The sequence below is a fragment of the Anomaloglossus baeobatrachus genome, chromosome 6 (genome assembly GCF_048569485.1).
Source record: "Anomaloglossus baeobatrachus isolate aAnoBae1 chromosome 6, aAnoBae1.hap1, whole genome shotgun sequence".
Classification (NCBI taxonomy): Eukaryota; Metazoa; Chordata; class Amphibia; order Anura; family Aromobatidae; genus Anomaloglossus; species Anomaloglossus baeobatrachus.
Genome location: NC_134358.1, coordinates 415,624,941 through 416,778,373, shown reverse-complemented (window position 1 = coordinate 416,778,373; position 1,153,433 = coordinate 415,624,941). Strand labels below are relative to the sequence as shown.

The 1,153,433-nt window shown below is 44.9% G+C and overlaps 1 protein-coding gene across 2 annotated transcripts; it reads left to right on the top strand.

Moving 5' to 3' along the window:
* Window positions 1-371,685: 371,685 nt before the first annotated feature.
* TPK1 (thiamin pyrophosphokinase 1) lies at window positions 371,686-1,126,270 on the top strand. 2 transcript variants are annotated; one of them, XM_075316612.1, is made up of 9 exons: window positions 371,686-371,794; window positions 496,847-496,908; window positions 642,381-642,455; window positions 713,057-713,126; window positions 753,828-753,900; window positions 761,807-761,902; window positions 790,933-791,079; window positions 888,929-889,040; window positions 1,125,632-1,126,270. In XM_075316612.1, exons 2-9 carry the CDS (start codon window positions 496,866-496,868, stop codon window positions 1,125,760-1,125,762), a joined length of 747 nt encoding a protein of 248 aa, XP_075172727.1. In that variant the 5' UTR covers window positions 371,686-371,794; window positions 496,847-496,865; the 3' UTR covers window positions 1,125,763-1,126,270. The 2 variants fall into 2 exon arrangements, with proteins under 2 accessions (XP_075172727.1, XP_075172726.1); XM_075316611.1 differs by lacking the exon at window positions 371,686-371,794 and adding an exon at window positions 422,261-422,334.
* Window positions 1,126,271-1,153,433: the final 27,163 nt, after the last annotated feature.

Below are 1,153,433 nucleotides of genomic sequence, written 5' to 3'. Positions count from 1 at the left end.
GTGACCTGAGCTAACATCAATGGGTCAGCCCAGGTCACTGCAGGGCATGACAAATGCTGCTGTCAGGAGCGAGGTACATTACCTGCGCTGATCTCCTGCACACTGACTTCAATCATCTTCACAGCCAAGTATCGCGAGCGGCCCGTGACGTCACCGCTAGTCAGTCTCGGGTCGGAAGCGAGAGAAGGTGATGTGACAAGCAGCGGCCATGGAGGACAGTGACAGCGCTGAGGTCGGGATGGCAGGACTTCATCACCGCAGGTAAGCCGAGCGGGACCATGTGTGCAGAGTGCAGTGTGCAGAGTGTGTGTGTGTGTGAGTGTGTGTGAGTGTGTGTGTGTGTGTGTGTGTGTGTGTGTACACAAAGATGCCGCGTGCAGGAGGGGGCAGAGTGAGCTGAGCGGGGAAGTGTGGGCTTCCTGCACGTAACTAGGATAAACATCGGGTTACTAACCAAAGCGCTTTGGTTGGATACCCGATGTTTATCTTGGTTACCAGCTTCTGGCAGGCTGCCAGCGATGGCTCCTGCACACTGTAGCTGTAAAAAGCCCTGCTTTTTGCTGCTAGAACCTTTCTCGAACGTAACTAGAACTATCGAGCTTTTAGCAAAAAGCTCTAGTTCTAGTTCGATCTAGAACAGCCCCCAAAATCACTCGAACCGCGAACTGGAGAACCACGAACCACGAACCGCGCTCAACTCTAGTGCCCAGAGTGTATATCCAAAAAGACTCCCTTTCCTTGAGTTTCTTGATTCTATCGCCTCCTCTGCGTATGGGTGGGACATGTTCAATGACTTGGAATCTGAGTTGGGCCACTGTATGGTTGTGTGTAGAGTTGAGCGCGGTTCGTGGTTCGTGGTTCTCCAGTTCGCGGCTCGAGTGATTTTGGGGCATGTTCTAGATCGAACTAGAACTCGAGCTTTTTGCAAAAGCTCGGTAGTTCTAGAAACGTTCGAGAACGGTTCTAGCAGCCAAAAAACAGCTAAATCATAGCTTGGTTTCTGCTGTAATAGTGTAAGTCACTCTGTGAATCAAACTATTATCACATTTCAGTGTATAGTGTGCGTGAACAGCGCCTTCAGATCACTGCTGTTTCTATAATGGCGATCGCCATTTTTTTTTTTTTTTTTTCTTGTCTTCCTTCCCTAAGCGCGCGCGTCTTGTGGGGCGGGCCAGCATGTCAGCCAATCCCAGACACACACACAGCTAAGTGGACTTTGAGCCAGAGAAGCAACGGCATGTGTGATAGGATCTGCATGTCACATGTCCCTGCATTATAAAACCGGACATTTTCTTCACGGACGCCATTATCTGCCTTCTGCGTCTTTGGTGTCAGACATCACTGTCGCAGCTCCGTCTTCCTGAGTCCTATAGCCGATACAGCTGTATGCGCTGCATACACAGCGTTAGACAGCTTAGGGAGAGCACTTTATAGCAGTCCTTTTAAGGGCTCCAACCGGCAGGGTCAGAGAGCCATAGGTGACAGGTCCTGCAAACAGCAACAGCGTCTGTGTAGCCCAGGTCAGGAATTTCCTACCTGCATTTCACCATTAGGAGGGAATAGAAAGGCAGTCTTCCATTCCTCTACCCAGAGCACCACAATCCTGCCACTGTACCCTCTTGTCCTCTGCACACTCCAACTGATAACTAAGCCATTATACTAGCAAACACTCAGTGTACCTAGTGGCATCCTATACGTGGCTATTGGACTTTGCTATAGTCCCACTAGTGCAAAGACATTTGCAGAGCGCGTCTGCCTGCATTGCACACTACAACTCATTCTAACCAAGCCATTATACTAGCAAACACTCAGTGTACCTAGTGGCATCCTATACGTGGCTATTGGACTTTGCTATAGTCCCACTAGTGCAAAGACATTTGCAGAGCGCGTCTGCCTGCATTGCACACTACAACTCATTCTAACCAAGCCATTATACTAGCAAACACTCAGTGTACCTAGTGGCATCCTATACGTGGCTATTGGACTTTGCTATAGTCCCACTAGTGCAAAGACATTTGCAGAGCGCGTCTGCCTGCATTGCACACTCCAACTCATTAAAACCAAGCCATTATACTAGCAAACACTCAGTGTACCTAGTGGCATCCTATACGTGGCTATTGGACTTTGCTATAGTCCCACTAGTGCAAAGACATTTGCATAGCGCGTCTGCCGGCATTGCACACTCAAACTCATTTTAACTAAGCCATTATACTAGCAAACACTCAGTGTACCTAGTGGCATCCTATACGTGGCTATTGGACTTTGCTATAGTCCCACTAGTGCAAAGACATTAGCAGAGCACATCTGCCTGCATTGCACACTACAACTCATTCTAACCAAGCCATTATACTAGCAAACACTCAGTGTACCTAGTGGCATCCTATACGTGGCTATTGGACTTTGCTATAGTCCCACTAGTGCAAAGACATTTGCATAGCGCGTCTGCCTGCATTGCACACTCAAACTCATTTTAACTAAGCCATTATACTAGCAAACACTCAGTGTACCTAGTGGCATCCTATACGTGGCTATTGGACTTTGCTATAGTCCCACTAGTGCAAAGACATTAGCAGAGCACATCTGCCTGCATTGCACACTACAACTCATTCTAACCAAGCCATTATACTAGCAAACACTCAGTGTACCTAGTGGCATCCTATACGTGGCTATTGGACTTTGCTATAGTCCCACTAGTGCAAAGACATTTGCAGAGCGCGTCTGCCTGCATTGCACACTCCAACTCATTAAAACCAAGCCATTATACTAGCAAACACTCAGTGTACCTAGTGGCATCCTATACGTGGCTATTGGACTTTGCTATAGTCCCACTAGTGCAAAGACATTTGCATAGCGCGTCTGCCTGCATTGCACACTCAAACTCATTTTAACTAAGCCATTATACTAGCAAACACTCAGTGTACCTAGTGGCATCCTATACGTGGCTATTGGACTTTGCTATAGTCCCACTAGTGCAAAGATATTAGCAGAGCACATCTGCCTGCATTGCACACTCCAACTTTTTTAAACTAAGCAATTTTACTAGCAAACACTCAGTGTACCTAGTGGCATCCTAAACGTGGCTATTGGACTTTGCTATAGTCCCACTAGTGCAAAGACATTTGCAGAGCACGTCTGCCTGCATTGCACACTACAACTCATTGTTACTAAGCCATTATACTAGCAAACACTCAGTGTACCTAGTTGTATCCTAAACGTGGCTATTGTACTTTTGTCAATTCACAGTATTGGAACGTTATTTGCAGCACGTCTGCCTGCATTGCACACTCTAACTTTTTTAAACTCAGCCATTATACTAGCAAACACTCACTGTACCTAGTTGTATCCTAAACGTGGCTATTGTACTTTTGTCAATTCACAGTATTGGAACGTTATTTGCAGCACGTCTGCCTGCATTGCACACTCAAACTTTTTTAAACTCAGCCATTATACTAGCAAACACTCACTGTACCTAGTTGTATCCTAAACGTGGCTATTGTACTTTTGTCAATTCACAGTATTGGAACGTTATTTGCAGCACGTCTGCCTGCATTGCACACTCAAACTTTTTTAAACTCAGCCATTATACTAGCAAACACTCAGTGTACCTAGTTGTATCCTAAACGTGGCTATTGTACTTTTGTCAATTCACAGTATTGGAACGATATTTGCAGCACGTCTGCCTGCATTGCACACTCAAACTTTTTTAAACTCAGCCATTTATAGTAGCAAACACTCAGTGTACCTAGTTGTATCCTAAACGTGGCTATTGTACTTTTGTCTATTCACAGTATTGGAACGTTATTTGCAGCACGTCTGCCTGCATTGCACACTCAAACTTTTTTAAACTCAGCCATTATACTAGCAAACACTCACTGTACCTAGTTGTATCCTAAACGTGGCTATTGTACTTTTGTCAATTCACAGTATTGGAACGATATTTGCAGGACATCTGCCTGCATTGCACACTCAAACTTTTTTAAACTCAGCCATTATACTAGCAAACACTCAGTGTACCTAGTTGTATCCTAAACGTGGCTATTGTACTTTTGTCAATTCACAGTATTGGAACGTTATTTGCAGCACGTCTGCCTGCATTGCACACTCTAACTTTTTTAAACTCAGCCATTATACTAGCAAACACTCACTGTACCTAGTTGTATCCTAAACGTGGCTATTGTACTTTTGTCTATTCACACTACTGCAAATCTATGTGCAGCACCTCTGCATGATAACCTCGTGCTCTGTTTTTAATAAGCTATAATGATAGCACAAAATACTGCCATTTTGTGGCATCATAGAACTGGCTGTTGTATTCCATTAGTGCCCCACTGGTGACAAGCTATTTCTAGCACCTCTACATCACACCCTCATGCACATTTAGCTACGCTAATGTTATAGCAAACTCATGGAATTCATTGCTGCATTTCATAATTCGGAGGGATAGAAAGTCAGGCTTCCTTTAGCTTTTCCTTCTGTTCATAGACAGCATCTCCAAGACAAATTTCCCCTCCACGTCTAAGTGTGGAGAGGCAGCTAGTGCGCATGCGTGTGCCGATGTACCCCAGCTGCAGCATAATTACAGTGTTTCGCCTAGTGAGTATGCTCAGCCTGACTGTGCCATTCCTGACGCTAAGTCTTCATTTCGGGATACAGCGCATGCTCCCACACTAAGTGTGAAAAGCCTCTTTGCACAGGTGCTTGCATTCTGTGCCGGGTCTAAGTCCTGTTTTGTGCCTAGACACCATGCTAAAGCTGATAGTCTTTTTTCAGAGACTGTATTTCATGCTACTGAGCATGCTCAGGCACTTCCTGCATCAGAGACTAGGTCCGGTAATGAACTCTTTGGCCCTGGCCCTGATGTGGGGGTCCCATATAGACCACAGGGCATCAGGTGTCCTCCCAAATGGCTTGCAGAGGCCCACACCTATGACTTGTCACCGCATTATTGATGGTCAGACGATGACTGGTGAGGTGTTTGGGTCATGGCAGCCATGAGGTCATCATTGAAGTTGCGTTTCCAAATAGGACGCTAGTTATGCCACTCATGACGTGTCACTCTGCTTTTGTCTCCAGGAGGTGCATTGTGGTTCACCCTGGTTTGGGGCGGACCCAGGTTATAAAAGGGGCTGGAGCCAACAAGGAGGTGCGCAGTCTTCTATTATGCTCCGAAAGAGCACACCTCCATGTGTTGAACCCATTGCGGCTTTAGGCCAGAGGTAGGCAGGGATAGGGTGGTGGATGCAGGCCACCACCACAGTTGGTAACGCAGAACGGTTAAGACCAGCTCCTGTCCTAACAGTCCTGCTTGTGCAGCCCAGTGGCATTAACAGGCCTGCTGCTGCTGATGCGCCTGCTGTCCACAGGTGTGGCCCCTACGCACACGGTCAGCGTACTCAATGGCCCCTGTGTTGTTAACAGGGAGTTCCTGGGCTGGGTGGGCATGTGGACCCTGTGACGCTAACAGGGCTCACAGTCTCCAGATCCGAATGGCGTCTAACTCGGTTCAGGCTACTATTAGTTTCATAGCCACACAGCTCTGTATCCTCCACCAAACCTTCAAGTTGCCAACCTCTCCTTTTCCAACTGGGAGCACGGTGGACACTGACTGCTGAAGGTGATATATACCTTTCTCTTTCTTTTCTTATTAATTTTTGTTATATAGCGGTCACAGATTATATACCACTTTATCCAAATCTGCCAGTCCCACTGTAACAGATGTTGTTTCTTCAGCAAATGTTACAGTTGTTTAACCACCAAATCCACGGACCAAAATTTTTTTCCCCTTTCCAACACACCTGTTCCCCTTTCCAACAGCATCTGTCCTTTTTCAACTCATTTTGGGATATGACCAAAAGTGCAACTGTGCAGGGACACCGTACTCAACGCCATCTCAGCACAGCAGCCATCCCTCGGTCCCTCCGATGTGGACAAGTAAAAGACCATTTCCTCCTATCCATGACAAAGTGTTGAGATTCACTCTGTGCAGCACTGGTGTTTAGTGGAAAAGTAGATCTAAGATTGCGTACCACATTCTGCAGATACTCCTGTATACGTGCGTCTATTTCTATGGCAGGAATTAGTTCGCCAAATTTTGTCTTGTACCGGGGATCTAACAGTGTGGCAACCCAGTATTCAGGATTACTTCAAATTCATACAATCCGAGGGTCATGTAGGTAGTGCAGCAAGAAGGCGCTCATGTGTCTTGTGCATCCAGGAGGACCAAGTCCTTGGTGTGTTGGTGGCAGAGAGGTGAGAATCGTGCATCCTTCCTCTGCCCTCTACCCACAACCTCGCACAACCGAAATGTGAGCAAGCTCTCACTCATCTGCTGAGTCTTCCATGCCCATCGCCAGTTCGTCCTCCATTTCTTCATGGGCTCCTGCACTTTCATCAACACTTTTTGCTGATACTATGCGCCCTTGTTAATCCCTCTCCCTCACCATGACTGCCGCATAGGTGCCGCTGACCATCTGGACCTCGTAGATCTTGTTATCCCTTCCGCATATGACTCCTCCTGTACTTCCTCCCCTTCCTCTTGTCCCAACACCTGACTCCGAATAATAATTACAGTGTGCTCCATCATGTAGATGACCAGAATTGTCACGCTGAGAATGACATTGCCAGTGCTAAACATCTTCGTCGACATTTCAAAACTGTGTAGCAGGGTGCATAGGTCCTTGATCTGACACCACTCCAGCAGCGTGATCTGCACCACCTCTGGATCAACTTATCCCAGGCTATATGTCTTACCGTATTTCAGCAGGGCTCTGCGGTGCTGCCACACACGCTGCAACATGTGCAGATTCCAATTCCTGCGTGTCGGAACATCGCATTTCCGGCGTTTAACTGCCAGACCCTAAGACTTCCGGAGTGATGAAAGTTGTTGAGCTGCTGTGTGCGCACGATGGAAGTGAGCACATAGCGAGCGTGCCCGCTGCACAAGGCCATGTAGGCCGTGATGGTGTTTTAAAAATTGCTGGAGAATTCGGATCAACACGTGAGCCATAAAAGGCACGTGTGTCACATTGCCCTGAGGATGGCCCGCAGCCAGGTTTGCATCATTGCCGCACACGGCTGTTAAGTCACCAACGGAGTCCGCTCCGTCAATTTGTACTCCGGTCGCCAGGTGACAACGTGTTCCTTTCATGAATAGTGCTGATGATGGGAGAGTAGTCGATGCCAGCGGCGCAGGTGGACGCAGGTTATGCTCACCCACTGGGCTGCATTACCTTGACAGATGCAGAATCTCTGGCTGAATGTAGCTGGTGGGTATCTCACAGATGAAATACAATCATTCAGCTACAACCAATGGGAAGACACCACACCCTTTTTTATGCCCATCCTGTCTGCAGACCACTGCCAGACATAGCTATGAACCTCTGGTTAATTTTACCCCCAGTTCAGTTTTATGATTTTGTGTGCTTGTTACCTGACTACTTTTCCTGCTTGCTGTTTATGTACCTTGTTGGCCGATACGCATTTCACCTCTGCTTGTTTTCTGATTAAGTCCTGGCCGTCCCATTCTGTTCCTGTTCCTCAATTAATGTTTTGACCCTGCCTGACTACTATTCTCTGTAATAGCGGTGTGACTCACATTTCCCATACATTTCAAAGTAAAACTTTGACCGCCTGATGGCATTGAGCTCTGCTGCCAGCATAGTAAGGAGGTGTGTGGTAGTCCTTGTGCGCAGTTGCAAGGAAGGGTGGCCTGACCACACAGGGTTTGCGCAAAGGTAGAGGACCCACACGAGGTTGAAGAGGCAGAAGCAGTGTATTAACTTCTACATACAGAACAAGGATTGAAACAACTCGTGGGGACGGCAAGACTTGTACAGCAGACCATTCTCCATCTCTCACCATAGTTTGCCAGTGCCCAGTCAGTGACATGTAATGACCCTGTCTATGCTTACTGGTCCAAGTATCTGTGTTGAAATGCACCCTGTCGCACACAGATTTTCTCAAGGAAGTGGTGATGTTGTGTGCGACATGCCGGTGTAGCGCGGGCATGCTTTTCTTGGAGAAGCAGTGGTGATTGGGCATCTGGTACTGGGGCACAGCGACAGACATAAGGTCTGTAAAATCCTGTGTGTCCACTACGCGTAAAGGCAGCATTTCGGTAGCCAACAGCTTACAGAGGGATAGAGTCAACCACTTAGCTTTGTCATGGGTCGCAGTAAGTGGCCTTTTATTTGACCACATCTGAGGGACAGAGATCTGGCTGCTGTCTGTAGACGGTGTTGAGTAGGGTGTCCCTGGAAAAATGCAGGTTTGTGAGAAAAGTGCAGGCGGAGACATGATGTTGGCTTCATCTTGCCTTCAGATCTGTTCATCTTGTATCATTTTTAAAAAACACAGCAAGCAAGGGTTACTCCAAGCGGAGTCTCCCTTTTTTTCCAAAAATTGGGCCCCACACAGACACCTTATCAGTGGCAGCACTTGTGCCCTAGTTGCAAACAGGATGTTTTGATTTGCATCAAGCACATTCCAAATCCACAAGCATTTACTCTCCCCAGGATGACACAGGGGTAGTAAATTCCTTCTGGATCCATGACTTGTTCATTTTGATGAACGTCAGTCTGTCCACATTGTCACTGGACAGACGCGTGCGCTTATCTGTCAGCACACACCCAGCAGCACTGAAGACACGTTCAGAGACAACGCTGGCAGCTGGACACGACAAAATCTTCGAGGCGTAACTGGAGAGCTCTTGACATTTTTCTAGATTTGAAGCACAAAAGGAGCAAGGCTCCATTTGCAAAGTCATTGCATCGATGTTCATTTGGAGATACTCCTGTATCATCCTCTCCATCCGTTGACTATGTGTCAGACTTGTTGTCTCTGGTGGCCTTGCAAAGGAGGGTCTAAAAAAATTATGAAAAGATTCCATAAAATTGCTGTTACCAGCACCAGATACGGTCCTACTGGTACGGGTAGACTGTTGAAGATGACGAGGCCGTCCCATGTTTGTCAAGTTACAACTGGGAGAATCACTCCCTTCACCTGCACGGTTGTTTGGTGGAAAAGCCGAGCTAAGATCGAGTAACAGCTTCTGCTGATACTCCTGCATACGTGCGTCCCTTTCTATGGGTGGAATTATGTCACAAAATTTGGACTTGTCCCGGGGATCTAATAGTGTGGCAAGCCAGTAGTCATCATCACTTCTAATTTTGACAATACGAGGGTCATGTTGGAGGTAGTGCAACAAGAAGGCACTCATGTGTCTTGCGCAGCCATGCGCACCAAGTCCACGCTGTGTTTGTGGCATAGAGGTGCTAACCGTTCTTTCTTCCTCTGTCATCTCCCCCCAACCTCTTTCAACTGAAATTTGACCAAGGTCCCCCTCATCTGCTGAGTCTTCCATGTCCATGGACAGTTCGTCCTCCATATCTTCATGTCCTCCTGCACCTTCCTCAACATCTCACCTGCTACCATGCGCCCTTGTTGATCCCTGTCCCCCATGGTCCCATGCCTGCCGCGTTGGTGATGATGAACGTCTGGACCTTGGTGATGTTGTTGTGTCTTGCGCATATGAATCCTCCTGTAGTTCCTCCCCTTCCTGTTGTCCCACCCCCTGACTACGAATAGTGTTTAGCGTGTGCTCCAGCATGTAAATGACTGTAATCGTCATGCTGATAATGGCATTGTCAGCGCTAAACATATTCGTCGCCATGTCGAAACTGTGCAGAAGGGTGCATAGGTCCTTGATCTGAGATCACTCCATCAGGGTGATCTGCCCCACTTCTGCATCTCGTTGGCCCAGGCTATACATCATGACGTATTGCACCAGGGCTCGCCGGTGCTGCCACAGTCGCTGTAACATGTGGAGAGTTGAATTCCAGCGTGTCGCCACATCGCATTTCAGGCGATGAACCGGCAGGCCGAAAGACTTCTGGAGCGATGCAAGTCGCTCAGGTGCGGCGGTTGAACGGCGGAAGTGAGCACTGCAGACAGTTTCCGTGCCCTGGTCAGAAGGCCATCTAGGCCGGGATAGTGTGTTAAAAATTGCTGGACAACAAGGTTAAACACGTGAGCCATACAAGGCACGTGTGTCACCTTGCCCAGGCGAAGGGCCGCACCCAGGTTTGCAGCATTGTCGCACACGGCCTTACCAGGCTGCAGGTTGAGTGGAGACAACCATTTATCAAAATCAGTCTCCAGAGCTGCCCACAACTCAGTCGCTGTGTGACTCCTATTTCAAAGACATGTCAAGCTAAAGACCGCCTGATGCCGTTGCGCTCTGCTACCAGCATAGTAATGAGGGGTGCGTGATTCCTTCTGCGCAGTGAGAACGCTGGTGGCCTGACCAGGCAGGCTTGGGGCGGAGGTGGAGGACCCAGATGAGGTGGAGGATGCAGAAGCAGTGGCGGAACTTGGACAGACAGAGGATTGACACACAAGTCGTGGGGACGGCAAGACTTGTGCAGCAGACCCTTCACCATCTATCACCATAGTTACCCAGTGGCCAGTCAGCGACATGTAACGTCCCTGTCCATGCTTACTGGTCCAAGTATCGGTGGTGAAATGCACCCGTTCACACACAGAGTTTCTCAAGGAAGCGGTGATGTTGTGTGCGACATGCTGGTGTAGCGCGGGCACACCTTTCTTAGAGAAGTAGTGGCGACTAGGCATCTGGTACTGGGGCACAGCGACAGACATAAGGTCTCTAAAATCCTGTGTGTCCACTAGGCGGAAAGGCAGCATTTCTGTAGTCAACAGCTTACAGAGGGATAGAGTCAACCTCTTCGCTTTGTCATGGGTCGCAGGAAGTGGCCTTTTATTTGACCACATCTGAGGGACAGAGATCTGGCTGCTGTGTGTAGACGGTGTTGAGTCGGGTGTCCCTGGAAAAATGCAGCTTTGTGAGGAAAGTGCAGGCGGAGACATGATGTTGCCTTCATCCAAAGTTGGTGCTATCGATGTCTGAGAGAGCTGTACACACTCACTTGTTTCCCCTTCCAAACCAACTGACGACCTACCAAGCAAACTGCCTGTTGCGGTTACAGTGGTGGAAGTTGTGGGTGGAAAAACAGGTGTGACAGCTGTCCCCACAGTCCTAGAAGATGACGAGCGCGCGGATGCACTGGAAGGGGCAGGCGGTGGATGGTTCGCTCCGCTAGGCCGCATTGCAGCACGGTGAGCTTCCCATCGGGCCATATGATATTTATTCATGTGACGATTCATGGAAGAAGTTGTCAAACTGCTGAGGTTTTGACCTCTACTAAGAGAACCATGACAAATTTTACAGATCACATAATTTGGGCGATCTTTTTCTATGTCAAAAAAGGACCTGGCTAGGCAAGGCTTAGAGGCCATGCGACCTGTTGATCCACCCCGAATAATGCTCAGAGGCAGAGTGGTGGCTGAGGATGCAGTTGTAGACGTGCTACCAGTGCTCCGACTGTGTCCAGGAAGGCGCCAGGTTACTTCGACGTCGGTTGCATCCTCCTCCACCGCCTCTGTTGACCTCCTCGAGTGTCTGACTGTGGGTTGACAGTAGGTGTGATCTAGAACTTAATCATCAATTGTTGTGTTTGCACTCCCCTACCCCTCAGACCGAGTTTCTTCTTGCCCTGACCGAATATTTAAGTTGTCATCCCAATCGGGTATCTGCGTCTCATCTTCATCAGTATGTTCCTCATTGCCTATAACCACAGTTGTTGGAAAGGCAGCATTTTGGTAGCCAACAGTTTGCATATGATGAAAGTCAACCTCCAAGCCATTTCATGCCCTTGTAAAAGCATGTAAAACACAGCGAGGGGACTCCAACCACAGTCTCCCTCGTTGCCACTAACTGGGCCACACACACCCCACTTGACTGGCATCGGTTGAGCCCCCTTTTGAAAAAGAAAAAGATGCTTTGCATGAAGCACTCTCAAAAATACGCGTGCCTTTCCCGTCCCCTGGCTGACCCAGGGGAAGAAAAGTCCTCTGAGAGCCATGACTTGTTCATCTTGGTTCTTTTAGAGACACAGCGAGGGGACTCCAACCACAGTCTCCCTCGTTGCCACTAACTGGGCCACACACACCCCACTTGACTGGCATCGGTTGACCCCCCCTTTTGACAAAGAAAAAGATGCTTTGCATGAAGCACTCTCAAAAATACGCGTGCCTTTCCCGTCCCCTGGCTGACCCAGGGGAAGAAAAGTCCTCTGAGAGCCATGACTTGTTCATCTTGGTTCTTTTAGAGACACAGCGAGGGGACTCCAACCACAGTCTCCCTCGTTGCCACTAACTGGGCCACACACACCCCACTTGACTGGCATCGGTTGACCCCCCCTTTTGACAAAGAAAAAGATGCTTTGCATGAAGCACTCTCAAAAATACGCGTGCCTTTCCCGTCCCCTGGCTGACCCAGGGGAAGAAAAGTCCTCTGAGAGCCATGACTTGTTCATCTTGGTTCTTTTAGAGACACAGCGAGGGGACTCCAACCACAGTCTCCCTCGTTGCCACTAACTGGGCCACACACACCCCACTTGACTGGCATCGGTTGAGCCCCCTTTTGAAAAAGAAAAAGATGCTTTGCATGAAGCACTCTCAAAAATACGCGTGCCTTTCCCGTCCCCTGGCTGACCCAGGGGAAGAAAAGTCCTCTGAGAGCCATGACTTGTTCATCTTGGTTCTTTTAGAGACACAGCGAGGGGACTCCAACCACAGTCTCCCTCGTTGCCACTAACTGGGCCACACACACCCCACTTGACTGGCATCGGTTGAGCCCCCTTTTGAAAAAGAAAAAGATGCTTTGCATGAAGCACTCTCAAAAATACGCGTGCCTTTCCCGTCCCCTGGCTGACCCAGGGGAAGAAAAGTCCTCTGAGAGCCATGACTTGTTCATCTTGGTTCTTTTAGAGACACAGCGAGGGGACTCCAACCACAGTCTCCCTCGTTGCCACTAACTGGGCCACACACACCCCACTTGACTGGCATCGGTTGACCCCCCCTTTTGACAAAGAAAAAGATGCTTTGCATGAAGCACTCTCAAAAATACGCGTGCCTTTCCCGTCCCCTGGCTGACCCAGGGGAAGAAAAGTCCTCTGAGAGCCATGACTTGTTCATCTTGGTTCTTTTAGAGACACAGCGAGGGGACTCCAACCACAGTCTCCCTCGTTGCCACTAACTGGGCCACACACACCCCACTTGACTGGCATCGGTTGACCCCCCCTTTTGACAAAGAAAAAGATGCTTTGCATGAAGCACTCTCAAAAATACGCGTGCCTTTCCCGTCCCCTGGCTGACCCAGGGGAAGAAAAGTCCTCTGAGAGCCATGACTTGTTCATCTTGGTTCTTTTAGAGACACAGCGAGGGGACTCCAACCACAGTCTCCCTCGTTGCCACTAACTGGGCCACACACACCCCACTTGACTGGCATCGGTTGAGCCCCCTTTTGAAAAAGAAAAAGATGCTTTGCATGAAGCACTCTCAAAAATACGCGTGCCTTTCCCGTCCCCTGGCTGACCCAGGGGAAGAAAAGTCCTCTGAGAGCCATGACTTGTTCATCTTGGTTCTTTTAGAGACACAGCGAGGGGACTCCAACCACAGTCTCCCTCGTTGCCACTAACTGGGCCACACACACCCCACTTGACTGGCATCGGTTGACCCCCCCTTTTGACAAAGAAAAAGATGCTTTGCATGAAGCACTCTCAAAAATACGCGTGCCTTTCCCGTCCCCTGGCTGACCCAGGGGAAGAAAAGTCCTCTGAGAGCCATGACTTGTTCATCTTGGTTCTTTTAGAGACACAGCGAGGGGACTCCAACCACAGTCTCCCTCGTTGCCACTAACTGGGCCACACACACCCCACTTGACTGGCATCGGTTGACCCCCCCTTTTGACAAAGAAAAAGATGCTTTGCATGAAGCACTCTCAAAAATACGCGTGCCTTTCCCGTCCCCTGGCTGACCCAGGGGAAGAAAAGTCCTCTGAGAGCCATGACTTGTTCATCTTGGTTCTTTTAGAGACACAGCGAGGGGACTCCAACCACAGTCTCCCTCGTTGCCACTAACTGGGCCACACACACCCCACTTGACTGGCATCGGTTGACCCCCCCTTTTGACAAAGAAAAAGATGCTTTGCATGAAGCACTCTCAAAAATACGCGTGCCTTTCCCGTCCCCTGGCTGACCCAGGGGAAGAAAAGTCCTCTGAGAGCCATGACTTGTTCATCTTGGTTCTTTTAGAGACACAGCGAGGGGACTCCAACCACAGTCTCCCTCGTTGCCACTAACTGGGCCACACACACCCCACTTGACTGGCATCGGTTGAGCCCCCTTTTGAAAAAGAAAAAGATGCTTTGCATGAAGCACTCTCAAAAATACGCGTGCCTTTCCCGTCCCCTGGCTGACCCAGGGGAAGAAAAGTCCTCTGAGAGCCATGACTTGTTCATCTTGGTTCTTTTAGAGACACAGCAAGGGGACTCCAACCACAAGGGATGCAAGGGATCGGAGACAATGCGTTCGATTCTCTTAAATTGAGAGAATGGCAGTGCTTTCTTTGTGTGGGAAGGATGGCAACTTGAAAAGTGTAGAAGACTATTCCTATCTGTCGGTTTAACAAAAAGGTCTGTACTAATCGTACCGTCGGGAGATAGAAGAACCATGGTGTCCAAGAAATTGATTTGTTTTGAATCACTGTGAATCGTAAACGTGAGCCCTGATCTATAGGAATTAATATCCTGGTAGAACTCATTCAAGGAGTCTAAGTTGCCATGCCAAATGACAAATATGTCGTCTATGTGCCTTTTCCACATCAGAGAGTGCTGTATCCACCGAGGATGATCATAAATGTATGTTGACTCGAAATGCGCCATGTAAATATTGGCGTATGGTGGTGCCATGTTTGATCCCATGACTGTACCCCTTTGTTGTATGTAGAATTGGTCTTCAAACAAAAAATAGTTATGACCTAGGACCAGATGTAATAAGTCCATGCAGAAAGACTGCTGTGTCGGTGTTAGTGTTTTATGTAAATCAAGGAACCAGTCTACCGCTCGAACACCATCACTGTGCTCAATACTCGTATATAGACTGTTTACATCAAAAGTGACGAGCAAACAATCAGATGGAAGTGTCCCCAGTTGTGTTACCTGTGTCAAAAAGTCAGAGGTGCCCTTAAGGTATGATGGAATTCTGGGTATGAGAGGCGTGAGAATCTTATCAATGGTGATTGCAAGCGGTGAGAGTATTGATTCTGTGGAAGCCACTATAGGTCGCCCAGGGGAAGACTGGAGATTCTTATGAATTTTTGGTAGGATGTAGAAGACCGGTGTAACAGGATTAAGTTTTATGAGAAATTCTGCCCGTTTAGTGTCGATAGTACCAAGGTGTAAGTGGTAATCGACTTTATCCTTAATCAAATTTTGAATTTGGGACGTCGGGTCCCGGGAGATGGGCAAGTAAGTGGATCTATCTCCTAATTGTCTGTGGATTTCAGCTAGATAGTAGGTCTTGTCAAGAACTACGATGGAACCTCCTTTGTCGGCAGGTTTGATTACAATTTTTTTATTATTCTTAAGATTATAAATGGCCCTATTTTCTTCAGCTGTCGTGTTATGCTTGATTTTATATTCACCACTCTCGATACTTCTTAGTGTTTTATTGATATCGTGAGTGACCAGTGAAATATAAGTTTCAATCGGGTGGTAGGTCTTAGGAGTATTGAAAGAGCTAGAAAGCCTAAGATTAAGGTCACGTAAGGATAGGGTGTTAGGATTATCCTCTTCTCTGATGTGTGAACTAAAGTCACCTTGGGCCGAGAAATGGGCCTTAAGTCTCAGTGTCCTGAAAAAACGCCTCATCTCTTGATCTAACTGAAATGAGTTGAATGCTGGGGTAGGGCAGAACGACAAGCCTTTCTGTAGGATTTGTGACTCTGAATGAAGCTGAGTATCTATCGAAGTTGGGGCGACGCGAAGAATTAAAGTCCATAAAGCGCCATCGGTAAACCCGATCTTTAGCGTAGTCTTCTTGATCTCTTATAAACTTCAGTCTTTTCCTTTCCTGCAGAGTCTTCTGGAATCCTGCAATTGTTTCCCTTGTCTTCGATCTCAGCTTATCCCATTCGGTGGTAGACAGAGTATTAGAGAGTTGATCTTCTATGGAGAGAATTTTTGGTGTGAGTTCAGTGATTTCTTTTTGAAGATATTCTATGGTGAGAACAATAATGTCCATAGAACACTTATTAAGAATACTCTCGTATTTTGTACAGTATTCTGGGTTGTCCAAAAAAATAGTGGGTCGCAACGAAACTCGTAGGCCTCTGGGAATTCTTTGGGCTTTGTGATATTCCGCAAGGGTTCCACAATGTAGCTCTAGGGCTGTTTGTTTTCTCAGCTCCTTTTCATAGTCCCGACTACGCAGTTCCTCTGATGGTACTGTTAGGAAGGAAACCGGTACTGTAACCTTGGAGAGGATATTGGTCACTTGATCTTGATCATAGGAGAAGGTTGGGAGAGACATTCGTACAAAAAGTATAAATGGATAAGAGGAGCTCAGGAAAAAATTGAATCAATGTCAATGGGATAGACCTGGCTCACTCTACGTGGGGGTGCTCTGGAATAATAAGTCCAATGATATATAAATATATCCAGCACACCACAATGTTAGAGAAGAATCTTAGGTTTGGTTTGAAAAAAATGATTTATTGTGTATATACAAAAAAGTCCGTCCAACGTTTCGATCCAACAGGATCTTTCACAGGGACATTGGGACTAATGTAAAGAAAGGATAAAGCATACAAAAAATTAAAATACAGACAGAAACAGTGGAACACTGTTGTAGTTACATAATCAGACAGCTAATGAATATAAAGGAGATGGCAAAAATTGCAGAGACAAAAAAAATCTTAAATGCATTAATTTCATAGGCACCAATCGAAGAAATATGAAAATCTCCATTAAGATATAAGACATATGACAATCTGTTGAGACATGAAGAAGATCATTAGAGAAGTGACTAAACATGACAATAACACACGTACCTAAATGTATAAAGGGACTGTTAAATCACATCAGCACAAGTAATGTTGGTCATCAAAGTATATGGGAAGACTGCATAAGCGGTCTATGAAGGAGGTAAACAGGAAGACCGAGTTATAAATGGAATATGTGGATCAAAAAAGTCTGATTACACAAGTCAAAAAGAGGGGGACATACCTCAGTAGTATACTTTGTGATGTGGTGCTAAGGGAGTGTCCGTCAAGGACGTGTTGTGATCTCGTGCACGACTGGGGGTATATCCTAGGAAGGATAAATCATGAAAAAGAGGAAAAGGAAAGGATATGGTCCTCATTTAAAATGGAGACAGGAAATCAATGTTGTAATACACATCAGGAACCTATATGTATCAACATACCGGATCAATAGTGCTGATTAATGTAGGTAACACACTATCGGATGGGAGGTCCGATCATGTGTCAGAGAGGTGACGCCAAAGCAGTTCTTATACAGCGTTATCTGTATGAGTAGTGAAATGTAGAGTATAAGTAATATACATGAGGATAAAAAAGAAAAAGAAGAAAGGAAAAAGAAGAAGAAATAAAAAAGAAATAAAAGAGAAAGAAATCTAGGTAAGAAGGTGTACCTACCAGGGAAGGAGGAATATCAGTAATCGTAAGGGGATAAATGTCAGACACGGAGTATGTCTCTGAGGGTCACTTGGAATGGAAAAAAAGGGATTAATATGAAACATGGTCATATACGTTGATAAAACTATTAAGGGTTAAACATTCCATATGTACCTGATCTGTACGTATCATAAGATATATATCTGGTTTGTACATTAGAGTCTGTTAGAAAGACGTATAGTGATACCCTGTAGGTGAGAGGTCCAGCTTATCTAAGAGAAATCCTCTTACAGAATGCAGTGCAGGAATTCTGAATAAAAGAGAAAGACTCTGTATTAAGCATACTTGTCCCATATTGGTACATGTAAGTCAGTCAATGAGGGTAATAGGATGTAGAAAGTTATACCTTCCGGGATAGAGGAATTGGCAGCGCTGCCGGCTAGAGTGAGATGAGGGGAAGCCTGCAACTAGAGGTAAAGAAAAGGGGGGAAAAAAGGGTTTGTAAGTAAATGAAAATGTATGAATGGACCATAGAGGTGCCATTCAGGACATACCTGCGTTAATGAGGAAGTAGATCTCCTGTGGTGGCGTCAGCAGGGTGCGTGGATAACTGTGGGCTCTTTTATATGCGACTATAAGGAAATGGTCACTCACTATATCAATAAAACACTAAGAAGTATCGAGAGTGGTGAATATAAAATCAAGCATAACACGACAGCTGAAGAAAATAGGGCCATTTATGATCTTAAGAATAATAAAGAAATTGTAATCAAACCTGCCGACAAAGGAGGTTCCATCGTAGTACTTGACAAGACCTACTATCTAGCTGAAATACACAGACAATTAGGAGATAGATCCACTTACTTGCCCATCTCCCGGGACCCCACGTCCCAAATTCAAAATTTGATTAAGGATAAAGTCGATTACCACTTACACCTTGGTACTATCGACACTAAACGGGCAGAATTTCTCATAAAACTTAATCCTGTTACACCGGTCTTCTACATCCTACCAAAAATTCGTAAGAATCTCCAGTCTCCCCCTGGGCGACCTATAGTGGCTTCCACAGAATCAATACTCTCACCGCTTGCAATCACCATTGATAAGATTCTCACGCCTCTCATACCCAGAATTCCATCATACCTTAAGGACACCTCTGACTTTTTGACACAGGTAACACAACTGGGGACACTTCCATCTGATTGTTTGCTCATCACTTTTGATGTAAACAGTCTATATACGAGTATTGAGCACAGTGATGGTGTTCGAGCGGTAGACTGGTTCCTTGATTTACATAAAACACTAACACCGACACAGCAGTCTTTCTGCATGGACTTATTACATCTGGTCCTAGGTCATAACTATTTTTTGTTTGAAGACCAATTCTACATACAACAAAGGGGTACAGTCATGGGATCAAACATGGCACCACCATACGCCAATATTTACATGGCGCATTTCGAGTCAACATACATTTATGATCATCCTCGGTGGATACAGCACTCTCTGATGTGGAAAAGGTACATAGACGACATATTTGTCATTTGGCATGGCAACTTAGACTCCTTGAATGAGTTCTACCAGGATATTAATTCCTATAGATCAGGGCTCACGTTTACGATTCACAGTGATTCAAAACAAATCAATTTCTTGGACACCATGGTTCTTCTATCTCCCGAAGGTACGATTAGTACAGACCTTTTTGTTAAACCGACAGATAGGAATAGTCTTCTACACTTTTCAAGTTGCCATCCTTCCCACACAAAGAAAGCACTGCCATTCTCTCAATTTAAGAGAATCGAACGCATTGTCTCCGATCCCTTGCAGCGCCAAACCCGATTGCAAGAGATGGGAGACAAGTTTGTATCCAGTGGCTACCCGAGTAACATTGCCCACAATTTCATGCAGAAACCACGATCCAGTCAAAACAACAACCCACGTATCACCTGTGTTCAAACATACCATCCTTTCTCACCTTTTTTTAACAGCATAATCTCCAAACATTGGTCCCTCCTTCAAACAGCTTACCCTTCAATTACTGAATTTTCAGCCTTACCCTTGTTTTGCCACAGAAGACCCAGGAATCTGAGAGACAACCTCGTAAGGGCCGACATAGGGTCTGCACACACCGAATCACGGCAAACTTTCCTTGGGACTCCAAAAGATGGAAACTTTCCATGTTTACATTGCCTCCAATGCAATAACCTCACCCGTGGTAACGTTTTCACACATCCCCATACAGGCAAGAATTATCCCATCAGAGGTTTTTTCACGTGTGACTCCTCATATGTCATTTACCTCATTAAGTGTCCTTGCGGTCTCGGATATGTTGGGGAGACGACCCAACATATTCGAGACCGTATTAGTAAGCATAAGTCCACTATACGATGTAAACAAATCTTATTACCCGTTCCACATCATTTCGTGACACACAACCATACAGTGGCCCAACTCAGATTCCAAGTCATTGAACATGTCCCACCCATACGCAGAGGAGGCGATAGAATCGAGAAACTCAAGGAAAGGGAGTCTTTTTGGATATACACTCTGGGCACATTAGAGCCAAAGGGTCTTAATCGAGAATACGAGGTACAAACCTGATTATTGGACTCCTATAGTGTTTTTCACATTTTTTAGTGTAAGTCTTTCCAGTAGGCAAGGAGTCCCATGGTTGAATTAATTCCATCATTCTTTTACTTATTTTTCATGTTCTGTTTGATTGATTACATACATAAGGTCTGATTACCTTGTCTAATTTTGTCTTCCTTTACCTTCCAGGTTCCCATAGTCACGTGAAATACCTTGCTGCACTCTATTATGACTCACTTCCCACCACAGTAGTCACGTACCTCACTTTCATCTTTCAGCACCAGATAGGTTTGTATTAGGTATGCACTTTTATATTTGACTCCTTACATATGTCCCACTATAGCTACACTTTCCCCACTAATAGCCACTACACACCACTTTTGTATAATCAACTTCCCATTGGTCCACACTAGCCGCACATTCATATTATTTATCCCTTGATTTCTTAATGTTACTCACATTTGTCCTTTTCCTTCTATTTCCCTGTCCTTATCTTACATTCACACTATCCTCTTACCATAATCCTAAAGGGCCCGCTGCTCCATGTGTCCCTATACTAACCCCATGTTACCCTTAATTGTTCCATACAATTTTACATGATCTAACTGGATCACCATAATCTTTTGTTACATGCTCCAACAGCTCCTGGCGCTATGCGCCTATGGTTTCCTTTCACCCCTCCTACCAGCTGTCAGCGTGTACTAACCACCACACAACAACGTCACGCTTTCTTTCATTAAGAAACAAATGCAGCTCCCCACACGCTCTGCGCATGCGTGATGTATTAGATTAACACGCATGCGCCGGCGTGCGTTCCACCTACCTCACTGCGTTCCACTCCGATACAGGAAGTGGACGCATCTTTCATTATAGTCGCATATAAAAGAGCCCACAGTTATCCACGCACCCTGCTGACGCCACCACAGGAGATCTACTTCCTCATTAACGCAGGTATGTCCTGAATGGCACCTCTATGGTCCATTCATACATTTTCATTTACTTACAAACCCTTTTTTTCCCCCCCTTTCTTTACTTCTAGTTGCAGGCTTCCCCTCATCTCACTCTAGCCGGCAGCGCTGCCAATTCCTCTATCCCGGAAGGTATAACTTTCTACATTCTATTACCCTCATTGACTGACTTACATGTACCAATATGGGACAAGTATGCTTAATACAGAGTCGTTCTCTTCTATTCAGAATTCCTGCACTGCATTCTGTAAGAGGATTTCTCTTAGATAAGCTGGACCTCTCACCTACAGGGTATCACTATACGTCTTTCTAACAGACTCTAATGTACAAACCAGATATATATCTTATGATACGTACAGATCAGGTACATATGGAATGTTTAACCCTTAATAGTTTTATCAACGTATATGACCATGTTTCATATTAATCCCTTTTTTTCCATTCCAAGTGACCCTCAGAGACATACTCCGTGTCTGACATTTATCCCCTTACGATTACTGATATTCCTCCTTCCCTGGTAGGTACACCTTCTTACCTAGATTTCTTTCTCTTTTATTTCTTTTTTATTTCTTCTTCTTTTTCCTTTCTTCTTTTTCTTTTTTATCCTCATGTATATTACTTATACTCTACATTTCACTACTCATACAGATAACGCTGTATAAGAACTGCTTTGGCGTCACCTCTCTGACACATGATCGGACCTCTCATCCGATAGTGTGTTACCTACATTAATCAGCACTATTGATCCGGTATGTTGATACATATAGGTTCCTGATGTGTATTACAACATTGATATCCTGTCTCCATTTTAAATGAGGACCATATCCTTTCCTTTTCCTCTTTTTCATGATTTATCCTTCCTAGGATATACCCCCAGTCGTGCAAGAGATCACAACACGTCCTTGACGGACACTCCCTTAGCACCACATCACAAAGTATACTACTGAGGTATGTCCCCCTCTTTTTGACTTGTGTAATCAGACTTTTTTGATCCACATATTCCATTTATAACTCGGTCTTCCTGTTTACCTCCTTCATAGACCGCTTATGCAGTCTTCCCATATACTTTGATGACCAACATTACTTGTGCTGATGTGATTTGACAGTCCCTTTATACATTTAGGTACGTGTGTTATTGTCATGTTTAGTCACTTCTCTAATGATCTTCTTCATGTCTCAACAGATTGTCATATGTCTTATATCTTAATGGAGATTTTCATATTTCTTCGATTGGTGCCTATGAAATTAATGCATTTAAGATTTTTTTTTTGTCTCTGCAATTTTTGCCATCTCCTTTATATTCATTAGCTGTCTGATTATGTAACTACAACAGTGTTCCACTGTTTCTCTCTGTATTTTAATTTTTTGTATGTTTTATCCTTTCTTTACACTAGTCCCAATGTCCCTGTGAAAGATCCTGTTGGATCGAAACGTTGGACGGACTTTTTTGTATATACACAATAAATCATTTTTTTCAAACCAAACCTAAGATTCTTCTCTAACATTGTGGTGTGCTGGATATATTTATATATCGCTGTTAACACTGCTGACTGGGCTTCCTCACTATCTTCCAGGTTATCCTCTGTACTTTGATGAAAAAAAAAAAAAAAAAAAAAATTAATTTGTGCCTTTTAAATAAAACCACCATGTGATGTAATGGTTTAAACTTACTTTGGTACTTCCATAATGGGCATAAGGAAGCTCAGTTTATCATAATGGACATATTTTTTCTTCTTTTTTGCAGCGGCAGCTGTAGTGGCCACTGGGTTATACTCTCTTCTGAACTGGTCACGGGCTGAGCGCCATCGCCGTTTGACAAGATCCACTGTTTAAAAAAAAATACATTGTAAAATAAGGTCACAAATTCTAACAATTGTAGATTTAAAAAAAATAGACATTAGTCTTGAATTGCAGCAATTGTAAAAAATAGTAACACACATCCATGTGTATGAAAACAACAACCCATAACACTCATATAGTGACATAATAACACAATAAGCATGAGAAAGAAAACAAGTTCACCAGTAAAAATCTTAAACCACTGAATAATCATTTATCTCCTTTTAAATGTTAAAAAAAAAAAAAACCTTCAGTAAGCCATGAGAAACAAAATGACTACTAACCCATGAAGTGCCATATGTTCCACATAGATTTTCCATTATACACTACACATTACTGTTACCATTCCAGACATGGTGACACCAAGGAACATGCATAATAAACCAAACATACAACTCAAAATGTATAGACATTTCACAGCACATTTGCAATAGAAAAAGCACAGAAATGCAAACCAAAAAAAAAAACCCAACATGTTTAATAGTGGCCTGACCATCCTGAAATGCCTTTTGTACATGCATAAAATACTTTGCAGACCACATATACACATGCTGACATTACTAGTAAACTGCATTGAATACTTCAAAAGGCCAAATAAATACACTCTCCTGTTTGTGAGTCTCCAGTGTAGCTCAAAATGAGTCAGGCCCATTAATAAATGCCAAACAAACTATACAGATATGTTTCTAATCTGCCTACAGAATGTGCACATGTAGGTAAAGACAGAAGCAAGGCAAATATGTGTACTCACCATATCTATTTTTCTTTCCAGGGGTACATTGAGATCATCCATTCCTAGGGTAGACTATCTCTGCCACAGCCATCGATGCTCGTTCCACCATTAACCTGTCATGATAGCCATCAACACGTGTGTCCCACAGCTCTGGATGCCTCTCTACTTCTCCAATCAGCCTCTCTGTATCGATTCTGGGCGCCATGCTCAGTACCTGTGTTGTTCTCTGTGCTCAAAGTTCCCCTGCAGTGAGAGGACAGGTGCCCAGCTGCTGTCTGGCGTGCAAATGAGACAGGAAATGTATGTTTGGCACCAGAATTAATGGCCTACAATTGACCTGATAGATTGGTAACAAGTGTTTCAGATTTTGTGATGAAAAATGGACACGGACGATACGTGCTGAACACGGACATACTCCGTGTGCGGTCCGTGCAGGCACGGACCCATAGACTAAAGCGGGTCCATGCCTGCGTGTTGCCAGCAAAAAACGGACATGTCGTCCGTGTAGAAAAGCGCACACACGTACTTACGACATGGACACACGTTCCGTGTGATTTTACGTGCGTGTGCCATCTATCATTGAATAACATGGGTCTCCGTGTGTACTTGTCTCCGGTACGTGCAAATACGTACTGCACACGTAGAAAAAAAACGGATGTGTGTTGCGGGTCTTAGAAACAACAACACTAATAATGTTTTAGCTCAGGAAAAGTTTAGAAATTAATATTTTGTGGAATAACCTTGATTTTTAATCACAGCTTTCATGTATCTTGGCATGCTTTCCACCAATCTTTCACACGCTTTTGGGTGACCTTTTGCCACTCCTGGCACAAAAAAATTAAGCCATTCTTCTTTGTTTGATGGCTTGTGTCTATCCATTTTCCTCTTGAATACATTTCATAGGTTTTCAATGGGGTTTAGGTCTGGAGACTGGGCTGGCCATGACAGGGTTTTGTTGTGGTGGTCCATGACTCAAGCCGCATACAAGATTATAGTGGAAAAATAGTTGTTTCCTTCTGCTGAGGCAATGTTCCTAAACTCTGAGGACTGTTTTTTCCAGCAGGAAAATGCACCATGCCACTCAGCTAGGTCAATCAATGTGTGAATGAAGGACCACCACATCAAAATCCTGTTATGGCCAGCCCAGTCTCCAGACCTAAACCCCATTGAAAACCTCTGAAATGTAATTAAGAGGAAGATGGATAGTCACAAGCCATCAAACAAAGAAGAACTGCTTATTTTTTTGTGCCAGGAGTGGGATAAGGTCACCCAAAAGCAGTGTGAAAGACTAGTGGAAAGCATACCAAGACGCATGAAAGCTGCGATTAAAAATCATGATTGTTCCACAAAATATTAATTTCTGAACTCTTTCTGAGTTAAAACATTAGCATTGTTGTTTCTAAATGATTATGAACTTGTTTTCTTTGCATTATTTGAGGTCTGAAAGCAATGCTTTTTTGATATTTAGACCATTTCTCATTTTCAGAAAATAAATACAATTTTTTTTGCTTGGAAATTTGCAGACATGTTGTCAGTAGTTTGCAAAATAAAAGAACAATTTACATTTTACTCAAAAATATACCTATAAATAGAAAAATCAGAAAAACTGAAAGTTTGGAAGAGGTCATCGGAGGAGGCAGTAGCAGTAGTAGAGGGTCACAGGAGGCAGGGGCGGAGAGTGTCCCAGAAACTGTAGGCTGTGCTGGTGCAGCGGCAGAGACTTGGGCTGCGGCGAAGGATCAGGCTGAGACGGAGGCTCGGGCTGCCCTGCTGAGGCTTCTGCTGCGGTGGCAGCTGTGGGCAGTAAGGACTTCAAAGAAATGGCGCCTGGAATCAGTGCAGATTGAGCTCTATGCTCAATGGCAAGCCGAGATCTCATTTGCGCAAACGCTACCTCCGGGCACCATTTTCCTGAAGTCCGCTGGATGGAGATCAATGGGTCAAAGGTGGCACCTGCACAGATGAGAGCTTCAGCTGAGAGCTCCATCTGTGCACGTGCCGACTTCGGGAGGCATTATTGGAAGTCTTCACCACCCAACCCACAGCGCCAGTCCAGCTGCCGGAGATCCCACACAACAGCCTAAGCCTCAGCCCCGGAGACCCCGCGCAGACACTGCACAGACGCTGCAGCCGCCGGAGACCCTGCACAGCTACTGCAGACACCGCACAGCCGCCCCAGTAGCTGCCGCCAGAGACCCCGCACAGCGGCTGCAGGTATCGAACAGCCTCCCCAGCACCATCTTCCGCAGACCCCGCACCAGCCGCCGCAGAACCTGCACTAGCCACCGAAGACACCACACCAGCAGCCGCAGCCCCTGCACACCTGCCGCAGCATTTCTCAGGCTTCTTGTGACCACTCTCCACCACCCCGGTAAGCTATATTCAGATTATAAGACGCAACCCTCACTTTCTTGGCAAATTTTGGGGAGGAAAAGTGCATCTTTTAATTCTGAAAATACGATATATATATATATATATATATATATATAAATAAATATATATATATATATATATATATGTATATTGTACCAAGAAATGCTATCAAATAAATTACTTTTTAATTATTCCAAAATTATGGCTCATATTGCATTTCAACAATCTACTGATTGAAACTTATTCTAGCCAAAACACATTTTCTGCTTGGGCTATGTGTTGAAACCACTAATAACATAAAGCTTTTAAAGAGCTTGCACACAGATTTTATGAGTGTGCACAAAATATGCAATATTAACTCTTTGAGGAGACTGCCATTTTCCATTTTTACCATGAATTTTACTTTTGCTTTCCTAGTTAATTTTCTCATTATTCAGTGTCCAGAGAAAATGACACAATAACATCTTTCTGCAGGTGAACACAATTAGAGCGATACGAACTTTATATTTCTTTTCAATGTTTTGCTATGTTACGCCTCTTTCACACGTCAGTGTTTCTGGTACGTATGTGCTAGTTTTTATACATACCAGAATCACGGACATATGTAGACTCATTAAAATCAATGGGTCTGCGCACGCATCAGTGATTTCTCCCTGACCATGTTTCCGTGCGGCGTACATGCATGTCCTTGTGTTCCGCATGGAGACATGTCCGTTTTTTTCTGGCATCACTGATGCCCCACGGACCCCACTATGGTGTGATCTCTGAAACACGTACCAGAAAAACCCGGACATTGAAAATTTAAAGCTTTATATACTCACCTTCTCCAGCGATGCTCTCTACTGGCCTCAGCTGGCTGCTGCTTCGGAGCCGGCTCATTACTGTCATGCATATTCATTTATGCACGACACCGCAACTCAGAAGTAGCTGCAGCGGCGGCCAGAAACACAGGAGAGGCGAAGAGTTCAGCAACACGGACAGCAGCAGCGTGCACAGGTGAGTGTACGTGCATGTGCTTTCATGGATAACGGACACGGATCACGGATAGCACATGAACAACCCACGTGTGTTTTTCACTGACGTGTGAAACAGGCCTTAAAAAGAGTATCTTAAATCTAACTTTTTATTGCTCTCTATACTATATTTTTTTCCATAAGTTCGTGACCAAAATCTGCAATTTTGTTGTTTTTATTTTTTTCCTTCTCAGTGTTATTACACACTCTAATGTACATTTATTAGTACCGATTGTTCCAGAAACTCCAATACCAAATATATTTAATTATTTAATTTAAAGGTTGAGTCTCTGGTGTTTTTGACACAAGATGTTATAGATCAGGCCTATACTATAAACGGCCTGCGTGGCCCGCTGAAAGATGTTTTACGATCCATGGGATACCGGGAAGATCCAGGTCTTATCTTCCTATATTCAACAGTATTCACATTTTTCAGATGCAAATACAGTTGAATTCTAGAGCACTGGAAGGGAGACAGAGCAGAGCATCCTCCGACTCAGCATGCAGCAGTGTGATGAAGTAATCATGCTGTGGCCTTATCAGACTGCTGCTATGCCACATTACAGAGGAAGCAAGGATACGGTCAGAAACAGTAAGCAATCTAGAAGTCGAACATTATGTATAGTATTATAGGAAGAGAGAAGGGGGTTGATGTTTCTATGAGAACACCTTGTGGGGCACTGGGTGGATTATGAAAGTGGAACAGTATGCAGAGGGGCAATATGGAACGTATATTGGAAAAGTGCAGTGTGTTGGGGAACATTATAAAGCAGTGCAGGGTGTGGGAGGACATTATGGAGTGGTGCAAATGTGGCGCCCTGGACAAGCCAGGGGCCACAGATAACAACACACCCCCACCCCCACCCCCAGCAGTTTCACAGCAGACATCCCCAGTGAAACTTGATTCCTTTCCTCAGGCTCAGACTGACACACCAGGTGGGCGGAGTCAGGAGATGGAGACGCCCACCCAGGAGTTAGCTGGCCTGAGGCAGGAAACAAGCCCAGTCAAGTTCAGGCGGAGGAGGAGAGAAGAGGTCTGCAGTGAGGCAGACGCAGACTGGGGCTTAGATTGGAGCCTAGGGCCCTCGTGCAGCAGAGAGTCAGGCAGACGGTAGTGGCCATCTGCAGGGAGCCGGGGAGACAGTTGGTGGAACCGTAGGTAGCCGGGGCTGGGCGGTGGCCCACCGGTACCGAACCGGGGAGCCAGCTGGAAGCCGGAGCGCAGGAGGAGCGTGCACGGAGGTGGAAGAAAGGACTTACACCACCAAACTGGGTCAGGGGAGAAACAACAACCGCAGCCGTCTGTGGGCACCCGTCCATCCAGCCGAGTGTTTTACCAAGGACTGTGTCGTGATTACTGGCTGAGTGAGTACCCCGTGCCGTGCGACACAGTGCTGCCCCCGCGACCCTGCACCTCGCCAGGCCCCGCAAACCTCCTGCCATCATCCCCAGCTTCCCCATCACCGGGCCCCGGGACAACCAACCCCCTACCCAAGGAGGGGAGGACTAACATCTAGCTGCTCCATACCATCACTCCCGGGATCCCCGTCCAGAGCAGCGGTGGTGTTCCAATCTCACCACAACCGTGGGTGGCGTCACGGACAATCTCCCTTACCAAATTCCCTTTTACTGTAGAGCCTGGGATCACAGACCGGGTCACGCCACCGTGATACCCACAGAAGTGACCCCGTGGCCCGGATCTGAGTACCCCCCTGGTCCCCGGGCGACACACAAAGTGTAGAGTAACTTTATGGATAGGTGAATGGTGTGTAGAGGGTGTGGGGGAACATTATGGAGCAGTGCGTGGAAGAACATTATGGAGAGGTGCGGGGTCTGAAGGAACATCATGGAGAGGTGCAGTGTCTGGGGAAACATTATAAGGCAGTGAAAAGTATGGGGAAACATAATGGAAAGGTGCAGGGTGTGGGAGAACATTATGGAACGGTGCAGGGTTTGGGGAGACATTATGAAGCGGTGCAGGGTGTGGGGAGATATTATGAAGCAGTGCAGGGTGTGGGGGAATATTATTGAGGGGTGCATGGTGTGGGGGAATATTTTGGAGCAGTGCGTGCAAGGTAATTATGGAGAGGTGCAGGGTCTGGGGAAACATAAAGAGGTGAAGGGTGTGGGGAAACATTATGGAGCAGTGCAGGGTGTGGGGAGACATTATGGCGTGGTGCAAGGTGTGGGGGACATAAAGCAGTCCTTGGTGCTGCAACATTTCAGGTCTAAATCTACAGTAATCTATTCTATTCTCTAACAATACCACTTTTTGCTGCTTTTAGTGTGAGACTAACTGCTGGAGAAGAGAGAGTGTATTAGAGACATGTAGGCAGGGATGATTGCCTAAAGGGGGCTTTACATGCAACAACATCGCTAGCGATGTCGCTCGTGAAAGCCCCCGCCCCCGTCGTTTGTGAGTCACAGGCAAATCGCTGCCCGTGGCGCACAATATCGCTGGGAGCCGTCACACATACTTAACTTCCTAGCAACGTCGCTGTGACGCCACATGAACCGCCCCCATAGAAAAGAGGCTGGTCACTGGCCGGCGAACAGCCTCTTTTCTAAGGGGGCGGTTCGTGCTGCGTCACAGCGAGGTCACACGGCAGGTGTCCAATAGAAGCGGAGGGGTGGAGAGAAGTCGTCGAAAGTCATGCCCACCTCGTTGCCGCCAGGACGCAGGTACGGTGTTGTTTGTCGTTCCTGGGGTGTCATACGTAGCGATGTGTGCTGCCTCAGGAAGGATGAACAGCCTGCGTACTGCACGAGCAACGAAATTTGGGAAATGGGCGACGTGTCAGCAATCAACGATTAGGTGAGTATTTTACATCGTTAGCGGTCGCTCTTACGTGTCACACGCAACGACGTCGCTAACGAGGCCGGAAGTGCGTCACGAATTCCGTGACCCCATTGACATCTCGTTAGCGATGTTATTGCGTGTAACGGGGCCTTTACAGTACTTTCTGCTGCAACTTAAAAATCTATTGTATTCTCTAATAATACGGCTTTTGGCTGCACATAGTGTAGGGAGAGTTGTTGGAGAAAGGCTAGTTTAGCATTAGAGTAATCTAACCAGGGGTTACTGCCTTGCAGTCCTTGAGGCTACAAGGTAAAACCAAAAGTATTTTTGAGGCTTACATATATTCCATTCTTGTCCCTATTAATACTGCTTTTAGCTGCATACCTAATTTAAAATGCTCAAGGTGTACGCTAAGGGACGGTGAAGTGGACATCCCACTCATGGTGGTGCATGCAGAGGCCGTGCCCATGTTCCAAGCTCAAACTATGACTTCTGCGGCAGCATATCAAACACATTCATCACCTAGCATATCTCCCTGTTTCACATTGCAGGTGGGCGCAGGACACCACTGTTGAAGCCAGAACAGTGTGAACAGATGAACGATTGGATGGCAGATAATGCTTTAAATCTATTTCCCAGCACCACCCTGTCTTCCACATGGTCCAGTTTTTACTAGCCAAGAGTCTGGACCACATAGTCTTCACCATGATGCTCCTTTCACCTGCCATAGTGAGTCCCAGGAGACAAGTCATCCTACACTGGGACACTCCAAGGATCTCTTTACATGTATTGATTCTGATCTCTCGTCCTGTTCGTTTCAAGGGGTACATGAAGAGAATGTGTGCAGTGATGCCCAAATATTTGAGGAGCCATGGTCAGAAGAAGATGATGATGGAGAAAGGCAATTATAGTCTCACGAGGTGGATGATAATGAGACAGACTTGCCAACAAGTCAAGTTGTTAAATCAACAAGTCAGGAGAAGGACTAGAGTACGAAAGTCGAAGACAAGGTGGTAGATAATGAAGTTACTGACTCAACCTGGTAAAGTGGCATACAGTGCGAGGACAGCAGTGCAGAGAGGGAGAGATCTGCAGCACTGCAACAGGCAGAAAATCTATTACTTAAGCTGGGTTCACACACAACGACAGCGACAATGACGTCGCTGTTATGTCACCATTTCCTGTAACGTAACAACGACCTTAGATGATCTCTAGTAAGCTGTCAAACATGTAATTTTAAGCAGCAACGGAGCAGCGATCATAGCGACCTCGACGGTCGTTGTGCGGTGTCACACGCGTTGCTATGCGACGACTCAGACCTTGATAGAGGCGTGGTGTTTACCCCTAGACATGTTTTGCGTTGCCTCTTTTCACGCCCCTCTGTTCCGATTGGTGATCGCTACAGCGCCTTTGTGTTGCCTTTTTTCACGCCCCTCTATTCCGATTGGTGATCACTACAGCGGCACCTGATTGGGTGACCGTGCCAAACAAAGGAAGACGCAGTAGTGCTTTCATTCATTTTATTTCATTTCATTCAGATCCACAAAGAACGACACACTAGCGACACCAGACAGAGAATCTACTACGTGGAACAAAGAATGGAACTTAAAGAATGAAATCACTGTAACGCCTTCGGCAAGGTACCCAATCGGAACGCTGTTGTAACCACCAATCGGAGTCGTAGGGGCGTTGCAAAATACACCGCAAAAACACGCCCTTGTCCTGCCTTCAGTCCTACGTCACTGCCTTCAGCGTCGTGACCGACGCTGCTGCGGTGTCAAACACAAGGATGCTGAGCTTATCATCATGGCTCAGCGGGATAGTAGCGATCAAAAAATGACCTGGAATATTCAGGAGCGAGCAGCGATTTCGCAGCAGGGATCTGATCGTTGTTATGTGTCACACACAGCGACGTCGCTGTTGAGGTCGTTGCTATATCACAGAAAATGGCGACTTAGCAGCGATGTCATTGTCGTCGTCGCTGTGTGTGACACCACCTTTAGATTGGGTGCAGCCTTTCTGCCACAATTTAATTGCCTTTATCTGCTGCTGTCATCTGGAAGTGTTGAGAAATCTGTACCAATTCAGGCTTTTTCATTTTGATAAAAGTTAGCCTGTCAGTATTTTCAGTTGACAGGTGGATCCTTCTAACAGTTATTATGCCTCTGGCGGCACTAAAAACCCGCTGAGACTAAATGCTAGCAGCAGGGATACCCATCACTTCCAAGGCATAGAGCAGTGTTTTTTTCAACTCCAGTCCTCAAGACCCACCAACAGATCATGTTTTCAGGTTTTCCTAAATCAGGTTTTCAGGCTTTCATTAATGTTGCACAGGTGATGGAATTATTCCTTGTCTAATATTGAGGAAAACCTGAAAACATGATCTGTTGACTGGTGTTGAGGACTGGAGTTGAGAAACACTGGCATAGAGGGACAGTTCATGCCACATGTTTTTTATTTGCTATGTTTGTTAAGCAGCAGAACTTATCATTTTTCAGAAAACATTGTCAGATACATGGCAGTCTGGCAGGCTCCCTCCTCTGACTAACACCTCACTGACAATGTGCAATCTCTAAAGAGATATTAATGTGGGCTGAGCAGCTCTCTCAGGTCTGCTACATGGCTAAATCTAAAAATACTGATTGTGGCAGAAAGGCTGCACCCAATATAATCTAAGTGATACATCATTGGATTCAGGATCTCTTTGCCTACATCATGCTGCTCTCAGATGAGGTAGCAAAAACCTACTGACAGATTCACTTTAACAAGCCTTAACATATGGCTAAATCTAAATTCTAATTTTCATTATAGCCTGACTGTCTTCAGAAAGACCGCAGAGACCAGGGCTCATCCCATTGAACACCCACACTCCTTTCCGGTGGGCAGAATAATACTCATAAAACACAGAGTGAGTCTTTATAGGTTCACTAATAGGCAAAAACATATCATACATTCCCAGCAAGAACTCAAGATGGTACAAGTGAGAAAGTTTCACCCTTCCGCTGGCTGGCCAGGGATTAGAATCTTTGTGAGTTTGGGGCTTACCAGGGCCAGGTATCCCAGCCACAAGCACTCCACTTTTGGCAGACACCCACTGATAGTAGATAGCATAAGAAGCTGACTGAACACAGCAAGATATATAGCCAGGCAACCTGGGATCTCCAAGCAAATTTGTGGGCTCAGCGTTGAGCAGTGAAGTAGTTCTGTGATCCTCCAGCTTGAACTGTTGATCCTAGGCTGATGTCCTAAAGAATGAATGAATCTGGTGACAAAACCAAGGCACTTTTTATACCCCTTAGTTCTAATTTCAGGGAATTGTGTCTTACAGGAGATGTGTGCTGCTAACCAACAGGGGACATAGGTACACTAGAATGATGTCACGCACCAAGGTGTACTGAGGTACAATGTGACGCCAATCACCAGGGGGCGCAAGTACCCAAGTGGAGATGGCCTGCAGAGTAGTCGATAAAGCCGAGAGTCAGAAGCCGAATATAATGCGTGCCTTGATCCACAGACTCAAACAGGCTATAATGGACAGGCTAGAGGGAAGCCACTCACCAAGCAGGACACCTAGAACCCTGAAACCTTTTAACCCCTATACAGGGATTTGGTATTACACAGGACCCAAGGTGATAACTACCTGTGTTAAGCTGCAGTCCGATAAGAGTAGTAGTCAGGCAGGGTCGAACTGGGAAATGCAAAACAGGGACAGAATCGGCAGGCAAGGAAGTAATTAGAAAAGAAAGCAGAGGTCAAATCTGGATAGGGCAGCAAGGTAAATAAACAGCAGGCAGGAGGGTAGTCAGGAAACAAGCAAAAGTCAGAACACCAGAATCACTAAAGAGAACACGGCGGGACAGGAATCAGGAATAAAGAACTATCTTTGTCAGTGGTCAGCAGACAGGAGGGGAAATAAGAAGGGTGTGGTGTCTTCCCATTGGTTGTAGCTAAATGATGGTAACTTCAGCTGGAAGACACACGCCACCTACAGTCAGCCAGTGGTACTGAAAATCCTAAGGAAACCCAGCCCAGTGGATGAGTGGAGCCTGCGCCCACCAGCGCTGCTGGCATCAACTCCTCTCCCAGCACTATCCACGGCAGTAACACGGCGTCGCATGGTGATCGAAGTAGAAATCCCTGGAGCGGACTACAGTGGTGACGTAACACCGGGATGTCATGTTAGTACCGAGGAGCAAGAGTAGCCAAGGTCCTGTACAAGGCAAGTGCTCGGTAAGCCAGGAAGTAGCCTTAGGTACAGATGGGGAGCAGAGCCTTAATCAGACTACAAACTGGGGTTGGAAGCCGGGAGGACACGTAAGTACAGAGGAGCAAGTGGAGTCGGAGTCACAAAACAAGCCAGAGGTTCAGGAGACAGGAAGTAGAAGCAAGGCAGGGGAACAGGAACAGGGAATGGGAAACTAGGTAACAGGACAAGATCAGAACAACTCACGGGAACCAGTAATGTACACTGCAGAGCAGGAACTATCACTGGCGCATTCCGGGTAAAACGGCTCCAAGATAAGTCAGAGGCATTCCCCGAAATGAGGCACGACTGAATAGGCCCATCCCACCAGGCACAGACCCACAGAATACAGACAATGAGAAAACGCACAGAACACACTGGCTCTGCAGAGAGCAGAGCCACAAGAGAATCATGAAAAGATGACTGTTTTCTCTTTATTTCAATCTGAGTGCATAATGTTTGTTTGAATTTTGCAGTCACAAGGACAGAGGCAATACACATTTAGCAGATAATCCACAGTTAACAGACAATAGGTCTCCGGTAGGTCTAACATGAAACAATTGCTAACTTCTCTTGATTTACCTAACAAAGGAACAATATGTCTGGCCTAATTAAGAACAGTTCAGCCTCCATACAAGTGGCCAGTCACTGAGTTGTCACACCATGTTTGGCTTTCAACGCAGCCTGAATTATTCATGGCATGCTTTCTATCAGATTCAAGCATGTCTCGATCGTAATCTTATTCCAGGTCTCTCCTATACATTCCCAATGTTGGTGCATACTGGTCGCCTCACTTGGGTATGTATACACCTATTTCTTCAACTTTACCTACAAGTGTTCAATTGGGTTTAGGTCTGGGAACTGTCAGGGACAATCCAGCATCTCTATCTCACTGATCTCACTGTCATTGAATTATTTATTTGCCAATCTCGACATAGGCTTTGGGTCGTTGTTCTGCTGGAACACTATGTCTTCCTTTTCATACCCATAGGATTCGCATGTTTAAAATATCTCATCTTGTAGAATACTCACATATAGCTCAGCACTGAGACCACCATCGATCCTGGTCCAATGTTTTTGGCTGTGAACAATCCCATATCATCAGGCTTCTTCCACCAAAAAGTTCTTTCAATTTCTCAATCCATTAGCCCGTTTTTCATTTGATTCTTCCAGACCCATTTGCATACATTAGAGCCTAGTCTATTGACTTTCATTTCATGGCTACAAATCATCCATTTTCAATCTTCTAATGTCCACTTTTTGCACTTTTTTGCAAACTCAAAATAAAACGTCTTAAGACAATGTTGCAGTTGAGTCTTCGTCTTTTTTCATGCCACCATTCGAGACTGGTGTAACTAACGTGCATTGCACAGTGCTTGCATGGTCATCTGTGATGTCATTATTACGAAGCATATGAGCCACCTTCACTGCAGACCTGATAGACCTTGACGACTTGTTGACTCTGATATTTTGCTTGGACATCCACCCCTTGGCTTTTAGGATTCTTCCCACTGTCATGGCAGTCAAATGATGCAGTTTGTCAATTTTCCCTATCAATGAGCTGGATGATACTCTTTTCTTTGGAAATTTTCTTTGGGGCTGCTCCCCAATTCAAAGCAGTGACCTATCACTTGGGAATCAACCTAATAAAACACTGAGTTATTAGTGAATTTGTGCAGAGGTTGCAGTTTGTAGTATACAGGAAGAAAAAAAATGTTGTCACTACCAGGAGCAAAACAGTAACAATGCAGTGTTATGACAAGAATCTGCATAGATAATAATCATATGTTAAATAGTTGCAAGTCAAATTTATCTATGAGATAGCCAAGATGGTTGTCTATAAATTTAAGGCAGCCTCACGTTCAAAACTGTACACTCCCCGACAGATGTTCTATCGCTTATCCATGTTATGTAGTTATGTAATTAAAAGCTTATAACCTGACTTTAAATTCATCCATTGTTTTTTGTAAATTACTCTTTTGAATGCTGAAACTCTCCCAAATTTGGTTTAGGTTATGAAATAAAGTTGCTGCAAAGCTGAAATATTAATCATTTAATGAACACAGAAAGGTCAGATTTTGGCAAGACAAAAGTTTTGTCGCCTCGTCATATAATGCACCCAATCCTAGTTTACACCCTCACATGTGCTCACTAAATGATCGGTTAATTAGTGGGTGTATATAAAAAGAAACCCAGTACCCCACACATTCACTTGAACTGCAACTTCACCTCTAACAACATGCGAGAAATCCACCCTGTGACCAAGCCTTGATTATCAAGAGGCTGAAGACCAGATCCACTGCAGAGGTGGCTGGGACCTTTAATGTGTCTCAGCGTGAAGTACAAAGAATTAAAAAAAGATTTAAAGAAACTGGAGATGTTTTTGACAAGCCCAGGTCTGGCAGAGCCCGCAAGACAACTGCTCAGGAGGAACGCTTGTTGGTTAGAAAATCCAAAGCCAGCCCCTCTTCCACTGCAGCAGAGCTCCAACAGGCCTGGTCACCTCAAGTCCCTGTGTCAACTAGAACAGTTTGTAGGATTCTGTCTCGAAATGGCCTCCATAGTCGAATTAGTGCCCAGAAGACAGCACTAAACAAAAGGCAATTAAAAAACCGTGTGGCATTTGCCAAGTTCCACAACCTGCTAAACAGATGAACGCTAGAAAAGTGTCAGAAGGTGGATTTCTCTGATGAATCTTCAGTTGAATTACACCACAACTGCCGCAAATACTGCAGGAGACCTACTGAAGCCCGTATGGATCAAAAATACACATAGAAAACAGTTAAGTTTGGTGGTGGAAAGATCATGGTCTGGGGTTACATTCAGTATGGGGGTTTGCAAAACATTTGCAAAGTGGAAAGCAATATCAAAAGCCTAAAATATCAAGAAGTTTTAGCTGCCTCTTACATTCCCAATCATAAAAGGGGTCAAATTCTGCAGCAGGATGGTGCTCCATCTCATACATCCATCTCTACAACAAAGTTCCTCCTGGCAAAGAAGTTTAAGGTGCTCAAGGACTGGCCAGCCCAGTCACCAGACATGAACTCATTGAGCATGTTTGGGGTAAAATGAAAGAGGAAGCTTGGAAGACATAACCAAAGAATCTAGATGGACTCTGGGAGGCATGTAAGACTGCATTCTTTGCTATTCCTGATGACTTCTTCAATAAATTGTATGAATCATTGTTGAACCGCATGGATGCAGTCCTTCAAGCTCATGGAAGTCACACAAAATATTAAATATGGCTCTAATAGCACCACAATGTCATTCACCAATGTTATTCAACATATCTTTGTATTAGAAGTTCATTATTTCTTTAAATTTCACATTACTTTCTGTAGGCGACAAAACATTTGTCTTGCCAAAATCTGACCTTTCTGTGTTCATTAAATGATCAATATTTCAGCTTTGCAGCAACTTTATTTTCATAACCTAAACCAAATTTGGGAGGATTTCAGCTTTCAAAAGAGTAATTTATAAAACCAATGGATGAATTTAAAGTTACATTATAAGCTTTTAATTACATAACATGGATAAGCGACAGAACTTCTGTCAGGGAGTGTAGTGGATGGTGAGATATGGAGCCTGTAAGTAAAAAGTTCAAAACATTGTTACAATTTTGCTGTATAGATTAGTTTCTGCTTCAAAAACTCAGTGTAAGTTGGGTTTGTTCCCACTGATTTTTTTTAACAGAAACTCTTGAAATCCATCTCAGATACTCAAAACTTGGTTCTGCTGATGTAATAATGTAAGTACCCTTTTACATTTTTCTGGCGGCCTTTTCGGATTAGCTCAGTATGACAATGTGGCCTTTGGAACACAAAATATTTTGCACCCCTGTTATAGATACTATCAATACATAGTAAAGCATAATTTAACAGATTGAAGGGTGTAGCCATTGCTGAAATTTATCAATAGTTGTACGGTGGTGGTGGTGCGAACCCAGCATCCCCACTGATCAGATGTTAAGGGGGTGTATGGATTCACCAGCTATTTAAATAAATAGGGTGTTGCTCTTGACTGTCCAGCCGCAATCACTATAGTTTTGATGCAGCTGCTGTGTTCTGAAAACATAGCCAGCCAGTGCTGGTAACAGATTATCGGCAAGAGTGTTAGGTGTCTCACTACCATTGGTCAAATATTAATAACCTTTCCTAAGGTGATTTATATACCTATTTATAACTTATAAATACAAAAATAGTGGCCATCCTCTTTAATGTCTCATTCAGATGTCCACTTTTTTCTCATAGGTGTTCCATCAGTGTTTTTAGCAGCTAGTTTCATGACCATGCTCTGCAGGCTCATCATCCTGCAGAGCCAGTTTCTCACTTTGCTCTGCTGGCCGGCCACCTGCAGAGCTGGTTTACCCCATGCAATCCTTTCTGGGTTTTCAGCCTCTCCCTGACCATGGGGAGGGGTCCTTTTAACCTTCATTTGAACCTTCCTACCCTTTATAGCAGAGCCAACCCCGCTGCCGCGCTGCCAGTGATATTTCTGGTTTTGGTTAGTGCTCGGCTATTGCTCTGCTCGTGTCTTCCCTGATCCTGTCCTGCTACCTCTCCCCTCCTCCATCCCTGCTGACTGCCTTCCTCTGCCCATGTCTGCTTTTCGTGACCTCCCTGTGATATCCTCCGTCTCACCTCCTTGTCTCTGCCCATCCCGGTGTATTGCTCCCTTCATAAGACCCCCTGCTGTATTACCCTCCTTCTACTTTCTTTCCCATCTCTGTTGTCCGTTCTCTTCCCTACCCTCTGACTGACTCCCTTGGTTTACTGACCTTGTCTTGTTCTGACTCTGTCTCGGTTCCCCCTTTTGTCCTGACACTACCTCTCTGTGCATCGACCTCGGCCTGTTTTGATTACTCTCCCCTGGGTTCTGCTCCTCCTAGGGTTTCTGCTAATATATCCTGTTTGGTTGTACTTAAGCAACACCTGGTAGTTAAGAAAAAATCTTCCAAACTCCAGCGGACAAAATCCAGGACTCAGTTCATAGTTTAAAAATAATCTTGCTATACAAATTTTATTAGAGAAAAATCACTAAAAGATAGATCCACACACTGGGCAGTATTATAGAAAGTTAGGAGTGGTTTCCTCACGGACTACGCGTTTCGGCGTGGATGCGCCTTCTACATGGTAATGGTAATCCTAAGGTAATGGTAATCTGAAACGCGTAGTCCGTGAGGCTACCACTCCTAATGAATGATGAAACATTGATGTTAAATCCTGAAAACCTGACTAGTTAAACACTGATGAAAATTGAATCCAAAAACTGATGAATATTGGAATTATTATTGTTTTCTTATGTACAGAAAAATCACTGATATCTCACTGAAGTGTTATTTGCTACAGAGGAGATGATGTAAAAAATATATAAAAGCATATTGATTATATTTATTGTACAAAGTATGTGAACATTAAAGCTACATATGAAGAAAACAAATTTCTTTGTATTTTTTTTTCATATTAAGCAACACCAACTTTACTGTTTTCAGCAATTAAAAAAATACTTGAAAGAACCCAGATAACTTCCCTAAATAATTAAGGGAGTGGAAAGTTATACACCTAACCTTGGGATATACCAAATTGTTGATGGGAAGAACAAAATTGGAGGCAATAGAGATTAACATTTTGAGATTGACTCAAATTTTGGTTTTCCCAAACATTTTTGATTTGTTTTTATATTTTTTAGTCATAGGTTTCTATGTTTAATGAAGAACCATTATCAGCATTTCATATGTTTTAAAACTTTTATTGACAAATACATGAACTTTATGCAAAGATTCATATTTACAGTGTTGACTCTTATATTTCAAAACTTCTACAATTTGCCCAGGTATTATGAATATCAGCTTCTAGAACAAATATGAACTGGTAGCAACCCATTTTGGACTAGCCGGTACTTAGAGTATCACAATTTCTATATATTTTTTTCAAAATTCTTTTTCAGAATTGACCACAGAGTTTCAATATGATTGAGAACACAAAAATGTTTGGACCAAAAATGTTCATCGAAGCATTCAGCTATCACTTTTGCCTTTGGATTTGGTGCTCCATCATGTTGAATAAAGCATTATTAATCACTAAATTACTCTTGGATTGAAAAAATATGCAGGAAGTGTAAGGATTGGTCTGCAGATGACTGGGATAAAAATAATTTCTCTAATGAAGACCTTTTTAGACTTTTTGGGACATCTGGAAGAATGCTTGTTCATAGGAGAAAATTTGAGCGCTTTCATGAGCCCTGTGTCATGCCAGTGTGAATTGCAGAAGTCTTGTAAAATAAGGATATACACTATAAATATTGAGTATGTAAATAAACTTGATGTACTTGAAAAAACAAATTTGAAAATCTTATCAAATGCTAATAATTGTAAAAAAAATTCTAACTAAAAGATGTAAAAATCACAGGCAGCAAACTTTGCAAAAACTAATTTTTTTTTCAGCCTCAAACCTTTTGGCCACAACTGTATAGCACATTTGTAACCAAGTAAGCTGAATTATAGTCTATATCTAAAATGTTACGTTGATATTGTCAATAATTATTGAAGCTCCAACAATGATGTTTTCTTTTTATGTCAATGAAATGTTTTCTTAGTTATAGATTTGTTCTGTGTTCTGTGAGAGAGAGAAATGAAAAAAGGAAGATTTCTAGATATCATCTTTTCAATCATTACCATTTTAATACACTTTATCTTAGCATTTTGTTGCATTTTTCACTCACCCTTCAAGGGCAACAGTTTAAGCAGTGCACCTCTTTCTTTAGCATGGCATAAACAGGCACTTAGACATGATATCACACATGTAGAGACCTAACATAGATAAATCAAAATAGCCAACATCCCAGGTCAGGTGAAAAATCAAAAACCTTTTTATTCTGCCATAGATGTGACGTTTCGACCTATCATAGGTCTTTTCTGAGCAGACAAATTGGTGTAACATACCATTTTTAAATAGCATGCTTCATTGCAGAAGAACCAATAAGAAAGAAAAGTCTCCAGCCTCTGATCCTTTCTCTGATTCTACATATAATGATCATTCACAAACCTATAAATATATTATATGTTATCCAAAAATCATAAATAGATATCTAAAACCGCCATTACAAATATTTTTTTCACATAATTATATAGGTGCAAAAAATGTTCCTATAGAAAGTCCCATAACATAGTAAGAACGCACATAGACAACTGTATCCTAAATGTCCAATCACAGAAAGGCATCCTTGACATCCTGGTAACCATTGACCAATGAGAAACATTCCTTCCACCATGTATTGGTCTCTTTCAATAGTAGATGTCATCGAGTGCGCATGCGCCTGCATCCCTCATCTTTATCACCTGTAGTAGCGTCTAGACGCACATGCGTCCTCTACATCCTCATCGTCCAATTCAGGAGTCAGCAACAATGTCATTCAGAGATGTTCACATGTCCATGATGTCTCCCAAAGGCGGTCCTATGTCTGTAACGCACAACATAGAGACGCTATTAATTTAGAACATAGTAAGAGAGGTCAAATGATCTTAAACATTATAATATCAGCAGGGTGGACATCACACATTTTAAAGAGGACAGCACACTCACAATATACCAGCAGAAATCATGAGATCCCAATTAATAACCCCATCAAAGATATGGACTTTGTACATAATAAAGAGGGAACTCACCAACTCATATATGACACAAGCATTACATGATCAAAATAACTCCATTAATAGGACAAACCTTATGCACAGTATATTAAACGGGACAATAACTTATTATCATAATAGCACCCACAGAAATACCATATAATCATCATGAACAGATGTAATACACTATATCCACTATTAGCACAAATTACTTCATCTTCCTTAAGTAATGTAACATCAGATATCAAAGTTCATAACATGCCAAATGAGATATATGGGGGATGGGAGAGAGAAGAGAGACAGAAAGGCAGATAAAGGAACAAATACCTCAACTGCAGAGTGACAAACCAATCACTGATCTCGGGGAGACCAGCCAGAGATAACACTGCCAGCAGCCAGCAAAGGCGCTAAACATAGTGAAATTCTAGGTACATTGCCCCCTGGGAAGTATGCAAATCAAAAAAGGTGACGGGACGTGGAGAGAATTATAGTGAGTATTGTGCGCGTTTTTTATGTCTTCTATATTTATATAGTGATTACGGCTGGGTCCATCACTTCAAACAGGGAGCAACATATACCTCGCACACCTCACAAATTTAGCAACAAGCTTATAACTTCAGGTGATCCAGATATAACATTTGCTGCTTTATTTTAATATATATAGCAGTAATTTAGAACCATTTAGCATGGCTGATATATTTTAGGTGCTCTTTAATAATATAACATATATTTTTTATTGCACATGTCTCATAAATCTGGTGAATATACAGTACAGACCAAAAGTTTCTACACACCTTCTCATTCAAAAGGTTTTCTTTATTTTCATGACTCTAAAAATTGTAGATTCACATTGAAGGCATCAAAACTATGAATTAAAACATGTGGAATGAAATACTTAAAACAGTGTGAAACAACTGAAAATATGTCTTATATTCTAGGTTCTTCAAAGTAGCCACCTTTTGCTTTGATTACTGCTTTGCACACTCTTGGCATTCTCTTGATGAGCTTCAAGAAGAAGTCACCGGAAATGGTCTTCAAACAGTCTTGAAGGAGTTCCCAGAGATGCTTAGCACTTGTTGGCCCATTTGCCTTCACTCTGCGGTCCAGCTCACCCCAAACCATCTCGATTGGGTTCAGGTCTGGTGACTGTGGAGGCCAGGTCATCTGGCGTAGCACCCCATCACTCACCTTCTTAGAGAAATAGCCCTTACACAGCCTGGAGGTGTGTTTGGGGTCATTGTCCTGTTGAAAAATAAATGATGTTCCAACTTAATGCAAACCGGATGGAATAGCATGCTGCTGCAAGATGCTGTGGTAGCCATGCTGGTTCAGTATGCCCTCAATTTTGAATAAATCCCCAACAGTGTCACCAGCAAAGCACCTCCACACCATCACCCCTCCTCCTCCATGCTTCACGGTGGGAACCACCTAAGACTTCACTGTGTTGAGCACCTTTGTTGGCTGCCGGCAGTGTTTTCTCTGGCTTATCTCCCCAAAATTTGTGATTGTTTTGTCTTGCTGGTCTACTAGGCATTGCTCCCACCTAGCCAGAATGCTACTCCACAATAATGAGGGGCAATACCCCAAAACAGCGTATGTGGATGGATACTTGGCCTTGGTATTTCCCGTGTCATATCTTTAAACTCTTTAAGAGTTGGATATTGACTAAAGGGGCCACTTAATATAGTGATTATGGTGGTCTCCTAAAAAGAGCCACTCCTTGGCTGGGTCCTTTCCGGAGGGATATCTGGCTATTTTCTGTGTCAAGACTCCTAACAGAGGCTCCATGGACCTTTTTTGATTTGTCAACTGCAGAGTGAACAGTGCTTTTTTAATAAATCCACAGTAGACATGCTGTGACACAAGTGGGAAAATGAACAGAGAACATTGATTTCATTTGAATTGCACGTTAGCACTAAAACCCATAGAATCTCATGGGGACGCAGGACAAATTTGAGGCCAACACTATTACCTGACAACTTAGAATTTATTGCAAAACTTGAATCAATTAATAATAAGTAGGGATGAGCGAACTGTAAAGTTTGGTGTCTGTATCGAACACCTTGTGTTTGATGTTGAAGACCGAATGCAGACTTTTGACTGTACGTCCAGTTCCTGTTCGAGTTTGTCACCCGAATAAAGTTTGTTGGAAGGTTGCAGACCAGCCAGTCCGCAAGCTTTTAGGCTATGGGCACATTTGAAGCCATAGCAGCCATTCTAAGTATTGGTATGGCTGTGATTGGCCAGGGAAATCACTGTAAAAAAAAGGAAGCAGAATGGTTAAAGTAGGACACACTTAACAGTCACAGCAGCCGGCTGTAACACTGCTTCTGGGTCCGCTCATTTTCCCTCATGCATATTCACATGCATATTTACTGCATCCCCTGCTCACCATCTATGACAGCATCTGTGATTGGCTGCAGTGAGACAGCCAGCATCTATGATTGGTTGCCCTCACATAGGCTGTCTGTTTGCTCAAGAAAAGTGTGAAACTAAATAAATAAATAAAATGTTGTAGGGTCCCCTGTATATAGATAGCAGCACAGAAAAAGATTGCATTTCATATTATGCTATTGAACACAGAACTTTTACATGTGGAAATTTAGACAATGAGGAAAAGACTGCTGGAAACTGAGACTCAACTGCTAGAGCTGATCTCAGCACAGGAGTTATAATTTTTAAACAGTAAAATATATCTCAAAATATCGTAGTGAGCTGCAGCAGACTAAACGCATGAAGGGGATCTGAGATATGGAGGACTATAAGACAGGTTGTATCTTTAGCTTGCAAATAAATACCTAATCTGTGTAGAAATCCAGAAAACACGGGCTGGCCTTAATCCAGAGGCGAAAAAAGCACAAGGGAGATTCCCAAATATCTTTAGTTTTATGAGGGGCTGCTGATAAGTCTTTGGTTTGTGATTTTATTTGTGTTTCTATGGTAACTAATGTTACATCACATCGCATGCAAAAGTTTGAGTACCCCCTATATATATATATATATATATATATATTTTACATTTTTAAATTCACAACAAAAAATAAAGTTGGCCAATGCAAAATATTGGGTACCCTGCATAGTTAGTACCCTGCAGCACCCCCTTTGACAAGTATCAAAGCTTGTAAATGTTTTTTGTAGCAAGACAAGAGTCTTTCAATTCTTGTTTGAGGGATTTTCATGCTTTCTTCCTTGGAAAAGTCTTCTTGTTCTGTAAGATTCCTGGGACCTCTTGCATGCACTGCTCTTTTGTGGTCTAGCCACAGATTTTCAATGATGTTCAGATCAGGGGACTGTGACGGCCATTGTAAAACCTTCAGCTTGTACCTTTTGACATAGGCTAATGTGGATTTTGAATTGTGTTTAGGATCCTTATCCATTTGTAGAAGTCATCCTCTTTTCAACTTCAGCTTTTTTACAGATGGTGTTATGTTTGCTTGAAGAATTTGTTAAACTTTAATTGAATCCATTCTTTCCTCTACCCATGAAATGTTCCCAGTGCCATTGGATAGAACACAACCCAAAGCATGAATTATCCCCCCCCATGCTTAATGGTTGGCGAGATATTCTTGTCATGACATTCTGTCTCCTTTTTTTCCCAAACATTTGGTTTGATCATTGTGGCCAAGCAGTTCTATTTTAACCTTATCAGTTAACACGACTTGTTTCCAAAACACATCAGTCTTGTTTAGATGTTATTTTGCATACTCTTCTGATGCTAAATTTTATGGTTAGGACGCAGGAGAGGTTTTCTTCAGATGACTCTTCCATGAAGGCCATTTTTCTGTAGGTGTCCCTGAACAGTAGAACAATGTACCACAACTCCAGAGTCGGCTAAATCTTCCTGAAGACTTTGCAGTGAAGTGAAGGTTCTGATTTGCCACTCTAGCAATCCTACGAGCAGCTCTCACAGAAATTTTACTTGGTTTTCCAGACCTTATCCTGACCGCCACTGTTTCTGTAAGTGCCATTTCTGAATTACTTTTCAAACTGAGGAAAGGGCAACTTGAAAACGCTTTGCTATTTTCTTCCAGCTTTTTTCTGCTTTGTGGGTCTTCACCATTTTGATTTTCAGAGTGCTAGGCAGCTGCTTTGAAAAACCCATGGCTGTTGTTTTATTTGCACAAGGTTAGAGGAAGCTGGGTTTTTATAAAGCTGTGAAATTTGCATCACCTGCCCTTTCCTAACCATGATAATGAACAAGCCACAAAACTAACAGGCTAATTAAGGTCTGAAATGATAGTCAAAGTTATCTGAGCACACAAATCTCCAAGTGTGTTCAAACTTTTGCATTGGCCCATTTTCATTTTTGTAGTTTTTAAAATGTTAAAGATAAAAATATTTTTTTTTGTTCTTACCTAAAATATAAAGGAAATGTGTCATCTTTAACTTTATGCCTTTTAGAGATCATTTCATTTTCAACTTGATTAACTGTTCACAATAACAGTAATTTTGACATGTGGTGCTTAAATTTCTGCATAGCACTGTATGTTTTCAAAATCTTGTGTTTGTTGCTTATGGCAACAGTGTTCTACACATGCAGGGAAAAAACGGCAGAGTCTAATGTGATATCCACAGCAACTGAGAGCAGAGTAGTGATAAAATTATTTTTTCTGCAAGGAAAGTCCGCAAAGGATATTCATGGTGATATGTCGCAGACATTGGGGGATCAATGCCCTTCATATTCCACAGTTAAGAACTGGGTTGCCAAATTTAAAACAGCACACTTCAGCACCAATTATGAGGAACGTCCTGGACGACCGAGAGTGGTTGTTATTCCGGCGATCATCGATGCTGTGCACAACCTCATACTGGAGAATTGACAAATTTCAGATAAAGCAATAGCAGACATCATGAGGATTTCCCGTGAACGCGTTTGTGTTATTATCCATGAACATTTAAACATGAGGAAGCTATATGCAAAATGGGTCCCGAAATGTTTGACAACATGAGAACATTCAGAGAAGCATGTGAGTGAAAACTTCCCTATCCATTTGTGAGCATTTCCGGACTGGTAAGAATTTGCTGGATCGACTGGTCACTATGGATGAGACCTGGATTTATTTGTATGACTCTGAAAACAAGAAGCTGTCAAAAGAGTGGAGGCACAGTGCTTCTCCTCGTCCAAAAAATTTCACGGTGCAAAAATCAGCCATTAAGGTGATTGTGTCTGTGTTCTGGGATAAGGTGCGTGTGCTGCTAATGAACTACCTTCAAAAGGGTTGTACCATCAATGTAAGATATTGCATTGAACTTTTGGACAAATTGAAGGCAGCTCTAAAGGCCAAAAGGTGGTAAACTGTCCAAGGGAATCTTGTTCCTGCAAGACAATTCCTCCGCTCACAATACACAAGCAACTATAGCAAAAACTGACAGAGCTGGAGGTCCAGCTGCTTGACCACCCACCTTATTCTCCAGCTCCCTCCAACTATCATCTGTTTCTAAACCTGAATAAACACCTCAAGTGTACCAAATTTCACACCATTTCTGATGCTATGGCTGCTACGAATGCTTGGTTTGAGGCACAACCAAAATCCTTCTTTTTGCTAGGCTTACAGAACTTAAAATACTAATGTAAGGAGTGTGTTGACATCAGTGGAGAGTATGAGGAATAAATGTAAAGTTTCATCATCCTATCTCGTTTCTTTCCGGGTAAAGCCAAAGACTTATCAGCAGCCCCTCATACTACTGGAGAATCTGATTACACAGATGACTCAAACATGGGAGATCCCTTTTTAGGAAAGAACCAATTGGAGAAGCCAAAAACTGTCAGAGGAGGCACAGAAATAACCAGAAACACAGGAGGAAAGGGAAGACAGTAGGGACAGAAGGTGACAAGACAAGCTTTGAAAAAAAAGTCAAGTGAAGAGAGGAAGAAGTACATCTTGCTGATGATAAATTGTTGGTAAATATTTAATCTCATTACCCAACTGATGCACAAGTTAAAATAATATCAAGGGGACTCTTTTTCTGTCTGTACAAGGAGAGACTGGTTCAAAATGGATAAAGACATATTATGTTTTCTTTGGGAGACTACGTCTTACAACTTTTTTTGTAGGATCATATATCCAATGATGCCCCTACAAGTAATTTTTCTCTTTATGGAATGGGTCTATTTAACAAAAGCAGTTTTCAACCCCCCATCCTTTACTGGCTTTATAATTGAGATGTTTATTAAAATGGAACAGAATGAAATTACATGTGTTAGGAAGTGCTCCTACGGTAAACAGAGTTCCAATTTATCCACTGGTGAGTGGAAGTCATTGGAGAAATTGACAAGAGATGGATACATAACAAATAAGTAAGCTAACAAGGGGGGTGCAGTAGTTCTTATGGATGCATCTAAATATAGTGATAAAATGTGGTGCCAGTTATTAAATACATTGGTGTATGACAGACTGCCAGTAACCCCACTACAAAGTCATAGGCTGATTTGCAACTCCTGCTCAATGAGGCCCTACAACAAGGGCTCATTGACAAGAAACTGCCTGACCTTGTGCCAAAAAAACAACAATTATGGGTGTGGCGCCCTGGACAAGCCAGGACGTCACAGGTACTGCAACAACACACCCCACACCCCGGCTAGGCACACCGAAGTCAAACAGAAATCCTTGTTGCCTCCCTCCAGGGGCTGATGTCCACACCAGGGGGTGGGCCAGGTGGTTGGCCCCACCCACCGAGGAGTTCACAGTCCTGGAGGCGGGAAAAGGAGTCAGAGATCAGTTAGGCAGTTGAAGAGTGAAGTGGTAGTGGTAGAGGAGCAGACTGACTGTGTCCGGGTGTGTGGCCCGGGCACATACAGCAAGGTTGGCAGACGGCGGTGACCGTCTGCAGGAGAGGCTGATTGGAGCGAACCGTAAGGACCGGGGACGGGCGGTGGCCCGACGGTACCGGATCGGGGAGCAAAGGGAAGCCAGCACCATTCGGCAGGGCTTACGGACCCCGACCAGGCTAGGAGTCGCCGTAAAACCGGTCAAATCCGTTAGCGAAGGGAACCTCCGGGGTTTCCCAGCAGTCAAGACCCGATTGAAGGCAACAGCTCACACCGTGGAGGGAAACACAGTCACCGCCAAGGCTACAGTTCCCAGGGCCAGAGCCTGCGGGCAAAAGGGGCTCCCTCAGCATCCATCCAAGCTGGGGAGGGGGTTACCGGTGGGAAGCCATTGGAACCGTAAACACAACACAGGTGCAGGGAAAGGCAGTCACCATCAACCTACCGGGAGGAGAACAACCGCAGCCGTCTGTGGGACCCGTCCATCCAGCTGTTTGTTTTACCGGAGACTTTGTGTTCATCATTGGCTGAGTGAGTACCACTGTGCCGTGCGGCACCGCGCTGCCCCCGCGACCCTGCACCTCACCAGGCCCTGTAACCCGCCTGTCATTCCTAACCCTCACCGGGGCCCCGGGACAACCAACCCCCCCTACCCACGGAGGGGAGAACCAACATCCAAGCTGCTCCCCGTCATCGCTCCCGGGATCCCCAAACCACAACACCCCCTTTCATTCACGGGCGAGGAACGCCGCTCGAGTCCCTGGGATCCGGCCCATCGCTCGAGCCACCACCGAGCAGCAGCAGCAGCAGCCGGACCCGAGCAGTGGGTGAGCGCAGCGTCCCCTCCTCCGCCTGCGACATGGGTTCTTGTAAGCAGCTGCTTTGCACTATGTAAAAGAAAATGAAGGCCCATAAAGGAGGAGAAGGCTATTAGAAGATAGCAATGCATTTTCAAGTTGCCCTTTCCTCGGTTTGAAATGTAAATATGAAATGGCAGTTAACAGAAACAGTGGAGGTCAACATAAGGTTTGGGAGACAAAGCAAAGTTTCTGTGAGAACGGCTCTTAGAAATGCTAGAGAGGCAAACCAGAATTCCCGCTTGACTGCAAATACCCAAATGAAGATTTTGTAGACTCTGTAGTTATGGTACATCGTTTTACTTTTCAGAGAAAACTGCAGATGTATGGTATTCAGTGTCAGAAGTATGCATGCATTTTGGAAACAAGTCCTGTGGATCGGTGAGTTTCAAATAGAACACTTTGACCACAATGATCAAGGGTATGTGTAAAGAAATTTTAGGAAAAGAATATCTCACCAACCATTATGCATAGGGGTGAATCAATCATGCTGTGGGGTTATTGTAGCACCATTAGGCGTCCCTGCACTGCTCTGCCTCTTCCAGCAGAAACGATGACTCATTGCTGTGGGTTGAGTTCATTGCTGCAGGCAATAAACAGAGCTAACCTCATGACATCACCGCTTGTCACACCCGTGGCCACTCACACCTTGCGGTGTGAGAACCTGCGGTGACCGGGGCTGACCTCTTGAGGTTATCTCACGTCACTGCAGTGCTTCTCACAGCAGTGTATGAGCCTGTAGCCACTGCTCTCCCATCTAATGGGAACATTCTGTTCTTCCTTGACTGGGACAGTGAGTAGGGTTTTGTCGTGGGACCCTCTTATTGGAGTATGGCAGACCTGGATTAGGGATTTGCTAGGGTCTGTGCTACAGCCTTTCAACAAGCTTTATTTGGGTGGTGAACCAGAAAAGCAAAACAGACTTCTACTTAGAAGTCCATGTTTGTGGTTCGGCATGTGACACTAGATACATTACCGTTCGGATTTGCTCATCACTAGTCATAACCTGTCGTGAATGGCATGCAGTGAATTTTACCAATTGTAGTAAAAGAGCTACTTTTTTCATATGTGTATACACTTAATAATAATAATTATAAGTATACTTTGACTAAATGATTGTCCCGTTATGCAACATACGTCTTTGCCAAAGAAGTTGCATAAATGATGTCCTGCATCTCTAAAAATATATTGGTCTCTTCATCTTCATTTTCTTTCTTATAAGATTTTGTGTTTTGTGTCCTTCTTTGCTTTGTAAGTAGTGTCTGTTGGGGTTTCTGGATGAGTTCCAGAATTAATATAACCTCTTCATCTATATTTACAGGCCGTTCTGACTTTCTTAGCTGATGCTGAAGCACTGGTTTGTCAGAGACACTAATTTCCTCTGAGAATGCTGAAGCAGCTGGCAGTGGATTTGACTACTGAAACAGATGGTACATTGGACCTGTTATAAGAAAGGTAAGCACTAGTAAGTTTCTTGAAAGCCGTTTTGATGATGTCTCAAAAATGCTGTGAAACTAGAGGTACGAAATAAGCTATTTATTTTCTACTTTTTAATGAGAAGCAACATGACATACATTGTTACTTCCAATAACATTAGAGTGTGTGGTGTACTTTATTACGCTTCTATGTTAAAAATTAGTTAATAATATCTAAATTATACATTTAAAACAAAACTTAAACTATAAAATCAAGAGATGAATGCTGAAATTTAAATTTTGTAATCTGCTTACATATGTCTTCCACCACCACTGATCCAATGATCAATGCCTCTGTCTTCTTTCACCTGTCTTCTATCTTCTTTCTGGAGCCTCTGGCATTGCTGTCCTTCATTAAGCCTTAGAAGCCTCATGAGGAATCATGTACATCTGAAAGGAGATTACATATTGTTACGTTCCCCCTTGAAGACACCAGTGTTATTGATATGAATGATATATAATGTATAATACATTTCGTATGAATTGTGATAAGTGTTGTTCTTGATAGATTGTGTTGTGCCAGACACTAGGGCAAGGTAGAGTTATTATTTGAGACTAGCCCAGTGATGGTCTCCTGTTAGGAATTCAGTAGTGAAGGACCTAAAGTCTAGCCAGCAAGCAGAGCCACAAGACAAGGCTGTCCCTGATGTGAGAGGAGACCAGAGCAGAAGATAGTATGATCCTGAGGAGAAAGCAACAGAGAAAGAGAATTAATCGAGTTACAGAAGGATGAACTGAACACAGGTCCTGGGACAGGATGCCTAGTGGTATGGTATGGCCCTCAGTTTACAACTCTGAAATGTAACGGGCCAGGAGTCAGGACACAACGGAAATGTGAGCAGGAGTGGGTAGGAGTTCCTTAAGCGTCATTAAGATAGATATGCATACAAATCAGAGTGAAGAGGGGGTTAATGCCGCGCATCAGCCAAAATGAAGATGTAGCACGTTGATGTTATAAACGTATTCTTTTATTCCAATGAAGTGCTCATTCCACTGAGCACTTCATTGCATATAAAGAGTCCCTGACCACTTTCAAGTCCACACTCACTGCTGCAAAACAAACCTACTTCTCATCCCTCATATCTTCTTTCTCTCACAACCCTAAACAGCTATTCAACACTTTCAATTCTCTCCTCCGTCCTCCGGCACCACCTCCCTCTCCTCTCATCTCAGCTGAAGACTTTGCCTCTTTCTTCAAGCGGAAGATTGACAACATCAGAGCAAGCTTTGGCCCACAATCACCACAGCCCCTCATCATAGCTACTCATCCCTCTTCCTCCAAATCCAGCTTCTCCACCATGACAGAAAACAATCTCTCCACTCTACTCTCAAGATCACATCTAACCACCTGTGCACTGGACCCGCTCCCATCGCACCTCATCCCCAACATCACCGCAGTCCTCATCCCAGCCCTAACCCATCTCTTCAACCTATCACTAGCAAGTGGTGTATTCCCTTCATGCTTTAAACATGCCTCTATTACACCCATCCTCAAAAATCCCTCCCTTGACCCATCCTCTGTGTCAAACTATCGCCCCATATCCCTTCTCCCCTACGCCTCAAAACTACTGGAACAGCATGTCCATCTTGAATTGTCCTCATACCTCTCCTCCTGCTCCCTCTTTGACCTGCTTCAATCTGGCTTCCGACCACATCATTCTACCGAAACTGCCCTAACCAAAGTCACCAATGATCTACTAACCGCCAAAGCCAAGCGACACTACTCTATCCTCCTCCTCCTGGACCTGTCCTCTGCCTTCGACACAGTAGACCATTCCCTCCTACTACAGATTCTCTCATCTCTGGGCATCACAGACTTGGCCCTATCTTGGATCTCCTCATACCTAACCGACCGAACTTTCAGCGTCTCCCATTCTCACACCACTTCCTCATCTCGCCCCCTATCTGTCGGTGTCCCTCAAGACTCAGTTCTTGGACCCCTGCTGTTCTCCATCTATACCTTCGGCTTGGGACAGCTCATAGAGTCCCACGGCTTCCAGTATCATCTCTATGCCGATGACACACAGATCTACCTCTCTGGACCTGACATTACCTCTCTACTAACCAAAATACCACAATGTTTGTCTGCTATTTCATCCTTCTTCTCTGCACGATTCCTAAAACTTAACATGGACAAAACAGAGTTTATTGTCTTTCCTCCTCCTCACTCATCTCCTCCAACAAGCCTGTCCATCAAACTTGATGGTTGCTCACTCACCCCAGTCTCACAAGCTCGTTGCCTTGGAGTGACCCTCGACTCTGCTCTATCCTTCAAGCCACACATCCAAGCCCTCTTCAACTCATGCCGATTACAACTCAAAAATATCTCCCGGATCCGTGCTTTTCTTAACCAAGAATCTGCAAAAACATTAGTGCATGCCCTCATGATCTTCCGCCTCGACTACTGCAACCTCCTGCTCTCTGGCCTCCCTTCCAACACTCTTGCACCCCTCCAATCTATCCTAAACTCTGCAGCCCGCTTAATCCACCTCTCCCCTCGCTACTCCCCAGACTCGCCACTCTGCCAATTCCTTCACTGGCTTCCCATCGCCCAACGACTCCAGTTCAAAACATTAACCATGACATACAAAGCCATGTACAACCTGTCTCCTCCCTACATCTGTGACCTAGTCTCCCGGTACCTACCTGCACGCAACCTTAGATCCTCACAAGATCTCCTTCTCTGCTCCTCTCTTATCTCCTCTTCCCACAATCGTGTACAAGATTTCTCCCGTGCATCCCCCATACTCTGGAACGCTCTACCTCAGCACATCAGACTCTCCACTACCGTGGAAAGCTTCAAGAGGAACCTCAAGACCCACCTCTTCCAACAAGCCTACAACCTACAATAGCCTTCAGCCCAGTAGACCACTGCGCAACAAGCTCTGTCCTCACCTATTGTACCATCACCCATTCCCTGTAGACTGTGAGCCCTCGCGGGCAGGGTCCTCTCTCCTCCTATACCAGTCTGTCTTGTACTGTTAATGATTGTTGTACGTATACCCTCTTTCACTTGTAAAGCGCCATGGAATAAATGGCGCTATAATAATAAATAATAATAATAATTCCATCGGTCTACGTGTTTCGAGGATATACCTCTTCTTCAGGACCAGTGCATCAACATAGTAACTTTGTGCAGTTACTATGTTGATGCACTGGTCCTGACGAAGAGGTATATCCTCGAAACGTGTAGACCGATGGAATAAAAGAATACGTTTATAACATCAACGTGCTACATCTTCATTTTGGCTGATGCGCGGCATTAACCCCCTCTTCACTCTGATTTGTATGCACATCCACGTGGGGCTGCAGCAGACGCCATCATCTTATGCTCTATCAGTGGTTGTGACTATCACAACCTTTTCAGGTGAGTGTATTTTTCCTGATCTACCTCACTGATCTGTTGGTATTACACTATCAGCGCTCTTTATTTTTCAGTTTATTAAGATAGATGCTAAGTCTACCTATATTACTAAATTTAGGAGACATATAAGATGCGTAACTAGGATGGGAAAGATTTCTTTCATGGACTGTACTGTTATACTAACCTGGGTAGTGCTGAAGCACGTGAGACTAATGGAGGAAGAGTAAAATGACTATGTGTCAATAAAGGATTGTGCGAAAAGTTGTGTGCCTGCTAACTAAAGTACATAGTTGTCATAAAATGGCTGTTAAATAGAGCACAGTTTATAAAGAACTGGTAGTCTCCCTCAATGAACTGGTTAATATCTGGTCCTGGCCAGACAAAGCCAACGCTTCATGTAGCCTGCAAAAGCGTATCACCTTCTTAACACAAGTCCCTAAATCCAGCCAGGACCCCCTCTAGAGTGCCGGGGTGCAAGAAATGTAAAGCTCACCCACGACTGCCACCCAGCTCCACATTATACTTGGTGTAGTCAGCAGAATAGAGTCTTGCAGCCGGAAGATCAAAGTGATGTAAGGAAGGCAAAAGTTACATAGAGAATGGTGACCGTTACACAGTCTTAAACTGTAAGATGGAGATTAGGGGTACCGCAGTGGAAGAAGGTCCTACCCATTGTGGGCATTGAAAAAACAAAAAGGTATGAAAATCCATTCAGCCCTCCAGAGGTTACGCCTACCAAAGGGAGTGTTGAGACAGAAAATGTCAGCTCACAATATGGCGTGCCTGTCCCAGTAGAGCTAATAGAAAAGAGAAGGCCTGCCTAATGCATTGTGATGAGAGAAAACAGCGAACGCATTAGAGAAACAGGTAAGCCGAAGAGAACTCTACCCAGTGAAAGGCGAAGCAATAACACAGAACGTCGAACGGTAAGTGAGATTTGCTTACAGAAGTTGAGGAGGAAACATTATTATGTGGTGATGGAGAGTATAATGACAAGGCGAAGACCCATGATAGTGGGGTAGGAACTGACTATAGCCTGAGGAAGATAAAGATAGTGCGTATGCAGGTGTGGCAGTTAATAAGCCTGATGGAAGAAGATGATGAGGTTAGGTGGGTTGGTAAAGAAACTCACCAGGCCCACTTGAGTGTCCGGGTGTGGCTTAGAGACTGAACCTTAAGTTCCGGACTGTGAGAGGGCCAAGCAGCTGGAATTCTTGTACTCTCAGTTGCTGGTGGGTTCCCCACCAAAACTGGTAGAAGTCCTTGCCCTGAAAAAAATTCTGACCCCAAGGGAAACCTTGACCCCCTGAAGGGGAGCATTTTATCAGCATGGCGCAGTGAATCGCAGGCATGATTCAGGAGAAATAGAAAAGAGAGGAGTGGTTACGAGACCAGCTGGGCAGTACCAGGGGAGCAGCACTCGCAGTGGATGACCTAGGGAGCGTTGCTATTCTTTGACCAAGGAATGGGCTATGGCTTCTTGGTGGAGGAGAGCACCTGTCAAAAAGTTTTTGTGAACTCCAATTCTGTCTATCACTGTCCCAGTATACAGCCTGGAGAGTGGCTTCAATGTCTTAACCCTAGAAATCTACCAAAGAAAACAAGTGACCTAGCAGGCCTGCAAGGCCCCCAGTATGCGTTCTAGTGTTGAAGAAGACGGGCAATGAGATTGCTTCATGGTAGCAGTCTTTAGAGTGAGACGAGAAACTACAGAATTGTCTGTGACAGTGCAGCCTCAACAAGAGGTGCCCATCCGTAGAGCAATAACATCCCAGGCCTGGAAGCCGCACATCCCTAAAGGATGCGAGGGTGTCTCTGACACATTGCTATAATTGGTAAATTTCCCTATTAACCATATTACCTATTAACCTATTAACCATGTGAGTAATACTATCTAATTTTTGCATTTTCCTATTGTGGGATTGTGGGAATTAGTGGAGTCGTTGGCCCTTTAATGCATTACCTCGGGTGATTTGCGTGGTGTTCCCCCTCTCACAATCAGGAAGCTGCGAACCACTACTTGAAGTGGGATAATTCAGATTGTATTTTTCCTGTGTGTGACTGTGGGAAACAGGTGGAGCCAGTGGCCCTTCATTGCAGCACAAACTCGGTTAATTTGCTTGATGTTCCCCCTCTCACATTTAAGAATGAATTATTTCATCATTTGAGCCATAATTGCCAATATTACCTCTCACTTGGTTTTCTTAGTGTCTTTTGAGAACCCTCTAATCAGTGTCCTTACCCCATTTCCTCAACTTTGTATTTTGGCAATTGTATTTTGTACTTTGCACTTTTTTCTATATCGGTATGCTTTTTTTACTATTTATACAATCTAATGAAATATGACAATTTATGCGGTCCCTGGGCACATTCCGGGCACCACAGTGAGTCGAGCGGCAGCTGCAGTTTTGTCGCGCGCATACCATTAGTTTCTTAGCATGCTGGCCTGGCCTGTGCCAGCCTGCTGAGAACGTACTTTGTGGGCGGGATAAGCATGAGATGCATTGTACTCCCATCCCACAGAAGAAGAGTAGCAGCAGATTTACCGGCTTCCCTGCTGTACATGCCTTCTGATGCAGTGTGAGTCCTGCCTCTCGATGCAGTGTGACTTCTGCCTTGCGGGAAAGTGTGAGTCCTGCCTTGCGGTGTAGTGTGTCTTCTGCCTCGCGGTGCAGTGTGCCTTCTGCTCTCTCAGTCCTGTCCATGTCCCCCAGTCCTGTCCGTGCCACTGCCAGTGCTGTTTGTGCCACTGCCAGTGTTATCTGCTCCCCCCATGATGTCTGTGCCCCCTTGGTGATGTCTGTGCTATCTTAGTTCTGTCCATGTCCCCCAATCCTGTTCAGGCCCCTCTAGTGCTGTTCGTGCCACTGCCACTGCTTTCTGTGACCGGCAGTACTGTCTGTGATCCCTCAATGATGTCTGAGCCCCAGCCCCTCTTGTGATGTATATGCACCTAGCCCCTCCTGGAATGTACATATTCCCCCAGCCTCTACTGTGCTATATACATGTCCTCAACTCATCCTGCGCTGTATATATGTCCCCAGCCCCTCCTGGGATGTATATATGCCCCCAGCCCCTCCTGTGCTGTATATATGTCCCCAGACCCTCCTGTGCTGTATGTTTGTCCCCAGCCCGTCCTGTGCTGTATGTTTGTCCCCAGCCCGTCCTGTGCTGTAAGTATGTCACCAGCCCATCCTGTGCTGCATATATGTCCTCAGCTCGTCCTGTGCTGTATATATGTCCCCAGCTCCTCCTGTGCTATATATATGTCCCAAGCTCCTCCTGTGCTGTATATGTGTCCCCACTTCCTCCTGTGCTGTACATATACTTTCCGGCTAGGGTCCACGTACCCCATTGTGCCATGTCCCCTGTCCGGTGATAGCTCAAGGCCGCTGGCTGCCCTCCTCGGCTGTCCGTGCCCTGAGATTGTGGTTCCAGCTCCTACTAGGCCCAGACCAACGTCTGCCACCTAGTAACTACAGGAGCCCTGCTCCCTGACGGTGACCTCTCCCTCTTAGAGAGTCACCTCTCCACTCTCCTCTCCTTTGCTCAACTTCAGCTCAACTGTCACATTAGTATCTTGCTAAAGTACAGTGTAGTTAGCATTTTTTTTGTTTGGGGGACATAGGGGGATTTTTTTGGGGGTGAGGTGTGAAATCCTAATACCTATGGAGCTACCTTTTTATTTTCTAAATCGGTGTACAACACAGCAAAAATCTTAGTATAATAGCCAACAATCATGTTTATTTCTTGCAGAATGTTGCCTAAGCCACCAGCAACATGGCCAGCTAGTCTCAAATGTGTCTTCTTCTGGGAGCCCTCCCTCACATTGTCAGCGAACTGAGGTACTTTTTTTTTCTTTTTTGTGATAACATTTTTTGTACACATAACCCTATATGCATTAATTCTTGTTTAACAGGAAGCTGCAGCATCAGAGGTGTTTTCAGAAGGAGACAGACGGTGTGGAGACCAGGAGCAGGCGCGCAGAGTGTAGATATCTTACATGCATCGCAGAAACAGATCATCACAGACATCACAGTACACTCAACACATAAGCCTACATCCAAGCACATAATGTTTATTTTTTTTATAGTCTTCCGATTCTAGGGCTAAACATATAGGTTCTCAAAGCGCCTCCCAGGCTCGTCGGCATGAGCGTTGGGGCGGTCAGCAGAGAGTAAGTTTTTTTTTTGTTTTTGTTTTTTATATTTTTCAACTTCATGTGGATGATTTGAGTTGTTTTTGTTTTTTGTCTTTTGTAATAGGCTTCACAGCGTGCTCCTGACTCTAATTGTGAGGAGGCAGGATGTGTAGACATCGACCTCCTCATCAATGTAGTCCGAGAGCTAGAGCCGCTGTAGAACATGGGGGACCGCCGCCACGCTGATGTAGTTGTGACCCGTCAGCTCTGGGAGGGAGAGTGCCACGGAGTGGTTGAATATTGGGAGCACCTTGATGCTCGGGCCCAGAATCAAGCGCATAAGTATTCATAGTTCTGTAAGTTATGTTGCAGGATGTAATGTGTTGCATACTAATCAATTTGTGCTTTCACTTTACAAAGTACAAAGTTATCAAGTGGTGGCGGTCACTCAGGGATCGCTTCAAGAGGGAGTTCAACAAAGAGATGCAGAGCCCGAGTGGATCAGGAGGACGCAGATCAAGTATATGCATACAAGAGCCCTGTCATTCCTGCGGTCGGTGTTTACATGTGTAACCTTTTTTTTTGTTTCAGCCAGGGGCAAGCAATAGCAATATATTATTATTATTTTTTTTTCTTTCTACCACAGCACTGTCAGCAGCACTTGGGAGCCTGCGGAGTTGAACCCTTCTGGAGCGAGCCAACAGGAGTCCACCACTTGGGAACACTTCGACAGACCCGACCCATCTGCACCTTCCCTGCCTTCCCTCACATCTGGTCCCCCATTTCCCTCCACCAGCACTGGAGCATCTTGAAGCTGCTGTTGACGAGGTAGCTTTTCCTTTACCCCACCACTCTGACACTGCTGCCACCTATAGGGCACCTTTGGGTTCTGGGCGGCAGGGCCAGAGGGATCAGGAAAAGAGCTATGCTCCCAAGTTCTTGCATCTAAATGCATCCTTCCAGAACTCTATGAAACTGTTGTCTGAGCAAATGAGTGCTGGATGCAACCTCATGCACAACAGTATGTGCGAATTGAGCAAGCGTCTGGATAGGATGCATTTAAATACAAGTAAATCGTCCAATCATTCCTTTATCCAGGCAGTAATCGAGCGCATAGACAAGCTGTCTCCTGACCAGCAGATGCATGTAATTCAAGCCTGCCAATTTGCTCTAGCGCAGATTAGCTCCCAAGCCCCTCTACCCGCCCTGGTAGTTCCTCCTGCACCTGCCCCCCCTCAAGCCACTGTCCCTCCCCCCCCTGTACAATACCAGCTTCCTGCCGTGTACCAGCTTCCTGCCCCGTACCAACTTCCTGCCCTTTACCAGCTTCCTGCCCCATACCAGTTCCCAACCACAGCATCTGTGCCTCCACTCCCTGCCCAACCTGTACTCCCTGCCCAACCTGTACTCCCTACCCACTACCACCATTCTCTTTCCACACCCATCATGCCCCAAATACAACTCTCTTTTCCACCCACCACCTCTTCTGTCTCCCAATCCCTCCACTCCACCCCTTAAACCTTACCAAATTCCATCCCATCTCCAGTTTTTTGTTCACCCATCCTCTTGGTTTCTCCACCACTTCACCTTCTGTTTTAATTTCTGATCCTTCACCACCACAATCCGCCCTCCATACTCCCACTGTCGAAATGGTCCGATCTGTCAGCTCCCCAGTACTATCTCCACCCCAAACTATCTTAATTTATATTAAATTAAAAAATATAAAAATTTTATTTTGGTAAAAAGCTTTATTGTCTTTCATTTATTTAATGACAAGGTGCAATACTTTGGGTAAAACAAGGTACAATACTTTGGGTAACAAGGTACAAAACTTTGGTTAATAGAAACAAATCATAGTGTAATCACAAATCTGAAAACGGCATTAAGTTTGGTACTCCAACATACATTATGTACCGCCCCGGGGCTCAGCTGGCTGCCGAGCGGCTCGGATCCGTGCTCGTCGGTGGGTGGCTCGAGCTCTTCACGGACCCGGGGGTCACGTCGCTCTGAAAGGGGGTTGGCGCTACACGTAGGGACTTCGGTGGGGAGGTCCACGGCCGGAGCCATGGTGGTTTGCAGGGGATTTAAGTTCATGACGCCACCCACGGGTTTTGGTGAATGGATGGACACCACCGCTGCCATTGACTAGGCTACCGGGGACGGTGTTACGCAGCTTGGTGTTGAACCCCTCTGTGGGTAGGGGGATGATGGTCCCGGGGGCCCGAGGGAGGTGCTGAGGCGAGGGGATGGACGCATGCTGGGGTGTCGGTGCAGTGCGGTGCGCGGCCCGAAGGCACTGTTGTACTCACTATGACAAACACGCTGGAGTCTCTGGTAAACCAAACAAGATGGTGAATGGTGCCCGCAGCCGGCTGCAGTTTTCCCCTTAATAAGTTGGTGGTTTCCGCCTTTCTCCTGCACCTCACTTAAGTAGAAATCACGACTCCTATGCCTGAGCAATGGTAGTCCGCTCCCCGTTTTGTTATGTGTCGGGAGAGCCCTTTTTGCCCACAGATGCTGGCCCCTCGGGTCTCTATGCCTGGGCGGTGGCGTTACCCTAGTGGTTAGGCTGTTGTCTTCAGTCGGGTCTTATGTCCTAAAGTCCAGACCTCAATCAGTTGATTTGACTCAGCCCGGTTGTTTCTGGGCCTCGTACTGGGTCTGAGTACCCCTCCTGGTGCTCCAGTTTCCAATCGGTTCCCCGGTTTGGTACCGGCGGGCCACCGCCCGTCCCCGGTCCCTACAGTTCCATCGGCTGTAATCCCAGCTCCTGCAGGTGGCCACCACCGTCTACCTCCTTGCCAGAGGTGACTGGGCTCCAACCCAGACACCAGATGTAGCCTATGGCAGACCTAGGCACAGGTCTGCCCTTGAACTTCACTCCACTCCACTTCACTGTCAAGACTAGATTCCACTGTTTTTCCCACCTCCGGGCCTGTGAACTGTTCGGTGGGCGGAGCCAACTGTCTGGCTCCGCCCCCTGGTGTGAACATCAAACCAGGGTGGTGACAAGGTTTTTGGTAGTTTGGCTGCTGTCACCTTACTAAGGGGAAGGGGCGTGTGTGTATGGGACTACCTGGGACGACCTGGCTAGTCCAGGGCATCGCAATTATATCAAAAGACAACGATATCAAACCATCTCATCCTGCCATTCTACTTTTCCTTGAGGTGAAATAAAGTACTCTGCAAATTTGTCTCTCATTCTTGAAACTGCCACAGGACTTCGAAAAGTAATATTCTGATAATCATACAAGGAGGTTTCTACAAATTGTCATCCATGGCAATCTGTTCCTTGCATATTAGGAAGAACCACACAAGCTTTCACCACCTCATCCACAGTGTGAGTCTTTAGGCTAATAGCGGTCAACAAAACTCGCCATTTGGATGTGAGAATGCCAGAAGCACACTCAACTATTCTTCGTGCTCATGTTCAGCGATAATGAAACACTCTTTTTGTTGGCGTCAAGCCACTACTTATGTATGGCTTCAGCAGGTATTGCGAGAGTTGGAACACTTCATCCCCAACACACACAAATGGCATTGGTAGCCCAGAGGTTTCAAGAAGCGGTCTTGGTGGTGGAAATTGGAAGCAGATTCCATATAATTGATGTCCCATTGCAAACAATTTAAATACTTGAGAGTCATTGGAGCAGCCATAGGCGCCAATATCGACTACTATGTACTTGTATTGTGCGTCTGCAATAGCCATAAGCACGATGGAGAAATATTTCTTATAATTAAAATATTCAGAGCCAGAATCAGCTGGTTTGACGATGCAAATATGTTTACCGTCCACTGCACCCAAGCAATAGGGTAACTCTCTGTTGCAGGATGTGGGATATATTCATCATGTAAACAGTCCCACAATGCGTGGCAGGTGTGTTTTATAATCCCCGATATGGTGGAAATCCCGACTCGGAATTGGAAATGAAGTGAGGAAAGGGATTCGCCAGTTGCAAGGAATCTGTTAAGGCAAGACAATAATTACTACAAACTATCAGCAACAACATTACAGTTATAAGTCTGCTTTAACAGGAGGTGATACAATAAAAATGGCTTACCGAAGAGTAACCATCAAACGCTCAGCCGGTGAAATTGAGAAGCGGCAATAGGTGTTATTTCTACGGATGAGGTCTCCAACACGTGCAACCAAAATTTCAAAGTTTTCCGATTTCGCCGAAACATAGTTAAAAAACTTCTCAGGATTTCTTCTCAACTCCATATATAACGTAGAACACGCCCCACATGTCATTCTCAGTGCTGTGATTGGTTGGATCTAAAAAAGATGCTCACGCAGACGCATAATGCGCTGTCTTTCTCGCTCCTTTTCAAGTATGATTGCTTCCAAACGATCCACATAGATCTACACAATCTTCGCAATCAAACCTTCCATTTTTGCCACTTGGTCTACAACCTGTCAAAGATGGGGTCTTAAAACACTGTATATATAGGTTTTCAGTAGCCAATAACATTTGGGAGCCTCCCATTGGGCATTTTTAAAAAACAGAACTGTGGAAAAATGGAAAAAAAGGGATGAAAAAACTGACCGTTTTTTCGACGGATCTGCTAGTCGGATCTGTCGCATCACTTTTTCCACAATCTGTGACGAATCCATCGATCCAATGGATTTTGACTGACGGCAAAAAACTGATGTGTGAAAGGGGTATTACACTGTATACTTTATAAGACAGTTGTTCAACATGTTTTTAATTGATTTGCACATGTCTTTGAATGTTTTGGATACAATAAAGCGTTGTTATTTATTATCTTGCTGTGCAGAATTTTCATTTGCAGAGTATCTTGCTCTCATTTTCCTAATAAGGGCTATGGAGGCTGGTGTTAGCAAGGGCTAGGGGGCTGAAAAAGAAAGAAAATAAGGAATAAAGCAGGACAGTTATACTTGCCGAGCCTCCCACGCAGCTGTCATATTGCTTCTGGGTCCACTTATTAAGGCTAGTTTCACACTTGCGTTCAGCGCATTCCGTGACTATGGAGAATAGCGCAGTCCGTTAACGGACTGCGCTATTCTCCATAGAGTTGTATGGACGACGCACTGTAACGCAAGTGTCTGCGTTGCATCCGCTAGACGACGCAGCAGCGTTATTTTGACGCTGCGTCTAGCGGATTGAACGCAGCATGTAACGTTTTTTGGATCGTTAAAATAGCGCACCTTGACGGATTCCGTTAGAATGCGTCAAGGTGTATAATGGTGTCCTATGTTAGCGGATTCCTGCGCTCTGCGTTAAGAGGCGGAATCCGTTAACGGAATCCTGCATGATTAGTTTGCTGTAGCAATTATCTTGTTTGCTCCCAATTAATGATGGGGTATAAATACACCTCATCAGAGAAGGTGTCCAGTTCATCACTCCTGAAGCCCTGCCTGGAGCCCTGCCTGGAGCCCTGCCTGGAGCCTTGACTTAAGCCCTGCCTGGAGCCCTGCCTGGAGCCCTGCCTGGAGCCCTGCCTGGAGCCCTGCCTGGAGCCCTGAGATTCCATTGGTGAGAAAGGACAACCTTCCTGAACCCCCACCAGCCCCAGTCCACCCCCCACCACCATCATCCACAGCAATGCACCACCAACCCGCCACCACCCTCAGGGCCATCACCACCCCCCCACCCTCAGCCCCAGCACCTCTTTGTATTGTTTTTCTTGTGATCAATAAAGAGTTTTTACATTTAAAAAAAAAAAAAACAAAATACAAATAAAATTTTGCAAAAGCAGTGTTTGTTGCATTATTTCACGTAATTTTAGGCTATGGTTATTGGTTTAGGTTAAGAGGTGCAATTTAAATGTATTTGGTGGTGTAACATCAATCTAACTAAACATAGGTTTTTTGGTGTTTTTTTTGAAGGTAGCATATGCAATTGTTACTGGTTAAATTTTTTTTTTTTTAAACTTTTTTTTTTTTTAAATGTTGTTAATGTAAACACAACTTCACCATCCAACCAACCCCACCAAAACAACTAGCCCCCCGCCTAGCCCACCACCTTAATTTTCCTTTTTTTTAATCATTTTTTTTTTTTACAAACTATAGGTTACATCAAAGCAGTCTTCACTTCAAATTTAGAATTTGAGAAAAAATGTAAGTTTACTTTTTGTGTTTTAATCTATGCTCTTCTACAGTATTGCATTGTTTGCTAATTTTTAATTTCCCAACAAATAGATATATTTCAGAATGTCTGGAGAATCCAGCCCTAGCCCTGACCTATTCCAGGTAATATTATTTTTTTTTTTCTTATTCAAAGTTTGTTTTATTAATTTTTTTTTAAAATTTTATTAGGAAGAAAATCCAACACAGGATGCGGCGGCAGCAGCGGCGGAACACGCAAGGCTACATGTTGGAAACATTCAAGAAAGGGGTGGAGATATGCATGGAGAGAGCTTGCAGGATGTAAGTATATCCACTTCATTGACATCACAAATAACGCGACATATCTACTAACCAACATACATGCATACCTCACATAGCTTTATACATACATACATACTATACCTAACGACACATACCTACCCTATCTACATACCGAACATAACTACCTACCTTAATGACACATAGCTACCCTACCTACACACATATCGACGCGTATTATGCTTAAATACGGAGGTTACATAGCTATGTTAGCTATGGAGGTACCATCACGAACTACGTACAATTATTAACTGGATTTCATTCTTTTTTTTTTTCTCTAAGGTCGATGTTCCGAACATTAGAGGTCCTCCTCTCTGCTCCCAGAGTCGTTGTCGGCATGGCCGTGGTCGCAGCCATGTGAGTATTTTTTTTTGGTTTTTTTTTCTGATGCCTTCCATGGCTTCAAAATGTTAAAGTTCCTTTTTTTTACTTTATTTCTAATTAATTTTGTTTTGTTGACAGGTCTCATGGCGGAGGCAGGACGAGGATTCTGATGGGGAGGGAGGTGGCATCGATGTCGAACTCCTCATCGACCTCATCCATGCTCGAGAGGCGCTGTGGGACATGAGAGACCCCCGCCATGCCAACTCTATCATCACCCGGCGGCTCTGGGAAGAAGTAGCAGCAGAACTCATAGATGGGTGGGAGGACCTTGACACGAGGAACCGTAAAAGAGCAAGTAAGTATTCCAAACATGCTTTGCAAAACTCACCATATTAAAAGATGAATTTAATTTTGGTTTTTGTTTTTTTTTCTCTTTTCAGTTACCCATCTGACAACCCAGTGGCGTTCACTCCGTGAACGCTTCAAGAGGGACTTAAACAAGGAGATGCAGGCTCCAAGCGGTTCGGCGGCACGCAAGGGCACCCAATACCGGTATGGGCGTGCCCTTGCGTTCCTAAGAGGCAGCATGCTTCCAAGAAGGTATGTATATATTTTTTGGGTGTTTAATTTAAGCATCTTTGAATGTATGTATCCTTTGTAATCGATCACATGCTACGTCAAATGTTAATACTATATGTTAATTTTTTTTTTCTCATTCCACAGAACCGTCTGTAGCACCGTGGAGCCTGCATCAGAAATTAACCCTCTTGGAGCGATTGCTGAACAGAACGTCACCGGTGAACCCTCAAACAGGCCCTCCACTTCTGATCCCTCCCTTCCTTCTACCTCTTCTTCTGAACCCTCCCTCCCTTCCACCTCAACTTCACAGCCCTCCCTCCCTTCTACCAATCCCTCTAATCCCTCACTATCTAACCTCCCATCTTTCCCCTCTTACCCAACCTGCCCATCGGCATACTGGCAAACCTCATTACATGAGGCTGGTCAGAGACTAGGTGTTCCCTTATCTGACCACTCTCATGCTCACGAAACTCGAACCGCGTTAGGTTCGGGTCGTCAGCGTCACAGTGGTCAGAATAGGGGCAGCCCCGAGTTCTTACAACTGAACGCATCGATCCATAGCTTCATTAAAGTTTTATCGGACCAAATAATCGCTGGCTTCAACCTTGTAAACCATAGTTTACAAGTGTTGACCAGCAAGATGGATGAGGTGCTTTCAGCTGTAAGGCAAACACCTAGTCAACATTTTTTTCATTCTGTTATCGGTGATCTGGAAAGCCTACCGTCTGACCAGCAAATCCATGTAATGAGGGCTTTCCAGAATGCCATCCAGCAACTCCATCAACATCCCCCTCCCACCACTGTACCACATCTATCCACAGCCCCTCAGATGCCACCCCCAGTCCACTTACAGCCTCCGACACAGACTCACCAATACTCACAATCTACAATACCCACACATTACAGAAACCCTATGCACACTACAAGATCTGTACAAACATCCCTTTATTCCCCATCTCCATTTTCCAGCCCACCCGACAACACTTCCACAACTCCATCCCCAACCGCACTGTCTCCTGCAATTCCTAACCCGTTACATCAGTCTTCTTCCTCCTTCCGAACCACAACATCTTATCCAACCTCCACCTTTACATTTTGTAACACTCTGCCTTATACCAACCCTCAACCTACTCCAATACCTCACCCTTCTACAAGCTCTCGCCCATCTACCAGCCCTCAACTATCTTGTCTTTCAAGCCCTTTTCTGCCCACCACTTCTCTTTCTTTTTCTACACCCTCACCATTACCTCTTACCCAACCTTCACCTACCCAATCCACACTTAATACCCCAACTGTTGGAGGGAACAATTCTGCGAGCGGATCCAGCGATGTCTCCACCCCACATTACCAAAATTTAGTTGTTTTTTTTTTTATTAATGTAATTTTAAATTTTTTTATAATAAATTGTTATTTTTTCTTGAACATTGTGTTTGTTTTTATTTTTACTTAGTTATTGGAATTAAATATTAAAAATGGGATAAAGGTACACATACAGTTGCTGGTGCCAATGTTGTGGTATAGCAAGATGCATGCCACTACACGGGTAGAGAATGTATAGTTCAGGGGGATTTGTGGTGACACGGGGACAGTATAGCATAACGACATTTGTGGCAGATGTTGTGTGTTGTCAATTGACAAGGAGGAAGGCGATTCCTGTAAAGGGGGGGACAGTCATCAGACTACCATGTTTGCCAGGGTGTCCCAATTTCACTGTCTGAACTTGGCTGAAGTTCAACTGTGTTTGGTTTCACTAATAATGAAAAAAAAATTAAAACAATTTTGTTTTTTATAAACAAACTTTTGAAAAAAATAAAAAAACAATTTTCAATTGTAAAATTCAAATTTAATATCATTTGTAAGAATGTTTTGTAAAATTTAGACTAAGAACACAGAAAATAATTATGAAACATGGATTTAAATGTTACACAAAATCACAAAATGTACATTATCAGACACGGATTACAATCTAAGTACATCAAACCATTGTATCCTGCCACTCCAGACGACCAATATCCGACACAAAATATGACGCAAACTCGTCACGAATACGCAATACTTCAGTGGTGGTACGGAAGGAAACGTTGCTGTATTGTGTTAGGGTACAGTTTGTCATTTCTTCTTCCAGTGGAGGAACGCCATTTGACAACAAAAAGTTAGGTAATATGACACAGGCTTTGATTATTTCGTCAACAGTCTCTATTTTCACATTTATTGCCGTTGTCAAGATCCTCCAGCGAGCAGTTAAAATCCCGAAAGCACATTCGACCATGCGCCTTGCACGGCTTAGCCGATAATTAAATATTTTTTTCTCATGTGTTAGCCCACGACTTGAGTATGGTTTTAATAAGTTTAGGGACAATAGAAAGGCCTCATCCCCCAAACATACAAAGGGGAGTGGTGGTCCATCACTTTGTGGAAGCGGTTTTGGTTGCGGGAAAGCAAAATGTCCTCCATAAAGATTTCTTCCAATTGCCGAATTCTTTAAAACTTGGGAATCATTTGCTCGGCCAAATGCCCCAATGTCCACGGCCAAAAACTTATACTGTGCATCGGCAATTGCCATTAGCACAACAGAAATTTTTTTTTTATAGTTGTAGTATTCAGACCCAGTGTTTTGTGGCTTAAGAATCCTGATATGCTTGCCGTCCACGGCACCGCAGCAATTAGGGAAGTTGCATATTTGGTAGAATTTTTCAGCTGCATCCATCCATTGCTGCTCGGTGGGGTGAGGAATATATTCATCTTTTAAACATTCCCACAAAGCCTGGCATGTGGAGCAGACGATTCCAGAAATTGTAGAAATCCCCACTCGGAATTGAAAGTGTAAGGATGAGTAAGATTCTCCAGTAGCGAGAAATCTGTAAAAGATCAAAAGAAAAATTAATAATCAATCATACTTGGCAAAAAATTAGATTACATTTTGTGTACCACATGCTTACCTCAAAGTAATGAGTAGATGCTCGGCAGGACTAATCGTCTTACGGAAAAAAGTATCTTTCCGCTTGATAAAAGGATCCACCCGCTCCAATAGACGATTAAAAGTATCCTCAGGCATGCGCACATAGTTGATAAATTTTTCAGGGTGCCTTCTCAATTCAAGGTAAAGAGTGTAAAAGACACCACGGAAAATCCAGGTTTCATTAATGGATCAACCCAGTAGCGACGCCTTCTCTGTTGACGACGACGTTGCCATTGAGCTTCTGAAAATCGATACGCCAAGACATTTGCCTGGTAGGAATATTCAATATAGGCTTCAGCGATCTTCCCCGTTATGACGTCCATTTCTCTAGTTTTCTAGCCTGTCTGAGATAGATTGTGCCTCCTCTCATATATATATACACTTGAAAACGTGAATTTCCTGAGGAACGCCCACTAATTATCCAATTACCAAAGAAACGGATTCCGACGGAATCCGGTTTTTTGTCCGTTAACGGAAGCATATCGGATGTAACGGACGTAACGGATCCGTTATTTTACGGGAATCCATTAACGGATTTCAGTAAAATAACGCGTCAAATGGTCCGTTGGGCATCCGTTGTTTGACGGATGCGTTGTTTTAACGCACCTACTGTTTTGACGGAGTCCTGCCAACGCAAGTGTGAAACTAGCCTTACTCTCATACATATTCGTGGGAGGGGCTGTAATAGTGTTTGATGCCGAACTTTACAACAAACAGTTGATGGCTATTTTGGGGGACAGGGAAACTTACAGCAGATTGGAGACAGATCCCACTCAAATGTTCAAAACAACGCTTGAAGAAATATTGGATTAGGGTTATAAAAAGGGTGTACTAACAAAAAGAGAGACTGAATATTTGATGGTGAACCACCCTATTTCTGCAGTTTTTTATGGGCTCCCCAAAGTCCACAAGGAAATCCCCCCACCTCTCAGACCGATCATCTGTAGTATTGGGTTTCTCAATGAGAGACTCAGTACCTGGGTTGATACCATTTTGTTACCTATGGCTGTGGTCACTGGTCACACCAGGTTATCTTAAAGATGGATCAGATGCTTTGAGATTTTTTGATGGATTTGACTGGAGAGGTAACATGAAATCTGTGTCCTGCAATATAATTAATCTGTATTCCAGCATTCTCCATTTGTCTCTTATACCAGCCATTACATATTTTCTAGCACAAGAAAATGATTTTTCGAATGAATTGAAACACTTTTTGATTATGTCCATCCAATATCTTTTGGAAAACAATATTTTCCTATTCAACAAGGTGTTCTATCTGCAAATTAGGGGCACCCCGATGAGGTCTAAATTTTCCCTGTCGCTGGCAGCCTGATATGTTTCCTGATGGGAACATATGTATATCTACAACAGTAGTAATCCCTATGCGGACTGTCTTCTCTGGTATAGTCGTTTTTTTGGATGACGTTTTAATCATCTGGATGGGTGCTAAAGATACCATACCAGAGTTTGTACAGTACATCAACAAAAATTATTTAAATTTAAAATTTACGGATACAAGTGCTTTATATTTTAAGTACAGTTATCAATATACCTTTTTTTTATCTTATATTGCACGGTAATGTGCAGGAATCAAGGGTATATAATACTGCATTCAAGAAGCCCTGCTCAGGTAACACTATATTGGAAGCGGATAGCTGTCACCCCAAACACACGGTGACAGCTATACCCTACGGAGAGATGAATAGAGCTAAAAAAATTTGTTCGGATGTATCTAGTTTTTCAAACCAATATAATGTCATTGAGGATAGATTGCTATGAAGAGGTTATAACTAGGGATGATTGAATACCAAAATATTCGACTTTCCGAATATCTGACGAATAGGTCGCCGCTATTCGACTATTCACTCGATGCGCAATGTAAGTCTGTAGGAAACCCGAATAATTTCACGTTGGACCCAACGGTGACCTGTGGTGACTGAGGAAAAGGCTGAAATGGATGGTAAAAGGCAGAAACAGTATGGGCACAGCCTGTAGAAGGTTAAGAAAACAGAAACCAAGTATAGCGGACCTCATATTGGTGGTAATAAACATGAACCCCATGATATACATACATAAACTTGTGAAAAAAGGGGGTGTTTTGTCATGTTACAAGTAAAACTAAACTTCTGTACCACAGTTGTGAATAAAGTATACCAATTTTTTTTTATTGCAAAAATACAAGTATTAAAGTCACATGTGGTGGACAGTTGATAATTTAACATACATGATTAAAAACCAGGTCTAAATGAGACAGAGAAAGGAGAAAGAGGTCCCGCGGAGGGAGACAGACTGCCCCTTAGCCTAAGCAGGGAGAAGAGAAAGACATCTCTAGATCCAAGGCGACACATAGAAATAAACCATAAAAGTTAAATGGCATGTATAGTGCATATCCCTTGGACTAGTGAAATCATGGAGTGCTTATACAGTAAAGCGGTACCCACTTAGGTAAGGTCTAGATCAGGGCCAGTATGAACAACATAAATGACCACCATTAGTATGTAGATAGTATATCAGACAAAATATAAGATAATACAGTGGTGGTAAAGTGGCACCTGCAGGACCTACCCGTGGTGTGTACAGCACCCGAGGGGGAAATCTGTCAGCCGCACATGTGGACCCAGTCCTGACACGTGTTTCGCGTGTGCTTCCACAGGTCTCCTGTATAGGACACGTCATCCACACTGGGCTGGGAAGAAGGAGGACAATGATTGCAGCAGAGAGGAGGCGCCTGACTTGTGACCAGCGACACCCATCAGAGCCGACCGACCACTAGGTGAGTACAATAAAGGTCTTTTGTATACTCTACAGAGCAGCCTGAGCTCCTATATACAGCATTCTGGCATGCTGTATATAAGAGATCCCTGGTGATGGCCGCAACTCATAAGAAAAAAACCTGGAATGGTCAGTCTTGACATAGTATCTGACCTTTGACATAAAACTGTCTTTCACAAGCTCATGTTTGTAGTACAGTATGGCTGTTCATCATCTCTTTTTAAGCCTCCTTCACATATCCTATGCCAGTTTATGACTGTGTGTCAGCTTACATATGAAAATGATGATGATTATAATTAGTGATGAGCGAGTACCAAAAAGCTCGCGTGCTCGAGGCTCGGGCCGAGCATCCCAAGATACTTGTGTACTCGGGCCGAGCACCGAGCCCAATGTTATCCTATGGGAGACCCGAGTATTTTTCTGAAATGACCACCGGCAGCATGTAGAAACCCTAAAAATGTCAAAAAAGTCTCAGAAGAGTGCTCAAATGACATGGCAACAGCATGGGGAAGACCCCTTGAAGCATTTATCACTCAAAAGTCACAGCTGTGAACAATTTTGGCCGAGTTTTACGCCATTTTTACGGACTCACCAGAAAACCTTCCAAAATGACACCAAAATGAATTTCCATGGCGGAAATGTTAAGGGCACATACCCAATAGTGAGATAGAGCTGGTGTATGTTACTTTTTGAGATAATGACATGAAAGATTTTACATAAAAACATTGTGTGGCACTCCGATGTCCAAAACGCACGTTTTGTGCTTTTTACTAGCGATGTCGGTCATTTTTTTTTTCATTCTATCTCCCGTCGGTCGGTCTCGCTCTGTCGGTCTCTCTCTGTCTTGTCTGTCCCCCTCTCACAGTCTGTCGGTCATTCTCCCCTCTCTCTCTTACTTACCGTTCCCCGATCACTGCCGCGGTGCTGCACAGCTGTTCACTAAATTCCGGCGGCTTTTCCTCTTTTGAAAAAGCCGGACGCTCATTAAACAATCTCGTATTCCCTGCTTTCCTGCTTTTCAGCGCCTATGATTGGTTGCAGTGAGACAAGCCCCCACGCTGAGTGACAGGTGTCTCACTGCACCCAATCACAGCAGCCGGTGGGCGTGTCTATACTGTGCAGTGAAATAAATAATTAAATAATTAAAAAAAACGGCGTGCGGTCCCCCCAATTTTAATACCAGCCAGATAAAGCCATATGGCTGAAGGCTGGTATTCTCAGGATGGGGAGCTCCACGTTATGGGGAGCCCCCCAGCCTAACAATATCAGTCAGCAGCCGCCCAGAATTGCCGCATACATTATATGCGACAGTTCTGGGACTGTACCCGGCTCTTCCCGATTTACCCTAGTGCGTTGGCAAATCGGGGTAATAAGGAGTTAATGGCAGCCCATAGCTGCCAATAAGTCCTAGATTAATCATGTCAGGCATCTCCCCGAGATTCCTTCCATGATTAATCTGTAAATTACAGTTAAAAAACACACACACCCAAAAAATCCTTTATTAGAAATAAAAAACACTAACAAAGTCCCTCATCACCAATTTATTAACCCCGACAAACCGTCCATGTCCGGCGTAATCCACAGTCCTCCAGCGTCGCATCCAGCTGTGCTGCATGAAGGTGACAGGAGCTGCAGAATACACCGCCGCTCCTGTCAGCTTCACACAGCAACTGAAGACAGCCGCGCGATCAGTTGAGCTGTCACTGAGGTTACCTGGATCCAGCGGTGGATGCAGCGGTGGCCGCGGGTAACCTCAGTGACAGCTCAGTTGATCGTGCTACTCACAGCCGCTCCGGTCAGCTCCACGCAGCAACTGAGGTGAGTATAGCGATCAGCTGAGCTGTCACTGAGGTTAATCGCGCCCACCGCTGGATCCAGCGGTGGCCGTGAGTTACCTGACTGACAGCAGCTGATCGCGCTACTCACCTCAGTTGCTGTGTGAAGCTGACAGGAGCGGCGGTGTATTCTGCAGCTCCCTTCACCTGCATGCAGCAGAGCTGGACGCGACGCTGGAGGTCCGTGGATTACGCCGGACATGGAGGGCTTTGTCGGGGTTAATAAATTGGTGATGAGGGACTTTGTTATTGTTTTTTCTTTCTAATAAAGGATTTTTCGGGTGTGTGTGTTTTTTAACTGTAATTTACAGATTAATCATGGAAGGTTTCTCGGGGAGACGCCTGACATGATTAATCTAGGATTTATTGGCAGCTATGGGCTGCCATTAACTCCTTATTACCCCGATTTGCCAACGCACTAGGGTAAATCGGGAAGAGCCAGGTACAGTCCCAGAACTGTCGCATATAATGTATGCGGCAATTCTGGGCGGCTGCTGACTGATATTGTTAGGCTGGGGGGCTCCCCATAACGTGGGGCTCCCCATCCTGAGAATACCAGCCTTCAGCTGTATGGCTTTATCTGGCTGGTATTAAAATTGGGGGGACCGCACGCCGGTTTTTTAAAATTATTTATTTATTTTACTGCACAGTATAGACACGCCCACCGGCTGCTGTGATTGGGTGCAGTGAGACACCTGTCACTCAGTGTGGGGGCATGTCTCACTGCAACCAATCATAGGCGCCTGTGGGCGGGGAAAGCAGGGAATATGAGATGGCTGTGTGCAGAGCACAGCGCGCCCGCCGGTATAAAGGCTCGGTCACGCTGTGCGGGCCGGCCAATCACTGCAATTCCACAACTAACAGGGCTGTCTCATTGCAGTGGTCTGCCAGCCAATCCCTGCATGAGGGCTGGCTCTCAAAAGAGCGCTAACATGCAGGGATGAAGACCACGAGTACAGCACGAGTATCGCAAAATTACTCGGTACCCGCCGAGTAGCCCGAGTACAGTGATACTCGTGCGAGTACCGAGTAGTGACAAGCATACTCGCTCATCACTAATTATCATCTGTTATAATTGGTTACTCATACATCAGACTATAATCCTACAAAAGCTTTACCTTTGTTCACGTGTACCTAGGAGCATTGATGCTGTTTTGAAGACAAAGAGTGTCACAACAAATCTTGATTTGATTTAGATTTCTCTTTTGTCACACATGTTGAATTATTTTTTATGGATAAAAATAAACTAATAACATTTCTATTATTGAAAGTAAACTGACTTTGCCAAATTGATTCCACATCTGCATAGAACTTTTGCACATTACTGTATGTCTCTGATCTTATCTGGAAGTAAAGTTTCTTTCCTCTCAGATACTTTTCAAAAATTTTAGGGGGATTCTGATATACAGAGATAGTCGGACCTGAAACCCTTGCATTATAATTTTATATCTATGCAGAAGTCACAGTAGCACACCAGCTGCAATACCAGTTGCCTGATAGTGAGCTGTAGGATCTCCTTGTGCCACCATATGGGATCTTTACAGATGGTTCTGCTATGTGGAAAATGCCAAAGTGACAGATTTTGACTAACAAATAAAAGAAGAAATTCTTCAAATTGGAAACTTTTTGAATTTTTTTTTATACAAAAGAAAAGACTGCAGGAACTTTTTCTCGCCATTAAATACTGTACATGCAAAGATCTTTAAATGGAAATTTATTGTACATTTTACCAATATTTAACACAAAACCTTCTTTATAGTAAGTAAATGCAGTTCAGCTGTCAATGTTACAAATGGTTTTTATGGAGAATACTGTAAAGAACGTTTTATTTCTTTCATCTTAGTTCAGGGAAAAGAGATGTTTTTTTACTTTGAGATATTGATTCAATTTATCTGTTTTTAACAATGCTAGGGGCATGTTCTGCAAAATAAGATACCCACAGCAATCAGGAGGATTTGTGACAAGCATAGAGGACAGTCACTTACATAGAACTGATATTTCTCTCCGGTCCAGTGAACCTGTCATTTTATAAGAAAAAAAAACCCCTTACAATTAAAAAAAAAATTAAATTTACTGATTTACTGATGGGGCAACATCATGTATGAACTATCAAATAAATACTCACACTGTGTCTTTCATTTTTGTATTACCACAAGAAATCTAGCAAGAAATATAAGACTTTATAGTTATTACACAATCTATAAAATCAATTAACAAATTGAATTAATATTTATAGTATACAACGACATGACAAAAATCAAGACTCAAAGGTGCCCATCCCTTAAGATTTAGCCAGGGAGACATGCATTCGGATTGTTCACTTTGATAACAATGTCGTGTATAGTCCTAATTAGTGATGGGCGAACCCCCTGATGTTCGGGATCGGGGGCCTCACAAAAACTTTTTGTAAAGTTTGAGTTCGGGGTTGAAGCTAACGCAAACCTGTGTCCAAACCCCGAGCTTGGAATTTACAGTTATGGGATGGGGTGGGGGGGCTGTAAAATAAAGAATAGAGTTAATAATACACATTGTCATTACACTTACTGGTCCCATGACGCGTCTTGCAGACCCGCTCAGCCACTGTCTCCCGGCAGCTTCTGCTTCCAAGTTCGATCATTAACTTCCGGTAGTATTCACTGCACTGCTCGTCACTCGGCAGTCTTCGTCTTTTTTTGGCCATGTTTGCGATGTTGTCAGGGTTCATCCGAGTTGAACTTTGACTATCACGGTCAGCCTACTTCTCACTCTGTATAGATGCTTTTCTGTACAGAACGATGAAGCAGAGATGGCATTGCTCTCTCTGCTTCTCGCTCTGTATATATGCTTGTCTATACAGAGCAATGAAGCAGAGCTGACATTTCTCTCCCTGCTTTTCATTCTGTATAGAAGCTTGTCTGTACAGAGCAATGAAGCAAAGCTGACATTGCTCTCCCTGCTTCTCGCTCTGTATAGATGCTTGTCTGTACAGAGCAATGAAGCAGAGCTGACATTGCTCTCCCTACTTCTTGCTCTGTATAGATGCTTGTCTGTACAAAGCGATGAAGCAGAGCTGGCATTGCTCTCCCTGTGGACTATGTCGGACTAAGAATTTTTTTATAATAAAGATGGAGCCTCTAAATGTTTATTTTGTTTTATTTCTAATAAAAAAAATTCTATGTATTGTGTTTTTTCTTTTTACTTGTTTACTAGAAATTCATGGTGGCCATGTCTAATTTGGTGAGACACGATGAATTTTGGGCTTACTATCAGCTGAGAATACAAAGCTGGTATTAACCCCTTTATTACCCAGCGTGCCACCGCCATCAGGGCCGCTAGACGAGCGAGGTAAAGCGCCTGGAAATGGCACTAAGAAACAATGCGCCATTTCCTGTGAGGCTGTGGGCTGCGGTTTTTAGCATGGTGGCCCAGAATGCTTGGCCCTTACCACACTGAGAATCACAGCCCCCAGTTGCCTGGTTTTATCTGACTGGCAATCAAAATATGGTGGGAGCCCACGTATTTTTAATGGACTTCCGTTTATTTTGATTGAAAGTCAAGATAAAGCCAGGTAGATAGGGGTGGCAGCCTGTAGCCATTCGCTTTATCTGGGCTGAGAATGAAAAATATCATGAAGCGCTACATCATTTTTTAAATTATTTATTTTTATACTACTATATATTGTATATATACATATATATATATACAGTACAGACCAAAAGTTTGGAAACACCTTCTCATTCAAAGAGTTTTCTTTATTTTCATGACTCTGAAAATTGTAGATTCACATTGAAGGCATTAAAACTATGAATTAACAGATGTGGAATGAAATAACAAAAAAGTGTGAAACAACTGAAAATATGTCTTATATCCTAGGTTCTTCAAAGTAGCCACCTTTTGCTTTGATTACTGCTTTGCACTCTCTTGGCATTCTCTTGATGAGCTTCAAGAGGTAGTCACAGGAAATGGTTCTCACTTAACAGGTGTGCCCTGTCAGGTTTAATAAGTGGGATTTCTTGCCTTATAAATAGGGTTGGGACCATCAGTTGTGTTGTGCAGAAGTCTAGTGGATACACAGCTGATAGTCCTACTGAATAGACTGTTAGAATTTGTATTATGGCAAGAAAAAAGCAGCTAAGTAGAGAAAAACGAGTGTCCATCATTACTTTAAGAAATGAAGGTCAGTCAGTCCGAAATATTGGGAAAACTTTGAAAGTGTTCCCATTTGCAGTGGTAAAAACCATCAAACGCTACAAAGAAACTGGCTCACATGAGGACCGCCCCAAGAAAGGAAGACCAAGAGTCACCTCTGCTGCGGAGGATAAGTTTATCCGAGTCACCAGCCTCAGAAATCGCAGGTTAACAGCAGCTCAGATTAGAGACCAGGTCAAATCCACACAGCGTTCTAGCAGCAGACACATCTCTAGAACAAATGTCAAAGACTGCGAGTGACGAGTAGTGCAGTGAATACCACCGGAAGTTAATGACCAGACCCGGAAGCAGAAGTGGCCAGGAGACAGCGGCTGAGTGGGTATGCAGGAGGTGTCGTAGGACCAGTAAGTATAATCATAATGGTTTTTAATAATGTGCTTTTTTACATCCCCTGGTCCAGAACTGCACCAAAACTGATGTTCGGGACCATGTGCACGAACACTATGTGTTCGATACGGACCCCGAACTTTACAGTTTGGGTTCGCCAATTACTAGTCCTAATAAATGGGTTGGTCACTAGTCATGAGAGTGATGCGCGAGCACTAAAATGCTCGAGTGCTCGGTACTTAGATCAAGCAGGTCGGATGGGACAGGCTCTCTTCAAGTAATGAATATAATGGACGTCAATGGGAAACTCAAGCATTTTTCCAGAAGACCCCAACAGAAGGGCTGGAGAGAGAGAGACAGCCAAAACATGCAGGGTGGACACTCAAGAATGGCGCTCGAGCAAACACGATACTTGGTCAGTAATGAGTGTATTTAAGAACCCATATGCTTGGTCGATTATCGAGCAGTTGCTCACCCATACGCTCATCACTATTGGCCACTTTATGTTTATTTAAAATAATTGGTTGGAACATGAATGTATGACACTTTCTGACGTATAGGTACTAAAGAAAGCTCTGCCTATTGTTAGTGTGCAAACAGCTTAGCTGACTTGTTATCAAATTGGTGATTGATAGAGGGCATCTATCCATCAGCCTATTTGAATTTTAAAGAAGCTGTCCCATATGCAGTGTTTTTTAATTGAAGGAAGTTTGGTCACTTAACTTTTTGAAAACCCATTTAATTTACAGTATACAGCAAAACCTAGACCTCCATATTGTACAAGAGGAGGTTATCACTTTGTCTTTTTTGACTTGTCTTCACAGAACAAACTCAGCTTGATACTATCATTACTGGTCCCGTCAGCATGCTCATATTACTGGACTTAAATCAACTGTTCTCTCATAGGCCTCAGGTTAAAGGGGTTAGCCATTCAAAAAAAAAGCATTCCTAAGCATTTTGGATCAGCAAATATTAAGACTTATTCATCTACCAGCACCCACGTAGATCTAGCGCAAGTAGCTCCGTGATCTGTGTTGACATAGAAAGCATAGATATCTTAATTCCATTAGCCACATAACCATTGTGGTCTATAAATAGTGGTCAGATTATTTTCAACAGTATATCACCAAAACAGCAGTTTTGCAGATAATGGAATGGTGATGTCTCCACTTCCTGCATCGACACAGATAATAGACTGGCCTGCACTAGATACAGTTGTGTGCCACTAGGTGACTTGCAATTAGATTATTTTTTACAAATCAAATCCCCTTGGAAATTAGGGTGCTTTCACATTTGCATTGTGTCTCATCCACCAGGTCCGTTGCTGCATCGAAACGACGCATTTGTCAATTTTTGTGTTGCTATCCGATCCAACGGATGCGTTATTTTGCAGGAATCCATCAGTGGCTCTACCGCCCCCATCATCACTGCACACACCGGCACTACCGCCCCCATCATCACCGCACACACGCAGGCACTACCGTCCTCATCATCACCGCACACACAGGCACTACAGCCCCCATCATCACCGCACACATTGGCACTACCGCCCCCATCATCACCGCACGCATGCAGGCACTACAGCCCCCATCATCACCGAACACACATAGGCACTACCGCACCCATCATCGCTGCACATACACATGCACTACCTCAGTGACATCGCCGCTGACAGCACGACTCTCTTCAGTTTCTGCATGGAGCTGACAGAGAGCGGCGTTGTTCTACTGCTGCTCCTGTCAGCTTCATCTAGCAGAGCTGAAAGTTTTGTGGGACCTCTGTGGATTACGTTGGACCTGGAGGGGTATTTGGGGATTTTAATAAAGTGATGAAAGAGGGTGTTGGGTTTTTTTTTGTCTTTTATTCCAAATAAAGGATTTTTTCAGGTGTATGTGTTTATTTACTTTCACTTACAGATTCATCTTTGGGGGTGTCTCATAGACGCCTGCCATGATTAACCTAGGACTTAGTGGCAGCTATGGGCTCCTTATTACCCTAATTGCCACCGCACCAGAGCAATTCTGGATGAGCCGGGTAGAGTCCCGGGACTGTCACATCTAAAGGATGCGGGAATTCTGGGCAGGTGCTGGCTGATATTTTTAGGATAGGGTGCTCCCCATAACGTGGGGCTCCCCATCCTGAGAATACCAGCCTTCAGTCATGTGGCTTTATCTTGGCTGGTATCAAAAATGGGGGGACCACATGTCATTTTATTTATATGTTTATTTATTTATTGTACTGCACGATATAGACCCTGGCTGCTGTGATTTTTGCAGTGAGACAGCTGTCACTTAGCGTGGGGGCGTGTTTCACTGCAACCAATCATAGGCACTGGTGGTCAGGGAAAGCAGTGAATACAAGATGGAATAATGAGCGGCCGGCATTTTCAAAAGCAAGAGAAGCCGTGCAGTGCCGCGCCAGTAATCGGTGAGTATGAGAGAGGGGATGAGAGGGAGAGACCGACCGACAGAGAGAGATAGGGAGACAAGAAGTGATTTTAAACGATTTAGATCATTCTGCTGGACATGCTGAGCATGCTCAGTAGAACGTGACGGAATCCATCTGCGGATTCCGCTGCTTAGCACATTACGGCAGAATCTGACACCATAGGCAAACATTAGACACCTTGGCAGATTCTAACGGAATCCGCCAAGGTGCGTTGTTTTAACGACACCAAAAATGATACATGCTGCGTTCCTTCGGCCCGGCGCTCAGTCAAAATAATGACTCAGCGTTGGCCAGCCGATGGAACGCAGACACTTGCATCACAGTGCGTCGTCAATACAAGTCTATGGACTGCGCTATTTTCTATAGTGGCGGATTGCGATCAACGCAAGTGTGAAAGCACCCTTACTTTTGCTTCAATAACCCTCTTAAACCACCACTCCAGCATTTTTTTTTCATCACTGGAGCGGTGCTTTAAATATAAGTTTTCTGTATTTTACTTACCCTTCTGTGGCATCATCAATTGTGGGCACCACTCCAGTCCCATGAGTCCATCTTGTACCCGTAACTTCTGACTGCCAGAAAGTTAGAGGTTATGTCACAAGATCTCAATGCAACTCTATGAGAGCAAGAATGACTCTCTTATAGAGTTGCATTGATATGTGACCTCAGTGAAACACTGGAGCTGCTGGCAGATCACAAATCGCTGGACACTGACAGGAGCAACGCTGGAAAAAGATGAAGATGGAGGCAGGTAAGTATAAGAACAGGGGCAGGGTATTTACATTTAAAGCACCACTCCAGCACTGAAATAAAAAAAATGCTGAAGTGGTGCTTTAAGACAGGCACTCTTTATCTGCAGGTCTCTCTCAAAGTCTATAGCTCACACTAGCTTAGCAATGGCTCCAAAAAATTAATTTGGGACTATTTCTGCAGCTCTACTCAACACTCTGAAATAGGCACAGGTTGCCAAGAGTAGCGAAGACTGCAATTCAGTTTTTGCTCACATATCCCTTGAAACCCTGACTGTCCAATTAAAAAAGAGTTCTAAATCTTTTGCACATACTTGTTAAAAAATGGATCCAACATCCCTTCTTCACACACTGGAGGCATGCCACTAGTGCAGCCAGCACTTCAGTATTCCCATTCTTCTAGAATAAATATTTTATAATGCTTTATACTTTTTAGATAGATATATATATATATATATATATATATATATATATATATATATATATATATATATATATATATATATATATATATATATATATGGAGGCATATTGGGGGAAGGGTACGTTGGTCAGTGTTTCCTGGACGCTGCATTTCACTAAAAGTGGTTCCCGGAGGCTGTATTTTACTGCCCCCCAGTCTGGGATTTGGCAGTTTCAGATGCGAGTACAATTGAAGCACTGACCGATTGTAAATCCTCTCATCAACACGTATACATGCAGATTTCAGCGTGTCCTGTATGAAAGTTTTACAATTTTTTTTACCATGTTTGATATTTTGACTGTTACATAATAATATTTTCCTATCTGGTACATTTTGCCCCGATAACCATTTATTTCTGCACTTGCTCATATGAATTATTAATGGATTTAATTATGTTTTGACGGGCATTGAGTTCAGTGAAGCTAAACAAAATAATATTAGACTGCGAATTGAATCGTGTTGATTGACAATATAGAAATGCGACATAAAATAAGTTATTGTTGATTTCTAGACAGTCGCATGAATAAAGGCACTTGTCAATGGAATAAAAGTGTTGACGGATCTGTTTATGTGCTAAGACCTGGGGCATTGTTTGATGGCCTTCAAGTGACTATAAACTTGTTCTAAAGTCATTACTTTTGATTTAATTTATTATGCTTACTCATGCCTGTCACTTTTTCAAATTACCTGCAAAAGAACAGCTGGTCTGGAGATTTAAATAAACCCATTTATGTTCCTTTAGCTTCCAAACTGTGTCTGTCATAACTTGCTAGAGATGAGGAAACAAAAGGCGCAAATAGGGTCTTACCCGGCAATAACCGTTTAGAAAAACACGAATGAGAACACTCACCTGATGAGGTTGTGCCAGTCACAACCCCTTGAAAAGCCTGTGAGTGTCAGCGTGGTTCCAAGCAGCGGCCCCGAGATGATCGTGACAAAGATTTTTATATATGTATATACATATATGAGAAACGGGTTTATGCCGCGCTCAAGAATCACTGTATCCAAGGAATTTACTTTAAAACTCTTTTTTTTTTTTTTATTTCAGTTCCAACGCGTTTCAGAGACATATACCGTCTCCTTCTACCGTCTCCTTTATTTTCCCTGAAGAAGGAGACGGTATATGTCTCTGAAACGCGTTGGAACTGAAATAAAAAAAGAGTTTTAAAGTAAATTCCTTGGATACAGTGATTCTTGAGCGCGGCATAAACCCGTTTCTCATATATGTATATACATATATAAAAATCTTTGTCTCTGTCATAACTTGACAGACCTTCTTACCTCAAGTGTGAGTTTGTTTAAAATTGATATGTTGTGGATTGCCTACCTGCTCGGCTTTTATAAAACATTAGGGACCCTCTTACTTGAATTTGTACTAGTAGAAATGCAGACTACCGCAAAATATATCAACATGTTAAAAGTTTAATGAAGTGCTCTGAACAAAAAAAAGTCTCATAATTTTGCTGTGTGTCAGTCTGATTGACAGGTATTTTGATGAAACGTGTTTGAAACATTTATGTGTTAGCATAGGCAGCAAATCAACAGATGAACATTTTGTTCTTACACTGAAAATATAGTCTACTATAAATCAAGGATAATTTCTTTTTGAGTGAACAGTTGGATGACACGGCAGCAAATGAGCAAATAGTAATAATTCTCATTGCAAAATGTATGTGTTAAAACTGGAAAAGACTAAAGTAACTTTTACTTAAAGAGGTTCTGCACCTCAATGTACTCTTAGAATATTGTGATTTACAACATTGATTTGAGGAGGACTTATCACCAGTAAAGATGAGTGACCCTTTGGAGGTTCGGTTCTCCGGCAGTAAATGAATCGAACCTCCATGTGTCTGAAAAAAAATTCCAAAACTTTATTTCACATTTTAAAATTCCATGGTTAGGACTCCATTAAAAGGGAAACAGATGAAGTGTTTTGGATCCAACAGATCCTTACTCAGAACTCCATTAATAGGGAAACAAATGACGCATTTCAGATCAAACAGATCTTTACTCATGTATGAGTAAGGATCTGTTTGATCCGAAATGCATCATCTGTTTTCCTTTTAATGGCGTTCTAACCATGGAATTTTAAAATGTGAAATAAAGTTTTGGAATTTTTTATCGTTTGTGATTGCATGATTCTTCTTGGATTTTTTTGGATTGCTTCTTCTGGTGACCAGCTGGACTCTGATCCGTGCATCCCTTTCCCTATACCAGGAATTGCAGATGTTGGTGCAGTGGCTGATAAGTATTATTTTTGTTCCACGTGTCTGAACCTTGCCTGAAGAAGTTCGGAAACAGTGATTGGCAGTGATTTGTCTCTGCCCACATATAGCCAGCCATAAGCAGATCACTTCCTGGTGAAGATGGGCAAGAATTGTCAATTTTTTTTGGGGGGGTTGCAGACTACATGTGAACACGCTGTTGTTACCCCTAGTGTGTGCCGTTGAAACATTGCAAGTGGCTTGCACAGGGCTGAGCACCGAGTGTACCTGAGCACAGTGTTGCTCGTGCGAGTTAGGTTTGCATGTAAAATATTCGAATGCCAAACCCGAGCCCTGTGTTTTTAAGTTGGCGTTCTCTTCAAAAACCGAACCTCATGTTTGCTCCACTCTAATCACGAGGTCAAAGTGGACATTTTTTTGCTTTTATTTCATTCCCACTGCTCCCATGACTATTCCTTTTTTTCAGTCCCTGAAACGGTTCCATAGATATGGGTGTTTTTTTTATTAAGTTCTGACAGGGGCAGTGTTGACTAGACAAAATTCACCAAATCGTGTAAATTTTCCTTAAAAACTCGATTTCCAGAGTCATTCTCAGCAAACTAAATATCCCTTATGCTCTGTGGTTTCTTCACACCCCTGAAAATAATAGCACAGGTCTACAAAAAAATATTTTTGTACTTATCGCAGGTGACTTTGTACTTTTCTGAATCATCTTTTTGTCTTGAGTTAAAAAATGTACCGTATATAGTTTTTCTGTAGCACGTATAGTTTCTCCGGAGCAGCATCATTATTATAAGGTATAGGAAATATACTGGCGACATTAAGAAAACAATGCTTCACCGTACAAAACAGTTTTTATTGAAGCAAAATAATTTCACATGGAAAATAGAAACGAAAATATGAGCAGAAATTAAAAGTGCTTGACATTAGACTGTCGTTGATACGAGTTTTCAGGGTTTTCACCATTAGAGATGAGCGAACCGGTCGCGGTTCGGATCGAGGTCGGTTCGCCGAACGGAGCTCCCGTTCGAGTTCGGTTCGTCGAACGTTCAACAAACCGAACTCGAACTGCATAGGAAACAATGGCAGGCATTCACAAACACATAAAAACACCTAGAAAACACCCTCAAAGGTGTCCAAAAGGTGACAAACAACACAACACAAACACATGGGAAAGTGACAAGGACATATACTCATGCGAAAACAAAAGAGCTGGACAAAAAAAAAGAGGAGGACACACAGATATATGAGTATATGCAAGGAAACATCGATGCCATTACTGTGCAACTTGAGCCCTGCTCATTTTAGGCTTCCAATCTGGATAAATTGCCTTAGCTTGCCACGTACGCCTTGGGGATCTTGTTATGTCCTGCAGCCAGCCTTCTCTCGGAACCTGTCTTCAGTGCTGCTGGGGGTCTGCTGGCAGATAAGCACACGTGTCTGTCCACTGACAATGTGGACATGGCTCTCAGAGGACTTTTCTTCCCATGGGTCAGCCAGGGGACGGGAAAGGCACGCGCATTTTTGAGAGTGCTTCATGCAAAGCATCTTTTTCTTTTTCAAAAGGGGGGTCAAGTGATGCCAGTCAAGTGGGGTGTGTGTGGCCCAATTAGTGGCAACGAGGGAGACTGTGGTTGGAGTCCCCTCGCTGTGTTTCTAAAAGAACCAAGATGAACAAGTCATGGCTCTCAGAGGACTTTTCCTCCCCTGGGTCAGCCAGGGGACGGGAAAGGCACGCGTATTTTTGAGAGTGCTTCATGCAAAGCATCTTTTTCTTTTTCAAAAGGGGGGTCAAGTGATGCCAGTCAAGTGGGGTGTGTGTGGCCCAATTAGTGGCAACGAGGGAGACTGTGGTTGGAGTCCCCTCGCTGTGTTTCTAAAAGAACCAAGATGAACAAGTCATGGCTCTCAGAGGACTTTTCTTCCCCTGGGTCAGCCAGGGGACGGGAAAGGCACGCGTATTTTTGAGAGTGCTTCATTCAAAGCATCTTTTTCTTTTTCAAAAGGGGGGTCAAGTGATGCCAGTCAAGTGGGGTGTGTGTGGCCCAATTAGTGGCAACGAGGGAGACTGTGGTTGGAGTCCCCTCGCTGTGTTTCTAAAAGAACCAAGATGAACAAGTCATGGCTCTCAGAGGACTTTTCTTCCCCTGGGTCAGCCAGGGGACGGGAAAGGCACGCGTATTTTTGAGAGTGCTTCATGCAAAGCATCTTTTTCTTTTTCAAAAGGGGGCGTCAAGTGATGCCAGTCAAGTGCGGTGTGTGTTACCCAATTAGTGGCAACGAGGGAGACTGTGGTTGGAGTCCCCTCGCTGTGTTTCTAAAAGAACCAAGATGAACAAGTCATGGCTCTCAGAGGACTTTTCTTCCCCTGGGTCAGCCAGGGGAAGGGAAAGGCAGGCGTATTTTTGAGAGTGCTTCATGCAAAGCATCTTTTTCTTTTTCAAAAGGGGGCGTCAAGTGATGCCAGTCAAGTGGGGTGTGTGTTACCCAATTAGTGGCAACGAGGGAGACTGTGGTTGGAGTCCCCTCGCTGTGTTTCTAAAAGAACCAAGATGAACAAGTCATGGCTCTCAGAGGACTTTTCTTCCCCTGGGTCAGCCAGGGGACGGGAAAGGCACGCGTATTTTTGAGAGTGCTTCATGCAAAGCATCTTTTTCTTTTTCAAAAGGGGGGTCAAGTGATGCCAGTCAAGTGGGGTGTGTGTGGCCCAATTAGTGGCAACGAGGGAGACTGTGGTTGGAGTCCCCTCGCTGTGTTTCTAAAAGAACCAAGATGAACAAGTCATGGCTCTCAGAGGACTTTTCTTCCCCTGGGTCAGCCAGGGGATGGGAAAGGCACGCGTATTTTTGAGAGTGCTTCATGCAAAGCATCTTTTTCTTTTTCAAAAGGCGGGTCAAGTGATGCCAGTCAAGTGGGGTGTGTGTGGCCCAATTAGTGGCTAGTATAATGGCTTAGTAACAATGAGTTTGAGTGTGCAATGCAGGCTGACGTGCTGCAAATATCTTTGCACTAGTGGGACTATACAGAAGTCCAATAGCCACGTTTAGGATGCCACTAAGTTCACTCAGTGTTTGCTAGTATAATGGCTTAGTTATAATGAGTTTGAGTGTGCAATGCAGCCAGACGTGCTGCAAGTATCTGTGCACTAGTGGGACTATACAGAAGTCCAATAGCCACGTTTAGGATGCCACTAAGTTCACTCAGTGTTTGCTAGTATAATGGCTTAGTAACAATGAGTTGGAGTGTGCAAAGGGCAGGAGGGTACAGTGGCAGGGTTGTGGGTCTCTGGGTAGAGGAATGGAAGCCTGCCTTTCTATCCCTCCTAATGGGGAAATGCAGCGAGGAAATCCCTGACCTTAGCTACACAGACGCTGTCATCTTGTGTAGCTGTTAAACTCTGTTTTCAGGACCTGTCACCTATGGCTCTGACCCTGCCGGTATGAGCCCTTAAAAGGACTGATAGAAAGTGCTATCCCTTAGCTGTCCAGCGCTGTGTATGGAGCGTATACAGCTGTATCGGCAATAGGAGCTGCGCCAGTGATGTCTGACACCAAGGACGCAGAAGGCAAATAATGGCGTGCTGGAGGAAAATGTCAGTTTTTATAATGCAGGGACATGTGACATGGACATCCTATCACACATGCCGTTACTTCTCTGGCTAAAAGTCCACTTAGCTGTGTGTGTGTCTGGGATTGGCTGACATGCTGGCCCGCCCCACTACACGCGCGCGCTTAGGGAAGGAAGACAAGGAAAAAAAAAAAAATGGCGATCGCCATTATACATACAGCAGTGATCTGAATGCGCTGTTCCCGCACACTATACACTGAAATGTCATAATAGTGTGAGTCACAGAGTGACTTACACTATTACAGCGGAAAGCCAGCTAGGAATTAGCTGTTTTTTTTGCTTCTAGAACCATTCTCGAACGTATCTAGAACTATTGAGCTTTTGCAAAAAAGCTCGAGTTCTAGTTCGATCTAGAACAGCCCCCAAAATCACTCAAGCCGCGAACTGGAGAAACACGAACCACGAACCGCGCTCAACTCTAGTCACCATATAACATCCAACAGTAACTGCCATTATTGAGTCATTCCAAAAAGCCTGGTAGCGGTGTTCCATTACTTTAATGTCCTGGTGAAACCGCTCGCCTTGTTCATCACTTATATCCCGAAGATTTTGAGGGAAGAAATTGTAAATTTGAATGAAAAAGTGCATTTTTAGAGACATGCAACATCCAAGACACTGGTCTGCATTTAGCAGTTCCTCAACATCTTCAATATATTCTGGAGATTTATTTTTCCCTAGGAACCTAAGAAGTTTTCACAGATCCACTTGAAGATTTTCCAAGATCTCAATTCCTTATCATTTAGAGTGGTGAAATGCTGGAGAATTTCTGTGAAATGTACTGGAACCCTTGTGAATTTGTCTTTGCCATGGCTTTCACAAAGTCACAAAGTATTTAATCAACTTTACATGTAGTGGAGGAAGAAAGATTTTTGTTGGAGCAACTAAAGGATTATGCTGAACATTGTCTCTACCTGGAGCATAAATGTTTCTCTGTCTCCAATCACGACGAACATTATGCTCTACTGTATTTCTACTGTCCCATAAACACAAGAAGCAACAATATTTGTGAAACCTCTTTGCATTCCTATTAGCAGACCTATCACTTTCAAATCTCCACAGATATTCCATTGATGATGCTTATTTAGTATAGCATCCAATACGATTTACACATTTTCATAACTTTCATTTAGATTACATGAGTGAGCAATAGGAATTGATGGTTTCATATTTCCATTGTGAAGCAACACTGCTTTCAAACTTCTCTGGGATGAGTCTATAAACAATCGTCAATCTGCAACAAAATACTCTTGATTCAGTTCTTCAAAGAGGCCATTCACATTGTTAGAGTATGCCATTGGTCCATCATCTGTAAAATTTGTGATAAGGTGTTACTTCTGTTTCGGTAATAACACATTTCAACATCATCATGAAGAAGATTCTTCTGTTTCAACCTAGATGCAAGAAGTTCAGCTCTATCTTTTGACAATGAAATATCTCTAATGAGATCATTTAATTCATGTTCAGCAAGGCATTCTGGCTACTCCATCAGGTACATACTCATCTTGACTTGAGGTCTCCATGTTTTCGCCAGTAGCTTCAGGTCCATAGTCTTCATATTCTACTACATTTTCATCCAATCCAGACAATGGTGGTAAAGGAACTGGCAATGTACCATCATGTGGAATTGGCCTAATCGCAGATTCAAGTTCAGGATAATAATCTTATGCTTTTTCTTTGTAGAAAAGCCCTTCAGTTTGACAAAAACAAAAGTAGCAGTCTGATTTTTGGGTTCTCTCCAAATCATGGGAACAGCAAATGGCATAGCCACTTTCCTCATATTCAGCCAGTCACAAAGACCATTTGAACAACTTGAGCATATCACATGAGGTACCCAGCTTTTGTCTTGATCGCCAAGTGGACAAATAAAATACATTTGGTACATCTTTTTAATATCATGAGTGATTGAATGTGCTTGGCTTTTTGGTGTAAAAGAACCACACACATAGCAGAATCTGTTCGGATGATTGATACACTGTCTGGGCATTTTTCTCCTTTAAATCAGATCAAACAATAGAGTAAGTTCAGTTCAATGGTGGTGACCAACTAAAAAAAAATGTGATGAGATGACCCACAATATTCTAGATATTTCCCCAGAGATGATGGATGCCTTCCTTCTATCTTCCTGTCGCAGGCCTACGATCCCTGTAAAGGCCTGTCTTCTCTCAGAGTCTCACATAGCAGTCCTTGCTGCCATCACCATCTTTTTCTGACTGACTCAAATTTTACCGCCTCGTAACAGTTTGCTCCTCCCCATAACATGTGACTTTCCGATAAGCAGTTATTGGTTGACTGCACTTGTGAATAATGGGGAGGAGGGGTGCACTGTCAATACTCCTTCCCATAAAACTCACTAAAAGCTTTATTGATGTTGTCCCTGTAAGAAACTTCACAATTAAGTAAGATAAGCAAAGAAATGGGAATAACATAGGAAAAAACACATACATTGAAAATGCAGGAATAACGCAATAACAAAAATATTTTTTATCTCAGAAACTTCATGTGATAGAGCAAAACTAAGCATATTTTTGCAATTGGCACATAAAAAACTCCATAAAACAGACAAATTACCTTTGCCGATGATTTTTTTTGTGTTCATCAGTGTAATATAAGATGTAGAAAATAAAAAAATACCTTTACTCACCCTACTGCTTTCATTACATCTATGGCCCGTCCTCGCTGCACCCTCCCATGTCTCTACTTTCATCAGCATTTCTTATTTTCTCTGCCGCCAAGAGCTGAATCCTCGGGTGTCTTTATGATAGACTGAAACTTTCAGATCTGATGAAGTCTGGTAGGTTTCTCTTCAAGGACACGTAAAGTCATGACACCATAACATGTGCTATTACATTGCATGTGCAGAATGGGTTCATTAGAACACATGCTGAATCCAAAAAGAAGTGGCTTACAAAAAATCTACATTTTGGCAAATGCAGGATTTGTAATTTTTGAGTACAATTCTATTCCACACAAATATATTCACTCACCTCTAGTATTGAAAACAAGTCTCAAATTCAACATTTACCCCTTTACACCAGAGCATAGTTTTCATCTCTATGACTGGGTAATTTTTTACAATTCTGACCAGTGTCACTTTGACAGGTTACATCTCTGGAACGCTTCAACGGATCCTGCTGATTCTGAGCTTTTTTTGTAACATATTTTACTTCATGGTAGTGGTAAATTTAACACAATATATTTTACATTTATTTGTGAAAATATCTGAAAATTTCGCAAATTCCAAACTTTGAGTGTTTATGCCATTAAATCAGAGAGTTCCCGTATTAGAAGGGTTCAAACTTTATCAGCAATTTCTAATTTTTCCAACAAAATTAGCAAATTCATTTTTTTGGGGTACCACATCACAGTTGAAGTGACTTTGAGAGGCCTATGTGACAGAAAATACGCAAAAGTGACACCATTCTGAATACTTCCCCCCTCAAACTGCTCAAAACCACATGCAAGAAGTCTATTAACCCTTTAGGTGCTTCACAGGAACTAAAGCAACGTGGAAGGAAAAAATGAAACTGTTACTTTTTCCCACAAAAATGTCATTTAAGAGCCACATTTTGGATTTTCACAAGGGCAACAAGGTAAATTGCATCATAAAATTACTGGTTGGGTTCACAGCAGGGCTCAGAAGGGAACTAGTGCCATTTAACGTTTTGAATGCAAAATTAGCTGGAATTGTTTGCAGACGCCATGTCCCATTTGGAAAGCCATTGAGGTGCCTAAATAGTTGAGCTCCCCCACAAGTGACCCCATTTTGGAAACTAAACCTCTCAAGGAATTTATCTAGATGTTTAGTGAGCACCTTGAACTCCTGGGGGGTTCACAGCATTTTGAAACGCTGTGCAGTGAAAATAAAAAATAATACATGTTTACCACAAACTTATTATTTCAATTAGATAGCTTTTTTTCCCCAAGAGTAACAAGAGAAAATGCACTATACAATTTATTGAGTAATTTCTCCTGAGTACGCTGATACCTCACATGTAGTAGAAATATACTGTTTGGATGCATAGCAGGGAAGGAACGCCATTAAAACAACAAACACCCCCTCAAGTGACCACATTTTGGAACTTACGCTTATCTGATAATTCATCTATGGTTGTAGTGATGATTTAGTATTTGGAAAACACCCATGGTGTCAAATGCAGTGAATGTAACAGAATTAAAAATTGTAAATAAGTCCTTCACATGTTCTCTACATTGTAGTGCCCTTATATTGTGCCCAGCTCATGCTTCTGGAAATCTGCACCGCGTAAAGTAGACCGGCTTTGCTCAATATGAGGCCAGTGTTACACTTGCGAGTGACTCACGTAAGTCTCGCATCGGCATCACCTGGCATGGCCGCCCACTCTCCTGAAAGGAGTGGGCTGGCTGCATGGATTTCCATGCAGCTGAGATGCTCCCATCTGGAGAGTGTTCGCCCATGCTGGGTGATGCCGATGCAAGACTCTCGGTGTGACTCTGCCTAATAACACCAAACATGTGAATGCTAACTGTGGTTTAGGCACTTTGTGGGGCTCACAAGGGAGGGGGCACTTGGATTTGGAAGTGCAGAGTTTGCTGGATTTATTTTTGAGAAAGGTAGCTATAGCATATTTCCAAAACCTTTGTGTTACCAGTAACGTGCAAGCCCCCTATATTTCTGCTAACAGAAAACAGATCTGAGTGGGGACTTGAGTTTTTTTATTGAGTTTAATTCTATTTGTGGCAATTTGGGTACAGAACATTTTGGATCAGTTCACATTTATCCTGTGTGCTATGTTGAGCACTTACATCTAGGTTTACATCTACAGTGCCTTGCGAAAGTATTCGGCCCCCTTGAATTTCTCAACCTTTTCCCACATTTCAGGCTTCATAAAGATGAAAATTTTAATGTTATGGTGAAGAATCAACAACAAGTGGGACACAATTGTGAAGTTGAATTAAATTTATTGCTTATTTTAAACTTTTTTTAATCTTTTTATCTTTATGTTTGAAGCCTAAAATGTGGGAAAAAGTTGAAAAATTCAAGGGGGCCGAATATTTTCGCAAGGCACTGTATGTCTTTAACCTTCGTCAGGCTGCATAATTTTACAACGTTAACAGGCTGCAGAGGTACAATTCTACCTTCATATATACCTCCACTGTGGGAAGACTTTGTCCTTTACTTGGTTTTAGAAACTAAAGTTCATTCAGCTACAAATGTTATGCTGATATCTATTGGCCAGTGTTGTTACTGCTCACTTATGTTTCTGTCAATTAAGTTGAGTCAAACTGGGAGTGGCTTCTACTTCTCTTCCTGCCTCCCTCCTCTCAGTAGCCATTTTGCTGTTCATCTCATTGCTGTGAGCACACACATTTCTAGGCTTGTGAAGTCTTCAGTTTCTTGGATACGAAGGTAGGAAAGTCTCACAGCATCTAACAGCCAGTTATACCTTCATTTGCCTTATGTGGGGACAGAACAGTCAGAAATTGTCTTTGAGCCTGGACTTGGCTTACATATATTTTGCATGAAACTTATCACTATAGGTATGATTTTTATACGAAAAATGGATAATAATTAGTATCTACATATTGTTTTACAATGTTTTACTTATATTCAGCACAAAATAAAGATGGTGGCTTTGTTACAATTTTCCTATTGGTCGAAAAAACAGTCGAAGATGCAATGAAAATTCTGAAACCGTATACGGTTTACATAATATATAAATGACATTTATAAATAATTATCACTAGAAAGAATTTACTTTTTTATCTGCACTTTAGAATCGAGTTTCATTCTACTTGCCATGTGTTACTGAACTAAATTACGAAGCCAAAATTCACCTACCAAGTCATCATGAGTGATAGTGATGCTGGATCTAGTTTCCGCCATAATCCAAGAAAACGTGTTTGCAGGTTAGTATCATTTTGTGAAAAGCCAATAATGTACAGTCATGGTCAAAAGTTTTGAGAATGACACCAAAATTATTTTTTCACATGATCTGTTGCCCTTTGGTTTTTAATTGTGTTTGTCTGATGTTTACATCACATACAGAAATATAATTGCAATCACATTATGAGTACCAAAAGGTTATATTGACAGTTAGAATGAGTTAATGCAGCAAGTCAATATTTGCAGTGTTGACCCTTCTTCTTCAGGACCTCTGCAATTCTCCCTGGCATGCTCTCAATCAACTTCTGGATCAAATCCTGACTGATAGCTGTCCATTCTTGCATAAGCAATGCTTGCATTTTGCCAGAATTTGTTGGTTTTTGTTTGTCCACCCGTCTCTTGATGATTGCCCACAATTTCTCAATGGGATTAAGATCTGGGGAGTTTCCAGGCCATGGACCCAAAATCTCTATGTTTTGTTCCATGAGCCAGTTAGTGATCACATTTGCTTTATGGCAAGGTGCTCCATCATGCTGGAAAAGGCATTGTTGGGCGCCAAACTGCTCTTGGACAGTTGGGAGAAGTTGCTCTTGGAGGACATTCTGGTACCATTCTTTATTCATGGCTGTGTTTTTAGGCAAGACTGTGAGTGAGCCAATTCCTTTGGCTGAGAAGCAACCCCACACATGAATCATTTCAGGATGCTTAAAAGTTGGCATGAGACAAGACTGGTGGTAGCGCTCACCTCTTCTTCTCCTAATAAGCTGTTTTCCAGATGTCCCAAACAATCGAAAAGGGGATTCATCTGAGAAAATGACTTTACCCCAGTCCTCAGCAGTCCACTCCCTGTACCTTTTGCAGAATATCAGTCGGTCCCTGATGTTTTTTCTGGAGAGAAGTGGCTTCTTTGCTGCCCTCCTTGAAACCAGGCCTTGCTCAAGCAGTCTCCGCCTCACAGTGCGTGCAGAAGCACTCACATCAGCCTGCTGCCATTGCTGAGCTAGCTCGGCACTGCTGGTAGTCCGATCCCGCAGCTGAAACAGTTTTAAGATACGGTCCTGGCGTTTGCTAGTCCTTCTTGGGCGCCCTGGAGCCTTTTTGGCAATAATGGAAGCTCTCTCCTTGAAGTTCTTGATGATGCGATAGATTGTTGACTGAGGTGCAATCTTTGTAGCTGCGATACTCTTCCCTGTTAGGTCATTTTTGTGCAGAGCAATGATGGCTGCATGTGTTTCTTTAGAGATAACCATGGTTAACTGAAGAGAAACAATGATACCAAGCACCAGCCTCCTTTTAAAGTGTCCAGTGGTGTCATTCTTACTTACTCATGACTGATTGATCGCCAGTCCTGTCCTCATCAACACCCACACCTGTGTTAATGGAACAATCACTAAAACAATGTTAGGCTGCTTTCACACATCCGGCTTGAGCTCTGCGGCTCAATCCGGCTGTGCAAGCTATGCAACGGATGCGGTGAACACACCGCATCCTTTGCATAAGTTTTTCCTTTGCGGCCAGTCCGGTTTTTGCTGCTTGCAGGATGCTACTGAGCATGTGCGGTGGCAATAACCGCATCGCGCCGCATCCGGCCACCATAGGCATGCATTGAAAAATGCGCCGCATCGGCCGAATGCGGCGCGATGCGTTTTTTTTTGCCGTACGAAAAAACGTGCCAGGCAACGTTCCATCCGGCCGCAGCATCGGCTAAATCTGCCGCATGCGGCAAAAACCGGACGGAACGCAAGGCCATGCGGCAAAATGCGGCACTAAGTAAAGTCTATGCAGAAAAAACGCAACCGGCAGCAAAAATAAACGGTTGCGATTTTCCTGCAAAGTGCCGGAGTGTGCCGCATTGCAGAAACCGGAGGTGTGAAAGCAGCCTTAGCTGCTTCTTTTAAGGCAGGAATGCAATGATGTTGAAATGTGTTTTGGGGGTTGAAGTTAATTTTCTTAGCCAATATTGACTTTGCAAGTAATTGCTGTTAAGCTGATCACTCTTTATGACATTCTGGAGTATATGCAAATTGCCATTAGAAAAACTTAAGCAGTAGACTTTGTAAAAATTAATATTTGTAGCATTCTCAAAACTTTTGGCCATGACTGTAGTATTGTGTAGTATTTCGGAAAATTATTTATTTTTCATTTTTTCATATTTACAGATTTACGTCTGACGAAATAATGCGAATGCTAGAAGAATCTGATTCTGAGCATGAGGAAGAACCATATGTTGCATCTGATGATAAAAACTATGTACCACAAGTGGATGTTACTGAAGAAGATTCAGATATTGAACAAGAAATGGTCATAGAGAAGGAAAAAGAATACGACTCAGACGAAAGTGTTGAGGATGAGTCTGTGCCTCAAAGTGCAGGCGACATTTGGACTGCTAAGGATAAAACTCAATGGTGTAGTGATCCACTGCTAAATGCACAAACAAAATCTCGTAATGTCCTACGACAAAGAGGTGGCCCTCCAGCAATCAGCCTGTATACAGCAAAAGAGCTATTCAAGTCAAACATGACTCCCGAGATGTGTGACATCATATTACGAGAAACGAATCGAAAGGCCAAGAGAGTTTGTGATGCTTACAACAATGAACTGGTACAACGTTTTCCTGATTCTTCTGAATGGCCACCACAAAAAACATTCAAGCAATTTACTGAAACTGAACTCCATGCATTTTTGGGCATACTGATTGCTGCTGGTGTGCACAGAGACAACAAAGAGAATCTGGAGGAAATGTGAATGTTGTTGCTCTTATACGTGCAGCCATGTCTCGTGACCGCTTCAAGATGATACTCAGATTTATCAGATTTGACAACGAAAATACACGTGCAGAACGTGTGCAAACAGATAAAACTGCACCAATACGGGACATCTGGACAATGCTGAAGAGAAATCTGAAGAGAGCCTACAAGCCATATAATTGTATCACCGTCGACGAGCAATTATTTCCATTTGGAGGCAATACTAAATTTACCCAGTATGTACCTTCAAAACCAGCTAAATATGGCATAAAGATTTTCTGGGCTTGTGACTCGTCAAACGCCTACCCCTTACGAGGTCAGCTCTACACTGGGAAACCAACTGATGGTCCTCGACAAGTAAACATTGGTGAACGAACAGTATTGGACCTAGTGAGCTCGTATAAAGGCTCTGGAAGAAATGTCACCACCGTTACCTTCTTTACAACCATGGAACTAGCTAAGGTATTGAACTCCTGGAACATGACACTAGTTGGTACAGTGAGAAAAAACAAAAGGTTCCTACCTAGCAACATGCAGCCTGCCAAAGAAAGGCCTGGAAACTCGACAAATTTTGCCTACAATCATGATGCAACAGTCTGTTCATATGTACCAAAGAAGAAGAAATCAGTCGTGCTTCTATCATTATGCACATGACGGGAGAGGTTGAAGAGACACTAGCCAGAGATAATAAAATACTACAACAAAACAAAAGGCGGAGTTCATGTTATGGATAAAATGTTAGGAAAGTACACTGTGAAACAACGAACATTACGTTAGCCTCTGGCATTTTTCTAGAATATGATTGACGTCACTGGGTTAGCATCCTACATCATCTACAGAGAACACAATCCAAGCTTCAGGACAAAGGATCAACGAAGAAAGTTCCTGAAAGATCTCGCAAATCAGCTGTGTATGCCTGCAATTGAAGATCGTAGTACAAACCGAATGATGATGAGAAACCATTTTATTCGAGGTGCAGTAGAAATGGTGGTTGGACGATGCATTCTGGTAGCATCGCAAGCAGCAGCTGGCCCTCAAATACCTCATGGTAGTCATGGACCCTCCCCTGTTGTTGGTAGTTGCTATGTCTGCCGAGACCTGAGGCGAAAACAACGTAAGACTAGAAAGTCTTGTGTGGTTTGTGTGAAACCCATTTGCGATGAACACTCGGTAGCAAAGACAACATGCATTACTTGCGAAGAAAATCAATAAAAAGTTTCTTACATTTTCTTTTATAATGTAAATGAACAGTTGTTTTACTTGTTTATAATAATAAAATAGCATTATCATTAAAAAAATATTATTCTTTTTTCCTTGCATTATCTTCATTCAAAATATATGAGGGTACATTTGTACCTATGCAGCTTGTTATGGATGCAAAAATATCTCGACCCCTTATCTCGGAAGGGGGTGGAGATATTTTATTGAAATTTGGCCAATATATTCTGGACCAAAACTTCAGAGATGTCACGAAATTTCAGCCCTCTACGGCTTTTCGAAAAAATTTTATTGCAATTTTAAAACGGAATAGTTACAATTGTACCTACTCAGCCTGACGAAGGTTAAAATACAATATTTCAGGTAAATGCCCTGATGAATTCATTCACTAATGAAGCAGCAGAGTTACTCTGGACTGTTTGTCTTTGGTTCAGCAGTGTCCGTCTTTTCAAAGGTGCACAAAACGATTGATGTCCACAGTTTTTTGCATGCATAAAAAATACATAAAAAATACATAAAAAATGGACACTGACGTACCACAAGCCAGACAGATGATCAAAGTGACTCCCTCTGCCTCATTAAAGTGAATTTTCCATTGGAAATGATGTCTGAATCATGTTTTTCAGAGATATACACGTAATCCCCACTGTAAGTGCTCAGCATAGAGCGAAATGATAAATATGAGCCACGCAGTACTGCAATCTTAGGGAGACAGAATGAACAAATCAACAGCAGTTGAAGAATTGGTTTTATTTTTTATTTTTTACGCCATTGACTGTATATAAATGATTACGCGCCTTTACTCCTTCAGTCAGAATGATTACAGTGATACCAGGTTTATATTTTTTTTAATTTAGCTACTATTACACTAAAAACGCTTTTTACGAAATAAAGGTTTTTACATCACTGAATTTTGAAGGCTATAGCTTTTTATTTTTCTGCCAACAGAATCATGTGATGGCTTGTTTTTTGTGGGATGAGTTGGAGGTTTTATAGGTACTATTTTGGGCCACATAATATTTTTTAATCAATTCTTATTCTGCTGTTTGTGAGGCAGAAACATAAAGAAATAGCAATTCAGGAATAGGTTTTCTTTTTGTTTTTTTTTTACACCATTCACCATGCCTTAAAAGTCAGTATGATTGCTGAAATACCACATATTATATATATATAAAAATTTTACAGAAAAAAATAGTTTTGCATTTTTGTATTCTGAGTTATAACTTTTTTTTATTTTTTCGCTGATGGAGCTGTATGGTAGCTTGTTTTTTGCAGGACAAGAAGATGTTTTTAGCTGTATCATTTTTATTTATATATCACTTTTTGATTCATTTTTTTTTAGCTGTATGATAAAAAGACGGTTTTTCATATGTTTGGGGTTTTTTTACTGTATTCATTGAAGGTGTTAATTAGTGACAGTTTTGTAGATCTGTTTGTTACGGTTTTAGCAATTCCAAATATATGTATACTTTTTTTGTTATTTTTGTTCCATAAATTTACTTTATTGGAATTTTTTTTGGGTTCTTTATTTTCAGTTTTTTTTTATATTTTTAATGATTTTTCTTTTACTTTTTTTTACTTAGTCCCTTTATGGGAGATCATCTTTCAGTGCTCTGATCAATGATATAATCCATTGCAATGCTTGATTACTGCAGTGGATTATATCTGTCAGTGCTGCACTTGCAACACTGACACTTCACCTTACATACCATGCATCTGGCATGGTGTGAGACTCTCTGTCGCAGGGTGACTTGGGGTCATCATCATGATGACCCAGGGTTGCCATGCCATTACAGTGACACGATTGCTTAGGAGAGGAATGTGATCCTCTACCTGCCACCTAAGTGCTGTAATCACTTTTAATCACACCATTTGGGGAATTAAACTGCCGAAGGCGGCACAGAAACCACTCCTGGCAGTGACAACCAGGTCCCAGCTACAAGATAAACTACAGAGCCAGTGTGACGCCCTGGGCAAGCCAGGGGTCACAGGTCATGACACCACCACACCCTACACCCCGGATAGGTACACCGAAGCTACACCAAAAATCCTTGTTGCCTTCCTCCAGGGGCTGATGTCCACACCAGGGGGTGGGCCAGGTGGTTGGCTCCGCCCACCGAGGAGTTCACAGCCCTGGAGGCGGGAAAACCAAGCAGATCAGATTAGTCAGAGTTTGAAGGGAGAGTGAAGTGGTAGAGGAGTAAGTGAGAGGAGTTAAAGTGGAAGAGAAAGTGACAGTTTGGAAAGCCTGAAGTTGGTCCGGGTGTGTGCCCCGGACTGAGAACAGCAAGGTTAGCGGACGGCGGTGACCGTCTGCAGGAGAGGCTGATTGAAGGTTGCCGAAAGGACCGTGGATGGGTGGTGGCCCGGCGGTACCGGACCGGTATACGAAGAGAAGCCAGCACCATTGGCAGGGGCCCTTCGGATCCCGGCAAGGCTAGGAGTCGCCGTGAATTTGCCAAATCCGTCAGTGAAGGGGACCTCCGGGTCTCCCAACAACTAAGTCCCGATTGAAGGCAACAGTCCAACCGTAGGAGAGAGACACCGCCACCGCCAAGGCACCAGTTTCTCAAGGCCAGCGCCTGCGGGCAAAGAGGGGCTCCTCCAGCCCATATCCAAGCCGGGGAGCGGGTTACCGGTTGGAACCCATCACTACCAACACTTCACTAGGTGCAGAGACAGAGACCGTCACCGTCAACTACCAGGGAAAAGCAACAGCAGCCGTCCGTGGGAACCGTCTTTCCAGCCGTGTGTTTTACCGAGAACTGTGTCAACGCCTCAGGCTGAGTGAGTACCACCGTGCCGTGCGGCACAGCGCTGCCCCGCGACCCTGCACCTCCCCAGGCCCCACACCTTGGCTGCCATCCATCCCTACCCCATCACCGGGCCCCGGGACAATCAACCCCCTACCCACGGAGGGGAGAAATAACAACAAAGCTGCTCCCTGTCACCGCTCCCGGGATCCCCATACAGAGCAGCGGTGGTGTCCACACAATCACCACAACCGTGGGTGGCGTCACGGACAATAAATCCCCAAAACCAATCCCCTTTTCACTCACGGGCAAGGAGCGCCGCTCGAGTCCCCGGGATCCAGCCCATTGCTCGAGCCACCGAGCAGCAGACGCCGCAGCAGCAGCGGCAGCCGGACCTGAGCAGTGGGAGAGCACGGCGTCCCCTCCTCCGCCCGCGACAACTTGGCGTCACGAACAGTATCTTACCGCTCTGCCATTGGGTAGAGGTGCGCCTTGTTACCGCCAGACGTGTCCGGCCGGAAAATTCCAGAAGCCGCCATCTTTGGCGCGAAAAGTTCCCGCTCGAGCGTCTTCTCGAGTAGCGGAGGCGCGAAGGCCAAAACCCCGCCCCGATAGAGGAGGGGCCGGAAAGAGGCTAAGGGGGATGAAATGGCGACTGGTTGCATGTAGCCACGGCTATAAAAGCGGGGACGCCAGGACTCTGCAGCCATCTTGTTCCTGGGAGAAGCCGCCAGCAACATGTGGATGCCGTCCCGAAGCACCGTAGCCCCCGCGCCTGGAACCGCGGCGTGGGTGGAAATCCGGACCGTGCAGCTCTACCAGAGGCTGCAGGTCAAGATGCAGCTCCTCATGGAGGAGTGGGAGACCGACATGGCAGATGTCATAGCGACCGTGCAGAGACGCGAGGAGGAAGCTGCGGAAGGGAGGGTGAGTGACCCACACCCCGATGCCCTTGAAGGGCCGGTCATCGCGGCTGCGGGACCCGGTACAAACCCTCACGCCCTGCTACCTCCCTCGCCACCCGTCCCGGAAGCCGTGACCCCGCCACTAGGCCCGCTACCACCGCCACCGGTAGCGATACCCAGCATGTCCGCCCAGGCGGACCGACCTGTAGCTGGAGCCCGTAGCCGACCGGAGGTGCTGCCGTGGAAAGCCCCGAAAACCGAGCCGGAGGCGTCCCCCGAGAAAGTCCCCGAGCCGGAGCCGATAGCCCGCTCCGTGCCGAAGGCCCAACAGAGGAAAGCCCCTGTGCCCTTCCCCCACACCTCAGCTGAGGTTTCGCCGGGTTGCCGCTGCAAGGCGGCGCCCAAGGCCAAGTCAACGCAGGGCCTGCCGCCCAGATCACCAGCGGTGGGCAGTGTCCAACAGGTCCCGCGGGGCCCGACTTGTGCGCCGGAGCTCGCAGCAGCGCCGTACTAGGACAGGGAGCCGGTACCGTTGGGCCTGGAAATCGAGGAGAGAGAAAGAAGAAAGGCAGAGATGGTGGCCCGTACGATACGGGAGAAAGAGAGCCTGAGACAAGCGACTTTCCGTGTCCGGGGCCCGCTGTATGAGGGGCAGGTGAGGCGGTTTGATGTCCGCTGGGGCTATGGATTAATCTATGAACCGGACCCGGAGGCCGAAGTGTTTATAGCCCAGCGGGATGTGAATGCTCACCTGCCAGAAGAGCACCCAGGCCGCAACTTGATTCCAGGGGACCTTGTACAATACACCCGGCACTGCGGGGAGAGGGGGTGGTTTGCGCTGGATGCAAAGCTGAGGGGCAGCCAGGAAGCCTGTGTGAGCACCGCGCCCCTTCCCCAAAGTGATGTCGAGGACTCTGAGTGATGGCAGCGGAGCACCGTTGCACCGTCCCCGTTGGGACCACCTGTGTGTGTGTTTTAAAAGTTATGAGAAAATGAAAATGATCACCGAAGTCTCATCTGATTGTCTGCAACCGTGATTTGGGAACCGGCCGTTGCCGGCATTGTTGTCCCCGTGGGGACCATCCACAGTTCTTGCATAGAAACTTCTATGAACAGGCCCGAGAACTTGCAGGGCAACCACAAACGTTAGTGGGTTGTAAATAAAAAAGTTGTTGCAGCTTACCGTTACCGCCTCCGGAGAGGCAGGTTGGAGGGAGGGCCCGCAGTGGAGCAGGCTGGGGCCCAGCCACCACCGGAACCGGTGGCTACCCTCTGGAGGGGAAGGACAGATCCCGCTCGGGTGACTTGGTTCATTCAGGACTGGGGTCAAGGGGTGCTGCCTGGTTCTTAGGGGCAGCATCAGGGCCAGGTTACTTGGGTGGGAGAGAGCGGCAGCCGCAACCGTTACCGTAACGTTTAAGCAAAGTGCCTCCCGTTGTGGGATGATGTTGTTTTATTTGTATTATGCTTTATCTTTTCCAGAAAAAAATAAAAATAAATAAAACCAGTGTTGGACGAGCAGCCCGCAGACGGTCTGCATTTTGCTAAGGGGGAATGTGACGCCCTAGGCAAGCCAGGGGTCACAGGTCATGACACCACCACACCCTACACCCCGGATAGGTACACCGAAGCTACACCAAAAATCCTTGTTGCCTTCCTCCAGGGGCTGATGTCCACACCAGGGGGTGGGCCAGGCGGTTGACTCCGCCCACTGAGGAGTTCACAGCCCTGGAGGCGGGAAAACCAAGCAGATCAGATTAGTCAGAGTTTGAAGGGAGAGTGAAGTGGTAGAGGAGTAAGTGAGAGGAGTTAAAGTGGAAGAGAAAGTGACAGTTTGGAAAGCCTGAAGTTGGTCCAGGTGTGTGCCCCGGACTGAGAACAGCAAGGTTAGTGGACGGTGGTGACCGTCTGCAGGAGAGGCTGATTGGAGGTTGCCGAAAGGACCGTGGACGGGTGGTGGCCCGGCGGTACCAGACCGGTATACGAAGAGAAGCCAGCACCATTGGCAGGGGCCTTTCGGATCCCGGCAAGGCTAGGAGTCGCTGTGAATTTGCCAAATCCGTCAGTGAAGGGGACCTCCGGGTCTCCCAACAACTAAGTCCCGATTGAAGGCAACAGTCCAACCGTAGGAGAGAGACACCGTCACCGCCAAGGCACCAGTTTCTCAGGGCCAGCGCCTGCGGGCAAAGAGGAGCTCCTCCGGCCCATATCCAAGCCGGGGAGCGGGTTACCGGTGGGAACCCATCGCTACCAACACTTCACTAGGTGCAGGGACAGAGACCGTCACCGTCAACTACCGGGGAAAAGCAACAGCAGCCGTCCGTGGGAACCCTCTTTCCAGCCGTGTGTTTTACCGAGAACTGTGTCAACGCCTCAGGCTGAGTGAGTACCACCGTGCCGTGCGGCACAGCGCTGCCCCGCGACCCTGCACCTCACCAGGCCCCACACCTGGCCTGCCATCCATCCCTGCCCCATCATCGGGCCCCGGGACAACCAACCTCCTACCCACGGAGGGGAGAAATAACAACAAAGCTGCTCCCTGTAACCGCTCCCGCGATCCCCATACAGAGCAGCGGTGGTGTCCACACAATCACCACAACCGTGGGTGGCGTCACGGACAATAAATCCCCAAAACCAATCCCCTTTTCACTCACGGGCGAGGAGCGCCGCTCGAGTCCCCGGGATCCGGCCCATCGCTCGAGCCATCGAGCAGCAGAGGCCGCAGCAGCAGCGGCAGCCAGACCCGAGCAGTGGGAGAGCGCGGCGTCCCCTCCTCCGCCCGCGACACCAGCAGCCATCGTCGGGGTACAGCACCAGAACCCCCGTGATCACCATGATGTACTGGCTCCATCATGTTGTTAAGGCCCAGACAATCATGATGTACCCAGTTATGATCTCACCTCTCTCTACTTCTGTGCATTGGCTGAGAAAGTATTATGATGTCAAGTGCTAACTTCTGTATTCCTCTCTTACTGACTGGACTTGTATTACTCTCGTGCTGATCTGATGACTTGTGTAGTGTTCCATTTAAGCAAGTCTTTATTCTGGAAACTGCCATTTTGATTTCGATCAGGCCTGGGTATTATAATTTTATCAGTCATGACATATTTCAATCTCTAAGAATGAGAAAATAGCTTATAAAACAGAATTGTTATGCATGGCAGTGTCATTGAATAAACAATATGATTGTCATGGCAGCTCCAAGAGAACCAGGCAAGTGACCTTGATGAAATCATGTCTTCTGATTGCTGAAGGGTTTAATATGACACATGCAGTGTTCCATCTAAGCAAGCCTTATTCCAGAGGCTGCCATTTTGATTTTGACTTGGCCTGGGTAACAAGCTTTTATTAGCCATGGCATATTTTTGGTAATTAAGAAGGAGCCAATAGCTTACAAAAAAAGGAATGCTGTGCATAGCAATGTTTCTAATTAAATAACATAACAATCATAGGTGATCCCAAAGAACTGGGCAGGGGCTATTTATGATATCATGGCTCCTGACTGATGAAGGGCTCTATTATGCCACATGCAGAATTCCATCTCAGAAGCTTTTTCTGGTGGCTGCAATTTTGATTTTGCTGTAACATGGGTAAAATGCTCCCATCAGCCAGGTCACTTGGCTTAGGTATCATGCTTTTCTTAGCCATGGCATATTGCAGTGTTTATGAAGGAGATAATACCTTTAAAATCAAAATATATAAGCATGGCAGTGTCATTAAATAAACAATGTAATGATCATGACAACTCCCAGACAACTGACAGGGGCCTTTTATGAAGTCATAACTTTTGATTGCTGTAGGTTTTAATTCTGAAACATGTAGGGTTCCATCTAAACACCCTTTTACCGAGACTGCCATTTTGATTTTGACCTGGAATGGGTATCATGCTTTTCTTAACCATGGCAGTGTTTAAAAAGGAGGTAATAACTTAAAAAACATAATTGCTATACATGATCGTGTAATTTAATAAACAATGTAACTGTTATGGCAGCTCGCAGAGAACATGGCAGAGGCCCTTTTTGAACTAATGGATCCTGATTGCTGAAGGGCTTCCTTATGACATGTACAATGTTTCATCTAAGCAAGATTTTTTCTAGAGGCTGCTAATTTGACTTTGACCTGGACTACGTATTATGCTATTGTGACGCCCTGGACTATTCAGGTCGTCACAGGGTTCTGCATGTTCTTTTTCTTAGTGCAGGATTCAACCCCCCATGGTTCTGGGTCTCTATCCTGCAGTACTGCCTCCATCAGCATTCACAAATCCTAGATACACTTTGAACCACACCTGTCAGGCACACCAGTGGGCTGCTTAAGCAGGAATAGGGCCGCCCACCTAGGGGTCAGGCAGGGAGGTGTTAGAGCAGTGGAGTAGAAACCCTCGAGTTGTGAGGAGCTCTGAGGAAGCTGGGAGTTGTAGCTCCCAGGGGACAAGCAGACTAGGTCGCAGACGGTGGTCTGGACCTAGAGGAGTCGGACCCCCGGTCACAGGGGATTGAGGCTAGGTGCCTGAGATTTGTCTTGGAGGACGATCAGCAGCCTGGTCCTATCACCGGTCCGGGACCGAAGGCATGTCGGGGTACACGGACCCTAGCTTGGGGAGAAGCTTCAGGCAACCAGCAAATCAACCTGCGGAGGACAGGGCCTTTATGGACTGCTCCCACGAAGCTCAGAGATCGGGGGCACTAGTGCAACGAGGGGGATAGGGCTTTCCAAACAAGCAGCAAACTGAAATCCCAAGCGTGAGCTCCTGAGAGCAGGCTCCTTCACTTAGCCATAGTAGGGAGCGGGGCACGGAAAGCTCCAAGCTACCGGACCACAACAGACAATCTAAAACTTTGTACCAGGAGGCAGGTTACGGACCACCGGCAGTGCTGCAGGGGATGGGACCCGGGTGAGCTCCCCTCGAGAGGCAATGGCATTCAGACATTTGGTTTACCCTGTTGTCAGCGTCTGCTTCATTGCTGAGTGAGTACCCAACTGACCCCCTGCACTGCGTCCCCGCATCATCATCCAGAGTCCCGGGGCCTACCCCTACCCGTGGAGGGCAACGTCACCGAGCTGCCCCACTCCATCAACCGGGTACTCCCAATGGCAGTGGCGGTACTTCCAATTACCGTACACCACGGGTGGTGTCACAAACTATACCAAATCCCCTGTAAATAACTCCCTTTTACATTTGAGTGTGGCCCTTGAGCCATGAGTAACCACCACCCTCAGATGCGAGCAGTTCGATTCGCTGCAGGGGCGGCACACTATTATTATCCATGGCCTTTGCAGTCTTTAAGAAGGAGATGATAGCTTACAAAACAGAACTGCTATGGATCGCTATGTCATTGAATAAATAGTATAACTGTCATGGCAGCTCCTAGAGTAAAAGTCAGGGGCCTTTTTTGAAGCCTTAGCTTCTGACTGCTGAAGGACTTTATTGTGAAACATGCAGATTTGCATCCAACCAAGCTGTTTTTGGGAGGCTGCTAGTTTGATTTTGACCTGGCCTAGATATGATGTTTTTCTTAGCCATGGCATAGTTCAGGCTTTAAGAATAAACATGTAATTGTCATGGCAACTCACAGAGAACAAGCCACGGGCCAATAGCTCAATAGCACAATAGCTGACAACACAGAACTGCAATGCATGACAGTGTCATTAAATAAACAATATAACTGTCATGGCAGCTCATGGCCATTTATGAAGTCATGGCTCCTGACTGCTAAAGGGCTTCATTATGACATGGGCAGTGGTTCATTCAAGCTGCTTTGTTTCTCTAGGCTGCCATTTTGATTTTTCGTGCCTTGGGTAACATGCTTTCATCAACTATGGCCATTTGCAGTCTACAAAAGGGAGATGATAGCTTACAAAGCACAACAATTATGCATTGCAGTATTATTGAATAAACTATATAATGTATTCACATATATAACATGTATATACACATATATAACTATATGTAACTATCATGGCAGCTCCCAGAGAACCAATCAGAAACCCTTTATGAAGTCATTGCTTCTGACTGCTGAATGGCTGCATTGTGACATGTGCAGTGTTCCATCTAAGCAAGCTTTTTCCACAGGCTGCCATTTTAATTTTGACTTGGCCTGAGTAACAAGATTTTCTTAGCCTTGGCATATTGCAGTCTTTAAGAAGGAGACCATTGCTTACAAAACAGAACTGCTATGCATGGCAGTGTCATTGAATAAATAATGTTACTGTCATGTCAGCTCCCAGAGAAAGCAGACAGGGACCTTTTATGAAGTCTTAGTTTCTGTCTGACTGCTTAAAGGGAACCTGTTACCAGGTTTTTCCCATATAAGCTGCGGCCACCACCAATAAGATCTTATATATAGAATTCGAGAATACTGTATATAAGAGCCCAGACCGCTTTGTATAATGTAAAAACCAGCTTTTATTATTCTCACTTAAGAGGTAGTTGGGCCTGATGGGTGTCGCTGGTCTCAGTTCCGGTGTCTCCTTTCTTCCTTCCATCACCATCCTTCTTCCCTGCTCCATGTGGATGATGCATTCTACATCATCCACACAGAGGCTGCCATTATGCTTCTGCGCATGCTCACTTTGATCTGCCCCCTAATATTGTAATGTGCATGTACGGGCAGTCTTTGACCTTTCCTGGCACCTGCGCATTACAGTACTTTGCTCTGCCTTCAGCAGGGCAGATCAAAGTGCGCCTGCACAATACTACAATGGTGTCCTCTGTGTGGATGGCATAGCATGCATCATCCACATGGAGCTGGGAAGAAGGATGGCGATAAAAAGAAGAGATGAGGCACATCAGACCCAACTGCTCCTCAGTTGAGTATATTAAAAGATGTTTTTTACATTATGCAGAGCGGCCTGGGCTCTTATACTGTATACAGTATTCTAGAATGCTGTATATTTGAAGTTACTGGTCGTGGCCTCAACTTATAGGGGAAAAACCTGGTGACAGGTTCCCTTTAAGGGCTTCATTGTGAAACTTGCTATGTGCATATTAATCAAGCTTTTTTCCGGAGACTGCAATTTTGATTTTCACCTGGCCTGGGTATCATGCTTTTTTAGCTTAGCCATGGCATATTGCAGTTTTTAAGAAGGAGACAACCTAAAAAAACACAACTGCTATGCATGACAGTGTCATTGAATAAACAATGTAATTGTAATGGCAGCTCCCAGAGAAAAAGAAAGGGGCCCTTTATGAAGTCATGGCTCCAGACTGCTGAAGGTCCTCATTGTGACACATGCACAACTAGCATAATGCCTAACTAATCAAGCATTTTTCTGGAGGCTGCCATTTTGATTTTGACCTGGCCTGGGCAACTTGTTCATAACCACCTTGGCCGTTTGTAGCCCACCAGACGAGACGACAGCTTACAAATCAGAACTGTTAACCATGTGTCACGCTCCCCGGGTCCTTGGCTCCCCTCCCCGGGTCCTCTGCTCCGCTCCCCGGGTCCTCAGCCCCGCTCCCCGGCTCACCTGCCACGCTCCCCGGGTCCTTGGCTCCGGTGCCCGTCCTTCCCAGGCCCCCTGGTCTCCGATCGCGGCGCCCGACGGCTTCCCAGGCCCTGGCCGGCTCCCCTGCGTCCTCTTCTCAGCCTCCTTCCCTGGCTTCTGGCACCCGGGCTGCGCGCATGCGCATTAGGGCGCGCGCGCGGTCACTGACCCTTTCTTAAAGGGCCAGCGTCCATTAACAGGAAATGAGGCTAAACAGGTACAGGGTATAAAGGGGTGTATTGTCCAAGTGGGCGGGGCCTGATCTTCGTGTTTTCCAAGCTAGGAGTCAGGTCTCCTTGTGTCTTCGTGCCATACTCACGTATCTCTCTTCTAGAGCTGATCCTGCCTCGCCATCCGGTCCTGCTGAATCCCGAACCCCGCACGCTGTCCGTCTGCCATCTGACAGTCCGTACCATCTCGGATCCCTGCGGTGACCCGTCATCTCGCTCCAAAGGTTCCGGACCCCGCCTGACATCACCTCGGCTTCCGAACCTGAGCTACGTCACCCGGACTACCATCTGTGACTCCGTGGTCCCAGGGACTTCTTCGTTACACTCACTGGCACGGACTGTTCTACTGCCCATAGTGCTTCAGCTACCGGACTCCTTGCCACCATCTTAGAGTTCGGCCCAGTGGATCCACCTCCTGGGTCTGCCCGACCGCCTGGCCCTGACAGTAAGATCAGGCCATGGATCCCGCTGCAGCACTAGCAGCCTTGCAAGAGGAACTCCAACGCCAGCGTGAAGTCCAGACCCGCATGCTGAACTTTATGACTTCCGTGGACACCCGCCTGACCACGCTACAAGCGGCAGTCACGTCTTCGACATCCCAAGCCGCCACTAGTCAAGCCACGTCCCCCGCTCCCGTGGCTGCTTCTTCGGATGCTTCCAGACTGCGTTTGGCCTCACCACCCCGGTACGCCGGAGATCCCAAGTCCTGCAGGGGGTTTATAAACCAATGCTCCCTCCATTTCACGCAGCTGCCACATCTGTTTGCCTCCGACCAAGCCAAGGTCGCCTTCATCATGTCTCACCTGGAGGGCGAGGCACTGGCGTGGATGAACCCGTTGTGGGAGAAGGAGGACCCTATGACCAAGGATCTTCAAGAGTTCCTGCAGGCCTTTCGCAGCACCTTTGGCGAGCCGGGACGCGCCTCTGCGTCTGCTTCATCCCTCCTCCGCTTACGTCAAGGAACACTGACGGTGGGCCAATACGCCATCCGTTTCCGCACTTTGGCTTCAGAACTCGGGTGGAATAATGAGGCCCTAACAGCCGCCTTCTGGGAAGGACTCTCGAGTCGCATCAAAGATGAGTTGGCGGGTCGTGACGTGCCCTCCACCCTAGATGCCCTGATTGCCCTAGCAACTCGAGTGGACATTCGTTTTCAGGAGCGCTCCAAAGAGCTGTCTCGTGAGAGACGTCCGGTACGGCATTCCTCTCCTCCACAGAAGCCCTCCGTATCTCAGTCATCAACAGCTGGGATTCCCGTCCACGAGCCCATGCAGATCGACCGAGTACGACAGTCTGAACAACGTCGAGCAGAGCGGCTCGCCAAGGGTCTCTGCTTTTACTGCGGAGAGGACACACACCTCCTACGCTCCTGTCCGGAAAGGCCGGGAAACTCCAAAGCCTAGGGTTGGTAGGAGAGGCCACCCTAGGTACTGGGACTCTCTCAGACCCGGTTATGTGGACTGTGCAAGTGTCAACGGGAGAGACGCGCTTCACGGCTGAGGCATACCTCGACTCTGGAGCAGCAGGCAATTTTATCCAGCAGGCCACGGTGGACAAGTACCAGCTGCCTGTTACTCCACTCGAGAAGCCCCTAGTGATTGCCTCTGTGGATGGGAGACCCCTCTCTGATACCATCTCCTGGGTCACCAGTCCGGTCGAACTGCGTATCGGTGCCCTGCACACCGAGAACATCGCTCTCTACGTCCTTCCACACATGTCCCATCAAATCCTGCTGGGACTTCCCTGGTTGCGGACACACGAACCATCAGTCAGCTGGGGTACTGGCGAAATCACCCGATGGGGTCCTGCTTGTCATGAGAAGTGTCTGAAGTCCATACAACCCATCCGACGACCTCCGGTTCCAGAGAACCTACCGGAACTGCCTTCGGCCTATTGGTCCTTCGCAGACGTTTTTGACAAGAAGGAGTCTGAGGTACTTCCGCCACACCATCCCTACGATTGTGCCATCGACCTGCTCCCAGGAACAACACCGCCTCGAGGACGGATATATCCGTTGTCTCCAGCCGAAACCAGGGCCATGTCTACCTACATCACAGAGAGCCTGGCAAGGGGATTCATCCGGAGATCCTCCTCTCCTGCGGGAGCAGGCTTCTTCTTCGTTAAGAAGAAAGAGGGTGACCTACGCCCATGCATCGACTACCGGGGTCTGAATCAGATCACCGTAAAAAACAAGTACCCTCTGCCGCTCATCCCCGAATTGTTCGACCGGCTCAGAGGAGCCCGTGTGTTCACCAAGCTGGATCTTCGGGGTGCCTACAACCTAGTTCGTATCCGCTCTGGGGACGAATGGAAGACCGAATACTCGCGATGGGCATTATGAATACTGCGTGATGCCCTTCGGCCTGTGTAACGCACCAGCAGTCTTCCAAGAATTGGTGAACGACATATTCCGGGACCTCCTCTACATCTGTGTAGTAGTTTATCTGGATGACATCCTTATCTTCTCTCCGGACCTCCAGACCTACAGAGAGAACGTACAGCTGGTTCTACAAAGACTGAGAGAGAATCGTCTCTACGCCAAATATGAGAAGTGTGTCTTTGAGCAGTCTTCTCTCCCTTTCCTGGGATACATCATCTCGGGCACTGGACTGCAGATGGATCCAAAGAAGGTCTCCTCCATACTCAACTGGCCTCCCCCTTCTGGACTGAAGGCAATCCAACGGTTCCTGGGATTCGCCAACTACTACCGCCAGTTTATCCCTCACTTCTCTGCCCTGACTGCTCCTCTCTCCGCTTTGACCAAAAAGGAGGCTAATCCAAAGGACTGGTCACCTGCGGCCGACGCCGCGTTTTGCTCACTGAAGCGAGCATTTGCCTCCACTCCTGTACTCCACCGTCCGGAGTTAAACCGCCAGTTCACCTTGGAGGTGGATGCCTCCTCCTCGGGAGCCGGAGCAGTGCTCATGCAGAAGTCCTCCTCCGGCAAGATGGTGACGTGCGGTTTCTTCTCCAAGAGCTTCTCAGCGCCTGAACGTAATTACACCATCGGTGACCGAGAACTATTGGCGGTCAAACTGGCTCTGGAGGAGTGGCGCTACCTCCTGGAAGGAGCAGTGTACCCTGTGATTATCTACACGGACCACAAGAACCTGGAATACCTGCGGTCCGCTCAGCGACTGAACCCACGGCAAGCCAGGTGGTCCCTGTTCTTTGCCAGGTTTGACTTCCAGCTCCATTTCCGACCCGCGGACAAGAATGTACGCGCTGATGCCTTGCCTAGGTCTTTCATGCCCATGGAGCAGGAGGAAGAGACTACCCAACCCATCATCTCTCCTAGCAAGATCATTCCGGTGGCCCCTGTCACCCTGGCCCAGATACCGCCCGGAAAGACCTATGTCTCTGAGACTGACAGGCAAAAAGTGTTACACTGGGGTCATGCCTCAAAAACAGCCGGTCATGCAGGCCAGAAGAGAACATGGGGTGCGATTGTACGCCATTACTGGTGGCCATCCCTTCGCACGGACGTCGCTGCTTTTGTCTCTGCCTGCTCCTCTTGTGCCAGGAACAAGACGCCCAAACACCTGCCCTATGGCCGTCTTCTGCCTCTGCCTATACCCTCAGTTCCGTGGCAACACATAGCGATGGATTTTATTACGGACTTGCCATTATCCTCTGGACACACAGTCATATGGGTCGTGGTGGACCGGTTCTCCAAAATGGCTCACTTCATCCCCATGGCTGGACTGCCCTCTGCTCAGGAACTCGCGAAAGCCTATATACATCACATCTTCCGCTTGCATGGCTTTCCATCCCACATCGTGTCCGACAGAGGAACTCAGTTCACCTCCCGCTTCTGGAGGGCGCTCTGCAAACATCTGGGAGTAACTCTGGACTTTTCTTCTGCATACCACCCTCAGTCTAATGGCCAAGTGGAGAGGGTCAATCAAATCTTGACATCCTTCTTACGTCACTATGTCAACGCCCATCACGACGACTGGTCCACGCTTCTGCCTTGGGCTGAATTCTCACATAACCACCACATCAGTGAGTCGTCCTCCAAATCTCCCTTCCATGTCGTTTACGGACTTCAGCCCTCCGTCCCATTGCCTATATCCCCTTCTTCGGATGTCCCTGCGGCTGATACTGTAGCCCGTGACTTCGCTACCATTTGGGACTCTGTCAAGGCGTCCCTTGGACGCGCTTCCCAGCGGATGAAGAAACACGCTGACAAGAGACGTCTGGACCCTCCGTGTTTCTCTCCTGGTGACCTGGTCTGGCTTGCTTCCCAGTACATCCGATTGAAGATACCTTCCTACAAGCTGGGTCCTCGCTACATCGGGCCGTTTAAGGTCCTCAGCAAGATCAATGAGGTCTCCTACAAGCTACAGCTCCCGGCCACGATGAGGATACCCAACTCATTCCACGTCTCCCTGCTCAAGCCGGTTGTCCTTGGTCCCTTCTCCGCTGCTGCCAGTCCGGCTCCTCCACCTATTGCCGATGACGACGTCTATGCGGTAAGGGATATCGTGGCCATGAAGACCGTACGAGGTCGACAGTTCTTCCTGGTGGACTGGGAGGGGTATGGTCCTGAGGATAGGTCCTGGGAGCCCAGGGAGAACGTGGGCACTCCTCTGATCCGTGCCTTCATGTCCCGGTTGCGGGGAGGGGGGCGTGGGGGGGGGGGTACTGTCACGCTCCCCGGGTCCTTGGCTCCCCTCCCCGGGTCCTCTGCTCCGCTCCCCGGGTCCTCAGCCCCGCTCCCCGGCTCACCTGCCACGCTCCCCGGGTCCTTGGCTCCGGTGCCCGTCCTTCCCAGGCCCCCTGGTCTCCGATCGCGGCGCCCGACGGCTTCCCAGGCCCTGGCCGGCTCCCCTGCGTCCTCTTCTCAGCCTCCTTCCCTGGCTTCTGGCACCCGGGCTGCGCGCATGCGCATTAGGGCGCGCGCGCGGTCACTGACCCTTTCTTAAAGGGCCAGCGTCCATTAACAGGAAATGAGGCTAAACAGGTACAGGGTATAAAGGGGTGTATTGTCCAAGAGGGCGGGGCCTGATCTTCGTGTTTTCCAAGCTAGGAGTCAGGTCTCCTTGTGTCTTCGTGCCATACTCACGTATCTCTCTTCTAGAGCTGATCCTGCCTCGCCATCCGGTCCTGCTGAATCCCGAACCCCGCACGCTGTCCGTCTGCCATCTGACAGTCCGTACCATCTCGGATCCCTGCGGTGACCCGTCATCTCGCTCCAAAGGTTCCGGACCCCGCCTGACATCACCTCGGCTTCCGAACCTGAGCTACGTCACCCGGACTACCATCTGTGACTCCGTGGTCCCAGGGACTTCTTCGTTACACTCACTGGCACGGACTGTTCTACTGCCCATAGTGCTTCAGCTACCGGACTCCTTGCCACCATCTTAGAGTTCGGCCCAGTGGATCCACCTCCTGGGTCTGCCCGACCGCCTGGCCCTGACACCATGGAAGAGTTATTGAGTAAACAATGTAATTGACATGGGAGCTAACAGAGAACCAGGCAATTGTCATGTCTCCTGATTGATGAAGGGTTTAATTTGACATGTCCAGTGTTCCATCTAAGCAAGCCTTTTTCCGGAGGCTGCCATTTTGATTTTGACTTGGCCTGGGTAACAAGCTTTCATTAGCCATACCATTTTTAAGTCATTAAGAAGGCGACAGTAGCTTACAAAAAAGGAATGCTGTACATGGTAATGTTATTGATTAAATAACATAGCTATCATGGGAGATCCCAAAGAACTGGGCAGGGGCTATTTATGATATCATGGCTCCTGGCTGATGAAGGACTCTATTATGCCACATGCAGAATTCCATCTGAGACGCTTTTTCTGGTGGCTGCAATTTTGATTTTGCTGTAACATGGGTAACATGCTCCCATCAGCCAGGTCACTTGGCAGTCTTCAAGAAGAAAACTATACAAACAATAGCTGAAAAAACAGAACTGCTATGCATGGCAGTGACATTGAAAAAACAATGTATCATGGCAGCTATGAGAAAAAAATCAAGGGCCTTTTATGAAGTCATGGCTCTTGATTGCTGAAGGGCTTCATTGTGATACATGCATGTGTCAACTAAGCAAGCTTTTTTTCTAGAGGCTGCCATTTTGATAATAATAACCTGTCTTGGGTATCATGCTTTTCATAGACATGGCATATTGCAGACTTCAAGAAGGATACAAGATCTTACAAACAGAACTGCTATTCATGGCAGTGACATTGAATAAATAATATTATTGTCATGGCAGCTCCCAGAGAAACATTCAGGGACCTTTTATGAAGTCTTATCTTCTGACTGCTTAAGGGCATCATTGTGAAGCTTCAAGTGTGCCATCTAAGCAAGCTTTTCTTCCAAAGGCTGACATTTTGATTTTGACCTGACCTGAGTATCATGCTTTCCTCAGCTTAGCCATTACATATTGCAATCTTTAAGAAGGAGACAATAAACACAATTGCTATTCATGAAAGTGTCATTGAATAAACAATCTAATTGTCGTGGCAGCTCCCAGAGAAGAAGGCAGAGGCTGTTATGGAACTGCCTAATAAAAGGTGGACACAGGCTATCTGGCAGTCATGGTCCACCGTGCAGAGGAAACCTGCTGCTTGTGATGGCAGAAGGTAAGAAGGTATAGGGAAATCTGTACCACAAAAGCGGTACTTGTCGCTGTTACCTCACAGCGGCACTAGGACCAACTGCGGTACTCCCTGTTAACTCACAGCAACTACCGAATTAGCATAAACGTAAATGAGGGAATGCTAATAGGCTTATGGCGAGTGCCTAAATAATATTAGAGGTGGACTTGTAGTTCCTGTCCAATCACAGAAACTACTATAAGAGTATGGATGGTTACCCCAACCGTAGTCCACTAACTAGCACTGTTGTTGCCTCACAGAGGTAAAGTTGTATGTATAGTAACACGTGTGTAAATGTTCACACACTGTACGAATGCAGGTAGGGAATCCGTTACAGGTCACGGAGTTCCCTGGATGCTAACCTCTATTAACTTTATAGAGGGTGAAGCGTGTACCTAAGGTGTAGGTGTGAGCAGTACTACCCGTACTGCCTAGGGTCAATGTACAATCCCTGCCTATGCCCCTTGTGCTTTCCGCACCATAAGGAGTCAGAGAGCTCTCTATGCTTGCCACACAGAAGAACCAGAGAGTCACCTGAGAGCACAGTGAGTGAGATTCCTGCCTAAGCCTGGTTCCACTAAGGTGCGACGAAGCAGGCACTAGTGGTGCACTAGTAGGCAGGAAGTGCTTAACAAGCGGGTGATCACTGGCTTGTGACTTTAAGTATAGGCTAGCTAGTAGGAGAGGCCACACATGAGGCGGCTACCCCATGCATGCACCAAGAACGACTGAGCACCGAGCAGCATCCTTTATAGATGAAGAACCCCCCACGAGATGGAGGTGCCCAGCACCCAATCGGCTCTCGGGCAATCAGATTCGAGAACGTCTGCGGTGACGTCACCCGCGGCCAATCAGCAAGCAGAGCATCACAGTCACATTATCCTGCGTCAGCAGTGACGTCACATGCGACCAATCAGCGGCTACCATGTGGTGAGCATGCGCAGAATGAGCCAAAGCTGACTTAGTGCAGAAAGCAGCTTGTCTACTCGCGCATGTGCAGAAGCCCCATTTCAGGACTTAGCCACAGCCGCTAAGGATTTCTCAGGCAGGTAGAACTCCGTGGCAGCGAACCAGTGGGAGAAAAAGGAGTACGCGGACCAGCAGACCCACGACCCGTAACAGAGGCCCTTTATAAAGTCATGGCTCCTGACTTCTGAAGAGCCTCATTGTGACACATGTGTTCCAACTAAGTAAGCTTTTTTCTGGAGGCTGCCATTTTGATTTTGACCTGCCCTGGGCAACTTTTGCAGTCCACAACATGAGATGACAGCTTACAAAACAGAACTATGCATGGCAGTGTCATTGAGTCAACAATGTATTTGTCATGATAACTCCCAATAGCCCTTTATGAAGTCATGGCTCCTCACTGCTGAAGGGCTTCTTCATAATGCTTGCAGTGTTTCACCAAGATTTATTCTAGAGGCCACCATTTTGATTTTGATCTGGCCATGGTATTAGCTTACAAAACAGAACTGCTATGCATTCCAGTATCATTGAATAAACAATAGAAAAATCATGACTGCTCACACAGAACTGGCATGGTCTCTTTATGAAACTATGGCTTCTGATTGCTTAAGGGCCTCACTTTGATACGTGTAATGTTCCATCTAGCCAAGCTTTATTCCCAGAGTCTGCCATTTTGATTTTAACTTGGCCTGGGTAACATCGTTCCTTTGACCTTGGCCATTTGCAGTATACAAAAGAGTGACAAATAAATAAAGAATAAATAATGAATAAATGAATAAAGAACAAGAGAAAAAAAGAGCATATGGCTAAACCCGTTATTGAACCGCTATGTTCATTTTCCAAAGTGCTTTTTTAATAACATATCATGTTTTTGGATAGTATTGTAGTGCTGTATGATGAATGAGGGGTTGTGTTTAATGATCGGTGCGGGTGGGAAGAGGCCAGAGGAGAGGTGTACTTTTTCTTTCTTAACTTCATTTGTAGATGTTCCTGCAGGCAATCATGGGGCAGAAAACATCCACAAGGTCCAGACACAAGAGCTTGTATCATTGGCTGCCTAAGTCACATGTCTCTCTGCATATAAAATGAAGACCTGTGGCGTCGGTGTCATTTTGTGAATGTTAAAGCTTAGGGGAGGTGCTGCCATTGCCGTTGCTACACAGTAAGCTTAACTAGTGGTTTAATCATAGGTAGTTAAGATAGATAGGAGAGTGATAGTGTAGAATACGGTCGTGCAGTGTAGGGAAAGGTGTGTGCTACAAATTGGCATTTCATGATCCAAATAGGGATTGTTACTTCTGAGTGCGTGCTAAAGAGTTGCCAGTGAACAATCTAAATAGGTATTGGTACTTGTTTGTGCCTCCTAAAGAGTTGCCAGTGAATGATCTAAATAGGTATTGCTACTTTTTAGTGGCTGCTACAAAATTTCTAGTAAATTATCTCAATAGGTATTGCTACTTTTAAGTGGCTGCTAAAAATTTGCCAGTGAACCTTCTAACTAGGTTTTGGTACTTCTGTGAGCTATCCCAATATTGCTATCTTAGCCAAGAAATTCTGAATTTTACTTTTGTGTCAGGTGTCTGACAGGTGTGGGCAAACGGTTGCGAAACATCTGTTTCAAAAGGAAAGGATACATCATACATGAGTGGTAAATCAGAAGTGTTTCTAATTTTAGGCTGGGGAGAGCCAAATAACTATGGCCCTTCCCATTCTGAGAATTCCAGTCCCCAGCTGTCTACTTTACTTATTCATGCACATATTTCTTGTATATTATGTCATATGTTTTGTGTACACTTACGCCATTCTTAGCCTTCTTTTTCCCCCATATTTTCCTATACCAACTTTATGAGTAAAACCTTATATTGGGTTGTGATGTCGGTTGAATCAACTATTGTAAATACATTGCACTGTTCTACATATTTATGTGTACACCTGCATTTGGAAACCAAAAATTCAAAATAAAAAATGTTTGTGATTTCAAGTCGGCGTGTGTAGCGAATTTCTCTACTCATCAGATGCGACAATCCCGGTACTTTACCCGACTCATCTCGATTGCATTGGTACAGTGGCAATCTGGGTAATAAGGGGTTAATGACAGCTCACAGCTGCCTCTAAGCCCTAGATTAGTAATGGGGAGGATCTATGAGACCCCCCATTATCAAGCTGTTAGTGAAAAGAAATAAAACACCAAACACTGAAAAAAACCCTTATTGGAAATAACATACAAAAAAACACCCTCTTTCTCCCCTTTATTAACCCCCAAAACACTCAGTTCGGAGTAATCCACATGGGGTCCCATCATGAATCCAGCTCTGCTATATACATACTGAAGGCACAGCACGCGGGCACAGAACATGACTGCACGCTGTAGGCTTCAGGCAGAGAATGACTGAGCTGCAGCAATGATCAGTTCATTTCTTCTTCTTCTTTATTTTTTTTATATAGCGCTAACATATTCCGCAGCGCTTTACATACATCAGGAACACTGTCCCCATTGGGGCTCACAATCTAAAGTCCCTATCTGTATGTCTTTGGTGTGGGAGGAAACCGGAGTACCCGGAGGAAACCCACACAAACACGGGGAGAACATACAAACTCCTTGCAGATGGTGTCCTTGGTGGGATTTGACCCCAGGACCCCAGCGCTGCAAGACTGCAGTGCTAACCACTGAGCCACCGTTGGGGTAACCACGCCAGAACTCTTCCTCCCTGCGTTTTGTATTTGGCTGGGTAAATGTATTGACACTTGCCCTTGGTCTTGTTCAGGAAACTGTGATTCAGTTTGCACATTGTAAGTGCCGTTAGATTAGCAGTATTCCAGTATCCACTGGCCCTCCATAGTACAATAGAATTCATATGATCTACCTTTCTTATAACGTTATCCATCTTATTGGTTTCAGCGACCCAGGTGCACCTGTGTCTCTGAGAGATATATTAGATACTGCCTGAGTATAGCTATCTATTTTTTGCACAGTACGTCATTACCTTTATTACTGCATATCAGACTGCCTAAACCGCTGTTTTCCATATTAATTGGGACGTACAATATACCCTGAGTGGTGTCTTGCATGACCTCATTGTGTCTTTGGACAGATAAATGTGGCAATCCCTATACCTGCACAGTACGTCATTAGTACTGCATAATAGACTGCTTAAACTGTTGTATTCTCTATACTAATTGGGACGTACAATATACCCTGAGTGGTGTCTTGTATGACCCCATTGTGCCTTCGGACTGATAAATGTGGCAACTCTTAAGGCCCAGTCACACACAACGACTTACCAGCGATCCCGAAAACGATGCGACCTGATAGGGATCGCAGGTAAGTCGCTGGGAGGTCGCAGGTGAGATGTCACACAGTCAGATCTTACCAGCGATGCAGGAACAATACAGGTCGCAGTAGCGACCTCTATAACGATCTCAGCAGTCTCTCTGACCCTGTCACACAGTGTCAAACACAGCGATGTGTCCTGCCCAGCAGGACATCGCCTTTGAAGAAAATGGCCTGGACCATTCTGCAACGACTAGCGATCTCACAGCAGGGGCCTGATCGCTTGTAGGTGTCACACATAACGAGATCGCTAACGGGATCGCTGTTGCGTCACCAAAACCGTGACTCAGCAGCGATCTCACTAGCGATCTTGTTATGTGTGACGGTACCTTTACACTTACAGAATACTTGGGCAGTAGTGTATATATGTTCTAAGTGAGGAGTCTTGTGGATATTACTGTGTCCATCTGTATGCAGCCTTATATTTTGATTTAGGCCTTACTGTCTAAAATCTTAAAATCTATAAATTGGCACTCCTTGTGCCTCCTATGGGAGATTACATGTATTTACTGTTCTAAATCCTGATCAAGTACTGTTATCTGCTATTTTTCGCAGGGAGGTTGTCTCTGTAATTTATTATTTGATATTTATTATATTATTTTAGGGTTCTGACTTAGTACCTTATGTCTGTATGGCTTTTTAAATGTTTTTAAACAGCTGTGTGTCCTTTTTTAACCAATGTGTGGCCATGTGTTCTGTGCTCTACTAATAAAGATTTTGCATTTTGTTATATATCTTGTTTGGTGATCCCTGTTTTTGGTATACTCCCCTTTTTTTCCTTGAAACCACTGAGCCACCGTGCCACCCATTTGCATTCACATATAGAAGTTTCCATGGTCCTCCACCTGTGACAGCTGGGAAACTGACCTCAGGTGACCTCATTAAACTTAGTGACCTAATTTAACAGCTCAATGATATAAAACTCTATGAAGCACCTGGGGGTTCAAAGTGCTCACCAAACATCTAGATAAATTCTGGACGAGATGGCCTTTTCAGGGATTCCATATTTATTTATATTTATTTTTATTCATCATTTTTATCATGTTTTATTATACTTTGTTTGGCGGTATGATGAAAAAGCCTAATTCTTGCCACAGTTTTAAATTATTTTTTAACAGTATTCAGTTTATTGAATAAGTGAATTAGTGTAACCGTTTTATAAATTGTGTAATTCTGGATGCAGCAATACCAAATATTTGTACTTTTTACTTTATTTTGGTTATTACAGACATAATTTTATTTATTCACATAATATTGTTTTTCCCTTTTTTGTACTTTAGTTTGTGAGAGGTTTTTTATGTTTTTACTATATTTTAAAACTTTATTTTTACTTTTGTTCTTACTCCCTCTACGGGACATTACCTTTTATTACCCTGATCACGGGTCTAATACAACGCAATGCACATGCATTATAATGCATTAGACCCTGACGCGTAGCAAGGGATTTAGCTCTGGGCAGTGAAACATGAGTAGGTCCCTAACAAGGTAACCTTGATTACAACTACAGTGTTGCAGCCTAAGCATATGTATAAGGGAACTGTAACAAATAACTGAGCTATTACACTGAAAATCACTATACAAACATTAACACTGATATTAATGCCACACAGTGACTGTATAGTGGTAGATACCAGTCCTACCGACATATAATAGATTACAGTACAGTTATAGATGGTGACATACAGCTGAAATTTTTTTGATGGAGTTGTTAACATATTCCCTTTAAATTTTTCGCCCATCACATAAGTTCCATAACCCTAAACAGCTAACGTATATTGTTAGGTAGGTGCATGCCAAAAAAGAAAGATGATAGCATATTACAAATATTTCACTTTATTGAAAATATTTTTTGAGAAATAGCTGCAGCTATTTTTAAGGATTAATTAATTATGCAAGCCATTAACCACATAATGTGCAATGAATGGTGTAGACTAAATGTGTGTAGAATTTACACAATATGAAAACTAAAGTAGAACTGTTTCCCCTTTGCATTTTAGAAACAGAAGAGTTAATATTACAGGTTGAAAAATATTCTTAGATTTTACAGTCAAATTGTCCCTAGTGGTAAATTAATTTTTTTTTTCTAATATGAGTTTCAAATAATGCATGATATTTTGTTCATTTGTGGTAAGGATATAAATGTATTCCAAATCACACGTCTAATGATGTGAACAGCACACAAAAGTGTGGAGCAGATTTATGGTTTAATGAAGAGAAAGAGATGATAATATTCAAGGCTATAAAAAATAAATGCATAGTGCCTATTAAGAGAGGCTTTATTTATAATATTTCCCATATACATCAGGCATGTCAAATGATTGTAGGTTTTTATTATTTATATGCTGATTTTCACTTTGAATGGAGATTAATTTCACTGCACAATTCTCAGCATTTAAAAGGAAAAAACGGATGTTTCAGGTCACTGGGGTGACATCTCAGACGAGACTTACATGTTTGTTAATTTCTGCACCAAATCTGCATCCACTGGTACAAAAACACCATCAAAAGCGCTTCACGTTTTGATGCGTTTTTTTTGTCAGAAGATGCTAATTTGGTGCAGGATTTGGTGTATACATTTCAGCACCTAATCTGCATCTTTTGGCAAAGAAAAGATAGTTATGGCGTGGCTTTCTCCTTAAGGGATGCGCGCGTGTGGGGTGCTTGCATGCGTGCCATCTTATGCAAAGTGCCATCGCTGCTAAGTGCTGGGCAGTTATTTCAATGGCAGTTAGTCAGGGCAGGAGTCAGGTAAACTCCTGACACCTTCTGTGTCAACCATGACCATTATTTATAGCTCTATCATCCTTTATGCTTTTACTGTCCACTTTCACCGCCCTATCCCCCCTCCATCACCACTCATCCACATCAGTCTCTCTCGCCTCCCCTCTCTTTTGTACAGCTCCCAGGCTCTTTTCACCTATCTGAATAATCTCAGTCCATCATGCTCCAGGGTCTTGCAGAAAAAGCAATGCCATAAGTCCAAAAACCATCTGATCTTTCTCCTTCTACTGCTACTTCTTTCAGGTGATAGCTCTCCTAATCCCGGCCCACCCCATGCAAACTTTACCCCCTCCCCCACCTCCCGTGGAATCCCTGATAATCTTATTAACATTAGTTGTACACCCTCCCTTCCCTCTTTTAATTGTCCTCTCTGGAATCCATGGTCCATATGTAACAAGCTTCCTTACATCCACAACTACTTTCTCAATAACTCTCTTAACCTGCTAGCCCTCAATGAAACCTGGATTCAGGATTCTGACACTACTTCCCCTGCTGCCATTTCTCACAGTGGTTTACACTTTTGCCATTCACCAAGACCTAAAAACAGATATGGTGGTGGAGTTGGCTTACTCCTGTCCCCACAATGTACTTTCCAGGTCATCCACCCAGCTCCATCACTCTCATTCCCATCCTTTCAGGTCCACACCATCAGGCTCTTCCATCCCCTCACCCTCAGAGTAGCGGTCATATACCGTCCCCCAGGCTCACCCACCCAGTTCCTTGACCACTTTTCAGCCTGTCTGCCGCACTTCATGTCCTCAGAATTACCAACCCTCATCCTAGGAGACTTTACCCTACCCATGAACAGCCCCTCCTCCCCATCTGCATCCTAGCTTCTCTCACCACCTCCCTCGGCCTCTCACAGCTCTCATTCTCTGACACATTAAGATGGTAACACCCTTGACCTGGTCTTTATCCGCCTCTGCTCAATCTCTCACTTTGACAACTCACCTCTTCCCCTCTCTGACCACAACATCCTCTCCTTCAAGCTCACAATGACTCGTCCACCCCAGCACACTCCCACCTATCACATATTAATAAACCTACAGGCCATTGACTCTAAGACCCTTACAGACTCTTTACACTCATCACTGTCCCCTATCTCCTCACTTTCCTGTCCTGATCTGGCTGTAAAGCACTATAATGACACATTCAGAAGTACCCTAGACCAAGCTGCACCCCTCATAACTTCCAAACACAGAGTAAAACAGCCTTGGCTCACATCCCAAACTCGATTTCTCCAGCGATGCTCTAGGAGTGCCGAACGCCTATGGAGGGAAACCCGCACACCAGAAAACTTCATCCACTATAAGTTCATCTTAAGGACCTACAACTCTTCCCTTCATCTTGCCAAACAGACCTACTTCACCACCCTTATTTCCTCACTATCCAACAATTCAAAAAAGCTCTTTGACACCTTTCACTCCCTCCTCAGTCCCAAAGTACAGACACCTATTACAGACCTTCATGCTGATGACCTGGCCTCGTATTTCACAGAGAAAATAGAAAACATCCACCGAGAGATCAGCTCCCAGCCACCAAGTGTTGTGAATCCCATCCCTCCCTATATCCCATTCAGCTCACTTTCCACATTTGACCCAGTCACAGAGGAGGAAGTCTCCAGGCTCCTCTCTTCTTCTCGTCCTATCACTTGCCCTACTGATCCCTTTCCCTCACACCTACTCCAGTCCCTCTCTCCGGTTGTCACCACTCACCTAACTAAAATCTTCAATCTATCTCTCTTCTGGTATCTTCCCCTCCTCCCTCAAACACTCTATCATTACTCCATTAATAAAAAAAACCTTCCCTTGATCCGTCCTGCACAAGCAACTACAGACCAGTCTCCAATCTCCCCTTCATCTCCAAACTCTTGGAGCGCCTGGTCTACTCTCGCCTCACACGCTACCTTTCCACTCACTCTCTTCTAGATCCTTTACAGTCTGGCTTCCGCCCTTTACACTCAACAGAAACTGCCCTTGTCAAAGTGACCTGTTGACAGCAAAGCATAACGGTGACCACTCTCTGCTTATCCTTCTTGACCTCTCTGCCGCCTTCGACACTGTTGACCACCATCTTCTTCTCTCTATGCTGCATTCTGTTGGCCTAAAGGACACTGTGCTTTCCTGGTTCTCTTCCTATCTTTCTAGCCGTTTATTCAGTGTATCATTTGCTGGCTCCACATCTTCTCCTTTTCCTCTCACTGTTGGGGTCCCTCAAGGTTCAGTCCTTGGCCCTCTTCAATTCTCCCTCTACACTGCCCCAATTGGAATGACCATCAGCAGATTTGGCTTTCAGTACCATCTTTATGCTGATGACACACAGCTTTACACCTCATCCCTTGAGCTCACCCCCGCTGTACTACAGAACACAAGTGATTGCCTGACTGCAGTTTGCAACATCATCTCTGCTCTTTATCTAAAACTTAACCTTTCCAAAACTGAACTTCTTCTTTTCCCTCCGTCTTCCAACCTTCCTAAACCTGACATCTCCCTCTCTGTGTGTTGCACAACGATAAGTCCTAGGCAGCAAGCCCGCTGTCTGGGTGTTATACTTGACACTGATCTCTCCTTCACCTCCCACATACAATTTCTTGCCCGCTCCTGCCACTTGCACCTCAAGAACATCTCTAGAATCCGCCCCTTTCTCACAATGGAAATGACAAAAACCTTCACCGTGGCCCTGATCCACTCTCGCCTTGACTACTGTAATGCGGGCTTCACACGGAACGATCTATCGTGCGATTACACAAGCGATCGTACCCGCCCTCGTCGTTTGTGCATCACGGGCAATTAGTTGCCCCTGGTGCACAAAGTCGTTAAATCCCCGTCACATGTACTTACCTGCTGAGTGACCTAGCTGTGGGTGGTGAACATCCACTTCCTGAAGGGGGAGGGACATTTGGCGTCACAACGACGTCACACAGCGGCTGGCCAATAGAAGCGTAGAGGCGGAGATGAGGGGGACGTAAACATCCCGCCCACCTCCTTCCTTCCGCATTGCCGGCGGGAGCCGCGGGACGCAGGTAAGCTGTGTTCATTGCTCCCGGGGAGTCACACGGAGCGGTGTGCTGCCCCGGGTACGATGAACAAAAGGCGCCATTAAAAATAAACAATTTTTTAAAAATAAGCGACGAGTACACGACTCACGATTTGTGAGCGATTCTGCGTCGCTCGGAGGTGTCACACGAAACGGCGTCGCAAGCGATGCCGGATGTGCGTCACGAAAAACGTGACCCCCAACGATGCATCGCACGATAGCTTGTTTCGTGTGATGCCCGCATAACTCTCTATTAATTGGTCTCCCCCTAACTAGACTCTCTCATCTACAGTCCATCCTTAATGCAGCAGCCAGGGGCACCTATCTGGCTAACCGCTACTCAGATGCCTCTGCTCTGTGCCAGTCATTGCACTGGCTGCACATATATAACAAGATCCAATTCAAACTGTTTGTTCTCACCCACCCACAAAGCTCTCCACAGTGCGGCACCCCCCTACATCTCCACCCTCCTTTCTGTCTATCACCCCACCCGTTCTCTACGCTCTGCAAATGACTTTCGACTAACATCCACACTAATTCGAACCTTCCACTCCCGGATCCAAGACTTCTTCCGAGCTGCACCAATCCTCTGGAATGCTCTACCCCAAGAAGTTAGGACAAATCACAACCTTGCTCAGCTTCAGACGCACCCTAAAAACGCATCTTTTTAGGGCGGCCTATCCCACTCCCTAATCAAATTCAATTCACATAGTCCCTCTACAACTTCTCACAACATAACCCCACGTCAGACTCCATGGCACCCAGGTGTGTCTCGAGGTTCTGGCCGGCTGGTCCGGGAGGCCATTGTCTGTCCCCATTTCCTTGAGATGGCTGGATTGTCATTGTAAATAAGCACTTGTACCTTCACCCCCCATATCTCACTGTAGATTGTAAGCTCTCACGATCAGGGTTGTCTTTTTTCCCCTCTAAATATTGTATTTTCTATAACTGTTACTTGTTTGTATATGATCCTCCTGAATTGTAAAGCGCTGTGGAATATGTTGGCGCTATAGAAATAAAGATTATTATTATTATTAGTATTATAGTTCAGAAAACCGTGCTGAAACAGTGTCAAAACCGGGTTTTTTTGTGATTTTCTGCCAGGAGATGCAGATTTGATGCACAAATTTATACAACAAATTCCTGCACTAAAGGCTACTTTACACACTGCGATATCGGTCCCGATATCGCTAGTGTGGGTACCCGCCCCCATCTGTTGCGCGACACGGGCATATCGCTGCCCGTGCCGCATAACATCGCCCACAGCCGTCACACATACTTACCTGTCCGGCGACGTCGCTGTGACCGGCGAACCGCCTCCTTTCTAAGGGGGCGGTCCGTGCGGCGTCACAGTGACGTCACTGAAACGTCACTGAACCGCCGCCCAATAGCAGCGGAGGGGCGGAGATGAGCGGGACGTAACATCCCGCCCACCTCCTTCCTTCCTCATAGCGGCCGGGAGGCAGGTAAGGGGAGCTTCCTCGTTGCTGCGGCGTCACACGAAGCGATGTGTGCTGCCGCAGGAACGAGGAACAAACTCGTTACTGCTGCAGTAACGAGATTTGAGAATGGACCCCCGTGTCGCCGATTAGCGATTTTGCACATTTTTGCAACGATGCAAAATCGCTTATCGGTGTCACACGCAACGGCATCGCTAATGCGGCCGGATGTGCATCACGAATTCCGTGACCCCAACGACTCCGCATTAGCGATGTCGTAGCGTGTAAAGCCCGCTTAAGTCTGCATCTCCTGGGAAAAAAATGCATCAAAACTGCATCGCCTTTTTGATGCATTTTTTTGCCAGTAGATGCATCCCTTCTACTACCATTTTGTAATCCAGTTAGACCCGCCGATCTCTGATATCTGCGAGTCCACCCATCACAAAAGACTAGTCAATGGAGAAAGAAGCAAATTTCTCTGATAAGATGTATTGTAAAATGACTAAAGTTCTTCATACTTGCCTGTCAGTGGAACAATGGTTCAGCTGATCATTTGGCTGTCAGCAATCTTTTCCCTCTATCCCATACATAAGAGCTATTGCAAGCGGTCCTGTGTTCAGTATGAGAGAGCCACTGCCAGAGATCTCTAACAGCAGCTTATCTCAGGAAAAACGAAGGAATCAGCAGTCTAAAATTAGACGTATTGAATCGCTGACTGCCATGACAATCCTCTGTCTGGGGCCCCCATGCCTGTCAGCTGAATCCAACTACAGTGGAACCTTGGATTAACACTAGAACTACTGGACTCGTGACACCTATATAGAAATACATTGTGCAAAGTAGTCAAAATGACTACCTCAGTAGTTCTAGTGTTAAGAGTAACTCGGTTTAAGAGCGTTTTGCAAGACAAGCAAAGCTTTTTACAAATTTGTAACTTCGTTAAGGAGCAATGATTTGCAATAAGAGCAAATACTCACCGTGCACACTTCCGGTTCCATCTTCTCACCACCCTCTGACCCGCTCTGGAGGTAACTTACTGTACATATGTACTGTATACAGTATACCATTGTACAGTACAGTATATACTATATAGCATATCTATTAATTTCCATTTGTGGATACAGTATTGTACGTTATTTCTGGTAACCACCAGTGCAGCACATTGCTTGTACTGTAATCTGCCTGTGCAGTATTCCTACCCCACATTTGGCTTAGTTCTGCCCTTATTTTGGGGAGAATAGATTTGGGGTGTGTTTTTTTGTGTATTGTACTAGAATAAAGGTTGTCATGTTTATACATCATTTTTTCTCTCTATAGTACCTCCTGCACACCAACAATTTTATTGGAAGCTAATGTGCAGTTTAATTTGTTACTGTACAGTGTTTTGTATTAGTGTACTGTAATAATTTTATATGAATACAGTATATTTTTTATTACTGTAATAAGTTTGTATAAATAGTGTAAATATTTTTGGGTTGTGGAACTAATTGTCTGCATTTCAATTATTTCCTATGGGAAAATTTGCTTTGCTTATAAGAGTAACTTGGTTTAAGAGCACACTGCTGAAACCAATTATGCTCGTAATCCAAGGTTCCACTGTATATCTGAAGATTCAATCAACATTAGTCCAATGTGCATGATAAAGGTGGAGGCAACACATGTGCAAAATAGTGATGAGAAAATCACTCATGTTAATATTACTGTTGATTTAGCTCATTCACATGACCGTTCCGTTTGTCCTGGTCAGTTCCTGTTTTTTTGTGAACCCACAGACAGGACTATCTTTTCAATGTCTTTTGTGTAGGATCGGATAGCATACGGAAGAACTTCCATATGCATCCGATCCTACAAAAAAACACATCGGGTGCCATATGTCCGTTCCGTTATTATGAAACATGTCCTATTCTGTTCCGTAATAACGGACCTGACTCAATACAAGTCAATGGGCCCGCAAAATCCCTGGAAGCCGCACGGAAGCTCTTCTGTGTGACCTCCGTCAGGTGCCCGTGCAGTCTGTGTCCTGCTCCCTGCCAGCCCCGCGGCTGCTCACACTGCAGTGTGTTAGCATATGCCCGCACTGCAGTATCAGCAGCTTGTCACACTGCAGTGCGAGCAGCCACGGGGATGATGAGCGCTGCTGTCAGGAGGTTAGATGAGATCATTACCTGCTGTGACGATCTCCTGCTTTCCTGACGTCAGCGCTGTCCCTGCCTTCTATGCCCGCCGCATTCTCACATCAAGTCTCGCGGGCGGCCCGAGACTGTAACTAGTGGTGACGTCACGGGCTCCCGCGATTCTTCGCTGTGAACGCGGCGGGCATAGAAGTCAGTGACAGCGCTGACGTCAGGAGCGCAGGAGATCGTCATAGCAGGTAATGATCTCATCTAACCTCCTGACAGCAGCGCTCGTCATCCCCTGCAGTGACCTGGGCTGACCTAATGATGTTAGCTCAGGTCACTGCACTACTCTCCCAGCCAATGGGGAACATTCTGTTCTTCATTGACTGGGACAGTGACTATGGTATGGATCGTCATGGGACCCCTTATTGGATTACGCCGGACCCGGATTTGGTTGTTCTTTTCAATAAATTGGTGAAAGAGGGAATGTTTTGGGGAGTGTTTTTTCAAATAAAACTTTTTTTGTTGTCAATTTTTTTTTATTACTGACTGGGTTCATGATGTTAGGTATCTGATTGACGCGTGACATCACTATCCCCAGGGCTTGATGCCAGGTGACATTACACATCTGCTATTAACCCCATATATTACCCCGTTTGCCACCGCTCTAGGGCAACGGGATGAGTTGGGGCAAAGCACCAGGATTGGCACATCCAATGGATGCGCCACTTCTGGGGCGGCTGAAGCCTGCTATTTTTAGGCTGGGGAGTGTCCAATAACAGTGGACCTCCCTAGTCTGAGAATACCAGACCCCAGCTGTCCGCTTTACCTTGGCTGGTGATCCAATTTGGGGGGGACCGCGTGTTTTTTGTTTTAAATTATTTTTTTAATTTAAAATAACAGCGTGGGGTGCCTTCTGTTTTGGATTACCAGCCAAGGTGAAGCTGCCAGCTGTGGTTTGCAGGCTGCAGCCGTTTCCTTTACTCTAGGTGGCTACAAAAGATAAGGGGACCCCACGTCATTTTTTTTTTTAAATTATTTATTTATTTTTTGGCTAAATACAAGGCTAAGCACCCTTTAGTGCCATATGAAAGTCACAAAAGGGTGCCAGCTTAGAATATGCAGGTGGGTGGGACATTATATATGTCTTTCTCATCTATCTATCTATCTATATATCCCTCTATTCATTCATTCATTCATCCCTCTATCTCTCTGTCTCTATATCTATCTATTCATCTCTATATCTACTCATCTATTTATCTTTCTTGATGCTTCCGTTTTTTTGTGGTCCGCAAAAAAAAAAACGGAAGGCACACGGATGACACGCGGATGACACACGAACCATATACGGAATTGAACGGATGTCACACGGATGCCACACGGATGCATCTGTGAAAAAAACGGACCGTTTTTTGCGGCCCGCAAAAAGGGAATGGTCATGTGAATGTAGCCTTAGGCCTCCTTCACACGTTTGTGAAAATCCCACACGTTTTTCACGGACGTGTCAAAGGTGCATATTGCCCTGAGTGAGCTGTGTTTATCGCACACGTGTGTTGTCCGTGTGTTATGCGTGATAACACACGGAGAATGGGAACTTTCTGCTCACCTGTCCCTGGCGTCGCTGTCCGTGGTGCTGATCTTCGGTCTCCGGTCCGACTCCCCGCTGCTGCAGCTTCCGACCGCAGTGAAGTGAATATGCAATGAGCATAATGAGCGGCAGTCAGAAGCAAGTGACAGCAGTGGCGGAGACAGCAGGGCTGGAGAAGGTGAGTAATGTTTGTTTGTTTTTTTCTCAGACACGTGTGTTTTCTCTGGCACGTGTCACACGGAGCACCTCCGTATGGTCTGTTTGCGTTTCGTGTGACACCCGTGATGCGGACATGTTGATGTGTGGAGCACACGGACACACGTATGCTCCACACGTACACACGGTCCATGGCAGAACACGCACGTGAGCGCAGACCCATTGATTTTAATGGGTTTACGTGTGCCCGTGTTTCCGGTACGTGAGGAAAAGGACCAAACACGTACTGGAGACAAGGACGTGTGAAAGAGGCATTATACAAAGTTTGTTGACACAACATTGACCACTTAATTGATACTACTGTCCATAGAATACCAATGGTAACAACTGCAGCTGTACCTTTACCACATCAGTGCTTCAGAAAAAGGCATAGATACTACAGTATATCTCTGCATTGTGCTTTTCTATTTTGGCATGTTGGGAACAGACACTGGCGTAAAAATTGCTAATCTGTACAGAGTATTTATGTTCAAAGAATTGAAGCATATTTATGATATAGGAAAGCACAGTGTGACTTGCTTTTCCGTATTTTCCCCTTGCTATCCATCTGCTAACATCTGCTATTCATATTTTGTAAAAACACATACAAAGTGCAACTATGTAGTTTGCATAAGCTTTCAATATATTTTGCACATAGTCTGTGTAATATTATGAATCTTAAAATCACTGTTGTGACACCCTTCAGAAATCTATTTGTATGTAAAGTATAATAAACTTGCTAGAACATAGTATTTCATTCAAATACCTCCTTGAAATGCATTGCTAGATAGAAATGCAAGCGATCAGCCCTGGTTGCAACATGGGACAATGGTAGTAATGTATTCCTGCCCAAAATGAGACTGAAGAGTATTCTCTTCACATTACCATGGCTTGTATTTGGTTTCTAAGGAACCATTTAAAAATATATGTAATTTAGTCATTTAGGTGCTGCAGATTTTCCAAATCTATCTGCATCCCCTTATCATTAGTGGTGGCTGGTAGAATGTTATAATAAAGGTTGTATAATAAAGCAGGGTATTTAAAGCTATGTTTACAAAAAAAACAAACCTCGACTTAAAATTAACAAGTAAATTACTCTGGAACTAAAACATTAATTCTTGTTTATTCATGGATGTTCACTTATATAATCTACAGGGATGCATACGAGGGGCTGCTGGTAAGTCTTTGTGATCTTTTTTTGCTTCTATGGTAATGAATGTTACATTACATGAAAGCCTTATGTGTGTAATATATCTTTTCCAAATTATGTGTTTGTTGCTTATGGCAACAGTGTTCTACACACATGGGGAAAAAAAATGGCAGAGTTTAATACGATATTCACAGCAACTGAGAGCAGAGGAGTGATACAATTCTTGTTTCTGCAAGGAAAGTCTGCGAAGGATATTCATGGTGATATGTCACAGACATTGGGGGGTAAATGCCCTTCATATTCCACAGTTAAGAACTGGGGTTGCCAAAATTAAAACGGGCCACTTCAGCACCAATGATGATGAACGTCCTGGACAACAGAGAGTGGTTGTTGTTCCGGAGATCGTCGATGCTGTGCACAACCTCATACTGGAGAATCGACAAATTTCAGCTAAAGCAATAGCAGACATTATTGGGATTTCACATGAATGTGTTTGTGTCATTATCCATAAACATTTGGACATACAGAAGCTATCTGCAAAGTGGGTCCCCAAATGTTTGACAACAGATCAAAGAAGCATGCGAGTGAAAACCTCCCGGTCCATTTGTCAGTATTTCCGGACTGATAAGAACTTCCTAGATCGACTGGTCACTATGGATGAGACCTTGATTTATTTGCATGACCTTGAAAATGAGGAGCAGTCAAAACAGTGGAGGCACAGGGTTCTCCTCGTCCAAAGAAGTTCAGGGTGCAAAAATCAGCCACTAAGGTGATGGTGTCTGTGTTCTGGGATAAGGAGGGCATGCTGCTAGTGGACTACCTTCAAAAGGGCACAAAAAGGTAGAGTAACTCTGGCACACTGCAAATATCCCCAAAAAAAAGGTTCACAAGCACAAAGATTTATATCTTGATCTTTTTCTTTATTGGTGAAAGTGCTGTACAATGACAAAGTGTTCGCCAGAAACATGACGCTTCGACCTATTGGCCTTCATTGTGTCAGACAATTCAATGTAAGCAGGAGTTCTAAAAAAAGGAACACTACCTCCACTAGAGATTTGATACTAGCTGCCGAAGATGGGGTACACAGATGACTATTTATGACAATTACACCATATCCTAATCTTGCTTTCTACCTCTGCCCAAGGATTGTTAATGGGACATTCACGAACCCGTTGGTCAGCTTTTATTTTTACCGTGTAGAGAATGTGCGTGTTACCTCCTCTTCTTTTTTGGAACTCCTGCTTAAATTAGATTGTCCGACTCGATGAAGGCCAATAGGCCGAAACATCATATTTCTAGCGGACACTTTGTCATTGTACAGCACTTTCACCAATAAAGAAAAAGATCAAGAAATAAATCTATCTGTTTCCTTGTGAACCTTTTTTGGGGATATTTGCAGTGTGCCGGAGTTACTCTACCTTTTTGTTACTTTTTTTTTCCTCCTGAGCACCTCACTAGGTGATGCTAGGTCTTCTGCTATTTTTTTTTTTGTACCTTCAAAAGGATTCCACCATCAATGCAAGGTATTACATTGAACTTTTGGACCAATTGAAGGCAGCTCTAAAGGCTAAAAGGCGTGGCAAGCTGTCCAAAGGAATCTTGTTCCTTCAAGACAATGCCTCCGCTCACACTGCAAAAGTGACCACCCACCTTATTCACCAGATCTAGCTCCCTCCAACTATCATCTGTTTCCAAACCTGAAAAAACACCTCAAGGGTTCCAAATTTCACACCATTTCTGATGCCATGGCTGCTATGGATGCTTGGTTTGAGGCACTACCGAAATCCTTCTTTTTGCTAGGCTTACAGAACTTGGAATACCGATCAAAGAAGTGTGTTGACATCAGTGGAGAGTATGTAGAATAAATGTAAAGTTTCCTCATCCTATCTCGTTGCTTTCTGGGCAAAGCCAAAGACATATCAGCAGCCCCTCGTATAAGTAAGCATAGCTTCAGTATGAAGACCCACATCTCAAGGGATCAATATATATGGATTGATGTTTAACATATACTGAAGAGCAGGCATGAACAGTGTTTTGTGGTATAGAGGCCACATTGCCACAGTAAATCAATCCCAAGTACCACAATAAAATGTAAAGGGGTATTAGCATTTAAGACATTTCTGTCATATCAAAAGTATATCGTGTCTGATAGTTTTTAGTTTACATCAGAAAGGAAAAGGCCATGTGTGCATGTACCTTAGACATCTTAATAAATTAAGTTTTTTATGCTATAATTATTGTGGTGTCATTCTAATGTAGAAATTGCTATTCCCTTGGAAGGAGTGTGTCACACCAGGGACAAGGGGACCACCAGTGAGCAACGCAACACAAAGGGTACACCAGGGAAAGCATACAACAGACGGCCCTGGCGCTAAGGAGAGGGGTCATCTCCTAACATTCTTCTGAGTCTGATCCTTGTACTCCCTAAAGTCCATGGGACCTTCCCCCATGTGCCATCATGTGCCTAGGCCCTCAATGACCCTGAACTCACTCTGACTAGTGCAAAGACTAGCAAGATGCTAGTCTCACCCTTACAATAAAAAAATACAAGGACGGTAAGACAAACAGGGAAAAGATATTAAATACTTCTCCATAGTTACTTAAGCAGAAACCTTCTCAGCTGCAACTGAAACAACACCTCAGCTCCTACAGAGCCAGGCTCCTACAAAGTGGTCAGTTATAAAAATGAGCTATAACTGGCATAGGAGAAAGTAAGGAGTGAGTTTATATATTGGAAGGACGTGGTTTCAGTCAAGATGTAACAGCTACAAGTAAATCATGCAGGCTAGAAAAGAGACCTTAACCACTTCAGCACCAAATGGAATTAAAGACGCCCCTACTCAGGAGAAGCGATGAGCGGATTCTGACATTGATCTGCAATTATCCAAACTCTGAAACCTTCTGATCCCTGTTCCCCCGAGGTCTCAGCAGGGTGTGACATACTTGTGACAGCCTGACTTCCTCAGGCATCGAGACATCAGCTGCATTATAGTTTAGTAATATGCCTTAAATACAGTTGTGCCCACTTTAGCACAATCTCCTAAGGTGAACCTCTCCTACCACCATCATATACCATCTGCCTAAACACACTGACCCAACAAGAGTCCCTTTCTGGTTTGTTTCCTATATGTTTTTTTTTTCTTTTCAAATTCAATTTGATATATTCCAGGGGTTAATTTTATCTCAAAAATATATTATAAACCCCAACTTTTTATAAAATTCCTTTATTATACCAAAAGCTAAACAGACTCATAGACAAAAACATACAATGTCTCTGCTGGATTCAACCAATAAGGGGGGTAGATACATTGCAATATACAATTCATCCTTCTTTCACGATTCAATAACTATTTCCCCTCATCAAAAAATTCCTCAGAGGGAAAAATTGCAATTTTTCAAAGATTTATATACTTCATACCATTATTCATATTATATATATATTTTAATGAATATCCATTAAACTCACCGTCACACGGTGGTTTAGGAGCTCAATACAGAGACAAAAAGATATTTCGTCTCTATATCTAGTTCCAACCCCTATCCAGTTTTTGAGACCTTAAAAACACATTTATGATGATGTCATCCCTGGTCACTCTTTTTGATATTTTTTGACAACTACTCGACATCCAAATCACATCCTCAACTGGTCAATTGAACAGAGGAAAAAGAGGGATAACTTTTTGGAAAAAAGGCACATCCTGGAATACACTAAGTTATTCCTAACAGAACCAACACCCAATATATGGTGCAAACTCATCTACCGAACTGTTATTTTAGATACCATGCACCCTATAGAATGCCAAAGGTAATTCTCTACAGAACAGAGACTTAATATCAGCCCAAGGCCATCATCTGGACTGTTAGAAAAAAGATTTTTTCAGTAAAGCAACAAACACATATATACCAAAGATAATACAGAATAAAAAAGTCCAGTAACCATGATTTGTTCCTTAATAGGATTCTTGATAGATGAAATATTTATCACATATCCACTTGAGATTGTCATATAAAATAATATCCTTCTTCATAGAGGTAGTTGATTTCAGACATGTGAAATGTCACAAGTTTCTTTTGGTAATGGTTAGACACTCTGTACTTGATAGCTTCACAATCTTGGGATACAATTTACACCTTACACCTCGACGCGTTTCCTCCCTTGTATGATAGAGCCAAAGGGTTCATCAGGAGGTTTTATTGATCCATGAGTTTAATATCAATATTCAATATGGATCTAAAAGAGGAAGAGAGAAATATATACAATCTCTCAGTATAGATAAGAAACGCTTCCCAACATACACATAAGAAGACTACACCGTCAAGATCTTACTCAAAGTGAGGCTATAAATGATCCCATTAGATACCAATTGCCCCATTCCGTATATATATTCACTACATCAAAACAGGTCTACTCCTTACAAATGAAAAGGGGAGCACAAATATGTATGCATATGTTTCCTATATGCTGTCTGTAGAGGAGAAGTGTTGGATGGGATAGGTGTGGATAGGTAAGAACATCACATGTCTGCTGGAGAGAAAGTTTTCCACTTTGGCCAATAGTCATCTTAGCCCTCTTCCAAAATGAGAGGAAGAGTCTTGGTCAGTGGATGGGAAAATGCAAAGTTACATCATAGCCTTCAGCCAGGAATAGGGGAGGAATGAATTTTAGCACATGTTTGTGATTCTGTGGCCTTATAAGCCATAGTGCCCACACATACTCTCTCTTTTTGACCAGCGGACCACTCAGGGCAAGGATGATGAGCACAATAGGCTAAGTGTATTCACCCTTTCCTCCTGCATCTCCCTGCTATACCAAACCCTAGACCCCTGTATTAACCCTCTTGCAACTTCCTGTTCTGCGACCGCTGCGTTACCCCTGAAACCACGGCATATTGGGCTAAGTTATTAACCCCCATAAACTAAACCATAACCTCATATTAAAGTGAAGGGAAGGTTTGAAGAAACAATTTATATAAATAAACCCTTAAAACATCATTTTATTGGTAAGCTTAAAACATCAAAAATACACACAATGTAGAACCTAAAGTGCACAGGTGGAGAAGGGAGGAGGGTAAAGGATAAAACCCTAAAGGTGAACCTCCCTCCTGTCCACTACCTAACGCGGGGGTTGGCACCCTAAAAACATGATATGGCGCCCCCACTCACCGACGGCTATCCTTGACCTGCCCTAAGTCACCCTACCGGCAGGTATGAAAAGGTGCTCAAAAACTGATAAAGTGCAAGAGTGCGGATAGCCAGTGAGGTATAAAAAGAGGATCATGTATGTCAAATTGCCTCGTGCCCGAATTACCTCACATTGATGGATAGGTGAGGTGGGTATGGCTTTTGACAGAGGTTAGGCGGGAGTATGTCAAAAAGAGCAGGGGACCCTAATAACTGTCTCCTGACCACTCCCTACCTCAAGCGGGGGTCGGCACCCTAGACAAACGATACAATATGGCGCCCCCACACCACGATGAACCACATCGTGGTGTGGGGGCGCCATATTGTATCGTTTGGGGCGCCATATCGTGTTTTTAGGGTGCCAACCCCCACGTGAGGTAGTGGACAGGAGGGAGGTTTACCTTTAGGGTTTTTATTCTTTACCCTCCTCCCTTCTCCACCTGTGCACTTTAGGTTCTACATTGTGTGTATTTTTGATGTTTTAAGCTTACCAATAAAATGATGTTTTAAGGGTTTATTTATATAAATTGTTTCTTTAAACCATAACCTCCCCTAATTTCAAATAGGGATAACGACTATTAGGTGGGAGGACTGAAATTGTGTGAGTGCTTTTTGATAACTTGGATGGGAAATATTATTAGGTAATTTTGAGTATATTAGTATTGTGTTTTATTACTGCATAATTTATTAGTGTGGTAGTTACCAAAATCTGCAGTATTGCTGTGGTCCACTTTATTGGAGCAAGCATGTAGCCATGATAATTGTGTACAGACAGATGGTTGTTGTTGAACTTAACAAGCAAATGGCTCCACATGCTTGCTAAACTCATTTGTGCTTTTTTGTGTTTATGAGGAATCACTGTGTAAACTTGAAGCACAGTTGAAAGGGTCATATTATTCAAATTTCTACTGCCAGTGCTGTGTTACTGATTTGCAGAGAATCTGTGCCTTACAGCCACAACTGTCAGAGAATGGTCAATGTAATATTGATAGAGATAAACAATTTTGCATGCTTGAAGTGCGCAACTGCTTGAGATGAAAAATCATGGTCTTGATATTGATGAACAGCTGACTCAATCTGGTAATGAGATCAAAACAGTTAAAGTGAACGCAACAGCCAATGATTTAATACTTAATCAGGTGAAAGTGGAACTTAAAGGGAATCTGTCAGGTGATTTTGTAGTACAAGACTAAAGCTGGGGTCACACTAAACGACAGCGACAACGACGTCGCTGTTACGTCACCATTTTCTGTGACATAGCAACGACCTTGTAAGCCGCTGTTATGATCGCTGCTTAGCTGTCAAACACAGCAGCCGAAGCACGACACGCGTCGCTGTTCTGCAAAATGTTAAGAGAGCAGGGAGCCGCGCACACTGAGCGCTGGCTCCCTGCTCTCCTAGCTACAGTACACATCGGGTTAATTACACGATGTGTACTGCAGCTACATGTGCACAGAGCAGGAGCCGGCACTGGCAACGTGAGAGCGGCGGAGGCTGGTAACGAAGGTAAATATCGGGTAACCACCTTGGCTACCCGATGTTTACCTTGGTTACAGCTTACCGCAGTTGCCAGATGCCGGCTCCTGCTCCCTGCTCGCTTCATTTCGTCGCTCTCTCGCTGTCACACACAGCGATCTGTGCGTCACAGCGGGAGAGCGCCGACCAAAAAATGAAGCTGGACATTCAGCAACGAGCGGCGACCTCGCAGCAGGGGCCAGCTCGTTGCTGGATGTCACACACAGCGACAGCGACGGGACGTCGCTGCAATGTCACAGAAAATGGTGACGTAGCAGCGACGTCGTTGTCGCTGTGTGTGACACCACCTTAATATTCTCTTTAAATAGAGCTTAAGGAGACCTTTCAGAATCAGTAACTTTTATAGCTGTACATTATCTTGTTATTTGATGTTAAGATCAGTAGAATTCAGTGTGCTGTAGTAGCTAGTCAAGCATATGTAAATACAAACTGCATATTCCCTCTTCCCACCTCTCAGTGCATTCGCTATCACTGCTGAGAGGTGGGAGGGAGTATGAGTGGGGGCAGCAGTGCAAATTCAGTTCAGATTTACTATCACTGATGTCAGCAATGGGGAATGGAAGTAGTAAATATGCAGTTTGAATACGCAATTTACATATGCTTAACTAGCTATGACCTCACACTTAATTCTACAGAGCTTAAAATCAGATAACATATAGCTATAAAAGTTTCTGATCCTCAAACATTTTCTTAAGCCCTATTTAAAGATAACAATAGTATTGTACTACAAAATCACCTGGCAAATTCCTTTTAATACCAGATGTCAACTGATTATTAGTATGTAAAATTTAATCGATGATTTTTCAAACAAGGTACCAGTCTTCTCATTGTCTCTGAAGTCAATGTCAGATTCCATAGCAATTTTGCCCTGTGCAGGACAAAAAGGGGGGAATAAGTGATTGGAATAAGTGATTGATCAAATATTTAAAATTTTGATCCTATCCATAAATATAGAAGTAATCATGTGTTTTCTAAAGTTTTGAGAGAATGCAAACATTTTTTTATTAAAAGTGCCCCCCTACTAATGAAACAGTTTAACACTAGAAGTCCCAGAGACGGGTCATTTAACATTTCTACCATTGGAACCCTATGGAGCTCGAAATTCCTGGGACTTCTAGTGTTAAAAGTTCTAAGCATAATGAAATATGTCCCTTTACGGCCTTAAATCAAGTGTGGCATGTGTTAGATGCTATGCCTGTGCTGGATCAGGTCATATTGTCAGGTAGTGTAAATTTTCAGGTACTAAAATAGAGAGTAAATATTGCTCTGTTAAATATTTAAAGGTGGTCACTTTGGACATATTGCAAGGAATAGTTATTGCAAGAAGTCTAGCAGTATTGTGATGGAGAATAAGTATTTATACAGACAGAAGAGCCATAAAAGCTTTATCTTTCAGGGTCATGTGTCCTACCATGTGCAGAAAGGTCAAAATGACCAATTACAAAAATGAAGGAAATAGTGAGTTTAATTGTAAGGCTTTGAATTAAAAGGAACCTGTCAGGTGCATTATGCGTTCTGACCTGCAAGCAGGGTAATGTGTGGCCTAGTAACCCCTTCCTACCCATCCCTGTGTTGTAATATTGTGTAATATGAATGTATAAAAAAAAAATTATAACTTAGTGTTCCCTATGGTAATGCTCAGAGGCTCTAGTCCCCTGGGTGCGTTTGCATGCTTTCAGTGGTATCACGCCCCTGTGGGCGTGATATCATGGATTTACGTGATCGATGTCACCGTCAGCTACTTGAAATCCCGCGCGTGCGCACTTGCCATTCCTGCAGCCTTGTTATCCGGGTGCTTGATTGACGGCTTTAAATGCGCTCTGTGCATAATCGGAACCGCAGGAGTCTTCTGAGCATGCGCACTGCGCGTCTGAAGCCGACAAGCAAGCACCGTGATAACAAGGCAGGGAACATAGTCTGATCACACCACAGCTCCTGTGTAGGAGAGGATGCAAAAGAGAGTATACAGAGAGCACAGTTTTGAATTCCAAATAATTCTTTCTTTGAGGTAAAACATTTTTTCAAAACAGGCAGAGAAATGGTTTACCTCACAAAAAAAAAAATCAGCTATGATCCCGTGCTGTAATGTTCATCCTCCCCTGCCCAGTAGATATGATATGATCAGACCATGTAACTGTATGGCAGACACATCCATTACACAGTACACAGCAGAGACAATGTATAAGATTATCTCAGCACCGGAACAATTTTTTAAACACATGTAATTGTGGAAATTATTGATATTCCAAGATTTGTTGATTAAAATGTACTTTGATATTAACTTTGTTCCTGGAAAAACTTTTTAAGAACCAGTTCAGGAGTAGAACAGATCACAGGGATAACGAAGTGTGGCAGAGTAGGAAATGTATACTGCTTTGTCACCTCTAAGTTACAAGGTATGTTACTCTTTTGAATTGTGAATGACTGGAGGAGGTGTATATTAGAAAACTTTTCTGTTTTTTGTACATTTTTGGGAAAAATTGTGTTGTTACCTGAGCTAAGAGATGAAGAGAGGCATGGTTAGATAAAGAACATACACAGTGGAGTGTTGTGTAATACTATGTGCTTAGAATTTGAAGTATGTACAGATTACACATTTTTATTTAAAATGATGCAGGAGAAAATGAAAAACAGTGAGCCTACGTTTGACCAGTACAAGTTAGTAGGCTGTAGAGGAAACAGAAGCAATGGACTAAAGGAAAATTCCATTTATTTTGTGGTCTCCAGGACAGTCATTAGGTATTTACTGGGCACCTCAGGAAAGGTTACCAGGGGGAAGTCACCCTAAAGAAATGCCACACCAATATCTATATTATATGTTATAGAATGAGCGAGTTTTGTGGGACAGGGTGGCATATTAATAAGAAGGAGGTTATACAGTGCCAGAATAGTAGGGAATTAGAAATCTAACATCATAATTATTATAAGGAACTCCCCTTCAACAGTTGACATAGCAGTTCCCCTTTAACACTGGCTAAACATCTGTGCATATAACTCTCTCGAATTGTAAACTCAAGTGCTGTAATCTACAATATAGAAAGCCACATGCATAGATGGCCAACTGTAGTTCGTATACATAGTTCCTGGAGTGCCACATTTAAGTTAAATGACCCAGTTCTCCTAATATGTATATAGGACACAGAGATTATGCTGAAATAGAAACTACAAGGAAGCAGAATAGCATTGCGGCCTGCAAGTTGACCTGTCAAACAGAGATTTCTACAAACATCGCTGGCATCAAGATCTGTTCAGACTACAGATTCTGACACTCCACTTGATATCTGTGATAAGCGCAGGCCAACAGACCAACAGTTTAATAGTTCATAGGCAGGTTAGCAAGAGTTAATCTCTGCTAGTCTGCTTCTTAGTCTCCTTTTATCACATCTTGTGGGGAAGCCAAGCACATCTGCTCCAGTTTTGTTTTTTCCCTGTCTGTTATCTGTGTTTCCATCTCACTCCTGCCCCTTTCTTCTGTACCGCCCCAGCAGCGGTTGAACCGCTCGGATCCAGATGTCACTGCCCGTGGCTCGATGGTCTCCGGACCCAGGGGCTAAGGGTCACGATCGAATGAAGAAGTGGCTATTTACAGGGGAGATATAGTTCGTGATGCCACCCGTGGTGTGCGGTAAGGGGAGTACCACCGCTGCTGTTGCGAGTACCCGGGGTGGTGGAGTGGGGAGGCTAGATGACATTACCCTTCACGGGTAGGGAAGGGCCCTGAGACCCTGGATGGTGGTATGAGGTGCTGGGGGAGCACAGGCTCACTGGTTGCAGGGGCCAATCAGGTACTCACTCAGCAAGAAAGCAGATGCTGACAACGTAGTTAACCCAATCTCTGGATGCCGCTGCCCTCTTGGGGAGCTCGCCCGGGTCCCGTCCCCTGCAGTACTGCCTGGTGGTCTGTGGCCTGACTCCTGGCACCGTATTTTAGAGTGTTCAGTTGGCCCTTCAGCTTGGAGCTTTCCGGGTCCCGTTCCCTGCTTAGAGTAGAAGAGGAGCTTGCTCTCAGGAGCTCATGCTTGGAATTTCAGTTGGCTGCTTTGCTTGGAAAGCCCTATCACCCTAATTGTGCTAGTGCCCCCGATCTCTGAGCTTCGTGGGAACACTCCATATAGGCCCTGTCCTCCGCAGGTTAATTGCCGGGTTGCATAAAGCTTCTCCCCGACCTAGGGTCCATGTACCCCAATGTGCCTTCAGTCCCAGCCTGGCTATTGAACTGTGGCTGCTGCCTATCCTACAAGACTAGCCAAGCACACAGTCCCAATCTCCCGTGACCGGGTCTCCGACTCCTCCTGGTCCAGACCACCGTCTGCGACCTAGTCTGCTTCTTCTCTGGGAGCTCTAACTCCCAGCTTCCTCCAAGCTCCTCACAACTCGAGGGCTCTCACTGTTCTTCCTCTCACTTTGCTCCCCTGGAGCCGACTGACTTGTCACCACCCACCTCCCTGCCTGACCCCTAGGTTGGTGGCCTTATTCCAGCTTAGCAGCCCACTGGTGTGCCTGACATGGTGTGGTGCGAGGTGTAACTAGGATTTGTGGATGATGGAGGCAGTACTGCAAGGTGGGGACCCAGAACCTTGGGGGGTTGAGCCCTGCACGGGGAGAGAAATATTGTGCAGAACCCTCTGACGACCTGACTAGACTAGTCCAGGGCGCCACACTTCCATGGGGTAAACCAGATTAGTTCTCGTCAGGAGTGGACCATAGCCAGGAATGAGGTTCAGGCATCTCCAACATTAGAGGTAACCCTGAGGTTTGGGATAGCCTAGGGATCCCTAATGTGAGGGACAGCATAGAAGACCCTGTCCCTTGCTCTCCACAGTCACATCATGACAGTATCACTACTGTAGTGAATACATAGGGCCCACTCTGCTCATCATATATGTAGCTCTTGAGCAACAACTGCATCCTCCCTGGGACATACTATTACTAGAGATAGTCAAATGTTTTAAATTCAAATTTGTCATCTTTGAACAATTGTTTTGAATCGACTTATGGTGAATAAATTTGATGTGAATAATAGATACTCCAATTTCCCTGAGTACATGTATGTAATACTCTGAGGTCTGCTATGTATTCATCCTCTTTTAATCTCCTTAACGGAAACAGCCTTAGTAATGTCAAAATTCGCTAAACATATATGGCTATGGGTAAATGGATGGTAACTGTTTTTCACTACACATTTGTCACATACACTATTTTACAGTATAGTCAGAGTCTTTCTACTATAATTACTAAGCTATGAGCTTTGACATACTCTCATTTAACAGATTCACCCCAAAATGGTTGCTATGCTGTATTTCCTGCTAAGGCTTATATAAAGCAATATGACAGGCTGACAATTATCTTGTCTTTGCTCTGTCGGCATTCACAGGCTTGGACATTTTCTTTGCTTGTGGATTCTCCGGTTTTGTCTTCTGCTGAGGCATTTTTTTGGGCTCTTGACCTCATATATGACAACCGTGACAAAGTCACTGTGGATGAATCCAAGATACATAAATTGGTTGAGGCGAGCAATAAAGCTGAGTTCTACTGCTCAGAATTTAGATGTTGGGCAGTAGAGTCCTCTTGGAATGACCCCCTCTTTAGAGTCAGTTCTGCTAGGGACTTTTTTGGATCAGATTAAGGATATGATGGTCTACAGTACTTGTTCGCAGTCCCTGGAGGACTAGGATACTTGTTGTTTTAGATAGATGCCTGGGAGACAGAAAAACATTTAAAGGTGTTTCAGTGGCATCTTCCTTGCCATTAGTTGAAACTTTTGAATCCATACAAATTGGTGCTTACAGAGATCCCAGAGAGGGTACAGAACTCAGATCATCAGCTAGTTTTTGTTTATACTGTGGTCGTTCAGGTCACATTGTGATTCAATGGTTTCAAATATAATAATGAATTTCTACAAAAAGGAGGAGACCCAAAAATATAAAAATGCAGGTTCCAAGAGTCTGAGATTGTCCCACGTACAAGCATACATTTTTTCTTACAGGTGACCGTGGAGATTGTGTGATTTAATTTTTATGTCTGCATTTTGTGGATTGAATTGATCATGATTTCACTGTAAACTGTGGTTGTGATTTCTCTTCTCTTGGCCTTCCCGTTCAAGTTTCGGCCCCTTTCACAAAGTCGTGTTACTATGAAAGTTGTGAGTATACGTATGCAGGTAGGAGTGTTACATACTAAATCCATTTCATTTACAGTTTTTCCTTACCCACCTTCAAATTTAGTGTTAGGGTATATTCAAAACTTACTTGGCAATAAAATAGCTGCTTCCAAAAGGAGATTCATGAACCGCTCATTGCACTAAAATTTCTCATGGTGTTTAAGAATAACCAGGCTGCTCATTTCTACAGTGAAGGTACCTATTAAATCAGCAGAACAGCGCCTTTATAGCCATACCTTTACTTTATCATACTTGATCCTCATGACAGATTCTCTTTAAATACTTCTAGAAAGGAGGGTTGTCATAAGTTTGTAATCTAGGTAACATGACCTGAAAAGTCACAAGGCAAATTTAGGTAAATGCACTTGTAAAAGACCAAATGAAAAATATTGTTTTGGTGATCAGAAGCATAGCTTGAATGACCTGGAAACTTTATGAAAACCAGAATATATGGTAGTTTCAAAAATGTTGGCCTCGGCTGTACTATGTATATATGTATTATATATATTTTATGTAATATATATATATATATATATATATATATATATATATATATATATATATATATATATATTACATAGTCTTTTCTGATTATGTATGTTACCACCCCTTATTACATAGTGCCCTCTTTTTATATACATCACAATACCTTACATATTGGATTCTCTTGCTGTTTTTGTTTTTTTCACCCTGTCTTTATTTTATAGCATCTTCTCTTGTTAGATGCAAAATGAAATTACTGCTGATGGAACGTGGGAAAGTTTCTTTTCTTAGAAAAGGCTGATGGACTGGTCAGATGCTGCTCCATCAGCAGTCATTTTATATCTAAGGCTAGTTTCACACTTGCGTTGAACGGTATCCATTGCATAGCGTTGTGTGACGGATGCAACGGATGTGTTGCATATAGTGGCACAACGGATGCAACGGATGCTGCAAAACAACGGAATCCGTTTTTATTTATTTTTTTTTACAGTTTTACCGGCGGCAGACTATTGTGAAGATCAGCTGATCGCTCCCTGCAGCCGGCCGCCGGGTGATCAGCTGAGCGCTGTCACTTGCCGGCCGCCAGGTGATCAGCTGATCGCTCCCTGCAGCCGGCCGCCGTGGGATCAGCTGAGCGCTGTCACTTGCCGGCCGCTGGGTGATCAGCTGATCGCTCCCCGCAGCCGACCGCCGGGTGATCAGCTGAGCGCTCCCCGCAGCCGGCCGCCGGGTGATCAGCTGATCGCTCCCCGCAGCCAGCCGCCGGATGATCAGCTGATCGCTCCCTGCAGCCGGCCGCCGGGTGATCAGCTGATCGCTCCCTACAGCCGGCCGCCGGGTGATCAGCTGATCGCTCCCTGCAGCCGGCCGCCGTGTGATCAGCTGAGCGCTGTCACTTGCCGGCCGCCGGGTTATCAGCTGATCGCTCCCTGCAGCCGGCTGCGGGGTGATCAGCTGAGCGCTGTCACTTGCCAGCCGCCGGGTTATCAGCTGATCGCTCCCTGCAGCCGACCGCCGGGTGATCAGCTGAGCGCTGTCACCTGCCGGCGCCCGGGCATGCCGGCGCCCAGGCATGCCGGCGGGCGGGCGCTCAGCTGAGCGCTGTCACTTGCCGGCGGCCGGGCATGCCGGCGGCCGGTTGCTCAGCTGAGCGCTGTCACTTGCCGACGGCCGGGCGCTCAGCTGAACGTTCGGCCACCGCGAGCCAAAATAAAGTTTGTGATTTAAAAAAAAAAAAAAAAAGAGCATGCGCAGTGAAATCCAGAGGATTCCGCTGCTCAAAACAACGTTACATGCTGCGTTCCTCCCACTGGGCAGAAGCAACGGAGCATCGCCCAGCGAAAGCAACGCAGGTCCTTTTGGTACAATCCGTCAACCATACAAGTCTATGGGAAACAGCGGAATCCGTTAACGGACTCCGCTGTTTTCCAAAAGGGCGGATTGTAACGGAAGGAAAACAACGCAAGTGTGAAAGTACCCTAACAAGAGAGCTTTATGTACAGGAGGGGGTGCTGTGAATAACAAAAATAACAAGAATACACTATTCAAGGGACAATGCCATACAGAACAAGATATAATAAGGGACCATAAATAACTAGAGGGAATGCTACGTAATAAGAGATAGTGTTATATATATTTTTTTATAATAATAAAAGGAAACAATGCAATTAAGAACAGTGCTGTATATAACAAAACAGTATACTATATACTAAGGGGACTCGTAATATACAATAAGGCTACATTCCTGTATCCGTGTGAAGCGTTCATGTGCTGCCCAATTTTTACATCAAGTACCTTACCCCTTACCCTTATCTTAGTCATTAGTTTTTGATTGTTTCCTTTTCATCTGGTCAGATTTTCATGGCAACGTCTTCCCACCATAACTCATCTTGCCACACCGATCACCGCAGCCCTTAAAATAATAAGGTCATATATGGGCCCAAATTCTTACCAACTATTGTGAGAAGCTTGTGGAAGGATATCCAAAATGTTTGACATAAGTCATACAGCTTAAGGCCGAAGCTACACGGGGATTTGTGCAAGTGCTTGCATGACACTCGGCACACGCTGGCAGCACAGTGGGAGCTGAGTGTCATGCGAGTGTCATGTGACTGTGGTCCGATTGTGCAATTAGACCACAGTTGCGGAGGGGTGGTGGCGCTGTGGAGGGAGGGGATTTATCTCACTATCTCCTCCATTGCCGGCTGATGCGAGAATCGCACTGCATTCTGTCACGCTTCCCGGTTCCCGGGCCCCGCTCTCCGGTCCCCGTGGCCCGCTCCCCGGTTCCCACCGGCGTCCCCTGCTCACCACCCCGGTTCCGGTCCCGTCCTCCGCGCCTGCACCCTCCTTGTGTCCTGCTCCCCGCTCCCGGCGCTCCTCTGCGACATGGGATACACAGCCGGGCGCTCCTGCTTCCTCCTCACCGCTTCCTGGACTGGCTTCTGGCACAAGGGCCTCGCGCATGCGCATTAGGGCGCGCGCGGTCATTGACCCTCTCTTAAAGGGCCAGCACCCAGAAACAGGAAATTGCATAGACAGGTACAGGGTATATTAGGTTTCTCTTTCCTGGTGGGCGGGGCCTGTTCTACGTGTTTAGCAAGCTAGTGTTCAGGTCCCCGTATTGCTTTACCCTGTGCTTTGCCCTGTATTAACCCTGTCTGTCTCGCAGAGCCTGTCCTGCCACGCCAGCCGCTCCGAACCAAGTCCATCCCTGGACCCTGACGGTGACTTCGGCGGATGTTCCACCACCTCTGCAGCTCCGCCAGTCTCCAGTCCCTGGCTCCGTTCGGTGACCCGCCCCATCACTCAGCAGGTTCCGGATTCCGCCTGACCCTACAACCCGGCCTCGGACCCTGAGCCTCGTCACCCGGACTACCGTCCAGAACTCCGTGGGTTCAGCAACATACACCTTTCCTGCTCCTCTACGGACTGTCTGGCTACCAATAGTGCTTCGGCTGCCGTGCATCAGGACCCTCTGGCGGGGTGACCGGCCTGGCTGCCTCCTCAGGGGAAACCGGTGTACGGTCCAGAGTTTCCACCACCCAGACGTAACAGCTAGAACAGGCCATGGATCCCGCCGAAGCACTAGCGGCCTTGCAGCAGGAACTCACACGACAGCGCGAGACCCAGACCCGCATGCTGTCCTTCATGTCTTCTGTGGATACCCGCCTGAACACGCTACAAGCAACGGCCACGTCCTTGGCATCTCAGTAGTCCACTGTGCAATCCACGGCCGCAGCTCCCATGGCAGCCTCCTCGGATACCTCCAAACTTCGTTTGGCCTCACCACCCCGGTACGCCGGAGATCCCAAGACCTGCAGGGGATTCATAAATCAATGCTCCCTCCATTTCAAGCTGCTGCCGCACCTTTTTTGCCTCTGACCAAGCCAAGGTCGCGTTCATGATGTCCCATCTAGAGGGAGGGGCACTGGCCTGGATGAACCCCTTGTGGGAGAAGGAGGATCCGGTAACCGCCGACATCCAGGAGTTCCTGCAGGCTTTTCGTGGCACCTTTGACGAGCCCGGACGCGCCTCCGCGTCTGCCTCATCCCTCCTCCAGCTACGTCAGGGGACTCTGACGGTGGGCCAATATGCTATCCGCTTCCGCACCTTGGCCTCAGAATTAGGGTGGAACAATGAGGCCCTAACCGCCGCCTTCTGGGAAGGACTCTCGGGTCATATTAAAGATGAGCTGGCTGGTCGTGACGTGCCTTCCACCCTGGATGCCCTGATTGATCTAGCGACTCGAGTGGATCTTCGCTTTCAGGAACGAGCCAAAGAGGTGTCCCGCGAGAGGCGTCCAATAAGGCACTCCTCCCCACCACAGAAGTCCATCGCTCCCCAGTCGGCGTCACCTGGCGCATCTACCATCGAGCCCATGCAGATTGACCGCCTGAGGCAGTCTGAGCAACGCAGAGCAGAACGACTAGCAAAGGGTCTCTGCTTCTACTGCGGTGATGGCACACACCTGCTACGCTCTTGTCCCGAGAAGCCGGGAAACTCCAAAGCCTAGGCTTGGTAGGAGAGGCCACCCTAGGTGCTGGGACTCTCTCAGACTCCGTTACATGGACTGTTCAAGTCACTACAGAAGAGAACCGGTTCACGGCAGAGGCGTATCTCGATTCTGGAGCAGCAGGCAACTTCATCCAGCAGGCCACAGTGGATAAGTACCAGGTGCCTGTTCTCCCACTGGAAAAACCGCTGGTGATCACCTCTGTAGATGGGAGACCCCTCTCTGACACCGTCTCACTGATCACCAAGCCTGTGGACTTACGGATCGGTGCCCTGCACACCGAGAAGATCACCTTCTACGTCCTCCCGCGCATGTCTCATCAGATCCTGCTGGGACTCCCATGGTTACGGGCACACGAACCGTCGGTCAGCTGGAGTACAGGTGAAATTACCCGATGGGGCTCCTCGTGTCACGAGAGATGCCTGAAATCCATCCAGCCCATCCGACGACCTCCGGTTCCAGAGTCTCTACCAGGACTGCCTTCTGCCTACTGGTCCTTCTCGGACGTGTTTGATAAAAAGGAGTCGGAGGTACTACCGCCTCATCGTCCCTACGACTGTGCCATCGATCTATTGCCAGGAACTACGCCTCCTAGAGGAAGAATATACCCCTTGTCCCCTGCTGAAACACGGGCCATATCTGCCTATATCACCGAGAGCCTGGCTAAGGGCTTCATTCGGAGATCCTCGTCCCCTGCCGGAGCAGGGTTTTTCTTTGTCAAGAAGAAGGAGGGTGATCTGCGCCCTTGCATTGACTACCGGGGATTAAACCAGATCACCGTAAAAAACAAATACCCTCTGCCTCTCATCCCCGAACTTTTCGATTGGCTCCGAGGAGCTCGTGTATTTACCAAGTTGGACCTCCGTGGGGCCTATAACCTGGTTCGCATTCGCTCTGGAGACGAATGGAAGACCGCATTCAACACTCGGGATGGGCACTACGAGTATTGTGTCATGCCCTTTGGTCTGTGTAATGCTCCGGCAGTCTTCCAAGAATTGGTAAACGACGTGTTCAGAGACCTCCTCTATGTCTGTGTCGTGGTGTATCTGGACGACATCCTGGTCTTCTCTCCGGACCTACAGACCCACAGAAAGAACGTGCAGCTAGTACTCCAAAGGCTTAGAGAGAACCGTCTGTACGCCAAATACGAGAAGTGCGTCTTTGAAAAGTTGTCCCTTCCCTTTCTGGGTTATGTAATCTCGGACACCGGCCTGCAGATGGACCCCGAGAAAGTGTCTTCCATCCTCAACTGGCCTCCTCCATCCGGACTGAAGGCTATCCAACGCTTCCTTGGTTTTGCGAACTATTATCGGCAATTCATCCCGCACTTCTCTGCCCTGACTGCGCCTCTCTCTGCCTTGACCAAGAAGGGAGCTAATCCTAAGGACTGGCCACCGGCGGCCGATGCCGCGTTCTGCTCATTGAAACAGGCGTTTGCTTCCTCCCAAGTTCTTCATCGCCCTGAATTGAACCGACAGTTCACCTTGGAGGTGGATGCCTCCTCCTCAGGGGCCGGGGCAGTGTTGATGCAGAAATCCTGCTCCGGGAAGATGGTTACATGCGGATTCTTCTCCAAGAGCTTCTCGGCACCCGAACGCAACTACACCATCGGTGATCGGGAGCTACTGGCCGTCAAGCTGGCCTTGGAGGAATGGCGCTACCTCTTGGAGGGAGCTGTATATCCTGTGATTATCTACACGGACCACAAGAATCTGGAGTATCTGCGGTCAGCCCAAAGACTGAACCCACGACAAGCCCGCTGGTCCTTGTTTTTCGCTCGTTTTGATTTCCAACTCCATTTTCGGCCCGCGGACAAGAACGTGCGGGCAGATGCCTTGTCTAGGTCCTTCGTGCCCATTGAGCTGGAGGAGGAGACGTTCCAGCCCATCATCAGCCCCAGTAAAGTCTTTCCAGTGGCTCCTGTCGCTCTGACTCAGATACCTCCTGGGAAAACCTATGTCTCTGATACTGACAGACACAGAGTCCTGCAATGGGGCCATGCCTCAAAGATCGCCGGCCACGCTGGTCAGAAGAAGACGTGGAGTACGATTGTCCGTCACTACTGGTGGCCGTCTCTCCGTAAAGACGTCGCAACCTTTGTCTCAGCCTGTTCGTCCTGTGCCCGGAACAAGACACCCAAGCACCTACCATATGGACGTCTTCTGCCTCTGCCCATTCCTTCCGTTCCGTGGCAACATATTGCAATGGACTTCATTACGGACTTACCCTTATCCTCTGGACACACAGTCATATGGGTTGTGGTGGACCGTTTCTCAAAAATGTCTCACTTCATTCCCATGGCCGGGCTGCCCTCTGCCCAGAAACTAGCTGACTCCTTCATACAACATATATTCCGATTGCATGGCTTTCCCGCACACATTGTGTCCGACAGAGGAACTCAGTTTACCTCGCGCTTCTAGAGGGCCCTCTGCAAACATCTGGGAGTATCTCTGGACTTCTCTTCAGCCTACCATCCTCAGTCGAATGGGCAAGTGGAACGGGTCAATCAGATCCTGACCTCCTTCCTGCGCCACTACGTTAATGCCCATCACGATGACTGGTCCGCGCTTCTTCCTTGGGCTGAGTTCTCCCACAACCACTACATCAGCGAGTCCACTTCCTGCTCTCCCTTCCGAGTCGTTTACGGACTTCAGCCTTCTGTCCCATTGCCAGTATCCTCGGCTTCCGACGTCCCCGCAGCAGATGCTCTGGTCCAAGACTTCTCAGCCATATGGAGCTCTGTCAAGACTTCCCTAGAGCGTGCTTCTTTGCGGATGAAGAGACATGCGGACAAACGGCGCCTGGATCCCCCATGTTTCTCCCCTGGTGATTTGGTCTGGCTTGCATCCAAATATGTCCGATTGAAGTTGCCATCGTACAAGTTGGGTCCTCGTTACATCGGGCCGTTTAAAGTCATCGGCAAGATTAATGCAGTCTCCTACAAGCTGTAGCTCCCGGCCACGATGCGGATACCCAACTCCTTCCATGTCTCCCTGTTCAAGCCTGTTGTCCTTGGTCCCTTCTCCGCTGATGCCGGTACTGCTCCTCCTCCCATCGCTGACGATGACATCTATGTGGTAAGGGATATCGTGGCCATGAAGACCGTGCGAGGTCGGCAATACTTCCTGGTGGACTGGGCGGGGTATGGTCCCGAGGATAGGTCCTGGGAGCCCCGGGAGAATGTTGGCACTCCTCTGATACGTGTCTTCCTGTCCCGGTTGCGGGGAGGGGGGCGTGGGGGAGGGGGTACTGTCACGCTTCCCGGTCCCCGGGCCCCGCTCTCCGGTCTCCGTGCCCCGCACTCCGGTCCTTGTGGCCCACTCCCCGGTTCCCGCCGGCGTCCCCTGCTCACCACCCCGGTTCCGGTCCCGTCCTCCGTGCCTGCACCCTCCTTGTGTCCTGCTCCCCGCTCCCGGCGCTCCTCTGCGACATGGGATACACAGCCGGGCGCTCCTGCTTCCTCCTCACCGCTTCCTGGACTGGCTTCTGGCACACGGGCCTCGCGCATGCGCATTAGGGCACGCGCGCGGTCATTGACCCTCTCTTAAAGGGCCAGCACCCAGAAACAGGAAATTGCATAGACAGGTACAGGGTATATTAGGTCTCTCTTTCCTGGTGGGCGGGGCCTGTTCTACGTGTTTAGCAAGCTAGTGTTCAGGTCCCCGTATTGCTTTACCCTGTATTAACCCTGTCTGTCTCGCAGAGCCTGTCCTGCCACGCCAGCCGCTCCGAACCAAGTCCATCCCTGGACCCTGATGGTGACTTCGGCGGATGTTCCACCACCTCTGCAGCTCCGCCAGTCTCCAGTCCCTGGCTCCGTTCGGTGACCCGCCCCATCGCTCAGCAGGTTCCGGATTCCGCCTGACCCTACAACCCGGCCTCGGACCCTGAGCCTCGTCACCCGGACTACCGTCCAGAACTCCGTGGGTTCAGCAACATACACCTTTCCTGCTCCTCTACGGACTGTCTGGCTACCAATAGTGCTTCAGCTGCCGTGCATCAGGACCCTCTGGCGGGGTGACCGGCCTGGCTGCCTCCTCAGGGGAAACCGGTGTACGGTCCAGAGTTTCCACCACCCGGACGTAACACATTCGCATTACACAGGTGTAACGCGAGAATAATGCACTGTTTCTCTTGCCGCATAGATTTGCATGGGTGAGAGTGGAACAGGATCGCATTCCACCTGCAGCATGCTGCAACTGTTTTCTCAGTCAAATTACGGCTGAGAAAATAATCGCTCATGGGAGCTGCCTCAGAGTAATACTGGTCTGAGTAGAATGTGATTTTTTTTATCGCATTCCACTCGCACCGTTTTTCTTGCCGTGTGTCCTAGGCCTAAGGGCAATGGTACCAAATACTAATGAAATGTATGTAAACTTTTGACATTGCAGAAAGTAATAAAAATGCCTAATTGACCTAAAAGGTTTATTCTGATTTCACATCAGATAGTGAGAAAAACCTGCAGATACGTCTTTTTAGATAGTGTATGAAAACTACTGGTTTCAACTATATATAACGTTGTCATTGCCACTTTACTAGAAATGTGTATAATGCCCTTCTCGTCATTTTTCTTTTTTATTCAAACCAGATTAAAATAATGTTTAAATTGAACCAGCTCTCAGTTTCAGTTAATAAGGATAAATAGTCTAGTAAGCTAATTGCCATTAATCATTATTAATTTTCATTAAAAAGCCACAAGAGAATTTTTGACATTCCACAGTATGTAAGTCCTCATTTGACATCGAGTAGTTGGGTGAGGTCCTGCCATCTTGGGAGACATTTGACTTCTTCTGTTTTAAAACAATAAATCAGTGAGACAAACTGTAATTATCTGCCATTTAGTAAACACTAAATATAATTATATTATAAGAGATCATAACTGACTGACACTTTATTAATTACTTTCATCCAGTAGCTTTAATAACTTCAGAAAATGACAGATATGATGAAATGATTAATAATCTCTCAAAAGCTGTAAATGAGGATAATGGGAATTCAACTATCAATTTTGGACATCACGTATAATGCAGTTCTTCAAACATCTACTTCCCATACTATAATGTCACCATCACTTACCATGGCAAAGAATTCTTCTTGGGACTCCTATTAATGCATTTGGATAATAAACATCATTAGCTTCTTTTTGATGGGACATATCACTTTCCACATCATAGCACAAGATTATATGTAACTTCCCATGTTTTATCTAAATACACCCATGCACATGCCAAAGAGGACATTATCTAGTATCTTTGTGCCTTCAAAAATAAAAATAAATCCTTAGAATAATTACAAATGTGTAGAATAATAGTACACTCCTTGGTTGACATACATATATGTGATGGAATGCCTTTAATTTAGGACACTATGCCATACATTCCACAAAGAATGACAGCTGAGCTCCTTCTGTAATGGTCAGTATTAGAGAAATCTCTGATCCTGAACATTTAGCCCTTGTGTATAGCGATTGCAGCATCTACGGTCCAAAGGGGTTTTGCATTAGGGCTCTGATAACGTAGAAAATTACATATTTGTTAGAGCCATAAATGTAACCACTTTTAGAATAAAATTAAAGCATAGCTACTATTCAATAAAGCTTATAACATATCATACTGACGTGAGATGAGCAGATCCATACATGGATCTGCAGAGGATTGACTGTAAATTAGCGAGGGCTTAAGAAATTCAGTAAATTCTGCTCAAATACTCTGCAATTCGATTCACAAGATCAGCAATAAAAACATAAACGCACAGCGCAATTTCACACAATGCTGAAGACTCAGAGAGTTGGTTAATGGTGTCAAGCGTGGCACTGCAACTATTAAATTACATGATTAACTCAGTCAATCAGGGAGGATATCACAGGCAGTATAATGGATATGGGACAGATGAGGACCACCATTTCATGATTGTATAGTGTAGGGTCAGAGCGCATAGCTGTCACAAAGAGATTTTTGCAGGCATCGCCAACTGTCATAGCGGCATCAGGATCTGTGGAAACTACAGTGCTATGACAGTGGCACTCCAGTGCTATGACAGTGGCACTCCAGTGCTATGACAGTGGCACTCTGCTAATGTCTCTGATGTCTGTGATCAGCCCCAGGGGGCTGGAAAAGGAAGCAAAATGGGGGTAAGAACAGGACAATTTCCCTGCAAACAAATGTGGATAGGGAAATGATTTAAAATACCACAGAAAAAATAAAATATATAAATAAAATAACATAAAATAAAAAAATTACAATCTTGAACCAGGAGGCAGATGTCTAAGTGGAGGAGGAAGTGGATGTAGCCGTGTAGGTAGAAGAGGCGGAGGAGGAGGTAGACATCATCTTTTTTGTTTTGGATTTGTTTTTTTTTATTTTATTTTTTAGGTTTTTTTTTATTTTTATTTGGGGAGGCCCTCAAACATTGTTAAATAGAATCAACAAACTGCTGTGTAGTCAGCCAAAGGTACAGATAAGTCCCTTGTAATCCAGACCTGGTTCAGTTTAATGAATGTGAGCTTTCCCATGTTGGCTGTAGACAGGCAGATGCTACACCCCCTACCATACTAAACACATGATCTGACAGTACACTTTCTGCAGGGCAGGCAAGCTCCTACAAGGTATAAAGGGCAAACTCAAGCCATGTGTCCAATTTAGAGACCCAAAAGATAAATGGGGAAGACCCATCTATTAGTACGGATAGACATGTGGAAATGTACTCTTCCACTATGTTGTTGAACCTCTGCCACCTGCTAATACGGACTGTATCACATGGTGATACCGGGTGTTGTGGCACACTGAGGAAGTTGATCCACATTCCGGCAATGCAAATCCTCCCTTACAAGATGTTGCTGGTGCCCCAGTTGCGTTGACACTTCCTCTTCCTCATCTGTCTTGTGCTTCCACTGAGTCACCACTGTCAGGTTAGAATGCCATCAGTTGTTCTCTTACCAGCATGCACTTGTATTGCCACAATTTCTGATCCAACTGCAGTGATGGAAGTAAGAATGGTGCATTGTTCTTCTAGTGGGTCACCCAGTAATCGGCACTGGTAAGAACTGAAGAAGCTTGATGGTTGTTGTAAAGACACAGCAGCATGTATTGGCTCATGTGTGCCAGGCTACCAAGAGGCAACAACTTTCCTCAGTGGGAGGTATATGGTTTATATCCTCTGTGTCCTCCCAGCCATGCTCCAGTGATGCCCCTGAGCTGCTTTAAGTGCCACCCTGCTATGAACATTATTCCTCCTCCTCCAAAACTGCACCCTGGCTGGACAGTTGGGTACCTGTCCGCTGTTGGTACAGGAACCTACCATCTGAGCCATATGTGAATGACTCGCCTGATAATGGTGTGTTCCTGTTCCTCCTTTTCTCCCTCCTGTGCCACATATCATGCATCATTGCCTAAAGTGTTTTTTCAAGCAGGCATAGAAGTGGGATAGTAACGCTGTTGATGGAGTCATCAACGCTGGCCATGTTTCTGGAGTATTATAAGCAGCACAACACAGCACATATGTCACACATGGAGGCCCACTCGGTGGTGAAGTGGTGTTGTTCTACAGAGCGACCCACCCGTGTGTGCTGCAGATAAAATTCCACTATTGCATGCTGCTGTTTGCACAGTGTCTCCAACAAATGCAAGGTGGAATTCCACCTTGTTGGTACGTCGCATATGAGGCTGTGAACGAGAAGGCAGAAGGGACACTGCAGCGCAGACAAGTGAGCAGCAGCAGGGTGAGAAGTTCTCACTGAAAATGCAGAAAGTGCACACAAATGGCCCACAGTTTCAGCAGCAGCTCTGACATCTCAAGGTAATTGTTAAAAGCAACCTGGCGCCAGATTTGTCCTCTATAAACTGTGGCCACCACCAGTAAGCCCTTATATACAGCATTCTAGAATACTGTATATAAGTGCCCAAGCAGCTCTGTATAACATAAAAAACAGCTTTTATTATACTCACCTGTGGAGCAGTCCGATGGGTGTCGCTGGTCTTGGTCTGGTGCCTCCAATCTTCTTGCAATCACCATCCTACATCCCTGTTCCTTGTGTCTAACGCGTCCTATGTCATCCACACAGATTCCTCTATTGAGCTCCTGCCTATGTGCAAATCTCTCTGCCCTGCTGTGGGCAGAAGAAATTGTAATGCATAGGCACTGGGAAAGGTCAAAGAACGCTTATGCGCATGGGCTAACTAACAAATTTATTAACCCCCAAAACACCCAGGTCCAACATAATCCATACAAAGTCCCACGATGATTCCAGCTCTGTTACATCTGAAAGCACAGTGCGTGGCCACAGAACGTACCTAGCGTGACATTATCATCAGCCGTACAAAAAAACTGACACTTTTTTTCTTTAACAAAAAAAAATCTTTTTTTTTTCATAGATCCTGTTACTACCTTGGATCACTGGCTGCAGGGTCTGTCCCTGGAGGTTGCAGACCTTAAGTTAGCTGTGCAGCAGCAGCAGCCATCGCAGACTCCTAATGTTGGGGAGTCTGTGGGTAGGCAGGTCCAGCCTGATCCCAAAATTGATCTCCCAGACAGGTTTTCAGGGAGTAGGGACATTTTTTTTGTTTATAAGGAAGGTTGTAAACTGTACTTTAGGCTTCAGCCTTACTCCTCTGAGGATGAGGAACAGCGAGTGGGGATTGTGATCTCACTGTTGCAAGGGGATCCGCATTCCTGGGCCTTCTCTTTGCCATAAGGCTCTGGTTTTTGAGGTCTTGGGTGTTATTTTTGATGATTCTGAGCGAGTCTCCTTGGATGAGTCCAGGCTGTGTCACCTCCAGTAGGGGGATCAGACAGTGGAGACTTGTTCAGAATTTCATAGATGGGCAACCGACACTAAATGAAATGAACTGACTCTCAGAAGCCAATTCTGTCAAGGCAATTCAGAGATATTGAAAGATGCCTTGATGTTTACGAAACGCCTGAGTCTTGGAGGCTGCCATGACCTTGACTAAACGTGTGGATAGGCACCACCGAGATAGAATGGTTAGACATTTCTCCCTGGAAACCCTTTCTCAGGGTGATCTGGGGGGGTCAACAATCACTCATGGGTTTGGAAGCTCTCATGCAGCTAGGGGGAGCCACTACTTTGAATGCTACCACCAAAATACGCAAAAAAAAGTGGGTTTTTTTGGCAGTATAGAGGCTCATTTTGTTGGTGTCTGTCCCTCAGTTCAAAAGCAGAAAGGAAATTCTGGAACTCGGCTTACCCTTGGTGGTGTGGGGAGGGGCAATCAAGGTGTGTGTTTGTCTTCCACATGTAATTTTTGTCTTGTCCTGACAGCAAAAGTGGTGCTAGAGAGCATGACTGAGAACATTTCTATGTTTGTAGACAGTGGAGCAGGAGTCAGCTTGGTGGGTGCTCTGTTTGTAAAAACTCATGGGCTTACCTGCAGTATGTTAACTAATCCCATCTCCATCTATGCCATTGACTCAACACCACTTGCTCTGGGATTTCTGACACAGATGGTACATGGTATAAAACTGAAGGTAGGTCCCCTGCTATGTCCTGGAAGGCCTACCCACTTCCATTGTACTGGGTTTACCGTGGTTAGTGAAACATAATCCTGTAGTGGAATAGCAATCTGTTATGATCTGGTCACCGTGGATGATCACAAAATCCCATCAGCAGAAAAAACACAAGAGTAGTTGGAACCTGAGCTGACCGCAATCCCCTATCTGTCAGACCATATTAGAAATAGCCGTGGAGCATTCCTAAACAAACCTAGACGCCACGTCACAGCCGGAGAAATTTACACACCTCACAAATAGAAATGAGGAAACCTACCTTGCCTCAGAGTATTCCCCAAAGGAATAGCAAGCCCCCAACATAAAAAGCCAACGGGGATGTAAGAAAACACAATACACAGATAAGAAATATAGATTAGCAAAGGCGAGGCCCGACTTCCTAAATAAAACAGAACAGGACAGATAACTGATTGCAGTCAAAGCAAAACCCTGCAGAAAAATACCAATCTACTGATAAGAAAAATACTGAGACAACACAGACTCTTCCCCACTATATCAAGTACTCTTGTAACTAATGGGAGAAAAGAAATACAAAAAAAAACACAAGAAATACAAAAGTGCAAATAATCAAATAGAACAGGAATCTCCCTTTTCTTGCAGTGGGACCTGCAAAGGGGGAACCCCCATGCTCATCAAAACAGAAAGACAATTCCTCTCCTGAAAGAAAACAGACTTTAAGCAAAACAAAAAGAAAACCAAACACCCTTAGGTGTGGCTCAGGCAATAAAGCAAATAACTTGCAACTTATCTGAAATGGGACAGGCACAGGATAAATGGAAGGACAACTCCAAGCCAATTCAGACAGAGGAACAACATCTGTAACCGGCCCTAGCCAGCAGACACTGTTCTTCTATATAACCCAGGCAATTGATCTGCAATTAGGCTTCCAAAACTCCCAATTAACTCCAACACCTGTTGAGGCACAGTCAGCCCCCCCCCCCCCCAGTCTTGACCACCAGAGGAAGCTCCAAACCATGACCCCCTTTGGATGACATTCACAACAGCAATCCAGGAACATTGCAAAGTGGAGACACTACTGTATTGAACACTTCTCTCTCTGTGGTCTCTGCTGAGTCCTTACCTGAATTTTTGTCTGGGTTTGAGGATCTATTTTTGGAGAGGGGGTGTCAGGATTTGCCTCCCCATTGTGTGTATAACTGTCCCATTAATCTACTTCTTGGAGCAAAACTTCCCAATTCCAGACTGTATAATCTTTCTGGTCCAGAGCGACAGGCCATGAAAGATTACATTGTTGAGAATCAGAAGAAAGGGACATATCAGACCCTCTTCTTCGCCCATGGCGGCAGGCTTCTTCTTCATTAAGAAGAAAGACAGGGGTTTCTGCGCTTGTTTTGATTTTCGGGAATTGAACCAGATTACCATCCAAGACCCTTTTAGTGTAGGACTGCTTCAAATGAGATTTGCCGTGACGTGGCGAAGCAGCTCAAGAAATTGCAATTTTTTGCCAAAAATCTCAAAATTTTTAAAATAAGTACAGTTTGGAATGTTTAGTGCTGTAGTGCACATTTGGTGCTGCTTTTTTGTTTTTTCTTCATTGAATTGGTCGGTGGTTGACCTCCACCTTGCTTTGCACCCCAATTTGGTATGTATTCCATCTGTCTAGATTTTGGCGGTTGGTGACTGTTCACATTAAGTCATCAGGCTTTGTCCACAGGCTATTTACTTCATGCAGCATTTGCTTGGACCTGTCCCGCCCACAGCCATGACTCAGTCATGGGTACGGGATTGAAATAGACCAGGTGAGTGCTGCTAAGAGCAGTTCTACTATTCATATGTGAGGCCGTATGGCACATTTTATAAAAATATTTTAGTGTAGGACTGCTTCAAATGAGATTTGCCGTGACGTGGCGAAGCAGCTCAAGAAATTGCAATTTTTTGCCAAAAATCTCAAAATTTTTAAAATAAGTACAGTTTGGAATGTTTAGTGCTGTAGTGCACATTTGGTGCTGCTTTTTTGTTTTTTCTTCATTGAATTGGTCGGTGGTTGACCTCCACCTTGCTTTGCACCCCAATTTGGGATGTATTCCATCTGTCTAGATTTTGGCGGTTGGTGACTGTTCACATTAAGTCATCAGGCTTTGTCCACAGGCTATTTACTTCATGCAGCATTTGCTTGGACCTGTCCCGCCCACAGCCATGACTCAGTCATGGGTACGGGATTGAAATAGACCAGGTGAGTGCTGCTAAGAGCAGTTCTACTATTCATATGTGAGGCCGTATGGCACATTTTATAAAAATATTTTAGTGTAGGACTGCTTCAAATGAGATTTGCCGTGACGTGGCGAAGCAGCTCAAGAAATTGCAATTTTTTGCCAAAAATCTCAAAATTTTTAAAATAAGTACAGTTTGGAATGTTTAGTGCTGTAGTGCACATTTGGTGCTGCTTTTTTGTTTTTTCTTCATTGAATTGGTCGGTGGTTGACCTCCACCTTGCTTTGCACCCCAATTTGGGATGTATTCCATCTGTCTAGATTTTGGCGGTTGGTGACTGTTCACATTAAGTCATCAGGCTTTGTCCACAGGCTATTTACTTCATGCAGCATTTGCTTGGACCTGTCCCGCCCACAGCCATGACTCAGTCATGGGTACGGGATTGAAATAGACCAGGTGAGTGCTGCTAAGAGCAGTTCTACTATTCATATGTGAGGCCGTATGGCACATTTTATAAAAATATTTTAGTGTAGGACTGCTTCAAATGAGATTTGCCGTGACGTGGCGAAGCAGCTCAAGAAATTGCAATTTTTTGCCAAAAATCTCAAAATTTTTAAAATAAGTACAGTTTGGAATGTTTAGTGCTGTAGTGCACATTTGGTGCTGCTTTTTTGTTTTTTCTTCATTGAATTGGTCGGTGGTTGACCTCCACCTTGCTTTGCACCCCAATTTGGGATGTATTCCATCTGTCTAGATTTTGGCGGTTGGTGACTGTTCACATTAAGTCATCAGGCTTTGTCCACAGGCTATTTACTTCATGCAGCATTTGCTTGGACCTGTCCCGCCCACAGCCATGACTCAGTCATGGGTACGGGATTGAAATAGACCAGGTGAGTGCTGCTAAGAGCAGTTCTACTATTCATATGTGAGGCCGTATGGCACATTTTATAAAAATATTTTAGTGTAGGACTGCTTCAAATGAGATTTGCCGTGACGTGGCGAAGCAGCTCAAGAAATTGCAATTTTTTGCCAAAAATCTCAAAATTTTTAAAATAAGTACAGTTTGGAATGTTTAGTGCTGTAGTGCACATTTGGTGCTGCTTTTTTGTTTTTTCTTCATTGAATTGGTCGGTGGTTGACCTCCACCTTGCTTTGCACCCCAATTTGGGATGTATTCCATCTGTCTAGATTTTGGCGGTTGGTGACTGTTCACATTAAGTCATCAGGCTTTGTCCACAGGCTATTTACTTCATGCAGCATTTGCTTGGACCTGTCCCGCCCACAGCCATGACTCAGTCATGGGTACGGGATTGAAATAGACCAGGTGAGTGCTGCTAAGAGCAGTTCTACTATTCATATGTGAGGCCGTATGGCACATTTTATAAAAATATTTTAGTGTAGGACTGCTTCAAATGAGATTTGCCGTGACGTGGCGAAGCAGCTCAAGAAATTGCAATTTTTTGCCAAAAATCTCAAAATTTTTAAAATAAGTACAGTTTGGAATGTTTAGTGCTGTAGTGCACATTTGGTGCTGCTTTTTTGTTTTTTCTTCATTGAATTGGTCGGTGGTTGACCTCCACCTTGCTTTGCACCCCAATTTGGGATGTATTCCATCTGTCTAGATTTTGGCGGTTGGTGACTGTTCACATTAAGTCATCAGGCTTTGTCCACAGGCTATTTACTTCATGCAGCATTTGCTTGGACCTGTCCCGCCCACAGCCATGACTCAGTCATGGGTACGGGATTGAAATAGACCAGGTGAGTGCTGCTAAGAGCAGTTCTACTATTCATATGTGAGGCCGTATGGCACATTTTATAAAAATATTTTAGTGTAGGACTGCTTCAAATGAGATTTGCCGTGACGTGGCGAAGCAGCTCAAGAAATTGCAATTTTTTGCCAAAAATCTCAAAATTTTTAAAATAAGTACAGTTTGGAATGTTTAGTGCTGTAGTGCACATTTGGTGCTGCTTTTTTGTTTTTTCTTCATAAAACAGAACAGGACAGATAACTGATTGCAGTCAAAGCAAAACCCTGCAGAAAAATACCAATCTACTGATAAGAAAAATACTGAGACAACACAGACTCTTCCCCACTATATCAAGTACTCTTGTAACTAATGGGAGAAACGAAATACAAAAAAAAACACAAGAAATACAAAAGTGCAAATAATCAAATAGAACAGGAATCTCCCTTTTCTTGCAGTGGGACCTGCAAAGGGGGAACCCCCATGCTCATCAAAACAGAAAGACAATTCCTCTCCTGAAAGAAAACAGACTTTAAGCAAAACAAAAAGAAAACCAAACACCCTTAGGTGTGGCTCAGGCAATAAAGCAAATAACTTGCAACTTATCTGAAATGGGACAGGCACAGGATAAATGGAAGGACAACTCCAAGCCAATTCAGACAGAGGAACAACATCTGTAACCGGCCCTAGCCAGCAGACACTGTTCTTCTATATAACCCAGGCAATTGATCTGCAATTAGGCTTCCAAAACTCCCAATTAACTCCAACACCTGTTGAGGCACAGTCAGCCCCCCCCCCCAGTCTTGACCACCAGAGGAAGCTCCAAACCATGACCCCCTTTGGATGACATTCACAACAGCAATCCAGGAACATTGCAAAGTGGAGACACTACTGTATTGAACACTTCTCTCTCTGTGGTCTCTGCTGAGTCCTTACCTGAATTTTTGTCTGGGTTTGAGGATCTATTTTTGGAGAGGGGGTGTCAGGATTTGCCTCCCCATTGTGTGTATAACTGTCCCATTAATCTACTTCTTGGAGCAAAACTTCCCAATTCCAGACTGTATAATCTTTCTGGTCCAGAGCGACAGGCCATGAAAGATTACATTGTTGAGAATCAGAAGAAAGGGACATATCAGACCCTCTTCTTCGCCCATGGCGGCAGGCTTCTTCTTCATTAAGAAGAAAGACAGGGGTTTCTGCGCTTGTTTTGATTTTCGGGAATTGAACCAGATTACCATCCAAGACCCTTATCCTCTCCTTCTGATTCCAGATTTATTCAACCAAATTGTGGGAGCTAAGTGGTTTTCCAAGTTGGACTTAAGAGGGGACTTATAATTTGGATAGAATCAGAGAAAGGGATGAATGGAAGATAGCTTTCAATACACCTCAGGGATATTTTGAAAGTCTGGTCATGCCATTTGATCTCACTAATGCCCCTGCCGTTTTCCAACATTTTGTGAATGATATTTTTCACCATTGGGTGGGCAGGTTTCTGGTGGCTTATATGGATGATATTTTTATCTACTCACCTGATATGGAGACACATCAGATACAAGTAAAACCTTTATTTCACATTTTAAGAGATAACAAACTGTATGCCAAACTAGAGACATGTGTTTTCACTGTCCAAGAGGTACAATTTTTGGGGTATCTATTCTTGTCTTCAGATTTTCAGATCCTTAGAAGGTCTGTGCAGTACTTGACTGGGATTGTCCAGAAAACCTGAAAGTGTTACAGCGCGTTCTAGGGTTTACCAATTTTTCCCACAAATTTATTCAGAACTATGCGGTAATTGTAAAGCCTCTTACTGACATGACAAAAAGGGACACATTTCTCTAAATGGTCAGACTCCACCCAGCAGGCTTTTTACTCTTTAAAAAGATGTTTTTCTACAGCACCTATGCTCAGTCAGCTTGATGTTTCTCAGTCTTTTATCATAGAGGCCGATGCGTCTGAGGTGGGGGTTGGAGCTGTGTTATCACAAGGTCTGTCTCCTGGTAAATGGCATCCTTTTAATAAATTTGCAAAAATTTCTACATTTCTACTTTTTTTCTGTCAAGATGGAGTGCAGAGTGTACATTAACCCTAGAACGCGCAACCATAGAAATCTACACTTTCACATACCTGGGGCCTTTTAGGCCTGTGTGCAAATAACATGGAGTAACTCAAATAGAAATACTTTTCAAAGATTATTTGAGATGAGAACATTTCAAAACATAATTATGTGCATAAAACAAAAAAAAGTAATTACACCGGCTTAAAATGCCAAATATATGCATTCTATATAATTCTTTTTATATATATATATATATATATATATATATATATATACTACGATTTTATTTTTGTATAGAAGTTTTTTATATAAAAGTTGTAGTAAACATGGTGCAGGAATATTTCTTTTCAAAAACTTTCCTTCTCAACCTTACTGATTACCCCAACAATTTTCACATATTATTTTTTTGAAAGAAGATTCCTTGCAGACATTTTGTCCACAAGTAGTACAGAAATGCTTTGATTTCCTTTCCTTCTTTGCTGGACAAATATAACAGCGCTTATTTTTTTCTCTTGGCTCTGGATGTTTCTGAAAATGTATACCACATTGCATCATAGCTTCCGTAATTTGCTTTGGCAAGCATTTCGTGTTGCCTCACTCCATCATGGTAGGCATCACAAGTTCATAGCAAAGTTCCGTCAAAAATAGACGTCTCTTGTCCTTCCAGTTGGCATGGGATTCTCGATGAGTTTTACTATAAACATAGCTATTGAGGGCTGACACATCAATGATATGCTAAAAATCACTACAGGCCAACGTTTTGTCTGCCTCTTGCACGAATACTCTCCAATCATTTCATCCACACCTACTTTTGTTTTATTATAATGCAGTATGATTTCAAGTTTCTGTTTCCTGTCATCAGTGTCAATACTTCCATCATGATGCATTGTTCTCAGTAATATCACGGATTTTTCTTTCTTTGCTTTATAAGATACCATTGTCTCTTGATTGCAGAAACCAAAGACACTCTCATAAAGTGGTCGCTTGGGATTGTGCTTCATGATTGGAGGAATTTCGTGGCTGTTTAGCCTCATAGTACAAACAAGTGTGAGTTTTTTCTGAAGTAAAAATTTGTCCAGTTCCAGATTGGTAAAGTAGTTGTCCATTGTTATATTTTTCCAGAATTGTAAATTGGTACTGCAAGTGTTTTTACTATATCAGAACATAGGTCTTTCTGGACTGCAGAATCAGCTTCTTTGCCACAGTAAATCAAACCATTCATGCAATAATAGCTTGTAGAATCACACATCCAGAAAATTTTTATGCAATACTTGGCAGGTTTACTGGGTATATAGTGAATGAATTTGCAACGTCCCCTAAAGACAACAAGTTGTTCATCCACTGTCACATTGTCATTAGAATGCTAAAGCTTTGTACAGTTTTTGATGAAAAGATTCCAGATGTAGCTAATAGGGGCTAATTTATCTGTTTCCAATCTCACAGGACAAGTTCTCTTATCATCAAAACGAAGGTTTCTCCGAATATTCTCAAATCTATTGACTGACATTGTAGCTTTGTAATGTAGATCTGAAAAAGGGTTCAGAAATAATTCTCTGATTGGAACATCGTACCATTTTGTACACCCTGCCAGAAGAGTAAGGGCAATATAAAAATATAGTTCCTCTTTTGTTATATTTTTCCATGTTTTTTTTCTTCCTAAAGCAATGTTTTCCTTCTAAGTTAGTACACAAAACTACCTCATCTGCAATATCATCTGAAAAAAAGTACAGGAAACAACTCTTTTGGACAAGAATTGGGGAATTCCTACAGCGCCTTCAGCAACTCTCATAATATTATGTGATGGGGTGCGTCTAAGAACCCCAGCAGTACTGTCCCAAAAAACATTAGTTTTGGATGTTCTATTTGTACATTCTGCTGGATCCACTACTTCTTCATCATCTGAAGAATCACTGGACGATGAAGTAGAGACATTAGCTGGTGGCATGTACTCTTCATCAGACAAAGAAAGTGCACTGTCTTCATCACTATCAAACATGATTGCCTCGATTTCTTGGTCAGTCAAACCCCAGGTGCCATTGTAACCTTAGATGTCAGTAAAATAAAAAGGAAAAAAAAAAAAAAGATTACAATCAGGGTTGTGCACTCTTTGTTAGTGTGTGTGCTAAAGGTAAAGTGCAGCCCCCCTCCTCTTACCTTCAGCAGGTCACCACTTTATTTTAGGTGCAGTAGAAGCCTCTGGATTTTTGAAGCTCAGAAAGTTTCTTTTTCCAGAGACTAGAAAGCTGACTCCTTCCTCCAAAGTCTCTTCAGCAAGTAGCACACAATGAACAGGATGTTGTCTGTCCTCCTGTTCCTGTGTGTTCATGACCTGCGATGATGTCAGAGACGCATGACTTTGTGAGGGAGCCTCCCTCCCAAGATCAAATGACCATGTAGTCAGGCAGAATCCACGCTCTTCCCAGCAACAGCAGAGTCAGAAAGACTGAGTAATAAAGACTAAAGGGCCATTTACACGCTGTGACATCGCTAATGATATATCGTCGGGGTCACGGTGTTTGTGACGCACATCCGGAGCCGTTAGCGACATCGCAGAGTGTGACAGGCAGGAGCGACCTTAAACGATCGCAAAAGAGACAAAAATCGTTGGTATATGAGAGGTCTTTCATTTACCAAAAATCGATGTCTCGTACGTAGTGAGGTTGTTCTTCGTTCCTGCGGCATCACACATTGTTATGTGTGACACCGCAGGAGCGACGATCATCTCCTTTCCTCCATCCACCGGCAATGAGGAAGGAAGAAGGTGGGCAGCATGTTCCGGCCGCTCATCTCCGCCCCTCCTCTACTATTGAACGGCTGTTTTGTGACATCGCTGTGACGCCGAACGCATCTCCCCCTTGAAGGAGGGATTGGTTGGCGGGCACAGCGACGTCGCAGAACAGGTATGTGCGTGTGACACTGCCATGGCGATAATGTTCGCAACGGCAGCGATCACCAAATGTCGCACGAACGACGAGGGCGGGTGCTATCGAACACGACATCACTATCTATCGCTAGTGATGTCGCAGCGTGTAAAGCACCCTAAAGTCTTCCCCAGCAACAGTACAGACAAAAAGACTGAGGATCACATGTAAACTAAGTACAGGCCTAAAAGACCCCAGGTATGTGAATATGGGGTAGTCCCAAAAAAGAGTTGTTTTATCGAAATGCCTATAACATAAAAATATATGAATAACTGGAAATTACAGTGGAACCTTGCTTAACAACAACAATCCGTTCTTGGACTGTGCTTGTTAACCAAGTTACTCATTCAGCAATGCAAGATTTCCCATAGGAAATCATTGCAATGCAGACGATTCGTTCCACAACGTGTTAAATGTCCCATCCTGGTCCCCTTTTCTGTCATTCCACACGTACACAAACACACACAAACATGTACAAACACACACAAACTCACACAAACATGTACAAACACACACAAACTCACACAAACACACAAGAACGAACACACATATTATATGCTCACCTTACCTTCCGTTCCATCGCCGGTCTCCTGGGGCTTGCTGTTCTCTGGTACGGGGCCGGGCTGTGTATCGCGTTACCATAACGACGAGGGAGGAACTTCCTGGCCAGAGCGCTGACGTCAAAGGCAAAGCCGCTTGCCTCTAATTGGCCAGCGCGCTGCCTTTCAGTAGCGGTGACAGGAAGTTCCTGCCTCGTTGCTATGGATGCAATACACAGCCTGGAGTGGAGCAGAGCGGCGAACTACAGGACCCAGGAGGCCAGCGATGAAACAAAAGGTACACGATATTATGTTATATTATATGCTCACCTTACCTTCCGTTCCATCGCAGGCCTCCTGGGTCTTGTAGTTCGCTGCGAGGACATCGCGATGTACCTGGGAACTACAAGAACCATGAGGCCGGTGGTGGAACGGAATGTAAGGTGAGCATAATACTGTATGTGCGTGCGTGCGTGTGTGTTTGTGTGTATTTGTGCGTACATGTGTGTGTTTGTGTGGACTGCAAGTGCGGGTCAGTGCACCGTGGATGTACGGAACCGGAAGTGTTTTCAGTGAGTGTTTTGCTCGTACAGTAAAGCTTTCTCGTAAAGTGGGTTACAAATTTACAGAAAGCTTTGCTTGTTAAGCCAAATTCTCGTTAAGTGGGTTACTCGTTAAGCGAGGTACCACTGTACTAATAACTATATACCTGAGAAATACCTAACTAAAGCAATCTTGCAGAAAATAGAAAACAAGTAACCTAGCAGGCCTGCGAAGCCCCAGGTATGCGTTCTAGGGTTAATGAGGAAGAAAATTAACTTTTTTGAATTTACCAAATGGCTGCAATGAAACAGAGTGAAAAATTTAAAGGGGTCTGAAAACTTTCCGTACTCACTGTATGTCAAGATTCTCAGAGAAATGGTTCAGTGACAATGAACTAGATGTATTGGAATTAGCTCTCAGAGTCCACAGACCTCAACCCAATCAAGCATTTGTGGCTAGAGTTGATGTAAAACTTGTATACATACCCAAGTGAGTCTACCAGTATGCATCAACATTGGAAAGGTGTAAAAGGTATGATCAGATTTCGTTTGACACATGCTTAAATCTGATCAAGAGAAATCCCAGAAGAATTGAAGCAGTGTTGTAAGCCAAAGGTTGATTTACAAAATAGTAACAAAATAAAAATTATTTTTTTAGGAGCAAAACAGTAACAATGCAGTGACATGACAAAAATATGCATAACTAGTTGTTTATATATTCGTTATAACTAATCATGTGTTAAATTGTTGCAATTCAAAATGAATGTATGAGATAGCCAAGATTTTTGTCTATAAAATGAAGGTATTATCATGCTACATGCTACAAGATGTAGTGAATGGTGAGATATGGAGCCTGAAAGTTAAAACCTCAAAACATTGTTACCCTTTTGCACATCAGTATACATCAAATACTGGTAAGAAAGGTTCACTTTATCAGGTTGTGCCATAGTGGGTACAACTCCATTAAAAGAATATTACTGAATGCTTATGCTATGGCTGTCCTGATCAACTTGTTAAGAAGCCAAGCCTTGCTCGGGAACAACAATTTCGCTTGCAGGTTTTCAAGGAAATGTTTAGCTTACCTCAATACTGGATCCTCGGCTACACTTCCATGCTGTTGCAGCTTCTAAACATGTGCTACTGTGTTTCCCTGAAAATAAGACCTATCTTAAAAATAAGGCCTAGCAGTAGTTTTCAGCAAGGATTAAATATAAGCCCTACTTCAAAAATAAGACCTAGTCGCGGTTCAATAATGAAGTGTCCATGCAGCTAAAAAAGTTAAAGAATACTGCAGGACAATTCATTATAGAAAGCAGACACACCCAAAAGAGAGAAGAAAGAAGACAGAAGACCCCACAATCATACTCACCAGATGCCAACCATGAGCAGTGGAATGCATTAAGGACCTACGGTGGAATGCACACCCACACACATTAGATCAAACACACACAATCACACATCAGATTGCACACACACACTCACCACATCCAGCGATATTGATTGCTTATGGGCGGTAGAATGACATTGGTCGCTTTGCAGCTGAGTGCCAGGACCTGCGGGTAGAATTAATGGAGGACCCACCAGTGGAACGTGTAGCGCCCAGGAAATGGGGTACTCAGTCCCGGGCAGAATATACCGTTAAGCCTGCTTTACACGAGATGACCGATTGTGCGATAGCACGATTGATCGTACCTGCCCCCGTCGTTTTTGCGTCACAGGCAATTAGTTGCCCGTGGCGCACAAACTCATTTAACCCCCGTCACACGTACTTACCTTCCGGACGACCTCGCTGTGGGCGACGAACGTCCACTTCCTGGAGTGGGAGGGACGTTCACGCCACAGCGACATCACACGGCAGCCGGCCAATAGAAGCGGAGGGGCAGAGATGAGCGGGATGTAAACATCCCGCCCACCTCCTTCCTTCCATTAAGCCATCGGGTGCCGGGGGAGGCAAGTAAAGCTGCTGTTCATCGTTCCCGTGGTGTCACACGAAGCAACGTGTGATGCCACGGAAACGATGAACAACCGCCGCCATTTTAATTAAACAATTTTATGAAACCTAGCGACGAGTACACGACTCATGATTTGTGAGCGTTACTGCGTCGCTAGGAGGTGTTACACGAGACGCCGTCGTGTACGATGCCGGATGGGCATCACGAAAACCGTGACCCCGACGATGCATCGCACGATCAGTCGTCTCGTGTAAAGCCCGCTTTAGGGATGTCACTTTGGTGGCCATTGCCTGGTTCCGTGCCCTGGGCCCCTTTTTGTAAGGGGGGTATATTTACAAAAGGAGAATAGAGTTAATGGCATGTGACGCCACCTGCGGGTTGCAGTTAAGTATGGAAAACCGCTGCTGCGAAATGTGGGTACTCACAGAGCTGGTGGTGATTGCAGAAATAGTGTTAGTTCCTTCGCAGGTAGGACCGTGCCTGGGAGATGATGAAGGGTAATAACGGAGACCACACCAGGTTGTCTTTAACAGTCTCTACTTACTCAGGCCCTTGGATTACTGGTTCTGGTCCCTTGGAGTATCAGTGCCAATGTAGTGACCCAGGTTGCTCTGTCCCCAGCACTCTCTGTTGGTTGGGTCCCCGTAGCGTGGAGCATTTGGGTCCCAACTGTCCCTTTTGGGGGTACAGTCTCCTTCTCCGTACAGCGGGCAGTGCGGACCCCGTGGGGAGGTAAGTGGGTAAGTGTCCGAACCCCGATCCTAGTTTACTGCTGATGCCCCCGGATTATTTGGTTTGGTGAGGTCCGTGAAGGTGTCCTCACCGGACAGGTATTTATCAAGCTGTGTAGAACTGGCACCTGATCTAGGGCCCTGTGCCCTGTGCATGCTCTGGTCCCAGCGGTATCTCCGGTACTCGACCTGGAGACCTCTCTCCTGTGCCCCCAAGTCACCGCTGCACAGACCCAGCTCAGGCATGTCCTCACACCTCTTCTGTGTGCTACACACTCTACTCTCTACTCTCTGACTGTTGATCCCTCCTACTAGGCTGGCTAATCCCAGGGACTCGTTCCTTTCCATGGTGACCATCCCCTTATATGGTTAACCCTCCATGCCCGGTGTGGAATGGAGAACTAGGATTTTGGTAGTGCTTTGGTGGTATCGGCACTAATACTCCAGGTCCCAGGGGGTAGGTCCTGCATCCCCAAGAGGATGCAGTTCCCTGTAGTGCCCTGAGAGTCTCAGGGGCGCTACATGTCCCCTTGGTTAAACACAGCTCGTCCTCAGACTGCAAGTGAAATAGAGTCTTATTGTAACCGGAATAGAAAAAAAGTGGTTAAACAATACATAACATTCTTCCCGCGCAGCGGAGGCTCAATTCTTAAACGTTGCAAACTTCAAGTATTCTCCCATCAACCCACCACCCAAAAAGGTCCTGGTTCCCCAAAACCCTTTGAGGAGGCAGGTCACCGCTCCCGGTGGTGACCAGGTCTCGGCCTTCTCTATCCCAGACCTTTCCTCCAACTTCGTATCCTTGATGGTGGTATCAATGTCCTGATGGTAGAAAGGGATTACTCTGGGAGGCATACATGGTGCAACTATTTACAAGACACAAGTTTGTGTTGGCTGCTGCCAGTCCTGCAGCCATGGTCCATTTTTAAACTAACTTTTTCAAACAGGTTAATCAGGTTACTGTTCCAAGATTATTCAACATTTTCAGATTTTGCAGATTTTTCAAGAAAAATAACAAATGCTTATATAACATTTCAACATTGTCAAAATAATTGAGTGGAATTACCACCCTCCGTGCCACCCTCCACCTAGGGTCTCTGGTGCCACCCCCCAGTGGTGCATCACTCAGGACCCTGATGGCCTTTTAAGCTTTAACCAAACACTATAAAAAGATTCAACAAGAATGGCACGCTGAACATCTTAAGGTCCAGTCACACTAAGCAACTTACCAGCGATCCCAACAACGATAGGGATCGCTGGTAAGTTGCTAGGAGGTTGCTGGTGAGATGTCACACTGCGACGCTCCAGCGATCCCACCAGCAACCTGACCTGGCAGGGATCGCTGGAGCGTGGCTACACTAGTTGCTGGTGAGCTCACCAGCAACCAGTGACCAGCCCCCAGCGCCGCGTGGAAGATGCTGCGCTTGGTAACTAAGGTAAATATCGGGAAACCAACCCGATATTTACCTTGGTTACCAGCTCACGCAGCTACACGTGCAGAGAGCAGGGAGCAGCGCACACTGAGCGCTGGCTCCCTGCTCTCCTAGTACAGCACACATGGGGTTAATTACCCAATGTGTGCTGCAGCTAAATGTGCACAGAGCAGGGAGCAGCGCACACTGAGCGCTGGCTCCCTTCTCTCCTAGCTACAGCACACATCGGGTTAATTAACCCGATGTGCCTGCAGCTACATGTGCACAGAGCAGGAGCCGGCACTGACAGTGAGAGCAGGGGAGGCTGGTATCAAAGGTAAATATCGGGTAACCAAGGACAGGGCTTCTTGGTTACCCGATGTTTACATTGGTTACCAGCCTCTGCAGAAGCCGGCTCCTGCTGCCTGCACATTCAGTTGTTGCTGTCTCGCTGTCACACACAGCGATCTGTGCTTCACAGCAGGACAGCAACATCTAAAAAATGGCCCAGGACATTCAGCAACAACCAGCGACCTCACAGCAGGGGCCAGGTTGTTGCTGGATGTCACACACAGCAACATCACTAGCAACATCGCTGCTACGTCACAAAAGTTGTTCGTTAGCAGCGATGTTGCTAGCGATGTTGCTTAGTGTGACGGGGCCTTTAGGCTTTAACTTCCTTGCCATCCTCCACTTAGGGTCTCTGGGGCCATCTCACATCACCCAGGTCCCTGGTGGCCTTTTTACTTTAACTGAACACATGAAAAAGGTTCAACAAGGGTGACGAGGTCTGAGTCAAACTTTCAAATTTGTAAACTTTTCAACTAAAACATTCCGGTAGCCACCTGATTTGAGCTACAATGGCAGCGCCTGGGAACTGGTCCCGGCTCCCTGGCATCGGACATTCCCCAAACACACTCAGGCAAAGGGTCCTGGCAGGCTGCAACGGTGACAAATTGGTACCAGGACGTTAGGGTGTCAGACGGCGGCCCCTTATCCAAGGAAGACTCTTTCTCATGCTCCGGCAACAGAATCTCAGGCACCGAACACGTTGATAATGAAGCACGGTAGCCATTTCCTCTGCAGCGTAGGACCCATGCTGCCTCCGGGGTGCTGATGCCCGAATCTGCCTCCTCCAGGTCCAAGGCGGTGGGGGCTGAGATGACTTGGTTGGCGTTCACGGCCACCGTGACCGGATCATCACAGATGGCCATCTCCTCCTTCAGTGGCAGGGTTGCTTGCATGATCGGTGCCACTGCGCCGGATGCTGCAGCTCCTGGGCCGTCGCTGGCTCCCTGTGCATCCATCTTGCTACTCTCCCTCGGCCATTTCTCACCACTCTCGCGGGGACTGGGGCACACTGGGAGCTTCCAGGTCCGGTTACTTCTGACTTCTGCCCGCACTCTCAGGACTCATGGGCGGGGCTTCTGCTCATGCGCTTTTGCAATTTCGCTCTCTCTTGGGCACAGTGATGGCGCAGCCAATTTTTCAGCATTAAAGACGATGGCAGTCTTTACACAAACAGTCCATTAAATACAGTTCCTTAAGGCACATATCACCCGTGTTAATGGGCCTTGTCCATATCATGTTAGTGATGACGCCAGGAAAAGGGGTTGTAGCGCCAAGGCAATGGGGTACTCGGTCCAGGGGCAGAATATATTGTTAGGGATGTCACTTTGATGGCCGTTGCCCGGTTCCATGCCCTGGGCCCCTTTTTGTAAGGGGGGTATATTTACAAAGGGAGAATAGAGTTAATGTCATGTGATGCCACCTGCGGGTTGCGGTTAAGGATGAAGAACCACCGCTGCTAAATGTGGGTACTCCCAGAGCTGGTGGTGATTGCAGCAATGGTGTTAGGTCCTCCGCAGGTAGGGCCATGCCTGGGTGATGATGAGGGGTAATAACAGAGACCACACCAGGTTGTCTTTAACAGTGTCTACTCACTCAGGCCCTTGGATTACTGGTTCAGGTCCCTTGGAGTATCAGTGCCAATGTAGTGACCCAGGTTGCTCTGTCGCCAGCACTCTCTGTTGGTTGGGTCCCCATAGCGTGGCGAGTTTGGGGCCTGACTGTCCCTTTTGGGGATACAGTCTCCTTCTCTGTACTGCGGGAAGTGTGGACTCTGTGGGGAGGTAAGTGTCCGAACCCCGATCCTAGTTTACTGCTGATGCCCCTGGATTATTTGGTTTGGTGAAGTCTGTGAAGGTGTCCTCACCGGGCAGGTATTTATCAAGCCGTGTAGAACTGGCCTGTGTGTGCTCCGGTCCTAGTGGTATCTCCATTACCCGACCTGCGACCTCTCTCCCATGCCCCCAGGTCAACGCAGCACGGAACCAGCTCAGGCTCGTCCGGACACCTCTCCTGTGTGCTACACACTCTACTCTCTACTGAGTGACTGCTGACCCCCCCACTAGGCTGGCTAATCCCAGGGACTTGTTCATTTCCATGGCGACCATCCCCTTACTTGGTTAACCCTCTATGCCCGGTGTGGAGTGGAGAACTAGGATTTTGGTTGTGCTTTGCTGGTATCAGCACTAATACTCCAGGTCCCAGGGGGTAGGTCCTGCATCCTCAAGAGGATGCAGTTCCCTGTAGTGCCCTTAGGGTCTCAGGAGCACTACAGAATGCATCATAGATACAAAAGAGCTGTGTCACCTTGCTGGCTGAAAGCAAGCGGTATCACCGGATGTGGTGAGTGTGTGCGCGCGATTGTGTGTGTGATCTCATAAGTGTGTGTGTGTATGAGTATGGGTATGAGATCTGATGTGTGAGTGTCGGCCAGAAGCAGGGGAGGACGGTGTGCAGCACACTGGCTGGTAGCGCCTGCCCAGGATCACAGGAGCACCTGGGAGCCATGCAGATGCCCGGGGTCTGGTACATATGACGATCCTGGGAAAGGGGATCTGCATATTTTGGGGGGGGTAAACTTTCCCCCAGCCATGTTTCCCAAAGAATAAGCTATCCCCAAAAATAAGACCTAGCCCTTTTTTCGGGGCAAAAAAAAAATATAAGACATTATCTTATTTTTGGGGAAACAGGGTATATATAGGGAGGAGACCAGGAATGCTTCATGTCTGTTTTCAGTGCATGAAAAACATCCACATTATAACAGAAAATTTAGAGATAGAACCAGCAGAGTGGAAAACTGGTGAAGATATGCAGGATATTATGGCCAGAATTAGTGTTGTTCCTCATGTACACACTCATGGAAGCCTCTGATAAAGATACTTGAAATAACAGGTTCGCTTTAAATGTTACATATTATAAAATCACAGCAGTTATAGTTATTAAAAACAGCTTTAAAAGATCAGCAGAATTTCACTTTACTTATATGTATATTATAAATGTTCTGCCTTTAAATATAGAAGTAATTAGCTGCATCATTATTCTACTTGGTAATATCAGATGTTTGAAGCGGTCTCAGTGGAACCTAAATGCCAGTTTCTTTTGCTGGTACTGCCTGTTGCAAATTCTTCCAGCCTCTTTAATCCACCTCCTAATTTCCACTGCATTGTGCTGTTTATGCAGGAAATACTGTATTTCTTTACCCATTGTCCCATTCCAGTAATATCTTCTCCTTCATAGACAGTCTGGCTTCTCCACAATCCCACAGTATGTCAATAAAACTATACTATTTGCATAACACAATCTACAGATACCTTCAGCACTTAAAACCGTAGCCTTGAGCTAAATGTAGGCATCATATGAATATTTTTGGGAGTGTGTTTTTCTGTAACAGCTGGATTCTACTAATCAGCTTGTTCTTACTGCAGGAACAAGCACTTTTTTGATTCCCTGTCTTGCTTACATCATGAATCAGTTCTCAAATATAGCTGAAGAGCAGAGCTTTGGGTACACCCTGGATCTTTCATAACCACTTTTCGTTTACTAACAAATTATACACGTAGTATATTTAAACAGATGCTTCAATTTTTCTGTAGCTTTACCAAATATACAAAGATATGGAACAGTGGAGTCAGCAATCAGGACTATTATGCACATGAAACACACTATTCATACAGGGAAACTTTGTTTCAGTATTGTTTGTGTGTTTCTCATCTAGGCAGTTAGTGAAAGCATTCCCATCAATTATACATCTAATATATAAAGCTGAGTGTGTGTGTGTGTGTGTGTGTGTGTGTGTGTGTGTGTGTATGTGAGTCGCCCCCTGAACCATGGTGGTCGCCTCTAGGACTCTGCTCCACTTCCAGGGACGCCGCGGGGACTTCTCCTTGGGATCTGCTCTGGTCACGGGTATGTTAGGATTGTTTGCATGGGAGTCGTGACGCCACTCACGGTTTGCGGTCTGGGTATGGGTGACCGCCACTGCAGCTTTAATGAGCGTCTGGGGCTAGTGGAATTTGCAGTTGGATGGTGTGGCCTCCCATGAGTGAGGCTGGCCCCAGGGCTCGGGAGTATGTGTGTAGAACCACAGGTCGCAGAATAACTCAGTCTCAGTCCAAGTACCTTGCAACTGGTTTTACTCACTTTCAAAAGGCTTCAAGTGGTACCCGGGCGATGCTGAGATACAACAAGAGAGAACCAGGTATCCTTCAGGCTGGTATAAGGGGTGACCGTTAGATCGCCTTCCTAGCACTTCTTGTTTCGGACAACCCCTGTCTTAAAGTACCGTGGGGTTAATCCAGGGAAGTCGCAACTGCCTTTTCTCCCCTTTCTGGTCCGTTTGCTGGCAGCGTGGACCAAGGAAGATGGCACCAGGCTCGATCCTCCTTATGGGCCCCCTCGTTGCTGCTGATGCTCGGGCTCTGTAATGGTTGGTGAGGAACCTCTAGTCCCTCCACCTGCAGGATTTAGCAGACCACTAAATTGATGTCTGGCTCTAGGGACCTGTTCCCCATGTGTGCTTCATTACCAGGAGTCCCTGTACTCAACTGCCTATCCTCTCTCTTCAGGAGTCTTTCAGGCTGACTGTGTGGCAATGTTCTCCCCCGCCAGCAGCCACTCCACATGCAGGGTCTGACTAGTGTGTCCGCTCTCCTGCGTCTCCACTTCAGACTGGCTACCTCCAGCTCCTTTTCCCTTGACTGCCACTGCAACAACTAGCTTCCAGCCTCTCCACTGCACCCCTTGATTGGATGTGGAGGCACGCCCCCTCCTGGGTCTGCCCAGGGGTCCCCTCAAAGGTGTGTGTATGACCTGGTTGCTATGTGTCTGTGCGTACACACTCTATTTCAGCCTTCAGGATTACCTGTTTGCACTCACCCAGCATGGGTGCAGTACTCAGTGGTCCCTGACCAGGTCAGGGGCGCCACATATGCATGTCCGCTAAAGGAATCTGACGCACCTACGGGGTCGGGTGCTACTCGTCGCTGGGCCTTTGTGCTTCTCACAGCTGAGACGCTGCGGTGGCCTTGCCCGGTTCCGTGACCCCTGGTGTTAATAAAGTTTTGGGGATGATGGGGGTAGTTGTTCGTGACGCCACCCGTGGTGTGCGGCCAAGAGTAGCCACCGCTGCAGGATCACGTCTCTCTTCTGGGGGGGATGACTACATAGCTCAGTTGGTACAGCTCTCCATGGGCAGAGCTATGCTCCAGGGAGAATGACGGTGGTAGTAGTCTCTGTTGACGGAGGGGCGTGATGCTGGAAGCACCAGCAGGAAAAGGGACGACACAGCTGGTGCAGTTCAAGGGCTTTACTTAGTAAAACCACACCACCCTTGGAGCACCAGGCTATGCTGTGATGGGCTTCAGCTGATCCCAGATACTTCAGAGGTCGAGGTTGGTGTTTCCCTCTGTTCGTCACCTTTCAATGGTTTCCCTCCACCCCAGGTCCTGGGCCGTTCAACGGGTCATCAGTGCCTTCTGTTCTTCCCGCGAACCCTGAGATCCCCCTTCTTCTTAAGAACCCGGGTCAAGCCTCCAGTTCTTGAACTGATGGTTTCTCCAACTCCTGCTTCTGAGTGCGACCTCACACGGACAGTGTCCGATGCTGACTGGCTATTGTGTGTGGGATAGCTCCTAACTTCCCCTGTGAGTGCCCCGCCTCCCGGGTTCCTGAACTAGTAGGTATGAGGTCCCCTACCTCGTGATGGCCACCCCAGCACCTACCCTAGCCTGATCCCAGTGGCAAAACTCCCGTGTATATGTGTTGGTTGAGTGTGACCGGTGGTTGTTACCGGCTTCCTCCATATCCGTGATGAATACTGCACCTTAAGTGAGGTGCAGTACCTTGTGACACCTGAAGCCACAGGGGCGCCACATTCCCCCACAGCGAATCCCAGCACATCCGCGAGCTAGCAAACGTAAACTACAATTTCACTGCTACATTTTTGACATGCAATTAAACAACCATTTTTCTTCCCTTTATGGGAGGTACAGACTCTTAAACGTTGCAAACATTATACATTTCACATTTGTCACATGAATCGGTTGACAATGTAAATGTAAATGCATAAAACGTTGACATAAAACATTCACTTTTTGGCAATAAAATATCTCTCCTCCTTGAGCTTTCCCTTCCACCTTGTGCAATAAAATTTTCATTTTGCATAAAACATTTTCCAACAGCATAAAACTTGTCATAGCATTTAAACTTTTCATGTTACATTCAAGTGCAATTATATCTAAGTGCAAATTTTCAACAATACTGTATGGGGGACCTGCCCATAACCCCCATCATAAACTCTGGATGTGCTCAGAGCATTCTGGACCCTGCTTCTCCCCTTCACAACACCGACAGGTTTTCGGGTCTTACTAATTCTGTTATGGTGCACAACCGATGCAACTATTTACAAGCAGAGTCCTGGCCATTTCAAGTTTTTTGGCCCAGCTGTCCATTCAACTCTTATTAATACCTATGCAGTTCTTAAGGCAAACTATTTACAAGGACCAGGTGATCCCACATGTTCAGTTCCATTGCAGCTCACCAGGGTTGTAGGTATCCCATGGACACCATGGTCTTAGTCTCTTGGTCACAAAGTCCTCTGGTACCATAGCCAGTGTACTCTTCTCTGCTGCAGTCCATATTTTCCCACAACCAGTCGATCTGTACATCAAGGGCATACCACCCCCTCTCACCTCTTTGGCAGGTATAAGTGACGTCGTTGCCCGGGTAAAAGACATAGTCTGGGTGTCCTCTGCTGAGGTGGGACTCAACATCCCTCACGGAAACAAAAATGTCTTTGGTCATCCCAGATCCCCAGATGAATCCTCACCCCTGCTCCAGATCAAAGCACTACTCCGTGTCTTAGCGGCACCGGTTTCATGGTCGCTCCCGACGGCTCTGCTTCTTTGCAGCCAGGTTCCGGGCTTTCAAGGACTCGTGGTGGGCCCGGCGTTCCTCCTGCTCCACGAAGAGCTCCAGGAGTTGCCGCTCGCAGGCCACTTTCATTGTGGCCATAGTGATGCTCGGTTTCAAGGGCGGTTGCAGTCCTTGCTCCAGGGTGACCATTGTATCCCAAGCCACAGCGGGTCTGTCATAGCCAGGTGTAACAGGTGGTACTGCCAGCAGTCCCGCCAGATCGCCATCGGCGGCCTCCGAGACTGTAGGTGCTGATGTTCCGCATGCCCCACCGGCGTCAGGCTTGTTCCCCTCCGGGGTCGGCGTCGCTGCTGCTCCAATCAGGGTCTCCTGTCACCTCCAGATTGTCCCCTCCTGCAACTCCAGCAACTGTGCCCGCAACCACTTCACCTCCTCTTCCAGCAGCTCAGGGGAGATCATGGGTTGTGCTGCCAGGGCTTCCTCGGGATGACCGGGGGAGCTAGCTGCTTCCACCCCGTGCTCCTGGGTGCTCCAGGTGCTCTCCACCATCTTACATCCAGTCTCAAACTGCACAGTTAGCTCATCTTTAGTCCTTTTCCAAGGGGGTGGGTCAGTTCTTTTCGATAAGTGTCGTTTCTCCCTTCTGGTCATGGTGGGCGGGTACAGCACTTCGCGCCACTCTGTTACCCAGCCCACGAAGGGCTGACACACCCAGAAAGGGTGATTACACATGACGGCTGCTAGTTTCAGTGCCCGCCAGTGTACAGTCTCTAAATACACAGTTCTTTAAGGCGCACAGTACCTGCAGGCATGAAATCCTGTTTGTGACGCCAAGTTGACGTGCCCACGGGTCGGGTGCTACTCATCTACGGGTCGCGGTGCTTCTCGCTGCTGGGATGCCGCGGTGGCCTTGCCCGGTTCCGTGACCCTGGGTGTCAATAAAGCTTTGGGGATGATGGGGGTAGTTGTTCGTGACAGCACCCGTGGTGTGCGGCCAAAATTAGCCGCCACTGCAGGATCGCTTCTCTCTTCTTGGGCAGAGGACTACGCTCAGTTGGTACAGCTCTCCATGGGCAGAGCTATGTCCCAGGAAGGATGACGGCGGTAGTAGTCTCTGTTGGGCCTATGGGTTGGTGGCTGAATATTTCCATTTCCATTCCAAGGCATGGTTGGTGATGGTGCTTGCAAATGTGCAATGACAGGTGCAGGGTGGGAGGCATCCACGCCTCCTTCCCGGACAGCGGATTGTCAAGTACGTAGCACAGTGGAAGAAAAAGTGGTGTCACCCACAGACACTGATTCTGGACCGAGACATTTGGCTTACCGTCAGTGGCATGGATGACATGTGCCTGAGCATGCTGGTGGTGGTCAGGCTGGTGGTGGTTACGCCCCTTCTGATCTTAGTATGGCAAAGTGTTACGTCACCACCGGAGTCTGCTCCAGTGACTTCTGCTCCGATCGCCAGGCGACGCCGTGTTCCTGCCGTGGATGGTGCTGGTGATAGGAGATGAGTCGATGCCAGCGGTGGGCGCAGGCTCCAATCATCCACTGGGCTGGGTTAGCTTGGGATCTGCAGTACCGCTGGCTGACTGTGGGTGGCATGTGTCTTCCAGCTGAAGTTGCCAGCGTTCAGCTACAGCCAATGGGAAGACACCACACCCTTCTTATTTCCCCTCCTGTCACATGACCATTGCCAGAGATAGTTCTGATTTTCCTGGCTCCTGTTATGTCCTATTCTGTTTGGTTATTCCTGTGTGCTGACTTCTGCGTGTTTTCTGACTACCCTTCTGCCTGCTGTTTATGTACCTCGCTGCCCGATCCGGATTTGACCTCTGCTACGTTTGCTGACTACGTCATTGCCTGCCGATCCTGTCCCTGTTCCGCAATTCCTGGTTTGACCCTGCCTGACTACTACTCTCATCGGACTGCATCATTCCACAGGTAGTGATCTCCAGTTCCCTGGGTAATTCTAAATCCCTGTAGAAGGGTTAAAGGGTTTCAGGGTTCTGGGGGTCCTGCTTGGTGAGTGGCTTCCCTCTAGCCTCCCCTTTCCAGCCCATCTGAGTCTTTGGATCCAGGCAGGCGTTACATTATCTCTGGCCCATCTAACTAGGAGAGAAAAAAAAATGGATTCTCTCCATGCTGTGCTAAATCAGGTGCACACCCTTTCTGGCCTTGTACATGGACTTACACAGCAAGTGCAGGATCTCAGGTCTGCTCAGGTCCAAGCGCATGCTGCAGCACCTATCTCAGCATGTCCAGAGTCCCATCGACTGCAAGGGAGCAGATCACATTGTGGAGCCGAATATGGAGTGCCTGGATCAGAGAGGCAATCGCTTCCAAGGCAGCAGCACCACCTGAGCGGACCCCAGGATACCCGCTCAGGTGCCCAGGTACTTCCTGCAGACCCTATGAGGTTAATGTTACCGGTTTCATTGTCTCACCAGGGAAAATCTGTACGGCTGCATGCCTTTGTTGATTGTGGCCCTGCTGCTAATTTTATGGACACTATTGTAGCAAAAGAGCTGGGTTTGCCTTTGCCAAAGTTAAATGCACCTATTAGAATATCTGCTATTGATAGCACCCCTCTCACTCAGGGTGTGGTTACTTTTGTAACTCCAGAGATCTCCATGCTTGTTGGTGCTCTGCATGTAGAATTAGTGTCATTTTTTGTTCTTGAGAACCTGATGTCAGCAGTGGTATTGGGCATGCCATGGATGCGCAAACATAACCCGGTCATAGACTGGCACCAGGGTGAGATTGTGCGCTGGAGCCCTGAGTGTCAGGAGACATGCATGTCTTTATCTGTGAACCTGACTAGAGCTGAACCTATCTTCATACCTCATGAATTCAGGGATTTTGCTGATGTCTTTTCTGTATCTGAATCTGTAAAATTACCTCCGCACAGAGATTATGACTGCACCATAGATTTGGTCCCCAATTCCCGACTCCCCAAAGGGTAAAATGTATAATCTTTCTGGTCCGGAGCGTCAGGCCATGAAAGATTATATAGCAGACAGTCTGCAGAGAGGGTTCATCAGACCATCCAGGTCACCAGTCGGCGCTGGATTCTTTTTCGTTGATAAGAAAGATGGTGGCCTCAGACCTTGTATTGACTACAGTGAACTTAATGCTATTACTGTAAATAATCAGTACCCTCTGCCACTCATCCCTGATCTGTTTAACCAGCTCATAGTTGCCTGGTGGTTCACCAAGCTGGATCTCAGGGGAGCATATAACCTGGTCTGCAGCAGAGAAGGAGATGAGTGGAAAACTGCATTTAATACTCCAGAGGGACACGATGAGTACCTGGTAATGCCTTTTGGATTAAGTAATGCGCCAGCTGTGTTCCATAACTTTGTTAATGACATTTTCAGAGATATCTGTGGTCTATATGTGGTGGTCTATCTGGATGACATCCTGATTTATTCTCCTGATGCTACGTCACATGTCCAACATGTACACACTGTACTCCAGAGACTCAGGGAGAACTCCCTATTTACTAAATATGAAAAATGTGGATTTTTTGAGGCAGAGGTTAATTTTCTGGGTTATATATTGTCTGCAGAAGGCTTCCGCATGGATCCCTCTAAGCTTCAACCGATTAAGGAGTGGGTACAACCCAAGTCTCTGAAGGCCTTGCAGCATTTCCTTGGGTTTGCTAATTATTACCGCAAATGTATTAGAGATTTTTCCAAAATTGCCAAACCCCTCACCGATTTGACTAAAAAGGGGGCTGATGTGGTTAATTGGAAGCCAGAGGCGATCCATGCTTTCTCCAAATTAAAAGAATGTTTCTCCTCAGGCCCGATTCTGGTTCAGCCTGACCTTACGTGTCCGTTTATTGTGGAAGTCGATGCATCCGAGGTTGGAGTGGGAGTGGTGCTATCACAAGGTACTCCATCTCTCACTCAGCTTCGTCCTTGTGCCTTCTTTTCCAGCAGGTTTTCTCCCACAGAGAGAAATTATGACATTGGTAATCGTGAGCTGTTGGCAATTAAATGGGCCTTCGAGGAATGGCGCCACTTCCTCGAAGGCGCCAAACATAAGGTCACAGTCATCACAGACCATAAGAACCTCACTTATCTGGAATCTGCTAAGAGACTCAATCCTAGGCAAGCTAGGTGGGCATTGTTCTTCTCCAGATTTGATTTTGTGGTAACATTCCGGCCCGGTACCAAGAACACCAGAGCTGATACACTTTCCCGTAGCTTCTGTCCCTCTCAGTCTGAAAACTCTGAACCAGTGCATATTTTAGCTAAAGGCATTATTATGTCATCTGTTTCCTTAGATTTGATAGAAGAGGGCCATAATACCCAAGACCAAGCTCCTGAAACCACTCCTGTCCATAAACTGTTTGTCGCCCCCTCACTTCGCCTACGGGTACTCCAGGAATCCCACAATTCTGTGCTGGCAGGTCACCCTGGTATCGGCAATACCCTCCGATTAGTAACCAGGAATTTTTGGTGGCCAACCGTAGCGAAAGATTGTAAGGAATATGTACTGGCTTGTGAAACTTGTGCTCGAGCCAAGGCACCTAGTAACCACCCTGCCGGATTTCTCCAGTCCCTACCTACTTCAGTAAGCCCTTGGACACATCTCTCCATGGACTTCATCACTGACCTTCCACCCTCAGAAGGGAAGACCTGTATCTGGGTAGTAGTGGATAGATTCAGCAAACAGTGTCATTTTGTTCCTCTGTCCGGATTACCCAATTCCGAAACTCTTAGCAAGTTGTTTATTAGGCATATTATGCGGTTACATGGGGTTCCGGAAAATATTGTTTCTGATCGAGGAACACAGTTCGTCTCGAAATTCTGGTGGGCGTTTTGTAAAAAGATCAATATAGAGCTATCTTTTTCATCTGCCTACCACCCAGAGACCAATGGTCAGACCGAACGTTCCAATCAAACCCTTGAACAATATCTCCGGTGTTATGTGTCTGACCGTCCGTCTGACTGGGTGGAATATCTGCCGCTAGCTGAGTTCGCTATCAATTATCAGTATCAGGAATCCATCAAGACTACCCCCTTTTTCTGCAATTTAGGGTTGCATCCATGTTTTGGTTCTTTTTCTTCCGCTGTGGTGGATACTCCTGAGGCTGAATCAACTGTGGACAAATTGAAGGCTATCTGGTCTGAGGTTAAAGAGAACCTGAAGAAGGCAAAAGTTGGTCAAGCCTCCTCTGCTAATAAGAAATGTTCCAAGGGCCCTAGCCTTGGAGTTGGGGACAAGGTATGGTTATCCACACGGAATATTAAATTCAAGGTCCCTTCTGCTAAGCTGGGTCCGAGGTTTATTGGACCTTACGAGATAATCGAGGTAATTAATCCCACAGCTTTCCGCCTGCAAGTCCCCCCATCCTTTAAGATATCGAATGTGTTCCATAAGTCCCCCCTCAAGTTATATCGTGTCCCCATTCACCCAGTCAGTGACCCTCCTCCTCCTGTTTTAGTTGAAGGTAACTTGGAGTATGAGGTACAGAGAATACTTGATTCCCGTATTGTCAGAGGGGGGGTACAGTATTTGGTGCATTGGAGGGGTTACGGCCCTGAGGAGAGGTCATGGGTTCCTGCGAGCGATATTCATGCTAAGGGTCTGGTCCGGCGGTTTCACCTCCAGTTTCCTGGCAAGCCGGGTTTTGAGGGTCCGGAGGCCCCTCGTGGAGGGGGGGTACTGTTACGTCACCGCCGGAGTCTGCTCCAGCGACTTCTGCTCCGATCACCAGGCGACGCCGTGTTCCTGCCGTGGATGGTGCTGGTGATGGGAGAGGAGTCGATGCCAGCGGTGGGCGCAGGCTCCGATCATCCACTGGGCTGGGTTAGCTTGGGATCTGCAGTACCGCTGGCTGACTGTGGGTGGCATGTGTCTTCCAGCTGAAGTTGCCAGCGTTCAGCTACAGCCAATGGGAAGACACCACACCATTCTTATTTCCCCCTCCTGTCACATGACCACTGCCAGAGATAGTTCTGATTTTCCTGGCTCCTGTTATGTCCTATTCTGTTTGGTTATTCCTGTGTGCTGACTTCTGCGTGTTTTCTGACTACCCTTCTGCCTGCTGTTTATGTACCTCGCTGCCCGATCCGGATTTGACCTCTGCTACGTTTGGTGACAACGTCATTTCCTGCCGATTCTGTCCCTGTTCCGCAATTCCTGGTTTGACCCTGCCTGACTACTACTCTCATCGGACTGCAGCCTTTCACAGGTAGTGATCTCCAGTTCCCTGTGTAATTCCAAATCCCTGTAGAAGGGTTAAAGGTTTTCAGGGTTCTGGGGGTCCTGCTTGGTGAGTGGTTTCCCTCTAGCCTCCCCTTTCCAGCCCATCTGAGTCTGTGGATCCAGGCAGGCGTTACACAAAGGTTGGAAAAGACTGTACTTTTATTGTCAGCCTTTTCTTGAAAAAGCTCAAGACTGTAGAACAAATAAGCCTTGGCCTGGGGACATTCTGAGCGGGGGTGCTACTGTATGGGGAACAGTTGCCCTCCTTCTCCATCTGGCCACCCCACTTCCTCTTCCTGTCTCTTGCAGAGCTGCGTATCCCTCCCCCTCTACACCGCTGTCCTTGGTCTGCACGGCACCTTCTTAATTTGGTCAGGGACTTCACCGTCCACCACTTCGTGTTCCACTTAGCACTCTGGTCATCCTGACTTGTTTACTTAACAACCTCACTTTTTGACAACTGTGTCTCATTATCTTTTACCTCTTGAGACACTAATTGCCATTCTCCACTCTTCTGACAGTGGATGTTCAAATATTTGGGCATCATTGCACATGATCTCCTCATCTCCCTCTTGAATCGTGCAAGAGGGCAGGATCAATAATTGGAAATGTAAAGAGGTTCCTTGAGTGTCCAAGTATGGGATTACTTGTCTCTTGGGACTCACCATGGTGGCAGGGTGGCAGGAAGGAGGGTCAGGGTGAAGATTATGTAATCCAAACTATTGGCTTGTGAGACTGGACTGTGGGGAAGACAGGGTAGTGCTGTTAAACATACTGGAAGTATTATCTGCCATTCAACTGCACACCTGTTTACAGTGTTCGCGCTTCAAGTGTGGCGCCCCTGAGGCTTCAATCGCCACAGAGTATTACATCCAATTTTGGGTGTAATGCTAAACCCAGATCCTGAGGAGGTCAGTACCGGTTCCATCACATACATACTCAAATACACACCAGGTTGCCCCTGTTCCCACTGGGGACTGGGCTAGGGTCGGGTAATAAATGGGTTGCCTACAGAGTGGCATTTACAGGATACCCTCACACAGGGGCCGCAGTCCCACTGGCTTAGGACCTGGGAGGGGTGAGGTGTAGCCAGCAGGGGGAGTCAGGAGCCAACACAACAAAGAGTTCTCCAGCAGGATAAGAAAGGAGCAGATGTGTTTCATGGGTGCTCCGGTGGGAGAAAGGAAAGTTCACACCGTTGCCGTGGGGAGAGTACATCTGCGCCAACGACGCCACACAGGGTGGCAGGACTTTATGGAAGATCATACTCTACGATGGTTTTCCAGAAACTGCCTTCACGGGGAAAGTTTCAAGCTTCCCTGGCCACAGAGCGCCCTAAAGCACAGTGCCAGAGAGGATCCAGAGTCTAGGATAATGCAAGACCCCATAGCGGAACCTGCATATAGGGAGTGAGCGGCACAGCCCAAACAATGAGTAAACAACCTGGAACAGCAGCCATAGATTCTGTTTCTTGATTACCGTCACTGCCGCTCGGCGCCTCGGCACCCATCATTACCACTCTTCTTATCATCCTCCCCGGGGCCCGCTCCACCTGTGGGGAGTGATACCATCCATAGCTGCTGCCACCATCCGCCCCAGAGGACAGGGACAGCAGCGGCGGCTACTTCCCTGGCCATGTATCACAGGTGGCGTCGCGACATTCATCCCACAAGTACCCCATCATCCTTCCCCAGCCATATTCTGTACGCCTTGGGGCTACAAAGCCGGGCTAGGCTTCCCATGACGACAACCATCGATGGCCCAGCAACAAGTAGGTTAACCGTCTGCCCCGTGGGGCGCTATATTTGGCGTCACAAACAGGATATTGTGCCCAGCCTAAAAATCTGGGTACTGTGGGCCTTATGGACTGAGTGTTTGAGAGACTGTTTATTGAAAAAGCTTGTGAACGGTGGCCATTTTTGTGCAATAAGGAGTTAAAGAATTCCTGCCCTTCATGGGCTGGCAAGGACAGTGGCGCGAAAAATCAAGGTCCATCCCCCTCACAGACATAGCAAAAGGGAAAATGAAACTAACATGAGAAGAGGGGCAGAAAAGCTAAACCCCGCCTCCTGCTGTGCAAGTAAACTGAAAAACGAAACTTATGGAGTGAAAGCCTGGAACGCATAGGAGTTGGACGTACTGGGACCACCTGGGGTGCAGGGTATCAGTGATTGCAAACTGTGAGGAAAGAGTTAACCTTTTTCACTGACTTAGAAAATAATAGAAATTCATTCTCCCTGGCAAGACCGAACCAGACTTATTTGCGTAATAAACTATGAGACCAACTTCAAGGACGCAGAATGTTTTGACTTAGAAACGACTGACAAACATCTTGTTATGAGAATGAGAGGCGGAATAGACTATTATGGGAGTATAAGTCATTATATTAATTTCTCTTGCTGGGAATATGCAATCCACGCCTTAATGAATGTAGATTAATGAATATGTATGTTGCATAGTTACGCCCTAATCAAATCTGTATAGGGCGGCACGGTAGCTCAGTGGTTAGCACTGCAGTCTTGCAGCGCTGGGGTCCTGGGTTCAAATCCCACCAAGGACACTATCTGCAAGGAGTTTGTATGTTCTCCCCGTGTTTGCGTGGGTTTCCTCCGGGTACTCCGGTTTCCTCCCACACGCTAAAGACATACAGATAGGGACTATAGATTGTGAGCCCCAATAGGGACAGTATTGCCAATGTATGTAAAGCGCTGTGGAACTAATAGCGCTATATAAATGAATAAAATTATTATTATTATTATTATTATAACCTTGTAATGTAAACAAAATAATACAGTTTCTTTTTGGGAGCCGCACGTCTCCTAGCCTTTACGTGTATAACGGTGTCTGCCTGTTTTCATTGAAGGCTAAAGGGAGGGCAGAGGGGGGTCACCGGTACCCTCTCTGCATTCGGACATCGCTGGCAACAGCTGTGACCGTTAGGTCAACCTAACATTATCTGGCGCCCGAACAGGGACCCGTGTTTCTAATCCCAGGACGCAGTGGACTGTATTGCCATTCAGAGGAGGAGTGGACCAGACGTGGGGACCAGAAACACCTGGCCAGGTAAGAGTTGAACCTTATTCTTCTCTTTATGCTCCCCACATCTGATCTCCCCTCTCCTCAACGCGCAAAATGGTACACTGTGAGTAGATACTGGGTTATTGGCGGGTTTCTACTGAACTCTGAGAGAGCCTTGCCAGCTGATGTTTTCTGTGCCTTGTTTGGTTGTTTGCTTGTTTGTTTCTCTGTGTTTCTCTGCCTCTCTGTGTGTCGCGTGTCTGCTCTCCTGCGCTTTACTTCTGTGCTGTTGTCTTTGTTGGTTGTCATAGATCACATACATCAGTGAGTGTTGAAAGGGAATAGTGTACCTGCTCTGTCCAATGGATGTGATATTCACTGCCCTAGTGTTAGTGGGAATAGCCCTGTTTGCCATTGCTATCGGATATAGAGTGTATCTCTGTTACAAGAAGGGTAACCCAGCGCCATTCAACATTCTCAGCCCCCTCTGAAGTTAGGACACCACCTTTCAGTAGGAATACACATCAAGAATCAGTCTTTGGGTATCTCCAGGAAAGGTGGTTCTAGACCTCACCTTAGGTAGGAATACAAAAGGAGTTAGTCTCTGAGTATCTCCAGGATAGGTAGGTTTAGTCCAAAGGACGTTCAAGGGTCTAAAAGCTGAAGAAGATAGAAGAAGAAGAATGGGGCAAGGAATATCAAAAGACAGAAGAGCTGGATGCACCCTGCAACATCTCATTACGTGTTATCATGGCAAAAGAACAGCCAGTCAGTCCAAGGAAGTTTTCAAGACATTTGGATTGAAGGGGAAGGATCAATTGGACCCCAACAAATGGGATACAATAACAGCTACTAGAGCAGGAGTGATAGCAGATAAATCATGGACTAAACTAGTCAGAACTCTTTCTGACATGGCAAAAACAGCCCACGATCAAGGTTGGATATACCATGAAGAATCAGACACATGGGAAGAAGCTGGGAAGAAGGTTAATAAGGAACAGCAGCTTCCTCCGTACCTGTCAGCTACTCCTGGAACAGCTCCAAAAATAACAGGATCCGCGGGATGGACCTGCACAAACTGTGGCCAACAAAATCCGGACTGGAGTGAAACATGCCTAGCCTGTGGAGCCCCACAGCACAAGCTACAAGCCACAGCACCAGTGCCTCTTTATCCCGTAGTGGAAAGAAGAGTCCTGATAAGACTCAATCTTGTCTTCGCCCAGGAGCAAAGAACTAAGGGCACAATGGGACCATTGCATCAAGGTCCTGGGGAGAATGTCAGCTCATTTTACTACAGATTGATGCAGTCATTCGCAGATGAAGGGCTGGACTTACAAGCGGGTGCAATACGCCGCCTGATGGTAAGATCCTTCATGGATGGAATACATGCACCTCTGGCAGAAAGATTGAAAGCGTGCTGCCCAGAATGGAGGAACATGGAAGACATAGATCTTCTAGTCAACAAAGCAAGTGGCTTAGAAACCGACGCAAAGGATAAAAGGAGCAACAAGAAAGTTGTCATAGCAGCAGTGGACGGTCAGCCAGAAGGTACAAGAAGGAAGGCACCGACCTGCTACTATTGTGGAGTCAGAGGACATGTGATCAGAGACTGTAGAAAGAAGAAGAGGGACACTCAAAACCGACCCGAGAGTCAGGAGGAGAAGACTGCCTGACTTGTGGCAGCACGGGATAGGGATGCCAGAGGTCCATTTAAACATGTCCCCCTTCACATTGGCAACAAGGAAATAAGAGCTTTGGTGGACTCAGGAGCCTCACGCTCCTGAACCCCAGGAACCTAGTGCCTGAAGGATCCATCTCATCTGAAGCTACTGTAGTATCCGGATTTGATGGACAAGCCCAGATAATCCCAATAACACATCCACTGAAGGTGAAACTGGGACCACACATGTTCGTGTCTAAATTCTTAGTGTCCCCCCTGGGTGGAGATGCCCTAGTGGGAGAAGATCTACTATCAAGACTACAAGCTCAGATTGTCTACAATGAAGATGGATCTGCTATTCTGCAAATTCCAGAAGATATCCCAGAAGAAATCCTGTGCACTCTCCAGATGATAGAAGACCGACCAGAATCTGAAGTTACACATGAAGTAAACACGGACCCAATACTTCTACAAGTTCCTGCAAAACTCTGGTCCACATCAAAAACTGACCTCGGCACACTACCCGTGCCCACAGTAAAGGTTTCAGTCAAGCCTGGAATTACGCCACCGCAGCTGAGACAATCCCCCCTCCCGCTACCTCTCGCAGTACATCTACCAGTACGTGGATGATTTACTACTGTGCTGCCCTAGTGAAGAGGAATGCTTACCTTTCTGGCAGAAGTAGGATGCAAAGCAAGCAGAGATAAATGCAGACGGTGGATTCCCAATGCGTCACTACTCATGCAACCGCTGTATGATGGCACAAAGAATGTTCCTTTTTCCCTTACAGAAGAAGCTTGATAAAACTTTCAAAAGCTCAAGGAACTAGTGATTGATGCATCTGCTCTGGCACTACCAAACTATGATCTCACCTTTAATCTGTTCGTAGCAGAGCTTCAAGGATTTGCCGTAGGAGTACTCACCCAGAAGACGGACAAACATCACATAATCGGGTACTACTCCTCTCAACTCGACAACGTCACCAGAGCAGCACCAACCTGTGTCCGTGCTGTTACAGCAGTTTCAAACATACTGCAGAAAGCATCTGAAATCTCACTCGATTTCCCGACTACCATCCTTACCAGCCATTACATCTATGCTGTTCTCAATCAAGTGCAGCTGAAACACCTCTCCATGGCAAGACAAGTCAGACTTCAGTGCACGCTGTAGCTACCCCCCAAACATCTCATTTGCTCGAGTTACAAGTCTAAACCTTGCTGATCTGCTGATCTTTACAAGTTTAGAAGGGGGGACAGAAGAGAGTGACAGAAGAGAGGACAGAAGAGAGTGACAAACGTACCAGCGCACCATTTGATCATGATTGTCAGGAACTCATTGAACATGAGGCAAAGCCCCTGCACAATATTCAGACAACACCGCTTACAAATCCAGACTTTGAACTTTTTGTGGATGGTAGCAGATATGCTGATGAAGCAGGCAAGTTCCACACTGGATTTGCAGTAGTGACTCTATATGCAGTCTTAGCCAAACAACCGCTACCTCCACGCATATCTGCTCAAGAAGCAGAACTTCTTGCTCTCATCTGGGCAATTGAGTTTCTGGAAGAACGAACAGCGAATATCTACACGGACTCAGCCTATGCACACGGCATTGTGCACGATTTTGGCACCATCTGGCAGACTAGAGGATTCCTCACAGCAACAGGAAATCCCATCAGGCATGGAGCCTCAGTGAAGAAACTAATGGAAGTAGCCTTGATACCAAAACAGCTAGCAATCATAAAGGTTGCTGCCCACACCAAGGCTCAAACACCCAAGGCAAGGGGAAATCGCTTGGCCGATCAAACAGCAAAACAAGCCGCCTTACTCCCTTTGAAGGAGACGGAAACAGTGTCAACGACGGAGGAAGAAATGCAGAACCTCTTTGAGACACAAGAAAACGCCTCTGAGGATGAAAAGGCCGGATGGCGGGCCAAGGGGGCAGAAAAGGTGGAGGGGATTTGGCGCCTAAACGGACTTCCCGTCCTGCCACGCAGTTGGTTCCCTGCCATTTTCAAAGTACTCCACTATCCCACACACAGTAGCACAAACTCAATCATGAACCAGATGCAACCATATTGGATAGCCCCCGGCTTCAGACAATACGCCTCCCAGAGAATAAAAGCTTGTCACATCTGTCAACAACACAATCCAGGCCAGCTAACTAAAACCCCGCAAAGATACATGCCAAAGACGTTTGCCCCATTTCAAAGAGTACAAATAGACTATATACAGTTGCCAAAACATGGCATCTACGAGTTTGTACTTGTCTGTGTAGACCTCTTCTCAGGATGGCCAGAGGCCTACCCTGTCAGTTCAGCCACAGCCCGAATTACCGCAAAGAAATTGGCCTGTGAGCTGGTGCCTCGGTTTGGACTCCCTGAAGTCATAGAGTCAGACCGAGGTACTCATTTCACTGGACAAGTTTTCCAGAACACCTGTGCCCTGTTAGGCATGCAGTCAGCCTTACACATGCCTTACCACCCACAGTCATCAGGGAAAGAGTAAAGGTTAAATGGGACTTTAAAGCTCAAACTAGCCAAGGCAGTGGAGGAGACTGGTAGACCATGGACAGAATGTCTCCCCATAGCTTTTTACCCTATAAGGACTACCCCACAGGGAAAGCACAGGCTCTCACCCTTTGAAATACTCTTTGGTAGTGCACCCAGATTAGAATGCTACTTCCCACAGGAGTTACACCTGCAATGTGATAGCCTAAAGTCTTATGTTGTTTCCCTGCAGAAGAGACTAACTGAAACCCACCAATGGGTCTACTCTTCTCTACCTGATCCTGATTCCGTTCCAGGAACCCACTCTCTAAAGCCTGGTGACTGGGTCTACCTAAAGAAGCACGTGAGAAAGACCCTTGAGCCACGATTCGAAGGGCCTTTGACTGTCCAGCTGACCACTCCAACCTCCGTCAAACTTGAGGGGAGATCGACATGGGTCCATGCCAGCCACTGCAAGAAGGCCTAATACTGCTGATAAGTATTTCTATGTGTACTCCCTTTTTGGGGCCTTCTACACCACGGCAGAATTCATTTGAGACCCATCATGAAGTGTTAGCTGAAAAACTTGAGATCACAGACTGCTGGATATGTACACACGCACCTGTGACAGCCTCTTCCATGCCATACTTAGCCATACCCGTCCCAATAAACAAAGTGTTTCAATGGGGAGGCTGTTACAACAGACTATCAGTGTTCCAAGTGTTACTCTGTTTACTAGTTGCTTATGTAGTGTTCAAGTTGCTAATGGCTTTGTTTTCCCGCTGCTTGAAGCAATGTAGATACAATGATTATTCAGCACCCGTATGAAATCACTAATATGCCTTTTTCTCTTCTCTACTCTTTCCTCTAGAAATCACCTTGGCGTATCATGATGAGACTCCTATCGAGAGGCATGCAGGCAGTCCTGGGTGACGGATGTGAGACGACACTCCCTGAGCACACCCGCGGCTCAGAAAGTATCTGGAGGCTAGCCTGCTTTCTCTATAGTCCAAAGCTTCTCGATGGCCCCCTGTCCATCAATCACGCCAATAGGGGGGATTGTGAGGAAAGAGTTAACCTTTTTCACTGACTTAGAAAATAATAGAAATTCATTCTCCCTGGCAAGACCGAGCCAGACTTATTTGCGTAATAAACTATGAGACCAACTTCAAGGACGCAGAATGTTTTGACTTAGAAACGACTGACAAACATCTTGTTATGAGAATGAGAGGCGGAATAGACTATTATGGGAGTATAAGTCATTATATTAATTTCTCTTGCTGGGAATATGCAATCCACGCCTTAATGAATGTAGATTAATGAATATGTATGTTGCATAGTTACGCCCTAATCAAATCTGTATAACCTTGTAATGTAAACAAAATAATACAGTTTCTTTTTGGGAGCCGCACGTCTCCTAGCCTTTACGTGTATAACGGTGTCTGCCTGTTTTCATTGAAGGCTAAAGGGAGGGCAGAGGGGGGTCACCGGTACCCTCTCTGCATTCGGACATCGCTGGCAACAGCTGTGACCGTTAGGTCAACCTAACAAAACCTTGGCCGTCATGGGGCGACACTGGTAGGACCAGTGTTCTGGAGTGCTCAGGACATGGAGGCGGAGGTGGATCGGGCGAGCTAGATGCTAAGGAGGATGCAGTTGGATGCCATCTGTGAATGGGAAGCGTCCATGATGGGAGAGGTGGGAGCCATGCTGGCCCATGAAGAGCAGGAGTCGCTACTCTTGGAGGAAGAGGAGTCTGCGGTGGTGTTTTGCTATATTTTTAGTACTAAGGTTCAGATACGGCTTTAAAGAAGGCAATTAAGTAATTTTATTATAAAGGTTAATATGAAAAAAAACCTTAAAGGAACAGTATGATATTGCATACACTTTTGTATATTCAACATACAAAGGTTAAGTACAGTTAAATACTTGCATCACCAAGGAGTTTTGGAACATCATCTGTCTGGAGGTCAGAGAAGCATGACATAGACAGAGAACTCCTGGACATCACTGCCCGGACGTCTCACTGTGCAGGTAACAAGAGCTTCTTCTGTGCTATATTTCATCTGATCTTAAATAGAGGTTTGCACAATATTACAAACCTTAAGGCCCCTTTACACACTGCAACATCGCAAACGACATCGCTGTAACGTCACCGGTTTTGTGACGTAATAGCGACCTCCCCAGCGACATTGCAGTGTGTGAAACACATCAGCAACCTGGCCCCTGCTGTGAGGTTGCTGATCACTACACATCTCTCAGGACAATTCTTTGGTCCTTTGTTTCCCGCTGTGCAGCATGATCGCTAGAAAGTCTCAGTGTGTAAAGGGGCCTTTACAGCGACTTCTTTAGCGACTTCCCTTTCAAAAAGCTGCTTTACAACGTCCCCAATGACTAGCTAGGTTGTTCTGCAAGTCCGTATCGCTGTTGCGTCGTTTTCCAGGTATGCCTGTTTGACAGCTCACCAGCGACTCACCAGAGACTGTTGGGATCGCTGGTGGGATCGCTAGAAAGTCTCAGTGTGTAAAGGGGCCTTTAGAGTTAAAGTGTTGTAGTCTTATTGATCCATGCCCTTTGATGGCAAATCTTTGGGCATAGATGAATCAGAGATACACCACACATCAGACAATGGGGTAATAAACCCACAGATAATCAAATCTCCCAAGAATACACATCAGGTATTTGAGCTTGGTAAATGTAAATGATATATTGTCTGTCTGTGTATATAGCAAACACATAAAACATCAGATATTTTAGGAAAGTAATGCTGCTTTCACACTACATTTTTTTAACATGCGTCATGAATGTTTTTTTGCTGTAAAAGCGGATCCTGCTTTTACAGCAAAAAACGCATGCAAACTCATGTGTTATTTTGCAGGATTCTGTCACTTTAAGTTTATGGGCGGGCATTAGAGTCATGTGATCGGGAGTCAGTGGAACTGAACGTGATAGACTGGGAGCCGGCTTCTGACAGCTGCAGAGGCTCGTAACCAAGGTAAACATCGGGTAACTTGCTTGGATACCTGATATTTATCTTGGTTACGACCATCCGCAGATGCTAGGAACAGGGCTCCCTGCACACGTAACCAACTTAAACATCGGGTAACAAAGAGAAGTGCTTTGCTTGGTTACCTGATATTTATCTTGGTTACGAGTGTCCGCAGCTCTCAGGCGGGGGAGAGAGAGGAGAGGGAGAGGGAGGGGGAGAGAGGGAGGAGGAGAGAGACAGAGAGGGAGGGGGAGAGAGACAGAGAGGGAGGGAGAGAGAGGGACTGATCACCCGAGGCTGGTTTCTGGGCATGCTCAGTAGAGCAAGCAGGATCCTGTCTATCAGGATGCCAGCGTTCACATGCGTTTGCGTGCTGTTTAGTCAGGATCCAGCAATTTGCAGTATTTGGACGCACTCAAAAACGCTACAAGTAGCGTTTTTGAAAAATGTTAAAATACTGCAAGTCTCTGGATCCTCACTATAACGCACGCAAACGCATGTGAACGCATGTTGACGCGAGTCCATTGCAAATGCATTGAAATGAAAACGCATTTGCACTGGATCCGTTTTTGCGTTAAAAAAACGTTCAGGGCGCATGTTAAAAAAACATAGTGTGAAAGCAGCCTAAATCATAAAGATTCTGCTACAATGGTATATTGTCTGTCTGTATATTTAAGGCAAACACACAGAAACCCTTAAGTATGCACAAGATTTTGTAACCATGTACACTTTGTCTGTCTGAATAAACAATATGTTATAGTTTAACATAATGTATAAACTCAAAAATAGCCATTTTTATATTTGCAATACAGGTGGAAGCTGCAGAGACCCTAGTCGCCCCTGCCACTAGCAATACCGTTCAAGTCCCACCAGGCTGCCCAGCATCCCCAGAAGCAGAAGCCTCCGACCAGACCTTCGATTTCCTGGTAGCTGATGACCTAGCTACCGACCCGGCTGCTGGATGCCAGGCAGAGAAGGAACCAGTTGCTGCACAACTTCCGACTGTCGACTTGGTTGCACCATCCCCGGCAGCTGCTGACCTGGCTGCTACTGCCTGCACGGAAAGGTGATCCAATCACCTTCGACCCGGAGCCCGAACTGGGAGCTTGGGGTGGCGATTCCCCGGGTATGTCTTGGGGGGATCATTGCGCTGAGCTGGAAGCTCTGTCCCCAGAGTCCATGAGCCAGGAGGACAGCGACTGGGCCATTTGCCAGGCCACCCTCTCCCAGCTGGCCAAAGAGGAGAGGGTGCAGTAGCGGCTAGCAGCCACGGAGACCCGGAACCTTACTGCCAACCAATAGCTCCGGAAAAGCCACCCGGTGGACCGGGGCCCGATACGGACCGGGGTGGTTTCCCGGTTTGACCTTCAGCAGGGATGGGGCTCCATTGCGGAGAAGGGACTCTCAAAAGAAGTGTTTGTGTCCCGCCACGATGTGGCCTCCCGCCTCCATAGGGGCCACCCTGGATGAGACCTATTTGCCGGAGACCTGGTAACGTACACTCGGCATAAGGGAGAGCGGGGCTGGTACACCCTGGACATGGAACTGTGTCCACGAGAGGAGGCAGCTGCAATGCCGGTCTCCCAAGAAGTGGAACGTCCAGTGCCAGTCCCCACTTTCAAGGAAACCGGGTACCAGGGACATGTTCATGCAGAATTTGAAAGCAGACCTCCTGCACCATGTCGGTAAGGAGTAAACCCAAAGCCAGTAACTGTAACATGTGCGGTTGATAACAGTATTTTCCACGGTTGATTTTTGTGTTTTAATATAGACAACCGGGCCACAGGACTGACAGTGGTCGGAACTTATTGTATATAGTTGCACCTGTTGTGCACCCTACCAGAATTAGGGTGACTTGAATATTTTGCACTTGAATATTTTATACTTGAATATTTTGCACTTAAAAAGGAAAGTTTGTTGACCAGGAGAAGTGTACTGACCATTTGCACAAAAGGACTCCAGTGGTTGCCATTCTTTATTGTGTTTTACTTGAAAAGTTTTATATTTATGCCAGGAATGTTTGATATGCCTGATACTTGCACTAGTATTATAATGCCAATGGTTTATGACAATGCATGCTGCTATAACCAGTACTTGGTAATGTTTTGACACTGTTTTAATATTGCTTCTACCTGAAATGTTTTGATAATGCTTTTGATACTGTTACCTGTAAAGATTTGCCCTGTTAAGTAACGTTTAATAATGGGGCCTCCCTAAAAGGGAAGAATGTTATTTGTTTTTGCATACAAAATATAATGCGGTGTACCGACTTTAAATGGTTGCGGCCCTGGGGTGCCGCCGTTTGCTGTTGGGGAGTGTGGTGCCCCTGAGGCTTAAGTCGCCATAGGGTATTGCACTCAATTTTGGGTGTAATGCTAAACCTGGATCCTGAGTTGCACCACATATACACTCAAATACACACCAGGTTACCCCTGTTCCCACTGGGGACTGGGCTAGGGTGGTGTAAAAAAGGGGTTGCCTACCAAGTGGCATTTACAGGCATTTACAGGCCCTCACACAGGGGCCCCAGTCCCATTAGCTTAGGACCTGGGAGGGGGGAGGTACAGCCAGCAGGGGGAGTCAGGAGCCAACACAATAGTTAGAGAGTTCACCACCAGGAGATGAAAGGAGCAGATGTGTTTCACAGTTGCTCCGGTGGGAGAAAGTAGAGTTCACACCGTTGCTGTGGGGAGAGTGCATCTGCTCCCCTTGGAACTGGCGCCACACAGGGTGGCAGGACCCTAGGGAAGATCATACTCTACGTTGGTTTTCCAGAATCTGCCTGGATGGGGAATGTTTCAAGCTTCCATGACCACACAGCGACCTAAAGCACAGTGCCAGAGAGGATCCGGGGCCTAGGATAACACCAGACCCCATAGTGGAATCGCGGCACCTGCATATAGGGACAAGAGTACTACTCATGAAAACCAGGGTCCCCAAGTAGTTTCAAGCCAGGGGATCCACTGCACAGGCGCTACAAGGAGGGAACCCACCGAAAACCACACCGAACTGATCCCTAAAAGGATTAGGTTTCAACAGAGCCCATCACAGCAAGTAATTGGCATTACCCGGGTGAGCGGCACAGCATAAAGAGTGAGTAACCAACCTGGATCCGCAGCCATAGACTCTGTCTCTTGATTACCAGAACCACCGCTTGATGCCTCGGCACCCGCCATTACCACTCCTCTCATCATCCTCCCTGGGGCTCGCTTCACCTGTGGGGAGCGATACCATCCATAGCTACTACCACCATCCGCCCCAGAGGACAGCGACAGCAGCGGTGGCTACTTCCCTGGCCGCATACCACAGGTGGCATCACAACATTCATCCCACTACCACCCCATCATCCTTCCTTTTAGATTAGGTAGATACTCTATATGCCTTTTTGCTATAAATAGGGAACAAAAAATATTTAGTCCTGGAAAGGACTTTTCTTTTTAGGTTGCAGCAGCATTATACGTATAGAAGGACTGTAAGACAATAAACAATGCATATATGCCTCTAATGCTAAACCATCCCTCCACCACCTATCCCTACACTGACTGCAGGTAGTAGCAGTTTTACTAAACAAAGAACAGTATGTAGCCACAAAAAGGTTTTCTTTTTAATAATGTAGCAGCGGTATACAATTACTGCAATGCAATTTCAACATTGCCTATTCACCTGCTCTAAATTCAGCTCTCCCTCCTGCAAAAACTCTCCCTGAGCTGATTGTAGATGACAGTGGCCTGAGCAACGCATCACCAGGCCTTATAGAATACCCGATAATGCGATGCAGCCGGCCAATCACAGTAATGCTAGTAGCCAACATGCTTGGTAGGGTGGGAACGCAAGCATGGTGCTTGAACACCTATTATGCTGGATCGAGTACCGAGCATCTCAGGCACCCCGATGCTCGAGTATTGAGAAATGGCAAGCATGCTCAATCATCACTTATAGTGACCGAAAACATAGTAAAAAAGCTAGGCAGTGCTTGCTTTTGGTACACTTACGAAGGCACATTTTGGTGGGTATTTTGGCTGCTGCACTACTGCCCTTTACTAGGATATAGGTATTTACCTGGCATTCATATTTGACTTAGCGATTTTTTTTGTTCAAGAATCTTTTCTAGGTTACAATCATATATACTGAGGAATGTTTAATGTGTTATTTATACCTTTGGGTCTCTTTTCATTGAATCTTATTATGATCCTCTACATGTGCTGGCATTCTAACCCCCTTATTTTGTAATTTATTCATTCATCATGGATTACTATTTTGCCATAGTGTGATACACCATTGACATACCACCTTTTTCTTCTTTGTATTTATTTGTTTGCTTCAATGGGGTGTTTTTAATATATTTTCAGTTTTTGTGAGAATAATGAATTGTGAACACTAAAATTTGTACAGTTTGTTCTTTTTTGGTTATTTATTCATTTTCATACTACTTTCTCCTTGTGAGCCATTTATAGGTTTACATGAAAACTTTTGGGGCTCCATTTGAGCTCAATATACAAGTCATTTCAATATATTAGAATATCATCAAAAAAGGTTAACTTATTTCCTTAATTCAATAGAAAACGGGAAACGCATATTTATATAGAGTCATTACACACAGAGGGATCTATTTCAAGTGTTTATTTCTGTTAATGTTGATGATTATGGCTTACAGCCAATGAAGACCCAAAAGTCATTATCTCAGAAAATTAGGATATTGTATAAGAACAACCAAAAAAATTATTTTAAACTCAGAAATGTTGGCGCCTACTGAAAAGTCTGTACAGTAAATGCCTCAATAGTTGGTCGGGACTACTTTTGCATGAATTACTGCATCAATGCGGCGTGGCATGGAGGCGATCAGCCTGTGGTACTGCTGTGGTGTTATGGAAGCCCAGGTTGCTTTGACAGCAGCCTTCAGCTCGTCTGCATTGTTGGGTCTGGTGTCTCTCATCTTCGTCTTGACAATATCCCATAGATTCTCTAGGGGTTTAGGTCAGGCAAGTTTGCTGGCCAATCAAGCACAGTGATACTGTAGTTATTAAGCCAGGCAGTATGGATAGGTTTCAAGTCCTGCTAGAAAATGAAATTTCCATCTCCAAAAAGCTTGTCAGCAGCTCTAAAATATCCTAGTAGACGGCTATGCTGACTGTGGTCTTGATAAAACACAGTGGACCTACAACCAGCAGATGACATGGCTCCCCAAACCATCACTGATTGTGGAAACTTCACACTAGACCTCAAGCAGCTTGGATTGTGGCCTCTCCACTCTTCCTCCAGACTTTGGGATGTTGACTTCCAAATGAAATGCAAAATTTACTTTCATGTGAAAACAACTCCTTGGACCACTGAGCAACAGTCCACTTCTTTTTCTCCTTCGCCCAGGTAAGACGCTTCTGGCATTATTTATTGGTCATGAATGGCTTGACAAAAGGATTGCAACAGTTGTAGCCCATGTCCTGGATACATCTGTGTGTGGTGGCTCCTGAAATACTGACTCCAGCAGCACTCCACTCCTTGTGAATCTCCCCCAAATGTTTTAAATGCCTTTTCTTAACAATCCTATCAAGGCTGCGGTTATCCCGGTTGCTTGTGCACCTTTTTCTACAAACGCTTTTTCCTTTCACTCAATTTTACATTAATATACTTGGATACAGCACTCTGTGAACAGCCAGCTTCTTTAGCAAACACCTTGGGGGCTAACCCTTCTTGTGGAGTGTGTCAGTGACTCCCTTCTGGACATGTCAAGTCAACAGTCTTCCCCATGATAGCGTAGCCTACTGAACCATACTAAAGGAGCATTTTAAACACTTAGGACACCTTTTCAGGTGTTTTGTGGTATTCTAATTTTCTGAGATAATGGCTTTTGGGTTTTCATTGGCTGTAAGCCATAATCATCAACTTTAACAGAAATAAACACTTGAAATAGCTCACTCTGTGTGTAATGACTCTATATAATATATGGGTTTCCTTTTTGTATTGTCTATTGGTTTTCATATACTCTCAGACACAAGACTCTGTCTGCTGCTATATAGCTCAAATTTAGAAAGTTTTCTAGAAAAAATATCATCACACCTCATTATTAATATTCCCCTATTTTCATTTAACTTTCCTCAGGAATAAAGGACTTTGAAATGTCATGATAGCTTGTGACACTAATTCCTTGCCAGCACTGCAAGCACCTTTATTACATGGGTTCTAATACTACTCTTACTAAATGAGAAACCATCTTTTTTTTCTTCTCCCCCCCCCCTTCCTTTTTTTGATTTATTAATTTAAATTCATAATCCTTGTTATTTTCACAATAAATTGGTATAATGTTGTTCGCTTCATATAAATAAATTATCTCTCTGTCAATGAACACGTGGTAAGCGACCTGTCATGTGACGGTCAGCAACTCACGCGCCTTTTTTTAAACAATAACCTATATAAGGATGTATTTTGATCACTTTCCAATGTACATTGTTATTGTTGTATTCTGAAGAAGGAGCATGCTAGCCCCGAAACGCGTAGAACTATGAACAGTAAAACCCACTGATATTAATGAAAAATCATCTGAGTTTATCCAGCAGCATGGCATTACAAAAAATCTCTTCTGCTTCACTGAATTACTTCTCCCCGTGAGGCTGCAGCAGCCGGCTATCCACGCTAACAAGAGATCTACAGTAGTTGTGGCTTGCACAACTTACCCAGGTCAATGATTCCCTGCACCCTTTTAGGCTGTGTGCACACGTTGCGTTTTTTACCGCGGAAACGCTGCGTTTTGAACCGCAGCGTTTCAGTGGCAAATTGCATGCGTTCAGCTTTCCCAGCAAAGTGTATGGGAAAGCTGAAAAATCAGTGCACACGCTGCGTTTCTTTCCGCAGCGTTTTGGATGCCAAAAATCGGTGCGGAAAGAAAAGCAGCATGTCACTTCTTTTGTGCGTTGTGGCTGCGTTCTCTCCCCCAGCTACACCGCATGGACCTGCTTTTTTGTTGCGGTCCGCAGCCTTTGTCGGCACGCCAGAACGCAGGCATTTACCTGGAAGTGAGGTCAAGAGGTTTCCTGTTGACCTCACTTCCTGGCAAAGCCCCCGGTGTCGCCAAAGTGCCCGCCCCGATCCCCCTCCCGAAAATCCAACATGGCCGCACGCACAGTAGCGCACCGGCCGCCCAGCTCCTATGTTATCTGTCGCATGTGCCTTGAGACATGCGACAGAAAAATGCACCCAGGCCCTGCCCGTTCACCCCAATTCCCCCCGGTGTCATACATACCTGTCCGGTCGCAGCGCTGATCCCCCGCGGCTCCCTCCTCCTTCACAGTGCACGCTGGCCAGTCACATGAGCAGAGCAGCTGACAGCCAGCACTGTGTTCAGAGAGCTGTGCTGGCTGCTCGGCACTCTGCAGCTGTGACCCGGGGAGAGTGGGTGCAGATTTTTGGCACCCACTCTCCTCAAATGGAGGGTCTGCCCTCCTAGAAAATGGGGGATACGTTCCCTGAACGTGCCCCCATATTCTAGAAGGTCCAGAGCCGACGTGGGACATCCAAATGGATTTCTGCGGACCCATTTTTTTTTATTAAATTGGAGAACAAGGGAATGATTTGGGGAGTGTTTTTTCTAATAAAAAATTTTTTGTTGTCTTTTTTTGCTTTTGTTTACTGTCAATTAGTTATGTCGGGTGTCTGATAGACGCCGTGACATCACTAATTGCTGGGCTTGATGCCAGGTGACATTACACATCTGGTATCAACCCCATTTATTACCCCGTTCGCCAACGCACCAGGGCGCGGGATGAGTTGGGGCGAAGCGCCAGGATTGGCGCATCTAATGGATGCGCCACTTCTGGGGCGGCTGTGGCCTGCTATTTTTAGGCTGGGAAGAGTCCAATAACCATGGCTCTTCCCACCCTGAGAATACCAGACCTCAGCTGTCAGCTTCACCTTGGCTGGTGATCTAATTTGGGGGGACCCCATGTTATTTTTTTTTTATTATTTTTATTTATAAATAAAAAAAAAAACCTGGGGAGCCCTCCAAATTGATCACCAGACAAGATGAAGCTGCCAGCTGTGGTTTGCAGGCTACAGCTGTCTGCTTTACCCTGACTGGCTATCAAAAATAGGGGGGACCCCACGCCATTTTTTTTTTTGTTTTTGTGATAAAAACTAGGCTAGGCACCCTTTAGTGCCACCTGAAAGGTCGTGGGCATGGGCAGCTGCGTTCTCCCGTGGACAACACTCACATCTCTGCAGGAGGCTGACACTGTGTACTGGACGCCGTGTCGCAGGATCATGGCCACATAGCCTTAGGCCTGTTTCACAAGTCAGTGATTCTGGGACGTTTGTGCTTTTTTTTAAACGTACCAGGATCACTGACATACGCAGACCCATTATAATGAATGGGTCTGCTCACACATCAGTGATTTTTCACTGCATGTGTCTCCGTGCAGCGTACCCGCGTGTGCGTGATTGCCGCACAGAGACATGTCCATTTTTTTCTGGCATCACTGATGTTCCACGGACCACGCAGTGGTGTGGTCCGTGAAACACGTGCCAGAAAAAAAGTGCTTTTAAAATAAAAATCATTTTTACTCTCCCGGCGTCCAGCGATGTCCTCTGCAGCCCGTTCTGCCGGCTGCTTCTGAGCCGGCTCATTATTGTCGCGCATATTCATGATGTGCGACACAGCCGACCCGGAAGCAGCTGCTGCGGGGGTCAGCGCCAGCCGGATGCTGCACCGCGTGAGCGATCAGCACCATGGAGAGCGGGAGCGGGCACAGGTGAGTTAATCTCTAAGTGCAATCACGGGCCACGGAGAACGGAGCCGGGATTGCACTTAGACAACCCATGTGTGCCGTGATTCACGGCACACGGAGGGACATGTGCATGTTTTACACGCCAGTGAAAAACGTCACTGTTTTTCACTGACGTGTGAAACGGGCCTAAAAGTGAGAATATTGTTGCTACAGCAACATTTTGGGTGAAGTAGCTGTAGATTCAAAATGCTTAATATACTCCTGAATAAAATCCTTGAGGGGTGCAGATTCCAAAATGGGGTCACTTGTGGGGGTTTTCTGACGTATAGGTACCCAAGGGGCTCTGCTAATGTGACATGGTGCGCTAAGTTTATTTCAACTTTTCCAAAATTCAAATGGTGCTCCTTCCATTCCAAGCCCTCCCATTTATCCAAACAGAATGTGGAGAAGGAAATGACATCACAGGTTTTTTTTTCCAAAGGTCTGTGTTCAACCATGAAAAACGCATGAAAAACGCATGCGTTTTCGATGCCTTTTTCTCAAAAAAGCATTGTTTACAATTCTCCCCTCTGCCAGAGGGTGCGTTTTTTTCCGCGCTGAAAAAAAAGCAACGTGTGCACATACCCTTACACTGGTTTCATCAGGATGAAACGCCAAGTTTGCACCTTTGTGTCTTTCCATTTCCTTTGTTTTGTTACTTTCCCCAACATCAGTTCTATGGCAATGCATCAGTTGTATTGTATCTCAGCATTGGGGATGTCACATCAGCAGTGCTGCAGCCAATCACTGAACTCAGGGGCTCTTTCTGTTTAGATGGCACGTGCCATTGAGCTCAATGATTGGCTGCAGACAAACAGCAGAGACAGAAGAACCAGCGAAGACAGCTCTTAAATTATAGTGTGTGGGTGTTTCTCTGTGTACTTGCATGCGTGTGTATGTGTCTACTGACTGCCTATGGTATTAAAATGTCATGCTGAATGGGGATTTTGCATTTTTTAATTATATATTAAGCTTCCTTGTTATCTGTTATTCCATACAGCAGAGCCTGAGAAGGAGTTGTTCACTGGAGAACTGCACAAGGAGTGACGCGGCATCCATTTAACAGTTACAAGAATGTGAAGACTGAAGTGACAGGTATACAGCAGGAATTTAGCAGTCTATTATCATGAATCAAACAACTGTTTTGAGATCACACCAAAGGACGAGAAGTAGAATATACTGCAAAGTCTGATAAATTAAGTGCAAGTCACTTTAGAAGTGTAAACATTTTAACAGTATCTTTTAAGATTCTATAAAATGGATGAAACAAAAGATGAAGGACAGACTTAAAAGGTAAAGGGAACCTGTCAGGTGTAATATGCACCCAGAACCACGAGCAGTTTTGGGTGCACATCTATAACCCCTGCCTAACTGTCCCTGTATACACTAACATAGATAAAGAGATCTTTAGAAAAAGTATTTCTAAAGATCATTTAATATATGTTAATGAGACCAGCGACTAGTCCCAAGGATTTAAGTTCCCTTGACGAGTCAGCCCTCATAGCATGTTAGCACACCCCTATGGGCGTACTAACATGCTAATGAATGTGCAGCGACGTTCACTCACTCTTGATAGTGGCTGGTGGAGGATGGATGAGCTCTACGCATGATCTGAAGTTCTCAGCACTTCCGGTCATGCGCACTATACCTCACTGAAGCCGGGAAGCTTACACCCAGCATCAGTTTTGTGCACATGATCGGAAGTCCAGGGCACTCCGGATCATGCACATTGCGCATCCATCCTATGCCGGCCGCCATGACGAGTGAGGTATGTGCGGCGAAGCTGCATATTGATTACCATGTTAGTACAACCACAGGGGCATGCTACCATGCTATCTGGGCCGACTAGCTAAGAGAACTAACGCTGTTGGGACTAGTCCCTGGCCTCATTAACATATAATAAATGATCTTTAGGAATACTTTTTTAAAGATCTCTTTATCTATGCTAGTGTATACAGGGATGGTTAGGCAAGGATTAAAAAAACACCAAAAAGGAGCCAAGACAAATGATATGTGCACACACAGAATGTGGTGAGCCTTCCTCATAAAGATGGCTGCAGCCGAGGTGCAAGATGCTGATGTCACAGCCACTCTACCGCCACACTAGGGGGGAGGGGCGGCTGCTTAGCATAAGACATGCACACTAATAAGGCTTGCACTCGGAGCCCATCATATAATGAGTGAAATGCACAGTGTCTGAACTGTGACCTATAAATGACGCCAGAAACCCAGGTCAGGCGGGCAAAACAGCACTATATAGGTGCATCTCGCACGGATACACGAGACGCACAGTGTCTGAATAATGGCCTATAAATGACGCACAACACCAGGTCCAGGCGGGTCAGTTAGCACTATGAGTACATAACACATGACAGGCTCACCATTTAACCACCTGAATTCAAAAGGTCCACACACATCCTGCAAAAATGGATAAAATGTGCCATACCTCAAATAGTGAGATATTAGTTTATATTTTGGCCCAAAATATGTAAGCTCGCAATCCGTTCGTCAAGGATTCTCACACTTGCGAGTCCCTACACTGAATTAGTTAGAAAAACCACAAAGAACTATATCAAAAAACACCAAAAAGGAGCCAAGACAAATGATATGTGCACACACAGAATGTGGTGAGCCTTCCTCATAAAGATGGCTGCAGCCGAGGTGCAAGATGCTGATGTCACAGCCACTCTACCGCCACACTAGGGGGGAGGGGCGGCTGCTTAGCATAAGACATGCACACAAATAAGGCTTGCACTCGGAGCCCATCATATAATGAGTGAAATGCACAGTGTCTGAACTGTGACCTATAAATGACGCCAGAAACCCAGGTCAGGCGGGCAAAACAGCACTATATAGGTGCATCTCGCACGGATACACGAGACGCACAGTGTCTGAATAATGGCCTATAAATGACGCACAACACCAGGTCCAGGCGGGTCAGTTAGCACTATGAGTACATAACACATGACAGGCTCACCATTTAACCACCTGAATTCAAAAGGTCCACACACATCCTGCAAAAATGGATAAAATGTGCCATACCTCAAATAGTGAGATATTAGTTTATATTTTGGCCCAAAATATGTAAGCTCGCAATCCGTTCTTCAAGGATTCTCACACTTGCGAGTCCCTACACTGAATTAGTTAGAAAAACCACAAAGAACTATATCAAAAAAACACCAAAAAGGAGCCAAGACAAATGATATGTGCACACACAGAATGTGGTGAGCCTTCCTCATAAAGATGGCTGCAGCCGAGGTGCAAGATGCTGATGTCACAGCCACTCTACCGCCACACTAGGGGGGAGGGGCGGCTGCTTAGCATAAGACATGCACACTAATAAGGCTTGCACTCGGAGCCCATCATATAATGAGTGAAATGCACAGTGTCTGAACTGTGACCTATAAATGACGCCAGAAACCCAGGTCAGGCGGGCAAAACAGCACTATATAGGTGCATCTCGCACGGATACACGAGACGCACAGTGTCTGAATAATGGCCTATAAATGACGCACAACACCAGGTCCAGGCGGGTCAGTTAGCACTATGAGTACATAACACATGACAGGCTCACCATTTAACCACCTGAATTCAAAAGGTCCACACACATCCTGCAAAAATGGATAAAATGTGCCATACCTCAAATAGTGAGATATTAGTTTATGTACTCATAGTGATAACTGACCCGCCTGGACCTGGTGTTGTGCGTCATTTATAGGCCATTATTCAGACACTGTGCGTCTCGTGTATCCGTGCGAGATGCACCTATATAGTGCTGTTTTGCCCGCCTGACCTGGGTTTCTGGCGTCATTTATAGGTCACAGTTCAGACACTGTGCATTTCACTCATTATATGATGGGCTCCGAGTGCAAGCCTTATTAGTGTGCATGTCTTATGCTAAGCAGCCGCCCCTCCCCCCTAGTGTGGCGGTAGAGTGGCTGTGACATCAGCATCTTGCACCTCGGCTGCAGCCATCTTTATGAGGAAGGCTCACCACATTCTGTGTGTGCACATATCATTTGTCTTGGCTCCTTTTTGGTGTTTTTTTGATATAGTTCTTTGTGGTTTTTCTAGGCAAGGATTAGCAATATGCACCCAGAGTTGTTGATGGTTCTGGGTGCATATTGCACCTGATAGGTTCCCTTTAAAAGGATTTGTTCACTCCATTACTTTATTACTTTTTTTTAGAAACTGACCACATGGTGTAAAATAAATTAAAAATTAAATAGTGCTCATGTGACAAATGCCTAACACTTCCCCACCAGTCCCCAATAGGAATTGATTGCCTGCAGAGGTCACATATTCATCCTAGTCAGAAGATGAGGTATGGATACTAACAAGTGATGCATACTGCATTAAAACAGAAGCAACAGGGATCGCTAAGGTGCATATGCTTTATTTTTTTAATTCTGAAAATCTCACTCTACTCTTTTTTTATAAGATCTAATGGGAAATATCAGACTTTGTTGAAACTTAGGATAAAGAACAGTACAACTTTGCTTACATTATCTTACCACCACTTTCCTTCAGTCTTGATTTTGGAAACATAAGTGCTGCTCAAAATTATATTATTTCCTCCTCCATGTGCAAGTGTGTGAACTCAGGAGCATCTTAATATTATGCAAATAGAAAAAGTATCTACATCGATTTGTAATCAGTTACTTTCTACTTTAAACATTTAAATCATCCTTCTCATTAGAAGTCCCTGAACATGAGGGGATCATAAGGACTGCACTTCATTATTTTTTGAAATGCTTATTAATTTAGATAACTAAGATAAAAGTATGTCAAATGAATTAATCCACACCATTTAAATATGATCTTAGCAGCAGAAGTATGAAAAAGAAGATAAAATGTTTATTATAAGATTTTGTCATTTCTAATCCTGATAAATTGTCTACATAATGATTTCCCTTAGTATAAATCCATCATACAGGGAGAAAATGTAATGGTTGCATAAGATGTGTATACAATAGACAGGCAGGAAATGTGTGACTGTCTATTCTCGGTGGCAGTGGCAGCAACAGCACAGTATAGAACATGGTGGACAGGCTCAAGATATCTGGTTGTGTTGGGCAAGCACTGCTCAGCCCAGCAGCAGGAGTACAGTATAGATATAGAACGTAATGAATAGACAGAAATGTGTGACTGACAGGCTGTCCATTAGCAGTGGCAGCAACAGCGACATCAGCACTGAGGGCAGCATATCAATGTAGGACATAATGGACAGGCAGGCAGATACTACAAATAGTCTATAAACAATAGTTGATCAGCTCACCAGATCCAAAGTTCATTCAATGTCCTGCAGGATAAAGTATGGTGCTCAGACCAAGATCTCTGGGCCAACTCCCAGGTAACACAGACTAGTACACTTAACTCCCAAATGTCCAGAATCCAACAAAATGGAACGAAGAGGACTGTTCACACTAAAGGGATATTTTTCATAGCTTTTATTCACATTAAAGCTCTTAGTCATAGCATGTGAATAATGTGAATAAAAGCTACAAAAAATATCCCTTTGGTGTGAGCAGTCCTCTTCGTTCCATATTCTTATTGGATGCCGGACACTTGGGAGTTAAGTATACTAGGCAGCTACTACAGCTAATCTAATCATTGGCATCAGCCTTAGATTAATGAAAATCCTCACAGATCAATTACTGATGAATTTATCAAATTGTGAAGAATAATCTGGTCTGTTTGGATGTGACAAGGCAAACTGTCATGTTGAATACCTTTCTGAGAATATATTTCAGGCTAAACAATACAGTATTCTCTTCAGAGTTGCCAACTTTCTTTTTTAATTTTTTTAGACAGCTTATCAAAAAATCATAGACAGACAATATTTTTTAAGACCACATTGGAAAAGCCATATTAAATCATTATGATTATAAGTGATACATACTTACAGCCCATAATTCTGATATCAAAACATCTGCTGCATTCACTATAAATGAAGATAGTTACAGTAAAAATTATCTGTAAAAGTTCCTTTAGCTTCAAAAAATAGTACATTTTTTATGTCCGGAGCAAAAAATTCCCCTACTTTTACAGGGAATTTTTTTGCGGTTTTCTCCCAGGAGATGCAGAAATCTGGTGCAGACATTTCAGCACCAAATTTGCATCTCCTGGCAGAAAACTGCACCTAAAGAGCATCAAAACTATTTTGGGGAGGTTTTCTTCCAGGAGACGCAGATTTGGTGCTAGAATTTATACACCAAATTCCTGCACCAAATCTGCATCTCTTGGCAAAAAATCACATCTATATCACATTAACACTGTATCGCTTTTTGAGGCTTTTTTTTGTCAGAAGACACAGATTTGATGCCGGAATTTGGTGTATAAATTTCAGCAACAAATCTGCATTTCTTGGCAAAAAAGAAAATATGGTTTTCTGCCAGGAGTTGCAAGTCTGATTAAACTTAGTTCACCTGAGGTGAGGTCACTGAGTTAAATGAGGTCATCTAAGGTCAGTTTACCTGCGGTCAGAGGTGGGATACCGTGGGAACCTCCAGCTGTGACAGCACATAAACTCAGTGATGTCACCGCTCACAGCTGTGGATCAATCAGTCTCTGCCTGAAGCCACAGCGGGTGGTCATATGTTCTAATGTGCCCGTGTGCTGCGACTCCAGTTTTTAACCTGTGTTTTTTATACAACTGATTAATAAACTTTGTATACTTAATTGCATTAAGGTAGTGGTTATGACTCGTTGTCTTTTAGTTTTTTGACTCCAGTATGTAGCAGAGCCAGTATTGTCATGGGACATCGCGTTGTGGATTACGTCCGACCTGGAAGTTTTGGGGTTAATACATTGGAGAAAAAGTGTTGTTTTATAAATAAAGGATTTTTCTCTGTATTTTGTGTTTATTTTGTATCTATTTTTATTTAAAGGATTAGTAATTTCTTCTACGTTCACTGATATTTCATGTGTAGTGGAAAAAAACTTTGGGCACATGGCAAGACTGAGAAGGGAAGGAGTGCCATGTTGGTTTAACAATAATGTGGACGCCATGTCACATTTGAAAATCCCCTGAATTGCCAAAACAGCAGGAAACTCCCAACATATGACCTCATTCTGCATACTACACCTCACAAGGAATTCATATAGGGGTGTAATGAGCAATTTTGACCCTCAAGTGATTCACAGAGTTGTATAACATTGGGCTGTGAAAATAAAAAAATTACCATTTTTTCAATAAAATGTTGCTTTGATCCCAAAGTAATTTAGTTATTAGTTAATTTAAAAAAGAGCAATAGGAGAAAATAGATCGTACAATTTGTTACTAGAGATGAGGGGTAGAGATGAGGGGACCCGTGGAAGTTTGATTTGGTGGGTTCAGATGGACTTTAGATAAAGTTCAGTTTGGGACCCGGACTCAACCTGAACCCATATGGAAGTCAATAAATGGGAAGTTCGGGTCTTCACACACATGCAGCCAGCCATAAACAGATCACTTCTGGGAGCAGGTGGGCGGGGGTCTTCCATTTGTTTTGTTGTTATTTGTGCACACTGCATCCGATCATACTGTTGAGACCCCCAAAGTCAACTGTTCAAACACTGTAAGTGGCTTGCACTGGGATGAGCACTGAGCGTACCTGAGCACAGCGATGCTCATGCGAGTGGTTTGCATATGAAAAGCACCCGAACTCCAAACCCAAACTCTTTTTTTGTAAAATCTGTGATTAGTGCAAACACCGAACTTTGGGTTCATTCTCCTCTAGAGGGGACTAGTGATGAGAGAACGTGTGGATATTTGGGTTCGCCGAACCTGCACGAGCAAAAAAAAAATCAGGTTCAGCTGTCGAATTTGACCCTGAACAACGAACCCCATTCAAGTCAATGGGGAGCCCAAGTTTGGGGCTGTAAAATGGTCTTAGTAAGGGCTAGGGGCTTCAAAAGGAACATAAATGGTGGAAATGAGCAGTCTAATTGCCCTGCAAACAAATGTGGAAAGGTAAATTACTTACAAGACTTCTGTCACCATAGCATTTATGGTTACATAGCAAGCAGATGAACTAAAAATGTTAACAGTCACCCCACAGAGATGCATTTCAGAGATTCTATACAGGCCAATAATTTAAAAAAGGGACCTTACGGAGCCTGTATTCCCAGTTCACCCACACAGTCAAGATTGCCAGACTTCCCCCATAGTGCAAAACATTTAACAAATTTTCCCTATGTATTTTGCATTACTAGTTCATCAACAAAGTCATGATAGGCAAAGTTGCTCCACAGAGCAACAATTTTAAAAAGGCCCATACAGAACTTGGCCAAAGCTCCAGCTCGGTGGGGAATTTCAACCCCAAATAGCTCAGTCTCAGAGCAACACGCTTTTGTTTCCTCCTGGCTGTGCTGAGTTGGGGTTGGTCATACAAGTGTAAAGGCTGCTTTACACGAGCCAATCCATCGTGCAATTTCTTTGGCAAAGTCTTTTTTTTTTTTTTTGTTTGTATCGCTGATAGGTAGTTGTCCATGTGTCACACGTTGAGTGTTGTTAAACGACCCCAAAGCGCTCATCGATATATTGATTGGCCATGGCGGACGTCCAAAAGGCTTCACACATGTTTTCCTTTGGTCAATCTGTCTTTTGTATGGGCGTAATTAGGCAAACTATACACCCCTCCGTGACGTTGTCTGGATTGTTGCACGCCCTGAAGACTGCCAGGACCCAAACACCACCTTTTCCCCCCTAGAAAGACACCACACAGTTCATTATAAGTTAAATTACTTTTATTTTCACTTATGGAGAGGCATAGGGAAAAAACACTCTCATCTTTTACTTTGGCGTAAATTATGGTCGCAGCTTTCAAATTAGGCATTACCAGCCAACACCATGGGGTTTTGGGAAATTTTCCGCCACCGGCCGTCCGGTGCGGGTATTTCACCACCACTTTTCCTACCCCTTCCGCTGCTGCGACTTAACACAAAGACACTCCACAAAAACTCATAAAACAAAGGGGAGGGAGGGCGGGAAACAGGTCCGGGTCCAGGAACAAAGAGACCGGAAGCTGGGCAGCGCAGTGACATATATCCGATCAGGTCATACCACAGGAGCCGGGGGTAGCTGGTGAGTCTTTCCAGGGGGAGAAACCACCTAGCATTAGCATAGGGGGCCTGCAGTCAGGTGGCAGCATCTCAAATTTTGGCTGCAGTGCCCCTCAGATTGCCAGGACCCAAACACCACCTTTTCCCCCCTAGAAAGACACCACACAGTTCATTATAAGTTAAATTACTTTTATTTTCACTTATGGAGAGGCATAGGGAAAAAACACTCTCATCTTTTACTTTGGCGTAAATTATGGTCGCAGCTTTCAAATTAGGCATTACCAGCCAACACCATGGGGTTTTGGGAAATTTTCCGCCACCGGCCGTCCGGTGCGGGTATTTCACCACCACTTTTCCTACCCCTTCTGCCAAGGAGCAGCACAGCGCTAGCAAGCTGCGACCCCCCCAAAAACCACAATACCTGAGCCATCTCCTCGCACATTCCCACTATCAACCCATCCGAAACCGCATCATTGAAGATGCACCTGCTCCCTTATAAGGACAACAAAGTTAATACCTTCCAGCTGGCGGTACCACACCATTTTTTTTTTAATTATATATATATATTTTACACAATCAACTTAGGTAGGCACTGGTTGCCCGTGCACCAAGGACAGCCCTGTAACACATCCTTCCTTGGATACATTCCAATATGAGCTGAAAATCACCTCTGCCTTGCCCATCTTAAATTAGGAAAATAACAGGAAAAGTTGAACCATCTCTGACCGGATGAGGGTACGAGGCGAAGCGCAGCTAGGTTGCAGGAGACCAAATCTGTGACATCTACTTGTGTCGCCAAGTCAACTGTGGAGGGCGGCTCACCAATCCTGAACACCTCAGGTAGCACACTCAGCTCAACCAGCTCCCGGCAACTTCTCCAATCACATCCAGGCCAATGGAAACCACGGACCAACCGCCAGGGCGAGGATCACCTTTTCCCGCTGCCCGAAAAGTATGGGCATGACCTAAGCTTGAAACCTAGGCCGACTTATATCTGAAAAGGAAAACATTGTCAGAAAGGAAAAACTCTCGAAACCATCAAAATTCTCTTAACCAGCAGACCCCCTTTCCCTTGGGGTGATTTGGCAAAAACTCGCGTTTTTTTTTTTGTTTTTTTTTATTAATACACAAATCTGGAACGTATGTAATGTTACGCTAGCCTATATGACAGTCAGTAGCCTCTTGCCCTTCTACTAGTGACGGTTTATAAAACAAACTCGGTACGGACGTTCCTCAAAATGCATTTGCATTGCCAAACCCATCCCATTGAAACCACGCTCATACACACTTGCCCCAAAGCTTCAGCAGCACCCCAGTTCTGGGGGGGAAGGGAGGGGTGTTTACATCCCAGGTACTGCAACTAGCGCACCCACAATAACAACCATCACCAATTTACCGCCATGAAATTGTCCGCCAAATATGGGAAAAAATCTTCATGGTTAAAAGATGCTCACCGTCATCCCTGTTCGTCTGAGGGCTATCACTAACCTTAGGCATACCAACCAGAGGTGGGGAAAAAGATCCCAAAACTGTGAGGAAAGACAGGCTTGGCTAGATAGACCTAGGCCTTTGTTCAGCCTGTGTGACTAAGCTTTAAGAACAAAACCAGAATGGGCGTAACCACCTGACCCGGCACCTTATAAGATCGACAAACAGCCAGGAGTATTAGGCTTCCTGACATCCACCCACCTGCCGCTAAACCACTACCCATTCAATACCGTGGGTCCCACTAGGCCTTGATCGCGCAGGTCCAGTTTCGCAACTGAAGAATTGCAGGGCAAAAACCCCGTACCAGTTTGCTCACAACAGGAAAAAATGCTACCCGTTGGTGAAGTAGAATCACTAAATACTGCCGGTTATACATTAGCAAGGGATCGCTTGAAAATCATCATGCTTTTCACCCGCCTGGTAAACCCCACTCGCTGCATACCCTACTATAGGCCCATCATGTCTGTCAGACAACCTTTGGACCTGCCAGCGGACGGAGTTAAGGAGGATACCTGGAATTGGAAAATCAATAGGGAGTAAACAATACTATCACGGCAACTGGATACCTGGTATGACTTTAACCTTTCGTTAACTTATGCGCATTCTAAAAACCGAGAAGCCTAAACAGCCCACTACTGATAAGGAAAGTCGTAAACAGGTGGTTAGACGGGTTTTTCCCCCGGGCTTGGTAACCAACTGATAATACCACATTTTTTTTTTTTTTTTTAAAAAACGTTGTGTTGAAAACAAACCCAAACAGCCAGACCTGCTGCTGTTAAATACACCCCCTATCGGTTCAGCCGTTACTGCTCTTGAAGCGAATGTAGCCGTTGAAGCTTAACGAAAAATTCAGCTACACAATCAGTTCCTCCTTTTCAGGTGCCTGATTCCATGTAGCGGAAAATAAAGTTTAATCTTACCGCACCTAGGGTTGGACCAATGTACCGATACCGGGTAACGTGATCCTGCCGCTTAGTCCTACACCGGAAGCCTAGGAAAGGCGCCTTGGAAACAATGACAGCAATAGAAATGACCTTAACCGCAAAGTTGAAGTTCATACCTATGGAACCGCAGGGGCCGAAAGATAAACCTCCATACGATGGGTAAAAGCCGATAAACGCTATTTTCATGCGGCAAAACCTTCCAAAACAAAAGTCAAACCCAAAGGGAGGGGCTTTTCCATAATTTTTTTTTTTTTTTTTTTAAATTCATAATAGGTGCTTCAAATAATGAAGCTACTTGACACCCTCTATAGTCTAGTATTAGAATGATTGTTGTCTACTAACACATGGGAAAGCACTTGTCAGTTGTGCACACCTGAGACCTAAACTAAAATTGTGTATTTTTTTTTTTTGAGGCTATTTATGTGGACCTAATTGCTCAGGAAATATTAGCGGGCATAATTATGCACTTACATAAAATGACAATTTTCGCATCTCACCTGTTCATTTTCGTCTGTTGAACTGAAACTCCAACAAACACGAAAATGCACAGAAATACACTTTGCTATTACCATAAAGTTATCAGTGACGAACATAGCTTACGCCTTGTTAACTACAGCACTAAGTTAGAGTGTATACCAAGGAGAGGTGATCTCTTGTGAGCCCACATAATGTAACCCTCCTATAAATCACTTGACAGGCCACATCTAAAATCTGGGATCCAGTTTTGCTCAAATTTTTTTTTTTTTTCTTTTTTTTTTATTTATCAAAAAAGGCGGTGGGGGACATTCTGAGATTAGTCGGTTCAAGAAGACAACTAGATTATTGCAAGGAATGGAGGAGGAGATTCCATTTTTTTTTTTTTTTTGCATAAATCGTGTGTGGTCACTATAAAGGACTGGAACATTACTTCCTCCTACCGCAGCTAAATGTGAAGGGTTCTTTACAGTAAAAGCAATCAGACTGCCGACCACAAGAGGTAGTAATGGCAGCTACTATAGCGCCTATTAAGGCGGGTGTATGATTTCCTCAGTACACCTATAGTGTCGGTCAAACATAACTTAATTACATAATGTTGAATAGGGAGGAAAACCTGTTGCCTGGTGACATCACGTGACCCCCCCCCAGGGCGCATATTCCACCCCACAATCCCACGTAACGGTACTTGCCAGAATGTGCAGAATAAAAAGGGGGCGGCCGGACTCCGGATGTTCCTGCCCAATTCCAACAGCACTCCGCTGTCCAGGCCAATGTACACCCTGATGCTCATCATCCCGCCGCGGGACCCCACCAGGGGTTAGTCTGAAGAAAAAGGGGGTCTAAATCTACATGTGACTCATGACGCCCGGGGCCCCAACGCCCATGCATATCCCCAGGTGGGGGAAGGGGGACAGAGTCCGATCCAAGCCGCTACCCACAGAAGGGGAGGTAGGGGATTATACAAGTGAGTGAGGGTTGTACAATGCACATGTCACAGCTTACCTCCCCCCCCACCCTGCACAGTTGAAGTGAGGCCTGACCAAACCCCGTAATTCACCCCACTGGCCGGGATACCCAGATGACCCCTAGCTCCTTCATGACTAACAGCTTTTTTTTTTTTTTTATTTATAATTTATTTATTCAATTTATTTATTTATTTATTTTATTTATAATTTATTTACTTAATTTATTTATTTTTTATTTCTAATTTATTTATTTATTTTTTATAATTTATTTATTTATTTTAACTTGTCTGGGGATACCAATGGGGATGGGTGGATCCTGCTGACTTCTGCAGTCAGCACAGACACCAATGCAGCACCTTCAATCCGAGCTGCATCAGAGGCTGTGCCCATCCACAGCCTGCCCCCGCATTCTCCCCGCTCCCCTGTACTGGCTGTGACAGGGCAGCGGTGACAGGGCAGTGGAGGGAGCAGGGGCACGGGGTTTGTTATTCCCACAAAAACCGGCGGTTCCTCCGCTGCAGCGCTTCCACCTGCGCTGCATCAGGGACCGCCCGGCTCACAGCCTGCACTCGCACCCACCGCTGGCAGAGGCAGGGCGGCGGGCGGCCAGCACCATAAGCAAAGAGCGCTTTCGCGCTCTTTTCAAAATGAGGGGCGGGCTCCAGCTGACCGGCGGGCGGGTAGTTCACTCAGAACGCCGCTCGCCGGCACACCTAGCTGGAGCCTCAGCAGGGAGGAAGCCGCTCACAACTAACAGCGCTGTGAGTAGGACGCTTCCTTCCCTGCTGATGGGGGATTTGCGACGGACGGCGAGCACAGGCGGACCGGCGGGCGGGTATTTCCCTGAAAACACCGCTCGCCGGCACATGTCACCTTTTCCTCAGCAGGGAGGGAGCCGCTCACAGCTAAAGCACCGTGGGCAAAACTCTCCCTCCCTGCTGATAGCTCTCTTACCGCCTTCCGAAGCGGGTATACGCCACCGGCCGCCCAAACAGGTCCGGGTCCAGGAACAAAGAGACCGGAAGCTGGGCAGCGCAGTGACATATATCTGATCAGGTCATACCACAGGAGTCGGGGGTAGCTGGTGAGTCTTTCCAGGGGGAGAAACCACCTAGCATTAGCATAGGGGGCCTGCAGTCAGGTGGCAGCATCTCAAATTTTGGCTGCAGTGCCCCTCATTCTTCTGACCTGCTCAATCCAGTTCTGCTAATGTGGTTGATTGGTTAGATCCCATATATATTGTTTCTCTTCTGCGTCCGTCTTTGTTGCCTCGTGTGTCCTTAGCATCAGTCTTGTTTTTTGTTTGTGGTCTGGTTTATGTCGATTTCAGAGTATCTATCTTCAAAAGGTGGGTTAGTTTTGTTTTTTTATGGTTTTTTTATTGTGTTATTTAGCCGTTCACAATGTGTCTCTTATGTATATTTTTTTTTTTTGTATGTTTTATCGTGTATTATGTTTTTTGAAACATAATAAGGTTTTGGTTTTTTTCTTAATTTTTGTTTTTTTTCGTTTACAAAAACAAAAAGATTACATGTTTATTATAACAGTGTAAAATAAAATGTTCTCATATATTCCTTCACAGATGACGGCTCATCAAAACGAATTATTTTTGCGTGATTTCATTGAAAAATATCGCACATTAACCTGTCTTTGGAAAATTAAATCGCCTGAATATAGTAACAAACGCATCAAACAAGCAGCTTATGCGGATCTGATTAGTATCTATAAAAAACATTTTCCTAATGAGCCTGTGGATGTAAATCTTATCAAGAAAAAAATACAAGGAATACGCACTGTATATAAAAAGGAACTCAATAAAGTCGAGGAGTCACGACGTTCAGGGGCTGCGACTGCCGATCTTTATGTCCCACGGCTGTGGTATTTTGATCTACTTGACTTCACAAGAGATCAAGAGATTCCAAGGTCATCAACAAGTATGCTTTCCATTCAGGAGTCACAAAATGGGGCGATTGGCAGCGAACAAACAAACGTAAGAAAAATTAGGACTAATGCACTATAAAACACTGTGCATGACGCTAAGGCTGAATGTTGACACATCATGACTACAGCTCCGTATTTTATAACAGTAATAACCAATCAAAACGCATCTGCTACAACCAATCCGATTAGATTAGGCGTGATTATTTAAAACCACAAATACGCCCTGAACGTTTAATGACGTCACAAACAACTATGAGGATGGCCGATTACACGGTGTCACACTTTGCAATGTGTCGTTCATGAAGACTAAACTGAACGATTTTATGGAATTAAACGATGAGTACACTATGGCCGAATTTCAAACGATTAGGTATCGGTTGGACTCGCAAGGAGCTGTCACATGAGAAGATGTCGTTACGAATGACGGAAGTGCGTCACAAAATCCGTGACCCCAACGATGCATCGCACAATATATCGACTCGTGTAAAGCAGCCTTTAAGCTGACCAGATGAGGAGGAGGTGGATGCAGCCGAGTAGTAGTAGTAGGAAACACGGAAAGAGAAATGTGCACCAATCCTCAGTGGTGTTAGGACATGCGCTAAAATAGTTTCCACCTAAGGCGATATCACAATTCATTACACCCTGCTGACCCTGTTTTCACATTTTACCATCACAGCCAAGATTGGAATTGTACCCTCACAAAACAACATTTTTCAAAAAAGGCTCCAAGAGAACATGTTCTCCAAGTTCCCCTTACAAAGCCTAATTTTCCACTCCTGTTACATACAGTATAGCTGTTGCAGTTAAAAAGCTTGTAGTTGGATTTGTGAGATATTCACACAGCAAAGCGCACTGTACAAACACACTCTGTTTTGTTTTTTAGACTAGAAGCGGCTTCCCCACGTTGCTCAATGTCTATCTCGGGATTCCGAAGCATTTATTTTGAAAAAAATATTGTTCCAAAGCAGGCAGACATAAAACATTGGCATAATTAACCCACAAAGCAACAAATATTGTCCTCTATACAGTGTGTCCACCCATATCCTGTCCACCGCCATTAACTTGAGAACGGCAGCAGCTATAGGCATAGAAGTGATGTCTAGGTATAGTAAAGTAGCCATGCGCTACGCAATGAAACCACCTATAGCGCCACCTGGTGGAAAACAACAGAGTTAGAATTTTTATCTCCAAAACAGAACGAGATAGAGAAAAAAAAGTGAATTACAAGGTTGTAGGGCATCATTAATTCAATACGAATCGACACCTTACATACAAAGTTATTGCAGTAAGATAACAATCATTTTATTAGCACTAGCTGTATAACAATTATAGCTTTGGCAATTGTTTTATGCCTGAATGAGCAGAACAACATTATTGAGCTTGAACTGCTATTAATGTCTGGTAACATATATCAGCTATCTGTTATTAAATTGGATACTGTAGTGCCAGCATCCCTGCCATACCCTGCCTCTCCCCAGTAGGGATGCTGACTCACTCAGCACTGTGGCCGGACGGCATTCTCCCCCACACTCCCACGGTCATCTATTTGCTCCTCTGCCTCCTTCTCCCAGGGTCAGTGCACACCACACATGTCTCCAGGAAATGCGCTTAGGGTGTACTCACCTGCTCTGCTCTTAAAGGACAATTGTGCTGTAATACCCTGGCCTATCAGGTCGTCACAAGGGTGCCATGCAATCTGCCCTTCTGCATGGTACCCGCTCCTCCTTGGTTATGGGTCCTGTCACTTTGGTGTTGCTACCAATAGGTGTACACAAATCCTGAGGAACGCTGTGCACCACACCCACCAAACACCCATTGGGCAGCCTGAGGGGAATAGGGCAACCCAGATGGGGGGGCTGGTAGAAGGAGGGCAGAAGTGTCAGTGCAGTTGAAGAGAAGTTGAAGTTCAGCAGTGACAGTGAGAGGTCATGCTGTGGAGCTGGGCTCCTGTACCCATCCTAGGTGCCAGACGTTGGCCTGGCCAGAAGGAGCTGGAACCCCGGTCACAGGGAGTAGTGACAGGGAGCACGGTGCCGCTACAGAGAGCGGGCCGGCTGCCTTGTGCTACAACCGGGCAGGGACCAGGGCACGACGTGGTACACGGACCCTAGGCTGGGAAGTAGCTTCACGCAGCCCAGTAATTCACCCGACGGGAACAGAATCTTCAGGAACCGTTCCCCACCCACTCCAGAATCGGGGAACTAGCGCAACGAGGCTGATAGGACTTCCCACAACCATCCAGAAAATCCCAAGCGTGAACCATGAGAGCAAGCTCACCCTGCCAGCCACCCAGGTGAGCGGGACCCGAAACGCTTCAAGTCTAAGGGATCCCCACGTAGGGCACACAGTGCCAAGAGACAAGGCTTCAGGTCAATCGGCAACTCCAAAAGAGGGCACGGACCCAACGTGCTCGCCCAAGGACCACAGAGTGCTCAAGAGTTTGGTTTACCTGGTGTCAGTGACTTTGGACTGTGGGAGTACACGTTATCCCCCTTGCACCCAACGGGCTCCCCACTCCATCCATCACCGGACCCCGGGACTCCACTCCCCTGCCCACGGAGGGGTTAACAACTTAAGCTGCCACACACCAGCGTCCCCGGGTTCCCCAAACCGGCAGCGGTGGTCCCTCACGTTACCACACACCGTGTGTGGCGTCACAAACATTACCCCGAAACTACAAACTATCCCCCCTTTTATTTCCGAGGGTGCCGCGCGACGCTGCCTCGGATCCAGAGACCCCTCGAGCCACTGCGGATCCGGGTCCGAGCAGCCCATCGGCTGTCGTGGGGGTGGCACAGTGCCATTTCCTGGAGTGCCTTTCAGCCTATTGCTCAGACTAACATCTTTAGTTAGTCAGTTTAGCTAGCTACGTGTCAGGTCCCATGCTTCTGTTTTATTGCTAGTGTACCGCCCTGCGCTCGGTCGCAGCCGAGCCGCTCAGATCTGGGCTCGTTCGGTGGGTGGCTCGAGCGCCTCCGGACCCGGGGGTCACATCGCTCTGAAGGGAGGCTGGCGCTACGTGAGGGGATTTTGGTGGGGGAGGTTCACGGCTGAGGCCGTGGTGTTTAGGGATGTAAGTTTGTGACACCACCCACGAGTTGTGGTGAGTGCGGACACCACCGCTGCCGTTAACTAGGCTCCTGGGGATGGTGTTGCGCAGCCTGGTGTTGACCCCTCCGTGGGCAGGGGGTGATGGTCCCGAGGCCCAGTGGTTATGAGGTGCGGGCGTGTTAGTGCAGTGTGGTGCAGTGCGCAGCACAAGGGCACTGTTGTACTCACTTTGACAAATACACCGGAGTCTCTGGTAAACCAAAAAGGATGGTGGTCGGTGCCCTCAGCCGGCTGCGTCTGGTCCCCCACCAGGTTGGTGGTTCCCGCCTTTCTCCTGCACCTCTTTTTGTAGAACTTGACTGCCTATGCTTCAGCAACGGTAGTCAAAATCCCCGGCTTTATGTGTCGGGGAACCCGTTTGCCCGCAGGCGCTGGCCCGTGGGATCTCTCTGCCTGTGTGGTGGCTTTCTATCCCCCTTGGTGGGCTGTTGCCGTCTTTCGGGTCTTGGGACGGGAAAGGACCTAAGGTCCAGACCTCAATCAGTAAATTCGACGTGGTCCAGTGGCTTCTGGACATCGTTCTGGGTCTGAGTACCCCTCCTGCTGCTCCGGTTTGCAGTTGGTTCCCCGGTTCGGTACCGGCGGGCCACTACCCTGTCCCGGTCCATTACAGTTCCACCAGTCATCTTCCTGGCTCCTGCAGGTGGCAACCACCGTCTGCCTCCTTGCCGCAGTAATAGGGCTACGACCCCGGCACCGGTCAGTGTTGCCGCTGCAGACCTGACGCCTCAGGCCTGCTGTACTTGAACTTGAACTCCACCACACACTCTAGACTAAACTCAACTGCTGACCTTGATTGACTGTTTCCTGTCTCAGGCCCTCTGGACTCCTCAGTGGGCATGGCCAACCGCCTGGCTCCGCCCCCTGGTGTGACCATTGAACACCTAGAGAGGTGACAAGGGTTTTTAAGTTGGCTGCTGTTACCTTATTAGGGGAAGGGTGTTTGTGCAAGGGCCTACCTGTGACTACCTGGCTAGTCCAGGGTGTCACACAAGTACCTGTGTCCACCTTCCCATAAACATCTGACCCTGTTATGCCCATGTCTGCTCCAGCTGTCCTGTCTGCCTCAGCCATTGCGCCTACACCCACCTGCACTAGAGACTGAACCCAACTGCACCTATGTTTGTCTCTGCGTTCCATAGCCTGGGGGTCAGGTGCCACAGTCCTGGACATTGCCCTGAAAGTGACACCTGATATCTACCCTGGTGGTCACTTATTTAAGCCTCTCCCATCTCAGGGAAAGCCAGGATACCCCTTGTAGTCCTGTAAGAGGGTGCAGGGCTCAGCCCACCCAGACCTGCAAACCAGCAATATACTGTATGTTGTTCTGGTATAGTGTGTTGGTAGTGTTATTGTTAAATGGCCACTAGGTGGCCACAATGTGTAAGCTGATTCCCTGGTACTCCCGGGCTAGAGGGAGTTGGTAAATGGGAGGAGCTTAGTTTGAAAAAGAGCGGTTAGTAAGTCAGTTAGTGAGGAGAGTCCCTGAGGGAGAGGAACAGACTGCGTCTGTGAAAGGCGTAGTGGAGGAAAACCCCAATAACTTTAATTTGATCTTATGGGTCGAATCCGTGTGCTGGACATGTAGTGGGGTCCGGGTGGTGGCCATTCCCTGGTGGATACTGAACGAACCCCCTCAGTCAGCGGAAAGTCAGTGGGCTCTTGAGAGAAGAGTGGGATCTGACTGACCGGAAAGACTGCTGATTTTACTGTGAGCAATGAGGCTGAAGGGGAGGATGAGTAGCTTAGGGTTCCCAACAGGAGTCCAAGTACCAGGGAAAATGTACAAGTTAACAGTGGCTCCGGTCGCTAATGACAATGACCAAGGAGGAAAGCCGGAGCGTATGTCCGAAGGACATGATATCCCTTGTAACTAAAAAGCAATGTGCCCACCACTGGTGAAATATTAACAGTAAAAAGCATTTGTTAGTTTTAAAGAAGACCTGAGTCTGTGTGTGGTGTTTGGGGACACTGGGGCCTGCTGCAGGTGGCAGCTGGGAAGTGGCCCAGAAGAAACAAGAAACAGTCCTGGCCTCTGGCCATAAATGGAGTGCCCGGTACCACAAGTCCCGGCAACCCTTCCCCTGCATTGGAGAGGCGGTGGCAGTGCACAGATGGGACCCAGGGAAGGCAGCATCTGCCATAACTGCCGTAGCATCCCGCCACCCATCTAACATGAGAACTAAAATAGCCACTGCAGTGTGGAAGAAGAAGCAGGCTCATCGTGGGTGTCTCCGCAGCGCTGTGGTGCAAAAAAATGTGGTCAGCCCCTGGCTGGAACAGAGAAAGTTGTGCAGCCCCGAAGGGTGTGGCTGAGGAGGCATCCTCACCCATTTCTGTACAAAGAGGTGCAGCGGGTGAAGGCTCGAAATAAATAGGTGCAGCAGCTAGAAGAGGCCCCAACCTGAAAGGCGCGGCCAAGAAGAAGAGGACTCCCTTGGGAGACTGGGCTGGCATCATTGTTGGTGTATCGTCGAGAGAGAATGGGTTGGCTTATGGAGAAACATGGTTGGAAAGAAAGGGCAGCGGCTGCCATCCCATCCGTGAGTGTGGCCTGGAAAAAGTGACTGCAGCTGCAAGAAGTGGCGCTGCAGCCAGGAGGCCTGATGGAGTTGGAGGTCCCCTGGCAAGTTTGGATCTGGGACCGGAGCTACTGACAACCAAGATGTATGTGAGAGCGGTTGTAGTGTAAAGCACAGTGTAAAGCTGGAGTCAGCGACACTAAGGGGTACTTTGCACGTTGCGACATCACTACTGCGATCTCGTCGGGGTCAAATAGAAAGTGACGCACATCCGGCGCCGGTAACGATGTCGCAACGTGTAAAGCCTAGATGCACCGATAAACGATCGCAAAAGCGACGAAAATTGGTGATATGTGTAGTGTTGGTCATTTCCATAATTTCGCTGCAGCGACAGGTACGATGTTGTTCCTCGTTCCTGCGGCAGCACACATCGCTGTGTATGAAGCCGCAGGAGCGAAGAACATCTCCTTACCTGCATCTCGCCTGCAATGAGGAAGAAAGGAGGTGGGTGGGATGTTTATGTCCCGCTCATCTCCGCCCCTCTGCTTCTATTGGCCGCCTGCCATGGGACGTCGCTGTGACGCCGCACGACTCGCCCCCTTAGGAAGGAGTCAGGTCACCGGCCAGAGCGACGTCGCAGGGCAGGTAAGTGCATGTGAAGCTGCTGTAGCGATAATGTTCGCTACGGCAGCTATCACAAGAGATCGCATCTGCGATGGGGGCGGGGACTATCGCAATCGGCTAGCGATGTCGCAGCGTGTAAAGTACCTCTAAGCCCTTGTTGTGACTGTTGCACCTGGAGAAGAGGAATTGTTCTGCGTTACTGAGGGCTCTAGCCGATGACTGCTGTGAGTATGCCTAACAATGGCTGAAGTCTGTGTTGTTTCCCTCCCACTGTTTAAAGTGCTAAGGGACTGCTCCGCGTCCTTGAGGGTGAGAGGCCAGGAGGCCCTGTGTTCTCTTTAAGTTTTCTTTGGGTCAGTGATGCGGCTGAAGATGTTTTATTTTTTTTCCCCTCCCAGTTCTGTTATGCATGTTGCGCCCCCCCCTGCTGTAATATTGGGACTGACACTTTAAGTCTTATGGACTGTCATCTGCAACATATAGACTGTGTCCCTGTATCTGTGACGCCCTGGCAAAACTAGGTAGTCACAAAAGTAGTCCACCCTCCTTGATCCCACAGAAAACCCACACCCAGGTACAACACACGGTCATTAAAACCTAGCCACCCCCTCATGACAATAGGGACACACCCGTAGGCGGGATCATACAGATGAGAATGCCCACCTAGGGGTCCTGAGGTGTCACGGGCAGGAACACAAACAGAACAGTTAAGCAGTTGAAGTCTGACAGTGGAGTGAAGTGGAGACAAGTTTTGACAGTAGTCAAGTGCAGACAGAGAAGTGGAGTCAGGGGTAGGGGCCCCTGGACTACCTAACTAGGTGGCAGACAGCAAACAGGGCCACAGGCGATGGAGATCTGGTCGTGGGAGACCTTAAGTGGACTGAGGCAGGGTTGTAGCCCGCTGGTGCCGACAGCGAGAATCCGGTCCGGAGGCCATGCACAGACTGGGTGCCTGGACCCTAGGACGAGGAAAGTTGCATGCCCCTTGTTAATTAACCAGCAGAGGATGAGGTTTCAGGCCTTGTTCTCCAGAAGCTGATATAGAAGGGTTAATAGTTTCTATAGTTCTTCATTTTAAATATCTCATTGTTCCATTAGTATATCTGGTGTAAGTTCATAGTTATTGTGTAGCCTTCAGAATAAGAAATAAGCTCAAGGATTATTAGTGTCTGTTAAATGTTCTTCTTATCTCATATGCATGAATCTACATTTTTGTTTTCCTCAAACTTAAAGGTCATATGATCAACTTGTAAATTTCCAGATAGAAGCCTTTTTTGCAATATCACAGTGATCTGTAAATGGTATAAATAATCTATACCTTGGCTGAATAAACAGAAAACTGATCATGCTCACTTGAATGCAGGTCTTTTCTCCGAGCGCACGATATTGACGTAGGCAAAGAGGCCTACGTCAACAGGACCTCACTGGTGATCCCATAAGCTGACTTCTGACAAAACAGAACAGCTACAACAAAGCCAACAGAGAGAAACGGAAGCCCAATGCGGGGGATAGTGTGTCCGTCAGAACCCACAGAAAAACCCAAGGGTCAGATTTCGCGGACCACAGCTCCCAAACATACACAGTACTGGGAGTGGACTTCCCCTTTCCATGCGGAGTTGTCTCACAGAAGACACAGACACTGAGTGCAGGAGGAAGGGACCCCTGTTTGCTACACCCGGGTGTGGGACTTGAATACACCCGCCAAAGGCGACCGGTCACTGGCAACTTGGTTTACCACTGGACTTGTGTGTGATTCTTTGAACAGTGAGTACATTATTGACCCCCAGTAGAACCCGGCACGCCACCTCCAGCAGCCATTACTCCCGTGTACCAGGGCCCCGGGACTATGCCTCCCCTACCCGTGGAGGGGATCCCATCTTGCTGCCCCTCTCCATCAGCCCCGGGTGTCCCATCACCAGGCAGTGGAAGTGTCACCATCTTTCACCGCAACCCACGGATGACGTCACCGACATATCAATCCCCTGTAAATAACCCCTTCCAACGGTTGTGAGGACTGACGGCTGTGCGAGCCCGGGTCCGGTCACCACTCGAGCCGCAGCAGCGAACCCGGATCTGAGCAGCCCCAGAAGAGGCAGCGGCCCTTGCCTGCAACATATCCTGTGCCCAATGAACTGTGACTCTGCCCGCCGTGCAATACTGGGCAAGTGAGGGTGCTGCTAAGTGTGAAGGAGGGAGGTGGGGGGGAACCAAAGAGCTAGTCGGGTCCTGTGTCCAGGGACCGTGGACTCATGGACCCGCCGGGTCCTCCTGGTGAAGAAGCTCTGAGAACTGTGATAGCCCGCATACGTTACTCTGCCCATTTCGGTTGCGGTTAATTTTTCCGTTTTTTTTGCGGTCACTGTACCTGTTTGCAACGTTTTAAGGACTGTGCCCAGGAGAAGTGGACTCAATGCACCTGAGCCTCCTGTGAATGTGTCTATGTTATTGTTTTAATGCTCAAGTGGATGGACTCTCGGGTGCAAGCCCCTAAGGAATCGGGCTCTTACAGAGCCAAAGGCATGAAGTGTTGCCGGGTTGACTCTATGGGTCACGGCAGCAGCTGGACTTTTTAAAAAAAAAAATGCTTTATGAAAAGTGTGATGTTAAAGAATGTTTTTTATTCAAGTATTTTGCAAAGAACGTAATTGTATTGCCGTTTGAATTGTGATTTTGCTTTTGCCGTGAGCAATGAGGCTGAAGGGGAGGATGAGAAGCTTAGGGGTCCCAACAGGAGCCCGGGAGTACCAGGGAAACAGCTTACACACTGTGGCCACCTAGTGGCCGTTTACCAATAATACACACTATACCAGAACAACATACAGTATATTGCTGGTTTGAAGGTCTGGGGTGGGCTGAGCCCTGCACCCCCTTACAGTCCACTCCTACAACTGCTCACCCCAACACCAGCGAGCGTTATAGCTACCAGTACTTGGAGCTGTACCATGTAAAATGTAATGCTATCTTCTGCAGTAGCCCAATACCTGTATAATGTATTATTTTTAAGCTATTTAGTTTATACATACAGTACATAGTATATATTTTTATATACTGCTTCTTCTATGATTAGTTTGATTACAGCACCAAGCCTTCTGGAAGGCAAGTAGGTAAGGGACAGGGTTCACATTCTGCTTAAGAAGGAAATACCGAAAAGAAGTAGACAAGGGACATAGAATATATGTAGTCTCAGAGTGGTTTTGGTGCATGGTCATCTAGAAAGCACAAGAAGAGAGTAAATATTGCCTTTTTGATAGATACAGAGTAATCTAATATTTATAGCTATTATGAGTCAGAAGGAAGAGGCAATATCTTACTTACAACTCCATGAAAACTAAATTACACCCATGAATTTATGTAAGAAGAAAATAATTCACTCCAGAGTGAAAAATCTTGTCAGTTATAGCAAAAAACTTCTATAACATGACATATTATTCACAAATAGGTCTAATAAATGCAGAACATAAGCTGCCTCTATATATTATTGGCAAATGCCTCAACCATGGCTTACAGACACTATTACATTTAGGAAGTATATCAGGCAGAGTATTTATAAGAGGTGCAAAAAGGAAATTCTTCAGAGACGCACCATGCTGACACAAGGCCGAGGCTAAGCAGTGCAGTTATTTATATTCAATGGCTAAAAAAACAAGTTGTCAATGTAAATATGTTCTGTAATTTAACAGCCCAGCTCCGTAATGTTCTTTTGAAACATATGCCTTTGTAAATCAGTTTCCTTTTTTTACGGTAGTTGGAATAAATTGATAGACTGGTCACAAAGGGGAAAAGATACAAATCTTTAAGTTAAAGGGTTGATGAATGTACTTGATATTGAAGGTTATTACCTTACTGCAACTGGAAATTGCACTTCTAAATAATAATAATTTATCATGTGTTATTCTACAAGTAATATGGAGGCGCCTTTACCCCATTCCTGTAGACACAATGTATATCTGAGCTTACTCCAGTAAAAAGACTCAGCTGAGATGACACATCAGATAAAAGTTATTTGTTCTTTTTTTTCACAATGCTCCCAGCCTTGAGAGCAGGGACTATTAGCCAATGAAGGAACATTATAATCATTACGGGGCATGGTATGGACAATGATTTTTGAGTTGCTGGACACTAGGCTAAAGGCTGCTTTTAACGCAACGACATTGCTAGCGATGTCGCTCGTGAAAGCAGCCACCCCCGTCGTGTGTGCGTCACGGGCAAATCGCTGCCCGTGGCGCACAATATCGCTAGTACCTGTCACACATAATTACCTGCATAACGACGTCGCTGAGGCCGGCAAACTGCCTCTTTTCTAAGGGGGTGGTTCGTGCGGTGTCACAGAGACGTCACACGGCAGCCGTCCAAGTGAAATGGAGGGGCAGAGAGCAGCTGCAGGAAAGTCATACCCACCTCATTGCTGGAGGACGAAGGTACGGTGTTGTTCGTCGTTCCTGGGGTGTCACACGTAGCGATGTGTGCTGCGTCAGGAACAACGAACAACCTGCGTCCAGCACCATGACCGACATTTGGGATTTGAACGGTGTGTCAACGATCAACGATTAGGTGAGTATTTTTGATCATTAGTGGTCGTTCGTACGTGTCACATGCAACGACATCGCTAACGAGGCCGGATGTGCGTCACAAATTCCGTGACCCCCAACAACATTTCGTTAGCAATGTCATTGCGTGTAAAGCCCCATTAAGAATCAGTTAGTGAATGGACGGTGTATTTCTTTATTATATGGCCAAAGAGATGAAGGTTTATTTTGTTATTGCAGCACTGTGATCTTCCTACTGTAGAGAATAAATCTGGTTGCAGATACTTGTGAACCTAATACACCATGGTAACGCATATATGTGGCTCCCAACAGTCCCAGATACAGCGGGACAGTCCCAATTTTGTCCTGGCTATGAGCTACGTGTCCCGCACTGCAGTGAGAAGCAGCCGCCATGGTCTCTCTTGCTGCTGTTAACGCCCTCTTGATTTGTGCCATGCACCTCCTGCTGCTGGAGATGCCCCTCTGTCTGCCCCTCCTGCCTAGAATCCTCATGTAACTGGTTGATCTGATCGCGCACAGTGCACCATATGAAAAACTTCTGTCGTCCGGCATTTAGGTAATTTAAACCAGTAGCCAGAACACTGTCTGCCTGCAAGAGAAGAGAGCAGTGGTGATTACACCATTATGTACCCTCCTCAACGTCACTGTGTGACTGCAGGAGACACAGCAGCGAAGAAGCAGGCACACAGGCGACTCAGAAGAGGCAGCAAACAAGAGGCACACAGGCACTGCTGTTAGGATATCGCTTTTACTTGATCATTAACACAGAGGGATAGAAGAAGCATCAGCCTATGCTTCTATTAAGGCTGCTGTACACGCGTCAATTTCATGTGCAATCGCGTGAGTGATCGCACCCGCCCCTATCATTTTTGCGGCACGGGCAATTTGTTGCCCGTGTCGCACAAATAAATAACCCCCCCCCGTCACACGTACTTACCTCCTGAACGACCTTGCTGTGGGCGGCGAACATCCACTTCCTGAAGGGGGAGGGACGTTCGGTGTCACAGCGACGTCACACAGCCACATGCCAATAGACGCGGAGGGGCGGAGATGAGCGGGACGTAAACATCCCGCCCACCTCCTTTCTTCCGCATTGCCGGTGGCCGCAGGTAAGCTGCAGTTCATCGTTCCTGGTGTGTCACACGGAGCGATGTGTGCTGCCTCGGGAACAATGAACAACCGGCGCGCAGAAGGACGTTCGATATTTAGAAAATGAGCGATGTGTCAACGAGCAACGATGAGGTGAGTATTTTTGCTCGTTCACACTCGCTCGTAGCTGTCACACGCCTTGATATGTCAAACGATGCCGGATGTGCGTCACTTACGACGTGACCCTGACGACATATCGTAAGATATATCGTAGTGTGTAAAGCCCGCTTTAAGCCCGTTTTACACACTACAATATATCTTACGATGTATCGGCGGGGTCACGTCATAAGTGACGCACATCCGGCATCGTAAGGTACATTGTAGTGTGTAACAGCTCCGTGCGATTGCGAATGAACGGTAAAACGTTCATCGCACACAAGTTGTTCATTCCTCATGGATTGAACGTCAGGTCGTTCATCGTACCCGGCCAGCAATGCGGAAGGAAGGAGGTGGGCGGGATGTTTATGTCCCGCTCATCTCCGCCCCTACACACAAGGGTTGCCCTTTTCCCCACTGGGAACTGGGCTAGGGTTGGGTACCAAAGGGGTCACCTATGTGAAGCCCCTTACCTGCAGCAATTGCCTCCGGGACCTCAGGGACTTCTCTCCACCTCCAGGGACGCCGCAGGGTCTTCACGTGCTGGAAATCTTCTGGACACAGGTATGTCAGGTTAACTTTAATAGGAGTCATGACGCCACTCTCGGTTTTGCGGTCAGGGTGATAGGGGACCGCCACTGCAGTTTAGCGAGCGTCTGGGGCTGATGGTAATTGCAGTTAGATGGTGTAGCCTCCTGAGAGTAAGGCTGGCCCCAGGGGCTCAAGTGTAAGTGCGTAGTACCACAGGTCACAGAAGAACTAACACACAGTCCAGAAATGTTTTTCAGGGTTTTTACTCACGTTCAGGTGTTCACTGTGAGGTAGACTGCAGGGAGAACCAGGTATTCTTCAGGCTGGTCCAGGGGTGACTGTCAACTCGCCTTCCTACCCCTTCTTGTTTCAGATGACCCCTGACTTGGAGTACTGCGGAAATCAGCCAGGGAAGTCGCAACTGCCTTTCTCCCCTTTCTGGCCCGTTTGCTGGCAGCGTGGACCAAGTAAAGATGGCTTCTTATCCTATCTCACTTATGGGCTCCCATATGTGCCTGATGCTGCGGACTCTGTGTTGGTTGGTGAGGCACGTCCAGCACCCTCACCAGCAGGTTTAGCAGACCGATTCACTGGATTGCTGCTCTAGGGACCTGTTTCCCCATGCGGGCCTGGTCTACCAGGAGTCCCCATACTCAGTCACCCCACTTCTTCCTGAGGTGCCTTTCAGGCTGACTGTGTGGCAACCGAACTCCCCCACTGACAACCACCACAAGTGCAGGGTCTGATTAGTGACACCGCGCACGTCCTCCTTCTGCGACTGCACACTGCGCTTCCTCACTTCAGACTGGTTCACTACTGTGCCTGCCACTGCAACCTAGCAACGAGCTTCTCCACCCACCACTAGCTGAGATGTGGAGGCCACGCCCCCTCCTGGGTATGTCCAGAGGTCCCCTCTAGGATGTGTATGAGACCTAATCACTATGTGTCTGTGTGTCCACACCCTATTCCAGCCATCAGGATTGCCTGTTTTCCCTCACCCAGCCTGGGTGCAGTACTCAGTGGTGCTTGACCAGGTCAGGGGCGCCACACCTACAGTGTGGCATGTACAGGATGTCATCACAACTGGATAGGTAAGGATGGTTGACCTTAGGGAGATCAACATCCAGCACCACGGAGCACCATCACGTGTTTTCTCAACGCAGTGATTCTAGACCAATGCCCCCTGGGAAATATGCAAAACAAGGAAGCCGCGGAGATACCATCACATGTTTCTCAAAGCTGGCAGGTAACTAGCCAGGTCTTTCACCGGGAAGGAAAAACCACAGGAAGGGCAGTCTCCAGTCAAGAAAGCCACCTATGCCAAAACAAGGTATCCATCCACAGACAGCTGTTTCAGGGTATTTGCCCCTCATCAGTGTGGAGTAGGAAACTGGCTAGTGGGAGCAATGCCTAGTAGAAGACTATATAGGTAAAGATGGTTGACCTTAGGGAGATCAACATCCAGCACCGCGGAGCACCATCACGTGTTTTCTCAACGCAGTGATTCTAGAGCAATGCCCCCTGGGAAATATGCAAAACAAGGAAGCTGCGGAGACACCATTGCCCTTTTCCCCACTGGGGACTGAGCTAGGGTAGGGTACCAAAGGGATCGCCTACAGTGTGGAATTTACAGGATATTATCCCAAATGGTGCCCCAATCCACTAGCTTAGGACCTGGGTGGGGGGGAGGGGCAGGCACCAGGGGGAGTTAGGAGTCACACACACACAGGATTATAGTGAGTTCTCCAGCAAGAATAGCAGTGAGCGGACGTCTTTCCCGGTAGCTCCTGTGGGACATAGGAGTTTAACGGTCACTGTGGAGGATACCGTGTCAGTTTCCCTGGGACCAGTGCAGTTCAGGGTGCAGCACCCTAGGGTGGTGCAATTCCACGTTGCATCACCAGACTCTGCCGGATGGAGAGGTTTTCTGCTTCTCCGACCACACAAGTTTCTAGAGACAAATGGCACCAGGATTCCAGGACCTAGATCATGGTAAGACTCAAGGAGATCCACGCTACTGGCATAGGCAACAGTACTCAACCTAGTATGGAAGGGACTCTAAGTGCTTAAAGCCACAGGGACCCGCACTACAAAGTGCAGCAAGGAAGGGCCCACAGACTACCGCACCGGTTCTAACCTCCCACAGATCTGGGATTGACTTGAGCCCATCACAGCAGTGACCAGTACCACTGGACTGGCAACTGAAGTTGTGAGTAAAGACACCTTGAACCCACAGAGACTGTGTCGGTTTGTCTTTATCGGCATCACCGCCCCGCACTTAGGCGCCGACCGCCATTTTCACTCTCATCATCAACTTGGTGCCCGCTCCGCCTGTGGGGAACTACACCATCCCAGCTACATAACACCTGCCCCGGCGAGGAATTCTGCTGCGGCGGCTATTCCCTGGCCACATACCACAGGTGGTGTCACAACAAACATTCCCCAATCACCCCTTGAACAGCCATTCGAGGGTGAAAATGTCTGCACTCAATGCAAGTATGTTGCATATTTGGAAGCCCAGGTAAGTAATCTAAATAAGCAGCTTGCAACACTCAGAAGCATTGCAAACCTGGAGAGTGGTTTAGAGCTCAATGAGCTTTCCCTGGCTGGGGTCAGTGCCATGGAGGAGGGTGGAGATGGGGAAGGTCAGGACCCAGAGGTAGGTTGCTGGGTAACCGTTAGAAGAAGAGGTAGGGGAAAAAGTGTCAGGGAGCCTAGCCACGATCTCACACAACCTAGTAAATATGCCTGTTTGACTGATATTAGGAATGTAGGCCCAGGACCAGGATCACTACAGCAGGACATTGCTCCTAGCAACCAAGAAAATGACTGCTGTAGGAAGGAGGGAAATAGGAGTGCAGCAAAGGCCAGACAGATGTTGGTGGTAGGGGACTCTGTAATTAGGCAGACAGACAGGATCATCTGTTGCCGAGACCGTGAATGCCGAACAGTGTGTTGTCTGCCGGGTGCTCAGGTTCGGCATATTGCGAATCGGATATACAGATTGCTGGGTGGGTCTGGGGAAAACCCAGCGATCATGGTGCACATTGGTACTAATGCCAAAGTTAGAGGCAGGTGGAAGGTAGATGGTGGAGGAGCGACCAAAGGGGTTCCTGGCATACTGAGATACGATCTACATTATATTACGTACATTATCAGAGATTCTTTGTATCCGTGCAACTTATGGTCTGTCCACTGATTTGCATATATTGCATTTTTAACAGTCTCAAGTGTTTCTCTATAATAACCTATTACACGTTACCATCTATGCTCACCTGTGTATTCTATCGCACAAATTTTATCATGCCAGATGTTTGAATCCTAGGAACGGGCCTTGTGCAATATTTATTGGAGTGTCCTTGTCATATTTATTGATTATCATATATTATTGGTTCCTGGCAGACATGTTTTTTACGCCTATGGCTTTTTAAGTGTTTTTATCCTGCGTCACTGTGTGTTTATTTTCTAAGTGTGATATTCCCAGTGTGGAGACATGTGTCTCGTGTTTTTGGCTACAAAATGATTCAATAAAATTAATTTCTTAATTATTTAATGCTGTGGTGATCCCGTGTTGGTATACCCTTTTTTTTCTCCTTGTTCCTTACCAAGGGTACCTGACAACTAGCTAGCTAGGGAACTAGCTAACTAACAAAATTGCCCAAGCACCTCCCTAGTGGGAGAGTGCATTAAGTGCCCAGTGCCTCTCAGCAATAGGCTGAGAGGCACGTCCAGGAATGGCACACTGGCCCTTTAAGAGAAGGGTAGCACTGCACATGCATGCCATAGGAGCACTTCCGGAGGACCTGTGTGGCATGCACAGGTCCCGGGAGGGGGAAGCAGAGGAGACCCAAGTGGAGGACAGGGGGGAAGCCAGGTAGGGCGTGCAGGCCAGATGCGGCAGTAAGTGAGTAAGCGTCCCTCCAGAGGGGAGAGTGAGCAGAGCAGGGATGCTGGCACTACAACAGCTTGTAGTTTCCAGTTTTTAAAGTTTTTTTTCTAGTTTTAATAGTTTTCTCCCCATTGTGAATGTTGCCGCTATATTTGCTATGTGCCAGTCCCATGGTACATACCCTGTTATTATCGATTTACAAAATAGTAGACATTATGGATTGTCTGTGGCAGTATTTATTTTCAGCAGGGGTTGGGAATTGAAACAAAAGTGTTCTCTTCTAACCAAAATTTACAGTTCAAACTACAGTATACCATTTGAGCACTTTTTAAAAATGTTTGACTTTTCCTGACAAGTCATACTTCAAACCATTTGGTTTACAAGTTTACAACTGTTTACATTTCTCCAGATTTAGATGCAGTGACATAACAGTGACAAAATACAATATGTCCTATCTCCAAAGAATTCTTTCAGCTCGCTGTGTAAAGAAATTGGTCTGTGATTAATAGGCGAGCATGGAAAATGCTGATTGCTTTCACTCCCAGCAGGGTTATCAACTTCCCATCACTTGTACATATACAGAGGAGAGTCTGACCGCAATAATACATGCCTTATAATGGCTGCCTCTGGCTTATCACAAACTCCAGGATCTGTTGTCATATTTATAAATTCACTTTGGATGTCCTTCTCTTCCTTTTATAACACTATGTTAATTTCTATTAATGGAAATAAACAGCAAAATGCTTCAAAATTGACAAAATTGTTACACTTTTGCATGACCTAAAAAGAAATTTAACATTGAATATGAGACAATTAAATTAGTTTTTGATTGGAAATTAATTACAGACAAGATGTACCTATAAATAATATACTACAAGGGTGCAGATACTGGGTTTATTAGTGCCAATCCATTTTTCTAATTTGCAAAATACATTATTATGTATTTTGCCCCCCAAGTGAATGATGCTGAGGCCATGGAAACTTTTCACATACAATGAAAGGGTCTTATAACAACCACTGTCTAAACTAATACAAAATATTTAACTAAATTAGAACTTTATCAGGTAAGAAATTGCCATAGCCCTACATTCTTATGCAGAGATGTGATGTCTGTAAAACAGACTTTATAGCAGCTAAATCTGCCTTTTAATAATCCAGAAAGAAGGGTTCACTACTTTGTACTTTGTATTTCAGGCATCCTGTATATATCTTATATCTTCTTACTGAAGTTTTTGTCATACAGAAAATAATTGGGTTTTCGATGCTTTATTGTAGAATTGCATTTTGTATTATAGGCTTTGAAAATAATTGACAACTGTACACATATATAGAAAGCCTTATATTTCTAAATTCGTTTCTAATCTGTTCTTTTCTTAGTTTTCAACAGCTGTCAGATCCTACATAAAAGGCAAGGCGATGTGCTACTGAAGGCGTAATTTGATGCCCAAACGTGTTGAACAATGACCACACATAATTTTGTTGATGGTAAAATAGCACTTTGTATGTCTTGAAATCTTTTTCATTTCATAAAAATGTCATGCTTTATCTGCTTTGTCACTTTCATAATAGTATTAAATATGTATTCCAGCATTTTCATAATGATAAAGCAAACAATAATTATGCTTCCTGGTGGCCATTGATTGCACCTAGACCACACACCACATGAACCTAAGGTTCAGAAAGTTATAGACGTCACATCATTAAACCCAGGGCCGCCCAGTCACCAGTTAGAGATTATTCCCAGGACTATTTTAGATTGTGTTATTTGGGGATGGTGGCAATTCCAGCAAAAATACTACCAGCAGTTGCAAAAGGGGTCTGATTAACTAAAACTATTGATGACAACATGGTTATGTTACTCCTAGCAAACAAAGAAAAGGTACTTTATGAAGACCATTCACAAAAAATTCACTAGTGCTGATTGCCGTATTTTTCATTTTATAAGACGCACCGGATTATAAGATGCATCCCAAATTTAGAGATAAAAAAAGGTAAAAAAAAATATGGGGTCCATTTTATAATCCGGTTGTTTCTTACCGGATGGAGGGAGACAGCAATGGTGGAGTGGGGGTCACAGGTGGAGGGGCGGTGCTGGAGTACAGCGATGCAGAGAGAGGCCCAGATACTCACTGTGAGCTGTGGCGCTGTTCTGGGCCAGCCGGTGCTGCTCTGTGCTGGGCCAGCCGGCGCTGCTCTGTGCTGGTGTTTGCTGTGGGAGGTGAGGAACTGGTAATTCTGAAGAAGTAGGTGCTGCAGGCTTCAAAGAAATGGCGGCCGAAATCGGTGCATGCGCAGATGAGAGCTTGAGCCGAGAACTCCATCTGCGCACACACCGACTCTGGGTGCCATTATTTGAATCCCTTAATCCCGACATCGTCAGAATGGCTCATGCCTTGCCGCCCGCTGCACAGAGCCCTGCCGCGAAGAGCCGCACAGAGCAGCACAGCGCACAGCATTGCCCTGCCTCCTGTGACCCTTCTAACCTACATAGGGATTTTAAGATGCACCCCTCATTTTCCTCTCACATTTTTGGGAGGAAAAGTGCATCTTATTATGCAAAAAATACGGTATTTAAGCCAAAAATTATTGCCTAGACTGCTTAGCATCCTCAGACTCTTCTTACATAAGTATTGAATGTTAGACATATTATTTTCTTGACCTAGGAGACCTGCATCCTTCTTTGATGGTCTCCAATACTCTGAAGCATTTTACACTCATTTCTCATCCTACGAATTGAAACTATGAAATTGAAACGAAGTAAGAAACTATGAAGGAATATTAATCCTAGCCAAAAAGTGTACGTTTACATTAGATTGTCAGGTCACATAGACTTCACAGATGATTGGTGCAACCTGTGCAGCCGCATGGTCCTCATGGGCCCAACATGTAAAGTGACCCACTCTTACCCACAAAGCAAGTGGAATTGTGTATCATGATGAGTTATTCCACAGCACAAGGCCCATATAGTGTTCTTGTATAGTATCAGACATCAATTTTTATTGTTCTATAAATCAATATTAAAAGCAAAGATGGGAAACTTTGTAATGCATCATTAACCTTTAACCGCCATATGACATACTGGTACATCTGTGTGTCCCCTTCTTTGTTGCAAGCTTAACAACTAAGCTGTTTTCATTACGGCATTCACTGGCTGTGATACACAACCAGCATCTACTTCCATGGTAACAGCAGTAGGTGGAGACCTGAGCCCTACCTGCTGCTTTTAACCTTTTAAATTCATCTGTCAATTTCTGACAGCATGATTTACATAGCACATCCTGGGGAATGCTCTGTTCAACCATTAAAAGGTATCAACCACTGAGGACTCTCAGTTCTTTTAAAGGGAACATGTCACCACTTTTTCGGCCTATAACTTGTCACCACCACTGAGCTCTTAAATACAGCATTCTAACATCTATATATATAATTGCCTTATTCTGTCTGTTTGTCTGTCTGACTTGCTCCAAAATTGTGTCACCGTGACATTGTGTCACCGTAACAGTGTCATTACAGTGACAACTGTCGGATTGGCCGCTGGGCTCGGCCTGGCCCCGCCCCCCCCACGGATTGGCCACTCGCCTCGGCCTGGCCCCGCCCCCCGCATGGATTAGACGCTCGCCCCGGCCCTCCGCACGCATCGCCCGCTCCAGCGTACACCAGCTCCCGGTATACATGTGCAGGGAGCCGGCATACGCTGACGCCTCGCCCGCTCGCCCCCGCCACACGTTGGCAAACTCGGCCCCGCCCCCGGTGGATATAACCTTGCGATGCTGGGATTGTGACGGAGCCGATGTATGCTGGTAACCATGATACACATCGCGTAACTATAGGAAGCGCTTCCCTTAGTTACCTGATGTGTATCATGGTTACCAGCGTACACCGGCTCCCGGTACACATGTGCAGGGAGCCGGCATACGCTGATGCCTCGCCCGCTCAGCCCCGCCCCGGCACACGTTGCCACGCTCGGACCCGCCCCCGGCGGCCCCAGCATGGGGGATGGAGCACGATGGGGGGGGTGCAGCATGGAGGATGGAGCACGATGGGGGGTGTGCAGCATGGAGGATGGAGCACGATGGGGGGTGTGCAGCATGGAGGATGGAGCACAATGGTAGGTGCGCAGCATGGGAGATAGAGCACGATGGGGGGTGCGCAGCATGGGAGATGGAGCACGATGGGGGTGCACAGCATGGAGGATGGAGCACAATGGGGGGTGCACAGCAAGGGGAATGGCGCACAATGGGGGGTGTGCAGCATGGGGGATGGAGCACGATGGGGGGTGCGCAGCATATCGGATGAAGCACGATGGGGGGTGCGCAGCATGTTGGATGGAGCACGATGGGGGGTGCGCAGCATGTCGGATGGAGCACGATGGGGGGTGCGCAGCATGTCAGATGGAGCACGATGGGGGGGTGCGCAGCATGTCGGATAGAGCACGATGGGGGGTGCGCAGCATGTCGGATAGAGCGCGATGGGGGGTGTGCAGCATGGTGGATGGAGCACGATGGGGGGTGCGCAGCATGGAGGATGGAGCATGATGGGGGGTGCGTAGCATGTCGGATGGAGCACAATGGGGGGTGCGCAGCATGGGGCATGGAGCATGATGGGGGGTGCGCAGCATGGGGGATGGAGCACGATGGGGGGGTGCGCAGCATGGGGGATGGAGCACGATGGGGGGTGTGCAGCATGGGGGATGGAGCACGATGGGGGGTGCGTAGCATGGGGGATGGAACACGATGGGAGGTGCGCAGCATGGGATATGGAGCACGATGGGGGGTGCGCAGCATGTAGGATGGAGCACAATGGGGGGTGCGCAGCATGTCGGATGGAGCACGATGGGGGGTGTGCAGCATGTCAGATAGAGCACGATGGGGGGTGCGCAGCATGTCAGATGGAGCACGATAGGGGGTGCGCAGCATGTCGGATGGAGCACGATGGGGGTGCGCAGCATGTCGGATGGAGCACGATGGGGGGTGCGCAGCATGTCGGATGGAGCACGATGGGGGGTGCGCAGCATGTCGGATGGAGCACGATGGGGGGGTGCACAGCATGGGGGATGGAGCACGATAGGGGGTGCGCAGCATGGGGGATGGAGCACGATAGGGGATGCACAGCATGGGGGATGGAGCACGATGGGGGGTGCGCAGCATGGGAAATGGAGCACGATGGGGGGTGCGCAGCATGGGGGATGAAGCATGATCAAGGGTGCACAGCATGGGGGATGGAACACGATGGGAGGTGCGCAGCATGGGGGATGGAGCATGATGAGGGGTGCGCAGCATGGGGGATGGAGCACGATGAGGGGTGCGCAGCATGAGGGATGGAGCATGATGAGGGGTGTGCAGCATGGGGGATGGAGCACGATGGGGGGTGTGCAGCATGGAGGATGGAGCATGATGGGGGGTGCGCAGCATGTCGGATGGAGCACGATGGGGGGTGCGCAGCATGGGGGATGGAGCACAATGGGGGTGCGCAGTATGGGGGATTCAGTACAATAGGGGGTGCGCAGCATGGGGGATGCAGCACGATGGGGGTGCACAGCATGGGGGATGGAGCACGATGGGGGGTGTGCAGCATGGGGGATGGAGCACGATGGGGGGTGCGCAGCATGGGGGATGGAGCACGATGGGGGGTGCGCAGCATGGGGGATGAAACACGATGGGGGGTGCGCAGCTTGGGGGATGAAACACGATGGGGGGTGCGCAGCATGGGGGATGAAGCACGATGGGGGGTGCGCAGCATGGGGGATGGAGCACGATGGGGGGTGCGCAGCATGGGGAATGGAGCACGATGGGGGTGTGCAGCATGGGGGATGGAGCACGATGGGGGTGCGCAGCATGGGGGATGGAGCACGATGGAAGGTGCGCAGCATGGGGGATGGAACACGATGGGAGGTGCGCAGCATGGGGGATGGAGCACGATGGGGGGTGCGCAGCATGGGGGATGAAGCACGATGGGGGATACGCAGCATGGAGGAAGGAGCACGATGGGGGTTGCAGCATGGGGGATGGAACACGATGGGGGTGCACACTTCCCCCAAAAACACACACACACCGCCACACGCGCACCGCACAACACACCACACACACACACTGGGAACCACAAACACCGCCCTACACAGACACCCACACACAGACACCGCCACACACACACACACACACCACCCAACACACAAACACCGCGGCATACAAAAATATACGCACATACCGCGCAACACACATATTGCACAAAACATATATCCCCCAAAACACCCACATGCACTCCACACCCACACAAACCGCGCAACACACACACAGACACACAGAACGCTGCAGACACACAGCGCTCCACAAACAACGCAACACACACAATGCAACACACATACAACACCGCTCTCACACACCCCCACACCCAGACAACATACATACATTAACTACACAGTTTGGAATGTTTAGTGCTGTAGTGCACATTTGGTGCTGGCTTTTTGTTTTTTCTTCATTGAATTGGTCGGTGGTTGACCTCCACCTTGCTATGCACCCCAATTTGGGATGTATTCCATCTGTCTGGATTTTGGCGGTTGGTGACTGTTCACATTAAGTCATCAGGCTTTGTCCACAGGCTATTTACTTCATGCAGCATTTGCTTGGACCTGTCCCGCCCACAGCCATGACTCAGTCATGGGTACGGGATTGAAATAGACCAGGTGAGTGCTGCTGAGAGCAATTCTACTATTCATATGTGAGGCCGTATGGCACATTTTATAAAAATATTTTAGTGTAGGACTGCTTCAAATGAGATTTGCCGTGACGTGGCGAAGCAGCTCAAGAAATTGCAATTTTTTGCCAAAAATCTCAAAAAATTTTTTATAATAAGTACAGTTTGGAATGTTTAGTGCTGTAGTGCACATTTGGTGCTGGCTTTTTGTTTTTTCTTCATTAACTACACAATACGTAAATTCTAGAATACCGAAGCGTTAGAATCGGGCCACCTTCTAGTGCTGTATATAAGAGCCCAGTCCGCTGTGAAAACATAAAAAACACTTTATACTAACCTAGAAGGTCGATCCGGTGCACAACAGTCGGCTGGGTGGCGATGTTCTCCGGGACCGGCACATCCCCTTTTGGCCATCTTGGTCTTCCTTATTCTGAAGCCGTCTACGTCATACACATGCACCGGCATTAAGGTCCTGCGCAGGTGCACTACAATACTTTGATCTGAGCAGGGCAGATCAAAGTGCGCCCTCCGCAAGTCTTCAATGTCGGCGCTTGTGTATGATGTAGATGCGTCATGCACCCCGGCTACAGAAGAAAAAGGATAAAGATGGCCAAAAGGGGAGGCACCGATCCCAGAGAATGGCGCCACCCATCCGACTCTTGTACACCGGAGCGACCTTCTAGGTGAATATTATAAAAGTGTTTTTATGTTCTACACAGCGGCCTTGGCTCTTATATACAGCATGTGAGAATGCTGTATATAAGAGCCCAGTGGTGTTGGCCGCAGCTTATAGGCCGAAAAAGTGGTGCCAGGTTACAAAGATATATTTTACCTGTTCAAGCAGATAATTACAAGCAGAGGTCCTAACACCCCCATTTATCACTCAAACTCCTCATCTTGAGAGGTACAGCAGTAGACAGGAGTGCACAGCTCCCAGCTGAGTGTACACAGAGAGGAGAGTATGGACTTGATAGAAAGCACGTTTCAGCATCAGCGATAACTTTCATTTGAATTCATACTCTGTTCTGTGTGTGTAGGCAGCCAAGAGTTGTGTGCTCCTGTCTATTGGGAAGGCACCTCTCAAGAAGAGTGAAGAGGTTGAATGGTTGGTGTGGATATGGGATACTAAAGGGAACTGAATTATGGAAAAAAAAAAAAGTGTAAATGTTTATTTACTCTTTAACCCGTCACTCTGTCCTCAGTATGTTTTCACCTTCCTAACGAGGCCAAATTTTTAAGATTCTGACCAGTGTCAATTTATGTATTAATAACTGAAGTATGTCGCGGGCAGCGGGGCGCTGCGCTCACCACGCTTGGGTCCGGCGCTGCTGCTGCTGCTCGGTGACTCGAGCGGTGGGCCAGATCCGGGGACTCGAGCGGCGCTCCTCGCCCGTGAGTGAAAGGGGTGTTTTGTTGGTGTTTGGGGTGTCGGTTTGTGACGCCACCCACGGTGTGTGGTGAGGTTGGGGCACCAACGCTGCTCTGTACGGGGATCCCGGGAGCGGTGACAGGGAGCAGCTGGGATGTTTTCCTTCCCTCCGTGGGTAGGGGGATTGTGGTAGTCCCAGGGCCCGGAGTGATTGTCTGTTTGGTGGGTTGCGGGGCTTGACCAGGTGCAGGGTCGCGGGGCAGCGCAGTGCCAGATGGCATGGTGGTACTTACTCAGCCAGTAATGCACACGGAGTCTCTGGTAAAACAAACGGCTGGATGGACGAGTCCCACAGACGGCTGCAACGGTTACTCCCGGTAGGCTGGCGGTAACTGTCTCTCCCTGCACCGGTGTTATGTTCTCGGCCCCGATGGCTTCCCTAACCGGGGTGTGGGGTGTGTTGTTGCAGTTACTGTGATGTCCTGGCTTGTCCAGGGCGCCACAAGTACATCAACATATCCCAGTGATTTTGATACTGTTTTGTGATATATTATACTTCTGTCACGTGTGTGACCAGAGGTGAACCCAGGAAAGCCTATATTGACCCTAAAGCTAGGGGCCCCTGCACTCACCCTAAGCCTGGAGGTACCCTTAATGTTACAGAGGTCTAGGTCACCAGCCTAAGCCCTATCTCTTGCTCTTGTCCCTGATGTTAGAGCCCCCCTCTACAACCCACCACCCAGGGGGAATGGGCAAGAACAGGAGTCAACACCCCACCAACACCTAAGGACAGACAGGGGTAACAACAATAACAAAACCCTACTCATGCACACTGCAACTACACACAAAGGAGCCACAAAACGTGCACGAGAGGAGACAACATAAAAAAGGGGGGGATAAACAGACAACTGGGGAACTTTCAAACCACCACAACCACACTTGAGATTGCTGCGTCTGACACCAATGAAGCAGCGAAAGCACTTCAGAGCCCCAACTTAGCTCCTTCCTCCTCCTGGCCAAGTCTCCAAATGACTGGAAATAACCAGCACCCTCTGGTGGAAGTTGAGGGTATTTATAGGACCAGGGCAAGATCCCAACCGGAATCACCTGATCAGGAGTTGCTGGAAGGAGTGCTGGCATTAACCCTCTCATCACGAAAGGAAAGGGAATGCATTTAATCTGCAGAGTCCCACAAAACAAAGTGAGACTCGGTTCCAGAACATGTCACCAGGATCTGCAACAGATGAAAGTCCTTGACTTGACAACTTCATGTTAGTGTTAAAAACTGGTTCCAGAACACTCTTTATCTTCCCTCTTATGAAGCCCTAGCGAGACGCGTAGGGGAGTGTGGTTTGCCTCTAATCAGTACCTGATGGGTGAGTGTCACTTTGTGTGTTAGTGCACTCCAGTAATTTTGGAGCTACTGATATCCCTATATATTTAAGCACTTTTGCACTTTATACAATAGCTCTTGTCCATTTATATAGGATGCACTTCCACATTCTTCTAGGTGGACTTATTTCTGTCCCTGCATCAGTACTTGATTTATACCATTTTTAAAGGGAATTCTTGTGCCTCCTTTTCCTCTCCTCATTTTCTTCACTTTGATCCTATGACATTTATAGACATTTTATGTTATTTTTTGACCCCTGTGTATTTCTTGTTCACAATAAAATTATTTATATGCATGAAATATGATTTGGGCTCCCTTTAATATGTTGAATGGCACTTTAAGATCTTTCTTTCTTAAATTTTCATTTATTTGTGAAAAAAGCAAAAAATGTACCAAAAATGTAAAAAATTGGTGATTTTCAAACTATGAATTTTTATGCTCTTAAAACAGATAGTGATACCACACAAAAAAAAATAATAAACAACACTAAAAACATGTTTACTTTATATCAGTATCATTTTTTAAATGTGTTTTTTAGGAAGTTAGAAGGGTTAAAAGTTTATAAGAATTTTTTTATTTTTCAAAAGGATTTAAAAAAACATATTTTTAAAGACCACATCACATTTGAAATTACTTTAATTGACATATGACAGAAAAAAAACACGTGACACAATTTTATAAACTGCACCCCTCAAAATGCCTACAACCAGACTCAAGAAGGTTAGTAACCCCTTAGATGCTTTTACAGGAATTAAAGCAATGGGGAAGGAAAAAAAATGAACATTTCAAATTTTCCCCCAAAAAGTTGCTTTTGCCCCAAAGGTAACTGACTCGGTACAGCGATGAAGGGGAGAGAGGACATGGACCTACTCGTTCCAGAACCAGGATTATTCTGACAGGGGCATGACTAAGTGCCTACACATTCTTCACCAGGGCCTCTGATGGTGAGGATCTGACATTAGGCACGAGGTACCAATCCAAGGCAGCTCCTGGTTATTACGCTCCACCAAGCTTAAGGCGCAAGATGAGACAGAGAACAAGAGAAGGGATACACTGCCACTAAGAAAGGATAGGCAGGGGCAACCCCTGACACTTAATCTCAGCAGCCTTGATCTCACTGACATCCCTAGTCGAGTTTTTTCATCCGTGTGGCTATCAATTTTTAGCCCTGTTTTTACCTGAACACAACCCTGTCTAGTGCATAGGACAGCGGGAACGTTAGTCCCTCTCTAGGTTAAAGACACAGCAAGGATGAGACAGACAGGGTTAAAAGAAACAACATTTGTACAAGGTACACCAAACTACAAGAAAGAGCAAAGGGGAACGAACAAGAGAGAAAAACTGAAATGGGATTAAAGGAAGGGAAAACACCTCATGCAGCAATCTCCAGCTATGGCTCCTAAAACGACTTCTAGGTCCTCAACTCAAAAATTCAATCTTGAGGCTAGGTATAGCAGAGCTACTACTAGCAACTCCCTGAGCTGAGAAGCGAATATTTATAGCAGAGGTGAATCGGAAACTCAGAACAGCTGAGAAGTCAGCTTTTCATCCAGAGTTAGGAGACCAGACAAACTGCTTAACCCCTGCAGCACCAGACCCAGGAAAATCTGCCCAGCCATGCAGTTTTAACCCGCACAAGTTTGCAGGTAGCCATGCACTGCGATCTCCTTTCACCAGAAATAAAGGGGACTACACTTCGAAATGGTACCCTCGTGACAATAATAGGAAAAATAAAGCACATAGTTTGTTGTGCAATTTGACTATATACTGAAAACTAATGTTTGGGTGCACAGCATGGCTTGGAAGAGAAGGGGCACCATTTGACTTTTGGAACTCAAATTTGCTTGCAATAGATAGTGGATCCCATGATGCATTTGCAGACCCTCTGATACACCTAAACAGTAGAAACCCCACCACAAGTGACCCCATTTGAGAAACTACACCCCTCAAGGAATTTTATTTAAAGGTATGATGAACACTTTGAATCTTCAGGTGTTTCACATAATTGTATAACAGTGAGCCGTTGCTTTTGCCCCAATTTCTTCATTTTCACAATTGCAACAGGAGAAAATAAACCATACAGTTTGTTGTGGCGTTCTTCCTGAGTACATGGCTACCCCATATATGCTTGAAAACTACTGTTTGGGTGCACGATAGGGCTCAGAAGGGAAGGAGCCACATTTGACCTTTGGAACACAAATTTGGCTGAAATAGATAGCTGATGCCATGTCGCAATTGCAGAGCCTCTGATGTGCCCAAACAGTAGAAATTCCTCCAGAAGTGAACCCAATTTGAAAACTACACCCTTCAAGGAATTTATTTAGAGGTGTGGTGAGCACCTGGAACCAGCAGGTGCTTCACAGAATTTCAGAACATTCAGCCGTGAAAATAAGAAATTACATTTTTCCCCCACTGTTACATTAGACACAATTTTTCTTATTTTCACAAGGGTAGCAGGATAAAATGAGCCATACAATTTGTTGTGCTATTTTTCCTGAATATGCCAATTCCCCATATGTGGGACTTTTGAGGTGCAGTGCAATGCTCAGAAGAGAAGAAGCCCCATATCAGGTGAAAAGTTGGCTGTAATGGTTTTAGGATGCCATGTCACATTGGCAAAGCCCTTGACATGCCAGAAAATCAGACAACTGACCTCATTTTAGAAACTAGCTCCTCAATGAATTCATGTAGGGGTGAAGTGAGCATGTTGACACCACAGCTGTGTCACCGAATTGTATACCATTGGGTGATGAAGAAAGAATAATTACATTTTTTAAAAAAAAAATCATTTTAGCCCCATGATTAACATTTTTATATTGGGAAATGGGTAATAATTGCACCAAAATGTTTCACATAATTTCTTCTGAAAGTGACAATACCCCGTATGTGGCTGTACTGCTTAGCCACATGGTGAGACTCAAGAGTAGAGTTGAGCGCGGTTCGCGGTTCGAGGTTCTCCAGTTCGCGGCTCGAGTGATTTTGGGGGCTGTTCTAGATCGAACTAGAACTCGAGCTTTTTGCTAAAGCTCGATAATTCTAAATACGTTCGAAAACGGTTCTAGCAGCAAAAAGCAGGGCTTTTTACAGCTACAGTGTGCAGGAGCCATCGCTGGCAGCCTGCCAGAAGGTGGTAACCAAGATAAACATCGGGTATCCAAGCAAAGCGCTTTGGTAAGTAACCCGATGTTTATCCTAGTTACGTGCAGGAAGCCCACACTTCCCCGCTCAGCTCACTCCGCCCCCTCCTGCACTCGGCATGTACTCACACACACACACACACTCACACTCACCTGTCCCCAGCCAAGCAGTCCACGACACTGACGTCCTCAGCGCCACCCACTTCGCACTCCGCCACCAGCACACATGGCTACGCCCACCTGCACTCTGCACACATGGTCCCGCTCAAATTACCTGCAGTAATGAAGTCCCGACCTCAGCGCTGTCACTGTCCTCCATGGCCGCCGCTTCTCACATCACCTTCTCTCGCTTCCGACCCGAGACTGACTAGCGGTGACGTCACGGGCCGCTCGCGATACTTGGCTGTGAAGGCGGCGGTCATTGAACTCAGTGACAGGTGCTGTCAGCAGTGCAGGAGATCAGCGCAGGTAATGTACCTTGCTGACAGCAGCACTTGTCATTAGAGTTGAGCGCGGTTCGCGGTTCTCCAGTTCGCGGTTCGAGGGATTTTGGGGGCTGTTCTAGATCGAACTAGAACTCGAGCTTTTTGCTAAAGTTCGATAGTTCTAGATACGTTCGAGAATGGTTCTAGCAGCAAAAAGCAGGGCTTTTTACAGCTACAGTGTGCAGGAGCCATCGCTGGAAGCCTGCCAGAAGCTGGTAACCAAGATAAACATCGGGTATCCAACCAAAGCGCTTTGGTTAGTAACCCGATGTTTATCCTAGTTACGTGCAGGAAGCCCACACTTCCCCGCTCAGCTCACTCCGCCTCCTCCTGCACGCGGCATGTACGTGTACACACACACACACACACACACACACACACTGCACTCTGCACACATGGTCTCGCTCGGCTTACCTGCGGTGATGAAGTCCCGCCATCCCGACCTCAGCGCTGTCACTGTCCTCCATGGCCGCCGCTTGTCACATCACCTTCTCTCACTTCCGACCCGAGATTAACTAGAGGTGACGTCACGGGCCTCTCGCGATACTTGGCTGTGAAGGCGGCGGTCATTGAACTCAGTGACAGGTGCTGTCAGTGTGCAGGAGATCAGCGCAGGTAATGTACCTCGCTGACAGCAGCACTTGTCATGCCCTGCAGTGACCTGGGCTGACCCATTGATGTTAGCTCAGGTCACTGCATTGCTCTCCCAGCCAATGGGGAACATTCTGCTCTTCATTGACTTGGACAGTGTGGATCGTCATGGCAACCCCTTGGATTACACCAGACCTGGATTTGTTTTCTTTCTAATAAATTGGTTAAAGAGGGAATGTATTGGGGAGTGTTTTTTCAAATAAAAATGTGTTTGTCGTCTATTTTTTTTTATTACTGACTGGGTTGGTGATGTTGGGTATCTGATAGACGCCTGACCTCACCAACCCCAGGGCTTGATGCCAGGTGACATTACACATCTGGTATTAACCCCATATATTACTCCGTTTGCCACCGCACCAGGGCGCGGGATGAGCTGGGGCGAAGAACCAGGATTGGCGCATCTAATGGATGCGCCACTTCTGGGGCGGCTGCGGCCTGCTATTTTTAGGCTGGGGAGAGTCCAAAAACCATGGACCTCCCTAGTCTGAGAATATCAGACCCCAGCTGTCTGCTTTACCTTGGCTGGTGATCCAATTTTGGGGGGACCCCTACGTGTTTTTTTTTTTTTTAATTATTTATTTAATTTAAAATAACAGCGTGGGGTGCCCTCAGTTTTGGATTACCAGCCAAGGTGAGGTTGCCAGCTGTGGTCTGCAGGCTGCAGCCATTTGCTTTACCCTAGCTGGCTACAAAACTAGGGGGAACCCTACATCATGTTTTTTTCATTTTTTTGGCTAAATACAAAGCTAAGCATCCCTTAGTGCCACATGAAAGGCACCAAAGGGTGCAAAATTACAAAATGCAGGAGAGTGGGACATTATGTATCTTTCTGCCATTATAATGACAGAAAAGACTGATATGAAGTGCACAAGCACAAGAAAATCACCAGAGCGCTCTACGCTGTGAAAAGCAGTAGAAAATGGCACTGGAGTGAACATGTGACCGCCTCATGTAGGATGAAGCTATGGATCCTGGGTAAATTTATGTATTTTCCCTCCTTCAGTTTTTTTGCAGTACACAAAAAAAAACGGAAGGCACACGGATGACAAACAGATGACATACGGACCGTCTACGGAACGGAAACGGATGCCACACGGATGCACCCATGAAAAAAAACGGACTGTTTTTTGCAGACCGCAAAAATGGATCGGTCATGTTAATGTAGCCTTATTCTGATCTGCCATTTATAAACAGCAGGCAGAAATAAGTGAATAGCGCCCCCCAGCATCAGAAAATCTCCGGGGTTTCAGGGCTAGCTGAGACCCTGGAGATCATGATTCAGGACGGTTTTTCTGGTCCCCGCTCACGTGATCACAGGTATACACCATACACCGATGATCACGTTACAGTAAATGACAGCGCCGGTAAAAAATTATTTATCTCCCATCTGGCATGAACAAACATGATAAATCTCCTCCCCGGTCCCCTCCGGTCCCCCGGTGTCGCCAAAGTGCCCCCCCTGATGCCCTCCCAGAAATCCAAGATGGCTGCGCGCACAGCAGCGCGCCGGCCGCATTCACCCTACTCCTCTGATTTCTGTCGCATGTGCCATGACACATGCAACAGAAAACTCCTCCCCAGGCCCTGCCAGGTCACCCCCTATAACCCCACCGGTGTTCCCCGGTGTCCCAAGGTACCTGTGCAGCGTTGATCCCCCGCGGCCCTCTCCTTCACAATAGATGCTGCCACATGCACAGAGCGGCTGTCAGCTCAGCTTCCTGTGTTCAGACACAGTGAGTGGTGGTTATGCATCTGTAAGCTAAATGGGCGGCATGGTGGCTCAGTGGTTAGCACTACAGTCTTGCAGCACTGAGTTCCTGGGTTCAATTCTCACCAAGGACACCATCTGCAAGGAGTTTGTATGTTCTCCCCGTGTTTGCGTGGGTTTCCTCTGGGTACTCCGGTTTCCTCCCACACTCCAAAGACATACAGCGCTATGGAATTAATAACGCTATATAAATGAATATATTATTATTAATACTGCAATGCCCTGCTCATGAGGTAAGGAACATAATTGATCAGGAGAGCTATACTACATTTCCAAATGGAGGGATTTGCTTTTATAGTTGCCCTGCTGAATGACTACCAAACATGAGAGTCCGTTATACGCCACAAGAAAACACATCTAAATAGCGAGCTCTGTTGTTAAGTATTCATTCAGCTGGATAACTGGACTTAAAGGGGTATTCCATCTCCAAGATCCTATCCCCAATATATAGTAGGTGGAATAGCAATAATATCAGCAAATACCAATATTTGGAAATGTAGAATAGTTCTCCTGATTAGGCATGCCCTTACCTCATGAGCAGGGCATTGCAGCTTTGGTAGCAACCATTACGACATGGACTCTGCTGCTGTGGACCCGGGGAGAGTGAGTGCAGATTCATTGCACCCACACTCCTCACATGAAGGGTCTGCACTCCTAGAAAATGGGAGATACGTTCCCTGAGTGTCCCCCCCCATATTCTAGACGGTCCAGAGTCGTTGTGGGACCCCTTTATTTTTTTTCTTACAATAAATTGGTGAAAGAGGAAATGTTTTGGGGACTGTTTTTTCAAATAAATTTCTTTTGTCGATTTTTTTTTTTGTTAGTACTGACAGTTTATGATGTTGGGTATCTAATAGACGCCATGACATCACAAACTGCTGGGCTTGATCTCAGGTGACTTTACAGCTAGTATCAACCCGATTTATTACCCCGTTTGCCACTGCACCAGGGCACGGGATGAGCTGGGGTGAAGCGCCAGGATTGGCACATCTAGTGGATGCGCCACGTCTGGGGTGCCTGCGGCCTGCTATTTTTAGGCTGTGAAGGCCCAATAACTATGGACCTTCCCACCCTGAGAATACCAGACCACAGCTGTCCGCTTTACCTTGGCTGGTGATCCAATTTGGGGGGGACCCTACTTTTTTTGTGTAATTATTAATATTTATAAAATAATTATAAAAAAAGAGCCTGGGGGGACCTCCACATTGGATCCCCAACCACGGTAAAGCTGCCAGCTGTGGTTTTCAGGCTACAGCCGTCTGCTTTACCCTAGCTGGCTATCAAAAATGGGGGGACCCAACGTCATTTTTTTTTTAACTATTTTTTAAATAGAAAAAATTAATGGGCTTCCCTGTATTTTGATTGCCAACCAAGGTAACGGCAGGCAGATGGGGGTGGCAACCCATAGCTGTCTGCTTTATCTGCGCTGAGAATCAAAAATACCGCGGAGCGCTACGTCATTTTTTTTAAAGATTTATTTTTACAGCACTGTGATGTCCAGCAATCAAAATACAGGGAAGCCCATTTTGTTTTTAGTTATTTAAATAAATAATTAAAAAAATATATATATGGGCTCCTGCTGCATTTTTCGTATTGCTAGCTAAGGGTAATCCAAGCAGCTACTGGCTGCTAACCCCCACTGCTTGGTGTTACCTTCACTGGCAATGGAAAATCCAGGGAAGCATTTTTTATTTTTTTTGCCAAAAAACTACAAAAAAAGGACGTAAGCTTCGCCATATTTTTGTATGCTAGCCAGGTATAACAGGCAGGTGCTTGAAGAGTTGGATACAGCGCCAGAAGATGGCGCTTCTATGAAAGTGCCATTTTCTGAGGCGGCTACAGACTGCAATTCGCAGCAGTGGGGCCCAGAAAGCTCAGGCCAACCTGTGCTGCGGATTCCAATCCCCAGCTGCCTAGTTGTACCTGGCTGGACACAAAAATGGGGCGAAGCCTACGTCATTTGTTTTCTAATTATTTCATGAAATTCATGAAATATTAAAAAAAGGGCTTCCCTTTATTTTTGGTTCCCAGCCGGGTACAAATAGGCAACTGGGGGTTGGGGGCAGCCGTACCTGCCTGCTGTACCTGGCTAGCATACAAAAATATGGCGAAGCCCACATAATTTTTTCAGGGGGCAAAAAACTTCTGCATACAGTCCTGGATGGAGTATGCTGAGCCTTGTAGTTCTGCAGCTGCTGTCTGTCTGTATGGAGAAGAGCAGACAGCAGCTGCAGAACTACAAGGCTCAGCATACTCCATCCAGGACTGCAACAAGAGCATATACAAGGGTGTGTCCAGCTCACCTCACTGCTTTAGGAGACCACAATCTCACCGTGCAGGGATCCATTTGGAGTCAGCCAGCTCCGTTGGTATCCAGAATTCCATGCAAAAAGTCGATCCAGCACAGTTCCAGTAATTAAAAATAAATATCCTTATTGAAGAAATAAAGCCAAATGCCAAAGCCTCGCCGAGTTTTGTTCAGGACAGTAAACATGTGCTTAATGTTTTGAATGGCATGGAGTGGCGGGATGATAATTGTTGGGTAACATGCGACGTGTGTACAGTATACACGTCCATCCCACACTACCTTGCCATTATGGCATTGAAAACGCAGATGGAAAAATATTCCGATTTTCTTGTGACTTACAGCAGTATATATTGGATGTAACTTTTTTTCTGTTAAAAAACAATTACTTCACTTTTTTGGGGGATTTTTATTTACAGACACAAGGTTGTTCAATGGGTTCACGTTTTTCACCATCCCTGGCGAATATTTATATGTTTTGGTGGGAGGAGTAGTTTATTTTTAACTTAAAAAATCCTTTCAGCCCGAACATATTAATTTTCCTCAGATTTATTGATGATATTTTTGATCATATGAAAAAATGGAGACGAAAAAATGGAAATTTTTATTTCATTTATTAACAACAATCCTTATAATTTAGGGTTTACACATCAAAGTAATCCTTCACAAATCCATTTTTTGGATATGATTTTGATGGGAAACAAAGAAAAAAATATTGTTGACTGCAAGCTATTTCGTAAGCCCTCAGCAGGAAATTCTATCCTGCATGCGACTAGCTGTCATCCCAGGTTCGTAGTAGAAAATATCCCCACTGGGGAATATATAAGGGCAAAACACTGTTGCACAAAAATGTCGGATCTAGAACAGGAGTATGAAGAAACAGATAGGAGATTTGTCGCTAGGGGTTATTCCCAAAAAAACCTTGAAAAATCTAAAATAAAAGTGCACTCCAAAACTAGGGAGCAGTATTTGAAACAGGGCAGGGAGGAAAATTCTCACAATGTGCAACCAGTTTTTTCAACTAAATTCAGTAAGAATTACTATGACATAGTGCACATTGTGAGAAGATTCCTACCGGTTTTGACTGCGGAGGAAACCTTGAATCGCATATTGGAGGGAGGTGTCAAATTTGTTTCAAAGAAAAATACCACACTGGGTGCGTTATTATCCCCCAGCGATCATAAAAATAAATCAAAGAAAATGGATAAATCGAACTGGTTATCAGTGAATGAAGGCAAATATCCAGCATCAAGGAGGATAGTAGATTAAAACTTGCTTTTATTAGACAAGTAAAAACAAAATGTAGTCCAGTAAGCACAGAGGCACAAGTTTTAGGCGTGTAAACCAACGCGTTTCGACCAGAGCGTCTTATTCATGGCATGTGAATTACCCCAAAACTGACACCATATAAAAGGAGGCACACATTATACGTCATTGGCAAGGCTGAGTGCTTGATTAAAATTAAAACAGGTGCAAGTCCCAGTGCAATATAGACATATGGGACTGGAGTAAAAACATATGTGTGGAAAACCGCAGTTTGAAGTACAAAATTTACATAGACATATAAATGAAAAAGTAAAACACAGATCAGAATTATAGTTTACAGAGGATTAAATTTGGGAACAGAAAAATGAATATGCATGTATGCATATGTATGCTTCCTTTAAAAAATTATAATGAAGCATTAAAAAGGCAAGAAAAAGAATTTATTATTATTATTTCAACGTGTTATAAAAATGGAACCCGCTGGATATTCAGACTGTGCGGTATTGTAGCAACAAATCCGAAAATCCAGCTGGATTCCGTCATTGATGTATTTACTCTGATGGAACCAGCCGGACATTCAGACTGTGCGGTATTGTGGCACCAGATCCGAGAGTGTTGCTTGATTCCATCATTGATATAAATATTCTGGTGGTTCAGTCAATACCTTGGTCGATTGAAATAAATGTAAGTGAGACAGTCATGATGTTGTATATACTGTCAGTTGGGGCATCCGACAAGAGCCATGCAAATATCATAGGTAACATACTCGTGGTATATCATAAGTAGTAGATTTAACATGAGATGATTTCTTATGATAGATTACAAGCCATAAGTGGCATTCAATACAAATTTAATACAAGTTTAAATGTCCTACATGAAATTTTATATAGATAAAAATTAAAAATTAATTATCTCAATTGTTTTTTAGCAAGTTTGCACCCTGTGCAAAAATTATTGATGCAGCGGGAGGATCACTCGCAGGACAGTGAAAATTTCTAATTATCCACGAGTGGAACCTATAGGTACATGCAGAGCTCCTGGTATATATAGCAAATAGCTCTCCATTGCACATAATTTTTGTATGTTGGGAGAATTTTTTATCTCATATAGTAGTGAGATGTATTTTTTATATATATTTTTTTGCTATATAAGTGATTTGATTGATATCATGACATTGGGAAAAATACGAAAATACATGGATGAATACTTTTATTGAAATCAGCTGTCTTTATTATTTATGATGAATTACTTAGGAGTATTGCAGAATTAAATCCTGCCGGATGTTCAGACCATGCGGTATCCTGGTACCAAGCCTGAAGATCCAGAAGGATTCTCTATTCAGGAGTTTTCTTCTGTGATCTCCTCCTCTTACTGGCTTGATCACTTTTTCGATACCCATGAATGTAAATGAGTCCAAACATCTATTGTGGGTATTCACAAAGTGTCGTGAGACAGCTGAAATATTGGAGGCATTAACATTCAAAGTATCAGACAAGTGCCGCCTGATCCTTATTTTGAGCGGACTCCCGGTGCATCCGGTATATTGAATCTTACATAGAGTACATTCAATTAAATAGACCACAAAGGATGTATTGCAATTGATATAATTTTCAATATTATATGTAGAATTTGTATGAGTAGAAGTAATAGTTTTGCTGATTTTTGCATATTTGCAAGCTGTGCAATAATTGTGGCCACAACGAAAAAATCCCTTGCAGGAAAGCCAGTTCTTATTATTTATCCTAGTGTCAGTGATCATGCTAGGAGATAGAATATTAGCAAGACTCATGGCACGTTTGGCAAGAAATTTAATATCATATTGTTCTAATATATTAAAAAGATTTTTATCCTGGTGAAGTACTGGAAGATGTTTTTTAATGATTTTCACAATGTCATGATATTGTGGAGAATAGACTGTGCTGAAAGTAATTTTATTGGAGCTATTTTTTCTATGTTTATTTTTATTATTATTTTTTAGTAAATCGTCTCTATCAATATTATTTACAATTTTACAAGCTCTTTCTAGGCTCCATTGAGGATAACCCCGATTCCTGAGTTTATTGACAGTTTTGGTACATTCCTGACAGTATATACAACATCATGACTGTCTCACTTACATTTATTTCAATCGACCAAGGTATTGACTGAACCACCAGAATATTTATATCAATGATGGAATCAAGCAACACTCTCGGATCTGGTGCCACAATACCGCACAGTCTGAATGTCCGGCTGGTTCCATCAGAGTAAATACATCAATGACGGAATCCAGCTGGATTTTCGGATTTGTTGCTACAATACCGCACAGTCTGAATATCCAGCGGGTTCCATTTTTATAACACGTTGAAATAATAATAATAAATTCTTTTTCTTGCCTTTTTAATGCTTCATTATAATTTTTTAAAGGAAGCATACATATGCATACATGCATATTCATTTTTCTGTTCCCAAATTTAATCCTCTGTAAACTATAATTCTGATCTGTGTTTTACTTTTTCATTTATATGTCTATGTAAATTTTGTACTTCAAACTGCGGTTTTCCACACATATGTTTTTACTCCAGTCCCATATGTCTATATTGCACTGGGACTTGCACCTGTTTTAATTTTAATCAAGCACTCAGCCTTGCCAATGACGTATAATGTGTGCCTCCTTTTATATGGTGTCAGTTTTGGGGTAATTCACATGCCATGAATAAGACGCTCTGGTCGAAACGCGTTGGTTTACACGCCTAAAACTTGTGCCTCTGTGCTTACTGGACTACATTTTGTTTTTACTTGTCTAATAAAAGCAAGTTTTAATCTACTATCCTCCTTGATGCTGGATATTTGCCTTTCTTCAAGTTGTCTTTCCGCCCGGGCCTGGGCGTTCCCTGCATCGGTTGGAGTCTGAGAGTGAAGAGGGGTGAGCTGACTATGGTTTTTTGGTTATCAGTGAATGGTTCATATAAATGTGGTGGAAGAACTTGTGGTTTATGCAAATATGTCAGTAATACAAAGAATGTTTTATCATATACTAATGGGAAACAATTTGACATCCGAACAATGATAAACTGCAGTTCTACAAATGTTGTGTATTTAATCTCCTGCACTATGTGCAGACTGCAGTACATAGGTCACACCACTAGGACACTGAGAAAAAGAATATCGGAACATGTGTACGATGTCCTAAATAAATCAACCAGGAGTCCTTCAGGAGCCTCCCAGCATTTTCTCAGTGTCCACGGGGTGATTTAAGTAGCTTGCAGGTGAGCGGCATAGAGAAAATACTGTTACCTAGGAGGGGAGGAGATATAAAAAGAATGTTACAACATAAAAAGAATGTTACAACATAAAGAGATAAAATGGATTTTTGAGATGGAAACAAGGGTTCCTACAGGACTAAATATAAGAAATGATATAATGTATTTTTATTGAGAATTTATCTGTTGCTCACTTATTTGGTTGCACTTATAAATGTGGATTAATTGGATTTTTGCATATTTAAATTTTGTATTGATTGCTGACATCATATCCTGTGCCATATGTTTTTAGTCTGGATTCATTGTGAGATGTGTTGAGACTGAGTAAGGACAACTAGTCCGAAACGCGTCCTTCTAACATGGCATAATGGATTTTTAATATTTCTTCAATAAAGGATATTTATTTTTAATTACTGGAACTGTGCTGGATCGACTTTTTGCATGAAATTCTCTATCCAGGACTGTATGCAGAAGTTTTTTGCCCACCAAAAAATGACGTGGGCTTCGCCATATTTTTGTATGCTAGCCAGGTACAGCAGGCAGCCACGGGCTGCCTCCAACCCCCAGTTGCCTATTTGTACCCGGCTGGGAACCAAAAATATAGGGAAGCCCGTTTTTTTTAATTATTTCACTTATTTCATGAAATAATTAAAAAACAAATGACGTGGGCTTCGCCCCATTTTTGTGTCCAGCCAGGTACAACTAGGCAGCTGGGGATTGGAATCAGCAGCACAGGTTAGCCCGAGGTTTCTGGGTGTCTCTGCTGCGAATTTCAGTCCGCAGCCGCCCCAGAAAATGGCGCTTTCATAGAAGCGCCATCATCTGGCGCTGTATCCAACTCTTCCAACAGCCCTGAAGCCGGGTGGCTTGTTGGGTAATAATGAGTTAATACTAGCTTTGTTTTACTAGCTAGTATTAAGCCAGAGATTCTTAATGTCAGCCACGTTTGACCCGGCCATTAAAAATCTCCAATAAAGGGTTAAAAAAAAGACACCACACAGAGAAAAAATACTTTAATAGAAATAAATACACAGACACATTAGAGACTCCATCTTTATTACCCCCTGTCAGCCCTCCACGATCCATGGTCTTCTGTCTTTCTCGTTCAACAAATGCAGCTCTGCTCCATCACTGCTGCATGGGGGAAGACGCTGCTTCCCGTGCAGCCTTCACTCCGTGAAGGCTGCACGGGAAGCAGCGTGCAGCCTTCACTCCGTGAGTGATCAGTGCTGCTGGCTGTTAGCGGTAACAGCGGTAACGCTGACAGACGCGTTACCATAGCAACGGTGCTCCGATCATGTAATTCCCAGAGCCGCGGTTAGCGGTGACGTCACCGCTAACTGCGTTGCTATGGCAACGGGGATCTCCGTTAATGACCGGCTGTGTCAGCCGGTCCCTAAAAGAACGGGGAGTCGACCGTGTGCTAGAGCATGTCGCCAGTACACGGCGATACACAAATGTGCACCGTGTGCCGGAGAGTGCAATGACAGGACCTAGGACAGGACATGACATCAAAGCCATGTGACCAGTCTGTAGCCAATGAGATAATAGCCAAGTGACTGGTCACATGGCTATTTTGACGTCACGATAGGTCCTGCATCACTGCTGGAAGTGCTGGTCACCGGGAGGATTCAGCGATCATCGGATGGAATAGCGGCAAGAGACAGAGTGCAGGAGGAATCGCGGGGACCGGTAAGTGTTATGGCAATGTTTATTAACTGTATGTGTACATTTATAATGCGTTTTTATGTGTTTGTGATTGCCTCCCATTATTTCCTATTGGTTCGAGTTCGGTTCGTCGAACGTTCACCGAACTGAACTCGAACGAGACCTCCGTTTGACGAACCGAACTCGAGCCGAACCACGGCCGGTTCGCTCATCTCTACTCAAGAGGGAAGGACTCTTAGAGAACAAAATTTTGAAAAGTAGTTTGCAAACTCCATGTACAGTGCCCCTGAGTGCCAGAAGAGCAGAAACCCCACTCAAGTGACCACATTTTGTAAATTACACCCCTCATCAAATGTATTTACCCTGTAGTGACTATTTTGACTCTATGGGTCTTTTCCAAAAGCAAACACGCAGTGGAAGTTCCTGAGTAAAAATTGCAAATCTGCCATTGTAGTACCCCCACATTGTAGTGCTTCTGGAGACATTGATCTCATAAATTAAGCAGACTCTTACCGACACCGTATTGACAATCATGCTATAACATGCAAACATTTAATATAGGAATTTTGAACTGCATTAATGTTATTGAAAGTAGGCTTAAAAAAATGAGATAGCGCACAAAGTGGCCAATTCATGAGAGCGCAATAGCCAGTGACAAGATATACAGTATCTCTGTATTGCGACCCTAGCCTAATTTGCAACTATCCGGGCGGAAAGCCTACAATTTTATAGGCAGGTAGGATAAAGCTTAATTGAAAACGCATAAAGCTGAAGGGAGGAGTGGTCAGTCAGAGAAGAGTGTACTACAAATATAAAAGACTGACCAGCAACCCCAAGAAGAACAAAGCAAGTGTGAACAGATGCAAGCTGAGAGTTCAATATGATTAAAAAAATACAACAGCACTCTGAAATGCTATAACATATAAACATTGAGTATATGAATTTGGAACGGTATTATTATTATTTAAAGGCCTGCAACTTGATCTCAAGCTATGGTGACTTGATGGATGAATGCTCTGTGGGAAGATCGATGTTGTGCAAGCTTAAATAATTCTACCAGAGTCTTCCATGCTGTATTCTTGATAGTATTAAGCCATCCAGTTACTGGTTTTCATCTTGTCCTTGCTCCTTCTATTCTTCTGACCATGATGTCCTCCTCCAAAGATTGCTCCCTTCATGTGATGTGTCCAAAGTATGCCAGGTGATCCTTGCTTCAAGGGATATGTCTGGCTTGAATTGTTCCAAAATTGATTTGCTTGTTCTTCATGCCATCCATGGTATTGCTAATATCCTTCTCCAGCACTATATTTCGAAGGAGTTGGTTCTTCTTTTGTCTTGTTCCTTTATCATTTCATATCTGATACTCATAGTTACTCTCCTGAGTGTGAGAGGCATTCTTCTGTAGTGCCCAGAGAAGGGGGTACTTGGTCCCGGGGGCAACAAATGGGAATGTCACTCTGGTGGCCGTTGCCCGATCCCATGCTCTGGGCCCCTTTTGTTAATGAGGTGTATATACAGGGGAGATAAGAGTTTTTGTCATGTGACGACACCTGCAGGTTGCGGATAAGGATGGAGAACCACCGCTGCTGAATGTGGGTACTTCCAGGGCAGGTGGTAGTGGCAGCTGTGATGGTAGGCCCTCCGCAGGTAGGGCTGTGCCTTGGAGATGTAGTGGGGGGCAATAATGGAGACTACACCAGGTTGTCTTTAACAGTCTCTACTCACTGTGGACCCAAGGGTTCCTGGTTCAGGTCCCTTGGAGGACCAATGCCAATGTAGTGACCAGGTTGCTCTGTCCCCAGCACTCTCTGTAGATTGAGTCCCCATAGCGTGGAGTGTTTTGGGACCCCGACTTTCCCCTTTGGGGTACAGTCTCCTTCTCCATACGGTGGGCAGTGCGGACCCTGTGGGGAGGTAAGTGTCCAAACCTTGATCCTAGTTTACTGCTGATACCCCCCCCCCAGATTATTTGGTTCGGTGAAGTCCGTGAAGGTGTCCTCATCGGGCAGGTATTTGCCAAACAGTCTAAAACTTGCGCTTGACCTAGGGCCCTGTGCCCCGTTCGTGCTCCGGTCCCAGTGGTATCTCGGTACCCATCCTGGCGACCTCTCTCCTGTGCCCCCGGGGTCACCGTTACACGGATCCAGCTCAGGAATGTCCGCAGACCTCTCCTGTGTGCTGCCGACTCTAGGCTCACTACAGACTGCCTGCTGACCCCTCCCACCAGGCTGGCTATATGCAGGGACTTGTTCCCATGGCAATCATCCCCTTACGTGGTTAACCCTCTATGCCCAGTGTGGAGAGGAGAACTAGGATTTAGATTGTGTTTTGGTGCAATCGGCACTGGTACTCCAGGTCCCAGGGGGTAGGTCCTGCATCCCCAAGAGGCTGCAGTTCCATGTAGTGCCCTGAGGGTCTCAGGGGCGCTACACTTCCACTTGTCCCGTAATCATATACAGATCAGATTATACGCTCCATGGAGATTGAGTTTACAGAAGATTCTGGAGCCTCTGAAATGGTTGAACAATTCTGGTATGAGTGACACTGGATATTAATTCTTGACCTTGTGATTGAGGCCCCTACAGTCATACAGGGCCGGAAAGAGCCACCTTTCTTTCTTCTTCACAGAAAAAATCCCACCTTGCCAGATTCTTTTTGATAGACTTTGATATACTTGGACATGGCTTGGGTCAGAGGATAAGTTTGGCCTCAAGGAAGTGAGGAACCTAGAAGTAGGTCAATAGGACACTCATACAGCCTATGTTGGGGTAACAACTCTGCTCTCTTCTTGTAAAAGACATCCGCATAGGATCAGTAGACAGGTGGCAAGCCAGGAAGATTTGACGGATTGAACGGCAATTGGGCAGGATGGACAGCAACAAGTTATTTCTTTTGGCAGGACTGACCCCAACAAAGTACCTCACTCTTCAGTCCAAGATAGGTTCATACACTCATAACCATGGCAGTCCCAGGAGCAGGGAATGAGACAAACCCGGTAGCACATAGAAGGCGATCTTCTCCTAGTGGAGCATTCCTACTCGAAGCTCCACTGGCTCAATAACAAATTGGATGGCCTCACACAGGGCTCTTTCATCAACAGACAACACCACCAAAGGACTTGAAAGACATTTGATGGGAATCTGGCACTGATCCTCCATGGCCTGTTGTATGAAATTTCCTGAAGAATCGGAGTCCAGATAGGACAACTTGACAAACCAGGTGATGCCACTAAAAATTTACAATGACAAAATCAGAGGCAGAGAGGTATTCCTCTCTCCCAGGGATACCTCTCCAACAGACCCTAGGCTTTTGAGTTTCCCAGATTCTCAACACAGAAACAGATTAAGTGTTCAGGACTACCACAGTAGAAGCATTTGCCTTCGGTGTGACAGACCTCCTGGCAATGTTTTGCCAGCTTCACACGGTCCACTTGCATAGATTCTGGAGAAGCAGCAGGAAGTGAGGACTGGTGTACGATTGGCTTCTGGAAAGTTTGAGCCAGGTGCATTGACTTCCTTTCACGGGTCACCTTTATGGCGTGTTCCTAAAACCTGAGGTCAAACCGAATAGCCAGAGACACCAGGTCATCTAATGAGGTGGAAAAATCGGGGCCTGATAATTCGCCCTTGATTCTCCCAGACAGGCCCTCCCAGAATGAAGCTTCCAGCACCTCATTGTTCCAGCCAAGCTAAGAGGACAGGGTGTGAAAACAAATGGAATACTGGCCTACTGTCCTTGAAGCAGACTGAATTGCAAAGATGCTGCGGAGGTGAGTCGGCAGCACTTCAGGGAATCTCTCAATACTGTAGTAGCTGACCCCAGGGGTCATAGATATAGGGATGTGTTGGGGCGGGGGCCAGTTTCCCCATCGCGGGGGCTGCTCGGGGACATTGCGTTCGGATCCGGTGCCTTCTCCTCGGTGGCTCGAGTGGGGCCGGACCTGGGGCTCGAGCAGCGCTCCTCGCCCACGAGTGAAAAGGGGAATTGGATTTGTTTGGGATATGTAGAGTTCCTGACGCCATCCACGGGTTGTGGTGATGGTGGGCACCACCGCTGCTGGTAACGGGGTTCCCGGGAGCGATGGCGGGGAGCCCCGTGGGTAGGGGCTGTTGGTCCCGGGGCCTGGTAGGAGTGAGGATTCCCGTAGGGTGGGTTTGCAGGGGTGCAGTGTTGCGATGCAGCGCAGTGCGGTACCGGATGGCACAGGTGTACTCACTCAGACACAGATGGACAGAGTCTCTGGTAAACCAAATGGCTGGATGGACAGGGCCCGCAGCCGGCTGCGGTGTTCTCCCTGGATGGGTTGATGGTGGCTGTCATTTCCCTGCACCTGTGTGTTGTATCTTGACTCCAATGCCTGGGCACCGGTAGTCCGCTCCCTGGCGTATACGTGTCGGAGGAGCCTGTTTTCCTGCAGACGCTGGCCCTTTTCATCTCTGGGCCTTGGCGGTGGTGCTTATCCGGAATGGTTGGGCTGTTGCCTTCAATCGGGACTTGGGTGGGAATGAACCCCTGAGGTCCAGACCGCAATCAGAAAATTCGACTAAAGGTCGGCTTCAAGCCTAGTCGGGGTCTGAGTACCCTGCCTGGTGCTTGGCTCCAATCGGCTCCCCGGTTCGGTACCGGTGGGCCACTCCCTGACCCCAGTCCTACGGTTCCGCTGACTGTCACCAACTCCTGCAGACTTCCACCACAGTCTGCCTACCTTGCTGGAAGTGGCTGGGCTCCAACCCAGACACCAACAGTTTCACTTCTCACTCTCCACTGCCCACAACTGTACTCTCTGACTGACTGTGTTTTCCCGCCTCCAGGCCTGTGAACTCCTCGGTGGGCGGGGTCAACCACCTGGCTCTGCCCCACCTGGTGTGGACATCAACCCTGGAGGGTGGCAACAAGGATTTAATGTGTGACTGGTGTGACCTGTCCAGGGAAGTGGGGTGTGTGATGTTGTGTCTGTGACTACCTGGCTAGTCCAGGGCATCAATGATGGACATAGGTAATGTCACACTAGGTATGGGGAACTGCCAAGCAAATGGCAAAAGGGAAGGGAAAAGAAAAGAAACCCTGTGTCTTAAAAAGGAGGAGATGGGGACCCCTAACTAAGCCTACCTCTGGGCCCTGAGTTTCCTCACTACACTTGATAGGTTCCGCACCTATGTGCTGAGCCAGATACCTGACCTAGGCTGACCCTGGTCTGGGCCCTAGGTAGGAAGTGGATAAGATGAGCCCTTCGTCAACCCACCTAGCCACTAAAGGACACGAAGGGATAACAAACTGGAGAAAACAACAAACAACTTATCTCTAGTGACTCAGGGAAAGAAGCTGCAACAACCACCAAGATTTTCCAGTTGTATGCAAGCTGCCAGATTGCACTGAAGACTTCATAAGGATGTATCAAATATCACCACCTAGTAACAGGAAGGGAAAGTATATAAAGACAAGAAAAGTACTGATGAATGACAGTTGACAGGCTGATCAACACCACATAGTCCTAGAGGGAAAGGGATGAAAACCAAGCAGGAATTATAGGTCAGGGAGTAGTTTGCATAGCCAAACGCTGTGACCTTTTATAGCCGTACCCCAGAGGACTATCTGTCACCCTTGACAGCTGTGACGGATACAGGCAGGACAACTGGAACAGACTGAATGGCTAGTGCAGATCAAATAGCTGGTGCAAACTGGACGGCTTGTGCAGACTGGACGGCTGGTGCAGACTGGATGGCTAGTACAAACTGGATGGCTGGGGTCAGACTGGATGGCTGGGATCAGACTGGATGGCTGGTATGGCTAGGCAGGCTGGTACGGTCAGGTACAGGTATACTGGACGGGTACTGAAACACAGGTACAGGTTAATAGGCACAGGATACGGGCACAAGATATGGGACCTGACAACTAGTAACCATGTACTCTCAGGATGAACACATTCTTCAGGCACTTCCCATAAGCGGAGGATGCCTTAAATAGTTAGTGCCTCTCAGCCATAGGCTGATAGGCTTTTCTGGGCAATGGCGCACTGGCCCTTTAAGAGGCAAGGGGGACACACCCTAAGTGCAGTCCCAGGAGATGTCACAATGTGACTGTAGGATAGCAAGGGACAGGGGCTCCTATGCTGTTTCTCACTCAAGGGTTCCCTAGGCTATCCTTAACTTAAGGGTTACCCCTAATGGTGGAAATGCCCGAGTCTCCTGCCTGGCTATGCTCTTGACCAGAAGAAATCTGATTCCCCCTCCCACCAGGGAAGGAAAGGTCGGGAGTGAGATGGAAACACGGATAAAGACAGACAGGGCAAAACCAAAACTCTGACACATTGCAAACTCACAGGAGCAAACAATGAAAGGATCAGGAAAAAAGCAAAAGCAGGAAGGTGAAAACAAGGGTTAACGCCACAACGACACACAGCAACAAGAACAGCAAACTCCCTGTACTACTCGCACCTCTCTGTTCACGACTATTCCTCTACCCTCTACCTTCCTCTGGTGTACAGGTGCACCACTGGCAGTCCTTACTATCCAGAATTACTAATTTTTGTTTACTATTTTCCCTTTGGCATTCCCTGTTTCATACAGGTTTATGCATCTGGATTGTAATTTCCTTTACCTATTTTTCTATAATGGACTGCCACTGGTACACCTGGCCTAATATTCCTTTTTATCATTCCTCTCCCCCTCTCAGTTGTCCACTATCTGGGTACATCTTCTCAGTTATCGACTAGCCATTTGTGCTGCGACTCATATTCTGTCGCGGAGGGGTTTTATGTCACTTCTTACCTGCTGGGGACTGGGGGTTTCTTTTGGGCCCATATCTGATACACATTAATTTCATTACCATCTTCACTATTTTCTATGGCCCCCCCCCCCCCTCTCTTTAGTGGCGGCTTGGATTGTTTTATTGTCAATTGTGTTCTATACTAAGTTTTTGTATCCATTCGCAGCCTTGCGACTCCATCCCTTTTGTCTCACTTGAACATGCAAATCTCATGACTATTTTGATATTTATACAATTTTAATATCGGTGTTAATAAAATTTAATATTTTTTGCATTCAACCATTGTGCCATTTTATTCCTTGTCCTCTTTGTTTACAATGTTTTCTGAAGTAGGCACTTTTCCTGTGGGAACCCCTGAATTGCTTCCCTCAGTGTATACATAATTAGCCATGTATTTTTTGCTTACAAGTACAGCAAACAACAGTTAGAGGTACTTTGCACGTTGCGACATCGCTACTGCTATATCGTTGGGGTCACGGTTGTTGTGACGCACATCTGGCGCTGGTAGCAATGTGTAAATCCTAGGAGCGACGAGGAACAAGCGTGAAACAGTCAAAAATTGCTGATCTCTCACGTCGTTCATTTTCATAATGTCGCTCCTGCTGCAGGTACGATGTTGTTTGTCATTCCTGCAGCTCCACACATCGTTGTGTGTGAAGCCGCTGGAATGACAAACATCTCCTTACCTGCGTCCCGACGGCAATGCGGAAGGAAGAAGGTGGGCGGGATGTTATGTCCCGCTCATCTCCGCCCCTCCGCTTCTATTGGCCGGCCGTTTAGTGACATCTCGGTGACGTCGCGGTGACGCCGAACGCACCCCCCCCTTGAAGGAGGAATTATTCGGCGGTCACCGCGACGTCGCCAAGCAGGTATGTGCGTGTGATGCTGCCGTAGCGATAATGTTCGCTACGGCAGCAATCACAAGATATCTCATGTGCGACGGGGGCAAGTGCTATCGCGCTGGACATCGCTAGCCGATGCTAGTGATGTTGCAACGTGCAAAGTACCCCTTAGTCTTGATCACAACACCTCACCAGACCAGCTTAGATAAACTATAGCTAGTATAGAAGGAAGGATCTACCCAACATATATAGAAGGGGAGCAGATGTGATTGGCTCCCCCACAACATGTGATCAAAGGAGACTAACAAGCAGACCATCAGACTAGCAGACATAAAAGGTACCGTCACACATAATGAGATCGCTAGCGAGATCGCAGCTGAGTCACGGTTTCCGTGACGCAGTAGCGATCCTGTTAGCGATCATGTTATGTGTGACATCTACCAGCGATCAGGCCCCTGCTGTGAGATCTCTAGTCGTTGCAGAATGGTCCAGGCCATTTTCTTCAAAGGCAATGTCCTGCTGGGCAGGACACATCGCTGTGTTTGACACTGTGTGACAGGGTCACAGTGACTGCTGAGATCGTTATACAGGTCGCTACTGCGACCTGTATTGTTCCTGCATCCCTGGTAAGATCTTAGGTGGGCTTTGCACGTTACGACATCACAAGCCGATGCTGCGATGTCGCACGTGATAGTCCCCACCCCCATCGCAGGTACGATATCTTGTGATAGCTAGCGTAGCGAAAATTATCGCTACGCCAGCTTCACATGCACTCACCTGCCCTGCGACCGTCACTCTGGCCAGCGACCCGCCTCCTTCCTAAGGGGGCGGGTCGTGCGGCATCATAGTGACGTCACACGGCAGGCGGCCAATAGCGGCGGAGGGGCGGAGATGAGCAGGATGTAAACATCCTGCCCACCTCCTTCCTTCCGCATAGCCGCCGGCGGCAGGTAAGCTGATGTTCCTCGCTCCTGCGGCGTTATACACAGCGATGTGTGCAGCCGCAGGAACGAGGAACAACATCGCACCTGTCGCTGCAGCATAATTATGAAAAAGTCGGAGCCTGCAACGATGATACGATAACGACGCTTTTGCACTCGTTAATCGTATCATCTAGCATTTACACACTACGATCTCGAAAGTGACGCCGGAAGTGCGTCACTTTCAATTTGACCCCACCGACATCGCCCTTACTGTGTGACATCTCACCTGTGACCTCCCAGCGACTTACATGCGATCCATATCAGGTCGCATCGTTTTCGAGATCACTGCTAAGTCGTTGTGTGTGACTGGGCCTTAACTCTTGCTAGACTGCCTATGAACTTCCAGTCTGTGGTTGATGCCCAAGTCTGCCTGTGCTGTTCATAGACATCAGAGAAGTTACCAGGTGAAGTGTAGAATCTGTAGTCTGAACCGATCCCAACACAGCCATGACAGTCAGCAATGTTTGTAAAAAACCGCTTGTGACAGGAGATCTGCGTGGGAAGCACAGGCTCCAGGAGCAGGAGGCAGTGATAGGGACCATAGAGTGGCTGGGAAGATGAGCAGGCCAGCTTCTCCGCTGGGCAGAGGATGCAGGACGCATTATATTAAGGTTGGGATAAAGACTATAGTAAGGTTGAGGGTGAGGTCGGACCAGAGTGGGTCAAGTACACAGATGCTAAAATGTGATCTGGAAAGTAGAGAAGACGTTTATCTCTGTCATGGCATAAAAGCTGTTTTTTTATGAAGAGGGCTGATTAGTTATATGAAGGGGCTGTGGGGACTGTATGACAAAGCTTTCTCTGATGTTGTCAATCTTTTGTTTAAGAGGAAAGGGAGGAGGTGCTGTGGGATGGAGAAGATAATTGTAAGTATTGAATAGCTGGTTGGGGTTGTGAGACAGGGAGCCTATGAGAGATAAGAAGTAGGTTTGTTTTGCAGCAATGAGTGTGGACTTGAAATTAGTGAGGGACTGTGTGCATGTGATGTAGTGCTCATTAAAATGGGATCTCTTCCATCGCCGCTCAGCATGCCTGGAAGACCAACTCAGTTCATTATTCAGGCTGGTGTGCCAGGGTTGCCTATTGATTGTGAAAATTTTGGTATGCGAGAAGGGGTTGACTGATTCAAGAGCTGCAGCAATTGTGCTGTTATATATCATGTAAGTAACCTATGTCGGCAAGAGAGAGAAGCAATTCAGAATGAGTTGTAAGTCAAGGTGTTTGAGATTTCCGCAAGGGTGTGTAAGTTTGTGGGGAGAGTATTGTGCACTTGGAAAGGAGAGAGTAGATAATGTAAGTAGGTTCGGGTCAGACAGAAGCAGAGGTGAGTTAAAGAGTAGTGATGGGCGATCAGTAAAATATTCGAGTATGAATTATTTGTCTCGAATATTTCGTAATATTTGTGTATTCCGCATGAATAATGAATCTAATGCAAGTCAATGCGAAACTCAAATCATTTTACAACGGACCCTCCCAGGATTCCTGGCAGTGCTATAAAAATGCTAAAATATATGGAAAAATGCTAAAATTCCTTTTTGATGACTCTGTTTGAGAATCCCAGTGAATGCTGGGATACTGAAACAAAGATGTTATTGTGACACTCCACGGAGCTCAAGATAGAAGCTCCAGTCCAAACCTTGTATACCCATCACCGGGCCAGTGGTTTGTAGAGGTTGTGGCCTGTCCCGGTTCCGTGGCCCCGTGGTGCATAGTAAAGGAGAGGCTTGCAAGGATTGTTCCTTTGGAGGTCGTCACCGGTTACAGTGGTGACTGGGGTCCCTGCCTCCTCCGCTGCGGACCCTTCCTCCGACCTCTCCCCCCTCCAGGAGTGGAACGGATGATGTCGACTACACCACCTGTGGTGTGCGGCCAGGGATAAGGCCTCCGCTGCATGGTACCTCACCGGGGGAGATGTTGGGGTGGGATGATATCGCTCCCCACAGGTGGAGCAGTCCCTGGGAGGGAGAACGGTCAATTGGGAATCGAAGGATCACTAGGCGATGTCAAACAGAGTCAGGGTTGGGGTTGTGGGTTTCAGATTTTGTTTACTCACAGTTCTTTCATATTCTGAAATTACTCCATACATACCCAGGCAGGGCAGAGGTTAAGTCCTGTAGAGCAGCCTGTGGGCTTTCTCCCCCGTGCTCTTGTGTGGTGGTCCCGTCCTTGTCTCTGGAGCTCTTGGGACCCATTACTCTGCCACCCGAAGCTGCAGGGCTCTGTACTTCATCCCGGCTAGCCTCCTCTCCCATTCTAGGTCTCTGCCGGCTAATGGACCTGGAGCCTCCTAACTGGCGCTGTCCGCTCTCTCAGCCATCCACTCGTCCGGTCCCAGGTAAGGAAAGGGTGTATGAACCAGTTTGGAGTTGGTCGTTCCTCTGCTCTGCCTCCCTGAGAGAGAGCTCTTAGAGAGCTGATCACTCCAGGTTCTCTCTCTGCTTCCCCAAGGCGTTCTGAAGTAACTGAAGCTAAACTGTCCCTTTTGTAATTCCCTCCTGCACATGTCCGCACCTAAGGAATGTTCCCTATTCCTGTGTGTGTGAGGCTGCATGCTGCAGAAACAGACTTAACCTCTTCCTGCTAGGGTGGATGGACATTATAAAATACATAAAAATACAATACACTGTAGCATCAAGTCTCAGGGGCGTTACATTACTCCAGAGCGAAACACAACACTCCTGGGTTGCAAGAGAAAATTACACAGCAAATAAAAAAAAAATCATAGTAAACAAATAACACGTCCCTTTTACTGGGACCCAATAAAGGAAAGGAAGAAGCCAGAGGAAAAAAAAGAAGAAGAAAAGGAAGGAAAAATAAACATTGGCAAAAATCAGGAGGCAAATTATTAAACATTCTGGAACAGGCCTCCTTGCAACGCTCCAGGGCCCTCCAGGTACCCAGGTTTGGGAAACTAGAATGGCAGTCTGATCCCGGTGTGGGCTGCGGTGTTGGGCTCACCCTCCAGCCACCACTCGCCAAGGTTCGCACCCAGTCAGTCCATGTCATCTCCCCATCTTCTCGTGGTCCTGGGGAGGCAGGGTTCCTGGCTCCTAGTGTGAATGTCCAACAAAGGGGTGGGCACTATTTTTTTGCACCCTGCTGCAATCCCACCCACGAAAGGTGGGCAAGTCCAGTCTCTGTTGGTACGCATGGTGCCCATCCCATTCTTAATTGGACGCCATTTTTACAGTCCCAGTCCGGTAGTCACAGTGCCCACAGCTGCGGGCACAAAATAAACATACGACAGTCCAGTAAAGGCACGCAGTACCCATTGGATTGGGCACGAAATCCTACCAACTATGCCAGCTGTGACACCCCACGGAGCTCAAGTTAGGAGCTTCAGTTCGTACCTTGTATACCTGTCGCCAGGCAGGTAGTTTGTAGAAGTCGTGGCCTGACCCGGTTCCGTGGCCTCGTGGTGCACAGTAAAGGGGAGGCTTGCAAGGATTGTTCCTGGAGAGGACGTTACCAGTTACAGTGGTGACTGGGGTCCCGGCCTCCTCCGCTGCGGACTCTTCCTCCTACCTTTCCCCCCTCCAGGAGTGGAACGGATGATGTCGACTACACCACCTGTGGTGTGTGGCAAGGGATAAGGCCGCCGCTGAATGGTACCTCACCGGGGGAGATGTTGGGGTGCAGCTGGGATGATATCACTCCTCACAGGTGGAGCGGTCCCTGGGAGGGAGAACAGGGAACTAGGAATCGAAGGATCATAAGGCGATGACAAACAGAATCAGAGTCACTGGGTTGCAGGTTTCAGATTTTGTTTACTCACAGTTCTTTCATATTCTGCAATGACTCCGTACATTCCCAGGCAGGGCAGAGGTTAAGTCCTGTAGAGCAACCTGTGGGCTTTGTCCCCCGTGCTTTCTCCACCCCTTGTCTCTGGAGCTCTTGGGAACCATTACTCTGCCACCCAAAGCTGCAGGGCTCTGTAATTCATCCCGGCTAGCCTCCTCTCCTATTCCAGGTCTCTGCCGGCTAATGGACCTGGAGCCTCATAACTGGCGCTGTCCACTCTCTCAGCTTAGGGGTCCTCAGCCATCCACTCAACCGGTGCCAGGTAAGCAAACGGTGTAATGAACCGGTCTGGACTTGGTGGTTCCTCTGCTCTGCCTCCGTGAGAGAGAGCTCTTAGAGAGCTGATCACTCCAGGTTCTCTCTCTGCTTCCCCAAGGCGTTCTGAAGTAACTGAAGCTAAACTGTCCCTTTTGTAACTCCCTCCTGCACGTGCCCTCACCTAAGGAATGTTCCCTCTTCTTGTGTGTGTGAGGCTGCGTGCTGCAGAAACAGACTTAACCTCTTCCTGCCAGGGTGGATGGACATTATAAAATACATAAAAATACAATACCATGTAGCACCCAGTCTCAGGGACGCTACATTATCAGAGGACAGAGGCTGCAGTCACTACTGCACCATCTGACCACTACCTCAAATGAAGCATCACCAGTGATGCTTGTTTCAGGGGCTGGACTAGTCCCTGCGTGATGTGCACTATTTGATATGGACAATTGTTGATGTTTTTCTCTGGTGTCCTGATGAAGGAGACTGTGATCTCTGAAACGTGTTGACCTGACCTGTGCATAAAATAAAGAGAATATTTAATCAACATCATCTTCCTGGTGACAGCGCTGCAAATAAACCAGATTCTTCTTGCTTCAAGTCTATATTGGTTGTGAGAGAGACCGTGAGCCAGAACGGGAGAGGTCCCTGGTCACCGTAGAGCGAGTACCAGACTAAGACGCTCCTGAGATCAGCAAATTCGAATAGAGGAAGAGATGTCATCCGGAGGAAGTGAGAGGCCCTGGGTGTGAGAAGAGTTAGCATTCACCCTGCCCTGCAAGTAAAAGGTTGCACCGATGAGCATCACAGCACTGAGCTCCAGGGAGTGTACTTAACTGTACCGTGAACTTAATAGTATAACAGAAAAAATCTCCAGCGTCCATTCTTTTAAAATCAATTTTAATTCAAATTCTTTAAAAAGATATACAATCTCTGTATATCAAACATGATATGAATTATTTCTATAATTGATTGATTTTATAATTGATTATTTTGATGTTAATTGTATGATATTACTTTAAAAATTATATGAGTATAATGTTCCCCCGTGGTCCCCACATAGCTTCTCATGAGCCAGATCAGACACCCATACTTTGCACTGACGAGGGGCAAGCAACCCGAAACACTGTGTCTGCAAATTGGGATTCTGATCTGGCATAAACCCTAAGGGGAACTTTGCACGCTGCGACATCGCTAGCCGATGCTAGCAATGCTAGCGATGCTGAGCACGATAGTACCCGCCCCCGTCGCAGATGCGATATCTTGTGATAGCTGCCGTAGCGAACATTATTATGGCTACGGCAGCTTCCCATGGACTTACCTGTCCTGCGATGTCCTTCCTAAGGGGGCGGGTCGTACGGCGTCACAGCGACGTCACACGGCAGGCGGCCAATAGAAGCGGAGGGGCAGAGATGAGCGGGACGTAAACATCCCGCCCACCTCCTTCCTTCCGCATAGTCGGTGGAGGCAGGTAGGAGATGTTCCTCAGTCCTGCGGCTTCACACACAGCGATGTGTGCTGCCACAGGAACGAGGAACAACATCGTTCCGACATTATGGAAATGACCGACGCAACACAGATCGCCGATTTACTACGCTTTTGCGATCGTTTATCAGCGCATCTAGGCTTTACATGTTGCGACATTGTTACTGGGGCCGGATGTGCGTCACTTTCGATTTGACCCCGAGGATATCGCAGTAGCAATGTCGCAGCGTGCAAAGTACCCCTTAGTCATATGCAAAGGATTGCTAAAAATCCACTTTTGACTTTTAGGATCGCCACTTCCAATAGGTGGCGCTACGCTAGAGTTTGTCACCTTTCCTGGAGAGACAGTTTGATTATTTCCCAGAGGGGCATTGCAACCATAAGTCCCCTTACTGGCAGCCAGACTGGCTTGCAAAGTCTCCTTAAGGAGAATAGTGTTCCCCAGTGGTCCCCACATAGCTTCTCATGAGTCAGATCAGACACCCCATACTTTGCACTGACGAGGGGCAAGCACCCCGAAACACTGTGTCTGCAAATTGGGATTCTGATCTGGCATAAATCCTAAATCATATGCAAAGGATTGTTAAAAATCCACTTTTGACTTTTAGGATCGCCACTTCCAATATGTGGCGCTGTGCTAGAGTTTGTCTCCTTTCCTGGAGAGACAATATGAGTATAATGATGATTTCATGTGTGAGTGGCAGCTTATGGTGGGTGTAATGCATCCCCTACCTCCATTCCTGGTGCAGGTGTGAAGTGGTTGCAATTAGTTTATAAGATGCCTAGACTAGTTGGAGAGTTACGCACATCGAGAAAGGACACAACGTCCGAGACATGCCTGTTTGTTCACAGACTCTAGGCATCTTCGAGATGATTGTGTTTTGAATTTGATTTTACCCTTCATACACCAGAGATCGTATATCTTTTAAAAGATTTGAATTAAAATTGATTTTAGAAGAACTGACGCTGGAGATTTTTTCTATTATACTTGTGCTGGAATCTCACTGGATCCATGACGGCTGCTCTTCTAAAGGACTGGTGAGCTGACTAAACCTATTTTTCTTTGTGAACTTAATAGGGTGCAGTGTCGGCCTGCCTAGTCAGAGTGGTGGCCCGATTAGCAAAGGTCAGCTAGGTCGTTAGTGCAGTGCAGTTGTGAATAGATTGTGCCTGCCAAGCTTATGCATGTGGTTAACCTTGTACTAGCTGGGGCAATGTATTGTTGGTGCGCTCCAGGTAGAATCTGTAGTGTGTAAAGCGGGTTTTACACGCTACAATATATCTTACGATGTGTCGGCGGCGTCACGTCGTAAGTGACGCACATCCGGCATCGTAAGTTATATTGTAGCGTGTGACAGCTACATGCGATTGCGATTGAACGTTAAAACGTTCATCGCATGCACGTCGTTCAATTGCTAAAAATTGAACGTGAGGTTGTTCAATGTTCCCGAGGTAGCACACATCGCAGTGTGTGACACACCAGGAACGATGAACAGATCTTACCTGCGTCCCGTGGCTCCCGCCGGCAATGCAGAAGGAAGGAGGTGGGTGGGATGTTTACGTCCCGCTCATCTCCACCCCTCCACTTCTATTGGCCGGCTGCCGCGTGACGTCGATGTGACGCCGAACGTCCCTCCCACTCTAGGAAGTGGACGTTCGCCGCCCACATCGAGGTCGTATGGAAGTGTAAGTACGTGTGACGGCAAATAATCGTTTGTGCGACATGTTCAACAAATCGAACGTGCCGCACATACGATGGGGACGGTTACGATCGCATACGATATCGTATGCTTAATCATAACGTATAAAGCAGGCTTTAGACTTGACTGTTGCCAGATTGCATAAACCTGCTTGCGTACATAAACACTTACATCATACCTGTTAGTAAAGATTTCCCTTTTTTATGCATCCTCATCTTGCATACCATAATTGAATCATGTACAGTAGTGGTCCCTAGACCATCACTATAAATGGCAATGCAAGCAGGGTACAGTTACAAAGATGGAGGCAGAAGACAGTAACGTCAGGAATGTTATTGCTAATGCTAACACAAATGGTAACAACGGTGGTGTCATAGGCAAGGGTGGAGTCCCTGCAAGGACCCTCCTGATTGGCACCATATTTAATATGTTACCTAAATTTGATTGCAATAATATGACATGGTCTGATTGGGTGTCCCAGCTTAATGGCCCCCTGAAGGTCTATATCATCAGTCAAGATCTAGAAATTGACATCGCCTTGACCGCCATGGAGGGGAAGTCCCGTAGAAACATCTGCCTACAATCAGAGCCCACGCTTAGTATTCTGAAGGAGTTATTCTGGTTCCTAGAAGAGATATAAGGTGAGAGCCCTTGTGCGGGACACTTCCAGGCCAAATTCTTCTTTAGGTTGCAGCAGAAGGAAGAGGGTGTCTCCCAGTATGCAATGGTGTTGCAAAAGGTGCTAGCAGAGGTGTGGTAAAAAAAAAGTGGCTGTGATTAGTGGGATTGGCTCCACCAACTGGATACTCTGGGAACAGTTTATACTGGGATTTTACAACACACTCTTGTGGTGTGTCCTGTCAGACTGGGTCCAGGCAGATTCGACCCTCTCGTTTCAACAAATCCTGCCTGAGGTGGTGGCCTGGAACAAGGAGGAGAGCTAATCCTCTGGCGTGGCGTGCATCCTGGCCACTAACTTTGGTGGGGAGGCTGAACAAAGCAGGAGTACTGGTCCAGTTGATGCAAGACCTAGAGACCTCCCTCACCAGTATGCAGTAGAAGTTGATCCAGATGTAGCGAAAAATGGGAAATCTCTCCTCCTCTCCAGCCTCCCATTCATCCCGACAGCTTCACTGTCGCGCTTGTCCTTCGCCTTCCGCTCTGGAGCCATGTCATTCTGGACTGTCATGTCCATGTAACCCTTCCCCTGCCCCACTGATGTGTGGCCAGTGTGTTACAGCCTCCTCCCATCAACCCCTGGAGATGGGGAGCCAGACCTGGGGTACCCGCCAGTGGGGCAAAAATGGCCACCATTGGAGATGCGGAACCTGAGGACACCTTGCAAGAGGGTGCTAAAATGACACCCAAATGCAACAGGAGCCACCATTAAATTACCAACCCCCACATAAGCTATAGGGAAGGTGAGAAGGGAGGCCGTTCCTCATAGTGATGAACATCTAATCGCAGGAAGTGCTATCCTGAGTGCCGAATTTGAAGTTGTGCCTGTAGACTGCTTGTTGGACACCGGGTCACAAGTAGCAACAATGCCCAAGGCATATTTCAATTGACACTTCCAGGTGCTGGCTAATCCAGAAAGGGAGACTCTGATCCAGGTGATGGCGGCCGATCAACAACCGATGCCATTCAGAGGGGTCGTGTGGATGAAAGTTCAGGTCTGTGAGCAATACATGGTAAGAAGCTATATCCTGTTCGTCCAAGAGTCCACTGAGGAAGATGTACTTGTAATAATGGGGATGAACATCCTGCGTAAACTGGACCAGATCATGTTTACAAAGCAAGGCGAAGACTACTAAAAGCAGGCCACTCGCCACAAGCCTACTCAGAAGGCTTTTCAATGCATAATCACACCTGTGCATAGGAGTCATCAGGGTGCCCAGGAAATTGCCAATGATTCTGCACCATGGGCAAGAAAGCTTGCTACATAGAGGTGGACATTAAATCTCATAGCCCTAAGCATGTGTGGGCAATAGAAGATATGCTATGGGAAAACCAGGCCGCGTTCACTCGCCTTGCTGAAGACTGAAGGTTGTATTGATGCCATTACCCACAAAATACTGACAAAGGACACTCATGTGATCCGAAAGCAGTATTGGAAAAATCTCCCCAATCTCTATCAAGAGGTGAAGATGTTATTGAGGCAGATGCTGAAATTGGGGGTGGTGCAGAGTAGTCAGAGCCCATGGGTGACACCAGTGGTACTAGAAAAAGGAGGATGGGAACGTCCGGTTCTGCGTGGACTATGGGAAGCTAAGATTAAGAGCTTGTAAGCTCGAAACGTGTAGACTTGATCTACATATGTGGTTGTATATACAATTTTTGGGGGTTTAATGTTTCAAATAAATGTGATGTGTTAATAATACTCAGAATTTTTGCAGTAAAGGTGCTGGATTACAACTTTATACTTCATTGTATACGAAGTTCAACGCATACACTCATCGAGACTCATATCCTTTAATCCAAATTGAAGAATCTTTGATGGGACTGGGGAGAGCAAAATACTTCTCCACATTAGACCTGGTGAGTGGATATTGGCAGCTACTGGTGGTGGCAAGTGACAAGGCAAAGACCATAATCATCTTCCCCATGGGATTGTTCGAGTTTAACCGGAAGTCATTTAGCCTGTCCAACACTCCTGGTACATTTCAATGGCTGATGGAAATGTCCCTGGGGGACCTGAAATTCAAATATACTTACTTATACTTACTTATACTTCGTATATTCCGATTCATTGCAACAACACCTCGACAGACCTGAGGGCTCACAACCTGAATGTGAAACTGAAGAAGTTCCACCTCTTCAAGATGTACAGTCAGGGCCAAAAGTTTTGAGAATGACACCAAAATTATATTTTCATATGATCTGTTGCCCTCTGGTTTTTAATTGTGTTTGTCTGATGTTTACATCACATATAGAAATATAATTGCAATCATATTATGAGTACCAAAAGGTTATATTGACAGAATGAGTTAATGCAGCAAGTCAATATTTGCAGTGTTGACCCTTCTTCTTCAGGACCTCTGCAATTCTCCCTGGCATGCTCTCAATCAACTTCTGGATCAAATCCTGACTGATAGCTGTCCATTCTTGCATAAGCAATGCTTGCATTTTGCCAGAATTTGTTGGTTTTTGTTTGTCCACCCGTCTTTTGATAATTGCCCACAAGTTCTCAGTGGGATTCAGATCTGGGGAGTTTCCAGGCCATGGACCCAAAATCTCTATGTTTTGTTCCATGACCCATTTAGTGATCACCTTTGCTTTATGGCAAGGTGCTCCATCATGCTGGAAAAGGAATTGTTGGGCGCTAAACTGCTCTTGGACAGTTGGGAGAAGTTGCTCTTGGAGGAGGACATTCTGGTACCATTCTTTATTCATTTCTTGTAAGAAAAAGACCTCGCCTCACCTTGTGTAGGTGCTCTGGAGAAAGACAGTCAGTAAAAATGAAATAACTCCGGCACACTACTAATTTCCCATAAGAATCAAGGAGACATGGTAGATTGAAAAATCTTTTTTCTTTTATTTTGCTTGTGAAAAAGTGAAGAAAGTGCTTTACATGCGTCCGCCGACGTTTCGGCCAAAAGGCCTTCCTCAGGTCGGACAAAACTGGAGAGCAGCAGGAGAAGAAGCAAATAAAAGTAGAAGTAGATGTATTAGACCGTATGCTGGAACAGTAGGGTGAACACTGTTATACACATGAAAATCTATGTAATTCTACTGAGGGTAGTGGCTCACTCTCTTGTCAATCGGGAAAATTGAGTATAGTGGTCCTCTGGTGGCTGTAGTGTGACTACCAGAAAATAGACATAGGGGGTCACCAAGTTTCGTCAACCATGACCAGAGACCTGTGTTGAGGCAACCTTCCAGCACTCTTTAATATACAAAGTTAATTACGTTTCCATGTTCTACGTATATTACCATTACTTTTAGGTGCTCAGGAATCCTGTTATTCCAAGACGGCTGTAACTCCAGAAATGGTTCTAGGGTAGGAGCTGGAGAAGGAATGTGGTCAAGGGGTATGTAGAATAAGACAGGGTCTGACCCAGGTAGTAGCCTATGGTTCCAGTGGCTTAGGTATGGGAAAGGGTCCCAGTAGATAAGAGAATTCCGGGCGACTACCGGCGGGTATCAGAGGTGCTGGGAAGCTGGACCGCTCGTCCTGTGAGGCACCTCACAGGACGAGCGGTCCAGCTTCCCAGCACCTCTGATACCCGCCGGTAGTCGCCCGGAATTCTCTTATCTCCTGGGATCCTTTCCCATACCTAAGCCACTGGAACCATAGGCTACTACCTGGGTCAGACCCTGTCTTATTCTACATACCCCTTGACCACATTCCTTCTCCAGCTCCTACCCTAGAACCATTTCTGGAGTTACAGCCGTCTTGGAATAACAGGATTCCTGAGCACCTAAAAGTAATGGTAATATACGTAGAACATGGAAACGTAATTAACTTTGTATATTAAAGAGTGCTGGAAGCTTGCCTCAACACAGGTCTCTGGTCATGGTTGACGAAACTTGGTGACCCCTATGTCTATTTTCTGGTAGTCACACTACAGCCACCAGAGGACCACTATACTCAATTTTCCCGATTGACAAGAGAGTGAGCCACTACCCTCAGTAGAATTACATAGATTTTCATGTGTATAACAGTGTTCACCCTACTGTTCCAGCATACGGTCTAATACATCTACTTCTACTTTTATTTGCTTCTTCTCCTGCTGCTCTCCAGTTTTGTCCGACCTGAGGAAGGCCTTTTGGCCGAAACGTCGGCGGACGCATGTAAAGCACTTTCTTCACTTTTTCACAAGCAAAATAAAAGAAAAAAGATTTCCATTCTTTATTCATGGCTGTGTTTTTAGGCAAGACTGTGAGTGAGCCGATTCCCTTGGCTGAGAAGCAACCCCACACATGAATCGTTTCTGGATACTTAACAGTTGGCATGAGACAAGACTGGTGGTAGCGCTCACCACTTCTTCTCCTAATAAGCTGTTTTCCAGATGTCCCAAACAATCGAAAAGGGGATTCATCTGAGAAAATGACTTTACCCCAGTCCTCAGCAGTCCACTCCCTGTACCTTTTGCAGAATATCAGTCGGTCCCTGATGTTTGTTATGGAGAGAAGTGGCTTCTTTGCTGCCCTCCTTGAAACCAGGCCTTGCTCTAGGTGTCTCCGCCTCACAGTGCGTGCAGAAGCACTCACACCAGCCTGCTGCCATTGCTGAGCTAGCTTGGCACTGCTGGTAGTTCGATCCCGCAGCTGAAACAGTTTTAAGATATGGTCCTGGCGTTTGCTGGTCCTTCTTAGGCGCCCTGGAGCCTTTTTGGCAACAATGGAAGCTCTCTCCTTGAAGAACTTGATGATGCGATAGATTGTTGACTGAGGTGCAATCTTTGTAGCTGCGATACTCTTCCCTGTTAGGCCATTTTTGTGCAGAGCAATGATGGCTGCACGTGTTTCTTTAGAGATAACCATGGTTAACTGAAGAGAAACAATGATACCAAGCACCAGCCTCTTTTTAAAGTGTCCAGTGGTGTCATTCTTACTTAATCATGACTGATTGTTCGCCAGCCCTGTCCTCATCAACACCCACACCTGTGTTAATGGAACAATCACTAAAACAATGTTAGCTGCTCCTTTTAAGGCAGGAATGCAATGATGTTGAAATGTGTTTTGGGGGTTGAAGTTCATTTTCTTAGCCAATATTGACTTTGCAAGTAATTGCTCTTAAGCTGATCACTCTTTATGACATTCTGGAGTATATGCAAATTGCCATTAGAAAAACTTAAGCAGTAGACTTTGTAAAAATTAATATTTGTAGTATTCTCAAAACTTTTGGCCACGACTATAGATCAAGTATCAGGGCCATGCTGAATCACAAGGCAAGGTTTTACCTTTTCAGGAAAAAGTGCCCGCTATCCAGCAGTGGCTGGTCCCCTGAACATTGAGAGAACTGAAGGTCTTCCTGGGACTTGCCAGCTATTACCACCGGTTCTGTGGCAGTCATTGCACATGCCAGTAGGTTCCTAGGGGACACTGAAAGGAACCCCCATAATTACAGTTCCTACCACCTAGAACTCCTGGCCGTATTATGAGCCATGACCGAAAAGTTAGCAGACTTCTAAATGTGGACCAAGATCCAGGTCCAGACAGATTTATAATCTTCTTGCCATCTTTGTGGCTTGAAAAAGGCTCTTTGTCCGCCAAAACAATGTTTTTTGCACTTTTTCCTTCTGTATACTGGAACAAATAAAGATTTATAAATGGAGAGGCGCTTCTCGGTTACCTTGGAACGAATGGTGGAGTGGTGTATGGGATACTGTTGATTCAAGTAACCCAGCAACAGAAGCCTGACAAAATGGAAAGAGACAACCTCTACACCAAGATGAAGAATGTCCTACACCAATGGGATACACTAGAGATCCGAGAGACAGTAACGTACCATAGGAAACGAAACCCAAACAATTCCGAGGTGAGGTGGCAGGTGGTGTCCCAGGGGGTCTGACCCAAGAAGGCACCAAGGAATCTCATGAATTTGGGGACCACTTCAGCCCAGTGAAGACCTACCAGTGGCTGTAGTGGTATGTGTACTGCCCCCAGTTATAGGCCATAGTCGAAGATGTCTGCTGGCATTCTCATGTTTGTGATCTCGTCAAAAGAACTGAACAGAGGGCACCCATGCAGACCATCTGAATTAAACAACCGGCAGAAGCCTTGATGATTGACTATCTCCTTGTGGGACACTAGGCTCGGGGGCAACAATACTGCCTGGTTATGACCGACCTCTTTTTCAAGTTTTCCATGGTCAGCCCGACTGGAAATCAGACCACTGAGTCAGTAGCATGAGCCATCTGTCAAGACTTCATCCAGGTGTACTCGTACCCGAAGTGGTGGGACTGCTGACTCCAAGGTCCTACACTGAAAAATACTGAGGCCATGTCAGTCCCAAGTCTCTCCAGCTCCACTGCCAACATATGTTCCTTTCCTGTTTCTCAAGTCTGTCTACCCCCAGTTTGATAGGGATGATGAATGGTGGATGGTTCCTGATACTGTGCTGGATCCTCAGTCCACTGACATCGGAGCTACCATGGGTGAGCCACTACTGCCTCATGTAGAAGAAATTTCTCAGGATTTCTATGAAACCACTGTGTCATTGATCCCCCCAGCAAACAGCCGATCAGAATATTTGAAGGTCCAAGAGGTCTACTACATGGGTTCCACCAGTCAGATATGTTGAACAGTGTGCCTTATCTATATTGCCGATGGTAATGCCCACACCAGCATTTCCATTCTGTCCAGTCCTCCTCCCTCAGTGTGGACACTGGCAATCTCAAGTTCCCGGCCGCCAAGGGGCCACTGCTCTGCCCATATTCCTTGCTGCTGTTTCCTGGGGCCTATACACACCGCACAGGTCTGCCAGGAGTGTGTCCTTAGGTTGCCTGTTTTCTTAAAGGACCAGTAGGCCCTGACCTGGAAGTGCCTCTCAGCTTATAGCTGAGAGGTATAAGGTGTTTAAGAAACTTTCCCCTTAAGGAAGGTGCCTGGGCAATGAGTTCTATACGTTGCTAGCTCTCAGTTCCCTTTTTGTTCTGCGGCTGCTGTTTGTTGATTCCTATCAGTGTTTCAGTGCATGACAAAACCGCTGCTGCTACTGCAGCAATTCACGCAAGCTGCTTCAATGATATCCACTGCTGCTGCAAGTATCCTCTATGGCCACTCCTACGATATCCACTGCTACTGCCACAATTATCTATGCCAGCCATTCCCAAGGTACCAGCCGCTACTGCTACAACTACCCATAAAGGCCGCTGCAACTGCATCCATCCATTCATCTATCCCTGCCGAATCCATGACACCGGCTGCTGCTGCTTCTACCATCACAGACTGTCAGTGTTCGTACCACTGGGTCCAGTCCTCACAGCATCAGTTTGCCTGAGTGGCACCTGGTCTCACACCCTCACCATCAGAGTTTCTGATGAAAACCAGCTGTGTTTACGTAGTCAAGCCCCTCTAAGTTTTCTGTGTGCTATGGCCCAGTGGGTCCACTAACCCCTTGCTCGTCCTGAAAGCATTCTACTGATGCTGTATTTTCCATCCTCAGGGGCTGGTCAGATGCTAAATGCTTCCTTGCTAGACTGTAGAACTGAAGATGACCGCAAGAAAGCCGGATGCTCTTCATTGTAGGCCTCGATTCAGAACTTATAAGCCTGCAACCAACATTTTGTAGATAGTTGGTATCCTGACATCATTGTGGTCGAGGACAATCACCATTAAGTGGGAAAGTATGTAAGGGTACTGTCCATACAAACAGTTTTAGTGCGCTGCTACTTAAAGAGTCAGTGCTCCCATGTTTTCAGTGTGCTATGGGCTAGCTGGCTCTGCTGGCGCTCCCCCTCTGAACTGTGAGTTTGAACTTACCAAGCCCTAAAAAGTGCGCTAAAGAGTGGGAGAAGAGTTTAGACGGGAACAGGTGATGTTGGGTTGCTTGAGAGAGAAAGCAGAGTCTCTGTGTTACTGTCCGAGAATGATGGTTTGGGAAGAGGTACAGTGCCGGCTGTGAGAAAGACCACAAGCGAGACCATGAGAGGTCCCTAGTCACCGTCGAGAAAGTACTGGACTGAGATGCTCCTGAGGTCAGCGAATCTGAATAGAGGAAGAGACATCATCCGCAGGAGTCGAGAGGCCCCGGGTCTGGAGAAGAGGAAACTTTCCCCTCTGCCCTAAAAAAAGAGAAGTGTGTACCGATGAGCATCACAGCACCTAGCTCCCGAGAGTGGACTTGTTCCCCCTCGACTGTACCATGAGTGTTTACCAGTGTGCCCACTTAATAGGACTTGTGCGGGCGTCACACGATACGATCTATCATGCGATCGTATGAGCAATCGTACCCACCCCTGTCGTTTGTGCATCACGGGCAATTAGTTGCCCGTGGCGCACAAAGTCGTTAAACCCCCATCACATGTACTTACCTGCTGAGCGACGTCGCTGTGGGCGGCGATCATCCACTTCCTGAAGGGGGAGGGACGTTCGGCATCACAGTGACGTCACACAGAGGCCGGCCAATAGAAGCGGAGGGGCGGAGATGAGTGGGACGTAAACATCCCGCCCACCTCCTTCCGCATTGCCGGCGGGATGCAGGTAAGCTGTGTTCATCGTTCCCGGGGTGTGTCACACGGAGCGACGTGCGCTGCCTCGGGAACGATGAACAACAGGACGTGCGATTTTTAGATAATGAGCAACGTGTCAGCGATAAACGAGAAGGTGAGTATTTCTGCTCGTTCATAGCTGTCACACGATACGATATACAGTCAGTGCCAGAAATATTTGGACAGTGACACAAGTTTTGTTATTTTAGCGGTTTACAAAAACATGTTCAGAAATACAATTATATATATAATATGGGCTGAAAGTGCACACTCCCAGCTGCAATATGAGAGTTTTCACATCCAAATCGGAGAAAGGGTTTAGGAATCATAGCTCTGTAATGCATAGCCTCCTCTTTTTCAAGGGACCAAAAGTAATTGGACAAGGGACTCTAAGGGCTGCAATTAACTCTGAAGGCGTCTCCCTCGGTAACCTGTAATCAATGAAGTAGTTAAAAGGTCTGGGGTTGATTACAGGTGTGTGGTTTTGCATTTGGAAGCTGTTGCTGTGACCAGACAACATGCGGTCTAAGGAACTCTCAATTGAGGTGAAGCAGAACATCCTGAGGCTAAAAAAAAGAAAAAATCCATCAGAGAGATAGCAGACATGCTTGGAGTAGCAAAATCAACAGTCGGGTATATTCTGAGAAAAAAGGAATTGACTGGTGAGCTTGGGAACTCAAAAAGGCCTGGGCGTCCACGGATGACAACAGTGGTGGATGATCGCCGCATACTTTCTTTGGTGAAGAAGAACCCGTTCACAACATCAACTGAAGTCCAGAACACTCTCAGTGAAGTAGGTGTATCTGTCTCTAAGTCAACAGTAAAGAGAAGACTCCATGAAAGTAAATACAAAGGGTTCACATCTAGATGCAAACCATTCATCAATTCCAAAAATAGACAGGCCAGAGTTAAATTTGCTGAAAAACACCTCATGAAGCCAGCTCAGTTCTGGAAAAGTATTCTATGGACAGATGAGACAAAGATCAACCTGTACCAGAATGATGGGAAGAAAAAAGTTTGGAGAAGAAAGGGAACGGCACATGATTCAAGGCACACCACATCCTCTGTAAAACATGGTGGAGGCAACGTGATGGCATGGGCATGCATGGCTTTCAATGGCACTGGGTCACTTGTGTTTATTGATGACATAACAGCAGACAAGAGTAGCCGGATGAATTCTGAAGTGTACCGGGATATACTTTCAGCCCAGATTCGGCCAAATGCCGCAAAGTTGATCGGACGGCGCTTCATAGTACAGATGGACAATGACCCCAAGCATACAGCCAAAGCTACCCAGGAGTTCATGAGTGCAAAAAAGTAGAACATTCTGCAATGGCCAAGTCAATCACCAGATCTTAACCCAATTGAGCATGCATTTCACTTGCTCAAATCCAAACTTAAGACGGAAAGACCCACAAACAAGCAAGACCTGAAGGCTGCGGCTGTAAAGGCCTGGCAAAGCATTAAGAAGGAGGAAACCCAGCGTTTGGTGATGTCCATGGGTTCCAGACTTAAGGCAGTGATTGCCTCCAAAGGATTCGCAACAAAATATTGAAAATAAAATTATTTTGTTTGGGTTTGGTTTATTTGTCCAATTACTTTTGACCTCCTAAAATGTGGAGTGTTTGTAAAGAAATGTGTACAATTCCTACAATTTCTATCAGATATTTTTGTTCAAACCTTCAAATTAAACGTTACAATCTGCACTTGAATTCTGTTGTAGAGGTTTCATTTCAAATCCAATGTGGTGGCATGCAGAGCCCAACTCGCGAAAATTGTGTCACTGTCCAAATATTTCTGGACCTAACTGTATCAAGCGATGCCGGATGTGCGTCACTTACGACGTGACCCCGCCGACATATCGCACGATATATCGTCTCGTGTGATGCCCGCATTAGAGCAGGCCTCCGAAGCCAAAGGGTAGTATCCACATGGCTCGACTAATAAAGGCCAGCTAGGTTGCTATTGCAGTGCAGTTGTGAATAGATTGTGCCTGCCAAGTTTACTGTTGTGGTTAACTTTGTAACCTTCAGCTACAATGTGCAGTATGTTAGACTAGATTGTTGCTAGATCACATAACTTTGTTTGCTTGCATAAATGCCTACATCTTGCTGTAACAGAGTGTCTCTCCCCCGCCTGTGCTCATGTTGTAATAGTCTGTCTCTCCTTGACTGTCCTGTATATACTACTGGTGGGGGATTGTTTGTTCTTCTCAGCATGGGACTTCTCCAATCCACAACTTGGTAACCAGAACAGAGCCAGGAGTCTAAAGTCCATTCATCTATAAAGTGTCCAGGCGGAGTTGGACTCTTCTGCCCACCTAAGGGGCTGATCCCAGGAGAGAAGAACAATGAGACCCATGTTAGTTCAGTTAGTTGGATCTCGGCTGGAGAAGGACTAGGATCTATAGCTGAGGCTGGATCCTATGGCCTGTGTATGGACTATTGCAGACTGGAGATCAGTGGCCACGTGGGATTGTGTTTTGTTGTTCACCCTGTTGGACTCAAGGAACTCATATAAGGACCATTGCCATATTTTCCCTGGCGTTGGAATACCGGGAGAGCCCCTGGATCTTTTGTTTTGTTGTGGACTCCTTGCAGACTTTAAGGATTTATATTTGTTTGGTGCTTTATCTTTGTGGTTCCAATAAAGCCCTTTGGATTGTTCCTTGGCCTGGCGTCACTTACTGCTCTGCCGCATACCCTGTCACACTTGCCTGTTAATAAAACTTTCCCTTGTTTCTGAAACCTCATCTAGCATACCGTAATTGAATCCTGAACAGCGGTGGTTCCTAGGCTATCGCTACAGCACATCCCAACATTGTGCCCTTAATAATAAGTCTAAATCTCTATAATGCTGCCTAAATAAAAATAATCACCCATGCAGTGTTCAAAATAAGTCCTGCGATGTGCCACCAAAAAAATAACTGCCCCTCACTGTGATCCCTGCAAAAAAAGGACCCCACACAGTCCCTATTATGGTACATGGCCTCCACACATCCCCCTTATATACCGTGATCACCACACCATCCACCCTTATCTACCACAATGACCACACCATGCCCCCTTTAATACCACGACCACCACACCATCCCTACTTATATACCACGACCACCACGCGGTCCTACATTGTGAACTATGACCACCACACTGTTCACCCCTTATATACCACCACCACTACTGTCCCCCCTTTATATACCATCGCCACCATGCAGTCTCCCCTTATGAGCTACACCCACCACAACCTCCTCACTTATGAGATATGATCTCCACACTGTCTCCACCCCATGCTGCACCCTCTTCAAACTGTCTTCCTCACATTAGACTTTTCCATACTGAGCCATGTTGCTCTTTCTCCATACTGAGCCCCCAATGCTGCTCCTTCCCCATACTGAGCCCACCCCATGCTGCCCCTATTTCCATACTGAGCCCACTCTACCCTGCCCCTTTTGTTTTTATACTGGCCATCCCATACTGCCCCTTTTCCATAGATAGCCTACCTCACAGTGCCCCTTTTCCATGATGAGCCCCCCAAAATTTTACCTGTTCCTATTCTGAGCCTATCGCGGGCGGGGAGGGCGCTGCGCTCACCACGCTCGGGTACGGCGCTGCTGCTGCTGCTCGGTGGCTCGAGCGGTGGGCCGGATCCGGGGACTCGAGTGGCGCTCCTCGCCCGTGAGTGAAAGGGGGTAGTTTGGTTTGGGGATTTAGTCCGTGACGCCACCCACGGTTTGTGGTGAAGTTGGGGCACCACCGCTGCTGGTGACTGGGATCCCGGGAGCGATGGCAGGGAGCAGCTGGGATGTTGTTTTCCCCCTCCGTGGGTAGGGGTTAGTTGTCCCGGGGCCCGGTAAGGTGTGACGGGGAGGTACGGTTGGTGAGGTGCAGTGTCACGGGGGCAGCGCGGTGCCGGATGGCACGGTGGTACTCACTCAGGCAAGAACAGATGCAGAGTCTCCGGTAAAAACAACGGCTGGATGACCGGGTCCCGCAGCCGGCTGCTGTGGTTTCTCCCGGACGGTTGGTGGTGGCTGCCTTTCCCTGCACCTTTTGTGTAACTTCGGTCTCGATGGCTTCCCACCGGTAACCCGCTCCCCAGCGTGGATATAAGCCGGAGGAGCCCTTTTGCCCGCAGGCTCTGGCCCTGGGAATTCTAGCTGTGGCGGTAGCTGTATTTCCCTGTTGCTGTTTGGACGGTTGCCTTCAGTCGGGTCTTGGCTGTTTGGAAACCCCTGGGGTTCCGGTCACTAACGGATTTGACCTGTTTAACGGTGACTCCAAGCCTGGTCGGGGTCCGCAGGCCCTGCCGGTTTGTGCTGGCTTCTCTTCGCTCCCCGGTTCGGTACCAGCGGGCCACCGCCCGTCCCCGGTCCTACGGTTCCGCGTCGATCTGCCTCTCCTGCAGACGGCCACCACTGTCTGCTAACCTTGCTCTTGGTGCCCGGGCCACGTACCCAGACACGGTCAGTTTGCTCCTCTAATACCACTTTACTCCTCTCTCTTTCACCTCTCTAACTGATCTGACTTCCTTTCCCGCCTCCAGGACTGTGAACTCCTCAGTGGGTGGGGCCAACCGCCTGGCTCCACCCCACCTGGTGTGGACATCAGCCCCTGGAGGGAGGCAACAAGGATTTGGTGTCTGGCTGATGTGCCTATCTCGGGGTGTGGGGTGTGTTGTTGCAGTACCTGTGATGACCTGGCTAGTCCAGGGCGCCACAAGCCCACCCCATGCTGCCCCTTTTACATAGTGATTCCGCCACACACTGACCCTTTTTCCATAGTGAGCCCACCCTATGCTGCCCCATTTTCCAAACTGATCCAACCCCATGGTGCCCTCATTTCCATACTGTTCCCACCCCACTCTGCCCCCTTTTCCATACAGAGCCAACCAAACACTGCTCCCTTTTCCACAGTGATCCCACCCCATGCTACCCTATTTCATACTGATCCCAACCCATGCTGCCCTCTTTTCCATATTGATTCTACCCATGCTGCCCTTTTTCCATACTGAATGCACCCTGCATGCTGTCCGCTTTTCCATACTGAGTCCACTCCGCAGGTTGCTTGCTTTTCCATACTGAGTACACTCCATCCTGCCCTCTTTTCTATACTGAGCCCACTCCGCAGGCTGCCTGCTTTTCCATACAGATTGTGACGCCCTGGACTAGCCAGGTAGTCACAGACATAAAACCATACACACCCCCTCCCCTGGATAGTCATACCAGTCAAACAAAAACCCTTGTTGCCTCCCTCCGGGGTGTGATGTCCACACCAAGTGGGGCGGAGCCAGGCGGTTGGCCCCACCCACCGAGGAGTTAACAGTTAACAGGCCTGGAGGCGGGAAAAGAGACAGATTTGAGCAGACAGTGAGAGTGAGAGGTCAGAAACTGTCGGTGTCTGGGTAGGGGCCCAGACACAAACAGCAAGGTTGGCAGACGGTGGTGGCCGTCTGCAGGAGTTGGTGGATCTCTGCGGAACCGTAGGACCGGGGTCGGGCGGTGGCCCGCCGGTACCGAACCGGGGAGTGGAGTGAAGCTAAGCACACAGGCTCGATGGCCCGACTAGGCTTGGAGCCGCCGACAACGGTCAAATCGAGTGTGACCGGAACCCCAGGGGTTTCCTAACAACAAAGACCCGACAGAAAGCAACAGTCCACACCGTGAGGATATACAGCCACCGCCATAGGCTAGAGATCCAAGGGCCAGCACCTGCGGGCAAAACGGGCTCCTTCGGTACCTATACGCCGGGGAGCGGACTACCGGTGGGCAACCACAGGAGTCAGAACATTCTAACAAGATGCAGGGAAAGACAGCCACCATCACACTGTCCGGGAAGAGCACAAACACTGCAGCCGGCTGCGGGACCCGTCCATCCAGCCATTTGGTTTACCAGAGACTCTGTGCATCTGTGTCTGAGTGAGTACAACAGTGCCATCCGGCACCGCGCCGCGCTGCCACTGCAACCGTGCACCTCAGCCATCCAGCCTCCCCGTTACACCACCGGGCCCCGGGATCACCAACCCCTACCCACGGAGGGGACAACATCCTAGCTGCTCCATACCATCGCTCCCGGGATCCCCGTCACCAGCAGCGGTGGTGCCCTTTATCACCACGACCCGTGGGTGGCGTCACGAACTATCTCTCAAAAACAAACAACCCCTTTTCACTCGTGGATGAGGAGCGCTGCTCGAGTCCCCGGGTCCGGCCCACCGCTCGAGCCACCAAGCAGCAGCAGAAGCCCCGGACCCGAGCGTGGCGAGCGCGTCCCCTCCGCCCGCGACACAGATCACAAAATATGTTGCCCCAGTTTGCATACTGAGCAACAGGGAAATACAGCTACCGCCACAGCTAGAATTCCCAGGGCCAGAGCCTGCTTTTTCATACTGAGCCCACTCCGTGCTTCCCTCCTTTTTCATACTATCTCCTCTCATGCTGTCCCCTTTACCATACAGAGCCTACCCCATGCTGCCCTTTTTCCATGCTGAGCTAACTTGAAACTGCCTCTTGTCTATTCTGAGCCCACCCCATACTGCCCCTTTTTTATTGTGATCCCACCACATGCTACCCCCTTTCCACAGTGAGCCCACCATCCCACACTGACCCCTTTTCCACCCTGAACCCACCACACATACTGATCTTGCCCCACAGCCCTGTTTTACATACTGATCTTACCCTGCAAACTGCCTGCTTTTCCATACTGATCCCACCTCACAGGTTGACCCCTTTTTCATATCAATTCTACCCCACTAGGTGCTCCCTTTACCATACAGATCCTACCCCGCAGGGTGCCCTCTTTTCCATACTGTTCCTGGGCCGCCCCCACATCAGTAGCAGCCGGGCTGCTCGGATTCGGATCCAGATCCACAGTGACTCGAGGGATTTCCGGACCCGGGGGTTGCGCGCACACTCAAATAAAAAAGGGGACGTATATGTACGGGATTGCTGCAAGTACTTCGTGACGCCACCCACAGCGTGTGGTGAGATGTAGCACCACCGCTGCAGTTGGGGAGCACCCGGGGGCGATGGGATGGAAGCTGGATGTTAACCCCTCCGTGGGTAGGGATGGTTGCCCCGGGGCTCAGTGTCCATAACATGGGGAGTGATGTAGGCTGGAGGTGGCGCGCTGGGCCGGACTGGGGAGTGTTGGTGTACTCACTGTAGAATAATTGCACACAAGTCCGTTGGTAAACCAAGGTGTCAGTGGCCGGCTGCCGCGTCCGGGTGTACTCGGGTCCCACACCCGGGCTGGTGCACCGATGTCCTTTCCTCCGGCACTCTGCAATTTTCTTGTGTTGATTTAAAGCGTGTGGAATGGGAGAAATCCACTCCCGGTGTGTTGTGTACCTGAGGAGCCGTTGCCCGAGAACACTGACCCTTTCAGTGGGTGATTTCGGATACCCTATCCCCCGCGGTGGGCTGCCGGTTCTCTCGATCTGGGCTGACTTCTGGAGCTAGGCCTGAAACCTGCTCCCGGCCTGGTGAATTAGAGAAGGGGCTTGCAACCGTCTTCTAACTAGGGTCCAGGTACCCCGCTTGTGCACGGTTTCCGGACCGGATCTCCGCTATCGGTACCGGCAGGTTCCAACCCTGTCCTGGTCCACTCTGGATCTTCCGCGACCGTATTGCCGTCGCCTTTGGACACGGTCCACTGCTTGCCACCTAGCCAGTAGACCAGGGCCACTACCCTGTCCACTCTCACTAGGCTCAGCTTTCCTCCTGACAGTCTGTCACTGTCACTCCTCTCCACTTGACCTCCAACTTCAAACTTCAAACTTAATCTAACTTGTTCCTGCCCCTCAAGACCCCTAGGTGGGCGCTCCCAATCTGACTGGTCCTGCCCACTGGTGTGTCCTTCTTACCCTGGGGGGGGTGACTAGGATTTTGTGGCTGATGGAACCCTTGTGTGGGAAGGTGTTATGTAGGGTGTTATTTATCTCTGTGACCACATGGCGGCGCCAAGGCATCACATTCCCCCTTGGTTAAATACAGCCCGTCCGCGGGCCGTCTGACCACTGACGTTTATTTTTTCTAAGAAACAGGAAAGATAAAACATATAAAAACATTTGCAAAACATTTCTTTCCTTTAAGCACAGCTTATTGAACGTTGCATGACATTAAACATTACATTCCCGTTTTTCCTCACCCACCACCCAAAGAACCTGGTTCCTTGGTGCCACCGCTAAGCATGGTGGGCACCCCTTTTCCCCAGTCTACAGGTGTTCCGGGTAATGCCTACTCGGCCGGGTAAAAAGTTCCTTACCCGACAGTCCATCTGAAGTGCCCCAAGTCCGGGGTACCTTTGGCCTGGAGGTTAGCCACCGGTCTCTTTAGTGGCTGGGCCTCGGCCTACTCTAAAGCAGGCCCTTCCTCCAATCTACCTCTCCAGAGGCAACGTAGGTGATGAGGAATAACAAGAAGGTAGGTGGGGGTATTTACAAGACCCAGAAAGTTTTGGGTTGACCTCGCCTGTCCTGAGGTCATGGTCCATGATTATATAACGGTAAAACAGGGTTAAACTTTAACTCAATCAGGTTAAGTATACGGTAGATTAGCATTTGCTTATATATACAACATACGGACACCACTCACTACACTCTGGTCTCCCTGTAGCTGAGTGGTGGCTGACCTAAGTTAGGGCGTGTGGACCTTCTTAGCCATACGAGTTCACCTAAGTTCAGCGGGATAGGGTGAGTTACGGGTCCCTCACTCCTAAGGTCGAGCACAGCTGGTAGGGACCTACAGAGGCGTGGTGTATGTGTTGGTGCATCCCTGGGTGCAGGTGTTGGTGTGGTACTGATAGACCCTTCTGGCTCTGTATGTTCCACGGGTTGTGGGAACATTATGACGAGAACAATTACCGCTCCATTCTGCAAGGGCCAACCAGCTGGGAACTCACCCATGATGGTGTGGATCACCTCCTTTTCTTGCTCTGTGCCCGAAATGGGAGTAGGACTTTCTCTACAATTTTCAGGGGTTCCGGAAACCTCTTCAGGTGGTCCCTGGAGATGGTGGCCATGGTCTTTCCCTGGTCACGGCGGACAAGGTAGGTCTTCCGATTCTCCTAGTCAGTGAGTCAGTGGATTGGATGACATAGGGGGTTCTCTCCCACTGATCACCTAGCTTGTGCCGTCTTCTCTTTTTCTTTAGTACCACAACCCCGGGCTCAAAGGGGCAGCTTGTGCCTGTCTATTGAAGTGTTGTTCTTGCCTTTCCCTGCTCTGGCTCAGATTCTTCTCCACGTACTTCTGGATCTGCTGGTACTGCATCTGGCATTTTGTATCCCAGTCCGTGGTTGGGGACATGGTCTCAGGAACCTCTATATCTATGTCCACATCCACTGGCAACCTTCCAGGCCTCGCCCTCATCAGGTACACTGGTACACACTTGGTGGAACTGCTGGGGATGTTGTTATACATGTCCACAAGATCGGGCAGTCTTTCAGGCCACAACCTCCGCTCTTCTAAGGGTAAGGTCTTGAGCAGATTGAGGACCAAATGGTTCATTTTCTCACACATCCCGTTGGTTTGGGCATGATATGGCGTGGTACGGATTTTCTTGCACCCATACAAACTGCAGAACTCCTGGAAGATCTCAGCTTCAAAAGGCAGGGCCCTGGTCAGTAAGCACCTTCTCCGGGTAGCCATGTGGCCGGCAGAAATATGCCTGGAAGACCCTTGCCGCCATGCGAGCTGTCAGATCCTTAACGGGTACCACCACCATGAACCTGGAGTAGTGATCCACTATCGTGAGAGCATAGGTATATCTGCTTCTGCTTGGTGTGAGCTTCACATGATCCAGAGCGACGAGTTCCAGCGGCTGGTGGGTGACAATTTGCTGTAACGGGGCTTTCTGGCTGGTGCCATCCTTTCTTCTTAGCACGCACGGACCACAATCCCTACACCATGCTTCAATGGATTCTCTTATTCCAGCCCAGGAAAAGTGCTCTTTCAGCTGCATTTCCAACTTCTTCCAGCCAAAGTGTCCAGCTCCATAATGATAAGCCTCTAGGACCATGGGTACGTACGTCTGTGGCACCAAAATCTATCAGATCCTCCCATGTGTCTTGGGGTTAATGAGTCCTCTGTACAATTTGCCTTGTTGCAGATACAGCCGGCTCCTTTCTTTCCAAAGCCTCTGGGCTTCTGCTGGGGCAGTGGGCACCAACCTGGCATCAGCTTGAGAAAACATCTCCTTCACCAGCCTGACTGCCGGATCATTATCCTGAGCTTCTTGCCACCCATGGTGGGGCAATGGGTTGAAGGCTGCCTTCTGCTGACCACTGTATGGTATGGTGTCTTCCAGACTGTCAGGTTGATGAAACGCAGGCAATTCAATCTCTTCCAACTCATCTTCATCCACCCTGCCATCAGGTAAATGTGGCATCCTGGATAATGCATCTGCAGTGGTATTCTTTCGACCAGCTCTGTACTTTATGATGAAGTCATAATTCGCCAGTCGAACTACCCAGCATGTGTTCTAGGGCCCCAAGCTTCGCCGTGTCAAGATGGGTCAGGGGATTGTTGTCCGTGTATGCAGTGAATTTTGCAGAAGCAAGGTAATGCTTGAACCTCTCAGTCACCGCCCAGACGAGGGCCAGGAACTCCAGCTTAAAGGAACTATAATTTTCAGGATTCCTTTCCGTGGGACGGAGCTTCCTCCTTGCATAGGCTATTACCTTCTCCTTGCCATTCTGCATCTGGGACAGGACAGCACCCAAGCCCACGTTGCTGGCATCAGCATATAAGATGAACGGAAGACCATAGTCGGGATAGGCCAGGATCTCTTCTCCAGTCACCGCCCAGACGAGGGCCAGGAACTCCAGGTTAAAGGAACTATAATTTTCAGGATTCCTTTCCGTGGGATGGAGCTTCCTCCTTGCATAGGCTATTACCTTCTCCTTGCCATTCTGCATCTGGGACAGGACAGCACCCAAGCCCACGTTGCTGGCATCAGTATATAAGATGAGCGGAAGACCGTAGTCGGGATAGGCCAGGATCTCTTCTCCAGTCAAGGCCACCTTGATCTGTTGAAAGGACTCCTCCTGTTCTTCATTCCACACGAAGGGGGAACCAGAAGCCTTGCCATGCTTGGGTTGCCCCATCAGGAGATCTTGCATAGGAGCTGCCATCTTGGTGTAGCCTTTGATGAAGCAGCGGTAATAGCCCATCAGGCCCAGGAACTGCCTCACCTCCCTGACGGTGGTAGGTCTCGGCCAGCCCTGGATGGTTGTAATCTTCTCCGGGTCCGGTGCTACTCCCTCTGCACTAACCACATGCCCGACATATTGAACTTTGGGCTTCAGCAGATGGCATTTGGATGGTTTCAATTTCATCCCGTAACTGGAGAGGGCCTCGAATACTTCGGCAAGATGCTCCAGGTGTGCTTCGTACGTATCGGAGTAGACGATGATGTCATCTAAGTATAGCAGGACCGTTTCAAAATTGCGATGCCCCAAGCAGCACTCCATCAGCCCCTGGAAGGTTCCTGGTGCATTACACAGTCCAAAGGGCATGCTGTTGAACTCGCAGAGACCCATCGGAGTAGTGAAAGCGGTCTTCTCCCGGTCCTCCTCTGCAACAGACACCTGCCAGTAACCACTAGTGAGGTCAAGGGTAGAGAAGTAATTTGCAGTCCTCAAAGCAGCCAGGGATTCTTCAATACGGGGAAGAGGGTATGCATCTTTATGAGTTATTTGGTTAATCTTCCGGTAATCCACACAGATCCTCATTGTGCCGTCCTTCTTTTTCACTAAGACCAATGGAGCGACCCAGGGGCTACAGCTATCATGGATGACCCCTGCCTCCTTCATGTTCCTCAACATGTCCTTGGCGCATTGGTAATGTGCAGGTGGAATAGGCATATATCTCTCTTTGATGGGTGGATGCGCACCTGTGGAAATGTGGTGTTGGACCCCTTTGATCCTCCCAAAGTCTAATGGGTGTTTACTGAAGACTTGTTCATACTCCTGCACTACCCTGTAAACCCCTTCTTTGTGGTGTACAGGTGTAGAGTCAGTGCCTATGTGTAGTTCTTGACACCACTCCTCTAGCTGCTCTGGTGAACTATCACGGGTCATCTGGGATGCAGTGATGGTGGATGCTGTTGTTTGGATGACATGGGTGTCTACTGTGAACAACTTAGCAATGGTGGCATATCGGGGTAGCTTAACCTCTTCCTCTCCGCAATTCATCACTCTCATGGGCACTCTCCCCTTCCGGACATCAATTACTCCTCTGGCTGCCCTTACTGTGGGCCAGTGCTCTGACGGCAGAGGCTCTACTACTGCCGGGTAATCCTGTCCACTGGTACCTACTGCTGCCCTGCACCAAATCATCATTTCACTTCGCGGAGGCACCACTAGAGGCGCTATATCCATTACTCGTACACCACCAATCTCTCCACCAGACAAGTTCACCTGTTGCTGCTGCAGGAGGGCCCGAATTTCACATTGCAGAGCCCTCTGCCAGCCTGCTCCTGCAGTTGCAGACAGCTGCTGTAACAAATGCAACACTTCTCCCATGCAATTCTCAATAACGTTAGACCCTAGAACCATTTTTGGGTTACGGTCGCTAGGGTCACTCTGCACCACGAGTCCTTGATGCTCTAGCTCCACTCGCCCCACCTTCAGAGTTAACTCTTTGAACCCCACTTGGGTCATGGTGAGTCCATTGGCCGCAATGATGGTAAGGCCAGAGTCTTCTGGAGTGAGATCATCATCAGACCAGTAGCGCTTATACAGTACATAGGGTATGGTTGTTACCTGCGACCCAGTGTCCAGAAGTGCAAACGTCGGGATACCATCCTCCGCCAGGGAGATAATGGGGCGACCTCCGACACTCACGCCAATCAGCTGGGCCTTGTGGGTCTATTCCTGAGGACTGGCTCTTGGCCTCAGGGGTTGCTCGTTTGATAGACACCGGCGACAATAGTAGCCAGTCTTATTGCATTTGTAGCAAACAGGTTGTCCATACCGGCTGTTGTTCCTTCTCTGCATCCAGGGGATGACTTCCGGGCTGTCGGCGAGCTGGATCTTCTCCAGACGCTTGGTCTTTGGCTGGAGCTGTAGGGTTGCAAGGATTCTAGCGACATCCTTACTCAGGCGTTGAACTTGGGAAGACAGGTCATCAGGAGCTCCGGGAGGTGCAGCGGGCGCCGGCAGGGCCAGCAGAGGAGGCTTCACAGACACGTGAGAAGTATCAGCTGGCCAGGGTGATAGTACGGGGTCACTGTCTTCCGATGTTTGCAAAGCTTTAATGGTCCGGTCCTTTAAGACCGCAAAGTTCAAGTCCTGATGTTCTAAGGCCCACAGCCGGAGCTGTTTACGGTCTTCGGCCGACCAAAGCCCCTGCAGAAACTGCTCTACCAGCATCTTATTGCTCTCTGGTTCAGTAATGGAGTCTATCTGCCTCAGGGGTGTACAGGGCAATTTGCAGCCTCAGAGCATAGTCCCGGATACTGTCCTGGGGACGCTGCCGGCAGTTTTAAAACTTCATCCGTAATTCCGCTTCCATGTGGGTTTCCAAAGCAACTTGTAGTTTGTCAAAAATGGCGGCTACCGAGGTCCGGTCTTCGTCGGCCTAGGTTTCTACTTCCTGCTTGGCGGCGCCGGTCAGATTTCCCAACACTACTGATGTGCGCTGCATGCCGGTCATGGCGTACATATCAAGAACAGTGCATATTTTCTTCTTGAATACCTGCAAGGCATCGGGCCGTTCATCATACTGAGGTAACCAGGCAGCGTCAGGCCCGTAAGGTAAGGTGATCGGCATAACTTGGGTGACGGCCGGACCCATCGGACCCACCGCTCCTGCGACCGGAGCGAGAGCTGCCGTTTCTCCGTCATCCAGCCCCGCTGTGGGCGCCGCCGCTACAGTGAGGGCCACTGCTCCACTATCATTGTCGGGCGCCTACATCCTCCGGTTCTTCCCCCTTGGTTTTTCGACAGCAGTCTCGCGGGACCCACTGTCCTTTGCGCTTCCTGTCTGGGGAGTCACCAACTTCCGCCCGCGTTCCCAAGGGGCGGGGCTTCAACTTTGCGCCCATTTCAGGGAAGAAGACGCCGGGCTTGTTGTTTTTTGCACCCAAAAATGGCGGCAAAATGGCGGCTTTCGAAAAATTCTCAAACGGAACACCGTTCACCGTCCAAAACAAGGCAAACTTCCACCAGGTAGGTGGGTGGGTTGCAATCCTGTTCAAGACGCCAGGTTTTGAGGTGTGCCGCCCCCACGTCAGTAGCAGCCAGGCTGCACAGATCCGGATCTGCAGTAGCTTTGAGGGATTTCCGGACCCGGGGGTCGCGCGGACACTCAAATAAAAAAGGGGACGTATATGTACGGGATTGCTGCAAGTACTTCATGACGCCACCCACGGTGTGTGGTGAGATGTAGCACCACCGCTGCAGTTGGGGAGCACCCGGGGGTGAAGGGATGGAAGCTGGATGTTAACCCTCTGTGGGTAGGGATGGTTGCCCTGGGGCTCAGAGTCCATAACACGGGGAGTGATGTAGGCTGGAGGTGGCATGCCGGGCCGGACCGGGGAGTGTTGGTGTACTCACTGTGGAATAATTGCACACAAGTCCGTTGGTAAACCAAGGTGTCAGTGGCCGGCTGCCGCGTCCGGGTGTACTCGGGTCCCACACCTGGGCTGGTGTACCAATGTCCCTTCCTCCGGCACTCTGCAATTTTCTTGTGTTGATTTAACCCATGTGGAATGGGAGAAATTCGCTCCCGGTGTGTTGTGTACCTGAGGAGCCATTGCCCGAGAACACTGACCCTTGGGATTTCAGTGGGTGATTTTGGATACCCTATCCCCCACGGTGGGCTGCCGATTCGCTCGATCTGGGCTGACTTCTGGAGCTAGGCCTGAAACCTGCTCCTGGCCTGGTGAATTAGAGAAGGAACTTGCAACCGTCTTCTAACTAGGGTCCAGGTACCCCACCTGTGGACGGTTTCCGGACCGGATCTCCGTTGTCGGTACTGGTGGGCTCCAACCCTGTCCCGGTCCACTCTGGATCTCCCGTGACCGTATTCCTGTCGCCTTTGGACACGGTCCACTGCTTGCCACCTAGCCAGTAGACCAGGGCCACTACCCTGTCCACTCTCACTAGGCTCAGCTTTCCTCCTGACAGTCTGTCACTGTCACTCTTCTCCACTTGACCTCCAACTTCAAACTCCAAACTTAATCTAACTTGTTCCCGCCCCTCAAGACGCCTAGGTGAGCGCTACCAATCCGTCTGGTCCTGCCCACTGGTGTGTCCTTTTTACCCTGGGGGGGTGTCTAGGATTTTGTGGCTGATGGAACCCTTGTGTGGGAAGGTGTTTTGTAGGGTGTTATTTACCTCTGTGACCATCTGGCGGTGCCAGGGCGTCATATTCCCACCCAACACTGCCTCCTTTTCCATACTGAGCCAACCACACACTGCTCCTTTTTCCACAGTGATCCCACCCCATGCTGCCCTTTTTCATACTGATCCTACCCCATGCTGCCCTCTTTACCATACTGATTCTACCCATGCTGCCCCTTTTCCATACTAAACCCACCCTGCATGCTGCCTGCTTTTCCATACTGATTCCACCTCGTGCTGCTCCCTTTTCCATACTGATCCCACCCCACAGGCTGCCCACTTTTCCATACTGAGTCCACTCCGCAGGGTGCTCGCTTTTCCATACTGAGTACACTCCATCCTGCCCTCTTTTCTATACTGAGTGCACTCCGCAGACTGCCTGCTTTTCCATATAGATCCCAAAACATGTTGCCCCAGTTTGCATACTGAGCTAACGCCACAGGTTGCTTGCTTTTTCATACAGATCCCACCCATGCTGCTGTCACACTAGGTATGGGGTAGTACCACATGTATGGCGACAGGGAAGGGAAACTCTGTATCTAGGGAAGGGGGGGATGGTGACCCCTGATCAAACCTTTCTCTGGATTCTAGCTACCCTGACCACCCTACATGTGTCCTGCACCTATCTGATATGCAGGATACCTTGCCCTGGCTGACCCTGAACTGGGCCCTAGTTGAGGAACGGATGGGATGAGGGCTTAATCAACCCTACCAAGATCTAAACAAGACACAGGGGGCACAAACAGGGGGAAGCGAAGGAATAACTTATCTGCAGGAAGACTCAGGGAAAGGAACAGCAGCAAGAATAATGTTTTTTCAGATGAATACAAGCCGACTGCTTGCATCCAAGGTCTGTATAGGAATATAACTTTATCATCAGCAAACACCAAGGGGAAATGTGGGTATTTAAGAACACAAGAGGAAGTGATGATGATTAACAGCTGAATGATGAGTATATCCGCAGGGTCCTAAAAGGAAAGGGATTAAATCCAAGCAGACAAGATACAGAGGATATAATTTACACCACAGCAGGAAGAATAGAATGTCAGGGAGCAGTTTGTGTAGCCAAACACTGCAACCTTCTACAGCTGGAGACCACAGAACGTTTTGTAAACCGTGACACATCCCTAACAGCTGCCCCCTTTTCCATGCTGATTACACCGCATACTGTCCCCTTTTCATATTAGGTCCATCTCATGTTGCCCCCATTTCCACGCTGAGCCCACAATGCAGGCTGTCAGCATTTTCATACTGAGCACACCCCACAGGTTTGCCATTTTTTCATACAGATCCCACCTCATGCTGTCCAATTTCCATACTGATCCAACCCCTTGCTGACCCCTTTTCCATACAGATGCCACCCCATGCTGTCCCCTTTTCCATACCGATGCCACCCACGTTGCACCCTTTTTCCTACTAATCCCACCCCATGATGTCCCCTTTTTCATATTGAACACATGTCATGTTGCCCCCTTTTCCATACTGAGCCCATCCCACAGGCTGCTCGCTTTTTCATATTCAGACCACTTTGCAGGCAACCCCCTTTTCCATACAGATCGGCCCCCATGCTGCCCCATTTCCTATACTGATCCCACCCCATGCTGCCCCCTTCTTCATATAAATCCCACCCCATGCTACCCCCTTTTCCATAGAGATCCCAGCTTAATTGGAAATGCCTTATAGTTTTATAAATATGCTGTTATTGTCATGGCTCGCCTCCCCGTCCACATGGCTAGGGGGTGGAGCCTTATCCCGGGTCTCACTTCTGGAGCCTGGATGCCTTAAAATCTGAAATATCAAGTGAACCAGCGCCGGCTATAAGCTTACACTGCTTTGCCTGTGATTGCTGGTTCTGTGAGAGATATCCTGATCTGTCTGTTCCTGTGCCCCTGTGCCCTTGTCTGTGTTCCGTCCCCTGGTCGTCCCTCCTGTCCTCTGTCCCCTCTCCTACTTCCCCCATTCGGTTGCTTCCTCTGATACTGACCTTGGCCTGACTTTGACTCCGCTTCTGCTCGTTCCTCCGGTCCTGCTGCTGCCCGTACTGTGTTTAACCCAGCCTGCCTGACTATTCCTCGCACACCCCATGAGAACACTGTGTATTTACTTCCTGGTTCTCGTTGCTCTGTGTAGTGTGTTCTGCTGCAGAGCTCCGGCTCCCCCTGGTGGCAGCTTGACAGTTATTTTAGCAATCATTTCAGAAAAAATAACCATGACCCAGCATGTTCCCATAGCATTTGTGATCCAAATTTATCCCATGTGTGTCCCTGTAAATACTTAAAGGTCTTGACTGTGATGCCCCTGATCTTATCAGGGTGTCACAGGGAACTGCACTCCTTTTTCTTATGGTGCAGAACTCACCCTCCATGGTTCTAGTATCCTAACTATTGGTATTGCTTCCATCAGCATTCAAATCCTAGCCACACCTCACACCACACCCTGTCAGGCACACCAGTGGGTGGTCTAGCTGGAAAAGGACCACCCGCCTAGGGGTCAGGCAGACTGGTGGGAGGGACATAGTCAGTTTGAGAGTAGCCCTCAGAGAGTGAGGAGCTGGGGTAGTTGTAGCTCCCTGGGAGACTTTGGTTAGGTCGCAGACGGTGGTCTGGGACAGGGGGAGTCGGAGACCCAGTCACAGGGTATTGGAGAAGGGTGCCCAGACTTAGTTTTGGAGAGCGGTCGGCACCGGAAAATCTAGTAACCGGACTGGTACCGAGCACGGCAGAGTACAGGACCCTAGATCAATGAGTAGCTTCACGCAACCTGATAATTAACCTGTGGAGGATAGTCTCTTTATGAACTTTCCCCAAGAGCTCAGAGATCGAAGGCACCAACACAACGAGGGGGATAGAGCTTTCCAGCTTATGCGGCCCACTGAAATCCCAAGTGTCAGTCATTGAGAGTGTGACGCCCTGGACTAGCCAGGTAGTCACAGATAGCGCCCCACACAACACCTGTCCCCTAATAAGGTGTCAGCAGGTAACCAGTAAAACCCTAGTCACCCCTCTCAGGGCTTGATGTTCACGCCAGGGGAGAGAGCCAGGCGGTTGGCCACGCCCACCGAGGAGTTCAGAGAGCCTGAGGCGGGAAAAGAAGTCAGCTTTGAGCAGCAGATTAGTTAGTGGAGGTGAAGGAGAGTAGAAGCAGGCTTGTACCCAGGTCTGCAGAAATCTGACAGGTGCTGGGGTTGGAACCTTGGCACCTTTGGCTAGGAGGCAAGTGGTGGCCTCAGCCTGCAGGAGCCGGGAAGATGATGGCTCGGTGGAACCGTGGTGGACTGGGACAGGGTAGTGGCCCGCTGGTACTGACCCGGGGAACCAACTTGGAAACGGAGCACAAAGGGGGTTACTCAGACCCTAAAACGAGGTCCAGAAGCCACTGGACCAAGTTAATTAGCTGATTGTGGTCTGGACTATAGGTCCTTTCCCACCCAAAGTCCCGACTGAAGACAACAGCCCAACGAGGGGGATAGAAAGCCACCGCACAGGCAAAGAGATCAAACGGGCCAGCGTCTGCGGGCAAAAGGGCTCTCCCGACATTCACAAGGCCGGGGAGCGGACTCCCGTCACTGAAGCGCAGGCAGTTCACAGATACACAACACGGTGCAGGAAAAAGGCAGAGACCACCAACTGGGTGGGGGACCCGACGCAGCCGGCTGCGGGCACCGACCACCATCAACATATTTTACCAGAGACTTGTGTGTGTTACTAATCGTGAGTACAACAATGCCCTCAGGCCACGCACCTCCCTGCACCGCCCAACCACACAACACCCAACGGGTCCCGGGGCCATCATCCCTGCCCACGGAGGGGTTAACATCTTGCTGCGCAACATCTCCCCCGGGTGCCCAGTAAACGCAGCGGTGGTGTCCACCTTCACCACAAACCGTGGGTGGCGTCACAAACTCAAAACACGGCTCCGGCCGTACACCTTCCTTCCCCCAAAATGCCAGCCCCCCCTTTCGGATCGAAGTGGACCACGGGGCCCCCGAGTCCAGAGACCCTTGAGCCACCACCCGGCAAGTCCGGATCCGAGCGGCTCCGTTGCCGCCGAGCACGGGGCGGTACAAGAGCACAGCTCCTCTATTTAACTATAGGGAGAGGGACCCCGAAAGCTTCAGGGCGAGGGGACACTCTTAAATGTCTAAACACAAGTGCATGGAGGCAGGCTCCAGACCGCCAGTAATACCAATGGGGATGGATTCCCGGAAGAGCTCCCCAGAGTGGCAATGGTACCCAGAGACGTGGTTTACTCCTGTGTAAGAGTCTGCTTATTGGTCTCACCAGCATACACACGGCCTGACTGAGTAAGCTGCTCTCCCCTGAGTCTGCCCGCCTGGCCTGCACCACGCTTCCCTACACCTCCACCATCCAGAGTCCTGGGGCCTCCCCTACCCGTGGAGGGAACGTCATCTGGCTGCCCCACTCCATCTCCCCCGGGTACTCCCATCGGCAGCGGCGGTACTCCCCTTACTGCAAACCACAGGTGGCGTCACGAACACTAATCCCCTGTAAATAACCCCCTTTCATTTTTGAGTGGCCGTAAGCCCCCGGGTCCGGAGACCCTCGAGGAACAGCAAAACCGGATCCAAGCAGTCCGACTACTGCAGGGGCATTACACCTCAAAAACTTTGGTGTCACGAACAGGATTCGGACTGGACCCACTAACCTGGGCGACGTGCACCTTGAAAAGTGCTAGCTGTGGTGTCAAAATTTGGTTCCCGCCATTTTCCGCTATTTTTGGCGCCTAAACGCCATCTTTCCGACCAAAAGAGCGCGAACCTGGAGCTCCGCCCCTTGTCCAGAAAGCGCAGCCAGAAGCTGGAAAGCTGGCTGCCGAAAACCTAGGCGGTGTAACGGGATGTAATAGCGGAAGTGGAGCAGGGACGCCAGGACTCTGCCCATAAAATTCCTGGAAGAGACAAGATGTCAGAGCAACGTGACTGGTCGACAGAAGGTCCGCTCCCAGGATGGCTGCATGGATCGAGATGAGGAGCGTGGCCGCAGTGGTGCGGGCCCGTGAGATGGAAGCCCTGTGTGGGGAGCGGGTAAGCAAAAGCCCAGTTCCGGTTGATCCGGCCCACCCAGCCGCGGAACAAGGTCTGCTCCCGGCCACTGCCACCATCATGCCTTCTCCTCCGTCCTCGACTGCAGCTGCCACCGAGACACTGCCCGCAACACTGGCAGCGGATCCTTCAACTCCCGCGGAGGACGACCAGGCCGCGGATGCCGATCAAGTTGTTCCAGTTCCTATAGCATCAGACCCGGAGGAGATGGAGGAAGAGGCGGATTCAGGCTCCAGTACACCGGAAGCCACTTGGGTTCTGCGCTTTGGGGGAAACTGCTACCGAGTCTCCCTGTCAGCACGGTCAGTGCCGGAGATATTAGTGATGGAAGTGGAGGAGGAATCCACCTCAGATGATGAGACCCCGGCTGATACTATTGATGTTGTGGTGCCCTATGCCATAGAGAGCACAGCTCCTCTATTTAACTATAGGGAGTGGGACCCCGACAGCTTCAGGCCGAGGGGTCACTCAGAAACGTCTAAACACAAGTGCATGGAGGCAGGCTCCAGATCGCCATCTCCCCCACGTACTCCCATTGGCAGCGGTGGTACTCCCCTTACTGCGAACCACGGGTGGCATCACGAACACTAATCCCCTGCAAATAACCCTCTTTCATTTTCGAGTGGTTGCAAGCCCCCGGGTCCGGAGACCCTCGAGCCACAGCAACACCGGATCCGAGCAGTCTGACTGCTGCATGGGGCGGTACATGACCATTTTCTAATATATAGAGATATACTGCTCAAAAAAATAAAGGGTACACCACAATACAAAATCCTTGTTTAAGTGTTCCCTTCAATTTTTTGAGATTATATATATATATATATATATATATATATATATATATATATATATATGTATATATATATATATATATATATATATATATATATATACATACATACATACATAGAGAGAGATATTGGCACGTGTTAATGTGGCACCCCAGCAGCGGATCGGACCGCTCGGATCCGGGATGATGTCAGTTCGTGGCTCGAGGGTCTTCGAACCGGGGGCTTAGGGGCCACACTCTAAAGTAAAAGGAGATATTTACAGGGGATTTGTAGTTCGTGACGCCATCCGTGGTGTGCGGCAATTGGGAGTACCGTTGCTGAGCAATTTAAGTGCTGGTGCTGAAAAGGACACAGACAGAAATATGGTCACTTTCCAAATCCAATGGCTACTACATATTTAGCATGTTGAGTGTTATAAATGGAGCAGTTTCTACTGTTCACAAACCAGGACCATTGGCAGGGTAGATGTTTCATAAGAAAAGAGGGGGTTGCAGTTCTACATGCCAGTTTATGACGTGCTTGAGATTTAATCAGAAAGGGTCCAACCTTAAACCTCCTGCTATAAACACAACTGAAATAATCAAGTGCAACTGTTTCTGAGAACCTTCACAGCATGGATATTATTAGGTAAATTTTTCAAGTCCTTGCAATAACATCATTAGATAAAGTTCTTATGAAAATGCAATCAATTTGTTTATATCCAGTAGACATAGATTTATAAATGACTTGGGAAAACAGCCTCCTGCAAGTATTATATCATTGCTTTGTCAGAGTGTGAAAACAATGCACAATCCAATAAAATCTATAACACTTTGCCCAAAGTTAAGATATCAATGTGTAAAATAGTATCTCGTAAAAGAAAAACCGTAAAGAGGCTCTTTTATTCTCATGGTGATTTTGACGTTTCCTGAAAATCAAACAAAAGATTTGTATATAACAAATAAAGGCAATAAAGGGGATTATATGCGACAGACATCATATACAGTTTACTGCACATAGTCATAGCAAAATTCCTGCAATGTTTTGTAACTGATGACACATCATATTATCATTTTCTGTACAGGTTAAATATAAAAATGGATATCACAAAAAATATTACTCATATCTAAATAGGGACACATTTACTTGGTACATCCATTAAAAATAGTGTTAGGTTTTTTTTAAATACATTTCATTTTTATCTGTTTCTACAGTGGTAAGAATGTTAGGGGTACTTTGCACGTTGCAACATCGCTACTGCGATATCGTCGGGGTCAAATCGAAAGTGACGCACATCCGGCGCCAGTAACGACGTCGCAACGTGTAAAGCCTAGATGCGCCGATAAACGATCGCAAAAGTGTTGTAAAATCGGTGATCTCTGTAGCCTCAGACATTTTCATAATGTCGCACCAATAGGAGAGTATGGGGAGATAAGGTATGCACACCAGTGACTATGTAAGGGGAATACATGAAATAGCAGAAACTGCTGTGTGAATACTGACTTGAAAAATCCAATAGCTATATGCAAGAATGAAAATGTGAAAAATGGAAACTGCATTACTGCCATGAACATATGAATCAAGAGAAATTTAGCTACTGAATTGATCAATGCAATAGAGCCCCAACACTACGCCAAAGTATTTCTCTACGTTGGGGTCCCTAGCTTGTGTGTGTCCTCTCATGCAGTTAAAAAACTTACCGTGTATGGGAAGCTGAGACCCAGGCTATTTATGCGTATGATATGGATTGGCAATAGGTGTGGTTGGGGAGGGTTCACAAACGAAAAAATACTAACAAATAGGAATAACGTTTGGAACACCATTCTAAGTCCGAACTGGGTGCAAAAACCTAAAAAAACATCACTATGGGGAGATAAGGTATGCACACCAGTGACTATGTAAGGGGAATACATGTAATAGCAGAAACTGCTGTGTGAATACTGACTTGAAAAATCCAATAGCTATATGTAAGAGTGAAAATGTGAAAAATGGATTCTGCATTACGGCCATGAACATATGAATCAAGAGAAATTTAGCTACTGAAGCTAAATTTCTCTTGATTCATATGTTCATGGCAGTAATGCAGAATCCATTTTTCACATTTTCACTCTTGCATATAGCTATTGGATTTTTCAAGTCAGTATTCACACAGCAGTTTCTGCTATTACATGTATTCCCCTTACATAGTCACTGGTGTGCATGCCTTATCTCCCCATAGTAACCTAAAAAACCTTGTCACCTCCCTCAGGGTTTGATGTTCACACCCGGGGGCGTAGCCAGGTGGTTGGCCACCGAGGAGTACATAGGCCCTGAGGCAGGAAAAACAGTGAGTTCAGTGCAGTGCGGTGGAGAAGTGAAGTTGAGTCTGTTTGGAGTCAAGTTCAAGTGCAGCAGGCCTGAGGTGTCAGGTCTGCAGCATTAACACTGACCGGTGTCAGGGTCGTAGACCTGATACCGTGGCAAGGAGGCAGACGGTGGTGGCCGCCTGCAGGAGCTGGGATTACAAAACCGTAAGGGACCGGGACCAGGTAGTGGCCCGCCAGTACCGAACCGGGGAACCGATTGGAAACCGGAGCACCAGGAGGGGTACTCAGACCCAGTACAAGGCCCAGAAACGACTGGACCGAGTCGAATCAACTGATTGAGGACTGGACTTTAGGTCCTTTCCCACCTAAGACCCGACTGAAGACAACAGCCCAACGATAGGGGTAGAAAGCCACCGCCTAGGCATAGAGACCACAAGGGCCAGCGTCTGCGGGCAAACGGGCTCTACCAGCACACACAAGGCTGGAGAGCGGACTACCATTGCTCAAGCATAGGAGTCATCATTTCTACAACAAGTGAGGTGCAGGAGAAAGGCGGAAACCACCAACCTAAAAAGTGAGAAGCACAGCTGGCTGCGGGCACCGTCCATCATCTTGTTTGGTTTACCAGAGACTTCAGCGTGTTTGTAATAGTGAGTACAACAGTGCTCTCGGGCCGCGCACCGCACCGACACGCCAGCACGCATCCATCCCCCGCCTCAGCACTTCCCTCGGGCCCCCGGGACCATCATCCCCCTACCCACGGAGGGGTCAATACCAAGCTGCGCAACACCATCCCCGGGAGCCTAGTCAACGGCAGCAGTGGTGTTCATCCATTTACCACAACCCGTGGGTGGCGTCACGAACGTAAATCCTCAAAAACAACCACGGCTCCGGCCGTGGACCTCGCCACCGAAGTCCCTACACGTAGCGCCAGCAACTCCCTTTCAGAGCGACATGACCCCCGGGTCCGTGAGGACCTCGAGCCACCCACCGATGAGCATGGATCCGAGCGGCTCGGCAGCCGGCCGAGCCCCGGGGCGGTACAGTATCACTGAGTCAGTGTATGTATGAGTGCTGACCAGCAATTTGTTTCTCCTGCCAATTAGAAATGAAAAAAAAAAAATCACAGCATGGTGCGAGTAGCAGAGCACATCGGAAGGCGCATCCATTCAAGTCTTTGGGGGCGTTAAAAACTTCACACCTGTGACTATGATGTCATTCGAGTGCAAGTTGAGTTACGCAAACATACACAATGGAGAAGATGGAGAAATTAAGTTCTCCCTCTTCTCCCCATCTGTGATGTAAACTGACACTTGGCTCACATTTTAATCGAAGTGTGAACCAAATGTCATTACTGTAATCGATCCAATTATCTTGCATAAGAGAATTAATGCTCATGTGACACAAACCTTTGAGGGATTATTTTCTCTGTAGATCACATTGGACAAGCTGCTGCCTGATCACATAAAGTGAAACAACTAAAGCTCTTTGGAGAAAGTGTGAAGAGACTAAAAGGGGTGAAAGTGGTTTTTGCATTGATGAGCTTACTGTGTACTGTACTCGGCGCTTTAAGTAAACTCGGAAGCAGAATATCTGTGTGTTAAGACTGAACCCTTCCACTCACATTGGGATGAACAAACCAGAGAAGGTGTTAACCACAGGTCCCTATACAAACTAGGAGTACCCTAAACTTGACTCTGTTTTGTCTTTTACCTAACTGCAGAGGTTAGCATCCTTAAGTTACACAATGGCGCCCCCACTCAACGTTGGCTAACCCTAAGTGTCCTTATCTGTGCCCTAAATTATAAATCAAATGGTTCACACAAATGGTCCGCCTCTACAGCCTACTCATCTCTCACTCTCTCTCTGCTCTGACTCTGTTAGGTTGGGTTTCCTCTTGGATCTGGTCTCTTTCTGTTTTTCTCTTGAGTCTGGTATCTCAAATCTTCTCTTGGATCTGGTCTCATGTCTGCTCTCGGGTCTGTTCCCTCTTGGGTCTTGTTTTTGATCTGGTGTCCCTCTTAGGTCTCTTGTTAGGAATATCTCCTGCCATGGTCGCAATCGTCCTACTCTGGTTGCTAAAATTTTCCACCTATCTGTCCATTTTTGGGGTGGGTTACCCACTCTGTACAGACATACCCTCCTTCTCCTGTTGAGGTGGATGATGCCAAAGAGTATGAGGTAGAAAGTATTGAAGACTCTCAGAAGATTTAGAACTCTATAAAGCATTTGGTCCACTGGAAGGGGTATGGTCTGGAGGAGAAGTCATGGGTCCCAAGAAGCAGAATTCATGTCAATCATCTTATTGCTGATTTCCATAATAGATATCCTTGTAAGTTGGATGGTGAGAGTTCAGAGGTCTCTCCTAGACAGGGGGGAAGTTTTGTGGTTGGGAGACATGGGATGCTGTGTCTCCCAGTTGCCAGGCAACACAGAACGCTGCCTTGCCTGGTGTAAAAATATGGTGGGAATGTATTCACTCAGCAGTAGAGGTAAGCAGGGAGTGGTTTCTTGGACATGACTGGGAGGGATATATCTCCTGAGTTTAATCATTAGCATTGGGTTGGCTATTTTAACTCTGCTCACAACCCAGTCCAATGTTCTTAATTCAATTCGCTGGCACAGTGTCTGGTGATTGTGTAGTGCCCCTGAGACCCTCTTGGGGATGTGTACCGACCCGGGGCTCGGCCGGCTGCCGAGCCGGTCGGATCCGTGCTCGTCGGTGGGTGGCTCGAGCTCTTCATGGATCCGGGGGGTCACGTTGCTCTGAAAGGGGGTTGGCGCTACACGTAGGGACTTCGGTGAGGAGGTGATATAAGTTCGTGATGCCACCCACGGGTTGTGGTGAATGGATGGACACCACCGCTGCCATTGACTAGGCTCCCAGGTACGGTGTTGTGCAGCTTGGTGTTGACCCCCTCCATGGGTAGGGGGGATGATGGTCCCGGGGGCCCGAGGGAGGTGCTGAGGCGGGGGATGGATGCCTGCTGGGGTGTCGGTGCGGTGCGGCGCGGTGCGCGGCCCGAAGGCACTGTTGTACTCACTATGACAAACACGCTGGAGTCTCTGGTAAACCAAACGAGATGATGAACGGTGCCCGCAGCCGGCTGCAGCTTCCCCTTAACAGGTTGAGGGTTTCCGCCTTTCTCCTGCACCTCACTTATGTAGAAATCACGACTCCTATGCTTGAGCAACAGTAGTACGCTCCCTGGTTTGATATGCATCGGGAGAGCCCTCTTTGCCCGCAGACGCTGGCCCCATGGGTCTCTATACCTGGGCGGTGGCTTTACCCCTATAGTTGGGCTGTTGTCTTCAGTTGGGTCTTATGTGGGAAAGATCCTAAAGTCCAGTCCTCAATCAGTTGATTTGACTCAGCCCAGTTGTTTCTGGGCCTCGTACTGGATCTGAGTACCTCTCCTGGTGCTCCGGTTTCCAATCGGTTCCCCGGTTCGGTAGTGGCGGGCTACCGCCCGTCCCCGGTCCCTATGGTTCCACCGGCTGTAATCCCAGCTCCTGCAGACGGCCACCACCGTCTGCCTCCTTGCCAGAGGTAACTGGGCTCCTACCCAGACACCTGGTGTAGACTTTGGCAGGCCTGAGCACAGGTCTGCCCTTGAACTTGACTCCACTTCACTCCACTGTCAAAGCTCAACTCTAACTCTCTGTTTTCCCGCCTCCGGGCCTGTGAACTCCTCGGTGGGTGGAGGCAACTGCCTGGCTCCGCCCCCCTGGTGTGAACATCAAAACTGGAGGGAGGTGACAAGGGTTTTGTAGTTTGGCTGCTGTCACCTTACTAAGGGGAGGGGGTGTGTGTGTGGGACTACATGGGATGACCTGGCGAATCCAGGGCATCACAGATGCAGGACCTACCCCCTGGGACCTGGAGTACCAGTGCCTTTTCCCCAAAAACACAATCTAAATCCTAGATCTCCTCTCCACATTGAACATAGAGGGTTAACCACGTAAGGGGATGGTCGCTATGGGAACGAGTCCCTGGGTCTAGCCAGCCTGGTGGGAGGGTTTAGTCAGTCAGAGAGTAGTCGAGAGTCGAGAGCACACAGGAAAGGTGTGCGGATGTGCCGGAGCTGGGTCCATATAACAGTGACCCCGGGGGCACAGAAGAGAGGTCGCCAGGACAGATACTGAGATACCGATAGGACCGGAGCATGCACGGGCACAGAGCTCTAGGTCAAGCGCAAGTTTTAGACTGTTTGGCAAATACCTGCCCAGTGAAGACACCTTCACGGACTTCACTGAACCAAATAATCCAGGGGCCTCAGCAGTAAACTAGGATCGGGGTTCTGACACTTACTTCCCCGCAGGGTCCACACTGCCCGACGTACGGAGAAGGAGACTGTACCTCAAAAGGGACAATCGGGGTCCCCAAATGCTCCACGCTATGGGGACTCAATCTACAGAGAGTGCCGGGGACAGAGCAACCTGGGTCACTACATTGGCACTGGTCCTCCTGGGACCTGAACCAGCAACCCCTTGGTCCACAGTAAGTAGAGACTGTTAAAGACAACCCGGTGTGGTCTCCGTTATTGCCCCTCTACATCTCCCAGGCATAACCCTAACTGCAGAGGGCTTACCATCGCAGCTGCCACTACCACCTGCCTTGGGAGTACCCACATTGAGCAGCGGCGGTTTTCCATCATTAACTGCATCCCACAGGTGGCATCACATGACAAAAACTCTTATCGCTCCTGTAAATACCCCCTATTACCAAAAGGGGCCCAGAGCACAAGACCGAGCAACGGCCACCTGAGTGACATTCCCATTTGTTACCGCCCGGGACCAAGTACCCCCTTCTCTGGGCACTACAAGTGGTGTCTGGTAAGCTTCTGGTGGCTTCCCAGCATTTTCTAATGGTTTTGTGGTTCTTCATACCTGGCTATAGTTCCTTGGTTTTCCCTTTATTATTCTAATTTGTTGCAGTACTACTAGTTTTGTTTTACTCCTGTTAACTAACTGATATAGTCCACGTCACCAGACGCAACAGCAGTCTGGAAAGGGCTCTGTCGAAGCCCCCTTCCTTTTGGGAGCTGGTGAAGAATATCCCGGCCCTTGAGGACTTCCCTAGCAGTGGTGACTTGCGTCAAACTGCACCTATGCTTGTGCTATTGCTAGTGTGATGCGAGTCATAAGATTGGTCCCCGCATGCGCATAACAGTCTGGGCTTTCTTGGGTCTTCTCTAGTATTGGTGGATGTAAGCCAACTCCACTGCTCTGATAATCATCCTGCTACATGCCCAGGTGCTGACCCCCCACCCCCTTTTTGGCCCTCCCAAGCTTTTTATACTCAGTAACTGCACCACAACTGTCATCTGAATCAGTGTCTCCTCCAATCTCTCTCCCAAGGAAACATGCACTTCAATCTTACGTTCCTGCTTGTCCTTTCGCTGTCATTTCTGATTAGCAGATGGCAATGTTTGAGTGGGACATTAACTGTATTCGTCTTCTACCTCATCTATATCCGACATTAACTGTATTCGTCTTCTACCTCAGCTATATCCTTACACCTTAATAAAGGGAAATCCAAAAAAACCCAATCCATTTAATACAGTAATTATTTCTATAAAAGAACAGAACTATTAGGATTAGTGTTGAGCCACCCCCTAGTGTTTGAGTTCGGTTCGGTTCATTGAACGGCGGGTGTCTTCAGCGAACGTTTGACGAACACCTTCGAACCCCATTGAAAAAAATGGCAGGCAAACACAAACACATACAAACACATTATATATGTACACATACAGTTAATAAACATTGCCATTATACTTACAGGTCCCCATCCCCTGCAGACTCTGTCTCCCGCCGTTTCTCCTTCCGATCATCGCTGCGCCCTCCCGGTAACCAGCACTGATGATAGGACCTTCTGTGACATCGTCATAGCATATGACCAGTCACATGTGTATTATCTCATTGGCTACAGACTGGTCACATGGCTAGACGTCATGCTAGGTCCTGTCAGTGCATCTCTCCGGTACGCGGTGCTCGTTTGAGTGTATCGGCGAGATGCTTGGGCACATGCTTGGCTTCCCGTTCCTGCATTTTTACAGAGTCAGCCCACATGCAAGAACTGGATGCCACAGCCGGTAAATAGTGTCATCGGAGATCACCGTTGCTATAGTAACCCACCTGTCAGGTTGCTATTTCAACGGTAGCAGCGGTGACGTCACCGCTTACAACCCGCAGCCTCTGCTCACTCACTGAGTGATTAGACTGCACGGGAGCAGCAGCATCTTCCTCCCATGCAGTGCTGTCCGATGTAGCAGAGCTGCATGGGTTGAAGGAGAAAGAAGACCAGGATCATGGAGGGGTGAGAGGGAGTAATAAACAGGGAGTCTCTAAGTGTGTCTGTGTATTTATTTCTATTAAAGTATTTTTTCTCTGTGTGGTGTCTTTTTTTTAACCTTTTATTGGAGATTCTTAATGGCCGGGTCAAACTTGCCTGACATTAAGAATCTCTGGCTTAATACTAGCAAGTAAAACAAAGCTAGAATTAACCCTTTATTACCCAGCAAGCCACCCGGCTTCAGAGCTGCTGGAAGAGTTGGATACAGCGCCAGATAATGGCGCTTCTATGAAAGCGCCATTTTCTGGGACGGCTGTGGACTGCAATTCGCAGTAGAGGGGCCCAGAAAGTTTGGGCCAACCTGTCCTGCGGATTCCAATCCCCAGTTGCCTAGTTGTACCTGGCTGAAAACAAAAATGGGGCGAAGCCTATGCCGTTTTTTTTTTTTTAATTATTTCATGAAATTCATGAAATAATTTAAAAAAGGGCTTTCCTATATTTTCAGTTCCCAGCCGGGTACAAATAGGCAGCTGGGGGTTGGGGGCAGTCGTACCTGCCTGCTGTACCTGGCTAGCATACAAAAATATGGCGAAGCCCACATCATTTTTTTTTTTTTTTCGTTTTTTGGCAAAAAAAAATAAAAAATGCTTCCCTGGATTTTCCATTGCCAGTGAAGGTAACACCAAGCAGTGGGGGGTTAGCAGACAGTAGCTGCTTGGATTACCCTTATCTAGCAATACAAAAAATGCAGCGGGAGCCCACATATTTTTTTTTAATTATTTATTTAATTAAATAACTAAAAAAAAATGGGCTTCCCTGTATTTTGATTGTCTGACATCACAGTACTGTAAAAATAAATCATTAAAAAAAATGACGTAGCGCTCCGCGGTATTTTTGATTCTCAGTGCAGATAAAGCAGGCAGTTACATGTTGACAGCTACGACAGATACACGACATCACAAACTGTCAGTACTAACAAAAAAAAAATAGGCAACAAAAAAAAATTATTTGAAAAAACACTCTCCAAAACATTCCTTCTTTCACCAGATTATTGTAAGGAAAAAAAAATAATGTGGTCCCACGACGACTCTGGACCTTCTAGAATATGGGGGGACACACTCAGGGAACGTATCCCCCATTTTCTAGGAGTGCAGACCCTCCATGTGAGGAGTGTGGGTGGAATGAATCTGCACCCACTCTCACCGGGTCTACAGCAGCAGAGTCCATGTCGTAACTTTTGCTACCAAAGCTGCAATGCAGGGGCTCATGAGCTAAGGGCATGCCTAATCAGGAGAACTATTCTACATTTCCAAATATTTGTATTTGCTAAAATTATTGCTATTCCCTCTAAGATACATTGGGGATAGGATCTTGGAGATGGAATACCCCTTTAAGTCCAGTTATCCTCCTGAATGAATACTAACCAACAGAGCTCACTATTTAGACATGTTATTTTGCGGCATATGACAGACTCTCATGTTTGGTATTCATTCAGCAGGGCAACAGAAATAGCAAATATCTCCATTTGGAAATGTAGTATAGCTCTCCTTATTAAGTTTGTTCCTTACATCATGAGCAGGGCAATGCAATAGCTTACATATGCATGGTTACTATCACTAATGGTGACAGTGGGATGTTCGTGGTCGTAACTATTGCTACCAAAGCTGCAATGCCCTGCTCATGATGTAAGGGCATGCCTAATCAGGAGAACTATACTAAATTTGCTAATAAAAGGTATGTCCTAATATTATTACTATTCCACCTACTATATATTGGGGATAGGATCTTGGAGATGGAATACCCCTTTAAGTCCAGTTATCCAGCTGAATGAATACTAAACATCAGATCTCGCTATTTAGACATGTTTTCTTGTGGCGTATAACAGACTGTCATGTTTGGTAGTTGTTCAGCAGGGCAACTATAAAAGCAAATGCCTCCATTTGGAAATGTAGTATATTCCATGTATAAGGTGTCTTTCATTTTGTATTATTCAGCCCCATACTCTTCCATGTGTAATGCACCCCTACAGTCCATGTATAAGGTGTCCTTCATGTTTATTATGCAGCCCCATAGACCTCCATGTATCATGCAGCCCCATAGACCTCCATGTATCAAGCAGCGAGCACCCCCAGGCCTCCATGTATCATGCAGCCAGACCCCCCAGGGTCTCCATGTATCATGCAGCCATCCCCCCAGGGCCTCCATGTGTCATGCAGCCAGCCCCCCCACAAGGCCTCCATGTGTCATGCAGCCAGCCCACCCCACCAAGGCCTCCATGTGTCCTGCAGCCAGCCCACCACACCAAGGCCTCCATGTGTCCTGCAGCTAGCCTCCTTGTGTACTGATTTATAAAAAAAAAATAAAAAAACAAGTACTCACCTTTTTTCTCCTTCCACCGCTGATCTGTCCTCACCTCTACTTGTTTCACAGCTGCTCGTCCTCACCTCTGTCCTTGTTCCCCCGCTGCTCCGGTCGGCGTCCTCCCGTCCTGTACTCTGACCACACACAGCAGTCGCACAGGAGTGACGTCACCACGCAGGCACGGGAGAAGAATGATGATGCATAGAGCAGCGCCAGCAGGGGGACCTGGTGTCAGTGTGATGCCCTGGACTAGTCAGGTCGTCCCAGGTAGTCCCATGCACACACCCCTCCCTAAAAAGGTGACAGCAGCCAAACTTCAAAACCTTGTCACCAACCTCCAGGTTTGATGTCCACACCAGGGGGCGGAGCCAAGCGGTTGGCTCCACCCACCGAGGAGTTCACAGGCCTGGAGGCGGGAAAAAGACACAAGTTCAGTGCGTAGTAGTCGAGTCTTGACAGTGAAGGAGAGGTCGAGTTCAAGGGCAGACCTGTGACCAGGCCTGCCAATAGTCTACTCAGGTGTCTGGGTCGGAGCCCAGGCACCTCTGGCAGGGAGGCAGACGGTGGTGGCCGCCTGCAGGAGCTGGGATTACAGCCGGTGGAACCATAGGGACTGGGGTCGGACGGTGGACCACCGGTATCAAACCGGGGAACCAATTAGAAACCGGAGCACCAGGAGGGGTACTCAGACCCAGTACGAAGCCCCAAACCGACAGGGCTGAGTCAAATCAACTGGATAAGGACTGGACTTAAGGACCTTTCCCACACAAGACCCGTTAGAAGACAACAGCCCAACCATAGAGCCACCACCAAGGCATAGAGACCCAAGGGGCCAGCGTCTGCGGGCAAACAGGGCTCTTCCGACACCCAGCAAGCCGGGGAGCGGACTACTGTTGCTTAGGCATAGGAATCAAACATTCACACAAAGAGGTAGAGGAGAAAGGCGGAAACCACCAACCTGTTAAGGGAGAAGCTACAGCTGGCTGAGGGCCCCGTTCATCATCCCATTTGGTTTACCAGAGACTCCAGTGTATTGTGTCATAGTGAGTACACCAGTGCCTTCAGGCCGCGCACCACGCCGCACCGCACCAGCATCCAGCACGCGCCTGTCCCCATGCCTCAGCACCTCTCTCAGGCCCCCGGGACCATCACTCCCCTACCCATGGAGGGGTCAACACCAAGCTGCACAACATCGTCCCCGGGAGGCCTAGTTAACGGCAGCGGTGGTGTCCATCCATTCACCACGACCCGTGGGTGGTGTCACGAACTTACATCCCTCCCAAACCACCGTGCACCCCGGCCGTGGAACTCCCCACCGAAGTCCCTGCGTGTAGCGCCAACCCCCTTGCAGAGCGACGTGACCCCCGGGTCCGTGAGGAGGTTGAGCCACCCACCGTACGAGCACAGGTCCGAGTGGCTCGGCGGTCGCAGCCGAGCCCGCGGGGCGGTACACATCGACTCTTCTGACATCACGAACAGGATAGAACTGTCTACTTACCTGTGGAAGTGCGCCATGAAACTATCATTAGTGGCGTCCCGCTGAAAAATTGTAGAATCCGCCATCTTGGGCGCGAAAAGTTCCCTGCCCGAGCCGTCTTCTCCAAGCAGAAAGGGCGTGAAAAGCGAAGCCCCGCCCCCCGAGAGCAGAGCGGTGCAAAGGGCAAGCAGAGTGCCTGAAAAAGACCAAGGGGGGGTGGGTGAAGATCCAGCCTCATGTGACTGAGGAGATAAAAGGCAGGGACTCCAAGACTCTGCCATCCGTCTGGTTCCTGGACAAACAAGTTACAACATGTCCGCCCCGTCTGAGAAGCCCGAATTCCCAGAGCCCGAACCCGGAACAGCGGCGTGGGTGGAAGCCCGGACGGCCATGATGTGCTGCCGTCTCCAAGCCCAGGTACGCTACCTTTTGGAGCAATGGGCGGCCGAGATGGAGGGGATAGCCGCCGCCATACGGGCATGTGAAGTGGTGGCAGTGTTGGAGGAAAGGGTACGTGACCCACGCCCCTATGTCCGAGAGGGACCGGCCGCTGCGGCTGAGGGACCCGGTCTGCTCCTGCCCTCCATACTGCCTCCCCCATAGCCCATAGTGGTCGCCGCTGTCTCTCCGCCCGGATCCCCACCACCGTCACCGGTGGCGGAGCCCATCCCAGACGCCCAGGAGGAGCCGCCTGTGGCCACAGCACGCGGACGGCCGTATGCTCGGCCTGCACTGACCCCGTTACCCTGGAAGGTGCCTGTCCCGGATGTGATCCCGCCAGTCCCAGAGAAAGCGACGCCCCGAGAGACCCCGGCAGTCCACCCGGCCAAGAGGGAGGCTATCGCACCCCGGAGACTCGCCCAGCAAGGAAAGCTAGCCGCTTCCTGACCCCAGGCCTCGGCGGAGGCAGCGCAGGTGTCAGAGTTCCGGGTTTTCCAGTTTTCTTTTGAAAGAGCTTGCCCTTTGTTAACATGGAGTTTTCTGTTCTGTTGCCCTACTTCCTGTCCATCTGCTTAAAAGCCGCCCCTAAAGCTTAGTCCAGTGCCTGAGTATACTGTTTCCTGTGTGCTCCTGCCCTGCTGCTCTTGCTGCCTGATTGTTATTTGGATCCTCTTGAAAAACAACCGACACCGACTCTGGACTTCATCTGGTCTCATCGAGCTGTGCCCGGACTCCGTTTGCCGTCTTTGGTCGGCACTTCTGCCCGGTTCCTTCCGTTTCTTAACCGCTCTGGACTCATACCGTACGGACATTTTTGGACTTACTTATTGCCCTTTTATGACCCGGCTGCTGCGCATTTAGGCCTTCTGGGGTGATTGCCAGACAGTCCCTGTATAGGGGTTCGCTCTTGGTGGTCTCCCTGGGGGAGTCCGGTGCGCGGTCCCGGGAATTCCCTTTCGCTCCGACCCTGGAAGGTATTTCCTGTGTGTATGTTCTATTGTGTTTTTGTTCTGTTTATGTACATATTGCTGGTTGCATATTATAAACGTCTTGCACCAAGAACTCGTCTCTAGTTGTCATTGCCCTAACGCAATCGAAATCCTCAGTACATACAATAGTATTACAGCAGGGTTGTTGCTGCAAGGCAGCGCCCCAGGCCGCGACACAGTGGGGTTCCCCAGAGAAGGTGCAGGTTGTGGCCGGCACAGGGGAGCTCCGGCTGGGCCCAACCCTTGCGCAAGAAGGGCAACGGAATGCCCTGTATTGGGAGCGGCAGCCAAGCCAGATGGGCTGGGAGATTGAAGCCCGGGAAAAGAGGAAAGCAGAAATCTTGGCCCGCACAGTCCGGGAGAAGGAGAACCTGAGGAGTGCCACCTACTGGGTGCAGGGCCCGACCTTACAAGGCCAAGTCCGCCGGTTTGACCCCCAGCATGGATGGGGGTTCATCTTTGAACCGGGCCTGGAGGCCGAAGTTTTTGTCTCCCGATGGGATGTCAACTCCCACCTCCCGTTGGGTCATCTGGATCGGGATCTGGATCCAGGAGATCTCGTGACCTACACCCGACATTGCGGGGAGAGGGGCTGGTTTGCCCTCAGCGTTAAAAGGAGGGTGCGCCAGGATGTCTCGGAGAGCTCCCAGTCCCCTCCCCCACCGTACAGCCCTGAGGTTGCTGTTGAGGAGGAATATGAAGAGGAGGATCTGGAGTAAAGGCAGCGGAACCCGGCTGCCAAAATGGAATGGTCCTCATTGGGACCATACTGCCCATCCCCGTTGAGACTTTGTTTTTCCCCCTTTTAATAAAGACAAGGCCGAGAACTGGCAGGCCAACCCAAAAACTTTTGGGCATGTAAATAACACCTCCCGTTAACCGGCCTTCCGGTTTCACAGCCTCCGGAGAGGCAGACTGGAGGATGAGCCTGTGGGAAATAGATGGCTGAGGCCCGCCACCACTTCAACCGGTGGCCATCCTCCGAGTCAGGGGTCCCCTTGAACGTGGGGCCTCTGAAAAGACAGGCAGATGTGAAACTCTGCACCCGTTCCTGGACTGGGGAAAAGGGGTGCTGCCCACTTCTTAGGGGCAGCATCAAGGCTCAGGTTGTTTGGGTGGGTGATTGAAGGACCCGGACCCATTTCCCGTTATTAATAAAAGTTTACCGTTTGCAACGTTCAAGTATGTGCCTCTGTAAGGGAAGATTTAAAAAGCTAATATTCAAAGTTTATACAACTGTTAGTATACTTGTACTGTGTTCCGTTTTTTATCTTTCAGAAACAAAATAAACCGGTGATGGACAGGCAGCCCGAAGACGGTCTGCATTAAACCAAGGGGGAATGTGACGCCCTGGACTAGTCAGGATGTCCCAGGTAGTCCCATGCACACACACCCCCTCCCTAAAAGGTGACAGCAGCCAAACTTCAAAACCTTGTCACCACCCTCCAGGTTTGATGTCCACACCAGGGGGGCGGAGCCAGGCGGTAGGCTCTGCCCACCGAGGAGTTCACAGGCCTGGAGGCGGGAAAAAGATACAAGTTCAGTGCGTAGTAGTTGAGTCTTAACAGTGAAGGAGAGAGGTCGAGTTCAAGGGCAGACCTGTGACCAGGCCTGCCAATAGTCTACTCAGGTGTCTGGGTCGGTGCCCAGGCACCTCTGACAAGGAGACAGATGGTGGTGGCTGCCTGCAGGAGCTGGGATTACAGCTGGTGGAACTGTTGGGACCGGGGTCGGGCGGTGGCCCGCGGTACCGAACCGGGGAACCGATTGGAAACCGGATTACCAGGAGGGGTACTCAGACCCAGTACGAAGCCCCGAACCAACAGGGCTGGGTCAAATCAACTGATTAAGGACTGGACTTAAGGACCTTTCCTACACAAGACCCGTTAAACGACAACAGCCCAACCATACAGGGTAGAGCCACCGCCAAGGCATAGAGACCGAAGGGGCCAGCATCTGCGGGCAAACAGGGCTCTTCCGACACCCAGCAAGCCGGGGAGTGGACTACCGTTGCTTAGGCATAGGAGTCAAACATTCACACAAAGAGGGGCAGGAGAAAGGCGGAAACCACCAACCTGTTAAGGGAGAAGCTGCAGCCGGCTGCGGGCCCCGTTCATCATCCTGTTTGGTTTACCAGAGACTCCAGTGTATTGTGTCATAGTGAGTACACCAGTGCCTTCGGGCGGCGCACCACGCCGCACCGCATCAGCATCCAGCATGCGCCTGTCCCCACGCCTCAGCACCTCCCTCGGGCCCCTGGGACCATCACTCCCCTACCCACGGAGGGGTCAACACCAAGCTGCGCAACACCATCCCCGGGAGGCCTAGTTAACGGCAGCAGTGGTGTCCATCCATTCACCAGGACCCGTGGGTGGCGTCACGAACTTACATCCCTCCCAAACCACCGCGGCCCCAGCCGTGGAACTCCCCACTGAAGTCCCTACGTGTAACGCCAACCCCCTTGCAGAGCGACGTGACCCCCGGGTCCGTGAGGAGCTCGAGCCACCCACCGTACGAGCACGGATCCGAGCGGCTCGGCAGTTGCAGCCGAGCTCGCGGGGCGGTACATCAGCGGCGGCGACCGCATCATATAGCGGCCGCGTGGTCTGCGGCAGAACAATGCAGCACCTCTCTCACAGAAAGGAGCTGGCTGCTGATCTGCCGGGCGGCCGCGAGCCCTTAACCTCCTGGGCCCAGTCGCAATGGTGACCCCTGCGCCCGCGGTAGTTACGCCACTGCTCCTGTTTCCTTCCCTGGATCTTGTAAATGTGAAAGAAGTCGTCTGGGGGTGAAGATAAAAATAGTGATTGACACCAGTGCCACCCCAAAGTTTCTATCTCTGCTCTTAAATGAAATGTCAACAGGGGGTGGCGCTACTGTCACCCACACAGTTTCTATGACTGCTCTAAATTTGTTATCAGGGAATGGTAAAAGAAGCTTTGTGAGTGACACCAGCACCACCCCCTGATGATGATTCATTTGAGGGTGATACTAGAGGTTATGTAGTGGCACTTGTGTCACTCACTGTTTCTATTGCCTCCATCTGATGACTTCTTGTTTCACAGATAAAAGCTGCGGAGGTGGAGATAGGGGCAGAGGGCCTGTGCTGTACTCACCTCTCCCACAGCTTCTATCAACATGGATCAGGACATCTTCAGAGAGTGACAATGCAAGAAACTGTAGTAACTTCATTCAAGGAGGGTCGATAGACACTGAAGGGCGGTGAGTGCAGACCCAGCCTCCTGATGATCGGCACTTCCATTAGCACTGCTATCCCCTGATGACGTTCTGTTCCAGGGGAATGACAGATGCTGCAGGGAGGTCAGTACAGACCCAGCCTTTTGATGATCAGAACTTCCATCTGCAACGTTGCCTCCTGATGAAGTCCTTTTCCAGGAGGGGCAATAGACGCTGCATGGAGGTGAGTGCAGCCCCAGCCTCCTAATGATAAGTGCTTCCATCAATGCGATTGAACTAGGACATCTTCAGAGGGCGGTGATGGAAGAAACTGTAGGAAGTAAATGCAGTGCTGAACCCTGATGACATCTTGTTCCAGGAGGGGTTATAGACGCTGAAGGGTAGTGAGTGTAGCCCCAGCTTCCTGTGATATCTCATATGAGACTCCTCTGAAGTGAAATGTCTCAGGAAGGGCAGTAAAAAAAAACAACACGCATTTAGGGATTTGCTACATAGGCAGACGTATAAGGCATTTTGAAATTACAAAAGTGGTTAAGGTTTAAATATTGGGGTTTTTTTTAGAAAGAACATTTTTAGGTACTGGGCTAGCTTTTTAACTTCCCTTTTTTAACTACCATGTTATATCCTAATGAAGATTTGAAATTATGTATTATTATTATTCCTTACCTAGGTTGGAGGCCCACATTGTCATATTCTGCACCCCTAATGTGCTGGACACTTTTGCTTGGACTTGTTGTTTCTCACCTCTTCCCACCAGCACAAGTACGCCGTATATTCAAAGCAGTATGCTTCTATGTTTGACATGTACATACATACATACATACATACATTTTAAGCAAGGAAAATGTTTAATCTGCTGTGTCACCCTCTTCCCCACACCATCATTTGGAAAGTCATTCAGCTGCTGCAATTGTTCCCACTATAAACATGGTCATTATATAGATGCCAAAGAAATGTAGAAAAATGTTCTGCAAATATAGAAAAATGTCCTGTCTGGAGAGATATCTTCTATTATATACAATAATAAAGTCATCAAAGATGTTCTGTAGTTTGGACATGATGTGCTCATATATAAATATGTACAAAGTAAGCATAGATGCATCTAACATTGTCATTTTTTGCTTTGTTGCAGTTCACATACCAACCACACGGTGTCACTACACACTGAGTCCGCGTGCTTGTCCTGGCTCACAATGAACATTATGTGATTGTTGGCTTGTTTAAAAAACTGTTTAGTTACAAATAAAAAAATATAAATATTTACCTCAGTTACTGGATGCTAAAAATATAAAGTCTCTCCTGCTTCTTCCAAATATGACAATGCATATGCAGTGTTACAATAAATCCCCATAGTCTATACAAAGCCGTCTGTCACCTTAATATGCTGTCCAATGTAAGGGCAGCTCATTAAATTAACAAGTCTGTACCTCTAGTAGCCAAAACCGGGAATTTAAATGACTAATAAGAGTATTATAAGAATACAGAGGACTTGTAATTATGACTGTATTAAAGCAACATTCCAGCTATATTTTGTATTTCAAAGCAGGAGTGGTGCTTTAAATGTGAGTCCCCTGACCCTGTCTGATACTCACCTACTGCCATCGTCATCTTTTTCTAGGGTTGTTCCAGTCGGCATCTACAATGTTTTATGGAACGCGCCAGAGGTCACAGATCAATGTACCTTCATGAGAGCCTCATTAATGTCTGACTTTAAGCCAGTCAGGTGTGATGAGCACAAGATGGTGCCATGAGACTGGAGCGACATCAAAAAACGATGAAGCCCCCGGAAAGCAACTGTGCGCTTGGACTTGTATGCGCTATATGTGTCTGACCTGGGAGCGGTGTCTCTGCTATGTAAGTGGTGTATGTGCTGCATGTGTGTGATATACAAGTGGTGTGTACGCTGGAAGTGTATGATATGTGAGCAGTGTGTGTACTGCATGCCTCTGGTGTGTGAGCAGTGTGTGCTGTATATTTCTGATATGTAGAAATATACACATATCATACATATGTAGTGTGTATGATATGTGAGCAGTGTGTACTCATGCCTCCCAACCTCCCCAGATTCAGTGGGACTGTCCCGATCTGAGGGCGCTCCCACAGTCTCAGTGTTCCCAGTTCTTGTCTGGGCTCCTCCCCTCAGGACAGTGAATAAAATAACTCACGACGAGCAGGGCATAAATTAAACTCTCATCTGCTTGTGAGCTCTTTGTCCATAGGCAGCAGCTCTACCATTGAGCCACTTCCTGTATTGAGAGGCGTAGGAGGATTTGGAAATCTTGATGTCTATTGCAGGCAGAAAAGCCAGAAGCTAATTATTCAGCTACATAGAGATAGAGATAGATAGAGATAGAGATAGATAAATAGATAGATAGATAGATAAATAGATAGATACATACTACATCTCCATGTAGCTGAAGGAAGAAGTCAGATTATTTTGTTTCCATAAAACTACTGTAAAAGAAATGAGAAAAAATGACAAAAATATCATTTTATTTTTTATCACCCCCTTAGAATCAAAGCACTTTCAAACACATAATAGCATCCCTAGCTGTCCTAGCTGTTGAGCCAATAGCTTTGATTATGTCAGAGGAAGGATTTTATATAAATGAACCTACATTGCAGCCTCTGATTACACAGCAGATTACACAGAACATAGAGGTCCATTGTACAGAGCAGCATCTCTGTGTCCTGTATTCTAGAAGGAGCAGAAAACCCTTTGTTTCTTCTAATAAAATTAGTAAAAATAATTAAAAAAAAAATAGAATAATGTCATTTTTATTGCACTTTTTTAAAAAAAATAATGAACATCACAAATCAGCAAATAGGATGGTCATATTTGATGTCCCTGTAATCATAACGACTCATACAACACAGCAATTAGATTATTTATGGGGATCAGTAGATGGCGAAAAAAATTGCGCAATTTATTATTTTTCTCTAGTAAAACCCATAAAAAATTTAATAAAAATGTATCACTGAGGCCGTGTTCACACGTAGCATAAAGGCTCCATTTCTTTCTCCAGGTGTCCACACCACAAAACGCAATAACAATTTTATCTAATTACTAGAAGGTGGCCCGATTCTATGCATCGGGTATTCTAGAATTTACGTATTGTGTAGTTCATGTATGATTTTTGTTATATATATATATATATATATATAGATGTTGTTGTGTGTAGTTACCAAGTGTTTGTGTAGGGCGCTGTACATGTTCTGGGTGTTGTCTGGGTGTGGCGGGGGGTGAGAGCGGTGTTGTTTGTGTGTTGCGTTGTTTGTGGAGCGCTGTGTGTCTGTAGCGTTGTGTGTGTGTTGCGCGGTTTGTGTGTGTGTGGTGTGTTGTGGGAGGAGGTATGTTTTGTGCAATGTGTGTGTTGTGCGGTATGTGCGTATATTTGTGTGTGCAGCGTTGTCTGTGTGTGGGTGTCTGTGTAGGGCAGTTGTTTGTGGTTCCCAGTGTGTGTGTGTAGTGTGTTGTGCAGTGCGCGCGCGTGTGTGTGTGTTGGGGGGAGGTGTGCACTTCCCATCGTGCTCCATCCCCCATGCAACGCACTCACCATCGTGCTCCATCCCCTATGCTGCGCACCCCCCATCGTGCTTCATCTCCCATCCTGCGCACTCATAAACGTGCTCCATCCGCCATGCAGCGCACTCCCCATCGTGCTCCATCCCCCATGCTGCGCACTCCCAAACGTGCTCCATCCGCCATGCTGCGCACTCCCCATCGTGCTCCATCCCCCATGCTGCGCACTCCCAAACGTGCTCCATCCGCCATGCTGCGCACTCCCAAACGTGCTCCATCCGCCATGCTGCGCACTCCCAAACGTGCTCCATCCGCCATACTCCGCACTCCTCATTGTGCTCCATCCGCCATGCAGCGCACTCCCCATCGTGCTCCATCCCCCATGCTGCGCACTCCCAAACGTGCTCCATCCGCCATGCTGCGCACTCCCCATCGTGCTCCATCTCCCATGCTGCGCACTCCCAAACGTGCTCCATCCGCCATGCTGCGCACTCTCAAACGTGCTCCATCCGCCATGCTGCGCACTCCCAAACGTGCTCCATCCGCCATACTCCGCACTCCCTATCGTGCTCCATCCCCCATGCAGCGCACTCGCCATCGTGATCCATCTCCCATGCTGCGCACTCCCAAACGTGCTGCATCCGCCATGCTGCACACTCCCAAACGTGGTCCATCCGCCATGATGCGCACTCCCAAACGTGCTACATCCGCCATACTCCGCACTCCCCATCGTGCTGCATCCCCCATGCTGCGCACTCCCAAACGTGCTCCATCCGCCATGCTGCGCACTCCCAAACGTGCTCCATCCCCTATGCTGCGCACCCCCCATCGTGCTCCATCTCCCATCCTGCGCACTCCCAAACGTGGTCCATCCGCCATGCTGCGCACTCCCAAACGTGCTTCATCCACCATGCTGCGCACTCCCAAACGTGCTCCATCCACCATGCTGCGCACTCCCAAACGTGCTCCATCCGCCATGCTGCGCACTCCCAAACGTGCTCCATCCGCCATGCTGCGCACTCCCAAACGTGCTCCATCCCCCATGCTGCGCACTCCCAAACGTGCTCCATCCGCCATGCTGCGCACTCCCCATCGTGCTCCATCTCCCATGCTGCGCACTCCCAAACGTGCTCCATCCGCCATGCTGCGCACTCTCAAACGTGCTCCATCCGCCATGCTGCGCACTCCCAAACGTGCTCCATCCCCTATGCTGCGCACCCCCCATCGTGCTCCATCTCCCATCCTGCGCACTCCCAAACGTGTTCCATCCGCCATGCTGCGCACTCCCAAACGTGCTTCATCCGCCATGCTGCGCACTCCCAAACGTGCTCCATCCGCCATGCTGCGCACTCCCAAACATGCTCCATCCGCCATGCTGCGCACTCCCAAACGTGCTCCATCTGCCATGCTGCGCACTCCCAAACGTGCTCCATCCGCCATGCTGCGCACTCCCAAACATGCTCCATCCGCCATGCTGCGCACTCCCAAACGTGCTCCATCCGCCATGCTGCGCACTCCCAAACGTGCTCCATCCGCCATGCTGCGCACTCCCAAACGTGCTCCATCCGCCATGCTGCGCACTCCCAAACATGCTCCATCCGCCATGCTGCGCACTCCGAAACGTGCTCCATCCGCCATGCTGCGCCAGCATCAGCCTCTCTACCCGCAGCATCAGCCTCTCTCCTCCCAGCATCAGCCTCTCTCCCCGCAGCATCAGCCACTCTGTCCCTAGCATCAGCCTCTCTGTCCCCAGCATCAGCCCCTCTGTCCCCAGCATCAGCCTCTCTGTCCCCAGCATCAGCCTCTCTGTCCCAAGCATCAGCCTCTCTGTCCCCAGCATCAGCCTCTCTGTCCCCAGCATCAGCCTCTCTGTCCTCAGCATCAGCCTCTCTGGCCCCATCATTAGCCTCTCTGTCCCCAGCATCAGCCTCTCTGTCCCCAGCATCAGCCTCTCTGTCCCCAGCATCAGCCCCTCTGTCCCCAGCATCAGCCTCTCCGTCCCAGCCTTCCCCTGGATCAGCCTCTCTCATCCCAGCATCAGCCTCTCTGTCCCCAGCATCAGCCTCTCTGTCCCCAGCATCAGCCTCTCTGTCCCCAGCATCAGCCTCTCCATCCCAGCCTTCCCCAGGATCAGCCTCTCTCATCCCAGCATCAGCCTCTCTGTCCCCAGCATCAGCCTCTCTGTCCCCATCATCAGCCTCTCTGTCCCCAGCATCAGCCTCTCTCATCCCAGCATCAGCCTCTCTCATCCCAGCATCAGCCTCTCTCCTCCCAGCATCAGCCTCTCTGTCCCCAGCATCAGCCTCCCCATCCCAGCCTTCCCAGGATCAGCCTCTCTCCTCCCAGCCTCCTCCAGCACGCCATGCTCCTCTGCCGACACTCACAGATCCGATCGCATACACTCACACACACCGACACACACCCGATCGCATACACTCACACACACCGACACACACCCGATCGCATACACTCACACACACCGACACACACCCGATCGCATACACTCACACACACCCGATGGCATACACTCACACACACACACATTGACTATATTGCACATACGCGCTCATACTCACAACATCCGGAGATACCACATGCTTCTGGCCATGTGATCCTCCGGCAGGTCCTGGAAGGTCACAACAGCACAGTATCGAGGCCGAGAAGCAAGCGATATCGCCGGATGCTGTGAGTGTGTGGATGCGATGTGTGTGTGAGGTGTTTGTGAGAGTGAGTGTGATCTGATGTGTGTGTATGTGTGTGTGTGTGTGCTGTTATGTGTGTGCGTGTGGATCTTCCGCTGCTGCAGGACCTTGATGTGCTGGTAACTATGCTACCATGGTTACCAGCGCATCCCGTCCCCCACTCGCACGGGAGCCCACACCAGCATACGGCGGCAAGGCCAGCAATGCGAGGGTAAGTGTTGGCGGCGTACGCTGATGTGGGCTCCCGTGGGGGGGGGGGGTTGTACAGTACTCACCTGGGAGCCGTGACCGTGTCAGTTCGGGGAATGCGCGGGGGGGGTAGAGCTAACGTTTATTGCGTGAGGGGGGCGGGGCGTGGCGTGGCCGAGTTACCAATGCCTGCAGGGTGCCGGGGCGAGAGGCCAATCTGTGGGGGGGCGGAGCCTGGGCGAGCGGCTGGCCAATCCGTGTGGGGGCGCAGCCTGGGCGAGCGGCCAATCGGTGTGGGGGGCGGGGCCATGGCGAGCCCAGCGGCCAATCAGCTTTGTGTCACCGTAAGGACACAATGTCACCGGAAGGACACAATTTTGAAGCATGACAGACAGACAGACAGACAGAATAAGGCAATTATATATATAGATTCCGTGTTTGCTGCTTTTTTATGCGTTGTGCCCAACATTTTATACATGTTTGGTGCAGATGCTAATCCGGGTTTTCAATGCATTTTAATATTACAGAAAAACTTTGATTCTGCATTTAAAATTGAAACGGCACTTTTTTTTTTTTCGCTTGCATTTTTTTTTCCGTCTCCACAAAGAAGCCTATAGAGGAGAAAAAGAACCAAAACTGCACAGTTCAGCGTCTTTAGATGCACCGAGGGCGGAGATTTCATGACGACACATCCACTTTGCTTGGACATTTAGTCCGTGTTCACATGTAGCTTAAAGCCAGGTTTTTCTGCTGTTTTTTTTTGCACATAAATTCTGCTGTTTAACTATCCAAGCAAAGTAGATAGGATTCCATGAAAAGACATTGCTGAACTCTGCGGTTTTTTGCTTTTTTTTCTCTAGCGGAGAAATGAGGAGAAATTTCTCTATGTGGAGCTTAAAAAAATGCAGTGAAAAAACTGCAGAATCCAAGCTTTCCTGTATTATAAAAACACTTAAAAACACAGATTCACAACTGCACAAAAAACACAAGAAATAATGGGGAAAAGGCATAAGAAAGATGCAATAGTCAGAGAAGATTATTATTGTGTAGTTTGGTGCAGACACCTGCAGATAAAAACCTTACAGGATTTATGCAACATGGGAACACGGCCTTAATGACACAAAAGAGTAACATGTCGTTTAGTGACGCTTATAAATATGAGAAAGTTTTGGCTGCTATGAATGATCAGTCTGGGGCATCTGCTGAACATCCCTCACTGCCAAATGGGTGTGGTTTGGGGTGGGCCTAGGGGTGTGGCCAAAATTTGCCCCATCCTGCTGCGTGCCATATACTTTGTCCCTCTTTCTGTTCTTCAAAAGTTGTGAGGTATGTATACTGCATGTGTCTGGTATGTGAGCAGTGTTTGTGTCACTACATAGAATAGGACCTGAATGGTAATAGCTAAGGACTAATGAGTTGTCCTAAATGTGAGTATATAGGAGAATTTAATTATTGAGCCAAGCCAAAGTATGAGTTTCAATGCCATTTTAGTATCACTGAAAGCTGCATACGTTTTATTGCCGAAAACTACTCCTTAAAGTAGAAAAAGATGACAATGCGGCCCTCAGACTAAACAAGGCTGTGCACCCCTGGTGTAATACTGTATAAACATACCGTGTTTAGTGCTTTTCTTTCTCTAGAAGTTTCTATGTGGAGCCTAAAAAATATATACAAAAACTGCAGTTACTTTTTAAGGGCAGAATTAAAGAGTTTCTGTACTGTAAAAAATAAAAACATTTAAAAACAAGGCTTCACATCTACACCAAAAACACATCAAATAAATTGAAAAGGCATAAAAAATGCAATAATCAGAGAAGATTGTTATTGCATAGTTTGGTGCAGACACATGGTAGCACAAGACCCACATTACATAAAATAACAAACCAATAAAGACAAGGAACACTAAAGTTCTGGTACATAGAATTGGGCCGTGGTATTTTATTATGAGTTACCAATTTAATTAAACAACCATTATATTTTCATCAATCAGCGAGGAATCAATAAATATTTTAAACAACCAAAACCAAAATGAAGCAATCCACCCAGCAAATGCTGGGCGATTTTACCCACATGCCTAGCCTCATAGAGACTAAGCCCCCCCAAAAACACCACAGCTGCTTCTCAATTAGATTTCGCAAACCAATGTTAAAGATGTCTAGTACAATGTCCGATAAATGGATGCCATCCCTCCTATACAAACCGGCGTGAATCTTTCCAGATCCTGATGCCTATAAAAGAAACCTCCTAAACCCAAACAGAACCTCATAATAGCCCTAATAACCCTTTTCCTGATAAAATCAACAAAAGAAAGCTCTTTAGATAATCAAATAAGTCTAGGAAGAATCTCAGAAGAGGTCCACTGAACATCAGGTTCAGCCACAAGCCTACATCGTTCACTTTTTAACACATGGATGGGTGGACAGCAAGTTTCTGTCTGAAGGACACGTCATAAAAGTCCCAGGCCATACCACCAAAGTTGCGGTATGCTTCTAGTACTATGTCAATGTGCTGGAAAAGTCTGCTACAGGCCTCTAGATATATTTCCCCCAGCACAGCAGCATAAACACAAAATGCCTGTAGCTAATTAGGGAAGAAACGGGGGGTACTCCGTCTCCTATCATCCTCTTCATTTTTATCAGATTTCTTGTCGCCCTTGACAACAGGATCCTTTGTCATGGGCAATAATGAAAGAAAATCTACAAATTCTTTCTTCCAAAATGTATCTTTAACCCCATTGCTCAGATGGAAGCCCAGGGGGGAAACGTCATAGGTAATAACCTCCTTTAAAGCTGTATTCAGCTAACTCCGATCCTTTATCCCACACTGGTCAGTTATCTTGAGCAACAACCATAGCAGGGGATTTCACAGGTAAAAGCCCCGCAGATCCCCTACTTTCAGCTAAACATTCCTCATATAACACTTTACATATAGATTTAAGATTACATACATTAAAATTACTATTATGAGAATAAGGCATCTCACCATCTCTGGGGGACTTCGATCCTGCAGCGGCAGTGACTGGTTCCCCTCCAGGATGGATGGTGCCCAGACCCTCATCCAGAGGTGGATTCTGGAGCCACCACGTGGATGTCCTGGCCGGCAGCTCTTCATTCGATGTTGCGACCGCTGCTGTCCGTGTTACTACCACCGCTGCACCATCTTTCTCCAGACTGGATGGGTCCCTTTTAATTGGTGGAGCACTCTGCTGCTGTCCTTGGCCCTCTTCTACACTTTTACGGCAGATGAGGTCCCCATGCTCCGGCTACGACGTCAGCAAGCTGCAACTCATGTCGGCGCTCAGGATCCTGGGAGGTACCGCAAGACCTTGCAGAAGGCGTTGACTTCCACTGCTTGTGATTCTTCTATGCTCTATTTGAGCTTCCAGGCCTTTTTTAAAAAACAGTGCATCAATTCAAGTATTTAAAAACATAATTCAAAAATAATTATTTCTATAAAAACATTACTGTAATCTACAACTTTGGGTTATTACACACGTACCACACACTGCTGGTACGGGTCCCCTCCTTTCCCAGCAGATGTTGGCTGTGTTATTCAGCCATCGTTTGCCTCTAACAGCTGCGAGCTACAATCGGAGCTGCACCCACAGCTCTTTACCTGTTAAATGTCAGAGATTATTCTAACCACCCAATCCCTATTCGCACTTTGTGACATGTTTGCAAGGCACTGATGTATTGCTACGACATCCAGAAGTCTGAAGATCCCTGTCCCTCTAATGACCAGAGGTCCCAGTGAGTTCCAGCAAATCACAAAACCAAGGCCCGGTCAGAAATGTCACAACACTCTGTTTACTGAGATGAGCTCATAATAAAATGCAGTGTTCAACTACTCCCCGGTAACTACTATGCCTATTATACACACACAGGCTATATGCTGGGGTCAGTGTGTTAGCTCCAGAGATCCTTCCAATGTGCATTACAAATGTCGCGGGCGGGGAGGAGGGTGTCAGCACTGCGCTCACCCCTCTGCTCGGGTCCGGCTGTGACTGCTCAGTGGTGGCTCGAGCGGTGGGCTGGATCCCGGGGGTTCTCGAGCGGCGCTCCTCTCCCGTGAGTGAAAGGGGATTGGGTTTTGGGATAAAGTCTATTGTCCGTGACGCCACCCACGGTTGTGGTGATTTGTTAGCACCACCGCTGCTCGGTGTGGGGATCCCGGGAGTGATGGTGTGAAGCAGCAAGTTGTTGTGTTGCCCCTCCGTGGGTAGGGGATGGTGATCCCGGGGCCCAGTGATGAAGTGGGAGATGCAGGGCTTGGTGGGCGCAGGGACGCGGGGGCAGCGCTGTGCCTTGCGGCACTGTGGTACTCACTCAGCCTGAGACGATGACACAGTTCTCGGTAAAACACACGGCTGGAAAGACGGTTCCCACGGACGGCTGCACTTGCTTTCCCCAGTAGGTGACGGTGATGTCCCTTTGTCCTGCACCTATGTTGTTGATGGTTGCGATGGGTTCCCACCGGTAACCCGCTCCCCGGCTTCAAGCTGGACCGGAGGAGCTCTACTCTTTGCCCGCAGGCGCTGGCCCTCAGAAACTGGTGCCCTGGCGGTGGCGGTGTCTCTGCTTTAATGGTTGGGCTGTTGCCTTCAATCGGGACTTGGTTGTTGGGAGACAGCCGTCCCCTGCACTGACGGATTTGGCAAATTGTGGCGACTCCTAGCCTTGCCGGGGTCCGAGAGGCCCCTTCCCTGGTGCTGACTGTTCTTTGTACACTGCTCCAGACCGCCGGGTCACCACCCGTCCGCGGTCCTTCCAGGAACTTCCGAGCAGTCACCCCTGCGGACAATCACCGCCGTCTGCTGACCTTGCTGTCTCCGTCCGGGCACACAGCCGGACCAACTTCAGGCTTTTCACTCTTTCTTTCCTGTCACCACTCTTACTGTCCTCCTTTACCACTTTACTCTACTGTTACTTCTTCACCTCCCTAACTGATCTGCCTGGTTCTTCCCGCCTCCAGAGCTGTGAACTCCTCGGTGGGTGGAGCCAACCGCCTGGCCCACCCCCTGGTGTGAACATCAGCCCCTGGAGGAAGGCAACAAGGATTTTTGGGTTAGCTGATGTGCCTAACTGGGGTGTAGGGTGTGGTGGTGTGATGACCTGTGACCCCTGGCTTGCCCAGGGCGTCACATTCCCCCTTGGCAAAATGCAGACCATCCGCGGGCTGCCCGTCCAACACCGGTTTTATTTTTCTGTAAAGGTATAAAAGGTAAAACGGTAAAATATTTACATTTTTAATACTTCTTCCCATAACGGGAGGCACTTTACTTAAACGTTGCAAACGGTTCACGGTTACGGTTTCCGCTCTCTCCCACCCAAGCAACCTGGCCCTGATGCTGCCCCTCAAACCCAGGCAGCACCCCTTGTCCCCAAGTCCAGCACACGTTACCCGAGCGGGATCTGTCCTTCCCCTCCAGAGGGTAGCCACCGGTCCCTGTGGTGGCTGGGCCCCAGCCGGCTCTACTGCGGGCCCTCCCTCCAACCTGCCTCTCCGGAGGCGGCAATACGGAAACGGTAACGGTAAACAACTTATTTACAAGCCACTAACGTTTGTGGTTGCCCTGCAAGTTCACGGGCTTGTCCATAAGGAGTCCCTTATGCAACTTTTTAAACGGTCCCCACGGGGACAACGGTGCCGACAACGGCCGGTTTTCCTCAATCACGGTAGGACAATCAGGTTACTGTTCGGTAATCTTTTTCATCATTTTTCAAACTTTCAAACAAACTCAAACAAACTTTGGTGGTCCCAATGGGGACTGCTGCAGCGGGCATCCGCTGCCCTACTCCGGACATTCAGCTTCAGCGGATCCATCACCCTCCACCAGCATATCAAACATGCACTGACATGCCTGCTGTGACAGGGGCACCCGGTACCCATTTCCACTGGTACGCGGGGTATGGAAAACCACTGGGGTTCCTACATAGCGGGAACGCTCTCCGGCCTCTTCAAACTCAACAGCGGGCCCGGGGCTGGGGCAGGAGTCGTCCTCTCTTGTTTCTGCGCCAGGCTGGTTGCCGCCAGCTGCCGCAGCCTCCTGGTCTCCAGCATCCAGCACTTCAGCCCCTTCTGCGGTAGCACGGAGCAGCAGATTAGGCGAGCTTACACTGAGGCGCCCCATAAGTAGCGGCAAGGGTGATGCATAGGCCGAAACTAGGCCGGGCCCCTCAGCCGCAGCGGCCGGTCCAGGCAGGACATAGGGACGTGGGTCACGAGTCGGTTCTACTACATCCATTCGCCCTCCGTACCTCGGGGCAGTCGTAGTCAGCATCTCCACTTCGCTGGTCCACTGCTCCATCATCTGGAGGATTTGTTCCTGCTGACGTTGGTGGAACTGAATCACCCGGGCCCTCATCCAGGCCACGGTCCCGGGCTCTGGGTCTGGCACAGTCTCTACTGGGACTTCTGGCGCCACGCTATTAAGGGGCCGCGGTTCTAGCGGTTCCCCTTGGTGTACTTCAGGGGCGTCCCGGACGTCTGCAGCCGGCTCGTCCGCCGGAGTGGCTGGGCAGGGAATCGCTACCGGTTGGGCAGGTAGCGGGCCTAATGGCGGAGCGGCAGCAGCTATCACAGGTAGCGGGAAGAGAGGTAGGGTGAGCGGAAGCCGGCCGGGCTCCTCAGCTCCAACGGCCAATCCTTCAGGAATACAGGAGCGTGGGTCGCTTACCCGCTCCTCCAAATCCTCTTCCACCTCGTGTCTCCACATAGCAGCCACCACGTCCGCCATGTCGGTCTCCCACTCCTCCAGGAGGAGTTGCATATGGGCCTGCAGACGGTTACTCAGCGGGACGGTCCGGTCCCTCAACCACGTCGCCGTGCCAGGCGCGGGGGCTTCCTCGTTGTGAGCAGGGTTTTGCATCTTGATAACAAGGTCTTCCAGGAACCCAATATCGCTGCAGAGTCCTGGCGTCCCTGCTTTTATAGCTGCGCTCACATGCAGCCAGCCGCCATCGCGTCCCCCTTAGCGCTTTCCGGCCCCTCCTCTCTTGGGGCGGAGTTTTGGCCTTCGTGCCTCTGCTACTCGAGAAGACGCTCGAGCGGGAACTTTTCGCGCCAAAGATGGTGGCTTCTGAAATTTTTCAGCCGGATACCTCCGGCGGTCACAAGGTGCACCTCCACCCAACGGCAGAGCGGTAAGATCCTGTTCGTGACGCCAAGTTGTCGCGGGCGGGGAGGAGGGTGTCAGCACTGCGCTCACCCCTCTGCTCGGGTCCGGCTGCGACTGCTCAGTGGTGGCTCAAGCGGTGGGCCGGATCCCGGGGGTTCTCGAGCGGCGCTCCTCGCCCGTGAGTGAAAGGGGATTGGGTTTTGGGATAAAGTCTATTGTCCGTGACGCCACCCATGGTTGTGATGATTTGTTAGCACCACCGCTGCTCGGTGTGGGGATCCCGGGAGTGATGGTGTGAAGCAGCAAGTTGTTGTGTTGCCCCTCCGTGGGTAGGGGATGGTGATCCCGGGGCCCAGTGATGAAGTGGGAGATGCAGGGCTTGGTGGGCGCAGGGACGCGGGGGCAGCGCTGTGCCTTGCGGCACTGTGGTACTCACTCAGCCTGAGACGATGACACAGTTCTCGGTAAAACACACGGCTGGAAAGACGGTTCCCACGGACGGCTGCACTTGCTTTCCCCAGTAGGTGACGGTGATGTCCCTTTGTCCTGCACCTATGTTGTTGATGGTTGCGATGGGTTCCCACCGGTAACCCGCTCCCCGGCTTCAAGCTGGACCGGAGGAGCTCTACTCTTTGCCCGCAGGCGCTGGCCCTCAGAAACTGGTGCCCTGGCGGTGGCGGTGTCTCTGCTTTAATGGTTGGGCTGTTGCCTTCAATCGGGACTTGGTTGTTGGGAGACAGCCGTCCCCTGCACTGACGGATTTGGCAAATTGTGGCGACTCCTAGCCTTGCCGGGGTCCGAGAGGCCCCTGCCCTGGTGCTGACTGTTCTTTGTACACTGCTCCAGACCGCCGGGTCACCACCCGTCCGCGGTCCTTCCAGGAACTTCCGAGCAGTCACCCCTGCGGACAATCACCGCCGTCTGCTGACCTTGCTGTCTCCGTCCGGGCACACAGCCGGACCAACTTCAGGCTTTTCACTCTTTCTTTCCTGTCACCACTCTTACTGTCCTCCTTTACCACTTTACTCTACTGTTACTTCTTCACCTCCCTAACTGATCTGCCTGGTTCTTCCCGCCTCCAGAGCTGTGAACTCCTCGGTGGGTGGAGCCAACCGCCTGGCCCACCCCCTGGTGTGAACATCAGCCCCTGGAGGAAGGCAACAAGGATTTTTGGGTTAGCTGATGTGCCTAACTGGGGTGTAGGGTGTGGTGGTGTGATGACCTGTGACCCCTGGCTTGCCCAGGGCGTCACATTCCCCCTTGGCAAAATGCAGACCATCCGCGGGCTGCCCGTCCAACACCGGTTTTATTTTTCTGTAAAGGTATAAAAGGTAAAACGGTAAAATATTTACATTTTTAATACTTCTTCCCATAACGGGAGGCACTTTACTTAAACGTTGCAAACGGTTCACGGTTACGGTTTCCGCTCTCTCCCACCCAAGCAACCTGGCCCTGATGCTGCCCCTCAAACCCAGGCAGCACCCCTTGTCCCCAAGTCCAGCACACGTTACCCGAGCGGGATCTGTCCTTCCCCTCCAGAGGGTAGCCACCGGTCCCTGTGGTGGCTGGGCCCCAGCCGGCTCTACTGCGGGCCCTCCCTCCAACCTGCCTCTCCGGAGGCGGCAATACGGAAACGGTAACGGTAAACAACTTATTTACAAGCCACTAACGTTTGTGGTTGCCCTGCAAGTTCACGGGCTTGTCCATAAGGAGTCCCTTATGCAACTTTTTAAACGGTCCCCACGGGGACAACGGTGCCGACAACGGCCGGTTTTCCTCAATCACGGTAGGACAATCAGGTTACTGTTCGGTAATCTTTTTCATCATTTTTCAAACTTTCAAACAAACTCAAACAAACTTTGGTGGTCCCAATGGGGACTGCTGCAGCGGGCATCCGCTGCCCTACTCCGGACATTCAGCTTCAGCGGATCCATCACCCTCCACCAGCATATCAAACATGCACTGACATGCCTGCTGTGACAGGGGCACCCGGTACCCATTTCCACTGGTACGCGGGGTATGGAAAACCACTGGGGTTCCTACATAGCGGGAACGCTCTCCGGCCTCTTCAAACTCAACAGCGGGCCCGGGGCTGGGGCAGGAGTCGTCCTCTCTTGTTTCTGCGCCAGGCTGGTTGCCGCCAGCTGCCGCAGCCTCCTGGTCTCCAGCATCCAGCACTTCAGCCCCTTCTGCGGTAGCACGGAGCAGCAGATTAGGCGAGCTTACACTGAGGCGCCCCCTAAGTAGCGGCAAGGGTGATGCATAGGCCGAAACTAGGCCGGGCCCCTCAGCCGCAGCGGCCGGTCCAGGCAGGACATAGGGACGTGGGTCACGAGTCGGTTCTACTACATCCATTCGCCCTCCGTACCTCGGGGCAGTCGTAGTCAGCATCTCCACTTCGCTGGTCCACTGCTCCATCATCTGGAGGATTTGTTCCTGCTGACGTTGGTGGAACTGAATCACCCGGGCCCTCATCCAGGCCACGGTCCCGGGCTCTGGGTCTGGCACAGTCTCTACTGGGACTTCTGGCGCCACGCTATTAAGGGGCCGCGGTTCTAGCGGTTCCCCTTGGTGTACTTCAGGGGCGTCCCGGACGTCTGCAGCCGGCTCGTCCGCCGGAGTGGCTGGGCAGGGAATCGCTACCGGTTGGGCAGGTAGCGGGCCTAATGGCGGAGCGGCAGCAGCTATCACAGGTAGCGGGAAGAGAGGTAGGGTGAGCGGAAGCCGGCCGGGCTCCTCAGCTCCAACGGCCAATCCTTCAGGAATACAGGAGCGTGGGTCGCTTACCCGCTCCTCCAAATCCTCTTCCACCTCGTGTCTCCACATAGCAGCCACCACGTCCGCCATGTCGGTCTCCCACTCCTCCAGGAGGAGTTGCATATGGGCCTGCAGACGGTTACTCAGCGGGACGGTCCGGTCCCTCAACCACGTCGCCGTGCCAGGCGCGGGGGCTTCCTCGTTGTGAGCAGGGTTTTGCATCTTGATAACAAGGTCTTCCAGGAACCCAATATCGCTGCAGAGTCCTGGCGTCCCTGCTTTTATAGCTGCGCTCACATGCAGCCAGCCGCCATCGCGTCCCCCTTAGCGCTTTCCGGCCCCTCCTCTCTTGGGGCGGAGTTTTGGCCTTCGTGCCTCTGCTACTCGAGAAGACGCTCGAGCAGGAACTTTTCGCGCCAAAGATGGTGGCTTCTGAAATTTTTCAGCCGGATACCTCCGGCGGTCACAAGGTGCACCTCCACCCAACGGCAGAGCGGTAAGATCCTGTTCGTGACGCCAAGTTGTCGCGGGCGGGGAGGAGGGTGTCAGCACTGCGCTCACCCCTCTGCTCGGGTCCGGCTGCGACTGCTCAGTGGTGGCTCAAGCGGTGGGCCGGATCCCGGGGGTTCTCGAGCGGCGCTCCTCGCCCGTGAGTGAAAGGGGATTGGGTTTTGGGATAAAGTCTATTGTCCGTGACGCCACCCATGGTTGTGATGATTTGTTAGCACCACCGCTGCTCGGTGTGGGGATCCCGGGAGTGATGGTGTGAAGCAGCAAGTTGTTGTGTTGCCCCTCCGTGGGTAGGGGTTGGTGATCCCGGGGCCCAGTGATGAAGTGGGAGATACAGGGCTTGGTGGGCGCAGGGACGCGGGGGCAGCGCTGTGCCTTGCGGCACTGTGGTACTCATTCAGCCTGAGACGATGACACAGTTCTTGGTAAAACACACGGCTGGAAAGACGGTTCCCACGGACGGCTGCACTTGCTTTCCCCAGTAGGTGACGGTGATGTCCCTTTGTCCTGCACCTATGTTGTTGATGGTTGCGATGGGTTCCCACCGGTAACCCGCTCCCCGGCTTCAAGCTGGACCGGAGGAGCTCTACTCTTTGCCCGCAGGCGCTGGCCCTCAGAAACTGGTGCCCTGGCGGTGGCGGTGTCTCTGCTTTAATGGTTGGGCTGTTGCCTTCAATCGGGACTTGGTTGTTGGGAGACAGCCGTCCCCTTCACTGACGGATTTGGCAAATTGTGGCGACTCCTAGCCTTGCCGGGGTCCGAGAGGCCCCTGCCCTGGTGCTGACTGTTCTTTGTACACTGCTCCAGACCGCCAGGTCACCACCCATCCGCGGTCCTTCCAGGAACGTCCGAGCAGTCACCCCTGCGGACAATCACCGCCGTTTGCTGACCTTGCTGTCTCCGTCCGGGCACACAGCCGGACCAACTTCAGGCTTTTCACACTCTTTCTTTCCTGTCACCACTCTTACTGTCCTCCTTTACCACTTTACTCTACTGTTACTCCTTCACCTCCCTAACTGATCTGCCTGGTTCTTCCCGCCTCCAGAGCTGTGAACTCCTCGGTGGGTGGAGCCAACCGCCTGGCCCACCCCCTGGTGTGAACATCAGCCCCTGGAGGAAGGCAACAAGGATTTTTGGGTTAGCTGATGTGCCTAACTGGGGTGTAGGGTGTGATGACCTGTGACCCCTGGCTTGCCCAGGGCGTCACACAAACTGCAGTAATAAATTTACCTAAGGGCATGTGCGCACGTTGCGTTTTTTCATGCGTTTCCGCAGCGTTTTGAACTGCAGCATTTCAATGCCAAAAAGCTTGTGTTTTGTTTTCAAAGCAAAGTCTATGGGAATTTAGCAAAATTCGTCCGCACGATGCTTTTTTAAATGCAGCGTTTTGAGTGACAAAATTTTGTCAAAATCTCTGCATTTATAAAAGCAGTATGTCAATACTATTTTGTGTTTTGGCAGCGTTTAGCTAACATTGAAGTCATTGATAGTTGTAAAAACGCATCGAAAATCAAAATCCAAGCGTTTTACACACATTTTGATGCTAAACGCATGCTTTTTTGACAAAATTAAAGCATGCGTTTTAGGCATTCTAGTGAGGTCAAGAGATTTCCTTTTGCCCTCACATCCAGCCCGACTTAAAAAAAAGAATAAAACAATAAGTTAAATTTATTTTTTACATAAATATTAAATCTCAATAATCATTTTAGGACAATTATCCTTATAGTGTATGATTTAAAGCATTAATTTTTTTTTTTTCAATTTTTTCCTAGTGTTTGAATTTCAAACTTTACTTAGTACTGTCTTTGTATTGAAAACGCATCCCATATTATGCACAGAAAATGCATGTAAAACGCGGTCAAAACGCGGCAAAAACGCTAGAAAAATGCATGTGTATTTCCTGAATTTATGTGGTCAAAACCAAATTTGACAATGACAAATTCTGCCAGAGGATGCGTTTATTTCTGCAAGGTACAGAACGCAACGTGCGCACATAGCCTAAAGCGGACTTTACACGCTGCGATCTACACACACTACAAGGATCGGGGGGCTGTCTTCTCAGCTATCATACTGCCTTGAAGCTGGGTCTCATCCAGATTATTCATACCATAACTGATCCTGCAGATATGGTGATACAAGCCATGGTGAACAATTTTCCCTCCCTATTTAGTGGTTTGGGGAAACTAAAGGACTCTCAAGTACATCTTCATGAGGATGACAGTGTTCGTCTGGTAGTCCAGCCTCATAGGCGTATTCCCTTTCACCTGAGAAAGAAGGTAGAAAAGGAACTCCAATTCCTCATGGATGAGGACGTTATTGAAACTGTAAGGCTAAGACCCCACTTTGCTTTTTACCTGCTTTTTACCTGCTTTTTACCTGCTTTTTTGCTGCTTTTTCAACTGCAGCGTTTAATGCCAAAATGGATGTGTTCTGCTTTTCAAGCAAAGTCTATGGGAATTTGGGTTTCTAAACCCCACTATGCAGTTCAAACTGCAGCCTTTTTGTGGCAGAAATTTGGGCAAAAACTCTGCTTTGCAGTTCTAAACGCAAATGACAAAAACAATTGACTAAGCTTGAAAAGCAAAACATCCATTTTGGCATTAAATGCTGCAGTTGAAAAAGCAGGTACAAAGCAAAGTGGGGTCTTAGCCTTACTGGTCCCACTCTGTGGGTTTCTCCACTGGTGGTAGTGTAGTGATGAGCCAGGGGAGCCTCTGGCCTTGTAGTCGTGGCTGTAGTTTTCAGGCTTGTCCCTGGCTTCACCACTACTTCAAGGTCAGGAGCTGACTTGGTGGGGCAGAGTGTGATGGTGCATTTGCCGGACGGTGTACAAACGATCTTCAGGCAAAGGTTGCTGGTAACAAAAGACATCTTTTATTGTACAGATCAATCCGGCAGTAAAATCAGGCACTTTCGGTGGAGCTGGGGGCAGCCTGCCCTAACGCACCCTCTGGTGGGGATATGCCCGGGGTACTCCACTTCGCCGGGCTCCCACTCTTTGGTTTCACGCACACCGGACCCACACCAGTTGCTTCACACCCTGAGGTTACGTTCCACTCCTTGCTCTCCGGCGCCCCCTGTTGGTCCCGCTCCCACACTCTGCCCCTTGGTGTTCTCACCCTTCCGTCCCGGATCCAACTAACTCACACACACTCACACATTCCCCTATGATTGAGCCGGCTCCTCCTTCCCGGTGGCGACAGCTGTCCCACCCGGCCACTAGGGGTGCTCTACCACAATACACAATAATAAAAGTCAAACATTTTTATTAACAGCATTTCCGGGCTAACTATGTTGGTCTTGGTAGGGGGTAGGCTCACCCACTACACGCCTCCCCTCTTAAAATCCGAGCCTCCCGGCAAGGCTCCAACTATAACCACATAAACTGTAAAAACAAACATCACATGGTGATAACCTTCAGCCCAGTCCACAACAGGCGGCCCGTACGGGACAAAGGGCACCAGTCCAGCGCCCGGTCTTCAGCAGCGCCCGGAGGCTTAGCAGCGCTCCCGGTCTTTAATGGTGGTGCCCGGAGGCTTAGCAGCGCTCTCGGTCTTTGGCGATGGTGCCCGGAGACTTAGCAGCGCTCCTGGTCTTTGGTGGTTGTGAGCAACAGGCATGTGGAACTTGTAACAAACTGTAAACTCTTCGCCCTGTGGAGGAGTCCCTGGCTCAGTCTAGCAGCGAACTCACTCCGGGCTTTAGCAACTGGAACACAAACTTCTGCCGGTCAATCAACAGTACCGGTCTTCATACAAGCCGTCTAAGGCGATCTACTCCGGAGGCCAGGACCGCTTCCATTCGGCCGCCTGGGCCTGGATGTAGGCGCCCAGGGACTGCCCAGGTTGTCGGCGTACCCTCCGGAAATATACAGGAGCGTAAGGGGGCTCCGATGACGTGGCCTCCTCGGTTTCCGCTGGGGGTGATGGAGGCGCTACCCGGGGTGGTTGGGTCACGGGTTGCGGCACATCCAGGACGATTACCGGGCGATTGGTAATGCTCTGATTGACCGCCACCACTGCCGGGGTGTTCTTTTCCGGGTCAGCGATCGGGTCAGACTTTACCTCCGGGGTGACCGCCAAGGTACGTCTGGGATGGGATGTATCGGTCGGCACCGGTTTTGTCTGGTTCCGTCGCCGATTCTGGTGCTCCTCCCATTCCAGCTCCTGTTGCCATTGGGCCGCTTCACGGGCGGTCGGCATCCGGGTCACCCCGACCGCGAAAAGGCCGCGGCTTCCCGCCTCAGGTAAAAACTGCACCTTCTCACCCGGGTAAAGTGTGTGAAGACGCTGCGGTAGACCCTCCACGTCCAGGTGCACCCGGTTATAAAAATAGTCATCTCCGGTACTCTCTTCCCGGATAAACCCATAGCCTTCCTGCTGATTGAATTTCACCACTATACCAGTGGTGAATTGCAGTGCCAGCTCTTCGCCGCCGGGACCGGCCATCATTTCCCGGGCGATGGTCTCCGCAAGCAGCCGCTCTTGGACGGGGTCTGGCACCGGGGACGGAGCCCTTGGGTACGGTGTGGGAGACGGGTATACGGGGTCCCAAAAGAAGCCCCGGTGATCTTGCTCCAGCTTCCCGGCAAGTACTTCAGCCGGCTCCCGCACGGGGACAGATGGGGCTGTGACCGTGGCGACGGGCGGAGGTGTCTCCAAGGGGGAATAAGCAATCCCCAGGGGCCGGTTCCCCAACGGTAGCTGGGTGGCGTAGGTCGCCCGTACCTCAGTTGTAGTGCCTCCGGTTGCAGCGTCCCAGGTGGTCAGCCAGGTCACCTTCGCCGGACGTTCGGGGCCTCCTGGCACAGCCGGGAAATCAAGCAGGGACGCTTCTGCTGCGGTAGCAGGCTTGGGACGCTCCCGGCTTAGGCTAGTCAGGGCCATGGCGGTGGCGAGTTCCTGCTGTTGGCCTGAGGTCTCCATCTCTTTATCTTGCAGTGTCGCTAGTAATGGCGGCGGAGTCGATGCTGAGACTGGAGGAAGTGGAGGCGGGCCTATGTTTCCCGCTCTTGGGCATGCTCCACCCCCAGCCTCACACATCATCTTGACTCCTCCGCGGCGGGTCTTCTTTCTCTTCATCACACCGCCCACTTCATATGTCTTTCTTCGTGCCCTGGGACTGGCGCCTCCCCTCTTTGGGCGGAGTACTCCGTGCTTCTTCTTTGGCACCGGCCAGCCCCAGGCTCTTCTTTTGGCGCCAACTTTTTGCGCGCTTTTGTTATCTTCACAGACGACGGCCATCGTGCTGCCATCTTGTGCCCGGTCCAATGCCTCAGGCACTGTTTCTTCTTCCCACCATGGGACTGGAAATCTTCTCTCATAGCCCGGATACGGTGCACTCGGCACCACTTGATCTCTGGCTTCTTGGGTCTCCGGCAAGGGAGTCGCATCCTGCCGACTACGCCACATGTAGTGATGAGCCAGGGGAGCCTCTGGCCTTGTAGTCGTGGCTGTAGTTTTCAGGCTTGTCCCTAGCTTCACCACTACTTCAAGGTCGGGAGCTGACTTGGTGGGGCAGAGTGTGATGGTGCATTTGCCGGACGGTGTACAAACGATCTTCAGGCAAAGGTTGCTGGTAACAAAAGACATCTTTTATTGTACAGATCAATCCGGCAGTAAAATCAGGCACTTTCGGTGGAGCTGGGGGCAGCCTGCCCTAACGCACCCTCTGGTGGGGATATGCCCGGGTTACTCCACTTCGCCGGGCTCCCACTCTTTGGTTTCACGCACACCGGACCCACACCAGTTGCTTCACACCCTGAGGTTACGTTCCACTCCTTGCTCTCCGGCGCCCCCTGTTGGTCCCGCTCCCACACTCTGCCCCTTGGTGTTCTCACCCTTCCGTCCCGGATCCAACTAACTCACACACACTCACACATTCCCCTATGATTCAGCCGGCTCCTCCTTCCCGGTGGCGACAGCCGTCCCACCCGGCCACTAGGGGTGCTCTACCACAATACACAATAATAAAAGTCAAACATTTTTATTAACAGCATTTCCGGGCTAACTATGTTGGTCTTGGTAGGGGGTAGGCTCACCCACTACAGTAGTTTCAAAATCAAAGACTCCTGAGCAGGTGAGACTGTATGTTGACATTCGCCTGCCCAAAACCGCTATCCAGAGAGAAAGACATATCTCACCCACGACTGATGACATCATTCATCTATTAAATGGAGCGATGGTCTTTTCAAAGCTCGAACTCAATAAGGGCTATCTGAGAACTGAGTCCAGAATCGAAATACTTGACAACATTTTCCACACATGTGGGCCTCAGAAGACATAAAAGGTTGACTTTTAGGGTTCGCTCAGCAGCGGAAATTTATCAGGATGCGATAAGGAGTGTCATTCTATACATTCCAAATGCCATATGCCAGTGATGACATACTGGTTTTTGGTAAAACTCAAGCTGAACACAATCAAGCTCTATAAGCTATCTTCGAATGCCTGCTCTCTGCTGGACTCACTTTAAATAAAGAAAAATGCGAATTTGATAAAAGTTCATTAGAGTTCTATGGTCACATCTTCTCGGCAAAAGGAGTACAACCTGATCCCAAGAAAGTGGAATCCATCAAAGCAGCTTCAATTCCACAGAATGCCAGTGAAGTACTCTTTTCTTGGAATGGCAAGCTACTGTGCTAGATATATTCCACATTTTTCAACAATCAGCAATCCATTAAGGAAACTTACAAAGCATAACTGTTTTTCAATGGTCCCAAGACTGTCAGACCTCTTTTGAAACAATTAAAAATGAACTTTGCTCTACAACCACCATGGCCTATTTTGATCCAGCCTTTCTAACCAAACGAATTATGGACGCCAGTCCCGTGGGACTGGGTGTTATTTTAGTGCAATATAAGGATAACAATCAAAATCCCCACATCATTTCTTATGCAAGTAAAAGCTTAACAAGCACTGAACAGAAATATTCACAACCTGAAAAAGAAAGCTTGGCAGTTGTCTGGGGATGTGAACAGTTTCACCTATTTCTATATGGAGCTCCTTTCACTGTTGTCACAGACCATCAAGCACTCCTTACGATCTTTGGAAATCCCAGAGCTAAAATGCCTGTATGCATAGAACGATGGGGTCTACGTCTACAGGACTACAACTGCAAAATTATTCACAAACCTGGAAAATTTAGCAATCCGGCTGACTATCATTCAAGACATCCTATGAATGATTATCCACCTGAGCATTCAGCCATTGAAGAATACATACACTTCGATACAGCTCATGCAGTACCAAAAGCACACTCTCTATTGACCAGTTTGTGAATACAGCAAGTGACAAGTCATTATGTGCCTTAATACAAATTGTACAAAATTGAAGGTGGCATGAAATCCAAAAGGAAAAATTTCCCGTTTCTGAGATTGATCTGAAGGAGTTAAAACTATTCTCAAGTGTACGGGAGGAATTATCAGTCACTGAAGAACACCTCATCCTTCGAGGTACCAAACTGGTTGTACCTAAGACCTTGCACAGTTTAGACAGATAACACATGAAGGTCATCTGGGAATTGTTGGCACAAAAAAAATTAATCAGAGAAAAAGTGTGGTTCCCAAATATGGATCAATTGGTGGAAGAGAAGATTAAACACTGCTCCACCTGTCAACTAATTACTCCATCATCAAATTTAGAGCCATTACAAATGTCTCCGCTACCCACTGCTGTCTGGGAGAAAGTGGCAGTCGACATACATGGACCATTACTCAATGGCCAATACATTCTAGTAACAATTGATGAATATTCTAGATACCCTGTCATTTCATTTGTCTCTTCAACATCTGCTACTAGTGTCATACCAGATCTGGATGACATATTCTCAGCATATGGCATTCCAAGAGTGGTCAAAACAGACAATGGACCTCCGTTCAATGGACATGTGTTCACACAATTTGCTGAATACTTGGGGTTCAGTCACAGGAAAATCACACCTTGTTGACCACAAGCTAATGGAATCATAGAACGTTGTATGCGCACTATGGGAAAACAAATCAAGGCAGCTAGTCTTGGGCACACCCCACTGAAACAGTCATTATACAAATTTATGCGCAATTACCACAAAATGCCACATTCTACTACCAATGCTGCTCCAGCTCATTTAATGTTTGGCAGAACTCTCTGTATCCGTATCCCTGACGTAACCAGCCATCCCCTACCAAGTGACTCCTCTGTGCGATCAACAGATTTCTCTAACAAACAAGCCATGAAACATTATGCAGACAGAAGGTGAAGGGCACAGCCAAGTGCTAGCTAAAGAGGTGACATCATTGTTGTGCGTCAAAGACCAACCAACAAGACCTCAGCTGTATATAGTCCTGCAAAATATAATGTTACTGAAAGAAAAGGCAGCATGGTCACGGCTGAGCAGGATGGACACTTCATAACTCGAAATTCTTCACATTTCAAAATCATACTGCAAAATAATGGTAATGAACTTAGTCTGGTGGAAGATTTGGTACTCGACAGTGGAGAGGAACATCAGGAGGTATCAAATTCATCAACAATAGACACCCTCGCTGAGCCCAGACGTTATCCAACACGAGAAAGAAGGGCTCCATCAAGGTTTATTGAAGACATGTAACTGTTTTTCTTGATTTGAATTGACCAAATAAGGCAAAATGGACATACACTTTTCTTGGATGCTTTTCACGTCATTGCATTGTTAGTGTTTTTTTTCTTCTTCTAGGTTGTTAAAAAAAAGGGGGATGATGTAATGTACAATGATTATATCTGTCTCTAGGAAATACCAGGTCTGGGGAATTATGGGTAGGGACAGGAAGAGAGGTGGAAAGGAGGTTTTTAGTTTCAGTTTAGACCATGCTGATGAAACTGTTATGCTGTATGCTGGAGAGAGATGCAGAAGAATAAAGTACAGTTAGAAGTTACTCTCGTGGATTCCTTATACCGTGTGGACATTACACCCCTGTGCCCCTGTTTTATACCGGCACTGATTGGATGTGTGGCTCATGAGATCTCACAGCATCACATGAACCCCGACACTGTGAGCCTCGGCACTGCTGGAACCACGTCGGCCATGGAGATGAGAATAGAGTTTTCTATTTTACCGGGGGGAAACATGTGGATTAAGAATGGGTTGTCCTAGTAGTGGACAACCGTTTTAATGCAAGCTCCTGTCACAGAGTCTCTGCGACTGATAGAAGCCTGTAATAACCAATGAGCGCTAACCTTTGCAGGTAAAGAACCTCTCCAGCGTGAGGGATTTCAGCACTAAGGCTAGGTTCACACACTGCTTTTTTAGCGAATTGGCGCCTTTTTTGCTGCGTTTTGCTGCGTTTTTGCTAACTGCGTTTTTATGCGTTTTTTTTATCAGTGAACAATGCCATTAACGATTGTTGAAAAAAAAAAACAACAAAAAAAAGGTCTGATGTCATTTCCTTCTTCAATATGTTCTTCATTCTCCACTAGTGTATGCAGGAGAGCAGACAGCTGCAGAACTACAAGGCTCAGCATGCGCCATACAGGACTGTATGCTGGAGGGAGAGGCAGGGGGAGCAGAACTACAAGGCTCAGCATACTCCATCCAATAGTGTATGCAGGAGAACAGACAGCGGCTGCACAACTACAAGGCTCAGCATCCTACATCCAATAGTGTATGCAGGAGAGCAGACAGCAGCTGCAGAACTACAAGGCTCAGCATCCTACATCCAATAGTGTATGCAAGAGAGCAGACAGCTGCAGAATTACAAGGCTCAGCATCCTCCATCCAGGACTGTATGCAGCAGTTTTTTGCCCCCCCAAAAAATGACGTGGGCTTCGCCATATTTTTGTATGCTAGCCAGGTACAGCAGGCAGGTACGGGCTGCCCCCAACCCCCAGCTGCCTATTTGTACCCAGCTGGGAACCAAAAATATAGGGAAGCCCTTTTTTTTTAATTATTTCATGAATTTCATGAAATAATTAAAAAAAAAAAAATGACGTGGGCTTCGCCCAATTTTTGAGTCCAGCCGGGTACAACTAGGCAGCTGTGGATTGGAATCCGCAGTGCAGGGTGCCCAAGCTTTCTGGGCACCCCCGCTGCGAATTGCAGTCCACAGCCACCCCAGAAAATGGCGCTTCTATAGAAGCGCCATCTTCTGGCGCTGTATCCAACTCTTCCAGCAGCCCTGGTGACGGGTGGCTCACTGGGTAATAATGGGGTTAGGGCTAGCTATGTATTATCAACTGGCCCTAAGCCCGAAATTCATGGTGTCATGCCAATATTAGGCATAGGCACCATGAATTTCTAGTAAAGATAAAAAAAACACAACACACAGAAAAATATTTTTATTAGAAATAAAACACAACACAATTAGTGACTCCATCTTTATTGAAATAAAGAACCCCCCTCCGCAGTAATCCTGGGTCAAGGGTCTCGTGCCGTCCAATCCGGATCCAATATCATCTGATCGGTTTTCTGGAAGGCAAAGTGATCAGATGATGTGTCAGGTTCAAGGATGTGAATCACATGACACAGCAGCTGATTGTATAAAAGCCATTTATAAAATCAGCTGATGCATCAGTGCAAAAAAAAAAAATACTCACTTACGTGCTGATTACTGGCAGCTCCTGGAGCAATCGGACGGGAGTCTGATGCCGTCCGATCGCTGCAGGAGCTGCCGGTAATCAGCTGATGAAGTCTCCTGATGGCAGGATCAGCTGATAGGTGAAACCAGCCGGGCGCCGGCGTCACCGTGAGACTTATGATCAGCTGATGCGTCAGGTGACCGCATCAGGTGATCCACCGCCAGGTCCTGCAGCCATCAGACATGCCCAGGGAGACTGCACACAGCCAGAGCGGTGGTACCGGGAAAGGAGCTGGGAGCGGACATGGCACCGGGAGTCTGCAGATAGGTGAGCATGACATTTTTTTTTCTACTGTTCACTTTTGTTTTTGCAGCTGCTTCCACCTTCCGCCCGGCCATGGCGCCGCACGGGAGCTGACATGGCACCGCACAGAAGATTGAAGCAGCGGTGACGGTACCGGGAGGATTCACGCTTCTGTGTTTACTGACAGAAGGAATCCTCTTCCTGTACATGTCACTTTACTACCCACCCCTTGCGTTTATAGCTGCGTTTTTAGTCATAGAAACGCACTAAAATGCAGCTATATTTGCAATTTGCGTTTTTCATTGCATTTTTGAACATCTCATTGAACTCAATGGGTGGAAAACGCAGTGAAAAACGCAAAAATAATTGACATGCTGCGTTTTTGTGTGCAGCACAAAAACACAGCTAAAAAAAACGCTGTGTGCAGACAGCAAAAATGAAAACTCATAGACTTTGCTGGGGAAGCAAAGTCATGCAGTTTTCTGAGCAAAAACGCACCCGAAAAACGAACAAAAACACCGTGAAAAACGCATTGTGTGAACTTACCCTATGGTGCTGAATTTAATCTAAGTCCCCAATCCCCAGTCTTATATTTACTGTCTGGTGTTCTCACCTTTTAATTGGCCTTATTCTGTTCCTGCCATCTTGTGACTGCACCTTCTGACTGGCCAGAAGTCAGAATTAATGTCACATGTTGTCAGTGCAACTCTTTGAGAGTCAGAACAAGGCCAGGACAAGGCTCTCACAGACTTGAATTAAAGAGTGACCTACAGAGCGCTCCATGAAACATTGGAGCGATCCGTCAGGTCACAAAATGTTTGAGACTGACATGTGCGGCACCGATGAAAGGTGATAATGCCGGAGGGTGAGTATAAGACCAGGAGCAGGGACCTTAGATTAAAAGCATCACTCTAGTACTGAAATAAAAAAAAAACGCTGGAGTAGTGTAATGGGATCAACAATTCAGACTGCATCATTAATGTAGAAATGGATTTGAATACTGTTTCAGCAACTGCCCACAAGGGGGCAGTGTCAGACTGTGCAATCACAAACACAGAGCTGGGAAATCCCCTACTGCAGCTGGTGTGTGAAAACCAGGAAGAAAAAAAAGTGCGGGAAGGTTGTTCAGCTCCAGAGCTCAGCCAGAGGAGAGCTGCGTGTGGTCTCCCTGAACAGAGGGCTCTTTTGCCACCGGAGTCTTGGAGAAATCACCCTGTGGAAGTGGTTTCTGCCATTCCCGGTCTGCAGGACTTTATTTTCACCAAGGATCTAACCGGACTGCAGAGCATCGCAACCAGAGTGTAAGTGCAGGGGCTGTGACCTCCCTTCTTCTGCTCGGCGTGCCCCGGGACTAAAAGACTGATTAGAATCCGTTACCAGCGGGGGAAGATCAAAGGAAAAGACCGAGGAGCTGCATCCCTTCAGCGCTGCACCGGGACCCATCATCGTGAGACTCCAGGCCTGCGACGTGGGAGCGGCATCTTCTTCCGGGATAGACTGGTACGTGATTGTAGGGAAAGTTAGGGAAAGTTGCCGCCATTTCTTTGTTGTTGTTTTTCCTTTCTTCTTGCTGCGTACTCGGAAGGAGTGAAAATCCAGGGACTCCACTATACTCATGTGCGCAGATAGTTCGGTTGATTGTATTATAAATATGTTTCCTAGTAAAGAAATGTTACTACCGGTAAAATCTGAGTATGGGGATTTTGTTGGAATAGAGCATACACACACACCCGCGGCCCTACCACCGGTCGCTTCATGTGGCGTAGTCGGCAGGATGTGTGACCAACAAAATCATCCCCCGGTAGTAACTTATAACCGGACAGCTCCCCCGCCGTCTATTGTCAATCAGGTGAGGAAGTTTGACGGACGGAACTATCCTGTAACTGAATGGACTGAACAACTTAAGATAGTGGGGGAAATGTATAACACTGATCCTAAGACCTTAGCAGAAATGGCCATGCTAACATTAGAGGGGGAAGCGTGGACGACAGTCAGGCTGGAGACGGTTAGGGGCCAGCGTACGTTGGATGACTTGGTGCGGGTGCTGGAGAACACCTATGGGCCGACCACATATGCGGGAACATTGCGCTATATGTTCTTCCGGCGTACTCAACTCGAGTCGGAGGACATTCCTCAATATGCCAATGCCCTTCAAGTGCTACTAGAACAAGTCGGTAGAAATGAAGAACAGATAGCTAGTACGGGTACCCGTGACCTGGTGTTGAGAGATCAGTTCGTGACCGGATTGAGAGACCCGTACCTTAACCGCTCATTGCAAGATCTACTCCGGATAAATCCGGCCTTTACGTTCGCTGAGGCCAAACAAGAAACTATAGAACGTTCAAGGGGACCTGTCGTGGAGACACAGACATATACCGCAGCTTGCAGGTCCATATCTGGTATCGGGACTCCGAACAGCAACACGGAAGAACTGAAACAGATGGTGGCAGAGTTGCAGAAACAGGTGTTACAGCTCACCTTAGACCAACAGGCGGGCCGGCAAGCGAGACAACAACCCAGCCGGCCGATGGGAAGATGCTGGACATGCGGCGATCCCCGCCATAGAGCCAACCGTTGCCCCCAGAACTTTCAAGCTCCTCCACAGTCCGATCTACCAGAACCAGCAAGTCATGTCCCACAACAGTGGCCGCCTTTAAACTAGACGCCCCTGCCAAAGAGGCTCACTCGGCAGGGGATGCCAAAGAGAGGGGTGTAGGAAAACAGAGCCAGCCACGGAACAAACGTGCATCAAATAGCCCCACCCTGGAAGTATTACTGGAAGGGATCGCCGTACAAGGGTTAATGGATACTGGGTCTCAGGTATCCACCATCTCCGAGCAGTTCTACGAAGAATGTCTAAAGCCGCGGGTTGCCTATGACCCTGATACCGCCATCAAGATCAAAGCAGCCAATAATCTACCCATTCCGGTGACGGGAGTTGCCTGGATGAACACCGAAATCTGTGGCCAAGATCTCGGGAAGAGAGGGATAATCGTGGTCAGGGAAGGCTTTGGATCAGAAACGCCCATGATTATTGGGATGAACATCTTGAAAGACCTGAATCTGGTGTTGTTTACCAAGAAGGGGCCCAAGTACTGGCAAGAAGTGACCGCACATAGGGCCACCCGCCGTGCCTTTCAGCAAGTGGTCCGGACCTGTAACCTCCAGCGAATGACAGAAGAACAACTGCCGCTGGCCACGGTCACCGTACCCCGCCATACTAGGATCACCTTACCAGCTGGGAAAGAGACAGTTATCTCACTACCCCTTAGCACCATGAGACAGCTTGAAGGCGTGGAGGTGCTGATTGAGCCGCGCTCCCCGAAGGAAGGGAAGCTGAATCCACTAGTCGCTCGAACTCTAGCAGTAGTGAGAAAGGGAAGAATTCCTGTCAGGCTGGGCAACACGGCTAACGTGAGCGTTGACCTAGAAGCCGGGACACAGCTCGCCCGAGTCTACGCTCTAACCGAAGAGGTGAACCCTATGAGCCCCCTCCAGTTTGTACCGTCTACAGAGGGAGATTGGACAGTGACGGTCTCTGCCATGGCCGCTGTCGCGGGTGACACCAACGCGGGGCGAGAACTACGAGAGAAGTGTCAGTTGGACGTATCCCAATACTCCAAATGGGAGGTGTCCCAGGTGGAAGAGCTACTTCAACAGCATCAGGCGTCCTTTGCCCGGCATGACACCGACTTTGGGTGCACCACCAGTATCAAGCACGAAATCCCCACCGGTGACACTGCTCCTATCCGTGAAAGGTACCGCCAAATTCCTCCCCAGCAATACCAAGAAGTGAAAAGTCTCCTGAATTCCATGTTACACGCGGGAGTGGTACGAGAAAGCCAGAGCCCCTGGGCGGCACCGGTAGTGTTAGTCAAGAAGAAGGACGGATCCCTGAGATTCTGTGTGGACTACCGCCGTTTGAATGCTTGCACCATCCGGGACTCGTACCCTTTGCCAAGGATCGAAGAATCCCTGACAGCCCTGAAGAAAGCCAAATACTTCTCTTCGTTGGATCTGGCCAGCGGATATTGGCAGGTACCTATGCATGAGAAAGATAGAGAGAAGACTGCTTTCATCTTACCCATGGGCCTGTACGAGTTCGACCGGATGCCCTTTGGTCTGAACAACGCGCCGGGGACTTTCCAGCGGCTGATGGAGCGCTGCTTGGGAGACTTCAACTTCGACTTCACCCTCATCTACCTGGACGACATTGTAGTCTATTCGGCCACATTTGAAGAACACCTGCAGCAGCTGGGCCGTGTGTTCAGTAGGTTGAGAGAACATGGCCTGAAGTTGAAACCCAGCAAGTGCCGTCTTCTGCAGCCCGAGATCAATTACCTGGGCCACCGGATCTCAGCCGAAGGTGTCCAGCCATCTTCAGAGAAGATAGCCGCCGTACGGGATTGGCCGCAGCCCACAAACGTCAAGGAGGTCAGGGCTTTCCTGGGGTTGGCCGGCTACTACCGCCGGTTCGTCAAAAACTTCGCCCGACTTGCTGCACCCTTGCATGACCTGCTTCGAGGGACCACCAACAGCCCCAGAGGACGACCCATCTGCTGGGGACCCACCCAGGAAGAGTCCTTCCAAGCCCTAAAGGGTGTCTTAACGTCTCCCCCCATCCTGGCATATGCGGACTACAACCTGCCCTTTCAACTACACACCGATGCCAGTCTACAGGGTCTAGGGGCAGTACTCTCACAGGTACAAGAAGGCAAGGAACGGGTCATAGCCTATGCCAGTTGGTCCCTACATGAGGGCGAGAAGAACCCCACCAATTATAGCTCGTTCCGGCTGGAGCTGTTGGCCCTAACGTGGGCTATGGCGGAGAAATTTGCAGGGTACCTCACGGGGACCGAAGTACTAGTCCTGACCGATAACAACCCATTGGCCCACTTAGAAAATGCGAAGCTCGGAGTCATGGAGCAGCGTTGGATGGCTCGGCTCTCCAAGTTCAATTACAAGATCAAATATAGGGCTGGAGCTGAGAATCAAAATGCAGACAGCCTGTCTAGAGTGTCATACCCCTTACTCAACCGAGACCGGGATGAAGAATTAGAAGGGGACGAGACGCCTGACTTTGCAAAGCTCGCCCAACAGATGGTGGATTACCGCCAGTTCGTTGTGGGCGAAGCTGGAACTCCAGTGGGAGTCGCCTTGCCACCCCAGGAGTGGTGCAGGATCCAGGACCAGAACCCTGAATGGGCTCTACTCAAACAATGGGTGAAGCGGCAGCAGAAGCCTCCCGCCGATATACGGGCACGACTGTCTACCGGGACCTTGACCCTGCTCAGTCAGTGGGACCGGCTGATTCTGAGAGAAGGAGTGCTATACCGGAAGGTTCTCTTGTCGCACATGCTGGAGGAATGCACACAAGTTGTGGTGCCTGATCAATTGGCCCGTGAGATGGTGGCCCAAGCCCACAAAAGGAATGGACACTTCGGAATAGACAAGACCTTTCGGTGGATTCAACAGTCCATCTATTGTCCGGGGCTCCGCAAGCTGGTTGAAGACGTCTGCCAGACCTGTCGCACCTGCGAACTACACAAGTCCCCTGAGCAGCGTGCACCTGTTCAGACAATTAAAACATGCAGGCCCCTTGAGCTGTTGATGGTGGACTATCTGCTGATTGGGACGGCGAGCAGTGGCTATCAATACTGTCTAGTCATGGTGGATCACTTCACAAAATTCGCTGTCGCTGTCGCTACCAAAGACCAGACGGCTGAATCGGCTGCTCGGGCCATCTGTCGACAGTTCATCCATGTCTACGGGTGCCCGGAGAGGTTGCACTCCGACCAGGGGGCTTGTTTCGAAGGCCGAGTCATCGAAGAGCTGCATCGGATGTATGGGATCCAGAAGTCGAGGACCACTCCTTACCACCCACAAGGGAACGGTGCATGTGAACGCTTCAACCGGACCCTACTCCAGCTGATCCGCACCTTGGCCGATGATAAGAAAGACCAATGGCCCCAATTCCTTCCTGATCTAGTATGGGCCTACAACAACCAGGTCCACTCTGTGACTGGCTACACCCCACACACCCTTCTCTTTGGCCGCCCCGGAAAAGGGGTCCATGACCTGAACCTATTCCGCCCTGGAGATGATGTCTGCCATAACTACCCCTCCTGGCTAAATGCTCACCGACAGAAGATGGAGACTGTACACCGGCTGGTGAGCCAACAAATCCGGGGCCAGATACATGCTGACCCACTCCCCGTGCAAGAGCAGCCCTTGAAGTTGGGACAGCTAGTCCTGCTCCGTATCAAGAAGCCCCAAGGGAAACTTCGAGCCAAGTGGGAGACTGAGGTCTACCGGGTAATCGAACGCCCCTACCCCAACGGGCATGTATACCGAGTGCGGGGTGAAGACAGTCGCAGCATCCGCACTGTGCACCGAAATATGTTGCGTCCCTGCCGATCCCAGCCTGACTCCCCTACCACAGTACCCGGAGGGGGTGACGCTACCAACACGACTGACGTCACGGATGTTTCCCAGCATAGTGATCACATTGACTCTGAGATCGGTGACCCACCTACACAACCCAGTTCTTCCCCCGGAGTGCTGACTGAAGTGGGGCGTAAAGACAGTGACAGGGAGGGGAACAACCGACCCTTGAGACGCACTGACCGCACCACTGCTGGGATGCCGCCCGGGCGGTCTTACAGGGACCAGTATGTATGGCCCACTTCTCAACCAACCCCTGTGACATCTGCAGTCATCGCTGCCTGGGAACCGACGGTAGTTGACAGGGACTGCCAACCTTTAAGTGGGGGGTATGTAATGGGATCAACAATTCAGACTGCATCATTAATGTAGAAATGGATTTGAATACTGTTTCAGCAACTGCCCACAAGGGGGCAGTGTCAGACTGTGCAATCACAAACACAGAGCTGGGAAATCCCCTACTGCAGCTGGTGTGTGAAAACCAGGAAGAAAGAAAAGTGCGGGAAGGTTGTTCAGCTCCAGAGCTCAGCCAGAGGAGAGCTGCGTGTGTGTCAGGTTTCCGGGTTTTCCAGTCCTCTTTTGAAAGAGCTTGCCCTCGGTTAACATGGAGTTTTATGTTCTGTTGCCCTACTTCCTGTCCAGCTGCTTAAAAGGCCGCCTCTAAGCCTAGTCCAGTGCCTGAGTATACTGCTTGCTGTGTGCTCCTGCTTTGCTGCTGCTGCTACTTGATTACCTTTGGATCCTCCTGAAAATCTACCGACCGACTCTGGACCATACCCGGTTTCTTCAAACTGTGCCCGGACTCCGTCTGCCGTCTTTGGTCAGCACGTCTGCCCGGTTTCTTCCGGTTCATAACCATTCTGGACTTTCATCCCGTACGGATACTTCTGGACTTTACCGCTTGCCCCTTGTGTCCCGGCTGCGGCGCATTTAGGCCTTCCGGGGTTGATTGCCGGACAGTCCCAGTATAGGGGTTCGCTCTGGTGGTCTCCCTGGGGGAGTCCGGTGCGTGGCCCCGGGAATCCCCTTCGCTCCGTTTCGGAAAGGTATTTTCATGTGTTTGTTATACTGTGTATTTCCGTTGTGTATCTACCGTGGTTACATATCATAAACATCTTGTACCACAAACTCGTCTCTGGCTGTCATTGCCCTAACGCTATCGAAATCCTCAAAACATACAATAGTATTACATTATACTCAGGCCTCTAAGAGGATTTCGCTGGGGCAATGACTGAGACACGAGTAGATCAGCTCTTTTCTATGATTAACTCCCTGCAGCAGGAGATGGAGGTGGTGCAGACTAAACTTAGAGATGTGGAGACACAGCTGGGCCATGATCACCAGGTACTGGGTCCGGCTATACAGGATTTGCAAGTCAGAGTGGAGGCTCAGGAAGCCGGCCCCACTACGTCCGTATCAGCTGCCGGTATGCCTAGGTTACCCCCATTCCGTTTCAATGGTGACCGTAGTCAGTTTCGTGGATTTGTGAACCAATGTATACTGTTTTTTGATGTACATGCTGATTATTACCGTTCTGACCGGTCCAAAGTATTATGTATAATTATGTTATTAACCTCACGAGCACTGGCTTGGGCTAATCCTATGATAGAGAACCGGGACATCCGTTTAAATCACCTGGAGGACTTTCTGACCGCAATGGCACAGATGTTTGATGATCCGAATCGCCGTGCTACCACTGAATCGGCTCTCCTTTCCTTACGTCAGGGAAAGCGTTCTGTCGTTGAATACGCCACTGAATTTAAGAGGTTAGTGGTAGACACCGACTGGGGAAACAATGCATTATTGTCTGTTTTCAGAAAGGGTTTGTCCGGTACCATCAAAGACGAGTTAGCCCGTTCCGAATCTCCAGGGGATTTTTAACTGTTTCTCCAGCACTGTGTGCGTATTGATACCCGCTTGACGGAACGTAGACAGGAAAAATGGGCAGCTGTAAACCGTGTGAACAACTTTGCATTTCCTTCCAGAGAACCCGCTCTCAGGACGCCACGGGAGGCCGAGGACGTTCCTATGCAAGTGGACTCTCTGCAAAAGCGAGAGACCAATGAACGTCGCGAACACCGGCTCCGTGAGCGTTTGTGTTTCTATTGCGGTCAATCGGACCATTTCTTGATCGACTGCCCGAAATGTCCGAATCGCCCAAATAAGGTATTGGCAGCCATGGCAGAGTGTGACAACACGGACGCAGAGTCCGATATCTCTGAGGCAAGCGGACACTTGGATGCGGTATTTCCCTTGACTGTAATGTCAACCTCACCGAAGGACTCGGAAGGGAAATATACCCATTGCTCGCTCCCCATTCAGATCCGGTGGGAGGGACAGCTAATACCTACCTCTGCAATGATAGATTCTGGGGCAGGGGGAAATTTCATGGACTCCTCTTTTGCCAGGAAACACGGTATCCGGACTCAGCAAAGATCCTCACCGGTTACCATGGAGACGGTTGACGGATCTCCGTTAATCTCTGGACCAGTTGATCGGGAAACCGTACCGCTAGAATGCGTCATGAAGCCAGGTCAGCAGGAGACCCTTGTTTTCATGTTAATTTCTTCTCCTCATTTTCCGATTATTCTAGGTATTCCGTGGCTACGGTCTACAAATCCGGTCATCGATTGGGAAACTAAGGAAATATCCTTCCCACCGCAGAGTATTCCGACCATTAGTCCAACTGTTCCGGTTCCAGTAACACCAAATGCGGAGGGCACTGTACAGGTACCTGTTCTACCCCCGGTGTATAATGACTTTGCGGATATATGCGACAAAAGAAAAGCCGATCGGCTTCCCCCGCATAGACCGTATGATTGCCCCATAGACTTACTCCCAGGGGCGGAGATCCCGTTTGGTCATGTCTACCCGTTGGCGGCACCTGAGCTAGAAGCACTAAAAGAATACATTGATGAAAGTCTAGCTAAGGGATTTATTCGTCCGTCTACCTCACCAGCAGGGGCACCCATCTTTTTCGTGAAAAAGAAAGAGGGGACTCTGAGACCCTGTATTGACTACCGGGAACTGAATAAAATAACTATCCGGAACCGGTATCCGTTACCGCTGATTCCTGAGCTATTGGAGAGGGTTCAACAGGCAAAAATATTCACCAAATTGGATCTCCGTGGGGCATACAATCTACTCCGTATACGTCCCGGAGACGAGTGGAAGACCGCGTTCCGATGTCGGTATGGACATTTTGAGTACCTAGTGATGCCTTTTGGACTTTGTAATGCTCCCGCGACTTTCCAACATCTAGTTAACGATATTTTTAGGGATATCATGGACCAATTCATGGTGATTTATCTGGACGATATCCTAATCTTTTCTGATTCCCTGCAGGAACACCAGGAACACGTCAAGACCGTACTTACCCGGCTGAGGGAAAACCACCTGTACATCAAACTGGAGAAATGCGAATTCCATTGCTCACAAATACAATTCTTAGGTTATGTCATCTCTCCTCAGGGACTGAACATGGAGTCTGGCAAGATACAAGCAATTCTAGACTGGCCGGAACCGGGGAACATCAAAGAGGTACAACGCTTTGTCGGTTTTGCCAACTTTTACCGACGTTTTATCCGTAATTTTTCAGAGATCGTTCGTCCCATCACTCTGTTAACCAAGAAAGGACAGAAGTTTGTGTGGTCCGCCCAGGCCCAGGAAGCTTTCCATCGTCTCAAGGTTTGTTTTACCTCAGCGCCTATATTGGTACATCCGAATCCCGCACTTCCCTTTATCGTGGAAGTCGACGCTTCCGACTACGCATTAGGGGCCATCCTTTCTCAAAGGACTGGGGACAAGAGTCTCTTACATCCGTGTGCTTTCTTTTCCCGCCGGTTGTCCCCTGCAGAAAGGAACTATGACATTGCGGACAAGGAATTGTTAGCGATTATTTCCGCTTTCAAGGAATGGAGACACCACTTACAGGGAGCCGCGCAGCAAGTGATAGTACTCACAGATCATCGTAATCTGGAATTTCTTAAGTCTGCCAGGTGCCTGTCTCCACGGCAAGCCCGTTGGAGCCTATTCCTTAACCAGTTCAATTTTGTCGTTACATACCGTCCAGGTTCACGTAATGGGAAAGCCGATGCCTTGTCCCGAATCCACGCCGTGGACTCCGTGCCTGGAACCCCGTCTCAGACCGTGTTATCGGATGCCAATTTCGTTGGAGTAATCCAGGACCAGGACTTGTGGAAGGACATCAAGCTGGCCTATGATGGTGACGTATTTCTTGCTGCCCCCCCGAATGATGTAACTCTTGTTCTTCGGAATGGTGTGTGGTTGAGAGAGCGACGCATTTATGTCCCGGAGGCCGTAAGACTTCGGGTTCTCAAGTTGGTCCATGACTCCGTGTTGGCTGGTCATAGGGGGGTACAGAAGACGCAGGAATTTCTGAACCGTTTTTTCTGGTGGCCTACCTGTTTAAAGGATGTAAAGGACTATGTCCACTCATGTGTGGTTTGTGCCCGGTGCAAGGTCCCTCGTGTGGCTCCTACAGGACTCCTCCAACCGTTACCCGTGCCATCTCGCCCTTGGGGGTCTATCTCAATGGATTTTATTGTGGAGTTGCCCGTCTCAGACGGTCACAATACCATTTTAGTGGTGGTGGATCGGTTGACTAAAGCTGCTCACTTTATTCCGTGTGCCGGTCTTCCCTCAGCCGCAGAGACAGTGGATCTGGTTATCCAGAACGTATTCCGATTGCATGGGGTACCAGACGAGATCATCTCTGACCGGGGCGTGCAGTTCACGTCTAGGTTCTGGAAGGAGTTTTGTACGGCACTCCAGATTGATGTCTGTTTGTCTTCTGCATACCATCCTCAGACAAATGGGCAAACCGAACGGACCAATCAAACCCTGGAACAATACCTTCGCTGTTATGTCAGCCATCTGCAGGACGATTGGTTGAAGATGCTTCCGTTGGCGGAGTTCTCGTATAACAACACTCAGAGCAGCTCCACTAAGGTAACGCCCTTCTTTGCTAACTTGGGTTACCATCCGACTATTTTGCCTAGGTCACCGGTTGCGGTCTCAGTGCCTGCGGTGGAGGACAGATTGACAGAGCTACGACAAAATCTGGAGGTTCTGAAGGACACTGTGGCTACAGCTCAGGAGCGTTACAAGAGGTCGGCAGACGCTCACCGGAAACCGGCACCCATGTATAAGGTAGGGGACTCTGTATGGTTGTCCACCAAGAACCTGAGATTGGGTGTCCCTTCGCAGAAGCTGGGACAAAAATTCATCGGTCCGTTCAAGATCACCGGGATCGTGAGCCCTGTGGCCTGTCGGCTGCGGTTACCGCACCATCTAAAGGTACACCCGGTCTTTCATGTTTCTCTCCTCAAATCCGTCTCTCCCAATACGTTTCATGGTCGTGTCGTGCCTCCTCCTCCGCCTGTGATGGTCGACGGCGAGGAGCAGTTCGTGGTTGAGGACATTATTGACTCCCGGCTCCATCGTCGTCGGCTTCAGTATCTGGTACGTTGGCAGGGGTACGCCCCCGAGGACGATTCCTGGGAACCGGTGGGTAACATTCGAGCACCCCGGAAGATCGCTCAGTTTCATCGACGGTACCCGGTCAAGCCGGGCCCTGACCCGTCCTGAGGCCGTTTCTGGGGGGGGGAGTAATGTCAGGTTTCCGGGTTTTCCAGTCCTCTTTTGAAAGAGCTTGCCCTCGGTTAACATGGAGTTTTATGTTCTGTTGCCCTACTTCCTGTCCAGCTGCTTAAAAGGCCGCCTCTAAGCCTAGTCCAGTGCCTGAGTATACTGCTTGCTGTGTGCTCCTGCTTTGCTGCTGCTGCTACTTGATTACCTTTGGATCCTCCTGAAAATCTACCGACCGACTCTGGACCATACCCGGTTTCTTCAAACTGTGCCCGGACTCCGTCTGCCGTCTTTGGTCAGCACGTCTGCCCGGTTTCTTCCGGTTCATAACCATTCTGGACTTTCATCCCGTACGGACACTTCTGGACTTTACTGCTTGCCCCTTGTGTCCCGGCTGCGGCGCATTTAGGCCTTCCGGGGTTGATTGCCGGACAGTCCCTGTATAGGGGTTCGCTCTGGTGGTCTCCCTGGGGGAGTCCGGTGCGTGGCCCCGGGAATCCCCTTCGCTCCGTTTCGGAAAGGTATTTTCATGTGTTTGTTATACTGTGTATTTCCGTTGTGTATCTACCGTGGTTACATATCATAAACATCTTGTACCACAAACTCGTCTCTGGCTGTCATTGCCCTAACGCTATCGAAATCCTCAAAACATACAATAGTATTACAGTGTGGTCTCCCTGAACAGAGGGCTCTTTTGCCACCGGAGTCTTGGAGAAATCACCCTGTGGAAGTGGTTTCTGCCATTCCCGGTCTGCAGGACTTTATTTTCACCAAGGATCTAACCGGACTGCAGAGCATCGCAACCAGAGTGTAAGTGCAGGGGCTGTGACCTCCCTTCTTCTGCTCGGCGTGCCCCGGGACTAAAAGACTGATTAGAATCCGTTACCAGCGGGGGAAGATCAAAGGAAAACACCGAGGAGCTGCATCCCTTCAGCGCTGCACCGGGACCCATCATCGTGAGACTCCAGGCCTGCGACGTGGGAGCGGCATCTTCTTCCGGGATAGACTGGTACGTGATTGTAGGGAAAGTTAGGGAAAGTTGCCGCCATTTCTTTGTTGTTGTTTTTCCTTTCTTCTTGCTGCGTACTCGGAAGGAGTGAAAATCCAGGGACTCCACTATACTCATGTGCGCAGATAGTTCGGTTGATTGTATTATAAATATGTTTCCTAGTAAAGAAATGTTACTACCGGTAAAATCTGAGTATGGGGATTTTGTTGGAATAATGCATACACACACCCGCGGCCCTACCACCGGTCGCTTCAGTAGTACCTCCGAGCAGGCCGTGCGCCCCAGCACTACACAGTGGACTGACTGATGATTATTGTTTTTGTTTTTCAGTTTTAAAGTTAAGATCTATTGATGTATACAAGATACATTTAAGCAATGCCACATTTAGACATACAGTTTATTTGAATAAAATAAATAAATCAATTAATTGGACATCAACAGGGCTAAAAACACTAAATGATTTAGTGAAGCAACAATAGCGGCTGTCAAACGTGAGTGGGATGGAAACTGTTGTTAATTTAGGAGTGAAAGAAATGTTAGGAAATTTTCTTAAGCTCTGTAAGTTATTGTATTTTTAATCAAGTCATGGCTGAAGATTTTGCAACCATATGGTCTGCTTTAGCAAAGAAAAGCTTGATGAAGAAAGGTCTCCTAAGTTTGTTTTAATATAGCAGAAGGATTTGATATAACCTTTAGTGGAAGATTTCATTTCTTACAGCTTTGCAACAAGTGTATAAATACTTATGGAGAAGAAACATAGACTAAGACTTTTTTTCCCAAAGGGTTAGAAAGTGTTGAAAAAATATAGTTCTGGTAAAAAGTGAAACTCATGGACAAAAATGAGAACTAAGAAGGAGTATATCAACGCCATTTAATGTTGAAATACTAAATGTCTTATATGATAGTCACTAAGTATATTACATGATGGTCAATAAGCATACGGGGGCTCACCACTATGAGATGATAGAAATGCTTTGAGTGTCAGTCCATGCCTTGTACTGTACAAAGGTTTTGGGCAAGTTTGGAAAGAATTCTTTTAAAAATAGAAATGTTACTTAAATATAACACGATCGCTTCATGCAATCCTAGTCCACGGTTGAGGTCAGTGCTCGCTAAGCAAATGGTTTACAAATTGGTGGTTGTTTAGCGCCCCCCACTCAATCCATGTAAACATACCCCTATACAGTGTAGATAAATGAATATTTCCTTTGAGTAAGTTACTACTGATATCATGTTGATGACATAAGCTGAGACTCGAGTGGTCACTCCAGAATTTGCAGCACTATTTACCGCACAACTGAAGAAAAAGACAGGTCACAAATATATATATACATATGTTTCCTGAATAAGATTTCCCTCTCACTGTGGATCTGAAAACAAACATGCCCCACATTATTAATATATCTATATATATATATATATATATATATATATATATATAGCTATATATATAGCTGTCATGCAAAACCATTCCAAATATTAATTGATAATCCACCACTGTGCCCCTGTGAAAATACATATTTTTCTATATGCTTTTTACTGTGAATAATTATATATATATATATATATATATATATATATATTACTGCTCAAAACAAATATAGGGAACACTAAAATACCATTTGTTGTTTAAGTGTCCCCTTTATTTATTTATATATATATATATACAGTATATATATATATATATATATATATATATATATACTAGAAGGTGGCCCGATTCTAACGCATCGGGTATTCTAGAATTTATTGCGTAGTTAATGTATGATTTTTGTTATATATATCGAAGTTGTTGTGTGTAGTTGCCAAGTGTTTGTGTAGGGCGCTGTAAATGTTCTGGGTGTTGTCTGGGTGTGGGGGTGTGTGTGAGAGCGGTGTTGTTTGTGTGTTGCGTTGTGTGTGTTGCGTAGTTTGTGGAGCGCTGTGTGTCTACAGCATTGTGTGTGTGTGTGGTGCTGTGTGTGTTGCGCAGTTTATGTGCGTGTGGGTGTGGGGTGCGTGTGTGTGTTTTGGGGGAGGTATGTTTTGTGCAATGTGTGTGTGTTGCGCGGTATGTGCGTATATTTGTGTGTGCCGCGGTGTTTGTGTGTTGTGTGTGCGGCGTTGTCTGTGTGTGTCTGTGTAGGTGGGTGTTTGTGGTTCCCAGTGTGTGTGTGGTGTGTTGTGCGGTGCGTGTGTGGCGGTGAGTGTGTGTGTTTTGGGGGGAGGTGTGCACCCCCCATCGTGCTCCATCCCCCATGCTCCACACCTCCCATCGTGCTCCTTCCCCCATGCTGCGCATCCCCATCGTGCTCCACCCCCCATGCTGCGCACCCCCCATCGTGCTCCATCCCCCATCATGCCCTCCATTCTGGGCAGCCCCCATCGTGCTCCATCCCCCATGCTGCACCCCCCATCATGCTCCATCCCCCATGCTGCACCCCCCATCATGCTCCATCCCCCATGCTGCGAACCCCCATCGTGCTCCATCTTCCATGCTGCGCACCACCCATCGTGTTTCATCCCCCATTCTGGGCACCCCCCATCGTGGTCCACCACCCATGGTGCACCCCCCATCGTGCTCCATCCCCCATGCTGCGCACCCCCCATCGTGCTCCACCCCCCATCGTGTTTCATCCCCCCATTCTTGGCACCCCCCATCGTGCTCCATCCCCCATGCTGCACCCCCCATCATGCTCCATCCCCCATGCTGCGAACCCCCATCGTGCTCCATCCCCCATGCTGCGCACCCCCCATCGTGTTTCATCCCCCCATTCTGGGCACCCCCCATCGTGGTCCACTCCCCATGCTGCACCCCCCATCGTGCTCCATCCCCCATGCTGCACCCTCCATCATACTCCATCCCCCATGCTGCAAACCCCTAAGAGAGGAGTATAATAGGAGGATTATAATAGGAGGAGTATAATGGGAGGAGTTGTCCTGGGGGGAGGTGTACAGGTGCCCAACGTGTGCGGGGGGCGTGGCCTAGGGGCATAGTGTGAGGGGGCATGGCCTAGCGGGCATAGTGTGGGGGCGTGGCCTAGCGGGCATAGTGTGGGGGGCATGGCCTAGTGGGCATAGTGTGATGGGGCGTGGCCTAGCGGGCATATTGTGAGGGGGCGTGGCCTAGCGAGCATCGCACGCGGGGGCATGGCCTAACGGGCATCACGTGCGGGGCGTGGCCTGGCGGACATCGCGTGCGGGGCGTGGCCTAGCGGACATTGTGTGCGGGGGCGTGGCCTAGCGGGCATCACGTATGGGGGGTGTGGCCTAGCGGGCATCGCGTACAGGGGCGTGGCCTAGCGGGCATTGCGTGCAGGGCTGTGGCCTAGCGGGCATTGTGTGTGGGGCGTGGCCTAGCGGGCATCGCGTGTGGGGCGTGGCCTAGCGGGCATAGTGTGCGGGGGCGTGGCCTGGCCAAACGGCCATTCCATGCGGGGGCGGGGCCAGGCCGAGCCGAGCGGCCAATCCGTGGTGGGGCGGGGCCAGACCGAGTTCAGCGGCCAATCCGACGAATGTCACTGTAAGGACACAATTTTGGAGCAAGACAGACAGACAGACAGAATAAGGCAATTATATATATATAGAGATATATATATATATATATATATATATATATATATAGAGATCAGAAAGCAAGTATGTTATGCCATGGTCAGCAGCTGAAGACTGATACAAAGGAATGGAATGCAGATGTTGAGAAAGACTGGCTATCTGTGCAAGTCCAAATTTATGGCCTGAGGTGCTGTGCCAAAATCTGCCAGGTTAGGTTCCTGGTATATAGAGATATACCTTGCCATGGTGACCAGGCTCACATGCATTGGCCAATACATAAGCTAAATATCTCCTTTTTCAAATATTCCTATAGCATTAATGCAATACCAGAGTTCGCTTATTTAATGTTAGCATTTTAGCGTGCAGCTGTATGTATTTTATGGCTCCTACATGCTGGCATGATGATGTTATTGCATCGGCTGAGTCACAAAGAAGATGACGGGAGCTGCGCTGCCATTCTTTATTGCCAACCGCGAAGCTTGAGGTACTCTCCCTGCTTTGTGATAAGCACAGCTGATGATTGCACACAAAATGAGGGCAATCTGGCCCCAGGGAGTCTTGGACCCCAAGCAGTAGCACAGATTGCCCTTGTTATAATTCGCCCCTGGGCGTGAAGAAATCCACACATCTCTAAGGTTAATAAGTTTATTTTCATCAATTAACAAAATGCAAAGTGAATGTACAATAGCGAAATCTAAATCAAATCAATATTTGGTGTTACCTTTGTCTTCAAACGATCATGAAACATCAGTTCTTCTAATGTACTCGCATACTTAAAATAAATTATGGAAAGTTGTTCTAAACATTTTAAAGAACTAACCACAGATCTGCTGTGGATGCAGTCTTGCGCTAATCCTTCTTTTTCTTCATGTAATCTCACACAGACTCAATGATAAGATCAGGGCTCTGTGATGGTCACATCATCACTAGAGATGAGCAAACCCGAGCACGAACTTTAAAAAAAAATCAGTGTCTGAGTTCGGATTTCAGGTGCTCTTCATATGCTGACCACTCGATTGTGCATCGGGGTACTTGGTACACTCGGAGCGCGGCCCAGTGCGAGCTGTTTGCAGTCTCTGAATGACTCTTAACGCTGCTTTACACGCAGCGACATTGCTAAGACCCATCACACGTACTTACCTGCCTAGCAATGTCGCTGTGGCTGGCCAACCGCCTCCTTTCTAAGAGGACGTAGGTAAGGTGTTGTTGCTCGTTCCTGGGGTGTCACACGTAGCGATGTGTGCTGCCTCAGGAACGACGAACAACCTGCATCCTGTAACAGCAATGATCTTTGGGATTAGAACGACGTGTCAACGATCAACGATTATGTGAGTAATTTTGATCGTTAGCGGTCGTTCGTATGTTTCACACGCAACGACGTCGCTAAGGAGGCCGGATGTGCGTCACGAATTCCGTGACCCCCAACAACATCTCATTAGCGATGTCGTTGCGTATTAAGTCCCCTTTACTGGGAGTAAAAACAATGTTTTCAGATGTAGTGTGTACAAAAAGAAAATAAACACCCTTCCTCCCCAGGAAATGCTCTGCTTATGGCTGGCTGTATGTTGGTAGAGAGCCGAACTGCATAATCATTGACTTTCAATGGGGTGTGTGCTCCGGGATGAAATTAAGGTCAAGCCTGGGTTCCGAACTGAACTTTATCTAAAGTCCCAAACGTTCACGGGTTCACTCATCTCTAATGATTACTTTTAAAACAATCTTTTTATGCATTAAGAAGACAGTTATTAATTGCATTGGCTGTATGATTTGGTCACTGTACTGCTGCAGAATAAATTTAGAGCCAATCAGCCTTCCTGATGGTATTGCATGATGGATACTTATCTGCCCAGCATTGAAGACACTAAAAATTGGGCAAGGATGAAGACCCTAGGTGCATGGGTGTAACGCCTGCCTGGATCCACAGACTCACATGGGCTGTAATGGACAGGCTAGAGGGAAGCCACTCACCAAGCAGGACCCCTAGAACCCTGAAACCCTTTAACCCCTATACAGGGATTTGGAATTACACAGGGCCCAAGGTGATCTCTACCTGTGAAAGGCTGCAGTCCGATGAGAGTAGAAGTCAGGCAGGGTCGAACCGGGAAATACAAAACAGGGACAGAATCAGCAGCCAAGGGCGTAATCAGAAAACAAAAAAGAGGTCAAATCCATATCGGGCAGCAAGGTACATAAACAGGAGACAGGAGGCTAGTCAGGAAACAAGCAGAAGTCAGAACACCAGAATCACTAAACAGAACATGGTGGGACAGGAACCAGGAATACAGAACTATCTCTGGCAGTGGTCAGCAGACAGGAGGGGAAATAAGAAGGGTGTGGTGTTTCCCATTGGTTGTAGCTGAATGATGGTAACCTCAGCTGGAAGACACATGCCACCTATAGTCAGCCAGTGGTACTGCAGATCCCAAGGAAACTCAGCCCAGTGGATAAGCAGAGCCTGCACCCACCAGCGCCGCTGGCATCGACTCCTCTCCCACCATCAGCACTATCCACGGCAGGAACATGGCGTCACCTGGTGATCGAAGTAGAAGTCGCTGGAGCGGACTCCGGTGGAGACGTAACAGTAGGTTAGCCAAGGAAACAGTGCAGCAGATGAAAGATACATCATGCTTATTTCCCTTAAAAATCGGAAAATGTCCAGCAGAGTCATCAGCTCAGAACAGGCAGTAATCGATGGGATTGAGCTACACTCATCAGTGTGGCCAGAAGTAGTCTTCATGAAACAAATATGCACAAAAACCATATATATTCGACATGGAAAAGAGTCAAAGGGACTCAGCTAGCTATTTATGAAAATGGTTTGAACTGTTTCACTGTTTGAATACTTCAGCCTTTTTTCCTCTTGCTTGAGTGCAAATGTTTTTGTGATAGTATATGCTATGTTAAGTATGAACCTGTTTAGACCTTCAGGTTAGGAAGTGCCGACAGTTTATCTAACCTTGGAATACCAGTACTGAAGGTATGTGCATGGCTGTTATAAGTAGACCCTCCCAAGATATGGTAGGTCAAACAAAACTGAACACACCAGAATAGAAATAAAACAGAAAGGAAAGGTAAAGAAAAAGAACATAACAGCAGTTGAACTGAGAAAACACAGAGGGAAACTGACCACACAACGAGAGGTCACCAGATTGAGCCTAGGAGTCAAGCATTGACAGGAGTATTCCAAATTAATGCTCCCTTCCCCAAAGAACAAACTATATATATTTTTTTTAATAAATCTGTCAAAACAAGAATTTAATTGACATAAAGAATCATTCATTTTTCATGGGCTACACCTTTTAAATGGAAGCGATTCAACCTATATAAAGTACATAGAAGTTCTACATTTATAAAAGATGTCTGTTCCGAGCTTTGATTGCCAAAGTAAAGTAAGAGGAGGAAGGACTTACTGAACTTTGCTTATTGCTTCTTTAATATTGGATTCTAACTAGATTTCAGTCAATGTAATGAAGTGACATAAAACCTGTTTTAAAATATGTTCATAAAATCCCTTCATATTTTTTTTTTCTCAAGTAAATTTAAAATATTTATAAGGCTGTATTACAGAACTTCTCTGTATCATCTCCTCATAAATTGTGTTAAATCAGCTCCATTAAATAGCCGAAGAACAAATGTTCTCTAATAATTCTTGTAAAGTATTTCTCCTTCCATCAGTCTCTGTTATACTAGCTCAGCATGCTGCGCCACACAGGGTTCAGTATATTGTATTTCTAGAGTCTATCGAATATTAAGCCTTTTCTGCTCAGGAATGAACTGTGGTTCTGTTAGCCATGAAAGCTTGTCTAGTGTGCGAGAAGTGAAAGATGCAGGAGAACTGGTTAAACCGTAACATATGTAACAGAAGTGTTGTACAGCGGGTGATCCACTTCAGCGAGCAGCACATCACGCAGGACATGGGGAGCACTTTGGACATTTCAGATAGTTTGAAAGTGAGCAGATGTGTTTGAATAATGAAGCCATAGGGGGCATCAGAAGGTGAATATTGTTTTATTCTGCCCGAATAATTTTTCAGGAAGGTGTTTAATGGTAAGTCTAGAGGAAATTCTCCTATATTCTTCTGCTATTTTTATGTTATTAGATCTATAGATGTTTTATCATCTCCTTAGAGACAATGACTTTCCTAGCAGACTGCAAAAAAAGACAAATTAAATATTAAAGGGAATATGTCAGCAGGTTTTTGCTATGTAATTTCACAGCACCATGAGGTAGAGACAGAGACCCTGATTTCAGCGATGCATCACTTAGTATACTGGTTCAGACGTTATATTCTCTGCTGCAGATCTAGCAAAACTCAGTTGTTGAGCTGTGTATAACCTTGCCAACACCACAGCTTGTATAGTGACAGATAGCTGCTAATCAATGCCGGAGGTGGGGTTGGACTCCCCCTGCACATGCGATGTTGTCCTATTGTGATACTCTCCTGCTGATAAAACACTGATTGTATTCATACAGCAAAACACAGCTTAATAAGTGACAGAATTCTGTAATCAGGATCTCTGCTCCTACATTGTGCTCAGAGTTGATCCACTGCCATTTAAGATCCCCAGCACAGGTACATATTTGCTGAGGGTTTTCTCCACAACATGTTAATGCATTTGGTAACATCTTTTTCATTATGGTACAGTAATATTCATGAATTTTCTATGAAGAAATTAAAGATGAAAAATCAGCAGCACTTCTGTCATGTGTAACCATACTCTAAGGCCCGGATTCATCATTTGTGGCAGTTTTTTTAAAGGAAATCTGTCAGCAGGTTTTTGCTACCTCATCTGACAGCAACATAATATAGGCAAGGAGATTCTGAATCCAACAATGTATAACTTAGATTACTTGGTGCAGCCATTCTGTCACAATCAAAGAATTGAGTTTTAAGCATGTATCTGAGCACAGGGATCTGCCCACACCCACACCAGGCTCACTATAGAGCTTGTGCATTAAGTGTCATGTGTCATTCACAGCAGGGCGTGTCAGACTGCTGTACACCTGAGTATCTAGTCCTGGAATATTAATCACAAGGTAATAAACCCTTTAGTTTACATAAACAATTGCACACACACACACACAGATAAGAGAAGCAGAGTTGCTTTTTGGTTTTTATCTCTTACAGCATGGCATCCTCACCTTGTATAGTAAAAGCCTGCTGACATTCCCTATGTCCCTTTCCTTTTTTGTCTTGTTGTGCTAGATGCTTTTTTGGCACAAAAGTCTCCAAAATGGTATACAAGAATCATGCACAAGCAACTGGAATAACCGCAGCCTTTATAGGATTGTTAATAAAAGGCCATTCAAAAATTGGGGGGATGTTCACAAGGAGTGGACTGCTGCTGGAGTCAGTGCCTCAAGAGCCACCACACAGACGTATCCAGGACAAGGGCTACAAGTGTCACATTCCTTGTGTCAAGTCACTCATGACCAATAGAAAACGCAAGAAGCATCTAATCTGGGCCGAGGAGAAAAAGAACTGGACTGTTGCTCAGTGGTCCAAGGTGTTGTTTTCAGATGAAAGTAAATTTTGCATTTCATTTGGAAATCAAGGTCCCAGAGTCTGGAGGAAGAGTGGAGAAGCCACAATTCAAGCTGCTTGAGGTCTAGTGTGAAATTTCCACAATCAGTGATGGTTTGGGGAGCCATGTCATCTGCTGGTGTAGGTCCACTGTGTTTTTTATCAAGACCAAAGTTAGCACAGCCATCTACCAGGAAATTTCAGAGCATTTCATGCTTCCCTTGGCCAAAAAACTTTTTGGAGATGGAAATTTCATTTTCCAGCAGGACTTGGCACCTGTCCACACTGCCAAATGTACCAATACCTGGTTTAATAACCACAGTATCACTGTGCTTGATTGATCAGCAAACTCACCTGACCTAAACCCCACAGAGAATCTATGGGGTATTGTCAAGAGAAAGATGAGAGACGCCAGACCCAAGAATGCAGATGAGCTGAAGACTGCTATCAAAGCAACCTGGGCTTCCATAATACCTCTGCAGTGCCACAGGCTGATCGTCTCCATGCCACTCCGCATTGATGCAGTAATTCATGCAAAAGGAGCCCCGACCAAATATTGAGGCATTTACTGTACAGACTTTTCAGTAGCCCAACATTTCTGAGTTTAAAATCATTTTTTCAGTTGGTCTTACATAATATTCTAATTTACTGAGATAATGATTGGGTTTTCATTGGCTATAAGCCATAATCACCAACATTAACAGAAATAAACACTTGAAATAGATCACTGTGTGTAATGACTCTATATAATATATGCGTTTCCCTTTTTGTATGGAATTACTGAAATAAATTAACATTTTGATGATATTCTAATTTATTGAGATGAAGGTGTATGTACAAACTATCCAGCGGGTCTCCCGACCCAAATGTGACAGCTTCACATATTTATATGATGCTGTCTCACTTGGGTCATAAGACCCGCTGGCTACTCCATATATTGCAGTCTGATCTTGGAGCAATTTATACGATCGTCTGAATGTACACTTTGGGTAGGAAATTAGAATGTAAGCTCCATTCAGGATTGAGATGAGCATGAATGATTGCTCCTAGGAACACTCATCAATAACACTGCAGTTTAAACAGCCTTCACATAACCTGACTATGAGCAAAACTCTGTGGCAGTCTATGTGCACATAATGATCTATTGCTGAAGAACAGTCTGTGTAAACAATCTACGACCACTGATCATTAAATATTTATGAATAGAGGTAATTTATTTTACCTTTCAAAATCGGCAGGTGTAAGTGCACCTTTAGGGGATACTCTGATCATGAGCGCTGTATAGCATATACTGTATGTTAGTACTAGTCTGTGTAAGCAATAAGGACTAAATAGTTGATGTACCCGCATGTAACAGTAACTAAAACAAAAAACTAAAGCAGATAACCTGTTGCTGGGGTTACAGTTTTTTTTATTATCTATTTTACATAAAATCTACAAGTCGCTTTCATTACTTGTGTATACTGCCCCAGAGATTATGATTGCGAAGATGTGCTGTATAACTGAAGATAGGTAAATCACCATGTAACAGCCTATGATTTGCTTGTCCGCAATTTTGAGCTTTATCTGAATTAGTGTATTTCATGTAATATGGAATCAAAAGTGTATTTGGTATTGAGGGGTGGCTTTAAAGGGAATCTGTCAGCACAAACGAGATTCTTCACAGCAAGTATAGGCACTTGGTGCACCCTCGGTTGGGCCAAACAGTTGGAGTACCGTATTTTTCGGACTATAAGACGCACCGGACTATAAGACGCACCCTGGTTTTAGAGGAGGAAAATGGGAAAATAAAACTTTAAGCAAAAAATGTGGTCATGACACAGTTATGGGGCGAGGATCTGCTGCTGAAACTGTTATGGGGGTAATGTCCCCAAACTCTCTACTAAGGTACCCCATCCTGGTAATGATCCTCCTGCCTTGTATATGATCCTGCTATAAACCCCCATCCAGCCTGTTCACATACCCCCCCCATCCAGCCTGTTCACATACCCCCCCATCCAGCCTGTTCACATACCCCCCCATCCAGCCTGTTCACATACCCCCCCATCCAGCCTGTTCACATACCCCCCCATCCAGCCTGTTCACATACCCCCCCCATCCAGCCTGTTCACATACCCCCCCCCCATTCAGCCTGTTCACATACCCCCCCCCATCCAGCCTGTTCACATACCCCCCCCATCCAGCCTGTTCACATACCCCCCCATCCAGCCTGTTCACATACCCCCCCCATCCAGCCTGTTCACATACCCCCCCCATCCAGCCTGTTCACATACCCCCCCCCATCCAACCTGTTCACATACCCCCCCCCATCCAGCCTGTTCACATACCCCCCCATCCAGCCTGTTCACATACCCCCCCTATCCAGCCTGTTCACATACCCCCCCTATCCAGCCTGTTCACATCGCCCCCCATCCAGCCTGTTCACATACCCCCCCCATCCAGCCTGTTCACATACCCCCCCCCATCCAGCCTGTTCACATCCCCCCCCATCCAGCCTGTTCACATCCCCCCCCATCCAGCCTGTTCACATCCCCCCCCATCCAGCCTGTTCACATCCCCCCCCCATCCAGCCTGTTCACATCCCCCCCATCCAGCCTGTTCACATACCCCCCCCATCCAGCCTGTTCACATACCCCCCCCCCCATCCTGCCTGCTCATATACTCCCATCCTGCTATATGCCCCCATCGTGCTCATATACCATCCTGGTATATGGCCTGTATCCTATAGCACAGAGAAAAAAATAAACGTTTATACTCACCTTTTCCTCACTCCCTGCAGCACCGATCACATCTTCCTTTCTGGCACGCTGATCTGTGTGTGTGGAGCCGTTCCCCTGCTGCATCGCAATGTCTTCCTGTCTGTGCCGATCAGCTGACCGGCTCAGCACAGATCAGCTGACCGGCTCAGCACAGATCAGCTGACCGGCTCAGCACAGATCAGCTGACCGGCACAGACAGGAAGACATCGCGTGCAGCAGGGGGGCGGCTCCACACACGGGGACGGGTGAGTTATACTGATTCACTGCACCCCGCGCTGGTAATGACGCGCGGGGTGCAGTGAATACAGCCGCACATGATCACTCCAGGCTGTAATTGCCAGGGGTGATCATGCGGCCGGCTCTTTGCTATGCGCGCGTCCCCGCTCATCCTCCCGTCCACCTGTCAGCGCCGGCTTCTGCGCTGAGAGATGGCCGGGAGGATGGGCGTGCATATGTAATGAGCGGGCCCACGTGGTCACGGCAGGCGCTGCTGCTGCCTGCTCGTGTCCCCGATGACCCGCTCCACCACAGCACCCTCGTTCCCGGCCGCAGCCCTATAGTCAGACCATAAGACGCACCCCCAACTTTCCCCCAACATTTGGGGGAAAAAAAGTGCGTCTTATGGTCCGAAAAATACGGTAACTTCCCACCTACTTGTTTACCATCTACAGTTAGGTCCAGAAATATTTGGACAGTGACACAATTTTCGCGAGTTGGGCTCTGCATGCCACCACATTGGATTTGAAATGAAACCTCTACAACAGAATTCAAGTGCAGATTGTAACGTTTAATTTGAAGGTTTGAACAAAAATATCTGATAGAAATTGTACACATTTCTTTACAAACACTCCACATTTTAGGAGGTCAAAAGTAATTGGACAAATAAACCAAACCCAAACAAAATATTTTTATTTTCAATATTTTGTTGCGAATCCTTTGGAGGCAATCACTGCCTTAAGTCTGGAACCCATGGACATCACCAAACGCTGGATTTCCTCCTTCTTAATGCTTTGCCAGGCCTTTACAGCCGCAGCCTTCAGGTCTTGCTTGTTTGTGGGTCTTTCCGTCTTAAGTCTGGATTTGAGCAAGTGAAATGCATGCTCAATTGGGTTAAGATCTGGTGATTGACTTGGCCATTGCAGAATGTTCCACTTTTTTGCACTCATGAACTCCTGGGTAGCTTTGGCTGTATGCTTGGGGTCATTGTCCATCTGTACTATGAAGCGCCGTCCGATCAACTTTGCGGCATTTGGCTGAATCTGGGCTGAAAGTATATCCCGGTACACTTCAGAATTCATCCGGCTACTCTTGTCTGCTGTTATGTCATCAATAAACACAAGTGACCCAGTGCCATTGAAAGCCATGCATGCCCATGCCATCACGTTGCCTCCACCATGTTTTACAGAGGATGTGGTGTGCCTTGGATCATGTGCCATTCCCTTTCTTCTCCAAACTTTTTTCTTCCCATCATTCTGGTACAGGTTGATCTTGGTCTCATCTGTCCATAGAATACTTTTCCAGAACTGAGCTGGCTTCATGAGGTGTTTTTCAGCAAATTTAACTCTGGCCTGTCTATTTTTGGAATTAATGAATGGTTTGCATCTAGATGTGAACCCTTTGTATTTACTTTCATGGAGTCTTCTCTTTACTGTTGACTTAGAGACAGATACACCTACTTCACTGAGAGTTTTCTGGACTTCAGTTGATGTTGTGAACGGGTTCTTCTTCACCAAAGAAAGTATGCAGCGATCATCCACCACTGTTGTCATCCGTGGACGCCCAGGCCTTTTTGAGTTCCCAAGCTCACCAGTCAATTCCTTTTTTCTCAGAATGTACCCGACTGTTGATTTTGCTACTCCAAGCATGTCTGCTATCTCTCTGATGTTTTTTTTCTTTTTTTTCAGCCTCAGGATGTTCTGCTTCACCTCAATTGAGAGTTCCTTAGACCGCATGTTGTCTGGTCACAGCAACAGCTTCCAAATGCAAAACCACACACCTGTAATCAACCCCAGACCTTTTAACTACTTCATTGATTACAGGTTAAGGAGGGAGACGCCTTCAGAGTTAATTGTAGCCCTTAGAGTCCCTTGTCCAATTACTTTTGGTCCCTTGAAAAAGAGGAGGCTATGCATTATAGAGCTATGATTCCTAAACCCTTTCTCCGATTTGGATGTGAAAACTCTCATATTGCAGCTGGGAGTGTGCACTTTCAGCCCATATTATATATATAATTGTATTTCTGAACATGTTTTTGTAAACAGCTAAAATAACAAAACTTGTGTCACTGTCCAAATATTTCTGGACCTAACTGTATTTCTGCCCCTTTTCTGGATCCAGGAGGTGCAAATCTGGTGCTAAAATCTGGTGTAGACATTTCAGCACCAAATGTGCACCTCTTGGAAGAAAACCTAGAATGAGAATTGGTAACTAAACAGTCCTCCTCATCATGCTGTTCACATTTTGACATTATGAGACCAAGGTGACACTTGATGATTAGTACCTTGACAGTTTGACGTTTTAAGCAGGATGTTCTCAGATGGAAGTGGTCACTGAGCTTAGTGTCAGAGTGTCATCAGCAGGTTGCAAGAGAGACTGGAAGAGTCACAGAAAGGCATTGAAGTGGGCATCTTTTGGCCACATCCCACACTGATGACCGCTTCATTGTAAACAATGCTCTTTGGAACCAGATGATGAATGCCCCACAACTCCAGGCACAATTAAAGGAAGTGAGCGGCACCCAAGTGTCACATCAGACCATTCAAAACTATTTACATCAACAAGGTCTGCATGCTAGATGACCTGCAAAAGGTACCTGATCAAACCACCAGGCAAAAGCGTCATCATTTTGCTGGATGAGGGACCAGTGGGCTGGATCACTGATGAAAGTCGATACACGCTGAGCAAAAATGATGTCCACCAATGATATTAGAGATGTCAAGGAGCACGCTATGCATCAGCCACTGTTGTCACCAAACGAGCCTTTGGTGGTGGTGGTGTTACACTGCGGACAGCTGTGTCTAATCACTAAAGAACTGCCCTACACTTTAGGAATGGTACAGTGACAAGCCCCTACTACTGGAATAACATCATTAATCCAATCATTTTCACGTTACATGAAAAATACAAGCCTACTTTTTTCATTCTTCACAATTGCATGCTTGCACATAAATTCCCCACTTTTATAACATACAACTGTAGCGCAAATGTTTTACATTTTACATAACTACGAAAGCAAAACATCCCTAACTTTTTGTAAGTAGCGCATGTGTGTATATATTTATTTTTATATGCTACACCACGCACTAAGCTGTAGAGTGACAATATATCTGGTACATAAAATAGACAGTAAGCACACCACTAATTTTGGAGCAGTTATAAACTGTTAGCAAAAAAAAAAACCTGGGCACTAGCAATTCTTCCAGTAATTAAAACATTTATTCATAGTGTTAAAAAATAATGTGTTTAGAGGAGAGACACCTCTTCTTCAGATAAAAAGATAGAGTATGTATCAGCCTGTGAATTTCTTGTTTTTGTGGCTTATCACAAAAACAAGTTTTCTACTATTGTTGAACTTGCACATTCCTCTGGCTACACAGTATCACACTATGTTCTATGCTCTGTTATTCAAGAAACCAAGAGAAACAGAATAATTGTGAAAAGAGCTGACTAGAAATAGTGCTTCCACCAAGTCCATAGTCTCCAGGATGTCAAACTCAAATACGCAGAGGGACAAAATTAAAAACTTGGACAAAGTCGTGGGCCAACCTTGATATTTACTGAAAAAAAAGTCTACAATTGAAGACGTTTTATATCAAATAGAACGATGAACCTTTTCATATGGCAAAAAACTTAAAGTGGTTGTCCCATGAACTAAGTACATTTTAATTAATAGATCTTAGAATAAAATAAGTTCCACAATTGGATGTGATCCTTATAGTCCCCTAGGGGGACTAGTAAAATAAAAAGTAAAAAAAAAGTTTTAAAAAATTAAAAAAAATAAAACCTAAAAGTTCAAATCCCCCCCCCCCCCGATCACCCCATTGAAAATTAAAGGGTCCAAAAAATAAAAAATATCCACACATATGATATCACCACATTCAGAAATGCCTGATTTATTAAAATATAAAATAATTTAATCTGATCGGTAAACGGCATAGCGGAAAAAAAAGTTCCAAATGCCAAAATTACGTTTTCTGGTTGCCCAATTCCTCACAGACCCCATCACTTTAAGACACAGAACCTCCACAGAAGTGGGTAGGTAAAACCATCCATGTATGAGAAGCACCTGTAATTCTCTCAGTGTTCATCAACTCCACTCCTCAAGAGCAACTAACAGTGAATATTTTCATGATTTGCTTAGCATTGCAGAGGTGATAATGTAATCATCTGCACGAGTGAATTCTATTATCTGTGTATTACAAGGAAATTCTGAAAACATACACTGTTAAAGTTTTCTGAGGACTGGAGTTGGGGAACACTGCTCTAACTACAACTGTCATAGTTCCACTCTGGGGTTCAAACTGGCAATCTGTGGTTATTAGCCTGTTTTGTGTTGATCCAACTGCTAAAGGATCTTTTTACTTTCTTTTTTATGTTTTGCCTTCTTGTTTCACTTCTATTCAGGTGCGTGCACTTTCTTGTTTAGTCAGCCCAATCAAATTTTCGGAGGGGCTGTTTATACTCGTTACTCATATGTAGCGTCCCTGAGATTGGGTGCTACAGGGTATTGTATTTTAGGTATTTTTATGTATTTTATAATGTCCGTCCACCCTGGGCAGGAGGAGGTTAAAACCCTGGTAGGTTTCGTTTTCTGCTCACACAGCCTCACACACACACAAAAAGAGGGAACATTCCTTAGGTGGGGGCATGTGCAGGAGGGAGTTACAAAACAGACAGTTTAGTTTCATTTTACTTCAGAATGCTTGGGAGACCAGAGAGAGAGTGGATGCAGTGACCAGCTCCCTGAGAGCTCTCTCTCTCAGGGAGGCAGAGCAGAGGAGCCAAAACTTCCAGACCGGTTTATAAACCCTTTCCTTACCTGGGACCGGGTGAGTGGATGGCTGAGGACTCCTAAGCTGAGAGAGATGCCAGTTAGGAGGCTCCAGGTCCATTAGCCAGCAGAGACTTGGAATGGGAGATGTGGCTGGCCGAGAACGAGTTGAGAGCCTGGGACTGGTAGTCGTGTGGCATGGAGGAGAAGAGAGTTACATAGGGGAGGATTTTGTTGCCCCCGTGAAACCAGCGCAGCTTCGGGTGGCACAGTAGTGGGTCCCAAGAGCTCCAGAAACTAGGAGGGGACCACCACATGAACGCACAAAAAGGAGAGAGCCCACATGCTGCCCTACCAGACTTTGACCTCTGCCCTGTCTGGGAACAACCGGAGTCAGCACAGTAAAGACCAGCATCCTGGGTGCGACACCAAGACTTGTGAGTAAATAAATCTGAAACCTGCAATCCAGTGACTCTGACTCTGTCATCGCCTTGTGATCCGGCAATTCCCAGTCCCCCGTTCTCCCTCCCAAGGACCACTCTGCCTATGGGGAGCGATATCATCCTGACTGCACCCAAACATCTTCCCCGGCGAGGTACCCTGCATCAGCAGCCTTATCTCTGGCCACACACCACAGGTGGTGTAGTCGACATCATCCTTTCCACTCCTGGAGGGGGAAAGGTCAGGGGAAGGGTCTGCAGCATAGGAGGCCGGGACCCCAGTCACCACTGTAATCAGTGACGACCTCTCCAAGAACAACCCTTGCCTGCCCCTTTTACTGTGCACCATGGGGTCACGGAACCGGGTCAGGCCACGACTTCTACAAACCACTGGCCCGGCAACAGGTATTCAAAGTACGGATTTAAGATCCTATCTTCTGCTCCATGGGATGTCACACATATCTCAGTGCTGGCTATATTTCTGGATGGATGGTTGCCTGAAGTCCCTGTTCTTTGGTAAAAGTTTTCTTACGGAGACTTTGCTATTGCTATTCCCTGCAGTTTGTTTGTGTGAATCCATTCCCAGTTATCTCCCATTTTGTTTCATTTAGGTTTGGGAGGGTTACCATGTATTCTGTAAGTCTTTTTCGTTTCTTTTATTCCATCATTCCTGTATGACTGTGTTTGCACATTCCTAGCCCTGTGTTTCACCCTCTGCTTGTGTGCACTTCATTTATGTTTATTTTTGTTTTTCTGTTACACTTGGCTTATAGCTTAGGGTGCAGTTAGAGACACTCTGGGTCAGCCTTCGAAGAGTGGGGGCACCATTATGTGATCTTGAGGTGCCATCCTTCGCTGTCAGGCAGGAATAAATTGGGGTCAGGTCTAGGGTAAGTACTAGAATGTTTTGGGACCTGTGGATTTCTGGTTTTACATCTTCCCTGGTTTGTCCATCTCCTTGAAAGTGTTGGGGGTTCAGTCGTAATAACAACTGTTAACAACACACATTCAGTGCATGCAGAGATCTACACACATGGTAAAAATTATTGGTACCCCTCATTTAATGAAAGAAAAACCCACATTGGTCACAGAAATAACTTGAATCTAACAAAAGTAATAATAAATAAAAAATCTATGAAAATGAACAAATGAAAGTCAGACATTGCTTTTCAACCATTGTGCCACAGAATTTTTTAAAAATAAAAATCGTGAAGTAGGCCTGGACAGAAATGATGGTTCCTCCTTAACTTAATATTTTGTTGCACAACCTTTTGAGACAATCACTGCAATCAAATGATTCCTGTAACTGTCAGTGAGACTTCTGCACTTCTCGACAGGTATTTTGGCCCACTCCTCAAGAGCAAAATTCTCCAGTTGTCTCATGTTTGAAGGTTACCTTTTCCAGACGGCATGTTTCAGCTCTTTTCAAAGATGCTCAATAGCATTTAGGTCAGGGCTCATAGAAGGCCACTTCAGAATAGTCCAATATTTTCCTCTTTTAGCCATTCTTTGGTGTTTTTATCTGTGTGTTTTGGGTCATTATCTTGTTGTAAACCCATGATCTGTGACTGAGACCAAGCTTTCTGACACTGAGCAGCACATTTCTCTCTAGAATCCCTTGATAGTCTTGAAATTTCATTGTACGTTGCACAGATTCAAGACACCCTGTGCCAGATGAAGCAAAGCAGCTCCAGAACATAACGGAGCCTCTTCCATGTTTCACAGTAGGGACAGTGTTCTTTCCTTGACATGCTTCATTTTTCCATCTGTGAACATAGAGCTGATGTGCCTTACCAAAAAGTTCAATTTTGTCTCATCTGTCCATAGGACATTCTCCCAGAAGCCTTGTGGCTTGTCAACATGTAGTTTGGCAAATTCCAGTCTGGCTTTTTTATGTTTTTATTCCCAAAAATGGTGTCTTCCTTGGTCGTCTCCCATGAAGTCCACTTTGGCTCAAACAATGATGGATGGTGCGCTTTGACACTGATGTTCCTTGAGCTTGAAGTTCACCTTTAATGTCTTTAGAAGTTTTTCTGGGCTCTTTTGTTACCATTCGTATTATCTGTCTCTTTGATTTGTCATTCATTTTTCACCTGTGGCTACGTCCAGGGAGGTTGGCTACAGTTCCATGAATCTTACATTTCTGAATAATATGTGCAACTGTAGTCACAGGAACATTAAGCTGCTTGGAGATGGTCTTATAACTTTTACCTTTAACATGCTTGTTTATAATTTTCTTTCTAAGCTCCTGAGACAACTCTTTCCTTTGCTTCCTCTGGTCCATGTTGAGTGTGGTACGCACCATATCGCCAAACAGCACAACGAGTATCTGTAGCCCTATGTACAGACCCACTGAGTGTTTATAAGATTGTAGACACCTGTGATGCTATTTAGTGGACACACCTTGATTTAACATGTCCCTTTTGTCACATTAGTTTTAGGAGTACCATCATTTCTGTCCAGGCCTATTTCATGAGTTTTATTTATTTTTTAAATTCTGTGGCAGCATGGTTGAAAAGAAATGTCTGACTTTCATTTTGTCATTTTCATAGATTTTTTATTTATTTATTATTACTTTTCTCAGATTTAAGTTATTTCTGTGACCATTGTGGGTGTTTCTTTCATTAACCGAGAGGTACCAACAATTTTGACCACATGTGTATCTAGTAGGACTACAGTTCTATTTATAAAGTAGTGCAGACATGTCATCGGGGCAAGATGATAGCTATACTTTTTCCAAAAGTTTTCAGCCATGGATTGCATATCACTAGGGACCTACCAATTTATACTTTCAAGGCAATTTATGCATTATAGTTTAATAAAAGCTCATCATTCAAAAGAGATATTATGTACGCACACAAACTGAATTACGAATGGACCTGAGATGCATATTCTGAGGATCAGTAATTTTAATTTCCGTATAGCTGTAGGTTTGGCCTCAAGAATCATTTCCATTGGTGGGCCGTCCCCAGCCCAATACTGGTCACAATGAGACATTGCATACTGTCTTATTATTGAGCTCAAACATGCCAGCATATTAAATATAACATTTATGTTAACGAATGGGATATGAAGCTTTCTATAAAAAGAAAAAAAAAACAAAACAGAGCTATGACTACTATAAAGAAATACAAAAGATAAAAAAACTAATAAAAAAAAAAAAGAATTTGACTTCCTTCAGTTTGCGCCATTTTTTGTTTTTTTCATTGCCACTTCAAAGAAATTGGATAAAAAAATGACATTCCGCCATTATTGCTTTGGTTTTGTCTGTATTTGTTTGGCATTTACTGGGTGGAAAAAAATACTTGTTAACTTTATTTTTCTTGGCATTACTTATTTGATATTTCTTTCTTTATGTTTTACTGCTTTTCAAACAAAATAAAAAATAAAAAAAAATAGTCCTTGGGCCCATTAATAAGGTGTTGTCCACTCTTTCATATTCACATAAATAAATGTAGTTATTTAATACATACAGCATACTCCACAATTACATACTTTCTATTCATTCTCCTGTAAATATGAATACCGTATCCTTGCTGTAAATTATAAGAACTTTAGAGGTCACTTCAAGTTTTCTTTATAATTTACTGTCTTGTTCAAGAGATTGCTTTTTCCGGAAGAGGTAAGAGGTCTGCAACACCACTCATCTCTACATATAGATATGGATAGTGTTTTTCATTAAGATTCAAATATATTCAGATATATAATCATACAGTTAGGTCCAGAAATATTTGGACAGTGACACAATTTTCGCGAGTTGGGCTCTGCATGCCACCACATTGGATTTGAAATGAAACCTCTACAACAGAATTCAAGTACAGATTGTAACGTTTAATTTGAAGGTTTGAACAGAAATATCTGATAGAAATTGTAGTAATTGTACACATTTCTTTACAAACACTCCACATTTTAGGAGGTCAAAAGTAATTGGACAAATAAACCAAACCCAAACAAAATATTTTTATTTTCAATATTTTGTTGCGAATCCTTTGGAGGCAATCATTGCCTTAAGTCTGGAACCCATGGACATCACCAAACGCTGGGTTTCCTCCTTCTTAATGCTTTGCCAGGCCTTTACAGCCGCAGCCTTCAGGTCTTGCTTGTTTGTGGGTCTTTCCGTCTTAAGTCTGGATTTGAGCAAGTGAAATGCATGCTCAATTGGGTTAAGATCTGGTGATTGACTTGGCCATTGCAGAAGGTTCTCACTTTTTTGCACTCATGAACTCCTGGGTAGCTTTGGCTGTATGCTTGGGGTCATTGTCCATCTGTACTATGAAGCGCCATCCGATCAACTTTGCGGCATTTTGCTGAATCTGGGCTGAAAGAATATCCCGGTACACTTCAGAATTCATCCGGCTACTCTTGTCTGCTGTTATGTCATCAATAAACACAAGTGACCCAGTGCCATTGAAAGCCATGCATGCCCATGCCATCACGTTGCCTCCACCATGTTTTACAGAGGATGTGGTGTGCCTTGGATCATGTGCCGTTCCCTTTCTTCTCCAAACTTTTTTCTTCCCATCATTCTGGTACAGGTTGATCTTTGTCTCATCTGTCCATAGAATACTTTTCCAGAACTGAGCTGGCTTCATGAGGTGTTTTTCAGCAAATTTAACTCTGGCCTGTCTATTTTTGGAATTGATGAATGGTTTGCATCTAGATGTGAACCCTTTGTATTTACTTTCATGGAGTCTTCTCTTTACTTTTGACTTAGAGACAGATACACCTACTTCACTGAGAGTGTTCTGGACTTCAGTTGATGTTGTGAACGGGTTCTTCTTCACCAAAGAAAGTATGCGGCGATCATCCACCACTGTTGTCATCCGTGGACGTCCAGGCCTTTTTGAGTTCCCAAGCTCACCAGTCAATTCCTTTTTTCTCAGAATGTACCCGACTGTTGATTTTGCTACTCCAAGCATGTCTGCTATCTCTCTGATGGATTTTTTCTTTTTTTTCAGCCTCAGGATGTTCTGCTTCACCTCAATTGAGAGTTCCTTAGACCGTATGTTGTCTGGTCACAGCAACAGCTTCCAAATGCAAAACCACACACCTGTAATCAACCCCAGACATTTTAACTACTTCATTGATTACAGGTTAACGAGGGAGATGCCTTCAGAGTTAATTGCAGCCCTTAGAGTCCCTTGTCCAATTACTTTTGGTCCCTTGAAAAAGAGGAGGCTATGCATTACAGAGCTATGATTCCTAAACCCTTTCTCCGATTTGGATGTGAAAACTCTCATATTGCAGCTGGGAGTGTGCACTTTCAGCCCATATTATATATATAATTGTATTTCTGAACATGTTTTTGTAAACAGCTAAAATAACAAAACTTGTGTCACTGTCCAAATATTTCTGGACCTACCTGTATGTTAGGATCTACCTACGATTGACCTTAATGATACAAAAAAAAATTGTGCTCCATATATTATATGGTTTCTTGATGCTTTTTAAATGTAAAGAAACATATTGAGCCAGAAAAGGAAAAAAAGGAATTCAGGGATCAACCGAGATATATGGAATCCTATCGATACTATATACAGTGCCTTACGAAAGTATTCAGCCTCTTTGAAGTTTTCAACCTTTTCCCACATTTCAGGCTTTAAACATTAAGACAAAAATTTAAATTATATGGTGAAGAAACAACAACAAGTGGGACACAATTGTGAAGTTGAACGAAATGTATTGCTTATTTTAAACTTTTATAAAAAATAAACTGAAAATTGGGACGTGCAATATTATTAGTCCCCTTTAAGTTAATACTTTGTAGCGCCACCTTTTGCTGCGATTACAGCTGCAAGTCGCTTGGGGTATGTCTCTATCAGTTTTGCACATCGAGAGACTGAAATTGTTCCCATTCTTCCTTTGCAAATAGCTGGAGCTGAGTGAGGTTGGATGGACAGCGTTTGTGAACAGCAGTTTTCAGCTCTTTCCACAGATTCTCAAGTGGATTCAGGTCTGGACTGTGACTTGGCCATTCTAACACCTACGTTTATTATTTGTTAACCATTACAACGAAGATTTTGCTTCATGTTTTGGATCATTGTCTTGTTAAAAGACAAATCTCCGTCCCAGTCTCAGGTCTTTTGCAGACTCCAAAAGGTTTTCTTCAAGAATGGTCCTGTAATTGGCTCCATTCATCTTCCCATCAATTTTAACCATCTTCCCTGTCCCTGCTGAAGAAAATCAGGCCCAAACCATGATGCTGCCACCACCATGTTCGACAGTGGGGATGATGTGTTCAGGGTGATGAGCTGTGTTGTTTTTACGCCAAACATATCATTTGGCATTGTGCCCAAAAAGTTTGATTTTGGTTTCATCTGACCAGAGCACCTTCTTCCACATGCTTGGTGTGTCTCCCAGGTGGCTTGTGGAAAGCTTTAAATGACACTTTTTATGGATATCTTTGAGAAATGGCTTTCTTCTTGCCACTCTTCCATAAAGGCCAGATTTGTGCAGTGTACGACTGATTGTTTTCCTATGGACAGACTCTCCCACCTCAGCTGTAGATCTCTGCAGTTCATTCAGAATGATCATGGGTCTCTTGGCTGCATCTCTGATCAGTCTTCTCCTTGTTTGAGATGAAATTTTTGAGGGATGGCCGGATCTTGGTAGATTTGCAGTGGTATGATACTCCTTCCATTTCAATATGATCGCTTGCACAGTGCTTCTTAAATGTTTAAAGTTGTGGAAATCTGTTTGTAACTAAATACAGCTTAAACTTTCTCCACAACAGTATCACTGACCTGCCTGTTGTGTTCCTTGGTCTTCATGATGCGATCTGTGCTTTAAACAGAACACTGAGACTCTCACAGAGCAGGTGCATTTATACGGAGACATGATTACACACAGGTGGATAATATTTATCATCATCAGTTATTTAGGACAACATTGGATCATTAAGAGATCCTCAATGAACTTCTGGAGTGAGTTTGTTGCACTGAAAGTAAAGGGGCCAAGTAATATTACACACCCCAATTTTCAGTTTATTCTTTTTTTTTAAAAAAAGTTTAAATAAGCAATACATTTTGTTCAACTTCACAATTGTGCCCTACTTGTTTTTGATTCTTCACCATAACATTAAAATTTGTATCTTTATGTTTGAAGCCTGAAATGTGGGAAAAGGTTGAAAAATTCAAGGGGGCCGAATACTTTTCCAAAGTACTGTAGCATACATTTTCATATTTTTTAAAATTTTCTATTTGTAGACATATGTACATGATATCATTGCATAACTCAGTGTGAATATAGCCAGTTTGTTTAATTGTGTGACATTTACCCATATAGGGTTAACAGAAAGGGTAGAAAAGATAAAACATAACCTTTAATCATAGGTTAAAAATGGGTCAATTGATACTCAACGGGGTATAATGTGACACCTAAACCTGCAAGATTGTGCAATAAGACAATATTGCACCAGCTGCAAATATAATACTGAAAACAAATGCAATTGTGCTGTAAACGAAAAATATACACAAGTAGGTGCAGTTATTCCTCACAACTTGTGCTATACACAAATAGTATTATATTGCACAGTAAATTTACTCCAAAAGGTGCAAGTGCATAGTTATTGGCCTAGTACTCATAGGGGTATAATATCAAACCACTAGAAAAAACATCATCTAATGGGATATATTTAATGGAACAATCTCACCATAGCCCTTGATGTTGTCCATCTGTGTCCCAAAACGGTCATGGATAGTCACCAAGATGGGGGGGGGGGATTTTTAAATCCACACAGTACCCCTAAAGTCCTATTCCTATTTCCATGACATCTGCTCACATACGCTCCTGGCCTGTATGTATACGTATTTTTGTATGTGCGTGTGCATGGGGCCCACTGAGACACTTTTGCCCAGAGTCTACAAAACCCTGGAGCTGGCCCTGCATTGCAGGGGTCTAATACTGATATGAAAACGACCACAGGGACAGAATATCACATACACCCCAAATTTAGTTTTACTGGAAATGAAACTAGAAACTCGATGGGTCTCACTACAGATTCTTATATGTGTGACGCCCTGGCAAAACCAGGTTGTCACAGAGCCTGCACAAATCCACCAAAGTGCAGGCCATTCTCCTCCTTGGCACTAACACAGTCCCCACACAGATATATACCAGCCAATTAGGCCCTACTCACCCCCTCCCCAGGAAAATGGGAGAATTCGAAAGGGCTTAGGAAGTGACAGAGCAGAGTTTAGCTTCAGTTTGAGCTGTAGTCAGTGAAGAGCTGACAGGAGGGAGTCGGAGCTCCCTGGAGAGCTTGGTAGTCGGGGTTGGAGCCCTGCACTTCCGGACTAGGTGGCAGTGAGGGCCAGAGGCACGGATATCTGGTTGCGGGGAACCTGAGGCCGACCGGAACAGGGTTGTAGCCCGCCAGTGCCGAGAAAGGGGATCCGGTCTGGAGGCCGTTCAAGGGGACTAGTCCAGACAAAAAAGAGACAGACAGAGAGTGTGGAAGAAAGGGCCCCTGGCTGTATATCTGGGTGTGGGACCTGAAGACACCCGCCAAAGGTGACCGGCCATTAGTAATTTGGTTTACAATACAGACTGTGTGTGGTTACTGACCATCCAAATTATCAGCAGCTCATCCAGCACCACGACAACCGAACTGTGAGTTTCCTGCTCCCTGCAATCTCTCACCATCCTCTGGGCCCCGGGACTACACCTCCCCTACCCATGGAGGGGATCCCACCTTGCTGCCCCGCTCCATCAGCCCCGGGAACCCACATACAAGGCAGCGGCGGTGTCACCATCCCTCACTGCAACTCACGGGTGTCATCACCGACAAAGACTCTGTCCCCTGTAAATAACCCCTTTTCACTCATGGGCGACGGACGGCTGCGCGAGCCCCAGATCCGGCTGCCACTCGAGCCACAGCCACCGCCCGGACCCGAGTGCCTCGAGCGGCCCTCCCGGTTGTGATCTGTCCCCCGCCCGTGACATAAGCAGGGGTAAGTAGAAACAGCCGGGCACTGCAGCCACAGGTAAAGTATTCACGGGTTGTAGCCCAACTCAAAGAGGCCCAATAATTCCAAAAAGGCAGAAGAGGCTGCACTTCACGATGGAGTTTGCGATTTTAATGTGCAATTGTATACGAATTACAACATAAATGGGGAGGGGGAGTGCAAATTAAAAATCGCAAACTCCATCGTGAAGTGCCGCCTCTTCTGCCTTCATGGACAGATTCTTATAAGGTTTACAGTTTTCTGGAATTCGCAGTAAGGGCAATTACCCCATCTAAGATTTCCTCCCAAACATGCTTTTCTCAACCAGTGTGGTTCTGATTTAATACGGTTATTATTACGGGGTTGGCGGCTTAGGAAGGAATGAGTATAGAAACCTAAGCGCAACCCGGGGTCCACCATTCTAAGGATGGTATGTACCTGCAAAGAGCACAGGGGGCAAGGTGGACAACAACTAAGGAAAGTAGACTGATAAGTGATCGCACTTTAGTCTGAGTAGAATTCACACAGACTAAACTACTGTGCGATAGGGAATCTACTATGAACTTGAAGGTCACAGTGACAGACCACTACCTGTGCTGTTGTCTATGACCAAATTACAAACAAAAAGGCAACACAAATTCAAGCATCTTTTTTGCGGTGAACTGCACGCTTATCCAGAGTTTACACCGATATTTAGAAAAGGGTAAATGCAAATTCAAACAACCTGCCTATATGCGGTGTACTGCACCCTTAACCCACGTACACACTGAAACTTAGGAAGGAATTACACAAATTCAAGTGAGTTGCCTATAAGTAGTGTACCGCACGCTTAACCAGCATACTACCACAATATTAGATGCAATTAAAGTAATCTTTCTGTATATGGTGTATCGCACGCATAACCAGCGTATGCAGAAGTACTAGGATGCAATTCAAGCGAGATGCCTATAAGCGTTGTATTGCACACTTAATCAGGGTACTACTGCAATACTAGATGTAATTCAAGTGACCGTGCCTGACACCCACACACCATAAGACTTGTTAACGACTGAATGCCATCCGGCATCGGCGGTGTCCATATATAACCTAAGCACTAACCCAAACAAGCTCTCGCCCAGTCAGCGTGGGTGTCATCCACTGGCCAATGCAGGCACGCTGTGTCATTAGGATAGCTGATGTCATCAGGACAGCTGACGTCCAATGGCCATTCCTGGGATGCCGTGTCATCAGGACAGCTGACATACAACATCAAATCAGAAGATGCCACGTCACGCACATGCTCAGTGGCCCGTTTTCTGCCCTTAGACTCCGTCAGAGCAGATTCATCCCAAGCATGCTCGGTGGCCCGATTTCTGGCTTAGAATCTGGCAGCCGAGCAGTTAGCAGAATGTCACGAAGTTGAGCTAGACGTTGAGACTAACGCATAGGCGGAGCAGTCGCCGCAGGAGGCATCTCGGGCGAAGAAGTTGAAGCACCCGAGGGCACAGTCTCAGCTACAAAGGAGGTTGACTCTGGTGCATATTAGTTATGGACCACAATATTTTTAAAATTGCTGCACCTTCTATAAAAAATAAAGGTCTATGGAAGGCCACATCTGCCAGGTCGTTGTCATTCTCTAACATGTGCCAGTTCCTTCCTATGGCTAATCAGATTGCTCTATCTAAAGGGCCAAACTTAAAGAGAACCTGTCACCAGAATTGTCACTATTAAACTAAAAGAATCCCCTTCTGCAGCTCATGGGCTGCTTTCTATAAAGGTTCATGTTGCTACTGGCCCCCCCTTTCAGACCTAATTAACAACTTTATAAAATATTTCCTTTTGCTATGGTAATGAGGTTTGTTGGCCCCGGGGACGGGCTGTATTTCGTCTGTTATCCCCCTTCCTGCCGCTGTTCACCTTCCCCCCATTGTTCATTTACATAGATGAGGCCGCCGCCCTCATCTTCTGCAGTGCTCCGGGAGTCTCCCGCATGCGCAGTGGCACTATCGCAGGACTGAGCACTGTTTTCAAAACGCGAGCACCGTTGATGTTATTGCGCAGGCGCGAGATTATGGGCGGCGCTGTGAATGTCATCACCAGCATCATCCAAGTACCCGTCCATAATCTCATGCCAGCGCTTTTACCTCTATCTCTACCGTTATGCGCTTGCGCTGGCCATTGCTTATTTTTATCATCCCCATTTACCTTTTTTTGAAAACAGTGCTCAGTCCCGCGATAGTGCCACTGCGCATGAGCGAGACTTCCGGAGCACTGCGGAAGATGAGTGTGGCGGCCACATCTATGTAAATGACCACTGGGGGACAGTGAACTGCGGCAGAAAGGGGGATAACAGACGAAATACAGACCGTCCCCGGGGCCAACAAACCTCATTACCATAGCAAAAGGTAATATTTTATAAAGTTGTTATTTAGGTCTGAAAGGGGGGCCAGTAGCAACATGAACCTTTATAGAAAGCAGCCCATGAGCTGCAGAAGGGGATTCTTTTAGTTTAATAGTGAAAATTTTGGTGACAGGTTCCCTTTAAAGTTGAAGACCAATCTTATCACATGCATCTTCTTTTACGGGAGAGTGAGTTAGTCCTATCACAGGCATCTTCTATAACTATTTTAGGATACCCTCTGTGCATCAATCTTATTTTTAAATCCTCTGCCTGTTCAAGAAAACATAATCATTGTTGGTACTTTTAACTGAAAAGACTGTCTGAAAGGGTGTGTTTTTTTGGTCTGAAAAGGATGTGCACTTTCGAAATGTAGGAGGGAATTTGTGAATAAGAGCTTTCTGAAAGTTTTTTGTGAGAATGCAATTATTTTTTACCTCCAATCCAACATCTAAGAAATCCAAATTTGCTCCACCAAACTACTACATATTCATGGTATTGATGCTGTTCAAATAGTGTTCGAAATACTGGAACTGTCTCTTAGCGCTGTCCCAAGCCACAAATATGTCATCTACATATCTGATATAGGTCCTTATGTGTTTGATAAAAGGATCGTCCACAGAATGAACATATGTTTTTTCAAAAACTGATAGTAAAAGATTTGCTAATGTGCACATGACCGGGGTGCCCATTGTGGTACCATTCTGTTGTTGATACCATTTATCCCAAAATTGAAAGCATTATGCGTCAAAATGAAATGTTATGCTTCCCAGACAAAATCCAAAAAGTATTTGTTGCAGGCAGGGGTGACTGACCACGGCAGGGAAGGATGCCCGAGGCGCTCGGATCCGGGGACGTGGCTGTAGCTCGAGTGGCAGCCGGATCCAGGGCTCGTGCAGCAGCCCGCCACCCACAACAATAAAAAGGGGGTATTTACAAGGGAAGAGTTTGTCAGTGACGCCACCCATGGGTTGCGGTGATGGTTGGTGACACCGCCGCTGCCTTGGTATGGGGCACCCGGGACTGATGGAGCAGGGCGGCAGCAGGATGGTATCCCCTCCATGGGTAGGGAAGGTGTTGTCCCGGGGCACAGGTATACGTGGAAGGATGTTGCAGAGCGTATTCACCAGGGCTGGGCCGGGTGGTATTGGTGTACTCACAGTTCTAGAGGAATTCACACAAAGTCCAAGTGGTAAACCAAATTGCCAGTGACCGGAGACCTCCGGCGGGTGTATTCGGGTCCCACACTCTGGTACAGCAAACAGGGGTCCCTTCCTCCTGCACTCAGTGTTTGTCTCCTTAATTTGACTACTCCGCTTGGAATGGGGAAGTCCACTCCCAGTGATTCTGTGTGTTGGGAGCTGTGGCCCACGAGAACTGGCCCGTAGGATCTTAACAGGCAATTATGGAGCCCTATCCCCCTTGTTGGGCTTCCGTCTCGCTCTCTGGACTTGCTGGTGGGACAAGACGTGGAATCTTGTCCCCTGCTGGCTAATTGACAAGGGGCTTGAAGCAGTCCTCGCCGTAGGGTCCAGGCACCCTAACTGTGCACGGCCTCTGGACCAGATTCCCGCTGTCAGCACCGGCGGGCTATAACCCTGCCCCAGTCCACTTAAGGTCTCCTGCGATCAGATCTCCGTCACCTGTGGCCCTGTCTGCCGACTGCCACCTAGTAAGTAGTCCGGTAGTCCAGAGGCTCCAACCCCTGACTACCCTGTCACACCCCACTCCTCTGACTTCAGAACTCTAACTTCAACTTTTCACTGTCTGACTCAGACTCTAACTGTCTTGTTCCCTCCCAGAACACCTCAGGACCCCTAGGTGGGGATCACCATCTGCTTGGCCCTGCCCACTGGTGTGTCCCTATTGTCATGGGGGGTGACTAGGCTTTGCTGGTTGATGTGTACCTTGGTGTGGGTTTGTGTTGGTATGCCAAGGAGGATGGAGTCCTGCACCTGGATGATTTGTGCAGTCTCTGTGACAACCTGGTTTTGCCAGGGCGTCAAATATTTACTTTTGTCTGCACTATCTAATAACTCTCTTAGGCCATGTTCACATGTTGCGTTTCTGTTGTGTTTTTTGCATTTTTCTCTATGAGTTTTATGCAAATTAAAAGCTGTTTTTTACAGTGCTAGCAAAAGTTATGAGATTTCAGAAATCTCATGTGTAACGCTCCTGAAGCCATCAGGGCGCTACAAAGTTCTGCATCCCCACCAGGATGCAGGGCCTACCCCCTAGGTCCCCGGAAGACCAGTACCGGTCACACACAAAAACTCCAGGTAATCCTATTTTTCCCCAACCATCCCCCATAGAATGGTACATAGCTAGGGTTGGACCAATGAATGGCCGCCTAGAGGTGGAGCCAGTCCAGTCCACTAATTGACCAGGTGGGAGGGGCGGACTGATGACAGACAGTCAGACCAAGTTGAGCAGTGAAGGTGGACAGGAGGAGATGCACTGACGCGGGGTTGACAGTAACCTGGTACCCAGGAGGGTAGTGGCCAATGGAGTACGGTGGAGTACTCCTGGAACTATGCACCAACAGGGTACAGAACCCTAGGACAGGTAGAAGCTCCAAGCCGGCCTGTTAACACCTGCACAGCGAGGGGACCATTAAGGACCTCACTGACCCTAAGAATCCGAAGACTCAGTAGCAAAGGGAGAACCAGGGACAGGACCAGAGACTCCAAACCCACAGGGTTCACGCTACCGTCAGGTGGACAGAAGTGTGACAAACCACCGGATGGGGACCCCCAGTTTCTCTATGCCACGGGGACCCATTAACTAGAGAGGTGCAGGGAAGGAAGGTACCAGATTACTACACTGGCACTGGAAACAAGGGGACCTGAAGGTGAAGCCAGCCAGCCTTGGGTAACCAATTACCACCAACAAGCAGTGAGTAAAGACCAGTTGCACTAAACTACTGTGTGGACTACCTTCTTCGCCCGCACCCATCCTCTGGGGCCCAGCCCTGCTTGCGGAGGGCCTACCATCCAGGCTGCAATTAACACCAGCTCCAGTAGTGACATTTTGCAGCAGCGGCTCCATCCATATAGCCGCAACATCGCAAGTGGCATCACATATGAACACTAAACTAATCCCCTGTAAATATACCCCCATTACAAAAAAGGCCCAGGGCATGGAATTGGGCAACAACCACCACAGTGACATTCCCAAGATATAACTATGGGGAGATAAGGTATGCACACCAGTGACTATGTAAGGGGAATACATGGAATAGCAGAAACTGCTGTGTGAATACTGACTTGAAAAATCCAATAGCTATATGTAAGAGTGAAAATGTGAAAAATGGAATCTGCATTACTGCCATGAACATATGAATCAAGAGAAATTTAGCTACTGAATTGATCAATGCAATAGAGCCCCAACACTACGCCAAAGTATTTCTCTACGTTGGGGTCCCTAGCTTGTGTGTGTCCTCTCATGCAGTTAAAAAACTTACCGTGTATGGGAAGCTGAGACCCAGGCTATTTATGCGTATGATATGGATTGGCAATAGGTGTGGTTGGGGAGGGTTCACAAACGAAAAACTACTAACAATAAGGAATAACGTTTGGAACACCATTCTAAGTCTGAACTGGGTGCAAAAAACCTAAAAAAACATCACTATGGGGAGATAAGGTATGCACACCAGTGACTATGTAAGGGGAATACATGGAATAGCAGAAACTGCTGTGTGAATACTGACTTGAAAAATCCAATAGCTATATGTAAGAGTGAAAATGTGAAAAATGAAATCTGCATTACTGCCATGAACATATGAATCAAGAGAAATTTAGCTACTGAATTGATCAATGCAATAGAGCCCCAACACTACGCCAAAGTATTTCTCTACGTTGGGGTCCCTAGCTTGTGTGTGTCCTCTCATGCAGTTAAAAAACTTACCGTGTATGGGAAGCTGAGAACCAGGCTATTTATGCGTATGATATGGATTGGCAATAGGTGTGGTTGGGGAGGGTTCACAAACGAAAAACTACTAACAATAAGGAATAACGTTTGGAACACCATTCTAAGTCTGAACTGGGTGCAAAAAACCTAAAAAAACATCACTATGGGGAGATAAGGTATGTACACCAGTGACTATGTAAGGGGAATACATGGAATAGCAGAAACTGCTGTGTGAATACTGACTTGAAAAATCCAATAGCTATCTGTAAGAGTGAAAATGTGAAAAATGGAATCTGCATTACTGCCTTGAACATATGAATCAAGAGAAATTTAGCTACTGAATTGATCAATGCAATAGAGCCCCAACACTACGCCAAAGTATTTCTCTACGTTGGGGTCACTAGCTTGTGTGTGTCCTCTCATGCAGTTAAAAAACTTACCATGTATGGGAAGCTGAGACCCAGGCTATTTATGCGTATGATATGGATTGGCAATAGGTGTGGTTGGGGAGGGTTCACAAACGAAAAACTACTAACAATAAGGAATAACGTTTGGAACACCATTCTAAGTCTGAACTGGGTGCAAAAAACCTAAAAAAACATCACTATGGGGAGATAAGGTATGCACACCAGTGACTATGTAAGGGGAATACATGGAATAGCAGAAACTGCTGTGTGAATACTGACTTGAAAAATCCAATAGCTATATGTAAGAGTGAAAATGTGAAAAATGGAATCTGCATTACTGCCATGAACATATGAATCAAGAGAAATTTAGCTACTGAATTGATCAATGCAATAGAGCCCCAACACTACGCCAAAGTATTTCTCTACGTTGGGGTCCCTAGCTTGTGTGTGTCCTCTCATGCAGTTAAAAAACTTACCGTGTATGGGAAGCTGAGACCCAGACTATTTATGCGTATGATATGGATTGGCAATAGGTGTGGTTGGGGAGGGTTCAGAAACGAAAAACTACTAACAATAAGGAATAACGTTTGGAACACCATTCTAAGTCTGAACTGGGTGCAAAAAACCTAAAAAAACATCACTATGGGGAGATAAGGTATGCACACCAGTGACTATGTAAGGGGAATACATGGAATAGCAGAAACTGCTGTGTGAATACTGACTTGAAAAATCCAATAGCTATATGTAAGAGTGAAAATGTGAAAAATGGAATCTGCATTACTGCCATGAACATATGAATCAAGAGAAATTTAGCTACTGAATTGATCAATGCAATAGAGCCCCAACACTACGCCAAAGTATTTCTCTACGTTGGGGTCCCTAGCTTGTGTGTGTCCTCTCATGCACTTAATTAAATAAGTCAGTATTCACACAGCAGTTTCTGCTATTCCATGTATTCCCCTTACATAGTCACTGGTGTGCATACCTTATCTCCCCATAGTGATGTTTTTTTAGGTTTTTTGCACCCAGTTCAGACTTAGAATGGTGTTCCAAACGTCATTCCTTATTGTTAGTAGTTTTTCGTTTGTGAACACCCCCCCCCCTTACACCTATTGCCAATCCATATCATACGCATAAATAGCCTGGGTCTCAGCTTCCCATACACGGTAAGTTTTTTAACTGCATGAGAGGACACACACAAGCTAGGGACCCCAACGTAGAGAAATACTTTGGCGTAGTGTTGGGGCTCTATTGCATTGATCAACTCAGTAGCTAAATTTCTCTTGATTCATATGTTCATGGCAGTAATGCAGATTCCATTTTTCACATTTTCACTCTTACATATAGCTATTGGATTTTTCAAGTCAGTATTCACACAGCAGTTTCTGCTATTCCATGTATTCCCCTTACATAGTCACTGGCGTGCATACCTTATCTCCCCATAGTGATGTTTTTTTAGGTTTTTTGCACCCAGTTCAGACTTAGAATGGTGTTCCAAACGTTATTCCTTATTGTTAGTAGTTTTTCGTTTGTGAACCCTCCCCAACCACACCTATTGCCAATCCATATCATACGCATAAATAGCCTGGGTCTCAGCTTCCCATACACGGTAAGTTTTTTAACTGCATGAGAGGACACACACAAGCTAGGGACCCCAACGTAGAGAAATACTTTGGCGTAGTATTGGGGCTCTATTGCATTGATCAATTCAGTAGCTAAATTTCTCTTGATTCATATGTTCATGGCAGTAATGCAGATTCCATTTTTCACATTTTCACTCTTACATATAGCTATTGGATTTTTCAAGTCAGTATTCACACAGCAGTTTCTGCTATTCCATGTATTCCCCTTACATAGTCACTGGTGTGCATACCTTATCTCCCCATAGTGATTTTTTTTTAGGTTTTTTGCACCCAGTTCAGACTTAGAATGGTGTTCCAAACGTTATTCCTTATTGTTAGTAGTTTTTCGTTTGTGAACCCTCCCCAACCACACCTATTGCCAATCCATATCATACGCATAAATAGCCTGGGTCTCAGCTTCCCATACACGGTAAGTTTTTTAACTGCATGAGAGGACACACACAAGCTAGGGACCCCAACGTAGAGAAATACTTTGGCGTAGTGTTGGGGCTCTATTGCATTGATCAATTCAGTAGCTAAATTTCTCTTGATTCATATGTTCATGGCAGTAATGCAGATTCCATTTTTCACATTTTCACTCTTACATATAGCTATTGGATTTTTCAAGTCAGTATTCACACAGCAGTTTCTGCTATTCCATGTATTCCCCTTACATAGTCACTGGTGTGCATACCTTATCTCCCCATAGTGATGTTTTTTTAGGTTTTTTGCACCCAGTTCAGACTTAGAATGGTGTTCCAAACGTTATTCCTTATTGTTAGTAGTTTTTCGTTTGTGAACCCTCCCCAACCACACCTATTGCCAATCCATATCATACGCATAAATAGCCTGGGTCTCAGCTTCCCATACACGGTAAGTTTTTTAACTGCATGAGAGGACACACACAAGCTAGGGACCCCAACGTAGAGAAATACTTTGGCGGAGTGTTGGGGCTCTATTGCATTGATCAATTCAGTAGCTAAATTTCTCTTGATTCATATGTTCATGGCAGTAATGCAGATTCCATTTTTCACATTTTCACTCTTACATATAGCTATTGGATTTTTCAAGTCAGTATTCACACAGCAGTTTCTGCTATTCCATGTATTCCCCTTACATAGTCACTGGTGTGCATACCTTATCTCCACATAGTGATGTTTTTTTAGGTTTTTTGCACCCAGTTCAGACTTAGAATGGTGTTCCAAACGTTATTCCTTATCATTCCCAAGATATAAACTGCCCGGGACCGAGTACCCCATATCCCTGGGTGCGACACATGCACACACACAGTCATATGAAAAAGTTTGGGCACCCCTATTAATGTTAACCTTTTTTCTTTATAACAATTTGGGTTTTTGCAGCAGCTATTTCAGTTTCATATATCTAATAACTGATGGATTCAGTAATATTTCTAGATTGAAATGAGGTTTATTGTACTAACAGAAAATGTGCAATCCGCATTTAAACAAAATTTGACCGGTGCAAAAGTATGGGCATCTCAATATAAAAGTGACATTAATATTTTGTAGATCCTCCTTTTGCAAAAATAACAGCCCCTAGTTGCTTCCAGTAGCTTTTAATGAGTTCCTGGATCCTGTATGAAGGTATATTTGAAAATTGAAAAGGGTGCCCATACTTATGCACCGGTCAAATTTTGTTTAAATGCGGATTGAACATTTTCTGTTAGTACAATAAACCTCATTTCAATCTAGAAATATTACTCAGTCCATCAGTTATTAGATATATGAAACTGAAATAGCTGTTGCAAAAACCAAAATTGTTATGAAGAAAAAAGGTTAACATTAATAGGGGTGCCCAAACTTTTTCATATGACTGTACTTGCTTTTTTTCCTGACTGATATGGAAAGCTGCTGCATTTTTTAAAGAAGCAGAATGTCAATTCTTCCAACAATTGCAAAAATGCAAATGTGTTTTTTGATGCTATTTTTGCTGTATTTACTACACCACGGCCCCCCGAGGAAGCTGACGAAACGTGCGCGTCGGGGCACGTTCTCTACTCTGGCATCCACCCTAACATGGGTAAGTGAACATTACCAGCGAATTGCTGCACATTAGCCTCTGGAACACTTCTCTAATTATTGACTATGACACAGTCGATTGAATTGTAATATGTCCCTAGCCTTTTGGTAGCAATGAAGTCCACCCCTTTATTATTATAAATATATGGAAGCCCACAGATTACTGATGTTTTTTCTATAGAATTACATGTCCCTTGATAGCTGTTACTAGCATAGATAAACACTCTGTGGTGCACCCTGTTCAAAAGATAGGGTTTTGGACCTCTTATCTCACCCCCATGTTTGATGTTGGACCTTAAGGCCACGTCTCACTAAGCAACATCGCTAGCAACATCGCTGCTGAGGCACGACTTTTGTGACGCAACAGCGATGTTGCTAGCTATGTTGCTGTGTGTGACATCCAGCAACAACCTGGCCCCTGCTGTGAGGTCGCCGGTTGTTGCTGAATGTCCTGGACCATTTTTTAGTTGTTGCTCTCCCGCTGTGAAGCACACATTGCTGTGTGTGACAGCGAGAGAGCAACAACTGAATGTGCAGTGAGCAGGGAGCCAGCTTCTGCGGACGCTGGTAACCAATATAAATATCGGGTAACCAAGAAGCCCTTTCCTTGGTTACCCGATATTTACTTTTGTTACCAGCGTCCGCCGCTCTCACGCTGTCAGTGCCGGCTCCCTGCTCCCTGTACACATAGCCAGACTACACATCGGGTAATTAACCCGATGTGTACTCTGGCTAGGAGTGCAGGGAGCCAGCGCTAAGCAGTGTGCGCTGGTAACCAAGGTAAATATTGGGTTGGTTACCCGATATTTACCTTAGTTACCAAGCGCAGCCTTGCTTCCACGCGTCGCTGCTGGCTGGCGGCTGGTCACTGGTTGCTGGTGCGATCTGCCTGTGTGACAGCTCACCAGCAACCCGTGTAGCGACGCTCCAGCGATCCCTGCCAGGTCAGGTTGCTGGTGGGATCACTGGAGCGTCGCTTAGTTTGACGGTACCTTTAGTGTATTTTGTCAGGATCCCCTCCTGTGTGTCAAAACCTGTATGTTATTTATCTATTTAATAGTTTCTTGACATGATCTAAATCTTGCTGTAACGTAATTTCAGAATACGTTTTTATATTTATGCAAGATATTAGTTTACGTTCATTATTATATACTTGGACTATGATCCCCATCTTTCCTCTTGTTCTATGTTGCTACTTTAGTAGTGAATGAAACTAACCTTAAATGTACTAAAGACAAAAACATAGCTGAAAAATATTACAAACAGCCAGGAAAAAAAGCAGCAAAACCTGATTTTTGGAAGCTGCTTTTTTACTGCCAAAAGAGCAGAAAATCAGAAAATAGTTAGTATCCTTTTTATATTATGGCATGCCTACCATTAAGGGTCACAAAAGCCAATCAATGTACATGAACGAAGGCTCTATTAATGATCCCCCACCAAACACTATAGGTCATCCCGAAGGGGAGATAGGTGATATATGAGTGTGTCCCCCAAGGTTATGGGGTACTCTGTCCCGGGCGGTGTATAACTGTGGAAATGTCACTTGGTGGCCATTGCCCGCTTCCATGCCCTGGGTGCTTTTTAATAGGGGAATATTTACAGGGGATTTTTATAACGTTCACATGTGACGCCACTTGCAGTTTTGCGGCTATGGGGATGGAACCGCCGCTGCTCAGTTTTCACTACTGGGGCTGGTGTTAGTAGCAGCCTGGATGTTAGGCCCTCCTCAAGCAGGGTCAGGCCCCAGAGGATAGGTGATGTAGATGGGTGTTGAAAGAAGGTAGGCCACAGAAGGGGTTGCAGTGTAACTGATTCCTTTACTAACAGTAAGCTGGAAACTGGTCACCCGAGGCCGACTGGTTTCAACCGCAGGTCCCCTTAGTCCCAGTCCCAGTTTAGTGACCTGATGGCTTCTTTCCCCTGCACCTGTCTTTGGTTGGTGGGTCCCCGTGGCTTGGAGCAGCTGGGGTTCCCCTCCTGGTAGTTTCTTAACAGCAGTCCGTATGACGGTAACGTGAACCTTGTGGGGTCGGAGTCTCTGGTCCTGTCCCCGGTTATCCCATTGCTACTGTGTCCCGAACTTCAAGGTCAGTGAGGTCCTTGATGGTCCCCTCACTGTGCAGATTTTATCAGGTCTGCCTGGAGCGTTTGCCTGACCTAGGATTCTGTACCCCGTTGGTGCTCAGTTCCAGGAGCACTCCACTGTACTCCACTGGCAACTAACCGCCTGGGCCCTCAGGTTACCACTACACTCGACAGTCCTTCCTCTCTCCCTGTCACTGATTCACTGACTGTCTGTCCACTGTCTGCCCCTCCTACCTGGTCGTCTAGTGGACTTCATTGGCTCCACCTCTAGGCGGCCATCCATTTGTCTTACCCTAGCCTGGTTTCACTCTATAGGGATTTGGGGAAAAACAGGGAGTATGATCCCTCTCCCAATCCCCTAAGTGCCACAATAGACATTGATTACGGCATTAAGGCAGTTAAACAGCCTCCCTGGCTGTGAAAGCTGGGGCTTAGCTGGCGGGAAGCCTGACACCCCGGCAATGATCGTGCCAGGCACAGCTCCTGTGGCCTCGCGCTTTTCAGGACATACCTATACATCCTAGGTCAGGAATTACTTCCCTCTAGGACGTATAGATACATAATAGGTCATGAAGGGGTTAATATTGAAGCTCAAATGGCCAGTCTCAAAAGGAATTTCTCCTTCTCGCCTCCTAATATCCGAATCCTCGTGGAAAAAAAAGGATGTACTTTGAAAACTGCTTTAAACAAATCAAATCAGAAGTCAACATAGTTAAATTTCTCAGGAATACAAAAAGTAAATCCCTTAGATAATACTGAATGAACGTCATCATCCGAATCATGATTAGTTAAATTCACAACCTCATTCAAACAAGTCTCCTTGATTGCATGTGTCTCCACAACACATGGTTGCGCCTCATGCCTTTGTCGCTGGTTCCTCCTGCGACCTCCCCTCCTTTTCTAAAAGGGAGCGCACAATTAGATTCTAATGCGGACACTGGAGCGGTATCTTGCAATTTCCTATTGTTGCAAAAAAACTTTGAGGCACTGGAATAGAAATTGTTTGTGCAGTAGTTTACTTTTACTCATTTTGCTCTTGTTCCGTAAGAAAATCTGTACCATTTCATAGTCCTTTTTTGTCTATTATAAGCTTGTCCTTTTTCTTTTGCTTAATTTGAGCTTGAACAGGAATCAATTTTTTATTGAGCCTCTTAATGAAGGTCAACCATTGATTCTCTATAAAGCATGAGTGAAGTTCAGATTTAGCCCTTTCCAAATCTAAAGTAACATCCAAATAGTCTTTCTCATTTCTCTTCAAAATACGTTTGCGGAAACTCTGCGAACAATCTAATTGAATTTGTTCCCATTCATGTACAAAGTCCTTGTCTTCCTGGTATTGAGACATCTCCTTAACCATACGTAAGCCCCTCGGCACTCTATTACATTCAATGCATGAAGGGTGAACAGTCCAAAAAAGACAAATCTCTTTCTTAGCCAAGGTAGTCATTTTGTATTTCAAAGTTTTTGTTCTCAGAACTTCCATTTCGCCTCTTTAAGTACACTCAGAAAAAACCACCCCTGCTTTTTATCTATCTGCTAACAGGTAGATAAATGGTAGCTGTAATCTACCCTGCTAATAGGTAGATTGCTATGATGAATTGGATAAAAAAATTATCCAATGTGCACTTGGGACCAAAGTTCAAGACGACATGAAATAGATAAAGTCTGTCACCAATGGATCAATAATGTGTTGAAATACCAGGTATAAAAAATGGTAATCCGATGTATAACGAGGTGAAAGGTGCTCTTCCCCGGGTAGTGGAAGGCATCAGCTAATGGAATAAGACTGAAAAAAAGTCATAAGTTGGCACTCACCATCGCATAATAAAAAAAACCCAAAACATTTTATTTCAGTTTCTTAAAAACATGGAAACAGGTGGAATGTTGATGACGGCCGTTTCGAGCACTGGTGCACTTAAACAGATCCTGTAACTGATATAAGTGTTTTGACTTCCTTTTGAAACTAGTAACATTACCACATCATGAAAATCAATAACTATGTACAATATGTAAATACAAAAGATACAGGTTTTGTAGTTATTGAAATGGTTACCTTGTCTTTCAGGGTGGAGATTTGCACAAACTACTTTTAAGACATGAAGCTAGGTGGATTATTCGCACAAGAATCCAAGGCCATCTAGGTTTAAATGATAATTATTTAAAAGTGTTTTTATGAATGTTTGTAATTTTTAACTTGAGTAGATTTAATTTATTTTCATTTGTTGTTGAAGGGGTTAAGAGTTCATCTTTGATCCTGATGAGATTCTATATAGTTCTAATCTCAGCTGCTACACTTTGCTGACACTGCCTTTCATTATTTAAACTCACTCCTTACTCTCCCATGTGCCAGTTATAGTTCTTCTATGCTTACCTCCCAGGAGAAGTTTTACTTGCGGAACTGTAGAGTTCCATTTGTTGTTTTATACCCGCTTGTTTGTCTCTCTTCCAGTGTTGTCTTAGGACAGTAGTAGGAATAGCCTCATGGTCCAGCTCACTAGGAAGGGTCATCCAGGGTTTAGACACGTAATAACATACAAGGGAAGGACTCGTCTAGGGATAATAGGGAGTGCAGGGTTCAGTTTCAGGTGAGTGTCACCCTTTTCCCTCTCCCTATCATCAGGGACTCCTTTTTCCCTGGTTTGTCTCCTTTTTTTGCACTACACACCAGGCGTCTTGTTGCAGTGCTATGACATTATAACTGGCCCATTTTTTCAAGGATTCCATTATGGATCCAGTCGCGACTCTTGCAAAACAAATGCAGAGTCTTCCTCTGGAAGCACAGTCCCACGTGCTCTCTCCCCCGTACCTCCCCCATTTGTCATTGTTTCACCTGTCTGCATGAAGCACGATTAAAGTTTTCTTTCACCGCCGAGTGCTGCAAATCTTTTATTGTTGGATAGGCTTCATTCTTCAGATGTCCATCATGGGTTTACTAACAAAATAAAAAAGAAATAATATCTATTAAATGTAATTAGGGTTAGGGAACCTTTTTAACCCCTTAACGACCGCGGGCAGTAAAGTTACGTCCTAGTGGTCATAGTTTTAATACCCAGCGGCTGCCGCGGGCTGCCAGTGGGGATCCGCACACATGCCAGCTGATTTGTACATGTGACATGTGACATGTGTGCCTTGCAGGCATGAGTGGAATCGCTATCCACCCATATCTGTTAACCCCTTAAATGGCGCTGTCAAAATGTGACAGCGCCGTTTTAATGGCAATCGCGCTAAAGCTTTACTCACCGGCCACCAACGGAAGTCACGTGACGTGATCACATGGATCTGATGGTTGTCATGGTAGCACAGGGTGATGTGATGACTCTTGTAGCTCAAATGACTCAGGTCCTGTAAGAATCAGCCGAGTACTGCCGGATACAGGAGATAATCATTTCTGCCAATCTGAGCATTAAGTTCAACATTTCAACTAATAACCACCCTAGCAACCCCATAAGAACACAAGACAATAAATGTTGTCATGGGGATTTTAGAACACTAGGATTGTGTATAATAGTTCATATTTTAATGTTTGGTGAAAAAATAGACTTTAGTATGAAGCATATTGTCACGCTCCCCGGGTCCTTGGCTCCCCTCCCCAGGTCCTCCGCTCCGCTCCCCGGGTCCTCAGCCCCGCTCCCCGGCTCACCTGCCACGCTCCCCGGGTCCTTGGCTCCGGTGCCCGTCCTTCCCAGGCCCCCTGGTCTCCGATCGCGGCGCCCGACGGCCTCCCAGGCCCTGGCCGGCTCCCCTGCGTCCTCTTCTCAGCCTCCTTCCCTGGCTTCTGGCACCCGGGCTGCGCGCATGCGCATTAGGGCGCGCGCGCGCGGTCACTGACCCTTTCTTAAAGGGCCAGCGTCCATTAACAGGAAATGAGGCTAAACAGGTACAGGGTATAAAGGGGTGTATTGTCCAAGAGGGCGGGGCCTGATCTTCGTGTTTTCCAAGCTAGGAGTCAGGTCTCCTTGTGTCGTCTTGCCATACTCACGTATCTCTCTTCTAGAGCTGATCCTGCCTCGCCATCCGGTCCTGCTGAATCCCGAACCCCGCACGCTGTCCGTCTGCCCTCTGACAGTCCGTACCATCTCGGATCCCTGCGGTGACCCGTCATCTCGCTCCAAAGGTTCCGGACCCCGCCTGACATCACCTCGGCTTCCGAACCTGAGCTACGTCACCCGGACTACCATCTGTGACTCCGCGGTCCCAGGGACTCCTTCGTTACACTCACTGGCACGGACTGTTCTACTGCCCATAGTGCTTCAGCTACCGGACTCCTTACCACCATCTTAGAGTTCGGCCCAGTGGATCCACCTCCTGGGTCTGCCCGACCGCCTGGCCCTGACAGTAAGATCAGGCCATGGATCCCGCTGCAGCACTAGCAGCCTTGCAAGAGGAACTCCAACGCCAACGTGAAGTCCAGACCCGCATGCTGAACTTTATGACTTCCGTGGACACCCGCCTGACCACGCTACAAGCGGCAGTCACGTCTTCGACATCCCAAGCCACCACTAGTCAAGCCACGTCCCCCGCTCCCGTGGCTGCTTCTTCGGATGCTTCCAGACTGCGTTTGGCCTCACCACCCCGGTACGCCGGAGATCCCAAGTCATGCAGGGGGTTTATAAACCAATGCTCCCTCCATTTCACGCAGCTGCCACATCTGTTTGCCTCCGACCAAGCCAAGGTCGCCTTCATCATGTCTCACCTGGAGGGCGAGGCACTGGCGTGGATGAACCCGTTGTGGGAGAAGGAGGACCCTATGACCAAGGATCTTCAAGAGTTCCTGCAGGCCTTTCGCAGCACCTTTGACGAGCCGGGACGCGCCTCTGCGTCTGCTTCATCCCTCCTCCGCTTACGTCAAGGAACACTGACGGTGGGCCAATACGCCATCCGTTTCCGCACTTTGGCTTCAGAACTCGGGTGGAATAATGAGGCTCTAACAGCCGCCTTCTGGGAAGGACTCTCGAGTCGCATCAAAGATGAGTTGGCGGGTCGTGACGTGCCCTCCACCCTAGATGCCCTGATTGCCCTAGCAACTCGAGTGGACATACGTTTTCAGGAGCGCTCCAAAGAGCTGTCTCGTGAGAGACGTCCGGTACGGCATTCCTCTCCTCCACAGAAGCCCTCCGTATCTCAGTCATCAACAGCTGGGATTCCCGTCCACGAGCCCATGCAGATCGACCGAGTACGACAGTCTGAACAACGTCGAGCAGAGCGGCTCGCCAAGGGTCTCTGCTTTTACTGCGGAGAGGACACACACCTCCTACGCTCCTGTCCGGAAAGGCCGGGAAACTCCAAAGCCTAGGGTTGGTAGGAGAGGCCACCCTAGGTGCTGGGACTCTCTCAGACCCGGTTATGTGGACTGTGCAAGTGTCAACGGGAGAGACGCGCTTCACGGCTGAGGCATACCTCGACTCTGGAGCAGCAGGCAATTTCATCCAGCAGGCCACGGTGGACAAGTACCAGCTGCCTGTTACTCCACTCGAGAAGCCCCTAGTGATTGCCTCTGTGGATGGGAGACCCCTCTCTGATACCATCTCCTGGGTCACCAGTCCGGTCGAACTGCGTATCGGTGCCCTGCACACCGAGAACATCGCTCTCTACGTCCTTCCACACATGTCCCATCAAATCCTGCTGGGACTTCCCTGGTTGCGGACACACGAACCATCAGTCAGCTGGGGTACTGGCGAAATCACCCGATGGGGTCCTGCTTGTCATGAGAAGTGTCTGAAGTCCATACAACCCATCCGACGACCTCCGGTTCCAGAGAACCTGCCGGAACTGCCTTCGGCCTATTGGTCCTTCGCAGACGTTTTTGACAAGAAGGAGTCTGAGGTACTTCCGCCACACCGTCCCTACGATTGTGCCATCGACCTGCTCCCAGGAACAACACCGCCTCGAGGACGGATATATCCGTTGTCTCCAGCCGAAACCAGGGCCATGTCCACCTACATCACAGAAAGCCTGGCAAAGGGATTCATCCGGAGATCCTCCTCTCCTGCGGGAGCAGGCTTCTTCTTCGTTAAGAAGAAAGAGGGTGACCTACGCCCATGCATCGACTACCGGGGTCTGAATCAGATCACCGTAAAAAACAAGTACCCTCTGCCGCTCATCCCCGAATTGTTCGACCGGCTCAGAGGAGCCCGTGTGTTCACCAAGCTGGATCTTTGGGGTGCCTACAACCTAGTTCGTATCCGCTCTGGGGACGAATGGAAGACCGCGTTTAATACTCGCGATGGGCATTATGAATACTGCGTGATGCCCTTCGGCCTGTGTAACGCACCAGCAGTCTTCCAAGAATTGGTGAACGACATATTCCGGGACCTCCTCTACATCTGTGTAGTAGTTTATCTGGATGACATCCTTATCTTCTCTCCGGACCTCCAGACCCACAGAGAGAACGTACAGCTGGTTTTACAAAGACTGAGAGAGAATCGTCTCTACGCCAAATATGAGAAGTGTGTCTTTGAGCAGTCTTCTCTCCCTTTCCTGGGATACATCATCTCGGGCACTGGACTGCAGATGGATCCAAAGAAGGTCTCCTCCATACTCAACTGGCCTCCCCCTTCTGGACTGAAGGCAATCCAACGGTTCCTGGGATTCGCCAACTACTACCGCCAGTTTATCCCTCACTTCTCTGCCCTGACTGCTCCTCTCTCCGCTTTGACCAAAAAGGAGGCTAATCCAAAGGACTGGTCACCTGCGGCCGACGCCGCGTTTTGCTCACTGAAGCGAGCATTTGCCTCCGCTCCTGTACTCCACCGTCCGGAGTTAAACCGCCAGTTCACCTTGGAGGTGGATGCCTCCTCCTCGGGAGCCGGAGCAGTGCTCATGCAGAAGTCCTCCTCCGGCAAGATGGTGACGTGCGGTTTCTTCTCCAAGAGCTTCTCAGCGCCTGAACGTAATTACACCATCGGGGACCGAGAACTATTGGCGGTCAAACTGGCTCTGGAGGAGTGGCGCTACCTCCTGGAAGGAGCAGTGTACCCCGTGATTATCTACACGGACCACAAGAACCTGGAATACCTGCGGTCCGCTCAGCGACTGAACCCACGGCAAGCCAGGTGGTCCCTATTCTTTGCCAGGTTTGACTTCCAGCTCCATTTCCGACCCGCGGACAAGAACGTACGCGCTGATGCTTTGTCTAGGTCTTTCATGCCCATGGAGCAGGAGGAAGAGACTACCCAACCCATCATCTCTCCTAGCAAGATCATTTCGGTGGCCCCTGTCACCCTGGCCCAGATACCGCCCGGAAAGACCTATGTCTCTGAGACAGACAGGCAAAAAGTGTTACACTGGGGTCATGCCTCAAAAACAGCCGGTCATGCAGGCCAGAAGAGAACATGGGGTGCGATTGTACGCCATTACTGGTGGCCATCCCTTCGCACGGACGTCGCTGCTTTTGTCTCTGCCTGCTCCTCTTGTGCCAGAAACAAGACGCCCAAACACCTGCCCTATGGCCGTCTTCTGCCTCTGCCTATACCCTCAGTTCCGTGGCAACACATAGCGATGGATTTTATTACGGACTTGCCATTATCCTATGGACACACAGTCATATGGGTCGTGGTGGACCGGTTCTCCAAAATGGCTCACTTCATCCCCATGGCTGGACTGCCCTCTGCTCAGGAACTCGCGGAAGCCTATATCCATCACATCTTTCGCTTGCATGGCTTTCCATCCCACATCGTGTCCGACAGAGGAACTCAGTTCACCTCCCGCTTCTGGAGGGCGCTCTGCAAACATCTGGGAGTAACTCTGGACTTTTCTTCCGCATACCATCCTCAGTCTAATGGCCAAGTGGAGAGGGTCAATCAAATCTTGACATCCTTCTTACGTCACTATGTCAACACCCATCACGACGACTGGTCCACGCTTCTGCCTTGGGCTGAATTCTCACATAACCACCACATCAGTGAGTCGTCCTCCAAATCTCCCTTCCATGTCGTTTACGGACTTCAGCCCTCCGTTCCATTGCCTATATCCCCTTCTTCGGATGTCCCTGCGGCTGATACTGTAGCCCGTGACTTCGCTACCATTTGGGACTCTGTCAAGGCGTCCCTTGGACGCGCTTCCCAGCGGATGAAGAAACACGCTGACAAGAGGCGTCTGGACCCTCCGTGTTTCTCTCCTGGTGACCTGGTCTGGCTTGCTTCCCAGTACATCCGATTGAAGATACCTTCCTACAAGCTGGGCCCTCGCTACATCGGGCCGTTTAAGGTCCTCTGCAAGATCAATGAGGTCTCCTACAAGCTACAGCTCCCGGCCACGATGAGGATACCCAACTCATTCCACGTCTCCCTGCTCAAGCCGGTTGTCCTTGGTCCCTTCTCCGCTGCTGCCAGTCCGGCTCCTCCACCTATTGCCGATGACGACATCTATGCGGTAAGGGATATCGTAGCCATGAAGACTGTTCGAGGCCGACAGTTCTTCCTGGTGGACTGGGAGGGGTATGGTCCTGAGGATAGGTCCTGGGAGCCCAGGGAGAACGTGGGCACTCCTCTGATCCGTGCCTTCATGTCCCGGTTGCGGGGAGGGGGGCGTGGGGGGGGGGGGTACTGTCACGCTCCCCGGGTCCTTGGCTCCCCTCCCCGGGTCCTCCGCTCCGCTCCCCGGGTCCTCAGCCCCGCTCCCCGGCTCACCTGCCACGCTCCCCGGGTCCTTGGCTCCGGTGCCCGTCCTTCCCAGGCCCCCTGGTCTCCGATCGCGGCGCCCGACGGCCTCCCAGGCCCTGGCCGGCTCCCCTGCGTCCTCTTCTCAGCCTCCTTCCCTGGCTTCTGGCACCCGGGCTGCGCGCATGCGCATTAGGGCGCGCGCGCGGTCACTGACCCTTTCTTAAAGGGCCAGCGTCCATTAACAGGAAATGAGGCTAAACAGGTACAGGGTATAAAGGGGTGTATTGTCCAAGAGGGCGGGGCCTGATCTTCGTGTTTTCCAAGCTAGGAGTCAGGTCTCCTTGTGTCGTCTTGCCATACTCACGTATCTCTCTTCTAGAGCTGATCCTGCCTCGCCATCCGGTCCTGCTGAATCCCGAACCCCGCACGCTGTCCGTCTGCCCTCTGACAGTCCGTACCATCTCAGATCCCTGCGGTGACCCGTCATCTCGCTCCAAAGGTTCCGGACCCCGCCTGACATCACCTCGGCTTCCGAACCTGAGCTACGTCACCCGGACTACCATCTGTGACTCCGCGGTCCCAGGGACTCCTTCGTTACACTCACTGGCACGGACTGTTCTACTGCCCATAGTGCTTCAGCTACCGGACTCCTTACCACCATCTTAGAGTTCGGCCCAGTGGATCCACCTCCTGGGTCTGCCCGACCGCCTGGCCCTGACACATATAGAAGCTCTTTGTTAAATATTACATTTAAGAGGATTATCATATGAAAACGTTCTTCTTACTGACTCTCCAATTTGTAAAGCCTATTTTATTAAACATTCGTAGGTAGCTTAATTAATATAAGGAGTCCGAGTCTAAGTGGTTACTTTCCCTGGAGGACCAATCCTGTATGACCCAGAAGCTTGGACGTTTATGTCTCTGTGTGTGCGGTGGAGCCTAGAATGTATGGACTCTTGGTGGCACATAGGTATGAATACATATATGTGTATGTATGTGCTCTGTATACATGTGTGTGGGATATATGTGTGTATACATGTGTGTGCGCTTGTATACATGTGTGTGTGCTGTGTGTATATGTGTGTGTGTGTGCGCGCGCACTCTGTGTATACATATGTGTTTGTGCTGGGTGTATACATGTGCTTGCTATGTGTATATATACATGTGTGTGTATCATAAAGTATTTGTGTCACATACTGTGTGTGTGTGTGTGTGTAACATCCACATTTAATCCCGGTAGCACAGATGAGAGGTCATAGGTGTAAACAGGTGGGCAGTCGCCCAACGAAGAGTAAAATTCTGCTCATTCATCGGGTGATTGGATTGTTTATGGTGGAACAAAAGTCATTGTTCTCAGCAGCACATCGCAAAATGCAAACTGCAGAAGTGCTGCTGATAACGTGATACTGTAGGGGACAGATTGATCTATTAGTCATTGTTCTGTGTTCACCAGTCTTTCTCATTCTGTGTAAATGTCAGCTTTCATGTTGATCCAATAAAACAGTCGCCTGATGGTGGCCTCTGTCTTCTGGACCCCAAAGTGACCAGACTGGTTGTGATACATATCCAGAACCATTTTAGCATCCCTTCTGGGAACCACCACTTTGAAGATTCTTTCATAAGCGACTATATCCTAGGTTCTTCGATACAATAAGCCATGATATAGGAAGAGCCACTTTCTCTGTCGCCAGAAGCGTCCCAGCTCCACATCAGCTCCCTTCCTTCGGATTCTTTCTGGCACTTGTCCACTGAAAAAGTAATCCAGAAGTTCTCCAATGACTCTGTTCTCAGCCTAGAGATTATGCCAGAGCTCTTTATCAGCAGGAGGCAGGAGATCACCTTGCTTGGAAGCATCAATAGTCCTAGGAATCTGCTGTCTGATCTGTAGGTCCTCTTGCTGGGCAAATCAGGTATAAAAAGCGGGCAACTTTACATCTTCCCACTTATCCAGGGATTTGATTTCCATCCGAGCAGGTTGCCTGGACAAGGCATCAGGATTATCATTAACCTTGCCTGTCCAGTATCTTATAATGAAGTTTAAGTTGGCCAAACGGGAGGCCAATCTCTGCTCCAAAGCTACCAGATGGGCTTAATTTAGATGTGCCAACAGATTGTTCTTTCTCTGTCCTACCTGGTTCCTGTTGGTGCAACCCCTATTCCAAGGCACATCTGTATCAGTGTCGTAACTACAGTCTGATGGGCCCTCGTGCAGAGTTTCAGCCTGCCCCCCCCCCCCCCCCCCCTTGTCAGATGTTTGGGCCATTGTAGCATTCTAAATCCTATAAAGACATACAAGTTGCCTCCCCTCCCCATTTTATTGTGTAGTAATCCCCCATCCTGCAACACTTTCTTGTAAATATGTCCACATCATGGCCCCATCCTGGTGTATCATGGCTATATCCTGGTATATATGTCCACTATCATGGCCCCATCCAGGAATATATATCCCCATCATGACGCCATCATAGTATATCTTCCCATCATAGCCCCATCCTGGTGTATGTCCCTCGTCATGCCTATATCCTGGTATATATGGTCCCATCCTGGTATATGTCCCCATCATGGCCCAATCCTGGTGTATGACCTCGATCATGGATATAGCCTGGTATATATGGCCCCACCCTGGTACATATGTCCCCATCATTGTCCATCCTAGTATATATGGCACCATCATGGCCTATCTTGGTATATATGGCCTCATCATGGTCCCATCCATAGCCCGCCATCCTGGTATATAGCATGCCATCATGGTATATAGCCCCTCATCCTGGTATATAGCCTCCATCCTGGTATATAGACACCTATCCATCCTGGTATATAGCCCCCTCATCCTGGTATATAGTCCCCATTATGCTATATAGCCTACTACCGCACCGCACACAGTAAAACAAATAAATGACTGTACTATGTGGTCACTTTCATAATGAGGCATATGGAATTGTGTATAGAGAGCTAGGATGGATGTATAGATAGATAGAAAGATGTACAGACAGACAGGATGAATGGATAGATAGGATGTACAGATACACAGACAGAAAGAATGCACAGACAAACAGATAGTATAGACAGACAGTATAGACAAGCAGACAGTATAGACAGAGAGACAGTATACACAGACAGTATTCACAGACAGATAGTATAGTGTAGACAGACAGCATACACAGACAGCATACACAGACAGACAGTATAGACAGACAGACAGTATACACAGACAAACAGCTACATATTGCACACTATACAGGACAAACATATCTTATACATAACACATATAGACAGCACATAACACATGATTGACATTACACTTGTCGCGGGCAGGGGGGGGGTGACTGACCACGTCAGGGAAGGCTGCCCGAGGCGCTCCGATCCGGGATCGTGGCTGGGGCTTGAGTGGCAGCTGGATCTGGGGCTCGTGCAGCGGCCCGTCGCCCACAACAATAAAAAGGGTTATTTACAGGGGAAGAGTTTGTCAGTGACGCCACCCGTGGGTTGCGGTGAGGGTTGGTGACACCGCCACTACCTTGGTCTGATGGAGCTGGGCAGCAAGGTGGAATCCCCCCCACGGGTAGGGGAGGTGTAGTCCCAGGGCCCTGAGGATGGTGAGGAGTTGCAAGGAGCAGTCATTATAAATGGACTGGATGGTACCGGTGTACTCACTGTGGTAATAAATCACACAAAGTCCATGTGATAAATCAAGGCCGGATGCCGGGAGCCTCTGGAGGGGTGTGCTTGGTCCCGCACATGGGTGGACAGGGCAGGGGCCCTTCCTCCTGCACTTGTAGTTTCTTGCGTGTTGACTTAACCCTCATAAAATGGGAGAAATCCGTTCCCCTGAGCTTTGTATACAGTTGGAGCCGTTGCCCGCAAAATCTGACCCTTGGGATCTCTGTGGGTTATGGCGAACACCCTATCTCCCGCATTGGGCTTCCGTTTCGCTCTCTAGGCTACTTGTGGGACAAAGTCTGGAACCTTGTCCCCTGCTGGCTAATCGACAAGGGTCTTGAAGCAGGCCTCGCCCTGGGGTCCAGGCACCCCGACTGTGCACGGCCTCCAGACCGGATTCCCGCTGTCGGCACCGGCGGGCTACAACCCTGCTCCGGTCCACTTTAGGTCTCCCACGACCCGATCTTCGTTGCCTGTGGTCCTGCTCTGCCGTCTGCCACCTAGTCAGCTCAGGTAGTCCGGTGGTACAGGGGCTTCAATCCCTAACCACCACTTAACTCCTCTCGCTTCCTCTCTCCAGACTAATCTGCTGTGTTCCCTCTCTTGACACCTCAGGACCCCTAGGTGGGCGCTCCCATCCGCCTGGTCCCGCCCACTGGTGTGTTCCTATTGTCGCGGGGGGTGACTAGGCTTTTGTGGCTGGTGTTACCTATGTGTGGGGTGTTGGTGAAATCCCAAGGAAAAGTTTATTCCTGCACCCAGGAGGGGGTACAGTCATCTGTGACCACCTGGTTTTGCCAGGGCATCACATACTCACCTCCTTCTTGGCCTCCTGGAGTTGAGAGGGTCTTTCGAAACAGCTTCTCTGGCCGCAGCAGTGCAGGCGCCCTTTCCCCCTTTATCTCTCTGGCCGCAGCAGTGCAGGCGCCCTTCTCTATGTGGTGAAGATGGGAGCAGACAGGACACAAAGGAGGGGAGGGCGCCCTGTGCTGGAGACTGTGCACCGCAGGAGTACCAAATAACAGTGAACTGCTGCTCCATGCGGTGCCCCATCTGCTGTCTGCCAGAAGGGGCCCTGTGCGACTGGTGGCCGTGGTACTCACCTACCCTGCACTCCCCCGGCACCCTCCTGCGACGCTGGGCACTGACCAGCGTGTAAGCGGCGCAGTGCATGACGTTAGTGTGATGCGCGGCCACTTACAGCAGTGGCAGCTGTCAGCGTATTCTCTGCTCCCCATGTCCAGGATCCTGTACATGGGGAGCAATATTCATGGCCTTGATCGGCGGCTGGCACATCGCAGTACAGGGACCCATGGATCTCCATGATGCGATATATTGAACTTGGCTTCGCAGCCTCCGACACACATCTATCTGAATCAGAGGCTGGGACCAGCGAGCCCCCTGCACCACGGGCCCGTTCGCAGTGGCAATTTCTGTGACCGCGGTAGTTACACCCCAGATCTGTATGAGGTATGTAGGAATAAGGCAGACTACACCTTGGTGTGAACAGTTCAAACGCTTTACAGGGTAACACTGAGGGTTTACATCTTCTGAGCATTTAGCTGCGACACTGGATTTCCATACAGGCTTTGGTTGGTTGCCAACTGCACTGGTGCTCTGATATAGAAAATCTATAAGTGTGGTTGGGGCTTGGGACCTATTGTGATGGGCACCGAAAAGATTGTCTGGAGAGGTACAGGACATTAGCAGCTCTTGTCTACTCATCACCTCAAGCCCGGCATGTCTCAACTGCGAACTGTCAAGTCTCCTTGGTTACCATAGTAACCAGGCTATAGATGATATAGGTCAAACATCCTCCAGTACAGTCCCTTGCAAACACATACCACCCCTGCTGTTTTCCAGTGCTATTACAGAGCAACAACTTACATTTAATTTGACAGTGACACCAGGCAATACATCAAACTATAATTATTCTACAGACTCCTATGAATGCACAATATTTTGTAATGGTCCCTTCTGTGTCATTACATAAAGAGGCCACAAACAAGCACAGATGGACAAAATATTGTCAATCGCGCCTTTTTACCAGTCGGAACTCAGTAAATGCAACCTAAATGGTTTAGTGTGATGAGGCAATATGTGAGCATTTAGAGCCCTACTTTAAATTTTTCTGAGGACCCCACTTTGCCTGAAACCGGCCCTGGGTCTGACTTTCATCAATGACATTTTTCATCATCTGGTTGAAATATTTGTGGTGTTATATCTTGATGATATTTTGATTTAGTCGCCTGTAAAGTTTGTAAAATTAGCAGCTTGTTGAGTGACAGCAGCTGATAGCTGGGGTGGGTATTCAGTGATTCCCTCCCCCTGTTACTTATTATAATTCTATTATACAATTGTTTTACTTTGTGACTAAAAGGACCTGTGCTGATGTCATACACATGTGACCAAAAGGGGCGGGGCCTCAGCCAACATAGCTTATACCAGGAAGCAACATTTTTCTGTTGGCTGAGGCCACACCCCTTCTGGTCACATGGATATGACATCAGCACAGGACCTTTTAGTCACAAAAAAAACAATTGTATAATAGAATTAGCATAAGTAACAGGGGGAGGGGATAACTATGAATACCCACCCCAGCTATCAGCTGCTGTCACTCAACAAGCTGCTGATTTTACAAACTTTACTTGCTCGTGTTTCAAAACCTATATGTGTCGACCAGGGAATGGGGTACTCAGTCCAGGGCAGTATATACAATTGGGGATGTCACTGTGGTGGCCATTGCCCGGTCCCGTGCCCTGGCTGCTTTTTGAAAACGGGTTATTTACATGGGAGATAATAGTTAATGTTCATGTGACGCCACCTGCAGTGCGGTCAATAGAATGGAACCGCTGCTGCTTAGTGGAATTACCCCTGGGTTGATGGTGATGCCAGCTATGGTGGTAGGCCCTCCGCAGGCAGGGCTGAGCCAGGGAACATGTGAGATGGGAGCTTTGCATTCTACAATGACGGAGACCACACCTGGGTTATAATGAACAGTCCTTACTCACTTTTAACCCTTGGAAGGCTGGTTCAGGTCCCTGTATTTCCAGTGCCAGATTAATGACTCGGTTGCTCTGTCCTCAGCACTCTCAGTGTAGTTGAGACCCCGAAGCTTGAAAATGTGAGTGTTTCCCAGCTGTGATACAGCAGTTTGTCCGTTCGGCTGGAAGTGTGGTCCCTATGGAGAGGTACAGTACAGACCAAAAGTTTGGACAAACCTCCTCATTCAAAGAGTTTTCTTTATTTTCGTGACTCTAAAAATTGTAGATTCACATTGAAGGCATCAAAACTATGAGTTAAAACATGTGGAATGAAATACTTAAAAAAGTGTGAAACAACTGAAAATATGTGTTATATTCTAGGTTCTTCAGAGTAGTCGCCTTTTGCTTTCATTACTACTTTGCACACTCTTGGCATTCTCTTGATGAGCTTCAAGAGGTAGTCACCGGAAATAGTTTTCCAACAGTATTGAAGGAATTCCCAGAGATGCTTAGCACTTGTTGGCCCTTTTGCCTTCACTCTGCGGTCCAGCTCACCCCAAATCATCTCGATTGGGTTCAGGTCTAGTAACTGTGGAGACCAGGTCATCTGGCGTAGCACCCCATCACTCTCCTTCTTAGTCAAATAGCCCTTACACAGCCTGGAGGTGTGTTTGGGGTCATTGTCCTGTTGAAAAATAAATGATGGTCCAACTAAACGCAAACCGGATGGAATAGCACGCCGCTGCAAGATGCTGTGGTAACCATGCTGGTTCTGTATGCCTTCAATTTTGAATAAATCCCCAACAGTGTCACCAGCAAAGCACCCCCACACCATCACACCTCCTCCTCCATGCTTCACGGTGGGAACCAGCATGTAGAGTCCATCCGTTCACCTTTTCTACAAAGATACGGTGGTTGGATCCAAAGATCGCAAATTTGGACTCATCAGACCAAAGCACAGATTTCCACTGGTCTAATGTCCATTCCTTGTGTTCTTTATCCTAAACAAGTCTCTTCTGCTTGTTGTCTGTCCTTAACAGTGGTTTCCTAGCAGCTACTTTATCATGAAGGCCTGCTGCACAAAGTCTCCTCTTAATAGTTGTGCTAGAGATGAGAAAGTGTGTCCAAACTTTTGGTCTGTACTGTATGTGCCCGAACCCCGATCCTTGCTTTACTGCTGATGCCCCTGGGTCTGTAGGTCAGTGAGGCCTGTGGATGACCCTCACTGTGCAGTATTTGCCAGGCCGTGTGAAACTGTCGCCTGACCTAGGGCCCTGTGCCCCATGTATACCCAGGTTCCAGTGGAGCTCCCTCGAACCGTCCCTGGGGTCTTGACTCTGGTCCAGAGGTCCTTAGGTGCCCCTATGCTGGCAACCTAACTCTCGTGCCCCCGGGTCACTGTTACACAGACCCAGCTAGAGGTACGTCTTCTCTCCTCACTACATTCTCACATACTGCTCCCAATCCACACCCACCAGGCTGTTTCGTTCCCTGGTCAGGCTCTGCCCACTGGGTGGCCCTCCCCTTAATTGACTAGCAGTGCCCCCTAGTGTGGTGTGGGAACTAGGATTTTAGTTGTGTGTAGGTGTTAACGGCACTGGTGTTCCAGGTCCCAGAGGCTAGGCCCTGCATCCTTGTGGGGATGCAGTACCTAGTAGTGCCCTGAGTGGCTCAGGGGTGCTACATACACATCCGAGCTGACCACTAAATGTATGTATAGAATCAGCCTGATAGTGCCAGTATAGCACTGGCTTTAGGTTATATAAGAAAATCCTGGTGATTGCGTGCACTTTAAGTACTCGGTGTTGTCTTCAGATTTCTGGAAAACGTCTGGAAACTTTTTGGCATTCCTTTCGAACTGGGGGGTTACTATCAGAATCCAGTGGGTCGCAGACTAGGCAATAGGCTAGACAATGATGGGGATAAAGTCTTTTTCTTTATAAACAACTTGGGTTCAAGTAATGCAAAATATCACAAAGGGCTTAGCACAAGAAAATATACATACACCCAGCCAGGAGAGACCAAGAGCATTGTGCTGCCCCAGCAAAACTATCCAATATATCAGGAGACTACCGAAACAATTTACCTAATAGAAAACCCAAACAATACTTGGACAAAACCTCTGATCAAAGTAAGAAGTGAAAATCACTGAGCGTGCAGCAGGGTCTGTCGCTGAAACAGGACAATGACTAACAAAATTAACTATATTACTTTCCCCTTCATACACATACACAGTAACAGGCTACCTGGGTGTCAAATGCTTAGTATAACTGCAATCTTTGCATTCAATCAAATTCAGGCCTATATAAATGGCTGCAGCCTGTTGAAACCGGTTTGGCACCAAAACTATGGCATGTGTATACACTTCCTGCTAAAAGAACGCATGTGAATGTGACCCGAGGTCAGGACTTACGGTACCACATGACCAGTCCAGGGGTATTAGATCCACGGACGTTCTGGAAATTCCTAAACGAGTAAAGGGTTCTTTAACGACCAACAGTCAGTCATGCAAAGTCACCTCAACAACAAGATAAGCAGTGGGGTTATGGGCTGGCAACATCCGGGGATGTCCTTTTGGATACAGGTCTCCATCCAGGAGCAATCTTGGCTGTCCCGATGAGGGGTTTACACATCAACGAATTTAGCAGACAGTCTCTATCAATCCTAGCACATCAGCCCAGTGAAATGAGAGCCAGTCACCGCGCGTCTGAACACTGTGGCTTTGCCCTGCTCTCTGCTCTCTTTTACTTTTTTCCACTCAGTCTTTTTCCCAGACTGATCAGAGACCCCTCCTCTGGTTGATGGGAGGAGACACTGCAGGCATCACACCCACACTCACATTCCTGAATTAGGCTTAGACCGCACTTTGCGTTCACCTAATTGCAGTTCTAAACGCACGTTTTGGGCTTAATTGATTTGACCAAAGTTGCCTTTTTCAGAACTTTAGCGCTGAAAACGCATGCGTATTTACCGCTTTTTTGATGCGTTTTCAGCTTTTTACATGCGTTTTCACCTGCGTTTAGACAGATGCATTTTGAACATCAAGACACTGCTTAATAAGGTTTAAACAGTCAAACATAATGAAAAAAGAGAAAAAAAAAGGATCATATCTATATTAATGGGAAAAATAATGAAAATAGATATATTTCATTAAATTATAGTGGTAATATACATTTTATTGCTAAAATAGCAATAAATGCATATTTTTCTTAAATTTAATTGTCGGTCTATGTGTGTGTGTATAGGGACATATCAAATCATTATTTTGATGTCTAAAACGCATGTTTTCTGCACTGAAAAAGCAGGTAAAACGCAGGAATTTGAAGGAATCTTGTTTTTTGCCATTTCTCATTGACTTCAATGTTACCAAAACGCACCCAAAATGGCAAAAACAATTGACATGCTGCTTCTTTGCACGCATGGTTTATGCCACAAAATATGCAAATTAAACGCAGCGTTTAGAAACGCAAAGTGCGGACAGGAAATCCACATTTCCCATAGACTTTGCTGTGAAATCAAAACGCATGCCTTTTGGCATGAAAAAGGTGTTTCTCAAAACAGACCTAAAAAGCAGCTAAAACGCAGGTGAAAACGCAAAGTGCGGTCTTAGCCGTATAGCTTTAATCTCTAATGTTTTGGATAGGGTCAAAATAACTGTAAAAGGCGCTGTTGGGCTGCAACATGGTGATGGGTCCACAGTATCCGATCAGTGGGATGCGACCCCTGCACCAGCCATTTCCTGTACATGTGGTGACCACAGCTGCAATGTGCATTTCCATTAAATGCGTTGTGACCGCTGTCATTTACTGTAGAACAGCTCCTAGACTTTTGAACAACAGGTGTCCTGTAAAGGGGTTATAATTATATTGATGGCCTATTTGGAATATGTCATCAATATAAGATTGGTGCTGCTCTGAACCCTCCAGATGTTGTAAGGCCAGGTTCACATGAGCAAATGTAAAAATCATCTGCATTTTATTTTCATTGTAGTAACACACACATTGTAACATAAAGTAACATAATATAATAATAATAATAATAATAATAATAATAATAATAATAATAATAATAATAATAATATCAACTGCATTTCTAGTCTTATGCTGCAGAGTTGTGAAGAGTGCGCTTTTATTACCAGTTATACGGTCTTACAGAAAATGTGGATGTATTACGGTACCAGGAAGTCCGTGCAATGTGACGGGCTGGTGGAAGCAGAGTGGAGCCGCACATGTTCTGCCGGCTGCAGGTACATGGCACTGCACATACCATTGTGTGTACTAAATAAATGCAGCATTACTGTGAGCTGAGTGGTGAGTGAGCGCGGCTGATGGCTGCTGTGTGAGAGCATATACAGGAACAGTGCTGCAGTGGACAGCGAGGGCAGAGGATGGAGAGGGCTGGGGGCTCTGCTACGTTATATACAATGTGTGCTGCAGGGGACAGCGAGGGCAGAGGATGGAGAGGGCTGGGGGCTCTGCTACGTTATATACAATGTGTGCTGCAGGGGACAGCGAGGGCAGAGGATGGAGAGGGCTGGGGGCTCTGCTACGTTATATACAATGTGTGCTGCAGGGGACAGCGAGGGCAGAGGATGGAGAGGGCTGGGGGCTCTGCTACGTTATATACAATGTGTGCTGCAGGGGGACAGCGAGGGCAGAGGATGGAGAGGGCTGGGGGCTCTGCTACGTTATATACAATGTGTGCTGCAGGGGACAGCGAGGGCAGAGGATGGAGAGGGCTGGGGGCTCTGCTACGTTATATACAATGTGTGCTGCAGGGGACAGCGAGGGCAGAGGATGGAGAGGGCTGGGGGCTCTGCTACGTTATATACAATGTGTGCTGCAGGGGGACAGCGAGGGCAGAGGATGGAGAGGGCTGGGGGCTCTGCTACGTTATATACAATGTGTGCTGCAGGGGACAGCGAGGGCAGAGGATGGAGAGGGCTGGGGGCTCTGCTACTTTATATACAATGTGTGCTGCAGGGGACAGCGAGGGCAGAGGATGGAGAGGGCTGGGGGCTCTGCTACGTTATATACAATGTGTGCTGCAGGGGACAGCGAGGGCAGAGGATGGAGAGGGCTGGGGGCTCTGCTACGTTATATACAGTGTGTGCTGCAGGGGACAGCGAGGGCAGAGGATGGAGAGGGCTGGGGGCTCTGCTACGTTATATACAATGTGTGCTGCAGGGGACAGCGTGGGCAGAGGATGGAGAGGGCTGGGGGCTCTGCTACGTTATATACAATGTGTGCTGCAGGGGACAGCGAGGGCAGAGGATGGAGAGGGCTGGGGGCTCTGCTACGTTATATACAATGTGTGCTGCAGGGGGACAGCGAGGGCAGAGGATGGAGAGGGCTGGGGGCTCTGCTACGTTATATACAATGTGTGCTGCAGGGGACAGCGAGGGCAGAGGATGGAGAGGGCTGGGGGCTCTGCTACGTTATATACAATGTGTGCTGCAGGGGGACAGCGAGGGCAGAGGATGGAGAGGGCTGGGGGCTCTGCTACGTTATATACAATGTGTGCTGCAGGGGGACAGTGAGGGCAGAGGATGGAGAGGGCTGGGGGCTCTGCTACGTTATATACAATGTGTGCTGCAGGGGACAGCGAGGGCAGAGGATGGAGAGGACTGGGCGCTCTGCTACGTTATATACAATGTGTGCCGCAGGGGGACAGTGAGGGCAGAGGATGGAGAGGGCTGGGGGCTCTGCTACGTTATATACAATGTGTGCTGCAGGGGACAGCGAGGGCAGAGGATGGAGAGGACTGGGCGCTCTGCTACGTTATATACAATGTGTGCTGCAGGGGGACAGCGAGGGCAGAGGATGGAGAGGGCTGGGCGCTCTGCTACGTTATGTACAATGTGTGCTGCAAGGGACAGCGAGGGCAGAGGATGGAGAGCGCTGGGGGCTCTGCTACGTTATATACAATGTGTGCTGCAGGGGACAGCGAGGGCAGAGGATGGAGAGGGCTGGGGGCTCTGCTACGTTATATACAATGAGTGCTGCAGGGGGACAGCGAGGGCAGAGGATGGAGAGGGCTGGGCGCTCTGCTACGTTATATACAATGTGTGCTGCAGGGGGACAGCGAGGGCAGAGGATGGAGAGGGCTGGGCGCTCTGCTACGTTATGTACAATGTGTGCTGCAGGGGACAGCGAGGGCAGAGGATGGAGAGGGCTGGGGGCTCTGCTACGTTATATACAATGTGTGCTGCAGGGGGACAGCGAGGGCAGAGGATGGAGAGGGCTGGGGGCTCTGCTACGTTATATACCATGTGTGCTGCAGGGGACAGCGAGGGCAGAGGATGGAGAGGGCTGGGGGCTCTGCTACGTTATATACAATGTGTGCTGCAGGGGGACAGCGAGGGCAGAGGATGGAGAGGATTGGGGGCTCTGCTACGTTATATACAATGTGTGCTGCAGGGGGACAGCGAGGGCAGAGGATGGAGAGGGCTGGGGGCTCTGCTACGTTATATACAATGTGTGCTGCAGGGGGACAGCGAGGGCAGAGGATGGAGAGGGCTGGGGGCTCTGCTACGTTATATACAATGTGTGCTGCAGGGGACAGCGAGGGCAGAGGATGGAGAGGGCTGGGGGCTCTGCTACGTTATATACAATGTGTGCTGCAGGGGGACAGCGAGGGCAGAGGATGGAGAGGGCTGGGGGCTCTGCTACGTTATATACAATGTGTGCTGCAGGGGGACAGCGAGGGCAGAGGATGGAGACGGCTGGGGGCTCTGCTACGTTATATACAATGTGTGCTGCAGGGGGACAGCGAGGGCAGAGGATGGAGAGGGCTGGGGGCTCTGCTACGTTATATGCAATGTGTGCTGCAGGGGACAGCGAGGGCAGAGGATGGAGAGGGCTGGGGGCTCTGCTACGTTATATACAATGTGTGCTGCAAGGGGACAGCGAGGGCAGAGGATGGAGAGGGCTGGGGGCTCTGCTACGTTATATACAATGTGTGCTGCAGGGGACAGCGAGGGCAGAGGACGGAGAGGGCTGGGGGCTCTGCTACGTTATATACAATGTGTGCTGCAGGGGACAGCGAGGGCAGAGGACGGAGAGGGCTGGGGGCTCTGCTACGTTATATACAATGTGTGCTGCAGGGGACAGCGAGGGCAGAGGATGGAGAGGGCTGGGGGCTCTGCTACGTTATATACAATGTGTGCTGCAGGGGGACAGCGAGGGCAGAGGATGGAGAGGGCTGGGGGCTCTGTTACGTTATATACAATGTGTGCTGCAGGGGGACAGCGAGGGCAGAGGATGGAGAGGGCTGGGGGCTCTGCTACGTTATATACAATGTGTGCTGCAGGGGGACAGCGAGGGCAGAGGATGGAGAGGGCTGGGGGCTCTGCTACGTTATATACAATGTGTGCTGCAGGGGGACAGCGAGGGCAGAGGATGGAGAGGGCTGGGGGCTCTGCTACGTTATATACAATGTGTGCTGCAGGGGACAGCGAGGGCAGAGGATGGAGAGGGCTGGGGGCTCTGCTACGTTATATACAATGTGTGCTGCAGGGGACAGCGAGGGCAGAGGATGGAGAGGGCTGGGGGCTCTGCTACGTTATATACAATGTGTGCTGCAGGGGACAGCGAGGGCAGAGGATGGAGAGGGCTGGGGGCTCTGCTACGTTATATACAATGTGTGCTGCAGGGGACAGCGAGGGCAGAGGATGGAGAGGGCTGGGGGCTCTGCTACGTTATATACAATGTGTGCTGCAGGGGGACAGCGAGGGCAGAGGATGGAGAGGGCTGGGGGCTCTGCTACGTTATATACAATGTGTGCTGCAGGGGACAGCGAGGGCAGAGGATGGAGAGGGCTGGGGGCTCTGCTACGTTATATACAATGTGTGCTGCAGGGGGACAGCGAGGGCAGAGGATGGAGAGGGCTGGGGGTTCTGCTACGTTATATACAATGTGTGCTGCAGGGGGACAGCGAGGGCAGAGGATGGAGAGGGCTGGGGGCTCTGCTACGTTATATACAATGTGTGCTGCAGGGGACAGCGAGGGCAGAGGATGGAGAGGGCTGGGGGCTCTGCTACGTTATATACAATGTGTGCTGCAGGGGGACAGCGAGGGCAGAGGATGGAGAGGGCTGGGGGCTCTGCTACGTTATATACAGTGTGTGCTGCAGGGGGACAGCGAGGGCAGAGGATGGAGAGGGCTGGGGGCTCTGCTACGTTATATACAATGTGTGCTGCAGGGGACAGCGAGGGCAGAGGATGGAGAGGGCTGGGGGCTCTGCTACGTTATATACAATGTGTGCTGCAGGGGACAGCGAGGGCAGAGGATGGAGAGGGCTGGGGGCTCTGCTACGTTATATACAATGTGTGCTGCAGGGGACAGCGAGGGCAGAGGATGGAGAGGGCTGGGGGCTCTGCTACGTTATATACAATGTGTGCTGCAGGGGGACAGCGAGGGCAGAGGATGGAGAGGGCTGGGGGCTCTGCTACGTTATATACAATGTGTGCTGCAGAGGATGGAGAGGGCTGGGGGCTCTGCTACGTTATATACAATGTGTGCTGCAGGGGGACAGCGAGGGCAGAGGATGGAGAGGGCTGGGGGCTCTGCTACGTTATATACAGTGTGTGCTGCAGGGGGACAGCGAGGGCAGAGGATGGAGAGGGCTGGGGGCTCTGCTACGTTATATACAATGTGTGCTGCAGGGGACAGCGAGGGCAGAGGATGGAGAGGGCTGGGAGCTCTGCTACGTTATATACAATGTGTGCTGCAGGGGGACAGCGAGGGCAGAGGATGGAGAGGGCTGGGGGCTCTGCTACGTTATATACAATGTGTGCTGCAGGGGACAGCGAGGGCAGAGGATGGAGAGGGCTGGGGGCTCTGCTACGTTATATACAATGTGTGCTGCAGGGGGACAGCGAGGGCAGAGGATGGAGAGGGCTGGGGGCTCTGCTACGTTATATACAATGTGTGCTGCAGGGGGACAGCGAGGGCAGAGGATGGAGAGGGCTGGGGGCTCTGCTACGTTATATACAATGTGTGCTGCAGGGGACAGCGAGGGCAGAGGATGGAGAGGGCTGGGGGCTCTGCTACGTTATATACAATGTGTGCTGCAGGGGGACAGCGAGGGCAGAGGATGGAGAGGGCTGGGGGCTCTGCTACGTTATATACAATGTGTGCTGCAGGGGGACAGCGAGGGCAGAGGATGGAGAGGACTGGGGGCTCTGCTACGTTATATACAATGTGTGCTGCAGGGGGACAGTGAGGGCAGAGGACGGAGAGGACTGGGGGCTCTGCTACGTTATATACAATGTGTGCTGCAGGGGGACAGTGAGGGCAGAGGACGGAGAGGACTGGGGGCTCTGCTACGTTATATACAATGTGTGCTGCAGGGGACAGCGAGGGCAGAGGATGGAGAGGGCTGGGGGCTCTGCTACGTTATATACAATGTGTGCTGCAGGGGGACAGCGAGGGCAGAGGATGGAGAGGATTGGGGGCTCTGCTACGTTATATACAATGTGTGCTGCAGGGGGATAGCGAGGGCAGAGGATGGAGAGGGCTGGGGGCTCTGCTACGTTATATACAATGTGTGCTGCAGGGGGACAGCGAGGGCAGAGGATGGAGAGGGCTGGGGGCTCTGCTACGTTATATACAATGTGTGCTGCAGGGGGACAGCGAGGGCAGAGGATGGAGAGGGCTGGGGGCTCTGCTACGTTATATACAATGTGTGCTGCAGGGGGACAGCGAGGGCAGAGGATGGAGAGGGCTGGGGGCTCTGCTACGTTATATACAATGTGTGCTGCAGGGGGACAGCGAGGGCAGAGGATGGAGAGGGCTGGGGGCTCTGCTACGTTATATACAATGTGTGCTGCAGGGGGACAGCGAGGGCAGAGGATGGAGAGGGCTGGGGGCTCTGCTACGTTATATACAATGTGTGCTGCAGGGGGACAGCGAGGGCAGAGGATGGAGAGGGCTGGGGGCTCTGCTACGTTATATACAATGTGTGCTGCAGGGGGACAGCGAGGGCAGAGGATGGAGAGGGCTGGGGGCTCTGCTACGTTATATACAATGTGTGCTGCAGGGGGACAGCGAGGGCAGAGGATGGAGAGGGCTGGGGGCTCTGCTACGTTATATACAATGTGTGCTGCAGGGGGACAGCGAGGGCAGAGGATGGAGAGGGCTGGGGGCTCTGCTACGTTATATACAATGTGTGCTGCAGGGGGACAGCGAGGGCAGAGGATGGAGAGGGCTGGGGGCTCTGCTACGTTATATACAATGTGTGCTGCAGGGGGACAGCGAGGGCAGAGGATGGAGAGGGCTGGGGGCTCTGCTACGTTATATACAATGTGTGGTGCAGGGGGACAGCGAGGGCAGAAGATGGAGAGGGCTGGGGGCTCTGCTACGTTATATACAATGTGTGCTGCAGGGGGACAGCGAGGGCAGAGGATGGAGAGGGCTGGGGGCTCTGCTACGTTATATACAATGTGTGCTGCAGGGGACAGCGAGGGCAGAGGATGGAGAGGGCTGGGCGCTCTGCTCCGTTATATACAATGTGTGCTGCAGGGGGACAGCGAGGGCAGAGGATGGAGAGGGCTGGGGGCTCTGCTACGTTATATACAATGTGTGCTGCAGGGGGACAGCGAGGGCAGAGGATGGAGAGGGCTGGGGGCTCTGCTACGTTATATACAATGTGTGCTGCAGGGGGACAACGAGGGCAGAGGATGGAGAGGGCTGGGGGCTCTGCTACGTTATATACAATGTGTGGTGCAGGGGGACAGCGAGGGCAGAGGATGGAGAGGGCTGGGGGCTCTGCTACGTTATATACAATGTGTGCTGCAGGGGGACAGCGAGGGCAGAGGATGGAGAGGGCTGGGGGCTCTGCTACGTTATATACAATGTGTGCTGCAGGGGGACAGCGAGGGCAGAGGATGGAGAGGGCTGGGGGCTCTGCTACGTTATATACAATGTGTGCTGCAGGGGACAGCGAGGGCAGAGGATGGAGAGGGCTGGGGGCTCTGCTACGTTATATACAATGTGTGCTGCAGGGGACAGCGATGGCAGAGGATGGAGAGGGCTGGGGGCTCTGCTACGTTATATACAATGTGTGCTGCAGGGGGACAGCGAGGGCAGAGGATGGAGAGGGCTGGGGGCTCTGCTACGTTATATACAATGTGTGCTGCAGGGGGACAGCGAGGGCAGAGGATGGAGAGGGCTGGGGGCTCTGCTACGTTATATACAATGTGTGCTGCAGGGGACAGCGAGGGCAGAGGATGGAGAGGGCTGGGGGCTCTGCTACGTTATATAGAATGTGTGCTGCAGGGGACAGCGAGGGCAGAGGATGGAGAGGGCTGGGGGCTCTGCTACGTTATATACAATGTGTGCTACAGGGGGACAGCGAGGGCAGAGGATGGAGAGGGCTGGGGGCTCTGCTACGTTATATACAATGTGTGCTGCAGGGGGACAGCGAGGGCAGAGGATGGAGAGGGCTGGGGGCTCTGCTACGTTATATACAATGTGTGCTGCAGGGGACAGCGTGGGCAGAGGATGGAGAGGGCTGGGGGCTCTGCTACGTTATATACAGTGTAAATGCATCTATCTGGATGTCAGATTTGTTGTACAGACACAGTCACTTGTTACATTAGTTTAATATTATAATTCCGCTACATTGTATACAGTTACTACACACCAACCTCTATTACACTATGTATCAACTATTCCTCTAGGGCAGGGTGCACAATTATCTTCCCCAGGGGCCACATGAGAGACCGTGACTGGTGCGAAGGCCCGAACCAATAGGCTGAAATTCTGCCCAATATTAATTACAATTTACATTAGTATAAAAAAAATCACTTAATATTGACCAGAATTAGGTATGCTGCCACCCACCTAAACACAGTATAAGCCTACATTCATATACAGTATTAGGCTCTGTGGCCACGTGTGCTTATTTTCATGCAGTTACGCTGCGTTCTGCACCACAGCGTGACTGCATGCGTCCTGCGTCCCCAGCACAATCTATGAAGATTGTGCATAATCCATGCCCACGTGGCGTTTTAGAACGCAACAATTTGCATGCTGCCAAATCACTGCGTTCTAAAAAGCAACATGTCACTTCTTTCGTACACTCTGCATGCTTTCTCCATTCTGTCTACAGTCATGGCCAAAAGTTTTGAGAATGATACCAAAATTATTTTTTCACATGATCTGTTGCCCTCTGGTTTTTAATTGTGTTTGTCTGATGTTTACATCACATACAGAAATATAATTACAATCATATAATGAGTACCAATATTTAGACAGAATGAGTTAATGCAGCAAGTCAGTATTTGCAGTGTTGACCCTTCTTCTTCAGGACCTCTGCAATTCTCCCTGGCATGCTCTCAATCAACTTCTGGATCAAATCCTGACTGATAGCTGTCCATTCTTGCATAAGCAATGCTTGCTTTTTGCCAGAATTTGTTGGTTTTTGTTTGTCCACCCGTCTCTTGATGATTGCCCACAAGTTCTCAATGGGATTAAGATCTGGGGAGTTTCCTGGCCATGGACCCAAAATCTCTATGTTTTGTTCCATGAGCCATTTAGTGATCACCTTTGCTTTATGGCAAGGTGCTCCATCATGCTGGAAAAGGCATTGTTGGGCGCCAAACTGCTCTTGGACAGTTGGGAGAAGTTGCTCTTGGAGGAGGACATTCTGGTACCATTCTTTATTCATGGCTGTGTTTTTAGGCAAGACTGTGAGTGAGCCGATTCCCTTGGCTGAGAAGCAACCCCACACATGAATCGTTTCAGGATGCTTAAAGGAGTTGTCCGACATAAACTCAAAAATTTTTGTTAAGCTAATCTGTGCTGTATTGTCATATAAATCACCCCTACATTGTTATTTTTTGTTTTCTAACTTTTGTTCCTCTTGAATTATCCCTTTATTCTCTGCAGCTTCTTGTTTACATTCTGATCCAGCAAACTGACCACTTCCTGTGCTGAACCTCAGTCAGAGCTGTCACCACCCAGCCCCAGTGTCCAGCCTCGCCCTCTGCCCGCCCCCTGCACACACATTCCCTGTCAGTATTCTTCCCCAGCACCTGACCTGGTATCACTACAGCATTGCAAATAACAGCCCCACATCGGGCTCTGCACCGCACACGCACACATATGGCTCTGCACCGCACACGCACACATATGGCTCTGCACACGCACACATATGGCTCTGCACACGCACACATATGGCTCTGCACCGCACACATATGGCTCTGTAACGCACACATATGGCTCTGCACCGCACACGCACACACATGGCTCTGCACACGCACACATATGGCTCTGCACCGCACACGCACACATATGGCTCTGTAACGCACACATATGGCTCTGCACCGCACACGCACACACATGGCTCTGCACACGCACACATATGGCTCTGCACCGCACACGCACACATATGGCTCTGCACCGCACACGCACACATATGGCTCTGCACCGCACACGCACACATATGGCTCTGTACCGCACACATATGGCTCTGCACCGCACACGCACACATATGGCTCTGCACCGCACACGCACACATATGGCTCTGTACCGCACACGCACACATATGGCTCTGTACCGCACACATATGGCTCTGCACACGCACACGCACACATATGGCTCTGCACCGCACACGCACAGATATGGCTCTGCACCGCACACGCACACATATGGCTCTGCACCGCACACGCACACATATGGCTCTGCACCGCACACATATGGCTCTGCACCGCACACGCACACATATGGCTCTGCACCGCACACGCACACATATGGCTCTGCACCGCACACATATGGCTCTGCACCGCACACGCACACACATGGCTCTGCACCGCACACGCACACACATGGCTCTGCACACGCACACATATGGCTCTGCACACGCACACATATGGCTCTGCACACGCACACATATGGCTCTGCACACGCACACATATGGCTCTGCACCACCCCCCCTTCCCCATAGGGAACACATGTAGGGAGTACATACTCACCCTTCCTCGGTCCCCGCCGCTCCTGCACGTTCACGCGCTGTCTGTGCTCTGGACATATCAGCACAGTAGTGACGTCACCGCTGTGCTGAAGAGAGCACAGACAGCGGGGCAGTGATGAGAAGCAGCGCTGCGCTGCTTCTCATCAGCACTTTCAAATGTACCGGCATCTGTGATCTGCGATGCCGGTACATTTGAATGTGTGATCCTGAGCAGGGGGCCCGGTGCTGGCGGTGACACCACGGCAGCTGCCGCCAGGCCCCGCCCCCAGGTCACGGACCCCACAGCAGTGCAGGGGGAGGTTACTGGAGAGTAAAAGAGGTGCGGGGGAATGTGTGGGAGGGTGCAGGGAAGGGGGGCGGGGACTCACGCACTGTACCCCCCAGCAGGGAGGCGACATGCTGTTTCCACATTTGCATGTCAACATGGCCCTGCCCATGTTGACATGAAATGACCGGAAGCAGCAAAATCGCGGCAGGAGCGGTCACATGACCGCTCTGAGCCGGGGGAGAGGGGATGACAGCAGGGCAGGTAAGTGGTCTCTATCTACTTACCTGCCCCAATGTAGCCCAATAGGGAAATAAAAAAAAAAAATGTCAAAGAAGCCGGATAACCCCTTTAACAGTTGGCATGAGACAAGACTGGTGGTAGCGCTCACCTCTTCTTCTCCTAATAAGCTGTTTTCCAGATGTCCCAAACAATCGAAAAGGGGATTCATCTGAGAAAATGACTTTACCCCAGTCCTCAGCAGTCTACTCCCTGTACCTTTTCCAGAATATCAGTCGGTCCCTGATGTTTTTTCTGGAGAGAAGTGGCTTCTTTGCTGCCCTCCTTAAAACTAAGCCTTGTTCAAGCAGTCTCCGCCTCACAGTGCGTGCAGAAGCACTCACACCAGCCTGCTGCCATTGCTGAGCTACCTCGGCACTGCTGCTAGTCCGATCCCGCAGCTGAAACAGTTTTAAGATACGGTCCTGGCGTTTGCTGGTCCTTCTTGGGCGCCCTGGAGCCTTTTTGGCAACAATGGAAGCTCTCTCCTTGAAGTTCTTGATGATGCGATAGATTGTTGACTGAGGTGCAATCTTTGTAGCTGCGATACTCTTCCCTGTTAGGCCATTTTTGTGCAGAGCAATGATGGCTGCACGTGTTTCTTTAGAGATAACCATGGTTAACTGAAGAGAAACAATGATACCAAGCACCAGCCTCCTTTTAAAGTGTTTAGTGGTGTCATTCTTACTTAATCATGACTGATTGATCGCCAGCCCTGTCCTCATCAACACCCACACCTGTGTTAATGGAACAATCACTAAAACAATGTTAGCTGCTCCTTTTAAGGCAGGAATGCAATGATGTTGAAATGTGTTTTGGGGGTTGAAGTTCATTTTCTTAGCCAATATTGACTTTGCAAGTAATTGCTGTTAAGCTGATCAATCTTTATGACATTCTGGAGTATATGCAAATTGCCATTAGAAAAACTTAAGCAGTAGACTACACAGAGCTTCCTATATAACGTATGCTCCCCACATATGGTACCTTTTCTATATGCAGTATGAGCCCCCCCACACACCATTCCCCTCAATATGCAATGTGAGCCCTCCACAAAGCCCCTCTATATGCAATGTGAGCCCTAAACATAGCCCCTCCTATATGCAATGTAAACTTCCACATAGGCCTTCTATATACAATGTGAACCCCTCTAAAGACAAACTGAGCCCCCGCCATAGCTCCTCTATATACAGTGTGAACCCCCCCAATAGCCCCTCTGTATACAATGTGAGCCCTGAATAGCCCCTCTATATACAGTATGGGACCCTAGTCTCTTAAATACAGTATGACCCCTGCATAGCCCCTCTGTATACAGTGTGAACTACCACATAGCCCCTCTATATACAGTGTGAGCCCCTGCATAGCCTCGTATGTACAGTATCAGCCATTGCATTAATTCCTATATACAGCATGAGCCCCCACATAGCCTCCTACTATATGCAGCATGAGCCCCCACATAGCCTCCTAATATATGCAGCATGAGCCCCCACATAGCCTCCTACTATATGCAGCATGAGCCCCCACATAGCCTCCTACTATATGCAGCATGAGCCCCCACATAGCCTCCTACTATATGCAGCATGAGCCCCACATAGCCTCCTACTATATGCAGCATGAGCCCCCACATAGCCTTCTACTTTATGCAGCATGAGCCCCCACATAGCCTCCTACTATATGCAGCATGAGCCCCCACATAGCCTCCTACTATATGCAGCATGAGCCCCCATATAGCCTCCTACTATATGCAGCATGAGCTGCCCCACATAGCCTTCTACTATATGCAGCATGAGCTGCCCCACATAGCCTTCTACTATATGCAGCATGAGCTGCCCCACATAGCCTCCTACTATATGCAGCATGAGCCCCCACATAGCCTCCTACTATATGCAGCATGAGCCCCCACATAGCCTCCTACTATATGCAGCATGAGCCCCCACATAGCCTCCTACTATATGCAGCATGAGCCCCCACATAGCCTCCTACTATATGCAGCATGAGCCCCCACATAGCCTCCTACTATATGCAGCATGAGCCCCCACATAGCCTCCTACTATATGCAGCATGAGCCCCCACATAGCCTTCTACTTTATGCAGCATGAGCCCCCACATAGCCTCCTACTATATGCAGCATGAGCCCCCACATAGCCTCCTACTATATGCAGCATGAGCTGCCCCACATAGCCTTCTACTATATGCAGCATGAGCTGCCCCACATAGCCTTCTACTATATGCAGCATGAGCTGCCCCACATAGCCTCCTAATATATGCAGTAGCCTCCTAATATATGCAGTATGATCCCCCACATAGCCTCCTACTATATGCAGCATGAGCCCCCACATAGCCTCCTACTATATGCAGCATGAGCCCCCACATAGCCTCCTACTATATGCAGCATGAGCCCCCACATAGCCTCCTACCGTGTTTCCCCGAAAGTAAGGCAGTGTCTTACATTCTTTTTACCCCCAAAAGTGCCACTATGTCTTACTTTCGGGGTTTGTCTTAATTTGATTTGGAAAAAATCCCACAGCAATCGCAGCAAGTCTCCATGCAATGTACCGTATGGGGACTTGCCGCGATTGCGCCCTAAGTGTACCGCAAGTTAAGGAAACTTAACCACCAGCGGCTACACATGAGGGCACTGAGGCTGCGTGATTTTGTATGTTGTCCATGGTCCTGATGGACCACGGACAACATTACTGCAACATTTCAACATTTCTCGGTAGTCGAGTGTTCAGCTGAGCGCCCAACCGCCGGCATGTGTCAGCTCTCAGCTGAGCGCTAAGCCGCCGGCATGTCAGGACGTTCAGCTGAGCGTCCGACCGCCGGCATGTGTCAGCTCTCAGCTGAGCGCTAAGCCGCCGGCATGTCAGGGCGTTCAGCTGAGCGCCCGACCGCCGGCATGTGTCAGTTCTCAGCTGAGCGCTCAGCCGCCGGCATGTCAGGGCGTTCAGCTGAGCGCCAGACCGCCGGCATGTGTCAGCTCTGAGCTGCGCGCTAAGCCGCCGGCATGTCAGGACGTTCAGCTTAGCGTCCGACCGCTGGCATGTGTCAGCTCTCAGCTGAGCGCTAAGCCGCCGGCATGTCAGGGCGTTCAGCTGAGCGCCCGACCGCCGGCATGTGTCAGCTCTCAGCTGAGCGCACAGCCGCCGGCATGTCAGGGCGTTCAGCTGAGCGCCAGACCGCCGGCATGTGTCAGCTCTCAGCTGAGCGCTAAGCCGCCGGCATGTCAGGGCGCTCAGCTGAGCGCTTTGCTGCCGGCAAGTCAGGGCGCTCAGCTGAGAGCTGTCACATGCCGGCGGCATGTCAGGGCGCTCAGCTGAGCGCTTTGCCGCCGGCATGTCAGGGCGCTCAGCTGAGCGCTTTGCCGCCGGCATGTCAGGGCTCTCAGCTGAATATCAACAGAAGAAAAAAGACAGGTATTTTGCCGCGCTTGAAGACCATAGACTATGATGTCAGGCAAATGATTCTTTTTATTTCATCCTACGCGTTTCGGAGACCACAACTGTCTCCTTCTTCAGGGAAAGAAAGTTCCTTTCCCTGAAGAAGGAGACAGTTGTGGTCTCCGAAACGCGTAGGATGAAATAAAAAGAATCATTTGCCTGACATCATAGTCTATGGTCTTCAAGCGCGGCAAAATACCTGTCTTTTTTCTTCTGTTGATATTCTACTTGTGCAACAGGGCTGCTGCTGGACCTTTTTGGCGCTCACGTTATGCTGTTAAAGGAGTTGTGACTGGCACAACTCGATCAGGTGAGTGCATCACTTTTACATGATCTTTCCCACCCAATATATCGGGTAAGACCCTATTGCGCCTTCTCTCTCCTATTTAGATAGGGCTCTCAGCTGAGCGCTTTGCCGCCGGCATGTCAGGGCGCTCAGCTGAGCGCTCGGCCGCTGTAGCTGTACTGTAAAGAAGAAAAAAAAAAAAAATGTTTACTACGTCTTACTTTCGGGGTACGTCTTACATTAGCCGACCCCCCCAAAACCCCCACTACGTCTTACTATCGGGGGTGTCTTACTATCGGGGAGACACGGTACTATATGCAGCATGAGCCCCCATATAGCCTCCTACTATATGCAACATGAGCTGCCCCACATAGCCTCCTACTATATGCAGCATGAGCCCCTACTATACCCAGCATTGGCCCTCACATGGCCTCCTCTATACACAGCATGACCCACTTTCTCTACCAGGCTCTATTTTATGCTGCCTATGGTTCAGGCAGCATAAATCAAATGAAGGGTTCCATTTAAAACTATCAGTGCTGCATGAACATGAAGGGGTTATTGATTGACTAACCTATTGATCGCTCCACTTCTATTAGGTAGATGAGCTATATGGCACAAAAGTGTCTCCATACATTGTTTATATGGCACCACCACCGGAGCAGATTACAGCTGACCGGTGAGGATCAGACTCCCTCCGGTCTGATATTGATGACCTATTAGTTTGATACATCATCACTATGTTAGTCCTTGAGAGACCTTTTAATAATGTTTAAAGCGTTTATTTGCAGAAAGGTTTGTTTGAAACACATGAGGGTGTTTCAAACTAAAACCATTCATATCAATATATTATAAGAGGGATAGAAAACAATTTCTGCTTTCTTTTCAAAACAGACCCACGCTTATATATGGGTTGTCTCCACTTGCAGGTGTGCCAGCTCCATTAAAAATTATCCCCCTGGCTAATCTCTTTGGTTTCCAGTGTCTTTATATCCTGGGCATCCAGTCCATGCCCCCTCCTGGCTAATCTCTTTAAGGCTATGTCTGCACTTTGCTTTTACCTGCTTTTTATCTGCTTTTTTGCTGCCTTTTCAACTGTAGCGTTTTAATTCCAAATGGTTGTGTTCTGCTTTTCAAGCATAGTCTATGGGAATTTGGGTTTCTTGTCCGCACTATGCAGTTCAAAAAAGGTGCCTTTTTGTTGCAGAACTTTGGTCAAAAACTCAGCTTTGCAGTGCAAAACCCAAATGGCAAAAACAACTGGCATGTCAATTGTTTTTGCCATTTGGGTTTTGGACTGCAAAGCTGAGTTTTTGACCAAATTTCTGCAACAAAAAGGCACCTTTTTTAAACTGCATAGTGCGGACAAGAAACCCAAATTCTCATAGACTTTGCTTGAAAAGCAGAACACAACCATTTGGCATTAAAACGCTGCAGTTGAAAAAGCAGCAAAAAAGCAGATAAAAAGCAGGTAAAAGCAAAGTGCGGACATAGCCTTACTCCTGCATTATCTTTGGACACATGAAGTGATTAGGAAATCGTTACACCTCATGTTAACACAATGTAAAGTCAACATTTTTTTCTGCTTTTTTTTTCTGCACACTTTTTACAGGTGTCTGCACCAGAACGCGCAATATTAATCTTATCTGATTATTACATGTTTGTTGTGGGGTTTTTTGCAATGCATTTTTCCCCTCATTTGATGCATTTTTGGTGTAGATTTGCAGTCACTTTTTTTTTTTATTTTTTAGTACAGAAAAACTTTAATTCTACACTTAAAGCACCACTCCAGTGTTTTTTTTCCCAGTGCTATAGTTGCCCTTTAAATGTAAGCCCCCTGCCAATTATATTATACCTGCCTCCTACGTTTTCATGCTTTATCAACGCCACTCTGGTCCTGCAGAGCAGAAGCGTTTTGTAACTAATTTCTAAATGGCCGGAAATCATAAATCACAAGCTCCCAATGCATCTCTGAGGACCGGAACGAGGATCTCATTGACTTGTATTGAGTTGTGAGCTCAGACTTGCTCATTGAAGCACTGGAGCTGCTGGCAGGTCACGAGTCACCAGGGACCGACCAGAGCGGCGGTGATAGACGGTGAAGATGGCAACAGGTTAGTATAAGACAGGTGGCAGAAATACCGACTTTCTGACACGCAGCTGGCATTCACAAGTGGTTCATCATGACAAAGATAGGGTCATCAGCTCACCCGCTGCTGTCATGACAACCCATTGACACCCCGTGATCATGTCACCTGGCTGCCGATGGGAGCGGGGAATGACTTGCTCCCCTCCAGCGTGTGTTAAAACCCGCTGTCAGAGATGGATAATGGGATATAACTAGTTAACAGCAGCGGGTGGATCTCCAATCCAACTGCCGCTGTTAGAGGCACATATCGGATGATCAGATCAGCCAACGTGCAGGGAAAGATGTGGTCTCGCACATTGAACCGACGTACACTAGCCATGACATACTTGTATGTCATAGGTCGTGAAGGGGTTAAAGCATAACTGGTCATTTTAATTTTAGTTTGTAAAATATTGGAATTTTGGCAAAAACTTTAAAAAAAAAAAAAAAGTCATTTTCAAACTTTTAATTTTTATGCCAGAGAGTTATGTCACACAAAATAGTTACTAAATAACATTTCCCGAATGTCTACTTTACAGCAGCACAATTTTTGACACATACTTTTTGTTAGGAAGTTAGAAGGGTTAAAAGTTCATCAGCAATTTCTTATTTTTGTAACTAAGTTTACAAAACCATTATTTTAGGGACCACATCACATCTGAAGTGACTTTAAGAGGCCGAGGTGACAGAAAATACCCAAAAGTGACACCATTCTAAAAACTGCACCCCTCACTCTGCTCAAAACCATATCCAAAATGTTTATTAACACTTTAGGTGCTTCACAGGAGTTAAAGCAATGTGGATGGGAAAAAATAAAATTTTACTTTTTCCCCACAAAGATGTTGCTTTACTGCTAAAGTTTGCATTTTCACAAGGAAAACAAGAGAAAATGGAACATTCATCTGTTGGACCATTTCTCCTGAGTACAGTGATACCTCATAGGTGGTAGGAAAGTACTGTTTGGATGCATGGCAGGAATCAAAGGGAAGGAGCACCATTTGACTTTTGGAACTCAAAATTGTCTGGAATAGATAGTTGACACTATGCCGCGTTTGCAGAGCCCCATGATGTGGCTAAATAGTGTAAACCCCCCACAAGTGACCCCATTTTGGAATCTACACCCCTAAAGCAATTTATTTAGATGTGTGGTGAGCACTTTGAAACCCCAAGTGCTACACAGAAATATAATGTTGGGCCGTGAAAATGAAAAAATAAATTTGACACCTAAATATGTTGCTTTTGCCCAATTTTTTTAATTTTCATAATAGTAACAGGAGAAAATGGACCATACAACTTGTAGTACATTTGTTTTTTTCTGAGTACATAGATACCCCATATGTGGTGGAAAACTAATTTTTGGGTACATAGCAGGATTCAGAAGGAGATGAGCACTATTTAAACTTTGCAGCGCCAGTTTGGCTGGAATACATTTCAAGTGTCATGTCACATTTAAAGAGTTCCTCACATGCCAAAACAGCAGAACCCCCCCCTAACAAGTGACCCCATTTTGGAATTACACCTCTCCATGAAATTATTTAGGGGTTTAGCGAGTATATTTAACAGTTATGTGAGTCACAATTGTGTAACATTGGGCTGAGTAAATTAAAAATGTTCATTTTTCCAATAAAATGTTGCTTTAGCCCCAAGTTTTTAATTTCCAAAAGGGGTAATTAATGAAAATGAACGCTACAATTTGTTATGCAATATCTCCTGGTTTGCCATTACTTCATATGTGGTTGAAAACTACGTTTGAGGCACAGAGCAAAGCTCTGAAGGGAAGGAGCGAGAATATTGCAAATCTTGTTGGAATAGTTTGTGGGTGCCATGTCACATTGGCAGAGCCCTAAGGTGCCAAAGCAGAAGAATGCACCCCCTAATCCACCCCATTTAAGAAACTAAATCTCTCAATTGAGTCATCTAGGGGTGCAATGATCATATTGACACCACATGTGCCATTGGGTGTGAAAAAAAAAATAAATCGTATTTTTCGCTTTATAAGACGCACTTTTGTTCCCCCAAATTTTGGGGGAAAGTAGGGGGTGCGTCTTATAAGCCGAATATACGGGGGGGGTGTATTTATATATATATATATATATATATATATATATATATATATATATATATATAATATATTGTGAGGTAGCACGGTCGGCTGCGCAGCAGAAGACACGGGATCCAGGCATTAAGTTTCACAGCACACGGTTTAATGTCCAAACAAAAGTCCACACCAATATACATGTGCCTCTCCAGCAGAGAACTCAGGGAGTTGTGTTCACTCCCCCACACCCGGCACACCTGCCCTTGTTCCTGTTTCCATTTAACCCTTCCTTCAGCCTGTAGGGAAACAGCATTAACCCTAGAGTGGATTTACTTTCTATCATGGAGTGAGCACAACCGGGGCGAGACATACCGGCCGTCATAGATAACCCCGGTCACAGTCTCACATACCCCCCCCCTCAGTTCAAGCGTGCGGGGTTGAACTCCCGCCATCAAACACGGGCCGCGGGACAAGGCATCGGCGTTGCCCTGCAACCCACCGGCCCTATGTTCAACCGTAAACCGGAAGTTCTGCAGAGAAAGGAACCACCGGGTAACCCGGGCATTCCGTTCCTTGGCGGACCTCATCCAGACCAGTGGAGAGTGATCCGTCACCAAGCGAAACTGCCGTCCCAGCAGGTAATAGCGTAGGGACTCCAAGGCCCACTTGATCGCCAGGCACTCCTTCTCCACTACGCTATAATTCCGCTCGGGAGGGGTGAGCTTCCTACTTAAGGTGACGGGGTGTTCCTCCCCCTGAACCACCTGAGACAACACTGCCCCCAGGCCGACCTCTGAGGCGTCAGTCTGTACTATGAACTCCTTCCGGAAATCAGGGTGTACGAGAACGGGCTGTCCGCACAGGACCCCCTTCAGGGCCCGGAAGGAGTCCTCGGCCTGCGGAGTCCAGCGCACCATGACGGACTTCTTGCCTTTGAGAAGGTCCGTCAAGGGGGCTGATAGTCCCGCAAAATCCTTTACAAACCTCCTGTAGTACCCCACGATACCCAGGAAGGCCCTAACCTGCTTCGTGGTCAGGGGTCTAGGCCACTTCTGGATCGCCTCAACCTTGTTAATTTGGGGCTTAATCACTCCTTGGCCTATCACGTAGCCCAAGTAGCGGGCTTCCGTGAGTCCCAACGCACATTTCTTGGGATTGGCTGTCAATCCGGCTGTTCGAAGCGCGTCCACCACCGCTTGTACCTGTTCCAAGTGGGTTTGCCAATCGGAGCTGTAAATAATGATGTCATCAAGGTACGCTGATGCATACGCCTGGTGGGGTTCCAGCACTAAGTCCATCAACCTCTGGAACGTGGCCGGAGCGCCATGTAACCCAAAAGGCAAGACAACATAGTGGAAGAGACCCTCCGGCGTAACAAAAGCGGTTTTCTCCTTGGCGGACTCCGTTAGTGGCACCTGCCAGTACCCCTTGGTCAGGTCGAGCATGGTAAAATATCGCGCCTGTCCCAGCCTATCAATCAGCTCATCCACCCTGGGCATGGGGTAGAGATCGAACTTGGATATTTCGTTCAATCTCCTAAAGTCATTGCAGAACCTTAAGGAGCCATCGGGTTTTGGTATTAGGACAATCGGACTAGCCCATTCACTCCGGGATTTTTCGATGACCCCCAGGCGTAACATTGTCTTTACTTCCTCCGATATGGCTTGTCGTCGAGCCTCCGGTACCCGGTATGACTTCAGGCGTACCTTCAGGTGGGGCTCGGTGACAATATCATGTCGTATCAGACTGGTCCTACCGGGCAGCTCGGAGAAGACATCGGGGTTCTGCTGAACCAACCGTCTGGCCTCTCGCCTCTGAGTCTTGGTGAGGGCTTCTCCAATCCTTACTTCCGGTTCGTCCTCTCCGGAGGTCGCTGGAGCCGGAGGTGAACGACCCGAAGAGGAGGGAGATGGGGAAAAAACAGCCATCAGGCTTTCCCGTTCCTGGCAAGGTTTTAATAGGTTGACATGGTATATTTGTTCAGGTTTCCGCCTACCGGGCTGCAATACTTTATAGTTAACCACCCCGACTCTTTCCTTTATCTCGTAGGGGCCTTGCCACTGAGCCAGGAATTTACTCTCCGCCGTGGGGATTAATACCAACACCCGATCCCCGGGTTTAAAGGTCCGCACGGTGGCTTGTCTATTGTAGCGGCCGCTTTGCGCGGCCTGAGCCTCCTGTAAATGCTCCTTCACAATTGGCATGACCGCGCTTATGCGGTTCTGCATACCCAAAATGTGTTCAATCACACTTTTATGGGGGGTGGGCTCTTGCTCCCATGTTTCCTTTGCCAGGTCCAACAATCCCCGGGGATGTCGCCCGTATAACAATTCAAAAGGCGAAAACCCCGTGGATGCCTGTGGCACCTCACGGATGGCAAACATCAAATAGGGAAGCATCATATCCCAGTCTTTCCCGTCTTTTGAAATTACCCTTTTTAGCATGGTTTTCAGGGTTTTATTGAAACGCTCGACTAAACCGTCCGTTTGAGGATGATACACAGACGTACGCAACTGCTTGATCTGGAGTAGCCGGCATAGCTCTTTGGTCACTTTAGACATGAATGGGGTCCCCTGATCCGTAAGGATCTCCTTGGGCAACCCCACCCGGCAGAACACAGCAAACAACTCCCGAGCTATAAGCTTTGCTGCAGTATGTCTGAGAGGTATCGCCTCGGGATACCGGGTGGCATAGTCAACGATCACTAGGATGTGTTGGTGCCCTCGAGCGGACTTTACGAGGGGCCCCACCAGATCCATCCCTATCCGTTCAAAAGGGACTTCTATAATGGGTAACGGTACCAACGGACTGCGAAAATGGGTCAGGGGTGCGGTAAGCTGACACTCCGGGCAGGTTTCGCAGAACCGTTTTACCTCCCCAAAGACTCCGGGCCAATAGAACCTTTGCAATATTCGCTCCTGCGTTTTCTTGACCCCTAGGTGGCCACTCATCAGGTGTTTATGAGCCAAGTCGAGGACCCGCCGACGATGCGGCTGGGGCACCACCAACTGCTCTACCCCCACGCCCCGTATTTCATCTACCCGGTAGAGTAAATCCTGCTTAAGAGCGAAATGGGGGTACCTTACCTGGGCACCGGGCAGCTGTGCCACCCCGTCAATTACTGTCACCCGACTCCGGGCATGTATTAATGTAGGGTCCTGGAGTTGGGCAGTCCCAAACGTATCCGGGGACGCCTCCAACTCCGGGATGGGTTCGACCGTCTCAACCTCTCCTGCCAATACCTCTAGGGGCGACCTATCGGGTTCACATTCTGTCCCTATCATGGGGACCCCTACGGCAGGTGTCCCGGATTCAGGATTGTAGGGCTCAGGTCCCGGACTGACCAATATCTGAGGAGACTTAGGGGGTCCCTTCCATAAAGTCCAAAAATAGGGCAGATCCCTTCCTAGGATCACGTCATAAGGAAGAGTGTTAAGAAGTCCCACCTCATGTTGCACCTGACCGCAAGGTGCTGTGATGGTGACAATCCCCGTGGGATAGTCTCGGCGGTCCCCATGTATGCAAACCACCCCCATGGTACGTCCTGTGGCCTTTACTTTAGCCCTCAAGGTGGATCGCACAAGGGTCACTAAGCTTCCGGAATCCAACAATCCTGTAACCGGACATCCATTCACCTGTATTTGGCACAAGTGGGGCTCCATCTCTGGGGAGACCAGGTCAGCGGTACACACCACCTGAGCATACATTGAACCCCGCCGGGTAACCCCACAATCCATGGGCTCCGTGGTGAGTGGACACTGGGCTTCCATATGTCCCACCCGCTGGCACCGCCAACATCTAATGGGGACGGAAACCCCCTTGACGGGTTGTCGTTTAGGGTACAGAACCTTCCGGACCTCAGGATTGGCGGCCGCGGCCTCAGGCGGGACGGTAGGGGACTCCTGCACCGTTGTCGGCGGTGGGTCCTTGGCCCTAGGCTTGGAGGGGCCGGACCGACGGGCGGTACGCAAAGTCTCAGTGTCCCGTATCAAGTCCTGCGTAGCCACATGCCGCTCTACCAGGGACACTAATTGGTCCAGGGTACTCGGGTCACCCTGTCCTACCCACCGTTGAATGGTGACGGGTAAAGTGCGCACAAAACGATCCACTACTACCCTTTCCACCATCTGCGCCGGGCTCAGAGTGTCAGGCTGCAACCATTTTTTTACAAGATGCAACAAGTCATAGGCCTGGGAGCGTAAAAATACGGTAATTACATTTTACCACAAAAAAGTAAAAAATAGTTTTGGCCCCAGATCTTACATTTTCACACAAAGAAATGAGTAACAATGACACCAAAATGCGTCATACAATTTTTGCTGAGTGTGGCAATACCCTAAATGTGGCTGTACAGCATTGCTTAGCCACACGGGAAGACTCTGAAGGGAAGGTGTGTCATTTGACCCTTGAGAACAGATTTTTCTAGAATAGTTTGTGGATTCCATATACAGAGCCCTTAAGTGCCACCCCTATGAATGAAAGCTGAAAGCTATCAGGAGGAATAAAGTTTATTTCCTCCCAGCAGCAGGGCTCTCAGTGCGGGCGACTCTCAGGTTTAGACTGTTATTAATGTGCATATTGACTCCATATCTGCAGGTTAATAGCATTTATTCACATGACTGGTTCCCTTTTAGCCTCAAAGTGACGAGCTAAAGAACTAGGCTAATAATTATTTAGAGGCATTCATTGTATACAGACTGCTGAAAGCATCCCTCCTCCAAAATGTCTTGTGTCAGAGCGTCTACCTGGGAAGTTGAAAGAACACAGTGGTGTCCTGCATAAATGCAGACTAACCGATTATCCGCAACATGCCAGCCATTACTCACCAAATCTGGTGACTGGATTGTTCATGCCGACATGAAAATCACATGAGCCATAGACTGTTGACCTCTATTCTATAGCATGATGTATTACAGATTACACTGTTTTTCCGTCACCACTTTGGTTAGTTATTAGCTGCAAGAATGTTAGATTTGGACAATCCTTTTATCCTAACCAGACACTTCTATGGATTCTGCTGTTGATTACACAGAAAATCCTCATATTCCTGGTATTATCCACATAATCTGTTTAGTGGCTGGCTGTTCTTTGTAACACTATGGATACTTTGGTTTTTTAACTAAAGTAATAACCATTAGCCCCCCAGGGGTAGAAAGGATACATTGAACAACCTTGTTCTTATAATTGCCCCTAGTACGTATCTCCACCTTGTCTACAACAGTTGTACATTTTATTACACTGATGGACATATAACGTGGGCACAGCTTCTTTGCAAAATAGTTAGTAATTGAAATGTCAGTCAGTATGGCATTGCTGTATAAGGCAGAACAATATTCTAACAGGATGACTGAGATGAATGATTTCCCCTGATATCCAAGAGATGATAACAGAGCCAGGTTTTGCTCCCCTATGACTTGTAGCACTGCAGCTGGTAATCCTGCAAAAAAGTAGATAACAACTGCAATGAATTGAAGGTCTAAAATGGCATACCTAAGTGTTAAATAGTTTTTTGTTTTTACATTTTAACTTCTTGAAACCCGAGATGAAGTCTTTGTAAGGCTAGAATCACAAATCTGTATGAGTGTTACTATCTGTCACGTTTGGACTAGGAGAGGTCCGGCATGAGGCCAAAAACACAACTAAACATGAGAAATAAAACAACAAGGGGTACATCAAGAACACTTTAACAACGGTGGGCCCTAGCGCTTGTGAGAGGGAAGATGGGCACCTCCTCACTTACCTGCCACTGTCCTGCACTCTTAGCCAGTCCCTACACAGGTTCCTTACCTGTCGCCGAGCCGAAACCTGAAGACCTGAGATGACCCTACAATAGTCCCTGGCTAGAGTGTGGGTAGGTGACGGATACTAGCCTCACCGCTGCATTGAAACAATGCATCGGGAAAGGAAGACAGACACTGGGAAAACACCACAATAGACTACTACAGTCAGAATCAAGACTGCAGCCACACTAGCAGCTCCTTCTTCCTCCAAGACCAGAATCTAAATCAATCAAGAATAACCAGCACCCTCTGCTGGTAGTAGAGGGTATATAAAGGTTCTGGGAGTGGTCCAAACTAGAAACACCTGATCAGGAGTCTGAGGCTGCTGCAAAGCAAACTGACTTTAACCCTCTCTAAGGCCTCTTTCACACATCCGTGCCTCCGGTACTTGTATGGTCAGTTTTCTCACGTACCGGAGACACGGGCACACGTAGACCCATTAAAATAAATGGGTCTGCGTTCACATGCGTATTCTGCCATGGACCATGTGTACGTGTGGAGCATACGTGTGCCCGTGTGCTCCACACGTAGACGTCCACGTTTTCTCCGGCATCACGGGTGTCACACGGAACGCAAACGGGTCACACGTAACACAAACGGACCACACAGATGTGTTCCGTGTGACACGCGCCGGAGAAAACATGTATCTGCGAGAAAAAACAACAAACTTTACTCACCATCTCCAGCCCTGCAGTCTCTGCCGCAGCTGTCACTTGCTTCATACCGCCGCTCATTATGCTCATTGAATATTCACTTCACTGCGGCCAGAAGCAGCAGCAGCGGGGAGTCGGCAGGACTGGAGACCGAAGATCAGCACCACGGACAGCGAAGCCAGGGACAGGTGAGTAGAAAGTTCCTGTTCTCCATGTGTTATCACGGATAACACACGGAGAACACACGTGTGCCATACACACGGCACACCGAGAGCAATACGCACCTCTGACACGTCTGTGAAAAACGTGTGTGGTTTTCACAGACGTGTAAAAGAGGCCTAAGGCCTGTTTTGCACGGTCTGTGGTGTAGGTGCATATATGTGTGCGTGTGTCTGTGTGTGTTCAGCGTGTGCTGTCAGTTTGCTATTTGTGTGACATCCGCTTAGCACACGGACAGCAGGAATTTTTATACTTACCTGTCCATGGTGCTGATGTCTCTAATGCTGTTGCTGCTTCCGGTCCTCGGTGCAGTGAATATGCTGTAAACTGTGGAAAAACCCTTTAAAATTTCACTTTTAATTACATAAGATTAAAATAGATATCCCAAAATGAAAATACACACACATGTATACATACAAATACAGGAAAAAAGTGCTGCAGTGCAGAATGGGAGTGGTCGACACCCCTACACTTCTCCCTACCTAGCCTGCGGAGGTCGGCACCCTAGGTTACGCAATGGCGCCCCCGCTCACCGTCGGCTTACCCTCCTCTCCCTGCACTAAATTATAGGAGCAACTAATCTGGGAGTATAGGAGTGCTCAAAACGGATATTTCTGCACTGCAAAGAATATCACAAAAATGCAAAAATAATAGGATATCAGGGGTAGAACCTGTTGACATCTGGCACATATGCGAGTATGACTCTACAGGAATGAGGTATAATATCAAGACAGGCTATGTCGTGCAAGATGCTTGGGACAAAGTTCAAAAACCCCCCGAAAAAAGTGTATCAGAGGACAAAGTGCAGCAGTGTTAATGTGACAAAAAAGGGGGCCTTTATGCACATATACTAGTTGTCCTGTACACATTCCACTCAATAATGGCATATGAATGGACTCATGTCTACAGTGCTAGGCAGATCGCAACCGAAAAAATGAACAGGCGGCTCTATCAAGCCTTGCATCAGCCTGCTCCCACCAATATCAGACTAAAATATATCAGCAGCAGACAAATGGCTCCCCAGGCAGCACATAACTAGTAGTCCTCAGACATAGCCCGCCAACAATAGTGACATAAATAATGATAGCGCGGAACAGATGTTCCATTTAGACCAATTCACTGTAGGTGATGTAACAATAATATACTAATGTACTTAGCTTTTGCGCAGACTTGGACTAATCGCCAGATCAAAACAATGCTTCAGTGTAATCACTGGAAGCCTCTATGCAGGCTCAGTTTGGGACCCGCTTGCTCGACGCGTTTCCCCCTGGCATACAGTCCCGCCAGGGTTCCTCAGGAGCTCCCACAATCGGGTACAGAGCACCGGCCACAATCTGCCGCTCTGCCTCGGTCCTAATCCCCGCCTCTGCACGTGGGGAAAGAGCGTTCTTTAAAAATGGCGCTTGCCGACGTCACCGGAAGTGGCGTCTGTTGGAGCGGAAGTGACGTTCACGTGGAACGCACTATGCGTTCCACCGCGGCTCATCACCGCGACAGGAAAGGCGTCCCTCAGTGTGACGTCAGATATCAGTCACATGATGGTGGAACGCATTCGTGCGCTCCACAACCTCACTCCACATAGCTTACACTAGCCGGGAGAGAGGACTGACGTTCAGGTGGACCGTACCATGTGCCCCGCCTTGGACACTCCCCATAGCAACACAGAAGCCCATAATTGTGACGTCAACCACAGATCACATTGTGGTCGAACGCTTCGTGCGCTCCACAGCATCACTCAGTGGGTTTTCTATTAGGCTCAAGGGGGTCGGACTACCACTGATCAGGTTGTTAAAAAACACACACATCCGTCCGCCACTGTTAATCACGAAAGCACACATTGCCCACAACCATCGGGCTCTAGCATCGTGACAGGTACAGTCCTCCTTTCCTTAGCTATCCACATCTCATAGAACGCCCTATGAATGTATATTATAATTACAACTCAATAGGGATATCAAATAAATGTATATATGGACCAATATGCCCACATATATAAACTGCAACAACCAAGGACATTGGGTCCAAGATCAGAGAAAACCCCGTAGTCAAAAAAGACCTATACAGGATGGCTGTTTAAAAATAAAAATAAGTTCCCATATATCTAGGAAAGGATAAATATCCCTAATACACTGAATGCTTTCAACAGGTCAGATGAAACTAGAGAAAGTTAGTTGTTCATTTAGGCCACCCGGATTGGTTGATTCTAACCAGAAAATCCAACGTGTCTCCCTTTGAAGCAATTTCTTATCCCAGTCTCCCAGGCGAATCGATGGGGGAATTACTTCAATTGTCCTGAAAGAGAAAGACCCCAGATCGCCGTTGTGATACATATTCACATGGCGGGCTAGGGGTGTGTCCAGTTTATTTCTCCCATCCCCCAGATGTTCTCCTATCCGTATTTTCAATTGTCTTCTGGTCTTTCCTACATAATCCTTCGGACATGTACATGTACAAAGGTAAATTACTCCCTCCGTTTTGCAGTTCGCAAAATTGCGATTCTTATAAGTCCGCCCGGTTACTGCACTACAGAACTCTTTAGAGGGTATATGTTTACAATACATGCATGACCCGCATTTGAAGGTACCCACGTCTCTCCTGTCCAGCCACGTACCACTCCTTTTAGGAGGGACATAGAGGCTATGGACCACCTCATCCTCACGCGCCGGAGAAAACATGTATCTGCGAGAAAAAACAACAAACTTTACTCACCATCTCCAGCCCTGCAGTCTCTGCCGCAGCTGTCACTTGCTTCAGACCGCCGCTCATTATGCTCATTGAATATTCACTTCACTGCGGCCAGAAGCAGCAGCAGCGGGGAGTCGGCAGGACTGGAGACCGAAGATCAGCACCACGGACAGCGAAACCAGGGACAGGTGAGTAGAAAGTTCCTGTTCTCCATGTGTTATCACGGATAACACACGGAGAACACATGTGTGCCATACGCACGGCACACCGAGAGCAATACGCACCTCTGACACGTCTGGGAAAAACGTGCGTGGTTTTCACAGACGTGTAAAAGAGGCCTAAGGCCTGTTTTGCTCGGTCTGTGGTGTAGGTGCATATATGTGTGCGTGTGTCTGTGTGTGTTCAGCGTGTGCTTTCAGTTTGCTATTTGTGTGACATCCGCTTAGCACACGGACAGCAGGAATTTTTATACTTACCTGTCCACGGTGCTGATGTCTCTAATGCTGTTGCTGCTTCCGGTCCTCGGTGCAGTGAATATGCAATGAGCATAATGAACGGGGGTCGGAAGCCAGTTACAGCAGGGCCGAAGACAGACATCTGGGCTGGAGGAGGTAAGTGTAGAAATTCCTTTTTTTTTTTCATAGAAACATGTTTTTTTATGATACGTATCATAGTGATGTCACACGGATCACATCCGTGTGGTTTGTGTAACACTTGTGCTGCCGGAGAAAAACGGACATGTCTATGTGTGGAGCACATGGACACACGTATGTTTCACATGGACACACGGTCCATGGGAAAATATGCATGCAAACCCATTGATTTTAATATGTCTACGTGTGCCCATGTCTCCGGTACGTGTGAAAATGGATCAAACACGTACCGGAGACATGGATGCATGAAGTGGGCCTAAGCCAAAGGAAAAAAAACACAGTTAAATAGCAGAGTCTCACCAGGTAATGTGGGACTCAGACCCAGAACTTGTCACTAATCTCTTATAGCAGAGAGACGACCGTGACAATATCTGAGAGAAACGGACCGTTTTGGGTTTTTCTCAGATGTCTTTCCAGTTGCATTCATTTTTTTTCCACTGATGAGGTTTGCTTGCTTCCAAGCCAATAAGTTTAAGGGCGGCTTTGCACGTTGCGACATTGCACGTGCGATGTCGATGGGGTCAAATCGAAAGTGACGCACATCCGGCGTCGCAGTCGATATCGCAACGTGTAAATCCTTTTTGATACGATGAATGAGCGCAAAAGCGTCGTTATCGTATCATCGCTGCAGCCTCCGACATTTCCATAATGCCGGTGCAGCGACAGGTGCGATGTTGTTCCTCGCTCCTGCGGCAGCACACATCGCTGTGTGTAAAGCCGCAGGAGCGAGGAACATCACCTTACCTGCCTCCCGGCTGCAATGAGAAGGACGGAGGTGGACAGGATGTTTACATCCTGCTCATCTCCGCCCCTCCACTTCAATTGGCCGCCTGCCGTGTGACGTCGCTGTGACGCCGCACGACCCGCCCCCTTAGGAAGGAGGCGGGTCGCCGGCCAGAGGGACGTCGCGCGGCAGGTATGTGCGTGTGAAACTGCCGTAGCGATAATAATCGCTACGGCAGCTTTCACTAGATATTGCACATGCGACGGGGGCGGGACTATCGCTGCAGCATCGGTAACACATTGTTACCGATGTCGCAGCGTGCAAAGCCCGCCTAACACAAACCAACAGATCCTTGGGGCATGGACACAAAATGTAAGACCCTCAAAGACTTTAATGGCCAAGTGTGATGCACAAATTTGAGTCAGAACTGGACTTGATCTGAGTCTCATGGATCTCTCTCTGATTCACTATTTTAACAGATGTGGGAATATATCCTTTCTACTCTGAGAATATTTCGTACAGCACCTTGTCACATGGATGTGTGAATGTAGCCTAACAAATACAAATCATACTGCCTGTTTTCCAGAGCTTACATTTACACTAGCATTACGCCACATTGCTCATATTGGAATTTTGGCCTGCCATGGTGGAAAGGATTATAACAGATCCTAGGAGATCCCATAATCTGATGATGGAGTCAATCGGGTTTCTCTGTTCCAGTATTTCTTATGTCTGTAATTGAGCTCAAAGAATGAAAAACATGTCTGTTGTAAAGTATACAATAATAAGTGAAAAAGTCACACTTTTGACAGCAGTTGATTTCTTCCAGACCTTGGGGATCATTATTGTTTAAATGTTATGGATGCCCTGTATTACATTAAGTAATATCACCATTACTAATTGGCAAGCGTGACACACTTCCGTTTTGGTGTAAATTCTCAACAGATGTCAATGCGCTACTTCATTTTTTCATACGTATATGTGTACTACTTGGAGTGCCCACAGCGGGCAATGGTGAACCATGGGGAATTCAGCTTCTCCATTGTATATACCCGTATCTTTATCCTGAGCCTGTACATACACTTTTTAAGTGATGGGATGAAGGTTGCCTCTTTTAGAGCACTTTGTTGTGCTCTACCAGCCATTAAAATTGACAACGTGCAAATGTGACTTGTACAATGTCACCTAATTGTTGTTAAAAAGGTTTTTCCCATGAACAAAGTACATATTAATCAATTAACCATGCAATAAAAATAAGTTCCATGTTAAAGAAAAAAAGTTCCTGTACTGAGATAGTTATATACTGTATGTGTCCCTGCTACAGTATGTTCTGTGTAATGGCTATGTCTGACCGTACAGGAACATGGTCTGATCAACCATGCCATCTGCAATCACTAACTGCATCAGGCTGAGGTGTGAACTGTGCTTGTAATTAGTAACAATGACTTTATATGGATACGGAAGAAGAAACCGGGTGTCACTCCGCGCTATCACCAAACCAATCAACCAATCGATGTAGATAAATTATCCCATGTCTTTATTCAATTTGCACAGGTCAACATGTTTTGCTTCCTTCCTCAGGACTTTGTCGGGTACCTACTGATCAAGGACATACAAGTACGTCCTGCCAATCACGGGGGATAAGGGCACTGTACTCCTGTGATCACTGCTGGGGACTTGGCTTATCTGACAGCCGAGCCCTGGCCCTCAGAGCCTAGGATGGTGTGTGGCGCCCTGGACAAGCCAGGTCGTCACAGGTACTGCAACAACACACCCCATATCCGAGATAGGCACACCAGTCACACACAAATCCTTGTTGCCTCCCTCCAGGGGCTGATGTCCACACCAGGTGGGGTGGAGCCAGGCGGTTGGCCCCACCCACTGAGGAGTTCACAATCCTAGAGGTGGGAAAGGAAGTTAGAAGAGTAGTAAGAAGTGAGAGGGAAGAGTAGTTCAGAGAGTGAAGGAGAAGGATTGAAGTGGCAAGTGAGGAGCAGACTGACCGTGTCCGGGTACGTGGCCCGGGCACCGAGAGCAAGGTTGGCAGACGGTGGTGGCCATCTGCAGGAGAGGCCAATCGACGCGGAACCGTAGGACCGGGGACGGGCGGTGGCCCGCTGGTACCGAACCGGGGAGCGAAGAGAAGCCATCACAAACCGGCAGGGCCTACGGACACCGACCAGGCTTGGAGTCTCCGTTAAACTGGTCAAATCCGTTAGCGACCGGAACCTCCGGGGTTTCCTAGCAGCAAAGACCCGACTGAAGGCAACCGTCCAAACCGAGAAAGGGAAACACAACTACCGCCACAGTTAGAATTCCCAGGGCCAGAGCCTGCGGGCAAAAGGGGCTCCTCCGGCCCATATCCAAGCTGGGGAGCGAGTTACCGGTTGGAAGCCATCGGGACCGAAGATACACAACAGGTGCAGGGAAAGGCAGCCACCACCAACCTAACGGGAGTAAACACAGCAGCCGGCTGCAGGACCCGTCCATCCAGCCGTTTGTTTTACCGGAGACTCTGTATCCATCATTGGCTGAGTGAGTACCACCGTGCCGTCTGGCACCGCGCTGCCCCCGCGACCTTGCTCCTTGCCAACTCTGCCTCCCCGTCACACCTCACCGGGACCCGGGACCACTAACCCCCCTACCCACGGAGGGGAGAGAAACATCTCGGCTGCTCCCTGTCATCGCTCCCGGGGATTCCCGTCCAGAGCAGCGGTGGTGTCCCAACTTCACCACACACCGTGGGTGGCGTCACGGACCAACTCCCCAAACCCAAAACCACCCCTTTCACTCACGGGCGAGGAGCGCCGCTCGAGTCCCCGGATCCGGCCCACCGCTCGAGCCACCGAGCAGCCAGCAGCAGGCAGCAGCAGCGCCGGACCCGAGCGTTGGCGAGCGCAGCGCCCCGCCGCCCGCGACAGGTGCCTGTGCCATCCCTGTCTGTTTAACCACCTAAATGCCGTGATTGATATTGATCGCGACACTTAGGGGATTGGGAGATGGATCGCGCTCCCGCTTCCCTCCAATTCCGAGGGCCCGATCGTTGTCATGGTGTCTTGAGGTAGTCATGACGACCTCTGGGTCACCTGACTACAGAAAGCCAGTGTGATCATGCCTGCACCGTGATCACTCAGTCTTTCTCAGTACAACTCTGACAGCTGCAATGTTCTGCAATGATCGAGCACTGTAGAACGTTGCAGCTGCAATCAGGGTACTGTGGGGTAATGTCCCTTAAAGGGATGTAGTAAAAAAAGTAAAAAAAGGTTAAAATATATCAGAAAACAAAACAGAATATAAAGAACAAAAAATAAAAAAGTATTACAATAAAGAGTTATATTTGTCTAAAGGAAAAAATAAAAAAAAAAACCACATTTGGTATCGTCACATCTGTAACAGCCCGATCAATGAAACTGTCACACTAGTTAACTCCACCAGTGAACACCGTAACATAAAAAAAGCATAGAAAACTGTCTTTTTATCATACAGCTGACAAAAAAAGTGGAATACAATGCAATCAAAAAGTCATATATAAATAAAAATGGTAGTGCTGAAAACGTCATCTTGTCCCACAAAAAACAAGCTGCCACACAGCTCTACCAGCAGAAAGAAATCAAGTTATATATCCCAGAAAAGAAAGCAATGCGAACTGTTTTTTTTTTTTTAATAAAATTATTTTTATGGTGTGAAAGCCGCAAAACACAAATATATAATAATATACAGTGTATATATATTTTCTAAAAAAGTGTTTTTAGCGTGATAGTGGCCAAATCTAAAAAAAAAAAAAAAATGTGGTATCGCTGTTATCGTACTGACCTGAGGAATAAAGCCACCTAATGCCTTATGCTGCAAGGTGAACGAAAATAAGTAAAAATATGATATATAAAATATGAGTAAAAAATAAACAAATAAAGCCAATTATTCAACCGCTATTGATTTGTATATTCTGCCTCTAAAAGACTGCAGTACAGCGATGCTCATATTTATCCTCCACTCTACGCTGAATGCAATTTTCACTGCGTTTTTGCTGCTTCCAAAATGGTGTGTTGTACAGTACAAGCACAGTGCATGAGATTTATAGAAATCCCATGCCCATTGTGCTTTTGTTCTCTGCAGCAAAAACTGACCTGCAGTGCAGCTTCCCTAGCCGCAGCATGTCAATTTATGCTTGCGGAGATGTGAGTGTTCTCTGCAAGGAAAACAGAGTGAGAGTCCCACAGCGCCCTCAACCCTGATTATGGCCATGAGCAGCTGCAGCCTCCTGCGGAGAACATTTGCATCTCCGCAGGAGAAGTTGTGCTGCATCCAGGATACAGCATGTGCGTATCATGGACACAAACCCTAAATCTCTAAAAAAAAACAAAGTGATTCAGACAAAATTTCTAACAGAAAATTTAATGCAATAAGGCAGAGGGAGACACTTTCACCTCATGCCTGGCCTGTGATCCGGTGGTGTGCATCTTTTTACGCTTTTTTTTAAGACGTGAACAAAACTGTGGTCATCCACAGTTTTGTCACCTTTGAAAAGACAGACACCACTGAACAAAGCCTCACAGAGTCCAGAGTAACTCTGCTGCCTCATTAATAAATGGATCCGTTGCAGGTTTCACCTGAATCATGTATCAGGACTGCCGGTGGGTGGGAAAAGCAGTGCATATGGATTAGCAATAATGAGCAGCCCTGGAAGTAGAGAGAACTACAGGCCTGGTGCTCAGGTACTTTTTTTTTTTATAATTCTTTATTTAACCGAAAACATGGAAATACATCATTCAAGTTCAGTAGCATTCCAAATTGCATGTAATACAGGTTATCCTCTAACAGGCTAGCTGTAACATATTCTAACCACATCATTTGACATCTCCACGTTATCCGGGGAATTTTCAAATATAAAGGTACTGTGGAGATTTAAGAGAAAGAAAAGAGAAAGAAGTATAGAAGAAGAGATTGGACAAGAAACGAGTAGAGGGGGGAGCACACAAAGGGGGAGAGGGGAAGGGAGAAGGGTAAGACAATAGGGAACAAACAACCTTGGAGCAGATATCCAACCTCTCAGAGCGTACTGTCTCACGGCAACCATATGGCCCCCCTCAGTCAGGGGGAATCTAAGTACCGTATTCCGTGGAGAATTTAAACTCGATCCAGGAAAACCAAGTCTTGCGAAAAGCAACTTGCCTGTCATGGAGAGACGCCGCCAGGTCCTCCATGTACATCAGTTCATTCACCCTGTTTGCCCACATCGACAATGTCGGCGAAACGGGGGATCTCCATCTCAGGGGAATGCATGCCCTAGCTGCCATCACCAGAAAGCTTAACAGAGACCCTTTGTAGACACGAACAGAGGAGTCGGACAATTGGAGTAAGAAGAGTTCCGGACCCAGGGCCTTCGTGTGTCCAGTCACATGCCTGATCACGCCCCTCACCCCCTCCCAGAACCGCTGCAACGCGGTGCACTCCCAAAATGTGTGAAGGAAATTTCCTTCTCCAGCCCCACATCTCCAACAGTCAGAGTCCACACCTGGGTACATCCTGTGAAGTTTTGTCGGGACCCTGTACCAGCGCGCGATACATTTATAGTTGGCCTCTTGGATTTTTTACCTAATTGATGTTTTGTGGGCAAGTGACAGCACCTTATTTCTCTGTGCAGTCGAAAGGGTGATGCCCTTGTCTGACTCCCACTGCAAGAGGAACCTGGGCGGAGGCAAGTCTACAGAGTTACAAAGCAAGGTGTGAGAGATGGCCAGAGAGTGACGGAGAATCCCTTTCTCCATACACAGCTTCTCAAAAACGGTAAGGGGTCTGACAAATCGAGTGTAGTCTGGGAGCAACCTAAGAAAGTGTCGAAGCTGGACTGAGCGCCACATGCCCAAAGGGCCAGGGACCCGGAAGGCACCAAGTTCCTCTATTGTTGGCCAATGCTCCCCGACTCCAATTTGGTGGGCGCGAAATCTGTTCCGAGAGATCCAGAGACGGAACACCGGGTCAGAGACACCCGGTGAGAAGCCTGGGGCACCGATGATCGGAGAGAGGGGAGAGGGCAAGGGCATTAGGGATCCCTGAACCGCCTCTCGGGCACAGCAAGCTAACGTGGCACCAATAGTAGGATGAGATTTAAGACCTGTGTCTACCGGGGAAAGAGCCCAGGGGAGCTCCGCTAATGGCATTTCAATGAAGCTCTGCTCAACCTGTACCCATGGTTTGACTTCAGAGTGCCGGCACCAGTCCACAACTCTGGCAACGTGAGTGGCAATGTAATATGTCCTAAGGTCTGGAAGACCCAGCCCTCCCCGGTCTCTAGATCTACACAACAGCGATCTCGCCAGTCTAGCCGGTTTGTTTGCCCACAAAAACTTCGTTTGTATGGCGGCTACTTCCTTAAAGAAGGGCTGGGGAATCCCAATGGGTAGGGTCTGTAAGAGGTATAACAGTCGCGAGAAGATATTCATCTTCAATATCGCGGACCGACCGAACCACGTGAAAGTGCCTTTAGACCAAGATTTACAGTCTTCTTTAATTTTTTGGAGAAGAGGGGTAAAGTTCAACCGAAATAGAGAGCTCACATCGGCCGATAGATTGAGTCTCAAATACCGCAAGTATTGAGGAGCCCACTGAATATCAAAGGCCCCCTTAAACTGCGAAGCCACATCCGGGGGAAGGTTGACACCCAGTGCCTCCGATTTGGACAAATTAATCTTAAAGTTGGAGAGAAGGTAGTAACGATTAAATTCCTGCATTAGCGCTGGGAGCGAATTGACAGGGTCAGTGATAAAAAATAGTAAGTCATCCGCAAAGGCTGCTAACTTGTGTGTCACGCCCCGAGTCTCCGTTCCCTTAATGTTCATGTTCTTCCGGATGTGACGCAACAGGGGCTCTAAAGTGAGTATAAATATTAAAGGGGAAAGCAGGCAGCCCTGCCGGGTGCCATTGGCGATCGGAAATCTCTCTGAAAGTACACCATTAACCCGGACGCGTGCAGACGGTAAGCTGTATGGAGAGCCTATCCAACTTAGCATGTTTCCCCCCAGACCTAGGAAAGCGAGGACCCCATCAAGGAACATCCAACCAACCCGGTCGAATGCCTTTTCGGAATCCGTCGACAACAGCATAAGAGAACGAGAGTCCGTTTTGGCCCTGTGAATCAGGTTAATGGCCGCTCAGGTACTTTTTATAACAGCATGGATCCGACCTTTTACAGTTTGGGTCCGCCCATCACTACCATAAGATAAATGTGAACTGATCCAAAATGTTCTGTCCCAAAATCGCCACCAAATAGCATTCAACTCAACTCACAAAAACACAAGTCAACACAACACAAGTCAACACTCAGGTCCGTCAACAGTTAACGTAAATATAGGGGGCATTCATATTACTGGTAGCACAAAGGTTCTCGAAAATGCTATGGTTCCCCCCTAAAAAAGAAGTCCAGCAAAATCTGCGCTCCCGAATCCAAATGCCCCGCTCACTTTTGAGCCCCACAATGTGCCTAAACCAAAGTTAGCATCCATATGTTTGGCATTGTTGTAGTGAGGAGAGTTTGCTTAAATGTAAGGGTTGCAGGTTTGCAGAAGCACGAGATGGACACAATATACCGACACTGCAATGTACTGGGCACAACAAGGACTTATTTGCAATTTTTAATCTGCAACATTCACTGCATTTAACAGGGGTGTAATTTCCAAAATTTGGTCACTTGAGGGGGATTTCTTCTATTCTGGCAGTTAGGAGCTCTTCAAATGGAGTCTGCAAACTATTCTAGGAAAATCTGTGCTTCAAATATCAAATGGCGCTCCTTCCGCCCCGAGCCCTGTGGTTCAACCAAACTGTACTGTACAGTCACATGTGGGATATTGCCACGTTCAGGAGAAATTGTGTAACACATTTTGGGACCTTTTTTTTTTACATATTCACCTTGTGAAAATTAGAAATGTAAGACTGTGCCACTGTGACATGGCACCCGAAACCATTCCAACTAAATCTGCACTCCAATATAGTTCTCCTTCCCTTCTTCATTTTGTATTCTGCATCGAAAGTAGTTTTTGATCACATATGGGGTATTTGCATACTCAGGAGAATTTGTACAACAAACTGTATGGTTCATTATCTCCTGTTACCCTAGTCAATTTGAAAAATTTGGGTTTAACGCAACATTTTTGAGGGTAAAAATATATTTTTTTTATTTTCACTGCTCAACGTTCTAACATTCTGTGAAGCACTTGGGGTTCCAGGTGGTCACCATCCATCTAGATAAATTCCTTGAAGACTCTAGTTTCCAAATTCCGGTGAGTTATGGGGAAGCTCCACTGTTTAGGCACCTCAGGGGCTCTCCAAACGCCATATGGCGTCCACTAATGATTCCAGACAATTTTAGAGGAGGATCACAAGGAAATGGACAGCATATGATTAAATATGAGGGTCTGAATACTTATGACCATGTGAAACTTCAGTTTTTCTTGTGTAACAAATTTGCAAAATTTTCTACATTTCTGTTTTTTTCTGTCAAGATGTGGTGCAGAGTGTATGTATATTGCGAAAAAAATTACCTTTTTTGAAGTTACCAAATGGCTGCAATAAAACAAAGAGTGAGAAAAATTAAACACGACATGATGTCTGCTAATGATTCCAGCTAATTTTGCTTTAAAAAAGTTAAAATATTGCTCCTTCCGAGCTCTTCTGTGCACCAAAACAGTAGATTTCCACCCTGTGAGGTATATGCGTTCTTAGGAGAAATTGCACAATAAAATCTATGGTGCATTTTGTCTTATTGCCCCTGTAAAAATACAACATTTTATGGCTAAATTAACATTTTTATGGGAAAAAGTAGAATTATCATTTTTTCCTTCCACATTGCTTTTGTTCCTATGACGCACCTAAATGGTTAATAAACCTCTTTGATGTGGTTTTGAGCAGTGTTAGGGATGCAAGTTTTAGAATGGTGTCACTTTCTGTCACCTAGGCCTCTTAAATTCACTTTAAATGTGATGTGGTCATTAAAAAAAATGGTTTTGTAAATTTTGTTGGAAAAATGAGAAATTGCTGATAAACTTTAAACTCTTCTAACTTCTTAAGAAAAAAAAAATAGGTTTCAAAAATTGCTCTGATGTAAAGTATACTTGTGGGAAATTATATTTATTTACTATTTTGTGTGATGTGACTCTCCAGTTTAGGATCATAAAAATTCCAAGTTTGAGAATTGGAAAATTTTCAAAATTTTTGCCAAATTTCCAACATTCTCACAAATAAACGCAAAATATATTGTCCGAAATGTAATACTATCATGAAGTACAGTATGTCTCCAAAACCATATCAGAATCACGTGGATCCGTTGAAGCGTTCTATAGATATAACGGCATAAATTGACACTGGTCAGTACTGCAAAAAATGGCCTGGTCATAAAGGTGTAAACAGACTTGGATGTTAAGAGCGCAAGCGTGTATGCTCCCTATGTGCGTTCCCGGGTGACCTGTTTGGTGTGCACAGGCCCCGAAGGCAGGAGAGATGCACATTTAGGACTTGGGAGGAAAGCAAGGCAGGATGGTGCAATCCAAGTGGGTCATTGTCCCTGCTGGGGAGAGGTAGAGCAGTGCAGTGACACTGGCACTATAATGGGGTTAATCAGAATCTCTTTATATGATTGCAGCAATGTTATGCATACTATTTAACGTGCGTTTAAATGTGATTGGCTAATTCTGAAAACAACTACCATATCTCCAATTATGCTACATCATTATTGTAGTTTTGTTAATTTTATTTTCCACCTCAAAATGATTTTAGTTTGTCTTTCAATTGATTTGTACAGATTAGTGACATTGAAGGCTGGAAGTTTAGAAATTATTCTTAGTATGATTTTTACATGACTTTTGTCATTTTAACAAAGGTGTGTGGACTTTTTGTATTCACTTGATTTAGAGGGAAAACCTACATGAGTATATGAAGCTATACATTGTGTCCACCCATATCCTGTCCACCGCCATTAACATGAGAATGGCAGCAGCTATAGGCATAGAAGTGGTGTCTAGGTATAGTAAAGTATCCATGGGCTACAATATTATTATTATTTATTACCAGAGATAGATAGATATACAGCAATTGGTAATATTAAAATTTAACTTTTAATTCTATTTCTTAAAAAGACTCAAAGTCTATAAAAAATTATCACCCGTGAATCAGTGACCACACAGAAAAACGGACACAAGCAGGTAGAAGATAGGTCAAATATCCAATACCCTCATAATCAAGGGTTAATGTATTTGCATGAATATACCCAATCTTTTTACCTCAGGTTGCTTTTTATCATCTAGCATGAGCAGGGTCTCATATCTCACCCAACTGCTCCGACAGAAGAAAATATTACCTTAGTAGGGCATGATATATATTATCAATTCAGCCCAATGAAACAGCCAAAGTATGCTCAATAGCCCTCCTTATTCTCTTCCCAACGCGTTTCCTCTTATCGATTCATCAGGGGAATTTACCATTTGGAGGCATTTGGAGGCTGCAGTATGTAAAAGGTATAGTAAGCTAGTGACCAATAAAAACGGTACTCAAGTAAAGAAAAAGACACCACTGTTAAAGTCCCCATAAGCAATATTACCTTATCAGAAGAGCATGTAGTCTAAAACATCCTAGATGTGTGGTTCCATACACACCAGGTCTAGGGGCCGCGCTTCTTATTATGTCCACATGAACTATTAGGCCGCCGGCATTTTTATCCGGTCTCAAATGGCCTCGTTTTGAAAATCGCGCCCCATGTGACCCTGGTCACATGACCATCGTGTCATAATATCGCGTCACTTGGCCCGACATGTGACCATCGCGTCATGAGGCCCCATCACATGTTCAGGCCAGTTCCTGGCCAGATGCATGCTGGGCCAAGGTCACGTACGTCACGGTCACATGATCGCCACTTGGCCTTGCCTCCAAGCCCAGCTTACCACAAACGGCATACGGGCCAATAGCGTACGGAGAGGGCCGCGGTCATGTGATCTCCGTTCCGACCACGCCCCCAACCATTCATTCACAAACACTAAGGGATATCTTTGGAGATATACTCAAACAAACAGCGGTTAGGCTTATTCCCTAAGGGGGATATAGTATATGGAGTATACATCAGTTTTTTAATACGATTTTACTACATAGCCATAAATCCTTTGTCATGTACATCCCATATAAGGAATTCAAGTGCCAAGAAAGGGGGTTTTATATTTAAGTAGAGTCTCCTTCTTTACTAGGATTAGGTGATGTTAATAAGGACGGACCCCGTCCAAAAGATAACTGATCCAATCAATGGATTCAGGACATAAAATGGTATTTTTTGGCAGGTTCCTAAAAACCACAGGACAAGAAATTACAATTAGGAAAAGAGATTTTGGTATATATGCATCTTCAAGATTGATACAAGGTATTTTAGTTACCGGAGCAGCATTGGTCAAGCCCCCAGAAAAGCACAAGAAAGAGGGGGGAAAAAAAAAAAAAATATAAAACAAGATGACCCTAGATAGCAGCTGTCATCTGAGATCTACCTAACTGCGGAGGTCGGCGCCCTATCCGTCACGTCATGGCGCCCCCGCTCTACGGTGGCTCACCCTATCTAGCCCTATACTGTCCCTTCACAAAAAACAACTAAAAGTAAGAATTTCATTTAATCCCATAGGGACCTGGGTCTTAAGGGTGTAGATCCAAAAGGTCTCACGCTGCAAGAGGCTCTTGTCCCAATCGCCACCCCGAAGGGGGGGAGCAACTGAGTCAATGCCCATAAACGTGAGACCCCTTGTATCCCCCCCATGCACCTGGTTGATATGCTTTGCCAAAGGGGTATCTCGTTTATTGATTATATCTCGCAAATGTTCTCCGACTCTACGCCGTAGTTCTCGTTTCGTCTTTCCTACGTATTCAAACGTGCATGAGCAAGTAGCTTTGTAAATTACCCCAGATGTGCGGCAATTTATCAGTGATCTGATTGAGTATGTTTTTCCAGTATTGTGACTTAGAAAGTCCTTTCCAGTTTTTATAACCGGGCAAGCGACACAACCACTGCATCTGAATGAACCCACTATTCCACGTTCCAACCATGTAGTTCTTTTTGGTGGGTTGAAGTGGCTGTGGACTAATCTGTCCTGTAATGATCTATTGCGCCGGTAGGTACATTGAGGGTGTCCACCCACCAGGTCCCCAATGTCTGAGTCCATCTGGAGGATCGACCAATGCTTGCTCAGAATGGAGAATAGGGCTTTTGATCCATTGCTATATGTAGTAATGAACCTGATTTTGTTTTCTTCAGATCGTCTTGGGGAGGAGACCAGAAGGCTTGTTCTATCCTTTCTACATGCTTCTTGATAAGCTGTTTTTAGGATCTTATCTGGATATCCTCTCTCCCTAAAGCCTTTTCTCAGATCTGCAGCCTGCTCTCGGAATTCACGATCCGTAGAGCAATTGCGTCTGAGTCTGAAGTATTGCCCTTTTGGAATACCTCTCCTTTGTGGGAGTGGATGGCTGCTTTCCCAACGTAAAAGTGAGTTGGTAGATGTGGGCTTTCTATATGTTCTTGTAGATAGATTCCCCAAATCATCCCTCATGATTAGGACGTCCAAAAAGGGGAGTTGGGTGGTGTTGCTCTCACTTGTAAAAAAGAGACCGATGGTATTATCATTTAGGTGTGCAACAAATTTCTTGAAATCTTCATGGGTACCCCTCCAAATCACAAAAATATCATCCAGGTATCTTGACCAAAAAACTATTCTCTCGATACCTGGGGGGTCCCCATCACCGAAGACCAGGGTCTCCTCCCACCAGCCCAGGAGTAAATTTGCATACGAGGGAGCACAAGGGCTCCCCATTGCAGTACCCCTGAGCTGGTGATAGATCCGCCCATCAAACAGAAAATAGTTTTTTGTCAGGCAAAATTCCAAAATTTGGAGGAGAAAGTTGTTATGTCCCTGAAATTGACGCCCACGCATTTTTAAAAAATATTCAATCGCGTGTAGCCCTACTGAATGAATTATTGAAGAATAAAGGGCCTCGACGTCAATACTACATAGTATATCATCTGGCTCCAGAGCAACACCATCCAATTTCCTCAAAAGATCCGTCGTATCCCTTATGCTTATGGGGACTTTAACAGTGGTGTCTTTTTCTTTACTTGAGTACCGTTTTTATTGGTCACTAGCTTACTATACCTTTTACATACTGCAGCCTCCAAATGCCTCCAAATGGTAAATTCCCCTGATGAATCGATAAGAGGAAACGCGTTGGGAAGAGAATAAGGAGGGCTATTGAGCATACTTTGGCTGTTTCATTGGGCTGAATTGATAATATATATCATGCCCTACTAAGGTAATATTTTCTTCTGTCGGAGCAGTTGGGTGAGATATGAGACCCTGCTCATGCTAGATGATAAAAAGCAACCTGAGGTAAAAAGATTGGGTATATTCATGCAAATACATTAACCCTTGATTATGAGGGTATTGGATATTTGACCTATCTTCTACCTGCTTGTGTCCGTTTTTCTGTGTGGTCACTGATTCACGGGTGATAATTTTTTATAGACTTTGAGTCTTTTTAAGAAATAGAATTAAAAGTTAAATTTTAATATTACCAATTGCTGTATATCTATCCATGGGCTACACAATGAAACCACATATAGCGCCACCTGGTGGAAAACAACGGAGTTAGCATTTTTATCTCAAAAATTGAACGAGATAGAGAAAAAAAGTGAATTAAAAAATTATAGGGCATCATCAATTCAATACGAATTGACACCTTGCAAACAGAAATGCTATGATATGAAACCCATGACCCTCCAAAACATTGAATGCTGGTCACGCATATGGTGCTCATTTAACTTTGATGCTCAAAGTGGCCACAGTCAGCTGCAATGCACATGTGGACTCTGGACACCATACTGTATCTTGCTGCACGCTGTGCAATATGTTAGGTGACACGTTTGCACAAGCATCTGTGATATGTCGTCGTAGGTCCTGCAATGTTGGTGGAAGGGTCGCATACACCTGCTGTTTAATGTGACCTCACAGAAAGAAGTCCAATGGAGTTAGGTCAGGTGAGCGTGGAGGCCACTCCACGCAGCCACCATACCCAATGACTTATAGGAAGGTCTCCATGAGGTATCGCTTCACGACCGCAGCTTTGTGAGTTTTACACCTTCTAATCATAGGATTTATATATGCAAGGTGTCGATTCGTATTGAATTGATGATGCCCTTCAACTTTGTAATTCACTTTTTTTTCCTCTATCTCGTTCTGTTTTCAAGATAAAAATGCTAACTCCGTTGTTTTCTACCAGGTGGCGCTATAGGTGATTTCATTGCATAGCGCATGGCTACTTTACTATACCTAGACACCACTTCTATGCCTATAGCTGCCACCGTTCTCAAGTTAATGGCGGTGAACAAGATATGGGTGGACACACTGTATATACATTATATCACAAAAGTGACTACATCCCTCAAATTTTTGTAAATATTTTAATATATCATTTGATGGGACAACACTAAAGATATACAGTAACACATTGAAACAACGTAAAGTAGTCAGTTTACAGCAGGTATAACAGTGAAAATTTGGTGTGCCTTTTAAATAACACAGCCATTATTGTCAAACCCGCTGGCAACAAAAGTGAGTAGACTCCAAAGTAAAAATTTTCAAATTGTATCCAATTAACCATTTTTCTTCCCTGGTGTCATGCAACTCATTAGTGTTACAAGGTTTCAGGTGTGAATAGGAAGCAGGTGTGTTAAATTTGGTGTTCTCACTCACACACTCTCTCATACTGGTCACTGGACGTTCCACGTGGCTCCTCATGGTAAAGAATTCTCTGAGGATCTACGAAAAAAAAAAAAAAAAAAAGAATTGTTGCTCTACATAAAGATGGCCTAGGCCATATGAAGATTGCCAATACCCAGAAAATGAGCTGCAGCAAAGTGGCCAAGTCCATACACAGCGGTTTCACAAGACAGGTTCCACTCATAACAGGCCTCGCCATGGTATAGCATAGCACCGAAACACACGAAGGGGAATTAGCACCAGGCTTCTATTACTGGTTATTTTTATGCCATTCACTTTACTATTTAAATGTACTTTTTCACCCTCCCCTGATGAAGCTGTTCGCAGCGATACGCGTGGGGCCGGTCATGTCCCCCCTGGTACTGCCATGACTCTCATTCCTTGCTCCGCTAATTGGTTATTATACTATGACTGATTGAGACTGAGATACCTTTGACTTCATTACCCTTTTACAATGATTGACGATGTATGACCCCTGATGTATAGGTATTGATCTCCTTGGTTGACTCTGGTGGGCTTATGCCCTACAGGATATTTAGGGCAACTATTGACAACTCCCGACTGTCTTTCCATCTATAGCCCATTCATGCTATTGCAAGGGCCCCACCACCAGGGAGATTTCATAATTGCATGAGCATGCACCCATTGATTGATACTGCACTGCCTAGAATTATGGGGGCTGATGTACCGCATGCTTTGCTCACCTTCCCTATATCATAAATTCAGGGGCTATATAAAACTCCATTGATACATGACAGGAGGTATATATTTATTTTTGTTGAACATCATATTCAGTACTCTGTATGCTCTCATGTGTGGCAATATTGTTCTTACCTGATTCCAGGGGGAATGTGTTTGTACCTGTGCTATTCCTGCACATTTTAATTGATTTTATGACATTATGTGTTGTGTGTGGTTTTGGACCTAATAAAATTGTTGTTTACATTAAGTATATGGAGCAGTCATTGTTTACATAATTGGGTTGCGTGCCTATTATGCATGAGCTTTTCTTCCCTCCTCCATTCACAGTATCATGCAGGCTGCAGCACCCCTTCTTCTATTCCATTGAGCTGTGCATTCGGTACTTTTTGTTTCAGTTTCTTTTTCACAATGGCAACTAGCTCTTTATTCTATCTTTATTATGCGTGTTAGTAACTTATTAACTTATTTGTGATAAATAGTGTATAGAATGTTAGAACTGATTTACCTTACTGCCAGTAATTATGGTATGGTGGTGCCACCTATTGGCTATTTTTGTGAACATTACCTTTATATCTATTTTTTTATATTTATGAGTAATAAAAAAATATTTTATTAATTATTTGGTCTCCTCTGCACTTTATCTATATATCATTTTCGACCAAAGAAGTTTAGTGGATTTGCTCAGCGTGATAAGTCTATTTTGAAAAGACAATCTCTTGAGTGCTGCCAGCATTTCTGCAGATGATAAATGAGTGGAGGGGTGAGCCTGTCATTGCTCAACTATATACTGCACAGTGCCTCAAACTAGTTTGCATGGATGTTGTCCCAGAAGGAAGCCTCTTCTAAAAATGATGCTAAGAAAGCCCACAGTTTTCTTAAGACCAGCAGACTAAGGACAACTGTAACCATATAAAGTGGTCTGATGAGACCGGGGAACACTTATTTGGTTAAAACGGTGTCAAGTGTTTGTGGTGGCAACCAGGTGAGGAATATAAAGACAAGTGTGTATTACCTACAGTCAAGCATTGTGGTGGGAGTGTTATGGTTTGGAGCTGCACGACTGCTGGCTGTGGGGAGCAATAGTTCATTGAAGGATCCACGAATGCCAACATGTACTCTGACATATTGAAGCAGAGCATGATCCCCTCCCTTCGTATCCCAGAAGCGTGGAGAAGCGTAAGGTCTGCAACCAGGGCTGGCGTCAGCACTCGGGCAAGTGCCGGGGCCCTCGGCAGCCGGGGGGCCACTTGCCATTGTCAGTTAGCGACCCCCAGGTCAAGTTCCAGGGACTGCAGTGCTCAGGCCAGCAACCACACTTTGCTGACTGCCAGCCCTTTAAATCCACACTTGCACTCAGCGTTCACTGATGAATGCTGCATGCAAGTACATTGAAGTTCATCTTTGGGCATAGCTAGCGCGCAGTATGCTCCCGTCTGACACATGAAGACGAGCCACAGCGCCATGCAAGGTCTTCTATGCCCTCCTGAGCTGTATGTGCCCCCTATCCTGAGCTGTTTGTGCTCCCTATCCTGAGCTGTATGTGCGCCCCATCCTGAGCTGTATGTGGCCCCCATCCTGAGCTGTATGTGCCCCCCATCCTGAGCTGTATGTGCCCCCCATGCTGAGCTGTATGTGCCCCCCATGCTGAGCTGTATGTGCCCCCCATGCTGAGCTGTATGTGCCCCCCATGCTGAGCTGTATGTGCCCCCCATGCTGAGCTGAATGTGCCCCCCATGCTGAGCTGAATGTGACCCCCATGCTGAGCTGAATGTGCCCCCCATGCTGAGCTGAATGTGCCCCCCATGCTGAGCTGAATGTGCCCCCCATGCTGAGCTGAATGTGCCCCCCATGCTGAGCTGAATGTGCCCCCCATGCTGAGCTGAATGTGCCCCCCATGCTGAGCTGAATGTGCCCCCCATGCTGAGCTGAATGTGCCCCCCATGCTGAGCTGAATGTGCCCCCCATGCTGAGCTGTATGTGCCCCCCATGCTGAGCTGTATGTGCCCCCCATACTGAGCTGTATGTGCCCCCCATGCTGAGCTGTATGTGCCTCCAATCCTGAGCTGTTTGTGCCCCCCTTTGTGAGCTGTATGTGCTTCCCCTCAAGAGCTGTATGTGCCTCCCCTCGTGAGCTGTATGTGCCCCTTCTTCCTGAGCTGTATGTGCTCTCCTGAGCTATATATGGGCTCCCTGAACTGTTGGTGCCCCCCATAAGCTGTTGGTATCCATCATGAGCAGTATGTGCCCCCCAGAGATGTATGGCCCCCCTAAAGTTGTATGGGGTTCCCAAAGCTTTATGGGCTTCTCAGAGTTGTTTGTGCAGCCCCCCAGAGCTGTATCTTGGGCCACCCCAGAGCTGAATGTGTGACCTCATAGAGCTGTGTGCCGCCCACCCCAGTAATGTGTATGCTCACCAGAGCTGCATGCCATCCCAGTAACACCTATGCCCCCCAGTAATATGTATGATTCTCAGTAACTTGTATGCCCCTTAGTAACCTTTATGCTGTTCCTCAGTAATGTGTATGCCCCTCAATAATGTATATGCCACCCCAGTAATGTGTATGCCCCCCAGTGATGTCTGTTCCCCAGCCACTACTGTGATTTATATACTGTAGCCCCCAGCCCCTCCTGTGATGTATATACTGGAATACTCAGCCTCCCCTGTGATGTATATTCTGTAGTCCCCAGCCCCTTCTGTGATGTATATACTATTGCCCCAGCTTCCCCTGTGATGTATATAATGTAACACCCAACCTCACCTTTAATGTATACACTGTAGCCCCCAGTCCGTCCTGTAATGTGTATATATAGCAGTGTCACCGTGCACTTTGTGCAGCCATGTCTGTTAGTGACCACCATCATGCAGCAAGGCCTGCACAGCCACATGCCCAGGAGGAGTTGGATGGAGTCAAGCAGGGAGGTGAGTAAGGCTGCTGCCTACTTCCCCATTTTAACATTATCTCTAATGTGTCTGTGTGTGTGGCCATGTATGATGTGTTTATCTATGTATGTTAGTGTACATGACTGTATATATTTATGAACTGGGTGCAAAAACCTAAAAAACTTCACTATGGGGAGATAAGGTATGCACACCAGTGACTATGTAAGGGGAATACATGAAATAGCAGAAACTGCTGTGTGAATACTGACTTGAAAAATCCAATAGCTATATGTAAGAGTGAAAATGTGAAAAAATGGAATCTGCATTACTGCCATGAACATATGAATCAAGAGAAATTTAGCTACTGAATTGATCAATGCAATAGAGCCCCAACACTACGCCAAAGTATTTCTCTACGTTGGGGTCCCTAGCTTGTGTGTGTCCTCTCATGCAGTTTAAAAACTTACCGTGTATGGGAAGCTGAGACCCAGGCTATTTATGCGTATGATATGGATTGGCAATAGGTGTGGTTGGGGAGGGTTCACAAACGAAAAACTACTAACAAATAAGGAATAACGTTTGGAGCACCATTCTAAGTCTGAACTGGGTGCAAAAACCTAAAAAACATCACTATGGGGAGATAAGGTATGCACACCAGTGACTATGTAAGGGGAATACATGAAGTAGCAGAAACTGCTGTGTGAATACTGACTTGAAAAATCCAATAGCTATATGTAAGAGTGAAATTGTGAAAAAATGGAATCTGCATTACTGCCATGAACATATGAATCAAGAGAAATTTAGCTACTGAATTGATCAATGCAACTGCATGAGAGGACACACACAAGCTAGGGACCCCATATACTTTGGCGTAGTGTTGGGGCTCTATTGCATTGATCAATTCAGTAGCTAAATTTCTCTTTATTCATATGTTCATGGCAGTAATGCAGTTTCCATTTCTCACATTTTCACTCTTGCATATAGCTATTGGATTTTTCATGTCAGTATTCACACAGCAGTTTCTGCTATTACATGTATTCCCCTTACATAGTCACTGGTGTGCATACCTTATCTCCCCATAGTGATGTTTTTTAGGTTTTTGCACTCAGTTCAGACTTAGAATGGTGTTCCAAATGCTATTCCTTATTTGTTAGTAGTTTTTCGTTTGTGAACCCTCCCCAACCACACCTATTGCCAATCCATATCATACGCATAAATAGCCTGGGTCTCAGCTTCCCATACACGGTAAGTTTTTTAACTGCATGAGAGGACACACACAAGCTAGGGACCCCAACGTAGAGAAATACTTTGGCGTAGTGTTGGGGCTCTATTGCATTGATCAATTCAGTAGCTAAATTTCTCTTTATTCATATGTTCATGGCAGTAATGCAGATTCCATTTTTTCACATTTTCACTCTTACATATAGCTATTGGATTTTTCAAGTCAGTATTCACACAGCAGTTTCTGCTATTTCATGTATTCCCCTTACATAGTCACTGGTGTGCATACCTTATCTCCCCACATTGTGTATATATTTATGTCTGTTTCCATGTATTTTTGAATTGTCTCTCCAGTAAAGGAGACAAACTCTAGCACAGCGCCACCTATTGGAAGTAGCGATCCTAAAAGTCACAAGTGGATTTTCAACAATCCTTTGCAATATGACTCAGGATATATAAGCCAGATCAGAATCCCAATTTGCAGACACGGTGTTTCGGGGTGCTTGCCCCTCGTCAGTGCAAAGTATGGGGGTGTCTGATCTGGCTCATGAGAAAGCTATGTGGGGACCACGGGGGAACACTATTCTCCTTAAGGAGACTTTGCAAGCCAGTCTGGCTGCCAGGTAAGGGGACTTATAGCTGCCACGCCCCTCTAAGAAATATTCAAATTGTCTCTCCAGTAAAGGAGACAAACTCTAGCACAGCGCCACCTATTGGAAGTAGCGATCCTAAATGTCACAAGTGGATTTTCAACAATCCTTTGCAATATGACTCAGGATATATAAGCCAGATCAGAATCCCAATTTGCAGACACGGTGTTTCGGGGTGCTTGCCCCTCGTCAGTGCAAAGTATGGGGGTGTCTGATCTGGCTCATGAGAAAGCTATGTGGGGACCACAGGGGAACACTATTCTTCTTAAGGAGACTTTGCAAGCCAGTCTGGCTGCCAGGTAAGGGGACTTATAGCATGTATTTTTGTGAATTTGTCTTCAAATATGTATCCGTACATATGCCTGTATGTGTACATATCTGTGTGCATGTCTGCTTGTGCATGGGGCCCACTGAGACGCTTTCACCCCGGAGCTCACAAAAACCTGGAACCAACCCTGTCTCTAACATCCACCAGCTCCATGATGTCATCATAGAGGAGTGGAAGAGGATTCCAGTGTCTCCTGTAAAGCTCTAGTGAACTCCACGCCCAGGAGCGTTAAGGTAGTGCTTGAAAATAGTAGTGCCACAGAAAATAGTGGCACTTGGGCACAATTTTGTCATTTTCACTTAGAGGTGTACTCACTTTTGTTGTCATCCATTTTGACATTAATAGCTGTGTGTTGAATTAGTTAGAGGGCACATCAAATTTACACTGTTATACAAGCTGTACACTGACTACCTTACATTGTATCAAAGTGTGATATCTGCAATGATGTACCAATGAAATGTATAATAAAATATTTACAAAAATGTGAGTGATGTATTCACTTTTCTGATATGCTGTACACTGTTATACTGTGCATATAGGGGCCAAAGTGCACCAATAATTTCAAGAATACATAGGTAGAAATGTGCAAGGCATTAAATCAGTAAAAAAATATATTCTTTATTAAACCACAATTTAAAAACATAAATAGACACAATTCAAACATCTAAAATACTAATGGTAAGGAAGTGATAATAAAAAAACTACCTTATGTGAATACAAATCAATGCAGGGTTATAGTGAGTGCAATCACAATATTGTGGGCGCATACTCAAATGGTACAAGTCAAAATCATAAGGGCTGTCTGTGTAAGTTAAAGGCCTTTAAAGTACATACAAGGAGAGAATATTTCACGTGAAAGTTCACATAATGATAGTAATGCACAGTTGTATGTTAACCTCATCATATTTGACAAGATGAGACAAAATTATTACCAACTTAGTTACTCGGGGAGGTGGCATTTACTGGGTGTAATTGAAGATATATTTATTTATAAGACAAGGGTGGGCACTTAATTTTCTGATGGTGCCACATTAGAGAACTTGACTGTTGTGAAAGGCCTGATAAATGGTAAGTGTAGAATCATAGAATATTAGAGGTGGAAGGGACCCCCAAAGTTATCGTGCCCAGCCCCCTGCTCAATGCAGGATTCACTTAACCACCTCAGACAGAGGTCTGTCCAGCCTCTGTTTTAAGACTTCCATTGAAGGAGAAATCGCCACCTCTCATGGCAACCAGTTCCACTCAATGATCACCCAGACAGTCAAAAATATTTTTTCTAATGTCTTCTCCCTTTCAGTTTCATTCCAGTGCATTTCATGTTTCCATGTGAAATAAGGATGATCCCTCTAAACTATGACATCCGTTCAGATATTTGTAAATTGTTATTAAGGCTCCTCCTAGCCTTCTTTTTTGAAAGCTAAATATTTCCGGATCCTGTAACCGTTCGTCATAGGACATACAGTTGTGCTCAAAAGTTTAAATACCCCGTCAGATTTTTTGCTTTCTTGGCTGTTTTTCAGAGAATATGAATGATGACACAGAAACTTTTTTCCACTCATGGTTAGTGGTTGGGTGAAGCCATTTATTGTCAAACTATTGTGGTTTTTTTCTTTTTAAATCATAATGACAACCAAAAACATCCAAATGATCCTGATCAAAACTTCACATACCCTGGTGATTTTGTCCTCATAACATGCACAGAAGTTGATACAAATGGGTTTGAATGGCTAATAAAGGTAACATTCTCGCCTGTGACCTGTTTGCCTGTAATCAGTATGTGTGCATAAAAGCTGAGTGAGTTTCTGGGATCCAGACAGACTCTTTCATCTTTCATCCAGCCACTGACATTTCTGGATTGTGAGTCATGGGGAAAGCAAAAGAATTGGCAACGGATCTACGGGAAAAGATAGTTGAACTGTATAAAACAGGAAAGGGATACAAAAAGATATCCAAGGAATTGATAATGCCAGTCAGCAGTGTTCAAACTGTGATTAAGAAATGGAAAATCAGAGGCTCTGTAAAAACCAAACCACGATTAGGTAGACCATCAAAAAGTTTGGCCACAACTGCCAGGAAAATTGTGCTGGATAAAAAGAAAAACCCACAATTTATATCAGCTGAAATACAGGACTCACTGAAAACTAGCGGTGTGGCTGTTTCAAGATGCACAATAAGAAGGCACTTAGAGAAAAATGTACTGCATGGTTGAGTTGCCATAAGAAAGCCATTACTGCGCAAATGCTAGAAAGTATCTTGATTATAATATGCCAAACAACATAGAAACAAGCCTCCAAACTTCTGGAACAAGTAGTTTGGATCGATGAGGCCAAAATTGAATATTTTGGCATCAACCATTAACGTTGGAGAGGTGTCAACAAGGCCTATGATGAAAGGAACACCATTGATACTGTAAAGCACAGGTGGATTGCTGATGTGGGGATGTGTGAGCTGCAAAGGGACAGGAAACTTGGTCAAAGTTGAAGGAAAGATGAATGCAGCACGTTATCAGCAAATACTGGAGGAAAATTTGCACTCATCATCCCGGTAGCTGCGCAAAGGACATACTTGGACATGCCAACATGACAATGATCCAAAACACAAGGGCAAGTCGGCCTGTCATTGATTACAGCAGAACAAAGTGAAGGTCCTGAAGTGGCCATCTCCGTCTCCTGACCTCAGTATCATTGAGCCACTCTGGCGAGAACTCAAGTGAGCAGTTCATGCAAGAAAGCCTAGGAAATTACAGGAACGGGAGGCTTTTTGCCAAGAAGAATGGGCAGCTTTACCATCTGAGAAAATAAAGAGCCTCATCCACAACTACCCCAAACAACTTCAAGCTGTCATTGATGTTAGAGAGGGAAATACACGGTATTACGAACTGGGGTATGTGAACTTTTGATCAGGGTCATTTGGAAGTTTTTGGTTTTCATTAGGATTTAAAAAGAGAAAACACAGTAGTTTGACAATAAATGGCTTCACCCAACCACTAACCATGAGTGGAAAAAAAAGATTTTGTGTTATCATTCATATTCTCTGAAAAAAGGCCAAGAAAGCAAAAATTTTGACGGAGTATGTAAACTTTTGAGCACAACTGTACTTTGTAGTCTGCACACCATCCTAGTAGATCTTCTCTTAACTTTGTCCAGTTTTTCGATGTCATTTTTAAAAATGTGGTGCCCAGTACTGGACACAGTATTGCAGATGACATCTGACCAAAGAGGACCACAGGGGGATAACTACTTCATGTGATCTAGACTATTTTCTATGCTTCTCATAATACATCACAGAACTGAGTTTGCCTTTTTTTCCTGCTGCTTCATCACACGGTTGACTCATGTGCAGCATGTGATATATTAGTATACGCAAGTCTTTTTCACACCTGCTGTTGCTTAGTTCTTTTTCTCCCATTCTGATGTTATTTTAGTTTTTCTTGCCCAGATGTAGAATTGTGCATTTCTCCATGTTAAATACCATTCTTTTAGTTGCTAGCCATTTTCCAGTTTATCTAGATCCTTCTGAATCCTTTCTCTGTCTTCTCTAGTGTTAGCTATCCTTTTTAACGTTGTATCATCTGCAAATTTGGTTAGTTTACCTACAGTTCACTTATCTAGATAGTTTATAAAAATGTTGAATTATACTGGGGCCAAGACAGAACACTGTGGTGGTATCCCACTTGAAACACTCCTATTTGATGGGCAACCATTTACTATCACTCTTTGAGTACAATTACTGAGCCACTTATGGATCCACCTAACCTAGCCTTGTAAATCCCATACTCGGTTATTATTTTTCAATAAAGATAGTATAGTATACTTTATCAAATGCTTTGCTGAAGTCGAGATATACTAAATCTACCACATTTCCATGATCCACCCAGTCAGTGATTCCATCATAGAAGAAAATTAAATTAGACTACCATGACTTGTTTGCTACAAACCCATGCTACCTCTGGTTAATTACGGTATTCTTATCCAAGTACTTAAGCGGGCTTTACACGCTGCGACATCGCTAATGCGGAGTCGTTGGGGTCACGGAATTTGTGACGCACATCCGGCCGCATTAGCGATGCCGTTGCGTGTGACACCGATAAGCGATTTTGCATCGTTGCAAAAACGTGCAAAATCGCTAATCGGCGACATGGGGGTCCATTCTTAAAAATCGTTACTGCAGCAGTAACGAAGTTGTTCCTCGTTCCTGCGGCAGCACACATCGCTGCGTGTGACGCCGCAGGAACGAGGAAGCTCCCCTTACCTGCCTCCCGGCCGCTATGTGGAAGGAAGGAGGTGGGCGGGATGTTACATCCCGCTCATCTCCGCCCCTCCGCTGCTATTGGGCGGCGGTTCAGTGACGTTTCAGTGACGTCGCTGTGACGCCGCACGGACCGCCCCCTTAGAAAGGAGGCGGTTTGCCGGTCACAGTGACGTCGCCGGACAGGTAAGTATGTGTGACGGCTCTGGGCGATGTTGTGCGGAACAGGCAGCTATATGCCCGTGTCGCGCAACAGATTGGGGCGGGTACCCACACTAGCGATATCGGGACCGATATCGCAGTGTGTAAAGTAGCCTTTACATACATGCTGTTTAATAATTTGTTCAAAGATCTTTCCTCATATAGGCTCACTGGCCTGTAATTTCCTGGCACCATCTTCTTTCCTTTTCTGAAGATAGTGATAACATTTGTTCTTAGGAAATCTTCTGGGATTTCTCCTGTTCTCCAGGATTTTTCAAATATTCTGGGTAGTGGTTTTGCAATATCCTCTGCTGTCTCTTTCAGTACCTAGGATATAATTCATCAGGACCAGAAAATGTAAATTTAGGTTAGCTAAGTGTTCCCTCACCATCTCTCTTTTTTTAGATCGTGTGGATTCTTTTATTCCTTCAATAATACACTGAAGATCAGTTGATGTTATATTTGCTTTCTTAGAGAACACAGATGCAAAATAGGAATTTAAAAGATTGATCATCTCAACAGCATTTCGTTTCACTTCAGCATTTTCATCCTGTAAAAATCCTATAGCATCTTTGACTTTTCTTTTGTTTTTGAAATACCCCCAAATCCTTTTTTATTGCTTTTGGTCTCCCTTGCCTCACTTCATTAATGGCTTTATCTCTTCCAATGCTTGTATTGTAGTCCCTGCCGACAGTATTATATTATTCCTTAATGTGGCCCCATATTTCCATTTGATATGCATTTTTTATTCTTTTGAACAAGTGTTTAAGTTTTGTGTTTATCCATCCTAGTCTATTTAAATGCTTCCGATTCTTCTTTTAGGGATTGTTACTTGAGATGAGCGAACCTGAACAGTTAAGTTTGTACCGAACATAGACTTTACCAAAAAAATCAATGTTGGAGTTTGGAGTTAACGTGCTTTACGCATGCAAACCACTGGAGTGGGCATTGGTGTGCTCGGGTACGCTCGGTGCTCAGCCCAGTGCGAGCAACTTGAGTGTTTGAATAGATCACACTGGGGGTAAAAATCAGCGTTATTAGATGTAGTGTGCACAAAACCCCCTCAAAACTCCACCCTCCCTGTATATGGCTGGCTGTATATGGGCGGAGAGCCGAACTGCCCAATTAGTGACTTCCAATGGGGTTCATGTCAACTCTGGGTCCCAAACTGAAGTTTAGATAAAGTCTGGCTTAGCCCACCAAACTCAAACTTCAAACGGGTCTGCTCATCTTTATTTGTTACTGACTGTGCAGTGAGAATTACATTTAGCAAAATCTCCCATCCTTCTTGGACATTTTTGTTATTTAGAATATCCAGCCATCTGACTTTTTCCTATCCTCTTTTTAAAGCGGGTTTTTCACGCAACGACATCGCTAACGAGATGTCGTTGGGGTCACGGAATTCGTGACGCACATCCGGCCTTGTTAGCAACGTTGTTGCGTGTAAAATGCAGGAACGATCGTTAACGATCAAAAATACTCACCATATCGTTGATTGTTGACACGTCGTTCTAATCCCGATTATCGTTGCTGTTGCAGGATGCATGTTGTTTGTCGTTCCTGCAGCAGCACACATCGCTATGTGTGACACCGCAGGAACGAGAAACATCACCGTACCTGCGGCCGTCCGCAATGAGGAAAGAAGGAGGTGGGCGGGATGTTCGGCCCGCTCCACTCCGCCCCTCCGCTTCTATTGGGCGGTCGCTTAGTGACGCCGCTGTGACGCTGAACGAACCTCCCCCTTAGAAAGGAGGTGGTTCGCCGGCCACAGCGACGTCGCTAGGCAGGTAAGTAGCCCGTGACGCACAACAGACGGGGGCGGGTGCTTTCACCAGCGATATTGCTAGCAATGTCGCTGTGTGTAAAGTGGCCTTTAGTCCATTAAAATTTCACTTTCTGAAGCCCAAACTTAAAGTCTGAGTCCACGCAGATTTTCCTCCTCTTGTAATCCAAAATTTGAGGATAGCATGATAGCTGCCCCCTAAATTCCCAGCCATCTTTACTTCCTCAACAATTTCCTCCCTGTTGGTAAGAATATGGTCCAAGATGGCAGATTTTCTTCTTCTCTCTTCTACCTTTTGAAAGATAAAATTGTAAGCGAGAGGAGATGAGACTTTTCTGGACCCATTACTGTTGCCTGAGAGAGATTGCCAACAAATATCGGGATAGCTTAAATCTCCAATTATCACTATGTAGTAGTTTTTTGAGAACAAAGACATCTGATCCATATCTTCAGTGTGTCCAGGTGGTAGGACAGCACCTTACCACAAATGACTTGAATTATTAATAAACAGGTTCAGCTCACCGTGTCGATCAATCTCCGCTACCTTCTGGAGCCCAGACAAGGTTCTGCCACGCCTCAAGCAAGATCCAAATAGAAAATAGTCAAGCTTCAACAGAGGGATATCAATTTTTCTTTTCTTTTTATTTTCCTTTTGGTACAAGTAAATTGCAGTCAAAATAATAACATGACCGACGTCAGCAACGCGTTTCAAGTGACAACGCACTTTTAATCATGATCAAGAGTGCGTTGTCACTTGAAACGCGTCGCTGACGTCGGTCATGTTATCTTGACTGCAATGTGCTGGATACTTGTGCCAAAAGGAAAATAAAAGAAAAGAAAAATTGATATCCCTGTGTTGAAACTGGACTTTTTTCTATTTGGAACTTGAATTGTTGTCTCCCTGTATTATGTGATGCATTAATAAAGAAGATATTTAGTGCTACGGTAGGTGCTGTTGTCACCTCCTCACTGTTGTGAAAGGCCAAACCATCAAGTCAAAATTAATTCTGCTCATTATTTTATTTTACCTTTTAGAACTGAAGTGGTGCCACTACACTGCATTCCAAATTATTATGCAAATTGGATTTAAATATCAAAGATTTAATCTTTTGTTTTTCAAATAAACTTAAGTATGGTATTGTGTCTCAGGGCTCTTTGGATCTCTAATATCAATCTCAAACACCGTTGATAATTAGATTGCCAGGTGAGCCCACTTAAAGGAAAATTACTTTAAAAAGGATGTTGCACATTATTATTACAGGGAATCTGTCAACAGTTTTGTGCTACCTCATTTGAGCGCAGAATGATGAAGGCAAAAAGGCTCTAAATTCAATGATATATAACTTAGTTTCCCGGGATATAGCGTTTATAGCTGGATCCAGTGACAGCGGGTAACCTCAGTGACAGCTCAGCTGATCGTGCGGCTGTCTTCATTTGCTGTGTGGAGGTGACCGGAGCGGCTGTGTCTGCTGCAGCTCCGGGCACCTCCATGCAGCAGCGCTGGAAGCGACGCTGCATCATCCTGGAGTACGCCGGGCAAGGAGGGCTTTTTGGGGCTGATTAAAGTGGTGAACCAGGGTATATGTTTGTGTTTTTTATTTATAATAAAGGATTTTTTTGGGTGTGTGTGTTTATTTACTGTAACTTACAGATTAATCATGAAGGGTGTCTCATAGACGCCTGACATGATTAATCTAGGACTTATTAGCAGCTATGGGCTGCCAATAACTCCTTATTACCCCGATTTGCCAACGCACCAGGGCAAATCGGGAAGAGCCGGGTACAGTCCCAGAACTGTCGCATATAATGTATGCGGCAATTCTGGGCGGCTGCTGACTGATATTGTTAGGCTGGGGGGCTCCCCATAACGTGGAGCTCCCCATCCTGAGAATACCAGCCTTGAGCCGTATGGCTTTATCTGGCTGGTTTTAAAATGGGGGAGACCGCACGCCGTTTTTTTTAATTATTTAATTATTTATTTCACTACACAGTATAGACACGCCCACCGGCTGCTGTGATTGGGTGCAGTGTGACACCTGTCACTCAGCGTGGGGGCGTGTCTCACTGTAACCAATCATAGGCGCCGGTGGGCGGGGAAAGCAGGGAATACGAGATTGTTTAATGGGCGGCCGGCTTTTTCAAAACAGTAAAAGCCGCCAGAGCAGGAAGAAAGCCGTGCAGCGCCGGAGATCGGGGATCGGTGAGTATATGAGAGAGGGCTGCTCAATTCACTTACTCAGGAGTTTAGCGGTCACCGGTGAGCCCTTCACAGGTGACCGCTAATCAGGACGCGACACAGACAGAGCCGCAGCATGACAATGAAGTCGGGTGAAGTTCACCCGAGTTCATTCTGACAGTGCGGCTCTGTCTGTGTCTGCTGTCATCTGCCTTTCAGCTCTGCTACATGGCTTTCTGTGTCTGCTGTCAGCGGCCATGTAGCAGAGCTGAATGGCAGATGACATAGTAAAAACGCATCCCTACACATTACACACGCTTGGCAAGTCAATAAATAAAAAAAAAAAAAGGTGCCCAATGCATACGTCACAGAACACATGATCTAAAGGATCGCACACAAAATTGATCAATTTAACATAGACTACTAACGCTCGTGTGACAGCAAATGAACGACCTACGTGCAATCTCATTCAATCGCATATGCAACCTGGGCGTGTCACATCGCATACGAGATCGCACACCTAATTGTAAGGTGTAAAGCTGGCTTAACAGCCGAGGGTGGATTACAGATCGCCCGCGGCGGTTACACAGTTAAATTTCACTGTCAATCTCTGACAGCGGGATTTCATCATGGGGCACTGATGGCTTGTCATCACAGCCAGGAGTCAGCTTATAAACCCTGTGACCATCATGACCATCTTCCAGGGAATGTCAGCCAGCATTCATAGGTGATCAGCCATACAGACCAATGTTGATGCACTTCTCTGTATAGGACAAGCATTCGGACGATCGCTGCTTCACGTGGTTTTATAGAACTAGTAAGTTAGTAAGTACAATAAAAACTAAAAAAAAAGGTTTTGTTTTCCAATCCGTAAACAGCGTAATGAAAAAAAAATCTTAAATGCCAGAATAACATTATTTTGTCTTCGGCATGACTGCAATAAAATGCATTAAAAGGCGATCAAAACAAAATATCAGCAAAAATGTCAGCTCAGGGCGCAAAAGATTAGTCATCACACAGCGCCAGATCCTGAAAATTGAGAAAGTTACGGGTCATGGAAACTGGCAACAAAAGCGACTTCTTTTTTTTTTTTAACAAATTTCTGAAATTTAAAAAAACAAACAAACTATAGATGTCTGGTATATAATATATATATATATATATATATACATATATATATATATATATATATAATATATATATATAATAACCTGGAGAATCATACATATTTTTTGCAATTTCACTGCACTTGAAAGTTTTCTTCCATTTTCCAGGACACTATATGGTAAAATGAATGATGTCTTTCAAAAGTTGAATTCGTCCCACAAAACACAAGCCATCATATGACTATCTTGTTTGAAAACTAAAAATGTATGGCTCTTGAAAAAAGGTGAGGAAAAAACAGAAGCGCAAAACTTAAAATGGCCACAGGTGAAGAAGTTAAGTTAAGGCTACTTTACACACTGCGATATCGGTCCTGATATCGCTAGTGTGGGTACCCGCCCCCATCTGTTGCGCGACACGGGCAAATCGCTGCCCGTGCCGCACAACATCGCCCAGACCTGTCACACTACTTACCTGCCCAGCGACGTCGCTGTGACTGGTGAACCGCCTCCTTTCTAAGGGGGCGGTCCGTGCGGCGTCACAGCGACGTCACTGAGCGGCCGCCCAATAGCAGCAGAGGGGCGGAGATGAGCGGGACGTAACATCCCGCCCACCTCCTTCCTTCCGCATAGCGGCCGGGAGGCAGGTAAGCAGAGCTTCCTCGTTCCTGCGGCGTCACACATAGCGATGTGTGCTGCCGCAGGAGCGACGAACTACATCGTTACTGCTGCAGTAACGATAATCGAGAATGGACCCCCATGTCACCGATGAGCGATTTTGCACGTTTTTGCAACAATGCAAAATCGCTCATCGGTGTCACACGCAGCAACATCGCAAATGCGGCCGGATGTGCGTCACCAATTCCGTGACCCCAACGACTCCGCATTAGCGATGTCGCAGCGTGTAAAGCCCCCTTTAGTCACAAGTTTTTAGTAGTATGGGAAAGAAGAAGGATCTCTCTGCTGCCGAAAAGCATCAAATAGTGCAATGCCTACATATTGAACATTTCATGAAACCTTCACATGATCATTGTACTATGAAGACATTTGTGGCTGATGCACAGCACAGATGGGTTCGTGCAGATAAAGGCATAATGAGGAAGTTTTCTGACAGCCAAGTTAATTGGATTAAGAGAGCAGCTGTTAAAAATAGCATTAGAAAGCAGAAAACATTTTTTTATAGCTGCTGATGTTTCTGGAGTACCGCGACTTAAAATTATAGAAACCTCCAGAGGCTTGCAGTTGTGCATAAACCTATGGTTCGGTCACACCTACATAGTGCTCAGAAGTAGAAGTGGTTGCATTGAGCCCAGACTTGAGGATTAATTTTAAAACTGTCTTCTTTAATAAGTGACGTGTAAACCTGGAAGGTCCAGATGGATGGAGTAGTAAATGGTTGGTGGATGGCCATCATGTCCCAACAAAGCTGTAAAATGTCACTATGGAGTAGAGATGAGCGAACCGGTCGTGGTTCGGCTCGAGTTCGGTTCGCCGAACGGAGGTCCCGTTCGAGTTCGGTTCGTCGAACGTTCGACGAACCGAACTTGAACTGCATAGGAAACAATGGCAGGCATTCACAAACACATAAAAACACCCAGAAAACACCCTCAAAGGTGTCCAAAAGGTGACAAACAATTCACAACACAACACAAACACATGAGAAAGTGACAAGAACAAATTCTCATGCGAAAAAAAAAGAGCGTAACGAGGAAAAAGAGGACGAGACACAGATATAGGCATGGCACGCCCTTCTAAAATCATGTAAAACACCGCAAGGTGACTCCAAGCGGAGTCTCCCTTTTTTCCAAAAATTGTGCCCCACACACACCCACCCATTCAGTGGCAGCACTTGTGCCCTAGTTGTACACTTCACAGCTAGATTTGCATCAAGCACATTCAAAAATACGCCATTAACCGTCCCCAGGATGACCCCGGGGTAGGTAGCAAAGTCTTTCCTGATCCCAGCTCTGTTCATCTAGGATCATTTTTAAAAACAATGTAAGCAAGGGTTACTCCAAGCGGAGTCTCCCTTTTTTCCAAAAATTGGGCCACACACACCCCCACTCCTTCAGTGGCAGCACTTGTGCCCCAGTTGTACACTTCACAGCTAGATTTGCATCAAGCACATTCAAAAATACGCCATTGTTAACCGTCCCCAGGATGACCCCGGGGTAGGTAGCAAAGTCTTTGCTGAACCATGACTTGTTCATCTTGGCTCCTTTTTAAAAAACACAGCAAGCAAGGGTTACTCCAATTGGAGTCTCCCTTTTTTTCCAAAAATTGTGCCCCACACACACCCACCCATTCAGTGGCAGCACTTGTGCCCTAGTTGTACACTTCACAGCTAGATTTGCATCAAGCACATTCAAAAATACGACATTCTTAACCGTCCCCAGGATGACACCGGGGTAGATAGCAAAGTCTTTGCTGAACCATGACTTGTTCATCTTGGCTCCTTTTAAAAAACACAGCAAGCAAGGGTTACTCCAATTGGAGTCTCCCTTTTTTTCCAAAAATTGTGCCCCACACACACCCATACCTTCAGTGGCAGCACTTGTGCCCTAGTTGTACACTTCACAGCTAGATTTGCATCAAGCACATTCAAAAATACGCCATACTTAACCGTCCCCAGGATGACCCCGGGGTAGGTAGCTAAGTCTTTCCTGATCCCAGCGCTGTGCATCTTGGATCATTTTTAAAAACAATGTAAGCAAGGGTTACTCCAAGCGGAGTCACCCTTTTTTCCAAAAATTGCGCCACACAGACACCCCATCAGTGGCAGCACTTGTGCCCTAGTTGCAAACAGGATGTTTTGATTTGCATCAAGCACATTCCAAATCCACAAGCATTTACTCTCCCCAGGATGACACAGGGGTAGTAAATTCCTTGTGGATCCATGACTTGTTCATTTTGTTAGTCTGTCCACATTGTCACTGGACAGACGCGTGCACTTATCTGTCAGCACACACCCAGCAGCACTGAAGACACGTTCAGAGACAACGCTGGCAGCTGGACACGACAAAATCTCCAAGGCGTAAGTGGAGAGCTCTGGCCATTTTTCAAGATTTGAAGCCCAAAATGAGCAAAGCTCCATTTGCAAAATCATGGCATCGATGTTAATTTGGAGATACTCCTGTATCATCCTCTCCAGCCGTTGACTATGTGTCAGACTTGTTGTCTCTGTTGGCCTTGCAAAGGAGGGTCTAAAAAAATTATGAAAAGATTCCATAAAATTGCTGTTACCAGTAGCACCAGATAGGGTGCTACTGGTACGGGTAGACTGTTGAAGATGACGAGACCGTCCCATGTTTGTCAAGTTACAACTGGGAGATTCACTCCCTGCACCTGCATGGTTGTTTGGTGGAAAAGCCGAGCTAAGATCGAGTAACAGCTTCTGCTGATACTCCTGCATACGAGCGTCCCTTTCTATGGCTGGAATTATGTCACAAAATTTGGACTTGTACCGGGGATCTAATAGTGTGGCAAGCCAGTAGTCATCATCACTTCTAATTTTGACAATACGAGGGTCATGTTGGAGGTAGTGCAGCAAGAAAGCACTCACGTGTCTTGCGCAGCCATGCGGACCAAGTCCACGCTGTGTTTGTGGCATAGAGGTGCTAACCATTCTTTCTAGCTCTGACATCTCCCCCCAACCTCTTTCAACTGAAATTTGACCAAGGTCTCCCTCATCCGCTGAGTCTTCCATGTCCATGGACAGTTCGTCCTCCATTTCTTCATGTTCTCCTGCACCTTCCTCAACATTTCGCCTGCTACCATGCGCCCTTGTTGATCCCTGTCCTCCATGGTCCCAGGCCTGCCGCGTTGGTGATGATGAACGTCTGGACCTTGGTGATGTTGTTGCGTCTTGCGCATATGAATCCTCCTGTAGTTCCTCCCCTTCCTGTTGTCCCACCCCCTGTCTCCGAATAGTGTTTAGCGTGTGCTCCAGCATGTAAATTACTGGAATTGTCATGCTGATAATGGCATTGTCAGCGCTAAACATATTCGTCGCCATGTCGAAACTGTGCAGAAGGGTGCATAGGTCCTTGATCTGAGACCACTCCATCAGGGTGATCTGCCCCACCTCTGCATCTCGTTGGCCCAGGCTATACGTCATGACGTATTGCACCAGGGCTCGGCGGTGCTGCCATAGTCGCTGTAACATGTGGAGAGTCGAATTCCAGCGTGTCGATACATCGCATTTCAGGCGATGAACCGGCAGGCCGAAAGACTTCTGGAGCGATGCAAGTCGCTCAGCTGCGGCGGTTGAACGGCGGAAGTGAGCAGACAGTTTTCGTGCCCTGGTCAGAAGGCCATCTAGGCCGGGATAGTGTGTTAAAAATTGCTGGACAACAAGGTTCAACACATGAGACATACAAGGCACGTGTGTCACCTTGCCCAGGTGAAGGGCCGCAACCAGGTTTGCAGCATTGTCGCACACGGCCTTACCAGGCTGCAGGTTGAGTGGAGACAACCATTTATTAAACTCGGACCGCAGAGCTGACCACAACTCCTCAGCTGTGTGACTCTTATTCCCAAGACATGTCAAGCTAAAGACCGCCTGATGCCGTTGCGCTCTGCTGCCAGCATAGTAATGAGGGGTGCGTGATTCCTTCTGCGCAGTGAGAACGCTGGTGGCCTGACCAGGCAGGCTTGGGGCGGAGGTGGAGATCACAGATGAGGTGGAGGAGGCAGAAGCAGTGGCGGAACTTGGACAGACAGAGGATTGACACACAAGTCGTGGGGACGGCAAGACTTGTGCAGCAGACCCTTCACCATCTATCACCATAGTTACCTAGTGCCCAGTCAGCGACATGTAACGACCCTGTCCATGCTTACTGGTCCAAGTATCGGTGGTGAAATGCACCCGTTCACACACAGAGTTTCTCATGGAAGCGTTGATGTTGTGTGCGACATGCTGGTGTAGCACGGGCACACCTTTCTTAGAGAAGTAGTGGCGACTGGGCATCTGGTACTGGGGCACAGCGACAGACATAAGGTCTCTAAAATCCTGTGTGTCCATAAGGCGGAAAGGCAGCATTTCGGTAGCCAAGAGCTTACAGAGGGATAAAGTCAACCTCTTAGCTTTGTCATGGGTCGCAGGAAATGGCCTTTTATTTGTCCACATCTGAGGGACAGAGATCTGGCTGCTGTGTGTAGACAGTGTTGAGTAGGGTGTCCCTGGAAAAATGCGGGTTTGTGAGGAAAGTGCAGGTGGAGACATGATGTTGCCTTCATCCAATGTTGGTGCTATCGATGTCTGAGAGAGCTGTACACACGCACTTGTTTCCCCTTCCAAACCAACTGACGACCTACCAAGCAAACTGCCTGTTGCGGTTACAGTGGTGGAAGTTGTGCGTGGAAAACCAGGTGTGACAGCTGTCCCCACAGTCCTAGAAGATGAAGAGCGCGCGGATGCACTGGAAGGGGCAGGCCGTGGATGGTTCGCTCCGCTAGGCCGCATTGCAGCACGGTGAACTTCCCACTGGGACATATGATATTTATTCATGTGACGATTCATGGAAGAAGTTGTCAAACTGCTGAGGTTTTGACCTCTACTAACAGAATCACGACAAATTTTACAGATCACATAATTTGGGCGATCTTTTTCTATGTCAAAAAAGGACCAGGCTAGGCAAGGCTTAGAGGGCATGCGACCTGCTGAGCCCCCCCGACTAGTGCTCAGAGGCAGAGTGGTGGCTGATGATGCAGTTGTAGACGTGCTACCAGTGCTCCGACTCTGTCCAGGAAGGCGCAAGGTAACTTCGTCGTCGGTTGCATCCTCCTCCACCGCCTCTGTTGACCTCCTCGAGTGCCTGACTGTGGGTTGACAGTAGGTGGGATCTAGAACTTCATCATCAATTATTGTGTTTACACTCCCCTCACCCTCAGACCGAGCCTCTTCTTGCCCTGACCGAATATTTAAGTTGTCATCCCAATCTGGTATCTGCGTCTCATCATCATCAGTATGTTCCTCATTGTCTATAACCACAGGTGTTACAGTTTGTGACAAAGGGTCAACATTATGCTCAGAAACTTGGTCCTCACGGCCTGAATCAGAGTCACAAAGGTTCTGGGCATCACTGCAGACAATTTCCTGGTCTGTACTCACTGTAGCTTGGGAGCAGACCTCTGATTCCCAGGCTATAGTGTGACTGAACAGCTCTGCAGACTCAGCCATCTCAGTTCCACCATACTGTGCAGGGCTGATGGAGACTTCAGAGCTGGGAGAAAGCAAGTTTGATTGGGATGACAACTCAGAGGACTGGTGTTTTTTGGATGCGGTAGTTGAGGTGGCTGAGAGGGCACTTGTTGGACCACTTGAGATCCATTCAAGCATTTTCCTTTTTTGGCCATCATCTACCTTTGTTCCAGTTGTTCGTGTCCGTAAAAAAGGGAGCTCATCGGATTGTCCACGGTAAGTAGTAGACATCTTACTTTTGCTGGAAGATGGTCTATCTTCAGCAGATATTAATGGAGCTTTGCCACCTTCCCCACGGACAAACCCTTTTTTTCCTTTCCTTTTCCAACACGCCTCTTCCCCTTTCCACCAGCATCTGTCATTTTGCCACTCATTTTGATTGCGACAAGATTGTGCACTTAAAATGTGGTAGTAAAAATTGAGAGGTGGTGTAGATTGCAGCGGTGGTCCAGCTTTATTAACAGCAGAATAAACAACAATAATTATCCCTGACAATGCAACTACGGCCCTTAAACTGGCAGCATAAATTGCTAGTATAATGGCTTAGTAACAATGAGTTTGAGTGTGCAATGCAGGCAGACGTGCTGCAAATATCTTTGCACTAGTGGGACTATACAGAAGTCCAATAGCCACGTTTAGGATGCCACTAAGTTTACTCAGTGTTTGCTAGTATAATGGCTTAGTAACAATGAGTTTGAGTGTGCAATGCAGGCAGACGTGCTGCAAATATCTTTGCACTAGTGGGACTATACAGAAGTCCAATAGCCACGTTTAGGATGCCACTAAGTTCACTCAGTGTTTGCTAGTATAATGGCTTAGTAACAATGAGTTTGAATGTGCAATACAGGCAGACGTGCTGCAAATATCTTTGCACTACTGGGACTATACAGAAGTCCAATAGCCACGTTTAGGATGCCACTAAGTTCACTCAGTGTTTTCTAGTATAATGGCTTAGTTACAATGAGTTTGAGTGTGCAGTGCAGGCAGACGTGCTGCAAATATCTTTGAACTAGTGGGACAATACAGAAGTCCAACAGCCACGTTTAGGATGCCACGAAGTTCACTCAGTGTTTGCTAGTATAATGGCTTAGTAACAATGAGTTGGAGTGTGCAAAGAGCAGGATGGTACAGTGGCAGGGTTGTGGGTCTCTGGGTAGAGGAAAGGAAGCCAGCCTTTCTATCCCTCCTAATGTGGAAATGCAGCGAGGAAATCCCTGACCTTAGCTACCATCTTGTGTAGCTGTTAAACTCTGTTTTCACGGACCTGTCACCTATGGCTCTGACCCTGCCGGTATTAGCCCTTAAAAGGACTGATAGAAACTTCTATCCCTATTCTGTACAGCGCTGTGTATGGAGCGTACACAGCAGTATCGGCGATAGGAGCTGCGCCAGTGATGACTGACACCAAGGACGCAGAAGGCAGATAATGGCGTGCTGGAGGAAAATGTCTGGTTTTATAATGCAGGGATATGTGACATGGACATCCTATCACACATGCCGTTGCTTCTCTGGCTAAAAGTCCACTTAGCTGTGTGTGTGTCTAGGATTGGCTGACATGCTGGCCCGCCCCACTACACGCGCACGCTTAGGGAAGGAAGACAAGGAAAAAAAAAAAAAAAAAATGGCGATCGCCATTATCCATACAGCAGTGATCTGAATGCGCTGTTCCCGCACACTATACACTGAAATTTCATAATAGTGTGAGTCACAGAGTGACTTACACTATTACAGCGGAAAGCCAGCTAGTAATTAGCTGGTCTTTTTGCTGCTAGAACCGTTCTCGAACGTATCTAGAACTATCGAGCTTTAGCAAAAAGCTCGAGTTCTAGTTCGATCTAGAGCAGCCCCCAAAATCACTCGAGCCGCGAACTGGAGAACCTCGAACCGCGAACCGCGCTCAACTCTACTAAGGAGGTGGCAGAGTCATGTTTTAGGTTGGAACTATGAGGAGAGAGCTGGTAGGCCACTTTAGGGTCCTTGAAGATATAAAGATGACCTTGGCATAGTATATAGAATTTCTGACTGACCACTTTCTTCTATGATCAAAAAAAGAACTGTACTTCCGTAGCAAAATAATCAGTCATATTCAATGTGTCTCATTCCGCAAAGAATACCTTTGAGTCATTGGCTGCTATGGGCATAAAAGGAAAAAAACCAATAGTGTGGCCACCATCTTCCCCTGATCTCAACCCTATAGAGAACCTTTGGAGTATCCTCAAGCCAAAGTTCTATGAAGGTGGAAGGCAGTTTACATCATACTGACAGCTCTGGGAAACTATTATTTCATCCTGCAAATAAATCTAAGCAGAAATATGAGAAGGTGAGAATTGTGAAGGTGATTTCAAAGAAGGGGTCCTAACAAGTAACTTGGCCTGTTAAGATGTTTTTGATTGGAAAAGCTTTTGATTTCAGTAAATGTGGCCTCTTACTGCTGCAAATTTAATAAATGACCATTTTCAGTTTTTTTACAACCTAAAAAATGTTTGATAATTCTATTGTACATAATAATTTTGAATAGTGCAGTTTAGTTTTTATTTTGAGAAAAAAACATAGTTATCATTGGGAGATTTGTCCAATAAAATTTGTTTTGCACTCCAAAGATTGGCGATTAGAACATTATACTAACTCATTTCATCAACCATTTAGGAAAATCAGAAAAAAATAGCATTTGCATAATAACTTAAAACACTGCGTAATGTGCGGTCCCTGAGCCTCGGTCCCTGAGCCTCGGATAATGCTTACCAGCTACTGTCATCAGATCTTTTTGGCTCCGCTCTGGTCCCAATCTGTCGTCTTGTGACTGCAACTTCTGACTGACCAGAAGTCAGAGAGGACAGTTACAAGTTCTCAGTGTAAGTCCATGAGAGCCTCGTTCTGGCTCTCCTAGACTTACATTAAGTTGTGACTTCCATTTTGCTTAGCGAAACACTTGAGCGATCTGGCAGGTCACAAACTACTGAAGATGAACTGTAACAGTGCCAATAAAAAATGAAGATGACAGATGAGATGAGATGAGACTAAGTCAGGGAACTTAGATTAATGACACCACTCCAGCAGTTATGTAAAGAAAAAAAAAATATGAAGTCGTGCTTTAATGTTGGCAAAATTAAAGGGGATATCCAGTGCTTTTAAAAAAAAATCAATTTATTTGTGGAGCTCAGAAGATGGATTAGTTAATGAAGTGGTTTCAGCTTCTTTAACTTTCTTTGAAATTGAGTCTCTTTTTTTCTTGGTTAGTTTTTTTCTATCTGCTGTTTAGTTGGATAAAAAGACCCCTCATAACCGCTTTATGTGAGAACCATAAAGTATAGAGATAACATCAGTCGCTTTTCTTATAGTAATTTGATGAAATCTTTATTTATACTTTGGGTGATGCATAATGTATACATTACATGTCTACAGACTCTCGTTTTTAATAGGAGGGCCTGTTCTAATACCGAATGAGACTGAAATGTGATTAAACTAGGTTCTTGGCTCAATATTGACAAATGTCAATTTAGGTAGGGTAAATATATTCGTCAGTACCAAGTCAAATTGAGAAAATGACTTATGTCTGTCTTACAAAAGTTGTAAATTCAACCAATGATGAATTTAAACACAAACACATGGTAAATATATTCCTTTGCTAGCTATTGATCCGGTGTTTGGAGGAGTTTCCTTGATTTGGTTGTGGAATCTGGGCACAATCTGTGTTTAACTTTGCTGCGGTCTACCTCAGGATAACATTGCCTTGACAAAGGCTCATTGAGCCGAATCGTTGGCAACTGATGGTATTAAGTTTTGCTGAAAAATTAAGTACCGAGCCACTTGGATCCGGGCTCGGTGGGTGGCTCGAGCGTCTCCGGACCCGGGTCACTTTGCTCTGATAGGGTGCTGGCGCTACTTAGGGGGGTGGTAGGTATGTACCCATGGGTTGAGGTGAAGGTGGACACCACCACTGCAGTTACTGAGCACCCGGGGCAGATGGTGATGCAGCAAGGTGTTAACCCCTCCGTGGGCAGGGGTGGTGGCCCCGGGACCCGTTGGGGAGAGCTGGGCGGTGCGCGGCCGGATGGCACTGTTGTACTCACTGTTATTGACACACACAAGTCTCTGGTAAACAAAGTTGATGGTGGTCGGTGCCCGCAGCCGGCTGCGTCTGGTCCCCCACCCGGTTCGGTGGTCTTTGCCTTTCTCCTGCACCGTGTAATGTATGTGTAGACTGCCTGCGCTTCAGCGACGGGAGTCCGCTCCCCGGTTGCGTGTATGTCGGGAGAGCCCGTTTGCCCACAGACGCTGGCCCGTGGGTTCTCTCTGCCTGTGTGGGTTCTCTCTGCCTGTTCTATCCCCCTCGGTGGGCCGCTGCCCTCAGTCGGCATCTGGGTGGGAAAGGACCTATAGTCCAGACCGCAATCAGTCAATTAACTCAGTCCAGTGGATTCTGGACCTCGCTTCAGGGTCCGAGTACCCCCCTGTGTGCTCCGGTTTCAGAGTCTATTCACCAGGTCGGTACCGGCGGGCCACCACCCCGTCCTGGTCCACCACGGCTCCACCGAACAGTCTTCCTGGCTCCTACAGGCTAGGCAACCGTCTGCCTCCCAGTGAAAGGTGCCCAGGCTCCAACCCCGGCACCTGTCAGACTCCTTCACTCCTCACTGACTACTCAACAACTACTCAACTCAACTACTTCCTGCCTCAGGCCCTCTGAACTCCTCGGTGGGCGTGGCCAACTGCGTGACTCCGCCCCCTGGTGTGTTCATCAAGCACTGAGAGAGGTGACTAGGTTTTAATGGTTTGGCTGATGTTACCTTATTGGGGGACAGGTGTAATACGGGGGTCTACCTGTGACTACCTGGCTAGTCCAGGGCGTCACAATTACACAATAAAAATTTCTTTCACTTCCCATACATATATGTATCTAGTCATTTATTGTATAGACAAGAATGATAGCTCTTCCATCCTTGGCATTAATTTCCAAAATAGATTCAAGTGTAACTGAATTTTTTTATCAGGATAAATACTCCTGCTTTCTTTTTAATATGGAACAAGATAAAGGAAAACGGCAATTTTTTATTGCTAAATTTGGGAGGCTTGGAAGAAGAGAATTTGATTTCTTGCAGCCCAATAATATCTGATTTTGAATTGCTTATTATTTTCCACATCATACCTCCCTTTTGTGGGCTTTTTAACCCATTAACGCTAAATGGCATAAAATTAAGACTCGTCTATAATCAACAAAACATCGCTAATCACATTCAGATAGATAAGCATAATGTTTTAATATCCCAACGAAATAAACAAAGCTTTAATGATCCTTACTTTTTCGATTAACCAGTAAGAAAAATTAGGTAACTCTTCAAACCTTAAACCAAGACAAACTGCTTCCCAACAGTTTGGGAAGATCCCGATGAAGTAAATTTTGGTTCCACTCTATTGGGTGATCTCATTGAATAGGGTGTTTTCCCTTGGACACCAGCACTATTTAGGTCTGCAGTGTGCTATTTGTCAACAGGATCCCTTCTTTGAATCAGCCATTAGGCTACAGAGGGTTTTCCTGAACCACCATTGTAGTTTACTGTTGGCCTCCTGAGGAACCCACTTCTTTGAGAAATGCGTTGAGGCTTGAAATTACCATTCTGTTCACATCAATGAGATATGTTTTTGATTTTTCCTCCCTAATGTCCACCTGCCACACCAATTGGTTTGTTGCACTTCTCTTAGGCACTGCACCTTTTTTCCGGCAGGGACTTCAGGGGCAGCAGGGAGAGTTGTCATGGAGTGGGGGTGCCATATTGCATTTTTAGGGTGCCAACCCTGCTGTTAGGCAGTGCACAGAGAGGTGCAGCTATTGAGGGCTAGCAATCTATCCTGTGCGCTTTTAGTAATCACGGTGTGGTTTTAAGTGATTTAATAAAGTATTTAAGTTTTATAGGGACAGCCTATGTGCATGTATATCAAATCTTTATTTTTATATAGCGCTAACATATGTATATTGTTATTCCCTAGCTGTTATCACATATGAGTCTTCCACTCTATTGGGGCATGAAAGTCTTGGATAACAAGCCATAAAACCTTTTGTTGGGGTTTGAGGTAAAAACATCAATGTTCAGAGTTTTAAAAAAAAATAAATAAAAAAATAGACTAATTTGTAATCTACTTTGAGATTGGTGGTTATGTAAGAAATGGTCGTGGTATTCCTATACTCAATTCTTTCAAGATTTTTATGCCTTTTTCCAGATTTGAAATCGGTATAGTTTTCCCTTGGTGCATAAACAGGAGCTTGGTGAGAATCCCCAGTGGATGTTTGCCATTCCTAAAGATTTTAAAGGATGTTTTTGTTCAACCCTTTTTATTAAACCTGGAAGTCTACAGTTCACTTAAATTGCACTTCAGGGGTTTCATTTTGAATCAAAAATAGTCGTATGCAGAGGCCAGATCACGAAGATTAAAGCTGGGTTCACACATAGCGACAACGACGTTGCTGCTACGTCACCATTTTCTGTGACGCAACAGCGACCTAGTAAGTCGCTGTTATGATCGCTGCTTAGCTGTCAAACACAGCAGACGCAGCAGCGATCTTAACGACACTCGTCGCTGTGGAAGCCATGCTGCACTTGTTAACTAAGGTAAATATTGGGTAACCATTACCCGTTATTTACCTTGGTTATCAGTGCACACGCTTAGCGCTGGCTCCCTGCTCTCCTAGCCAGGGTACACATCGGGTTAATTGCCCGATGTGTACTCCGGCTCCGGCTACGTGTGCAGGGAGCCAGTGGTGTGCTCTCACGCTGCCCGTGCCGCCTCCCTGCTCACGTAGCTGGAGTACACATCGGGTAATTAACCCGATGTGTACTCTGGCTAGGAGTGCAGGGAGCAGGGAGCCGGCAGTGGCAACGTGAGAGCGGCGGTGCTAGTAACTAATGTAGATATCGGGTAACCAAGAAAAGGGCTTCTTGGTTACCCGCTGTCACATCACAGAAAATGGTGACGTAGCAGCGACGTCGTTGTCGCCGTCGCTGTGTGTGACACCACCTTTAGTCACTGTACAAATATTTCTTGAACTAACTGTATATACATGTACAAACACTGCTGTATACCTTAGGTAATGTGAATAGATTCAAATATCTCACCATCCAATTGAATTATGCCATCCATCTATATATCCATTCAATCTATCAGTTAGGGTGAGTAGAGGATAATCTTCATTGGCCGGGCTGGTGCTTTATGCCTTACTTCTATTACCTGTACCAGTGTTCACTATAGGGCATCATAATGATGTTACGTGACCATGAGAGAGGAATGGGATTGGTTCAAATGGAGATACCGATGGTGTGCTTACTGTTGGCTTCTAGCCTAGCTCGAGGAATGAGGGGAAATGTAGTAAGAAATAATCGCTCTGACAGCAGAGCTGATGCCATGACTCAGGAAGCAAAGCAGAAAGGCATACAACAAAATTAAATTTGGCAGAAATGGCGTATGGAGATTTATAGGGCTCTCTCAGCACAGATCGACTGTTCAAACCAAGCACAGACTGTTGGTGGATTGGGGTGTGGTCGAACATTTAAATGCTCCTTCCCACCTGCTTGTTTTCTCTTTTATCTTCACCCATCTTTGCTTCTATGACGCTAGAGCTGTCAATCAAAGAGGGGAAGTGGAGATACATGTAAAATAAGTGGGAGGTGGCTTTTAAATGTTTGGTGACGCTATGATACATCGAGTGCTTGTACTTGGTTTGAACAGTCTACTGTATATGTGCTGACAGTGTCCCTTTAAAGATAATTTATGGCCAGGTTTTTGCTAACTCATCTGAGATCAGTGTAATGTATGTAAAGAGACCCTGATTCTATCAATGTATCACTTACTTTACTGGGTGCAGCAGTTGTGACACAATCAAGAGTATTTACACGTAGCAGAGCTCAGAAAGCTAAATCCAACCACAACACAACTCCCTTCACATCGTCCTTTGACAGTGACCTGCTTATCACAGGAGGAAGAATGGTCGGCCTAGCAGGTGCATGAGATCTAGTCAGGGCAATGATAATTTCCTGGTGATAAAACCTTCATTATAAGTAAACAGCAGCACACAGCCTGATAAGTGACACATCACTGAATTCAGTGTTCTAATCCTTGTTTCACTTTGTCCTCAGATAACTTAGCAAAAACCTGCTGACAGATTACCTTTTATGCATGTATGGCAAAAACTAATAACTGAGCTCCGTAGTGGACAACCTCTTTAAGTCTTCTTCAAAACTTTGCAATTACTGAAGGATGTGTATAAATGTGTGCATTTTGTATCAGTTTTAAGACTCATTCAGACATCTTTGAAACCTTCGGCAGGAAAATGCTGTGGAAGAGAGAGCGCAATAGGGTCTTACCCGGTAGGGATATGGAATGTACAGGGATCACGGTACACTCACCTTTTCAGGTTGTTCAAGTCACAACCCCTATGAAGCACATTCAGTAGTGGTATCAGCTGCAGCACCGAGGTGTAAGGATGTAGTAGAAATGTGAGCAGAAATCGGGTATATACCCCGCTGATACTCAATGGTATATTGATATAATCTCTTTATTGTTCGTACAGGTCTACGTGTTTCAGAAACATCCGTCTCCTTCCTCAGGACATCAAAAGAATTTGATGTCCTGAGGAAGGAGACGGAAGTCTCTGAAACACGTAGACCTGTACTAACAATAAAGAGATAGCAATATACCATTGAGTATCAGCGGGGTATATACCCGATTTCTGCTCATGTTTCTACTACATCTTTGAAACCTTGACTGTGCGCAGAATGTACGGACTGGCCAAGTTAGACCAGGCGGTGCACCGCGTTCCATACTCAGCCCATGCTTCATGGATATCTGAATGAAACTTTAGAATGTGATTCTTAGTAGAACTTTGTATAAACCAGGAGAGAAACAACTGTTTATTGACAATCTCCATTGTAGTCATAAGAAAAAAACCCCTTCTTTCACTATTAGTTTTAAATGGGAAAAAAACACAGGAAAATGGAAATGTTTTTTGTAAATCACTGTGAATTGGTTAATGAGGGTGACATAGCATTATCACTGTATATTGAGTCAGGATGTGTTTTTTGTAAGGTGCTGTCAGTTCTCAGTTGGACATTCATTGTCAGTGGTGAGAGCTCATTTACAACTTCAGATAGAACAGATATGTGGCTTCAGATTCCATTTTCACAGGGTTGAGTGTGTGAAAGATAGCACTGCTAAGCAAACTGAATATCTGTAACCTGAAAGTCTCATAGATGGTGCAAAGTCATAGCCAAGTGACAATGCACAATGCATAAGCTTGCATTTATTTATTAGCAAGTATATTTATCCAACTTCTAACCACCTTAATACATTTCTAATACTAGGTGAAAGATAAAGCTGGGAATGGAGACAGAGTTTACCCCTTTGGCGTGTCTGCAGTTGTCAGGTAAGGATTATAGACTCTTGGAGAAATGTAGTTATATAACTGTATTTAACATCATTTTTGATCTTGAGTATTTGACATAATTTATTCTGCAGCATTTTATGTTAAATGTTGTTGCCTATAAGATCACCAGTGTTCAGAGTAAAAAAAAAGGATGACTTGTTTAACCCCTTAATGACCAGGCTAATTTTGACCTCCATCACCAGGCCAAATATTTTAAATCTTACCAGTGTCACTTTGTGTGGTCATAACTCTGGAACGCTTCGACATAACCCAATGACTATTGACCAATGAAATATGTATTTTTTTTTTTGTAAGACATTATAGTTTGTTTAATGGTATATTTAGGGCAATATTCTTTGTTTGTGAACAAAACAAACAGAAATTTGACGAAAATGTCTCAATTTTTCAACTTTCAATTTTTATATCCTTAAGGCCCGTTTCACACGTCAGTGAAAAACACAGACGTTCTTCACTGACGTGTAAAACACGCACATGTCCCTCCGTGTGCCGTGATTCACAGCACACGTGGGTTGTCTAAGTGCAATCCGGGCTCCGTTCTCCGTGGTCCGTGATTGCAAATAGAGATTAACTCACCTGTGCCCGCTCCCGCTCTCCATGGTGCTGAACGCTCCCGCGGTGCAGCATCCGGCCGGCGCTGACCCCCGCAGCAGCTGCTTCCGGGTCGGCTGTGTCGTGCATTCATGAATATGCATGACAGTAATGAGCCGGCTCAGAAGCAGCAGGCAAAACAGGCTGCAGAGAGCGCCGCTGAAGCCGGGTGAGTAAAAATGATTTTTATTTTATATGCACTTTTTTTCTGGCACGTGTTTCACGGATCACACCACTCTACCCACAGCCCAGTCACTCAGGGAGACTATGTGATGTCGGGTCAACTGGAAGTTGATGTGACATCAACGGATCTCGGAGGTCACGAAGCCCAGGGGGTCACGTGATAGGGATGAGCGGACCGCAATAGCGCCACTCAGATACAAGGTATTTGGACAAAAAGCCTTTTATATGAGGTTCGGTAAAAAAAAGTGGAAAGAATTAAGCCACGCTGCCATGGAAATGGACAGGAAGAAACTCCGGAGGTTAATTCTTCTTGATTTTTATTTTTCAATGCGTTTCAGAAACTAACGGACTCCTTCAGTAGGAATCAAAACCACTGATGTACATTTCTACAGCAGCGCGGGTTAACCTTTTCCTCTATTTTTTTTCCCGATATCAGCTGGGTCTGTGGCAGCCAACATGGTGATATACTATACTTGATTGGTAGTTGTGACCCTCACAACTCCCCAAGGTGAGTGTTTCCAAACTCCTTATCTGGTTCCACTGGGATAAGAAACCATCTGCGCCTTTGTCTCTTCCAAATATTACTTTTATCTTTCTTTATGAGGTTTACATCAATGTGTGGCCGTTATGCTTAGTAGTGAACCACCTCCTTATAGCTTGTGATTATACATTATTAGATCAACTATTTTTATAAATGTTCTGTTTCCAGTGACAAATCCTGATTAAGGTAGCCAGTGGATCCATAGTATTCAGGTCTTAGCCAGGAGATGTGCAATCAGTCATTACTCACATGCTGTGATTTCTACTTTAAGTAATTACTTGTTCCAGAGTCAAAATTTTCTGAAGGGAAGACTATAACTCCATGAAAAGCTTTCAATTTATTCCAAAGCCCCAAAATAGAATAAAACAAACTATAAAAATAATGAAAATTAAACAATTAGTAAAATACACTGCCATGCTTGAGACTCAAAACACATGCTGTAATATGCTCTGGGGAAAGCAGTGAGCAGCTGCACAGTTAAATGTATTGTTTTCCTTGGTACCCATGATATAAGCTTGTGTCAAGTGTGACAGAAAGGCAGCAATTCCCTATTACTGTCTCTCCACTGACTGAGAGAAGGTGGTCAAGATGTTCATGTGCCCTATTAAGACATATTGACAGTGATTTTTACTTGGACTTCTTTAAAAGGAACTTGACAGCTGCTCTGACTGCACCCCCAGACTGCCAAAACATACAGCGAGTGAAATAAGTATTGAACACATCACCAATTTTTTAATTAAATGTATTTCTAAAGGCGTTATTGACATGAATTTCTCCCCTGATGTCGGTAACAACCCATCCAATCCAAACAGGCAAAGAAATCAAACCCTAGATGTCCATAAATTTACTGGTGTGTAATAATAAGAAATGACACTTGGAAAAAGTATTAAACACGCTTAGTGAAATGTATTTAATACTTTATTCAAAAGTTTTTGTTGGTGACGACCTCTTCAAGATGCTATCTCCATGGAGAAACTAGCCACATGCATTCCATGTGATTTGGTCCATTCTTCCACAAAATCGCTCTTGATATCCTGAAGGTTCCGTTGGTCTGTCTATTAACTTTGATCTTTAATTCCTTCCATTGCTTTTCTATTGGATTCACGTCAGGTGATTGGCTGGGTCAATTCTAGCAACTTTATTTTCTTTGATACCAACTGGGAGTTTTCTTAGATGTGTTTGGGATCATTGTCTTGCCGAAATGTCCACTCTCGTTTCATCTTCATCATCCTGGTAGATGACAGCAGATTTCTATGAAGACTGTCCCAGTACATTTGTCCATTCATCCTTCCTTCAGTTGTATGAAGTTTGTCAGGGCTGTATGCTGAAAAACAGGCCCACACCATGATGTTCACACCTCCAAACCTCACATTTCGTATGGTGTTTTGGTGGTGATTTGCCTTTTGGCCTCCAAACATGTTGTGTATTATGTCATCCAATGAGTTTAATTTTGGTCTCATCTGTCCAGACTATATTCTCCTAGTATTTCACAGGCTTGTTTAAATGTTGTTGAGAAAACTTTAGGCCCTGTGCGTACTAGAAAAAGGATTTTTCTCAAGAAATTTCTTGAGTCTGAAAGATTAGCGCACTTGTGTTAAAAAACGCACCAATAACGCACCGCGTTTTTGATGCGTTTTTGGTGCATTTTTTCCGCAGGTTGGTCCCTGCGTTTTTTTTTTACCATTATCTATGGCAAAAAACGCACGTACCTGCAGAAAAGAAGTGACATGCTCATTCTTTTTCTCAAGAAATTCTGCAGAAAGAATGTTCTTGAGAAAAAAGCGCAGTGTGCGCACAGCTATATTTTTTCCATAGGTTTTGCTGGGGAATGTCTACAGAAAGGTTACAACCATTTTCTCAAGACATTTCTGCAGCAAAAACGCAAACAAAAGTGGGTAAAAATGCAGTGTGCGCACAGGGCCTTTGAACAATGTTTTTGTTCAGCAATGGAGTCTTGTGTGATGAGAGTGCATAGAGGACCGACTAGTAAACAATTGATTTGCAGAGGGCAATAATAGCTTCAAAATTAATTTTATATTAATATAACTATCACTGAGCCAGATAAGTTGGCCTGTTAGAATTCATGCGTAGATTAGTGTGGCTATGGCAGCTGTCAGTAAACCTTTAAAATTGTTTGCCTCACTTTTTATACACAATGCTTTTGATGCATGAGCAAACACCATAATGTATGTTCTTTTCAGGTCTCTACATCTTGTAACGTGCATTATGTGATCTTGTGCATTAAGATGTCTATGTCAATATCATTTTATTAAAAAAACAAATCCTAATTATCTATTGCACAGATATGCTAGATTTGAGTTTATGAAAAATGTTTAAAATCCAGTGATTGATTTTTGTTTTCTTTTGTCCTGATTTCAAAAAAAAAAAAAAAAAAAAAGAAAGAAAACAACACTTCTACATGTAACCATCCAGGGTGGATTTTGCACAGAATGCTGGTGAAGTTACACTCAAATGAGATGAACAAGAAAAATCTTTATTGTAAGCAAATTGTACACAATATTCTATATAAAAATTTATTGAATGGTCATTTATCGATATCTTTTCTCTTATAGAGGGCCTGTGGATCTTCTCTATGAAGCATCCAGCAGCAGTCCACCATCATGTTCATGTTCCATTTATCTTTATAGCATCGTTCCGTCTCCTTGCTATCCTGAAGAACTATTTCTTCTTGACTTTCACTAACAGCACCAACGTTTTCAGGAAAGTAGTCCAAATGGGAATTTTAAAAATGTATTTATAAATTCATCAGACAACCCAAGGCTTTGAAACATTTCTGCATGTATTCCATGATGGGCTTACATTTTGGATCTTTGTTGTTACCTAGAAATTTCTTCACGACTTCTTTAAAAGTATCCCAAGCCATTTTGTGAACAGCTTTCATTTCTGTTTCCAATACGTTATCCTTCATGAGTTTCACAAACTGCTTCATCAGTCCAAGCTTAATGTGGAGAGGTGGAAGGAGAACTTTAGTGAGATCCACTAAACTTTCCGCAACTATGTTCTTGATTTAGTCCAAATTGCAAAGATGTTCTTGTTAGACAACGTTTTTAGCTCCACTGGTGAGTCCTATCTTGGCTGTCCCATCCACACAAAAAGCATGGGTGCTTTCTGTATCCTTGCTGCCCAAGCAGCAAACAGAATTTTCAGATAATCACATATTGACCATCCTTGGTCCTCATAGATAAGTTTCCTGAGAATAAAGTCTAATTTCTCATAGCTTACCTTCAAGTGCACAGAATTCTCTACAGGCACTGAAGCATACTTGCCGCCATTGTGCAGTGCTGCAATTGTCGCAAAAATGTTCAAAATCACTCATCGGTGACATCACCCCCTCTTCCCAATTATCGTTGCCGCTGCTTCTACTATGTAGTTTGTTGTTCCTGAGGCAGCACACATCTCTACGTGTGACACCCCAGGAACGAGGAACCTCACCTTACCTGCGGCCGCCCGCAATGAGGAAGAAAGGAGGTGGGCGGGATGTTACGTCCCGCTCATCTCTGCCCCTCCGCTTTGATTGGGCGGCTGCTTAGTGACATCGCTGTGACGCCGAACGAACCGCCCCTTAGATAGGAGGCGGTTCACTGGTCCCAGCGACGTCACTAGGCAGGTAAGTAGTGTGACGGGTCCGCGTGATTTTGTGCGCCACGGGCAGCGATTTGCCTGTGTCGCACAAACAATGGGGGTGGGTATGCTCGCTAGCGATATCAGTAACGATATTGCAGCGTGAAAAGCGGGCCTAAGTGTTACATCATTGGATTCAGGATCTCTTTGCCTACATCATGCTGCTCTCAGATGAGGTAACAAAAACCTGTTGACAGATTCCCTTTAAAAAGTTCTGTTATCTTTTCAATATAAACCTTTCCATGAATAACCATTTAGATTTTCAGCACACCTTCCACTTTACATATTGTTAGCATTAAGCTCTCTTTTAGTAATCTCCATCAAGGGACCTAACTGGAACCATGGTCTATTTCCACCAAAGTCATAAGTTTCCGCTGAGATGAGATTTGATTTCCCCAATCCAATGCTACAGAAGTTTCCTCAGCTTACTCTTAAAGGCAGGTCAAAGTAATTTTACATTCATAACAAAAAGTACAGAATTTGCCAAGCTGGACATGAAGAGATAGCTATTTATGTGTGAAAGTCCTCTCTCTTGTTGAAGCACTTGCATTTAATATTGATTTCCCAGGTGGCAACTTGCATGATTTATTCTTCCAGAAGCTTTTTGCCTTTGGGAAGTTGTCATGCCTACCAAGGCTGGCAATCAAAGACATGACTTTTCGGAAAATCGTTTGTCTTAATTCATGCACAAGAGCCCTTTTGTTTTTTAATCTGCTGTGAATAATAGGCCATTCCCATGAAACAAACGAAATGAAAAGATGTTCTTAAAATGAAAAGATGTTCTTGAAAACCTTCTTTCCTGTTAGGCCAATATACCTTTAGAAACATAAAAATGTTAATTGCTTTCATTTAACAAATAAAACTTAATCCTCCTGAAGTATACTCATTATTTTCCTACTTTGTTAAAGAAACTATTTCATACAGGAAAAAAAAATCTTGATATACAATAATAATGCTAAGTTTTTATTGCAAATTATTTTATGTTTTGAAATAACAATTGGGTATTTTTCCAGGCACAAACAGATATATGTATGAAATTACATCAGGATTACAGGTTTATTATCCTTTTTGTAAAAGCATTTGAGAAAGAAGCTTTCAGGCTTATAAATGTTGGTTGTTTTGAGAATTTTCACTTCTTAAGTCCTTTTAGAGTAAGGAAATGAGACGTCTTTATCAACAAAAATGGATTTAGCTTTCCCTTATTTTACTTTTTGCACACTTTATAAAATGTTAGATGATAATTCTGCACTTGCAAAGTTTTGTTAAAGACTGATTTAATACAAACGTGATTAAGAACAGAACCGTATTTACACATACTTTTATGGCTATGGACACAGGCACTTATTTATTTCTATTCTTCATTTTCTTCCTAAATTAAAATGTAAGCAGCTTTCCTAATAGTTTTATTTAATATTTTTTGCCCTTTTGCTGCTGTAGAGTCTGTGTAGCTACTTCACACAGTCTTCTGTCCTCATGCTTCTGCCAAATATACAAAAGCAGTGGTAGAGACAAGTGATGAGTGAGCACTAGGATGCTCAGGTGCTCAGTACACGTTAAAGCGCACCAATCAGCAGGATTTTCCTATATAACCCAAAGCCAGTGCTATACTGGCACTATCAGGCTGATTCCATATATACCTTTAGTGGTCAGCTCGAATGTATAGGTTTTGAAACACAAGCAAGTAAAGATTGTAAAGTAAACAGTTTTTTGATTGACAGCAGCTGCAGCTGCTAATAGCTGGGGTGGAATTTGATAGTGATTCCCGCTCCCCTGCCTGTTGTTCTTCCCCCTACCTGTTATTTATGCTCATTCCATTATAGAAGTGTTTTACTAATGGTTGTGGCTAAATCATGGTGGCTAAAAGGACCTGTGCTGATATCATACCCATGTGACCAGAAGGGGCGAGGCCTCAGCCAACATAGCTCATACCAGGAAGCAACATTTTTTTCTGTTGGCTGAGGCCCCGCCCTTTTTGGTCACAAGGGTATGACGACAGCACAGGTTCTTTTAGCCACCATGATTTATAGCCACAAACTTCTATAATGGATTTAGCATAAATAATAGATAGTGGGAGGATGGATATGCAGAGGGGCAGGAATAACTATGAATACCTACTCCAGCTATTACCTGCTCAACACCTGCTGCCAATCAAAAAACTGTTCATTTTACAAACTTTACTTGCTTGTGTATCAAAACCTATACATCCTAGCTGAGAAATAAAGGTATGTATAGAATCAGCATGATAGTGCCAACATAGGACTGGCTTTAGGTTATATAGGAAAATCTTGGGGATTAGACTTTTAAGAGCAGTTGGATGCTGAGATGGGCGCAACTTGAGTATCCGAGTATAATGGAAGTCAGTGGGAGCTCCAACATTTTCCAGGAAATCTTTCAGAAAAAAAGTATAACCAATCAGTGTCTTTAGTAGTCACATGCCATTCTTACTGGCATCACCGCACAAAAAAAGGGATTATTACTTTGCAGTTTAGAAATTCATACAAATGATTAACATTAATTATGAGTGATTGTGTGCCCTTCAATTAGTGGATTTTTTTAATAATACAAATAAATGCGGTTTTGATGTGTTTTTTTGGTGCAGAAATGTGTGCACCCAAATACTCAATGTGCACACGTTGCCTAATCCGGTAATCCAACATCGAGTTCAATTACTTCACCTTAGGTCTCGTAGTTCAATGAGCTCACACTTTGTCATTTCATCTGAGGACACAGCTGGGAACCTCCAGCTGTGCCATTAGGTGAACAAATTGATGTCACCGCTCAAGGTTGCGGCTCTGTCAGTGTGTCCCTGATGCTGCAGTGAGTGGTCACGTTTTCTAATGTGACCGCAAACTGCGATCTCAGATGTAGCAGAGCTGTGATCATTGTAGGACGTCGTGTCTTTGGTTTATGTCGGACCTGCAGGGTAATTTGGGAGTTAATAAAGAGGATGTTTGTTTTTGGGTTTGTTTTTTTAATAAAAGGTTTTTCTGTGTTTTGTGTTTATTTTGACTTAGGCTGCTTTCACACTGCGTTGTTTTAACATGCGTCATGAACGTTTTTTTAACGCAAAACTGATCCAGTGCAAATGCGTTTTCATTTCAATGCATTTGCAATGGACTCGCGTCAACATGCGTTCACATGCGTTTGTGTGCGTTGTAGTGAGGATCCAGCGACTTGCAGTTTTTTAACTTTTTTCAAAAACGCTACTTGTAGCGTTTTTGAGCTGCGTCCAAATACTGCAAATCGCTGGATCCTGACTAAACAGCACGGAAACGCATGTGAACGCTGACATGCTGTTAGGCAGAATCCTGCTTGCTCTACTGAGCATGCCCAGAAACCAGCCTGGCGTGATCAGTCCCTCTCTCCCCCTCCCTCTCTCCCCCTCCCTCTCTCCTCCTCCCTCTCTCCTCCTTCGTCTCTCCTCCTCCGTCTCTCCTCCTTCCTCTCTTTCTCTCCTCTCTCTCTCCCCCGCCAGAGAGCGGCGGACGCTCATAACCAAGGTAAATATCGGGTAACCAAGCAAAGCGCTTCTTAGTTACCTGATGTTTACCTTGGTTACGTGTGCAGGGAGACGGCTCCTAGCAGCTGCGTGCTCGTAACCAAGGTAAATATCGGGTATTCAAGCAAAGCACTTCACTTAGTTACCCGATGTTTACCTGCTTACCGCAGCTGTCAGATGCCGGCTCCCAGTCTATCACGTTCAGTTCCCCTCACTCCCGATCACATGACTCCAATGCCCGCCCATAAACCTCAAGTGACAGGATCCTGCAAAATAACACATGCGTTGGTATGCGGTTTTCTTTGCAAAAACAGGATCCACTTTTGCAGCAAATAAACGTTCATGACGCATGCTAAAAAAATTTAGTGTGAAAGCAGCCTTACAGGATTAGTAATGGGTGGGGTCTCATAGACCCCTTCCCAATAATAAGCTTGTACTTTATGACTTCTGTGATTTGTTTTTTTTGAGAAACCACAGCTGTCATTAACCACTTATTTAACCCTGATTGCCACTGTACCAGGACAATCGGGATGAGCCAGGTACAGCATCTAATGGATGCAACAATTCTTGTGTGACTATGGGCTGCTAATTTTAGGGTGGATGGGCTCAATAATCATATGCTTCCACAACCAGAGAATACTAGGCCCCAGCTGTCTGCTTTATCTTTGCTGGGTATCAAAATGGGAGGGGAGCGTACGCCGGTTTTTAAAATTATTTATTTAAATCATTTTAAAAATGCCACATGGGGTCCCTTGTATTTTGATGCACAGCCAAGATAATGTGCACAGCTGGGAGCTGCAGCCTGTAGCCATCTGCTTTATCTGTGCTGGGTATCAATATACAAGGGACACTGTCATTTTTGCCAATTATCTATTTTTACACTCCACAACCAATCACAGATGCCTGCAGTCTGATTGCAACCAATCACAGATGCTGTTGACAAGCCCCTCGGGGTATGGGGAAGTTACCCATTACCAGGCTGGTGTAGGGAGGTGGGCTGTCACAGTGGCCAGGCCTGGTTCTGTGACCCCGGCTGTGTCAATAAAGATGGAGGGGTTATTTACAAGGAAGTAGAGAGTTTGTATTCGTGATGCGACCTGTGGTTTGCGGCTAATAGGAGCCGTCGCAGCGGGAGGTATCCTCTGGGGCAGATGGTAGTGCAGCTCGGTTGGTGCAGCTCTCTACAGGCAGAGCTCAGGCCCAAGGATTTTGGGAGTAGTAGTCTCCTGCTGCTGTGCAGCTAAGGCATGGGTAGGGGCACGGGAAGGATTGGATGATACAGGGGTTGCAGTCAAAGTTCTTTACTCACTGAAGTATCACCGCCTCTGCAGTGCCGGGTTCCACTGTTGTGTGCTCCAACCGATCCCGGATAGTTCAGAGGTCAGAGCCGATGTTTCTCTCTGTGAGTCCTTCCTCCTTGCGCTGTGATGTGTGGGTCCCTGCGGCTTGAAGCTACGCTGAGACCCTCTGCCTTGTGTTGGCTCCGTTCTCGACCGTATGGCAGGCAGCGTGAGTCCATTACTGGTGCTGCTCTTTGGTCATGGCTCCTGGCTCTAGTATGCTGCTGTGCCCCAGGCACTTTGTGTGGGCCCGGAGACTTGCAATTTCCTGCCCAGTGGATTCTGCTGGTGGGACTTGAAGTACCCACCCAGCCTGGGGCTTTGCACCCTGCTTTCTACGGTCGGTCCTGAGGGAGCTATGGCGTAGCTCTTTCCTCAGCGACCGTCTTCTCTCCTCACTTGTTTCCTATCTGTCTGTTACTGTGTGTGTGTGTGTGTGTGTGTCCCACTTTGCGCCCCATTGTCTAGCTCCCACCCCCGGGTTGTTATACTAGTGGGCAGGAGGTCCCATACCTAGTATGGGCCACCCCCAGGACCCTACCCTAACCCAGTCCCAGTGGGAGGGCAACTGACTGAGTGTTGTGTGGATTGTGTTGGTTACTGGCAATGACTGTGGCGGCCCTGTGGTAACTGAAGCCTAAGGGCCGCCACACTGTCACAGAGTGTGGACGGGGGAAGTAGTGAATATGCATGAGAGTTAAGGAGCGGACCTGGAAATAGTGTTATAACTGCACAGGAGTCTCGGTAAGTATAATTATCCTGTCCTGGTTTACAGACCTCTAGCCCTTACTAGCACCATTTTACAACACATATGTTCGGGTCCCCATGGACTTATATGGGGTTCAGCGACTGGGCTCATGTTCGGGTTCAAGTCCGGTCCCGAACTGGACCTTTTTTATTTTTATTTATTTATTTTAAAGTCCGGCCGGACCTGCTGAACTTGAACATCTACAAGTTTGCTCATGTACATCTGACACATCTGCAGGTTCCTCTCAACCTCAGCTTCCATCTCACCTGCAGCCAGTGTTACAATATTGTTCCAATAAAGCAGAGCTGTAACAGCTGCTGAAAATGTGTTTGCAACAAGCCAAATTCCATTTCTCCTGTTCTTTGTTAGTAACTTGTCTCACATTGGTAATGCCCCTTTTATTTAAAATAAGCTCTGGAGGCGGAGTTATTTTCCAGGCAGCATCCGCCCCATAGCCTGGAAGAGCTCATTTACATAAAGTGATAAAAGATGATTGATCTACAACACGGCATTTGATATGAGGCAGACAGGTATGGCATTTTCCAGCATTCTATAACCTGTATGCCCATTTTATAGAGTATTGGCTTACAAATACTGGCTTAAAAGAAATCTCAACAAACACTCAACATATGCATGTGGCCTAAAAAAAACAATAATAAATATAGCAACAGAATGTTTGAGAACACATACACGAGTCCACCATTTCCTTTTCTCAAATTTAATTACCGTATTTTTCGCTTTATAAGACGCACTTTTGTTCTCTCAAATTTTGGGGGAAAGTAGGGAGTGCGTCTTATAAACTGAATATACTGATTATATACTGCAGGGTCCAGGGGAGGTGGGGGCCACTCTGGAGCGGTGCTGGGAGCTGCTTGGGGGGCTGGTGAAGCTGAGGGAGGGAATCTTTGATCTCCTGCTCCCGCTCATATAATATGCAAAGCCGCTGTCCATAGCTGTGGTGCTGAAACCGCACCGCGGCGATGGGCTGGGGGAGCGGCGCATATTATACCTGCCTGCGCCCCTTTGATCACACATGCACCCCTGTGTTAGCTATGGCCCCCATGCTGCTGCCCATAGTAAAATAAAAAACTCTTTACTTACCCCCTCCAGCGTGTCTCCCTCCTGGTGCTGTGATCAGGCACGCAGAGATTTCACTCTGCTGTGCCGATCACATGACCGGACCGTGAACCAGGAAATGCAGGCAGGAGGCCGGAGCTCAACCCTGAGGAGGGGGACACGAGGGAGCACAGTGCTGGAGAAGGTAAGGAAAGAGTTTATTTTACTAAAAGCAGCAGCCTGGGGGCGATATTTAACACAGGGGGCCCGTGTGTGTCAGCCACAGGGGGGCCCGTGTGTGTCAGCCACAGGGGGGCCCGTGTATGTCAGCCACAGGGGGGCCCGTGTGTGTCAGCCACAGGGGGGCCCGTGTGTGTCAGCCACAGGGGGGCCCGTGTGTGTCAGCCACAGGGGGGCCCGTGTGTGTCAGCCACAGGGGGGCCCGTGTGTGTCAGCCACAGGGGGGCCCGTGTGTGTCAGCCACAGGGGGGCCCGTGTGTGTCAGCCACAGGGGGGCCCGTGTGTGTCAGCCACAGGGGGGCCCGTGTGTGTCAGCCACAGGGGGGCCCGTGTGTGTCAGCCACAGGGGGGCCCGTGTGTGGCAGCCACAGGGGGGGCCGTGTGTGGCAGCCACAGGGGGGGCCGTGTGTGGCAGCCACAGGGGGGCCGTGTGTGTCTCCCACAGGGGGGCCGTGTGTGTCTCCCACAGGGGGGCCGTGTGTGTCAGCCACAGGAGGGCCGTGTGTGACAGCCACAGGGGATGCCGTGTGTGGCAGCCACAGGGGAGGGCCGTGTGTGGCAGCCAGAGGGGGACAGTGTGTGGCAGCCACAGGGGGCATGTGCCAGCACAAGGGGGCTATATTCAATATAAGGTGACCATATCCAGATGAAGAAGGCTAATTTTAGGATGGGGGGCTATGAGGGACATATACCCTATATGATTTGTTAGACGGACACTGGCATTATAAGACGGACCCCATTTATTAAAAAAAAAAATTCTCTATTCCTTCACCAAATTTGGGGGTGCGTCTTATAATCCGGTGCGTCTTATAAAGCGAAAAATACGGTAACTAAAAGCAAGGTAAAAAAGAAACTCGTGCAAATGCCTTATATTAATTGCCTGAGTGTGTGTCTTGCGCTGGGGTAGAGACCAGTTTGTTGTTCGTGTATTAGTGTTAGTGGTATTCCTGTATCTCCACCGCTGCATCTTGTTTTATATAGTTTGATTGTGGTCTAGCTTAGAACTTATTATGTAGAAAATATCTTTATAAGGAACCCATTTGTTTTCATCTCTACCGAGAAAAAAGCCTGCAGTTTCTTTTTATTAGCAGCGCAAATTGAGCACATTCTTTATTTCTGTTTACACTGTAGCACGGCTCCACGGGAGATCATTGGTTCTATGTAACACTGGCAAATGTTGAAAAATAAATTCAGTAGTTTTGTCGACACTCTTGTGCTCATTTGCGTTTTAGCTTTTTAGGTTACTGAACTTCAAGAACATATTTAATGCTTCATAGCTGAAATAATTCTTAGACGGAAATTTTTATCACTGATTAGACCACATTGGCCATAGCCTCTCAATCATCTCGAAATCTCCGATCAAGCTACAAGAATGGTCTTTGTAGCAATTTAGAACAAATAACCCTGTGTTTACTTTTTTTTTTCTTCCCCCCCCCCCTATGCCAAAGTCAGCAAAAATATTTTACAGTGTATATTCTTTACTTGCGGACACAAAGAAAAGGTTCCTTTGCAGCCCAATAGCTCATCATAATGCACAATTATACCAACGTTGGAGATAGAAATGGATCCCCTTACGCTTGTCTGACTGTACATGTTGCACCAATGATATGTCTGCCCATGGTATTCTCTTTAATTCAAATGCTGTATACATTCCACCCCATCTGCTTTTTATATGAAGCAAAGTAACATTGAGGCCTTGGTGGCAACTTTTTTCTTCCTTGAATGCTAAGAATTATATGTTTATATTGCGACACAACCATTGGGGTAAAAAAGGCATAGAAGCATCTGGTAGTTTTCCTTTTCTAAAAATGAACTTGGAGCCAAAAAGCGGGACAAGCTTCAATACGAAACACCTCTTATGTACAAGAATGGAGCCATGTCAATGAAGCAGACCCTTATCTCATTAAGCTTCTTGACTAATTCGATCGTAGTGAAGGAATATGTACTTTGGCTCCTAATAATTGTAACTTGTTTGAACAACTTGATAAACTCCACTGCAAATCAAGAAAAACTCTCACCATAAAGTCAGAAGCCATTTTACCAGATGAATATAAAGATCCATGAAAGATCTGTAATTGAATCCCGTGATTCATTAGGTGTGAGACCTAAAAATAAAAAAAGGAAATAAATCGATAAACCCAACAATTTGTTACTATGCACAAACACCACCTGGAGATGTAATGGAGCTGCTAGAAGCAAAAGGGTTAATGTCAGAAACCCAATAGCCAAAAGGTGGGGAGATCGAGTAGTAAATCATAGACTTAGGCTGGGGCCACACGGGGACTACTGCGATCCCCTTGCATGACACTCGGCTCGTGCTGGCAGTACAGCAGAGCCGAGTGTCAAGCGTGTGTCCTTGCAACTGAGGTCCGTTCGTGCGAGCAGACCTCAGCTGCGGGGGGCGGGCCGGCACTCAGGAGGGGAGGGAGGGATTTCTCTGCCTCTCTCCTGCATAGCCGGCTATAGCCATTCTCGCACTGCACTAGCAGTACACCGGTGTACCGCGAGTGCAGTGCGATTTTTCTCTCGCCCCATTCACTTGAATGGGTGCGAGAGAAAGAGTCTCAGCTTACAATCGCAGCATGCTGTGATTGTTTTCTCGGTCCGATTAGGGCTGAGAAAATAATCGCTCATGTGTGCTGACACACAGGCTAGAATTGGTCCGAGGGGAATGCGATGTTTTATCGCACTCCACTCGCACAGATTTTCTCGCCGTGTGGCTTAGGCCTAATAGTCACCCATGTGTTTCTCTCCCTATAACAGCCAAAGAGCATGTCACTAAAACATATCGGAGGAAATACCTTGTGACATGTTGAAAACAGCTAGCAGGCAATCTACTACTCGATCTCCCCACCTTTTGGCTATTGGGTTTCTGACATTAACCCTTTTTCTTCTAGCAGCTCCATTACATCTGCAGGTGGTGTTTGTGCAATTTTGTGTCTGGCGATTTTTAGATCTTTTCGTCATCACTGTCTGTCCTTATGTCACTTATATATTATTAAATTTAATTTTGTATTTCACTAAGAATTTGTTTCTGGTCTCCTTTTTTACCAGTGGTCTTCCCTTTAACCTTGCTCATTGGTGTTTTTGGCCACTGGGACCCCTATTGGTTTTGCTGTTCCAATTGAGACCTTCCCTATAAGGGAAGCTGTAGGTTTACAATTTGATACTATGGTTTTTAGACCATTTAACTCCTTCTCAAGGCAGCCAATTTCCTTTTTTGCGTTTTTGCTTTTTCCTCTCCTTCTTCCAATAGTTATACATTTTTTTTTATTTTTCTGTCCACATAAACAAATGACAGCTTATTTTTTACAAGATCAGTTTTATTTTTGAATGATACCATTCATTTTATCATGTATTGTACTGGAAAACGGCGAAAAAATTCCAAGTGCAATCAAATTGGGAAAAATGCGCAATTCTGATATTGTATTTTAAAATTTGTTTTATAGCATATATTATGCAATGAAAATGATCTGCCATAATTATTTTACTCATTACGATTACGGAGATACTAAACGTGTCCATTTTTTTAAAATTATTTTAGTGGTGAAAAAAAATTTGTAAGAATATTTTTTTTCGCATTGTGTTGACATTTGCCGAGCCTCTTAACATTTTCCAGCCCCTTTTCATTTTTTGGTAAATGGAGCTGTGTGAGAGATATTTTTTGTGGGGGAAGACAATGTTTTTATACATACCTTGATACCATTTTGGGATACATAGGGCATTTTGATCGCTTATTTCAGCATTTTTTGTTGTGAAAACAAAAAAAAAATGTTTTGTTTATGATGTTTACCAATCAGTTAATTATCTTTTAAGTGTATTTTCTATTGCTGTTTTATATGTTTTTATGTTGGTTAAGGGGGTGTCTGAAACTTTTTTTTGGGGGGGAATTTTTTCAAATTTAAGTATTTTATTGGTTTTCATGAAAAACATAACAGGTCATAGAATTACATTTTGCATAACAAATTGGGAATATCGGGACCATGAGGTCTAGCAAGAGAAAGAAAAGGGGAGAGAGGGAGCCGGAAGGCATCACTCTGACACGTCATTGTGACAGTTATCCAGTACCCCACACATTAAAAATCCTTGTGCAAGGACCCCCCTCCCCCTCCCCCTTTTCCCACAAAGCAAACTTACCACAAAAGAAAACTCCTAATAAAGAAAGTCGAAGAGTGAAAGGAAGAGGGAACGAAGGAAGGAGGGAGGAGCAACAAAGAGGATACAACGGGGCCACCACCTACCCGCCATGTTCATGTAAGGAGATAGAGTCTCATTCAAAAGTGAGGTTAAGTCATGGGTTCGATCTAGACCCTGCCAAATAAGACTCCCAGTGAAACCATTTTGTGATCACAGATTCCGCATCCCCCCTAGATTGGGCCAGTACCCTCTCCATCTGATATATTGCATTCTCCTTGTCAATCCACTCTTCCAAGGTTGGAGAGTCCGCCGTCTTCCAGTTGCGAGGTATAACAGTCTGTCTGACTCTTTATCTACTTTTTACTGTAATTATTAGGTGTACTTCTCACATAATCAGATCGCTAGCGAGATCGCTGCTGAATCACAGGTTTTGTGACATACCAGTGACCTCATCAGCGATTTCACTGTGTGTGACACTAAGCAGCGACCTGGCCCCTGCTGTAAAATCGCTGATCGTTACACACAGTGCTGGTTCATTTTTTGCTTGTTGCTCTCCCGCTGTGAAGCACACATCGCTGTGTTTGACAGCGAGAGAGCAACGATCTGGATGTGCAGGTAGCAGGGAGCCGGCGTCTGGAAGCTGCGGACACTGGTAACCAAGGTACACATCGGGTAACTAAGCGAAGCGCTTTGCTTGGTTACTCGATATTTACCTTGGTTACTAGTGTACGCCGATCTCAGGCTGCCAGTGCTGGCTCCCTGCACACGTAGCCAGAGTACACATCGGGTAACTAAGCGAAGCGCTTGGCTTAGTAACCCGATGTGCACTCTGGCTACGTGTGCAGGGAGCCAGCGATAAGCGGTGTGCGCTGGTAACCAGGGTAAATATAATGTAACCAAGCAAAGCATTTTGCTTAGTTACCCAATATTTACCTTGGTTACCAAGCGCAGCATTGTTTCCACGAGTCGCTGGTGGCTGGTCACTGGTTGCTGGTGACATCTGCCTGATTGACTGCTCACCAGCGACCATGTAGCGACGCACTAGCGATCCTGACCAGATCATATCGTGGTCGGAATCGCTGGTACGTCGTTTAGTGAGACGGTACCCTTAGTCCCCTTAGGGGATTTGAACCTGCGACTGTCTGATTACTTGTACTATACACAGCAATACTACAGTATTGCACCATATAGTAAAAATCACAGGCTCCTTTGAACCCAGCCACAGGCCCAGTTTCAAAGTTACTATGTGATGACAATATTGGAATATTGGAGGATTGTGTCAAGGGTGCACTGACTAGCACAAAGTATGATGCGTCCCTGTGTCACCACTCTGTTAATGCCACTGTCAGAGTTTGAGTTAACAGTCATGGTGGCGCTCTGCTCCATCTATTGCTGTTAGAGGCAGATCCTGGTTATGTGCTACAGTCAATATCTACTGGGCATGCCACGGGCACACCCAGTGAGTCCACTCCATACACTTGCTACCCACTTGCACTGTACATGTACGGCGAATGTCGGTAAAGGGGCTATACCCTATTTTACACATACACATATATATACGCAGTTGAAACTAGAAATTTACATACACTATCTAAACAGACACATCTGCATGTTTTTCTCAGTATCTGACATGAAATCAGAATCAACCTTTCTCATTTTAGGTCAATTATGAACCAAAATTATTTATATTTGACAAATGCCAGAATAATGAGACAGAGAGATTGTTTTAAGGCATTTTAATTACTTTCTGCGAAGTCAAAAGTTTACATACGGTATCATTGTCCTTACATTGTATGTCTTGGGTGAAACATTTTGGATCTATTTCCACAAGCTTTTTACAGTAGTTGGTAGGAATCTGTACCCATTCCTCCTGACAGAACTAGTGTAACTGAGCCATGTTTGTAGGTCGCCTTGCTCACACATGCCTTTTCAGCTTTGCCCATAAATTTTCATTAGGATTGAGATCAGGGCTTTGTGATGGCCACTGCAAAACATTGACTTTCTTATCCTTGAGCCACTATGTAACCAGTTTGGCAGTATGCTTTGGATCATTGTCCATTTGAAGGACCCATTTGCACCCAAGCTTTAACTTCCTGGCTGATGTCTTAAGATGTTGCTTCAGTACCCAAGGATGAACCAGATTTGTGCAATTCCACAGTTGTTTTCCTGAGATCTTGGCTGATTTCTTTTGATTTTCCCATGATACTACACAAAGAAGCAGTGTGTTTCAGGTGTGCATTAAACTACATCTACAATTGTGTCTCTAATTAACTCAGATGTTGCGAATAAACCTATATGAATCTTTCAAAGACATGACATCATCATATGGGTTGTCCCATATTATTTAAAGGGATAGTACTCTTAGGGTATGTAAACTTTTACCTTTGTAGAAAGTAGCAAAAATGCCTTAAAACATTCTCTCTCTCTCTCATATTATTCTGGCATTTGGCAAATATAAATAATTTGGGTTCCTAATTGACCTAAAACAGGAAAGGTTTATTCTGATTTCATGTCAGATAGTGAGAAAAACATGCAGATGTGTCTTATTAGATATTGTATGTAAACTTCTAGTTTTAACTGTATACACATTCTGATAATTTAGTGGGCTTATCCCAAGTGCTCAACTTATTTTCTAAGTGCAATCTCCTTAGTAATCATAGTGTTTCTGGATTAGTGATAAAAAAATGATTTTAAAGGGCCATTCTGGTTTCAGCATTTGTAGTTTATGAACTATTAAAAAATACATTTTTTTTTCATATATTGCTTACATCAGTTCCTTACCGTTTACACACGGAACATTCAGTGTTTATATCCAGAGCTTAATTTAACTCAGACCTGGTCATGTCATAATCACACAGAAGCAAGATTCGATACTGCACAGTAATTGTTTGGTAAGAAACTGAGTATCTGTGTGACCTCATGGAATAAGGCTTCCTAATTTTCAGTAGCCATAGAATAGCCATCAAACAGCTGAATGTACTCATGAATTTTCAGGCTCTTATGTGTTTTACCATTCACTTGGCACTAAGTATTTTTCAGTAATGTTTAGAGGACAGCAATGTGATTTGCGTTGCCCTGGTCCGGCATCCAGTACAGTCCTCTGTGGCAATTAGTCTTTAGTTCTGCACCAGTGTCGTCCTCTCTGCAATATGTGACCACAACAGCCAATCCGTTATGCTAGCAGTCTTTACAAATTAGATAGAACAAGCCAGTTGAGGCCACTGATTGGTTGCAGTGAACATGGACATCAGATTTAAACAGTGTCAGGGTGCGACAAGGAGCAACAGAGAGGTGGTACTGGAGCGCCAGGGGCTTCCACAGGTAAACAAGGCTTATTTTGTTATTTTCAACCTGAAAATGAAATAATGCACATATAAGCCACTTCAACTTCAAACTACAGAGCCAGAGGCTTGCTATTTACCATTGTGCTCTGTACGGTCATGTGCATAAGGCGTTACAGAGATATTCAGTCCAAGAAACAATGCCTATAAGGAAATATGCTTCCATATAGGCAAATATTTGGTACTTACCAGAATGGCAAGAAACCTCTGTGTGACTGTAGCTAATACACTATTATATCAGTTGTAGGGGATTCTAATTAAAAAAAATAAAACAAAATTTTGTGAGAGAAGAGAATAGTTAAAGAGGTTGTACAATATGGTTGTTGTCTTCTAAAAGCAGTTGTACATCTGTCCATTGGTTTTGTCTCTGATATTTCAACTCAACTCCATTACATTCAATAGTGCTCTGCTGCAATAAAGCGTTACATATTTTTCTAATTCTGAGATGTTTTAACTCCTTCTGGACCCCCCCCCCCCCCCACAGATTTAATTGTCCAGGCGGTTGGCAGGTCATTGCAAAGTTAGAAGCTACTTAAAGATTGTGCAACAGGAAGGGGTATCCACATATCCATGACAATTGGACATCCCATACAGAAGGAAGAGATGGTTAATTACCATCTCTGCCTTTCTGATCACCGTGAGCACAGAACTGAATAAGTATTGCGTGTATAGTTCAGAAAACAGAGACCTTATTTCCTTTTCAGTTCATTATCACAGGGTGTTGGGAGGGAGCAGCAGCTGCAAGAACCTAGGACTTCCTTAAAAGGAACCTGTCATGTGCAATATGCACCCAGAACCACGAGCAGTTCTGGGTGCATATTAGTAATCCCTGCCTAACAGTCCCAGTATACACTAGCATAGATAAAGAGATCTTTAGAAAAAGTATTTCTAAAGATCGCTTATTATATGCTAATGAGGCCAGCGACTAGTCGCAAGGGCGTTACTTCCCTTGGCTGGTCGGCCCACATAGCATGATAGCACACCCCTGTGGGCGTACTAACATGCTAATGATTTCTCACCGACATCGCACATATCTCAATCTTGATGGCGGCCAGAGGAGGATGGATGTGCACTGTACATGATCCGGAGTCCCCAGAACTTCCAGGCATGCGCACTATACCTCACTGAAGCCGGGACGCTTACACCATCCATCAGTTTAGCGCTCATGATCGAAAGTCCCGGATATTCCGGATAATGGCCAGTGCGTATCTACCCTCCGCCGGCTGCCATGAACAGTGAGGTATGTGCGCATTGCTGCATATTCATTAGCATGTTAGTGCGCCCACAGGGGCGTGCTAACATGCTATGTGGGCCGGCTAGCCAAGGAAAGTAACACCCTTGTGACTAGTCGCTAGCCTCATTAGCATATAATAAACAATCTTTAGAAATAGATCTTTATCTATGCTAGTGTATATATAGATGGTTAGGCAGGGATTACAAATATGCACCCCGAACTGCTGATGGGTCTGGATGCATATTGCACCTGACAGGTTACCTTTAACTGCAAATCTAATCTTTGTATACTTTCAGCAGGTTTTGCATAGTAAACTGACCACATTATGGAATAGTGGCTGCAGAGCTGAATAAAACGTATGTATTTATTTCTCATCCTGTTGTGCACTTATTAACTTTTAAAGTTTATATTCTAATTTGCGTGTGAACCCGCATCAAAGTCAGAGACATGACCTTGGACGTAGAAGAACATTCAAGGTCGTGAAAGAGTTAGGGGTACTTTTCAAATAGCGAGATCGCTGCTGAGTCACAGGTTTTGTGACGTACCAGTGACCTCATCAGCGATATCGCTGCGTGTGACACTCAGCAGCGACCTGGCCCCTGCTGTGAAATCGCTGATCGTTACACACTGTTCTGGTTCATTTTTTGCTCATCGGTCTCCCGCTGTGCAGCACATATCGGCGTGCTTGACGGCGGGAGACCAATGAGCACCGACTCTGTGTAAACAGCGTACGCTGGTAACCAGGGTAAATATCGGGTAACTAAGCAAAGCGCTTTGCTTAGTTACCTGATATTTATCCTGGTTACCAGCGTACACCGCTTAGCGCTGGCTCCCTGCACACGTAGCCTGGGTAAATATCGGGTAACTAAGCAAAGCGATTTGCTTGGTTACCCGATATTTACCCTGGTTACCAGCATACACCGCTTAGCGCTGGCTCCCTGCACACGTAGCCAGGGTAAATATCGGGTAACCAAGCAAAGTGCTTTTGCTTAGTTACCCGATATTTACCCTGGTTACCAAGCGCAGCATCGTTACACGAGTCACTGGTGGCTGGTCACTGGTGAGATCTGCCTGATTGACAGCTCACCAGCAACTATAAAGCGACGCACCAGCTTTCCTGACCAGGTCATATCGTGGTCGGAATCGCTGTTACGTCGTTTAGTGAGACTGTACCCTTAATCACTGAGCAACTTTACAAAGTTGAAGCCGTTAAGAGGCTCAAAATACTGAACAAATGTGCGTTGTTTTTACATAGAAATCCATCCTTTTTAATGTTTTTTTTTATTAGTGCGGGTTACAAAGTGTACCCACCTGAGAACATGTATATGTATACACTAAGTTTTTAAAGAGTATAATATAGTAGCACGATACTTGAAAGTTAACCCTCCAAACGTCAATTTCTCTATAGCAGGAGTGGATTGTTCATGTTATAACATGAAAAAATGTTTTAAAATATAACTTTTAATTGTGTCTCCTAAAATGATATATAATCAATAAAAACGTAAAGTATAAAATGTATTGCCTGTTTTTTAGGTCACCAAGCTCAAATGGACCAAAAAGATCAGGCACGACACACCCAAACACATCCTCTTAGGTCCGGCTACTTGCTATAATACCCTATAATTCTCCAAGTTAGTTATTACAGGGAACCGCCCTCCACACTATCTTGGAGATTCAACAATTTTCTGAGGAATATTGGTGATACACAATACCATTTACTAATACAAATGTCACTTTAATTCATATATGACCATTGTAAAAAATGGAATATTCTCACCACATGGCGGGCTTAATCAATGTTTCATCAACCTTATTTGCTTTAGACGTGGAGAAAATACTGATAAGCCTCCCTGGCTATCTTATCGCTTTATCCTCCAAGCAGACATCATATAACTCCCAACGCGTTTCTTTCACTTTAAAATCGTCAGGGGAGTCTGTGTTAGTCAGACTCTGCACGTCCAGGATACCACCATTCACTTCCACATAGTGGTCTTTTCAATAATTAGTGCCCACAGCGGACTGTAATCAAAGCAACAAAGCTTTAATACTCCTTCTTCCTAATACAATAAATTTTTTAGCCCGTTTTATTCAATAGTAAATCTACTCACCATCCTGTGTCCACAGACATTCATAATCATACTGCGCCGCGCTGAGCGCTATGGGCGCCGCCATTTTATACCTGCTGCGCATGCCCATTGCATCGCAGTCAGTGGGGAAAGGTCACGTGATCGGACATCCCGTCCGCATCACGTGGACAATGAGAACGCCCCTTGTAAGCAAGGAAGTGTTGTGGAACGCACGCCTGCGTTCCACATATTCATTCTGTTCTCTCTGTCAGCGCTGTGCCTCCTGTGCAGACCGCCTTAATCAAATGTGGAGAGAACAGCGCCGGTTTAATCATTTCCCTATTGTCTAGCAGCGATCATCCAGATATCACTGCCTACTTTACTGTGAAACATATCAGCTTTATCCCAGCAGTAATGGTATCAATTTTAAATGGTAGCATATCTTTTTCTTTTCTTTTATATTTTAATACTAAAATGGGCACCATAGTTTGTTTTCATACAGCCTATTATGTTTATTATTAATTATATCCTGATATTAGATTCAGAATATACCATTCATATCAAGAATTGGTGTCATATCAGATTTCTATTAGAGGATGTAGCCTCAACAGAGGCAAACAAAGCATTTTTTAAACCCAAAAACAGACTATAAGACACGTGTATTGCTTATCTCATCTCAACCCACGGTAGCTATGTCAGAAGGAGGAACACAACACGATTATCAAACCCACATCAAAGTTCAGTTTTTTCAACCTATTTATCTAGAGTGGAAATTTATGGGAAAGCCAGAGGAGCCCTAGAGATTTTAACCATTCTCCCCTTTGAGATGGTGGAGTGGCTTTTATAGTTGGGGTTCACATTTTAGCTGGAAAGGGACAGTACCCACCACCAAGCGTGCTCACTGACCTCAAAACCTCATGCTCATGGGATGACCCTTCCTAACCTGCGGAGGTTGGCACCCTAGTTCCTACGCATACGGCGCCCCCGCTCAACGATGAATGTCCCTCCTACACTTACCCTCAGTCTATTGTGCATAGAGGAAAGGAGCAAAAGATAATTGTTCGTTTAAACCATGCGGTGTAGCTGTATGCAGTCTAAATATCCAAAAGGATTCTTTCCTCAGCAACAGGTTATCCCAATTTCCACCTCTCAATGGAGGATCTATATGGTCGATACCCATTACTGTAATGGATTTTAAATCCCCATTGTGTACAGTATTTACATGCCGTGCCACACTGGTGTCCCTTTTGTTGACAATGTCTCGTCTATGCTCCCCCGCTCTCTTCCTCAGCTCCCTAATTGTTTTTCCCACATAGTATTTTCCACAGCAACATTTTATCCTATAAATGACCCCTTTTGTTCTGCATGTAATCAATGATCTAATTTGATAACTTTTGTTGGTGTTGGGGTCTACAAAGTCCTTGCCCTCCTCTATCATGTTGCACATACTACAGTTATGACACTTGTAGCATCATTTTGTGCTAGATTGTGCTCTAAATCCTACATCTTTAAAATGACTATGTACTAATCTGTCTTTTAAAGATCGAGCTCTTTTGAATGTTATCACAGGGCCATCAAATATTAGTTGTCCAATGGTTTCATCCATTTTCAAAATTGGCCAAAATCTACCTATAATTTCCTTAAGATGTGTAGAGCCATTATTGTAGGTAGTCACAAATCGTGTCAATTCCGAGGTTTGCAAATCTTTTGGTGTGGGGGTCAACATCGCGGTGCGATCCATCCTTCTGACATTTTAAAATGCCTCTTTAACCATATTTTTGGGATACTCTCTCATCCAATCTTATTTTCAAATCTCTAGATTGTTTCAGAAACTGCTCATTGTCTGAACAGTTTCTTCTCATTCTAATAAATTGGCTCTTAGGTATCCCTTTCTTGTGTATGTAGGGATGGGCACTCTCCCATCGCAATAGGGAATTCGATGACGTCTCTTTACGAAAAGTACTAGTCATTAGTCTGCCATCCGGACCTTTTTCAACTAAAATGTCCAAGAAGGCCAGCCTCTGGTCACTCACCTCATGAGTAAAGGTAAGGCCAATGCTGTTGTGATTCAACTTCCGAACGAACTGCTCAAGACCACCATGATCCCCCTTCCAAATAATAAAAATGTCATCGATGAAACGGACCCAGAGGACTATGTCCTCTGTGTCAGTCTCACCCCCAAAAATGATGGTTTCCTCCCACCAGCCCAGGAGCAAATTTGCGTACGATGGGGCACAGCAACTCCCCATCGCGGTGCCCCTGAGCTGGTGGAAGTACTTCCCCCCAAAAACAAACACATTTCTGGTCAAACAAAACTCCAGAGCCTTCATTACAAAGTCATTATGTCCCCGTAAGTGATTTCCCCGCCAGTTCAAAAAATGCCTCGTTGCCTCAAGGCCCTTTTCATGAGGGATTGAGGAGTAGAGGGCCTCCACATCTATGCTGCATAGCAGCATGCCCTCCTCCAGGAAGATGTCCTCAATTCGTCTTAAAAAATCTGTAGTATCTCTGAGGTACGAGTTAAGAGAAATCACAAATGGCCTAAGGATTCGGTCCACATATATGCTCAGATTTTCCGTCAGGCTGCCTATTCCGGACACAATAGGCCGGCCTTTCAATGGATTTAAGCCTTTATGAACTTTTGACAATGAATAAAAGGTTGCCATCTTCGGGAACTTTGGATACAAGAATTCATACTCATTCTTGTCAATCAAACTGACAGCCAAAGCATCATCCAAAATTTGTTTTAATTCAAGAACAAATTCGGAGCATGGATTTCTTTCCAGTTTCTGATAGCAACCTTCATCATCCAAAATGTTCATACACATTTCCCTATATTTGTCCGTATCCATACGAACTGTGTTCCCCCCTTTATCAGAGGGCTTGATGGTTAAGTTACCGTCATTTTCAAGGTTCCGAAGGCTCATCATTTCCATTTTGGTTAAATTATATTTACTGTTGTTACTCTTAACTCCTTTCTTTATTTCTTCCGTGACCAGATTAGTGAAGACGTCCACAACATCTACCTCAGTCTGTGTGGGGGGCATTTTCGTGCTCTTATTTTTCAAGGACGTGAAGGGTCCTTCTCCCTGATCATTGGGGTTAATGTCATTAAGGTGGTACAATACTCTTACATCCTGTAGCAGTTCATCAGGAATTCCCAAATCACTACACATTCTTTTGTCATTAATGGTGAAATGCTTTCTCCACTTAAGTCTCCTGGCAAAGAGATGTAGATCCTTTACAGTGTTGAACTCATCAAAGTCAGTTGTTGGTATAAAAGACAAACCTTTATTTAAAACAGAGGTTTCAAAGTCACTCAGAATTTTAGATGATAAATTAATAATTTGAGGAGGTTTCCTAGACATCAATTCATCTGATTTTATCAGCTTCTCAGATTGTGTTGATGATCTAAAAAACCTGCTCTTGTGCTAGTGGATGCATATGAATTTCCTCTATTACTTGATCGCCCTCTCCCTTTGAAATTTCTGAATTGTTGCGTGGGCCTATAGCTGTTGCCTTTACTCTCTGGGTCAGATAGTTCCCCCTCTGTTGCGGATAAATCTGTTTCACTGTTTCTTGGGGCTCTATAGTGTGAATATACATAGGCTTTATTATCTCTAAAATCTTTAAGATCTCGTACATAAAACCTGTGCTTCTTTTCTTTGAGGTGGTATTGGAATTTCTCCACTACTCCCTGTAATACGATTTCTTTATTAGAGTACAGACCAAGAGAGATAGGGGCAGAGCAGTCACTTCACGGCCCCCCGAAGAAGTTAGCGAAACGTGCGCGTCGGGGCACGTTTTCCTCGGCTTCCACGGTTACCAGTATGGGTGAGTTTAAGATGGGAGTTTTATAATTTCCTCTATTACTGTTTACTCCTTTTCTGGTTGTTTATAAAACATGGTCTAGGATCTGGCTCCTCTGAGCACTGGGAACTACTTATTGAACGAGTTCCCGATATGTTGGACACATATTGTAATACCCCCTAATTTTGCATATGCTATATTATTATATGAGGGGCAAATTTACAGTCCTTGCATAGTTGCATAGAGGAGTCATCATTTGATATAATTGTACATTACTCCCTATATGGTACGTGGATCCGTGCTCTACATCAGTGACATAACTTTAGCCTGATCAGTGTTCTTTATCTATTCTCTTTGATGATGCTTTTGTACTGTCACTTCTTTTGCTATGTATTGTATCTAAATAAATATTTGTTATATTTTTGCAAAAGAAGTTGTACTGACTGTATTTTTGACCCTGTGGTCCTTTGTGTGACCCATGACTGCTTTGCCCCTATCTCTCTTGGTCTGTGCTTATGTATCTTGGGTGCAGTCATAATAATATGTTATATTTGGTCGTACATCTTGCCCTTTCTCGTTTGATTCTTTATTAGAGTATTCACTTTCCCCTGAAAATTTACGTGTAATCTCTATTTGTTCTTATAAGGAGTTTTCCAATATAGACAGATTTCTCTTTTCCTCATCCAATAGGATTTTCATAAATCTAAGTGAACATTCTGTGGCTTCTTTTTCCCATTTTGGTCCTATGTCAGAATTTTTATATCTAAAGCCTGGTTGTACCATGACTCTTAGGTGTCTGGGAACAATGTTGTCTTTTATGTAGCTCTCTAAGGACCTCACCTCCCACCAGGAGACTATTCTATCCTTATAAATTTTGGTCAAATCTTTAAATGCCCCATCAAGGGAAGGTGTATACTTTTTCTGTACCAAGACTTTCTCAGAAAAAACATCCTTGGCTTCATTAGCCCATGCTTGGAGGATAAAGCGATAAGATAGCCAGGGAGGCTTATCAGTATTTTCTCCACGTCTGAAGCAAATAAGGTTGATGAAACATTGATTAAGCCCGCCATGTGGTGAGACTATTCCATTTTTTACAATGGTCATATATGAATTAAAGTGACATTTGTATTAGTAAATGGTATTGTGTATCACCAATATTCCTCAGAAAATTGTTGAATCTCCAAGATAGTGTGGAGGGCGGTTCCCTGTAATAACTAACTTGGAGAATTATAGGGTATTATGGCAAGTAGCCTGACCTAAGAGGATGTGTTTGGGTGCGTCGTGCCTGATCTTTTTGGTCCATTTCAGCTTGGTGACCTAAAAAACAGGCAATACATTTTATACTTTACGTTTTTATTGATTATATATTATTTTAGGAGACACTATTAAAAGTTATATTTTAAAGAAAAATTTCATGTTATAACATGAACAATCCACTCCTGCTATAGAGAAATTGACGTTTGGAGGGTTAACTTTCAAGTATCGTGCTACTATATTATACAACTTTAATAATTAAAATGGCTGGCTTTTTGTCTACAGAGATGGATACTAAATTATGGGCTAATGAAGCCAAGGATGTTTTTTCTGAGAAAGTCTTGGTATAGAAAAAGTATACACCTTCCCTTGATGGGGCATTTAAAGATTTGACCAAAATTTATAAGGATAGAATAGTCTCCTGGTGGGAGGTGAGGTCCTTAGAGAGCTACATAAAAGACAACATTGTTCCCAGACACCTAAGAGTCATGGTACAACCAGGCTTTAGATATAAAAATTCGGACATAGGAGCAAAATGGGAAAAAGAAGCCACAGAATGTTCACTTAGATTTATGAAAATCCTATTGGATGAGGAAAAGAGAAATCTGTCTATATTGGAAAACTCCTTAAAAGAACAAATAGAGATTATACGTAAATTTTCAGGGGAAAGTGAATACCCCAATAAAGAAATCGTATTACAGGGAGTAGTGGAGAAATTCCAATACCACCTCAAAGAAAAGAAGCACAGGTTTTATGTACGAGATCTTAAAGATTTTAGAGATAATATAGCCTATGTATATTCACACTATAGAGCCCCAAGAAACAGTGAAACAGATTTATCCGCAACAGAGGGGGAACTATCTGACCCAGAGAGTAAAGGCAACAGCTATAGGCCCACGCAACAATTCAGAAATTTCAAAGGGAGAGGGCGATCAAGTAATAGAGGAAATTCATATGCATCCACTAGCACAAGAGCAGGTTTTTTAGATCATCAACACAATCTGAGAAGCTGATAAAATCAGATGAATTGATGTCTAGGAAACCTCCTCAAATTATTAATTTATCATCTAAAATTCTGAGTGACTTTGAAACCTCTGTTTTAAATAAAGGTTTGTCTTTTATACCAACAACTGACTTTGATGAGTTCAACACTGTAAAGGATCTACATCTCTTTGCCAGGAGACTTAAGTGGAGAAAGCATTTCACCATTAATGACAAAAGAATGTGTAGTGATTTGGGAATTCCTGATGAACTGCTACAGGATGTAAGAGTATTGTACCACCTTAATGACATTAACCCCAATGATCAGGGAGAAGGACCCTTCACGTCCTTGAAAAATAAGAGCACGAAAATGCCCCCCACACAGACTGAGGTAGATGTTGTGGACGTCTTCACTAATCTGGTCACGGAAGAAATAAAGAAAGGAGTTAAGAGTAACAACAGTAAATATAATTTAACCAAAATGGAAATGATGAGCCTTCGGAACCTTGAAAATGACGGTAACTTAACCATCAAGCCCTCTGATAAAGGGGGGAACACAGTTCTTATGGATACGGACAAATATAGGGAAATGTGTATGAACATTTTGGATGATGAAGGTTGCTATCAGAAACTGGAAAGAAATCCATGCTCCGAATTTGTTCTTGAATTAAAACAAATTTTGGATGATGCTTTGGCTGTCAGTTTGATTGACAAGAATGAGTATGAATTCTTGTATCCAAAGTTCCCGAAGATGGCAACCTTTTATTCATTGCCAAAAGTTCATAAAGGCTTAAATCCATTGAAAGGCCGGCCTATTGTGTCCGGAATAGGCAGCCTGACGGAAAATCTGAGCATATATGTGGACCGAATCCTTAGGCCATTTGTGATTTCTCTTAACTCGTACCTCAGAGATACTACAGATTTTTTAAGACGAATTGAGGACATCTTCCTGGAGGAGGGCATGCTGCTATGCAGCATAGATGTGGAGGCCCTCTACTCCTCAATCCCTCATGAAAAGGGCCTTGAGGCAACGAGGCATTTTTTGAACTGGCGGGGAAATCACTTACGGGGACATAATGACTTTGTAATGAAGGCTCTGGAGTTTTGTTTGACCAGAAATGTGTTTGTTTTTGGGGGGAAGTACTTCCACCAGCTCAGGGGCACCGCGATGGGGAGTTGCTGTGCCCCATCGTACGCAAATTTGCTCCTGGGCTGGTGGGAGGAAACCATCATTTTTGGGGGTGAGACGGACACAGAGGACATAGTCCTCTGGGTCCGTTTCATCGATGACATTTTTATTATTTGGAAGGGGGATCATGGTGGTCTTGAGCAGTTCGTTCGGAAGTTGAATCACAACAGCATTGGCCTTACCTTTACTCGTGAGGTGAGTGACCAGAGGCTGGCCTTCTTGGACATTTTAGTTGAAAAAGGTCCGGATGGCAGACTAATGACTAGTACTTTTCGTAAAGAGACGTCATCGAATTCGCTATTGCGATGGGAGAGTGCCCATCCCTACGTACACAAGAAAGGGATACCTAAGAGCCAATTTATTAGAATGAGAAGAAACTGTTCAGACAATGAGCAGTTTCTGAAACAATCTAGAGATCTGAAAATAAGATTGGATGAGAGAGGGTATCCCAAAAATATGGTTAAAGAGGCATTTTAAAATGTCAGAAGGATGGATCGCACCGCGATGTTGACCCCCACACCAAAAGATTTGCAAACCTCGGAATTGACACGATTTGTGACTACCTACAATAATGGCTCTACACATCTTAAGGAAATTATAGGTAGATTTTGGCCAATTTTGAAAATGGACGAAACCATTGGACAACTAATATCTGATGGCCCTGCGATAACATTCAAAAGAGCTCGATCTTTAAAAGACAGATTAGTACATAGTCATTTTAAAGATGTAGGATTTAGAGCACAATCTAGCACAAAATGATGCTACAAGTGTCATAACTGTAGTATGTGCAACATGATAGAGGAGGGCAAGGACTTTGTAGACCCCAACACCAACAAAAGTTATCAAATTAGATCATTGATTACATGCAGAACAAAAGGGGTAATTTATAGGATAAAATGTTGCTGTGGAAAATACTATGTGGGAAAAACAATTAGGGAGCTGAGGAAGAGAGCGGGGGAGCATAGACGAGACATGGTCAACAAAAGGGACACCAGTGTGGCACGTCATGTAAATACTGTACACAATGGGGATTTAAAATCCATTACAGTAATGGGTATCGACCATATAGATCCTCCATTGAGAGGTGGAAATTGGGATAACCTGTTGCTGAGGAAAGAATCCTTTTAGATATTTAGACTGCATACAGCTACACCGCATGGTTTAAACGAACAATTATCTTTTGCTCCTTTCCTCTATGCACAATAGACTGAGGGTAAGTGTAGGAGGGACATTCATCGTTGAGCGGGGGCGCCGTATGCGTAGGAACTAGGGTGCCAACCTCCGCAGGTTAGGAAGGGTCATCCCATGAGCATGAGGTTTTGAGGTCAGTGAGCACGCTTGGTGGTGGGTACTGTCCCTTTCCAGCTAAAATGTGAACCCCAACTATAAAAGCCACTCCACCATCTCAAAGGGGAGAATGGTTAAAATCTCTAGGGCTCCTCTGGCTTTCCCATAAATTTCCACTCTAGATAAATAGGTTGAAAAAACTGAACTTTGATGTGGGTTTGATAATCGTGTTGTGTTCCTCCTTCTGACATAGCTACCGTGGGTTGAGATGAGATAAGCAATACACGTGTCTTATAGTCTGTTTTTGGGTTTAAAAAATGCTTTGTTTGCCTCTGTTGAGGCTACATCCTCTAATAGAAATCTGATATGACACCAATTCTTGATATGAATGGTATATTCTGAATCTAATATCAGGATATAATTAATAATAAACATAATAGGCTGTATGAAAACAAACTATGGTGCCCATTTTAGTATTAAAATATAAAAGAAAAGAAAAAGATATGCTACCATTTAAAATTGATACCATTACTGCTGGGATAAAGCTGATATGTTTCACAGTAAAGTAGGCAGTGATATCTGGATGATCGCTGCTAGACAATAGGGAAATGATTAAACCGGCGCTGTTCTCTCCACATTTGATTAAGGCGGTCTGCACAGGAGGCACAGCGCTGACAGAGAGAACAGATTGAATATGTGGAACGCAGGCGTGCGTTCCACAACACTTCCTTGCTTACAAGGGGCGGTCTCATTGTCCATGTGATGCGGACGGGATGTCCGATCACGTGACCTTTCCCCACTAACTGCGATGCAATGGGCATGCGCAGCAGGTATAAAATGGCGGCGCCCATAGCGCTCAGCGCGGCGCAGTATGATTATGAATGTCTGTGGACACAGGATGGTGAGTAGATTTACTATTGAATAAAACGGGCTAAAAAATTTATTGTATTAGGAAGAAGGAGTATTAAAACTTTGTTGCTTTGATTACAGTCCGCTGTGGGCACTAATTATTGAAAAGACCACTATGTGGAAGTGAATGGTGGTATCCTGGACGTGCAGAGTCTCCCCTGACGATTTTAAAGTGAAAGAAACGCGTTGGGAGTTATATGATGTCTGCTTGGAGGATAAAGTGATAAGATAGCCAGGGAGGCTTATCAGTATTTTCTCCACGTCTGAAGCAAATAAGGTTGATGAAACATTGATTAAGCCTGCCATGTGGTGAGAATATTCCATTTTTTACAATGGTCATATATGAATTAAAGTGACATTTGTATTAGTAAATGGTATTGTGTATCACCAATATTCCTCAGAAAATTGTTGAATCTCCAAGATAGTGTGGAGGGCGGTTCCCTGTAATAACTAACTTGGAGAATTATAGGGTATTATGGCAAGTAGCCGGACCTAAGAGGATGTGTTTGGGTGCGTCGTGCCTGATCTTTTTGGTCCATTTGAGCTTGGTGACCTAAAAACAGGCAATACATTTTATACTTTACGTTTTTATTGATTATATATCATTTTAGGAGACACTATTAAAAGTTATATTTTAAATTTTTTTTTCATGTTATAACATGAACAATCCACTCCTGCTATAGAGAAGTTTTTAGAGAGGAAAACAAATGTTATCAACCCCAGTATAATTCAGACCTTTGGCCTAATGCCTCATTATAGCTACAAGAAGATTAATTTTTCATTATCCCACCACACGATCGAGCTAAGATGAATTGATTAGTAGATCTCTTATGACATGGGTACATGAGCTGGCAAAAGGAAAACTAGTAGCTGTTAACAAAATGTGTGAAGTCTTTAAAGTGATTATTGGTATTTTATACAGTAAACTATAGATTTGAGTGGCTGAATAATTAGTTTTTCTCATTTTTCCTCTCCACTCACTTAGCTATAATGTGATGGCATATTCAGGCCCACTGCACACTCTGCTTTTAATTTATCCATTTTAGTAACTCGTACAGATTATATTTTTTTCAACGTTGTAGTCAGAGCGGCAATTGCATTAGGTTTTGGAGTATGTAACCTCTGCCATAGTTTCATTTAGCTTGGTTTTCATTTCATTTTAATTAGCTTCATTATTTTTCCCTGGCAAAATGTTTGGTTTATCTTCTCTGATGAGTAGTCTAATTGTATCTCTCTTGCCTTAAGTAATATCTCGTTAACTTTATAAGCCTTTTTTTCCAGGCCATCTACAGAATTAATTTCCTGCTGTTGCACTGATGTTACTTCTTTATTGTAACCCCCAAAGTTTTAGATTACAACTTTATAGTCCTTACTGTTCATTTTTTTTTTTTTTAAGAAAAATCTTTATAGACCATGTAAAATATAGAAGCACACAAGTTTACAAAAAAAATCTGAAAATGTACAGAACAAAGGAATGCGACTGAAAATAACCGTACTGATAAATTTCGACTGCAGCATCAACATATGTGAATCTTGGAGTTGTAACATAATGGATTCTGATCAGCTTTTATGGTAGTAAATGAATATATTAAATTAGTGGAATGAGGATGTCTCTAAGGCAGGGGTGGGGAACCTTTTTACTGCCGGGGGCCATTTGGAATTTCCTACTAACCTTTGGGGGCCGCACAACATTATCAACCTGAAAAATAACCCTGCTATATTTGGTCAAACGATTAATTAACTCACCCCTATTGTGGTGGCCGGAGCTGCTTCTCTTTGGTGCGATTGTGATGTTCGGTAATATTGATCATCTTGTTTCTCACAGCTGCTTTTCCAGGTTTGTCTCTGTCTGGAGATGCTGGGGGCATACACATCACAGGAGGGGCCAGGGCGCATAAATTACAGGAGACACTGGGAGTACACATCACAGGAGGGGCTGGGGCATATACATCACAGGAGGGGCTGGGGCATATACATCACAGGAGGGGCTGGGGCATATACATCACAGGAAGGGCTGGGGCATATACATCACAGGAGGGGCTGGGGCATATACATCACAGGAGGGGCTGGGGCATATACATCACAGAAGGGGCTGGGGCATATACATCACAGGAGGGGCTGGGGCATATACATCACAGGAGGGGCTGGGGCATATACATCACAGGAGGGGCTGGGGCATATACATCACAGGAGGGGCTGGGGCATATACATCACAGGAGGGGGCATGGACAGCCCTGGCGGTGGCACAGACATGACTGGGGACACGCACAGCACTGGGTGGCAGCACGCACTGCACTGGGTGGCAGCACGGGCTGCACTGGGTGGCAGCACGCACTGCACTGGGTGGCAGCACGGACTGCACTGGGTGGCAGCATTAGGGAGACAGACAGGTCTGGGGGAACATAGACATCAATAGGAGAGCACGGACTGGGGAGCATAGAAAGCAGTGGGAGGGTACAGACAGCAGTAGCGAGTTAAGAGGGGTGGCACACAGCACTGGGGAGCATGGACAGCATAAGGGGGGCACAGGCAGCACTCACCGTGGCATGGACAGCACTGGTGGCAGCATGGACAGCATTAGGTGGTGCGGACAGCACTGGTGGGGGGGCATAGACATCACCCAGGGGGTACAGACAGCACTAGGGGGGGCACGGACAGCAGTGAGGGGTTACACCGCGCTGCGGGGGTACACAGCACTGGGATGTACACAGCATTAGGGGGTACACACAGCACTAGGGGGTACACAGCACTGGGGGTACACAGCACTGGGGTACACACAGCACTAGGGGGTACACACAGCACCTGGGGGTACACAGCACTGGGGGGTACACACTGTACTAGGAGGTACACAGCATGAGGGGGTACACACAGCACGAGGGGGTACACACAGCACTAGGGGGTACACACAGCATTAAGGGGTACACACAGCATTAGGGGGTACACACAGCATTAGGGGGTACTCACTGTACTAGGGGGTACTCACTGCTCTAGGGGGTACACACTGCACTAGGGGGTACACACTGCACTAGGGGGTACATAGCACGAGGGGGTACACACAGCACGAGGGGGTACATACAGCACGAGGGGGTACACACAGCATTGGGGGGTACATACAGCACTGGGGGGTACACACTGTACTAGGAGGTACACAGCATGAGGGGGTACACACAGCATGAGGGGGTACACACAGCACGAGGGGGTACACAGCACAAGGGGGTACACAGCACGAGGGGGTACACAGCACGAGGGGGTACACACAGCATTAAGGGGTACACACAGCATTAAGGGGTACACACAGCATTAAGGGGTACACACAGCATTAGGGGGTACTCACTGTACTAGGGAGTACTCACTGTACTAGGGGGTACACACTGCACTAGGGGGCACACACAGCATTGGGGGGTACATACAGCACGAGGGGGTACACACAGCATTGGGGGGTACATACAGCATTGGGGGTACACACAGTACGAGGGGGTACACAGCACTGAGCGGGGGGGGGCAGCGATGGGTTGAGTACTCGCAGTGAGGGGGAGGGAGAGTCACACACACACAGCAGGTCCGGGAGGCTGGTAAACCTGCTGCAGCTCTTCTGTGTGACTTTATCGCAGCGTGCTGCATACCCGCCCACCAGAGCACACAGGCCGGGGATAAGCCTAGAATGTATGGGCTGCAGTCAGGTCCTGGAAGTCAGGATCTGGAGAGAGCCCGTACATTCTAGCATCTACCCACAGGGCATCAGGCAGTGGGATTTAAAGGGCCGGCAGCCGGGAAAAGCACGGCTGCCACCAAAGCACAATGGTCCCCGGGAATGTGCCCGGGGGCCGCATAAAAAGTCGTCACGGGCCGTATACGGCCCGCGGGCCGGAGGTTCCCCACCCCTGCTCTAAGGGTACATGCCCACGATCAGGACCCACAGTGCCCTGGACGCGGCAGTTCCTAACCTGCAGGGCCGTGATTCTCCTCCAAAGGAGACCTCAGCTGCCCATGCCCTCAATCGGGGTTTGGGGCACTGCAGGTTCTCTCTTGTGTTCTCCTTGCGGAAAACATTTGCGACTCTGTAGCAAAGAGTTGACATGCTTGCGGTTCGGAAAGCCACACAGCAGGTCAGTTTTCACTGCAGGCCATACAAGCACAGTGGGCATGAGTTTTCTATAAATGCCATCCACTGTGCTTGTACTGTACAACTCAGTATGGTGGACTCAGCGAAAACACACTGCAAACACTGATCGTGGGCACGCACCCTAATAATAGAATAAGGAATAGCAGATCCAAGGTGGCATTCAGCACTTTGTCTTGAAAGTGTAACGGCCCTCATATATCTGCCAAATCTGGCAATATGGAGAGTTTCGGCCAAAAGTCTAATGTATATGAGGGCCCCTTATAGATGATGGCTTGGGGGGGTTGAGGATCTGGCATGTCTAATTTTGGATACCGATCCTTTTGTTCTCAAGAACTAAGCCACCAGAGATATGCAGTAGTGTCCCTGCCATGGAGTACACAGAAGTCCTTTGCAGAGAGAGATCTCCTGTGTATGGATCTTTTAGGATAGATCGCTGCCAGCTAATCCATCCTTTTGCCGACCGCTATCTAATGAGTATAGGGGTGCGTGAAGCCTTGTTCCAATATTTTGCCCTTTATTTAGTAGGTATTCATTTAAAGGTTCTGACATGAGCCTTAAACTTGTCTATGTGGCTACATTTCTAGACCAAGGCCAACAGGGTATCTATTTGGTTGGTACACATCAGAATAATGCAAAAAATAATGTGTGGAAGCATAGACAAACATTTAAATGTTTTTTGCTTCTACCATTGGGCAAAGTCACTATCAAAAGGATACCGATTATTGTTTTATACCTTTTTATGACTTATCTGTTAAATGGATTCCATTATTTTACATGTTAAAGAAATGCCTGACTGCAGCATATGTCACTCGTAGACTAAACCCTTTTGACAGTTATGCCATGAAATTAATCACAATGTGTCTTTTAACCCCTTACCGACATCCACTGTATATGTACGGTGTAGCACCCAGGGATATGGGGTACTCGGTTCCGGGCAGTGTATGTCTTGGGAATGTCACGGGGCTGTCCGTTACCCAGTTCCATGCCCTGTGCCCTTTTTCTAGTGGGGATATTTACAGGGGATTGTTGGATAAAGTTTATACGTGACGCTACTTGCGGTGTTGTGGCTAAGTGTAGGGAGCCGCCGCCACAGAATGTCTCTACTGTTATTGGCAGCTAGAATGGTAGTCCCTCCGCAAGTATAGTTTTGCCCCAGCAGGTGTATGGTGCAGTGGGCGTTGGAAGAAGGGAGTCCACAAAGGTATTCAGTGCAACTGGTTTACTCACTGCAGAAGATGTTAACTGGTTGCCCGAGGCCAGCTGGTTTCGCCTCCAGGTCCTCTTCGTACAAGTGCCAGTCTGGTTCTCTGGTACCTTCTTCCCCTGTACCTGTCTCTGGTAAGTGGGTCCCCATGGTATGGAACACTGGGGGGTCCCCGTTCTTTGGTTTGTCCACTTCTGTCCGCCTGATGGTTGTGTGGACCCTGTGGGGTTGGAGTCTCTGGTCTTGTCCCCAGTTCTGCCTTTGCTACTGAGTCTTTGGATTCTTTAGGGTCAGCAAGGTCCTTGATGGTCCCCTTTGCTGTGCAGGTGTTAACAGGTCGGCTTATAGCTCTTTCCTGTCCTAGGATCCTGTACCCCGTCGGTGCGTAATTCCAGAAGTACTCCACCAGCAACCACTTCTCCTGTGTACCAGGTCACCGTTAACCAAGTCAGGATGTCCCTTCACTTCCACCTTCACACTCCTGATATCTGACACTTTCAACAGTCACACACGTTCTCACTGCTGTCTTCCCGACTACTCTCCACAGTCTGCCACTCCCACCTGGTCAACTAGTGGACTGGAGTGGCACCACCTCTAGGCGGCCATCCATTGGTCCCACCCTAGCTAAGTACCATTCAGGGGCGTAACTACCGTGGTCGCAGCGGTCGCCATCGTGACCGGGCCCAGAAGGTTTGGGGCCCGCGGCCACCCGGCAGATCAGCAGCCAGCTCCTGTCAGTGAGAGAGAAGCTGCGCTGAACTGTCACAGTGCACGCGCCCACTATATGACCCGCTGCCGCCCCTGACACCGGGCCCCCTGCCCAAAGTCAGCGGCGGCACCGGGGCCCCCCTCCCCTGTCAAAAGGCTCTTCTCTCAGCACCCAGCTTTTCCATGCTCTGATATGGGAAAGCTGGGTGCTGAGGGAAAGATGTATAGCAGAGCATGGGGAAGCTGGGTGCCGAAGACAAGATGGATATCAGAACATAGGAACGCTGGGTGCTGATAGAGGGATTTCAGATCACGGGAAACCTGGTTGCTTATTATCCCGTACCCCGTAATTATCCCGTATCCCAAGTGTCAGTGTACGTGGAGGAAGGGGGGCCCAGGTCTGAACTTTGCACCGGGGCCCATCAAACTCTAGTTACATCACTGGTACCATTGCATGGGGGATTGTTGGAGAAAAACTGGGATTACCTGGGTTTTTGTTGTTACCGGCACTGGGGTTCTGGTTCCCTAAGAGGGTAGGCCCTGCATCCTTGTGGGGATGCAGAACCTTGTAGCACCCTGATGGTTTCAGGGGCGCTACATATGGTGCTTGTCGGTAGAGGTTGTGTTACAGCCAGGATTTACCCCCAAAGCTAAGTTCCCACAATGAGCTTTTGATATTAGAGAATTACTGCACCTATTATCTATTTTCTATTTTAGGTTACTTGTAGGGTTTTTTGTGTGCATTTTTTTACATGTGATGACGTGTTTTTAATGCATTTCCACAGCAGAAACACAGTAAAAATGCATGTGTGTTTTTTATCTGTGGATTTTCCACTTCTAATGCAAGTTTATAGGGAAAATGTGCACATAAAACTCAGTGTACCCACAAGAGAAATTGACATTCTATAGATTTGAAACACACAATGCAGGTCAGTTTATGCTAAGTTAAAAAGAAGCACAGGGGGCATGAGATGTTGGTATTACAGCCAGGGGTCTGTTGAAGACCTCTATGCCTGTCATGAAAGAGATCCTTTTAAACCAAAGGTGTATCTAAGCTTTCTGGCAATCTGGGCAAGAATTCTGTTTGGCACCCCTCCCCCAAGCGGTTTGGGTAGTCGTCATGTGACCGCTCATGATTTGCACACTTAGTCACTTGCAGACGAGCTGCTCTTCATAACTCTCTCAATGGTCAATGAAAAACAGAGAAGTAGAAAGTAGCTAATTGTCACATGACTAAATATGAAAATTTCATATGAGTAGAGCGGCCATGTGATGACCAGAACCACCAACATTACAGAAATTCATCACCAGAACCACCAGCAGTACAGAAATACATCACCAGAACCACCATCAATACATGGTACATCAATTTTAATGTCAGGTCAGACCAATATACAAATTTGTATTGCATGAAGCTACCACTTTCAGTACATCCTTAACAATGGTAAATAGTAATGATGAGCAGACTCGCAGATAACCGGGACCAGCGGATCCCTGTTATCTAGTTATTAAAATCCAGTTCTGGGCCAGATTCTGGTCCCCATATAACTCTATAGGTACCAGAATTTTTGCGATTAAAAATGATGGTAGGAGAGAGAGCTGGATAAGAGCATGCGCGCTGCATTTACCGAGGTTCCGTCGCAGCTGTAGACTGCTCTCGTGGCTGCTTATTCACTTCCGGGGCCACACAGTATCGTTCATGCATATTCACTTCTTCCCCCGCCCACTGGTGTCTGCAAATGGTTGCAGTCACAGACCCAGTCTGTGGGTCTATCACATAGTAAATATAAATAAATAAAATATTTGGTGTAGGGTTCCCCCATATTATGATACCCAGCACAGATAAAGCATTCAGCTAAAGGCTGCAGCCCCAGCCATGTGCTTATCTTAGCTGTGTATTAAAATAGGTGGAACTGCATGCAGCTTTTTTTTTAATTATTTAAATAAATAATTAAAAAACGACGTGTGATTCCCCCCCAATTTTGATACCCAGCCATGATAAAGCCTGACAGCTGGGGTCTGGTATTCTCAGGCTGGGGAGACCCATGCTTATTGGTCTGCCCCAGCCTAAAAATAGCAGCCTGCAGCCACCCAAAGATTGTTGCATTCATTAGATGCGGCAAGTCTGGCGCTTTACCTCTCTTTTCCAGATTGCCCTGGTGCGATGAAAATAGGGGTAATGAGAGGTTAATAACAGCCCACAGCTGCCACTAAACCCTAGATTAGTAATGGGAGACGCCTATGAGACCCCCGTCACTAATCTGTAAGTGAAAAGAAATAAACACAAACACCGAAAAAATCCTTTATTTGGAATAAAATACAAAAAAACACCCTCTTTCACCACTTTATTAGCCCCCAAAAACCCCTGCAGGTCCGACGTAATCCACACAAGGTCCCAGGACGATTCAGCTCTGCTACATCTGAAATTACAGTGTGCGATCATAGAATATGTCTGCACACTGTAACTGCCGGCAGAGACTGAGCCATGATCAGCAGTGATGTTACTCAGGTTAGTTGGGGGTCACAGCAGAAATGTTCCCATGGTCATCCACCTGTGACTTCAGGTAACCTGATTTCAGCAAACTTCATTAAACTCAGTGACTTCACCAGAGGTCTGGTTAGTTTCGGACACAGGTGGATTACCGTGGGAACCTTTCTGCTGTGACCTCAACTAACCTGAGTGATGTCACCGCTGATCGCAGCTCCGTCTCTGCCTGCAGTTACAGCATGCAGACATGTTCCATGATCGCGCGCTGTAATTTCAGATGTTGCAAAGCTGAATCGTCGTGGGACCTTGTGTGGATTACATCAAACCTGCAGGGGTGTTTTGGGGTTAATAAAGTAGTGAAAGAATGTTTTTTTGTATTTTATTGCAAATAAAGGACTATTTAATAACTAAGCGGACATGTTCCTGCTCTCCTTACAACGCACATGTTGGGGCGCTCACTAATTGAGGTAAATCCTCTAAGCCCATGGTCCGCTTGGGCACATGGGCCACAAGCATTGATGCAGCAGACAGGTGAAGCACACAAGCGATAGGTTGTGAGGGACTGGAGATCACAGACTGTTTATACTGGAAACTGCAAGGAAATAGATAGTGATACTGGAAACCACAGACAAATAGGTGGTGATACTGGAAACTGCAGGCAAAAAGGTAGCGATACTGGAAACCACAGGCAAGGAGGTAACTAGAACTGGAAGCCACAGACGGCCAGGATGATGTCCTGGGAGCCATAGGCAGGATGTGTGATACTGGAAATGGCAGGGAGGTAGGTAGCAATACTGGAAACTGCAGGCAAGTAGGCAACTGTGGAATTAGAAGCTGCAGATAGGTTGTAGAAGTTGCAAACAGGAAATGTCCTGAGGACTGCAGACAGGTTGCTGTGCACTAACAAAGTAACAGTCTTAATATGAAGACCCAGGTGTGTGTCTTGGAAGTTCATCATATGGAGCACGGCGAGATACTTGCAAAGCATGACTTGGAGCACAAGAAAGTCTAGTAGACCGAGATGGAAGGAGCAGTACCCAGACCCGGGACGTGTGTAACGGCACACTTAAGGGTACTTTACATGCTACAATATCGCTAGCGATCTATCGTCGGGGTCACGTCCTTAGTGACGCACATCCGGCGCCGTTAGTGACATCGCAGCGTGTGACACCAAGGAGCGACGATCAACGATCGCAAAAGCGTCAAAAATCGTTGATCGTTGACACGTCGCTCCTTGTCATAATATCGTTTCTACTGCAGGTACGATGTTGTTCGTCGTTCCTGAGGCATCACACATCGCTATGTGTGACACCGCAAGAACGACGAACATCTCCTTACCTGCGTCCACCAGCAATGAGGAAGAAAGGAAGTGGGCGGGATATTCCGGCCGCTCATCTCCGCCCCTCCTCTGCTATTGGGCGGCCGCTTAGTGACGCCGCAGTGACGTCGCTATGACGCCTAACGCACCTCCCCCTTGAAGGAGGGATTGTTCGGCGGTCACAGCGATGTCGCTAAAAAGGTATGTGCGTGTGTCGCTGCCATAGCAATAATGTCCGCTACGGCAGTGATCATCAAATGTCACACGAACGACAGGTGCGGGTGCTATCGCTAGCGATGTCGCTGCGTGTGAGCACCCTTTAGAGTGCGCTCTCTTGCTGGCTCATCACTGCTTATCAGGGAGTGCACTTTCACTTTGTTTTGAAAGTAATATTGCATACTGACAAGGGAGCTCATACTGAGCATGCGTCACAATTGACAACCGACACATGCTCAGCAGAGTTGGGACTAGCCCAGTCCCTGAAACTGAAGTCACTACTGACACTTCATTTCAGGGTTTGGACAGTGACTCCAGCCTGTGCCCCCTGATGATGCTTTTTTTTTTAGTATCCCAGCATGCACTAGGGGTTCTGAAATGAAATGTCATCAAGCGGGAAGTAGGTAAGAAAAATAAAGCAGTTAGCATAGTGAGGACATGATAGGGACTTTTTAATTTAATTATACTTGAAAAAGAGATTAGGTTATTACATTGAATAGACAAACATTTAGGATTAAAATAAATATTAGTTTCAGACCTCCCCTTTACCAATGTGTCAAAAGAATAAAAAAAATATATACAACACAGCATAAAACCATGTTATCAGAGACTGGACTTATCTGCTGCTGTATTCTGCTAGTTGAAAACAAAATATGATGTCCCCAAAAATACTACAAATGTACTATCTATATCTTCACCGTAAAAACGTCAGAAATAAAAGACTGCCCCGTAAAGAGTAGTTCCAAGAGACTTGTATATATTCACAGCAGTGTGAAAGAAATGGGTCCCACTTGCAATTTTTTTGCATTTGGACATAAAGATCTTCTGAGAGAATAAACCACCTTTTCCATTGTTTCATTTGTACGGACTACCATAAAGGTATTATGACTCAGTCTAGTTTAAAAATTATTCTCAACTTTTACTTCTCTTATAAATTATTTAACCATTTCATCCCCTGGTGATTGTCCATTTTTCATTTTTGTTTTTTCCACCCCTCCTTCCAAATTCCATATTTTTTTATTTTTCCACCAATATAGCCAGACGAGGGCTTGCTTTTTGCGGGACAAGTTGTACTTTTGAATGACACCATTCATTTTGCCACATATTGTACTGGAAAATGGGAAAAAAAATTCCAAGTGTGGTGCAATTGCAAAAAAAAGTTCAATCCCACCTTTGTTTTTTGTTTTGTTTTTTTTGCTTACTATGTTCACTATATGATAAAACTGACCTGGCATTATGATTCTCCAGGTAAGTATGAGTTTGTAGATACCTAGATGCCAAACATGTATAGTTTTTAGTGATAGGCTGACAGCCTAATTAGCAGGTCCAACAGGGTTTTTTTAAAAAAAAAAAAACAACCAAAACATAAAAACGTGGTGCGGGTCCAGAACTGATCACGGATATCTGGCCAGATTTTGATCCCCATTAAAGTCTATGAGGACCTGAATCAGGAGCTAAAAAATTATGGTAAAGGGGATAGGGGATTAGAGCAAACGCGTTATACTTACCAGTCGCCGCGCAGCTCTGAGGCTATGTGCCCACGGGACAATGTATCTGTGGATATATCCGCAGGTTTCCCGCAGCAGCTCCCTGGAATCCGCAGCTATCTATTGCTGCGGTATTCCAGCAAAATATCTGTAGTAAACCTGCGGACATTTGTGAGACTTACCTGCGGAAGTCCCGGCCTCTATCTCCATAGTGGAGAGGCGGGACTTCCGCAGGTATTTCCACAGGAATAATTGACATGCAGTTACATGTGGCTGCGGTACATCCTCAGCTGCACATACCGCAGCATGGACACAGCACTCCCCATGTCCTATAGGATAACATGGGGAGTGTCTGTACTTGCTAAAACCTGCATATTTATCTAGAAAATCCAGATAAATCCGCAGGTTTTCCGCAGCAAAATCCGCGGGTACATTGTCCGGTGGGCAACATAGCCTTACACTACTTCTGGGGCAGCTCACTAACCTCATGCATATGTACTTCTTCCTCCGTCCACTAGCAGTCCATGCATCTCTGATCATACCGTGCACTTATCTTGGCTGTGCATCAAAATAAGACGGACTGCATGAGATTTTTTAAATATTTATTTAAATTAAAAAAAAGGCTAGCAGTCCCCCCCAATTTTGATACCCAGCCATAATAAACCCGAGAGCTGGAGGCATGTATTCTCATGATGGTGAGACCGATGATTATTGTCCCCTTCCAGCCTAAATATAGCACCAAAATTGCACCTTTGGTGAGTGACACATGACCAGAATCACGGTCTCTGTCCCTACATCATTCTGCTGTAAGATTACTTAGCAAAAAAAAATCTATTGGCATGTCGCACTGTGCTGTCAGTCTCAGCCAGAGGCTTTGTCATACCAGGAAGCCAGGGCCGGGAGTGAAGAAGCAGACCAAAGAGAATGTAAGCAAAGGGGAAAGGAGAAAAGATGAAGAACGGAAGAACAACAGGTTTGAGGAAAGATGAGCTGTGATGTATATTATTACTGTGTATATGTATTAGGTCCAGATTGGTGCCCTCATACATATAATATTCTGTACATTTCCCACTGCCAGAATACCATTTACCCTAATCACCAGACAGGTGTTCTGGGTCAGTAAAGCGCTGACTGAATCATCAGCCTAGAATGAATGTGAACTATTTCCTAATGAAATTCACTTCATCCTAAACTTCACATTATCAAACAATGTGATACAAGTACAGCAGTGCACCAAAATGGAATTTATGTTTACATTTGACAATATTTCTCATAATGACATGTCGATTTGAAGAATATATACAAGTGCAAATCAATAAATTAGAATATCATCAAAAAGTTAATTTATTCCAGTAATTGAATACAAAAAGGGAAACTCATATATTATATAGTCATTACACACAGTGATCTATTTCAAGTGTTTATTTCTGTTAATGCTGATGATTATGGCTTACAGCCAATGAAAATCCCAAAGTCATTATCTCAGAAAATTAGAATATTATATAAGACTAACTGAAAAAAATATTTTAAACTCAGAAATGTTGGCGCCTACTGAAAAGAATGTACAGTAAATGCACTCAATATTTGGTCAGGGATCTGCTTGCATGAATTACTGCATCAATGCGGCGTGGCATAGAGGCAATCAGCCTGTGGCACTGCTGAGGTGTTATGGAAGCTCAGGTTGCTTTGATAGTAGCCTTCAGCTCGACTGCATTGTGGGGTCTGGTGTCTCTCATCTTCCTCTTGACAATACCTCATAGATTCTCCATGGGGTTTAGGTCAGGCGAGTTTGCTGGCCAATCAAGCACAGTGATACTGTGGTTATTAAACCACGTATTGGTACTTTTGGCAGTGTGGACAGGTGCCATGTCCTGCTGGAAAATGAAATTTCCATCTCCAAAAAGCTTGTCAGCAGTGGGAAGCATGAAGTGCTCTGAAATTCCCTGGTAGACAGCAGCGATGACATTGGCCTTGATAAAACACAGTGCACCTACACCAGCAGATGACATGGCTCCCGAAACTATCATTGATTGTGGAAACTTCACACTACACCTCAAGCAGCTTGGATTGTGGCCTCTCCACTCTTCCTCCAGACTCTGGGACCTTGATTTTCAAATGAAATACAAAATTTTCTTTCATCTGAAAACACCACCTTAGACCATTGAGCAACAGTCGAGTTATTTTTCTCCTTGGCCCAAGTAAGACGCTTCTGGCATTGTCTATTGCTTATAAGTGGCTTGACACAAGGAATGCGACAGCTGTAGCCCATGTCCTGGATACGTCTGTGGTATGTGGTGGCTCTTGAAGCACTGACTCCAGCAGCAGTCCATTGTGAATCTTCCCTCAATTTTCAAATGGCCTTTTCTTAACAATCCTATTAATGCTACAGTTATTCCGGTTTCTTCTGCATGCTTTTCTACCACATTTTTTTCCTTCCACTCAACCTTCCATTATTATACTTAGGTACAGCACTCTGTGAACAGCCAGATTTTTCAGCAATGACCTTTTGTGGCTTAACCTCCTTGTGGAGTGTGTCAATGACTGTCAGCAGTCTTCCCCATGATTGTGTAGCCTACTGAACCAGACTAAGGGACCATTTTAAACACTTAGGAAGCCTTTGCATGTTTTTGTAGTAATTATTCTAATTTTCTGAGATAATGACTTTTAGGTTTTCATTGGCTGTAAGCCATAATCATCAACATTAACAGAAATAAACACTTGAAATAGATCACTCTGTTAGTAATGACTATATAATATATGTGTTTCCCTTTTTTTTATTGAATTACTGAAATAAATTAACTTTTTTATGATATTCTAATTTATTGAGATGCCCTTGTGTATATATAAAAAAATACTAAAGAGAAGGAAGGGAACAGAAAAAGAAAAAAAGAAACAAAAAAAGGAAAAAGGAAAGCAGGCAGCTCCGCCTCCACAAGTTAAACCTTCCACAGTCCCTAAAACCCCTTGTGCCGCAGTCCTCATTAATGTCTTCCATAGAAGAATCAATGCTGTTTAAAAATTTAGCATTTTCACAAAAGTAACAAGAGAAAATGCACCATATAATTTGTTGTGCAATTTCTCCTGAGTATGCTGGTACCCCAAATGTAGTGCAAATCTACTATTTGGGCGCACAACAGGGCTCAGAAGGGAAGAAGCTCCATTTGAGTTTATCTATGCTACTAGATAGGGCGCTTTTCCACTTGTGTACCGCTTCCGATGCAGGAGCATCGGAAGAAATATGCTAATGACCCTGTGCTACGGGTGTCAGCCGAGGGTCAGGCGGCTGTGATGCGATCTTGCGATCGCATGACAGGAACGGAGAAGATGGAGGGAGCACTTTCTCCCCATCTCCTCCATTGTCTGTCTCTGCGCGCACTGCACTGCAGTCGCATAACATGCGAGTGCATTGTGATTTTACACACGCGTAAGCCGAGACTCGGTGCAAATCGCAGCATGCTATGATTGCAACGAGAGCCCGATTCGTGTGGAGAAAAAACGGGACAGATGAAACTATCTCATTGATTAACACTGGTGCGAGTGCAATCCGATTTTTTATCGGATCGCACTCGCACAAGAAAATCACAGATGGAAAAGTGCCCTTACAGGGACAGTTAGGCAGGGATTAGAAATATGCACCCAGAACTGCTTGTGGATCTGGGTGCATATTGCACTTGACAGGTTCACGGTAATGCTCTGGGAGTTGAGCTATATTGCACTGCACATTTAGGTTGCAACGTGGGAAGGGGATAAATACAGAGGCAAAACTACACTTGCATATTCTGGAAAAAAGGATACTATGCCAAAGACTTTTCTTCTGCCACAGTTTTTCAAGTATATTTGTTGTATCTCTTTTTCGCACACTTTCTTCTCATATGAACATACCCGTATTGGCTCTTTATAAATAAAGATAATAATAGAGCCTGAGCCTTGCAAAACAAAATATCCTGACAGGCTTCCCAATAAAATGAGAGACTTTTCTCTCTGCTGTCTTGTCAAGCTCTCGCTTTAGATCGTGCCATGTAGAAAACATAATGACCAATTACAGGCTTCGTAGAGGTTATGAACTGCTCCTTCATCTCTTCATTCTTCTCTCCAAAGCTAGATATCCATCTTCAACTAATTAAAGAAGAAATGCCTATCCTCATCAGAGATTTCCTTTCATTCAAAACTAGCCAGCCATTTAGCACCGTTGTACCAATAAGTAACACCCTGAAACAGAATCGTTCTTCAAAACAGATAAATGTGCAAAATGGTAGAGAAAAAAAATAAGAGGATTTATTCTTTGGCCACACTTCAGAAGGCAGGTTCTAGGTCAGTTCATATCACAAGGAGTAATTTTGTGTCTATGAAGAATGAATCTTTTTTTTTTTTTTTTTTCCCTAGCTGCTAAATTAGACAGCTGCTATGGATTACATTTCATGCTTCTTTCACACACTGGTTTTCTACCCACAGCTAATCCTGGAGCTACTTAGAAATATATGTAATTAACATCATCACCTCTACTTTATCTTTTATGAAATAGTGTCACATTTTATTGTTTGCAGCTACTGTGGGTCTAGAACAAATTCTTCAAGTACATTCTTTTCATTGATTTGGTTGAAAAAGTTAGGATAATGCATATTAAAAGTGTAATAATCCCAAAAAACTCCAGCTTTACAAACTTGTGCTCTCCTTTATTCATGATAACTATAAGTATTGGCCATTACTTTTAGTTGTTATTATGACTAAGGATGCTGCGACATCCGAAACGCGTGGATAATTACTGAAACTTGGGCAATGCTGTTACTGGAAAAAATTTAAGGAATAAATAAGAGAGCACAAGTTTGTAAACCTGGAGTTCTTTTTGATTATTGCACATGTCCCGGCGGGAGCGTCTCTGTGCTCCACACTGTCTCCTTGTGATACCAACTGGACTGGTGAGCTGGACTTTTTTCCTTGTTATATTTAAAGTGTAATTTACATTTTTGAGGTGCTTTAAGTAAAACATTAAAGATAGGTTAGGTTCGCTGGTAGCAAACAAGCCTAGCTACACAGGCTTGAGCTTGACCCGAAACCCGGGTCCAGACTCGGATTGCCAGTTTGAGTCTCCACCCACAAGCAACCAGCCATAAGCAGAATATTACTGGGGGATAGTGGCTGGGCTTTTTCAAACTTTTTTTTTGTTGTTGTTGCACACTACATGTGATCAGGCTGTTGTTACCCCCAGTGTGCGCCGTTCAAACACTGCAAGCGGCTCACACAAGGCTGAGCACCAAACGTACCTGAGCACAACGTTGCTCGCACAAGTTTTGTTCTCACAGCAGCCGATCCTCGAACCCGAACCTTGATTTTTAAATTTGGTATTCAGTTTGAAAGCTCATATCTATAAAACATGAACAAGTTCATAAATTGCAATACCTTAATATTTTTGAAATTGCTCCTGATAAAGGCAGGAGAAATAAGAAAATGTCACAGACAATAAGACCATAGAGAAACTATATTCCATCTAGTTTCTCTCCAAATCCATTCATCAGCAGGCTATCAGCATTTTTATCTAAATTGCAAATTAATCATTCCTATGACGACTGCCCTAAGCTTGACCAGAATTTTGCAACCTGTACGTATATACAGTACACTGGCAGACACTGACATAAAAGGGCCCATGTGCATCAACAATATATGGGCCCTTTGCAGCTCAAGAACTCATCAAAATACACAATTTCACTTGCCTTGGAGGTAGACATGGGCCACCTTTCCTCTTGGGCCCCTGTGCAGTTGCATCAATGGTATATCCATCCCTGGTACAGGTTTAAAAATAGATATCTATTATTATACTTGCTCTTTGGGCAAATCCTAGATATGCTCAATCATACCTACACTCATTATGCATGACAAAGAGTTGACTGTGTTTTTTTGGCCTTCAAATGAACTAGATTTTGATCCTTGTGAGTTGTTGGGAGATGGATTGTTTAGTGTTCTTATGGAGCTCTTGACTTCAAGGTTCAGAGCTGTTTTCAGAAGGGCTATGTACACAATATTAGGTGATTGCAACGTCATGGCTGATCTTGTGCTACTAAAGCTGGTGTCACACACAGCGACAACGACAACGACGTCGCTGCTACGTCACCATTTTCTGTGACGTTGCAGTGACGTCCCGTCGCTGTCGCTGTGTGTGACATCCAGCAACGACCTGGCCCCTGCTGTGAGGTCGCCGGTCGTTGCTGAATGTCCAGCTTCATTTTTTGATCGTCACTCTCCCGCTGTGACACACACATCGCTGTGTGTGACAGCGAGAGAGCGACGAAATGAAGCGAGCAGGAGAAGGCACTGGCAGCTGCGGTAAGCTGCAACCAGCGTAAACATCGGGTAACCATGGGAAGACCTTTCCCTGGTTACCCGATATTTACCTTCGTTACCAGCCTCCGCTCTTGCTGCCAGTGCCGGCTCCTGCTCTGTGCACATGTGGCTGCAGTACACATCGGGTAATTTACCCGATGTATACTGTAGCAAGGAGAGCAAGGAGCCAGCGCTAAGCAGTGCGCGCGGCTCCCTGCTCTCTGCACTGTGACATTTAGCTGCAGCACACATCGGGTTAATTAACCCGATGTGTACTGTACCTAGGAGAGCAAGGAGCCAGCGCTAAGCGCGGCTCCCTGCTCTCTGCACATGTAGCACAGCGACGTTATGATCGCTGCTTCTGCTGTGTTTGACAGCTAAGCAGCGATCATAACAGCGACTTACAAGGTCGCTGTTACGTCACAGAAAATGGTGACGTAACAACGACGTCGTTGTCGCTGTCGCTTAGTGTGAACCCAGCTTAACCTGCTGGCTTTCATGGCACCTCTCATGATAAGTAGGCCCTGCCAAATGTCATACTTGAAGCGCCATACATACATGTTGTCAAGCTGGTTTACTAATTAAAAGAGGAATCAAAATTTCTGGCAGGTTGGAGGCATTCCACATTATAAAAAGAATTCCTATTATTATACTACAAATACAATACAGAAAAAAAAGTCATTTACAGACAAAAATCGAATGTGCGCACACTGATATGACAAGAATTCCAACATAAACACGGCTGGCACAATTATTAGAGAATTTGTATCTTTGGTTAATTTTATTATTGAACAACTACATTGCTGTCGATTAATCCAAAAAGTTACACCTGAAAACTAACGAAAGTAAAAGAGAGATTTTGTCTTTCTAAGAATATCTGTGTAATTAAATGAAAAAACTTAAATTTTCCCATTTCAACTGTTTTCTTCTGTTAAAGTGAAAATAATAACCAAACAATGCAAAATGTCCAAAAATAAATTTCTTACATTTTAAAAAATAAATAAATAAATATATCAGTGATCCTCATACCCACCCTTCTTTTCAATAAGTCAGAGAAGCCTTCCAACAGTGGAATTTTTTTTTTGTTTTGTTTTTTAATCTTAGAGTATTGAAAAAAACGGATTATAGTAATCATACCTTGCTGGTAGATAGTATATTCTGATGTAGTACTGGAAATATCAGATTTAGGTTGCTTACACTGCTTTTTCCCATCTTTCTGACTGCTGAGTGCCTGCTGTGACCTCAAGATAGCTATACCACATACTCTCAAGATTTTACCAGGTCACAGTAGTTCCTCACCACACATGCAAATTGTCTCTTCAGGGAGGAAGGAGCCGAAAGCTAGTGCCACCTATTGGAAGTAGCAATCCTAAAAGTCAAAAGTGACTTTCCAACGATCCTTGTCATATGACTTAAAAGGGCTTTACACGCTGCGACATCACTAGCGATGTCGCTAGCGTTCGCACCCGCCCCTGTCGTTTCTGCGTCACGGGCAAATCGCTGCGTGTGGCGGACAAAATCGCTAGTACCCGTCACACATACCTTCCTAACAACGTCGCTGTGGCCAGCGAACAGCCTCTCTTCTAAGGGGGCAGTTTGTGCAGCGTCACAGCGACGTCCCACGGCAGGCGTCCAATAGAAGCGGAGGAGCGGAGAGCAGCCGCATGAAAGACACGCCCACCTCGTTGCTGGAGGATGCAGGTACGGTATTGTTCGTCGTTCCTGGGGTGTCACACGTAACGATGTGTGCTGCCTCAGGAACGACGAACAACCTGCGTCCAAAATCAGCAATGATATTTGGGAAATGGACAATGTGTCAACAATCAACGATTTGGTGAGTATTTTGCATAGTTAGAGGTCGCTCATACGTGTCACATGCAACAACGTCGCTAACTAGGCCGGATGTGCGTCACGAAATCCGTGACCCCAACGACATCTCCTTAGCGATGTCATTGCGTGTAAAGCGGCTTTTAGGATTTATGCCAGATCAGAACCTCAATTGGCAGACACGGTGTTTCGGGGTGATTGCCCCTTGTCAGTGCAAAGTATGAGATCTGATCTTGCTGTAGGAGAAGCTATAATGGGGTGCAAAGTAGTAGATCTGATCTAGCTATATGAGAAGCTATAATGGGGACACCGCACATGCTAACAAGGACAAGATGGCAGTGATTTTAATGTGCTAGAACTCCGGGGACAAAATGAATGTGATTTGTTAATTGTTTGTGCTATTTAGGAATGTCTTCATAATAAAATTTTCTCTTTTTTTTTTCTATTACCAGAGAACCCAGTTAAAGCATTATTTCTTCCTTTAACTGTTTCCAATGGTGATGTGTGCATATTGCTTTGTTTTACAGACTAAATGCAGGGGTCATAAGTTTGTCACACCCCATACTGATATCATAGACTAAAATTTCTCCTATACATTAAATACTAATTAAGGCCCCCATACAAAAAAAACCATTGGCCAAACCTACCAATATTTATGGATTTGGCTAAGAGTTTATGGTGTATGGGGGGCTCTGGCAGATGATTGCCTGGGAGATAGGATCTGGCTTGTCCGATTTCTACTGTAGATCCTTTTGTCCTTTAATAAATAAATCCTTTTGTCCTCTAAGAAATAAGCAGCCACCAGAGATGTTTGACATCGGCTCTCACAGAGCGCACTGGAGCTCTTTTATATAAGGGAAACAGGTGAGATGGCTATCTGATTAACCTTTGATTAGTCAATAGCTTTCTAAAGTGTATGGCAGATTTTCGTGAAATACATCTTTTGCTGACATAAAGCTTCTTTTACATTACTGTATTTTTAATTTTGTGTTGTCCATGTACAATGAACATCACACTGACTCTATAATGATCTAAGGTCTAGAATGATAAATTACAGATTACTATATGATCAGAACCACTTTTAGTAAAGGAATATGGCACCAAAACCACCATTACTACATGAATACAGAACCAAAATCATCATCAGTACTTGAATGCAGTATCAAGCTTAGTACAGCAATCAACTAAAATGGGCCCCCAGCATATACAATTGTTACACAAACCTGCAACACCCAGTGTGAACTTAACTACCATGGGCAGCACAATGGTTCAGTTGTTAGCACTGTAGCATTGCAGCGCTGGGGTCCTAAGTTGAAATCCTATCAGGGACCACATCTGCAAGGATATTGTATGTTGTCCCTGTAAATTTGTTGGTTTCCTACATGTACTCTGGTTTCCTACTCATATGTCATACTGATAGAGAATTTAGATTTGAGCCCCAATGGGGACAGTGACGATGAGGTTTGTTAGGTGCTGTGGATATTAATGGCACTATATATGCGAGTATAATAAACGGTAAAGAGATACTGTGGTGGTGTTCCCAGCCATCATGATATTTCAGACCATACAGGTATAAAAAAGCAAAAAAGAGGAATAAATATCATTACTTACAGCAAAGATGGAACTGCAGCTGTATATTGCCCAGGCCAAAAGACTACAGCAGGATACAGCTAAACCCCCACTAAGCGGAGGCATCACAGGTGGAGGAGGAGCAAATAGCACACACTTCCAAACATCGAGGAGGCGATTGCTTGATGGTAAAACTGCACACTGATGGCTTGCATAGAGCACTGTTCACACTAACAGACGCATAGCCACAAACCTGCAGCCTATTAGGTGACGCCCATACAGGGCGGGCTGCCAAGCCATACCCCAACTGCGCACTACATAGAGACAGGAACTCTAATAGCAAGGCCTATGTCCCTATGTAGTGCGCAGTTTGGGTACGGCTTGGCAGCCCGCCTGATCTAATAGTATGGGCGTCGCCTAATAGGCTGCGGGTTTGTGGCTGTGCGTCTGCTAGTGTGGACAGTGCTCTATGCAAGCCATCAGTGTGCAGTTTTACCATCCAGCAATCGCCTCCTCCATGTTTTGGAAGTGTGTGTGATTTGCTCCTCCTGCACCTGTGATGCCTCCACTTAGTGGGGGTTTAGCTGTAACCTGCTGGAGTAGAAGTCTTTTGGCCTGGGCAACATACAGCTGCAGTTCCATCTTTGCTGTAAGTAAAGACCATACATGTAGTAGTGTGACGCCCTGGACTAGCTAGGTAGTCACAGACAGGCCCTTGCACAAACACCAGTCCCCTAAAAAGGTAACAGCAGCCAACCTAAAAACCCTGAGTCGCCCCTCTCAGGCTTTGACGTTCACACCCAGGGTCGGAGCCAGGCAGTTGGCCACGCCCACCGAGGAGTTCGGATAGCCAGAGGCGGGACAAGCAAGCAGATGAAGTTAGGGAGTAGAGGCGAGCAGTCTAGAGGTGTTAGTAGGAAAAAACGTCTGTCGGGGATCTGGGTCGTAGCCCAGATACCCTGTGGCCAGGAGGCAGACGGTGGTTGCCGCCTGCAGGAGTCGGGAAGACGGCTGGTGGAACCGTAAGCGACCGGGACAGGGTAGTGGCCCGCCGGTACCAAACCGGGGAACCAACTGGAAACCGGAGCACCAGGAGGGGTACTCAGACCCAGAACGAGGCCCAGAAATGACTGGACCGAGTCAAATTCAATGATTGGGGTCTGGACCTTAGGTTCTTTCCCACCCAAGTCCCGACTGAAGACAACAGCCCAACGAGGGGGATAGAAAGCCACCACTCAGGCAAAGAGATCCCATGGGCCAGCGTCTGCAGGCAAACGGGCTCTCCCGACACACACAAAGGCGGGAAGCGGACTCCCGTCGCTGAAGCGCAGGCAGTCAAAATCTACAAACGAGGTGCAGGAGAAAGGCGGGGACCACCAAACCGGGTGGGGGGAACCAGACGCAGTGTATCTGTCATAGTGAGTACAACAGTGCCCTCGGGCCGCGCACCGCCCTGCATCACGCCAACACGCCCGCACCCCCACATCCTAATCCCAACAACCGGGCCCCGGGACCATCAACCCCCTACCCACGGAGGGGTCAACACCTGGCTGCGCAACACCGTCCCCGGGAGCCTAGTCAACGGCAGCGGTGGTGTCCACACTCACCACGACCCGTGGGTGGCGTCACGAACTTAAACCCAAAACCACGGCTCCAGCCGTGAACCTCCCCACCGAAACCCCCTCACGTAGCGCCAGCCTCCCTTCAGAGCGACATGACCCCCGGGTCTGGAGGCGCTCGAGCCACCCACCGACGAGCCCGGACCCAAGCGGCTTGGCTGCGGCCGAGCCCCGGGGCGGTACAGTAGCAATAGTAAACTTTAATAAGGGAGAGACTTCATTTTTGTTAGATTTTTTTTTATATGTATCCTGAGACCCTAAATGATTGCTCAAATGACCTCCTAGAAGTGTGCAACATAAATGAAAGGAGCCTATAATTTTCTATTGACTCCGTTCTCTGCCGTGGGTAAGCCTCTGTCTCCAGAGCTGTGAACTTGTAAGACATATTTTGAGTAATTGTTGGGAATCTTTGGACCCGGATTCCCACTGATTTGTGCAGAATTAAAGGGCATAAAACATATACAAAAACCTCCTAACCGTTTAGTAAGGCCTGCTTCACATCAGCGGTATTCTGCCGCAATGCCGGGTCCGGCACAAATGCGGTACAGTGCAATACAGTTCAATGGAATCGCAGCAAGGTAAGGTAACATGCAGTCACATGTGGCCGCATGTGACCTTATCTAGCCGCGATTCCACTGTATTGAACTATACCGCATTTCTGACGGATCCAGCATTGCAGGAGAATACCGCTAATGTGCGCACAGCCTTACTCTTTAGGGTGCATTTACCTATCTAAACATTCTGCCAATCACCCAAAGCATAAACAAAACATTCATTTGTCAGAAGAAGTGATTTTTAAGCTCACCTAAATATCATTGTTTTCAGCAGAAGATCATCCTGTGAAAAGAAAACATGTGCAACTGAGAACAATGATATTTTTTCTATGCTCTTGAAAATGCAGTTGGTCTGTCTAAAAAGGCTATTACAGTGCCTACAAGTAGTATTCAACCCCCTGCAGATTTAGCAGGTTTACACATTCGGAATTAACTTGGCATTGTGACCTTTGGACTGTAGATCAGCCTGGAAGTGTGAAATGCACTGCAGCAAAAAAGAATGTTATTTCTTTTTTTTTTTTTTTAAAATTGTGAAAAGTTTATTCAGAGGGTCATTTATTATTCAACCCCTCAAACACCACCAGAATTCTGTTTGGTTCCCCTAAAGTATTAAGAAGTATTTCAGGCACAAAGAATAATGAGCTTCACGTGTTTGGATTAATTATCTCTTTTTCCAGCCTTTTCTGACTAATTAAGACCCTCCCCAAACTTGTGAACAGCACTCATACTTGGTCAACATGGAAAAGACAAAGGAGCATTCCAAGGCCATCAGAGACAAGATCGTGGAGGGTCACAAGGCTGGCAAGGGGTACAAAACCCTTTCCAAGGAGTTGGGCCTACCTGTCTCCACTGTTGGGAGCATCATCCGGAAGTGGAAGGCTTATGGAACTACTGTTAGCCTTCCACGGCCAGGACAGCCTTTGAAAGTTTCCACCCGTGCCGAGGCCAGGCTTGTCCAAAGAGTCAAGGCTAACCCAAGGACAACAAGGAAGGAGCTCCGGGAAGATTTCATGGCAGTGGGGACATTGGTTTCAGTCAATACCATAAGTAATGTACTCCACCGCAATGGTCTCCGTTCCAGACGAGCCCGTAAGGTACCTTTACTTTCAAAGCGTCATGTCAAGGCTCGTCTACACTTTGCTCATGATCACTTGGAGGACTCTGAGACAGACTGGTTCAAGGTTCTCTGGTCTGATGAGACCAAGATCGAGATCTTTGGTGCCAACCACACACGTGACGTTTGGAAACTGGATGGCACTGCATACAACCCCAAGAATACCATCCCTACAGTCAAGCATGGTGGTGGCAGCATCATGCTGTGGGGCTGTTTCTCAGCCAAGGGGCCTGGCCATCTGGTCCGCATCCATGGGAAGATGGATAGCACGGCCTACCTGGAGATTTTGGCCAAGAACCTCCGCTCCTCCATCAATGATCTTAAGATGGGTCGTCATTTCATCTTCCAACAAGACAACGACCCAAAGCACACAGCCAAGAAGACCAAGGCCTGGTTCAAGAGGGAAAAAATCATGGTGTTGCAGTGCCCTAGTCAGTCTCCTGACCTTAACCCAATTGAAAACTTGTGGAAGTAGCTCAAGATTAAAGTCCACATGAGACACCCAAAGAACCTAGATAACTTGGAAAAGATCTGCATGGAGGAGTGGGCCAAGATAACTCCAGAGACCTGTGCCGGCCTGATCAGGTCTTATAAAAGACGATTATTAGCTGTAATTGCAAACAAGGGTTATTCCACAAAATATTAAACCTAGGGGTTGAATAATAATTGACCCACACTTTTATGTTGAAAATTTATTAAAATTTAACTGAGCAACATAACTTTTTTTATTTGTAAGATTTATGCATCTGTTAATAAATCCTGCTCGTGTTTGAAGTTTGCAGGCTCTAACTTATTTGCATCTTATCAAACCTGCTAAATCTGCAGGGGGTTGAAGATAACTTGTAGGCACTATAAATAACTTCTGAACAGCTTTTTGTAGCTGGTTGACAGCCGTTTAAAGGGAATCTGTCAGCAGGTTTTTACTATGGAATCTGATAGCACCATAATGTAGAAAGATATAGCCTGATTCCATGGATGTATCTCTTACTGTACTGCTGGTTTCAGTTTTGATAGAATTCCTGTTTAGTCTGATGTAGCTGGAGCAGTGCTACTTTTAGTCTGTGTATAATCCTGCTCACACCCCCGATTGGCAGCTTCCTGTATGCACTGAATTGTCAGCAACTGCCAATCCGTGGTGGGGGGGTGTGATTGCACAGATTAGCTTGACTTGCGAGCACAAGAAATGTAGTCAAGCAGTGATAATCTCCTGCTGATAAAATACTGATTGTAAATACATCACAGCCCTAATATTTGACACATTCATGTAATCAGACTTTCTTGCCTTATGTTATGCTGCTCTCAGATTGAATAGCAAATACTTGCTGGCATATTCCCATTAAAGACCTTGAATGGCCATTGTAAATGCATCCTTAGATCCAGGTATTGATTAAAATCATATTACACGATCGAAAGGATTCATATGTCCTGCTGTCCTAACCATGATGTGTGATCCTTTTTAATCTACCTGTCAATAAAGAATCTACTTTTATTTCACCTGAATACCAAGAGTGCTGGAGTTCTCCTCTTCTCTTACATCCAGGTTACTTATAGATGACCTCTTCATTGATTGGTAGTCAATGTCTACTGGTAGTCCCATGGCTTCCAATACCACCTATATGCTGACGACACCCAGGTCTACCTCTCTGGCCCAGATGCCACATCTCTGCTGTCCAAAATCCCGAAATGTCTATCTGCTATATCCTCCTTCTTCTCCTCTCGCTTCCTAAAGCTCAATGTGGCCAAAACTGAACTAATCATCTTTCCTCCGTCTCACCTACACTCTCCACCTGATCTATCTATTACAATAAATAACACCACGCTCTCGCCAGTACCCAAAGTTCGCTGCCTCGGAGTGACCTTTGACTCTGCCTTATCCTTCATACCACACATCCAATCCCTCACCACCTCCTGCCGTCTTCAACTCAAAAATATTTCCAGAATCCGCCCTTTCCTCAATTTGCAATCTACTAAAATGCTCGTGCATGCCCTCATAATCTCCCGCCTCGACTACTGTAACATCCTCCTCTGTGGCCTCCCTGCCAACACGCTTGCCCCTCTCCAGTCCATCCTTAACTCTGCTGCCCGACTTATCCACCTCTCTCCTCAATACCACCCCGCTTCTCCCCTCTGCATGTCCCTCCACTGGCTTCCAATCCTCCACCGTATCCAATTCAAACTTCTAACACTGACCTACAAAGCTGTGCATAATCTTTCCCCTCCGTACATCTCCGAACTACTCTCCCACTACACTCCAACACGTCACCTCCGGTCCTCCCAAGATCTCCTCCTCTCCTCCTCTCTCATTCGCTCCTCACGCAACCGACTCCAAGACTTCTCCCGAGCATCCCCAGTCTCCTGGAACTCGCTGCCTCAACACGTCAGACTATCCCCTACCCTTGCAAACTTCAAACGGAACCTGAAAACGCACCTGTTCAGAAATGCCTACAATCTACAATGAACTCGCTGCCGCCCGACCACCGTGCGGAGCTGCCGCCCGACCACCGTGCGGAGCTGCCGCCCGACCACCGTGCGGAGCTGCCGCCCGACCACCGTGCGGAGCTGCCGCCCGACCACCGTGCGGAGCTGCCGCCCGACCACCGTGCGGAGCTGCCGCCCGACCACCGTGCGGAGCTGCCGCCCGACCACCGTGCGGAGCTGCCGCCCGACCACCGTGCGGAGCTGCCGCCCGACTACCGTGCGGAGCCGCCGCCCGACTACCGTGCGGAGCCGCCGCCTGACCTACACCCCACCTATTGTCTCCTCCCCATAATCCTATAGAATGTAAGCCCGCAAGGGTAGGGCCCTCTTCCCTCTGTACTAGTCTGTCTACTGTAACTTGTATACGTATTTTGTATGTAACCCCCCTTCTCATGTACAGCACCATGGAATTAATGGTGCTCTATAAATAAATAATAATAATAATAATAATAATTGGTGTTGTTCTCACCCCATTCTTCTGTAGGATATTTTTAGACATCAACAGCTCATCTTCAGGGACTTCCCTCTTCTCCAGTCTTCTCCAGCACATTCCCAAACAGTGCCCTTCAAAAAAAATAATATTTTGCCTCTTGAATAAAAATATCTGGCCTTGCTATGCCCTAAATAAAGCTACATGTTGTGCACCTTAATAATGTAGCGCCTGGTCCCACCAGACCCCGTGGGGGGCGCGCTCCCTCACATGTGCCCAGTCCCAGCATGGCTCCCACTAGCACTCCCAGTCATAACCCCAGGCAGCGACGGCCTTCCTCTTACCGATCCCATGGCTCTGCAGGCGCTAGGCTGCGCGCGAGACCACGCCCCCTTTCTTAAAGCGGTATGCCCCGTTTTCTGGAAGTGACCTCAGAGGTCACCTGTTACCTAATGGGTATTTAGGTTCACCTCCCCCAGCAGCAGGCGCCCGAGCAACGCATCCATTAGAGCCTTGCCAGTGTCCAGACCCCTTGTGCTGTTATCTGTTTTCTGTGCATTGATACCTGGTTCTAATCCCTTGTCTCACCGTAGTGCCATCCGCACCATTCTGGCTGGGGACGTCACCGCTCATACCGACAGTGGACGTCACCGTGCCCTACCTACCGTGGACATTATCCGTGCCGTACCTGCGGCGGACGTCACCTGCTGTGAACATCTCCGGTGCAGTTTCCGTGTCCTGCCGGCTGTGGACGTCACAACCTTGCTACACCTGGCCCTACAGAGACTCCTACTACCGGTTCTTGGCTGCCGTGCATTTAGGTCTTCTGGGGAGGCGCCGCACAGTCCCTGTATAGGGGTTCGCTGCTGGTCGCCTTCTCAGGGGAGTCCGGTGCACGGTCCAGTGGGTCCACCTCCGGACGCTCGCTGCTCCTCGGTGAGCGTAACAGTTTGCTCGGGCCATTGACTCCGCTGGGATCAAGGTTAACCCACTGACTGACCTGCAACAGGAGCTCTCCCGCCAACGCGAGACCCAAGCACGATTAGTGGTTCACATGAAGTCTGTGGAATCCCGTCTGGCATCCATGCAAACCTCCGGATCCTCCGACGGCTCCCAGTTAAGTGAACTACAGAAGGAACTGTCCTGCCAGCATGAGGCCCAGAGATGCATGGCCGAATATATGGCGCCCGTGGATTCCCGTCTATACGCCCTGCAGAATCCGGCCTCCTCAACAACCCCCGACTCTGCGGGATTATCAACATGCATGTCTCCTTCCCGCCTGGCCTCCCCACCCATGTATGGAGGGGATCCCCGTTTGTGTCGCGGTTTCATAAACCAGTGCTCCCTGCACTTTGAGCTGTCGCCGCTGCAGCGAGCGACTGATCACTAGAAAATCGCATTTATCATGTCTCATCTGACTGGTCAGGCTCTGGCTTGGATGAATCCGCTCTGGGAGAGGAATGACCCGACCGTTCAAGTCCTGTCCATCTTTCTGACCACCTTCCATAAGGTGTTCGATGAGCCAGGCCGTCTCTCATCTACTGCCTCTTCGCTCATGAGAATCCACCAGGGGAATCTCACCGTGGGACAGTATGCAGTCGAATTCCGCACTCTGTCCTCCGAACTCAAGCGGAATAATGACGCCTTGGTAGCTGCCTTCTGGGAAGGGTTATCCGGTAAAATCAAGGATGAACTGGCCGGCCGGGATGTACCTACCACCCTGGAAGAGCTGATCTCTCTGGCTACCCGTATTGATCTCCGTTTCCAAGAGCGTGCCAGAGAAGTCACCCGGGCGAGAAGAACCCCGCGCCTTGCACCCACCTTCCAAAGGCCGTTGTCACCTCCCTCTACCCGGCCTACTGCTCCGCACGAGCCCATGGAGGTCGATCGCGTCAGTGAGTCCAGACTGCGACAGAGGAATCGGAGAATGGCAGGAGAGTGCTTCTACTGCGGAAGTGCCAAACATCTGATTCAGGACTGTCCAGTAAAGCCGGGAAACTACAGAGCCTAGGGTCCATCGGAGAGGCCACCCTAGGTCATGCCAAGTCCTCTCCTTTTCTCCATATACCTGTATCCCTGTCCTGTGGTTCCATCCGGTTGTCAGAGCATGCGTTCCTGGATTCAGGCTCTGCCGGGAACTTTATCCAACAAGCCGTGGTGGACCTACACCAGATTCCCGTCCGATGTCTTGCTACCCCCATCAGTCTTTCTTCCGTGGATGGAAAACCGCTATCCGAACCCATGCGGTACATCACGGTGAACTGTACTATGCAACTGGGGTTGCTACACTCTGAGACCATTGCCTTCCACGTACTCCCTGGCATGACGCATGCCCTACTACTGGGAATACCCTGGCTTCGGTCGCACAAGCCAGTACTGGACTGGGATTCTGGAGACATCCTGCAATGGGGTGCGTCTTGCCACAGCAACTGCCTGAAACCAGTGCATCCTCCGCACCGACCCGTTGAACCGGTCACCCTTCCCGGGTTACCCCCTGCCTATTGGGCCTATGCCGATGTCTTTGACAAGAAGGAGGCTGAGACATTGCCGCCACACAGACCCTACGATTGTCCCATCGACCTGCTCCCCGGGGCAACCCCTCCGCGTGGGCACATCTACCCTCTGTCCCGAGAAGAGACCCAAGCCATGTCTGATTACATAAAGGAAAATCTAGCATGAGGCTTCATCCAAAAATCCTCCTCTCCTGCCGGAGCGGGCTTCTTCTTTGTGGGGAAAAAGGACGGGGGTCTACAGCCTTGCATTGACTACTGCGGATTGAATAAGATCACGGTGAAGAGCAGATACCCGCTACCTCTGATACCGGAACTGTTTGACCGCTTTCAAGGTGCCAAGATCTTCTCCAAATTAGATCTCCGGGGTGCGTACAATCTGGTCCGCATTCGGTCGGGAGACGAATGGAAGACTGCGTTCAACACTCGGGATGGGCACTATGAATATCGAGTGATGCCCTTTGGGCTCAGTAACGCTCCAGCGGTCTTCCAGGAGTTCGTCAACGACGTCTTCCGTGACCTTCTATACACCTGTGTGGTTGTGTATTTAGACGACATCCTTATCTTCTCTCCGGACTTGCATACCCACCGAAGACATGTCCATCTTGTCCTGCAGAGATTGAGAGAGAATCGCCTTTACGCCAAACTCGAGAAATGCCTGTTTGAGCAGACCTCGCTACCCTTCCTTGGCCACATAGTCTCTGATACTGGCCTGAAGATGGACCCCGATAAGGTATCAGCCGTACTGAATTGGTCCCGTCCGGAAGGGTTGAAGGCTATCCAGCGATTCCTGGGATTCGCCAACTATTACCGGCAATTCATTCCACACTTCTCGTCTCTGGTGCGTCCCATATCCTCTCTCACTCGCAAAGGGGAGAACCCTAAGAAATGGACCCTGGAAGCTGAAGAATCGTTCATGTCCCTTAAACGAGCCTTCGCTTCTGCTCCAGCCTTACACAGACCCGACACTAACAAGCCGTTTATCCTTGAGGTAGATGCCTCCTCATCCGGAGCCGGTGCGGTTCTTACACAGAAAACATCAGAGGGTAAGACAGTAACCTGTGGCTTCTTTTCTAAGGCTTTCTCCCCAGCAGAACGAAACTACTCAATCGGAGACTGTGAGTTGCTGGCAATCAAGCTGGCCCTGGAAGAGTGGCGATACCTGCTGGAAGGGTCATTACATCCAGTTACCATCTATACTGACCACAAGAATCTGGCATATCTCCAGACAGCCCACAGGCTAAACCCCCGACAGGCCCGATGGTCATTATTCTTCGCCCGCTTTGATTTTGTTCTGTATTTCCGTCCAGCCGAGAATAACCTGAAGGCCGATGCGCTGTCTCGATCATTCCTGTTAGAGGATCAGGAAGATGAACCTCGGCACATCATTGAACCTTCCAAGCTAATGGCGGCACCAGTTGACATGCACCACCTTCCTCCCGGTAAGACGTTTGTTGCTGAGGTCGATAGGGAACGTGTACTCCGGTGGGGACACTCTTCCCGAATAGCAGGTCATGTGGGTCAAAAGAAATCTCTGCAATTGATATCCCGATATTATTGGTGGCCAGGGCTACGTCAAGACGTCCAGGACTTGTTTCATCCTGTTCCTCATGTGCCCGGAACAAGGCCCCAAAGACTTTTCCGGCGGGCCCTTTGCTTCCTTTACCCGTACCATCCGCTCCATGGCAACATATCGGCATGGATTTCATCACGGACCTGCCAAAATCGTCTGGCTGCACAGTCATCTGGGTGGTGGTGGACCGGTTCTCCAAGATGGCCCACTTCACACCACTCTCCGGGCTACCGTCCGCTCCGGTTCTTGTTGACTTATTCATTCAACATATCTTCCGGCTTCACGGCTTGCCTCTCCATATCGTGTCCGACAGAGGGGTCCAGTTCACCGCTCGGTTTTGGAGAGCAGTCTGCAAAATGATGGAGGTACAATTGGACTTTTCTTCTGCCTACCACCCTCAGTCCAATGGGCAAGTGGAGCGCATTAACCAAGTCTTGAGTAATTATGTCCGCCACTTCGTGGACGAACACCATAGCAACTGGGTCAACCTGCTTCCATGGGCCGAGTTCTCCTACAACAATCATGACAGTGAGTCCTCTGCTAAATCCCCGTTCCAGGTGGTGTATGGACAGCGACCCAAAGTGCCGTGCCCTGTGACTTGTTCTCCGGCAACCCTGCAGCTGATGACCTTGTGAGGTCCTTCTCCGCCGTCTGGGCTGAGACCAAGTCGGCTCTGGAACATTCCTCTGTCCGCATGAAGAAATACGCTGACAAGAAACGTCTGGATGTTCCTTTCTTTCAACCCGGAGATAAAGTCTGGCTCTCATCCAAGTATGTCCGCCTGAAGATGCCGTCCTACAAACTGGGTCCCCTCTTTATTGGTCCCTTTGAAGTGCTCCGACGGATCAATGCTGTGTCCTACAAGTTGAAGCTGCCGTCTACACTTCGCATCGTGAACTCCTTCCATGTGTCCCTCCTCAAGCCGGAGGTCCTGAGCCGTTTCCACAGTGATCCTGGTAATACGCCTCCTCCTGTTGGTGGTGACGACGTCTATGAGGTAAAAGCCATCCTTGCGGCTAAGGAGGTCCGAGGTAGAACCTACTATCTGGTAGACTGGAAGGGGTTCGGTCCTGAGGAGAGGACGTGGGTACCTGCGGAGGATGTGGATGCTCCTCGTCTCCTCCAGAGCTTCCTGAGGAGGGGGGTCTTCAGGGGGGGTACTGTAGCGCCTGGTCCCACCAGACCCCGTGGGGGGCGCGCTCCCTCACATGTGCCCAGTCCCATCATGGCTCCCACTAGCACTCCCAGTCATAGCCCCAGGCAGCGACGGCCTTCCTCTTACCGATCCCATGGCTCTACAGGCGCTGCTCCTGCTCCCAGGCATGCTGCAGCCTCTTCCTGTCTCCCTTCCTTCCACAGAGCTGCAGTAAGTGACTCTAGGCTGCGCGCGAGACCACGCCCCCTTTCTTAAAGCGGTATGCCCCGTTTTCTGGAAGTGACCACAGAGGTCACCTGTTACCTAATGGGTATTTAGGTTCACCTCACCCAGCAGCAGGCGCCCGAGCAACGCTTCCATTAGAGCCTTGCCAGTGTCCAGACCCCTTGTGATGTTATCTGTTTTCTGTGCATTGATACCTGGTTCTAATCCCTTGTCTCACCGTAGTGCCATCCGTACCATTCCGGCTGGGGACGTCACCGCTCATACCGACAGTGGACATCACCGTGCCCTACCTACCGTGGACATTATCCGTGCCGTACCTGCGGCGGACGTCACCTGCTGTGAACATCTCCGGTGCAGTTTCCGTGTCCTGCCGGCTGTGGACGTCACAACCTTGCTACACCTGGCCCTACAGAGACTCCTACTACCGGTTCCTGGCTGCCGTGCATTTAGGCCTTCTGGGGAGGCGCCGCACAGTCCCTGTATAGGGGTTCGCTGCTGGTCGCCTTCTCAGGGGAGTCTGGTGCACGGTCCAGTGGGTCCACCTCCGGACGCTCGCCGCTCCTCGGTGAGCGTAACAAATAAATAATTGTCCCTACCTATTGTTTCTGCTTAAAAAAGTGATTGCCTCACTTATGATTCAAGGCTTCCACACTGTTGTTTTCCATCAAATATTCCTTGTACACTCCCCTTATGGGCTATGACCATCACACTGTTCCTCCTTCATGAACCATTACCACAAGACTGCCCTTACTTATGAATAATAGCCATGAAACTTTCTCATGGGAACTGTGGCCTATATGTTGTCCCTCCCTTATACACTGTATATGAATTTGGCTTCCAATTTGGCCTTACTTCATACTTCATCTGCCCCTCTCTATACTGTGCTCATACCTCCCAACCGTCCCGGATACAGCGGGACTCTCACGCTTTTGAGCCTTTGATCCCAAGTCCCGCCCGTGAGCCTGTGTATCTCGTGGCTCCGCCCACCCACTGTAGCCCCACCTCGCTGTTTCTCCCTTCTATTCATTACAGAATCGAGCGTGCACCTTGAAACTCCTGTGACTGCCGCTGAGGTATGAATCACCCCCTGCCGCAGACCCGACTCCCCCAGCACCAGAGCGGACATCCCCAGCTCCGGAGCCTGTGCTTCTCTGCAGCTGTTCTCTCTGACTCCCCTGTGTTTGCTTCTCACTGCTGCAGACACACGGGGAATCAGGAAGCTGAGGAGAAGACCGTGTAATCAGCACTTATCTCTCCTGCAGATAGCACTGGCCACTAATAACCTATGCAGAGTTACATCTGCCAGATTTCTATTAGCGTACCGCCTGTGGAGCTGCTGGGTCCTAGCTGTCTAACAGGTTCAGCTCTGCTTTATCCTGGCTCCCCTACCAATTAAAGGGAACCTGTCAGCAAAAATTTCGCAATAAAACTAAAAGATTCCCCCTCTGCAGCTCCTGGACTGCATTCTAGAGAGGTTCCTGTTGCTATTCTGCCCCCTTTGAAACCTAAAAAAATACTTTATAAAGTCTTACCTTTTTGTATGCAAATGTTTTTTTATGGTCACTGGGTTGGGCTGTCTGGCGTCCGTTATTCCCCCTCCTGCCGCTTTACGCAGTCCCCCATTGGTCATTTACATACACGAGGACGCCCTCCTCATGTAACTGTCCTCCCGAAGTTTTGCGCATGCCCAGTGCCACTCTCGCAGGACTGAGCACTGTGCAAAGTGTGAACGCTTTTGAGGTGATTGCGCAGGCGCGAGATTATGGGCGGCGCTGTGATTGTCATCAGCAGTGTCATCCAAGTAACCGCCCATAATCTCGTGCCCGCGCTTCTCACTCTGCCTCCACTGTTATGCGCAAGCGCTGGCCATATGAACCATGTTACCTATTACCGCGGTCACGAGATTATGGGCAGGTACTTGGATGACTTTGCTGATGACAATCACAGCGCCGCCCATAATCTTGCGTTTGCGGTAATGGGTAACGTGGTTCATATGGCCAGTGCTTGCGCATAACGGTGGAGGCAGAGTGAGAAGCACGGGCACGAGATTATGGGCGGGTACTTGGATGACGCTGCTGATGACAATCACTGCGCCGCCCATAATCTCGCACCTGCGCAATCACCTCAAAAGCGTTCACACTTTGCACAGTGCTCAGTCCCGCGAGAGTGGCACTGGGCATGCGCGAGACTTCGGGAGGACAATTACATGAGGAGGGCGTCCTCGTGTATGTAAATGAGCAATGGGGGACGGCGTACAGCGGCAGGGGTGCGAATAACGGACGCAAGACAGCCCACCCCCGTGACCATAAAAACACATTTGCATACAAAAAGGTAAGACTTCATAAAGCATTTTTTTAGGTCTCAAAGGGGGCACAATATCAACAGGAACCTTTCTAGAATGCAGTAACTGCAGAAGGGAAAAATCTTTTATTTTTATTGCGAAATTTCTGCTGACAGGATCCCTTTAAAGGGAACCTGTCAGGTGCAATATGCACTCAGAGCCAGGAGCAGTTCTGGGTACATATTGCTAATCCCTCCCTAACAGTCCCTGTATACACTAGCATAGATAAAGGCATCTATAGAAAAAGTATTTTTAAAGATCTTATATCTTATGCTAATTAGCGCGGGGACTAGTCCCAAGGGCGTTACTTCACTTGGCTAGTCGGCTCACATAGCGTGTTAGTACTCACACAAGGGCGTAATAACATGCTAACATGCTATGTGAGCTGACTAGCCAAGTGAAGTAATGCCCTTGTGACTAGTCCCCACGCTCATTAGCATAAGATAAAAGATCTTTAAAAATATTTTTTCTAATGATCTCTTTATCTATGCTAGTGTATACAATGACAGTTAGGCAGGGATTAGCAATATGTACCCAGAACTGCTCCTGGCTCTGAATGCATATTGCACCTGACAGGTTCACTTTAAAGGGAACCTGTCACCAGATTTGGGGCCTATAAGCTGCAGCCACCACCAGTGGACTCTTATATACACATTCTAACATGCTGTATACATACATACATACATTCAGCGGGTGTCCCGGTGTCACGATCGTTAGGCTTTTGTCCCGTGGCTCCGCCCACCCGCTCTCTCCCCGTCTGACTTTCTACCCCTCCTAATGCACATGAGCAGAGCCGAGCGCTGCTTCACTGCTCTGGCTCTGTGGTGCCGCTGTTATGGGTGGGCGGCAGCAGTATTTTCCTGGCTGCCGACACTTTAAATCGGCACCTGCATCTCAGCGTGCACTCACTGCTCACTGCTGGGCTGTTTGTGTACGGAAGGAAGTGCATCTGTGGGTGGAGCTACCGAGCAACATGCTGAGCTCTGTGCACAGATGAAGAGACTGGAGGAAGAGGAGCTGCAACACCAAGGAACGATGTATTATTATTATTATTATTATTATTATTTATTATTATAGCGCCATTTATTCCATGGCGCTTTACAAGTGAAAGAGGGTATACGTACAACAATCATTAACAGTACAAGACAGACTGGTATAGGAGGAGAGAGGACCCTGCCCGCGAGGGCTCACAGTCTACAGGGAATGGGTGATGGTACAATAGGTGAGGACAGAGCTGGTTGCGCAGTGGTCTACTGGGCTGAGGGCTATTGTAGGTTGTAGGCTTGTTGGAAGAGGTGGGTCTTGAGGTTCCTCTTGAAGCTTTCCACGGTAGGGGAGAGTCTGATGTGCTGAGGTAGAGCGTTCCAGAGTATGGGGGATGCACGGGAGAAATCTTGTACACGATTGTGGGAAGAGGAGATAAGAGAGGAGCAGAGAAGGAGATCTTGTGAGGATCTAAGGTTGCGTGCAGGTAGGTACTGGGAGACTAGGTCACAGACGTAGGGAGGAGACAGGTTGTGCATGGCTTTGTATGTCATGGTTAATGTTTTGAACTGGAGTCGTTGGGCGATGGGAAGCCAGTGAAGGGATTGGCAGAGTGGCGAGGCTGGGGAGTAGCGAGGGGAGAGGTGGATTAAGCGGGCTGCAGAGTTTAGGATAGATTGGAGGGGTATGTATGTGACCCCCCACACCTACCCAGAGCTGTATGCCCCAGCCCCCTCCTCATCAGAGCTATATGTCTCCAGCCACCCCCCCCCCTCACCAGATCTGTGTGCCCCCCAGCCCCCACACCAGATTTGTATGCCCCCATCCCCCCCATTGGAGCTGTATGTGCCCCCAGAGCTGTATAAGCCCAAACACCAGAGCTATATGCCCCTTACTAATATCTATGCTACCAGTAATTTGTATGCCCCACAGTAAAGTGTATTTCCCCCAGTAATGTGTATACCCCTTAGTAACATGTATGCCCCTTAGTGAAAAACACAGACGCTCTTCACTGACGTGTTAAACACGCATATGTCCCTTCATACTCTGTGATTCACGGCACACAGTGGTTGTCCATGTGCAATCCATGATGATACGTGATCCGTACTCCGTGATTGCACATGGACATATACTCACCTGCCCCCGCTCCTGCTCTCCATGGTGAGGAAGAGCCCCGCGATTCAGCATCCAGCCACCGCTCTCTCACCTCTGCAGCTACTTCCGGGTCGGCTCTGGCTGCATAAATGAATATGCATGCCATAATGAACCGGCCAGGAAGAAGCAGAGAGCAGCTGCCAAACTCAGCATCGCTGGAGAAGGTGAGTTGAAAAAGCTTTTTATTTTAAATGTCCGTGGTGTTCTGGTACGTGTGTAGTGGGTGGGCCTACCCCCTACACATTCCAGCATAGTTAACCCGGAATTGTAACTATTAAAAATGTTGATGTTTATTACTATATGTTGTGTTAGGGCACCCCTAGTGGCCGGGTGGGACGGCTGTCGCCACCGGGGAGGAGGAGCCGGCTGAATGACTAGGGAGTGCGTGTGTGTGTGAGAGGGAGTCGGATCCGGGACGGCAGAGTGTGAACACCGAGGGGCAGAGTGTGAGAGCGGGACCACCAGGGGGCGCCGGAGAACAAGGAGGAGGACGTAACCTCAGCGTGTGAAGCCACTGGTGTGGGTCCGGTGTGTGAGGAACCGAAGTGTGGGAGCCCGGCGAAGTAGAGTACCCCGGGCATATCCCCACCAGAGGGTGCGTTAGGGCAGGCTGCCCCCAGCTCCACTGCAAGTGCCTGATTTGACCGCCGGATAATATTGTGCAAATAAAGGATGTCATTTGTTACCAGCACCCTTTGTCTGAAGATCGTTTGTACGACGGCCGGCGAATGCACCATCACACTCTGCCCCACCAAGTCAGTCCCCGACATTGAAGAAGTGGTGGAGCCAGGGACCAGCCTGAAGACTACCGCCACGACTACAAGGCCGGAGGCTCCCCTGGCTCATCACTTCATGTGGCGTAGTCGGCAGGATACGATTTCCCTGCCAGGAACCCAAGACGTGGGAGACCAAGTGGTGCCGAGTGCACCGTATCCGGGCTATGAGAGAAGATTTCCAGTCCCTTGGTGGGAGGAAGAAGTGCCTAAGGCGTTGGATCGGGCACAAGATGGCGGCAAGATGGCCGCCATCTGCGAAGCTGAGGAAGAAAAGGCGCGAAAAGTTGGCGCCAAAAGAAGAGCCTGGGGCTGGCCGGTGCCGAGAAAGAGGTACAGAGTACTCCGCCTAAAGAGGGGAGGCGCCAGTCCCCGGACACGAAGAAAGAAATATGCAGTGGGCGGTATTGTAAAGAAAAAGAAGAACCGCCGCGGAGGAGTCAAGATGATGTGTGAGGCTGGGGGTGTGACCTGTTTAAGAGCGGGAAACGTAGACCCGCCTTCTCTTCCTCCAGTCTCAGCATTGACCTCGCCGCCATTGCATTCTATACCGCAGGAGAAAAAGATGGAAGCTTCCGGCCGACAACAGGATCTTGCCACTGCCATGGCCCTGACCAGTCTAAGCCGGGAGCGCCCTAAACAAGCTGCTATAGCAGGAGTGTTCCTACCAGAGATTCCGACCGGGTCAGGAGACCCCGCACGCCCGGAAAAGGTGACGTGGCTAACCACCTGGGACGCGACAACCGGGGGCACGACCACTGAGGTCCGGGCAACGTATGCCGCCCAGCTACCGGTGGGGAACCGCCCTTTGGGAATTACCTATTCCCCTGTGGAGACACCCCAGCCCGTCGCCACAGCCACAGCACCCGTCTCTGCAGCACCATCTACCTCAGACCGGGAGCCGGCTGAAGTGATCGCCGAGCGGCTAGAGCAGGATCACCTGGGCTTCTTCTGGGAACCTGTAGTCCCGTCCTCCACTCCCTATCCACGGGTTCCGTCTCCGGTGCCAGACCCCGTCCAGGAGCGGTTGCTCGCAGAGGTCCTCGCCTGGGAAATGTTGTCCGGTCCCGGCGGTGAGGAGCTGGCCCTGCAATTCACCACTGGAATAGTGGTGAAATTTAACCAGCAGGAGGGCTACGGATTTATCCGCGAAGCCAACACGGGGGACGACTATTTCTACAATAGGGTCCACCTGGACGTGGAGGGCTTACCCAAGAGGCTCCACACTCTCTACCCGGGCGAAAAGGTGCAATTTCTACCGGAGGCGGGAAGTCGCGGCCTGTTTGCCGTTGGCGTGACCCGGACGCCAACCGCCCGTGAAGCAGCTCAGTGGCGACAAGAGCTAGAGTGGGAGGAGCACCAAGAACGACGCCGGAGCCAGCCCAAACCGACGCCGCTGGATGCCTCCCATTCCCGGCGTACTCTGGCGGTCCCACCGGAGGTGCAGTCTGACCCGGAAAAGGGTACCCCAGTCGTGGCCGTCAACCAGAGCGTCACCAACAGACCGGTGATAGTTCTGGACGTACCACAACCTGCATCTCAACCGCCCCGAGTGGCGACTCCATCGCCTCCACCGGAAACTGAAGAGGCCACACCAGCGGAGCCGCCGTTCGCCCCTATCTCGTTCCGGAGAGTCCGCCGCCAACCTGGACAGTCCCTGGGCGACTACATCCAGGCCCAAGCTGCCGAGTGGAAGCGGTCCTGGCCTCCGGAATAGGTCGCTCTAGCTGGCTTGTTCAAAAAGACCGGTAGTGTTGTTCGACCGGCAAAGTTTAAAGTTTTGTGAAAAGTTTGCAGTTGATATGCCTGCTGCTCGCCATCGTAAGACCGGGAGCGCTGTTGAGCCTCCGGGCGCCATCACAAGACCGGGAGCGCTGTTCAGCCTCCGGGCGCCATCACAAGACCGGGAGCGCTGTTGAGCCTCCGGGCGCCATCGCAAGACCGGGAGCGCTGTTGAGCCTCCGGGCGTTCCCAAAAGACCGGGAGCGCTGTTGCGTCGCCTATGGTGGACTGGGCTGAAGGGTATTCTTTTATGCCATGTTCTTTGTTGTAGTTACATGTTTTTATAGTTAGAGCCTTGCCGGGAGGCTTGGATTTTAAGAGGGGAGGCATGTAGTGGGTGGGCCTACCCCCTACACATTCCAGCATAGTTAACCCGGAATTGTAACTATTAAAAATGTTGATGTTTATTACTATATGTTGTGTTAGGGCACCCCTAGTGGCCGGGTGGGACGGCTGTCGCCACCGGGGAGGAGGAGCCGGCTGAATGACTAGGGAGTGCGTGTGTGTGTGAGAGGGAGTCGGATCCGGGACGGCAGAGTGTGAACACCGAGGGGCAGAGTGTGAGAGCGGGACCACCAGGGGGCGCCGGAGAACAAGGAGGAGGACGTAACCTCAGCGTGTGAAGCCACTGGTGTGGGTCCGGTGTGTGAGGAACCGAAGTGTGGGAGCCCGGCGAAGTAGAGTACCCCGGGCATATCCCCACCAGAGGGTGCGTTAGGGCAGGCTGCCCCCAGCTCCACTGCAAGTGCCTGATTTGACCGCCGGATAATATTGTGCAAATAAAGGATGTCATTTGTTACCAGCACCCTTTGTCTGAAGATCGTTTGTACGACGGCCGGCGAATGCACCATCACACTCTGCCCCACCAAGTCAGTCCCCGACATTGAAGAAGTGGTGGAGCCAGGGACCAGCCTGAAGACTACCGCCACGACTACAAGGCCGGAGGCTCCCCTGGCTCATCACTTCACGTGTTTCACGGATCACACCATAGTGTGGTCTGTGGGACATCAGTGATGCCAGAAAAAAACTGGACATGTTTCTGTGCGGCATTCACGGATATGCATGTACGCCGCACGGAGACACGGTCAGTGAAAAATCACTGATGTGTGTGCAGACCCATTGATTATAATGTGTCAGCATAGGTCAGTGATTCTGGTATGTATAAAAACTAGCACATACATACCACAATCACTGACATCTGAAACAAGCCTAATATGTATGCCCCTCAAGTACTGTCTATGCCCCAAGACCCTCCTGTGATGTATATACTATAACCCCAGCCCCTCCTGTGCTGTATATACTGTAGCCCCCAGTCCCTCCTGGGCTGTATATACTGTAGCCCCCAGCTCCTCCTGTGCTGTATATACTGTAACCCCAGCATCACTTGTGATGTATATACTGTAGCCCCAGCCCCTCCTGTGCTGTATATATACTGTAGCCCCCAGCCCCTCCTGTGCTGTATATACTGTAGTCCCCAGCCTCTCCTGTGCTGTATATACTGTATATATACAGTGTATGTATATATATATATATATATATATATATATATATATATATATATATATTTTATATATATATATATATATATATATATATATATATATATATATATGTGCTGGGTATGTATCACAAGGGAGGATGGGGGGTTTATATATTAATATATAAAACCCCCATTCTCCCTTGTGATACATACACAGCGGTGTCAGTGTGCACTGTGCGTGGCTAGGTCTGTTAAAGTGATGCCAAGTGATCACATGCCGAGGAGGAGCTGGATAGAGACAAGCGGGGTAGGTGAGTGCGGCTGCTGCCGGCTTTCCCGTATTATTACCTCCAATGTGTGTATATGTATGATGTATATATCTATGTATGTCAGTGCAGATGACTGTGTATAGATTTGTCTGTTTATATTTATTTTAGGAAATTTGTCTTCAGATATGTACCATATATGTGCCTATGCCTGTGCCCACGATCAGGACTCACTGTGTCCTGGAGGCAGCGGGTCCTGACCTGCTGGGCTGCACGTCTCCTCCGCATGAGAACGCAGCTGCCTGTGCCCACGATCAGGGTTCAGTGCGCTGTGGTCTCCTGCTGTGTTCTCCCTACGGAGGATGCATGCAACTGCAGCAAACAATTGATATGCTGCAGTCTGGAAAGATGCTCCGCAGGTCAGTGTTTGCTGCAGAAAAAACAATCACAGTGGGCACGGGATTTCTAGAAATCCCTCCACTGTGCTTGTACTGTACAATGCAGCATTTTAGATACAGCAAAAACACGCTACATCCAAAATGCTGCAAATACTGATTGTGGGCACGCAACCTTAAACAATATGATCAGCAGTGCTGAAAAGGATTGGATGTGGGCATGACAGATTGCAAAATGGCTGTGGTTAGGGGGCGTGGCCGTTGCCCGTTCCCGTGCCCTGGGGACACTTAATAATAAGGGGTATTTACAAGGGATAATAGTTAATCTTCGTGACGCCACCTGTGGGTTGCAGTGAAGAATGGAGAACCGCCGCTGCTCAACGGAGGTACTCCCAGGGATGGTGAAAGTGGCAGCTATGGTGGTAGGCCCTCCGCAGGTAGGGCTGTGCCTGGGAGATGTATGGTGTATAATGATGAAGACCGTACCAGGTTAACTTTAACAGTCTCTATTCACATGAAACATCGGCTTGCTGGTTCTGGTCCCAGGAGTATCAGTGCCAATGTAGTGACCCAGGTTGCTCTATACCCAGCACTCTCTGTAAATTGAGTCCCCGTAGCGTGGAGCGTTTGGGAACCCCAACTGTCCCTTTTGGGGTACAGTCACCTCCGTATGGCGGGCAGTGCGGACCCTGCGGAGAGGTAAGTGTCCGAACCCCGATTCTAGTTCACTGCTGATGGCCCCGGATTATTCGGTTCGATGAAGTCTGTGAAGGTGTCCTCACCGTGCAGGTATTTGCCAAACCGATTGAAACTTGACATTTGACCTAGGGCCCTGTGCATGCTCCGGTCCCAGCGGTATTTCGGTACCCGTCCTGGCGACCTCTCTCCTGTGCCCCCGGGGTCACCGTTACATGGACCCAGCTCAGACATGTCCGCACACCTCTCCCGTGTGCTACTCGACTCTCTCCTCACTACAGACTGACTGACCCCGCCCACCAGGCTAGCTATACCCAGGGACTCGTTCCCATGGCGACCATCCCCTTACATGGCTACTCTCTATGCCCAGTCTGGAGAGGAGAACTAGGATTTTAGATGTGTGTTGGTGGAATTGGCACTGGTACTCCAGGTCCCAGGGGGGTAGGTCCTGCATCCCCGAGAGGATGCAGTTCCTTGTAGTGCCCTGAGGCTCTCAGGGGTGCTACACTGCTTCCAAAGAATTTTTTAAAAATAAAGCTCATGAAATAGGCCTGGACAGAAATAGTACCCTCCTTAACTTAATATTTTGTTGCACTACCTTTTGAGGTAATCACTGCAATCAAGCAATTCCTGTAACTGTCAATGAGCCTTCTGCACCTCTTGACAGGTATTTTGGTCCACTCCTCAAAAGCAAAATGCTCCAGTTGTCTCGTGGTTGAAGGTTGCCTTTTCCAGATGGCATGTTTCAGCTTTTTCCAAAGATACTCATTAGGATTTAGGTCAGGGCTCATAGAAGGCCACTTCAGAATTTTCCAATGTTTTCCTCTGAGCCATTCTTGGGTGTTTTTAGCTGTGTGTTTTGGGTCATTATCCTATTGCAAGACCCCTGACCTGTGACTGAGACAAAGCTTTCTGACACTGGCCGCACATTTCTCTGTGAAATCCTTTGATAGTCTTGAGATTTCATTGTACCCTGCACAGATTCAAGACACCCTGTTTCAGATGCAGAAAAGCAGCCAGAACATTACTGAGCCTCCTCCATGTTTCACAGTAGGGACAGTGTTTTTTTCGTGATATGCTTAACTTTTAGGGCTGAGCGGATCTGAACTGTAAAAGTCCAGATCTGTGTGGCTGCGGGCTGGAATACCAGCCCCCAGCCGGTGTTTTCATGGCTGGGGATGAAAATTAGCGGGGACTGCATGTCGTTTTTTTTTTAAATTATTTATTTAAATAATAATAATTAAAAAAAAAAAAGCCATATCACCGGCACACTTCTGACAGGAGCGTGCATGTGTTTCTGTGTGTATGCACGCTCATGCTCAGAGCGCAGCAGGCTGTGCCAGCTGATGTCATGTCAGACTTGGACGAGTCTGACAGCGCATCACCGGCACAGCCGCACAATTTTGACAGGAGCGTGTATGTATTTCTGTGTACATGCACGGTCATGTTCAGAGAGCGCAGGCTGTTCCGCCCGTCTGACAGCTCACCACCGACACAGCCGCCCACTTCTGAAAGGAAAATGCATGTGTTTCTTAAAGACATACCGTACACGTTCGCCATACTGACCCGCAGACACTTGCATTGCTTTCCTCGTCTACCGGCCAACGTTGCCACTCAGAGTAGGGATGCGACTAGCTGCAACCAATTACACGCGCCGGTGAATATTAGATTGTCGTCTCCGGAAGGGAAAAGCATGACCCGGAAGGAGTTTGCTGCTATGACACAGCCTTGGGTGAGTACGCCGCACGCGCTCCTACCCCCGTGTCCCTTCCACAAACATTTTTAATCTCTGGATTCTGGTCCCCATAGACTTATATGGGCACCGGAATCCGGAGAGGATCCGGATTTTTTTTTTCAATCCTGGATTTTGGCAGATTCAGTCAACTCTATTAATTTTCAAAACCTGTAAAAGAACTGAGCAAAACGTAAAAAAAGTTGAAAAAAATAAGTTTGTTTCCCTTACCCCCCCCCCCAAAAAAAAAGGCATTATTGGCTTTAGTAATAAACTTACTTATAACACATGGTGAGCTGTGAGAAACCTAAAAAAATTAAAACCACTAAAAAAAAAATGTGCATGCTCTAAGAATATATGTACAAAAATCGTTTAGATGTGCGAGTTTGGCAAGTTTTTTGGGAGGAAGATGCTCAGGACACACCATCTTCTCTTGTCTTGAAGTAGCTTTTTGGTGTTTCTTCAGTCATTTCTGTGACATCTATATTGCCATAGGTTTTTCTTTTAACTTGTATAAAGTAGTGAGCAGCTTTCAAGCGGAAGCCTCCTGAAGAATGGTTAGATCAATTATTTTTAACCTCATCTTTGGAGACCTGAAGCTGTTAAAAAAAAAAAAAAAAAAAAAAAAAAGTTCAAAAGACTGAACATATGCATTTATATGTAAAAACAACTTGCTACGCATATGTTCACTCTTTTGAACATTTATTTAGCGCTTTTTCTGGTGTGTTATGCAGTGTACCCATCTGAAAAAGATGTAATATGTTCTTGCTGTAAGACATTAACTTTTAGAAATATCTTTTTTCCACAAAAAAAAAACAAGCCCTAACCTAGGTCTTTTGGCGAAAAGATAAGGCTCTTAAAATTGACACAAAAACATGTGACTTTTTTTAAACAGTAAATCCATTTTACAGAAGTAGTAAAACATAAAACAGCAATATAAATGTGGAATCATCGGATGTGTATCAATTAGTATGTATACTGTGTGGAAAACTGCTCCTTCAATGAAAAAAAAGTTATGGCTCTTAGAATATGTCGATGTAAAAACATGATTTCATAGAAGTGATTTTAGAGTGTAAAAGCAGTAAAACCTAAGAAATATAGAAATTTGGTATTGTAGTAATTGTAGCGACCTGCAGAATAAAGTTAGCATGTCATATAAACTGGAGAGTGAACGGCTGAAAATCAATGCTATAATTGCCGTCTTTTCATTTCTCACTTCCCCAAAAAATATTATGCTCGCTATGCCATACAGCTTAGGGACTGCTATCTTGGCATCCGCTAAGTGTGTACATTTGCAAATAGAAAAAAATGCATCTAATAGTACCATTTGGTAGAGCCACATACTGTAGTAGCCAGGCAAAGCCTTATGCTCATATTTGACTACCTTTATCCAGTTCAGGACTAGGCCATTTTCCTCTTTTTTGAAATACATGGACCTTAATATGTTATTTTTACAATAGTTTTTATTGCTGATATCAAGGAACAATGTATAGAGTATGAAATGCTTGTCTACTTTCACTAGAACCTTTTAAATTGTGTTCCATTTTCCATAGATATTATTTGTATAAATTGGACATATTTCTTTTTTTGACCAGGACAGGATTAGAAACAGCAATTTGGAGTTGATGTTTCTTTTTGCTATTATTTATTTCACAAATAAAACCATAAGGTTATAAAGAACTTGGGGGAAGGGTTATTTTAACTTATCAATACATACTTTTTATTACTGATTTCTTATGCAACTGAGAATGGTCCCATCTATAGGAGAGATTCAGCCTTCTTCATGCATAGTAGAGCTGACTAGGTCTTTGAGGACCCAGCAGCTTTTGCTATTTCCCTACATCCAGCCATTTCCTAACTACTGGGTCCAGTGGCGCTGCTCTGTGTGGGGCTGTTGGCGCTGCTCTGTGTAGCAGGCGGCGCTCCTGTTTGCAGCTCTGTGTGGCGAGCAGTGGGGCTCTGTGTGGTGTGCAGGGAGGCTCTATGCAGTGAGGCACGGGCCATTCTGAAGATGTCGGCGGTGAGGGTTTTAAATAATGGCGCCCAGAGTTGGTACGTGCGCAGATAGAGCTCTCGGCTCAAGCTCTCATCTGTGCTTGTGCCGCCTCCGGTCCATTGACATCCCATCAGCGGACTCAAGGAAAATGACGGCCGGAGGTGGCACGTGTGCAGATGAGATCTCGGCTTGTCATTGAGCCAATAACGCAATCTGTGCATGCGCTGACTCCGGCCGCCATTTCTTTGAAACCTGCAACGCCGACATATTCAGAATGGCCCATGCCGTGCCACCCACCGCGAGCACCAGCACAGATCTGCGCCAACTGCCCCAGGACAGATCAGCGCCCGCCTCCCCAGGACGGAGCAGTGCCCACAGCCTCAGCACAGTGCCGCAGCTCACAGTAAGCATCTGGACGCTCTTCTGCAACGCCCACAGCATCGCCGTACTCCAGCACCGCCCCTGCCTCCTGTGACCTTCGTTCCACAACTGCCCCCCCCCAGCCCGGTAAGGCATTACCGGATTATAAAATGAACTCCATATTTTTTAAAAAAAATGTCTTATTTTTTTTTCCTCTAAATTTGTCTTATAATACAGTGCGTCTTATAAAGCAAAAAATTACCTCATTAACCGTCACCATTGCAGTCATTAATCCGGTAACCTCAGCTGTGATCTCAGGAGAACTCATTGAAATCAATGCTGTATTACTTGATTAGGCTTTGTGTGCATGTTGAGTATTTGACCAAAATGAACATAAAGCCATAATATTGAATAAACACACTGGGGGGCCACTACGTAGTTGCCCCCCAGTGGGTATGTTCTTCAATGAACATTATATAACAGGAAAACCAGAAGAACGAAAACCAAGAAAATAGTAAAAAAAATGTATAAATATTTTATTATGCAAAAATTGTGAATACTACAAAATTAAAACACAAAAGATCAGGCAAGAGACGGGACTAGCAATTATTGAGTGAAAATGTGTATAAGATGGACAGGAAAACGAGAATAGAGCTCCCTCTCCCAGCCAGTGTGACCACTACATGAACAAGGCTGCTTTCACACTTGCATTCAGCGTAATCTGCCGCTATGGAGAATAGCGCAGCCCGTTAACGCACTACGCTATTCTCCATAGACTTGTATTGATGACGCACCGTAACGAAAATGTCGGCGTTTCATTCACTGGATGACGCTTAGTCGTTATTTTGACGCAGCGTCAGGCGGAGGGAACGCTACATGTACAGTTTTTTGGGTCGCTAAAATAACGCACCTTGATGGATTCCGTTGCAATCCGCCAAGGTGTCTAGTGATTGTCTATGGTGGCGGATTCCACCTCTATGTGCTAAGCGGTGGAATCCGCTGATGGATTCCGTCACGTTCTACTGAGCATGCTCAACATGTCCAGCAGAACGATCTAAATCTTTTAAAATCACTCCTGGTCTCTCTCCCCCCTCTCTCCCCCTCTCTCATACTCACTGATTACCAGTGCGGCGCTGCACGGCTGTCACAAAGCTCCAGCGGCTTTTCCTCTTTTGAAAATGCCATCCGCTCATTATTCAATCTCGTATTCCCTGCCAATCGGCGCCTATGATTGGTTGCAGTTAGACCCGCCCCCACGCTGAGTGACAGCTGTCTTACTGCAACCAATTACAGCCGCCGGTGGGCGAGTCTATATCGTGCAGTACAATAAATAAATAAAAAAAAAAACGACGTGCGGTCCCCCCAATTTTGATACCAGGCCAGGTAAAGCCACACGGCTGAAGGCTGGTATTCTCAGGATGGGGAGCCCTATGTTATGGGAAGCCCCCAGCCTAAAAATATCAGCCAGCAGCTGCCCGGAATTGCCACATCCATTAGATGCGACAGTCCCGGGACTCTACTTGGCTCATCCTGAATTGCCCTGGTGCGGTGGCAATCGAGGTAATAAGGAGTTAATGGCAGCCCATAGCTGCCACGAAGTCCTAGGTTAATCATGGCAGGCGTCTATGAGGCACCTATTATGATTAACCTGTAAGTGAAAGTAAATAAACACATACACCCGAAAAAATACTTTATTTGGAATAAAAGACAAAAAAACCACCCTCTTTCACCACTTTATTAAAATCCCCAAATACCCCTCCAGGTCCGACGTAATCCACGAGGTTCCGCTACGCATCCAGCTCTGCTACATGAAGCTGACAGGAGCGGCAGTAGAACACCGCCACTCCTGTGAGCTCCACGCAGAAACTGAAGGGAGTCGTGCTGTCAGCGAGAACGTCACTGAGGTAATGTGTGTGTGTGTGTGTGGTGATGATGGGTGCGGTAGTGCCTGCATGTGCAGTGATGATGGGTGCCGTAGCGCTTACGTGGACGGTATTGATGGGTGCGGTAGTGCCTGCATGTGCGGTGATGATGGGTGCAGTAATGCCGGGGTGTGTGTGGTGATGATGGGGGCTATAGTGCCTGGGTGTGTGCGGTGATGATGGAGGCGGTTGTGTCGGGGTGTGTGCGGTGATGATGGGGGCGGTAGTATCGGGGTGTCTGCAGTGATGATTGGGGCAGTAGTTCTGGGGTGTGCGTAGTGATGATGGGGGGCGGTAGTGTCGGGGTGTGTGCAGTGATGATGGGGGCGGTAGTGTCGGGGTGTGTGCGGTAATGAGGGGAGCGGTAGTGTCGGGGTGTGTGTGGTGATGATGGGGACGGTAGTCCCAGGGTGTGTATGGTGATTATGGGGGCGGTAGTGCCGGGGTGTGTGCGGTGATGATGGGGGTGGTAGTGTCGGGGTGTGTGCGATTATGATGGGGGCGATAGTGCCGGGGTGTGTGCGGTGATGATGGGGGTTGTAGTGCGGTGTGTGCGGTGATGATGGAGTCAGTAGTGTCGAGGTGTGTGCGGTGATGATGGGGGCTCTCTCTCGGCTAAAGAAAACTTAACGCAACACGTTATTTCACTGGAATACGTTGCCTTTATTATCACACTTTTTGCACAAGGCATCAGTCACATGTGTTACACAACGCATTGTGATGGATGCCGCACAACGCAAGCGTGAAAGCGCCCTAAAGAAGTTTTGGAAAAAACAAGAATGTTAAAAATATAATGATGAATATCAAGGAGTGATGACAAATGCCTTTCTCTATGTAAATACTAATTTTGTAGTATTCACAATTTTTGCATAATAAAATATTTATAAAAAATGTTTACTATTTTCTTGGTTTTCGTTCTTCTTGTTCTCCTTTTATATAATGTTGAGTATTTGGTTGCAGACATTTGTGCACCAAATCTTAATCACCTGGCAGAAAAACACAATTTTTTACATGTTTTTTGGTGTGTTTTTCTGCCAGGAGATGCAGATTTGCTGCAGAAATTTCTGCAAACAAATACTCAACATGAGCACATAGCCTAATCTGGAATTAAGTTAAGTGAGTTCAGCTGAGGTCACAGCTGGGGGTCAGTTCACATATCGGTACTCAATGACGGCTTACTGGATTTAAGTTCAATGAATACACCTGTGGGAATTCACCTCAGGCCCCAGCAGGTGAAACCGTGGGAGCAGCCAGCTATAACCTCAGGTCACCTCATTGATATCATCGCTCTGACAGCTGCAGCTCCTTCAGGGTGTCCTGCAGTGATTAGTTATGTTTTCCAATGTGAATGCACACTGCAACCTCAGGTTATAGCAGAATCATCATCATTGCGGTATGTCGTGGTGTGGATTACGTCGGCCCTGCAAGAGTGTTTTGCGGTTCATTAATTATATAAAGAGTGGGTTTTTTTTAATAAATGATTTTTCTCTGTTTTGTAATGTTTTTCTACTTACATGATTAGTAATGGAGAGGTTTCATAGACAAACCTCGGGCTTGATGACAGCTGTGACTTTTTCTTTTTTTTCTTTTTTACAAATCACAGCTGTCATTAACCGGTTAGATTACTTCTATTGCCACTGCAGCAGGGCAATCAGGAAGAGCCGGGTAAAGCGCCAGCATTGGTGCATCTAATGGAAGTGCTATCTCTGGGGCAGCTACACACTGCTATTTTTAGGTTGGGAAGGGCCCAATAACCATGACCCTCCCCACTCTGAAAATACCAGCCCCCAGCTGTCTGCTTTATCTTCGCTGAGTATCAAAATTGGTGGGACCCCACTCCAACTTTTTTAATTATTTAAATAATTAAATAGCCACATGGATCCCTCATATTTTAATACACAGACAAGATAATACGCACAGTTGGGGGCTGCAGGCTTTATCTGCACTGGGTATCAAAATAAGGAGCCCCTACTTTATTTTTTCCAATTATTTATTTGTTTTTATGCTCCACTTTGGGGACCCAAACAGCTAATGTGAGGGCAACCAATCACAGATGCCGGCACACTGGTAGTCTAACTGCACCAATCGCAGACACTGAAACAGAGGGTGGGCGAGAAAAGCAGTGACTAGTAATAAGATTTAATGAGTGGACCCAGAAGTAGTATGACAGCCATGTGGAAACTCTGTAAGTGTCCTGCTTTAATCCCCATTTTGCTTCCTTGTTTTTTTGTATTCTTATCCAGGTGGCCAAACCCGATCAGTAAAGCGGGCTTTACACGCTATGATATTGCTAGCAATTGCTAGCGATATCGTACGCAAAAGCATCCACCTCCGTCGTGCATGCGATATCGTGTGATCGCTGCTGCAGCGAACATTATCGCTATGGCAGCGTCACACGCACTTACCTGGTTGGCAGCGTCGCTTTGACTGGCGAACATTGCCTCCCTCAAGGGGGAGGTGCATTCGGCGTCACGGTGACGACACTAAGCAGACGGCCAATCAAAGCGGAGGGGCGGAGATGAGCGGGATGAACTTCCCGCCCACCTCCTTGCTTCCTCATTGCGGGCGGGACGCAGGTGAGGTGAGGGTCCTCGCTCCTGCGGTGTCACACACAGCGATGTGTGCTGCCGTAAGAACGAGGAACAATATCTATAAACAACCATTAACAATTTTTGGTTTTACGACGACCTCTCCATGGTGATCGATTTTCACCACTTTGGAGGACGTTTAAGGTCGCTGGTAAGTGTTACACGCTGCAATACCATTAATGACGCCGGATGTGCGTCACTAACGACGTGACCCCGACGATAAAACATTAACGATATCGTAGCTTGTAAAGCCCCCTTAACACAAAGTTCCCTGAAAAGTTAAAGTTCAGGATCGCCCATTACTAATCTTAGGGAAATACCTAATGATAGGATGAATGTGCTCAGATATTTGTATTCTACTATTATAGTATTCCTCTTTCACATATCAGTGCAGATATGCAATGTCACATTTTCCCCTCCCTCAACTTATCAATTGCTATCATAATAAAATGTTATTCCTTCATTATACATTTTTACAATACAAATCAATAGCCAGCATATGCAATTCCATACCATAGCTTATGGCATACTCTGAATTTAAAAAAGGAAAAAAAAAACTTCCAAAAAAAGCTTTCTTTTTCTTTCCTATGGGAGACCCAGACAATGGGTGTATAGCTTCTGCCTCCGGAGGACACACAAAGTACTACACTCAAAAGTGTAGCTCCTCCCTCTGAGCTTATACACCCCCTGGAGAACCAGATCTAGCCAGTTTATCGCTTTGTGTTCAGGAGGCATACATCCACACATGCATTCTCATCTGATTTTTTGATTTTTGGAAAGATTTTGAAGAAAAGCGGGTCCAAGCCTGGACCCCCGGCATGTCCCTTCTCACCCCAATGTGTCGGCGGTGCTGTTAAGGTTGATTCCAAGGCTGGAGCCTTACATGCCGTGCTCCTTCACCATCCCTCCTGGGCTCTGGCTTGAAGTGGGAGCCAGCACGGTTCTCCATGCTTGGCAGGAGACCGGTCTCCATCCGCAGCCCTTCAGGATCCTGCTGGACCGGAGCACTCATCCCCAGGGACTTGGAACCCTGCGTCTCAGCAAGCTAAGTACCTGAGACGTTTATATATTGGGAGTCCCTGTACTTTATTGTTGTGGGAGAGTGTGCTGAGTGAGTTTTCTGACATTTCCGGCGGGTTCTCTGGCTGTCGCCTGAGAACCGCGCCGATGGTGCTTGCGCGCCGGCCGCACCGCTCAAATTTAGGACCCCGCTTCGCCGGAGGCCTACTTTCGGTTTCACTGCCCTCGCATGTCATTCATGCAGAGGGACAGCGCGGCTCCGCCCAGCGGCCGTTCTGCACAGGGGAGGAACACTCCTCACTGGGTACATGTCTCCTCCCCTGTAAATCTCTTTGGCCCTCCAGATCCCGCTCTCAGAGTAGGTCCCGCCCCCTCTCTTCGCTCCGGCGCCATTTTCTCAGCGTTTTCTCTGCGATCAGCACTGGTCTGCAGCCTCCCTGCTGAGGTGCTTGGGGGTCCGGGCTTCAGGATCTGGAGGGCACACAACACCGCTTCAGCGGTCTGGTAAGCCACAACCTCTGGTTGTGGACCTCTGTATATACTCTCTGGGGGTCATTCTGGCAGAGCCCCCACTCCAGCAGCATGTCTCACACGAGGAGCAAGGCTCCAAAGCTGTATTCAGTATGCACTGCATGTAAGCTCCTACTGCCTGAACCGAGCACCTATCCACATTGTGTTGCCTGCTCTAACCTGACGATGCCTCAGCCTGGAATAGCACCTCCAGTGGTCTCTCCGGCTGCTCCGGCTCCTGTGGCTGAACCCCCGGCTTGGGTAGAATCCTTATCTAGGTCTATCTCCCAGTCTTTGCCGACTCCATGGGACAGATGTCCAGGACTTTGCTGAACATGCATCAGCCCCCTTCACAGGGTGCCTCTGCTGCTAGGGCTCTCTCAGCGGAGCTCACAGAGGATTCATCATCTGGTCCCAGACCCCGTCCTCCTAAGAGAAGACGCAGGGCTCCCTCTCCTTCCTCGTCCCGCGGCTCTGTTTCAGAAGCTGACTCGCAGGACGAGGAGGATGCCTTTACAGGGAACTCGGAGGTTAACTCCATGTGCCCCATTGATCTGTCCGAAAGTGACTCAGATGTTAGTGATTTGATTGCGTCCATTAATTCTGTACTGGATCTCAATCCGCCAGTATCAGAGGAGCAACCCTCTCTGGCAGAAAAGCACCAGTTTACCTCGCCTAAGAGGACAAAGAGTGTGTTCTTTAACCACTCCAGTTTTCAGGCCGCTGTGACCAAGCCTAGGGCCTGCCCTGACAAACGCTTTCCAAAGTGTGGTTCTGATGACCGTTTTCCCTTTCCACCTGAGGTGGTCAAGGAGTGGGCTCATTCACCAAAGGTAGACCCCCCGGTATCTAGACTCTCAGCCCGGACCGTTGTATCGGTGGCTGATGGCACCTCTCTTAAGGATTCCACTCACCGCCAGGTTGACCTTCTGGCCAAATCTGTATATGAGGCGGCAGGGGCCTTGTTCTCCCCAACTTTTGCAGCAGTGTGGGCTCTCAAAGCCATCTCTGCTTCTCTAGAGGAGATGCATTCCCTCGCCAGGGAATCTATGCCCGAATTGGTTACCTTAACTTCCCAAGCTTCGGCTTTTTCATCCTATGCCATGTCTGCCATGCTGGAGGCTTCTCACCGCACTGCGGTGGCTTCGGCTAATTCCCTCACTATCCGCAGGATCTTGTGGCTTCAAGAGTGGAAGGCAGATGCTTCTTCAAAGAAGTTCCTTGCTGGACTCCCTTTTGCTGGGTCCAGGCTGTTCGGTGAACAGCTGGATGAAATTATTAAGGAAGCTACTGGCGGGAAGAGTACTTCCATGCCACAAACCAAAACCAGGAAACCTCTCCAGGGTAGGAATCAGTCGAGGTTTCGTTCATTTCGTTCCCCCAACTGGTCGTCCTCTAAGCCCTCGGCCTCGTCCACTAACTCAGCCAAGGACCAAAAATCCGACTGGCGCACAAAAGCGCGTCCACAGAAGACCGCAGGAGCTGCTGCCACTAAGGCAGCCTCCTCTTGACTATCTGTCCGCGCCAGCAACGTCCTTAGTCGGTGGCAGGCTCTCCCACTTTGGCGACGCGTGGTTTCAACACGTCTCCGATCAGTGGGTGCGGGATATCATCTCCCACGGCTACAGGATAGAATTCTCTTCCAACCCGCCAAACAGATTTTTTCTGTCAACTCCCCCTGCTCCAAGGCCGCCGCCTTCTCTCAGGCCGTGGCATCCTTGCAGGCCAACGGAGTAATTGTACCGGTTCCCGCCCGGGAACGGTTCAGAGGTTTCTACTCAAATCTCTTCCTAGTCCCCAAAAAGGGACGGTTCCTTCCGGCCCATCCTGGATCTCAAGCTTCTCAACAAGCATGTTCAGGTGCGACATTTTCGCATGGAGTCTCTGCGGTCAGTCATTGCCTCAATGACCCAAGGGGATTTCCTGGCATCCATCGACATCAGAGATGCCTATCTCCATGTGCCAATTGCAGTTTCACACCAGCGTTGGCTACGTTTTGCAATCGGAGCGGAACATTTCCAATTCGTGGCTCCTCCCTTCGGGTCAAACACGGCCCCTCGGGTATTCACCAAGGTCATGGCAGCAGTGGTTGCGGTTCTGCACCTCCAGGGGTTGGCAGTGATTCCTTACCTGGACGACCTTCTAGTCAAGGCTTCATCCAGCGCAGACTGTCAGCGGAGTGTCTCGCTCACTCTCGCCACTCTAGCCCAATTCGGGTGGCTTGTCAATCTGCCCAAATCCACTCTGACTCCGACCCAGAGGCTCACGTACCTAGGGATGCAGTTCGAGACTCTGCCGGCACTTGTGAGGTTGCCCTTAATCAAACAGCAGTCCCTCCAACTGGTGTTGCGCTCTCTGCTGAGGCCCCGCCGTTATTCCATCAGGCACCTGATGCAGGTGCTGGGTCAGATGGTGGCGTCAATGGAGGCTGTTCCCTTTGCCCAGTTCCATCTGCGTCCACTGCAGCTGGACATTCTCCGCTGTTGGGACAAGCGGCCTTCCTCCTTGCACAGGTTAGTGGCTCTGTCGCCACAGACCAGGAGCTCTCTTCAGTGGTGGCTTCGGCCTCTCTCTCTGTCTCAGGGACGCTCCTTCCTGGCCCCGTCCTGGGTGATCCTTACCACGGATGCCAGTCTGTCCGGCTGGGGAGCGGTATGTCTCCACCACCGAGCACAGGGCACTTGGACTCCGTCTGAGTCAGCCCTCTCGATCAATGCGCTGGAAACCAGAGCCGTGCTTCTGGCTCTCCTAGCTTTTCACCACCTATTGGCGGGCAAGCACATCCGAGTCCAGTCAGACAACGCGACAGCGGTTGCCTACATCAATCACCAAGGCGGGACACGCAGCCGCCTGGCAATGTTGGAGGTACAACGCATCCTTCAATGGACGGAGGACTCCAAGTCCACCATATCCGGAGTCCACATCCCAGGCGTGGAAAACTGGGAGGCAGATTATCTCAGCCGTCAAACCGTGGACAGTGGCGAGTGGTCCCTGCATCCGGCAGTGTTTCAGTCAATCTGCCGCAAGTGGGGCACTCCGGACGTGGACCTAATGGCATCCCGTCACAACAACAAAGTTCCGGTTTATGTGGCTCGCTCCCACGATCCTCAGGCATTCGCCGCGGACGCTCTGGTTCAAGACTGGTCCCAGTTTCGTCTGTCTTACGTGTTTCCCCCTCTAGCTCTCTTGCCCAGAGTTCTGCGCAAGATCAGAATGGAGGGCCGTCGAGTCATCCTCATTGCTCCGGACTGGCCCAGGCGAGCTTGGTATCCAGACCTGCTCCATCTGTCCGTAGAGGTGCCGTGGCATCTTCCAGACCGTCCAGACCTTCTCTCACAAGGTCCGTTTTTCCGCCAGAATTCTGCGGCTCTCAGATTGACGGCGTGGCTCTTGAGTCCTGGATCTTGACGGCTTCCGGTATCCCCCCTGAAGTCATCTCCACTATGACTCGGGCCCGTAAGTCTTCCTCTGCCAAGATCTATCACAGGACTTGGAAAATTTTCCTGTCCTGGTGTCGCTCTTCCGGCCATCCTCCTTGGCTTTTTTCCTTGCCGACCCTTCTGTCCTTTCTACAGTCCGGTCTGCAGCTTGGACTGTCCCTCAACTTTCTCAAGGGACAAGTCTCGGCTCTGTCAGTGCTGTTCCAGCGGCGTATCGCCCGGCTGGCTCAGGTCCGCACCTTCTTGCAGGGCGCGTCTCACATCATTCCGCCTTACCGGCGGCTCTTGGATCCCTGGGACCTCAATTTGGTTCTCACGGTTTTGCAGAAACCCCCCTTTGAGCCTCTTAGGGAGGTTTCTTTGTTTCGTCTTTCACAGAAAGTGGTCTTTCTAGTGGCCATAACTTCCCTCAGGAGAGTCTCTGATTTGGCTGCGCTCTCTTCGGAGTCACCTTTTTTGTTTTTTCATCAAGACAAGGTGGTTCTCCTTCCGACTCCGGACTTTCTTCCTAAGGTGGTTTCTCCTTTCCACCTTAACCAGGACATTACCCTTCCTTCCTTTTGTCCGGCTCCTGTTCATCGCTTTGAAAAAGCGTTGCATGCTCTGGATCTGGTGCGTGTTCTCCGGATCTATGTGTCTCGCACCGCTACTCTTAGGCGGTGCACCTCTCTTTTTGTGCTAACCACCGGTCGGCGTAAGGGCCTCTCTGCTTCTAAGCCGACCTTAGCCCGTTGGATTAGGTCGACCATTTCGGATGCCTACCAGTGTTCTCAGGTGCCTCCCCCGCCGGGGATCAAGGCACACTCGACCAGAGCTGTCGGTGCCTCTTGGGCTTTCAGGCACCAGGCTACGGCTCAGCAAGTCTGTCAGGCTGCCACTTGGACTAGCCTGCATACCTTTTCAAAGCACTACCAAGTGCATGCTCATGCTTCGGCAGATGCGAGCTTGGGCAGACGCATCCTTCAGGCGGCTGTCGCCCATTTGTGAAGTTAGGCTCCGCCTACTTCTTAGTTTTTCTGTTTATTCTACCCATGGACTGCTTTGAGACGTCCCATTGTCTGGGTCTCCCATAGGAACGATAAAGAAAAAGAGAATTTTGTTTACTTACCGTAAATTCTTTTTCTTATAGTTCCGTATTGGGAGACCCAGCACCCTCCCTGTTGCCTGTTGGCAGTTTCTTGTTCCGCGTGTTATCACCGGCTGTTGTCGTGGACAGAGTCTCCGGTTGTTCCGATTCTTGCTCTGTTTTTACTTGTGGGTGGATATTCTCCTTCAGCTTTTGCACTAAACTGGCTAGATCTGGTTCTCCAGGGGGTGTATAAGCTCAGAGGGAGGAGCTACACTTTTGAGTGTAGTACTTTGTGTGTCCTCCGGAGGCAGAAGCTATACACCCATTGTCTGAGTCTCCCAATACGGAACTATAAGAAAAATAATTTACGGTAAGTAAACAAAATTCTCTTTTTTAAAAAAAGATCTGATCAATATCTCACTTCTAGAATCCAGAAATTATATTGAATTGCATAGCATGCAAAAGCATAATAAGGGTGCTTTCGTATTGCGTTATTTCTCTCTTTCAATGAGTCAAAGTCTCCGTTTCTAGTCCATGGCCCCGTCAGCGCATACATCCAAATCCTGTTTTGCAGGAGGGTTTGGATATAAGCCCCGAGAGGACCACTGAACTTGGGGAACAGCACAGTGTGAGAACACTTCATTGACATTGGAATGTGTTGCAGTTCTTCTATATAGAGATAGCACGAATACTTTCAGCATAATAATATATGCTGTCAAATGAATTCAGCTCAATAATTATTATTTATCCGCATTCTCTCACTGTACTTATGCGTATGTGATTTCCAGAGCCTGAACAGATTAATGACATTGTATTTATGCGGTGTGCTGCAGATTACTGAATACCTGATGTGTCCACTAAGACTATTATAGGTTTAAACTGCAAAAATTGTGACCTTGTAGAAACATATCCTACTTAATTTGAAGAAACTATGTTTCTAAATGACAAGGCTGTGACTGAACCGATAAAGTGGCATATATTAAATATTATTGTTCCATAGATTTCAAATCTCATTTATATTTGAACACAAATTTCAAAGTTTGTGTCTTATGAACTTTATATTTTTATGTAAAACTTACTTTTTTACTTTTACATAACCTTCTAATGGCTGTATATTTTTTCGGGAATACATTTGCATACATTTATATTTTCTGATGTCAATTACAGTATATAGGGAAATTAGCAATATACAACAAAGATCCAAAAATGTACAATTGTCAGGGTAGCTGGACCAATCACTGAGTCATAAAACAGAGATTCAGACCTAAAACATAACTTTTACTAATCCATATAATAAAAAATGAACATTAGTTCATAGGTTAAAACCACGGTTCCCAATCGTCTCAAAAATTGGACGACCAACCAGGATCAAAGTATGGAACTAGTGAGATCCTAAGCAGCACATTAAGCCTCAGCTGGTTTGCACATCCGTGTATCAGTCTATCAGCACAGATTACACACAGATAAATATATATACCTGCGCTGACTATAACGTATGCGTACTATAACCACCTGAGGTACATACACAGATTACCTGTCATATTGGAACCCCCATCAGGGGAACTCACACTGTGTATATTAATCGGCAGATTATTATAGAGGAATTTAAGAGTAAATAAATATATTCCTCTCCAAGTAGGAATGGTCTTACCAAATTCCAGATTTTATGGCAGGCATTAGTTGTCGGATTACCAACTCATAAACGGAGGGCTGTTTCTCAGCACATCAAGTCCCATATAGTTGGATAGCCGCAGTCAGGCAAATAAAACGGTTCCCACTCCCAACGTTTCAATGTGGATCATCAGGGGAGTCCAGGTGGGATATCAGCAGTGGACGTCACTAAACATCACTTTTTTCGTGACCCTCCACACTGCCCGATTCACTATAATATCAATAAGCATATATCAGAACAAACGCCCAGGGAACTGCCTAGCAGGCCGCATTCGTCATGCCCCATGGTTTCAATTACTCACCGCATCCAGGCGCGTGCAACACCTAATTCAAGCTTGCCGCGCTTAACATCCGGAGTGACGCTCCAGATACAGCACGGCGCATGCGCGGATTAGTCAGCGTGGTGACGCGCACTCCCAGAATACCTCCGAACCGGAAGTTACGCGTCACCACAGGCAGCGTCGCTGAGGAGACGTCACCGTCCTCAACCAATGTCGTCACTTCCGGGTAAGTGGAACGCAAACCGCTCCACCCGGAATACTTATGTTTATGCTGCCTAGCAACCATCGTATTTTGCTACCGCGGTTGCATTAACAAATAGGCGGCATTAGGCCACAGTCCATATTCAAATGCCGGTATACATACACTGTCGACGGCCAGGTTAGTTTATGAAAAAGATAATCTGTGCTGATAGACTGATACACGGATGTGCAAACCAGCTGAGGCTTAATGTGCTGCTTAGGATCTCACTAGTTCCATACTTTGATCCTGGTTGGTCGTCCAATTTTTGAGACGATTGGGAACCGTGGTTTTAACCTATGAACTAATGTTCATTTTTTATTATATGGATTAGTAAAAGTTATGTTTTAGGTCTGAATCTCTGTTTTATGACTCAGTGATTGGTCCAGCTACCCTGACAATTGTAAATTTTTGGATCTTTGTTGTATATTGCTATTTTCCCTGAATTAAGACTGTCTATGGCAGGTTTCCTATCGACAGATATTGACACAAGGCAATGGGCCTCTGAGGCCAAAGATGTTTTCTCAGAGAAAAATCTTGTATTAAAGAGGTACACTCCAACCTTAAGTGGTGCTTTCAAGGACCTAACCAGGGTATATAAGGAGCGGATAATATCCTGGTGGGAGGTCCAATCACTAGAAAGCTATCTTAAAGATAAAATAGTTCCGAGACATCTAAGGATAACACTCCAGCCGGGATATCGCTTAAAAAATCCCGAGTTCATAGGCAGATGGGAGAAGGAAGCAACGGACAGCTCCCTTAGGCTTATGAAACTTCTGTTGGAGGAGGAGAGGAAGAACCTGTCCACTCTTGAAGATTCCTTGAAGGAACACATCGATGTAACACGCAAATTCTCCAGCGAAGGCGAATTTGCAAATAAGGAACTTGTGTTACAAGGTGTAATTGAGAAATTTCAGTACAGATTAAAGGAGAGAAAACATAAATTTTACATTAGGGATCTTCAAGATTTCAAAGACAACAGGGTATATATACCCTCAAGCAACCGAGCTGCTAGACAAAGTGAGACTGAGTTTTCCTCCACAGATGCAGAACTCTCTGATACGGATACTAGGTTTAAACCTCAACAACAATACAAGAAACAGAGGGGGAGAGGGAGAGGAAACTACAGGGGAGCCAATTTCAACCAGGGCCGGGGAGGTTTTTTAGACAACCAGTATCACCTGAGGAGCAAGGGATTACCAAATCCCATATAACGGGCGGAGCTCCTCAGGTGATAAACCTGTCTTCTAGACCACTCAATAACACGGAGTTATTGGTTTTGAATAAGGGCCTATCCTTTGTCCCTACCACTGATTTCAGTGAGTTTACAGCAATCAAGGATCTCAACTTGTTTGCTAGACGACTCAAGTGGAAAAAATTTTTCAACAAACAAAATGAGAAATCATCAGCCGAACTAGGAATCCCAGGTGACCTTTTAGAAGACGTCAGACTACTCTTTCATCTTAGTGATACCAATCCTAACGATCATGGTGAGGGGCCGTTCACTGACCTAAAAAATAGAAGCATGAAAACACCACCTACCTATGCAGAAACAGATGCGATAGATGTCTTTGTCAACTTGGTGACTGAGGACATCAAAAACAGCACGGTAACACGCAAGGGCCGGCATAACCTGTCAAAAATGGAAATGCTCAGTTTACAAACCTTAGAAAAGGACTCCAGTATCACCATCAAGCCCTCTGATAAGGGCGGCAATGTGGTGATACTGGACTCCAATGAATACAAAAACATCTGTTTGGAGATTCTCAATGATGAGGCATGTTATGCCAGACTTGATTCAAATCCAATCTTGAGATTTAAAAATGAACTGAGGAATATGTTAGACGAAGCATTCGTCTTAAACATCATCAATAAAAACGAATTTGACTACCTACTACCTCTCTTCCCAGTAATGGCAACGTTTTACATCTTGCCAAAAATACACAAGGGGTGTAATCCCCTGAGAGGTCGCCCCATAGTATCTGGCATTGGTAGTATAACCGAAAAATTGAGCATTTATGTTGACAGGATACTGAGACCATTTGTGGTCTCCCTCAACTCCTACTTGAGGGACACCACAGATTTCCTTCGAAGAATTGATGATATCTTTCTTGAGGAAGGCATGTTCCTGTGCAGTATTGATGTGGAGGCTCTGTACTCCTCCATTCCTCACGAGGCTGGAGTGGAGGCAGTGAGGTACTTCTTAAGCACGAGAGGAAATCAATACGCACAGCATAATGACTTTGTCATTAAAGCCCTTATTTTCTGTTTGACCAAGAACATCTTCACGTTTGACGGGAGGCTCTTCCATCAGCTCAGGGGGACCGCGATGGGGACGTGCTGTGCCCCATCGTATGCTAACCTCCTCCTGGGCTGGTGGGAGGAGAGAGTGGTGTTTGGTGGCCTGATGGATACGGAGGACGTCGTCCTGTGGACTAGATACATAGACGACGTCTTCCTTATCTGGAAGGGCTCTGAGGTGGAGTTTCACACCTTTATGGCCAAACTGAATGATAATAACATTGGCCTACGCTTCACCAGCGAAGTAGGAGTAGACAGGCTGGCATTTCTCGATGTTCTGGTCGAAAGGGGACCAGAGGGTCGGTTGAGAACAACAACATATAGAAAGGCCACCTCGTCTAACTCACTGCTAAAATGGGAGAGTGCCCATCCGGGCTCCCTGAAGAGGGGGATTCCTAAGGGACAGTTTACAAGAATGCGGAGAAACTGTTCAGACGATGCGGCTTTTGAGACACAGTCTGTGGATCTGATGGGGCGCCTAAGAGAGAGGGGCTATCCTGAGCAGGTCATAGGGAAGGCCTACAGGTCCACTTGCAGCTTGGATCGCAGTAGCCTACTACAGCCCAAAAGTCAAAATACTACCACCCCTGAGACTCTTAGGTTCATTACTACATTTAACAACGGTGCAGTGGACCTAAGAAAAATACTGTCTAAACATTGGCCCATACTACATATGGACCCTGCGATTGATAAACTTCTCACGGATCATCCATCTGTCACTTACAGAAAAGCAAGATCTTTAAGTGATAGACTGGTCCATAGTCACTTCCAAGAGAATAGATCAGCTAGAATAAGTGATGTAAGAGGTTGTTTCAAATGCCACAACTGTATAAACTGCAAATACATAGAGGAAGGGAAGGATTTCAAAAACTCTGTAGGCAGTAAGACATACTTCCTGAGATCCTGTATAACCTGCAAATCAAAGGGGGTGGTGTACAGGGTAAGCTGTGGGTGTGGAAAGCTGTACGTCGGTAAGACCATCAGGGAGTTAAGGCGTAGAGTGGGGGAACACAAAAATGACATTATCAATAGAAATGACACACCAGTGGCAAGACATTTCAACACTTCCCACAATGGTGACTTGAGAAGTTTCAAGGTAATGGGCATCGATTTGATCCACCCTCCCCTACGTGGTGGGAATTGGGACAAGATCATCCTCCAGAAGGAATGCTTCTGGATTTATACTCTGGATACTATGGCACCGATGGGATTAAATGAATCCCTTTCCTTTTCCCCTTTCCTAGGAGCACCCTAGAACTAGGGCCCTGATAGGAGGGAAAGCCGACGCCCGAGTGGGGGCACCATGGGCGTGGGTATATTAGGGTGCCGACCCCCACATGTTAGGTAGCGTGCATTAACTTCTAGGGTCAGTGATTAGTATGCACTTTAGTCTTTGGCACCTTGCCACCTGTGGTAATCTTTTTCTGATGATTTTGTCCATCCCCTAGAATTAAGAACGACTGCTCGTATAGCCCCCGTTTGGGCCCCCTCTGGCCCTATCTGGCCCCATTTGGCTGCCCAGGTAACTTTACCCTCTCTCTGGGAGCCCCTATAGAACACTGATTGTGTATGGACTAGTTTTTCTAATGACCTTGCTCTGGTGGTGGCTGTGGAATGGGCCAGAGCCTATTCTACAATGAAAACCTTAATCTCCTTGTGTGTTTTTCTCTCTGTTTTCTCTGTGTTCTTTATATATACATCAGTTTGGCCATACCAGCCTAATGTGTCTTGGTTTATCTTTTTCATAAACTAACCTGGCCGTCGACAGTGTATGTATACCGGCATTTGAATATGGACTTTGGCCTAATGCCGCCTATTTGTTAATGCAACCGCGGTAGCAAAATACGATGGTTGCTAGGCAGCATAAACATAAGTATTCCGGGTGGAGCGGTTTGCGTTCCACTTACCCGGAAGTGACGACATTGGTTGAGGACGGTGACGTCTCCTCAGCGACGCTGCCTGTGGTGACGCGTAACTTCCGGTTCGGAGGTATTCTGGGAGTGCGCGTCACCACGCTGACTAATCCGCGCATGCGCCGTGCTGTATCTGGAGCGTCACTCCGGATGTTAAGCGCGGCAAGCTTGAATTAGGTGTTGCACGCGCCTGGATGCGGTGAGTAATTGAAACCATGGGGCATGACGAATGCGGCCTGCTAGGCAGTTCCCTGGGCGTTTGTTCTGATATATGCTTATTGATATTATAGTGAATCGGGCAGTGTGGAGGGTCACGAAAAAAGTGATGTTTAGTGACGTCCACTGCTGATATCCCACCTGGACTCCCCTGATGATCCACATTGAAACGTTGGGAGTGGGAACCGTTTTATTTGCCTGACTGCGGCTATCCAACTATATGGGACTTGATGTGCTGAGAAACAGCCCTCCGTTTATGAGTTGGTAATCCGACAACTAATGCCTGCCATAAAATCTGGAATTTGGTAAGACCATTCCTACTTGGAGAGGAATATATTTATTTACTCTTAAATTCCTCTATAATAATCTGCCGATTAATATACACAGTGTGAGTTCCCCTGATGGGGGTTCCAATATGACAGGTAATCTGTGTATGTACCTCAGGTGGTTATAGTACGCATACGTTATAGTCAGCGCAGGTATATATATTTATCTGTGTGTAATCTGTGCTGATAGACTGATACACGGATGTGCAAACCAGCTGAGGCTTAATGTGCTGCTTAGGATCTCACTAGTTCCATACTTTGATCCTGGTTGGTCGTCCAATTTTTGAGACGATTGGGAACCGTGGTTTTAACCTATGAACTAATGTTCATTTTTTATTATATGGATTAGTAAAAGTTATGTTTTAGGTCTGAATCTCTGTTTTATGACTCAGTGATTGGTCCAGCTACCCTGACAATTACAGTATATATAATTTACAGAGGAGGAAACAGGTATTCTAGTGTCACCTATCGTAAGTAGCAATTCTAAAACTTAAAATTCTCTAAAGAACCTTGCCACCTGACGTATGATGAAAAGTCAAGATAGAAGCTCTATTTGGAGACACGTTTTTCAGTTCTTTTGCCCCCCCACCCCCCATCAGTACAAAGCAAGAGAATTCACTTCCTACGACTTGGCCCTGATGAGGGTCAAAGACCTGAAATACGAGTTTGCAAATGGAGCTTCTTAATTGGTTTGCTATTCTAAAGGCCCCTTTACACACTGAGACTTTCTAGCGATCCCACCAGCGATCCCAACCTGGCCGGGATCGCTACAAAGTCTCTGGTGAGCTGTCAAACAGGCAGACATGGCCAACGACGCAACAGCGATCCGGACCTGCAGAACGACCTAGCTAGTTATTGGGGACGTTGTCAGACCTAAAACACACATCCGTGAAAATCGTGAAAACCACCGTGAAAACTGTCGGCAGACAGCAGACAGAGTAGCGCGATGAGAATGAACTCGGGTGAACTTCACCCGACTTCATTGTCATGCCGCGGCTCTGTTTGTGTGCCGTGTACTGATTAGCGGTCACCTGTGAAGGATTCACCGGTGACCGCTAATCCCCCGAGTGACTGAAGTGTCCCCCCCCTCTCTCATACTCACTGATCCCCGATCACCGGCGCTGCACGGCGTTCACACTGCTCCGGCGGCTTTTTCTAATTTGAAAAAGCCATCCGCTCATTAAACAATCTCGTATTCCCTGCTTTCCCCGCCCACCGGCGCCTATGATTGGTTGCAGTGAGACACGCCCCCACGCTGAGTGACAGGTGTCTCACTGCACCCAATCCCAGCAGCTGGTTGGCGTGTCACTAAGGAGTATAGAAATAAATAAATAATTTAAAAAAATGGCGTGCGGTTCCCCCCAAATTTAATACCAGCCAGATAAAGCCATACGGCTGAAGGCTGGTATTCTCAGGATGGGGAGCTCCACGTTATGGGGAGCCCCCCAGCCTAACAATATCAGTCAGCAGCCGCCCAGAATGGCCGCATACATTAGATGCGACTGTTCTGGGACAGTACCCGGCTCTTCCCGATTTGCCCTGGTGCGTTGGCAAATCGGGGTAATAAGGAGTTATTGGCAGCCCATAGCTGCCACTAAGTCCTAGATTAATCATGGCAGGCGTCTCCCCGAGATACCTTCCATGATTAATCTGTAAATTACAGTAAATAAACACACACAACTGAAAAATCCTTTATTAGAAATAAAAAACACAAACACATTCCCGGGTTCACCACTTAAATCAGCCCCAAAAAGCCCTCCATGTCCGGCGGAATCCAGGATGGTCCAGGGTCGCTTCCAGCTGTGCTGCATGGAGGTGACCGGAGCAGCAGAAGAAACCGCCGCTCCTGTCACCTCCACGCAGCAAATGAAGAGAGCCGCGTGATCGGCTGAGCTGGCACTGAGGTTACCTGGACCTAGCGGTGGATGCAGCGGTGGCCGCGAGTAACCTCAGTGACAGCTCAGCTGCTGTGATTGGGTGCAGTGAGACACCTGTCACTCAGCGTGGGGGCGTGTCTCACTGTAACCAATCATAGGCGCCGGTGGGCGGGGAAAGCAGGGAATACGAGATTGTTTAATGAGCGGCCGGCTTTTTCAAATTAGAAAAAGCCGCCGGAGCAGTGTGAACGTCGTGCAGCGCCGGTGATCGGGGATCGGTGAGTATGAGAGATGGGGGGGACACTTCAGTCACTTGGGGGATTAGCGGTCACCGGTGAATCCTTCACAGGTGACTGCTAATCAGTACACGGCACACAGACAGAGCCGCGGCATGACAATGAAGTTGGGTGAAGTTCACCCGAGTTCATTCTCATCCCGCTACTCTGTCTTCCGACATGTAGTAACGACATTTTGCATCACACACGGACATTTCTCGGAAGATCACATAACACGCACGTGTGCCTTTAAACATAAAAAAACATATGTGCACGTTTGGTCGTATCTCCGGTATGTACGGAAACGGACCAAACACGCACGTTTTAAACGGATGTGTGTTGCAGGTAAAGCAGCTTTTTGAAAGAGAAGTTGCTAACAAAGTCGCTGTAAAGTCCCCTTTACACACTGAGACTTTGCTGCACAGCGGGAAACAAAGGACCAAGGAATGGTCCTGAACGATTTGTAGCGATCAGCAACTTCACAGCAGGGACCAGGTCGCTGATGTGTTTCACACACTGCAATGTTGCTGGGGAGGTCGCTATAACATCACAAAACCGGTGACGTTACAACGATGTTGTTTGCGATGTTGCAGTGTGTAAAGCCACCTTAAGTCATCTGGCTAAGTATTGACTTTTAGAATGGCACTAGATTCCCTACTCTTTGTTTTTCTCTAAAAAAAGCTATTAATATTTCATTTCTCAAGGGATCATTGCATGGCCTATAGATTTACTTATCTATGTCATCTTAGCGCTCTCTTCAAGGAGAAAGTTTAACCCTTGTATATATTAAAAATAGCATTTAAAAATGTGTGGCTAGTTACTGAAAGAGAGGCTACAGTGAGAATAATAAATTAAGTTCTTCCTGCAGCTGCTTGCTTTCAGTCATCAGGACGTAAGCAAGAGAGGACCACTTTTATCAGTATGCCGGCCAAACATGTTTAAAATGCTATTTACCTGTGCATTATCACTATATCTGCATATGCATAGCATTTTTTGCAGCTGTCCGGTACCGTTTAAAAACATATGTCAGATAAAACACATTAATTACTTCTGCACTAAATTAAATAGTAGATATTTAATTTCTAAGAGTGTTTCATGTATACTATGGTTCATGACTCAGCAAGATGAGTATTTGTACCCCAGTGTTGATAAAGTGTACGCTGGATTAAGATTTGTCAAATTCATTAATGAATTTGGCGCGTCTTTCAATTGCCGTTCTGCACCCTAAAAAATCTACATTAGTGTACTTATAGGCCTTTTTTTCGTGTACATGTTGGCTGCACTATACAAAGTTCTTCATCAGCTGACAAGACCTGTCCACTTTTCAAAAAGTGGTAGGACTTGGTCGGAGCTATTGTAAAAAAGTCAATAGTTGTATAATTATTGCACATTTCAAGCAGTTCCAGAAAAAAGACAAAAACTGTTTGCTTTTTTTTAAGAACCCATTTTCACCAACGTTTATTTATACTTCTAAAGATACAAAGTATATGGATCACCTTTGTAGAAATGTAAATGTCTCCCTACTATTTTGACATGGGATTCTATAACATATTTGTTCCATAGTAAATAGGTAAAATACCTTTATCTCTACTAAGCTATGTTTTCCTATAAATACAATGTAATACATAAGGTTACTAATAAGAGAGTAATAGTTTACGACGTTAATGTCACAATGTTACTTCTAGATAGAGAGGGACAGAAGGCTCCTATGCGGTCCCTTACGCTAGGGAACCCTAGGTTATCCCTCACCTCTGGATTACTCCTAATGGTGGAGACATTAGAGTCCAGTTCCTTTTTATACTTCTAAGAAATGCTACTCCAGTACCCCCCTTCCCCAGGGAGGGACGGGGTAGGAGTGAGATCACAAAAAGAAAACAACAGACATGAAAAAAACAAAACTCTGGCACACTGCACACACAATAATAGACAGATTCACACAAAAACAAGAGCAGGCAGATAGCAACAAAAAGAGTAAAAGCCACACTGCACACAGCAACAGGTATTACACCAGATAGTCTAGATCACCACATTTCCCCAGACCAACTAAGATAAACTTTGGCTGGCCTTATTGGAAGTCTCAGCATATATCTATATATATATATATATATCTATATATATATATATATATATATATATATATCTAGAAGGTGTCACGAATCCGATGGTACCATGACGGTGAGTGGTCCCTCCTATTCCTGGTGTCAGGAGATTGCAATGCAGGGCTACATACACACTTTCTCAGAATAATAATGCCTTGTGCTGCTAGGCTTAAGTAGTTCCTCTGGTCTTTTCTGCTTTGAATGCAAGCTGGTATCAGCTGTACAGTGTGTGTAATTACCTCTGCTATAAAAACGTTCCTCCCAGCCCAGGTAAATGCCAGTGATCGCTTCTGCTTAGCTTGCCTCTAGAGAGAACCTGTGAGCTGTGGACCAGGAAGTCATTCAGAGACCATTTGTTGTATGAAAGCTGTGTTGTGGTTTTTCCCTTCTTTATTATTCTTTGGGTTTGCCTCTCTGGTCCATTCCTCATTACTTTCTCCTGTCATTTTGAGTGCTTTGTATGCTTGCTGTTTATTTTACCCCTGTCTGTCTAATCTTCTCTGTGTCTTTAACCAAGAGCTAGACTAGTGTTCACGATGCGCTGCTCACTAGACAGGGCTGAGTCCGGGGAAAGACAAGCATAGGTACGTGATCTGCAACAGGGTGAAAGAACTCATATAGGGACTTTAGGGGATGCAGCGATCAGCCTCAGCTCAGGTGAGTTTAGAAAGTGACTCTGCTCCCTTTTCCCTAGCATCTAGGCCCACCATTGTATTGTGGACCCTTTATGTTGCGGCGCTCTTCGGGGGTTCTTGTGTACCTGGCTGAATCCCGGTAATCAGTATGTGATAAGAGGGAAAGCAGTTGTGATTGGCTCCCCCACAACATGTGATCAAAGATGACGTACAAGCAGACCAGCATAGATTAACTTTTGCTATTTTGCCTATGAAATACTAACCTGTTGGTTGATGCCCAGTTCAGCGTGCACTGATTAAAGACCTCAAAGAAGTTATTAGGCGGAGTGTCAGAATCAGTAGTCTGAACAGAACCAGATGCCACCATGGCAGTCAGTGAAGTTTGTGAAAATCTCCATGTGACAGTTAAATGATTCCTTCTGAAGCTAATTTATAATAGGTACTATCATGTACATTGTAAACACTTCAGTTTATGTTCTGTCCATTGTTACAACTGACAGCACACAAACTAATGTAAGTCAATAAGCCAATTCACATGAGCAATTTTCAGTTTTGAATGTGGAAGAGAATTGCAGTATACACTCGTCTTGCCTGTTTTGCGAGCTTCATATTGCACATGGTGGCTTTCACAGTGCAGACGATGTTTGGTGACACCAACTGTTGTTGCACACTAGTAGCACAGTCACATCCTGAATTACCGTAGCTTTTGTGTGAACTCTACCTCCACTTGAACATCTTTTAGGCGCTAACAAGTCACATTGGCTAGGGTATCCCTATTTATAGCTAAAGCAGAAAATTTGATCTTTTGCCCCAGGTGAAGAAGAACTGTGCTGTGACTCATCCACCGGTCTACGACAATGCAGGAATGATGGGTCATAACAATTGTGTGAGATGGGTAATAAGGGTCATACTAATTGTGTGAGATGCTACATCTAAATTTCATTCACCTAATTGAAGCTGAGCTGCCATACCAGAAACAGCTCATGATTTATTTTGGTGCTATAGTTAAAAGAAGGCAGTCTCTTTTACCAGGTTGAATATGGGTTCATTACGATTCCATCATTTATCGTATATTTTTCTCAACTATATATTATAAAGTTCGGAACCTGGGCACCTACAGAAACCCCTTAGGCTCTGTTCACACAGTATAACTCATATAAGGAAAATGCGCAAAAGAGATACTTTAGATAAAAAATAATTTTTTAATAATGATAGGATTAAAAATTAGGTGGACATGATAACAGCAAAAGAAATAATAAGGACAAAAACCACACTCGGACAGGTAAATGTAATGGCAAATAGAAAGATCTACTCAGATTAATATGGTAGTATAATAGAATCACTACAGATGGAAAATATCATCTATTAGTACAAAAAAAAACAAAGTGCAAAAATAAATCTCAAAGTGAATATGAAAAATAGGGTGAATCCATATATACCCTCCTGGGCTGTACAGATGGAACAAAACCAATCTGGCAAAAAATGTAAAAGTGAACAGCATAAAGAGTAAATGCCTAATAGTAGCCTAAAGCATATAAAGTATATGCCTAGTAGTGATAGCAGAGGCAGGAACCCAGTTCAACCAAATAACCTTTATATAGGTGCTAACGCATAATATATAAGATAATCCCGGAGGGAAAATACAACAACAAACTGGGAAAAATAGTCAAAAAGGTGGTCAATACCTAGCCCAAGATGTGCTATGTCCTCAAACCCTACGCGAGTTTCGACATGCAGTCTTTTTCACACTATTAGGCACTTTCTCTTTATGCTGTGCACTTTTACATTTTTTCCCTGGTTGGTCTTGTTCTATTTGTACGGCCCAGGAGGTTATGTGTGTGTGTGTGTGTGTATGGTGTATGTATGTATGTATGTGTGTATGTATGTATGTGTGTATATATATGTATATATATATATATATATATATATATATATATATAAAATATATATAAAGTCATATGAAAACGTTTGGGCACCCCTGTTAATGTTAACCTTTTTTCTTTATAACAATTTGGGTTTTTGCAACAGCTATTTCAGTTTCATATATCTAATAACTGATGGACTGAGTAATATTTCTGGATTGAAATGAGGTTTATTGTACTAACAGAAAATGTGCAATCCGCATTTAAACAAAATTTGACCGGTGCAAAAGTATGGGCACCTCAACATAAAAGGGACATTAATATTTTGTAGATCCTCCTTTTGCAAAAATAACAGCCTCTAGTCACTTCCTGTAGCTTTTAATGAGTTCCTGGATCCTGGATGAAGGTATATTTGACCATTCCTATTTACAAAACAATTCCAGTTCAGTTAAGTTTGATGGTCGCCGAGCATGGACAGCACGCTTCAAATCATCCCACAGATTTTCAATGATATTCAGGTCTGGGGATTGGGATGGCCATTCCAGAACATTGTAATTGTTCCTCTGCATGAATGCCTGAGTAGATTTGGAGCGGTGTTTTGGATCATTGTCTTGCTGAAATATCCATGTCCTGCGTAACTTCAACTTCGTCACTGATTCTTGCACATTATTGTCAAGAATCTGCTGATACTGAGTTAAATCCATGCGACCCTCAACTTTAACAAGATTCCCGGTGCCGGCATTGGCCACACAGCCCCAAAGCATGATGGAACCTCCACCAAATTCTACTGTGGGTAGCAAGTGCTTTTCTTGGAATGCCGTGTTTTTTTGCCTCCATGCATAACGCCTTTTTGTATGACCAAACAACTCAATCTTTGTTTCATCAGTCCACAGGACCTTCTTCCAAAATGTTACTGGCTTGTCCAAATGTGCTTTTGCATACCTCAGGTGACTCTGTGGCGTGCTTGCAGAAACAGCTTCTTTCGCATCACTCTCCCATACAGCTTCTCCTTGTGCAAGGTGAGGCTGTATCGTTGACCGATGCACATTGACACCATCTGCAGCAAGATGATGCTGCAGGTCGTTGGAGGTGGTCTGTGGATTGTCCTTGACTGTTCTCACTATTCTTCTTCTCTGCCTTTCTGATATTTTTCTTGGCCTGACACTTCTGTGCTTAACAAGAACTGTACCTGTGTTCTTCCATTTCCGTACTATGTTCCTCACAGTGGAAACTGACAGTTTAAATCTCTGAGACAACTTTTTGTATCCTTCCCCTGAACAACTATGTTGAATAATCTTTGTTTTCAGATCATTTGAGAGTTGTTTTGAGGAGCCCATGATGCCACTCTTCATAGGAGATTCAAATAGGAGAACAACTTGCAAGTGGCCACCTTAAATACCTTTTCTTATGATTGGATACACCTGCCTATGAAGTTCAAAGCTCAATGAGGTTACAAAACCAATTTAGTGCTTTAGTAAGTCAGTAAAAAGTAGTTAGGAGTGTTCAAATCAAGAAATTGATAAGGGTGCCCATACTTTTGCATAGGTCAAATTTTGTTTAAATGCGGATTGCACATTTTCTGTTAGTACAATAAACCTCATTTCAATACAGAAATATTACTCAGTCCATCAGTTATTAGCTATATGAAACTGAAATAGCTGTTGCAAAACCCCAAATTGTTATAAAGAAAAATAGGTTAATAGGGGTGCCCAAACTTTTTCATATGACTGTATATATATATATATATATATATATATATATATATATATATATATATATATAATGTATCTATCTCTCTCTCTCTCTCTATCTCTATCTCTAACTCTCTCTCTCTCTCTCTTTCTCTCTCTCTATATATATATATATATATATATATATATATATATATATTCTAGTATATAAAGCTCAGTGTAGGTATATGTGCGCGTGTGTGTGTGTGTGTGTGTATGTATGTCTGCTAAAGGAATTTGCACCGTCGCATTTACAATCACGAAATTTTGCACAGTCGCCTCATGTGACTCAGGGAACGTCATAGACTATGTTCTGACGGCAAAATTTAACCTCGCGCTTTATAGTTACTCTCAAAAATCCTGCCTCCATAAAACTGGATAGAGGTAGGAGCTGCAGGCTATTAATAGCAACTGTAAGTGGTTGCTATAGGAACAAAATAAACTGTTAGTATAAAAAGCTTATGTGTGAGGTAATAAGATGTCGGTGCAGAGACGGATAGAGAGACAGAAAGAGACAGACAGAAGGAGAGACAGAGACGGACATGGAAAGAGACAGAGACAGACGGTCAAAGAGACAGATAGGCAAAGAGACACACCTGGAAAAAGAGAGCCCTGGAAAGAGACAGCCCTGGAAAGAGACAGCCCTGGAAAGAGACAGCCCGGGCAAAGAGACAGCCCGGGCAAAGAGACAGCCCGGGCAAAAAGACAGCCCGGGCAAAGAGACAGATCTGGAAAGAGACAGACGTGGAAAGAGAGAGACAGACAGACACAGAGATAGAGACAGACAGACACAGAGATAGAGACAGACAGACACAGAGATAGAGACAGACAGACACAGAGATAGAGACAGACAGACACAGAGATAGAGACAGACAGACACAGAGAGAGAGAGACAGACAGACACAGAGATAGAGAGAGAGATAGACAGACACAGAGATGGCTACAGATAGACTGATACAAATACAGACAAAGATAGAAACATACAGAGAGAGAGATAGACACAGACAGACAAAGAAAGGCACAGACAGCAAGACAGACAGACAGCGACACACAGACAGAGACTGGGATAGAGACAGAGAGATAGTTACTATCCCGGGCAACGCCCAGGTACTACAGCTAGTATATATATAATATATATATTTACACTGTGTGTATATATATATATATATATATATATATATATATATATATATGTATATATATATTTATATATATATATATATATAAGGCTGAGTGGAGGATACCGGGCACCGCTGATCCCTGTATGGCTGACAAAGCTGTGCTTTCAGGCAGGTGGAGACCTGGGTGCGTGTCCCAAAGCAAAGGCGATACAAGATCCACAATGAAGAGATGAAAGGTCGCACTCCAAAGGTCGAATAAAATATTTTTCTTTTTATTCCACGATCACATCAGGGGTACAGGTAGTGAGGGAGGATGAGGGGGTGCCACGTCGGACGACGGCAGCCGTTTCGCAAGTAACCTGGACCCGTAGAAGCAAGGTTACTTGCGAAACGGCTGCCGTCGTCCGACGTCGTCCGACGTGGCACCCCCTCATCCTCCCTCACTACCTGTACCCCTGATGTGATCGTGGAATAAAAAGAAAAATATTTTATTCGACCTTTGGAGTGCGACCTTTCATCTCTTCATTGTGGATCATATATATATATATATATATATATATATATATATATATATATATAATCTGTTTATGGAATCACCCCATTTTTCATATTCATCTTGAGATTTATTTTTTGCACTTTGGGGTTTTTTATACTAATAGATATTATTTTCCATCTGTAGTGATTCTATTATGCTACCATATTAATCTGAGTACATCTTTCTATTTGCCATTGCATTTACCTGTCCGAGTGTGGTTTTTGTCCTTTATTATTTCTTCTGCTTTTATCATGTCCGCTTAATTTTTAATTATATTATTAATAAAATTTTTTTTATCTAAGGTATATCTTTTGCGTATTTTCCTGATATGACTTATAATTGTCTTACGCTGTCGCAGGGTCTATACTGTATATTGGCAAATTGCCTCTCTATTTTTGATCTTTTTGTGAGCAAGGTTTTGATCTATGTTCACACAGTGCATATTTGATTGTGTTTTTGAGGTCACAGAGATGCTCCTAAATGCATGCATTTCCTTCTCCCAGCAAAGTCTATGAGATTTCTATTTTGCTGTCCACACTGGGCATCTTTTGCTGGCTGCATCTTGGCTGTGTTTTTGAAGATGCAGCATGTCAATTCTTTCTGCGTTTTTCCAGCGTTTTTGAGCCCTTCCATTCTATAGATATGACTTAAAAAAACTCATTGAGCAAAATGCAGTAAAAATGCATCTAAAATGCATGCAATTTTTTAAATTTTCTCTCCAGGACAGGAGACAAACTCTAGCACAGCGCCACCTATTGGAAGTAGCGATCCTAAAAGTTAAATGTGGATTTTTAACAATCCTTTACATATAACTTAGGATATTTATGCCAGATGAGAATCCCAATTTGCAGACACGGTGTTTCGGGGTGATTGCCCCTCATCAGTGCAAAGTATGGGGTGTCTGATCTGGCTATGAGAAGCTTTGTGGGACCACGGGGGAACACCATTCTCCTTATGGAGACTTTGCAACCCAGTCTGACTGGATGCTAGTAAGGGGACTTATAGCTGCCATGCCCCTCTGCAAAATATTAAAATTTTCTCTCCAGGACAGGAGACAAACTCTAGCACAGCGCCACCTATTGGAAGTAGCGATCCTAAAAGTTGAATGCAATTTTTTATGCGTTTTTGCAGCGGGTGGGTTTTTTGTGCATTTTTTGGGGCCAAAAACGTTGCATCTTTGTTGTTAGAACAGATACACTGTGTGCGCATAGCCTTAGGGGTACTTTGCACACTACGACATCGCAAGCCGATGCTGCGATGCCGTGCGCGATAGTGCCCGCCCCCGTCGCAGCAGCGATATCTTGTGATTGCTGCCGTAGCAAACATTATCGCTACGGCAGCTTCACATGCACTTACCTGCCCTGCGATGTCGCTCTGGCCGGCGAACCGCCTCCTTCCTAAGAGGGCTGGTCGTGCGGCGTCACAGCGACGTCACACGGCAGGCGGCCAATAGAAGCGGAGGGGCAGAGATGAGCAGGATGTAAACATCCCGCCCGCCTCCTTACTTCCGCATAGCCGGTGGACGCAGGTAAGGTGATGTTCCTCGCTCCTACGGCTTCACACACAGCGATGTCTGCTGCCTGCTGGAACGAGGAAGAACATCGTATCGTCGCTGCTGCGAAATTATGGAAATGTCAGACCCTACACCAATCATGTGATAACGACGCTTTTGCGCTCGTTAATCGTATGTAAAAGGATTCACATCCAGCGATGTCGACAGCGACGACGGATGTGCGTCACTTTCGATTTGACCCCACCGACATCGCACCTGCGATGTCGTAGTGTGCAAGGTACCCTTTACTGCCTCCACTTAAAAAATTGGCAACTGAATTCCCAAACACACATTCAGCACTAGACCAGCATTTTTAACAGTTTGGCATTTTAAGACTTGTATAACTCACTGTAATAAATATTTTTTTCTGTTCTTCCTTTTCTTCTATTTGAAACAGACATGACATTTCAGCACATACCAATGCTTTCATTATCCCAGTATACATTTTTGACAATTGAAACTTTTCTAGTGAAGCGTAAAGCTACCAGCAGATAATAAGAGCTCCAGCTTCTCTTTCCTTCATTGGTTTTTATTGTCTTATTTTGTTTTCCGATGCAGGCATTTGCCTTTTCTATTTGCACAACTGGTATCCAGTAGAGGATTAGCCTTAAGTACTATCCGTTTAATTAAAAATAGTTCTGCTCATACTTAAGAGATTTTGCGATAAATGAGAAAATGTCAAGATCTTCCTGTTTTACTGCAGTCTCCAAGCTATTAATTTTCAAATGTTGTTTTGCTTATCTTGAGATATTTTCTAATCCTTTCCTTTACAGGTTCATCACGTGCTGAGTTTTATTTTTTGCATACAAGGAATATTTCCAGCTCTTGGCTCAGTTTAGAGTTGTACAAATAAGTCAGATTTTTTCCCATCATTTTCATACAGTATAAAGCAAAATTTTGGCATATGTAGCACAGTAAATTGTTGCATGAATTCAATTTGGGTTTGGTAGACCGTTGTGTTACAACTTATATCTGTACCTATTTTAGGTACTGATTTGGTGTAGTTCTATACTGAACAAAAATATAAACAACACTTTTTGATTTTTTTCTCCCATTTTTTTTCAGGAGTTGAACTCAAAGATCTAAGTCCTTTTCTATGTGCACAAAATGCCTTTCTCTCAAATATTATTCACAAATGTGTCTAAAGCTGGGTTCACACATAGCGACAGCGACAACGACGTTGCTGTTACGTCACCATTTTCTGTGACGCAACAGCGACCTTGTAAGTCGCTGTTATGATCGCTGCTTAGCTGTCAAACACAGCAGATGCAGCAGTGATCATAACGACACGCGTTAGTGCATGCTGCACTTGGTAACTAAAGTAAATATCGGGTAACCATTACCGATATTTACCTTGGTTACCAGCACACACGCTTAGCGCTGGCTCCCTGCTCTCCTAGCCAGGGTACACATCGGGTTAATTACCCGATGTGTACTCCAGCTACGTGAGCAGGGAGCCAACACTGGCAGCGTGAGAGCACACCGCTTAGCGCTGGCTCCCTGCACACGTAGCCGGAGCCGGAGTACACATCAGGTAATTAAACAGATGTGTACCCTGGCTAGGAGAGCAGGGAGCCAGTGCTAAGCGGTGTGCTCTCACGCTGCCAGTGCCAGCTCCCTGCTCACGTAGCTGGAGTACATATCGGGAAATTAACCCGATGTGTACCCTGGCTAGGAGTGCAGGGAACAGGGAGCCGGCACTGGCAGTGGGAGAGCGGCGGTGCTAGTAACTAATGTAAATATCGGGTAACCAAGGAAAGGGCTTCTTGGTTACCCGATGTTTACCGTGGTTACAGCTTACCGCAGACTGCCAGACGCCGGCTCCTGCTCCCTGCTCGCTTCAGTTCGTCGCTCTCTCGCTGTCACACACAGCGATGTGTGCTTCACAGCGGGAGAGCAACGAGCAAAAAATGAAGCAGGACATTCAGCAACGAGCGGCGGCCTCACAGCAGGGGCCAGCTCGTTGCTGGATGTCACACACAGCGACAGCGACGGGACGTCGCTGCAACGTCACAGAAAATGGTGACGTAGCAGCGACGTCGTTGTCTCTGTGTGTGACACCACCTTAAATCTTTGTTAGTGAGTACTTCTCCTTTTACGAGATAAGTCATCCACCACATAGCTGTGACATTTCAAGATGCTGATTAGATAGCATGATTATTGCACAGGTTTTGCCATTGGCCAACCACAAATAAAGACCACTCTAAAATTTTCAGTTTTACAGTATTTGGAGGGTCCAGAATTGTGTGGGGGGAGGGGAGAACCAGTCAGTATCTGGTGTGACCACCATTTTCCAGTATGCCATCTGTCTTGTATAGTGAAAACCAGGAATCATGAAGAGAACACCTCTCCAACCATCCACATGCTATCGAATGTGAGCATTTTCCCACTCAATTCGGTTACGACAACAAACTGCAATCAGGGGGAGACCCCGATGAGGATGACAAGCATGCAGATAAGCTTTCCTGAAATGGTTTCTGACAGTTTGTGCAGAAATTTTTTTACTAATGCAAACCAATTGTTTCAGTAGCTGTCCAGATGGCTAGTCTCAGATGATCTTGTAGGTGAAGAAGCTGAATATAGTGCTCCCACACTGGTGGGATTACCTGTGATCTGCGGTTGTGAGGTCTGTTGGCTGTACTGCCAATTTTTCTGAAATCCCTTTGGATTTGGTATGGTAGAGAAATTAACATTCAATTTATGGGCAACCACTATAGTTAATGGGAAGACTCGGAAGCAGTGTGAGAGCCATGAGGAAACTCTGTAAGTATAGTTTTTCTGGTTTTGCTTCTTTTTTTAATTTTTTTTTTTAATTTATTTTAATCTGCAGGACGAACCCGAACAGTAACATGGACTTCCCTGAGATGTCAGTGTTCAGAGTTCATGCACGTACACTAGTTGTCTGATACGGACCCCAAATTTTATGGTTTGGGTTCGTGCATCACTATTGAAGATGGAAGATTTGTATGTTCTGCAAACTTATCCTGAAAACATGCATGATCTTTCATGAAATTGTTAAAGCAACGCTTTGTCTGAGGATGACAGTACCACATTAAGTCACCAAACTGTCTGGTATGACAGGTTCCATTGCTAAATGTTCCATATAGAAATTGCTTGTCTTTACGACTTTTAGGAAATTGTTAGAAAATAACTGAGGTTAGCCAGGGACATTCTAGTGTTTCATTTACTGATCTATAATCTGTGAAGAAAAGAAATAGCATTTTCTAGCTACACATGCAGATTGTATACTGAAAAACAGCTAGAACTCAATATTAATCACACTAAATTTCGGTAATTGAACATATTAACATTCATAGTCGAGAACAGTGTATAAGGGTACTAAATGAAAACTAAGCTAAAATTACATTCTGGCATTTATCTCACTTTCATGATAAAAAAAAAAATCAATATACTTTTATTTCCAAAAGCACAAGTCAAAAGCCCAAAAAAGTGCATGCTGCAAAACAGCTGCCTGCATTAATCTCCATATTTATCAGGCTTTTTCAGATTATCTCTCGTTTATGTTTGAATACATCAAGTGCATACTAGTAAGTTCTTTCAATTACTTTTATGCTCCATAGAAGACATCTCATAAAAGTCGAATGGTTTGAGACATCTGCTGAAGGGATGGGACACTAGTTAATTGAATCAAACCGTACAATTGATTATCTTGGCACCTCTCGTTAAAATGTTAGTGATAATTGACAATATCAGTAGCACTCAAGACTAAGGGTACCTTCACACTTAGCGATGCAGCAGCGATCCGACCAGCGATCTGACCTGGTCAGGATCGCTGCTGCATCGCTACATGGTCGCTGGTGAGCTGTCAAACAGGCAGATCTCACCAGCGACCAGTGAACAGCCCCCAGCCAGCAGCGACGTGCAAGCGACGCTGCGCTTGCACGGAGCCGGCGTCTGGAAGCTGCGGAGACTGGTAACTAAGGTAAACATCGGGTATGGTTACCCGATGTTTACATTAGTTACCAGTGTGAGCAGGGAGCAGGGAGCCGCGCACACTGAGCGCTGGCTCCTTGCTCTCCTAGCTACAGTACACATCGGGTTAATTAACCCGATGTGTAATGCAGCTACATGTGCAGAGAGCAGGGAGCCGCGCACACTGCTTAGCGCTGGCTCCTTGCTCTCCTAGCTGCTGTACACATCGGGTTAATTAACCCGATGTGTACAGCAGCTACATGTGCAGAGAGCCGGAGCCGGCAGCACAGGCAGCGTGAGAGCTGCAGAGGCTGGTAACTAAGGTAAATATCGGGTAACCACCTTGGTTACCCGATGTTTATCTTGGATACAGCTTACCTCAGCTGTCAGACGCCGGCTCCTGCTCCCTGCTCGCTTCATTTGTCGCTCTCTTGCTGTCACACACAGCGATCTGTGTGTCACAGCGGGAGAGCGGCTTTGAAGAAAACGAACCAGGGCTGTGTGTAACGAGCAGCGATCTCGCAGCAGGGGCCAGATCGCTGCTCAGTGTCACACACAGCGAGATCGCTAATGAGGTCACTGCTGCGTCACAAAAAGCGTGACTCAGCAGCGATCTCGGCAGTGAGCTCGCTGTGTGTGAAGCACCCCTTACATTCTACATATTGACCACACAATGGTGTTTAAAAGAATGTTGCATAAATTCAATATAATTAGAAAGTCTGCTAAAGTTATACAAGCTGTATGATTGTCAAATATACAGTACTAGCTGTACTACCCGGCTTCGCCTGGGTTAATAACTGCTGTTAACAAAATAGAATGTATTAACAAAAATTTATTCTGCACACAAAAACCACAAAACAAATAGAAATGTAATTATTAAAAGGCAAAAACTAAGCTAATAGAAGCATTTCACAACATATATTTCAACACCACAGATATTCCACACAGATTTAACTAAATTGGCCAAGTAATGTGCTCCGTCTGTCTCTTTCCAGGTCTGTCTCTTTCCAGGTCTGTCTCTTTCCAGGTCTGTCTCTTTCCAGGTCTGTCTCTTTCCAGGTCTGTCTCTTTCCAGGTCTGTCTCTTTCCAGGTCTGTCTCTTTCCAGGTCTGTCTCTTTTCAGGTCTGTCTCTTTTCAGGTCTGTCTCTTTCCAGGTCTGTCTCTTTCCAGGTCTGTCTCTTTCCAGGTCTGTCTCTTTCCAGGTCTGTCTCTTTCCAGGTCTGTCTCTTTCCCCGTCTGTCTCTTTCCCCGTCTGTCTCTTTCCCCATCTGTCTCCTACCCCGTCTGTCTCTTTCCTCGTCTGTCTCTTTCCCCGTCTGTCTCTTTCCCCGTCTGTCTCTTTCCCCGTCTGTCTCTTTCCCCGTCTGTCTCTTTCCCCGTCTGTCTCTTTCCCCGTCTGTCTCTTTCCCCGTCTGTCTCTTTCTCCGTCTGTCTTTTTCTCCGTCTGCCTCTTTCCCCGTCTGCCTCTTTCCCCGTCTGCCTCTTTCTGTTTCTTTCCCCGTCTGTCTCTTTCCCCGTCTGTCTCTTTCCCCGTCTGTCTTTTTCCCATCTGCTTGTCTCTTTCCCCGTCTGCCTCTTTCTGTTTCTTTCCCCGTCTGTCTCTTTCCCCGTCTGTCTTTTTCCCATCTGCTTGTCTCTTTCCCCATCTGCCTCTTTCTGTTTCTTTCCCCGTCTGTCTCTTTCCCCGTCTGTCTTTTTCCCATCTGCTTGTCTCTTTCCCCATCTGCCTGTCTCTGTCTGTCTCTTTCTTTATCTGTCTCTATGTCTCTGTTTCTTTTCCCATCTGTCTCTTTCCAGGTCTGTCTCTTTCCCAGGTCTGTCTCTTTCCCCATCTGTCTGCCTGTCTCTTTGTCTGTGTCTTTTCCTGTCTGTCTCTTTCCCTGTCTGCCTGTCTTTGTCTGTCTCTATTTCTCTGTCTCTTTCCCCGTCTGTCTCTATCAAGGTCTGTGTCTTTCCCCATCTATCTTTGTCCTCCTTCCCTGTCTGCCTGTCTATGTCCCTGTCTGCATGTCTATCTGTCTCTTTTCCCATCTGTCTCTTTCCAGGTCTATCTCTGTTTGTCTCTTTCACCGTTTGTCTCTGTCTATCTCTTTCCCTGTCTGTCTCTATCTCTCTGTCTCTTTCCCTGTCTGTCTCTGTCTGTCTCTGTCTGTCTCTCTCTGTCTCTCTGCCTGTGTCTCTCTCTGTCTTCCTCTGTCTGTCTCTCTCTATTCGTCTCTCTCTATCCGTCTCCCCACCGACATCTTATTACCTCACATATAAGCTTCTTATACTATGAATGTATTTTGCTCCGCAACCACTCACAGCTCCTACTAATAACCTGTAGTTCCAGGCTCCATTTACTTTAATGAAGGCATGTTTTTTGGAGAGTAACTGTAAAGTGTGGGGTTAAATTTTCCTGTGAAAACATAGTCTACGACATTCCCTGGGTCACATGAGGTGTCTGTGCAAAATTTTGTGATTGTAAATGCGACGGTGCGGATACACTTGTCGTTTCACTTTTTCCCCGTTATGTAGATAGGGGCAAAATTGATTGGTAAATTGGAACGCGCGGGGTTAAAATTTCGCCTCACAACATAGCCTATGACGCTCTCGAGGTCCAGATGTGTGAGTGTGCAAAATTTTGTGGCTGTAGCTGCGACGGTGCAGATGCCAATCCTGGACATACATACACACATACACACATACACACACACACACACACACACACACACACACACATTCAGCTTTATATATTAGATGTGGCATTCACATTTATTCTGTTATCCAATATGGATTCTTCTACTGTCTGTGGTAACATTACATAATATGCCTAGTCACTGTGTACTAACCTCGTCATAGACATTATACTGTAGCTGTCAGACAATTACCATACAATAAAAGTATTATCTACAAAAACAAATGATAAAAATACCAAACATTAAATTTATAAGAAATATATTTGTGCCTCTAAAGTACAGAAATATTCTAAACATACAGAAAAAAAGATTTTTGTAGACCTGGTTTTATAGCCAAAAGGAATGTATCGTAGATTTTTCTTACAATAAAGCGAAAAAAAAGTGTAAAGATTTATTTTTTTTTTATCAACATTAGCAAATCGTTTTTTACTAGTTATCTTGAGTTAAAAAAGCAGCGCTAAATTTTAGGTTGCAAGTTTATATTCTGGCAGAGATGGAAGCAAATTTGTCTGGTAAGATATATTGCACAGTTCCTGTGTACTATTGGTTTATTAAAGGGAACCTGTCATCAGATTTTTCCTTTAGGAGCTGCAGCCACCAACATTGAACCCTTATGTACAGCATTCCAGAATGCTGTATACAAGTGCCCACGTTGTGCTGTATAACATAAAAAAAAATCACTTAGGGGGCGGTATGGTCTAGTCCGATGGATGTCACTGGTCTTGGTTCGGCGCTTCCTCTCTTTTTGCGATTGCCATCCTCCTGCCCAGCCCCATGTGCATGACGCGTCTTTTTGTGCCTCCAGCGTCCACAGAGCTGTTTGTGCACCTCCAGTGTCCCCAGGGCTGTCTATGCCTCTTCAGCATCCCCAGGGTTGCCTGAACCCCTCCAGCATACCCAGTGCTGCCTGTGCCCCTCCAGCATACCTATGGCTGTCTGTGCCCCCAGCTATGTATATACCCCCAGTGATGTATGTGCCCCCAGTGCTGTATATACCACCAGTGCTGTATATACCACCAGTGATGCTTGTGCCCCCTGCTATGTCTGTGCCCCGCAGTGATGTATATACCTTCAGTGATGTCTATGCCCCCAGCTTACCTAGTGATGTGCTGTATATTCCACCCACCCAATTAATGCCTATGCACTCAACATCTACTGTGATGTCTATGCCTTTCAGCCTCCCCAGTCTTGTCTATACCCCCAGTCCTCCCCACTCTGATGTATTTGACCCCAGTATTTCCTGTGATGTTTATGTCCCCAGATCTCCCCCGATAATGTATATTCCTCTAAGCCCTCCCCTGTGATGTATATGCCCTCAGTATCTCCTGTGATGTAAATGCCCGCAGCCCTTACTGTAATGTATATGCCCCCATGTCTCCTGTGATATATATGCTTTGTCTCTCCTGTGAAGCACAGTATATACCCCCATCGTGTCCTATCATGTGTAGTATACATAGAATTTTCCAAGTCGCTCCCTGCAGAAAATAGGTTCCCCACGCCTGTGCATTAGGATCTATGTCAAAAGCAGCGGGACAGCCAGCTATATGAAGGATTGAACAGACTCTGGAGCAGCAAATTGGTGGGAGATTTGTATTAAAAGGTTTTTAGAAAGATTCATTTTACATTCATATAATGAAAAAAATCAGTACGGAGGTGTTTTGGTTTTTTTTACCTTTTAATAAAATCATTGGAAAGCTAAAATACCCAGACCATTAGAAATCACATACTGTGGCATGTAAAATTTGGGCACCTCTGTTCAAAATTACTGTTAGGGTACGCTCACACAAGCATATAAATCTCGCATTGCACTCGGCCCCATGTTAGACAATGCTGCAGCTCAGATTAGCAATTTTTTTCGCAGCCCTAAATGGACTGAGGAAAAAAATCGCAGCATGCTGTGATTTTCTGTGAGAGCCGTATCACTTTCACCCATTCAATTGAATGGGTGCGAGAGAAACATCGGACTGCACTCAGATGTTATCCAAGTGCAGTGCGATATGCGCACAGGCTGACATTGAAGGAGATGGGGGAGATTAATCCTTCCCTCTCTTCCGCAGCGCCCTCCCTCAGCTTCGCAGCTGTGAGCCGATCGCAAGATCCGGTCACAGTTGCATGACACTCGGCTCACGCTCGCAACAGAGCCTGAGCCGGGGGTCATTAGCATATCGCATCCGTTGCTCTCGCATCGAATGCCATATGCTAATGTGTCTGAAGCCTAAAGGCTGCTTTACACCAGACATCGTGCGATAGATCGTCGGGGTCACGGTTTTTAGACTCACATCCGGCATCGCTGGCGATGCCGGCCTGTGTGACACCTCCTAGCGACGCAGTATCTCCCACAAATCGTGAGTCGTGTACTGCTCGCTAGGTTCCATAATATCGTTTAATTTAGTTGATCATCGTTTCCGTGGTAGCACACGCCGATCCGTGTGACACCACGGGAACGATGAGCAGCTCACCTGCCTCCCGCGGCCGCCGCTGGCTCTATGTGGAAGGAAGGAGGTGGGCGGGATGTTTACATCCTGCTCATCTCCGACCCTCCGCTTCTATTGGCCGGCGGCCGTGTGACGTCGCTGTGACGCCGAACGTCCCTCCCACTCCAGGAAGTGGACGTTCGCCGCCCACAGGGTGGTCGCACAAGAGGTAAGTATGTGTGACGGGGGTTACCGACTTTGTGCGCCACGGGCAGCGATTTGCCCGTGACGCAAAAAGGACGGGGGCGGGTACGATCGATTGTGAAATCGGTCGTACCATGTAAAGCAGCCTTTACTGTGACCAGTTAAGCAAGTTGAAGATGAAGTGATCTCTAAAAGGCATAAAATTAAAGATGACACATTTTCTTTGCAAAAAAATATATATTTTCATCTTTTACAGTTTAAAATTAGCAAAATAAGGAAAATGTTCTGATGCAAAAGTTTTGGCACTCTGCATGGTTAGTACCTAGAATAAGAACAAAAAAGAGCCACATAAGTATTAGCAACAACTCGAAACTGATAATACCCAAAGAGATAGAGTCTTTAAATTTGCCAGATATGAAAGACACTCAACCAAGCCATAGTTATAAATGTATAAAACATTTTATTTACATAATGCTGTGAATGTGTCAATAAGTAAATCAAGGTGATATAGAGAAAGGACCAAGGGGATGAGGTGCTGAAAGGGAGATCTGAAGAAGCGCCTGGCACAAATGGAGTGTCGTTGGATTTTCACTCTCGGAACAATGTCCCCGCATGGGTTAAATGAACGACTTACCTTTGCCCCATTTTTGTAATGGCCCTTCCCCTGTGGGACGTGATTTTTCTTATGATTGGTCCTCCATTCCTTTTGGAAGGTCCCCTGTTTTATACATATTCTTATACACATTTATACTCGGCGCATTTGCCCTTTTAGCAGTTGTTTACTGCATGGGGGCAACTGCACCTGTTTAGTGTTCCAATGCTTATGTGTGTTTCTTGTGGTCCGTTCAGTGTTTTCTGGTTCTTGATTTTAACAGTGGTTCTTTTTTCCTTTAGCTTATATTTATCCATCCCCGTTACCTCCAGCCCTCATCTTCGTGGCCTCTTTTCCCTTTCCACCTACATATTAGGAGACATACGGTAGAAGGAGACGGAAGCCTTTTTCAGCAAACAAGCTTTGAATATGATGTCTATTTCATCGGATTTACATAAAAGCATGTCTTATACCTCCTTTTTAGTTAGATCTGTGACAGTCATACAATTGTATGTATTTTTGCTGTACCTTGTTATGTATTACATGGTCTCTAAAGATTTTTTACATGCTTGCATTATACTCTTTGCTATGACTATTCATGTTTTCCATCTCCTTCTTCCTCCCTTCTTTCTTTTCCCTGCCTCCTATATGCCTTGGTCTTTGACATCCCAGTTTGAATAGTGCCCCTGATGGTTTGTGATGGGTTGTCGTGATTTTGCGGGACCACTGTCACATACCCTTGGTAGGGGGTTGGTAGCCCCCCTCCGGCTCGAGATTGGCCATCTGATGGGCTATTTTGAGGCATTTACCCCTCGGTCTTGTGACGCGCCTGTTGGAGGTGTCCGCCCCCTGTTGTGTGACGCGCTGATTGGAGGTGTGCCTCCTCTGGCTATGCGTCGTGCATAGTGGAGGTATCCACCCCTTGGCCGCGTGATGCGTCGGCTTAGGTGTCCGCCCTATGGCGCGACCGCGGTGGCGTCCTTGGCAGCGGAGACCGGAAGTGTTTGTGACGTCACCGGAAGTTTTCTTCCATCCGGCCTCCGCTGCTGACGCTTCACCGCTGCGCGATTCGGCGTGCCACCCACCGGTACGCAATGATGAGGGGGCGTTGTAATGGGGCTTGGTGTCCTTTATAAGGTCCATACTCTTCACTATATTTTTACCTGTCCCCCGACGAAGTATATCTGCGAAACACGTGTTGGGACGTCGGTCCCCACGTGCTACCCCGGTTCTCTGGATCCATCACCCTGGTAGGTGCAGCGCCCTGGGCTTTACTTAGGTTTACCTGACTTATCAGGCCTCACTATATCCCTGGGCTGTCATCCTCTGTGTGGTTACTTATTACCCTGGGAGGGTTTTTTTTGGATCCCTGGGAGATTTTTCTCTCTTAATTTCATCCGGGACACGTGGGGTGTTCTCCCTTTCAGCACCTCATCCCCTTGGTCCTTTCTCTATATCACCTTGATTTACTTATTGACACATTCACTGCATTATGTAAATAAAATGTTTTATACATTTATAACTATGGCTTGGTTTAGTGTCTTTCATATCTGGCAAATTTAAAGACTATCTCTTTGGGTATTATGGTTAGTACCTAGTAGCACCCTCTTTGGCAAGTATCACAGCTTGTAAACACTTTTTATAGCCAGCTAAGAGTCTATCAATTCTTGTTTGAGGGATTTTCATCCATTCTTCCATGGAAACGTCTTCCATTTTCTGTGAGATTCCTTGGCGTCTTGCATGGACTGCTCTTTTGAGGTGTAGCTACATATTTTCAATGATGTTCAGATTAGGGGACTATGAGGTCCATTGTAAAATTTTCATCTTTCGCCTTTTGAAGTAGACTATTGTGGATTTTGACGTGTGTTTAGGATCATTATCCATTTGTAGAAGACCTTCTCTTTTCAACTTCAGCTTTTTTTTTACAGATCGTGTTTGCGTCAAGAATTTGTTGAAATTGAATTGAATCCACCATACCAGGGCAATTTGGAAGAGCTGGGGTAAAGTGCCATAATTTTGGGCCGTGGCTGTGGGCTGCTATTTTTAGGCTGGGAAGAACCAAATAATCATGGGCCTTCCCAGCCTGATAATACCAGCTCCAGCTTTCTGCTTTACCTGGGCAGTTTATAAACAATGAGGCGACCCCACGTCTTTTTTACATTATTTATTAGTTAAGACTAAAAAACACCCTGAGTGCCAGAATGAAAAGCACTAAAGAGCACAATATGTGTGTTTGGGGGGACTTGCTTTGATTTTGTCAATTTCCAGAAGACCGTGTGTGCTAAGCATTGTGTCTCCGGGTCCTGTATAGACCAGATGATGCGATGCAGCTGGCCAATCACAGCAATATCAAACTTTCAAAATACTTTATTCAGCATACGAACAGCATCTGAACTCGACCATGGATTTCCATGAGAAGTTAGACTTTGAGCAGTCGACACTAGATGTTCTGTACAGACCTCCAACTTTACAGTTTGGATTTGCTCATCCCTATCTATGTCTGATGCTGGTGCAAGACTATTGAAGGATAGAACAAATTCATTAAAAGGCATATATCTCTTAGTGAATTTGGTACATCTTACTAGCATACAAAATGCCAGTCTTGATAAATTGAGCCCCTAGTGTTGACTTATTTTTAACCAGGCCATTTTCCACAATGCATGACCTTGCGCATGTTATTGTTATCAATATCTAGATGGGTTTTATGATCTCTATAAACTCCATTTAGGCAATTGTACAGTTACCGTACTGTAATAGTACAGTGTCAGTTTTTTATATATATATATATATATATATATATATATATATATATATATATATATATATATATATATATATATATATATATATGTATATATGTATATATATATATATATATATAGCTATATATATATATATATATATATATATATATATATAGCAATTACAAATTAGTTGTGGTTAAAATCTTTACAATAACCTTCAATGTACAAAAATGTGTAAATACAAAATTAAAATCCTAATACAAAACTGCGCCACACTTCGTTCCTTACCTGCATTTTTTTCAACTCTTCTTAGCATAAAATGGAAATGGTATGTTCTAAACTAATATCTCAGCCTAAGTCCGCACATAAAGACACTAAATGAAGTTGATAGAGTGATCACAGCCCAATAATGTTAGACGCATAAATGCACCAAAGTCAACCTTAAGTACAGTAATAAACCAGAAATATAATCAGAATTATTTCCTGACAAGACGTGTTTTGTGCGAAAAGTTATAAAGCCACTTATAGCATAAAGTTTTATAACAAGATTCTAAATTAGGCTTCACTAAGAGATATTGCTTCTTTAAAAAGAAATGTTCGCAAAGACGCCCAAGTTACTTTGGCCAAATGTAGATTTATAGGACTGAAATACTTATTCTCAATATTTCTTAATTAAGTCTGACAGCTTTAGTGTTGAGACTAAAGGAAATGGCTGAGAAGACAGGCTGAAAACAAGACCAATTCCTTGTAGTCCCATAGCTAGTCTTTATTTACAGGTTTTGCTGTATTTCTTGGGGATAGAGAAGCCGTAGTTGTTTTAATTATACATGGTGTGCACTGTGGCTCTTCAAAACTAATAAATAAAGATACTGGGTCTGTTCGCTCCTCCACCTGTCCTGTTATCTTAATTATGTCTAGATTGTGGAAACCAAACACAAAGCTTCTATTCTCCTGCATTCAGCAGCAATTATACTTCATTTGCACATTTATGAAGAAGCTGTTAAGTGAAATGCCTTTATATGTGCCACCATTTAAGCTTTATTGAAAAGTACAAAAACTAATGACTAACTATTCAATAAAATTTAATAATACATGCTAATTCTTGGAAATAACACTCGTTTTACAAAAATCTATGAAAGTTAGCCATAAACACTTTTATGCTAAAAGAAGTAAACTAAAAGGAGTTGTCCACTCCTTTTAGTGTAACCCCTTCTGAAATGCTAAAGTGCCACAAATTAAATGAAAAACAAGCAAAACAACAAAAAAAAATGCTCACTTCCCAGAGCGGCACCACTCCAGCATTGTTGGTGTTCTATTTCCAAGTGGTTATATTACGTGACTGCAGTAGCCTATCAGTGGCCAGATGTAGACTGCTATACTCACATGATACAAATGTGCAATATGATTACCAAGAGACACCGTACCAAGAGACACCGTACCAACATTGCTGCATTTTGTTTTTACTTTCCCTGGGTTACTTTAGCATTAAAGAGAATCTCTCTACATTTTTGCCATCTAATCTTCGCATGATGTAGAGACAGAGACCAAGATTTCAGTGCAGACTCCTGCTTTACTGACATCTCCTGAAGTTAAACAATATAGAGGCTTCAGCCAGCAGGAGGAAGTGGCACTGGGCAGTGAATAGAGCTGAAGTGACAGAGGCTTCAGAAATACAGCCTAATTTGGTTATCGATTTAAAGGAAAGCTGTCATCAGAAATTTAGCTTGAAACCTAAAAGTTTCCCCCTCTGCAGCTCCTGGGCTGCATTCTAGCAAGGTTCCTGTACTTTTTGTGGCCCCTTTTAAACCAAATTAAATACTTTATAAACTTGTACCTTTTGCTATGTAAATTTTGTAAATCGTCCATGGGGCGGGCTCTCTGCTGACCGTTGCTGTTCCTCCAGCACATTGACGCCGTCCCCCCACACTCCATTTCATCCATCAGGACGCCGCCCACTGCGCCCGAGGTGCCGCCCACGCCAGGATCGCTGGTGACGTGTGTCACAAGCACGAGATTATGGGCGGCACTGTGATTGCATCGCAAGTGCCCGCCCATAATCTCGTGGACGCGCTTTCCCCCACTGCCTCCAGCGTTCTGCGCAAGCGCTTGCCGGCCAAATGGCCTGACGTCACCTCCTTCCCATCTTACCCTGCAGCAGGGCAAGATGGGAAAGAGGTGACGTCGGGTCATCTGGCCAGCAAGCGCTTGCGCAGATTGCTGGAGGAAAAGGGGAAAGTGCGGTCACGAGGTTATGGGCGGCACTTGCTGATGACACTCACAGCGCCGCCCATAACCTCGTGCCTGCGCAATACGTCACCAGCGGTCACACGTGCACACAGTATACAGTCCCGCTACAGTCGCACAGTGCATGCACGGGACCACGCTCGCCCAGGGGCAGCGTCCTGAGATATGAAATTCAGCATTGGGGGGTGGCGTAAATCTGCTGGAGGAACAGCAACGGTCATTAGAGAGCCCGCCCCCATAGACGAAATTTACATAGCAAAAGGTACAAGTTTATAAAGTATTTAATTTGGTTTAAAAGGGGCCACAAAAAGTACAGGAACCTTGCTAGAATGCAGCCCAGGAGCTGCAGAATGGGAAACTTTTAGGTTTAAAGCAAAATTTCTGATGACAGGTTCCCTTTAAACGTTAATTTCTCAGAAGCCGTGGCACGGACCAGCAATGGAAAGCTATTGCTGAATATATTATTAAAAGAGCTACATGTGCATAGATTTAATTTGGGTGGTGAAATCATGCTGACAGATTCCCGATTACTACTCTCCAAACAACTTAGGCTTCATTCCGATGTCAGTTTTTCTTGTACGAGTGCTATCTGTGCCCTTCGTAACTATGATACTTTATTTTAGATCTGATTTTTTTTTTCCACTGAGTAGTCCATGCAAAATCACACACATGTTTGATATTGATGTCAGTGTAGGATCAAAATAGGCCATGCAAGTCTATGATCCGTCAAAAAAATAGGACAGCGTTTGAATGCTATCCTTGTGCTGTTTGTTTTTGACCACCTGGTAGAATTTTTTTCCATCAGAAAAAAACTAAAGAAACTCAGACCAAACGTTTATGAAAATTTGATAAACTGCTAAAAATCACTGATCTGAGTACATTTTTATCATACGTGAAAAAGTGCATTATTTTGCAAACCCCAAAAAATAATTTTTCTAACAAATGGAGTCAAGACCAGGTAGCAAAATGAGTACACCCCAAGGAAAGTCTTAGGCCTTGTTTTACCCGCAGTCTTTTTGTGGTTTTGCTGCAGAAATTTCTCCAGAAAATGGTTGTAACCTTTCTGCAGACATTCCCCAGCAAAACCTATGGAAAAGAAAAATAGCTGTGCACACACTGTGGTTTTTTCTCAAGAACATTCATTCTGCAGAATTTCTTGAGAAAAAGAATGAGCATGTCACTTCTTTTCTGCAGGTACCTGTGTTATTCACTCCATTGACTGTAATGTAATCATGAAATACTGCAAGGAATAACGCTGATAGCAAATTATGTGCGTTTCATTGCGTTTTCCTGCGTTATTGTCATGGTATTTCGCCTTTTTCAGGACATAATGTTCATCACTACCCTGCATTTTGCAAAGAAGTGATGTCATTATGACAGGAAGAGGAGGTTGAGCAGAGAGCAAACACACACATATCCCACTCACACACAGACACATACATATATTATACACACACATATTACACTCACACACAGACACATACATATAGAATGCACATAGAAATCAAACATACATATTAAAAATAAAAAACTAAAAAAAAAACGTGGGCTCCGCCATATTTTTACCGTCCAGCCAAGTTAAGCACACAACGGCGGCTCGGTGTTCTCAGGCTAGGGAGGGCTAGGGCCATGGTTATAGCCCCTCTCCTACAGCCAAGAATATCAGCCCGCAGCTGCCCCGAGAATGTTGCATCCATTATGCGACAGTCCCGGCGTGTTACCGGCTCTTCCAGTTGCTGTGATGCGGTGGCAATCGGGGTAATAAGGGGTTAATGGCAGCCCATAGCTGCCACTAAGTCCTAGGTGAATCGTGGCAGGCATCTATGAGACACCCCCATGATTAACCTGTAAGTAAAGTAAATAAGCACACCAAAAAATCCTTTATTTGAAATAAAACACCAAAAAGTCCCCTCTTTCACCAGTTTATTAACCCCCCCCAAGCACACAGCTCCGGCGTAATTCACAGAGGTCCCACAACGCTTGCATAGTGATCCAGCCATGTCTGACACATAGTACTGAATGCAGCCTCGTTCAGTGAGTGATGCTGCAGGGGTAACTCCAGGACATTTCTCATGGTCGGTGATGTCAACACATTACCGCTCACGAGAGCTTCAAAACCTCACCAGTGGTAACAGAGTGATGTCATCGACCGGCAGTGACCCTGCGAGAACTCAGATACAATTTCCCGCAGGGTCAATGCTCTATGAGAAATACTGGGGGAGGGCGGAACACAAACATCATAAATAAAGCTGTAATATCTATTCCTCTATTATCTATTTATCTACACGGTGGGCAGAATTATTAGGCAAATTAGTATTTTGATCACATGATGCTTTTATACATGTTGTCCTACTCCAAGCTGTATAGGCTTAAGAGCCAACTACCAATTAAGTAAATCAGGTGATGTGCATCTCTGTAATAAGGAGGGGTGTGGTGTAATGACATCAACACCCTATATAAGGTGTGCTTAATTATTAGGCAATTTCCTTTCCTTTGGCAATGGGTCAGAAGAGAGATTTGATGAGCTCTGAAAAGTTCAAAATTGTGAGATGTCTTGCAGAGGGATGCAGCAGCCTAGAAATTGCCAAACTTTTCAAGCATAATCACCGAACAATCAAGCGTTTCATGGCAAATAGCCAAGAGGGTCGCAAGAAGCATGTTGGGCAAAAAAGGCGCAAAATAACTGCCCATGAATTGAGGAAAATCAAGCGTGAAGCTGCTAAGATGCCATTTGCCACCAGTTTGGCCATATTTCAGAGCTGGAGCATTACTAGAGTATCAAAAAGCACAAGGTGTGCCATACTCAGGGACATGGCCAAGGTAAGGAAGGCTGAAAAACGACCACCTTTGAACAAGAAACATAAGACAAAACGTCAAGACTGGGCCAAGAAATATCTTAATACTGATTTTTCAAAGGTTTTATGGACTGATGAAATGAGAGTGACTCTTGATGGACCGGATGGATGGGCCAGAAGCTGGATCAGTAAAGGGCAGAGAGCTCCACTCCGACTCAGATGCCAGCAAGGTGGAACTGGGGTACTGGTATGGGCTGGTATCATCAAAGATGAACTTGTGGGACTTTTTTGGGTTGAGGATGGAGTGATGCTCAACTCCCGAACCTACTGCCAGTTTCTGGAAGACAACTTCTTCAAGCAGTGGTACAGGAAGAAGTCGGTATCGTTTAAGTAAAACATGATTTTAATGCAGGACAATGCTCCATCACATGCATCCAACTACTCCACAGCGTGGCTGACCAGTAAAGGTCTAAAAGATGAAAAAATAATGACATGGCCCCCTTGTTCACCTAATCTGAATCCCCAAAGAGAACCTGTGGTCCCTCATAAAATGTGAGATCTACAGGGAGGGAAAACACTACACCTCTCGGAACAGTGTCTGTGAGTCTGTGGAGGCTCCTGCACGCAATGTTGATCGTAAACAGATCAAGCAACTGACAGAATCTATGGATGATAGGCTGTTGAGTGTCATCATAAAGAAAGGTGGCTATATTGGTCACTAATTTTTTTGGGTTTTGTTTTTGCATGTCAGAAATGTTTATTTCTAAATTTTGTGCAGTTATATTGGTTTACCTGGTGAAAACAAACAAGTGAGATGGGAATATATTTGTTTTATATTAAGTTGCATAATAATTCTGCACAGTAATAGTTACCTGCACAGTAATAGCTACCTGCACAAACAGATATCCTCCTAAGATAGCCAAGTCTAAAAAATAACCACTCCAACTTCCCAAAATATTAAGCTTTGATATGTATGAGTTTTTTGGGTTGATTGAGAACATAATTGTTGATCAATAATAAAAAAAAATCCTCTAAAATACAACTTGCCTAATAATTCTGCACACGGTGTACATTGCATTTGTTTGCCAAAAATAGATTCTAAATACCAAAAAATCAGATGTCAATAAATCCAGGGACCAGAAGATGTTGGTATTATTATTATTATTATTATTATTATTATTATATAACGACCTTCAGATCGATCCTGAACCATTGCAACTTGATAGATGAACGCTCTGTAGGAAGATCTTGTGCAGCCTAGATAGGTCCATCAGAGTCTTCTGGGCTTCCTGTCTGCCTTGTTCCTTTTATTCTTCTGATAATTTTCTACTCCAGTGATTTGCTTTTTTCGTATGATCTGTCCAAAATAGGCAAATCATATCTTGGTTGATGCTTGCTTTGAGTGACACATCTGGCTTTATTTGTTACAAAATTGATTTTTGTTGTTCTTGTCATCCATGATATTGATAACATGCTTATCCAGCACCACATTTCAAAGGTGTTCATTTTTCTTCTGTTGTGTTTCTTTATGGTGAAACGTTTCTCAATTTGAAGACCATGTCCAGTGACTATATTGTTGATTTGCCCATAGCTATTCTATTGATTTCCGGTGTCATCACTGAATCGTGAGTGATCATTGAGCCACGTATGTGGAAGATCTTTACAGCTTTCAGTTTGTCACCAAACATCTCAAATGTGTCCCAGTCATGCCTGGCAGTAGTTAATATCTTTTTTTTCTTGACGCTCCGTAATAAGTCCTTCATTCCATCAATACTTATTTCTATTGATGTTGTATCATCTGTATATTTAAGATTGTTGATGACTTGTCCAGTAATTTTGATTCCTTCTTATTTTTCGGCAAGTCCATGCTTCCTGAAAATAGCTTCTGCATATAAATTGAAGAGAAATGGTGACAGTATGCAGCCTATCTGACATCTCACTCTACTTTCAACTTCTTGCTCGATGAAAAGGTTCCTAATAATGCTGATCAGATGGGTCAGCACACCTATATCCTCCATGGTATTCCAAAGTTCCTAGTGATCAACACACTCTAAATCTTTGCTGTAGTCGATGAAGCAAAAATAGATTTATTTTTTGTATTTTTTGGCCTTTTCCATTACCCATCTAATGTTAGCAATTTCATCTGTTGATCCTCTGCCTTTTCTGAATCCTGCTTATTCCTCTTGCAGCTCTTTGTCAAAGTAAGGCTGTAGCTATTTCTTTAGGTTCTTCAATGGTATTTTGCTGGCATGAGGAGTGAGCACAATAGTCCTTTAATTTCCACAGTCTGTAGCACCTTCCATCTTCGATATAGCAATAAACATCAATCTTGTCCAGTCCTTGGACCATTTACCAATAGTCCATGCCTGTTGACACAAGTGTTATCTTGGTTAAAACTTTCATTGTATCTCTTTGAACTTTTGGTATACCTGGTCTTGCTTTTCGGATGTTCGCTTTTTATCACTGTACATATTTTTTGGTAATATTGTACTTTGTCTGCTTCAATGGCTCTCTTTAGTCTTTTACTGATGTTGTCTGGATCCTGCTTGTTACGGTTTGCTTTTGCCATTCAACTTTCTTCAATTACCTTTAGGGACTCTTTTGCTAACCATGTCTGAAAGTGTCTCTTCTTCCTCTTCTTTGGCTTTCTGCCTTCTTCTGTAATAATAGTCGTTATGTATCCATAATTACTCAGGCTTCCTTTAATCTGTGTTCAGTGATATAAATTGGTTGTGCAGACCGTTCCAAAAACTTAAGGTATGTTGGTCAAATTGAAGTTGGAAATTGCCTGTTGTCTACTTTGTTTGCACAGCTTGACTCAATTCTTTGCTGTCAAAAGTTCATGATCAGTTCCACAGTCATCTCCTGGCCTTATTTTTGTGGTGATGATCGACAAACTTTTGTCTTTGGCGAACACATATGTAGTCAATCTTATTCTTATAGGCCCAATTCGGTGATGTCTTTGTGTAGAGTTTGTGATTTTGGAAGAAGGTATTCATGATGGACAAACGAATTATTATACAAAAGTCAAAGAATCTTCCTCCTGCCTCATTTCTTTCACCACGTCCAAAGTTTCCAACAATGGTTCAATGTTTCCCATTGTTCAATTTACATTCAAGCCTCCCATAATAATGAGCAAGTCATGTTTTGGCGTTTTGTCTATTTCTTCATGAACTTGATTGTAGAATAGTTCAACATCCTCCTCGGCATCTGTTGTTGGGGTGTAGACTTGTATAACTGTGAAAATGGATTAGAGATAAAGATAGAAAGCGCAATAGGGCCTTACCCAAAAACATGTGAAAGGTGATAAGGGATTGTGCTCACCTTGTAGGGTTGTTTGACATACAACCAGTAGTTAGACACGTAGTTCAGCTGCTGTACAGTCCACATGCTCTAAAGCCAGGGATAATCAGGAGAAAAATAAAATGGTAAATTTTCTGCGCTGCTGTAAGAATGAGAAAAATCCAAAAGTACTGAATAAAATGTAGATGGTTTTATTCTATACTAGAAGGTGGCCCGATTCTAGCGCATCGGGTATTCTAGAATTTACGTATTGTGTAGTTAATGTATGATTTTTGTTATATATATATATATATATATATATATAGATGTTGTTGTGTGTAGTTACCTTGTGTTTGTGTAGGGTGCTGTACATGTTCTGGGTGTTGTGTGTGTGTGGCGGGGGGTGAGAGCGGTGTTGTTTGTGTGTTGCGTTGTGTGTGTTGCGTTGTTTGTGGAGCGCTGTGTGTTTGTAGCGTTGTGTGTGTGTGTTGCGTGGTTTGTGTGGGTGTGGGTGTGGGGTGTGTGTGTGTGTTTTGGGGGGAGGTATGTTTTGTGCAATGTGTGTGTTGTGCGGTATGTGCGTATATTTGTGTGTGCCGCGGTGTTTGTGTGTTGGGTGTTGTGTGTGTGCGGCGTTGTCTGTGTGTGTGGGTGTCTGTGTAGGGCGGTGTTTGAGGTTCCCAGTGTGTGTGTGGTGTGTTGTGCAGTGTGTGTGTGGCAGTGTGTGTTTTGGGAGGAGGTGTGCACCCCCCATCGTGCTCCATCCTCCATGCTGCGCACCCCCCATCGTGCTCCATCCCCCATGCTGTACACCCCCCATCGTGCTCCATCCCCCATGCTGCGCACTCCCCATCGTGCTCCATCCCCCATGCTGCGCACTCCCCATCGTGCTCCATCCCCCATGCTGCGCATTCCCCATCGTGCTCCATCCCCCATGCTGCGCACTCCCAAACGTGCTCCATCCCCCATGCTGCGCACTCCCAAACGTGCTCCATCCCCCATGCTGCGCACTCCCCATCGTGCTCCATCCCCCATGCTGCGCACTCCCCATCGTGCTCCATCCCCCATGCTGCGCATTCCCCATCGTGCTCCATCCCCCATGCTGCGCACTCCCAAACGTGCTCCATCCCCCATGCTGCGCCCTCCCAAACGTGCTCCATCCCCCATGCTGCGCACTCCCCATCGTGCTCCATCCCTTATGCTTTGCACCCCCCATCATGCTCCATCCCCCATGCTGCGCACCCCCCATCGTGCTTCATCCCCCATGCTGCGCTCTCCCCATCGTGCTCCATCCCCCATGCTGTGCACTCCCCATCGTGCTCCATCCCCCATGCTGCGCACTCCCCATCGTGCTCCATCCCCCATGCTGCACACCCCCATCGTGCTCCATCCCCCATGCTGCGCATCCCCCATCGTGCTCCATCCCCCATGCTGCGCACCCCCCATCGTGCTCCATCCCCCATGCTGCACACCCCCCATCGTGCTCCATCCCCCATGCTACGCACCCCCCATCATGCTCCATCCCCCATGCTGTGCACCCCCCATCGGGCTCCATCCCCCATGCTGCGCACTCCCCATCGTGCTCCATCCCCCATGCTGCGTACCCCCCATCGTGCTCCATCCCCCATGCTGCGCACTCCCCATCGTTCTCCATCCCCCATGCTGCGCACCTCCCGTCGTGCTCCATCCCCCATGCTGCGCACTCCCCATCGTGCTCCATCCCCCATGCTGTGCACCCTCCCATCGTGCTCCACAGTCACACATCAGACAGTATACACGCACACATCTAATCACATACACTTACACCCCACTACTGCCTGTGCCCTCCGGTGGGAGGTCCCAGCAGCTGTGCTGCCCGCAGTGCTCCTCTGCCTTCTGCCGACACGCACACATCCAATCGCATACACGCACACACACACACATTGACGATATTGCACATACGCGCTCACACTCACAACATCCGGAGACACCACATGCTTCTGGCCATGTGATCCTCCGGCAGGTCCTGGAAGGTCACTGCACGCACAGTATCGCCGCCGAGAAGTAAGCGATATCACTGGATGTTGTGAGTGTGTGGATGCGATCTGATGTGTGTGTGAGGTGTGTGTGAGAGTGAGTGTGATCTGATGTGTGTGTGTGTCTGTTTTTATGTGTGTGCGTGTGTGTGTTCCGCCGCTGCAGGACCTTGATGCGCTCACCTGGGAGCCGGTGTACGCTGGTAACCATGCTACACAATATTACCCGATGTGTACCATGGTTACCAGCATACCCCGCCCCCCGCACGCACGGGAGCCCACACCAGCGTACGCCAGCAACCCCAGCAATGCGAGGGTATGTGTCGGCTGGGTTGCCGGCGTACGCTGGTATGGGCTCCCAGGGGTACAGCACTCACCTGGGAGTCGGGGCTCCGTGTCGGTTCGGGGAATGCGTGCGGGGGGCGGGGCCAGAGCGAGCGTGCAATGCGTGAGGGGGGCGGGGCGTGGCCGAGTTGCCAATGCGTGCAGGGGGCCGGGGCGAGAGGCCAATCCGTGTGGGGGGCAGAGCCTGGGCGAGCGGCCAATCCGTGCGGGGGGCGGAGCCGAAGCGAGCGGCCAATGAGACGCTTGTCGCGGTAACAACAGAATTTTTGAGCAAGACAGACAGACAGACAGAATAAGGCAATTATATATATAGATGTTTCGAAGTGTGTCCTCACTTCATCAGGAAACCCACCGATTAACTTGTGACATGGATTGGCACTCCTTGTAGTCGTATTGAGATGACTCTATGACTGATTGCATTTTACTTCAGGACAGTGCCAAACAGTTTTCGATTGAGAATAAAAGCAACACCATTTCTTTGTGAGTTATCATTGGCTGAATAGTAGAACCAGTGTTTAACTGGAAATATCCAGATTGAGTCCATCTTAATTCGCTTATTCTGAGTAAGTCGAGTCTTGTTCTGTCCATTAAAGCCTTGATGACGTCGAGTTTGCCTTTGTTCATGGGTTGTACATTCCAAGTTCAAAAAATTGATATCTCTACCTGAATTTATATAGATGTAAAACATAACTTTTGTGCTGATGTGGCTTATTTCTAAACTTTTGCAGTAATGTGTCTGGTCAAGAAATGTCACTAACACCAGTCTTCAGATTCTATTCACTCTTGTTTTGCTTTAATGAATGAATGTATTTACAGTGGGTACAGAAAGTATTCAGACCCCTTTAAAATTTTCACTCTTTGTTTCATTGCAGCCATTTGGTAGATTCAAAAAAGTTCATTTTTTTTCTCATTACTGTACACTCTGCACCCCATCTTTACAGAAAAAAACAAATGTAGAAATTTTTGCAATTTTATTAAACAAGAAAAACTCAAATAGTCATAAGAATTTAAATCCTGCACCTAACTCATGAAAAGCCACCTGCCGCTTAATGCATTAAGCTTATCTTACAACCGCCGTGCACCTCGCCCAGAACGGTTACTTCAGTTTGGGGATGGAGTATATTTTTGGCATAATTTAGACCACCACTTAGGGGGCATGAATTTTGATGAATTTTCTTTTCGGGTTTAGCCATGCATGGTCTTGCACATGATACAATCACTTTGGTGGAGCTATCCAGGCCTTTTTTTAAAATACCAAATGTCATAACAGTTTTTTGCAACTTCAAGTTGTACAAAAAATGTTAGGACATTTCAAGATGTTTTACACCAAAAAAGATATTAATGAATCCACCCATGCTGCATAATACTGTAAATCAAACTTTCTATTAGGCCTCAATTAGATGTCAGTGATTGCTCTTGTATGCGAAAAATAGGACTGATTTTTGATTAGTGTTTTCTATCAGATTTTTTGCAGTGTTTGGTCAATTTTTCACTTTTTACCAACAATATTTTTTTAGTGAACATTTCTAAGTTTCTTCTGCCCATTGTAATGTAAAAAATTAGACAGCACATGGTTGGCAAATTTGTGCTGACTGTTATTTTTACATATGTATAAAATTGTATGGGTGATTTTGATTTATGAATCGGATACGTCTGTCATTTTATTATGGTGCACGATTCATGATAAAACACAGACATGTGAACAGCGTCATAGACTATTGTGAGGTTGTGTTTTATTGTGAAAAACATGATAATTGATATCTGAATGAGGTCTTATTCTTGTGGGGCTGTACAGTCAATATTCACTATTGCTGCCATTAAACTGTCCCTGGCGCTGAGGATTTTTTTCGGTTAGCTTTGCATTCATCCTCTGTTTTGTAAGGTTTTTAAATAGTTGAAAAGTGTTGTCCAGGTTTCAAACACAAGTCTGCAGTCATTTGATGTGACTGCGTGCTGCACATTGACACAATTTACTGGGTGGTTACATGATTTCATATATGCGATTTTCAGACTAACAATGACATGCCGACCAGATTAATTTGGCTTCTCTAAATTCACTTCTATTGGGAGAAGTCAAATGTGTCTAATTGTCAAGAGTCGCCCATAGATATGAAAATCACCTATATGTGGTCACATGAGCACCCACTTGCATTAGGAGTAGTGGGGAATAGTGACGGTGTGTGCACTACAAGCTGTCAAGATGCAGCTGTTTGCTTTCACTAAGAATAAGGTGACTGCGGACTTTGATCCTATGCCTGGGTAACCCATTTAAGCAATTCTATGATCACTGTACCAAACTTTTAGCTAAATGTTTAAAACGAAGGTAAGCCAACATTTTACTTTTGAATTATGTTTTTTTTTTTTTTTTTTACATAAGCTCAGTACATTAACTATTTATAAGTGAAATTCTATTTGTAGTCTATTTTTTCTATACATTGTTTTCTTACTAACCAGAAACACATTTGTTTAATCATTTCTCATTTGAAAACACAATTTTTAACAGTGCGGGGGAAAATGTAGCATAATTGTTTGTTAAAGCTTGAAATGCAGATCTTCAAAGGCTTTAAAATCGGATGTTTCATTTTCCTGAAAATCGCTAATCAGTTGCTAATCATTTGAAATACCAGAACATTAATTTAATTAAAAGCTAATTTATCTCCTACTACAAGAAACATTAAATATTTATCAGGCATGTTGGGGGTATTTTATGCTGAAGTGGCTGTGTCGTCAATGTATCCTATTTATTCATTTTCTGCTATGCACATTATTTAAATATCCTATACTTGCCAGCATGAAAGTCCCGAAAATTGTCTTTGTATATGGTTTAGTTATGTACACACTATGGCCCCGATTGATCAAACAGTTGATGTGTTCAAAGTTTAGTAGCATTTGGAGTTTTTGTTTTTTGACATAGAGCTCAGCAGTAATGGAGCATGGCCAAAAAATTCATCATTATTTAAGCCATAAAATTGCCATAAATTTTGACAGAAGTATACTCCAGTTTCCGACTTGAGTACAATTCTTGCACCATTGCATGGAAACTGAGAGATGCAGTAGCATGTACCTAATGTTTCGTTTATAAAATTTACATTTTATTAATATGCATTAAAATGAAACCAAAACAAAATAACCAAAGAAAAAACTAAAATTATTGCACACAGTGAAGGTTGCTATAATTTCCCAATCAAATTCTATGATACCACTAGACACAGTGGGATGAGGATTTTTGTTAGTATTCTTAATGATTAATATAATAGAGAAAAAAAAGGGCTTTTCTTTCTTTTCTCACCCTAATTAAATATATTTCTACTTGCCAATGGAGTGCATCCTTACTTAACCGATGCCCCCATTCCTCGGCGGCTCTCCCTTTTCTCACCCTCACTTTCCTTCCTCAGGTATAGTCAATTGGGTCTCATAGAAAAAATATATTGTACACAACCACCACTCAAAAACTCAGTGCACACTGATACCTAATCCCCCTAATATACATAAACAGATAAGGAAATATACAGCATAAGGCTAGGTTCACACACTGCGTTTTTTTGACGCTGCGTTTTTGTGCGGTTTTTGCGGAAAAAAACGCACAAAAACGCACCCGCGTCAAAAAAACGCGGCCAAAAACGCACGCGTTTTGCCGCGATTTGGTGCGTTTTTTTGCTGCGTTTTGCTGCGTTTTTGCTCACTGCGTCTCTATGCGTTTTTTATCAGTGAACAAAAAAAAAGGTCTGATGTCATTTCCTTCTTCAATGTGTTCTTCATTCTCCACTAGTGTATGCAGGAGAGCAGACAGCTGCAGAACTACAAGGCTCAGCATACTCCATCCAATAGTGTATGCAGGAGAGCAAACAGCAGCTGCAGAACTACAAGGCTCAGCATGCTCCATCCAGGACTGTATGCTTGAGGGAGAGTCAGGGGGACCAGACCTACAAGGCTCAGCATCCTCCATCCAATAGTGTATGCAGGAGAGCAGACAGCAGCTGTCGAACTACAAGGCTCAGCATCCTCCATCCAATAGTGTATGCAGGAGAGCAGACAGCAGCTGTCGAACTACAAGGCTCAGCATCCTCCTTCCAGGACTGTATGCAGGATTTCTTTGCCCCCCCCAAACAAAAAAAAATGACGTGGGCTTCGCCATATTTTTGTATGCTAGCCGGGTACAGCAGGCAGGTACGGGCTGCCCCCAACCCCCAGCTGCCTATTTGTACCCGGCTGGGAACCAAAAATATAGGGAAGCCCTTTTTTTTTAATTATTTTATGAATTTCATGAAATAATTTTAAAAAAAAAATGACGTGAGCTTCGCCCAATTTTTGAGTCCAGCCGGGTACAACTAGGCAGCTGGGGATTGGAATCCACAGTGCAGGGTGCCCATGCTTTCTGGGCACCCCCGCTGTGAATTGCAGTCCCGCAGCCACCCCAGAAAATGGCGCTTTCATAGAAGCGCCATCTTCTGGCGCTGTATCCAACTCTTCCAGCTGACCTGATGCCGGGTGGCTCGCTGGGTAATAATGGGGTTAGGGCTAGCTGTGTATTATTATCAGCTGGCCCTAAGCCCGAAATTCATGGTGTCACGCCAATATTAGACATGGCCACCATGAATTTCTAGTAAAGATAAAAAAAAAACAACACACAGAAAAATATTTTTATTAGAAATAAAACACAACACAATTAGTGACTCCATCTTTATTGAAATAAAGAACCCCCCTCCGCAGTAATCCTGGGTCAAGGGTCCCGCGCCGTCCAATCCAGATCCAATATCATCTGATCGGTTTGCTGGAAGGTAAAGCGATCAGATGATGTGTCAGGTTCTAGGGGCTGAAGCACATCACACATCAGCTGATTGTATAAAAGCCGTTTATACAATCAGCAGATGCATCGGTGCAAAAAAAAAAAATACTCACTTATGTGCTGATTACCGGCAGCTCCTGGAGCGATGGGGCGGGAGTCTGATCCTGTCCGATCGCTGCAGCAGCTGCTGGTAATCAGGGATGAAGTCTCCTGACGCATCCGCTGATAGCTTAAACCGGCCGGGCGCCCGCGTCACCTCGAGACTTACGATCAGCTGATGCATCAGGTGACTGCATCAGGTGATCCATCGCCAGGTCCTGCATCTATCGGAGGTGTCCCAGCCGTCTGCACACATCCGGAGCGGTGATACCGTGAGAGGAGATGGGAGCGGGCATGGCACCGGGAGGCTGCAGACAGGTGAGTATAACTTTTTTTTTTTCTACTGTTAACTTTTGTTTTCGCAGCCGCTTCCACCTCCCGCCCAGACATGGCGCCGCACGGCAGCATACATGCACAGGACTGGAGGCGGACGCGGCGGTGACGGTACCGGGAGGATTCACGCTTCTGTGTTTACTGACAGAAGGAATCCTCTTCCTGTACATGTCACTTTACTACCCACCTCCTGCCTTTATAGCTGCGTTTTTGGTCTTAGAAACGCACCAAAACGCACCAAAACGCAGCTATTTACGTTTCTCATTGCGTCTTTCAACATCCCATTGCACTCAATGGATGAAAAGCGCAGTGAAAAACGCGGGAATAATTGACATGCTGCGTTTTTGTGGCACCACAAAAACGCAGCTGAAAAAAAACGCTGTGTGCAGACAGCAAAAATGAAAACTCATAGACTTTGCTGGGGAAGCAAAGTCATGCAGTTTTCTGAGCAAAAACGCACCCGAAAACTGCGCAAAAACGCCGCGAAAAACGCACTGTGTGAACTTACCCTTACTTCATAGTTAATTTCATAGGAGCTTAAGCATAGGGTACCAGTTTATATACATTTTTCTAAACTCTCCCTTAGTCCACTTGCTCCTACCTGGCAATGGAGTACATCCTTATTTTTTTGATGCCTCCATTCCTCGGCGGCTCACCCTTATATGCCGCCCTATAGTCCCTATCAATTATTTATAGAATTTTTCTTTAAGTATGGAAAAATTTATAAAAAGTCACTTATTTTTAGAAGGTGCTCTGAGACATTCTAAATATTCATGCATATTAATAAAATGTAAATTTTACAAACGAAACATTAGGTACATGCTGCTACAACTCTAAAATTTGTATACCTATCACAAAAATCTTTTCTTTTTTTCAAAAAACAACTGAGAGATGCACCAAAATCATTAAGAGGTGCACGCCTTTTAATTAATTAGATGCACCTTGCTATCGTGCATTCTTCTTGAAGACTGGCGAGCAAACCCCCAAATGTTTATGACTGTGTGTATGATTTGTTCATCATTAATATACTATACAGTTACACTGTGTTCCAAATTATTATGCAAAAAGAGTTTTGGAGTGATAAGGTTAGAAATTTTTTGTTTGTCATTTAAACTCATTGATGGTGATGTGTGTCAGGGCTCTTTATATCACTGAAAGCAATTGCAGATACCTGTGAAAATTAGTTTGGTCCGTGTGTCCAAATAAAGGCAAGACTCCTTAAGAAGGCTGTTCCACATTATTAAGCAGCCTACGTTTTTTGCCAAAAAAGGAAAGAAAAAGGATGTGTCGGCTGCTGAGAAGCAACAAATTGTGGAGTATTTAGGTCAAGGCATGACTACAATCAACATTGCCAAGACACTTCATCGTGATCATCGCACAATCAAGAAGTATGTAGCTGATTCACAGCACATGCGTGTGCGTGCTGATAAGGAAAAATTGAGGACTCTTTACAACAGGCAATTGCATCAGGTTAAAAGAGCAGCTGCTAAAATGCCTTGTCATAGCAGCAGACAAGATTTTGAAGCTGCTGGTGCCTCCATCGTCCCCCGAACAACAAGATGCATGGTCCTTCAGAGGTTTGCAGCTGTGCGTAAGCCATCCTGTCGCCACCTCAATCCACTGCACACAAGCAGAAACTGCTCCAGTGGGCCAAACGATACATGAAGACTGACTTCCAAACTGTTTTGTTCACTGATGAGTGCCGTGCAACGCTCAATGGTCCAGATGGATGGAGTGGAGGATGGCTGGTTGATGGACACCCCATGAAAACGCGGCTAAGGCGCCAACTAGGAGGAGGTGGAGTAATGTTTTGGGCTGGAATCATGGGGAGAGAGATTGTCGGCTCCTTTAGGATCCCTGAAGGGGTAAAGCTGAACTCCATAATCTATGTGGAGTTTCTAAAACAGCACTTCCTGCCATGGTTCAGGAGGAAGAACCGTGCATTCCGCAGCAAGATCATTTTCATGCATGATAACGCACCGTCTCATGCTGCAAATAACACATCTGCATCTCGGGCTGCTATGGGCATAAAACAGGACAAACTTATGGTGTGGCCACCATCTTCCCCTGACCTCAACCCCATTGAGAACCTCTGGAGCATCATCAAAAGGAGTGTCTATGATGGCGGGAGGCAGTTCACATCTAAGCAAAAGCTCTGGGAGGGTATTCTGTCCACATGCAAAACAATTGAAGCACAAACCATCCAAAAACTGACAAATTCAATGGACGAGAGAGTTCAGAAGCTTCTTTCGAACAAGGGGTCCTATGTGCAAATGTAACATCACCTAGAATTAAGTTTTGACTTGAAAACTGTTTGATTTCATTTTGTAATAAGCTGATAAGGCTTATAATTTCACAATTGACCATTTTATTTTTCAAAATAAAAATAAAAAGGTTGAAAACTCTGCTGTGCATAATAATTTGGAATATACATTTTGAGTGCATTTTGAGTGTTTATTATTTTTAAAAATATACTGTTATCATAGGCAGTTTGATCAAAAACATTTCATTTATACTCGATTAGTAGATGACTGGAAAATAACAATGACTGCAATTCATAAAGTTAATTTAGGAAAATAGGAAAAAATATTTTTTGCATAATAATTTGGAACACAGTGTATACTGCAAATACTTTCATATTGATATCTTCCATGCCCAAAGGGTTGTTTATTCAAGCAAAGGATGTTTTAAACAATGATCAGTGTGATTGTAAATCACGACAAGTACGTCATATGAGTGTTTATTTAGCATGAGAATCATGAATGAAGTGTTTGAATAGAGATCGTTCCAGCATAACCTCAAATATTTTCAATGTTCAAATACCATAAGTGGCATTATTTGCCAAATACAAGAATTCATAAAGTATTGAATGAACAATTCTGTTTATATGTAGAAAGAAAAGGCAATCAAATTATCGATAAAATATTTGATAATCAATTTCATGATTTTATATGAACAGTAGCATTTTCATTAACAACAAACAATATGACACCATTACAGTTACATCCAGAAATATTTGGACAGTGATCGAATCTTTCTGACTTGGGCTCTGTGAGGTATTGCAATGCTCAGAGTGCATGACAAACTGTGGGGTTCACATTTTATCTCTACATTTTTGGACTGTTTTTGGTATGGTAGAAAGTAACCTGGCTATGGGAAGCATAGGTTTAAGAATAGTGATGAGCAAGCACTAAAATGCTTGAGTGCTCAGTACTCAAATTGAGCAGCTCGGATGGGGTTAACTTGAGTGCTCTAATGAAAGTCAATGGGAATCTCGAGCATTTTCTCTGAAGACCCTAACAGGAGGGCTGGGGATTCAGGAAAATTGCTTAAGTGAATGGAAACGGCACTCAAATGGAATGGGAACAGCATGGGGAAGATGCGTGAACGCATTGCTGTATTTGTACTGACCTCAAGAATACAGGCACCCTATCACTTATACCGGGAGGCGAACAGCGTAAAATATAGTAATAAAATGTATTCTTCAACTGCTGTTGATTTGTTTATTCTGCCTCCCAAAGACCAGACAGTGTAAGACATGTTGCTAGGAAAAAAGCATGTAGACATTGAGATACTTTGCACACAAAATTGGCCAGATTTTATGTGAGCCCAACAGCCAGCGAAAATACTACCTCATTTTTGTTGGATACCTATCAAACTAATGCCTCTCTTTGGGTAAAAAAACCCATATAATTTATGGTCAGACAGGAACCTGCAAATGGAGAATTAAAATCGCCTGAGCCTGAAGAGCAGGAGTGCTGAATCAGAAGGCAAAACCCTGTAATCTAAGAAAAAGACTGATGGCACAGCCTACCTTTCTAATGTGAACAGTTTCAAATTGATCATGAAATATAGTAACAAAAAGAGACAATTGTACACTGCAGTGCTAAGATATGTGGAACAATGAATATGGGAATATGGACATGTAATACTGCTGAAAAAACATTAGAAAAATAGGATGTGCCATCAGTCTTTTTTTTAGATTACAGGGTTATGCGTTCTGATTGAGCACTCCTGGTCTTTAGCCTCAGACAATTTTAATTCTCCATTTGCAGATTCCTGTCCGCCCATAAATTCTAGGTTTTTTTTAAATCAAACAAAGGCATTAGTTTGAGAGATACCTAACAAAAATGAGGTCGCCTTCCCGCTTGCTGTTGGGTTCACATAAAATATAGCCAATTTTGTGTACTAAGTACGGTATCTCAATTTTTACATGTTTATCATAGCAACAATTCGTCTGTATTCCCATATTCATTGTTCCATTTACTTAGCCCAATGTTTTACAATTCTGTGAATAGCTTGAGGGTTAAAAATGCTCACTAATCTTCTAGATTAATTCACTGAGATGTGTAGTTTCCAAAATAGAGGTCATTTGTGTTGGTTTCTGCTATTTTGGCATGTCAGGCACTCTTCAAATGTGACATGGCACCTGCAATACTTTTCAGCCATATCGGCATTCCTCCCCTTCTGAGCCATGCCATGCACCCAAATAGTAGTTTTCTACCACATATGGGGTAACTGTGTACTCAGGAGAAATTGCACAATAAATGTTATCAACCATTTTCTTCTGTTACCCTTGTAAAAATACAAAATTTGGTGTTAAGACAACATTTTGGTGGTAAAAATATGATTTTTTTTACTTTCACGGCTCAATATTATAAAATTCGGTGAGGCTCCTGGGGGTTCAAGGTGCCAAACACACCTCTAGATCAGTACCTTAAGATGTCTAGTTTCCAAAATGAGGTCACATGTGTGGATTTCCACTGTTTAAGCACATGAGGGAGGGGCTCTCCAAAAGCAACATTACTTCAATTATCGATTCCAGATAATTTTGCGTTCCAAAAGTCAAAAGGTGCTCCTTTCCTTTAGAGCCATGCCACGCGCCCAAACAGTAGTTTTCAGCACATATGGGGTATCTCTGTATACAGGAGAAATTGCACAACTAATTATATGGTAAATTTTTCTTCTGTTACCCTTGTAAAAATGCAAAATATGTGGCTAAAGTAATATTTTTTTTTTGTGGGGAAAAAATAACATTTTCTTTTTTTACTTTCAAATGTCTTTTGTTCTTGTGAAGCACCAGAAGGTTTAATAAACTGCTTGAATGTGGTGTTGAGTAGTTTGAATTGTGTAGTTATTAGAATGGTGTCACTTTTGGGTATTTTCTGCCATAAAGGCCCCTCAAAGTCACTTCACATGTGATGTCGTCCCCAAAAAAAAGTTTTTTTAAATTTTGTTGTAGCATTAGAAATTTTTGCTAAACTTTTAAACCTTTTAGTTTCCTAACTAAAAAAAATGTTTCCAAAATGATGATGATGTAAAGTAGGCATGTGGTAAATGTCATTTCTTTACTAATTTGTGTGTGTAAGCATTCGCCTGCTCACGTGATAGGGATCATGCCATTGGCTGCGTCTCAGAGAGGTAGCACAGGAATTTAATTCCCTTTAAAAGTCCAGCTGTTTATTAAAAACAACACCATAAACCGCTCCTCAAAGCATAACAAATACAGACGGATTTCAGGTCCGTTATAGTCTCGGTACACCCGCACAGTTCAGATACACTTAATCTGAGTGCAGCTCTCTCAGCCTCCACTCAGTCACGTCCAGTCCGTTAATTCCAGAGAGGTTTCTGTGCCTTTTCCTCTGAGTACAACAGCCCTGTAACCTCTCACAGGCCGTTTCCCCAGGAACATGGATTTCTGGTCTGTCTTTGTTGCGGTCCACCCGCTCAAGTTTGGATACTTCCCAGTATCCTGAGTGGAGCTTCCTCAGCCTTCACTCATTCACGAATGAAGCCAATCCTCTGTTCCTTCAGGTGGGTTCCTTCCAGAGGATTCAGAGCTCTATGAGGATAGCAACCTCTTTACCTGCCAGAGGCTGCTTGTCATGCAGTGCTGTTCCACACACTGCTTCACACATAATGACTGCCATGTGCCAAACTACCTAATTGAGACATGTGTTAGACACACCCATAGGCAGGGGTATGTGGACGGCCAGTCCCAGCCATCTCTTAGCCATCTGTAATCCTGGCTAATTCAAACTATAGGGAAATGTCTGTGGCACTACAAGTGCCAGAAAAAGTTTCCAGGATCACACCAGTTTCGTGTTACATACCTGCCATTTACAATAAGGCCGGTTGCCTTGTCACATGTAACATAACTGGTTTACAAGCATACAAATTAAAAGTTTGAAGATTTTCCTAATTTCTAATTTTTTCACAAATAAATGCAAAAAATTTTGTCCTAGCTTTACCACTAGCTTGAAGTCCAATATGGTATAAAAAACTAGTCTCAGAATCACTGGAATCTGTAGAAACATTTAATTTATTACCTTATAAATAGAGATGAGCGAACCTGAGGTTCACACACAAATCCCCCAACTTTAAAACCCCCGTCCACCCTGCCCCGGAAGTGTTTTTCTTATGGGCCATTAGCTAAACAGTTTTGGGGCAGGGTGGGTGGGGTTTATAAATTACTTTGGGGGGTTTGAGTGTGTACATTACATCTGATCACACTGATTTTACAACAAATATGAGCTGATCAAACACTGTAAGCTGCTCGCACAGGGTTGTGCATCACTCATACCCAAGCACAGCGCTGCTCGCTTGAGTGGTTTGTACTCGTCACTCGCACGAACCCAAACCCAAACCTTGGGGTTTTTGGAAGTCGGTTTCCGAACCCGAACCTTGAACTTAAGGTTCGCTCATCTCTACTCATAAAGTGACACTAGTCAGAATTGAAAAAAATTGGTATGGTCAGTCAGGTGAAAACAGGCTGAGTGGTGAAGGTATTAAACACTGCCTACATGCCTGTTCCAAACTAATCGCTCCCTCCTACATCAACTCTCCTTGAACTGCTTCTAGAGGAAAGTGTGCTGACCATTGCTCTCCCAGGTCTTTTAAATGGCCGGTCGCATTGTGTCATCGGGTCTATCACAGTAATGCCAATTGCCAACATGGCTAGAACATTACTGTGTATGGCAGGCAATCCCTGCATGTTAGTTGGCTAACAGGTGTGAAATATGCGGGGTGGGGACTTGAGCATGGTGCTCTGGCACCCGCGATACTTGATTGAGTATCGAGCGTACCCGAGCACCTCAATGCTCAGTCGCTCATAACTATTTAAGAACACTGTGCATTAAGCTTGCCAAATATGCTATTTAGAAGGCAGATTTAAAAACATAGCTCCGTTCTTCTTTGGTATGATGATAAAAGCTTACTGCTAACCCCTAATTACATTTTTTTTTTTTTTTTGGCTGGCATTGATAGAGGTGAGGGGCAGTTAAACTCTGCAAAAGTAGGATAGCAGAGGGACAGGAAACAGTTATTGAGCTGTAGGCTTGTGTAATATTTGGTGTTCTTAATGTATTTTACTTTTTTTTTTATTTCTCCTCTTAATTACTGTGTATGAAAGCTTCTAGTTTTTATATATTGAGTTCAAGATAAAATTTAAATAGTTGTGTGGATTCAATATCACAAATTACATTAAAACAACAGATAAGTATGTTTACATGTTCGGCATATCTGAATGAATGATTACTTTGAACATACTTTTTTTTTCTTTGATAAAGTATCTTGTAAATCTCTTATTCAAAATGTTCTAAGGTAATTTATAATAAACAAAAGCGTGTCATTTTTTTCCCCATTTGAAAAACAATGTAAAACCAATTAAATTCCAGGTAATGAAATAGAAATTCATGAAGCACAAAATTAACAATTTTATTCATTAACCTCCTATCAGCCGATATCTTATATGGAACCTTGAAGAGGTAATCGCATAAAGACTGTATAGGGCATATGGATGTCATAGAGGGGAAAGCCCCCTATTAGCCAGAATGGAATACCACCCTGTTAGATAGCCTTCTGCTCTGTTTTACATAGCCTTCCCATGCCTCACATACATGGCTATTCATTTCAATAGTCACCGTGTAAAGCTGGTTATAAACATATGATTGGGACATATGGTAAAAGTTCATAGCCACCAGATGTCCCAGCAGTGGTAAACTCCAGGAACCTTGAAGGCTCACTTAAAGGGGCTGCTATTTTTAGGCTAGGTAGGGCCAATAACCATACACCTTCCCAGCTGGAGAGTACAAGTCCCCAGCTGTCTACTTTTCCTTTGCTGGTTACCACAAACAGGTGGGGGACCGTACGTACTGTAATTTTTCATTTTTTTTTTCATTGCGCCTGCCAATCACAGTAATGCTTGTAGCAAATATGGCTACTGCTTATTACTGTGATTGGCAGGCAATCCCTGCATGTTTAGTTTCTGAAAATCCAGCGCCAAACATGTGGGGAGGGGACTCGAAACTCAGAAGGTGAATACTTAAATACTCAATGAGTAATGTATATCATTGGGGATAAAGGTGTTAATTTTGTTGTCATCTTTAATAAATCCTTCTAGAATTACTAGTCTTATGTACTATATCTTATACTTTGTTCTCAAAGTACTGACAAAGAAGGCAGAAGGAAATGTGTTTTCTAATATTGGACACATCCTCTTTTTTTCCTATTGGTAGTGCAAAGTAATACAGTGCTTTCATCAGTCTATTGGTTCAGTAACAAGGATGGGGACTAATGGAAAATAAACTAAACTTAAGTGGTTGTTACTTCCATTTAACATTATTACGAGTACCATACTAAGCATCTGATTTAAAAAACACAGCAAGTTCTATGCTGAATCCGAAAATGAAAAGTGCTGGTTTAATTAGACTTTGCCTTACCGTAATCTCGAAACCGTAACATGTTTAACAAAAAAATATATCCATAGATGTTTTAGACCTATCTGTTCTTACATGCAATCACATCTAATGGGCTGATTTGTACGTCAGCCGCCCTCATTTCTTTATGTTCTATTTGAAAAGTAAATTCTGTGTAATTTTTTTACAGAACACTTGAAATGTGGACTTATTATCCTCAATCAACCTCTGGACAAACACCTCTTAGATCAACTGTGGAGCAAAGGTACTTCATTTTCTATTCATGTATACCTTTTACTTAATGTGATTCCAGTTTGCAGTATTTAGCTACTTATGCTTCTACCTATGAGCTCACAGCTGCTAAACATAGTACAACAGAAATGTGATTAATATTTTTAATACGACCTGGCAGAAAGAAATAAGGCTATATAAAGAGTACGCTGGTAATTGATTTTATACAAATTTCATCTATATGTCAAATATTACTTCCGAAACAGTAGTTTTATTTCACCATAAAAACACTCTTGATATATTGTTAACACAATAATGGAATTATTATCCTTTTTTATTTGCAATTAAGAAACAAATATTTTCAAGTTGGATCCTGTTTTTTTAGGGTTGTTTTCAAGATTGATCTTCAGGAGCGCACCGTTGCATTGGCTCTCAGGGCAGTGCACTGCTGAATGATTGACAGTTCAGACAAGAGGCATTGTCACGCCCTCGCCTGAATAAAGTTCTTTTTTTTACTTCTACATTGGAGGTGCGCAAGAGCACTAAAGATGGCTGGATTCAGAGCAGCAGCACTTACGAGTTTCATAACAAACAGCTTGCACGAGTGAAGTCACTGCCAAGGAAACTGGCAATCACTAATAGATGTGGCTGGTAGCCTTAAGTCCGCTTTACACGCTACGACATCGCTCAAGCGATCCCGTTGGGGTGACGGAATTTGTGACGCACATCCGGCCGCTTTAGCGATGTCGTTGCGTGTGACACTTGTGATCAAGAAAGCTCGCAAAACTGTTCAAAATCGTGAATCGTTGACATGCTCCCCTATTCCCAATTATCGTTGCTGCTGCTTGTACGATGTTGTTCGTCATTACTGCGTCCCGCTCATCTCCGCCCCTCCACTTCTATTGGGCGGCCGCTTAGTGATGTCGCTATGACGCCGAACAAACCGCCCCCTTAGAAAGGAGGCGGTTCGCCGGTCACAGCGACATTGCTAGCCAGGTAAGTATGCGTGACGGGTCCGAGCGATTTTGTGCGGCACGGGCAGCGATTTGCCCGTGACGCACAAACAATGGGGGCGGGTAGTGGGTACGTACGCTAGCAATATCGGTAACGATATTGCAGCGTTTAAAGCAGCCTTTAGTCAACAAGCAGTAACCTAAAGGACTAAACTGTATCTGTTTTTGGGGACAGCGCAAACTCTTAATAATAAGTAAATTGCAAAATTGCCTGTGTTTGTGCGCACATTGCAGTTTTACCCATTTATGATAATGTGAAAAGCCCTACAATAAATTGGTTAGTGATCAACGAGTTGCATATTGCTAGGTTATGTCATCAATATCCTTTCAGCAGGATTCGAACATCTGTTGATTGCTATTAAGAAGAAGTGGTACAATAAAAGTGCTGTAACATATCCTGTCGACTTTTCCAGATAGCCACATAGATTATCTGATCTTAGCTAGTGATATTCTAACAACGCCTTTAAACCTTTAACGACCACTGATATCCCTTTCAATGATGGTTGTTCAGGAACCCTATTCCTCAGCGTGACTTTTTGATGGCACTGAGAAATAAGTGACTAGTGCTCTCCTTACTGGTAAAATTCGTGCTGCTGAAAGCGGACACCGGTGCGCATCAGCCCCGACCGGTTTTGAAACCGATCTAAGTGGTTAAAAGGGGTTAAAAGCGCTTGCTTCTCCCCTCTACTCTTCCACATCTTGTCTTCCCTTCTTGGAGCCTCTCCATCTTCTCTTCACCCTTTTTTTTTATTTTGCCTTATTGATATGTTTGTACCTTATATCTTTTATAAATTACCTGTTGTTATCACTTGTAAACGCTATAAAGGGGTGTTTACTATTGTTACATCTGTTATGTGGAAAACTTTAACCCTAGAACGCATACCTGGGGCCTCGCAGGCCTGCTAGGTCATTTGTTTTCTATGGTAGATTGTATTGCTTGCGCGTTCTAGGGTTAATAAAACACGTTTGGAACTAAAAGGGGTTAAAAGACCCCTTTGGCAGGATCAGCCCCCTCAATCATATTTCGCGGGTGCCGAACATTGCCAAGGTCATCTGATGACCTCAAGGTACGATGGCCTGTTAGTTCAATTGTACTGCAATAAATGAGACCACCAATCAAAGTGAAAAACATTCATGTCCCACAATTGGACTAATTGAAAAAGTAAAAAAAAAGTTAAATAATGTAAAAAAAAGTAGGAACAGAATAAACAAAGAAATGTGAACATAATTGGTATAGTTGCATCCAAAACTACCAGATCTATAAATCTGTCATGTTATTTATTCCGTACAGCGAACATCGTAAAAAACACTAATGATGTACCAAATATGTGACTTTTTTCATTACACTGATACACAAAAAAGTGAATAAAAAGCGATCAAAAAGTGATATGTAAAATAAATGGTATAAATGAAAATGGCAAGCTGTCCCACAAAAATCCCTAACATGGCTCATTCAGAAAAAAAAATAAAAGTTACAGTTCTCAGAATATGGTGATGCAAAAACAAATACATTTTTAAAAAGTATAGTTTTTACTGTGTAAAAGTAGCAAAGCATACAAAATGTATTTCTGGTATCACTTAATCTTACTGACCCAAAGAATAAATAGTTTTTATCACTTTTACCGCAGAGTGAACTGCGCAAAATTATATATAAAAAATAACTGATTTTCTGGTTTTTGTTAATTTTACATCTGAAAAATCTTAATAAAAAGTGATTAAAAATGTTGTGTGCCCCAAAATTGTACCAAAAAAATCTCTAAATTGTTACACAAAAAATAATCCCCCATACAGCTCTGATAGCAAAAAAATAAAAAACAGCTCCCAAAATATTGCGACAGAAAAAACTATTAATTGTTTTAAAACATTTTTCTGTGTGATAGAAGAAAAATATAAAGAAATCATCTAAGATAAATTTAGCATATCTGTAATCGTATCGACCAAAAGAATGAATACCTCTTATCACTTATACGACCCTGTGAACTGCGCAAAAGCAAAATTAAAAACTATTTTTATGCTACTGTCTATTTGTTTGTTCTACCTCCCAAAAATAGGAATAAGCCTCAGGTAACATTTATCCTGTGTTCTCCGCCGAGCATTTATGTCACAATTTCCATGTAGATCCCAAAAACTGTGATTCCAACAAAACCCCCAATGGAACCACTGACTATAATGAGGTAGATGGAGGCACTTTTCACTCCTGGTCTCTGTTGTGGATATGTCCCATCATTATGGTCTACCATAATTCTGTACCATAGTTCTGTAAACACCTGAAAAGCTGGATACCACCGGGACAGATGCGAAATAGAGTCCAAACTGTCGCAATCTTGCTCCTTTATAGTAAGTGGTACCTTCAGCGATTTCGTCTGAATTGCATTTGTGGGGGATTTACGTGATCAAAAATAATGTACCCCAAAATGTTACCAATAAAACCCCTAACTTATCCGCACAAAACCAGCTACCACTTAAGTTCGTCACTGGAAATATCGGGGGCTCCCACTTTACTGGTAGAACTAATGCGGGTGTCACACGAGACGATCTATGATGCGATATGTCGTCGGGGTCACGGTTTTCGTGGCGCACATCCGGCATCGTTTACAATGTCGTCCTGTGTGACACCTACGAGCGACGCAGAACGTTCGCAAATCGTGCATTGTTGACACGTCGCTCATTTTTAAAAAGTCGTTTATTTTTCTTTGCGTCGGTTGTTCATCGTACCCGGGGCAGCACACATCGCTCCGTTTGACACCCCGGGAACGATGAACACAGCTTACCTGCGTCCCGCGGCTCCCGCCGGCTATGTGAAAGGAAGGAGGTGGGCAGGATGTTTACATCCCGCTCATCTCCGCCCCTCCGCTTCTGTTGGACGGCCGCTGTGTGACGTTGCTGTGATGCCGAACGTCCCACCCTTTTCAGAAAGTGGATGTTCGCCGCCCACAGCGACGTCGCTCAGCAGATAAGTACATGTGATGGCAGTTTAACGACTTTGTGTGCCACGGGCAACTAACTGCCCGGGACGCACAAACAACGGGGGCGGGTACGATCGCTCGTGTGATCGCACAATAGATCATATCGTGTGACGCCCGCATAAGACTCTGGAAAAGCGACATGGCTCTCACCCCAGATAAAATCCAGTGAAATTTGCGCTCCTATATCTAAATGCCTTCCTCCTTCTGAGTCCTACATTTTGCTAACCCACAGTAAGTGGCCACGTGTGTGATATTTTTCCTACACCAATGACAGCACCACAGAGAGAGGGGATCCACCTACTGAATAAAAAGGCGGTACCACTCCCACGCATCAGTTGGTTTCCTGTTCTTGGAGGGGGAACCTCCTGAAGTGGTACTCGCCAGATTTAGAGGATGTTCCCAGGCCTCGCACACCGAGACGGGCAGCGGAAGGGTCCCTGCTGCAGCTAGAAGCGAGGGGTCCTGGAAGCGCCATGGTGGGCCCAGGGGGGCTTTCACAATGTGTGCGGGTGCGAGCCGCGGCGCAGACATGGGTGTTCCATTGGGCTGCCGTGTTTCCTGGGTACGCATGCGGATGGCATACTTCCTCATTGGCTCGCCGTGATGACGAGTGCACCTGGGATCACATGACTGGTCACATGGTAGGAAGCAGGAAGTGACTTCCGGGCTCTGGTTGAGGCACCTTGGGGGAGGGGCTGTACCTGGCAGGTCCTGCACTTGTTTAAAAGTGCAGTCTGACTATCAGCAGAGCGCTTTTGCTCCAGCCACACATCTCCCCCAGTGAAGATGGATGAAGCAGTTCACAAGCAGCAGAAGCAACAGCAGCAGCAGCAGCACCAAGGTTGCCACCACCTGCAGCAAAGTCAGCAGCAGAAGCAACATGGTAAAGGTGTTTCCCACTCTGGCGGGTGGTCCAACAGCAGTGCCAGCGGCACCAGCCAGAAGAGTCACAGCTCCAGCAAGGTGGATCAGGGGAAAAAAAGCTGATTCCGCTGCCTTCGGAGGAAATGTGTCACCTGATCCGATTTTGCCTCCTTATCCTGTACCGTCAGGACAATCTTTTTGTTGAGAAAAGCCCAAGAAAAGTCTTATGAAGACTGAACACCAGGAGTGCATTCTCTATAGAGAAGGGTTACCCAGCACTTGACCCAAATGTCTATGTCAGTCCTGCATTCAGCAGACTGTCTATGATGAGACCCAGGGCTTTGCCTCCGATCTAAGGGCCATGATTAAATCGGAGGTGAAGCGATCCCTTAAATCTTTATCCAAAGGGAAGAAAGAGAAAACGAAGGCACATGGAAGATCGTAACCCCTTTCAAGTGAATTCGACAGATTGGAAGGGGAGTGCGAGTCCTCTCACTCCTCCAGTTCATCCTCTTCCTCTAACTCCGATATGGCGGTACACCATTGCTTCCCCCAGAAGACACAGATAAGTTGGTCACAGCCGTTAGGTTCACAATGGGTATACCCGAGGATAAGACTCGTAAGACAGTGGAAGACATCATGTTCGGGGCCTCGAACAAAAGAAACGTTGAGCCTTCCCGATCAATAAGAAAATCAACTCCTTTATCCAGACCGAATGGATAAAAACAGAAAATCGGGGTTCTCACCCATCATCATTCAAGAGGAAATACCCGTTTGATGACTCCGCCACAACATCATGGGATTAAGCCCTGAAGCTGGATGTGGCCATCTCGAAGGCATCTAAGAAATCCACCCTACCCTTCGGGGATTTGGGAATCTTAAAGGACCCAATGGATTAAAGATCGGATAGCTTCCTAAAAGGGACCTGGGAAGCTTCAGCAGGGGCCCACAAACCAGCAATTGTGGCGACATGTGCGGCCAGGTCCTTATCAGTCTAGCTCACTCAGGTAGAGGAGCAACTTCATAGCAAGGTGACCAGGAAGCACGTTTTATCCACGATTCCGTTGATGCACTGCGCACCAGCATTCGTTTCCGATGCGTCAGCAGATTCAGAAAGGTTGGCTGCTTGGTCTGCAGCACTACCAAACGCGGCTCGCAGGGAACTCTGGCTTAAATACTGGCCAGGGAAAATGGAAGCAAAATCAAAGCTATGCTCCATCCCCTGTGAGGAGGAATTCCTGTTCGGTCCCGTGTTGGATGACATCTTAGAGAAGGCCGGAAACAAAAAGAAAGGGTTCCCAAACATCATCCTTCCATCTTACCGGGGTTCCTTTTGGAGAGCAAGAGGATCCCATAGAAGACTCCCCTAGAGACCAGTGGAGATGGAACTTGGACCCAGGAAGGAAAGATCAAGACCTCATGTTTAAGGGTCCCTCTCTGAAAGGGAAAAAGCCCTCTCAGTGACTGTGTCCCAAGGTAGGGGGGAAGACTCTCCCTATTCCTTCCTGCCTGGGGAAAAATCTTGACCTAAAGCTGAATCCTCTCAGTAGTAAAGTCCGGCCTAAAGTTGAGATTTCTGGATTTGCCGCCACAACGTTTTGTTCTAACATCCCCCTGTATGTCCCTAGTAGAGCAACAAGCGTTGGAATTGGAGGTTCTGGACCTGGTGAAGCAGGCAGCTCTATTAGAGGTTCCAAAACAGGAGCAAGGGAAGGGATATTATTCCCCTCTCTTATTAGTCAGCAAACCAGACGAGTCCTTTAGGACCATAATAAACCTGAAAGGCCTGAATGTTCATATAAAATCGGAAACCTTCAAAATGGAGACAATCAGGTCAACAGTGAACATTCTCTTTCCAAGATGTTATATGGCCTTCTTGGATTTGAAAAACACCTACTATCATATGCCTATACACGTGGATTACCAGAAATTCCTTAGAGTGGTCCTTTACATCAAAGGACAGATACGCCACTTCCAATACAAAGCCCTCCCCTTTGGGCTTTCAGTAGCTCCGCGTGTCTTCACCAAACTGATGGCCGAGGTAGCCGCTCATCTACGGAGGCACAACATGCTGCTAGTCCCATACCTGGATGACTTTCTGATTGTGGACGCATCTATAAGTCATTGTGTTGTGCAGATGCAGGAAGTGTGTTCCACCATAAAGAACCTGGGCTGGTTACTTAATCTAAAAATATCAAGACTAGTGTCACACAAAGTACAGGTATTCTTGGGTCTCATCCTAGATTCCAACACCCAGGAATGTCCTCTTCCACAATACAAGTTATTACATATCCACAACAAAGTCTCCAATTATGTCACCTGTTATGTCTCTCAGGCAAGCCATGTCTCTCCTGTGGTCACTGATCTTGTGTATCCCGTCAGTTCCTTGGGCTCACTTATCACGCTAAAACCATCAGTGATCCAGTCCCTCCTTTGTTGGAGAAACACGCAAAATCTGTCAAAGGGCATAGCCTGGAAGTATGCAATCTCAAAAGTTATTACTACAGACGCAAGTTCCAGGGGCTGGATAGCTCATCTGTAGGACCATCTAGTTCAGGGGGTTTGGTCGGAAAGGGAGAAACCAACTTCCTCAAACCTAAAAGAACTGATGGCAGTAGAACATGCAGTGTTAAACTTTCTACCCCTTCTAGTTGGATGGCACTTGCAAATCCTCTCGGACAATTCAGTAATGGTGGCCTACATCAACCGTCAAGGGCTAACTCATTCCAGAGCCCTGTTAGTGATGACTGTCTGCATATTTCAACTGGCAGAGCAACACCTGCAGTCATTAACAGCCATACACATTAAAGGAGAAGATAACTTCAAAGCGGATTTTTTGAGCCGCAATCTGCTACGACAAGGGGAATGGGTCCTGAATCACTCAGTAGTTTCTGAAATAGTAGACTTGTGGGGGCAACCAGTTATAGACTTGATTGCAACCAGACAGAACCGGAAGGTGGAAACATTCTCTCAACCCCAAAGAAAATCCTCACGCAGTAGACTCCTTCCTCAGAAGATCAGAGAAGATTGAGCAATGGTCATCCTAATAACACAATTCTGTCCCAAAAGGCCTTGCTTTTCTTTTCTATGGATGATGTCCATCTCCGACCCATGGGTGCTTCCGGACATCTTGGACCTTCTCTCACAGGGACCAGTCACACATCCTCAAATTTTCAGCTTTCATCTAACTGCATGGAATTTGAGAAGTCATTGCTAGAAAGTAAAGGTTTCTCCCCTAATCTGATTTCAACTTTGCTCCAGTGTAGAAAGCCAGTAACCACCAAAATTTATGCCATCATTTGGAACAGATTCTTGTCTACCCCAGGAGTCCAGCTCAGTGATGAGGTGCCTATCTGTTCCATCTTAAAATTCCTGCAGAAGAGAGTATATTTAGGGCTTTCCACTAGCAATTTAAAAGTCCAGGTGTCCGCACTAGTGGCCTTATATAATGATATGGCACATAATCGATGTATTTCCAGGTTTATTAGGGCCAGCTCCAGAGCAACGCCTATTGTTAGACCTAGAATGCCTCCATGGGATCTGAATCTGATACTGACAGCCCTGACCGAGCCCCCCTTTGAACCCATAGAATCGACACCAATTAAGTTGCTTTCACTTAAAACCATCCTTTTAGTGGCGTTAACATCAACTCATGAGATTAGTAATATCCAGGCCCTATCAGCGGATCCTCCCTTCACCCAGATTTTAGAAGATAGGATTGTGTTGAGACCAGATGCAGCATATCTCCCTAAAGTTGTTTCTAAATTCCATAGGTCTCAGGAGGTGGTTCTCCCATACTACTGCAGTAGTCCTGGGAATCAGAAGGAGGAGAAACTACATAGCCTAGATGTCCGGAGATGTCTGATAAAATACTTTGAGGCCACAGAGTCTTGGAGACTAGATAGGTCTTTATTTGTCACCTTTCAGGGCCAAGGAAAGGGTCATAAGGCATCTAAATGTACACTAGCTAGGTGGATTCGAGAGGCCATTAGTTTAGCCTACATGACAGCAAGACAGGTCGCCCCCGTAAGGGCTGAAGGCTCATTCCACAAGAGCGGTGGCAACCACCTGGGTAGAAAAGTCTGATGTCTCCATTGAGCACATTTTGTTAGGCGGCAACATGGTCTTCACCCTCTACCTTTTATGAACACCACCGGCTAGATCTATCATCCTCCTCTGATCTCACCTTTGGTAGAAGGGTCCTAGAGGCTGTGGTCCCTTCCTAGCGGAGTTCTCTGTAATTTTCTCCATGGTGCTGTAATGGGTGGTAGGAAAAATATGTAATCACTTACCGGTAATGTGTTTTTACGGAACCCATGACAGCACCCGTATATTCCCTCACTTCACGTGTAGGGTGTTTTATAAAACAAAAAATAAAAAAAGTTAAAAAAAAGGGCGATATCAGATCTATACATGTATTTATGTAATGTAATGAACATGGTGGACACAGCCTATTTGGTGATTGGTTGTAGGTTAGGTTAATAATGATTATCTGTTGGTCCTCTCATGCTCTGTAATCCAACTGATGCATGGGAGAGGTACCGCCTTTTTTTCAGTAGGTTTCCTGTCCTAGAAGGGTGGATCCGCTCTGTCCGTGGTGCTGTCATGGGTTCCGAAAAAACACATTACTGGTAAGTAGTTACGTATTTTTGTAGTAGGAAAAGCATATTTAACAATTTACGGTGTGCATGTCTTCAGAAGCACAAGGATATATGGGAGTACAATGTATGGGCACTAAACTGGCATATTTGCAATTCACAAGGAAAAAAATAATTGTGTGGATGCTACAAAATAGTTATTTCAGCCATAGATAAACCTTAGGAGCTCTACAAATATTTCCTGTAAACTATTCTAGCAAAATCTGTCCTCAGAAAGCCGATAGCGATCCTTCCTGCTCAGCACTGCCATGTGGCCAAACAGTAGATTCTGATAACAAAAAGCGCATCATCGCATTCAGGAGAAATTTAATCTTTTAACCCTTGTGTAACTGAGAAATTTTCAGCTGAGAAAATTTTTTTTTTTACTATTAAAATGTTATATTTTCTCTTTCCAATGTTATAATATTATTTGAGACACCTATGGGTTCAAAATATTTACTACACTTCTATATGAATTTCTAAAGTAGTAAAGTTTCCAATATGGGATCACTTGTGGGGCTTCTTCTAATCTGTCACCTAAGGGGCTCGGCTAATGAAGCCCACAATCTATAACTGAATCTTCATTCTAAGCGCCAAGTAGAGTGCCTTTCTATTCAATCCCTGCTGTGTTCTCAATAAGTAGTCAACAACCCCATATGAGGTACTGCCACGTTCAGTAGAAATTGCATAACAAATTGTCCTGTCCATTTTCTCCTGTTACCCTTTTGTGAATTAAATTTTTTTTTGTAAAATTAACCCTACGTTTTTCATTTTTACGGCCCCATCTGATAAAATTCTGCCTAGTTTGTGGTTTAAAAATGCTCACCACACCAGTAGATAAACTCATTATGGGGTAAAATTTAGTAGAGAATAAAAAAGGGTTTTCAGCTCACCAGTTTGTTGTAAATTGAGCTGGATGAAAGCTCCTGGACGGTGCTCAGTAGAACAAGGGAGGCTGTAGACAATCAAAGTAAGGAGGTGCTCCGGCACAAAACATCCATGCAGACAAAAATTGTTAGAGATTACATTTTTTTTTTTAAATTTAGTATGCCACAGTTGATCAGATGTGAGTATTTCTGCATTTTTGGCACCTCAGGGGCTCTGCAAATGCATCACTGTGTCCAAATTTTATATCAAAAAATTAAATAGCTCTGTTTGCATTTTGAGTTTTGCCATGTAGCCAATCAGTAGTTTTTTCATTTTTTTCACTGTGTTAGGGAGAAGTTGCATAACAAACTATGGGGTGTGTTTTTTTTATATTATTGATGGTCAAAAGTAAATATTTGGGGTTAAAATAACATTTTTGCTGAAAAAACTTAACTATCATTTTTCCATCTGTATTTTAAACCGTTTTGTGAAAGACCTATGGGTTAAAAATGCTCATCTCACCCCTACTTGAATTCCTTGATGTGTCTAGTTTCCAAAATGAGCTCACTTGTGGGGGATTTCTCCTGTTTTGATATTTCAGGGGCCCTTCATATGCAACATGGTGCCCGCTATGTATTTCAGTCAACTTTGTTCTAAAATTCCTTCCATTACGACCCCTACTGTTTGTCTAAACATAACTTTTTGCAACAAACTGTGGGTGTCCATATTTTCCTGATACCTCTTGCAAAAGTGAAAAATTTGGGCCAAAGTGACATTTTTGTGAAAAAAAAAATAAAAAATTTCAATATGAAAACCTAATGATATCAAATTTTGTGTTGGATCTGAGGGTTTTAGATGCTCACTCTACCCCTGGAAAAAATCCTTGTTGAGTGTAGTTTCCATAAAGTCAGTTGTGGGGGTTTCTGCTGTTTAGGCACCTTTAGGGGTCCTGCAAATGTGACATGGTGCCCGCAATCTATTTCAGCCGAATTTGTGTTCATAAATTCAAATTGTGCTACTTACCTTCCGAACCCTGCCTTTTGTCCAAATAGAGGTTTCTGACCACAAATAATACAAAGGGGAGTGAATACTTTTGCAAGGCACTGTACGTTCATCATTTATTTACAGTATTTCAATTGACAAGTGGCAACCAAGTGGTGAATTGAGATTTAGATCATGTTGGGATCATCCTGCCTCTATCTATCCCTTTCTTTGTGATCTTGATTTGTGCTAAACAGAAAATTTGCCTTTCCCAACATACGATGGTGAAGCAAAGGTGTTTACAACTACTAGAGAAATCAAGTGTGAAGGTCGCAATGCTCAAGTTTTTCCACTGCCTGAAAAGTTAATTTATAAATAATTATTTATCATACAAAGAGAAATAAATCATCTTGTGGTTCATATTTTAAGCCGTGCATCTTTTCCAGAAGGACATTGCTAACCACTGAGTTTGTCACTGTCCACAAGCCTCTGAGAAAACCTATTATTCATTAACTGTAAGAAAGAGCATTCAGCCTAGATTATTAAGCAGCACTAAATATAGTGTACTGTCACCAGACCGATTAGGAATACATTGCAAATGCCTAAAATATGTTCTTAACGCCTTACTGTAATTTGCAACCAATTTCTATTCCTTCAGTGCATCTAAAACATTAATCAATTAACTTTGCGCATAGGCTTGATTAAAAATATCATACCGAAGAAATTGTTAGAATCATACCTGTTAGTCACACTCAGATGACAATGCTCCTTGCACATATCTCAAGATAAAACAAGCAAGAATAACCAATTCCTCTTCTTCCTTCTATGGCCGGATACATGACCTAAACAAATGTATATCAACGCCTCAGCTGACAGCTGAAACTATTCTGCATTGTTAAATTGCATCCCTCAAATATATCCCAACACAATTAATCTCCTCCACTTTAAGAAAAAGTAAATTCAGCTTGAAGTCAAGTCTGACTTTTTTATTTTATTTATTCTTGGTTCGTTGTGATCTGAAATGAAAAAGAATATACGATCACCTGCTGATCCACAACCACGCCTGCGTACTGCTGCATGGATCCTCTGACAGTCTTCCTGTGTCGTGAGGGTCTCCTGTCCTTGGGAGACTTGTTACAGTTTTGGGATTTTTTATTCTTTAACATTAAAGGGAACCTGTCAGGTGCAATATACAGCCAGAACCACGAGCAGTTCTGGGGGTATATTGCTAATCCCTGCCTAACCGTCCCTGTATACACTAGAATAGATAAAGAGATCTTTAGAAAAAGTATTTCTAAAGATCTTTTGCAGTATGCTACTGGTTCTGGCTGCATATTGGACCTGACGGGTTCCCTTTAAATTACCATTATCTAAACAGTAGGTCATTTTCTGATTTACGCATATGTTTTAATTAAGAAAATTGTTGCAACAAAAATATTTTATTGTTTTTGTGTTCACAGCTTTACTGTTGACCTTTGTGTCTCCATGGTTACAAACTACAAACAAACCTATTATTATGAGATTGCATCTCAGCCTGTTTTGCACTGTTTATAGGTTAATCAGCTGCTCAGGTTGCCGGCTCACCCCTGAAGATATAACTGTATTGATATCTATACTTGTAAATAGCAGATAACATTTCACATGCTAACAAAAAAAAATAAGGTTCTATTTTTTGTGAATTGCAGAGTTTGATTTATACTTTCCTACAAGCAACCTAAATTATCATTATTTTTATGTTGGATTTGAGCCCGACTGTGTCATTTTTCTTTTTATTTATTAATAATTGAATACTTAAAACAAGTCACCGCAGGTTTGTTCTTGTAATTCATTATGCTGCAGAACACATTGAATTTAAAACATGCTGCAACTACCAATTTATCATATTAATGTGTGTATGAGACATTTTTTATTCCGTTTAATGAAGTGAGTTTACTGATTCAAGTAATTTAAATAAAAAGTTCAAACTGTAGTCTTCATATCATTATAAATAGCCCGCACAAAGACATCTATAATGTTGTTAAACAGAAACCGTCTCAACAGAAGAATTGTTAATAAAGCATGTCCCACGCAGTTAGTTGCCCTAGTCTAAAGCTACCAACAACAGTCCCTGTACCTACACTCTGAGAGTTACAAAGGGAATTTGTAAGCAGAAAATGGTCTTTTCAAATCCTTTTCTTAGATATTAGAATTGGTGCGTATCAATTCACAGGATGCAGTCCAGCGGCAGCCCCGAGAAGCGCCTCCGGTATCTGCAGCTCTTTAGATTAGCTCGCCTGGCATGATGTCATCATTGCATCACTCCAGGCCAGTTAATCAAAGAGCCACAGCTCAGCCACAGCCAGAGCTATGAGTAAGAATATCTTCTCAAGGTTTCCTGTCCAGCAACCACAGGTCACTGAACTGGGTCTTGTGAATCAATTTGTATCAACTCTATTAAAGCCACATGTATTTTTCTAATATTCCTTGTCATTGTATATAGAAACACACACAGAACACCCAGCCGATGAATAGGCAGACACTTCCTTCCTTTGTAGAGATAATTATTTGTGATGAGCGAGCACTAACATGCTCGGATGCTCGGTACTCGTAACAAGTAGGCTGAGTGGATCCAATCTGTAAAAGTCCGGATCTGCATGGTTTCAAAGATTTCCGGGTGCCGGATCCAGACTTCCGGGTGCACGATCCAGATTCGGCACTGGGGAAAATAATTGAAAATGAAAGAAAAACAGTAATAAAAAGCGTTTCATGCTTACCGAGACTTGGTGTCATGGCAGCACACTGCTTCCGGGTCTCTCATTCACTTCCTGTACTGTGCATCGTATGCACACAGCTTTTTGTGTTTTCCTCGCCCACCGGCTGTCCTCTTATCTGTGATTGATTGCAGGCAGATGCGCCCCCAGCCAGTGACAGTAACTGCCTGCCATGCAGTCATCGCAGCTCAGTCATTGTCTGTGTGACGCCCATGGACTAGTCAGGGTGTCACAGAGGACTGCACGCTCTTTACTCTTAGTTCAGGACTCAACCCCTCTTGGTTCTGGGTTGCTTCCGTCAGCATCCAAAAATCCCAATCACACCTCACACCACACCCTGTCAGACACACCAGTGGGCTGCTAAGCTGGAATAGGGCAGCCCACCTAGTGGTCAGGCAGACTGATGGGAGGTGACAAGTGAGTTCTAGAGTAGCCCTCGAGCAGTGAGGAGCTAGGGGGAGCGTGTGGCTCCCTGGGGAGTTAACTGTTGGGTTGCAGATGGTGGTCTGGGCCCGGAGGAGTCAGAGACTTGGTCGCGGGATATTGGGACTGGGTGCCTTGACTAGTCTTGGAGGACAGTCAGCAGCAAGTATAATAGCCAGTCTGGGACCGAAAGCACAGCGGGGTACTTGACCCTAGGTCGGGGAGAAGCTTCAAGCAACCCGGCAATTAACCTGCGGAGGATAGGGCCTTTATGGACTGTCCCCACAAAGCTCAGAGATCGGGGGCACTAGCTCAACGAGGGGGATAGGGCTTTCCAACCAAACCAGCCCCCAGCCAGCTTTATCTTGGCTGGATATCTAAATTAGGGGGGACTGCACGTCTCTTTTTTTTAAAATTTATTTAAATAAACAAAATAGCCGCATCATCGGCACAGCCACGCACACTTCTGACAAGAGCGTGCATGTGTTTCTGTGTACATGCATGCTCATGTTCAGAGAGCGCAGGCTGATGCCGGCTGATGTCATGTCAGACTTGTACGAGTCTGATAGCGCATCACCGGCACAGCCGCACACTTCTGACAGGAATGTGCATGTGTTTCTGAAACACATGCACGTTCACCATACTGATCCGCAGACATTTGCACTGGTTTTCCCGCCCACAGGCCGTCCTGCCGCCTATGATTGGTTGCAGTCAGCTGACACACTGCCACTCAGGGTGGGGACACGTCTAACTGCAACCAATTACGTGCGTCAGTGGGCAGGCAAAACAATGAATTTTGAATTGTCGTCTCCGGAAGGGAAATGCGTGACCCGGACGAGTTTGCTGCCATTACACAGCCTCGGGTGAGTACACCATGTGTGCTCCTACCCCCCTATCCCCTCGACAAACATTTTTAATCTCTGGATCCTGGTTCCCATAGACTTATATGGGCACTGGAATCAGGAGCGGATCCGGATGTTTTTTCAATCTCTGGATCCTGGTTCCCATAGACTTATATGGGCACTGGAATCAGGAGCGGATCCGGATGTTTTTTCAATCTGGCGGTGATCCCCCAATCCCAGATTTTGGCGGATTCTATCAACTCTAGTAACAAGTAGTTAGTTGGAAGCTTAAATGGGCGTGGCTCAAGTATCCATGTATGATGAAAGTCAATGGTGGACTCCAGCATTTTTCTGGGAACTCTTCCGGAAAAATGCTTGAACTTCCTTTTGACTTCCATTATACTTGGGTACTCAAGTTGAGCCCATCTGAGCATCCAACTGCTTGCTACAAGTACAGAGCACCCGAGCATTTTAGAGCTCACTCATCACTAATCTTCATCAACCCAAGTAGGATTACAATGAAAGGTAAAACTATATAGGTGATGGTCATATCTCACCCTACCCCTGCACAGTGACATCTGCACAGATTACAGAGCATGCCAAGAATGAACATCTCCACTCTACTGGTTCATATGGTCCATGTGGCAACTGTAGAGCATGTGAATGCAGTTAGCAGTAGTTCAAACAAGATATTCATGTAAAGAAAATAGAATAAATAATATACAATCACAAAATTAAAAGACAAACAACATTAATTATTTGTTGTTTATAAAATATAATACTGACTTAAAGGGGTATTCCCATCTCCAAGATCCTATCCCAATATGTAGTAGGTGTAATAATAATAATAATATTCGCAAATACCTCCAAATAGAAATGTAGTACAGTTCTCCTGATATAGCCATGTCTCTTACCTCATGGGCATTACAGCTTAGGTATCAATGGTTACGACCACAGGCAACTAACTCACTATGTGAGGATATGTAAACATGGATTCCAAAGCTAAATTGACCTGCACATGAGGTAAGAGATGTGGCAATATCAGGAGAACTATACTACATCTGTAAGTGGAGGCATTTGTTAATATTATTATCATACCTACTACATATTGGTATAGGATCTTATAGATGGGAATACCCCTTTAAAGAGAACCAAAGAGGACTGTGGCACTCACCAGTGATTGAATAATATCACCAGCATGGTCATGAGAACTAAAGCTGATTGTACAGCAATAAAGCAATGCTTGTGTTATAACTATATTAAATGGCTGATAAGTGACACATTCTATAGTTTAAAGTTATGCACCTAATTTTATGCAGGGCACTAATGAAGCCATACATTGTAGCTTGCTGATAAAAAGATCAGTGTTGTGGGCTGTTAGCAGTGCTGGCAATCTTTTCTACCATACTGTAAAAAAGAATATAGATCTTAGCATTCCCTTTCAGTGATGTTGATGGCATGTTTTCTTGGCCTGCCACTTCTGGGCTTAGCAAGAACTGTAACTTCAAAGCTCAATGAAGTTACAAAACAAATTTAGTGCTTTAGTAAGTTAGTAAAAAGTAGTTAGGAGTGTTCAAATCAAGAAATTGATAAGGGTGCCCATACTTATGCACCGGTCACATTTTGTTTAAATGCGGATTGCACATTTTCTGTTAGTACAATAAACCTCATTTCAATCCAGAAATATTACTCAGTCCATCAGTTATTAGATATATGAAACTGAAATAGCTGTTGCAAAAACCCAAATTGTTATAAAGAAAAAAGGTTAACATTAATAGGGGTGCCCAAACTTTTTCATATGACTGTATATACTCCCCTCCTGCTGCTCTTCTACTTTCCTGAGTGTAGTCACCGCTCTCCAGTATCTTGGGTCACACTATACTTTGAGCCAGAAGTCTTTTACGATTAAAGCCTATAGAGCCTCTTTCTGACGCTCCATAGACTTATATTGTAAGTCACTTTCCTGTCCTGCAGAGCAGTGTGACGCGCAGATACTGGAGAGCGGTGACGTCACTGAGAAGAGGAGCAGAACAGAGCTAGATACTGAACAGCGGTGACGTCACTGAGAAGAGGAGCAGAACAGCGCTAGATACTGAACAGCGGTGACATCACTGAGAAGAGCAGAAAGGCGCTGGTCACTGGAGAGAGTGGCGGGGATGTCACTGAGAAAAGCAGCAGAACAGCGCTGGTCACCGGAGATACTGGAGAGTGGTGACATCACTGAGAAGAGGAGCAGAACAGCGCTGGACACTGGAGATACTGGAGAGTGGTGACATCACTGAGAAGAGGAGCAGAACAGCGCTGGACACTGGAGATACTGGAGAGTGGTGACATCACTGAGAAGATGAGCAGAACAGCGCTCGTCACTGGAGATATTGGAGAGTGGTGACATCACTGAGAAGAGGAGCAGAACAGCGCTGGACACTGGAGATACTGGAGAGTGGTGACATCACTGAGAAGATGAGCAGAACAGCGCTCGTCACTGGAGATATTGGAGAGTGGTGATGTCAGTGAGAAGGGGAGCAAAACAGCGCTTGACACTGGAGATACTGGAGAGTGGTGATGTCAGTGAGAAGAGGAGCAGAACAGCGCTAGACACCAAAGAAAGCAGTGGTAAGTGAGTATATTAATTATGACACTACATGCATATACACATATTCCATCTGTAAACAAATTAGTGAGACCTTCTTTAATGATGTTTATCATGCGGCTGTTTTTTGTTTATTTCCTCTGTTTCTATTCTGTACTCTCCTGTGGTGTAGAGCGCTGCTTACAAGGATCCTGCCAGCGGATACATGTTACCCGTGTATCGATCAGCGTGTATCAGACATCACATATGTACAACTAGTATTTCATATGGCTCAGTCCCCGGCATCTATTAAAGTCTTTCTCTGAATCTCCGCAGCGTTTTAGGGTCACACATGCCTGGCTGTGATCATACAACCACTGCCTGGAACAGTCTGCCCACGGCTAATGGGTATCAGCTATCAGGGTCACAGATACCTGGTGGAAATCATACAGCCATTGCCTGGCATATGCTGCCCCCGGCTCATGGGTCTCAGCTGTCAGGTTCCCTTTAAAGGAGTTGTGTGAAATAATACATACACTGTAAAGAAACTGTCTGGCAAAAGGATCTAATGGGGGTAACATTTTGTATAACTAACAAAATAATTATTCCCACCTGCTGTCACCTCCTGGATCCAGTGCTGCCGTCCTGTGGTCTATGCAGCATTATTTATGTCACTCTTCTACCAGACACAGGACCGCTGCAGTTTGTGATTGGCTGCAGCGGTTAGGTGACTTGAACTGCATGCATCACAAGGTGCAGCAGTCCTGGCTCCCATAAAACTGTGACATAATTAATGCTGGCACAGAGCACAGGACGGCCGGCGCTGGATCCTGGAGGCGACGGCAGATGAATACAATTTATTTTGTTATTTTTACAGAATCTGGCCTCTAGGTAATGACCTTTTGTTTGGACAATCCCTTTAATAATCTATAAATCTTCATCTTTCCTGCACCTGCCAGCTCTAGTGTTGCATTCCCTGATGCTTCTGCAGCATTACAGCCCAGGTGCCTCATGTGACTACTACAGACAATCACTGGTTTCAGATTTGAGCTGTATACCACTGAAAAGCTGCAACATATGCATGGTATACAGGTTTACAGGTTGTGCCATCTCCAGCCAATGTAAAGAGAAGTATTGTAGACAGCGCTGAAGCTGCAGCGGATAGTAGGGCGGCAGGACTGTGTGGTGTTATATTCAATAGGTAAATATGGATCTTATTTATTGTTTAGATTTGATAGTTGTGTCGTAAACTAGGAATAAACAGTGAATACTATATGTTTACATCATTTTGTTATGGTAAGAAGGGGGGTGCAAAAATAATTCTTGCACAGGGGCCCCCTGCAGTTTGTGTCCACCCCTGGCTGAAATAGATTGCGAGTCTCATTTGCAGGGCCCCTAAAGTGACTAAGCAGCAGAAACTCCCCACATGTGACCCCATTTTGGAAACTAACCAATCAGGGAATTCAACTAGGGATGTGTTCAGTATTGTGAACCCATAGGTGCTTCACAGAGCTTTTTAAAATGTGAATGTGAAAACAACAATTTTGGTGGGTTTTTTTTCCATTAAAATGTTGTTTTTGCCCCAAATTTGTCAATTTTTACAATAGATAATGGGAGAAAATGGACCCCATAATTTGTTAGGCAATTTCTCACAAATGCAATGATACATTATATTTGGTCAAAAACTGCTCTTTTGGGCACATGGCAGGGCTCGGAATGGAAAGAGCGCTATTTGATTTTTGGAGCATAAATTTGTCTGGAATAGATTGTAAATGCCATGTCGCATTAGCAGAGTGCCTGAAATTGCAAAACAGTAGAAACCCCACACAAGTGACCCCAAATTGGAAACTAGACCCCTCAAGAAATTCATCTAGGGATATACTGAATATTTGTATCCTACAGCTGATTGACAAAACCTTATAAAATTTACATCTAAAGAAACAAAAAACTACATTTTTTCCCCCCACTTAAATATTGTTTTAGCACCAATTTCTTAATTTAGACAAGGGGTAATAAGAGAAAATTGACCCAATACTTTGTTATGCATTTTATCCTAGATAATGATACCCCATATGTGTTCAAAAACTAATGTTTGGGCACATGCAAAACTCAGAAAGTAAAGAGCGCCATTTAATTTTTGGAATGCAAATTTGGACACTATGTTGCATTTGTGGAGCCCATGAGGTGCTAAAATAGCAGAAAAACTCCAAAAGTGACTCCACTGTACAAATTACACCTCTCAATGTATACATTTATGGCTGCAGTGACTATTTTGTAACATCCATGCCATGCCTTTTTTCTGGAGGATTACAAGTATACCAGCCTAGTACACATACATTGTGCCTAACTTGTGCTTCTGGCAACCTGCACCCTGTAAAATGTTAATTTAATTGGGCCCTCCCCACTACAATAATGCTACATATGTGATCACTTACAGCAGTTAAGGCACAGTGGGTTCTGAAGAAGGGGGCAATTGGATTTGGGAGAGCAGTTTTCACTGGCTTTTGTTTGAGGGGGTGGGAGCAATCGCTGTTTCAGAACCTTTGTTCTTCCAGTAATGTGGGAACCCCATATATTTCCAGTGACAAATGACAAACCTAAATGGGGGCTGGTATTTTGTGAGATGTTAGCAGTTTTATTGATAACATTTTGGGGTACAGAACATTTTTTGATGATTTCAGCAACAAAAAATTTGGAGGGCATCTGTTTCGAGGGTATCTTTCTTTTTTAGGTGTGCACAGAACTGTGGTCATCTACACTTGTATGGCATGCAGGCGTCAGCATGCCAACTTCTCCTTGATCCTGGATATTTCCCACAGCGACTTTTTGAAAAAGACCCAGATGGGTCGAAATGTTTCCAGTGACAAGTCACTTATCACTATCAAAAACATTTTTTGTATATATGGTACCACAAATAAATTCTACTATTGCATGAACTTTTAGAGAGTGCAGTGAATTAAGTTATCAAAGAATGCCAAGGCGCAGCATAGAGGTGGTAATGAAGGGGGTTAAGCTCTAGAGGACAAGTAATACTAATTTTATAAGCATTGCCTACTCAAGGACAATTTAAAAATAAAGAAAAACAAAGCCCCTTTTAATTGCGAACTTTACCGATTTGGAACATAATGGTTAACCTGTATGTCGACCTATTTCACAAGAGTGATAACTGTATATTGTACACTCCTGAAAGCTATGTTCTTCAGTAAAGCTGTGCATGATTGGTTTCATAACACAATCTACAGAATTCTGGTTTGTCTTCAAAAAGTAAATGACTGTGCGGAGAGAGATAGTGGAGTTGGAGGGGAACAGAGACGTTACAAAGCCATAGAAGAGTCTTGCTTATAGTTGTTGAATGGAAACTTTTCAAAGCAGAATGCTAAAAGTGAATAAGTCTTTTTTTGTACACAAAGAAACACATTTCCATTCCCTATTGGATTCTGAAGCAGTCCATCAGGAAACTAATGATAATTTGCAGAATTGTACTTGGTCATTTATGTAGAGCACATTTTTTTTATCTGTCTTCAAACTCTACTCAGTAATCCTTTTTCTCTATGGCCACATATTCATCAGAACTTCTAAATAATCTAATGTTTCAGGTACAAGGCTAATTTGCATCTATTTAAGAAGCTAAATTAGAACTGGGATTATTTTGTCTTCATTCCACATATCTTTAAAACTTATCCCAAGAGAAATAAAAATGTGTCTTAAGAAAACCATTCTATAAATACTGCAAGGAATAACAAATTAATTTCACTTAATTAACTGGAATGAAAATGGCCATTTTGTATTGCAATAGCAACAAACTATTAACTTTCTAGACAACTTTGTATTGAAGCATTAAAGCAATATATCTGAAAACAGCTACTTTTTAATTATGTTTATTTGGTTTAACATTTCAGGTATTTGTTTAGAATGCTCATTGTCATTGAATTGCACCCACCTGACCGTGTTGCTGAAATGACATTCATGTGCTACCTTTGTAGTAAGTGCTCTGTTTTTTTAAAGAGATAGTCCATGTTTAGAGATGAGCGAACCGGTCCCGGTTCGGCTCGAGGCGGTTCGCCGAACGGGGGGTCTGGCTCGAGTTCGGCTCGTCGAACGTTCGACGAACCGAACTCGAGCCCATAGGAAACAATGGCAGGCAATCACAAACACAGTAAAACACCTAGAAAACACCCTGAAAGGTGTCCAAAAGGTGACAAACAACTCACAACATAACACAAACACATGGGAAAGTGACAAGGACATATACTCATGTGAAAACAAAACAGCTGGACAAGGAAAAAGAGGGAGACACACAGATATATGAGTATATGCAAAGAAACATCGATTCCATTATTGTGCAACTTGAGCCCTGCTCATTTTAGGCTTCCAATCTGGATAAATTGCCTGAGCTCGCCACGTACGCCTTGAGGATCTTGTCGTGTCCTGCAGCCAGCGTTCTCTCGGAACCTGTCTTCAGTGCTGCTGGGGGTCTGCTGGCAGATAAGTACACGTGTCTGTCCACTGACAATGTGGACCTGGCTCTCAGAGGACTTTTCTTCCCCTGGGTCAGCCAGGGGACGGGAAAGGCACGCGTATTTTTGAGAGTGCTTCATGCAAAGCATCTTTTTCTTTTTCAAAAGGGGGCTCAACCGATGCCAGTCAAGTGGGGTGTGTGTGGCCCAGTTAGTGGCAACGAGGGAGACTGTGGTTGGAGTCCCCTCGCTGTGTTTTACATGCTTTTAGAAGGGCATGAAATGGCTTGGAGGTTGACTTTCATCATATGCAAACTGTTGGCTACCAAAATGCTGCCTTTCCAACAACTGTGGTTATAGGCAATGAGGAACATACTGATGAAGATGAGACGCAGATACCCGATTGGGATGACAACTTAAATATTCGGTCAGGGCAAGAAGAAACTCGGTCTGAGGGGTAGGGGAGTGCAAACACAACAATTGATGATTAAGTTCTAGATCACACCTACTGTCAACCCACAGTCAGACACTCGAGGAGGTCAACAGAGGCGGTGGAGGAGGATGCAACCGACGTCGAAGTAACCTGGCGCCTTCCTGGACACAGTCGGAGCACTGGTAGCACGTCTACAACTGCATCCTCAGCCACCACTCTGCCTCTGAGCATTATTCGGGGTGGATCAACAGGTCGCATGGCCTCTAAGCCTTGCCTAGCCAGGTCCTTTTTTGACATAGAAAAAGATCGCCCAAATTATGTGATCTGTAAAATTTGTCATGGTTCTCTTAGTAGAGGTCAAAACCTCAGCAGTTTGACAACTTCTTCCATGAATCGTCACATGAATAAATATCATATGGCCCGATGGGAAGCTCACCGTGCTGCAATGCGGCCTAGCGGAGCGAACCATCCACCGCCTGCCCCTTCCAGTGCATCCGCGCGCTCGTCATCTTCTAGGACTGTGGGGACAGCTGTCACACCTGTTTTTCCACCCACAACTTCCACCACTGTAACCGCAACAGGCAGTTTGCTTGGTAGGTCGTCAGTTGGTTTGGAAGGGGAAACAAGTGAGTGTGTACAGCTCTCTCAGACATCGATAGCACCAACTTTGGATGAAGGCAACATCATGTCTCCGCCTGCACTTTCCTCACAAAGCTGCATTTTTCCAGGGACACCCGACTCAACACCGTCTACACACAGCAGCCAGATCTCTGTCCCTCAGATGTGGTCAAATAAAAGGCCACTTCCTGCGACCCATGACAAAGCGAAGAGGTTGACTCTATCCCTCTGTAAGCTGTTGACTACAGAAATGCTGCCTTTCCGCCTAGTGGACACACAGGATTTTAGAGACCTTATGTCTGTCGCTGTGCCCCAGTACCAGATGCCTAGTCGCCACTACTTCTCTAAGAAAGGTGTGCCCGCGCTACACCAGCATGTCGCACACAACATCACCGCTTCCTTGAGAAACTCTGTGTGTGAACGGGTGCATTTCACCACCGATACTTGGACCAGTAAGCATGGACAGGGACGTTACATGTCGCTGACTGGCCACTGGGTAACTATGGTGATAGATGGTGAAGGGTCTGCTGCACAAGTCTTGCCGTCCCCACGACTTGTGTGTCAATCCTCTGTCTGTCCAAGTTCCGCCACTGCTTCTGCATCCTCCACCTCATCTGGGTCCTCCACCTCCGCCCCAAGCCTGCCTGGTCAGGCCACCAGCGTTCTCACTGCGCAGAAGGAATCACGCACCCCTCATTACTATGCTGGTAGCAGAGCGCAACGGCATCAGGCGGTCTTTAGCTTGACATGTCTTTGAAATAGGAGTCACACAGCGACTGAGTTGTGGGCAGCTCTGGAGACTGATTTTGATAAATGGTTGTCTCCACTCAACCTGCAGCCTGGTAAGGCCGTGTGCGACAATGCTGCAAACCTGGGTGCGGCCCTTCGCCTGGGCAAGGTGACACACGTGCCTTGTATGGCTCACGTGTTTAACCTTGTTGTCCAGCAATTTTTAACACACTATCCCGGCCTAGATGGCCTTCTGACCAGGGCACGGAAACTGTCTGCAGTGCTCACTTCCGCCGTTCAACCGCCGCACCTGAGCGACTTGCATCGCTCCAGAAGTCTTTCGGCCTGCCGGTTCATCGCCTGAAATGCGATGTGGCGACACGCTGGAATTCAACTCTCCACATGTTACAGCGACTGTGGCAGCACCGGCGAGCCCTGGTGCAATACGTCATGATGTATAGCCTGGGCCAACGAGATGCAGAAGTGGGGCAGATCACCCTGATGGAGTGATCTCAGATCAAGGACCTATGCACCCTTCTGCACAGTTTCGACATGGCGACGAATATGTTTAGCGCTGACAATGCCATTATCAGCATGACGATTACAGTCATTTACATGCTGGAGCACACGCTAAACACTATTCGTAGTCAGGGGGTGGGACAACAGGAAGGGGAGGAACTACAGGAGGATTCATATGCGCAAGACACAACAACATCACCAAGGTCCAGACGTTCATCATCACCAACGCGGCAGGCATGGGACCATGGGGGACAGGGATCAACAAGGGCGCATGGTAGCAGGTGAGATGTTGAGGAAGGTGCAGGAGGACATGAAGATATGGAGGACGAACTGTCCATGGACATGGAAGACTCAGCAGATGAGGGGGACCTTGGTCAAATTTCAGTTGAAAGAGGTTGGGGGGAGATGACAGAGGAAGAAAGAACGGTTAGCACCTCTATGCCACAAACACAGCGTGGACTTGGTGCGCATGGCTGCGCAAGACACATGAGTGCCTTCTTGTTGCACTACCTCCAACATGACCCTCGTATTGTCAAAATTAGAAGTGATGATGACTACTGGCTTGCCACACTATTAGATCCCCGGGACAAGTCCAAATTTTGTGACATAATTCCACCCATAGAAAGGGACGCACGTATGCAGGAGTATCAGCAGAAGCTGTTACTCGATCTTAGCTCGGCTTTTCCACCAAACAACCGTGCAGGTGAAGGGAGTGATTCTCCCAGTTGTAACTTGACAAACATGGGACGGCCTCGTCATCTTCAACAGTCTACCCGTACCAGTAGGACCGTATCTGGTGCTGGTAACAGCAATTTTATGGAATCTTTTCATAATTTTTTTAGACCCTCCTTTGCAAGGCCACCAGAGACAACAAGTCTGACACATAGTCAACGGATGGAGAGGATGATACAGGAGTATCTCCAAATGAACATCGATGCAATGACTTTGCAAATGGAGCCTTGCTCCTTTTGTGCTTCAAATCTAGAAAAATGTCAAGAGCTCTCCAGTTACGCCTCGAAGATTTTGTCGTGTCCAGCTGCCAGCGTTGTCTCTGAACGTGTCTTCAGTGCTGCTGGGTGTGTGCTGACAGATAAGCGCACGCGTCTGTCCAGTGACAATGTGGACAGACTGACGTTCATCAAAATGAACAAGTCATGGATCCAGAAGGAATTTACTACCCCTGTGTCATCCTGGGGAGAGTAAATGCTTGTGGATTTGGAATGTGCTTGATGCAAATCAAAACATCCTGTTTGCAACTAGGGCACAAGTGCTGCCACTGATAAGGTGTCTGTGTGGGGCCCAATTTTTGGAAAAAAAGGGAGACTCCGCTTGGAGTAACCCTTGCTTGCTGTGTTTTTTAAAAATGATACAAGATGAACAGATCTGAAGGCAAGATGAAGCCAACATCATGTCTCCGCCTGCACTTTTCTCACAAACCTGCATTTTTCCAGGGACACCCTACTCAACACCGTCTACAGACAGCAGCCAGATCTCTGTCCCTCAGATGTGGTCAAATAAAAGGCCACTTACTGCGACCCATGACAAAGCTAAGTGGTTGACTCTATCCCTCTGTAAGCTGTTGGCTACCGAAATGCTGCCTTTACGCGTAGTGGACACACAGGATTTTACAGACCTTATGTCTGTCGCTGTGCCCCAGTACCAGATGCCCAATCACCACTGCTTCTCCAAGAAAAGCATGCCCGCGCTACACCGGCATGTCGCACACAACATCACCACTTCCTTGAGAAAATCTGTGTGCGACAGGGTGCATTTCAACACAGATACTTGGACCAGTAAGCATAGACAGGGTCATTACATGTCACTGACTGGGCACTGGCAAACTATGGTGAGAGATGGAGAAGGGTCTGCTGTACAAGTCTTGCCGTCCCCACGAGTTGTTTCAATCCTTGTTCTGTATGTAGAAGTTAATACACTGCTTCTGCCTCTTCAACCTCGTGTGGGTCCTCTACCTTTGCGCAAACCCTGTGTGGTCAGGCCACCCTTCCTTGCAACTGCGCACAAGGACTACCACACACCTCCTTACTATGCTGGCAGCAGAGCTCAATGCCATCAGGCGGTCAAAGTTTTACTTTGAAATGTATGGGAAATGTGAGTCACACCGCTATTACAGAGAATAGTAGTCAGGCAGGGTCAAAACATTAATTGAGGAACAGGAACAGAATGGGACGGCCAGGACTTAATCAGAAAACAAGCAGAGGTGAAATGCGTATCGGCCAACAAGGTACATAAACAGCAAGCAGGAAAAGTAGTCAGGTAACAAGCACACAAAATCATAAAACTGAACTGGGGGTAAAATTAACCAGAGGTTCATAGCTATGTCTGGCAGTGGTCTGCAGACAGGATGGGCATAAAAAAGGGTGTGGTGTCTTCCCATTGGTTGTAGCTGAATGATGGTATTTCATCTGTGAGATACCCACCAGCTACATTCAGCCAGAGATTCTGCATCTGTCAAGGTAATGCAGCCCAGTGGGTGAGCATAACCTGCGTCCACCTGCGCCGCTGGCATCGACTACTCTCCCATCATCAGCACTATTCATGAAAGGAACACGTTGTCACCTGGCGACCGGAGTACAAATTGACGGAGCGGACTCCGTTGGTGACTTAACAGCCGTGTGCGGCAATGATGCAAACCTGGCTGCGGGCCATCCTCAGGGCAATGTGACACACGTGCCTTTTATGGCTCACGTGTTGATCCGAATTCTCCAGCAATTTTTAAAACACCATCACGGCCTACATGGCCTTGTGCAGCGGGCACGCTCGCTATGTGCTCACTTCCATCGTGCGCACACAGCAGCTCAACAACTTTCATCACTCCGGAAGTCTTAGGGTCTGGCAGTTAAACGCCGGAAATGCGATGTTCCGACACGCAGGAATTGGAATCTGCACATGTTGCAGCGTGTGTGGCAGCACCGCAGAGCCCTGCTGAAATACGGTAAGACATATAGCCTGGGATAAGTTGATCCAGAGGTGGTGCAGATCACGCTGCTGGAGTGGTGTCAGATCAAGGACCTATGCACCCTGCTACACAGTTTTGAAATGTCGACGAAGATGTTTAGCACTGGCAATGTCATTCTCAGCGTGACAATTCTGGTCATCTACATGATGGAGCACACTGTAATTATTATTCGGAGTCAGGTGTTGGGACAAGAGGAAGGGGAGGAAGTACAGGAGGAGTCATATGCGGAAGGGATAACAAGATCTACGAGGTCCAGATGGTCAGCGGCACCTATGCGGCAGTCATGGTGAGGGAGAGGGATTAACAAGGGCGCATAGTATCAGCAAAAAGTGTTGATGAAAGTGCAGGAGCCCATGAAGAAATGGAGGACGAACTGGCGATGGGCATGGAAGACTCAGCAGATGAGTGAGAGCTTGCTCACATTTCGGTTGTGCGAGGTTGTGGGTAGAGGGCAGAGGAAGGATGCACGATTCTCACCTCTCTGCCACCAACACACCAAGGACTTGGTCCTCCTGGATGCACAAGACACATGAGCGCCTTCTTGCTGCACTACCTACATGACCCTCGGATTGTATGAATTTGAAGTAATCCTGAATACTGGGTTGCCACACTGTTAGATCCCCGGTACAAGACAAAATTTGGCGAACTAATTCCTGCCATAGAAATAGACGCACGTATACAGGAGTATCTGCAGAATGTGGTACGCAATCTTAGATCTACTTTTCCACTAAACACCAGTGCTGCACAGAGTGAATCTCAACACTTTGTCATGGATAGGAGGAAATGGTCTTTTACTTGTCCACATCGGAGGGACCGAGGGATGGCTGCTGTGCTGAGATGGCGTTGAGTACGGTGTCCCTGCACAGTTGCACTTTTGGTCATATCCCAAAATGAGTTGAAAAAGGACAGATGCTGTTGGAAAGGGGAACAGGTGTGTTGGAAAGGGGAAAAAAATTTTGGTCCGTGGATTTGGTGGTTAAACAACTGTAACATTTGCTGAAGAAACAACATCTGTTACAGTGGGACTGGCAGATTTGGATAAAGTGGTATATAATCTGTGACCGCTATATAACAAAAATTAATAAGAAAAGAAAGAGAAAGGTATATATATCTTAGCTCGGCTTTTCCACCAAACAACCGTGCAGGTGAAGGGAGTGATTCTCCCAGTTGTAACTTGACAAACATGGGACGGCCTCGTCATCTTCAACAGTCTACCCGTACCAGTAGGACCGTATCTGGTGCTGGTAACAGCAATTTTATGGAATCTTTTCATAATTTTTTTAGACCCTCCTTTGCAAGGCCACCAGAGACAACAAGTCTGACACATAGTCAACGGATGGAGAGGATGATACAGGAGTATCTCCAAATGAACATCGATGCAATGACTTTGCAAATGGAGCCTTGCTCCTTTTGTGCTTCAAATCTAGAAAAATGTCAAGAGCTCTCCAGTTACGCCTCGAAGATTTTGTCGTGTCCAGCTGCCAGCGTTGTCTCTGAACGTGTCTTCAGTGCTGCTGGGTGTGTGCTGACAGATAAGCGCACGCGTCTGTCCAGTGACAATGTGGACAGACTGACGTTCATCAAAATGAACAAGTCATGGATCCAGAAGGAATTTACTACCCCTGTGTCATCCTGGGGAGAGTAAATGCTTGTGGATTTGGAATGTGCTTGATGCAAATCAAAACATCCTGTTTGCAACTAGGGCACAAGTGCTGCCACTGATAAGGTGTCTGTGTGGGGCCCAATTTTTGGAAAAAAAGGGAGACTCCGCTTGGAGTAACCCTTGCTTGCTGTGTTTTTTAAAAATGATACAAGATGAACAGATCTGAAGGCAAGATGAAGCCAACATCATGTCTCCGCCTGCACTTTTCTCACAAACCTGCATTTTTCCAGGGACACCCTACTCAACACCGTCTACAGACAGCAGCCAGATCTCTGTCCCTCAGATGTGGTCAAATAAAAGGCCACTTACTGCGACCCATGACAAAGCTAAGTGGTTGACTCTATCCCTCTGTAAGCTGTTGGCTACCGAAATGCTGCCTTTACGCGTAGTGGACACACAGGATTTTACAGACCTTATGTCTGTCGCTGTGCCCCAGTACCAGATGCCCAATCACCACTGCTTCTCCAAGAAAAGCATGCCCGCGCTACACCGGCATGTCGCACACAACATCACCACTTCCTTGAGAAAATCTGTGTGCGACAGGGTGCATTTCAACACAGATACTTGGACCAGTAAGCATAGACAGGGTCATTACATGTCACTGACTGGGCACTGGCAAACTATGGTGAGAGATGGAGAAGGGTCTGCTGTACAAGTCTTGCCGTCCCCACGAGTTGTTTCAATCCTTGTTCTGTATGTAGAAGTTAATACACTGCTTCTGCCTCTTCAACCTCGTGTGGGTCCTCTACCTTTGCGCAAACCCTGTGTGGTCAGGCCACCCTTCCTTGCAACTGCGCACAAGGACTACCACACACCTCCTTACTATGCTGGCAGCAGAGCTCAATGCCATCAGGCGGTCAAAGTTTTACTTTGAAATGTATGGGAAATGTGAGTCACACCGCTATTACAGAGAATAGTAGTCAGGCAGGGTCAAAACATTAATTGAGGAACAGGAACAGAATGGGACGGCCAGGACTTAATCAGAAAACAAGCAGAGGTGAAATGCGTATCGGCCAACAAGGTACATAAACAGCAAGCAGGAAAAGTAGTCAGGTAACAAGCACACAAAATCATAAAACTGAACTGGGGGTAAAATTAACCAGAGGTTCATAGCTATGTCTGGCAGTGGTCTGCAGACAGGATGGGCATAAAAAAGGGTGTGGTGTCTTCCCATTGGTTGTAGCTGAATGATGGTATTTCATCTGTGAGATACCCACCAGCTACATTCAGCCAGAGATTCTGCATCTGTCAAGGTAATGCAGCCCAGTGGGTGAGCATAACCTGCGTCCACCTGCGCCGCTGGCATCGACTACTCTCCCATCATCAGCACTATTCATGAAAGGAACACGTTGTCACCTGGCGACCGGAGTACAAATTGACGGAGCGGACTCCGTTGGTGACTTAACAGCCGTGTGCGGCAATGATGCAAACCTGGCTGCGGGCCATCCTCAGGGCAATGTGACACACGTGCCTTTTATGGCTCACGTGTTGATCCGAATTCTCCAGCAATTTTTAAAACACCATCACGGCCTACATGGCCTTGTGCAGCGGGCACGCTCGCTATGTGCTCACTTCCATCGTGCGCACACAGCAGCTCAACAACTTTCATCACTCCGGAAGTCTTAGGGTCTGGCAGTTAAACGCCGGAAATGCGATGTTCCGACACGCAGGAATTGGAATCTGCACATGTTGCAGCGTGTGTGGCAGCACCGCAGAGCCCTGCTGAAATACGGTAAGACATATAGCCTGGGATAAGTTGATCCAGAGGTGGTGCAGATCACGCTGCTGGAGTGGTGTCAGATCAAGGACCTATGCACCCTGCTACACAGTTTTGAAATGTCGACGAAGATGTTTAGCACTGGCAATGTCATTCTCAGCGTGACAATTCTGGTCATCTACATGATGGAGCACACTGTAATTATTATTCGGAGTCAGGTGTTGGGACAAGAGGAAGGGGAGGAAGTACAGGAGGAGTCATATGCGGAAGGGATAACAAGATCTACGAGGTCCAGATGGTCAGCGGCACCTATGCGGCAGTCATGGTGAGGGAGAGGGATTAACAAGGGCGCATAGTATCAGCAAAAAGTGTTGATGAAAGTGCAGGAGCCCATGAAGAAATGGAGGACGAACTGGCGATGGGCATGGAAGACTCAGCAGATGAGTGAGAGCTTGCTCACATTTCGGTTGTGCGAGGTTGTGGGTAGAGGGCAGAGGAAGGATGCACGATTCTCACCTCTCTGCCACCAACACACCAAGGACTTGGTCCTCCTGGATGCACAAGACACATGAGCGCCTTCTTGCTGCACTACCTACATGACCCTCGGATTGTATGAATTTGAAGTAATCCTGAATACTGGGTTGCCACACTGTTAGATCCCCGGTACAAGACAAAATTTGGCGAACTAATTCCTGCCATAGAAATAGACGCACGTATACAGGAGTATCTGCAGAATGTGGTACGCAATCTTAGATCTACTTTTCCACTAAACACCAGTGCTGCACAGAGTGAATCTCAACACTTTGTCATGGATAGGAGGAAATGGTCTTTTACTTGTCCACATCGGAGGGACCGAGGGATGGCTGCTGTGCTGAGATGGCGTTGAGTACGGTGTCCCTGCACAGTTGCACTTTTGGTCATATCCCAAAATGAGTTGAAAAAGGACAGATGCTGTTGGAAAGGGGAACAGGTGTGTTGGAAAGGGGAAAAAAATTTTGGTCCGTGGATTTGGTGGTTAAACAACTGTAACATTTGCTGAAGAAACAACATCTGTTACAGTGGGACTGGCAGATTTGGATAAAGTGGTATATAATCTGTGACCGCTATATAACAAAAATTAATAAGAAAAGAAAGAGAAAGGTATATATCACCTTCAGCAGTCAGTGTCCACCGTGCTCCCAGTTGGAAAAGGAGAGGTTGGCAACTTGAAGGTTTGGTGGAGGATACAGAGCTGTGTGGCTATGAAACTAATAGTAGCCTGAACCGAGTTAGACGCCATTCGGATCTGGAGACTGTGAGCCCTGTTAGCGTCACAGGGTCCACATGCCCACCCAGCCCAGGAACTCCCTGTTAACAACACAGGGGCCATTGAGTACGCTGACCGTGTGCGTAGGGGCCACACCTGTGGACAGCAGGCGCATCAGCAGCAGCAGGCCTGTTAATGCCACTGGGCTGCACAAGCAGGACTGTTAGGACAGGAGCTGGTCTTAACCGTTCTGCGTTACCAACTGTGGTGGTGGCCTGCATCCACCACCCTATCCCTGCCTACCTCTGGCCTAAAGCCGCAATGGGTTCAACACATGGAGGTGTGCTCTTTCGGAGCATAATAGAAGACTGCGCACCTCCTTGTTGGCTCCAGCCCCTTTTATAACCTGGGTCCGCCCCAAACCAGGGTGAACCACAATGCACCTCCTGGAGACAAAAGCAGAGTGACACGTCATGAGTGGCATAACTAGCGTCCTATTTGGAAACGCAACTTCAATGATGACCTCATGGCTGCCATGACCCAAACACCTCACCAGTCATCGTCTGACCATCAATAATGCGGTGACAAGTCATAGGTGTGGGCCTCTGCAAGCCATTTGGGAGGACACCTGATGCCCTGTGGTCTATATGGGACCCCCACATCAGGGCCAGGGCCAAAGAGTTCATTACCGGACCTAGTCTCTGATGCAGGAAGTGCCTGAGCATGCTCAGTAGCATGAAATACAGTCTCTGAAAAAAGACTATCAGCTTTAGCATGGTGTCTAGGCACAAAACAGGACTTAGACCCGGCACAGAATGCAAGCACCTGTGCAAAGAGGCTTTTCACACTTAGTGTGGGAGCATGCGCTGTATCCCGAAATGAAGACTTAGCGTCAGGAATGGCACAGTCAGGCTGAGCATACTCACTAGGCGAAACACTGTAATTATGCTGCAGCTGGGGTACATCGGCACACGCATGCGCACTAGCTGCCTCTCCACACTTAGACGTGGAGGGGAAATTTGTCTTGGAGATGCTGTCTATGAACAGAAGGAAAAGCTAAAGGAAGCCTGACTTTCTATCCCTCCGAATTATGAAATGCAGCAATGAATTCCATGAGTTTGCTATAACATTAGCGTAGCTAAATGTGCATGAGGGTGTGATGTAGAGGTGCTAGAAATAGCTTGTCACCAGTGGGGCACTAATGGAATACAACAGCCAGTTCTATGATGCCACAAAATGGCAGTATTTTGTGCTATCATTATAGCTTATTAAAAACAGAGCACGAGGTTGTCATGCAGAGGTGCTGCACATAGATTTGCAGTAGTGTGAATAGACAAAAGTACAATAGCCACGTTTAGGATACAACTAGGTACAGTGAGTGTTTGCTAGTATAATGGCTGAGTTTAAAAAAGTTTGAGTGTGCAATGCAGGCAGATGTCCTGCAAATATCGTTCCAATACTGTGAATTGACAAAAGTACAATAGCCACGTTTAGGATACAACTAGGTACAGTGAGTGTTTGCTAGTATAATGGCTGAGTTTAAAAAAGTTTGAGTGTGCAATGCAGGCAGACGTGCTGCAAATAACGTTCCAATACTGTGAATAGACAAAAGTACAATAGCCACGTTTAGGATACAACTAGGTACACTGAGTGTTTGCTACTATAAATGGCTGAGTTTAAAAAAGTTTGAGTGTGCAATGCAGGCAGACGTGCTGCAAATAACGTTCCAATACTGTGAATTGACAAAAGTACAATAGCCACGTTTAGGATACAACTAGGTACAGTGAGTGTTTGCTAGTATAATGGCTGAGTTTAAAAAAGTTTGAGTGTGCAATGCAGGCAGACGTGCTGCAAATAACGTTCCAATACTGTGAATTGACAAAAGTACAATAGCCACGTTTAGGATACAACTAGGTACAGTGAGTGTTTGCTAGTATAATGGCTGAGTTTAAAAAAGTTTGAGTGTGCAATGCAGGCAGACGTGCTGCAAATAACGTTCCAATACTGTGAATTGACAAAAGTACAATAGCCACGTTTAGGATACAACTAGGTACAGTGAGTGTTTGCTAGTATAATGGCTGAGTTTAAAAAAGTTTGAGTGTGCAATGCAGGCAGACGTGCTGCAAATAACGTTCCAATACTGTGAATTGACAAAAGTACAATAGCCACGTTTAGGATACAACTAGGTACAGTGAGTGTTTGCTAGTATAATGGCTGAGTTTAAAAAAGTTAGAGTGTGCAATGCAGGCAGACGTGCTGCAAATAACGTTCCAATACTGTGAATAGACAAAAGTACAATAGCCACGTTTAGGATACAACTAGGTACACTGAGTGTTTGCTACTATAAATGGCTGAGTTTAAAAAAGTTTGAGTGTGCAATGCAGGCAGACGTGCTGCAAATAACGTTCCAATACTGTGAATTGACAAAAGTACAATAGCCACGTTTAGGATACAACTAGGTACACTGAGTGTTTGCTACTATAAATGGCTGAGTTTAAAAAAGTTTGAGTGTGCAATGCAGGCAGACGTGCTGCAAATAACGTTCCAATACTGTGAATTGACAAAAGTACAATAGCCACGTTTAGGATACAACTAGGTACAGTGAGTGTTTGCTAGTATAATGGCTGAGTTTAAAAAAGTTAGAGTGTGCAATGCAGGCAGACGTGCTGCAAATATCGTTCCAATACTGTGAATAGACAAAAGTAAAATAGCCACGTTTAGGATACAACTAGGTACACTGAGTGTTTGCTAGTATAATGGCTGAGTTTAAAAAAGTTAGAGTGTGCAATGCAGGCAGACGTGCTGCAAATAACGTTCCAATACTGTGAATAGACAAAAGTACAATAGCCACGTTTAGGATACAACTAGGTACACTGAGTGTTTGCTACTATAAATGGCTGAGTTTAAAAAAGTTTGAGTGTGCAATGCAGGCAGACGTGCTGCAAATAACGTTCCAATACTGTGAATTGACAAAAGTACAATAGCCACGTTTAGGATACAACTAGGTACAGTGAGTGTTTGCTAGTATAATGGCAGAGTTTAAAAAAGTTTGAGTGTGCAATGCAGGCAGACGTGCTGCAAATAACGTTCCAATACTGTGAATTGACAAAAGTACAATAGCCACGTTTAGGATACAACTAGGTACAGTGAGTGTTTGCTAGTATAATGGCTGAGTTTAAAAAAGTTTGAGTGTGCAATGCAGGCAGACGTGCTGCAAATAACGTTCCAATACTGTGAATTGACAAAAGTACAATAGCCACGTTTAGGATACAACTAGGTACAGTGAGTGTTTGCTAGTATAATGGCTGAGTTTAAAAAAGTTAGAGTGTGCAATGCAGGCAGACGTGCTGCAAATATCGTTCCAATACTGTGAATAGACAAAAGTACAATAGCCACGTTTAGGATACAACTAGGTACACTGAGTGTTTGCTACTATAAATGGCTGAGTTTAAAAAAGTTTGAGTGTGCAATGCAGGCAGACGTGCTGCAAATAACGTTCCAATACTGTGAATTGACAAAAGTACAATAGCCACGTTTAGGATACAACTAGGTACACTGAGTGTTTGCTACTATAAATGGCTGAGTTTAAAAAAGTTTGAGTGTGCAATGCAGGCAGACGTGCTGCAAATAACGTTCCAATACTGTGAATTGACAAAAGTACAATAGCCACGTTTAGGATACAACTAGGTACAGTGAGTGTTTGCTAGTATAATGGCTGAGTTTAAAAAAGTTAGAGTGTGCAATGCAGGCAGACGTGCTGCAAATATCGTTCCAATACTGTGAATAGACAAAAGTAAAATAGCCACGTTTAGGATACAACTAGGTACACTGAGTGTTTGCTAGTATAATGGCTGAGTTTAAAAAAGTTAGAGTGTGCAATGCAGGCAGACGTGCTGCAAATAACGTTCCAATACTGTGAATAGACAAAAGTACAATAGCCACGTTTAGGATACAACTAGGTACACTGAGTGTTTGCTACTATAAATGGCTGAGTTTAAAAAAGTTTGAGTGTGCAATGCAGGCAGACGTGCTGCAAATAACGTTCCAATACTGTGAATTGACAAAAGTACAATAGCCACGTTTAGGATACAACTAGGTACAGTGAGTGTTTGCTAGTATAATGGCTGAGTTTAAAAAAGTTTGAGTGTGCAATGCAGGCAGACGTGCTGCAAATAACGTTCCAATACTGTGAATAGACAAAAGTACAATAGCCACGTTTAGGATACAACTAGGTACACTGAGTGTTTGCTACTATAAATGGCTGAGTTTAAAAAAGTTTGAGTGTGCAATGCAGGCAGACGTGCTGCAAATAACGTTCCAATACTGTGAATTGACAAAAGTACAATAGCCACGTTTAGGATACAACTAGGTACACTGAGTGTTTGCTACTATAAATGGCTGAGTTTAAAAAAGTTTGAGTGTGCAATGCAGGCAGACGTGCTGCAAATAACGTTCCAATACTGTGAATTGACAAAAGTACAATAGCCACGTTTAGGATACAACTAGGTACACTGAGTGTTTGCTAGTATAATGGCTTAGTAACAATGAGTTGTAGTGTGCAATGCAGGCAGACGTGCTCTGCAAATGTCTTTGCACTAGTGGGACTATAGCAAAGTCCAATAGCCACGTTTAGGATGCCACTAGGTACACTGAGTGTTTGCTAGTAAAATTGCTTAGTTTAAAAAAGTTGGAGTGTGCAATGCAGGCAGATGTGCTCTGCTAATATCTTTGCACTAGTGGGACTATAGCAAAGTCCAATAGCCACGTATAGGATGCCACTAGGTACACTGAGTGTTTGCTAGTATAATGGCTTAGTTAAAATGAGTTTGAGTGTGCAATGCAGGCAGACGCGCTATGCAAATGTCTTTGCACTAGTGGGACTATAGCAAAGTCCAATAGCCACGTATAGGATGCCACTAGGTACACTGAGTGTTTGCTAGTATAATGGCTTGGTTTTAATGAGTTGGAGTGTGCAATGCAGGCAGACGCGCTCTGCAAATGTCTTTGCACTAGTGGGACTATAGCAAAGTCCAATAGCCACGTATAGGATGCCACTAGGTACACTGAGTGTTTGCTAGTATAATGGCTTGGTTAGAATGAGTTGTAGTGTGCAATGCAGGCAGATGTGCTCTGCTAATGTCTTTGCACTAGTGGGACTATAGCAAAGTCCAATAGCCACGTATAGGATGCCACTAGGTACACTGAGTGTTTGCTAGTATAATGGCTGAGTTTAAAAAAGTTAGAGTGTGCAATGCAGGCAGACGTGCTGCAAATATCGTTCCAATACTGTGAATAGACAAAAGTACAATAGCCACGTTTAGGATACAACTAGGTACACTGAGTGTTTGCTACTATAAATGGCTGAGTTTAAAAAAGTTTGAGTGTGCAATGCAGGCAGACGTGCTGCAAATAACGTTCCAATACTGTGAATTGACAAAAGTACAATAGCCACGTTTAGGATACAACTAGGTACACTGAGTGTTTGCTACTATAAATGGCTGAGTTTAAAAAAGTTAGAGTGTGCAATGCAGGCAGACGTGCTGCAAATATCGTTCCAATACTGTGAATAGACAAAAGTACAATAGCCACGTTTAGGATACAACTAGGTACACTGAGTGTTTGCTAGTATAATGGCTTAGTAACAATGAGTTGTAGTGTGCAATGCAGGCAGACGTGCTCTGCAAATGTCTTTGCACTAGTGGGACTATAGCAAAGTCCAATAGCCACGTTTAGGATGCCACTAGGTACACTGAGTGTTTGCTAGTAAAATTGCTTAGTTTAAAAAAGTTGGAGTGTGCAATGCAGGCAGATGTGCTCTGCTAATATCTTTGCACTAGTGGGACTATAGCAAAGTCCAATAGCCACGTATAGGATGCCACTAGGTACACTGAGTGTTTGCTAGTATAATGGCTTAGTTAAAATGAGTTTGAGTGTGCAATGCAGGCAGACGCGCTATGCAAATGTCTTTGCACTAGTGGGACTATAGCAAAGTCCAATAGCCACGTATAGGATGCCACTAGGTACACTGAGTGTTTGCTAGTATAATGGCTTGGTTTTAATGAGTTGGAGTGTGCAATGCAGGCAGACGCGCTCTGCAAATGTCTTTGCACTAGTGGGACTATAGCAAAGTCCAATAGCCACGTATAGGATGCCACTAGGTACACTGAGTGTTTGCTAGTATAATGGCTTGGTTAGAATGAGTTGTAGTGTGCAATGCAGGCAGATGTGCTCTGCTAATGTCTTTGCACTAGTGGGACTATAGCAAAGTCCAATAGCCACGTATAGGATGCCACTAGGTACACTGAGTGTTTGCTAGTATAATGGCTTAGTTAAAATGAGTTTGAGTGTGCAATGCAGGCAGACGCGCTATGCAAATGTCTTTGCACTAGTGGGACTATAGCAAAGTCCAATAGCCACGTATAGGATGCCACTAGGTACACTGAGTGTTTGCTAGTATAATGGCTTGGTTAGAATGAGTTGTAGTGTGCAATGCAGGCAGATGTGCTCTGCTAATGTCTTTGCACTAGTGGGACTATAGCAAAGTCCAATAGCCACGTATAGGATGCCACTAGGTACACTGAGTGTTTGCTAGTATAATGGCTTAGTTAAAATGAGTTTGAGTGTGCAATGCCGGCAGACGCGCTATGCAAATGTCTTTGCACTAGTGGGACTATAGCAAAGTCCAATAGCCACGTATAGGATGCCACTAGGTACACTGAGTGTTTGCTAGTATAATGGCTTGGTTTTAATGAGTTGGAGTGTGCAATGCAGGCAGACGCGCTCTGCAAATGTCTTTGCACTAGTGGGACTATAGCAAAGTCCAATAGCCACGTATAGGATGCCACTAGGTACACTGAGTGTTTGCTAGTATAATGGCTTGGTTAGAATGAGTTGTAGTGTGCAATGCAGGCAGACGCGCTCTGCAAATGTCTTTGCACTAGTGGGACTATAGCAAAGTCCAATAGCCACGTATAGGATGCCACTAGGTACACTGAGTGTTTGCTAGTATAATGGCTTGGTTAGAATGAGTTGTAGTGTGCAATGCAGGCAGACGCGCTCTGCAAATGTCTTTGCACTAGTGGGACTATAGCAAAGTCCAATAGCCACGTATAGGATGCCACTAGGTACACTGAGTGTTTGCTAGTATAATGGCTTAGTTATCAGTTGGAGTGTGCAGAGGACAAGAGGGTACAGTGGCAGGATTGTGGTGCTCTGGGTAGAGGAATGGAAGCCTGCCTTTCTATTCCCTCCTAATGGTGAAATGCAGGTAGGAAATCCCTGACCTGGGCTACACAGACGCTGTTGCTGTTTGCAGGACCTGTCACCTATGGCTCTCTGACCCTGCCGGTTGGAGCCCTTAAAAGGACTGCTATAAAGTGCTCTCCCTAAGCTGTCTAACGCTGTGTATGCAGCGCATACAGCTGTATCGGCTATAGGACTCAGGAAGACGGAGCTGCGACAGTGATGTCTGACACCAAAGACGCAGAAGGCAGATAATGGCGTCCGTGAAGAAAATGTCCGTTTTTATAATGCAGGGACATGTGACATGCAGATCCTATCACACATGCCGTTGCTTCTCTGGCTCAAAGTCCACTTAGCTGTGTGTGTGTCTGGGATTGGCTGACATGCTGGCCCGCCCCACAAGACGCGCGCGCTTAGGGAAGGAAGACAAGAAAAAAAAAAAAAAAAAATGGCGATCGCCATTATAGAAACAGCAGTGATCTGAAGGCGCTGTTCACGCACACTATACACTGAAATGTAATAATAGTTTGATTCACAGAGTGACTTACACTATTACAGCAGAAACCAAGCTATGATTTAGCTGTTTTTTGGCTGCTAGAACCGTTCTCGAACGTTTCTAGAACTACCGAGCTTTTGCAAAAAGCTCGAGTTCTAGTTCGATCTAGAACATGCCCCAAAATCACTCGAGCCGCGAACTGGAGAACCACGAACCACGAACCGCGCTCAACTCTATCCATGTTTGAACAGCAGTTTTGTTTCATAGTTTTCAATCCACAAAAAAATACTTTATATACATTTTTTTCATAATAGTCCCTATTGTGACTCTCAGTGCAAGCCTCCAAGTATGCCATTTGTACGGATGCAACCAGCAATGTGGTAAATGGCCGGTATGTGTCACAGAGGCGTAAATCCTCTGCGATCTGAACCCGGAATATTTCTCTGGGACTTGTAGTTCCATGAGAATTGTTGTACACATTTAGGGCTGGGTTCATGGGATGGTCAGAAGTGATGGGCGGGACTGACCATCCACATACCTCCCATACGTAGGTGTGTCTCATGGGATTTAATGGAGCTGTCGTTTGTCACATGAGCGCTGTGAGTAGGTGAGAGCCATCTTGCTGAAAGCACATGGTCAGGACGGAGATCATGTGCATGGTGAGACAGCAAAGGGTTCTGAGATTCCAGAGAGCTGCAGAGTCTACGGGGTCTCTGAACTGATAGCAGGTGTCGTCGAACAGAGCTGGTCCGAGGACTTGGTTAGTGAGTCCAGTGAGAGAGTCTCCCTGGAGGTCGAGCCTTGATGAAGGCAGACGTAGAAATCTATAAAGTGACTGACAGGTCACACTCTGAGAAAAAGGATGTGTACTGGCTGATGCCAGAGAATGAACTGTATGGACACTCAGCGGTTTAAACCGACAGTGAGACATTGTTGTCCTGTGGGAGAGTGGCTGTGGCCCATTATACGGCATGGTTTATGAGGATGTGAATAAATTACCTGGATTGTTTAAGTGACAAAGTGCTCGTGTGTGTTTCGATCCCGCTGCCAGACATGTGCCCCATTACGTTCGAAGCCCAGGTCATTACACATTGTATAAGTATATGCTGGCCCTCAGCATTGCTCTTTAGAGTTTATTGTAAGTTGTGTACAACCGGTATGCCATTTGGCACTTCATTGAGGCTAAATCCACACAATAGACTTTTACGGAGTCAAAAGTGTGGCGTCTTACAGTTCCAGTCAAGTGGATGGGATTTATAGAAATCTCATGCTCATGGTGATTTTCTTTTATACAGCATTAATTGACCTGTCATGTTTGAAATCCGCAACATTTCAATTTCTCTTGCAGGTACACTGAGTTTTTATATACAGATTTTCTCCTTAAACTCGCATTAGATGCAGGTAACAATTACACATGCTTACTAAAAACAGCAGCCCGCAGCCACCCTGGAAGTGGCATATCACATTAGGTGTGTCATTTCTGGCCCTTTGCTTGGCTTTTCCTGATTGCCTTGGTGCTGAGGCAATCAGGGGAATAGTTTTAGAGTTGATGTCCACTATGAGTTGACAGCTGCCATCAAGTTTAGGGGCTAGTAATGGATAAGCGTCTCTCAGACACCCTCATTTCTAAATCAGCAAGAGTAGAGTTATAAAAGACACACACACACACACACACACACACACGCAGAGGAAAAAAAAAAGTTTATTTATACACTTCTCCACTCTCCTTTATTCACCAGTTCATTAATTAAAATGAAATATTTGAACTTCCTACAAATCCAATGGTGTAATGTTGCACAACGCCCATCAATTCCAAGCGTGAAAATTTCTCGGTCTTCCATTAACTGGGAGTGACATAATGGAGCCTTAAATGTGAAAAGAAAGAAAAGGAGTACTAGATGGCCAACCACATTATCAATAAATATCAGAACCATTGCCTTATGGTATCAAAACCTGAATAAACATAAATCAGACAATGGTAAAATCACAATTGTAGAAAAAGACATAGTAAGCAGGAAATCAGTCCCAGATAAACATTCCCAATCAAAGGGACATCAGCCCTATATAAAGTAGTATGCACAGAATGGGCAAGCAGCACCCTGAAAATATAGTAGAGGAAAATTCCTCATACTACAAGTACAAAAAATATATATATATATATATATATATATATATATATATATATATATATATATATATATATAGCAGAGCTGCTTACCCATTAAGAAGTGCAAGGTGCTAGGTCGGTGCCAGGGCAGAGGTCCAAATAACAGTGGGAGAAGCCCCAACGCATTTCGCTGCATTGCTTCTTCGGGGGGCAATGCATAAGTCATATGTGGCCAAGTACCCCTAAATACCCCTGTAAAATACCGGAGATCGCCGCCACCTGTGCCGCATGTATCGCGTCAGCGCTCCCCGTCCGCCCATCACTTCCGGGTCTCCCCGGCGGAAGTGACGCCACAACAGCGTCACCTCCCGCCGCGTCAGAGCTCCTCAGCGTGGGCGGAAGTGGAGAACGGCAAGAGACATGCGCTGCGGCCATCTTGTGTGTGGGCAGGAGAAAGGGCGTCCCCAGACTCACTATACCACACGGGTCATAACATCACGTGGTGTCACCGCAGGTCCGTTCCACACAGTGACTCAACAAAAAAAACTAAAAAAGCCGATATAGAAATAATTCAGTGTAATGGCATAAGATGTCACCTGATGTAGAACTGTATGTATAGGACCGGCAGGGGCACCACTATATTAACAGGCGCATAGGGGAACAGGGAATAGTAGTGATCAAAACAGGAATTAAAGAATACATTCAGATATAAAAGACACATCATAAGACGTTTACATCAGTAACAATGCATATATACATTATATTCTTGAAAGCTTCCTTCCTGTGTCACAAAAATCCATCGTATAGGCCACAAAAAGACATAAAAGCACTGAGAAAAATAGAAAAGGGAGGGAAGTAATTAAAATCAATTAAAAGCAAAACAAAACATACATGAAAACATATATGAATTGCCCCTAGAGAGACAGACAATTCATAACAATATTATTATAAAAATGGAGAGAAGCTAAGTTTCTCGTTGAGACCCTTGGGTGTCATGGTACCAAGGCGGACAATCCAAGCACATTCTTTTTGTGCCAGAATTTTGCCATAGTCGCCACCCCTCATCCCAAGATGGACCACATCTATGCCCCTTACCCTAAAAAGGGTTGGGTCACATCCGTGCTCCACCTTGTGATGACGGGGTAGTGTAGTAAGACAAGGTTCGTCCAAGTCCAACTCAGATGCCGCAGAGATACTCCTAACATGCTCACGCGTTCGTAGGCGCAATTCACGTGTGGTAAGTCCTATATAGACTAGATTGAACCCACAAGTGGCGTAATAGACCACATTACTTGTACGACAAGTAATGTGGTGGCGAATCTCATATTCACGACTGCCATCAGCAGAAGAGAATGTGGTTGCTCTTGTCATATTACGGAAGACAAGATGGCCGCGGCACATGTCTCTTGCCGTTCTCCGCTTCCGCCCACGCTGAGGAGCTCTGACGCGGCGGGAGGTGACGCTGTTGTGGCGTCACTTCCGCCGGGGAGACCCGGAAGTGATGGGCGGCACCAAGCACCCGAGCATTTAAGTGCTCACCCATCACTAGACGTAATCTAATATGTCAATGTCCCACAATGGCCATCGATTCCTATGGAGTTTTGTTCTGAGAACATTCTCAGAATAAGGCTCCATTATAATCAAGAATTTCTGGGTAACAGATGGAATATGAAGTAATAAAGATCTATGGCCACTCCATAATGACATAAATGTGAAAAGAAAGAAAAGGAGTACTAGATGGCCAACCACATTATCAATAAATATCAGAACCATTGCCTTATGGTTTCAAAACCTGAATAAGTTTATTAAACATAAATCAGACAATGGTAAAATCACAATTGTAGAAAAAGACATAGTAAGCAGGAAATCAGTCCCAGATAAACATTCCCAATCAAAGGGACATCAGCCCTATATAAAGTAGTATGCACAGAATGGGCAAGCAGCACCCTGAAAATATAGTAGAGGAAAATTCCTCATACTAAAAGTACAAAAAATATATATATATATAGCAGAGCTGCTTACCCATTAAGAAGTGCAAGGTGCTAGGTCGGTGCCAGGGCAGAGGTCCAAATAACAGTGGGAGAAGCCCCAACGCGTTTCGCTGCGTTGCTTCTTCGGGGGGCAATGCATAAGTCATATGTGGCCAAGTACCCCAAAATACCCCTGTAAAATACCGGAGATCGCCGCCACCTGTGCCGCATGTATCGCGTCAGCGCTCCCCATCCGCCCATCACTTCCGGGTCTCCCCGGCGGAAGTGACGCCACAACAGCGTCACCTCCCGCCGCGTCAGAGCTCCTCAGCGTGGGCGGAAGCGGAGAACGGCAAGAGACATGCGCCGCGGCCATCTTGTCTGCCGTAATATAACAAAAGCAACCACATTCTCTTCTGCTGATGGCAGTCGTGAATATGAGATTCGCCACCACATTACTTGTCGTACAAGTAATGTGGTCTATTACGCCACTTGTGGGTGCAATCTAGTCTATATAGGACTTACCACACGTGAATTGCGCCTATGAACGCGTGAGCATGTTAGGAGTATCTCTGCGGCATCTGAGTTGGACTTGGACGACCCTTGTCTTACTACACTACCCCGTCATCACAAGGTGGAGCACGGATGTGACCCAACCCTTTTTAGGGTAAGGGGCATAGATGTGGACCATCTTGGGATGAGGGGTGGCGACTATGGCAAAATTCTGGCACAAAAAGAATGTGCTTGGATTGTCCGCCTTGGTACCATGACAACCAAGGGTCTCAACGAGAAACTTAGCTTCTCTCCATTTTTATAATAATATTGTTATGAATTCTCTGTCTCTCTAGGGGCAATTCATATATGTTTTCATGTATGTTTTGTTTTGCTTTTAATTGATTTTAATTACTTCCCTCCCTTTTCTATTTTTCTCAGTGCTTATATGTCTTTTTGTGGCCTATACGATGGATTTTTGTGACACAGGAAGGAAGCATTCAAGAATATAATGTATATATGCATTGTTACTGATGTAAACGTCTTATGATGTGTCTTTTATATCTGAATGTATTCTTTAATTCCTGTTTTGATCACTACTTTTCCCTGTTCCCCTATGCGCCTGTTAATATAGTGGTGCCCCTGCCGGTCCTATACATACAGTTCTACATCAGGTGACGTCTTATGCCATTACACTGAATTATTTCTATATCGGCTTTTTTAGTTTTTTTTGTTGAGTCACTGTGTGGAACGGACCTGCGGTGACACCACGTGATGTTATGACCCGTGTGGTATAGTGAGTCTGGGGACGCCCTTTCTCCTGCCCACACACAAGATGGCCGCAGTGCATGTCTCTTGCCGTTCTCCACTTCCGCCCACGCTGAGAAGCTCTGACGCGGTGGGAGGTGACGCTGTTGTGGCGTCACTTCCACCGGGGAGACCCGGAAGTGATGGGCAGACGGGGAGCGCTGACGCAATACATGCGGCACAGGTGGCGGCGATCTCCGGTATTTTACAGGGGTATTTTGGGGTACTTGGCCACATATGACTTATGCATTGCCCCCCGAAGAAGCAATGCAGCGAAACCCGTTGGGGCTTCTCCCACTGTTATTTGGACCTCTGCCCTGGCACCGACCTAGCACCTTGCACTTCTTAATGGGTAAGCAGCTCTGCTATATATATATATATATATTTTTTGTACTTGTAGTATGAGGAATTTTCCTCTACTATATTTTCAGGGTGCTGCTTGCCCATTCTGTGCATACTACTTTATATAGGGCTGATGTCCCTTTGATTGGGAATGTTTATCTGGGACTGATTTCCTGCTTACTATGTCTTTTTCTACAATTGTGATTTTACCATTGTCTGATTTATGTTTAATAAACTTATTCAGGTTTTGATACCATAAGGCAATGGTTCTGATATTTATTGATAATGTGGTTGGCCATCTAGTACTCCTTTTCTTTCTTTTCACATTTATGTCATTATGGAGTGACCGTAGATCTTTATTACTTCATATTCCATCTGTTACCCAGAAATTCTTGATTATAATGGAGCCTTATTCTGAGAATGTTCTCAGAACAAAACTCCATAGGAATCGATGGGCATTGTGGGACATTGACATATTAGATTACGTCTAGTGATGGGTGAGCACTTAAATGCTCGGGTGCTCGGTACTCAAGTTGAGCTTGTCACATGCTCTAAAGTGCTCAACTCGAACAACAAGTATAATGGAAGTTAATGATTGGGCAGTTCGGCTCTCTGCCCACATATAGGCAGCCTTGAACATTTCCAGTGGGAGTGAGGGAGGTTTTGATACATGAAAATGTTGTTTCAACCTCAGTGAGAGCCATTCAGAAACTGGCATACCTGCACACATCATGCAGTAAAGCTAGCCTGTGCTTTGTGGTCATTGTTTCATGGATGTCACATCCAAGCACCCGCGATACTCAGCTGAGCACCACGAGTGAACGAGGGAGTGTGGGGGAGTCTTTATTCAAATAAAGTATGTTTTACCTGTGTGTGTGTTCTTTTAACTCTGCACTTTACAGGTTAGTAATGGTGGGGTGTGTTAGACACCTCTATTACTAACCCCTGGGCTTGATGCCAGCTGCCAATTCAACAAAAATCTTAAAAATAGAAGGGACCTTACACCATTTTTAAAAATTATTTAACTAAATAATTAAAAAAAAACTGTATGAGAAACTGCCTATTTTTGATAAGATTGAAGTCTCAAGTATGAAGGGGTAAGGTCTCAACACGTTATGTAAGGATAGGTAGTATTATGGAAGTTAAAAAAAAATAATATATATACCAACTGAGCTTGCTTTACTTTCTGACTGTTTATTTCAATTTACATCACATTCTCCATATCATGTGGTGTGTCATCTACTTTTTTGGCTTCCTTCATGCTACCTATTTTTACCTTACATAATGTGTTGAGAACTCGCCCCTTTATACATTTTTAGTTGGATCTATAGTGTATTTTGGAGTTTTCCCCTTAGTTTGATAGGTTTTTGTGTGCCTTGGCCCTCAATTTTCCTTTTTTATGTGTTACCATATGCATTTGGAGGATCTTAATTATAGATCTACAATATGTTTTTAAGGGGCTACAAAATGCTAAAGTGAATCTGTCAGCAGGTTTTTACTTTGTTATCTGAGAACAAACTGATTCCAGTAATGTATCACTTAGAATACTGGATGCAGAAGGTTTGATAAAGTCACAGTATTCTTTTCTGCAGCTCTAGCAGAGCTGTGTACAACGCCACCCACACCACAGCTTCTGTGTATATTGCATAGTGATACAGAGCTCCTGATCAGTGCTGGGGATGGGTTTGGACTCCATTGCATATGCCAAATTGTACTGTAATAATCTCCTGCTGATAAAACACTGATTGTATAGAAACAGCAAAACACAGCCCAGTAAGTGACATATTGCTGTAATAAAGCTCTCTACTCCTACATAGCAAAAATCTGCTGACAGTTTCTTTTTAAAAAGCACATGTAAAAGTTAGTTGTACTTTAATTACAATAGGTAACATTGTACTTCTAATTCCTGTTCTGAACTGTTATTCTGTTCCCTGTTCTATGTGCATATTTAATGTTGGTAAATCAAGGTAATGATGATTCGAAATTGTCTAATTACCGAGAGTAATGATGCCATATATTTTTGTATGTATTTGATCATCTATGAATCCCTTCAAGAATTAAAGTAGAAATGAGTTTGTGAGGCAATATACATATCCAGTATTGCAAACTTAGATTTCCAATCACATCTGCTATTATCAGGAGTGAATGTTCAACAAAACAAATATGTTTCCAAAAGCAAAGAACTATTCTGTACATTTTTCAAGTACAAGGCTGATTTATATTTGTGAAGTGATTGAGACATCTCTTAGAAATAGTCTTTTATTAAACCACACACTTAATATTAAAGTGCTTGTAAAAAACTGAAGACAAATTTTCTGCAAGAGAAAGCAGAATTATTAGAGCCCAAGCTGATAACACTGAATTAATGTAAAGTAAATTAGAGACCACAAGCAAAAGTAACTTTCTTCTTCATTTAGTGTCATTCAGGAACTAATTTATCAGTACTGCATTTGCTGGGCTTATGAGCTTTTCAAAAGACATCTTAATTGCAATTTTTGGTCTGCTGGAGATGTGAAATTGGCCACAATATTTCCCTTTATAGAAATGTGTAGGTTAAAATAAGTTTTGTATAGTTTATAATTAGTGATGGGCGAGCACTAAAATGCTCACTTGCTCGGTACTTGAGTCGAGCATTTTCTTATGGCCCGGTTGCTCATCTCGAGTAACGAGCATAATGGAAGTCAATGGCAAACTTGAACATTTTTCTGGCAGACCCTTCTCCATGAGATTTGGGGGGGGGGGGGGGCAGAAAATCACTAAAATTGATGGAAACACTGCTGAAATGTAATTGGCACAGCATGGAGAAGATGCCAGGACACTCTCTGTGGGGGTGGAAGTGGATCTTCCAAATGGACAATGACCCGAATCATACTGCCAAACTAGTTGCAAAGTGGCTTAAAGATAACAAAGTCAATGTTTTGGAGTGACCATCACAAAGCCATGATGTCAGTCCTATTAAATATTTATGGGCAAAGCTGGAGAGGCCGGTGCGAGCAAGGCAACCTACAAACATGGGTCAGGTACACCAGTTGTGTCAGGAGGAATTGGCCCAAATTCCTATCAACTATTGTGAAAAGCTTGTGGAAGGATATCCAAAATGTTTCACCCAAGTCATACAGTTTAAGGGCAATGGTACCAAATACTAATGAAATGTAGTGTAATAATGAAGTAATAAAAATGCCTTAAAACATTCTCTCTCTCATTATTCTGGCATTTGGCAAATATAAATAATTTTGGTTCCTAATTGACCTAAAACGGGAAAGGTTTATTCTGATTTCATGTCAGATAGGGAGAAAAACATGCAGATGTGTCTTTTTATATCGTGTATGTAAACTTCTGGTTTGAACTGTATATAATTACAGTATGTATCTGTTTGTGTGTTTTATGTATTTAATGTTTTAATATGTATATGTGTATTCTGAAACGTATATATATGTATAATTTCAGCATGCACTTGGGCAGGTTAAGGGTAGTCAATGCCCCAAGCAGTTTAGATTTTGTGAGTACCAACCCACATTGTCACCTTATAGGTCTCATATCAAATGACTGGTCACATGTCATGTGGCAAGTCCTATTACCAACGTCCATTACTCTTAGAAATTTACCCTGAAGTTAAAATACTTTAAGCCAGTTACTTTCAGACCAATTATTATTATTATAATACATAATATATAATATACAATAATATATAATACAAAGCTTTTGTAACAAAAGTGCAACGCAAACTCAGAATACCATGGAAAACATTTCCAGTATCACATTTCCAAGAGGTGGTTAATAGGTCAATACTAATATAAAGTCTCAAAGGCATTAAAAAAAAAACCAAACAAGCTGCAATATAAAATAGAATTTATTGGTAGCCAAAAGCAGAGGCCGTAGACCCCAGATCTCCTCCAGGTAAGCCTAGGCTCAAGCACAGCACAGGTAAACCCTGTTATGTTAGACCTTTGAGCAGCAATGCTTTAGAACTGACAAGCCTTCACTTCAGGTATGCCTGGCTTGTCAGCAGCTAAATATTGGAGTAAAAAGGGGTTCACTGAGACTTTGACATATTTCACCTAAAGTTTCTGGATAACACGTAAATGACAGCTTAGGGAACTTAACTAACACAAGATGCTCTATCTGCTGTGATGAATCCTGCCTCTACAATTGTGCTATAATATTATTAGAGGTATAGACGGTTATACCTGCCTCCACAACCAATTAAAGGGAACCTGTCAGGTGCAATATGCACTCAGAACCACGAGCAGTTCTGGGGGCATATTTCTAATCCCTGCCTAACCGTCCCAGCCTATTGTAGCATAGATAAAGAAATCTTTAGTAAAAGTATTTCTAAAGATCTATATGATATGCTAATGTGGGCTGTGACTAGTCACAAGGTAATAGTTGTCCCCCTTAGCATGTAAGCATGCCCCTGTGAGCGTGCTAACATCCTAATGAATGTGTAGCATTAGAGGCATAGTCGCGCTCACCTCTCTGACCATCGTGTCTGACGCAGAAATTTGGCTCAGTGCGCATGATTCCAGACTTTCGATGATGTGCACTATACGCGTTTGAAGCCAGGACGCGTACACCCGGATTCATAGTGCACATGATGGAAAGTTCGAGATCATGCACACTGAGCCAAAATTCAGGACTTCGACGCGATGTCAGCAGGGAGGTGAGCGTGACTATCCTCTGACATTGAGTATTCACTAGCATGATAGCACACCCACAGGGGCGTGCTGATATGCTAAGGTGGCCGACTAGCAAAGGGAACTAACACCCTTGCGACTAGTCCCTGGCCTCATTAGCAAATGATATGGGATCTTTAGAAATACTTTTTCTAAAGATCTCTTTATCTATGCTAGTGTATACAAGGACAGTTAGGCAGGGATTAACAATATACACCCATAACTGCTCGTGGATCTGGGTGCATATTGGACCTGACGGGTTCCCTTTCAATAATGTCTACAGGTAGAATAATAGCATATACTCGTACACATGCTCTTTGTTTTCCAGGAGTATGTAAGTATGTACCTGGCTGAGCTGCTTTATCAAATCATTTAAAGTAAGGTGAGGCTATGTTCACATGCATCATTCAAAACACAGGTTTTACGTCTTTTTTTTAACTGTGTTATACATCATTATTTTATTCCTCAAAACTGCAACTACAAAAAAATGCAATAAAACTTGTTTTCTGCTTTTTATGCAGTGTTTTTGCATTCAATGCTTTATGGGGAGAACAAATGCTGCAAAAGCGCTGGAACAATTGACATAATGCAAATTTCAAAAACACTGAAATGCTTAAATTATGCAAGAGAAAAATTAAACAAGTGTGTACATGAGATTTCAGAAATGTCATGGCTTTTGCAAGACCTGTGACCACAACATAACAAAACTGTAGCAAAAATGTTGTAAAAGACTAAGGGAGTCGCCCAGGGTTATGGGTACTCGGTCCCAGGCAGTGAATATCTAAGGACTGTCACTTTGGTGGCTTTTGCCCGGTTCCGTGCCCTGTGCCCTTTTTGTAAAGGGCAATATTTACAGGGGATTACAATAGTGTTCACACGTGACACCACTTGAGGTGTTGCGGCTATGTAGATGGAGCCGCCGCTGCATAATGTCCACTACTGGGGCTGGTGTTAATAGCAGTCTGGATGTTAGACCCTCCGCAAGCAGAGCCGGGCCCCAGAGGATAGGTGTAATGACTGGTGTCGGAAGAAGGTAGTCCACACAAGGGGTTTAGTGCATCTGGTTCTTTACTCACTTTCTAGTGGTAATTGGTCACCCGAGGCCAGCTGCTTTCACCTTCAGGTCCCCTTTGTCCCAGTGCCAGTGTAGTAATCTGGTGCCTTCGTCCCCTGCACCTGTCTCTGGTTGGTGGGTCCCGTGGCGTAAGCAACTGGGGGTCACCGTCCGGTGGTCTTTCCACTGCTGTCCGTATGACAGTAGCGTGAACCCTGTGGGGTTGGCGTCACTGGTCCTGTCCCCAGTTCTCCCTTTGCTACTAAGTCTTGGATATTTAGGGTCAGCGAGGTCCTTGATGGTCCCCTCGCTGTGCAGGTGTTATCAGGCCTGCCTGGAGCTCCTGCCTGACCTAGGATCCCGTACCCCGTCGGTGCGTAGTTCCGGGACTACTCCACCGGCAACTACCCTCCTGGCCACCAGGTTACTGTTCACTCCAAGTCAGTGCGTCTCCTCACGTCCATCTTCACTCACTCCTCTGACTGACTGTCCACTGTCTGCCCCTCCCACCTGGTCAACTAGTAGTCTGGACTGGCTCCACCTTTAGGCGGCAATCCATTGGTCCGACCCTAGCTATGTACCATTCTATGGGGGATAGTTGGGGAAAACTGTGATTTTGTGAACTGTTTTTGTGTGACTGGCACTGGTCTTCCAGGGCCCTAGGGGGTGGCCCTGCATCCTGGTGAGGATACAGAACCTTGTAGCTCCCTGATAGCTTCAGGGGCGCTACATCAGTTCTTTAGGTCAGACCAAAAATCATAGAAAACTAGTATTCAAACACAAGATTGGCAATAAATGTGGTAGACTTTCAATTTCTTATCACATTTTATATAGATAGTGCAAAGGAAGGTTTCACACCGAATGTGGGCAGTCCGTGGTATAGAGGCATTAAAGTGTACAGAAAAAATTAAAATGTACTATTTTTGTTAATAAAAATCACAAAAATGAATATCAGAAAATAGCGTATGCATTATCAATAGATGCACTAATATTATTATTATACGATATTCAGATCTTCAAGTTTTCCATTGATTGCACATGTTTATGATCTATTTTTGGTCAGACCATAAACATAGGTAAGTCAATGGCTGCTCAAACTGCAGCAAAGCCAGGATAAGCCAGGACCAAACAGCATGATGTAATGTGGCAATTGAAGGCAATTGAATGGGAGATACTATATGTGTCACTGAGATGGCATGCTTCGATGATGTAGGACCCTGAGAAGCAGGCTATAGTTCCCGATCCTTTTGAGGTGCCCCCGCATGCTCCCGCTCTCATGCCTCAGCGGAGGCGCCATTCTCCTCACCTGCCCAGTGGTCCCATGCACCCCATTCCTGCTCTGGGGTCTGCCGCGGTATTCTCCTGCTTCCAGGCCACATGCAGGCCTTCTGGGAGTGCCCAAAGTGTGCGTACGCAGCCACACTCCTTTTCTTTAAGGGCTGGCGTCCTATTACCCAGAAGTGAACTTTGAGGTTAGCAATCACCCTAAAGATATTTAAAGCACTCTCCCCTTAGGGGAAGTGCCTGAGCAATGTTACGTATCTGTAGTGTGTTGCTAGTCCTCAGGTCCTGTACATATCTTTTTGTCTAGTCCTAATACTAGTTACCTGTACCCGCTATCTTATGTCTCTTCCTAGAGCCTGTAGTTACCACCACTTCTGTCCTGCCAGATCTGAGTCACCACCTCTGTGCTGCCACGTCTGAGTTACCACCTCGATGCCCCATCTGAGCAAATCCGTATCGGACTTCTGAGACTCCCCTGTCCGTAAGAGCTGAAAAAAAGACAATTTTGTTTCTAAGTGGATTTTTTAGATAAATTATTCTATTTTTGCTTGGTTTTTCAAACGCACCTTTATATTGAAAACCACTTATGTAAGGTCTCCAGGGCCGATATACTGATCTATACAGATCTAAGTATTTAGTAGACCACTAGTCCTGGTTATCGTGCATTTAAGCTCCTTGGGGCTGCACTTGACAATCTCTGTATAGGGGCTAGCTCCAGGTTATCTCCTCAAGGGGTGTCCGAAGTATGGTACAGTGGATCCACTCCCAGACGTTCGCCGCTCCTCGGCAACCATAACACAGGCTCCATAACTTATAGCGCTGAGAGGTGTTTTTAAATGGCCCAAATTTTGGGTCCGCATTTTAGGAATGGTCAAAAAGCAGGGTGGGACTATTTGTTCCCTTACCAACAGTTCCAGGATTTGGAGCGTGCTATAAAAGGCAGGTCATCTGCCTCATTTACTGCTGAAAGTTGAGGTGGAAACACCTCTGGTGTATGAATTTGCAAGTGGTTATTAAGGCCAGCAAAGAATGTCTTCACTTATATGGACTGTTTGCTCCTTCGTACTGATGCAAGGTTATTTTCTGTTATGTCAGAGGGATTTATGGACTAAAATAAATCGCCCAAGAGACTTTGTGCCTTTGCCTACCTGATATTGCTGCCAAAGAGTGGATTCCCTACACTGTTATGCTTTATTTTTTCCTTTTTCTAGATTTCTGAATTATTTTCACAACAAAAATAAAATGAAGAACCTGTGTAAATTTGGCATCGCCATAACCAGAATGACCTGGAGAATTATATTTCCAGGTCATTTCTGCTGCACAATGTATGCTGTAAATGAAAACTCCCAACTGAGAGGAATTGCGGGTGGTTGTGTTTTTTTTTTTTTTGTTTTTTTTGGCGAGGTGTAGTTTTCACCTCAATTACAATTTTTTGGGCCATTTTCCAATTGTTGTTCAAAGCAAAAACTTACGTAAATCCTAATAATTCATCTAACGCCATGTGGGAAAAGCAGTGATGTCTGAAATACATCTGCTTTTCCAAGGTAGTGTTGGATGAATTCTCTGGATTTTAATATTTTTCAGTAAAGGTTTTTTTTTTTTTTTTTAAGATTCCTTTTTCTGGATTTTTGCTTTTTCCTGGTCCTTGCAGTACTACAAGTTTCTATGCAGTTGATGTCTTTTGTCCATCAGGTGAACTGACCTCCCTCTTCTATTTTGGTTTTCTCTTCTGTAGTCCCCAATATACAAAAAGAAACTGAAACACTGCTTTGTGTCTCCATTTCTGAAATCTGTAACTTTTATATTTTTCTGTTGATGGAGTTTTGTGTTTATTTTTTGCGTAGCAAGTTGATGTTTTTTTTTGTAGCATTTTGTGGTACATGCAATGTTTTGATAACTTCTATTGAATTTTTTTAACAACCTTAAAAAGGTAATTCTCGTATTGCGGATTTCTTTGTTACTTCATGGCATTGAATAATTAAATATTTTCATAGAGCCAATTTTTAATAGATGCTGCAATACTTTATATATTTTTTATGGTATTTTATTAAGGGAAAAGGCGGGGTTGATTTATTTTTTTCTACTTCTGTAAATATCTTTATACTTTTTTTTTGTAGCTCCCTTAGGGAACTATATTGCAGTACATAACTAAAATGGCCTCCTCCTTTGAACTCCAGCCTAATGCTGGGCCTCACACGAGTATGGATATGATATCAAATGGGCGCTTCAGCATCCCATCGGAACCCTACAATCATATCACTAAAAGATGGGGCACAGGGCACATGTAATAGGGATCTCAAGGGACTGCACACCTTAAATTTGTTTAAAGACATTTAAAGGGAACCAATCACCAGGATTTTCCCTATATAACCGAAAGCCAGTGCTGGTAGAATTAAAATAAGTATTATACAAACAATCCACTTTTTCACTTGCAGGACCTGTGTAATGTCATACCCATGTGACCAAAATGGGCGGGACCTTAGCCATCAAAGCTAATACTAGGAAGCTACATTTTTCTGTTTGCTGAGGCCCCGCCTTTTCTGGTCACATGAGTATGACCTCACACAGGTCCTTCTAGTGAATTGTGTAATACTTATGCTAATTCTAACAGGGGGAGAGGATAACTATGAATTCCCCGCAGATATTATCTAATCCTCAGCTGCTGTCAGTCAAGAAGCTGGTGATTTTATAAACTTTACTTTCTTGGATTTCAAAACCTAAACATCCGAGCTGACCACTAAAGGTATGTATAGAATCAGCCTGATAGCGCCAGTATAGCATTGGCTTTAGGTTATATATGAAAATCTTAGTGATTGATTCCTTTTAAGAAGTTACCAGTAGCAATTGTTGTAACTTTCTTGGGTTTAGCTCAGACCGCTGCTGTTCCATGACACGCACCGTAGATGAATGTCAGGAAAGTGTTAAACTGTGATTTCCTTCTCTTTTAAAGTAAATGCATTCTTACCTAGTAAAACATCCAGCAATATTTCAGAGCAGCTACACGTGAAGAAAGGATGACAAAATAATTTCCTGGACTGTTTTGTTTGTACAAGTTGTCCCAGTCCATACGTATAATAATAAAAGCCATCTGTCTGAATTAAGTTTGTAATGTCTTGGTTTTCCATTTATAAAGCCAAAATCAATTGCGGTATTATCTGTATTTCCCACAGGTTCTTTTATCTCATTTATTTTCCCTTAACAATACTGCCTAAAATGTGATATAAAAATGGCTTTATACAAAATAGATTCTGAAAATCTAGCTGTTACAATGGCACATCTAAAAATGTTTAAGGCTAATTTTTATCTTGCAAAGTCCACTTTGCACTTTTTTTTATTTATAAAAACACCTGTCTATTAATAATCTAATAAAACTCCCTCCTTAATATATACAGACTCAGTAAAATTACTTTCCTCTTCTTAGTTTTGAGGCATTTAAAGGAATTGTCTGGCTGCATGCATGTTACCTCTTCAGTGTCCACTCAATCTCCAATAGGTGGTGGTCCAAGAGTGTCACGGTGATTTCTTGCCATGGAGTAATTGATGATGGTTTTACTATTGGAGATTCCTCCTACTCTGAAGACTAATATTAAATGGACCTTGCTTTCTGTTGGCACAGTAAGGGTTAATGTCAGTTTTCCCTTGCTGCAAGCTTGCTGAATTGAAGCTGAGCTGTAGCGTTTTGTGGCCACTCCCATCCTCCTTAAAAGGCCCATCAGCCATCTCTTTCTTGCAGTTGATAGAAACCCCATTCTAAAAGTTCTGCCGTGGAGATAGGGAGTTGGCTTGCAGCTGCTCGTGCAAGTTTTGTTTTATGCTTGTGGTTGTTGTGGAGTTACCCCTTGTCTTCTATTTTCTTCCCTGCTTTGATTCTTCCATTTACCATTTTTTGTCTTATACCTCTGTTTGGGTACAGTATGACTGAGTTTTGATTTCCCTCGTTTGCTTATTTTCTGTGGGGTCACCTCACTGATCTCGGTTCCCCCCTTGGCTGGTAGGAGAGGTGGTACTAGATCAGGGATGGTTAGGAGCAGGGCCAGGGTAGCGGCCCGGACATCCTTACCTTCAGAGGTAATGCTGGGAACAGAGATATCTAGGGTCCCCTAGTCTCAAGTGCAGGAGCCCTAATTCCCTGGTTACCTCCATTCCTTCTTGTGACAAAAAGTTGAAAAACTGACCGTTATCATGTTCTGGCATACACTTTGTCATTGGTGTTTCTTTAAACACATTTCTGAAGGGTAGTAATTAAATGGAACATGTCAGGTCCAATATGCACCCAGATCCATGAGCAGTTCTTGGTGTATATTGCTTATCCCTGTCTAACCGTTCCTGTATACACTAGCATAGATAAAGAGATCTTTAGAAAAAGTATTTCTAAAGATCCTTTACCATATGTCAATGAGCGAGGGCACTAGCCCCCTGGGCGTTAGTTCCCTGGCCAGTCGCCCTAATTTGCATGTTTGTAGGCCCCTGTGAGCATGCTAATGAATACTCCAGCGTCACAGGATGATCTCACTCACCTCTCCACTGCCATCGCATCCGACGGAGGATTTCGGTTCAGTGCGCATGACCTTGGAGTTTGCGTCATGCGCACTACTTCAGTTTAAAGCCAGGGAGCGTACATCCAACTTCATAGTGCGCATGACCCAAACTCCGGGTCATGAGCCGAAATCCCCCATTGGACATGATGGTGGCAGAGAGGCGAGTGAGATCATCCTCTGATGCTGAGTATTCATTAGCATGTTAGCACGCTCATAGGGGCTTACTAACATGCTAATAGGGGCGACTGGCCAGGGAACTAATGCCCAGGGGACTAGTGCCCTCGCTCATTAGCATGCGGCAAAAGATCTTTAGAAATACTTTTTCTAAAGATCTCTTTACCTATGCCAGTGTATACAGGGACGGTTAGGCAGGGATTAGCAATATACACCCAGAACTGCTCGTGGTCCTGGGTGCATATTGCACCTGACAGGTTCCCTTTTAAGAGTTGTCCCACCAACAAATTCAATTATTATTAAGAGATATTGAAAGAATAATAAGTTGTTCAATCAGATAATGGGAAGCATCTCTGCATGATTGGACAAAGCAAATAAGGCCTCATTCAGATGTCCGCGTGGCATGTACGTGTTTTTCCCCGGCTCAGTTGTCTGTGCAAAACACAGAGAAATGTCCCCTTTTTTTTCGGCAGCATGGATAATAAAGGCCAATGCATGTCCGTGGGTTAGTGAAAGACATGTACAGCACACGGAGGGCATCCATGTGCTGTACGTGATTAACATTGAAAATTATAGGAAAAGCTTTGTAATTTATTTAGTTAATAATCCAGTAGTGAAAAACACTTATGACACTGATGGTAAAAATGAACCACACACTGTTGACGCATGATACAGAACTCTAATGACACTGGTACCATTTTTTTTTATACATGAATGTTTAAATGTGGTTGTGTGAATGAGGCCTAAGAAAGTAGACCGCAGGCAGCACATTTCCAGTGCCTTGAAAAAGTAGTCATATCTCATGAACATTTCTACATTGTTTTCACGTTACACCCACAAACTTAAATGTATTTTATTGAGATTTTATATGATATATAGTGATGAGCAAGCATTTAAATCCTTGTGTGCTTGGTACTCGAATCAAGCAGGTTGGAGACTCGCACTGGCTCGACTCGAGGAACAAGTATAATGGAAGTCAATGGGTAACGCAAGCATTTTTGCTGGGAAATCGCTCTCCTTTTCTGTCTCTCCCTCTTTCCTTCCCCCGTCCACCTCTCTCCCTCTTCTGTAGGCTGGAAGTCTAGCACGTCAAACACCTGAAAGATTCTCGATCGAGTACCAAGCGTCACAAGTACCCTGAAACTTAACTTAGTATTGAGCAGTGCCAAGCATGCTCGCTCATCACTAATGATATACCCACACAAAGTAGCAAGTATTTGTGAAGTGTAAAGGAAATAATACATGGTTTTCTAAATATTTTAAAGATATCAATCTGAAAATTGTGACCTGGATTTGTATTTAGCCCCCTGAGTCAATATTTTGTAGGACCACCTTTTGCTGCAACTATTGCTGCAAGTCTTTTGGAATATGTCTTTACCAGCTTTGTACATCTAGAGGCTGAAATCTTTGCCTATTTTTCTCTGCACAATAGCTCTAGCTCAGTGAATATGCTTTAATCTAGTATAAAGAAATTGGTGTGCACTCTGCCCTGATGAGAAAGATGATTGAGGTGCTAGTGAGAGGACCGAGGTCCGAGTTACAATATATATAGAGAAATCACTGCACTCTCCTTGATTATAAGAAGGTATCAACAGATTCGTTTTTTGTGCCAAGAAAATTTTTTTTATTTTATTTATACATAAATCTTTTTCAATTATTAGATAGACTAAGTGAAGATGGGACGTTTCGGCAATCTAAACCATTCCATTGTAGCTCTGGCAGTATGTTTAGGGTCATTGTCATTCTGGAAGGTCAGCCTGCACCCTAATTTCAAGTCTTTTGTGGCCTCTAACAGGTTTTTCTCCAGGATTGGTTCCATCCATCTTTCTATCAACTCTGACCAGCTTTCCTGTCCCAGGTGAAAACATCCCAGCAGGATGATGATGTTGCCACCACCATATTGAACTGTGGGGATTGTGTTCTCAGGTTAATGTGCAGTATTAGTTTTCCACCACACATAGTGTTATGCATTTAGCCCAAAATATTCTACTTTGGTCTCATCTGACCAGAGCCCCATATTCAACATACTAGCTGTGTCCCCTGCATGGCATGTTGAAGAATGTGCTCTGGTCAGATGAGACCAAAGTAGAACTTTTTGTCTAAATGCAAAATGCTATGTGTGATGGAAAACTAATCGTATCCCTGAATGGTTTTCTTATATCTAAGATTAGTTCATGAGTGCATTAATATGATTAATATAAAGTCTGGGGGTTATTATATGAATTATAAAGAATTGTCAGACTTATAAATAGGGGTTACAATAAATGCGCAGTTGTCATGTCCCCCCTCGGAGTCCGCCTCTGCGACTTCTGCTCCGATCACCAGGCAACATCGTGTTTCCACTGTGGATGGTGATGGGAGAGGAGTTGGTGCCAGTGGCTCTGCTGGGTGCAAGCTCCGCTCATCCAATAGGCTAGGTTTCCCTGTGATCTGCAGTACCACTGGCTGACTGTAGGTGACATGTGTCGTGTGTCTTCCAGCTGAAGTTTACCATCATTCAGCTGCAGCCAATGGGAAGACACCACACTCTTCTTATTCCCCCTCCTGTCATGTGATCACTGCCAGAGATAGTTCTGTACTCCTGGTTCATGTGCCGTTTATATTTTAAGTCCTGTGTGCTGACCTTTGCTTGTTTTTTGACTACCCTCCTGCCTGTTGTTTTTGTACCTTGCTGCCAGTTCCAGATTTGACCTCTGCTTTGTCTCCTCACTACGTCCTTGACTGACGATTCTGTTCCTGTATTGCATCTCCTGGTTTCTGACTTTGCCTGACTACCACAGACTACAGCCTACTACATGTGGTGATCTCTGGGGCTCTGTGTAATTCCAAATCCCTATATAGGGGTTAAAGGGTTGCAGAGTTCTCGGGGTCCTGCTTTGTGAGCGTTTTTTCTCTAGACTCCCTTTATAGCCAGTCTGAGTCTGTGGCTGCAGGCAGGCGTTACAGCAGTGGAATATGCTTTTTGCAGAAGTCACTCTAAAACCAGAAATATGACACTATGTAGTGACAATAATATTAATAAATCTCCCAAGACAGTTAGTCCAATCACTTTCAGTACACCTTTCGGTTTACAATATAATCAAATATAGTCACATCCTATCCTCAGGAAGGTCACTAAAAGTGGATACAGATCTGTGTCTAGTAGAGGATGCTCTTTAGTCAGTATTCTTTCTCACAACTTTTCCATGAACAAGCTGCCAAACTCCATCTGTCATTCGCAAAGAGGTTTCTTTAAATGTGGATGCTGCTGATGCAATGTCTGTGCGTATGCTGCAAATAAAAATTACACTTTCATGTGGTGGAAGTCACAAAATTGGGGGTATTTGCAAAATTATATTATTCACACCATGTGGTTTATCGCATTGAGTTTGGTATCTGCAATGTACGATATGTGGGCTGCACATTCAGAAACCTAAGAAAAAAATGCATTGCCGAACATTTGTTCACTATTAATAAAAAAACAAGTAATTTTCTGGTGCATTAAAATTTTTGTAACAATGCACAGCTGTGATATTACTAAACTGACCTTTTATGAGCTTTGAAAAGTCAGATGTCCAAAAAGTGGAAGGAGTTGGTACAAACATCTCACGTTGCGTGAAGCATTTTAGATACTGATAAAAAACACTCGAATGGTATGAATTTAAAAAATGACCTCTTTTTAATAATCTATTAATAATTTATATCATATATTTTGGTTATGTTAGATTTATCGTTTGCTTTTCATATGTCGCTTTGTTAAATATCTGTTGGTCCCGGCTGGTTTAAATACTGCTCCCAAGATTTCTTTAGACATACTATAATCAATGGCATTTGTAAACGCGTCAGATTTTGAAAGCATCATATGGACTTTTAACGGATTATCAATAAAAACCTTTTTATTTTTTAAATGGTAGTAGTGCTGGATTTCGCTTCAGTTTCTTCATGGATTTGCTGCTCCTTACCAGCAGAATCCAGCACCCACCTGTTTATGGTTCCTGGACATGTAAACTAAGTGCTAATGTAGTTTCTTTTTTTGTGTTGTCCCTTATTACATTAATTATACTTATCACCTAATATTCCATTTTTGTACTACATCTGTTTGGCATGTTTCCTACTGTTGAAGAATAAATATCTTTTCATATAAAACATCATATGGATTATGTAAAGTAAGACCAATAACCTCTCTGGGTCAGTGGGTAAACACAGGTATTCATAAGGTCTCTCTTACCTAGATATGTATATATTTAAATTTTAAATGGATAGTGATGCGTCAGTCGGGAAAGTATACATTGATGCACATGTGGTCTAAACAATACTATTCATTAATTCCATGGACACAGATTAGAGATAGCAGTTGTAAGTGTCTAAATATGGTATCTAAGGTACACATTGTATTCATTCCATACTGTATATTGATCATCGTTATGAATAAGAGACAGCCAATTCAGTTGGTCATTAAGTCTATACGGCTTAACCATGTTAATATGATGTATCCACTTAGTTTCCTTTTGTAAGAGTTTTTTGTCCCAATCACCCCCACTTTTTATGACTGTGCAACCACTTGAATTACACAATAGCTGAAGGTGTTGAACTCTCCCCATATACTTCTCTAATGTGTCTCACAATAAGGATGTCTCTGGCATTGATAATATCCCCAATGTTGGTCACCAATCCGTCTTCTTAATTCACGTTTTATCTTGCTTAGATAATTTTGTGGCAGACGCATTTCAACAAATTAACCACCTCTGCTGTCTTGCAGTTGGCAAAGTGGTGGCATTCATAGCTCTTCCCTATTGTTTTACTGGCAAATATTTCTGTACTGTTTAAAAAAACTCTACAAAATGTAACTCATGCGGGTGTGGTCCCACTGCGCCACGAGGCCCGACTCACCCTGTAGGTGTGAAACTAACCGGCTACCATGTTTTCACTAGAGCCTCTGATGGTGGGAATAAGCTTGCTATTGCAGTTATCTGCCAGGTACCACTCCAGGGGAACTCTTGGTACTGTAGTAGCTGACCCCAAGGGGTCAGGGATGCAGGCACAGACACGTTAGACAGGTAGAGCAGGACCACAAGCTGGAGAGTATTCGGATATTGGTACCAACAAAATGGATGGGGCATGCTAAACAGGTTTTGGTCATGGGTCCTGAACAGAACTGATTTGGATGTAGGTGCAGGCACAGGTGGGATTGCTTGGTGCAGGATACAGCCAAAGGACACGAACACTGGATACTGGACACAGATGCGGGGGATAGATTACACAGGTATTGCATACAGGACAAGATACAAGGACAGGTAAATGCACAGTAGTACAGGGTCTGGAACCTTGTTGCAAAGACACCTTCCTAAAGGGGAGGGTGTTCTAAATACCTAATGGCTCCCAGCGATAGGCTGGAGGCATGACCTAATTGAGCGCGCTGACCGTTTAAGAGAGGGGGCATGCACACTCCCAGAGAACCTGCATGTGATGTGTGTAGGCCCTGTGAGCAGCAATAGGAACAGGAATTGTGGTGGAGTAAGGAGTTGCATCCAGCACAGGAAGGCTGGGAAGGTGAGAGAGGCGGAGTCCCTGCCAAGAAGAGGAAGTGGGACAGTGCAGGGATGCCGCTTCTAGCATTAGGCAAAATTAGCTTTTTTCACCTCTAAAGAGTCCCATTGTTGTTATTTTGGGGGACCTGCTTTGGTTTTGTCTCCCACATGTTGTCGTTTACTTTTAAACTTCCCTGCTGTATATATATTATTGTATCTTTTTTTTGTCTCACCCATGACCGTAACATGGAAATAGGGGATCTGCCCTTCAAGGAGAGGAAACCTACAGGAAAAAAGGGCGGTACTTCTCTCACGGATCAGTTGGTTTCCTGGCCTTGACAGGACAATCTTAATTTGGATGTTGGACTGTACGGATGAAGATGAGAAGAGTTATCCAGGCTTACCGGGTGATTCAGACCGTGGCTTCATCTCTTCTACAGCTGGTGCAGGGGTCCTGGAGGTGCCACAGTGGGTTCAGGGGGACCTGATGGTGTGCAAGTATAAGTAGTGGCACCATTCTCTTTGGTCAGACCACTACTACTACTACACTGAGCATCCCGGGCCTGTGCATTTACAGGGTGTGCACCAAGGAAGTGTGCCCTGATTACGAGTGTGCCGGTGACATTTGACCCTGAGGTGATTTTTCACTTACAGTGTAGAACCGGATGTAATGGACTGTGTCTGGCAGGTCCTGCTTTTAAAATGTAGTTAGACCACAGACACAGAGCAGGTTCTTTGCTCTGGCAGTTTCTACAGCTGTAATGGAGCAACAGCAGCACCAGTGGGAGCCCCCCAGGAGCTTGTGACACAGCTGTAACATCAGCGGCAGGGTTGCAGCGGCATTGGCAACGGCTCCTGTGAATATGTGCCACCAGGAGTAGCAGTAGAATGAGTTAGCAAAGCTGCAGCTCCAGTAAGGTGGATGTTAATGGAATGGATGAGTCCACAGCCTCCAGAGGGGATCTGTTTGGTGATTTCTTCACCAAATCGAGTACGCCTTATGGCTTCTCAGTGGTAACTGATCTTTGTGAAAGTTGACTTTATAATAGGGCTTCTTTTGTTATTTTATTGTCAGGGAACACCTAGGAAATGTATAATTAAGCTTATTCACAGGGAGTGTGCTTTCTTTAAAGAAGTATTTACCTAGTTCTAGGCAGAAAATACTTTGTCTATCCTGTATTGAACACCGTGTGAAGAATCGCCTAACTTTGTCTCAGAATTAAGATTCATCATTAGGGCATAGGTCAAGAATTTCCTAAAGTCCATATTTCATGGGGAATAAGAAAGGGGTAGGGAAGTTATGAAGTCTAGGAGATCATTCCCACAGTCTGATAAATCCGACAGGTCAGAGGTTGAATACGTATTTTGAGAATCTTCTACTTCATCAACGGATAGTGATACAGAAGGGCGGCACTGCTTTCCTGTAGAAGATACTTTTAACTTAGTAAAGGAAGTTACATACGCAATAGGTATTGTTGAGCAGAAAGCCCAAAAATCTGTCCAGGATATCATGTTTTTGGAAGCCTAGAACAAAGGAAGTGTCAGACTTGAAAAGATCAAATCCTTTATCAGAATAAAATGGAAGAAACCTGAGGAGCGATTCCTTTCCTTCATCATTTAAGAGGAAATATCCTTTTAATGGGGCCTCAAAAGCATCTTGGGATAAAGCCCTAAATTAGATTAAGCTGTCCCATAGGCATCTAAAGGCATACAAAAGATTCACGTTATCATTTGAGGATATGGGGATGCTTAACGATCCCCTGGATAGAAAGGTAGATAGCTTTTTTTTTATTTATTTATTATAAAGGGGACTTGGTAATCCATGGCTGGGTGCTCTGAAATCAGGCATCTTGGCAACATGTACCACCAGATCTGGATTGGTTTGGTTGGATCATCTGGAAGGTCAGCAGAAGGATAAGTGGGCTAAGGGCACTAGTTTGGCCACCATTTCGTATTTGCGAGGATCAGTAGTGTTTCTATATGATGCTTCAGCAGATTTAGCAAGACCGATGGCTAGATCGGCAGCACTTTCTAATTATTCCCATAGAGCTCTCTGGTTGAAATGCTTGCTTGGAAATATGCAAGCCAAGTCAAAGCTATACACTATTCCGTGTGAAGGGAGATTTTAAACAACATTTCCAAAAAAGCAGTAGACCGCAAAAAAGGATTTTCTAATCTTTCCATTCCAACTTAAGAAGATCTTTTTGGAAAAAAAGGTATAACTAGAGAAGACCCCCCCCCAGAGATCAGGATAGATGGGTTAACGGGAGGAATAAAACAGTAAAAAAGTATAAGTTTTATGTTTGGGGTTCCTCTCATGAAAGCATGAAATCCTCCCAGTGACTCCTGTACACAGGTCTTTTTCCCTACCTGGCAGAAAATTTCCTCTAGCTGCTGGATTCGCAACCTAGTGAAATCCAGCCTAACGTTAGAGTTTCAAGATGTTCCTCCTCAGAAGTTTATTTGACGCTCTCCGATTGCTTCTCTAAAGGAACACCTGGCCTTAGAATAGAAGGTCCTAGATCTGGTAAAAAGGTTTGTCCTCTTGAAGATCACTATACAAAAAGAGGGGAAAGGATTTTATTCCCCTCTCTTTTTGTTAAAAAAGCCAGAAGGGACTTTCAGAATAGTAATCAACTTGAGGAGCCTGAACAAATTTCTAAATTTCCAGATGTTCAAGGTGGAGTCTGTAAGACCAACCATAAAGATTATTTTTCCAGATTGTTCTATGGCGGTCTTGGATCATACGCAAGGATGTGTATTATCACGTGCAATATATGTGGAATACCATAAAAGGAAAAATCAGGAACTTCCAGTACAGAGATCTTCTGTTCAGACTGGCAGTAGCCCTTTGGGTCTTTACAAAAATAATATCTGAAGTGATTCCTAACTTTGGAGGTCAGTGGCTCTTAAAGGTAATCCAAGCTGCCATTCTTGCTTTCCGCGGGTTTTGGCAGCGTGACTTGCATTATTGGTTCCATCTAATCACACAATTACTGTTTAGTTTGCCGTAATTGAGCAAAAACATCTGTACTTAAGATGAGTGTATCAGGCAAAATATCGAATTCTCATATTCATGCTTTTTTTTCCAACGAAGTTCAATTTGCTGATAAGTTATGCTTCACAAATCTAATGTCCCATTTTAAACTCTTAGGTCTCTCCACATAACATAATAAATGTAATATGTAAAAGAAGCAAAAAAAAACAATTTTACTCACCTTCCTTTTCACCTCCCTGGCCTTTCCGCTACTTATCACACCCTATCTGGTCCTCATCACATTTTCTGCTCCCCGTCGATCACACCATTATCCCCGAGTCTCTGATGTTCATCCGGCAACTTTGGCATTCAAGAAGCCCGAGAGGGTTATGCTCATACTTGCCAAAGTCACGGAGTACGTTTGTGATATCATGACACCTTTAGCTTTGTTGCATTTGTGCAGAACCCTCATAAGGCATCATAAAGGTCCAAAATCCCAGCTCCACAATAGAGGGAATTCCAGCGTGAGCAGCAGGAGATAGTAAGATATAGCGAGGACCAGACGGGTAATGAGTATGAGGATTTTTTTTATTTTTTTAAACCTTTTGATAGCATTTTATGGCTCAAAAAAATGGAAGACAGCAACAGAAAATTTAAAAAAAAAAATCAGAATTTTTGCAAATATGTGTTTTTGCAAACTTTGAGTAGAATTAAATTCCACTCAGATTTTTTCATTCATCTCTAATCTTTACATTTGTTTGGTCAATTAATGTTACTTGGAGTTAGTTACAATAGATGTAAAGTTTCGGTAAATAGTTAAATCTAATATTCCCTTCTTCCATGTAACGATTTGTACAGACATTTCCACTTTGTTAGTCTTTTTTTGGTGGTTTATTGAGTTTGCTCAGCGAGTGATATAGCTTTGACCAGAGAATTGTACTGTAAACAGAATTTTCATCAGGTCGCTAAAAACTTTGTTGTATGCATTTGTCTGCTTGGTTTCATTCTGTCAGGGACCAATTGATTACTCTCTACAATTCACTTCAGAGAAAATGAAGGAAAAAGAAAGCGATACAACCCCATCCACGACAGGTTATGTTTATTCTGACAGATTTATTAAAGTTACATTTCAGAGCAGCTTGGATGTGGAAACATTTGAAATTTAAGTGCAAAATCAAATGCAGTGAACTCCTGGCAGTGATATCAATGTCCCTTCACTTCCAGTTTAATTTATAAATCACAGTGTGCTGCAGACAAACTGAAGATAGGAGGCAGAACTGGAGGCTGATGAATAAAAGTTTATCATTCCGCATCCACTGTATGCAATCAGGAAATTCATGAGAGCCCCTTATACCCTCAAAAGGGGGTCTAGGAGCATACTATTATTAAAACATTAAAATGCTTTTCTGTCTTCGTTTTTGTAAAAAAATAAAAAAATCTTTGATTCTCTTTATACATACAGATGACTGCGGAATTATGCGAATGGTAACAAAAAATGTACTTAAAATGTATATTATGCGCTTCTGCAAACTAGGAGTATGTTCACACTGAGTTTTTGAATAGTTCAAGCAGAAATTATGTAAGGAAACTTTAGTTTTTGGAGGAATTTTTCTTTTCCTGAAGCATTTATCGAAGTAGTTTTGAAGAGTATTTTTTTCCATAAGGTACTGTGCGCACGCTGCATCTTCTAGCAGAAAAACATGTCGAAAACGCAGTGCATTTTTGCTTCCTTTTTACAACGTTTTTGTGTTTTGGTACATTCTTGTTAGGTTTTTGGTGCATTTTTGCCTAATTTTTGTCACCTTTTGGTGCATTTTCGTACCAAATCTGCATCTTCTCGCAGAAAACACACCAAAAATGCAGTGCATTTTTGCCTCCTTTTTACACGTTTTTGTTGCGTTTTGGTACATTCTTGTCATATTTTTGCTGCCTTTTGGTGCATTTTTTGCCACGTTTTTGGTGCGTTTTTGCCTGACGTTTTCATAATGATGTCATTGGGTAGATGGGCTGAAAAATGCAGGCAAAAACTCATCAAGAATTGACATGCTGCAGATTATTTTCTACACCAATCTATATGGAAAAAATACTCAACATGTTACACAGCACTTTAGGATTCTCATTGACTTTGCTAGCATAAGGATACGCATGCAGATTTGTGACATCTGTATCCAAAAACGCAGTGTGTGTACATGGCCTAAGTGTTCTTTGTTGCCTTTTGATTGGATAATGGCTACTTTGGAGAGGTTTTCTTAAGGATCCTCTTCTAAGAAGTGACATTCACTGTCTTTTTTATCCGCAGGCATTTTCAAAACCTCTTCAAGGAAATTTAAACAAAATAAATAAATTTAAAAACGTCCTCATGAACTGCAAAGGGGATTTGACATAGACATGAATTTAAAGCATTTTACAAGAAGTAGAGCTTAAGGAAAATTTTGGTTAGGATCCGTTACAAAAAAAACCTACTTGCCTCTCGCAAAATGGTAAATGGTCTAAAGGCCCTGTTACACGCAACAACGTATCTAACAATATATCGTCGGGTCACGAATTCCGTGAGACACATCCGGCATCGTTAGCGACGTCGTTGCGTTTGACACCAACGAACGGCCATTAGAGATCAAAACTGCTCACCTTATCGTTGATCGTTGACACGTCGGTCATTTTCAAAAAAATCGTTGATTGTTGCAGGACGGAGGTTGTTCGTCGTTTCCGAGGCAGCACACATCGCTACGTGTGTCACCTCGGGAACGATGAACTACAGCTTACCTGCAGCCTCCAGCAATGAGAAAGGAAGGAGGTGGGTGGGATGTTCCGGCCGCTCATCTCCACCCCTCCGCTTCTATTGGGCGGCCGCTTAGTGACGCCGCACGAACCGCCTCCTTAGAAAGGAGGCGGTTTGCTGGCTCAGCGACATCGCTAGGCATGTAAGTCCCATGTGACGGCTCTGAACGATATTGTGCACCACGGGCAGCGATTTGCCCGTGACGCAAAAACGGCGGGGGGTGGGTACGCACGCTAGCGATATTGCTGCGTGTGACGGGGCCTTTAGTCTTGAAAGGTTTGCTAATAATGCACCACAGTGGGTATTTTCCCCTGTAATTTGGGCGGCTGGATGACTCTGAAACCTGCAAACCAATAAATATATAATGTACAAACTTGTTCCAGGAAGTGCTATATAAAAAAAATAAAGTTAAACAAAAAGAAACACAACACAAATTAAATTATGAAACTAAAACAAAGCTCTATTAATTAAAATATTTTATTTTACATTTTATACAATATAAAGTTGAGGATATTGAAAATGTAATAATCAGTCCAGGAAGAGACTGAAGCAGATTTCAATGATAAGATACATTACAGGTTACTTATTTTCATGTAGACTATTGTAATTGTCTGATTGTTTGCACTATATACTGCAATACAATTGCCCCTTTGTTTGAGCACTGTAAATGTCAGAGATCAACAGCGGCATTTAAGGAATTAAAGAGATACGGAGCTCTCGTCCACCCTCTGCTGTTAGTGCAGATGATGACCATCATCTGCCAGGAAGGGGACTGGTTCAGCTTCCGCTTCATTCATACACACACTGTCGAATTGTGCACTTCGTGTATGGTAGATAGGAGGATGAGGTTATAGGGAATCTGTAACTAGTTTTTTATTTGAAAGCTGTATGATGTAGGGGCTGAGACCCTGATTCTAGCAGTGTGTCACTTAATGGGCTGCTTGCTGTTTTAATACAATCACAGTTTTTTCAGCTGCAGATCTAGCAGTGCTTTGAATATTGAACCTTTTTTAACCCTTCCTACACAACTTATTGTCAGCTTTCTGTTTACACTATACATTGATAGAAAGCTGCTAATTATTCGTGGGGGTATGGTTGGACTACAAGGCAGCTTGTCATCTAGTGATAATCTCCTGCTAATAAAACACTGATTTAATTTTAACAGCAACATACAGCCTTATAAGTGATACTCTGTAGGGAACATTATGTTGCACTCGGATTCCATGACAAAATGCTGATGATGGATTTCATTTAAAAGGGTTGTCTGTATTTGAGTTAAATTGGCAAAAAATATGCCATATCTTTAAAATAAACTATGCATCCTCACTTACTTTCTTGACATGGTTGATATTTTGACAGGATGGAACTGTTGTAGCCAAACATTGGTCTCAGCGGTCATGGCGGCATAGATGGCACTATGCTACTAATGTCAGTGATAAAACTCCTGATTAAAATTAAAGGGGTTGTTCCCTTTCAGTTTAGTTTTTACCCCAGCTGCAGTTTGTGCGGTGCCTCGCATTGGCTGCGGTGATGACATCGCATCTTTAGTGGGACAGCTGGTCAATAAACTAGGTGGCTTTGAAGGGGGCATTCCCTCTACACTGCAGCCAGGATAGAAGCTTAATTAAAAAAACACCCCTTTAGGGAAAATGTCTTGTCATTATTCAATAGAACACCTAAATAAATATGAATTGAAAACAAAGAATAGCATCTAAAAATATGCATACATTACATTACAAAAATTACAAAATATAGATTACATTACATTATACAAAGATTACATTACAAAAATGTTAATTTAATCTTTTTGGATAGCTGATAACCGGTTCGTGATTAATCCATTTGGTTTGCACTTGTAGAAGTGATGTCTGTGATCTTTGTCTCACAATCATAGTAATTTGTATTCTACTATTTTGTTCTAGCTGTTATAAAAGCCTGTGCTGATGGAGGAGCAAATCGGCTACACAGCATCACAGCTGGGCAAGAAGATGAGTAAGTTCTGACTAATAGTATTACTATGCAACATACCACTTTTCCTGTTGTTTGAATTTAATCTTTGGAAATGTGGAGACGCTATGTAGGGTCTCCAAGTTGGCTTTTGCTCTAGTGCCAGTCTTCTGGGAGCAAGAAGCTTACGCCTGTCTGTCATGCATCTCTAGATTTTTCACTTTTAAATACCAAGCCACATCCTGTGGGTTGCGTGAACCACACATCACTGCTCTTTTAAGGCCCTATGGGGAAGGAGGAAATTTATTGCTACTGTACTGCTGTATGCCTGAAAGGATTTTGAATGTCGAGACTAGTAGATAGGTCTCAGTCCTCTCTTATCTGTATTGTCAGGGGTATGGGAGCACCAGCCCTACACCTGTGTCTCATCCACCTCTATATTTCCTATGTCAATAGTCTAGGAAGCTAATGGCAATGCCAAAACAGTGGTGCTGCACTATGAAATGTATTTTTGCTGTTTTGGCAGCTTTTAGACCCTCCTAAAGGTGTTTTCTCTGCCTTATGTTTGGTCTCCCATTGAATTCAATGGGGTTCGGCAGGGTTCAAAATTCGGTTCGATTAAAGGTTCGATGAACGTACCACTTGTTTGGTTTGGCTCGGTGAACCAAACCTTGAGAGGTTCGCTCATCTCTAGTCACAAACTGCCAAAGACCGACAAGGTTGTTGGCACTAGAGGGTGAATAGACCAGAAGGGGAGAATAAGATTAAGATCATGGACCTTATATGAAAACCCCCACTCCAGCGGTGAAATAAAAAAAAAACAAAACCTGGAGACGTGCTTTAAGAAGAGTATTACTTTTTTTTATACCCTGATAGTAGCATGTTTTGCAATTGGTGGTCTTATATTTATTTCTATGTAGCTACATAGTGGGCACCAAGAAGGATTTCCTCTGGTGGGCCCAAGGTACTCCAGTCCGAAGCTGTGTACATGTTTAATATTAAACTATTTGACCAATGAATAGGGCTGAAAAAATGATTTTACACAACACTCACAGTTTCAAGATTTGGGAAACTAGTCTTATATTAAAAAAAAAAAAATCAAAAATCAAAAGGCAGATCTAAAAAAAATAGGGATTGCACTTACATTTCTAAACTGGATCAAAACAATTAATTCAGGATATGGATTTAGATCCCCAATCGTCAATGAGCAATTTATTATTATTCTTGCTTGGAGAAACTGTGTGAAAATAAAATAAAAAAATGCAGCTATTAAGGTGCTTTTGATGCTGTATCTCATAGATGTATTACTTCACAGTCACACGCTGAGTGGTGACGATAAGACTCCTACAACAGACACTGAGACGATCACGCCCATTTTCAATCTGGTACATCAGCACTGAAGTACAGGGTGGACCATTTATGTGGATACACCTAAATAAAATGGGAATGTTTGATATCAACTTCCTGTTCATGGCTCATTAGTATATGGGAGGGGGGGAACGTTTCAAGATGGGTGGTGACCAAGGTGGCCATTTTTAAGTCAGCTATTTTGGATACAACTTTATTTTTTCCAATGAATAGAGGGTCATGTAACACATCAAACTTATTGAGAATTTCACAAGTAAAACAATGGTATGCTTGGTTTTAACGTAACTTTATTGGTTTATTAGTTATTTACAATTTTATGGCCACTTATAAAATGTGTTCAAAGTTCTGACCATTGTGTTGGATTGTCAATGCAACCCTCTTCTCCCACTCTTGACACACTGATGCAACACCGCAGAAGAAATACTAACACAGGCTTTCAGTATCCAGATGCTGCACATCTTGTATCTTCACAACATAGACAATTGCCTTCAGATGAGCCCAAAGATAAAAGTCTAAGGGGGTCAGATGGGGAGACCTTGGTAGCCATTTAACTGGTCCACGATGACCAATCCGCTTTCCAGGACAATATTCATGTAGGAATGCTTGTACCTGACACCCATAATGTGGTGGTGCACCATCACCGGTCCAAGCAGTCCTACATGAACAGTGTCCTGGAAAGTGGATTGGTTATCGTGGGCCAGTTGAATGGCCACCAAGGTCTCCCGATATTGCACAATCCACAAACGGGAGAAAAGGCAGTGGTATAGCTTATTATAAAAGCCCAAAACAAGAGATACAAAAATATTGCACTTTCCAATGGATGCAAACATGATGAAAAACAAGTATATGTTGTAAAAAATACTACCAATGGTTGTATAAATATAATGGACATTAAAAATTAGAACCAATAATTAGTACTCACTTACCCATAAGAAGGGATGTAATATCCAAAGTGAATTAAAAAAACATGTAAGGGGTAGTGAGACTGCCACTGCTAAGTATAAATAATACTGTCTAATATACTAGTACAAGCCATAGAGTACAAAAAGATACTAAAGAAGTAAATGAAGGCAGAAAGTGGATACACAGACAGCCAAAAAGGAGCAAGTGTCTGACTTTCAAATATCGTGCTGAGAGTAAATGGAAGGAGAAAATACCCTGACGGCCGTTTCGCCTAGGGCTTCTTTGTGAGGGTAACAGAGGGTTGTGCAAAGCAGCTTTTATAGCGCTCACCTAGGCAGTAACGTCAGCGCTCGTGTCTGTGATCCCGGACCGGAAGCTCATGCTGCGGCGTCCGATGTCACTTCCGCCCACTCTCAATGTGTAGAGGGGAGGCAAGCAAGTAACAGGACGCATAGGCATGGCAACGGTCACGTGGACCGCAGACCAGAGCGCGCACCGCCGGAAATACAGGGTGCAGCGTGATTCACTGTCCCCCACCGATAAAGGGAGAGACACAGGGAACCAGGCGGCACAATGTCATCCATAATATAATACAATTAGATGGAGAAAATGCAATATATATATATATATATATCAGCCAAAAGAGGAAGAGCAACAATACATATAGAGTATATCATATATAAGTGATAGTGCAATGTATAAATAATCTAAAATATAATGAGATGTTATATATAGTGTGTAATATATAATATGTGTAGCTAGTAAAAATCATGTGTAAAAAGTTTATTAAAATTGTAAATGGGGGAATTACAAGATGGATAAGGTGTGCCACGTGACAGTGCAATATGTGATGGAAGTTTATAATTGTAAAAAAGAATAGGGGATTATGCAAAATACATGTGCATGTAGAAAATATATATACATATGTATGTAGTTCTTCCATAAATGAAGTCTTCCTTAAAATCATTGTTCCTCCCAAACGATATCTAAAAAAGGGGGGAAGGTGAGAATTAAAAACAGAAAATACTAAAAAACAAAAAATAATAAAAATAAAAAATAAAAGCAAACACCTCAGAAGGTTATTGGTATTACAAAAAAAAACGCAAAACTGAGTACTTCGTTGGGGCCATTTGGTCAAATGCTATCAATGGTCATAATCCATCTTGTTTCCAATTGTGATAGCTTTTTCTTCATGTCCCCTTCACGTTGATCAGGGGAAATACAATCGATACTAAAGGCTCTCAGGAGATTTCCATTGCAGGCATGCATCAATTTGAATGTCTCGCCAGTGGTTTCAAGATAGAGAGGCCATTGACATCAATAGCATAACATAATGTCATGTGAGCCCCGGGAGTACGAGTGCTGAAACTGGTGGAACGGCGGTAGCACAAGAGGCAAATTGAAATGTTATTTTACTAGTGCAAATGTGCCGCCCCCGTGCCAGCAGCCGATGCTGCTCGGATCCGGGCCTGCTGGGGTAGTGGCTCGAGGGCCTCCGGACCCGGGGGTCTCGTGGACACGCCGAATAAATGGGGGGGACATAGATGTACGGGCTAGGCCGTAGTAAGTTCGTGGCGCCACCCACGGTGTGTGGTGAAGTGGGACACCACCGCTGCTGTTGTTGCATGGCACCCGGGGTAGATGTTGTGCAGTTAGTTGTTAACCCCTCTGTGGGTAGGGATGGTGGCCCCGGGACCCGGTGACTCTGTGCAGGGGATAGCGACCGCAGGGAGTGTTTGTGTACTCACAGTTAATAAACCACACAAGTCTCTGGTAAACCAAGGTGATGGTGGGGGGTGCCGCGGCCGGTTGCATTTGGGTCCCCCACCCGGCTGGTGGTCTCTATCCTTTTCTCTGCACTGTTTTGTGTAAGGTGAACTTCCTAGCGTGAAACTCAGGAGTCCGCTCCCGGCTGGATGTGGCCTAAGGAGCCGTGCCCGTAGACGCTGGCCCGTGGGATCTATGGGCCCTGGCGGTAACCTCTTATCCCTCTCAGTGGGCTGTTGTCTTCTATGAGGGACTTTGGGTGGGACAGGACCTTTAGTCCTGGCCCCAATCGGTGAATTAACCAGTCCGCTTGGTTCCGGTTCTGGCTTCAGGGTCCGAGCACCCCCCATTGTGCTACGGTTTCCGGGTCGGTACCGGCGGGCTACAACCCTATCCCGGTCCACCTCGGTTCTGCCGAGCCGTCTTCCCATCTCCTGCTGACGGAGACCACCGTCTGCCTCCTAGCCAGTGGCACCAGGGCTCCTACCCTGGTACCGTTCAACTTGAACTTCACTGCTGGAGCTACACTTAGCTCCAGCCAACACTCCTCTCCAAACTGAACCACAAACTAATCTGCTTGTTTTCCCACCCTGGGCTGTCTGGACCTGACTAGGGTTTCTGGTTGACTGTGTGTTTCCTAGTGAGGGAAGGTGTTGTGCGGGGGCCTATTTGTGACTACCTGGTTTTGCCAGGGCGTCATAAAAACATGCTGATTGAGAAGGGATTGTCCGAGTAGTGGACAACTCTTTAATCGCAGATGAGGCTGAGTGAAAAAATGATAGAAGTGTGAAAAAACATAGACATTGTGCTCATTGCATTACACAAATAATACTTTTAATACCGACCTTGGAATTGACTTGTAATGCTGTACTTTCTTTTGACCTTTTCATACTATTTTATAAAATTTTAAGATTGCTTGGTTGACGATTGATTACATGGTTGATGGCTCAACTCACTTTGAGGTCTTTATCCCAGAAACGATAATCTTTACAGATAATCTGTTGTTTCTCTTTTGTGTTCTTAGTATGTGAGCTTATTGCTAATCGTACACATTTATTAAATAAGTATAAAATAAGAGAATTCATATGATCGGCTTATCACAGTGTGAATGCCATGATATTTACGGTATGTGTGCAAAGAAAAGCAGGAAATATAAAACCAAAATGTCTAATACACTATATATTAAAATAAAAAAAAAAACATATTAAGTGAGCACATTTGCCATCTGCATGTATCAAGTAAGGCAATGTTCCATAGGAAATGTTTCTTGATTTTTCTATTAATAATTTTATCAATTTTTTTTTCACTATACCTTTTTAGCTAACATTTCTGATGTTTAGCCTTGTTAATATACCATTGTGCAAATAGCAAACATGAAAATATTTACTTGTGCAGTGAAAGCTCTACAACAGACCACATCTTTGAAAAAAGTGAAGACTAGTGATAGGCGAACCCGAATTATAAACTTCGGGGTCTGTACTGGACACCTACTAACCGTGCATGGACCCCGAACAAGGACTTCTCAGGGAAGTCTGTGGTACTATTTGCGTTCGACCACCCAGAAAAAAGAAAAAAAAAGTTAAAAGAAAGAAAAATAGAGATTAAAGAAGACATCTGTGATTGCTTGTGGAGTGTAAAAATAATGACTTGGTGTCCCCCATATATACCCAGTGGGGATAAAGCAGACCGTTATAGGCTGTGCGCGTTATCTTGTCTGTTTATCAAAATACAAGGTACCCCATGTGACTTTTTTAAATTACTTAAATATTTTTTTAAAAAACGGCTTGCGGTCCCCCCTCCAATTTTTATACTTAACCAAGATAAAGCAGACAGCTGGGGCTGGTATTCTCAGGCTTGGGAGGCCCATGGTTATTGGACCCTCCCTAGCCTAAAAATAGTAGCCTGCAGCCACTAAGAATTAGAGCATACCTTAGATACACCAATCTTACCTCTTTACCCTGCTCATTCAGATTGCTCTGGTGCTCTTTCAATATGGGTAATATAAGGTAAATCTAAAAACACCATCAATAAATGTAGTACCCACACAATAAATAGTGTAGAAACACAAAATATTTACTTTGCATAAAACAATCAATATTTTATTATTCCATAATTATAACATAAGAGTACACAACAAACATGTAAAGCATTTTGATGCTTATTGCACATTGCTTGTTTCAGATTGTGATCACACTGCATTTCCTTTACTTAGGTGTTTTACTTATGCATATTGAATTTTTTTTTCATTACCTATTAATTAATATCTTTGTAATACCTCATAAGCACGAGACAATTTGTTCTAAAAGCTATAACGTTGTCACAGTTGTGATCTTTACCTTTTATTTTGGGTTCTCAATATATGTGTTCTGGTTCATTTATTTATGCACATTGCACTTTGCTATATGACTGCTGCTCCTGCTCAAATGGACTGCATGCTATGCCCCCATTATGTTAGATATTTTTCTATATCTATTTAGGCTGATAGCAATGATCACATCTTCATATTTAACTTAATGTATATGTTTTTTTCTGTACCAACAGATTACACTATGTAACATGATTTTTGTTCCCAGGGAATAAATGTAATTTTTTAATTGGTTATATCAAAAAAACATGGAGAAAATGTATTAGCCTGCAAAAACTTTGATTTTGCGGTCAGGATACTGAAAAGTTGAAATTGGAATACCATCTTAAGGAAAATTACAACTGTTTGGGTTTAAGTTCATAATGAAAACGAAATACAATATATGTCAAATCATTAGCATATTTTAATCAAAATGCTACAAATTGATGAAAAAGAACCTAAAAATATTTACTTTTGTGAGGGTATGTCATATCACCTTTACACATTAATCCCCAAATGTTGTCCCCCATCAGGTTTTCCTTGTAGTTTCCTTGGAATCCTACATTTTGAACTTTGCTATTTTGATGAAAGCGCGCTCCTTGCTCCTCTCAATAGGCTCAAATCTTCTTTTTGAGCCTATCAAGATCCGCATCAAGGATATGGACTTTGAGACCTCTTGCAGCCCATTTTGCTATGGCTTTTCCCTAGTCTCAACAAATAGAACATAGTTTTCAGCTTTATGGTTTCCAAAGAAAGACTGTAACTACATTAACCCTAGAACACATACCTAGGGCCTCATAGGCCTGCTAGATTACTTGTTTTCTATTTTCTGCAAGATTGCTTTAGTTAGAATTTTGAAACTCTAGATATTCCTCAGGTATATAGTTGTTAGTAATTTCCAGTTGTTCATATATTTTTATGTTATAGGCATTTCGGTAAAACAACTCTTTTTTGGGACTACTCCATATTCACATACCTGGGTGTTGTGAATGTTAGTTATGTCTTGGCTGCTGCGAGGCTCCCTCTGGTGGCCAGGAAGGGTTTGGACAGAGACCAGGTGTGTTGTGCAGTGAGTGTTTCCTTTCCTAACTCTCTGATTATTTAAGTCCTGGTCTGATTGCAGGCTGTTGCCGGATGTCAGTTGTTCTTTGTATCTCTAGCCTGCTTAATCCTGCTCTACACCACATCCATTCCAGATAAGTTCTTGCTCTTTATTTATTGTCTGGTTCTTTGCTTATCTGGGTTTGTCATTTGTTGTGGTTGGTTTCAGTTTATTTCCTTCTAGGGATTTCCCCCCTCAGTGGATTGTTGAGGAACTCCCTGCAGTTCTTGAATTTGTTATAATTCTTGTTTTCTGTTCATTGGTATGACAAGGGCACCTGGTATAGGACGGAGTTCAGATCGAGCAATCTGAGGGCCTTTTTGTACTATCAGGAAGTTGGTATTTTGCAGGGTTTTTCTCTGGCTAACATCAGTCCCTTTCCTGTCCTTTCCTATTTTAGTCAGCGGGGGCCTCACCTTTTGCTGATCCTGTCATCTACCTGTGTATTGTGTTTTTCCTATATCACCGCAGTCTTTGAATGTGGGGGGCTTGCTATTCTTGTCTATTTTCTGAGGCAGAGAGTTATTCATCTTTCCTACCTTTAGGATAGTTAGTTCTCCGGCTGGGTTCGCGGTGCACAGGATGTTAGTTCACCCCTCGGCTACTTCTAGTTGTGTTGGTTAGTAAGGGGATGGCGGCCAGATTAGTTGCCAATGCTCTTGTCATCTTTTTGCCAATGATTTGTGGTGGTCTTCCATGGTTCCGGATCATAACACCTGGGGCCTTTTAGGCCTGTTTACATGTGATCCTCAGTCTTTTTGTCTGTACTGTTGCTGGGGAAGACTTTGTCTTTATTACTCAGTCTTTATGACTCTGCTGTTGCTGGGAATAATGTGGATTCTGCCTGACTTACATGGTCATGTGATCTTGGGAGGGAGGCTCCCTCACAAAGTCATGCGTCTCTGACATCATCACAGATCATGAACACACAGGAACAGGAGGACAGACAACATCCTGTTCATTGTGTGCTACTTGCTGAAGACACTTTGGAGGAAGGAGTCAGCTTTCGAGTTTCTGGAAAAAGAAACTTTCTGAGCTTCAAAAATCCAGAGGCTTCTACTGCACCTAAAATAAAGTGGTGACCTGCTGAAGGTAAGAGGAGGGGGGCTGCACTTTACCTTTAGCACACACACTAACAAAGAGTGCACGACCCTGATTTTAATCATTTTTTTTTTCTTTTTCATTTTAATTTACTGACATCTAAGGTTACAATGTGCCATGTCTACATCCAGGGGTTTGACTGACCAAGAAATTGATGCAATCATTTTTGATAGTGGTGAAGACAGTGAACTTTCTTTATCCGATGAAGAGTACATGCCCCAGCTAATGTCTCTACTTCATCGTCCAATGATTCTTCAGATGATGAAGAAGTAGTGGATCCAGCAGAATGTACAAATAAAACATCTAAAACTAATGCTTTTTGGAACAGTACTTCTTGGACAGTAGTTCTTGGACGCACCCCATCACAAAATATTATAAGAGTTGCTGAAGGCGCTGTAGGAATTCCCCAATTGTTATCCAAAAGAGATGTTTTCTGTAAATTTTATTCAGATGATATTGCAGATGAAGTAGTTTTGTGTACTAACTTAGAAGAAAAACATATCACTTCAGGAAGAAAAAAATCATGGTAAAATATAACGAAAGAGGAACTATATGGTTATATTGCCCTTACTCTTCTGGCACGGTGTACAAAATCGTACGATGTTCCAATCAGAGAATTATTTCTGAACCCTTTTTCAGATCCACACTACAAAGCTACAATGTCAGTCAATAGATTTGAGAATATTCGGAGAAGCCTTCGTTTTGATGATAAGAGAACTCGTCCTGTGAGGCTGGAAACAGATAAATTAGCCCCTATTAGCTATATCTGGAATCTTTTCATCAAAAACTGTACAAAGCTTTACCATTTTAATGACAATGTGACAGTGGATGGGCAACTTCTTGCCTTTAGGGGACATTGCAAATTCATTCAGTATATGCCCAGTAAATCTGTCAAGTATGGCATAAACATTTTCTGGATGTGTGATTCTACAAGCTATGTTCTATGTTCTGACATAGTAAAAACACTTGCAGTACCAATTTTTAATTCTGGAAAAAATATAACGATGGACAACTACTTTACCAATCTGGAACTGGGCAAATTTTTGCTTCAGAAAAAACTCACACTTGTTGGTACTAAGAGGCTAAACCGCCACAAAATTCCTCCAATCATGAAGCACAATCCCAAGCGACCACTTTATGAGCATGTCTTTGGTTTCTGCAATCAAGCGACAATGGTATCTTATAAAGCAAAGAAAGAAAAATCCGTGATATTACTGAGTACAATGCATTATGATGGAAGTATTGACAACGATGACAGAAACCTGAACTCATACTGCTTTATAATAAAACAAAAGGAAGTGTGAACAAGATGGATGAAATGATTGGAGATTATTCGAGCAAGAGGCAGACAAAACGTTGGCCTGTAGTCATTTTTTACAATATCCTTGATGTGTCAGCCCTCAATAGCTATATTGTTTATAGTGAAACTCATCCAGAATGCCATGCCAACAGGAAGGACAAGAGACGTTTATTCTTGACGGAACTTTGCTATGAACTTTTGTTGCCTACCATGATGGAGCGAAGCAACACGAAATGCTTGCCAAGGCAAATTACGAAAGCTATGATCCAACGTGGTATACATTTTCAGGAACATCCAGAGCCAAGAGAAAAAAAAGGAAAGCGCTGTTATATTTGTCCAGCAAAGAAGGAAAGGAAATCTGAACGTTTCTGTACTACTTGTGGACAAAATGTCTGCAAGGAACATTCTTCCGAAAAAATATGTATAAATTGTTGGAATAATCAGTAAAGTTGAATAGGAAAGTTTTGAAAATAAATATTCCTGCACCATGTTTGCTACAACTTTTATATAAAAAACTTTGACAAAAAGACCGTTATATATATATATATATATATATATATATATATATATATATATATATATATATATATATATATATATATATAAAGAATTATATAGAACGCATATATTGGGCGTTTTAAGCCGGTGTAATTACTTTTTTTTGTTTTATGTGCATAATTATAATGTTTTGAAATATTCACATCTCAAATAAACTTTGAAAAGTATTTCTATTTGAGCTACTCCATGTTATTTGCACACAGGCCTAAAAGGCCCCAGGCATGTAAAAGTGTAGATTTCTATGGTTGTGCGTTCTAGGGTTAACAAAACTGATCCATGCTTCTTTCTCTTTCCTTTTGAGGAATTTGGGAAACTCTTGACACTCCATAATTTTCTTGATTTGAGGGCCAACGAAAACGTCAGCTTTAACTTTTGCTTCTGAAAGCTTTGGGAAGAGATCTTGTAGATACTTGAATGGCACTGATTCCTTGTACAAAGCTGTGACAAATTGTTTCATGAGGCCTAGTTTGATGCGGAAAGGTGGCATTAGTGGCTTTTGAGGGTCTACAAGGGGCTCCCATTTAATGTTGTTGTTGCCCACAGAAACTCAGTACATTCAGGCCAATATTGTCTATGGTAGCGTCCCTGTTATGCCAATAGCAAACATAGCATGGAAACTTAGGGGTACTTTGCACACTACGACATCGCAGGTGCGATGTCGGTGGGGTCAAATTGAAAGTGACGCACATCCGGCATCGCAGGCGACATTGTAGTGTGTAAAGCCTAGATGATGCGATTAACGAGCGCAAAAGCGTCGTAATCGTATCATCGGTGTAGCGTCTGCGTAATCCATAATTACGCTGACGCGATGGTCCGATGTTGTTTTTCATCGCTCCAGCAGCAGCACACATCGCTCTGTGTGAAGCCGCAGGAGCAAGGAACATCTCCTACCGGCGTCACCGCGGCTCCCGTAGGATATGTGGAAGGGAGAAGGTGGGTGGGATGTTTACATCCCGCTCATCTCCGCCCCTCCGCTCCTATTGGCCGCCTGCCATGTTTCGTCGCAGTGACGCCGAACGACCCGCCCCCTTAATAAGGAAGCGGGTCGCCGGCCAGAGCGACGTCCCAGGACAGGTGAGTCCGTGTGAAGCTGCCGTAGCGATAATGTTCGCTACGGCAGCTATCACAAGGATATCGCAACTGCAACGGGGGCGGGGACTATCGCGCTCGGCATCGCAGCATCGGCTTGCGATGTCGCAGCGTGCAAAGTAGCCCTTAGTATAGCCTCCTTGAAGACCCATCAAGAATGCAACCATTTTGAAATTTTCAGTTACTGCCCAACCATATTCCTCATATTTCAATCCATTTAACAATCTCTTCACATTTTCATAGTCTTCTTTAAGCCTTGCCGAATGGGCAAGGGAAAGGGAAAGATACTGGTTACTATTATGGAGTAATAGTTATGTGTATCAATAGCTTTGAATGATGCAAAGTCTGCAATCCTGAAGTCTTGAACACCTTTCATACTTTGGTTACATACATCTTATCAGACTAATGAAACGACAGTAATATGTAGTTTACAAGAACAATGACATTCGAATATAGTGAGTTGGACTCCTGGCCTATTGGTCTACATAAGTATAATAAAATCTTTGTGGCAGCCACAAAAGCGAAGTTTCACCTTTTTCTAAAATAAGTAATGCACAATTAAATAGGGTATAACACTTTTTAACCCAGGAACAGATTTATTTTTTATTTTTGTTGTTACATAGTGTTATCCATGCTTTACATGTTGTGTACTCTTATATAAAGTAAATATTTTGTGTTTCTACCATTTATTGTGTGGGTACTACTCCATCCTTTGAATGTGTTATTGGATTTCCGTTAACCCCACATGTACTTTGGTCTCCTTTTTGGCCTCCTTTTTGGTTGTTGGGGTAACATAAGGGGTTAATGATAGCTGTGATTTGTAAAAAAAAAAAATCACAGCTGTCATCAAGCCTGAGGTTAGTAATGGGCAGGTGAAGGTGAAAAAAACACCAGGATGTCAGGACTAAATTATTAACCAAATAGTATGCTATCTCTATGTAAATAGAAAAGGGGTGCAATATAAATCACTAATACCCATTACATGAAGGAGTCTAGATAATAAGACAATATTAGAATGATCTCACCAGTGCTGCATAATAGTCCGGCGAGGATGTTCCTATCAAACTTGCTAGATCTCCAAGGGAGAGCTATCATGTATAGCTACACCATACCCCTTAATTACTGACCCACAGATGGCATGCTGAAGTCTCCCTACACGTTTCGTTATAAACCCATCATGGGAGCTTCACTGGAACAGAGAACAAATAGCACCTCCAAACAGAGGTAGACGCCAGCATCAGCTCCCCTGATCAGTTTATAATGAAACACGTAGGGAGACTTGAGCATGCCATCTGCGGGTCAGTAATTAAGGGGTATTGGTGTAGCTATACATGATAGCTCCCCCTTGGAGATCCAGCAAGTTTGATACGAACATCCTCGCCGGACCATTATGCAGCATCGGGGAGATTGTTCTAATATTGTCTTATTCCTTTAGATAGCTGAGCAGAATGTGAGCGCTTCACTGACTTCCTGGTTAAACATCTGATTGCGTGGTGAAGGAACCTGGCACCGATTCGTCTCGGGGCCCTGGATACGTGTCTTCAGACATTGCTGGAACCGCGGCCATACCGGAGGTGAGTATAGGCTTATTTATATTTATGGGGACGAACAAGAGGAATGAAAAGGGGTTGTCCAAGTAGTGGACAACCCCTTTCAGTCTCTTCATGACCAGTAAGATATTTGAGATACTAGGCTGTTCAGGTTATTAAACTGTACTTTGCTGACTTTTTTTTTTTTTTTTTTAATCTGTTGTTATGAAACTGATTATTTTTTTGCTGTCCAACAGTTTCAAGTTTCAGTATTTTAAAATTGAAAAAGACTTGCCGAAACACAGCAGTAAATATAATACATGTATTCCCAATCTGCACCAACCTATTTAGTGTAGTCCTTTGTTGATTTTATTAACGAAGTACAATTTGCACAACCATACATTTAATATCCCTTCATTTCCATTTATCTTTCACCCTTCATTAGTAAGATAATGTTCCTTTTAGTAAATACTTTATCTTGTTTTTTATCATAAGGCAAACTTCAAAGAGAGCTAATGTTAAATGGTAACATATTAAAATAGTGACAAAATAAAATGCCACTTTCTTCTGTAATGATAATTATTCAGAAGAAATCTGCATTATGTTAATAATTCCAGGTCAGGTTAAATAATATTAGTGTTCAGACCATTCCACTGGGTAATTATGTGGCAAAATATTAATCATTTTCTCTGGAAATAGCAGTGTACTTGCTTCTGCAATAATTTGGCATCACTCCACAATCTCAATGAATGACCCACAAAAAACAAATATAGATTTGCATATTTTTACAACCATTTGACACATTGATAATATGGGTTTGGCAATTTATCTGTGGATTTTCAATTTTTATTTTCACATACTAAATCGGCTTGCAATAAAGTAGAAGCAAAGTGGATGAATCTTATCTATATGCTGCATGTATGGGTGAAAGGTAGTTATCGCAGTATGCAGTCTATAGGTTAAAATCTAGCATGGCTGAAAATCCCCCAGAACACCAGCTACTCTTGTCTGATTCCAGCACTGTGCCTTGTATTTGTCCCCAATTCTAGCCAATGGACGTGTTTAGTTGCCTACCAGTTAGGCACTTTTGTATGGTCGTCTACCTGTTTTAGCTTCTGTGGTTGTGTTGCGTAAAAAGGAAGAACATACTCTTGTTGAACTTTTCTTGTGCTTTGTATAGTACTTGTTGTACTTCTCTGTTTTCTGACCTTGGCTTTGTTTATGACTTTTCTTTTGTCTGATCTCTTTGTGAGTGTATTATTACTATAGCCTTCCATACACATAACACCAATGTCAGCCGCATCTACTGATATAGATGGGTCTGGACGACCCACTAATTTGTATGTCTGCACAAAAAAAAATGATAGTCAAGGAAGATATCTATTGGGCATATCACGCTGGTGGGTGTGAACACACTGCTCTACGGGCTGGTCTTACCCTGGAGGGTCATAGATAGGTGACTACCTGGTTTTCACTAGACCTTCTGATAGTGAGGAAAGGCTGGGCTGTAGGTAGTCACCAGGTACCACTTCAGGGCAGTCCTCGTGTCTGTGCAGCTAAACAGAGGGTCAGAGGTGCAGAAGTGAAGAACAGGAGGGCAAGACAGAGATGTAGTCAGACATTGCAAGGTTGGAGTAGGCAGCCGAGAAGTGGAGCACAAAGTCGAAGTCAGGAGTGGAGAGGTCAAACAGAAAGGGTATACAGTCCGGGTCAAATACAGGAGAATCCATGCAAGTATATTCATAAAAAGGACTCTAGAAGACGAGCAACTAGGAGCCAATGTTCAAGCAAGGAGTGGTGGTAGGAGTTTCCTAATATAGACCCTGAAAGCATGTGATAGGTCAGTGAACCTAATCTCTGCAGGATACCACAAGGTTAAAGTCCTGCAGAGACAAGCCAATCCCCCCCCCCCTTTCATGTCAAATGGAAGTTGCATGTTGAAGCATCAGTGCAGATGAGAACTGTAATGGGCATCTTAGGGGGTAGTGAGGGTGTGAGGGAGGCTCTATCAACATCAGGTAAACATCAATTCCATCTATCTGCATATTTGTCCCATATGGACTTTAATACATTTGTCTGTGAGGAATGTCTTGATCTTTTCTCACATACCATGAGATTTGATATCTTTTAATATGCTCTATTTGTGTCCACTATGTGAAGACTATCTCTTTTGTAAAATATATAAACATTATGTTTGCTCAGAAATTACATGTAATGGGATATACACATCTTCCTTACATCTTTAGAGCATATTGACTTATCTCAGGTATATGCAGCTCTCCTGACTACCATATGAAGGTTATTTTTTTCTTTTTCTTAAAAACCCATGAATAATTGGTGTTCATGAATTACATGCAATGAGATATATATATATATATCCTTCATATGTCTGAGTAAATTGACTTAGCAATACATGGGATGACACTTGATGGTTAGAAATAATCAAATTATGTTATAAATGAAGATTGTAAACATCATGGATGTCTTTTGATAGACCCTTCATTTTACACCTTTTTCATCATTTTTTAATCATGTCCTTTTTTGTCTATTGTGTATATGTTTTTTAATCATGTTAATAAAGATTGAATTATTTTGCACTCATAATATGGTCTTTTGAAGTGATTATATGGATATCTTGGGGGGTAGACCTGACACAAGGAGAATCCGTGTGGTGAGCATGGTGATTGGGGCGGTACTAATAAGTATTCAAGTTGCCACCGTGATGGAGCATGTCTGATTTTTAGACTGACAGTTGCTTTTTTTCTGCTGGAGAAACCTGATGATAGTTTTCTGTCAGTGGCTTTCTGGTATAGAGAACAGGAGTGCTTGGCCAAACAAGTGCTTCTTTCTATGGTAGAGATGGCCTAGACAGCTGTCAGATAAAAGATCAGCCAAAGTGTCCTTCAACAGACCGCAAACTAATGTGTAAGGGGGTGTTAAACCTCTGCTGACAGCCATGGCATGCTCTTGACCATAGATATGCTTCTGCAATGCCACCACCACCACCACCAAAGATGACCTGGGCATTCTCTATTGCATACCTTGTATGGATTCAACATAAGTATCCATTAGATTTTGCACCTTAATGTAGCCAGCACATATCAGATCGTAGTTTAGAAGATCCACTTTCTGGAATACAATGATATGCATTGTGAAGTGTAACCTGCACCAAAATAAGGAGTCCCGTTCTTATATTTATTGTGTGTTTGCCCTTGTTCCTACTGACTTCAATAATGTGCAAAGCACAGATCTTGCTTCCGAACCCCTGGATTACAGTGGAAATGCTGTCTTCTTAATGTATCTTGTTGTAACTCCTAAGAAGGTCTCGCACCGCCCAGCGCAGCATTCGGAATTACCTTTGTATTCATTATACACCCATATTAGATAAAATGTTTCCTGTCAGACTAATATAATTTGAAATGTGTATCAGTGCCCAAGGTCACTTCTCTTGGAAAGGTTAATTAAAACCAAAGGAGAAGTATTATGATGTAATTAAATAGTAATGAAGGAGAAGATGTGAAGTATATGGCACATGATGCACTGCTCTTCTGATCATGGGAAAATCTGGAAATGTAGCATTTTATTTCATCAGATGCTATAAATTTTTACGGTATTTAACTATAATTTTTTTTTAGTGTATACCTCCTGGGAAGCGAGATAAAGTGACAAGAACTGATCAGCATATATACCATCATTACATCTCTAGGGACATGTATTAAATTATATTTCTGATACATAAAGATAATGATCAGCATATGTAGAAAATCAGTGCAATGTGCCACTACTATATTATGTCTAATACTATACCGCCGAGGAGAATGTGCTATTAAAATGTTATGCAGTGATCTTTCGTATTATCTCCAGTGCCAAAGGGCTTCCAAGCTGTTTCCACAGAGCCGTAAAGAAGGGTTAATCAACAAGTAAGATTCCCATTTATGACAAGAAGGAGCACATTTAAGGTTTGCCATGGTGAGCTGTAATTGTAACAGCAGTGGGTAGAAAGGATCAAAAATGAAACATTTTTTAAAATTGTATAAAAGATATTAAAATATTATAAACAAAGCAAAAAAATACTCGTTGTGAGAAGCAGGTGGGCTACCACAGGGGCCATCCGCACACCATAGCGGCTCCTCTATTTGCTTCTATACAACAGTCCTCTCTTATTACACCAATTAATTCTTCCTTTAAACCAGTAGAAAATGCAAGAAATGCTAATATTATAGTTCTCTCGCATATTACTGAAAATATACCTTTTCTTAATTTCTCAGTAGTATGTGCAGAGATAATGTACTTTGGTGTGTCTTAACAAAGAATAAGGCCTTTTTCAGATACCCAATTTCTCCTCTATCTGGATCTTTTGATCGTACCCAGTTAGAATTTCTACAATCAATTGAAAAAGCAAACAAATCTCTATAACTTAGCTTGTCTATACAATTTAGAAAACCTTCAGCTGCACGATTGTTAGGCTGGCAGATATGTATCCCAACGCTCTCATACACATGCACTCTTGGCTCAGCTGAGCATGCATGTGTTGTCAGTGGGGAGAGGAGTAAGCTGAGGTCAAACTCCTCTGATGATGACTTTTCACACAGAAGAACAAAAAGTTAAATCATTGAAATTACATGTGCCCCATCCTTCTCATCTGTTAGTGGAGAGTTGGGAGGTTCCTGCTGAAATAATTGGTTCATCTGTCATTTCTCTTCTAATGTTTATGCGGTCCCATTTTAGCAATTTGTCACCTATTTTATAGATAGGTGATAACTTGCTGATCACCCAGTGTCCAACTGCTTGGTCTCTCATTTATCCTAATATGTTGTGCTGAGTTTGAATGGAGCACAGGTGTAAAACACTGGAGTACATAAGGTTGGTAGAGAGCAGTAGATGTGGTTGGTAAATAGTAGAGATGAGTGGATCTGTGGAAGTTCGGGTTCTCAGGGTTCAGCCAAACTTCAAATAAAGTTTTATTCTGGATCCGGACCTGACCTGAACCCTAATGGAAGTCAATGATTGAGCAGTTCATGTCTCCCCTCACATACAGCCAGCTATAAACAGATCACTTCTGGAGGAGGTACGGTGGGATTTGTTCATTTTTCTTTATTGCACCCTACATCTGATAATGCTGTTGTTACCCCCACTGTGAGCGGTTCAAACACTGAGAGCGACTCACACTGGACTGAGCATACCCAAGATCAGCGATGCTCACTTGAGTGGTTTGCATATGTAAAGCACCCGAACTCCGAACTCAAACACTGATTTTTTTTTATTTTTTTTTTTAGGTTTGGTACCAAACTTTACTTTTACATCTATAGTAGAGAGCAGTAAAGTACATGTAGATCAGGTTTATATGAGTATAGTACATGTAGTACATAAACAAAATGGGACAATATTTGTATAGTAGCAAAGGTGGAGAACATCAAAATACGTGTAGTTCTGGCTGAGGGTTGATCAGTTTTTGTACTCCTGGTTCAGTGCTGTACAGTATGTGTACTCCAGGTTGATGGCAGTATAGTGTGACGCCCTGGCAAAACCAGGTAGTCTCACACAGGCCCCTGCATAACACCTTCCCTCACCTAGGAAACATACAGCCGACCTGAAACCCTAGTCACCTCCCCATAGGGCAAGACAGGCACACCAGTGGGCGGGACCAGGTGGTTAGGAAACCCCCACCAGTTCCAGTTGGACGGTGCCAGGGTCGGAGCCCTGATACCTTGGCTAGGTGGCAGACGGTGGTCTCTGTCAGCAGGAGACGGGAAAACGGCTCGGCAGAAGTGGACCGGGACAAGGTTGGAGCCCGCCGGTACTGACACCAGAGACCCGAACCGGAATCCGTGGACAGAGGGAGTACTCAGACCCTGAAGCCAGGATCGGAACCAACAGTCTAGCTAATCAACCGATTGAGAGCAGGATTACAGGTCCTGTCCCAACCAAAGTCCCAAAAGCAGACAACCACCCACAGAGAGGGATAGGGCAACTGCCAGCACCCATAGATCTGACGGGTCAGCATCAGCGAGTACGGCTCCTCAGGCACACAGAAAGTCAGGAGCGGACTCCCGTGTTCCATACCGGGAAGTCCAAACACACAACCACAACTAGTGCAGAGCAAGAGACGGCGACCACCAGCCCGAGTTGGGGGACCAGAATACAACCAGAATACAACTGGCCGCGGTGGCCGGCCACCAGCACCTTGGTTTACCAAAAGACTCATGATTCATTCAATTGTGAGTTACCAAACATCCCCTGGTCCATCCGGGCATGCAAATCGCTTCCATCGCCATACCCTGCACAGAGACACTGGGCCCCGGGGCAACCATCCCTACCCACGGAGGGGTTAACATCCGGCTGCCACTACCTCCCCTGGGTATCCCACAGCAGCAGCGGTGGTGTCCCACCTCACCACACACCGTGGGTGGCGTCACAAACATTTTGCAAACAACCCCCGTATAAATACGTCCCTTTTATTCGGAGTGTCCACGCGACCCCTCGGGTTCGGAGAACCCCTCGAGCCGTACCGTAGATCCGGATCTGAGCAGCACCGGCTGCTGGCACGTTGGTGGCACAATAGCACATGTAGAGAATAGCACAGTACTTGTATTGCAAATGGAAAAATCTACAAGAATTTGTGTAGTGCCCCTGAGACCCTCAGGGCACTACAGAGAACTGCATCCTCTTGGGGATGCAGGACCTACCCCCTGGGACCTTGAGTACCAGTGCTGATTCCACCAAAACACGACCAAAATCCTAGTTCTCCACTCCACACTGGGCATAGAGGGTTAACCATGTAAGAGGATGGTCGCCATGGGAACGAGTCCCTGGGTATAGCCAGCCTGGTGGGAGGGGTCAGTCAGTAGTGAGAAGGGAGTCGAGTAGCACACAGGAGAGGTGTGCTGACATGCCTGAGCTGGGTCCGTGTAACGGTGACCCCGGGGCACAGGAGAGAGGTCACCAGGACGGGTACCGGAGATACCGCTGGGACCGGAGCACGAACGGGGCACAGGGCCCTAGGTCAATCGCAAGTTTTAGACTGTTTGGCAAATACCTGCCCTATGAGGACACCTTCACAGACTTCACCGAACCAAATAATTCGGGGGCATCAGCAGTAAACTAGGATTGGGGTTCGGACACTTACCTCCCTACATGGTCCGCACTGCCCGCCGTACAGAGAAGGAGACTGTACCCCAAAACGGACAGTTGGGGCTCCCAAATTCTCCACGCTATGGAGACCCAATCATCTAAGAGTGCTGGGGACAGAGCAACCTGGGTTACTACATTGGCACTGGTCCTCCAAGGGACCTGACCAGCAACCCCTGGGTCCACAGTGAGTAGAGACTGTTGAAGACAACCTGGTGTGGTCTCCGTTATTGCCCCCGTTACATCTCCCAGGCACAGCCGTACATGCGGAGGGCCTACCATCACAGCTGCCACTACCATCGGCCCTGGGAGTACCCACATTCAGCAGCGGTGGTTGTCCATCCTTTACCGCAACCTGCAGGTGGCGTCACATGACAAAAACTATTATCTCCCCTGTAAATACCCCCCATTAACAAAAGGGGCCCAAGGCATGGAACCAGGCAATGGCCACCAAAGGGACATTCCCATTTGTTACTGCCCGGGACAGAGTTCCCCATATCCCTGGGCGCTACATTTGTAGCACAGGTAGACAACAATACAATACCTGTAGAGGGCAATACAGTAAATGTAGTACAAGTGGAGCAGTATAGGTAGTACAGGTACAGAATAGTACTATACAGTACAAGTGGAGCAGTATAGGTAGTACAGGTACAGAATAATACTATACAGTACAAGTGGAGCAGTATAGGTAGTACAGGTACAGAATAATACTATACAGTACAAGTGTAGCAGTATAGGTAGTACAGGTACAGAATAATACTATACAGTACAAGTGTAGCAGTATAGGTAGTACAGGTACAGAATAATACTATACAGTACAAGTGGAGCAGTATAGGTAGTACAGGTACAGAATAGTACTATACAGTACAAGTGGAGCAGTATAGGTAGTACAGGTATAGAATAGTACTATACAGTACATGTAGTACAAGTGGCGCAGTATAGGTAGTAAAGGTACAGAGTAGCACAATACAGTACAGTACGTGTAGGATAGATTGCACTGTACAATTTATATAGCACATGTGGGGGGGGGGAGCAGTGCTGTACCCTACATATAACACAAGTTGAGATCAGTCCAGTACATGTAGTACATGGTGAGAGCAGTACTATAATTGTAGCCCAGGTGAATTCCAGTATAGTGCCTTTAGTACGGGTATATAGCGGTATAGTACATGTAGCCTAGTGCTGCAACACTGCAAGATAGCAAATTGGAGCATGAACTTCCATAAAACAGTGAAAACGCTCTGTGCCTTCAATTTATTGAGCCAATTCACAGACGTTTTTCCGTTTGGCTAGATAAACTTTGATAATTGTTTGCGCAATTTTAATTTTTTTTTTGTTGCAATTGCTAACAAAAAAGACCATTGTAAGTTGAAATATTGTAACCTGAGACCACTGTAATTAGAGCGGTCACTGTACAAAGGCCGGCTGCAGGGTTCAATGTAAGAGAATATTCTGCAGCGCTGCGACAGGAAGATGTCTCCATGCCCTAAACATTGCCGTTACCAGCAGTCTCCCCTTCCCGTGTGTCATCCTTGTGATATGTGTCTTGTATCTCAGCAATGTGCTTTGATATAGTTCTCCTATTTTTTTTTTAGTCTTGTTGCTTTGTACTGCCAAAAAGAAATAAAAAGGAAATCTTAGAGATGCTATTAAAGTCGGGCAGTTTCACCATTGAAATGAATATGTCACGTTTATAAATGTGCAAAACCATTTAATTTGATTCCTGATGAGTACAAATATAGAAGGATACCATTAGACTTATCACCACAACACGGATCTTGGAAAAATATTGCATTTAATTTGACTTAAAACATTTCTTCTTTACACTGGCTGCTAGGTAAGCAACGTATCAGTCAGCACTGAGTCCTCTATTGACTGAAGTGCACGATAAATCCAGGCTTCATAAAGGCTTGTAAACACCGCACTTCATCTTGTTGAGCAATTTCCTCTGCTCCAGCAGTGAAGCTCGGAGGTACAGACTGATATTATGCACATGCTTGTACAGTCCCTGCATGTGACCTTATGTACTGAACCCCTGTGATTAAGAATGGAGCTGCTTCCAGACTATATTTTACTGTTCCTGTCATTTTGCTTTATAGATGTAACTTTTTACAAATGTGTGTGCGACAACCAAGTTTTTTACCTTGAAGGTTACCCGTCACACAATTCTTTCTGCACAAACCAATGGCGGCATAAATCAAATCCTGGCTGCATGATTGCAGCAGGTATATTTTGTCTGAAAGCTGTAGTCAGACGGGCACCATGGCCAGGGACATGACTAGTCCAGTGCCACCCCTGTCCTGTTTCTCCCAGTGCTGTTTAAAGTGATTCACAGGCGTCTTTCCTATAGCGAGAGACCTTTCAATCACCTGAAGTAGCACTGAGAAATGCCAGCCAGAGGCGACAACGTACTAATGTCTTCTCTGGCTATGGTTCCTGGCCAGATCTTCATACCAGTAGTTGCACAGCCAGGGTCTGATTCATGTTGCCTGTGGTTCAGGCAGCAGAAGTTGCATGACAGGTTACCCTATTAGAAGATTAATAACCAAGTCAAAAGTGGTCAGTGTTTGCTCCTATTTTAGACCTGCTGCTCCCCGGACTATGCCTTTTTTTTCCCCTTTAATACTCCTTATGCATTCAGAGACATGGGCCTTTTTATTTAGTGCTAATGTGGCGCCCTGGACTAGCCAGGTCGTCACAAGGACTACAACACGACACCCCCACCCCAAGATAGGCACATCAGTCAGACACAAAATCCTTGTTGCCCCCCTCCAGGGGCTGATGTCCACACCAGGTGGGGTGGAGCCAGGCGGTTGGCCCCACCCACTGAGGAGTTCACAGTCCTGGAGGCGGGAAAGGAAGTCAGTTAAGCTCAGAGAGAGCTCGAGTTCAGTTTAGGGAAGTGAAGGAGTGGAGTGGTAGTAGAGGAGCAAACTGACTGTGTCCGGGTACGTGGCCCGGGCACCGAGAGCAAGGTTGGCAGACGGTGGTGGCCGTCTGCAGGAGAGGCAGATCAACACGGAACCGTAGGACCGGGAACGGGCGGTGACCCGCCGGTACCGAACCGGGGAGCGAAGTGAAGCCAGCACAAACCGGCAGGGCCTGCGGACCCCGACCAGGCTTGGAGTCGCCATTAAACAGGTCAAATCCGTTAGTGACCAGAACCCCAGGGGTTTCCTAACAGCCAAGACCCGATTGAAGGCAACCGACCAACCAGCAAAAGGGAAATACAGATACCGCCACAGCTAGAGTTCCCAGGGCCAGAGCCTGCAGGCAAAAGGGCTCCTCCAGCACATATACACGCTGGGGAGCGGGTCACCGGTGGGAAGCCATCGGGACCGAACATACACACAGGTGCAGGGAAAGGCAGCCACCACCAACCGTCCGAGAGAAACCACAGCAGCCGGCTGCGGGACCCGTCCATCCAGCCGTTTGGTTTACCAGAGACTTTGCATCCATTTGTGGCTGAGTGAGTACTACTGTGCCATCCGGCACCGTGCTGTGCAGTCCAAGCGGCCTTGCACCTTGCCAACCCTGCCTCCCCGTCACCTCACCGGGCCCTGGGACCACCAACCCCTACCCACGGAGGGGAAAACAACATCCCAGCTGCTCCCTGCCATCGCTCCCGGGATCCCCGTCACCAGCAGCGGTGGTGCCCAACCTCACCACAACCCGTAGGTGGCGCCACGGACCAAATCCCCAAACCAAACTACCCCTTTCACTCATGGGCGAGGAGCGCCGCTCGAGTCCCCGGATCCGGCCCACCACTCGAGCCACCGAGCAGCAGCAGCAGTGCCAGACCCGAGCGTGGTAAGCGCAGCGCCCCTCCACCCGCGACACTAGTTGTTATGGTCTTTATCAAGGGGGCATTGCTCTCAGGGTTAATATACAGATCAGCTTAAAGTTACACCCCTAGGGCATACGGTATGGCCACCACCTCAAAATATATCTAATGTAAGCTTCAGGTGTATCTGAACCTTCATGGAAAGTCATGGAATTAATAAAAACATCTTTTTTGTACAGATTGTGGACTACGTTGCCATGTTCACAGGGATGTGTAAATCCCCAAATTAGACCTTAAGTGTGCATGGTGTTTCTTCACCTTTAAGACATGTTCCAAACATCTTCGCCAAGTAACCACAGATCTTCTGTGGATGTAGGATTGCACAAATGCTTCTGTCTCTTAAAGGTACACAGCATATGCTGTGGGCTTCACAAAGAAGACAGCTGTGTCCTCCCAGAGCTTTGACCTAGACAGCCCAGGGGATGTTTCCAGGTCACATCAGGGAGCAGCCACAGTGAGATAGGGTTGGATCCCAACTACTATCTCTTATGCACAGGACTGTCATATTTGGGGTATGTAACTGTTGTTACACACTGCAAATCCAAGATGGCACAATTAATAAGTATATGTCTTTTCCTTGTTCTTTTTGAAATTTGCACATTGTAGATTCCGACTGAAAGCAACAACAACATGAAGGAATCCATATGCAAACAAGGAATAATGAAACGTGAAACAAACTAGAATATTTGTTAAACCTCAAATTCCTCAATGTACTCCCCTTTTACTCTGAGGACAGCTTTACACATCTTTGGCTTTCTCTTGAGCAGCTTTATCAGATAGTCACAAGGAATAGCGTCTGATAAACAGGTATCCCTCATCAAGAGTTGTGGAATCAGAAAGTGTTTGTGACCAGTAGGTGTAATTTGCAGCTCTATTTTATAACTTTTTTTTAAACCAGAATAAAGCAAGAACCACTCCACGAACTAAGGAGAAACAACAGTCCATAGTAGTAAATTTTAATATCCTTACGTAATCCATATGTACACTGTTTTTAAAATCAGTATAGTATCCAGTTTTACATGAACAATTTAATAAATAAGAAAATGTAATATACAGTATTTTGTCTTAAAATATTTAATTCATCTGTAAAAAATGCATGACACATGGATGGCAAGCCATGTTTGACCTGTGTTTTTTTTACGCATGCATTGACTTATGATGGGCAAGTCTGTTCTGGAATGTGGTTTAAAATAGTACTTGTGGCAATTCATTCCATACAGACCATTAGTTTGTGTGTAAAAATGGTCATGTGAACTACCACATGACTTGTAATGGTCAGTGTACTGTCCATATGCAATCACTTTTGCATATCTACACTTCATGGACTGAGTGTACACTCATCTAATTGAGCTCCTGCCAGCATCAGAAATCACTAATTGACAGTACCTTACATAAGTCCTCATAAATGATGCGCCAACATAAAGTAGCAGATGCACATCAACTGTCCAGGGGAGACTGCAAGAAGCAGTTGAATGGTCGAAATGTTGAAGAGAAGGACCACACACAAGGAGAGACTTTTTTTGGGTGAAGTACAAGGACTAGACATTAAGGGTAAGCACACACGGAGAGTAAAATGGAGCGAGTGGAATGCGATAAAAAAATCGCTTTCCACCCGAACCCATTTTACTGTATTTTTTTCTCAGCCCTAATTGGACCAAGAAAACAATCGCAGCATATGCTGCGGGTGGAATACAATTCAGTTACAATTACACCAATACAAATCTATGGATGCGAGAGAAACATCGCATTGCACTTGCGTTACAGTGGTGTAATGCGAGTGCAGTGTGAGAATCGCATCAGCTGACAATGGAGGAGATGGAGAGATTACTCCCTCCCTCTCCTCCGCAGGGCCTGTCCCCCTCCTCCGAGACTGTGCTGTGATCGCAATACAGTGGCATGACACTCGCATAACACTCGGCTTACACTCCAGCAGAGCGTGAGCCGAGTGTCATGCGATTGTGTCGCATTAATGCCCGTGTAGCCTTAGCCTAATTCAGTAAAAATCTGTACTGTGGTCTGATGAGTCAAAATTTGAGTTTTTGATACGAACATCCATGTATTTTTGAGACTCAGAAAAGGTGAGCGGATGGTTTCTACATGTGTGGTGCGCACAGTGAAGCATAGAAGGGGAGGTATGATATTGTGGTGGTAGTTTGCTGGTTAAACTGTGTGTGATTTTCAAGGCACACCTACCAATATGAATATGGCCCCCTTCACACGTCAGTGTTTATAGTATGTATGGTGTCCATTTTCACATGTACTGTTGACACACATACTTATTAAAATTAATGGCGCCATATATGTGAATATTATTATTATAGTGTACTCTGCTTTCTTAGATATTCCAGTACTATACTGATATTGGTTTCATAGTGATGGCAGTGGTATACACATTTACTGGTTGGGTTATTGGTGCTATATTCTTTATTTTGATACTAGCATTATTCTACTCCTAGTTTAGATAGTTTATATAGTAATACACCTGAATTGCTTTGGTAGATATTGATGTATACTTATTTTTATTATATTTAGACTGATTAAAAGTATATTTGTATTAGTTTCATCCCTCTTGCATTAGTATACTCGTACTTTTTTTGCTTTAAATCTTGACTGTAGCATATTCACATTGCTAGAATAATTTTTAATAGAATACCTGAATAGTATTGAGAGTGGTAACAGCAGTATTTTCATATTGTAACAATTGCAAGTTTGTATTAGGAAAGCATGTAAGTGGTTAATCTTAAAAAAACAAACATTATTTCTTTAGTGATTGAGAAGGGTGAACATTACTGTTAATAGTCCCCAAATGCAAAGTATAGAGCGAAAATGAATGCATTAGTATTCTACAGGACATTGGTGGATTGCCCATTATGCTCTCTGCAGGTTAATAAGGATTACATCTTATTTATGTAAAACTGTAGGCTTTGAAATGCTTCCTCGTTCTAATTAAACGTATGGCTTGTTGTCTTATAATTGAAACTCCCCTGATAGTGGTTTTCCATTCGCAATTACCCATTTCTCCTTAATCCTGACATTTTCCCTTTTAATATTAAACCCCATTGGAATTTTCTGCATCGCTTTTTCATATATAAGGCTGAGTTGAGGGTACCGGGCACCGCTGAATCCTGTATGGCTGACAAGCTGTGCTTCCACCTGGGTGCGTGTCCCAAAGAAAAGGCAATACAAAATCCACGATGTAGATATGAAAAGGTCGCACTCCAAGTCAGGGAAAAGGAATTTCGTTTATTCCATGATCACATCACAGGTACAGGTAGTGAGGGAGGGTGAGGGTGTGCCACGCCGGACGACGGCGGCCGTTTCGCAAGTAGTCTTGCTTCTACGGGTCCAATGCATACAATAGTGCTGCATCCGCCCTTAAGTAACAGGTGATACGGGTGCAGCATTTTGTTGCGTGAATAATAGTGCAATTAAAAACACATTACCAGCTGCAGATACAAATAGTGGACATAGAAACTTATTATGCATTAATGTCAAAGCATAAAACATATGCAATCCAGTACATACATGGAAATAATTGATCAAGTAAAATACTTCTTTTTATGCAAACTGTCTTAGGACATCAAGAGGAAAGAGAGAAAGGAGAATAAATAATTTCTATTATATCTGTTAGAAAGAATAAATAATTCCCATTATATCTGGTAGAAAAAGGGTTGTCAATTGTTACCAGAATGTAAACCAGCACTATAAGAACACTGACAAGTCATTTTTGTCATTTAGGCCGAGGGGACCTAGGGCATTCAAGTCTATAATTAATCTGGATTCTTTTCTAAGTAAGGAACGATGGGTATCTCCTCCTGTGGGACAGGGGTTAATTTTCATTACCCCAGCAAACCTCAGAAGACGTGGATTTCCACTATGGCAATCTTGCATATGAGCAATTAAACGAGGTGAGCCTATCCCAGAAGTTATAGACTTGAAATGTTCCCTAAATCTGACATATAGAGGGCGAATTGTTTTGCCTATATAATATCTCTGACATGGACAGAATATCACATATACGAGATAGTTAGACTTGCAAGTAATAAGATCATTTATCTTGAACAGCTCATTACCGATTTTTAGGGAATCTCCTGTGCAGTGATATTCACAGAAGGGGCAGCCGCCGCACCTGCGATTTCCTTTAATCTTATTGCGGTCTAACCAAGTACCTGGTTTTGAAGTGGTAATGCGATTATCAACAAGTATATCTCCTATGTTCTTACATCTCCTATATGAAATTAAGGGGCCTTCATTTGTCATCTCATGAAGATCTTTATCTTTATTAATTAGATGCCAATGTTTTTTTATGCTCGATTTAATTGCATCATACATAGAATTAAATTTGAAGTTAAAAACGCATCTATTTGAACTTGCATTTTTCGAAGTGGCAAGTATTTTATTATTTTTATTTCCATCTTTTTTCTTATTTTCTTTGATTTTATTTTTATTTTTATGATCGTAATTTAGAGATTTTTCAAGGGCCAGATTGATCACAGATACGGGATAGCTGCGTTCCAAAAGACGTTTTTTTAGATCTGCTGCTTGATGCAGAAAGGTCTCAGAATTATTATGTATTCTTTTAAGGCGCAAAAATTGACTGTAAGGGAGGGCTCTCTTTGTATGGGAGGGATGCGCACTATTGAAGTGAAGCAATGTATTCACTGCAGTAGGTTTCCTATATATCTGTCTCTCAATAACCCCGTCCGATACACTGAGTGTAACGTCCAAAAAATCAAGTTTTTGGTTACCGAAGGTGTATGTGAAGTACATATTATAGGAATTGTTGTCATTTAAATATGACACAAAGTTCTCAAATTCTAGCGCAGAGCCATCCCATACAAAGAGGCCATCGTCCATATATCTGGCATATTTTTTTATGTGTTTCAGATATGGATTATTTAGACTATAGATGAAATCGTCTTCAAATGCCGCCAGAAAGAGATTTGCAAAGGTACATGCTGTGGGGGTACCCATCGCGGTACCCCCACATTGCAGGTACCACTGATCGTCGAATTTGAATGCATTGTGATGCAACACGAAGCTTAAAGCCTCGGTAATAAAATCCACCAAAATTGGATCCTGATTAAAGTTCAGCAAAACTCTCTTGATAGTCTGTACACCCTGATCCTGTGGGATACGGGTGTACAGACTCTCAATATCCAGAGAGGCAAGCGAGAACCCCTTCTGCCATTGAAAATTGTCAAGCATTTTTAGCAGGTCTCCCGTATCTTTTAAGAATGAGGGGATACGAGCGAGTAATGGTTTTAGTAACCACTCCAGGTAATGTGACAGAGGTTCTGTTACTGAACCTATTCCTGCCACAATAGGGCGGCCAGGGGGGGAGGCACTGTTCTTGTGAATTTTTGGCAAATAATACCAATGCGGTTTTTTCGGATATAGAGGAAGTAGTTTTTCTGCGGTTTTTTTAGTGATGATACCTAAACTCACATATTTATGCAGAAAACTTCTAAGTTTCTGAACAAACGACCAAGTTGGATCGCTAGATAGTTTTTTGTAAACTCTTACATCCTGAAGCTGCCTATTGGCTTCTTGTATATAGGCTGCTTTTGTTAAAAGAACAGTGGCGCCCCCCTTGTCCGCCCTACGAATAATGATGTCTTTTTGTGATTGTAGGAACTTTAGTGCTGCAGTCTCCCCTTGAGTGAGATTCTTGGGAAGAGAGGGATATTTTAAAGCTTGTATGTCCTTTATCACTAGCTCTTGGAATAAATCTATATTGTTCCCAGGGGTGAGCGGGGGACAAAAAGTAGATTTAATCCCTTTTTTAAATACAGAACTTGATATAGAATTCATTTGAATGTTTTCAGTATCTAGGGAATTAAATTCACTGCAGTAAGGGTCGGCCAGGCTTAAAAGTAAGGACGCATCTTTTTCAATGGCCACATAGTCTTTATTCTGACCAAAAAAACCTAGCGGGCCTATTTTGCATTGTGAGTCAGTTTTTTCAGGGATAGATTGACTTTTCTTTTTGTTATTAAAAAAATTTTTTAAATGTAGTTTCCTACAGCCTTTAAATAAATCAATCTGAAAATCAGTTATATCAAATGATTCTGGTATGCAATAGTTCAAACCCTTTTCTAACACAGATGTCATGTCAGATGTTAGTATGAGCGGAGTAAGATTAAATATCTTGCATAAGCCAATAGTACTATTGTCTGATAAGCTGGAAGAAGCCTCTATGCACATTGTAGATTGTGAATTTGAAAAAACATCAACTATGCATGTTGTAGAAAACACATCAGGAATAGTCACTTCAGACTCAGCACATAAAGCTGTTAATCCCTCCAGGCAACGCTCTTGCGTTTTCCCGGATTGGGTTTTGTTCCTACATCTCCGCCGGCCTCCTCTCCTTGTAGATCTTCTAAAGGGAGATTTTCAGATGTCGAGGCTTGTGGAACAACAGAGGTTTTTAATTTTTTTGTAGGAGCTATATCCTCGGTTCCACTCGAGTCTGAGTCTGTGGTCCAGGCATTTTTCTTAGCGGTTTTTGATGTAAATTTTCTCTGGTGTCTCTGAAAAAATCTTTTATTCCCAGGCAAAGATGTTTTTTTCCAGGAGAAAACTTGATTGTTCTCATAGTCTAATTTGTCTCTGATAAATTTTTCTTTTTTGTTTTCTTTAATCAGAGTTTGGAATGGTAGGAGTCTCTTATCCAATTTCGATAAAAAGGTGTTCCATGCTTCCTTTGAAATGCGACTTTCCATTTCTTGTCTCAATATAAGTAATTCATTAGTGATTTTTAGATATCTACATCGTGGATTTTGTATTGCCTTTTCTTTGGGACACGCACCCAGGTGGAAGCACAGCTTGTCAGCCATACAGGATTCAGCGGTGCCCGGTACCCTCAACTCAGCCTTATGGAACCTGGACTTTCTCTATTACCGTGAGTGCACGCTTATATTTCCTTTGGCATTGTGCTATATAAAAAATGTCTGACACATCTATGGATATAACGGATAAAAGTATACTTGCAGGGAGGGAGGATGCTGCTACGTTCTTTACCAGCTGTAATGACAAGGTGAACATAGAAATTATGGGCACCAAGAGTTTAGAGCAAAGGATTGTGAACCTGGCTGAAAAGGAAACCAGCCTATTTTGGACAGTACAGTCATTAAAAGCATATCAAGACATTGAACGTGTCCCTAGAGGTTTGCGTGTCTCTAAAAATATATCCTTTTACCAGGATGATATGGCATTTAAAAAGGAATGGGACAATATACAACAAGAATGCTCCATGCGATTTCTAGACATTGTGCTCAAAAAGAATCAGGAGGAACATCTAAAAATCACTAATGAATTACTTATATTGAGACAAGAAATGGAAAGTCGCATTTCAAAGGAAGCATGGAACACCTTTTTATCGAAATTGGATAAGAGACTCCTACCATTCCAAACTCTGATTAAAGAAAACAAAAAAGAAAAATTTATCAGAGACAAATTAGACTATGAGAACAATCAAGTTTTCTCCTGGAAAAAAACATCTTTGCCTGGGAATAAAAGATTTTTTCAGAGACACCAGAGAAAATTTACATCAAAAACCGCTAAGAAAAATGCCTGGACCACAGACTCAGACTCGAGTGGAACCGAGGATATAGCTCCTACAAAAAAATTAAAAACCTCTGTTGTTCCACAAGCCTCGACATCTGAAAATCTCCCTTTAGAAGATCTACAAGGAGAGGAGGCCGGCGGAGATGTAGGAACAAAACCCAATCCGGGAAAACGCAAGAGCGTTGCCTGGAGGGATTAACAGCTTTATGTGCTGAGTCTGAAGTGACTATTCCTGATGTGTTTTCTACAACATGCATAGTTGATGTTTTTTCAAATTCACAATCTACAATGTGCATAGAGGCTTCTTCCAGCTTATCAGACAATAGTACTATTGGCTTATGCAAGATATTTAATCTTACTCCGCTCATACTAACATCTGACATGACATCTGTGTTAGAAAAGGGTTTGAACTATTGCATACCAGAATCATTTGATATAACTGATTTTCAGATTGATTTATTTAAAGGCTGTAGGAAACTACATTTAAAAAAATTTTTTAATAACAAAAAGAAAAGTCAATCTATCCCTGAAAAAACTGACTCACAATGCAAAATAGGCCCGCTAGGTTTTTTTGGTCAGAATAAAGACTATGTGGCCATTGAAAAAGATGCGTCCTTACTTTTAAGCCTGGCCGACCCTTACTGCAGTGAATTTAATTCCCTAGATACTGAAAACATTCAAATGAATTCTATATCAAGTTCTGTATTTAAAAAAGGGATTAAATCTACTTTTTGTCCCCCGCTCACCCCTGGGAACAATATAGATTTATTCCAAGAGCTAGTGATAAAGGACATACAAGCTTTAAAATATCCCTCTCTTCCCAAGAATCTCACTCAAGGGGAGACTGCAGCACTAAAGTTCCTACAATCACAAAAAGACATCATTATTCGTAGGGCGGACAAGGGGGGCGCCACTGTTCTTTTAACAAAAGCAGCCTATATACAAGAAGCCAATAGGCAGCTTCAGGATGTAAGAGTTTACAAAAAACTATCTAGCGATCCAACTTGGTCGTTTGTTCAGAAACTTAGAAGTTTTCTGCATAAATATGTGAGTTTAGGTATCATCACTAAAAAAAACGCAGAAAAACTACTTCCTCTATATCCGAAAAAACCGCATTGGTATTATTTGCCAAAAATTCACAAGAACAGTGCCTCCCCCCCTGGCCGCCCTATTGTGGCAGGAATAGGTTCAGTAACAGAACCTCTGTCACATTACCTGGAGTGGTTACTAAAACCATTACTCGCTCGTATCCCCTCATTCTTAAAAGATACGGGAGACCTGCTAAAAATGCTTGACAATTTTCAATGGCAGAAGGGGTTCTCGCTTGCCTCTCTGGATATTGAGAGTCTGTACACCCGTATCCCACAGGATCAGGGTGTACAGACTATCAAGAGAGTTTTGCTGAACTTTAATCAGGATCCAATTTTGGTGGATTTTATTACCGAGGCTTTAAGCTTCGTGTTGCATCACAATGCATTCAAATTCGACGATCAGTGGTACCTGCAATGTGGGGGTACCGCGATGGGTACCCCCACAGCATGTACCTTTGCAAATCTCTTTCTGGCGGCATTTGAAGACGATTTCATCTATAGTCTAAATAATCCATATCTGAAACACATAAAAAAATATGCCAGATATATGGACGATGGCCTCTTTGTATGGGATGGCTCTGCGCTAGAATTTGAGAACTTTGTGTCATATTTAAATGACAACAATTCCTATAATATGTACTTCACATACACCTTCGGTAACCAAAAACTTGATTTTTTGGACGTTACACTCAGTGTATCGGACGGGGTTATTGAGAGACAGATATATAGGAAACCTACTGCAGTGAATACATTGCTTCACTTCAATAGTGCGCATCCCTCCCATACAAAGAGAGCCCTCCCTTACAGTCAATTTTTGCGCCTTAAAAGAATACATAATAATTCTGAGACCTTTCTGCATCAAGCAGCAGATCTAAAAAAACGTCTTTTGGAACGCAGCTATCCCGTATCTGTGATCAATCTGGCCCTTGAAAAATCTCTAAATTACGATCATAAAAATAAAAATAAAATCAAAGAAAATAAGAAAAAAGATGGAAATAAAAATAATAAAATACTTGCCACTTCGAAAAATGCAAGTTCAAATAGATGCGTTTTTAACTTCAAATTTAATTCTATGTATGATGCAATTAAATCGAGCATAAAAAAACATTGGCATCTAATTAATAAAGATAAAGATCTTCATGAGATGACAAATGAAGGCCCCTTAATTTCATATAGGAGATGTAAGAACATAGGAGATATACTTGTTGATAATCGCATTACCACTTCAAAACCAGGTACTTGGTTAGACCGCAATAAGATTAAAGGAAATCGCAGGTTCGGCGGCTGCCCCTTCTGTGAATATCACTGCACAGGAGATTCCCTAAAAATCGGTAATGAGCTGTTCAAGATAAATGATCTTATTACTTGCAAGTCTAACTATCTCGTATATGTGATATTCTGTCCATGTCAGAGATATTATATAGGCAAAACAATTCGCCCTCTATATGTCAGATTTAGGGAACATTTCAAGTCTATAACTTCTGGGATAGGCTCACCTCGTTTAATTGCTCATATGCAAGATTGCCATAGTGGAAATCCACGTCTTCTGAGGTTTGCTGGGGTAATGAAAATTAACCCCTGTCCCACAGGAGGAGATACCCATCGTTCCTTACTTAGAAAAGAATCCAGATTAATTATAGACTTGAATGCCCTAGGTCCCCTCGGCCTAAATGACAAAAATGACTTGTCAGTGTTCTTATAGTGCTGGTTTACATTCTGGTAACAATTGACAACCCTTTTTCTACCAGATATAATGGGAATTATTTATTCTTTCTAACAGATATAATAGAAATTATTTATTCTCCTTTCTCTCTTTCCTCTTGATGTCCTAAGACAGTTTGCATAAAAAGAAGTATTTTACTTGATCAATTATTTCCATGTATGTACTGGATTGCATATGTTTTATGCTTTGACATTAATGCATAATAAGTTTCTATGTCCACTATTTGTATCTGCAGCTGGTAATGTGTTTTTAATTGCACTATTATTCACGCAACAAAATGCTGCACCCGTATCACCTGTTACTTAAGGGCGGATGCAGCACTATTGTATGCATTGGACCCGTAGAAGCAAGACTACTTGCGAAACGGCCGCCGTCGTCCGGCGTGGCACACCCTCACCCTCCCTCACTACCTGTACCTGTGATGTGATCATGGAATAAACGAAATTCCTTTTCCCTGACTTGGAGTGCGACCTTTTCATATCTACATCGTGGATTTTTCATATATAATATATTATATGTATTTGATCCAAATTAGGTTCACTTTTTTTTTCTATCTCCAAAAATATCAAAATAAATTATTTAACTTATAAAATTTGTCCCGAAAAAGTTTTTATAGTTTTTAAAGTAGTTACTTTTTTTCATAACGATCATCCGTAATGCCTAATGGGTTGACTAATGTTCTTTATGTTTTCATGTAAGTTACTGAAATTGGTAATAAAATGTAAAAAGCCATTTATTAATTTAGGTCTATAAAATGAGATCACATTGCTTTTCATGCAGGGATTTTTTTAGCATCATTTTAAATGGCCAGATATAAATCAGGTGTATAATGTTCAAAATAAGCAATGAAAAAAATATTATTTACTGTTAATTAAGCATACTTGTAAAATATAAATAAAAAGTATGTAATTTACTAGATGATTAGATCAGTTACAGAGATTAACATTAAGAGAGTCTCCTGAAAAGCGTTTACATGGCTGATAGGGCAGCATGGTGGTTTACTCCGGGTTCTCTGGTTTCCTCCCACACTCCAAATACATACTGATAGGGAATTTAGATTGTGAGCCCAATAGGGACAGTGATGACAATTCATGGTGAGTGAGTATGCTCGGCAATACTCGTTACTTGATTGAGCATCGGGTGCTCAGGTTTTTGTGGAGCTCGGCCGAGCATCTTGGGTGCTCAGATACAGCGTCGGACTGGCTACCGGAGGAATCTCCAGTAATGCCAGGCCTGGATTCAGGTACCTGCATTGCACTCCGGAGCTCTCACCTGAGCTCAGGCGTGCAGCCGAGACTGTACCGTGAGTGCCGAGTGATTGATTCCCTGGCGATTGCGGTTCAGTTCATGTCAGCTGCAGACAGGCCAGGGTGATCTCCGGTGCTCTCACCTGAACTCCGGAGATCAGCCCGGCCTGTCTGTAGTTGACATGAACTGAACCGCAATCTCCGGGGGAATCAATCACTCGGCGCTCGTGGCACAGTCTTGGCTGCACTCCGGAGCTCAGGTGAGAGCTCTGGAGTGCAATGCAGGTACCTGAATCCAGGCCTGGCATTACTGGAGATTCCTCCGGTAGCCAGTCCGACGCTGCTCAGATATGTCATCTGTAAAGCAATGACCACAACACACAGGCTTGCTTCACTGCATGATGTGTATAGGCACCCCAAAGAGAGCCATTTGGAATCTCTGAATGACTTCCCAGGTAGATAAAACAACATTTTTGGACATAGTGTGCCCCCCCCAATGCTCTGTTTATGCCTGGCTGTATGTGGACGGAAAGCCGAACAGGCCAATCATTGACTTTCCATAATGCTGGTTACTTGCATCTAGCTCATCCGAGTGACCAGCTCAAATCGTGGAGTGAGCATTTTAGTGCTTACCCATCACTACTGATAATGCCTGTAAAAGTGCTGTAGAATATATTGCACTATATGAGCAATGTATAATAAAAAAAAAATAACAGAGATAATAAGATTGATCCATGGAGGATCAAGTTTGAGTTTCTTGAATTTTGCGGCTTCACACAAATTCAAACATTTTGTAATTCGAATCACGGTTTACCAAAACAAAAACTTTCCTGGCAGCATTTCCCATGTTACTGAAGGCTCCGAGAGCAGGTAAACTTCATTTTGCATTGCTGTGTATCTCCCCATATTGACCTGCAGTTACGACATCTTATGGATTTCCATACCTTGTACAATGATCACTACCTGGGCCATCACAGGTCAGATGTCCTCCGTTTGTATGGTTGTTTTTTATTTCCAAAGTCAAGTTAAATCTCTCAATTTCTCTCCTCCCCCCATCTGTGAATGTAAACGGTTATGGTCAGGGGAATCCTCTCTCTTTCTCTTTCTTGTAAAGTGTAATCTCTTATGGTCAGTGGGGTCCTCTCTCTTGCTCTTTTTCATTACTTCTGTTTTCCCCCAACTTGTGAATGTAATTTCTTATGGTCAGTGGAATCCTTTCTCTCTCCTGTAGAGTGTAAGCTCTTATGGTTAGTGGTATACTCTCTATTTCTCTCTCCTGTAGAGTGTAAGCTCTTATAGTCAGTGGCATCATCTCTCTTTCTCTCTCTCCTGTAGACTGTAAGCTCTTATGGTCAGTGGGATCCTATCTCTTCTGTAGAGTGTAAGCTCTTATGGTCAGTGGGATCCTCTCTCTTCTGTAGAGTGTAAGCTCTTATGGTCAGTAGGATGCTCTCTCTTTCTCTCTCTCCTGTAGAGTGTAAGCTCTTATGGTCAGTAGGATCTTCTCTCTTCTCTCTCTCCTGCAAAGTGTAAGCTCTTATGGTCAGTGGGATCCTCTCTCTTCTGTAGAGTGTAAGCTCTTATGGTCAGTAGGATCCTCTCTCTTTCTCTCTCTCCTGTAGAGTGTAAGCTCTTATGGTCAGTAGGATCTTCTCTCTTCTCTCTCTCCTGCAAAGTGTAAGCTCTTATGGTCAGTGGGATCCTCTCTCTTCTGTAGAGTGTAAGCTCTTATGGTCAGTAGGATCCTCTCCTGTAGAGTGTAAGCTCTTATGGTCAGTAGGATCCTCTCTCTTTCTCTCTCTCCTGTAGAGTGTAAGCTCTTATGGTCAGTAGGATCTTCTCTCTTTCTCTCTCTCCTGTAGAGTGTAAGCTCTTATGGTCAGTGGGATCCTCTCTTTTTCTCTCTCTTCTTAGGAGTTTAATGCCGGCGTCACACGGTACAATCTATCGTGTGATCGCACGAGCGATCGTACCCACTCCCCCCCCGTCATTTGTGCGTCAAGGGCAATTCGTTGCCCGTTTCGCACAAAGTCGGTAACCCCCGTCACACACACTTACCTACCGGACGACCTCGCTGTGGGCAGCGAACATCCACATTCGGCGTCACAGCGACGTCACACAGCGGCCGGCCAATAGAAGCGGAGGGGCGGAGATGAGCAGGACGTAAACATCCCGCCCACCTCCTTCCTTCCGCATTGGCGGCGGGACGCAGGTAAGCTGTGTTCATCATTTCCGGGGTGTCACACGGAGCGATGTGTGCTGCCCCGGGAATGATGAACAACCGGCGCACAGAAGAAGAAACGACTTTTTGAAAATGAGCGACGTGTCAACGAGCAACGATAAGGTGAGTATTTTTGCTCATTCACCATCGCTTGTAGCTGTCTCACGCTACGATATATCAAACGATGCCGGATGTGCATCACTTATGTCGTGACCCCGCCGACATATCGTCCGATATAGCGTACTGTGTGATGCCGGCATAAGCTCTTGTGGTCAGTGGGATCTTCTCTCTTCTGTAGAGTGTAAGCTCTTATGGTCAGTGGGATTCTCTCTTCTGTAGAGTGTAAGCTCTTATGGTTAGTGGGATCCTCTCTCTTTCTCTTTCTCCTGTTGAGTGTAAGCTCTTATGATCAGCAGGGTTCTCTTTCGTGCTCTCTTTTTATCTTTATTTCTCAGTTTCCCCTCCGCCTGTGGATGTAAGCTTTTGAAGTCAGCAGTGTCCTCTCTTTTTCACTTATAAAGTGTAAGCTCTTTTTCAGCAGGATTCTCATCCATATTATGACCACATTCAATCTTTTCTAGTATGTAATACTGGTGTCTCTTTTTGGTAAACTGTTCTTTTCTCTTTCTCTCTTCTTTTTTTTTTTTTTATAAGAAGAAGAAAAATATTGAAAATAAAGTAGGAAAAACAAATCCATGATAAAAATTGTGTGCTACATAGAATCAATTGTAATCAGCTATATAATGAATTCTTCTCCAGCCTGGCTGAGAAGTTTGTGCTCTCTGCCGCCTGTGTTCGTTTGCATCTAGTAATTGCTGTGGTTCTTATGTGATACGTATATATACAACAATAACATGAAATGAGCCTGTTGTCGATGGATTCCAGTAATCAGAATATGTGGCTCATCTGACAATTCTCCGTAATTGAACGATGCATAACCTGTAATTTTCCGTCATGAAAATCAAGCAAGCTCCCCGACATAGGCAGCTGTAAATTGAAACGGGGTCTTTTACTTTGTGTGTACAATGCAGCACATCATACTCTTATTCCTCTTCTTCCATCCTTGAAGCACAAAGTGATGGGACATAAGTGGAGTTTGTGATTTTAAGTAGCTGATATTTTGGCTGCGTCGTGTGTTTTCGTTTTTTTTAGGCTGATGAGCTAAATGGAAAGCCGGATTACGCATAGTGTATAGAAAGCCTGGCTGTACGTATATGCGAATCTACATTATTTACTGAATATAAGAGTACTTGTTAGATGTGGCACTGCATTCAGATTTCCAAAGTGTGAGTGCACACACGGCTTCAAGAGAACATGGGGTCTGTTCTGCCAATGTACTAGTATAGAACACCAGAAGCTGATCTTATTGATGTATAGTTTTGTGGGGGAAAAATCAGTATATTTTGTACTTTATTCCTTGAAATCACTGCTCATTCTGGGCTTGGGAGTCATATAAGTGGTCCTAATCAATGAATGACAGCTATCTCTGTATGTAGAGAAAGCTCTTTGGTCTTGCCCATGTTGTAGCGGTTAGTCTGACTGATTGAGTCTGTGGACAGGAGTCTATTATACAGGTGACAATGTAGGACAGCTGTCTAATGCAGGTAACGAGTTGATTAGGAGCATCTAAGACTTAAGTGGTCTGTGGGAGAGTGAACTCTTAATGGTTGGTAGGGTATCAAATACGGTACTTATTTCTCTCTGCAAAATGCAAATAAATGTATAGAATTTATACAATGTGATTTTCTGGATTTTATTTTGGATATTCTATCTGTTAAAATTAATCTACTCTTAAAATTATAGACTGTTCATGTCTTTGTCAGTGGGCAAACATAAAAAATCAGCAAGGGATGAAATACTTACTGTATTTCCCGCACTGTAGCTAGAATTACTCATTTATTTTATTGGAGATGAGAAAGGCATGTTATCACCTATATTGTTTTATGCATTTACTTGGATCTGTGTTTTAGATCAATCACAAAAAAACCCGTTTTCGGAAATAAAAATTGTGCAAAAAAACCCCAGACCCTAAAAAAATTCCAAAAGTAGAAAAGATCACAAACCGTTTTAAGCAAATCCTAAAGTTAAAGACCTATAACATAGTATTTAAGGATTTTTTTATGTTTACCCAATCATAGCGATAACAAAATAGGATGTATGTGCAAAATTGGCACAAGTTCTGCATGAGACAATTGTGAATCACCCATATGTAGCTCCCGAGTTATTCAGGTTTACGCTTTTTAAATGAGTGTGAAAAAGTCTGAATGGTCAACCCCTATAAATTCTGTGTCCTAGAATCCTTCCTACCGTACACATACCACTTTCATAGTACAGTAGACCATTATCTAAACAAACAAAATTGCAGGACCCTGGTCCAGCAGTCACATTGGTAGTCTGTGGCCCATAACCAGAGCACTGTGAACCTCTTACTACCTGTGACATCACTGGTAACTGATTTTGATTAATGTGCAACTGTGACATCCTGCATTGGGCTACAACTTTATGATGTTGTGCCGGCCTACTGGTGAGCAGAGGTTCTTGGGATGTAGGTAGTAAGATTTTTTCAGTGCTTTGGTCCGTCCCTGGACAACGAATGTAACTGCTGGATAGGTGGTTATGAATTTTTTTTTTTTTGCTCATCTCTCTACTGCTATTCTCATTCCTCTCAGAAAACAGACAAAGGCAGGAAGTAAGGCAGTGGGCATGTGTGGGAAAATGGGGTGCTAGACCAGGAAAGGGGAATAAGGAGATACATGTTAAGAAATAAAGCATTTGAATTAAGTTTTCTTTCTTTTTTTTTTTTTACACTATAACAATATTACAATAAATATATTTGCTCACAATGTTTGTGTTCCTGTTTAGATACCTACCAGATTTCATAAGTGGAGACTTTGATTCCATACACTCATTGGTGAAGGAATTCTACACAAAAAAGGTATGTTTACTCTAGATCTATTGCTAAATTTTAATGGGAGTCTTTTAGAAGATAGACCCCCGAGGAAGCCCAAGGCGAAACGCGTGTCAGGGACGTTTTTGGTTACATTCTTTTTCATGCTGTTAAAAGTGTTGTTATGTGTACTGTTTTGCCCTCTAGTGGCCTTTGACACATACTGCAGGCCATATTCTGTGGTTTTCCACTTTAGAAAAAACATATTTGTGGTAATACTTATTACAGGCCTAGTAATATTTTGTCCTTTTTTCAGTGGTATTTAACATTAATACTTTTATCTGGGTACTAAAAAAAATGTTTACAGTAAAGTATATGGCACATTAGACATATTGCAATATTGATATTGAGATACACGTTATAGTTCTACTATCTTAATCTCTTGGAGTATAGATAGTGCCGGACACAGTGCAACATTTTTTCAGTTCTATGTATACCTCATTTGATCTATGCTGAATACCCCATCCTTACTATGACCTCAGGGTAAATGTAATCCGTTTCTTTCTGCACCTCAAATTCTCCCGTTGATTACATATTTTTGTCTTTTATATGTATGTATCAATTCTGTTTAATAAAATGTATTTTTAGTTACATAGTTACTTAGGTTGAAAAAAAACCTAGGTCCATCTAGTTTAACCTTCCTCCACCAACTCTACATTTGGTCACTAAGTCATTTATAACCAACAATGTTTTGTGTACTGAGGAAATCATCCAGCCCTTTTTTAAAAGCTGTTATAGTATCTGCCATTACTACCTCTTGTGGTAGGGCATTCCACAGTCTGACTGCTCTAACTGTAAAGAACCCTTTCCTATTTAGCTGTCTGAATCGCTTTTCTTCCACTCGCAGTGAATGCCCCCTGGTCCTTAGTATTATCTTCGGAAGATATAAGTTATGTGCCAGTCCTTTATATTGACCACACATGTATTTATACATGTAAATGAGATCTCCTCTGAGACATCTTTTTTCTAAGCTAAACATATCTAACTTTTTCAACCTGTCATCATATGGGAGGCCTTCCATTCCTTGTAGTAGTCTAGTTAACCACCTTTGAACCGACTCTAACTTCTGAATGTCCTTTTTAAAATGTGGAGCCCAAAACTAGATCCCATATTCCAGATGTGGCCTTACAAGTGATTTATAGAGGGGTAACAATACGTTGGGATCACGGGATCTAATGTCTCTTTTTATACACCCTAAAGTCTTGCTTCCTTTAGCAGCTGCTGCTTGACATTGAGAGCTACTGCTCAGCTTATTTGTAATGAGAATACCCAAGTCCTTCTCCTGTTCTGTAGTCCCAAGTTTACTTCTAATTAATGTATACGCAGTTATAGGATTACTCCGTCCTAGGTGCATTACTTTACATTTATCAACATTAAATCTCATTTGCCAAGTATCTGCCCATTCTGACATCTTATCCAGATCTTTTTGTAATATTGTACTATCAAGGTCAGTTTTTAATATCCTACATAGTTTGGTGTCATCGGCAAAGACTGACACTGTACTATCAATCCCATCCACAAGGTCATTAATAAAGAGATTAAAAAGAATCGGTCCTAGAACAGATCCCTGCGGCACCCCACTGCTGACTATAGCCCATTTAGAGAATGTACCATTTATGACTACTCTTTGTTTCCTATCTTTTAGCCAATTCCTTACCCAGTTGCATACAGTTTCCCCTAGTCCTTGCTTCTGGACCTTTAGTATAAGGTATCAAATGCCTTTGCAAAGTCCAAATAAATCACATCAGCTGCATTACCAATATCCAGGTTTGCACTTACCCCCTCATAGAACCCCAACAGGTTGGTTCGACACGACTTATCTTTCATGAATCTATGCTGTCTGTCAGTTATTATACTATTTTCTGCAATATATTTTGCATGTCATCCCTTAAAATGCCCTCAAAAACTTTGCATACAACGGATGTCAGGCTTACTGGACGGTAGTTGCCTGGATCTACCCTCTTACCTTTCTTTTATATCGGTACCACATCAGCAATCCTCCAATCCTGAGGCACCAATCCTGTTACAAGCGAGTCTGAAAAGATGAGATACAGCGGTCTGTCGATTACGGAGCTCAATTCCCTCAATATTCGTGGATGAATGACATCTGGCCCTGGGGATTTGTCAATATTTAATTTACTCACACGTAGGCGTACTTCTTCTTTGATTACTATGGATTTTGACTACATATTTTTCTGAATTCAATTGTCTATGAGTTATCCCTGTTCTATTGGTTTTTTGATTATGGTTTCTAGGATGATACTGATTCCACTATGATAAAGAGTAGAGATGATCGATAAGATAAGAAATCGGCAAGTCATGCAAATTTTACAGGGAAATTTGATGTGCAGTGTACTTATTCGATGTGACTTGAATGTTCCTTATTACCCTCTTGGGTATCCCCAGAGCATAAAAAGCTTAAAATGTAAAAAATAATAATAATGCTCACCTCACTGCCATTCAGTTCTTCGTGCTTCTTCTTTTGCCCTTCCTCTGTCGCCACATCATCTTCAGCCGCTTCACTCCATGTTGTTATATCAATCACAGACATGGACTCTGACATCACTGCACGGACTGGGCCTCGGGCGTCACAAGTCGTAATGTTGTGACATCCAGGTGTGTGGCACAGCATGCAGTTGCATCAGAGGCCTAGTCAGTGATTGAAGCCACTCCAGGGAGTGAAGCAGCTGAAGAGAATACACGTGACAAGGGAAGAAAAGAATGGTGGACTGTGGGGGTTTTGGGACAAGTGAGCAGTAAAGAGAGGGATATTTTTATTTTTTGCTTTTTTTTTCAACAGTTTAACTGGCCATCTATGGTTTTGCACCATGGTAGCTGGAGTTGGCTGACATTTTGCTGAATTCGCCTGTAGAAAGTTGGAAAATATCTGTTTTCTGGAGAAAACAATTTTTTGCAAAGTTTTAGAATTCAATTTCCCTTGAATAAATTAATCTTTAATAAAGAGTATATTTTAGATGCTGATAGCATGGTGGCTCAACTGCTTCTAGGTAAAAAGCAGACCTCATATTCTGTTTGCATTGCACATCATGGGATAATTATGCACCTGCCAGTTTGCGGAGCCAAAATGCAACAAATGGCACTGGCTGTGGCTTATTTTGGAAAACAGTGCCATGACCACTTAATACGAGGGGCTGCTAATAAGTCTTTGGCTTTGCCCAGAAAGAAACACGATAGGATGATGAAACTTTACTTTTATTCCACATACTCTCCACTGATGTCAACACACTTCTTACATTGGTATTCCAAGATCTGTAAGCCTAGCAAAAAAGAAGGATTTTGGTTGTGCCTCGATCCAGACATCTCTAGCAGCCATGGCATCAGAAATGGTGTGAAATTTGGTACCCTTGAGGTGCTTCTACAGGTTTAGAAACAGATGATAGTCGGAGGGAGCTAGATCTGGTGAATAAGGTGGGTGATCAACCAGCTGGAAGCCCAGCTCTGGCAATTTTGCAGTGGCCGATTATGCAGTGTGAGCGGAAGTTTTGTCTTGCAGGAATAAGATTCCTTTAGACAGCTTGCTGTGCCTTTTAGCCTTCAGAGCTGTCTTCAATTTGTCCAAATGTTCAATGTAATACCTTGTATTGATGATGGAACCCTTTTGAAGGTAGTCCACTAGCAGCACGTCCTCTTTATCCCAGAATACAGACACCATCACTATAGTGGCTGATTTTTGCACCCTGAACTTCTTTGGACTAGGAGAACCACTATGCCTTCACTCTTTTGACTACTCCTTGTTTTCAGGGTCATACAAACAAATCCAGGTCGCATTCATAGTGACCAGTTGATCCAGGAAGTTGTTATCTGTCTGGACACGCTGACAAATGGACAAGGAAGTTTTCACTCGCATGCTTCTCTGATCTGTTGTAAGACATTTGGGGACCCACTTTGCAGATAGCTCCCTCATGTCCAAATGTTCATGGATAAGGACACAAACACGTTCTCGGGAAATCCCCATGATGTCTGCTATTGCTTTAGCTGAAATTTGTCGATTCTCATGTATGAGGTTCTGCACAGCATCGATGATCTCCAGATCAACAACCACTCTCGGTCGTCCAGAACATTCCTCATCATTGGTTCTGAAGTGGCCCGTTTTAAATTTGGCAACCCAGTTCTTAACTGTGGAATATGAAGGGCATTGATCCCCCCCCAATGTCTGCGACATATCACCATGAATATCCTGCGCAGACTTTTCTTGTAGAAACAATTATTTTATCACTCCGTTGCTCATAATTGCTGTGAATATCACATTAGACTCTGCCATTTTATTTTCCCGTGTGTGTAGAACCCTGATGCCATAACCTACAAGCACAAAATTTTGAAAACAGATAAGGCTTTCATATGATGTAACATACGTTACCATAGAAACAAAAAACATCACAAAGCCAAAGACTTATCAGCAGTCCCTTGTACTATATGCAGACTTTAGCGAGGAGGTGTAGAAATTTGTTCCTTTTTCAGTGGCGCAATAGTACGAGCATATTTTAATATCTATTAATATTAGGTTTTCAATGTAATTATTACTCCTCCATCCACCCCCTCAGATATAATAACTTATTCCAGTAAGCATCATCTACCTTACATGGAGGCCCCTGGTCATAGTCCCATAGCTTGTGTGTATGTGTTTCACTTTTTACTTTCTATGGAGATAGAGTGCAGATGAGATGAGATATATGCTCCATCTAATATTCATAGATCTCATTCCACACACAGTTAGTTAGTTGATTGTTCATTTCCACCAAGGTGAAGACATGCATAAGTAATTTTCGGATAATGATGGACGGTGATTTGTGTATGGTGGCGGTCTATTACAGGAGATGAACAGTAAAACCATTCCAAAGTCCAATGCACAAAATAATTCTTCACAATTTTTACCAGAATCAGAATACTATAGTGAAGGATATACAGTTCCCTTTCTTTTTGCTTTTAGGTACAGTACATTATGACTGAGCAATGAAAGGTCTAAATAGTTATATTTAAAAAAAAAAAAATGCTTTGTTGTTAGAGGACCGCATCATCCCCCTTTCAAGAAAGTCATTGTGCTGTTAAAGGACTTGCTTTAATTAAGGCAATGAACACCTATTAATACCTCTAAATAAATTATGGCAGTTCCCTATGTTCGCAAAACCTCATAGCAATACCAGTGCAAGCAAAGAGCAATAGAAAAAAATATACGGAATTTTATTGATACATGATTCATAACAAAACACACAGGGTATGGCTGTAAACCTAGAAGGATCAAGAAAAATGGGAAAGAAAACCTGCTTCTGGGGAAAAGGCAAAAAATATACTTAGAGTATGTAAAACAGCAAATCAAAAACAGTGTAAAGTGCTATTAAAGGTATAAAGTGCATAGGTAATGTCAGTAATAGTAAGAGGACAGTAACATGAGCCTGCACCATAAATATAAGCAGTGAAAACTTACATAATATATGCACATAGCAGTAGAAAAAGACATGGGCCACACATCCAAAAGTCGGGTTCAGTTTTGTAAAATTTTACTTAGCCGCGTATATGGATTTGCGGTCCATGTTTTTTAATGCGGTTATGCACAATACAAGGTCTTCAAGATCATCCCTATCCCCTTTTTTATTTTTATTTTTTATTTGGTATCAGAACTAATCACATTTGTCCCGGGTGTTTTAATTAGGCTAGAAGAGGGGTTCCGTCTGTTTTCTTAGTTTTTAGTCTGAAACTATGTGGAAGATGAGTCTTTTAGCTCCTTTCACTTGGTGTTGGTGCTACGTGGTGGGCATTGTTGATGTGATGGTGTGCATGTGGGGTGTTGTGACCTGAAGCCTTAATGCCTTGCAGTATGGGTGCTTGGAGCACTTGTTCGCTCCATTGGCTGATGCGTTTTTGCAGATGCGATGGTGGCAGCATGGCTTCGCACCTTTCAGGTTAGAAGCATAGTGCCCTGTCATGACGAACCTGTTAGTGGGTCCCACTAACAGGTTCGTCATGACAGTGCACTGTACTTCTTACCGTCTGATCAGAATGTTAAACTAAGAACCTCAAGTCGGTTTTACAAAATATTACTTAGCCACAATAGATCAATATATAAGCTTTGGATGTGTGGTCCATATCACATAATTAATCCCACCCCTGGATGAAGCAGCAATACGAAATGTAACCGGTTGGGTTGCTCCCTTCATTCTAGGGCAATTGTAGTAGTTTTGCTTTTGTATTTCTCATTTCTTATATTTATGCTCTGGTTAGGCTGGGTCACATTACTAAAGTTACTGAACATCTAGTGAACTGTAAAAGCAGATAATTCTTATAAATCTAAGTACACATAGGCATTTAGCATCCAATGCGAGAGAATCAGATGCATTATGCTAATGGAACCCGCTCTGCTGCAAGTGTGAGCTGAGTGTCATTATACTGTGATGCAATCCTGCGATCGGATCACAGCTGCGGAGGAGAAGGCGGGCTCTGCAGAGGAGAGGGAGGGACTAATCCCCCCATCTCCTCTATTATCAGCTGATGCGTATGTCGCACTGCGCTTGGGTATAATGCAGGTGCAGTGCGATGTTTCTCTCGCACCCATAGGCTTGTATGGGTGCGAGTAAAAACAAATCGATTTCACCCGCAGCATGCTGTGATTGTTTTCTTGTTCTCATTAGGGCTGAGAAAAAAATTGCACATGGGAGCTGCCCCATAGAGTTATATTGGTCCGAGTGGAATGTGATTTTTTTTTATCGCATTCGACTCGCTCCGTGTTACTCGCCGTGTGTCCTTATCCTTGGGCTGTATGAGCACACTGCATTTTTTTGCCGCATTTTTGATGCAGTTTGTTGCTTAACATTGTATGTTTTTCCTTCTCCCAGCAAACTCTATGAGAATTCAGAGATGCGGTGTGCACATTTCTTCTTTTTTCCTTTCAGTTTTAGGGGCAGTAAAAAGATGCAGCATGTCAATTCTTTGTGCGTTTTGTCCTACTTTTTTAGCTTTTCCAGCCATTGATTTCATGAAAAAAATGCATGTGGCAAAGAAACGCAGAAAAAAACACATGCTTTTTTTATGCGTTTTCTGGCACAAGGTGTGTTTTTGGGTGACAACACAAAACTTTCATTTATTTTTCCATCCCTTGTTTGCAACCTCATCTTAGGTTTGTGTTCTGGATGTGACACCTTTGTGTCTAGATTCCTGAGTTGGCATGGGTCCCCTCTCTCCATGTATATGACATTCCTGCAATTTGATTCCCATAACCTTCTCTGCAGACTGCCATCTGACAGCTTGGATCAGTGTGGTGTGTTAGAATCTGCCAGGTATCCAGCTAGGTGAAGGAGTTGCACAGATTCTACAGCAGCAAATGGTGGGAATTTTGTGATGATGATTTAGTTGTTACAGCAATTTTGTTGCAATTCTTAAGTTGTACATCTAAAAAGCAAATGGACATTAAAAAGGGGTTTTCATTGCCTTTATTATTATATTCTATCACATATATAATTTATAAATATAAAATTAGAACTCTGTTATAAATGAAATATTTTGTAACTCAACAACAGAAACAAAAAGTAAATTCCTCCTCTATAAAATGTATTGTTTAAAAAAAAAAAAAAATTTGGCTGAATCCAATTTATATTCTAATTAATCATTTCCTTAAGTGGTGATCAAATAACTGTACAGATCAGATGTTGTCATTTACTAAAGAAAAATAATTTTTGGGATTGGAATGCTTTAATTTCTATAAACATCACGTCCTGGATTTCATAGGGAGAAAGTAATGCAGTGCTGCAAAATACAGGAATTGTTACTGTCGTATGCTATGATTTTTGTTTTTTTCTGTGGTAATGTGTTTGGACTTGGTTTATGTTATTTGTTTTATTTTTTATTACATTTTACATGTTTTTATTTTTTTGTATGTGTTAAGGGATGTCAATTGTTGGAAACACCAGACCAAGACTTCACCGATTTTACAAAGTGCCTTTCCATTCTACAAGACAAAATCCAGGCAAAGAAACTCCAGGTAATAAAAGTTATCAGTTCACGATTACATGAGAAAATTGATTGCCTATACTTAGAATATGTCAGTGGTAGTGGGTAAATGGGGGTTTGACTCATGGTAACCTCACAGATCAGCTGTTTGAAGGGATCATGGAACTCATACAAGTGCTATACCTCTTCACTGTTTATATTACTTAGTCTACCAGTTCACCATATACCATATACCAGTATTAGTGTCAATATATTCAATACATCACTAGATATATTCACTGAGGAGTAAAGCTTGTAAAATATGGTCACTTATAGATGGCTCTGATGTTCTGGCACCTCGGCTGCTCTGTCAATGGGACATGACTATTCCAGCAAAATCTGTTTTACAATATGGCGCTCCTTCCCTTCTGAGCCTTGCATTGTGCCTAAAAAGTAGTTTTCACCCACATATAGGATATTGGCAAATTTGAGGAGAAATTGCGTAACAATTTTGTGGTCTATTTCTTCCTATTTGCCCTTTTCAAAATTTAAAAATTTGGGGCTATAGCAACATTTCAGTGGGAAAAATTAAATTTTTCATTTCCACAGCCATGTTACACAATTCTGTAAATCGTGTGTATTTAAAATGCTCACTACACCCCTAGTCAAATTCTTTAAAAGGTGTACTGTTACGGTATGGCTAGCTGATAGACTAATAGATGGAGAAATACGCCTATCAGGAGTCAGGGTCCACCGTGCAGTGATGTTATGGCTGCTGCTGGTATATAGGTGCCTGAACTGTAACTAGGCAAATGCTACTACTGTAAATATCAGAGTCCCCTGAGTTAAAGAACCCATAGGGAGGAAAGTATAGGTAAGACCATGAACTCTATTATAACACAGAGAGGTATGGGGTATAGCTATAGTAATGTTAACTCTGTTCCTGCACAGAGGGGTATGAGGTATATCTATAGTAATGGCAACTCTGTTACTGTACAGGGTGCCAAGGCCTGAGATCTCATGTTATAGATCACACGGATGCTCTAATATAAACTCTACTGAGCACTGTTATTTCACAGTGTCAGGCTACAACTTATCACTTACAGCAGCAAATATATATATGTGGCGTACACAGTACGAATAGGGTGTATTTAGTGGACACTAACTGTATTCCACAATGGAGGAGACTCAAAGGGTGTGTAGAGGAGTCAATGAGGTCACTAGCTCCTATCAAGGACTATTGTAGAGTTCCACTGGCTAACCACCAGTGAAACCAGTACTAGCGTAGCCCAGAAGCTCTCCCTAACCGGAAACTGACCCTAAACCAGTCTGATGTGATTGCGACGCCTCGCCCTACACCTGCCTCCTAACCCTGTATCAGTCCCAGAGGACTTTGACGCCTGGCCCTGTACTAACATGGTAAGTGCTTGCTGCACCACATATGAAGATGACTGAGCATGGCCATGTGGGTGCCCAAGGCTATAACCTCAGGACAGCCCACAAGATGGAGATCCCTATGGCCCGCCCAAACTATAACCAATGAGCGGTCTTCCATGTGACCACATGTCACTGATGACATCACTGTGGCCAATGGGATCATTCCACATCATCTGTGATGCACTACGGCAAATGGGATCGCACCACGTCATCTGTGATGTCACCACGGCCAATAGGATTTATCCACGTCATCTGGACACCTGATGCACTAAATGCCTGAGCATGCTCAGAAGCCTGACCCACTAACTTAGTCTCAGAATTGAGACTATCAGACTCAGCATGCTCAGAAGGCACAACCCAGGACTTAGGCTGAAATCACCTAGATACTCGGGTCAGTACCTGAGACTCAAGGAAGCGAACCGAACAAAACCGAGCATAGGGGGAAATCATCCCAGGAGGCATCCAAGAAGACGTCGCAGCTTGGTTTATTACATGTAATTTTTAAAATGTGGTTACATGGGGTTTGTTTTTGCTGTTTTGGCACCATTGCGGGTTTTTAAATGTGACATGGTTCCTGCAAGTAGTCTATCCCTGCTCTTGAATAGCTCTTCTTCCCTACCGAGCCCTGTCGTGTGTGCAAACAGTAGTTTTCCACCACATATGGGGTATCAGCGGGCTCAGAGGTAATTGTACAACAAATTGTATCTTCAATTTTCTCATGTTACCCTTGTGAAAATAAAAAAATTGGGGCTAAAGGAAAATTTTTGTGGGAAAAATGTAATATATTTTTTCACAGCTCCACATTATAAAATTCTGTAAAGCACTTGGGAGTTCAAGTTACTCACATTACTTCCAGTTAAATTCCTTGAGGGGTGTAATTGTGGGGGGTTTCCACTGTTTAGGCACACTAGGAGCTCTGCAAATGCGACATGGCATCCGCTATCGATTCCAACCAAATTTGCTTCTTCCTGTCCGAGCACTGCTATGCGCCCAAACAGTAGTTTTCCACCTCATATGGGGTATCTGCCTGCTCAAGAGAAATTGCAAAACACATTTTGGGGTCCATTTTCTCCTTTTACCCTGGTAAAAAATGCAAAATTTGGGTCTAAAGTATTTTTGTGGGAATAACTAAAATTTTATTTTTTTTCCTTCCACATTGATTTAGTTCCTGTGAAGCACCTAAAGGGTTAATAAATCTATTGAATTTTTTAGCACTTTGAGGGGTGCACTGGTGTTAATTGAAGGTATTCTCTGCCATATTTGTCCCTGAAAGTCACTTCAGATGTATGCGACCTCTAAAAAAAAAAAAAAATTTGTTTTGTAAATTTTGGTGGACAAGTTAGAAACTACCGTATTTTTCAGACTATAAGACACACTTTTTTTCCCCCAAATGTTGGGAGAAAGGGGGGTCCATATGCGGGGAATGAGTGTGCTGCGGTGGAGCGAGTCATCGGCGGCATGAGTAGGCTGTAGCAGCGCCTACTGTGACCACATGGACCAGCTCATTAGCTTCTTTTCATATGCACTGTATCCTCCCGCCGATCATCTCTTAGCGCTGAAGCTGGTGCTGACAGGTAGGCGGGATGATGGGTGGGGGATGTGCGCATAATTAACAGCCGCCCGTATGATCAACCCTGGTAACTACAGCCTGGAGTGATCATGTGTGGCTATATTCACCGTCCCCCGTGAATCATCAACAGTGCGGGGGGCAGTGAATAAGTATACTCACCGGCCACTGATCCCTGCAGCATCGTCGATGACCTCCTGTCTACCGGCCCACTGATGTGTGTGGAGAGCTGTGCGCACAGCAATGATGTCATCGCTGTGCACACGGCTCCACACAGGTCACCGGTGCTGCTGCTGGCACAGATAGGAAGACGAGCGATGCTGCGTGGAGCAAGGAAAGGTGAGTATAAACGTTTATTTTTTGTGTACCACAGGATGCGGGCCATATACCAGGATGAGGGTATTTATCTGAATGGGGGTATTTATCAGGATGAGGGCTATACCAGGATGAGGGACATATATACAAGGATGGGGACTGGGTCTTAGTCAAGAGTCACTTCCTGATGGGTGTATGGGATATGGAAATTTGAGTGGGTTAATAGCATTTGGTAGAGCATCCAGGATACACCACATCACCAACCACAGCGCTGCTGCGCTGGCTAAACCCAGGACCTTTATCCTCAAGGTATTCTCTACCAAACGCTATTAACCCACTCAAATTTCCATATCCCAGACACCCATCTTGAAGCGACTCTTCACTAAGACCCAGGCGGGGTCGAAACGTCGGAATGACTTCACAGTTGCCTCAATAAATTTGGAAAACTTTTTGCATCACAATCTGAGTGCAGTGAATTTATTTATTATCTTGGATTGGACCCATTTTTCACTTGCACCACCACCCACTTCTCAGAGTGCAGACCAATTTTTTTGATCTATACTGATGTAAAGCAGACAGGTGGAAAATGTTATTTATAAAATATTTTGTGTGGTATAAGTTTCTGGTTTAAGGGCATAACAATTAAATTTTGAAAATTGTGAAAATTTTCCCCATTTTCACCAAATTTCCAGTATTTTAACAAGTAAACTCAAGAAAATATCATCATAAATTTACAGAGTTATTACATCAGAAAGTGACACTGGTCAGAATTGTAAAATTTGGCCTGGTCTAGAAGGTGAAAACAGGCTGGGGAGTGAAGGGGTTAAGTGGCACTTGACTGTTCCTGCCAGGAGAAGATAGCACATTGGATACCCTCGCGCAGGGGCCTTTTCCTTGGCTGCTGCCTAGAGAAACCTGAAAATACTGATAAAAAATATCCAATCTGTCAGTCTTGTGATTTGAGTAGGTCTCGTTCAGTTTTCTAAGGGGCTGTGTTTGTGTTTACAAGCCCTTGAAGTCCATACCATGACAGCAGGTTTTATATAGTTGACATGTGCCTTTCAAGTGAGGAGTTTATAGAGACCCTTTAATGAGTCTGCAGCTTATGTGTATTTCTATAGTATCCCTTGGAGGAACATGTTCTTTGCTTTGCATTTATATTTGAAATGTCGCTCGGCCCCTGGATTTTCTCATCTTTATTGTCATTTATATTCTAACGCTCTCCTCAAACTTTATTTGCACCCTGGTGCATATATTTATTTAATTAGCTCATTGTATTTCCCATGGTCACTACTTTTAAGCAATATATAAATGTAAAAGCCTGTGAAAGGCATTGTAAGAAGTGATTTAGAACTTCAATGTATTCTTTTTCTAGTAAGGTTTATTTCCCGGCATGTTCTGTGATCTGTATAAATCAAGGTACAACGTTCCTTTTTGTTTTACATGATACATAAATCAGAGCAAGAAACAATTCTGGAAGCTTTTTGCTGTGATTCATAAAGATATTGCATCCCTTTGTTGCTTGCATTTGTTATTACTCATTAGCTGCTTTGTGACTTGTTTGTACCTAATACGTGCTTTATTGCTTATTTGTATACAAGAAGAAATCAAGGATAAATATATCTGCCTGGAGTTATAAAGCAAAGCATTTACAAAGCAAATGAAGTAACATTGTGTTTTTTACCAATTGTCTTCATGCGTGAGCTACATTTCTATGCCATAAACCAAACGGACCGACACGCATTGTAGATGAACAACATTATTATGACTCTAAGACACACCTGACTTTACGACGAGCAGCAAAAAGGAAAATACAATATTTTGTTATTTCTAAAACTTTGTAGTCTAATATTGACTGCAGTGCACAGTATAATGTTATATTGACTATGTGTGTATATATTGTAGAACATGATAAGCGGTCTGCATGATCATTAAAGGGATGTTCTCAAATTTGCGGAAAAGTGCCCTATCCATAGGATAGCAAATAACGTTACAATTGCTGGGGGTCTGGCCAACGATACCAAAAACTTTGAGTCCCGGCTGATTGAAGCGGAAATCAGTTGCGCACGGCTCCACTCCATTTATTTTTAAAGGGGGTGGGGCAAAAAATGCACGTAGCTGATCTTTGACGCTCCCATTCTATTGAAGTGGCAGTGACCATTATTGACCTCTTCTTAGGGTTAATAGGGTCCATGGTGGTGAGACCTCTTGCAAGCAAAAAGTTATCCCCTAACCTCTTAGAAGTATTTAGAGGAGTTTTATATCCAATGTCGCTCTTGAAGATTTTTTTAGCAAGATTATTTTTTGTTAAAACTTTAATTTTATAGTCTGAAAAATACAATATACAGTATATTGAGTGTCCAGCAAAAATCATTCTGCTTATCATGAAAGTTTACCTTTGCTTAACTCAAGGAGACATATTGGATAATTGCATGAATAGCTATTAACATAATAAAATTATTTATTTTCTAAATAGGATCCACTGGCAGTAAATTGTTGATCCAATAGCTAAATCCCCCACTGACTAACTTTTACCAGTAGCCAAAGCTCTGCAAAATATATACCTATTATATGAAATAGAGTTTTTCCTAAAGAGAGCAACAAGCTAGTGTATGGAAACTTATAGGCCATGCAATGCACCCTGGAAAATAAAATATGCTGTCTTATAAACCTACATCAACCATAGCCAAACAAGAATCTCCATTTGCATACTAATGTTGCGTGGGGTTCTTGCCTTTCCTCAGTGCAAAGTGGAGATTGATTGATTGGTTGGGTCGAGGTCTTTCCTACTTTCCTTACTTGATGAAGGGCAAAAGCCCCAATTCTATACTATAAATGGATCTTTTGGTTTGGCTTTATATTCTCAAGCGATCTCGTTGGGGTCACAGAATTTGTGACGCACCTCCGGCCGCTTTAGCGATGTCTTTGCCTGTGACACTTATGAGCGATTTTGCATCATCGCAAAAACGTGCAAAATCGCTAATCAGTGACATGCCCCCCTATTCTCAATTATTGTTGCTGCTGCACGTACGATGTAGTTTGTCGTTCTTGTGGCAGCACACATCGCTATGTGTGACACCGCAGGAAAGAGGAACCTCACCTTATTTGCAGCCGTCCGCAATGCGGAAGGAAGGAGGTGGGCGGGATATTACGTCCCGCTCATCTCCGCCCCTCCGCTTCTATTGGGCGCCCGCTTAGTGATGTCACTGTGATGCTGAATGAACCGCCCCCTTAGAAAGGAGGCGGTTCGCCGGTCACAGTGACATCGCTAGGCAGGTAAGTAGTGTGACGGGTCCAAGCGATGATGTGTGCCATGGGCAGTGATTTGCCCGTGTTGCACAACCGATGGGGGAGGGCACGCACACTAGCGATATTGGTAACTATATCGCAGCGTGTAAAGTGGCCTTAAGTCTTGTGTCAACGCTTTTCTAAGAGTCAATATTGACTAGAGTGCTAGAGTGTGTAGATTGTGACGAGTGTGTCACCGACTGATGTGATCTCAGGGTGACCTGGGGTCAGAAGGTCACAGCGCATTGTAGATCCCAGATCCGCTTTAGTGCCTGCTCATCATTTACCTGGAGTTGGAGCATATTTAATTCGAGCAGTGCTGAAGGGGTTAAGGAGCATTTCTATTGTGAAGTATTGTAACAGGTAGTTGTAATCTCAGCAGCAGCCAATACCTTCTGCTATAAATATCCGCTCCTCAGTCCTCCCGATGCCAGCTATAGCTGATTCCTATGCTGACCATGTGGAAGAAGCTTGTCGCTGCATAGCTGTGGTGTTGTTGCTATTACAGCTGCAAAGTGTTATGATTCAGTGACCGAGGAGGATCAGAAAAAGGACAAAAATTCGGAAACCCAAAAAATAACCAGAGTGGCTGGAACCTTAACGGACTGCAGACCTAATACTGACAGACAACTAGAAGTAGCCGTGGGGCGTGCCTACGATGACCTGGTTGCCTTGACACAGCTAGAGAACTAAATATTTTTGCAGAGCGCAATATTAGAAAAGCTAATCTGCCTTGGAGCAGTCCCAAAAGCTATAGATAGCCCCCTACATGTAATGACTACGGTGATATAGGAAAACACAATACGTAGCTAGAGAATAGATTCAGCAAAGATGAGGCCCAAACTATCTGCATAGGAAAGAGCACTGACTGCAGCCGTAAAAACCTAGTAAATACCAGCATGTCTGATAGGAAAAATACTGAGCCTACACAGGCTCCCACCCACTATATCAGTACTCTAGTGTTACTGGCATCCAAGAAAAACACTGATATAGAGGAGGGACTGAATTTAGTACCAAGCATGACAAAACATAATACATAGCAGAACATGGAGCAAGGTACACAGATACTCCCAGCAGGGAATGATCCAACTCAACCAAGAGCTCCACACTGGCAAAATAACAAGAAAGTGAAAACCATAAGCAGAGGTGCAAAGACCAAGTTATCTGAGAGGAGTTCTGGTAGACACAGAGAAAAGGGCTGGTTTCAGAATGTCCTTAGCACAGAGGAGATACATTGAGCACCGGTAAGGAACAGGAGGAAACTACTCAGTTATATAGGCCCAATCCGAATGGCCTGATTGCTAATCCTCCTCAGCTGTCTGGTTCCCATTCAGCAAGTCAACTGCACTACCAGCACTGACCACAAGAGGGAGCTCGAAACTGGAATCTAATTCAAATGTATTCACAACAGCAAAGTTTCCTACAGAGAAATCTGAAAAGTGCTTTTTGTTGTGTTTTTTCCCACCCGTTTGTCTTGCCTTCCTTTTGTTGTCTTATTGTAGTGGCGAGAATAGCATTTCACTGTCCGGCATCTCACCTAACCTGTCTATGGACATTAGGGAGTGCAGGGATCAGCCTCAGGTGGATGTTAGGAGGTGACACTATTCCCCTCTCCCTAGAACAAGGTTCTACTGTTGTACTGTGTACCCTTTGTGTTGCGTCAGGTGTCCCTGCAGGATTGCACTGTGAGACCTCTCATACCTGGCAGGACACTTATAGTCACATTGTGATGCAGAGGCTCTGTTCTCTTCCTCTGTGAAGAGGCTATTGCATATACTGTATGTATTATGTAACGCTCAGTCCTTACAAATGGAAACTGTTTGCAGCAACTTTCTGCTCTGGCTATTAGAAAGGGTACAACTTGAATAACAGATCCCCTTCCTAATGTCAGATTAAAGTGTCCTAGTTAGGCAATATTGATAGAGGTTGTCATAACGGGACAAACCCTTTGGGTGATATAATCTGATCCTCGGAACTTTGAAAACTAATTGCAGGAGTAATTGCACTTTTCTACTAGTCATTCTAAAATGACATTTGTGATATTCTATATACCATTCACAAAAACATAGTCAGCAGATGGGTTCAAATCCCACCAAGGACATCATCTGCAAGGAGTTTGTATGTTCTCCCCGTGGTTGTGTGGGTCTCTTCTGGATTGTTAGGTTTCCTCCCACACTTCAAAGACTAAATGATAAGGAATAGTCATACCTATAGTCAATACCCATGCTCGGTACTCATAACCAGCAGTTGGATGGGCTTGACTCATGTTCCATGTGTAATGGAAGTCAATGGGTAACTCGAGCATTTTTCTGGAATATCTTCTGGAAAAATACTCCAGTTCCCCTTTAACTGCCATTATACTCGGTACTCAGGTCAAGCCCGTCTGATTGTCCGGCTGCTCATTACAAGTACCGAGCATCCGAGCATGGTAGCGCTCTGTTATCACTAATAAGGAATTAGGACAATAGAGGCAGTGATGATGTCTGTAAAGTGCCGTGGAATATGATATTGCTATATAACTGAGTAAAATACATTCATAAATTATTATAAGCAGCCTATGAAACCTCTTCATTGTTACACAGAAAATACAGAAATAAACATGGACTGCAGCCTGTAGGTTATCAGAATGCCACTAATAGTAAAGGGGATGATTTTTACATTTACTATAATATATATTTTAAACCTAGTCTCCTGCAAAATATAGCACCCACATGTATAGCACATATCATTTACTTATGTTGACCTGTACTGCCACCACTTAATTATCACTTAGGCATAATGGGAAAGTCTCTGTATGATAAATCACCATTCTTCACATTATCACCTCCACTATAAGAATGTTAATGATACGGATGCTTTAATTAATTGGTATTTTTTGGAGCTCAAAAGCTGTGTGCACCATTAAATCAGATGACTCCTTCCGCTCTTATTCTATGACTGATTCCCTAGCTAGTTATGAAATTAAAATAGATCTCCTTGTGATAGGCCTCATGAATTTAATTAGTCAGTATTAGTAACTTCATGGTACACACTAGATCTTCCCTTACAAATCCCACAAAAAGTAACGGGAGCTGTTTAGTTAATAATTATTTAACCCCTTTTTGACACCTTTTCCATTATGAGAATGCCTATTAGTTTTAATGCATATCACACAACTTTGTCTCACAGCAGTTTAACTGGATTGAAATACAGGCACCGTGTAGTAGGTTATCATCCTAAGTAAATGCTTCACGGGAATATGTCAGTAGGATCAACCCACCTAAGCCGTCTATATGAACATTGTGAGCGAAATACACTTACTGTATTTTTCAGATTATAAGGCGCACTTTTCCTTCCAAAAATTTTGGAGGAAAATGAGGGGTGCGTCTTAAAATCCGAATACAGCTTACCAGGGTGCTGTCTGTGCGGCGACCGGGTGCCTGTGGCTGCGTGCGGGCAGCCGGGTGCCTGTCGGTGCTGGCTGTCTCCATGTGTGCGTGCGAGTGGGCGTGCGGGCAGCCGGGTGCCTGTCTGTGTCGGCTGCCTCTCTGTGCGTGCGGACAAGCGGCCTGCTTGCTGTCACTCTGTGCATGCGTGCTCGGGCGGGTGGCTGTGCGGCAGGTGTCACAGTGTGTCCGCGGTCCCATTATCAAATGATGGCGCCGGGAGTCAGCGCGTGCACAGATGGAACCCTTGAATGAGAGCACCATCTGTGCATGCGCCGCACCAGGCACCATCATTTGAACCGGGAGACCGCGGACACACTGAGACACTCACTTCACTGGCCTGCTCCGCCACGGACCTGCCGTGGCTGCCACCATGGACGCTGCCGCGCATGCCGCCACTAACCACCGCTGCCACCACGGACGCCGCCGCGCCTGCCACCACTGACCACCACGGACACCACCGCAGCCACTGACCGCTGCTGCCACCACGGACCCACTGCGGCTGATGCTACTGACCCGCCGCGGCTGCAAGCACAACCTCTGCCTCTTGTGGCCCCGCTTCACCACCACTGCTTCCCCCCTCCGGTAAGACAACACCGGATTATAAGACGGACCCCATTATTTTTTTTTACCTTTTTTTCTCTCTAAATTTGGGGTGCGTCTTATAAATCGAAAAATGCGGTATATGCCCTTGGAACTCCGAATTAATAAGATTTTTTTTAGAAGTGCTTGGAGAAATCAATACAGCACACATTTTTGTGGTGTACTGAGAATTTCTGTTTTTTTACATCATGTGACCAGCTTATATAGTAAACCAAACAAAGAAATTACCCATCTGTGTTAGCTGAACCCTATGACATCATTCAGTTATAGGACAAGATACTGTCTATACAATACAAAATGCTTGTATTCTCTCACAACATGCAGGCTATATGATGCTGAAGAAAATGATACCTTGACATCTACAATCCAGTGTCTTATTCCAGAGAAACCCTTATTTTTCTTATATGTAAATGAACTGTCAAAGGGAATTTGTCTCTAGGTCTTTGCTATATAATCTGAAGACAGCATGAGATACTGTAGGAGCTAAAACACAGATTTCATCGATGTGTCATTTATTTAGCTGTCTTCTGTTTATATACAATGAAAGTTTTATCACTAGGACATTATTATTGCTGGGGCTAGCTGCCCTGTGCCAAGTCATCCGACCACACCCCTCCTCTGATTAGCAGCTCACTGTGAGTAGTCAATGTACACAGAGAGCTGTGGTGTATGCGGGTTAACTTTGTGCGCTCTGCTTAATGCTACATCCAAAGAACCGATCGTGTCCCAACTGCTGCACCCATTAAACAAAGTGACATATCATTGGAATCAGGGTCTCTTTTCCTACATTATGTTGCTCTCATTTGAGGTAGCAAAACCTGTTGGCAGATTCTCTTTAAGATCTATGGGTTGGACTTATATCTCCCTGAGAATCTGGCTCCAAAGCTTATTTTAAAATAAGGGGGTGTTACTAGTGTGCTGTGTAATGGCCACTCTCTGATATCACTGCAGAACTGACACATCTGCAGGTTCCACTCAGTGCTTCAGCTACTGTCTCATAGGCAGCCAGCGTTGCAATATTGTTGCAATGCAGCAGAGCTGTGAGAGCTGCTGCAAATGTGTTTATTTGGGTGGGTGCACACGATTCGGACAGGAGATCACAGTTGCCCATGGCCACGATCAGAGTTCAGGCCGCTGCGGACTTTTGCTCTGTTCTCTCCACAGAGAAAACTCGTATCTCTGGAAGCATAAACTGACATGCTGCAAGTCAATTTACACTGCGGAGAAAGCACAGTGGACTTGGGATTTCTATAATTCTCAGCGACTCTGTTTGTATAGTACAACACAGTGTTTTGCACGCAGCGAAAACACGTTGCATCCAAAACACTGCTATTCCTTATCGTGGGCATGTACCCCAAGAAGGCAAAGCTCTGGAGGCAGATTCTCATGCTGATGTGTCCTGCACATAGCCTTGAGCAGGTCATTTTCTTATAAGTAAAATATGGAAGACATCAGATTGCAGATATCAAGGTATCATTTTATTCAGCTTGTATGGCCTTCATGCCCATACAGACTGCTTAGGTCGATTGATCCTATTGACAGGTTCCCTTTAAACACATTAAGAATAATGATGGGCGAACCTGAACACATACTTCTCAGGGAAGTCTGTTTTACCGTTTGGATTGGCCACCCGGATGGAAAAGGAAAAAAAAGCAACCTGGAGATTAAAGCAAGACAATTATAGTTACCGAGTCTTCCACGTGGCTGTCACACTGCTTCTGGGTCAACTCATTAAGCATTATAAATATTCATATTTTCCCCTATCCTCTGTGACAGTGTCTGTGATAGGTTGCAGTAAGACTGCTCCCCCTCTGCCTCTGTGCCGACATCTGTGATTAGTTACTCACAGTAGCTGTCTGGGTCCCAGATGTGGAATTCAAAAGTAAATAAATAATTGGAAAAAAGGCCGCATGCTCCACCATATTTTGATATGCAGCACATATACAGCAGATAGGTGAAGGATGCAGCCCCCTGCTGTTTGCGTTATCTTGGCTGTGTATCAAAATATTAAAAAATTACGTAAATAAAGCGGACAGCTGAGGGCTGGTATTTTCAGGCTGGGGAGGCCCAAGGTTATTGTGCCAAAAATCACACCTGTTATCAAGCCCGAGGTTAGTAAGGGCCGTTTCACACATCAGGCTTTTCGCTGGATTGCCGGATCACTTCTGTACAGTATGATACAGTACAATGGCAAAGCGACAATCTCCGGTCACATTCTGGCATGTGACAGGAGCATGTGACCCGGAAGTTGCCGCGCTGTCATTGTACTGTATCACACTGTACTGGAGTGCGCCAGATCCGCAATCCGGCGAAAAGCTGGATGTGTGAAACGGCCCAAATTGGGAGGGTTCTATGAAATTTCCCTATTACTAATCCTGTAACTAAAAAGAAATTATTATTTTTTTTTTTTTATAGCACCATTTATTCCATGGCAATTTACATGTTAACGGGGTATACATAATAGGGACAAGTACAATAATCATAAACAATACAAAACAGACTGGTACAGGAGGAGAGAGGTCCCTGCCCACGAGGGCTCACAGTCTACAGCTGGTTGTGCGGCGCTGTGTCACACAATAGTTTATAGCAGGTTGTAGGCTTGTTGGAAGAGGTGGGTCTTCAGGTTCATTTTGAAGCTTGTCAAGGTAGGCAAGAGTCTGATATGTTGTGGCAAGGCATTCTAGATTATGGGGGAGGCACTCGAGAAATCTTGGATGTGATGGTGGGAAGAGGAGATGAGAGGGGATTAGAGAAGGAGATCTTGTGAGTATCGAAGGTTACATGCAGGTAAGTACCGGGATACTAGGTCACAGATGTAGGGAGGAGACAGGTTGTGGATGGCTTTGCAGGTCATGGTTAGGGTTTTGAACTGAAGTCGTTGGGCAATGGGAAGCTAGTGAAGGAATTGGCAGAGAGGAGAGGTCGGGGAGTAGTGGGGGGACAGGTGGATTAGTCGGGCAGCATAGTTTAGAATAGATTGTATGGGTGCAAGACTGTTAGAATGGGTGCCACAGAGCAGGAGGTTGCAATAATCCAGGCGGGAGATAATAAGGGCATGCACTAGGGTTTTTGCAGCTTCTTGGGAAAGGAATATACGGATCCGGGAAATATTTTTGAGTTACAGGTGGCAGGAGGTGAAGAGGGCTTGGTTGTGTGGCTTGGAAGAGAGATCAGAGTCTAGAGTTACTCCCAAGCAGCGGGGAAAGTCCCCATGGGACTAAGTAAAGTGAGCAGCCATTGACATTGATGAATCTGTTAGGTGGGGGGGTTGAGTGAGGAGGAAAGATGAGGAATTATCTTTTGTCCATGTTCAGTTTTCGGAATTGAGCGGAGAAAAGGTTGAATTAGCAGCCAGACATTGTGGGATTCTGGTTAGTAGGGAGGTGATATCAGGTCCAGAGAGGTAGATCTGCATATCATCAGCGTAGAGGTGATACTGAAAGCCATGGGACTCTATGAGCTGTCTCAGGCCGAAGTTGTAGATGGAGAACAGCAGGGGTCCTAGAACTGAACCTTGGGGGACACCTACAGATAGGGAGCAAGATGAGGAAGTAGTGTGAGAGTGGGAGACGCTGAAAGTTCGGCCGGTTAAGTATGAGGAGATCCAGGATAGGGCCAAGTCTGTGATGCCCAGAGATGAGAGAATTTGTAGTAGAAGGAAATGGTGTACTTTATCAAAGGCAGAGGACAGGACGAGAAGGACAGAGTAGTGTTGCTTGGCTTTGGCGGTTAGTAGGTCGTTAGTGACTTTAGTTAGGGCAGTTTCAGTTGAATGATGAGGTTGGAAACCAGATTGTAAACAGTCAAAGAGGGAGAAGGAAGAGAGGTGTGAGGACAGTTCAAGATGGACATGCTGTTCCAGTAGTTTTGAGGCATAGGTGAGAAGTGATATGGGGCGATAGAAATAAACACAAAACACAGAGAAAATGACTACTAACAAGAAAAACTTCTTGTCTTCTGAAAGGCTAGCCCTTTTCTCTGTAAAAAGTAATGAGAACATTACAATTAAACCAGCGGATAAAGGGAAGGGGGTGTGGTATTGTGGTTTACAATACTTTTGACTAAATAACTGAAGCCCTCAGAATTTTTCTTGACCCTCAAGGTTACAACATTGTAACACCCGAACAATATAACACATCTTTATCTGCTTATGAATCTTCTACTGTCATACTCAATAAATCTGAGACTAAATGCCTTCTAATCAAAGACCCTAAATTGGCCTTTTTTATCATCTCCCTAAAGATCTCCACAACTCCATGAAAGCTCCCATCAAGCCATTTCAGGTTGGACCTCAATGTATCAAAGCAAAACCCATGGCTTTTGTCTCAAATCTTGGCATTTGATGTACTTTTTTCCTGTGTGTCCTGAGGAAGGGAGCAGAGACTCCAGAAACGCGTCGACCTAAAGATGAAATAAAGGAACATTAACTCTCTATGGTCAGAGTGGTCACTGGCGCGGCCGTGCAAGCCCTACTTCACCATTCTCTGTTAACAAGAAGACTCAAAACAGACATTTCAGTCTACATCATGAACATGTCAAAGCAAGATATTTGCCATTTATTGATGTTGCTATCGCTATGTAGACTCAGACTTGACCTAGACTTAGGTCCCCATACACATTAGACCAATGTTAGCTGAATCCGCCAATATGGATGTGCCCAGCTGATGATCTAATTTGTATGGGGGTGCCAACCACCTGATTTTCATAAGAAATGTCTATTATGCATGTCCAATTTCATCATCCGACTGCTTTCCTATAGAGAAGACAGGCATGCTTGGCTGACTGAGCACTTTTGTGAATGTGACAGTCGGCTGAGGTCGCTGTTGGCCAACGTTTGACCGACAGCCATCTAATGTGTATGACCAGCTTAAATTTTAAGTTTTTCCAATCTTAGCTGACCTCATCCATCATTTTAATTTACTCAGTGGAGTTTTTTGTTGCCAGTGTCTGTACACAATGTTCTTGGCTATTCATTTTCATTATATGTGAAAATAATGAACTCTATAGACCGAGTTTTGCAGCATTTTTGTATCAATGATCTGAACATTATTAAAAAGAGCCACTCAAAATGTATGCAACGTTCCTTTCAGTTTAAACATTGCATGACAACCTGTCTTTTCTCTTTGTCCCATCGAGAAACATGGCCATTATTTCTTCTCAAGCAATACAGGCTTTCTTTTAGTTGCAATTTATTAGTAGTGTATTAAAATTTAAAACGACTTGGCACTGGGGATCCCAACAGGATATTTTACACTGGCTGTCAGGTAGCAGGCATATTCTTTGTTTTTTTTTTCCTCTGTGCTGTTATTGCAAGGAAAGGATATAAAACTTCACAGTCCTATTCTCCGACCGCTCGTTGTAGTTTTCTGCATTCGCTGAGGTTGTATTTTACTGGCTTATTAAAATGTACTTTGCTATTATTGCTTTTGTCAGATCATTTGTTTTTAGTTAGATCAGATTAACTTTCTTTTCTCTTCTTCCGCCCTGGAAACAGCCTCTTTTCTTTGCTTTAAAAGCACCAAACTGGTAGACCACAGAAATTCATTGTTCTGTGCTGGCCATGAAATATTTTAATCACCTTTTCGAAGCCCGCTAGGTTTGCTTACTTTGTGTGTGAGCTGTCAGCACTCTCAGCGTCATGTCTTTACTGCAATATGGATTTACCACTCCAATAAAAGACCACATTTACTGTCTTTTTTTTTATATTTAACTACATGTCTAAAATAATAGTTAGATTTAGGAGTGTGATGCTATGTTCCTCATTTGTTATACAGTGACAAGTCGTCTGCAGTTTGCCAGCTTTTTTTACATGGGAAAGGTAAGTACAATATATATCAGGAGTGGGACACTATATACCAGGAAGGGGACATATATACCAGGAGGGTGACATATATACTAAGAAGGGGAAACTTATACCGGTAGGAGACCATATATACCAGGAGGGGAGATATATACCAGGATGGTGACATACATACCAGCAGGGACCCAGGATGGGGACATATACCAGGAGATCCTAGTATGAGGACATATGTACCAGGAGTGGCCCAGAATAGGGACATATATTCCAGGATGGGAACATATATACCAGGGGTTGGGACATTTTTACCAGGATGTGGTTATATATACCAGGATATGGCCCAGGATGGGGACATATATACCAGGATGGAGGACATGTATCAGGATGGGGACCAGTATATCAGGATGTGGCCTAGGATCGGGACATATATATATATATATATATATATATATATATATATATATATATATATATATATATATAAAATCAGGATGGTGGACATATATATCAGAAGGGGAGACATACTTACTAGGATGGGTCTTAAGATGGGGGGAATATGTACTATGACGGAGGACATGCATACCATGATAGGAGACATACCAGGATGTATCAGGATGGGGAACATATGTCAGGATGGGGGACATATTTACCTGGAAGTAGGCCAGGATGGGGGACATTTATCAGGATGTTGGGCATATACCGTATATCAGGATGGAGAACATATATACCAGGATAGGGAATATATCTATCAGGAATTAGCCCAGGATGGGGAACATTTACCAGGATGGGGGACAAATTTTCCAGGAAGGAGCCCAGGATTGGGTACATCAGAATAGGATGAGGGACATTACTACATAAAAGGGGGGGACCACTCATATGTCTTTATAGGATAACATCACTGTTTTATCTGCTACAGATCTACTAATGCTCTGGATGCTGAGCTTTGTATACCCTGCCCACACCACTGATTGCCGATAATATTCTGCATATGTATAGTCTACACAGAAAGCTGCCAAATAGTGCTGGATATGGGCTTATATAGAGCTTACAAATATGGAGGACTACATGGTAGCAGGTTTACTAGTCCTATGTTGAGAAGAGCTGATCCGTGGAAGTTCAGGTTTGCCGGATTCAGCTGGACTTTAATTAAAAGTTGAGTTTGGGACCTGAACATGATCCTGTAGCCCGACCCCATACAAGTCAAGAACTAACGGGCTCGAATTGAGTAACGAGTATGATGGAAGTCAATGATTGGTCAGTTCGGCTCTCCACCCACATACAGCCAGCCATAAACAAAGCATTTCTGGGGAAGAAGGGCAGGGTATTTTTTTTTACATAGAGCATCCAAAAATGTTGTTTGTACCTTCAGTTAGAGCCATTCAGGAACTGCAAGTGGGCTCTCTCTGCGCCAAGCACAGAGCATAATAGAGCACTCTTATGCTTGATCAAATGGTTCAGATACGAACAGTACCCAAACTCAGACACAGAATCTTTTTCAAAGACATGTTCGAGACCGAGACCCAGACACCTGCTGTTCAGTGCAAACCCCAAACTTGACAGTTCGAGTTCACTCATCTTTCGTCCTGTGATGATAATCTCCTTTTGGTAAGACAGGGATTTTATCAAACGTACAGCAAGCCGCCCGGTAATGGACACATGTATGGATATACGAGAGAATGCATACAAAATATATCACTGAGTAGTGGTGCATTGGGTAAAATTACATAGCATCCAAGTGTTGGCGGGCGCACACATGGGGCATGGATGTGGGCAAGCAAAGAAAAGTCCATGTGCGTCCACATCCCAGCAAAAAAGTGAGATTTTTCCAAATCGTAATTGGGTGGGACAAGAGAAATGTGAATATGCCTACATATAAGTGCTTGAAATTGCACATTAAAAAAAGTATGCACACTAGTGAGGAGCGAATACTAAATATTTGGGTTTGGTATAGTCATCAATGCCTGGTACTATTCCAGTATTCATCTCGAATAATCAACCTAATGCAATTCAATGGGATACTGAGGTCTTTACTCACAAGGAGACAATCTCTTATCTAAACTATAACGTGGTCTCTGAGTGTACTGAGGTGTTGTCTGTTTGCGGGACCCCCATTACCACACATCTTGTAGATATGGGAAGGTGGAACGGCACCACTTGACATTAAGGTCTGGCCCATTTGCTGGGATCTGTCACAGCAATCCAGTTCTATTTACCTCCATTGAGGGCTAAATAGCAAAAACATAAGATTGATGGCCTAAATAATCGGATATATCTCAAGTCTCCACTCTATATCCCCTGATAAACCCCGGAACAGCTGAGGGGAAACAAGTCGAGATAAAGTGATCATCCCAGCATATAAGTAACTGGGATTTCTTTTATAGGCCCAATTATATATATGTGTGGGACTGATTCCTGACCATACGTGTCCTTTCTACATTTAAGTTGGAGATATGACTATGTGACGAATTTTCAGCACTTTACACTTGGTGGTGGTACTGGGATTTATTTGAGAGTGGCTTTTGAGGGCTAGCCACTGAGGAACGGGGGCACCCAAAACAGTAAGGTGAACTACACCTCCGTTGACAGGCAGGGGCAAGCTTAGGGAATTTTAGGCCCTGGTCCCTGAAAATCCAGATACCTGTGCAACCTTACTGTCTTTTGAGTAGAAGTGACACTATTGCACATACTCATTTTTGCTCACTGCCCAACCCAGGACCTCACCGTGTGTTTTTTGCACTAATTTATGACATTAGTCTGTGACTTTATATATGGTTATGGCCCCTATACCTAATTATTTGACGTTACTATTTTAATGAGATTAAAATAAATCTAATGTTTTAGAGGCTTTTTTCTTTTTGGTTTTGTAATATTTGACCCTCTATATATCAGACTTACTTATGGTTTTAATAATGAAAATGAAAGTTACATACAAAAATAATTTTATCCACATCATCATTATTTTTCTTTTTTTGAGGACAAGAAGGTCCATACATTTGGTATTTATGGCTCTGCTTTTAGCCCATTTGATCCATCATAGGCTTTATCTATGCTCTTTAAAATGATTGGTCAAATCCAATTCCTGCCAAGTATATCTCAGATCAACAGAGCGAATCCTGCAGGCTCGCAGAAATTATCCTGTGGGTATAATTCTTCACATAAAGGGGATGAGATGTTGAGAAATGAAGGAGGGTGTTTGCAACAGTTGTCTCTTTGTACATCCATTTTCAGGTATCCCAGCTTGTCCACCTGTAGATATGTCAAGAAAATCAATAGTTGTTCTATTGGCTACATAGGCAAGTTTGATATTTTATTGGCTCTTATTGAGATGAGGCATGAAGGGGTCGAGATTGCTAGTGGAGCCCTGCTATGTAAACAACATATCATCAATATATCTGCCCCAAAAATTAACTTGATGAATTTAGGGCTTCAGTTTAGTGAGAAAGATCAGTTATTTTACCAAATGCGTTTACTGGTCTCATTTAATTTGTATGGGAGATATGGCCATTCCTGTACATGATAGGCTCCGATTCTTTTCTCTTGGTACTTCACTACATGTACAAACTGTGCACAACATGTCTTTCTGAACCCTCTAAGAAGCAAAATTGGTTTCACCTCTTTGAAATTGATTGGTTTATTTATTTCATTTGTAGTAAAGATGTTTTTTCTTTTTGCTCTGACTTTCTTGAAAGAAGCCACAATGCATTGTCACATCTTTCATAATACAAATTCTATTGCCTTAAAGCAGTCTAGGTTTCATGAAAGTGTCCATCATTTTGACATCTAGAATAACACCCTGAACTCCTAACAGACTATAACTATGTTGCTAAGATCAAGGCACTCACTCTGATGAAAGAGGACAAAGAAGAAACCACAAAGTCTCTTGTCAGGCGCTGATGTAAAACCACTAAGTTGGAAATGGTTCTCAGAAAAATATCTATTTTTGATAAAAGTATAAAACAACACTGCTGAGTGGAGATAGAGTACAGAGGAAAAACTGATGAGACCCAGAACGAGAAAAAAAATCTGTGGTATTTTTTAAATAACGGTTAAATGTAGTGATGGACGGACTCGCAGATAACTGGGACCAGGGATCTAACCAGATAAAACAAAAATTCGACCCGGGAATGATCCCCGATATCCGGCCGAATGCCAGTCACCATATAAGTCTATGGGGACCAGAGTCTGGTGATTAAAAATGGTGGTAGAAGGGATAGAGGGATAGGAGCAAGCATGCTATACTTACCGAGGCTCCATCACGGCTGTAACTGCTCCAGTGGCCATTCATTCACTTCCAAGACTGCGCATTAGCCTTCATTCATATGCACTGCTTTCCCCTTTCACCGGCATCTGTGATTGGTTGCAGTCAGACGCACCCCCACCCTGAGTGTCAACCTGTCAGCTGACTGCTTCCAATCGCAGACGCGCGTTTATAGTGGTATAAGATAAATGAATAAAATATTTGATGTAGGTGCCTCCCATACTATTATACCCAGCACAGATAAAGCATATGGCTACAGGCTGCAGTTCCTACCGCATGCAGCCTTTTTTTAAAATTAAATAATTTGAAAAAACGGTGTGTGGTTCCCCCTAATTTGGAAACCCAGCCATAATAATACCAGACAGCTGGAGCTGCTATTCTCAAGCTGGGGGAGACCAGTGCATATTGGACCTCACCCAGCCTAAAAATAGCAGTCTGCAGCCACCCAGGATGTTCGCATCCATTAGATGTGACAGTCCCAGCACTTTACTTGGCTTTTCCTGATTGCCCTGGTGCAGTGGCAATCCGGGTAATAAGGGGTTAATCGCAGCTCACAGCTGCCACTAAGCCCTAGATTAGTAATGGGAGACGTCTGAGACACCCCCATTACTAATCTGTAAGTGAAAGTAAATAAACACAAACATAGAAAAAATTCTTTATTTGGAATAAATGACAAAAACACACCACCCTCTTTCACCACTTTAACCCCCAAAACACCCCTGAAGGTCCGACATAATCCACATGAGGTCCCACAATGATTCCGTTCTTCTACATTTGAAATTACACCGCGCTATCATGGAACATGTCTGCATGCTGTAACTGCAGGCAGAGAATGAACCTCAATCAGCGGTGACGTCAATTAGGTTAGTTTTGGTCACAGCTGGACATTACTGCACCTTGTGGCAGAAAAATGCAAAAAAACACCTCATGCGGTTTTGGTGTGGTTTTTTATGCATTTTTTTTTAAGAGTTTTTTTGGGGGGGGGGTTTTTGCATGCAACAAGGAAAAGACTGTCAATAAAGCTAGGTTAATAAAAAGTATAAAACAATAAAGCTTTCTTGATGTAATTTCCTGTTTCAACTGTTATTCTGTTTAATTTTACATTATCCTGCTCCTGATGACATCACATCCTATTTAAGCTCTGTGTTTTTTGTATTAAAAAAATGCAGCAAAACTGCACCAAAACTCAATGTGTGAACACACCTGCGAATTTGAAGCATTTTTTTCTTCACAACATTGAAGTCAATGGGTGAAAAAACGCTGCAAATCTGGACTAATAATTGACATGCTACAGATTTTTTCTGCATCAAAATCTGCCCCAAATCTACAAGGAAAAAAAAAACCACATTGTTGGCACAGCACTTCAGATATCTCATATTTTCTTGGCTGGCTTAGTAAGAGACATGCAGATTTTGGTTCAGATTTTGAAAAAAAAAAAAAAGCATCAAAAACCGCAGCATGTGCACAAGGCCTTAAGGGGGTGTTACACACAATGACATCGCTAACAAGATATCGTTCGGGTCACAGAATTAGTGACGTACATCCGGCCTCGTTAGCGACGTCATTGCGTGTGAAACTTACGAACGACCGCTAACGATCGAAATTACTCCCCTAATCTTTGATCGTTGACACGTTGTTCTAATCCCAAAACTCGTTGCTGTTACAGGACGCAGGCTGTTGGTCGTTTCTGAGGCAGCACACATCGCTATGTGTGACACCCCAGGAACGACCAACAACACCGTACCTGCGTCCTCTGGCAATGAGGTGGGCGTCACTTTCTTTCAGCTGCTCTCCGCCCCTCCGCTTCTATTGGACGGCTGCCGTGTGACGTCGCTGTGACGCCGCACGAACCTCCCCTTAGAAAAGAGGCTGTTCGCCGGCCACAGCGACGTCGCTAGGCAGGTAAGTATGTGTGACGGGGCCTAGCGATGTCGTGCGCCACGGGCAGCGATTTGCCCGTGACGTACAACCGACGGGGGCGGGTGCTTTCACCAGCGACATCGCTAGCGATGTCGCTGCGTGTAAAGCAGCCTTTAGAATCACAAATTGCAGTAGCTTTCAAATAAGGCTTAAAATTGAGGTTCCCAAGCTAGTAATCCTCATCCATTATGTCTTTGTGTCACTCCTAATATGAAGATAAGTTGTCATAATAATACAAAAGGTGCATTCACACTTAAAGAGAATAGTTAATAAGTGGTCTTAAAAATGCTCGTTTTACGATTATTTTCCCATAGAAACAGTCTGCCGGTCATCTGGTGCACAAGGAAAACAGTTGATTATCAGATTAAATGATCTTTAACTATTTCACAACCTTTTGTATATATTTAAGGGCCCGTATCTTTCCCTGATCAGCTGTCCTGTGCCTCTAACAGCTGCTGGTGGATTGAAGACTTTTCCACTGCTGTTAGACAGTTAAATCCCACTGTCAATCTCTAAGAGCGGGATTTCACACTCGCCAGCAGGGAGTGCGTCACTGCTCGCTCCTATCAGCATTCCCATGATCTGATTACGGGGCTCCGCTAGTCTGTCATAACTAGAAATGAGCAAACCTCATGCTCGAGGCTTGGGGTTTGGGCTTGGCAAATGACATAAAACCCCCATGGTAATTATCGCGCTGTGCTTGTGTCTGAGTGATTACCTGCATTGTGCGTGCTGCTGGAAGTGTTTGTTTGTCACAAAGTAGGCTTTCATTCAGCGTACTGAACTGTTTTGTTTATGGAGAATAACCTCCCCCCCCCCCCAAAACTCTGCTTCATCACTCTGTACAGACACAGTCTATACAAAGTGAGAAGCAGAGAGAGCATTGCCAAGCTCTGCTACATCTCTATGTACAGAGCGATGTGGCAGAGCTGACAGTGAGGGTATGATTGCACTTGCGTGTCGCAATGCATCACCACCTGCACCTGATGCTCTCAGGACAGGAGCACCTCAGCTGCATGAAAATATTTGCAGCCGACCGCTCCTGTCGGGAAAGAGTGTTTTTCCTGTAATGCGATGTGACACTCGCACAGTGACAATCAAAGTTCAGTTAACAGTAGGACCTTTTATGATGTCAGTCATGTGACCAGTCTGCAACCAACGAGGTAATACAACATTTATACCTGACTGGTCATATGGCCATGACGTCATGGAAGGGCCTTTAACCTGGGGGGCACAGCAATGATCGGACTCAGAAGCAGAATGGCTGCAGGACACAACGCGGGACCTGTAAGTATAATGACAATGTTTATTATTAACTATATTCTTTATTTTACAGTCGCCCCATCCCATAACTGTAAAGCTTGAGATCGGTGATCAGACGCAAGATCGTGTTAGCTCAATCCCAATCTTTACAAAACAATCGGGCAAGGCTCCTGACCCCGACTATCGGGGGGATCACCCTTCACTAATGGCTATTAAACAACTGCCAATCGGTTAAGATTTACTGATCAGTGTTCGTATCATGTCAATGTAAACAGGCCCAAACCCTTTAAGCAAGCAAGCTAAGAATATCCATTATTAAATTATCAAATTAAGCCATTTAGACTCCGGTGTTGTAAAATGCAGTGACCTTTGATTTTTCTATATTTTATTAAAAAATCCCCAAAAGAATTAAAAACGAAGCAAGATTAATATGATGAATAATTTACTTTCCCTATATATTCACATTAAAGTGATTTATAGATGTCGTCCTATTGAACTGTGGGGCAAAATTGGCTCTTATGCAGTCAAACTTGTTTAATTGAAAATACCTATTTGTATAAAACAGTGATCCCTGGAGGTGACTTATTAAGATTAATGTAGAGGAAGAGTGGAACAGTGGCAGGATGAAAGCCAATTATTGTGTTTCGCTTTGATTTGTTAACCTGCCTTAGTTCAGTGAAAGCAGATGACTTAGCAGTTGTTGATACCAGATCTATATCACATGCTCCTTGCTCAAGTTGTCTTGTACATTAAGCTCCTCTTAAGTGCATATTACTTAAAGGGTCTCTGTCACCATGGAATCGATGTTCAAACTATGTACAAACCCTCAGTGCACCATGTTGTAGCCAAATATTTAAGTGCGCCTTTCCACCTGCTTGTTTTCCATTTAACTTCATTCTGTGGAAATACAGTGAAAACAAGCAGGTGGGATGGCAAACTTAAATGTTTGGCGAGCTGAGTGCTTCTGCTTGGTTTGAACAGTCATTCTATGTTAACAAAGTCTCTTTAAGGCCTAAAGCTCACGTGAGGTTGTGTTACAGTCGCCTAGTGACGGCGACCATCTGGTAGTGATCCCACTGGGCGGTACACCGGACTCCCCTAGAGGAGCTTACCCCTATACAGTGATTGTCAGGCCCAGCCACAGGCAGCCTAAATGCACGGCAGCCAGGACTAGTTTTTTCGGCTCTGATTAACTGGTAAGACTCTGATGGACTGGTGAGGCTCTGATGTCTGGTACGGATGTGCTCAGATGTGGCAGCACGAAAGATGGTGACTCAAACATGGCAGCACGAAGGTAGTAATTCAGACGTGGCAGCATGGAGGTGGTAAATCTGATGTGGCAGTACGGAGGTAGTAATTCGGACGTGGCAGCACGGATGTAGTGGCAGCAAGCAGGCTTTAAGAAGAGACATAGATTATGAAAAAAGTAACAGGTACTAGGACACGAAACACAGAACTAGACACAGTAGCGGGAAAGGGGGAGGCAGTCTCAAATACCTTCAGGCTGATAGCTGACCTCAAGGATCACTTCCAGGTAATGGGATGCCGGCCCTTCAGAAAAAGGGGGTGTAGCCGCGCGTGCACCCTTCGGGCACTCACAGAAGGCCTGTGTGTGGCCTGCAAGAAGGAAGAGGTTGCGGCAGGCCCCAGGGCAGGAACAGGATGCCTGAGACCATTGGACAGGTGAGGAGAATGGCGCCCCCACTGAGGCATGGTAGCGGAGACATGCGGGGGTGCCGCACAGGGACCAGGCGTTACATCATGAGAGCCCTGGAGACAATCAGCATTGGCTTCTCTCTCCCCACCTTTAGACGAATTGAAAATTAAAAGGAACGCAGAGTTGCGGCTGTTCTCTCACTTCCTATTGATGCCTGATCTGTCTGAAGGCAGGGAGAGGGAAGCCGGCAGTGATTGGGCTCAGGGATCACATGACATAACAACCTCACATGAGTCCTGGGAGAGCGAGTGCCGATACTGCTGGATCGGAGATGGCATAGATGGCGATTATAAGCTTTTTACTTTTAACAGGGATTAAAGGAGAATGAGAAGGGGTTGTCCATGTAGTGGACATCCGCTTTAAACATACTGCCAGAGCCACAATGAAATAGTTTAGATCAGAGCATATTCATGTGTGTGAACGGCCCAGTCACAGTCCAAACCTGAATCTCATTGAGAATCTGTGACAAGACTTGAAATGTATTGTTCACAGTCCCTCTCCAACCAATCTCACTGAGCTACAGCTTTTTTGCATTGAAGAGTGGGCACAATTTCAGGTCCTAGATGTGCAAAGCTGGTAGAGACGTATCCCAAAACCAGTAATTACAGTGAAAAGTGGTCCAACAAAATATTGACTCTGGGGGGATCAATACAAATCCAGGTCACAATTTTCAGGTTCTTTTTTTAAAAAAAAAAATATTTAAAGTACCATGTATCATTTCCTTTACACTTCACAAATACTAAGTTTATGGGTGTAACATGAAAAAATGTAGAAAAGTTCACGGACTATGAATACTTTTTCAAAGCACTTTAAATGTCTGACACTATTCCACTTCTTCTATACAGAAAATAAAAAACTAATAATATTATATCGTCCTTGAAGTCCAGGTTTCCAAGTGTTAAAATGCTTTCAATGTGTAAATAATAAAGTCTACACACTGTCACCAAAGTGTTTTCAGATATTACTAAGTAACGATTGTAATATAGCATAAAGGGACAATTTATAATAATGTATTTTTTACTGTAAAAAGGTTTGTTTTTTTTAAACATTTATTTTCTATAACCCTTCTGTGAGACTTTAGCTTGTGACAATTTGATTTCTTCTATCATACATCCCAATTCTGTGTGTCACATACTGACAGACTATTTTATCTAAGCCTGGGGTTCAGCTAAATCTACATGCATGTTTCGAGCTGATGTATGCAACTAGGTCCGGACTAGGACCTTTCCGCCACAGTTTTTAACAGTGTGGGCTTACTAAAGATGTGGATATCCTTAGAAGTAATGTGGACCCAAGAATCCCACTGTCAGACCAGCCCATCTGGACAATCAATGCCTGTCTGCAGCAGTGTATTATAGCTTTCAGAGTACTTTGATAATGTGCAATAAAAGGTAATATTGTGGTACCGTGTTAGCCAGAAAAATCTATTGAAATACTTTGTCCCAAGAATGACAAAAGTATTTTTGGAGTGATACCTTTATAGGCTAATTAGAAAAATTATATTTGCAAGTTTTCAGAGCATCAAGGCTCCTTCTTCAGGCTGAAGAAGGAGCCTTGATGCTCTGAAAGCTTGCTAAAATAATGTTTCTGGTTAGCCTATAAAGGTATCACTTCAAAAATACTTTTGCCATTCTTGGGACATAGTATTTCAAAAGAGTACTTTTAAGTAATTTATTTGAGTAGTGTGTACTTAGTTTCGAATCATTAAGCAATACAGATATATAGTATCTTAAGGAACCTTTTTGCTCATGTCTGGTAAAAGGCTTGAATTTTACTTCATTGTTATTTTATAAGCTATGTCGAGATACAGGAAACCTCATTATTACCGGCACTGTGGACGGTGATGGCGTAGATTGCCTTCCATAGATGTCACATTCACTTTGCAGATAGAGCTGATGAATAGGTGCAGCGCACAAAATGCCCATCTGACACTTACAACCTCTATAATAGGATTGTCCTATGGCTGATTTCATTCTCTAGGTAGACACCGTCATCAACAGACACTTTCCATGAATCTGCTGCCTTGAAATTGCTCAAAACCTTCCCCAAATAGATGTTCCATGTTATACAGGAGAATTGTCTCCTTGGTTGCTAATAGACCAACACCCAAGATGAAGAAATGCCAGCTCATCAATTCGGAATGTGTGATACACAGTTGTTTCATTAAAGGGGTTACCCACTACTTGGTCGACCCCTTATTAAATGCAGTAACGCCCCATAAATAAATAAAAATCCTTGTACTATAATTCCAATCCAGGCCATTCCTGTTGCTCCGTTGACATTGTTGCGTGAGTGCTGCAGCCAATAACTGGATATTCATGTGCTGCAGTGTTCACACCTACCTGAAACATCAGAGTTTTGTATGATGAAAGTGTGAGCACTGCAGACCCTTAGCGGCCGCTGATAGTTTGCAGTTCTCAATGTCATGCCAGTGCCGGTTGTGCTGGGATGGAACTGAGGAGGTGAGTAGTTCTTTGTTTCCCATTGCAATTAAAAAAGCTTAGTGTAGGTAATATAATTATTTGCTATGTTTGTGCATTAATGTTAGTTTTTTTTTAAATTTCATGACTATAACAATTTTACACAAAGTCTGTAAATATATCAGAAAACTATGTCATGTTAGGGGTAACAAGAGGCTATGGTCATTGTTATTCTTCCCTTGACCTGGAGACATTCTGTTACTGCAGTCTCTTGCATTGCTATGGTGGTAATGAGCATTCAAGTACATTTGTTTTACTCACTTATATAGCACTATTAATTCCACAGGGCTTTACAGATGTGACCATCACTGTCCACATTGGGGCTCACAATCTAAACTTCCTATCGTATGTCTTTAGTGTGTGGGAGAAAGCCGGAGAACCCAGAGATAGCCCACACAAAACTTGAGAACATTCAAGCTCCTTGCATATGATGTTCTTTGTAGGATTTGAACCCAGGACCCTAGCGCTGGAAGACTGCAGTGCTATCCACTGAGCCAGTTTGTCAGGAGTTGGCCGTGGTGAATTGTTGCTGGATAGGTGCCACTTATCGAATCTAGAATGGCACTGTGAATGAACCGAACTGAAGATAAAGGAAGTTAAATAAATTTGTTCCCCTCTGTGAGGTTTTAAAGCCTATGGGGATTTGTGCCTGTTATCCAAATAAATCCAGTCCAAGGTAGCACTGGGACTTGGCTGAGCCACAGGCATTTGAATCTCCATACCTTCCCTTATCATCCAATAACTATTGCAGCATGGAGAAGGCCATTCAGTGTAATGAATACATATTGTGAAACTGTTTTATAGTCCCCCAGGATAGAAAGTAGCAGGGGTCTGCAGCGCACCCTCCAATTCCTTTAGTCATTATCTGACCCTAGGTCCATGGCTCGTTTATCTCCCTAGTTTTACTATCGCTGGGGCTTCTGTATATTTTTCCATTTGGAATATTTAGTACTATTTCAGATAGAATATTATTTTCTTTTGATCTTAAATGATTTTTTCTTCGCTTTTTTAGGTTGATGTCATCGTAGCATTAGGTGGACTTGGGGGTCGTTTTGACCAGATTATGGCTTCAGTGGAGACGCTCTATCATGCTGTCAAAATCTCCTCCATCCCAGTAATAGTAATTCAAGAATCATCTCTTATCTATCTTCTGCAGCCTGTAAGTACCACACTGGCGCTTGCCTCACATTCATTGTCATAGATATTTTTGTCATATTGTGGGATTTTAATGATTTTTCTATGACATTTGTGTTTATGGGTCCATGAAGTGCAATTCACTTTTTGTATGGTTCTATACACAAATAAACTAGGAGCTGAAAATACTGTGAAAAGATATTTTAAAATAGTTATAATTTTACCAGTATGACATGTTTAGCACTTTTGTGGTAAAATACCGTACTGTTTAAGGTGTAGTAACTTTATATTAATATATCAATTACTTTAATAGATTGTTGCACCATGAACTTATTCATTCTATAATTGAGCTATGTAACTTTTTAATATACTTTATATTATCATGTTTTATTATTTTCATAAGATCTGCTTATTTAAATAAGTGGAATCCTGCACATTGTGGTCATCCCTAGGCTGAGAAGTCACACAAGCTGACCGTTTCTCAGTGCAAGTTTATTAAGATTTATCAATTGATCTTTGAAATCAATATAGCGTCAGACGAATTTTTCACTTGTCCTGGGGTCTCATAACTTATAGGCTATGTGCGCACGTTGCGTATTTGCATGCAGTTACACTGCGATCTGCACCGCAGCGTAACTGCATGCGTCCTGCGTCCCCAGCATAATCTATGAAGATTATGCAGGAGACGTGCGCACGTGGCGTATTAGAGCGCAGCGCTTCGGCTGCTGCCCGTAGCGCGCGTTCTAAGAAGTGACATGTCACTTAGGCTATGTGCGCATGTAGTGTTTGTTCCTGCAGAAATTTCTGGAGAGTTTGAACAGCACACGTGCACTTAAAATTGCTGCAGAAAAAGTCCGTAGTGAAAAAAAAAAGCCGATTTCATGTGCTCTAAGTGCAGCCCCTCCCATAGACAGAGTGGGCGCTGCATGCAGAGCGCAGGAAAGAAGTGACATGTCACTTCTTAGAACGCGCGCTTCGGGCAGCAGCCGAAGCGCTGCACTCTAATACGCCACGTGCGCATGACTCCTGCATAATCCTCATAGATTATGCTGGGGATGCAGGACGCATGCAGTTACGCTGCGGTGCAGATCGCAGCGTAACTGCATGCAAATACGCAACGTGTACACATAGCTTTATTCCGTGCGCTCTGTATGCATCCCCCGCTCTGTCTATGGGAAGGGCTGCACTTAGAGCGCATGGAATCGGCTTTTTTTTTCATTATGGATTCTTTCTGCAGCGATTTGAAGCGCACGTGTGCTGTTCAAATCGCTGTAGAAATTTCTGCAGGGACAGAACGCTACGTGTGCACATAGCCATAAATACGGGTTGTAGGATGGGTTTTCAGGCTTTGAATGAATGATGCTTTTTTTTCTTCCTTTCTAAAAATGGACACATAACTGACCCCAGACAGACCCCATAAAAATCAATGGGGCCGTTCTATTTCCTTTGCATCAGTTATACAGTGTATCAGTTTAAAGCGGTTTTCCATTCTCAGAAAAGTGAGCCACAAATGCTCAAAAATGCCTAAAATATGAAACAGAGCAGGTCCTCAACCTCCCTGGGTCCCCCTCTGTTTCTAGCGGTTCAGCGTTAGTAACTAGGGATGATCGAATACCTCAAATATTCGGCTTCGCGAATATTTGCCGAATAGGTCGCTGCTATTCGACTATTCGCGAATACTCGAAGCGCAATGTAAGTCTATGGGAAACCCGAATTACAACTATTCAGAACTATTCGGGCTTCCCATAGACTTACATTGCGCATCGAATATTCACATTGCGCCGACCTATTTGTTGGATATTCGCGAAGCTGAATATTTGAGGTATTCGATCATCCCTATTAGTAACGTCACTTCTACAGCGCGATACATTGCTGTAGCCAATCTCTGAGCTGTTATGGTAGAAGCCAAAGTAAAATTGTGGCAGGAATCCAAAAAGGCTATTCCTTATCTGTGTGAGATATAGATTGTAACAATCTGAAGAGCTCAAATATTAATACACCTAAAGATTTCAATTCAACAGCGTACATCCATAGTCTGGATTATACCTTGGGAGAAGTCACCCATGTCTGCAAGTGCAAAAATACATTTCTAGCCACCCTTTTCAATTCTAAAATAAAACCCAACATTTTTTTCTGACAGTCTCCCACCCCTTCCAATTTTTAACCCTGCAATAATATTTCAAAATTAATCGAAATCCTGCTCAATTGGAGCCACCATTTTCAATTTAGCCCCTTTAGGGCTGGTTCACACTAAGCGACAGCGACAACGAGGTCGCTGTTACGTCACCATTTTCTGTGACGTAACAGCGACCTTGTAAGTCGCTGTTATGATCGCTGCTTAGCTGTCAAACACAGCAGCCGAAGCAGCGATCATAACCGCGAGAGCAGGGAGCCGCGCACACTGCTTAGCGCTGGCTCCTTGCTCTCCTAGCTACAGTACACATCGGGTTAATTAACCCGATGTGTACTGCAGCTACATGTGCAGAGAGCAGGGAGCCGCGCACACTGCTTAGCGCTGGCTCCTTGCTCTCCTAGCTACAGTACACATCGGGTTAATTAACCCGATGTGTACTGCAGCTACATGTGCAGAGAGCCGGAGCCGGCAGCACAGGCAGATTGAGAGCTGCGGAGGCTGGTAACTAAGGTAAATATCGGGTAACCACCTTGGTTACCCGATGTTTACCCTGGTTACAGCTTACCGCAGGCTGCCAGATGCCGGCTCCTGCTCCCTGCTCGCTTCATTTCGTCGCTCTCTCGCTGTCACACACAGCGATCTGTGTGTCACAGCGGGAGAGCGCCTTTGAAGAAAACGAACCAGTGCTGTGTGTATCGAGCAGCGATCTCGCAGCACTGGCCAGATCGCTGCTCAGTGTCACACACAGCGAGATCGCTAATGAGGTCACTGTTGCGTCACCAAAACCGTGCCGTAGCAGCGATTTCGGTAGCGATCTCGCTATGTGTGAAGCACCCCTTAGCATCTTCTATCACACGTTGCATGGACCCAGCTTCAAACAAGAAGTTTGTTCTATCTCAGTGGGAAAATAGATAGGATTCTTTGTAAAAAAATAAATAAATAAACAATGATTCTGATCTCCTGGGAAGTCAGTCTCACTGGAAATGGTATCTTTACAGTCTAAACCTGAACATAGGGATTCCTTGGTTCCAGTATCGAGTTCTATCCGTTACCACAGATGCAAGCATTTGGGGATCAAGAGGGGAATGAAAAGGCATCTGCTTCTGACAAACTAATTTTTACTGCAGCAACAAGGGAGAGAGTTCATCTTTTTACAAAACATTGAAAATTGGATGCTTTGGCTTTTGAAAATATAGCTCTTGTCACAAAAGTCTATAATGCCATTCCCTTCCCTAATTATTGTTCCTTGGTAGCATTCAGGTCTTGGAGACAACGGAGTAAATAAGGAATAAGGCCACATGCAAACGTTAAGTATTTGCTGAGTTTTTTACCTCAGTATTCTTAAGTTAAACCAGGAGTGGAACAATCTGAGGAAAAGTATAATATAAACACGAGCACCACTTCTGTATTTATCACCCACTCCTGGTTTTGGCTACAAATACTGAGGTAAAAACTGAACAAATACTCAATGTGTGCACGTGACCCCAAACGAAGCATTTATTGGAAGTCTCCGTGACAGCACAAAAGCATTCCCTCACATTTAAGTTTTGTTATTTTTATAATATGGCCTGAGAGAAATTATAGGCCTTCTTGCTACGTTTTGTAATGTTTTATTAAACTGACACTGAACATATCCTAGTGGGGGATGGGTGGGAGGCCTTTAACCTCTTTTTGTTCTTCCCTGACCACCTATCCATCGAAAGAAACATTGGTTGTGCTGGCATGGAGACTTTTAACAAACTGGAAATTTGTGAGATTAGTTCTTCATTTTCAACTTCTGATGACTTTAGAATTGAAGCCATCATGCCTACCTAGGGCACACTTGAACAGAAAATTATCACAGACTTCAGTTTGGTGTTGTCTTTGTTTATTACAGGGGAGGAGCTAAAGTCATATGCCTTACAAAAGTAGAGAGGTGCATGCTCCTTCCACTCCTCCTCACCCCTGCGCCTTTCTTCCATCCTATTTAGGGTACATCACAACTTTGGCATCTATGCAGTTAGTGTGCACTACTACTAACTGCTCACCTTTACTGCTTATGCGCTGATGACCTTCTCAATAAAGTTTCTTCAAAAGTAAAGGACAAAAATACTTAAAGAAGCTCTCTCATGAAGATTTTTTTTTTTACTGAATCTGTGTATTTGTTCCTGTAGTGTGTGCGCTAATCTCACCTACAGCCAATGTTTTCAATATCCAGCACTGTTCTGCTCCTTTTGTCAGTGACGTCACCACTCTTCTGACTATCGGGCTCCCTCTGTGTATGAGCTGGAAGTCTCTTTTATAATGTTACAATGTACAGAAATTTCTTTACAATGTACAATCTACAGAAATTTCTTGTGACGCTCTATGGACCAAGACTATGTGCACATGTGGTGTTTTTTTTGTTTTTCCTTGTTTATTTTAATCACTAAAAGCACATAAAAAGCATCCCAGCAAAGTCTATGAGAATCATGACTTGCTGTGCACACGTGGCTTCTGTTTTCTTGCAGATTTTGTTGCTGAAAAAAGAAGCAGCATATCAATTGTTTCTGCGTTTTTCTCTGTGTTTCTATAATCCCCTGCAATGCTTTATCACTACAGGGAATTATAGGGCAGCACTTTGCCTCACACACCGTACATACAGCATGGTGTGTGAGGCTCTCCATAGCTAAGTAACCCGTGGTCGTCATGGAGACTATGCAGTGATCAGGGCCCTGTGATCGCATTACAGGAACCGAGTCGCCAGGGAGAGGTCGATCCTTCTCCCTGCCTACTGAATGCTCTGATTTCAGCATTCAGGGGCTTAAAAAGCCAGAAGTGGCATGGGCACTGCTCCGGGCACTGAGAGTTGGGTCCCAGGCTGTAACATCAGCTGGAGACTCGGCGGCGATTGCGTGGGTACAGTGCCTGAACCCCACGATCGCCACGAGTAAATAAAGCAGGAAAAACCACAAGTGAACAAGAAGCGCAAACACAATAAATATGTGCGTTTTTTCAGCTGGCTTTTTTCTGACAAAACATGATTTTTTTGTGTGCAGAAACGAAGCACACAAAAAAGCAACGTGGGCACGTAGCTTTACATTGTAAAAACCACTAGTCTGTCAGGTAAAGCGCAGTGTGGCCGGAGAGTTTGAGGAGCATTGACGTCACTGAGAAGAGCTGTGCTGGGCACCAGAGAGGAGCAGCAGTAGATGAGAATATTAATACACTCATACCACATTACCTGCACAAATACACAGATTTACTTAAAACTTCATGAGCTTGCTTCTCTAACTTTACAATTTTGATAATTTCATCTGGAATTTTATTATTGGATACACCTTTTAAAAATCAATATAAATGACAGTATATACCAGTCGATATCGATCTCCAAGGAAGACATACCATTAGTACAAAAAAATGATGCTCTGAACTCTAAATGGTGCATTGCGTTTGTTACTGGCACTACGCCATTTTAGCTATCTAGTCGTAAATTCTGAATTTAGGATAAAATTGCCTCTAAAGTAAGCAGGATTCAAAAAGAGAAATGAAGCATTATGCATTTTTATGATTAGATTTGTATCAGTATTGCTGAATAAGATCATTTCATTTGTGTTTGTTAATTGCAGTAATGCCAAAACATGCAAAGCTTGCATCAAATAGTGTCTGCTATTACTCAGCTTTCATCCGTGAAATATATCTTGAAATGGAAAGTACAGTACCTAGCTTCACAGTTTCAGATCATAAATAATGCAGAACAGATCCTTTTTGAGGTGCTTAATTTATTTCAAGGAAGCTTAGTTTTGTAACTAAACTTTGTGGACATAATATACATAATGCAAATATGGTTTATGTGGGAGCTCAACTAGAATGGGGATTAAACTGCTGGAGGCACAATGATGCATGTAGCTTCGTAAAAGTCTTTTGCCAAAGCATCAAATATCGATCAACATCATAATTTGTTTTTTTTTCTTTCCACTGAAAACATAAAAATATTCATATTTTAATAAGCGTCAACAACAAAGTTTCATAATTACATTTGCTGCGGAGTTACGAGACGGGTAAATGCTCACATTGTTGTTAAACATGTTGTGAAAATGACATGGCTTTTGCTAAGGGGAAGGGGTTGTTCACTTTCAAAGTTAATTTGTCCCTCAGTCCATATTACTTTTAGAAAACAAGCCATGCTGTGCAGCTATCAATCAGTGAGTTCAGCGGTTTTGTCCTGGGCATGTTGTCTATACTGGAATGCCCTACTCACAGCCGCTGACCTCACCGATTGGCTGACGAACTGTCAAGGTGGCGTCAGGGCTGTAGCTATACACTGAGAGTAACAAGATCCACCAGTGTGCCTGAAGAAGGAGAGCACAGCATGGTTTACTTTTTAAAAACAAAATGCAGCAAAAGACAAATTATATTTTAAAGGGAACCTGTCACGAGCAGTTCTGGGTGCATATTTCTAATCCCTGCCAACTGTCTCTGTATCTAGTAACGTAGATAAAGAAATCTTTAGAAAAAGTATTTCTAAAAATCCTTCATTATATGGTAATGAGGCCAGCGACTAGTCTCAACGGCATTAGTTCCCATGGCTAGTTGGCCCACTTAGCATGTAAGCATGCCTCTGTGGGCATGCTAATGAATGCACAGCATCAGAGGCATGGTCACGCTCACCTCTGCTGCCACCGCACCCAATGCTGGATTTTGACTCAGTGCGCATTATTCTCGGACTTCCGGTCATGTGCACTATGAAGTTGGGTGTACCCGGCTTCAAACTGATGTAGTGTGCATTACCAGAAGTGCCAGGAATATTCTGATCATGCGCACTGACCCTATGCCCAGCATTCTGAAGTGGTTGAATGGACACAAATACGTGCATCACTGCCAATGATGACACTGGAATAGCATGTTAACACACCCCTGTGGGCATGCTAACATGCTAAGAGGGCGGAATGAGCGCAGTAACGAACGGCCTTGCGACTAGTCCCTGTGCTCATTAGCATGTCATAAAAGACCTTTAGAAATACTTTTTCTAAAGATCTCTTTATCTATGCTAGTGTATACAGGGACAGTTAGGCATGTATTAGCAATATGCACCCAGAACTGCTCGTGGTTCTGGGTGCATATTGCACCTGACAGGTTCCCTTGAAGGAAACAATCTTTTAAATTAGAGGATAACTCACTAATATGCATGCTGCAAAAAAAAACCCTACACCTCTAAATAGAAAAAAAAATACATTTTAGCAATAGCATGCGTGATTACAGGTGACTGTATTTTCCTGCATAGAATTGTCATTCTGTCATCCATCATAATTTAATGTAAATATGGACATGCTTATAGCTAGACCTGTTATTTTCAATATTTTTGGGAGTTAGAGAACAGAGTACTTGCTCCTAGGACCTGAGATTTTCCAATTAGTAAAATTAAACTTTCCATAAACTCTGAAACATCCCAGAGGTTCCTTAAATAAAATGAGACCTTCTAGACTTCCAAAAAGTTAAGCATATCTCTCACATTCTGCTGAACCTGTCTGAAACCCTCCAGAAAATATCTATTGAAGAGCCAGCAAGCAAAACGTAAAAAAAAAAGCTGGGAATGGGCCTGGAGGGGTGGCTTTGAAAAATGGTTGTGGATATGATAACATTTTTTGGCTAATGCTTTGTCACAAACATAGTCATTTTGGGTGCTTGAGCTTGAAAGTTGACAAGTATCGATAAACCTCAACATATCTGTACATGTCTCATTATCCCACAAATGGTCATGTAACTGATTACTCAGATTTTCTTTTAAGAACTGTCATGATCCAAGACCCGGCCTGGTCATGTCAAGGGTTAACTCCCCTCGACCTCGTTATGGTTTTCAGGAGACAATATATCTGGGTATTGAACCGTCATTCCAGCACTGGTTATAGTTTTGCTCGGCAACCTGTCACTAGCTCTCGTGAGATTCCCTGTTTGATCTGACTCCTAGTTACCTTTCCCTAACTTGTACCCTCCTCCGTTTGTCCGTCTGTCCCAGTCCCTGACTTCCCGCTCCTGTCATTTGTTCACCCATCCGGTTCATCCTCTTCCCGTGTTTGTGTCTCCTCGCCCTCCGGTGTTGCCATCTGTTCTCTATGCCCTACGTGTTCCCCTCTGCATACCTGATCTGCCAGCATCTGACCTCTATTCTGTTTTCTAACCTGATCTTGATCCTCCCTCTGCACTAACGAGACATCCCAGCTTGACCCTGTCTGCTTGACTACTCTATTGCCCCTGGTGGTTCACTTGTGAACTGTCTGCTGAAGTTACTCTGCTGTACTTCAGCCTCCTTCCTGTTGCAGTGCTACTTTGACTCTTCTTCACTACTCTGCTGCCACTTAGTGGGGAATACGCTGTTCTTCCTCTTACCAGCCCTTTGTACAGCGTAACAAGAGCTTTTTGAAGGATATGGCTAGCAGGGAACTGTTATTTTGACTGATTATCGAATCAGTCCAGTGCAAATCAACATAGTCGAATCTTCTTTAAATTCTGGCGAATTCTATGAAATTACAATTTGATTTGCATGTATGACAGAAAAAAAATAGTTCCCTGGCCATTTCATGGATTGGCAACTTTCCACCTGACACCCTGCAGATGGTATTCGTGTCTTGTGAGCATTATCTTACATTCTTGAGTGAGTTTGCTATATTTTGTATATATTCATGTATTTCTTTTTCCTATACCAGGTATAGTTTTCATCTTCACATGTAAATAGCTTGTGCATTACGTAGTCCTCGAAATAGTTTGCATTGTACTCCTCATCAATCCAATTTTCTTTGGAAGGGTTGCATATGCCTCCATCCTTTATGCAAAACAGTTTCTCGCAAGACATAAGGAATACCAAACGGATTTCACTCGTCCAACTTTTTTGGATGAAAATGGGACCAATTTTTTATACGGCAGTGTGAGAGTACCCTTAATTTGAGGGTATTCATATCATAATTGGAGTAATGATTTAGAAATTACAGCTCTTTAACGTGTAGCTGAGATTTTTTCAAGGCACCAAATGTAATTGGACAGTAATCCCAAAGCTTTTTATTGGCCTGCATGGGCTATTCCCTTGTTAATCCATCATCCGTTAAGCAGGTAAAATGTCTAGAGCTGATTCCAGGTGTGGTATTTGCATTTCAAAGCTGTTGCTGTGAACTCACAACATGTGGTCAAAGGAACTGTCAATGGAAGAAAAACATACAAAAAGACAGTTTGCACTCTGATAATGCTAAAGTATGGAAACCATGAATATGTGAACATGGACCTGCATTACTGCTAAGGAAAATCTGAGAAAAATGAGATATTTAGCATATATAAATGGCCATTTGTATATCTGTCATGTTCAGTTATGCACCTGTTCAAACGTCAGGTCGAGGAGTGCAGTCAGTTTTTTTGTCTAATGGAAGAAAAACAGACCATCAGGCTGAGAAAAGAGAAAAAATCAGTCAGAATTTTGTTTTTGAGTCACTGCAATGCTGCAAAAAAATGCAGTAAGGAGTGATCAAAGGATTGTATTTATCCCAAAATGGTATCAACAATAATATCAGCTTGTAATGCAAAAAAAGCCCTCAAACTCTGTCAACAAAAAAATTAAATGGGTTTCAGGAAATGACAACCCAAAGGAAAATTATCTTTTGTGCATTTCTAAACTTTTCATCACTGCTTAAATAAAAAAAAAAAAAAAAAAAAAAAAAAAAAATGCCATTATCATGATTGTGCTGATCTGGAGAATCCAGATTCCATGTCATTTTTACAACACAGTGTACACTGTAAAAAACCATCTGAATAAACTATTGCAGAATTTAATTTTTTGCACTTCTCTTGGAATATTTTTCCCTTTTTTCAGTACATTGAGTTGTAAAATGAATGATGCCGTTCAAAACTACAACTGATCCCACAAAAAACAAGCCCTCATATGATGTTATTTATTTTGTTTTGTTTTTCTAATATTTAAGTATTTAAAAAAGACACATTTTATCTTTGCATACTTTTGATAAAACATTCCATATGTATTATGATCATATTAAAGTAAAGATTGTGGGGAATACACAGACAACAGGTAAAGCAAGACAAATATACATCCGGATAAGGGCATGGTGATACAAGTAATGTTATATGTGTGTGTGTGTGTATATATGTGTTTGTATGTGTGTGTATGTGTATATATGTGTGTGTATATATATATATATATATATATATATATATATATATACACAGTTAGGTCCAGAAATATTTGGACAGTGACACAATTTTCGCGAGTTGGGCTCTGCATGCCACCACATTGGATTTGAAATGAAACCTCTACAACAGAATTCAAGTGCAGATTGTAACGTTTAATTTGAAGGTTTGAACAAAAATATCTGATAGAAATTGTAGGAATTGTACACATTTCTTTACAAACACTCCACATTTTAGGAGGTCAAAAGTAATTGGACAAATAAACCAAACCCAAACAAAATATTTTTATTTTCAATATTTTGTTGCGAATCCTTTGGAGGCAATCACTGCCTTAAGTCTGGAACCCATGGACATCACCAAACGCTGGGTTTCCTCCTTCTTAATGCTTTGCCAGGCCTTTACAGCCGCAGCCTTCAGGTCTTGCTTGTTTGTGGGTCTTTCCGTCTTAAGTCTGGATTTGAGCAAGTGAAATGCATACTCAATTGGGTTAAGATCTGGTGATTGACTTGGCCATTGCAGAATGTTCCACTTTTTTGCACTCATGAACTCCTGGGTAGCTTTGGCTGTATGCTTGGGTCATTGTCCATCTGTACTATGAAGCGCCGTCCGATCAACTTTGCGGCATTTGGCTGAATCTGGGCTGAAGGTATATCCCTGTACACTTCAGAATTCATCCGGCTACTCTTGTCTGCTGTTATGTCATCAATAAACACAAGTGACCCAGTGCCATTGAAAGCCATGCATGCCCATGCCATCACGTTGCCTCCACCATGTTTTACAGAGGATGTGGTGTGCCTTGGATCATGTGCCGTTCCCTTTCTTCTCCAAACTTTTTTCTTCCCATCATTCTGGTACAGGTTGATCTTTGTCTCATCTGTCCATAGAATACTTTTCCAGAACTGAGCTGGCTTCATGAGGTGTTTTTCAGCAAATTTAACTCTGGCCTGTCTATTTTTGGAATTGATGAATGGTTTGCATCTAGATGTGAACCCTTTGTATTTACTTTCATGAAGTCTTCTCTTTACTGTTGACTTAGAGACAGATACACCTACTTCACTGAGAGTGTTCTGGACTTCAGTTGATGTTGTGAGCGGGTTCTTCTTCACCAAAGAAAGTATGCGGCGATCATCCACCACTGTTGTCATCCATGGACGCCCAGGCCTTTTTGAGTTCCCAAGCTCACCAGTCAATTCCTTTTTTCTCAGAATGTACCCGACTGTTGATTTTGCTACTCCAAGCATGTCTGCTATCTCTCTGATGGATTTTTTCCTTTTTTTCAGCCTCAGGATGTTCTGCTTCACCTCAGTTGAGAGTTCCTTAGACCGCATGTTGTCTGGTCACAGCAACAGCTTCCAAATGCAAAACCACAAACCTGTAATCAACCCCAGACCTTTTAACTACTTCATTGATTACAGGTTAACGAGGGAGACGCCTTCAGAGTTAATTGCAGCCCTTAGAGTCCCTTGTCCAATTACTTTTAGTCCCTTGAAAAAGAGGAGGCTATGCATTACAGAGCTATGATTCCTAAACCCTTTCTCCGATTTGGATGTGAAAACTCTCATATTGCAGCTGGGAGTGTGCACTTTCAGCCCATATTATATATATAATTGTATTTCTGAACATGTTTTTGTAAACAGCTAAAATAACAAAACTTGTGTCACTGTCCAAATATTTCTGGCCCTGACTGTATATATATATATATACAGTGCCTACTAGTAGTATTTAACCCCCTGCAGATTTAGCAGGTTTACACATTCGGAATTAACTTGGCATTGTGACATTTGGACTGTAGATCAGCCTGGAAGTGTGAAATGCACTGCAGCAAAAAAGAATGTTATTTCTTTTTTTATTTTTTTTTTTAAATTGTGAAAAGTTTATTCAGAGGGTCATTTATTATTCAACCCCTCAAACCACCAGAATTCTGTTTGGTTCCCCTAAAGTATTAAGAAGTATTTCAGGCACAAAGAACAATGAGATTCACATGTTTGGATTAATTATCTCTTTTTCCAGCCTTTTCTGACTAATTAAGACCCTCCACAAACTTGTGAACAGCCCTCATACTTGGTCAACATGGGAAAGACAAAGGAGCATTCCAAGAAGACAAAGGAACATTCCAAGGCCATCAGAGACAAGATCGTGGAGGGTCACAAGGCTGGCAAGGGGTCAAAAACCCTTTCCAAGGAGTTGGGCCTACCTGTCTCCACTGTTAGGAGCATCATCCGGAAGTGGAAGGCTTATGAGAACTACTGTTAGCCTTCCACGGCCTGGACAGACTTTGAAAGTTTCCACCCGTGCCGAGGCCAGGCTTGTCCGAAGAGTCAAGGCTAACCCAAGGAAAACAAGGAAGGAGCTCCGGGAAGATCTCATGGCAGTGGGGACATTGGTTTCAGTCAATACCATAAGTAACGTACTCCACCGCAATGGTCTCCGTTCCAGACGAGCCCGTAAGGTACCTTTTACTTTCAAAGCATCATGTCAAGGCTCGTCTACAGTTTGCTCATGATCACTTGGAGGACTCTGAGACAGACTGGTTCAAAGTTCTCTGGTCTGATGAGACCAAGATCGAGATCTTTGGTGCCAACCACACACGTGACGTTTGGAGACTGGATGGCACTGCATACGACCCCAAGAATACCATCCCTACAGTCAAGCATGGTGGTGGCAGCATCATGCTGTGGTGCTGTTTCTCAGCCAAGGGGCCTGGCCATCTGGTCCGCATCCATGGGAATATGGATAGCACGGCCTACCTGGAGATTTTGGCCAAGAACCTACGCTCCTCCATCAAGGATCTTAAGATGGGTCGTCATTTCATCTTCCAACAAGACAACGACCCAAAGCACACAGCCAAAAAAACCAAGGCCTGGTTCAAGAGGGAAAAAAATCAAGGTGTTGCAGTGGCCTAGTCAGTCTCCTGATCTTAACCCAATTGAAAACTTGTGAAGGAGCTCAAGATTAAAGTCCACATGAGACACCCAAAGAACCTAGATAACTTGGAGAAGATCTGCATGGAGGAGTGGGCCAAGATAACTCCAGAGACCTGTGCCGGCCTGATCAGGTCTTATAAAAGACGATTATTAGCTGTAATTGCAAACAAGGGTTATTCCACAAAATATTAAACCTAGGGGTTGAATAATAATTGACCCACACTTTTATGTTGAAAATTTATTAAAATTTAACTGAGCAACATAACTTGTTGGTTTGTAAGATTTATGCATCTGTTAATAAATCCTGCTCTTGTTTGAAGTCTGCAGGCTCTAACTTATTTGCATCTTATCAAACCTGCTAAATCTGCAGGGGGTTGAATACTACTTGTAGGCACTGTGTGTATATATATATATACCAATAGCTTGGACACACCTCATTCAGTTTTCTTCATTTTCGTGACTCTGAAAATTGTAGATTCACATTGAAAGCATCAAAACTATGAATTAACAAATGTGGAATGAAATACTTAACAAAAAAGTGTGAGACAACTGAAAATATGTCTTATATTCTAGGTTCTTCAAAGTAGCCACCTTTTGCTTTGATTACTGCTTTGCACACTCTTGGCATTCTCTTGATGAGCTTCAAGAGGTAGTCACCGGAAATGGTTTTCACTTCACAGGTGTGCCCTGTCAGGTTTAATAAGTGGGATTTCTTGCCTTATAAATGGGGTTGGGACCATCAGTTGTGTTGTGCAGATGTCTGATGGATACACAGCTGATAGTCCTACTTTCAGACTGTTAGCTGCTTTGTTCTTGCCATAATACAAATTCTAAGTAAAGAAAAATGAGTGGCCATCATTACTTTAAGAAATGAAGGTCAGTCAGTCCAAAAAATTGGGAAAACTTTGAAAGTGTTTGCAAGTGCAGTGGGAAAAACCATCAAACGCTACAAACAAACTGGCTCACATGAGGACTGCCCCAGGAAAGGAAGAACAACAGTCACCTCTGCTGCGGAGGATAGGTTTATCCGAGTCACCAGCCTCAGAAATTGCAGGTTAACAGCAGCTCAGATTAAAGACCAGGTCAAAGCCACACAAAGTTCTAGCAGCAGACACATCTCTAGAACAACTGTTAAGAGGAGACTTTGTGCAGCAGGCCTTCATGGTAAAATAGCTGCTAGGAAACCACTGCTAAGGACAGGAAAAAAGCAAAGCAAAGAGACTTGTTTGGGCTAAAGAACACAAGGAATGGACATTAGACCATTGGAAATCTGTGTTTTGGTCTGATGAGTCCAAATTTGAGATCTTTGGATCCAACCACCGATGCAGAAAAGGTGAATGGATGGACTCTACGTGCCTGATTCCACGGTGAAGCATGGAGGAGGAGGTGTGATGGTGTGGGGGTGCTTTGCTCGTGACACTGTTGGGGATATATTCAAAATTGAAGGTGTACTGAACCAGAATGGCTACCACAGCATCTTGCAGCGGCATGCTATTGCATCCGGTTTGCATTTAGTTGGACCATCATTTATTCTTCAACAGGACAATGACCCCAAACACACCTCCAGGCTGTGTAAGGGCTATTTGACTAAGAAAGAAAGTGATGGGGTGCTACACCAGATGACCCGTCTTCCACAGTCAACAGACCTGAACCCAATCGAGATGGTTTGGGGTGAGCTGGAGCGCAGAGTGAAGGCAAAAGGGCCAACATGTGCTAAGCATCTCTAGGAACTCCTTCAAGACTATTGGAAGACCATTTCTGGTGACTACCTCTTGAAGCTCATCAAGAGAATGCCAAGAGTGTGCAAAGCAGTAATCAAAGCAAAAGGTGCCTACTTTGTAGAACCTAGAATATAACACATTTCAGGTTGTTTCACACTATTTTGTTTTGTTAAGTATTTTATTCCACATGTGTTAATTCATAGTTTTGATGCCTTCAATGTGAATCTACACTTTTCAGAGCCATGTAAAATAAAGAAATCTCCTTGAATGAGGTGTCCAAATTTTTGGTCTGTACTGTGTGTATATATATATATATATATATATATATATATATGTATATGTATATATATATATATATATATATATATATATATATATATATATATATATATATATATATATATATATATATAATTATACACACACACACACACACACAGTGGAACCTTGGTTGACTACAAGAACCATGAGGCCGGCAATGGACCGGAGGGTAAGGTGCGCATAATATGTGTGTGTGCATGCGTGTTTGTGTGTGTATGTTTGTGTGTGTTTGTGCGGACTGCAAGAGCGGGTCAGAACGTGGTTAAAGTACAAAATCGGAAGTGTGTGCGGTTAGTATTTGCTCATACAGCAAAGCTTCCTTGTAAACTGAGTTACAAATTTACAGCAAGCTTTGCTCGTATAGCGAAATGCTCGCAGACCGGGTTACTCGATATAGATATATATATATATATACTAGAAGGTGGCCCGATTCTACGCATCGGGTATTCTAGAATTTACGTATTGTGTAGTTCATGTATGATTTTTGTTATATATATATATATATATATATATATATATATAGATGTTGTTGTGTGTAGTTACCAAGTGTTTGTGTAGGGCGCTGTACATGTTCTGGGTGTTGTCTGGGTGTGACGGGGGGTGAGAGCGGTGTTATATGTGTGTTGCGTGTGTTGCGTTGTTTGTGGAGCGCTGTGTGTCTGTAGCGTTGTGTGTGTGTTGCGCGGTTTGTGTGTGTGTGGTGTGTTTTGGGGGGAGGTATGTTTTGTGCAATGTGTGTGTTGTCCGGTATGTGCGTATATTTGTGTGTGCCGCGGTGTTTGTGTGTTGGGTGTTGTGTGTGTGCAGCGTTGTCTGTGTGTGTGGGTGTCTGTGTAGGGCAGTTGTTTGTGGTTCCCAGTGTGTGTGTGTGTGTGTGGTGTGTGGTGTGTTGTGCAGTGCGCGCGCGTGTGTGTGTGTGTGTGTGTGTGTTGGGGGGAGGTGCGCACTCCCAAACGTGCTCCATCCCCCATGCAGCGCACTCCCCATCGTGCTCCATCCCCCATGCAGCGCACTCCCCATCGTGCTCCATCCCCTATGCTGCGCACCCCCCATCGTGCTCCATCTCCCATGCTGCGCACTCCCAAACGTGCTCCATCCGCCATGCTGCGCACTCCCAAACGTGCTCCATCCGCCATGCTGCGCACTCCCAAACGTGCTCCATCCGCCATACTCCGCACTCCCCATCGTGCTCCATCCCCGATGCTGCACACCCCCCCATCATGCTCCATCCCCGATGCTGTGCACCCCCCCATCATGCTCCATCCCCGATGCTGCGCACCCCCCCCATCGTGCTCCATCCCCCATGCTGCACCAGCATCAGCCTCTCTGCCCCCAGCATCAGCTTCTCTGCCCCCAGCATCAGCCTCTCTCCTCCCAGCATCAGCCTCTCCTCTCTGTCCCCAGCATCAGCCTCTCTCCTCCCAGCCTTCCCCAGCATCAGCCTCTCTCCTCCCAGCCTCCCTCCTCCCACCCTCCCCCAGCATCAGCCTCCCTCTCCCAGCCTCCCCCAGCATCAGCCTCCCCCAGCATCAGCCTCTCTTCTCTCAGCCTACCTCTCCCAGCCTCCCTCCTCCCAGCCTCCCTCAGCTTCAGCCTCCCTCTCCCAGCCTCCCCAAGCATCAGCCTCCACCAGCATCAGCCTCTCTCCTTCCAGCCTCCCCCAGCATCAGCCTCTGCCAGCATCAGCCTCTCTCCTTCCAGCCTCCTCCAGCATCAGCCTCCCTCTCCCAGCCTTCCCCAAGATCAGCCTCTCTCCTCCCAGCCTCCGTCCTCCCAGCCTTCCCCAGCATCAGCTTTCCCCTCCCAGCCTCCCTCAGCATCAGCCTTCCCCAGCATCAGCCTCTCTCCTCCCAGCCTCAGCCTCTCTCCTTCCAGCCTCCCCCAGCATCAGCCTCTCTCCTTCCAGCCTCCCTCAGCATCAGCCTCCCCTTCCCAGCCTTCCCCAGGATCAGCCTCTCTCCTCCCAGCCTCCTTCCTCCCAGCCTCCCCCTCCCAGCCTCCCTCAGCATCAGCCTTCCGCTCCCAGTCTCCCCCAGCATCAGCCTCCCCAAGCATCAGCCTCCACCAGCATCAGCCTCTCTCCTTCCAGCCTCACCCAGCATCAGCCTCTCTCCTTCCAGCCTCCCTCAGCATCAGCCTCCCGTTCCCAGCCTTCCCCAGGATCAGCCTCTCTCCTCCCAGCCTCCTTCCTCCCAGCCTCCCCCTCCCAGCCTCCCTCAGCATCAGCCTTCCCCTCCCAGTCTCCCCCAGCATCAGCCTCCCCAAGCATCAGCCTCCACCAGCATCAGCCTCTCTCCTTCCAGCCTCCCCCAGCATCAGCCTCCCCAAGCATCAGCCTCCACCAGCATCAGCCTCCCTCGTCCCAGCCTCCCCCAGCATCAGCCTCCCCCTCCCAGCCTCCCCCAGCATCAGCCTCTCTCCTCCCAGCATCAGCCTCTCTCATCCCAGCATCAGCCTCTCTCCTCCCAGCATCAGCCTCTCCTCTCTGTCCCCAGCATCAGCCTCTCTCCTCCCAGCCTTCCCCAGCATCAGCCTCTCTCCTCCCAGCCTCCCCCAGCATCAGCCTCCCCCAGCATCAGCCTCTCTTCTTCCAGCCTCCCCCAGCATCAGCCTCTCTCCTTCCAGCCTCCCCCAGCATCAGCCTCCCTCTCCCAGCCTTCCCCAGGATCAGCCTCTCTCCTCCCAGCCTCCGTCATCCCAGCCTTCCCCAGCATCAGCTTTCCCCTCCCAGCCTCCCTCAGCATCAGCCTTCCCCAGCATCAGCCTCTCTCCTCCCAGCCTCAGCCTCTCTCCTTTCAGCCTCCCCCAGCATCAGCCTCTCTCCTTCCAGCCTCCCTCAGCATCAGCCTCCCCTTCCCAGCCTTCCCCAGGATCAGCCTCTCTCCTCCCAGCCTCCTTCCTCCGAGCCTCCCCCTCCCAGCCTCCTTCAGCATCAGCCTTCCCCTCCCAGTCTCCCCCAGCATCAGCCTCCCCCTCCCAGCCTTCCCCATGATCAGCCTCTCTGCTCCCAGCCTCCTCCAGCACGCCGTGCTCCTCTGCCGACACTCACACACCTGATCGCATCCACTCACACACACCCGATCGCATCCACTCACACACACCCGATCGCATCCACTCACACACACCCGATCGCATCCACTCACACACACCCGATCGCATCCACTCACAAACACCCGATCGCATCCACTCACACACACCCGATCGCATACACTCACACACACAGACACTGACGATATCGCACATACGCGCTCACAGTCACAACATCCGGAGATACCACATGCTTCAGGCCATGTGATCCTCCGTCAGGTCCTGGAAGGTCACATCGAGGCCGAGAAGCAAGCGATATCGCCGGATGCTGTGAGTGTGTGGATGCGATGTGAGGTGTGTGTGAGGTGTGTGTGAGGTGTGTGTGAGGTGTGTGTGAGGTGTGTGTGAGAGTGAGTGTGATCTGATGTCTGTGTATGTTTGTGTGTGTGCTGTTATGTGCGCAGGACCTTGATGCGCTTGTAACCATGCGAGCATGGTTACCAACGTATCCACACCACTCCCGTGCGAGCGGGGGCCGGGGGGGGGGAGTACAGTACTCACCTCCGTGACAGCCGTGTCAGTTCGGGGAATGCGCGGGGGGGAAAGGGAGGGGGGGGAGTACAGTACTCACCTCCGTGACAGCCGTGTCAGTTCGGGGAATGCGCGGGGGGAGGGAGGGGGCGGGGCCAGAGCTAGCGTGCATTGTGTGAGGGGGGCGGGGCGTGGCGGGGCCGAATTGCCAATGCATGCAGGGTGCCGGGGCGAGAGGCCAATCTGTGGGGGGGCGGAGCCTGGGCGAGCGGCTGGCCAATCAGCTTTGTGTCACCGTAAGGACACAATTTTGGAGCATGACAGACAGACAGATAGACAGACAGATAGACAGACAGACAGACAGACAGACAGACAGAATAAGGCAATTATATATATAGATATATATATATATATATTTATATATATATCTATATTTTTTTTTTAAATATATATATATAAATATTCATCTATAGAATATATAGATTTATTATATGGTATAGTAGCATTTATAAAAAAAGAGGTACATCTAAAATAGTCTTATGCAACAATGGATACAAGGTGATGGTAAAAACCTACCACACACCATATACTGTCAGTGACTCTCACCAATTGAAGGCCCACAGACCAGCTTTTTTTAATTGTACTGTGCTGTAAATAGCAGGAATGACAGCTATAGGTGTTGACAATACAGGAATTTCAATACTCACCAAGAGAATATTTTGAGTGGCAGCGATGCACCACAGATGTCAAAGCCTCCACAACTGATAAACATCGCGTGGTAGTGGAAACAGACATAGCGGTCTCCTAGACCTCCTCCACACAGCAATATGTCATGGATTTGATTCCATACTTCACCTCATGTTAATTTTTTCTTGCAAGGTCAAGTGCTGCAAAACGGTTTTTAGCGTCTGCAAAACAATGCTCTCCCAAAGCGCCAGCCTACTTGCAATATTTTAACCAACTGGAATTCAACACTGCATATGTTGCAGTGTCTGTACAAGTAGTGTAATGTGGTATTGGACTATTTCATGCACCAGCCAAATTAGAGCATGGGTTGCATTGAAGTTCACCATTGGCAGCCAGTGAGGGACATATGTTTCCTACGTATCCCTTCGAAGAGGCTACAAAATTTGTCAGCAAGGACAATTGTGGCATCAACAATTTCACCCCCTCAAATATATAGCAAAAACATTTGCAATAATTCAATATGCGATGGAGGAAGAACAACAACTTTTATATGTTCATTGCTGGGACGAGGCTGACTGTTAGAGGGAAAATTACAACACAGACCATGATGACCAAAGTCACAGCTAGATGTGGAAAATTAACCAACAAAGACCTCAGTTTTGCTAGCAAGCATGGCAAGCTGCATGCTGTAATGCTTGTTGGATAACACACGTATCATTAGCATCAAACAAAGGGATCACTGGATAGCCATGTTTTTACCTTCTCTCTAAAAGCAAAATGAGGATTTTTTTTTCCAGAAACCGAAAGGGAGTCTAAATTAGTGTACTACCAGAGCAAGCTGTATTCCTTGCCCAATGAAACTTTAGCTGACTCTTGTCTAACTGCAGAGGTAGCATTGTCACTGTTTGGGCTAAGGTTACAGCAAATAGACTAGATAGTAACAGTTTATTTGACATGATGGACCAGATGTTTTATCAGCTGCTGAGACAATCTGATGCACTTCCGCAAGTAGAGATGCACTTGACTGGGTCTTTTCTCTAGCAGATATCCTAAGCCTAATGGAACACCACATAGTGGCAAGAAATAGCCCAGTTTATGAACATATGGTCACGTCCAGCTTCCAGTGTACTGTCACAAAGGTTATTTAGTGCAGCCGATAGCTTTATCACACCTAATCAGATCAGGTTATCCCTTTCAATTATAGGCAACCTTACTTTTGTTAGTCATGGATTGTTGCTAACTTTCACACTGTTCTGCTACTACCAGTGCCAATCGCCCATACTCAGCTGTACAAATTCTTCTTGTCATCTATAAGATACTGCTATTGCCAGGGCTGCCATCACTGTTACATGCTCCATAAATAAAAGCATAACTTTTGGATGCCTTGAAAAAAAAGCCTTTGTAATTCTTAAATGATTTTGAAAATTGCACACCTGTTGCAGATCCCAAAAAAGGGAATTTTTTTTAATCTAGTTCAGAAATTTTTACTTCACATTGAAAGTGGCTAACCTCTTCCTGCTGCCTAAATAAACTGGTAATTTTGGAACAACTTGTGAAAAAGCAATCACTTCTTTATTTTGCAAAAGACCAGAGCTCCTGGCACTCCCAAAAAAGATTTTTTTTTTTTGCACAACCAGTTAGTTAAAAGCCACAGCTTCTTTTCCGCCACCTGTTTATAATGACCGTGTCATGCTAGGTACGGGGAAGTACCAGGTGAACGAGATAAAGGAAAAGAAACCCTGTGTCTAGGGAAGGGGGAGATACTGACCAAGCCTACTGCTGGGCCCTGGGTTCCCTTACTGCCGTAAATACACTACAGTTCAAACGTTTGGGGTCACCTAGACAATTTTGTCTTTTCCATGAAAAATCATACTTTTATTTATCAAATGAGTTGCATAATAAACAGAACATATAGTCCAGACATTGACTAGGTTATAAACAATGATTTTTATTTGAAATAATAATTTTCTCCTTCAAACTTTGCTTTTGTCACAGAATGCTCCTTTGCAGCAATTACAGCTTTGAAGACCTTTGGCATTTTAGCTGTTAATTTGATGAGGCAACCTAGAGATATGTCACCCCATGCTTCCAGAACCCCCTCCACCAAGTTGAATTGGCTTGATGGGCACTTTTTGCGTACCATACAGTCAAGCTGCTCCCACAACAGCTCAATAGGGTTGAGATCTGGTGACTGGGCTGGCCACTCCATTACAGATAGAAAACCAGCTGCGTGCTTCTTCCCTAAATTGTTCATGCATAATTTGGAGGTGTGCTTTGGATCATTGTCCTTTTGTAGGATGAAATTGGCTCCAATCAAGTGCTTTCCACAGGGTATGGCATGGCGTTGCAAAATGGAGTGATAGCCTTCCTTATTCAAAATCCCTTTTACCTTGTACAAATCTCCCACTTTGCCAGCACCAAAGCAACCTCAGACCATCACATTACCTGCTTCATGCTTGACAGATGGCGTCAGGCACTCTTCCAGCATCTTTTCAGTTTTTCTGGGTCTCACAAATGTTCTTCCTGGTGTTCCAAACTCCTCAAACTTTGATTTTTCTGTCCATAACACTTTTTTCCAATCTTCCTCTGTCCAATTTCTGTGTTCTTTTGCCCATATTAATCTTCTCCTTTTATTAGCCAGTCTCAGATATGGCTTTTTCTTTGCCACTCTGCCCTGAAGGCCAGCATCCTGGAGTTGCCTCTTCACTGTAGACGTTGACACTGTCGTTTTGCGGGTACTATTTAATGAAGCTGCCAGTTGAGGACCTGTGAGGCCTTGATTTCTCAAACTAGAGTCTCTAATGTACTTGTCTTATTACTCAGTTGTGCAGCGGTGCCTCCTACTTCTCTTTCTACTCTGGTTAGAGCCTGTTTGTGCTCTCCTCTGAAGGAGTAGTACACACCGTTGTAGGAAATCTTCAGTTTCTTGTCAATTTCTCGCATGGAATATCCTTTATTTCTAAGAACAAGAATAGACTGTCGAGTTTCACATGAAAGTTCTCTTTTTCTGGTCATTTTGAAAGTTTAATGGAACCAACAAATGTAATGCTTCAGATTCTCAAGTAGCTCAAAAGAGGGTCCATTTTATAGCTTATCTAATCAGCAAAACTGTTTTCTGCTGTGCTAACATACTTGCACAAAGGTTTTCAAGGGATTTCTAAACATCCATTAGCCTTCTAACATAGTTAGCAAACACCATATACCATTAGAACACTGGAGTGGTGGTTGTTGGAAATAGGCCTCTATATACCTATGTAGATATTGTATTCAAAACCAGACGTTTGAAGCTAGAATAGTCATTTACCACATTAACAAGTATAGAGTGTATTTCTTTTTCATTTAATGTTAGCTTGATTGAAAAAAAATGTGCTTTCGTTTCAAAAATAAGGAAACATCTAAGTGACCCTAAACTTTTGAACTGTAGTGTAGGTTCCGCATCTATGCGCCGAGTCAGATACCTGACACTAGGCTGATACTGATCTGGGCCCTAGGTAGGGACTGGGAGTGGATGGGATGAGCTCTTCTTCAACCACACTGGCACTATAGGAAAACAGGGATGACAAACAAGGGAAAGCGACAAATGACTTTTCTCTAGTTGTCTCAAGAAGAGATGCTGCTACAACCACCAAGATTCTTCTGATGTATGCAATCTATCTGCTTGCACTGAGGACTTGATAAAGATGTATCAAATATCACCAGCACTGAGTAATAGGAAGTGAAGGTATATATTGACGAGGAAAGTACTGTTGAACAGCAACTGACAGGCTGAATAACGCCCTAGGGTCGTAAAGGGAAAAGGATGAAAACCAAGCAGGAATGATAGGTCGGGGAGCAATTTGTGCCGCCAAAAGCTGTGACCTTCTATAGCCTGACACCACAGGACTGTCTGTCACCCATGACACACCGATAAGCATGTAAAATGGTGCGCCCTTGCCAACATGTATTAAACCCCGCTGTCAGAGTTTGACAGTGGTGATTAACAGGTTAGCAATAGTAGGCGGAGTAAGTTAGAGGCATACACAGCCATTACCAGCCTAGTATGTGGGGTGAACTTACCCCGTGAGCCTGCTCCTTATACCTGCTTCTGACATGTGCCATGCATTTATGGCAGATGTCGTGAAAGGTTTAAATAGGCTGTTGGTTACTATCGGTTATGATCCATTTTTTCCTAGCTTGATAGGTTGAAGTCATTTTGACATTTCTAAGGCCGTGTTTTTCTGTAAAAACCTAGAAAGAAATTCAGTTCAGTCCGAAGAGGCCTCAGTGTTGCACATCTTTTCTGGGCAATTATAAACTTAGCAGCACCTGAGATTTACAAAGAATCAAATTTTGAGGGGAATATTCATCAAGGCTAGCAAATTCAAATTTCAAAAGATTCCGTTATCCCTTGTTATCTCAGTTCTCATATTAACGATGGATCAACATGATATCAACACAAAATGCAAAATAATGTGCTAAAAAGATTGTTGTGTCATCCTGGAAGATATTTCATTTTAAGTAAGTTTATTGATATGGAGACTCATGTAGAGCAAGCCACCAGCTGAGATCAAGCGATGAAAACTACTGATAGAAAGCGATTTTCATCATCTGCAAAAATTCTAAATAGTTATTATTAAGACTGACCAAAAAAGCATCTATACATATGTCTGCTAAAACTGTATTGATTTTTTTCCTACTTCAATGAGGGTAATAAACAATGAAGCTTTCAAAATGTTCTCATTCTTTTTTATTTTATTGGAAATATGAGAAAACATGTCACCTTGAATTTTGTTTCCCAGACTCTCATTTACCTGTCAGATGACAATGTAACTGGTGCAAGTAACACGATCTACCAGCTTAATAAATCTCTTATGCTGAAAACTATTTCTTTGAAAGTTAACCTTGTATATTCAGCTGAGGAACTAATGAGCCATAGATACCTAAGGCGGGTACGTTGGCACCAACATGCAGCAGTTCACACGTACTCTCCGTGATCGATGACAGCAGACACGACCAAGAAATTTAACAGCATTACTTATTCGAAAAGCAGCACAATATTTTCAGAACATCATTAGTTTAATAAATGATTGATATAAATGTTAGAACGCATTGGCTAACGGGAGAACTGATATGCCTATAAATGTGCCTCCAACTGTACTCCATGTATGACATCCATTAGTCAAACATAAGGATTGCTATGGAGCTAACATTGAGTCTATCATGTATCACTGCAGGACAATGCAGATTTGCCATTCAGTTTCTAATATCTTTGTGACAACCCCTATAAAAAAACTTTTCTGTTGCTCTTTCCTTGTGATTTATTTTCCAAAAACAGTGAGAGAAACAGATGTAATCTAGAAATGGCTGACAAACATTTTAATAGCTGAAGGTAGCTCAGGTGAAAACATTTCTTCAAAGTGAAACTCCAGGCAAAAGGTGGAAAATCAGAATTAATACGGTATACTACAGTTAGATTTCCCTTGCTGCCAATCTTGAGATGCCTCTTCTTAAGGGTGCTTTTCACGCTGCGACGATGTTGTGCGCGATAGCACCCGCCCCCGTCGTTCGTGCAACATTTGGTGATCGCTGCCGTAGCGAACATTATCGCTACGGCAGTGTGACATGCACATACCTTTTCAACGACGTCGCTGTGACCGCCGAACAATCCCTCCTTCAAGGGGGAGGTACGTTCGGCGTCATAGCGACGTCACTGCGGCGTCACTAAGCGGCCACCCAATAGCAGAGGAGGGGCGAAGATGAGTGGCCAGAACATGCCGCCCACCTTCTTCCTTCCTCATTGCCGGTTGACGCAGGTAAGGAGATGTGCGTCATTCTTGCAGTGTCATACGTAGCGATGTGTGATGCCGCAGGAATGACGAACAACCAGCGGCATGCACCATCGATATTATGAAAAGGAGCGACGTTTCAATGATCAACGAATTTTGACGCTTTTGCGATCGTTGATTGTCGTTTTTTGGTGTCACACGCTGCGATGTGCATCACTAACGACGTGACCCCGACAATATATCGTTAGCGATGTCGCAGCTTGTAAAGTACCCTTTAGACTTGTGCTTGCTTTGTCTTACCTCATAGTTGCTGTTTAAGAAGCTGTGAAGGAAATAACTCTAGTAGGGAAGGTAGGGGAAACTTATGGTGGTGTCACACACAGCGACAACGACCTCGCTGCTACGTCACCATTTTCTGTGACGTTGCAGCGACGTCCCGTCGCTGTCGCTGTGTGTGACATCCAGCAACGAGCTGGCCCCTGCTGTGAGGTCGCCGCTCGTTGCTGAATGTCCAGCTTCATTTTTTGGTTGTCGCTCTCCCGCTGTGACGCACACATCGCTGTGTGTGACAGCGAGAGAGCGACGGAATGAAGCGAGCAGGAGTCGGCGTCTGGCAGCTGCGGTAAGCTGTAACCAAGGTAAACATCGGGTAACCAAGGTGGTTACCCGATATTTACCTTCGTTACCAGCCTCCGCCACTCTTGCTGCCAGCGCCGGCTCCTGCTCTCTGCACATGTAGCTGCAGTACACATCGGGTTAATTAACCCGATGTGTACTGTAGCTAGGAGAGCAAGGAGCCAGCGCTAAGCAGTGTGCGCGGCTCCCTCCTCTCTGCACTGTGACATGTAGCTGCAGTACACATCGTGTAATTAACCCGATGTGTACGGTAGCTAGGAGAGCAAGGAGCCAGTGCTAAGCAGTGTGCGCGGCTCCCTGCTCTCTGCACTGTGACATGTAGCTGCAGTACACATCGTGTAATTAACCCGAAATGTACGGTAGCTAGGAGAGCAAGGAGCCAGCGCTAAGCAGTGTGCGCGGCTCCCTGCTCTCTGCACTGTGACATGTAGCTGCAGTACACATCGGGTTAATTAACCCGATGTGTACGGTAGCTAGGAGAGCAAGGAGCCAGCGCTAAGCAGTGTGCGCGGCTCCCTGCTCTCTGCACATGTAGCGACGTTATGATCGCTGCTTCGGCTGCTATGTTTGACAGCTAAGCAGCGATCATAACAGCGACTTACAAGGTCGCTGCTACGTAACAGAAAATGGTGACGTAACAGCGACGTCGTTGTCGCTGTCGTTTAGTGTGACCCCAGCTTTAGTGCCTGGATAAACTTCAGAAAGTTAGAATTTGCCCAGAGAGTTTTACTATATATTGTTATTCGTTCTTAAGAAAATCCACTATCTGCTCACTTTAGCCAGCTGTAGTATTGTTTTCAGGACCTGCTGCCAATTAATGGGCAGCCCCAATCAGTTTGATACTCAGAAAAAAGACTGACTGAAACACTTATATGTGTGAATTATTGGCTAGCCTAAAAATACATGACTATAATAAAGAAAATAAGCTTCACACTAACCACTCCAAAAATATAAACATGAAAAATGGTAAATCATTACTGCTATAGGGATACTATGAACAATGAAAAATACATTTCACTATCTGGAAAAAATTAAATACATGAAAAATGGTATTGCAAAACTGCTATGAATACTTGAAAGTAGTATAGATATTTATCAAATGTTTTGATCAATGCAAATGAGCCGGAACCAACAACAAGGTAATCTCCATTTTTTGGGAACCTAACCCTAATACCTCTCTATGTGCTATTAAAAATCTGCAGGTATGGGCAGACAGGCTCCTGGCTATATAGGATCCTGAATAGAGTCTGGTAATAGGGCACGGTTCTGGGTTCTCAGTCAGAAGAAACTGCATGCTAATCAGAAAAAAGACTGACTGGAACACCTATATGTGTGAATTAGGTGCTAGCCTAAAAATACATGACTATAATACAGATAATAATCTGCACACTAACCACTCCGCCCTATTACTATACCATTACCTTATGGTTTTCGGGCTCATTTGCATTGATCAATACATTTGCTAAATATCTCTACTACTTTCAAATATTCATAGCAGTTTTGCAATACCATTTTCATATATTCCTTTTTTTTTTCCAGATAGCTAAATGTATTTTTCATTGTTCATAGTATCCCTATAGCAGTAATGCTTTACCATTTTTCATATTTATATTTTTATAGTGGTTAGTGTGCAGGTTATTATCTGTATTATATTCCAATCAGTTTGAGTGGCAGCTGGGAGAGGTATATTGGTTCAGTAAAACATCTATAGATCTGTACAGCCCTCTACATGCACTTAGCATAAGATGAGCATAGTTTCCCCTTGCTTTGAGGAAACAAAAAGGCTCTCAAAACATAGACCACCAATGATTAACATGAAGGTTTGTCAATTAATTTTTCCAGGGGGCCACGTGTAAGAGAGTCTGTTGTGGAGGACTGAAGGAGCTAATCAAAACCATATCATTTCAAAGTTTACAAAAAGTCGTAAATCATTATTTATGTAAATCTCCTATATATAGGTGTAAATTTAGCAGCAGTTCCCCACACATATAGACCCCCATTCACACAGTTTGGTGCCTCAACAGTTCCCCTTATGGTAGTCAGCCAACAGTTTGCCCCAAAGTAGGATACCACTCTTCTTCTCCCACACATTATAGTACCACCACAGCTCTAATTTACACACAGTATGATACCCCTACAACTCCCCACCCCTAGTTTCCACCATTACACAGTGTGATGACCCACACAGCTTTTACACACACACACACACACACACACACACACACACACACACTGCACTCTGCAGACTTGGGCAATGTCTGGCAGGTACGATCAAGTGACATCACTGCGCTTCATCTCAAATGACATCTCCCTGTTCCACTATTGAATTTCCCAATTTCCCACACACAGTATGAAGGCCCCCACAGCCCTTCTATACAAAGTATAATGAAATCCCAGACAAAGTTCGAGACCTACATGCAGTATGATGGCTTCTTAGCCTCCAACCACACACAGTATGATTATACCCAAAGCCTCCCACAAAAAGTATGATGATCCCAAAGATCCCCACACAGAGTATGACAGCCCAAGAAATTTCCAAACACTGTATGATAGAAATAGTATGCAGGTTATTGCTCTTGGAAATGGGACTCCAAGTGCATTAACATGCCCCCAGTGCACTTCCAGACTGATTTGCATATGAATTTTAAACTGAATTTCACATATTGGATCTCTGCAAAAACATATTAGTGGACAAACACCTACACAGCCATGCAAGTAAACGTGCTAACAGGTTTCTATTTAAGAAATGATCAGAAAGGACCATGGAATGTGGTATTTGTCTAGTAATTCTATGGTTCTCATGAGATATATTTTGCTTATAACTGGTATACACTTTGAGTCCAGGTTGCCTCTGAGGAATAGGGCGCAATTCTTGTTCCTAATTTAAGAATGATACCAACTTATAAATGTCTTAGCCCTTCCAGTTATGTTGATCATGTACTCTATATACTCTATCAATATAAATAGCTTTGGGTTTGCATACCTACATTCTCATTTTCTGGTACCCTGCTTCTCAGGAGTGGGAAAACATTAGCTTCCGTACACTGAGCATAAATTATATTTTATCTCTGATTTTTATGGCAGTTTGTAATACAAGGTAATAGGATTTATGAGCAAGAAATGAGAAGATGTCCAGGAGGTAATGAGGCCTGTCTCTTACATTATACTGAAGTGAATTTAGCTCTCCCCACGCCAGGTTCTAATACAGAGATGTAGGAGTTGACTTTACTACAGTTGTACTTAAACTATCAGCTTTTATAAATTTTGGCACAGGAATGACAGCAACTTCATTTTCTGTAAAAGCCTGGGGTGTTATTAGGAAAATTATGAATTATAAAGTGGAGCGAAAGTGTATTAAAATGAAAGTAATATGGTATTGAACATTATTAACTTTCTGAACCCCAGTTTTTATTGGTTTTGTGCGAAAGCAGTCATGTAAGAGGTGACATTGCTTGAAGCCACAATGATGGCAATTGTCCTTTTAATGCATAATTTAAGGCAGGTATCTCGTACAATGTGGGAGAGGTTTTGTCCGTGAACAAAAAAAGTGATAAATGTATTTACAAAACAGATTAACATCTCACATTCAAATATTTAATAATATATCAAAGCGAAACTAAAATTATAACGCACACTCTACCACTGCACAAATTCCTAGATTTCCCTGTATTGTGTGTGTCTCATGTATTGAAGCTGCCTATATAGAAGTATGGCAGTGGTGCTCCAGAATCGTATGATACGATACATAGCCATGGATTTCAGAATGCGGTACTGCGTTGTTTCTGACAGCCATCATTCTGATGATCACTCATTTATCTAATTGGACTAAAGGGAAGCGTTAAAGGGTTACTTCAATCTTAGAAGCTATCACCCTGTGGATCCCCAGAATGAGTCTCTTAAACCAAATATACCCAAACACTGGTCCACGGACAAGGACCGAGCTGTTAAGGGTTTTCTGCTGGTCTGCAGTGCTGCTGCAGACCACCACTTAACACTGACAGTGTGCTCTGCTCTGTGGCGGCTCAGAGCACACTTTGTGGGGTGGATGCTGCCCTGCCCCGTCATGCCCCGCGTAATGTTCCCTGCTGGGAACTGTGACATTTAAAATGTCATGGCTGGGGCGTGTGCTGGACATGGCGGCATGAGGAAGCTTGCTCTCAGAGCTCCCGCGCCCACATCTTCAAATACCGAGATCCTGCGGACCCCACTCACCCAGGATGGCCCCAAAGAAGAAACCAGGCAGCACACCCGCTCCTGCCTCCCCTGTGGTGAGCCAGAGACCGCAGGGGAGCTTGACAAAGTTCCTGTCGGCGCCGGGTCCTGAGCCTCCGTTGGCGGCCCGGAACAAGATTGCGCCGTCAGGTATGCGGCACCTTCCAGCCGGGGATTCCCCAAGTACCGTCCAGTAACTGCCCACAGCCTGTGATGCAGTGCGGGAGACCAGCACTGGGGAGAAGCGGGCGAAAGTTGGCGGGAAGACCGGAGGTTTTGAACCCAGGTATGGATGGCTGGAGGAGGGGGGGAACTGCTCAGTCTGCCTCACAGCATGCTGTTGTGGAAGAAACGGAGGCCTCAGTCCCTGGAGGATCACCTGACCTGGGAATCCCTGCCATTCTATGCACACCGGGGACCCCTCCTCCTTTGGGGCACATAGGGTCTCTATCATTAACAAATGCCCTGCCCTCCGGCCCTCCACAAGAAGGCCAACATGCCCTGAGAGAGCTCATCCTGGCCCTCCCCAGAAAGAAAGATCTGGAGGATGTGGTGGCCAAAATAGAATCCTCCCAGCAGATGGCGCTGTCTACCCTGAGAGAGAAAATGGTGGTGCTGGAGGACAAATTGAGGCTACAGAGTAGGCACAGGAGTCCCTGGAGAGTAGGATGGAGCAAATTGAAAGGACTGTGAGTCTTCCAAAGCCCGCATCAGAGATCTCGCCCTGCTCCTGGATGACCAGGAGAACAGGAGCAGGAGAAATAACATCAGGCTGAAGGGTATACCGGAGGACTGGCTTCAGGATCTGTTGCGCACCAAAGTCTTGACCATCTTCAATTTAGTCACTGATCAACACCCTGAGGCTACCTATCTCTTCGACAGAATTCACAGAGTCGCCTAGCGGTTATTGTGCCTCACAATTACAAGTGTATCTCAATAAATTAGAATATCATCAAAAATTTAGTTTAATTCAGTAATTCAATACAAAAAGGGAAATGCATATATTATATAGTCATTTCACACAGTGTGATCTATTTCAAGTGTTTATTTCTGTCAATATTGTTGATTATGGCTTACAGACAATGAAAACCCAAAAGTGATTATCTCAGAAAATTAGAATAATTACCACAAAACACCTGGAAAGGCTTCCTAAGCATTTAAAATGGTTCCTTAGTCTGATTCAGTAGGCTACACAATCATGGGGAAGACTGCTGACTTGACAGATGTCCAGAAGGCAGTCACTGACACACTCCACAAAGAGAGTAAACCACAAAAAGTCATTGCTAAGATACATAAACTATGTATTAGTAATGTATGTACCCAATTTACTTGTATACAATATGAATAGTCTGTAGGGTGTAACATGCAGAATCCTAACTAACTATGCTACCAATGCGCGTTTTGCATGTTCCCAATCGCTTCAATAAAAAAAAAAAATCTCCCCAATTTCTTAAATGTACATTGAAGAAAATAATCATTTGATTCACTGGTAATTTTGAATGTTTTCCTACCTACAAACAATGGAGAGGTCTGTAATTTTTATCATAGGTACACTTCAATTGTGACAAAATAAAAGAGAAAATCCAGAAAATCACATTGTATGATTTTTAAATAATTACCATTTTATCACATAAAACAAGTATTTGATACAATAGAAAACAGAACTTAATATTTGGACAGAAACCTTTCTTTGCAATTACAGAGGTCAGACCTTTCCTGGAGTTCTTGACTAAGTTTGCCCATGCTGCAGCAGGGATTTTGGCCCACTCCTCCATACAGATCTTCTCCAGATCTTTCATGTTTCAGACCTGGCATAATTGAATTTCAGCTCCCTCCAAAGATTTTCTATTGGGTTCAGGTCTGAAGACTTGCTAGGCCACTCCTGGACCTTGAAATGCTTCTTACGGAGCCACTCATTAGTTGCCCTGGCTGTGTGTTTCGGGTCATTGTCATGCTGGAAGACTCAGCCATGACCTATCTTCAGTGCTCTTACTGAGGGAAGAAAGTTGTTGACAAAGTCTCACAATACTTAACCCCATCTATCCTCCCTTCAATTAACCCCATCTATCCTCCCTTCAATATGTTGCAGTATTCCTGTCCCCTTTGCAGAAAAGGGTGTTCTTGGGGTAGTGCTCATCCTTCTTTTTCCTCCAAACACGATAGTAGAGTTGATACCAAAAAGTTCTATTTTGGTCTCATCTGACCATCTCCCATTAATCCTCTGGATCATCTAGATGATCATTGCTGACCTTCAAATGGGTCTGGATATGTGCTGGCATGAGCAGGGGGACCTTGCGTGCCATGCTGGATTTTAATCCATGACATAGTGTATTATTAACTAAAATCTTTAAGACTGTGGTCCCAGCTCTCTTCAGCCCATTGACCAAGTCCTGCCATGTAGTTACGGCTGATTCCTGATCTTACTCAGAATCATCCTTACTCCACAAGGCCAGATTTTGCATGACCGAGTAAGATTGACAGACATCTTGTGTTTCTTCCATTTCCTAATAATTGCGCCAACAGTTGTTGCCTTCTCACCAAGCTGTTTGCCTATTGTCCTTTAATTCATTTCAGCTTGTGCAGGTCTACAATTATGTCCCTTGTGTCCTTGGACAGCTTTTTGATCTTAGCCATGATGGAGAGAATGGAGTGTGATTGATTCAGTGTGTGGACAGGTGTCTTTTATAAACATAATGGGTTAAAACAGGTGCAATTAATACAAGTAATGAGTGCAGAGTAGGGGAGCTTCTTAAAGAAAAAATATCAGGTCTGTGAGAGCCAGAATTCTTGCTGGTTGGTAGGTGATCAAATACTTATTTCATGCAATAAAATGCTAATGAATTATTTAAAAATCATACAATATAATTTTCTGGATTTTTTTTTTATTCCTTGTCTGTCACAATTGAAGTGCACCTTTGATAAAAACGTTAGACCTTTGCATTCTTTGTAGGTGGGAAGACTTGCAAAATTGCCAGTGTATCAAATACACAAACATTGTATGTCACTCTGGTCATGTGACTGGAAATTAGCCAATACGGTCTCTTAGTGATAGCGCATACGTACGTCAGCTGTCCAACAAACACCTGGGAAGGCAGAAGGTCGGGAACGGCTCTATCACAAAGCACTTAACTCCTCATTTTCTTATGAATGAAAATACTAATATCTCTGAAATGCAGCAACAAATAGAAGATATAAAGGTAAATTTGCATTTCAACCTAGCATGACATTACCATCAAGTACCATAGAAAGAAAAAAAAGTCATGTACTGTAACGCAGAGTTTTTGCTGCAGAAGGTGTTTTAACCCTTGTTTGGTACATGCTACAATGTTTTTCAAGATTATTATAGTACATAGATCAAACCAATGAAAGATGAAACAAAGGATATGACAATATCTTAATTTTGAAAGGAACATGCAGGATTTGGCATCAATCCATTTCGAAAATACTGCTTCTTCTTGCATATTATATACACAACTGTTCAGCAAAGCTTTAAATTACTTTGTGTAAGCTGATGGGAATTTGCATGAAGATTCAGACGTCTGATGGACTTTGGGAAAGCTTTACATCTTCACTGACAGGATCTCTCCCTCTATTCTGTCATTTTCTATGACACGCAGCAAAGGCAGACACAGCTAATGTAGCTTCATGTATAATCCCCCACTGTTCAGCAGTTACATTCATTACAGAATGTTATGGTGGGTGCCATTTTAATAAGAGCCTCTCCATTTTCTACAGACACGTTAGCCCATGAGTGAGAATTCGTGAAATGCCATAATAAAGAAAGGAAAAACTGGGCTCTCTGGGACCAAAGATGCCGCACATATGAAATATTTCATTTAAAGGCTTTTGTTCAGGAAAATGTATTTAGCTGTAGAAATTGCATTCTCCTGTGTGTCGTAACCACAGTACATCCACTTAGATCATAGGTAACCTGATCATTTTTTTTTTTATGAGTGTTTTTTTCATAAACTCTTGAAAAAAGACTCAAACCATTTTAGAAAAATTCACTTTTCATTTAAATTGTTTTAATTGATTTTTAAATGTTGGGGAGGGTATGAACTATAAAAGTATGGGCACATAGAAGGAAAAATTAGGGATGGTTAATACATGGGAAAAACGGGGGAAAATAAATAAACAAAGCAATTTACATAGAAAGATCAGAACTTTTCCTTTTGTTAAAAGTTTGTTAATCTGAGTAAATACTTTTACAATTATTATATATACATCTTAGCAGAAAATTCAATTTTTACCCAATTTATGGCCTACATTTTTTTTCTGAATTAGCCTGTTTTGGTTACTTCTAAAGCAGTTTTTATAGCGAACCCCGCTGATCACATGAGCTTACACTTTACTCCACATAGATCGTGATTGAGGAATCCGCTTATAAAAAAACACATTTGGCTTCTCATGATTTGCAGGCCCTCAGGTGCCCCTACATTAAAAACAGGCATGATTTGGTGAAATATTTCAGGAATACTTATAGAAGTTATTGTCTGTGAAAACCGTTCACCCTGCATTCCATAGATGCCAGTGGAAACCTGATCTTGAGAAGAAGTCATTTCTCAACATAATCTACAAATGCTTCCATCTTCTCTTGGCCAAAGCTCATTTGAAATCTACCGAGGCAAGATGGAAAACTTTTCTGTGCTCAGGATAATCATAATTTGAAACTGTTAATGGAAACTATGGACGCCATGTCTTCCAAAATCAAGAGACGATCGACCATCAAGCTTTTAAGCGCATAATTCTACAGCCAGCATCTATGGTGGCATGGGGTTGCATTACTGTCTATGGCATGGGCAGCTACACATCTTGAAATGCTGTCTTAATGCTGAGCATTACATAGAGGTTTTAGAACAATATATACTCCCATCAATACATCTATTTCAGGGAAGGCCTTGCGTAATTCAGGAAGACAATGAAAGATCCTGTAAAGAAGACCTAGGACTTACCGGTATGAGTAGAGATGAGCAAACTTTTCAAAGTTTAGTTTGCCAAGGCTTGCCGAATGAATGCTACGTTCACTGATCTGTTCGTTGAACCGTTCATCAAATCTTTTCGAACCTCATTGGATTTAGTGCGAGGCCAAACCTAAGGCAGAAAAAACACCGTTAAGGGGTCGAAAAGCTTCCAAAACAGCAAAAATATGTTTTACAGTGCAGCCCCACTGTTTTGGCACTATTGACATTTTTTTAGACTATTAACATAAGAAATATTGAGATGGATGAAAGACAGGTATAGAGCTGGTGCTCCTACACCCTTTCCAGTAGACAAGAGACAACTTGGAGATCCATCTTGGAGTCTTGACATTTAAAAAACATTTCAGACAGACAGCAGGACAGTGCCATCAATTGCGCCCCCCTCCCCCATTTACCCATAATGTCTTTGCACAGCAGGGATGTATGTTGTATGCAACACATGTGGCCTGGCATTTCCGTTTTTAAAAATGATATTACTTACAGCTAAAAGGGCAGCAGTTGTACATTGCCTAGGCCAAAAGCTAGTATTCTAGAGGATGCAGCTAAGCCTCCACTAAGTGCAGGCATCACAGGTGCAGGAGGAGCAAAACACACACACTTCCAAAAAATGGAGGGGGCGATTGCTGGATGCTGGATGATAAAACTGCACACTGATGATTTGCATAGAGCGCTGTTCACACATGCAGATGCACAGTCACATTTTTAAAATTGAGTACACAGTGACCGTGCCTTCTACAGCAGTGCAACTAGGCCTAGAAATTTCTGTACAACCAGGTTAAGGATGTTATCCATGCAAAGCACCTGTGTGATGTCGCTCAGTCGTAGTGCCGCAACCGTAATCGGACATGGCCATCCCTGGATTCAGGTTTAGTGGAGACAGCCATTGATCAAACTCTGCCTGGATAGTGGTCCACAACTCTGCAGCTGAGTTACTGCGTTTTCCAATGCATATTAATTTTAGCACTGCCTGATTGCATTGATTTACACACAGAATGTGGCCTGGCATTCAATTTTAAAAATCAAAACATGTCTGCCAGTACAGATAAGACAAAACTTGAAGATCCATCTTGGAATCCTGAAATGTAAAAACTTTTCAGGCAGACAGCAGGACCGTGGCATCAATTGTCACCCCCCCATTTCCTCATAGTGTCTTTGCACAGAAGTCCGGTATGGTCCATTCAACACTCCCACACCCCGGCCAGAACAGACAAGACACAACTTGGAAACCCATCTTGGAGTCTTGATGTTTAAAAACCTTTCATATAGGCAGCAGGACAGTAGCATCAATTGACCTCGCCATTTCCCTATAATGTTTTTGCACAGCAAGATGTGGCCTGGCATTTACATTTTAAAAATCAGGACATAGATGAGTGACTGGATTAGACCTCTTGCTTTAACACCTCTGCCATTCGAGAGAAGACACAATTTGGAGACATATCTTGGAGTCTTGATATTTAAAAACATTTCAGGCAGACAGCAGGATAGTGGCATCAGTTGCCCCCCATTTCCCCATAGTGTCTTTGCGCAGCAGCCAGGTATGGTCCATGCAACACACAGGATGTGGCCTGACATTTTAATTTTAGAAATCAAGAGGTTGATGAGTGACAGGATTACGACTCTTATTCCCACACCCCTGCCAATACAGGCCAAAGACTATTTGAAGACCCTAATTGGAGTCTCCAGATTCCCACAAATTAAGGTCAGATAACAGGAAAAGTGGCAAAAATTGGCACAGATTACAAATAGTTGAACATGAATGCATGGGACCGGCTCTGTAACAATGCCTGAACCAGCTTTTTTGCCTTCACCAGAGACTGCAAGATGACAGACAGGCGTAGGGCTGGTGGTCCCAGATCCCTGGCTCTATACCATTGCCTAGTCTACACAGTCTGGGACTGGGGTGGTAAAGTCATTGAATATCCACAACTTGCTCATTTTTCTGAAATTAAGGCAATCTTCACTTCCAGGGGACAGCCAGATGTGATTATCTATCAGTACATCGCCATCAGTGATGAAGACACATTCTGAGAGAACGCTGGCTGCTGGGCAGGCCACACCTTCCAAGGCGGAACTGGTGAGCTCAGGCCACTCTTCCATTTTTGAAAACCAAAATACAAAATTATCCAATCCCCCCCCCCCCTTATGGCATCAGTATTGAGGTTTAGATACTCCTGCACCATCCTCTCCAGTCGTTCACTTTGTGTCAGACTTGTACTCTGTTCTGCTGGTGCATATGTTAGCCTAAAAAATGTATGCCAAACCTCACAGAAATTGCTTCTGCCACTTGAGCTGCTGCTGCTAATGTTTCTACGATGATGCCACGAGATTCCCCTGGTTGGAAGTCTAGAACTGCAATGCACGCTGTGTGCCTCAATGCTGTCTTGTGGAAAACTAATGTTAAGATGGTATACAAGCTTGTTTTGATACTCCAGCATCCAAGCATCCCTTTTCAGGGTGGAAGCATCTTGCTAAATTTACTCTTGTTCCGTTGATCTGACTGAGTGGTAACTCAAATTCAGCACAAAGGAAAAACTCCAGCATCCATGTCTTTGTAAAAATAAAACTTTGCCTTTATTTTAATAAAATTTAAAATTCCATAAAAAAAGTCCATCAATGAACAATAAAGACGCGTTTCGAACACTGAAGCGTTCTTAATGATTTGCTCACATCATATACATCAAGGGTTTAAAAAGAAGAACAACTGGATATACCACTAACAAGACACCTCTGAACAGGGTAACTGACATAATGCAATTTAGATACACAGCATACAAGGGGTTAATGGGGGTTAAAAATGCCAAAGAGAAAAAAGGGCATTCCTTCAATAAATATTATTTAACTCATTCTTTAAATTCATACCAGAAGGTGCTCTCATGTTCAGTACAAAAATCCATTTTGCTTCCTTAATATGAAGGGCTCTAGTGTGATCACCCCCCCCTTCTAGAAACATGTACCTCCTCAATGGCACTGACCCTAAAGGGTGCTTTACACGCTGCGACACCGATAGCGATTGCTAGCGATGTCGAGCACGATAGCACCCGCCCCCATCATTCGTGCGACATTTGGTGCTCGCTGCCGTAGAGAACATTATCGCTACGTCAGCGTCACACGCACATACCTTGTCAGCGTCGTCGCTGTGAGCGCCAAACAATCCCTCCCTCAAGGGGGAGTTGCGTTCAGCGTCATAGCAACGTCACTGCGGCGTCACTAAGCGGCCGGTCAATAGAAGTGGAGGGGCGGAGCTGAGCGGGACATAACATCCCGCCCACCTCCTTCCTTCCTCATTGCTGGTGGACGCAGGTAAGGAGATGTTCGGCGTTCCTGTGGTGTCACACATAGCGATTTGTGATGCCGCAGGAACGGCGAACAACATCGTACCTGTGGCAGCAGCGATATTAAGGAAAGGAGCGACATGTCAATGATCACCGTTTTTGAACGATTTTGCGATCATTGCTCGTCGCTCCTTAGTGTCACACGCTGCAATGTTGCTACCGGCGCCGGATGTGCGTCACTAACGACGTGACCCCGATGATATATCATTAACGATGTCACAGCGTGTAAAGCACCCTTAAGAGAGTCAGTGCTGCCATTGTGTACTTGTATAAAGTGTTGCGATGCGCCAGATGGACTTCTGCTACTAATATTGTTAATATCGTAAATGTGCTCAGAGATACTCCGTCTCAAAGGGCGGATCGTAGAGCCCACATATTGCATTTGGCAAGTTATGCAAGTAATCAAATACACTACATAGCTGGATCCACAGTTCAAAAAAGAACTAATTTCAAAAAACTTTTTTAAAGTGCAAAAAAAATCCCTTGCCATTGTCCATGTATTTACATAGACCACATAATCTCTGAGCACATTAAGGCTATGTGCGCACACTGCGTCTTTTTGACGCTGCGTTTTTGTGCGTTTTTGGCCGCTAAAAACGCACAAAAACGCACCTGCGTTTTGCTGCGTTTTTGATCTCTGCGTTTTGCTGCGTTTTTCCAAAGCATTGCATGGGGGGAAAACGCAGAAAAACGCAGGAAAGAACTGACATGTCCATTTTTTTTTTTTAACTCAAAAACGCAGGTAAAAAAAACAGATGTGTGCGGACAGCAAAAATGAAAACTCATAGACTTTGCTGGGGAAGCAAAGTCCTGCAGTTTTGAGGCCACAAACGCACCCGAAAAACGCGCAAAAACGCAGCGAAAAACGCACTGTGCGCACATAGCCTTATATGAACCATTAACAGAGAGACAAGATTTTTTACCAGACGCAGAACACTTATTAACATGGTCACTCGGTGACAAAATAGAGCCGATTGTGCGATTCCTTTTGGAAACAAAACGGACACCATTACAAAGAACCTCCTTAATTGTCGTATCCGTGTACCAAACCGGTAGAAATTTTTTAACAATACCAACTACCGCTGAGTAGTCTGAACTGTACTTGGTGGAAAACACTACCGCATTATTAGTTTGGAAATGGTTTCTGACTTTGTCATCCAAATATTGTTCCCTGCTTTTTTTATTAGTTTTTTCTTTGGCTTTTTGGAGGGTAATATTAGAATAACCCCTGTTCATAAATCTGCCCTCAGTAACCTTACTTTCCTCAACATAGGCCTACTTCGTCGTGCAGCAACGTCTCACTCTAATAAATTCACCTGTAGGAATGTTGTGAATAACATGCCGCGGATGACAACTGCAAGCATGTAACAGGGAGTTACCAGCGGATTTTTTTCTGAAGAGATTGCAATCCACCTTATCAATAGGGGGGTGCGAGAAGAAACAGATATCAAAAAAATAAATCATATTTTTATTATACTCGTACGTGAAAAATAAATTGAAAGGATTATTTCTGATGTAAAAAATAAAATTCTCCACATTCTCCTCGCCACCCCTCCACACAATCAAGATATCATCTAATCGCAATGTCCTCAGAAAAAGGATTGGAGGGGGAGAAAATATGTTCCTCCTACCACCATGTAAGAAAAATGTTTGCCAGGGACTGGGAAAACCGCGCCCCCATCACACATCCTCTGATCTGCACAAAGAAATTGCCCAAGAACATAAAAATATTGTGTTTGAGCAAAAATAAAGTAGTTTGCATCAAAAACTGTTGCAGATCGCAAGAAAAAACGCTGTATTTTTCTAAGACGTGCTGCAGAGAAAGGAGTGCCTATTCATGGGGAATGGAGGTGCATAAGCGTAAAATGTCACATGTCACCCAGCTACAGTGACTACTCCATTTAAATTCAGAAAAGATCTTCAAAATATGTTTGGAGTCACTTCTAGAGTGGTAACCCTGTAGCCAACACTATTTCTAATCCTAATAATATGGTCACCATGTTGCAAAGAATACAGCAAGTAGAGGCGCTCACGTGTCGGATGCATCCATGAGGTCCAAATCCATGTTCTGTTGGTGGCGGGGTAATACTCAAGCTTACCTCCTCCATCCCCTCCCACCAACCATGGACAACAGAGATGTGGTCAATATCTTTATCATCTCTTGAGTTTTCTGCACTCATCACCTCTTCCTCCTCCATTGGTTACTTGGCTCCTGCACCTTCACTACCAGTTTGTCTATTACCATGAGCCTGCTGCAATCGATGGACTCTACCCTCTCACCTGTGCATTAACTGTCCGGACCTTACAGGAAATGGTATCCCCTTCTTATTCTTGTCTGCTTCCTTCTCTTCCTGTAGGATCACCACCTCCTCCCGCAGACTATTCAAACTGTGCTCCAACATGTAGATGAGGGGCATAGTGATGCTGATAATGGCATGGTCAGCTATACCATCTTTGTAGCCATTTTGAAACTGTGCATGAGGGTGCAGAGGTCCTTCATTAATGCCCACTCTGCAATTGTGATTTGCCCCATATCTGGTCTGCGGTGTCCTAGGCTATGCATCATGACATAGTGCACCAGGGCTCGCTGCTGCTGCCACAGTTGCTGCAACATATGCACAATGGAATTCCACCGTGTCTACACATCACATATCAACCGGTTAGCTATTATTCCGAAAGACTTTTGTAGCAATTCGTGTCGATTAGCCGCGGGGTGTGAACGGCGGAAGTAAGCACACAGCGATCGTGCCTTCTCTAGCAGAACATCCAGGCTGGAATAGAGGTCTAGAAATTGCTGTACAACCAGGTTGAGGACGTGAGCCATGACCAGGTTTGCAGTTATCACACACTGCCTTCCCTGGCTTCAGGTTCAGTGCAGATAACCATTAATCAAGCTCGGCCTGGATAGCAGTCCACCAATCTGATCGCCTATTATTGCATTTTAATGCATGTTGTGCGGACCAAAAATCCATAATTCTGGTGTTTTGATTATTTTCTCGCTATGCCGTGTACTGATCAGATTAATTGCTTTTATATTTTGATAGATCGGGCATTTCTGAACGCAGCAAATATGTCTTTTGATTTTGTAATTATAGTTTCATTTTCAATCGGGCATAAAAGAGATGATTTGAACTTGTTTTTTTGTTTTAAATTTCATATTTTTAAAACATATTATTGCTTTTACTAGTCTTCTTAGGGGACTTGAAGCCTGTCGCTTATGCTGTTCGGAGTGGTGCTTTAGCATTCCTCTGAACAGCAGAAATGCTGATCTCTTGCTCTGCCGGCATTCACAGGAAGCACATCATGACTGTGACATCATGATAGTGACAGGAGTCATTAGCTGACCCACGCTGTCATGAGTCGCCCCGTCACGAGGCCGCTGATGGCGGCGGAGAATGGCTCGATCCCCGCCAGATACGATCCTCCCGTGCCTGTTTGCTTCACATGTCTGTGGATCAGATCAGCCCTCACTAAAGAAACAGATATGACCTTAGTCATATAGGTAAGTTCAATGTCATCAAGAGGTTATAGAACTACTGATGGAGAATTTAGATTGAGACCCAATGGGGACAGTGATGATGATGTCTGTAAGGTACTGGGGAAATTAATGTTGCTAAATAAGCGTGTAAAATACAATAAAGATTTTTCGATTGTGTAAAAAATCCAGCCTCCAGTGGTAAATGAATTCAATTAATTTGGTCGCCCTAAATGGCAGGTCCTCTTTAAGATGCACCAGGTTTCCAATGCATTGTCTATCCATAGTAATGGTAGGAGTGTCATTCTGCGTGGTTAAATCTGTAAATCTAATCAACATTTCTTAGTGGATGTCTTAGAACTGGAGTCTAATAGGTATAACAATTTCATTTGGATGAAGAAAACACACGTTTAGTGGAGGTGACGTCGAACTCATTTAGAGAAAATGCTCTCAGTGGAGCTGTTAATGGAATAGGTACGTCGACACTCATTGCTCTTGACCTTCATAAAACCTTGCTGATGTGAGTTGGAAATGGGGAGGCAAGATAAGAGCCTAAGGTGTTTTCTGAGCGATTCCTGTTCATAGACATGTGAAATATCAAATTCAATTTTAAAGACTATAAAAATTATGTGAACAATGACCTTTTTTCTTGTTCATGTGTGATAAAAACCCGTTTTTTGTAATCTCATCAACACACAGTCTGCACTGTAGGCAAAAATTATTCAATTGAAGTCAATGCACATTGCCAATAACTTGGCCCATTGTAAGTAGCAAAAATCAGGAAATGGAACTCGGAGGCAAACTTTGTAATATTCAATAAAAGAAGTTCTGTGTGGATGATGAGTTGGTGTATATTCTGCAAATGGGATTTTCCTTCATTTTTTCCCCCTGAAGACTACACTAAATGGATTGCAAAAGATTAATAACATGTTTAAGGGTCACAAAATGGAAAAAATGATTTATTTCACTGAAAGAAACCCATTTTTAACCTACATACCTGGATTATTTTACCAATAAATATATTACCTCTATTTAATTAATTTCATCTACATCTTGAAGACCTTTAATGAACCTTCAGGTTTTGAACCCAAGATGAGTATTTGGATTTTTTTTTTACGTTGCAGCTTTTTTGCTGCACTTCTACATCTATTAAAGAAATCAGGTTACTTGTGTTTTTCATTACATTTGTGTATGCCTTTTTTATGGGTTTTTGTCATGTTTTTGATGCTGTTTTTGTTCTCTTGCTGGTATGTTGTAGTTTAACCCCTTCACCCTGGGCGATTTTCCGTTTTTCCATTTCGTTTTTTTTTCTCCCCATCTTCTGGGAGCTGTAACTTTTTTATTTTTTTTGTGAGTTTTGCCACATAAGGGCTTATTTTTTCCAGGACGAGTTGTACTTTTGAATAAACCATGAGTTTAACCATATAGTGTACTGTAAACTGGCAAAATAAATTCCAAGTGCTAAAAAATTGCAAAAAATTTACGACTGCCCGATTGTTTTTGGGGTATTTTATTCACCGTGTTCACAATATGGTAAAACTGATATGTTACTATGATGTCTCAGGTTGATATGGTTTCATACACATCAAACATGTATAGGTTTACTTTCATATAAGGGGTTAAAAAAATTCACAAGTTTGTGCAAAAAAAGGCACACTTTTAGTGTAATTTTCCGCAATCCGTAGAGTTCTCACTTTTCGGGATCTGGGGCTCAGTGATGGCTTGTTTTTTGTGTCTCGAGCTGTCGTTTTTAACAATGCCATTTTGTGCAGATGTTACATTTTGATCACCTGTTATTGCATTGCAAAATATATAGCGACCAAAAAATGTAATTTTGGCGTTTGGATTTTTTTGCCGCTACGTCGTTTACTGATCAGATTAATTGATTTTATATTTTGGTAGATTGGGCATTTCTGAACTCGTGTAGGAATCCAGCTCACCCACGTCTGACCTCACCGTGCCTCAGACTCAGATCCGGCCCTGCCCTGGCCGCACAGCAATGATAAATGAAGAAGGTGATCCAGCTGAGTGCTCAGGTGATTTATTCAGTGCAGTTCAGACGTTGTTAACGCGTTTCTGGCTTAACGCCCTTAATCATAACCATGTTATGTTATGATTAAGGGCGTTAAGCCAGAAACGCGTTAACAACGTCTCTATGCATTTTCTGAACTGCACTGAATAAATCACCTGAGCACTCAGCTGGATCACCTTCTTCATTTATCATTTCTGAACTCGGCGATACTAAACGTGTGTATATTTTTTATTTTTTTAAACCCTTAATTTTCAATGGGGCGAATGGAGGTGATTTGAACTTTAAGATTTTTTTCTTTTTAAATTTTTTAAAACTTTTTTTTTTTTTCTTATTTTACTAGTCCCCCTATGGGACTTTAAGGATCATCAGTCTGATCACTTTATCCTTTCTGTAGGTCAGAGCAGCATTGTTCTGATCTGCAGAAAAGCTGCTCTTCTCTCACACCCTGTGCTCTGGCGGCTGTAAGAGGAAGTGATTCATGATAGCTACAGGAGTCATCACATGACCCTGTGCTACCATGACAATAATCGGATTCACGTGATCACATCCCGGGACTTCCGATGGCGCCCGGTAAGGGATTGCTCACCGCGGCGCGTAGTTTCATCTCTCTGTCACACTTTGACAGCGAGAGCAAGGGGTTAATAGGAGTTAGTCGGTAACGAATCCCATGTCAGCTGTTCAAATCAGCTGATATTTCTAGAGATCTCTGCTGGCTGCCGCAGGCGTGGATTAACCTGACACGATATATGACGTACCATTTTTTATGTACTTCTTGGAATTTGGCTTTCACAATATTTTATTGATACAGTCATGTGTACTTTACATACAGTCATATGAAAAAGTTTGGGCACCCCTATTAATGTTAACCTTTTTTCTTTATAACAATTTGGGTTTTTGCAACAGCTATTTCAGTTTCATATATCTAATAACTGATGGACTGAGTAATATTTCGGGATTGAAATGAGGTTTATTGTACTAACAGAAAATGTGCAATCTGCATTTAAACAAAATTTGACCGATGCAAAACAATGGGCACCCTTATCAATTTCTTGATTTGAACTCTCCTAACTACTTTTTACTGTCTTACTAAAGCACTAAATTGGTTTGGTAACCTCATTGAGCTTTGAACTTCATAGGCAGGTGTATCCAATCATGAGAAAAGGTATTTAAGGTGGCCACTTGCAAGTTGTTCTCCTATTTGAATCTCCTATGAAGAGTGGCATCATGGGCTCCTCAAAACAACTCTCAAATGATCTGAAAACAAAGATTATTCAACATAGTTGTTCAGGGGAAGGATACAAAAAGTTGTCTCAGAGATTTAAACTGTCAGTTTCCACTGTGAGGAACATAGTAAGGAAATGGAAGAACACAGGTACAGTTCTTGTTAAGCCCAGAAGTGGCAGGCCAAGAAAAATATCAGAAAGGCAGAGAAGAAGAATGGTGAGAACAGTGAAGGACAATCCACAGACCACCTCCAAAGACCTGCAGCTTCATCTTGCTGCAAATGGTGTCAATGTGCATCGGTCAACAATACAGCGCACGTTGCACAAGGAGAAGCAGTATGGGAGAATGATGCGAATGAAGCCATTTCTGCAAGCACGCCACAAACAGAGTCGCCTGAGGTATGCAAAAGCACATTTGGACAAGCCAGTTACATTTTGGAAGAAGGTCATGTGGACTGATGAAACAAAGATTGAGTTGTTTGGTCATACAAAAAAGCGTTATGCATGGAGGCAAAAAACCACGACATTCCAAGAAAAGCACTTGCTACCCACAGTAAAATTTGGTGGAGGTTCTTCATGCTTTGGGGCTGTGTGGCCAATGCCGGCACCGAGAATCTTGTTAAAGTTGAGGGTCGCATGGATTCAACTCAGTATCAGCAGATTCTTGACAATAATGTGCAACAATCAGTGACGAAGTTGAAGTTACGCAGGGGATGGATATTTCAGCAAGACAATGATCCAAAACACCGCTCCAAATCTACTCAGGCATTCATGCAGAGGAACAATTACAATGTTCTGGAATGGCCATCCCAGTCCCCAGACCTGAATATCATTGAAAATCTGTGGGATGATTTGAAGTGTGCTGTCCATGCTCGGCGACCATCAAACTTAACTGAACTGGAATTATTTTGTAAACAGGAATGGTCAAATATACCTTCATCCAGGATCCAGGAACTCATTAAAGGCTACAGGAAGCGACTAGAGGCTGTTATTTTTGCAAAAGGAGGATCTACAAAATATTAATGTCACTTTTATGTTGAGGTGCCCATACTTTTGCACCAGTCAAATTTTGTTTAAATGCGGATTGCATATTTTCTGTTAGTACAATAAACCTCATTTCAATCCAGAAATATTACTGAGTCCATCAGTTATTAGATATATGAAACTGAAATAGCTGTTGCAAAACCCCAAATTGTTATAAAGAAAAAAGGTTAACATTAATAGGGGTGCCCAAACTTTTTCATATGACTGTATGTTTTTAGTGTATTTCCACAGCCCAAATGCACTAAAAACGCATATGCATTTTTTACTTGTGTATTCTTTGCATCTAATGCGATTCTGTGGGGAAAATCCACACATAAAACTCAACCACCCGCATGAGATATTGACATATTGTAGATTTCAAACATGCATCACAGGTCAGTTTACGCTGCTTAAAGGGAATCTGTCACCAGGTTTTTGCTCCTTCCCCCCCCCATCTGAGAGCAGCATAATGTAGAGACAGAGACCCTGATTCCAGCGATGTGTCACTTACTGAACTGTTTGCTGTCATTTTGATAAAATCAATGTTTTCTCTGCTGCAGATCTAGTAGTTATACAGCGCTCATGAATATGCTGGACTACCTGGCAGTACGCCAAGTAGTCCTCTATTGATAATCTACTGCTGATTAATCACTGATTTTATCAAAACTACACTAAGCAGCCCAGAAAGTGACACATCACTGGATTCTGGATCTCTGCCCCTACAATATGCTACTCACAGTTTAGGTGGCAAAAACTTGGCGACATATTCCCTTTAAAACAAAGCATTGCAAACAGGAGATTTCTATAAGTCCCATCCACTTTGATATAATTTTAAAATGCTGCATATTTTGCATAGTAAAAAACGCAGTGTGAAAACTCACCAAAAACTAATCGTAAGAACTGATCCTTAGATTCCCAAGAAAACCAAGCAGAATCGTGCTCAGCAGTTGGTGGGCGTAGATATGGGGGATAGACCTCACTAATGATGCTGTTTCGTGTTATCTTGCCTAGTCTGAGAAAATGGGAGGCATCATGCTCGTTACTCTATTCAAGGTAGTCAGACGCTCGGGTGAGTTCAATGCGAGTAATGAGCTTCATGGAAAATCAATGATTGGCCAGTTCGGGTCTCTGTTCACATACAGCCGGCCATAAACAGAGCATTTCCGGCAGGAAGGAGTGTGGTGTTCTTTGTTGTTGGTCACAGTACATCCGAGAACGTTTTTATCCCCCAGTGAGAGCCGGTCAGAGACTGTGACTGGCTCTCCCTGGTGTGCCTGTACACATCATGCAGTAAAGCAAGCCTGTGCATTTTGGTCGTTCTTTCAAGCATCTGCAATCCTCGATCGAGCTCCGCCATTACCTGAGCATGCTAATGCTTGATCGAGTAACGAGCAGTGCCGAGCACGTTCGCCCGCCACTACTTATGTGCCTGCATTCTCCTTGCTATGCAGCGGAATATCTTAGCGCTACATAAATAATAGGAAATAAATATTTGTCATGGAAACGAATGTAGCCAGTTTGAGAGTGATTGAAACCTTATACTGAACAGCGTTTTTTAATGGGACAAAAGATCAGTACATATTAAACAGAGGGAGAAACAAACACACAAATACAACGCTTCGTGAAACAAATATTGATTTGAGCTAATAGAAGTAAACAGTCTATAAGACAATGCTATTTTGCCACTAGCTGAAAGTAATAAATCACAATGTGAAAACCTGACACTGTACTTGTACTCAAGCAATAGCTGTACCACAGCCAAACACATAGGAAAGAATATTAATAAATACAATATTGAACACTTTGAATGGGGAAAACTATTACCCCGAGTCTTTCTTTCAATGTTAAAATATGCAGGCATAAATAGCGAAATGTACCACTAAAGCCATCGCCACAGGTAAAAATACTCTTGTATACAGCTGGTGAAATAAGTATTGAACGTGTCACCAATTTTCTAAGTAAATAAATATTTAAAGGTGCTATTGACATTAATTTCTCATTAGATGTTTGTAAAAACCCATCCAATCCACATTGTCAAAAAAATCAAACTACAGCTGTCTATAAATAAATTTATTGACATGTAATAATTACAAAATGACATAGGTAAAAATTTTTGAACACATGAAGAAATAGATTAAAAAACCCAACGAAAGTCATAAAACCAGCTGAAATCTATAAGTTATTACCGTAGAAAGCAATCCTTCCACTTAGTGATAAAAAAATCATCTGATTCTTCTTTTGGCCTATGAAAAGGTGTCTCACAATAAACACCTCATGATCGATAAAACCATTGAGCTGTCTTAAGTCCTTTGCCACCTTATTGTTGCGAAACTCACTGAAGGCATTGGATACAGAAGAAATTTTAAACCACCGAAGACTCAAGTGAGCACTGCTGGGGCCACAATCCAGAAGTGGGAAAAACATAATTTCACCATAAACCGGCCATACCCAGATGCTCACCGCCAAATTTCAGACAGGAGAGTCAAAAGAATTATCAGAATAGTTGTCCAAGAGCCACCTGTGGGAGCTACAGAAAAACCTGCAATTAGCAAGTACAATTAATTCAAAGAAAACAATAAGTAATGCACTCAACCTCCATGGCCTGTTTGCAGACTCACCATGTAAGACTCCATTGCTGAACAAAAAGCAAGTTCAAATGCATTTAAAGTTTGCTCAACAACATTTAGACAAGCCTGTGAAATACTGGGAGAATATAGTCAGGAGAGATGAGATTAAAATGTAACTCTTTTTGATGCCATAGTATAAACCATGTTTGGAGGCCAAAAGGCACTGCATATCACCCCCCCACACACACACCCTCCTTAACCCCTTCAGCCCCCGGGCACTTTCCGTTTTTGCGTTTTTGCTTTTTCTTCCCCTTCTTCCGAGAGCCGTAACTTTTTTATTTTTCCGTCAATCTTGCCATATGAGGGCTCGTTTTTTGCGGGACAAGTTGTACTTTTAAATGAAACCATAAGTTTTACCATATGGTGTACTGGAAAACAGCAAAAAAATTCCAAATGCAGAAAAATTGCAAACAAAGTGTGATGGCACAATAGTTTTTGGGATGTTTTATTCACGGTGTTCACTATATGGTAAAACTGATGTGTGGGTATGATGCCTGAGGTCGGTGCGAGTTTGTAGACACCAAACATGTATAGGTTTACTTGTATCTAAGTGGTTAAAAAAAATTCACAAGCTTGTCCAATAAAAGTGGCGCACGTTTTGCGCCATTTTCCGAAACACGTAGCGTTCTTATTTTTTGGGATCTATGGCTCAGTGACAGCTTATTTTTTGCGTCTCGAGCTGACGTTTCTAATGGTACTATTTTTGCGCAGATTCTATGTTTTGATCGCCTGTTATTGCATTTTGCGTAAAACTTGCAGCGACCAAAAAACGTAATTTTGGCGTTTGGAATTTTTTTGCCACTACGGCGTTTACCAATCAGATTAATTGATTTTATATTTTGATCGGGCATTTCTGAACGCGGCGATACCAAATATGTGTATATTTATTTATTTTTTAACCCTTTAATTTTCAATGGGGGGAAAGGGGGGTGATTTGAACTTTTAGTTTTTTGTTTTTTTTTATTTTTTAAAACTTTTTTTTTTACTTTTTTTTATTTTACTAGATTTCCTAGGGGGTATAGCGATCAGCAATCCGATCGCTATTATCTATCTGCTGATCACAGCTATACAGCTGTAAACAGCAGATACAGTCACTTTCTTTTTCCCTCTGCTCTCGGCCGAGGGAAAACGAAAGTGAAACATCATAGCTGCAGGCGTCATCACATGACCCTGTGCTACGATGGCAACCACCGAAAGTCACGTGATCACGCACGTGACTTCCGGTGGGGGCGGCGGTAAGTAAAAAACATGGCCGCGTGCATTTAGATCTTGCTGCCAGACTTTGGCAGCAAGATTTAAGTGGATAATGGCAGCGGGTGGAAGCGATTCCACCCGCGGCTAGCAGGCACACATGTCAGCTGTTGAAAACAGCTGATATGTGTGCCGACCGCCGCCTGCCCGCGGGAGGGGGGGTGGCTTAACGGGACACGCTCCATGACGGATATATCCGTCCATGGTCGTGAAGGGGTTAAAAAATAACAACAAAACATACAAACAGTGACATTTGGAGGTGGAAACATCATGATGTGGGGCTATTTTTCATTATACCACACACACAAACTTCATGTAATTGAATGAGGGATGAATGGACAAATGTAGTGAAGCATTCCTGCTAAAAAACTGCTGCCATCTACCAGGATGATGAAGCTGAAACAAGGGTGGACATTTCAGCAAGACAAAGATCCCAAACACACAGCCAAGGAAACTCTGAATTGGTTCAGAGAAAGAAAATTAAATGGCCCAGCAGATCACCTGTCTGAATCCAATAGAACATTTATGGAAGGAACTAAAGCTCCATCGTCATCTTGACCTGCAAAAAACAAGTCTCCATACAGCTCCATGGGAAATATAATGAAGCTATAGCTCTCAGCTTAGAGCAATGCAAGAACTGTTTTCTAAAAGTGGCAAAACATAAAAAAAACTATATAAATTCGGTAGCGCTGTATTCGTAGTGACCTAAAGAATAAAGTGGTCTTCTCATTTTTCGTTAAAAAGCTTTTCCTCCATTGCTGTTTTTTCTTGATTCCACCTCACCAAAAGTGGTTTAGAAAACAAACAAAAAAATATTGTGGCCCAAAATAGCACCTCATCCTGCAAAAACAATTCCACACATGACTCTGTAGGCAGAAGAATAAAAAAGCTATACCCTTCAAAATTCAATTATCCCAAAAACCTTTATTTTGTATAAAAAAAAAGTAAAAACTTTTTTAGTGTGATAGTAACCAAACCTAGAAAAACTATATAAACCTTGTATCATTGTAATCGTACTGACCGGAGGAATAAAGATGCCTAACTGGTTATACTGCAAAAAAAATTTATATATATAAAACCAATTCTTTAACTGCTGTTGATTTTTTCATTCTGCCTCCCAAAGAACGCAGTATGGTGTGGCTCATATTTATCCTGCACTCTACACCTAGGGGGTCTCAAACTCAGCGGGGTATATAGGCCACATATAGAAAAAATAATAATTTGGGGTGCCACATGCTTTACAGGGCCAAGTGACATTTTTAGTGGTACCATTTACTTTTCTTTACAACTTTGGATCACTGGTTTTGAACAGATGTTGCTTGTTTATAATCACAAACATGCACTTTTTTTTGTTAATATATAAAAAAGCATTTTTAATTGTGAAAAACAAAAATCATACTTTATTTTTATTTTTTTTACATTTTGTCCCCTTCTTGTAAGTGATGTTACAATTAGCACCATATAGTATTTTGGCCATCTTGTAGTAATATTTCCATCCTGGTCCTCATCTTTTAGTAATGTACCCCATCCTGTTCCCCTTCTTGTAGTAAAGTGTCCAATCCTGATCCCCATCCTGTTGTAATGCGCCCATCCTTGTCCCCTTGTAGTAGTGTGCTCATCCTGGTCGCCTGGTAGTAATGTGCCCATCCTGGCCTCCTTGTAGTAATGTGCCCATCCTGGTCCCCTTGTAGTAAAATGCCCATCCTGGTTCCCTTGTAGTAATGTGCTTATCCTGATATCCTTGTAATAGTACTGTACCTATCCTTGTACCCTTGTAATGTAACCATCCTGATCCCCATCCTGTAGTCATGTGCCCCATCCTGGTCACCTTGTAGTAATCTGCCCCATTCTGGTCATCTTGTAGTAATGTGCCCATCCTGGTCCCCTTGTAGTAATGTGCCCATCCTTATCTCCTTGTAGTAATGTGCCCATCCTGGTCCCCTTGTAGTAATGTGCACCATTCTGGTCCCCATCTTGTAGTAATGTGCCCATCATTGCCCCATTTTATAAATGTGCCCAAGCTGGTGCTCTTGTATTGATGTCCCCTTTCCTGGTCCTTTTTTGTAGCAATGCCCTGTAGTAGTCTCACCTATTATGCCATTCTTTACACATACCCACACACACACACACACACACACACACACACACACACTGAACAACTATGTTCACATTCAACCCAAAAGAATCATAAATATCAAAGCTTAATATTTTTGGAAGTTGGAGTGGGTTTTTTTAAATATGACTATTTTAGGAGGATATCTGTTTGTGCAGGTAACTATTACCGTGCAGAATTATTAGGCAACTTAATAAAAAGCCAATATATTCCCATCTCATTTGTTTATTTTCACCAGGTAAATCAATATAACTGCACAATATTTATAAATAAACATTTCTGACATGCAAAAAGAAAACCCCAAAAAATTAGTGACCAATATAGCCACCTTTCTTTATGATGACACTCAACAGCCTAACATCCATAGATTCTGTCAGTTGCTTGATCTGTTTAGGATCAACATTGCGTGCAGCAGCCACTACAGACTCCCAGACACTGTTCCGAGAGGTGTACTGTTTTCCCTCCCTGAAGATCTCACATTTTATGAGGGACCACAGGTTCTCTATGGGGTTCAGATCAGGTGAACAAGGGGGCCATGTCATTATTTTTTCATTTTTTAGACCTTTACTGGCCAGCCACACTGTGGAGTAGTTGGATGTATGTGATGAAGCATTGCCCTGCATGAAAATCATGTTTTTCTTGAATGATACCAACTTCTTCCTGTACCACTGCTTAAAAAAGTTGTCTTCCAGAAACTAGCAGTAGGTCTGGGAGTTGAGCTTCACTCCATCCTCAACCTGAAAAGGTCCCACAAGTTCATCTTTGATTATGCCAGCCCATACCAGTACCCCACCTCCACCTTGCTGGCATCTGAGTCAGAGAGGAGCTCTCTTCCCTTTACTAATCCAGCCTTTGGCCCATCTATCTGGCCCATCAAGAGTCACTCTCATTTCATCAGTCCATAAAACCTTTGAAAAATCATTCTTAAGATATTTCTTGACCCAGTCTTGACGTTTTATATTATGTTTCTTGTTCAAAGGTGGTCATTTTTCATCCTTCCTTACCTTGGCCATGTCCCTGAGTATGGCACACCTTGTGCTTTTTGATACTCCAGTAACGTTGCAGCTCTGAAATATGGCCAAACTGGTGGCAAATGGCATCTTGGCATCTTTATGCTTGATTTTGCTCAATTCATGGGCAGTTATTTTGCGCCTTTTTTGCCCAACACGCTTCTTGCGACCCTGTTGGCTATTTACCATGAAATGCTTGAGCGTTCGGTGATCACGCTTCAAAAGTTTGGCAATTTCCTGCAAGACTCCTGCATCCCTCTGCAAGACATCTCACAATTTTGGAAATTTCAGAGCCTGTAAAATCTCTCTTCTGACCCAGTTTGCCAAAGGAAAGCAAGTTGCCTAATAATTAAGCACACCTTATATAGGGTGTTGATGTCATTGCACCACACCCCTTCTCACTACAGAGATGCACATCACCTGATTTGCTTAATTGGTAGTTGACTCTCAAGCCTATACAGCTTGGAATAGGACAACATGTATAAAAAGTATCATGTGATCAAAATACTCATTTGCCTAATAATTCTGCACACAGTGTACAGCACTGGGGTCAAGTCAGACTGTTCTGGGGGTACACAGCAGTAGGGTTGGGGGGACAGACAGTTCTGGGGCTATACAGGCAGTGCTGGGGTTGGGGGGACAGAGTTCTGTCGGTGTATACAAGACTGGAGTCAGGGGACACACCGTTCCAAGGGTATACAGGCAGTGCTGAGGTTTGGGGGACAGACAGTTCTGGGGAGGTATACAGGCAACACTGAGGTTGGTGGGTACAGACAGTTCTGGGGGGTATACTGGCAGTGCCAGGGTTTGGGTTGACACAGTCCTGGGGAGGGTATACAAGCAGCACTGGGGCTGGAGCACACAGTGTGGGGGGTATACAGGCAGCACTGTGATTTTGAGCAGTTTGAGGGGTACAGTTTTTAGAATGGTGTCACTTTTTGGGTATTTCCTGTCAACTTGGTGTCTCAAAGTCACTTCAAATGTGATGTGGTCCCTAAAAAAATAGTTTAGTAAATTCTATTGGAGAAACCAAAAATTGCTGATGAAACTTTTAACCCTTCTAGCTTCCTAACAAAAAAGTATCAAAAATTGTGCTGATTTAAAATAGACATGTGGGATATGTTATTTATTTATTAATTATTTTGTGTGAAATACGGTAACTCTCTGATTTAGGGATATAAAAATTTACATTTTGAAAATTGCAAATATTTCAATTTTTTTTGCCAAATGTCCGTTTTTGTTAATAATAAATGCAAAAAATATCATCCTAATTTACCACTTTTATGAAGTACAGTATGTCATGAAAAAAAACAGTTTTAGAATCACTGAGATCCATTGAAGTGTTCCAGAGTTATAACCTCATAAAGTGACATTGGTCAGAATTGGAAAAAATGGTCAAGTCATGAAGGTGAATGTAATGCCCACATCTGCGTCCCCGCGCTGTCGTGCTGCCTTCCCCCAGTGGGAACGCCGGCACTCTCACCTTCACGGCCGTCCGGCAGTGTATGCCCCGTCCCCGGTCCATGCTGTTGTCCCCCAGGGCCTGCACACACTGAACAGGCCTTCTGGAAATGTCCATAGGGTGCGCACGCAGCCAAGCCCCTTTTCTTAAAGGGCCAGTACACCCTGACCCGGAAGTGCTTCTCAGTTCAGCTGGGAGGCTCATTGTGCTGTATACTGTTGCTGTTTTATGTCTGTGTTTCAGTGCATTACAAGTCCTCTGTTGCTGCTACAACTATCCACTCCTGCCACTACTTCTGAAATTCACTGCTGTATCCACGGCGGCCGCTTACCACAATATCCGCTACTGCTGCTTCAAGCATCCACACCAGCTGCCTACCACGATATCTGCTGCTACAAGTATCCACGTCGGCAACCAGAGGCTTTTCATCCTTGGCGCCAGCTGCTGAGGTACCTTTGATCCCCTGGGGCTGCCCTCTATTGGATGCCTATCAGCACATGTGTCTGTCGCCACCTCTGGTAGCTTTAGTAAAGACTCGGCAGCCGATCCAGTTCGCTCCCCCAGGCAAGTGATCTGTACTTTTGGTCCAGTGGATCCACTAATCCTGTGCTCGCCCTATGAGCATAACAAAAACAAGCTGGGTGGTGAAGGGGTTAAACAAGCCACTAAAGGAATTATAATAAGCTACCGCCTCCTGTTTATCATAACTCACTTGCCAGCTTTGTAGCATAGTCTGGGAAAGATTTAGAGCGGAATCATGTTATATTGATTGAAGACTGAAAATTGTGTTGTGTTGCTATACAAGAAGGGCAAGTAAGGCCTATGTAGTAGAATCCCATTGCAACTGATCACTCATAAGTCAAATTCTATAAAGCAAGGAGTGGCTGATAGAGACCCTGTATTGCACTTTTATTAGAGGAAAAAAAGGATAAATTCAAAGGTGTGAGTGTCCCATGGAATTAGTCAGTTATCTTTCTTCACATGAGGTGTCTGTAGAAACTAAAGTGACAAACTTAAAAGTGTAAATACAGTGTAAATTGTGAGTATAACGTTTGCACACATTTAAGTGTCTTATTAAATCAAAGGTAGAATATTTTTACTTTGCTTTTAAATAACTTGCAGATCTGTGTCTGTTCAGTGAACACATGTTGCAATGACATTTTACGCCAGGCATCATTAATACCACTTAGAACAACTGTCATCCTAGGTGGTAAAAGTGTCCGTCTTCATGAAATCCCTTGAAGTGCCGCTTTTGACCTCTGAAAATACGCCATTCATTATCTAGTATATTATTTCAAAGGATACTCTACCACCTCAAACTGTCATGTCAAATTACATCACTTGAATGATATTTAGAAATGAGAGCTGTTTGTTCCCCTAAAGAAAGAGTGGCTTCCCGGAGACTAAAGGGCGCTTTACACGCTGCAATGTATCTTACGATGTGTCGGCGGGGCCACGTCGTAAGTGACGCACATCCGGCATCGTAAGTTACATTGTAGCATGTACCATCTACGTGCTATTGCGATTGAACGGTAAAACGTTCATCGCATGCATGTCGTTCATTTCATAAAAATTGAACGTCAGGTTGTTCATTGTACCCGGGGTAGCACACATTGCAGTGTTTGACACCCCGGGAACGATGAACAGATCTTACCTACGTCCTGCGGCTCCCGCCGGCAATGCGGAAGGAAGGAGGTGGGCGGGATGTTTACGTCTCGCTCATCTCCGCCCCTCCGCTTCTATTGGCCGGCTGCCGCGTGACGTCGATGTGACCCCAAACGTCCCTCCCACTCCAGGAAGTGGATGTTCGCCGCCCACATCGAGGTCGTTTGGACAGGTAAATACGTGTGACAGGGGGTTATTCGTTTGTGCGACACGTTCAACAAATTGAACGTGCCGCACATACGATGGGGGCGGGTACGATCGCATACGATATCGTATGCCTAATTGCAAGGTGTAAAGCAGGCTTTAGACTTTCTATTTCTAAAGAATCTTCTAAGATTTAGTGACAAAGTCCTTGTAGAATCCTTTTCTCAAAATTTAACTCAAAAGAAAAACTTTGGAGTAGGAAGCATGTAAATATTTAACATCAGGCAAGATTGTGAGTCCAAAATGAGTTTCTGCAAATACGCTATAAATTTCAATGTTTTGTTTTTCATCAAAATACAAAGCTATAAAGCAATAGAAGAACATTGAATGTAAACGCGCCATACGGATAGGCATGCATTTTAACTGGGTCATTTGCAGCGTATGAAAATTGAACCTGATGTTTGTCAGTTCTGAATCTCACTTCTGAAAAAGGGGAGAAATCAATCTGCTGGTTATCCTCATCACAGACACTTACTGGGCCGCTAATGATTTCTAAATCAGCTCTTTGGTATGGAAGATTTCAGTCTTAAATTGGGACAGATGAAAATGGAGTTGTATAGTATACACGTCAAAATTGCCACGAGACAAGAAATAAGAACGTGGAATATATTGGCATTTAGATAAGAGACTGTAACAATTATGGGTCGGGATAGTCAAAAAGGCTGACACTCGGAGTAGTCATCACATATGTATCGTTACACAAAGCTACACCCAGTTTGATTTGGGAAGAATACAGAATGTCTACTGAAAATAAGAGATAGCTGGGCACCAATTATAGTCAATTAAAGCCTGACTATATTAAAGGGAACCTGTCACCAGTTTTTTCACTATTAAACTAAAAGTATCACCTTCTGCCGCTCCTGGGCTGCATTCTATGAAGATGCACCTTATTCCCTGACTGCCCTTGCAGACCCCAAAAATAACTTTATTAAACATGACTGCCAAGTATGCTAATGACCTGTGTGGCTCAGATGGGCGTCCTCTTTTTTGGCTCCTATTCCTCCTCCTGCCGCTGTTCGCCGTCCTCCTTTCTTGATTGACGTGGATGACGTCTCCGTCATCATCCAAGTTGCTCTTTCAAATCTTGCGCCTGTACAGTTATGCCATTCGCGCAGGCGCAGTTTACTCTGCTATATCACGGGCAGAGCAGAAAACATAGCTGCCCTCACGTGCGCCAGTGAGCTAAATGCGCAGACACGAGGATTAGGTTGGGTACGAGGATGACACAGTGATGCCATGCACAGCGCTGACCATAATCTCGCGCCTGCGCATTTAGCTCACCGGCGCGCAAGGGCAGCTATGTTTTCTGCTCTGCCCGCGATATGGCAGAGTGAACTGCGTCTGATCGAACGGATATAACTGCACAGGTGCGAGATTTGAAAGAGAAACGTGGATGATGACGGTAGCGTCATCACGTCAATCAAGAAAGGAGGACAGCCATCAGCGGCAGGAGGAGGGACAGGAGCAGAAAATGAGCCTGCCCATCTGAGCCCCACAGGTAATTAGCATACATGGCAGTCATGTTTTATAAAGTTATTTTTGGGATCTGAAAGGGGAGTCAGGGAAGAAAATGCACCTTCATAGAATGCAGCCCAGGAGCAGCAGAAGGTGACACTTTTAGTTTAATAGTGAAAAAACTGGTGACAGGTTCCCTTTAAAAGATGGCACATTTTATTGTATACTTTTCATGTGGTGTCAGAATCTTGCATTGGGGTTGCGTTGGCAATGATATTTCTCAAACTTTCTCAAACAGCAGCATTATTTATATAGTAATATTAGCATCAGAGTAATGTGCAGATTAGTTCAGCAAGTCACAAATAGAACGGGTTTTCCTCACCTTTGTAAAACTCATTAAAACACTCCCACTTGTGTCAGTCTTACTGTAGGAAGTAGATGTAACTTCCCATGGTCTGACACAGTCTTTTTCACAGCAGACCTTTTATGCCAGGATATAGAGGTCATCCTGAGGACTGAGCTATCTAAGGATCAGTGGTTAAACCTGCAGAGGAGGTAGAGAGAATTGGCAGGTCCCAGTATAGACTTACCCAGGAGTCAACAAAAATCGAGACGCAGAAAAAAATGTACCAACATTTGCAACAAACTAAAAAATCTAGCATTCCAGGATTTCATTTACTTTGGCGGATTAAGCGTAGCCACGCCCCCTGGTAGTTCAGAAGGCGCGGCCCCCACAACAGCCATTGTATCATATGACATGTCCCATGATTCCCTTTATAGATCCTGTGATAGGTCACGTGATTAGCACACAGGTGCTCTGTTGCACATATGTAGATGCAAAATGAAAGAGACTGCAGTGCACCGTGCAATTTATTTTCTCTTTATATATACAGCTATACATAAAATAGCGCCAAACATAATAGATCAAGATTGGCCAATTAAGTTTCCTCAGGGACCACATGAGTAAATGGGACTGTTGGGAAATTAGACCAATAAGCTGAAATAGCCCATACACAGCCCTCCTTTGTACAATATGAATGCACATACAGACCTCTTATGTAAAGTATGAGACGCAACATAGCCCCTATCTACAGGATAAGCCTTCAGAAAGCCCCTATATACAGTATGAGCCATCACATACACCCCCTATTTACAGTATGAACTACTACATAGCCCGTATGTACAGTATGAGCCCTCACATAACCCGCTCTATATAGTATTAGCCATCACATAGCCCTCCCTTTATGCAGTGTGAACCCTCACATAACCCTTATATATACAGTATGAGCCCTCACATAGTTCCCCTAGATATGGTGTGAACCCTCAGATAGCCCCTATATATACAGTATGAGTCCTCACATAGCCCCCCTGTAAACCAGTGTGAAACCCCACATAATTCCCAATATACAGTATGTACAACCATATAGCTCCCTATATACAGTTTCTAACCTTAAATAGCATCTCTAGATACAGTATGAGCCTCTACATAGGCCCCCTATATAATGTATGAGTATCCAGATAGCCGTTGGCTGTAGCCAAGTTTGCAGTCATGATAATCCACTTACGGACTGTATATACACTCCACTTATTTCCGACTGTTGCCTCAAAGTGGATATCAATGCCATAGCATGGGTTGACACTGCTCAGGCAAGGTAAGTATTTTGTGCCTTCAATCTCTTCAACCATGAGCACTTCCTGAGTCCATTCCACCAATCCCGTGTTGAACCCCTTACCCCTCAAGTACATGTATTGTAATTTAAGGAAAATACTGATGTAATTAAAGCTTGCTCTTTGGCCTCCTAGTTTTGTTTTCTGCTTTTTGCTGAAAGCAGACATAAAAATAAAAAGTTATACATTGTAATTATTTTTTGCTTTTTATTTCTTTATTACATAGCTAAGTTAATTACCCTAGCCTAGGGGTCGGGAACCTATGGCTCGCGAGCCAGATGCAACCATCAAAAGACGCAGTTTATCCCCCAAAAATGGGGGTGCGTCTTGCAAATCGCATGGCTTACCCGGGTGGCAGTGGTGGCGCCGGGTCGACGATACTGTGGGCTCATGGGGTGTCGCAGCAGCGAGCCTGCAGTAGCCATCAGACTGTATGCTGCTTTGAATCTCCCGCAGTTAATGAGATTGACTTCAAGAAAATGGCTGAGGAGGCGGCGTGTCCGCAGATAGGCCTCCTCCGCCATTTTCTTGAAATCCATTGCGTTTATCTGTGCATGCGTTGAGGCTATTTTCTAAAAGTTGATCTCGTCAACTTTGGGAGATTCAAAGCAGCCAACTGGCAGATCAATGGCGCCTGCCGTCGTAACACCCCACGAGCCCGCAGCAGTATCGCCAACCCTTTGCACACTGACATTCTTGAGCCATGACACCTCCTCCTCTGTGCCTACAGCATCAACTACCCTGCCTCCTGGGACCTTCTGAGCCGCTCCACCACCGCCACCCCTCTCACGGAATTACATTTTAAAATACGTGGCGTTCATGGCTCTCTTAGCCAAAAAGGTTCCCGACCCCTGACCTTACCCTATCCCTAAACCTAGTCATAAGCCTATCCTTAAACCAATTCCCAGCACTATTCCTAACACTTGTAAGGATTAGATAAAAGTGTAAAAATGGAAAAGCAACTTTTAGTAGTGAATGATAACCATATCAAATTGTGTGCATTGCACATGATTCAATATGGTCTTTATTCCTGCAGAGTGCAGGAAAGTCATGTTGTCATGGGTGCTGAGCTCTACATAGGCAGCAATTGATAAAGCATATTTTCTTATACAGAGCGCTTTGTCATTTTGGATGTTGTCTATGCAAAGTGAAGCACCCAATGACAAACTCAACTCATCTGCTGAACTCTGCTTAAGCAGTGCTGAGTGGGTACTCACTGCACCAAAATGAAGTGGTGCTTGTAAATGTGCAACATTTGATAATTGGAGTGTGTCAAAATTCTGCAAAACATTGGCAACCAGTACAACGATTTCTGTGCCTTCCACCATGCTAAGTCACAAATGGACTGTTACCCTGCTTAAAGGGAACCTGTCACGTGTAAAAATGCTACTAACCTGCAAGTATGGGGTTAATCTGCAAGTTGATTCTATTACAAACCTGCCCAGCAGTTGCACATAGAACAGCACTGCTGGGTGGAAAAAAACTTTATTCTCCCCTGAAGCATTTAGGTTTCAGTCACGGGGGTGGCACCGCCGCAAGTTCAGTCACCACTTTGTGTATGGTGAACAGCAGTTGTTGTCCACACCCCCTCCAGTGACTGACAGTCAGCTCTGAGCAGTAGAGATGAGCAGACCTGTTGAAGTTTGTTGAACTTTAAGAGCGGTTTACCTGAACCCCAACAGAAGTCATTAATTGGGCAGTTGAGGGTCTTGGTCATAAACAGATAATTTCTGACGGTCAGGTTTTTCCATTTTTTTTTGTACACACTACATCCAATCATGCTGCTGTTACCCCCAGTGTGAGCCTTCCAAACACTGTAAGCGGCTCGCACAGGGCTGAGCACTGAGTGTACTTAAGCATAGAGATGCCTACACAAGTGGTGTTCATAAGTAATGTATCCGAACTCAAACCTTGGGTTTGCTCATCTCCACTGAGCGGCTCTCCATACACAGAGCACTGACTAAATCCGCACTGGCGAAATGCCCATTATTGAAACCCCGAACACTGCCAGAAGGAATAACCTTAATTTCCTCATGGCAGCAGGGCTCTCGTGCAGGCGCCGGGTAGGTTTCAAACACTATTAACCTGCAGATTAACCCCATATATGCAGGTTAATAGAGATTCTACATGTCACAAGTTCCCTTTAAATTTTTAATCCCCACATTTTAAGCCCTCTCCCTGATTTGCCCAGAGTACCTACGAAACAAATCATAATAATGCTTACTAATTAGGGATGATCAAATACCTCAAATATTCGGCTTCGCGAATATTTGTTGAATAGGTCGCTGCTATTCGTCTATTCGCGAATATTCAATGCGCAATGTAAGTCTATGAGAAACCCGAATAACAACTATGATCTGGATTCACACACCCACCGAGCAACCAGTCTTGAATCCGCTGACATTTTCCCTTTAAATATTGTGTCATTTTTCTGTTACGTTCCCTTTGAGTCGGAGTCTGGGTCTAATGCTAAGCAGAAGTGGATTTGATTTGATTCTTTTGTGCGCGGTCATAACTTACCGGACCTAGATGACAGCAGATTTACCCAGAATTCTATGAAAAAGCCACACATGTCAAATAACAGATTCAGCTCCCCTGAATTTATAATCCCATCTCTTCTACGTCTGGTTATCTTACTACATTTATATTTAGCCATTATATACATTAAATACTTGTTCTAGACTTGTATAGCAAGGGATTTTTTAAAATGTCTTTCTCAGAAATTGCATATCGGTTTCTGGAGCCACTTCCGTCACACTTCTAACAGATGCTTATCTCTGGGGACTGGAACCTGCTTAACTGTTATCATTTCTGACATCTAACCAATCATGGTCTAATCTTGACAGCAGAGGACACACAATCTTGTATGAAAGACACAAAAGCTATCCTATATTTCCCTTGAGGAAGTAATGTAAAGAAACATCTGACTTATAAGACTGCTGTGATGAGGTTAGAATTGCCCCCAATAATCTTAAAGCATGTGGTGTAATAGACAAGAAACATTGCCTTATTTCCAAATCAAACCTATTACCTGAAGGGTAAGTTCATTTATTCTGAAAGACACGGTCTTATTGGAGCAATTCCACACTGAATAGTTTCTTTCTGCTGCATAACCAGTATTACAAGTAGATGTAGTGACAACCAGTATAAACTCTGGTTTGTGGCACCTTTACCCAATAAAACATAAGTCTCATAGTTTCTTGACAGCACCTTTGCTTTCTAAGCTGAGTAATAGCTTTGGACCTCTACACTGCTCTTCACTTATATGGACAGTCCGGACAGTAGTAGGGCATCACATTTTAAACCATCTGCAATTACTTAATGCTAAGGACTTAATCACTAAATAAGTGCAGGCATTGTTAATTGATTTGTGTCAAAGTAATAAACAAACAGCTACATAGTACAATTGAAAAAAGACAAATCTACAGTAGCGTAACTTGAAGCTCATGGGCTCAAATGGAAAAGCTCCAACAGAACCCCCAATTATTACAAGTTTTTAAAGTGAACCAGTCAGGTGCAATATGCACCCAGAACCACGAGCAGTTCTGGGTGCATTCTTCTAATCCCTGACTAACCGTCCTTGTATCTAGTAGCATAGATAAAGGGATCTTTAGAAAAAGTATTTCCAAAGAACTTTTATCTTATGATAATGAGCGCAGGGACTAGTCCCAAGCATGTTATATCCCCCGACTAGTCGGCCCCCTTAGCATGTTAGTACACCCACAGGTGTGTACTGACATGCTATGCAATTCAACATCACCAGCGGTCATGTGCGTACCTGTGTTCGCTGTTAGCACGCTTCTGAATGCCCGGCACTTACGGTTATACGCAGATTCAGAGAGCTCTACTGCGCATGACCGGAAGTGCTCAGTGATCACAGCAGACACAAGTATGCACACCACCATTGGTGACGCTGCATTGATTAGTACACCCCATGGGCGTAGTAACATGCTAAGGGGGTGGACTAGTTGGGGAATATAACACCTTTGGGACTAGTCCCTGCGCTCATTAGCATAAGATAAAAGATCTTTAGAAATACTTTTTTCTAAAGATCTCTTTATCTATGCTAGTGTATAAAGGGACGGTTAGGCAGGAATTAGCAGTATGCACCCAGAACTGCTCATGGTTCTGGGTGCATATTGCAGCTGACAGGTTGCCTTTAATAGTACTGGTCTTTTCATGTAGGCCAAAGGAACTTTTTGAGATCCCTAGGCTCCAGGCATTGGGTGCAAATGCTCCCCTGCACCAATTGCACATGTGTGTCCATCAAGTTCAAATGGAAGATGGGAGGAAATATACCAAAGGGGTATGCTTGAATCAACCTGCCCTAAAATAGCAAATTTGACTCTACTGATCCCAAGGATCGATCAACTGGATCAACACTTGGAATAACAATGATTCCTGCAGTGGCCAGCTCCAGAGGTAGGCTGTTCCACAGATTAATAGTTCCCATGGTGAAGAAGGCTTGTCTCCTCTGGAGACTGAACTTTTTTTTCTCTCCGGATGGAAGGAGTGCCCTCTTGTCTTTTCAGGGGGATTTTAAATAAAACCCCTTTTGACAAATCTGCTGCTACTTTTGGTATAGATCAACATTAATAGGCTCATGGGCAATACTGTTGGGGTGGCCCTACTGATGAGATCATGAACGTGGCCATAAATGTTAAATTTACCCTCTTCTTGTCCAGTTTACCATATGTTATTCAGAAAATGTTTAGCTAACGTTTATTAAACATGCAATGGAGGAACAAAGGATCAAGGATGTTAAAGTTTTGCAACCGCAAACCTTTGTTTTTAAGGCCAACATACATGAGAAACACGACAGTGATTGGGAGTTTATGTCCATCTGTAGTCTGAGATTGTAATCATTGTGTCCCTACATGTACCTGAGATGTAAATTTGGAACTGCTGTAAACGTATAGCAATTTGAATGATTTTATGTTAATTTTAATGAATGTTAAGACACTTAAAAGAAAACAATTTCAGGTCTGCACAATACACACTGGACAAAAAAATGTCATAGAAAAGGACATGTGGTCGATGAAATAAACTTTAACAATCAGTCCCAGAAAGCTGCAACTAAAGGCTGCTTTACACGCTGCAACATCGCTAGCATTTGCTGGCGATGTCGAGCGCGATATCACCCGCCCCCGTCGTACGGCTGATATGTGGTGATCGCTGCCGTAGCGAATATTATCGCTACGGCAGCGTCACATGCACATACCTACTCTGCGATGCCGCTGTGACCGGCGAACCGCCTCCTTTCTAAGGGGGCAGTTCGTTCAGCGTCACAGGTATGTTACAGCAGCGACATTGAACCGCCGCCCAATAGAAAAGGAGGTTGAGGAGATGAGCGTCCGGAACATGCCGCCGACTTCCTTTCTTCCGCATTGCCGGTGGAGGCAGGTAAGGAGATGTTCGTCGTCCCTGCGGTGTCACACATAGCGATGTGTGCTGCCGCAGGAACAACGAACAACATCGTACCTGCAGCAGCAACGATAATTGAGAATAGGGGGGCATGTCACCGATGAGCGATTTTGAACGTTTTTGCGATGATTCAAAATCGCTCATAGGTGTCACACGCAACAGCATCGCTAATGTGGCCGGATGTGCGTCACAAATACCGTGACCCCAACGACATTGCTTTAGCGATGTCGTGGCGTGTAAAGCGGCCTTAAGACAAAATAATGAGAATGTGGTTTTCTCTTATATTAATTACCTCATGGCATGCTGTGTAGAGTTCTGTTTGCCTCCTTTGCTGGAAGACATGCATTACTCTTCTAGTAAAATCATATTTCCTAACATTGCTTCTGATCTCAGAGGTATACATACAGTATATACTGTGTATATATATATATATATATATATATATATATATATATAATATGTGTATATACAGTTAGGTCCAGAAATATTTGGACAGTGACACAATTTTCGCGAGTTGGGCTCTGCATGCCACCACATTGGATTTGAAATGAAACCTCTACAACAGAATTCAAGTGCAGATTGTAACGTTTAATTTGAAGGTTTAAACAAAAATATCTGATAGAAATTGTAGGAATTGTACACATTTCTTTACAAACACTCCACATTTTAGGAGGTCAAAAGTAATTGGACAAATAAACCAAACCCAAACAAAATATTTTTATTTTCAATATTTTGTTGCGAATCCTTTGGAGGCAATCACTGCCTTAAGTCTGGAACCCATGGACATCACCAAACGCTGGGTTTCCTCCTTCTTAATGCTTTGCCAGGCCTTTACAGCCGCAGCCTTCAGGTCTTGCTTGTTTGTGGGTCTTTCCGTCTTAAGTCTGGATTTGAGCAAGTGAAATGCATGCTCAATTGGGTTAAGATCTGGTGATTGACTTGGCCATTGCAGAATGTTCCACTTTTTTGCACTCATGAACTCCTGGGTAGCTTTGGCTGTATGCTTGGGGTCATTGTCCATCTGTACTATGAAGCGCCGTCCGATCAACTTTGCAGTATTTGGCTGAATCTGGGCTGAAAGTATATCCCGGTAAACTTCAGAATTCATCCGGCTACTCTTGTCTGCTGTTATGTCATCAATAAACACAAGTGACCCAGTGCCATTGAAAGCCATGCATGCCCATGCCATCACGTTGCCTCCACCATGTTTTACAGAGGATGTGGTGTGCCTTGGATCATGTGCCGTTCCCTTTCTTCTCCAAACTTTTTTCTTCCCATCATTCTGGTACAGGTTGATCTTTGTCTCATCTGTCCATAGAATACTTTTCCAGAACTGAGCTGTCTTCATGAGGTGTTTTTCAGCAAATTTAACTCTGGCCTGTCTATTTTTGGAATTGATGAATGGTTTGCATCTAGATGTGAACCCTTTGTATTTACTTTCATGGAGTCTTCTCTTTACTGTTGACTTAGAGACAGATACACCTACTTCACTGAGAGTGTTCTGGACTTCAATTGATGTTGTGAACGGGTTCTTCTTCACCAAAGAAAGTATACGGCGATCATCCACCACTGTTGTCATCCGTGGACGCCCAGGCCTTTTTGAGTTCCCAAGCTCACCAGTCAATTCCTTTTTTCTCAGAATGTACCCGACTGTTGATTTTGCTACTCCAAGCATGTCTGCTATCTCTCTGATGGATTTTTTCTTTTTTTTTCAGCCTCAGGATGTTCTGCTTCACCTCAATTGAGAGTTCCTTAGACCGCATGTTGTCTGGTCACAGCAACAGCTTCCAAATGCAAAACCACACACCTGTAATCAACCCCAGACCTTTTAACTACTTCATTGATTACAGGTTAACGAGGGAGACACCTTCAGAGTTAATTGCAGCCCTTAGAGTCCCTTGTCCAATTACTTTTGGTCCCTTGAAAAAGAGGAGGCTATGCATTACAGAGCTATGATTCCTAAACCCTTTCTCCAATTTGGATGTGAAAACTCTCATATTGCAGCTGGGAGTGTGCACTTTCAGCCCATATTATATATATAATTGTATTTCTGAACATGTTTTTGTAAACAGCTAAAATAACAAAACTTGTGTCACTGTCCAAATATTTCTGGCCCTGACTATATATTAGTATTTTTCCATATCTGCCTAAACATTTTTTTAAAAAATAAGAATACTTTCAAAAATAGAAGTGCAATGTAACATGTCACTCCACACCATGTATATCGCAAGAAGTATAAGGCTATGTGCGCACGTCTGCGTTCTGCTGTGACAAATATTCCGCAGCATTTTGTCACTGTATGTGCGTTTCAAAACGCAGCCGAAAAGCTGCGTTTTGGATGTATTTTGAGTGCAGAATGGAAGCAGAATTCATGCGTTCTGGATGCTTGCTCTGCCATAGACAGAGTGGAAAAGTAACCAAAACAGACAAAAGAAGTGACATGTTGCTTTTTAGTACACAGCGATTCGGCCACAAATTTCAGCATGCGTATCACTGCGTTCTAAAACGTGCGCATGGAATTTGCACAAGTTACATAGACTTTGCTGGGGACACAGAACGCATGTGTTTACGCTGCAGTGCTAGACGGCGACGCAGCGTAAATACAAGCAATATGCCACGTGCACACACAGCCTTAGGCGGGCTTTGCACGCTGCGACATCGGTAACAATGTGTTACCGATGCTGCAGCGATAGTCCCGCCCCCGTCGCACGTGCAATATCTAGTGAAAGCTGCCGTAGCGATTATTATCGCTACGGCAGCTTCACACGCACATACCTGCCGTGCGACGTCCCTCCGGCCGGCGACCCGCCTCCTTCCTAAGGGGGCGGGTCGTGCGGCGTCACAGCGACGTCACACGGCAGGCGGCCAATTGAAGTGGAGGGGCGGAGATGAGCAGGATGTAAACATCCCGCCCACCTCCGTCCTTCTCATTGCAGCCGGCGGCAGGTAAGGTGAAGTTCCTCGCTCCTGCGGCTTCATACACAGCGATGTGTGCTGCCGGAGGAGCGAGGAACAACATCGCACCTTTCGCTGCACCGGCATCATGGAAATGTCGGAGGCTGCAGCGATGATACGATAACGACGCTTTTGCGCTCGTTCATCGTATCATCTAGGATTTACACACTACGACATCGCAAGTGACGCCGGATGTGCGTCACTTTCGATTTGACCCCACCGACATCGCACCTGCGATGTCGTAGTGTGCAAAGCCGCCCTTAGACTATGTTCACACAGTGCATCTTTTCTAACCACAAAGATGCAGCATTTTTGCCCCCAGAAAACGCATAAAAAAAGCATGCGTTTTGACACATTTTACCGCATTTTGCCCAATGCATTTTTTAAGTCAAATCTATTGACTGGAAGGGCTCAAAACGCTGGAAAAACACAAAAAGAATTGACATGCTGCATCTTCAAAAATGCAGCTAAGATGCAACCAACAAGAGATGCCCAGTGTGGACAGTAAAATAGAAATCTCATAGACTTTGCTGGGAGAAGAAATGCATGCTTTTAGGTGCATCTTTGTGACCTCAAAAACGCACCAAAAACGCAGTAGAAGATGCAGTGTGTGAACATAGCCTAACTCATCTATAGGAGATGAGGGGCCGGTATTAAATAAGGATATCCAGAGAGTCCAGAGTATTAGAATTAAGTATTACAGTGTCTAGAATGACTTCATCAGGAGAACCCACAGAAAGTATACACAGTAGCAGAAACCAAATCAGACCAAAAATTCAAACATAGGCCCCAATAGATAACCGCTCAATATGTGGTGGGAATGGTTTAATCTTTGTAAGAACAAATAAAGCTGAATGGTAGAGAAAAGTATTGAAGTAGAAAAAAAGAGAGGTGCTTAAAAAAAACTGCTTTATGACAATCTGAAAATGTGTAACAATGTACTTTTACAAGGTGTCAGATTGTTATAAAATAGTCTCTAGGCTTTTTATGGGATCCCATACTATAAACCACTGCCACAAATCACATGGGAACAACGGGTTTCTAAGATAGCCAAGGTTCTGCTGATAAGTCCCATCATTGTCATCTCAGTAACCCTGTAAATGCCGCTCCAGTCTGAGCTCCTTGACAGAACAACATTTTCACAATGACTGCAATACTGAGGTTTTGCCTATAGTAAAAGTGATCAAAATGTCACAAGTGCAAGTCTCTTGAGGGGACTTTTATGTAAAAAGAAAAAGTTTGTAAAGATATAAAAAAAAAAATGTAAAACTTCAAATCACCACCTCCTTCCCCCATTAAATGTAAAGAAGGGTAAAAAATAAACATTTAGTTTTGCCACATAAAGTATTGAATTAATTAAAGGGAATCTGTCAGTATGTTCTTCGTACTTCATCTGAGAGCGGCATGATGTAGGCAAAGAGATCCTGAATCCAAAGTTGTATCACTTACTCAACTGGGTGCAGCCATTCTGTCACAATCAGAGTTTAGATTTAGCATGCAGGAAAACTAAGAAATCTAACCCCACCCACACTAGGCTCTCTTTGAACAATGTCTATAGACAGTGATCTGCTTTTCACAGGCGGTGGTGTATCAGTCTACCAGGCATGCGCTGCAGCATTCTAAGCAATGATAATCTCCAGGTGCTAAAACAATTATTGCAAGTAAACAACAAGGAGCTTAATAGACACCTCACTGAAATCTGTGTTTTAACCCTTATAGCATGCTGTCTTCAGATTACATAGCAAAAACCTGCTGACAAATTCCCTTTAGCTGCATGGGTAAACGCGATAAAAAGAAATAAATCAAAACATCAGAGTTTATTTTTTGTCTCTTCACATTACATGGAAAATTAATAATAAGCAATCAAAGCATCCTATATAAACAAAATTAGTATCACTAAAAAACTTCAACTTGCTGCAAAAAAATGGTTAAAATTCAGATTTTTTTCCATCACTTAAATAGAAAAAAACAATCAGCAGTAAAAAAATCAATGTATGTTTGGTATCGCCATAATTGTACCGACCTGGACAATCACGTTTCCATATCATTAGTACAGCATAATGAACGCTATGAGAACAAAATCTAAAAAATCAGTGGCGAAATTGCATTTTTTTTTGCACCAATTAATACCACTTAGAATTTTTTTTCCTATCGTTCAGCAGATTATATTGTAAGAAGAATATTGTCGTTTAAAATGACAACCGCAATGTCGATGGAATAATAAAGAAAAATGGAAACCCAAAAACGAACAACTTCCTGGTCCTTAAAGGGTTAAACATTGAATAAGCTTTGAATGAATTTAAATGGGGCACTTCTGTTTTTCGAGAAATTATAAAACACGTTGCGACCGGAGCATTTATATTAGATTGCAGGACACTAGGGTGATTGTATTATAGATCCAAAATAAATGACCCGCTTATCCTACGGCCTCATCCGTTGGGAACTATATGCAATGGACACAAAAACCAATTGATGTATTAGAAGAACCTTTATTGATAAACTGTTACATTTCCTATCTTTTATGCTTTTCTGTATCATATTCCTTTTTCTAAAATAACTTTATAGCTATTAATATATTAATGCTCATCAAAAAGGGGAGAAGTTAAATGTGTTAGAAAAGGATCCTGTACTATTTATTTCCAGATTTATTCTTTGGGATGCTTTCACTGGTGAAAGTCAAAAGCTTGCCTGCGGAGATGAAGTAACCCAACACATACTGTGCCGGTGTGAGTGTCACCATTGTAGTTTTTTTTCTATTTTATCTCGAACATAAAGCTCTTGCAGAAAATAGAAAGGGAGCATTTAATTGGTAACCTGATTTGCCATTTCTCTCCCGCGGAGCTTTTTATTTATTGGCACCGCCGAGCGACTTTGACCCAGTGATATGTTTGCAAATGTTTTTATTGTTAAACCTGAAGTCGAGGTAGAGTCCTGAATTATTCCAACATCCAGTGGAGATAAAACTGTTGAATGACTGCGGAAGATTTGTTGCGCTGTGATCTGTGACTCCACCTGTCACTTTGTAAATGCTCAGCTCGGACCATCCGCCAATTTTATTTACAGCTGTTTGTACCCCCAAAGGCTGGGATGACAATCGAAGCTGTAGATTCCAAAATACTTGGCACAGACCCAAGCAGGTGATGATGACGACCTAAGGCAACTTTATACAGTGGTAAATGCCTTTTCTCTTGCCTCCTGTCCTGTCACATTATGTGTCAGTAGATAATATAGAAGTAATTTTGGAAAAGGGCAAAAAAGCTTGTCCCACAAACAAAAATCGTGACAGTAGAGTCCTGTAGAGAAATATGTCAATTATGAAAACTTCATAACACACCAGTCTTATTTGATGCAGTTTGTGCCTATTTTTATGCTAAAAAGGTAATGGACAATTTATCTGCAATATGGGACATTTGTGACATACAGTGGCATGTAAAAGTTTGGGCACCCCAGGCCACAATTCCTGTTATCGTGAAAAGTTAAGAAAGTTGAAAATGAAATGACCTCTAAAAGGTAAAAACTTAAAGATGACACATTTACTTTGTATTTTAGGTAAAATATTTTTCTTTTTACATTTTGAAATTAAAAAAAAGGAAAATTATCCAGTGCAAAAGTTTGGACACCCTGCATTGTTAGTACCTAGTAGCACCCCCTTTGGCAAGTATCACAGCATGTAAATATTTTTGAAGCAGCCAATAGTCTTTCATTTCTTGTTTTATGGGTTTTCATCCATTTGTCCTTGGAAAAGTCTTTCAGTTCTGTAAGATTCCTTGGCATCTTGCTTGCACTGCTCTTCCTTGGAGTTGTCTTCCAGTTGTGTGAGATTCCTTGGCGTCTTGCATGCACTACTCTTTGAGGTCTAGCCACAGATTTTCAATGATGTTCAGATCAGAAACTATGTGGCCTATTGTAAAACCCTTAGCTTACACTTTTTGAGGTCGTCTATTGTGGATTTTGAAATGTGTATAGGATCATTATCCATTTGTAGAAGCCATCCTTTTTTTAACTTCACCTTTTTTACAGATGATGTTATGTTTCCATCAAAAATTTGTTGAAATTTCATTCAATCCATTCTTCTATCTACCCGTGAAATGTTCCCTGTACCATTGGCTGAAACAAACCCCCATAGCATGATTAATCCATCCACATGGTTAATGGTTGGCTAGATATTTTTTTCATGAAACTCTGTGCCGTTTTATCTCCACACATACCTTTGATCATTGTGGCTAAGTAGTTCTATTTTAACCTCATTGGTCCACAGGACCTGTTTTAAAAATGCCTCAGTCTTATTTAGATGTTCTTTTTGCATATTTATGACACTGATTTTTAGGTGAGGACACAGGAGAGGTTTTCTTCTGATGACTCTTCCATGAAGGCCATATTTGTGCAGGTATCTCTGAACAGTAGAACAATGTACCACAACTCCAGAGTCTCCTAAATCTTCCTGAAGATGTTTTGCAGGCAACTGGGTGTTTTGATTTGCCTCTCTAGTAATCCTACGAGCAGCTCTCATAGAAATTTTTCTAGGTCTTCCAGACCTTATCTTGACCTCCACGGTTCCTGTTATCTGCTATTCTTAACTAGATTTCAAACTGAGCAAAGGGCAACTTAGCAAAGCATTTATATATTCTTTTAGCCTTCTGCTTTGTGGACCTCCACCATTTTCACTTTCAGAGTACAAGGTAGCTGCTTAGAACACATGGTTGCTGTGTGTTGGCACAAGGTTAGAGGAGGCTGGCTTTTTATAAAGCTGTGAAATTTCCATCACGTGGCCTTTCCTAACGCTGATTGTGAACAAGCCATAACACTGACAAACTAATCAAGGTCTGAAACTTTGGTCACAGTTATCTGAACACACAAATCTCCAAGGATACCCAAACTTTTGCATCAGTCCATCTTCATTTTTGTAATTTTTAAAATGTAAAATATGAAAATGTATATATTTTCTTTGCCTAAAATACAAAGGAAATGTGTCATCTTTAACTTTATGCCTTTTAGAGATCATTTAATCTTCAACTTGATTAACTTTTCACAATAATAATAATTTTGACCAGGGGTGCCCAGACTTTACATGCCTCTATTAATAGAATATTCCATAAATATCCTCTTAACTGCTCCTTCCCATAGAAGTTAATGGAAAGACTTGTGCATAAGGACCAACTTATTTGGTTTTGCCAGTATTACTGGAGCACTAGTCTTTAGATAGATGCATGTTTCACCAGTGGGACAGAAAAAGGTTTTGGTACCGTGTTAGCCAGTTGAAAAATGATTGATTGCTCTCAGTGAGAGAAACAAAATTAAAATTTTGTAGTTGTGATACCTTTTAATGGCTAACTAAAATAAAATATGATGTTATAAAGCAAGCTTTCGAGACATCTCAGGTCTCTTCCTCAGGCATGGTATGACAAAATATCTGAAGAAACACAAATATATACACAAAACAGGGCAGAGGGATGCATAGTAAAAGGACATTTGAATAAACAAACACTGAGCTTGGAAAGTGAATCCTTAATTTGAGGATTAATAAGGATTCACTTTCCAAGCTCAGTGTTTGTTTATTCAAATGTCCTTTTACTATGCATCCCTCTGCCCTGTTTTGTGTATATATTTGTGTTTCTTCAGATATTTTATCATACCATGCCTGAGGAAGAGACCTGAGATGTCTCGAAAGCTTGCTTTGTAACATCATATTTTATTTTTATTTTAGTTAGCCATTAAAAGGTATCACAACTACAAAATTTTAATCTTGTTTCTCTCACTGAGAGCAATCAACCAGTGGGACACACATCTTTAAGACATTAATGGAATCTCTAATCTTTAATCTGCAGTACAGACCAAAAGTTTGGACACACCTTCTCATCTCTAGAACACCTGTTTAGAGGAGACTTTGTGCAGCAGGCCTTTATGGTAAAATAGCTGCTAGGAAACCACTGCTAAGGACAGGCAACAAGCAGAAGAGACTTGTTTGGGCTAAAAAACACAAGGAATGGGCATTAGACCAGTGGAAATCTGTGCTTTTGGTCTGATGAGTCCAAATTTGAGATCTTTGGATCCAACCACCGTGTTTTTGTAGAAAAGGTGAACGGATGGACTCTTCATGCCTGGTTCCCACCGTGAAGCATGGAGGAGGAGGTGTGATGGTGTGGGGGTGCTTTGCTGGTGACACTGTTGGGGATTTATTCAAAATTTAAGGCATACAGAACCAGCATACCTACCACAGCATCTTGCAGCGGCGTGCTATTCCATCCGGTTTGCGTTTAGTTGGACCATCATTTATTTTTCAACAGGACAATGACCCCAAACACACCTCCAGGCTCTGTAAGGGCGTTTTGACTAAGAAGGAGGGTGATGGGGTGCTACGCCAGATGACCTGGTCTCCACAGTCACCAGACCTGAACCCAATCGAGATGGTTTGGGGTGAGCTGGACCGCAGAGTGAAGGCAAAAGGGCCAACAAGTGCTAAGCATTTCTGGGAACTCCTTCAAGACTTTTGGGAAACCATTTCCGGTGACTACCTCTTGAAGCTCATCAAAAGAATGCCAAGAGTGTGCAAAGTAGTAATGAAAGCAAAAGGTGGCTACTTTGAAGAACCTAGAATATAAGCCATATTTTCAGTTTCACACTTTTTTAAGTATTTCATTCCACATGTTTTAATTCATAGTTTTGATGCCTTCAGTGTGAATCTACAATTTTCAGAGTCATGAAAATAAAGAAAACTCATGGGATGAGACGGTGTGTCCAAACCTTTGGTCTGTACTGTATATGATCTCAATATACCAGAAGGGAAACAGCCTCTAAGAGAAATTCCATTTCCATATAATCTGGCATTATAGAATATAGCTGTATTTAATATCGTGACCACAATTTTTAAGCATCCACTTTTCACAAATCTTTCACTCTGTTTAAACTTTTTCTTTGTAGAAATGTTAGAAATTCTGCCATTAAAAACTTTAAAAAGTGGCAAAAATGTTGTGAGTTTTGGCGTTTTTACACTAGTGTTGTCCAGCTGTGCCAAAACGGGCAGAGCTGTGGCTGAATAGGGGCATCGCCAGGTGAAATGATCCCCACTCATCAAATTCATGAATAGCGGTGGCATACGCTATAGCTGAAATCTTACTCCATACATCAGACAGATGCACAAGGAAGCGCATACCACTATGCGCCTAAAGCGGGCTTTACACGCTACGACATTGCTCAAGTGATCTCGTTGGGGTCACGGAATTTGTGACGCACATCTGGTCGCTTGAGCGATGCCGTTGCGTGTGACACCTATGAGCGATTTTGCATCATCGCAAAAACGTGCAAAATCACTCATCGGTGACATGGGGGTCCATTCTCAAATATCGTTACTGCAGCAGTAACGAAGTTGTTCCTCGTTCCTGCGGCAGCACACATCGCTCCGTGTGACACCGCAGTAACGAGGAACCTCACCTTACTTGCTTCCCAGCCACAATGCGGAAGGAAGGAGGTGGGCGGGATGTTCGTCCCACTCATCTCCGCCCCTCCGCTTCTATTGGGCGGCGGTTCAGTGACACTGCTGTGACGTCGCTGTGACGCTGAACGAACCGCCCCCTTAGAAAGGAGGCGGTTCGCCAGTCACAGCGACGTCGCAGGGAAGGTAAGTCCGTGTGACGGGTCCGGGCGATGTTGTGCGACACGGGCAGCGATTTGCCCGTGTCGCACAACCGATGGGGGCGGGTACGCACGCTGGCGATATCGGTACCGATATCGCAGTGTGTAAAGCGGCCTTTACTTGATTCATTAAGAAGCGTGCACCTCCTTGTGAATCAGGATCCTCACAATCCTTTTCATATAGGAACCTATATTATTTAGCATCAGAAAGGCAATATTTGGTCAGCACGAACGTTAAGCTACAAAACAGGTTATTACATAATTGGACTCCTATGACAAATTGGTGACAAATATGGAATAGGAAAATGTTTCATAAGTGTTGGATAGCAATAAAACAAATTTTAAATATCGATGGATCCTTAAAGGGGTTGTCAAACAAACAAAGGGCATTTTAATCAATAGATGTTGGAATAATAATTATTTCAACAATGTTAAAAATAAGCAAAAGAATATACAAACATTACAATCTATGGCAGGTGATTATTTTTGTGAGGCAAAACATTTCCTTGCCTGTTTAAAAACAATGTTTTACCTCACAAAAAGAATCAGCTATGATTCTATTCTGTAATGTTTTTATGCTTTTTTCAGTCCTCCCCCGGCCTATGAGATGTTATATGATCAGACTATGTTATATGATCAGACCATGTCCCTGTACATCCAATTCTGGAACTTATTATTATTCCAAGATTCATTGATGAAAATTAACTCTGTTCATTGGACAACCCCTTTAAGTTGTACTCTGATTTGGAACAGCACACATTTTGAGCACTTCGGGAAATTAGAACTCTTCACCGAATAGATTGAAAAATTTAGGTCGTGCCACATCTTTGAAGGGCATGCAATCTGTACATTTATTATTTTCAGCAAAGATTTGGCCTAACACAGAAGAATTGCTTTCAATATTTGAAAATACTTAATTTGATTAAGAATCAAAATAATTTGTATTCACTGATAAGAGGGGAAAATAGATGAATAGAAAAAATAATAGATGTTAGGGTAAGAATAAGACTGCGCTGCCACAATGGTATTATACATTATTGGATGCTTGGATGACAAAATACCCTTTTAAACGTAAGAAAAATTTGAAACAAGATTTTGGGTTATCGCTGAGGGGGAATTGGATAACATAATGAAGGAGATTCATGATGCCTCAAATAATTCTAACTGTGAGGCAATTTTTTATCATACAAAGATTATTCAAAAAGAAAAGGAAGGTCCAGCGAATGGGCAAAGAATGAATAAAAAAAATTTATTGTAAAATCTTAAAAATATGAAAACATAGCAGTAGCGGAATAATAATCTGACAGTGTCATAAATTATTAATTAAATATCTACGTGTTTCGGCTGAGGAGCCTTCTTCTAAGGTCCTACAAAGTACTTTGGGCTATTGCATTGATGCAGCGGATCATTACTATTAGCAGTAAACTGGCGTTTTTGTTTTTTTCTGTGCATAGATTATATTCTGCAGATCCCTAGTATATATATATATATATATATATATATATATATATATATATATATATATATATTAATTAGCTGTAGTACCCGGCGTTGCCCAAGATAGTAACTGATTGTCTCTCTGTCTCTCTCCCTCTCACCCACTCTCCCTTTCTCCCTCTCAGACTGTCTGTCTCTCTGTCTGTCTGTCTTTCTCTCTCTGTCTACCTCTATCTCTCTCCCTGTGTCTCTGTCTGTGTCTCTCTCGGTGTCTGTATGTGTGTTTGTGTGTGTTTGTCACTGTGTGTCTCTCTGTGTCTGTCTTTGTCTCTGTGTCTGTGTGTATCTGTCTCTGTGTTCCTGTGTCTCTGTCTGTCTGTGTGTCTGTCTCTGTGTGTCTCCGTTTCTGTGTATGTGTCTCTGTGTGTGTCCCTGTCTCTGTCTTTGTCTCTGTATTTGTCTGTCTGTCTGTCTCTGTGTCTCTTTCTGTCTGTCTCTGTGTCTCTGTCACTGTGTGTCTCTCTGCGTTTGTCTCTGTGTGCCTGCGTCTCTGTGTGCCTGTGTGTCTGTTTGCCTGCATCTCTGTGTGTGTCTCCGTGTGTCTGTCTTTCTCTGTGTGACTCTGTTTCTGTGTCTGTGTCTCTCTGGGTGTCTTTGTCTCTGTGTATCTGTCTGTGTCTGTCTGTCTGTCTGTGTGTCTTTGTGTCTGTCTTTGTCTCTGTGTGTCTCTGTCTTTGTCTGTCTCTGTGTCTCAGTGTGTCTCTGTGTCTGTCTATCTGTCTGTGTTTGTCTGTGTGTCTCTGTGTGTTTCTGTCTGTGTGTGTGTCTCTGTGTATCCTAGTCTCAGTGAGTCTCTGTCTTAGTGAGTTTCTGTCTCTGTGTCTCTCTATCTCTGTGTGTCTCTATCACTGTGTCTGTCTGTGTCTTTGTCTCTGTGTGTCTCTATGTGTGTCTGTCTCTGTGTGTCTCTATCTCTGTTTGTCTCTATCTCTGTCTCTTTCTTTGGCTCTGTGTGTCTGTCTGTGTCTGTCTGTCTGTCTATACAGAAATCATATTACCTCACACATAAGCTTCTTATACTAAGAATGTCTTTTGTTGTCTATACCAGCCAATCAGAGCTCCTATAAATGACCTGTAGCTCCCAGCTCTATTGACTTTAATATAAGCAAGTTTTTTGTCAATTAACTGTAAAGCTCGGGGTTACATTTTCCCCTCAAAACATAGTTTATGATGTTCCCTGAGTCAAATGAGTTGTCTGTGCAAAATGTCATGCTTATCAGTGCGACGGTGCAGATTCCTTTAGCAGACATACACATACATAAACTCAGCTTTATACATTAGATATCTGGGGGTCTGCAGTGTATGTATACAGTGCCTACAAGTAGTCTTCAACCCCCTGCAGATTTAGCAGGTTTGATAAGATGCAAATAAGTTAGAGCCTGCAAACTTCAAACAAGAGCAGGATTTATTAACAGATGCATAAATCTTACAAACCAACAAGTTATGTTGCTCAATTAAATTTTAATAAATTTTCAACATAAAAGCATGGGTCAATTATTATTCAACCCCTAGGTTTAATATTTTGTGGAATAACCCTTGTTTGCAATTACAGCTAATAATCGTCTTTTATAAGACCTGATCAGGCCGGCACAGGTCTCTGGAGTTATCTTGGCCCACTGCTCCATGCAGATCTTCTCCAAGTTATCTAGGTTCTTTGGGTGTCTCATGTGGACTTTAATCTTGAGCTCATTCCACAAGTTTTCAATTGGGTTAAGGTCAGGAGACTGACTAGGCCACTGCAACACCTTGATTTTTTCCCTCTTGAACCAGGCCTTGGTTTTCTTGGCTGTGTGCTTTGGGTCGTTGTCTTGTTGGAAGATGAAATGACGACCTATCTTAAGATCCTTGATGGAGGAGTGGAGGTTCTTGGCCAAAATCTCCAGGTAGGCCGTGCTATCCATCTTCTCATGGATGCGGACCAGATGGCCAGGCCCCTTGGCTGAGAAACAGCCCCACAGCATGATGCTGCCACCACCATGCTTGACTGTAGGGATAGTATTCTTGGGGTCGTATGCAGTGCCATCCAGTCTCCAAACGTCACGTGTGTGGTTGGCACCAAAGATTTCGATCTTGGTCTCATCAGACCAGAGAACCTTGAACCAGTCTGTCTCAGAGTCCTCCAAGTGATCATGAGCAAACTGTAGACGAGCGTTGACATGACGCTTTGAAAGTAAAGGTACCTTACGGGCTCGTCTGGAACGGAGACCATTGCGGTGGAGTACGTTACTTATGGTATTGACTGAAACCAATGTCCCCACTGCCATGAGATCTTCCCGGAGCTCCTTCCTTGTTGTCCTTGGGTTAGCCTTGACTCTTCGGACAAGCCTGGCCTCGGCACGGGTGGAAACTTTCAAAGGCTGTCCAGGCCGTGGAAGGCTAACAGTAGTTCCATAAGCCTTCCACTTCCGGATGATGCTCCCAACAGTGGAGACAGGTAGGCCCAACTCCTTGGAAAGGGTTTTGTACCCCTTGCCAGCCTTGTGACTAGAGTTGAGCGCGGTTCGTGGTTCGAGGTTCTCCAGTTCGCGGCTTGAGTGATTTTGGGGGCTGTTCTAGATAGAACTAGAACTCGAGCTTTTTGCTAAAGCTCGATAGTTCTAGATACGTTCGAGAACGGTTCTAGCAGCAAAAAGACCAGCTAATTATTAGCTGGCTTTCCTCTGTAATAGTGTAAGTCACTCTGTGACTCACACTATTATGAAATTTCAGTGTATAGTGTGCGGGAACAGCTCATTCCGATCACTGCTGTTTGGATTATGGCGATTTTTTTTTTTTCCTTGTCTTCCTTCCCTAAGCGCGCGTGTGTAGTGGGGCGGGCCAGCATGTCAGCCAATCCCAGACACACACACAGCTAAGTGGACTTTTAGCCAGAGAAGCAACGGCACGTGTGATAGGATGTCCATGTCACATGTCCCTGCATTATAAAACCGGACATTTTCCTCCAGCACGCTAATATCTGCCTTCTGCGTCCTTGGTGTCAGTCATCACTGGCGCAGCTCCGTCCTGAGTCCTATCGCCGATACTGCTGTGTACGCTCCATACACAGCGCTGTACAGCATAGGGATAGCATTTTCTATCAGTCCTTTTAAGGGCTCATACCGGCAGGGTCAGAGCCATAGGTGACAGGTCCGTGAAAACAGAGTTTAACAGCTACACAAGATGACAGCGTCTGTGTAGCTAAGGTCAGGGATTTCCTCGCTGCATTTCCCCATTAGGAGGGATAGAAAGGCAGGCTTCCTTTCCTCTACCCAGAGACCCACAACCCTGCCACTGTACCCTCCTGCCCTTTGCACACTCCAACTCATTGTTACTAAGCCATTATACTAGCAAACACTGAGTGAACTTAGTGGCATCCTAAACGTGGCTGTTGGACTTCACTTCTGTATCGTCCCACTAGTGCAAAGATATTTGCAGCACCTCTGCCTGCATTGCACACTAAAACTCATTGTTACTAAGCCATTATACTAGCAAACACTGAGTGAACTTAGTGGCATCCTAAACGTGGCTGTTGGACTTCTGTATCGTCCCACTAGTGCAAAGATATTTGCAGCACGTCTGCCTGCATTGCACACTCAAACTCATTGTTACTAAGCCATTATACTAGCAAACACTGCTGCCAGTTTAAGGGCTGTAGTTGCATTGTCAGTGATAATTATTGTTGTTTATTCTGCTGTTAATAAAGATAGACCACCGCTGCAATCTACACCACCTCTCAATTTTTACTACCACATTTTAAGTGCACAATCTTGTCGCAATCAAAATGAGGGGCAAAATGACAGATGCTGGTGGAAAGGGTAAGAGGAGTGTTGGAAAAGGAAAAAAAGGGTTTGTCCGTGGGGAAGGTGGCAAAGCTCCATTAACATCTGCTGAAGATAGACCATCTTCCAGCAAAAGTAAGATGTCTACTACTTACCGTGGACAATCCGATGTGCTCCCTTTTTTACGGACACGGACAACTGGAACAAAGGTAGATAATGGCCAAAAAAGGAAAATGCTTGAATGGATCTCAAGTGGTCCAACAAGTGCCCTCTCCGCCACCTCAACTACCGCATCCAAAAAACACCAGTCCTCTGAGTTGTCATCCCAATCACACTTGCTTTCTCCCAGCTCTGAAGTCTCCATCCGCCCTGCACAGTATGGTGGAACTGAGATGGCTGAGTCTGCAGAGCTGTTCAGTCACACTATAGCCTGGGAATCAGAGGTCTGCTCCCAAGCTACAGTGAGTACAGACCAGAAAATGGTCTGCAGTGATGCCCAGAACCTTTGTGACTCTGATTCACTCCGTGAGGACCAAGTTTCTGAGCATAATGTTGACCCTTTTTCACCAACTGTAACACCTGTTGTTATAGACAATGAGGAACATACTGATGACGATGAGACGCAGATACCAGATTGGGATGACAACTTAAATATTCGGTCAGGGCAAGAAGAGGCTCGGTCTGAGGGTGAGGGGAGTGCAAACACAACAATTGATGAGGAAGTTCTAGATCCCACCTACTGTCAACCCACAGTCAGGCACTCGAGGAGGTCAACAGAGGTGGTGGAGGAGGATGCAACTGATGACGAAGTTACCTTGCGCCTTCCTGGACAGAGTCGGAGTACTGGTAGCACGTCTACAACTGCATCCTCAGCCACCACTGTGCCTCTGAGCACTAGTCGGGGTGGATCAACAGGTCGCATGCCCTCTAAGCCTTGCCTAGCTTGGTCCTTTTTTGACATAGCAAAAGATCGCCCAAATTATGTGATCTGTAAAATTTGTCATGATTCTGTTAGTAGAGGTCAAAACCTCAGCAGTTTGACAACTTCTTCCATGAATCGTCACATGAATAAATATCATATGTCCCGGTGAGAAGCTTACCGTGCTGCAATGCGGCCTAGCGGAGCGAACCATCCATGGCCTGCCCCTTCTAGTGCCTCCGCGCGCTCTTCATCTTCTAGGACTGTGGGGACAGCTGTCACACCTGGTTTTCCACGCACAACTTCCACCACTGTAACCGCAACAGGCAGTTTGCTTGGTAGGTCGTCAGTTGGTTTGGAAGGGGAAACAAGTGCGTGTGTACAGCTCTCTCAGACATCGATAGCACCAACGTTGGATGAAGGCAACATCATGTCTACGCCTGCACTTTCCTCACAAAGCTGCATTTTTCCAGGGACACCCTACTCAACACCGTCTAAACACAGCAGCCAGATCTCTGTCCCTCAGATGTGGACAAATAAAAGGCCATTTCCTGTGACCCATAACAAAGCTAAGAGGTTGACTTTATCCCTCTGTAAGCTCTTGGCTACCGAAATGCTGCTATTCCGCCTGGTGGACACACAGGATTTTAGAGACCTTATGTCTGTCGCTGTGCCCCAGTACCAGATGCCCAGTCGCCACTACTTCTCTAAGAAAGGTGTGCCCGCGCTACAACAGCATGTCGCACACAACATCACCGCTTCCTTGAGAAACTCTGTGTGTCAACGGGTGCATTTCACCACCGATACTTGGACCAGTAAGCATGGACAGGGACGTTACATGTCGCTGACTGGGCACTGGGTAACTATGGTGATAGATGGTGAAGGGTCTGCTGCACAAGTCTTGCCGTCCCCAAGACTTGTGTGTCAATCCTCTGTCTGTCCAAGTTCCGCCACTGCTTCTGCCTCCTCCACCTCATCTGGGTCCTTCACCTCCGCCCCAAGCCTGCCTGGTCAGGCCACCAGCGTTCTCACTGCGCAGAAGGAATCACGCACCCCTCATTACTATGCTGGCAGTAGAGCACAACGGCATCAGGCGGTCTTTAGCTTGACATGTCTTGGGAATAAGAGTCACACAGCGGCTGAGTTGTGGGCAGCTCTGGAGACTGAGTTTGGTAAATGGTTGTCTCCACTCAACCTGCAGCCTGGTGAGGCCGTGTGCGACAATGCTGCAAACCTGGGTGCGGCCCTTCGCCTGGGCAAGGTGACACATGTGCCTTGTATGGCTCACGTGTTGAACCTTGTTGTCCAGCAAATTTTATCACACTATCCCGGCCTAGATGGCCTTCTGACCAGGGCACGAAAACTGTCTGCTCACTTCCGCCGTTCAACCGCCGCAGCTGAGCGACTTGCATCGCTCCAGAAGTCTTTCGGCCTGCCGGTTCATCGCCTGAAATGCGATGTGCTGACACGCTGGAATTCGACTCTCCACATGTTACAGCGACTGTGGCAGCACCGCCGAGCCCTGGTGCAATACGTCATGACATATAGCCTGGGCCAACGAGATGCAGAGGGGGGCAGATCACCCTGATGGAGTGGTCTCAGATCAAGGACCTATGCACCCTTCTGCACAGTTTCGACATGGCGACGAATATGTTTAGCGCTGACAATGCCATTATCAGCATGACAATTCCAGTCATTTACATGCAGGAACACACGCTAAACACTATTCGGAGTCAGGGGGTGGGACAACAGGAAGGGGAGGAACTACAGGAGGATTCATATGCGCAAGACACAACAACATCACCAAGGTCCAGACGTTCATCATCACCAACGCGGCAGGCATGGGACCATGGGGGACAGGGATCAACAAGGGCGCATGGTAGCAGGTGAAATGTTGAGGAAGGTGCAGGAGAACATGAAGAAATGGATGATGAACTGTCCATGGACATGGAAGACTCAGCGGATGAGGGAGACCTTGGTCAAATTTCAGTTGAAAGAGGTTGGGGGGAGATGTCAGAGGAAGAAAGAACGGTTAGCACCTCTATGCCACAAAAACAGCGTGGACTTGGTCCGCATGGCTGCGCAAGACACATGAGCGCCTTCTTGCTGCACTACCTCCAACATAACCCTCGTATTGTCAAAATTAGAAGTGATGATGACTACTGGCTTGCCACACTATTAGATCCCCGGTACAAGTCCAAATTTTGTGACATAATTCCAGCCATAGAAAGGGACGCACGTATGCAGGAGTATCAGCAGAAGCTGTTACTCGATCTTAGCTCGGCTTTTCCACCAAACAACCGTGCAGGTGCAGGAAGTGAATCTCCCAGTTGTAACTTGACAAACATGGGACGGTCTCGTCATCTTCAACAGTCTACCCGTACCAGTAGCACCGTATCTGGTGCTGGTAACAGCAATTTTGTGGAATCTTTTCATAATTTTTTAGACCGTCCTTTGCAAGGCCACCAGTAACAACAAGTCTGACACATAGTCAACGGCTGGAGAGGATGATACAGGAGTATCTCCAAATGAACATTGATGCCATGACTTTGCAAATAGAGCCTTGCTCATTTTGGGCTTCAAATCTTGTAAAATGGCCAGAGCTCTCCAGTTACGCCTTGGAGACTTTGTCGTGTCCAGCTGCCAGCGTTGTCTCTGAACGTGTCTTCAGTGCTGCTGGGTGTTTGCTGACAGATAAGCGCACGCGTCTGTCCAGTGACAATGTGGACAGACTAACGTTCATCAAAATGAACAAGTCATGGATCCACAAGGAATTTACTACCCCTGTGTCATCCTGGGGAGAGTAAATGCTTGTGGATTTGGAATGTGCTTGATGCAAATCAAAACATCCTGTTTGCATCTAGGGCACAAGTGCTGCCACTGATGGAGTGTCTGTGTGGCCCAATTTTTTTAAAAAAAGGGAGAGTCCGCTTGGAGTAACCCTTGCTTACATTGTTTTTAAAAATGATCCAAGAAGAACAGAGCTGGGATCAGGAAAGACTTTGCTACCTACCTCGGTGTCATCCTGGGGACGGTTAAGAATGGCGTATTTTTGAATGTGCTTGATGCAAATCTAGCTGTGAAGTGTGCAACTGGGGCACAACTGCTGCCACTGAAGGGGTGGGTGTGTGTGGGGCCCAATTTTTGGAAAAAAGGGAGACTCCGCTTGGAGTAACCCTTGCTTACAGTGTTTTTAAAAAAGAGCCAAGATGAACAGAGCTGGTATCAGGAAATACTTTGCTACCTACCCCGGTGTCATCCTGGGGACGGTTAAGAATGGCGTATTTTTTAATGTGCTTGATGCAAATCTAGCTGTGAAGTGTACAACTGGGGCACAACTGCTGCCACTGAAGGGGTAGGTGTGTGTGGGGCCCAATTTTTGGAAAAAAGGGAGACTCCGCTTGGAGTAACCCTTGCTTGCTGGTGTGTTTTTAAAAGGAGCCAAGATGAACAGAGCTGGGATCAGGAAAGACTTAGCTACCTTCCCCGGTGTCCTCCTGGGGACGGTTAAGTATGGCGTATTTTTGAATGTGCTAAATGCAAATCTAGCTGTGAAGTGTACAACTAGGGCACAAGTGCTGCCACTGAAGGGGTTAGTGTCTGTGTGGCCCAATTTTTGGAAAAAAAGGAGACTCCGCTTAGAGTAACCCTTGCTTGCTGTGTTTTTTAAAAGGAGCCAAGATGAACAGAGCTGGGATCAGGAAAGACTTTGCTACCTACCCCGGTGTCATCCTGGGGACGGTTAAGTATGGTGTATTTTTGAATGTGCTTGATGCAAATCTAGCTGTGAAGTGTACAACTGGGGCACAACTGCTGCCACTGAAGGGGTAGGTGTGTGTGGGGCCCAATTTTTGGAAAAAAGGGAGACTCCGCTTGGAGTAACCCTTGCTTGCTGGTGTGTTTTTAAAAGGAGCCAAGATGAATAGAGCTGGGATCAGGAAAGACTTAGCTACCTACCCCGGTGTCCTCCTGGGTACGGTTAAGTATGGCGTATTTTTGAATGTGCTTGATGCAAATCTAGCTGTGAAGTGTACAACTAGGGCACAAGTGCTGCCACTGAAGGGGTTAGTGTCTGTGGGGCCCAATTTTTGGAAAAAAGGGAGACTCCGCTTGGAGTAACCCTTGCTTGCTGTGTTTTTTAAAAGGAGCCAAGATGAACAGAGCTGGGATCAGGAAAGACTTTGCTACCTACCCCGGTGTCATCCTGGGGACGGTTAAGTATGGCGTATTTTTGAATGTGCTTGATGCAAATCTAGCTGTGAAGTGTACAACTGGGGCACAACTGCTGCCACTGAAGGGGTGGGTGTGTGTGGGCCCAATTTTTGGAAAAAAGGGAGACTCCGCTTAGAGTAACCCTTGCTTACAGTGTTTTTAAAAAGGAGCCAAGATGAACAAGTCATGGTTCAGCAAAGACTTTATCTACCTACCTCGGTGTCATCCTGGTGACGGTTAAGAATGGCGTATTTTTGAATGTGCTTGATGCAAATCTAGCTGTGAAGTGTACAACTGGGGCACAACTGCTGCCACTGAAGGGGTGGGAGTGTGTGGGGCCCAATTTTTGGAAAAAAAGGGAGACTCCGCTTGGAGTAACCATTGCTTACAGTGTTTTTAAAAAGGAGCCAAGATGAACAGAGCTGGGATCAGGAAAGACTTTGCTACCTACCCCGGTGTCATCCTGGGGACGGTTAAGAATGGCGTATTTTTGAATGTGCTTGATGCAAATCTAGCTGTGAAGTGTACAACTGGGGCACAACTGCTGCCACAGAAGGGGTAGGTGTGTGTGGGGCCCAATTTTTGGAAAAAAGTGAGACTCCGCTTGGAGTAACCCTTGCTTGCTGGTGTGTTTTTAAAAGGAGCCAAGATGAACAGAGCTGGGATCAGGAAAGACTTAGCTACCTACCCCGGTGTCCTCCTGGGTACGGTTAAGTATGGCGTATTTTTGAATGTGCTTGATGCAAATCTAGCTGTAAAGTGTACAACTAGGGCACAAGTGCTGCCACTGAAGGGGTTAGTGTCTGTGTGGCCCAATTTTTGGAAAAAAGGGAGACTCCGCTTGGAGTAACCCTTGCTTGCTGGTGTGTTTTTAAAAGGAGCCAAGATGAACAGAGCTAGGATCAGGAAAGACTTAGCTACCTACCCCGGTGTCCTCCTGGGGACGGTTAAGTATGGCGTATTTTTGAATGTGCTAAATGCAAATCTAGCTGTGAAGTGTACAACTAGGGCACAAGTGCTGCCACTGAAGGGGTTAGTGTCTGTGTGGCCCAATTTTTGGAAAAAAAGGAGACTCCGCTTAGAGTAACCCTTGCTTGCTGTGTTTTTTTAAAAGGAGCCAAGATGAACAGAGCTGGGATCAGGAAAGACTTTGCTACCTACCCCGGTGTCATCCTGGGGACGGTTAAGAATGGCGTATTTTTGAATGTGCTTGATGCAAATCTAGCTGTGAAGTGTACAACTGGGGCACAACTGCTGCCACTGAAGGGGTGGTTGTGTGTGGGACCCAATTTTTGGAAAAAAGGGAGACTCCGCTTGGAGTAACCCTTGCTTACAGTGTTTTTAAAAAGGAGCCAAGATGAACAGAGCTGGGATCAGGAAAGACTTTGCTACCTACCCCGGTGTCATCCTGGGGACGGTTAAGAATGGCGTATTTTTGAATGTGCTTGATGCAAATCTAGCTGTGAAGTTTACAACTGGGGCACAACTGCTGCCACTGAAGGGGTGGGTGTGTGTGGGCCCAATTTTTGGAAAAAAGGGAGACTCCGCTTAGAGTAACCCTTGCTTACAGTGTTTTTAAAAAGGAGCCAAGATGAACAAGTCATGGTTCAGCAAAGACTTTATCTACCTACCTCGGTGTCATCCTGGTGACGGTTAAGAATGGCGTATTTTTGAATGTGCTTGATACAAATCTAGCTGTGAAGTGTACAACTAGGGCACAAGTGCTGCCACTGAAGGGGTTAGTGTCTGTGTGGCCCAATTTTTGGAAAAAAGGGAGACTCCGCTTGGAGTAACCCTTGCTTGCTGTGTTTTTTAAAAGGAGCCAAGATGAACAGAGCTGGGATCAGGAAAGACTTTGCTACCTACCCCGGTGTCATCCTGGGGACGGTTAAGAATGGCGTATATTTTTGAATGTGCTTGATGCAAATCTAGCTGTGAAGTGTACAACTGGGGCACAACTGCTGCCACTGAAGGGGTGGGTGTGTGTGGGGCCCAATTTTTGGAAAAAAGGGAGACTCCGCTTGGAGTAACCCTTGCTTACAGTGTTTTTAAAAAGGTGCAAAGATGAACAGAGCTGGGATCAGGAAAGACTTTGCTACCTACCCCGGTGTCATCCTGGGGACGGTTAAGAATGGCGTATTTTTGAATGTGCTTGATGCAAATCAGTTTTACAGGATGTGGACACTAATGCAGAGTAGTGAACCACCTCTTTAATATGAATTAGATTAAGGCTATGTGCGCACGTCGCGTAAAAACATGCAGTTACGCTGCGCTTTGTAGCGCAGCGTAACTGCATGCGTCCTGCGTCCCCTGCACAGTCTATGGAGACTGTGCAGGGGCCGTGCGCACGTGGCGTTTAAGAGCGCAGCGCTTCGGCTACTGCCGAAGCGCTGCGCAAAAAGAAGTGACATGTCACTTCTTTCCTGCGCTTTGCCGGCAGCTCCTGCTCTGTCTATGGCAGGAGCTGCAGGCAGAGCGTATGGAATCGGCGCTCACTACGGACATTTCTGCAGCGATCTAAAGCGCACATGTGCTCTTCAGATCGCTGCAGAAATTTCTGCAGGGCTTGTACGCAACGTGCGCACATAGCCTAAGGCTTAAACACTAAAAAAGATATGCTGGTTCACATTAGTTGATAGCATTGACAAAGAAAGGAGTTCATTTATGATTTTAAAGGAAAACAAAATAGATTGAAGAATAAATGATTACCCTTTCTATAGTGATACCAATTTAAACTATAGACTCAAGTTTGAGGGTGAGATATTCGTAAATTTTTGTTGTTGCTTTTTTATGAGTGTTGCATGTGCTGTTGGTACAGGCCAGCAGCATTTATGATAATTACAGTGGAACCTTGGATTACGAGTATAATTTGTTCCAGGACTGTGCTCTTAAACCAAGTAACTCTTAATAAACGCACATTTTCCCATAGGAAATAATTGAAATGCAGAAAATTTGTTCCACAACCCAAAAATATTTACTGTATTTATACAAACTTATTACAGCAATACAAAATAATGTCTTGTAATCATATAAAGTTATTACAGTACACTAATACAAAATACTGTACAGGAAAAACATAAAAAACACATTAAACTGCAGGTTAGCTTACAATAAAATTGTGGGTATGCGGGAGGTACTATAGAGAGAAAAAATGATGAATAAACATGACAACCTTTATTCTAGTACAATACACAAAAAAACACACCCCAAATCTATTCTCCCCAAAATAAGGGCAGAACTAAATCAAATGTGGGGTAGGAATACTGCACAGGCAGATTACAGTACAAGCAATGTTCTGCACTGGTTAGCAGAAAGAAATTACAATACTGTATCCACAAATGCAAACCAATAGACATGTTATATAGTATATACTGTACTGTACAGTGGTATACTGTATACAGTCATATGTACAGAAAGTTAACTCCAGAGTTGGTCAGAGCGTGGTGAGAGGATGGAACCAGACGTGTGCACGGTGAGGATTTGCTCTTATTGCAAATCATTGCTCTTAAACCAAGTTACAAATTTGTAAAAAGCTTTGCTTGTCTTGCAAAACGCTCTCAAACCAAGTAACTCTTAGGCCAAGATTCGACTGTATATTTTATGTTCGCATTTTATAAAAAGAAAAGCAATAGAAAGTAAAAAAATAAAGAATCTCTTCCAAAAAAAAAAAAGACACCTAATCTAACTAGCTTTTTCTGTGATTTTTCTGCTCTTCAGTGCAGCACAGGGTGTTGGTTGACCAGATGAGTGGTCATTCTCCTTTTATGATATGACATATTGAAATTGTGTATTATTGTAGTGCTTTTATTTGCTTAATTTTTTTATTTTTGCTTTACTTCTATCGAAAGGTATTGATTTTCTTTTTTTTTTTTTTTTACCTTGGGACAAGTAGCCTGGAATGCATTTAATATCATCAATGATAAAATAATATGCTAGATTGCATTTCTATACTTAATTGGTTTCAGGAAATTATATTACCACTTGTGCCAACTTGAAATCTTTGTTTACATCTTTCCCTAAATAAAGGAAATTATGTATTCTGGTTATCTAATTAAAAACTTTTATAATAACAAACTTGTGTATTAAGTTTCTTAATGCATTCTCTTATATTGTGAGCTGTGTACTCAAAGAAGATAAAGCACCGCAGCACAGCAGGAGTAACTACATTTGAACTCTGTTGGTTAATTTATTAGGTGTGCGCAGAGTTCAGTTCTGCGCGATACTGTACTTTGTCTTATTGATCTACTGGGTGACAAGCACAATCCTTGCCACTGCTCACGCCCCCTCGTTCTGCCAACATAGTGGCCTTATTCTTGATGATACTTTGGAATATTTTGTAATTTAGAAAATTATATAAAACAGAATTTTCTAAATCATTTCATTTTCCCTCCGGCTGATTTATTCAAAGTGAGCAAAGTAATACACCTCTGTCATGAAACGGGCACTATAAACGAGAAGACAATTAGAGTTTACGTGAATAGAAGTTAACTAGTAATTCAGGCTGACCACCAGCCGAGTACAAAGTATTCATTCTTCATTAGGTTAAAAGCAGGAAAGATACAGTATACTTAGCACAATATTACACAGCAAGCTGAAGAAATAATGGTATATAATTTTTAGTGTTTACATGCAACTTGCCTTGGGCATTCATTTTTGGAATTTCTTGTCTTTTTGACTAGCTTCCTTTTATTTCTTAGTTTCTCCTTGAACTTTCTTGGAGTTCTTACTATTATGAAGATTGATTTTTGTATTCATTTTCTAGCATTTATGGTGATGTTAATTAAAGACAAAAACACCGGATCTAGATTTTATACATACTGTATCCAAACTTGCACTGCTCTACTTCCAGGCTTGACTGATAGTTGAAGGGTTTTTCCAAGATTTGGAAGTTATGCCCTATCCTTTCATTGTGTATGAGTTTGCCGGAAAAAGTCACGTGCTGTACTTGACTTTCTCCAGCAGTCCCATAGGCTGTTTAAGGTCCCAGGTGTTAGACCCCCAGCTACGAGAAAGTTAGTCCCTATTAAGAATAACTTATGAAGTCATGTTGTGTTGTATTGCTATGGTTTCATGTGTTCTACATGCAGTTATTTTATAAGATCTCAAAGTTGGACTCATCTGTCCATAAAACGTTCCATCTCATCTCAGCTGCTATCTGTTCTAGTGCAAATATTGATTTCTCTGTTACCAATTATTAAAAAGAGCTGCTTGACTCCTTCAGACCAATATTCGTGAATTGTCTTCTCATTGCTTATGTGGCGCCCCTGACCTGGTCAGGCACCACTGAGTACTGCACCCATGCTGGGGCAGTGCTTCCAGGTAATCCTAAAGGCTGGAATAGGGTGTGTACGCACAGACACATAGCAACCAGGTCTCCCACACCTTGAGAGGGGACCCTTGGGTAGACTCAAGAGGGGGCTTGCCTCCACATCTCATCAAGGGGTGTAGTGGAGGGCCTGGGAGCTAAAGTTGCAGAGGCTGAAAGGAAAGGAGTAGAGCGAGCCAGTCTGGTAGTGGTGAGCGGCGGTTGCTAGGAGACGCAGACGCGCGCTCACACTAGTCAGACCCTCCATGTGAAGTAGCCGTTAGCAGGGGAGAACGGTTACCAGTCAGTCAGAAAGACAGAGAGTCAGTCGAGTACAGGGACTCCTGGTGGCTAGGCACGTACGGGGGATACAGGTTCCCAGAGCAGGCTCAAGTTTAACTACCTGCTAAACCTGCCGGTGAGGGTAGTACAAGTACCTCACGAGCCATCTAGAGTCCGAGCCTCAGCAGCAATGAGGGGGCCCATAAGGGGGATCGAGCCTGGAGCCATCTCACTTGGTCCACGCTGCCGGCAAATGGGCCAAAAAGGGGAGAAAAGGCAGTAGCGACTTCCCTGGATGAACCCACAGTACTTCAAGTCAGGGGTTATCTGAAACAAGAAGTGCAAGGAAAGCGAGTTAATGGTTACCCTTAGACCAGCCTGAAGGATACCTGGTTTCACCTGGTTTTATCGCAGCATCGCCCAGGTTACCTCACAGAAACAACAAAAGTGAGTAAAAGAGACATTTTGGACTGAGACTGAGTTATTCTGGAACCTGTTGTTCTACACACCCGAGCCCCTGGGGTCAGCCTCACTCAAGGGAGGCCACACCATCCGACTGCAGACTCCATCAGCCCCAGACGCTGATTAAACCTGCAGTGGAGGTCACCCATATCCCTGACCGCAAACCGTGAGTGGCGTCATGATACATACAAACAAAAACTACATACCTGTTGCCTTGCCATATATTAAAGAAGATCCTGTGGCGTCCTTAAAGGTGGAATGATATCCCTGGGGTGACTACTGCAGGTGGGCTTCACACTTACATGACATTAACTGTGCATTTGACGGGTACTGTAATGTAAGTGACACCTATGGAAACACGTGTCATTGGAGAACACAGATGTAACCCATTAGTTTTCAGTTTTCGATGGCTAGAAACGTTAAAGGTGCAGTAATTTTCTTAAATGGTTGTAGAAAAGTGGTTATTCTGGCTTATCTTTAGGATATTTCATCAATAACAGACCAATCAGCTGTTAGCAAGTCTTAAACTGCCGGAAGTACACAGGACCAGAACACCAAACTTCTGATCTTTGTGAAGTGGCCATTCTCGGGTACTGCAGATCACCTCCAGATCACTTTCAATGGAATCTGCCCGGTGAAAATTGCACCCAGGACAACGAGCAGTTCTGGCTGCATATCTAGAATAGAAAAAAGGAAAGGTCCAGCACCAAGATAGTCCATAAAAATTTCTGTTGTCTTTATTGAGACATCACATACATGATAAAATCAAATATGTCCTATGAGGTGGACCTAATAAGGCAGGGGCCAGCGGGGGTTGGCATGTGTCACACCCTCACTGATCAGACATTGATTGATGATCTATAAGAGTAGGGAATTAATGGTAAAGTCCCTGACAGCTCCTTTACATGTAGAAATCATGTAATACCTCAAAGTTGTTTGATTTTTTTTTGAGCATCATATATTTTGACATATTTAAAGGGCTCTGCATATTATATTGTGTAACGCCATTCAATGTGTACATCTGGCCACCACCAAAGTTGCTGGTAGCTGATCATTGGTGGTCCTGGGAGTCAGACCCCATCAAACTGATATTGATGAGGACAGCTGTTTAGTCGATATCAGCAGCTATCAAGGACAGATCTAAGGATAGTTTATCAATATTATATGTCCAGAGAACCCCCTTAAACCCCCTCTCCAGCATTTCTTTTTATTGCACCACTGGAGTGGCGCATTAAATACAATCCCTCCTGCCTTATACTCACCTTCCAGCAGCTTCGTCTTCTATCACCGCTGCTCAGGTTTGTCTTGGTGATTTGTGATCTGCTGGCAGGTCCAGTGCTTTATTGAGCGCGTCGGAGGTCACAACTCAATACATCTTTATGGGAGATTTGTTCTGCCCTCAGTCTGGCTCTCAGAGATGCATGGAGCTCTTGTGTGACGTAACTTCTGACTTCTGGGCAGTCAGAAGATTTTGTCACAAGATGGCGCTGAGCAGTGTCGGTAAATGGTGGAGATGCTGTAAGGTGAGTATATGACAGGGGATTTAAAGTACCATTCCAGGGCTGAAAATAAATGCTGGAGTGGTGCTATAAGCCATTTTCTGTTATTCTTTTTCTATGTTGTGTTTCCTCCTGGACAATATTTGCTAACCATTGACTACTACAGGTAGATTCACTGTTTATCCAACTGTATACCACTGTGAAAGAAACCAATTCAAAATTAGTCCTCTGTAGAAAAGAAAAAAAATCAGAGGAGATAAGCAATTTGTTAGAGGAGGGGGGGAGGTTTAAATTATTATTACTGAGGAACTCAAGTTACTTGGAAAACAGTAGTGGGAATTCTTTTCATCAATCAAATTTAGTTTCGCCCCAGTTATACAGCACCATGACTTTTCTAAATAATCCCTTTTGTACTCTGGAATCAGTTCTATCACACTGGTTTGTACAAGTTGAATTTAAAAGTAAAAGCATGTCGGAAATTGCCTATTCAAACAGCAATTTCCCTGGGCCAGAGCCAGCGCAGATTCTAAATGTGACTGTTTGATTCCACATCTGAGACTAATGCTGTTGGAGAGATTGTGGCTCAACAGGTGAGTCTGGAAATAAGAATCAATTTATTTCTAGATGACAAATGTAAAGCTTCATATTCAAAGGGATCGTATCCCCTACAAACCTCGGCATGATAAGTTTGTAAATGCCAAGGCTGTTCTAGAGAAAGGCTGTAAAACTAAAGACAGCTGTCATCGCTTAAAGGGATTTTCAGTGGGAGCCTCATTTTGTCATGCAAAAAAAAGATCAATTTTGATCAAGGTTTTTTTTATATTAGATTTCATCCCTTTGTTTGTTCATATCTCCATTTTTATCATCTTTGTGGCATCTGTTTTTTTATTAAGGTTTTCAAGTTTTTATTAACTATCAATGAAAAAGGACAGCACTAGGATGCAACATGGATTGCATCTATAGTCTACTTCATTCTTTGGTAGACATCTTCACTTCTTTGGTTGAGTTTGAGCCATTAATCAGTACATGTATCCACTAAAAAAAAAAAGTAGAATACAAACAAAAATATCAGACTTGTAAATGAGGCCCGTAATGCAACTTTGGATGTATTCAACGTAGAGGTTGTTCACTGCTAGTAGTGACCACCTTATCACTAATCCAAATGCGAAGACAGTGAAGCCGGCGGTGATTGGGCCCAGGGCTCACATGACGTCACAACTTTACGTGAGCCCCAGGATAATGAATGCCAACAGCACTGGAACGGCCCTGGTATTGGAGATGAGTATAATAATTTTTATTTTAATGGGGGCGAACATGGGGCATGAGAAGGGTGGTTGTCTTATTAGTAGACAACACCTTTAAACTGGCCACAGATTTACCATTTTGCCCCCAGATGTTCATTGTTCCCTTTTTTAATTTAGGTTTATGATGAAAAATATAACTTGAAAAATGTGTAACTTATGTTAATGGACATGATTAATCAAACCATTTTTGCCACAATTATCTTGAGGAACCGTTTGGAGTGCCGCAAAAGTTTTGTTCAATTTGAAATTTTGAAACTTTTGCCATTTTTATACCAGTCCCAGCAATCAGCACAAAATTTTTAAACAAGTGGGAGAAGCTAGATTTTAATGGCATGGCCAAGCACAAACAATAAATCATCATAACTTGTGCCACAATAGTGGCATAAGTTATGAAAAAATTACTCTTGGCCCTGATGTCTGGCTATAGTTGAGCAGTTCTGTTGATGCTCGGTTCACCGGTAGCAAACGAGCCTAGCTCCACAGGCTTGGCCTTGACCCGAACCCCAGATCAAGTAACTGATTGGCAGTTTGAGTCCCTGCTCACTTACAGCCAGCCATAAGCAAAATACGTCCGGGGGAAGGTGGGTGGGCTTTTTTAAACTTTCTTTTTTTTGTTGCACACTACATGAGATCACGCTGTTGTTACTCCAAGTGTGCGCCATTCAAACACTGCAAGCGGCTCGCACAGGGCTGAGCACCGAGTGTACCTGAGCACAGCTTTGCTTGTGCAAGTTTTGTTCGCGCAAGTTTTGTTCGCACGTAAAGCATTCGAACCTTGATTTTAAAATTTGGTGTTCAGTTTGAAAAAAAAATCTCAGGTTCACTCTACTTCTGACAAACATCCTTCAAATTCATTAAAAACAAACTTGCTCCACTTAGTATATTTCGAGGTTCGTACCCCAGCACACCCGTAATCAATATTGGCGTTTTGCATACCAGTTCCTTTATGAAGGGTGTGCTGGAGTAAGATGAGCCAATTCTTTAGTCTTGATGATTCTCAGTTAATAACGGTATGGAAAATTGTTATTGGTACCAGTCTTCCAAAAATTTCAACCCAAAATAAAACAAAATTAAAGAATATCAGAAAACTATAACTAGCAAGGTGAAAAATAGCTGCTGAAAGTTAGTGAATCATTTACTATTTTCAGGACATGCTCTCCCTAATGGTGTCATAATGTACTCATTGTGTACAGTAAAATAACAATGGAGCCACCCTGACTTGATCACCAGACCCTCGGCATGGCGGGATAGTACATGTGACAATTTGTATAAAAGGTATATGGAATGATTTTTGTAGCAGTACACAACTTTCTTGTATCATAGCTGATTTATGTTAATTTTGCAGTCAAGCGATTATAAGAAAAGTAAAGTCAGAAACAAGTTATAATGTTTCAATCCCATCTCTTCAACATATCACTCTAACTGGTGTATTCCCATCATGCTTTAAACATGCCTCAATCACATCCATCCTCAAAAAAAACCTCCTTTGATCCTTCCTCTGTGTCGAGCTATTGCCCCATATCAATTCTCCCCTATGCCCCAAAACTACTGGAACAGCATGTCCTTTTTGAACTGTCCTCCCATCTCTCTTCCTGACCCCTCTTTGACCAGCTACACTCTGGCTTCTGACCACTTTATTCCACTGAAACTGCCGTAACTAAAGTCACCAATGACCTACTAACCACCAAAGCCAAGCGACACTACTCTGTCCTTCTCTGGGACCTGTGCTCTGCCTTCGACACAGTGGACCATTCCCTCTTGCTACAGATTGTCTCTTCACTTCTCCATCTACACTTTTGGCCTGGGAGAACTCATAGAGTCCAACAGGTTTCACTATCATCTCTATGCTGATGACACACAGATCTACCTCTCTGGACTTAGCATCACTTCCTTACTAATCAGAATCCCACAATGTCTGTCTGCTATTTCCTCCTTTATGTCTGCTCGATTTCTAAAACTTTACACGGACAAAACAGAATTCATTATCTTACCTCCTCCTCACTTACCCCCCCCCCCACCAACAGACCTATCCATTAAAGTTGATGGCTGCTCACTCTCCCAAGTCTCAAGTGCTCACTGTCTGGGGGGTAACTCTCGACTCTCTCTTTCAAGCCACACATCCAAGCCCTCTTCACCTCCTGCCGAGTCCAACTCAAAAATAATTCCAGGATCCGTTCATTCCTTAAGCAAGAAGCTGCAAAAACACTAGTGCATGCCCTTATTATCTCTCACCTGGACTATTACAACCCCCTGCTCTGTGGCCTCCCTTCTAACACCCTTGCACCCCTACAATCTATTCTAAACTTTGATGCCCGACTAATCCACCGCCCCCCCCCCCCGCTACACCATTACCTCTTCTCTTTGCCAATCCCTTCACTGGCTTCCCATCACCCAGTGACTCCAGTTCAAAACCCTAACCATGACATACAAAGCCATCCGCAACCTGTCTCCTACATACATCTGTGACCTAATCTTCCGGTACTTACGTGCACGTAACCTCCGATCCTCAAAAGTTTTACTTTTCTACTCCCCTCGTATCTCCTCTTCCCACAACGACATCCAAGATTTTTCCCGTGCATCCCCCATATTTTGGAACTCTCTGCCTCAACATATCACATTCTTGCCTATGTTGGAAAGCTTTAAAAGGAACCTAAAGACCACCTCTGCAGTCTACTATAGCGCCACATGACCATCTTCACCCTCACCTGGTGTATGCTCACCCATCCCTTATAGACTGTGAGCCCTCGCGGGCAGGGACCTCTCTCTGTACCTTTCTGTGCCTTGTATTGTTTATGATTATTGTACTTGACCCTATTATATACACTCCTTTTCACATGTAAAGCGCCATGGAATAAATGGTGCTATAATAATTACAATATTTATTGGGATTAAAATACCAATGGTTGAACTGTCCAGAAGCAGAACTATGACTTGAGAAAGATTACATTTTGTAAAATGTATTATTAATTATTTTATGTCATTTTTTTTTTTGTTTAATATCCACAGGGAAAAAACAAGTTACATGTGGCAACAGGAGAAGAAGGGAAATGGTGCGGCCTTATCCCAGTGGGATCACCTTGCAACTGTGTAACTACGACTGGCCTGAAATGGAATCTCTGTGAGTAAACTGTGATATTATTTTTTTAGTTATTTTTAAGTTGAACACATTGAACACTGTATAATGGCTACCAAACCATCTGTGTGATTCCAGTAGTTTCTACACTTTACAACTTCACAATTAATAATGCTAGACATTCTCGGAAGGTAAACCAATATTAGGCCTTAAAGCATAGGACCATTTAACAGGAAACTGTCATGGTTCTGATCCATGGTGCTCTGCTCTCCAGCAGAGTTGGTGTTCTGTTTTGTATTTTGCACCGATAGACAGGTGGTTTCCTGTCCTCTGCTTCTGCGCTGGTGTTAGGAGGGCCCTCTCTCCAGGCGCCTTGTTCCGGGTGATTGCTCTGCTTCATTAGGGAGCAACCTCACCCGGAATGCCGCCAGTCATAGTTCCTGCCTGAAGTAAGTGCTCTGGCTTCCATTTGCACTTTGATCTTGTTGTTCTACCCCAGACCTGTTGTTACCCCTTTCCTCCCATGTCCCTGACTCTGACATCGTTCCCCGGCTCCTGACCTCCAGCTTGCACTTTGACCTCGGCTCCGCTTTTTCCCAATATACCTTATGTGACTTCCTGGCTTTTGACCTCCAGCTTGTACCCTGACCTTAGCTCCAATTTTCCCCAGTATAACTTACATGACTTCCTGGCTTCTGACATTCGGCTTGTGCTCTGACCTCGGTTTTGCTTCATCCCTGTGTTCCATACGTGACTTCCTGGTTCCTGACCTCCAATTTGTTTGACTTCCCCATCACTAGTTACTTATGGTGACACCTAGTGGTAGTTCATCACAGTAGCTATGTGAATTAGTCCTTGACCATCTTCAACCGCTATTGTATATGTTGTTTTTAGTAAAGAGCGAGCATGCTCGGAATTGATCATTACTCATTCGAGCATCAGGGTGCTCAGGTACTCGTTGAGCTCAGCAGAGTATTGTGGGTGCTTGGTTATTTCATCCTTGAAACAATGACCACAATGCATTGGCTTGCTTTACTGCATAATGTGTGCAGATACCCCAGGGGGAGCCATTAACAGGTTCATAAGGGCTCTCCCAAAGAATAAAACAACGTTCTCGGACATAATGTGCCCCCCCCCCAAAAAAAAAGCCCCTCCCTCTTTCCCACTAGAAATGCTCTGTTTATGGCTGGCTCTGTGTGGGAGGAGACTCGAACAGGCCAATCATTGACTTAACATAAAGCTTGTTTCTGGTGTTGAGCTCGTCCGAGCGGCTGACCAGCTCAAATCGAAGAACGAGCATTCGAGCATTTTAGTGCTCGCTCATTACTAATTGTATGCCTTCTTAAAGGAAACCCAAGTCCATATTCAAGGAAACACAGTGTTGACATTGAATAAACAACGCTGTTCAAGGAGGGGAGTTTATGCTTTTTTTAAAAAAATTTGTGTGAAGAGCTTTAGCAGTTAAAACGGTTTTGTTCAATAGTGGTCAACCCCTTTAAATCTATACAGGGTGTTAACTTTTTGAGTGTAATGTTTATACTTGATTGCTTCTACCCCCTTTGCATAAATATTCTTTCCCTAGTAGTCACTTAACAATTATCTAATGAGAATGAAGAGCCATTTCCGCAAGAAGGGAAGGCCTTTGTGAAAGTAAGGCCACTGTTATGAGTTACAACACTCCTGACATGTATGTGCAAAGTATATGCCGTAAATATGTAATATGTAGCAATTTCAGATTTGGGACTTGTACCTATCTGATAAATGATGGGTCCCTTGCTCCAAATTGTTGCTTAAAGGGCTTGTCAATTTCTGTACAAAAATAGTGACAAAGTGCTTTTTGAGTTATCATGTAATCTACACTCACCTTCCGAAGCTCTTCCGTTCTAAGGCCTGTGTCCGTGCTTGTCTCCTGAAATAAACAGTGTTATGTAACTACTGCAGTCAATCGGTTGTTGCTGATTGACTTAGAGATAAGAGAATCGCTTTGTGCTACCTCGGTACATGGCTCTGAACAGAACTATCTGGTCATGAACAGATGCTGCTCGAATTTTTTTACCCTTCGGGATCCCAGGCTCAGCTTATAACTAGCTGGACTGGTAAGACATCACCAGACCGGCGAATCAAACGATTTGCCGGGGAACCCAGAAGTGCAAGAAATTTGCAAAGCTTCTCTCCACGGTCAGATAGCACTGTTCAGGGCCATGGGCGATCCATTCATCTATCGTCTTCACATTTTCGTCTGAGAAGAAGAAACACTTTTCTTTCACTCGGACGTAATTGTGAAGACTGTAGCTGATCAGTGGCCATTGATTTGCTGTGGAGACTTGCAGGACCCGCTGGTCAGGGAGACAAGTGTAGATTTAGATTTAATTTCAAAAACAGCTAGAGGCTATTCATAAGGGTTGTCAAGTAGAGGACAAAACCTTTAATTGTCAACTTAACTGGAAGTTTAATAATATAAACAAAATCTTAAAGGAAATTCAATAATTTAAAGGCTGAGCTCTGATATGGTTCTTTATGGATTTTCTAAGATTTTACTCAAAATATTGTATTTATATTTTATAAGGCCTTCAATGAGTACATTTGGCTTGGTGGTGATAATTGTTATTTACCATACATAAAAAGCACGGCAGATCATAAGCACAGTTAGTTCCCATTTGCTCTGCCCTTCTTGCATTTTTCATCAATTTCTTTTATGCCACCCGCAGCTCTTATCTGAATCTGTTATCCTATGTTTAATACAAGTTCAGTGTGCTACCCATGGAGTGGAATTTGTCATACAGGGTGTATAGGTTACCTCCACATTTAAAACAACTGCAGTGCTATAAAACATGTCAGTTTTTATTAGTGCAGTTTCTCGAAATGAAACACTTAACCTGGAGCTTAATCTATTATTAACAACCAACATTGCGGTAACAACCGGACTTTTTTTTAGTCCTTATTTTCAAAAACTTTGGGCCAATGAGATTTTGCTTTTATACTGAACAAATATATAAACACAACACTTTTGTTTTTGCTCTTGCCTGTAAATTGAATGTTCATTTCTCTACCATAAGCCATTTCCAAAGGCGTTTTAGAGAATTTAGCAGTACATCCAACCGGCCTCACAACCACAGTCTACATGTAATCACACCAGCCCAGGACCACCACATCCAGCATCTTCACCTCCAAGATAAAAGCACATCTCAATGAATTGGAATATCTTCAAAAAGTGAATTTATTTAATTAATTCAATACAAAAAGGGAAATGCGTATATTATATAGTCATTACACACAGAGTGATCTATTTCAAGTGTTTATTTCTGTTAATGTTGATGATTATGGCTTACAGCCAATGAAAACCCAAAAGTCATTATCTCAGAAAATTAGAATATTATATAAGACCAACTGAAAAATGATTTTAAACTCAGAAATATTGGCCTACTGAAAAGTATCTACAGTAAATGCACTCAATACTTCATCCGGGCTCCTTTTGCATGAATTTCTGCATAAGTGCGGCGTGGCATGGAGGCGATCAGCCTGTGGTACTGCTGCGGTGTTATGGAAGCCCAGGTTGTGTTGATAGCAGCCTTCAGCTCGTCTGCATTGTTGAGTCTGGTGTTTTCATCTTAATCTTGACAATATTTCGTAGATTCTTTATGGGGTTTATGTCAGGCGCGTTTTGCTGGCCAATCAAGCACAGTGATACTGTGGTTATTAAACCAGGTATCAGTACTTTTGGCAGTGTGGACAGGAGCCAAGTCCTGTTGGAAAATGAAATTTCCATCTCCAAAAAAGCAACAGTCCAGTTCTTTTTCTCCTTGGCGCAGGTAAGAAGCTTCTGGCGTTGTCTATTGGTCATCAGTGGCTTGACACAAGGAATGCAACAGTTGTAGCCCATGTCCTGGATATGTCTTTGTGTGGTGGCTCTTGAAGCACTGACTCCAGCAGCAGTTCACTCCTTGTTAATCTGCCCGCAATTTCTGAATGGCCTTTTCTAACAATCCTGTTAAGGCTGTAGTTATCCCGGTTGTTTGTGCACCTTTTTCTACCACACTTTTTCCTTCCACTCAACTTTCCATTAATATGCTTGGATACAGCACTCTGTGAACAGCCAGCGTCTTTGGCAATTAACTTTTATGGCTTACCTTCCTTGTGGAGTGTGTCAATGACTGCCTTCTGGACATCTGTCAAGTCAGCAATCTTCCCTATGATTGTATAACCTACTGAATCAGACTAAGGGCCTATTTTAAATGCTTAAGAAGCCTTTGCAGTTTTTTGTGGTAATTATTCTAATTTTCTGAGATAACTTTTGGGTCCGCATTGGCTGTAAGCCATAATCATCAACAGTAACAGAAATAAACACTGTCTCTAGCTGGGATGTCATTTAAAGTAATAATCATATTTTAAGCATTTTCTAATTTCTGTAAATCATATTTGCGTAAAGAAATGTTTTTATGTGTTCAGTCTGATCAGAGTGGGATTAGCATAATTGATCCGATTTTCTTGAATGAGAAAAATAAAACGCTCGCCTGCACTCAGCCTTAAAGTGCGTTAGTTTTTCATCAATTTCAAAATGATCCAGTTTTTTGGTTTCCTGGAAACATTTCTAATGTAAGATCACGGAATATGTGAACTCTGCTTCATTGTGAGTGGTTTTTTTTTTCTCCGACCCTCTGTCTGCATGTATAGATTACATTACTATAAATATAGACAAAAGATTTTTTAGCCTAACTGCTATATTTTGTGCAAGAAAAGTGATAAACTATCATGTCAAAATGCAATGATGGATTGTTTTAGATTTACTCAAAAGCTGAAAAATAGGAAACGATCAGTGGTTAAAATGGAGAAATTAATTTCTCCCCCCAAATCATCTGTTGAGATACCAATACTCATTAGGCTGGCAGATGATCTCGCCGATATCAATAGGCTTGGCTGACTTTAGTGTAATTTGTAGGATGGACATTATAACTTTTCAAGTACAGTAAGACGGTGGATCCAAAACCTTGATAGCCCTGACTGTGCCCTGATATTTTAACAATAGATTAGTTTAGATTTAAATCTCTATTACTATAGCCAATTTCTAATATGCTTTCATGGTCTGTTCAACTGTTGGCTTACCATGTCAACCACTGGATTGATGCAGGTCTAGCATCTGAAAATCCTATTAGGGTATTATCAGACAGCAGCACACAACCACCGCAAAAAGGAACATAAAGCACAGCAATGTGAAAATGATATTGCTGTGCGCATGTTCAGTCTTTCGTTACTACTTTTAACCCTTCCAGGATTTCCAAAACCGTGATACTGTTAAAAGAAATAGCATGTTAATTCTTGAAAGGGCTCGCCACTATAATGGAAATAATATAGAGAAAAGAGGCCGACATCACAGACCCCAGCAAAACCACTTTGGCAAAAAGACCACCTGTGATTTCTGAATTGGCTCCATCTTGAAAAACGTGCTGGCTCTGGAAAAAATACATTAGTTTGCACACGCCCTAAATCACTCGTTTTCCCTGGAAAATATGGCAGCTAGCCACACATTTCAATTTAATGGTTGTTGATCATGTAATGGTATTGAGCACTTATTCAAATACATAGCGGCCCTTGTATTACATGATTGAGCCAGCACCATGAAAGCAAAGCCTGGCAGTATATGGAGATAAAGGTGGTCCCCACTCCTCTTGATTACAGAAGGGTCCCCATTTATAATTGACATCAAGGATTAGTTGTGTAATTGATTTTACTGTCAAATGAAACTTTCTAATCCTTCATTATTTTTTTCTCCTTTCCTCCTGCTTTTATTTTTATCACACTTTACCAGTTTTCTAACTCTTTAAGTGTTTAAAATGAACATGAATATTCAAAGGGAACCCGTCATGTAAAAAATGTTATTAACCTGAAGATAACAGGCCATCTGTAGGTTAATAGCGTTCTAACACTGTGTGGCCGCAGCACTGAGAGCATAGCTACTGGGAGGAAATGATCTTTATTCTTCCCAGCAGCCTCAGGCTTCCAGTCATAGACGTGCGGCCAGTGTGGTTTCAGTCACCATTCAGTGCATAGTGAGCGGCAGCCCCGGCACTGACTGACAGCTGGCTCAGTATTGCATCAGTACAAAGACGGCTGTCAGTCAGTGCTGAGGGAGTGGTTCCTGCTGCTGGTCACTGTTTACTGAACGGTGATTGAAACCACGCCAGTTGCACCCCTATGACTAAAAATCCGAGGCTGATGGGGGGAATAAAGCTAATTTCCTCCCAGGGGTCTTTCAGTACAGCGGAATACAGCATCAGAACACTATTTACCTACAGATTAACCCCATATCTGCTGGTTAAAAGCATTTTTTACGTGACTGGTGCCCTTTAAAATATTGTACATTATTACTAACCTGATCCTTTCATTCTGACAAACACATCCTTGAGGGGGTTTTCAGATTGTAGAATATTTTATTGTCTGGTTTCCAAGCTTTATACAGAGTTCTGATTTTCATTCACATATGCACTGTATGGTGTCAGGAGAAGAGCTGAGCGAACACCAGGTATCTAGAAAGATGCGATCTCTGTGTTAATGAGCCCCTGAAATAAAAGTGTGCGGCCAGCTGGGAGCACTGTGAAGTTGTGAAGAGCCGCATGCTGTCAGGATACCGGTGCCTATAATCTACACTTCCTAGAAAAGACGTATATATTTTTGGGGAAAATCTGCTTATAATTTACTCAGCTGACATTTAACCTGGTTACTTATTGATCAAGAGGTTTGTAATTGTTTTTTTATTTATTTTTTATTATATTTGCTGTTTTTATAAATATTTTCATGTCTATTGGCCTTTCTGTATTACAGTGTGATGTCTGTAAGCGAGGGGTCCCCTAGAAGTTGTTTATCACATCCCAGATATGAGACTGAGGATATAGCCCCCATCCCTTATTAACTTGTCTGCCTCTTTCATTGAATTTATATCTCATAATATCTAATAAGTCAGGGACAGTGTCATACACAAAATCTAAGCAACTCCACCAGGAGTACATTCCAATTGTGCTATGTGTATGAGTGTGTGTATACTGTATATATGTCAGGGCCGGCTCCAGGTTTTTGTGGGCCCTGGGCGGAAGAGTCCCGGTGGGCCCCATCCACACGCAGACACACACATACGTACACATACATATACATATTTAAAGACAAACTCACAAAAATACGTATAGAACTGACATATCTATACAGTCATATACACTGACATACATAGATACACATCATACATGCATACAGACACACACAACACAACTCTGCTAGATACATACATACAGACACACACAGCTCTGCTGGATACATACACACATAGCTCTGCTACATACACACATAGCTCTGCTACATACATACACAGCTCTGCTGGATACATACACACATAGCTCTGCTACATACACACATAGCTCTGCTACATACATACACAGCTCTGCTGGATACATACACACATAGCTCTGCTACATACATACACACATAGCTCTGCTACATACATACACAGCTCTGCTGGATACATACACACATAGCTCTGCTACATACACTCATAGCTCTGCTACATACACACACAGCTCTGCTGGATACATACACACATAGCTCTGCTACATACATACACAGCTCTGCTGGATACATACACACATAGCTCTGCTACATACATACACACATAGCTCTGCTACATACATACACACATAGCTCTGCTACATACATACACACATAGCTCTGCTACATACATACACACATAGCTCTGCTACATACATACACACATAGCTCTGCTACATACATACACACATAGCTCTGCTACATACATAGCTCTGCTACATACATAGCTCTGCTACATACATACATATAGCTCTGCTACATACATACATGAATCTGCTACATACATACACACATAGCTCTGCTACATACATACACACATAGCTCTGCTACATACATACACACATAGCTCTGCTACATACATACACACATAGCTCTGCTACATACATACACACATAGCTCTGCTACATACATAGCTCTGCTACATACATACATGAATCTGCTACATACATACACACATAGCTCTGCTGCATACATACACACATAGCTCTGCTGCATACATACACACATAGCTCTGCTGCATACATACACACATAGCTCTGCTACATACATACACACATAGCTCTGCTGCATACATACACACATAGCTCTGCTACATACATACACACATAGCTCTGCTACATACATACACACATAGCTCTGCTACATACATACACACATAGCTCTGCTACATACATACATGAATCTGCTACATACATACACACATAGCTCTGCTACATACATACACACATAGCTCTGCTACATACATACACACATAGCTCTGCTACATACATACACACATAGCTCTGCTACATACATAGCTCTGCTACATACATACATGAATCTGCTACATACATACACACATAGCTCTGCTACATACATACATGAATCTGCTACATACATACACATATAGCTCTGCTACATACATACATGAATCTGCTACATACATACACATATAGCTCTGCTACATACATACACACATAGCTCTGCTACATACATACACACATAGCTCTGCTACATACATACAGACACACACGTAGCTCTGTGGGGCCCACACACACAGCTCCAGGGGCCAGCACATACAGCACCGGGGGGCAGGGCATACACCTAAGGGGGGAGAAGCCCATACAGCTCCCCAGGGCCCATAAATCGGGGGCGGGGAGGGCACATACCTCTCAGGTCACGGTGGAGAGGGGGTCCACAAAGCGCCGGAGAGGGGGCCCACACAGCGCCGGAGAGGGGGCCCACACAGCGCCGGAGAGGGGGCCCACACAGCGCCGGAGAGAAGAGCTGTGCTGGGGGTCGCTGGCTGGCACTGCAACTCCTTCATCTGTGGGACTGAGCAGGCCGGTCGGTAGCTCCGCCCACAGATGAAGTTCAAACCAGGAAGTCTGCGCGCCTTAAAGGGACGGCGCTGCAGATTCCTGCCGAGGACTGCGGAACTCGGCCCGGGGGCAGCAGAACTAAGGCGAGGGGGCCCCGGCCAAGGGGCACCAGAACTGACGAGGCCGAGTGGGCCCCCCCGGCTCTCCAGGGCCCCGGCATTTGCCCAGGTATGCCGCGTGCTGACGCCGGCCCTGATATATGTGTCTATATATATATATATATATATATATATATATATATATATATATATATATAGACACATATAGATATATATATATACTGCGTATATACTATATATATATATATATATATATATATATATATATATATATATATATAGTGTGTGAGTGTGTATATATATATATATGTATATATATGAAATCTGAACATTGGCTTATGTGCCATAACACAGGTTGATTTGGGAATATGAGTTCTCAAACGTTTCTATATAGTCAGTGTTTTCTGGGAATGGAAGTGGTAAATTGCTCGCTTTGGAGCTGTAGCATTATGACGCAGGCAATACAGGCTGTAAAGTACAACTCAGGGTTCACTCACATCTGCATATATAAAATCGTAGATGTGAGCGAACCTTATGGCTCCTTCAGACGTCCATGCTGCACATATGTGTTCGTCTTTTTTCACATGAAAGTCTACGGGGCTGTTCACATGTGATCTGTGTTCCAGTATCATGGATGAAAAGTGCCAATACAAGTCTATGGGACTGTGATGGCATCTGTGTACTTGCCATATTTAACATTGCAACTGATTGGAGAAGCTTTGTCATTTATTTATGTAACCATCTATGGAAAACCACTGGTGACACACTAACCAAATAATGATGACATACAGGTCCATAACACCGGTACAATTTTTTTTTTTTTGCGTACTTGGAAAAATGCTGAAGGCTGAATGAGGCCTAAGGCTGTTGATGATAAATGAAAAGAATTTACAATACTTACAAAATTTGCAAGAAATGTTAAACATATGGTTGAATAATAGTTATCTTTAACATATCAATACAAAAAGGTATAGGCAGATTTAATGACAATAAGTTTGCTAAATGTTCAAATATATCTTTTCTATTTTTAGTCTTTTTTTTTTTTTGCTGGCGAGTTGTAGTTTTGAATGACACTATTCATTCTACCATGTAATGTACTGAAATATATACTGTGTGTATATATATATATATATATATATATATATATATATATATACATATATATATATATATATATATATATATATATATATATATACGGTATATATATATATATATATATATTAGCTGTACTAATAACTGCTGTTAACAAAATAGAATATATTAACAAAAATGTAATCTGCACACAAAAACCACAAAACAAATAGATATGTAATTCTTAAAAGGCAAAAACTAACATAATAGAAGCATTTCACAACATATATTTCAACACCACAGATATTCCACACAGATTTAACTATATTGGCCAAGTAATGTGCTCCTTCTGTCTCTTTCCAGGTCTGCCTCTTTCCTCATCTGCCTGTCTCTGTCTCTTTCTTTGTCTGTCTTTATCTCTCTGTTTCTTTCCTCATATGTCTCTTTCCCAGGTCTGTCTCTTTCCCCGTCTGTCTCCCTGCCTCTTTGCTGTGTCTTTTCCGTATGTCTCTTTCCCTGTCTGCCTGTCTTTGTCTGTCTCTATTTCTCTGTCTCTTTCCCCATCTGTCTCTATCAAGGTCTGTCTTTCCCCATCTATCTTTGTCTGTCTCTCAGGCTGTCTCCTCCTTCCCTGTCTGCCTGTCTCTGTCCCTGTCTGCATGTCTGTCTGTCTCTTTCCCCATCTGTCTCTTTCCAGGTCTGTCTCTTTCCAGGTCTGTCTCTTTCCAGGTCTGTCTCTTTCCAGGTCTGTCGCTTTTTTTCACCGTCTGTCTCTGTCCGTCTCTTTCCCTGTCTGTCTCTATCTCTCTGTCTCTTTCCCTGTCTGTCTCTCTCTATCCATCTCCCCATCGACATATTACCTCACATATAAGCTTCTTATACTATGAATGTCCTTTGTTCCCATAGCAACCACTCACAGTTCCTACTAATAACCTGTAGTTCCAGGCTCCATTTACTTTAATGAAGGCATTTTTTTTGGAGAGTAACTGTAAAGCGCGGGGTTAAATTTTCCTGTCAAAACATAGTGTACGACGTTCCCTGGATCACATGAGGTGTCTGTGCAAAATTTCGTGATTGTAAATGTGACGGTGCGGATACACGTTTTGTTTCACTTTTTCCCCATTATGTAGATAGGGGCAAAATTGATTGGTAAATTGGAATGCGCTGAGTTAAAATTTCGCCGCATATCATAGCCTATGATGCTCTCTGGGTCCAGACGTGTGAGTGTGCAAAATTTTGTGGCTGTAGCTGCGATGGTGCAGATGCCAATCCCGGACATACATACACATACATACACACATTCAGCTTTATATATTAGATATCTAATATATAAAGCTGAATGTGTGTGTGTGTGTGTGTGTGTGCACGCGCGTGTGTTTGTGTGTGTGTGTGTGTGTGTGTGTGTGTGTGTGTATGTCCGGGATTGGCATCTGCACCGTCACAGCTACAGCCACAAAATTTTGCACACTCACACTTCTGGACCCCGAGAGCGTCATAGCTCATAGGTTATGTTGTGAGGTGAAATTTTAACCCCGCGCGTTCAAATTTACCAATCAATTTTGCCCCATCTACATAATGGGGGAGAAAGTGAAACGAAAAGTGTATCCGCGCCGTCACATTTACAATCACGAAATTTTGCACAGATACCTCATGTGACTCAGGGAAAGTCGTAGACTACTACAGTTACTCTCTAAAAAACATGACTCCGTTAAAGTAAATGGAGCCTGGAACTACAGGTTATTAGTAGGAGCTGTGATTGGTTGCTATAGGAACAAAAGACATTCATAGTATAAGAAGCTTATATGTGAGGTAATAAGATGTCGGTGGGGAGACGGACAGAGAGAGACGGACAGAGAGAGACGGACAGAGAGAGACGGACAGAGAGAGACGGACAGAGAGAGACGGACAGAGAGAGACGGACAGAGAGAGACGGACAGAGAGAGACGGACAGAGAGAGACGGAGAGAGACAGACGGAGAGAGACAGACGGAGAGAGACAGACGGAGAGAGACAGACGGAGAGAGACAGACGGAGAGAGACAGACAGAGACAGACCTGGAAAGAGACAGAGACAGACCTGGAAAGAGACAGACCTGGAAAGAGACAGACCTGGAAAGAGACAGACCTGGAAAGAGACAGACCTGGAAAGAGACAGACCTGGAAAGAGACAGACCTGGAAAGAGACAGACCCGGAAAGAGGCTGACCCGGAAAGAGGCTGACCCGGAAAGAGACAGACCTGGAAAGAGAAATACCCGGAAAGAGACAGATGAGGTAACAGACAGATGGGGAAAGAGAGAGACAGACATGCAGACAGGGACAGAGACAGGCAGACAGGGAAGGAGGAGACAACCAGAGAGACAGACAAAGATAGATGGGGAAAGACACAGACCTTGATAGAGACAGACGGGGAATGAGACAGAGAAATAGAGACAGACAAGGAAAGAGACAGACAGAGATGGGCAGACAGGGAAAGAGACAGATGGGGAAAGAGACAGACCTGGGAAAGAGACAGACCTGGGAAAGAGACAGACCTGGGAAAGAGAGAGACCTGGGAAAGAGACAGATGGGGAAAGAGACGGGGAAAGAGACAGACGGGGGAAGAGACAGACGGGGAAAGAGACAGACTGGGAAAGAGACAGACGGGGAAAGAGACAGACCTGGAAAGAGACAGACCTGAAAAGAAACAGACCTGGAAAGAAACAGACGGAGCACATTACATGGCCAATTTAGTTAAATCTATGTGGAATATCTGTGGTGTTGAAATATATGTTGTGAAATGCTTCTATTATGTTAGTTTTTGCCTTTTAATAATTACATTTCTATCTATTTGTTTTGTGGTTTTTGACCGCCACTGCTACCATTTACACTGCTCATCCAGTGTTCCCTGGGCTCACCTTGCAGGCGCTCACCCACCTCCCATACCTGTCTCATTGTTCATTCACCACTGTGACTGCCCACTGCAAAATGTGATGATCCTTGCTTCCACTTCTATGATACGGTCATCCTTAGTAACCCGCGCTGCCTTGATTTTGCAACTACCTTGAAAAAGGCATAATAGCCGAAACGTTGGGGTGTTGCATTAGTTGAGGTCCACCTTTTTGCAGTCCGTCAAAATAAAAGTCTTTCCTTGAAATATATGTTGTGAAATGCTTCTATTAGCTTAGTTTTTGCCTTTTAATAATTACATCTCTATCTATTTGTTTTGTGTTTTTTGTGTGCAGAATAATTTTTTGTTAATACATTCTATTTTGTTAACAACAGTTATTAACCCGGGTGAAGCTGGGTAGTACAGCTAGTAGTTAATAAATAACATTTCTCATGTCTAATTTACATCAGCATCATTTTTTTTACTTTGTGTTTTTCTCTGGAGAATTGTAAATATGCCAGCTCAGTGCCCATACGTAGAACCCAGCTTGTACTTCTGGAGATAAACAACTCCTAAATTAATATAGAAACAAGAGGACTATGGGAATAGTAGTCACGAGGTCATAGGATGACCAATTCAAAATGACAACAGTCACTACTTTTTTGCAAAAATATAACAAATATTTTATTAGTATAATAAATAGCAAAAAAGTGACATAACACAATGACAACAGCATTAGACAAAGATCAGGCTTCAACAAGGAGATGTCACTGACACAAAAGAACCAGGAGTCCACCGTTCATTGGGGAGGCAAAATCACCCAAATAATAGGTGGGACATGGCCAGAGAAAGCAACGGATAATGGACCCAGATAAACCCAATGATCCGAGATGCGCGCACCTGTTATAGTGCGCACCAAAAGGGATCAACATACATAGGGGATCCAATACCCGGAGGGTCAGACCATGTACCACACCACAATTATAGCAGGGAGAAGTATTAATCAAAATACATCACATTAACATACAAAAGTCCCTGTGCTGCACTCACCCATAATGAGGAAGGTGGAACCCGAGTAAAACGTGCCCCGACGCGCACGTTTCGATGTCTTCTTCGGGGGGCCGTGGTGTACTGTCACATAGAGGAACTGCGTTTAAATATACCGCTCCCCTGTCCAGCCGGGCAGCGATTGGTCGCGTGCGGGGTGGGACTCCGGCAGTGGGCCGCGTCATAGGGCATTCCCGGATCTGACGCGGGCGCTTCCTGTGTCGTCACACAGAGCGCACGCGTCACTCCGTACGGAAGCCGGCCGACGCGAGCATGCACGGAGTCACAGCGCGCACGCGCTCCACAGCCGCGGCCATTAGAAGAATGGGCAAGGAAGAGGGCAAAAGAGACGGCGGTATATATGTGTGTCCGAAACCATAAATCCTGATATTTGGGGACTAAATATAAAAAGAGAGACAATCCCCTCTTACATTACCCCAAAAACCATATACATACACGGGCAATATCATAACGTCCGCTGAGACCAACGAATACAATCGTAAACCAGCACAGAAGCACGGAACCTTCTTTGGCGAAGGCTCTCTCTGATCATCCCCTCATGACGGCAAGGAGGGGTAGGAATCTGCGAGATATCTTGGTGCACAGCCACTATGTGCATCGTGATGTCCTTCCATTTAACATCGGGAAACCAAGATGGGGTTGTTTTCCCTGTGGTTCGTGTATCGCCTGCAAAAACATTGATAGGGCCTCCTCTTTTTTGTCGGTGGATGGTACGAAAGAGTTCACAATTAGACATTACATTTCGTGTAACACCGATCATGTAATCTATCTGGCAAAATGCGGATGCAATCTGCTGTATGTCGGTTTGACAACCCGACAATTTCGGGTGCGCACACGCGAACATGTCAGAGACATTGTGGCGGCAAAGGATGTTGAGGATTTGAACTCTCTTCGTGCCATCCCTCGACATTATAAGACGCATCACGATTGCAATCCGGCATCTTTTAGAGTGAAGGCTATTGACAAATTACATCTGGGTTCGAGGGGCGGCAATTACCAGCAGGCGTTGTCGCGCCTTGAATGCAGATGGATTGTCATTTTGGGCACCATGACACCTGGGGGACTTAATGAGAAGTTGTCCTTTGCCCCCTTTTTATGAGGTCTTACTCCGTCAGTCAATTTTTTCCACCCGACTCAGCCTTTTCTGACTCATTTATCTGTGATGTTTTAGTCACTTGCCTCAGTGCTTTGGTTTTAAAACTTTGTTTATTTATGTTGGTGTCTGTCTCTTGTTTTTTGGTTTGTCCTTTTCTACAGGCTTAATTTGTCTGCGTTTGGATTTCTGCCGTCCCCCTTTCTGCCAATGGGGACATGGATGTATCTACCAGTGCATGAAATAATTTTGGCTGCATTGAATATATCTACATCTATGGACCCATACCGTGGACTGATGATATACCCTGTCTCTAATTAATGTTTGGTGTAAAAGATGAAGATGGCATGAAGGAGGAGGGCATTGAAGATGGAATCGTGTTTGTCCCCATATGGATTGCTGATATACACTTCTGGACTTTATCTATAACTTTACATTGTGGATTAGATGGTCGCACTGAAGCAATTAGGGCTGCTGTCTATTGGATACCAGCATGGCTATTGTAAAGTGATTTTAGTATGGTTATCCCCTACTTATTATATATCATTATAACAGCGGTTGCCCTGGAGTTCATATTTGCTTCTGTGCTGGTTTACGATTGTATTCGTTGGTCTCAGCGGACGTTATGATATTGCCCGTGTATGTATATGGTTTTTGGGGTAATGTAAGAGGGGATTGTCTCTCTTTTTATATTTAGTCCCCAAATATCAGGATTTATGGTTTCGGACACACATATATACCGCCGTCTCTTTTGCCCTCTTCCTTGCCCATTCTTCTAATGGCCGCGGCTGTGGAGCGCGTGCACGCTGTGACTCCGTGCATGCTCGCGTCGGCCGGCTTCCGTACGGAGTGACGCGTGCGCTCTGTGTGACGACACAGGAAGCGCCCGCGTCAGATCCGGGAATGCCCTATGACGCGGCCCACTGCCGGAGTCCCACCCCGCACGCGACCAATCGCTGCCCGGCTGGACAGGGGAGCGGTATATTTAAACGCAGTTCCTCTATGTGACAGTACACCACGGCCCCCCGAAGAAGACATCGAAACGTGCGCGTCGGGGCACGTTTTACTCGGGTTCCACCTTCCTCATTATGGGGGAGTGCAGCACAGGGACTTTTGTATGTTAATGTGATGTATTTTGATTAATACTTGTCCCTGCTATAATTGTGGTGTGGTACATGGTCTGACCCTCCGGGTATTGGATCCCCTATGTATGTTGATCCCTTTTGGTGCGCACTATAACAGGTGCGCATCTCGGATCATTGGGTTTATCTGGGTCCATTATCCGTTGCTTTCTCTGGCCATGTCCCACCTATTATTTGGGTGATTCTGCCTCCCCAATGAACGGTGGACTCCTGGTTCTTTTGTGTCAGTGACATCTCCTTGTTGAAGCCTGATCTTTGTCTAATGCTGTTGTCATTGTGTTATGTCACTTTTTTGCTATTTATTATACTAATAAAATATTTGTTATATTTTTGCAAAAAAGTAGTGACTGTTGTCATTTTGAATTGGTCATCCTATGACCTCGTGACTACTATTCCCATAGTCCTCTTGTTTCTATATCAATTAATAGGGTGTAGTCTGGATTTGATGTTATAATTATTTGTCACATTTTGCCCTCATCTCCTCATATATATAACTCCTAAATTAAGTGGTCTCTCCCCACTACAGTAATTCCGAACATGTGGATGATAAATGCTCAGAAGGGAGAGGCTGTGGACTTAAGGTACAGGGGAGAACGTCGTTTCATTTATTGTAATTGATCAGGTAGTGGAGATAGGTGTGATTGGAGAAAGTTTTGTCCACACTGAGCTTTAGGAAACCAGGTGAGGTGAAAGAAGAGGATATGGCCGATAGGCACTCTGGGATTCTGGACAGCAGGGAGGGTTACATCTGGGCCAGAGAGATAGATCTGAGTGTCATCAGCAAATAGATGGTTCTGGAAGCCATGGGACTTTGAGTTGTCTCAAGCCAAAGGTATACATGAAGAATAGTAAGGGCACCAGGACAGAGACTTGAGGGACACCAACAGAGAGAGGGCAGAATGAGGAGGTAGTGTGGAAGTGGGAGATACTAAAAGTGTGGTTGGAAAGGTATAAGGAGATCCAGGAGAGGGCAAGGTTGCCAAGAGAAGAGAGACACAGTAATAGGAGGGAGTTGTCCACCGTCTGAGGCAGAGGACAAGTTTAGAAGGAGGGGTATAGAGAATTGTCTGTTAGCTTTGGGAGTTAAGGCCACTTTACACGCTGCGATATCGCTAGGGTGGGTACCAGCCCCAATCGGTTGTGCGACACGGGCAAATCGCTGCCCGTGGCGCACAACATCGTCCAGACCCGTCACACTACTTACCTGCCTAGCGACGTCGCTGTGACAGGCGATCCGCCTCCTTTCTAAGGGGGCGGTCTGTGCAGCATCACAGCGACGTCACTAAGCGGCCGCCCAATAGAAGCGGCGGGGCGGAGATGAGCGGGACGTAACATCCCGCCCACCTCCTTCCTTCCTCATTGCAGGCGGGACGCAGGTAAGGAGAGGTTCCTCGTTCCTGCGATGTCACACGGAACGATGTGTGCTGCCGCAGGAACGACGAACTACATAGTTACTGCAGCAGCAACGATATTCGAGAATGGACCCCCATGTCACCGATGAGCGATTTTGACTGTTTTTGCGATGATTCAAAATCGCTCAAAGGTGTCACATGCAAAGACATCGCTAAAGCGTCCGGATGTGCGTCACAAATTCCATGACCCCAACGAGATCGCTTTAGCGATGTTTTAGCGTGTAAAGCGGCCTTTAGTCATTAGTAATTTTGGTCAGAGAAGTTTCAGTGGAAGTCAGATTTTAAGTGGTCAAAGTGTGAGTTAGATGGGATGTGGGAGAAAAGTTCAGCATGGACATGCTGTTCAAGGAGTTTAGAAGCAAACTGGAGCAATGATATGTGGCGATAGCTGGTAGTAGAGATTGGATCGAGGAGTGGTTATTTTAGGATAGGTGTGATTTTTGCATGTTTAAAAGCAGAAGGGAAGGTAGTAGAGGTTAACAATAGGTTGAAAAGATGGCTTAAGGCTGGGATAGGCGTAGAGGTGAGTTTGAGGAGCAGACAGATGTGGTCTAGTGCATAAGTGGTGAGGTTCAACTTGGAGAGAAGAGTAAACTTCAGTGATGGCGGGGAGGAAGGTTATGGGAGAAGGGAAGTGTTCTGATATATGGAGGGATCGTGGTGATTGAGCAGAAAAGATTTGCCTTTTTTGGTTGATCTTATGTTTGAAATGTGCAGCAAAGTCGTCTGTAGAGATGAGGGTGGTTGGAAGGGAAAGTGTTGGGCAGAGGAGGGAGTTAATAGTGTTGAATAATTGTTTGAGGTTGTTGGATAAAAATTATAAGAGGGTTTTTAAGTAATTCTATTTAGCAGAGGTGAGGGCTGAACGGAATATGAAAATTCCTTTTTTGAATGCGATGAAGTCGTCTTGCAAGTGCGTTTTCTTCCAGTGCCACTGCGCAACCCTAGACATTTGCCAAAGCTTTTTAGTGAGATTATTGTGCCAGGGTTGTCTATTGATTCATTGCACTTTGCCATGCATGAGAGGAGCAACTGTTTCCGTAGCTGATAAGAACGTGGCATTGTAGAAAATAGTGGCAATATCTGTGATAGGGAGGGATGATATGGAGGACAGCAGCAGAATATAGTCAGAGTGTGTAAATGTATAGATAGGTGAGGTTTGTGGGTGGTGCGCTAGTTGTTGGACAAGTGGGGCAGATGAGGAGGACAGGGATGAGAAGGTGAGTAGATGGTGGTCAGATAGTGGAAGAGGGGAGGTTATGAGGATAGATAGGGTAACGATAAGGTCTAATGTATGTCCGTTTGTAGGGGAGGCTGAGGAGGACCATTGAGTAAGGCCAAACGATGAAGTGAGGTACAAGAGTTTAGAGACTGATGAGTGGCAGGTGTCAGTGGGGATGTTGAAGTCATCCATGATGATTGTGGGAATGTCTGCAGAAAGTTAGTGTAGAAGCCAGGTGGAGAATTAGTCAATAAATGCAGCAGCTAGCTCTGAGGTTTGCTATATGACGTGCACTTGGAGGTTGTAGGGAGAGTAGATACGAACATAATGCACTTCAAAAGAAAGTTGGATAAGGGAGGGTAGAGGTGGGTTTGGATTGAAGCTTCAGTTGTTAGAAAGGAGAAAACCCACTGCCTAACCATCTGTTTTGCCATGGTGAGGAGTGTGGGTGAAGTGAAGACCACTGTAACACAGCGCAGCAGGAAAGGCCATGTCTGAGGGTGTCAGACATGTTTAGGTGAGGCACAGGAAGGATAGATTGTGAGAGGTAAAGAGTAGAGTTGAGCGCGGTTCGAGGTTCTCCAGTTCTAGGCTCGAGTAATTTTGGGGCCTGTTCTAGATTGAACTAGAACTCGAGCTTTTTGCAAAAGCTCGATAGTTCTAGAAACGTTCGAGAACGGTTCTAGCAGCAAAAAAACAGCTAATTCCTAGCTGGCTTTCCGCTGTAATAGTGTAAGTCACTCTGTGACTCACACTATTATGAAATTTCAGTGTATAGTGTGCGGGAACAGCGCCTTCAGATCACTGCTGTTTGTATAATGGCGATCGCCAATTTTTTATTTTTTTTTCCTTGTCTTCCTTCCCTAAGCGCGCGCGTGTAGTGGGGAGGGCCAGCATGTCAGCCAATCCTAGACACACACACAGCTAAGTGGACTTTTAGCCAGAGAAGCAACGGCATGTGTGATAGGATGTCCATGTCACATGTCCCTGCATTATAAAACCGGACATTTTCCTCCAGCACGCCATTATCTGCCTTCTGCGTCCTTGGTGTCAGACATCACTGGCGCAGCTCCGTCCTGAGTCCTATCGCCGATACAGCTGTATGCGTTCCATACACAGCGCTGGACAGCTTAGGGAGAGCACTTTCTATCAGTCCTTTTAAGGGCTCGTACCGACAGGGTCAGAGCTATAGGTGACAGGTCCTGAAAACAGAGACAGCGTCTGTGTAGCTAAGGTCAGGGATTTCCTCGCTGCATTTCCCCATTAGGAGGGAATAGAAAGGCAGGCTTCCATTCCTCTACCCAGAGCCCCACAACCCTGGCACTGTACCCTCCTGTCCTCTGCACACTCCAACTCATTATAACTAAGCCATTATACTAGCAAACACTGAGTGTACCTAGTGTCATCCTAAACGTGGCTATTGGACTTCTGTATAGTCCCAGTAGTGCACAGATATTTGCAGCACGTCTGCCTGCATTGCACACTCAAACTGATAGTTTCTAAGCCATTATACTAGCAAACACTCAGTGAACCTAGTGGCATCCTAAACGTGGCTGTTGGACTTCTGTATCGTCCCACTAGTGCAAAGATATTTGCAGCACGTCTGCCTGCATTGCACACTCAAACTTATTGTTACTAAGCCATTATACTAGCAAACACTTAGTGAACTTAGTGGCATCCTAAACGTGGCTATTGGACTTCTGTATCGTCCCACTAGTGCAAAGATATTTGCAGCACGTCTGCCTGCATTGCACACTCAAACTCATTGTTACTAAGCCATTATACTAGCAAACACTCAGTGAACCTAGTGGCATCCTAAACGTGGCTGTTGGACTTCTGTATCGTCCCACTAGTGCAGAGATATTTGCAGCACGTCTGCCTGCATTGCACACTCAAACTTATTGTTACTAAGCCATTATACTAGCAAACACTCAGTGAACCTAGTGGCATCCTAAACGTGGCTGTTGGACTTCTCTATCGTCCCACTAGTGCAAAGATATTTGCAGCACGTCTGCCTGCATTGCACACTCAAACTCATTGTTACTAAGCCATTATACTAGCAAACACTCAGTGAACCTAGTGGCATCCTAAACGTGGTTGTTGGACTTCTGTATCGTCCCACTAGTGCAAAGATATTTGCAGCACGTCTGCCTGCATTGCACACTCAAACTGATAGTTACTAAGCCATTATACTAGCAAACACTGAGTGTACCTAGTGTCATCCTAAACGTGGCTATTGGACTTCTGTATAGTCCCAGTAGTGCACAGATATTTGCAGCACGTCTGCCTGCATTGCACACTCAAACTGATAGTTACTAAGCCATTATACTAGCAAACACTCAGTGAACCTAGTGGCATCCTAAACGTGGCTGTTGGACTTCTGTATCGTCCCACTAGTGCAAAGATATTTGCAGCACGTCTGCCTGCATTGCACACTCAAACTGATAGTTACTAAGCCATTATACTAGCAAACACTCAGTGAACCTAGTGGCATCCTAAACGTGGCTGTTGGACTTCTGTATTGTCCCACTAGTGCAAAGATATTTGCAGCACGTCTGCCTGCATTGCACACTCAAACTCATTGTTACTAATACATTATAATACCAAAAATTGAGTAAACTTAGTAGCATACAAGAAGTGGCTGTTGTACTCCATTAGTGCCCCACTGGTGCCAAGCTATGTGCAGCACCTCTGCATGACACCCTCCTGCTCTGTTTTTAATAAGCTATAATGATAGCAAAAAATACTGCCATTTAGTGGCATCATAGAACTGTCTGTTGTATTTCATTATTGTCCCACTGGTGCCAAGCTATGTGCAGCACCTCTGCATGACACCCTCCTGCTCTGTTTTTAATAAGCTATAATAATAGCAAAAAATTCTGCCATTTAGTGACATCATAGAACTGTCTGTTGTATTCCATTAGTGCCCCACTGGTGCCAAGCTATTTCTAGCACCTCTGCATGACACCCTCCTGCTCTGTTTTTAATAAGCTATAATGATAGCAAAAAATACTGCAACTTAGTGGCATACAAAAAATGGCTGTAGGACTCCTTTATTGTGCCACTTGTGCCAAGCAATCTCAAGCACCTCTGCATTACACCCTCCTGCACATTTTGCTATGCTAATTTTATAGCAAACTCAGGGAATTCCTTGCTGCATTTGATCATTAGGAGGGATAGAAAGTGAGGCTTCTTTTACTGTCCTGGTACGCACAGAACACGGCCACTGTACCCATCTGTCCACTTTTGCCACGCTATTTAATTTGCCCAAAGAGCTGACTCTTTTTCTGCCATCCTAAAATTGTCTGGAATACTAAGTTAGTGTTCCTTTGCTGCCAAGCAAGGTACAACACATGTGCATTCTACACTCCTTTCCATTTCTGGAATGCAATTATTAACTGCAGGTAGTCCAGCCAATCTGTGACGAAGGTGCAGGCGTGGATATAATGTAGCCTGCATCCAATGATGGTTCTCTCGATGTCTGACAGCTCAACAATACCTTCTGTTTTCACTTCCAAAACAAGTGATGACCTGCCAATCACACTCCCTGTTGCGGGTAAAGGAGTGGAAGTTCAGTGTGAAAAACCATGTGTGACTGCTGTCCCCACAGTCACAGAGGATGAAGAGCACGCAGATGCACTTGATGGGGCAGGCGGTGGTTGCACAGGCACGCTAGGCCGCATTGTAGCACAGTGAAATTCACATTGCGACTTATGCTTCATTTTAAGTCGTGTACAGGGTGGGCTACCCAGTATGCAGCAAAACCAGGCAACAGGAAATGGACTCTAGGCAGTTGGGTTGATAAATGATTGTTTAACTTTACCAAAACATACAATAAGAACCATGCATACAATTTAAATAATTGAACAATCTATTCTGTTGCCTACTACCTGCTAATCCCTCTGCGTAGCAGTAATTGCGTGTTTGTGCGTGTGTGTGTGTGTGTGTGTGCGAACACGACTTACCAGTGTCGCATCACAAGAGCTTCCAAGTTATCTACCTAAACATAGACAAAACACATTACCCCCCCTGAATACCCTTGTTATCTGAAGCCTCACAGATAAGGCAGATGATAGCAGTGTGAATGCAAACCACACAGCTCTGCAACACAGTCATGGAAATCTTGAAAAGCAACAGTCAATGCAAACATGTGTCGCTGTCCCTCTATGATTTAAACTGTACGTGACAATTTGACAGTGCAGAGGCAGCCAGTCTTATTGTCTATATAGTCGGCCTACCCAGAACAGATATGTGTTTTGCTAATAAAACAAAGTGTTGCGTGCCCGCATTATTGTCTGGGCACAGCCTACCGTACCCGGGTACTGTGATGTCCAGTTGCCAGAAATACAGACTTTACGCTCCTCTCACGGTAAACAGTATAGACAGCACCGTAAGAATGTTGGTCTGTGGCACAGGATGCTGCTCACTGACGTTACAGTGCTCATCATCAAAGTACAACACAACTCCCCTCACAATTGAACAAACTGTTTCCGCGGTGGCACCTTGCTGTAACACACACCTTTAGCTTTTCCTTCTGTTCATAGACAGCATCTCCAAGTCCACACCCAAAGAGCAATTTTATATTCCTATAGTGACCAAAGGCAGATCCAAAAAAACAGCAGCCCCTTGTGTGTAGTCTGCAACAATGCATGCAATGAACGGCAAATAAGCATATTGCGTTGACAGTTGCTAAAGCTGAGCAATACACCTTCACGCTGTCAATTCATATCCATGTGATACTTCATGGAGGAAGTACTCAAAAGTGTGAGTTTTTGCCTTCTACTTACAGATTGTTGACAAATCTTACAGATTCCATGACTTGGGTGATCCTTTGTGATGTCCAAAAATTCACAGGCTCGGCAAGGCTTACAGCCCATGTGACCTGCATAGCCAACACGACTTCTGCTCAGAGTCAAAGTTGTAGTCCAGGATTCAGTTGTTGACGTGCTTCCAGTACTTTGTCTCTGGCCAGGAAGACGCAACGTAACCTCGTCGTCAGTAGCATCCTCCTCCACCTCCTCTGCTGACCTCATCGACTGGCTGACTTTGGTTTGACAGTAAGTGTGGTCTCCAACCTCATCAATAACCCTGTGTGTTTTCATTCCCCTCGTCCTGAGTCCTCCGAGACAACCTCTTCCTGCCCTGACCGAATAGTAAAGAAGTTGTCATTCCAATCAGGTATCTGTGCTCCTCATCATGTTCCCCATTGTCTCCACCAGGAGGATTTACTTTTTGGAAATGAGGGTGTAGATTAGGCTCAGCGCCTTCTTCATTGGGGCCTGGATCCCACTCACAAAGCTTCTGGCCATCTGCGCAGATCATTTCCCCTGTCTCATGGAACTCGATACCTCAACACGTCAGATTATCTGCTACACCCGCAAGCTTCAAACTGAATCTGAAAACTCATCTGTTCAGAAATGACTATAACCTTCAATGACACCACCACCATACATACTTGACGCTCAACCTAAACCACTCCTACTGTCTCCTCCCAAAAATCCTTTAGAATGTAATTCCGCAAGGGCAGGGCCCTCTTCCCTCTGTACCAGTCTGTCTATAGTTACTTGTATATGTATTCTGTATGTAACCCCCTTCTCATGTACAGCACCATGGAATCAATGGTGCTCTATAAATCAATAATAATAAAAATAATAATAACTTCCTTGTCTGTACTCATTGCAGCTTTGGAGCAGACCTCTGATTCCCAGGCTATAGTGCGACTGAACAGCTATGCAAACTCAACCATCTCTGTCACCCCATACTCAGCAGGGCTGGTGGAAACTTGAGAGCTGTTAGGAAGCAAGTGCGATTGGATTGACACCACAGAGGAATGGAGTATTTGGGATCTTGAAATTGGGGTGAAGGAGAGGCCACTTTATGGAGCACTTCAGATCCATTGAAGGAGCAGCTGTTTTGGCCTCATCTACATTTGTTAGCGATGGTCGTGTCCATGAAAAAAGGGATCATATCAGATTATCCATGGGAAGAAGTACACCTGTTCTTTTGGATGGTATTTGTTGTTACAAAACGGTGACGCCTTAAACGCAAGCAGCCTGCTGTGGTTTCAGTTGCGCCCAGGCATCAGCTGCCATTTAGGCCTGTGCCTCGGTTTGTCCAGCTGGCTGCTTTCTCCTCCACGTCTAAGTGTGGAGAGGCAGCTAGTGCGCATGCGTGTGCCGATTTACCCCAGCCGCAGCCTAACTCCAGTGTTTCGCCTAGTGAGTATGCTCAGCCTGACTCTGCCATTCCTGAGGCTAAGTCTTCATTTCGGGCTACAGCGCATGCTCCCACACTTAGTGCGAAAAGCCTCTTTGCACAGGTACTTGCACTCCGTACCGGGTCTAAGTCCTGTGTTGTGCCTAGACACCATGCTAAAGCTGATAGTCTTTTTTCAGAGACTGTATTTCATGCAACTGACCATGGTCAGGCACTTACTGCATCAGAAACAAGGTCCGGTAATGAACTCTTTAGCCCTGCCCCTGATGTGGGGGGCCCATTTAGACCACAGGGCATCAGGTGTCCTGACGCTGTGGCCAGGCCACTCCCAAATGGCTTGCAGAGGCCCGCCCATATGACTTGTCACCTCATTATTGATGGTCAGACGATGACTGGTGAGGTGTTTGGGTCATGAAAGTTGCGGTTCCAAATAGGACGCTAGTTATGCCACTCATGACGTATCACTCTGCTTTTGTCTCCAGGAGGTGCATTGTGGTCCACCCTGGTTTGGGGCGGACCCAGGTTATAAAAGGGGCTGTATACAACAAGGAGGTGTGCAGTCTTCTATTATGCTCCGAAAGAGCACACCTCCATGTGTTGAACCCATTGCGGCTTTAGGCCAGAGGTAGGCAGGGATAGGGCGTCGATGCAGGCCGCCACCACAGTTGGTAACGCAGAACGGTTAAGACCAGCTCCTGTCCTACAAGTCCTGCTTGTGTAGCCCAGTGGCATTAACAGGCCTGCTGCTGCTGATGCGCCTGCTGTTCACAGGTGTGGCCCCAATGCACACGGTCAGCGTCCTGAATGGCCCCTGTGATGTTAACAGGGAGTTCCTGGGCTGGGTGGGCGTGTGGACCCTGTTACGCTAACAGGGCTCCCAGTCTCAAGATCCGAGTGGCGTCTAACTTGGTTCAGGCTACTATTAGTTTCATAGCCACACAGCTCTGTATCCTCCACCTAACCTTCCAGTTGCCAACCTCTCCTTTTCCATCTGGGAGCACGGTGGACACTGACTGCTGATGGGGATATATACCTTTCTCTTTCTTTTCTTATTAATTTTCGTTATATAGCGGTAACATAGTATATACCTCCTTATCCAAATCTGCCAGTCCCACCGTAACAGATGGTGTTTCTTCATCAAATGTTACTTTTGCTTAACCACCAAACCCACGGACTAAAACTTTTTTCCCCTTTCCAATACAACTGTTCCCCTTTCCACCAGCATCTGTCCTTTTTCAACTCATTTTGTATATGACCAAAAGTGCAATTCTGCAGGGACACCGTACTCAATGCCATCTCAGCACAGCAGCCAGCCCTCGGTCCCTCAGATGTGGACAAGTAAAAGACCATTTGCTCCTATCCATGACAAAGCGTTGAGATTCACTCTGTGCAGCACTGGTGTTTAGTGGAAAAGCAGATCTAAGATTGCGTACCACCTTCTGAAGATACTCCTGTACACGTGCGTCCCTTTCTATGGCAGGAATTATTTCGCCAAATTTTGTCTTGTACCGGGGATCTAACAGTGTGGCAACCCAGTAGTTAGCATTACTTCGAATTCGTACAATCCGAGGGTCTTGTTGTAGGTAGTGCAGCAAGAAGACGCTCATGTGTCTTATGCATCCAGGAGGACCAAGTCCTTGGTGTGTTGGTGGCAGAGAGGTGAGAATCGTGCCTCGTTCCTCTGCCCTCTCCCCCCCAACCTCGCACAACCGAAATGTGAGCAAGCTCTCACTCATCTGCTGAGTCTTCCATGCCCATCGCAAGTTCGTCCTCCATTTCTTCATGGCTCCTGCACCTTCCTCAACAATTTTTGCTGATACTATGCGCCCTTGTTAATCCCTATCCCCCACCATAACTGCTGCCTAGGTGCCGCTTACCGTATGGACCTTGTAGATCTTATTATCCCTTCTGCATATGACTCCTCCTGTACTTCCTCACCTTCCTCTTGGACCAATACCTGACTCCGAATAATGCTTACAGTGTGCTCCATCATGTAGATGACCAGAATTATCACGCTGAGAATGGCATTGCCAGTGCTAAACATCTTCGTCGACATTTGTAAACTGTGTAGAAGGGTGCATAGGTCCTTGATCTGACACCACTCCAGCAGCGTGATCTGCACCACCTCTGGATCAAGTTAGTCCAGGGTATACGTCATACCGTATTTCAGCAGGACTCTGCGGTGCTGCCACACACGCTGCACCATGTGCAGATTCCAATTCCTGCGTGTCGGAACATCGCATTTCCGGCGTTTAACTGCCAGACCCTAAGACTTCCGGAGCGATGAAAGTTGTTGAGCTGCTGGGTGCGAAGGATGAAAGTGAGCACATAGCAGCGTGCCCGCTGCACAAGGCCATGTAGGCCGGGATGGTATTTTAAAAATTGCTGGAGAATCAGATTCAACACATGAGCCATACAAGGCCCGTGTGTCACATTGCCCTGAAGAAGGGTCGCAGACTGGTTTGCATCATTGTCGCACCCGACCTTCCCTGACTGCTGGTTGAGTGGAGACAACCATTGATGAAACTCGGTCTCACTCTCCAGAGCTAACTGTCCACAATTCCTCAGCGGTGTCTCACATTTCCCCTACATTTCAAAGTAAACATTTGACCGCCTGATGGCCTTGAGCTCTGCTGCCAGCATAGTAAGAAGGTGTGTGGGATTCCTTGGGCGCAGTTACAAGGAAGGGTGGCCTGACCACACAGGGTTTGGGCCGAGGTGGAGGACCCACACGAGGTTGAGGAGGCAGAAGCAGTGGAGGAACTTGTACATACAGAGGAAGGATTGACACACAAGTCGTGGGGACGGCAAGACTTGTACAGCAAACCCTTCTCCATCTCTCACCATAGTTACCCAGTGCCCAGTCAGCAACATGTAACTCCCCTGTCCATGCTTACTGGTCCAAGTATCTGTGCTGAAATGCACCCTGTCACACACAGGGTTTCTCAAGGAATCGGTGAGGTTGTGTGCGACCTACTGTGGTAGCGCGGGCACGCCTTTCTTCGAGAAGGAGTGACAACTGGCCATCGGCTCTTGGGGCACTGCAAAGGGCATAAGGTCTCGAAAATCCTCGGTCTCAAAAGGGTGTAAAGGCAGCCTTTCTGTTGCCAACAAGTTGCAGATGATGAAACTCAACCTCTTAGGCATGTCATGCCCTTCGAAAATCATGTAAAACACAGCGAGGGGACTCCGACCACAGTCTCCCTCGTTGCCACTAATTGGGCCACGCACACCCCACTTGACTGGCATCAGTTGACCCCCCTTTTGAAAAAGAAAAAGATGCTTTGCATGAAGCACTCTCAAAAATACGCGTGCCTTTCCCGTCCCCTGGCTGACCCAGGGGAAGACAAGTCCTCTGAGAGCCATGATTTGTTAATTTTGGTTCTTTTAGAAACACAGCGAGGGGACTCCAACCACAGTCTCCCTCGTTTCCACTAATTGGGCCACACACACCCCACTTGACTGGCATCACTTGATCCCCCTTTTCAAAATGAAACAGATGCTTTGCATGAAGCACTCTCAAAAATACGCGTGCCTTTCTCGTCCCCTGGCTGACCCAGGGGAAGAAAAGTCCTCTGAGAGCCATGTCCACATAGTCAGTGGACAGACGCGTGTGCTTATCTGCCAGCAGACCCCCAGCAGAACTGAAGACAGGTTCTGAGAGAACGCTGACTGCAGGACACGACAAGATCCCCAAGGCGTACGAGGCAAGCTCAGGCAATTTATCCAGATTGGAAGCCTAAAATGAGCAGGGCTCAAGTTGCACAGTAATGGCATCGATGTTTCCTTGCATATACTCATATATCTGTGTGTCCTCCTCTTTTTCCTTGTCCAGCTCTTTTGTTTTCGCATGAGTATATGTCCTTGTCACTTTCCCATGTGTTTGTGTTGTGTTGTGAGTTGTTTGTCACCTTTTGGACACCTTTAAGGGTGTTTGCTAGGTGTTTTTATGTGTTTGTGATTGCCTGCCATTGTTTCCTATGCAGTTCGAGTTTGGTTCGTCAAACGTTCGACGAGCCGAACTCGAACGGGACCTCCGTTCGGCGAACCGACCTCGAGCCGAACCGCGACCGGTTCGCTCATCTCTAGTAAAGAGGTTGTGAATGACATGCAGTTTATTGCAGACAAAACAGGCATTCCAGAGTGCTCCAGAGGGAGGGAATGGCAGAGTGGGCATCACGGAAATGGCTTTTATGTTGGGGAGATTGCGTTAGTTTCTACTGGGTGGGGAACGATAGGTAGAAAAGTTAACCGGGGGCATTAGTCTGTGGGTCCAGGGAGATATATTACCAGCAGGGAGCAGAAGCTGATACAGGTAGAGTAGGTGGGAGGAGAAGAATGATCTGCATGTTTTGTTTTTTATTAGGAGAGTTCTCTGCAGGTTATCAGATGACCTTAGGTTGGGAGTAGTGATGGGCAAAGTCCAGGTTACTGTTCGAGTTTGGCCACCCCGACAAAAAAGCAGGGCAATTCTTCCAGCAAGAAAGGGAGCTTGCTCTCTGTTCATGTTTGGATTATTTGCACTTTAGAAGATTATTTGTTCTCTGATTTTCTTTCTTCCCATTATATCTGCAGTTCTGTTTAAAGTGTCTCACATAAGAGTACCTGATATAGTGGGGGGAGTCCGTGTGGTCTCAGTATTTTTTATTATCAGGAGATTGGTATTTTTTGCAGGGTTTTTTGCTGACCACAATCAGTTTTTTTTTCCTGTCCTGTTCTATCTAGTAAGTCAGGCCTCACATTTGCTGATCTATATTTTCTATCTGTGTATTGTGTTTTCTTACATCACCGTTGTTGCGTGTTGGGGGCTTGCTATTTCTTAGGGGACTGCTCCGAGGCAAGTTAGGACTCCTCATTTCTATCTTTGAGGTGAAACAAGTTTCTCAGGCAGTGACAAGGTGTCTAGGTGTGTTAGGAACATCCCACTGCTACTTCTAGTGTTGTCTGATAGATAGGGGATTGCAGTCAGCTCAGTTTCCAACTACTCTTGTAGTTTTGATTTTCCCTGAATAATGGGATTTTTCGTGATCGTCCACGGTTACCAGATCCTAACACCCAGCCAAGACAAAACAGACAGCTGGGGGCCGATATTCTCAGGCTGGGGAGGCCCAGGGTTACTTGGCCCTCCCCATCCTAAAAATAGCAGCCAGCAGCCACCCCAGAATTGGCACATGTATTAGAGGTGCCAATCCTGGAGCTTACCCAGCTCATCCTGATTGCCCTGGAGAGGTGGCAATCAGGGTAAAATGACGTAGGACACATCATGCTGGTCAGGAGGACAGAAATTGCACAAGATAGAGGAGGCACCAAGAAAAGTGACACTAATCAGACCGGACCACTCCCTAAGTGAGTATAGTAAAGGTGTTTTTTACGTTATACAGATCGGCCTGGGCTCTTAAATGCAGCATTCTAGAATACTGTATTTAAGAGCTCACTGGTGCTGGCTGCAGCTCATAAGGGAAAAAGTCTGAAATCTGAATATTTAGGTCCTAAATTGTATGGCATATTGCACGTTTGGTAAATGAATCCAGCAGTAGCTTGGATGAGATTGGCAGACTGACAACATGATGTGACAATTATAAAACAGAACTGAAGTGAGGATGTTTTTGTCAAAAAAGCTGCAGAAGCGGTGTTGTTCAGTTTTTTTGTTACCAAATCCACTTTTTTAATAATGTATAAAACTTAAAGAGGTGTTTTCAAGTTTGAAAGTTATCATCTATCCAGAGGAGATTGCTGGGTGTCTGACCGCAGTGACCTACACCGATCCCGAGAGGAAGGCCTGGCTAAATGGGTCAGAGGTCGATCACGGGAGCTAATGCTCCATTAATTTTAATAGGAGCACCAAAGAGCAGCCAATGGATGGGGTGGTAGGGCACATGATGAACCTCCGCTCCGTTCAGAGCCCCAGTTCTCAGGATTGGTGGAGCTCACAACAGTCGGACTCCCAGTGATTGGAAAGATACCACCGGATAATCATAAACATGAGAACACCAATTTAACCACAAAAATTGGAAGAAGCCCCTACCATTCCCTCAGGGGTACTTTACACGCTGCGATATCGCTACCGATATATCGTCGGGGTCACGTCGTTAGTAACGCACATCCGGCGCCGTTAGCGACATCGCAGCGTGTAGCACTAATGAGCGACGATCAACGATCGCAAAATCGTTCCAAAATGGTGATCGTTGACATGCTGTTAATTTCTTTAATATCGCTGCTGCCACCGGTACGATGTTGTTCGTCGTTCCTGCGGCATCACACATAGCTGTGACACAACGGGAGCGACGAACATCTCTTTACCTGCGTCCACCGGCAATGCGGAAGGATGAAAGTGGGCAGGATGTTACGTCCCGCTCATCTCTGCCCCTCTGCTTCTATTGGCCGGCTGTTTAGTGACGCCGCAGTGACGTCGCTATGATGCCGAACGCACCTCCCCCTTGAGGGAGGGATTGTTCAGCGGTCACAGCGACATCGCTGACCAGGTATGTGCGTGTGACGCTGCCGTAGTGATAATGTTCGCTACGGCAGAGAGCACCAAATGTCGCACAAGCGACGGGGGCTGGTGCTATCGCGCTCGACATCGCTGTCAATCGCTAGCGATGTCTCAGCGTGTAAAGTACCCCTTATTCTGCTAGCTCCCTGACACAGATGCTATCTACAGGATATCATATGAATGATTTTCCATTTTTTTGCGTCAGATTAGTTATAGTCACTACGTTAGATTGGAAAGTAAAGTGAGAAAAGTTATCGTGAATTCTCCCTATATAATCACAACAAACTGAACTTCAATGGATTATATAAATGGTGTCAGGAGAAGGCCTAACACCCCCCCCCCCCAAAAAAAAGAAATAAAACATTATGTTCTCTTTATTATACCAAATTTGGGTTGTCAGAAGATATAGGCAGGCTTCAAAATATTTTTTTTGTCAATTGCTTTTGACCCCAATTTACTAAGAGGAATAATATGTTTTATCAACCATTACATACAGATATTGAACCTCTTTTGTGTTTTCTCAATGGCTTCATTGTGATATTTCAGTGAATTCCATTTGCCCCTTGTTCTGCTAACACCTTCATAAGCTCCTGTACCCGTACAAAGTAATGCAATGTAATCAGAATTTATTCCAAGCTCCTTATGTGAGGGCTTCATATTCCGATGTATAAAATCTAGTTATAACATATTTTCAATACAGATATGGTTATGATCATGACCTCTTTTCTTTATTCTTCTGGCAAAAGTCTAACATTTCCTGTGATTGATCATTCGCGCAGACTATTCAGAAGTTCTCATTGTGACAGATTTAACTATGAATTTTATAAACTCACTAGCCGCTGGCCTGGCATATTGTTAATGGGTTAGTCAAAATAAAATATGTCTATACCATCTAGTATGGGAAGCGAAGTGATTAAATTTATATACAAAATTGTATGCAACAGAAAAAGATTATCATTGTAATCCAGAAATATATCAGTGAAAACCTCTTTGGGCATATCATGGTTTAACTTTATTATGAGATTTCCCATCATTCCACACATTCAGCTGCATTGTGCAGTCATTTGATATTTAACTCACTGTGGTTTATACTCTAAGCCTCCTGTTCTCTGTAAGGAAACTTGCTTCTTGTCTTTTTAAGTATTTTATCTTAGCATTTTACTTTAAGATCTACGATATGCACCCTAATATAAGTCATTCATAGAACTAAACATTGCTTATTGTATCAACCACTTGCCTACTTCTGAAACCCCTAAAACACTGAGAGATTACAGGGAATCTGTCGGTAAACTCCATTTATGGAGATACAGGTCTTTAAAATGTAAGTCAATGAAAACCTTTATATCTTCTGTCTGTTGCTGCATTCACAAGAAATCAGAGGATTTTTAAAGGGCACCTGTTGTGTGAAAAAAACACTATTAACCTGCAGATATGGGGTTAATAAAACACTAAGAGATTACAGGGAATCTGCCAGGAAACCGCATATATGGAGATACAGGTCTTTAAAATGTAAATCCATCAACACCTTTATATCTTCTATCTGTTGCTGCATTCACAAGAAATCAGAGGATTCTTAAAAGGACCTTTCGTGTGAAAAAACACTTAACCTGCAGATATGGGATTCATTTTCAGGTTATTTGCATTTGGACTGAGAGCCCCACTGTCAGGAGGAAATTAACTTTAGTCCCCAGAGCAGCATTTGGGTTTCGGTCATGAGAGCGATGCTAGCACAGGTTCAGTCACCTCTCTGTGTATTACCAGCAGTGGCAGTAACCATGCTCCCACACTCACTGACAGCCACTCAGCGTTAGAGGAGGCTATCAGTCAGTGTATAGTGGGGCGTGATTACAGCCAACGCTCTTAATACAAAGCACTGGCACCATCCCTGTGACTGAAGCCCGAATGCAGCCAGGGAGAATAAAGTTAATTTCCTCCCAGCAACAGGGTTCAATATGCACGCGCCTGGGAGGTTTCAAATGTTATTACCCTGCAGATTAACCCCAAATCTGCAGGTTATTAGCATTTCTTCATATAAGAGGGTCAATTTAAGTCTCTGTCTGTCTCTCTATCTCTGTGTCTGTCTCTCTATATCTCTTTGTCTGTCTCTCTCTATCTCTGTGTCTGCCTCTATCTCTGTGTCTGTCTTTCTGTCACTCTCTATCTTTGTGTCTGTTTGTGTCTGTCTCTCTATCTCTGTGTCTGTCAGTCTGTTTCCCTGTCTGTCTTTCTCCATTTGTCTCTCTCCGCGTCTGTCTCTTTCTCCGTCTGTCTCTTTCCCCATCTGTCTCTTTCCCTGTTTTTGTCTCTTTCCCTGTCTGTCTCTTTCTCTGTCTGTCTGTCTGTCTCGGTCTGTCTCTTTCCCTGTTGGTCTGTGCCTGTCTCTTTCCCGGTCTGTGTCTGTCTGCCTCTGTCTGTCTCTTTGATTGTCTGTCTCTCTCTTTCTCTTTCCCTGTCTCTTTGCCCATCTGTCTCTGTCTGTCTCTCTCTATTCATCACCCGACTGACATCATATTACCTCACACATAAGCTTCTTATACTATGAATGTCCTTTGTTCCTATGTTCCTATAGCAACCAATCACAGCTGCTATTAATAACCTTTAGCTCGCAGCTCCATTGACTTTAATGGAGGCAGGTTTTTTGGAGAGTAACTGTAAAGCGTGGGGTTAAATGTTCCTGTCAAAACATAGTCTATGACGTTCTCTGAGTCACATGGAGTGTCTGTGCAAAATTCTGTGATTGTAAATGCGACTGTGTGGATTCCTTTAGTGGACATACATACGCACATACACACATACATGCACTCAGCTTTATATATTAGATATAGTTTAATTTCTGTACAAAGGTCTAATTAAGCCAGTGTGTGGGGGTATTACTCAATGTATATATGTGTAATTATTCTGTCACGCTATGGCGGTATTAAAGTCTGCATGTGGCTTTGATAACTAGAGAAATACATGAGGACAGAGTTAGTAGACACTATGACTCCAGGGTTAAGAAGGTGGTAGATGCGTTTATGAACACTATTTCAGCTTTGTTAATGGCAGGAAGATTTATGTCTATAGGCTGTGCCATGGACTGTGGAGTGTTTGTATTTTTTCCACTGAATGACAAAGTGGTCAATTTTTGACACTGTAACCTCTTTTGAAAAATTACTGGGTCTCAATTGTCTATGATGATGGTCTGCTGTAAATCATTTAAGATCTGTAGCTTTTTACAAAAATAGTAACATAATGGAGTTTGAGTTCCAGGAACCTCAGATACGAAAGATTTCAGAACTATATGTTAAAACTAAAATGAGCACTAAAGTTCTAAATGTTTGGAATGAAATGTAACACAATGGATCCATCTTGCGTTTTGCAGAAACAATGTATAGCAGCTGCATTTATAGCATCAAAGAAGTCTGTAAAGTTCTGAAAAGAACAAATAGACCTGACCAATCTACACTCAGCATCAGTACATACTCTTCATTTTATAAGCATAATTATTTCCCATCATTCATCCTTGCCAAACGAAAAGTGGTAAATCAGCTTATTTTGACAAGCAAGGAGACAGGCAGAAAATATAGAAAGGAGCCTGACATAGCCGAAGCCAATGAATAATTGACCTCCCTATATGTACTCATTTGTCATTTCTCTTGTAAATATACTTTTAATTGTTTTCCTTTTTCATTGCCCAGAATCAGCCATAATAAATGTGATATGTCAGAATGCCAAAATAGTTCCAGAACCCTAAGAAGGGAGAGCTTGTAGGTGTCGAGTGAATTATTCTTTCTTTAGTCCACACTTAAATGATCAGTAAGGATCATGGGAGGACTTATATTTATATATTTGAACAAATTAAAGGGAACCAGTTATGTGAAAGAAAAAGCACTATTAACTGACCTATAGGGTTAATCTGTGTTTTTAACCCCTTCACGACCTTTGACGGATCTAGCCGTCATGGTGCCCTGGTACTTAAAGACCCATGACGGATACATCCGTCATGGCGGAATCGCGGCACCAGAGCACCGGGCACCGCCATCGGTTTTAAAAAACTGTAGATTCGGGAAGGAGAGGACTTGTACCTGACCTCAGGAGGGGTGGTGTCTCCTTCCCGGACCTACGGAGGCTGTGATTGGCTGACGAACGCCGCTCAGCCAATCACAGCCAGTGTTATGTTTCAGCCATTGAAAATGGCTGAAGCATTGAAATCCAGCTATGTCAGTGCAGCTGCAGCACTGGCCATTGGCTGGAGCTCAGTGTGCTTTACTGCACCCGCCCCCAGCTCTGATTGGAGAGATCGGCCTTGTGACCCATCTCTCCAAGCAGTACCGTGCATCTGGGACCGGGTGAGCTCGCTGTAGGAGATCGCTCTCCTTAGCTTCTCCCTCCTTGGAATCTGAGGAGAGCGATCCCTGCGGGCGCCCATCTATGAGTCACAGCCCCCGATCCACCGCTGCCCTGCTCCATGTGCTTTGCCCCTGCTCTCCCGCTGCGCCCCTGCATCTGACGCCGCTACTGTCCCCCTGCATGTGACGCCGCTACTCTCCGGCTGCGCCCCTGCATGTTACGCCTCTACTCAGCAGTAAGAAAGCAGTGGCGTCAGATGCAGGGGGGGCGCAGCGGCGTCAGATGCATGGAGGCATCTGACGCCACTGCTCTCACGCTGCGCCCCCCCCCTGCATCTGACGCCACTGCTTTCTTTCTGCTGCCTGCTTGTATCTGCCGCTCCACTGCCCCTGCATCTGCCGCTCCACCGCCCCTGCATCTGCCGCTGTACTGTCCCCATCAGCCACTGCACTCTCCCCATCAGCCACTGCACTCTCCCCATCAGTCGCTCCACCGCCCCTGCATCTGCCGCTGCACTCTCCCCATCAGCCACTGCACTTTCCCCATCAGCCACTGCACTCTCCCCATCAGCCGCTCCACCGCCCCTGCATCTGCCGCTGGACTCTCCCCATTAGCCACTGCACTCTCCCCATCAGCCGATCCACTGCCCCTGCATCTGCAGCTGCACTCTCCCCATCAGCCACTGCACTCTCCCCATCAGCCGCTCCACCGCCCCTGCATCAGCCGCCGCACTCTCCCCATCAGCCGCCGCACTCTCCCCATCAGCAGCCGCACTCTCCCCATCAGCCACTGCACTCTCCCCATCAGCCGTGCCGCCGCACTCTCCCCATCAGCCGCCGCACTCTCCCCATCAGCCGCTCCACCGCCCCTGCATCTGCCAATGTACTCTCCCCATCAGCCACTGCACTCTCCCCATCAGCCGCTCCACCGCCCCTGCATCAGCCGCCGCACTCTCCCCATCAGCCGCCGCTCTCCCCATCTGCCGCTGCGCCCCTGCATCTGCCGCTTCGCCCCTGCATCTGCCACCTCACTCCCCTATCAGCCTCTGCGCCCCTGCATCTGCCACCTCACTCCCCCATCAGCCTCGTCGCCCCTGCATCTGCCACCTCACTCCCCCATCAGCCTCTGCCCCCTCCCTGATCTGCTGCCTGCTCTCTCCCATCCCCCTAATCCTCTGCCCCCTCTCCCCCCTCCCGGATCTGCTGCAATCCTGCTGCCTAGATCCATTCTGTAAGGTAGCTATCCCCAATCTCACCTCCCACTCCCATTCCACCCTTCCCCTCGCCCCCCCCTTCCTCTGCCGCTCCTCCATCCGCCGCGCCCTCTCCCATCCTCCACCGCGCCCCCTCTCCCATCTTCCGCCGCCCCCTCTCCCATCCTCCGCCGCGCCCTCTCCCATCCTCCGCCGCGCCCCCTATCCCATCCTCCGCCGCGCCCCCTATCCCATCCTCCGCTGCTCCTGCATCCGTTGCGCCCTCTTCTATCCTCCATCCATCTTTTTTCCATCCCACCTAGTCCCCCCCCTTTTTGCAGCACATCCGTGCATTCATCCTAATTTTTTTTATGTAAACTAAGAAAGAAATACAAATAAACTTAGTTTAGGGCCAGTAAAATTATACTGTAGTAATCGTCAACTACAGTATTTTTTACTGAATATTGTAAGGGTCAGCCCAGTGCCACATGTGAGAGCGATGCACAAGCCTCACTCCGCATCATCCGGCACGGTCGCTCTCTTCCAGACAGGAGTGTGTGCGGCTGTGTCGGGTGATGAGATGCGAGATTTGTGCATTGCTCTCACGTGTGGCACTTGCTTTAGTGTCAGTTGCAGGCGCTCATTATATATATATATATATATTTTTTTTTTTTTACTGACGTCTGTATTTTTTATTTTGCCAAACTAATATTTCTTTGTATGGGGGGGGTCTAGTTTCCAACATGGGGTCACATGTGGGGGAGCTCCACTGTTTGGGCACATCAGGGGGATCTCCAAACGCAACATGGTGCGGCTAACAATTCCAGCTAATTTTCCATTTAAAAAGTCAAATGACGCTCCTTCCCTCTGGAGCTCTGCTGTGCGCCCAAACAGTGGTTTTCTGCCACATATGAGGTATCAGCGTACTCAGAACAAATTGCCCAACAAATTTTGCGGTCCATTTTATCCTGATACCCCTGTAAAAATTAAAAAATTGAGCCTAAAATAACATTTTTGTGGAAAAAAAAAAGTACTTGTTTTTATGCCTCAATGTATGAAGCACGTGAGGGTTCAAAGTGCTCATTACCCATGTAGATTTATGCCATGGGGGTCTAGTTTCCAAAATGAGGTCACTTGTAGGGGAGCTCCATTGTTTAGGCACCTCAGCGGGTCTCCATACGCAACATGGCGTACGCTAATAATTCCAACCAATTTTGATGTGAAATGGCGCTCCTTCTCTTCTGAGCCCCGCCGTGTGCCCAGACAATTACTTTCCACCACATATGAGGTATCTGTGTACTCAGGAGAAATTGCACAATACTTTTTATGGTGCATTTTTTCTGATACCCTTGTGGAAAAAAAAGCTACCTGGTTGAAATAACAATTTCATGGTAAAAAAAAAATATATTTTCACGGCTGAACATTCTAAACTTTTGTGAAGCCTCCAGGGGTTCAAAGTGTTCAGTAAACATCTAGATAAATTCAATGAGGGGTCTAGTTTCCAAAATGGGGTCACTTGTGGGGGAGCTTTAATGTTTAGGCACCTCAGGGGGTCTCCAAACACAACATGGCATCCACTAACGATTCCAGACAATTTTGCGTTTGAAAAGTCAAATGTCGCTCCTTGCCTTCCGAGCCCTGCTGTGCGCCCAAACATTTGATTTCCACCACATATGAGGTATCTGTGTACTCAGGAGAAAATGCACAATACATTTTATGTTGCAATTTTTCCTGATACGCTTGTGGAAAAAAAAGCTACCTGGTTGAAGTAACAATTTCGTGGTCATTTTTTTTTTTTTATTTTCACGGCTCAAAGTTATTAACTTTTGTGAAGCCCCCAGAGGTTCAAAGTGCTCAATAAACATCTAGATAAATTCCATGAGGGGTCTAGTTTCCAAAATGGGGTCATTTGTGGGGGAGCTCCATTGTTTAGGCACCTCAGCGGGTCTCCATACGCAACATGGCGTACGCTAATAATTCCAACCAATTTTGATGTGAAATGGCGCTCCTTCTCTTCTGAGCCCCGCCGTGTGCCCAGACAATTACTTTCCACCACATATGAGGTATCTGTGTACTCAGGAGAAATTGCACAATACATTTTATGGTGCATTTTTTTCTGATACCCTTGTGGAAAAAAAAGCTACCTGGTTGAAATAACAATTTCATGGTAAAAAAAAAATATATATATTTTCACGGCTGAACATTCTAAACTTTTGTGAAGCCTCCAGGGGTTCAAAGTGTTCAGTAAACATCTAGATAAATTCAATGAGGGGTCTAGTTTCCAAAATGGGGTCACTTGTGGGGGAGCTTTAATGTTTAGGCACCTCAGGGGGTCTCCAAACACAACATGGCATCCACTAACGATTCCAGACAATTTTGCGTTTGAAAAGTCAAATGTCGCTCCTTGCCTTCCGAGCCCTGCTGTGCGCCCAAACATTTGATTTCCACCACATATGAGGTATCTGTGTACTCAGGAGAAAATGCACAATACATTTTATGTTGCAATTTTTCCTGATACGCTTGTGGAAAAAAAAGCTACCTGGTTGAAGTAACAATTTCGTGGTAATTTTTTATTTTTTATTTTCACGGCTCAAAGTTATTAACTTTTGTGAAGCCCCCAGAGGTTCAAAGTGCTCAATAAACATCTAGATAAATTCCATGAGGGGTCTAGTTTCCAAAATGGGGTCACTTGTGGGGGAGCTCCATTGTTTAGGCACCTCAGGGGGTCTCCAAACGCAACATCGCATCTGCTAATTATTCCAGACAATTTTGCTTTCAAAAATTCAAATGATGCTCCTTCTCTTCCGAGCCTTGCCGTGTGCCCAAACAATTGATTTCCCCCACATATGAGATATCGGTGTACTCAGGAGAAATTGCACAATTAATTTTATGGTGCATTTTTCCTGATACCCTTGTGAAAATGCTAAATTTTATGGCTAAAGTAACATTTTTGTGTAAAAAAGTAAAATTTTCATTTTTTTTCCTTCCACATTGCTTTGGTTGCTGTAAAGCTTTTTGGATGTAGTTTTGAGCAGTGTGAGGGGTGCAGATTTGAGAATGGGGTCACTTTTGGGTATTTTCTGTCACCTAGGTCTCTCAAAGTCACTCCAAATGTGATGTGGTACCTAAAAAATTTTTTTAGTAAATTTTGTTGGAAAAATGAAAAAATTGCTGATGAACTTTGAACCCCTCTAACTTCCTAACGGAAAAAAAAATTGTTTCGAAAATTGCGCTGGTGTAAAGTAGACAAGTTGGAAATGTTATATAGTAACTATTTTGTGTGACATATCTCACAGATTTATGGGCATAAAATTTCAAATTTTGAAAATTGCAAAATTTTCAAAATTTTCACCAAATTTCCAAAATTTTCACAAATAAACGCAAAAAATATCGGCCTAAATTTACCATTGACATGAAGTACAATATGTCACGAAAAAACAATCTCAGAATTGCCAGGATCCGTTGAAGCGTTCCAGAGTTATAACCTGTCAAAGTGACACTGGTCAGAAATGTAAAAAATGGCCAGGTCTTTAAGGTGAAAACAGGCTGGGGGCTGAAGGGGTTAATCATTGTTCCATGCATTGTAAGCTGTGGCTGTAACCACGCTGCTGGCACTGATTGACAGCCAGCTCAGTATTGCATCAGTACAGAGCTGATTGTCAGTTTGTGCCGAGGGCGTGGTTACAGCCGTCACTCACTATGCAATGAGCAGTCTCTGAAACTGCGCCAGCCGTGCCCCTTTGCCTAAAAACCAGAGGCTGCTGGGAGGAATGAAGATAATTTCCTCCCAGCAGCGAGGCTTACAGTGTGGCAGCCGCACATTGTCAGAGCACTATTAACCTGCAGATTAACACCATACCTGCAAGTTAATAGTGTTTTTTAATATGACAGGTTCCCTATAAATTTCCAATTGTAAGAAATGTTCTGAATAGTATTTATTTGCATAAATAGTACTATTCTCATATAAAGTTTGGCCCAGAAATATTTGGACAGTGACACACGTTTTGTCATTTTAGCTGTTTAGTAGAGATTGTGTGCACAAAACAGGAAAAAAATGGAAAAACCCTCCCCTGGAAGTGTTCTGTTTATGGCAGGCTGCATGTATGCGGAAACCCGACTGCCCAATTAGTGACTTCCATTGAAGTTGAGGTCAAGTCCGGGTCCCAAACCGAACTGTATCTAAAGTCCGGCTGATCCAACCGAAACGAACTTCCACGGGACTGGTCATCTCTACTGTTTAGCAAAACATATTCAAGATACAGTTATATAATCAATTTGGGCTTAAAGTGCAGACTCTCATGTTTTTTTTTTTTATCAGATACATTTTTATTTTACTCCAGGTATACAAAACATTCAACAATAACGAGCAGAACTATAAACTTTCCCTCCCCAACATCCCCTCCCTCAGCATACATATTATCCATATTAATATCAAAGATCTTACATTTTAACCCTTCAATAGCATATATTGGAATGTATAGAACTAACTATCTCTGCCCCTAGTCCAACATCTCCCAACTCTAATATTTATCCATATTGCAACCACGGATTCCACAATCTATCAAAAAGTGCAAGTTGTTTCCTTTTCCCATATATGCTTCTCTCCATTCGAACAATATGATTAAAGGGAACCAAACATCAGGATTTTCGTGTATAAGGTACAGCCAGTGCAGTACTGGCACTATCAGGCACATTGTGTACATACCATTAGTGGGCAGCTCGGATGTTTAGGCTGTGAAATCCAAGTTTATAAAGTTTGAAAATTCATCATGTTTTTGATTGACGTGTGCACCTCTGCTGCTAATGTCCGGGCGGGTTATGCACGTGGATTCCCACCTCCCGCCGCCTGTTCCTCCCTCCCTCTGGCTGTATGTAAATTTCTACTCTTCTGTTACACGGCATCGGAGTTAGTGCCTGCGCATAACTCTCATCTCCGGCGCCGTGTTTCTGAAACCCACAGTATTATTGTGCATGAGAGGGCAGCGCATGCGCCCTCGCTTCTTCAGATCTGTTGTGACCGCGGAAGCGCGTGCGGTGTCACAACAGGACTGGAGCACAGCTGATCTTATTCCGATTAGCTGCAGTAGACGTCTTCTACGATATTGTCTGCTGCAGCTAATCGGTAAGATCAGCTGTTCTCCAGTCAAGTTGTGACACCACGCGCGCTCCCGCGGTCACAACAGATCTGAAGAAGCGAGGGCGCATGCACTGCCCCCTCATGCACAATAATACTGTGGGCTTCAGAAACACGGCGCCGGAGATGAGAGTTATGCGCAGGCGCTAACTCCGACGCCGTGTAACAGAAGAGTAGAAATTTACATACAGCCAGAGGGAGGGGGGAACAGGCGGCGGGGGGCGGGAATCCATGTGCATAAGCCGCCCGGACATTAGCAGCAGAGGTGCACACGTCAATCAAAAACATGATGAATTTTCAAACTTTATAAGCTTGGATTTCACAGCCTAAAAATCCGAGCTGCCCACTAATGGTATGTACACAATGTGCCTGATAATGCCAGTACTGCACTGGCTGCACCTTATACACGAAAATCCTGATGTTTGGTTCCCTTTAACATATGCGACAAATTCTCCTCTAGTCGGTGGGTCCCCCTGCATCCAGTGTTTGGCAATTACTTTCCTTGCTGCATACAGCAGGCTGGCTATCACTATTTTAAAATTGTTGTCTACTCCAATTTCCTCCACGTGACCTAGAAGACATACCAGGGGTTGTCTAGGAAGTTTACATCTATAAGCTCCTTCTATTCTATTAAGAACAGTTATCCAAAAGGGTGCCAACCTGGGGCACATCCACATCATGTGGAAAATGCCGGCACCTTCTCCATTACATCTAGGACAGTCGGAGTTACTCCTCAATCCCATTTTACACATAATTAGCGGGGATCTATATGCCCTATGCACCACGTAGAGGTGGGATAATCTTGCTGGTTCACTCATTGATAATTTCGGTTTGTATTCCAAAACACTATCCCATACCTCATCAGTGATGCGTCTATCTCTGCCTCCCATTTAGTCCTAGTGTTCACAGGGTGATCAAGCAAATATGTATGCAGTAGGTCCCTATATATAGTAGATATAATTCCTCTTGTGGGGCCACTACTACACACATATTTCATTACTAGGTCTGCCTGTTCCAGCAATGATTGCTTAACCTCATGAGCCACCACTGCATGCGCCAACCATTTATATTCGTACCACCCAAGTGGGGATATCCCAAACTCATCCTGTATTTGTGTAAATGATTTCAAACGTCCCTGGCTAAGAATTTGCCCCATATACCATATACGTTTACGTGCCCATTCCTTAATTTTGCCTATCTTGTATATCTGAGAGCAGTTTTCATTGTACCACAGCGGAGAGAATTCAGTTATTGCTGTAATCCCTCTTGTTTGCTTGATCTTCCTCCAGATTCTATTCATCAGGCTAAGTGTGGGGCTCGTTTTCCTATTCTCCCAAATGATCCGTCTTCCAGTCCGAACACTAATGGTTTTTGATGCAGAACATACCCTAACAGTCTGGATGTTGGGTCCACCACCTCTAAATCTGCCCATCCCCTGAAATATTGACTCTGAGCTGCCAGATAATATATTCCCGGATTTGTTAGTGCTAACCCCCCCTCATTCTTCGGTCTCTGTAGCGTCTCGAGTTTAAGTCTGGCTTGTTTGTTCTTCCATATTAGAGCACGGAACATGGAATCAATCTCCTTAAAGGGACTCTAAGGGATCCAAACAGGAGAATTGTGCAACACATAGAGTATCTTGGGCATAAGCACCTTTTTATTAAGATTAATCTGTCCTATTACTGATAAATTAAGCTTATTTCAAGCAGTTATCTTACTTTGCAGTTGCTTCAGCAAAGGGACTAGATTAATAGTAATGTAGTTCCCAATTGGCAAGGATACCTGAATGCCCAGATATCTAAACTGGTCCATAACCCGCAGTCTGTTGACCTCATCACCCAGGATCGACCTATCCACTCCTGCATCCACCTGAAACAGATTCGATTTGGTCCAATTGATAGTCCAGAGATCCCCCTGTACCGCTCGATCACCTGCATGGCACAGCTCAACAATGCACCTGGGTCTCCCAGAAACAATAGAATATCATCTGCATAGAGGGCTATCTTCTCTTCTAGATGGCCATATACAAATCAATCAACAGTTATGTGTCTGTTCTGCCATATAGCAGCCGCCAGTGGCTCCACTGCCAGAGCAAAAAGGAGAGGTGAGAGCGGACATCCTTGGCGAGTACCCCTTTGTAAATCCACTGTGTTTGAAAACATTCCATTAATCCTCACTTTAGCTACTGGTCTAGCATATAACAGCTATACCCAGGATATAAAATTAGGGCCAAATCCCATATGTCTTAGCACTCCCCACAGATATTGTCAAATGCTTTATGAGCATCTAATGAAGCTATTACTCTCTGTCCCGGATTGTCCACCGGCAGTTGCATGTTAAGGTATAATCTTCGTATATTTTTTGCCGTGGATCTATTAGGCATAAAACCCGACTGATCCTGGTGGATTAGGGTAGATATCAATTCTGTTAATTGATTAGAGAGTACTTTGGCCAAAATTTTAACATCCGTCGTTAACAGTTAGATTGGCCTGTATGATTTGGGGAGTTTTGGATCCTTATCCTTTTTAGGTATTACTGTTATTATCGCTTCCCTCATAGACTCTGGCAGTGTCCCATCACAAATGCAGCGTCTTACATTTACAGCACAGTTGATGGGATTAGAAATAGAAATAGAAATCTCATGCCCACTCTGCTTTTTCAGCTTAAATTGACTTGCGTTGCATGTTTCCAATCCGAAACATGTCAATTTCTTTCTGGTACTCTGCGTTTTATTTGCAGCTGTTACCACAGAATTGCATTAAATGCAGAAAACCTGCATATAAAAAATGCATATGCTGCGGAAGCGGACTAAAAACGCATGTAGTCTGCACATGATGGTATCAATAAAGTTTTGTCAAAGCCAAAAATCAGAAAGTATCAAAAACAAGGCAGTTTTTATTTAATGCATGATATACCAAAAAGACACCAAATTCGTCCAAAAGTGATAAAAATGCATGTAAATGTAGGGGAATCGCCCCTACCAATGGTAGAAAGCACTTCACCTTTAAGAGCCAGTGCTCCCCTGTTTCCTGTGTACTATAGGCTGGCCCAGTCAGCCGGCGCCTCCCCCTCTGAATTGTGAGTTTTGAACTAACCTTGCCCTGAAAAGTGCAGGAAGTAGAGGAAGAGCGGGAGAAGTGCTTAGGACAGGGACAGGACAAGTTGGGCCTGTGTGTATGCAGAGAGAGAGATGCTTCATGTGCAAAGTCTGAGAACCACAGTGTCAGAAGAGGTATGGTGACGGCTGCGACAGACTTTCTCCAAGCTGGTACGTGAGAGTCCCTTAGTCGCTGTTGGGCGAATACCGAACCGAGGAGAAGACGTTCCCAAGGCCCGGTAGTCCAAATTGAGGAGAAGACGTTGTCCAAAGCAGTCCAGAAATTCCGGGGCCGTGATAGAAGAAAAGCTTCCCCTGCCCTGCTGGAAGACGTGTGTACCGACAAACATCACGGGGCCAATCTCCCGGGAATGGACTGATTCCCCTTCGCTGTACCGTGAAACTCATTATGCACACTTAGTAGGGCGTAGCATAGGCCTTAATAGCTAGAACACAGCATCTGTGCGGCCCCGAATGCAGAGGCCTGCACAATTTCTAACGTATTTTGCCTGTTTTGTATGCTGCCTACCAGTATTTGTAATAGTTGGGGTGACGCACTATTGCTTCGTTCCAGCTAGAATCTGAAGCTTGTTAAACTTTACTCTTGCCACATTGCGTACCCCTGTTTACTTGCATAACTATATATCTCCTGCTTGTAAATAAAGCTGTACCCTTGTTTTTGCATCCTCACCTTGTGTACTGCAATTATACGCTGCAATGCAGTGTTCCCTCGACAATCGCTACATATAAACACACACTGAACAAAACAATAAAAAAATACATATAACCTAAATTACCTAGTATGTGCAGAAATGGTGCAAAGAATCATCAACTCTAAAAACTCTTGTTTATCAAAAATTATTATGGGAGCTTAATGGTTTAAAAAGATGTTTGTATTTTTCATTAAGCTTTTAAAACTTAAAGTGATTTATCAGCTTGAGACTCGAAAATGTCATTTGTGGAAGGTTTAGAATATCTGGACATTTAAAATATGCATTCAAGTCTGTTTTTTAGTTATCTTGATTTTTTCAGTTGCTCTGACTTCTAGCAGAAGTACGATACATATTCTCTGCCTCCCTCTGCTGTGCCACATCCTTCTTAGCTACAGCATATTGAGCATATTGAGCTAGCCCACTTCTTCTCAGCCATTCTCACCACACACTTTCTCCTTCACAGCTCCTTTTTCCTCTGCTGCTGCTGAGGTGGTTCTTGGTTTTTCTTGGACATTGTGGAAGACAGTATGGCATCTTAAAAATAGAAGTTGCAGATGCAGAATGAATCACTGAACCTGACTTACCGTGAAAACTTCTTTCAGTCAGTTTACGAACTGAATACAGAATTATTGTGTGTTAACCTTGAATGACATAGGCTTATGGAGGATATATAAGTCATAAAACTTTTCTGATGTCTTACAAAAAAAAAAATCAAATGCCCTAAACTACTTTTAAATTTGATTCCTCATCCTAAAACATATTTCCTTTTAGTGAAACTTCACTTAAGGGTACTCACCGAAAATGGACACACATTGTCTTCAACTTGTGAGTAGGAGATCGTTTTTCAGTATTTGGAAAAACACGGCATCTCCTTCTACCCTTTCTGCAATTGTTGCTGGTTCTTTCATTGTTTGATGTCCTGTACAGTGCTGTTACAGAGGGAAAATGAGTCAAGGAGAAGGCTGATTCAAGAATGGAGGAATCACAGTCAGATCTCATTGCGCCACCTTCTGGATTGTAGATGGAACTTGCCCTTAGTGCTTAGGCCAGGTTCACATCACATTTGGGACCACACCTTTGTACCTCCCACTTGGCTTTTGTCTGAAACTCTAAAAAAAACCAGGATTTTTACTTAAGCCCGGCTGAGCCATTCACTATTATGAGGCCGCCACAGTCAGTTTCTGTTTCGAGAAGCTTCTATTTCAGCAGGACCATCTACCATAGTTTTGTGCCTGCTAGATGAGCCAGATACTGCCTGAAGAGAAGCTAGATATTCCATAAAGTAACCCCCATAATAATAGTGAATGTCTCTTTCTGTGGTTCTGACCGAATACCGTTTTTCAAGGCTTCAAATGGAAGCCCTGAAAATACCTCACACATGTCCATAAAGTAAAGTGAACATGAATCAATAAGGAGGGTATGGAGCCAGCTCTTTGCGTGACAACCTTTATTACAGATAAAACTTGGATACAGAAGAGTTCACATCACATTCAGGCCACACGTTTGTGACTTTATCATTGAGGTTTCTATCTGAAGCCCTGACAAATGGGATTTGGACAGAGCCATTCACTATAGTGAGGCAGACAGAAATTTTCTGCTCCTTGTTGTCTCTATTCCGATATGGTCCATCTATTCTATCAACAAGAAAGTTACTGTTGAACAGAGGTCAGATAGGCTTATTCGGCAGTTCTTTCCAAAGACCCATTTTCAAGGATCACACAGAGACCCCAACAGTGCCACAAGTGTGTGGCCATAATGTAATGTGAACATAGCCTATGTCACTTGGGGCTATGGTCCATTGTCATCAAGTAGGTAAAAACCTCATTACTGTTTTTTGACTGAATGATTTAGTATATATTTGGAGATCAAAGTTTATTAGCAGTAATTTTAGGAAAAATTTGATACCATACATTTCAAATATGTTTTTATATATAAGTTACTTTTGATCATTGTAGGAACCAGGCAATTAACTACTTTTTTTGGTGGTCCAGTAATAAGCTAAAGGGGAAACGGAAGGGAATCTTAATTTTCCAAGACTGTCCAATTAATTTTACATTTTCTCCTGTAGCTATAGCATCCGGATTCTTTTTGGCCTCCACACATGTTGTTTAAAGGAAACCTATCAGCTGCAATATGCCTTCAGATCCATGAGCAGTTCTGGGTGTATATTGCTAATCCCTGCCTAACCATCCTTGTATCTAGTAGCATAGATAAAGAAATTTTTAGAAAAAGTATTTCTGAAGATCTTTTATCATATGCTAATGAGCGCAGGGACTAGTCCCAAGGGCGTTACTTACCCTGGTTAGTCAGCCCCCTTAGCATATTACTATACCCCTGTGGGAGTGCTAACATGCTAATTAATGAATGCACAGTGTCAGAGGATGGTCACGCTCCCCTCTCTTCTGCCATTGAGTTTGATTCCTGGATTTCTGCTCAGTACGCATAATCCCGCCTGGTGTACGAGTCCTGGCTTCAAACCCATGTAGTGCGCATGACCGAAAGTCCAGAATCATGTGCACAGAGATGAAATCCAGGACCTGGACGCGATGGCAGAGGAGAGGATAATGTGACCATCCTTTGATGCTGCGCATTCATTAGCATGTTAGCACACCCACTGGGGCGTACTAACATGCTAAGGGGAAGTAATGCCCTTACAACTAGTCCCTGCGCTCATTAGCATATGATATGGGATCTTTACAAATACTTTATTTAAAAATCCCTTTATCTGGGCTACTATAAGCTGGGACTGCTCGTGGTTCTGCGTGTATACTTTAATTCCTTTATCTCCTGTATTTATTCTTCATGAATATAAACACAAGATATATAAGAGTATACAAACCATCTGTATTTGAAGAGTGTCGTGTAGATATTGCTGCAAGAGCAGCAAATGTTAACATACATAAATAAAAGACATTTTTTTTTCAGGAAAAAATGAGGATTCTTCAAATAGACAATTTATGCTATTTGTAAGACATCCACTCTCAGGAAGGATGAAAGGGCTCTCTAAATTATTATTTTTTTCATATCAATGAGTTTCTTTATAGGTCACATCAATAAATCATGGTGGAAAAGCTTCAAAAAGCAATTGTGGCCATTTACGTTGTGGCTTGCCGCCTACTTCAATGCAGTTACTTTTACATAAATGAGCTTTTACTATAATAAAGGAATTTCAGAAAGAATCACTGGAACTCGCAATGGCAGTGAAAGTTCATAGGAATGCACTAATCAAAAGCAATTCCTCCATGACCACTATACCTGTGGTGACCATCCTATATTCATTATACCAGAAATGTTTAGAGCACTCAAGAAATGAAAAAAGTTAAGAAAACCGATATGTAGGTTTTAGGTTTTTTTTTAAAATGTAAATACTATTTGTAGATGTCTTGTATTACTGTACAAATAACATATCAGCCTTTGAAGCCCATCGAATGGGCACTAGATAAATAAGAATCACAGGTATGCTTGAGATAAAGTTTCATTTTGCTGTCCTGAGGTCAGAATGTCTTGATGGCAGGATGTCCAGAACATGGTGCACAGACCCTGCAAACCTTTCCGCCAGATACACCATGTTTCAAAGCAAATCTCAATTTGTTATCGTTAAAGAAACTTAGGGAATGTGACTCTGTGGGCAAAATAAAGTTCTCAATAATTACTATAAATTAATCAAACGTTCTCCAACCTTTTTTACCTTGAGAGCTACATTCAACTCACCAACCACAAGTGCCCCACACCACCACCACCAAATGAGGATATCATACTATCGAGGGGCATTTTAGTGACATCAAGCTCTTTGGGCATTATACTGTAGTGGTGGCACAGTGAGGACATCGTACTTTGCTGGCGGCACTGTGGAGTTGTCATACTGTTTGTGTGGGGTGAAACTATGGGGCAGGGGTTCATTGTGTGGTTACCATGCTTATTGTGTGTATGAATGAAGGTATATTTGGATTTATCATACCGTACATTGGTTGGCCACAAAAGGACGACGAAAGGGGTTCATTAGGGATAAAAATTGGTAGATATGACTGTCAAATATATCATAACATAGCATAACATAATAGCATAACAACACTATTACATATATGAAGAAAGAAAAATATTTTATCATGTATGCTGCTTCATTTACAAGTGAGAGATATCGTGATGACCCCTCAACAATGCATTTCAGAATCAGCAATATTTACTAAGGGAATACTCTGGGTAAAACTTGAACAATGTGTTGTTCCTAATTCAGGCTTTCAGGGTGAGGTATAGCACACAAGAATTCCAAGAACACTAAACAGAACATTGCGGTGTTACGCGCCTGTTACATGCCGAGGTGCTGCCGTATCTCTGGCACCACCTTCCGCTGCTCCCACTCTCAATCCTCCTTGGCAGCATTCTAGTCATCTTGCTCAGCACATTCTGTGGGTAGAACATTTTACAGTTCTGGGACTAAGTCCTGAAAAACTGCTAGTGGGCATATGCAGAAAACAATGCTGTTTGTAGGCTAAATCTGGGAAAGGCTGTAATGAGCATGCTCACCATGTGGCAGCAGCTTATTGGTAGTGTGTGACATCACCGCTGGCATGCTGCTTTCCCTTTGGCTGAGGGTGATGTCGCCGATGACACGTTGCCTTTCCATTGGTTGTGGATGACATCACTGATGATGCTTTGTAGCGCTATTGACCAAGGTTCGGGCTGGCTATGTGTGCCGCCATCTTGTGGGTGGTGACTAGGTTATAAAAAGACCCTGGAGCCCGCACGTGTGTTCTCGTCTTGGTTCATGCATTCAGTGACTGCTGGTGCATGTACTCTCTTAAGTGGTGTTAGGTTCAGGCACCATTTTCTGAGAACATCTGCAGTTGCTTGCTGTGCAGTGGACTGTTACCTAGGGCATGTTAGGGAGAGAGTCAGCTGGTTAGGCAGGGTACTAATCCCACACAGGCAAGCCTGGTTCCTACCTAGTGGTACAGTGTGGTTACCACTTACCCTATTCCTACTGCGTAATCTGGTTCAGACCAGACAGTGCAGTGCAGTTAGCACTGACTTCTATTCATACTGTGTATGTTACCATACACTTCTGTGAAGTAACACTGGACTATTTTCCTCATATCATATATTTCAGTAGTCGCTATAAGTTAACAGCGAACTGCTCATTTGCATATATTCATATTTTGCTATTCGCTGTGAGTTAACAGAGACTAGCATAATCCAGCACTTCACCGCTGTGAAGTAACAGGGGCAAGTACTGCTTTTGTGGTACAGTTCAGGTGTGGAGGTTAGCGCCAACAGTGTACCGTTTATCAATGTGTATATTTGCTGTTACCTTTACATTTCTGTTCATTACCAGCTGCAGTTTAATACCACTACACTGTGGACCCTGACTGTCTGATAATTTACCATCTATATCATATTAGACAGCCACATCGTAACAGCACTATCCCTAGGGCTCTGGAGTATCTCGGCACAGCGTGGCAGATTTACTATTCTGACTGTGTGGGACAGATGGGACCTTTTGAAGTGTATTGTTGCGCAAAACGATCAAAGTCCTTGCACTCCCTGCTTCTTCTCCCATCTTTTAATATTTTTCAAACAAATACTTGGATTTTATGGATGATGAGTGCCACTTGATTTTTTTATTTTTTTCATGAATACTAACTATTGTGAGTGTATCTACACTTTGACACAAAATGATCCATAGTTTTTGGCACATTTTGTTGTAAATTATCTCATCTAGTTTTAGGGGTACTTTGCACGCTGCGATATCGCTAGCCGATTGTAGCGATGCCGAGCGCGATAGTCCCCGCCCCCGTCACAGATGCGATATCTTGTGATAGCTGCCGTAGCGAACATTATCGCTACGGCAGCTTCACACGCATTTACCTGCCCTGCGACGTCGCTCTGGCCGGCGACCCGCCTCCTTCCTAAGGGACGTCACACGGTAGGCGTCCAATAGAAGCGGAGGGGCAGAGATGAGCGGGACGTAAACATCCCGCCCACCTCCTTCCTTCCGCATTGCAGGTGGGACGCCGGTAAGGAGATGTTCCTCGCTCCTGCGGCTTCATACAGAGCGATGTGTGCTGCCGCAGGAACGAGGAACAACATCGTACCTGTCGCTGCAGCGAAATTATGGAAATGACCGACACTACACAGATCACCGATTATCGACGCTTTTGCGATCGTTTATCGGTGCTTCTAGGCTTTACACGTTGCGACGTCGTTACCGGCGCCGGATGTGCGTCACTTTCGATTTGACCCCGACGAGATCGCAGTAGCGATGTCGCAACGTGCAAAGTACCCCTTAGACCTATTTTTTATGTGTTTAAAACATAGTTTATGGCTTACTCAGATGGAGAATTTGGCTTCATTAAAAGGGTACCAGAATGAGTATGGGCAAAAAGTGAGTCAAAATGTTAATGAAAAAGTTGGTTTAGCAGTAAGCCAACCAAAAGATGATGTAAATTACACAAATGTTACTAAACATTCCAAAATGTATCCAATTTGTCCAGGTTGTGATTTTAAAATACATATTTTGACATAGGAACACTTTGGACTTTTACATTTAATACAATTCTCTTTATCTGAACAAGAAACTTTGTTTCTCTCGTAATTTGGGCGTCTTGTGTCCTAGAATGTACAGCTGGTGGCAGGACACAAACCCTACTGTGAATTTAGTTACCCTTTGTGGCTTGATTTATTTGAAATGACTCTTTAGGGAACGGCAATTTATTGCACTACAAATAACAGAAATGGTGGTTAATGCCCATGAGGAACATTAGGACAGAATACATTCCGAGCAGTGACGGTTTCTCTAAATCTGAAAGAGCGAGCATTACCGGACTGTGGTGTACACATTGTTTGTCTCCAAAACAGCCTAGGGAAATCTCTGCCTCTCCCCTCGCTTCCTTAAGTGAGACTATGTTTACTTTTAGATAATTATTCTATATTTGATCGTACCCCAGTGAGCATTTAAATATAAAGTATAACTATTTACTAATGTTACTAATTTGTGATGCACCGATAAACAGAAGTGCAAGAATTAGTTTAACATTGCGACTCTTAAGTTTTGGGGGGTTTTTTCACTTGAATCTACAGGCTGCTTGGTAAAACATCCAGTCTGATGTGTCTAGTATCTGCGTTACAGGAGGACAGAAGTTAAATTATCAGTTATAGTTTATCAGTAAATTATCAGTTATACTTTATTACATTATCATTTGTTTTGATTTGATTTGTTCAACACAATTGAAATATATTATTGCTTGTATCAGTGTCTTACCATTAAATTAGATGCATCCCAGATTATAATGTTATGCCATGTCATCAGTATGTCATAATAGATAACCATCAATGGGTGGTAGGGGGTTAATACCCACGCTGCCGTGGAAAAAAGATGAGAGCGAGTCCTAGAAGGGATTTTACTCAACGTGTTTTGGAGTGGAAACTCCTTCGTCAGGATAATCACATGACATAGTATACAAGAGGGTATACTGTATATAGTGTGATGGAAAAGGGGGGGAGACCCCGCTCACCTGCTCTGAGATCAAGTCCGGACCGTGCAAAGGAAAGGAGGTAGGCAGACTCCTAGCACAGCTTGAAGAAAAAAATGTTTTCCAGCAACCAGGTCCAGAAATGGGTTAAAACTTAAAACTTTATTGCATGTCCGTTAAATTGTTTCCATCAGAAATTCAGAGGAAAATGCAAGTAGGAGGACGCGTTTCGAACATTATAGTTCTTAATCTGTCTCTCGCAAGTTTTAACCCATTTCTGGACCTGGTTGCTGGAAAACATTTTTTTCTTCAAGCTGTATATAGTGTGGTACATCATTGAAAAAAGGATAAAATAGGAAGAGATCCAACAAATGTCAGATTCTCTTCTTGGAGGGAAAAAGGGAGGCAGAAGAAAATAGAGTTTTATGTGACATTCCTATAGCTAAACATACAATAAGATACTTGGGAGTACATCTGGGGAGGGATCCAAAGTCGGTGTATTCATTGAACTACTCTCCTCTGAGAAAATTGAACGAGAACTGAAGGGCTGGGCTGACCTACCATTGAATCTTCTGGGAAGAAATCATCTAATAAAAATGATGAGTTTCTCCAAACTCCTTTATCCTATGCAGACAATCCCACTACTTCTCAAACACACAGATGTGAACAGATTGACTAAGGCATTCTCTAAATTTCTGTGGAGAGGACATAGACCAAGGATTAGCGTCAAAACATATATATGCTGGCAGTGGAGCGCGGGGGGGTTAAGACTTCCAAACATTAGAGGATATAATTTGGCATGTCTCATGAGGCATGTGATCGACTGGATTAGAAAATCAGCTAGATATTCTGATTTGACCTTAGAGGCCGAATTTTGCAAGCCATGGGCTTTGAGTTCAATTTTACACACTTCCGTACCAAATTTACCGCCACACATCAGGCAGTCACAGATTTGTAGAGATACAGTGATGGTGTGGAAAGCCGTAAGGAAAAATTTTGGACTGGCTTGGAATGTCTCGAAGTATCTTGATATTTGGGCCTTCCCAGACTTTCCACAGGGGAGGGAAAATAAACTATTTAAAGAGTGGAGGGAGAAAGAAATTTGTTCCATAAAAAACATGATGCATGATACTGATCCAAGATGGATGAGATGTGAAGAACTGAGAGAAAGGTATGGTCTACGCTCTTGTCAGACCATACAGTAAGAGCAGATAAAACAAGGAATAATGAGGAAATTGCTGAACGTAAGGAAGGAGTATGTGAGAAATCAGATGGACGCGGTCATACTGAGTGATATTAACAACATAAATATCTCAAATTTATATGGGAACTTGAGAGAGATTTTAGTACCGATTATACCAGGAAAAATCTTGAAAGGGTGGACAAAGCAGTTGGGGGATCAGGAAGGGGAGGATAAGATCTTAAAAGTTTGGATGGTGATGAGAAAGAAGGTGGTAAATGAGAATTTCAGAAACACACAATTTAGACATATGCATAGGGCGATGTATGGTTTCAACTTTGTAAATGCAAGACATCCGGAAAAATTAATGAACTGCCCAAAGTCTGACGCAGAAAAGTCGGATTTATATCACGGAATCTGGGAGTGTGAGAAGATCATAGGGTTCTGGCAGCAAATACAGGGGGTGGTGAGGAAAATATGGAGTAGGAATATAGAGTCGGATCCGATGATATAGATATTTCACTATTTGCAACAGAGTGAAGAGGGAGGAGAGGAGGGCAAATTACGATCTCTTTTCCATGAGATAGCAATGACTAGCAAAAAAGTAATCCTCCAAAAATGGTTACAAAAGCAGGCACCTTCAAGGGAGGAGGTGATTAAACAATTAAAAAAATCGTTATTGTTGGAAAAAACTGTGTTTGAGAAGAGCAAAGAAAGGATGACGGCAAAATTCTTTGATAAATGGAGAAAATTTATAAGTAAGATGTGTTCAATGGAAGAATTCACACAAATAATGACCATTTTCAGGTCTACTGAATGGTATCTGAAGGAAGATATAGCAGGGTCCCTTGGCAGGTTGAAAATATAATGAGAAGGGCTTCAGGTCATGTCGCATGTAGGGGGGGAGGGGGGGAGCATTTATAGGAGCAGTTTGTTTAAAGTTAGAGGAAGTGTAGTAGAAGTGTGACCAAGATAGAACAATTAAATGGTCTGTCTAATTAAAGGGGGTTTACGATTTAACCGATTAGGAGAGCCAACTATTTAGTATTTAATATGAAAGGGAAGTTACAGGATATTGAATGTTGTTATCCCGTCCCTTTTGTTTCTTCTTTCTGTACCCCTTTATAATGATTATCAGAAAATCAATAAAATCTGGTTAAAAAAAAAAAAATAGGAAGAGATCCAGCGAGCTTGGTAGAAAAAATTAAACATTTTATTAAAGATATCTGTTTTAAAGTGACATACACCTGGTATTAGCTTTGGCACAAAACTGTCTCAACATGACCAAGAAGAAGGCGCTTGCCGAAATGCTTCTCATTTAGACCATTATATTCTTTCCCTTACTTTTTTGCCAAAGCTGATACCTGGTGTATGTAATTTTAAAACCTATATCTTTAATAAAATACAAGTTTTTAATTTCTTCTACCAAGATCGCTGCATCTCTTCCTATTTTCTCCTCATCCATGTGCAGTTGGCTCTTGTACTCATCCGTTGCTGAGCTACAGGTGGAACAACTATATACCTGGCCTCATCATCAAGTGGTAAGCTGGCTATTTTTCTTTTTTCATCATTGAAAAAAAGCACGGAAGGAGATGGAGACTATTATGCTCACTCAAAAGGAAAATGTATTTATTAGGATCTGGCATAGGTGAAAGAGAATTGGTCCAAATTCAATCATATAGGCAATTACACACTGTTGCTTACCACTGCACACCTCCTGCAACTGGTGCTTACTGCATGCAACAAAATGTCTCACCAAATCAGTTTCACCTATACCAGATCCTAATAAATATATTCACCTCTTGAGCAAACATCATCGTCCCCATCTTCTTCTGTGCTAAGGTGATCTATGATATTCTAGGACCACCGTTCTTTTCTACTAATCGTGTTTCTTTGACTCTAGTGTGTTGCCGATCCTTGAACAATTTTGAGTTCCACTAGAATGTGCTATGACATTCTAATTCATGAGCCCGACTTCTAAGGACCCCACAAAGATCCATGGAGTAGTACTCCTGACAAAATATTGTGTAGGAAGCAGCAACATGGCTACGTAATTATCTAGGACTGTCCTGCAATTCCCTGTCAAGTCAGGAGCACGGCTGTGGAAACATACAATTAAAGCGGCCACGGCGCAGAAAGTACAAGTGTCTCTAACAACTGCAAAGGATTGAGTTTGGGATTTTGTTGTACATATATATATATGTATATATATATATATATATATATATATATATACAGTTAGGTCCAGAAATATTTGGACAGTGACACAATTTTCGCGAGTTGGGCTCTGCACGCCACCACATTGGATTTGAAATGAAACCTCTACAACAGAATTCAAGTGCAGATTGTAACGTTTAATTTGAAGGTTTGAACAAAAATATCTGATAGAAATTGTAGGAATTGTACACATTTCTTTACAAACACTCCACATTTTAGGAGGTCAAAAGTAATTGGACAAATAAACCAAACCCAAACAAAATATTTTTATTTTCAATATTTTGTTGCGAATCCTTTGGAGGCAATCACTGCCTTAAATCTGGAACCCATGGACATCACCAAACGCTGGGTTTCCTCCTTCTTAATGCTTTGCAAGGCCTTTACAGCCGCAGCCTTCAGGTCTTGCTTGTTTGTGGGTCTTTCCGTCTTAAGTCTAGATTTGAGCAAGTGAAATGCATGCTCAATTGGGTTAAGATCTGGTGATTGACTTGGCCATTGCAGAATGTTCCACTTTTTAGCACTCATGAACTCCTGGGTAGCTTTGGCTGTATGCTTGGGGTCATTGTCCATCTGTACTATGAAGCGCCGTCCGATTAACTTTGCGGCATTTGGCTGAATCTGGGCTGAAAGTATATCCCGGTACACTTCAGAATTCATCCGGCTACTCTTGTCTGCTGTTATGTCATCAATAAACACAAGTGACCCAGTGCCATTGAAAGCCATGCATGCCCAGGCCATCACGTTGCCTCCACCATGTTTTACAGAGGATGTGGTGTGCCTTGGATCATGTGCCGTTCCCTTTCTTCTCCAAACTTTTCTCTTCCCATCATTCTGGTACAGGTTGATCTTTGTCTCATCTGTCCATAGAATACATTTCCAGAACTGAGCTGGCTTCATGAGGTGTTTTTCAACAAATGTAACTCTGGCCTGTCTATTTTTGGAATTGATGAATGGTTTGCATCTAGATGTGAACCCTTTGTATTTACTTTCATGGAGTCTTCTCTTTACTGTTGACTTAGAGACAGATACACCTACTTCACTGAGAGTGTTCTGGACTTCAGTTGATGTTGTGAACGGGTTCTTCTTCACCAAAGAAAGTATGCGCCGATCATCCACCACTGTTGTCATCCGTGGACGCCCAGGCCTTTTTGAGTTCCCAAGCTCACCAGTCAATTCCTTTTTTCTCAGAATGTACCCGACTGTTGATTTTGCTACTCCAAGCATGTCTGCTATCTCTCTGATGGATTTTTTCTTTTTTTTCAGCCTCAGGATGTTCTGCTTCACCTCAATTGAGAGTTCCTTAGACCGCATGTTGTCTGGTCACAGCAACAGGTTCCAAATGCAAAACCACACACCTGTAATCAACCCCAGACCTTTTAACTACTTTATTGATTATAGGTTAACGAGGGAGACGCCTTCAGAGTTAATTACAGCCCTTAGAGTTCCTTGTCCAATTACTTTTGGTCCCTTGAAAAAGAGGAGGCTATGCATTATAGAGCTATGATTCCTAAACCCTTTCTCCGATTTGGATGTGAAAACTCTCATATTGCAGCTGGGAGTGTGCACTTTCAGCCCATATCTATATATATAATTGCCTTATTCTGTCTGTCTGTCTTGCTCCAAAATTGTGTCCTTACGGTGACACAAAGCTGATTGGCTGCTGGGCTCGCCATGGCCCCGCCCCCCGCGCGGATTGGCCGCTCTCCCAGGCTCCGCCCCCACACGGATTGGCCGGCCGCTCGCCTAGGCTCCGCCCCCCCACGGATTGGTTTCTCGCCCCGGCACCCTGCAGGCATTGGCAACTCGCCCACACCCCGCCCCCTCACGCAATGCACGCTCGCTCTGGCCCCGCCCCCCGCACGCATTCCCCGAACCGACCGACAGGGAGCCACAACTCCCAGGTGAGTACTGTACCCCCGGGAGCCCACATCAGCGTACGCCGCCAACCCAGCCGACACATACCCTCGCATTGCTGCGGTTGCCGCCGTATGCTGGTGTGGGCTCCCGTGCGAGCGGGGGACGGGATACGCTGGTAACCATGGTAGCATAGTTACCAGCGCATCAAGGTCCTGCAGCGGCGGGGAACATACACACACACACGCACGCACACACACACACATCAGATCACACTCACTCTCACACACACCTCACACACACATCACATCGCATCCACACACTCACAACATCCTGGGATATCGCTTGCTTCTCGGCGGCGATACTGTGCAGTGAACTTCCAGGACCTGCCGGAGGATCACATGGCCAGAAGCATGTGGTATCTCCGGATGTTGTGAGTGAGAGCGCGTATGTGCAATATCGTCAGTGTGTGTGTGAGTGTATGCGATCGGGTGTGTGTGAGTGTATGCGATCGGGTGTGTGTGAGTGTATGCGATCGGGTGTGTGTGAGTGTATGCGATCGGGTGTGTGTGAGTGTATGCGATCGGGTGTGTGTGAGTGTATGCGATCGGGTGTGTGTGAGTGTATTAGATCGGGGGTGTGTGTGTGTGTGTATGCGATCGGATCTGTGTCGGCAGAGGAGCACGGCGTGCTGGAGGAGGCTGGGAGGAGAGAGGCTGATCCTGGGGAAGACTGGGAGGGGGAGGCTGAGAGAAGAGAGGCTGATGCTGGGGGAGGCTGAGAGAAGAGAGGCTGATGCTGGGGGAGGCTGAGGCTGGGGTAGGCTGGGAGGAGAGAGGCTGATGCTGGGGACAGAAAAGGCTGATGCTGGGAGGAGAGAGGCTGGTGCTGGGAGGAGAGAGGCTGATGCTTGGAGGAGAGAGGCTGATGCTGGGAGGAGAGAGGCTGATACTGGGAGGAGAGAGGCTGATGCTGCGGGCAGAGAGGCTGATGCTGCGGGCAGAGAGGCTGATGCTGGGAGGAGAGAGGCTGATGCTGCGGGCAGAGAGGCTGATGCTGGTGCAGCATGGGGGATGGAGCACGATGGGGGGTGCGCAGCATGGGGGATGGAGCACGATGGGGAGTGCGCAGCATGGGGGATGGAGCACGTTTGGGAGTGCGCAGCATGGCGGATGGAGCACGTTTGGGAGTGCACAGCATGGCGGATGGAGCACGTTTGGGAGTGCGCAGCATGGCGGATGGACCACGTTTGGGAGTGCGCAGCATAGCGGATGGACCACGTTTGGGAGTGCGCAGCATGGCGGATGGAGCACGTTTGGGAGTGCGCAGCATGGGGTATGGAGCACGATGGGGGGTGCGCAGCATGGCGGATGGAGCACGTTTGGGAGTGCGCAGCATGGCGGATGGAGCACGATGGGGAGTGCGCAGCATGGCGGATGGAGCACGTTTGGGAGTGCGCAGCATGGCGGATGCAGCACGTTTGGGAGTGCGCAGCATGGGGGATGCAGCACGTTTGGGAGTGCGCAGCATGGCGGATGGAGCACGTTTGGGAGTGCGCAGCATGGCGGATGGAGCACGATGGGGTGTGCGCAGCATGGGGGATGGAGCACGATGGGGGGTGCGCAGCATGAGGGATGGAGCACGATGAAAGGTGCACACCTCCCCCCAACACACACACACACACACGCACACACACACGCGCACTGCACAACACACACACACACACTGGGAACCACAAACATCGCCCTACACAGACACCCACACACACAGACAACGCTGCACACACACAACACCCAACACACAAACACCGCGGCATACATAAATATACGCACATACCGCACAACACACACATTGCACAAAACATACCTCCCCCCAAAACACACCACACACACAAACCGCGCAACACACACACAACGCTACTGACACACAGCGCTGCACAAACAACGCAACACACGCAACACACATACAACACCGCTCTCACCCCCCGCCACACCCAGACAACACCCAGAACATGTACAGCGCCCTACACAAACACTTGGTAACTACACACAACAACATATATATATATATATATATATATATATATATATATATATATATATATATATATATATATATATATATATATATATATATATATAAAACAAAAATCATACATGAACTACACAATACGTAAATTCTAGAATACCCGATGCGTAGAATCGGGCCACCTTCTAGTTATATATATAATTGTATTTCTGAACATGTTTTTGTAAACAGCTAAAATAACAAAACTTGTGTCACTGTCCAAATATTTCTGGCCCTGACTGTATATATATATATATATATTCATGATATATTTCATTGACAGCGCTCCCTGTATAGCTATAAATTCTGAAAACGCTGCCGGTTTTCTCCAACGAGAAGGGAAAGCTGAGCTCACAGACATTTTATAAGACTTCATGAACCTTATATAAGCTGCAAATACTATAAAACTGTATGTTTCCCCTCTATGCTTTGCTTTCCTTAGCTAGCCTGCACTAGACATCTGACAGGTTGACTAATAATATGTTCTATAGCTGTCGTTCCTTTTTTTCCTGTGTGAGTCATATAGTAATGCCATAACGCAATGTGTTATGAGGAATACAACAGCTATATCCACCATTTATATTATATATCTGGTGTGGCTTTATGATTAACACACATTTAAAAATTATTTTCTAGCTTCTCGGGCCTTATTAGATACCCCTTGGCCTTTCAGTGCAGTCATCAATTACTCATCGATCATGAACTTTTTTTCCACTGTCTATTTTAACTGGTATAAATTTCCTGGATATAAAAAAAATAGAAAGAAATAGATGGTAATTGAAAAATATGTATGACAGGTAATTATCTGGGCATCCTGTGTCTCCACCTGCCAAAAACAGTATTTTGGCTGTAGTTCATTTAAATACCCTGATTTCCATGTCAATAAAGAGAATTTTGTGCCAGCAAGAAGCTCCCTGCTGGGCGCAGCACTGTAAATGTCAGTCTGGCTTAGCGCTGATGATTGGAAACAATATTTTATTTTGTCAGCTAAACAGTTTGACTTAACTTTAAGCAGAAATATCCACTGCTACTATTTGTCTGGAGTAATATAATACATCTTTCTTTCTGAAGGCACCCATATATATAGCGCTAAATGTTAATATGTATAGAATAAATATTTATTGGAATTTTGTTCTTTACAAAAAACTAGACTTTTGCACATACACTCGTTAACATTGAAGTTGAAACGTCAAGAAGGAAAAGTTGTAAAATTATAGAAATCACACGATTGATAGACATGGTAATGATATGCAAATGATGAAAAGAGGGAAACAAAAGTTTAGAGTATATGCACACGATCAGGACAAACTGCATCCTGGTCACAGCATGTCTTCGTCTGTGGGGCCGCGTGTTCGCAGGAGAGTGCAGCTGCCCATGATCAGGGTTCTGTCAAAGGGAACTACGGATGGTATAGAGGCTCCTAGTCTGACCCTAAGGCTGGAGACCCTGTGCTGTCCTTTATCTCAACGGTAGACTTGAAGATAGTCAGGGTCGAGCCTCCAGCATGTCCCTGTCTCCTGTCAGGCCCTGATCTAATACCCCTGCACCCCCAACTCAGGGCTGTGCAGGACACAAAGTAATACACCTCCCACAAGTCAAAGATAAAGGGGTAAAACTGAAACTCACTCACACCACAAATATCCACAGAGGAGAGACAAAAAGACACCCGAGGGATTAAACCAAAGGGGTATGAGCTATCATACAGTGCAGACAACAGATCGCTGTTCACCAAATGGAGGCTGACCACAACCACTAGGCTATCGTAACTGCAAGCAGAAACCATCTTCGGTGGTCTCCTACTACACTCCCCAGCCTTAGGGGCACGTTGCACACTACGACATCGCAGGTGCGATGTCGGTGGGGTCAAATCGAAAGTGACACACATCCGGCCTCGCTGTCGATATCTCAGTGTGTAAAGCCTTTTTGATACGATTAACGAGTGTAGAAGCGTCGTAATCGTATCATCGGTGTAGTGTCCGACATTTCCATGATTTGGAAATGACCGATGTTACGATGTTGCTCCTTGTTCCAGCGGCAGCAAACATCGCTGTGTGTGAATCCGCGGGGGCGAGGAACATCTCCTACCTGCGTCCTGCGGCTCATGCCAGCTATGCGGAAGGAAGGAGGTGGGCGGGATGTTTACGTCCCGCTCATCTCGCCCCTCCGCTTCTATTGGCCGCCTGCCGTGTGACGTCGCTATGAGGCCGCACGAACCGCCCCCTTAATAAGGAGGCGGGTCGCCGGCCAGAGCGACGTCGCAGGGCAGGTGAGTGCATGTGAAGCTGGCGTAGCGATAATGTTCGCTACGCCAGCTATCACCATGATATCGCAGCTGCATCGGTGGCGGGGATTATCGCGCACGACATCGCAGCATCGGCTTGCGATGTCATAGTGTGCAAAGGGCCCCTTAAATAGGAGGAGACCAGCTGAGATAGCAAATCAGCAATCTGGCTCTCAGAAGAGTAGCATACTGCTCCAAAAAGGATTAACTCCTGCACGTATGGAAGCAGTGAAACAACTCAGACGACGCCCAGCTGAGCTGAGCACTTAAGAGATACCAGGTTGCCTGTTGGACACTTTAATGTGAACAGAGTCCGACACCGTAGAAGTAATCCGCGTGTGTGGATCGGGACAGCGCATGACAGGTTTGGTCTGCTGTGGTCTTTCTCTCTGTTCTCCCCGTGGAGAACACTCACATTCTGAAAACCTTGCTGTATGTCAGTTTACGCTGTGGAGAAAAGAATCACAGTGGGCAGGAGATTTCTAGAAATCCCATCCACTGTGCTTTTATTGTATAACACTACGTTTTGGACATGCTGCTTCCAAAATGCTGCAACCCTGATCCTGTGCACTCACCCTTTAAAAAAAATCTCAATTTATTCAGTATTGACTGTGAGGACTACATTCAGAAATCCTCACAATTACACACCTTGCCATTTCATCAATAAGGTTATTAATGGCTGTTTGAGAAATAGTCTGCAATGCTGAAGGTACTTGGGCATGCATATCATCAAGATCTGCTTCTGGCAGCTCCCTTTGCCATTGCTGACCAATGCTTTCCAAATGTGTTCAATGGAAGACAACTCTGGAAATGTTGCAAACCATAGTAGCATGTTTAGGTCACGTAGGCAGCTTGCAGTAGCAGGAGCAGCAGCATATGCCGTGAGGTTGTTGTGTTAAAAAATTGCTCCTGGGGCACTTTGGAGAAATGGCCATACCATTGGTTCCACAGTTGTTTCATTCTGTACTTCAAGTGAAATTAAATGTAATATATCAAGGCTGAGACTTCCGTGTCTAGACGATTCATCAGATGGCATTTGCATGACATTGGGCTAGAAGCCAGATGTCCATCTAAAAGTGACCAATTACCTCACACCACAGCACTCACAGGCTATCATGGTGCAGAAAAAGACCACAATGGAAGCTGGAATGAAGATCTGTTATCTTTAGCAATGAATTCTACCTTTATCTTGGATGTAGTTATAGCCATAGAATGGTCTGGAGATACTGTGGGCAAGGCCATGAAGAGGCCATAATGAGGGAACATCACACCGGTCTACTCTCGAAATTATTACCATTGGTACAATGATGCTGTAGCACAGGGGCCCAAGTTGTAACAGGGACCCTCCACCACCTCCAAAGCAGCTAAATTCTGCTATTGAGCTGTAAAGTGCTCTTATACTATTTTTGAACATGGACCATCTTCTGTCTTTGTTCACTCCTGACTCTTCAAGTCTTCATCCAGTTGTCACATGAAAGCGCCACACTGCAAAGAAGGCTAAGAGGACTGTGAAGTGTGATCTGGGCATGCGTGCCCAGACTGCTGTCATTCACAGAAATGCAGCTCCACTTGATATGAATGGCCTTCATAATACTGTCAACAACTGGATGACCATAACGTTCCCATATAAAACCAGCTTTTTGTTAGGAGTGTCTCTAAGAGTCCACATTTATAAAAGACAACCTTTTAAAAAAAATATCCTAGCATTGAATGACTTCTATTGGTATATATTGGAATAATATCTACATTGTTGATGATCTTTGCAAATATTTTGCAGCGTATGCACCTTAAAAAAACCTAAAAAAAAAACCCAAAACAATAAATCTCCTCCTGTACATATGTATGAATATAGTAAAGTAAAAAAGGATGTAGGCAACCTGCATGTTTTCGGTTTTCAGTGGTCAGAACATTTTCTTTCTATAACTATAGTGAGTTTCGTCTGGTATGGAGCTGCATAGCTGTGTTATGTTCTTTCCCTAGGGACACCCCCTGCGGCTGCTCTCGCTCTCTACATCAATTCTACACACACAGGCTGAGGCAGGAACTCTAGCTTAATTTTCGTCCCCTTGTCCAGTTCTTTAGTTAGTTTATAGGTAGAAAAAGAGACAATCTGCATGAAGGGATGAGAAATGCAGACAGGAGCACATGATGATTTTTTTTTTTTCCCATAATATACTGGTAATTAGAGATGAGCGAACCTGAAGCTCGGGGTTTGGGCTCAGAAAATGTGAAAATCCCCATGGTGAGTATCGCACTGTGCTTCTGTCTGTCTCATGCCCCACTTTGTCTGCGCTGTGGGATGTGTTTGTTCATTGCAAATTTGACTTAAGGCTACTTTACAAACAAAAAAACAAAAAAATGAGCCGGAGTATGAGATGGTATACATGAAACTTGTGAGACCATGTTCACACTGGCCATGAGACAAGGAGAAACCAAGGAAAAAATTGTGAAAACATACCCTGCTGTAACTAAATAAAAGCATAGTGCATATAAACATAGGGTACTTGGTAAACACTGTTTTTGATCAAAAAAAGCATAAAGCTATCCCACCAAACGTCAAGGTGTACCCAGTTGGGATAGTACCTACACTCTCTAATATTAAAACCTTACCATGGGTCTAAAATAGTCCCCCTGACTGTGTGTGTCCTGTTGGGACCCCGTCGCTCTCAGCCCTTAGCCACATTGAGGCCTATTTTAGACCCATGGTAAGGTTTTAATATTAGAGAGTGTAGGTACTATCCCAACTGGGTACACCTTGACGTTTGGTGGGATAGCTTTATGCTTTTTTTGATCAAAAACAGTGTTTACTATGTACCCTATGTTTATATGCACTATGCTTTTATTTAGTTACAGCAGGGTATGTTTTCACAATTTTTTCCTTGGTTTCTACTTTACACGCAACGACATCGCTAGCGATGTCGCTGGTGAAAGCACCCACCCCCGTCGGTTGTGCGTCACGGGCAAATTGCTGCCCGTGGTGTACAACATCGCTCGGACCCGTCACACGTACTTACCTGCCTAGCGATGTCACTGTGGCCGGCGAACCGCCTCCTTTCGTGACGCCACACAGCAGCCGTCCAATAGAAGTGGAGGGGAGGAGAGCAGCCGAAAGAAAATGACGCCCATCTGTTTGCTGAAGGATGCAGGTTTTGTTCCTCATTCCTGGGATGACACATGTAGCGATGTGTGCTGCCTCAGGAACGATGAACAACCAGCGTCCTGCAACAGCAACGATATTTTGGATTAGAATGATGTGTCAACGATTAGGTGAGTATTTTTTATCGTTAGCGGTCGTTCGTACGTTTCACACGCAACGACGTTGCTAACGAGGCCGGATGTGCATCACGAATTTTGTGACCCCCAACAACATCTCATTAGTGATGTCATTGCATGTAAAGCCCCCTTTACAGTCAGTGTTCTAAGCTGTATTGTTCACGGAGAATAAAAAAAAACAAACACCGCCCACACACCTCCGGAAATGTTTGACTATGGACCAAGAGCAAAACATTTCTGGAGGTGGGTGGCCAGTGTTTGTTTTTTATTTTATTCTTCATGAACAATACAGCTTAGAACGCCGATTGAAAGTCAAATTTGAGATGAATAAACACATCCCGCAGCACGGACAAAGCGGGGCATTAGACAGACAGAAGCATAGCGCACGACAGGGATTTTCACGTCATTTTCTTATCCCGAACCCAAGCCTCGAGCCCAAGGTTCGCTCATCTCTATGGTTTATTACAAAATTGTACCCACACTCATTACTAATTTATGCAAAAAAAAGTACATTGACATTTGTTTTAATGATAGTTTCTAGTTTGTAAAAATATGACAATACTAATTACTTAGATCATTAGCAAATTGACAGATGTAAGGCCAGCGTAATAGGTACATGTTCATTAAGTTGTTAAAAAAGACAGCACCACTGAGCAGAGGTGGAGGTAGATTACAGACTGTGTAACGACAGAATTCACAAAGGTTGCCATACGTTGACAACTCATAGAATACTGGAAGCGCTGTTCAGATCCTCTGAAATTGACTTCAAAGTTCTGTTTTCTTTTGATTAGCATCTACAGTAGTCCGGGTCCAACTCCAGAAAGCAATAATTGGATTATTACCTTCATATTTGTCACAACAAATCTAATCAAGTTTACCTTTTGAAGCAGAATTACCAAAATAATATTTTTTTTTCCTAATTTTATTCCATTAAATGCTTGATTTTCAGGACATGAACCACAACTTGAGGTTAATCTTTCAGACAGGGGTATACAATCAGCATTTTATCTTTATTACTGGATTTATATACTGTGTGCATATATATATATATATATATATATATATATATATATATATATAAAAGCAAGCATTGTTGACCTTAGGGAGATCAACATATCCACTGCAGAGACGCCATCACGTGTTTCTCAATGCAGTGATTCTAGAGCAAAGCCCCCTGGGAAGTATGCAAATGAGAAAGCCGCGGAGACACCATCACATGTTTCTCAACGCTGGCAGGAAACTAGCCAGGTCTTTCACCGGGAAGGAACAACCACGGGAAGGGCAGTCTCCAGTCAAGGAGACCACCTATACCAAACATGGTATCCATCCACAGACAGCCGTTTCGGGGTATTTGCCCCTCATCAGTGTGGAGTAGGAATCTGGCTAGTGGGGGCAATGCCTAGTAAGGGGGCTTTGCTCTAGAATCACTGCATTGAGAAACACGTGATGGTGTCTCTGCAGTGGATATGTTGATCTCCCTAAGGTCAACAATGCTTGCTTAAGAAGTCTTTTACTAGGCATTGCCCCCACTAGCCAGATTCCTACTCCACACTGATGAGGGGCAAATACCCCGAAACGGCTGTCTGTGGATGGATACCATGTTTGGTATAGGTGGTCTCCTTGACTGGAGACTGCCCTTCCCGTGGTTGTTCCTTCCCGGTGAAAGACCTGGCTAGTTTCCTGCCAGCGTTGAAAAACATGTGATGGTGTCTCCGCGGCTTTCTCATTTGCATACTTCCCAGGGGGCTTTGCTCTAGAATCACTGCATTGAGAAACACGTGATGATGTCTTTGCAGTGGATATGTTGATCTCCCTAAGGTCAACAATGCTTGCTTAAGAAGTCTTTTACTAGGCATTGCCCCCACTAGCCAGATTCCTACTCCACACTGATGAGGGGCAAATACCCCGAAACGGCTGTCTGTGGATGGATACCATGTTTGGTATAGGTGGTCTCCTTGACTGGAGACTGCCCTTCCCGTGGTTGTTCCTTCCCGGTGAAAGACCTGGCTAGTTTCCTGCCAGCGTTGAGAAACATGTGATGGTGTCTCCGCGGCTTTCTCATTTGCATATATATATATATATATATATATATATTTATTACTCTGGCACTACAGTTGCCAGCATTCCTGAGGCTCCCACCACTTCTGTGGTACATACCGCCCATTAGCGATGTGGCCAGACGCCATCTCACAATATATATATAATTTATTTCGGTCTGTGTACACCTGTATGTTAGATATATTTGACTTTTTCTTCCTTGTAGTTGTGGAGTGCACTCTTCTATTATATCCTTAATGAAATATATTTCTGCTAGATAAGTTAGACACCTTTCACAGTATTTATGGAAACCCTGAGTAGTAAAAAGCAAAAAGTATACTGCTCCCAGATCGGGAATTTATCTTTTTGGTTTGCGTTGCCCCGCTGTAAACCTATATTCTTTTTGAATTGCCTCACGATAAACATGTAAATGGGTCATGCACTGCCCTGATAAAGGAGTTCTAGTAATCCTTTCTATGAATAAGCATATATCACATGATCAGTTTGTTTGTAGACTTATAATGGGGTAAAGAAAGTGACTAGAAAGATAAAAATTACTGACTTAGAATCATTTTTTGCCATTTACACCCTAGTCTGTTCCAGCTCTGCCAAAATGGGTGGAGCAGGGGCATGATGGGGGCAGCGTCATTTTCCACCACACCCCCCAGATCATGACCAACATGAAATCTAAAGAGTTAATTGTTGGTCTCATCTAACCAGACTATATTCTCTCAGTATTTCACAGGCTTGTTTAAATGTTGTTGAGCAAACTTTAAATGTGCTTGAGCATGCATTTTGTTCAACAGTTGAGTCTTGCGTGTTGAGTGTGCATACAGGCCATGGAAGTGGAGTGCATTACTTATTGATCTCTTTGAAACAATTGTAGTTGCTGCTTATAGATCTTTCTGTAGCTCTTCACAAGTGGTTTCTTGGCTCTTGAACAACTCTTCAGATAATACTTTCCACTCCACATTCTAAAATCTAGTGGGGAGCACCTGGTCGTGGCTGTTTATGGTGAGATGATGTTCTTTCCACTTCCGGACCACGATCTCAACAGAGCTCACTGGCACCTTCAGTAGTTTCGAAATTCTTCTATCACCAATGCCATCAGTATGTTTTGCAATAGTAAGATTGCGAAGGACTTGAGACAGCTCACTGGTTTTACATGAGATGTTTCTTGAGAGGCACCTTGGTAATGAGTCACCTTCTTCTAGGCCATCAGTTGAAACCATTGATATTATTTTTCTCAAACTGGTGGGATTGCTTTCTAGTTACTGATAGATTTCAGATTTCAGATTTCCATGTCGTTTTACACCTTTCACTTTTCATGTGTTCAATACTTTTTCCCTGTGTAATTTTTTATTTTTACACATCACTAAATTTATGGACATCTATGGTTTAATTTCTTTGACTGTGTACTAGCGCTCGAGAAATAGAAGGGTCAGACAGATGTAACACGACAGTAATGCTTAAATATACTGTTGATAGGGAATTATATATTATTATCATATAGCACCCCGCTAGTCGTTCGATAGGAAGTCCTCTAGACTGACAGCTTGAAGGCAGGGCTATTAATGGGAAGTCTCTGGTAGTAGACAGGGTCCGCGTATCCCCTGTCAAGAGTAGAAGACACTGACCGAAATAAATAATTACTACCGCGCTATCTAATGGGGAGAGGGTTTAGATGGACCTAGACATGTTATGAATGTAAAAAAGAGGTCAGAAATAGATCTATGTAATAAAAATGATATACATTTTATTTTTTAGCATATAAAATAAATATATTTAAAAAATCAGAAGGCTGCGATCCAGGTATCCGAGCACGGATAACAATGAAGAGTGGTACGTATGTGACTGGATCTCTATCGAGCGTAAAAAAGGGGAAGGAAAAATGACTGTAAGTGTTAATTTACACTGGTTTTGGTGGAAAGGGGTAGCCAACAAGCTAAAAATACCTGAGTCCTGCAGATGAGAAAGGATGTCAGCTCGAGTGAGGTGGTTGATAAGGAGATGGCTCTCCACACCAGTGTGAGGTAAAAGACGCCTATAATTATAAAGTATAAACTAGTTAGTTGGATAAACTAAGGAGGTGTCGATTAGAATGGTTAACTAAGCAGAAAGCATACCAATAAATATCCTGTATGGGTTACAGTAAGGTTCCTGATGGAAATTGATAATGCTTAGAAAATACCCTAAAAATGAATGAGTGATCAGAGAAGACTATGTTAGAACCTATGATTAAAAAACTCCTAATACTAAAAGATAATGTACTATATTATAAAAAGGGGGGGGGGAAGTAAAAATTGTTAAAACTATATAAAAAATACCTATATATATTTAATAAATGTGAAACAAATATACAGTATATGTTCGATAAATAGCAAAATCTGGATACCTGAACTATTGCTGTCTCAAAGTACATCCTGGTAGAGGGTAGTATAAATTGTACGCTATTATGGTATCTAGACCTACAAAGCAAGTATGGAAATTAGGATACCTGTATAGTCAATATGCCCCCTATGTGGATTGTGGATCAGAGCTATTTACTTTAAATAGTGATCACTGGCACCAGCAGTAAGGAGTTAACTCTTAAAATGAGACAGAGGGAGCAGGCTAATAGGAGTCAGCTAGTAAAGGCCCAGTCACACTAAACAACTTACCAGCGATCCCAACAACGATACAACCTGATAGGGATCGCTGGTAAGTTGCTAGGAGGTCGCTGGTGAGATGTCACACTAAGCGACGCTCCAGCGATCCCACCAGCAACCTGACCTGGCAGGGATCGCTGGAGCGTCGCTACACGTGGAAGCATGCTGCGCTTGGTAACTAAGGTGAATATCGGGTAACCAACCCGATATTTACCTTGGTTACCAGCGCACACCGCTTAGCGCTGGCTCCCTGCGCACCTAGCCACAGTACACATCGGGTTAATTACCCGATGTGTACTCCGGCTACGTGTGCAGAGAGCAGGGAGCCGGCACTGACAGCTGAGAGTGGCGAACGCTGGTAACGAAGGTAAATATCGGGTAACCAAGGTAAGGGCTTCTTGATTACCTGATGTTTGCCGTGGTTACCAGTGTCCGCAGAAGCCGGCTCCTGCTGCCTGCACATTTAGTTGTTGCTCTGTCGCTGTCACACACAGCGATGTGTGCTTCACAGCGGGAGAGCAACAACTAAAAAATGGTCCAGGACATTCTGCAACAACCAGCGACCTCTTAGCCGGCGGCTAGGTTGTTGCTGGATGTCACACACAGCAACATCGCTAGCAAGTTGTGCCTCAGCAGCGATGTTGCTAGCGATGTTGCTTAGTGTGACGGTACCTTTACAGTGGCTGTGGTTGGTGGAGGACAAAATTGGATTTGTCTAAAAGATCAGCACTGTTTCCAGCAAACAACGGTCGGCAGAGGGGATAATATGAGTCAATAAGAGGTTAATGACGAGCGGCCTGGGAGAGTGTCGCTGGTTATGGTCAGCCTGTAGCTCGTTACTGCATGGTGAGTCTTACCTGTCCAACAGGTGGTCAAGAAAAGGCAGAGTTTAGTCGGTTGTGAGTCCCGTCAGCTCCTGAGGCTGAGGCCTGAGCGAGACTGTGGTGTGCTGAGCCGCCAAGCGCAAGTAGACGGGAGGTCCCAGCCGGAAACTCTCCTACCCTGCTCTGGCGCACTCAAACATTGTGACGTCAGGAGGTCAGAGCCATAACCATAATATCTTATTGTAAAAGTAACTATGCTCTGCTGTACTGCATACCAAATATTTTTATGCTACAATATTGTTTTTGCAGCAAATATTAAAGGTAAGTTTTACAGTGCAATTTTTTTGCAAAAATTGCTGCACATTATTTGCTGTCATCATTTAGCATTTTTCAGCGTTTATACTTGGTTATTAGTCAAAGTTATGATATTTAATGTTAATTTTGTTTCAAAGGCTTGTCCGAGGCTGAAATATTGATGAACTATTCAATAAATTGGTTATCAATATATTATTGGGGGTTCTACACCCAACAATCCCTCCAATAAGGTTAATTCATTCACGGATGGCGCAGGTAGAAATATAAACAATGTATGGGCAGAAAACCGTAGTCAGGTGAATACCTTTGTGGCCACTGCAGTAGCAAATTTCAGCTGATCCATGGGAGGTCAGAGAGTGTCAGTTACAGTGGGTACAGAAAGTATTCAGACCCCTTTAAATTTTCACTCTTTGTTTTCATTGCAGCCATTTAGTAAATTCAAAAAAGTTCATTTTTTTCTCATTATTGTACACTCTGCACCCCATCTTTACAGAAAAAAACAGAAATGTAGAAAATGTTGCAAATTTTTTAAACAAGAAAAACTGAAATATCACATGGTCATAAGTGTTCAAACCCTTTGCTCAATATTGATTAGAAGCACCCTTTTGAGCTATGAGTATTCTTGGGAATGATGTGAACTCTGACTAATCCGTGACGTCACTGCCGAGCCCGCACACACACTGCTGGATACTCACCTGAACTCAGCACTGATGTCTCCGGTGCTGCTGCTGCTTCCAGCTCCTCAGTGCAGTGCATGTTCAATAAGTATAATGAGTCGGGGTCGGAAGCAAGTGACAGCAGCACCGAAGACAGCAATGCTGGAGACAGGTGAGTATAGAAATTCATTTTATTTCATAGATGGGTTTTCTCTGGTACGTGTCACACTGATGTCACACGGATCACATCAGTGTGTGGTCCGTGTGACACCCGTGCTGCAGGAGAAGAAACACATGTCTGTGCGTTTGCATTTGGAGAAACGCGGGACCACACAGCCCGTGTGAAAACACAACCCTGTGAGGAACACCATAGATTGACATGGGTACGTGTTGCATCCATGTTAAAAATGGATGTCACACATACCTGAAATACAGACATCTGAAACCGGCCTAAAGACCCCATTACACGCAACGACATCGGTAATGAGATGCCATTGGGGTCATGGAATTTGTGACACACATCCAGCCTTGTTAGCGACGTCGTTGCGTGTGACACATACGAGCGACCGCGAACGATGTAAAATACTCACCAAATCGTTGATTGTTGACACGTTGTCCATTTCCCAAATGTCGTTGCTCGTGCAGGACGCAGGCTGGACGCAGGCCAGCGAACAGCCTCTTTTCTAAGTGGGCGGTTTGTGCAGCGTTTGTGCAGCATTGTTGCTAGGAACGTAAGTATGTGTGACGGCTCCCAGCGATATTGTGTGCAGCGATTTGTCCGTGACTCACAAACGATGGGGGCGGGTACTTTCACGTGTAAAGCACCCTTTCTGCGTGTAAAGCACCCTTTAGAGGCAGATGTTGGCTGATCAGTTCAGTCAACATGTGCACTAAAAGATGTGGTCTCGGCGGAGGAACATGTGGGGTCTTGCTGCGCTGTGAGAAGACCCAGGAAGTATATAGTCGGTATATAAAGGGTCCATGAGATGGGATGGATGGTGAGCAATTGATTCATGCACGGCATTCTTCTGGAAGGAATCTTCACACAGTTGGACTGACCTTCCACTTCATTAGAATCCTACAAAATCCCTAACTTAGTGCTCATGCACCTAGATGCACCTAGATGAATTGATACTCTTTGTGAGGGTTCTGTTCCACTTGCGATTTTCATATGCGAGTGCGATCCGATAAAACATCAGATTGCCCTTGCACCAGCGCAAGACTAAGCGGCAGTGTCAATCTGTAATTGATTTCTCATGCCATAGCGGCATGCGGAATGAATCGCAACATGCTGCTTTTGGCAGCGAGTCTCTGCTCACGCACCCCCATACAAGTCTATCGAAGCATGTGAAATATCGCACTGCACTCAAATGTAATCCAACCGCAGTGCAATGTATGCAGAGACAGACAGTAGAGAGGATGGGGAGAAAGTGCTCCCTCCCTCTCCTCCACAGCTGGGATCCGATTGCAAGATCGCATCACAGTCGCATTACCCTCGTCTGACACCCGCAGCAGAGGGTCATTAGCATATCACTTCCAATGCGCTCTCATCGGAAGCTATACGCTAGTGGAAAAGTATCCAAAGACAAAGAGAGGTCACAACAAATACTGATGTGATTCAGATTTCTCTTTTGGTCATTCACTTTGCAGATTAATTGATAAAAAAAAAACCTAGTGACACTTCTGTTAATGAAAGTATTCTTACTTTGCAGCATTTTTTCCACACCTTTTGCCCAGTACTGTATATATATATATATATATATATATATAGATATATATATATATATCTATATATATATATATATATATATATATATATATATATATATTGCAATTGTCATTGCATATCTCAGTAATGTAAATATTTGTGCACACGGTTTACAGATATTATCTGTGAATTGAGAGTGGGAGATCATTCCTAAAAGAAAATGAAGCAGATTTCTTTGGCAAGATGTATTATAAAGTTTATTATTGTCACTTGCACTGTTGATTTATCTTAAAAGGAAAAACAAAGGTTAACTCTTTAAATAAAATAAATAATCTAAAATATGGGGTGGAAGACATCAGCTCGCATATTGCTTAGTGGCCGCTGCCGAGCCCTGCGCTGTATTTCCCATTCAGTACTGCTGAATACTTTATCTTCCATTTACTAGAATAGGAGTAAGCTGAATGGGGATAAGTGCAGCACTCGACATTGGAAAGAATAGGAGATAAAGTGCAGTACAGTGCAGTAGAGTTCATCCCCATCCATTACTTGTATCTGATGCTGGAGGTGCTGGGTATCAGACCCCACTGGCCATTCACGTGTGTTGTTTAAATGGCTGCTTTCTTGTAGCAGGTTATCAGAGATTCTATCCTCCTCTCAGACTTGTTTCAAATGGCTTCTGTTTATTGTCCTCACATTTATTTAACTTGCCTCCATGTCTTCTCCCCTTTTCTTCTCCACAGTTGTGATTTTTTTCACTTACAGAGGTGCTCACTCAGGCAATGTTCACACGTTGCATTTTTTTGTGCGTTTTTTTTCTCAACAGCAAAACCTTCTCTCTTAGTAAAAAAAAAAAAAAAAAAAGCTGTGGTTTTTGTGGCATTTTTTTGTCTACAGTACATGTTCATATAATGTTAGATTCATTCATCAAAAACACAGCAAAAAATACCGCAGCAAAAACGCTAGTGCATTTTTGCAGCTACTCATTGCTTTCAGTGGTGAAAGAAGCAGGAAAATCACTGAAAGAATTGACATTCTGCATGTTTCAGCAATGCTGCAGTTTTCCATTTCAGTCAGGAAAAAAAAGCAGGTGTGTCTTTGTGAAATTCCTGGAATCACAATGCTTTTACTGGTACTGAAAAAAGCAGCTATTTATTTGCATAATACCAATGAAAAAATGCAAAAAAAAATGCAGCATGTGAACATGGCCTTAATCAGCTTTTGTAACTCAACCTTTCTTCTTCTTTGCATTCTAGTTATTTATATACATGCAAAAGTACACTGTGTGTATGTATATATATATATATATATATATATATATATATATATATATATATATATATATATATATATATATATATATATATATATATATATATATATATATATATATATATATATATATATATATACATACACTGTGTGTATATATATATATATATACATGCAAAAGTACACTGTGTGTATGTATATATATATATATATACATACACTGTGTGTGTGTATGTATATATATATATATATACACACAGTGTATGTGTATATATATATATATATATATATATATATATACATACACACAGTGTACTTTTGCATGTATATAAATAACTAGAATGCAAAGAAGAAGAAAGGTTGAGTTACAAAAGCTGATTAAGGCCATGTTCACATGCTGCATTTTTTTTTTGCATTTTTTCATTGGTATTATGCAAATAAATAGCTGTTTTTTTCAGTACCAGTAAAAGCATTGTGATTCCAGGAATTTCACACAGACACACCTGCTTTTTTTTCCTGACTGAAATGGAAAACTGCAGCATTGCTGAAACATGCAGAATGTCAATTCTTTCAGTGATTTTCCTGCTATATATATATACAAATAAAAAATAGTAATAGTAAATGCATAGCACATGTATAGGATTGTGTTTTCATTGTACATGACTCCAGAAAGTCTGACTGAGGGCCTTACCTTACTGTACTGTAACGACCACCACCCCCAAACACCAATTCACAAATTGATACCTAAAATAAGACCCAAAGCCTGTGACATTGGTTATAGAATCCTACAGCAACCGCATTTATTAAATAACAACAACAATAAATAACATTTTTATAAATCAAAATATTAACATAATCATAACATAACCACCCGAAAAGGTTCCCATTTTACTCAATTGCAACACCAGCTCCACTACCTGCCCTCAGCCACACCACACCGGCTCAAGGATACCTAGCCGAGTGTTGCCCAACCAATGTCCCACTGAGACCTTCACACAGCAGGGAACCACATTAGAATCAACCATACCATTGCACCACCGGGGTCACCTGTTCCTGCACTGGGTTCCCCCCTCACTTTTTTGTACAATCCACCACCTTCAAATACTCCCCTCCTTTCCACTTACTGCTGCGACAAAGTAAACTCATACCCATCTCTCTGAGTCGATCTCAAAATCCCAATGTTAGGGCGGGAGGGTGGGATGATTCTGGATGCCTGCCAGGCAAGAAAGACCACCTCCACCCCAAAGCCCTGACCTATATACTATCCTTTAAATGCCCTCCCCCTAACCAATCACAGGGCTTTGCAAACCAACTGTCCTTATAACCCCACCCTCCAATTTTCAGCACAAACTGCATCTTCAATTTAACCCCTTGCTATACCCACTGGCCTAGCATCCCTCCTTAGTCATGTTGCCCTGCTTATGCCCCTTCGGGGTGGGCGGTCCAGACTGTTACTTTTTAATCCAAATGACGAGTATAGTATATACTTTAAACAGAACCTGACAGCTGACACTTGCTGTCTGATCCACAGGCAGAATTTGACTCTGAAACACTGCTAATGACTGCCAGATCTCCCTATACATGCACGCAGGGAGAGACCCATTACTCAAGTAAGAAGAAAGTAAATAGCCCCGCTGGGGGCTGACGTTTCCAACTAGTCTCCCGTCCGGCTTGGACCCTCTTCCCTTTTAAAGTCGGTTTTTATCTGAAACGCTGCAGCATTTCAGAGTCCAACATACCTGGCTGAAGATCTGATGCATGCTGCCGTAGATCAGGGAGCATGTGTCAGCGGTCAGGTTCCCTCGAGATCCCCTTTGTATTGCTGATACTATATTACTCTGGAGATTTGCAAATGGAAAATCTGCACTAATACACAAACTGTATTTATCACCTTATTGGTGCACATTACTTGACATGTATTAAGTGATAATAATACAATATGTAATAAAATCTTTCCTGAGGCTATTCTGGTCCACTTAATGAGATTTTGAACTGTATAATACTAGGATACCCTGGCCCCCCCCTTCCCCCATTATGACAAGAAATGCTAAAAAAATATTCCAGCCGAGGTTTGAAGAGATCCATAATTGAAGTTATCAAGCACTCTGCTTCTCTAATATAACACATATCAGAATAGGTCTCATATGGTGGCTTGTCACATCTACAGTATACTAAAGGGTTTAGGGATGTGACCGTCAATCAAGACCCAGGAGGAAATAAGTCCAGTGAGTGTAGAGAAATATGTCATCAATCACACCTCCAAGGAAGACTGAGGGAAACCGAGGCCTATTTACTCCAATGATGCAAGTTGTACATCTGACAGCACTCGCATTGAACCCATTAAAGTTAATCGGCCAATTCCCATTTATTATTTTGTACACAGACTTGTTCTGCATCCATGCTAAGAAAATCATGCACTATTTTAGTCTCATTCTTGAATGAATTTTCCACAGTGCGTATTCCAAGGGTTTGTGATTAAAGGAGTTATCCTCTGCTTTTAAATACTTTTATTAAAAACTAAACACAAAGTTACTTACCAAGCAGAACTGCTTCTCCTCACTGCTTCCGATGTGCACTGGTGGTCTTCCGGCTTCCTCTGCTTGTAGTGAGGTCAGGTGACTGCCTCAGGCTATCAACCAATTATCCGCAGCAACCTTGACTTACCATGAAAGTCAGAAAAGGAGCTAACTGTTGTTAAGGGGAATCTGTCAGCTGATTTTTTGTACCTCACCTGAGAGCTGTATGATGTAGCCAAAGAGACACTGAATCCAAAGATGTATCACTTAGTTTACTGGATGTAGCGGGTCTGACTCAATTAGAACTTTTAGATTTAGCAATGCAGCAAATCTGAGAAAGCTAACCCCACCCATATCAGGCTTTCTAGACCATGAGCTGCTTATCACAGGAGGGGATGTGTTGGACTATCAGACACGTGCTGCTGTGGTCCAACAATGATAATCTCCTGTTGCAATCATTGCAAGTAAAAATCAGCAAGGAGCTTGATAACAGACACATAGCTGAGTTCTGTGTTTTAACACCTTCAGCCTGTTGGCTTCAGATTTAATAGCAAAAGCCTGTTAAAAGATTCCTTTTAACCTATCAAAAGTATGGCTTCCAATAAAGTCAGGTGAAATCCGCTAATAGTCAATGATTCAGGTCACGAGCTTTCTCAGCTCTAATTGGACAGAGGAAAAAGTCAATGATTAGGGTCTCGAGCCTTCCTCAGCTCTAATCGGACAGAGGAAAGACTCTGCGATTGGAAGAATGTCTCGGACCTCGTGCACCCATACAACTCTATGACATCGTAATAGAAGCGTATATGTATATAAACTCATCTGAAGAGTATGTGACTAGGATCCCAACCACACTTTATTTTAATAAGGCTTCATAAGGACAAGGGAAGCTCACCAAGGCTCCTGCTTAATACGACGTTAAATTCTCAAATAAATTTAAGCACCTGAAAGTTACCAGCAGCGAGCTCATAAAAAAGAGAGCAATAAATAGATATGCAGCATTTGTACAACATATAGAGAACGGAGTAATTAAATTGCAAATTAAATGTACTCCACGGTGCGGTGTTAAAAGATTTGTACTGCAGGGTAAACTCTAATTTAAAAGAAGAAGCAGATTTCCTTAAGTGAGGTGGACATGTACACAGACCATTAATGTGGAAAGAAACATGGTCCGTGTTCTGGTGGGCAGACAGTGCCACCTACTGACTACCCGGAAAGGACAAACATATGACCTGTCGATGTGTCACTATATGTACACCGAGAATATCTGGAATTAGTATGCAGATAGAAATTCATTTAATGATAATGTATTGATGTGGTTAAACTACTTAAACAATTATATAGAAGACTTAAAGGTGCTTTACACGCTGTGACATCGCTAACGATATACCGTCGGGGTCACGGTGCTTGTGACGCACATCCGGCGTCGTTAGCGACATCGCAGCGTGTGACAGCTAAGATCAACGATCGCAAAAATGGTAAAAATCGTTGATCGTTGACAAGTCGCTCCTAATCATAATGTCGTTGGTGTTTCATTCCGCAGGTTGTTTGTCGTTCCTGCGGCACCACACATCGATGTGTGTGACACCGAGGAACGACAAACATCACCCTACCTGCGTCCACCGGAAAAGAGGAAGGAAGGAGGTGGGCGGCATGTTCCGGCCACTCAACTCCTCCCCTCTTCTTCTTTTGGGCGGCCATTTTGTGACGTCGCTGTGACGCCGAACGCACCTCCCCCTTGAAGGAGGGATTGAGTGGTGGTCAAAGCGACGTCGCTGAACAGGTATGTGCGTGTGACGCTGCCGTAGCGATATTGTTTGCTATGGTAGCGATCACCACATGTTGCACGAACAACGGGGGCGGGTGCTATCGCTCGCGACATCGCTAGCAATTGCTAGCGATGTCGCAGCGTGTAAAGCACCCTTTAGCCCTAATAAAATCATCCCAGCAGTATACATTTTAGGCTATGTGCACATAAAAAAGCATGTTTTAGCAGAAAAAACGCAGCATAAAAAATATGCAATTTTTTTATTGAATTTGTGCATTTTTTCATATGTGTTTTTCCATGCTTTTTGTGCTTTTTTAATCATGGTGCTCATGGGGGTTCCTGTGCTGTACCCCACGATCGTCAACGGGTCTCCAGCTGATGTTACAGCTGAGACCAAGCTCTCTCTGCTAAGAGCGCTCCCCACCCCGCTCCCGGCAGTTTAACCCCTCTGAATGCTGCGATCAGTGCCATTGCAGCATTCAGAAGGCAGGGAGAGGGATCTCTTACCTCTCCCTGGCAATCAGGTCCCTAGAATGTGACCACAGGGACCTGCTCACTGACGTAGTAACCCTGTGTTGTCACCATGAAAAAAGAAGCAATATGTGCACAGCAAGTCACGATTCTCATGGACTTTGCTGGGATGCTTTTTCCTTGCTTTTATTGATTTAAAAAAGCAAGGAAGAACTAGATGAAAAAACACAAAAATTACACAACTTCGGCACATAGCCTTAGTGTTTTAGAAGCAGACAAAAGGACTTTTATTTCATGTGAAAATAGGGGAGCTTTGTTGCACCCTAGGGGTGGCCAAGGATTCGGTACATTGTACATCCACCGGTTTTAATATTGACCACTTTCCCTGATCTTGATTGACAGCGCATGCATTCCCAGAGCAAGCGCTGCCTGAACTCAGGGTATGCACCTGGTCATGCGCATTGACAATGCAGAAGTCTGATGGTGGGCACGCATTGCAGATGCTGCTTCATACACTAATACATCAGGAAATGTTTCAATCGATTTGGCTTTAGAGTAGTTATAGTAGTCCAGCACTGTGCCTCTCACATTGTATTGCACCTATGTGCCCTGTAGATGGAAAATGCCATTAAGGCCGGGGCCACACAGGGTTAATACTAGTGTGCAATGCTCACATGACACTGGGCTCACACTGGCAGCACAGCAGGAGCCGAGTGTCATGCTAGTGTCCCTGCGACTGAGGTCCAACTGTGCGAGTGGACCTCAGCTGCGGCGGGCGGGCCAGGGATTTCTCTCCCTCTTTACTCCATTCCCGGCTATTGCGATTCTCGCGGTACACCAGTGTACCACGAGTGCAGTGCGATTTTTCTCTCGCCCCATTCACTTGAATGGGTGCGAGAGAAAAGTGTCTCGCATTACAATCGCAGTATGCTGTGATTGTATTCTCGGTCCGATTAGGGCTGAGAAAATAATATCTCATGGGTGCTGACACACAGGGTAATATTAGTCCGAGTGGAATGCGATGTTTTATCGCACTCCACTCGCACCGCTTTTCTCGCTGTTTGGCTTAGGCCTAAGAAATAATGCAGGAGACAGTATTATTTCTGTGCTGTGAGCCCTGGGTAGTAATCGCACAGTGTTCTCCAGCACAGTCAGCATCTTAGTGCAGGCAGAGTGAAGCAGTGACATCATCACACCACCTACACTGGACCCCCGCTTTTCTGGAGAAAAACAGGCCTTTAGCCAACTTCGGGCTACAAAATATTGAGTGGTAAGGCCAGAAACCAATAGCATAACAGGGTTTAACTGTATTGGCAGGCTTTACAAGCCAATCCATTTGAGAGTGGCGATCACTATAGCGGTAGGCCTCATCTTAATGGATAGATCTGCTAATTTTTAAAGGAGTTTGCCAAAAATTATTTGGTGTACACTGCCTTGATATAATACAGAGACCTGTTACTCTCCCTCCATGGCCTCTTTGATGCCGCTCGTCTAGGTTTACAGGCTGTGATGTCAGGATGACTACACAGTGCTCGACTGCTGCAATCAATCCCTGAGCTCAATGATTCTGCTGATCTAGATTCACCAAGACACTGAGTTCAGTGATTGGCTGCAGTGTTCATGTGTACTGTAGTTGTAATGTCCTCGCTACAGCCTATAAACAAAGGTGGAGGACCTGAAGAAGAGTAAAGGGTGCGTTACACGCTGCAACATCGCTAGCGATAGCACCCGCCCCCGTCATTCGTGCGACATCTGGTGATGGCTGCCATAGCGAACAATATCGCTACGGCAGCGTCACACGCACATACCTGTTCAGCGATGTCGCTGTGGCCGCCGAACAATTCCTCCTTCAAGGGGGAGGTGCATTTCGCGTCACAGTGGCGTCATTAAATGGCCGCCCCATAGAAGACGAGGGGCGGAGATTAGCGGCTGTAATATGCCACCCACCTCCTTCCTTACTCCTGTTCGGTGGACACAGGTAGGATGATGTTCGTCGTTCCTGCGGTGTCACACACAGCGATGTATGGTGCTGCAGGAATGACGAACAACCTGCAGAATGAAACACCAACGACATTATGATTAGGAGCGACGTGTCAACGATCAACGATTTTTTCCGTTTTTGCAATCGTTGATCATCGCTCCTTGCTGTCACACGCTGCGATGTCGCTAACGACGTCGGATGTGCGTCACAAACACCGTGACCCTGACGATATATCGCGAGCGATGTCGCAGCGTGTAAAGCACCATTTAGGCTATGTGCGCACACTGCGTTTTTTTCTGACCACAAAGATGCAGTGTTTTTGGCACCAAAAAATGCACGAAAACGCACCCACAGGAAAAACGCATAAAAAAAACGCATGTGTGTTTGTGCATTTTTTTGCTGCGTTTTGTTGTGTTTTTTTGCTGCGTTTTTGTCCAATGCATTCAATAGGTGAAAAACGCAGTGAAAAACGCAAAAAGAATTGACATGCTGCATCTTTGCAGTCACCACAAAGACACAGCCCAACAAAAATGCACTGTGCGGACAGCAAAAATAAAATCTCATAGACTTTGCTGGGGAAGGAAAATCATGCAGTTTTGAGACGAAAACTGCACCCAAAAAACGCACAAAAACATGGCAAAAATACGTAGCTTGCGCACATAGCCTAACAGCTCTTATTATTTCCGCTTCTTTGTATTATTTTCAAATAGCCCAAGACAACAGGATGAAGAAAGTTATTCTTGGAAAATCCCAGCAGAACAATTTGGTGCCATCATTCATTATACTGTATATGTAGTTAGTGGATATTCAGGATATCTTTCTGTTGAGCACAACCTGTATTTGGGATTATACTTTTGCTAACAAAAGACCCTAAGGAATGACTATGTGCACAATAGTATAAAACAATGCCAGTTATTACAAATCTAGAAAACATCAGGTATACCAAAGGATGATTAGAACAACAAATTCCATTTGGGTCAAAAACTAAAAGCACTATTACATAGGTATAGAGACATGGGAAATAGCCGTAAGGACACCCATGGAGCAACTGCACCTCCACAACTATAGCTGCACCTCCACAATTATAGCACCTGAAAAACAGAACTACGTGGAGTATAATGCAAAATACAAAAGTTTTTATTAATGTATAGAAAACATACAGTATTAAGAGTATTCTAAAAAATATTGAGGTTTAGCAGATGACAGAGACACAAAAACACTGGTAAGTTTGTATATACCTGTAAATCAACATAGAATAAAAGATAAACTATGTTAGTCACTCACAGAAGGTGATTTAACCCTAGAACGCATACCTGGGGTCTCGCAGGCCTGCTAGGTCATTTGTTTTCTATGGTAGATTGAATTGCTTGCGCATTCTAGGGTTAAGATTATGGTGATAGATAAGGCCTTCATGGAATACATTGAAATCATTATCACAGTGGCGCATATAAATTCTAATGTGCCATTACCACATCACATATATATTATGAAATAGAGTGAAATGCCTGATACAACAAATTAGATCAACACATAAGGAATGGGTTATTACCTATTATTACTAAACCACAATATTTTTTAAAGTACTCCTAATGTGGTATGTTTTCTATATACAGTCATATGAAAAAGTTTGGGCACCCTTATTAATGTTAACCTTTTTTCTTTATAACAATTTGGGTTTTTGCAACAGTTATTTCAGTTTCATATATCTAATAACTGATGGACTGAGTAATATTTCTGGATTGAAATGAGGTTTATTGTACTAAAAGAAAATGTGCAATCCGCATTTAAACAAAATTTGACCGGTGCAAAAGTATGGGCACCCTTATCAATTTCTTGATTTGAACACTCCTAACTACTTTTTACTGACTTACTAAAGCACTAAATTGGTTTTGTAACCTCATTGAGCTTTGAACTTCATAGGCAGGTGTATCCAATCATGAGAAAAGGTATTTAAGGTGGCGACTTGCAAGTAGTTCTATTTGAATCTCCTATGAAGAGTGGCATCATGGGCTCCTCAAAACAACTCTCAAATGATCTGAAAACAAAGATTATTCAACATAGTTGTTCAGGGGAAGGATACAAAAAGTTGTCTCGGAGATTTAAACTCAGTTTCCACTGTGAGGAAAATAGTAAGGAAATGGAAGAACACAGGTACAGTTCTTGTTAAGCCCAGAAGTGGCAGGCCAAGAAAAATATCAGAAAGGCAGAGAAGAAGAATGGTGAGAACAGTCTAGGACAATCCACAGACCACCTCCAAAGACCTGCAGCATCATTTTGCTGCAGATGGTGTCAATGTGCATCGGTCAACAATGCAGCGCACTTTGCACAAGGAGAAGCTGTATGGGAGAGTGATGCGAATGAAGCCGTTTCTGCAAGCACGCCACAAACAGAGTCGCCTGAGGTATGCAAAAGCACATTTGGACAAGCCAGTTAAATTTTGGAAGAAGGTCCTGTGGACTGATGAAACAAAGATTGAGTTGTTTGGTCATACAAAAAGGCGTTATGCATGGAGGCAAAAAAACACGGCATTCCAAGATAAGCACTTGCTACCCACAGTAAAATTTTGTGGAGGTTCCATCATGCTTTGGGGCTGTGTGGCCAATGCCGGCACCAGGAATCTTGTTTAAGTTGAGGGTCGCATGGATTCAACTCAGTATCAGCAGATTCTTGACAATAATGTGCAAGAATCAGTGACGAAGTTGAAGTTACGCAGGGGATGGATATTTCAGCAAGACAATGATCCAAAACACCACTCCAAATCTACTCAGGCATTCATGCAGAGGAACAATTACAATGTTCTGGAATGGCCATCCCAGTCCCCAGACCTGAATATCATTGAACATCTGTGGGATGATTTGAAGCGTGCTGTCCATGCTCGGCGACCATCAAACTTAACTGAACTGGAATTGTTTTGTAAACAGGAATGGTCAAATATACCTTCATCCAGGAACTCATTAAAAGTTACAGGAAGCGACTAGAGGCTGTTATTTTTACAAAAGGAGGATCTACAAAATATTAATGTCACTTTTAAGTTGAGGTGCCCATACTTTTGCATCGGTCAAATTTTGTTTAAATGCGGATTGCACATTTTCTGTTAGTACAATAAACCTCATTTCAATCCCGAAATATTACTTAGTCCATCAGTTATTAGATATATGAAACTGAAATAGCTGTTGCAAAAACCCAAATTGTTATAAAGAAAAAAGGTTAATATTAATAGGGGTGCCCAAACTTTTTCATATGACTGTATTAATAAAAACTTTTGTATTTTGCATTGTACTCCACGTAGTTCTCCTGTTTTTCATACCAAAGGATGATGAAAGAATAGCTACCTCCACTTATGGGCCCAAGCTTGGATGCACTTATATTAATATATAAATATTTAATTTCCCATCACATACCCCAGAGAGTGACATATATTTGGTCAAACAATGTGACCAAGTATACTCGTACTACTATTTGGAAGCACAGCTACAGGGGGACTTTTTCTTGCCTCCTACTATAGGGAGTATGTGATCCCCAATATGGATCCATATTCACTCTACTCCCATCTTTGTTTTTACTTGTACACCTCCCTACCTAATTTTATACAACTGCTCATTATTGTTATTTATTATTAATAAACTTTATGTAATTACTAGCTGTAGTACCCGACGTTGCCCGGGATAGTAACTATCTCTCTGTTTCTCTCCCAGTCACACTTGCAAGGGACTCTCACGAGTTACAGCCGCACACTCTCCTGACAGCAGCGGGTTGGCTGCATGTATTTCTATGCAGCTGCACGCTTGTGTCCGGAGAGCGTCAGGCCATGCCGGGTGTTGCAATGCAAGACTCACGCGAGTCCTTCGCAAGTGTGACTCCAGCTTTATTTTGATACACAGCCAAGATAAAGCCCAACAACTGGGGGCTGTAGCCTGTAACCATGGGCTTTATCTGTGCTGGTATCAGAATACAGGGGACCCTACGCCGATTGTTTTATTTATTCAATTATTTTTATACCATGCTACTGACTCGCAGACTTTTGCACTGCTTTCCCCACCCACCAGCCATCCTGGCGCCTGTGATTGGTTTCAGTCAGCTGACACTCAGGGTGGGGGCGTGTCTAACTGCAACCAATTACACGCGCCGGTGGGCAGGGAAAGCAGTGAATATTCAATGAGTTGTCGGCTCTGGAAGGGAATGCGTGACCTGGAAGCAGCTTGCCATCATGACTGACCTTCGGTGAGTATGCCGCGCGCGCTCCTACCCCCCTATCCTTTCTACCAACATTTTTAATCTCTGGATTCTGATCCCCTTAGACTTATAAGGGTACCGGATCCGGATTTGTGTTAAATTTAGCAGGGACCTGCCGATTCCGGTTATCTGCGAGTCCGCCCACCTCTATTAGTAACGGATGATGACGTAGATGTAATGTGTTTTTTTTCTATTGTATTGGGATTATTTGGGTATAGTTACATGTATTTTTGCATTGTAGTAGTATGTCGGTTATGTGGTGTTTACACAATAAATCCTCAAATCCTGCAGTTGTCGTAATTCTAGCCCTGAACCAAACACTTATCAAATAGTCTGGAGGTGCAGCAGATGTGTTCATAAATGGGCAATGCTAAAATGAAATGCATATTGGCAAAAATAAAACTTACTTAATGCAGTGTTTAATCATGTTTTCATGATGCTCGTAATGCACACAAATCACTTATAATATCATATTTGATTTTAAGTCTCTGTAATGACTTACAGCTATTACCATCTGCTTACCTGCTAGACTTTCAGATGTTCAGCTGTTACACTACCCTTGAACGATTCTCAACTTTACAGGTATGGAGATGACCCTAAACTGCTAGATCTCACTAAGGCTGTAAAATAGAGAAGCTGACACTGCAACTATTGTCTTGTTGCCGCATCACCAGCCTTAGGCGGGCTTTGCACACTACGACATCGCAGGTGCGATGTTGGTGGGGTCAAATCGAAAGTGACGCACATCCGGCGTCGCAGTCGATATCGTAGTGTGCAAATCCTTTTTGATACGATTAACGAGCGCAAAAGCGTCATTATCGTATCATCGGTGTAGGTTCAGACATTCCCATAATGCCGGTGCAGCGACAGGTAAGATGTTGTTTCTCGTTCCTGCGGCCGCACACATCACTGTGTATGAAGCCGCATGAGCGAGGAACATCTCCTACCTGCGTCCCGGCTGCTGTACGGAAGGAAGGAGGTGGGCGGGATGTTTACATCCTGCTCATCTCCGCCCCTCTGCTGCTATTAATAATAACGAATAACGTTTGGAACACCATTCTAAGTCTGAACTGGGTGCAAAAAACCTAAAAAAACATCACTATGGGGAGATAAGGTATGCACACCAGTGACTATGTAAGGGGAATACATGGAATAGCAGAAACTGCTGTGTGAATACGGACTTGAAAAATCCAATAGCTATATGAAGAGTGAAAATGTGAAAAATGGAATCTGCATTACTGCCATGAACATATGAATCAAGAGAAATTTAGCTACTGCTATTGGCCGCCTGCCGTCTGATGTCGCTGTGACGCCGCACGACCCGCCCCCTTAGGAAGTAGGCGGGTTGCAGGCCAGAGCGACGTCGCACGGCAGGTGAGTGCATGTGAAGCTGCCGTAGCGATAATGTTCTCTACGGCAGCAATCACAAGATATCGCTGCTACGACGGTGGCGGGGACTATCGAGCTCGACAGCGCAGTATCAGCTTGCGATGTCACAGCATGCAAAGTACCTCTTAGCTTTGGGTGACACGTTGCTAAGTGTGTGCTAATCAATGATCGCTTCTGGAAAATGGTGCTTCAAGCAGATGAGCAGATTCTGAAATGTTGCACACATATAAACCAAATGCCAATCAATTGTGGATTTCTTGAGGACCTGCCAAAGACCTGGCCTGATGGGCTGTTTTTCAGTTTTATATAGAAATATTGTGTGATCCGAGGAGGGCATGATCAAGTTCTGTTTTAGAAAAAAAGAGAAAAATAAAAAAAAATCCTAGATAGAAAACCCAATTTGCCTTTTCTCTATGAAAAGTCCTTCCACTCAGAATTTTTTTTTAAAAAAAAATTATATAACCACTATAGTTACATCTGTAACAACCTTCAAATTATGCAAATTGCCTCTTCAGAGAGGAAGAAGACTTGAACTCTAGTGCCATTTTATAGTGATGAGCCAGCATGCTCTGCACTGCTTGGTACTCGATCGAGCACGTGGTGCTCAAGTACACTCATTATTCAGCTGACTATTGTAGGTACTCGAGCGCCATACTTGAAACCTCGCCCTGCATGTTATGTCACAGACTTTGTGTGGATTGCATCGGAACTGGGTGTTTAGGGTTAATAATTTGGAGAAAGCAATGTGGGGGTTTTCCTATTTTATTTCAAATAAAAAATCTTACAGATTAGTAATGAGGGGGGTCTCAGAGATGCCTTCCATTACTAATCTAGGGCTTAGTGGCAGCTGTGAGCTGTCATTAACCTCTTAAATTACCCCGATTGCCACCATACCAGGGCATTCAAGATGAGTCGGGTAGATTTCCGGGATTGTCACATCTAATGGATGCGACAATTCTGGGTGGCGGCAGGCTGCTATTTTTAGGCTTGAGGGGGCCCAATAACCATGGGTTTCTCCAGCCTAGGTATACCAGCCCCCAGATATCTGTTTTATCATGGCTGGGTATCAAAATTGGGGGCTACTGCATGCTGGGTTTTTAAATTATTTATTTAAATTTAAAAAAGCTGCATGCGGTTCCTGTTATTTTTATACACAGCCAAGATAAACACGTTACTGAGGGCTGCAGCCTGTAGCCATATGCTTTATCTATGTTGGGTATCTTAATATACAGTAGGGGACCTTAAGCCAATTTATTTATTTATTTATTTTTACACCACTATAGATACGCAGACAGCGTGTGTGATTCCAAGCAGTCAGACGCTGTCAGAAATGTTGGGGACGCGATCTGACTGCAACCAATCAAAGACGCTGGGAATGCCAGTGGACAAGAGAAGTAGTACATATGTATGAGAGTAATGAGTGGCCCCGGCAGGAGTGTTACAGTGGTACAGGAGACTCAGTAAGTATAACGCTCCAGCTTTAGTCTCTATTTTTTTTTCTTTTTCCCTTTTTTTTAATTATCTAGATTGCTGGATCCAGATAGTTAAACAGAGTTCCCTGAGAACTCTGTGTCCGGGGTAGGTGCACAGATGCTAGGTATCCGGCACGGCTCCTGAATTTTACAGTCCTGGTTCACCCATCACTACTTAAGAGTATAAACCTCTATTCCAGCGACTATTGCTGTCTTGCTCTGCACAATGATAGCCTTCGAGAGCAGTGGTGTAAGGTCAATGGACATCTGTAACTGGACGTCTGGCACGTAGTATGATGTTGGGCAAATGCCATCTGATGGTTTGTATAGACACTGATCGTTGCCAATACAGTATAGATCAATCACAGAACCAGTGTTATGGCAATTTTCCCCAAGGTGTCCCAGGAATAAGTTTTCAACACAATAACACCAGACCACATGGTGCTCACGCTATTTGAAGCTACCTGCGTGGCCTAAACATACTAATATGTGCTGCATCGTCTCCAGACTTGTTTTCCATCGAGCATTACAAAGGAACTGTCGACTGCAGTTTTGATGATTTGTGTTCCCAAGTGAATTCAGCATGGCAGAACATTCCTGAGACAACCATTAAAACCTTCCTGATAGCAGCCAAGTACATGTAAGTGCATGATGCTCATAACACTGGTCAACGCAATTTTTCTGGCAAAAGGTTTTAAAAGATATTTTAAGTCAATTTTGCCTGCTGATTATGAATATGAACTCCGTTTTTGGTTATCACATCAGAATTTCGATATATTTTCAATTGTTGATGAAAATTACTCATATCGAATGTTTTATGATAAAAACACATGATTTTAGGTACTACATTTTGTATATTTTTAATCAAGGAATAACATAGATTACAAAGTCTATGTACAGCAAATCAAATATACTTACAGAGTTAAACTACAAAATATAAAAACACACACATATATATATATATATATATATATATATATATATATATATATATACTAGAAGGTGGCCCGATTCTACGCATCGGGTATTCTAGAATTTACGTATTGTGTAGTTCATGTATGATTTTTGTTATATATATATATATATATATATATATATATATAGATGTTGTTGTGTGTAGTTACCAAGTGTTTGTGTAGGGCGCTGTACATGTTCTGGGTGTTGTCTGGGTGTGATGGGGGGTGAGAGCAGTGTTGTTTGTGTGTTGCGTTGTTTGTGGAGCGCTGTGTGTCTGTAGCGTTGTGTGTGTGTTGCGCAGTTTGTGTGTGTGTGGTGTGTTTTGGGGGGAGGTATGTTTTGTGCAATGTGCGTGTTGTGCGGTATGTGCGTATATTTGTGTGTGCAGCGTTGTCTGTGTGTGTGGGTGTCTGTGTAGGGCAGTTGTTTGTGGTTCCCAGTGTGTGTGTGTGGTGTGGTGTGTTGTGCAGTGCGCGCGCGCGCGCGTATGTGTGTGTGTTGGGGGGAGGTGTGCACTTCCCATCGTGCTCCATCCCCCATGCAGCGCACTCCCCATCGTGCTCCATCCCGTATGCTGCGCACCCCCCATCGTGCTCCATCTCCCATCCTGCGCACTCCCAAACGTGCTCCATCCGCCATGCTGCGCACTCCCAAACGTGCTCCATCCGCCATGCAGCGCACTCCCCATCGTGCTCCATCCCCCATGCTGCGCACTCCCAAACGTGCTCCATCCGCCATGATGCGCACTCCCCATCGTGCTCCATCTCCCATGCTGCGCACTCCCAAACGTGCTCCATCCGCCATGCTGCGCACTCCCAAACGTGCTCCATCCCCCATGCTGCGCACTCCCAAACGTGCTCCATCCGCCATGCTGCGCACTCCCAAACGTGCTCCATCCCCTATGCTGCGCACCCCCCATCGTGCTCCATCTCCCATCCTGCGCACTCCCAAACGTGCTCCATTCGCCATGCTGCGCACTCCCAAACGTGCTCCATCCGCCATGCAGCGCACTCCCAAACGTGCTCCATCCGCCATGCTGCGCACTCCCCATCGTGCTCCATCCCCCATGCTGCGCACTCCCAAACGTGCTCCATCCGCCATGCTGCGCACTCCCCATCGTGCTCCATCTCCCATGCTGCGCACTCCCAAACGTGCTCCATCCGCCTTGCTGCGCACTCCCAAACGTGGTCCATCCGCCATGCTGCGCACTCCCAAACGTGCTCCATCCGCCATACTCCGCACTCCCCATCGTGCTGCATCCTCCATGCTGCGCACTCCCAAACGTGCTCCATCCGCCATACTCCGCACTCCCCATCGTGCTGCATCCCCCATGCTGCGCACTCCCAAATGTGCTCCATCCGCCATGCTGCGCATTTCCAAACGTGCTCCATCCGCCATGCTGCGCACTCCCAAACGTGCTCCATCCACCATGCTGCGCACTCCCAAACGTGCTCCATCCGCCATGCTGCGCACTCCCAAACGTGCTCCATCCGCCATGCTGCGCACTCCCAAACGTGCTCCATCCGCCATGCTGCGCACTCCTAAAGGTGCTCCATCCGCTATGCTGCGCCAGCATCAGCCTCTCCGTCTCCAGCATCAGCCTCCCCATCCCAGCCTTCCCCAGGTTCAGCCTCTCTCCTCTCAGCCTCCTCCAGCACGCCGTGCTCCTCTGCCGACACTCACAGATCCGATCGCATACACTCACACACACCCACACACACCCACCCGATCGCATACACTCACACCCACCCGATCGCATACACTCACACACACCCGATCGCATACACTCACACACACCCGATCGCATACACTCACACACACCCGATCGCATACACTCACACACAAAGACACACACACTGACGATATTGCACATACGCGCTGATACTCACAACATCCGGGGATATCACATGCTTCTGGCCATGTGATCCCCCGGCAGGTCCTGGAAGCTCACAACAGCACAGTATCGCCGCCGAGAAGCAAGCGATATCCCAGGATGTTGTGAGTATTTGGATGCGATGTGATGTGTGAGGTGTGTGTGAGTGTGATCTGATTTGTGTGTGTATGTGTGTGTGTGTGTGCTGTTATGTGTGTGTATGTTCCGCAGCTGCAGGACCTTGATGTGTGGATGCGATGTGATGTGTGTGTGAGGTGTGTGTGAGAGTGAGTGTGAGCCGGTGTACACTGGTAACTATGATACACATCGGGTAACTAAGGGACCTTAGTTACCCGATGTGTATAATGGTTACCAGCTTTCACGGCCTCCGTCAAGATCCCAGCATCGCAAGGTTATGTCTGGCGCTGCCGGGATCCTGACGGAGCCGGTGTAGAAGCAAGCGATATCCCAGCATGTTGTGATGTGTGAGGTGTGTGTGAGAGTGAGTGTGAGAGTGAGTGTGATCTGATGTGTGTGTGTACTCACCTGGGAATCGGAGCTCCGTGTCAGTTGGGCCAGAGCGAGCGTGCATTGCGTGAGGGGGGCGGGGCCTGCAGAGAGCCGGGGCGAGAGGCCAATCCGTGTGGGGGGCGGGGCCATGGCGAGCCCAGCGGCCAATCAGCTTTGTGTCACCGTAAGGACACAATTTCGGAGCATGACAGACAGACAGACAGACAGATAGACAGACAGACAGAATAAGGCAATTATATATATAGATATATATATAGCACACAGATGAATGGCAAATGGCAGTTATTTGAACTTTCTTTTCTTGGCTGATCTGTGATGTACAGCTTCTGGGTTGTCTCTCATCAAGCTCCAGCAATAGCCATCATATGTGAGTCCCACCGGCCTTGATACCGTTCTTCCATTGTTTTAATGTCCTGATGAAAATGCTCCCCTTGTTCCTTGCTCACATCCCCAAGGTTCTCTGGAAAAAAGTCCAAATGGCTGTGTAAATAGTGAATCTTGATACTCATTCTGCATGCAAGATTTCGCAGACTCATTAGTAGCTCTTCCACAATCTCTTCATAGTTGTCTGCTTTCTTATTCCCTAGAAAAGTCTGCACCACATTACAAAATGCATTCCAAGCTCTTTCTTCTGTCTCATTCATTAATGTGATAAAATTTGGGTCTCTCATAAGCGTTCTTATTTGAGGTCCATCAAATATTCCAGCCTTTTTCTTCTCTTCACTAACACCAGGAAAAGTTGAACATACAGTTAGGTCCAGAAATATTTGGACAGTGACACAATTTTCGCGAGTTGGGCTCTTCATGCCACCACATTGGATTTGAAATGAAATCTCTACAACAGAATTCAAGTGCAGATTGTAACGTTTAATTTGAAGGTTTGAACAAAAATATCTGATAGAAATTGTAGGAATTGTACACATTTCTTTACAAACACTCCACATTTTAGGAGGTCAAAAGTAATTGGACAAATAAATCAAACCCAAACAAAATATTTTTATTTTCAATATTTTGTTGCAAATCCTTTGGAGGCAATCTGCCTTAAGTCTGGAACCCATGGACATCACCAAACGCTGGGTTTCCTCCTTCTTAATGCTTTGCCAGGCCTTTACAGCCGCAGCCTTCAGGTCTTGCTTGTTTGTGGGTCTTTCCGTCTTAAGTCTGGATTTGAGCAAGTGAAATGCATGCTCAATTGGGTTAAGATCTGGTGATTGACTTGGCCATTGCAGAAGGTTCCACTTTTTTGCACTCATGAACTCCTGGGTAGCTTTGGCTGTATGCTTGGGGTCATTGTCCATCTGTACTATGAAGCGCCGTCCGATCAACTTTGCGGTATTTGGCTGAATCTGGGCTGAAAGTATATCCCGGTACACTTCAGAATTCATCTGGCTACTCTTGTCTGCTGTTATGTCATTAATAAACACAAGTGACCCAGTGCCATTGAAAGCCATGCATGCCCATGCCATCACGTTGCCTCCACCATGTTTTACAGAGGATGTGGTGTGCCTTGGATCATGTGCCGTTCCCTTTCTTCTCCAAACTTTTTTCTTCCCATCATTCTGGTACAGGTTGATCTTTGTCTCATCTGTCCATAGAATACTTTTCCAGAACTGAGCTGGCTTCATGAGGTGTTTTTCAGCAAATTTAACTCTGGCCTGTCTATTTTTGGAATTGATGAATGGTTTGCATCTAGATGGGAACCCTTTGTATTTACTTTCATGGAGTCTTCTCTTTACTGTTGACTTTGAGACAGTTACACCTACTTCACTGAGAGTGTTCTGGACTTCAGTTGATGTTGTGAACGGGTTTTTCTTCACCAAAGAAAGTATGCGGCGATCATCCACCACTGTTGTCATCCGTGGACGCCCAGGCCTTTTTGAGTTCCCAAGCTCACCAGTCAATTCCTTTTTTCTCAGAATGTACCCGACTGTTGATTTTGCTACTCCAAGCATGTCTGCTATCTCTCTGATGGATTTTTTCTTTTTTTTCAGCCTCAGGATGTTCTGCTTCACCTCAATTGAGAGTTCCTTAGACCGCATGTTGTCTGGTCACAGCAACAGCTTCCAAATGCAAAACCACACACCTGTAATCAACCCCAGACCTTTTAACCACTTCATTGATTACAGGTTAACGAGGGAGACGCCTTCAGAGTTAATTGCAGCCCTTAGAGTCCCTTGTCCAATTACTTTTGGTCCCTTGAAAAAGAGGAGGCTATGCATTACAGAGCTATGATTCCTAAACCCTTTCTCCGATTTGGATGTGAAAACTCTCATATTGCAGCTGGGAGTGTGCACTTTCAGCCCATATTATATATATAATTGTATTTCTGAACATGTTTTTGTAAACAGCTAAAATAACAAAACTTGTGTCACTGTCCAAATATTTCTGTACCGAACTGTATATAGTTAAAGCATTCTCCACTGTGATTGAGAGCTTTGATTAACTGCTTCATCAATGCAAGTTTTATGTGCAAGGGAGGAAAGACAATGTTCTTCCTATCCACTAGAGGATCATGGATGACATTCTTTTTGCCAGATGCCAAACTCTGTCGCTGATGCCATTCAGTTTTCACTCAATTCTCTGCTGTAGCTCTACTGTCCCATTAGCACAGAAAACAAGGGTGTTTTATGTAACCTCCTTGCCAACCCAAAAGAAAGTTAACCATTTTAAAATCAACACAAATTAACCAGCCATGAACATTATATTGTAACCTCTCTAGAACAATCTTGATGTTTTTATATTCTTCTTTAAGTTTTACAGCAGCCATACTTATTTCCATTGTGTAACAGAACACATTTTAAACTTCTTTTGGAACTATCAATAAAAAGCCTCCAATCCCTTGAATCATATGTTGGAAGTCCCATAAAGAGAAGTAGCCCTTCAACATCAGTACAATAGACAAGCTGGCCATCTGAATGGAAGCACTTACGCAGTTCTGCTTTCCTGTTACCATAAAATGAGACACTTGTACCGGGTTTCAACATTCGATTCTCTTGTAGTCTTGAAGCCGACTCTTTTGGTAGATAAAGATCTCTAACCAGATCATTCAAAGCAGACTGAGTAAGCAGAATTGGTTTGTCACAATCTTCATCATATGGCTGAAAAATATCTGGACTGTCTTCTTCATCAGTATAACAATGTGAGGAGAGATCTGTGTCAACGTTTTCTGGAAGCGCAGTATATTTTGGAACAGGTATGTCTTCACTATGGCCAACTGGTCGAATAGCTGAAGGGATACTCGGGTATTGCAAATATTGCTTGTTTTTCTTATTGAAACCTTTTACATCGACAAGGCAGAAATACCAGTCTTCTAAATGATTGCTTGGTTCTCTCCAAACCATAAGAACTCGAAACTGAAGTTTAGCATTCTTTCCTTGAGACCATCTCAAGCTCTCAATACAGGTTTTGCACACTTTGTGAGGAGCCCAATGCTTGCCTTGGTCTCCAAGTTTTACTTTGAAGTACGCAAAATACATCCTCTTAACAAAGTCAGTAATGTTGCGCCTCTGAGTCTTCACAGTAAAGTTTCCATAGATGTAACAAAAAATATTTATCATTTGAGCACTGTCTTCTGCGAGATGTAGAGGCCATTGGTAGATCAGCAAAACATCCTGCAGAGAAATACAAGATAAAAGTTGTTAGTTACCTGAGTTGTTCATTGAATTTATGTCCCCCCTCACACCTTAGGAATTGATTCACAAACAAAAAAACAGAAAAACAACAGGATAAAAACAATAAATATCAAAATTCATTGAAAATTTCAATAAACAAAACAGTATCTGCACGCGACTGTTGTGTACATTTAAAACTGTTTGTTTACTTTCTTATCATAACAAATGGGAATTATGCATGTTCAAAGAAAACAAAGATGTTCTCAAATTTATTGGGACACTAAATGAAAACTAAATTTACCTTAGTGAACTGTATAAACCGGCACACAGTAGTTTTGATACACTACTTATATTTTTCATGGAATTCATGAAAATGGGATATATACCTATAGCGCAAAAACGTGATGTGATAGAGAAATTCTAGGATCAAATTTGAATTCAGCATCCTCAAATTAGTCTAAAACTGTTCTTAAAGTCCATGCCAGAATTTTGTTTTTTTTGTAGACCAGTGCAATCAATAAATCAAGATGTTTTGAAAATGTTCTTTCCACTTTTTCATCATTTGATTATGATTAACATGTCTATTAATCCTGTGAATTTCATAATTTTATGACTTTTCCTTATTAGTGTTGCATTTTCAATATTGAGCAGCGTAGAAAGTTATATAACTTAATTATAACATTTTAAAGCTCATTTGTCCCGCTGTACAAAGAGGGTGTCAAGCTGAACAGGAGATAACCAAGTATTATACAGCAAAGCCACCAGGTGCAGCTAGAATGGACACCACTAGATGGCAATAGAGTAGTCAGTGAGCCAAGTCAGCAACGGGAAGTCTCATAAATGTACGGGGAGAAAACTAACGCAGTGTCAAAAGCAAGGAAAGGGTAGGAGCTGAGAGGTCACGGAAAAAGCTAAAGGGAGAGACAAAACTGAAGTCGGGGACAGAAGAGTAAGTCAAGCATCAGGAAGTCAAAGTTACAAACAAGGGTAATACAAGCGTGTCGGGACCGTGGACAGACAGACAAACAGAGGCAGGTACGGGCGGAACAGGGTATGGTGTAGGACAGATCGGGTACTCACTAGAGCCAGCTACACACGCTACAAAGCATTGACTATCACTGGCACTGAACCGGAGGTGCTTCACCAGGATATAGCGCACAGAGACCCAAAACAAGGCAGGGTGGAGTTAACCCCTGACGTGACCAGGCCAGGGCTGAATAAGATAATAAGACAAAGCAGCCGATATAGACCTGGATCATTACACATTTAGGTGGACGTTTTTTTTTAGAGAGATGTTGTAGGTGGGGGGGATTAAACGCTGCGGCATTTCAGAAAAGATCAAAATTTAATAGCTGCCAGAGACCAAGCCTCATGGGAATCTAGTTGGATAGCTTTTCCCCACCCGCTGCCAGTGACTGACATGTCTTCCTATACCCTCACCCTGGGAGAGACCTGTCCCTACAGGGCAGCAGGCGTGGAAAAGCCAACGGGGATATGCCTCTTTGGTTAGTCTCCTGTGTGGCTAGGTCACTGAAAGCTATTAAATTATGGAGGGGTTTCAAACAAACCTGGCTGAGATTATAAAGCCACAGTCTGTGAAAGCTGCATCCCTTATACATTAACTTAATAAGTTGGTTTTATCAGAAATTCACACTTCAAAAGTGAGACCTGTCTTGTATGTTTTATAATAGCTCATATACAGTGAGGAAAAAAGTATTTAGTCAGCCACCAATTAAGCAAGTTTTCCCACTTATAAAGATGAGAGAGGCCTGTAATTGACGTCATAGGTAGACCACAACTATAAGAGGCAAAATGAGAAAACAAATCCAGAAAATAACCTTGTCTGATTTGGTAAGATTTTTTTGCAAATTATGGTGGAAAATAAGTATTTGCTCAGTAACAAAAGTTCATCTCAATATTTTCTTATTATACCCTTTGTTGGCAATGACAGAGGTCAAACATTTTCTGTATGTCTTCATAAGGTTGGCACACACTGTTGGTGGTATGTTGGCCCATTTCTGCATGCAGATCTCCTCTGGAGCAGTGATGTTTTGGGCCTTTCGCTGGGCAACATGGACTTTCAACTCCCTCCAAAGGTTTTCTATGGGCTTGAGATCTGGAGACTGGCTAGGCCACTCCAGGATCTTCATACCTTATGAAGCAACTCCTTTAATACCCTGGCGGTGTGCTTGGGATTTTCAACGCCCTTGCTAATGGAAGGAGATTTGTACTCAAAATCTTACGATATATGGCCCCATTCATTCTTTCATGGACACGGATCAGTCGTCCTGGTCCCTTTGGGGAGAACTGCCTTGAAGCATGATGTTGCCACCCCATGCTTCACAGTAGGTATGGTGTTCTTTGGATGCAACTCAGCATTCTTTCTTCTCCAAACACGACCAGTTGTGTTTCTACCAAACAGTTCTACTTTGGTTTTCATCAGACCATATGACATTCTCTTAATACTCTTCTGGATAATCCAAATGCTCTCTAGCAAACTTCAGACGGGCCCGGACATGTACTGGCTTAAACAGGGGAACACGTCTGACACTGTAGGATTTGCGTCTCTGGCGGCATAGTGTGTTACTGATGGTAACCTTTGTTACGGTGGTCCCAAGCTCTATGCAGGTAATTCACTAGGTCCCCCGTGTGGTTCTGGGATTTTCGCTCACCATTGTTGTGATAATTTTGACCCCACTGGGTGAGCTTTTGTGTGGAGCCCTAGATCGAGGGAGATTATCAATGTTCTTGTATGTCTTCCATTTTCTTATTATTGCTCCCACATTTGATTTCATCACACCAAGCTGCTTGCCTATTGTAGATTGTCTTCCCAGCCTGGTGAAGGGCTACAATTCTGTTTCTGGTGTCCTTCGACAGCTCTTTGGTCTTCACCATAGTAGAGTTGTTTGAGGTTGTGGACAGGTGTCTTTTATACTTATAACAAGTTCAAAAAAGTGCCATTACTACATCTAATGAGTGGAGGACAGAGTAGCCTCTTAAAGAAGAAGTTACAGTTCTGTGAGAGCCAGAAATCTTGCATGTCTATAGATGACTAAATACTTATTTTCCACCATAATTTGCAAAAACAATCTTGCCAAATCAGACAAGGTGATTTTTCTGGATTTGTTTTCTCATTTCGTCTATCATAGCTGTGGTCTACCTATGATGTCAATTATATGCCTCTCTCATCTTTTTAAGTGGGAGAACTTGCACAATTGGTAGCTGACTAAATACTTTTTTTCCCCCACTGTATGATATAGGAAAGTTTCCTATACTGGATAGATTACAAGGATAATACACTGTGATAACTGTGAGTAGGAAAATTCCCTTGCAAGGCTCATATTAGAAATGATCCTTCACACTATTCTCACTGAAACCAGTTTGCATGTCCAGTGCAGGGGATGCTGCTTGTATTCGTTTGTCTCTGTGTTTAATAAATGGAAATGCTAATTGCTTGTCTCACTTTATTAAATCAGAATTCTTTTAATAAGATACTTAAGGATTTCAAAACCGATCACTTAAAGTACCATTTATATTGGTGCAGCACATCACAGAGAGCAGGCAGGATCATAATGAAAAGCAGTGCCTCGATAACCCCCCCCATACATGTTAGGTATCTGTAGACTGAATGCTGGATCAACTGATCGTTTGGCTAGCAGTTATCTCTTCTGACTCTCCCATACACAGGAGCACTTGCTTTGCTGATTTCTCCAGTATTATTTATGAGAGAGATGCTGGCAAACATATCTGATGGCTGCTTATCTCTTAACGAAATTGGACTAGCTGGATCCTTATCTTCTGCAACATCATCTGTCAGGGACTCCCATATATACAGTGGGAAAAGTAAGTATTTGATACACTGCCAATATTGCAAGTTTTCCCACCTAAAAAGAAGGGATAGGTGTGTAATTTTTATCGTAGGTAAACTTCAACTGCGACAGAATGAAAAAAAATCCTGGAAATAATTGTATGATTATTAAATAATTAATTTGCATTTTATTGCATTAAATAAGCATTTGATACAATAGAAAAACAAAACTTAATATTTGATACAAACAGGGTCGGACTGGCACAGCAGGAGGTCGGGAGAACCCCCGGTGGGCCCCTGCTATTGATGGCCACACCCCCTACATCCCCCGGGCCCCTATGGATATGTGAGAGAGGCTTCCCCCGGCCGGTAATTTCACTAATCATATCGGCACATTGCTGATATGATTGGTGACAATCCCATTCTCTCTGCAGCGGCAAGCAGGGAGAGCAATCTCCGTGCTCTGCCTGCTGTCACTGTCAGTGCCGCTCTGACTCCTCTGCGCAGTGACACTGCAGTCTCAGAGCAATGTTTGCTTCCTTCCTGTGCGGGTACTGGCAGCATCGTGCTGCAGAGGATGGACCCGACGTTGCCCCAGGTCAGGCTGCAGGAGCAGCAACACGTGAGTATAGAAGGCAGGGGCCCAGGGGGGCGAGCAGGGGCCCTGGGGGGGCAGCGCGGGGTGGTGTGCGGGGGGGCTCTTTACCCAGAGGCATATCTAGGGGAGGGGCTGGCAGGACATTTGCCCAGGGCGCAGCTGTCAGGGAGGCGCTGTCAGGCTGCCTGATGCAGCGCTGTGAAAGTCTCCCTGGCAGCTGCGTTTGCCGCCCTGCAGTGGGAGCCGCCATTCTCTGAGCGTGGCTGTCACGCTGACAGCCGCACTCATAGAAGCTGCAGCGCGCGGCTCCCACTGCTCAATTGTTTTCTTATGTTTCAGACGCGAGGACAATTGAAGCTGTGTCCGGCCTTGACTTCCGGGTCAGAGAGATGGCTGTCAGGTGATAAGGTCAGCTGATCACAATGCTGCCACGGAAGTCAGGGCTGTAGCGCAGAGGCAGCAGAAAGCGTGGAGAAGTGCTCCAGTGTGGAACATAGGCGAAGAGGAACATTATGGGGTGAGAGGGGGGTATCTATGGACACAGAATGAGGGGGCAGAGGAAGGGGACAGGGAACTATCAGTGGACACAGTATGAAGGGACAGAAGGTGGGGAGGGGGCAGTATCTATACAGTATGGAGGAGAAAGGATTGGGAGGGGGCAGTATATAGACACAGTATGAGGGGACAGAGAGGGCAGTATCTATATACACAGTATGGAGGAGAGAGGATGGGGAGGGGGCAGTATCTATATACACAGTATGGAGGAGAGAGGATAGGGAGGGGGCAGTATCTATATACACAGTATGGAGGAGTGAGGATGGGGCGGGGGCAGTATCTATATACACAGTATGGAGGAAAGCGGATGGGGAGGGGACAGTATATACACAGTGGAGGAGAGAGGATGGGGAGGGTGCAGTATCTATATACACAGTATGGAGGAGAGAGGATGGGGAGGGGGCAGTATGTATATACACAGTGGAGGACAGAGGATGGGGAGGGGGCAGTATCTATATTCACAGTGGAGGAGAGAAGAAGGGGAGGGGGCAGTATATATACACAGTATGGAGGAGAGAGGATGGGGAGGGGGCAGTATCTATAGACACAGTATGAGGGGACAGAGAGTAGGGAGGAAGAAGTATCTATAGACACAGTATGGAGGAGTGCGGATGGGGAGAAGGAACTATATTTGGACACAGTATGGGGGGAGAGAGGATGAGGGGTGATGAATGGGGTGAGAGAGGATAAGGGGTGATGTATAGGGAGAGAGGATGAAGGGTGATGTATGGTTGGGGAAATGTATACGTACATGGTATGGGGAGCAAACGGGAAAGAAATTTTGAGGACACAGAATAAAGAGTGACATGGTATGAGGAGCAAGTGGGCAAGATGGGGAGTGAGGCGGAAAACTATTTGGATACACAGGAGGTAGTGAGGAGACAGTAAGGGATGAGAAAATGTGAGGGGGCACAGAATATAGACTGGGTAGTGGAGGGGGGAGGTATGGAGAGGGGGCAGAATGGTAGGACAGTGAGGCCATAGCAAAGAGGGGTGTGTGATGAGAGAGCACAGTATAAAGACTGGGCAGTATAAGCGGACACCGTATAAAGGATAGTGTGAAGAGTATTCTCAGTATGGAAAGGAGAGGGTAGTGTGGGGGGCATGTACCATATGAAGGACAGTGTGGGGTCATATTTCGTGCAGAGAACACAGTGAGGGGTCATTATTTATTCTAGGGCACAGTGTAGGGCAGATATTTTAAATAGGAGTATTATAATCATTCTGCTATTTTTAGGGGCATCGAGCCGGGATGTGCTGCAGAAGAGTGGAGAACATGAAAATCTGCAGAGACGAGCTGTGGATGTGAAAAGTGATCATGGTGTCAGGACAAGGTGAAGAATAGAAAGAAACGGCTAGAGACAACATCATCTATAAGATACCTGAATGTAAATATTTATTTGTGATACTGACAATGTCTTATCATTAGGCCTTGGTCCCACTTGTGCATTGCTTCTGATGTGAGCGCAGTGGGACCCCCACTGATCAGCTGTTCTTGGTGCAGGTGGCCAGAAATGCTTATTTCTGGATCTGCTCTATCCTCTGATAGTGTCCGCGGCCGGGTACTGCACATCCGCCTCATAGATTTTAATAGGAGGCTGCTGCCACTATCAGAAAATAGAGCAAATCCCGAACTGAGCACTTCTGGCCACCACCAGCACGGCACCTAGAACAGGCGATTGGCTGGCGTGCCAAGTGCCGAACCCCGACCAATCGGACATTGGTGATCTATCCTAAGGAAACGCCATCAGTATTGAAAAGTAGTGGACAATCTCTTTAATAAAATCTTGTGCCATCTGGCAAGTTAAGGGTTACTATGTTTTTATTTATGTTGTTAGGAGCATTAAATGGGTTGTCCAAGTTTGTGATGACCTGCAGTCACTCTGTGTCACTCTATGTGACTGCAGACTTCTGAATTCTCACAGTGCGCACACTGCACGCTGTCAGGATTCTCTGGTGCCGGTGGTGACAGTGGAAGGTTACGAAGCTGCAAGTATGCAATTTACATAGATGTGGTCACGTGCTGAACAGACATGCTCAGTGAAAGTGAATTGACTGAAGCTGGACACGTCAAATCAGAATGTGCCCAGAAGTATACAAATCTTATACTTGTATGATAACTTGTATGTATGTTATTCCTATATACAGTACGGTATGGTGCTGGCGGGCCCCAAGATTGATTTTTTTCCTGGTGGGCCCCAGGTACTCCAGTCCGCCGCTGGAAACAAAAACCTTTTTTTGCAAATACGTAGGACAGATGTTTCCAGTAGTTCATGACCAAGTTTGCACACGCTGCAGCATGGATTTTGGCTCACCCCTCCATACAGATCTTCTCAAGATTTTTCAGGTTTCAGGGCTGTCACTGGACAGCATTGAGTTTCAGCTCCCTCTTGTAATGACCCCATAGCCAGCCCCTTTTGTCCCCCATAGCTGGCCCCTCTAGTAATAGCTCCATAGCCAGCCCCTTATATCTCCATAGCCAGCTCCTCTTGTAATGACCCCATAGCCAGCCCCTTTTGTCCCCCATAGCCGGCCCTTCTAGTGATAGCTCCATAGACAGCCCCTTATATCCCCATAACCAGCTCCTTTTGTAGTGTTCACATAGCCGGACCCTTATGTTTCAAAACTGGTGCTGATGTAAAGTAGACATGTGGTAAATGTTATTTATTAGTTGTGGATAGGAAAAGTTAACCTGCACTGTCAAATGATGAGAAGATGACAAATTTCTGGAGAGTGATTTAAAGTCTACACGTTTGAGTTGTCCAACTCCTTCATCAGAACAGATCACATTAATTGTACAGTCAGATTAGACAGATACACAGTATAGACAACTGTTGTTTGAAAGGTGGCAAATAAACACTGCTGTCACCATATGATCTGCTACAAAGCTTGTCAGTTAAAAGTATCAAATTCACTGTGTGAACATAAAGGAAATAACCATGTGATGTCAATCACAATATCACATGCTTATTTGCATTATGTTCACACAGTGAGTTTGATGCTCCTAACTGACGTGCTCTGTAGCAGATCACATGCTGACAGCAGCGTTTATGCACCTTTTCAAACAACAGTTCCATATATATCTGAATTATGGGTCCTAATGAAGGCGTTGGATAACTCTGAAACGCGTAGACATTAAATTACTCTCAAGGAATTTGTCATCTTCTCATCATTTGGCAGAGTGGGTTAACCCTTTGCACAACTATTTTACTCCATGTGGGTCAGCAGCAGCCATTTCAAGCTGTAATAGTAGTTTGACACAACTATTCCATGTGAGCACCACCATTTTCATTTTGTCATTTTGTATCTCAGATAAGACCCTATTGTGCTTATTGTCTTTCCAACTCATTACCCCTTAAATGTTATTTCTTAGCAATTTTGTCTTAACGAATTTGGAGTTTAAAAATTGCTAAATTTTCAAATGTTTTGTGAAATATTTGATATTTTCATAAATAAACTCATCATAATAACCAAAATGTACCATGTTTCATGAAGTACAATGTGTCATGAAATAAACAATCTTAGAATCACTGGGATTCATTGAAGCGTTCTAGAGTTAATATCTCATAAAGTGACCCTGGTCAGAATTGTAAAATTTGGCCTGGTCAGGAAGGTGAAAAAAGCTGGGAGGTGAAAGGATTAAGAACGCTGGTTTCACAGTTATCTTGCTGTATACATAGACTGCCCATCAACTAATGAATGAGCAAAACTCAGCACAAAAGATCATTGGCGTAAACAAGACTTAAGCGGGCTTTACACACTGCGATATCGCCCGAATTTTGTCGTTGGGGTCACGGTTTTGGTGACGCACTTCCGCAATCGTTAGCGATATAGCTTTGTGTAACAGCGTTCAGCGATGTAAAATCGTCGCAAAAGCGTGATTTATCGCTAATCGGCTACACGGGTCCTAATTCCCAAAAATCGTTACTTCAGCAGTAACGAGGTTGTTCCTCGTTCCTGCGGCATCACACATCGCTGCGTGTGACGCCGCAGGAGCGAGGAACGTCTCCCTACCTGCCTCCCGGCCGCTATGCGGAAGGAAGGAGGTGGGCGGGATGTTACGTCCCGCTCATCTCCGCCCCTCCGCTGCGATTGGGCGGCGGTTCAGTGACGTCGCTGTGACGCCGCACGGACCGCCCCCTTAGAAAGGAGGCGGTTCGCCGGTCACAGCGACGTCGCCGGACAGGTAAGTATGTGTGACGGCTCTGGGCGATGTTGTGCGGCACGGGCAGCGATATGCCCATGTCGCCCAACAGATGGGGGCGGGTACGCACACTAGCGATATCGGGACCGATATCGCAGTGTGTAAAGTAGCCTTTACCCTGCTGAGAACATTGGTGGCTTATGCGATCTGTTAGGTTTCTCAGTGCGCATTGTTTACGTTGGTTTACCTGTGTAAACAGGCTATGAACTGACTGCTGATCGGTAAATGTTTACTTACTGGCAGTCTTTTAGTTTAGCAAGTCATTCCGTGTAAATGGACCCATACTTATTTCTGTACTATTACCTCAACACTCTGCAAACAATAATTGTACTTATGTAAATGATTCTGAAAACTAGTGCTTGTCACTAATTACATCTGTAAGTGAAAAGAATCGAATAAGGCATGAAATATAGAACGAGCTTATCATCCCAAACTTCCCCTTGATTTGCCCAGTCTACTCTAATCCAAACCCAACCTAACTTAATTCAGTTCATATTGAAATAGATTGCTAATCAGATTATTTTACTTTGACCCCAATTGTACTCCTTCATGATTGACATTATGTATTATTGCCTATTGTACATGAGTTACATTATTACCCTTCTTCACAAATGTAACCTTTCTTAATCAGAAAAAGTTACTAAAAATAAGTTTAAGGAAAAGGTATGAGGTATACCTCACCTACTCCCTCTCCGTGTATGTCAATCTCATACAGCATGCATGCCTACAATACTCTCCCATAGAAGTCCATGAGTCCTCTTTAGACACTAGTTGTCTATTTAAATGGGTTTCCTATAAAGCAAATTTCTAAACAGGTTTTTTTTAAAGCAGAGCAGCACGTCAAGCAAGATGTCTGCCCAAAATGAAGGAAGAGAAAATAAAAAAGATGAAAAAAATGCAATCAGAAAAAAATGAGAAATTTCAATGTGGGTTTTTTTTTTTTATTTACGAAAGATATATTCCTTTTAAAAGGTGATTCTACATTGTACCAGCGGCATATAAATATACTGTATACCTACATTTTTTTAATTTATTGGTTTTATGAAGTTGGAATAAATTTACATTTCAATAAATGAAAAAAAAGCATATTTATTGACCTTATCCATGCTGAGCCTAAATAATTGGACAGTATTTATGGCATAAATCTTAGATAAACAGTGAAATCTGTGCCGTTGCCTTGATTTGAAAAAATGCAGAAATAAGCCGCATTTCTTCCTTAGTAACAGGAAGGTTTTATATCTAGACTGACATCTTCTTTACACATTCCTTATTAACTTGTGATATATTAATGTTTTACTATTTTACTTTTCTTCTCGGGTTCTCTTGATTATACTTCTCGTGGTCTCATCTCATCTGGTAAGTGTTTTTTAAGCAGTAAAACTCCAGCACAGATTGGCATCAGATAAATGGATGCTAATTGTAATTGTAACTGATGAACAACTGATGACACATTCCATGAGTTTATCATTATACACCATCATAAGATGGATCTGCCTAGCAAAGAATCTATCTTTTTGACAGGTATTACTCTGTAATATATGAGCTATACAAATGATGGGGGAGTTCACCTCCTTAGACTTGAAGAATGTTTCTCTTGTATGTCAAATACCGCTGTGGCTTAGACACGTGTTTATTATTTAAGATGCACTGATTTCATTTCTAAATAGGGAAGAATTCCCTCTAAGTGCCATATATTAACATTCAGCGTGGAACGTTTACAGCCATTTACCATAACGTTAAATGTTAAAAATATTTATCATAAAAAAGATTAAAAACATCAGATTCTATCAAATGTTGTAGTGACCTCAAAATGATTACACAAAGTGAATCAATGTTGCCTTCCCTCCTCCTTCATCTTTTTTCTTATGCCCATTTTTTTCATAGATAGAACCTTTAGGCTAGTTTCACACTTGCGTTGAACGGCATCCGTTGCATCTTTTTTTTTTTCTTCTTTACAGTTTTACCGGCAGCAGACTATTGTGAATGATCAGCTGATCACCCGGCTGCCGGGCGCTAAGCTGAGCGCTCTCACATGCCGGCGGCTGGGCGCTCAGCTGAGCACTTTCACATGCCGGCAGCCGGGTGCTCAGCTGAGCGCTCTCACATGCCGGCGGCCAAGCGCTCAGCTAAACGTTCGGCCCCTGAGAGACAAAATAAAGTTTCTGTGATTAAAAGAAAAAAAAGATGAGTATGCCCAGTGAAAAATAGAGGATTCCACCGCTCAAAAAACGTTACATGCTGCGTTCCTTCCGCCCGGTAAAAGCAACGCAGCGTCGGCCAGCAGAAGCAATGCAGGTACTTTTGGCACAATCCATCATCCATACAAGTCTATGGGAAAAGGAGAAATCTAGTTTCACATGGTTTCCCTAGTAGTACAAAGACAGTTTAAGCTCACTAAAATGTGAGTCTGGAATATACAGTGTGGATTTCAGTTTTGTCTCATATTTAGGGGGGGCAAAGTTATGTCTGGATATCCCTAAGCAGGAATCACCCTACTAAGCAAGATTCACTCTATGATATCCATATGCCATGACAGGGCATAGAATCATCATGGGTTGTTTTTTGACTACATGATTTAAGGGCACAGCTTAGTTTGGTTTTTAAATGGTTTCTCTGGTCCTTAGATTGGTTGGATCTGACATTCTGTACCACTGATCACTCCCAGGTTGCTGTTGGGAACAATGTTGTCAGCCTATAAGGCTGCTTGCACACTTGCGTTGAACGGCATCCATTGCATTGCATTGCGTTGTGTGACAGATATATATAACGGATGCGTTGCATATAGTGGCACAACGGATGCAATGGATCGTACAAAATAACACAATCCGTTGTAGTTTTTTTCTTGACTTTACACATCTGGGCATGCGCAGTTGTGTAAAGATGGATGCATTAACGGAATCCGTCAAATGACGGATTCTAACAGAATCCAACACCATAGGTGTCCATTATAAAAACAACAGACGCCGACGGAATCCTGCAGGTTACGGTTTTTTTTACATCCGCCAAGCGCAGAAAAACGCTACATGCAGCGTTCCATCCTCCAGGCGGATGCATCGCAGCGTCGGCTGACGGATGCAATGCAAGGCATGAAGTCTATGAGGAATAAAACGGTTTCCTGCAACGGTTACCATAATTCTTCAAGGCGGCGGATAGCAACGGATCCCGTTCAACGCAAGTGTGAAAGCAGCCTTAGATGTTGCGTCTTTAGATGCGTATTTGAGTGCAGGTTTGTCACAAAACCTGAAGGGAATCCTGATGCCAGCAAAGTCAAAGAAAATTGTTACGTGTCATGCACATGTTGCTTATTTGTGAGTTGGATATTTTTTTGCAGAAAATGCTCCACTTTTTCTGACTGACAATAAGTCATACAAAACCAAGGATAAAATGGATTTTGCAAAAACATTTTTTAGAAACCATTCTTTTCTGTATAATGACTTGTATCTAAGGCAAATTTAAAAAGAGAAGAAAAAAAAATGGCCTCCTCCACCCCTTAATAGCCACTCCATCTCTCAGCTTATTTCCCTGATGCCTATGACTAGAGTGGATGACATAATAAAGGGGAAAATAAAACTACACCCACCGGGTGTCACCAGTAAATGTAATTTTAACATTTTACTACCTTAACTGTTCATGTGATGTGTGTGACAGCTATTTCATTTCTCACCACACTTCATCTGGCTTGGTGAACCAGAAGAAGAGAGGTGCCACTCTAAACAGCTGTCACCTCTTTTATTCCACATCCTGCACACGATGTCCCAATAAACTGCTATTTTTAAAAAGAACCAGTGGTGAGTGCCACATATATTTCTGCTCTACATGCATGAAATTTAACCTGTTTTCTGACTGAGCACCATGTATACTGATCAAAACATGAAAATATCAGATTCCTTGTGTGCTATTAGCTTTATTTGCTTTCCATATATTCAGTGTTGGCTATATAGCAGTGCCAATGAACACTATTTTTACTCAGGAATCATGTATACATCTATGTATGTATGAGAATTGTAGAGGTAAGCCTCATACACATCCTGAAAAACAATATGAAGGAGGGTATCATATACACCTTGGAAAAATTAAGAGCGAGGGCTGCGCAATGACCCTGTTAATATGGTGGAGGAGGAGGAGGAGGAAGAGAAAAGAAGAAGAAACCATGGACCATACACCCTTTTTTGGGTGGGAAGTTGTCCATGAGACTACAACAGAAAAGATTTAAACATTTGAATTGGCTTTAGGTTCTACTGATGCTATCCAGTGGGGTTCAGAAGTCTGGGCCACTCCTGGCCTTATTCATTTTAATCAGAGTCAACCAGTCAGCATTTTCAGTTGAAAGGATGCAGAAAGCCTCAGTGTCCACAAGCTTAAACATTTCAAGCAGGTCAAGCAGTCTAGAAATGTGCTCATTTATTGTTTGGGCCTCTGGGTGGGTGGCTGCGTTTTTCCTTTTGCATTTGAAGGCCTGGGGTACCGATAGCTGAGCGCTATGCTGAGACAAAGAACTAAACGTAATTGCTGATGGTGCAACAACACATGCAAGGCGGGAGGAATCCATGACTTTGTCCTGCACAGTGGACTGGCAAGCACGTAGCACAGGGGAAGAGGCAATGGTGTCACCTACAGATACTGATTGTGGATCCAGGCATTCGAACCACCTAGTCGGGTGCTTTGCTGACATGTGCCTGAGCATGCTGTTGGTGGTTAGATCCCTGCTGATTTTGGTATGGTACAGGTTTTAATTAATCCTCACTTTCTTTAAAAAAAAAAAAACAGACTGAGGAACACCTAAAGGGTGCTTTACACGCTGTGACATCGCTAACAATATATCGTCGGGGTCACGTCATTAGTGACGTACATCCGGCACCGTTAGCGACATTGCAGCGTGTAACAGAAATGAGCGACAATCAACGAGCGCAAAAACGTGAAAAATCGTTGCTCATTGACACGTCGTTCATTTCCTTAATATCATTGCTGCTGCAGGTACGATGTTGTTCGTCGTTCCTGCGGCACCACACATCGCCGTGTGTGACACCGCAGGAATGACGAACATCTCCTTACCTGCGTCCACCGGCAATGAGGAAGGAAGGAGGTGGGCGGCATGTTCCGGCCACTCATCTCCGCCCCCCTCTTCTGTTGGACGGCCGTTTTGTGATGTCACTGTGACGCCGAACGCACCTCCCCCTTGAAGGAGGGATTGTTCTGCATCAACAGCGACATTGCCGAACAGGTATGTGCGTGTGATGTTGCCGTAGCGATAATGTTCGCTACGGCAGCAATCACAACATATCGCACCAACGACGGGGGCGGGTGCCATCGCTCGCGACATCGCTAGCAATCGCTAGCGATGTTGCAGCATGTAAAGCACCATTTACTTTTTGCCTGTGAATGTCCCATGTGTGGGTGCTGCGGATCCATCCCACTCTGCGCTGCTGTCCTCTCTTTGCATGCCATCTTCCCAGGTTGACTCAGTCACTTCATCGTCCACCATCTCATCTTCCACTTCTGCACTCTGGACATCTTAACTTGTTGACTTAACAACATTCCTTGTTGGCAACTCTGTCTCAACATCATGCACTTCTTGAAACATTATTTGTCGTCATCTTCTTCTGACCATGGCTGCTCAAATATTTGGGTATCATAGCAATTTGTTCTGCTTATTGCATTTTTGTTAGGTTTTTTTATCCATTTTCCCATATTACTGAATTATTTTTTTGCAGATTTCACAGTGTTTTTAAATGTGGTTATTAGTGTGCAAATGCTGCACTTAAAAACACAGCTGCATTTTCTACATGCATTTTTCAGCTTTCCTTAAAAGTCTTTAGGCTATGTTCCTGCAATAAGCTGTTGGTGAATTTTTGATGTTGCAGGTTTTCTGCTCCTATGAAGTAATTGTATCTCCACCTTTGAAATGCTCTAAAACCTCGCGTGTCTTTTTATCTGTGGATTTTACTCATCTAATGCATGTCATGCATGGAAAAATCTGCACATGAAACTCTACGTATTCGCAAGAGAAATCAACATGTTGTAGATTTCAAAGACACGCCGCAGGTCAGTTTATGCTGAGTAAAAAAGAAGCATGAGATTTCTATAAATCCCATCCACTTTGCTGGAATTGCATAACATTGCGTGTTTTGAGTGAAAATATGCAGCATCAAAAAATGGGCGCAGGATTGCACCAAACCCACACGGTTCAACAGCACCTTTATATTCACACACAGTCAACATAACTTTTCATGAAATCTCTGATGAACGCCGATTTTCTACACAAACAAACACAGTTGGAAAAAAAGCATAGTTTACAATACACGGCCTGACTGATATATATGAAGAAGGAAAAACAGCTCACTGGAGAAAATATTAGAAATAACGGCGCAGGGAAAACCTGATCCGGCTCACAGGTAAGCAGCAAAAAATAGAGATGAAAAATCCAGCACCAGCATATAGTATTTAGAAATTTATTGGTACAAAATTAAAAGCCCATGATAATTTTTTTTAGGGCATATACAAAGCAATGAAACGTCAACGCGTTTCAAGCAAATAAAAGCTCTTAATCATGTCATGATTGTATTATTGTTTATGAATATTGTACTTGTCCCTATTATGTATACCCCTTTCACATGTAAAGCGCCATGGAATTGATGGCGCTATAATAATAAATATTAATAATAATAATAATATGCCCTAAAATACTTTTATTATGGGCTTTTAATTTTGTACCAATAAATTTCTAAATTTTATATGCTGGTGCTGGATTTTTCATCTCTATTTTTTGCATGAGGGATATGCTTGGTCTTGTTAGTTTCCTTGAGGAAACGGGAGCGATGATTTAAGGCCCCTTAATCACAATCATAAAGAGGGGCATTAGTGTTAAGCTTCGTTTGATTATGTGTGTGACAGCTTCAACTATAAAAATCCCAAAGTGGTGTACAAAACATTTGTGACTGTAAAGCAGATTGTATCAGAGCCACTATATTTCACTGTTAAAGTGCAGATCATCTATTTGCATGGGCAGCAAGCACTTCAACATGTCTATTAGGAGTATGTTCGAGTCAATTCCAGTATGCCTGCATACCCTTTCCTCCTTTCCTTCTTACCTTGTACATTTGCAAGCTTTGGTGCTAATTTATTGCCATTGATTCTCAGTTAAAGCTTAATGGCTTTTAGGCTTTCCGTGAATGAACAAATGATTTACACGTTTGGAAAATTGCTTTATCCTAAGCAAACTCTTAAGATGTCATAGATTTTTTACAAATTTCCGTATAAGCAAAAAAAAAGGTAAAATTTACCTTTTATTGGATTTGTTCAAACATTTAATAGATAATGGTAATATTATTCTAAATGTTTTGGTTCAAAATATGCAAACACTTTCCCCAAAGATTTGTGAATCACAATGCAATTTTTATAACAAAAAAAATCTTAAAAATATACTGATTTACAAAACTTTTAAAGACAAATTTTACATCAAGAGCCACACAAAGGGTTTGCTCTCAAAGGTTTTCTCATGGGAAATCTGTCAGAAAATCCGCATCAAGAACTCTTGAAATCAGCTTGCAATCAGTTTCCCACTCATTTGTATAGAAAACCTTGACTATACCGTTTGATTTTGATTTAATGCTTTTCTAAGCGTCTGGAAGAAAAAGGCAATGTAAATTTTTGGTAAATTTTCAGGGTAGAAAACGTGGCAAATTTCCTAAAATAAATAGGAGCTAAAGAAATGGCCACAAAAAATGTTTCCACAAAAAGGGGTGTTTTTCTCTGCCTCTTAATTAGTAAAAACTGTAAAAGTCCAGGTCCACGCGGGTTCAAAAGAACCGAACACCGACCATGGGCCCTGAGTTGTCAGGGAACGCACCGTAATGATCTGGGTCCTGTCACCTGAGTAATATAGAAAACAATTAAAGAAATAAGAAAGAAAATAAGAATAAAGCAAGCACTTTATACTTACCACTCTCCACGCAGCTGTACACTTCTTCTGTGCTGCTCACTCTACTTCCGGGGCCGCTCATTATCCTTCACCCCCACTCACCAGCAGTCTCAGCATCTCTGATTGGTTGCAGTGAGATAGTGCCTACAGCGTGTCTGACTGCAACCAATGAGACGCATTGTGTCTGCGTCTAGATTGATGTAAAAATAAATAAATGTATTGGCATAATACTCCCCGTATTATGATACCCAGCACAGATAAAGCATACGACTACAGACTGTAACTCCCAGCCGTGTGCATTGTTTTGTCTGTGTATCAAAATAAGTGGTACCGCAAATGTGTTTTTTTTAAAAAAAAAAACAAAACAATAATTAAGTAATTTAAAAAATATAGTGCAGTCCCCCCAATTTTGATACCCAGCAATGATAAAGCCAACAGCTGGGAGCTGGTATTCTTAGGCTGGAAAGGTCCATGGTTATTGGGACCTCACCAGCCTAAAAATAGCAGCTTGCAGCTGCCCAGGATTGTCACATCCATTAGATGTGACAATTCTGGAACCTTACCTGGCTCATCCCGATTGCCCTGGTGCAGTGACAATTGGGTTAATAAGTTAACAACCGCTCACAGCTGCCATTAAGCCCTAGATTAGTAATGGGAGGCATCTATAGGACACCCCCATTACCAATCTGTAAGTGAAAAGAAATGAATGCAAACACCAAAAAACCTTTATTTGAGATAAAAAAAACAAACACCTTTTACCCCTTTATTAACCCCGAAAACACTTAGACATAATCCACATGAAATCCCATAACAGTTCCAGCTCTGCTACATCTGAAGTGACAGCACATGGCCATAGAACATGACCGCAAGCTGTAGGCTTCAGGCAGAGAATGAGCCAATCGATATGTGGTGACGTCACTCAGGTTATTTGTGGTCACAGGTGGAGGGAGGTTCCCACGGTTCTCCAACTGTGTTCGCAATTAACCTTCCTCTGCTTCATTATATGGAATCGTCCATCAGGGGTTCTGTCTGAATTACGTATTTCATAGATTATAAATGTGAGCCGAGCCTAAAGGCTGCTTTACACGCAACGACATCACTAGCGATGTCGCTCACTAGGACCCATCACACATACTTACCTTCCTAGCGACGTCGCTGCGGCCAGCGAACTGAATCTTTTCTAAGAGGGCGGTTCGTGCGGTGTCACAGTGACGTCACACGGCAGGCGTCCAATAGAAGCGGAGGGGCGGAGAGCAGCCGCCTGGAAGTCTCGCCCACCTCGTTGCCGGAGGACGCAGGTACGGTGTTGTTCGTCGTTCCTGGGGTGTCACATGTAGCGATGTGTGCTGCCTTAGGAACGACAAACAACCTGCGTCCAGAACAAGGAACGACATTTGGGAAATGGACGACGTGTCAACAATCAACGATTTGGTGAGTATTTTGCATCGTTAGCGGTCGCTCGTACGTGTCATACGCAACGACGTCGCTAACGAGGCCGCATGTGCAGCACGAATTCCGTGACCCCAACGACATGTCGTTAGCGATGTCGTTGCGTGTAAAGCTCCCTACTGTGATCTTTCAGAGGGAGGATGAAGAAATCAACACTAGGTCAAAAATTGGATTTATTTACTTTTTCACCATGCGGTATAAGTGATTAGATGGTTTTGTTCTTCTGGTTGATGCAGTTATAGCAATACCAGATTTATATTGTTTTTTATGTTTGGCTGCTATCACACACTATAAAACTTTATTTTCCCCCCAAAAAAGTTTTTGATGGGCCATATATTGAGATCTATAATTTTTCTGTATAAAGAGTCATGCGAGGGCTTGTTTTTTGCAGGATGAGTTGACGTTTTAATTAGTACCATTTTTGGGCACAAACATATAACTTTTTTTTTTTTTTTACGTTTTCTATTCCGATTTTTAGTTAGCAGAATGAACAAAATCAGCAATTCGGGAATTGTTTTTTGGCATTTTATTATGCTGATCCGTGTGTGGTAAAAGTGATAAGGCAGGTTTATTCTTCAGGTCAATACAATTACAGCCCCCAGCATGTATGATAGCATCTGACTAACCAATCACAGTCCCTGTTCGCAGGTCACTATCGTGGTACAAAAATAAATTGGTGTAGGGTCCCCCTGTATTATGATACCCAGCGCAGATAAAGCATACGGCTACAGGCTGCAGCCCCCAGCAGTGAATATGCATGAAGGTAAATGAGCGGCCCCGAAGCAGTTACAGCCGCTCCAGAGACTCAGTAAGTATAACGCACTTGCTCTAATCTCCCAATCCCTTCTACCACTATTTTTAAGCACCGGATTCTGGTCCCCATAGACTTATTATGGGGACCACAGCATCCAGCCAGATATCCAGGATCAATTCTGGGCTGGAAACTATTTTTTTTTTTTAATCCAGTTAGTCCCGCCAATCCCGGATATCTGTGAGTTCACCAATCACTAATTTTAGGTTTAGCAATATGGGGCAGGGCAAGTCAGGCACATTTACTATAAATTACTGTTGAAAATGGCCTAAATCATCAGATATTTGTAACTGTTAAGGGTGCTTTACACGAGACGATCTATCGTGCGATAGATCGTTGGGGGTCACGGTTTTTGTGACGCACATCCGGCATCGCTTGCGACGTCGGGCTGTGTGACACCTCCGAGCGACGCAGTATTGCTCACAAATCGTGAGTCATGTACTCGTTGCTTGGTTTCATAATCTCGTTTAATTAAAATGGCGCCGGTTGCTCATCGTTCCCAGGGTAGCACACGCCGCTCCCTGTGACACCCCGGGAACGATTAACAGCAGCTTACCTCCGTCCCGCAGCACCCGCCGGCTTTGCGGAAGGAAGGAGGTGGGCGCGATGTTTACGTCCCGCTCATCTCCGCCCCTCCGCTTCTATTGGCCGGCCGCTGTGTGATGTCGCTTTGGCGCCGAACATCCCTCCCCCTTCAGGAAGAGGATGTTCGCCGCCCACAGCGACGTCGCACAGCAGGTAAGTGCGTGTGACGGGGGTAAACGACTTTGTGCGCCACGGGCAACTAATTGCCCGTGACGCACAAACGATGGGGGTGGGTACGATCGATCGTGAAATTGCACGATAGATCGTACCATGTAAAGCAGGCTTTACACTACACTAATAAACCAAGTAATGGAAAATGTTTTCCAATTATGTCATCTCAAAGTTGCAATCATTTTTTATCTATTTTTTTTTTACCTTTGACATATAAGCAACTTACCAATGCATTGTTTTTCTTCAGAAGTGTCTTTTTTACCTCTATTAATATATTTGCCACCTGAATAGCTATTTAGGACAGGAATGATTGTGTTTTTAATGAGATCAGCAAGAAGACTTGTAGAGACATTCCTCGGGTTGGAAAGTTTTGCATATTATATTGCAAGGAATGGAACTTTGTATAGACGAGATGTGAAGATTACAGACACACAAAGTTTATTACAGAAAAATCTCCAGCGTGCTGAGGATTGACTATCACACTAATGGGCTTTGTATCTTCTACAGTTCAAAGAAGCTGATTTTTTTTTCAGGAATAACCTTTTCGACAGTAACTCCTTCTCCAAGAGAGTGATGGACGATTTCACACAGTCATTCACAGCAGGCATTTAAATGTGTTAAATTAAAACATAGCTGGTGCAGTATAGGACTCGATGTCTCAGGACTATGCTGGAGGCACTTCGGCATTTTTCTACTCCACTTCCAGAGAGTGAAATGACTTATTCTATTTTACGTATTTTTTCACATTTCCTTTGGTTTAGGTACACTTATCAGCAGTGTTCTATTGTATTACTATCACACTGCTGCAGGACTCTGCATCACGATTCATTAATAAAAGGAAAGTGGTGTTTATCATGAATAGAGCCAAAGATGCACCAGTAAGGCTGTGTTCACATCTAAAGGCTCTGTTCTGCTGGGAAACTCTTTTGACATATGCAAAAAAAAAGTCATATACCTCACAGTGGAACTCTGCCATTGTCCTACATGTTAAAGATTTGTTTTTTATGTGCTCAATTAAGTAAGAAAGTGTAGTAGGTAGAGCTGGACGAGCACTAAAATTCTCTGTCCTCAAATTAAGCAGCTCAGATGCTTTGAAAGGGCTCAACTCAAGTAATGAGTATAATAGAAGCCAATGAATGGACCATTCATCTCTCCGTACACATACAGCCAGCCAGAAACAGAACATTTCCGGGGGAGGGAGGGCATCTGAGCACCAGGGGCTGGCTGGCACATTTTAGCCTGGGGGGCAATCATAAGGTAGTGGCCCTCAAGTTGCGGCGGCCCACCTTTGGTCTGTGTATCTCTTGCCACTGCATTAAAGCAGCAGTAACAGACTTTATGAACAGGCTGGTACAAATATATGGGAAAAGAACCACACTTACTGCTTACATAGATACTGCAACAGAACCAAGATGACTACAGAGATATGGGAACTGCAAGGAGCTTATTACAGCGATATGGGAACAGAACCGAGCTTACTACAGAGATATGGGAACAAAACTGGGCTTACTACAGAGATACAGGAGCAGAACTGAGCTTACTATAGAGATATGGGAGCAGAACTGACCTTACTACAGAGATATAGGAGCAGAACTGAGCTTACTACAGAGATATGGGAGCAGAACTGACCTTACTACAGAGATATAGGAGCAGAACTGAGCTTACTACAGAGATATGAGAGCAGAACCGAGCTTACTACGGAGATATGGTAGCAAAACCGAGCTTACTACAGAGGTATGAGAGCAGAACCAAGCTTACTACAGAGATATGGGAGCAGAACTGAGCTTACTACAGAGATATGGGTGCAGAACCGAGCTTACTATAGAGATATGAGAGCAGAACCGAGCTTACTACAGAGATATGAAAGCAGAACCAAGCTTACTATAGAGATATGGGAGCAGAACCAAGCTTAAGGTCCAGTCACACTAAGCAACTTACCAGCGATCCCAACAACGATAGGGATCGCTGGTAAGTTGCTAGGAGGTTGCTGGTGAGCTGTCACACTGCGACGCTCCAGCGATCCCACCAGCAACCTGACCTGGCAGGGATCGCTGGAGCGTGGCTACACGAGTTGCTGGTGAGCTCACCAGCAACCAGTGACCAGCCCCCAGTCTCCTAGTTACAGCACACATCAGGTTAATTAACCCGATGTGTGCTGCAGCTAAATGTGCACAGAGCAGGGAGCAGCGCACACTGAGCGCTGGCTCCTTGCTCTCCTAGTTACAGCACACATCGGGTTAATTGCCTGATGTGTGCTGCAGCTAAATGTGCACAGAGCAGGGAGCAGCGCACACTGCTTAGTGCTGGCTCCTTGCTCTCCTAGTTACAGCACACATCGGGTTAATTACCTGATGTGTGCTGCAGCTACATGTGCACAGAGCAGGAGCCGGCACTGACAGTGAGAGTGGAGGAGGCTGGTATCAAAGGTAAATATCGGGTAACCAAGGACAGGGCTTCTTGGTTACCCGATGTTTACATTAGTTACCAGCCTCAGCAGAAGCCGGCTCCTGCTGCCTGCACATTTAGTTGTTGCTGTCTCGCTGTCACACACAGCGATCTGTGCTTCACAGCAGGACAGCAACAACTAAAAAATGGCCCAGGACATTCAGCAACAACCAACGACCTCACAGCAGGGGCCAGGTTGTTGGTGGATGTCACACACAGCAACATCGCTAGCAACGTCACAAAAGTTGTTCGTTACCAGCGATGTTGCTAGCGATGTTGCTTAGTGTGACGGGGCCTTTACTGTACTACAGAGATAAGGAAGCAGAACCGTGCTTACGTTAGAGATAAGGGAGCAGAATCAAGCTTACTACAGAGATAAGGGAGCAGAACCGAGCTTACTACAGAGATAAGGGAATCAATACCAAGCTTACTACAGAGTTATGAGAGCAGAACCGAACTTACTACAGAGATACAGGAGCAGAACCGAGCCTACTACAGAGATATGGGAGCAGAACCGAGCTTACTGTACCCATACAGGAACAAAATTGTACCTACTTAGTCTACTACATAGAAACAGCAACAGGACACCAAGCAAGGACAACAAGTTTACTGCATAGACATAGTACCATAACTAAGCTTACTGCTTAAATATGGCACCATAACTGAGCTTACTGTATTGATATAGGAGCAAAACTACATAGACACGGTACCATAACCCAGCTAACTACATATACAGCAATTAGAAAGCTTATTATGTCTTTTCAATGTTAAATTTGTACGGAACACACCTGGCACACGGACTATACACTTATGCCATCTGTGTGCTGTGTGTTTTTCACGGCCCCATAGACTTCTATTGGCCTTTGTCATCTGCGCTGCCGGAAAAAAAAACAGATGTCTCCATAGGGATCACACACGGTCTGTGTAAACACACGGACATGTGAGCAGCACCATAGATTATAATGGGTACTCGTAACCGTGAAAAAACGGACACAACACATACCACATACACAGACACGTGAAGGAGGCCATAAGGTGGTGACATAGCTACGTCACACTGCAGGGGTTAATTTCACTTCTTTTCATAAACATGGAAAGACAAATGACATTCCCTAACACATATGTGAGTGAGCCATTAGGGCTGCGTGCCCACGGTCAGTGTCGGCAGCGTCTTGGACGCGAGTGTTTTTCACTGAGTTCCAAATGCTGCATTGTACAGCACAGGCACAGTGGATGGATTTATAGAAATCTCCGGCCCCCTAGGCTCTTTTAGACGCTCCATAAACTGACCTGTGGCGCTGCTTTCCTATCCTCAGCATGTCAATTTATTCTAACAACGATCTAGTGCTCTGAGCGGGAGAATGTAGCGAATATCCGCTGACAGTCACTCTGATGGTGTGCACGGACAGCGCGTTCTCCCACCTAGGAGACTAGCGTCTCCAGCAGAGAAAGCACGCTGCATCCAGACCGTGAGGATGCCTGATGGTGGGCACTCACCCGTAAAGATTTAGTGTTGTCTCCTACAGATACAAATGTTTTACACATACACAATACACTATAAGGCTATGTGCCCACGGTCTAGACATGATGTGCCCTGGACGCAGCATGTCCTCTCCTGCAGGGCCACGACTGCTCTCCACCTGGACCACAGCAGCCTATGTCCACAGTCAGGGTTCGGGCCGCTGTGGTCTCTCTTCTGTTCTCTCTGTGGAGACACTTGTGGTTACACAGCAATAAATTGACATGCCAGGGTTCGGGAAGCAGCACCACAAGTCAGATTTTGCTGTGGGCTGTACACGCACAGTAGGCACAGGATTTGTACAAATCCCATCCACTGTGCTTGTACTGTACAATGCAGCGAAAACACTCTGAATCCAAAACGCTGTGAACCCTGATGGTGGGCGCGCAGCCTTACATACAGGCATCTTACACACATACACAACCCCAGAAACACGGACTGTAAACATACAGTACAGAGATGTGTACACATATATAGACATATGCACCGACACGGTATACACCTACACACACACACGCACACCTGCATACAGCCGTATACACATACACACACCTCTGCATACAGCCGTATACACATACACACCCCCCTGAGTACAGCCGTATACACATACACACACCCCTGCATACAGCCGTATATACACACACATACACCCCTGCGTACAGCCGTATACACATACACACAAACCAAACCCCTGCGTAAAGCCGTATACACATACACACAAACACCTGCGTACAGCCGTATACACATACACACAAACCCCTGCGTACAGCCGTATACACACACCCCTGAGTACAGCCATATACACATACACACACACACCCCTGCGTACAGCCGTATACACACACCCCTGACTACAGCCATATACACATACACAAACACCCCTGTGTACCGCCGTATACACATACACACACACACCTGCGTACAGCAGTGTACACACCCCCCTGCGTACAGCCGTAAACACGCACCACTGAGTACAGCCATATACACATACACACTCCTGCGTACAGCCGTATACACACCACTAAGTACAGCCATATACACATACACATAAACACCCCTGCGTACCGCCATATACACATAGACACACACCTGCATACAGCCGTATACACACACACACCCCTGCGTACAGCAGTGTACACATACACACACCCCTGCATACATCCATATACACACACACACACACACACACACACACACCCCTGTGTACAGCTGTATACACACACCACTGAGTACAGCCATATACACATAAACACCCCTGCATCCTGCCGTATACACATAGACACACACACCTGCGTACAGCTGTATACACACCCCTACGTACAGCAGTACACAAACACCCCTACGTCCTGCCGTATACATATAGACACACACACCTGCTTACAGCCGTATACACATACAGACACCTGCGTACAGCCGTATACACACACACAGACATACCCCTGCGTACAGCTGTATACACATACACACAAACCAAACCCCTGCGTAAAGCCATATACACATACACACAAACCCCAGCGTGCAGCTGTATACACATACACACAAACCCCTGCGTACAGCCGTATAAACACACCCCTGAGTACAGCCATATACACATACACACACACCCCTGCGTACAGCCATATACACATACACACACACCTGCGTACAGCCGTATACACACACCCCTGACTACAGCCATATACACATACACATAAAAACCCCTATGTACCGCCGTATACACATAGATACACACACACCTGCGTACAGCCGTATACACACACCCCCCTGCGTACAGCAGTGTACACATACACACACACCCCTGCGTACAGCCGTATACACGCACCCCTAAGTACAGCCATATACACATACACACCCCTGCATACAGCCGTATACACTCATCACTGAATACAGCCATATACACATACACACTCCAGCGTACAGTCGTATACACACCACTGAGTACAGCCATATACACATAAACACCCCTGCGTACCGCCGTATACACACACACACCTGCGTACAGCCGTATACACACACACACCCCTACGTACAGCAGTGTACACATACACACACCCCTGCATACAGCCATATACACCTACACACACCCCTGCGTACAGCCATATACACACACCACTGAGTACAGCCATATACACATAAACAACCCTGCATCCTGCCATATACACATAGACACACACACCTGCGTACAGCCGTATACACATACAGACACCTGCATACAGCCGTATACACACACACACACACACATCCGTGTACAGCCGTATACACATAGACACACACACCTGCGTACAGCCGTATACACACACACAGACATACCCCTGCATACAGCCGTATACACACACATCCGCGTACAGCCGTATACACATAGACACACACCTGCGTACAGCCGTATACACATACACACACCTGCGTACAGCTGTATACATACACACACATATACACAGACACATACACAGATATAGTCACATAGAAGTGTATACATATTTGAAAACATTCACATACAAAAATTCATACACAGACACAATCCTATACACTCAGACACATACTGGGGGGCTTTTTACTTTTGATGATTGGGGGACACTTCTCTCTTCTTCTCTCCTGTGCAGCCACAGACTTCTTTGATGGTAAAATCAAATCCCACGGGCTAAAGGACCTGTGGTGATGTCACGCTCATGTGATCATAAGGGGCGGGGCCTCAGCAATACAGCTGAAAACAGAAAGAAACTCCAGGTGTCCTGGAGTTCTTTATAATAGAAGCGGGGGTCTGAGGTAAGACCTCCAGATGGGAGGTTCAGGGGGGCACAGGGGGCTAGGGATGGTAGGGGGAGCGCAGCCTGCATGATTATAGTGAACGGGAGGAAACATGGCCACGCCCACTAACAAAGCCAGTCACGCCCACTACCCAGGTAGCTCCCAGAACCTGGGATGTAGCTGCAAACCTTGTCTGATGCTCCTCGGCTGGATGGAGGCAGCGCGTGTTGCATGACGTCATTCTAGCACACGTGGCCGCGCACTGTGCACTGCCAGCGGCCGGGTCTCCTGAACTATACGGCCGGTCATGTGCCTGTAGAAGTGTCAGTGTGCCCGGCCACAGTACAGGAGACACGGCCGCACGCAATTCACTGTGCGCGGCCATGTGTGTTATAATGACATTATGCAGCAGGCGGCCGGCCCTCTACAATACCTGGGAGAGCAGTCCGGGGGGGCAATTGGCCCCCCGGCCCAGCCCGCCCCTGCTGAGCACCCACAATACTCTGCCAAACACAACGAGTACCCGAGTACCCTGATGCTCAATTTAATATCGATCAGTGGTGAGTAGGCTTGCTCAACATTTGCAGTAGGGTATGCTTTCATGTACCCTAAATAATAATAAAAGGTCCACTAATATATAACTGTCTGACAGGTACAAAACGTTTAATCCTCTGTGAGATCTATATGAGCCTATCCACCCATTATTAAAAAGAAAGTGTCTTCTGAAATATACACATAACACACACTGATTGTGGTTTAAATGGATGACAACCTAATTAGGTATGTTTATGATGGAGTTGTGGGGAATAACAATCTTAAAGGGAATCTGTCAGCAGGTTTTTGATATCTTGTCTGAGATAAGCATGATGTAGGCAAAGAGATGCTGAATCCAACAATGTATCACTTATTTTACTGGCTGCAGCCATTCTGACACCATCAGAATTTTTAGATTTAGCCATGTAGCAAAGCTGAGAGAGCTTCCCCCATCCACACCAGGCTCTCAATAGAGATTGTATATTAACAGTGAGATGTCAATCGGAGGAGGGGCCGTGTTCAACACTTGTGCGTGTGACATTGTAGTCAGAGCAATAAGAAGTCCTGCTATAGAAGTATAAAATACAAACAATGAAGCACTCCATTTCAAGATAGTGAAAGTTATGTTTATTCCAAGCCCAATTACACAATGTTTCCGCTCTGGCATTGACTTTTTTCATGTGCTTATTTTGAGATTTGAAAAACGCTCATTGCCAGACCCAAAATGTTGTTGTTGTGTACATGGGCTTGGAATGAATGCGCACACCGGACTCCCTTGGGGGGAGCAAACCAGTAGTGAACCCCTATAAAGGTATTGTCTGGCACAGCCCCAGGGAGCCTATAATAATAATTTTTATTTATATAGCTCCAACATATTCCGCACCGCTTTGTAATTCAGAGGGGACATGTACAGATAACATGAGACATTACAAAATAACAAAATTGAGATACGAAGCCTAAATGCACGACTGCCAGGAACCAGTGGTGGTCGGCTCTTATGGACTGGAAAAGTCTCTAAACGTTCGGTGCTGGTGTGCTCAGATGTGGTATCATGTAGATGGTAACTTGGACTTGGCAGCATGGAGGTGGTGGCTCAGATGTGGCAGCACGGAGTTGGTTGCTCAGACGTGACAGCAAATAGGTGGAGGCTCCGACACAGCAGCACAGAGTTGGTGGCTCAGACGTGGCAGAATGGAAGTGGTGGTAATGAGCAGGCTCTAGGATGAGACACAGGTTAGGAACACATGACTTGTACTAGGACACAAGAAGCAGAACTAGACACAGTAGCATAAAGGGACCCGAGAACTAGCAGCACACTAACTAGTAGGTAACATTGCTCAGGTGCCTCGTCTACGGGAAGGCAGACTTAAATACCTGTAGGCTAATGGGTAACCTCAGGAAACGGTTCCAGGTAATGAGATGCCTTTAAGAAAAAGGATGTGGCCTCATGTGCACCCTACAGGCACTCATAAAAGGCCTGCAAGTAGGAGGAGGCCACAGCAGACCCTGGGGCAGGAGAGGAGTGAATGGAGCTGCCGGGTAGGTGAGGAGAGCGGCGACTCCGCCAAGGTCTTTGAGCGGAGGCTTCTGGGGGTGCCACACTGGGACCAGGACCGGGCACTTCAGTATGCACCTTTTCAGTCTCTTGAAATGTGAGTGTTGCCATTTCATCATTGTTTATGTAATATAATGTAAATTGCAAACTTAGAGAGTTTTATAAAACACTATGTAAAACCCATTTTAAATGGGATATTATAGCATATCTACCGAAGTCCTATAAGTTTGTTTATTGGGCATCCACAAAATCTTCATCCTTACTATCCAAAGATCTGGGTCACCTGGCTCCTACTCATAGTAGATAAATCTTGTGTGTTTAGTATTAAATGAGTTTTAATGGATGTGACTAATTAGCACAATAGGCAATATGCTAATAGTAAATTGCGCATGTAATCCATTATGCTGTCCATACTTACCTCTAATGGTCGGATTGATGTGGTTTGTTTTGTCTCAAGTACGCATCAAATAAGCTACAACACTCCTAATGTATGTTTCCACATCAATATGTTAATTAAAAACATGAATTTGACTATTACAGGCTTACAATGATTATTTTTTATCACATTGTCCATTTTATTCATTGCTTGCTTCAATATGCAAATAACTTTAACTGAATCTTTCCACATACTAATCATATGTTTAAACATTTCCAGACAGTTATTGCTAAAAACCTAATTACTTGGTAATGACTTGCATAATTCTACACCAATTGCAATGCGGACGCATATGTTTTAATAATTGGTATAATAATTTAATCAAATGTTCCCATTTAAATTTCATCAGAGTCATATTAGACTGAATTATTGTTCTATTAAGCTTACAACAATGACACATATATATTTTAAGTTTAACTGCCATTTGTGCCATACTTTTCTTGTTATCATAGGACAGCACCTTATCGCATATTGTAAATGGAAGTCCCCTGATGACCAGGAATTCATTCCGCATATGTTGAAGTGGTTGAGATAATTTTTCCAATCTTTACAAAACACTTGTGATATTCGAGTTCAATGTCAAGTTTATAGATAATGATGTAGTCTGGCACATCTGCAAAAAAAAACCCGAAACCATAGGGCCCATTCATCAAAGCTTTTATGCCATAAAAGTGTTGTAAAAGCTTTAAAAAGTCAAGGTTTTTGCAAAATGCAGAGTTGCAGAAGAATTTTGTGACTTTTAGCGTTGTTACGTTACCTTTAATCGGTTCCACCGAAATGGGTGGAGCTGGGGAGGAGGCAGGTTGGTATGTCGCTATGCAAACCCTTCGAATTCATCCAAGATCCCGCTATTTTGCATGGCATCCTTGACTGGAGTAGCATATCTCACCTGGCGCACGGATGTACATGCCATTCAGAAATAGCGTCCTCCATCAAGAATGGCATATTTCAAGCATCTGCTATGTCAGTTTTGATGAATCGGCTCTTGTATTTCCAGAAAACAATAATCTGAAATTATTTAGGATTAAACGATTTCATAGGAAAAAAGAAAGGAGTTTGTCATAATTCTCACTGTGAACCAGAAAGGAGAGAGTAATGACTATTTCCTAAGTCTTAAGAGATGGTTTCCTTGATGTTCACTTCAGCACAGGTGCTGAACTATATGATTGCTCATGTCCAGCACATGCAGATACATTCAGCAGGATTCCCTGTACTTACGCATTTGTCGCTCCCAGGGATATGGGGTACTCGGTCCTGGGCAGTGTATTTCTTGGGAATGTCACTGGGGTGGCCGTTGCCCGGTTCTGTGCCCTGGGGCCTTTTTGTAATGGGGGTGTATTTACAGTGGATTAGGTTAGTGTTCATACGTGATGCTACTTGCGGTGTTGCGGCTATAAGTATGGAGCCGGCGCTGCAGAATGTCACTACTTGGGCTGATGTTAATTGCAGCCTGGATGGTAGGCCCTCCTCAAGCAGGGGTGGGCCCCAGAGGATAGTTGTTGTGATGGGCGTCGGAAGAAGGCAGTCCACACAGAGGTATAGTGCAATTGGTTTTTACTCACTGCTGGTTGGTCGTAACTGGTTACCCGAGGCTGGCTGGTTTCACCTCCAGGTCACCTTCGTCCCAGTGCCAGTTCAGTACTCTGGTACCTTCTTCCCCTGCATCTGTCTCTGGTAAATGAGTCCCCGTGGCGTAGAGCAACTGGGTGTCCCCGTCCGGTGGTTTGTCCACTTCTGTCCACCTGACGGTAGCGTGAACCCTGTGGGGTTGGAGTCTCTGGTCCTGTCCCCGGTTCTCCCTTTGCTACTGAGTCTTCGGATTTTTAGGGTCCGCAAGGTCCTTGATGGTCCCCTCGCTGTGCAGGTGTTAACAGGTCAGCTTCGTGCTCTTTCCTGTCCTAGAGTCCTGTACCCCGTCAGTACGTAGTTCCGGGAGTACTCCACCGTACTCCACCGGCAACTACTCTCTTGGGTACGAGGTTACCGTTTACCGTTAAGTCAGAACGTCTCCTCGCGTCCACCTTCACTCCTCTCCTCCTCTGACACTCTCTGACTACTCTCCTCAGTCTGCCCCTCCCACCTGGTCAACTAGTGGACTGGATTGACTCCACCTCTAGGCGGCCATCGATTGGTGCGACACTGGCTGTGTACCATTGTATGGGGGATTATTGGGGAAAAACTGGGATTACCTGGGTTTTTGTTGTTACCGGCACTGGTCTCCCGGGGCCTTAGGGGATAGGCCCTGTATCCTTGTGGAGATGCAGAACCTTGTAGCACCCTCACTGCTTCAGGGGCGCTACACATTCACTAATCACATCCAGTTACTGCTTGGCACCTGTGCCAAAGTATATATAGCCGGGGCAGTGCTAGGAAGATGGATTGGGGATGCCTCATGTGACCCCTCCCCACCATTTATATCATGTATATGTGGGAACATCCAGTCTTCACTGTTTATATTGCTGATACTTAGCAATTTTATAGCAGTTCTAGATTTATATGTATATCATAATTAATGGTGTTTTGGGAGATGATTATTTACAGTGATCAACTCCATTAACATTGTCTACTGATGGACAACTCCTGCTTCAAAAATCCAAGGCCACATTGAAACAATGTACACTGTGTGCAGAATTATTAGGCAAATGAGTATTTTGATCACATGATACTTTTTATACATGTTATCCTACGCCAAGCTGTATAGGCTTGAGAGCCAACTACCAATTAAGTAAATCAGGTGATATGCATCTCTGTAATGAGGAGGGGTGTGGTGTAATGGCATCATCACCCTATATAAGGTGTGCTTAATTATTAGGCAACTTCCTTTCCTTTGGAAAAATGGGTCAGAAGAGAGATTTGATTGGCTCTGAAAAGTCTAAAATTGTGAGATGTCTTGCAGAGGGATGCAACAGTCTTAAAATTGACAAACTTTTGAAGCGTGATCACCGAACAATCAAGCGTTTCATGGCAAATAGCCAACAGGGTCGCAGGAAGCGTGTTGTTAAAAAGGCGCAAAATAACTGCCCATGAATTGAGGAAAATCAAGCGTGAAGCTGCGAAGATGCCATTTGCCACCAGTTTGGCCGTATTTCAGAGCTGCAACTTTACTGGAGCATCAAAAAGCACAAGGTGTGCCATACTCAGGGACATGGCCAAGGTAAGGAAGGATGAAAAACGACCACCTTTGAACAAGAAACATAAGATAAAACGTTAAGACTGGGCCAAGAAATATCTTAAGACTAATTTTTCAAAGATTTTATGGACTGATGAAATGAGAGTGACTCTTGATGGGCCAGATGGATGGGCCAGAGGCTAGATCAGTAAGGGCAGATAGCTCCACTCTGACTCAGATGCCAGTAAGGTGGAGGTGGGGTACTGGTATGGGCTGGTATCATCAAAGATGAACTTGTGGGACCTTTTCGAGTTGAGGATGGAGTGAAGCTCAACTCCCACACCTACTGCCAGTTTCTGGAAGACAACTTCTTCAAGCAGTGGTACAGGATAAAGTCAGTATCGTTCAAGAAAAACATGATTTTCATGCAGGACAATGCTCCATCACAAGCATCTAACTACTCCACCGCAGTGGTTTCCTAGCAGCTATTTTACCATGAAGGTCTGCTGCATAAAGTCTCCTCTTTATAGTTGTTCTAGAGATGAGAGGTGTGTCCAAACTTATGGTCTGTACTGTATATACACACACACACACATATATATATATATTTATATATATATATATTTATATATATATATAAATATATATATATATGTGTGTGTGTGTATATATATCTGTTTATATGACTTTTTGTATAAACGAGTATAATCTGTGTGTGTGTGTGTGTGTGTGTACATTAGCGCAGTGCCTTTCTGCATTCATCTGCATGTCTGTGCATGTGTGTGCTTGTGTGCCTATGTATTTGTTCTTGTCTTTGCATGGGCCTGACTATTCTGTGTGCATGTATGTGCCTACATGTGTGTGCATGCTTGTGTCTGTGCTTGTTTTCATTCTTGTGCATGTGCCTGCATGCCTGCATATATGTGTCTGTGTGCGTGCTGGTACCTGGCTGCATTTTTCTGCATGTCTGTATGTGTGCGTCCGTCTGCGTTTTTATATATGTGTGCATGTCTATGTTCATATGCGTGTCTGTATGAACATGTGCACATGTCTGTTTACGTGCAGCTGTCTGCATGTGTGTACATTTTACTTTGTGTCCAGTGGATGTCTATGTGTCTGTCTATATGTACATGTGCCTGTCTGTGTGTGTGTGTCAGCAAGTCTGTGTGTGTACATTTGTCTTTGTGCCTATGTATGTAAGCATGCATATGTGTATGTGCACATTTCTGTGTCTACATATGTGTACCTGTCTTCATGTCTGTGTGCATGTCTTCATGTTCATGCCTGTGTCTTTACATAGGTATGAGTGTGCCTGTCTGCATGCATTTATCTGAGTGTCTGCGTATGTCTATGTATGTGTTTTTGCATGCACGTGTCTACATACATGTATGTGTGCATGTGTCAGTATGTGTGCATAAATTACACAAATGACAGTTTGCGCTCTAATAATGCTAAAGTATGGAAACCATGAATGTGTAAACATGGACCTGCATTACTGCTAAGGAAAATCCAAGAAAAATGAGATATTTAGCATATATAAATGGCCATTTGTATATCTGCCCAGTTGCCCCTTCACGGCATATCTCGTAACTGGGTACCTACACTATGCTGAAGCCTCTCTCTGGGTTAAAAACCTCCTGTGTATGGGCAAGTAGGAACCTGCTATATAGGATAAGATTACCTGTGACAAGTGGGGGGGGGTGCTAGTAAATTCGCTAGTGTTAACTGAAAATAAAAAAATATTTTTTCATGTGGAAATGGGTTAAAAAAAGTTTAGTTTATATTTAGTTTTAGTACTTGCCCGCAGTGTCGGAGTATATTGTGATTTGTATCAGAAGTTGTTGCCTTTCTGATGTCTTGATGTACTTTTCTCCGCATTGTGTTTTACGATGTTCACATTTCAGGAAAAAGTTTGTCCTTAAGTTATTGCATTGCGCTATATTTTTACTGACACTTATTGGCATTTCCTATTTCATCTGGCTGTGATGCCCAGTAATAACCATGTGTTGCATAGATTCAGCAGCCCAGGGGAATACAATATATCAGTGTTTCATCTCTTTTCACTGTTTGGTCTATCTCATGATCTTTTACAACAATCTGTTTTGACATTTTCAATATTGTATTTCCTATTTCATACAAAACCTGGATTTTACAAATAAGGATAGAAATAAAATCCTTAATTGTTGTGCGTTGTCTATTGCCTAGCGTTTCCTCGGCTATTCTTTTCTGTAAAAAAAGCCCGACTGTTGTCCTTATCAAGTCCATTCATATCCAATCTGATCTGTCGTATTGCTGTCTTTCAAAACTCACAGAATAGGTTTGTGCGTCTAGTATGGATGGATGTCTGATTTAGCCCGGCTATGAATACAGTTAAATGTAGTTGGAAGCTTTGCAAACTTTTGCAGTCTGCAAATTAATGGATTTATTTTACACCGGCTATACTAGTAAATAAATGTATTTTTGCCATGTTATTTTCTCAGCATATAAAAAAGACATTGGGAGATCTTTGAAAAGAATAATAAATTGCCACTCAGCTATAAAATTGGATATTTTACCAGAAAAATACATAATTGAACAATTTATGGCATGGAACAAGTTTTCTTAATATAGCTAAAAAAGAAAATGCACATTCAGGAATATGTTACAGTGTAAAGACAAACCGTCTGGCTTCCTTTGGAAAATAAGATGCTTGAGTGATTGCAGGGGTCTCCACAGTGTTTCATGTATGTTATTGTTTTATCAATAATCAAGACAAGCACTGTCCAAATACTATATCAGAGGAGTGAACAGGGGGCACCGTCAAGCTAGAGAGCTGATAAATGAGATTGTCTCCTGCTCCGGCACATCCGCCTGTGTTCTTATTATTATATCTGGAAGGATATATCATTGGTGCGACCTGTGCAGCCACAGAGGGGCCCAAGAGTGTGAGGGCCAACATTCATCTCCAAAGCAGGAAAAATTGACAAATTGGACATTTTGGTGAGCTCTTGGACTACAAATGGTCCATAAATTGTTCTTGCACAGGGTCCCCTTTTCCGTTTGTGTTTACCCTTGTATTACATGGTCTACCGTTCATATGATAACCGCTAACTTCTCAGGGGGACCAGAGTAAGTAACGATTGCTGAGGCCTTTGATTGGCTTCTGCGGTCAGGTGTCTGGGAGAGGTCACTATCCAAGGCAGATGACTTGACTAGGAGAAACAGAAAAACAGCTCACCAGACCGCAACACTCACCAGACCACAAATGGATGGTAGCGGTGCTCGGAAATCCTAGACCGGTATCCAGGTGCATATAATGAAATAGGAAAAAAATGGAGATTTCAGCGGTGCTGGAATCTCCATTTTTTCCTAGATCACTTGACTGCCAACCATAGTTCAAAGAAAAGGATGTCATTGCTTCCTGTCCCAGCAGAAGCCACCCTAGAGACTTGCACTGGAGTGAGAGAAGTTAGAGTATCCCACTACGTCACTAATCCAGGCACATCCACAGTCAGCAACATGTTAAACTGATGAAGGTCCGATTTGGGACCGAATCGTCTTCATCCGCAGTTATAACTGCATTCGCTGCACTGTTGAATAAATTTATCTCATCTTCAAACCATTGGGAGTGCTCAGATTTATCTTTTCTACATTAGGAGTTAGAGTGGTGACTCATCAACAGGTTTTTTTGTTGCAAGAAATGTCATAAAACTGCTTAAAATGTTGTGCAACTCAAAAAAGTCGTAACTTCTACCATTTAAATGCCAGGCCCAGCTAACTCAACCATTTGAAAAGTGGGCAGTACTGAGCATGTGTGAACAGTGGCCATTGACCACCAGCACTGGACACATTCGGCGCTTGTTCTTAATACACCAAAGGGAGTCGTAACAAAAATTTAACAGCAGCAGTTTTACATTGGTTGTTTTTTTTGTTTTGTTTTTCTAACATAGTAATTACCAGGCTCCATAAATGTATGTCACTTGGATGTGAGCTGTAATTTTGCACTTATAATATAACAGCTCCTGCAGTCTAGCATAAACAGGTGAAGTGCCCAGATGTCAGAACCTGCTAGGGATTCTATGGAGACCAAAGCAGTTTATAATAGATTATTTCCTCTTTATTTCCAACATACATAGAGTTGAATGAGAACTAAAGTATGGAGTGAATGGAGGATGCTGCAAACTACTGCCACTATTGGGTATGGCAATTATGTGATCGCTTGGTGTTCCCCATAATGGAAGGCAATGGTGAACTCGAGTATTTTTCTGAAAGATCTTACAGAAAAATGCTCAAGTTTCCAGTGCACTTCCATTATGTTTGGTACACAAGTTAAGCCCATCGGGGCATCCAACCTGCTTGTTTTGAGTATCAAGCACCCAAGCATGGCAGTGCTTGCTATTCACTACTGATAAGTTGTCACAAGGAGATTTTTGCAGGCAGCGCCATGATAGTTGTGTCTGTCTTAATCTGTGTTTACATCACCCTCTTGCCCTTTCCTTCCCTGGGGGGAGGGAGTAACAGATTAGATCTGGTAAGGAGTATAGCCAGTAATCAGGCATCTCCACCATTAGGGGTAACCCTGAGGTTACGGATAGCCTAGGGTCCCCTAGCGTGAGGGACAGCATAGGAGCCTCCTGTCCCTTACTATCCTGCAGTCAAATTATAACATAAGTTAAACTGGACCTCCAATAGATGTCCTCATTTCCAGAGTTGTTTTTTTATGATTTGGAGGCATATTCTGTTAAAAAGTTTATAGTAAAATAAGTAGGTTTACTTAATCTATATTAAAGGGAATCTGTCAGTAGATTTTGCTATGTAACCTGAGGACAGTATTCTGTAGTTGTTAAAACATTGAATTCAGGGATGTGTCACTTATTAGGGTATGTGCTGTTGTTTCCACACAATTAAGGCTTTATCACTGGGAGATTATCAGTGTCAGGACTACAGGGCACATGTGTGGTTGTCCAACCACTCCCCTTCCTCTGATAAGCAGCTCACTGTCAATAGGAAATGTACACAGAGAGCTGTGGTGTGGGCAGGGTTCACTTTCTGAAAACTGCTACATCTAAGAGCTCTGTATCACAATTGTTACACCCAGTAAACTAAGTGATACCTTGTTGGAATTGGGATCTTTTTCCCTACATTATGCTTCTCTCTGATGAGGTAGTAAAAACCTGGTGACAGATTCCCTTTAATGCAACAAATAAACAGGGAACTGATCATAATACTTTTTTTAAATGTGTAAGTTAGAGACTAAAGAACCACAAATTTAAAATGAAATCTAACTTTTTACATATATTGCCCCAAATAAAACTAAAAAAAGACAAAACATAAATCCATAAAAAAGGCAAATAAAATGTGCAAAAATTGCGATTGTAGCCTAAGGTCTTGTTCACACATTGTGTTATATCTGTGGATGATCCATTAGGCTTTTTCCACAGTAAATGTGCAGCATCTGAGCATACGGTACCTGTAAAGCTGTTTGACTACCAACGTGCACAATAATTCTATGTGCCCACATTGCATTCTGTCCCTACAGAGATTTGAACAGCACATGTGCGCTTCAAATCGCTGCAGAAACAGTCCGTAATGAAAAGCCGATTCCATGCGCTCTGAGTGCATCCCCTCCCATAGACAGAGCGGGGGCTGCATGCAAAGCGCATGAAAGAACATGTCACTTCTTAGAACGCAGCGCTTCGGCAGTAGCCGAAGCGCTGCGTTCTAATACGCCACATGGGCATGGATTAAGCACAATCTTCATAGACTCTGCTGGGGACGCAGGACGCATGCAGTTACGCTGCAGTGCAGATCGCAGCATAACTGCATGAAAATACGCCACGTGGGCACATAGCCTAAAGGGGGCTTTACACGCTGCGACATCGCTAATGCGGAGTCATTGGGGTCACGGAATTTGTGACGCACATCCGGCCGCATTTGCGATGCCGTTGCGTGTGACACCGATAAGCGATTTTGCATCGTTGCAAAATCGCTAATCGGCGACATGGGGGTCCATTCTTAAAAATGGTTACTGCAGCAGTAACGAAGTTGTTCCTCATTCCTGCGGCAGCACACATCGCTCCGTGTGACGCCGCAGGAACGAGGAAGCTCTCCTTACCTGCCTCCCGGCTGCTATGCGGAAGGAAGGAGGTGGGCGGGATGTTACGTCCCGCTCATCTCCGCCCCTCCGCTGCTATTGGGCGGCGGTTCAGTGACGCTTCAGTGATGTCGCTGTGACGCCGCACGGACCGCACCCTTAGAAAGGAGGCGGTTCGCCAGTCACAGCGACGTCGCCGGACAGGTAAGTATGTGTGACGGGTCTGGGCGATGTTGTGCGGCACGGGCAGCGATTTGCCCGTGTCGCGCAACAGATGGGGGCGGGTACCCACACTAGCGATATCGGGACCGATATCGCAGTGTGTAAAGTAGCCTTAAATCCCGCTAAAAGTATTTAGTCATTGAGGAACGAAATATTCTGGTTTTTAATTTAGAGGTAAAATTTCTACACTTGAAAATGTATGTTGATCTGACGAAGAACTGTAATATTGTTGAATAGAGGGACAGTCCCTTTAACTCGTCAGCGTATCAAAGATTGGTTCTGAAAAACAAACAAATGTATATCACTTGGATTAATATTGTTAATACTGATAGATCATTTTCCCACAGTTTTCCAATGCAGTGAAGTAGACCAAAACAAACTGACTGGTTGTTGTCCATGTTTTGCATTTGCCCTAGTTTTCCTGATCGTCCCCAACTGTTGGAGGAAACCTGCCTTTTTGCGTGATATATTACCTTCAATGTCTTTTTATTAATGTGATGAATCATCTCAGATTTGCTTTTCCATGTCATTAATTTTGTGAATTAACACAGACCCCTCTGGCATAGAAAGAAGAGAACAAAATAGAATGTGCGCGATCGGAAATTAAACGACTTTTCATTTTCAGACTTCGAAAAATATTGTGCAAACTGGCTTTAGGAAAAACTATTTTCTAATTATTCTAATTATTATTGTTAATCGTCTGCTGGGTGCTTATCATAACTTAGCAGGCTTGATTTAGACCACTGCTCCTTCTCAGATTTCAGAACAAAGTTTCTTTATTTTTGCGTTTAGCTAACTCTGTCCAGTTAATGTATTGAGAATATTTTTTCTGTTTGATTTAGCTGCAAATTTACAGTAAATAAAGCAGCTAATTAGTTTCCAGATTTTATGCAGCTACCAATGTACAGTGTGGCTTAAAGGGGGATTTAAGTCTTAACAAGTTAAACTTATCTACGCACTGGATTGATGATATTCTTTAGGTCAATGCAGGTTTTTATACTGGAACCACCATGGATGCCAGCAGTGTCGGACTGGGGTGTGAGGGGCTTACCAGGGAAATTGCCTCTAGGGGCCCGCACTATAGCTGCCATAAACGTTTTTATTACTTGATCATTTCCGGCTTTTCTCAGTATAACGTGCACCTTTTAGCAAACTCTACAGTGCGCATAGAGCCCTGTCCTGTGCCTGCAGATAGCGCAGGATTTCTTGTGGCCTCTTATTTATTGTCGATAATAATGGAATCTTATTTACAGTCAGTCGCAGTTTTTCTTACACACGTACATTCCTTGTCCTAGGAAAACCACCGAGTCCATCAGCCAAACAATAATCAAAGAGAAGCAAAAGGTTATCCAGCATCTTCACATAGAAAAGATTACTAAACTTAATCCACCTCTGCCGCCATCTATCCACCACATTGAGTCTGCCCTAACTGACTTGGGAATCCTCTATAGAGTCAGTATGTGGAGGTGAGCAGCATTACCACCCAATAATCTTCCATGTGGAGACTGGTGAATTCTCTTTCCACAGTCACACATTACAAAATTACCAGGTAATGATCGGCCTTCAGTGTCTGTACTAAATGTGAACAGTCATTGTGTGGGGACAGAAGCCTATAACAGCCGCACTACGGTTTTCACATTAGTTTGTGTTGTATTTTGGATAAACCCTTTATTAGTCCTGTGTATTCTGACAACACTGCTCTATAGGCAGATCATGTATTTTTTTTTACAAATACAGTATTTATACTGAGGCCTCCCCTGTACTATCATCACATATAGAGGCCCCCTGAAGATTAATTACATATAGCCTAAGATGATAACACTGACGCTGGGGGTACAGGATACTGACACTGGGGGTACAGGATAATGACACTGGGGGTACAGGATAATGACACTGGGGGTACAGGAAAATGACACTGGGGGTACAGGATAATGACACTGGGGGTACAGGATAATGACACTGACACTGGGGGTACAGGATAATGACACTGACACTGGGGGTACAGGATACTGACACTGGGGGTACAGGATACTGACACTGGGGGTACAGGATACTGACACTGGGGGTACAGGATACTGACACTGGGGGTACAGGATAATGACACTGGGGGTACAGGATAATGACACTGACACTGGGGGTACAGGATACTGACACTGGGAGTACAGGATAATGACACTGACATTGGGGGTACAGGATAATGACACTGGGGATACAGGATAATGATGCTTGATACTCAGTACAAGATAAGATGTGGGATACAGGATAATTACTCTGTTCTTTTACTCAGCACCCAGATTTTCTATGTTCTGATCGCCATCTTGTCTTCAGCACCCAGCTTTGCCATGTTATCAGAGAATGGGAAAGCTGGGAACTGGGGAGCTGAGGACAAGATGGATATTAGAACATAGGAAAGCTGGGTGATGAGAAAAAGAGCCTCTTTCTCTCAGCTCAGCACCCAGCTTTCCCAATGCCATCCCATGCTCTGACTGCTGCTATCCTTCTTTCCCTAATCCCTACTGATATATGGTTACTGTGTGGACTTCACGCATGTCACACAGCAGGGACTGGTGCACAAACCCTGCATCCCCAAATCACACACATCCAGCAACCCCCAAATCACACACACCCAGCACCCCCCAAATCACACACACCCAGCACCCTCCCAAAACACACATACCCAGCACCCCCAAATCACACACACCCTGCACCCCCAAATCACACACATCCAGCACCCCCCAAACCACACACACCATCCCCAAATCACACACACCTAGCACCCCGAAATCACTCACCCTCGACCCCCAAATCACACACATCCTGTATCCCCAAATCACACACACTCAGCACCCTCATGCCCTGCATATCTCACACAGCATGACTGTACTCCAAATTACCCCTCTCTCAAACACACTGAAACCCCATATTCCACACACCCTGTATCACTTAACAACCCTCTGTCAGAGTGAGGACCCCCCATATGCCACTCACCCACCCTCCCCCCAAGCTCCCCACATCCTCATTACCACATCTTCCTTGGACTGCTCGGCATCTCCTGCCCGGCTCCTCCCACACGGTCACATGGGCATGAGTCATCGCAGGTCCTAGCACTAGATGCAGTTTCTTCTTCTGGGAAGCAGCTTGTGCTCTGCCCCTGCCGCGCTGCTGCTCATAAGCTCCAGGTCCGGACCGCGCCCTCTGCCACCCGTGTAGCTACTGGCGCTGTCATAATCTGATGGCTGCCTGCAGTGCCTACAGTGTCATCACCTGTGACGGCGACCCGACAGTCTAAAGAGCCACGGCCACAGGTCATTGTAATACACCCGACGGAGGCCCCTGCAGGCTGCTGGGGACAGCTTAGTGCGGAGTCAAGGTCGGGGCCTACTGGGGGTCTCCCTGCCACGCCAGACTGATGCTGGATTCCAGGATAAGAGACTTGTGTCTACCAATATCCTTTAGCCGCAAGAAGTAGCTATCCATGTACTCTATAGACGTTCATGACAGCGATAAAGGTAACCAAGTACAGCACTTACCTGATTTTCATTATCTTTTGTTATATTGACATGAATAGAGCAGTAGGTCGCATGTGCGACCTGCTGCATGATTCAACCTCTCCTGGCTGTAGACATGTGGATAGGGGGAAGGGATACACAAGTTCCTCATTCTGGCAATCTATGGGGCAATCCATGAGAGTTAAGGCCGCTTTACACGCTGCGACATCGCTCAAGCGATCTCATTGGGGTCACGGAATTTGTGACGCACATTCGGTCGCTTAAGCGAAGTCTTTGCGTGTGACACCTATGAGCGATTTTGAATCGTCGCAAAAACGGTCAAAATCGCTCATCGGTGACATGCCCCCCTATTCTCGAATATCGCTGCTGCTCGGTGTACGAAGTAGTTCGTCGCTCCTGCGGCAGCACACATCGCTATGTGTGACACTGCAGGAACGAGGAACCTCACCTTACCTGCGGCCACCCACAATGAGGAAGGAAGGAGGTGGGCGGGATGTTTTGTCCCGCTCATCTCCGCCCCTCCGCTTCTATTGGGCGGCGGTTCGGTGACACTGCTGTGACGTCACTGTGACGCTGAACGAACCACCCCCTTAGAAAAGAGGTGGTTTGCCGGTCACAGCGACGTCGCAGAGCAGGTATGTACATGTGATGCTGCCGTAGCGATAATGTTCGCTACGGCAGCGATCACACGATATCGCATATACGATGGGGGCGGGTGCTTTCACTCTCGACATCGCTAGCATTTGCTAGCAAATGTCGTAGCGTGTAAAACGGCCTTTACACCGATCTGTCAGTTATCAGCCATGCAGTAGATATGTAATAATAAGTTGTTTGGGTTGAATACAACCATAGCCCAGGTTGTGTGCACATAATGTCATTGTTAGCTCGTAAAAAAAATCCAAAAGGATGAATATTTGACAGTAATGTCTTATTGACTTGCTCGACATATGTTTTGTATTTTTCACTTCTTTTAATTGCTGTAGGCTTTGCAAGCCGTGGATCGGCTAAAGGAACTGACCTGACCATTCTTCAGAAGGCTTCTGCTTGGAAGCCACCACTGTTTTATATGTGAAGATAAAACCAAGAAAGCCTGTGTTAAAGCTACCGCAAAAATTATGCAAAAGACCTGAAAAGAGTTGCTTCAGGAAAAATAATGCCACTGTTTTCCAGAAGCATTTTCTGCTTCAAAAATAATATAGGTATGTCAGCATCTAAAAGATGTCGTGTGCACATACCCTAAAGGTTCAAATGTTTTTTTCCCCCCTTAGTAAGTGACAGAATATTGAAAGGATAAAGTGTCAGTTGCTGAGCAGTAGAGCTGTGACTGCTAATACTCCCAACATTAGTCTAGGTAGTCTAACGTGACCTATCCACTTGAGTTGTAGTCCTCTATGCAGTGCCTAAACAGGGGTAGTGTTTTCAAGGCTCCCACTGATTAGCAAGCAATGCCATATTCCTGCCAAATGTCATCCTTAGTTAGGTGAAGCTAGGTCCTCACTACACTTGTTGCCAATTTCAGTCGTATACGCTCAAGAGGTATGTGCCAGTGTTCACAAAATACTTTTCTTTTCTGAAGAGCTCTGTATAAATAATCACAGTCTGCTGCATTTTCTTATACAGTTAAAGAGATTGTCAACTACTTGGACAACCCCTTCTCAATCCCTATGTTTCTTTCCTGAAAAATAATAACACTTATACTCCACTCCGGTACTGGTGCTGTTCCAGTGGTGTTTCGGCATTTGCTCCCCCAGGCATCAGTATTATAACAATGTCATGCAATCACTGCTGATACAATTGAATGTGTGAGCCTCATCGGGGAGAGGGGGGTGCAGACTCACAGGCCCCATAGCGGTCGCGTGGCCTGCCTCTGTTGGCGGTACGCCACTGTATACATTGTAATAAGATCACCGCTAAGGCTTTGTTTTTCCAAACTGAATAACCTCAAGTTTAATAACCGGACTTTGTACTGCATTTCACTCATTCCTTTAATAACCTTTGTTGCTCTTATCTGCACCTGCTCTAGTTCAGCTATGTTCTTTTTATACACCGGAGACCAAAATTGTACACAGTATTCTAAGTGTGGTCACACTAGTGCCTTGTATAGGGATAAAACTATGTTCTTCCCTTGAGCATCTTTGCCTCTTATAATAATGCATCCATTATTTTATTAGCCTTGGCAGCAGCCGCCTGACACTGGTCAGTAAAGTTGACTTTCACGTTCACCCATACGCCCAAGACTTTTTTAGTGACAATTTTACCCTGTGTTTTACAATTAACTACAGTTATACATTTTATTTCCTCTACCCAAGTGCATGATCTTACATTAATCCACATTAAATTGATTCTCTCATTTTCCAGACACCTCAGACATCTGGAAGACGTGAGAGCAGCCACAGCTCTTGTTTCCTCTAGATGTTTATTACGTCTGAAGGAGGGGAGAGAGAAGCCAGTCCTGACTCCCCACAGGGACTGCGTGACATATTGTTGTCACACAATCCCCAGAAAAGCCTGTGCCAACACCGCTACAACAGCACCGGCGGTGAATATAAGTGTTATTATTTTACGGGGGGGAAAACATCAAGATTAAGAAGGGGTTGTCCGAATAGTAGAAAACCCCTTTAAACAAATGGTATACGGTCACTTTCCAGCCAGATGTAGGCCGACAGAATACACTTTGGCCCCTGACTGGTGAATAGTCACCTATGGCAATATGCATTGGGTAAAGCTCAGTCCCGACATATGTTGACGCAGTCTGCACCTAGTCTTATTTACAATTATTTAGCCAGTGAAACAATGGAGACTGAACACATTTTGTTATAAGGGCTTTGAACACTTAATTTATTAAAATTGTCTGACAGAACTCTGTCCTTATTGCACAAACAACCAATTATAGAATAGCTTTCATTTTCCTTGAGCTGTTTAAATAATGCAATCTGTAATCTGATTGGTTGCTATGCGCCGTAACGTCAGTTCTTCCACTTGTTAATTGAGGCCTTGTGTCCATTGTCAGTCATGTCTTTAGCCAGCTAAAACCTCTTTACTCGTATATATAAAAAAATAAGAAATATACACATATTTGGTATTGCCGCGTTCAAAAATGCCCGATCTAGCAAAATATAAAATCAATTGATCTGATCAGTAAACGGCGTAGCGGCAAAAAGATTCCAAATGCCAAAATTATGTTTTTTGGTCGCGCAAGTTTTGCGCAAAATTCAATAACAAGCGATCAAAATGTAGCATTTGCGCAAAAATGGTACCATTAGAAACGTCAGCTCAAGATGCAAAAAATAAGCCATCACTGAGCCATAGATCGCAAAAAATGAGAATGTTACGGGTTTTGGAAAATGGCGCAAAACGTGCGCCACTTTTTTTGGACAAGCTTGTGAATTTTTTTAAGCCCTTAAATACAAGTAAACCGATACATGTTTTGTGTCTACAAACTCGCACTGACCTGAGGCATCCCACTGACATATCAGTTTTACCATATAGTGAAAACGGTGAATAAAATATCCCAAAAACTATTGTATGATCACACTTTTTTGCAATTTTTCCGCACTTGGAATTTTTTTGCCGTTTTCCAGTACACTATATGGTAAAACTTATGGTTTCATTTAAAAGTACAACTCGTCCCGCAAAAAACAAGCCCTCATATGGCAAGATTGACAGAAAAATAAAAAAGTTACGGCTCTCGGAAGAAGGGGAGCAAAAAACAAAAACGCAAAAACGGAAAGTGCCCGGGGGCTGGAGGGGTTAAATACGCTGCAAAAAACTCGGCACAAATGCAGCATGTGGGCAAAGACTTAATAGCAGGGCTACCACTTGATAGCAGCAGAACATAAAGCCAAATCAAATGTTCCTTTTTTCAGGTGTAAGCCCATGCACCCCTTCCCACCCCTCTCTCCAAATATTTAGAGGGCCATCAGGACACCCTCACTCATATAAATTAGAGGGCCATTAGGTGGCCCACACTAATAAATCTAAGAGAGTCATCAGGTGGCGCTCACTAATAATTTTTAGAGGGCCATCAGGCAGCCCTCACAGATAATGTTTAGAGGGCAAGCCCACAGTACTCGGTCCCGACCCATTACTATTTTTCACTGTTTGCCGTTGCTGCCTTACCCCAGTACGTGTCCCATAACATCACTCGTGCCCTGACCAATGTAGTTACTGTGAAGGTTCACTTAAAGACATACACATGGATAAGTGCTTTTGGACAGGGACACTACATTTCCCCGATAACACACTAGGTGACCCTTGTGTAGGCCGCGACTGAGTCAGACCTTGGGATAGCACATGTGCTGCCGACACAGAGGATTGCGGGCCCTAGTTCCATCAGGGTTTCCACTACCTCCTACAGTAGTTCCTGCACACCTCCCCTCCTCCATATACAAATTGTCATCTCGGAGTATGTTGTCCATATCAGTCTCAAGCTGTAAGCTCTGCAGCATTGCCTCGGTGAAGCAGCAACAGGCACTGCTGAAACAATTTGTTTAGGTGACAAAGAGCACATTGCCTCAGAAATGTTGAAAGATATAAAAGATCAGACAGAACCGTGGCTCTTGCTACTGAACCTACAACCAGATATGATCATGTGTGATATTAGTCGTAACCTGGTGGTGACTCTGAAGCTTGGCAAGCTCACACATGTACTATGCTTCACCCACACGCTCAACTTATTTGAGAATAGAAGCTCTCTCTCTACTCTATTACCAGGTACAGTGAGTGGAGCATGGTGTCATGACCCGATGATGTGATGTGGCAGGCCATTCACAGTAATTAAACAGGAAAAGGAAAAATGGATCCAGCACCAGAGATTAAGTATAACAATAGAAAAATGTTATTGATACATTAAAAAAATGTCATCTCAAGATGTAACGGCCAGGTCATATGACTAAGGACGTTTTTTAATGTGTGTTGTCCGAAATGTGTAAGGTGTCCTGTATGCCTGATGCAGTTACATCTTGAGATGCCATTTTGTTTATGTAACGGCATCAGGCATACAGGACACTTACGCGTTTCGGACAGCACACATTAAAAAACGTCCTTAGTCATATGACCTGGCCGTTACATCTTGAGATGCCATTTTTTTAATGTATCAATAAAAAATGTTTTTTATTTTTATACTTAATCTCTGGAGCTGGATCCATTTTTCCTTTTCCTATTTAACTGCTACACTACACCAGGCCGGACTGGAGGCTTTCCGTGCACCATCTCTGAAGTCCTGGGGCACCCACTCTAGGTAAGCTGAAAATCTTCGTTTTCCACATCATTCACAGTAATGCCAGAAGACAACATGGCTATAGCATTACCGTGTTTGGCATGCAATCCAATATGTTTAGTGCCTGGGTAATAGCCAAGCACCCGCACCTGAGCACCTGCACCTGAGCACAAGGACACTCGATTGAGTACTGAGGGTGCAGAGCACGCTCGCTCTTAACTATTCGTTATTAAAAAGTTTTCTTGTTTTATTTTTTCCCAATAATTATTCTTAGGTCTATTTTATTTTGCCCAAATTGCAAAAATAGTCAAATATTAATCAGACCTTGTAATATTTAGCAATTTTTCTTTGTTTTTGTATATCACCTTGACACATGTTTTTACAAAACGTAAACCAGGTAGAGCAGCAATATTGGTTGTCCATTTAATATGATCTTTACAGTAAATAATTGTGAGCCTCACTGTAGTATTGGTGGTGAAGGTCCGTTAAAACTTGTTTGATTTTTCTGGCTTTATTTTCCCATGAGAACTGAGCAGAACCGAACTCTGTTCCTCCAGTCTCTTCTAAAATATCATTTTTTTTTTTTTTTTTTTTAGAATAATAGACATGAATTTTCTTACTTAAAATAGACCCATAGAGTATGTACTTTTAAATTCACTGTCAATTGAAAATCTTTTGGTAAAACATCTGAAAAATAATATGACGCCGGTGTTGAAGTGCTGGCACTTGCCTGGCCCGCCTGCGCTGAAGTCAGCCGTTCTTTCATCCCTGGTCAATATTAATACCCACAAGACCTTTGATATTATTCAAAATGACAGATGGCCGGTCTCCAAGTAAAATAAAACTGAAATCCCTCCTAACATCCCTCTATTCCATGTTCCAACATTTCCATTTCAAGACATTATTTAATGTATCAGCGTTGAAAGAAGCTTCTCATCTCTCCCTATTTTGTGCAAGATGTCTGCTCTAGTAATAACTAGAGACACTTTCTCCTCCATCTTTCAGTTTATCTTAAAAGAGATGTCATTTAGTCTTGGCAATCTTTTTGTCTTGAAGCCGCGTACTTTGCGGAATATGATAGCTGTTCATTTTACAAAAGAAAAAAAAAATCCCTTCAAGACTCATTACCAAACAAAATCATTATATACCGTATTTTAAGTTTTGCCTACCCAAAAAATAGACTATATCTATTCTAGCTAAGAAAATGGAGAGGTCACAAATCATTGCCCTCCTAAATGTGAGGAAACGTATTCTGTAAAGTGGATGCGCTGTATTGTGTCTTATAAAGTGATGACAGGTGTTGACAGTATCAGAGCAAGAAAAGCACATGAGAAGGTGCGGCGGCGTTTCACGCTTTCCTGTGCCTACTGAGTGACCTTATCAGACCGAGTACAAGAGAGGATAATCTTTTATGAATCACATAATAATCACAATTACAGCCTTATTGTCACTGCATAATATGATTTTTGATTATATATTTTTTATTCTTACCTTACAAGACATTTATTTGCCAAGTTTTGGGTTTAGTTTATTGGCTTTTGCTATGACTTCATCGCCACCTAGTGACAGAAATATAAATTGCGTCACTTAAAACTGCATTGGAAAAAATGGTTGCACATGCTGGTTGCTATTGCATAACCTCGTTTTGACATGCATAGGACATAAAGGGGAAATATTGCTCCTTCATTTAGGCTGCATCTATCAAGACTATTAGAAGCTGGGATTGAAAAAAAAAATTGCAGATGTTGTGCTGTTTCCTTCGAAGTTACACATTAAATTATTATTTGGTTACCTACTGGTTTACTGCAATAGTCACATATTCATGATGGGAGGTTATCCCTGGAGCAGGAGGTACAGAGACATCAGCAACTAGCAAGTGTCAGAACTTAACCAGTACGTAAAGTCGGTATCATAGCTTTTTTTTTTATTATTATTAAACATGCTAGATCATTTTCCTCCCAAAAAAATTTCATGGCTGGGTAATCTCTTCAGATCAGTATGATATCTAGCGTGAGCCATTTTTTTTAGCAGTTATATCAAAGGGAACCTTCCTGGTGAATCGTGCTGACCAAACCACAGTCACAATGATTCGGAGACCAGTTTCATCATCACACAGATTTCCCTGAGATTCTACATACAGAGCTTAAGTTAAATGATAGGGGGCATTACCAGTGTGAGATTTGTAGATCAGTGGAGCAGACAGTCAGTCATTACATGTCTCACACTGATAACTGCCTCTGATTTACTGACTGGTCTCTACTTCTAAACACACAGAGGGGGAAACCTATATGTCAAGCAGAGTTAAACTGGAAGAAACTGGCAGGCAAGTTCCACCTTTGATGACCAGTCTACTCATTCCTGGCTCACTTTTCAAAGTATAAACTCTCTGGAACACCACAGCGTTTCATAACATCACCTTATTATGTCCCACTTGAACTACTTCAACCCCCTGCTCTGTGGCCTCCCTTCAAACAGTCTTGCACCCCTTCATTCCATTTTAAACTACGCTACCCAAATAATCCTCCTGTTCTCGTACTACTCCCCGACTTCCCCTCTCTGCCAATACTAGCTTCCCATTGCCCAACGACTCCAGTTCAAAACCCTAACCATGATATACAAAGCCACCTGTCTCCTCCATACATCTGTGACCTAGTCTCCCAGTACTTACCTGCATATAACCTCTGATCCTCACAAGATCTCCTTCTTTACTCCCCTCGCATCTCCTCTTCACACATCCAAGATTTCTCACGTGCATCCCCCATACTCTGGAAAGCTCTACCCCAGCATATCAGACGCTCGCCTAACTTGAAAAGCTTCAAAAGGAACTTGAAGACCCAGCTCTTCCGCCATGCCTATTACCTGCAGTAACCCTCAGTCCTCCATAATGCCACATGAGCAGCTCCACCCTCACCTGCTGTGTGCTCACCCATCCCTTGTAGACTGTGAGCCCTCGTAGGCAGGATCCTCTCTCCTGCTGTACCAGTCTGTGCCTTGTATTGTTTGATTATTGTACTTGTCCCTGTTATGTATACCCCTTTTCTCATGTAAAGCACCATAGAAAAAATGGCGCTATAATAATAAATAATAATAATAATAACATATCGTAAGTGTCTGAAATGTTGGAGCTGGTCTCTGATTCATGATCACTGTTGTTTGGGCCAGATGATTACAAGGGTGTTCTTAAGTTTTGAAGGTAACCAACATAATGTCTCAATCACTAAAGGTCTGACTGCTGATGCACCACCAGTCCAGAGGAACTCAAGGGTTCTTTGTGAATTGAGCTGTCATCAATCATGGGCACTGCCACTCCATTTTTTCTTAATCGGTCTTGAGATAGCTGAGTGCTGCACTCAACTGGTCTTTGGTACTTCGATAAGAATGAATGGAACAGCAGTGCGCATGATCAATCTGACTCTTGGGATTGGTGGGGGCCCCAACAGTGGATTCGCGGCACTCAAGAAGTTATCCCTTATTTTATGGACAGAGAATAAATTCCAAACTCGAGAATGCCCCTTTAAAAAAAATTATCTAGATGCTTAACCTTAAATTTGGGGAAGTACTACGTAAGTGGTACATTAGTTAAATTAAGTTTAATTTCACTTAATTTTTATTTTCACAATTGTAGAGGCAACAGATGCACTTATTAATATATAAGTATAAAGCATCAGTGCTGATCTCCTTCTTTGTAAAACGCCATGCACGTTAATGGAGTCTTCCTCACAGACTGCTCATATTTTCTCTCAAAAAGGCTGTTGACAAAAATGGACAGGGTTAGTCACATGTTATTTTAACTCCTTAAGGTCAAAGCCTAATTTAGACTTAAAGGGGTTGTTCAATACATAAATGCCTTTTATAAATGTTTTTAAAAAGCATTGAACACATGAAGAAAGATTGGTGCAAAAAGCCATGGAAAGTCATGGCACCAGCTGAAATTAATAAAGTAATTGGAAAATAATATCAGCTGGTTTAACTGATGGCCTATAAAGAGGTATCTCATTACCAAAGTGTCACACAAGAAACATCTCATGATGGGTAAAACCAGTAAACTGTATCAAGACCTTCACAACCTTATTGAGCAAAACTTACTGACAGACTTAGATACAGAAGAATTTCTAAACTATTGACGGTTCCAGTGAGCACTTTTGAGGCAGTAATCTAAAAGTGGAAAGGCTATCATTTCTCCATAAACCAGCCACGACCAGGTGCCCCCCTCAAGATTTCAGACAGGAGTGAAAAGAATCATCTGAAGATTTGTCCAAGAAAAACCTGAAATCTGCAGGTACAGTTCTTTTAAAGAAAACAGTAAATAATGCACTCATCCTCCGTGGCCTCTATGCACACGCACCACGCAAGATTCCATTGCTGAACAAAAAGCATGTTCAAGCAGGTTTAAAGTTTGTTCATCAACATTTAGAGAAGTCCATGAGATACTGGGAGAATATAGTCTGGGGGAATGAGACCAAAGTTGAACTCTTTGGATACCATAATACACAACATGTTGGAGGCCAAAAGGCACTGCATCTGACCCCAAAAACTTCATGCCAACAGTGAAGTTTGGAGATGGGGACATCATGGTGTGGAGCTGTTTTTCAGCATATGATACTGGCAAACTTCATATAATTAAAAGGAATGGACAAATGTACCGAAATCTTTTTTATAAAAATCTACTGCCATCTACCAGGATGATGAAGATGAAACAAGAGTGGACATTTCAACAAGACAATGATCCCAAACACACAGTGAAACTCTATTGGTTTCAGAAAAAAAAAATCTGCTAGAATAGGCCAGCCAATCACCTGTCCTGAATACAATAGAAAATTTCTGGATGGAACTAAGAAGGAGCTCATGGTAATTTCAGGATTTGAAGAGTGTTTGTGGGGAAGAATGGGCCATAATCTCTCCTGAGCAGTGTATGCGATTAGTTTCTTGATACAGTAAGCATCTTGAAGCTGTCACCACCAACAAAGTCTTGTGTACGAAGTATTAAATAAATTTCAGTAAGCGTGTTCAATATATTTTCCTTGTGCCATTTCTCATTATTACACATCACTAAATTATGGACATCTATGGTTGACTTCTTTGCCTATGTGGATTGGATGGGTTGTTAATTACATCTGGTGAGAAATACATGTCAATAGTACCTTAAAAATATATTTACTTAAAAGTTTGGTGACATGTTCAATACTTATTTCAACCACACTGATGGACACAGACAGAAGAGGGCTCCTGTGCAAGAACAATATATGGGCCCTTTGCTGCCCAATATCTCATCATAATACCCAATTCCACCTGCTTTGGAGACGGATGTGGCGCTCTTAAGCCTGCTTTACACGAGACGATTGATTGTGCGATAGCACAATCAATCGTACCCGCCCCCGTCGTTTTTGCGTCACGGGCAATTAGTTGCCCATGGCGCACAAACTCGTTTACCCCTCATCACACATACCTTCCGGACGACCTCGCTGTGGGCGACGAACGTCCACTTCCTGGAGTGGGCGGGACGTTCGGCGTCACAGCGACGTCACACGGCAGGCGGCCAATAGAAGCAGAGGGGCGGAGATGAGCGGGATGTAAACATCCCGCCCACCTCCTTCCTTCCATTAAGCCGTCAGGTGCCGCGGGAGGCAGGTAAAGCTGCTGTTCATCGTTCCCATGGTGTCACACGGAGCAACGTGTGATGCCACGGAAACGATGAACAACCGCCTCCATTTTAATTAAACAATTTTATGAAACCTAGCGATGAGTACACGACTCACGATTTGTGAGCGTTACTGCGTCGCTAGGAGGTGTCACACGAGACGACGTCATGCGGTATGCCGGATGTGCGTCACGAAAACCGTGACCTTGACGACATATCGCACAATCTATCGCCTCGTGTAAAGCCCGCTTTAGCTCTTTGGCCCTGTGCAGCTGCACAGTTTGCCCCAATGATACGTCTGTCTCTGTGCATGATTCTGATCTGACATGCAGCACAAGTTAATAGCTGTGCCTTTGAACATTTATAAATATGTGGTATTACTGTATTTTGCCTTTTTGATAGCACACAATATGCCAAGGTACAATGTCAGGAAAAGTCATTTCATATCATTTGACTTTCTGCAGAGGATAGTCATGATTCATCCTTACCGCACAAAAACTAGTTGCTCAATAAAAACGTCTTGCCTTTTCTAAGATGAATGCATATCTGATAATAGATCAAACGTAGAAGAATCACATTCAGATTACATTATATTATCCAATACAATCCCTTTATTCTTTTTTTTAGTAAAGTAATGTTTTTCCAAGCAATTGAGCTATCAAGTTTTTAGCTTGACGTAGTGAGAACAAGTCTTGAAAGCTTGAATACCTTTGACTAAGATTAAAGCCATTTTGTAAGACAATGAAAGAGAACTGTCTAATTCACACTGGCATTATATCCCAAAACCCAACTGTAGATCAATTAAAAGTGTGAAAAAATATGTCAAATGCATTGAGCACAATTAATGACTTGGATTTATGTCCTTCATAAGGCGTAGGTTAAAACCTGTTCCTTCTGACGGCTTCAAAGACACGCTCACAAATCTTAATTAAGTTGAAAAACAAGAAATAAAAGAAATACAGCAGAAAACGAATTTGTAACACAATGTTTTTTTTTTTTATTAAGTCTGTCACCTAAAAGGAAATGTAATCAAACAGCCACTGTTACTTTATGTGAGATTGCATTTGCATTTCTTTTTGTGTCATCTTATGTCTTTTTTTTTTTGTATAAAACTTGGTAAATAAAACAGATACATACGGAAGATTTACGTAAAGAGCAGAGTTGGCTAACTGCTTTTTGGGAGCCACAATAATGAGTAGCTGTCATTTAGGAGTTTTAAGCGTGAAAACATTTGCATCCTAATCTGATCCCCATCAGTCTCCCCCAAAAAGTAAGGCTGATTCCAAGCATTCATCAGTGCCACCCTTACTGCTGGGTCACCTGACTTGAGATAAATGTTTCAAAGGCTTGTGTAATTGGCTTTAAATATCTCCAAAGTGATTTAATGCCATAAGTACAGAATGCAAAGACATTTGGGGACACTTTTCAAGAAAATCAGTGTCACGCTGTTTTGGGTGTGTCGAAGTTGACAGACAGTCATGTGGTTTCTGGCAATAGAAGGTCACAGCATTTGACTGAGCAAAATGCTCCCTGACATTCTGTTGTTCCTGCTGTTAGTATTCATTGTACTAGGTAGCTTTCCTGCTGGATTTTCATCTCCTCTCCTTTTGGACTCCAGCTGCTGATTATCTGTATTCTCCATGTGCTTAAATACTCCCATCATCCCTGGACTTGTGTTGGTGATATTATTCAGTTCATTCTAGCTTGTGCTCATCTGAATTATCGTTGCTGAAACGTGGCTGAACTTCTACCTGAGTCATCTGTGGATAAGTAGTTCATGCATTTTCCCCCTGTGTGTCCTCCTGGTGTCTTCTTTAGTGTTCAGTAGAGTTGACGAAGTGCTCATTCTATTCCCTATTTAGGGTCCACACTATGGATACCTAGGCTCCACACATCTGTGCCGAGCCTATCTAGGTTTGTGAGGGACCCCAGGGACCAGTGATAGGTTTGATCAGGGGTCACCATCTCCCACTTCCCTAGACACAGGGTTTCCCTTCCCTTTCACCGTTTGCTTGGTACTTCTCCGTACCTAGCGTGACACACAATGTGATTTTGAGGGTTCGCCAGGGATATGGGAACCCCCAGCGAGCGCTGCAACAAACAGGGTACACCAGGAGCATGATACAATGGTGGGCCCTGGCACTAGGGAAAGAGGAGTGGGCTAACCTCCTGCACTCACCTGAGGCTGTACCCGCTCTCCCTACTGTCCCTATACGGGTTCTTTCACCCCGTCGCTGATCACATGCCTAGGCCCTTGCTTGCCCTGAACACACCTTAACTAGTGAAAAGGCTGGCGAGAGAACTAGTCTCACCACTGCAGCAATAAAACACAAGGGTAGGTTCTAGAACCTTCACAAATATCTCAAGGACAGAAGACACTGGTAACAGTCAGTTTTAGGATACGTTCACACAGTTTTTATTAAGTGGATTTCTGTTTAAAAATCCACACTAGGAATAAAGGTATTTCAATGGTACTGTAAATGCTCCAAATTACACAAAAATACATCAGAATATGCACTATTTGAGCATTTAACATTAAAAGAAAAAGATTATTCATTGACTAGGTGAAGTATTTTGTGTAAAATTTGGAGCAAAAAATCAACAACAATCACTTGATTTTGTAGAGAGGCAGCTATTTCACCTGAATCTGTGTGGCCAATGGTAATATCTGTGAGGTTTTGTAGATTAAACCACTGTTTCCTCCACAAACTCAAATGGTTTGATAAACAATCACTAAACAGCACTGGCTAACTGCCTCTGTGGATTTGATCTGTACCAAAGCTGTGACCTGTCCGCTGCATTTTCCCCTGAGCTCACCCCCGCTGTACTATAGAACACAAGTGACTGCCTGACTGCAGTTTGCAACATCATGTCTGCTCTCTATCTGAAACTTAACCTTTCCAAAACTGAACTTCTGCTTTTCCCTCCATCTCCCAACCTTCCTAAACCTGACATCTCCCTCTCTGTGTGTGGCACAACGATAAGTCCTAGGCAGCAAGCCCGCTGCCTGGGGGTTATACTTGACACTGATCTTTCCTTCACCTCCCACATACAATCTCTTGCCCGCTCCTGCCGCTTGCACCTCAAGAACATCTCTAGAATCCGCCCCTTTCTGACAATGGAAATGACAAAAACCCTCACCGTGGCCCTGATCCACTCTCGCCTTGACTACTGTAACTCTCTATTAATTGGTCTCCCCCTAACTAGACTCTCTCCTCTACAGTCCATCCTTAATGCAGCAGCCAGGGTCACCTATCTGGCTAACCGCTACTCGGATGCCTCTGCTCTGTGCCAGTCATTGCACTGGCTGCCCATATATCACAGAGGCAGCATACCTGCCTAAGACCAGATCATGGGTACGAACAGCTGTGATCTCCTGCAGAGTAGACTCGCGGCCCGCGTGTCAGAACCTGCCACGTCCAGGATGCAGCGGGTCCTGATCATGAGCACGTACCATTAGGTTGCGCGATCGAGTAATGAGCAGTGCCGAGTATTGCGGAGTGCTCAGGTTACAGTTAAACAGCTTCTTTCAATGATTGGAGCCACCCACTAAATCCAGGGATTTCCCCAGCTGAGGCAGGAATCCCTACATTCAGCTGGGGAAATCCCTGGCTTTAGTGGGTGGCTCCAATCATTGAAAGAAGCTGCTTCACTGTAACTAGCTGAGTGTAGGGACTCCTCCCTCAGCTGAATTTCAGAGGTGAAGAGCTCCCAGGTTAGTTCTCTCTCTATTTCTCTTTTTCTCTGTCGTTTACATCTGACTGTCTCTGCTGTTCAGATGTAGCAGAGCTCAGATGGTCAGAAGTAGCAGAAACTGTTAGATGTAGCAGAGCAGAGACGGTCAGAGATGCTACATCAGATGATCGTCTCTGCTTTGCAGAGCAGTGACAGATGTACCTTCTCACTCAGATGTAGCAGAGCAGAGACCAATGTAGCATCTCTCTCTTCCCGGTACCTCTGCCAGTCTTCTCGGAGGGTTTGCCGGAAAATGCTTGAGTTTCCCATTGACTTCCATTATGCTCATTACTCGAGCATTACAAATTGCTTCTCTTGAATAGGGAGCACTTGAGCATTTTAATCCATCACTAGTCATTAATAAGTTTCCCCAATGTTTAGGTAACTTTGTCTTCAGTCTAAAGTTTAGAGATGACTGTGCAATGCTCAAATGTCAAAAACGTCCAATTATGAATAGTTTATACTTTACCATATGAGTTAGTGAAAAGTTCCTATCTTTCTGAATGATAAAACTAGGCCATATGTGATTGTGTCAGTGAGCCATTGTGCTGTGATGGCTAATAATAAGACAAGCCTTTGAGATTGATGACCGCTGTTTCTCATCTGGTTACATTTAACTTTCTATACAGTTGTATCTGACTACTGTTATTTACGGATTTGCTTCTGTATTTACTCATATGTAACAAGATAAATAACCACATGTTGCCAAATGTTCTGCCAGAATTCCACCCTGGGGTAGATACATTTTTACGTGCAATTAAAAAATGATCTTTGGAAATGAACGCTACTCTTTAAATACAAATTACTGTTATTAATTAAAAGTTCTTTTTCTGGGCACCTCAGTCATTTAATAATAATGACTCCAGGTTTCCTCTCCTTTCCCATTAGCAATTAGTGTTTCGTAAGCCAGTTGCTAACAGCTGAAATGATAATCACCAGCAGGCCCTCATCAATTCTCTTTTAATTTCTCTTCAACCTTTCCATCAGCTTTTTTAATGACTTTTTCCCATGCAGATTTATTTCAAAATGGCTATTATAGGCAATATTACAGTGGATACCTTGACATTAAGGTGCCTCTCTGTTTACTTATAGATTGATTCTAGAAAGCAAATAGTGTCGTAACAATACATCTAGCGTAATGAACACTCAAATATTATGACACAGCAGGAATATTCAAACTACCGTATATTAATATGGTGCCATGTTACCAGATCATTGCTTTTATCAATTAAAGGACTCAAAGAATTTCTAGTATGGAAACGTGCATAAATAGCAAGAAACTGGAAAAAGTAATTGACTTCAAAATCTGGTTAATGAAACAAGAACATCATTCTGAAATACCGTATTTTTCTGATTATAAGACACACTTTTCCTCCTCAAAAAATTTGGAGGAAAATGAAGGGTGTATCTTAAAATCCGAATGCGCATTACCAGGAGGTGGTGGAGAAGGGTCGCAGGAGGCAGGCGCTGTTCTGGGGCCTGTGCGGTAGCGGGCTGTGCTGAGGACTGTGCGGTGGCCGGCTGTGCTGGGGCCTGTGTAGCAGCGGCTGTGAGGCCCCCTGAAAATTGCAATGCGGAGTTCAAATAATGGCGCCCAGAGGCAGCAGATGCGCAGATGGAGCTCTTGGCTCAAGATCTTATCTGCACACGCGTGCGCCTCCGGCCCATTGATCTCCCAGCAGCGGACTTAAGGAAAATTGCACTCGAGTGAGATCTTGGCTTGTTATTAAGCCCAATAGCGCAATATGCGCACTTGCTGACTACGGCTTCGGGCGCCAATTCTTTAAAGCCCGCACCGCCGACAGTTTCTGGAAGTTGCCTACCTTGCAGCATCTGGGACACCCACCGCCCGCATTGACCACAGCTTCAGCCTGCTCCACTACCGCCCCTGCCTTTTGTGACCCTGCTCCACCACTGATGCCATTCACCCCGTAAGAGACCACCAGATTGTAAGACAGACCCCATTTTTATTTTTACCTTTTTTTCTCTAAATTTGAGGTGTGTCTTATAATCCGGTGCGTCTTATAAACCGAAAAATACGGCACTTTTCATATTTAGTTTTGCATGTAGCAGTGTTATTATAGTAGGCCGTGAGTAGTCCAAGCTCCTCAAATTATATCAGATAACATACTATTGATATGAGGCCTACCTGGAGCTCTGGGACTGCAATGATTTGGCTTGATGCTAATTTGAGTGGAGACAAAGGGACTTCTGGTATTTAGTTTTTTTGCCTTGTACAGGAATTTGGACTTCACTGCAAGGTCTCCCATTGTGAACCTGTAAGGTGCAGTATGTACCCAGATGTAAAGCCAATTTAATCCAGAAAATAGTTTAGAAGTACAAACGTGAAAAAATTATAAGCAAAAAACTCCTAAAATTCCAATTTTTTATTATTAAAGTCTTAAAAAGGGAGAAATCCCAACATCAGATTTATAATCGAGATATCCAAAAGTACAAGGGAGGGGCCTGACCCTTGATTCGCCCTAAAACTTGCCCCTTCCTTGCCGCGGAGGTCGGCACCCTAGAGGCCTGCGCACTTGGCGCCCCCGCTCAACGAAGACTATCCCTCCGGGCCCTAAATGACCCTAGCAAATGAGGTGATAGTACTATGAGGAATAAATTCCAATAATTGAACCAACAACCAGATCTCAAATATGAAAAAAATATACACACTATCGCCAATATAATTAGATTAGAGACAATAGTGGGGTACAGTGACCCAGAAAAAAACCACTCAAGGATGAACTAGTGGTTCAAAAAACCGCCCAACGCGTTTCCCCTCATCTATTTGAGGTTCTTCAGGAGTGGAAAATTTAGTTAGTTCAAAAATAACACAATAGACAATCAATGAATGCTGGTAGTCCCATGTCACACTGAGAGCCAGTTGTCCCCAAAAAGTATCTAGTCCCAATAAGTAGGATATAGAACCTGATAACTCACACCCATCAGGCTAAAGGATCAACCAGGGTGTTCAATTGTACATATAATGCTGGGACAAAGGGCAACAAACAACAATTGTTCAAAACATAGGGCATTAGCCACTTATCTTAAGCCTCAGTGTACAATAGATAAGGACATTCTTCACAGGACTCCCTAGGTAAAAAGCAGGTCCATTATCCCCATATCAGCAGCAGATAAACTCCTCAGTTTGCCATCCTCCAGTTCAGATGCAGTCAGAGTGCTATGGTGCAGATTCAGTGGGGGAAAGAGAAAGCCCGCATACCGCTCACCTATTTATAGAAATGTCTAAAACATTCTCACCTGTGGTCAGGCAAATAGTTAACCCCTCCTGGCCCGTTCACTGGAAGGCATAAGCTCAAGCGGAGTGCACATATCCTGGACACAGTACTTCCGCATCTCCATGTGCCGCGGTCACGTAATCGGGAATCCCCGATTACGCGAGCCCGCGCAGGCGCCGTAACTACCGCCCACTGCCGAGCACCAGGATGAAAAGAAAGGCAGGCTGCGGTCACGTGAGCGGAATACCCAATGACGCGCACCTGCGCATGCGCACCACATGCGTCCCACACTGGAACGCAAATAGGGAAAGCCCAGACGGACACACGAAAAGCCTGCACGGTCAGTCACGCCCCCCTCCTCTCTCAGGTTAACAGAGGGAGGGAAGAAGGAGCACCGTTATTAGAATCTATGGATGAGACAGTGGTGCTGGTGACAGGGTGTTCTATATATAATAGGAATAACTAAGGTCAACCATTACGGAGGGGATGATAGGATTAAGGTGAGACAATAGAAAAAGTTTCTTTTATATAAATTAGAGTCCTTATCCCATTAAAGGTAACTATGGTAGAGAAGTAGATATCAAAAATACAAAGCCTTAAATTAGGTGAATAATTAAAGCCAAATCGTTTGCGGAATAATAGGCATGGCAGAAAATGGGGCTAGAAAGAATAGGGCAGGTTTATGGGCAAAGGCAACAAGGAGACACCCATTAGAAGCTCTGGGACTGGTGGGCATGTAAATAGGGAGGTACTATAAAAAACATCCAAAGTGTAACTGTTCATTAAGTCCAGACGGATTCACAGTACATAGCCTGTGAATCCATCGGGCCTCCTTCTGCAGGATGAGTCTGTCCCAGTTCCCACCCCTATCCGGCGGTGGGACCACCTCGATAGCATTAAAGGTAAAGCCATCCAGTCCACCTCCATGCTCCATCCTAACATGCCTCGATATTGGAGTATCCCTGGCATTCCTAATATCTCCAATGTGATCTCCTATCCGTTTCTTGAATTCGCGCTTTGTCTTCCCTACATATTCCTTCCCACAATCACACCTAAAGCGGTAGATCACACCGACCGTGGTACAGTTAGCAAATTGTCTATTGAAGTATGTTCTCCCTGTTACTTCACTGAGGAACCGATCTCCCCGTTTGACATATCTACAGAAAGTGCATCTCCCGCACCTAAACGTACCCACTTTTCTGGTGTCAAGCCAGGTTGATCCAGATGGAGAGCCATAATTGCTGTGGACCAACCTGTCTCGGATGGTTCTACCTCGTCTGAATGTGATAGAGGGGGAGGGAGATATGGAACCTGCAAGAACCGGATCTGCCTTCAAGATATCCCAGTATTTCCCAAGAATCCTACGAACATCCTCCGACCGGTCATCGAAATCCCCGATGATCCTCATCACTTGAGTGGTATCCCTAATCCTTGCCTGCAAGGTGGTACTTCTCGGTGTCATAACTACGTTCTTATAAGCTGCACTTAATACCTGTTCAGGGTAGACCCTATGAAGGAACCTCCTCTTAAGATCACTCGCTTGATGGTAAAAATCGGTATTAGAGGAACAGTTCCTTCTCATCCGAAGGTATTGCCCTCTCGGTATCCCTCTCCTAAGACTCAGGGGGTGATGGCTCTGCCAATGGAGAAAGCTATTAGTTGATGTGGGTTTACGGAAGGTCCTAGTTTGGATCTTACCCTGGGCATCCCTAAAGATTGATATGTCCAGAAAGTCAATCTTATCCTTCTGAAAGTCTGATGTAAAGGTCCAGTCACACTAAGCAACTTACCAGCGATCCCAACAATGATAGGGATCGCTGGTAAGTTGCTAGGAGGTTGCTGGTGAGATGTCACACTGCGATGCTCCAGCGATCCCACCAGCAACCTGACCTGGCAGGGATCGCTGGAGCGTCGCTACACAAGTTGCTGGTGAGCTCACCAGCAACCAGTGACAAGCCCCCAGCGCTGCGTGGAAGATGCTGCGCTTGGTAACTAAGGTAAATATCGGGTAACCAACCCGATATTTACCTTGGTTACCACCGCACGTGCAGAGAGCAGGGAGCAGCGCACACTGAGCGCTGGCTCCCTGCTCTCCTAGTTACAGCACACATCAGGTTAATTACCCGATGTGTGCTGCAGCTAAATGTGCACAGAGCAGGGAGCAGCGCACAATGCTTAGCGCTGGCTCCTTGCTCTCCTAGTTACAGCACACATTGGGTTAATTACCCGATGTGTGCTGCAGCTAAATGTGCACAGAGCAGGGAGCAGCGCACAATGCTTAGCGCTGGCTCCTTGCTCTCCTAGTTACAGCACACATCGGGTTAATTAACCCGATGTGTTCTGCAGCTACATGTGCACAGAGCAGGAGCCGGCACTGAGTGAGAGCGGCGGAGGCTGGTAACAAAGGTAAATATCGGGTAACCAAGGACAGGGCTTCTTGGTTACCCGATGTTTACATTGGTTACCAGCCTCCGCAGAAGCCGGCTCCTGCTGCCTGCACATTTAGTTGTTGCTGTCTCGCTGTCACACACAGCGATCTGTGCTTCACAGCGGGACAGCAACAACTAAAAAATGGCCCAGGACATTCAGCAACAACCAACGACCTCACAGCAGGGGCCAGGTTGTTGCTGGATGTCACACACAGCAACATCGCTAGCAACGTCACAAAAGTTGTTTGTTAGCAGCGATGTTGCTAGCGATGTTGCTTAGTGTGACGGGGCCTTAAACCTCAAGCCCAATTTGTTCTTGTTTAGATCGTCCACAAATCTCCTAAACTGTCCTTCTCCACCCGACCACAGTACCAGCACGTCATCAATATAACGCCCCCAGAATGTTATATGGGGGCTCCACCAAGACGTCTCCTCTCCAAACACGATGGTATCCTCCCACCAGCCCAGGTAAAGTTTAGCGTAAGTGGGAGCACATGGGCTCCCCATTGCTGTACCCCTGAGCTGGTGGAAAAATCTCCCATCGAATCTGAAAACATTATGTTTAAGGATAAAGTCCAGGATGGCAATGATGAACTGATTATGTGCAGAGAACTGTGTACCTCTTGTACTGAGGAAATACTCCACCGCAGTGATACCCAGATCATGCGGGATGCAGCTATAGAGGGTCTCCACATCAATTGAGGCAAAAGAGATATTATCCTCTATAGCTACATCCTCCAATTTCAAAAGCAGATCCGAAGTGTCACGCAAGTATGAAGGTAGTGCTGTGACAAAACTCCTGAACACCCTATCCACATAAATGCTGCTATTTTGTGTAAAGGAGTCGACCCCCGACACTATCGGTTGCCCGCGTAGGGGGTCGACCCCTTTATGCACCTTAGGTAGGGAGTAAAAAACCGGTAATACCGGGAATTTAGAATACATAAAGTCCATTTCATTTTTTGAGATCCGTCTCCGAGACTGGGCCTCCTCAAGCAATGAATGGAGTTTCTGATTGAACCCTACAGTCGGATCTCTCCTAATGACTCCATACGTATCCTTATTATCCAAGATGTCACAGCACATCCTCCTATACTGGCTATGGGTCATGACCACCAGATTTCCGCCCTTGTCAAATGGCTTTATGACGATTGCATCATCCTTCATTAGGGTTTCCAATGGCTCCCTCTCCTCCCCCCTCAGATTGCTTCTAGGGGTCCAACCTCTTTTCTTAAGTTGGCCAAGTTCGTCCGTCACCAATTTAGTGAAGATATCAATACTATTCACCTCAGAACTCGGTGGCATTTTTTGACTTTTGGGTCTTAAGTCTGTGAAGGGACCATGCCCCGGAACTGCAAGACTCTCGCTCCAAAGGTCACTTAGAGTCCTAAAGTCCGGGAGATCCTCCTCAGATATCCCCAGTCTCAGGCATTCCTGTTTATCATGACAGTTAAAGAAACGCCTCCACTTGAGTTTACGTGAGAAGAGGTTGATATCCTTTATCCAACCAAACTCATCAAATGAGTTTGTAGGGACGAACGAAAGACCCCTAGATAAAACTTGGCGCTCAAAGGGGGTGAGACAGCGAGGGGTTAGATTAATGATGCAATCGTCATCTCTAGGGCTCACCTGTAATTTACACTCGCAGAGTTGTTCCTTAGATTGTAAAAATTCGGATGGGTTCTCTGCTCTAAAAAAGAAGAAGGAGAGGGCGCACCCGAGGCCGAGGACGTAGAGAAAGAGGCATGAGGGAAAGGTGAAGAATCCACTCTTTGCCCTGTGTTCTTTCTTGTAAATCTTCCCCATCTCCCCTTTCTCGATTGCAGTATGTACCCAGATGTAACGCCTGCCTGGATCAACAGACTCAGACGGGCTGTAATGGACAGGCTAGAGGGAAGCCACTCACCAAGCAGAACCCCCAGAACCCTTTAACCCCTATACAGGGATTTGGAATTACACAGGGCCCTGGAGATCACTACCTGTGGAAAGCTGTAGTCCGATGAGAGTAGTCGTCAGGCAGGGTCAAACCAAGAATAGCAGAACAGGGACAGAATCGGCAGACAAGGACGTAATCAGAAAACGGAGCAGAGGTCAATCCGGATCGGGCAGCGAGGTACAAAAACAGCAGGCATAAGGGTAGTCAGAAAACACGCAGAATTCAGCACACAGAAATCACAAAACAGAATAGGGCAGACCAGGAGCCAGGAAATCAGAACTATCACTGGCAGTGGTCATGTGACAGGAGGGGGAATAAGAAGGGTGTGTTGTCTTCCCATTGGCTGTAGCTGAATGCTGGCAACTTCAGCTGGAAGACACATGCCACCCACAGTCAGCCAGCGGTACTGCAGATCCCAAGACAACCCAGCACAGTGGATGATCGGAGCCTGCGCCCACCGGTGCCACTGGCATCAACTCCTCTCCCATCACCAGCACCATCCACGGCAGGAACACGGCGTCTACTGATGATCGGAGCAGAAGCTGCTGGAGCAGACTCCAGCGGCGAAGTAACACCAGAACCACGAGCTGTTCTGGGTGCATATTTCTAATTCCTGCCTAACAGTCCCTGTATACACTAGCATAGATAAAGCGATCTTTAGAAAAAGTATTTCTAAAGATCCTATATCATATGCTAATGAGCACGGGGACTAGTCACCTGGGCATTGCTTCACTTGCCTATTCGGCCCCATTAGCATGTTAGCACACCCATAGGGGCGTGTTAACATGCTAATGAATGTGCAGCGTCAGAGGATGATCTCACTCACCTCTCCACTGCAATCGCTGCCCGACGCCGGATTTCGGCTCCGTGCGCATGACCCTGGAGTTGCAGTCATGCGCACTATGAAGCTGGGTGTACGTATCCTGTCTTCAAACTGAAGTAGTGCGCTATCTTGTCCTGTATTTGGGGTATCTTCATATAATCATGTCCATAACAGTGATGCCTCACATTCTGGAGCCTTACTGCAAGGAAGAGCGAGCAAATATTCCCAATTCTAGGTGTGCCATGCTGATAGACTCCTACCCAAAAATACTGAACACTGTCATAGGTTCAAAGGTTACTTTAACAAAGTATTTAAGGATGTTCATATTTGTGGAACCACATTACTTTATTTTCTTTTTCCACCCCAAGAGATTTCAGGGGGCTTTCAACTGAACTGTTACAGATATGGGTGACATTAATGGTGGAAAAAGTTCTGAAATTAGTCTTCTTGGTATGATTTTTTTACTTGACAAAAACCGGCAGGGGTATGTAGATTTTACAATTATTCTATTTATATCTTATGCTGAAAAAATTGCTTAGAATATTTTCTCACAGTGAACTCCGCATAATTGTGAAATGTACTGCTGCACCAAATAATGATGCCAACATACTATGGTTTTGCAATAGTGCCATTAATGTTACACTTACAACTGTGTCCTACAGTGATGTCCCTAAAAAGAAAGAAAGAATATTAACCAACCAATACACCACACAGTGCTCAATATTCAGTGCTGATCCTACCCTTGACTTGTTACCTACAGCGGGCGAATGTTAGACTGCCAACTGACCACCAAGATAAAGATATTGGAGAGTCATTTTTAATGAAATGTTAGGTGCTGATTAGAAACGTCCTGAGATTCCAATTACACATCCATAGTATGACATTTTCATCTCAAGACTGTGTTTATATCTAATACTAGAAGGTGGCCCGATTCTACGCATCGGGTTTCTAAAATTTATGTATTGTGTAGTTCATGTATGATTTTTGTTATATATATATATATATATAGATGTTGTTGTGTGTAGTTACCAAGTGTTTGTGTAGGGCGCTGTACATGTTCTGAGTGTCGCGGGGGGTGAGAGCGGTGTTGTATGTGTGTTGCGTGTGTTGCGTTGTTTGTGGAGCGCTGTGTGTCTGTAGCGTTGTGTGTGTGTGTGTGTTGTGCGGTTTGTGTGGGTGTGGTGTGTTTTGGGGGGAGGTATGTTTTGAGCAATGTGTGTGTTGTGCAGTATGTGCGTATATTTGTGTGTGCAGCGTTGTCTGTGTGTGTGGGTGTCTGTGTAGGGCGTTGTTTGTGATTCCTAGTGTGTGTGTGTTGTGCAGTGCGCGTGTGTGTGTGTGTTGGGGGGAGGTGTGCACCTCCCATCGTGCTCCATCCCCCATGCTGCGCACCCCCCATCGTGCTGCATCCCCCATGCTGCGCACTCCCAAACGTGCTCCATCCGCCATGCTGCGCACTCCCAAACGTGGTCCATCCGCCATGCTGCGCACTCCCAAACGTGCTCCATCCGCCATACTGCGCACTCCCCATCGTGCTGCATCCCCCATGCTGCGCACTCCCAAACGTGCTCCATCCGCCATGCTGCGCACTCCCCATCGTGCTCTATCCGCCATGCTGCACACTCCCAAACGTGCTCCATCCGCCATGCTGCGCACTCCCAAACGTGCTCCATCCGCCATGCTGCGCACCCCCAATCATGCTCCATCCGCCATGCTGCGCACTCCCAAACGTGCTCCACCCGCCATGCTGCGCACCCCCCATCGTGCTGCATCCCCCATGCTGCGCACTCCCAAACGTGCTCCATCCGCCATGCTGCGCACTCCCAAACGTGGTCCATCCGCCATGCTGCGCACTCCCAAACGTGCTCCATCCGCCATACTGCGCACTCTCCATCGTGCTGCATCCCCCATGCTGCGCACTCCCAAACGTGCTCCATCCGCCATGCTGCGCACTCCCCATCGTGCTCTATCCGCCATGCTGCACACTCCCAAACGTGCTCCATCCGCCATGCTGCGCACTCCCAAACGTGCTCCATCCGCCATGCTGCGCACCCCCTATCATGCTCCATCCGCCATGCTGCGCACTCCCAAACGTGCTCCACCCGCCATGCTGCGCACTCCCAAACGTGCTCCATCCGCCATGCTGCGCACTCCCAAACGTGCTCCATCCGCCATGCTGCGCACTCCCAAACGTGGTCCATCCGCCATGCTGCGCACTCCCAAACGTGCTCCATCCGCTATGCTGCGCACTCCCAAACGTGCTCCATCCGCCATACTGCGCACTCCCCATCGTGCACCATCCGGCATGCTGCGCACTCCCAAACGTGCTCCATCCGCCATGCTGCGCACTCCCAAACGTGCTCCATCCGCCATGCTGCGCACTCCCAAACGTGCTCCATCCGCCATGCTGCGCACTCCCAAACGTGCTCCATCCGCCATGCTGCGCACTCCCAAACGTGCTCCATCCGCCATGCTGCGCACTCCCAAACGTGGTCCATCCGCCATGCTGCGCACTCCCAAACGTGCTCCATCCGCCATGCTGCGCACTCCCAAACGTGCTCCATCCGCCATACTGCGCACTCCCAAACGTGCTCCATCCGCCATGCTGCGCACTCCCCATCGTGCACCATCCGGCATGCTGCGCACTCCCAAACGTGCTCCATCCGTCATGCTGCGCACTCCCAAACGTGCTCCATCCGTCATGCTGCGCACTCCCAAACGTGCTCCATCCGCCATGCTGCGCACCCCCCATCATGCTCCATCCGCTTGGGAGTGCGCAGCATGCCGGATGGTGCACGATGGGGAGTGCGCAGTATGGCGGATGGAGCACGTTTGGGAGTGCGCAGTATGGCGGATGGACCACGTTTGGGAGTGCGCAGCATGGCGGATGGACCACGTTTGGGAGTGCGCAGCATGGCGGATGGACCACGTTTGGGAGTGCGCAGCATGGGGGATGCAGCACGATGGGGAGTGCGCAGTATGGCGGATGGAGCACGTTTGCTCAGCCTCTCTCCTTCCAGCCTCCCTCAGCATCAGCCTCCCCCTCCCAGCCTTCCCCAAGATCAGCCTCTCTGCTCCCAGCCTCCTCCAGCACGCCGTGCTCCTCTGCCGACACTCACCCACACAACCGATCGCATCCACTCACCCACACAACTGATCGCATCCACTCACCCACACAACCGATCGCATCCACTCACCCACACAACCGATCGCATCCACTCACACACACCCGATCGCATACACTCACACACACAGACACTGACGATATTGCACATACGCGCTGATACTCACAACATCCGGGGATATCACATGCTTCTGGCCATGTGATCCTCCGTCAGGTCCTGGAAGCTCACAGCACAATATCGCCGCCGAGAAGCAAGCGATATCCCAGGATGTTGTGAGTATTTGGATGCGATGTGATGTGTGTGTGTGAGTGAGTGTGATCTGATTTGTGTGTGTGTGTGTGCTGTTATGTGTGTGTGTGTGTGCTGTTATGTGTGTATGTGTGTGTGTGTGCTGTTATGTGTCTGTATTTTCCGCAGCTGCAGGACCTTGATGTGTGGATGCGATGTGATGTGTGTGTGAGGTGTGTGTGAGAGTGAGTGTGAGCCGGTGTACACTGGTAACTATGATACACATCGGGTAACTAAGGGACCTTAGTTACCCGATGTGTATAATGGTTACCAGCGTTCACGGCCTCCGTTAAGATCCCAGCATCGCAAGGTTATGTCTGGCGCTGCCGGGATCCTGACGGAGCCGGTGTAGAAGCAAGCGATATCCCAGCATGTTGTGAGTGTGTGGATGTGATGTGTGAGGTGAGTGTGATCTGATGTGTGTGTACTCACCTGGGAATCGGAGCCCCGTGTCAGTTGGGCCACAGCGAGCGTGCATTGCGTGAGGGGGGCGGGGCCTGCAGAGAGCCGGGGCGAGAGGCCAATCCGTGTGGGGGGGCGGGGCCATGGCGAGCCCAGCGGCCAATCAGCTTTGTGTCACCGTAAGGACACAATTTCGGAGCATGACAGACAGACAGACAGACAGACAGACAGACAGACAGAATAAGGCAATTATATATATAGATAAAACCTCACTTTGCCTCTCCTTCTAGTTCACTTAACAACAAATGCCACAGCCAACGTTCCGCCATAAATGACCCCAGTAATCATTAAGGGTAACACATAGGCATCAAGTAAAATGTCTTTTTACCAGTAAAACTCCAACAACTCTAACTCCAACAGCAATAGCTCCAGATCTAAAACTAGATTACAACCTTCTTCCACTCTTCTACTCTCTGTGATGTGACATCTAAAGCTTGCAACAGAAAATGTAACTGTACCTTTTATTTTAGTTCCTTTTGGAGGGTATGAATATAGGGCCTGATTCCTTAATACCAACATTGTTGATGTAGGTCTTGATGAAGGGCCGTAGTGGAGACACACGCTCCTAACTTAGGAGGAGGTGCTCACACTCGTATGTCCCACGCCCGACGTCTTACTCCAGACAGACACACAAGTGAGATTTCTAGTGTGTTGAATGTCACAGCTTGTTATGAATTAGAGAAGTTATAGTATCCTGCTCCGGTCCCACCCCAGCTCTTCCCATTTTGCTGTAATTGAGATAAGCTGGGGTAAAAATGGCAAAAGGTGCAAGATATAGGCGCAAGATATAAACTTTTGAAAGCTTTTACTTCTGCCATGAAAGCTTGATGAATCGGCCTATTGGCTACTGTTTGACAAGATATAGTTCCTTCTGATTGGTAAATGAAAAATAATCCATCTAGTAATGCTTTTTGAATGGAAGCACCCTACTATTATGATTACCATAGAAGTCAAGGGGTCCCTCACCGTACCTCAATACTTATTATTGCAGCATGATGCATAGGGAATTTTGTTTTATATTGGATTCAAATTGATTCAAACTGAAAAAATAAATTGAGACAAACTCTATTTGCCTTATTGAGAGGTATTGACCTCCTTAAAGTAATGCTTCATACATACGGATACTCAACTGGATTTTTATATCAGCACAAGGAGGCCACTCTGGTACACATGCATATAATGGAACCATACAGACCCCTGGCACCCATGGAAATTTAGGTTCACCTCTAAGTGTTTCTGTTTTATGCTTTCAATTACATGGTCCAATTATTTACTACCAGATATTAAACCAGTAAAACGTATGATCAGAAACCTACATTTTTCTTGAGTATAACATGATGACCACATTTCATAAAATAGATCAACACCACACCAGGTCCAACACCACAGGAGCCTCAATTTATTTCTTTACCTGTCAGTCAGAGGATTACAGATCAGTGCCAAATTATGGATTTTAGTATTGATAAAAGGTTTCTCTGCTGTTACCTCTGATCTTCTAGGAATTGGGCGTTTTATAAAATGTGGTGTACTTCGTAGATGTAAGGTTTTAGAAATGTCTTGGCACATTTTACAGTTCCAAAGATTTTGATTATATCCTTCTCAGGTCTATTCCAGGTGTCTTTTATCTACAGACATCTCCACCTTTGAAAAAAAAAAATCCTCAGATAATCACTGAAGAGGGCAGTAGCCAATTTCAGAAGTTCACTGCCGTCAGATGACAAGAGCTCTTCAACTAAGCACAGTAATTTATGTTGATAAATTGTAGCTGTCAGTATGTCCAAATCGCTTTATGAAATGTGTTTCCAGGCTCACATATATGCTGTGTGCTCTAAAGCACACATTTCCTAGCTGATAAGCTGCCTATAAAAAGGGCAAACCTTATGTAACGCGATCAGGATTGCAAGACCTAAAGTGAACTTATTTGATAGCATTAATTTAAAGGAGCACGCAGATACATACCTTGCATGGGTACACCATGAAACCTAACCTCCGGAAGGTCCTGGGTCTTGGAGATTGTGACAAGCAATACATGCACTGTACTTTATTAGTTGGCTCGTTTGCAAATAAAAGGCATGTACGCAATGTAATTATCATAGTTTTTATTACTTATTTTAGTATTTACCAAACCACTATGGAATTTACGAGATCTCTCGATTACATTTACCAACCTTTAAGAAAGATATGTTGTTCTCAGTGACATGTATATATTGAGTTTCATGCACATGATCAGAGGAGCTGATGAGCGAGCACTGCCATGCTCAGGTGCTCGGTTCTCGTAACTAGTAGTTGGATGCTCAAATGGGCCCGACTTAAGCTCCCCAGCGTAACTGTAGTCAACAGAAGAATAAAGCAATTTTCTGGAAGATTTCCCAGAGAAATGCTTAAAGGTAACCTGTCAGATGCAATATACACACAGAACTACGAGCAGTTCTGGGTGCATATTGCTAACCCCTGCCTAACTGTCCCTGTATCTAGTAGCATAGATAAAGAGATCTTTATAAAAAACAATTTCTAAAGATCTTTAATCATATGCTAATGAGGCCATGGACCAGTCGCAAGGGCGTTATTTCCTGCTCTCATTCCGCCCTCTGACCATGTTAGTACGCCCACAGGGGCTTGCTAACATGCTATTCAATGCAGCATCACCAGTGGTGACACATGTACCTGTGTCCACTCTGACCTCTGATCACAAGTCCCGAAACTTCCGTCCATGCCCAGTATGAAGCCGAGTGTATGCGTTCGGGCTTCAGAAAGGTCTAGTGCACATAACCGGAAGTGACGGGACTTCTGATCAAAGGTCACAGTGGACACAGGTGCGCGCATCACTGCTGGTGATGCTGCATTGAATAGCATGTTAGCACGTCCCTGTGGGCGTACTACCATGCTAAGAGGGTGGATTGAGTGCAGGAGCTAACACCTTTGTGACTAATCCCTGCACTCATTATCATGTCATAAAATATCTTTCAAAATACTTTTCCTAAAGATCTCTTTATGTATGCTACTAGATACAGGGATGGTTAGGCAGGGATTAGCAATATGCACCCAGAACTGCTTGTGGTTCTGGGTGCATATTGCACCTGACAGGTTCACTTTAAGTCCCCCATTACCTTCCTTTATACTTGGGTGCTTGAGTTGTGCCCATCCGAGCATCCAACTGCTTTTAACGAACACCGAGCACCCAAGCATGGTTGTGGTTGTTCATCACTAGAGTTCAGTTGCAATTCTCAACAACTAACCCGTTAATGCATCTGTGTTGTTCACTCTCTGTTTATATCTATCCGAAGATGAAAACAGCTGATTAGTGCTGGAGTTAGGTGTTGAATCCTCCACTAATTTTATGATCTATCTTAAAGAATAGATCATTAATATCATAAGGCTGGAGGACCTCTTTAAGCACTTAAGTCACAACACTGACTTTTCATCTCACCAAATAAAAAGTGATCAACAAGTCAAATGGACCCAATAATGACACCTACAAAACTACATTTTGTCGAAGAAAAGTTAGCCCTCATATAAACGCAGTTAATGAAAAAATGTTTACATTATGACTTAAAGAGTTATGCAAGGCAAAAAACAAATAATTTTATTGTGAAAAGTAATAAAGCTAGATGTTTGGTATCAGCTGTCAGGTATTAGATAGTAGGTGCCCATAATGGCTCCACTGAACAATATAACGCATCCCACAAGTAAAAAATTTCTCTGGATATTTAAGGGATTTTCCGCTGTCAGCAAATTAAACCACAAATGGTTGCAGACATGTAAAATAGGAAAATCAAATTGTACTCCCCCTCCCCATGCCGGTTCACTCCTGCTGCTTTGGTCTCTGTGTTTTGGTTGCAGCAGTGATGTCATGTCGACAGGGCATATCACCGCTACAGCCAAACACAGAGACCGGAGCAGTAGTTCATGGCTGTTGCTGAAATGCTGGACAGTGAGTAACATCTGGCTTTTTTTTACATGCCTGCGATCATATAGGGGCTTACCACTTTGAAAGCCAACTGAAAAATGAATTAAGGACCAACAGATTCCATGGAATAATTAATATTAGGTTAATAGGCTATTTTTTGACCTATATTACCATGCACATAAATATTGAATATACAGTTTGGTCCATATATATATTTGGACACTGACACACATTTTGTGTTTTTTTTTACCTGTTTATTGAAACATATTCAAGTTCTAATTATATAATGGACATAAAGTTCTGACTTTTAGCTTTCACTTGAGGGTATCCACATTAAAATTTGATGAAGAGTTTAGGAGTTTCAGCTCCTTTACATGTGCCACCCTGGTTTTAAAGTACTTGGTCCATTTATACTCTTGAAACAAATAATACCTTGTAATATGTCTTTGGAATCTAAGATTCCAATTCAGGTATAAGATATGATAATGTCAGAGATGTTCAAAAATTGCTACTTCCCTTTAGAAGTCTCATATTATATCTTGGCCTCCATGCATTTCTCCTGCCTCACAGGTTCATCAGGAGGCCTTAACATAATACATTTCCAAGTACTTTAACACTGTTGTTATTGGTGGAATCTCTGGCTCTTTCAAAAACGCTCATTAGCATAATAACACTGTTACACCAGGCTAAGGACCTTTTTGCTAAGTGGTGGCCAGGCGATTTCTTTTGGCACCATACTGACATGTTCATGATGGTTTATGTATTTATTTAGTGAATTGGGGATAGTTTGGTACCTATACGGTGAGATAGGGACAGTTTCAAGGACTCTAAGGTAAAGTTGACGGTGAGCGAGGGCGCCATTTACGTTATATAGGGTGCCAACTTCCACAGCCAGGTAGGGTGGTTTATTAGGGACAGTGGCAGGGCATTTGAGGCCTATTACTGATTTGGACCTGCAGCACTGTCATTTACCCCCTCCATTAGCCCCACATCCACTGTGAGGTACAATTTTAAGGGGAGTGTTTGTGTGTTTATATCCCTTAATGGTTATTAAGAATATTGAATAAAATTGTGATTTTAGGAATTTTTTGTTTTTGTTAACATTATATTTAGAATTCCTGTACTAATCTCCTAGTGTTAGCTAGGATATCACCAAACACTTCTTTTCTTCTCTAAACAGTACTATGTTTTTTATATCAACTAAATAGATAGATTGAAGCAAAAATGGAGACACACTCTAAGGTCAGATGGCGAGGAAACAGATTTTAATCAATCCATGTGACGTTTGGGCTTAAAATAGCAGAGCCACAAGGCTCCAATACATAGAATGTGCAAATACAGTCTGCTATTTTTGGAAATATTATCTAGAGTATTGTCTGTTTGTATTATGGATAGATATATAGACATATACAACAGACATACAAATTGTGAATATAAAATTTGAATGTCATTTTTTTTTTTCTTACTGCCCCTCCGCACTTGACACTGCGTTCCCCACAAGTCTTCTGGCATCAACATCTTTTTGGTGGTCATGGGATGGTTACAGCTGATTGAATGCTATTCTCAATTTTCTTGAACAGAAAGCCAGCACAGATTTCCTGCTCGGACAGGACAGGAAGCCTGTAACCAATCAGTTGGCACTGTTTGGCTTAAGCGTTCACAAAACGCACAGTGCCTGAGGTTGATGGCAGGAGATTGGGCGGGATACTCAGTTCGAAAAGTGAAGGAAAGGCTGAAGAGTTAATTAGAAGTGTTTCTGTTTAATAGCCCACCCTTAGTCCTTTAATTTTTATAGTAGGGAACAATCCCTTTTTTATTTTTATTATGAGTGGATATTATCAATCACTCCTATGTGTTTTCCTCTCCAAACAGCCTTAGATTTTTCATGTGGACTAGATAGATACAGGTAGATATTTTCACAGAATTAGATAGTCCCAGGAATATATTTTGTGACCAGTGTTTTGGTGTATGAGGCATGTGCCCACACTTGATTTGGACTTTTACTGTTTTAACTCTTATTTTAGATAGCTAGAAAGATAGTTAAATTGAAATTTCACAGCAGAAACATATCAAAAATTGAACATGGCAGGCCATAGGCTGTAACCCTTTAACCCTAGAGCGCATACCTGGGGCCTCGCAGGCCTGCTAGGTCATTTGTTTTCTATGGTAGATTGTTATGCTTGCGCATTCTAGGGTTAATCGACTTACATTGAAAAATCAAAAAAATGTAGGCAGCACTCCAGAGAATGCAAATACAAACAGACATATTATTAGAAAAGGAAAGTAGAAGAATTTATTTCTATGATGGGAATTCTTTCTTTTATGTAGATTGCATCCACACCATCGTATCAATGAGCTGGGAGCTCTTTACGTTGTATACTGTTTACGTGCATCACTCTAGCTTTGAATTAAACTACCGTGTTTCCCCGAAAATAAATCACTATCATATTATTTTTTGCCCCGAAAAATGCGCTAGGGCTTATTTTCAGGATAGGGCTTATTTTTGGGAAAACATGCATTGGGGGTAAGTTATCCCCCCAAAAAAGGCAGACACCCCCCTGGAGAATCATACTTACCAGACCCCTGACATCTACGTCACTCCCAGGTCCTTGTGCGATCCACAGCGGGTGATCCCAGAAGGTCCTTGTGTGCTCCACAGTGGTCCTCCCCTGCTGCCGGCTGGCATTCACACGTACACACACATCAGACCGCAATACCACCATACATGCACACACAAACATTTTGTGATATTATACTGCTTCTGGCCAACAGGGAGACCTGGGAAGCTGTGGAATGCAAGGACCTGTGTTGGAATGCATCAAAGACCTGAGGTGGAATGCATCAACGCGTTCAACCGCAGGTCTTCAATGTGTTCCTCCACAGGTCCTCGCATTCCAAATCCCCGAAGCGGTGTGGTACCAGCGGAAGGGCATGTGTCTGTTCGTGTGTGTTCCACCGCAGGTCCTCATGTTCCACGGAATCCCGTTTAAGATCTGGTGAGTACGATTGCAGGGTCTGTCTTCTCTCTTTTGGGGCTGTCTGGTTTCTATAATGAAGTGTCCTGCAGTATTCTTTAACTTTTTTAGCTGCATGGATATTTCATTATTGAACTTCAACTAAGGCTTATTTTCGGGTTAGGTCTTATGTTTAAGCCTTAAGCGGGCTTTACACACAGCGACATCGCTAGCAGTGTCGCTGTTGAAAGCACCCGCCCCCGTCGGTGGTGCGTCATGGGCAAATTGCTGCCCGTGGCGCACAACATCGCTAGGAACAGTCACACATACTTACCTGCCTAGCGACGTCGCTAAGGGGGGCGGTTCGTTCGGCGTCACAGCGACGTCACTAAGCGGTCGCCCAATAGAAGCGGAGGGGCGGAGATGAGCGGGCCGAACATCCCGCCCACCTCCTTCTTTCCTCATTGCGGGCGGCCGCAGGTAAGGTGAGGTTCCTCGTTCCTGCAGTGTCACACATAGCGATGTGTGCTACCGCAGGAACGACGAACAACCTGCGTCCTGCAACAGCAACGTTAATCAGGATCAACTGGTCAACGATTAGATAATTTGATTTTATCGTTAACGGTCATTCCTGCATTTCACACGCAACAACGTCGCTAACGAGGCCGGATGTGAGTCACGAATTCCATGACCCCAACGACATCTCGTTAGCGATGTCATTGCGTGTAAAGCCCGCTTTACTCTCAAAAGGCCGAAAATTCTTTCTAGGGCTTATTTTTGGGGAAACACAGTATGTATTTGTATATGAGACCATGATTTGCATGTCTGAAATTGAATCTGTCACCAGGTTTTTACTAACGCATCTGAGAGCAGTATAATATAAGAAAAGAAACCCTGATTGCAGTGATGTATCACTTAATTTACTGGGAGCAGCCGTTGTGACAAAAACAGAGCTTTTAGTTATAGCATGTGGCAGAGCTCAGAAATCTATCCCTGCCCACAGCAGAACCCTGTAAAGGCTACTTTACACACTGCGATATCGGTCCCGATATCGCTACTGTGCGTACCCGCCCCCATCTGTTGCGCGACATGGGCATATCGCTGCCCGTGCCGCACAACATCGCCCAGAGCCGTCACACATACTTACCTGTCCGGCGACGTCGCTGTGACCGGCGAACCGCCTCCTTTCTAAGGGGGCGGTCCGTGCGGCGTCACAGCGACGTCACTGAACCGCCGCCCAATCGCAGCGGAGGGGCGGAGATGAGCGGGACGTAACATCCCGCCCACCTCCTTCCTTCCGCATAGCGGCCGGGAGGCAGGTAGGGAGACGTTCCTCTCTCCTGCGGCGTCACACGCAGCGATGTGTGATGCCGCAGGAACGAGGAACAACCTCGTTACTGCTGAAGTAACGATTTTTGGGAATTAGGACCCGTGTAGCCGATTAGCGATAAATCACGCTTTTGCGACGATTTTACATCGCTGAACGCTGTTACACAAAGCTATATCGCTAACGATTGCGGAAGTGCGTCACCAAAACCGTGACCCCAACGACAAAATTCGGGCGATATCGCAGTGTGTAAAGCCCGCTTAAGTACATTATCTATTGACAGTGAGCTGCTTTTCAGTGCTGGAGACAAAGTTGGACCTAAGTGCAACTAGTCTGAAAGTGTGAATCTCCTGCTGATAAAACTCACATTGTATTGAAACAGCACCACACAGCCTAATAAGTGACACATCCCTCAAATCAGTGTCTCAGCCCCTACCTCATGCTGCACTCAGATTGCATAGCAACAATCTGCTGACAGATTCCTTTTAAAATCTGTGCATCATTCTTAATCTATTATGGAGCTGTAATAATACCACATCACTACCAAATAATCAAAAATCTTTGTAAACTACTATTGTGCAGAAATTGTTTTTCACTTCTGTTTTCTCCATCAATAGCTCAATTACATCCTCCCTTCCCCCCATACATATTGTTTGTTTTAAAAAAAAAACATTTTCCATATATAGTGAAGAAAATAATTATTTGATCCCTTGCTGATTTTCTAAGTTTGCCCACTGACAAAGACATGAACAGTCTATAATTTTAAGGGTAGGTTAATTTTAACAGTGAGAGATAGACTATCTAAAATAAAATCCAGAAAATCACTTTGTATAAAATATATAAACATATTCGCATTTTGTAGAGAGAAAGAAGTATTTGATCCCTCTGGCAAACAAGAATTAATACTTGGTTTAAAACCCCTTGTTGGCAAGCACAGCAGTCAGATGTTTTTTGTAGCTGATGATGAGGTTTGCGCACATGTCAGTAAGAATTTTGGTCCACTCCCCTTTGCAGATTATCTCTAAGCCATTAAGATTTTGAGACTGTCGCTTGGCAACTCGGAGCTTCAGCTCCCTCCATACCTTTTTTTATGGGATTAAGGTCTGGAGACTGGCTAGGCCACTCCATGACCTTAATGTGCTTCTTTCTGAGCCACTCCTTTGTTTCATTGGCTGTATGTTTTGGTTCATTGTCATGCTGGAAGACCCAGCCATGACCTATTTTTAATGTCCTGGCGGAGGGAAAGAGGTTGTTACTCAGGATTTTACTGTACATGGCTACATCCATATCAGGTACCTACCTGCACGCAACTTCAGATCCTCACAAGATCTCCTTCTCTGCTCCTCTCTTATCTCCTCTTCCCACAATCGCGTATAAGATTTCTCCCGTGCATCCCCCATACTCTGGAACGCTCTACCTCAGCACATCAGACTCTCCACTACCGTGGAAAGCTTCAAGAGGAACCTCAAGACCCACCTCTTCCAACAAGCCTACAACCTTCAATAGTCCTCAGTCCAGTAGACCACTGCGCAACCAGCTCTGTCCTCACCTATTGTACCATCACCCATTCCCTGTAGACTGTGAGCCCTCGCGGGCAGGGTCCTATCTCCTCCTATACCAGTCTGTCTTGTACTGTTAATGATTGTTGTACGTATACCCTCTCTCACTTGTAAAGCGCCATGGCATAAATGGCGCTATAATAATAAATAATAATAATAATCCATTGTCCTATTGATGCCGTGAAGTAGCCCTGTGCCCTTAGGAGAGAAACACCCCCAAAACATAATGTTTCCACCTTCATGCTTGACAGTGAGGAGGGTGTTCTTTGGGTCATAGGCTGCATTTCACTTCCTCCAAACACAGCAAGTTGAGTTAAGGCCAGAGAGCTCAATTTTTGTCTTAGGCTAGTTTCACACTTGCGTTCAGCGCAGTCCGTCACTATGGAAAATAGCGCAGTCCGTTAATGCACTGCGCTATTCTCCATAGACTTGTATGGACGACGCACTGTAACACAAGTGTCTGCGTTGCATCCGCTGGACGACGCAGCGTCGTTATTTTGACGCTGCGTCGGGCGGATGGAACGCAGCATGTAACGTTTTTCTGCGCTTGGCGGAGTGTCAAAAAAACGCAATCTGCAGGAATCCGTTAGGCGCCCGTTGTTTTTATAATGGACGCCTATGGTGGCGGATTCCGTTAGAATGCGTCATTTGACGGATTCCATTAACGCACCTGACTTTACACAACTGCGCATGCTCAGATGTGTAAAGTCAAGGAAAAAAAACTACAACGGACTGCGTTATTTTGTACGATCTGTAGCATGCGTTGTGCCAATATATGCAACGCATCCGTTGCATGCGTCACACAACGCAATGCTACGGATCCCGTTCAACGCAAGTGTGAAACTAGCCTTATCTGACCACAGCACCTTCTCACAATCACTCTCAGAATCATCCAGGTGTTCATTGGAAAACTTCAGACAGGTTTGCACATGTGCCTTCTTGAGTAGTGGGACTTTGCAGGCACTGCAGCATTTTAAGCCATTATGGCATAATGTATTACCAATGGATTTCTTGGTGACAGTGGTTCCAGCTACCTTGAGATCATTAACAAGTTTCCCCTGGTTTTAGGCTGATCTCTCACCTTCCTCATGATCCTGGATACTCCACGAGGTGAGATTTTGCATGGTGCCCCAGATCAATGTCGATTGACACTCATTTTGTATTTCTTACATTTTCTTACTATTGCACCAACAGTTGTCTCCTTCTCACCCAGCCTCTTACTTATGGTTTTGTAGTTCTTTCTAGCCTTGCGCAGGTCTATGATCTTGTCCCTGACATCCTTAGAAAGCTCTGTGGTCTTATCCAAGTTGTAGAGGCTATAGTCTGACTGATTAATTGAGTCTGTGGACACTGGACTTTATAAAGCTGTCTGTAATGCAGGTAACAAGTTGATTAGCAGCATCTAAGTGGTCTGTAGGAGCCAGAACTCTTAATGGTTGATAGGGGATCAAATACTTGGGGATCAAAATGCAAATAAATTTATATAATTTATACAATGTGATTTTCTGGATTTTATTTTTGATTTTATCTCTCAATGTTAAAATTAACTTACCCTTAAAATTATAGACTGTTCATGTTTACAGAATTTCATTAGTATTGCACAGGTGATGGAATTATCAAACATCAAAAATTGCTACAGATCCTATCACCTGTGTAACAATAAGGAAATCCTGAAAATATGATATGAAAGGGAGGGTGGTCTGTGAGGAATGGCGTTTGGGAAACCTTGGTCCATTGCCTTGCCTGCCCTGAACTAAACGTTCATCTCTTTGTTATGCCCATTAGAAGTTGTACAGACAAATCAGCAAGAGCAGAGAGAAGACCCTTTCTCACTTTCTGTAATTTTATCAATGTGCCTATTGCTAGAGATGCATCCCTCCCAACCAGATAGGAAGCTGCCTCGTTGTCCAGGAGATCAGCGGTATGATCCAATTTCTACAGTTTCCATGTCCTGAAGACACAGATGAAAACAGCCTGTGCTGTCCCTTTGCGCTGTCGGAGGCCCAGTACAGCAGGGATGATGAGGTTATCAAACACAGCACAGACTAGTGCAGCCCTATTAATCTGCTATGCTCATATTGGGAATGGGGTTTGGTCAATATTTTGTTTACTATTAAGTACAGTAATTAAAGTGCGGTGGCGTGGCACCATACTTATCACACTGTGGCGGCAATAATAATACTGCATGAAAGGCTATGTTGTGGCTGCTATAATACAGGGGAGGCATCATACTGTGAGGGGGCCATGAAAAATGATTCGTACGTGAATACTAAGGGCTGCACTAGTCACACTGCACACAGAAGGACAGCAAGTATAGGGATGTGGACACATTGCGGTCAGGTCACTGCTATAACCTTAACACTTGGTAAACTCTAACCCTTTAGGAAAAGGAGTTTGATTTTGATAGAGAGAACCTGTCACCAGATTTGTTCCCTATATCCTGTGGACACCACCAGCAAGCACTTATATACAGCATTCTAGAATACTGTATATAAGTATCCTAGCCGATCTGTATAACATAAAAAAGACTTATTATTTTACTCACTTGTGAGGTGGTCTGGTCCAATGGGCATCACTAGTCTCGGCCTGACGCCGCCTCTCTTCTTCGTCGTTCTCTTTCCCTGCTTCATGTGGATGACGTGTTCTATGTCATCCACATAGTTTTCCATTGCGTGCCTGCTCATGCGCACTTCTCTCGGCCATGCTAAGGGCAGAGCAAACTACTGTAATGTATAGGTGTGGGGAAAGGTCAAAGATGGCATGTGCATGTGCACCACAATACTTTGCTGTACCCTCAGCAGGGCAGAGAAAAGTGTGCGTGTGCAGGAGCACAATGTAGAACACTGTGTGGGTGACATAAGATGTGTCATCCAAACAAAATGGATAAAGAGGAAAGCAATGGATGGAAGAGAAGAGGCGCTGAACTGAGACCAGCAAAGCCCATTGGACCAAACCGCCCCAGAGGTTAGTATAATAAAAGATGTTTTTTATGTTTTACTTATCGGCCTGGGCTCTTATATACAGTATTTTAGAATGATGTGTATAGGGATCACTGGTGGTGGCTGCAGCTTATAGGGGACAAATCTTGTGACAAGTTCTCGTTAACAGAATCAGCACCACTCTGCCTATATTGAGCATTGAAAGCTCAGACCTTTTCAACTAAATACTGCAAATCCAAGCACAGGACAAAATTGGCATTATTTATTTAAATAAAATTCCTTTTTCAAATTTATTATTTATGGTCACAATGGCAATAATAAGTCATACACATGTTTTGCGTATACATCATACAATCTGTCATTGCGGTTTCTGTACACTAGCTTACACTTATAAATTCAACATCACAGGGAACCATTGACTCCAGTGTCCTTGAGAGACTGAGTGGGTTAAACTACATTAGATGTTGATAGTAAAAGCTTCTTTTTCATCTAAGCTCCAGAACCCAAAATGATTGTAATTTAGACTTCATGCACCTTCAGCTGTTGACTTTTCTGAGTAGAAATGACTTGACACTAATAACCTGAGCTGTGTAGCAGATGAAGACCACAAGCTTAAGTGTCAAGCTAGCAGCCAAATGCCATTCATTTTCAGGTTTAATTTGAAATGGATTAAAAAGAACATCCAGGATTCTGCCCCAGAATCCATTTAGGATCACTCTATTTTACAAATAACATGATCACTAATGAAGTATTGGTAGAAATCTATTCTGAATACTCTAAATAGGTGTGTAGCCACATCACACAGTAGCCTATGATAATATAAGCCAGTAGCGTGAATTATATCCAATCCATAATAAGTGAACTATTCTACTTGTTACTTTATTCTTTTACCTATTAGAAGCTCTATGATGAATATTTGTAAACAAAAGGAAACAATTCCCTGTGTTACTCTGTGAGATGGATGCATTTCTTGCCCATGATCTCAAATACAGATATTATGGCACGTATATATGACGGACTGTTCAAATTCTGTTATATTGCCCGGTACAAAAAATGCAGAAATGTGACAACACAATGAAACCATACGGTAACACAAGAAGTGCCTATAAGTCTGTAGTAGAGGCCTGGGGAGCTTTGTATGCAGTCTCTGAACGCATCATTGGGTATCTATAGCAAAGCTTTAAATGCATCAGTTAACGCTTTCTCAGTCATGTGAGGGGGGGAAAGACTACATGTAAAGTTTTTTATTCTTCAACACGCGTAAGTGTACCAATATTTAAAGAAGCAATACCAGTTTGGTTTTGTTCTATAAATGCACCCAATACCTGATTGCATGCCACACTATGCTTCTCTTTTATGTACGGTGTTCTCAATTCCACGTGTTTCATCCTCCTGTTTTCTTCCTTTTAGCCTCAATTTTGGTTCCTATGTCTTGTTCTGCTTCTTTCTCTTCTTTGTTCTAGTATAAATTACATGTTGTACCAGCACAGCATCACATGATCAGCTACATCCAGTAGCATCTCAATATCCTGGGATAATACAATTATTCTTCCCTATGCAAATTGCCTCTTCAGAGAGGAACAGGACTTGAACTCTAGCTCTATCTATTGGATGTAGCAATCCTAAATGTCAAAATCGACACTTTAACGAGCCTTGCTACATGACATGACCTAACATAAGAGCTCCTTCCCTATATAGTCGCCTAAATAAATTGGAAGATTATAAGTATACAATTAGGTCAGGATTGCCAGTTTCAGTTTTTACTTTTTCTATACAGCTGATCAAAAAAAATCATGGACAGACAATACATTTTTTACTGACACATTGAAAAAGTATAATAAATCATTAAGGATATAAGTTATACACATCTACAGCTTATAATTCTGATATGAATACATCAGCTGCATTTAGTGTAAGCAGTAAAATTATGATACAGTTAGATCCAGAAATATTTAGACAGTGACTGAATCTTTGATATTTGGGCGCTGCATGCCACTATTCTTTATCGAAAATTAAATAACTGAAATGCCATTGAAGTAAAGACTTTCATGTTTTGACTCCATTGCTGATAAATCTACTTTTTTGCCTTAAAAAACTCCTGTGTTGCTTTTGTGATATGTTTTGGGTCATTGTCCATCTGTACTGTGAAGCGCTGTCCAATCAACCTTGCTAAATTTGGCTGAATCTGAGCCGAAAGTACATCCCTGTACACTTCAGAATTGATCCGGCTGTCTTCAGTCACATCATCAAAAACACTAGTGACCCAGTACTACTGGAAGCCATTCATGCCCGACCATCACACAGCCTCCACTATGGTTTACAGATAGAGGAGGTAAACTTGTTCATACCTGTGAGCATGTTTTAAAAGGATTTCCAATAAAGAATATTTTGGAATTTTTAAGGTGGATACTATATCTTCCTTTTTTTTATCATGTTTTACAGAGGATGTGGTGTGCTTTGGATCATGAGTTGTTCCAAGCATTCTCCATACTTTCTCCTTCCCATCATTCTGGTACAGGTTGATCTTAGTTTCATCTGTCCAAATCTGTCATCTGTCCAAAGAATCTGGCCTTTCTATTTCTAATGGTTTGGACCTTGTGGTGAACCCTCTGTATTTGCTCTTATGTCTTCTCTTTATGGTAGACTTAGATCCTAAAACACCTACTTCCTAAAAGTGTTTTTCACTTGAGTGGTTGTTTTGAAGAGGATTTTCTTATACATGGAAAGGAATCTGCATCATCCACCACTATTGTTTTCCGTGGACATCCAGGCTTTTTTGAGTTCCTAGCAAAATCAGTGTATTTTTTTTTTTTTGCAAAATGTACCAAACTGTTGATTTGGTCACTCCTAACATTTCTGCTATGTCTCTGATAGATTCTTTTTTTCAGCCTAATGATGGTCTGTTTATCTTCTATTGAGAGCTCCTTTGACCATATTTACTGGGTTCACAGCAACAGCTTTCAAATACAAATACCAAACCTGGAATCAGCTCCAGATCTTTTACCTGCTTAATTGATGATGGATTAACGAGAGAATAACCCACGAAGTGCATTAAAGAGCTTTTATTATAATTGTCCAATTACTTTTAGTCTCTTGAAAAAAGGCAGCTACATATTAAAGAGCTGTAATTCCTAAACCTTTACTCCAATTAGGATGTGAATACCCTAAAATGAAAGCTGAGAGTCTGCACTTTAAGCCCATATTGATTATGTAACTGTATCCTGAATATTTTTTGGTAAACAGCTAAAATGCTAAAACTTGTCTCATTGTCCAAATATTTCTTGACCTAATTGCAAGTTTCTTCAGCTTAAAAAAAAATATCACGGCTGCCTTCAAATAATTTTCCAGACAGGGCAAAAAAACTGCCCTAATTTTATGGATAGTCCTGGAATTTTTATAACCCAAGGAGGAGGCTGACCTGTGAACTCCTCCATTATAGGTGTGAGAAACAAGCTCTGTAGTCACAATCATTATACTTGATATGATCTTCCATTTCCACCTCTGGAGGACTTCAGTGGTACATTACATGCAGTACAGGACTTCTGATAATGGTAATGGTGACCCAATTCAGAGAACATAAAGCCACGTCATGACCACATGAACTAACAGAAGAGAAGTATACAATGAGTTTTCAGATAAGGTAATACATGTTAAATTATTTACAGTAACGGACAAGTGACGAAATGAATAATAAAAAAAAAAAGTCTGGAGAGCCCCTTTAAAGAAGATGTCTCATGAACAAAATGTATGCTCTACACAGGATAGGTGATAAATGTATGTTGTCTGTGGATCCAATCACTGGGACCCCATCTGTGTGCTTCATTCACAGTGTGAGAGCAGTGGTCATGCATGGTTACTACCACTTCCATAGACCCATACAGTTATGGTCACCCTTGATTATATGTGTGCCATCTATGAGCTTGTTCCACTGGTAGTTTCTTCAACTACAATTCTCTGAAGTTGCTGGTTCTTTGCACTGGTTCTTTTCCCAATATCAGACTTCAGTTCCCTTCAAGGACTCCTTCCAAGTCAGTTTGAAACTTTCCACTTTCCCTCCTTAACCATTCTTTTCTACTTTTGGGTGTGTGCTTTGGGTCAACATCCTTCCATGGATCGCTTTTTTAAACTTACACATGAAAGCTTAGTTTGTTCCAAAATATTCTAATAATTCTCTGGCTTCATAACACATTCAAGGTCTCCAGTCACTAATACAGCAAAGCAGCACCACAATTTTATGGATCCTCTATCATGTTTATCTGCAGGAAGGGAATACTTTTCTTTATAGTCTTCAGCTGTAGTTTGGTTTCATCTGTCCATAGAATATTTTCTTAGAAGGATTGTAGTTTATCTATGTAACTTTTGGCAAAGTTCAGTGACTCTCTTTTTAATATTGAATAATATTGCAATAATAAATTGTAATATAACAGATATTACCAAACCATAACCAATTATTACCAGCATATACAGTAATCATAATAGCACCATACTGGTCATTATGTTGCCCCCACTGAAGCCTCTTAGTGTTCTCTCTCACTATGACACACTTTTCATGACCCCATAGAGTATGATGGTCCCACATGGTATGAAGGCCCCACACAGCACTTTAATAATTTTCATTTCTATAGCGCTAATATATTCCACAGTGCTTTACAATTCAGAGGGGACATGTACAGACATTATTAGACAATATAAAATAACAAAATTCAGATACCAAGATGAGTGAGGGCCCTGCTCGTAAGCTTACAGTCTATGAGGAAATAGGGGAAGCACAAAAGGTGAATAGGGGGAGAAAAGCTTTTCATATATGGTCCAGCCATTGATTTAATAGGGGATTCAAAACCAGCTGCGTGGACCGGTCACCACCCAGAATTTATACAGGTACAGAGTGTAAAAAAGTACATGAAGAGGAAGGAACCAGAAGGACAAGGGGACGAGAATTGGAAGTAAAATTTATGAAGGGCAGCATGGGACTAGATTAGATGAGGGAGGTGAGGTGATAGGCTAGTCCAAAGAAATGCCTTTTTAGGACCCATTTAAAAGTGTGGATGTTGCGAATTAATCAAATTGTTCTTGGTAGTGTGTTCCAAAGCATTGGAGCAGATCTTGAGAAATCTTGCAGACGGGAGTGGGAGGTTAGAATTACTGAGGATGTCAGTCTCAGGGGTACTTTACACGCTGCGATATTGGTACCGATATCGCTAGCGAGTGTACCCGCCCCCGTCGGTTGTGCATCACGGGCAAATCGATGCCCGAGGTGCACAACATCGCTAACACCCGTCACACGTACTTACCTGCCTAACAACGTCGCTGTTGCCTGTGAACCGCCTCTTTTCTAAGGGTGCGGTTCGTGCGGAGTCACAGCGACGTCACACGGCAGCCGTCCAATAGCAGAGGAGGGGCGGAGATGAGCGGCTGCAACATGCTGCCCACCTCCTTCCTTCCTCATTGCCGGTGGATGGAGGTAAGGAGATGTTCGACGCTCCTGCGGTGTCACACATAGCGATGTATGATGCCGCAGAAACGACGAACAACATCGCTACTCACCAGACAACGATATTTGGGGTTTGGACGACCTCTCCAACACCAACGATTTTTGACTCTTTTGCGATCGTTGAAGGTCGCTCGTACGTGTCACACACTGCGATGTCGCTAACGACACCGGATGTGCGTCACAAACACCGTGACCCCGACGATAAATCGTTAGTGATGTCGCAGTGTGTAAAGTACCCCTTACAGTATGACAGTTCCCCCCACACAGTATGATGGTCCCCACAAACCCTAAACAAAATATGATGCCTCACAGCAGTCTATAGAGTATGACAGTCTCCCACACAGTATGTTGGTCACCACAGCGCCAAAACAGTATAATTGTCCACGCACAACCCTTCATATTGTTTGATAGTTCCCCAACAGCGCTACATATAATATGATAGTCCCCCTACAGCCCCAAAACAGGACGATGGGCCCACACAACTCCCCTTATAGCATTATGTAATTTGATGATCCTGCACAACCCCTCAAAAAATAAAAAAAAAAATGTATACTCGCCTAATCCAGACTTCCAATCCTCCTCATTCTTTATCTCCTATTCTTTCCTGGAACAACGTCATTGCATAACCCAATGTCCTCTTCATGACTTCCAACAGGCCGTATGCAGAAAGTATCCCGCCATAGTAAGTCACAAATCATGGAACCAGTGGGTTTGTACTCCGCCACAACTATTAAAGGGAACCTGTCACCAGTTTTTTGCCCTATAAGATGCGGCCACTACCAGTGGGCTCTTATATACAGCATTCTAACATACTGTATATAAGAGCCCAGACCACTGTATATAAAAAACACTTTATAATACTCACCTAAACCGGTCGCTGCAGTGGATTTGGCTCAAATGGGTGTCTTAGTCCTCCAGTGCTGGCGCCTCCTCTTTCGGCCATCTTCGTCCTCCTTCTGAAGCCTGTGTGCATGATGCATCTACGTCATACACACTCGGTGGTGCCGCACAGGTGCACTACAATACTTTGCTCTGCCCTGCTCAGTACCAGCGAGTGTGGATGACGTAAGACGCGTCATGCACCACGGCTTCAGAAGATTGAGGACAAAGATGGCCGAAAAAGGAGGCGCCGGCACCGGAGGACAAAGACGCCCATTTGACCCACATCCACCACAGCGACTGGTTTAGGTGAGTATTAAAAAGTGTTTTTTATGTTCTACACAGCGGTCTGGGCTCTTATATACAGCATGTTAGAATGCTGTATATAAGAGCCCACTGCCACTGGTGGTGGCCGCAGCTTATAAGCCGAAACAGTGGTGACAGGTTCCCTTTAACAGTATCAGCATTTTGTGGACGCTGATACTGTTAACAGTGTAGCAGTTAATTTGGCCAACAGCCAGACCGGCCCATCAGGCTTTTGCCAGAATTGTCCAATGGCCTCACTTAAAGCATGTCCAAAATGTATGAGCCTCTATTTTCTAAGATCTACATTTAATATAGAGTTGACACTGGAGTCTGCTTTAAGGTGACATTATAAAGCTTCGTTACCTAATTCCACATACAAAAAGTAAATCTACACAAATAAGTACAGTGACAAAATATGAATTGTTGCTGTAACTTTTACGATAAGTCAAGGCTTCTTTATATCTCGACGATATTGTCTTTGAAGAAAGCTCATTAAAGACTCCTAAAGAAGATTTAAAACCTTACTAATGTTTTATCAATACAATAAAGCCTCAGGCATCTTCTGTGCGCTCATAGCTGTGCTTCTTTTACATAAATTGTAGCAGAGCTATAACTGTAGTGGGGATTGGTGGGTGATTGTGGGTGGTATGTAATTGAGTTCAGTTTGAGTGACATTTCGATTCTACTTTGGGAAAAAAAAAACACCCTTCCAATTCCGTCACTTATATCTCTCCATTGCTGGCTGTTTGAGATGCATTTCACTTCTCCTTTGTGCTATCAGTAGCGCACCTCATGCTACATTTGACGTTTCAAAGACAATGGTGGCATGTAAGTAATTCGAAGCAAAGGTAATTATGCATACACTAATAAGCGGGTCTTGCTGAGCAAGCCTGGAAACATAAGAAGAGAATTTCTACAAATATTTGACTTATGTCAACTTATAAATTTATGTAATGGGAATATTTGCGAATCTGCTCATATACCTTGATCATATGAATTATACAAACATACGAGTATATATAACAGAATAAAGCAAGCAGCGCTGTAGAGTTTGGAGTCCTCTGTGCTGCAGCCTTGAGTCCTCCAAAAATATAGTAAAAAAAAAAAAGCTAGACATCACTCCAATATAGATTACCTATCTCTGGGAGCCATTTCGACTCCAAACACGAGCCTTTCCAAAACTAGAAAGTCCTATATATTTAGAGCCAAAACACCTCACTTTTTTCACATTGAAGTGCTGCCTATTTTTATTTTTACTATACAACTAGCTGTATTACCCAGCATTGCCCAGGATAGCAACTAAGCGTCTTTCTGTCTCTCTCCCACTCTCTCATTCTCCCTCTCTCTCACTCTCCCTCTCTCTTATTCTCCATCTCTGTCTGTCCGTCTCCCTCTCTGTCTGTCCGTCTCCCTTTCTGTCTGTCCGTGTCCCTCTCTGTCTGTCCGTCTCCCTCTCTGTCTGTCCGTCTCCCTCTCTGTCTGTCCGTCTCCCTCTCTGTCTGTCCGTCTCCCTCTCTGTCTGTCCATCTCCCTCTCTGTCTGTCCATCTCCCTCTCTGTCTGGCCGTCTCCCTCTCTGTCTGGCCGTCTCCCTCTCTGTCTGGCCGTCTTCCTCTCTGTCTATCTGTCTGTCTCCCTCTCTGTTTGTCTCCTTCCTTCTCTGTCTGTCTGTGTCTTTCTCTCTCTCTGTCTGTCTCTCCCTCTGTCTCTGTTTCTGACTGTTTCTCTTTGTCTCTCTCTTTCTCTCTTTATCTCTCTGTCTGTCTCTATTTCTCTCTCTGTCTGTATGTGTCTCTCTCTCTTTCTTCACCAAAATCATATTACCTCACACAGAAGCTTCTTATACTATGAATGTCCTTTGTACCTATAGCAACCAATCACAGCTCCTATTAAGGACCTGTAGCGCCCAGCTCCATTGACTTTAATGTAAGCAGTTTTTATAGCGGAAAAACTCTAAAGCGCGGGGTTAAATTTTCTCCTCAAAATGTAGTCTATGACGTTCCCTGAGTCACATGAGGTGGCTGTGCAAAATTTTGTGATTGTAAATACAATGGTGCCGAGTCCTTTAACAGACATACATACACATATTACAGCCTATTGATGACTCCCATTATATTAGATTAGGCAGGCTGCCCAGCACTAAATAAGTGCAACACACAGGAACGGAGACCCCAGTTTACAAGGCTTATATAAATGGTCCTTGCTGCATATAGAGATATGATAAGTGCAAAAAATATATATATATATGAGGTATTAGTTGATATTTTGGCCAAAATATGGATGCCCACAACCCAATGTCAAGGGTCCTCATGTCTTGGGAATCTCTACACTAAATATAAAAGCTAAAATACAAAAAGAGGAATTAAATTTTCTTAAAAAAAATTCAGAAAAATTCACAGCAACAAAGGGCAGCAGTGTTAACCTGCTCAGGCCACAGAAACAAATGCACTCATAGGATTCAGCAAAACCTCTTAATAAAGATGGAGGCAACAGGTGCAAAACACTGATGGGACAACCATCCACACACTGCCAATCCATGGAGGGGTTGATTGCTTAGTATGAAAATTGCACACAAATGGCTTGCATTTGTAAGGAACAAATGATTACATTTTAGATTTAAGGTACATAAAGAGTATAGGTTACAAAAGATGAAATAATAAAAAGGACATACATACAGGCAAAACAGTATAAAATAAAAGGGATAAAATATAGATACATCTTACGACTTGGATCCATGCGAGCTTTTGGTTAGGAGATCGCCACAGGAAATATTGACAGATTTGCAATACACGTTCTGGAGTTTAAGCATGATATTCAGTAGATGAGGTGTTGTAATGAGATCTACCAGACCCTGCACTCATCCTTCAGCTGAGGTAAGAGGAGAACCAATGATTAGAATCGATTTTAATCCAGTTTTAGCTCTCATTTCTATTTCGGATCATATTTTCCACGAGGAACATCCTAGAGAAACAATATGTCCTTCATGTTATCGAACATCCTTCAAGCAGTCCACTAGAGCACACAGAAGAGGGCTCCTGTGCAAGAATAGTATATGGGCCCTTTGCAGCCCAAGAACTCATCAAATGCACAGTTCTACTTTGTTTGGAGATAGATATGGGCCCCGCAAACTCTTGGGCTGCACCACTCATATGTCCAACCCTGAAGCAGTCTATACACACTGCACATGAATAAGATGTATTCCTAATTCAGGGAAAGATTGTATTCCTGTGGCTTGACCGCTATTAATACTTTCGCGAGTTTACCTACAGATGTGAATATGCTCCATGATCATGGATTGTGTCACACTCAGATTTTATAGATATAACATAGAAAATATTATATTTCCATTGGTATATTACGTCTCTGGTGGGGAGCCATACCATCTGCCTTAAAGAAAATATCTTCACCTTGCATTGCTTGGTACCTCTTTGGTAATGAGAAGTCAGAAAGTTTGATCTTTCAACAACTGTCAGCTGCTTTTTAATCATTCTGTATAACTTTATTGACACTCCATGCCTGCTCTCCATCAGATAATTTGCTTCAATCACCTATTCAAAGGGGTGGGTGCAGGCAGTGATCTAATACCCCAAGCCTTTGATCGGTATAACTCATTACTCCCTTTATAACTATGAAATAAGTATTGAACATATCACCAATTTTCTAAGTAAATTTATTTCTAAAGGTGCTATTGATTTGAACGTCTCACCAGATCTCGGTAACAACCCATTCAAACCACAGATGACAATAAATTTAGTGATGTGTAATAGTATGAAATAACACAGGGAAAAACACACTTACTCAAACTTAACACTTCCTACAAAAGCCTTTGTTGGTAATCACAGCTTGGCATTAGTGATGAGCGAGCACTACCATGGTTGGTGATTAGTGTTAGAATCCCACCTATCAATTGGTTATCACTAGTGATGGCTGAGCACTACCATGCTCAGGTGCTCAGTACTCAGTGTGTACAGAGTATAATGGAAGTCAAAGGGGAACTCAAGCATTTTTGTGGAAGATTTTATGGAAAAATGCTTGATTTCCCTATTGACTTCCATTGTACTCGGTAAACAAATCGAGCCCATCCTAGTGTCCAACTGCTCGTTATGAGTACAAAATATAGCATAGACAGATAGGGGAAAATCTCATGATATAATTTCATCCTAGTGGATTAAATATAAGACCCCAATCATAAGGATGTCATAGAATATACTCCAAGTTCAATTCAAAAAAGTCGTGTAAAAAACACGTGTAGGAGACTTATTCAAAAATATCAAATTTATTAATGTCAATATAACCAAGATAAAATCATTACACATACAAACAAGTTTGAGGTAAGTGGATTCTGTATTCACCCACCCATCAATGAACCACCCAGGTCAGCCCATCATAATATAGAGACCATGGATAAATAGCAAGTGCAATAGTGCTAACAGCACATAGTGTGAACAAATAATCACATCAAACAGTCATCTTATATGGACTTACCCATGGTGTGAAAAAAGTAGGCCAGACAGGGGTGGCTCAGAGGTGGACAGGCAAATACCCTTCAACCCGGACGCGCGTGTCGCCAAAGCTTCATCAGCGGGGTGCAGGCGAATGGAAAAACACACTTACTCAAACTTAACACTTCCTACAAAAGCCTTTGTTGGTAATCACAGCTTGGCATTAGTGATGAGCGAGCACTACCATGGTTGGTGATTAGTGTTAGAATCCCACCTATCAATTGGTTATCACTAGTGATGGCTGAGCACTACCATGCTCAGGTGCTCAGTACTCAGTGTGTACAGAGTATAATGGAAGTCAAAGGGGAACTCAAGCATTTTTGTGGAAGATTTTATGGAAAAATGCTTGATTTCCCTATTGACTTCCATTGTACTCGGTAAACAAATCGAGCCCATCCTAGTGTCCAACTGCTCGTTATGAGTACCAGGCATGGTAGTGCTCGCTCATCAGTAGGGTCATTCAATGGTAACTTACGTTACATTCACAAGCCAACAACTGAGTTAATAATGGCTTCAGACTGTTCTTTGAAGGCAGGCACAAAAATGAAAGAATGTATAGAATACATTGAACTATGCTCAATAGATTTCAACATAGTTTTATTTTTCAACAATACAAACTAAATACAAATACAATGTTATTACTTGGTAACTTACATTACATAAAAAGAAACATAAGTTACTAAGTAATAACATTGTATTTTGTATTTAATTTGTATTGTTGAAAAATCAAACTGTGTTGAAATCTATTGAGCATAGTTCAATGTACAATATACATTCACTCATTTTTGTGCCTGCCTTCAGAGAACAGTCTGAAGACACTATTAACTCAGTTTTTTGACTTGTGATTGTAACGTAAGTTACCATGGAATGACCCAGTACTAAGCATGCCATCAACGAGGTTATTATTGGTTGTTTGATGAATTTTCTGCCATGCTGTGCATTTGGGCATGTCAATCATAAGATCCACTGCTGGCAGGTTACCTTGCATTGCCGACCAATAACATCACAGAGACTCTTGACTGGGCGCATTTCCCACATATGACATTGACCAAGCATATGGAGACCGCATGATGCACAAAATAAAAAGAAAATGCGCCCATAGAGTGTCAGAACTAGCTTTCTCTATGTGATATGGTAAGATATGTAATGACATACAACCTTGCATTTCTTCACTGCCAGCATCTATTGAGATTACAAGTGGGGGCATGGAGAGAGTAGAGGTGTGTGTGATTTAAGCCCATCTTTCTTTGCAGAATACTGCTCTAAAAGGTGGGACATATCCAGGGGGGTGTATATGACACGCTGCAGCTCTCATCTCACAGCACTGACACTGTGTGCGCGGGTGGGGAGGATGAGAGCAGAGTCAACAATGCTGTGAGATAACAACTTCATCTTCTTAAGGCCACGTCTCACTAAGCAACATCGCTAGCAACATCGCTGCTGAGGCACGACTTTTATGACGTAACAGCGATGTTGCTAGTGATGTTGCTGTGTGTGACATCCAGCAACAACCCGGCCCCTGCTGTGAGGTCGCTGGTTGTTGCTGAATGTACTAGACCATTTTTTATTTGTTGCTCTCCCGCTGTGAAGCGCATATCGCTGTGTGTGACAGCGAGAGAGCAACAACTGAATGTGCAGTGAGCAGGGAACCGGCTTCTGCGGACGCTGGTAACCAATGTAAATATCGGGTAACCAAGAAGCCCTTACCTTGGTTACCCGATATTTACCTTCGTTACCAGCGTCCGCCGCTCTCACGCTGCCAGTGCCGGCTCCCTGCTCCCTACACATATAGCCAGACTACACATCGGGTAATTAACTAAATTGGCTAGGAGTGCAGGGAGCCAGCGCTAAGCGGTGTGTGCTGGTAACCAAGGTAAATATCGGGTTGGTTACCCAATATTTACCTTAGTTACCAAGCGCAGCATCGCTTCCACGTGTCTGCTGCTGGCTGGGGGCTGGTCACTGGTTGCGGGTGCGATCTGCCTGTGTGACAGCTCACCAGCAACCCGTGTAGCGATGCTCCAGCGATCCCTGCTAGGTCAGGTTGCTGGTGGGATCGCTGGAGCGTCGCTTAGTGTGACGGTACCTTTACATACCCAACTCTTGATCTCTGCCAGCTATCTGGGCATTATTCCCCAATGCCTGGAATAGATGCAGTGAGATGTTTGTAATGACACACAGCTCTGCTCTTCTGGTTATAATCACAAAAGATGTAGCAGAAAAAAAGCAGCCACAGCTACTAACAACAGGTCACAAAACAAGTACATTACTGGATGTGTTAACCCCATGATAAAGGTGAAAATAGCACAGTATCAAAATACTGTTGAAACAACAATTCATGCACTTACCATTCACGGATGGGGTGGTTATCTAGTAATAAAAATGCAAACAGATAGTGCAACCTACAGTGCTTTTGCTTTGTGACCTGTGTTGGTAAGTGTGGCTGCCTTTTTTTTATGTTTTTTTGAATTTCATGTTTTATTGCTGAGTTTTGCTAATCACAGGATATGCTGGTAGTGAGATATGTGTAATCTGAAGGAGAGCAAAGCTGTGTGTCATTATATGTCTTACCATATCACATAGAGAAAGCCAGTTCTGACCTTCTGGGAGGAGGTTGTTTTTAGTCTGAATGATGTATTTTTTAGATTTTTATCCAGGGTAGAAAGTAAAAGCCCCTAGTAAAGTATCTCTGCTAATGCTCCTTTAGTTATAGCAATAATCTTTACTTCTATAGCGCCAATATATTCCACAGCGCTTTACAATTCAGAGGTTCATATACAAACACACATGAGTAACAGTTATATGAGATACAATCATTAAGCAAAGAATAAAGACAATCCTGCACGTAAGAGCTTACAATCTACAATGGAGTGAGGTGGGGGTGACAAGGTACAGGTACTTATTTACAACGATGGTCCATCCATCTCAAAAAAATGGGGGGATAAAAAAAAGCTGCATGAACCAGACATCAGCCAATCTTCATAATGCTTTTGGGTACGGCTGCGTTTGACGGAGAATTTTGTTGTGAGAAATAGTGGGGGGATATAATTATGAATTGACTGCAATTAGGCAGGGTGGTAGGCTACCCTAAAAAGATGTGTTTTTACGGAGCGTCTGAAGCTGTGCAAGTTTTGGTTCTTTATTAAGGATAGACTATAGAGGAGAAAGTCTAGTTAGGGGGATGCCAATTAATAGAGAATTATAGTGGTTAAGGTGGGAGTGGATCAGGGCCATGATGAGGGTTTTTATTTCCATGGCGAGAAAGTGGCGACTTCTAGAGATGTCCTTCAGGTGCAAGTGACAAGAGTGAGGGTGAGAGATTGTATGTTTAGTTAGCTTGTCACTATCTGGAGTGGAAGGAACAATATATATATATATATATATATATATATATACAGTGCCTACAAGTAGTATTCAACCCCCTGCAGATTTAGCAGGTTTGATAAGATGCAAATAAGTTAGAGACTGCAAACGTCAAACAAGAGCAGGATTTATTAACAGATGCGTAAATCTTACAAACCAACAAGTTATGTTGCTCAGTTAAATTTTAATAAATTTTCAACATAAAAGCATGGGTCAATTATTATTCAACCCCTAGGTTTAATATTTTGTGGAATAACCCTTGTTTGCAATTACAGCTAATAATCGTCTTTTATAAGACCTGATCAGGCCGGCACAGGTCTCTGGAGTTATCTTGGTCCACTCCTCCATGCAGATCTTCTCCAAGTTATCTAGGTTCTTTGGGTGTCTCATGTGGACTTTAATCTTGAGCTCCTTCCACAAGTTTTCAATTGGGTTAAGGTCAGGAGACTGACTAGGCCACTGCAACACCTTGCTTTTTTCCCTCTTGAACCAGGCCTTGGTTTTCTTGGCTGTGTGCTTTGGGTCGTTGTCTTGTTGGAAGATGAAATGACGACCCATCTTAAGATCCTTGATGGAGGAGCAGAGGTTCTTGGCCAAAATCTCCAGGTAGGCCGTGCTATCCATCTTCCCATGGATGCGGACCAGATGGCCAGGCCCCTTGGCTGAGAAACAGCCCCACAGCATGATGCTGCCACCACCATGCTTGACTGTAGGGATGGTATTCTTGGGGTCGTATGCAGTGCCATCCAGTCTCCAAACGTCACGTGTGTGGTTGGCACCAAAGGTCTCGATCTTGGTCTCATCAGACCAGAGAACCTTGAACCAGTCTGTCTCAGAGTCCTCCAAGTGATCATGAGCAAACTGTAGACGAGCCTTGACATGACGCTTTGAAAGTAAAGGTACCTTACGGGCTCGTCTGGAACGGAGACCATTGCGGTGGAGTACGTTACTTATGGTATTGACTGAAACCAATGTCCCCACTGCCATGAGATCTTCCCGGAGCTCCTTCCTTGTTGTCCTTGGGTTAGCCTTGACTCTTCGGACAAGCCTGGCCTCGGCACGGGTGGAAACTTTCAAAGGCTGTCCAGGCCGTGGAAGGCTAACAGTAGTTCCATAAGCCTTCCACTTCCGGATGATGCTCCCAACAGTAGAGACAGGTAGGCCCAACTCCTTGGAAAGGGTTTTGTACCCCTTGCCAACCTTGTGACCCTCCACGATCTTGTCTCTGATGGCCTTGGAATGCTCCTTTGTCTTTCCCATGTTGACCAAGTATGAGTGCTGTTCACAAGTTTGGGGAGGGTGTTAATTAGTCAGAAAAGGCTGGAAAAAGAGATAATTAATCCAAACATGTGAAGCTCATTGTTCTTTGTGCCTGAAATACTTCTTAATACTTTAGGGGAACCAAACACAATTCTTGTGATTTGAGGGGTTGAATAATAAATGACTCTCTGAATAAACTTTTCACAATTTAAAAAAAAAAAAAAAAAAAGAAATAACATTCTTTTTTGCTGCAGTGCATTTCACACTTCCAGGCTGATCTACAGTCCAAATGTCACAATGCCAAGTTAATTCCGAATGTGTAAAACTGCTAAATCTGCAGGGGGTTGAATACTACTTGTAGGCACTGTATATATATATATTTGGACAGTGACACAATTTTCGCGAGTTGGGCTCTGCATGCCACCACATTGGATTTGAAATGAAACCTCTACAACAGAATTCAAGTGCAGATTGTAACGTTTAATTTGAAGGTTTGAACAAAAATATCTGATAGAAATTGTAGGAATTGTACACATTTCTTTACAAACACTCCACATTTTAGGAGGTCAAAAGTAATTGGACAAATAAACCAAACCCGAAAAAAAAAATTTTATTTTCAATATTTTGTTGCGAATCCTTTGGAGGCAATCACTGCCTTAAGTCTGGAACCTATGGACATCACCAAACGCTGGGTTTCCTCCTTCTTAATGCTTTGCCAGGCCTTTACAGCCGCAGCCTTCAGGTCTTGCTTGTTTGTGGGTCTTTCCGTCTTAAGTCTGGATTTGAGCAAGTGAAATGCATGCTCAATTGGGTTAAGATCTGGTGATTGACTTGGCCATTGCAGAATGTTCCACTTTTTTGCACTCATGAACTCCTGGGTAGCTTTGGCTGTATGCTTGGGGTCATTGTCCATCTGTACTATGAAGCGCCGTCCGATCAACTTTGCGGCATTTGGCTGAATCTGGGCTGAAAGTATATCCCGGTACACTTCAGAATTCATCCGGCTACTCTTGTCTGCTGTTATGTCATCAATAAACACAAGTGACCCAGTGCCATTGAAAGCCATGCATGCCCATGCCATCACGTTGCCTCCACCATGTTTTACAGAGGATGTGGTGTGCCTTGGATCATGTGCCGTTCCCTTTCTTCTCCAAACTTTTTTCTTCCCATCATTCTGGTACAGGTTGATCTTGGTCTCATCTGTCCATAGAATACTTTTCCAGAACTGAGCTGGCTTCATGAGGTGTTTTTCAGCAAATTTAACTCTGGCCTGTCTATTTTTGGAATTGATGAATGGTTTGCATCTAGATATGAACCCTTTGTATTTACTTTTATGGAGTCTTCTCTTTACTGTTGACTTAGAGACAGATACACCTACTTCACTGAGAGTGTTCTGGACTTCAGTTGATGTTGTGAACGGGTTCTTCTTCACCAAAGAAAGTATGCGGCGATCATCCACCACTGTTGTCATCCGTGGACGCCCAGGCCTTTTTGAGTTCCCAAGCTCACCAGTCAATTCCTTTTTTCTCAGAATGTACCCGACTGTTGATTTTGCTACTCCAAGCATGTCTGCTATCTCTCTGATGGATTTTTTTCTTTTTTTTCAGCCTCAGGATGTTCTGCTTCACCTCAATTGAGAGTTCCTTAGACCTCATGTTGTCTGGTCACAGCAACAGCTTCCAAATGCAAAACCACACACCTGTAATCAACCCCAGACCTTTTAACTACTTCATTGATTACAGGTTAACGAGGGAGACGCCTTCAGAGTTAATTGCAGCCCTTAAGGCCCCGTCACACTAAGCAACATCGCTAGCAACATCGCTGCTAACGAACAACTTTTGTGACGTTGCTAGCAATGTTGCTGTGTGTGACATCCAGCAACAACCTGGCCCCTGCTGTGAGGTCGTTGGTTGTTGCTGAATGTCCTGGGCCATTTTTTAGTTGTTGCTGTCCCGCTGTGAAGCACACATCGCTGTGTGTGACAGCGAGACAGCAACAACTAAATGTGCAGGCAGCAGGAGCCGGCTTCTGCGGAGGCTGGTAACCAATGTAAACATCGGGTAACCAAGAAGCCCTGTCCTTGGTTACCCGATATTTACCTTTGTTACCAGCCTCCGCCGCTCTCACTGTCCGTGCCGGCTCCTGCTCTGTGCACATGTAGCTGCAGGACACATCGGGTTAATTAACCCGATGTGTGCTGTAGCTAGGAGAGCAGGGAGCCAGCGCTAAGCATTGTGCGCTGCTCCCTGCTCTGTGCACATTTAGCTGCAGCACACATCGGGTAATTAACCCGATGTGTGCTGTAACTAGGAGAGCAGGGAGCCAGCGCTCAGTGTGCCCTGCTCTCTGCACGTGTAGCTCCGTGCGCTGGTAACCAAGGTAAATATCGGGTTGGTTACCCGATATTTACCTTAGTTACCAAGCGCAGCATCTTCCACGCGGCGCTGGGGACTGGTCACTGGTTGCTGGTGAGCTCACCAGCAACTCGTGTAGCGACGCTCCAGCGATCCCTGCCAGGTCAGGTTGCTGGTGGGATCGCTGGAGTGTCGCAGTGTGACATCTCACCAGCAACCTCCTAGCAACTTACCAGCGATCCCTATCGTTGTTGGGATCGCTGGTAAGTTGCTTAGTGTGACTGGACCTTTAGAGCCCCTTGTCCAAAATACTTTTGGTCCCTTGAAAAAGAGGAGGCTATGCATTACAGAGCTATGATTCCTAAACCCTTTCTCCGATTTTGATGTGAAAACTCTCATATTGCAGCTGGGAGTGTGCACTTTCAGCCCATATTATATATGTAATTGTATTTCTGAACATGTTTTTGTAAACAGCTAAAATAACAAAACTTGTGTCACTGTCCAAATATTTCTGGACCTAACTGTATATATATATATATATATATATATATATATATATAAATATATATATATTTATATTTACACAGTGTGTATATATATATATAAATATATATATATATACATATATATATATATGTGTATGTGTTTATATATATATGTATATGTATATATATATATATATATATATATATATATATATGCAGTGCCTTGCGAAAGTATTCGGCCTCTCTCAATTTTTCAACCTTTTTCCACATTTCCGGCTTCAAACATAAAGCTAAAAATTTTAAATTTTATGGTGAAGAATCAATAACAAGTGGGACACAATTGTAAAGTTAAACAATATTTATTGCTTATTTTAAATTTTTGTAAAAAATAATTTAAAATTGGGGAGTGCAATATTATTCGGCCCCTTTAAGTTAATAATTTGTAGCGCCACCTTTTGCTGTGATTACAGCTGCAAGTCGCTTGGGGTATGAGTCTATCAGTTTTGCACATCGAGAGACTGAAATTCTTGCCCATTCTTCCTTTGCAAATAGCTCAAGTTGAGTGAAGTTGGATGGACAGCGTTTGTGAACAGCAGTTTTCAGCTCTTTCCACAGATTCTCGATTGGATTCAGGTCTGGACTCTGACTTGACCATTCTAACACCTGGATACATTTATTTGTGAACCATTCCATTGTAGATTTTGCTTTATGTTTTGGATCATTGTCTTGTTGGAAGACAAATCTCTGTCCCAGTCTCAGGTCTTTTGCAGACTCCAACAGGTTTTTTTCAAGAATAGTCCTGTATTTGCCTCCATCCATCTTCCCATCAATTTTAACCATCTTACCTGTCCCTGCTGAAGAAAAGCAGGCCCAAACCATGATGCTGCCACCACCATGTTTGACAGTGGGGATGGTGTGTTCAGGGTGATGAGCTGTGTTGCTTTTAAGCCAAACATATCGTTTGGCATTGTGTCTAAATAGTTCGATTTTGGTTTCATCTGACCACAGCACCTTCTTCTACATGTTTGGTGTGTTTCCCAGGTGGCTTATGGCAAACTTTAAACAACACTTTTTATGGATATCTTTGAGAATTGGCTTTCTTCTTGCCAATCTTCCATAAAGGCCAGATTTGTGCAGTGTACGACTGATTGTTGTCCTATAGACAGACTCTCTCACCTCAGCTGTAGATCTCTGCAGTTCATCCAGAGTGATCATGGGCCTCTTGGCTGAATCTCTGATCAGTCTTCTCCTTGTTTGAGATGAAGGTTTTGAGGGACGTCCGGGTCTTGGTAGATTTCCAGTGGTATGATACGCCTTCCATTTCAATATGATCGCTTGCACAGTGCTTCTTGGGATGTTTAAAGTTTTGGAAATCTTTTTGCAACCAAATCCGGCTTTAAACTTCTCCAGAACAGTATCACAGACCTGCCTGTTGTGTTCCTTGGTCTTCATGATGCTCTCTGTGCTTTAAACAGAACACTGAGACTATCACTATATATATATATACACAGGTATTGTCCCTATCGTCTTCATTTATTACATTCTACATCTAAAAGAGCTAACCAGCCTGAAAATGATTAATAAATATTATGTATATCTACTTCAAAGGCCCATGTTTAATATTAAGTGAAACCCCATATTGCAGCATAAGTGACCCTCGCATCTGTGACAAGAAGGTATCAAAAAATTAGACCCAGTAGATTTTTTTTGCGGCTTGCTTGTTGCGGACACGATAGCCTCGAGGTACATTCAATTGTATTGCACTGTGATTAGTGAGGAGTGAATACTAAATATTTGAGTTCAGGTTATTCGTGGCGAATACCTAGTACTACTCCAGTATTTGTTGCGAAAAACAAACCTAATGCAAGTCAATGGGGAATTAAAGCATTATTGTTGAAGATTTCCTAGAAAAATACTAGCGTTCTCCATTGACTTGCGTTAGGTTCATTATTTGTGACAAATACTGAAATAGTACTAGATATTTGGTATGAGTAATCAGAGCCCAAATATCCAAATACTTAGTATTCGTTCATCACTAATTGTCATGTAGCAGTGACACTTAGCAATCTTTGGCCATGTGACATGTGCTGTTGCCTAAATCACTGGAGCTCCAGCCTTAAGTTCTAGTAAAATTAAATCTGTGCTTTGGTTTCATTGAACAAGAATGGCAGTTTTTCTCGTATTCATTTATTGAAGCTGATTAACTTAAAGTGAACCTGTCAGGTGTGATATGAACCTAGAAGCATGAGCAGTTTTGGGTGCCTAATGCTAATCCTTGCCTAACCGTCCCTGTAAAGAATCCAGCTCACCGCCACCTGACCTCACCGTGCCTCAGTCTCAGATACCGGCCCTGCCTTGGCCGCACAGCAATAAACAAGAGGAAATAATCCAGCTGAGTGCTAACAGAGATTTATTTGTGCAAAAACAGACAGTGCACAGAAGACGTTAACGCGTTTCTGGCTTGACGCCCTTAATCGTAACTGTCCCTGTATCTAGTAGCAAAGATAAAGTGATCTTTAGAAAAAATATTTCTAAAGATTCTCTATGCGATGCTAATGAGCGAGGGGACTAGTCGCAAGGGTGTAAGTTCCTACGCTCATTTCGCCTTCTTACAGTGCCTACAAGTAGTATTCAACCCCCTGCAGATTTAGCAGGTTTACACATTCGGAATTAACTTGGCATTGTGACATTTGGACTGTAGATCAGCCTGGAAGTGTGAAATGCACTGCAGCAAAAAAGAATTTTATTTATTTTTTTATTTTTTTTTTTTTAAATTGTGAAAAGTTTATTCAGAGGGTCATTTATTATTCAACCCCTCAAACCACCAGAATTCTGTTTGGTTCCCCTAAAGTATTAAGAAGTATTTCAGGCACAAAGAACAATGAGCTTCACATGTTTGGATTAATTATCTCTTTTTCCAGCCTTTTCTGACTAATTAAAACCCTCCCCAAACTTGTGAACAGCACTCATACTTGGTCAACATGGGAAAGACAAAGGAGCATTCCCAGGCCATCAGATACAAGATCGTGGAGGGTCACAAGGCTGGCAAGGGGTACAAAACCCTTTCCAAGGAGTTGGGCCTACCTGTCTCCACTGTTGGGAGCATCATCCGGAAGTGGAAGGCTTATGGAACTACTGTTAGCCTTCCACGGCCTGGACAGCCTTGAAAGTTTCCACCCGTGCCGAGGCCAGGCTTGTCCGAAGAGTCAAGGCTAACCCAAGGACAACAAGGAAGGAGCTCCGAGAAGATCTCATGGCAGTGGGGACATTGGTTTCAGTCAATACCATAAGTAACGTACTCCACCGCAATGGTCTCCATTCCAGACGAGCCCGTAAGGTACCTTTACTTTCAAAGCGTCATGTCAAGGCTCGTCTACAGTTTGCTCATGATCACTTGGAGGACTCTGAGACAGACTGGTTCAAGGTTTTCTGGTCTGATGAGACCAAGTTCGAGATCTTTGGTGCCAACCACACACATGACGTTTGGAGACTGGATGGCACTGCATACGACCCCAAGAATACCATCCCTACAGTCAAGCATGGTGGTGGCAGCATCATGGTGTGGGGCTGTTTCTCAGCCAAGGGGCCTGGCCATCTGGTCCGTATCCATGGGAAGATGGATAGCACAGCCTACCTGGAGATTTTGGCCAAGACCCTCCGCTCCTCCATCAAAGATCTTAAGATGGGTCGTCATTTCATCTTCCAACAAGACAACGACCCAAAGCACACAGCCAAGAAAACCAAGGCCTGGTTCAAGAGGGAAAAAATCAAGGTGTTGCAGTGGCCTAGTCAGTCTCCTGACCTTAACCCAATTGAAAACTTGTGGAAGGAGCTCAAGATTAAAGTCCACATGACTTTAACACAAAATATTAAACCTAGGGGTTGAATAATAATTGACCCACACTTTTATGTTGAAAATTTATTAAAATTTAACTGAGCAACATAAGTTGTTGGTTTGTAAGATTTATGCATCTGTTAATAAATCCTGCTCTTGTTTGAAGTTTGCAGGCTCTAACTTATTTGCATCTTATCAAACCTGCTAAATCTGCAGGGGGTTGAATACTACTTGTAGGCACTGTATGTTAGCATGCCCACAGGGGCGTACTAGCATGTTATTCAATGCCCAGAGTCATCAGCGGTGATGCACGTATCTGTCTATTGTCTTTGCTTCAGAATGCCAGGCTTAGGGTCAGTGCGCATGATCAGACGTCCTGGCACTTCCGGTCTTGTGCATTAGACGTCTCTGAAGCCAGGACACATGCAGTACAGCTTCATAGTGCACATTACCGGAAGTGCTGGAAATTGTGATCATGCCCTAAGCTTGGCATTCTGAAGCAATGACAGCGGGCACAGGTACCGCTGATGACGCTGGGCAATAAGCATTGGGGGTTTGCGAATGTGCTGAGAGGGTGGAATGAGCGCGGGAAGTAATGCCCTTGCGAGTAGTCCCTGCACTCATTAGCATATCATAAAGAAATACTTTTGCTAAAGCTCTCTTTATCTATGCTAGTGTATACAGGGACGGTTAGGCAGGGATTAGCAATATGCACCCAGAACTGCTCGTGGATCTGGGTGCATATTGCACCTGACAGGTTCCCTTTAAGCTGTCTAACTTTTACACAAAGCAAATATAGACTTGACAATTCTAAAATGCACCAGATTTATCAGTGTCACGTGCTGTCCGATGAATTTAGTGCACTTTCAGACTGTCTAGTCTAAGATCCCAATTCATTAGGACCGACAATCTTCACCAATCTGATGAGGGAGCGTGCTGGAGTCAGTTGCTCGCCTCCCAATGAATCGGGAGCCTCGGCCAAGCGGCGTGAGCCTCATCACCAATCCTACTCCAGTCCCCGCTGGCGTAAGCTCCGCTGCTTATCATGAATCTGATGAGTGATGGCTTCTATGCCCCACCTCTGCCCACTTTATCTGAGCTGGGCAAACATTACATGAGCATGCCAAAAGTTGCAAAATTTTAGCATAGCCTCGAGTCGCCTCCAATCGTTGTGACTTTTCAAAGCTTTTTACAACAGAATACTTTGTATCCGTACATATGATGTGTTGTAACACATCTATAGCTTTGCCACCTTTATTAATACATTTAGCTAAACAAAAATCTATTAGCGACAGTCCCCTACAGATTGTGATTGTCATATCACTTAAGCAGTAGATGGAATGTTCTATGTATCTGACATTCCCTCAGTTAGTAAAAAAATAAAAAAAAATAAAAAAATATTGAAAAGAGTGGCAAATGTAGTGAAATCTCGAGAAAACATGAAGTCAGGATCCGAAACCACAGCTCGATAATGTTATATACATATTTTTGACAGGAGTTCAAAACCGTGTGAGAATTTGATCAGCCGTCATCTGATGAGAAGGATTTCTCACCTCCAGAGCTGTCAAACGTTCGGCTGTGCTTCTTATAATAAACTCCTTGCCTGCAAACTCACTTCTGATAAAGGGCTTCATTTTTTTTCCAATTGTAATGGCTTGCATGACCAAAGGGAAAAATACTGCAGCATTTTCTTATCTTATTCCAGCTTAACGCCTTAACGCAATATTTCTGTGGGCACCGTAAAAATGGCTTTTACTTTTAAGACCTACATAATGGAGCTGTTTGTTACGGAGTTATGTTTGATTAAAGCTTACCCTGTCTAATTTCAAGATTATGCTGCAGCCACTTATCAAACTTGTGCCGGCCAAATTTCCTACTTCCACTGCGGAAAGCAGGGGGGAAAGTGACTAAGGAACAGAGCTATTGCTTGTATTATTACTGTGAAATTTTATATTGCATTATTCAAAGGGGTTTAGAAAAAGAAACCTGCTTTATGTGAAGGGTTACTGTGCAGGATCACTGCTAATACAGGCTTCAGTGCCCTAATATAAGGGCTCTCCTTTACAGTCTGGATATAGATTGCTATGTTGTGGCTCAGTTTTTAATTATTGTTAAAGGGAAACACCAGGTTTTATTTTTTAGGTTTTTTTTCTAATATTTTTTTTTTTTAATTTGGCTTTCCGCATAATATAAACGACACACCCCACCAGGGCCTGGGGGCACTCGTAACCGGGCCGCTTCTGTTCTGGAAAGATGTCACGGCGGCAGGGCCTGACTCCGTGACCCTGGCGGTGTCATTTATAAATGAGTGGGGGATATTTACAGGGGATATGTCATGACGCCACCTGTGGTCTTCGGCCAGGTATGGACGACGCTGCTTAGATGGCACCGCTGGGGCAGATGGTGACGTAGCTGAGATGGTAGACCTCCCCACAGGTGGAGCAGGGACCCCAGGACAACCATAGGCAGTTGTTAGCCAGTGGGATGTTTGAATGGCGCGGGGCTGGCGGCGCAGGCAATAAGTCCAGGACACAGCGGGGTGCAGTCACAAGTTCTTTACTCACAATTGTCAGTTCCAGGTTAACACGACCGGCCGGTCAAATGCTGAGTCCTGTGGTGATGGGATCCAACAGATCCCCAGGTAATTTAGAGGCACAAGACCGGTGCACCTTTTAGTGTCCATTTTCTGGTCGTCTTCCTACGCTGGCTTCACCCTCATGCCCTGCGTCTCACTCGCAGTACCCTGAGCTGGTGTCCACGGACCCTGTTTTGGGAGGCTCTTCCTTTTCAGTGGATGCGCGTGGTTGTGGTTCTGGCACTTGAAGTTACCTCAACCACCGATTTTGCTAGCTGAGCCTGGTTGTTCTCCACTAGTCTAGGGGCCGGTCCCCTTTGCAGCCAAGTCTTTCCACACCCGTCAGTCGACTGAGGGTGCGAGCCCACAGGTGGATCTCTCACTTCCCGTGGCTCTAGGACCCCTTCTTTCTTTTCATTCTTCATGGCCCTAAGCCGAGCTCCTCCGGCTTCAGTCCCCAGGACCTCTCCCCTCCACTTCCTCCTTCATTCTCCTCCTAAATTGTTCTGTCTGTAATTTCACTTTCCTTCTCCACACTCCGTTATAAGTGTCCACCCCCTACCTAATCCCACCTCCAGACTGGCGCCAGGACTGTGCTCTCCCTAAGGTGCAACTCACCCTAACCACGGCCTGATGGAGTGTAGCTATACTAAGAGTGTGAGTGTGTACTGTGGTCTATGTGCTCCTTTCTATGAGGGATCGGGTTCCATACCCCTGGCTGAAGTGCAGTACCTCTGTGGTGAATGGACCCTCAGATGCATCACATAAACTATCAGGGTTGTCCAAAGGGTGGCATACTCATACTCCATGAGTCGGTGACAACAGCGGATGCCCATTATCCTATGATATTTTACTAAATGATTATTCAGACATTTCTTAGACTTGTTTCACACATCCACCATTTATAGACCATGATGTTCTTAGTCAGTGTGTCTCCTGACAGATTTTAAAAATTAGCAAAATTATTCTTCATGTGAATATATTTTAAAAGGGTTATCCAATGAAGAAAAGCTATCGGATTAGGTGATGGGCAAGCACTACCTTGCTCGAGTGCTCGGTACTCGTAACCAATAGTTGGGACACTTGGACAGGCTCAACTTGTGTACTAAGTATAATAAAAGTCAATGGGGAACGCAAGCAATATTATTATTATTATTTTTATTATTATTTTTAATAAAATCTTCTGGAAAAATGCTCAAGTTCTCCATTGACTTCCATTATATTTGGTAGATAAGTCGAGCCTGTCCGAGTGTCCGACTACTTGGTACAAGTACCATGCACCTGAGCATGGTAGTGCTTGCTCATCACTAGAGATAAGTGAGCGTGCTCTGCACTGCTCATTGCTCGATTTGAGCTTCGGGGTGCTCGGGTACTCTTAGAGCTCAGCTGAATATCGTGCATGTTCAGATGTTTTGTCCGTGAAACAATGACCACAATGCACAGGCTAGCTTCACTGCATAAGTTGTGCAGGCACTGGAAGTAGAGCAAATCGCAGTCTCTGAATGGCTCTCACTGGGGTTAAAGCATTGTTTTCGGATGTAGTATGTCAAAAGAGAAAAAAAAACCTCTCCTCTCTCCCCCGGAAATGCTCTTTTTATGGCTGGCTATCTGGACAAAGAGAAGAACTGCCGAATCATTGACTTTGGTTACTTAAGTTGAGCACTTTCAGAGCGCCTGACCTGCTTGACTTGATGGCTAAGCACCCAAGCATTTTAGTGCTCGCCCATCACTAGTGATAACCTGATAAGTGGGGATCCTAACACTAATCACCAGGCAATAGAATGGAGCACTTTTATCCCCATTAGAATGGAACAGCAGAGCACATGCTTGAATGCCATTCTATTCATTGTCTAAAGTGCTGTCAAGCTCGGCACTTGGCTTTTATTTGGAGCCCCATAGAAGATGAATAGAGTGTCAGTCAGGCATGCTTCCTGCCACTCCATTCCAATGGGATGAAAGTATCACATTGAGGATAAAAATACCCATTTCTGCCTATCTTGTAGGGAGGCGATAACGTTTTCCCATTGGACAACCTCTTTAACTGCATTTTTGTATAGATTCATGCTTTAAGGGTGCACGGTGGCTGTTGTTTTGTCCTACAAACCCTACAATATTAAAAAGTGTACTATAATGATGCATATTTAGAGAAAGGGTGCAAGATATTTAAAAGTAATACAGTGTTCAGATTATTATAATCATACTTGTCAAATCATTTACCTGGAGATGGGTGATGGGTGCATGAAGTGCAGAGCATATTTTAGAGTTGTGTAATCACACCCCTTTACAACAGGGCATGCCCCCATGTAGCTCCTACTACCCCTTGTTTGTGCCTCTGGATGTGGAGATAGGTGTCAAAGCAATGAAAAAGGTTGATGGTGCACTGCTTCCTAGGAGGCTCTGGCAGAGACTGACCAAGTATGCCAGGAATTGGAAATTATGGTTACAATACGGCTTCATAGAAGACAATATATTTTGGCCCCGATTCATTATGGCTTTTTGAAAGTTTCAAAATTTGTCGCAAATTTACTACAGTCCCCCTTTGGAGTGTTTTCCTGTATGCCTGAAACCTTTTGTGAAATTTTTGCAAAATTTTGCGAATTGTGACTTTTTGTGTTAAAGAGTCTAAAAAAAAAAATTAAAGAAAAATATAAATATGATATGTCACTTTGTGCAAAATTCAGGAATCATGTGCACCATTTTGAAGAATTTGTTGCAAAAAACACAACACATATTATAAGGCAAAAAAGAAAAGTGACTGTAAAAATGCAATTGATATATTAGGGCCTATGTGCAGAATATACAAAACCATCAGAACAACACAGGGCAACCAAAGGACTGACTGTTCACATGGTACAGATGTCATGCCGAGGCGAGGGAACGCCCAGTGTGCGGCTCAACACCCAGGGGGAAAACCAGAGAAGATGCAATGGAAGGCCCTGGTGATAGGGAGAGGGGTCACCACCTCACACTTACACCTGTCACCCTGAGCTCTTTAATTTCCCTAGATGAGTCAATTTTCCCCATGTGCATCACATGCTTAGACCCTCACTGACTCTGAACCTACCTTGACTAGTGAATAGGTCAACGACACGCTAGTCCCACAACTACATTAAAACAACACAAGAAAAGTAAGACAAATGTGATCAGGGAAAACATAAATAGCACTAGGTTTTTTCAGCAGGAACCTTCACAGCTGCAACTGAAACAACACCTCAGTTACTCCAGTGACAGGCTCCTGCAAAGAGGTCAGAATAGATCTATCACTGGCATGGAGTAAAGCCAGGTGTAGATAAATATAGCAAAAGGGCATGATGAAAAGATGCTGCAGCTGTGATAACGGCTATAAGTAATCTCAGCCAGAAAGTAAAGAGCCCTTAACCCTTTCAGCATCAAATGAAATTAAGCCCATTCCAACATAAGATGTAACCTGCAGACGCAATACACTTGTGACAACAGAGATGTAGAATATAGGCGTAACTTGAAGTTTTTGGGCTCCAATACTGCAACAGCACCGAATTATTAACCTGAGTACTTTACATAGTGTCTTACTATGTGAGTGAAGGGCCTTTAGTCACAAGGGCCCAGGTGCTGCTGGTACCACTGCGTCGCGTAACGTGAGCAATGGTCGTAACAGCAGACGAAAGTTCTTCCATGAAATATATATCTAAAATATATATAAGTAATACATGCCTAGTTCAGCAGAAAAACAAACAAACCTTAGTTTATCTTTTGGAAAATAAGCCACGGGGAATTGCACTGATTTTCTGAAGCAAGCTCTCCTGGTTTATCGCCCTGATGTATATTCTTAGTAGAACCATTTTCAGCCAACATAATGTTTAATGTAGCTTTGCCCTGCAGTTTTGTGGCATGCAGCTTGCACCTGGATATTATTTGACAAAACATCTTCATGGATTGCTACTGCTGACTGTGCAGACCTCAGGATAATAAATTAGTGCACGAGATGGATTTATCTAAATAGTAAAGGCTCGTCTCTGCTGAATCCGCATATTTAAAACATTAATCCACTTTGCTAAGCTTTAATGAGGCCCAAGGATCAGGGTAAAGATATGTTTTCTCACATTGAGCATGTTGGAAAACGCCAGAGGTTAAGTATTATGTAGAATATTTGCCACCATTTCTAATTAGTGTTTTCTAATTACAGTATAATTAAGCAGTTGTAAATAGCCATGGAGAATCCCAAAGTGTAAAGGCAAGAATGACCATATAATGCAATATCTAATAAAATAGGGTTAACACTCTTACTTCTACGCAAACATCGTTTCCTCGTTGGCCCATCATGGATCATAGGCATTAAAGAGGTTGTCCACTACTTTAACATTGATGACCTATCCTTAGGATAGGTCATCAATGTCCAGCACCTTGCACCCCTGCCGATCAGCTGTTCCCGATGCAAGTGGCCGGAAATGCTCAGTTCCGGAGCTGCCCTGTCTTCTGATAGCGGCCGTAGCCGGGTACTGCACATCCATTTACATGATCAATTTGTGATTTTCACAAATAGAACACGTGCTCATTGTAATCTATGGAGTTGTTTACATATCTGTGTCTTTGCATGTCCGATTTTGTTCCTTGTCACGAATCAAAAGTACCAGTACAAGTCTATGCTTCTATAAAAATCACAGACAGCGCATGGATAACATCAGTCTATAATCCATAATTAACATTGCAATGGATAGGAGAAGGATTATAATTTGTTTTATTTTTTCATACGTGAAAATCACTGATGAAACACTGGTGGTAAAAACTGACCAAACACTGATGAAACGTGGACCATTTGTTCTGTATGTGAAAACCAATGTGTAAATGAAGCCTTATTAAAGCTGGAGTTTCTGCAGAGATCGTTCCCCATACTGGCAGACTGTAAATTACAACCATATTATATAAGTTTTCCCAATTAAGTTGAAATATGTAACTGCTTTCTGCTGTTTTCTTGGGAGCTTTAGCTGCCAGACTTCAAATCTTAACTAATGGCCTGCAGGTAGTGATGAGCGAGCACTCCCATACTTGGGTGCTCAGTACTCGTAATGAGGAGCTGGACACTTGGATGGGCACGACTCGAGCACCCAAACATAATGGAAATCAATGGGGAACTTAAGCATTTTTATGGGAACTCTTCCGGAAAGATGCTTGAGTTGCCCATTGACTTCCATTATACTCGGTACTCGAGTTGTGCCCTTCCAAGTGTCTAACTGCTTGTTACGAGTACAGAGCACCCAAAATAAATAAATAAAATATGGTACTTTTAAATATTAAACATTTTTCTAAATGTCTTTATTTTGCAGCAGGTATTCTTTATCTAGTGTACTCTGTCAGGATTTTAAAGCGCACCAATCACCAGGATTTTCCTATATAAACTAAATCCAGTGCTATACTGGCACTATCAGGCTGATTCTATACATACCTTTAGTTGTGAGATCTGATGTATACTTTCTGAAATACAGGCAAGTAAAGTTTGTGAAATGCACTGTTATTTGATTGATAAAAGCTACAGAATATCTAATAGATGGGTCGGGTGTTGCTAGTTATTCCCGGCCCTTTCTGCTTGCCTATCCTTCCTCTCCCCTGCCGTGCCTCCCTCCTTTATCCCCCTGTAATAATAGGGACAAGAGGTATGAAGGACAGGCAGGCAGACAGGAGAGGGAATAACTAGCAAAACCAGACCCACCTATTAGATATTCTGTTGCACCTCTCATCAAATAACAGTGCATTTCACAAACTTTACTTGCCTATATTTCAGAAAGTATACCTTCAATCTCACAACTAAAGGTATGTATAGAAGCACCATGATAGCTCCAGTACAGCACTGGCTTTAGTTTATGTATGAAAATCCTGGTGGTTGGTCCTCTTTAAAGATGGAAGCTTCCATCTAGCAGTATGCAGCTGTCCTAACACAGATGTGTGAAGAGCAAGACAGAAGAATTCCCTGCGCCACACTAAACCTGTCAGGCTGACTGAGAAGGATGTTCATTCTCAGTCAGCTACAGAAAGGTGTTTATCTTCTTCACTCAGTGTCCTATCAGGTTGACTAAACAGAGAAATGTGAGTTCACAATGCCTGAGTGCCTAACAGGACATTGATCGGACCTGATGTATTTCATCCCACAGCTCGTCCTATTGCGTGTCCTCTAGAACAGGTTGCAAATTGATTCATGGCAGATGCCATCTTTAAAATTCTCAGAGTCCAGCAGATAAACCATACCTTTTTGATAAATATATATTTTTTTAAATATTTAAATATATTTTATTTTATTATTTTAGAACAATTGTTGGAGAACCTCTTTAAAAGGGAATCTATCAGCATGCAAATGTTATATACTCTCAGAGCAGGTTAATGTAGGGACAGGAAGCTTGATTCCAAAGATGTTACTTGCTCAGCAGCCTGCTGTAGTTTCCATACAATCAGTGTTTTATCATCAGAATATTATCACTGCCTGACTACATCTCACATGCTGAGCAGTGCAGCTAATCTGTGTAACTACGCCCCACCAATGATTGACAGCTTGCTGACTATTCATAGTCTACACAACAAGCTGCAGTAAGTGGTGTGGGTGGGGTTATACACCGCTCAATATTAATAACTGCAAAATGTTATTTTTAAAACACAGAAACATTATTGTGCAGCTTAAAAATTCTTATTCTATCATATGATGTGCCTTGTACAATACTGTAAACATACAAAACAAAAAAAGGATGTGTGATTCTGCAGCCAGAAATAGACATTGCCAATCAGAGGACACAGAAGGAAAAATTCCTACATTTTTAATTGCAAAATGATTTTTAGCACCAGTTGTATTAATTTAAGTGAGAACAAAAAATGTTCCCAAGGGTGGACAAATCCTCTAAGAACAGACTGATATTTGACCAATCGTATATAACATTTGCAATTGATTATTATCCCCTATGCCATCCTTTGATCCATTTTTCTTACAGCAGGTCATGGCACATGTGGAAGCTTCAAACCCAATGTGAACAAACCCTGAAGTATTTGTTTTAGCATTAACTATGTATTGTGTGTGGAAGAAAATGAAAACAACTATTCTTTATTATCTATTTCCTTTGTACGTTCTTCGGGCTGCAGTTGTTTTGAGCTGTGAAATCTGAAGTATTCAGTTCAAAGTGCCAGATAGTTGTTTTCCTGCACAAGATATGAAATTTCAGAATAAATGCTTTAGGGACGGAAAAGTCTCATAAATAAGTCAGGAATTTATCAAAGCATATTCCCCTCTCTAACTATTGGATCAGACTGAGCCATCATCGAGGTCACTGCGTGGATGTGCAAGGTGCCATGCCGTACAGAGACAGGCTGTGAGCACACTTGGTCTTAGTCTGTTTTCCTTTTCTGTTCACAGTATCAAGTGGTCTAATCAAGCATTTCTTTTTCTACCTGTTCTCAAATAAAGATCTTCAAGTGCCTCCTAGTGGCCGATAGAAAAATCGCTACAGGACGCTGAATCTTCTGTTCATTGTACGTTTTCATATGACCGCACTGAAAAGGCATGGAATTATGAAAATCACACAATCGATTGAAATGTTAATGATATGAAAAAATGTATACAAAATTTTCAAAACATCTAAAATTATTCAGTATCTAGTATGAGCGCCACACGCATAAATACATGCACTTACAGTTCCTGACCTTGTATCAATGAGAGCCAACATATGAATAGTCGGGAAAGGGTTAATAACTGACTGTTCACTTGAGGTCTATATCCCATACCTTGAATGCTGAGGTCTATACCCCACACTAGTAGCGTAACTAGAGTTTGATGGGCTCCAGTGCAAAGCTTGGACCTGGGCACCCCCATATCTACTGACACTCGGGGTACAGGATAATGATACCGACACTGGGGGTGCAGGATAATGACGCTGACACTTGGCTTTTTCCCTTAGCACCCAGGTTTCTCATGATCTGAAATCCCTCTTTCTATATCTTTATACACCACGTGCAAAATTATTAGGCAAGTTGTATTTTAGAGGATTTTTTTTTATTATTGATCAACAACTATGTTCTCAATCAACCCAAAAGACTCATAAATATAAAAGCTTAATATTTTTGGAAGTTGGAGTGGGGTGTTTTTTAGATTTGGCTATCTTAGGAGGATATATGTTTGTGCAGGTAACTATTACTGTGCAGAATTATTAGGCAACTTAATAAAAACCAAATATATTCCCATCTCACTTGTTTATTTCATTAGGTAAACCAATATAACTGTACAAAATTTAGAAATAAACATTTCTGACATGCAAAAACAAAACCCCAAAAAATTAGTGACCAATATAGCCACCTTTCTTTATGATGACACTCAACAGCCTACCATCCATAGAGTATGACACACCTTGTGCTTTTTGATACTCCAGTAACGTTGCAGCTCTGAAATATGGCCAAACTGATGGCAAATGGCATCTTGGCAGCTTCACGCTTGATTTTCCTCAATTCATGGGCAGTTATTTTGCGTCTTTTTTTGCCCAACTTGCTTCTTGCTACCCTGTTGGCTATTTGCCATGAAACCCTTGATTGTTCGGTGGTCACGCTTCAAAAGTTTGGCAATTTCAAGACTGCTGCATCCCTCTGCAAGTCATCTCACAATTTTGAACTTTTCAGAGCCCTTCAAATCTCTCTTCTGACTCATTTTGCCAAAGGAAAGGAAGTTGCCTAATAATTAAGCACACCTTATCTAGGGTGTTGCAGTCATTACACCACACCCCTCCTCATTACAGAGATGCACATCCCCTGATTTACTTAATTGGTAGTTGGCTCTCAAGCCTATACAGCTTGGAGTAGGACAACATGTATAAAAAGTATCATGTGATCAAAATACTCATTTGCCTAATAATTCTGCACACAGTGTATATAATCCCTCTTTATATATATCAGAGCATGGGAAAGCTGAGTGCTGAGGGAAGATGTATAGCAGAGCATGGAAAAGCTGGGTCCTGAGGGAAAGGCAACAGCAGGAAAAGAGGGATGAGACTCAGCACCAATTCTGTATGATAAAACTTGGAATCTTTATTTCAAAAATTAAAACGATCACAGGTCATCCAGAAAAAACGGCTTTTTTTTCTGGATGACCTGTGATCGTTTTAATTTTTGAAATAAAGATTCCAAGTTTTATCATACAGAATTGGTGCTGAGTCCCATCCCTCTTTTCCTGCTGTTGCCTTGGATCACGGACCTGCTTGTCCGGGGGACTATGGGCATCCACTCCAGCCTGAAGGACATCACACGGGTGAGCTGAAATCCATATTTTTTTCCTGAGGGAAAGAACCTCTTTCCCTCTGCACAAAACATTCCCATCTCATGCTTGTATGTTTGTTTCTCCTCGTATATAGTTATGCAGCCCCATAGTCCTTCATGTATATTTCACCTCTATAACCCATGTACTGTATAAGGTGTCTTTCATATTGAATTACGCAGCCCCATAGTCATCATGTATAATGCAGTCCTATAGTCTATGTACGAGGGGCTGCTGCTAAGTCTTTGGTTTTACCCAGAAATAAACAAGATAGGATGATGAAACTTTACATTTATTCCACATACTCTCCGCTGATGACAACACACTTCTTAAATCAGTATTTCAAGTTCTGTAGGCCTAGCAAAAAGAAGTATTTCGGTTGAGCCTCAAACCAAGCATCCATAGCAGCCATGGCATCAGAAATGGTGTGGAGTTTGGTACCCTTGAGGTGTGTTTTCAGATTTGAAAACAGATGCTAGTCGAATGGTAAGGTAGGTAATCAACCAGTTGGAAGGCCAGCTCTGCCAGTTTTGCCGTGGTCACTTACTCAGTGTGAGCGGAGGCGTTGACTTGCAGGGACAAGATTCCTTTGGACAGCTTGATGCACCTTTTGTCCTTCAGAGCTGCCTTCAATTGGTCCAAAAGTTCAATGTGATACCTTGCATTAATGGTGGAACCCTTTTGAAGGTAGTCCACTAGCAGCACGCCCTCCTAATCTCAGAACACAGATGCCATCACCTTAGTAGCTGATTTTTGCACCCTGAACATCTTTGGACGAGGAGAACCACTGTGCCTCCACTCTTTGGATTGCTCCTTGTTTTCAGGATCATACAAATAAATCCAGGTCTCATCCATAGTGACCAGTCAATCCAGGAAGTTCTTATCAGGCCGGAAACACTGACAAATGGACCGGGAAGTTTTCATTCGTATGCTTCTCTGATCTCTTGTCATACATTTGGGGACCCACTTTGTAGATAGCTTCCTCATGTTCAAATGTTCATGGATAATGACACAAACACGTTCACAGGAAATCCCCATGATGTCTGCTATTGCTTTAGCTGAAATTCATCGATTCTCCAGTACGAGGTTGTACACAACAGCGACGATCTCCAAAACAACAACCACTCTCGGTCGTCCAGGACATTTCTCATCATTGGAGCTGAAGCCCGTTTTAAATTTGGCAACCCAGTTCTTAACTGTGGAATATGAAGGTCATTGATCCCCCAATGTCTGCGACATATCACTATGAAATATCCTTCTCAGACTTTCCTTGCAGAAACAAGAATTTTATCACTCCTCTGCTCTCAGTTGCTGTGAATATCGCATTAGACTCCGTCATTTTGATTTCCCGCGTGCATAGAACACTTGCCATAAGCAACAAACACAAAAGTTTGAAAACATATATTCGACACATAAGGCTTTCATGTGATGTAACATTCGTTACCATAGACACAAAAAAGAACATAAAGACAAAGACTTATCAGCAGCCCCTCATATAAAGGTGTTTTTCATATTATATAATGCAGTCCCGTAGTTCTCCTTGTATAATGCATCCCTATAGGCCTCTGGCCACGATGTATTCACTGAGTAAAAAAAAAAAACAAGTACTTCCCTCTCCTCTGTCCCCCGTTGCTTGATCAGAGCATCCTCTCGTCCTGCGCTTTGCAGTCTCGGCACAGCAGTCGCGCAGTGGTGATGTCACCAGGCTCTGCGACCCTGAGATGTCGAGTGCAGGTACAGGAGGAGAATGAGTAAGGATGGAGCGAAATGCTCCACTCCATGCTTCATCATTGCTGTGTGTGATGACTGGTGAGGGCCCGCAGGCAAGGGGAGCCCAGTGCCACTGCTTTCACCGTGCCCCCGTGAATCATGGGCCCCATAGTGGCCACGTGGTCTGCCACAGAACAGCGCAACTCCTCTCTCACTGAGAGGAGCTGGGTGCGTCTCTGCAGAGCGGGCGCTGGGCCCCTAACCCTGCCAGGCCCAATTGTGATGGCGACCTCTGCGATAGCGGTCATTACGCCCCTGCCCCACACCTTGACAGCTGAGGTCTTTATCCCACAGCTTGAAAGCTGAGGTCTATATCTCACAGCTTGAAAGCTGAGGTCTATATGCCACACCTTGAAAACTGTAGTTGCCATGTTATTACCACTGATTATAGCCACATGAGGAGTGGATAAAATGCTGCAAAATATGAACATGTCAACAAATAGATATGTTAGTAATTTATTTTTATCAATTATCAAAATTCAAAGTAAATGAATAAAAGAGAAATCTAAATCAAATCAAACTGAAAGAATGCAGCAGGGAATTTGTTCTAAACATCATGAAGAACAAACCACAGATGTTTTGTGGAAGTAGGTTTTTCTTTCTTCAAGACTCGATGATTTTGAGTGCTTTGTGGGGGTCATATCAGGAGCGGACATATCATTAGTGCAACCTGTACGGCCACACAGGTGCCCAAGAGTTAAAGGGGCCCACTCCTACCTCAAAAGCTGAAGGAATTGCATATTATGATCAGCTATTAGGTTGCAGAGGGCCAATATATTGTTCTTGAACAGGGGCTCTCTCCTGTCTACTAGTCCGCTAGTGCAGTGTTCCCCAACTCCAGTCCTCAAGGCCCACCAACAGTGAATCTTTTCAGAATTTCCTTAGCATTGCACTGCTGTTGGAATCATCACTTGTGCAGGTGATTAAATTATCAGCTGTACAATACCAAGTAAAACCTGAAAACCTGCACTGTTGGTGGGCCTTGAGGACACTGGGGTAACACTGTGCTAGTAGCTCCTTGGTTTTTTTTTTCACTGTGAAGATAATTCTTAATAATTACATTGACTGTTTGCTTGGGGTCATTGTCCAGTTGCAAAATAAATATTGAGGCAATCAGATACCTTCTTACATAATGGATAAGTAGCTGCCTGTATTTCTCACTGAGGAGATCATTGACCTACAAGTACGGTTGAGTGGACCTGGACTGTAAAAGTCCAGATCTGTGCAGTTTCAAGGTTGCCCGGGTGCTGGGCCTGGGATTCCGGGTGTTTGATCCGGCACTCGAGAAATTTAAAAAATAAATAAAGGAAAAATAAAGAAAATAAGAATGAAACGCGCGCTTCATACTTACTAATGCTTCGGCTCAGCTGTACACTGCTCCTGCGGCCTCCCTGGCCACTCATTTCATATGCACTGCTTTACCCGCCCACCGGCTGGCCTTGCCTCTGTGATTGGTTGCAATCAGACATGCCCCCAGCCTGTATGATGGCATCTGCCTGCATCCAGTCATTGCTCATTGTGGCTCATTCATTCTGCACTCACAGCGGGCAATCATGCTGCTCTATGGCCACTTGATGTGATATTCTGATGTACCAGAGCTGGAATTGCCGTGGGACCTCGTGTGTATTATGTCGGACCTTTAGTGGAATGTTGGGGTTGATAAAGTGGTGAAAGAGGGTGCTTTTTGTTTGTGTTTATTTACTTTCACTTACAGATTAGAGATGCGGGTGTCTCATAGACGCCTGTGCCATCACTAATCTAGGGTTTAGTAGCAGCTGTGCACTGTTATTAACCCCTTATACCCCGATTGCCACTGTGGCTCCCCTGAGGCTCTGGTCGCCTCAGGGTACTGCACCTCAGTTAAGGTGTGGTATCCCTCTCAGGTAAGGGGGGTCACCACATTTCATCTCACATACAGTCAGGTGCTTCCCACTGGGGAGCTGTCTTGGGGCAAACAGGGGGTGGCCATATAGAGTCATGGGACTTTCCAGTCGCCTGGGCAACTGCCAGGGGCACCATTGGGGGGTAGAGGTAGGCGCAGTACACTAAGTTACACTGCTTTTCCCGCCGACCGGCTGTCCTGGCACCTTTCACTGGATGCAGTGAGCTGACACACTGACACTCAGGGTGGGGGCGCATCGCACTGTAATTAGTGACCCAGGAAGTGACTGCGTGACCTGAAAGCAGCGTACAGCCATGCCAGAGGCTTGGTAAGTCCACCGCTTGCGCTCCCATTCCTCTATCGTTTCTACCGCCCAGCTCTACCTATGAAGAACTTTCATCATTCCTCCCTGCTGACACTTATTATTGAACTGCTATAAAGCATGTCGGTGAACAATCTGCCTTCTGTTACAACCATATATTTTCATTTTTGCCTCATCAGTCCAGAGAATCTTCAGATTTTTTCTGCAGCCCAGTTTTTATGTTGTTGTGTGCAGTTGAGTCACTTGGCTTTTTTCCATGTGAAAGATATGGCTTTTTTGCCTAATGGCACTGCTGGTCATCTTTTGATTTCAAAGCGAAGTAATCTTAATGTATTTTGCAACTGCTCCTTAACGTTTATTAAGCTGAAAATTGTGTTTATGGACTTCAATATTGCCAATTTCTTGGTTCTTCTTTTAAAGAGCTTAAACGGCACATCTTAAAACCCCAGTCTGCTTTGAAGTCTTTGCCTGGGAGAGACCTTGCTGATGCAGTATAACTACCTTGAGTCTTGCTGCTCTGCTCAGTCTTGCCATGTTGTATGACCTGTATAATGAGACTGTCTTTTCCACAACCTCAGATTTGTAATAGCAGATTTTATTGTCAGTAAATTTACATAGCGCATATTTACATATTCCGCAGCACTTTACAATTCAGAGGGGTAATGTACAGACAATATGAGACATTACATAATAACGAAATTCAACAGATACCAAGAGGAGTGAAGGGCCCTGCTCGTAAGCTTACAGTCTATGAAGACGTAGGGGAGGCACAAAAGGTAAATGGTAAAAGTGCTGTTATTGTATGGTCCGGCCATCAAAATAATAATAAGGGGATTTACATAATGCTGCATGAACTGATTACCAGCCAGTATGTGTACATACAGTGGAACCTCGCTTAACGAGTAACCCACTTAACGAGAATTTCGCTTAACAAGCAAAGCTTTCTGTAAATTTGTAACCCGGTTTACGAGAATGCTTTGCTGTGCGAGCAAAATCCTCACCTCACACACTTCCGGTTCCGTACATCCACTGCGCTCTGACCCGCACTTGCAGTCCACGCAAACACACACAAGCACGCACAAACACACACGCACGCACACACATACAGTATTATGCTCACCTTACCTTCCGTTCCACCGCCGGTCTCATGGTTCTTGTAGTTCCCGGGTACATCGTGACGTGCTCGCAGCGAACTACAAGTACCATGAGGCCGGCGGTGGAACGGAAGGTAAGGTAAGGTGAGCATATAATATGTGTACCTTCCGTTTCATCGCTGGCCTCCTGGGTCCTGTAGTTCGCCGCTCCACTCCAGGCTGTGCATCGGCATCCATAGCGACGAAGCAGGAACTTCCTGGTTCCTGTCACCGCTACTCAAAGGCAGCGCTCTGGCCAATCAGAGGCAAGCGGCTCTGCCTTTGATGTCAGCGCTCAGGCAGGAAGTTCCTCCCTCATCGTTATGGTAACCCGATACACGGCCCGCACCGGAGAAGAGCAAGTCCCAGGAGACCGGCGATGGAACGGAAGGTAAGGTGAGCATATAATATGTGCGTTTGCATGCGTGCTTGTGTGCTTGTGTGTTTGTGTGAGTTTGTGTGTGTTTATATGTGTTTGTGTGCGTTTGTGCATGTGTAGAATGACAGAATAGGGGACCAGGATGGGACATTTAACTAGTTGTGGAACGAATTGTCTGCATTGCAATAATTTCCTATGGGAAATCTTGCTCTGCTGAACGAGTAACTTGATTAACAAGCACAGTCCCAGAACGGATTGTTCTCGTTAAGCAAGGTTCCACTGTATATGTAAATAATGATCAGTATTATCTGTTAGGTATAATTGGTTTCTCATATACCTGGCTATAATCTTGCAAAGTGAATTGATTTGTTTTGAAGGCAAGGGGAGGTCACATAGAAAGGATAGACGATCCAGCTTCCGGCAGACTTCGATAGATAAAATCATTATTTTAGTTTCAACGGTTTTTATTAAGAGGTTCAGAGAGTATAAAAACAATTTACAATCTTGTCCATATAAAAACAAAGAAGAGATACAGGATATGTAGCCCATTAGAGCAAATTATGACAAATAACATGTAAATCATATATCGTGAGGCTGTATAAGCACATATTAGACCATATAGTCCTGCATAGTATATACTCCTCGAAACCGCTCATTCACTGCGATATTGCTAGCAATTGCTTGCGATATCGTACGCAAAAGCACCCGCCCCCGTCGTGCATGCGATTTCGTGTGATCGCTGCCGCAGTGAACATTATCGCTACGGCAGCGTCACACGCACTTACCTGGTCGGCGTCGGCGCTGTGACTGCCGAACAATCCCTCCCTCAAGGGGGAGGGACGTTCGGCATCACAGTGACGTCACCGCAACGTCACTAAGTGGCCAGCCAATCAAAGTGGAGGGGCGGAGATGAGCGGGACGTAACATCCCGCCCACCTCCTTCCTTCCGCATTGCGGCCGGCGGCAAGTAAGGAGACGTTCCTCACTCCTGCAGTGTCACACACAGCAATGTGTGCTGCCGCAGGAGCGACGAACCACATCGATAATCAACCATTACCGATTTTTGGTTTTGGGACGACCTCTCCATGGTGACTGATTTTCACCATTTTTGAGGTCGCTTAAGGTCGCTGGTAAGTGTCACACGCTGCGATATCGTTAATGACGCCGGATGTGCGTCACTAACAACGGGACCCCGACGATAAAACATTAACGATATCGTAGCGTGTAAAGCCCCCTTTAATGGAGTTATATAATCTCCGGAGCATAGAGTAAAGAAAACAAACTTATAACAATTAACTTAACAGAAACTGGTGTCACAATTATCGAATCTATACACCTCGCCTTGTCGGGTAATCTGTCACATATATTGTGTTTAATAGATCTACTGTGGATCACTACATGTCACAGGGATATAGAGATGGTACCAGACATAGAAGAAGGCATTTGTAACTGTACCCAAGGGTCCCAGACCTTATGAAATTACTCCACTGTGTCTGATCTGATTGCCTCTATTTTTTCAAATAACATGATGTTATGGACTTTTTTGTATAACTGCGGAGATGGAAAGAGTGGAGGACTTCCATTGACCGGCAATATAAATCTTAGGTGGCTAAAGTGGTGAAGCTAATCAATCTATGACAATGGTTATTTGTCCTGGTTGGTCTATTATTGAAAAGCAGGTCCTCCGGGGAAGTTATATTTTGACTATCACAGAACTTGTGAATAATGGATCCGACTTCCCTCCATAAATTGGAGACTATCGGGCAATTCCACCAGATGTGAGCCATATCCCCTTTCTGGCCACAGCCACGGAAACAGCGGTCAGAAGTCTTAGGGTAAATTGCATTAAGGGTTGTTGGAACATAATAGGATCTATGAAAAAGTTTTATGGAAGTCTCAGAGAGGGAGACCTGGTTACTACCCCGGGTGAGGTCTTCATAACATTTGTTCCACTGTTTCAGGGACATGTAAAACCCTAGATCCTCCTCCCATAGGTCCATTATCTTCAGTTTAAGATCAGATGCGGGTCTATTCATAGCGTTATAGAGCAAGGAAATGATACCCCTTCCTCCAGGATCAAAGATACATCCCCTTTCAAAGACTGTCGGGGTCAGGGACCTTCGCTCTCCCAGAAGGGAACATACAAAATGAAAAATGTGTTCAATTCTAAAATTTTCGACCCGTGGGTGTTCATACCGTTCAATGAATTCTACCTTAGAGTAAAGAGAGTGTAAATAAGTCAAGTGTCTTAGCTTAAATACCCCTCTTTGTTTCCACCAATTAAAGTTTCTAGAATCTACGACTGGGATAACCATGGGATTATTGAAGAGATTAAGTAGGGAGCTAGTAGAGTGTTTTCAAGTGTGACCCATCTAGGATATTTGCTGCCCATTTCTGTTGTTATTTGAGCTAGCATGGCTGCTTTGTAGTATAGAGAGAAGTTGGGGAGAGAGATTCCGCCCCATTTGCTGTGCCGGAAAAAGATTTGTTGGGCAATCCTTGCCCTTTTGCCGTTCCAAATAAATTTGGAGACTTCCCGGTGGATTTTTTTAAAACATGCTTTGAGGCAAGAATATAGGTAATGCCCGAAACATATATAGAAATCTTGGCAGTGTGATAATTTTAACAGCATTGGTTCTACCCAAGAATGAAATGGTAGGGTGAGACCATTTATTAAAATCTTGTATCATTTGATGTATTAGAGGGGAGAGATTCCATTTGGTTAGGGTAGATTTGTGGCTAGTTAAGTTGATGCCCAAGTATGAAATATAATGTGTCTGTTTTTGAAACTTGAAGTTGTTGAGGATGTTGTTTTGAATGTTATTTGGGGTGTTTATGAAGAGCGCCTCTGTTTTCTCTACATTGACCCTGAAACCAGAGAGGGCTTCAAAGCGATGCAGTAGTGACATGAGGTTGGGGAGGGAGGTGTGTGGGGATGTAAGTGTTAATAGGAGGTCATCTGCAAACAGGCTTAACTTATAAGTTTCCGCCCCAATCTTGTATCCACTAATATCTGGATGTTCTCTAATAGTTTGTGCCAGTGGTTCCATAGCTATTGCGAATAATGCTGATGACAGTGGACAACCTTGTCTTGTTCCTCTATTGATACAGATTGGTTGTGAATTAGTTGTGGGTAGCTTTAGATAGGCCTTAAGGGGGCTTTACACGCTACGATATCGTTAATGTTTTATCGTCGGGGTCACGTCGTTAGTGACGCACATCTGGTGTCATTAACGTTATCGCAGCTTGTGACACTTATGTGCAACCTAAAATGATCGCAAAAGTGGCAAAAATCATTTGCCGTGGAGAGGTCATCCTAAAACCAAAAATCGTTCACCTCTCATTAGCGATGTTGTTCCTCTTTCCTGCAGCAGCACACATCGCTGTGTGTGACACCGCAGGAGCGACGAACATCTCCTTACCTGCCTCCATCGGCAATGCGGAAGGAAGGAGGTGGGCGGGATGTTTACGTCCCGCTCATCTCCGCCCCTCCGCTTCTATTAGACGGCTGCCGTGTGACATCGCTGTGACACCGCATGACCCGCCCCCTTAGAAAGGAGGTGGATCGCCGGCCGTAGCGATGTCGCAGGGCAGGTAAGCCGTGTGACGGGGAGCGCGATTTTGTGCATGACGAGCAGCGATATGCCCATGTTGCACAAACAATGGGGGCGGGTACGCACGATAGCGATATTGTTACTGATATCGCTACTGTGTAAAGTCCCTTTTAGGGTTATCGTACAGAATTTGACTAGAGCGAATAAAATTATTGGAGAACCCCATTTTGTTCATGACCCTGTATAGGTACGGCCAGATAAGCGAGTCAAAGGCCTTTTCTATGTCTAAAGCCTGCTTTAAACGTATGCGATGTGACACGCCTCCATCGCATGTGCGACACGTTCAATTTGTTGACCGTGTCGCACAAACGATTATTTGCTGTCACACGTACTTACCCTTCCATATGACCTCGATGTGGGCGGCGAATATCCACTTCCTGGAGTGGGGGGACGTTCAGCGTCACAGCGACGTCACACGGCAGCCGGCCAATAGAAGCGGAGGGGCGGAGATGAGCGGGACGTAATCATCCTGCCCACCTCCTTCCTTCCGCACTGCCGGCGGGATGCAGGTAAGATGTGTTCATCGTTCCCGGGGTGTCACACACTGCGATGTGTGCTGCCTCGGGAACATTGAATAACCCGACGTGCAATTTTTAGCAAATGAATGACGTGTATGCGATGAACTGTTTTACGTTCAATCGCATGTAGCTGTCACACGCAACTACGTCACTAACGATGCCGGATGTGCGTCACTTACGATGTGACCCCGCTGACACATCGTTAGATATGTTGTAAAGTGTAAAGCCCGCTTAAGGCTAAAGGGGGCTTTACACGCTACGATATCGTTAATGTTTTGTCGTCGGGGTCAAGTTGTTAGTGACGCACATCCGGCGTCATTAACGATATCGCAGCGTGTAATACTTACCAGCGACCTTTGGCGACCTCAAAAATGGTGAAAATCGTTCACCATTGAGAGGTCGTCCCAAACTCAAAAATCGGTAAGGGTTGTTTAGCGCTGTGGTTCATTGCTCATGCGGCAGCACACATCGCTATGTGTGACACCGCATGAGCGAGGACCGTCTCCTTACATGCCGCTGGCCGCAATGCAGAAGGAAGAGGTGGGCGGGATGTTTACATCACGCTCAGCTCCGCCCCTCCGCTTTCATTGGCCGGCCGCTTAGTGACGTTGCGGTGACGTCGCTGTGATGCCGAACGTCCCTCCCCCTTGAAGGAGGGATTGTTCGGCAGTCACAGCGACGACGACGACCAGGTAAGTATGTGTGACGTTGCGTAGCGATAATGTTCGCTACGGCAGCGATCACAAACAATCGCATGCGCGACGGGGGCGGGTACTTACACGCTCGCTATCGCTAGAAATTGCTAGCGATATCGCTAACGTGTAAAGCCCCCTTAAGAGAAGTAATGGGGACTTAGACTTATTGGATAATGTTGGATAATGTTGAGGTTTTTTCGTATGGTATCTGGAGCTTGTCGTGTTGGAATGAAGCCAACCTGGTCAGGAGGGATGAGGGCCTGTAGGCCTCTATTGATTCTGTTCATCAAGATCAATGTGAATATCTTCAGATCTACATTTAAAAGGGAGATGGGTCGATAGTTCTTAACCTGTAGACAGTCTTTTTTTGGTTTAGGGATAACCGTGATATGGGCTAGTAAAAATTCAGGAGGTACTGATTTACCCTCTAGAATTGCATTACATAGGTTCAAGAGGTGGGGTTTTAAAATGTGAGAAAAAGTTTGTAGTATGCAGCCGACAGCCCATCAGGACCAGGTGCTTTATGTGGTTTTAGATGTTTGACCACATCATCTAATTCCTCCTCTGCCACTCTTGCTTGTAGAGTGGTGGAGAAGCTGGGCACAAGGGATGGTAGTGAGATGGAATTTAAAAATTTGTCAATTGCACCTGTGGAGGGTGATGATGGTTGTGTATATAGTGTTTGGTAGGAGTTGTGAAAAAATTGATACACTCTATCTGGCTGTGTTGTTTGGCCTTCGTGAGAATCATTTATTGTGTAAACCGAATTTATTCTTTCTCTTGCTCTTAATTTTCTGGCCAGGAGCTTATCCATTTTGTTAGATAACTTATAATAGGCGGCTTGTGTCCATTTTACAGCCCGCTCTGTGACAGTTGTCAACAGAGCCTGTAGCTGGGTTTTTATGTCTGCTATCCGTTTTATGAGGTGTAGAATTGGGTGTGCTTGGATAGCCAGTTCTAACTTCATTAAGGTGTTTTCTAAATTCCTCTGTTCATCCGTCCTCTCTTTTTTTCTTTGAGGCAATTTTAATGAGTGTACCTGTAATGAATTTTTTATGGGCTAGCCAAAGATTCCCTTCAGAGGTCTCAGGCTTGTGGTTTGTGGAGACGAACGTCTCCAAATCTTTCTCCACTTGTTCCCTCACTCTCTGGTTGGTCAGCAAAGACTCATTAAGTCTCCATCAATACACTTTTGTTGATTCAAAATTGAGCCCAAAGGCGGTTAGAACACAGTCGTGGTCCGACCACGCTGAAGGTATTTGCCTAGAGTATAGTGCAGATGGAATATTTTCGGCGTTTGTAAATATATAATCGATTCTGGAGTATGAGCGGTGGATGTTTGAGAAATATGTATAGCCACGAGAGGTGCCGTTTGATTCTCTCCATGTGTCAGCTAGAGTGTGTTTTTTCAGAATAGCATTGAGGGATTTCCTGTCTGCTTTTGAAACATCTATTCTCTTTGCTGATGAGCTATCTAGTGTCAAATCCAAAACTAGATTTATGTTACCACCCCAGATCAGAGAGTCATACTCTATATTTGAAAGGTATCTAGAAATAGCTCTAATAGTCTGTAGTTGGAGCGTAGGTGCCGCATAGCTACTAAGAATACATACTGTTTTAGGCTTCTGCCACACTCACGTGAAATTCACGCACGTGCCGAGAGACACGTATTTTCCCTGCGTGTTGCGTGCAGGTAAGTACGTGTCTCTGGTACGTGCGTGACACGTGTGTTCTACGTGTGCTATCCGCGATAGCACACGTAGAACCGGTAATTATTATACTCACCTGGTCCTTCCTGATGTCCGCGCTGCTGTCCGTGGTGCTGATCCTCGGTCTCCAGCCCTCCCGTCTCCCCGCTGCTGCTGCTGCCAGGCAGTGAAGTGAATATTCAATGAGAATAATGAGCGGCGGTCGGCAGCAAGAGGCAGCAGCGGCAGAGACAGAAGGGCTGGAGAAGGTGAGTTAATGTTTTTTTTTTTTTCACTGACATGTGTGTTTTCTCCGGCGCGTGTCACACAGGACCGCATCCACACTACACCCGTGTGGTACGGGTGCGGGCCGTGTGACACCCGTGCTGCCGGTGAAAAAACGGACATGTCAGCGCTTTGAAAATCGCACACACGTACAAACGCACACGGACACACGTTCCGTGTGGTTTTACGTGTGTGTGCCTGCTACCATAGGGTGGCATTGCTGTACGTGTCTCCGTGTCTCCGGTACGTGTAAAAAAGGCCAAACACGTACCGGAGGCACGGATGTGTGGCGCTAGCCTTAGAGTGTATGGTCCCTCTTACTGCTACGAAGCGCCCCTCCCCATCTGCGAATGAGTCCAGAACCTGGAAAGGGAATGAATTGTGTATACAAATCAATGATCCTCTTTTTTTTTTTTTTTTGTGTTGGTGGACACATAGAATTTGCTTTATTGCGAATGGAGATATTTGGGCTGTGAGGAGGTTGAGAAATGGGTCTCCTGTAGTAATAGGATATCAGGTTAGTGGCGTGCATAGTCTATGAAGGCCCTTCTTCGTTTTTGGGGGCTGTTGAAGCCTTTTACATTATGAGAGAGGACCCTAAACGCCATTTGTGTTACCTCTAAATGCTAATATCATTCCATCCCTGCCATGAGGTGTGTTGTTACCCCGACATCCAGAAATGTATCGTGTGAGTTCACATGTTACCTGATAGTGACCCATTAGGAACTGAATTTTGAACAAACAATCAAAAACATAAGAACATGTAAAACATAAAACCCTAATATCCGGGTATGCAGTAGATTATCATAACAATTGTTATGTGAGTAATCCACCAAGAGTGGGCAACATGCTGCATTCCCAGCCATAAAGTCCACCTGCAAAGCCTATCAGTGAGCCAACAAAGATGTTAATCTAAATAGACATTTATACTTGCTCTTCTTGTGTCTCTATGGGGGTGGTCTCAGTCCTCCGCTCCGCTGAGCGCGGTTTCTGCAAACTTGTTGCCACTCACGTACTGGCCTTCTCCTTTATGGCAGAGGGGCATCCGGATCTGTAGAAATGTCCGCTCTTTTCAATGCATCCAGGCCCTCCTCCAATGAGCGTGCAACATAGTGGGAGCCTTTAAAATTAAACATAAGAGCGAACCTGAATACATTTGTATTTCACATTTGCTTTGGTTAGGGCCATAGTGACCACTCTCAACTCCCTCCGTCGCATCAGGGTGGCGGGGCTGATGTCTGCAAATAAAGACACCAAGCTTGATACTCCTGGTAGGGATGAGCTGTTTCTTGCTGCAGAAAGGATAAGATCCCTTGAATCCTCTTGCCTCAGTTTGAGGATAATGTCCCTAGGAGTAGCTTCTTGTTGTGGTCTATTGAGGGCTCTGTGGATACTAATTATATCAAGCAATGATGGGTCTGTCTGGCAGAAGCGCTCTAAAGAGCCCAATGGCCATTTCTTTAAGGTTAGTGCAAGATTCAGGCATTCCTCTTATACTGATGTTTCCCCTTCTCAAGCGATTTTCAAGGTCCTCACATTTTAGTTCAAGCATTTCTAACCTGTTGTCGTTCTCCACAATGCAGGATCTGTCTTCCTCCAGGGCCTGAGCATCATCATCTGCTTTCTGCTCCAGGGCTGCAGCTCTGTGTGCTATCTCTTGCAGCTGGGTAGTGAAAGTTGCCAGTGCTGCAGCCAGCTCCGTTTTAAACATAAATTTAATCGCCTGCAGAAGTTGGTCTGAGGCCTGTAGGCGAGCTGTGGGGGCTGCAGGGTTAGAGGAGCTCTCCTCCATGTCTGTTCTCGCTGCCGCGCTGGCTGAGGAGGAGGTAATCGGCGCCATCTTGTTTACTTCTGGACTGACCTGCTCTCCCAGAAGTTGCTGAATTGTGGGTGAGGGACGAGCTTTCGGGGTCCCCAAGCATGTGCCCCTCGATAAAATCAGTATTTTAATGGAGACTTTTAAAATCACAGGATTGAATTCTCACATGGAAAATATAATACACTCAATTACTCACCAAGTTTAAGAGCAGAACTGCTTTGAAACACATCTGGTGTTCATACCTTTGCTCCTAGTGTATTATATTTTCCATTTGATAATCAAATTCTGTGATTTTAAGTCTCCATTAAAAAGATTGCTTTTATCCATACAAGTCTGCCGAACGCTGGATAGTCTATCCTTTCTATGTGCAAGATGCTGTGACAGGAGCGGGATTCTGAGCTTCCTGACATCAGGGATTAAGATGTCTTTCATTGGGTGAGCTGGACTTTGTTTTCAAGGGGTGGTTACACCAAATATTGATTTGATTTAGATTTTTCATTTGCTCATTCACTTTGCATTTATGTCAGTTGATGGGTTCTCTTTAATGGTTTATCAGCATGATTTAGCAATATAAAGCAGCTTGGCCGTAAAGGCGGTGTAAATTGGTGAAGGAATCTGATCTGTGGTTCTTTTTTTTGTCAGGGTCTAACGTTTTTTCCAATGATATTTCTGTGCATCGGGGCAGAACTGGGGGGTAGTGGGGTCTTCTGCCTCAGCACCTCCACCTTCCTCTATTTTGAAATTCTGCACATCTGCATAGGTGGCGCATGCACAGTTTAATTCCATAGCTGGTCTTCAGGTCGTCATGAAAATAGGGCTGGAAGCAGTGCATGCACATATCGCGATTTCGGCTTTAAGAAGATGTCATTTTCCCGAGAAGCGTTGAATGCATATATGGTCAATGTTTATTAGAGGTTTCTTCTTATTACTTTTTTCCCACCTTATTGTCCATCTTTCTGTACTAGTCTACTCCTTTGTTGTTCAAGTAAATGATATCTTAGATCATGATAAATGTGATGATGCTTAGGTTATTAATTCTTAGGTCATTATTTCAGGTGCTCTTACCCGGGCTTTGCACACTACGACATCGCAGGTGCGATGTCGGTGGGGTCAAATTGAAAGTGACGCACATCCGGCTTCGCATGCGACATCGTAGTGTGTAAAGGCTAGATGATACGATTAACGAGCGCAAAAGTGTCGTAATCGTATCATCGGTGCAGCATCGGCGTAATCCATAATTACGCTGATGCGACGGTCCGATGTTGTTCCTCGCTCCTGCGGCAGCACACATCGCTGTGTGTGAAGTCGCAGAAGCGAGGAACATCTCCTACCGGCGTCACCGCGGCTTTCGTAGGATATGTGGAAGGAAGGAGGTGGGCGGGATGTTTACATCCCGCTCATCTCCGCCCCTCCGGTCCTACTGGCTGCCTGCCGTGTGACATCGCAGTGACGCCGCACCACCCGCCCCCTTAATAAGGAGGTGGGTCGCCGGCCACAGCGACGTCGCAGGGCGGGTGAGTCCATGTAAAGCTGCCGTAGCGATAATGTTCGCTACGGCAGCTATCACAAGGATATCGCAACTGCGACGGAGGCGGGGACTATCGCGCTCGGCATCGCAGCATTGGCTTGCGATGTCGCAGCGTGCAAAGTACCCCTTAGTGTTCTGCTTTTGGTATTTTCATATATATGCAAAAATATTATTGATCTCTGAATAAATCTAGGCGTACTTATGCTGAATATGTTATAAGGGTTTTTTAGTTATAGTTTGTTTCGTTTTATCATCACAAATGCCACTCATGTGACCACTGCAGCTAATCACTGAGTTCAGATACTTAATTGTTGTAGACGTCACTAACTTTTGAACCCAGGGATTGGCTGCAGCGGTAATGTGTGCCGTAGTAGTAGTGTAGTGAAATCACTGTAGAATATCAACAATGACCAAAGCAGCAGTGGAAACACAGTACTGGACCTCGTGATTTTCTTAGTTTTTACATGGTTATAAAAAATTATAGCTGAAAACCCCGTTTTAAACCGTTTTAAAAAACAGTGAAACAGATTTGCATGGATTCTGGTCAACCATTAACGCAAACATGTGAATCATATGCAATGTATGTTTTTGACCTGAAATGTTGTGTTTACTGATTGTCACAAAACATTAAAGTTCCATATGAACTCCTTTATTGTAATGCTGGGGGAATATACGTAGATTTCCTCTTACAGAACTTTTATAACTGTGATAGGAAGGGCCAGCTTTTTTAAGGGGGCTTCTGAAGTCATTGTGGATCAATGGCATTCAGTAAATTTTATCTTAATTGTAAATAAAATTAGTAGGGAATTTTAATTAAAGGAAACCTGTTAGCTGATACATGCTGCCCAAATTGTGGGTAGTATGCAGTGCTTTTTTTGCGGCGGTACGTGCCGGTAAGGCGTACCGAAAAATCTGAAGAGCGCTGATGGCCAGCACCTCTGGCTCTGTCCACATGGCTAATTTGTAAACTATACAAATTAGCCATGTGTGGAGCGGAGGCACAAGCAGAGCAGCAACTGGAGCTGCAGGACCTGCCGGACCTCAGGAGGGGTGGTGCCTCCCCGGACCTACGGAGGCTGTGATTGGCTGACGAACGCCGCTCAGCCACTCACAGCCACTGTAATGTTTGACTGAAATCCAGCCATGATCAGTACAGCTATTGCAATGATCATTGGCTGGAGCTGGGTGACCTCTGCTTCACCCGCCCCGCCCCCAGCTCTATTTGGAGAGACCGGCCTTGTGACCGATCTCTCCAATCACTGTGGATCTGGGGCCAGTGACCACTCCCCTTAGCTTCACTACGTCCGTGGAAGCTGAGGAGAGCGATCCCTGCAAGTGCCGCATCAGTAAGTTATAGCGGTCGCCGCCGCCTCCCAATCTCCATCTGCTGTAACCCCTCCATCTGCCGCTGCTCTCCCCATCAGCCGCTGCCCCCTCCATCTGCCTCCCTTCTCCATCAGCCACCGCTCTCCCCATCAGCCGCTGCCACCTCCATCTGCCGCTGCACTCCCTATCAGCCGCTGCCCCCTCCATCTGCCTCCCCCTCCATCAGCCGCTGCCTCCTCCATCTGCCGCTGCTCTGCCCATCAGCCGCTGCCCCCTCCATCTGCCTCCCCTCTCCATCAGCCACTGCCCCTTCCATCTGCCACTGCTCTCCCCATCAGCTGCTGCCCCATCCATCTGCCACCGCTCTCCCCATCAGCCGCTGCCCCCTCCATTTGCCACCGCTCTCCCCATCAGCCGCTGCCCCCTCCATTTGCCACCGCTCTCCCCATCAGCCGCTGCCTGCTCCATCTGCCTCCCCGCCTCCATCAGTCGCTGCCCCCGCCATCTGCCACCACTCTCCCCATCAGCCGCTGCACCCTTCATCTGCCACCGCTCTCTCCCCATCAGCCGCTGCTCTCCCCATCAGCCGCTGTCCCCTCCATCAGCCGCTGCTCTCCCCATCAGCTGCAGCCCCCTCCACCTGTCACCGCTCTCCCCCAACAGCCGCTGCCACCTCCATCTGCCGCTGCTCTCCCCATCAGCCGCTGCCCCCTCCATCTGCCTCCCCCCCTTCATCAGCCGCTGCCCCCTCCATCTGCCACCGCTCTTCCCATCAGCCGCTGCCCCCTCCATCTGCCACCGCTCTCCCCATCAGCTACTGCCCCATTCATCTGCCACCGCTCTCCCCCATCAGCCGCTGCCCCCTCCATCTGCCACCGCTCTCCCCATCAGCCGGTACCTCCTCCATCTGCCTGCCCTCCTCCATCAGTCGCTGCCCCCACCATCTGCCACCGCTCTCCCCATCAGCCGCTGCCCCCTCCATCTGCCGCTGCTCTCTCCCCATCAGCCGCTGCCCCCTCCATCTGCCTCCCCCCTCCATCAGCCGCTGGCCCCTCCATCTGCCACTGCTCTCCCCATCAGCTGCAGCCCCCTCCATCTGCCACCGCTCTCCCCCATCAGCCGCTGCCCCCTCCATCTGCCACTGCTCTCCCCATCAGCTGCTGTCCCCTCCATCTGCCACCGCTCTCCCCCATCAGCCGCTGCCTCCTCCATCTGCCTCCCCTCCTCCATCAGTCGCTGCCCCCTCCATCTGGCACCGCTCTCCCCATCAGCCGCTGCCCCCTCCATCTGCCACCGCTCTCCCCATCAGCCGCTGCTCCCCTCCTTTATTGAAATTAGCGTACAGACTACAAAACTGAATAATGAGAAACAGGGCCGCACCATCCATTGGACAAGTTGAGCAGTTTGCTCAAGCGTCACTATATTCAAGGGGGCAGCAATACGGCCGGGGGGCGGAGCTGTATGCGGACTGCCGTTTTCCGCCGCCCAGTGCCTTAACAGGTAAACCGTGCACAGGACCTCCTGGCCGCCCGACAGCACAACAGCACCCCCTCCCAACTCCTCAATCTTGGCCGCCAGCTGACAGCCCCCCCCCCCCCCCACTCCTCGCCTCAGAGATGCGTACCGGCAAACATTTTTTTACAAAAAAAAGCGCTGGTAGTATGTATCAGGAACTGTTTGTACAATCACAGCCGGGAATATTTCACTCTGAAACTACAGTATTACACGGGAAACAAACATACATTTAATAGCCACTGGGGACTGAGCTGCACAAGTGACTAGTCATATAGGTGGGTCCCCAGTAACTTCTCTCCTCCTGCTGACAGTGGACAGTGACTGACAGGTCTATTTGCCAACATATAAAGAGAAATGAAAAACAGGAGCACTCCTGTGTATAACTGCTTGCAGATGCTGGAAGGATAAGCGGTGAGTTTACACTCACCTAAGGTGATTGTGCTGCCAGGTACAATGCTGAGCCACCGCAGGGATTACAGAGGTGCAGGTGAGGTCTCCTCCGCGACTGCTCCAATGATCCTGCTGCAAATGGGGTGATCATTTAGTTGTCGCAGGTGCCAGCCTCCGGGTAATGTACGCTGGAGCGGTCCCGAGTCCTGCCGTGTCCTCAATCCCCTGATGCGCCGGCCAAGTCTGCTGTCAACCATTTACTTCTGTATTCCGGGGTCGAGTCAAAAGTGACGGAGGGGGAGTTATAGCGGTTTACCCTCACCCCACTGCAGCACCAGCCGCTCGCCCCCTAGGGTCTGCTGAGTCACTATCGTCCAAATTAAAGATGAGCGGTGTCCGGGCACTGTAGGCAGCGAATTCTACAGATATATATATACACACACACACAAGATAAGAACTGGTTTATTTGTTCACAATAATTACAGAAATAAATACCACAAAAAAACAGATAACATAGGGATACTTATCTCATTGTATGACACGCACCTGATGAAAGGGATGGATCGGCCCAGAAACGCATTGTGATTCTGAATGACAAATAAACCAGTTCTTATATTTCCCTGTGGAGTTCACTGCCTACAGTGCCTAGACACCGCTCATGTTTGATTCGGATGATATATGCCCACATAGACAGAGACCTGCCAGTCACGGTCAATGAGCGGGGAGAAGCTGCTGGGGACCTACCTATATAACTAGAGCAGTGTTTCTCAACTCCAGTCCTCAAGACCCACCAACAGATCATGTTTTCAGGTTTTCCTCAATATTACACAGGGAATAATTCCACAACCTGTGCAACATTAAGGAAATCCTGAAAACCTGATTGAGGAAAACCTGAAAACATGATCTGTTGGTGGGTCTTGAGGACTGGAGTTGAGAAATACTGGAGTAGAGCATAGCGCGGCTGTGTCCCTGGCGGCTATTAAATGTATGTTTTTCTCTGTAAGGCTGTAGTTTCAGAGTGAAATAAACCCGACTGTAATTGTACAGTCAGTACTTGATACATGCTTCCCACAATTTGTCCAGCATGTATCAGCTGACAGGTTCCCAATAAAACCTAACTTTTAATGGATAAATAAATTTGATTAATTACCTATTTCATGTACAAGGTTCACATCCACCATCACTGGTGCACAATTAAAGACATTATTAATCCTAGGTCAGAATAATGGTTCGTTATCGGTATGTGTTAACCTTTCTCCCCATAATGACACATAGCTCTGTATTTGAATACACATCCTATTATACAGACATTTTATATATATATATATATATATATATATATATATATATATATATATATATATATAAAATATGTATGAGACAGGGAACATAGCTCAGCTGGGATCTTTGCTTTGATCCAAGCGAGTGGCTATGGATTCACAGATGACAGCGGCTGACTGGCAGGTTCCAAACAGATACGGCCACTGCCGTGTTTATTGTGTACACTTATCCCTCAGTGTTACACATGCAAAAACAGGAAAATAAACGTCTAAGGCCGTCTGGCCACTAACCGAGCCCAACATTATAATGAAATAAACAGGCTTCAGTGACTAACTTATTGCTGAGCCAGATATAACTTTCCCAACTTTTCCCAGCCCATTTGCATGGGCCAACCGCTCCACAATCAATACATGGAGACATATGAAATGAACCGAGGGGAAACATACCTGTTCTCTAGTACTTCTCCCCTCGGCATCTCACATACTCCCCCCCACATCTCACATACTCCCCCCCCCTCTGTTCGAGCCCGTGGGGTCGGACACAATGACTTAGCAAGCAGTGCGTTCTAGACAACGCGTCTGCATTCCATGCGCCGTGCCTGCTCTGTGCTCCACTGAAAATTTAAAATTTTGTAACGCCAAGAACCAGCGTGTCACCCACGCATTGCCCTCTTTTGCCTGGGACATCCATTGGGTGAATGGTCCGTCACTAGCCTAAATCGGCATCCTAGTAAATAATAGCGCAGGGTTTCCAGGGCCCACTTCACAGCTAAGGCTTCTCGCTCAACCACACTGTATTTTTGTTCTGCTTCCATAAGTTTTCTGCTTAGATAGCCCACTGGGTGTTCCTCGCCGTTCACTTCTTGTGAAAACACCGTGCCGAGGCCAACACCAGAGGCATCTGTTTGAACAATAAACTCCCGTGTAAAGTTTGGGGTAACCAACACTGGTTGGTCACATAAAGCCTTTTTCAAGCTTTGAAAGGCGTCCTCTGCTTCTGCGTTCCACTTTATTGAGACAGAGGTTGACCCCTTGGTAAGATTCGTGAGTGGGGCTGCGATGGTAGCAAAATTTTTGATTAACCGCCGGTAATAACCAACGATCCCCAAAAAGGCTCTGACCTGTCTTTTGGTGACCGGTTGTGGCCAATTCTGAATGGCGTCCACTTTGTTTGCCTGAGGTTTTATAACTCCTCTACCAATGATGTATCCCAGATAGCAAGCTTCTTCCAACCCCAATGTACACTTCTTGGGATTGGCAGTCAAGCCGGCAGTCCTTAGAGAGTCCAAGACAGCTTGCACCTTTGGCAAATGCGTTTCCCAGTTATCACTAAAGATAATGATATCGTCCAAATATGCGGACGCGCAATTTCAAAGAGGTGACGTGAGGTAAGCTGGCCAGCGCTTGCGCAGAACGGTGGAGGCGGCGGTGGAGGCGGCGGTGAAAGAGCAAGCACAAGTTTATGGGCGGGTACTTGCTGATGAAAATCACAGCGCCGCCCATAATCTCGTGCAAGCGCCGTGCCACTCTCGCGGGACTGTGCAATGTGCACAGTGTGACCGCTGGTAATGTGTTGCGCATGCGCGAGATTATGGGCAGTGCTGTGATTGTCATCAGCAAGTACCCGTCCATAATCTCATGCTCGCGCTTTTACCGCCGCCTCCACCATTCTGCGTAAGCGCTGGCCAGCTTACCTCACGTCACCTCTTTGAAATTGCGTGATGGAGGACAACCTAAATCGACAGGAGGCAGACTAATGGCCACCAGAGAGCCCGCTCCCGTGTACCATTATCAAGATCTGAATACAAAAATGTACCTCTTTACAAAGTCTTTATTTTGGTCAGAAAGGGGGCACAAGAACAACAGGAACATTGCTAGAATGCAGCCCAGGAGCTGCAGAGGGGGAATCTTTTAGGTTTAGTGCAAAATTTCTGAAGACAGGTTCCCTTTAACAGTTGTTCTAGAGATGAGAAGGTGTGTCCAATCTTTTGGTCTGTACTGTGTGTGTATATATATATATATATATATATATATATATATATATATATATATATATATATATATATATTAGTATAACCTATCATTTAGCATATAGTAACTTTTTCAATCATCGGTTTGTGTCAATTACATCTACCTAGTCGTATCCTGCAACATGTCTCTATTTTTCGGTGGACCTAAGCTTTTTTATTTCATATCTTTTAGTATTTTAAATTGTTCTATTAATATGGGTACCAATTAATTTTGCCCCTGCTTATTACCTTTTTATTGATTAATTATGCAGTATATTAAATTTGATTTAGTGTGGTATTGCTTTCCTTGCACATTGTTTGTATATACCATTCTAGCGAAAGATAACTCCTACAAGGAGCCTTCACAACATATTTCACACTAGTTTCCAACTAGATTTCATGCTTATTACCATAGTAAAGGTGGTTTGTACGATGTCAAACGTAGAAGTTGTTATGGCATAGCTATCATATATTCTCATTTAGTCACATTAGATATAACCTTTTTTTAGAGTTCATAAATGGTGATGGATGATCACGTAAATGCTCGAATGCTCGTTCCTCGATTTGAGCTGGTCAGATACTCAGATGAGCTCAACATGAGTAACAAGCATTATGGAACGTCAATGATTGGCCTGTTCAGGTTTCTGCCACATACAGCCATGCATAAACACAGCACTTCCGGCAAGAGAGAGGGGTTTTTGGGGTCACACTACATCCAAGAACGTTATTATCCCCTGGAGAACCACAGACTGTGACTGGCTCTCCCTTGGGTGCCTGCACACATCATACAATGAAGCAAGCCTGTGTGTTGTGGTCATTGTTTCATGGACTACATTTTCTAGCACCCTCGATACTCAGCCGAGCTCCGCAAGTACCAAAGTGCCCCGATGATGTATGGAGTAATGAGCAGTGCTGAGCACGCTTGCTCATCACTAGTCATAAGTCTTGCTCATAAAAACATCAATATTGGTTGTTAGATCCGCCACATAGGCAAAAATGATTTACTCATTTTCACTAAGCAAGTCTTTTTCTTTTTCGGTTAGGTCTTACTTTGGTAATGGTGTATTTTCATGTCTCCAATGCTTCATTTCCTAATGTAATAAGGGCCGGTAGTCTAAGGAACTTCTTGTGTCTCCCCCAGCACCTCCGCCCAAACAAGGGGTATCCACCACAAAATCATGTAATAACTACAAAGCAGGATGGTGGAGACATTTACACATCTCACAATTCCTAAGACATTTGAGAGTCAGTGGAAGATATGGAAATCTAGAAATAAGTAATATTTCTATCCAGGACAATAAACGTAATACAGTGGCCTAGCTTCAAGACTCTTTCCTTTTAAAAGTTATGTTTTATTTCGATCTAGGGATTTTTTTTCAATCTCAGCCACATTGAAGTAATTCTAGTGGAGCTACAATATTAGGTACAATGTGTATTATTGTGAAGGTTTATCCCATAGTAAAGATTATGGTAGCAGCATGTAATGTCCTGTTCGTTCACGGACAGCTATACAAGAACACAGCATGAGCACTTAGTTCCTTGTGGAACATTTTCTCCATTCCTGATAATGTGAAATGCTCTTTTAACTCAGCTGCTTAAGAAACAGATAATTTACTCATCTTCTATGGAGAAAATAAAAACTTTTTTTTTCTTTACAGGAAAGGCAGAAAAGCCGAGAGTTACAATGTTTTTTCTTGTGTTTCAGCTGCTGGAGTGCTGAAGTTTGGAACTTTGGTCAGCACATCAAACACTTATGATGGCACAGGAATTGTTACAGTGGAAACTGACAGTCCTCTGATATGGACCATGGGCTTAAGGACAACAAATGATGATTGAAGACAAGTACTGATCTCACCACGAGCACAGCTAAGAATAACACTGGAGGTGAAGAAAGGTCAAGTGTAGCTGTCAAAGATCTTAAGAAAGAGAAGAAGTATAATGGGCAAATTTTATCAGTTTGATACTTAACTATCTATTCATCTGTCTGTTCCTATCTAGTCTCAGAACATTGGACAAGCACAAAAGCATCTTGCAGTTACTCCTAATGGTGTGGGTTCACATGGCAGTTTATACATTCATTGGTATAAAATTTCCGCTTTCAGAACTTAAAAAAAATAAGAGTCTGTGAATTCAGGGGAACATCTATGCCAAAGCTACTTTATACTTAATCAATTTTTTGCAGTTTTAATGGTATATAGGAAAAACTGGTGCATAATATTATAGATATCTTATATGCAGTATTATATATTTTTTTTTTTTTCCTTTTCCACTTATGCATTTTGCTACACTCTTGTTAAGTATAAATTACATTAAATATGTGTTACAGTATTTAGTTTTGAAAGTTTCTTAAATAAAACATGATTCTTCATAGCATTGCTATGTTCTGTGCACCTTTGTTGTCTTTTCAGTGCAAACTTATACTTTCCTTTCTGAATTCTCACCGCTAAAAATGTTTTTCGTCACTTCTGTATATGTGCCACCCCCACGTCAGCAGCCGGGCTGCTCGGATCCGGATCCGCGGTGGTTCGAGGGGTTTCCGGACCCAGGGGGTCGTGCGGCCTCTCGAGTAAAAGGGAGCTATGTACAGGGGATGGTATGGAAAGTTTGTGACGCCACCCGTGGTGTGTGGTAAGGGTGAAGTACCACCACTGCAGCTGGGAGTACCCGATGGTGATGGAGTGGGCAGCCAGGTGTTTAACCCCCTCCACGGGTAGGGGGAATGCCCCGGGACTCGGTGGTGGTGTCGGGGAGGTGCCGTCGGGCCGGTAAGGGTTAATTGCGTACTCACTGAGTCCAATTACGCTGATGCTGACAACCGTGGTAAACCAAAGTTCTTGATGCCACTGTAGCAGGGAGGGAGCACGCCTGGATTCCGTGCCCTTGGTGTTCCTTGTTTAGCCTGTGACTTTGACCTTGGTACCTCTTTCTGTAGTTGGTCCCGTTCAGCTTGAAACTAAAACGAGTCCCGCTCACCTGTATGGATAACGGAGTGAACTTGCTCTCAGGGTTCACGCTTGGTATTTTCTGGACTAGGCAGTGGGAAAGTCCTATCCCCCTCGTTGTGCTAGTACCCCGATTTTGGAGCGGGTGGAGAACGGATCTTGAAGGCTCCGTCCTCGTCGGGTGAATTACCAGGACGCCTGACGCTACTTCCTGGCCTAGGGTCCACGTACCCCGTCATGCCCTGGCCCCTGCCCGATGGCACAAGGAAGCCGGCTGTCCTCCTCAACAGTTCACGCCCCTTGTCACGATCTCCTGCGACCGGGGTCCAGCTCCTACCAGACCCAGACCAACGTCTGCCACATAGTAACTGAGGAGCTTAGCTCCTGAAGTCCTCTAAATTCACCTCCAACACTACACTCCCTGTCTCCTGACACTCCTGACCTCCCCTTAACTAACCCCCCAAGTGGCCAGCCCTATTCCCTTCAGGCTGTCCACTGGTGGGTGTGGTGCAGAGTGTTCCTAGGGTTTTGATTAGCTTTTTCTTAGCAACACCAAAGGTCAGGGACCCGTAACTAAGGAGGAGGTGGATATCATGCAGAAGGGCAGATTGCACAATACCCTGTGATGACCTGATAGGCCAGGGAGTCACATATACAGTAAGTTATCTTATGTAAGTATGTTCTGTGTGAACATTGTAATCTTCCTGCCCTATGATTCAGACGCTGTCACTGAATACTCTTCAGATCACTGTTTCTCATATATTGTTGGAGTCCATTGACAACCATCCATCTTCTTATTTTTCTGCAGTGGGCTGGAGTTTATACACTGCTTGTGACTAGTGATGACCAAGCAGTAAAATACTTGAGTGCTCATTACTCCAATCAAGCAGGTGAGATGCACAGATGAGTTTGACTTAAATACCGAGGGTAACTGAAGTCAATGGGAAACTCAAGCATTTTTCTGGAAGATTATGGTGGTGCTCGCTCATCATTACTTGTGATGTAACTGCCTCTGCACATGAACATATTTCACAGGAACATATAACTGGAGCATATCATTTGCCTTAAGGCCCCGTCACACACAGAGATACATTTTTGGCAGATCTGATGTTGCAGTGAAATCATGGACATATTGTTCCATTTGTACACAGCCACAAACCTGGCACTGATTGTCCACAATTTCACTGCAACCACAGATCTGCCACAGATTTATCTCTGTGTGTGACAGTGCCTTTAGACATGTATATGTGTCTGAATATCTAACATCTTGTTTACAATTGTAAATAATCTATCAAACCATAACTTTTGATGACTGAGAAAATGGTCATGGGATATTTAGTTTACCAGATTGTCCTCACATTGTCTAAAATATCTAGAGATACAGCTCATGTAAGGGGATGCCCTGCCCCGAAGACCCTAATCGACGTAGAGAATAATAATGTATACAAGTTGTGAGATAGCGACCGATGGTGTTGTGGATGGTCGCTATGTGTTGCAGTGGAGAAATTCCCATGTGACATTGAACTGAAAATGTTACTATGGGACCTGTAGTTCCACAAAAGCTTGTAATGCATTCAGTCATGTTTAGGTGCTGGAAAGGGTGTGTGGGTCTGATTACACACCCCTTACCACCTGTGGGTATGGCTCCATGAGGTTAAAACAATGTTGAGTCTCTGTCAGGAGAGAGTGTTTTGGGTTGCAGAGCGAGCAAAGGCTCTGAGAAATCCAGGGAGCTGCAGAGACTCCTGAGGATCTGGACCGTCAGCAGGTGCCACTGAACGGAGCAGGTCCTAGGACCTGGCCGATGAGCCCAGTGAGAGAATCTCCCTGGACATCTGGACTCGAGGGAGCCAGGCTTACTGCCTGCAGGGCTTCCAGCAGGTAAACCCCAAGGAAGGGGCTTATGTGACTAACAGAGGTTATCATGTGAAGGTCATGTGGAAACCTTCAGTGACATACTATGGCGGAGTCATAGCCAGAGTATGTGCGGACGGATCCGCAGAAGAAACATACTGTGGGGTCATAAATATTTCTATGAACTGTGTGGACATATCCACCGAAGTAAAGAGACTGTACACTTATCTGTTCTTCGTAAAAAGTCAGGGAAAGGCTACTTTGTGTTGTGTGAACTGGTGCGGTTCATGAGAATGTGAATAAATTGCCTAGACTGTTTATATGCCAAATCATCCCTGTGTGACTTAATCCCGCTGCCAGACGTGTGTCCCCCATACATTCGGAATAATAACGAATAACGTTTGGAACACCATTCTAAGTCTGAACTGGGTGCAAAAAACCTAAAAAAAACATCACTATGGGGAGATAAGGTATGCACACCAGTGACTATGTAAGGGGAATACATGGAATAGCAGAAACTGCTGTGTGAATAATGACTTGAAAAATCCAATAGCTATATGTAAGGGTGAAAATGTGAAAAATGGAATCTGCATTACTGCCATGAACATATGAATCAAGAGAAATTTAGCTACTGAATTGATCAATGCAATAGAGCCCCAACACTACGCCAAAGTATTTCTCTACGTTGGGGTCCCTAGCTTGTCTGTGTCCTCTCATGCAGTTAAAAAACTTACCGTGTATGGGAAGCTGAGACCCAGGCTATTTATGCGTATTATATGGATTGGCAATAGGTGTGGTGGGGAGGGTTCACAAACGAAAAACTACTAACAATAACGAATAACGTTTGGAGCACCATTCTAAGTCTGAACTGGGTGCAAAAAACCTAAAAAAACATCACTATGGGGAGATAAGGTATGCAACACCAGTGACTATGTAAGGGGAATACATGGAATAGCAGAAACTGCTGTGTGAATAATGACTTGAAAAATCCAATAGCTATATGTAAGGGTGAAAATGTGAAAAATGGAATCTGCATTACTGCCATGAACATATGAATCAAGAGAAATTTTTTCACATTTTCACCCTTACATATAGCTATTGGATTTTTCAAGTCATTATTCACACAGCAGTTTCTGCTATTCCATGTATTCCCCTTACATAGTCACTGGTGTGCATACCTTATCTCCCCATAGTGATGTTTTTTTAGGTTTTTTGCACCCAGTTCAGACTTAGAATGGTGTTCCAAACGTTATTCGTTATTGTTAGTAGTTTTTCGTTTGTGAACCCTCCCCACCACACCTATTGCCAATCCATATAATACGCATAAATAGCCTGTGTCTCAGCTTCCCATACACGGTAAGTTTTTTAACTGCATGAGAGGACACACACAAGCTAGGGACCCCAACGTAGAGAAATACTTTGGCGTAGTGTTGGGGCTCTATTGCATTGATCAATTCAGTAGCTAAATTTCTCTTGATTCATATGTTCATGGCAGTAATGCAGATTCCATTTTTCACATTTTCACCCTTACATATAGCTATTGGATTTTTCAAGTCATTATTGACACAGCAGTTTCTGCTATTCCATGTATTCCCCTTACATAGTCACTGGTGTGCATACCTTATCCCCCCATACATTCGGGGCACAGGTCATCACAGAGTATATGTTGCTGTCTATCTTCTGTGTGTTGCCATCTAGTGGCCAGGATTGGATATTTGCTTCATTGCGCGGTACTTGAGGTGGCTTGGTAACACCTCATGTAGCATGTCGCACACAACATCACCGCTTACTTGAGAAACTCTGTGTGTGAAAGGGTGCATTTCACCACAGATACTTGGAGCAGTAAGTATGGACAGGGGCGTTACATGTCGCTGACTGGGCACTGGGTAACTATGGCGAGAGATGGAGAAGTGTCTGCTGTACAAGTCTTGCCGTCCCCACGAGTTGTGTGTCAATCCTTCCTCTGTATGTAGAAGTTCCTACATTGCTTCTGCCTCCTCAACCTCGTCTCGGTCCTCAACTTCTGTTCAAAACCAGTCTGGTAAGGCCACCCACAGTGTAACTGTGCACAAGGAATCCCGCACACTTCCTTACTATGCTGGCAGCAGAGCTCAACGCCATCAGGCGGTCAAATCTTTACTTTGAAATGTATGGGAAATGTGAGTCACACCGCTAAGGAGTTGTGGACGGTTAGCTCTGGAGACCGAGTTTCATCAATGGTTGTCTCCACTCAACCAGCAGCCAGGGAAGGCCGTGTGCGACAATGATGCAAATCTGGGTGCAGCCCTTCGCCTTGACAATGTGACACACGTGCCTTGTATGGCTCACACGTTCAACCTGGTTGTCCAGCAATTTTTAAACCACTATCCCGGCCTAGATGGCCTTCTGCAGAGGGCACGGTGTAATGCCTGCCTGGATCCACACACTCAGACGGGCTGTAAAGGATAGGCTAGAGGGAAGCCACTCACCAAGCTGCACCCCTAGAACCCTGAAACCCTTTAACCCCTATACAGGGATTTGGAATTACACAGGGTCAAAGGTGATCCATACCTGTGGAAGGCTGCAGTCCGACAGAGTAGTAGTCAGGCAGGGTCAAACCATGAATTGAGGACCAGAATGGGACGGCCAGGACTTAATCAGAAAACAAGCAGAGATCTAATGCGGATCGGGCAATGAGGTACATAAACAGCAGGCAGAAGACGTAGTCAGGAAACAAGCGGTAGTCAGCACACAAAATCACAAAACAGAACTGGGCGGAACAGAACTCAGAAGTTCAGAACTATGTCTGGCAGTGGTCAGCAGACAAGAGGGGCTCAAAAAAGGATGTGGTGTCTTCCCATTGGTTGTAGCTGAATGATGGTACTTCAGCTGTGAGACAACAACCACCTACAGTCAGCCAGTGGTACTGCAGATCTCAAGGTAACCCAGCCTAGTGGCATCCACTCCTCTTCCATCAACAGGACTATCTACGAAAGGAACACGGTGTCACCTGGCGATCGGAGTACAAGTTGCTGGAGCGGACTCCGGTGGTGACGTAACAGTCGTGTGCGACAATGATGCAAACCTGGGTGCGGCCCCTCGCCAGGGAAATGTGACACACGTGCCTTGTATGTCTGATGTGTTCAACCTGGTTGTCCAGCAATTTTTAAACCACTATCCCGGCCTACATGGACTTCTGCAGAGGGTACGCTCGCTATGTGCTCACTTCCACCGTTCACACCTAGCAGCTGAACAACTTGCATCGCTCCAGAAGTCTTTCGGTCTGCCTGTTCACCGCCTGCAATGCGATTTGCTGACACGCAGGAAGTTGAATCTGAACATGTTGCAGCGCCTGTGGCAGCACTGGCGACCCCTGCTGCAATACGATATGACTATGCAACACGTTAGCCTGGGCTAATGAGATCCAGAGGTGGGGCTGATCTCGCTGCTGGAGTGGTCTCAGATCAAGTACCTATGCACCCTTCTTCACAGTTTACAAATGGCGTTGAAGATGTTAAGCGCTGACGATGCCATTATCATTATGACAATTCCGGTCATCTACATGCTGGATCACACTCTAAACATTATTCAGAGTCAGGTGGTGGGACAAGAGGAAGGGGAGGAAGTACAGGAGGAGTAATATGCGGAAGGGATAACAAGATCTACAAGGTCCACACATTCAGCAGCACTAAGGTGGCAGGCATGGGACGGTGGGGGATTAACAAGGGAGCATAGCATCAGCCAAACTGTTGAGGAAGGTGCAGGAACCCTGGAAGAAATGGAGGACGAACTGGCGATGGGCATGGAAGACTCAGTAGATGAGGGAGAGCTTGATCACATTTCTGTTGTGCGAGGTTGGGGGGAGAGGGCAGAGGAAGGAAGCATGATTCTCACGTCTCTGCCACCAACACAGCAGGGACTTGGTCCTCCTGGATGCGCAAGACACATGAACGCCTTCTTGCTGCACTACCTACAACATGACCCTCGGATTGTCCGAATTCGATGAAATGCTGACTACTGGGTAGCCACACTGTTAGATCCGCGGTACAAGACAAAATTTAGCAAAATAAGTCCTGCCATAGAAAGGGACGCACGTATGCAGGAGTATCAGCAGAAGCTGAGACGCAATCTTAGATCGGCTTTTCCACTAAACACCAGTGCTGCACAGAGTGAATCTCAACGCTTTGTCATGGCTAGGAGGAAATAGTCTATTACTTGTCCACATCTGAGGGACCGAGGGATGGCTGCTGTGCTGAGACGGCGTTGAGTAGGGTGTCCCTGCAGAGTTGCAAATTTTGTCATCCACAAAATGAGTGGAAAAAGGCCAGATGCTGGTGGAAAGGGGAACAGTTGTGTTAGAAAGGGGAAAAAAGTTTGTGTCCGTGGGTTTGGTGGTTAAGCAACAGTAACATCTGCTAAAGAAACACCATCTGTTACGGGGGGACTGGCAAATTTGGATAAGGTGGTATATATCCCAATCGCCAGTCGGGGACCACCGTGCTCCTAGATGGAAAAGTAGATGCTGGCAACCTGAAGGTTAGGCGGAGGATACAGAGCTGGGTGGCTCTGAAAAAAATAGTAGCCTGAACCGAGTTAGACGACACTCGGATCTGGAGACTGAGAACCCTGTTAGCATCACAGGGTCCACACACCCAGCACAGGAACTCACTGTTAACAACACAGGGGCCATTGCCTATGCAGTCCGTGTGCGTAGGGGGCCCACCTGTGGACAGCAGGCACAGCAGCATCAGCAGCCCAGTTAATGCTACTGTGCAGCACTAGCAGGACTTGTAGGACAGGAGCTGGTCATAACCGTTCCGCGTTACCAAGTGTGGTGGCGTCCTGCACCGACTGCCTATCCCTGCCTACCTCTGGCCTAAAGCCACAATGGGTTCAACACATGGAGGTGTGCTCTGTCTGAGCATAATAGAAGACTGCACACCTCCTTGTTGTCTACAGCCCCTTTTATAACCTGGGTCCATCCCAACAAAGGGTGGACCACAATGCACCTCCATGAGCCAAAAGCAGAGTGCCATATCATCAGTGACTTAATCAGCGGCCTATCCGTAACCGCCACTTCAATGATGACCTCATGGCAGCCACGTCCCAAACACCTCACCAGTCATCGTCTGATGAACAATGATGAGGTGCCAAATCATAGGGGCGGGCCTCTGCAACTATGGACTGCCACCTCTCGGACATGGCCAGTGAGTTCCTTAACGGACCTAGCCTCTGATTCACTAAGTGCCTGAGCATGCTCAGTAGCCTGAACAACAGTCTCAGAAAACAGACTATCAGCTTCTGCATGATCTGTACGCATTACACAGGACTTAGGGGTACTTTGCACATTGCGACATCGCTAGCATCGGCTATTGATGCCGAGCGCGATAGTACCCACCCCCGTCGCACATGCGATATCTCGTGATAGCTGCCGTAGTGAACATTATCGCTACGGCAGCTTCACACGCACTTACCTCCCCTGCAACGTCGCTCTGGCCGGCGACCCGCTTCCTTCCTAAGGGGGCGGGTCGTGCGGCGTCACAGCGATGTCACACGGCAGGCGACCAATAGAAGCGGAGGGGCGGAGCTGAGCGGGACATAAACATCCCGCCCACCTCCTTCCTTCCGCATAGCCGGTGGAGGCAGGTAAGGAGATGTTCCTCGCTCCTGCGGCTTCACACACAGCGATGTGTGCTGCCACAGGAACGACGAACAACATTGTATCTCCTATTGGTGAGACATTATGAAAATGACCGACGCTACACAGATCACCTATTTTCGATGCTTTTGCGATCGTTTATCGGCGCATCTAGCCTTTACATGTTGCAACGTCGCTACCAGATGTAACAGATGTGTGTCACTATCGATTTGACCCCGACGATATCGCAGTAGCGATGTCGCAGCGTGTAAAGTACCCCTTAGACACGGTATGGAGTCCAAGTACCTGTGCAAAGAGGCTTTTCACACTAAGTGTTGGAACATGCTCAGTAGCACAAACTGAGGACTTAGCCTCAGGAATGGCACAGTCATGATGAGCATGCTCACTAGGCGAAACACTGTACTTAAGCTGTGTCTGGGGTAAATCGGCACACACATGCGCACTAGCCGTCTCTCCCCACTTAGACATGGATGAGGAAGCAGCCAGCTGGACGACCAGAGGGACGGACAAAAATGGCAGCTGACGCCTGGGCGCAACTGGAACCGCAGCTGGCTGCTTGCGTCTACGGCGGCACCGATTCATACCACCAACTACCAGCCAAAATAAGAGGTGTACTTCTTCCCTTGGATAATCTGATATGATCCCTTTTTTAAGGGACACATCCATCGCTACCAAATGTAGATGAAGCACCAAAAGAGCAGGTGCTTCAATGGATCTCCATTGCTCCATCAAGTGGCCTCTCCTCCACCTCAACTTCAATATCCCAAATACTCCATTTCTCTGTGGTGTCAACCCAATCGCACTAGCTCCCTAACAGATCACAAGTTTCCACCAGCTTTGCTGAGTATGGGGTAACAGAGATGGTTGAGTCTGCAGAGCTGTTCAGTCACACTATAGCCTGGGAATCAGAGGTCTGCTCCAAAGCTGCAGTGAGTCCAGACAAGGAAATGATCTGCACTAATGCTCATAAGCTTTGTAAGTTGGATCCAGGACCCGATGAAGAAGGTGCTGAGCATAATGTACAGTCAGGGCCAGAAATATTTGGACAGTGACACAAGTTTTGTTATTTTAGCTGTTTACAAAAACATGTTCAGAAATACAATTATATATATAATATGGGCTGAAAGTGCACACTCCCAGCTGCAATATGAGAGTTTTCACATCCAAATCGGAGAAAGGGTTTAGGAATCATAGCTCTGTAATGCATAGCCTCCTCTTTTTCAAGGGACCAAAAGTAATTGGACAAGGGACTCTAAGGGCTGCAATTAACTCTGAAGGTGTCTCCCTTGTTAACCTGTAATCAATTAAGTAGTTAAAAGGTCTGGGGTTGATTACAGGTGTGTGGTTTTGCATTTGGAAGCTGTTGCTGTGACCAGACAACATGCGGTCTAAGGAACTCTCAATTGAGGTGAAGCAGAACATCCTGAGGCTGAAAAAAAAGAAAAAATCCATCAGAGAGATAGCAGACATGCTTGGAGTAGCAAAATCAACAGTCGGGTACATTCTGAGAAAAAAAGGAATTGACTGGTGAGCTTGGGAACTCAAAAAGGCCTGGGCGCCAACGGATGACAACAGTGGTGGATGATCGCCGCATACTTTCTTTGGTGAAGAAGAACCCGTTCACAACATCAACTGAAGTCCAGAACACTCTCAGTGAAGTAGTTGTATCTGTCTCTAAGTCAACAGTAAAGAGAAGACTCCATGAAAGTAAATACAAAGGGTTCACATCTAGATGCAAACCATTCATCAATTCCAAAAATAGACAGGCCAGAGTTAAATTTGCTGAAAAACACCTCATGAAGCCAGCTCAGTTCTAGAAAAGTATTCTATGGACAGATGAGACAAAGATCAACCTGTACCAGAATGATGGGAAGAAAAAAGTTTGGAGAAGAAAGGGAACGGCACATGATCCAAGGCACACCACATCCTCTGTAAAACATGGTGGAGGCAACGTGATGGCATGGGCATGCATGGCTTTCAATGGCACTGGGTCACTTGTGTTTATTGATGACATAACAGCAGACAAGAGTAGCCGGATGAATTCTGAAGTGTACCGGGATATACTTTCAGCCCAGATTCAGCCAAATGCCGCAAAGTTGATCGGACGGCGCTTCATAGTACAGATGGACAATGACCCCAAGCATACAGCCAAAGCTACCCAGGAGTTCATGAGTGCAAAAAAGTGGAACATTCTGCAATGGCCAAGTCAATCACCAGATCTTAACCCAATTGAGCATGCATTTCACTTGCTCAAATCCAGACTTAAGCCGGAAAGACCCACAAACAAGCAAGACCTGAAGGCTGCGGCTGTAAAGGCCTGGCAAAGCATTAAGAAGGAGGAAACACAGCGTTTGGTGATGTCCATGGGTTCCAGACTTAAGGCAGTGATTGCCTCCAAAGGATTCGCAACAAAATATTGAAAATAAAAATATTTTGTTTGGGTTTGGTTTATTTGTCCAATTACTTTTGACCTCCTAAAATGTGGAGTGTTTGTAAAGAAATGTGTACAATTCCTACAATTTCTATCAGATATTTTTGTTCAAACCTTCAAATTAAACGTTACAATCTGCACTTGAATTCTGTTGTAGAGGTTTCATTTCAAATCCAATGTGGTGGCATGCAGAGCTCAACTCGCGAAAATTGTGTCACTGTCCAAATATTTCTGGACCTAACTGTACACCATCATTCCCAAACGGTAAATCATCCTGGTGGAGACAATGGGGAACATGCTGAGGAGACTCAGATACCGGATTGGAACGACAACTTTACTATTCGGTCAGGGCAGGAAGAGGTTGGCTTGGAGGAGTCAGGACAAGGGGAGTAAAAACACACAGGGTGATGATGAGGTTGGAGACCCAACTTACTTTCAAAGAAAAGTCAGCCAGTCGATGAGGTCAACAGAGGAGGTGGAGGAGGATGCTACTGAAGTCGAGGTTACGTTGCGTCTTCCTGGACAGAGACAAAGTACTGGAAGCACGTCAACAACTGAATCCTCAGCCACAACTCTGCCTCTGAGCAGAAGTCGTGGTGGCTCTGCAGGTCACATGGGCTGTAAGCCGTGCCTTGCCTGGGGCTTTTTTTACATCGCAAAAGATCACCCAAGTCATGTCATCTGTAAGATTTGTCACCAATCTCTAAGTAGAGGCCAAAAACTCACTACTTTGAGTACTTCGTCCATGAACTGTCACATGGATATGAAGTGATAGCGTGAGGGTGTATTGATGAGCTTTATCCACTGTGAATGCAACATGCTTACTTGCCGTTCATTGCATGCATTGTTGCAGACTACCCACAAGGGGCTGCTGTTTTTTTCCATCTGCCTTTGACCATTTGGTCAATATAGCAATAGTAAAACAGTCTTCGGCTGTGGACTTGGAGAGCGGAGGAGGTGCTGTCTGTGAAGTGAAGTAAAAGCTAAAGGTGTGCGTTACAGCAAGGAGCCACCGGGGAAACACTTTGCTGAGTTGTGAGGGGACTCGTGTTGGAGTTTGGTGAGGAGGACCGGAACGCCTGTGAGCAGCATCCTGTGCCGGAGACCGTCATTCTTCCGGAAAAGTCTATACTGTTTACCGGGAGAGGATCGTAAACTCTGTATTTATGGCAACTGGACACCACAGTACCTGGGTACGGTAGGCTGGGACCAGATAGTAATGCGTGCACGCAACACTTTGTTTTCTTTGCAAAACACATATCTGTTCTGCTTCGGACGACTATATAGACAATAAGAGTTGATGCCCCTGCTCTGTCAATTTGTCAGTTACAGTTAAAATCATAGAGTGACAGTGACACATGTTTGCATGGACTGTTGGTTTACAAGATTTCCAGGACTGTGTTGCTGAGCTGTGTGGTTTGCCTTCACACTGTTATCATCTGCCTTATCTGTGAGGCTTCAACTAACAAGGGTATTCAGGGGGGTAATGGGTTTTGTCTATGTTTAGGTAGATAAGTTGTAATCTCTTTTGATGCAACACTGATAAGTCGTGTTCGCGCACGCGCGCACACACACACACACACACACACACACACACACACACACAATTACTCCTGCTACGCAGAGGGATTACAAGGTAGTAGGCAACTGTTAACACAGTCCCTTGGTTAGGCAAAAGTTGGTGAGTAGGGGGTATAAATTGTCATTACGAGTATTGCAGCATAGGGGGGTAGGCTTTTGGAATTGTGAATAGATTGTTCCATTCTTTCAGTTTTATGCATGGTTCTTATTGTTTGTTTTGGGAAAGTTAAGCAATCATTTATCAACCCAACTGCCTAGAGTCCTTTTCCTAGTGTGTGGTTTTGCTGTATACTGGGGAGCCCACCCTGTACACTACTTTAAATGAATCATAAGTCGCAATGGGAAGTTCACTGTGCTACAATGCGGCCTAGCGGGGCTGTGCAACCACCGCCTGCCCCATCAAGTGCATCTGCATGCTCTTCATCCTCTGAGTCTTTGGGGACAGCAGTCACACATGATTTTTGATGCTGACCTTCCACCCCTTTACCCGCTACAGGCAGTGTGATTGACAGGTTGTCAGTTGTTTTTGAAGTGGAAACAGCTGCTGGTGTTGAGCTCTCTCAGACATTAAGAGAACCACCTTTGGATGAAGGCAACATTATATCCACGCCTGCACCGTCATCACAGATTGCCTGGACTACCTGCAGTTAAACATTGCGTAGCAGAAATGGAGAGGAGTGTAGAATGCACATGTGGTGTACCTTGCTTGACAGGAGAGGAACCCTAAGGTAGTATCCCTGACAATGTTACTATGCCCCTAAAAGTGTCAGCACTGTTTGCAATTAAAATTGCGTAGCAAAAATGGACAGGTGTGTAGAATGCACACGTGCTGTAGGTAGCTGGACAGCAAATGAACACTAACTTAGTATCCCAGACACTTTTAGCATGCCACTAAAAGTCTCAGCACTGTTTGCAATTAAAATTGCTTTGCAAAAATGGGCAGGTGTGTAGAATGCACAGGTGCTGTAGGTAGCTGGACAGCAAAGGAACACTAATTTAGTATCCCAGACACTTTTAGTATGCCACTAAAAGTCTCAGCACTGTTTGCTATTAAAATTGCATAGCAAAAATGGGCAGGTGTGTAGAATGCACAGGTGCTGGAGGTAGCTGGACAGCAAAGGAAGCCTCACTTTTAGTGATGAGCGAGCATGCTTGTTACTACTCGGTACTCGCACGAGTATCACTGTACTCGGGCTACTCGGCGGGGACCGAGTAATCTCGCGATACTCGTGCTGTACTCGTGGTCTTCATTTCTGCATGTTGGCGCTCTTTTGAGAGCCAGCCCTCATGCAGGGATTGGCTGGCAGACCACTGCAATGCCACAGCCCTGTTAGTTGTGGAATTGCAGTGATTGGCCGGCCCGCACAGCGTGACCGAGCCTTTATACCGGCCGGCGCGCTGTGCTCTGCTCACAGCCATCCAGACAGTCAGTGCAGGGAGAGTGTCGCTGCTTCAGGGAAAGGTTTGCGGCCCTTTATAGCTATTTCCGTAGCAGGGCTGCAAACAGTGTGACCAAAAGTCCTTCTCAGGACTATTGTAGTTGTATACAGGCAGGCAGGGTATAGCCAGGTCGGAGTACAGTAGCAGAGTCCTTCTCAGGACTATTGTTGCTGTATACAGGCAGGGTATAGCCAGGTCGGAATACAGGCTGGTGACCAGAAGAATCCTTGTCAGGACTATTGTAGCAGTATACAGGCAGGCAGGCAGGCAGGGTATATAGCCATTCCTAGTGGTGACCGTATACCAGCCTTCATCATATCTGGGGCTGGTGTACACAGTGTAAAACAGTCCAGATAGTGTCAGACTTCTCAGTAATTGTCGCTCCTAAAAAGCTGTTAGGTTCTTAGTGCGTCCGTGCTTGCATTTAAAAACCGCACGTGTGTGCCTGTCGGTGGCAGCGTACAGGTGCACGATTTGCACAAACTTGGATATAACACCCACTTCCTTCCAATGGGCACTTCAGGTTTACAGGCCCTCATGCACGTCTCTATCCAGGGACAACGTGGAGCCTCCCAATTTTTGGCTGCCCTGCCTAAGGGCTATACTACAATAGACCCACTTCCTTCCAATGGGCACTTCAGGTTTACAGGCCCTCATGCACGTCTCTATCCAGGGACAACGTGGAGCCTCCCAATTTTTGGCTGCCCTGCCAAAGGGCTATACTATAATACACCCACTTCCTGACAATGGACACTTAATGTTTTGAGGCCCTCATGCACGTCTCTATCCAGGGACAATGTGGAGCCTCCCAATTTTTGGCTGCCCTGCCTAAGGGCTATACTACAATAGACCCACTTCCTTCCAATGGGCACTTCAGGTTTACAGGCCCTCATGCACGTCTCTATCCAGGGACAACGTGGAGCCTCCCAATTTTTGGCTGCCCTGCCTAAGGACTATACTACAATAGACCCACTTCCTTCCAATGGGCACTTCAGGTTTACAGGCCCTCATGCACGTCTCTATCCAGGGACAACGTGGAGCCTCCCAATTTTTGGCTGCCCTGCCTAAGGGCTATACTACAATAGACCCACTTCCTTCCTTCCAATGGGCACTTCAGATTTACAGGCCCTCATGCACGTCTCTATCCAGGGACAACGTGGAGCCTCCAAATTTTTGGCTGCCCTGCCTAAGGGCTATACTACAATAGACCTACTTCCTTCCAATGGGCACTTCAGGTTTACAGGCCCTCATGCACGTCTCTATCCAGGGACAACGTGGAGCCTCCCAATTTTTGGCTGCCCTGCCTAAGGACTATACTACAATAGACCCACTTCCTTCCAATGGGCACTTCAGGTTTACAGGCCCTCATGCACGTCTCTATCCAGGGACAACGTGGAGCCTCCCAATTTTTGGCTGCCCTGCCAAAGGGCTATACTATAATACACCCACTTCCTGACAATGGACACTTAATGTTTTGAGGCCCTCATGCACGTCTCTATCCAGGGACAATGTGGAGCCTCCCAATTTTTGGCTGCCCTGCCTAAGGGCTATACTACAATAGACCCACTTCCTTCCAATGGGCACTTCAGGTTTAAAGGCCCTCATGCACGTCTCTATCCAGGGACAACGTGGAGCCTCCCAATTTTTGGCTGCCCTGCCTAAGGGCTATACTACAATAGACCCACTTCCTTCCAATGGGCACTTCAGGTTTACAGGCCCTCATGCACGTCTCTATCCAGGGACAACGTGGAGCCTCCCAATTTTTGGCTGCCCTGCCTAAGGGCTATACTACAATAGACCCACTTCCTTCCAATGGGCACTTCAGGTTTACAGGCCCTCATGCACGTCTCTATCCAGGGACAACGTGGAGCCTCCCAATTTTTGGCTGCCCTGCCAAAGGGCTATACTATAATACACCCACTTCCTGACAATGGACACTTAATGTTTTGAGGCCCTCATGCACGTCTCTATCCAGGGACAATGTGGAGCCTCCCAATTTTTGGCTGCCCTGCCTAAGGGCTATACTACAATAGACCCACTTCCTTCCAATGGGCACTTCAGGTTTACAGGCCCTCATGCACGTCTCTATCCAGGGACAACGTGGAGCCTCCCAATTTTTGGCTGCCCTGCCTAAGGACTATACTACAATAGACCCACTTCCTTCCAATGGGCACTTCAGGTTTACAGGCCCTCATGCACGTCTCTATCCAGGGACAACGTGGAGCCTCCCAATTTTTGGCTGCCCTGCCTAAGGGCTATACTACAATAGACCCACTTCCTTCCAATGGGCACTTCAGGTTTACAGGCCCTCATGCACGTCTCTATCCAGGGACAACGTGGAGCCTCCCAATTTTTGGCTGCCCTGCCTAAGGGCTATACTACAATAGACCCACTTCCTTCCAATGGGCACTTCAGGTTTACAGGCCCTCATGCACGTCTCTATCCAGGGACAACGTGGAGCCTCCCAATTTTTGGCTGCCCTGCCTAAGGGATATACTACAATAGACCCACTTCCTTCCAATGGGCACTTCAGGTTTACAGGCCCTCATGCACGTCTCTATCCAGGGACAACGTGGAGCCTCCCAATTTTTGGCTGCCCTGCCTAAGGGCTATACTACAATAGACCCACTTCCTTCCAATGGGCACTTCAGGTTTACAGACCCTCATGCACGTCTCTATCCAGGGACAACGTGGAGCCTCCCAATTTTTGGCTGCCCTGCCAAAGGGCTATACTATAATACACCCACTTCCTGACAATGGACACTTAATGTTTTGAGGCCCTCATGCACGTCTCTATCCAGGGACAATGTGGAGCCTCCCAATTTTTGGCTGCCCTGCCTAAGGGCTATACTACAATAGACCCACTTCCTTCCAATGGGCACTTCAGGTTTACAGGCCCTCATGCACGTCTCTATCCAGGGACAACGTGGAGCCTCCCAATTTTTGGCTGCCCTGCCTAAGGGCTATACTACAATAGACCCACTTCCTTCCAATGGGCACTTCAGGTTTACAGGCCCTCATGCACGTCTCTATCCAGGGACAACGTGGAGCCTCCCAATTTTTGGCTGCCCTGCCTAAGGGCTATACTACAATAGACCCACTTCCTTCCAATGGGCACTTCAGGTTTACAGGCCCTCATGCACGTCTCTATCCAGGGACAACGTGGAGCCTCCCAATTTTTGGCTGCCCTGCCTAAGGGCTATACTACAATAGACCCACTTCCTTCCAATGGGCACTTCAGGTTTACAGGCCCTCATGCACGTCTCTATCCAGGGACAACGTGGAGCCTCCCAATTTTTGGCTGCCCTGCCTAAGGGCTATAGTACAATAGACCCACTTCCTTCCAATGGGCACTTCAGGTTTACAGACCCTCATGCACGTCTCTATCCAGGGACAACGTGGAGCCTCCCAATTTTTGGCTGCCCTGCCTAAGGGCTATACTAAAATAGACCCACTTCCTTCCAATGGGCACTTCAGGTTTACAGGCCCTCATGCACGTCTCTATCCAGGGACAACGTGGAGCCTCCCAATTTTTGGCTGCTCTGCCTAAGGGCTATACTACAATAGACCCACTTCCTTCCAATAGGCACTTCAGGTTTACAGGCCCTCATGCACGTCTGTATGCAGGGTCATTGGTGAACCTCACAATTTTGGACTGCCCTGGCAAAGGAAAATACTACAAAGACTCACTTCCTCAAAATGGGCACATTAGACTCAGAGGCCTTTATGTACGTCTCTTCTCAGGGACATCGGAGTGCCACACAATATTTTACGTAAAATCTTTCATGTATTGATCTCAAAAAGTAACATACATTAGCTCTATCTCACTATTGGGTATGTGCCCTTAACATTTCCGCCATGAAAATTCATTTTGGTGTCATTTTGGAAGGTTTTCTGGTGAGTCCGTAAAAATGGCGTAAAACGCGGACAAAATTGTTCACAGCTGTGACTTTTGAGTGATAAATGCTTCAAGGGGTCTTCCCCATGCTGTTGCCATGTTATTTGAGCACTCTTCTGAGACTTTTTTGCCATTTTTAGGGTTTCTACATGCTGCCGGTGGTCATTTCACAAAAATACTCAGGTCTCCCATAGGATAACATTGGGCTCGGTGCTCGGGCCGAGTACACGAGTATCTTGGGATGCTCGGCCCGAGCCTCGAGCACCCGAGCTTTTTAGTACTCGCTCATCACTACTCACTTTCTATCCCTGCCAATGAAAAAATGCACCAAGGATTTGCCTGAGCTAATGTAGCCAGACGCTGTTATTTAAAACCCTGCACAGCGTTGGCACGGACCTGCCTAGCAACAATGGCTATGAATGGCTGTAATGCAGCCCTGAAAAGGGCTGAAATTAAACGTAGTCCATAATCCCTAATGTGCTGTGTAGATTGCACTGTATGTCTATAGCGCACACAGCAGAAGTGGGAGCGGTGACTGTCACCCACCCGCAGCAGAGAGATAATGGCGGCGACGGGGAAAATGGCCATGTCTTATAGGGCAAGGACATGTGACATGCACAGCCTATGACACATGCTCTTGCTTGTCTGGCAAAAATCCACTTTGCTGTGAGTGTGTCTGTGATTTGCTGACAGCCTGGCCCGCCCCACTGTACACGCGGTTAGGAAAAAAAAAAAAATGGCGATAGGCATTCTTTCAGCACTCAGCAGCAGCACTGATCTAAACCCCGTCCCCACCGCACACTATACGCTGAATTTTCATAATATCATGATTCACAGTGACTCACACTATCACAGTGAAAAGCCAGCTAGTAACTAGGTACGCTTTTTGGTGATCGAACTGTTCTCGAACATAACTCGAACTACCGAATTTTTAGCAAATCATTCCAGTTCATCGAACGACTCGAACACCCCCCAAAATCACTCAGGCCTAAAACACACTTCCGCAAAAAAAAGTTCGTGTGACGCGGTCCGTTTTTTGGGTCCGTGTTGCTTTTTTTAGGGCGTTTCTCCGGTACGTATGGCATCCGTGTGATGGCGTATGCGAGCCGTGTGTACGTGTAAAATGTCCGTGTATGTGTACGTGGAATGTCCGTGTGGAATGTCAGTTTGTGTGTTGCACAATGTCGTTGATACATGTCGGCTGACAGCAGACAGAGTTGCGCGATGAGAATGAACTCGGGTGAACTTCACCCGACTTCATTGTCATGCCGCGGCTCTGTGTGTGCCGCGTACTGATTAGCGGTCACCTGTGAAGGATTCACCAGTGACCGCTAATCCCCCGAGTGACTGAAGTGAGCAGCCCTCTCTCATACTTACCGCTCCCCGATCACCAGCGCGGCGAGGAACAGCTGTACAGAGAATATGCGGCAACAATTACTTTGAATATGCCGGCCGCTCATTAATCAATCAATTCCCTGCTTTCCCCACCCACAGACGCCTGTGATTGGTTGCAGTCAGACACGCCCCCCACGCTGAGTGACAGCTGTCTCACTGCACCCAATCACAGCAGCCGGTGGGCGTGTCTATACTGTGCAGTAAAATAAATAAATAATTTAAAAAAACAGCGTGCGGTCCCCCCCAATTTTAATACCAGCCAGATAAAGCCATACGGCTGAAGACTGGTATTCTCAGGAAGGGGAGCCCCACGTTATGGGGAGCCCCCCAGCCTAACAATATCAGTCAGCAGCCGCCCAGATTTGCCGCATACATTATATGCGACAGTTCTGGGACAGTACCCGGGTCTTCCCGATTTGCCCTGGTGCGTTGGCAAATCGGGGTAATAAGGAGTTATTGGAAGCCCATAGCTGCCACTAAATCCTAGATTAATAATGTCAGGCGTCTCCCCGAGATACCTTCCATGATTAATCTGTAAATTACAAATTGCCTTGTTCACCAATTTAATAAGCCCGAAAAAGCCCTCCATGTCCGGCGTACTCCAGGATGGTCCAGTGTCGCTTCCAGCTCTGCTGCATGAAGGTGACCGGAGCTGCAGAAGACACAGCCGCTCCTGACAGCTCCACGCAGCTAATGAAGGGAATAGCGCGATCAGCTGAGCTGTCACTGAGGTTACTCGCGGCCAACGCTGAATACAGCTGATCGCACTATTCCCTTCATTAGCTGCGTGGAGCTGACAGGAGCGGCGGTGTATTCTGCAGCTCCGGTCACCTCCATGCAGTAGAGCTGGAAGCGACGCTGGACCATCCTGGAGTACGCCAGACATGGAGGGCTTTTTCGGGCTCATTAAATTGGTGAACAAGGCAATTTGTTAGTGGTTTTTTTTTTCGGGTGTGTGTGTTTATTTACTGTAATTTACAGATTAATCATGGAAGGTATCTCGGGGAGACGCCTGACATGATTAATCTAGGACTTATTGGCAGCTATGGGCTGACAATAACTCCTTATTACCCCGATTTGCCAACGCACCAGGGCAAATCGGGAAGAGCCAGGTACAGTCGCAGAACTGTCGCATATAATGTATGCGGCAATTCTGGGCGGCTGCTGACTGATATTGTTAGGCTGGGGGGGCTCCCCATAACGTGGAGCTCCCCATCCTGAGAATACCAGCCTTCATCCGTATGGCTTTATATGGCTGGTATTAAAATTGGGGGGGACCGCACGCCGTTTTTTTTAATTATTTATTTATTTATTTTACTGCACAGTATAGACACGCCCACCGACTGCTGTGATTGGGTGCAGTGAGACAGCTGTCACTCAGTGTGGGGGGCGTGTCTGACTGCAACCAATCACAGGCGTCTGTGGGTGGGGAAAGCAGGGAATACGAGACTGATTAATGAGCGGCTGGCATATTCAAAGTAATTGTTGCCGCGTATTCTCTGCACAGCTGTTCCTCGCCGCGCTGGTGATCGGGGAGCGGTATGAGCCGGGGGAAGAAAAAAACAGAGCGCCAATGTAAGTATGACTGAGAACAGCAGAAAAAAAGTTAAGTATACTGACTTTAATTTAAAAAAAAAACAAAAAATAAGATCGCCAGTGTAAAAACGCACACGCACGAAACGTGCTGAACACGGACATACTCCGTGTGCGGTACGTGCAGGCACGGACCCATAGACTAAAGTGGGCCCGTGCCTGCGTGCTGCCGGCCAAAAACGGACATGTCGTCCGTGTAGAAAAGCGCACACACGTACTTACCACACGGTCACACGTTCCGTGTGATTTTACGTGTGTGTGCCATCTACCATTGAATAACATGGATCTCCGTGTGTACGTGTCTCCGGTACGTGCAAATACGTACCGCACACGTACAAATTAAACGGATGTGTGTTGCGGGTCTCACTCGAACATGAAATTAGCGAGCCTCGAACCTTGCTCATCTCTAGTCATTAGTGACACCTTAAAAAAATCTAGATGAGTGCTAACTGGTGATCTGGTAGTGTTCACCTGGTGTTGTGAGAAAGCACAATGCTTTCTAGGCACAAGATTTAAAACCAGCTGCTGCTCCATAGGTTGGGAGTTCATCTAAGAGATGTGGAGTATACAAGTGCATCTCAATAAATTAGAATATCATCAAAAAGTTAATTTATATCAATAATTCAGTACAAAAAGGAAACACATATAGTATATAGAGTCATTACACACAAAGTGATATATTTCAAGAGTTTTTTATCTGTTAATGTTGATGATTATAGCTTACAGCCAATGAAAACCCAAAAGTCATTATCTCAGAAGATTAGAATACTATATAAGAGCAACTGAAAAAATGATTTTGAACTCAAAAATGTTGGCGCCTACTGAAAAGTCTGTACAGTAAATGCCTCAATACTTAGTCGGAGCTCCTTTTGTATGAATTACTGCATAGGTGCGGCGCGGCATGGAGGCGATCAGCCTGTGGCACTGCTGAGGTGTTATGGAAGCCCAGGTTGCTTTGATAGTAGCTTTCAGCTCGTCTGCATTGTTGCTACTGGTGTCTTTCATCTTCTTCTTGACAATACCGCATAGATTCTCAGGGGTTTAGGTCAGGCGAGTTTGCTGGCCAATGAAGCACAGTCATACTCTGGTTATTAAACTAGGTATTGCTACTTTTGGCAGTGGGGACAGGTGCCAAGTTCTACTGAAAGATGACATTTCCATCTCCAAAAGCTTGTCAGCAGAGGGAAGCATGAAGTGCTGCAAAATTTCCTGGTAGACAGCTGCGCTGACTTTGGTCTTGATAAAACACAGTGGACCTACACCAGCAGATGACATGGCTCCCCAAACCATCACTGATTGTGGAAACTTCTCAGTAGACCTCAAGCAGCTTGGATTGTGGCCTCTCCACTCTTTCTCCAGACTCTGGGACCCTGATTTCCAAATGAAATACAAAATTTACTTTCATCTGAAAACAACAACTTGGACCACTGAGCAACAGTCCAGTCCTTTTTCTCCTTGGCCCAAGTAAGACACTTCTGGCGTTGTCTATTGGTCTTGAATGGCTTGACACAAGGAATTCAACAGTTGTAGCCCATGTCCTGGATACATCTGTGTGGTGACTCTTGAAGAACTGACTCCAGCAGCAGTCCACTCCTTGTGAATCTCCCCCTAATTTTTTAATGGCCTTTTCTTAACAATCCTATCAAGGCTTCGGTTATCCCGGTTGTTTGTGCACCTTTTTCCTACCACACATTTTCCTTCCACTCAACTTTCCATTAATATGCATGGATACATCACTCTGTGAACAGCCAGCTTCTTTAGCAATGACCTTTTGTGGCTTACCCTACTTGTGGAGTTTGTCAGTGACTGCCTAATGGACATCTGTCAAGTCAGCAGTACATATGAGCCACCCCCCTAGCGTTCGAGTTCGGTTCAGTTCGACAAACGGTGGCTCCGTTCGACGAACCACTCGAACCCCATTGAAAACAATGGGAGGTAAACACAAACACATAAAAACACATTATACATGTACACATACAGTTAATAAACACTGCCATAACACTTACAGTTCCCCGCGACGCGTCCTGCACTATGTCTCCCGCCGCTTTTCCTTCCGATAATCGCTGCGTCCTCCCGGTAGCCAGCACTGATGATAGGACCTATTGTGACGTCAAAATAGCATGTGACCAGTCACGTGTCTATAATCTCATTGGCTACAGACTGGTCACATGGCTAGACGTCATTGCTAGGTCCTATCAGTGCATCTCTCCTGTACGCGGTGATCGTTCAAGCATGTCCGTGTACCGGCGAAATGCTCTGGCACATGGTCGACTCCCCGTTCCTGCATGTGGGCGCTCTTTACAGAGTCAGCCCACATGCAGGGACTAACTGTCACAGCCGGTAAATAGCGGCACCGGGAATCACGTGATCAGAGCAGAGCACCGTTGCTATGGTAACCCGCCTGTCAGCGGTGACGTCACCACTTACAGCACGCAGCTTCTGCTCACTCACTGACTGAATAGACTGCATGGGAAGCAGCAGCATTCTTCCTCCTATGCTGTGCTGTCTGATGTAGCAGAGCTGCATGGGTTGAAGGAGAAAGAAGACAGAAGACCATGGAGGGATTACTGTAACGTGATCATCGGTATACGGTGTATACCAGTGATCACGTGAGCGGAGCCCGGAAAAACCGGCCTGAATCATGATCTCCAGGGTCTCAGCTACCCCCTGAAACCCCGGAGATTTTCTGAAGCTGGGGGGTATTCACTTATTTCTGCCTGCTGTTTATAAACCGCAGATCAGAATAAGGCTAAATTCACACAACCGATCCGTTTTTGCGGTCCGCAAAAAACGGTCCATTTTTTTCACAGATACATCCGTGTGGCATCCGTTTCCATTCCGTATATGGTCCGTATGTCATCCATGTGTCTTCCATTTTTTTGCGTACTGCAAAAAAACTGAAGGAGGAAAACTACATAAATTTACCTAGGATCCATAGCTTCAACCTATGTGAGGCGGTCACATGTTCACTCCAGTGCCATTTTCTACTGCTTTTCACAATGTAGAGCGCTCTGGTGATTTTCTTGTGCTTGTACACTTTATATCAGTCTTTTCTATCATTATTATGGCAGAAAGACACACATAATGTCCCACTCTCCTGCATTTTGTAATTTTGCACCCTTTGGTGCCTTTCGTGTGGCACTAAGGGGTGCTTAGCCTTGTATTTAGCCAAAAAAATAAATAAATTAAAAAAAAAATGACGTGGGGTTCCTCCTATTTTTGATAGCCAGCTAGGGTAAAGCAGACGGCTGCAGCCTGCAGACCACAGTTGGCAGCTTCACCTTGGCTGGTAATCCAAAACTGAGGGCACCCCACGCTGTTATTTTAAATTAAATAAATAATTGAAAAAAAAAACCACGTGGGGGTCCCCCCCCAAAATTGGATCACCAGCCAAGGTAAAGCGGACAGCTGGGGTCTGATATTCTCAGACTAGGGAGGTCCATGGTTATTGGACTCTCCCCAGCCTAAAAATAACCGGCCGCAGCCGCCCCAGAAGTGGCGCATCCATTAGATGCGCCAATCCTGGTGCTTGCCTCCAGGTCAGCCCGTTGCCCTGGTGTGGTGGCAAACGGGGTAATATATGGGGTTAATACCAGATGTGTAATGTCACTTGGCATTAAGCCCTGGGGTTCGTGATGTCAGGCGTCTATCAGATACCCGACATCACAAACCCAGTCAGTAATAAAAAAAAATAGACGACAAACACATTTTTATTTGAAAAAACACTCCCTAAAACATTCCCTCTTTCACCAATTTATTAGAAAGAAAAACAAATCCAGGTCTGGTGTACTCCAAGGGGGTCCCATGACGATTCATACCATAGTCAATGTCCCAGTTAATGAAGAACAGAATGTTCCATATTGGCTGGAAGAGCAATGGAGTGACCTGAGCTAACATCAATAGGTCAGCCGAGGTCACTGTAGGGCATGACAAGTGCTGCTGTCAGGAGGATAGCGAGGTACATTACCTGCGGTGATCGCTGCACTCCTGCTAGCAGAGCTGTCACTGAGTTCAATGACCGACGCTTTCACAACCAAGTATCGCGGGTGCCTGTGACGTCTCGGGTTGGCAGCGAGAGGAGATGTGACAAGCGACGGCCATGGAGGACAGTGACAGCGCTGACGTCGGGAGAGCAGGACTTCATCACCGCAGGTAAGGAACTTCACTGACCTCCTGACGGCAGCGCTTGTCATCCCCGCGGCTGCTATTACTGCAGTGTGGGCAGCAGCGGACATCGTACAGTGCGGGCAGCTGTAGACACTGCTGAGCGGGCAGCCATGGGGCTGGAGCTGGAGCGGGACACAAACTGCAGCGGCATCCGACGGAAGTCACACGGAAGTGCTTCTGTGTGGCTTTTGGGGATTTTTCCACACGTAACCAGGGTAAACATTGGGTTACTAAGCAAATCGCTTTGCTTGGATACCCAATATTTACCCTAGTTACCAGCTTACCGCAGGCTGCCAGCGATGGCTCCCTGCACACATAGCTTTAAAAAGCCACGCTTTTGGTGATTGAACTGTTCTCGAACGTAACTCGAACTGCCGAACTTTTAGCAAATCGTTCGAGTTTGTCGAACGACTCGAACACCCCCCAAAATCACTCAAACATGAAATTGACAAACCTCGAACATCGCTCATCTCTAGTCAGCAGTCTTCCCCATGATTGTGTAGCCTACTGAACCAGACTAAGAGACCATTTTAAATGCTTAGGTAGCCTTTGCAGGTGTTTTGTGGTAATTCTAATTTTCTGAGATAATGACTTTTGGGTTTTCATTGGCTGTAAGCCATAATAAACATTAACAGAAATAATCACATGAAATAGATCCCTATGTGTAATGACTCTATATAATATATGTGTTTCCTTTTTTGTATTGAATTACTGAAATAAATTAACTTTTTGATGATATTCTAATATATTGAGATGCACTTGTAGATACTTAGAAATGCATTGAGATAAAAACCCTGTCATTATACGCTGGAATCTTTGGATACGTTTTATTCTATACCAACCAGCAATGCAGCACACCTGCATCTCCTACAACTGATTACTGACACCTTAAGGCTATGTGCCCACGGGGAAAGTGTCCTGCAGATATATCCGCAGGACATTCCGCAGGAGCCCCCAGAAATCCGCAGCACAACTTTGTCTGTTTACATGCTGCGGTTTAATTGCAGATATGCTGCAGGCATTTTGCATTGAGGATACAGTATCATGGCTTCGGGACTGCATCCTCAATGCAGAACAAGTGTTGCAGTGATCGGGGAGTTCATACTTACCTCCATCATGCAGCACTTCACTTTCCGGCTGTGTCTGTCTGCACATTACAGGAGAAGGTGGACGGGCCTGAACTAGCTCCGGCTGTCACATGACCAGAGCTTGTGCAGGCCCCACCCGACACCTCCTGCTTCCTGCTCCTGGCTCCTCTGCACTAGAGGAAGTGACTCCGGTGTCTTATTAAGGCAGGTAGGTATGAGACCCTGTGGAAAAATCCTCAGGAATAATTGACATGCTGCAGATTTTTCCGCAGGGAAATCCGCATTATTTCCGCTGCAGAAAAAAACGCAGCATGGGGACAGCAGTTCTAAAATGCCATAGAAATGGCTGGGGACTTGCTGTACTGCAGGTTTTTGAAAAATCTGTGGAATTTCCGCGAAAAAATTGTGGCAAATTCCGCAATTTTTCCGCAGCGTGGCACATAGCCTTAAGCTTTCATCCTGACAATCCCTTTGTTACACAGCTGAGTTTAGCTGTTACATTATAAAGTCTTTCATTAGTTCTCCTCCTTTGACTGCTGTCAACTAAGGCTAGGTTCACATTTCCGTTGTTTTAAATCCGTCAAGTCTGTCAGCAACGGATCAGTTGTTTTTTAGATGTCAACTGACGCAACGGATGTGTTTTTCACAGGATTCCTTTCACAGGAATCCTGTGAAAAAACTGATCCTTCACGTCCGTTACATCCGCTATGCATCCGTTTGTGTTTGGGACAGCCCAGTGGGTGTGCCAAACATGCTGGGCATGCTCAGTAGAGCATGACGGAATCCAGCGCTGGATTCCGTTGTAAGACGGATTACGACGGAATCCAGCACCATAGACATCCAATACAAGCTTGACGGATGGCGCCAGATTCCTGCGCGGTGCGTTCATTTTGACGGCCAGAGAAACATTACATTCTGCGTTGCTCCCGCCCGGCGGTCAGTCAAAAAACGACTGACCGCGGCGCAGCGGATGCAACGCAAGGTCATCAGTCGCAATCCGCCACTAATACAAGTCTATGGGACACAACGGAATCCGCTAAACGGATGCCGTTGTTTACCATAGCCGCGGATTGTGACTGATACATTTTAACGGAAATGTGAACCTAGCCTAAGGTGTACTGCCTCTCCCTCCACATGTACTACCAGGGGATGAGAGCTCAAAGATGTCAGTAAGGCTAAGTTCACATGTCCAGTAATCATCCAGCGTTATTAACACAACTTTTTTGTATATTTTGAAACAACTTGATTTTTGCAGGGTCAGTTCTTTGAACATTGGAGTCTATGGAAAACAAATCCGTTAACAAATTGGTATTTAGCCATCCATTATTTTTTCAATTGTAAAGGATCCGATTTTTGCTTACTGGATCAGTTTCAAATGGAAGATAAATAGCAATCAGTTAACGGATCCATTTTCCATGGACACCAATGTTAGAAAAACAGATCCTGCAAAAATCAATTTTTTAAAAAACAGACAAAAAAA

Coding starts and splice junctions, on each gene's coding strand:
- TPK1 (XM_075316612.1), top strand. CDS start 496,866: ATGGAGACAGAGTTTACCCCTTTGGCGTGTCTGCAGTTGTCAG. Junction 642,456..713,056: donor AGATCAACTGTGGAGCAAAG/GTACTTCATTTT, acceptor ATTTTGTTCTAG/CTGTTATAAAAGCCTGTGCT. Junction 753,901..761,806: donor AGGAATTCTACACAAAAAAG/GTATGTTTACTC, acceptor GTATGTGTTAAG/GGATGTCAATTGTTGGAAAC.